Genomic DNA, 1,153,433 nt, shown 5'->3' on the forward strand with positions numbered 1-1,153,433 from the left:
CAGGTGGTGTGGGCCCGTGTGCCCAGCGGAAAAGTGGTGGTGGCCCGTGTGCCCAGCGGACAAGTGGTGGGGGCCTGTGTGCCAAGAGGACATATGATGGGTCCCTTGTGCCTACAGTCGATAGGTGGTGGGAGCTTATGTGCCCAGGAGACAGGTTATCTTTCCTAATGGACAAGTGATAGGAACCCGTGTGCCCAGAAAACAGGTGGTGGGGGGCCCGTGTGCTCCCAGAGGACAAGTGATCTTGGTCAGCGGACAGGTGTTGGGGGCCCGTGTGCTCATTCGACAGGTGGTGGGGGCCCTTGTGCCCAGGGTACCAGTGTGCCCAGCGAACACATGATGGTGGCTTGTGTGACCAAAAGATAAGTGATCTTGCCTAGCGGACAGGTGATAAGGGCCTGTGTGCCCAGCGGACAGGTGGTGGGGGCGCGAATGCTCAGCGCACAGGTGGTTGGGGCCCTTTTGCACAGCGGACAGGTGGTGGGGCCCATGTGCCCCCAGTCGACAGGTGGCGGGAGCTCCTGTGCCTAGAGGAAAGGTGATCTTGCCTAATGGACAGGTGATAGTAATCCGTGTGCCCAGCAGACAGGTGTTGGGGGGCCCGTGTGACCCCAGCGGACAGGTGATTTTGCCCAGCGGACAAGTGGTGGGGGCCCGTGTGCCCAACAGACAGTTGGTGGGGGCCGTGTGCCCAGCGGACCTGTGGTGGGGGTACATGTGCCCAGTTGAAAAGTGATGGTGGCCCGTGTGCCCAGTGGACAGGTGGTGGGGTCCCATGTGCCCAGCGGACAGGTGATCTTGCCTAGTGGAGAAGTGGTGGGGGCACGTGTGCCCCAAGTGGACAGGTAGTGTGTGCCCCCAGAAAGCAGATGGTGGGGGCCCGTTTGCCTATAAGGCAGGTGATGGTGGCCCGTGTGCCTAGCGGACAGGTGGTGGAGGAACTTGTGCCCAGCATACACGTGGTGGGGGCCCGTGTGCCCCCAGTGGACAGGTGGTGGGGGCCCGTATGCCCAGCGGAAAGGTGATCTTGCCTAGCAGTCAGGTAGTGGGGGCCCGTGCCCCCAGTGAACATGTGGTAGGGTCCCAAACGCCCAGCGGACAGGTGATCTTGCCTAGTAGAGAAGTGGTGGGGGCACGTGTGCCCCAAGCGGACAGGTAGTGCGTGCTCCCAGAAAGCACAGACGGGCCCCAGGGATCACCTGCCTGTTTGCTGGGAACCCACTGGCTCCACGGATCACCACCTGCATGCTGAGTGCACACGAGCCCCAGAGGTCTGCTGGGCTCACAGACGGGCCCTAGTATTCACCTCTTTACTGGGCACACACATGGGCCCAAGGGATAATCTGTATCCTGGGCGCACAGAAATGCCCAAGGGATCATCTGTCTGCTGGGCGCACAGACAGGCTCCAGGGATCACCTGTATGCTGGGTGCTCAGACGGGTCCCTGCGATCACTTGTTAAAAAACAGAATACTTAAAGTGAAGAGATACAATTACAAACAGACACAAAACCAAGACGTGTAAGGAGGATGATCAAGAAAGGAGTAGAAACGACAGTTCCCACTTTCCTAGCTCATGAGGTTAGTTATTCTGTAGATATAGCACAGCTAGGCCTCCTTTAGTCTTTCACAGTCCCAAGCTAATGTAAAAGCGAAATCAAAATTTTATTCTATAGCCAGCAAGGGGCACCATATAAAAACCTTTTGCGATATGGTTTTAGAAGATTTTAAACATCTTGATTCGGGTAATACCAGGATTTTGTCTAATCTTAGTAAGGGTGAAAAAATAGCTTTAAAATCCCTAAAAATGAACATGAACATAGTTATAAGATCGGCTGATAAAGGAGGTGGTGTGGTCGTACAGGACAGGGTGGATTATATAAAAGAAGCCCACAATATTCTATCAAATGCTGCACAATATTGTAAGACAAGTAAAATGAATTATGATACTGCGGTTATAGCATATAATGATCTAATCACCAGAGCAACTGTAAATAATATTCTTAATAGCACTGAAAAGAAATATCTTATGATTAAGGATCCTAAAATTGCCTTTTTGTACCACCTCCCCAAGATTCATAAGAATCTTGAAAACCCTCCGGGACGACCGATTATTTCAGGAATTGATTCTTTGACATCAAATTTGGCTGCATACATTGATGAAATTATGCATGTTCATGTATTAGAACTAAATAGCTATCTGAGAGATTCTTCTAATTTAATAACTATGTTAAAGGATATTGTTTGGAAAGATACATATCACTTTATTACAATGGATGTGTCTGCTCTCTATTCAAATATAGACCATGATTTGGGGCTACTTTGCTTTTCACATTTTGTGGAGAAAGATACCAGGCTACACCCTTTACAAAAAAATTTTGTCCGTGAAGGGATGAGTTTTATACTGAAAAATAACTATTTCACCTTCCTAGATGTACTGTACCATCAGATCCTTGGGACTGCGATGGGCAGTAAAATTGCACCAACTTATGCAAATCTATTTATGGGAATTTTTGAATCTGTTTTTATTGAGCAATCTGAATATCAGAACAATATTATACTCTATAAAAGATACATAGATGACTTATTTATAATTTGGGACAATAAGGAGGATAACGTGTCTAATTTTATTTCTCATATAGAAAAGAATAATTGGGGTTTATCTTTCTCCTCTACTATTAATAAGGATACAATAGATTTTCTTGACCTCACAATTGCACACAAGGAAAACAAGATTTTTACTAAGACCTTTTTTAAAAAAGTAGACACAAACGGCTACATACATTTTAATAGCGGCCACTATAATAAATGGTTGCTAAACATTCCCATTAATCAATATCGGAGAATTAGGAAAAATTGTACACTAGATGATGATTTTAAGATACAAGCTGGAGTTTTATATGACCGTTTTAATGAAAAGATCTACCCCAAAAAAACGTTTAACCCGAGCTTTTAAAGAAACCAAAAACCTGAGACAGGAGGATTTGATTATAACCTCCAATAAAATGTCTCCTCGTGATGGACCCTCTGATTTTAGCTATAATTTTATTACCACCTTTAGTCATGATAATGCGTTAATTAAGAAGACCCTTAATAAACACTGGGAGATCCTTTTGGGTGATCCTTTGCTTAAGAACATTCTTCCATCCCATCCAGGCATCACGTACAGGAGAGCCCCGACTATTAGGAATATTGTGTCTCCCAGTAGGTTGAGAGTTCCTATTAATTCTAAAGAAGAGGAACGCTCTATTGGGGTCTCTAAATGCTACAGCAAAAATTGTTTATGCTGTACATCCATTGCACACAAAAGAAAGACTTTTGGTACAGCTTAGGAACCAGATAAATATACGATCAAGGGACATCTCACATGCCATTCTGATTTTGTGGTGTATCTCATTGATTGTGCATGCGGTAAAAAATATGTAGGAAGGACTAGACAGCCCCTACATAACAGATTAAATTCCCATAGACATAACATCAAGAAAGGGTTCCTCTTACATGGATTGTCCCGACATTGCACTTTGGTACATGGCAAAAAGGCAGACATCATTATAACACCAATTGAACAAATCCCTATTGATACTCCTAATAGAATAGAGGTTTTAAATAAAAAAGAGACCTTTTGGATTTATAGATTGGATACATTGAAACCAACTGGACTTAATGAAGTAACTGACCTGTTTTAGTGATTTGTTGTGCCATTTGGGAGTTTTTATTCATCCTGACTCTTTTTATTATTATCCCTTTTTATAGGCTCTATGTATATATTTTTTAGAGAAATAACTATTTATAGTATGTTTTTATATTTATATGTTGCTCTACAGAATTTGAATAACTGCATACACAGCCACCTTGAACCAGTTATATCCCTGGCGTAGGCGCCTTAGATTTTATTCCCACGGTCCCAGTTTTGGCATCTACTCCATACCGCTGTACTATGTGTCCTCATGGTAGGGTCAAGAGCATGCGCACACATATTTTTTCCCACGCTTATGCCCGCTAATAACCTTCAGCTTGTTGATACTATGATCCTCTTTGAAAAGGAAAAAAGTAAATATCATATCCTTTTAATACACAAACAAAGAATATTGCACACATTATATTAAAATTTTTTTATTCACATATATTTATATACACATCACTTTGTATTCCTGGGTGAAAGAAGTTTTATTCCATATAAAAAGCTCACAGCAAATTATATTTTCATTATCATTTTATTTCATTTCTTTCTTTTACTATTTTTTCTATATTGAAATGTTTTTAATATATTTATTAAACATATGTTTTATTATATATATAATTGTACGCATACATCACAACCTTGTGAACATAATTTTAGGGATACACAGATGTTTGAGAACTACTGGTGGCGTACACCACAAGAATTGAAGGTTACCTTATGGGCAACTTTCTTGGAGTTCGTGTCCTGATTTTTGACATTTTTCTTTCCTTTTCTTTTTCTTCTATAATTTTCCATTTTATGAATGTGTATTTCTCATATAAATTGTTTTTATGACCAGCATAATAGCATTCTACAAAGTATAGGATATCTGTGAAAAACGCTGTATCATGCATGCAGATGTTTTTTTCTTTTCCTTCTGACTTTTTTCAAAGTGCCGGGAGGCGGTACTTTGTGGATACCACATGTATAAAAAAGCTTCATTTGTATGTACATATAGTGTTGATTTACTAGTCCTGAAGAAGAGGTCACAGACCTTGAAACGCGTAGACCCATGGAATAAAAGAATGTTCTAAATTATCAACATCTCCTCTGCATTTATCTGGCGGATTGCGCGGGTTTAACCCCTTCTCCTTCTCCACTTTGATCCCCTGGGGGCAAAGGCTTAGCATTGCTCGTATAGCGGGCAGCAAAAAGAAAAGAGTTGCAGCCAGGTATTGGAGACTGATGGGTTAGGAGTAGGGTCAGAAGGTTAATAATGTATTTAGGGGGGGACTGTTGAGGAGAGCCTTTCCATTAAATAATTAACCTCTTGACAAGGGATTGTGGTAAATATGTCGATTTGCCTTTCAGTTTTCAGATCATACACATGGATGGCTGCCATTTCCTGTTTTTTATACCTTGCCTGGAACACTGGCCCCAGGGATCACCACCTGTCTACTGGGCGCACACGAGCCCCAGGGATCAACTGTCTGCTGAGCGCACAGACGAGCTCCCAGGAATCACCTGTATGCTGGGAGTACAGACAGCCCCAGGACTCACTTATCTTTTTGGTGCACAGACGGGCCACAGGGACCAACTTGTCTACTGGGTGCACAGACGAGTCCCAGGGACCACCTATCTCCTGGGCACTCAGACGGGCCCCAGGGATCACCTGTCTGCTGGGCGCACAGATGGACCCTAGGGATCACCTGTTTGCTGTGCGCACAAACGGGCCACAGAGATCACCTTTCTGTTGAGTGCACAGACGGGCCCCATGGATCACCTGTCTGCTGGGTGCACAGAGGAGACCCAGGGATCACCTGTCTGCTTGATCCACAGACTGGCCCCAAGGATCACCTGTCCGTTGGGCGCACTAAGGTGCCCCAGGGATTTCCTGTGTGCTGGGAGCATAGACGGGCCCCAGGGATCACATCTCTACTGGGAGCACAGATGGCTCCCAGGGATCACCTGTCTGCTGGGTGCATAGAAGGTCCCCAAGGATCACCTGTCTGCTGGGCTCACAGGAGGACCCCAGGGGTCATCTGTATACTGGGCGCACAGATGGTTCCCTGCGATCACTTGTCTGCTGGGTGCACAGACAGGGATGGTCTGCATTTTGCTAAGGGGGAATGTGACGCCCTGGGCAAGCCAGGGGTCAAAGGTCATAACACCACCACACCCTACACCCCAGTTAGGAACACCAAGGCTAACCAAAATCCTTGTTGCCTTCCTCCAGGGGCTGATGTTCACACCAGGGGGTGGGCCAGGCAGTTGGCTCTGCCCACCGAGGAGTTCACAGCCCTGGAGGCGGGAGAACCAGGCAGTGCAGTTTAGGGAAGTGAAGTAGAAGGAAGTAGCAGTGGAGCTAAAGAGAAAAGCTGAAGTGACAGGAAAGTGACAGTAGTAAAGCCTGAAGTTGGTCCGGGTGTGTGCCCCGGACAGTGACAGCAAGCTCAGCAGACGGCGGTGATAGTCTGCAGGAGGACTGCTCAGAGGTTGCTGGAAGGACCGCGGACGGGTAATGGCCCGGCGGTCTGGAGCAGTATACGAAGAACAGTCAGCACCAGGGCAGGGGCCTTTCGGATCCCGGCAAGGCTAGGAGTCGCCATAATTTGCCAAATCCGTCAGTGAAGGGGACGTCGGTCTCCTAACAACCAAGTCCCGATTGAAGGCAACCGTCCAACCGTAACAGAGAGACACCGCCACCGCCAAGGCACCAGTTTCTCAGGGTCAGCGCCTGCGGGCAAAGTAGGGCTCCTCCGGCCCCATATCCAAGCCGGGGAGCGGGTTACCGGTGGGAACCCATCGCAACCATTATCAACTTAGGTGCAGGACAGAGGGACCGTCACCGTCACCTACTGGGGAAAGCAAGTGCAGCCGTCTGTGGGAACCGTCTTTCCAGCCGTGTGTTTTACCGAGAACTGTGTCATCGTCTCAGGCTGAGTGAGTACCACAGTGCCGCAAGGCACAGCGCTGCCCCCGCGTCCCTGCGCCCACCAAGCCCTGCATCTCCCACCTCATCACTGGGCCCCGGGATCACCAACCCCTACCCACGGAGGGGCAACACAACAACTAGCTGCTCCATACCATCCCTCCCGGGATCCCCATACAGAGCAGCGGTGGTGTCAACAAATCACCACAACCGTGGGTGGCGTCACGGACAATAAACAATCCCCACACCCAAAAACCCCCTTTCACTCACGGGCGAGGAGCGCCGCTCGAGTCCCCAGGATCCGGCCCATCGCTCGAGCCACCGAGCAGCGGCAGGCCGCAGCAGCCACGGCAGCCGGACCAGAGCAGTGGGAGAGCGCGGCGTCCCCTCCTCCGCCCGCGACAACTACCTCTCTGCTAGGCACACAGAAGGGCTCAAGGGATCTTATGTATGCTGGGTGCTCAGACGGGTCCCTGCGATCACTTGTTAACTGGGCGCACAGATGGGTTTGAGGCATCTTCAGTCTGCTGGGCGTACAGAAGAGCCCCAGAGATCACTTGTGTCTGCTGGGCGCACAGACGGACCCCTGGGATCACCTGTCTGCTGGGAGCACAGACCGGCCCAAGGGATCGCCTGTCTGCTGGGCGCACAGACGGGTCCCAGGGATCACATCTCTGCTGGGTGCACAGATGGGCCAAATTGATCACCTCTCTGCTTGGAGCACAGACGGGCTCCCAGGAATCACCTGTCTGGTGGGAGCACAGACAGCCCCAGGGATCACTTATGTTTTGGGCGCACAGACGGGCCCCAGGGACCAACTTGTCCGCTGGGCGCACAGACGGGCCCCAGGGACCACCTGCCTCCTGAATGCTCAGACGAGCCCCAGGGATCACCTGTCTGCTGGGCGCACAGATGGGCTCCAGGGATCACCTGTTTGCTGGGCGCACAGATGGGTCCTAGGGATCATCTATCTTTTGGGCGAACATATGGGCCCCAAGAATCATCTGTCTTTTGGGTGCAAAGATGTTGGTATATGCAAAAAGACTGTACTATATGGAAAGCAGAACAACAGAAATTGCTCCATAAAGAGAATACACAGAAGGTTAAATACACAATTTCTGATTCATGTGTAAATAATAAGAATGGCACATTTAAAATAACTGATAAGAAATCATCATCAGGTTGGTTTATTGACTCAGGAGCAACATATCATATGACAAGTAATAAAAGTTTCTTTACTGAACTTGATTTAAATAAGAAGGAAGCCATTTATCTTGCAGATGGGAGCAAAATAACTGCGAAAGGTATTAGACAAGGAATGCTAAACTGGTCTAATAAGTTTGGGCATGATTCAAAAATACTTGTACAGGATTGTTATATGATCCGGGATTAGAAGGAGGACTGTTATCTGGAAAACGTCTAACAGCTAAAAAACTTACTGTAAAATTCAAAGATGATGAATGTACAATCCTAGCGGGAAAAAAAGATAATAACCAATGTCAAGGCAGATGAACAATTATATCATCTAGACACAATAAAGGAACAGATGAAATTGTGTACACACGATCACAAGACTTGTATTCACATGTGGCATAGACGTCTAGCACACAGACATCCTGAAAGTATAATGGAGTTACAAAAGAAAAACTTGACAAAGGATCTATTGATATCTGATTGCTCAATTATCGTAAGATGTGAATGTTGTATAAAATCCAAAACTACAAGAATATCTATACCTAAAGAAAGACAAAAAGCACAAGACCACTTGATTTGGTGCATACTGACGTATGTGGACCCATGAAAGTGACTACATCAGGAGGCAATAGATATATAGTGACTTTTATAGATGACTACTCAAAATACACAGTCACATACTTGATCAAGAACAAAAGTGAAGTTTGCAATAAAATAGTAGACTATGTGACAGTCGAAAAACAAGTTTCAGAGGAAGCCAATTGTCATTAAAATGATAATGGAGGTGAATTCACAGGACACGAAATAGAAAACTACTTAAGACAAAATGGTATAGAGCATCAAAAGACTGTTCCATACACACCTGAATAAAATGGTGTAGCAGAAAGGAAAAAACAGAACTCTGACTGAAATGATAAGATGTATGCTAACAGATTCCAAACTACCAGAGAAATATTGGGGTGAAGCAAAATGACAGCTACTTATCTACAAAACCGACTTTCTAGAAAACTGAAAAAAAACCCCATATAAACTGTGGAAGGGTGAGAAACAAGGTGTGAATCATTTAAAAGTTTTTGGATGTAAAGTTTGTTGTATTTATTCCAACAGAAAAGTGTTCCAAACTTCAAAACAGATCCATAGAAGGAATATTTTTTGGATATAGTGAAAATTGCAAGGGATATAGAATCCTAGATCCCCAAACAGACAGACTTATGCTGAGTAACACTCTCATTGAGGATCTAAATGAAGACAAAATGATATCACTGGAAAAAAAAAATGAGAAAAAACAGCAGTGATATAGCTGAAAGAACATCTGATGAAAAAGAAGTTGAAATTGATAAAAAATAGAATACTTAAAGTGAAGAGATACAATTACAAACAGACACAAAACCAAGACGTGTAAGGAGGATGATCAAGAAAGGAGTAGAAACGACAGTTCCCACTTTCCTAGCTCAGGAGGTTAGTTATTCTGTAGATATAGCACAGCTAGGCCTCCTTTAGTCTTTCACAGTCCCAAGCTAGGCAGTCAGAGTAGGGCGAGTACATCAGGCTCCAATCGAAGTCTGTTCCCCTGGGGGCAAAGGCTTAGCATTGCTTTTATAGCGGGCAGCAAAAAGAAAAGAGTTGCAGCCAGGTATTGGAGACTGATGGGTTAGGAGTAGGGTCAGAAGGTTAATAAAGTATTTATGGGGGGACTGTTGAGGAGAGCCTTTTCATTAAATAATTAACCTCTTGACAAGGGATTGTGGGAAATATGTCGATTTGCCTTTCAGTTTTCAGATCATACACATGGATGGCTGCCATTTCCTGTTTTCTATACCTTGCCTGGAACACTGGCCCCAGGGATCACCACCTGTCTACTGGGCGCACACGAGCCCCAGGGATCAACTGTCTGCTGCGCGCACAGACGAGCTCCCAGGAATCACCTCTATGCTGGGAGTACAGACAGCCCCAGGACTCACTTATCTTTTTGGTGCACAGACGGGCCACAGGGACCAACTTGTCTACTGGGCGCACAGATGGACCCCAGGGATCACCTGTCTGCTGGGCGCACAGATGGACCATAGGGATCACCTGTTTGCTGTATGCACAAACGGGCCCCAGAGATCACCTTTCTGCTGAGTGCACAGACGGGCCCCATGGATCACCTGTCTGCTGGGTGCACAGAGGAGACCCAGGGATCACCTGTCTGCTGGATCCACAGACTGGCCCCAAGGATCACCTGTCCGTTGGGCGCACTAAGGTGCCCCAGGGATTTCCTGTGTGCTAGGAGAATAGACGGGCCCCAGGGGTCACATCTCTACTGGGAGCACAGATGGCCCCCAGGGATCACCTGTCTGCTGGGTGCATAGAAGGTCCCCAAGGATCACCAGTCTGCTGGGCTCACAGGAGGGCCCCAGGGGTCATCTGTATACTGGGCGCACAGATGGTTTCCTGCGATCACTTGTCTGCTGAGTGCACAGACAGACCTCATTGATCACATGTCTTTTGGGCACACAAATGGGCCCCAGGGACCACCTGTCTGCTGGGTGTATAGATGGGCCTAGGGGACCATCTGTCTGCCAGGCGCATAAATAGGTTCCAAAGACCACCTGTCTGCTGGGCCCATGTGCCCAGTGAACAGGTGGTGGGGGCCCATGTGCCCAGTGGACAGGTGGTGGAAGCCCATGTGCCCAGCGGACAGGTGGTGGAAGCCCATGTGCCCAGCGGACAGGTGGTGGGTACCAGTGTGCCCAGCAAACACATGATGGTGGCTTGTGTGACCAACAGACAAGTGGTCTTGCCTAGCGGACAGGTGATGAGGACCTGTGTGCCCAGAGAACAGGTGGTGGGGGCTCATGTGCCCAGCACACAAGTGGTGGGGACCATTTGCCCAACGAACAGGTGGTGGGGGTCCATGTGCCCAGCAGACAGGTGGTGGGGTTCGTGTGCCCCCAGTTGACAGGTGGTGGGAGCCCATGTGCCCAGAGGACAGGTCATCTTGCCTTATGGACAGGTGAATGGAACCCATGTGCCCAGCAGACAGGTGGTGGGGGGCTCGTGTGCCCCCAGCAGAAAGGTGATCTTGCCTAGCAGAGAAGTGGTGGGGACCTGTGTGCTCAACGAACAGGTGGTGGGGGCCCGTGTGCCCAGCGGACAAGTGGTGGGGGGCCATGTGCCCAGCGGACCGGTGGTGGGGGTCCATGTGCCCAGCGGAAAGGTGGTGATGGTCTATGTTCCCAGCGGACAGGTGATATTGCCAAGTGGATAAGTGGTGGTGGCATGTCTGCCCAGCGGACAAGTGGTGGGGGCCTGTGTGCCCAGAGGACAGGTGATGGGTCCCTTGTGCCTTCAGTCGATAGGTGGTGGGAGCTCATGTGCCCAGGAGACAGGTTATCTTTCCTAATGGACAAGAGATAGGAACCCGTGTGCCCAGAAAACAGGTGGTGGGGGGCACGTGTGCTCCCAGAGGACAAGTGATCTTGCCTAGCGGACAGGTGGTGGGGGCCCGTGTGCCCAGCGGACAGGTGGTTCGGGCCCTTGTGCCCAGGGTACAAGTGTGCCCAGCGAACACATGATGGTGGCTTGTGTGACCAAAAGACAAGTGATCTTGCCTAGCGGACAGGTGATAAGGGCCTGTGTGGCCAGCGGACAGGCGGTGGGGGCCCGAATGCTCAGCGCACAGGTGGTTGGGGCCCTTGTGCACAGCAGACAGGTGGTGGGGCCCATGTGCTCCCAGTCGACAGGTGGTGGGAGCTCCTGTGCCTATAGGAAAGGTGATCTTGCTTAATGAACAGGTGATAGTAATCCGTGTGCCCAGCAGACAGGTGTTGGGGGCCCGTGTGCCCCCAGCGGATAGGTGATCTTGCCCAGCAGACAAGTGGTGGGGGCCCGTGTGCCCAACAGACAGGTGGTGGGGGCCGTGTGCCCAGCGGACCTTTGGTGGGGGTACATGTGCCCAGTGGAAAAGTGATGGTAGCCCGTGTGCCCAGTGGACAGGTGGTGGGGTCCCATGTGCCCAGCGGACAGGTGATCTTGCCTAGTGGAGAAGTGGTGGGGGCACGTGTGCCCCAAGCGGACAGGTAGTGTGTGCCCCCAGAAAGCAGATGGTGGGGGCCCGTTTGCCTATAAGACAGGTTATGGTGGCCCGTGCGCCTAGCAGACAAGTGGTGGGGGAACTTGTGCCCAGCATACACGGTGGGAGCCCGTGTGCCCCCAGTGGACAGGTGGTGGGGGCCCGTATGCCCAGCGGAAAGGTGTTCTTGCCTAGCAGTCAGGTAGTGGGGTCCCGTGCCCCCAGTGAACATGTGGTAGGGTCCCAAACGTCCAGCGGACAGGTGGTGGGGACCCGTGTGCCCAGTTGACAGGTGATCCTGAATAGCTCACAGATAGTGAGGGTATGTGCCCCTAGCAGACATGTGGTGGGAGCCCGTTTGCCCAGATGACAAGTGGTAAGGGCCTGTGTGCACAGCAAACAGGTAATCTTCCCTAGTGGACAGGTGATGCAAGCCCGTGTGCCCAGAGGACAGGTAATCTTGCCTAATGGACAGGTGATAGCAACCTGTGTGCCCAGCAGACAGGTGGTGGGGGGCCCTTGTACCTCTAGCGGACAGGTGATTTTGCCAAGCAGACAGGTGGTGGGGGCCCGTGTGCCAAGTGGACAGCTAGTGGGGGCCCATGTGCCCATCGGACAGATGATCTTGCCTAGCGGACAGGTGGTGGGTGGACTGTGTGCCCAGCAGACAAGTGATCTTGCCTAGCAGACAGGTGGTGGGGGGCCCCTGTGCCCCCAGCAGACAAGTGGAGATGGAGCCCGTGTGCCCAGCGACAGGTGGTGAGGGGGCCAGTGTGCCCAGCGGATAGGTGCTGAGGGCCTCTGTGCCCCCACCAGACAGATGATAGGGTCCCGTGTACACCCAGCGGACGGGTGGTGTGGGCCCGTGTGCACATGAGCCACAGGGATCACTTGTTTACTGAGTGTACATGTGCCCCAAAGATCACAGACTTGTCTTTTGGACGGACAAGTGCTCCAGAGATCACCTGTCTGCTGGGATCACAGACAGGCAGCAGGGATCACCTGTCTGCCTGGAGCACAGATGGGTCACAGGTATCACCTGTCTGCTAGATGCACAGATAGGCCCCAGGGATCACCTGTCTGCTGGGAGCACACATGGCCCCCATGGACCACCTATCTGTTGGGTTCACAAACGGGCTCTAGTATTCACCTCTTTGCTGGGCACACACATGGGCCCAAGGGATAATCTGTATCCTGGGCGCACAGAAAGGCCCAAGGGATCATCTGTCTGCTGGGCGCACAGACAGGCCCCAGGGATCACCTGTCTGCTGGGTGCACAGACGGGCCCCAGGGATCACCTCTCTGCTAGGCACACAGATGGGCTCAAGGGATCTTCTGTATGCTGGGTGCTCAGACGGGTCCCTGCGATCACTTGTTAACTGGGCGCACAGATGGGTTTGAGGCATCACCAGTCTGCTGGGAGTACAGAAGAGCCCTAGAGATCACTTGTGTCTGCTGGGAGCACAGACGGGTCCCAGGGATCACATGTCTGCTGGGTGCACAGATGGGCCAAATTGATCACCTCTCTGCTTGGAGCACAGACGGGCCCCAGGAATCACCTGTGTGGTGGGAGCACAGACAGCCCCAGGGATCACTTATGTTTTGGGCGCACAGACGGGCCCCAGGGATCACCTGTTTGCTGGGCGCACAGATGGGTCCTAGGGATCATCTATCTTTTGGGCGAACAGATGGGCCCCAAGAATCATCTGTCTTTTGGGTGCAAAGATGTTGGTATATGCAAAAAGACTGTACTATATGGAAAGCAGAACAACAGAAATTACTCCATAAAGAGAATACACAGAAAGTTAAATACACAATTTCTGATTCATGTGTAAATAATAGGAATGGCACATTTAAAATAACTGATAAGAAATCATCATCAGGTTGGTTTATTGACTCAGGAGCAACATATCATATGACAAGTAATAAAAGTTTCTTTACTGAACTGGATTTAAATAAGAAGGAAGCCATTTATCTTGCAGATGGGAGCAAAATAACTGCGAAAAGTATTAGACAAGGAATGCTAAACTGGTCTAATAAGTTTGGGCATGATTCAAAAATACTTGTACAGGATTGTTATATGATCCGGGATTAGAAGGAGGACTGTTATCTGGAAAACGTCTAACAGCTAAAAAACTTACTGTAAAATTCAAAGATGATGAATGTACAATCCTAGCGGGAAAAAAAGATAATAACCAATGTCAAGGCAGATGAACAATTATATCATCTAGACACAATAAAGGAACAGATGAAATTGTGTACACACGATCACAAGACTTGTATTCACATGTGGCATAGACGTCTAGCACACAGACATCCTGAAAGTATAATGGAGTTACAAAAGAATGAATTGACAAAGAAAGGATCTATTGATATCTGATTGCTCAATTATCATAAGATGTGAATGTTGTTAAAAATCTAAAGCTACAAGAATATCTATACCTAAATAAAGTAAGACAAAAAGCACAATAAAATAGTAGACTATGTGACAGTCAAATAACAAGTTTCAGAGGAAGCCAATTGTCATTAAAATGATAATGGAGGTGAATTCACAGGACGCGAAATAGAAAACTACTTAAGACAAAATGGTATAGAGCATCAAAAGACTGTTCCATACACACCTGAATAAAATGGTGTAGCAGAAAGGAAAAACAGAACTCTGACTGAAATGATAAGATGTATGCTAACAGATTCCAAACTACCAGAGAAATATTGGGGTGAAGCAAAATGACAACTACTTATCTACAAAACCGACTTTTTCTAGAAAACTGAAAAAAACCCCATATGAACCGTGGAAGGGTGAGAAACAAGGTGTGAATCATTTAAAAGGTTTTGGATGTAAAGTTTGTTGTATTTATTCCAACAGAAAAGTGTTCCAAACTTCAAAACAGATCCATAGAAGGAATATTTTTTGGATATAGTGAAAATTGCAAGGGATATAGAATTGTAGATCCCCAAACAGACAGACTTATGGTGAGTTATAGTCTCATTGAGGATCTAAATGAAGACAAAATGATATCACTGGAAACAAAAAATGAGGAAAAAACAGCAGTGATATAGCTGAAAGAACATCTGATGAAAAAGAAGTTGAAATTGATAAAAAACAGAATACTTAAAGTGAAGAGATACAATTACAAATAGACACAAAACCAAGACGTCAATAAGAGAAAACAAAGGAAAACCACCATTATGTCTTTCATACAAGGAAAGTACAAAACATATCTGAGCCTTCCTCTTGGGAAGACATAGCTCGACTTCCTGAAAAAGAAGCTAATAAACGGATAAAGGCAACAGAAACAGAAATCAAATCCATGCATGACTCAAAGTCATGGACACTGACAGAATTACCAGAAGTAAGTAAAGCTATAGGATGTAAATGGGTTTTTAAAGTAAAATACCAAACAGATGGCACAGCTGAACAATACCGAGCAAGACTTGTAGCTAAAAGTTATCCTCAAAAATATGGAAAAGACTATGATGAAACATTTCCTCCAGTTGTCAAGCATACTACAATAAGAACTTTGTTTGCAGTTGCAGCCATGAAACAAATGGAGTTGAAGCATCTGGACGTAAAGACAACATTTTTGAATGGAAATTTAACAAAAAGATATTTACATGGAGCAACCTCCAGGATTCAAAGATGAAAGTAACCCTAACATGGTTTGTAAACTACAGAAAAGTATATACAGTTTAAAACATTCTGCTAAAGCGTGGAATGATAAAATCACAGAAGTGCTCACAAATGAAAAATTTCAAAGACGCAAAGCTGATCCTTGCCTTTACACAAAAAGACTGATGGACAGATGGATCTATGTACTCATATAGGACAGATGGATCTATGTACTCATATATGTTGATGATATTTAGTCTGTTTTGAAAAAGAAAGGGATAAAGAGGACATACTAAAAATTCTGAATGAACATTTCAAAATCAAAGACATGGGAAATGTGAACCAGTACCTAGGAATACAGACAGAAAGAGAACAAGATGGAAGTTTCCTACTTAATCAAAATTTCATGATTCAAGACATAATCAAAACATTTGGATTGAAGGATGCAAAAACAGTAGTCTCCAATGGAAACCAATTATCTTAGAGAGAAGAATAGTGAGCAAAATGTGTTACCAAATGATGAAAAGTACAGAACGGCAAAGGGAAAATTACTGTATCTAGCAACTGTTACAAGGCCAGACATCGCAGCGGCGGTAGGAATTCTGAGTAGAAAAGTGTTGAAAACAAAATAAAAGGGATTGGAATGACGTGACGAGAGTAATACGATATTTGAAAGGAACTAGCAATGTTAAACTGAAACTACCTAAAAGTGAAAAATGCACTTTAACTGAATATGTTGATGCAGATTGGGTTGGAGATCCAACTAGCAGGAAATCTACCAGTGGCCATCTTTTCTTTCTCTCAGGCGGACCAATTAGTTGGACTAGTAAAAAGCAATCTATAGTAACTCTTTCGTCAGCAGAAACTGAATATGTTGAAGCAGCACATGCGAGTTAAGACAATTTCAAACAGACCTAAGACAAACACAGTTGGAATCAACAAAAATAAATGAGAACAATCAAGGATGTCTTGTTCTTGCTCAGATGAAAAGAGTTTACCAAAGAACCAAGCATATTGATGTGAAGTATCATTTCTTGAGGGATCACCAGGAACAAAGAATTCTCAAATTACAATATTGTTCAACTGAAGATATCACAGCGATATCACAGCAGATATTTTCACTAAGTCCCTACTGTTGAGAAAGGGTGTTGGCCCACAGACAGGCCCCAAACATCACCTTCCTGTCTGCTTGGTGCTCACTGGACCCAAAGATGATCATCTGTCTACTGGTTGCACAGCGGCCCCAGAGATCACCTGTCTACTGGGCTAACAGACGGGCCCCAGGGATCACCTACCTGTCAGCTTGGCGACCACTGGCCCTAAAGATCACCACCTGTCTACTGGGAGCAAAGACAGGCCCCCGGGATCACCTGACTGCAGGGTGCACAAACGGGTCCCAGGGATCACCTGTCTGCTGGGAGCACAGACAGACCCCAGGGATCACCTGTCTGCTGGGAGCACAGACGGGCCCCAGAGATCACCTTTCTGCAGGGGGCACAGACTGTCCCAGGATTCACCTGTCTACTGGGTGCACAAACGAGCCCCAGGGATTACCTGTCTGCTGGGGGCACAGACTGGCCCCAGAGATCACCTCTCTGCAGGGCGCACAGATGGGTTCCAGGATTCACCTGTCTGCTGGGTGCACAGACTGGCCCCAGGGATTACCTGTCTGCTGGGGGCACAGAGGAACCCGGGGATCACCTGTCTGCTGGGGACACAGAGGGAACCCAGGGATCACCTACCTGTCTGCTTGGCGCTCACTAGACCCAAAGATGATCACTGTCTGCTGGTTGCACAACGGCCATAGGGACCACCTATCTGATGGGCTCACAGATGGACGCCAGGGATCACCTACCTGTCTGCTTGGAGCCCACTGGCCCCAAAGATGACCACCTGTGTGCTAGGATCACATATGGGCCCCAGGGATCACCTGTCTGCAGGGCGCACAGACGGGCCCCAGGGATCACCTCTCTACAGGGCGCACAGACTGTCCCTAGATTCACCTGTCTGCTGGGTGCACAGACGAGCCCCAGGGATTACCTGTCTGCTGGGTGCACAGACGAGCCCCAGGGATTACCTGTCTGCTGGGGGCACAGACAGGACCCAGGGATCACCTGTCTGCTGGGCGCACAGACAGGCCCCATGGATCACTAGTCAGCTGGGCGCAGAGAAGGGCCCCATGAATCACCTACCTGTCTGCTGGGCGCCCACTGGCCCCAAAGATGACCACTTGTCAGCTGGGTACACACCGGCCCTGGGGATCACCTGTCTGCTGGGCACACAGACAGGCCCTCGGGATCACTCTGCTGGGAGCAGTGATGGGCTCCAAGGATCACCAGTCTGTTGGGTGCACTAAGGTGCCCCAGGGATTACCTGTGTGCTGGGAGTATAGACGGGCCCCAGGGTTCACCTCTCTGCAGGGAGAAGAGACGGCCCTCAGGGATTACTTGTCTGCTGGGCGCACAGACGGACCCCAGGAATCATCTGTCTACTAGGCGCACAGACGGGCACCATTGATCACCTGTCTTTTTGTCTCACTGGCCCCAGGGACCACCACCTGTCTACAAGGCGCACACGAGCCCCAGGGATCAAATTGTCTGCTGGGCGCACAGACGGGCCCCAGGGATCACCTCTCTGCTGGGCACATGATGGGACCAAGGGATTATCTCTATGCTGGGTGCACACACGGGTCCCTGTGATCACTTGTTAGCTGGATGCACAGACGTGTCTCAGGCATCACCTGTCTGCTGGGCACACAGAAAAGCCCCAGAGATTAGTTGTGTTTGCTGGGCACACACACGGACCCCTGGGATCTCTTGTCCGCTGGGAGCTCAGACGGGCCCAAGGGATCATCTGTCTGCTGGGCGCACAGATGCGCCCCCAGGGATCACCTGTCTGCTGTGCGCACAGACGAGCCCCAAGGATCACCTGTCTGCTGAGTGCACAGACAGGCTCCAGGGATCACCGACCTATTTGCTCGTAGCCCACTGGCACCAGGAATCACAACCTGTCTGATGGGCACACACTAGTCCCAGTGATCACCTGTCTGCTGGGAGCACAGACGGGCCCAGGGATCACCTGTCTGCTGGGAGCACAGACTGGCCCCAGAGATCACCTCTCTGCAGGGCGCACAGACGGGTCCCAGGATTCACCTGTCTGCTGGGACCACAGACGGGCCCCCGGGATCACCTACCTGTCTGCTTGGCGCTCACTAGAGCCAAAGATGTTCACTGTCTGCTGGTTGCACAACGGCCACAGGGACCACCTATCTAATGGGCTCACAGATGGGCGCCAGGGATCACCTACCTGTCTGCTTGGAGCCCACTGCCCCCAAAGATGACGACCTGTCTGCTGGGATCACAGGCGGCCCCAGGGATCACCTGTCTGCTGGGCGCACAGTCAGGCCCTTGGGATCACACTGCTGGGAGCAGTGACGAGCTCCAAGGATCACCAGTCCGTTGGGCGCAACAAGGTGCCCCAGGGATTACCTGTGTGCTGGAAGCATAGACGGGCCCCAGGGTTTACCTCTCTGCTGGGAAAAAGAGACGGCACCCAGGGATCACTTGTCTGCCGGGCGCACAGATGGACCCCAGGAATCATCTGTCTACTAGGCGCACAGACGGGTCCCTGGGAACACTTGTCTGCTGGGCGCACAGACAGGCCTTCAGGATCACTCTGCTGGGAGCAGTGACGGGCTCCAAGGATCACCAGTCCGTTGGGGGTTCCAAGGTGCCCCAGGGATTACTTGTCTGCTGGGAGCACAGACGGGCACCATTGATCACCTGTCTTTTTTTTCACACTGGCCCCAGGGACCACCACCTGTCTACTAGGCGCACACGAGCCCCAGGCATCAACTGTCTGCTGGGCGCACTTGAGATCCTATCACCTGTCCACTAGGCAAGATCACTTGTCCTCTGGGCACATAGGCTCCCACCACCTGTCGACTGGGGATACACGGGCCCCACCACCTGTCTGCTGGGCACAGAGGTTGCGATCACCTGTTTGTTCGGCAAGATTACCTGTCCATTGGGCACACGGGCCCTTATTACCTGTCCACTAGGGAAGATCACCTATTTGCTGTGCACATGGTCTCCCACTACCTGTCGACTGGGGGCACACGGGCCCCACCACCTGTCGACTGGGGGCACACGGGCCCCCACAACCTGTTCGTTGGGCACACGGGCCCCCACAACCTGTTCACTGGGCACACGGTCCCCACCACCTGTCTACTGGGCACATGGGTTCCTATGACCTGTCCATTAGGCAAAATAACCTGTCCTCTGGGCACATGGGCTCCCACCACCTGTGTACTGGGCATACGGGCCCCCACCACCTGTCAGCTAGGGAAGATCACCTGTCCGCAGGGAACATGTGCCCCCACCACCTGTCTGCTGGGCACAAGTTCCCTCACCACCTGTCCGCTAGGCACACACCATCACCTGTCTTATGTGCAAACGGGCCCCCATCAACTGCTTTCTGGGGACACACACTACCTGTCCGCTTGGGGCACACGGGCCTCCACTACTTCTCTGCTAGGCAAGATCACCTGTCCACTGGGCACACGGGCCACCATCACCGGTCCGCTGGGCACACGGACCCCCACCACCGGTCTGCTGGGCACACAGGTTTCTATCACCTGTCCATGAGGCAGGATCACCTTTCCTCTGAGCACACGGTACCCACCACCTGTCTGCTGGGCACATGTGCCCCCACCACTTGTCCACTAGGCAAGATCACCTGTCCGCTGGGCACATGGGCCACCACCACTTTTCCGCTGGGCATACGGCCCCCCAACCTGTCTGCTGGGCACACGGGCCCCCACCACTTGTTCATTGGGCACACGGGCCCCCAACACTTGTCCGCTGGGCACACGGGCCCCACCACCTGTCCGCTAGGCAAGACCACCTGTCCGCTGGGGGCACACAGGCCTCCCGTGTCTGCTGGGCACTTGAGATCCTATCACCTGTCCACTAGGCAAGATCACTTGTCCTCTGGGCACATAGGCTCCCACAACCTGTCGACTGGGGGTACACGGGCCCCACCACCAGTCTGCTGGGCACAGAGGTTGCGATCACCTGTTTGTTAGGCAAGATTACCTGTCCATTGGGCACACGGGCCCTCATTACCTGTCTACTAGGGAAGATCACCTGTTTGCTGTGCACATGGGCTCCCACCACCTGTCGACTGGGGGCACACGGGCCCCACCACCTGTCCACTGGGCACACGGGCCCCCACAACCTGTTAACTGGGCACACGGGCCCCCACAACCTGTTCACTGGGCACACGGGCCCCACCACCTGTCTACTGGGCACATGGGTTCCTATGACCTGTCCATTAGGCAAAATAACCTGTCCTCTGGGCACATGGGCTCCCACCACCTGTGTACTGGGCATATGGGCCCCCACCACCTGTCAGCTAGGGAAGATCACCTGTCCGCAGGGAACATGTGCCCCCACCACCTGTCCGCTGGGCACAAGTTCCCCCACCACCTGTCCGCTAGGCACACACCATCACCTGTCTTATGTGCAAACGGGCCCCTATCAACTGCTTTCTGAGGACACACATTACCTGTCCGCTTGGGGCACACGGGCCCCCACCACTTCTCTGCTAGGCAAGATCACCTGTCCACTGGGCACACGGGCCACCATCACCTTTCCGCTGGGCACACGGACCCCCACCACCTGTCCACTAGGCAAGACCACCTGTCTGCTGGGGGCACACGGGCCTCCTCACGTGTCTGCTGGGCACATGAGATCCTATCACCTGTCCATTAGGCAAGATCACTTGTCCTCTGGGCACATGGGCTCCCACCACCTGTCGACTGGGGGCACACGGGTCCCACCACCTGTTTGCTGGACACACGGGGCCCGGTCACCTGTCTGTAAGGCACGTTTACCTGTCTGCTGGGCACATGGGTGCCCACCACATGTCAGCTGGGGGCACAGGCCCCCACCATCTGTGATATATAAAAGATCACCTAATCTTTTCGCACACAAGCCCACAGCACCTGTTCGCTGGGCACATGGGTCACACGGGTTTCCACCATCGATGCACTAAGCACACGGGCCCCTATCACCTCTCCACTAGGCAATAATCACTTGTCTGTCCGCTAGAGGCACACGGACCCCACCACCTGTCCGCTGAGTACACAGGCCCTCATCGCCTGTCCACTAGGCAAGATCACTTGTCTGTTGGTCACACAAGCCACCATCATCTGTTCGCTGGGCACACTGAAACCCACCACCTGTCCGCTGGGCACATGGGCTTCCGCCACCTGTCCACTAGGCACACGGGCCCCCACCACCTGTTCACTGAGCACATGGGCCCAGCAGACAGATGGTCTTTGGGACCCATCTATGCGATCAGCAGACAGGTGGTCCCTGAGGCCCGCCTCTGCGTCCAGCAGACAGGTGGTCCCTGGGGCCCGTCTGTGCGCCCAAAAGACAGGTGATCCCTTGTGCCCGTCTGTGCGCCCAAAAGACATGTGATCAATGGAGCCTGTCTGTGCACCCAGCAGACAAGTGATCGCAGGGAACCATCTGTGCGCCCAGTTCACAGATGATCCCTGGAGCCTTTCTGTGTACCCAGCAGATAGGTGATCCTTGGGGACCATCTGTGAGCCCAGTAGAGATGTGATCCCTGCGGCCTGTCTATGCTCCCAGCACACAGGTAATCCCTGGGGTAGGTTAGTGCGCACAACGGACAGGTGACCCTTGGGGCCCGTCTGTGGGACCAGCAGACAGGTGATCCCTGGGTCCCCCCTGTGCACCCAGACAGGTGATCCATGGGGCCCGTCTGTGCACTGAGCAGAAAGGTGATCCATGGGGCCCGTCTGTGCGCATGGCAAACAGGTGATGCCTGGTCCATCTATGTGCCCAGGAGATAGGTGGTCCCTGGGACCCGTCTGTGCGCTCAGCAGACAAGATGGTCCTTGGGACCTGTCTGTGCACCAAATAGATAAGTGATTCCTGGGGCTGTCTGTACTCCCAGCATACAGGTGATTCCTGGGAGCCCGTTTGTGCGAAAAGTAGAGAGGTGATTAATGGGGCCCGTCTGTGCACCTAGCAGACAAGTGATCCCTGCGACACATCTGTGCGCCCAGCAGACAGATGAACCCTTGGGCGCGTCTGTGCTCCCACCAGACAGGTGATCCCTAGGTCCCGTCTGTGCGCACAAAAGACAGGTGATCAATGGGGCCTGTCTGTGCACCCAGCAGACAGTTGATCCCTGGGGCTCGTCTGTGCACCCGGCAGACAGGTGATCCCTGGGGCCCATCTGTGCGCCCAACAGACAGGTGGTCTTTGTGACCCATCTCTGCGCCTAGCAGACAAGTGGTCCCTGGGGCCAGTCTGTGCGCCCAGCAGACAGGTGGTTATCTTTGGGGGTCAGTGGGCGCCCAGGAGACGGGTGATCCCTGGGGCTTGTGTGCACCCAATAGACAGGTCGTGGTGATCCCTGGGGCCAGTGAGTTCCTAGAAAATAGGTAGATGATCCCTGGGGCCTGTGTGTGCGCCCAGCAGACAAGTGTTCCATTCTCAGGAACCAGTCAGTGATGCCTAGCAGACAGGTGTTCCCTGGGGCCAGTCTGTGCGCCCAGCAGACAGGTGATCCCTGGGGCCCGTCTGTGCGCCCGGCAGACAGGTGATCCCTGGGGCCCGTCTGTGCGCCCAAAAGAAAGGTGATCAATGGGGCCCGTCTGTGCTCCCAGCACACAGGTAATCCCTGGAACACCTTAGTGCACCCAACGGACAGGTTATCCTTGGAGCCCGTCACTGCTCCCAGCAGGCAAGTTGATCCCTGGGGCCTGTCTGTGCACTCAGCAGACAGGTGATCCCTGGGGCCGGTGTGCAGCCAGCAAACAGGTGGTCATCTTAGGATCCAGTGAGCGCCAAGCAGATAGGTAGGTGATACCTCTGGCCCATCTGTGCACTCATCAGAAAGGTGATCCCTGGGTCCTGTCAGTGGGCCCCAGCAGACAGGTGAATCATGGGACCCACTGTGTGCCCAGCAGGGAGGTGATCCCTGGGGCCCGTCTGTGCTCCCAGCAGACAGGTGATCCCAAGGGTCCATCTGTGCGCCCAGCAGACAGGTGATCCCAAGGGTCCATCTGTGCGCGCAGCAGACAGGTAATCTCTGAGGCCCCTCTGAGCGCCAAGTAGACAGGTGGTCCCTGGGGCCCATCTGTGCTCCAAAAAGATAATTGATCCCTGGGGCCGTTTGTGCTCCCAGCAGACAGGTGATTCCTGGGACCCGTCTGTGCTCTCAGCAGAGAGGTGATCAATGGGGCCCGTCTGTATGCCCAGCAGACAAGTGGTGAGGGGGCCCGTCTGTATGCCCAGCGGACAGGTGGTGGGGGCCCGTGTGCCCAGCGGACAGGTGGTGGGGGTCCGTGTGCCCAGCGGACAGATGGTGGGGGCCCGTGTGCCCAGCGGACAGGTGGTGGGGGCCCGTGTGCCCAGTGGACAGGTGGTGGGGGGCCCGTGTGCCCAGCGGACAGGTGGTGGGATCCCGTGTGCCCAGCGGACAGGTGGTGGGATCCCGTGTGCCCAGCGGACAGGTGGTGGGATCCCGTGTGCCCAGCGGACAGGTGGTGGGGGCCCGTGTGCCCAGTAGACAGGTGGTGGGGGCCCGTGTGCCCAGCGGACAGTTGATCTTGTCTAGCGGACCGGTGTTGGGGGTCTCCTGTATTCTCAGCAGAGAGGTGGTGACGGGCCCCGTGTGCCCAGCAGACAGGTGGTGAAGGGGACCGTGTGCCCAGCGGATAGGTGGTGGGGGCCCTTATGCCCAGTGGATCTTACCTAGTGTACTGCTGGTGGGGGCAAGTGTGCGCAGCGGACAGGTGGTGGGGCCCATTTGCCCAGCGAACATATAGTGGGGTTCTGTATGCCCAGCGGACAAGTGGTGTGCACAGCAGACAGATGATGTGGGTCCGTGTGCCCAGAGGTCAGGTGATCTTGCCTAGCGGACAGGTGGTGGGGTCTCGTGTGCCCAGCGAACAGGTGATGTGGGTCCATGTGCCCAATCAACAGGTGATCTTGCCTATCGGACAGGTGGTGGGGGCCCGTATGCCCAGCGGACAGGTGGTGGGTGCCCGTGTGCCCAGCGGACAGGTGGTGGGTGCCCGTGTGCTACCACCAGACAGATGATAGGGTCCCGTGTACATCTAGCAGGCAGGTGGTGTGAACCCGTGTGCACACGGGCCCGAGGGATCACTTATCTACTGTGTGTACACTTGCCACAAAGATCACGGACTTGCTTTTGGGCGGACAACTGCTCCAAGGATTAACTATCTCCTGGGCTCCAGGGATCACCTGTCTGCTAGGTACACAGACGGACTCCAGGGCTCACCTGTCTCCTGGGAGCACAGACAGGCAGCAGGGATCACCTGTCTCCTGGGCTTACAGATGGGCCCCAGGGACAACGTGTCTGCTGGGCGCACAGATGAGCCCCAGGGATCACCTGCCTGTTTGCTGGGAGACCACTGACCCCAAGGATCACCACGTGTATGCTGGGCGAACACGAGCCCCACAGATCACCTGTCGGCTGGGCACACAGAAGGCCAAAGGGATCATCTGTATGCTGTATCACTTGTCTTCTGGGCGCACAGACGGGGTGGCACACGGGCTCTCAGCACCTGTCCTCTGGGCACACGGGACCCCATCACCTGTCTGCTAGGCAATATCACCTGTCCGCTGGTCACACGGACCCACATCATCTGTCCGCTGGACACACAGGCCCCCCAACACTTTTCCGCTGGGCATACAAACCCCGAATATATGTTCGCTGGGCAAATGGGCCCCACCACCTGTCCACTGGGCAAGATCAACTGTCCGTTGGGCATGAGGGCTCCCACCACCTGTCTGCTGGGCACATGGTCCCCCAGCACTGGTCCGCTGGGCATACGAACCCCCACCACCTAATCGATGAGCAAACGCGTACCTATCACCTGTCCGCTAGGCAAGATCACCTGTCCGCTGGGGACAGACGGGCCCCCCACCACCTGTCTGCTGGGCACATGGGTTCCTATCACCTGTCCAATAGGAGAGATCACATGTCCTCTGAGCACACAGGCTCCCACCACTTTTCTGCTGGGGGTACACGGCCCCCCACCACCACCACCTGTTAGCTGGGCACATGGGCCCCCCACCACCTGCACGCTGGGCACATGGGCCACCTCCAAATATCCACTGGGCACACGGGCCCCCCACCAGGACCTGCCTGCTGGGCACACGGGCCCACCACCACATGTCCGCTGGGAACACTGGTCCCCTCACCACCTGTCCGCTGGGCACATGGACCCCCTCACCACCTGTCCGCTGGGCACTCGGGCCCCCTCACCAATAGTCCGCTGGGCACATGGACCCCCTCACCACCTGTCTGCTGGGCACACAGGTCCCCTTACCACCTGTCTGCTGGGCACAGGGGTCCCCCACCAGCTGTCTCCTAGGCAAGATCATTTGTCCGCTCGCTGGGCATACGAGCCCCCATTATATGACTGATGGGCACATGGGCCCCACCATATGTCCGCTGGGCACACGGGCCCCCCACTACCTGTCCAATGGCCACATAAGCCTCCAGCACCTGTCCAGTGGGCACAGGGCCCCCATCACCTGTCCAGTGGGCACACGGTCCCCATCACCTGTCCAGTGGGCACACGGTCCCCATCACCACTTGTCTGCTTGGGGCACATGGGCCCCCCCACCACCTATCTGCAAGGCAAGATCACTTGTCTGCTGGGCATACAGTCCAACCATTACCTGTCCGCTAGGCAAGATCAACTGTCTGATGGGCACACGGGCCCCCACCATCTGTCTGATGGGCACACGGGCCCCCACCGTCTGTCTAATGGGCACACGGGCCCCCACCATCTGTCTGATGGGCACACGGGCCCCCACCGTCTGTCTAATGGGCACACGGGCCCCCACCACCTGTCTGCTTGGCAAAATCACCTGTCCGCTAGAGGTACACGGGCCCCCCACTACCTGTCTGCTGGGCACACAGGTTGCTATCACCTGTTTGTTAGGCAAGATTACCTGTCCTTTGGGCACACGGGCTCGCATCACCTCTCTGCTGGGGAAAAACGGACCACCACCACCTGTCCATTGGGCACACGGGTCCCCACCACCTGTCCGCTGGGCATTTGGGACCCTACCACATGTTCACTGGGGACACGGGCCCCCACTACCTGTCTTCTAGGCAAGATCACCTTTCCACTGGGCACACAGGGTCCCACCACCTGTGTACTGGGCATACGGGTGCCCACCACATGTCCACTAGTGGCATATGGGCCCCCACCACCTGTGAGCTAGGGAAGATCACCTGTCCGCAGGGAACACGTGCCCCCACCACCTGTCCGCTAGGCACACATCATCACCTGTTTTATGGGCAAACGGGACCCCATCACCTGCTTTCTGGGGGCACACACTACCTGTCCGCTTGGGGCACACGGGCAGTGACGGGCTCCAAGGATCACCAGTCCGTTGGGCGCTCCAAGGTGCCCCAGGGATTACTTGTATGCTGGGAGCACAGACGGGCACCATTGATCACCTGTCTTTTTTTCTCACTGGCCCCAGGGACCACCACCTGTCTACTAGGTGCACACGAGCCCCAGGCATCAACTGTCTGCTGGGCGCACTTGAGATCCTATCACCTGTCCACTAGGCAAGATCACTTGTCCTCTGGGCACATAGGCTCCCACCACCTGTCGACTGGGGGTACACGGGCCCCACCACCTGTCTGCTGGGCACAGAGGTTGCGATCACCTGTTTGTTCGGCAAGATTACCTGTCCATTGGGCACACGGGCCCTCATTACCTGTCCACTAGGGAAGATCACCTGTTTGCTGTGCACATGGGCTCCCACCACCTGTCGACTGGGGGCACACGGGCCCCACCACCTGTCGACTGGGGGCACACGGGCCCCCACAACCTGTTTGCTGGGCACACGGGCCCCCACAACCTGTTTGCTGGGCACACGGGCCCCACCACCTGTCTGCTGGGCACATGGGTTCCTATGACCTGTCCATTAGGCAAAATAACCCGTCCTCTGGGCACATGGGCTCCCACCACCTGTGTACTGGGCATACGGGCCCCCACCACCTGTCAGCTAGGGAAGATCACCTGTCCGCAGGGAACATATGCCCCCACCACCTGTCCGCTGGGCACAAGTTTCCCCACCACCTGTCCGCTAGGCACACACCATCACCTGTCTTATGTGCAAACGGGCCCCCATCAACTGCTTTCTGGGGACACACACTACCTGTCCGCTTGGGGCACACGGGCCCCCACCACTTCTCTGCTAGGCAAGATCACCTGTCCACTGGGCACACGGGCCACCATCACCGGTCCGCTGGGCACACGGACCTCCACCACCAGTCTGCTGGGCACACAGGTTTCTATCACCTGTCCATGAGGCAGGATCACCTTTCCTCTGAGCACATGGGACCCACCACCTGTCCGCTGGGCACATGTGCCCCCACCACTTGTCCACTAGGCAAGATCACCTGTCCGCTGGGCACATGGGCCACCACCACTTTTCCGCTGGGCATACGGACCCCCACAACCGGTGTGCTGGGCACACGGCCCCCCAACCTGTCTGCTGGGCACACGGGCCCCCACCACCTGTTCATTGGGCACACGGGCCCCCAACACTTGTCCACTGGGTACACAGGCCCCCACCACCTGTCCGCTAGGCAAGACCACCTGTCCGCTGGCGGCACACGGGCCTCCCGTGTCTGCTGGGCACTTGAGATCCTATCACCTGTCCACTAGGCAAGATCACTTGTCCTCTGGGCACATAGGCTCCCACCACCTGTCGACTGGGGGTACACAGGCCCCACCACCAGTCTGCTGGGCACAGAGGTTGCGATCACCTGTTTGTTAGGCAGGATCACCTTTCCTCTGAGCACACGTGCCCCCACCACTTGTCCACTAGGCAAGATCACCTGTCCGCTGGGCACATGGGCCACCACCACATTTCCGCTGGGCATACGGACCCCCACAACCGGTGTGCTGGGCACACGGGCCACCACCACCTGTCCGTTGGGCACATGGGCCCCCAACACTTGTCCGCTGGGCACACAGGCCCCCACCACCTGTCCGCTAGGCAAGACCACCTGTCCGCTGGGGGCACACGGGCCTCCCGTGTCTGCTGGGCACATGAGATCCTATTACCTGTCCACTAGGCAAGACCACCTGTCCGCTGGGGGCACACGGGCCTCCCGTGTCTGCTGGGCACATGAGATCCTATCACCTGTCCATTAGGCAAGATCACTTGTCCTCTGGGCACATGGGCTCCCACCACCTGTCGACTGGGGGCACACGGGTCCCACCACCTGCTCGCTGGATACACGGGGCCCGGTCACCTGTCTGTTAGGCAAGTTTACCTGTCTGCTGGGCACATGGGACATGCCCCCACCATCTGTGATATATAAAAGATCACCTAATCTTTTCGCACACAAGCCCACAGCACCTGTTCGCTGGGCACATGGGTCAGACGGGTTTCCACCATCGATGCACTAAGCACACGGGCCCCTATCACCTCTCCACTAGGCAATAATCACTTGTCTGTCCGCTAGAGGCACACGGACCCCACCACCTGTCCGCTGAGTACACAGGCCCTCATCGCCTGTCCACTAGGCAAGATCACTTGTCTGTTTGTCACACAAGCCACCATCATCTGTTCGCTGGGCACACTGAAACCCACCACCTGTCCGCTGGGCACATGGGCTTCCGCCACCTGTCCACTAGGCACACGGGCCCCCACCACCTGTTCACTGAGCACATGGGCCCAGCAGACAGATGGTCTTTGGGACCCATCTATGCGATCAGCAGACAGGTGGTCCCTGAGGCCCGCCTCTGCGTCCAGCAGACAGGTGGTCCCTGGGGCCCGTCTGTGCGCCCAAAAGACAGGTGATCCCTTGTGCCCGTCTGTGCGCCCAAAAGACATGTGATCAATGGAGCCTGTCTGTGCACCCAGCAGACAAGTGATCGCAGGGAACCATCTGTGCGCCCAGTTCACAGATGATCCCTGGAGCCTTTCTGTGTACCCAGCAGATAGGTGATCCTTGGGGACCATCTGTGAGCCCAGTAGAGATGTGATCCCTGCAGCCTGTCTATGCTCCCAGCACACAGGTAATCCCTGGGGTAGGTTAGTGCGCACAAAGGACAGGTGATCCTTGGGGCCCGTCTGTGGGACCAGCAGACAGGTGATCCCTGGGTCCCCCCTGTGCACCCAGACAGGTGATCCATGGGGCCCGTCTGTGCACTGAGCAGAAAGGTGATCCATGGGGCCCGTCTGTGCGCATGGCAAACAGGTGATGCCTGGTCCATCTATGTGCCCAGGAGATAGGTTGTCCCTGGGACCCGTCTGTGCGCTCAGCAGACAAGATGGTTCTTGGGACCCGTTTGTGCACCAAATAGATAAGTGATTCCTGGGGCTGTCTGTACTTCCAGCATACAGGTGATTCCTGGGAGCCCGTCTGTGCGAAAAGTAGAGAGGTGATTAATGTGGCCCGTCTGTGCACCTAGCAGACAAGTGATCCCTGCGACACATCTGTGCGCCTAGCAGACAGATGAGCCCTTGGGCCCGTCTGTGCACCCGGCAGACAGGTGATCCCGTCTGTGCACCCGGCAGACAGGTGATCCCTGGGGCCCATCTGTGCGCCCAACAGACAGGTGGTCTTTGTGACCCATCTCTGTGCCTAGCAGACAAGTGGTCCCTGGGGCCGGTCTGTGCGCCCAGCAGACAGGTGGTCATCTTTGGGGGTCAGTGGGCGCCCAGCAGACGGGTGATCCCTGGGGCTTGTGTGCACCCAATAGACAGGTGGTGGTGATCCCTGGGGCCAGTGAGTTCCTAGAAAATAGGTAGGTGATCCCTGGGGCCCATGTGTGCGGCCCAGCAGACAAGTGTTCCATTCTCAGGAATCCAAATAGGAGAGAGAAGGCGCAATAGGGTCTTACCCGATATATTGGGTGGGAAAGATCATGTAAAAGTGATGCACTCACCTGATCGGGTTGTGCCAGTCACAACTCCTTTACCAGCATAACGTGAGCGCCAAAAAGGTCCAGCAGCAGCCCTGTTGCACAAGTAAAATGTCAACGGAAGAAAAGGAAAAAACAGGTATTTTGCCGCGCTTGAAGACCATAGACTATGATGTCAGGCAAATGATACTTTTTATTTCATCCTACGCGTTTCGGAGACCACAACTGCCTCCTTCTTCAGGGAGAGGAACTATTACAGAAGCCAAGGAAGAGTGCTTTTATAAAGCAGTCAAAAAAAAAAGCACTTTTCCTTGGCTTCTGTAATAGTTCCTCTCCCTGAAGAAGGAGACAGTTGTGGTCTCCGAAACGCGTAGGATGAAATAAAAAGTATCATTTGCCTGACATCATAGTCTGTGGTCTTCAAGCGCGGCAAAATACCTGTTTTTTCCTTTTCTTCCGTTGATATTCTCAGGAACCCGTCAGTGAAGCCTAGCAGACAGGTGTTCCCTGGGGCCAGTCTGTGCGCCCAGCAGACAGGTGATCCCTGGGGCCCGTCTGTGCGCCCAAAAGAAAGGTGATCAATGGGGCCCTTTGTGTACCCAGCAGACAGGTCATCGTTGGGGCCCGTCTGTGCTCCCAGCACACAGGTAATCCCTGGAACACCTTAGTGCACCCAACGGACAGGTTATCCTTGGAGCCCGTCACTGCTCCCAGCAGGCAAGTTGATCCCTGGGGCTTGTCTGTGCGCTCAGCAGACAGGTGATCCCTGGGGCCGGTGTGCAGCCAGCAAACAGGTGGTCATCTTAGGATCCAGTGAGCGCCAAGCAGATAGGTAGGTGATACCTCTGGCCCATCTGTGGGCCCTGCAGATAGGTGATCCATGGGGTCCGTTTGTGCACTCATCAGAAAGGTGATCCCTGGGTCCTGTCAGTGGGCCCCAGCAGACAGGTAATCCCTGGGGCCCGTCTGTGCTCCCAGCAGACAGGTAATCCCTGGGGCCCGTCTGTGCACCCAAAAGACAGATGATTCTTGGGGACCCACTGTGTGCCCAGCAGAGAGGTGATCCCTGGAGCCCGTCTGTGCGCCCAGCAGACAGGTGATCCCAATTGTCCATCTGTGCGCCCAGCAGACAGGTGATCCCAAGGGTCCATCTGTGCGCTCAGCAGACAGGTAATCTCTGAGGCCCCTCTGAGCGCCAAGTAGACAGGTGGTCCCTGGGGCCCATCTGTGCTCCAAAAAGATAAGTGATCCCTGGGGCCGTTTGTGCTCCCAGCAGACAGGTGATTCCTGGGACCAGTCTGTGCTCTCACCAGAGAGGTGATCAATGGGGCCCGTCTGTATGCCCAGCGGACAAGTGGTGACGGGGCCCGTGTGCCCAGCGGACAGGTGGTGGGGGCCCGTGTGCCCAGCGGACAGGTGGTGGGGGCCCGTGTGCCCAGCGGACAGGTGGTGGGGGCCCGTGTGCCCAGCGGACAGGTGGTGGGGGCCCGTGTGCCCAGCGGACAGGTGGTGGAGGCCCTTATGCCCAGTGGATCTTACCTAGCGTACTGCTGGTGGTGGCAAGTGTGCCCAGCGGACAGGTGGTGGGGCCCATTTGCCCAGCAAACATATAGTGGGGTTCTGTATGCCCAGCGGACAAGTGGTAGGGGGCCTGTGTGCACAGCAGACAGATAATGTGGGTCCGTGTGCCCAGAGGTCAGGTGATCTTGCCTAGCGGACAGGTGGTGGGGTCTCGTGTGCCCAGCGAACAGGTGATGTGGGTCCATGTGCCCAATCGACAGGTGATCTTGCCTATCGGACAGGTGGTGGGGGCCCGTATGCCTAGCGGACAGGTGGTGGGTGCCCGTGTGCCCAGCGGACAGGTGGTGGGTGCCCCAGTGCTACCACCAGACAGATGATAGGGTCCTGTGTACACCTAGCGGACAGGTGGTGTGAACCCGTGTGCACACGGGCCCGAGGGATCACTTATCTACTGTGTGTACACTTGCCACAAAGATCACGGACTTGCTTTTGGGCGGACAACTGCTCCAAGGATTAACTATCTCCTGGGCTCCAGGGATCACCTGTCTGCTAGGTACACAGACGGACCCCAGGGCTCACCTGTCTCCTGGGAGCACAGACAGGCAGCAGGAATCACCTGTCTCCTGGGCTTACAGATGGGCCCCAGGGACCTGTCTTCTAGGCAAGATCACCTTTCCACTGGGCATACAGGGTCCCACCACCTGTGTACTGGGCATATGGGTGCCCACCACCTGTCCACTAGGGGCATATGGGCCCCCACCACCTGTGAGCTAGGGAAGATCACCTGTCCGCAGGGAACACGTGCCCCCACCACCTCTCCGCTGGGCACAAGTTCCCCCACCACCTGTCCGCTAGGCACACACCATCACCTGTCTTATGGGCAAACGGGACCCCATCACCTGCTTTCTGGGGGCACACACTACCTGTCCGCTTGCGGCACACGGGCCACTACTTGTCTGCTGGGCACACGTGCCTCCACCACTTCTCTACTAGGCAAGATCACCTGTCCACTGGGCACACGGGCCACCATCACCTTTCCGCTGGGCACACGGACCCCCACCACCAGTCCGCTGGGCACACAGGTTTCTATCACCTGTCCATTAGGCAGGATCACCTTTCCTCTGAGCACACGGGACCCACCACCTGTCCGCTGGGCACACATGCCCCCACCACTTGTCCACTAGGCAAGATAACATGTCCGCTGGGCACATAGGCCATCACCACTTTTCCGCTGGGCATACAGACCCCCACAACCGGTGTGCTGGGCACACGGCCCCCCCAACCTGTCTGCTGGGCACACGGGCCCCCACCACCTGTTCAATGGGCACACGGGCCCCCACCTGTCCGCTTGGCAAGATCACCTGTTCTCTGGGGGGCACACGGGCTCCCCCACCACCTGTCTACTGGGCACACAGGTTCCTATGACCTATCCATTAGGCAAGATCACCTGTCCTCTGGGCACATGGGCTCCCACCATCTGTCGACTGGGGTCCCACGGGTCCCACCACCTGTTTGCTGGGAACACAGGGCCCGGTCACCTGTCTGTTAGGCAAGTTCACCTGTCTGCTGGGCTCACGGGCCCCCACCACCTATCCACTGAGCACATGGGCCCAGCAGACAGGTGGTTTTTGGGACGCATCTATGCGATTAGCAGACAGGTGATCCGTCGTGCCCGTCTGTGCGCCCAAAATGCATGTGATCAATGGAGCCTTTCTGTGCGCTCGGCAGACAGGCGATCCCTGGGGCCCGTCTGTGCACCCGGCAGACAGGTGATCCCTGGGGCCCGTCTGTGCGCCCGGCAGACAGGTGATCCCTGGGGCCCGTCTGTGCGCCTGGCAGACAGGTGATCCCTGGGGCCCGTCTGTGCGCCCGGCAGACAGGTGATCCCTGGGGCCCGTCTGTGCGCCCGGCAGACAGGTGATCCCTGGGGCCCGTCTGTGCGCCCGGCAGACAGGTGATCCCTGGGGCCCGTCTGTGCGCCCGGCAGACAGGTGATCCCTGGGGCACCTTAGTGCACCCAACCGACAGGTGATCCTTGGAGCCCAAGCCCCAGCAGGCAGTTGATCCCTGGGGCCTGTCTGTGGGCCCAGCAGACAGGTGATCCCTCGGGCCGGTGTGCAACCAGCAAACAGGTGGTCATCTTTGGATCCAGTGAGCGCCAAGCAGACAGGTAGGTGATATCTCTGGCCCATCTGTGGGCCTTGCAGACAGGTGATCCATGGGGCCCTTCTGTGCACTCATCAGAAAGGTGATCCCTGGGTCCTGTCAGTGGGCCCAGCAGACAGGTGAATCATGGGACCCATCTGTGTGCCCAGCAGAGAGGTGATCCCTGAGGCCCATATGTGCTCCCAGCAGACAGGTAATCCCTAGGGCCCGTCTGTGCTCCCAGCAGACAGGTGGTCCCTGGGGCCCAACTGTGCTCCCAGCAGACAGGTGGTCCCTGTGGCCCGTCTGTGCTCCCAACAGACAGGTGGTCCCGGGGCCCGTCTGTGCTCCCAGCAGACAGGTGGTCCCTGGGGCCCATCTGTGCTCCCAGCAGACAGGTGGTCCCTGGGGCCCGTCTGTGCTCCCAGCAGACAGGTGGTCCCTGGGGCCCGTCTGTGCTCCCAGCAGACAGGTGGTCCCTGGGGCCCATCTGTGCACCCAAAAGACAGATGATTCTTGGGGCCCATCTGTGCACCCAGCAGACAAGTGATCCCTGGAGCCCGTCTGTGCGCCCAGCCGACAGGTGATCCCAAGGGTCCATCTGTGCGCCCAGCAGACAGGTGGTCCCTGGGGCCCATCTGTGCTCCAAAAAGATAAGTGATTCCTGGGACCCGTCTGTGCTCTCAGCAGAGAGGTGATCAATGGGGCCCGTCTTTATTCCCAGCGGACAAGTGGTGAGGGGGCCTGTCTGTATGCCCAGCGGACAAGTGGTGAGGGGGCCTGTGTGCCCAACGGACAGGTGGTGGGGGCCCATGTGCCCAGAGGTCAGGTAATGGGGGCTCGTATGCCCAGCGGACAGTTGATCTTGTCTAGCGGACAGGTGTTGGGGGTCTCCTGTACCCTCAGCAGACAGGTGGTGACGGGCCCCGTGTGCTCAGCAGACAGGTGGTGAAGGGACCCATGTGTCCAGCGGACCAGTGATGGGGGCCCGTGTGCCCAGCGGACAGGTGATGGGGGACCGTGTGCCCAGCGGACAGGTGATGGGGGACCGTGTGCCCAGCGGACAGGTGATGGGGGACCGTGTGCCCAGCGGACAGGTGATGGGGGACCGTGTGCCCAGCGGACAGGTGATGGGGGACCGTGTGCCCAGCGGACAGGTGATCTTACCTAGCGTACTGCTGGTGGGGGCAAGTGTGCCCAGCGGACAGGTGGTGGGGCCCATTTGCCCAGCGAACATATCGTGGGGGTCTGTATGCCCAGCGGACAAGTGGTGGTGGGCCAGTGTGCACAGCAGACAGATAATGTGGGTCCGAGTGCCTAGCGGACAGGTGGTGGGGTCTCGTGTGCCCAGAGGACAGGTGTTGGGGGGACCCGTGTGCCCAGCGAACAGGTGATGTGGGTCCGTGTGCCCAATCGACAGGTGATCTTGCCTAGCGGAGAGGTGGTGGGGTATGCCCAGCGGACAGGTGATGGGGGCCCGTTTGCCCAGCGGATAAGGAGTCTTCCTAGTGGACAGATGGTGGGGGCCCGTGTACTCAGCAGACAAGTGGTGGAGGTCTATGTGACCAGCGGACAGGTGATCTTGCCTAGCGGACAGGTGGTGGGGCCATGTGTGCCAAGTGGACAAGTGGTGGGGTACTGTGTTCCCATCGGACAGGTGGTGGTGGCCCATGTGCCCAGCAGACAGATGGTGGGGCCCATGTGCCCAGAAGACAGGTGATCTTGCCTAGCATGGTGGGGGGCCCCTGTGCCCCAGCAGACAGATGAGGGGGCCCGTGTGCCCAGCGGACCGGTGGTGGGGGACCGTGTGCCCAGCGGACTGGTGGTGGGGGACCGTGTGCCCAGCGGACTGGTGGTGGGGAACCGTGTGCCAAGCGAACATATAGTGGAGGTCTGTATGCCCAGCGGACAAGTGGTGGGGGGCCAGTGTGCACAGCAGACAGATGTGGGTCTGTGTGCCCAGCGGTCAGGTGATCTTGCCTAGTGGACAGGTGGTGGGGTCCCGTGTGCCCAGAGGACAGGTGGTGGGTGCCCGTATGCCCAGCGGACAGGTGCGGAGAGCCTCTGTGCTACCACCAGACAGATGATAGGGTCCCGTGTACACCTAGCGGACAGGTGGTGTGAACCCGCGTGCACACGGGCCCGAGGGATCACTTGTCTACTGTGTGTACACTTGCCACAAAGATTACGGACTTGTCTTTTGGGCGGAGAACTGCTCCAAGGATTAACTATCTCCTAGGCTCCAGGGATCACCTGTCTGCTGGCAGCACAGACGAACCCCTGGGCTCACCTGTCTCCTGGGAGCACAGACAGGCAGCAGGGATCACCTGTTTGCTGGGAGCACAGACGAGCCCCATGGACCACCTATCTCTTGGCCTTACAGATGGGACCCAGGGACACCTGTTCACTGAGCACATGGGCCCAGCAGACAGGTGGTCTTTGGGACGCATCTATGCGCCCAGCAGACAGGTGGTCCCTGAGGCCCGTCTGTGCACCCAAAGGACAGGTGGTCCCTCGTGCCAGTTTGTGTGCCCAAAAGACATGAGACAGGAATCGAAAAAAAGCTACTGCATATGGAACAGATGCACTCCAATATATACTAAAAAAAACCCAAAAAACAACACACCACACCTTTATTAATGTATCAAAAACGTGCATAAAAACATTTAAAAAATGTACAAAGTACAAAGCGAATAAGAGGGGGAGGTCAGTTCACCCTGAGCAGAAATAAGATCCCTGAGGCATATAAAGAACAATATATGACACAAATAGTAATTTTGCTGAATAACCCTATGCCACCATGTAATATGAGAGTAGAGAGGGTTGAAAAAGCGACAAGCCAATCTCTGAATGCTGACTGGACGGTGTCCTGTTAATATGTCAGGCACAAACGAATACCAAAATACAATGATGTAAAAAGTAATTTTATATATATATATATATATATATATATATATATATTAATGCAATAAGAATATATAACACAGATAAGACCACATGAAAGTCAATGATATGAGGTGCCACAAAATTGGATCTCCTTGTTAGTCTAAAATATATAACATACTCACTGGTATGAATGATGCAATAGCAGCCAATGTTGTAGACCACAATCTGAGTGTGGCGCCCTGGACTAGCCAGGTCGTCACAGGTAACACACAAACACCCCACCCCCATTAGACAGGGACACCAGCCAAACACAAAACCCTTGTTGCCTCCCTCCAGGGTCTGATGTCCACACCAGGTGGGGCGGAGCCAAGCAGTTGGACCCGCCCACCGAGGAGTTCACAGGCCTGGAGGCGGGAAAAACAGTTACCGTAGTTAGAGTTTAGTCCAGGAGGTGGAAGTGAGAGGAGTAAAGTGAAGAGTGTCTGGGTTTGGGGCCCAGGAACTGACAACAAGGTTGGCAGACGGTGGTGGCAGTCTGCAGGAGTGGGGAATCGACGCGGAACCGTAGGACCGGGGTCGGGCATTGGCCCGCCGGTACCGACCGGGGAGCGAAGTGAAGCCAGCACACACAGGCAAGGCCATCGGACACCGACTAGGCTTGGAGTCGCCGTCAACAGTCAAATCCGAGTGTGACAGGAACCCCAGGGGTTTCCTAACAGCCAAAGACCCGATAGAAGGCAACCGCCCACACCGTGAGGGTATACAGCTACCGCCTAAGGCTAGAGACCCAAGGGACAGCGCCTGTGGGTAAACGGGCTCCTCCAGCATCCATACACCGGGGAGCGGACTACCGTTGGGGATCCACCGTAGTCAAACAAGTACACAAAGGTGCAGGGAAAGACAGCCGCCATCACCTGTCCGGGGAGAGACACTGCAGCCGGCTGCGGGACCCGTCCATCCAGCCGTTTGGTTTACCGAGGACTTTGTGCATCTCTTGCTGAGTGAGTACACCCGCGGCACTGCGCCGCGCTGTCCCTGCAACCCTGCACCTCACCAAACCTGCCTCCCCGTCACACCACCGGGCCCCAGGACCACCAACCCCTACCCACGGAGGGGGAAAACAACATCCCAGCTACTCCCTACCATCGCTCCCGGGATCCTCGTCTCCAGCAGCGGTGGTGCCCATCTTCACCACAACCCGTGGGTGGCGTCACGGACTAAATCCCCCAAACCAACCACCCCTTTCACTCACGGGCGAGGAGCGCCGCTCGAGTCCCCGGATCTGGCCCACCGCTCGAGCCACCAAGCAGCAGCAGCGCCGGACCCGAGCGTTAGCGAGCGCGGCAGCGGCGTCCTCCCCGCCCGCGACATGAGCACTATGCATAAGCAATAGTAACGAGAATAACAGTAGTTATATAAACACTTGATCAAAATGTCCAGAGAGATATAAGAAAAATATATATCGGTTGTGTGCATGAACTATACAAGTCACGGGAATAGCAATTGCATGAGATGTCACATTAATGGAGATAAGAAAGAGCTGTAAAGTGAAACAGCCAAGCACACAAAGAGGTATGGCTACCAGCGACCGGCTGGCGCTGAGGAACCCTGTGCCCGCACAGAGGGAAGTGCAGCTGAGTTACCGTGAGGCTGAGTTACCATAGGCTAGCAGGCAGTGGTGTGGGTCACAGGAGAACAACCCTAGAATCAGGGGGCAGGCACGGGAGGGATAATGCAAAAGAATGCTCAAGGAGAGCAGGTCGCCGCGTTTCGCTGCCGGAGTGGCTTCCTCAGGGAAAGTGATGTTTAAGACACAAAGAGGATGTGTTATATACACAAAATAATTAGTTGATTACACTAACCTGTGCAGTCCAGGACATGCAGTATGAGAGCTGGGCTATGGGATGACATAGTGCTCAAAAAGGTAGCAAAAGCAAATGTAGGAGGCAAACCTTAATGATCTGCACAATAATCAGCGCTGACGGTGCGCAGGTGCAGAGCCCCTGTATGGAGAAGGCTAGATGATCAGAAGTGTGTTAATATAAAAACAAAGATTATATTACAAAATTTCATAACCTGCAATAGTCTATTATGGGGCGCATATTGGTACAATAAGTGAGAGAACCAAGGGAAAAAAAGGGGTTTATACATAATACAGCACCTGCCTGTATGCAGCACACATATGCTGCAATATGGTGTATAGAGGCAGAGAAAAAAAAAAAAACCTCCATAAAAAGTGTTTATATATGCAGCCAGGCAAATGACGTAGGTCCCAGATGCATAAAATCTGGACATGGAATGCAACCGCATGCCAAGTATTGGAACCCACTTGTATAGTCAGGGCAAATACATAGCATTACATAATGGCATATAAGGTAGGTATGATATGTACCGGAACATCCCTAAAAGGCAAAAAATGCTCAAAGTAACTGAACCTAACTTCAAAATGTACTTGTAGGGCAGGCCACACGTGTAAAACAGGATAGGCCAGAGAGGTGACTTATGCCATATATGAATCTGGCTAGGACGCAGAGCGTGAATCATAAAGGTGTAGCAAAGGTAGAGGGCAGCCAGGCAAAAATGACATAGGTCCCAGATGCATGAAATCTGGACATAGAACGCAACCATATGCCAAGTGTTGGAACCCACCTATATAGTCAGAACGTATACATAGCATTACATAGTAGCATATAAGGTAGGTGTAATATGTGCTGAAACATCCCTATTGCAGAGAAACACCTGGAGACAGTGCAGGCTGTATGCATGCATAAATGTATAGCACAAAGCTGGCCTAAAGGACAAGGCAAAATACACATGATTGGGACTAAGATGGAAAAAAGTGATCCAAAATTTGCATATGTAGAACCCGGCGGGTAGGTCAAGGGATAGTAACCATAAATAGCCGAAGTCAGATATGGAATGCAAAAAATATATATAATTGAGAATGCTGAAAGTGGCGTCACAAAGCAATAGCACAGACAATTGTTTAGCAGATGAAAATACAAAACCTACTTGTAAGGCAGTGCTCACCTTCATGGGCCACATGTATTAAACAAGATGGGCCATAGAGGCGACTTATGCTATACATGTATCCAGCTAAGGCACAAGGCACGAGTCACAAGAGTATAATAAAGGTAGAAGGCAGCCAGGCGAATGACATGGGTCCCAGATGCATAAAATCTAGACATGGAGTACAACCGTATGCCAAGTGTTGGAACCCACTTATATAGTCAGAGCATATACATAGCATTGCATAGTGGCATATAAGGTAGGTGTGATATGTACCGGAGCATCCCAAAAGGGCAAAAAATGGTCGAAGTGACTGAACCTAACTACAAAATGTGCTTGTAGGGCAGTGCTCAGCTAAGTTGGCCACATGTATCAAACAAAGTGGGCCAGAGAGGCAACTTATGCTATACATAAATCCAGCTAGAGCACAAAGCGTGAATCAAAAGAGTATAGCAAAGGTGGAGGGCAGCCAGGCGAGTGACAAAGGTCCCAGGTACATGTCATCTGAACATGGAGCACAATCATATGCCAAGTGTTGAAACCCACTTATATAGTCAGAACATATGCATAGTATTACATGGTGGCATAGAAGGTAGGTATAATATGTACCGGAACATCCCTAGAGTGAAAAGAAATGTTCAAAGTAACTAAGCTTAGCCACAGTCCACGGATACAGTCTAAGAAAAAGCAAGTTGTCTTGTTTAAGTTCATAATCCCAAGCTCCTGGGGATAAAGAAGCGTACACGTCTTCGGCATGTGATGTAACGCCTGCCAGACAGCCGTTCCCAGTAATGATATGCTAAACAGGTGATTCCTAGACAGGTGATTCCTGGGGACCGCCTATGCACCCAGCAGACATGTGATCCCTGGGGGCCATCTGTGTTCCCAGTAGAGATGTGATCCCTGCGGCCTGTCTATGCTCCCAGCACACAGGTAATCTCTGGGGTAAGTTAGTGCGCCCAACAGACAGGTGATCCTTGGGGCCCGTCTGTGCACTGAGCAGAAAGGTGATCTCTGGGGCCCGTCTGTGCGCACGGCAAACAGGTGATCCCTGGGTCCCGTCTGAGCGCCCAGGAGATAGCTGGTCCCTGGGATCCATCTGTGCGCTCAGCAGACAAGATGCTCCCTGGGACCCGTCTGTGCACCAAATAGATAAGTGATTCCAGGGGCTGTCTGTACTCCCATCATACAGGTGATTCCTGGGAGCCCGTCTGTGTGCCAGGTAGAGAGGTGATTAATGGGGCCCGTCTGTGCATCCAGCAGACAAGTGATCCCTGCGACACATCTGTGCGCCCAGCAGACAGATGAACCCTTGGGCGTGTCTGTGCTCCCAGCAGACAGGTGATCCCTAGGTCCCGTCTGTGCGCCCAAAAGACAGGTGATCAATGGGGCCCGTCTGTGCACCCAGCAGAAAGTGTTCCATTCCCAGAGACCCGTCTGTGCGCCTAGCAGACAGATGATCCCTGGGGTCTGTCTGTGCGCTCAGCAGACAAGTAATCTCTAGGGCCTGTCTGTGCGCCCCGCAGACACCCTGGGGCCCATCTGTGCGCCCAACAGACAGGTGGTCTTTGTGACCCATCTCTGCGCCTAGCAGACAAGTCCCTGGGGCCGGTCTGTGCACCCAGTAGACAGGTGATCAATGGGGCCCGTCTGTGCACCCAGCAGACAATTGTTCCATTCCCAGAGACCCGTCTGTGCGCCTAGCAGACAGATGATCCCTGGGGTCTGTCTGTGCGCTCAGCAGACAAGTAATCTCTGGGGCCTGTCTGTGCGCCCCGCAGACTGGTGATCCCTGGGGCCCGTCTGCGCGCCTGGCAGACACCCTGGGGCCCATCTGTACGCCCAACAGACAGGTGGTCTTTGTGACCCATCTCTGCGCCTAGCAGACAAGTGGTCCCTGGGGCCGGTCTGTGCGCCCAGCAGACAGGTGGTCATCTTTGGGGGTCAGTGGGCGCCCAGCAGACGGGTGTTCCCTGGGGCTTGTGTGCACCCAATAGACAGGTGGTGGTGATCCCTGGGGCCAGTGAGCTCCTAGAAAATAGGTAGGTGATCCCTGGGGCCCGTGTGTGCGCCCAGCAGACAGGTGATCCCTGGTGCCAGTCTGTGCGCCCAGCAGACATGTAATCTCTTGGTCCCGTCTGTGGGCTCAGCAGACAGGAGAAACATGGGACCCATCTGTGTGCCCAGCAGAGAGGTGATCCCTGGGGCCCATCTGTCCACCCAGAAGATAGATGATCCCTAGGACCCATCTGTGAGCCCAGCACACAGGTGATCCCTGGAGCCCATCTGTGCGCCCAGCAGACAGGTGATCCATGGGGCCCGTCTGTGCGCCCGGCAGACAGGTGATTCCTGGGAGCCCGTCTGTGTGCCAGGTAGAGAGGTGATTAATGGGGCCCGTCTGTGCATCCAGCAGACAAGTGATCCCTGCGACACATCTGTGCGCCCAGCAGACAGATGAACCCTTGGGCGTGTCTGTGCTCCCAGCAGACAGGTGATCCCTAGGTCCCGTCTGTGCGCCCAAAAGACAGGTGATCAATGGGGCCCGTCTGTGCACCCAGCAGAAAAGTGTTCCATTCCCAGAGACCCGTCTGTGCGCCTAGCAGACAGATGATCCCTGGGGTCTGTCTGTGCGCTCAGCAGACAAGTAATCTCTAGGGCCTGTCTGTGCGCCCCGCAGACACCCTGGGGCCCATCTGTGCGCCCAACAGACAGGTGGTCTTTGTGACCCATCTCTGCGCCTAGCAGACAAGTCCCTGGGGCCGGTCTGTGCACCCAGTAGACAGGTGATCAATGGGGCCCGTCTGTGCACCCAGCAGACAATTGTTCCATTCCCAGAGACCCGTCTGTGCGCCTAGCAGACAGATGATCCCTGGGGTCTGTCTGTGCGCTCAGCAGACAAGTAATCTCTGGGGCCTGTCTGTGCGCCCCGCAGACTGGTGATCCCTGGGGCCCGTCTGCGCGCCTGGCAGACACCCTGGGGCCCATCTGTACGCCCAACAGACAGGTGGTCTTTGTGACCCATCTCTGCGCCTAGCAGACAAGTGGTCCCTGGGGCCGGTCTGTGCGCCCAGCAGACAGGTGGTCATCTTTGGGGGTCAGTGGGCGCCCAGCAGACGGGTGTTCCCTGGGGCTTGTGTGCACCCAATAGACAGGTGGTGGTGATCCCTGGGGCCAGTGAGCTCCTAGAAAATAGGTAGGTGATCCCTGGGGCCCGTGTGTGCGCCCAGCAGACAGGTGATCCCTGGTGCCAGTCTGTGCGCCCAGCAGACATGTAATCTCTTGGTCCCGTCTGTGGGCTCAGCAGACAGGAGAAACATGGGACCCATCTGTGTGCCCAGCAGAGAGGTGATCCCTGGGGCCCATCTGTCCACCCAGAAGATAGATGATCCCTAGGACCCATCTGTGAGCCCAGCACACAGGTGATCCCTGGAGCCCATCTGTGCGCCCAGCAGACAGGTGATCCATGGGGCCCGTCTGTGCGCCCGGCAGACAGGTGATCCCTGGGGCCCATCTGTGCGCCCAGCAGACAGGTGGTCTCTGGGGCACGTCTGTGTGCCCAAAGGACATGTTATCCCTGGGGCCCATCTGTACGCCCAAAAGACAGGTGATCAATGGGGCCCGTTTGTGCACCCAGCAGACAAGTGATCGCAGGGACCCATTTGTGTGCCCAGCAGATAGGTCATCCTTGGGGCCCATCTGTGCTCCCAGCAGACAGGTAATCCCAGGAACACCTTAGTGCACCCAACGGACAGGTTATCCTTGGAGCCCATCCCTGCTTCCAGCAGGCAAGTTGATCCCTGGGGCCTGTCTGTGCGCCCAGCAGCCAGGTGATCCCTGGGGCCCGGTGTGCAACCAGCAAACAGGTGGTCATCTTTGGAGTGAGCGCCAAGCTGACAGGTAGGTGATACCTGTGGCCCATCTGTGGGCCCTGCAGACAGGTGATCCATGGGGCCCTTCTGTGCACTCATCAGAAAGGTGATCCCTGGGTCCTGTCAGTGGGCCCAGCAGACAGGTGAATCATGGTACCCATCTGTGTGCCCAGCAGAGAGGTGATCCCTGGGGCCCGTCTGTGCGCCCAGCAGACAGGTGATCCCAAGGGTCCGTCTGTGCGCCCAGCAGACAGGGTATCTTTGGGGCCCCTCTGAGCGCCCAGTAGACAGGTGGTCCCTGGGACCCATCTGTGCGCCAAAAAGATAAGTGATCCCTGGGGCCGTCTTTGCTCCCAGGAGACAGGTGATTCCTGGGAGCCCGTCTGTGCTCTCATCAGAGAGGTGATCAATGGGGCCCGTCTGCATGTACAGCAGACAAATCATCCCTGGGACCCGTCTGTGTGCCCAGCAGACAGGAGATCCCTTGGGCACCGTCTGTGCTCCCAGCAGACAAGTGATCCCAGGGGTCTGTATGTGTGCCCAGTGTGACGCCCTGTTGCCGCCAGGTGGTCACAGAAGAATCTACCACTCCACATAACATCTTTCCCACACTAGGTTCCATCAGCCACAAAATCCTAGCCACCCTCTCAGGGTAAGAAGGACACACCAGTGGGCAGGACCAGGCGGATTGGGAGCGCCCACCTAGGGGTCTTAAGGATTCAGGGGCGGGAAAAGTTCAGAAAAGTCAGTGAGTTCTTGAGTGACGTCAAGTTTAGAAGGAGTGAGGCGGAGGTCAAGGCTGTGCCTAGCGCAGGGTAGCCAGGGTAGTGGCCCTGGGCTACAGGCTAGGTGGTGAGCGGTGGACCGTGTCCAAGGCAACGGAAGTACGGTCGCGGGAGATCCAGAGTGGACCGGGACAGGGTTGGAGCCCATCGGTACCGACCACGGAGATCCGGTCCCGAAACCGTGTACAGGCGGGGTACCTGGACCCTAGTTAGAAGATGGTTGCAAGCCTCTTCTCTAATTAACCAGGCCGGGAGCAACGTTCCAGACGTTGTTCCAAAGTGTTTAGCCCAGATAGAGCGAAACGGCAGCCCACCGCGGGGGATAGGGTATCCGCATACACCCACTGAAATCCCAAGGGTCAGTTTTCGTGGGCACGTCTCCCAACCAGAAGATACCGGGAGCGGACTTCTCCGTTCCATACGGAGTTGTCCAGAAGTGAGGAAAATTACAGAGTGCCGGAGGAAAGGACATTGGTACACCAGCTGGGTGTGGGACCCGAATACACCCGGACACGGCAGACGGCTACTGACACCTTGGTTTAGCAACAGACTCGTGTGCAATTATTCAACAGTGAACACACCAACATTCCCCGGTCCGGCCCAGCGCGCCACCTCCGACCTACATCGCTCTCCGTATCCTGGACACTGAGCCCCGGGGCATCCACCCCTACCCACGGAGGGGTTAACAACCAGCTGCCGTTCCATAGCCCCCGGGTGCCTCCCAACAGCAGCGGTGTTCCCCCATATGACCACACACCGTGGGTGGCGTCACGAAAGATCTACAACAATCCCCGTGTATATACACGTCCCTTTTTATTTTGAGTGTCCGCGCGACCCCCGGGTCCGGAAACCCCTCGAGCCACTGCGGATCCAGATCCGAGCAGCCCGACTGCTGACGTGGGGGCTGCACACCCAGCAGATACAAGTGATCTCTGGGGCTCTTCTGTGCGCCCAGCAGACAGATGGTCGCAGGGACCCATCTTTGTGCCAAACATACAGATAATCCCTTGGGCTCGTGTGTGTCCCCAGCAGAAAGGTGATCCCTGGGGCCCGTCTGTGCGCCCAGCAGACAGGTGATTGCTAGAGCTCGTCTGCGCCCCGTAGACAAGTGGTGATCCCTGGGGCCAGTGAGCTCTGAGCAAATAGGTAGGTGATCCCTGGAGCCCGTATGTGCGCCCAGCAGAAAGGTAATCCCTGGGTCCCGTCTGTGTTCCTAGCAGACAGGTGATGCCTAGGGCCCGTTTGTGCACCCAAAAGACAAGTGATCAATGGGTCCCATCTTTGTACCCAGCAGACAAGTGTTCCCAGGGACCCGTCTGTGCGCCTTGCAGACAGATGATCCCTTGGCCCCGTCTGTGCGCCCAAAAGACAGGTGATCAACGGGGCCCGTTTATGCATCCAGCAGACAAGTGATTGCAAGGACCCATCTGTGTGCCCAGCAGATAGGTCATCCTTTGGGGCCCGTCTGTGCGCCCAGCAGAAAGGTGATCCCTGGGGCCCGTCTGTGCTCCCATCAGACAGGTAATCCCTGGGGCACCTTAGTGCACCCAACCGACAGGTGATCCTTGGAACCCAAGCCCCAGCAGACAGGTGATCCCTGGGGCCATTGTGCAACCAGCAGACAGTTGGTCATCTTTGGATCCAGTGAACGCCAAGCAGACAGGTAGGTGATACCTTTGGCCCGTCTGAGGGCCCTGCAGACAGGTGATCCATGGGGCCCTTCTGTGAACTCATCAGAAAGGTAATCCCTGTGTCTTGTCAGCAGGCCAGGCAGACAGGTGAATCATGGTAGCCATTTGTGTGCCCAGCAGAGAGGTGATTCCTGGGGCCCGTCTGTCCTCCCAGCAGACAGGTAATCCCTGGGGCCCATCTGTGAACCCAAAATACAGATGATTCTTGGGGCCCGTCTGTGTGCCCAAAAGATAGACGATCCCTAGGACCCATCTGTGCGCCCAGGAGACAGGTGATCCCTGGAGTCTGTCTGTGCGCCCAGCAGACAGGTGATCCCTGGGGCCCATTTGTGCGCCCAGCAGACAGGTGATCCCTAGGGTCCATCTGTGCGCCCAGCAGACAGGTGATTCCTGGGGCTTGTCTGGGCGCCAAAAAGATAAGTGATCCGTGGGGCTCTCTGTGCTCCCAGCAAGCAGGTGATCCCTGGGGCCGGTGTGCAACCAGCAGGCAGGTGGTCATCTTTGGATCCAGTGAGCACCAAGCAGACAGGTAGGTGATACCTGGGGCCCGTCTGTGGGCCCTGCAGACAGGTGATCCATAGGGCCCGTCTGTGCACTCATCAGAAAGGTGATCCTTGGGTCCTGTCAATGGGCCCAGCAGACAGGTGAATCATGGCAGCGATCATTGTGCACAGCAAAGATGTGATTCCTGGGGCCCATCTGTGCTCCCAGCAGACAGGTGATCCCAGGGGCCCATCTGTGCACCCAAAAGACAGATGATTCTTGGGGCCCGTCTGTGTGACCAAAAGATAGACGATCCCTAGGAACCATCTGTGCGCCCAGCAGACAGGTGATCCCTGGAGCTCGTCTATGTTCCCAGCAGACAGGTGATCCCTGGGGCCCATCTGTGCACCCAGCAGACAGGTGATCCCTGGGGCCCATCTGTGCACCCAGCAGACAGGTGATCCCTAGGGTCCGTCTGTGCGCCCAGCAGACAGGTGATCCCTGGGGCCTGTCTGAGCGCCCAGGAGACAGGTGGTCCCTGGGGCGTCTGTGCGTCAAAAAGATAAGTGATCCCTGGGGCCGTCTGTGCTCCCAGGAGACAGGTGATTCCTGGGAGCCCGTCTGTGCTCTCAGCAAAGAGGTGATCAATGGGACCCATCTGTGAGCCCAGCAGACAAATGATCCCTGGGACCCATCTGTGCTCCCAGCAGACAAGTGATTCCAGGGGTCTGTCTGTGTGCCCAGCAGACACAAGTGATCTCTGGGGCTCTTCTGTGCACCCAGTAGACAGGTGATCGCAGGGATCCATTTTTGTGCCAAGCATACAGATGATCCCTTGGGCCCGTGTGTGTCCCCAGCAGACAAGTGAACACTAGGACTCGTGTGCGCCCGGTAGACAGGTGGTGATCCCTGGGGCCAGTGAGCTCCCAGCAAATAGGTAGGTGATCCCTGGGGCCCGTATGTGTGCCCAGCAGAAAGGTAATTCCTGGGGCCCGTCTGTGTGCCCAGCAGACAGGTGATCATTCCCTAGGGCCCGTTTGTGCGCCCAAAAGACAGGTGAACAATGGGTCCCATCTGTGCACCCAGCAGACAAGTGTTCCCAGGGACCCGTCTGTGCGCCTAGCAGACAGATGATCCTCTGGCCCCGTTTGTGCTCCCAGCAGACAGGTTATCCCTGGGGTCCATCTGTGCGCCCAGCAGACAAGTGATCCCTGGGGCCGTCTGTGCTCTCAGCAGACAGGTGATCCTTGGGGCTTGTCTGTGCGCCCGGCAGACAAGTGATCCCTGGGGCCCGTTTGGGCGTCCAGCAGACAGGTGGTCCCTGGGGCCCGTCTGTGCGCCTAGGAGACAGGTGGTCGCTTGGGCCCATCTGTGCGCCCAGCAGACAGGTGTGTCCCTGGGGCCTGTCTGAGCACCCAAAAGACAGGTCATCCCTGGGGCCCGTCTATGCGCCCAGAAGACAGGTGATCTCAGGGACCCATCTGTGCGCCCAGTATACAAATGATTCCTTGGGCTCTTCTGTGTGCCCATCAGACAAGTGAATCTTGGGGCCCGTCTGTGCTTTCAGCAGACAGGTGTCATCTTTGGGGCCACTGGGCGCCAAGCAAACAGGTGGTCCATGGGGCTTGTCTGTGAACTCTGCAGAAAGGTGATCCCTGGGTCCCGTCTGTGGGCCCAGCAGACAGGTGAATCATGGAACCCATCTGTGTGCCCAGCACTGAGGTGATCCCTGGGTCCCCTCTTTGCACCCAGCAGACAGGTAATCCATGGGGCCCATCTGTGCATTCAGCAGAAAGGTGATCCCTGGGTCCCATCTGTGGGTCCAGCAGACAGGTAAATCATGGGACCCATCTGTGTGCCAAGCACCGAGGTGATCCCTGGGGCCCGTCTGTGCTCCCAGCAGACAGGTGATCCCTAGGGCCCATCTGTTGTTGCACAGCTTCTAGCTTACCAGTTGCAGAAAAGACTTCAACGAGCAGATTACATGGGATAACAAGTTTTTACTTTTCAGAACATGAGGTAAATATGCACAATCATTCAGCATTGCCCCAGGAAGAGAAAAAAACAGGAAGTATAAAAGACTCTTTTTTACAATACAGTGAGTAAGGAAACTTTACACAACATTGCCATCTACTATTAGATCAGCATAAAGTCTTCCTTCACACAAACAAAGAAGTCCTCAACTGTTGCATATACCAACACCCTTTCTCAACAGTAAGGACTTATTCAGTTAAGTCTAATTTCTTCATTAGTCTTTGATGTCTTTCAGCATTCAATGCCTTTGTGAAAATATCTGCTGTCATATCTTCAGATGGACAATATTCTAATTTCAGTTCTGTGTTCCTGGTGATCCCTCAAGAAATGATACTTCACATCAAAGTGCTTGGTTCTTGGGTTAACTCTGTCCATCTGAGCAAGAACAAGACTTCCTCGATTGTCCTCATTTATTTTTGTTGGATCCAACTGTGGTTGTCCTAGGTCTGTTAGCAATTGTCTTAACCAACTTCTTGACTCTCTTCACGGCATTCCACTCCCTTTCATTTGGTTTCGACACTTTTCTACTCAGAATTCCTACTGCTGCTGCGATGTCTGGCCTTGTAACTGTTGCTAGATACAGTAATTTTCCCATTCCCGTTCTGTATTCTTCATCATTTGGTAACACATTTTGCTCGCTATTCATCTCTTTAAGATAATTGGTTTCCATTGGAGACTTTACTTTTTTGCATCCTTCAATCCAGATGTTTCGAATATGCCTTGAATCATGTGATTTTGATTAAGTAGAAAACTTCCATCTTGTTTTCTTTCTATCTGTATTCCTAGGTGCTGTTTCACATTTCTCAAGTCTTTCGCTCTGAAATGTTGTTTCAGAATTTTTAGTATGTCCTCTTTATCCCTTTCTTTTTCAAAACAAACTAAAATATCATCAACATATGAGTACACAGATCCATCTGTCCATCAGTCTGTTTGTGTAAAGGCAAAGTTCTGCTTTGCTTCTTTGAAACTTTTCATTCGTGAACACTTCTGTGATTTTATCATTCCACGCTTTAGCAGCTTGTTTTAAACCGTATATACTTTTCTGTAGTTTACAAACCATGTTACGGTTACTTTCATCTTTGAATCCTGGAGGTTGTTCCATGTAAATATCTTCTGTTAAATTTCCATTCAAAAATGGTGTCTTTACATCCAGATGCTTCAACTCCTTTTGCTTCATTGCTGCAACTTCAAACAAAATTCTCATTGTAGTATGCTTGACAACTGGTGCAAATGTTTCATCATAGTCTTCTCCATATTTTTGGGAATAACCTTTAGCTACGAGTCTTGCTCGGTATCGTTTAGCTGTGCCATCTGTTTGGTACTTTACTTTAAAAACCTATTGAAATCCAAAAGCTTTTCTGGTAATTTTGTCAGTGTCCATGTTTTTGAGTCATGCATGGATTTTATTTCTGTTTCTGTTGCTTTTATCCACTTATTAGCTTCTTCTTCAGGACATCGAGATATGTCTTCGCAAGAGGTAGGCTCCTAAATTTTGCTTGTACTTGCCTTGTATGAAAGACGTATTGGTGGTTTTCTTCTGTTTTCTTTTATTGAACGTCTTGGTTCTGTGTCTGTTTGTAGTTGTATCTCTTCACTTTCAGTATTCTGTTTTTTATCAATTTCAACTTCCTTTTCATCAGAAGTTATTTCAGCTATATCACTGCTGTTTTTCTCATTTTTTGTTTCCAGGGAGATCATTTTGTCTTCATTTAAATCCTCAATGAATGTCACACTGATACTCACCATAAGTGTGTCCGTTTGGGGATCTAGCATTCTATATCCTTTGCAATTTTCACTATACCCAACAAATATTCCTTCTATGGATCTGTTTTGAAGTTTGGAACATTTTTCTGTTCGAATAAATACAAAAACTTCCAACAACTCTTAAATAATTCACACTTGGTTTCTTAACCTGCCACAGTTCATATGGGTTTTTTTTCAGTTTTCTAGAAAAAGTCGGTTTTGTAGATAAGTAGCTGTCATTGCTGCTTCACCCCAATATTTCTCTAATAGTTTGGAATCTGTTAGCATACATCTTATCATTTCAGTCAGAGTTCTGTTTTTCCTTTCTGCTACCCCATTTTGTTCAGGTGTGTATGGAACAGTCTTTTGATGTTCTATACTTTTTGTCTGAAGTAGTTTTCTATTTTGTGTCCTGTGAATCCACCTCCATTATCATTTTAATGATAGTTGGCTTTTTCTGAAACTTGTTATTTGACTTGTCACATAGTCTACTATTTTATTGAAAACTTCACTTTTGTTCTTTATCAAGTATGTGACTGTGTATTTTGAGTAGTCATTTATAAAAGTCACTATATATCTATTGCCTCCTGATGTATACTTTCATGGGTCCACATACTTCAGTATGCACCAAATCAAGTGGTCTTGTGCTTTTCGTCTCACTTTCTTTAGGTATAGATATTCTTGTAGCTTTAGATTTTATAAAACATTAACCTCTTACGGTAATTGAGCAATCAGATATCAATAGATCCTTTGTCAATTCTTTCTTTTGTAGCTCCATTGTACTTTCAGGGTTTCTGTGTCTAGATGTCTATGTAACATGTGAATACACTTCTCATCATGTGTACACAATTTCATCTGTTCCTTTAATGTGTCTAGATGATATAATTAATCATCTGCCTTGACATTGGTTATTATCTAATTTCCTGGTAGGATTGTACACATTCATCATCTTTGAATTTTACAGTAAGTCCTTTAGCTGTTAGAGATGGGACCCATGGGACCCATCTATGTGCCTAGCAGACAGATGGTCCTTGGGGCCCGTCTGTGCGCCCAAAAGACAGGTGATCCCTGGGGCCCATCTGTGTACCCCAAAGACAGGTGATCAATGGGGCCCATCTGTGCGCCCAGCAGACAAGGTGATCCCTTTAGCCCGTCTGTGCGTCCAGCAGAAGATGATCCCAGGGCCCGTCTGTGCGCTCAGCAAACAAGTGATCCTTAAGGTCCATTTGTGCTCTCAGCAGATAGGTGATCTCTGGGGCCCGTCTGAGCGCCCAGGAGACAGGTGGTCCCTGAGACCCGTCTGTGCGCCAAAAAGATAAGTGATCCCTGGGGCTGTCTGTGCTCCCAGCAGACAAGTAGTCCCTGCGACCCGTCTGTGTGCCCAGCTGACAGATGATCCCTTGGGCCCATCTGTGCTCCCAGCGGACAAGAGATCCCAGGAGTCCGTGTGTGCACCCATCAGACATAACAGATCTCTGGGGCTCTTCTGTACTTCCAGCAGACAGGTGATGCCTGGGACACGTCTGTGCACCCAGCTAACAAGTGATCGCAAGGACCCGTCTGTACACCCAGCATACAGATGATCCCCTGGGCCTGACTGTGTGCCAAGCTGAGAGGTGATCCCTGGAGCCCATCTGTGCACCCAGCAGACAAATGATCCCTGGTGCTCGTGTGCGCCCAGTAGACAGGTGGTGATCCCTGGGGCCAGTGAGCTCCCAACAAATAGGTAGGTGATCCCTAGAGCTCGTCTGTGCGCCTAGCAGACAGGTAATCCCTTGGGCCGGTCTGTGCGCCCAGCAGACAGGTGATCCCTGAGTCTCGTCTGTGCGCCCAAAAGACAGGTGATCAATGGTGCCCATCTGTGCACCCAGCAGACAAGTGATCCCTGGGGCCCGTCTGTGCGCCCAGCAGACAGGTGATCCCTGAGTCTCGTCTGTGCACCCAAAAGACAGGTGATCAATGGTGCCCGTCTGTGCACACAGCAGACAAGTGTTTCCAGGGACCCATCTGTGCGTCTACCAGACAGATGATTCCTGGGGTCCGTCTATTCGCGCAGCAGACAGGTGAGTCCTGGGACCCATCTGTGCACCCAGCAGAGAAGTGATCTCTGGGGCCAGTCTGTGCTCCCAGCAGACAGGTGATCCCTGGGGGCCCGTCTGTGCTCCCAGCAGACAGGTGATCCCTAGGACCTATCTGTGCGCCCTGAAGACAGGTGATCCCTGGGGCCCGTGTGTGATCCTAGCGGACAGGTGGTCATCTTTGGGGCCAGTGGGTGCCCAGCAGAGAGGTAGGTGATCCCTGGCGCCCGTCTGAGAGTCAAGCAGACAGGTGATCCATGGGGCCTTTGTGGAACCAGCAGACAGTGCTCATCTTTGGGTCTATTGAGCGCCAAGCAGACAGGTAGGTGATCCCTGGGGCCCGTCTGTGGTCCCAGCAGACAGGTGTACCCTGGGTCCCCTCTGTGCACCCAGGAGACAGGTGATCCATGGGGTCCATCTGTGCGCCCAGCAGACAGTTGATCCCTGGAGCTCGTGTGCGCCCAGTAGACAGGTGGTGATCCCTGGGGCCAGTGAGTTCCCAAGAAATAGGTAGGTTATCACTGGAGCTCGTCTGTGCGCCCAGCAGACAGGTGATCCCTGGGGCCTGTTTGAGCGCCCAGCAGACACGTAATCCCTTGGGCCCGTCTGTGCGTCCAGCAGACAGGTAATCCCTCGGGCCCGTCTGTGCACCCAGGCGACAGGTGGATCCTGGGACAGTCTGTGCGCCCAGCAGACAGGTGATCCCTGGGGCCCGTCTGTGCTCCCTGCAGACAGGTGATCCTTGGGGCCCATCTGTGCTCCCAGCAGACAGGTCACGTGATCTTTGGGGCCAGTGGGCGTCATGTAGACAGGTACTGGGGTCCGTCTGTGAGCCCAGTAGACAGGTGATCCCTGGGGCCAGTGTGCAACCAGCAGACAGGTGATCATCTTTGGGTCCAGTGAGCGCCAAGCAGACAGGAAGGTGATCTTTGGGGCCTGTGTGTACCCTAGGTTCACAGCACCTGTCCGCAAGCTGTACACGGGACCCTATCATCTGTCTGGTGGAGGCACAGAGGCCCTCAGCACCTGTCCGCTGAGCACACGGGCACCCACCACCTGTCTGCTGGGTACACGGGCCCCCACCATCTGTCCGCTAGGCAAGATCACTAGTCCGTTGGGCACACGGACCCACATCACCTGTCCGCTGGGCACACGGGCCCCCCCAACACCTGTCCTCCGGGCACACGAGACCCCATCACCTGTCTGCTAGGCAATATCACCTGTCCGCTGGGCACACGGACCCACATCATCTGTCTGCGGTGCAAACGGGCCCCCCACCACTTGTTCGCTGGGTATACGGAGCCCCACTATATGTTTGCTGGGCAAATGGGCCCCACCACCTGTCCGCTGGGCACACTTGCCCCCACCAGCAGTCCGCTAGGTAAGATCAACTGTCCACTGGGCACAAGGGCCCCCACCACCTGTCCGCTAGGCAAGATAACCTTTCTGCTGGGGGCAGTCGGACCTCCACCACGTGTGAATGGGGGGCACTTGGGCCCCCACGACCTATCTGCTGGGCACTCAGGCCAACATGACTTGTGCGCTGGGAGTTTATGGGCCCCCACCACCTGTTCACTGGGCACACAGAACCCATCACGTGTCTGGACGCTTGACACACGGGTCCTCATCACCTGTCCACTTGGCAATATCACCTGTCATCTGGGCATAACAGGCCCTCACCACCTGCAGGCTGGGCACATGGATTCCCACAACCTGTCTACTGGGCACACGGGCTACCTCCAAATGTCCGCTGGGTACACGGGCCCCCCACAACCTGCCTGCAGGTTACATGGGCCCTCCACCACCTGTCCGCTGAACACAGGGGGCCCCCACCACCTGTCTGCTGGGCACATAAGCCCGCCATCACCTGTCCGCTGGGCACATAGGTCCCCCCACTATCTGTCTGCTGGGCACATGGGCCCCCTTACCACCTGTCCGCTGGGCACATGGGCCACCTGCAAATGTTCGCTGGGCACACGGGCCCCCCACCACCTGTCAGCTGGGAACACGGACCCCTTCACTACCTGTCTGCTCGGCACGTGGGACCCCTTACCACCTGTCCGCTGGGCACATGGGCCCCCTCATCACCTGTCTGCTGGGCACACAGGCCCCCTCACAACCTGTCTGCTGAGGGTACAGGGGCCCCCCACCACCTGTCTGCTAGGCAAGATCACCTGTCCGCTGGGCACACAGTACACACACCACCTGTCCGCTAGACAAGATCAACTGTCCGCTGGGCATGCGAGCCCCTATTATCTGACCTATGGGCACATAGGCCCCACCATCTGTCCGCTGGGCATACGGGCCCCCACCATCTGTCCTCTTGGCACATGGGCCCTCACCACCTGTCCAATGGGTACATGGGCCTCCAGCACCTGTCCACTGTGCACACGTGCCCCCACCACCATTTTGCTGGGCACACAGGCCTATCACGTGTCCGATGGGCACATGGGCCCCCCACCACCTTTCCGCTGGGCACACTGGCCCTCTCACCACCTGTCCATTGGCCGTTGGACACACGGGCCCCCTCACCATCTGTCTGCTGAGGCACAGGGGCCCCCCACCACGCTAGGCAAGATCAACTGTCTGCTGGGCACACAGTCCCCCCACCACCTGTCCGCTAGGCAAGATCACCTGTCCGCTAGACAAATGGGCCCCCACCACCTGTCTGCTGGGTCACATGGGCCCCACCACCTGTATGCTGGGCACATGGGCCCCACCATCTGTCCGCTGGGCACACGAGCCCCCCATCACCTGTCCGCTGGGCACACGGAACCCCTCACCACCTGTCCACTGGACACATGGGCCCCTTCACCACCTGCCTGCTGAGGGTACAGGGGTCCCCCACAACCTGTCCGCTAGACAAGATCAACTGTCCGCTGGGCATACGAGCCCCCATTATCTGAACTATGTGCACATGGGCCCTACCATCTGTCTGCTGGGCACACGGGCCCACACCATCTGTCTGCTGGGCACACGGGCCCCCCACCACCTGTCCGATGGGCACATGGGCCTCCAGCACCTGTCCACTGGGCACACGTACCCCCACCACCAGTTCACTGAGCATACAGGCCCCATCACGTGTCCTATGGGCACATGGGCCCCCCACCACCTTTCCGCTGGGCACACGGGCCCCCTCACCATCATTCTGCTGAGACACAGGGCCCCCCACCACGCTGGGCAAGATCACCTGTCTGCTGGGCACACAAGCCCCCACCACCTCTTCGCTGGCAGGCACACGGGCCCCTATCACCTGTCTGATTGGCAAGATCACCTGTCCGCTAGATGTACACGAGCCCACCACCACCTGTCTGCTGGGCACACAGGTTACTATCACCTGTCCATTAGGCAAGATTTCCTGTCTTCTGGGCACACGGGCTCCCATCACCTCTCTGCTGGGAGAAAACGGATCACCACCACCTGTCCATTAGGCAAACGGGCCCCTACCACTTGTCAGCTGGGCAAACGGGCCCCAACCAGATGTCTGATAGGGGCACATAACCTCACTATCTGTCAGGTACGCATGGTCACCTGTTAACTGGGCAGACGAGTCCCCACTACCTATTCGCTGGGCGCTTGGGACCCTACAACATGTTTACTGGGGCACGAGCCCCCACTACCTGTCCTCTAGGCAAGATCACCTGTCCGCCCAGCACACAGGCTCCCACCACCTGTGTACTGGGCATACGGGTCCCCACCACCTGTCCACTAGGGGCACACTAGCTCCCACCACCTGTCCGCTAAGGAAGATCACCTGTCCGCTAGGCATACAGGCCCCCACCACCTGCTTCCTGGAGGCACACACTACCTGTCTGCTTGGGGCACATGGGCTCCCACCACTTGTCTACTAGGCAAGATCACCTGTCAGCTGGGCACATGGGCCCCCACCACCTGTCTACTGGGCACACGGGCCACCATCACCTTTCTGCTGGGCACACGGGCTCCCACCAACGGTTCGTTGGGCCCACTGCCCCCACTACCAGTCTGCTGGGCACACGGGCCACCACCACATTTCCGCTGGGCACACGGGTTCCCAACACCGGTCCGCTGGGCACACGGGCTCCCACCACCTGTTCGCTGGTCACACGGGCCCCCACCACCTTTCTGCTAGGTAAGATAACCTGTCTGTTTGTCACACAAGCCACCATGATCTGTTCGCTGAGCACACTGGTACCCACCACCAGTCTGCTGGGCTCAAGGGTCCCCATTACCTGTCCGCTGGGCACATTGACTTCCACCACCTATCCATTGGGCATACGGGCCCCCACCACCTGTTCGTAGGGCACAGGGGCCCCCATCACCTGTCCGCTGGGCACACGGGCCCCCACCACCTTTCCGCTAGGCAAGATAACCTGTCTGTTTGTCACACAAGCCACCATGATCTGTTCGCTGGGTACACTGGTACCCACCACCAGTCTGCTGGGCTCAAGGGTCCCCATTACCTGTCCGCTGGGCACATTGACTTCCACCACCTATCCATTGGGCATACGGGCCCTCACCACCTGTTCGTAGGGCACAGGGGCCCCATCACCTGTTCGCTGGGCACACGGGCCCTCACCACCTGTTTACTGGGCACATGGGCAGACAGGTGGTCCCTGGGGTCCATCTGTGCACCCAAAAAACAGGTGATCAATGGGGCCCATCTGTGCGCCCAGCAGACAGGTGATCCCTTTAGCCCGTCTGTGCGCCCAGCAGACAGGTGATCCCTGGGGCCCGTCTGTGCGCCAAAAAATAAGTGATCCCTGGGGCCGTCTGTGCTCCCAGCAGAGAGGTGATAGATGGGGCCCATCTGTGCACCCATCAGACAGATGATCCCTTGGGTCTGTCTGAGCTCCTAGCGGACAAAAGATCCCAGGGTCTGTGTGTGCACCCAGCAGACACAACTGATCTCTGGGGCTCTTCTGTGCGCCCAGCAGACAGGTGATGCCTTGGACCCGTCTGTGCACCCAGCCAGCAACTGAACACAGGGACCCGTCTGTGTGCCCAGCAGAGAGGTGATCCCTGGGGCCTATCTGTGCGCCCAGCAGACAGTTAATCCCTGGGGCTCGTGTGTGCCTAGTAGACAGGTGGTCGTCCCTGGGGCCAGTGAGCTCCCAACAAATAGGTAGGCGATCCCTGGGGCACCCAGCAGACAGGTGATCCATGGGGCCTGTCTGTGCGCTCAGCAGACAGGTGATCCCTGGGTCCTGTCTGTGCCCCCAGCAGACAGGTAATCCCTGGGGCCTGTCTGTGCGCCCAGCAGACAGGTAAATCCTTAGACCCGTCTGTGCGCCTAGGAAAGAGGTGATCTCTGGGGCCAGTCTGTGCTCCCAGCAGACAGGTGATCCCTGGGGCTCATCTGTATGCCCAGCAGAGAGATGATCCCAGGGGCCCGTCTGTGCACCCAGGAGACAGGTGATCCCTGAGGCTTGTGTGAGCCCAGTAGACAGGTGGTGATCCCTGTGGCCAGTGAGCTCCCATCAAATAGGTAGGTGATCCCGGGGGCCCGTCTATGCCCCCAGTAGAAAGGTGATCCCTGGGGTCCATCTGTGCAACCAGCATACAAGTAATCCCTGGTTCCGTCTGTGGGCTCAGCAGACAGGTGAATCATGGGACCGATCTGTGTACCCAGTAGAGAGGGGATCCCTGGGGCATGTTTGTGTGCCCAGCAGACAGGTGATCCCTGAGTCTCGTCTGTGCACTCAAAAGACAGGTGATCAATGGTGCCCGTCTGTGCACCCAGGAGACAGGTGATCCCTGGGGCCCATCTCTTCTCCCAGCAGACAGGTAGTCTTTAGGACCCATCTATCTGCCTTGCAAACAGGTGGTTCCTGGGGCCCGTCTGTGTGCCCAAAAGACAAGTGATCAATAGAGCCCATCTGTGCGCCCAGCAGACAGGTGATCTTTGGGACCCATCTATGCGCCTTGCAGACAGATGATCCCTGGGGCCCTTCTGTGTGCCCAGTAGACAGGTAATCCTTGAGGCCCGTCTGTGCTCCCTGCAGAGAGGTGATCCCTAGGGCCCGTCTATGCTCCCAGCAGACAGGTGACTCCTGGGACCCGTTTGTGCGGCCAGCAGAGAGGTGATCTCTGGGGCCAGTCTGTGCACCCAGCAGACAGGTGATCCCTGGGGCCCGTCTGTGCTCTCAGCAGACAGGTGATCCCTAGGATCCATCTGTGCATCCTGCAAACAGGTGATCCCTGGGGCCCATCTGTGATCCAAGCAGACAGGTGGTCATCTTTGGGTCCAGTGGGCTCCAAGCAGACAGGTAGGCAGACAGGTGATCCCTAGGATCCGTCTGTGCGTCCTGCAAACAGGTGATCCCTGGGGCCCGTCTGTGATCCAAGCAGACAGGTGGTCATCTTTGGGTCCAGTGGGCTCCAAGCAGACAGGTAGGTGTTCCCTGGGGCCCGTCTGTTAGCCCAGTAGACAGGTGATCCCTGGGTCCGGTGTGCAACCAGCAGACAGGTGATTATATTTGGGTCCAGTGAGCGCCAAGCAGACAGGAAGGTGATCTTTGGGGCCTGTCTGTGGGTCCAACACCCTTTCTCAACAGTAACCTCTTATTCAATTAAGCCTAATTTCTTCATTAGTCTTTGATGTCTTTCAGCATTCAATGCCTTTGTAAAAAACACAAAAAACACAAAACAATAGATAGAAATGTAATTATTAAAAGGCAAAAACTAAGCTAATAGAAGCATTTCACAACATATATTTCAACACCACAGATATTCCACACAGACTTAACTAAATTGGCCAAGTAATGTGCTCTGTCTGTCTCTTTCCAGGTCTGTCTCTTTTCCAGGTCTGTCTCTTTCCCCGTCTGTCTCTTTCCCCGTCTGTCTCTTTCCCTGTCTGTCTCTTTCCCCATCTGCCTGTCTCTGTCTGTCCCTTTTTTTTGTCTGTCTCTATCTCTCTGTTTCTTTCCCCATCTGTTTCTTTCTAGATCTGTCTCTTTCCCAGGTCTATCTCTTTCCCCGTCTGTCTCCCCATCTCTTTGTCTGTGTCTTTTCCTGTCTGTCTCTTTCCCTGTCTGCCTCTCTCTGTCTGTCTCTTTCCTTGTCTGTCTCTACTTCTCTCTCTTTCCTCGTCTGTCTCTATCAAGGTCTGTGTCTTTCCCCATCTATCTTTGTCTGTCTCTCTGGCTGTCTCCTCCTTCCCTGTCTGCCTGTCTCTATCCATGTCTGCATGTCTGTCTGTCTCTTTCCCCGTCTGTCTCTTTCCCCATCTGTCTCTTTCCCCGTCTGTCTCTTTCCCCGTCTGTCTCTTTCCAGGTCTGTCTCTTTCCAAGTCTGTGTCTTTCCAGGTCTGTGTCTTTCCAGGTCTGTGTCTTTCCAGATCTGTGTCTTTCCAGGTCTGTATCTTTCCAGGTCTGTCTCTTTCTGTCTCTTTCCAGGTCTGTCTCTTTCCAGGTCTGTCTCTGTCTCTTTCCCCGTTTGTCTCTGTCTGTCTCTTTCACCGTCTGTCTCTGTCTGTCTCTGTCTGTCTCTTTCACCGTTTGTCTCTGTCTGTCTCTTTCCTTGTCTGTCTCTATCTCTCTGTCTCTTTCCCTGTCTATCTCTCTGTCTCTCTCTGTCTGTCTCTCTGTCTGTCTCTCTGTCTCTCTCTGTCTGTTTCTCTGTCTGTCTTTCTGTCTGTCTCTGTTTCTCTGTCTGTCTCTGTCTGTGTCTCTGTCTATCTCTGTCAGTCTCTGTCTGTCTCTCTGTCAGTCTCTGTCTGTCTCTCTGTCTTTCTCTCTGTCTGTCTTTCTGTCTGTCTCTGTCTTTCTCTTTGTCTCTCTGTCTGTTTCTCTGTCTGTCTCTGTCTCTCTCTGTCTGTCTCTCTGTCTGTCTGTCTCTGTCTGTCTCTCTCTATCCGTCTCCCCACCGACATCTTATTACCTCACATATAAGCTTCTTATACTATGAATGTCTTTTGTTCCTATAGCAACCAATCACAGCTCCTACTAATAACCTGTAGTTCCAGGCTCCATTTACTTTAATGGAGGCATGTTTTTTGGAGAGTAACTGTAAAGCGCAGGGTTAAATTTTCCTGTCAAAACATAGTCTACGACGTTCCCTGGGTGACATGAGGTGTTTGTGCAAAATTTCGTGATTGTAAATGCGACAGTGCGGATACACTTTTCGTTTCACTTTTTCCCCATTATGTAGATAGGGGCAAAATTGATTGGTAAATTGGAACACGCGGGGTAAAATTTCGCCTCACAAAATAGCCTATGACGCTCTCGGGGTCCAGACGTGTGAGTGTGCAAACTTTTGTGGCTGTAGCTGGGACGGTGCAGATGCCAATCCCGGACATACACACACATACATACACACATTCAGCTTTATATATTAGACTAGATGTACTACCCGGCTTCACCCGGGTTAATAACTGTTGTTAACAAAATAGAATGTATTAACAAAAATGTATTCTGCACACAAAAAACGCAAAACAAATAGATAGAAATGTAATTATTAAAAGGCAAAAACTAAGCTAATAGAAGCATTTCACAACATATATTTCAACACCACAAATATTCCACACTGATATAACTAAATTGGCCAAGTAATGTACTCCGTCTGTCTCTTTCCAGGTCTGTCTCTTTCCAGGTCTGTCTCTTTCCAGGTCTGTCTCTTTCCCTGTCTGTCTCTTTCCCCGTCTGCCTGTCTCTGTCTGTCTCTTTTTTTGTCTGTCTCTATCTCTCTGTTTCATTCCCCATCTGTCTCTTTGTAGGTCTGTCTCTTTCCCAGGGCTGTCTCTTTCTCCGTCTGTCTCCCCGTCTCTTTGTCTGTGTCTTTTCCTGTCTGTCTCTTTCCCTGTCCGCCTGTCTTTGTCTGTCTCTTTCCTTGTCCAGGCTCCATTTACTTCAATGGAGACATGTTTTTTGGAAAGTAACTGTAAAGTGCGGGGTTAAATTTTCCTGTCAAAACATAGTCTACGACGTTCCCTGGGTCACATGAGGTGTCTGTGCAAAATTTTGTGATTGTAAATGCGACGGTGCAAATACACTTTTCGTTTCACTTTTTCCCCATTATCTAGATAAGGGCAAAATTGATTGGTAAATTGGAACACACAGGGTTAAAATTTCGCCTCACAACATAGCCTATAACGCTCTTGGGGTCCAGACGTGTGAGTGTGCAAAAGTTTGTGGCTGTAGCTGCGACGGTGCAGATGCCAATCCCGGACACACACACATAAATACATACACACACACACACACACATAAATACATACATACACACACACATTCAGCTTTATATTTTAGACTAGCTGTACTACCCGGCTTCGCCCGGGTTAGTAACTGTTGTTAACAAAATAGAATGTATTAACAAAAATGTATTCTGCACACAAAAACCACAAAACAAATAGATAGAAATGTAATTATTAAAAGGCAAAAAATAAGCTAATAGAAGCATTTCACAACATATATTTTAACACCACAGATATTCCACACAGATTTAACTAAATTGGCCAAGTAATGTGCTCCGTCAGTCTCTTTCCAGATCTGTCTCTTTCCCCGTCTGTCTCTTTCCCCGTCTGTCTCTGTCTGTCTCTTTCCAGGTTTGTCTCTTTCCAGGTCTGCCTCTTTCCAGGTCTGCTTGTCTCTGTCTCTTTCTTTGTCTGTCTCTATCTCTCTGTTTCTTTCCCCATCTGTCTCTTTCCAGATCTGTCTCTTTCCAGGTCTGTCTCTTTCCAGGTCTGTCTCTTTCCGAGGTCTGTCTCTTTCCCTGTTTGTCTCCCCATCTCTTTGTCTGTCTCTTTCCCTGTCTGCCTGTCTTTGTCTGTCTCTATTTCTCTGTCTCTTTTCCCGTCTTTCTCTATCAAGGTCTGTGTCTTTCCCCATCTATCTTTGTGTGTCTCTCTGGCTGTCTCCTCCTTCCCTGTCTGCCTGTCTCTGTCCCTGTCTGCATGTCTGTCTGTCTCTTGCCCCATCTGTCTCTTTCCAGGTCTGTCTCTGTCTGTCTCTTTCCCCGTCTGTCTCTGTCTGTCTCTTTCCCCGTCTGTCTCTCTCTGTCTTTTTCACAGTCTGTCTCTGTCTGTCTCTTTGGTTTGTCTCTGTCTCTTTCACCGTTTGTCTCTCTCTGTCTCTGTCTCTACCTCTCTGTCGCTTTCCCTGTCTGTCTCTATCTCTTTGTCTCTTTCCCTGTCTGTCTCTGTCTCTCTCTAGCCATCTCCCCACCGACATCTTATTACCTCACATATAAGCTTCTTATACTATGAATGTCTTTTGTTCCTATAGCAACCAATCACAGCTCCTACTAATAACCTGTAGTTCCAGGCTCCATTTACTTTAATGGAGCCTTGTTTTTTGGAGAGTAACTGAAAAGCGCGGGGTTACATTTACATAATCTACGACGTTCCCGGGGTCACATGAGGTGTCTGTGCAAAATTTCGTGATTGTAAATGTGACAGTGCGGATACACTTTTCGTTTCACTTTTTCCCCATTATGTAATCAGGGGCAAAATTGATTGGCAAATTGGAATTCGCGGGGTTAAAATTTCGCCTCACAACATAGCCTATGACGCTCTCGGGGTCCAGATGCGTGAGTGTGCAAAATTTTGTGACTGTAGCTGCGACGGTGCAGATGCCAATCCCGGACATACACACACACACACATATACACACACATACATACACACATTCATAGTTACATAGTTACATAGTTATATAGTTACTAAGGTTGAAAAAAGACCTAGGTCCATCCAGGTCAACCTTCCTCCACCAGTTCTACATTTGGTCACAAAGTCATTTATAACCAACAATTCTGTGTGTACTGAGGAAATCATCCAGCCCTTTTTTAAAAGCTGTTATAGTATCTGCCATTACTACCTCTTGTGGTAGGGCATTCCACAGTCTGACTGCTCTAACTGTCAAGAACCTTTTCCTATTTAGCTGTCGGAATCGCTTTTCTTCCACTCGCAGTGAATGCCCCCTGGTCCTTAGTATTGTCTTCGGAAGAAATAAGTCATGTGCCAGTCCTTTATATTGACCACACATGTATTTATACATATAAATGAGATCTCCTCTGAGACGTCTTTTTTCTAAGCTAAACATATGTAACTTTTTCAACCTTTCATCATATGGGAGGCCTTCCATTCCTTGTAGTAGTCTAGTTCCCTACCTTTGAACTGACTCTAACTTCTGAATGTCCTTTTTAGAATGTGGAGCCCAAAACTGAATCCCATATTCCAGATGTGGCCTTACAAGTGATTTATAGAGGAGTAACAATACATTGGGATCACGGGATCTAATCTCTCTTTGTATACACCCTAGAATCTTGTTTGCTTTAGCAGCTGCTGCTTGACATTGAGTGCTGCTGCTCAGCTTATTTGTAATGAGAATACCCAAGTCCTTCTCCTGTTCTGTAGTCCCGAGTTTACTTCCATTTAATGTATACGCAGTTATAGGATTACTCCGTCCTAGGTGCATTACTTTACATTTATCAACATTAAATCTCATTTGCCAAGTATCTGCCCATTTTGACATCTTATCCAGATCTTTTTGTAATATTGTACTATCAAGGTCAGTTTTTAATATCCTACATAGTTTGGTGTCATCAGCAAAGACTGACACTGTACTATGAATCCCATCCACAAGGTCAGTAATAAAGAGATTAAAAAGAATTGGTCCTAGCACAGATCCCTGCGGTTCCCCACTGCTGACTATGGCCCATTTAGAGAATGTTCCATTTATGACTACTCTTTGTTTCCTATCTTTTAGCCAATTCCTTACCCAGTTGCATATAATTTCCCCTAGTCCTTGCTTCTGGAGCTTTAGTATAAGGCTATTATGTGGTACAGTATCAAATGCCTTTGCAAAGTCCAAATAAATCACATCAGCTGCATTACCAATATCCAGGTTTGCACTTACCCACTCATAGAACCCCAACAGGTTGGTTAGACACGATTTATCTTTCATGAATCCATGCTGTCTGTCAGTTATTATATTATTTTCTGCAACATATTTTTGCATGTCATTCCTTAAAATGCCCTCAAAAACTTTGCATACTACTGATGTCAGGCTTACTGGACGGTAGTTGCCTGGATCTACCCTCTTACCTTTCTTAAATATCGGTACCACATCAGCAATCCTCCAATCCTGAGGCACCAACCCTGTTACAAGCGAGTCTAAAAAGATGAGATACAGCGGTCTGTCAATTACGGAGCTCAATTCCCTCAATATTCGTGGATGAATGCCATCTGGCCCTGGGGATTTGTCAATGTTTAATTTACTCAGACGTAGGCATACTTCTTCTTGTATTAAATTAATTATATCGGGTGGTGAACTTTGATTTTTCACTTGTTGAATGATGCTTGGTACAGTCAGTTCCTTGGTGAACACAGATGAGAAATGCCTATTTAATATCTCAGTCTTTTGTTTGTCTTCTATAACTAACTTGTTATTATATTTTAAGGGGCCAATACTATCCTTTGTTTTCCTTTTGGCATTAATGTATTTATAAAAGATTTTGGGATTTATTTTAATGTCATTGGCGATTTTTTTTTCAGTAGCTAGCTTTGCTTGTTTGATTTCTTTTTTTGCATTGCCTATTGATATCTTTATACTCCTGAAATGCTATTTCTGTATTCTCAGCCTTCAAGATTTTAAACGCCCTTTGTTTTTGTTTTATTATACTTTGTACAGTCTTATTTATCCACAGTGGTTTCTTTTTATTCCGGGACATTTTATTACCAGAGGGTATAAGTTTTTTACAGGACTCTAGCAGTATATCCTTAAACGTTCCCCATTTATGTTCAGTATCCACAGTTACCATGACTTTGTCCCAATCTACACATTTAAGCTCTTCCCTTAATTTGTTGAAATCAGCTTTCCTAAAATTCCAGGTTTTAGCATTTTCCCTTTGAAATGTTCTATTGAATATTATGTTGAAGCTTACCATATTATGATCGCTGGTGCCCAAGTGCTCCCGGACCTGTAGATCTGAAATTGTATCCGGTCTATTTGACAGGACCAAATCTAGCAAATTATCTCCCCTCGTCGGTTCATCTACCATCTGAGAGAGGAAATGGTCTTGAATGGTAGATAAGAATTTACAGCTTTTAGCACAACCAGAAGATTCTATGTCCCACTGTATGTCTGGATAGTTGAAATCCCCCATATTAAGAACCCGATTATTATTATTAGCTGCCTTTTCAATTTGTTCCAGCATTTCACCCTCTATTTGTTCAGGTATGTTAGGAGGCTTATAACATACTCCAATTAGCATTTTTCCATTATTCCCCTCCCCATGTACATTTACCCATACTGACTCTACATTGTTGCAGTTCCCCCCAATGTCATCATTCAACACAGGTTTTAGGTTAGATTTGATAAATATACACACCCCACCACCTTTTTTTGTCTTTCCTGTCCCTCCTAAATGTACTATAACCCTGTATGTTTGTCACCCAGTCATGGCTTTCATCCAGCCAGGTTTCCGTAATGCCCACCACATCATAATCCATGGTTGACATAAGAGTCTCCAATTCATTAATTTTGTTTGCAAGACTTCTTGCATTTGCCAGTAGACATTTAATCCTATTAACACCTTTATTACTCCTAGCCTCCCTAAGTTCCTTGCATGTCCCATCCCCCCCTAATCCTTCATTGACCCCTACCATCTCACTGTCTCTATCTGCTCTATCTATCCCCTTTTTTGCTCCACTACCCTCCCTCCCCCCCGATCCTAGTTTAAAAGCTCCTCCATCCGTCTGACCATTTTCTCCCCCAGCACAGCTGCACCTTCCCCATTGAGTAAAAAGGAAAGGTATACCCAAAAGGGATCACAACACCAAAAGTAAATAAAAGAAAACTTTATTACAACATAATTAATCACATATTACCACACTTGGGAGTGAGGCACACAGGAGAACATGATTAAAAACACTTAAAAAGCCGAAGGCATAGTAAACCAACCCGCCAGGAACAATATATTGAAATCACAATACACGATGAAATTATGATATATAACTCTTTTTATGGACAAAGTTCATGTCCGGTCATACACCCAAAATGCCAATGAACAATGTTTAATAAAGAAGGCAGCAAGTCACGTGATAAATGGACCAGTAACCGAATTCAAGCTGGTATATAATATTAAGGAAATACAGTTACATCCCAGTTGGTCTCTAATTGCATGTAAAGCACAGTTTGTAATAGTCAAATATTCGATATATTTGCACAGTATGTGAGCCAATTGCTAAAGTTGGAATTTGCACTTAATACTAAACAGACAGAAGGCTTATATGCAATATAGCTGGTCCATGATCACAAACAGACAGCAACTGGATAAATCAAAGCAATCACGCTCAGTTATGCCCCCAGGACTGTGCACTATAAGCCAGTAATGAATGGTAACGGTGAACTACCTAGGGAAATATCACATAGGCAAGTCCTGAACACTAGGTAGAAATACGACAGCCCTGACCCTGGATGGTAAGGGTATTGCAAACCTAATAAGGCAAGCTGGTGATAGGAGGCTGCCTACAGCATGACAGTCACAGTCCCGTACTTACTACCAAGGGTGTCTGACACCCATGTGGGCAAGGGTGATGAGGAGAGTGAGGGAGTTCCTGGCGTGGTGACCCCACGCGTATCGCCACCTGTAGTGGTGGCTTCCTCAGGGGAAAAGAGAAATGAAGGCAGTGCACCCGTCTCCTGTGTAGCACATATAAAGGACATAAATTACCACTCACCCGTGCTGCAGCTGAGAAACGGTGTGCATTTGCACTGCTCCGATGGCGGCCGCCATCTTGGTTTGGTCACATGACATAACTCACCACCCATCATTCGCTACTGCGCATGCGTTAGGCAAAAATATAGTAAGCACTTGTCAAAGTGCACAAGAGCAAAGCGCATAGTGTTATCCATATGGCGATGCATTATAATACGTAAGCGGCGTTATAGAATGCTTTTGAGCAACCTGTATTATAAATCACCATCCAACATTCGCCACTGCGCATGCGCGAAGTAAAGATATATTAAGCACTTATCAAAGTGCAAAAGAACTCGGCGCATAATGTTATTCAAATAGCGTTTTAGTACAAATGAAGGTGGCGTTCTGGAATGATATACTAATAACTACTTGGATCATCTAGGCTCAAACAACACATGCACGTTACTGTTACTCTGCCCACTCAGGGCAGAGTGTGTATATGGACAAGGCAGAGTATCGCCAATAAGGCAAAAAACACAATAGCTTTAACCTTTATAGGGTACCCATTGATCACAAGGATTCCAGATACCAAAAGGAATCCTTGGATACCGTAGGGGCCATATGGAAGCAAAAAATTGTCAATAAGCCTAGTAACGCAGTGTTTTAAGCCCATTCCAAAGATCTACTGATCCCAAGGATCCCACAGATAAATTATAGAGGGATTCTCCGAATCTAGTTGATCCAAAAGGATTAAGGGCTATAAAAGGAGGTAAATACCACCCATAGAATACAGTGGCAGACCGTTTAATGTATTGATGACCTCAAAATATCTGAAAAGATGCGGTGGGGGGGAGGGGGAAAAATTAAATATACCACTCCCCATCACCTAATACCAAGGGAACATCCCACAAGGGAGAAAGAGATCTATATTAGCGCTCATATAGAAAAAGGCATAGGGATGTCATCATTCAAAATGCCATAGGCTCACATTTAATTCAATTTCTGGAGTAGGTTCACTAGATTAGCATTACGCTTGGTTAAGAAAAGATACAGCATTAAATAAGCATATATGTCTCTCCTCCATCCCAGGAAAACGAACATAGTCCCATGGGATATGGCGATAGCCGAGTAGGACATACAAAAAGGATAAGTGCACACTCTTTACATGGTGACTGTTTCAAAAAAAGTCACCACATCTATATACTCGGACAACAGAACGGATGTACATGGCACAGTCTACCTTCCCAAGACTGTGGGTGTCCTACAAGGGGCACAAACCACAGATCATCCCGTAACCACAGTCTTAACGCAGTAAGTATAAAATATACGAGTCTCATAGGGGAAGCCCCTAGTATGTTAGGCAAACAACGCCGATGAAAGAGAAAATTGCAAATTCCAACTAGCTCACACCTAGTAGAACAGAGAATTATACAGGATCATGAGCCAAGAGATCAAGCAAAACATAATCATGTATAAGTAGATGTACCACTCGAAGAGCACTGCTATGTTGCGTGACAAAAATAATCGCCATAGTCAAGGTGTATATGTCGAGAATCTTAACAGAACAGACAGAACAACGGCTGTACTCATAGCGAACTCGAGGGTCTATTTGGACAGAATAAGCATTGAATGATAACCACTCCAGAGTCGTAACAGGTGGTATGGTAGCGGAAAAACATATTGAAGGGAAAGAGCCATACTCAATCACAAATACATGGGCACAAGCCAACTGTAGGTTAAGTGCTTCCAAAAATGGGCATAGTGTCAATAGACACAAAATTCAATGAAGAGGCCAAAAGCCGAAGAAAGTGTCCTCATTCTTTGCCCATTCCAGTCCCATATAATAGGACATAGTCCAGGTCCTTTCCTCCTCCTATCAACACCCTTTAGGATGTTCTTGTTTATATTACTCAAGAGGGTCCCTTGATAGCATCAGAGATATTCTTGACCGGTGACTCTTCCTCTCCATCAAGATGGAAGTGCGATTAGATTTTTTCTCTTCTCTTCTTCTTTCTTCTTCTCTCCCTTCCTCATATCTCCAGTCAACCTTCCACTTGGCTTCCTGTACATATTCCGGTCAAAGAGAGGAGACCTGGAGAGCGAGGTGACACAAGAAGAGAAATGTCAAATGATGTTATAAAACCCGGTGTAGAGTAATTCTTCGTTCAGACCATGTGGCGCCAAACTCTTAAGTGTATAAATCCACCTGGACTCCTTCCGTAGTAACTCCTTGGTGACATTCCCACCTCTAATACTTTGGCTAACCGAATCAACGATCAGCACCTTAGTTGTAGTGTAACGTCCCCCATGATGTGTGAGAAAGTGGGAAGCCACTGATGTAAGTGCTTTGCCCTTCTTCAAGTCCGTAGCAGCTGTGTTGATGTTCGAAAAGTGCTGCTGTATCCTCCTCCTTACCTCTTGAGTGGTTTCGCCAACATAAACTTTGGGACAGTCACAGATGAGAACATAGATGGCATTTCTCGTACGGCAGTTATAATAGGCCCCACAGGTGATTCGCCTAGGGAAGATAGGTAGGGAGATGTGATCGTTAGCCACCATATGGGGACAGACTGTGCACGCCCCGCAAGGAAAGGTTCCTTTCAATCTGACCCCTGTTCTCAAACTCTGTGTAGGTCTTTTGAAGTGGCTTTTGGATAAAATCCCCCTCAAATTCTGGGCACGTCTTGCCACCAATTTAGGCTTGTCCCCAAGAAAAGGTGTCAATTTTTTGTCGCTCAACAGGATGTCCCAGTTATCCTGTAAGAGCCCATACAGATCTTGCCACTGGTTATGAAAGGGAGTGATGATACTCACTAGAGTTTGTTTTTGTCGAGTTTTCGGCTGGAGTAGAGTTTGCCGTGTTGTCGTTCTGCAAGCCTGCAGAGCCCCGGCGACCACTTTCTTCGGGTACCCTCTCTTCCGAAATCTGTTGGTTAAATCGGAAGCATGGAGTTCAAAGCTGTCATTATCACTGCAATTCCTTTTTATTCTCATGAACTGTCCTTTTGGAATCCCATTTCTGACATGAGTGGGATGGAAACTGCTATAGTGCAGTAAACTATTTGTGGCCGTTGGTTTCCGATATAGGGAGGTACAGATTGTGGAACCAACCTTGGAGATTTGAAGATCCAAGAACTCCACTGTTTCTGTAGCTATATTGGAGGTCAACCTGATATTGAGTGTGTTGTCATTTAAGATGTTAATGAAATCCTCACAATCTTTCAAGGTACCAGACCAAAAGAACAGAATCCCATTGAGGTGCAGCCCGTCCCTACAGTAGAGCCTGTAGCCGACTGAGAAGTCAGCCCAGTTCTCCATGAACCCGAACCCTTCCTTCCTGCACCAATTTCTAAGCCACGTATTTATCTCCCTAAGCTCCCGCTGTCTTTCTAGTGACGCTCGTGGCACCGGTAGTATTTCTGAAAACACCACCTTGGAGGTCCTGGACTTCAGCTTCTCTCCTAGTTCCCTGTAATCATTTTTAAGGACCTTCCACCTGCCTGTAACTTTGTCATTAGTACCAATGTGCACCATGACCGCTGGCTTTTCCCCAGCTCCACCCAGCAATCTGTCTATCCGATCCGCAATATGCCGAACCCGAGCACCCGGCAGACAACACACTGTTCGGCATTCACGGTCTCAGCGACAGATGACTTTGTCTGTCCGCCTAATTATAGAGTCCCCTACCACTAACATCTGTCTGGGCTTTGCTGCACTCCTATTTCCCTCCTTCCTACAGCAGTTGTTTTCCTGGTTGCTAGGAGAAACGTCCTGCTGTAGTGACCCTAGTCCTGGCCCTTCATTCCTAATATCAGCCAAACAGGCATATTTACTAGGTTGTGCCAGGTCAGGACTAGGCTCCCTGACACTTTTTCCCCTACCTCTTCTTCTAACTGTTACAAAGCTACCTACCTCTGGGTCCTGATCTTCTCCACCTCCACCTTCCTCCATATCACTGCCAGAGAAAGCTCATTGAGCTCTAAAGTCCTCTCCAGGTTTGCAATGCCCCTGAGTGTTGCAAGCTGCTTATTTAGATCAGTTACCTTGGATTCCAAATACGCAACATGCTCGCATCTAGTGCAGACATAGTCACCCTCAAACGGCTGCTCAAAGCATGCATACATCTGACAAGATACACACCTGGTAGCATTGTCCATGGAGCACCTATTAAATGGGGATAAACGTTAAAGTAGAAAAACAAGAAAAAAAACCCCAAAAACAACAAACAATGGGAAACGTATATGAATAAATTCAAACTATGTTTTTGTGTTAAACTATGTAATTGAGTTTAAACTATGCCACACTTATCTTCAAACCCTGCACACTTTGCTTCAGCACCTCGCTTGCTTTGGCTGGTTTATATAGTTCTACAGGACTTCCAGAAGCTGCCAGAAGCTTCTAGAAACAGGTGTGACTAATACTACTGATTAAATCCAAAGACAAACTTTTTTTTTTGCTATTTTAACAGTATCACAGACAAACAGACAAACAATTCCCTAATGAAATTAAACAATTACAGTTATCACCACTATGTAATTGAGTTTAAACTATGCCACACTTATGTTCAAACCCTGCACACTTTGCTTCAGAACCTCGCACGCTTTATATATTAGATATATAAAATATCTAATATATAAAGCTGCATGTGTGTATGTATGTATGTATGTATGTATGAGATAGAGACAGACAAAAAAGAGACAGACAGAGACAGGCAGGCGGGGAAAGAGACAGACAGGGAAAGAGACAGACGGGGAAAGAGACAGACCTGGAAAGAGACAGACGGAGCACATTACTTGGCCAATTTAGTTAAATCTGTGTGGAATATCTGTGGTGTTGAAATATATGTTGTGAAATGCTTCTATTAGCTTAGTTTTTGCCTTTTAATAATTACATTTCTATCTATTTGTTTTGTGGTTTTTGTGTGCAGAATAAATTTTTGTTAATAGATTATATTTTATTAACAACAGCTGTTAACCCGGGCGAAGCCGGGTAGTACAGCTAGTATATTATATATATCTACATAATGGGGAAAAAGTTAAACGAAAAGTGTTGGGGGCAAATTGACAGCTGCCAGATGTGAACAAGGAGGACTTAAAGAATGAGAGCGATGGCGCCAAAGAGTATATACCGTACAGTTGCTAAGGTGGGGCCCCGACATGGGATACTCACCACGCTCGGGAATATGAACACACACACAATATGTGCCACACACTACCACGTACTTGAACACATATACCACCCTCAGCACACATCTCACCACACATACACCAACCTCGCCACATAATCGCCCTAAACACACACAAGTCTGGTATTATCCTTCAAAAATGAAAATCTGATTAATAAGCAGCCAAACTACAAGAACAACAAATTTACCATATAGGAAATACGGCAGCTGTCAGTTACATGACCTGTCTATATGTGTATGTGTGAGCTAATATATACTGTCAGGGGGGAGGGCTTTCTGTTGCCTGGAGATTTATCAGGCTGCCAATAGCAACCAATCACAGCTTAGCTTCTATTTTGCTACAGTTAATTACTCTGAGCTCTGATTGATTAATATAGGCAACAATTTAATAATTACATTTCTATGTACGGTATTTGTTTTGTGGGTTTTGTGTGCAGAATACATTTTTGTTAATACATTCTATTTTGTTAGCAGCAGTTATTAACCCGGGCGAAGCCGGGTAGTACAGCTAATATATTATATAATGCAATATGTAATATATATATATATATATATATATATATATATCTATCTATCTATTGTGAGGTAGCACGGTCGGCTGCGCAGCAGAAGACACGGGATCCAGGCATTAAGGTTCACAGCACACGGTTTTAATGTCCAAACAAAAGTCCATAACACAATACATGTGCCTCTCCAGCAGAAAACTCAGGGAGTTCTGTTCACTCCCTCACACCCGGCACACCTGCCCTCGTTCCTGATTCTATTTAACCCTTCCTTCAGCCTGTAGGGAAACAGCATTAACCCTAGAGTGGATTTACTTTCTATCATGGAGTGAGCACAACCGGGGCGAGACATACCGGCCGTCATAGATAACCCCGGTCACAGTCTCAGTTCAAGCGTGCGGGGTTGAACTCCCACCATCAAACACGGGCCGCGGGACAAGGCATCGGCGTTGCCCTGCAACCTACCGGCCCGGTGTTCAACCGTAAACCGGAAGTTTTGCAGAGAAAGGAACCACCGGGTAACCCGGGCATTCCGTTCCTTGGCGGACCTCATCCAGACCAGTGGAGAGTGATCCGTCACCAAGCGAAACTGCCGTCCCAGCAGGTAATAGCGTAGGGACTCCAAGGCCCACTTAATCGCCAGGCACTCCTTCTCCACTACGCTATAATTCCGCTCGGGAGGGGTGAGCTTCCTACTCAAGAAGGTGACGGGGTGTTCCTCCCCCTGAACCACCTGAGACAGCACTGCCCCCAGGCCGATCTCCGAGGCGTCAGTCTGTACTATGAACTCCTTCCGGAAATCAGGGTTGACCAGAACGGGCTGTCCGCACAGGACCTCCTTCAGGGCCCGGAAGGAGTCCTCGGCCTGCGGAGTCCAGCGCACCATGACGGACTTCTTGCCTTTGAGAAGGTCCGTCAAGGGGGCTGATAGTCCCGCAAAATCTTTTACAAACCTCCTGTAGTACCCCACGATACCCAGGAAGGCCCTAACCTGCTTCGTGGTCAGGGGTCTAGGCCACTTCTGGATCGCCTCAACCTTGTTAATTTGGGGCTTAATCACTCCTTGGCCTATCACGTAGCCCAAGTAGCGGGCTTCCGTGAGTCCCAATGCACATTTCTTGGGATTGGCTGTCAATCCGGCTGTTCGAAGCGCGTCCACCACCGCTTGTACCTGTTCCAAGTGGGTCTGCCAATCGGAGCTGTAAATAATGATGTCATCCAGGTACGCTGATGCATACGCCTGGTGGGGTTCCAGCACTAAGTCCATCAACCTCTAGAACGTGGCCGGAGCGCCATGTAACCCAAAAGGCAAGACAACATAGTGGAAGAGACCCTCCGGCGTAACAAAAGCGGTTTTCTCCTTGGCGGACTCCGTTAGTGGCACCTGCCAGTACCCTTTGGTCAGGTCGAGCGTGGTAAAATATCGCGCCTGTCCCAGCCTATCAATCAGCTCATCCACCCGGGGCATGGGGTAGAGATCGAACTTGGATATTTCGTTCAATCTCCTAAAGTCATTGCAGAACCTTAAGGAGCCATCGGGTTTTGGTATTAGGACAATCGGACTAGCCCATTCACTCCGGGATTTTTCGATGACCCCCAGGCGTAACATTGTCTTTACTTCCTCCGATATGGCTTGTCGTCGAGCCTCCGGTACCCGGTATGACTTCAGGCGTACCTTCAGGTGGGGCTCGGTGACAATATCATGTCGTATCAGACTGGTCCTACCGGGCAGCTCGGAGAAGACATCAGGGTTCTGCTGAACCAACCGTCTGGCCTCTCGCCTCTGTTGCTTGGTGAGGGCTTCTCCAATCCTTACTTCCGGTTCGTCCTCTCCGGAGGTCGCTGGAGCCGGATGTGAACGACCCGAAGAGGAGGGAGGTGGGGAAAAAACAGCCATCAGGCTTTCCCGTTCCTGCCAAGGTTTTAATAGGTTGACATGGTATATTTGTTCAGGTTTCCGCCTACCGGGCTGCAATACTTTATAGTTAACCACCCCTACTCTTTCCTTTATCTCGTAGGGGCCTTGCCACTGAGCCAGGAATTTGCTCTCCACCGTGGGGATCAATACCAACACCCGATCCCCGGGTTTAAAGGTCCGCACAGTGGCTTGTCTATTGTAGCGGCCGCTTTGCGCGGCCTGAGCCTCCTGTAAATGCTCCTTCACAATTGGCATGACCGCGCTTATGCGGTTCTGCATACCCAAAATGTGTTCAATCACACTTTTATGGGGGGTGGGCTCTTGTTCCCATGTTTCCTTTGCCAGGTCCAATAATCCCCGGGGATGTCGCCCGTATAACAATTCAAAAGGCGAAAACCCCGTGGATGCCTGTGGCACCTCTCGTATGGCAAACATCAAATAGGGAAGCATCATATCCCAGTCTTTCCCGTCTTTTGAAATCACCCTTCTTAGCATGGTTTTCAGGGTTTTATTGAAACGCTCGACTAAACCGTCCGTTTGAGGATGATACACAGACGTACGCAACTGCTTGATCTGGAGTAGCCGGCATAGCTCTTTGGTCACTTTAGACATGAATGGGGTCCCCTGATCCGTAAGGATCTCCTTGGGCAATCCCACCCGGCAGAACACAGCAAACAACTCCCGAGCTATAAGCTTTGCTGCAGTATGTCTGAGAGGTATCGCCTCGGGATACCGGGTGGCATAGTCAACGATCACTAGGATGTGTTGGTGCCCTCGAGCGGACTTTACGAGGGGCCCCACCAGATCCATCCCTATCCGTTCAAAAGGGACTTCTATAATGGGTAACGGTACCAACGGACTGCGAAAATGGGTCAGGGGTGCAGTAAGCTGACACTCCGGGCAGGTTTCGCAGAACCGTTTTACCTCCCCAAAGACCCCGGGCCAATAGAACCTTTGCAATATTCGCTCCTGCGTTTTCTTGACCCATAGGTGGCCACTCATCAGGTGTTTATGAGCCAAGTCGAGGACCCGCCGGCGATGCGGCTGGGGCACCACCAACTGTTCTACCCCTACGCCCCGTATTTCATCTACCCGGTAGAGTAAATCCTGCTTAAGAGCGAAATGGGGGTACCTTACCTGGGCACCGGGCAGCTGTGCCACCCCGTCAACTACTGTCACCCGACTCCGGGCATGTATTAACGTAGGGTCCTGGAGTTGGGCTGTCCCAAACGTATCCGGGGACGCCTCCAACTCCGGGATGGGCTCGACCGTCTCAGCCTCTCCTGCCAATACCTCTAGGGGCGACCTATCGGGTTCACACTCTGTCCCTATCATGGTGACCCCTACGGCAGGTGTCCCGGATTCAGGATTGTAGGGCTCAGGTCCCGGACTGACCAATATCTGAGGGGACTTAGGGGGTCCCCTCCATAAAGTCCAAAAATAGGGCAGATCCCTTCCTAGGATCACGTCATAAGGAAGAGTGTTAAGAAGTCCCACCTCATGTTGCACCTGACCGCAAGGTGCTGTGATGGTGACAATCCCCGTGGGATAGTCGCGGCGGTCCCCATGTATGCAAACCACCCCCACGGTGCGTCCTGTGGCCTTTACTTTAGCTCTCAAGGTGGATCGCACAAGGGTCACTAAGCTTCCGGAATCCAACAATCCTGTAACCGGACATCCATTCACCTGTATTTGGCACAAGTGGGGCTCCGTCTCTGGGGAGACCAGGTCAGCGGTACACACCACCTGAGCATACATTGAACCCCGCCGGGTAACCCCACAATCCATGGGCTCCGTGGTGAGTGGACACTGGGCTTCCATATGTCCCACCCGCTGGCACCGCCAACATCTAATGGGGACGGAAATCCCCTTGACGGGTTGTCGTTTAGGGTACAGAACCTTCCGGACCTCAGGAATGGTGGCCGCGGCCTCAGACGGGACGGTAGGGGACTCCTGTACCGTTGTCAGCGGTGGGTCCTTGGCCCTAGGCTTGGAGGGGCCGGACCGACGGGCGGTACGCAAAGTCTCAGTGTCCCGTATCAAGTCCTGCGTAGCCACATGCCGCTCTACCAGGGACACTAATTGGTCCAGGGTACTCGGGTCACCCTGTCCGACCCACCGTTGAACGGTGACGGGTAAAGTGCGCACAAAACGATCCACTACTACCCTTTCCACCATTTGCGCCGGGCTCAGAGTGTCAGGCTGCAACCACTTTTTTACAAGATGCAACAAGTCATAGGCCTGGGAGCGTACGGGTTTGGCTTCCTCATAGAACCACTGATTTACCCGCTGAGCCCGTACATAGGTATTCACCCCCAACCGAGCCAGTATTTCGGCTTTCAGGGTCACATAGTCAATGGCGTCCTCGGCACAGAGGTCCAGGTATGCTTTTTGGGGTTCCCCCGTCAGATAGGGCGACAATACCTCAGCCCACTGCGGGGTCGGCAGCTTTTCCCGCTCGGCCACCCGCTCAAACACCGCCAGGAACGCTTCCACATCATCACCCGGGGTCATCTTTTGCAACGCTTGTCTCACCGCTTTCCGGACGCTGCCGTCGTCACCCGGTCCCGGGGTTGTTGCTGCCGGTCCGGCACGGATCGACTTCGCCAGGAGAACCATTTGTTCTTGGTGCCTTTTTTCCTGCAATTGCAAGGCTTGCTGCTGACGTGCATTGGCCTGCTCCATCTGTTCTTGGTGCCTTTTGTCCTGCACTTGCAAGGATTGCTGCTGACGTGCATTGGCCTGATCCATCTGTTCTTGGAGTTTTTTTTCCTGCACTTGCAAGGATTGGAGCAGGTGTGCATTGGTCTGTTGCTGCTGTGCATTAGCCTGAGCCAAATGCTTTAGTATGTCCTCCATGGCGTCGCCGGGTTTGGGCTGTAGTATAGCCGCTCGAATCCAGGACATGCGCAGCTGGGTCACCAGGGATGGATGCTACACCTCACCGGCTGTCATGCCCGCATTCTCCACCATGTGTGAGGTAGCACGGTCGGCTGCGCAGCAGAAGACACGGGATCCAGGCATTAAGGTTCACAGCACACGGTTTTAATGTCCAAACAAGAGTCCATAACACAATACATGTGCCTCTCCAGCAGAAAACTCAGGGAGTTCTGTTCACTCCCTCACACCCGGCACACCTGCCCTCGTTCCTGATTCTATTTAACCCTTCCTTCAGCCTGTAGGGAAACAGCATTAACCCTAGAGTGGATTTACTTTCTATCATGGAGTGAGCACAACCGGGGCGAGACATACCGGCCGTCATAGATAACCCCGGTCACAGTCTCACACTATATATATATATATATATATATATATATATATATATATATATATTATTATGTGTGTATAAATATATATATATATATATATATATATATATATATATATATACTAGATGTAGTACCCGGGCGTTGCCCGGGATAGTAACTGTCTCTCTGTCTCTCTCCCAGTCTCTGTCTGTGTGTCGCTGTCTCTATTTCTTTCTGTCTGTGTCTATCCTTGTCTGTCTGTGTCTATTTCTCTGTCTGCCTATTTCTATCTGCCCGTCTGTCTCTTTCCAGGGCTGTCTCTTTCTAGATCTGTCTCTTTCCAGGTCTGTCTCTTTCCCCGTCTGTCTCTTGCTCCATCTGTCTCTTTCTCCGTCTGTCTCATTCCCCATCTGTCTCTTTCCAGGGCTCTCTCTTTCCAGGGCTGTCTCTTTGCCCGACTGACTCTTTCCAGGACTGCCTCTTTTCAAGGCTGTATCTTTACCCGTCTGTCTCTTTCCCGGTCTGTCTCTTTCCCGGTCTGTCTCTTTCCCCGTCTGTCTCTTTCCCCGTCTGTTTCCAGGTCTGTCTCTTTCCTCGTCTGTCTCTTTCCTCGTCTGTCTTTTTCCCCGGTTGTCTCTTTCCAGGGCTGTCTCTTTCCCCAGCTGTCTCTTTCCCCAGCTGTCTCTTTCCCGTCTTTCTTTGTCTCTTTCCAGGTCAGTCTCTTTGCCCGTCTGTCTCTTTCCAGGGCTGTCTCTTTCCAGGGCTGTCTCTTTCCAGGGCTATCTCTTTCCCCGTTTGTCTCTTTCCCCGTTTGTCTCTTTCCCCGTCTGTCTCTTTCCCCGTCCGTCTCTTTCCAGGTCCGTCTCTTTCCAGGTCCGTCTCTTTCCAGGTCCGTCTCTTTCCAGGTCCGTCTCTTTCCAGGTCATTGTCTTTGCCCGTCTGTCTCTTTCCAGGTCTGTCTCTTTCCAGTTCCATCTCTTTGCCCGTCTGTCTCTATGCCCTTCTGTCTCTTTCCAGGGCTGTCTCTTTGCCCGTCTGTCTCTTTGCCCATCTGTCTCTTTCCAGGGCTGTCTCTTTCCCCATCTGTCTCTGTCTGTCTTTTTCTGTCTCTCTTTATCCGTCTCACCATCGACATGATATTACCTTACACATAAGCTTCAACTAAAAGTTTATTTTGTTCCTATAGCAACCACTGACAGTTGCTATTAATAACCTATAGCTCCCACCTCCATTCAGTTTAATTTTAGAGACTAACTGTAAAGCACGGGGTTACATTTTTCTGTCAAAACATAGTTTACGACGTTCCCTGGGTCACATGGGGCGTCTGTGCAAAATTTCGTGATTGTAAATGTGACGTTGCGGATTCCTTTAGCGGACATACACACACACACATATACACACATACATACACTGAGCTTTATATATTAGCTATATGTACAGTATATATATATATATATATTTATATATATATATATATATATATATATATATATATATATATATATATACAGTGCCTACAAGTAGTCTTCAACCCTCTGCAGATTTAGCAGGTTTGATAAGATGCAAATAAGTTAGAGCCTGCAAACTTCAAACAAGAGCAGGATTTATTATGTTATTAAGTTATGTTGCTCAGTTAAATTTTAATAAATTTTCAACATAAAAGTGTGGGTCAATTATTATTCAATCCCTAGGTTTAATATTTTGTGGAATAACCCTTGTTTGCATTTACAGCTAATAATCGTCTTTTATAAGACCTGATCAGGCCGGCACAGGTCTCTGGAGTTATCTTGGCCCACTCCTCCATGCAGATCTTCTCCAAGTTATCTAGGTTCTTTGGGTGTCTCATGTGGACTTTAATCTTGAGCTCCTTCCACAAGTTTTCAATTGGGTTAAGGTCAGGAGACTGACTAGGCCACTGCAACACCTTGATTTTTTCCCTCTTGAACAAGGCCTTGGTTTTCTTGGCTGTGTGCTTTGGGTCGTTGTCTTGTTGGAAGATGAAATGACGACCCATCTTAAGATACTTGATGGAGGAGCGGAGGTTCTTGGCCAAAATCTCCAGGTAGGCCGTGCTATCCCTCTTCCCATGGATGCGGACCAGATGGCCAGGCCCCTTGACTGAGAAACAGCCCCACAGCATGATGCTGCCACCACCATGCTTGACTGTAGGGATGGTATTCTTGGGGTCGTATGCAGTGCCATCCAGTCTCCAAACGTCACGTGTGTGGTTGGCACCAAAGATCTCGATCTTGGTCTCATCAGACCAGAGAACCTTGAACCAGTCTGTCTCAGAGTCCTCCAAGTGATCATGAGCAAACTGTAGACGAGCCTTGACATGACGCTTTGAAAGTAAAGGTACCTTATGGGCTCGTTTGGAACGGAGACCATTGCGGTGGAGTACGTTACTTATGGTATTGACTGAAACCAATGTCCCCACTGCCATGAGATCTTCCCGGAGCTCCTTCCTTGTTGTCCTTGGGTTAGCCTTGACTCTTCGGACAAGCCTGGCCTCGGCACGGGTGGAAACTTTCAAAGGCTGTCCAGGCCGTGGAAGGCTAACAGTAGTTCCATAAGCCTTCCACTTCCGGATGATGCTCCCAACAGTAGACACAGGTAGGCCCAACTCCTTGGAAAGGGTTTTTTACCCCTTGCCAGCCTTGTGACCCTCCACGATCTTGTCTCTGATGGCCTTGGAATGCTCCTTTGTCTTTCCCATGTTGACCAAGTATGAGTGCTGTTCACAAGTTTGGGGAGGGTCTTAATTAGTCAGAAAAGGCTGGAAAAAGAGATAATTAATCCAAACATGTGAAGCTCATTGTTCTTTGTGCCTGAAATACTTCTTAATACTTTAGGGGAACCAAACAGAATTCTGGTGGTTTGAGGGGTTGAATAATAAATGACCCTCTGAATAAACTTTTCACAATTTAAAAAAAAAAAAAAGAAATAACATTCTTTTTTGCTGCAGTGCATTTCACACTTCCAGGCTGATCTAAATGTCACAATGCCAAGTTATTTCCGAATGTGTAAACCTGCTAAATCTGCAGGGGGTTGAATACTACTTGTAGGCACTGTATACTAGCTGTACTACCCGGCTTCGCCCGGGTTAATAACTGCTGTTAACAAAATAGAATGTATTAACAAAAATGTATTCTGCACACAAAAACCACAAAACAAATAGATATAAATGTAATTATAATGTCTGTCTCCCCCTCTGTATATATCTCTCGGTCTCTCTATCTCTTTGTCTGTCTGTCCCTTTCCCTGTCTGTCTCTGACTGTTTCTGTCTCTTTCTCCGTCTGTCTCAATCTCTTTCCCTGTCTGTCTATCTCTGTCACTTTCCCTGTCTGTCTCTTTCCCTGTCTATCTCTTTCCCTCTCTTTCCCTCCTCAATCTCTTTCCCTGTCTGTCTATCTATCTATCTCTTTCCCTGTCTGTCTATCTATCTCTGTCACTTTCCCTGTCTGTCTCTTTCCCTGTCTGTTTCTTTCCTTCTCTTTCCCTCTCTTTCCCTGTGTCTCCTTCCCTCTTTGTCCCTGTGTCTCTTTCCCTCTCTTTCCCTGTCTGTCTCTTTCCCTCTCTTTCCCTGTGTCTCTTTCCCTGTCTGTCTCTTTCCCTCTCTTTCCCTGTCTGTCTCTTTCCCTCTCTTTCCCTGTCTGTCTCTGTCTCTTTGTCTGTATCTGTCTCTTTCCCTGTCAGTCTGTCTCTTTGTCTGTGTTTGTCTCTTTGTGTCTGTCTCTTACCCTGTCTATATCAGTTTCTTACCCTGTCTGTGTCTTCCTCTTTCCCTATCTGTGTCTGTCTCTTTCACTGTCTGTGTCTGTCTCTTTCCCTGGCGGCATTGTGACACGCCAACATCTAATATATAAAGCTGAATGTGTGTGTATGTGTGTGTGTGTGTGTATATGTGTGTGTGTATGTCCGGGATTGGCATCTGCACCGTCGCAGCTACAGCCACAAAATTTTGCACACTGACACTTCTGGACCCCAAGTGCGTCATAGGCTATGTTTCGAGGGGAAATTTTAACCCCGCTCTTTACAGTTATTCGCCAAAAAACCTGCCTCCATTAAAGCGAATGGAGCTCGGAGCCACAGTGCAGCCAGAACTTCAGAAGAATGCGCAGCCACGCCCTTATATGGAATGTTGGCGTGTCACAATGCAGCCAGGGAAAGAGGCAGACACAGACAGGGAAAGAAGCAGACACAGACAGGGTAAGAAACAGACATAGACAGGGTAAGAGACAGACACAAAGAGACAGACACAAAGAGACAGACACAAAGAGACAGGCACAGACAAAGAGACAGGCTGACAGGGAAAGAGACAGACAGGGAAAGAGAGAGACTGTTTAAGAGACAGACACAGACAGGTAAAGAGACAGACACAGACAAAGAGACAGAGAGACACAGGGAAACAGACAGACAGGGAAAGAGAGGTAAAGAGACAGACAGGGTAAGGGACAGACAAAGACAGGTAAAGAGACAGACAAAGAGACAGACACAGGGAAAGGGACAGAGGGAAAGAGGGAAAGAGACAGGGAAAGAGAGGGAAAGAGACAGACAGGGAAAGAGAGGGAAAGCGACAGACAGGGAAAAAGACAAACAGGGAAAGTGACAGAGATAGATAGACAGACAGGGAAACAGATTGAGACAGATGGATAAAGAGACAGAGACAGTCAGAGACAGACAGGGAAAGAGACAAACAGACAAACAGATAGAGAGAGACAGAGATATATACAGAAGGGGAGACAGACATTATAATTGCATTTCTATCTATTTTTTTGTGGTTTTTGTGTGCAGAATACATTTTTGTTAATACATTCTATTTTGTTAACAGCAGTTATTAACCCGGGCAAAGCCGGGTAGTACAGCTGGTTCCATATAAGGGCATGGCTGCGCATTCTTCTGAAGTTCTGGCTGCACTGTGGCTCCCAGCTCCATTCGCTTTAATGGAGGCAGGTTTTTTGGTGAATAACTGTAAAGCGCGGGGTTAAAATTTCCCCTCAAAACATAGCCTATGACGCTCTCAGGGTCCAGACGTGTGAGTGTGCAAAATTTTGTGGCTGTAGCTGCGACGGTGCAGATGCCAATCCCGGACATACACACATACATACATACTTACATATACACACATTCAGCTTTATATATTAGATACTAGCTGTACTACCCGACTTCGCCCGGGTTAATAACTGCTGTTAACAAAATACAATGTATTAACAAAAATGTATTCTGCACACAAAAAACACAAAACAAATAGATATAAATGTAATTATAATGTCTGTCTCCCCCTCTGTATATATCTCTCTGTCTCTCTCTATCTCTTTGTCTGTCTGTCTCTTTCCCTGTCTGTCTCTGACTGTCTCTGTCTCTTTCTCCATCTGTCTCAATCTCTTTCCCTGTCTATCTATCTCTTTCCCTGTCTGTCTATCTATCTCTGTCACTTTCCCTGTCTGTCTCTTTCCCTGTCTGTGTGTTTCCCTCTCTTTCCCTCTCTTTCCCTGTCTGTCTCTTTCCCTCTCTTTCCTGTCTGTCTCTTTCCCTCTGTCTCTTTCCCTGTGTCTGTCTCTTTGTCTGTCTCTTTACTTGTCTTTGTCTGTCTCTTACCCTGTCTGTCTCTTTCCCTCTCTTTCCCTGTCTGTCTGTTTCCCTGTGTCTGTCTCTGTCTCTTTGTCTGTGTGTCTGTTAACCTGTCTCTTTCCCTCTCTTTTCCTGTCTGTCTCTTTCCCTGTCAGTCTGTCTCTTTGTCTGTGTGGCTCTTTGTTTCTGTCTCTTACCCTGTCTGTGTCTGTTTCTTACCCTGTCTGTGTCTGTTTCTTACCCTGTCTGTGTCTGTCTCTTTCCCTGGCTGCATTGTGACACGCCAACATTCCATATAAGGGCATGGCTGCGCATTCTTCTGAAGTTCTGGCTGCACTGTGGCTCCCAGCTCCATTCGCTTTAATGGAGGAAGTTTTTTTGGTGAATCACTGTAAAGCGCGGGGTTAAAATTTCCCCTCAAAACATAGCCTATGACGCTCTCGGGGTCCAGAAGTGTGAGTGTGTAAAATTTTGTGGCTGTAGCTGCGACGGTGCAGATGCCAATCCCGGACATACATACATACATACATACATACATACACATACACACACACACACACACACACACACACATACACACATTCAGCTTTATATATTAGATATATACTAGCTGTACTACCCGGCTTCGCCCGGGTTAATAACTGCTGTTAACAAAACAGAATGTATTAACAAAAATGTATTCTGCACACAAAACTACAAAACAAATAGATAGAAATGTAATTTTTAAATTGTTGCCTATATTAACCAATCAGAGCTCAGATTAATTAACTGTAGCAAAATAGAAGCTAAGCTGTGATTGGTTGCTATTGGCAGCCTGATAAATCTCCAGGCAACAGAAAGCCCTCCCCCCCTGACAGTATATATTAGCTCACACATACACAAAATAGACAGGTCATGTGACTGACAGCTGCCGTATTTCCTATACGGTACATTTGTTGTTCTTGTAGTTTGGCTGCTTATTAATTAGATTTTTATTTTTGAAGGATAATACCAGACTTGTGTGTGTTTTAGGGCGATTATGTGGTGAGGTTGGTGTATGTGTGAAATGTGTGCTGAGGGTGGTATATGTGTTCAAGTACGTGGTACTGTGTGTGTTCATATCCCCGAGTGTGGTAAGTATCCCATGTCGGGGCCCCACCTTAGCAACTGTACGTATATACTCTTTGGCGCCATCGCTCTCATTCTTTAAGTCCTCCTTGTTCACATCTGGCAGCTGTCAATTTGCCCCCAACACTTTTCGTTTCACTTTTTCCCCATTATGTAGATAGGGGCAAAATTGATTGGTAAATTGGAACGCGTGGGGTTAAAATTTCGCCTCACAACATAGCACCTAGCGCTGCCCGGGATAGTAACTGTCTCTCTGTTTCTCTCCTATTCTCTGTCTGTCTCCCCCTCTGTATATATCTCTCTGTCTCTCTATTTCTTTGTCTGTCTGTCTCTTTCCCTGTCTGTCTCAATCTCTTTCCCTGTCTGTCTATCTATCTCTTTCCCTGTCTGTCTATCTATCTCTGTCACTTTCCCTGTCTGTCTCTTTCCCTCTCTTTCCCTGTCTGTCTCTTTCCCTCTCTTTCCCTGTCTGTCTCTTTCCCTGTCAGTCTGTTTCTTTTGTCTCTGTCTGTCTCTTTGTGTCTGTCTCTTACCCTGTCTATGTCTGTTTCTTACCCTGTCTGTCTCTTTCCCTGTCTGTGTCTGCCTCTTTCCCTGGCTGCATTGTGACACGCCAACATTCCAGAAAAGGGCGTGGCTGCGCATTCTTCTGAAGTTCTGGCTGCACTGTGGCTCCGAGCTCCATTCGCTTTAATGGAGGCAGGTTTTTTGGCGAATAACTGTAAAGAGCGGGGTTAAAATTTCCCCTCGAAACATAGCCTATGACGCACTTGGGGTCCAGAAGTGTCAGTGTGCAAAATTTTGTGGCTGTAGCTGCGACGGTGCAGATGCCAATCCCGGACATACACACATACATACACACACACACACACATTCAGCTTTATATATTAGATTGTCGATAGATTTGTTCTTCTTTGTTTCCACAGTGGCAGTCTGCATTGTAACTCTATATGCTTCTGGGTTTTGCCTTCTGACATGTCTGGTGTGCTGTGCGCATGTGCGGCCTGCAAATGGCGTCCTGGTGTGCTCGGTGGTGTCTCCACGGTAATGGCGTGCCTGACTTGGGGCTTCCTGTGACGCGTCGTGACGCCCCCTCTGATGTACGCTTTGCTTGACGCCATGCGTGCGCTCCTGGGGGCCTGCGCCGACCGCGCAAGCGCCGCTTCTATCACCATTCATTGGTCGGTATATACCATGTGATTAGTCACACAGTTGATTTATAAGGTCCTTAAATGGAGGATTTTTTACCCTCTCTCATGGTCTGATGAAGCGTGCAACTTAAGATACGCGAAACACGCGTTACCCTTCCTAGGGGGGTCCCCGGACCTTCTTTTGCACTACTGGCACTTTAACTTTCCACTTTTGGAAGGTTTACTGGCTATGTTTTTTATCTGGATCGTTACTGCCTCTATTGGATTCCATCCATTCACTTGGTATATGCTATTGATTATCCTATTCGATTGTTATTGGTTGCTATGTAACTGTCCATTTACCACCTGTAACCTTTTTTTATATGTGCCAGTAACCCATTGGCTTTACTAAATTCTAAACTGTACTACCTATTTACCAATTTTTTTACCTTCCTACTTAATAAATATCATCATCTTTTTGCCTTAGTATACACTTTGTCCTCCAGTTTTATTTTCTCCTTCACAGGTAGAGGTTGCATCACTCGATACTGATGACATTGACACCTGGGATGTCTTCCTCTTTAACTTATTATCTACCAATGTCCTTTTTTTGGGACGTCTAACCTTTTGCTTAAAATTCATTAACTTAAATTAATTAATCATTAATTAATTAATTCATTTAATTTATACATTACATTCATTAACTTTTCTTAAATTTCTTTTTCATTTTTAATTTTTATTTTTTTTTTTCATTAAAAATCTGTCATTTAATAAAAAAAAAATATGAAAATGTCTAATTTGTCAAGTAATGGGTGAAGCCTTGTTTGGGGCCTGATTTTGCATATTGCCATCTATAGAGTCGTTTATTCTCATAGTCATGTAGATCTCTTTGGACATTTTTTTACCTTAATAGTGCTAACCTCACCCTCCAATTTCTCTAAAGCCTTATCCATATCTTCCAAGAAAGCTTTTAGCTAACTCATGTTTTGATTCTTGCTTTAATTCATTTTGTAATTCTATGATCTGTTGATCAAGTACTTTCAATAGCTGATTATTTCTTTCTTAAATGATTTCAAGAAAGGTTAGTGAACACTGAGACTGAGCCTCCGGTCGTGGGCAGACGGTTTTTGTTTGATGTAGGTGCATATTGATATACTACTAACTGTAATAGTTGCACTTTTTTTGCATGTTTGGCACTTAAATAGTTTGAAAGATTTTTTAGCACAATTACATATATTAACTGGCTGATCCCCATTTCTATTTATATTTCCCTAAATACTTTTGCCGAATGATACCCTTTGAATTTTTATTCCCTCCATGCATTTTTGTAAAGATATTTTTTGATTGATCCCTATTTATATTTTTATTCTATTTATGTTATCTGTGAATATTTATTTCTTCCTATATTTTTGTAAAATATTTATTGGGGAGTGAGAGTAGAATTTATAACTATCTAGTAATACGACTAATATTCATTACCTTCCTATTTAATAAGGGGATTTGGAGTTTGTTTCATATACATTTGTTCCATCAGTGCAATATATTTAATTATTGGGGAGGCTGTTGGGGATATTATTTTGTCTACATTTTTTAATATTGAATATTTATATCTTAGAATTTGATATTTTGTGGGCAGTATATGTTTTTTTCACCTCCCTATCAATAATTTTTTGGTCAAAATTCGCCCGCAATGTGTGTTTTTTTGAGTGACTTTGTTGGTGTTTTTAATGTATGTTAAATAAATAAATTTTAACATTTTTTTGAAAAAGAAAACAATAAAAAAATTGGTACAATACACTTGTTTTCCTGTTTGTTTTGATTATTTAACATTTTGAGTTAAGATACCACAAATAACATGGTGGGGAAGTAAAGGAAGTTTTCAATAGCCATCTACTGATAGGCTGACAGCTGGGTTCACATGGCCTGTAGTCATCCATTATCACAGATCTATGCAAACATAACTTTATTGTCTGTTGTTAAACAATGAATATCAGTCGAATCTGTTTAACGTATTGCTATTTATCACCTATTTGTACTGAACACAACAGATCCGTTACAAATGCAAGTACAACGGATGGCTAAATAGCTATACTCCGTTGTCCATAGACTCCCAAGTTAAAAAAATGGATTCACCAGAAATTAGTTTCCCAACGGATCCGTTCTAACAGATGACTAGAGGACATGTGAACTTAGCCTTACAAAGGAATTGCCTGAGTACTGGACAGCCCCTTTAAGCTCTGCTAGTACATGAAAGCCAGTGGTAACAGTCGCCACTTAAAGAAGCAGCTATTTTCCCTTTCCCCTCCCCAACCCCCTTATTATTGTGTTGACTGTTGTGAACTTATTGTCAATATGATGTAATATTTGGCACATTTTATTAATAAAAATGTATAGTTTAAAAAAAAATAATGAAGCAGCTATTTTTCTTGACCTTAGAGCTTGATCTGTCTGGCATACATCTTGTGTGCTGCCACATCTTGCGGCTACAGTGGGCTGCATTCCTGAACTTCTCAATGCCTTGAACAGAGCTACTTTAGACTGTGTGCACAGTGTGTTTTTATCGCATTTGTTGATGCGTTTAAACTGCATGTGTAGGACCCACGGGGCAAGGGATTAACTTAACTCATTGACCAGTGATGTTGGGTCTGAGGATGTCATGGGTGGCCCTACCCGGCTTCGTGGCCCCAAGGCGTATAATAAAAGGGGGATTGAATGATTGAATGGAAGTTTGTCTCATGACGCTACCTGTAGTATGCGGCCAGAAATTAGCCGCCGCAGCGGGTGCTGTCCTCTGGGGTGGATGGTGTCGTAGCCCGGATGGTTCGGCTCCCCACAGGTGGAGTGGGCCCCAGGGAGGATGATGGTGGAGGTAGTGGCCGATGGCAACACAGGAGGCTGTGGTCAAAGTTCTTTTCACTCACAGAACTGTCGTCACCTTCGGAGTGCCGTGATGGGCCCCAATCGATTCCGGATGTTTCTGAGGCAACCACCGATGTTGTGGAGTTTGAGACCTTCCTTCCTTGCGCTTGTAGTGTGGATCCCCGTGGCGTGAAGCTACTTGGGGACCCCTGCATTTAATAATTAAGTTCCTGTCCCATCTGCAGGTAGTGTGACTCAAACGTAGGCCCAACCGTGGTCCTGACTCCTGACTCTGTATGCTGCTGTGCCGCGGGATCTTTGGTGGCCAGAGAGACATGAAATCCCCTGTCCTTCAGATTCTGATGATGCAACTTGAAGTGTACTCCACCCTAGGGCTCTGCACCCAGAACTGTACTGGTACTGAGGAAACTATTGAGCTCAACCTCCAGCTACCATGTTGCTCCTTTGTCTCACCAACTACACTGGTTGTCTCCTGCTTCTTCCAGTCGGGCCAGTTCTAACTGGGGAATCTCTGAAGCATGCTCCCCAGTGACTGTGTTCTTCTGTGTCCCACATTATTCTGAAGTAAAAACTGTGTGCTCTCTCACTTCCACTGTGCTGCCCCCACCTTCCTGATATTTGACCCCAGCACTCAAAATGAAAGCAAGAGAATTTTTTGTGATGCAAGAGGATTTATTGACACACTGCAAAAGTGAACCTAAACCAGAGCAACACCGACGTTTCGGCGTAGAGCCTTTCTCAAGGTAGTTGCCTGAAAAGGTGTGAAAAATGACAAAATGAGTGCATATATGTACAAGTGGGACATGAAATATGTACAGGATAAATACAAAAATATACAAAAATGTACATGTAGAGAAAGTAACGCCCTCTCTGTAATTACCATGCTCACCCATACACCACGTGACCGCGCGTGTCACTAACATGGGCCGCACTATGCGTTCCACACATGTGTTCCACAGCGCATCACCGGATGTGACGCGCTCCCCTCCACCTTCCACAGCGCAGCATCGGACATGACGCTCCTTCATCTCCTCCCTCTTATAATGGCGCCGGACAGCGTTTGTGTCACACGCCGGTGCTGCCACACACCCAGCATCTGCTGTTCTCCACGGGCCGTTACTGCAGGTAACGCTCCCCCTTGCTCTCCCAGGCACCACTTCTGCACCCTGTTACCGACCTCACCAGGTTATGATATTTTCTGTTACAGGCGTTCACCCATCCTCCACAGTGACACTGTCACTCCTCTGCATACGGTATGCTCCTTATGGTTGCTTTGCTCATATGCTGTTCTCTTGCTCTTCCTCCCCTTTCCCTCTCTTTCCCTCCCTCTCTCCTTCCCTCTCTTTCCCTCCCTCTCTCCTTCCCTCTCTTTCCCTCTCTTTCTCTCCCTCTCTTCTCTTTCTCCCACTTTCTCTTTCTCCCTCTGTCTCTCTCTCCCTCTTTCTCTTTCTCCCTCTTTCTCTTTCTCCCTCTTTCTCTTTCTCCCTCTTTCTCTTTCTCCCTCTTTCTCCCTCTTTCTCTTTCTCCCTCTTTCTCTTTCTCCCTCTTTCTCCCTCTCTCTTTTTCCCTCTCTCTCTCTCCCTCTCTCTTTTTCCCTCTCTCTTTCTTCTTCTATACATGTCTCATTTCTATTACTATCATACTCTCCTTTTGCTACGCTTTTTCTGCCTTCTACATCCTAGGATACTGACTTTGGCTTGTACCTTTGCCTGACAATCCATTTGTCCAATTTCCCCCATGGTACTTCTTTGTCTGAATCATGCCTATATTAACTATTATCTCCCTCATGTTATTAGAGCACACTCTGCAATTGTGAAAGAACCTTGCCTCCCTTTATGCATTTCGGTTGTCCTATGTTACCTGCGCCATCCAGCTGTAACCACAGATGTACGTTCTTTCTCTACATGTACATTTTTGTATATTTTTGTATTTATCCTGTACATATTTCATGTCCCACTTGTACATATATGCACTCATTTTGTCATTTTTCACACCTTTTCAGGCAACTACCTTGAGAAAGGCTCTACGCCGAAACGTCGGTGTTGCTCTGGTTTAGGTTCACTTTTGCAGTGTGTCAATAAATCCACTTGCATCACAAAAAATTCTCTTGCTTTCATTTTGAGTGCTGGGGTCACATACTATTTATGGCTCTTTTTCCCCTTAAGCACCTAAACTAAGTGGTTGAGCCTGAAATTACCATTGCTTTATACCCACCTTCCTGATGACTCACTGGTGGCTGGGAAAAAGGCATTGTTATGATGACCACCTTTAGCCCAGTTTCTGTGTCTGGCTACTAAGCTGGGAAAGTACCTAAACTGTCTGTGTTGTGTAAGCGAAAACCAGTGGATAACCTCTTCCTTAACCGGGATGAATATTGCACCTTAAGTCAGATACAATACCCTGTGGAGACTGATCCTCAGGGGCGCCACACATGCAAATCCTTATGCCAGCGAAGTCAATGAGAATTCTGAAGTTTTGTGCACATTTGCTTTTTTCCCTTGCAGATATGCAGCAGAAAATAAACTGCAGCTTGTGAATTCTTTCAGCGTTTTTTGCAGCGTTTTCCCACCCCAATTGCATGAAAAATTAATGTAAAAAAAGCATCAAAAACACACTGAAAACACACAGAAATAGCGCTGCCTTTTACCTACCAAGACATGCAGATTTGGTGCAGAAATTTCCGCAAATACTCAGCGTTCGCTCATAGCCTTAATATCTACTTAAGGGTAGGGTCACACCACAACATTAATTGAATGAGTGCAATCCGATTTTTTTATCGGATTCCACTCAGACCAATGTTATTCAATGAGACAGTATTGGGGACAAATTTTCTTCACTGTTATAATCTGTCAATTGAAAAAATTGCAGCATACTGCAGGTTCACTGTTAAAAATATATGTCTTAAATATATTTTTCTTTAGTTCGTGATGAGACGCATGAAAAATAAACTTCAAAAATGTAAAAATAATAAATGTATTTTATATATAGAGTAAAAATTATTGACAAAAATAAGAGTTCATTATATGCTGATCAGTTACAGAAAAAAAAAAAGTATTGTACGTTAGCTTACGTAATGAGTTCAATAATAGTGCATTTCTTTACTAAATGAGTAGTGTTGAGCCATCCCCCTAGTGTTCGAGTTCGGTTCGTCGAATGGCGGGTGTGTTCGGCGAACGTTCGACGAACGTTCGACGAACACCTTCGAACCCCATTGAAAACAATGACAGGCAAACACATACAAAACACATTATACATGTACACACAGTTAATAAACATTGCCATTATACTTACAGGTCCCCGTGATGCGTCCTGCACTCTGTCTCCCGCCGCTTTTCCTTCCGATCATCGTTGTGCTCTCCCGGTAACCAGCTCTGATGATAGGACCTTCCGTGACGTCGTTATAGAATGTGACCATTCACGTGTGTATTATCTCATTGGCTACAGACTGGTCACATGGCTAGACGTCATGCTAGGTCCTGTCAGTGCATTTCTCCGGTACGCGGTGCTCGTTTGAGCATCTCTATGTACCGGCGAGATGCTCTGGCACATGGTCGACTCCCCGTCCCTGCATGTCGGTGCTCTTTACAGAGCCAGCCCACATGCAAGGACTGGATGCCACAGCCAGTGAATAGCGGCATCGGGAATCAGGTGATCAGAGATCTCTGTTGCTATAGTAACCCGCCTGTCAGATTACTATTTCAACGGTGGCAGCGGTGATGTCACTGCTTACAACCCGCAGCCTCTGCTCACTCACTGAGTGATTAGACTGCACGGGAGCAGCAGCGTTCTTTCTCCCATGCAGTGCTGTCTGATGTAGCAGAGCTGCATGGGTTGAAGGAGAAAGAAGACAGAAGACCAGGATCGTGGAGGGCTGAGAGGGAGTAATAAACATGGAGTCTTTAAGTGTGTCTGTGTATTTATTTCTATTAAAGTATTTTTTCTCTGTGTGGTGTCTTTTTTTAACCCTTTATTGGAGATTCTTAATGGCCGGGTCAAACTTGCCTGACATTAAGAATCTCTGGCTTAATACTAGCTAGTAAAACAAAGCTAGTATTAACCCATTATTACCCAGCGAGCCACCCGTCACCAGGGCAGCTGGAAGAGTTGGATACAGTGCCAGATGATGGCGCTTCTATGAGAGCGCCATTTTCTGGGGCGGCTGCGGACTGCAATTCGCAGCAGAGGGGCTCAGAAACCTCGGGCCAACCTATGCTGAAGATTCCAATCCCCAGCTGCCTAGTTGTACCTGGCTGGACACAAAAATGTGGCGAAGCCCATGTGGTTTTTTTTTTAATTATTTCATGAAATTCATGAAATAATTAAAAAAAGGGCTTCCCTATAGTTTTAGTTACCAGCCGGGTACAAATAGGCAGCTGGGGGTTGGGGGCAGCCGTACCTGCCTGCTGTACCTGGCTAACATACAAAAATATGGCGAAGCCCACGTCATTTTTTTGGTGGGCAGCAGACTGCAGCTGCAGAACTACAAGGCTCAGCATACTCCATCCAGGACTGTATGCAGGAGTTTTTTGCTCCCCCCAAAAAATTACGTGGGGTCCGCCATATATTTGTATGCTAGCCAGGTACAGCAGGCAGCTATGGGCTGACCCCAACCCCCAGCTGCCTATTTGTATCCGGCTAGAAACCAAAAATATAGGGAAGCCTTTTTTTTTAAATTTATTTCATGATTTTCATGAAATAATAATAAAAAAAATGACGTGGGCTTCGCCCAATTTTAGTATCCAGCCAGGTACAACTAGGCAGCTGGAGATTGGAATCTGCAGCGCAGGGTGCCCAAGCTTTCTGAGAAAGAGAGAGAGAAAGAGAGAGAGAAAGAGAGAGAGAGAAAAAGAGAGAGCGAGATAAAGAGAAAGAGAGAGAAAGAGAAAAAGAGAGAACAAGAGAGAGAGAGAAAGAGAAAAAGAGGGAAAAAGAGAGAAAAAGAGAGAGAGTGGAGAGAGCAATGCAGCCTCATTCCGTGAACTGCTCCGATTTTAGAGGTGTGTCCCGCGGCTCACAGCTGATGTCCGGCTCCTCCCCTCAGTGCATAATTAAATTAAATTATAATTATAAATAAATAATAATTATAATTTAAAATTATAAATACATTAAATTAAATTCTTTACCGGTATGGTCGGGACTCGAACTCGTGAACTAATTGTCCTTAGGCGGCAGCTCTAACCAATGATTCACTACCTGTAATGAAATTGTAATTGCAAGTTGGGGGCGCAGCCCTCCTCATATTGAGGCTGAACAACTAATTGCTTCCCACTTTGCTGTGTATTTAATCTGGGACCCAGCTGACCACTTCTTACCACTTCTTACCATTCACATTGGAGTTTTGATAGACACAAGTCAGGTATGTATAATGGTTTTAACTTTAGTTGGTTAGGGACCGTCCCAGATGGGTACACCGTGACGAGGTGGGATGACTTCTTACGTTTTTGCAAAAATGTATATACTAAGTACCCTGTTATTAAGCACTTGCAGTTTATTCATTATTATTCAGGGTATTTTTCATACAATTTTTTTCTTTGTTTTTTTTCTTGTCTAGAGGCTGCCATTTACATGCTTGTAATGTTGCATGTTTACTGTTTTTTTTTGTTACAGCTCAGTTTTTTGGTGTTTTTTGTCTGCTATCTTGCTTTATTGCAAGTTGGGGGCGCAGCCCTCCTTATACTGAGGCTGAACAACTAATTGCTTACCACTTTGCTGTGTATTTAATCTGGGACCCAGCTGATCACTTCTTACCATTCACATTGGAGTTTTGATAGACACAAGTCAGGTATGTATAATGGTTTTAACTTTAGTTGGTTAGGGACCGTCCCAGATGGGTACACCGTGACGAGGTGGGATGGCTTCTTACGTTTTTTGCAAAAATGTATATACTAAGTACCCTGTTATTAAGCACTTGCAGTTTATTCATTATTATTCAGGGTATTTTTCATACAATTTTTCTCTTTGTTTTTTTTCTTGTCTAGAGGCTGCCATTTCCATGCTTGTAATGTTGCATGTTTACTGTTTTTTTTGTTGCAGCTCAGTTTTTTGGTGTTTTTTGTCTGCTATCTTGCTTTATTGCAAGTTGGGGGCGCAGCCCTCCTTATACTGAGGCTGAACAACTAATTGCTTCCCACTTTGCTGTGTATTTAATCTGCGACCCAGCTGACCACTTCTTACCATTCACATTGGAGTTTTGATAGACACAAGTCAGGTATGTATAATGGTTTTAACTATAGTTGGTTAGGGACTGTCCCAGATGGGTACACCGTGACGAGGTGGGATGACTTCTTACGTTTTTGCAAAAATGTATATACTAAGTACCCTGTTATTAAGCACTTGCAGTTTATTCATTATTATTCAGGGTATTTTTCATACAATTTTTCTCCTTGTTTTTTTCTTGTCTAGAGGCTGCCATTTACATGCTTGTAATGTTGCATGTTTACTGTTTTTTTGTTACAGCTCAGTTTTTTGGTGTTTTTTGTCTGCTATCTTGCTTTATTGCAAGTTGGGGGCGCAGCCCTCCTTATACTGAGGCTGAACAACTAATTGCTTCCCACTTTGCTGTGTATTTAATCTGGGACTCAGCTGACCACTTCTTACCATTCACATTGGAGTTTTGATAGACACAAGTCAGGTATGTATAATGGTTTTAACTTTAGTTGGTTAGGGACCGTCCCAGATGGGTACACCGTGACGAGGTGGGATGGCTTCTTACGTTTTTGGAAAAATGTATATACTAAGTACCCTGTTATTAAGCACTTGCAGTTTATTCATTATTATTCAGGGTATTTTTCATACAATTTTTCTCTTTGCTTTTTCTTGTCTAGAGGCTGCCATTTACATGCTTGTAATGTTGCATGTTTACTGTTTTTTTTGTTACAGCTCAGTTTTTTGGTGTTTTCTATAATGAAAAGCATAGGAAGATTTGGTAATCTTGACCTCTGTATTGCAGTAGAGAATCCAGAAGTGGATTATTCAGCTACAAAGAGAAGAGAGAGAGGGAGAAAGAGAGAAAAAGAAAAAAAGAAAGAAAGAGAAAGAAAAAAAGAGAGAGAGAAAAAGAGAGAAAAAAAGAGAGAGGGAGAGAGAGGGAGGGAGAGAGAGGGAGAGAGAGGGAGAGGAGAGAGATCACATGCGGGCACTACTTGGGTGAAATCTCCGGTGACAGCGCGGCTCACTTCATTTGCTGCGTGGAGCTGACACAGAGCATTCGTGTTCTATGGCGCTCCCTGTCAGCTTCATGTAGCAGAGCTGAAAGCGTCGTGTGGATTACTTCATACCTGGATTGTTGTTTGGGGATTAATAAAGAGGTAAATGAGGTTTTTTTTGTCTTTTATTCCAAATAAAGGATTTTTCGTTGTGTGTGTTTATTTACTTTCACTTACACGTTAATCATGGAAGGTATCTCGGAGAAAAAGCTGTGGAAAAACAAGCGCATAGGGTCTTACCCCAATATGTGAGGGGTGGGGGTGGGGGAGTGAAACTACTCACCAGATGTAGTTGTGAGAAGCCACAACTACTGTAATCGCATGTATCACACAATCCAAGGCTGCAGCCACCAAAACGGTAGATAACAGAGAGCACAAGAGAGTGGTGTTTTAATGCCGCGCCAATAGATCACTTCAGATGATGTTCAGACCAGTGTTACTTTATTGTTTTCCAGGTCAACGCGTTTCTGGGGCATCTGCCCCCTTCATCAGGACCACCAAAGAAACAGATAACATCCAATCTGTCTAGTACAGACAATGTATACAATATATAGACACATTGACATCACAGGCACATCCCCTAAAGAAAAAAACGAGCGGGAAGGACTGCCACGTTGCATGGAATGACGTCAAACAAACACTTAACATAAAAAAAAAAAAAAAAAAACCAACACAACAAATAAAAATAAAAATAAAGATTCATCCATATTTGACATGTATTAACATATATTTCCTTATACAGGGATACACATTATTTTCCGTATTGTGTAAAAGAGAAATAAATATATATATATGTGCGCAATAAAAGACAAATAAAGAAAAGTGTGTAAAACCATTCATCTGCAATATGTGAAATAATACGTGTACACCCATGGATATTAAACTTGTCTTATACGCCGGACAAGTCAGCGATTTCACAAGGGAGGGATGAGAACCCTCGATTTAATATGTGTAATCCACTTCAGACATTTCAAAGCCACGGCATTATAACCTGCCGCCACCTGTGCTTTTACATCTTTCAACCACCACCATGAAACAGCAAGTGCAGTGTGCCTAACGAAAGAACTAAAGAGATTCAGAAGAACCGCTTCTGATCTGTGAACTGAGACCGCAGTTCAACCCAGGACAAGACCGTGGGAAAAAAAGCAAGAGAGCATGCGCCGAAGCAAAGTACAGGTAATGAGCCGGCACAAGTTCACGGGAGTGCAGGAGCGTGGGAACCAAAACCATTACGCATGCTCAGCCAATCTAATTCATAGACGCCCTGCAACAACCTATAGAACCCGTATAACCTCAGACTTTGAGCCGACCATGAGATTACTCATGATCGCGCTAAGATCATACTAGGGTCAAAGAAACCACAAAACTAACAATAGTGATTTAAAAGCACATCGCCTGTGAACCGGCGAGAATCACAAACCCCCGTGTGGGACAAACAGATAGAATATGGTACAACCTTAAAAATCAGGGTATTTAACCAACATATAAATATAAAAAATTTTTTTTGCATAAGCAACCATAAATATACACATATACAAACAGTAAAACTGGTGGTCCACTAAAACCGATACACAGAATTTCACAAGTTATGACAATAAAAACAACATAAAATCGCCTAAGAAAGCATAAAACATACACCAAACAAATATTAAAATACATCAGTGAAATAGGTCTGTGACCTCATTGAGGCCATGGGGTTTTAACGTATTAAGTTTATAAATCCAGTACGTCTCTTTTTTGTTTAGGGTCTCCATCCTATTTGCAACTGACACAGGTACATGCTCAATAGGGGTCACTTTCAAGGCGATTTTCTTGTCATGGAAAATGGTGGTATGACGGGACAAACCATGTAACATATACCCTATTTTAATATTATGTCTATGAGAATTGATGCGGTTATGGAGGGCTTGGATCGTCCTCCCCACGTACCGTTTGTCACAGTCACATTCAATCAGATATATGACATAGTCCGATTGACACGTGAGATGTCCTCGTATACTAAACTCAATACCCCCAGGATCACATCCGAAGCTAACCCGCCCATGCTGGATGGACCTGCAGCAAAGGCAGTTTTTGGTCATACATTTATATGATCCCATGGGTTTGTTTGTCCCTACACAACTGGGGGGACCCCTTAACCTGCTAGGAGCCAGCTGGTTTTTAATCGTCATGGCCCTACGGAAGGTCACCCCCGGTCGGGATGGCAGAACGCCCTTAAGGTAAGGGTCATTACATATAACTGGCCAGTGTTTTCTTAAAATCCCCTTAATGACCTCTCCATCACAGCTAAAAGTGGTTAAAAAATTGGATGAAAAACTCCCATTGGTGGGGGTGGGTACCACTCTACCAGATCCATTGTCAACATCAAGGCTCAAATTCCGCCCCTGGCCTCTAGCTTCTTGATATGCCTTCTTAACTAACGTTAGCGGATATTTCTTCTCCAAAAATCTCTCTCTAAGAATCTTCGCCTGATTATTAAAATCAATGTCTAGCGTACAGTTCCTTCGTATCCTTTGGTATTGATTCTTGGGGACATTACGTAACCATTTAACATAGTGGTTACTACTGTAATTAATGTACCCGTTGCTATCAACTTTTTTAAAAAAGGTTTTTGTAAGGAGAGATCCTTCTGCGTGTGAGATGGTGAGATCCAAAAAATTAATAGCAGTTTTCTCCACCGTGGGGGCAAATTTTAATGTTTTATGTTGTTTTTATTGTCATAACTTGTGAAATTCTGTGTATCGGTTTTAGTGGACCACCAGTTTTACTGTTTGTATATGTGTATATTTATGGTTGCTTATGCAAATTTTTTATATTTATATGTTGGTTAAATACCCTGATTTTTAAGGTTGTACCATATTCTATCTGTTTGTCCCACACGGGGGTTTGTGATTCTCGCCGGTTCACAGGCGATGTGCTTTTAAATCACTATTGTTAGTTTTGTGGTTTCTTTGACCCTAGTATGATCTTAGCGCGATCATGAGTAATCTCATGGTCGGCTCAAAGTCTGAGGTTATATGGGTTCTATAGGTTGTTGCAGGGCGTCTATGAATTAGATTGGCTGAGCATGCGTAATGGTTTTGGTTCCCACGCTCCTGCACTCCCGTGAACTTGTGCCGGCTCATTACCTGTACTTTGCTTCGGCGCATGCTCTCTTGCTTTTTTTCCCACGGTCTTGTCCTGGGTTGAACTGCGGTCTGAGTTCACAGATCAGAAGCGGTTCTTCTGAATCTCTTTAGTTCTTTCGTTAGGCACACTGCACTTGCTGTTTCATGGTGGTGGTTGAAAGATGTAAAAGCACAGGTGGCGGCAGGTTATAATGCCGTGGCTTTGAAATGTCTGAAGTGGATTACACATATTAAATCGAGGGTTCTCATCCCTCCCTTGTGAAATCGCTGACTTGTCCGGCGTATAAGACAAGTTTAATATCCATGGGTGTACACGTATTATTTCACATATTGCAGATGAATGGTTTTACACACTTTTCTTTATTTGTCTTTTATTGCGCACATATATATATATTTATTTCTCTTTTACACAATACGGAAAATAATGTGTATCCCTGTATAAGGAAATATATGTTAATACATGTCAAATATGGATGAATCTTTATTTTTATTTTTATTTGTTGTGTTGGTTTTTTTTTTTTTTTTTTTTTTTTTTTTTTTATGTTAAGTGTTTGTTTGACGTCATTCCATGCAACGTGGCAGTCCTTCCCGCTCGTTTTTTTCTTTAGGGGATGTGCCTGTGATGTCAATGTGTCTATATATTGTATACATTGTCTGTACTAGACAGATTGGATGTTATCTGTTTCTTTGGTGGTCCTGATGAAGGGGGCAGATGCCCCAGAAACGCGTTGACCTGGAAAACAATAAAGTAACACTGGTCTGAACATCATCTGAAGTGATCTATTGGCGCGGCATTAAAACACCACTCTCTTGTGCTCTCTGTTATGGAAGGTATCTCGGGGAGACGCCTGTCATGATTAACATAGGACTTATTACCCCGATTGCCACCGCACCAGGGCAATTCGGAATGAGCTGGGTAGAGTCCCGGGACTGTCGCATCTAATGGATGTGGCAATTCCGGGCGGCTGCTGACTGATATTGTTAGGGTGGTGTGCTCCCCATAACGTGGCGCTCCCTATCTTGACAATACCAGCCTCCAGCCGTGTGGCTTTATCTTGGCTGGTATCAAATTGGGGGGGCCACAGGCTTTTTTTTTTTAATTATTTATTTATCTTACTGCATGATATAGACCTGCCCGCCAGCGGCTGTGATTGGTTGCAGTAAGACAGCTGTCACTCAGCGTGGGGGCGTGTCTGACTGCAACCAATCATGGGCGCCGGTGGGTGGGGAAAGCAGAGAATACCAGATTGAATAATGAGCGGCAGCCATTTTCAAAAGAGGAAAAGCCGCTGGAGCTTTGTGACATCCGTGCAGCTGATCGGTGAGTAGAAAAGAGAGAGGGATTGTGCTGGGGATGCAGGACGCATGCAAATACACAACGTGCGCACATAGCCTTATTGTGAAAAGCCACGCTTTTGGTGATCGAACTGTTATCGAACGTTAACTCAAATGGTCGAACGTGAAGCAAATCGTTTTAGTTCGTCGAACGACTCGAACACCACCCAAAATCACTCGAATTTGAAATTAGCGAACGGTTCGAATCGAACATCGCTCATCTCTATAAATGAGTAAAGTAAGTTTTTTCTCTTAATTCTGCTTGCTTGAGGCCTAGTTCATGTGCTTCCATCGTGTGTCTTCCTCTGCATGCATCTGACATGCTGCAGCTCTGCCACACCCCGGAGAAAAGTTTCCCCCCGAGAGAAGTTCCCCTCAATGTTACGTGACATAGTGTATATATATATATATATATATATATATATATATATATATATATACACGTGTCCAATGCATTTGTCAAAACATCCAAGGAGATTCTGCTGTACGCATGATGTAATTATGGTGCCCCTGAGACTTCAGTCGCCACAGAGTATTGCACCCAAATTTGGATGTAATGCTAAACTAGGATCCTGAGGAGGTCGGTCCCGGTTTCACCACATTACTCAGTCAAATACACACAAGGTTGCCCTGTTCCCACTGGCGACTGGGCTAGGGTCAGGTAATAAAGGGGTTGCCGACAGAGTGGCATTTACAGGATGCCCTCCAACAGGGGCCCCAGTCCCACTAGCTTAGGACCTGAGAAGGAGAAGCAGCCAGCAGGGGGAGTCAGGCGCCAACACAACAGTTAACAAAAACTAGTGAGCCAGGCACACTCAGGCAGGCAGTTGAGAGTAGTTCTCCAGCAGGAGAGCAATGGAGCAGTCGCATCCACAGGTACTCCGGTGGGAAGGAGGAAGAGTTCACACAATTGCCGCGGGGAGAGTGTATCTGCTCCCCACGGAATTGGCGTCACACAGGGTGGCAGGACCCTAGGAAAGATCATACTTCACGTTTGTTTTCCAGAATAGAATCTGCCTGGACGGGGAAAGTTTCAAGCTTTCCTGACCACACAGCGCACAACAGCACAGTGCCATATAGGACCCGGGGCCTCGCTTCAAGCCGGACCACACATCAGATCCGCGGCACCTGCAGATAGGGACAAAAGTACATCTTGTGAAATCCAGGGTCCCCTCGTAGCTTCAAGCCAGGGGATCCACAGACAGACGTTATAAGGAGGCAACCCACTGAACACTAAACCGGATTGATCTCTAAAGGAATTCGAGTATGACGGAGCCCATCATAGCAAGTAACTGGTATTACCTGGGTGAGCGGCATCATCCAAAGTGAGTAAACAACCTGGATCCGCAGCCATAGGCTATGACTCTTTATTATACATACTGCCGCTCCGAGCTGCCATTACTACTACCCTCATCATCCTCCCCGGGGCCCGCTCTACCTGTGAAGAGCGATACCATCCCTGGCTGCTACTACTATCAGCCCCGGAGGACAGCGACAGCAGCGGCGGCCCATTCCCTGGCTGCATACCACAGGTGGCGTCACGACAAACACCTCAGAACTACCCCCATCATCCTTCCCCAGCCATCTTCTGTACGCCTTGGGGCAACGGAGCCGGGCTAGGCCGCCTGTGACAACGACATTTGACGGCCTGGTGACGAGTAGGTTAACCGCACCTGCCCTGTGGAGCGCTACATAATCTACTAGAACTTTCCGGACGAATAAACTTCTTGTTATGTCAGCAGTTATCTATATACCCTGCCATCTATAAGTTCTGATATCTAGATGTATTATGAATTATTTAATGTTTTTACATTCACTCTGAAATTGTATACCACTCACCCATTCAAGTCTGTAGGTGGGTGGAAAACATCCCAGTGAAGTTCGGTTTTTGCTGACTCACGCAATAGAGAAGATAGAGAAATGTTGTTCTCCATCTCCTCCGCAAAGTGTGTCACTGTCACGGTCTTCTCTCTGTTGTGGAGTTTAGTGACAGTTTCTGGGTCAGAGTCTCACTTTACCTTGTTAGACTCTGCTTATGAAATGAATTCCCTTTCCTTTGGGGAGGAGAGAGTTAACGTTAGTTTAACTTTCAGCAGAGTCTGACTCCTGGTCAGGTGTTTCTGTTTTGGACCACTCCCAGGTTCCATATATACCCTCTGCTTCCTGCAGAGGGTGCCAGTTATTTTCATTCATTTGGAATCTTGGCCAGGAGAAGAAAGGAGCTGGAGAAGCCTTCTTTGTGACTTTCCTTGTTGGCTGCAGCATTGGTGCTTACTGAAGCAGTTTGTGGTGTGCTGGTTGTATGGTTTGAAAGTTACCTTGTAATCTGTTTATTTCCCCCTTTTATGTTCTTTCCCCTTGTATACTTTAAGTGGCTCCTTTGTGTGTGATTGCCGGGTGTACGAGTTGTTGTTTTCCCCTGTCCGTGTTAGTTGTGGGGTTTGTGTTTACAGTCCCGGCTCACCCCTCGGGTGGAGGTGGGGGAGGGGAATTACATCAGGGCTAGGACAGGAGTCAGGCACATGCTAGTGACTCAGAACTCACTACCATCAAGTGTACCTCTGAGCTGAGGGACAGTGCAGGGTACGCAATCTGAGGGTCAGCTTAGGTGTCCCACTCCAGTCCCCATAACAGTTATGATTCTCTTATCCAAGGGAATCGGAGCAGATTATACTGACATTCAGATCAAACTCAGATCAGAGTTTGATTCTAGTGCCATTAGTACAATCGGCCTGATTCTCTTGGATGAGCCCAACCTTTGGCGGGCTTTACACGTTGCGACATCGGTAACGATATATCGTTATGGTCACGTCGTTAGTGACGCACATCCGGCACCGTTACCGACATCGCAGCATGTAGACCCTAGGAGCGACGATCACCGATCGCAAAAACGTCAAAAAACGTTGATTGGTGACACGTCACTCCTTTTCATCGCTGCTGCTGCCGGTACGATGTTGTTTGTCATTAATGCAGCACTAGACATCGCTGTGTGTGACACCGCAGGAACGACAAACATCTCCTTACCTGCTTCCACTGACAATGCGGAAGGAAGGAGGGGGGCGGGATGTTATGTCCCACTCATCTCCGCCCCTCTGCTTCTATTGGCCGGCCGCTTAGTGACGTCGTGGTGACGTCGCCGTGACGCCGAACGCACCTCCCCCTTGAAGGAGATATTGTTCGGCGGTCACAGCAACATCGCCGACCAGGTAAGTGCGTGTGAAGCTGCCGTAGCGATAATGTTTGCTACAGCAGCAATCCCCACATATCGCATGTGCGACGGGGGCGGGTGCTAAAGCCCACCTTAGTCTCAGTCTGTCATAGCTTAGTCTCCACTATCATAGTGTCACTCTGATGAGGTTAGGCTCACAGTGACAGTGCAGTAGCTGGAGAACAATCACTGCTGTCCATGGGTTATGCACACTGACTAAAGCAATATATGATATTATCTCAGATATACTAATTATGCTAAGTGATAGCCCTCTCTGTGTTTCAGTGTGCAAAAAGTGCTCAAACACCAAAAATATTCTATTGGTGCTGCAATAGGCAGAAACCTAAATTTGCATTGCTTCATCTGATTATTTTATTTTTTTGCTTATTGTGGGTAACAACATTAGGTGTACATGCTAAACATTGCCATTGATTCCATTAACACAACATATCTGACATCTGTGTAACCGGTATGTCACTATACTGTATGTTGATGCTATATTTCTTTCCCTGAAGACACCAATCGCATTGTTGTGATGTTATGTGAATTGTGTTCTGTGTCTTTGTAAATATTGTTCCATGTAAACTATGATATATAGTAATGTAGTGTGTTGTTATGTTTGCCTGTTTAATGCAATACATGCTGCATTGTAATGTGTTCTTGTATAATGTATAGTAAGACTATGTGTAATATGTTTAAATGTTTCATGTATGATGTACACTGTCATTTTAGGAGGTTGAGTTCTCCCGGCAACAGTCAGTGAGCAGGGTCAGACGTAGTTGTGTTGGGACTAGCTCACAATAGGAGGGGTTATTTGACTGGGTAAGAGACAGTTCCTTCTGGAAGAGTTAGGGTATGTGCGCACGTTGCTTTTTACCTGCTTTTTACCTGCTTTTTTGCTGCTTTTTCTTCTGCGCTGTTTAATGCCAAAATGGATGTGTTCTTCTATTCAAGCAAAGTCTATGGGAATTTGGGTTTCTTGTTCACACTATGTTGTTCAAAATGCTGCCTTTTTGAGGCAGAACTTTGGTCAAAAACCCAGCTTTTCAAAGAAGCAACATGTCAATTGTTTTTGCCATTTGGGTTTTGCACTGCAAAGCTGAGTTTTTGACCAAAGTTCTGCCACAAAAAGGCAGCATTTTGAACAACATAGTGTGAACAAGAAACCCAAATTCCCATAGACTTTGCTTGAATAGAAGAACACATCCATTTTGGCATTAAACAGCGCAGAAGAAAAAGCAGCAAAAAAGCAGGTAAAAAGCAGGTAAAAAGCAACGTGCGCACATACCCTTAGTGAAGACCCAGTGTGTGCTAGATACAGCTGTATTGTATGTACGTCGTCAAGGCTGTATGCAGTGGGTGACTTCTGGCAAATGGAGGAAGGAGACTGTATTGAGATAGTGTGATTCGTGAGTGCTGATTGAGACACAGAGTAAGGGGTGCTTCACACACAGCGAGCTTGCTGCCGAGATCGCTGCTGAGTCACGCTTTTTGTGACGCAGCAGTGACCTCATTAGCGATCTCGCTGTGTGTGACACTGAGCAGCGATCTGGCCCCTGCTGCGAGATCGCTGCTCGTTACACAGACCTGGTTCGTTTTCTTCAAAGGCGCTCTCCCACTGTGACACACAGATCGCTGTGTGTGACAGCGAGAGAGCGACAAATGAAGCGAGCAGGGAGCAGGAGCCGGCGTCTGGCAGCTGCGGTAAGCTGTAACCAAGATAAACATCGGGTAACCAAGGTGGTTACCCGATATTTACCTTAGTTACCAGCTCTCACGCTGCCTGTGCTGCCGGCTCCGGCTCTCTGCACATGTAGCTGCTGTACACATCGGGTTAATTAACCCGATGTGTACTGTAGCTAGGAGAGCAAGGAGCCAGCACTAAGCAGTGTGCGCGGCTCCCTGCTCTCTGCACATGTAGCTGCATTATACATCGGGTTAATTAACCCGATGTGTACTGTAGCTAGGAGAGCAAGGAGCCAGCGCTCAGTGTGCGCGGCTCCCAGCTCCCTGCACACACAGCTAAGCGGTGTGCGCTGGTAACTAATGTAAACATCGGGTAACCATACCCGATGTTTACCTTAGTTACCAGTGTCCGCAGCTTCCAGACGCCTGCTCCGTGCAAGCGCAGCGTCGCTTGCACGTAGCTGCTGGCTGGGGGCTGGTCACTGGTCGCTGGTGAGATCTGCCTGTTTGACAGCTCACCAGCGACCATGTAGCGATGCAGCAGCGATCCTGACCAGGTCAGATCGCTGGTCGGATCGCTGCTGCATCGCTAAAGTGTGAAGGTACCCTAAGAACAACGTTGAGGATAGAGATTGACCCTAAAACGCAGTAGCCCCAGACAATGGGATCTGAAGGACAGGACTCTAATGGCCAGGCCCCTCCCCGTAAAGGTTGAAATGGACCCCTGAGTGAATGATTTACCCTGGTGGATTTTCCCTTAATGTCTGTCTGAACAGCACAACTCTCAACCCTGCAACTAGTGCGATCCTTCTACCGCCTCCTCCGCTATGAGAAGAGACATGGAGCAGAAGAAAAGTAAGTATGTTACACTCGGACTGGCGAGTATCGGAAACACGCCGTGAGAGATGTCACAGACCAACGACTGTCTGGCACACAACAAAATACATGGGTTTCAATGGGAATGGTATAGAAGAGGAGAACCCTGACGTAGGGAGCAGGGGATGAGACACCTCCGGACACAACCTATGCCTGGTTCCTAAGCTCCCCTAATGTCCCTATACGAGTCCTTCCCCTCATCACCGTCACTTGCCTAGACCTAGACGAATGCTATTATTACAGACCACGGTATCCAGACCTGCTTTTCCAGCGGTGGATACAGTGGTCTGTAATAATAGCACTCGTCCACGTAAAGCACAGCGCACACTTATGAAGGTTTAAAATACCAAACGTTTGTGCCTGTGTATCTTTGGAGCTGCTTTCACACATCAGTTGTTTGCCATCCGGCACAATCCGGCAAAAACATGAAAAAACGGATCCGGCGTCTGTTGCTGCTGGATCCGGTTTTCCCCCATAGACTTTCATTAGCGCCGGATTGTGCCGGATGGCCTTGCGTTTCATCTGTTTTTTCATCCGGCAAAATTTACTTGTGCGGCGGCCGGATGAAACGTTGAAGTGAATGTTTTTGTGTCCGGCAAAAAAAACGGATCGCGTACGGATCGCCGTACGGCGTGTTTTATAATGCAAGCCTATAGATGCCGGATCCGGCATAATGCGGCAAAAAACGGATCCGGCCGCCGGACCCATTTTTTTTTTTAACTGAGCATGCTCAGTATCAAACCGGATCTGTCAAAAAACTGAAGGAACTGATGGAAAAAACTGATGCAACTGATGCGTTTTTTCGCTGGATCCGTCGCATCAGTTTTTTCGCCGGATTGTGCCTGATGCCAAAAAACTAATGTGTGAAAGCAGCCTAATCTGCATATGAGTGCCAAACTCAGTTCTTACTCATGATAAAGTGACGAATTCAACTGTTGTGTTGTGTCTCCATCACTTAAACATTCTGTATTTGTTATGAGCTCTTCAGTAGCTTTTTATGACATGTGATAAATGTATGCTATTATAGCCTATGTGGGACTGTTCAACAGATACATCATGCAGTCATGCTGGAACTGATACTTTATAGCCTAATTATGATCTGTGGAAACACTCTTTTATGCACAGTATATTTAGGGAGTTTATCACAGGGTGTTTATTGAATTGGAGACAAAAAACATCATTTAAAAAGCAGCTCATACTATTACTACATTATATGACACTGAAATAATTATGCAAGAAACACCATACATTTATAGCAACTGGAAAGCAATAAATATTTATTGGGGCGAGAAATAGGTTTGCTATGCAACTTTGCTTTTTTTGACCCACTTGAAGTTTTTTTTATGATTGTTGTTGTTGTCTAAACTTGAGTGTCCTATAGTCATAAATATGTTAAATCACCAGTAAATTATTTGTATTAATTTTCAAACCATTAAGGCTAAGTTCACACATCCTGTGTTTTCAATCCGTCAGGTCCGTCAGCAACGGATCAGTCATTTTCAAGATGTCAACTGATGCAACTGATGTGTTTTTCACAGGATTCCTTTCACAGGAATCCTGTGAAAAAACGGATCAGTTGCGTCCGTTACATCCGCTGTGCGTCCGTTTTTTGACGGATCAGTCATGATCCGTCTGTGTTTGGGACAGCCCAGTGGGCGTGCCAAGCATGCTGGGCATGCTCAGTAGAGCATGACGGAATCCTGCGCTGGATTCCGTTGTAAGACGGATTACGACGGAATCCAGCACCATAGACATGCATTACAAGCTTGACGGATGGCGACGGATTCCTGCGCGGCGCGTTAATTTTGACGGCCCGAAAAACGTTACATTCTGCGTTGCTCCCCGCTCGGCGGTCAGTCAAAAACGACGGACCGCGACGCAGCGGATGCAACGCAGGGTCATCAGTCGCAATCCGTCGCTAATAGAAGTCTATGGGGAAATACAGGATTCCTGCAAAATATTTTGCAGGTTACCGTAATTCCCCAAGGCGACGGATTGTGACTGATGCAAAACACAGGATGTGTGAACTTAGCCTTAGTCAATGAAAAATGTTTTTAATTGCAATACGCTTACCATTCTCTAGGTGGTGCTACATACACAACAAATGGAGCATTGCAGAATGTGGATCCTCCAGTAAATTCCATCAGGGCATCTGATGAAACCATTACAGATGTCGAAATATATTGAAATCATTGATCACTTTGCCTCATGACAGGTCTAAAAGTATTAAATACCTTATCTATGTTTGTACCCCATGGAATTATTTTTTGCCTCTATTTCTATGCAGTTACTTGATTTTGGTAGTCTAATATCCATACTCAGATAATCCTTTTTTTAATATATAAACGTAGTATTTATTTTATATATATATATATATATATATATATATATATATATATATATATATATATATATATATATATATATATATATATATATATATATATATATATATATATATATATATATATATATATAATTTCTTGTTATCCTAGCTATAAATCACACCTCATTATAAGGCTACATGCGCACGCTGCGTTTTTGGCTGCAGTTTTGTTCTCAGAACTTTCTGACATTTGACTTCCCAGCAAAGTCTATGAGAAGTCAGATTTGCTGTGCGCACGTTGCAGTTTATTTGTCAGTGTTTTATTTGTCAAAAGTTTGTGACAAAAAAAAAATTCAGCATGTTCATTCTTCCTGTGTTTTTGTCAACATTTGTCACAAAACGCAGCAAAAACGCATGTTGGGAAAAACGCAGCAAAAACGCACTTACAATTGCAGGCATTTTTGTGACATTTCCAGGCTCTCTCTGACAACGTGTAGTTTTGCCTGCAGTTTGTGAACACAAAAAGATGCAGCGTGCACATGTAGCCTATAATACTGTGTTCCAGGTTTTATATTCATGTTGGGCTTAAAGGGTTTTTAAGCTTACAGTAGAAAATGAAACTATCAGGTAGAGTGTAGTACAAGCAGGCTCACAAATTTCCTCAACCCTTAATAAAATATGTTTATTAGTAAATTCATTCAAAAAAATCCCAAGGACACACACACACAGAATACCGAGGTCAGGTAACCCCTATATCAATACAGGAGGACGGCAACATATTAGATGTGAAAAGGGGGGGGGAGGGGGGAAGCTCTGATGACCCTCAACAATTCAAGTGTCCCTACCTGACAACAGAGGGTGTGACACCTTAAGTTACCGGGCGCACCCGTTCCACGTCGACTTTCCCTTTTCCTTGCCCTAAAATTAAGGACAATAGTCCAAATAGGGGAAAGGGAAAAATGAAATGCCGTTCCCAAAGATACAAGTTTAAAAGGTTTTTCCCATCTCTGAGACCATATCCTACTGTGTAGTAGGCATGATAATAGTAACATTAGCAAATACCTCCAATTCGAAATGTAGCATAGTTCTTTTGATTCACTATTTGTGCAAATACATTAATGCCAAAAGGAAAACAAAGGATAGTATTGGCCCCTTAAAATATAATAACAAGTTAGTTATAGAGGACAAACAAAAGACTGAGCTATTAAATAGGCATTTCTCATCTGTGTTCACCAAGGAACTGACTGTACCAGGGATCATTCAACAAGTCAAAAATCAAAATTCACCGATATAATTAATTTAACACAAGAAGAAGTACGCCTACGTCTGGGTAAATTAAACATTGACAAATCCCCAGGGCCAGATGGCATTCATCCACGAATATTGAGGTAATTGAGCTCCGTAATCAACAGACCGCTGTATCTCATCTTTTTAGACACGCTTGTAACAGAGTTGATGCCTCAGGATTGGAGGATTGCTGATGTGGTACCGATATTTAAGAAAGGTAAGAGGGTAGATCCAGGCAACTACCGGCCAGTAAGCCTGACATCAGTAGTATGCAAAGTTTTTGAGGACATTTTAAGGAATGACATGCAAAAATATATTACAGAAAATAATATAATAACTGACAAACAGCATGGATTCATGAACGATAAGTCGTGTCTAACCAACCTGTTGGGGTTCTATGAGTGGGTAAGTGCAAACCTGGATATTGGTAATGCAGCTGATGTGATTTATTTGGACTTTGCAAAGGCATTTGATACTGTACCACATAATAGCCTTATACTAAAGCTCCAGAAGCAAGGACTATGGGAAACTATATGCAACTGGGTAAGGAATTGGCTAAAAGATAGGAAACAAAGAGTAGTCATAAATGGTACATTCTCTGAATGGGCTATAGTCAGCAGTGGTGTGCCGCAGGGATCTGTGCTAGGACTGATTCTTTTTAATCTCTTTATTAATGACCTTGTGGATAGGATAGATAGTAAAGTGTCAGTCTTTGCTGATGACACCAAACTATGTAGGATATTAAAAACTGACCTTGATAGTACAATAATATAAAAAAACCTGGATAAGGTGTCAGAATGGGCAGATACTTGCAAATGAGATTTAATGTTGATAAATGTAAAGTAATGCACCTAGGACGGAGTAATCCTATAGCTGCGTATACATTAAATGGAAGTAAACTCGGGACTACAGAACAGGAGAAGGACTTGGGTATTCTCATTACAAATAAGCTGAGCAGCAGCACTCAATGTCAAGCAGCAGCTGCTAAAGCAAACAAGATTTTAGGGTGTATAAAAAGAGAGATTAGATCTCGTGATCCCAACATATTGTTACCCCTCTATAAATCACTTGTAAGGCCACATTTGGAATATGGGATCGAGTTTTGGGCTCCACATTTTAAAACAGACATTCAGAAGTTAGTGTCAGTTCAAAGGCGGCTAACTAGACTATTACAAGGAATGGAGGCCTCCCATATGATGAGAGGTTGAAAAAGTTAGATATGTTTAGCTTAGAAAAAGATGTCTAAGAGGAGATCTCATTTATTTGTATAAATACATGTGTGGTCAATATAAAGGACTGGCACATGACTTATTTCTTCCAAAGACAATACTAAGGACCAGGGGACATACACTACGAGTGGAAGAAAAGCGATTCCGGCAGCTAAATAGTAAAGGGTTCTTTGCAGTTAGAGCAGTCAGACTGTGGAATGCCCTACCACAAGAGGAAGTAATGGCTGACACTATAACAGCTTTTAAAAAAGGGCTGGATGATTTCCTCAGTACGCATAACATTGTTGGCTATAAGTGACTTAAGGGGGCTTTACACGCTACGACATCGCTAATGCGAACTCGTTGGGGTCATGGAATTGGTGACGCACATCCGGCCGCATTAGCGATGCCGTTGCGTGTGACACCGATGAGCGATTTTGCATCGTTGCAAAAACATGCAAAATCGCTCATCGGTGACATGGGGGTACATTCTCAAAAATCTTTACTGCAGCAGTAACGAGGTTGTTCCTCGTTCCTGCGGCAGCACACATCGCTCCGTGTGACGCCGCAGGAACGAGGAAGCTCTCCTTACCTGCCTCCCGGCCGCTATGCGGAAGGAAGGAGGTGGGCGGGATGTTACGTCCCGCTCAGCTCCGCCCCTCCGCTGCTATTGGGCGGCCGCTCAGTGACGTCGCTGTGACGCCGCACGGACCGCCCCCTTAGAAAGGAGGCGGTTCGCCGGTCACAGCGACGTCGCCGGGCAGGTAAGTATGTGTGACGGGTCTGGGCGATGTTGTGTGGCACGGGCAGCGATTTGCCTGTGACGCGCAACAGATGGGGGCGGGTACCCACACTAGCGATATCGGGACCGATATCGCAGTGTGTAAAGCCCGCTTTAGTGACCAAATGTAGAACTGGTGGAGGAAGGTTGAACTAGATGGACCTAGGTCTTTTTTCAACCTAAGTAACTATGTAACTATGTAAGAGACAGCAGCAAGTCAGTAATAGAGTAACATTACCAGGAGCAGTCCAGACCACCTAGAATAGAACTACAGTCATGGCCAAAAGTTTTGAGAATGACACCAAAATTATTTTTTCACATGATCTGTTGCCCTCTGGTTTTTAATTGTGTTTGTCTGATGTTTACATCACATACAGAAATATAATTGCAATCATATTATGAGTACCAAAAGGTTATATTGACAGAATGAGTTCATGCAGCAAGTCAATATTTGCAGTGTTGACCCTTCTTCTTCAGGACCTCTGCAATTCTTCCTGGCATGCTCTCAATCAACTTCTGGACGAAATCCTGACTGATAGCTGTCCATTCTTGCATAAGCAATGCTTGCATTTTGCCAGAATTTGTTGTTTTTTGTTTGTCCACCCGTCTCTTGATGATTGCCCACAAGTTCTCAATGGGATTAAGATCTGGGGAGTTTCCAGGCCATGGACCCAAAATCTCTATGTTTTGTTCCATGAGCCATTCAGTGATCACCTTTGCTTTACGGCAAGGTGCTCCATCATGCTGGAAAAGGCATTGTTGGGCGCCAAACTCCTCTTGGACAGTTGGGAGAAGTTGCTCTTGGAGGACATTCTGGTACCATTCATTATTCATGGCTGTGTTTTTAGGCAAGACTGTGAGTGAGCCGATTCCCTTGGCTGAGAAGCAACCCCACACATGAATTGTTTCAGGATGCTTAACAGTTGGCATGAGACAAGACTGGTGGTAGCGCTCACCTCTTCTTCTCCTAATAAGCTGTTTTCCAGATGTCCCAAACAATCGAAAAGGGGATTCATCTGAGAAAATGACTTTACCCCAGTCCTCAACAGTCCACTCCCTGTACCTTTTGCAGAATATCAGTCGGTCCCTGATGTTTTTTCTGGAGAGAAGTGGCTTCTTTGCTGCCCTCCTTGAAACCAGGCCTTGCTCAAAGAGTCTCTGCCTCACAGTGCGTGCAGAAGCACTCACACCAGCCTGCTGCCATTGCTGAGCTAGCTCGGCACTGCTGGTAGTCCGATCCCGCAGCTGAAACAGTTTTAGGATACGGTCCTGGCATTTGCTGGTCCTTCTTGGGCGCCCTGGAGCCTTTTTGGCAACAATGGAAGCTCTATCCTTGAAGTTCTTGATAATGCGATAGATTGTTGACTGAGGTGCAATCTTTGTAGCTGCGATACTCTTCCCTGTTAGGCCATTTTTGTGCAGAGCAATGATGGCTGCACGTGTTTCTTTAGAGATAACCATGGTTAACTGAAGAGAAACAATGATACCAAGCACCAGCCTCCTTTTAAAGTGTCCAGTGGTGTCATTCTTACTTAATCATGACTGATTGATCACCAGCCCTGTCCTCATCAACACCCACACCTGTGTTAATGGAACAATCACTAAAACAATGATAGCTGCTCCTTTTAAGGCAGGAATGCAATGATGTTGAAATGTGTTTTGGGGGTTAAAGTTCATTTTCTTAGCCAATATTGACTTTGCAAGTAATTGCTGTTAAGCTGATCACTCTTTATGACATTCTGGAGTATATGCAAATTGCCATTAAAAAACTTAAGCAGTAGATTTTGTAAAAAATTAATATTTGTAGCATTCTCAAAACTTTTGGCCATGACTATAGAGTTGAGTGAGTACTTAACTATTCATACTTGCTATACTCATAATGAGTACTGTCTAATATTCACGTATTCGTTCCAAATAGCGTGTGTATTGGAAGTCAATGGGAAATACTCGCAATGTAACGAGTAACCCGAATGCTGCACTATTCACTTCTCGCACAAATAGTACGGTATTCGGGTTACTCATTACTTTGCAACTTTTTCCCCATTGACTTGCATTGCACACGCTATTCTGAATGAATACACGAGAATTAGACTCTAGATAGAATCCTATCCTAGGCTGTCTGGACTGGTCTTGGTAATGTTACTCTATTACTTACTTGTTGTCTCTTGCAGGATTGGCGCTCTAATCTGACCCATACAGGTCCTTGTAGCCCTTAGTGAGTGATGTCACCCAGCTTTTCCCTGTGCGCATCACTGGAGGAAGTAGTTTTCTGGCTGGAACTCTCCTCCACGTGCATCACAGAACACCACCCAAACTCGAGCGCCCATCGCTCCCAAGGGTTCTCCTGAGAAGAGTATGCTCCCCTGCTTCAGCCTTTCCCACATTCAGCATCTGCTCAGCTGACCACTGTACCGCCCCGCGGGCTTGGCTGCAGCTGCCGAGCCGCTTGGATCCGTGCTCGTACTGCGGGTGGTGGCTCGAGCCTCTCACGAACCCGGGGGTCACGTCGCTCTGCAAGGCAGTGGGCGCTAACCGCGGGGACTTGGGTGAGGAGTTCCACGGCCGGGGCCGCGGTGGTTTGATTTGGGATGTAAGTTCGTGACGCCACCCACGGGTTGTGGTGATTGTAGACACCACCGCTGCGGTGAAGGTATGGGGGCTCCTGGGAGCAGTGTAATGGCGCAGCTAGGTGTTGATCCCTCCGTGGGTAGGGGATGTGGGTCTCGGGGCCCAGTTGGCGAGGGCCAGGGTGCAGGGTGAAGTGTTGCGATGCGACGCAGTGTGCGGCCCGAAGGCACTGGTGTACTCACTATGACACAAGACACCGGAGTCTCTGGTAAACCAAACGGAGTGATGAACGGGGCCCACAGCCGGCTGCAGCTTCTCCCAGAGTAGGTTGGTGGTTTCCGCCTTTCTCCTGCACCTCTGGGTGTAAATGTTTGACTCCTATGCCTAGACACCGGTAGTCCGCTCCCCGACTTGTATATGTCGTAGGAGCCCGTTTTCCCGCAGACACTGGCCCTTTGGGTCTCTATGCCTTGGCGGTGGCTTTACCCTGTATGGTTGGGCTGTTGTCTTCTAACGGGACTTGTGTGGGATAGGCCCTAAAGTCCAATCCGCAATCAGTTCATTTGACTCGGCCCTGTCGGTTCAGGGCTTCGCACTGGGTCTGAGTACCCCTCCTGGTGCTCCGGTTTCCAATCGGTTCCCCGGTTCGGTACCGGCGGGCCACCGCCCGACCCCGGTCCCTACGGTTCCACGGCTGTAATCCCAGCTCCTGCAGGCGGCCACCACCGTCTGCCTCCTTGCCAATTGTGACTGGGCTCCGACCCAGCCACCCGGTAGTCTCTTGGCAGGCCTGGACACAGGACTGCCCGTGAACTTGACTGCTCTCTACCTCCTCCAGACTACTCTTCTCTAGAACTTTAACTTGTGTGAGTGTTTTCCCGCCTCCAGGCTTGTGAACTCATTGGTGGGCGGAGCCAACCGCCTGGCTTTGCCCCCCTGGTGTGGACATCAAAACTGGAGGGTGGTGACAAGGTTTTTAGTTTGACTGATGTCACCTAATCGGGAGGGGGGTGTGGTGTTGTGTGTGACTACCTAGGACGACCTGACTAGTCCAGGGCGTCACATTCCCCCTTGGTTTAATGCAGACCGTCCGCGGGCTGCCCGTCCATCACCGGTTTATTTTTGCTTTCTGTAAAATAGAAAACGGGAACATAATACAATTGTACTATCATTTGTACAAACTTTCAACATTTTTAGCTTTTTGGGTCTTCCCTTACGGGAGGCACATACTTACACTTTTATTAACACGGGAACCGGGTCCTCAGTCACCCACCCAAACAACCTAGCCTTGATGCTGCCCCTAAGAAGTGAGCAGCACCCCTTTTCCCCAGTCCAGGAACGGGCCCAGGTATGTTTTACAGGACAGGTGCGGGTTTCACAGTCCTTTCAGAGGCCCCACGTCCAGGGGACCCCTGACTAAGAGGATGGCCACCGGTTGTAGTCGTGGCAGGCCTTGGCCAATGCTTCCCGCAGGCCCATCATCCAGTCTGCCTCTCCAGAGGTGGTGAAACTGGACGGTTGGTTACGGGAAGGTATTATTTACAAGCCCAATAGTTTTTGGGTGGCCTGCCAGTTCTTGGCATTGTCTTTTTATAAAAACGGGGGCAACAAAAGTCCCAACGGGAACGGGCAGTAAAGGTCCCAACGGGGACTTCAAACACGGTAGCTGGGGACCGCTACCTCACTTCAACACTCTTCCTCATACTCCTCCTCAATCAAGACCTCGGAGCTGTACGGTGGGGGAGGGGACTGGGGCCGCCTTGGGACATTACGGCTCTCCTTACTCTTCACATTGAGGGCAAAGCAGCCCCTCTTCCCACAATCACAGGTGTATGTCACCAGATCACCGGGTAGCAGGTTCAAGTCCGGGTGACCCATCGGGAGGTGGGAGTTAACGTCCCGACGGGATACGAAGATTTCGACCTCCAGGCCCGGCTCAAAGATGAACCCCCATCCACGCTGACGGTCAAACCGGCGGACTTGGCCCTCATAGGTCTGACCCCGCACCCGTAAGGTGGCACTCCGCAAATTCTCCTTTTCGCGGATGGTGCGGGCCAGCACCTCTGCTCTTCGCTGCTCACGGGTCGCTATTTCCCGGCCCAGCTGTAATCCCAGCTCCTGCAGGCGGCCACCACCGTCTGCCTCCTTGCCAATGGTGACTGGGCTCCGACCCAGCCACCCGGTAGTTTCTTGGCAGGCCTGGACACAGGACTGCCCGTGAACTTGACTGCTCTCTACCTCCTCCAGACTACTCTTCTCTAGAACTTTAACTTGTGTGAGTGTTTTCCCGCCTCCAGGCCTGTGAACTCTTTGGTGGGCGGAGCCAACTGCCTGGCTCCCCCCCCCCCTGGTGTGGACATCAAACCTGGAGGGTGGTGACAAGGTTTTTAGTTTGACTGATGACACCTAATCGGGAAGGGGGTGTGGTGTTGTGTGTGACTACCTGGGATGACCTGACTAGTCCAGAGCGTCACAACCACCACTGTGGGACTCGCAGTGCTTCCATTACACCCCTAGGAAAGAATCATTTGCTTACCTGCTCCAGTGCATCCACCACCAGCACAGCTGACCACTGTAAAAGCAAGTGCACGTCTATCAGTGATTTTGCACTAGGCAGACCTCGAGGCGTTCTGCCACTCAGGATCACGGGGAAGACTATTCTCACTGACAAACCAATCTGGCTGTCAGTGAGGGGACTTATAGCTGCAATGCCCCTCTGAGAAATATTCAAATTGTCTCTCCAGGGAGAAAGGAGACAAACTCTAGCGCCACCTATTGGAAGTACCAATCCTAAAAGTCAAAAGTGAGGTTATATGAAAAGGCTTGTTAAAAAGGCACTTTTGACTTTTAGGATTGCTGCTTCCAATAGGTGGTGCTAGAGTTTGTCTCCTTCCTCTCTGGAGAGACAATTTCAATATTTCCCAGAGGGGTATTGCAGCTATAAGTCCCTTCACTGACAGCCAGACTGGTTTGTCAGGTCTCCGCAAGGAGAATAGTCTTCCCCGTGGTCCCCACTATAGTTTTTCATAAGCCAGATCAAATTCCCATACTTTGCACTGACGAGGGGCAATCACCCCGAAACACCATGTCTGCAAATTGGGGTTATGATCTGGCAAAAATCTGAAGTCATATGAAAAGGTTTGTTAAAAAGTCACTTTTCACTTTTAGGATTGCTGCTTCCAATAGGTGGCGCTAGAGTTTGTCTCCTTCCTCCTTGGAGAGACAATTTGAATAATGCCACTCAGGATCAGCACTATAGGATTAGTGCACGCTGACTATTGTTTCCACACCAGGCAGTTTTTTGAGACATTCTCTTACCCAGTATCAGCATTACTGACCACCATTGTAAAGAAAGTGCACGCCTGCCATATCTAATAGATCTGCTGTTTCTGCACTTAGCAAACCTAGAGGCACTTTGTTAAATAGCCAGTTAGACCATCTGTGTTTGAATATAGTTTATTAATTTTCCTCCTTTTTCTTCAGACCTATTGTACTTCTAAAGCACATTCCTAATAAAAGTCTATTGCTCCAGTGTACCCTGTAACTACTCAGACTACCTGCAATTTTCGCTGGATACTACATCTATCCTTGACACCAGGTTTTTGGGTACCATGCACCGACAGCCATTAATTGGCAGGTAATAGCATCATTGCACCACTCTGTGTATCAAACTATATTAATCAAGTCCTCGACCTCTTTTTATCCACAATTCCCTCTTAGGCAACCATTATTACCTGTACAAAAGTACTGTCCCTCCAGAGTCCACAACCACAAGCTACAAATCAAAGAAATAGTGGAACTCCGTGTAAACTTGTGTTGACCATCTTTACTCCTTCAAAGACCACACCAACTATCCCCAAAACTGCAGGTACTGAAAACATTCTAAATATTTAAATTTTGGTCTATATACTGTCCGTCTACTGATCTATCCCCCCTTCCCCCACAGCTTTTTTTTTTTTGCTTTTTCACTAAAATAATGCAGCAGTTACTGATATTATTCTTTTTCTTGCAGCCATTCATCCACAGTTATACTTATTATATAATAATGTCAGTCAAATTCTGTGGCTTTAGATACATCCTAGTAACAAAGGTGTATTAGATTATTTGTGATGCATGCAGTCTGCATAGGCACCTTACTTCACTCTAGTGGCACTTTTGAACCATACACTTAGTACCTTCAAGGTTATTTGCCATTTTGGGGTTACCGAATAGACAGCTGAAGGTGTATACCCCCAAAAGTGTCTGTCCCCTGACCCGAGTGCTGTATATCCCCCAAGAACTGTCTGTCCCCTGACCCCAGTGCTGTATACACCCCCAGAACTGTCTGTCCCCCCCCACCACAGTGCTTTATACTCTATGATGTCCTAAAGCAGTACAGCGCAGTAATGTGGTACAGAGAAGATTCCTGAAACTACCTGAGAAGGTAGTTAGCAGGTAAACTACTAGAGGGTGGTAGAGTGGAGAAAATGTATGAGCAGAGTATTCCCTAGCAGAGGTAATACTAGTCAAGCCCACCAGATGGCAGTAGAATCGTCAGGACACCAGATCACAACATGAGGTCTCGTAAATACACATGGGCAAAGTCAAAACGTAGTTAGGTGGAAGAAAGGAGTCGGTAGCCGGGAAGTCAGAACTCAAAAGTGGGGAGAAATAGGAACAGGACAGGAACGGAATCAAGGTATGCAGACAAGGAAAAAACAGGGAGACAGGCAAGCAGGGAGCTGAAGGGAGACACCGGGGGAGACACTGACAAGACGGGAAGAGAGAACAAAGGTCAACAAGAGGTCAGGTGAACACGGAGGTCAGGAGGGGGCAGGGCAGACAAAAGGTCACTCACAAGCAGAACGCAGCAGAGCCGGAAATATCACTGGTGTAGTTCCAGAGATGCAGTGCCATAATATAGTGGCCTGACCTCCTGAACGACGCAGGAAGGATTAACCCCTAACGTGACCTGTATCAGAGATGTGAAACTAACAAAGGCTCAGCTGCAGCTGAGCCACGAGTAAATTATGACAATACCCTCCAGAGCTGTATGTTCTCTAACCAATGTGCTTTATTCCCCCCAGAGCTGTATGTACCCCACCCCAGTGCTGTTTACTCACCCAGAACTTTTTTTCCCCCTGGTCCCAGTGCTGAAGTGGACCCGCGGAAGCGCCTAGTCGGCATGAAACGGCCATCATCTGTGACTCACACTATTATGAAATTTCAGCGTATTTTTTCCTTGTCTTCCTTCCCTAAGCGTGCGCGTGTAGTGGGGCGGGCCAGCATGTCAGCCAATCCCAGACACAGACACAGCTAAGTGGACTTTTAGTGAGAGAAGCAACGGCATGTGTGATAGGATGTCCATGCCACATGTCCCTGCATTATAAAAACGGGTATCTGCCCGTCTGGACGCCATTATCTCTTCTGCGTCTGGGCGTCAGTCACCGCTGACGTAGCTCCTGTCTCCGATACTGCTGTGTACGCTCTACACACAGCGCTATACAGAATAGGGATAGAAGTTTCTATTAGCCCTTGTAAGGGCTAATAACAGCAGGCTCAGAGCCATAGGTGACAGTCAGGTCCGTGGAAACAGATTTTAACAGCTACAGATAACAGCGTCTGTGTAGCTAAGGTCAGGGACTTCCTCGCTGCTTTTCCCCATTAGGAGGGATAGAAAGTGAGGCTTCCTTTCCTGTACACTGACCCACAACCCTGCCACTGTACCCTCTTGGCCTTTGCACACTCAAGCTCATTGTTACTAAGCCATTATACTAGCAAACTCTGAGTAAACTTAGTGGCATCCTAAAAGTGGCTGTTGGAGATCCATTAGTGTCCCACTAGTGCAAATTTATTTGCAGCACCTCTGCATTGCACACTCAAACTCATTCTTACTAAGCCATTATACTAGCAAACACTGAGTAAACTCAGTGGCATCCTAAAAGTGGCTGTTGGACTTCCATTAGTGTCCCACTAGTGCAAATCTATTTGCAGCACCTCTGCATTGCACATTCAAACTCATTGTTACTAAGCCATTATACTAGCAAACACTGAGTAAACTTAGTGGCATCCTAAAAGTGGCTGTTGGACTTCCATTAGTGTCCCACTAGTGCAAATCTATTTGCAGCACCTCTGCATTGCACACTCAAACTCATTGTTACTAAGCCATTTGTCACAAACCACCGGGGGGGTCACTCAGAAATCCCCCGCGCTGGCTACCAGTACGTCACAATCGGGGGGTAACAAGTGGGGGGTCACCCCTCCTTTATACCTCCCGACCGACAGACAGAGCACGTGACGCGCTCTCTAGCGCCCCTCTTATAGTCAGGCCAATTATGGAATTGCCCGACAATAAGCAAGGAGGCCGCTATACTACTTATGCCGATTATTGAAGGGTCCCCGGTGAGAGTAAGGTATATATTCCCCCGACCTCCGCGGGCGGAATATATAAAATCTCCCCGAATCTCACTGGCCTCCCCACAATAATCCTTGGCACAATTCGCTGCCACCAACCGATTTACGGTAACTATTAGCCGAACACACAGACGTGGGATTCAAGATCGAGATAACAGAACAGCCCAAGATTAATTATATAATTTAATCAGCCTAAAGCACACTAGAAACTACAATATATACAATAGGGAATCTACAGAATATACATATGTCAGAGTACAGTTACAATCAAAGCATGGGTTACAAACAGGCATACACAGTTCCAGCAGTTACCTTGTTGCGTCTGGCCACAGGGGGGCGCTGTACCCAGGTTTCTAGGATCCTTCCCACAGATGTTTCCTACACGTGCCCCCAGCGAAAAGAACCCTGGAAAATGGCCGAAGTAGGGTTATCAACCTGGGCAAATCCAGGTCCCCTCCTACCTTAGTGACCTCAGAGGGAGCACTGCTCCACCCCTGGCTTGAGTTATGGACAATCCACAACATGGAATATGGGCCATAACTTTGCCTGGGAGCGTCGTAGGCGGACGCCAATGCTCTCATTGTGACAGTTATGAATTTAGCTACAGAACGAGGGGACTCATGACCTGTCTGCCAGTTCCCCATTGGCTGATATCACGCCTGGGGCATTTCCCAATGTCCTGCTCCCATAAAAAGGGTGTGCCGGCATCGTCCGCATGCGGAGACACCATTTTTATGGTTGCCATATTTATCGGAAATATGGCTTGCGAGATATGAACCATTTTTTACTGGAGTCGTTCTGTCTGGCTATTTCCATAGCCTTGCTAATGAGATACAACTCTTGTTACAGGGTGACGGCAGGGAGTCATCCTGTGTCCATTGTTCCCACACCACCTCATCTCCATATCACAGGAGATGGCCATGGGATTTGTTGCTAAACCAGTTGTGTGAAGGAAAGGGGGGGTGACACCAGGAGAGGGCTTCCTGACATACTTGAATATCATGATTTATCGTCATATCTCCGGATTTACCTCACACCTCCCCCCTTTTGAGGGCGCTAGGGGGCAGCACACTCCGGTGTTCCCCCGTGCGCCCGTCCGCGACCTCTCCTTGTCGGGACAGCCCGTCTGCGTTACCGTGGTCACGGCCCCTTTTGTGGCGAATGGTGAAGTTGTATTGCTGGAGCGCAAGGCTCCATCGCAACAATCGCCCATTCGTCCCAGAGACGGTGTGCAACCAGCTGAGGGGATTGTGGTCCGTCTCCACGATGAAGTGGCGCCCGTATAGATAGGGTTGCAGACGCTGCAGGGCCCACACTATGGCCAGGCACTCCTTCTCCATTGTGGAATAGGCCACTTCCCTCGGTAACAGCTTCCGGCTCAGGTACAAGACTGGGTGCTCTTGGCTCGCAGAGTCCACCTGGCTGAGCACCGCACCGAGGCCGAAGTCACTGGCGTCGGTCTGTACTACAAACGGCCGCGTGAAGTCGGCTGCCTGTAGCACGGGCGGGCTGGACAGGGCGTCCTTTAGGGCCCGGAAGGCTGTCTCGCAGTCCATTGTCCAATCGACTGCAGAGGGCAGCTTCTTCTTGGTGAGGTCCGTCAAGGGCTTTGCCAGGCTACTATAGCATGGAACAAACCTCCTATAGTACCCAGCGGTCCCCAAGAAGGACATCACCTGCTTCTTGGTCCTGGGGGTGGGCCAGGATGCGATGGCCTCCACTTTCTCAGGCTCGGGCTTCAGTGTTCTCCCGCCTACCCGGTGACCGAGGTACTGGACCTCGCTCATGGCCAGCTGACACTTTCCCGGCTTGATGGTCAAACCTGCCCGGTGGATCCGCCTGAGCACCTGTGCTAGATGCTCTAGGTGGTCCTCCCAGGTGGGACTGAAGACGGCAATGTCATCTAGGTACGCGGCCGCGTACCCTTCAAGTCCCTTGAGCAGGGTGTTGACCATCCGCTGGAAAGTGGCAGGGGCATTCCTCATCCCGAATGGCATCACCGTGGACTCGTATAGTCCAAATGGGGTAATAAAGGCAGAGCGTTCCCTGGCCTTGCGAGTCAGGGGGATCTGCCAATATCCCCGGCTCAGATCCATGATGGTCAGGTACTGAGCCCCGGCCAACTGATCGAGCAGGTCATCGATGCGTGGCATTGGGTACGCATCGGCGACCGTGACAGCATTGAGCCCCCTGTAGTCCACGCAGAACCGAGTGGTTCGGTCCTTCTTAGGGACGAGGACTACAGGCGAGGCCCAAGCGCTGTTGGATGCCTGGATCACCCCCAGCTTCAGCATCTCGTCAATCTCCTGGCGCATGTGTTGCTGCACCTCCAGGGAGACCCGATATGCTGAACGCCGGATCGGGGGATGATCCCCAGTGTCCACGTGATGGACAGCCAAGTTAGTCCTTCCGGGCTGGTTGGTAAACAACCCCCGGAAGGGGTGTAGGGTGGCCCACAGCTGGGACCGTTGGTCCTCCAAGAGCTGGTGGCCAACCTCCACATCCTCAATGGATCCGCCTGCCCTAACCTGGGCTAGCATATCCAAGAGGGTTTCCGCTTCTCCCTCCTCGGGCAGGTTGCACACGGGGAGCGCACATGCCTCCCGCTCATGATGTGCCTTCATCATGTTCACATGGAAGGGCTTCCGCCTTCCACGGGCAGGGTCCAGGGTGACCAGGTACGTCACAGGGTTGAGCTGCTGGTACACGAGGTATGGGCCTTCCCAGGCTGCCTGAAGCTTGTCCTGTGGTACGGGGACCAGTACCCACACCTTTTGACCCACTTGGTAGGTCCTCTCACAAGCGTTCTGGTCGTACCAACGCTTCTGATCGGCCTGGGCTTGAGCCATATTGTCGTGTACCAGTTGCGTCAAGGCCTGCATTTTGTCCCGGAAGCGCATGACATACTCGATAACCGACACTCCAGGGGTGGCCAAATCCCCTTCCCAAGCCTCTTTCACCAGAGCCAGGGGGCCCCGCACACGTCGCCCGTACAGGAGCTCAAACGGTGAGAATCCTGTTGAGGCCTGTGGAACCTCCCGGTAAGCAAATAACAGGTGTGGGAGATACCGCTCCCAGTCACGCCCATGGGAGTCGACCAACATCTTAAGCATCTGCTTTAAGGTGCCATTGAACCGCTCGCACAGGCCATTAGTCTGTGGATGGTACGGGCTGGCCACCAGATGTCGCACCTGGACTTGCTTACAGAGGGCCTCCATCAGCTGGGACATGAATTGGGTCCCCCGGTCAGTGAGCATTTCCTGGGGAAAACCCACTCGGGAGAAAATCTCCAGCAATGCGGTGGCCACCTTGTCAGCCCGAATGGACGACAAGGCCACTGCTTCTGGGTACCGGGTGGCATAGTCCACTACCGTCAGTATGAAGCGTTTCCCGGAGCTGCTGGGGATGGCCAGCGGGCCGACCAGATCCACAGCCACCCTCCTGAAAGGCTCATCGATGATGGGCAGAGATACCAGTGGGGCTTTGGGGCGTGGCCCCGCCTTCCCCACTCTCTGACAGGTTTCACACGAACGGCAGTAGGCAGCCACATCGGCCCCCATTTTTGGCCAGTAGAAATGCTGGTTTAACCTGGCCTTGGTCTTAGCGATCCCTAGGTGTCCGGCCATCGGAATCTCATGTGCGATCCGCAACAACTCCGTCCGGAACGGATAGGGTACCACCAACTGTCGGTCCCTGGGCCACGCCTCCGGTGAACCCTGCTGGACCGTGGCCCGGTACAGCCGTCCTTGGTCCCAGACCACTCGCTCCGGGTCCGAGTCCGAGGGAGGCTGTGCCGCCTGCTCCTTAAGAGCTTTCAGGCTGTCGTCAGCTTCTAACGCTGCCTGAAACCCCTGACTAGATGTGGCCAGAATCGACGAGACTGTCACATCTTCGGTCAGTACCCCGGGACCTGTGTCCTGGCCTCCACCTGACTCGGCTGCCACTTGGTCAGAAGGGGAAGAGCGATCGGACCTCCGGGAGGCCCCTTGGCTTCCAGCACTCCCACTGCGGGTGACAGCGGCCACAGCCGCTGCGACCGTGGGTCGTGCCTGCTCCTCCTCCGTTCCTGACCAAGTCGCCGGTTCAGGCAGACCTACCTGGCTTCCTGACACCCCGGTTGTGGGGGAACCATGCACCGAGATCTTACCTGGGAGCACTTCCGCTCCTGGACCGGCCCCAATCTCACCTGCCTGTTCCCCTCCTGCAGCAACAGAACCCCGCTGTGAAATCTCTGGGGACCCCACATTTGCTGTGGTAGCCCCCACCCCACACACTGGTCCTCCCCCTGCAGCACCCTGCTCTCTGCTTATCCCTGCAGAGGGCAACAGATCCCAGCTCACAGGCTGATTACTTGTAGAGGCATTGTCACACCTTTCTCTGACCCCCTCCCCTGTCACAGCTGCAGCTGTGTGTCTGTCTATGGTGTCTATGCAAGCAGAAATATCAGAGTTCACTCCCTCCTCCCTTACATCATTCATAGATAACACATTAACATTGTCAGGAGTCATGTCAGTACTGGCTGAAGGTTCAGCCCTTGGGGGGGGCCCAAACTGGGAGGTTATCTGCCCCAAATCTGTCCCAAGTAGCACGTTTGCAGGGATCCGATCAGTTACCCCCACCTCCCTCACCCCCCGCCCTGCGCCCCAGTCCACATAAATGTCAGCAACAGGCAGCGCCGGGTAAGTGCCTCCAATCCCGGAGACAGCGAGGGTTTTTCCAGGGATCAAGTCTTGGGGGGACACCATCTCAGGCCGCACCAGAGTCACCTCCGAGGCGCTGTCTCGCAGTCCTATGGTCACAGACCGGCCGACGGTGACAGGTTGGAAGCTGTCCAGGGACCTACCACCACCCCCACCCACACAATACACCTTGGGCGGCCCTTGGGACGGGGACGGAGCCGGGGCCTTGGGACGCTGAGGGCACATGGCCTTGAAGTGTCCAGGTAGGTTGCACTGGTGGCACCGTCTTGGCTCTGCCACGGGCCTGGAGAGGGGAGTTGAGGGGGACACCCCCTGCAGTCTAGGGGCAGGTGGGGCAGTCGCAGAGTTCATCTTACCCCCTCTCCAGGTGCTGCTGGTGGCTGCTCTCCTGGCTTCAGGAGCCCGATTGTTGGTGTAGTCATCGGCCAGGGCAGCTGTAGCCGTGGACCCCTTTGGCTTCTGGTCTCGGATGAACTGGCGGAGATCCTCAGGGCAGTTCCACAAGAGTTGCTCCGTGATGACCAAGTCCAGGATCTCTGGTCCGGTGGAAAGCTGCAGGCCTTGGGTCCAGTGGTCGGCAGCTCGGGCAAGTGCCCGCCGGTGGTCAGCCCAGGAGTCCTTTGGTCCCTTCTGCAGGGTCCGGAACTTCTTGCGGTAGGACTCCGGAGTGAGGTTGTACTGTTGGATCAGGGCCCGCTTGATGGTGTCGTAGCCCTGATCTGCCTCAGCAGGCAAGTCCCCAAGGATTTCCAGGGCCTTACCCCTTAAACGGGGGGTCAGGTATTTGGCCCACTGGTCCTTGTCCAGATGGTGCTGCAAGCAAGTCCGTTCAAAAGCAGTCAAGAAAGAGTCCAAGTCTCCATCCTTCTCCAGCACTGGGAAGTCCTCAACACGGACCTTTGGAAGTTTGGTGTCTTGAAGGTCACGTGTGGCTGATGAGGGCTGGAGCTTGGCTAGATGCAGCTGGTAGTCACGGTCTGCCTGTCGCTCCGCAGCCTCACGCTCTGCCTGCCGCTCTTCACGCGCTGCTTGCCGCTCCGCAGCCTCAGCATCACGCGCTGCCTGCCGCTCTGCCCTGCGCTCTGCCAGGAGTTCCTTGTAGCCCTTCTGGTCTCCAGCCTGGAGAAGGGCCATAGCCATTTGAAGAAGGCTATCCGAGCCTCCCAGGCTCGGTGGAATGGCACGTGGTGATCTGCGGCCCGCTGCGGAGCCTGGTGCTTCACTGTCCATTGCAGAGCGGAGGGCTGGCATCTGGCTCGTTGAGGACCCTTGGGTGAGCTGCTCCTCATCTTGTCCAGCAGTGCCAGGTTGTGCAATGTCCTCTGCAGAGCTGTTCTCTGGCGTCGAGCTCCTGGAGGACTCGTGGGCAACCTCCTCATTACTGTCCACAGCACCGTCCTCCCTCTCTTCGGCTCCTGCTTTAGCATTGGCCAGTTGCCTAGCTCTGCTCCTGGTGCCATCAGCCATTCTTGCAGACTTTTGGTCACTGACACAGAACTGACACCTGATGCCTCCACACACCTTACAGTATCTGCACTCTGACACTCTAGTGTTGAGCTAGTCTGAAGACCCCAGCAGCCACAGCTGCTGCAGGCAGTCTTTAGTGTCTGGGAGTATGGGTCTCACACTCACACACACTATTATCTCGATCCCACCGCTATGCCACCAATATGTCACAAACCACCGGGGGGGTCACTCAGAAATCCCCCGCGCTGGCTACCAGTACGTCACAATCGGGGGGTAACAAGTGGGGGGTCACCCCTCCTTTATACCTCCCGACCGACAGACAGAGCACGTGACGCGCTCTCTAGCGCCCCTCTTATAGTCAGGCCAATTATGGAATTGCCCGACAATAAGCAAGGAGGCCGCTATACTACTTATGCCGATTATTGAAGGGTCCCCGGTGAGAGTAAGGTATATATTCCCCCGACCTCCGCGGGCGGAATATATAAAATCTCCCCGAATCTCACTGGCCTCCCCACAATAATCCTTGGCACAATTCGCTGCCACCAACCGATTTACGGTAACTATTAGCCGAACACACAGACGTGGGATTCAAGATCGAGATAACAGAACAGCCCAAGATTAATTATATAATTTAATCAGCCTAAAGCACACTAGAAACTACAATATATACAATAGGGAATCTACAGAATATACATATGTCAGAGTACAGTTACAATCAAAGCATGGGTTACAAACAGGCATACACAGTTCCAGCAGTTACCTTGTTGCGTCTGGCCACAGGGGGGCGCTGTACCCAGGTTTCTAGGATCCTTCCCACAGATGTTTCCTACACGTGCCCCCAGCGAAAAGAACCCTGGAAAATGGCCGAAGTAGGGTTATCAACCTGGGCAAATCCAGGTCCCCTCCTACCTTAGTGACCTCAGAGGGAGCACTGCTCCACCCCTGGCTTGAGTTATGGACAATCCACAACATGGAATATGGGCCATAACTTTGCCTGGGAGCGTCGTAGGCGGACGCCAATGCTCTCATTGTGACAGTTATGAATTTAGCTACAGAACGAGGGGACTCATGACCTGTCTGCCAGTTCCCCATTGGCTGATATCACGCCTGGGGCATTTCCCAATGTCCTGCTCCCATAAAAAGGGTGTGCCGGCATCGTCCGCATGCGGAGACACCATTTTTATGGTTGCCATATTTATCGGAAATATGGCTTGCGAGATATGAACCATTTTTTACTGGAGTCGTTCTGTCTGGCTATTTCCATAGCCTTGCTAATGAGATACAACTCTTGTTACAGGGTGACGGCAGGGAGTCATCCTGTGTCCATTGTTCCCACACCACCTCATCTCCATATCACAGGAGATGGCCATGGGATTTGTTGCTAAACCAGTTGTGTGAAGGAAAGGGGGGGTGACACCAGGAGAGGGCTTCCTGACATACTTGAATATCATGATTTATCGTCATATCTCCGGATTTACCTCACACCATTATACTAGCAAACTATGCTGCCAGTTTAAGGGCCGTAGTTGCATTGTCAGGGATAGTTATTGTTGCTTATTCTGCTGTTAATAAAGATCGAACACCGCTGCAATCTACACCACCTCTCAATTTTTGCTACCACATTTTAAGTGCACAATCTTGTCGCAACCAAAATGAGTGGCAAAATGACAGATGCTGGTGGAAAGGGGAAGAGGCGTGTTGAAAAAGGAAAAAAAGGGTTTGTCCATGGGGAAGGTGGCAAAGCTCCATTAACATCTGCTGAAGATACACCATCTTCCAGCAAAAGTAAGATGTCTACTGCTTACCGTGGACAATCCGATGTGCTCCCTTTTTTACGGACACGAACAACTGGAACAAAGGTAGATGATGGCCAAAAAAAGAAAATGCTTGAATGGATCTCAAGTGGTCCAACAAGTGCCCTCTCCGCCACCTCAACTACCGCATCCAAAAAACACCAGTCCTCTGAGTTGTCATCCCAATCACACTTGCTTTCTCCCAGCTCTGAAGTCTCCATCCGCCCTGAACAGTATGGTGGAACTGAGATGGCTGAGTCTGCAGAGCTGTTCAGTCACACTATAGCCTGGGAATCAGAGGTCTGCTCCCAAGCTACAGTGAGTACAGACCAGGAAATGGTCTGCAGTGATGCCCAGAACCTTTGTGACTCAGATTAAGGCCGTGATGAACAAGTTTCTGAGCATAATGTTGACCCTTATTCACAAACTGAAACACCTGTTGTAATAGACAATGAGGAACATACTGATGACGATGAGACGCAGATACCAGATTGGGATGACAACTTAAATATTCGGTCAGGGCAAGAAGAGGCTCGGTCTGAGGGTGAGGGGAGTGCAAACACAACAATTGATGAGGAAGTTCTACTAGTCGGGGGGGCTCAGCAGGTCGCATGCCCTCTAAGCCTTGCCTAGCCTGGACCTTTTTTGACATAGAAAAAGATCGCCCAAATCATGTGATATGTAAAATTTGTTGTGATTCTGTTATTAGAGGGCAAAACCTCAGGAGTTTGACAACTTCTTCCATGGATCGTCACATGAATAAATATCATATGTCCCAGTGGGAAGCTCACCGTACTGCAATGTGGTCTAGCGGAGCGAACCATCCACCGCCTGCCCCTTCAAGTGCATCCGCGCGCTCTTCATCTTCTAGGACTGTGGGGACAGCTGTCACACCTGGTTTTCCACGCACAACTTCCACCACTGTAACCGCAACAGGCAGTTTGCTTGGTAGGTCATCATTTGGTTTGGAAGGGGAAACAAGTGCGTGTGTACAGCTCTCTCAGACATCGATAGCATCAACGTTGGATGAAGGCAACATCATGTCTATGCCTGCACTTTCCTCACAAACCTGCATTTTTTTACGGACACCCTACTTACCACCGTCTACACACAGCAGCCAGATCTCTGTCCCTCAGATGTGGACACATAAAAGGCCATTTCCTGCGACCCATGACAAAGCTAAGAGGTTGACTTTATCCCTCTGTAAGCTCTTGGCTACCGAAATGCTGCCTTTCCGCCTGGTGGACACACAGGATTTTAGAGACCTTATGTCTGTCGCTGTGCCCCAGTACCAGATGGCCAGTCGCCACTACTTCTCTAAGAAAGGTGTGCCTGCGCTACACCAGCATGTCGCACACAACATCACCGCTTCCTTGAGAAACTGTGTGTGAACGGGTGCATTTCACCGCCGATACTTGGACCAGTAAGCATGGACAGGGACGTTACATGTCGCTGACTGGGCACTGGGTAACTATGGTGATAGATGGTGAAGGGTCTGCTGCACAAGTCTTGCCGTCCCCATGACTTGTGTGTCAATCCTCTGTCTGTCCAAGTTCCGCCACTGCTTCTGCCTCCTCCACCTTGTCTGGGTCCTCCACCTCCGCCCCAAGCCTGCCTGGTCAGGCCACCAGCGTTGTAACTGCGCAGAAGGAATCCCGCACCCCTCATTACTATGCTGGCAGCAGAGCGCAATGGCATCAGGCGGTCTTTAGCTTGAAATGTCTTGGAAATAAGAGTCATACAGGGGCTGAGTTGTGGGTAGCTCTGGAGACTTAGTTTAATAAATGGTTGTCTCCACTCAACCTGCAGCCTGGTAAGACCGTGTGCGACAATGCTGCAAACCTGGGTGCGGCTCTTCGCCTGGGCAAGGTGACACACGTGCCTTGTATGGCTCACGTGTTGAACCTTGTTGTCCAGCAATTTTTAACACACTATCCCGGCCTAGATGGCCTTCTGAACAGGGCACGAAAACTGTCTGCTCACTTCCGCCGTTCAACCACCGCTGATGAGCGACTTGCATCGCTCCAGAAGTCTTTCGACCTGCCGATTCATGGCCTGAAATGCGATGTGCCGACACGCTGGAATTCGACTCTCCACATGTTACAGCGACTGTGGCAGCACCGTCGAACCCTGGTGCAATACGTCATGACGTATAGCCTGGGCCAATGAGATGCAGAGGTGGGGCAGATCACCCTGATGGAGTGGTCTCCGATCAAGGACCTATGCACCCTCCTGCACAGTTTCGACATGGCGACGAATATGTTTAGCGCTGACAATGCCATTATCAGCATGACAATTCCAGTCATATACAGTTAGGTCCAGAAATATTTGGACAGTGACACAATTTTCGCGAGTTGGGCTCTGCATGCCACCACATTGGATTTGAAATGAAACCTCTACAACAGAATTCAAGGGCAGATTGTAACGTTTAATTTGAAGGTTTGAACAAAAATATCTGTTAGAAATTGTAGGAATTGTACACATTTCTTTACAAACACTCCACATTTTAGGAGGTCAAAAGTAATTGGACAAATAAACCAAACCCAAACAAAATATTTTTATTTTCAATATTTTGTTGCGAATCCTTTGGAGGCAATCACTGCCTTAAGTCTGGAACCCATGGACATCACCAAACGCTGGGTTTCCTCCTTCTTAATGCTTTGCCAGGCCTTTACAGCCGCAGCCTTCAGGTCTTGCTTATTTGTGGGTCTTTCCGTCTTAAGTCTGGATTTGAGCAAGTGAAATGCATGCTCAATTGGGTTAAGATCTGGTGATTGACTTGGCGATTGCAGAATGTTCCACTTTTTTGCACTCATGAACTCCTGGGTAGCTTTGGCTGTATGCTTGGGGTCATTGTCCATCTGTACTATGAAGCGCCGTCCGATCAACTTTGCGGCATTTGGCTGAATCTGGGCTGAAAGTATATCCCGGTACACTTCAGAATTCATCCGGCTACTCTTGTCTGCTGTTATGTCATCAATAAACACAAGTGACCCAGTGCCATTGAAAGCCATGCATGCCCATGCCATCACGTTGTCTCCACTATGTTTTACAGAGGATGTGGTGTGCCTTGGATCATGTGCCGTTCCCTTTCTTCTCCAAACTTTTTTCTTCCCATCATTCTGGTACAGGTTGATCTTTGTCTCATCTGTCCATAGAATACTTTTCCAGAACTGAGCTGGCTTCATGAGGTGTTTTTCAGCAAATTTAACTCTGGCCTGTCTATTTTTGGAATTGATGAATGGTTTGCATCTAGATGTGAACCCTTTGTATTTACTTTCATGGAGTCTTCTCTTTACTGTTGACTTAGAGACAGATACACCTACTTCACTGAGAGTGTTCTGGACTTCAGTTGATGTTGTGAACGGGTTCTTCTTCACCAAAGAAAGTATGCGGCGATCATCCACCACTGTTGTCATCCGTGGATGCCCAGGCCTTTTTGAGTTCCCAAGCTCACCAGTCAATTCCTTTTTTCTCAGAATGTACCCGACTGTTGATTTTGCTACTCCAAGCATGTCTGCTATCTCTCTGATGGATTTTTTCTTTTTTTCAGCCTCAGGATGTTCTGCTTCACCTCAATTGAGAGTTCCTTAGACCGCATGTTGTCTGGTCACAGCAACAGCTTACAAATGCAAAACCACACACCTGTAATCAACCCCAGACCTTTTAACTACTTCATTGATTACAGGTTAACGAGGGAGACGCCTTCAGAGTTAATTGCAGCCCTTAGAGTCCCTTGTCCAATTACTTTTGGTCCCTTTAAAAAGAGGAGGCTATGCATTACAGAGCTATGATTCCTAAACCCTTTCTCCGATTTGGATGTGAAAACTCTCATATTGCAGCTGGGAGTGTGCACTTTCAGCCCATATTATATATATAATTGTATTTCTGAACATGTTTTTGTAAACAGCTAAAATAACAAAACTTGTGTCACTGTCCAAATATTTCTGGACCTAACTGTACATGCTGGAGCACACGCTAAACACTATTCGGAGTCAGGGGGTGGGACAACAGGAAGGGGAGGAACTACAGGAGGATTCATATGCGCAAGACACAACAACATCACCAAGGTCCAGACGTTCATCATCACCAACGCGGCAGACATGGGATCATGGGGGACAGGGATCAACAAGGGCGCATAGTAGCAGGCGAAATGTTGAGGAAGGTGCAGGAGAACATGAAGAAATGGAGGACGAACTGTCCATGGACATGGAAGACTCAGCGGATGAGGGAGACCATGGTCAAATTTCTGTTGAAAGAGGTTGGGGGGTAGATGTCAGATGAAGACAGAACGGTTAGCACCTCTATGCCACAAACACAGCGTGGACTTGGTCCGCATGGCTGCACAAGACACATGAGCGCCTTCTTGCTGCACTACCTCCAACATGACCCTTGTATTGTCAAAATTAGAAGTGATGATGAGTACTGGCTTGCCACACTATTAGATCCCCAGTATAAGTCCAAATTTTGTGACATAATTCCAGCCATAGAAAGGGACGCACGTATGCAGGAATATCAGCAGAAGCTGTTACTCGATCTTAGCTCGGCTTTTCCACCAAACAAACATGGTGCAGGGAGTGAATCTCCCAGGAGTATCTCCAAATGAACATCGATGCCATGACTTTGCAAATGGAGCCTTGCTCATTTTGGGCTTCAACTCTTGAAAAATGTCCAGAGCTCTCCACTTACGCTTTGGAGATTTTGTCGTGTCCAGCTGCCAGCGTTGTCTCTGAACGTATCTTCAGTGCTGCTGTGTGTGTGCTGACAGATAAGCGCACGCGTCTGTCCAGTGACAATGTGGACAGACTAACGTTCATCAAAATGAACAAGTCATGGATCCACAAGGAATTTACTACCCCTGTGTCATCCTGGGGAGAGTAAATGCTTGTGGATTTTGAATGTGCTTGATGCAAATCTACCTGTGAAGTGTACAACTGGGGCACAACTGCTGCCACTGAAGGGGTGGGTGTGTGTGGGGCCCAATTTTTTGAAAAAAGGGAGACTCCGCTTGGAGTAACCCTTGCTTGCTGTGTTTTTTAAAAGGAGCCAAGATGAACAAGTCATGGTTCAGCAAAGACTTTGCTACCTACCCCGGGGTCATCCTGGGGACGGTTAAGGATGGCGTATTATTGAATGTGCTTGATGCAAATCTACCTGTGAAGTGTACAACTGGGGCACAAGCAGGGGTGGGATTCAGCCGGTTCTGTTCGGTTCTGGAGAACCGGTTGTTAAAATAGCAGCCGGTTCCCAGAACCGGCAAGAAACAGCTCTGGAAATCCGGTTCCCTGCTGTATTCATTTGTGTTAGTGTCTCATTAAGACTCTAGCACAAATGAATCTGCATACCTCCGTGCCGCACTTCCTGGTTCAGTGCAGCCTTGGCTCCCTGAGACCCGGCGTGCAGTGACGCGCTGACGCTGCAGACACAGGTCACGGCAGTGAGAGGAGGGAGCTCCTCCTCCTGCCATCTGTCAGCGTCACTGTGACTGCAGAGAGCCGCGGAGGAGGACGGGAGACACAGGAGAGGCCGGTGCTGCTTGGATCAGGTAAAGCGCTCAGTGAGACGAAGCTGCAGGGAGAGGGGCCGCATAAGATGGGAACTGTTACTATATGTGGCTATATGGCGAGAGGAGGCCACAATAGGATGGGATCTGCAGGGGGAGAGGAGGCCATAATAGGATGGGATCTGCAGGGGGAGAGGTGGCCATAATAGGATGGGATCTGCAGGGAGGGAGGAGGCCATAATAGGATGGGATCTGCAGGGGGAGAGGAGGCCATAATAGGATGGGATCTGCAGGGGGAGAGGAGGCCATAATGGGATGGGATCTGCAGGGGGAAAGGGGCCATAATAGGATGGGATCTGCAGGGGGAAAGGGGCCATAATGGGATGGGATCTGCAGGGAGAAAGGGGCCATAATGGGATGGGATCTGCAGGGAGAAAGGGGCCATAATGGGATGGTATCTGCAGGGAGAAAGGGGCCATAATGAGATGAGATCTGCAGGGAGAAAGGGGCCATAATGGGATGGAATCTGCAGGGAGAAAAGGGCCATAATGGGATGGGATCTGCAGGGAGAAAGGGGCCATAATGGGATGGGATCTGCAGGGGGAAAGGGTCCAAAATGGGATGGGATCTGCAGGGGAAAGAGGCCATATTGGGATGGGATCTGCAGGGGGAAAGAGGCCATATTGGGATGGGATCTGCAGGGGGGGGAGAGGCCATATTGGGATGGGATCTGCAGGGGGGGAGAGGCCATATTGGGATGGGATCTGCAGGGGGGGAGAGGCCATAATGGGATGGGATCTGCAGGGGGAAAGGGGCCATAATGGGATGGGATCTGCAGGGGGAAAGGGGCCATAATGGGATGGGACCTGCAGGGGAAAGAGGCCATAATGGAATGGGATCTGCAGGGGGAAAGAGGCCATAATGGGATGGGATCTGCAGGGGGAAAGAGGCCATAATGGGATGGGATCTGCAGGGGGAAAGAGGCCATAATCGGATGGGATCTGCAGGGGAAAGAGGCTATAATCGGATGGGATCTGCAGGGGAAAGGGGCCATAATGGGATGGGATCTGCAGGGGGGGGAGAGACCACATGGGATGAGATCTGTAGGGGGGGAAAAGGCCATAATGGGATGGGATCTGCAGGGGAAAGGGGCCATAATGGGATGGGATCTGCAGGGGAAAGAGGCCATAATGGCATGGGATCTGCAGGGGAAAGGGGCCATAATGGGATGGGATCTGCAGGGGGGTAGAGACCACATGGGATGAGATCTATAGGGGGGAAAAGGCCATAATGGGATGGGATCTGCAGGGGAAAGGGGCCATAATGGGATGGGATCTGCAGAGGGGGAGAGACCACATGGGATGAGATCTGTATGGGGAAGGTCGTCCGTTCCAATTTAGCAATAATTTTTAGTAATAATTTTTAAAAACTGTAGAAAAACCATTTAATACAATATGTCTGACAGTGACGGGAACAACTTGTACTGGACAGGAGAGTGACGGTAGAGGAGGGGAAGAAAGGGAAAGAGATGATACTTTAAATTACATGTATTTTTGGTTGAGGAAAGTGCGTGAAAATGGGTGTGGCTAACAAAGTGGGTGTGGTTACAGAATGGGTGTGGTTTTGAAATGGGCGGGGTTTCCAGAGAACCTGTTGTTAAAAATTTGAATCCCACCCCTGGGCACAAGTGCTGCCACTGAAGGGGTGGGTGTGTGTGTGGCCCAATTTTTGGAAAAAAGGGAGACTCCGCTTGGAGTAACCCTTGCTTGCTGTGTTTTTTAAAAGGAGCCAAGATGAACAAGTCATGGTTCAGCAAAGACTTTGCTACCTACCCCGGGGTCATCCTGGGGACGGTTAAGGATGGCGTATTTTTGAATGTGCTTGATGCAAATCTAGCTGTGAAGTGTACAAATGGGGCACAAGTGCTGCCACTGAAGGGGTGGGTGTGTGTGGGGCCCAATTTTTGGAAAAAAGGGAGACTCCGCTTGGAGTAACCCTTGCTTACATTGTTTTTAAAAATGATCCAAGATGAACAGAGCTGGGATCAGGAAAGACTTAGCTACCTACCCCGGTGTCATCCTAGGGATGGTTAAGGATGGCGTATTTTTTAATGTGCTTGATGCAAATCTACCTGTGAAGTGTACAACTGGGGCACAAGTGCTGCCACTGAAGGGGTGGGTGTGTGTGGGGCCCAATTTTTTGAAAAAAGGGAGACTCCGCATGGAGTAACCCTTTCTTGCTGTGTTTTTTAAAAGGAGCCAAGATGAACAAGTCATGGTTCAGCAAAGACTTTGCTACCTACCCCGGGGTCATCCTGGGGACGGTTAAGGATGGCGTATTTTTGAATGTGCTTGATGCAAATCTAGCTGTGAAGTGTACAACTGGGGCACAAGTGCTGCCACTGAAGGGGTGGGTGTGTGTGGGGCCCAATTTTTTGGAAAAAAGGGAGACTCCGCTTGGAGTAACCCTTGCTTACATTGTTTTTAAAAATGATCCAAGATGAACAGAGCTGGGATCAGGAAAGACTTAGCTACCTACCCCGGTGTCATCCTGGGGATGGTTAAGGATGGCGTATTTTTGAATGTGCTTGATGCAAATCTACCTGTGAAGTGTACAACTGGGGCACAAGTGCTGCCACTGAAGGGGTGGGTGTGTGTGGGGCCCAATTTTTTGAAAAAAGGGAGAATCCGCTTGGAGTAACCTTGCGGTGTTTTACATGATTTTAGAAGGGCGTGCCATGCCTATATCTGTGTCTCTTCCTCTTTTTCCTTGTCCAGCTCTTTTGTTTTCGCATGAGTATATGTCCTTGTCACTTTCCCATGTATTTGTGTTGTGTTGTGAGTTGTTTGTCACCTTTTGGACACCTATATATGTATAGCAGTATTAGTGTGCACTGTGTGCGGCCATGTCTGTTAGTTATGGCCACCAATCAGCTCCGCACAGGCATATGCCCTGAAGGGGCTGGATGGGAGACAAGTGGGGGAGGTGAGTGAGGCTGCTGCAGGCTTCCTCATATTAAAAATATCTCTAATGCATCTGTGTGTGCATGTATGATGTGTATATCTATGTATGTTAGTGTGTATGACTGTGTATATATTTATGCCTATTTAGATGTATTTTTTTGAATTTGTCTTTAAACATGTATATGTACATATGCCTATATGTGTACGTATTTGTGTATGTGCATGTCTACGTGTGGATAGGTCCCACTGAGTCTCTTTCGCCCGGGGCCCACAAAAACCTGGAGCCCGCCCTGAAGAGAACCCTGAAAACCATAAGAGTAACACTCTACAGGTAACAGAGGACCCCGCTGACCATAAGACCTTGCACTTAACAAGCGATAGAGAGAGAACCAAGCCAACCATTAGAGCTTACACTTTACAGGGGAGAGAGGTCCCACTGAACATAAGAGCTTGCGCTTCACAGATGAGGGAAAGAACCCTGATAACCATGAGACCTTACACTTAACAGGTGAGAGATGACTCCGGTGACCATAAGAGCTTACACTTCACAGACAAGAGAAAGAACACTGATAACCATAAGAGCTTACACTTTACAGGTGACAGAAGACCTTGCTGACCATAAGACCTTACACTTTACAGGTAAGAGAGTACCCCACTGACCATATGAGCTTACATTTTACAGGTGAGAGAGAGAACCCTGATACCCATAAGAGCTTAAACATTACAGGTGAGAGAGGACCCCTCTGACCATAACTGTTTACACAGGTGAGAGAGAGAGAACCCACCTAGCTATAAGAACTTACACTTTGCAGGGGACAGAAGACCCTGCTGACCATAAGAACTTACACTTTACAGGTAAGATAGGACCTCACTGACCATACAAGATTACACTTTACAGGTGTGAGAGAAAGAACTCTGCTGACCATAAGAGCTTATACTTTACAGGCGAGAGATGACCCCACTGACCATAAGACATTACACTTTACAGGATAGAGAGAGAGAACCCACCTTATTATAAATAAGCATAAAACAAACTTCAGCTCACCCATCCATCTTGACAAAGGCTACACTCCAGTAGCCGAAACGCGTCGCTGTAACGTCATTTTTTCCACTGAGGGTCATGGCTTGATATGTTCATATGTCTATATGACTATTTTTTAATTGGAACCGAGTGAAAATAAATTACCTGGAAATTTACTGACGGTGTATCTCTCCTCCTTGTGCTGGGCAGAACTTCTTTCAATTTGCATATCTTATTATAAAAACTTACACTTTACAGGTGAGAGATGAAGGAAGAACTTAGCTAACCATAAGAGCTTACACTCTACAGGAGAAAAGACCCCGCTGATCATAAGACCTTACACTGTACAGGAGAGAGAAGACCCTGCTGATCATAAGAGTTTACACTCTACAGGAGAGAAGACCTCACTGACCATAAGACCTTACACTCCTCAGGAGATAGAACCTTACTCTGCTACTCTGGAGATGGAATCTCTGCCATACAAACTGTGCTCCATTGGGGAACGGTTTCTCAGATGGCCTAGGCTTTGACCCCTATACAAGGTATGATAATCCGTAAAATATAGCTGCAAAGCATTATGGGGAACACAAAAATGGCATTTGCTTGCTTTCTATAAACAATCAATACCAAAAGACACGGACAATCCCATGCCATATTTGCAATATGGAGAAAGCCATATACAGAGATTGAAATGAAAAGAAAATTCTGTGCAACGACTTAGGTTGCAAAAAGTGTATAAATAGTTTTATTAAATATTATGAAAGCATTTTAGCAAGCAAGGAGAGATACATAAATGTAAAAACCGTAGAGTCAGACGGTAAACGCCAACAGGTGGCGCCCTCACAACACACTGGCACGCAGGGTCACACTGAAAATAAGCCAACAGTGATGAAAATCCAGCTGAAAACCACCCATGAAAAGACACAGGTATTCCAGATGCTGGGATATGCTGACAAACAAACAGTGCCCCGCCGTGACCATAACAGTAAATTTAATAGTCCATACAACAATATACAGAACAGTGCGGGGTCACAATGGTGTGCAGCCCAACGTACCTAAATGTGAAATGAGGGATCCAGGCCCCGACCTATAGGTTTCGGTGTTGATCCTTCTTGCTTTCTAGTACGTCAGCAGTGTGGGAAATGGTGCTGGGCAAATTTTTTTTATTTTTTTTTTAGTGAACATTGAATCAAGTCTCAAAATGTAACTGCAAATTTCTGGAATAAATCCACTTTTCTCTACCAGCTACATTTTTATTATTAGCCTATTACCATTGTTAGTTTTATGCTTTTCTCTTATGGCGTATTTTATTCCTGAAATTTCATTGAAAATCAATGCATATATTTTTTTAGTCCCTAAGTCTTGATGACAGTGGAAGACAAGTTCCAGTTAATGTCATGGTGTTGTACATTTAGATTTGAAATGACTAAACCAAACTTTCCATAGACCCTTATTTCTAAGTCTTAAAATAGAAAGAATTTGGAAAAGGGACAAAGGGATTTGGGTCTATGAGAGGAATTGTCCCTACAAAGAAAGTTATAACTAATATTAGCCAATGTGCACCCTGAATAATGCAGCTAATTGATACTCAAGAGCCTCAGACTTAAAATAAATATTGGCAAGGCTTAGCTAACAACTGCATGGCTATATCCAACCTGCACTAAGGCTGTGACTCGTGGCCGTCTCTGGTTAAAGGAAGATATGTCAAGCATGAAGGTGTTTCCCCTGGCTCAGGCACAAATCTCACATTTAATACTATATTATTATGCACAATAAAATGGAATAGAGAAGTGGAAAGTCATTTATCAAGGTTACATTTCAGACTTAAGTAAATAAAAAGAAATATCTTGTCTATCCATGAACATCTATGAAAAACATTACCATTTTCCCAATTGCACACCAGTTCCATTGCAATTGTGGGGACCAATTGCTTACTGTGACAGCTGGGGGTGTCCTGAATAGAGATGAGAGAACCTGAGGTTCAAAATTCGGGTTTGGAAACTGATTACCAAAAAAATCAAAGTTCGGGTTCAAAGTTTGACTGAGTTACGAGTGCAAACCACTGAAGCGAGCAACGCTGTGCTGGGGTATGAGTGATGTTCAGCCCTGTGCGAGTCGCGTGCAGTGTTTGAATGCCTCGGACTTGGGGTGAAAGCGAGATCACATGCAGTGTACACACACACAAAAAAAATTTGAAAAATCCTGCATGTGGGCAAATACTCACACTGTCCAATTACTGACTTCCATTGAGGTTCGGTTCAAGTCAGCGTCACAAACTTAACCTTGTCTAAAGTTTGAAGGTGGCCTGTGAACCGAACTTTCAAAGGTTAGCTCGTCTTTAGTCCTGAAGACTTCCAGCACTGTTATCTAGATCCTTCTGTGAAGCTCATCCATAAAATTATAAAAAAAATTAAAAAATATAAAAAGTTCAAATCAACCCTCTTTTTCCCCATTAAAAAAAAGTAAAAACCAAACAAAAACATATTTGACACCACTGCATTCATAGCATTCTGATCTATTAAGATATCAATTACTTTCATTGGTAAATGCTATAAAAAGAAAGAAAATCAACATGCCAGGATTGTGGGTTTTTTTGGTCACCGCACCTCCCACCCAAAATGTAATGATAAGGTGTTATGGGCAGCACAGTGGCTCAGTGGTTAGCACTGCAGTCTTGCAATGCTGGGCTCAAATCCCACCAAGAACTTGATGGAGTTTGTATGTTCTCCCCATGCTTGTGTGGGTTTCCTCTGGGTACTCTGGTTTCCTCCTAGACTCTGAAGACATAATGATAGGGAATTTAGATTGTGAGCCCCAATGGGAACAGTGATGATAATCTTAGTAAAGTGCCGCGTAATGTGTTGGCACTATACAAGCAAAGCATAATAAATAAATAATATACACAAGATTAATATAATTAAAAACTATAGCTCACCACACAGAAAAAAACAAGCAAAAATAATTTTATTCCAGATTTTGGAAAATGGAGACACAAAGCAAAAAACACATTCATTTCTACAATATTCTAATTATTTTTATGGATTTGTCATAATTGGACTGACCTGGACAATCATGTTTTTCGGGTTATCTTTATCACTCAATAAATGACGTAAAAACAAAGCACAAAAAAACAGTGGTGGAATTGCATTTGTTCTTACCATTACATGAATTTTTTACTTGTGTTTCAGTACATTATATGGTAAAATGAATGATGCCAACTTCAACTCATCCCACAGAAAACAAGCCACCACACATCTATGTTGATAAAAAAATAGAAAAGTTATGGTGAGGAAAAAACAGAAGTTAAATTAAATGAAATATTCCCTGGTCTTTAAAGGGTTAGGAAAAACAGTTCTCCCACCCACACCTGATTGTTATCCCATTGATTGAAAACATGAGAGTCTGATTTCACCTTTAAATTATCAGCTAATATTAAAGGGTCACATATTTTTGCCACTTATGTTATGTTGGATGATTTTTCTCTTTTTAAAATATAACAAAGTATATTATCTAACTCCTTTGTGAACCTGAGTGAAAAGCTCAGGTAGTTTTAGGGCAAATGTATGTATGGTGTAAAATGGAAAATTCTGAAGAGTTCACAAATTTTCAAGCACTATTGTGTACTTTCTGAGAATATAATAATATTCAATCATATGATTAAAATCCATATGCAGATATTGTGGAGACACGAAGGACAGGGGGTTCTCTCATCTGCCGGCCTGGCTGTCTTTTGATCAGGGCTATCAAACGCATACATAGAAGGTCAAAATTAAAACTTGGACAAAAATCAAGGGCCAACCTAGTCATAGGCCCTACATAGTCCTCCATACAGAATAATGGAATACTGGGCCCCACATAGTACTCCATATAGATGAATGGACCTCAAATAGTCTTCCATATATACTAATATGCCTCGCATAGTCCTCCATACACAATAATGGGCCCCACATAATCCTCCATATAGAAAAATGGGTCCCAAATACTCCTCCATATAGAACAATGGGCCCACATAGTCCTCCACACAGAATTATGGGCCCCATATAGTCCTCCATACAGAATTATGGACCCCACATAAACCTCCATACAGATTAATGGGACCCAAACAGTCCTCCATACAGACCGTGTCTCACGTAGTCCTCCATACAGAATAAATGGGTCCCACATAGCCCTCCATACAGAAAAATGGAATCCACATAGCCCTCCATACAGAATAATTGGCCTTCCATGTAGAATAGAATCGCGGGACAGGTCAGAGTTTGACATATGTGCTTTAGAAAAACCCAACGGGATCATCCCTTTGAACGTCCATACCCTTTTCCCGTTGGCAAGTCACTATTCAAACAACACAGGGTGAGGGTACCACACTCTGATAAGACTTTATTGGGTCACCAACAGTCAACAACTGTATAGTACATTCTCTGCAAGGACACAAGATAGTTCAAGTGACCTTTCCGCTGGCTCTTCTGCGATTACAACCTCTGCGACTTCAGGGCATCCAGGTCCAGCTACCCCAGTCTTTTTTGGGGATACCAGCATCAATAATGTACCTATGGGCATTATATGTTTTGGTTTAATATAAAAGCGCCTGAGATTGGTTGCAGGCAGACACTGTCACACAGGCTGGTAACGCATCTGACTGCAACCAATCACAGATGCCAGGATGGTTGGTGGGCGGGGAAAGTAGTACATATGGATGAGCAATGATGAGCGGCCCAGAAAGTGAAGGAGAGGCCGCGAGAGCAGTGCACAGCCGCGACAGAGCCTCGGTAAGTGTGAAGTGCTTGCTTTATTCTTATTTTCTTCATTTTTTCTTTATTTTTTAAATTTCTCAAGTGCCGGATTCGGATCAAACATCTGGAATCCCTGGCCCAGCACCCGGTATCTTTGAAACCACGTGGATACAAACTTTTACAGTCCAGGACCGCTCATCATTTATCATAAATCATCAAGGGGTAATCACCTAGGGCTGCTGCGGTAAGCCAGCAGTGATTCATGCACATGTCAGCTGATTTGAACAGCTGACATGTGTGCCTCGCAGGTGCAGGTGGATTGACGATCTACCCACGTCTGTTAACCCATTAAATCGCGCTGTCAAAATGTGATAGATTGCTGAACCTCATAGTCCCCTAGGAGAACTACTAAAATATAAATAAACAAAGTAAAAAACAAGTAAAAAAAATGTAAAAAAACCTAAAAGTTCAAATCGGTCCCATTTTGCCCCAATGAAAATTAAAGGGTTAAAAAAATAAAAAATATACACATATTTGGTATCACTGCATTCAGAATTGCCTAATCTATCAAAATATGAAATCAATTAAACTGATCAGTAAACAGCATAGTGGCAAACAAAAATTCCAAAAGCCAAAATTATGGTTTTTGGTCACCGCAAATTTCGAGCAAAATACAATAGCAGGCGATCAAAACATAGCATCTGCACAAAAATGGTACCATTAAAAATGGCAGCTCAATAGGCAAAAAATAAGCTGTTAATAAGCCATAGATCACAAACAAGGAGAACTCTACAGGTCGCGGAAAATGGCACAAAAAGTGCGCCACTTTTTTTGGACAAACTTCTAATTTTTAAACCCCTTACATAAAAGTAAACTTATACATGTTTGGTGCCTACAAACTCATACCAACCTGAGGCATCACAACAACACATCAATTTCACCATGTAGTAATCAGGGTGAATAAAATATCCCCAAAACAATCATGCAATTGCACTTTTTTGCAATTTTTGTGCACTTGGAATTTTTTTCCATTCTCCAGTACACTATATGGTAAAACCTATGGTTTCATTTAAAAGTACAACTAATCCTGCAAAAAACAATTCCTCATATGGCAAGATTGACGGAAAAATAAAAAAAGTACGTCTCTCTGAAGAAGGGGAGCAAAAAAAGCAAAAACGTAAAATCACCTCTGACATCACCTTCTGCCAGGGTAGAAAGAAATTGTCAATGGGTGAGATAAATCCCTCTTTCTGTTCTTCAAAAGTTGGAAGGTATGACTCTACATTGTGCTATATTTGTTTTTATTGGATGTGTTTGTATGAAACCATAGCAGGATGCTTTGCTATTCCATGCAGTAAAGAAAATAGGTATGGCAATTTGTCATGAAAGGTCGTCTACTCCCGTGATGAGGGTGCGACTATAAGAACTAAGCAATATTTCACAGCTCAAATCCTCTCGCTCAAATTACAAATGTTGCATTCACACTCTGTTGTACATGTCAATCTGATATCTGTTTTTAACGCTTTCGCGCCAGACCCTGTTTTTGCTTTCGTGACCGGGCCAATTTTTTCATTTCTGACCAGTATCACTATGAGAGGTTATAACTCTGGAACGCTTCAACGGATCCCGGTGATTTTGATACTGTTTTTACATGACATATTGTACTTTAGGATAGGGGTAAAATTAAGACGATGTCTTTTGCGTTTACGTGTTTGCGTTTTTATACCCATAAACCAGAAAGTTATGTTACATAAAATAGTTACTAAATAACATTTCCCACATGTCTACTTTACATCAGCACACTTTCTGAAACATCATTTTTTTGTTAGGAAGTTAGAAGGGTTCAAAGTTCATCAGCAATTTCTCATTTTTCCAACAAAATGTACAAAATCATTTTATTGGGGATCACATCACATTTGAAGTGAGGCCTATGTGACAGAAAATACCCAAAAGTGACTCCATTCTAAAAACTACACACCTCACTCTGCTCAAAACCACATCCAAGAAGTTTATTAACCCTTTAAGTTCTTCACAGGAACCAAAGCAATGTGGTAGTAAAAAATTAAAATTTTACTTTTTCCCACAAACATAGTACTTTAGCCTCAAATTTTGCATTTTCAGAAGGGTAACAGGAGAAAGTACACTATAAAAGGTATTGTGCAATTTCTCCTGAGTACACCGATACCTCATATGTGGTGAAATTTTACTATTTGAGCGCACAACAGGGCTCGGAGGAGAAGGAGCGCCATTTGAATTTTAGAGCTCACAATTGTCTGTAATAGATTGTGGACGCCATGTTGCGATTGGAGAGCCATCCATGTGATGTCTTGTTTTTTACAGGAACAAGTTGACATTTCTATTGGTACCATTGTCAGGCACATAAAATATTTGATTGTTTTTTATTCTCATTTTTGGTAGGTAGAATTAACATGAAACAGCAATTCAGGAATTGTTTTTTGCGATTTTTTTTTTTATGCCGTTCACTATTTGGTAAAAGTATCAATGCAGGTTTATTCTTCAGGTCAGTATGGTTACAGCAATACCACATTTATGTCTTTTTTTGGTTTTACGCAATAAAAACAATTTTTTAGATTTTTGTTTTTTTTCATCGCTGTATTCTCAGAGTTATAACTTTTTTAGTTTTCCTCTGATAGAGCCATGTGGCAGCTTGTATTTTGTGGGATAAGATGTAGTTTTTAGTTATACCATTTTTGTTTATGTTCCACTTTTTGATTGCATTTTATTTAACTTTTTTTCTGTAGAATGATGAAAAATCAATATTTTGATGCATTTTCTTACACTGTTCCCTGAAGGGGTTAAATACTGTGACTGTTTTATAGATCAGGCCGGATGCGGTGATACCAATTACGTGTACGTTTTTGTTTGTTTTTGGTTCTATACCTGTCAGGCCCCATATGAGTTCTAACATACAAGCAGGGTGATATGAGGCCTAGAAACCCCTTCCTACCCGTCCCTGTGATGTAATATTGTATAAAATGAATGTATAAGAAAACGTTTTATAACTTACGTGTTCCCTATGTAAATGAGCAGAGGGTCTAGTCGGTATATTCAGTGGACCCGCTACCAACAGTTGGTCTGAGTGTACATCATTTTATCACTACAAGTGGTCAGAAAGTACTTGCATGTATACCAGATTACATGCATCCACCTGTTATAAAGGGGGTTCCACAAAGCATTCCAAACGGCACAGATAAGCCCTCACTATAATAGAAAATTGATGACCTCAGGCACTCTCATAGGCCAATGTACCCACTCAATATATAAAGGGGCTACTATTGTGTTCATCCACAGATTTTCTGATGTAGATGCCCAAAAACAGATAATAATGGCTGTACAGTTCAGATGGATCTGCAGTCTCCTGTTTGGAGTATACCTGAGCATACCAGAGGGTCTAGTCCCCTGGGCGTTGCTTCCCCCTGTGGGCATAATACTATGGATTTACATGAGCGACGTCACCGTTAGCGCCTAGAAACCCACGTGTGCGTGTTTCTCATTCGTGCAGCCTTCTTAACTGGGTGCACCTTACAAATATGTCCTCTCCGTTTAGTCTTTGCTTCCGCAGTGTACTTGAGCCAGGTTAGAGGTTACGGTCATGCGCTGTGTCGGGTGTTTGCTTTCCGGCTTTAGACACACTCTGCGCATGACCGAAACCTCTAACCTGGCTTAAGTACACTGTGGAACCAAAGACCAATTGTAGAGGACATATTTGTAAGATGCACCCGGCTAAGAAGGCTGCGTGAATGAGAAGCGCGCACGTGCGGGATTTCTAGGCGGTAACAGTGAAGTTGCTCATGTAATCCATAGTATCATGCCTACGGGACGAAGCAACTCCCAGGGGACTAGACCCTCTGCTAATTTACATAAGGAACATGTAATTAATAAAATGTTGGTTTTTTTTTTATAAATTCATTTTACACAATATAACAACACAGGGATGGGTAGGAAGGGGTTTCTAGGCGACACATCACCCTGCTTGTAGGTCAGAACACATATGGGACCTGACAGGTTCCTTTGAACTTTTTTACCTGGTCCCTATATGGAACTTTAACTAACTTTTCCTAGTCTGATCGCTGGTATAATGCATTGCCATGCAGCAGCAGCATAGTAATGCATTATACAGGCAGTGTCAGGCTTCAGATCACCTATCGGACCCTGCTGCAAGCTGAGTCCTCCATAATTGTGATACAGGAGACCCGGGGGAGGTAAGAGAAGCAGCTTTCTGTAACTCTGAAACCTCTATGTGCCGTGCTCACTATTGATCACAGCTCATTACGATTCCAAGGGGTTAACACCACCAGGACCTGATCCAATCAGATCCTGGTGATGTCTCAGGTCAGAACTACCGTTCTGTACCAGAAACCCGGTGATGGCAGCATGCTGGGGGTCGCGATCCCCTCCTGACCACAGACCGTTGATAATCGTCAACTCTGCACAAAGCCCAGCAGAAGCCGACGTTTATATACCTTCAGCAATCCTGAAGCGGTTAAATGGACAGTACATGAATGCAGCCTGCCGGTATGATTGTCCAGGTCAGTACAATTATATAGACGGCAAACATGTATGTGTCGCGGGCGGAGGGGCCGCGCTCGCTACGTTCGGGTCCGCGGCTGCTGCTGCTGCTCGGTGGCTCGCCCACGAGTGAAAAGGGGGTGGTTTGTTTTGGGAGATAGTTCGTGACGCCACCCACGGGCCATGGTGATAAAGGGCACCACCACTGCTGGTGACGGGGATCCTGGGAGCGATGGTAGGGAGCAGCTAGGATGTTGTCCCCTCCATAGGTAGTGGTTGGTGATCCCGGGGCCCGGTGGCGGTACGGGGAGGCAGGGTAGCTGGGGTGCAGGGTTGCAGGGCCAGCGTGGTGCGGTGCCAGATGGCACTGTGGTACTCACTCAGGCACAAATTCACAGAGTCTCTGGTAAACCAAACGGCTGGATGGACGGGTCCTGCAGCCGGCTGCAGTGTCTTTGGTCTCCCTGGACAGGTTGATGGTGGCTGTCTTTCCCTGCACCTGTGTAGAATGTATTGACTCCGATGGTTTCCCAACGGTAGTACGCTCCCCAGCGTGTACGTACCGAAGGAGCCCGTTTTGCCCGCAGGCGCTGGCCCTTGGATCTCTAGCCTATGGCGGTGGCTGTGTATCCTCACGGTGTGGACTGTTGCCTTCTGTCGGGTCTTGGGTGTTAGGAAACCCCTGGGGTTCCGGTCACTCTCGGATTTGACCGTTGTCGGCGGCTCCAAGCCTAGTCGGGGTCCGATGGCCCTGCCTTTGTGCTTGATGCAAATCTGCTCCCCGGCTCGGTACCGGCGGGCCACCGCCCGTCCCCGGTCCTACGGTTTTGCTGACTTGCACCACCTCCTGCAGACGGCCACCACCATCTGCCGACCTTGCTGACAGTGCCTGGGCTCCTACCCAGACACCAACTACCCAGACACCAACAGTTTCTGTCCTCTCACTTTCAACTCTCAAACGAATCTGTCTCTTTTCCCGCCTCCAGGCCTGTGAACTCCTCGGTGGGTGGGGCCAACCGCCTGGCTCCGCCCCACCTGGTGTGGACATCAGACCCTGGAGGGAGGCAACAAGGGTTTTGTTTGACTGATGTAAAATATCCAGGGGAGCGGGTGTGTGTGATGTTATGTCTGTGGCTACCTGGCTAGTCCAGTGCGCCACATTCCTCCTTGGTGAAATGCAGACCGTCTGCGGGCTGCCCGTCCCATCACCGGTTTTATTTCTGAAAAATAGAAATTTAACATAGAAAACATATAACATAATTCCTCCAATCTGCCTCTCCGGAGGCGGCAACGGAATACAGCCCACAAATTATTTACAAGACCACAAGTTTGTGTTTGGCCTGCAAGTTCTCGGCCTTGTTCATGAGTAGTTTCTCATGTGGGCTGTTTTGAGGTAGTAATACGGCAGGCAAGGAATAAACATACTGATGGTCCCAACGGGGACAACTTTCTCCTTTTTCGGACGGTATAAATCAGGTAAGTCATTTGGATCATTGGTGCTCATTCATTCAGCTATTTACACAATCAACATGCTGCTCCCCTAGATGGTAGTTTCCCTATACCTAAGCGGGGGCCTACCTAGGTTGGGGCGTGTGGACCTTTGGGGAACAATGTCGCTAGAAGCGGGCGATGGGATAGGGGAGACAATCGGTTCCTCCTCTCGTATGGCAGGTATGGCAGTTGGAGACCTACGGGGGCTTGGTATAGGTGCATCCCTGGGCACTGCTTCAAGCGGTTCACTGACTGTTATTTCCGTTTCCATTTCTTCCACGGGTTGTGGGAACATTATCACCGGACCAATCATCTGCATAGGGCAGTCTGCTGGAAAGTCACCCATCACTGTGTGGATCACCTCTTTTTCTTTCAACCTGTTCGGTATGGGAACCGGAACTTCGTTTGCCAATCTCAATGGGGGTGGGCACCTCTTCAGGTGGTCCCTGGAAACTGTAGCCGGGGTCTTCCCCTGGTCGTGGCTAATTAGATAAGTCTTCTCGTTCTCCCATTTGGTGGGCTGTATGACGTACGGGGTCTTCTCCCACTGATCATCAAGCTTGTGGGTTCTTCTCTTCCGTTTCAGCACTACATCTCCGGGCTCAAAGGGAACGGCTGGAGCCCGCCTGTTGAACCACTGTTCTTGTTTTTCTCGGCTCTGACGCAGATTCCTTTCCACATATTCTTGGATCCGTCGGTACTGTGCTTGCCGCCGGGTATCCCAGTCTGCAGTCGAAGGGAGGGCCTCTGGAACTTCCAGGTCCATTTCCAGGTCCACCGGCAGCCGGCCCAGTTGGGCTCTCATCAGATATGCCGTTGTGCATTTGGTAGAACAACAGGGGATGTTATTGTACATGTCTATCAGGTCAGGCAGCTTCTCCGGCCACAGGTTCTGCTCTTCTAACAGTAGCATTTTGAGGAGATTCAGAACCAGATGGTTCATCTTCTCACACATCCCATTAGTCTGGGCATGGTATGGCGTGGTCCTGATCTTCTTACAACCATATAATTGGCAAAACTCTTGAAACACCTCTGCTTCGAAGGCCGGACCCTGGTCTGTAAGCACCCTTTCTGGGTATCCGTGCGGTCGACAAAAGTAGGCTTGGAATGCCCTAGCTGCAGTACGGCCGGTCAGATCTTTGACTGGAACAACCACCATGAATCTTGAGTAGTGGTCCACGATGGTCAAGGCATAGGTGTACCCACTTCGGCTAGGTGTGAGCTTGATGTGGTCCTGGGCGACCAACTCCAGCGCTTGATGGGTAATGATTGGTCGTAGAGGGACCTCCTGGCTGGCTTTGTCCCTTCTTCTCAGTGTACAGGGACGACACTCTCGGCACCAGGCCTCTACAGACTCCCGCATCCCACTCCAATAGAACCTCTCTCTCAACAGCATCTCGAGCTTCTTCCACCCAAAGTGCCCGGCACCATCATGGTAAGCTTGTAGAACTTTGGGCACGTTAGCCTGAGGAACCACCATCTGGCAAACCTTCTCATGAGTCTTCGGGTTGATCAGCTCCCGATACAGTTTCCCTTGGTGCAGGTACAGCCGGGCTCGTTCTTTCCACAGCCGCTGGGCCTCAGAGGGAGCTGCAGGGTCCATTCCGGAGGAGCCCTGCTCAATCATGGTCTTGACCAGCTGGACGGCAGGCGCCTGGTCTTGAGCTTCTTGCCATCTCTGACTGGGTAGTGGGTCCAGGTTCACCTGTTGCTGTTTGACATATAGTTTGTCGATCGGTGGCCGATGGAACGCGGGCAACTCGATTTATTCGAGGTCATCATCTTCCGACCCCCCATCCGGCAGGTGGGGCATCCGGGACAATGCGTACGCGTTGGTGTTCCTGCGGCCGGCTCGGTACTTGATAGTGAAGTCATAATTAGATAGCCTAGCCACCCACCGTTGCTCCAGAGCACCCAGCTTGGCCGTGACCAGATGGGTTAATGGATTGTTGTCCGTATAGGCAGTGAACTTTGCCGCCGCAAGGTAATGTCGAAACCTCTCAGTGATTGCCCACACCAGGGCCAGGAACTCAAGCTTGAAGGAGCTGTAATTCTCGGGGTTCCTTTCCGTGGGCCGGAGTTTTCTGCTGGCAATCACCTTTTCCTTCCCGTCCTGGACCTGGGACAAGACTGCCCCAAGGCCCACATTGCTGGCATTGGTGTAGAGGACGAATGGGAGGTTGTAGTCGGGGTACGCCAGGATTTCCTCTCCTGTCAAGGCTGTCTTCAGCTGGTGAAAGGACTCTTCATGCTTTTCTTCCCACACAAACGGGAGTCCAGGGACTCTGCCACCCTTGGTCTGTCCCACGAGGAGATCTTGCATAGGTGCGGCCATCTTAGTGTACCCCTTGATGAAGCGACGATAATAGCCCACCGGGTGCAGGAACTGTCTCACCTCTCTCACTGTGGTCGGCCTCGGCCAGTCCTGGATAGCAGTGATCTTCTCGGGATCTGGGGGCGATACCTTCTGCGCTCACCACGTGTCCAAGGTTCTGTACCCTAGGCTTCAGTAGATGGCACTTGGAGGGCTTCAGCTTCATCCCATACTTGGCAAGGGACGCGAACACTTCAGCCAGGTGCTCCAGGTGGGCCTCGTACGTCTGGGAGTATACGATCACATCACCTAGATACAGCAAGACAGTTTCAAAATTGAGATGTCCCAGGCAACACTCCATGAGCCGTTGGAAGGTTTCAGGGGCATTGCACAGCCCGAACGGCATACTGTTAAACTCACAGAGTCCCATGGCAGTGGCAAACGCAGTCTTCTCGCGGTCCTCAGGTCCGACCGACACCTGCCAGTATCCGAAAGAAACAACAAGTTTAAATAAAAAACAAGGGCCAATGCCCATTATATCCATAGGAAAGCGATCCTGCAAGGTATTACAAAGCCATAAGAACCAATGGAAGAAGCTAATGCAAAACAGGTGTTAGGGGCAATCTCTCACCCTCAGGTTGTTTATCTTTTGGCATTTTTAGTGTCTTCTATCTTTATGGCTGGTTCTTATGGCTTTGTAATACCTTGCAGGATCGCTTTCCTATGGCATTGGCCCTTGATTTCTATTTAAACTTGTTTCTTTCTCTGCATTATTTTATTGCAGGATTGGCTTTTGGAAATATTAATTATTAGTTTTTATGGAGCAGTTTTCTGCTTATTTCTTCCTCGCCATTGTATGTAGTATCCTGTGATAAGGACTCTATTCTTTCCAGCCTTCCTATATCCTCTTTGCTTTAACACCATCTAGTGGCTATAAAGGGCATTGTTTCTTGGCCTTTTAAACCACTTGTCTAATTCTTACTTCTGTTTATTTTTCACATCATTAATCCAATCTGAGGAATAGGTTCTTTAGACACATACTGCCGTATATGTGTTGATCTATTTTCTGTGATCACCTGATGGTATCTGACTGTGACCTCATTCTTTGTCTTTTATATGTGTTTTTTTTAAATAATTTTTCAATAACGTTTACCATTTTATTCACCTGGCTCGTCCATTCATAGTTCTCTATAGGTTTTGTTGCAGACACCAACAGTGTTGCTCCTCTCACTCTGCTGCCCAAGACTGGACTCTCCAACTAACTACTGTGTTTTTCCCGCCTCCAGGCTGTGAACTCCTCGGTGGGTGGGGCCAACCACCTGGCTCCGCCCCACCTGGTGTGGACATCAACCCTGGAGGGTGGCAACAAGGATTTACTGTTTGACTGGTGTGACCTGTCCAGGGAAGGGGGTGTGTGGTGTTGTGTAGTGACCTGTGACCCCTGGGGTCCAGTGCGTCACACATACTGCTGTACAAGATGGAAACTCAGGTGCAGGATTTAAATAAGCAGCTGGCAACATTGAGATCCATTGACAATATGAAAAGGAGTTTGCTGCTCACTGAGGTAGATGTGGGGAAGAACCGTAGTATGGAGCTGCAGCACAATGAAGCAGATAGCTGGGTCATAATTATAAGGTAGGGTAGAGCGAAGCGTGCCAAGGAGGCTAGTCCTGATTTGGCACACCCATACAAGTTTGCTAAGTTGGCAGATGAGGGGGGCATCACTACAGGAGTAGCACTGCTGCAACATGACACTTCCTCTGAAAACTGAAGAATTGTTTGCTTCACTAAGGGGTTAAACCTGAGTGCAGGGCAGACCAGACAGGTGCTGGTAGTGGGGGACTCCATTATTAGGGGAACAGATAGGACAATCTGTCACAAAGACATGGATCATCAACCAGTGTGTTGTCTTCACTGATCTAGTTGACAGATTAATGAGAGAGGCTGGTAAGGACCAAGCGGTTATGGTGCACATCAGCACGATTGACAGTTAGTGGTAGGTAGAAGGTCCTTAAAGATAATTTCAAGGAATTGGTGTGTTTTTGCGGCGTTTTCGGTGCATTTTTGGTGCGTTTTTCACAACCTGCGTTTTTGCTGCGTTTTTGTGACAAATGTTGACAAAAACGCAGGAAGAATGAACATGCTGTATTTTTTTTGTCACAAACTTTTGACAAATAAAACGCTGACAAATAAACTGCAATGTGCGCATAGAGAATCTGACTTCTCATAGACTTTGCTGGGAAGTCAGATGTCAGAATGTTCTGACAAATAAACTGCAACCAAAAACGCACCAAAAACGCAGCAAAAAAAGCAGTGTGCGCATGTAGCCTACAACCCGCTGCCTCTTTGGCATGGCACATGGTACATGCACTAATTCAGAAAATACCACTTTTGAGGTCCTCGCCTTCAGGAATTGGTGAGGGTTTCTGAAGAACGGAGCAAACTTCTCTGCTGGCTACAAGCTACACATTAGAGATGGGCAGCACCTCAATGAGAAGGGTGCAGCTGAGCTGGGGGGGAAAAAATGGTTAGAAGGGTTAAGGATTGTTTAAACTAGGATCTGAGGGGAGGGCAATTACTGTACAGGAGGGAAAGATAGTGCAGATTGTGACTTAAGGCCACGTCACACTAAGCAACATCGCTAGCAACATCGCTGCTAAGGAACAACTTTTGTGACGTAGCAGCGATGTTGCTAACGATGTTGCTGTGTGTGACATCCAGCAACAACCTGGCCCCTGCTGTGAGGTCGTTGGATGTTGCTGAATGTCCTGGGCCATATTTTAGTTGTTGCTCTCCCGCTGTGAAGCGCACATCGCTGTGTGTGACAGCGACAGAGCAACAACTAAATGTGCAGGCAGCAGGAGCCGGCTTCTGCGGACACTGGTAACCACGGTAAACATTGGGTAACCAAGAAGCCCTTACCTTGGTTACCCGATATTTAGCTTCGTTACCAGCGTCCACCGCTCTCACACTGCCAGTGCCGGCTCCCTGCTCTCTGCACACGTAGCCACAGTACACATCGGGTAATTAACCCGATGTGTACTGTGGCTAGGAGTGCAGGGAACAGGGAGCCGGCACTGGCAGTATGAGAGCGGCAGACGCTGGTAACGAAGGTAAATATCGGGTAACCAAGGTAGGGGCTTCTTGGTTACCCGATGTTTACCGTGGTTACCAGCGTCCGCAGAAGCCGGCTCCTGCTGCCTGCACACGTAGCAGAGTACACATCGGGTAATTAACCCGATGTGTACTGTGGCTAGGTGTGCAGGGAGCCAGCGCTTAGCGGTGTGCGCTGGTAACCAAGGTAAATATCGTGTTGGTTACCCGATATTTACCTTGGTTACCAAGCGCAGCATCGCTACCACGCGTCGCTGCTGGCTGGAGGCTGGTCACTGGTTGCGGTGAGATCTGCCTGTGTGACAAGCTCACCAGCAACCCGTGTAGCAACGCTCCAGTGATCCCTGCCAGGTCAGGTTGCTGGTGGGATCGCTGGAGCGTCACTTAGTGTGACATCTCACCAGCGACCTCCTAGCAACTTACCAGCGATCCCTATCAGGTTGTATCGTTGTTGGGATCGCTGGTAAATTGTTTAGTGTGACTGGGCCTTTAGGCATAAGTAATGAAATTGGGGCTGGCATGCTGCTATGGGTGAAAACAGTGAATATACTATGCAATAATAGAGGTACAGAAAAATATATAAAGTGCATGTACACTAATGCCAGAAGCCTCACTAACAAGATGGAAGAATTAGAATTAATATTGTTCGAAAAAGATTATAATTTGGTGGGGATAACGGAGACTTGGCTGGATGAGAGCTATGACTTGGCTGAAAATTTACAGGGAAATAGTCTGTTTAGGAATGACCATTCAAATAAATGAGGGGGAGGTGTGCTTATATGTAAAATTGTCCCTAAAACCCATGCTATGTGAAAATATTTGTGAAACTAATACAAATGTAGTGTCCCTATAGATGGAGATAAGGGGGGGGAGAAAGAATAATAAAATACTGATAGGGGTTTGTTACAAGTCTCCAACTATTATGGAAATGGAAGAAAATATTCTCATAAAGCAAATAAATTAGGCAGCGAATCAAGGAAAAGTCCTTTTTATGGGGGACTTCAACTACCCTGAAATAAATAAGGGAACATAAACCTGCTGGTCCAGCAAAGGAAACAGGTTTTTGACAACAATGAAAGACCTTTCATAACTGGTTAAGGAGCCAACAAGAAGGGGGGCACTGGGTGACCTAATATTAATCAATAGGCTGGACCGCATATCAAATATACAGGTTGAGGGTCACTTGGGTAATATAGATCACAAAATAATAAGTTTTTATGTATCCTGTAATAAGTGGTACGGTAGAGGGGCTGCAAGGGCACTATTTCAGGAAGGAAAATTTCCAACTTGTAAGAGATGAACTTAGTGCCATAAAATGGGACAATGTCCTGAGAAATAAATTTTCTCTCCAGGGAGGAAGAAGACAAACTCTAGCGCCTCCTATTGGAAGTAGCAATCCTAAAAGTCAAAAGTGGCTTTTAACAAGCCTTTTCATATGACTAAGTATTTATGCCAGATCAGAACCCCAATTTGCAGGCACGGTGTTTCGGGGTGATTGCCCCTCATAAGTGCAAAGTATGGATGTCTGATCTGGCTTATGAGAAGCTATAGTGGGGACCATGGGGAAGATTATTCTCCTTGCAGAGACCTGACAAACCAGTCTGGCTGTCAGTGAGGGGACTTATAGCTGCAATGTCGCTCTGGGAAATATTCAAATTGTTCCTCCAGGGAGGAAGGAGACAAACTCTAGAAACTCTGAGAAATAAAAGTACACATAGCAAATGATACACTTTTCTAAGCATCCTGAATAGGACCTGTGCACAATATATACCCTATGGGAATAAAGAAGCTAGAAATAGGAGGAAACCTATAGGGATAAAAAGAACTGTAAGAGGTGCAATAAATGAAAAAAAAGAAAGTGTTTAGAGAATTAAAGCAAGAGGATAGTGGGGAGTCATCAAAACTTATAGAAACTAAAATACATTTTGTAAAAAAAAAATCAAGCTAGCAAAGATTGAGACAGAGAGACTTATTGCCAGAGAAAGTCAAAATAATCTAGAATTATTCTTCAACTACATAAACAGTAAGAAACTCAAAAAAGTCTGGGTGAAATGATGAAAGAGGATGAAGGAAAGTCCAATATGCTAAACTTCTTTTTTCTACAGTATTTACAGTATTCAAGAAAATCCCATCACAGATGACATGATCAGGGATACCATAAATTCCCCATTAAATGTCACCTGCTTTAGCCAGTGGGAAGTACAGCGTTGCCTCAAAAGCACTAAAGTAGAGAAATCTCCAGGTCCGTATGGCATATGTGTCGCCCTGGACAAGCCAGGGGACACAGGTAACAACACACACACACCCCCACCCCCAGCAGTTCACAGCAGACATCCCCAAAGTGACCTGCTTTCTGCCTCGGGCTCAGACTGACAGACCAGGTGGGCGGAGTCAGGAGATGGAGACGCCCACCCAGGAGTGAGCTGGCCTGAGGCAGAAAACAAGCCCAGTCAAGTCCTAGGAGAGGAGGAGAGAAGGTCTGCAGAGAGGCAGACATAGCCAGGGGCCTAGGTTGGAGCCTAGGGCCTCGTAGAGAGAGTCCAGCAGACGTGAGTGGCCGTCTGCAGGGAGCCGGGGAGACAGCTGGTGGAACCGTAGGTAGCCGGTGCTGGGCGGTGGCCCACCGGTACTGAACCGGGGAGCCAGCTGGAAGCCGGAGCGCAGGAGGAGTGTACGGAAGGTGCAGGAAAGGGACTTACACCACCAAACTGGGTCAGGGGAAAACACCGCGGCGTCTGTGGGACCCGTCCATCCAGCCGAGTGTTTTACTAAGAACTGTGTCCTGATTTCTGGCTGAGTGAGTACCACAGTGCCGCAAGGCACAGCGCTGCCGCCGCGTCCCTGCGCCCACCAGGCCCTGCATCACCCACCTCATCACTGGGCCCCGGGATCACCAACCCCTACCCACGGAGGGGCAACATAACAACTGGCTGCTCCATACCATCCTGCCCGGGATCCCCATACAGAGCAGCGGTGGTGTTAATAAATCACCACAACCGTGGGTGGCGTCACGGACAATAAACTCATCCCAAAACCAATCCCCTTTTCACTCACGGGCGAGGAGCGCCGCTCGAGTCCCCGGGATCCGGCCCATCGCTCGAGCCACCGAGCAGCGGCAGCAGGCCGCAGTGCCAGCCGGACCCAAGCACAGGGAGAGCGCGGCGTCCCCTCCTCCGCCCGCGACACATACACCAAACTATTATTTTTTATCTTTACAGACTCTATAATAACAGGAACTGTGCCACAGAACTGGCACATAGCAAATGTATTGTCAATATTCAAAAAGGAGACAAAATCTGAGTCTGGAAATTATAGGTCGGTAAGTTTAACCTTTACTATGGATACAATTCTTGAGGGTTTCCTAAGAGATGCCATCTTGGAGTATCTCAAGAAGAATAACCTCACTACCCAGTATTAACATGGGTATCAACATGGGTTTATTAGGGATCGGTCCTGTCAAACTAACCTAGTCAGCTTCTATGAGGAGATAAGTTCCAGACTGGACCTGGGAAATATAGTGGTTGTTGTCTATATGGACTTTTCAAAGGTGTTTGATACAGTGCCACACAAAAGGTTGATACATAAAATGAGAGTAAAGCCTGCTTTACACGTTGCAATTAGTTGTACAATCGCATTTGCGATGTGACACGCCCAGGTTGCATACGGGATCTTATGAGATCCCATGTAGGTCGTTCATTTGCTGTCACACGTGCATTAGTAGCCTAGGTTAAATTGATCAATTTTGTGTGCGTTCCTTTAGATCATGTGTTCTGTGACGTATGCATTGGGCACCTTTTTTTTTTTTTTTTTTTATTTATTGACTTGCCAAGCGTGTGTAATGTGTAGGGATGCGTTTTTACTATGTTATCTGCCATTCAGCTCTGCTACATGGCCGCTGACAGCAGACACAGACAGCCATGTAGCAGAGCTGAATGGCAGATAACAGCAGACATAGACAGAGCCGCACGATAAAAAAAGAATGAACTCGGGTGAACTTCACCCGACTTCATTGTCATGCTACGGCTCTGTCTGTGTCGCGTCCTTATTAGCGGTCACCTGTGAAGGACTCACCGGTGACCGCTAAACTCCTGAGTGACTGAAGTGAGCAGCCCTCTCTCATAAACTCACCGATCCCCGGCGCAGCGCTGCACGGCGTTCACACTGCTCCGGCGGCTTTTACTGTTTTGAAAAAGCCGGCCGACCATTAAACAATCTCGTATTCCCTGCTTTCCCCGCCCACCGGCGCCTATGATTGGTTACAGTGAGACACGCCCCCACGCTGAGTGACAGGTGTCACACTGCACCCAATCACAGCAGCCGGTGGGCGTGTCTATACTGTGCAGTGAAATAAATAATTAAATAATTAAAAAAAATGGCGTGCGGTCCCCCCCAATTTTAAAACCAGCCAGATAAAGCCATACGGCTGAAGGCTGGTATTCTCAGGATGGGGAGCTCCATGTTATGGGGAGCCCCCCAGCCTAACAATATCAGCCAACAGCCGCCCAGAATTGCCGCATACATTATATGCGACAGTTCTGGGACTGTACCCGGCTCTTCCCGATTTGCCCTGGTGCGTTGGCAAATCGGGGTAATAAGGAGTTATTGGCAGCCCATAGCTGCCAATAAGTCCTAGATTAATCATGTCAGGCGTCTATGAGACACCTTCCATGATCAATCTGTAAATTACAGTAAATAAACACACACACACCCGAAAAATCCTTTATTAGAAATAAAAAACACAAACATATACCCTGGTTCACCGATTTAATAAGCCCCAAAAAGCCCTCCATGTCCGGCGTAATCCAGGATGGTCCAGCGTCGCTTCCAGCTCTGCTGCATGGAGGTGACCGGAGCTGCAGCAGACATCGCCGCTCCTGTCACCTCCACACAGCAACTGAAGACAGCCGCGCGATCGGCTGAGCTGTCAGTGAGGTTACCCGCTGTCACTGGATCCAGCGGTGGCCGCGGGTAACCTCAGTGACAGCTCAGCTGATCGCGCTACTCACCGCCGCTCCTCTCACCTCCACGCAGCAACTGAGGTGACAGCGGGTAACCTCAGTGACAGCTCAGCTGATCGCGCGGCTGTCTTCATTGTGTTTTTTATTTCTAATAAAGGATTTTTTCGGGTGTGTGTGTGTTTATTTACTGTAATTTACAGATTAATCATGGAAGGTATCTCAGGGAGACGCCTGACATGATTAATCTAGGACTTATTGGCAGCTATGGGCTGCCAATAACTCCTTATTACCCCGATTTGCCAACGCACCAGGGCAAATCGGGAAGAGCCGGGTACAGTTCCAGAAGTGTCGCATATAATGTATGCGGCAATTCTGGGCGGCTGTTGGCTGATATTGTTAGGCTGGGGGGCTCCCCATAACGTGGAGCTCCCCATCCTGAGAATACCAGCCTTCAGCCGTATGGCTTTATCTGGCTGGTTTTAAAATTGGGGGGGACCGCACGCCGTTTTTTTTAATTATTTAATTATTTATTTCACTGCACAGTATAGAAACGCCCACCGGCTGCTGTGATTGGGTGCAGTGTGACACCTGTCACTCAGCGTGGGGGCGTGTCTCACTGTAACCAATCATAGGCACCGGTGGGCGGGGAAAGCAGGGAATACGAGATTGTTTAATGGGCGGCCGGCTTTTTCAAAACAGTAAAAGCCGCCGGAGCAGTGTGAACGCCGTACAGTGCCGCGTCGGGGATCGGTGAGTATGAGAGAGGGGGATAGACTGACATGGACAGAGAGTGAGGGACAGAGATAGTGACCGACTGACAGAGATTAGTGAATGACAGACATTGTGAGGCGCTTCAGAATGCAGCTTTTCAGCTGCGCTCTGAAGCGGACCTTTTTTAAGCTGCGGTGCAGAGCGCACACCTGCGCACATAGCATCAGACACCAAAATCGTATGAGGGATGTCACACGTTACAATTGACTAGGTTCGTGCAACAAAACGCTCAATTCTAGACAAAGATACGATGTGTTTGCGATCAACGGTTTTGCGTTCAATCCTGATCGCACGTAGATGTCACACGCAGACACCTCACAAACGATGCCGGATGTGCGTCACTTACAACTTGACCCCAACGACGGATTGTGAGATATATTGAAGCGTGTGTTGGGGGCTTAAGGCTACATTCACATGACCGTTCCATTTTTACGGTCAGCAAAACACAGTCCGTTTTTTTCACGGATGCATCCGTGTGGCATCTGTGTGACATCCATTCCGTTCTGTATATGGCCCGTGTGTCAACCATGTGTCATCCGTGTGTGTTCTGTTTTTTTTGGGGGACCGCAAAACACAGAAGCAGCTAGATAGATAAATAGATATAGATGAATAGAGGGATACATGGATAGATAGATGGATACCTAGATAGATAGATATATAGAGGGATAGATAGAGAGACAGAGGGATAAATAGAGGGATGAATGAATGAATGAATGAATGAAAAGGGGAATAGATAGCGGGATAGATAGATAATAGATGAGAAAGACATATATAATGTCCCACTCCCTAGCATTTTGTAATCTTGCACCCTTTAGTGCCTTTCATGTGGCACACTGCAATGCAAGCAGCCGCGGGGCTGGCGGTGGAGCGGGACACAGACTGCACGCGCACCTGACGATAGTCACACGGAAGTGCTTCAATGTGGCTTCTGGGGATTTTGCGGGCCCATTTACTTGTATTGAGTCACGGTCCGATATTACGGAACAGAATAGCACATGTTCCATAATAACGGAATGGACATACGGCATCCGAAGTGTTTTTTGTAGGATCGGATGCACACAGAAATGCTTCAGTATGCTATCCGATCCTACACAAAAGACATTGAAAAGATGGTCATGTCGGTGGGTCCGCAAAAAAATAAGACCTGACCAGGACAAACGGAATGGTCATGTGAATGAGCCCTAATGGGAATAGGGGAAAATATGTGTAACTGGGTTTACAACTGGCTCAGTGATAGGAAACGAAGGTTAGTTATTAATGGAACACACTTGAACAGGGTCACAGTTATAAGTGGAGTACCAGAGGGATCAGTATTGGAACCTCTTCATTTTAACATATTTATTTATGAACTTGTAGGGGTCATTGAGAGTAGAATTTCAATATTTGATGATGATACTAAACTCTGCAAAGTAATCAACACAGAGGAGGATAATTTAATAATACAGAAGGTTTTTGGGCTCAAAATGGCAATTGAAGTTTAATGTAAGTAAATGTAAGGTCGTGCACTTGAGCAGAGGTAATAAAATTGATAACTATGTACTTAATTGTAAAACACTGGGTAAAACTGTCACTGGAAAAGACTTGGTTGTATGGGTGGATGGGAAACTCAACTTTACTGACCATTGTCAGGCAGCTGCTGCCAAGGCTAATAAAATAATGGGATGCATTGAAGAGGCATAGATGCTAATGACAAGAACATAGCTTTACCCCTATACAAGTCACTAGTGCAACCACACCTGGAAAAATGTGTACAATTTTGGTCTCCAGTGTATAAAAACGACATAGCTGAACTAGAGCGGGTTCTGAGAAGAGCAACCAAGGTTATTTAAGGAATGGGGAGAGAGGGGAGCCAGCACGATCTGAAAATGGCATGCATCATATAAAAAGTGCAAATTCACAGATTTATTCCAACTGTACTGTAATATAAATGAGATTTTTAGCAAATAATTGATCAATTATTTGAGCCACCCCTGCCAACGTCACGGCAAATCTCAATAGGGGGGGTCCTACTCTATATTCTGTATTTCATGTGCCATGCGGCCTCCTAGATAAAGTTAAAAGCAGAACCATAATGGAGCACACATACCTGTAACCTGTATATATAACCGCTTCTATGTTGCAAAAGAGGCAATTGTGGATAGAGGCCAGCCCAGGTCCCAGCATGTGGAGCAAGCTCTACACATACCAGGACTATATCAGAACTGACCCTCCCAGTGCCAGAGAGCAACCATTGATAAAGGCGGACCAGATCCAAGTATGGTGCTTAATTAGCAATGCCTGTGGAAAGGGTGAGGCATATACATGGAAGCGGCTATATACAGGTTACAGGTATGTGTGCTCTATTATGGTTCTGCTTTTAACTTTATCTAGGAGGCCGCATGGCACATGAAATACAGAATATAGAGTAGGACCCCCCTATTGAGATTTGCCGTGACGTTGGCAGGGGTGGCTCAAAAAATTGATCAATTATTTGCTAAAAATCTCTTTTTTTATTATAGTACAGTTGGAATAAATCTGTGAATTTTCACTTTTTATATGATGCATGCCAATTTCAGATCGTGCTGGCTCCTTTTTTTCTCTATTTAAGGAATGGGTAGACTGCAATAGCAACACAGGTTATTAATTGTGGGATTATTCAGTTTGGGAAAATGAAGGCTTAGGGGTGATCTTATTACAATGTACAAATATATGAAGGGACAGTACAGAGCTCTCTCTCATGATCTTTTTATACTAACGCACATTTAGTTGAAACTTGAAATCCCTAGAACCAGATTGGGGCACTGCTTCTTGCTGGTTCAGGAAACTGGCTAGAATTTTGACAATCCTTTCCCTCTAACTGGAAAGAACCGGCTGAATCCTACCCCTAAGTGTACCGTCCTGAAAAGGATGTCTTGTGTACATATCCTTAGCCTAACTTACTAGTAAGTGGGCATGACCACTTAATGTGCCTACTGCCGCTATGTGCTGTATAACGACCATTTGTCACGGGTGACTAAGGGAAACAGGAGGACCTATGCTGGCCCTAAGGCTGGGACCCCTGCGCTCACAGTCACCCCGGAGATACCCTTAATAGTAGGGAGGTCTGGGTCCTCAACCTGGCCCTGTCTCCTGTCGGGCCTTGACCTAATACCCCTGCACCCCCAACCCAGGGTTGGGCTTGGCACCTAGTAATATTCCTCCTACAAGACAAAGACAGAGGGTGGTAAAACTGAAACTGACTCACACCACAAATATCCACAGAGGGGAGACAAAAATACACTGGAGGGGATAAATCAAAGGAGAAGGAGAAAGTCACACCAGGGAACTTCATACAACGCAGACAACAAATCACTGGTTACCAATTGGAGGATCGCTACGGACACCGGGATATTGCATCTGCAAGCAGAAAATATCTTCAGGGCCCCCTAATACAATCCCCAGCCTTAAATTGGAGGAGACCAGCTGTGGAAGATAATCAGCAATCTGGCTCTCAGAAAAGTAGCACACTGTTCCAAAAAAGGATTAACTCTTTCATGGCTGGGAGCAGGGAAACAACTCAGCCAAAGCCGACCAGATTGCTTGTCGGACTCTGTAATGTGAACAGAGTCCGACGCCGTAGAAGTAATTTGCGTGTGCGGATCTGGACAGCACATGACACCATGTATTACTGTACAGGGACATGGTCTGATCATACCACATCTCCTTGGCAGGGGAGGATATGAAAAAGTATAAATACATTACAGCAGGGTATCATAGCTGATACTTTTTGTGAGGTAAAACATTTCCATGTCTGTTCTTAAATAATGTTTTACCTCAAAAAATAATTATTTGCGTTTCCATGCTGTAATGTATACTTTTTTTTACTTCTTACCCTGCCCAGGAGATGTGGTATGATCAGACCATGTCCCTGTATGGTCAGACACGGCCATTACACAGTAATGAAAAACTGAAGGTGGGGAGGGCACCGCTGGGGTAAACCAATATAAATATAAATAACTCTGTGCAAGCACTAAAATTGTATGCAAAAAGAAGGAAAAACAATGCTAAACTTCACCAGAGCTATGAGTACATACAGTGCCTACAAGTAGTATTCAACCCCCTGCAGATTTAGCAGGTTTACACATTCGGAATTAACTTGGCATTGTGACATTTGGACTGTAGATCAGCCTGGAAGTGTGAAATGCACTGCAGCAAAAAAGAATGTTATTTCTTTTTTTATTTTTTTTTTAAATTGTGAAAAGTTTATTCAGAGGGTCATTTATTATTCAACCCCTCAAACCACAAGAATTCTGTTTGGTTCCCCTAAAGTATTAAGAAGTATTTCAGGCACAAAGAACAATGAGCTTCACATGTTTGGATTAATTATCTCTTTTTCCAGCCTTTTCTGACTAATTAAGACCCTCCCCAAACTTGTGAACAGCACTCATACTTGGTCAACATGGGAAAGACAAAGGAGCATTCCAAGGCCATCAGAGACAAGATCGTGGAGGGTCACAAGGCTGGCAAGGGGTACAAAACCCTTTCCAAGGAGTTGGGCCTACCTGTCTCCACTGTTGGGAGCATCATCCGGAAGTGGAAGGCTTATGGAACTACTGTTAGCCTTCCACTGCTAGGACAGCCTTTGAAAGTTTCCACCCGTGCCGATGCCAGGCTTGTCCGAAGAGTCAAGGCTAACCCAAGGACAACAAGGAAGGAGCTCCGGGAAGATCTCATGGCAGTGGGGACATTGGTTTCAGTCAATACCATAAGTAACGTACTCCACCGCAATGGTCTCCGTTCCAGACGAGCCCGTAAGGTACCTTTACTTTCAAAGCGTCATGTCAAGGCTCGTCTACAGTTTGTTCATGATCACTTGGAGGACTCTGAGACAGACTGGTTCAAGGTTCTCTGGTCTGATGAGACCAATATCGAGATCTTTGGTGCCAACCACACACGTGACGTTTGGAGACTGGATGGCACTGCATACGACCCCAAGAATACCATCCCTACAGTCAAGCATGGTGGTGGCAGCATCATGCTGTGGGGCTGTTTCTCAGCCAAGGGGCCTGGCCATCTGGTCCGCATCAATGGGAAGATGGATAGCACAGCCTACCTGGAGATTTTGGCCAAGAACCTCCGCTCTTCCATCAAGGATCTTAAGATGGGTCGTCATTTCATCTTCCAACAAGACAACGACCCAAAGCACACAGCCAAGAAAACCAAGGCCTGGTTCAAGAGGGAAAAAATCAAGGTGTTGCAGTGGCCTAGTCAGTCTCCTGACCTTAACACAATTGAAAACTTGTGGAAGGAGTTCAAGATTAAAGTCCACATGAGACACCCAAAGAACCTAGATAAATTGGAGAAGATCTGCATGGAGGTGTGGGCCAAGATAACTCCAGAGACCTGTGCCGGCCTGATCAGGTCTTATAAAAGACGATTATTAGCTGTAATTGCAAACAAGGGTTATTCCACAAAATATTAAACCTAGGGGTTGAATAATAATTGACCCACACTTTTATGTTGAAAATTTATTAAAATTTAACTGAGCAACATAACTTGTTGGTTTGTAAGATTTATGCATCTGTTAATAAATCCTGCTCTTGTTTGAAGTTTGCAGGCTCTAACTTATTTGCATCTTATCAAACCTGCTAAATCTGCAGGGGGTTGAATACTACTTGTAGGCACTGTATAAAGACACACTTGAAACAACTGCACTGCATGCACCATACACTCCATATGCTCACTGCTGTTGCTTTTCTCCTTTTGGGAGTTCTAGATTCTACTTTCATTAGGTAGTATGCACATTTATGGGGATTTTTCATTTTGTACCTATATGATTGTACTAAATATCAACCTTCATTTGGGGTTCATGATTGATCAGCATATAGTGTTAAACATTACGAGCAGTGTGATTTACCTGTTGTCTATATAATATTGTTTGATATCTTTCCCTGTATTGTAGTTTTTCTGGGACTTCACCCTATGTTTGAGGGTCCTTATGGTTTTTAATAGTTTTTAGTGCTATTTCACTTAAATAAACCTGTACACCTTTTGCAAGCACTGCAGGTGTTTCAAGTGTGTCTTTTATATGTACTCATAGCTCTGGTACAGTTTAGCACTGTTTTTTTCCTCCTTTTTGGCCATTACACAGTACACAGCAGGGACACATATATAGGATTATCTCAGAACGGGAACATTTTTATAAGCATATCCAGTTGTGGAAATTATTATTATTCCAAGATATATTGATTAAAATGAATTTTAAAATTAACTTGGTTGTTGGGGAAACCCCTTTTAATGCTACATTTCCACTATAAGCTTTTGATGTTTTGATGTGGTTTTCATGTTGCAAAACTTCAGCACCATTTAAGATCACTTGCGTTTTTTTAATGTGTTTTTATCGCGTTTTTGTCTCTTCTTGCTTTAAAAAAGCTGCTTTGTTTTTGATACAACCTAGTATTTAGCTTTGACAAACGTTTATCGATATATTACATGTGGATTACATGCATTTTTTATGTGTTTTCACCGCACTAAATATGCATGTGGGTTTTTAACCTGTGGATATTCCACATCTAATGCAAGTCTTTAAGGAAGATCAGCACATAAACTTCAGTGTACCTGCGAGAGAAATTGACATGTTGAAGATTTGAGACATACACTGCAAGTCAGTTTACGATAAGTAAAAAAATAAGCAAAGAGCAGCGGGCAGGAGATTTCTATAAATCCCATCCACCTTGCTGGAACAGAAAGACGCTAAGGGTAAGTTCACACAGTGCGTTTTTCGCGGCGTTTTTGCGCGTTTTTCAGGTGCGTTTTTGGCCTCAAAACTGCATGACTTTGCTTCCCCAGCAAAGTCTATGAGTTTTCATTTTTGCTGTCCGCACACAACTGTTTTTTTAAGCTGCGTTTTTGAGCTTAAAAAAAAAATGGACATGTCAATTCTTTCCTGCGTTTTTCTGCGTTTTCCCCCCATGCAATGCATTGGAAAAAGGCAGCAAAACGCAGAGATCAAAAACGCAGCAAAACGCAGCCAAAAACTCACCAAATCGCGTTAAAAACGCATGCGTTTTTGCCGTGTTTTTTGACACGGGTGCGTTTTTAGCGGCCAAAAACGCACGAAAACGCAGCGTCAAAAAAACGCAGCGTGTGCACATAGCCTAAGTCTTTTATGCAGTGTAAAAATCTCACTAAAAGCTCATTGTGGGAACATAGTCAGTGCCACGACTGTGGAAGCCTTATTAAGAGTTGTGGGACTCCACTCTGTAAAAGTGGGTGTATAAGTACCAACAATAGCTACTCAAAAGTTGGGAAAATTAAGCCCTAAAATGCACATTCGTAAATATGGCTTTGCTAAGCCTGGCCCCTGCGCGACCATTCTGGCAAATTTTTAACTGTTGACAAGTGTGCTGCATGTTACAGATACCATTCTCATTGTTACACCCACTTGTCAATGTATTCATAAATGTTGAGGTGGAATATCATGAAACGCTCTATGTGGATTTCGTAGAAAAGATGCTCCAAAATTGTAATTTCATGGGGAATACAATTAATAACAAAAGCAGACATGTCAGGAGAGGTGACTGGTGCTCCATAAAAACAGATCTGGTGTCACATAATTGTGTTACAGTTACAGACTTTTGGCCATGTACAAACGTTTCTTTTAGTTGCACTCCTTGTATAACAGTGCGCTCCACTGTATATCTGTGATCTCCATTATGGAAGAGGTTAGACAAGCACCTTGTACTTTTTATGAAACTTGAACTGACAGGGTCATCTTTCCTTTTATAAGCTTTTGTGTTCCAACCATTCTGATGCGTGTACGTTGCTCACTTGAAAAAAGCAATAGTAATGTGATGTGTGTGTGTGTGTATACATATATACTGTATTTATATCTGTGTTAATATATATATACTAGCTGTACTACCCGACTTTGCCCAGGTTAATAACTGCTGTTAACAAAATAGAATGTATTAACAAAAATGTATTCTTCACACAAAAACCACAAAACAAATAGATATAAATGTAATTATAATGTCTATCTCCCACTCTGTATATATCTCTCTGTCTCTATCTCTTTGTCTGTCTGTCTCTTTCCCTGTCTGTCTCTGACTGTCTCTGTCTCTTTCTCCGTCTGTCTCAATCTCTTTCCCTGTCTGTCTATCTATTTCTTTCCCTGTCTGTCTATCTATCTCTGTCACTTTCCCTGTCTGTCTCTTTCCCTCTCTTTCCCTGTCTGTCTCTTTCCCTCTCTTTCCCTGTCTGTCTCTTTCCCTCTGTCTCTTTCCCTGTGTCTGTCTCTTTGTCTGTCTCTTGTCTGTCTCTTACCCTGTCTGTCTCTTTCCCTCTCTTTCCCTGTTTGTCTGTTTCCCTGTGTCTGTCTCTGTCTCTTTGTCTGTGTCTGTCTCTTTACCTGTCTGTGTCTGTCTCTTAACCTGTCTCTCTCTTTCCCTCTCTTTCCCTGTCTGTCTCTTTCCCTGTCAGTCTGTTTCTTTGTCTGTGTCTGTCTCTTTGTGTCTGTATCTTACCCTGTCTATGTCTGTTTCTTACCCTGTCTATGTCTGCCTCTTTCCCTGTCTGTGTCTGTCTCTTTCCCTGGCTGCATTGTGACACGCCAACATTCCATTTAAGGGCGTGGCTGCTCATTCTTCTGAAGTTCTGGCTGCACTGTGGCTCCCAGCTCCATTCGCTTTAATGGAGGCAGGTTTTTTGGTGAATAACTGTAAAGCGCGGGGTTAAAATTTCCCTTCAAAACATAGCCTATGACGCTCTCGGGGTCCAGAAGTGTGAGTGTGCAAAATTTTGTGGCTGTAGCTGCGACGGTGCAGATGCCAATCCCGGACATACACACACACACACACACACATACATTCATACATACACACATTCAGCTTTATATATTAGACCCTCGAGCCTCTGTGGCTCGAGGGTCTCCGGACCTGGGGGCTTGCGGCCACTTCAAATTTAAAGGAGGGGGTTATTTACAAGGGACAGTTTGTGATGCCACCCGTGGTTCGCGGTAAGGGGAGTACCTCCGCTGCCGAGGGTAGCCTGATGGTGATCCCTCCACGGGTAGGGGAGACCCCGGGACTCTGGAGATAAGTGACAGATAGTGTTGTGCAGGCTATGCAGGCTATGCGGGCAGGCAGGACGCAGGGGTAGCAGTGTACTCACTCGGGCTGTGTGAATGTTGGCGCAGTCATTAAGCAGATTCTGACACAGAAGTAAACCAAGTCTCTGAGTGCCGCTGCCACTCAGGGGAGCTCGTCCGGGTATCCATCCCCACTGGTACGGCTTAGTGGTCCGGAGCCTTCCTCCATGCACAATTGTGTAGATGTTCCTAAGTGACCCTTTGGCCTGAAGCTGTCAGGGTCCCGCTCCCTATGTTGAAATAGTGTAGCTGTGCTCTCGATGGCTGACACTTGGGATTTCTGTAGGCCGCATAAGCTGGAAAGCCCTATCCCCCTCATTGTTTGGGTGCCTTCGATCTCTGAGATCTTCGGGAAAGTTCAAAAAGAGACTATCCTCCACAGGTGAATTATCAGGTTACTTGAAGCTACTCCCCGATCTAGGGTCCTGTACCCCGCCGTGCTTGGTACCAGTCTGGTTACTGGACTTTCCGGTGCCGACCGTTCTCCAAAACTAAGTCAGTACACCCTTTCCAATACCCTGCGACCAGGTCTCCAACTCCTCTAGTCTCAGACCACCGTCTGCTACCCAACCAAAGTCCCACACGGAGCTACAACTCCTTCAGCTCCTCACTCTCTGAGGGCTACTACTAAACTCCAGGGAGATGCTACTCCCAGCTCCTCACTCTTTGGGAGCCACTGCTGAACTCACTTTCTCCCTCCCACCAGTCTGCTTGACACCTAGGCGGGTGGCCCTTTCCCAGCTAGACCACCCACTGGTGTGCCTGACAGGGTGTGATGTGAGGTGTGGTTAGGATTTGAGTGCTGGTGGAAGTAATACCAGTGTGTAGGAACCCAGAACCATGGAGGGTGAGTTCTGCACCATAAGAGACAGGGGTGCAGTTCCCTGTGACACCCTGATAGAGTCAGGGGCATCACATATATACAGTGGGTACGGAAAGTATTCAGACCCCTTTAAATTTTTCACTCTTTGTTTCATTGCAGTCATTTGGTAAATTCAAAAAAGTTCATTTTTTTTCTCATTAATGTATACTCTGTACCCCATCTTGACAGAAAAAAAACAGAAATGTAGAAATGTTTGCAAATTTTTTAATCAAGAAAAACTGAAATATCGCATGGTCATAAGTATTCAGACCCTTTGCTCAGTAGTGGGTAGAAGCACCCTTTTGAGCTAGTGCAGCCATGAGTCTTCTTGGGAATGATGCAACAAGTTTTTCACACCTGGATTTGGGGATCTTCTGCCATTCTTCCTTCCAGATCCTCTCCAGTTCCATCAGGTTGGATGGTGAACGTTGGTGGACAACCATTTTCAGGTCTCTCCAGAGATGGCCAATTGGGTTTAGGTCAGGGCTCTGGCTGTGCCAGTCAAGAATGGTCACAGAGTTGTTCTGAGGCCACTCCTTTGTTATTTTAGCTGTGTGCTTAGGGTCATTGTCTTGTTGGAAGGGGAACCTTCAGCCAAGTATGAGGTCAAGAGCACTCTGGAAGAGGTTTTCTTCCAGGATATCTCTGTACTTGGTCACATTCATCTTTCCTTCTATTGTAACCAGTCATCCTGTCTCTTCAGCTGTAAAACACCCCATAGCATGATGCTTCCTCCACCATGTTTCACTGTTGGGATTGTAATGGGCAGGTGATGAGCAGTGCCTGATTTTCTCCACACATACCACTTAGAATTATCACCAAATAAGTTCTATCTTCGTCTCATCAGACCAGACAATCTTATTTCTCATAGTCTGGGAATCCCTCATGTATTTTTTTGCAAACGCTACACGGGCTTTCATATGTCTTGCAATGAGGAGAGGCTTCCGTTGGGCCACTCTGCCATAAAGGCCCGACTGGTAGAGGGCTGCAGTGATAGTTGACTTTCTGCACCTTTCTCCCATCTCCCGACTGCATGTCTGGAGCTCAGCCACAGTGATCTTGGGGTTCTTCTTCACCTCTCTCACCAAGGCTCTTCTCCCACGATTGCTCAGTTTGGCAGGATAGCCTGGTCTAGGAAGAGTTCTGGTGGTCCCAAACCTCTTCCATTTAAGGATTATGGAGGCCACTGTGCTCTTAGGAACCTTGAATGCTGCAGAAATTATTTTGTAACCTTGGCCAGATCTGTGCCTTGCTACAATTCTGTCTGTGAGCTCCTTGGACAGTACCTTTGACCTCATGATTCTCATTTGGTCTGACATGCACTGTGAGCTGTGAGGTCTTATATAGACAGGTGTGGACCTTTCCAAATCAAGTCCTATCAGATTAATTAAACACAGCTGGACTCCAATGATGGAGTAGAACCATCTCAAGGAGGATCACAAGGAAATGGAGAGCCTGCGACTTAAATATGACTGTCTTAATACTTATGACCATGTGATATTTCAGCATTCCCTGTTTAAAACATTTGCAAAAATTTCTACATTTCTGTTTTTTTTCTGTCAAGATGGGGTGCTGAGTGTACAGTAATGAGGAAAAAACTAACTTTTTTGAATCTATCAAATGGCTGCAATGAATCAAAGAGTGCAAATTTTAAAGGAGTCTGAATACTCTCCGTACCCACTGTGTGTATATATATATATATATATATATATATATATATATATATACGGTATATATATATATATATACAGTGCCTACAAGTAGTATTCAACCCCCTGCAGATTTAGCAGGTTTGATAAGATGCAAATAAGTTAGAGCCTGCAAACTTCAAACAAGAGCAGGATTTATTAACAGATGCATAAATCTTACAAACCAACAAGTTATGTTGCTCAGTTAAATTTTAATAAATTTTCAACATAAAAGTGTGGGTCAATTATTATTCAACCCCTAGGTTTAATATTTTGTGGAATAACCCTTGTTTGCAATTACAGCTAATAATCGTCTTTTATAAGACCTGATCAGGCCGGCACAGGTCTCTGGAGTTATCTTGGCCCACTCCTCCATGCAGATCTTCTCCAAGTTATCTAGGTTCTTTGGGTGTCTCATGTGGACTTTAATCTTGAGCTCCTTCCACAAGTTTTCAATTGGGTTAAGGTCAGGAGACTGACTAGGCCACTGCAACACCTTGATTTTTTCCCTCTTGAACCAGGCCTTGGTTTTCTTGGCTGTGTGCTTTGGGTCGTTGTCTTGTTGGAAGATGAAATGACGACCCATCTTAAGATCCTTGATGGAGAAGCGGAGGTTCTTGGCCAAAATCTCCAGGTAGGCCGTGCTATCCATCTTCCCATTGATGCGGACCAGATGGCCAGGCCCTTTGGCTGAGAAACAGCCCCACAGCATGATGCTGCCACCACCATGCTTGACTGTAGGGATAGTATTCTTGGGGTCGTATGCAGTGCCATCCAGTCTCCAAACGTCACGTGTGTGGTTGGCACCAAAGATCTCGATCTTGGTCTCATTAGACCAGAGAACCTTGAACCAGTCTGTCTCAGAGTCCTCCAAGTGATCATGAGCAAACTGTAGACGAGCCTTGACATGACGCTTTGAAAGTAAAGGTACCTTACGGGCTCGTCTGGAACGGAGACCATTGCGGTGGAGTACGTTACTTATGGTATTGACTGAAACCAATGTCCCCACTGCCATGAGATCTTCCCGGAGCTCCTTCCTTGTTGTCCTTGGGTTAGCCTTGACTCTTCGGACAAGCCTGGCCTCGGCACGGGTGGAAACTTTCAAAGGCTGTCCAGGCCGTGGAAGGCTAACAGTAGTTCCATAAGCCTTCCACTTCCGGATGATGCTCCCAACAGTGGAGACAGGTAGGGCCAACTCCTTGGAAAGGGTTTTGTACCCCTTGCCAGCCTTGTGACCCTCCACGATCTTGTCTCTGATGGCCTTGGAATGCTCCTTTGTCTTTCCCATGTTGACCAAGTATGAGTGCTGTTCACAAGTTTGGGGAAAGTCTTAATTAGTCAGAAAAGGCTGGAAAAAGAGATAATTAATCCAAACATGTGAAGCTCATTGTTCTTTGTGCCTGAAATACTTCTTAATACTTTAGGGGAACCAAACAGAATTCTTGTGGTTTGAGGGGTTGAATAATAAATGACCCTCTGAATAAACTTTTCACAATTTAAAAAAAAAAATAAAAAAAGAAATAACATTCTTTTTTGCTGCAGTGCATTTCACACTTCCAGGCTGATCTACAGTCCAAATGTCACAATGCCAAGTTATTTCCGAATGTGTAAACCTGCTAAATCTGCAGGGGGTTGAATACTACTTGTAGGCACTGTATATATATATATATATATATATATATATATATATATATATATGTGTAACTGTAGATGTGTGTTTATATATATATATATATATATATATATATATATGTGTGTGTGTGTGTATATAATATATGTAATATATTATTTTTCTTATTAATATTAATTTATCATCATCATTTTGGATTTTGATGGTGACTTTTAATAGTGGAATACCTGGGAAAACGTATTTCTAAAGAGCTTCCTCCGTCTGGCATTGCCATTCCACTATTTCTGTAGGTAAAACTGCAAATTAGTATTTCTATAAGTTCTGAGAGGTTGGCACGCACAATCTGCTAAAATATGTTACATATTAATAGAAAAGTAAAAATAATAAGACTTTTAAAATAAATATATGGTAAGATAAATTGTGAGCATTGGTTCCAATTATAGCACTTTGTACTAAAGTGACTTATTCATTAGAGAGTATATGTTCAGAAAACTGTATATATGGTGTATTAAACGTGATTCATTTTGCTGTCCCTCCTGTCAGCTAGAGTTTAAAATGGAAAAAATGTAAAGAAGCTGAGATGGAAATCCTTCAGATCAGGTTGCCCCTGGGCCTCTTAAAGTCTAAGAGCTACCAGGAACCCTGCCTTTTTATTTTGGCTTCAGCTACTGTATTACAGGAGCATGTCTGTCTGCTCACAGCTGCTTTTCCATAGGGAACCCTTAAAGCAGAGCCTCACCGCACTTCCCCAAGACACCCAGCAGGTGGCGCTGAGGGACGGATGCCGGCTTCTCTGGCTGTCACCAGCAGACCTGTTGCATTTGCACTGAGCCGCTGACTGGTGCAGCAGAGGCAGATTCCAGCTGTACCCAGAAGCTGCACCTCACCCGCTGCGGGCACAGCTGAGCCGGGCACTCACTGGTCACAAAGATGCCCTCTGCCCCCGGCCAGCACCACAAGGATCACACAACATCGTGAAGACAAGAAGGACATATTGCTGGTGGCACTGTCTGGACCTATCCCCCATCCGACAGGAGTATATAAAGACATACGTGAAGAAGACTTTGGGGGCCAGCACTAAGGAAGGTGAGCTGTCACCAGAGATGTCACTTGCCATTTCCCAATTATGTGCCTATATTCTTAGTATACAGGTTGTCATAGCTGGGCAGTTTTAATATACTGTACATCTGTGTAAGTATGTATATATATGTGTGTGTATATATATATATATATATATATATATACACACACACACGCACACAACATATGTATATATATATATATAAAAATATATTTATATATAAATCTAAATATATATCTATGTTTTATTATTTTACTTTATTATTTCATACATATGTATTTTAGTTTTTTTAATATATATATATATATATATATAATAATAATAATAATTTTATTCACTTGCATAGCGCTATTAATTCCACAGCGCTTTACATACATTGGCATATATATATATATATATATATATATATATATATATATATATATATATATATGATGGTGTGCACGTGGAAGATTATTGAGCCATTATTAAGGGCAGGAAGGGGTTACCATAGCAGGGCGCTGCAGCTCCTCTTGCCCACTCCCTTGCAGTAGCAGTTGCTATAAAGTTCAGGAGTGTGTGCCCTTGAGCTGGAGCAGCGCTGCCTTCATAGAGTTTAACTCTTAAAGTACTGGGCTATAAGCCATAACTTGTGGTGTATGTCATTGGTTGTCATGAATGACATATCGTAATGACCCATGAATTCTCAATTGCATTCTTTAGACATTGAGGTCATTTTAATGCATAGAAAAATGTTGCACTTAGTGCCAAAAAATAAAGTCTGTATGTAAATCCTAAGCTCTACTGCTGTTTTTACTTAGACACTAAAGTATATGAGCATATTGGGATATAAATCAATAGAGGTGCATATACTGTATACCAATAGTATTGCACACCTGTACTAATTATGTCATCATGTTACAAATCAAAGACAATGACAGCGTTAAATTTCATTTTTAGTTTGTAATAAATATATTTGATTAATGTACACGTTCCCATATAATTAAGGATTGTGTGTGCCCTCCTGTAATGGCCCATCACATGATATGACGGGCGACACCATAAAACAACCCATACCCTAGAAATAAGTTTGGACCACTGACATTTATTATTATTATTATTATTATTTATTATTATTTATTATTATAGCGCCATTTATTCCATGGCGCTTTACAAGTGAAAGAGGGTATACGTACAACATTTATATGCATTTTCCGCAATGCCCTTATACTTTCAATCTCAGTTCACTGTACATACATCAAGAACTGTCTAAGTGAGTAGATAGTAAGGACCTGAATGGTTTATAGTTCAGTAGAGGAGCTATTGGGGCTCCTATTACAGCTATGTAACATCAGCATGGCGGGTGCATAAACTGTGTATTCACATCAATTATAGCGCCTGGCTGACATCTGAGATTTGTGATGTAATAGTTTAATGTATGTACCGTACGTAAAGGCTATGAATTAGTTTTATATATATATATATATATATATATATATATATATATATATAGTTGGGTCTTGACTAAAATCTAAGATATCTGCCACTATTCATACACAAGTCCGTTCAGACAAGTTCCTTTATTCTAAAGTGTATACACAGATCTGGAGATGAGTAGCCATATTCTTACATGAACCTTTTTTTAAATTGCAGTTATTTTGATATATGTCTGCCAAATACAAATTTCAAAACTAGAAATGTGTAAAATATGTCATTGACTGAAATCAATGCCATCTGTGAGATGTATACATTGATCATCCTAGAAGAAAGGGAAGTATTAAGATGATTGGAATTGATTGATTTTGATCAATCTTGATACACAAGAAGGGGAGTTATAAAAATCATATGACAGGTGCATCTGATTGCAGGAATGGGATAACTCTCTGTAGTGATACACAGAAATAGAATTTAGAATTTACTTTTTTAGACAGAGAGAAAGAGAGAGAGTGCAACAAAGACAGAGCGAGCAATAGACACAGAAAAAAAGAGAAAGCTAGAGAGAGAAATAAAAAGAAAGAAAGACAAACAGAGAGCAAAAGAAAGAGAGAGAAAAAGATAGAGACAAAGAGAGAGACAGAAAGAGAAAGAAAGAGTAAGACAGAGAGAAAGAGAAAGCAAGAAAGACACAGAAAGAGAGTGACAGATCAAAAGAGAGAGCGAAAGAGAGAGACAGAAAGCAAGAGAGAGAGACACACAGCGAGGGAGAGAAGAGAGACATACAGAGAGCAACAGAGAGAAGAGAGAGAGAGATAAACCAAGAGGGAGAGAGACCGAGAGAGGGAGAGAGACCAAAAGAGGGAGAGAAAGAGAGTGGAAGGAGAGAAAGAGAAAAGGAGAGAAAGAGGACAGATAGGAAAGAAACAGTGAGACAGATACAGAGAGATAAGAGAGACATACATACAAAAAGAGAAAAAGAGAGCGATACAGAGAGACAGAGAGAAAGAAAGAGACGGCTGATACAGAGAGACAGACAGAGAGAAAAGAGAGCGAAAGAGAGACAGATACACAGAAGTTGGTTTAAAGGGAACCTGTCACCAGTTTTTTAACTATTAAACTAAAAGTGTCACCTTCTGCAGCTCCTGGGCTGCATTCTATGAAGGTTCACCTTGGCCCTGACTTGCAGAAAATAACTTTATAAAACATGACCGTTACGTATGCTAATGACCTGTGTGGCTCAGATGGGCGTGCTCTTTTTCGGTTCCTGTCCCCCCTCCTGCTGCTGTCCGCCATCCTCCTTTCTTGATTAACGTGATGATGCCTCCGTTATCATCCATGTTGCTCTTTCAAATCTTGCACCTGTGCAGTCATGTCCACTCGCGCAGGCACAGTTCGCTCTGCCATATCGCGGGCGAAGCAGAAAACATAGCTGCCCTCGTGCGCGTCGGTGAGCTAAATGCGCAGGCACGAGGATTAGGTCGGGTATGAGAATGACGCAGTGACGCCATGCACAGCGCCGACCATAATCTCGCGCTTGCGCAAATAGCACACTGGCGCGCCCGAGGGCAGCTATGTTTTCTGCTCTGCCCACGATATGGCAGAGCGAACTGCGCCTGCGCGAGTGGACATGACTGCACAGGCGCGAGATTAGAAAGAGGAGCGTAGATGATGACAGAGGCGTCATCACGCCAATCAAGAAAGGAGGACGGCGAACAGCGGCAGGAGGGGGGACAGGAGCCGAAAAGCTCGCGCATCTGAGCCACACAGGTCATTAGCATACGTAACGGTCATGTTTTATAAAGTTATTCTTGGGGTCTGCAAGGGGACAAGAAATAAGGTGCACCTTCATAGAATGCAGCCCAGGAGCTGCAGAAGGTGACACTTTTAGGCTGGTTTCACACTACGTCTTTTTAACATCCGTCCTTAACGTTATTTTAGCGGAAGTACGGATCCAGTGCAAATGCGTTTTCATTTCAATGCATTTGCAATGGACTCGCGTTAACATCCGTTCACCTGCGTTTGGCTGCGTTATAGTGAGGATCCAGTGACTTGCAGTTTTTTAACATGTTTCAAAAACGCTACTTGTAGCGTTTTTGAGCTCCGTCCAAATACTGCAAATTGCTGGATCCTGACTATAACGCACGCAAACGCAGGTGAACGCTGGCATGCTGATAGACAGGATCCTGCTTTTGTACTGAGCATGCCCAGAAAGTACTGAGCATGCCCAGAACCAGTCTCGCGTGATCTGTCTATCTCTCTACTCCCTCCCTCACCCTCTCTCTCTCTATCTCTGTCTTTCCCCCTTCCTCTCTCTCCCACCTGAGAGCTGCGGACACTCGTAACCAAGGTAAATATCGCGTAACCACTTCTCTTAGTTACCCGATGTTTACGTTGGTTACGCGTGCAGGCAGCCCTGCTCCTAGCAGCTGCAGACACTCGTAACCAAGATAAATATCGGGTATCCAAGGCCGATGTTTACCTTGGTTACCAGCGTCTGCAGCTGTCAGAAGCCTCCTCCCAGTCTAGTTCCCCTCACTCCCGATCACATGACTCCAATGCCCGCCCCTAAACATCCAGTGCAGGATCCTGCAAAATAACATATGCGTTTGCATACGTTATTTGCTGTAAAAGCAGGATCCGTACTTCCGCTAAAAAAACGTTTTCAGCGGATGTTAAAAAGACGTAGTGTGAAACCAGCCTTAGTTTAATAGTGAAAAAACTGGTGACAAGTTCCTTTTAACTGGGTGAATGGGAAAAGTTGTTATTTTAAGGAATGCAAAGTGTAACATTAGTTATAAATATTTTGATTGGAGAACACATCAGGTTGTAAACATGTTACTATTTTCTGATATGTGGGAATATTCACATTAGGCTGGTTTCACACTACGTCTTTTTAACATCCGTTGAAAACGTTATTTTAACGGAAGTACGGATCCTGTGCAAATCCGTTTTTACTTCAATGCATTTTCAATGGAATCGCGTCCACCTGCGTTCGCATGCGTTTGCGTCCGTTAGACGCAGGATCCGTCCTTTTGCGTTATTTTAACATGTTTCAAAAACGCAACATGTAGCGTTTTTGAGCTCCGTCCAAGGACTGCAAATTGCTGGATCCTGACTATAACGCACGCAAACGCAGGTGAACGCTGGCGTGCTGATAGACAGGATCCTGCTTTGATACTGAGCATGCCCAGAAAGCACTTTGCATGGCCGGAACCAGAGTCCGGCCATTCATATTCATTCTCTCTCTCTCTCTCTCTCTCTCTCTCTCTCTCTCTCTCTCTCTCTCTCTCTCTCTCTCTCTCCCCCCCCCCCCAGCCCGGTCCTATCTCCCCCGTGCAGCCGGCCCGGTCCTATCTCCCCCGTGCAGCCGGCCCGGTCCTATCTCCCCCGTGCAGCCGGCCCGGTCCTATCTCCCCCGTGCAGCCAGCCCGGTCCTAGCAGCTGCAGACACTCGTAACCAACATAAATATCGGGTATCCAAGGCCGATGTTTACCTTGGTTACCAGCGTCTGCAGCTGTCACAAGCCTCCTCCCAGTCTAGTTCCCCTCACTCCCGATCACATGACTACAATGCCCGCCCCTAAACATCCAGTGCAGGATCCTCCAAAATAACATATGCGTTTGCATACGTTATGTGCTGTAAAAGCAGGATCCGTACTTCCGCTAAAAAAACGTTTTCAGCGGATGTTAAAAAGACGTAGTGTGAAACCAGCCTAGCTGTGTAGAATGAAGGAAGCACCAGCATAATCTTGACCCCTTTAATCATCATCTGACTCTTTTGTGTTTGTAACAATCACAAGTATCTCTAGCTCCACTGGTATCGGTGGCTGCTTGGACATTTTGGACTATGAAAGTATGGAAATCACAGGCAAACGTGCCTGACTGTTTATTAGTCAAGGGCATTAGTTTTATGAAGTCCCTTCTTGTAATGAGCAATGACAGATACTGAAGCTTTACCTTATAGAAAATGCAGCACAGCTCCACAGTGACACACCTAGGTCAATAAAAATCTGTTCAATGAAATCCCTATTAATAATGACAGTACAGAGTTTTGGTTAAGGCTCCCACTAGGTGGCGCATTGACTCATTGCACGCCAATGTTAAATAGTCCTGCTTTTACTTTAAGAGTCATTTCTAACCTCACAGTGACCCTATTGCACTAACATTTGCTCTCGGCTACAGGTACTAAAACTAACATCTTAATACATTATTACATCATCCCAATATATTTGACAAATGTACACTGTTTCATAAACTCCTCACTAAACCTTCAAATCAAGTCTAAGAAAAAAACATAAAAAAATAAATGAATTGTGAGTGTAGTTCGAAGTGATGACTTGTCCATCAAGTCTTGTAGGAATGCAACGTATATGCTGAAAGCATCTGCAACGGCTGCGACCCGAGAAGTGGCAATCTGACACTGTTGTATCTCTGTTGCACCCCATAAAAGAAAATGGAAATTGCAAGTGTCAAACAGTACGGCAGCATTTTCACATCAATGACCTGTCGGGATTCTAAGGCAGCCATGAAAAGAAAAGCAGCAACCCGACTAGTTAATATTTTAACTCTTCCGCCTCTTTTCAGCACTAGTTAGCAATATTCTGACCACATTTGTACATTTTTAATTTGACTTGTAAAATACACCTGTCATGAAATAATGTGGTCCTTAGGATTTTGGGATGATTTATTTTACTAAACAATTTGGCTTCACTTTAACTGAAGGTGTCAATGTAAAAAGTGCAGAAAGAAATAACCTAATATTCTGCGCCAGGTGGCACCAGCAAACTACAGGAGGTGTAGAACCTCTACTGTGGTAACGTAGAGAAAAGAGAATGGCAGCTCATCAACATACCAATATACTGTGATTCCGTCCCTTTATAGCTTAAAGGGGTGGTTCATTACTCTGCAATAGTGGCCACATCCCTGTAAAACTGATAGGGAAGGCTTTTATCAAATACCTTGTTTTTAGCCATTTCTGCCTCTGAGCGGTGCTATCGCAGTTCATTCATCTTCATGAAGTGAACCCCACTTGGGCTCTGTGACTTCTGAGCACCGGTGATGTCACATCAACTTCCAGTTGACACGATATCACCGATCCCGGCCCCAGTCTTCCTGAGTGACTGGGCTGTGGGTGGAGTTTCACTGCTCACCACAGCCCAGCGTCACAGCGCAGCATGTCATGCGCTCTCTCCTTCACTGCAGAGCACTGCAAGCAGGAGCGATGTTGGGCTGTGACGAGAGGTGAAACTCCGCCCACAGCCCAGTCACTCAGGAAGACTGGGGCCGGGCTCGGTGATATCGGGTCAACTGGAAGTTGATGTGACATCATTGGATCTCAGAGGTCCTAGAGCCCAGGAGCCCAGGGGTCACTTCATGAGGATGAGCAGAATGCAGTAGCGCCACTCAGAATTGGCTGAACAAGGTACTTAGAAAAGCCTTCCCTATCAGTTTTACAGAGATGTGACCATTATTGCAGAGTAGTGAATCACCCCTTCAACAATATACAGCCATGTTCTCTAGGGACTTACTATGCACAGGACACCACTGCACCCCTGCAGCTGCCAGAATGATCGTGGCATCTAGCTACTGAAGGCCAAATCTTTGTTTAGCATTTTTGTCCCTAAGAACAAATGTCCGGGCTTTTGGCTACAGGTGTTCCTGTTTACACTGAACACATCCATAGATAAGGAAAGTGTACATAGGGTAGTGTCCGTTCCATGCATTCCTCCCCCATGTAAACAAAGCACTACTTCCTTTACTACCTTAAGATGAGAACTCCTTTAAGAGTTAATAACGCCCCACAGAATACATTATAAAGTTACCCAAGACGTTATTATCTGAGTTTAACCGTGCAAACACCATTTCAATAATCCTACTGAAAAGGACATAAAAGTGAGCGGAATCTCCACGTCGGAAGGATATTCCTGGAATGAGTGTTACAACATTAAGCAAAAAGAGCCATTGAATGATACAGATCTTCTCTTGAAATGTTATTGCACATCTTTTTTAGAAGGATTATGGGAATGATGATGTTCAGTAAAAACCCACTTTTTTAGCTGCGTAGTGGGCACCACTGTTTTCACCGTGATGTATAATTATTTTCCATCTGAAAATGTGATGCCCTGGACTAGTCAGGTAGTCACAGATAGGGCCCCGCATTACACCAGTCCCTAACTAGGTAACACCAGCCAACAACATTAAACCCTAGTCACCTCCCTCAGGGCTTGATGGACACAGCAGGGGGCGGAGCCAGGTGGTTGGCCATGCCCACCGAGGAGTTCAGAGAGCCTGAGGCAGGAAAACAGTTCAGTTCGCGAAGAGTTGAGTCTGAGAGTGCAGTGGAGGAGGACAGGCCTGTGTGACAGGCCTGTGACAGACTGACAGGGGGCAAGGTTGGAGCCCTGGTACCTCTGGCTAGGAGGCATACGGAGGCCTCTGCCTGCAGGAGCCGGGAAGACGGCTCGGTGGAACCGTGGTGGACTGGGACAGGGTAGTGGCCCGCCGGTACCGACCCGGGGAACCGACTCGGAAACCGGAGCACAAGAGGGGGTACTCAGACCCTGAAACGAGGTCTAGAAACTACTGGACTGAGTTAATTAACTGATTGCAGTCTACTTTACGTCCTTTCCCACCCAAAGTCCTTCATAGAAGACAACAGCCCAACGAGGGGGATAGAAAGCCACCGCCAAGGCTCAGAGATCCCATGGGCCAGCGTCTGCAGGCAAACGGGCTCTTCCGACATCCACAAGCCGGGGAGCGGACTTCTGACGCTGCAAGCGCAGGCAGCCCAACAATTCAAACAGGTGCAGGAGAAAGGCAGAGACCACCAACCGGGTGGGGGATCCCGACTGCAGCCGGCTGCGAGCACCGACCACTATCATCTTGGTTTACCAGAGACTCGAGTGTTTCATTCTAATAGTGAGTACACCAGTGCCCTCTGGCCGCCCATCTCCCTGCACCGCCAAAGCAACCCCAACGGGTCCCGGGGCCACCATCCCTGCCCCCGGAGGTGTTAACAACTTGCTGCATACCATCTCCTCTGGCTGCCCCGTAACTGCAGTGGTGGTGTCCACCTTCACCACATCTCGTGAGTGGCGTCACAAACTCAAAGCACGGCTCCGGCCGTACACCTACGTCCCAAGGCCGCCAACCCCCCTTTTAGATCGGAGTGACCGCAGTGGCCCCCGGGTCCGGAGACGCTCGAGCCACCCACCAGCGAGCCCGGATCTGAGCGGCTCGGTTGCAGCCGAGCACGAGGCGGCACAAAAACTTCATGGCATATTCCCCAGATATTCCATTAATGTATGCTAGTGTCATGCGATGTTCGGCTTTGCACACACCAGCGGGTTCGAATTCACTGGTCTCCAGCTCTGCATGAGTTAATTCCTGCAGACTGGTCAGCAGGACCTAAGAGCTTAGGTTGCTAATTGCATGGTGCAGTTGTCTCCTCCTTATTTAAAGCATGGCTTCCTTCCTTTATGTGGCGGTGAGAGCTTTAGCTCCAGCGATTCCCAGTCTTGGTAATTTTCCTGCTTTTGGTGATCCGTGTTGACCATCTGAGTGGTGTAAACGTTTCCCTGTTGTGCATTACTTCCCCCCCTTTTTCCGTTGTTTCCCAGTACACATAATTGTCTCTCTTCCGTTCTCCCTTGTCCGTGTCATTTTGTGGAGTTTTGTATTTATGTTTTCTGGCCCACCCCGAGGGTGTGGGAGAGGGGAGTAAGATCAGGGCTCGGACAGGAGTTAGGGTCACACTTGAGGCTCGGACCTGATTACCATCAAATCTACCTCCGCGATAAGGGACAGAGCAGGGACTCTACTGTAGTCTGAGGGCCAACCTAGGGTCACCTGTCCTGTCGTTACGTACCTTGTTACACTCCGTGACAGATAGATAGAAAGTTGTGTGGGTCAAGAACCTAGCAGCCCCTGTACTACCATTAGGGTATATGGTCAGAGAATTTCAGACACTCAAATATCAGAAATATTTGGCATAGTTTTGTAATTAAAAATAATCTATAAGCAGGATTTCATCCCCCCAAACTATGTGCTTATGTAGCTCTTTCAAAAGGCAAGTTCAACAATACCTTTACATGGCCAGTACATTCCTCCATTCCTGAGGAATCAACATTTGAATTGATATGTAAATGAGGCTGAAAGACTATGGTAGATCTAAAGCTTCTGTCACTCCAGTTCTATTTCCCATCTAGCGCCGCCTCCTGGGACGGCTCCTTTGCCTGAAGTCACACAGTATAGAGGCTGTCAGTCAAGCAGGAGGAGGCAGCTCTTCGTGTGGAATAGAGCTGGAGCGACAGAGGCTTCAGATCTTCTAAGGCTATGTGTCCACGGTAGAATGTTGCTGTGGATTTTTCTGCATGAAAATCCGCGGCTTTCCCGCAAAATCCGCACCTTTTCAAAGGTGCGGATTTGCCGCGGATTTACCGTGGATTTACCACGGAATTGCCGCGGATTTTGGTGCGGATTTTTTTTTTTTTTTCCCCCAATTCTGAAGCCAAAATCCGGATCAAAATCCGCAACAATAATTGACGTGTTGCAGATTTTTCCGGATCAAAATCCGCACCAAATCCGCCGCGGAAAAATCCGCAGCATGGGCACAGCATTTCCAAAAAGCCATAGAAATGGCTGGGAAGTGCCGCTGCTGCAGATTTTCGGGAAATCCGCGGCTTTTCCGCGAGAAATCCACGGCAAAATCCGCGCATTTTCCGCAGCGTGGACACATAGCCTAATAGTTCTTGAGCCTCATTTGCGCATCAATTCAAATGATTTCTCAATGCCTCAGATGGAACAGCTTTAAATCTATTTCTGGATTAGTAATATCACATTTAGGGGTAAAGCAGACTAAATCAATTTTAATTTATGTGTTCTTGTAAAATTTGAGTAGTGAGCCTTGTGTAGATACAATTTGGAAAGAAATGGTATTGGTGTGGTCATATCTGATGTGACGTGACCCCACAGTATTATGCTTTTGACCAGGAACAGGTGAAGAGAACTTTTAGCAGTTTCTCTGCCCCAGAGGGAAATTAAAGTTCCCTGCAGCGACACTTGGAAAGAATAGCGCTCATTATTTTCCATGTATATTTATTTTTACTCTCCTAATCCTTACGCTGATATGATCCTTTTAATAAACAAGTTAGGTTTCAGCCCCTGAAGATGATCTCCCATGGGCAGCGATTAGAGGGCTTGATAACAATTTGACAAGTTGTTTTATTTAATGGAAAGTGACCGCTAAGCTCATATGTTTTCATTTCATTTGTCTAGACGGCTCACTTATCTTTTTTTCTCTCCTCTCGGCTCTAGACTATACTACTTTGCTAGACTTGATGACCATTTTCCACAATAGTTGGGGTGCACATAAAAAACTGGCTGCGTTTAAGGCTTTGAGACTCGTGGAATGTTATTGAGAAGGTGGAATAGCAGAGGTCTTTGTGCGACATTAATCAGCGCTCTACCGGCAGCCCCTATATCCCTGTTATTCATGGATATCTCCTTTACATGTGATTAATCGTAGTGATGCTCATGTGCAGTTATATTTAGGAGTTGAGCTTCCTGATATATTAAAGTATTTTCTCTTTATTACCGTCCTTTATTTATTTAGCTAATTGACCTAATGGAGGAAGGATGCTCAGTCTGGTCTGCTTTATCCATCCCAGACAACTCCTACCCTCATCATTACTTACAACACTAGGGCTTTGTGCTGTGCTTTACTAGCATAAATGTGCTATGGATTTGAAACATTCAACTAATGCCAGTGTATAGAATAGTGAATAAAGGGTACATGTCTGAGAACATCCACCGTCCAGGTGTAGGGGGGTGACCTGACCCCTGCAAGCCTCCCTGAAGACCTGTGATATTATATTGTGTGATCTTATCCTGTGGCTGTGTATTAATATATTTGCTTTTACCTGCGCACATGGAGTATAGTGGGTATGTCACAGTTCCACCAGCTACCACCAGATGGCGCTGCGCTCCCCAAGTTTGGCCAGGAGTGTCAGATAGAAAGGTATAGTGGTGGGGCTGCTAGGGCAAGAGAGATTAGCTCGGCCCACAAGAGGGCCGGTGGGACTCTTTGCCAGCTGTGTTAGTCGAAATGGCATGGAAATGTGTGTCCTGTCCTGTGAAGAAGTTGTTCCTCTCCTATGGGGAAGAAGGTTTATATGAAGTTATTACATGCAGTAAAGCTCAAGTTTTGGATGAAAGCCTAGCTTCTGACTTTGATTTATGGGGACGAGAAGCTACCACAAAGATAATGGAGCCACAGCCCCTAAGAGTGTGTTCCTTCACTGCCTACATCACACATCCATCCTCCTTTTCATGTAGTGCGTCAGCCGGGGACACGACTACAAACCCAGACCTCAGCTGAACCCCCGACCGACCCTACACAGGTTCCTCAATTTGGTCTACCGAATGATATCACTAGTGCCTAATACCATTTCAATGCTGTATCAAAAGCAGCTGACTTCGTAAATTGGTCATTTATGCATCATATCACTAATGATTGGCTGCATAAGTCATGTGCTATAATAATGCCTTCACAATCAACAAAAACCGAGGGCAGTGGCGCTGGACTTGTGAGGGTGAGTAAGACCGATTTTGTTATTTTTGGACAAAAGTAAGCTTGTGCATTAAAAAAATACTTCAAACTTGTAAAACGTCTTGGCTGGGCTTAGCTTATGGTTAGTCTTGACACTTGGTAAGTCAATTTGGCAACTTGGCCTCCAGAAAGTAGAACTACAGGGTGGGTCATAAGTATGGATACACCCTGATAAAATGGAAGTGGTTGCTGATATAACCTTACCGTTCGTGGCATATTAGTACATGGGAGAGGCAAAACATTTGAGGCTGGGTGATGCCCATGGTGGCTATCTGCAAAGCCGCCATTTTGAATTCAGCTTTACTTTTTTTTTATCAAGGTGTATCCATATTTATGGCCCACCCTGTAGATTGCGAGGTAGAAAACTGAAAAAAATTACAAGGAAGTCCCGGGACCAAGTTGTAACCTACATTGTGTTTGCATATTGTCAGAGGGAAGTGAGTCTGAAGAATGCTGTTGTCACTCTTTTTTTAGGTGGACTCCTCCATTAAGTAAAACAAAATAGATGATTTTTTTTAGTCAAAAATATTACTGTATGTGGCACCTACTTAGGGCAAAGTCGTTCAGAGATTAGATTCCCACTCCTTGTGGTCGCTACCCTATCTTCACTGCAGGGTAAGTGGATTGATGTATTTTTCTTTAATAGGTGTGATCAGCTGTATAGTGCTAATCTCCATTATTACCGTAAGTTAATATTTGACGTACCATACCCTACTTTGTCTATGTTAGCCATTGTAGCAGGTGTCAGTGATTCAATCATTGAACAATTGCTTATTAGGGTAATATGCTAGATTTTTTCACATAAAAATCCCTATGACTTACACTTCTTTTTTTTTTATTAAAGTCTACATGAGGTGGAGGCGGGACAATTACAAGATGGCCCCTCGGCTGCTGGCATTGTGGATAATGATGTCACTGAAGCCTTCAAGATATCAGGTAATGTAATGCATAGTATGAGAACAGCATTAACATAGTATGAGAACAGCATGAAGATATTGCATATGATTGTTCCTACCTAAGGCACCAGAAGGGCAGATGACCTGGCCCTCATGGAGGTTTGGTTCCAGAAGCCATTGCTACTTCAACACTATTCATATACTACTGTGTGTATATAAGGTTGAGATAAAGTACAATTATGTAATATTCTGATCTTGATAAAGGTGCAAAACCAAGCAAAGGTTTGCCTTAGTGCCTATAGAAAAGCATGTTTAAATTGGATTCGGCCTACAAGATGCTTGTCTTGCATTTAGATGACAAGTCAAATGTTAGGCCATGTACACTCAGTATTTGGGGATTTTTTTCACCTCAGTATTTGTAGCCAAAATCAGGAGTGGAAAAATCTGAGGAAAACGTATAACAGAAATACGTCATCATTTCTGGATTTATCACCCACTCGTGAGTTTGGCTTACAAATACTGAGGTAAAAAACTCAATGTGTTCACATGGCCATAGTCTTCAAGGTCGTTCTGACCAATCGTCTATAAAATATACGTTCCTTATACCACTAGATAGAGGTCTATGTAATATTGTTGTGTTCAAAACAGAAAAATTGGAGTAACACATCCACTAAAAATGCATTCTTTATTCAAAATTACAAAAATATAGAAAACATTGACAGCATTAACATAGATCAGGTTTTTTACAGAGGAAGTATCAGACATAAATCCCACTAGTGGGGGAGGGAATCTAAGGAGGAAAACCCCATCTCAAACATGGTGCAAATATTTGACTAAATAAATCAATTACTGAGTGAGATATGATATCAATTAAATATATCAATACACTCAATAGTGCAGTAAAAAAAGACATAAAAACGTCCCTCTCAGTAAAGTACAAGCAAAAATAATAACGTCAGCTTACCCATGGTAGATGAGAAACGTCCCACTGGAGACCCCAGCAACCCAACGCACGTTTCACCTGGTGGCTTTCTCAAGGGAATGTGCCTGCTTGTTTGACTCATATATAGGCATCGGAAGGAGGGCCAATTACAAAACGGTGCATGCAGGTGGTTATCGTGCTGTTTTGTATTATCGCCGCCATCATTGTAATACAGCGCATGTCGGGTGAACTATGCACCTGATGACGTCATTAAACATGCGCAGATCACATTGTTTGATGACCGGTGGAGAATTACAACCTTGGAGCCACCACACATGCGCACCATTTGTGTTACTCTAATTTTTCTATGTTTTGATTATGATCTGTGGGAGTAGATTTCACAAATTAATTATTTTTTGGGAGAAACATTTAGTTCTTTGGTGTTGTACCCCCTTTTGTATGTTTCTGGCCCTGAGATATTGGTGCTTGATGAATTGTATATTCAAATTGTTAGTAATATTGTTGTTAGTAATTGTGTTGTTAGTGTTGTTAGTAATATTGTTGTGTTTAGATATGAGCGAACCCAAACTGTAAAGTTCAAGGCTCGTACTGAACGCAGACTTTAAAAAAAAAAAAAAAAAAAAGTGTTTGAGTTCTGAGTTTGGGTGCTGTTCATATGCAAACCCATCGCACAAGCATCGGGGTGCTCGGGTACACTTGGTGCCGGGCCCAATGTGAGATGCATGCACTCTCTTAATGGTTCTCATTGGGGGTAAAAACGTTTTCAGATGTAATGTGTCCAATAAAAATAGATTTCCCTCCCCCAGAAATGCTTTGCTTATGGCTGGCAATATGTGGGCGGAGAGTGGGACTGCCTAATCATTGACATCCATTGGAGTTCTGGTCAAGTCCTTAACTGAACTTTATCTAAAGTCCGGCTGAACTCGGTGAACCTGAACTTCCACGGATCCGCTCATCTCTAGTTGTGTGGCAATTTCATTGCTGTCCCAGATTTAGCCAAAATGAACAGCCCTGCCCCCAAATTAAACCCTGCAGCTGCAGTTATAGACAAACTTAATTTTAGATTTGGATCCAGCCACTTTCCAAGTAGAAAATGATGTTTCATACGAAGACTACTGAGGTAATTGCTGCTACGGCAATAAAATCCTTTGTCGAACCTTGTCTGGCAGTGCCTACGATCAATGCATCAGATCTTAATGCCAACTCTTCCTCATAAAGAAAATGCCAGTGTCTGTCTCCTTTTATGATATGCTAAATACTAACAGCTTCCTGGCTTAAATCAAGATATACAATCTACAAAGTGAAACTGTATTGTACCAAACTGTCATACTGAGGTGCCAGAAAATTGTTCCACTACCATAACAAAAAAGTAATACGTGTGGATTTCATACTTAGTACAATCCCTTTAATAAAGGATAATCCTCTGTAGTTTGGGCCGCCTGCAGTTATGTGTTACTCATTTCTTTTTTGCTTCCTTTAGTTCCTATTCTGGATGGAAAGAAGTAACACATAACTGCAGCATCAGACTACGCACCTTGTTTGTAGTCTGTAACCATGGAGACATATATGTTTACTTAGGAGCAGTGTACACCAAATGTTTGGATATTTTTAATCAGAACAGTTTTGCAAAATTGTTTTATTTAAATTTTTCTGTATATGCATTAGGGAAATATATTTGTTAATTGTAGAAAAAGAAGAATTCTTACTTTAAAGAGAATATTTACCTAAATGTATTTTTCGATCAATCTTTTTAATAATCTATGTCTAGATTGATAATACTACTACCTAACTGCTGCAAACACTAATTCAGTTTACAGTCTGTCAAGTGTAATCACAAGTAACCAGCTGTATCCGAAACTTATTTTATCCTTTGGGGCAAAACTGCTTTGTTGTGTCTTTTTCTGTCTATAGCCCTCATTATCAAGTTTAGCTTTCACATACGTCTTCAATCTATTCTATGCACAGATAGAACACAAACCCATATTATTCTACGGGGTTTCTCATTTGTGGACCAATCTTTCTAGTTCAAATGAAAGGGCCCGTAACATAACATGTGGGGGTTTTTTTTTGGCTTATAGAAGAAAATGGAAAAAAAACGGAAAGTAAAAAACGGAAGTTAACTGGATTCAACACACTGATGAAAATGGGCATCATTTTTTGTGTATGCAAAAAAAACCCCTTGATGTGTGAATAAGGTCTAATGCTGTGTTAAAGGGGCATTCAGGTGCCGTGGTAGTCGCAGCAGGGACTGCTGTTCGGACGCAGCGCAGCCCTGAGTGTTGACTCTGCACCAGTATTGCCTCATGGTTATATACATCATTCTCCACAGTACTGTGGACATACACTCCGGTTCTTTATCGACGTTGCCACTAGTAACCGGAGTCACTCTCAATTTGCCGGCCAGCCACTTCCCTGGTACTCAAGCCTCTGAGCCGCTCATCCCCTCGCCCATCTTTATTCTGCTGGGCAGGATCAAATAGTCCTCTGCTTGTCCCGCCATCCCACCCACAGGGATGGATTTTTGGCTATAAGCTAGGGCGGGCTTTCCAGGGACGGCACTCCTCTGCTGGTGCTGTCAGGACCTACTCTCTTCGCTGGAGCCCCCTGACCTTCCGCTGGTTGAGGGTGTTCTTTGGGTATCTTCCAGGGGGTTACCACCATCCAGGCTGTCTCAACTCTACTCTCACTCTGGGACGTGGTTCGCACAGCCCACTCCACACTAGGTTCCCACGTGTCTGGTACCAGAGGGTCAGCCTAATTAAGTTGGTTGTGGATGTTGCACTTATAATCTCCTAGGGGACTCTCCTGTCCTTTCCTGTGTCCCTCTCCTTTTTATTAGCTGGACTCCTCCCTGCCATTAACTCTTTCTAGCACCGAGTACTAGGAGAAGCAGCCAGCCCAATGTTGCCACCCAGTGGCCGCACACATATTACACCAATTGACATGTTACACAGTACACGTTCCGCATCGTGGATTTGCAGGTCTGGGCTGTCCGAAACTCACACCCCCTTACAGCTGCATTCACATTTTATGGCCAAGTTGCATTTTTTGCTGCAAGTGTGGTAAAACTGCATTGTTTTTTATGCAATTTTAGAAAACGTTTTTGCTGTAAACTTCCCCTCCCTGAAAAAAACACTGCAACATAGCTGTAACGTGAGAATGCAGTCTTGTTGTTTAGTAATCAGATTTTTTAAAATTAATGAAAGTGTGATAAGTACTTATCCATACACATATCATATGCACAGCTGTCAAAAATAATTGTTGCACACCGCAAAATTGAAAAGTAAGGTGGTTTAGGAATCAAAAAGCATATTTTGCTCAGGGTCAGAAGGACTTTATATTGACTTTTACGGAGTCTGGTCTATTCCTCCTCGATTGTTGACCGTCTGAGTCTAAGCATCCCTTTCTGAAGTAATTTTCTCTGCACGCTGGTAGAGGCAGACTTTTCTGGTTGGTTGGAGAGTTGAGCTCATTGGAGCCCCAGGATAACCTGCCTGCTGTATTGCTCAGAACACAATCCAGATATGAAGTCATAAATTGAAATTGCAGGCATTATGAAACTGAAGAGGAGAGGCTAATGAGAGGGCATACAGAGTTAAACCGAAATACAGTGATGAAACCTTCTTATACCACTAGAAACCATAAAATGCCCATATGCACCTGCTCACCATATAATCTTCACTAAGAACTCTTTAACTCCTGAAGTGCAGAACATGTTTTCACTGAACTTTTATTGGAACTTTAGTCTTGAATCTTTGGGAGCAGTTTTTGCTTGGATAAGTTTTATTTCATTTATAGAATGAACCATATTTACCAACTTCTCCTAAAAAAAAAAAAGCTTCAATAATCCTGGAAGATTTAACAATTCTCTAGGTTTCTGCAAGAACCTCCTGGAAGGCAGTGCCTTCCCCATAGACCTTTCAGGCTGTGTGCACATGCTGCGTTTTTTTCTAATGCATTTTTTTCTTGCAGATTTTAATCAATCTGCAAGGGAAAACGCATCCCGTCAAAGAATATGAGAATTCTGAAGTGCTGTGCACACGTGGCAGATTTTTTTCCTTGTAGATTTTGGTGCAGAAAGAAACTGCAGCAAACAATTGACAAGTCAATTGCTTCTGCATTTTTTACAGCGTTTTTACTATCACACTACATAAAAAAGCATTAACAATGCAAAACTGCTGCAAAAAAGACACCTTTTTTCTCCACTGTTTTTCTTGCCAAGCGATGCAGTTTTAGGTGCAGAAAATCTGCAAACAAAACTGCAACGTGGAACATATCCATAGAGTTTCACTGCTCTTGTATTAATTGTCTTTTATTTTCTCATAACTTTGCACTGCTCTTGCACTGTGCCCCTGTCCTTTAAGAGATGGACTCTCTCTTTCGCTGGCTGCAATCATGACATCAAATGGCACCAGTGCAGCGAGATTTCCCAAACTCTCTGAAAAGTTGGTAATTTGACTGAGCACAGTGAAAAACTTCCCACAGGGTTGCGCTCCACCAAGAACATTAGGGTGAGGAAGGGATATGGGGTCTAAGAAAGGGTATGGTTTAAAAAACAGGTTCCAAAAATGATTTAGCTGTTTAATTTCTGCATGAATTTGTCAGTTTTAACCTCTATCATGGATGGTCTACATTTAGGCCACTCCCACTTTGGAATCACCCCCAAAATTAGTCGTGTGATGGTGAACTCAAAATGTCCATGCATTTTATGGGTAGCCATTGAATTATTTGTTGGGATTGCATGAAGGCACTCCTACTGCTCTAAACTGAAAGGGGTTGTCAAAAAAGATTTCTGAGATATGTATAATACTTGGACAAAGTAATGGGTCAACCTAGTCATGGGCCCCAAATAGTCTTCCATACAAAATAATGTGCCCTACATAGTCATCCATACAAAATAATGGGCCCCACATAGTCCTCTGTACAGATTAATAGGCCTTGAATAGTCCTCCATACAGAAAAATATGCCCCACATAGTCCTCCATACAGAAAAATATGCCCCACATAGTCCTCCATACAGAATAATGTGCCCCACATAGTCCTCCATACAGAATAATGTGCCCCATATAGTCCTCCATACAGAATAATGTGCCTCACATAGCTCTTCATACAGAATAATGTGCCCCACATAGTCCTCCATACAGAATAATGTGCCTCATATAGCTCTTCATGCAGAATAATGTACCTCACATAGCCCTCCTTACAGAATAATGGGCACACAAGTCCTTCATACAGAATAATGGGCCCCACATAGTCATCTGTACAAAATAATGTGCCCCACATAGTTCTCCATACAGATTAATAAACCCGAATAATCCTCCATACAGAAATATATGCCCCACATAATCCTTCATACAGAATAATATGCTCCACAAAGTGCTCCATACAGAATAATGGATGCCATAAAGTCCTATGTACAGAATAATGGGCCGACAAGTCCTCTATACAGAATAATGGACCCCACATCACCTTCAATACAAAAATATGTGCCCCACATAGTCTTCCATACAGAATAATGTGACCCACATAGTCCTCTATACAGAATAGTGTGCCCCACATAGTCCTCTATACAGAATAATGGACCCCACATAGCCTTCAATACAAAATAATGTGCCCCACATAGTCCTCCAGACAGAATAATGTGCCCCACATAGTCCTCCATACAGAATAATGTGCCCCACATAGTCCTCTTTACAAAATAATGTGCCCCACATAGTCCTCTATACAGAATAATGTGCCCCACATAGTCCTCTATGCAGAATATGTGCCCCACATAACCCTCCATATAGAATAATGTGCCCCACATAGTCACCCATACAACATAATATGCGCCTAGCATTGCGGGCCAAATAAAATGAGTCTTTAGGTCAGAGAAAAACAGCATATTTTGAAAATAACTCTCAAATACCAATTGACGGAAAGGCAGGAAGGCTAAGGTACCTTAAATTGTGGGATATAAAGTAGGAAGCAAACCACTTTTAGATAGGTTGAGCCACATTGTATATTAAAATGGAAAAATGTATCAAAGATATACCAAGTGATATACCTCTTACCCTGGTGTTAACTGCTACAAAGGCCTCACTCATATGTCCAAGTTGCAAGTATGTGTTGTATCTTTTTTTTTTACAGATACAACACATACCTATTATTATATATGGTTCTATTCACATGTCCATTTTTTTTCAGATTATCTCAAATGAAAAGTGCCAATGCAAGTCTATGATCTGTGAAAACACATACAGCACACTGATGGTAAAAACGTACTCTGGACCGTACATTGATGACACATATGATCCTGGTACCATTTTTTCACGTACGTGTTTAAACATGGACGTGTGAATGAGGCAGAACATAGCTTTGACCCTAGTGCCCACATTCAGTAATGTTATGACCTCCCTGGTACTGTTAGTGCTCAATAATATAATAATTTCTAACAACTAGGGTTCTATGCCCAGGACGTACCTGAGAACCACATATGGCCTCAAAGCCATTGAATGTGGCACTTGTACAGAACACCTAATGATGATTCTACTTAAAGGGGAAAACCAAAGAAATGAGCCTGAGCAGAAGTTGGGATACATGCAATGTGTAAGAGCATGTTCATACTGTGGCCATTTCACAGACAAAAGCCAACAAAAATCCAAAATGACCATAAAACCAATAGTTAGTAAATAGTAATAGTACATCTAAATAACATAAGGTACTTAGTTATCACTATTTTGATAACAAAAGTGTGAAAGTCATCCCACTGCGACAAGGTGTACCACGTGCAGATGGTCCTAGTATTAAAAGCTTACCTTGTATCATCCAACCTCAATATAGATAAGGACAGAGCTGGTCTTTACTTACTATAGTATATTTAAAACGTCTGGTCTCTGGAAAGCTGAGAATACACCAGACCTGGAGATTCAAAATCTGTCCATAGTGATGAATGTGTGTAGTTTGATATTGTCGTGCTCGATGTCCCATTGTCTATGATATCTACCTTGTTCTGCTTTTGATGACCATCATTCTATTTTTCCTGAAAGATTCCGATCATCCAGCCCCATCACCTCCTGCCACTTCTAATCCTTAAAATCAAACCAGCTGCCAGAAAATTGATTAAATTTAGACATACTGTCAATTTTAATAACATCTGCTAACTTAATCTATCTGCTTCAGAACTTATATTTATACCAGACTGAGAAGTTTCCATTATACACTTCTCTCACTGCCGCGCTAGCACATCGTTATTTTTTTCAGCTATGCATGGGAATATTAGGTCTTATCAGCCGTCTGAGAAGTCAAGCACTATATAAAATAGCATAAAGAAACATAAAAAAAGTTCAAGATCTGTTCAGACTTGTTTGAGAGTTTTATATTGAGAGTTGGAGAGGTTTTTTTTTAATTATACATTTCTTAAATTAACTAGATATAGCATCTTAGTGAAAGATACAAGCTGATTTTCCCACATATGGATATTATAGTGGTGTTTATATCATTAGCTTCTCTTCTGCTAAAGCTGTAAGGAAGACATGGAGCCCATATGGTATTAGCCAGTGCTATGGCTTCCGCCTCTCTGATTTCACAGCGGAAAGGCTGCTGTTTTTTCTTCATGCTATATCCTGGCTTCTATCCCACCTTCGTGATATATAGGGCAGATATATAAAGGCAACATACTTGGAATGAATGCTCAACTCTTAGTTATCCTGTGCTTTGAAATATATATGGGTAGATCACTTTTTCAAGCTTATAGATGTTTAGAAAGTGTATTTTATGTAACCGGATATTATCTGATTGTTATACCGTAACTGCAGACCACAATTTCTTATAAAACCCTGTTAAGGATTTGGGTTTTGAATTAAGTAAAAAAGTAGATCAACGAAGGCCGGATTCTACTACAAATAAGTGTACGTTCCCATGATCAGTGTTTATTCACCATTCTGCACCTTAGTTTACTTGTGTTTTCAGTGCGTTTTTTCTTACATGCGTATTGGATGCATTTTTGTCTCAATAACTTTGGGTGAAACGCAGGCAACAAAGCAAATAGGAAGTTACCCAAAGCAAAGAAAGACATTTATTATTACAGATTATAGTGTTATGAAATAATGCATAATTATAACCTTCACTATCTCATAAAAAACACTATAACCGCCCACATCCCAATACACATAAACACACAAAAAGAAAATAGAAAGATATAGCTAGATAGAGAATATATAGTAAATATACAGTATGTCACAACCCCTCTATGTATTATACACTTTCACCCTTTAGTGCCTTTCATGTGGGACTAAAGGGTGTTTAGTATGGTTTAACCTAATAAGTAATTAAAAAAAATAAGACATGGGGTCTCCCCCTTTTTTTGATAACCAGCTGTGAGCTGATATCAGGCTGGGAAGGTCCATGGTTATTGGGCACTTCCCAGCCTAAAAATTGCAGCCCGCAGCTGCCCCAAAGGTGGTGCATCACATTAGATGCACCAATTCTGATGCTTCTCATTGGATCTTTCTGATTGCCCTGGTGCAATGGCAATCAGGGTAATAGTAGATGGGTTTGATGTCAGCTGTGTAGTGTCAGCTGGCATCAAGCCAAGGTGTCAGTAATGGGGAGACAACTATCAGACACCTCAATTATTAACCCAGTAAGTAAAAAGTAAAAACATACACACAAAGAGTTTATTTAAAAAAAATCTCCTCCACATTTTGCCTGATTCAACATTTTATATATAAAAAAAGCAACGGAGGACCACTGTAGTCCAGGGATTCCGATGTAGCCCACAAATGGAAACCTGAAATAAATAAAAAGAGGGAAATAAAAACAATAGACTGTACCTCATTCACCAATTTATTAGAAAGCAAAGTTCCCAGCTCCAACATAGTCCTGCATTTCTCACAACGTTCCTCGATTACCTAGATCAAAGGCTATGGAACCTCAGAACGAGGCTTCATGGCTTTTGAGCAACAGCCATTCCCAGCTCACACTGCGTAACGGGAAACCTGGTACACTGATGAGCTGTCTTATTCCTGAAGTCACCTCTCATCAAAGTCTTGGGACTTACTTGAACACTTTTGGGATGAACTAGAATAGATGATGGGGCATAATTTCACACAGATTCACTTCAGAATGTTGTAGAAACCCAGCTCAGAAAAGTGGAAGCTGATTTATCAGTAAAGTAAGGCCGGTTTCACACATCCAGCTTTTCGCCGGTTTGCTGGATTCGGCGCACTCCAGAACAGTGTATACAGTACAATGGCAGCGCCGCAACTTCCGGGTCACATGCTCCGGTCACATGACAGCATGTGACCGGCGCTTGTCGCGCTGCCATTGTACTGTATATGTCGCGGGCGGGGAGGAGGGTGTCAGCACACCGTGCTCACCCCTTCTGCTCGGGTCCGGCAGCTGCTCAGTGGTGGCTCGAGCTGGGGGCCGGATCCCGGGGTTTCTCGAGCGACACTCCTCGCCCGTGAGTGAAAGGGGGTGTTTGTTGGGTGTGGGGATTGTTATAGTTCGTGACGCCACCCACGGTTGTGGTGATTGCACCACCGCTGCTCAGTATGGGGGTCCCGGGGATGGTGATGCGGAGCAGCCAGGTGTTGTGTTGCCCCTCCGTGGGTAGGGGTTGGTGATCCCGGGGCCCGGTGATGGAGAAGTGGGTGCGGGGCCTGATGGGCGCAGGGACGCGGGGGCAGCGCTGTGCCTTGCGGCAGTGTGGTACTCACTCAGCCTGACACACGGACACAGTTTGTACGGTAAACCAAACGGCTGGCAGGACGGTCCCACAGACGGCTGCACCTGCACTCCCGGTAGGTGACGGTGATGTCCCTCTTCCTTGCACCTATGGTTGACTTGTGGTAGCGGTGGATTCCCTCCGGTTACCCGCTCCCCGACTGCAATCTGGGCCGGAGGAGCTCTACACTTTGCCCGCAGGCGCTGGCCCTGAGAAACTGGTGCCGTGGCGGTGGCGGTGTCTCTCTGCTTCAGGTTGAGCTGTTGCCTTCAATCGGGACTTGGTTGTTGGGGGATCTGCGTCCCCGTCACTGACGGATTTGGCAAATCTGGCGACTCCTAGCCTTGCCGGGGTCCGAGAGGCCCCTGCCCTGGTGCTGACTGTCCTTCGGAACACTGCTCCAGACCACCGGGCACACAGCCAACGGGGTCCTTCCAGGAACTTCCAAACGGTCCCCCTCCAGACAGTCACCGCCGTTGCTGACCTTGCTGATCTGGCCCTCCACAAAGCTGGACCCTTCAGGCTTTCCTTCTCTTCTGTCACTTCACTTGCTTTCCTCCTTTACTACTTTCACTTTCACTTTCTTAACTCCTCTACTTAGCTCCTCACACTTGCCCTGCCTGGGCTAATTTCTGTTGTTACTCCTTCCACTTCCTCCTCCTGGACTCATCTGCCTGGTTTCTTCCTGCCTCCAGAGTTGTGAGCTCCTCGGTGGGCGGAGCCAACCGCCTGGCCCACCCCCTGGTGTGCATCATCAGACTCCTGGAGGAAGGCAACAAGGATTTGTAGGTTAGCTGTGATGTGCCTACCTGGAGTGTGGGGTGTGGTGGTGTTGTGACCTGTGTCCCCTGGCTTGCCCAGGGCGACACATATACACTGTACTGGCGTGCGCCAAATTCGGCAAACCGGCGAAAAGCCAGATGTGTGAAACTAGCCTAAGCATCAACTCCATATTAATGCCTATGCATTTAGATGGGGATGTCATGAAATCTCCCATCGTTGTACGATGTAGGTGTTCTAATACTTTTGTTCATACAGTATATGTGTACTAATAATATTTGTGTATTAGTTTACTTGTATTCAAATAAAGAAAAGTAAAATAATGCTGTAGAGTTTTTGGGGGGGATGAAAATGTTTTTCAGAAATCGTGGCCTTGTATGACTGAATGTTATTAATAGAAGTTATTTCTAATTAATATAATTACTAAACTACCTTTCAGGGTTTTTATCAAACCCTGACAACACTTCTTTCTTTATGTTATAGCAATCCCTTCCCAATTACCAATTTTGAAAAACAAGTGAAAAATCCCTTTAAATTTGACAGGTGTGTGAAAACTATACATAACTTGTGCTACTGCTATGGCATTAATCTACAAATTCTTTATAATATAATTTACTTTGCTGCCAATGTTGTCCTACTGAAAACACATCCTGTATAACAAAGTTACATTCATTACACTTAATGCAAATGATCACTGTGGTTTGGAATTTGTTGGGGTTGTTGTCCATGCTGAACCATGAAGGAGCTGGTAGTTTTCCAAGAATTACACAGCTAAGTGCTCCAGTACCTACTGTTCCTGATAAAGAAGAAAGCTGTTGTGGAAGGGCTCTGAAATGCGTTGGGTGTGTAATTGCTGAAAAGTGCACTTGCTAGAAAGTGTAGCTGCTGACAGTCTGATAACAGATTAATATTCCACTATCAAACCAAACACAACATTCACTCCTGGCCTCATTATTTCGTGACGGCCTCTTTCCTGTACTGTGAAGCATTGCCACAGAGGAAATACTTGGGAAAAAGCCTCAACTCAACTGAACATAAATCTCTCTAACTTGGTCGCAAAAACACAAATAGTGTGTTCCCGGACCAGGCTTCATAAGAGACTTTAAGGACAGCAGCTGTGTAAAGCATAAGTTATCTCTGTTTTGCTTGTGTGAGATATTAGGAAATGCCATTTCAAAGTACAGAGAAGCATAACATGTCTATATTGACTCCGCTAATTAAACTGGTCTGGAGGAGATAAATCCAAAGTTTGTACAACAGTGTACTGGTTGTGCCTCTCTGAAATCTATCCGATGCTGTACTCTGTGTGAGTGTACGTAGGCATACCATAATCATACCATAATCATATCCACAAACATGCTTTGGTTTGCTTGAAATACTCTACTAAACACCAGTTGTATAGCTTTTAGAAAAGCTTAACGTACAGTATAAGCCCCATCACATGTTTCATATGGATATAAACTACATCAAAAAGTGAATATATTGCTATTACTACTTTTTTGTATTAAATGCCAATCTCAGCTAGAGCTCCTTTTAATATTGTCTTGGCGTCAAAGATAACAGCGTACCCATTTCAGGTGACTGTTCAGAATAGGCTGTCACTTGTGTACTTGAGAATTGCCATTATATAACTTGTAACCACCATTTTTTGCCACTTGTCCCCTCAGTATTCTTCTCTAACTAGTTGTTTCTGAGCTAGTTCATGGAGACTATCTGCTATAATATCTCCCATTCATAGTACATAGAGCCAAAAGGGATTCTTGTATCTATGAACCACAATGTCTGTAGCAGTAACAGCCTGGAAGATATTATACAGCAGTACTGAGCAGTGTAGTTGTGAATCTAGCACTGGTGGGGGGGAATGATACCTGAAACCTTATTTTCTGTGATTACTTTTACCCAAGTGACCTCCAACCCATATAGAGTGCTGGCCAAAAGTATTGGCACCCCTGCAATTCTGTCAGATAATACTCAGCTTCTTCTTGAAAATGATTGCAATCACAAATTCTTTGGTATTATTTTCTTCATTTATTTTGCTTGCAATGAAAAAACACAAAAGAGAATGAAACACAAATCAAATCATTGTTCATTTCTCACAAAGCTCCAAAAATGGGCCAGACAAAAGTATTGCACCCTTAGCTAAAGGGCGGCTTTGCACGTTGCAACATCGCAAGCCGATGCTGCAATGTCGCACGCGATAGTCCCCGCCCCCGTTGCAGGTACGATATCTTGTGATAGCTGGCGTAGCTATCGCTACGCCAGCTTCGCATGCACTCACCTGCCCTGCGACCGTCGCTCTGGCCGGCGACCCGCCTCCTTCCTAAGGGGGCGGGTCATGCGGCATCATAGCGACGTCACACGGCAGGCGGCCAATAGCGGCGGAGGGTCGGAGATGAGCAGGATGTAAACATCCCGCCCACCTCCTTCCTTCTCATTGCAGCCGGGAGGCAGGTAGGAGATGTTCCTCGCTCCTGCGGCTTTACACACAGCGATGTGTGCTGCTGCAGGAACGAGGAACAACATCGTACCTGTCTCTACACCGGCATTATGGAAATGTCAGAGAATACACCGATGATACGATAACGACGCTTTTGCGGTCGTTCATCGTATCAAAAAGGTTTTACACACTACGACATTGCAAGTGACGCCGGATGTGCGTCACTTTCGATTTGACCCCACCGACATCGCACCTGCGATGTCGTAGTGTGAAAAGCCACCCTAATACTTGGTTGCACAACCTTTAGCCAAAATAACTGCGAACAACCGCTTCCAGTAACCATCAATGCGTTTCTTACAATGCTCTGCTGGAATTTTAGACCATTCTTCTTTGGCAAACTGCTCCAGGTCCCTGAGATTTGAAGGTGCCTTCTCCAAACTGCTATTTTGAGATCTCTTCACAGGTGTTCTATGGGATTCAGGTCTGGACTCATTGCTGGCCACTTTAGTAGTCTCCAGTGCTTTCTATCAAACCTTTTCTAGTGCTTTTTGAAGTGTGTTTTGGGTCATTGTCCTGCTGGAAGACCCATGACCTCTGAGGAAGACCCAGCTTTCTTACACTGGGCCCTACATTATGCGGCAAAATTTGTTGGTAGTCTTCAGACTTCATAATGCCATGCACACGGTCAAGCAGTTCAGTGCCAGAAGTAGCAAAGCAACCCCAAAACATCAGGGAACCTCCGCCATGTTTGACTGTAGGGACCGTGTTCTTTTCTTTGAATGCCTCTTTTTTTTCCTGTAAACTCTATGTTGATGGCATTTCCCAAAAAGCTCTACTTTTGTCTCATCTGACCAGAGAACATTCTTCCAAAACGTTTTAGGCTTTCTCAGGTAAGTTTTGGCAAACTCCTGCCTGGCTTTTTTATGTCTCGGGGTAAGAAGTGGGGTCTTCCTGGGTATCTTAACCATACAGTCCCTTTTCATTCAGACGCCGACGGATAGTACAGGTTGACACTGTTGTACCCTCGGACTGCAGGGCAGCTTGAACTTGTTTGGATGTTAGTCGAGGTTCTTTATCCACCATCCACACAATCTTGCGTTGAAATCTCAGGTGCTGTTAATTACACAAATTAGAGAAGCATCACATGATTTTTCAAACAGTGCCAATATTTTTGTCCACCCCCTTTTTATGTTTGGTATGGAATTATATCCAATTTGGCTTTATGACAATTTTTTTTTTTTTCATTGAAGACAAATTAAATGAAGATAATAATACCAAAGAATTTGTGATTGCAATCATTTTCAAGAAGAAACTGAGTATTATCTGACAGAATTGCAGGGGTGCCAATACTTTTGGCCAGGACTGTATCTGATATGCGGTCCAGCCTATTGTTTAATATTAGGTCTAGCAGTACCCTCTTCTTGTTGGGTCTTGAACCAGTTGTGAAAGGTTTCATTGTTGTCAAAACCTGTTTCCTTTGCTGGACTTGCAGGTTTTTGCTCCCCAATTTATTTTAGGCTAGTTGAAGACACTCATAATAATGACTTCTCTCTGATTCACTGCCTTATCTGACTGCTTTATGAGGATATTTTAAATATGTATTTTTGTACGTGGTGTAGATGCCGCTGTTATCCTGGATGTGGCATTGTTATTCTTTTGTCCCCGTGCCTCTCTATTCTTAAGAAATGTCCCTCTCTTCCTTGTATGTAAATCTAGTCCTTTAGCTTAGTGGGCTTGGTCATCAAATCTTGTCTATGGTTGTTTCATTAAGGATCACACCCGCTAGGATAAAATTAATAGATTTATAGTGGCATGCAAAAATTTGAGCACCCCTGGTCAAGATTAATGTTTATGTAAATAGTTAAGCAAGTTGAAGATGAAATGATCTCTAAAAGGCATAAAGTTAAAGGGAACCTGTCATCAGAAATTTAGCTATAAACCTAAAAGTTTCCCCCTCTGCAGCTCGTGGGCTGCATTCTAGCAAGGTTCCTGTACTTTTTGTGGCCCCTTTTAAACCAAATTAAATACTTTATAAACTTGTACCTTTTGCTATGTAAATTTTGTAAATCGTCCATGGGGGCGGGCTCTCTGGTGACCGTTGCTGTTCCTCCAGCACATTGACGCCGTCCCCCCACGCTCCATTTCATCCATCAGGACGCCGCCCACTGCGCCCGAGGTGCCGCCCACGCCAGGATCGCTGGTGACGTGTCACAAGCACGAGATTATGGGCGGCGCTGTCATTGCATCGCAAGTGCCCGCCCATAATCTCGTGTACACGCTGTTCCCACTGCCTCCAGCATTCTGCGCAGTCCCCATAGTGCAGTGGAACAAGGAGCACCATGTGGCAGCTTTGCCCACAGTTCTGTAGTGCATGTATGTGTGCATAAGGCCTAAACTGAATTATATACTGTATGTGTAATCCAGACAAGGCTCTTAGCCACAGGGACTGCAGATCTGGCAGTCGCACCAGGAGCCAGATGCCTAATGGAACCAGTTTCCCTCTCACCAGGACGGGGTTAGTATAGGGTAATTTAGGATGGTCACCACATCATCTGGGGCCTCCCACCCACTAGCTCAGGTGGGCGGAGCGACTGATCAGGGGAGCAAGGAGCCACACACACACAGACAGTTGAGAAACCATTGGGAACCAAGTGAGACGTAGGAGAACACGGTCGCTGAGGGGAGAGCTCACGGAGCATTCCACCGGGTCTGGCCTCCAAACTATCTGGGATCAGCTGGTGCCTATCATAGTGGAGTCTGGCAGTCCAACGGCAGGAGCAAATCAGTGAGTAAACAACTTAAACTGCAACCGCTGTGTCGTCTGATCCTTCCTGCGCCCCGCGCTCTCACACTGGGGTGGACAACTGCTCCCAACCTCCTCCCTGGGGCCTAGCTCTACCTGTGGAGAGCTGCAACACCCGAGCTGCGGACACAGGTGGAGTCACGAATAACTACTATTCCTATTATCTCTATCCCCCATCTTTATTGACACCGTCGAGTCACGAAACTGGGCCAGGCCGCTGTGACACTCCAAACCTCCACCGGTCCGGTGATGAGTAACCCCAGAGACCCCGCGGGAGCGTCACATGTGTAGAATATCTCGGCGCTAAGCCTATCAGTATAGACAGATTAGAGGAATCACTGATCTCGACAACTGTGGTCAACTGAGGCAGTCCAGCCACTATGACGCATCCACATAGGAAATACCAAAGGAAGAAAACTACTTGTGATTATAAATATTCGGTTCATATCAGTATAGCTCCAGATGTAATGTATGCAGAAAAATGCTTTTAATTAAGATTGTCTTCTGGCGATATTCGCTCACCTGTGCTTTAACTCACTGTTTTCACAATCCTTTTAACAGAGTCCAGCGGCTGATATCCCACTAGAATAGAGAAGCCTGTCAAGCAGTTTTTTCTTTCTCCTCCTGACTTATTCGTTCTTCCTCAGGGGAAGTTGATTAAATAGGATGAGCACGCAATGCGAAAACATTCTGCTGCTTTTTTGGAGTTAAGTCTTGTGTTTCACAGTTTCAGAGTTAGCGATCAAACCACGTGAATATTTCACTTTTACCGTTCTTCTGAAGTTATGGAATGGGTTGGATAACAATGTATGTAATCACGTCTCCCTTGAGACTTACTTCGGTTTAAAATGAAAGACTTATTGGCTGTACAGAATGTTTCTAAGCAACTATTGTCAAATTTCCTGGTAGTAGGAGCTTAAATCACATGAGCCCTACCACCAATGTCAAGATTAAAGAAAGGACTGATATTTATGCCCTAAACCAATTCAAAAGAAGCCAACATTATTTTGTTTTTGTATTTTTAGCTGAACACTTTGTGTTAAGGTACGCTCACACCGGCGTATATTATGATGGAGTGCAATTTAAGGAAACATCACATTGCACTTGATCCAATGTTAATCAATGATGCTGATCAGATGTGTGTTTTTTTTCGTATGCCGATTTGGTAAAAAATGGCAACATGCTGCGATTGGCAGTGTCTCAGATCACACACAAGTCTATGGGCGCGTGTGAAACATTGGACTGCACTGATGACATCCGAGTGCAGTCCGATATACACACAGACAATGGAAAAGATGGAGAAATTAATCTCTTCTTCTCCTCACCTGTGATCTGATTCTCTGCCCCTGTGCAAGAACAGTATATGGGCCCTTTGCAGCCGAAAAGCTCATCAAAATGCAATGGTCGAAATGGCCCCAGTCTCTTGGGCCCCAGGTTGCACCAATGATATGTCCACCCCTGTCAGCACCTTCCAGGAACATAAGCAGAGCAATCAGCTCAAGGGTAGACGCAAGTCAGCTAACCATGGACTCCACCTGGAAATAACGATATGCAGGAGTAGGAGTCCAAAGAAATCCTTTTATTCTGCCGTTAGTACATCAGTGCAATGTTTCAACCTGCTATAGGTCTTTCTTTGAAAATGACCTATAGCAGGTCGAAACATTGCACTGATGTACTAATGGCAGATTAAAAGGATTTCTTTGGACTTCTTCACCTATGGCTGGACTGTGTCTCTCTTCTATGACCAAAAAAAGGTCAGACAGCTAGCCAGCCAACTTATTAGCTAGCTAGCTAGCCAACCAACTAACCAGCCATGTAGCCAACCAATCAGCAAGCTAGCTAGCCAGCAGGTGAGCCAGTCAGCAAGCCAGCGAGACAGCCAGAAAGTCAGGCAGCCAGCTGGACAGACTACCAGTTAGGCAACCAGCTAGCTAGCCAGCCAGCCAGCCAGCTAGCCAGCCATTCATCCAGCTAGCCAACTAGCAAAACTACTGCCAGGCATCCAGATATATAAGCAGAGGCCACATTGTAAGGTCAACAGCCTATGTGACACAACAGTGTCCCTAGCAAGCCAGCTAGCTAGTCAACCAGATAGCCAGCCATCGAGCCAACTGGCAAAGCTACTGGCAGTTAGCCAGATTTATAGGCAGAGGCCACATTGTGAAGTCAATAGGCATTGTGATACAACAGTATTCCAAGCAAGGCATTGCCGCATTGTTGACATGCTAGTGTTCCGTGATGCCAGGTAGATACACATTGTGACACTGTAGTGTTTCATTTATAGACAGTAACTGCCCAATAATGATAATAATAATAATTAATAATATTAATTTACAAAAAGCAACATTTTTTTGGGGAAGATATTTTTTCCAAATCTTATTTTCATCCGCATCCTGTAGAGATAGACAGTTCACGAAAGACATGACCCAAAGAAAACAACAAAAAGATAAACAGACAGACAGCTACATAGCTACCTAGATATCCAGCCAGGCAGCCTGCTGCAGTGCTAACCAGCCAGCTGAACAGCATTCTAACAAACCAGTTAGCCAGCCATCCAAGCAGCCAGCAAACGAGCTATATAAATAGCTAGTCAGACAATCAACCCACCTGCCAGTTAGCTAGCCAGCCCAATAGCTAGCCAGCCAGCTAGTCATCCAGCCAGGCAGCGGAGTCCAGAGTGGCCACATCATCAGGACACCTGACACTATCCAGCCTAACAGGTCCTGCCACCTCACGGACATGCCCAGTGAAGTCCTCACTGGACTTAAGGCCGCTTTACACGCAGTGACATCGCTAAAGCGATGTCGTTGTGGGTCATGGAATGCGTGACGCACATTCGGCCGCTTTAGCAATGTCGTTGCATGTGACACTTACGTTGCTCGTTGACATGCTCCCCTATTCCCAATTATCGTTGCTGCTGCAGGTACGATGTTGTTCGTCGTTCCTGTGGCAGCACACATCGCTATGTGTGACACCGCAGGAATGAGGAACTGCACCTTACCTACATCCGCTGGCAATGAGGAAGGAAGAAGGTGGGCGGGATGTCCCGCTCATCTCCGCCCCTCCGCTTCTATTGGGCGGCCGCTTAGTGGCGTCGCTATGACGCAGAACGAACCGCCCCCTTAGAAAGGAGCCGGTTCGCCGGTCACAGCGACGTTGCTAGGCAGGTAAGTAGTGTGACGGGTCCGAGCGATTTTGTGCGCCACGGGCAGCGATTTGCCTGTGACTCACAAATGATGGGGGCGGGTACGCATGCTAGCGATCTCGCTAGCGAGATCACAGCATGTAAAGCGGCCTTTAACCTCAGATACTGCACTAAATGCCTGAGCAAAGAGGTTTTTCGCCTCTTGTGAGCATGCTCAGTAACCTGAACTGAAGACAGCCTCAGGAATAGAACTAACAGGCTGAGCATGCTCAGTAGGCGTAACACTGGACTTAGGCTCTGACTGGGGTAAATCGGCACATGCATGCGCACTAGCCACCTTTGCACACTTAGGCGTGGAGGAATAAGCAGCAAGCTGGATGACCCGAGGCACGGCCAAAAACGGTGGCTGGTGCCTGGGCGTAATAGGAACCTCAGCAGGTGGCTTGTGGCAGAAAATAATAATAAACATCTAATATATAAAGCTGAATGTGTGTGTGTGTGTGTGTGTGTGTGTGTGTGTGTGTATATATGTTCGGGATTGGCATCTGCACCGACGCAGCTACAGCCACAAAATTTTGCACACTCACACGTCTGGACCCCAAGAGCGTCATAGGCTATGTTGTGAGGTTAAATTTTAACCCCATGCGTTCCAATTTACCAATCAATTTTGCCCCTATCTACATAATGGGGAAAAAGTGAAACGAAAAGTGTAACCGCACCGTCGCATTTACAATCACGAAATTTTGGACAGACACCTCATGTGACCCAGGGAACATCGTAGACTATGTTTGACAGGAAAATTTAACCCTGCACTTTACAGTTACTCTCCAAAAAACATGCCTCCATTAAAGTAAATGGAGCCTGGAACTACAGGTTATTAGTAGGAGCTGTGATTGGTTGTTATAGGAACAAAAGACATTCATAGTATAAGAAGCTTATATGTGAGGTAATAAGATGTCGGTGGGGAGACGGATAGAGAGAGACAGACAGAGAGATAGAGACAGACAGGGAAAGAGACAGAGATAGACCTAGAAAGAAACAAACAGAGACAGCCCTGGAAAGAGACAGACCTGGAAAGAGACTGACCTGGAAAGAGACAGATGGGGAAAGAGACAGACAGACATGCAGACAGGGACAGAGACAGGCAGACAGGGAAGGAGGAGACAGCCAGAGAGACAGACAAAGATAGATGGGGAAAGACACAGACCTTGATAGAGACAGATGGGGAAAGAGACAGAGAAATAGAGACAGACTAGGAATGAGACAGACAGAGACAGGCAGACGGGGAAAGAGACAGACCTAGAAAGAGACAGATGGGGAAAGAAACAGAGATATAGAGACAGACCTAGAAAGAGACAGATGGGGAAAGAAACAGAGAGATAGAGACAGACAAAAAAAGAGACAGACAGGCAGATGGGGAAAGAGACAGACTGGGAAAGTGACAGACGGGGAAAGAGACAGATGGGGAAAGAGACAGACGGGGAAAGAGACAGACGGGGAAAGAGACAGACGGGGAAAGAGACAGACGGGGAAAGAGACAAACGGAGCACATTACTTGGCCAATTTAGTTAAATCTGTGTGGAATATCTGTGGTGTTGAAATATATGTTGTGAAATGCTTCTATTAGCTTAGTTTTTGCCTTTTAATAATTACATTTCTATTTGTTTTGTGGTTTTTGTGTACACAATACGTTTTTGTTAATACATTCTATTTTAACAACAGTTATTAACCCGGGTGAAGCTGGGTATTACAGCTAGTAATTAATAATTTAAAAAATATATATATTTTTTAAGATTTTTTTCCTTAATATTTTTTTTACCTGCATCTTGAAAGTCGAGGAGCGAGGGCTCAACCAGAGGGATGCATCCAGTCACAAAAGACATAACTAAAAGAAAAAAATAGTATAAAAATAGTTCTGAGCACCACTGGTTGACACAGACAGAAAAATGACCCTGTACAAAAAGAATATATGGGCCCTTTGCCGTCCAAAAGCTTTTCAAAATTCACATTTCCACTTGCTTTGGAGATAGAAATGGGCCCCTTAACCTCTTGGGCCCCTGTGTGACCCCACAAGCTGCACCAATGATACGTCCGCCTCTGGTGAATCTATTCCCAGACCATCCCTTCTTAGGAGTTATCAGTGGGTAATTTACACTCCATAAAGGGCAACTCAGTGAAAACCAATGCTACCCATGTAAAATTAAGTTATGATATCAATGCCGTTTGTAACTAATATAATATTAGGCTGAATGTGTCAGCACGTCATCAGCCCTGTATGTGAAAAGGGGATGGCTGACTATTCATTTCAATAATTAAACCTGCCCTTTCTCCTCTACAGAATAATCTGCATCCTTGTATGTGAAATATAACAAGGAATCCGTGCAAATTAGAGAGTGCTGCTCATAACATTCATAAATACAGTTCTGAGATTTAGAATTTTATTTTGGTCTTTATACTTTTACACTATTGATGATGCTTTGATTCTATATGCATTTTTATAGTCCTTTAGAAGAAAATTCTTATTACTCCATGGCTCCAGTATATATTCTGTCTGTGACCGTGTGAAACTATGAATTCAGATTTTCTCAGAATCTGTTCTTATTCCTATATCATAAAAGTATTTTATCAGGTGCACCAGACATCAGTTTTGGCAGGAAGGCTGCTTGAAGCAGCCATTCATACTGTTCTCCACTATGCATTTATATATCTACTAACTGTACTACCCGGCTTCGCCCGTGTAAATAACTGTTGTTAACAAAATAGAATGTATTAACATTCCCGGGATAGTAACTGTCTCTCTGTTTCTCCCCCATTCTCTGTCTGTCTCCCCCTCTGTATATATCTCTCTGTCTCTCTCTATCTCTTTGTCTGTCTGTCTCTTTCCCTGTCTGTCTCTGACTGTCTGTCTCTTTCTCCGTCTGTCTCAATCTCTTTCCCTGTCTGTCTATCTATCTCTGTCACTTTCCCTGTCTGTCTCTTTCCCTCTCTTTCCCTGTCTGTCTCTTTCCCTCTGTCTCTTTCCCTGTGTCTGTCTCTTTGTCTGTCTCTTTACCTGTCTTTGTCTGTCTCTTACCCTGTCTGTCTCTTTCCCTCTCTTTCCCTGTCTGTTTCCCTGTGTCTGTCTCTGTCTCTTTGTCTGTGTCTGTTTCTTTACCTGTCTGTGTCTGTCTCTTAACCTGACTCTCTATTTCCCTCTCTTTCCCTGTCTGTCTCTTTCCCTGTCAGTCTGTCTCTTTGTCTGTGTCTGTCTCTTACCCTGTCTATGTCTGTTTCTTACCCTGTCTGTGTCTGCCTCTTTCCCTGTCTGTGTCTGTCTCTTTCCCTGGCTGCATTGTGACATGCCAACATTCCATATAAGGGCGTGGCTGCGCATTCTTCTGAAGTTCTGGCTGCACTGTGGCTCCCAGCTCCATTCGCTTTAATGGAGGCAGGTTTTTTGGTGAATAACTGTAAAGAGCGGGGTTAAAATTTCCCCTCAAAACATAGCCTATGATGCTCTCGGGGTCCAGAAGTGTGAGTGTGCAAAATTTTGTGGCTGTAGCTGCGACGGTGCAGATGCCAATCCCGGACATACACACATACACACATACATACACACAGTCAGCTTCATATATTAGATATACTGTAAATGTCTATGTATAGAATGTACCCAGCATTGAAATTGTAGCACCAAGAAGGAAAAGTTGTGGAATTATACAAATCACTGGACCACTAAACATATGAAAAAATAAATGCATTTTCAAAACATCTTAATTTATTCACTATAAAGTATGAGTGCTGCGCACAGAAATACATATGCTTTCATGCCGTGGCATGCTACCAATGAGGGTTTTTATGGTTGTCTGAATTCATTTGGACAGATTATCAAGATCAGCTGCTGGCAGCTCCCTTTTCTATTGCTGATCAAGGACACCCCAATGACTTTAATGATATAGATGGAGTCGTATTGGGCTATGTTGGACTTAATTTTCGGCGGTATATTCATCTATGTGAGGTGGGCACCAAGATGCACATCTTGGAGTACTCACCACAGACCTTCTGTAAATGTAGAGCTGCGCAAAACCTTTTGTATTTTCATGTAATTCAAGACAGACTTGACAATGGTGAGATCAGGGCTTCTTGGGGGCCATATCATCACTCTCAGACTCTGTTTTTCTTTACACTGAAGCTAGTTCGTAGTTACTTCGGCTGTATGTTTGTAGTAATTGTCCTGCTGCAAAATAAATTTTGAGACAATCAGATGTATGTGTGGCGCCCCTGACCTGGTCAGGCACCACAGAGTATTGCACCCATGCGGGAGCAATGCTTCCAGGTAATCTCCAAAGGCCAGGATGAGGTGCACACACAAACATATAGTGATCAGGCCTCCCACATCACCAGAGGGGACCCTTGAGTAGCCAGAAGGAGTTAACTTTCAATTCCCAGCTGGGGGTGTGTTCAGGGGCTGGTTGCTAGGAAGCAGGGCAGAGAGAGAGAGGAAGAGGAGAGTCTGGAGGAAGAAGTTGAAGTGTGAGGAAGCAGGGCAGAGGAGCTCTAGAGTGTGAGACAGGTCCTGAGGAGTGCAGTAGCTGAAAGCGGGGGAGAAAGGAGTACCGTGGGTCGGCCTGAAAACCATCCAGAGAGAGAAGGGTGGCTGAGTACGGAGATCCCGGTATCCGAGCACACAAGGGGAACTAGATCCCCAGTACAGGCAGCAGATCATCCAGAGCTGCTTAACCTACAGGTGGGGGTACTTCATGCCCTCACCACAACTACACAGCGCTTGAGCCAAGCAGCAATCTCCGGGCCCATAAGGGGACAGGGCCAGAAGCCATCCCACCAAGGCCACGCTGCCGGCAGACGAGCCAGAGAGAGGGGAGCAGGGTGGTAACAGCTTCCCTGGAGGGGTCCTACCACGCTTCAAGCAAAGGATCCTCCTAAAACAGAAAGAGTGCAAGGAAGGCGAGTGGACAGCTACCCTCAGAACGGCCTCCTGGAATTCCTGGTTCCACCTGGTTATCACAGTGTCGCCCGGGCATCTCACCGTGACCTCCAAACAGTGAGTAAACACGTTGAAAGACTTCTTGGACTGTGTTTGAGTCATTCTGCGACCTGTGGTCCCACACACATACACCGGGGCCTGGGGCTTGCCTCACTCTCAGGGGGCTAATATACTGACTGCACCCACCATCAGCCCCAGGCATCCCTTAATCTGCAGTGGCGGTCCCCGCTGACCGCAATACTGAGAGTGGCGTCACGACAATCCTAAAAGAAGGTTCCCTACCTGTGACCAGACTGTTCCATCCACGTGGAGTCCCTGAAGGTACTGCACCGACACATACTAGCGGGGCTTCACAACTTCTGGCGTCACGAACAGGATAAGGACTAGACCTGTTCAGACAGGTGACCGTGTGCCTCAGAGGTCCGACCGCAAAAATTGAACCGCCGCCATATTGCCATCTTCAAAAGCGCGCGCTGCAGCCCGCGCGAGGGAGAAGAGCACCGCCCACGAAGAGGTGTGGCCGCCCCAGAATCCCCACAATTCGGAGAGCGTTCTGACCCAGGAAGTGGAAAGGGAGCGCGCAGATTCTTGAAGAAAAATGGACGCTGCAGGAGGTAATGCCCCTGGTCAGGGCGACGCAGCCCAAGCGAGGCCAGCCCCCGTCGCGCTAGACGCAGCAGCGCCTGGTGCCGGTGCCGCGGTCGCAGCTGCGCCGGCCGAAATCTCCCCCATAATGCCAGTTTCCTTGCTGTATGTCCCAGGAGCGCAATGGCTGCCCCAATACGCCGGTAAAATAGACACGCTGACCGGGTTTAAGAAGAAGATCAACACCCTGCTAGACATGCACGCGATGACTGGTAAGCAGAGGGCCGCTGTGGTGCTGGGACAATTGACTGAAGCAGCAGAATTGGAGGCTGAGTCCTGGACCAATGATGACCGGAGCTCTGTTGAGACCATCTTTGCCAAACTAGCAGCTGCTTTTGAACACCGCACCGAGGGAGAGCTGAGGACGGACTTCTATAACTGCCGGCAGAAGCCCCAAGATAGCATAAGAGACTATGCCCTCAGGCTGCAGGCTGCACTACGGGCTCTCAAGCTGGTGGACCCTGTCAGTGATCAGGAAGGAAACCGGATGATGAAGGAACAATTCTTGAGGGGCCTGCGCTCTCCTGAGGATGGGAAGCAGATGAAGCTGTGGTCCCTGGAACACCCTGACGTGGACTTTGCCATTCTGAAAGACAGGGCAGTGAAAGCACTCCAACCTCCTGTGGACACAGACCCCGTCGCACCAGCATGGCCTGCCAGTTCCACGGCTGCAGGAGCGGAATCCTCCTCGCAGACCCTGATAACTGCAAAAGGACTCAACGCGCCAGCAGAGACTATAAATACACTATCCTCCCAGGTGCAACAGCTCACTAAGGATGTCGCACAAATCCTGAAAGCAATGCAGTTGCCCTCAGAAACCAAAGTCCCTCATCGGATCCTGCTAGCTGACAGCCCAGAGGACGTCCCTTGGATGCGGAGGAGAAGAGGTCCTGCAACCCGAGGCAGGAGCAGTGATCGCTATGACTCATCTGGACAACCCATCTGTCGTCGTTGCCAGGAGGCAGGTCACTATGCAAGGGCCTGTCCTTTAAACGAGCCAAACCTGGGGCCGGGGGCCAGTCCTCAGGATTAAGAAGATTAGGCCCAGGTCGCTGCTGTGATCAGTACGTGGGTGGACGTCCTGTCCTGTCCATTGTCCTGGACGGGATCCCTACCCCGGCATTATTGGACACCGGCTCTCAGGTCACCACGATCCCGTATGTCCTTTATCGTAGGTTTTGGTCGGACGACGATCTCCGACCCCCGGACCCCTCCCTCACCATCTATGCTGCCAACGGACAACCTATAGGCCAGATTGGAGTCAAAGAGGTAACCATAAAGGTGGGAAGGCAGGAAATGAAGGGACAAGGACTGATTGTTGTGGACACTGATATTAGAGAAAGGAACCCGCAAATGATTTTAGGCACTAATGTCATAGAAAATTGCCTAGGGGAAGTGTTGTTGTTGCTTCACCAGATTGTTGAAGGTGCTGAGGGCAGGTCGCAAAGAGCCTTGCAAAAGGAGATCCGAATCATTCTGAGGAAGCAACAGGTAAAACAGACTGGCGGTGAGATTGGTAGTGTACGGGTGATGGATGCAAACCCCATTGTGATACCCCCACGGAGTGAAATGATGATGTGGTGTAGAGCAGCGGTAGGTCTCAGAGGACAAGATTACCAGGCTGTACTAGAGCCCACTCATTCAGACCACTGGCCCACGATTCTGACAGCCAGGGGGGTAGTTGATGTACACAAGGGACGAGTGCCTGTACGAGTGTTGAACTGTGGGGAGGAGGAAGCCAGACTACCAAGGTACGCTACCATAGCCAAACTGTTTACATGCTCAGATGACGCCATAACACCTGTAGGTCCCCTGACACAAGCTGACTCAAAAGAGGGCGAGACCTGCCAAAAGCAGTTAGAGGATTGGTGCCAGAAACTACACGTGGGGACTGACTCTACACCCGACTACCAGAAACATGGGGTTTACAGGGTCGTGCAGGAATACGAGCAGGTCTTTAGTAAGAACCCACTAGACTTTGGTAGGATCAAAGGGGTGCAACATCACATACCCACAGGCAGTCATCCTCCCATTAAGGAAAGACATAGGCCTATTCCACCAGCCCATTACCAGCGCACAAAGGACATGCTGAAGGACATGAAGGAGGCAGGAGTCATAAGGGACAGTTGCAGCCCCTGGGCAGCTCCCCTGGTCCTGGTGAGGAAGAAGGATGGCACGATGAGGATGTGTGTGGATTACAGACGGATAAATCGGATAACACACAAGGATGCCTACCCTTTGCCAAGGATAGAGGAATCCCTCGCTGCCTTGAAAACCTCTAACTACTTTTCTACCCTAGATCTTACTAGTGGCTACTGGCAAGTATCTGTAGCAGAAGAAGATCGGGAGAAGACGGCCTTCACCACCCCAATGGGCCTCTGTGAGTTCAACAGCATGCCATTTGGACTCTGCAATGCCCCCGGGACCTTCCAGAGGCTTATGGAATGCTGCCTAGGGCACCTCAACTTTGAAACCGTCCTGCTCTACCTGGATGATGTCATCGTGTACTCCAAGACCTACGAGGACCACCTGAAACACCTGGCTGAAGTCTTTGAAGCGCTATCTCGATATGGAATGAAGCTGAAACCATCCAAGTGCCATTTACTGAAGCCAAAGGTCCAGTACCTAGGTCACGTGGTCAGTGCAGAAGGAGTAGCACCGGACCCAGAGAAGGTCACAGTCATCCAGGAATGGCCCACACCTACTACCGTTCGGGAGGTACGTCAGTTCCTTGGCTTGGTAGGCTACTACAGAAGGTTCATCAAGGGCTACACGAAAATGGCAGCGCCTTTGCAAGAGCTCCTGGTAGGCCACCCAAAGAAGAGAGGAAAGATCTCCGGCCCGCCATTTCACTGGGGAGAAGCAGAAGAACACTCCTTCAGACAAATGAAAGGGGCCTTGACGGGTGAAGAGATCCTAGCCTACCCTGACTACGGTCTGCCATTCGTACTGTACACAGATGCCAGTAATGTGGGACTGGGAGCAGTGCTTTCACAGGTGCAGGGAGGCAAAGAGCGTGTGATTGCTTACGCCAGCAGGAAGCTCAGGCCTACTGAAAGAAACCCAGAGAATTATAGCTCATTCAAGCTAGAGTTCCTGGCCATGGTATGGGCTATCACAGAGCGGTTCAAGCACTACCTGGCAGCCACCAAATTCACTGTCTTCACGGACAACAACCCCCTGACCCACTTGGATACTGCTAAATTGGGTGCCATGGAGCAGCGTTGGGTAGCCCGACTGGCGAATTATGACTTTACTGTCAAGTATCGAGCTGGCCGCAAGAACGGCAATGCAGATGCTCTGTCCAGGATGCCTCACCTAGCAGACGAGGGTGAAGATGAAGATGATCTTGAAGAGATTGAGCTGCCAGCGTTCCATCGCCATGGAGCAAAACTGTGTCGGCAGTCGCGTGCCAACCGCCAAGAGGTGACCCTGAACCCACTACCTCACTACAACTGGAAGGAGACCCAGGAAAATGATCCAGCGGTAGGCTTGGTAAAGAAACTGATCAACCAGCCTGGCGCCAGCCTTGACAAAGGAGCCCCAGCTGAGGCACAGTACCTATGGAAGGAGAGGGGTCGATTATTCATCTATCAAGACAAACTTTACAGGAGCATCATTGACCCGAGGACGCATGAGAAGGTGTGGCAAGTGATTGTACCACAGAAGGATACGAGGATGGTGCTAGAAGCCTATCACAATGGTGCAGGCCACTTTGGTTGGAAGAAACTGGAGGCCCTACTTAAAGTAAGGTTCTACTGGGTGGGCATGAGATCTGCCCTAGAGAAGTGGTGTCGAAACTGCGGTCCCTGCAATCTTAGAAGAAAAGACCAGCACAGCCAGAGAGCACCACTCCAGCCAATCCAAACTAAACGGCCCCTGGAGATCGTGGCCCTGAACCATGTAAAGTTGGCACCCAGCAGACAAGGCTACAACTACGCTCTCACTATGGTTGACCACTACTCCAGATTCCTGGTGGTAGTACCAGTCAAGGACTTGACAGGTCAAACTGCAGCCAAAGCTTTCCAAACACACTTCTGTCGACCACATGGCTATCCAGATCAAGTGCTCACTGACCAAGGACCAGCCTTTGAAGCTGAAGTGTTTAAGGAGTTTTGTAACCTATACGGCTGCCAGAAGATCCGTACTACGCCTTACCATCCCCAGACCAATGGCATGTGTGAGAAGATGAACCACATCATTCTCGACCTTCTGAAGACGCTCCCACTAGAAGAACGAAGTCAGTGGCCGGAAAAGCTGCCCGATCTAGTGGACATGTATAACAACATCCCTGTGAGTTCCACGAACTGCACACCGGCATACCTGATGAGGGCCAGACCAGGGAGATTGCCAGTAGATCTGGAAATGGGAGTTGAGACCCCTGAAGACCATCTACAAGGTGCTGATTGGGATTCCAACCGCCAAGCCCAATACAAGAAAGTACAAGAGTGTGTGGAGCGAAGCCTGACTCAGCAGCGTGAGAAACAAGAAAAGGCCTACAATCGAAAAGCACCTGCTGTTCCTTTGATGCCAGGAGATATAGTTCTCAAAAGAAAGAGAAGACGTCATAAACTTGACAATCACTGGGAAGAAGAACCCTATACTGTGTTACCATCGACGCTTAGCAATGAAAAGACATGCCTTATCAGCAAAGATGGAGGAAAAACAACAGCTGTCGTTTCTAGAGATCGCTTAAAGAAATGTCCTGAACAACTAAGAATCCCTGAAGAAATTCCCAACCCTTTGCCAGTTCAAGAACCAAAAGAAAAGATGATCCATACTGTACTTGGAGATTTCCCAGCAAGTTGGCCTCAATACAATGGAGCAGTAGTTATTCCAGTCATTACATTCCCTCAATCTAGAGAAGTAAGAGACCCAGAAGAACCTGTTCAGAACCTGGAAGAGCCAAATGTAGCTGAAGCAGAAGACCATGCACTGGTATCAATACCTAGCACACCTATTATTCACATTGAGACACATACATCGGGTGGGAGGACACAACCTCAGACAGATGACAGTATAGTACTGCGTAGGTCAACCCGCAGCAACTTTGGTCAGCTCCCATTACGCTATAGAGAAAGTACAGTTTAGTTCAAAGTGACGGTATGAAATGTAATGTTTAACCTGTTTACAGTTAAGTAACGTTTAAGTGAAATGTGCCCACAAGGACTATTGTGAGACCTCTTTAAAATGTTTTCTTTACACTAGTTCACGTGCATTTTAAAAAATGGACCACCGGTTATGAACTGGCTTTAACCACAAACTTTTGCATTGTAAAAAGTTACCTCCTTGGTATCAACCACAGAGTCTGCCTGTTGAGGGGCATGGCTCTGCACCAACAAGGGGGCACGCCTGTTTATGGGGCCTGCCCTCCAACACTCGGAAGCGGGTACGCCTGTTTATGGGGCCTACCTTACACCACTCTCCTCAGGAGAGGAAGATTGGAGGAAAGGTCTGGGGAATGTGATGGCCCAGCCCTGGTCACCAAAAGGACCGGCGACCTACCTCCTGGAGGTTTTTGGGTGGGGTTCGGACATGTGGGTGGTTGGTGGTGGAATGGTACTTGGCATGTTTAAATGTAAATAATTGCCCCTGCGTGGGAAAAGTTTGTATTTACCTTTTTCTCTTGTCTTTGCAGCCCGAGGACGTGCTGATGATAACTAAGGGGGAATGTGGCGCCCCTGACCTGGTCAGGCACCACAGAGTATTGCACCCATGCGGGAGCAATGCTTCCAGGTAATCTCCAAAGGCCAGGATGAGGTGCACACACAAACATATAGTGATCAGGCCTCCCACATCACCAGAGGGGACCCTTGAGTAGCCAGAAGGAGTTAACTTTCAATTCCCAGCTGGGGGTGTGTTCAGGGGCTGGTTGCTAGGAAGCAGGGCAGAGAGAGAGAGGAAGAGGAGAGTCTGGAGGAAGAAGTTGAAGTGTGAGGAAGCAGGGCAGAGGAGCTCTAGAGTGTGAGACAGGTCCTGAGGAGTGCAGTAGCTGAAAGCGGGGGAGAAAGGAGTACCGTGGGTCGGCCTGAAAACCATCCAGAGAGAGAAGGGTGGCTGAGTACGGAGATCCCGGTATCCGAGCACACAAGGGGAACTAGATCCCCAGTACAGGCAGCAGATCATCCAGAGCTGCTTAACCTACAGGTGGGGGTACTTCATGCCCTCACCACAACTACACAGCGCTTGAGCCAAGCAGCAATCTCCGGGCCCATAAGGGGACAGGGCCAGAAGCCATCCCACCAAGGCCACGCTGCCGGCAGACGAGCCAGAGAGAGGGGAGCAGGGTGGTAACAGCTTCCCTGGAGGGGTCCTACCACGCTTCAAGCAAAGGATCCTCCTAAAACAGAAAGAGTGCAAGGAAGGCGAGTGGACAGCTACCCTCAGAACGGCCTCCTGGAATTCCTGGTTCCACCTGGTTATCACAGTGTCGCCCGGGCATCTCACCGTGACCTCCAAACAGTGAGTAAACACGTTGAAAGACTTCTTGGACTGTGTTTGAGTCATTCTGCGACCTGTGGTCCCACACACATACACCGGGGCCTGGGGCTTGCCTCACTCTCAGGGGGCTAATATACTGACTGCACCCACCATCAGCCCCAGGCATCCCTTAATCTGCAGTGGCGGTCCCCGCTGACCGCAATACTGAGAGTGGCGTCACGACAATCCTAAAAGAAGGTTCCCTACCTGTGACCAGACTGTTCCATCCACGTGGAGTCCCTGAAGGTACTGCACCGACACATACTAGCGGGGCTTCACATATGTCACCCTGATGGTACTGAATGATGGAAAACAACATGCCTGTATTTCTCAGTATTGTGTACACCATTCATTACCAAGGCTCCAACTCCCTTATCTGAAATTTAGCCCCAATTTTGCAAGAAACCTTCACCATGCTTCACTGATACTTGCAGACACTCATTATTATAACAATCTTCAGCTTTTTGGTGAGCAAACTGCATTCTTTTACAGTCCAATTTTTCAGATTTTAACTCATCAGTTCAAAGCACCTGCTGACAACTTGCAGCATCCAATTTCCGATTGCTGTGTATAGCTGAGTCACTTGTTTCCATGATGAAGATATGGCTGTTTGGACACAATTCGTCCATGAAGACCACTTCTGTACAGACTTCTCCAAATAGTAGATGAGTAGAATTGGGTTCCACTGGATACTGCCAGTTCTGAGCTGATGGCACTACTTAACATCTTCCAATTTCGAAGGGAAGAAAGTATTATGTGTCTTTCACCTGCTGTATTCATTCTTTGACCAACCACTTTGTCTATTGCCTCATTGTTATTCAATTCTTGGTGCCTCTTCAAAAGAGTTTAAGCAGCACATCTTGAAAAGTTAGACTATGCCTGGGAGAAATCTTGCAGATGCAGTATATCTACCTTGTGTCTTGCTCCTTTGCTCAGTCTTGTCATCGTGTATGATCTGTGACATTAAATTGTGTTTGTTGATCTTACCTTTGTAGTAGAGATTAGCTTTTCCTCATCCAGTTTTAAAGGGGGGTTCACCCCTTTTCATTACTGGCCACAGGTATGTTGAGAAGCAAGGTTTCTCTCAAATACCTTGTGTTGCCTGTAGTGCCTGTGAGTGGCACTATAACAGTCCAGTCACCCCCATCGCATGACCCCCAGGGTCTGTGACCTCTGATGTGCAGTGATGTCACATCAACTGAGGCGTCAACATCCCAGCATCACAGCCCAGCATCTCCCTGCTCCCTCCTTCACTACAGAGACGCAAGCAGAATCAACGCTGGGCTGTGACGAGCGGTGAAACTCCGCCCCACAGCCCAGTGACTCACGGAGACTGGGGCCCACCTCAGTGATGTTGGGTCAACTGGAAGTTGACGTGACATCACCGGACCTCAGAGGTCACGGAGCCTGGGGGGGTCACATGATGGGGATGAGCAGACCGCAATAGCGCCACTCACAGGCACTATTGCCAACACAAGGTATTTAAGAGAAGTCTTGTTTCTCAACATTATATTGATGTGGCCAGTAATGCTAACTAGTGAACCACCCCTTTAAGCCTTCAACCCAGCCATTTCAGGTAATGACAATGTTTCACCTTCATGTGAAAGTGATGATTGTTACCACCTGTTTGGTATAATTGAGTAATTATACTCCTACAAATTCCCTGACTTTGTATAAATGTACCTAGGGGAATTGATACTGTTTTGAAGGCATATGGAGATCACACCAATATTGATTTTATTTAAATTTCTATTGTGTTCATTCGTATTGTATTTAAGTTAATTCATAAAAAATAAACTACGAACACATCTATTTTTGAAAGCATTCTTACCTAGCAGCTTTTTTTTCTAAACCTGCCTAAAACATTTGTACAGTATCGTATACATATAACATAACAAAAGTATATATAGGAAGGTGACTTGGGTTTTCTGAAAATCTAAAGTAAACATTGCAGAGTGTTACCAGCAAGTGACTTTCACAACATTTAGTCCTACATATTATATGCCAAGTGAAACTACTGCCTAAAATTGTGGACATAAAATGCCAAAAAAACAGGCTCTTGCCCCTCACCAGCTTTCCGAGGATGTGAAGCCTCAACATGGTAATATACTTTAGGTCGCTATCCTATAATATGGTGCAATATATGATTAAAGAGGTAAATAAATGAAGACAGAGCCCTGTATAAGGTGGTGCGGCAGCGAGGGGAGAGGTCCAGATTTGTGGCCAAGTGAACGAGAATTTATTACACTGGAATGTTGGCAAGATTTTACTGTTTTACTAACTTTTTTATGAAAAGGCGTTTTCTTTTTTTATACACATTATAGTGGACGCAGCATTATTTTTATGTTGTGGTATTACTAAGTGGAAATATACTGGCAATAAGCAAGGGCTAGCAGGCTAAAGTAGAAGTAAATATCCAGTTTTCCCTTTAGCTAGGCAAGCGTCTTAAGGCTATGTGCGCACTAGAAATGTGAAGTTTCTCAAGAAAATTTCTTGAGAAACTTCTGCCAGTGAAAGATTTCCGGACCTGCGGAAAAAATCCGCACCAAATCCGCATGCGTTTTTGCCGCGGATTTGCCGCGGATTTGCCGCGAATTTGCCGCGAATTTGCCGCGGATTTACCGCGGATTTACCGCAGGTTTGTCCCTGCAATAAATAATAAAGATAATCCATAGACAGATAGTGGATAGAGGGAAAGATGGATAGATGAATAGATAGATAGATAGAGGGATAGATAGATAGATGAATAGATAGATAGAGGGATAGATAGATAGAGGGATAGATAGATAGATAGAGGGATAGATAGATAGATAGATAGATAGATAGATAGATAGAGGGATAGATAGATAGATAGATAGATAGATAGATAGATAGAGGGATAGATAGATAGATAGATAGATAGAGGGATAGATAGATAGATAGATAGATAGATAGAGGGATAGATGGATAGATAGATAGATAGATAGAGGGATAGATAGATAGATAGATAGATAGATAGAGGGATAGATAGATAGATAGATAGATAGAGGGATAGATAGATAGATAGATAGATAGAGGGATAGATAGAGGGATAGATAGATAGATAGAGGGATAGATAGATAGAGGGATAGATAGATAGATAGATAGAGGGATAGATAGATAGAGGGATAGATAGATAGAGGGATAGATAGATAGATAGAGGGATAGATAGATAGATAGATAGATAGAGGGAGGGATAGATAGATAGAGGGATAGATAGATAGATAGATAGATAGATAGATAGATGAGAAAAACCTATATAATGTTCCACCTCCCTGCATTTTCTAAGCTGGCACCCTTTAGTGACTTTCATGTGGCACTTAGGCTACTTTCACACCTCCGGTTTTTGCTATGCGGCACAATCCGGCACTTTGCATGAAAATCGCAACCGGTTTTTTTTGCTGCCGGTTGCGATTTTCCTGCATAGACTTTAATTAGTGCCGCATTGTGCCGCATGGCCTTGCGTTCCGTCCGTTTTTTGCCGCATGCGGCAGATGTAGCCGATGCGGCGGCCGGATGGAAAGTTGCCTGGCACGTTTTTTCGTGCGGCAAAAAAAACCGCATTGCGCCGCATTCGGCCGATGCGGCACATTTTTCAATACATGCCTATGGCGGCCGGATGCGGCGCGATGCGGCAATAACCGCATCCGGCCGCCGCATGCGGTTTTTGCCACTGCGCATGCTCAGTAGCATGCCGCAAGCGGCAAAAACCGGACTGGCCGCAAAGGAAAAACCTATGCAAAGGATGCGGTGTTTTCACCGCATCTGTTGCATAGCTTGCACAGCCGGATTGAGCCGCAGAGCTCAAGCCGGATGTGTGAAAGTAGCCTAAAGGGTGCTTAGCCTTGTATTTAGCCATAAAATAAATAAATAATTAAAAAAAAAATGACGTGAGGTCCCCCTATTTTTTGTAGCCAGCTAGGGTAAAGCAGACGGCTGCAGCCTGCAGACCACCGCTGGCAGCTTCACCTTGGCTGATAATCCAAAACAGTGGGCACCCCACGCTGTTATTTTAAATTATATAAATAATTTAAAACAAAAAACGTGGGGTCCCCCCCATATTGGATCACCAGCCAAGGTAAAGCGGACAGCTGGGGTCTGATATTCTCAGACTAGGGAGGTCCACTGTTATTGGACACTCCCCAGCCTAAAAATAGCAGGCCGCAGCCGCCCCAGAAGTGGCGCATCCATTAGACGTGCCAATCCTGGCGCTTTGCCCCAGCTCATCCCGCGCCCTGGTGCGTTGGCAAACGGGGTAATATATGGGGTTGATGCCAGATGTGTAATGTCACCTGGCATCAAGCCCTGGGGTTGGTGAGGTCAGGCGTCTATCAGATACCCGACATCACCAACCCAGTCAGTAATAATTAAAAAATAGACAACAAAAAAAGTTTTATTTGAAAAAACACTCCCCAAAACATTCCCTCTTTAACCAATTTATTGAAAAGAGCACAATCAATTCCACGTCCGGCGTAATCCAATAAGGGGGGGGGGGGGGCACGGCGATCCATACCATAGTCGCTGTCCCAGTCAATGAAAAACAGAATGTTCCCCATTGGCTGGGAGAGCAATGCAGTGACCTGAGCTAACATCAATAGGTCAGCTCAGGTCACTGCAGGGGATGACGAGCGCTGCCATCAGGAGCATAGATGAGATCATTACCTTCTGTGATCATCTCCTGTACTGCTGACGTCAGCGCTGTCACTGACTTATCGCGAGAGCCCGTGACGTCACCGCTAGTGACAGTCTCGGGCCGCTCGCGAGACGGGCATAGACAGCAGTGACAGCGCTGACGTCAGGAGGCAGGAGATCGTCACAGCAGGTAATGATCTCACCTCCTGACAGCAGCGATCGTCATCCCCGCGGCTCCCAGCACTGCAGGGTGTCAGTGTCTGCCTGCGCTGCAGCGTGACAGGCTGCTGACACTGCGGGCAGACACTGACACCCTGCAGTGCAGGCAGCCGCGAGGCCGGAGCAGGACACACACTGCACGGGCACCTGGAGGTCGCACGGAAGTGCTTCTGTGCGGCGTCCAGGGAGTGTGACGTGTGTTTACTCTGCTCCTCTTCCTGGCATAATGACATCGCTTCCTGCAAAACCGCAGGCAGCGATGGGCATTACCGCAGGTAAATCGCGGCTATTCCGGTGGTATACCGCACATCATTGCTACCTGCGGAATACCCCCGGAATACCCCCGGTACCTGCGGAAATTAATGGACATGCACATTTTCTCAAGAAAGTTTCTCGAGAAAATTTTCTCAAGAAATTTTCTTGAGAAAAATCCGCACAGTGCGCACAGCTATTTTTTTTTCTCATTGAATTTCATGGGAAATGTCTGCACAAAGATTGCAGACATTTCTCAAGAAATTTCCGGGGCAAATCCGCGGGTAAATCCGCGGGAAAAACGGTCTAGTGCGCACATAGCCTTATTCTGTTTTTACAGTTCTGTTTTAAAATATTATAAAGAGTCCACTACTATAGCAATTGTTTATTACTGATCCTTTTGAAGGAGAGATTCTAGCCTTGCCATCGTGCCTGCATATAAACTGTTACCACACCCAGAGCAATGTTATGTACCTCCAAATAATAAGGATGCATGCCCACGATCAGTGTTCACAGAGTTTTGGACACAACATGTTTCAGCTGCATCCAAAATGCTGCGATGTACAGTACAAAGAAAACCCAAGATGAAAGTAACATGGATGTATACCCTGCTGTAACTAAATAAAAGCATAGTGCATATAAATAAACATAAGGTACTTAGTAAACACTATTTTTGATCAAAGAAGCGTAACGCCATCCCACCGCGACAAGGTGTACCCAATCGGACAGTACCTAACACTCTCAAGTATTAAAACCTCATGATGTGTCCAGAGACCTCAATCTGATTAAGGGCTCATTCAGATAACCATTACGTTCACCCTGGTCAGTTTCTGTTTTTTTGCGGACCTACTGACAAGACCATCTTTCCGATTTCTTTTGTGTAGGATCGGATGGCACATGGAAGCACTTCCGTATGCCATCAGTTCCTACAAAAAACACATTGGATGCTGTATGTCCGTTCCGTTATTATGGAACATGTCCTATTCTATTCTGTAATTGCGGACCGTGACACAATACAAGTGGGTCCGCAAAATACCCAAAAGCCGCCGCACGGAAGCACTTCCATGTGACTTCCGTCGGGTGCCCCTGCAGTCTGTGTCCCACTCCCCATGCCAGCCTCACAGCTGTTTGCACTGCAGTGTGTCAGCATCTGCTTGTACAGCAGTGTGCGAGCAGCCACGGGGATGAAGAGCGGCAACATCAGGAGGTTAGCAAAGTTCATTAGCTGCAGTGATGAAGTCCACTGTACTCCTGACGTCAGCGCTCGTCAGTGACTTCCATGCCCACCGTGTTCTCACCTCAAGTCTCGTGAGCAACCCGAGACTGTGACTAGTGGTGACGTCATGGACTCCTGCGATACTTCACTTGTGAACGCGGCAGACAATGGAAGTCAGTGATGAGCGCTGACATCAGCAGTACAGCAAAGTTCATCACCGCAGGTAATATACCTAGCTAACCCCATGACATTGGCACCAGTAATGCCCTGCAGTGACCTGGGATGACCTATTCATGGTAGCTCAGGTCAGTGCACTGCTCCCCAGCCAATGGGGAACATTCTGTTCTTCATTGACTGGGATAGTGAGTATGGATCGTCGTGGGACCCCCTTATTGGATTACGCTGGACCCGGATTTGATTTTTCTTTCCAATAAATTGGTGAAAAAGGGAGTGTTTTATTAAATAAACATTTGTTTGTCATCTATTTTTTTTTTTATTACTGACTGGGTTAGTGATGTCAGCTATCTGATAGACGCCATGACATCACTAACCCCAGGACTTGATGCAAAGTGACATTACACAGCTGGTATCAACCCCATATATCACCCCGTTTTCCTCCGCACCAGGGCAACGGGATGAGTCGGGGTGAAGCGCCAGGATTGTCACATCTAATCGATGCGCCACTTCTGGGGTGGCTGCGGCCGGCTATTTTTAGTCTGGGGAGTGTCCAATAACCATGGATCTCCCTAGTCTGAGAATACCACATCACAGCTGTTTGCATTACCTTGGCTGGAGATCAAATTTTGGGGACACACCACGTTTTTTGCTTTAAAATAGTTATTTCATTTAAAATAACAGCGAGGGTGTGCCTCTGTATTGGATTACCAGCCAAAGTGAAGCTGCCAGCTATGGTCTGCAGGCTGCAGCCGTCGCCTTTACCCTAGCAGGCTACAAAAAAGAGGGGGACCCTACATCATTTTTTTAAATTATATATTTCTTTTTTGGCTAAGTACAAGGTTAAACACCCTTTAGTGCCACATGAAAGGCTCTAAAGGGTGCAAGATTACAAAATGCAGAAGAGTGAGACATTATATATGTCTTTCTCATTTTTCTATGACAAGCGCCAACATCATGAGGTTAGCTAAGTTTATTACCTGCGTCAGCGCTCGTCACTGAGTTCCATAGTCCGCCGCATTCTCACATTAAGTATTGCGGGCTGTGACTAGTGGTGACATCGCTCAGGTGATGTGCGGTCACAGCTGGAGTTTGTGCTGACTGCGTGGCTCACTTCACTTGAGGCCTGAATCTCACAGCAGGCAGTCATGTTCTATGATTGTCCATGTGAGATTCAGATGTAGCAGTACTGGAAGCATCATGGGACCTCGTGTGGATTACGTTGGACCTGGAGGGGTTTTTTGGAGGTTAATAAAGTGGTGAAAGAGGGTGCTTTTTTGTCTTTTATTTCAAATACAAGATTTACTTTCACTTACAGATTAGTGATGAGAGGGTGTCTCATAGATGCCTGCCATCACTAATCTAGGACATAGTGGCAGCTATGCGCTGCTATTAACTCCTTATTACCTGGAAGGCCAATGCACCAGGGCAGTTGGAAAGAGCCAGATGAAGTCCCGGGACTGTCTCATCTAATGGATAAGGCAACTCCAGGTGGCTGCTGGCTGATATTTTAGGCTGGGGGCTCCCAATAACATGGGTGTCCCCAGCCTGAGAATACCAGCCTCTAGCCAGGAGGCTTTATCTTGGCTGGGTATCAAAATGGGGGGACCACACAGTATTTTTTTAAATTATTTATTTATTTATTTTACTGTATGATATAGATCCGTCCACCAGTGGCTGTGATTGGTTGCAGTCAGACAGCTGGCACTCAGCATGGGGGCACGTCTGACTATAACCAATCACAGACATCGGTGAGTGAGGAAAGAAGTAAATATGTATGAGCCTAATGAGCGGCTGGCTCGGGAAGAAGAAAGAGCTGCCGCGGGAGCAGTGTGAACCGCCCCAGTGATCGGTGAGTATGTAGCACTTGCTCCTACCCCTTTGCGCTGGATTCTGTTCCCCATAGACTTAATATGGGGAACAGCATCTGGCCAGATACCGTGGACTGAATTTAACCCTCCTTCCGTTTTTTTTTTGGTCCACAAAAAAACGGAAGTCTCACGGATGGCACGCGGACCGTATTTGGTACAGAACGGAATGGATGCGGTTGTCACAAGGATGTCACATGGATGCATCCATGGAAAAACAGGACTGTTTTTTGCGGACCGCAAAAACGGAATGGTCGTGTGAATGTTGCCTAAGGGCAGAGAGTGACTGGGTCCTGACTATGGACACGTAGCCATGGGAAGCATTAGAGAGGAAATGCCCAGCTAAGTAAAAAGGGGGCCACACCTTATTTATACTGTGTACAAAAGATTAAAAAAAAAAAAAAATAGCTGGATCGGATAGACAGATTGCTGGGTGGGGCTGGGGAAAACCCAGCGGTCATGGTGCACATTGGTACTAATGACAAAGTTAGAGGCAGGTGGAAGGTCCTTAAAAATGATTACAGGGAACTAGGAGAGAAGCTGAAGTCCAGGACCTCCAAGGTGGTGTTTTCAGAAATACTACCGGTGCCACGAGCGTCACTAGAAAGACAGCGGGAGCTTAGGGAGATAAATATGTGGCTTAGAAATTGGTGCAGGAAGGAAGGGTTCGGGTTCATGCTCTACGGTAGGGACGGGCTGCACCTCAATGGGGAAGGTGCAGCTGTGCTGGGGAGAAAATGGTCAGACGGATGGAGGAGCTTTTAAACTAGGATCGGGGGGGAGGGAGGGTAGTGGAGCAAATAAGGGGATAGATAGAGCAGATAGAGACAGGGAGACGGTAGGGGTCAATGAAGGATTAGGGGGGGATGGGACATACAAGGAACGTAGGGAGGCTAGGAGTAATAAAGGTGTTAATAGGATTAAATGTCTACTGGCAAATGCAAGAAGTCTTGCAAACAAAATGAATGAATTGGAGACTCTTATGTCAACCATGGATTATGATGTGGTGGGCATTACGGAAACCTGGCTGGATGAAAGCCATGACTGGGTGACAAACATACAGGGTTATAGTACATTTAGGAAGGACAGGAAAGGCCAAAAAGGTGGTGGGGTGTGTATATTTATTAAATCTAACCTAAAACCTGTGTTGTATGATGACATTGAGGGGAACAGCAACAATGTAGAGTCAGTATGGGTAAATGTACATGGGGAGGGGAATAATGGAAAAATGCTAATTGGAGTTTGCTATAAGCCTCCTAACATACCTGAACAAATAGAGGGTGAAATGCTGGAACAAATTGAAAAGGCAGCTAATAATAATAATCGGGTTCTTATTATGGGGGATTTCAACTATCCAGACATTCAGTGGGACATAGAATCTTCTGGTTCTGCTAAAAGCTGTAAGTTCTTATCTACCATTCAAGACCATTTCCTCTCTCAGATGGTAGATGAACCGACGAGGGGAGATAATTTGCTAGATCTGGTCCTGTCAAATAGACCGGATACAATTTCAGATCTACAGGTCCGGGAGCACTTGGGCACCAGCGATCATAATATGGTAAGCTTCGACATAATATTCAATAGAACATTTCAAAGGGGGAATGCTAAAACCTGGAATTTTAGGAAAGCTGATTTTAACAAATTAAGGGAAGAGCTTAAATGTGTAGATTGGGACAAAGTCATGGTAACTGGGGATACCGAACATAAATGGGGTAAGTTTAAGGATATACTACTAGAGTCCTGTAAAAATCGTATACCCTCTGGTAATAAAATGTCCAGGAATAAAAAGAAACCACTATGGATAAATAAGACTGTACAAAGTATAATAAAACAAAAACAAAGGGCATTTAAAATCTTAAAGGCTGAGAATACAGAAATAGCATTGCAGGAGTATAAAGATATCAATAGGAAATGTAAAAAAGAAATCAAACAAGCAAAATTAGCTACTGAAACAAAAATCGCCAATGACATTAAAATAAATCCCAAAATCTTTTATAAATACATTAATGCCAAAAGGAAAACAAAGGATAGTATCGGCCCCTTAAAATATAATAACAAGTTAGTTATAGAGGACAAACAAAAGACTGAGATATTAAATAGGCATTTCTCATCTGTATTCACCAAGGAACTGACTGTACCAGGGATCATTCAACAAGTGAAAAATCAAAGTCCACCACCCGATATAATTAATTTAACACAAGATGAAGTACGCCTACGTCTGAGTAAATTAAACATTGACAAATCCCCAGGGCCAGATGGCATTCATCCACGAATATTGAGGGAATTGAGCTCCGTAATCGACAGACCGCTGTATCTCACCTTTTTAGACTCACTTGTAACAGGGTTGGTGCCTCAGGATTGGAGGATTGCTGATGTGGTACCGATATTTAAGAAAGGTAAGAGGGTAGATCCAGGCAACTACCGTCCAGTAAGCCTGACATCAGTAGTATGCAAAGTTTTTGAGGGCATTTTAAGGGATGACATGCAAAAATATATTGCAGAAAATAATATGATAACTGACAAACAGCATGGATTCATGAAAGATAAGTCGTGTCTAACCAACCTGTTGGGGTTCTATGAGGGGGTAAGTTCAAACCTGGATATTGGTAATGCAGCTGATGTGATTTATTTGGACTTTGCAAAGGCATTTGATACTGTACCACATAATAGCCTTATACTAAAGCTCCAGAAGCAAGGACTAGGGGACACAATATGCAACTGGGTAAGGAATTGGCTAAAAGATAGGAAACAAAGAGTAGTCATAAATGGTAAATTCTCTAAATGGGCTGTAGTCAGCAGTGGGGTGCTGCAGGGATCTGTGCTTGGACCGATTCTTTTTACTCTCTTTATTAATGACCTTGTGGATGGGATTGATAGTACAGTGTCAGTCTTTGCCGATGACACCAAACTATGTAGGATATTAAAAACTGACCTGGATAGTACAATATTACAAAAAGATCTGGATAAGATGTCAGAATGGGCAGATACTTGGCAAATGAGATTTAATGTTGATAAATGTAAAGTAATGCACCTAGGACGGAGTAATCCTATAGCTGCGTATACATTAAATGGAAGTAAACTCGGGACTACAGAACAGGAGAAGGACTTGGGTATTCTCATTACAAATAAGCTGAGCAACAGCACTCAATGTCAAGCAGCAGCTGCTAAAGCAAACAAGATTTTAGGGTGTATAAAAAGAGAGATTAGATCCCGTGATCCCAACGTATTCTTACCCCTCTATAAATCACTTGTAAGGCCACATCTGGAATACGGGATCCAGTTTTGGGCTCCACATTTTAAAAAGGACATTCAGAAGTTAGAGTCAGTTCAAAGGCGGGCAACTAGACTATTACAAGGAATGGAAGGCCTCCCATATGATGACAGGTTGAAAAAGTTAGATATGTTTAGCTTAGAAAAAAGACGTCTCAGAGGAGATCTCATTTATATGTATAAATACATGTGTGGTCAATATAAAGGACTGGCACATGACTTATTCCTTCCAAAGACAGTACTAAGGACCAGGGGGCACTCACTGCGAGTGGAAGAAAAGCGATTCCAACACCTAAATAGGAAAGGGTTCTTTACAATAAGAGCGGTCAGACTGTGGAATACACTACCACAAGAGGTAGTAATGGCAGATACTATAACAGCTTTTAAAAAAGGGCTGGATGATTTCCTCAGTACACAAAACATTGTTGGTTATAAATGACTTAGTGACTAAATGTAGAACTGGTGGAGGAAGGTTGAACTAGATGGACCTAGGTCTTTTTTCAACCTAAGTAACTATGTAACTATGAGTTGGTATACATGCGTATAAGCACATGTTCACACTGGCCATAGGGCACAAAGAAAACCCAAGATGAAAATAATATGGACCTATACTGTGCTGTAACTAAATAAAAGCACAGCACACAGCCATGGGATGCTCTGACTCATTTTTTTTTGTTTGTAATCTTTTATACACAGTATAAATAGTGTGTTGCCCCTTTTCACTGAGCTGAGAATTTCTTCTATTGCTTCCCGTGGCCGGGTGTCCATATTCAGAACTCAGTCACTCTCTGCGCTTATTCACATTGAGGGTCTGTTTTGACCCATGGTAATGTTATAATACTAAAGGTTATTAGGTATTGTCTCGATTTGGGTATACCTTGTCACGGTGGGATGGCTTTACGCTTTTTTGATCAAAAATACCCTATGTTTATTTATATGCACTATGCTTTTATTTATTACTAGCTATACTACCCGGCTTCGCCCGGGTTAATAACTGCTGTTAACAAACTAGAATGTATTAACAAAAAATTATTCTGCACACAAAAACCACAAAACAAATAGATAGAAATGTAATTATTAAAAGGCAAAAACTAAGCTAATAGAAGCATTTCACAACATATATTTCAACACCACAGATATTCCACACAGATTTAACTAAATTGGCCAAGTAATGTGCTCCATCTGTCTCTTTCCAGGTTTGTCTCTTTCCAGGTCTGTCTCTTTTCAGGTGTCTCTTTTCAGGTGTCTCTTTCCAAGTCTGTCTCTTTCCAGGTCTGCCTATTTCCCTGTCTGTCTCTTTCCCCGTCTGTCTCTTTCCCCATCTGTCTCTGTCTGTCTCTTTCCCCATCTGTCTCCTTCCCCGTCTGTCTCTTTCTCCGTCTGTCTCTTTCCCCATCTGCCTGTCTCTGTCTGTCTCTTTCTTTGTCTGTCTCTATCTCTCTGTTTCTTTCCCCATCTGTCTCTTTCTAGGTCTGTCTCTTTCCCAGGTCTATCTCGTTCCCTTTCTGTCTCCCCGTCTCTTTGTCTGTGTCTTTTCCTGTCTGTCTCTTTCCCTGTCTGCCTGTCTCTGTCTGTCTCTTTCCTTGTCTGTCTCTATTTCTCTGTCTCTTTCCTCGTCTGTCTCTAGCAAGGTCTGTGTCTTTCCCCATCTATCTTTGTCTGTCTCTCTGGCTGTCTCCTTCTTCCCTGTCTGCCTGTCTCTGTCCCTGTCTGCATGTCTGTCTGTCTCTTTCCCCATCTGTCTTTCCCCATCTGTCTCTTTCCAGGTTTGTCTCTTTCACTGTTTGTCTGTCTGTCTCTTTCCCTGTCTGTCTCTGTCTGTCTCTCTCTCTGTCTCTCTCTGTCTGTCTCTCTCTGTCTCCCTCTATCCATCTCCCCACCAACATCTTATTACCTCACATATAAGCTTCTTATACTATGAATGTCCTTTGTTCCTATAGCAACCAATCACAGCTCCTATTAATAACCTGTAGTTCCAGGCTCCATTTACTTTAATGGAGGCATGTTTTTTGGAGAGTAACTGTAAAGCGCAGGGTTACATTTTCCTGTCAAAAAATAGTGTACGACGTTCCCTGGGTCACATGAGGTGTCTGTGCAAAATTTCGTGATTGTAAATGTGACGTTGCGGATACACTTTTCATTTCACTTTTTCCCCATTATGTAGATAGGGGCAAAATTGATTGGTAAATTGGAACGCGCGGGGTTAAAATTTCAGCTCACAACATAGCTTATGACGCTCTTGGGGTCCAGACGTGTGAGTGTGCAAAATTTTGTGGCTGTAGCTGCGACGGTGCAGATACCAATCCCGGACACACACACACACACACATTAAGCTTTATGTATTAGATTTTCATCTTGGGTTTTCTTTGTCTTATGGCCAGTGTGAACATGCGATTATATGCATGCATACCAACTCATGCTCCAGCTCATTTTTTTGGTTTTGATGTACAGTACGAGCACAGTGGATAAGATTTCTAGAAATCCCATGCCTGCTGTGCGTGTATAGCCTGCAGGGTAAACTGACCTGTGGTGCGGCTTTCCGAGCTGCAAACATGTTAATTCTTTGTTATGGTGTTGCAAGCATTCTCTGCAGGTAGAACAGAGGAGAGAGACCACAACTGTCCAAGCCTGGATGTTGGGTACGAGCAGCTGCGGTCTTCTGTGGAGGAAACTCATGGCCACGTAGGTCAGGACCCGCCACATCCAGGACTCCACTCTACTTCTTCAATCTGGTGTTGTGCGAGACTTACTTGCATATTCAGCGGCTCGTCCGCCACCTCGTTGCCGGTAATCGTCATAGATGTAGTTGGGCAGCACGTCATAGAAACAGTCTGTTTATAACTCAAACTCTTTATTCAGTACACAGTCTTCATGGAAGATTCCTTCATAATAACCTTTCCAGGAGAGGCATGCCAATTTCCTCCTCTGGTACCAGGCCCGGACTGACAGGCGGGAGGGGCGGGACTTCTCCCGGTGGGCTGGCCGGTGGAGGGGTGGGGGGGCCGCCCCCCGCCTCTCCCGCACTGCCTGCTGTTTAAAATTATTTTGTGGCTGCCGCCACCCGCCGGCCGCCACTATAGCGGCGGGGTCCGGTGAGCGGCCCCCGCCGCCAATTTTCAATGCTGCTGGCCGCCGCCGGTATTATACCGCCAGTGCGCCACCACTGACATCACTGGTCGCAGTCGCACAGCACAGTAGATCGAGCCTCCATCCGGCCCGCGAGATGTGGGCGTCCTACGCTGCTCCCTGCTTCCCTGATGAATGCAGCGCGGTGACCGGGCCCTGAAGTGCAGCAGTGTCATGATGACAGTGCATTGCTGACGTCATCACATGGTGCGCAGACACACGTCGGGTACCGATATGAGCTCCACGGAGCCGAAGATGAAAAGTTTTATCAATGTGCATGAGAGGGGAGGGGAGGGGATTAGGGCACAAGATGGGTGAAAGGGGGCACAGCTTTGCAAAAGAAAGTGGAGGGAGTACTTTATACAGATGGACAATGTGTGTCTGTGAGGGGGGATTTTGTACTGGAGCAGTATGGGGAGGAATAGTTTGGAGAGGAACTGTTTGTGTGTGTGTCTGTGTATGAGGCCTGGCTGGGTGTGTGTGTGTGTATGAGGCCTGGCTGTGTGTGTGTGTGTGTGTGTGTGTGTGAGAGAGAGGCCTGGCTGTGTGTGTGTGTGTATGAGGCCTGGCTGTGTGTGTGTGTGTTTGTGTGTATGAGGCCTAGCTGTGTGTGTGTGTGTGTGTGTGTGTATGAGGCCTGGCTGTGTGTGTGTGTGTGTGAGAGAGGCCTGGCTGTGTGTGTGTGTGTGTTTGTGTGTGTGTGTGGCCTGGCTGTGTGTGTGTGTGTGTGAGAGGCCTGGCTGTGTGTGTGTGTGTGTGTGTGTATGAGGCCTGGCTGTGTGTGTGTGTGTGTGTGTGTGTGTATGAGGCCTGGCTGTGTGTGTGTGTGCGTGTGTGTGTGTGTGCGTGTGTGTGTGTGTGTGTGTGTGTATGAGGCCTGGCTGTGTGTGTGTGTGTGTAGGAGGCCTGGCTGTGTGTGTGTATGAGGCCTGGCTGTGTGTGTGTGTGTGTGTGTGTGTGAGGCCTGGCTCTGGGTGTGTGTGTGTGTGTGTATGTGTGTGTCTGTGTGTGTGTGTGAGAGAGAAGCAGGGATATTATGGAGAGGGGGGTAATATGATAGAGAGGGACAGCCTGGGGGGGATATGGCTATGTTCACATTTCCGTTGTTTATGATCAGTCACAATCCGCCGTTCTGATAAACAACGCAATCCGTTTGGCAGATTCCGTTGTTTCCCATAGACTTGTATGAACGGCGGATTGCGACTGATGCCCTTGCATTGCATCCGCCACCCGGCTGATCAGTCGTGGAACGACTGACCGTTGGGCGGCAGGAACACAGCATGTAACGTTTTTTGAACAGCGGAATCCTTATGTTTTCACTGTGCATGCTCAGATCTTGTGTTTAATCATTCAAATGACTGTCTCTCTTTCGGCGGCCGAACGATCAGCTGATCTCCCGGCGGCCGGCTTTTGAGAGCGATCAGCTGATCTCCCGGCGGCCGGCTTATGAAAGCGATCAGCTGATCTCCCGGCGGCCTGCTTATGAAAGCGATCAGCTGATCTCATGGCGGCCGGCTTATGATAGTGTTCTGCTGATCGTTCACAATAGTCGGCCGCCGGGAGATCATCTGATCGCTCTCAAAAGCTGGCGGCCAGGAGATTAGCTGATCGCTCTCAAAAGTCGGTCGCCGGCTTTTGAGAGCGATCAGCTGATCTCCTGGCGGCCAGCTAATGAGAGCGATCAGCTGATCGTTCTCTCTCTATCTCGTTTTACAACGGAATCCGCTTTCTCATGACAATGAATTCCATTTCTTGTCACCCGTTGTAAAACGCATCAGTCACAAGCGTCAAGCAACACAGTGACTGATGCAAAACAACGGACATGTGAACGTAGCCTATGATGGAGAGGGGCAGCCTGGGGGGGAATATGATGGATAGAGGCAGCCTGGCGGGGGGGGGGGGAATATGATGAAGAGGGGCAGCCAGGGGGTATATGATAGAGAGCGGCAGTTTGGGGGGAATATGATGGAGAGGGACAGCCTGGGGGGAATATAATGGAAAGGGGCAGTCTGGGGGTAATATAATGGAGAGAGGCAGCCTGTGGGGGAATATAATGGAGAGGTTCAGTTTGTGGAGGGGATATTTTGTGAAGGAAGCACTGCAATTATTTTTTCAGGAGTGCAGAATAGGAGACATTTATGAGGCAGTATAATGATACTTTTATTTTTAAGAGCGCCATGTTGGGAAGTGTTGTGGAACGTGGAGAAGAGGGAAATCTGGACACATGAGCACTGTGCGTGACATCTCATCATGGCGTCTTTACTTCATGGAGAAACAAGGCACGGGAACAACTCTGATTTGAGATTACATCACCTATAAGGTACCTACATGTAAATCATTTTGATACTGCCTGAATCTCATCAGTACTGTGGTTGCTCTATGCACCGCAGTCTGATGATGCCTGATAACAACTCCCAACAAACAGCATCTCCTTACCATTTTTCAGGACAACCTGAGAGTTGGTTTGTACAATACAATTGTACATGGGGCTAAGGTTGGTTATTTATTCATGTACTGATGGTAATTCTGGCTCTGCATTCATGTGCTGACGGTGGTTCTGATGCTACATTTATGTGCTGACGGTGGTTCTGGCTTTGCATTCATGTGCTAACGGTGGTTGCGGCGTTCCATTCATGTGCGGACCTTGGTTCTAGCTTTATATTCATGTGCTGAAGGTGGTTTTGGTTGTGCATTCATGTGCTGAGCTTGGTTCTGATGCTGCATTCATGTGCTGATGGTTCTTGCACTGCATTTATGTACTGATGGTGGTTCTTGAGCTGCATTTATGTACTGACTCTGATTCTGGTGCTGCATTTATGTGCAGATGGTGGTTCTGGTGCTGCACTTATGTAATGACAGTGGATTTGATCTTGTACACATTTAACAATCCAAAACAAGCTTCATGGCTTCAAGTTAAAATGTAAAAAAAATCTTTAAAAGTTTGTTTTGAGATTATGAAAAGAATTTGGCAAGATTCTTATCCAAAAACAGTGTAAATTAGCGTATGTTCATTTTGATTTTTTGAGCAGAAACTGAGCATAATCTCACCTCATTAAATCCTTACAAACTTTATTCCAGGGATGCATTAATGTACTCATGGTGGTTCTAGTGATGTCTTCATGTAAGTGTCCTTAACATGGTACTAACTGCTCGCATCCTCTTGATGTCTGATGCTTCCTTTTTGTTATAAAAATTATAAACTGCTCTTGTGTCTGCTGTCTATAATTGATTGGTTGCAGCGCCGTCATTGTGACGTGACATCAGCGTTGCAGACAATAGCAGGCCTGGGAGGGACAATAAAGCTGTTTGTTTTCAAACAAACAATCCAGGGAATGGGTTTCCAAAACCAGAAAAACACTTTCAGGGCATTTTTTCTGTTTTCTGACCATTTTTTTTCAGTGTTTTCTCATTGTTTTTGTCACATTTTTTACTGCGCTTCTAAGAAAAAGCAATGGTAAAACGCAACAAAAAAGACGTCCAGGCATCTTCCGAGCCTTCCGAGCATAGTAAAGTACAGAGCGTCTTCCGAGTGGCAAACACCAGAAGAATGGAGCAGTCACTGCTTTTAATCACTTGGTGGTTTTAGAAACCTGAACTGGTTAAAAGATGCTGAAAATCCTGAACCTGTGCACAGCGAGTAGATGCATATGGTCATTCCAGTATTTTTCATAGTGGTTTCCATTGTGGGATCTGCCCCCAAAAAATGTCATTGCACCTTCCCTAAGTGGTATGTGTCCAAAATTATCACTAGTGAAAACTACAGCTGCCTTCCATTCCCCCTTTCCAAAAATGCAAAGTTATGGGTCTCAGAAATTGGTGGAAAAAAATCTGATTTTGTATCCCTTCCCATTAGCAATATGAAGAAGCCACTGCACTATGGAGGGCAGCATCCTCTTCATTATCTATGAGCTCTGTAGGGAAAATAGCAGCAAATAAAGCAATAAATAAGTAAGCTGGCCACAGCTGTGGCTACATGTTATATGGTCGTGTTACACAATCTACAAGTGCACACAGATATCACACATTCACCACGCGATAAGTGGGCCTGTGTACCCCCAAATGCCAGGGCTGAATGTAAGTCCCAGTCCGGCCCTGTCTGGTACCATTCTGCTACTACTGTTCTATGAAGTAACCTTCTGTCTAGCCCTTGCTCTGGGTACTAGCCCTCCAGCACCCGAGTTTAACTTTTGTGTTCCCCATCTCTTGCCTTTGCAGCTTGTCTTGCCCATGGGACACAATGGAGGATTCCTCCTGAGGTCTGGGCGGACCCTGAAACAGAGCTCATTATCCCAGGAACCCCTGTGCAGACTCCCTAACTTTCTCTGCCCTGTTTGCCTTACCAAAGTACCTCGCTACCAAAGTATCTCACTCTGGCCCGGCTGCACCTTAAAATAATACTTCCTATTGCTAATACTTTCTCTCTACCACTTCACCCTCTCCTGCACACTTGGTCCCAACGTTGCACTAAATCCTACCTCAAAACATTTTATATTATTATTATTCTTCTACTTTACATAATGACAATACTATATATTCTGTAATAAATGAACTTACATAAAACACACAGAATACCTTATGCTTTCCATGACTTCCCAAACTGTGCTTCCCGCCTGACACAGCTCATTGGGTTAACACATATTATACATCTTATATCATACATTATACTGTATATTACTCTAAAATGCATACTAGCAATAAACTTAAAGTGAACTTGTCAGGTGCAATATGCACCCAGAACTACGAGCAGGTCTGGGTGCATGTTGCTAATCCTTGCCTAACTGTCCCAACCTATAGTAGCATAGATAAAGGGATCTTTACAAAAAGTATTTCTAAAGATTCTTTAGAATATGCTAATGAGGCCAGGGACTAGTCGCAAGGGCGTTACTTCCCCCGACTAGTCCGCCATCTTAGCATTGTAGCACACCCACAGGGGTGTGCTAACATGCTACTGAATGCAGCATCACCAGCGGTAATGTGCGTACCGATGTCCACTGTCTCTGCTGTTCAGAAGTCCTGAGCACTTCCGGTCATGCACAGAATGAAGCCGGTTGTACATGTCCCGGCTTCAGCGAGGTCTATTTCGCATGACTGGAAGTGCCAGAGAGTTCTTAACAGTGGAGACAGCAGATGCAGGTACGCATGTCACCGCTGGTGATGCTGCATTGAGTAGCATGTTAGCACGCCCCTGTGGGCATGCTACCATGATAAGAGGACAGATTAGTCGGGGGAAGTAACACCCTTGGGACTAGTTGCTGGCCTCATTAGCATATGATAAAAGATCTTTAGAAATACTAAAGATCTCTTTATCTATGCTACTAGATGCTGGGACGATTAGGCAGGGATTATCAATATGCACCGAGAACTGCTCTTGGTTCTGGGTGCATATTGCACCTGATAGGTTCCCTTCAATATTTAATAAAATATTATGACCTATCGGCTAGTAGATGGCACCGATTGCTGCACTGCTCCGGAACTTCTACATCGCCAGCAGTCGCACTAATATACATTCAATATTAAGCTCAATTATATTGCAGTACTGTACAATAGGGGAAACACTGAATAGTAGGAGTGGGAGCAAGTCGACCACCTCCTACATAGGCATCATATTGCATGTGAGAGCTGTGGTGCCATTGTCGTGGGCGGAGGAAGGGACGCTGCGCTCACCCACTGCTCGGGTCCGGCTACTGCTGCTGCTGCTCGGTGGTGGCTCGAGCGGTGGGCCGGATCCCGGGGTCTCGAGCGACGTCCCTCGCCCTTGAGTGAAAAGGGGAATGATTTTGGGGATTTATTGTCCGTGACGCCACCCACGGTTGTGGTGAAGTTGGGACACCACCGCTGCTCTGGACGGGGATCCCGGGAGCGATGACAGGGAGCAGCTTGGATGTTGTTTCTCCCCTCCGTGGGTAGGGGGTTGGTTGTCCCGGGGCCCGGTGAGGGTTTGGGGATGCAGGCGGGTTATGGGGCCTGGTGAGGTGCAGGGTCGCGGGGGCAGCGCTGTGCCACACGGCACGGTGGTACTCACTCAGCCAGTAATTCCACACAGAGTCTCTGGTCAAAGAAACGGCTGGATGGATGGGTCCCACAGGCGGCTGCGGTTGTTCTTCTCCCGGCAGGTTGATGGTGACTGCCTTTCCCTGCACCTGTGTTGTGTTATGGTTCCAATGGATTCCCACCGGTAACCCGCTCCCCAGCTTTGATGGATGCTGAGGGAGCCCCTTTTTGCCCACAGGCTCTGGCTCTGGGAACTGTAGCCTTGGCAGTGACTGTGTTTCCCTCTACGGTGTGAGCTGTTGCCTTCAATCGGGTCTTGGCTGCTGGGAAACCCTGGAGGTTCCCTTCGCTAACGGATTTGACCAGTTTTACGGCGACTCCTAGCCTGGTCGAGGTCCGTAAGCCCTGCCGGATGGTGCTGGCCTCTCTTTACTCCCCGATCCGGTACCGCCGGGCCACTGCCCGTCCACGGTCCATACGGTTTGCTCCAATGAGCCGCTCCTGCAGACGGTCACCACCGTCTGCCAACCTTGCTGAGTGCCCGGGCCACACACCCGGACACGGTCAGTCTCCTGTGCTACCACTTCACTCCTCAACTCTCAAAACTGATCTGACTTCCTTCTCCCGCCTCCAGGACTGTGAACTCCTCGGTGGGTGGGGCCAACCGCCTGGTCCACCCCCTGGTGTGGACATCAGCCCCTGGAGGAAGGCAGCAAGGATTTTGTGTTTGGCTTCGGTGTGCCTAACCGGGGTGTAGGCTGTGTTGGTGTAGTACCTGTGACGACCTGGCTTGTCCAGGGCGCCACATTCCCCCTTAGCAAAATGCAGACCATCCACGGGCTGCCCGTCCATCAACGGTTTTATTTTTGGTTAACTGAAAAAGAGTAAAAACGGTAAACATATAAAACAAGCATTTTTCAATCTTCCCACAACGGGAGGCACATTACTTCAACGTTACTTAACGGTTGTCTTTACTAAACGGTAACGGCTTCCGCTCTTCTCCCACCCAAGCAACCTGGCCCTGATGCTGCCCCTAAGCAAATGGGCAGCACCCCTTGAGCCCAGTCCAGCACCAAGTTGCCCGAGCGGGTTCTGTCTCTTTCAGGGGACCCGCGTCCATGGGGACCCCTGAACCCCCGGAGGATTGCCACCGGTTATGGTAGTGGCGGGCCTGGGCCATCCCTTTCCTCCAGGCCCATCCTCCTAAATCAGCCTCTCCGGAGGCGGTCATGGTATCAAGCCAACAACAATTTTATTTACATGCCACTAAGTTTGTGGTTTCCCTGCAAGTTCTCGGGCTTGTCCGTAAGCAGTTCCTTACGCAAGGTTTGCAGACAGTCCCTACGGGGACAACAGCTGCCGGCAACAGCCAGTTCAATCACGGTTGTTAATCAGGTAAACTTTCAGTGGATGATTTTCACTTATCATTCAAACTTTTTAAACAGTACACTCAACAACGGCGCTGATGGTCCCAACGGGGACAACTTTGTGGCGGGGGACCGCTGACTCTCACTTTAAGTCCACGGGGGCAACTGGAGGAGGGGGCTGGGCTGGCATTTGGGCCTCTTGACCGCCCCTCAACTTTGCATCCAGCGCGAACCAACCCCTCTCCCTGCAGTGCCTGGTGTACTGCACCAAGTCTCCCGGCATCAAGTTGCGGCCCGGGTGGTCTTCCGGCATATGGGCATTGACGTCCCGTCAGGCCACAAAGACTTCGACCTCCAGGCCCGGCTCATAGATAAAACCATAGCCCCGACGGACGTCAAATCTCCTCACTTGCCCCTCATAGAGCGGGCCCCGGACACGGAAGGTCGCTTGGCGGAGGCTTTCCTTCTCACGGATTGTGAGGGCCACCAGCTCCGCCTTTCTTCGCTCCCTTTCGGCAATTTCCAGGCCCAGCGGTGTCGGCTCCCTGTCCCAATATGGGGCTGCTGCGAGCTCCTGCGCACGGGTCGGGCCCCGCGAGACCTCCTTGACACTGCCCACCACTGGCAATCTGGGTGGAAGGTCCCGCAGTGACTTGGCCTTGGGTGCTGCCTTGCAGCGGCGACCCGTTGCAACCTCAGCCGAGGTGTGGGGAACGGGCACAGGGATCCTCTCCCGCTGAGCCTCCGCCTCCTCCAGCATGAGATGGGCTGCCGGGGTTGGTACAGGGTCGGGCACAGCCACCGGTGCCTCCGGTACAGCTTCACCGACGGGCTCGGCCTTTGGTGCCTTCCACGGGAGCGGTGCTGCACAGTCACGGGCCTCGGCTGCAGTCCGGTCCGCTTGGGCGGATAGGTGGGGTACCGCCACCGGTTGGACGGGTAGCGGGCCTAGTGGCAGGGCGGTAGCGACTAGCGCGGATAGCGAGGGAGGTGGAAGGGTGAGCGGGCGTGGGCCGGGCCCCTCAGCCGCAGTGGCCGATCCTACCGGAAAACAGGGACGTGGGTCTCTTACCCGCTCCTCCAAATCCTCCTCCTCGCGTCTCCTTACAGCCTCCACCACCTCCGCCATGTCGGCCTCCCACTCCTCCAGAAGGAGCTGCATGCGGATCTGCAGTCTTTGCTGTAGCTGGGCGGTCTGGACCTCCACCCATGCCGCGGTCCCGGGCGCGGGGGCTACGGTGCTGCGGGACGGTTGATACATCGCGGCGGCGGCCTCTTCCAGGAACAACAAGATGGCCGCAGGGTCCTAGCGTCCCTGCTTTTATAGCCGCGGGCTATATGCGGCCAGACGCCATCCATCCCCCTTAGCCTTTTTTCGGCTCCTCCTCTACAGGGGCGGGGTTTTGGCTTTCGCGCCTCCACTGCTCGAGGAGACGTTCGAGCGGGGATTTTTCGCGCCCAAAATGGTGGCTTCTCAAAATTTTCGGCCGGACACCTCCGACGGTCACAAGGCGCACCTCTACCAGACGGCAGAGCGGTAAGATCCTGTTCGTGGTCACGGGCGGAGGAGGGGACGTTGCGCTCACCCCCTGCTCGGGTCCGGCTACTGCTGCTGCTGCTCGGTGGTGGCTCGAGCGGTGGGCCGGATCCCGGGGTATCGAGAGGCGTTCCTCGCCCGTGAGTGAAAAGGGGAATGATTTGGGGGATTTATTGTCCGTGATGCCACCCACGGTTGTGGTGAAGTTGGGACACCACCGCTGCTCTGGACAGGGATCCCGGGAGCGATGACAGGGAGCAGCTTGGATGTTGGTTCTCCCCTCCGTGGGTAGGGGGTTGGTTGTCCCGGGGCCCGGTGAGCGTTTGGGGATGCAGGCGGGTTACGGGGCCTGGTGAGGTGCAGGGTCATGGGGGCAGCGCTGTGCCGCACGGCACGGTGGTACTCACTCAGCCAGTAATTCCACACAGAGTCTCTGGTCAAACAAACGGCTGGATGGACGGGTCCCACAGGCAGCTGCGGTTGTTCTTCTCCCGGCAGGTTGATGGTGACTGCCTTTCCCTGCACCTGTGTTGTGTTATGGTTCCAATGGATTCCCACCGGTAACCCACTCCCCAGCTTGGATGGATGCTGAGGGAGCCCCTTTTTGCCCGCAGGCTCTGGCCCTGGGAACTGTAGCCTTGGCGGTGACTGTGTTTCCCTCTACGGTGTGAGCTGTTGCCTTCAATCGGGTCTTGGCTGCTGGGAAACCCCTGATCTGACTTCCTTCTCCCGCCTCCAGGACTGTGAACTCCTCGGTGGGTGGGGCCAACCGCCTGGCCCACCCCCTAGTGTGGACATCAGCCCCTGGAGGAAGGCAACAAGGATTTTATGTTTGGCTTCGGTGTGCCTAACTGGGGTGTAGGGTATGTTGTCCAGGGCGCCACACCATCATTCTACGTGTGTGAATGTACTGTATAGGGCATTATATTGTGTGTTGGGAAATGTGCTTCGGTGGACAACATACTAAGTGGCTTAGCGTAAAATAGAAATTGCCGCAATACTCTTTGTACCACAGGATATGTTTCCTTTTTCCGTCTTTCAAAGTTGGGAGTTATGCAAGTCAGCATTTGATAAGAAAGGTGACCAGTGTATTACAGTCATACTGGAGTAGATATGGGGTCCAATATTGAAAAACCATTCATAAACTGTAGGCATTAGTAATCCGTTCATCCCATTATTGAAAGATTATACTGAAGCAGAACTGGCAGGTACATATGGAAGTAAAGGGAAGACTTTTAACATGCTGATAAAATGAAATAGTGTTTTGTAGGCTGACCTTCCTGCCTTTTCAATTTGGAATCCAAGAAGATGTAGCTTTATGTCTTGGCATGTTTGAACAGCTGTCAAAAATGAGCCAAGAAGAAAGCAGTTGTATGCTTCAGGCAAACCACATTAGGTAGCTGGAAGATTTGTTATGTTGTCATTCTCTTGCATAATTCTATCCCTAATACTAATAGATGGGCCACCTCATCTTGTAATATGGACATTTTGAAAATCACTGGTTTACAATTACAACTACTACTACTACATGTACTACTGATGAAGGTCTGTATATATTTCAGGTGAATTCATTTGAGGACAAACAAAGCATTTGTAGCAAACACCAGTTTAGCTTTGCTTGTCAGGGTGCATTTTCCAAACTAGAAGAATCTAAATGAGCGCAATGAAATTACAGAATTCTATATTTTTATGATGGACAATTTCACCCTAAATAGATGTGTACTGTCATTACTTTTATAGATGGTTCCAACTTTTTTTTTTAACTTGCAATGTTTATTACTTCATATAGTGTAAAAGTAATAGCACCACTCAGATATTTTTGCAAACTGATATCAACATTCTGTAAGAATATACCAAGTAAGGGATATCTACAAATGAAAGTACCGTATTTTTCGTTTTATAAGACGCACCTGATTATAAGATGCACCCCCAAATTTGGTGAAGGAAAAGAGTTTTTTTTTTATTTAATGTTAAATGGGGTCCGTCTTATAATGCCAGTGTCCGTCTAACAAATCAAATAGGGTATATGTCTCTTATAGCCCCCCATCTTAAAATTAGCCCCCTTAATCTGGATATGGCCCCCTTATATTGAATATAGCCCCCTTGTGCTGGCACATGTCCCCCTGTGATGCCACATATCCCCCTGTGCTGGCACAAGTCTCCTATAGCTGGCACAAGTCTCCTATAGCTGGCACAGGTCTCCTATAGCTGGCACAGGTCTCCTATAGCTGGTACACATCCCCATATTGCTGGCACAGGTCTGCTATAGCTGGCACACATCCCCTACAGCATGCACAGGTCTCCTATTGCTGGCACAGGTCTCCCTGTGTTTGATATGGCCCCCATGCTGCTGGCCATAGTAAAATAAACACTTTACCTTCTCCAGCGCTGAAATCCCTCGTGTCTCCCTCAGTGCTGCTGAGCTCCTGCACTTCCTGGTAAAAGGATACAGTAACCAAATAAATGTCTTATTTGTCAGTGAATGACAATTTCACATTTACTAAGATAGCAATAAGTGAAATAAAGTAGCTAAGATCTGATTTAAACACTCAGAGAATGGCCTTCTAAGATGTATATCTAGGCCCCAAATCAGCAAGACTAGTATTTGTATTTGTATGCCACCAAAGAAGAAGAATGTCATGGAGAAGGATGCACAAGATCCATTAATCACTTCCGGTCATGTACACTATGAACCCGGTAGTACGCGTCCTGGCTTCAGAGAGATCAACTGCACAAGACTAGAAGTGCCAGGACTTCTGATCACACTGCCCAGTGTCTGATGCGGAGACAACGGACACAGGTACATGCATCACTGCTGATGACGCTGGGCAATGGGCATTGAATAGCATGTTAGTACGCCCCGGTGGGTGTGCTAACATGCTACAAGGGCGGAATGAGCGCAGGAACTAATACAATTGTGACTAGTCGCTAGACTCATTAGCATATCATAAAGGATCTTTAGAAATACTTTTTTTTAAAGATCTCTTTATCTATGCTACTAGATACAGGAACACTTAGGCATCTGAGAGGTTCCCTTTAATGAACATGAACATTTTCTCACTCTGACCAGACACTGTGGACAAACTTTAGTGTTTTACTCTAGATCTGTGGTCATTAAAATCAGTAGGCCTCAGTTATCAAAACTGTACACAAAATTGTCTGTGGAACCCATAACAACCAATCAGATCTCCACTTTGTTTTTCTAAACTGCTCTGGTAAAATGAAAGCTGATCTCTGATTGGTTGCTATAAAGCAACAAGTAGAGACTTTTTAAACTTGATAAATCTGCCCCATTTTGTTTTCAGCTGATTAGTGTGTATAAAAACACTGTAACTTTCTTCTGCATGTGATGCCATGGTATAATAGAGCAGTTTATATTGACAGAATCTAGGATTAAAGCAAAGTCAGAACAGATAATAAGAATCATCCTTTCACTGCAGATTAAAAATGGGAACTATGATGTGACTGGTTGCAAGGGCAACACAACTATTGTTTTATAGATATCTCCAGTTTTCTAGACTATCATTAGTGACTACCAGCTTTTAAGCTACTTTTATACTTTTACTTTGTAAGCTGTTAACAGATGCCAAAGCCAACGATCTTTGTGCTAGGTTTACTGTAAAAATGTAATGTAAGATTTATTAGGATTAAGTATTTAATAATATAATATGCCGCACATGTTACAAACACGACTGAATAAATTACAGAATATAAGCATTTGATGTTTAGATAGGATTTCATGGAATGCAGCAATGCTTATTGATGAGGTATTAGTGCAAAGGTAAAGTTTTTTCAGTCTAAAAATTTAATTTTGGGAGAGTTGTATTTGAAAGAGCGGTACACTTAGACTTAGAGGAGAAACACCAAGAGAATTGTATAAAAGCCCTTTTACTACGCATTAAAGATGTGAAAAATCCCTTTTAAGTATATTAAGCCTGGCTTTACTTCATTGGGGGCAAATATTTAGTTTACTGACCCATGCCTTTAGGGCTAGGACACACGGCAAGTAAAACGGCCTGAGTGGAATGCAATAAAAAAATCGCATTCCACTCAGACCCATGTTACTCTATGGGGCCATTCCCATCTACGATAATTTTCTGAGCCCTAATCGGTCCAAGAAAACAGTCGCAGCATGCTGCAGGTGGAAACCGATACATATTGACTCGCACCCATACACGTCTATGGGTGCAAGTGAAACACTGCACTGCACTTGGATGATACCGGAGTGCAGTGTGATAATCGCATCAGGTGATAATGAAGGAGATGGGGAGTTTAATCCCTCCTACTCCTCCGCAGCACCTGCCCTCTCCTCCGCAGCTGTGATCCAATAGCAGGATCGGGTCACAGTGGCATGACACTCAGCTTACACTTACAGCACAGTTAGAGTCGAGGGTCATTAGCATATTGCATCCGATGCACTCGCATCAGATGCCATATGTTCATGTGGCCACAGCCTTTTCTAAATACTCTCGCCAAGACTAAGTGCATTACTGTTGACATGTCCCTGACGCTGAAACAAAGGGCACATCCTCGTATTGAGTGGCACAGGGCCATCATGATCTGATAGTGATCACCCATACTGCTGTGTATGTTGTGGAACAAGTTCCTAAATATATATTGATTATTGATCCATGCCATAACCCTCTTGGGGGCACAGACAGGAGAGGGCAGAAATACAGATTACTACACATAACCAGAAACACTTCTCAACATCCTATGTTATGAAGACAAGCACAAAGCTATGAAATTAAATTCTGCACCTTGTTTAAAGTTTCCCAGCACAACTTAACACATTGTCAACCTATACAACCTATACTCAACTCTCATGTATTTTTGTAGATGAACATGAAGAAAGGGAAAAAACTGATATAATGTTCCTTGCATCAAAATGGGATCATCTTTTTGACTGAAAAAGATCATATGAATGTAATGTGAAATGGGCCTGATACACCAGTTACAGGAGAGATACAAAACTAAACGTATGTCCCTGGTTACTATGATGTTGTTAATATTGCATGAAGTAAACTGAAACTACAGTCAGTTCTAGTTGTAGTTGGAAAGTGACACAATTTATTTAATTTCAACTGTATATACCAGTGCGATAATGTGACACGCCAGTGTCCGGGAGTCACAGTAACGCTGCCCTTTCCACCAAGGGGAGTGATGCTATGCCTGGAGGCAAGGAGGGGGGTTTCTCATGTCCGGTACATTTGTGAAGCCCCACAGGTGTTGTGTCGGTGCATTACCTTCAGGGACTCCACTCAGCTGGATCTTGTCACAGGTAGGAGATCTTCTTCTTGTCGTGACGCCACTCTCAGAATTGCGGTCAGTGGGGACCGCCACTGCAGGTTAAGGGACGCCTGGGGCTGATGGTGGGTGCAGTTAGTTGTAATAGCCTCCTGAGAGTGAGGCAAGCCCCAGGGCCCTGTGTAGATGTGTAGAACTACAAGGCGCAGAATGACTCAACACAGGCAGGATGTCTTTCAGGGTTTTTACTCACAGTTGATGGCAGGGTGAGTGACCCGGGCGTAGCTGGGATGAACCAAGTGGGAACCAGGTGTCCTTCAGGCTGACTTGTGAGGGTGACTACTAACTCGCCTTCCTTAGCCCTTGGTGGTTTGGGGTAACCCCGACTTTGAGTCCCTATGGGGGTCACCCAGGGAAGATGCTGAAGCCTCTCTCCCCTTCGTTTGCCGTGTGCTTGTCGCCTGGGCCAGATCACTCCAGCTTCTTGCCTCCTGTGAACGGTGGGCCCTAACTGTGGCTACGTGGCTGCGGCTTTTGTGGTGTTGTGGCGTGGGCTTTGAGAGCCCCACACCGGCAGGTTTAGCAAAAGAAAGCTGGATCTATCTCCGCTTCGGGATCTGCCGCCCGTTTGGGCCTGGTACTCTCTAGCAGTCTCCTTACTTCCCACTCCGTTGCTCTCTCTCTAGCTGAAGATGGATTTCGGGTAGCACTCCTAGTTGACCGTTCTCCCCCGTCGGTAGCCACTGCGCGGACGCTGTCAGACTACAGCAGCCCAGGGGAAGGGGTCAGCTCTCCTCGGAGCTCCCTGGACTCTGCTCTGAACCGGCTCACATCTGGGACCTTCACTGCTGCTCCTGTCAGAGCTTCACTTTTCTGCTCCTCACTCCTCCACACTCTGCTTCAGACTCCGGACTCTTTACTCCTCCTTCTCTTTTCCCTTTTGTGCCTGCCTACGCCACCTAGCAACCAGACTCTCTTACCACACCCCTTGAGAGGAGATGGAGGCTTTTGGCCCCCTCCACTATTCCAGTGAAGGTCAAGGCTTTTCCCCCTCCTGGGATCCCCAGGGGTCCTCTCATGGGTACATGTGTGAGACCTGATCACTATGCGCCTGTGTTCCACACCCCGGTCAGCCTTCTGGATTACCTGTGTTGTACTGTCCCCAGCATGGGTGCAGTACTCAGTGGTGCCTGACCAGGTCAGGGGCGCCACATTCCCCCTTAGTTATCACCAGCACGTCCTCGGGCTGCAAGACAACATTTTAAAATGCATAAAACATTAAAACATGTAAAACATTTTTAAAAGCACCAGGTACCATACATCACCACCCTCCACCCACAAGTCCGTTAACCCACCCAAACCCTTTCAGGAGGCAGGTCACCGGTCCTTTTGGTAACCAGATCTGGGCCATCTACTTCCCCAGACCTTTCCTCCAATCTGCCTCTCCCGTTGGCCGCGCCTTCAGCCACTTCTGGCAGGATGTAGAGGCGGCTTTCATGGGCTGGTGGTTTCAGGGTATACCTGGCTTGGTGGATCCGCGCCTTCAGCCTCTTCTGGCAGGATGTAGAGGCGGCCTCCATAGTTGGTGCTGACCAGGTACCCTCTTTGTGGTGGAGAGCCAGGCCCCATAAACAGGCATGCTCTCTGGTCGCAGGCGAGCCAAGGCCCTATATACGGACGGGCTCCTCCTGGTTGCAGACGAGCCAAGCCCCTAAACAGGCTGACTCTGGTGGTGGTGGTGCCCTCTGGTGTAACTATTTACACTGCGAGAGTTTGTGGCTATAGCCAGTTCATAGCCTTAAGGTTTATTTCTCACAATAGTTTTTGTGGGCACATTCTTGAACTTTAAAACGTTGCAAAACAAACTTTCCAAACTGGTCAAAACTTGCTGTACTTTACTTAAACTTAGGCAGACTCCTCTTCACCAGGGCTTGGGCCTGTAGGGCTGCGGCACCTGTTGCTTTCTTGACCTTTTTCCTCATCTGTAGTGGTCTCATCATTAGGTCTTTGGTCTTTTCTTTCTTTATTACTGTCTTTCCTTTCTTCTTTGGGACATGGTACTACATCTAGCGCGTACCAGCCTCTTTCGCCTTGATGCAGGGTAAACTGTACGGAGTCTCCCATTTTTAAGTTTCTGCCAGGGTGTCCTCTGGGCAGATGAGCTCTCACATCTCTTCTATTGACGAAGATACCTTCTTTGATACCAGGTGCAACAATGAACCCGTATCCTGACTTTAGGCTGAAGTCCTCCACTACTCCTCTACAAAGGGGTCCTCTGACCTGGGCTTTGGCTCTTCTCTGGAACCGTTTTTCTTGTAGGTCTCTGGCCGTGACTTCTCTCTGCTCTGGGGATGGCGGTGCAGGAGACAACTGGGTTCTGCTACGGCGCCGTGTCTTGCGGACTGGATTCTGCGAGGTACAGCTTACCAGCTCCCAGGTGAGGCTTTTAGGCAAATCTTCTTCCGCAGACGGTGTCAGGTCTTCCTCATCCCAGCGGGAATATGGCAACATCTCTGGCTCTGGGCATGGATCCACTGCTGATGGCTCCGGGGTCAGCTTCTCAGCTTCCTGGCCTCCTCTCCCCCTTAGTTCTTCTGAGCACTCCTGTGATGGCAGTGCTGGGGATGGGTGTTCATCAGCAGGCCCAGGCAGGGATCTCTTTGGCATGATTGCTGCAGGAGTCGTCTTGGGGGTATGCGGAGGGAGTATGTACTGGTCCACCAACCATTGTGGAAACTTGGCCTCCATGTCAGCCTTCAGCTGCCAGTATGCGGGGTCCTCCCCCAGCGTGGGCTTTCCAGCAGGGACCTCTTTGGACTGGGGAGCGGTGTCTGCTCTGGTCTTGCAGGCCGGGGTAAATGGTGATGCAATCTCTTGGCGGGCCGCGCCTGGCATGGCGGCGGCCTGGTCTTGGCGGGCCGCGCCCTGTATGGTGGCGGCCTGGTCTTGGCGGGCCGCGCCCGGCATGGCGGCGGCCTGGATGGGCGTTTCTGGCGCAGCTTGGATCGGCGTCGCAGCTGCGATGGGGTCTTTGCAGGCTGGGCTGGGCGTCGCTGCAGCGATCTGGGCTTGGCGGGCCGCACCTGACGGGGCTGCGGCCTGGTTCAGCACCTCACTTGCGGCGCGGACGAGCGTCGCTGCTGCGGTGGGGTCTTGGCGGGCCGGGCCTAGCAGGGCGGCGGCCTGGGTCAGCGTTACGCCTGCGGCGCGGATGAGGGTCGCGGTGGCAGCCGGTTCTTTGCGGGCCGGGCAGGGCATCGCTGCAGGGACCGGGTCTTGGTGGGCCGAGCAGGGCATCGCTGCGGCGGCCGGGGCTTGGCGGGCCGCACCTGGCGTGGCTGCGGCCTGCTTCAGCGTCGCCGCGCCGGACGCCTCCTCAGGGACTGCGGGCGTGGCAGCAGGGGTCGGGGCACTCGCGCCGGCAGGGGCATCACTGGACTCACCCATCGGTGGCAGCATCGGGGTCTGAGTCGTCACCGCCCGGTCTGGCACTCGGCGCGCAGCTCTCCCTTCATAGGCCTGAACCGCGGCAGCCATCTCCAGAAGTTCCATGCGTTCTTCTCTGATCTGCTCCACGACCCGGGTCTCCAGTCGGTCGCAGAACTGGGCCAGCTCCCGATACCACCAGGCAGCGGAGCCCGGTTCTGGGTTTCTGCGGTCAGACGCCATTTCTTCTGCGCCCTCTTCTGCACGATCTTCCAGCAGTGGACTCGTCGTTGCCTCTAGTAGCAAGCTGTTCAGTTTCCGCTCTGCCTCTTTCAGCAGCTCCTCTCCCAGCAGCAGGCTTCTGGCTCCCTTTCTGTCCCGACGTCTCTGGACGCCTCCGCTCTCTTCACAAGCGAGGTCAGAACTCTGCAGGGGATCTCTGGGTAGCCACACCTCTTCGTGGGCGGTAACTTCTTCCAGCGCGGGCTGCTGTTGTTTTTCAGCGCGCTTTTCATGGTGGCAATATGGCGGCGCTTCCAATTTTCCAAGCGGACCGCCCAGGCACATGGTCACCTGTCTGAACAGGTCTAGTCCTTATCCTGTTCGTGACGCCAGATTTGAAGCCCCACAGGTGTTGTGTCGGTGCATTACCTTCAGGGACTCCACTCAGCTGGATCTTGTCACAGGTAGGAGATCTTCTTCTTGTCGTGACGCCACTCTCAGAATTGCGGTCAGTGGGGACCGCCACTGCAGGTTAAGGGACGCCTGGGGCTGATGGTGGGTGCAGTTAGTTGTAATAGCCTCCTGAGAGTGAGGCAAGCCCCAGGGCCCTGTGTAGATGTGTAGAACTACAAGGCGCAGAATGACTCAACACAGGCAGGATGTCTTTCAGGGTTTTTACTCACAGTTGATGGCAGGGTGAGTGACCCGGGCGTAGCTGGGATGAACCAAGTGGGAACCAGGTGTCCTTCAGGCTGACTTGTGAGGGTGACTACTAACTCGCCTTCCTTAGCCCTTGGTGGTTTGGGGTAACCCCGACTTTGAGTCCCTATGGGGGTCACCCAGGGAAGATGCTGAAGCCTCTCTCCCCTTCGTTTGCCGTGTGCTTGTCGCCTGGGCCAGATCACTCCAGCTTCTTGCCTCCTGTGAACGGTGGGCCCTAACTGTGGCTACGTGGCTGCGGCTTTTGTGGTGTTGTGGCGTGGGCTTTGAGAGCCCCACACCGGCAGGTTTAGCAAAAGAAAGCTGGATCTATCTCCGCTTCGGGATCTGCCGCCCGTTTGGGCCTGGTACTCTCTAGCAGTCTCCTTACTTCCCACTCCGTTGCTCTCTCTCTAGCTGAAGATGGATTTCGGGTAGCACTCCTAGTTGACCGTTCTCCCCCGTCGGTAGCCACTGCGCGGACGCTGTCAGACTACAGCAGCCCAGGGGAAGGGGTCAGCTCTCCTCGGAGCTCCCTGGACTCTGCTCTGAACCGGCTCACATCTGGGACCTTCACTGCTGCTCCTGTCAGAGCTTCACTTTTCTGCTCCTCACTCCTCCACACTCTGCTTCAGACTCCGGACTCTTTACTCCTCCTTCTCTTTTCCCTTTTGTGCCTGCCTACGCCACCTAGCAACCAGACTCTCTTACCACACCCCTTGAGAGGAGATGGAGGCTTTTGGCCCCCTCCACTATTCCAGTGAAGGTCAAGGCTTTTCCCCCTCCTGGGATCCCCAGGGGTCCTCTCATGGGTACATGTGTGAGACCTGATCACTATGCGCCTGTGTTCCACACCCCGGTCAGCCTTCTGGATTACCTGTGTTGTACTGTCCCCAGCATGGGTGCAGTACTCAGTGGTGCCTGACCAGGTCAGGGGCGCCACACATTCACATGAAACACTTCCCAACTCCTGGTCAGTAGGGGGAGCTCAGGACCTGTTTTGAAGGGAGCTTCCCTGTACATACTGACCTGTAGAGGCGAGCAAGGGACATGGTCGCTGCTAGAGAGCTGTGGAGCTAGCTCTTCCAGGACCAGTGCATTGATCAGGACACCGGGGTCCTCGACTGGTAGGTGCCAAAGCCCTATTAGTGAAACCCGGAGGGCAGGAGGTTTCAAGTCTCCTGCCCTACCAGAAGTTCCCAAACTTGAAGTAGCAAGAAAGAGCCCGGGGCCACAGGTGGCACCCACTCCAGCTCGCACTGCCTGCTACAAGTGACAGTATAAATGACAATTAGGAAGACGAGGGGCAAGCCCCCTGAAACACCATGTCTGCAAATTGGGATGCTGATCTGGCATATATTCTAAGTCATATGCAAAGGATTGTTAAAAATCCACATTTGACTTTTAGAATCGCTACTTCCAATAGGTGGCGCTGCGCTAGAGTTTGTCTCCTTTATTGGAGAGACAATTTGAATATTTCCTAGAGGGGCGTGGCAGCTATATGTCCCCTTACTTTACTTGCAGCCAGACTGGCTTGCAAAGTCTCCTTAAGGAGAATAGTGTTCCCCCGTGGTCCCCACAAAGCTTCTCATGAGCCAGATCAGACACCCCATACTTTGTACTGACGAGGGGCAAGCACCCCGAAACACCATGTCTGCAAATTGGGATGCTAATCTGGCATATATTCTAAGTCATATGAAAAGGATTGTTAAAAATCCACATTTGACTTTTAGAATCGCTACTTCCAATAGGTGGCTGTTACATCTCGTGGCTCTCCTGAGGCAAGGACTGAGGCAGTCTCCCATTCCTTGCCTGCCACGAGCACTCCTGCTCAGCAGCGCCGAAGGTCTGCCAGACTGCGCAGTGTGCAGGAGATACCTTCTCAGAGAGGCAGCAGAAGGGTGACACCTAGTGGTTCTCCTGTTACAAGGAGTGAAGCGGTCTCCGATTCCTGGCCTGCCGCAGACTCTCCTGCTCAGCGGCCCCGAAGGTCTGCGAGGCTGCGCAATGTGCAGAGGTTTACTGCTCAGGGAAGCAGTGAGATTCCCGTTATCTCTGCACATTGTGAGACCGAGGATCCCGCCTCTATTTCCCAGAGGCAGGAGGGTGAGCATGTGCAATGCGTGGTGGGTCCTGATTCGCTCACTGACGTCACACGGCTTGATGACAAGGCTGGTGACGTGGTGAATCCTGACTGGCCAGGCTGGGACGTCGTGGACCCTGATTGGGTCAAGTCCGTCATCTCCGCCTCGCGCCCGCCCTCGGGTGGAGCTGCACCTCCTTAAAAGCTCCCCCTGCCATCATGGCGGCGCGCGACCGTCCTTCTATGTTTGGATGTCTGGCAGCATGCTGCCACGCCACTGCTCAGGCATTACTGTCTCTTGTGGGCTTGGCCCTTGCTGCTCCGGCAGTACCTCGTTTGCAGGCCGTGATCCTGCCTTGCTGCTCCGGCAGTACCCCCGTCAACAGGCCGTGTTCCTGTCCCAGGTGAGCTCCTCAAGTCTCCATTGGACTCACCTGGTTATTGAAAGCACACGTGCGTGGGCACCTCTGTGCTACCCTCGTGCCATATTCTCGTGACTTCCACTGGCACACGTGCGTGGGCACCTCTGTGCTTCCCCGTGCAACAGGTACACCGAGCCGTGAGATCTGTGCCATACAACCCTCACGGGTTAGGGCAGATCGGTGTACATAGATCGTCTGTGACATTCCAGACGATCGCTAGCAGCAACCCGCTCACTCTTCACCCACCATAGCGGCGGTCCCTTACACCGCACAGTGGACCTTGACCGGCGGAAGCAGTCCATTTCCCATCTTGGCACGCTTCCCCGGGTCCCCCTCGTAACATTACGGTCGCGCCAAAGGTCTGGCTATGGCTGAAGAGCAGCAGCAGTTGCTGCGTTATGTGCAGCAGTTGGAGTCACGATTGGCAGCAGTGGAGCAGTCTTCCTCCGATAAGACTACTCTGACGACAGTCGCCACCCAGGCAGCTACCCAGGCTGTGCTATTGGGCGGAAGGTCTCCTCGCCTTGCGCTTCCAGAGCGCTTTAGCGGCAACAGCTCTGAGTGCCGTGGTTTTATAAACCAGGTTACCACCTACTTAGAGCTGTCCGCGACTCTTTACGCTACCGAGAAGGCGAAGGTAGCCTTCGTCCAGTCCCTGCTCACAGGGAGAGTGCTGAAGTGGTCCACGCCGTTGTGGGAGCGCGGAGATCGTGTGGTGAATAACTTAGCAGCTTATCTTGGGGCCATGAGAATGGTGTTCCTCGGGCCTCAAGTCACCCACGATTCCGCGCTGCGCCTCCTACGACTTCGGCAAGGGTCTGCTTCAGTCGGGGACTTTGCTGTACACTTTAGGACACTGGCCGCAGAGCTGGACTGGCCGGATAAGGTCCTTGTCCCTGTGTTTTGGGAGGGCCTGGCAGGGTTTGTCAAAGACGCACTGGCCACACGTGAGGTGCCTGCCACTTTAGAGTCCTTGATTCAGGTTGCCTCTCCCATAGACATCCGCCAGGCGGAGTGAAGGCTCGAGGTCTCTTCAGCACCCACGTCTTCTCGGCCTAAAAAGCGTCTGACTCCCGTCTTCCATCAGACAGGTCCCCCAGCCAGTCCTGTAGGCGACTCCGTGGAGTCAATGGAGGTGTCCAAGGTGGTCTCCTCTGCCCCAGGTTCTCGGTCTTGTGTCATCTGCTTTTCCTGTGGGCAGAGGGGACACATAGCTACCCGATGTCCCAAACCGTCGGGAAAAGACAGCGTCTAGTTTCTATCAGAGGGGGGACTCTAGACGCTACTTCTCCCTCTAGGTTGACTATCAGCGCCCAGTTGTAGTTCGGCACTACTCTCTTCTCTGCCCTGGCTTGCTTGGACTCAGGCGCTGAAGGCAATTTCATCTCGACCTCCCTGGCAACCCGATACTCAGTTCCCCTGGTTCTGTTGCCCAAGCCACTCAGGGTCCGGGTAGTCGACGGGTCCATACTACTCGATCCTATCACCCAGATCACCATCCCTCTCAGGATGGATGTACCACCGGGACACCATGAGCAGGTGTCCTTCCTGGTGCTTCCAGGGGGGACGGATGAGATCCTACTGGGCCTTCCCTGGTTGAGACAGCATGCTCCTATACTCAACTGGGCAACAGGGGAGATCTCATCCTGGGCAGGATCCTGTAGAGAGCACCTCATGACTACCGAACCACCCGCTACCATTAGGTCGGTTGGGTCCTCAGGGAATACTGAGGGGCCGGGTTTACCGACACCTTATGAGGCCTACAGGGATGTCTTTTCCAAAAGGGCCGCAGATACTCTTCCTCCCCACCGGCCATATGATTGCCGAATAGACCTGAAGCCAGGCTCCGAGCCCCCTAGGGGCAGAGTGTATCCACTCTCTGCTCCAGAGACGGAGGCTATGTCCAAATATATTCAGGACAGCCTGGCGAAGGGGTTCATTCGCAAGTCTATTTCACCGGCTGGTGCAGGGTTCTTTTTTGTGCAGAAGAAGGAAGGGAATCTGCGCCCCTGTATCGATTACAGGGGATTAAATGCAATCACAATCAAGAACAAATACCCTTTGCCCCTCATTACTGAGCTATTTGATCGATTCCGCGGGGCAAAGGTCTTCACAAAGCTGGATCTACGCGGGGCGTATAATCTAGTGCGAGTCCGAAAGGGCGATGAGTGGAAGACCGCCTTTAACACCAGGGACGGTCACTACGAGTATCTAGTAATGCCCTTCGGACTCTGCAATGCCCCCGCCGTATTTCAAGACTTTGTGAATGACATTTTCCGGGATTTGTATCTTTCCGTGGTTGCATACCTGGATGACATTCTTATCTTCTCCCCCGATCTTACCACCCATCGGAGGGATGTCATCCGAGTACTTAAGAGGCTCCGCACCCATTCGTTATATGCTAAGCTGGAAAAGTGCGTTTTTGAACAGGAATCCTTGCCGTTCCTGGGGTACATAGTGTCCAGTCAGGGGTTAGCAATGGATCCGGGGAAGTTGGAGACAGTGATGAACTGGCCTGAGCCCCGCTCGCTGAAGGCGATCCAGCGATTCTTGGGGTTTATCAATTATTATCGCCAGTTCATTCCCAACTTCTCGATGGTGGCAGCACCCATCATTGCCCTTACCCGCAAGGGCGCTAATCCCAAAGCATGGACACGGGAAACGGTAGAGGCATTTCACACTCTCAAAACTCACTTCTCCAGAGCTCCCATCCTTCATCGTCCAGACATCTCCAAACCCTTCCTACTGGAGGTAGACGCCTCTTCGGTCGGTGCAGGTGCAGTCCTGTACCAGAAAAACGAACGAGGAAGGAAACATCCGTGTTTCTTTTTCTCCAAGACCTTTTCTCCGGCCGAGAGGAACTACCCCATAGGGGATAGGGAGTTACTGGCGATGAAACTAGCATTCCAGGAATGGCGGCATCTCCTGGAGGGTGCGAAGCATCCATTTGAGGTTTTTTCTGACCACAAAAACCTCACATACCTCCAGACAGCACAACGCCTGAACCCAAGGCAGGCCCGTTGGTCTTTATTCTTCTCCCGGTTCCGCTTTATTATCCGCCACCTGGCCGGTGAAGAACGTACGGGCCGATGCCTTGTCACGTTGTATGGTTGTGTTGGAGGAGGACGAGGAGGAGCCTCGTCTTATACTACCCCCGGACAGCTTGAGGATGGTCACTCCCACTTCTTTGGACCAGGTGCCACCTGGCAAAACCCTCGTTCCCCCTGAACTACGGAACGAGGTGCTATCGTGGGCCCATGCCTCCAAGGTCGGGGGTCACTTCGGGGTCAAAAGGACCAGAGACCTGGTGACCAGGCATTATTGGTGGCCGAGACTACCCCAGGACATACAGGAATATGTGGGAGCCTGTATGTCGTGTGATCGGAATAAGCCGTCCCGGCAGAGACCAGCAGGTCTTCTTCACCCACTGCCAGTGCCGGATCGTCCCTGGGAAGTGGTTGGGATGGACTTCCTGGGAGATCTGCCCAAGTCAGCAGGGCACAGGGTCGTATGGGTCATCACGGACCACTTCTCTAAAATGGTCCACTTGGTGCCTCTCCCACGACTCCCGACGTCACGTGCTCTCGCCACCTTGTTCATTCGGCATGTATTTAGGTTGCATGGCATGCCTGACAAGGTGGTGAGTGACCGGGGTCCCCAGTTCGCGTCTCGCTTCTGGAGAGAGCTCTGTAAGCTCCTGCAGATAGAGCTGAACATCTCCTCCGCATACCATCCCGAGACCAATGGACTAGTGGAGAGGACTAATCAGACCTTGGTAACTTACCTCCGCCATTTTATATCCGCGCACCACGACAACTGGGTTAACCTCCTTCCTTGGGCCGAATTTGCCATTAACAATTCGGTCCATGAATCCTCTGGCCAGACTCCGTTCCTACTCAATAACGGACAACATCCCAGAATCCCGGTTCCGATGCCCATTACGTCACCCGATACTAGAGTGGAGGATTGGGCGACCAAGGCCCGGGAGATCTGGGATGACACCCAAGAGGCTCTTAAAAGGGCTAAAGACCGGATGGTGACAACGGCTGATGTTCGCCGCCGCCCTGCACCATCCTTCGCCCCTGGTGACCTAGTATGGCTGTCCTCTAAGAATGTTAACCTACGGGTACAGGCAGCCAAATTCGCCCCTAGGTATCTGGGTCCGTTTAAAGTACTACAGCAGGTAAACCCAGTGGCATATCGACTCCAGCTCCCTCCACGCTGGGCTATAGCCAACACCTTTCACGTGTCCCTCCTGAAACCCGTACGACTTACTAAATTCTCGGGGTCCCTGCCGGCTCAAACCGACTCCCCGTCCGACGACCCTGAGGTGGCAAAACTTGTGGAGACAAAAGTCATACAGGGCAAGAGGTACTACCTCGTGGAGTGGGCCGGCCGTGGTCCGGAGCATAGATCCTGGGAGTTGGAGGATCATATCCGCGCCCCGGGTTTGATGGCGGCCTTCGAGCACGGACAGGGGGGGGGGCCTAGACGGGGGGGTAATGTTACATCTCGTGGCTCTCCTGAGGCAAGGACTGAGGCAGTCTCCCATTCCTTGCCTGCCACGAGCACTCCTGCTCAGCAGCGCCGAAGGTCTGCCAGACTGCGCAGTGTGCAGGAGATACCTTCTCAGAGAGGCAGCAGAAGGGTGACACCTAGTGGTTCTCCTGTTACAAGGAGTGAAGCGGTCTCCGATTCCTGGCCTGCCGCAGACTCTCCTGCTCAGCGGCCCCGAAGGTCTGCGAGGCTGCGCAATGTGCAGAGGTTTACTGCTCAGGGAAGCAGTGAGATTCCCGTTATCTCTGCACATTGTGAGACCGAGGATCCCGCCTCTATTTCCCAGAGGCAGGAGGGTGAGCATGTGCAATGCGTGGTGGGTCCTGATTCGCTCACTGACGTCACACGGCTTGATGACAAGGCTGGTGACGTGGTGAATCCTGACTGGCCAGGCTGGGACATCGTGGACCCTGATTGAGTCAAGTCCGTCATCTCCGCCTCGCGCCCGCCCTCGGGTGGAGCTGCACCTCCTTAAAAGCTCCCCCTGCCATCATGGCGGCGCGCGACCGTCCTTCTATGTTTGGATGTCTGGCAGCGTGCTGCCACGCCATTGCTCAGGCATTACTGTCTCTTGTGGGCTTGGCCCTTGCTGCTCCGGCAGTATCTCGTTTGCAGGCCGTGTTCCTGCCTTGCTGCTCCGGCAGTACCCCCGTCAACAGGCCGTGTTCCTGTCCCAGGTGAGCTCCTCAAGTCTCCATTGGACTCACCTGGTTATTGAAAGCACACATGCGTGGGCACCTCTGTGCTACCCTCGTGCCATATTCTCGTGACTTCCACTGGCACACGTGCGTGGGCACCTCTGTGCTTCCCCGTGCAACAGGTACACCGAGCCGTGAGATCTGTGCCATACAACCCTCACGGGTTAGGGCAGATCGGTGTACATAGATCGTCTGTGACATTCCAGACGATCGCTAGCAGCAACCCGCTCACTCTTCACCCACCATAGCGGCGGTCCCTTACACCGCACAGTGGACCTTGACCGGCGGAAGCAGTCCATTTCCCATCTTGGCACACTTCCCCGGGTCCCCCTCGTAACAGGTGGCGCTGCGCTAGAGTTTGTCTCCTTTACTGGAGAGACAATTTGAATTAGGAAGAAAGTCACTGTTGAGCTCCATGCCACAGAGACTCACCCAATAAACGCATTAAGGAAGGCCTCAAACCCACCGGTCAGGGCACATCTCCCTCATTGCCTCTAGGCTTACCAGACACCCAGCATCTCTGGAACAGACTCATGGTCCTGTAATCGTCACTGTGAAATAAAAGGTAAAGAAACCACAGCCCCTGTGTCGTCCAGTTATTAATGGTGTCCTCAGTCCTGCACCCCAACATTGAACCAAGAGAGACTTCCACTCTCATCCTCCCTGGGGCCTTGCTCTGCCTGTGGAGAGCTGTAGCTGTAACATCCGAACTGCGTTGCCATCCGCCCCATAAGAGAGAGACCTTCTGCAGCGGCGGCTCCTCTCATAGCCGCATACCACAGGGGGAGTCATGAGAGAACTACTCCCATCATCCACAACCCCTCCATCTGTTTTATTGACTCTGACAGGGTCACAGAATCGGGCCAGGCCGCCGTGACAAGCCCAAGCATCACCAGCCTGGTGACGAGCAGTGAACCCAGGGACCCTGTGGTCGCGTCAACGTTTAAACAAGCCTTCAAGATGTAATTGAAGAATGGACAGTTTTAACTAAAATATTAATCTATTTAGGAATAAGGCCAGGTGCAGACTGTGTTTCTACAGTGCATAAATCCCCCATAAAATGGGATTCAGACAAAACCTATACTGAGTTCAAATGAACTCTAATTGTACTTTTTCTGAACGTGTACCTGTTTTCAGAAGGGGCAGAAATGTAGCTGTGACATTTCTGTTTCCATATGAAAGGGCGGACACTTTCTAAAAAAATGCAAACTTTTCAGTTGATCTCCATTGCTGTCAGTGCCATATATGGCCTATTTGATAGTTCATCTGACTTTCATTTTTATTAGAATTCAGGTGGAACCCACAAACACACTGCAAAAATGCAGTGTGAACAGGGCTTTAGGCATTTTTTTACACAGTCCCCACAGTTTTTCAAACTCAAAAGAAATTGTACCCTTCAGTGATGTCTGCAGACCCTCCCGCTTTCCCTGATATCTATAACAGGTTTGCTAGACATATTTAACAAGAGTGTGGATAGCAGGTGATATTTGTGTGATAGACCATCAGCCTAATGTCTTTGAGGGTCTCTGAACTCTGCCCTGACAGATTATGTCAAGGGAGATAAGAATCCATCATGTTGAATTTTGAAGTTCCGATCCTTTTGTTTTTTTGGGAGATAAGCCACCGCCAAAGGGGTCCAGCAATGGCTCTTTCGTAGGGAGCCGAGCCGAGTGGCTTGTGTAAGGGGGAGATGGCTTAAAGGGCTACCGGCCAACATCTGACTATTGTATGCGGGTGGCTTTAGATAGAAGGAAGACTCCTAGCAGCCAGCACTTAGGAGTGATGTTTCAGAGGTAAGACAACTATGAAATAAGATCAAGTTGTCTGTGAAAAGAACAACTTGAAGTGAATGACCATTTACCCATTTTGGTTATGTCATGCATAGAGGATTTATATTTCTGTGCTCCCTTATGCAGGATAGTCTGATCTAATGCTAGGTAAATGTCACATTAATGGTGCACAAGGCTATTTTGTACTCTGGCAATAATATTTTCTACTCTGTATAATGCAATTAGTTTTCTAAGAAGCCAAGTAGTAACTCTATGTTTTGTGTATTTTTCATTCCCTAGAGGCCATAAAGTTGAGGCATTCATTTAAAACTAAAAATAAAAATGTCCACTGTAAAACAAAAGGATGTAAGTGCATGAATTTGTATCTTATATTTACCTTTTTGATGACTATGTTGAATCCATAAAAAGTAGATAAATGTAGGAAACTTTCATTATATGGTTTAATCAGTATCATTTTTGACGCATTGATATAAAATCAAGAAAACCTTTACATAGATTGTTTGGTCTTACATAAAAAATGTTTACAAGGTTACATATAAGGCAGTGTGCACTCGTCGCTTTTATTATGTCTTTTGATGCATTTTTTAGTGCAGATTTGTCACAGAATCTGAAGGGAATCCTGATGACAGCAAAGTCAAGGAGAATCTGGAAGCGTCATACACAAGTTGCTTATTTGTGACTTGCAGATTTGGTGCAGAAAATAATCTGCAGTATGTCAATTCTTTCAGAGCTTTGCAGCGTTTTTCCCCCTTTGACTTTAATTAAGTCAGTCAAAAATGCAAGTAGAAAAATATTTTCAGATTTGCTGCATATTTGCTGCTTTTTTGAAGCATTTGCCTGCTTTTTTATGCAGTTTTAGACAGCAGTGTACTCGTATGCTATAGAGATAGATATAAATAATTATTTGACCTCAATGTCAGTATAATTGTCACATGTCCCCTGGGCGTCTCTGGGGCACATTCATATGGTAACTATGCTCCTGCATTTTTACAGGTGTATTAAGCATATATCACTGTGATGAGCAGTGATGTTCCTGATGTCACCGCTCATCAGAGTGATGAACAGTGACGTTTTTTACGTCACCGCTTATCAGTATCCTGGGTCTCGCAGTGTGCAGCGTGAGCCATGATTAACTGCTGCTCAAAGCCTATGAAGCCTCCTTCTGAGCGCTTTTTCTGAGGCTCATAGCCTTTCATCCAGATAATCAAGCAATGTTATAGGAATTGCTGGACTAATTAATTGGACAATAAGGGACAGTGTCTTGTTTTTGTTTCTCCTTTTTTATGTATTTTAGTTTTCCATTTGTGGACTATGTCGGAATCCATGGACTATGGCAGACCTGCATAAATGTATGTTTATTTAATAAAATGGCGAACCAGGGAAAGTGGAGGAGGAGTGCTTTTTCAAATAAAGATTTTTCTGTGGTGTTTTTTTCTTTTCACTTACTGGGTTAGTAATGGAGGTATCTGATAGACCCCTCTCCATTACTAAGATCAGAGCTTGATGCCAGCTGACACTGTACAGCTGACATCAACCCCAACTACCATTACCTGGGTTGCAACCACACCAGGGCAATCGGGAAGAGCCAAGGTGAAGCACCAGAATTGGTACATCTAATGTTATGAGCCACTTCTGGGGTGGCTGTAGGCTGCTATTTTTAGGCTGGGAAGGGCCCAATAACCATTGCCCTTCACATCCTGATAATAGCAGCCCCCAGATGTCTTTAACTTTGCAGGTTATCAATAATAGAGTGGACCATGTGTCATTTTTTTGATTTATTCAACCATAAAAAGCTGTTCAATAAACTCAACAGCGTGCAATTTTATTATATGTTATGGTGCTGTGCAATTATATGTCTATATGTCTATCTATCTATCTACCTATCAATCCATCATCTATCTATCTATCTATCTATCTATCTATCTATCATCTATCTATAGCTATTATCTAACGCTATAAAATTCATTAGTGTCAAAAAATGCAGGTGAAAAACACATGCAAATATGCACTCAAAAACACATAGACAAAAATGTGGCAAAACGCCCGTTTTTGTTTTCCTCTGCATTTTTCCTGGCAACAGATGCAGAAATGGTTCCGAAGCCGAAGGTTCTGCATGCAAATACTCAATGGGTGCACATACCCTAATATATTCTTCTTTTTTATCCAGAATGTTTTAACTTGTTTAACCTTATTTGTAATTTTTTTATATTTATTAGCATACGGTCACACAGCAGGTTGAACTTCTACCGCCCTGGGCTATATTAAGTAAAACATCCTGCTGTTTGCCGTTGGATACGTTTCTTCAGATCTATCAAGCACAGTTTTAATACTTCAGGATACACAATTAATAATCCCCTTGCCTGTTTTATGTCATCACAATTGTAAGCCTTGTAGCTCACTTGCCAAAGGTTAACTGGAAGTCTGACTCACTTTCCCAATATTTTAAACTCCTGCTTAACTCTTGGAGTATAACCGTATGACTTAAAACTTTTGTCTGCCAGTGGCCAATAATATGTTGGCTTGCAGTTTTCTTCTTGAAGATACTAGAACTATTTCCATTCTTTGAAATGTTTGGACGGATATGCTCGTAAGAAGATTGTATGTTGTTGCTTATTAAACATTAGTTATAGCTGTGAGAGTTTTAAGAAAGATACTGTACCCTCATTGTAAACTGTTCTCTTGGCAAAACCAAGAACAGATCACCCTGTTCTTCATCCAATATTGATATAAGGAAAATACAGCAATAATGAAGTAGTGAAGTAACAATGTCAATAATTGGGTGATACTGCCCCTTACAAACCATTGTCGTTGATGGAGTTGAATGCTCTGAGTTGACTCTAATCATGAGGCAGTGTGTCCACAGCAGTAATGTTGTTTAACATCATTCAATGATGTTAACAACAGGTGAAAAAGAGTGCAGACGTAACAATGTACCAGTTTTAATATATCAGACTGTCATGGCTGTCTCTTTGCATTTGAGACTTGTGACAGATTCAGTGCTAGAAAGCCATTGCTATGTTCACACCTCTAGTTAAATGGAGTTTTCTTTCCTTTGGTGAGGAGAGGGTTAATGTAAGCATTCCTTGCCAGCAAGCAGTCTCTTTACCTTTCGAGATGTTTCCAGTTTGGACCACTCCCAGTCCCTATATATACCCTCTTCTCCCAGTAGAGGGTGCCGGTTACTCACTCTCATTTGGGTGCTTGCCCTGGAGTTGGAAGATGTTGGTGGAACCCTATCTGCAAGTTCCTGTGTAGGCTGCTGTCTTGGTGCTGACTGTAGCAGTCTGTTTCCCCCTGTCTGTCTTACTTTCCCTTGGTGTGTTATTTTAGTGCAGTGGTGGGGCTAGTATCCCTTACCTGTCCACTCACTAGTCAGGACTATTGTAGGGTCACCCAGGGTGTCAGATTCCTGCTCGGCAACAGGTGAGCATCCTGTAAAAGGACTGGCTAGGAGTGCAGGATACATTTGCAGGTAAGTGGAAGAGGTGTCCATTTTCCCTCTCACTTGCACTAGGGCCACCATTGTTAAAGTGTCCCCGGTGTATCGTCTGTTGTGTTGTGTGTTATGTTCCCTTAGTCACTTCATGACACAGAATGAAACAATCCCATGAGACATAATTAAACTTAAGTGGATTTTCCAGAAGTGGGAAAATTTGTTTAAATGGAGGAAATACCATAAGATACCGATACCATTGTTGCTATGATGTGTCATGTACCCATGCCACCGTTAGAGCTGATGATCATTCCCAGCACTGATTTTGGCATATACAGCACCAAACCGCAGGGTATTAAAAAATATCTGTGGGACCAGCAGAGAAGGAAACTCCTATTATGTGATGATCTGAAAGAGGGTCACACTGGGCACCGGTAGTACTTATTCATACCTGTTCCCACTTATGTGTCATTTCTTTTCACTCAAAAATAGGAAAAAAAACATGGCTGTAGAGATAACTGAGTCTACAGAAATTAATATTCAGCCTATTTGGTTGAATTGAGATATTTTATTCCATCTAGTTAATTTGTTTCAAATCAAATGTTGCCCAGCAAAAGCCATTTAAAAAATGAAAAAGTATTATATTCTCCCAACTCCTCACCTGACCTGCAGCTCCCTTCCCTGTTCTCCGCTGGCTTCCACCCTCTAGCTCCTGACTTTTCTTTAGTCTTTACTGTTCGCTTCTCATGTCGTGAGCAAAGACTTAAGAGAAGAAGACAAAAGGGCGGCATAGAACTGCCATGTCCAATAATGAGATATATGGCTGAAATCTCCTATGCTAAGCATCCGCCTCTCCCCTTTAGTGTGGAGGTTGAGTGGCTGTGACATCAGCATCTTGCACCTTGGCTGCAGCCATCTTTATGAGGAAGGCTCACCACATTCTGTGTGTGCACATATCATTTGTTTTGGCTCCTTTTGGTGAGTTTTTTTGATATAGTTCTATGTGGTTTTTCTAACTAATTTAGTGTAGGGACTCGCAAGTGTGAGAATCCTTGACGAACGGATTGCGAGCTTACATATTTTGGGCCAAAATATAAACTAATATCTCACTATTTGAGGTATGGCACATTTTATCCATTTTTGCAGGATGTGTGTGGACCTTTTGAATTCAGGTGGTTAAATGGTGAGCCTGTCATGTGTTATGTACTCATAGTGCTAACTGACCCGCCTGACCTGGTGTTGTGCGTCATTTATAGGCCATAATTCAGACACTGTGCGTCTCGTGTATCCGTGCGAGATGCACCTATATAGTGCTTATGGGCCTGCCTGACCTGGGTTTTCTGGCGTCATTTATAGGTTACAGTTCAGACACTGTGCATTTCACTCATTATATGATGGGCTCCCAGTGCAAGCCTTATGAGTGTGTATGTGTTATGCTAAGCAGCCGCCCCTCCCCTCTAGTGTGGAGGTTGAGTGGCTGTGACATCAGCATCTTGCACCTTGGCTGCAGCCATCTTTATGAGGAAGGCTCACCACATTCTGTGTGTGCACATATCATTTCTATTGGCTCCTTTTGGTGAGTTTTTTTGATATAGTTCTATGTGGATTTTCTATATATGGCTGAAATCTCCAATAATATTCTCTTCTTTTTTTTTTATTTCATTATATTAAAAAAACATTGTGGCAGGATAAGGTCGTCTGTTGACGTGTTTCAACTTAACAAAGTCTTAATCGTAACATATTCCTTGAGTATCATTCACACATTTAAAAACCCTTCAACCACTCCACCACGATGAGATCACCACAATAATTAGTTATATGCAACGTGTGTACATAGAATTGAGAGTATCAATGTGAAAGTCTTTACTTTTTGAGTGTTTGTGACAGGCTCAGGTTTGTTTACCCTCTCATACCATCCTAGACCATACACACATAAAATGTGTTTATTTCATTGTGCACACAAGGGGTTAATGTCAGTTCTGCTGCAGCAGACTCCTGAAAGCAGCTCAGCTGTTCTAGCTGATGTCCACTTTCGGTTTGGATAATAGCCCTGTGCCTCCAGCAAGGGGTGCCAGTTATTCAAATCATTCTGGAGCTTAGCCTAGAGGTGGACGGACCTATGCATTCCTTGCTGCTATGGTTGTTTGGTTGTGTGGAAGTTTTCCCTGGTGCTGGACTTTCCTTTTACCCTTCTCAATACCTTTTAAGCCTGTGTGTTTCCCCTCTTGTTTGTTGGAGCTTGAGTGTTGTTATTAACCCCCTGTCTGTTGTGTGTGTTGGTGGGTTTTTTTGGGAATCTCCATCCCTTTCTGTTCCCTTGGGTGGTGGGTGTGGAGGGGACATTACCATCAGGGCCAGGATAGGAGATAGGGAGAGGCTGGGGGCTCAGACATTGCTACCTTCAAACGTACATCTGTGTTGAGGGTTAGCCTAGGGTACCCCCTGTCTTGAGGGTAAGCGCAGGGCCCCCTGTCAACTCTGTCTCCGTAATTGGTCACACATATCCATGAGAATGCAACCATAAATGCAATTAACCCAGTTCTCATAGCAATTACAATATATACATCAAGTCATTCCAATAATTAAAACTAATGGAACCTGTAATTTGCAGCATGTCTGAGTTTTGGTTTTCCCCTTTCTGTCTTAATCTGTGTTTCCATCACACTCCCGCCCCTTCCTTGCCTGAGCGGGGGTAATAGAATAGATCAAGTTACAGGAAAATAGTAAGTCACAAGCGTCTCCACCTTCAGGGATAATCTGGAGGTCAGGTATAGCCTAGGGTCCCTTAGCGAGAGAGACAGTATAGGAGACCCCTGTCCCTCGCTATCCTGCAGTCACATCGTGACATCCAGAATATAGAAATTTTCTAAACTACCACCATGCATATCTGAAATATGTTATTATATATTAAGTATTTTTTTATGTTTTGTATCCGCAATGTGTTCTGGAATTCTGCCTTTAAGCCATCTACTTGTACAGCCAATATACATCAGATTACATTATGTGTAGAAAATAGTGCATACAATATGTGTTGTTTGATAATTAATAAAGGTTCTTATTTGAAATGTTTTTGATTCATTATTTCCAAATGTTTTAGTTTTAAACGAATTTTGACATACCGAACATTTATTTCCTTCACACTTGTGGAAACCTGTTTTGGACAATCATTTTTTGTTGCACCTTTTATCACTTTCAAAAATACTCCGTGAAAGAATATCTCTTAGTAATTTAGTCTTTTTTGAAACAAAAACACACACATGTTTAAGAATCTTAGCCAAAATCTCATCCTGATTTAAAACAGGTAGATAGTTTTGTAAAATACATTTTATCAATTCATACTATGATGTAACAAAATTTATATTTGTTTTAATATTATTTTATTTCTGTTCATCTTTGATTGTGATTCTTCTCCACATAAGAATTCCAATCAAGTGGTTGTAGCAATTCTTCATTCAGCATTTTTAAACATTCTTTTACTATATCCTCTCTGCATTAGCCTTTTTCTAATTGAATTGTTATTTATGTAAACCATGAATTCCGGTACAGTCGTTTCATCTCCAGAAAACACAATCAAAATATCATCAATGAAGCGACCATACCAGATCAAACGATCCATAAATGGATTAGTTGAGAATAAATATAAAATCCCTCCCATCATGCAACAAAAAGAACCGCTAGGGACCATGAAAATTTACCCCATTGGTGCACCCTGGATCTGAAAGTAATATTTTCCAACAAACATAAAAAATGATGTTGTAACAAATAGTCAGTAGACATTGATATAAATTGTTCGGTTTCTAATGGAAAGTTGCTGTAGTTTTTCTGTCATAACTAATTGTTACAGTTGTATAGAACTAAGAAAAAAGACTGATGTCACTCTCTAACTTTCTAATGTGAACAGCTGCATACTGAACATGAACCAAAGTAACAAAAAAGAGACAGTTGCACTCTGTAGTGCTAAGGATATGTAGATAATAAATATAGGAATATAAATATGCATTACTGATATTGAAAAAAATGTAAAAATTGAAATACTTAGCACACAAAAATGGCCAGTTTTATGTGAGCTCAACAGCCAATGCTAAGGCGAACTCTTATTCATTGTTTACATATCTTAGCGCTACAGAGTGCAACTGTCTGTTTTTAGTTGAATAGAACTGCCATGGCAAGACAGGTAAGGGACGAGGTGAGTTTAGCTTTTCTTTTGCTTTTTTTTATCCCCTTCGTGGCCCTAAAAAGAATCCAGCAACTTTTAAATGTTATGAAATTAGCAGCAAATTTGATTTGTTTTGAATCACTTCTTACATCTCTAGTGAAGCATGTCTGTTAAGGTCCAATTATACTGCAAAATTATCGTGAAACAGGTGTTCCTAGGAATGCTTATTTCATGATAATCTTGCAGTCAATCACATGATGATTGAGAAAAATGCTTATTTGGCAGGTAAAATAATCTTTTGGTATGCGCAAAAAACAATCATCGTTCTTGGCAGCACATCATTCTGTGTAAACAGAGTCTGTGCTGCCGAGAACAACGGGAACCTATGTGACCTGAACAATCTATTACAGATTGTTCTCAGTGCACATCTGAGTAAACTGGTATTCAACATTATCTGATCAGAAAACAAGTAACTGATTAGTCGCTGTTTAGTGCCGTTGGTCATCAAATGTACCGTAACTTTTTTCTCACAATTCTTGAAGCCAATGGCCAGTAAAGTTCTTTATTTTTCAATGCAAGAAATGCATGGCAGTCTTTTCTTCTTTTCGCCCTATTGACATACACAGCTATTTATCATCTATATCTATTCATTGGTAATAGATGTAGATGATAAATAGCTCTGAGGTGTATGTCAATAGGACGAAAAGACAGGTAAGGGTCGGCATCCAGAGTAGTAAAATCTTCAAATTTTATTAAGAATCCATTTAAAATATCCCACCGTGGTAGACAAGCAACATCTTTTGTGTTTCAAATGCACATTAGATGACTTAGGAGTACTTTGCACACTACGACATTGCAAGCCGATGCTGCAATGCCGAGTGTGATAGTCCCCGCCCCCGTCGCAGCAGCGATATGTGGTGATAGCTGGCGTAACGAACATTATCGCTACGGCAGCTTCACATGCACTCACCTGCCCTGCGATGTCGCTCTGGCCGGCGACCCGCCTCCTTATTAAGGGGGCGGGCCGTGCGACATAATAGCGACGTCACACGGTAGGCGGCCAATAGAAGCGGAGGGGCAGAGATGAGCGGAACGTAAACATCCCGCCCACCCCCTTCCTTCCGCATAGCCGACAGGAGCCGCGGTGAAGCAGGTAGGAGATATTCCTCGCTCCTGCGACTTCACACACAGCGATGTGTGCTGCCGCAGGAACGAGGAACAACATCGGACCGTCGCAGCAAGGTAATTATGGTTTTCGCCGACGCTACACCGATGATACGATTACGTCGCTTTTGCGCTCATTAATCGTATCATCTAGGCTTTACACACTACGATGTCGAGAGCGACGCAGGAAGTGTGTCACTTTCGACATGACCCCATCGACATCGCACCTGCGATGTCGTAGTGTGCAAAGTACCCCTAAGAGCGCAATGTGCGATCAAAACACTTAAGAAGTTGCTTGGATTGTTAATAAATGGATTCTTAATAAAATGTAAAGATTTCACTTCTCCAGATGCCGACCCCTACCTCTTCTGAATTTACCTGTGGGTCAACAGGTGGTTGGCATATGGATACCTTTGGGGACAGATTGATGTGAGTGCTTAGTGTTTTTTTTCCTGGATTTGCTTATATCTATTCATTATGTTTGTATATACAGTATACAAGTGCATCACAATAATTTAGAATATGCCCAAAAAGTTAATTTATTTTAGTAATTCAATACAAAAAGGGAAACGCATATATTATATAGAGCCATTACACACAGAGTGGTCTATTTTAAGTGTTTATTTCTGTTAATGTTGATGATTATGGCTTACAGCCAATGAAAACAATGAAAACCCAAAAGTGATTATCTTAGAAAATTAGAATATTATATAAGACCAACTGAAAAAATGATTTTAAACTTAGAAATGTTGGCGCCTACTGAAGAGTCTGTACAGTAAATGCACTCAATACTTGGTCGGGGCTCCTTTTGCATGACTTACTGCATCAATGCGGCGTGGCATCTTGGACCACTGAGCAACAGTCCAGTTCTTTTTCTCCTTGACCCAGGATGCTTTTGGTGTTGTCTATCATCGATGAGTGGCTTGATACAAGGATTGCAACAGTTGTAGCCCATATCCTGGATATGTCTATGTGTGGTGGCTCTTGAAGCACTGACTCCAGCAACAGTTCACTCCTTGTGAATCTATCCCAAATTTTGTAATGGTCTTTTCTTAACAAGCCTATCAAGGCTGCGGTTATCCTGGTTGCTTGTGCACCTTTTTCTACCACACTTTTCCTTTCACTTAACTTTCCATTAATATGCTTGGATACAGCACTCTGTGAACAGCCAGCTTCTTTAGCAATGACGTTTTGTGTCTTACCCTCTTTGTGGAGTGTGTCAATGACTGGGTTCTGGACATCTGTCAAGTCAGCAATCTTCCCTATGATTGTGTAACCTACTGAACCAGACTAAGGAACCATTTAAAATGCTTAGGAAGCCTTTGCAGGTGTTTTGTTGTAATTATTCTAATTTTCTGAAATAATGACTTTTGGGTTTTCATTGGCTATAAGCCATAATCTTCAAAATGAACAGAAATAAACACTTGAAATAGATCACTCTATTTGTAATGACTCTATATAATATATGTGTTTCACTTTTTCTATTGAATTACTGAAATAAATGAACTTTTTGAGGATATTCTAATTTATTGAGATGCACTTGTAAGTGAGAAGTCATCTGCTTCTCGCCCTTTGCCTATTGAGTATTTTTTTACATTTGTATTCATTTTTATTATATCAACTAGCTGTAGTACCCGGGCGTTGCCCGGAACAGTAACTGTCACTGTCTCTCTCCCAGTCTCTGTCTGTGTGTCTCTGTTTGTCTGTCTCTATGTCTGTCTCTTTCCTTGTCTGTTTGTGTCTTTCACTGTCTGTTTTTATCTCTGTCTATCTATCAGTTTATCTGTCTCTATCTCTGTGTCTCTGTGTCTGTCTGTCTCTCTATCTCTGTGTCTGTCTGTCTCTCTCTTTTCTCGTCTGTCTCTTTCCCTGTCTGTCTCTTTCCCCGTCTGTCTGTCTCTGTCTGTCTCTTCCCTATCTGTCTCTATCTCTCTGTTTCTTTCCCATCTGTCTCTTTCCCCGTCTGTCTCCCCGTCTCTTTTCCTGTCTCTTTCCCTGTCTATCTTTGTCCACCTCTTTGTCTGTGTTTTTTGCTGTCTGTCTCTTTCCCTGTCGTCCTGTCTTTGTCTGTTTCTCTCCTTGTCTGTCTCTATCCAGGTCTGTCTCTTTCCCCATCTGTCTTTGTCTCTCTGTCTGTCTACCTGTCTGCCTGTCTCTGTCCCTGTCTGCCTGTCTCTGTTTGTCTCTTTACTTGTCTGTCTCTTTACCTGTCTGTCTCTTTCCCCATCTGTCTCTTTCCCCATCTGTCTCTGTCTGTCTCTTTACCCATCTGTCTCTTTCCCTATCTATCTCTTTCCCCGTCTGTCTCTTTCCCCATCTGTCTCTGTCTGTCTCTTTCCCCGTCTTTCTGTCTGTCTCTATCTGTCTCTTTTCCCATCTGTCTGTCTCTGTCTGTCTCTTTCACTGTCTGTCTCTGTCTGTCTCTTTCCCTGTCTGTCTCTGTCTGTCTCTTTCACTGTCTGTCTCTCTTTCTCTCTGTCTGTCTGTCTCTCTCTGTCTCTCTCTAGCCGTCTCCCCACCGACATCACATTACCTCACACATAAGCCAAAGAACAATGACCGCCCACTCTAACTGCAGAGACAGACAGAATGAGCTACGCGATCAGCGGTGACGACACTCAAGCTATTTGTGGCCACAAGTGGAGGATGTGATCTAATAGCAAATCACTTGAGTGACATCCCTGCTGATCGCGCGGCTCACTCTCTGCTGGATGCTCACAGCCAGTCTCTGCCGGAAGCTCACAGCGGACAGTCAGTGTTTTATGGCCGTTCACCATGAGTTCAGATGTAGCAGAGCCGGGATTGTCGTGGAACTTCGTGTAGATTACGACGCACCTACAGGGCTGTTTTGGGGGGTTAAGAAAATGATGAAAGAGGTGTTTTTTTGTCTTTTATTTCAAATAAAGGAATATTTTGGTGTTTGTGTTTCTTTTTACTTACAGATTAGTAATTGGAGGGGTCTCATAGATGCTTCCCATTACTAATCAAGGGCTTAGTGGCAGCTGTGGGCTGTTATTAACCCCTTGTTACCCCGATTGCCACCACACCAGGGCAATCAGAAAGAGCTGTGTAAAGCGTTGGGCTTGTCGCATCTAATGGATGCGACAATCCTGGGTGGCTGCAGTCTGCTATTTTTAAGCTGGGGCTGGCGCAATAAGCATGGGCATCCCCAGTCTGAGAGTATCAACCCCCAGCTATCGGGCTTTATCATGGCTGGGTATCAAAATTGGGGGGGGGACCACACGCTGATTTTTACAATTATTTATTTAAGTGATTAAGAAGAGAAAAAAAAAGCCACATGCGGGTCCTTTTATTTTGATGCACAGTCAAGATAAGGGCATGGCTGAGGGCTGCAGCCTGTAGCCGTATTCTTTATCTGTGCTGGGTATCATAATACAGAGGTATCCTATGCCAAATATTTTATTTAGGAATTTAAAAACTGTGGAGGAAAGAAATTTTTATGTGTCATTATTATATTGTCCTGAGGAAGGGGGCAGAAACCCCTGAAACGCTTAGACTTGTTCATGCTTCCTTAATAAATGACTTGGAAAATTATCCTTTGGATTGAATGGTTATAAGCGCGGCGATAATCCCCGATTTCCTTTAGAAATATTTTATTTATTTTTATATCATGATACTGACCCACAGACAGTGCCTGTGATTGGTTGCAGTCAGATGTTGTCACACAGGCAGGGAAGCATGTCTGACTGCAACCACTCACAGACGCCAGGATGGCCGGTATGCAGGGAAAGCAATGCATAAGCAATAATGAGCGGCCCAAGAAGTGCAGGAGAGTCCGCAGTAACAGTTACAGCCATGACGGAGCCTCGGTAATTATAATGCGATTGCTTCATTCTTATTTTCTTTATTTTTCCTTTATTTTTTTTCTAATTTCCCAAGTTCCAGATTCGGATCAATACACAGAATCCCAGGCCCAGGTCTGGCACTCTGGTACCTTTGAAACCGCGAGTATCCAGACTTCTACAGTCCGGGTCCGCCCATCACTAATTAGGAATCATCGGTTCAGTAAAATCCAAAATTATTATTTTTTAGTTCACAGATCATACTTTGCTACAACTTTTAGTTTTATACTGAGATAAATTGCTTCTTGAATATAACACTGCAGAATACTGTTATGTGAAGTCAGTGATAGATATTATGAAGGTATGTACACATACTCGGAACAGGGTATCAGCTTTAAACAACCATCAGTTATCCAGAATCCACTTGGGTAAACTCACAAATCTCTGAGAATGATGGGCCAGTCATATCCATGGCAGCAACCCAAAGAATCCAAGTGTATCTGTATCTGGAGCCATTAGGGCTTGTGTTGCCTAATTGCTTAATGTAGCATATATAGCGTTATGTTAGTTACAGCCAAACAATCTGGAATCCTTATGGGACGCAGAACAGTTCCTTTTTTACTTTATTCTGGATCCCTGTTAATGGTTGTTCGCTTTCGTATAACTTATGTTCCCTTAATGCTGAGTTTTGTTTATGAAGGATTAGTAATGTAAAGTCAGGACACCAGAAAACCTTGACTCATTTTGACATCAGCATTAGTAGACATCCGTTTTGTCTACACTTTGTCATGGCTGAAAGGATGTTAGAAACCAATGCTTTTATCTATAATATGTATGTGTAATGTCCGGAGCACTCCCTGTTCTTTCACTTAATCCCTTATCCACTGTGTGGACTGTAGGAGAAAACTAGAATGCCCCGGTGACCTGTCCTATTACCTCCATTCTTATGCTTTTTCTGAAATCTTATTTTCCTATGAATGAATTGCTATCAGTCATAACCTCAGGGGCATCTGGAAAAAATTATGGGATGTCTAATTTTACTGTTATTATGCACATAATTTCTATATTTGTATTATATAGTTACATAGTTACTTAGGTTGAAAAAAGACCTAGGTCCATCTAGTTCAACCTTCCTCCACCAGTTCTACATTTAGTCACTAAGTCATTTATAACCAACAATGTTTTGTGTACTGAGGAAATCATCCAGCCCTTTTTTAAAAGCTGTTATAGTATCTGCCATTACTACCTCTTGTGGTAGTGTATTCCACAGTCTGACCGCTCTAACTGTAAAGAACCCTTTCCTATTTAGCAGCCGGAATCGCTTTTCTTCCACTCGCAGTGAGTGCCCCCTGGTCCTTAGTACTGTCTTTGGAAGAAATAAGTCATGTGCCAGTCCTTTATATTGACCACACATGTATTTATACATATAAATGAGATCTCCTCTGAGACGTCTTTTTTCTAAGCTAAACATATCTAACTTTTTCAATCTGTCATCATATGGGAGGCCTTCCATTCCTTGTAATAGTCTAGTTGCCCGCCTTTGAACTGACTCTAACTTCTGAATGTCCTTTTTAAAATGTGGAGCCCAAAACTGGATCCCGTATTCCAGATGTGGCCTTACAAGTGATTTATAGAGGGGTAACAATACGTTGGGATCACGGGATCTAATCTCTCTTTTTATACACCCTAAAATCTTGTTTGCTTTAGCAGCTGCTGCTTGACATTGAGTGCTGTTGCTCAGCTTATTTGTAATGAGAATACCCAAGTCCTTCTCCTGTTCTGTAGTCCCGAGTTTACTTCCATTTAATGTATACGCAGCTATAGGATTACTCCGTCCTAGGTGCATTACTTTACATTTATCAACATTAAATCTCATTTGCCAAGTATCTGCCCATTCTGACATCTTATCCAGATCTTTTTGTAATATTGTACTATCCAGGTCAGTTTTAAATATCCTACATAGTTTGGTGTCATCAGCAAAGACTGACACTGTACTATCAATCCCATCCACAAGGTCATTAATAAAGAGAGTAAAAAGAATCGGTCCAAGCACAGATCCCTGCGGAACCCCACTGCTGACTATAGCCCATTTAGAGAATGTACCATTTATGACTACTCTTTGTTTCCTATCTTTTAGCCAATTCCTTACCCAGTTGCATATTGTGTCCCCTAGTCCTTGCTTCTGGAGCTTTAGTATAAGGCTATTATGTGGTACAGTATCAAATGCCTTTGCAAAGTCCAAATAAATCACATCAGCTGCATTACCAATATCCAGGTTTGAACTTACCCCCTCATAGAACCCCAACAGGTTGGTTAGACACGACTTATCTTTCATGAATCCATGCTGTTTGTCAGTTATCATATTATTTTCTGCAATATATTTTTGCATGTCATCCCTTAAAATGCCCTCAAAAACTTTGCATACTACTGATGTCAGGCTTACTGGACGGTAGTTGCCTGGATCTACCCTCTTACCTTTCTTAAATATCGGTACCACATCAGCAATCCTCCAATCCTGAGGCACCAACCCTGTTACAAGTGAGTCTAAAAAGATGAGATACAGCGGTCTGTCGATTACGGAGCTCAATTCCCTCAATATTCGTGGATTAATGCCATCTGGCCCTGGGGATTTGTCAATGTTTAATTTACTCAGACGTAGGCGTACTTCATCTTGTGTTAAATTAATTATATCGGGTGGTGGACTTTGATTTTTCACTTGTTGAATGATCCCTGGTACAGTCAGTTCCTTGGTGAATACAGATGAGAAATGCCTATTTAATATCTCAGTCTTTTGTTTGTCCTCTATAACTAACTTGTTATTATATTTTAAGGGGCCGATACTATCCTTTGTTTTCCTTTTGGCATTAATGTATTTATAAAAGATTTTGGGATTTATTTTAATGTCATTGGCGATTTTTGTTTCAGTAGCTAATTTTGCTTGTTTGATTTCTTTTTTACATTTCCTATTGATATCTTTATACTCCTGCAATGCTATTTCTGTATTCTCAGCCTTTATGATTTTAAATGCCCTTTCTTTTTGTTTTATTATACTTTGTACAGTCTTATTTATCCATAGTGGTTTCTTTTTATTCCTGGACATTTTATTACCAGAGGGTATACGTTTTTTACAGGACTCTAGTAGTATATCCTTAAACTTACCCCATTTACGTTCACTATCCCCAGTTACCATGACTTTGTCCCAATCTACACATTTAAGCTCTTCCCTTAATTTGTTGAAATCAGCTTTCCTAAAATTCCAGGTTTTAGCATTCCCCCTTTGAAATGTTCTATTGAATATTACATTGAAGCTTACCATATTATGATCGCTGGTGCCCAAGTGCTCCCGGACCTGTAGATCTGAAATTGTATCCGGTCTATTTGACAGGACCAGATCTAGCAAATTATCTCCCCTGGTCGGTTCACCTACCATCTGAGAGAGGAAATGGTCTTGAATGGTAGATAAGAACTTACAGCTTTTAGCAGAACCAGAAGATTCTATGTCCCACTGAATGTCTGGATAGTTGAAATCCCCCATAATAAGAACCCGATTATTATTATTAGCTGCCTTTTCAATTTGTTCCAGCATTTCACCCTCTATTTGTTCAGGTATGTTAGGAGGCTTATAGCAAACTCCAATTAGCATTTTTCCATTATTCCCCTCCCCATGTACATTTACCGATGCTGACACTACATTGTTGCTGTTCCCCTCAATGTCATCATACAACACAGGTTTTAGGTTAGATTTAATAAATATACACACCCCACCACCTTTTTGGCCTTTCCTGTCCTTCCTAAATGTACTATAACCCTGTATGTTTGTCACCCAGTCATGGCTTTCATCCAGCCAGGTTTCCGTAATGCCCACCACATCATAATCCATGGTTGACATAAGAGTCTCCAATTCATTCATTTTGGTTGCAAGACTTCTTGCATTTGCCAGTAGACATTTAATCCTATTAACACCTTTATTACTCCTAGCCTCCCTACGTTCCTTGTATGCCCCATCCCCCCCTAATCCTTCATTGACCCCTACCGTCTCCCTGTCTCTATCTGCTCTATCTATCCCCTTATTTGCTCCACTACCCTCTCTCCCCCCCGATCCTAGTTTAAAAGCTCCTCCATCCGTCTGACCATTTTCTCCCCCAGCACAGCTGCACCTTCCCCATTGAGGTGCAGCCCGTCCCTACCGTAGAGCCTGTAGCCGACTGAGAAGTCGACCCAGTTCTCCATGAACCCGAACCCTTCCTTCCTGCACCAATTTCTAAGCCACATATTTATCTCCCTAAGCTCTCGCTGTCTTTCTAGTGACTCTCGTGGCACCGGTAGTATTTCTGAAAACACCACCTTGCAGGTCCTGGACTTCAGCTTCTCTCCTAGTTCCCTGTAATCATTTTTAAGGACCTTCCACCTGCCTCTAACTTTGTCATTAGTGCCAATGTGCACCATGACCGCTGGGTTTTCCCCAGCCCCACCCAGCAATCTGTCTATCCGATCCACAATATGCCGAACCCGAGCACCCGGCAGACAACACACTGTTCGGCATTCACGGTCTCGGCGACAGATGACCCTGTCTGTCCGCCTAATTATAGAGTCCCCTATCACCAACATCTGTCTGGGCTTTGCTGCACTCCTATTTCCCTCCTTCCTACAGCAGTTGTTTTCCTGGTTGCTAGGAGCAACATCCTGCTGTAGTGACCCTAGTCCAGGCCCTTCATTCCTAATATCAGCCAAACAGGCATATTTACTAGGTTGTGCCAGGTCAGGACTAGGCTCCCTGACACTTTTCCCCCTACCTCTTCTTCTAACTGTTACCCAGCTACCTACCTCTGGGTCCTGATCTTCCCCACTTCCACCCTCCTCCATATCACTGGCCCCAGCCAGAGAAAGCTCAGTGAGCTCTAAACTCCTCTCCAGGTTTGCAATGCCCCTTAGTGTTGCAAGCTGCTTATTTAGATCAGTTACCTTGGCTTCCAAATACGCAACATGCTTGCATCGAGTTGCCTTCATTTTAAGGAGAAACTGTCTTTATTGCTCCCAATTTTTTTTAATGATTGAGTCTCTTGTATTTAAAGATTGTTACTTTTAGAATACGATTCCACTTGCGTTTTGCATGGATGAGTGCAATCCGATAAAACATCGGATTGCTCTCACTCTAGTGCAAAACTATGGGGCAGTGTCCATCTGTGATTGATTTCATCCGACTGCAGTGCGATGTATGCAGAGGCAGGCCGGCGAGGAGATGGGAAGAAGTGTTCCCTCCTTCTTCTCCGCAGCTGTGATAAGATCACAAGATCGCATCACAGTCGCATGACCCTCGGCTCACACCTGCAGCAGAGGGTCATTAGCATATCGCTTCCGTGCTCTGCTCCTGACCAAGCGCACTACTCTCTGCCTTGCTGAGGGCAGAGGAAAGTACTGTAATGCTCATGTGTAGGGAAAGGTCAAAGAACGCTGGCGCATGCGCACTACAATACTCTGCCCTACTTACAGCAGGGAGATTGCAGAGAAGAAACAGGTATTTAAGCTGCGCTATCACCACATAGGGCAGCTGAAATACCCATTTCTTCCTGCAATCTTCACGTTCACCTCGGGGCTGCAGCTGATCCATCCAATTTGTAGGCCATTATAGGGGTTGTGACTGGCACAACCACCATAGGTGAGTACCCTCACTTCCTATTTTTCCTATTTGTTACCTGGTAAGACCCTATTGCGCTTCTCCTCCACAGCCTTTTTTTTACCTACTTACAGCAGGGCAGAGAGAAGTGTGCTTGCATAGGAGCAATTGTAAGAGGAGGCACCAGATCAAGACCAGCTTCACCCATTCGACCAGACTGCACTGTAGAGTCGTATAATAAAACCTATTTTTTTTCCTTGCAGAGTGGATTGGTGACTTATATAACAGTATTCTAAAATGCTGTAACAGAGAGCTTGTAGGGGCTGGCCGCAATTTATATGGTGAAAACCTGATGACAGGTTCTCTTTAAAGAGTTTGACAAAAGGTGGGAGAATATTCAGATATAAAGTAAGGAAATAGAGAAAATCTTTCCTTTAAAAAAAGATATACAATGTATCCTAGATACAAACATGCAAATAAACTCAAGATATAGACTGGCTGCAAAGAGCCCAACAACTGGAAAACACAATGAAAAGGGATCAGGTTAAGTACTATGATCTTCACTGTACAGACGCTGCACTATACAAAGGAGAATATCTAGATACTGGTAACCGTGAAGGAAATCCCTAAATAAACCAGTTCAGAAATGGAAACTTCCTTTGGGTAGATTTTACAGAGCTTTCTTCGGATCCATCACGTATATTTCTGAGGTTCCTTCTTTTGGTATACTTGAGTATTTGATTAAAGGGAACCTGTCACCAGATTTGTCCCCTAAAATTGCAGCCATCACCAGTGAGTCCCTAAATATAACATTCTAGAATATATATATATATATATATATATATATATATACTAGCTGTACTACCCGGCTTCGCACACAATATCCGCTGCCTGGGATAGTAACTGTCTCTCTGTTTCTCTCCCATTCTGTCTGTCTCCCCCTCTGTATATATCTATCTGTCTCTCTCTCTCTCTATCTCTTGCTCTGTCTGTCTCTTTCCCTGTCTGTCTCTGACTGTTTCTGTTTCTTTCTCCGTCTGTCTCAATCTCTTTCCCTGTCTGTCTATCTATCTCTTTCCCTGTCTGTCTATCTATCTCTGTCACTTTAACTGTCTGTTTCTTTCCCTGTCTATCTCTGTCCCTCTCTTTCCCTCTTTTACCCTGTCTGTCTCTTTCCCTCTCTTTCCCTGTCTGTCTGTTTCCCTGTGTCTGTCTCTTTACCTGTCTGTCTCTTAACCTGTCTCTCTCTTTCCCTGTCTGTCTCTTTCCCTGTCAGTCTGTCTCTTTGTCTGTGTCTGTCTCTTTGTGTCTGTCTCTTACCCTGTCTGTGTCTGTCTCTTTCCCTGGCTGCATTGTGACACGCCAACATTCCAATATAATGGCGTGGCTGCACATTCTTCTGAAGTTCTGGCTGCACTGTGGCTCCCAGCTCCATTCGCTTTAATGGAGGCAGGTTTTTTGGTGAATAACTGTAAAGCGCGGGGTTAAAATTTCCCCTCAAAATATAGCCTATGACGCTCTCGGGGTCCAGACGTGTGAGTGTGCAAAATTTTGTGGCTGTAGTTGCGACGGTGCAGATGCCAATCCCGGACATACACACATACACACACACATTCAGCTTTATATATTATATATATATATATATATATATACTAGAAGGTGGCCCGATTCTGCGCATCGGGTATTCTAGAATTTACGTATTGTGTAGTTCATGTATGATTTTTGTTATATATATATATATATAGATGTTGTTGTGTGTAGTTACCAAGTGTTTGTGTAGGCGCTGTACATGTTCTGGGTGTTGTCTGGGTGTGACGGGGGGTGAGAGCGGTGTTGTATGTGTGTTGCGTGTGTTGCGTTGTTTGTGGAGCGCTGTGTGTCTGTAGCGTTGTGTGTGTGTTGCGCGGTTTGTGTGTGTGTGGTGTGTTTTGGGGGGAGGTATGTTTTGTGCAATGTGTGTGTTGTGCGGTATGTGCGTATATTTGTGTGTGCCGCGGTGTTTGTGTGTTGGGTGTTGTGTGTGTGCAGCGTTGCCTGTGTGTGTGGGTGTCTGTGTAGGGCAGTTGTTTGTGGTTCCCAGTGTGTGTGTGTGTGGTGTGTGGTGTGTTGTGCAGTGCGCGCGCGCGCGTGTGTGTGTGTGTGTGTGTGTGTGTGTGCATCAGCCTCTCTTCTCTCAGCCTACCTCTCCCAGCCTCCCTCCTCCCAGCCTCCCTCAGCATCAGCCTCCCTCTCCCAGCCTCCCCAAGCATCAGCCTCCACCAGCATCAGCCTCTCTCCTTCCAGCCTCCCCCAGCATCAGCCTCCGCCAGCATCAGCTTCTCTCCTTCCAGCCTCCTCCAGCATCAGCCTCCCTCTCCCAGCTTTCCTCAGGATCAGCCTCTCTCCTCCCAGCCTCCGTCCTCCCAGCCTTCCCCAGCATCAGCTTTCCCCTCCCAGCCTCCCTCAGCATCAGCCTTCCCCAGCATCAGCCTCTCTCCTCCCAGCCTCAGCCTCTCTCCTTCCAGCCTCCCCCAGCATCAGCCTCTCTCCTTCCAGCCTCCCTCAGCATCAGCCTCCCCTTCCCAGCCTTCCCCAGGATCAGCCTCTCTCCTCCCAGCCTCCTTCCTCCCAGCCTCCCCCTCCCAGCCTCCCTCAGCATCAGCCTTCCGCTCCCAGTCTCCCCCAGCATCAGCCTCCCCAAGCATCAGCCTCCACCAGCATCAGCCTCTCTCCTTCCAGCCTCCCCCAGCATCAGCCTCTCTCCTTCCAGCCTCCCTCAGCATCAGCCTCCCGTTCCCAGCCTTCCCCAGGATCAGCCTCTCTCCTTCCAGCCTCCTTCCTCCCAGCCTCCCCCTCCCAGCCTCCCTCAGCATCAGCCTTCCCCTCCCAGTCTCCCCCAGCATCAGCCTCCCCAAGCATCAGCCTCCACCAGCATTAGCCTCTCTCCTTCCAGCCTCCCCCAACATCAGCCTCCCCAAGCATCAGCCTCCACCAGCATCAGCCTCCCTCGTCCCAGCCTCCCCCAGCATCAGCCTCCCCCTCCCAGCCTCCCCCAGCATCAGCCTCTCTCCTCCCAGCATCAGCCTCTCTCATCCCAGCATCAGCCTCTCTCCTCCCAGCATCAGCCTCTCCTCTCTGTCCCCAGCATCAGCCTCTCTCCTCCCAGCCTTCCCCAGCATCAGCCTCTCTCTTCCCAGCCTCCCCCAGCATCAGCCTCCCCCAGCATCAGCCTCTCTTCTTCCAGCCTCCCCCAGCATCAGCCTCCCTCCTTCCAGCCTCCCCCAGCATCAGCCTCCCTCTCCCAGCCTTCCCCAGGATCAGCCTCTCTCCTCCCAGCCTCCGTCCTCCCAGCCTTCCCCAGCATCAGCTTTCCCCTCCCAGCCTCCCTCAGCATCAGCCTTCCCCAGCATCAGCCTCCCTCCTCCCAGCCTCAGCCTCTCTCCTTCCAGCCTCCCCCAGCATCAGCCTCTCTCCTTCCAGCCTCCCTCAGCATCAGCCTCCCCTTCCCAGCCTTCCCCAGGATCAGCCTCTCTCCTCCCAGCCTCCTTCCTCCCAGCCTCCCCCTCCCAGCTTCCTTCAGCATCAGCCTTCCCCTCCCAGTCTCCCCCAGCATCAGCCTCCCCCTCCCAGCCTTCCCCATGATCAGCCTCTCTGCTCCCAGCCTCCTCCAGCACGCCGTGCTCCTCTGCCGACACTCACACACCCGATCGCATCCACTCACACACACCCGATCGCATCCACTCACACACACCCGATCGCATACACTCACACACACAGACACTGACGATATCGCACATACGCGCTCACACTCACAACATCCGGAGATACCACATGCCTCTGGCCATATGATCCTCCGTCAGGTCCTGGAAGGTCACAACAGCACAGTATCGAGGCCGAGAAGCAAGCGATATCGCCGGATGCTGTGAGTGTGTGGATGCAATGTGAGGTATGTGTGAGGTGTGTGTGAGGTGTGTGTGAGGTGTGTGTGAGGTGTGTGTGAGGTGTGTGTGAGAGTGAGTGTGATCTGATGTGTGTGTATGTTTGTGTGTGTGCTGTTATGTGTGTGCGTGTGGATCTTCCGCCGCAGCAGGACCTTGATGCGCTTGTAACCATGCGAGCATGGTTACCAACGTATCCACACCACTCCCGTGCGAGCGGGGGCCGGGGGGGGGGGAGTACAGTACTCACCTCCGTGACAGCCGTGTCAGTTCGGGGAATGCGGGGGGGGAGTACAGTACTCACCTCGGTGACAGCCGTGTCAGTTCGGGGAATGCGCGGGGGGAGGGAGGGGGCGGGGCCAGAGCTAGCGTGCATTGCGTGAGGGGGCGGGGCGTGGCGTGGCCGAATTGCCAATGCCTGCAGGGTGCTTGGGCGAGAGGCCAATCTGTGGGGGGGGCGGAGATCCGTGTGGGGGCGCAGCCTGGGCGAGCGGCCAATCGGTGGGGGGGGCGGGGCCATGGCGAGCCCAGAGGCCAATCAGCTTTGTGTCACCGTAAGGACACAATTTTGGAGCATGACAGACAGATAGACAGACAGACAGACAGACAGAATAAGGCAATTATATATATAGATAGTTTCCAAGCCAATCCGCATAACATAAAGGAAAGCTTTTATTATACTCACCATTGGGGCAGTCCAGTCCAATGGGTGTTGCTGGTCTTGAGCCGGCACCTCCTCTCTGTTTGCGATCGGCGTCCTCTTTCCTTGCTCCGTGTGGATGACGCGTCCTACATCACCCACACAGAGGCATCCATTGCGCTCCTACACACGCTCACTTCTTTCTGCCCTGCTAACGGCAGATTAAAGTACTGTAATGCACATACATGGGCTGTCTTTGACCTTTTCGCACACCTGTGCGCTGTAGTGCTTTGATCTGCCCACAGCAGGGTAGAAAGAAGTGAGCTTGCGCAGGATCGCCATGGTGGACTCTGCAGGAGTGATATAGGGCACTTAATCTCACATAGCTGGAAAGAAGGACAGCAATCACAAGAAGATAGGAGGTGCCGGACCGAGACCAGCAACGCCCATCAGACTGGACCACCCCCAAGTGAGTATTTTAAAAGCTGTTTTTTATGTTATATAGAGCTGCTTGGGCACTTATATACAGTGTTATAGAACACTGTATATAAGGGCATACAGTTGATGGCCGCATTTTTTATATGGGACAAATGGTGACAGGTTCCCTTTAAGTAACACAATGCCATACAGTCACTAGGATGTAATTCACTGGAATATGCTTATTTCTGACTGAAATAAAATAAGGATGCTTACAATACAAATATTATGTACAATGTATAATATTTATAGGTGAAACAGCCTATTTTGTAAGTTACAGGTTAAAATTGTTTCCCATTGTACTGTGCAAGATTATATAGCTAGGATATACTAAAATTAAGAGGGTCTTATTGATAAGAGTCTAAGAGCTGAGCTACTTGGAGGGTTATTCCAGTCTCAGCTTTTCATGGCCGAGACAGGAATTACTGTTTCTAGATGACAGTCTCCAGAGGAAAAGTTACTAAAGCAACTGAGTGCAACTGCAGTAACTCTCAAATAGAAATGAATGGGAGCTATAAAAACAGCATAGCAAAGCTTGCTTTAAAACTGGTGTAACGTCCGAGCGGTTATTCCCATTTTGGCCATAAAAAGATGACATGGAAATAACCCTTTGAGAATTGTATTTACTTCTTTTCCATTCGATGCGGAGAAGTATTCCAATTAGTGTTGAGCGGACCCGGATCTAAAAAATCCGGATCCGCAAGGTTCGAGGTTCCGATCCGACTCCAACCAGTACCCGGGATCCGGGGTGCACGATCCGGATCCGTTTTTTTTTTTTTTGTTTTTTCTCTCTCTCTCTCTCTCTCTCATCGGATCCGGACTTCAGAGTCAACACGATCCGGATCCGTCGGACCCGGATTATAGCCGATCCGCTCAACTCTAATTCCAATCCTTTAGCGCTGTCAGAAGCTGCAGCATAACCTCATTCACATAAAGTTAGTTAGTTGTACTTCTCTGCACAGAGGGTAAATGAGGGCACATGGGGGAGTCTTTATTCAAATAAACTATTTTTTCCTGCATGTGGTTTTTAACCATTCACTTACCTGGTTAATAATTGGGGTGTCTGATCGATGCCCACCTATTACTAACCTCTGGGCTAGAGATCAGAGATGATATCAACCCAATTAACTATTTCCACAATTCCCCAATTAACTATTACAGGGTAATCGAGATGAGCCGAGTAAAGTGCCAGATTTGGCGCAACTAATGGATGCGCCACTTCTTGTCTGGCTGCAGGCTGCTATTTTTAGGCTAAAGGCTACTTTATACGCAGCGACATCGCTAGCAATATCGCTCGTGAAAGCACACGCCCCCGTTGTTTGTGCGTCACAGGCAAATTGCTGCCTGTGGCGCACAATATCACTAGTACCCATCACACATACCTGCCTAACGACGTCGCTGTGGCCGACTAACTGCCTCTTTTCTAAGGGGGCGGTTCGTACAGCGTCACAGCGACGTCACACGGCAGGCGTACAATTGAAGCGGAGGGGCGGAGCGCAGCCGCAGGAAAGTCATGCCCACCCCGTTGCTGGAGGATGTAGTACGGTGTTGTTCGATGTTCCTGGGGTGTCACACATAGAGATGTGTGCTGCCTCAGGAACGACGAACAATCTGCGTCCAGCACCATCAACGATATTTGGGATTTGAACGACGTGTCAACGATTAGGTGAGTATTTTTTGATCGTTAGCGGTCGCTCAGACATGTCACACGCAACAACGTCGCTAACGAGGCCGGATGTGTGTCACGAATTCCGTGACCCCAACGATATCTCGTTAGCGATATCATTGCGTGTAAAGCCCTCTTTAGAAGGGCCAAATAACCATGGCTCTTCCCACCCTGATAATTAAAGCCCCGTGCAGTCTGCTTTATCTTGACTGGTTATCGAAAATGAGGGGTAACCTGACACCGTTTCTTTTAATTATTTATTTAAATACTTTAAAAAAAACAACTGAGTTGGCTTCCCTCTATTTTTCAAAACCATTGGCTGGTTAATAACCAGCCAAGGTAAAGCAGACTGCTGGAGGTTGCAGTCCGTAGCTGTCTGTTTACCCACTTTTATTATAAAAGTAGGGTGGGAGCCCACATCTTTTTTTTTTATTTTATTTATTTGTTATTTTTTTTTAAAGTGGTGCACCAGCCAGTCACAGCCATGCCAATACTTGAAATGACTGTGATGGTGTTGGAAGTTCCCACAATGAAAAAGCTTGCTGACTGCTATGTAACTTTTCAACAAGCTTTATTCGGATGACATACCCAAACAGGACGTACAGTTAAAAGTCCGCAGTCGGGTTCGTTCTTGTCTAGTAACCAGATATTCCCAACTTGGCCGTGAAAGCCTGAGATGGGACCCTTTTAAAGTTGAAGCCCCTTCTCTTATTTTTCCTGCACAGCAACTGCAAATACTACTGCAAATACTGCAATACTGCAAATAACTCCATTCTAGTACATTGAGTTAAGGCTGATTATTGTATGATAACTGTGTGTATAGAATTCTGGTTAGCTTGTCTAAACGAGTCATTAGGTGATCACCAATTATCTTTTGTATAGCTAATCGGTCGTTTAGTGGATGGTTGGTTTACATTCACTTTTAGTTGCAGTGCTCTATTCAGAGTGTGGATTCAGAATGACAGTGTGCAGGAGAAATGGCTAAAGGATTGATGTATTTTCACTGTTCAGATCAGGGACAGCAAGAGGTTGGACCTCCACTGATCACACTGTTATGGCATTTTGGAAAAGTATACCATAACATACCTAGATGGGAATACCTCATCCAGGGGTACATAGAGTAGATAGCGCTATAACAGAGATCAGTGTGTAGTATAACCCATTTATAATCCAGTTGTAGCAATGTGGAGTATATAATTACAGTGTGTAGTATCCAAGGGTTAATATTGTTTTGTCTGCCAATGTAAAAAAAATCAATGTGAAAAATAGTTCACGGTGTTTCTAGAAGGGGTTAGCCTTGTTTTAGTTATTTGATTGGCATGGGAATGTCAGGGTCATGTAAGCCAGTTTCAGGGAATGAAGGAATTGCTCAGACCCACTAACTGGACTTTGTCTTTCTTATATCATTGTTGAGATGTCTTCAAAACAATGAAGAAATTATTCCACACATTTTCCAGGTTTCCACTGTCCAGGAGGAGCCCTTCATGAGAGTTCGGAATTAATGAGACATCCAAAGTCATTTCTTAAAATACTAATTTTTCTCTTAGAAGCACTAGATAAAAAGGACTGGAAAGTCTCAGACTGAGGAATTTTTTGTCTATGGTTGATAGCAGGTCCAGTACATTATTCTTATGGGGATGATCTACGTGTTGACATCTGGTAACAGTGATGAAGTATCCCTAGACGTTCACTGCAGTGCTGGCGGATGCCTAGGTTGCCAACCGTCCAGACATTCAAGGACTGTCTATAATAATTGGCTACTTTTTTGCCCTGTCCATAAAAAACATTTAAGGTGTCTGTGATGTTTTGGAAGCTGCAGCAATGTATATAGATGCTTCTGACTGTAATTATCATCATTGTACAGTTTACAGTGAATACAGCTGATGTCTTCATAGCAAAACTATGGGCTCGAGACATGGATCACTTACATTCATAACTAGCTGTAGAACCCGGGCGTTGCCCGGGATAGTGACTGTCTCTCTGTCTCTCTCCGAGTTTTTGTCTGTCTGTCTCTGTGTGTCTGTCTGTCTCTCTCTCTCTCTGTGTCTGTATCAATCTCTCTGTCTGTCTCTATCTCTGTGTCTCTCTCTCTCTCTCTCTGTATGTCTGTCTCTATCTCTGTGTCTGTCTGTGTCTGCCTGTCTCTCTCTGTCTCAGTCTCTTTCCCCGTCTGTCTCTTTCCCCGTCTGTCTCGTTCCAGGTCTGTCTCGTTCCAGGTCTGTCTCGTTCCAGGTCTGTCTCGTTCCAGGTCTGATTCGTTCCAGGTCTGTCTCGTTCTAGGACTGTCTCTTTCCCCGTCCATCTCTTTCCCCGTCTGTCTTTTTCCCGTCTGTCTCTTTGCAGGTCTGTCTCATTCCAGGTTTGTCTCATTCCAGGTCTGTCTCATTCCCCGTATGTCTCGTTCCCTGTCTGTCTCGTTCCCCATCTGTCTTGTTGCCGGTCTCTCGTTCCGGGTCTGTCTTTTTCCCGTCTGTCTCTTTCCCCGTCTGTCTCGGTCCCAGTCTGTCTCGTTCCTTAACTGTCTCATTCCGGGTCTGTCTCGTTCCGGGTCTGTCTCGTTCCGGGTCTGTCTCGTTCCGGGTCTGTCTCGTTCCAGGTCTGTCTCTTTTCCCGTCTGTCTCTTTCCCCATCTGTCTCTATCTTTTTCCTTGTCTCTTTACTTGTCTCTGTCTCTTTCACTTTCTCTTTACTTGTCTGTCTCTTTACTTGTCTCTGTCTCTTTCCCTGTCTAGTTACTTATCTCTGTCTCTTTTCTTGTCTCTTTCCTTGTCTCTATCTCTTTCCCCGTCTGTCTGTCTGTGTCTGTCTGTCTCTGTCTGTCTCTTTGACTGTCTGTCTCTCTCTCTGTCTCTTTCTGTTTCTCTCTATCCATCGCCCCACCGACATCTTATTACCTCACACATAAGCTTCTTATACTAACAATTTGTTTTGTTCCTATAGCAACCAATTACAGCTCCTATTAACCTAATAGCTCGCAACTCCATTGACTTTAATGGAGGCAGGGTTTTTGGAGCGTAACTGTAAAGCGCAGGGTTACATTTTCCCACCCAAACATAGTCTATGATGTTCCCTGAGTCACATGGGATGTCTGTGCACAATTTTGTGACTGTAAATGCGATGGTGTGGATTCCTTTAGCGGACACACACACACACACACACATATACACACACACACACACACACACACACACACACACATACATACATACATACATACATACACACATACATACATACATACATACATACATACATACATACATTCATCTTTATATAGTAGACTACCTGTAGTACTCAGCATTGCCAGGGATAGTAACTAAGCATCTCTCTGTCTTTCTCCCACTCTCCCTCTGTGTCTGTCTGTCTCCCTTTCTGTCTCTTTCAGTCTGTCTCTCTTCCTGTCTACCTGGCTCTCTGTCTGTCTCTCTATCTGTCTGACTTGAGGTCTGAAACTGGGGAACACTGATCTATATACAGTACTAGCTGTAGAAGTACCCTGCATCGTCTGGGATAGTAACTAAGTGTCTCTCAATCTCTTTCCCACTCTCCCACTCTTCCTCCCTCTGTTTGTTTCTCCCTGTCTGTCTCTCTTTCTCTGTCTCTCTGTGTCACTCCTCACTTGACTCAAAGAACGTCATAGACTATGTTTTGTGGGGTAAATGTAGCCCCGTGCTTTACGGTTATTCACCAAAAAAACTGCTTATATTAAAGTCAATAGAACTGGGAACTATAGGTCATTAATAGGAGTTGTGATTGGTTGCTATAGGCACCAAAGGATATTCTTAGCATAAGAAGCTTATGTGTGAGGTAATATGATTTCGGTGGTGAGAGGGAAAGTGAGGGAGAGAACGAGAGTCAGACAGACGGATAGAGAGAGAGACAGACAGAGAGGGAGGGAGAGTGGGAAAGAGACTGAGAGACACTTAGTTACTATCCCAGGCAATGCCGGGTACTACTACAGCTAGTACTGTAAATAGATCAGTGTTCCCCAGTTTCAGACCTCAAGTCCCACAAACAGATTATTTACAGGATTTCCTTAGTATTGCAGAAGTGAAGGAATTATTACCTGTGCAATACTAAAGAAATCCTGAAAACATGATCTGTTGGTGGGCTTTAAGCACTGGAGTTGGGGAAACACTGATCTTGATAATCATGGAACATTTGGCAGGTGTCTAGAGAACCCTATCCAAAAGACAATGGGGTATAATTATCATTACTGCCTAATATATTGACAGCTCAAATAAAGACTGGCTAGTCTTCAATTGTACCCGATTTAAATAAGTGGTTGATGCTGCTTGATAAATATAGGGGATTTTAATCCTGTATAGTTTCTAAGGCCCCAATTAATTTCACTTCAGTCTTGATTAAGGGCTTGCTGGAGTTAGATGGGTCAAATTCATTAAAGGAACTCTCAGCACAGAATGACTGTTCAACCCAAGGCTAAACTTCAATGTATCCTTAATGTCCCCAAACATTTTTAAGTGCACCTTCTTTCCTTTTTGTTTTCCATCCATCTCCTCCCTTTTCTGGCTCTATAAAGCCAGAGCTGTCAAACAAAATAGAGGGTGGTTGGGGGAGTGGTAATAGAGGGAAAACAAGTAGATGAGAAGAAGTACTGAACTGTTTGGCCACACGATGGGTACACCAAACACATGTACCTGATCTGAGTCATTCTGTGCTGACAGTCCCTTTAAAAATGTATAAATTAGCATGTTCCTGTTAATGAATTTGGCCCATCTTCTAGCTGCCATGCACAAGGGTAAGAAATGTACTCCAAACAGGAACTAGAATACATTTCTGTTGTAATTTGCACCACTGTTGTGGCATAAATTATGATTAATTTCTCTGGAACCCCTGGCTATACCCCTCCGTACTAAGGTCTGCAACGTTTCAAAAAGTTAGTGGATCTACTAACCAGGACTGGGATAACGTTATTGTAAGTTGCAATTTTTTTCATTTGAGACAATTTTGAGACATCTCAAACAGTTTTACATCAGGTTTCTGGAAAAAATTGATAAATCAGAGCTCAAGTCTATGCCACCAATTAGCTTAATGTTTAACAAAAATATACACCAAAATTGTGGCATATTTTTGAATGCACAGTGTCGAACATTGGGTCATGCCCTTTTTCTAAAGTGCCTTATTCTCTTCAGCAATGTGATGCCCCCTTGTTGGATGAAGCCATTGAGTATATAAATGGTGAAGTGAGTTTTTCGGGGAAAATTATGGCACAATAGCTTGATATATATGCTCCATTGTGTTTAATTAGAATTCTGAAGTAAGAACCAGAAAGTACAAGTCTCCGAAATGGAAGATCTAAATCCAAATAAGATTTTCTCAAAGAACGATTTGGGATGAATAACGAAAGATGTTCAGTGTATAAAAGTACAAGGTAGTAAAATAACTTTAGGTCCCAGTTTGCCATATAAGAGGTATTTTTACAGTGTCTAACTTTTTGTAGACCAATATCTAGAAGTAGGCACAAATAAAATCTCACCAGAAACCTTGAAACACCCTCTAACCTCCCTCGTTACCATCCCTGGGGAACTGGTTTGTGGTTTCAGCATTTGGGCTTCCTGTGTGGTTACATGGGCACTTTCTGTGTAATTTCAAAATGTTTATTAGATAATAAAAAGTGTGTGAGAAAGCAAAGCCGGGTCCCTTGTTCTGTATGGGAAGTGTGTAGAGATTTATGGTTTTTGAAAGATGTGCGGTAATTTATAATTAATTGGATAATAATATGTTATATTTTCACAAGGTTATTTCAGTTCTGACTCTTTTTTTGAGTTTGTGGCATTTATGCAGACACCTCTGGAATGAAATTCTGGTTATTCATTTACTATGCTTATTTGGGAAATATCAAACTAAGGCATTTGTGCAATACAGTAGCTCTTAAATATGTTTCCTTTTTATTTTGCCAAAAATTGCTAGAGGAAATATCTGTCTGTCCTGCCTTTCCGCTTATAAGTATAAAAACTAGGCATAATGCAATAAACAATGTTAAAGAGTTCTGTTTGCAATGTTACATACTGTACTTTATTTTGGTTTTCAAGTGGGTCAATAGAGTCATTGATATGATTATTAAAAGGGAAATTCCATAATCAAATATTATGGCTTACTGATAGGAAGATGTGCCTGTGTTATAGTCTCTTGCACATGACGTGGCTATGAGCGTTACCGTTCCGGACAAATAAGTGAATCCATCGTTGTAACAATCCCAAAGTAATGGTATCTCCTATTGATATGCTACCACTTATTTATCATCTAATTTAATAGGACAACAACATTAAGCATGACTTTATGCTTTATTTATATAACATACTAGATAGCACTGTGCATTACATTGCAATCTAAGTGTGGACACCTACACAAAACAGTCCTGCACAAGATAAACTTCAAAATTAAAAAAAACAGACTTACTATAAGATACTATAGTTATAGAGGACAAGACAATGACAGGACATGTTGAATGTCGGCTTCAGAATGAGGAACAATGAGGGTACAGGTGAAGACGGTGGATATATAAAGTCTACACACCCAGGTTTGTGTCTTGTAAAAAAAATCATATTAAGAAGAGTCATTTCTGAACTTTTTCCACCATTAATGTCTTCCATAATCTGTACAAATTCATGGAGAAACCATCTCAAATCCTTTTGAGGGGAGTAATAAAAATAACAAAAGTAAAACAATATGGTCACTAGATTTGGGCGAGTACTAAAATGCTCGATTCAAGCAGGTCAGATGCTTGGACGAACTCGACATGAGTAACGAGTATAATGGAAGTCAATGGTTGGTCTGTTCCGGTCTCCGTCTACATACAGCAAGCTGTAAATGGAGCATTTCCAGCGGGAGGGAGGGCGGAGGTTTTTGGACACACTACATCCTAGAACATTGTTTTATCCCCTAGGAGAGCCATTAAAAGACTGCAGATGGCTCTCTCTGAGGTGCCTGCACACATCATGCAGTGCAGTAAGCCTGTGCATTGTCGTCGCTGTTTCACAGATAAAATATCCAAGCACCCGTGATACTTGTCCAAGCTCCGCAAGTACCCGAGCACCCCATGCTCAATCAAGTAATGATCATTGTAATGGTTACATAAGTGTGAACACCCTCTTATGGATGTGCTTGTGTTCTAAATTAGCCAATCATATTTAAACTCATGTTAAGTAGTAGTCAGTATACAGCTGCCATCATTTACAGTGAATATGAATAACCCCATATAAAGTTAGTTTTGTTGAGGTAAGATTTTCGTGACATTTTCTATTAGATTCAGGTCAGGTGATTGTCTGGGTGTTTCTAGCAGCTTTAATTTATTTCTCTGAAACCAATCAATCGTTTCCTTGGCTGTGTGTTTGGGATCATTGGCTTGCTGAAATGTCCATCCTCATTTCATCATCATCCTGGTAGATGGCAGCAGATTTTTATCAAGAATGTCTTAGTACATTTATTCATTCATCTTTCCTCCAATGATATGAAGGCTGCCAGTGCCGTATACGGAATAACAGCCGCACAGCATGATGTTCACACCTTGAAACTTCACTGTTGGTGTGTTGTTGTTGTTTGAGCGATATGCAGTTCCTTTTGGTTTCCAACCATGGTTATTATGGTATCCAAAGAGTTCAATTTTGATCTCATCTGACCAGACTATATTCTCCCAATATTTCACAGGCTTGTCTAAATGTTGCTTAACAAACTTTAAACATGCTTGTACATGCTTTCTATTCAGCAATGGTGTCTTCCATGGTGAGCATGCAAACAGACCATGGACGATGAGTGCATTACTTATTGTTTTCTTTAAAAAAATTGTACCTGCTGATTCCAGGTGAATTTGAATAATTTAATTTGTATCAAGAAATATCCGTTAGGCTGGATTCACACTTGCTTGTGACTCGCGTGAAGGTCGCATCGCATCTCCTGGACCGGCCGGCTTCTCTCCTGACAGGAGCTTGTCAGTGTGACTACAGCCTTACAGGGTGCCTGTTCATGTTCTTTTAATGCCCTACCAGTTCACCAGATGTCACCAGTGCCAGTGGTCACACATGCTGAATAGTTCAGAGCCCCAGCTGGATCATCTTCTACAACAGACAGTGGATTCTTATTATTGTGCATGCCATTCAGTAAGAGTTGGCGCACTAGAAGAGGGTTGTTCTCCCCTATACTGCACTTATTTGGTGGATTTTCTGAGAAGGACATAAGTGAGCTGTATAACATGTGCAACCATTGTGACATAGATATGAGCTCTGTGTGATCATTACTGATGTCACATATACAGTAAAATAACTGCCTGTAAAAATTATAATATATATATATATATATATATATATATATATATATATATACAGTACAGACCAAAAGTTTGGACACACCTTCTCATACAATGAGTTTTCTTTATTTTCATGACTGAAAATTGTAGATTCACATTGAAGGCATCAAAACTATGAATTAAAACATGTGGAATGAAATACTTAAAAAAGTGTGAAACAACTGAAAATATGTCTTATATTCTAGGCTCTTGAAAGTAGCCACCTTTTGCTTTGATTACTGCTTTGCACACTCTTGACATTCTCTTGATGAGCTTCAACAGGTAGCCACCGAAAATGGTTTTCCAACAGGCTTGAAGGAGTTCCCAGAGATGCTTAGCATTTGTTGGCCCTTTTTCCTTCACTCTGGGGTCCAGCTCACCCCAAACCATCTCGATTGGGTTCAGGTCTGGTGACTGTGGAGACCAGGTCATCTGGCGTAGCACTCAATCACTCTCCTTCTTAGTCAAATAGCCCTTACACAGCCTGGAGGTGTGTTTGGGGTCATTGTCCTGTTGAAAAATAAATGATGGTCCAACTAAACGCAAACCGGATGGAATAGCACGCCGCTGCAAGATGCTGTGGTAGGCATGCTGGTTCAGTATGCCTTCAATTTTGAATAAATCCGCAACAGTGTCACCAGCAAAGCACCCCCACACCATCACACCTCCTCCTCCATGCTTCACGGTGGGAACCAGCCATGTAGAGTCCATCCGTTCACCTTTTCTACAAAGACACGTGGTTGGATCCAAAGATCTCAAATTTGGACTCATCAGACCAAAGCACAGATTTCCACTGGTCTAATGCCCATTCCTTGTGTTCTTTAGCCCAAATAAGTCTCTTCTGCTTGTTGTCTGTCCTTAGCAATGGTTTCCTAGCAGCTATTTTACCATGAAGGCCTGCTGCACAAAGTCTCCTCTTAACAGTTGTTCTAGAGATGAGAAGGTGTGTCCAAACGTTTGGTCTGTACTATATATATATATATATATATATATATATATATATGTGTGTGTGTGTAGTCAGTATGTATATGTGTAGTCAGAGACTGTTTGTTTTTTAAGATCAGGATTCATATAAGCCGGAAAGTATTCTATAAAATCTTGCTAATTCACCATTTTATTTTCCTCTTTTTTCTTTCTATTTCCTATTTCCTTCCTTTTTGCTACTCATCATTTTCATAGTAACTTTATATGCAAGTGTAAATGCGTCTCACACAAGACAAGTGACTACTTTATTACAACCAAGACATTCTACGATCCGGGGTAAAACCATTTCAGTGTTATGAGTTCTGTGTTCACCTTTGTGATATGTAATGAACTTTTAACACATTATATGTAAAAGATAAGAATCCTCAAAAAGATGAAATTTGTTTGAATTTAATATTTATTAATAAAGTGAAATATTTTATATCCATCCCTCAACTACAATTCTTTGAAACAATGAATCTGTGAAGCCTGATGGCATACTGCTTTTAAAGTTATTCCAAATAGAGACTCATTGGATAAATATAGTAAAATTGTGAACATCATCAAGCATGGCGCTGATTCATATTAGCCACTTGACTCTTCCTTAATGAAATTTCTTTTGATTTAAGTTGATGTAAAAGTTTCACACATATATAAAAATAACAGAAAAAGGAGAAAAAAGAAAGTTTACACTCAAAATAATCCAGGGCCTGGCACATCTGAACAATTATATAGTTTTTCAATCATGAAAGTACACGTGCATCTCAATAAATTAGAATATCATCAAAAAGTTAATTAATTTCAGTAATTCAATACAAAAAGGGAAACACATATATTATATAGAGTCATTACACACAGAGTGATCTATTTCACGTGTTTATTTCTGTTAATGTTGATGATTATGGCTTACAGCCAATGAAAACCCGAAAGCCATTGTCTCAGGAAATTATAATATTCTATAAGACCAACTGAAATAAATGATTTTACACTCAGAAATGTTGGCGCCTACTGAAAAGTCTGTACAGTAAATGCCTCATTACTTTGTCGAGGCTCCTTTTGCATAAATTACTGCATCATTGCGGTGTGGCATGGAGGCGATCAGCCTGTGGCACTGCTGAGGTGTAATGGAAACCCAGGTTGCTTTGATAGCAGCCTTCAGCTCGTCTGCAGTGTTGTGTCTGGTGTCTCTCATCTTCCTCTTGACAATACCTAGGTCAGGCGAGTTTGCTGGCGAATCAAGCACAGTGATACTGTGGTTATTAAACCAGGTATTAGTACTTTCGGCAGTGTGGAAAGGTGCCAAGTCCTGCTGGAAAATGAAATTTCCATCTCCAAAATTTCCTGGTAGATGGCTGCGCTGACTTTAGTCTTGATAAAACACAGTGGACCTACTCCAGTAGATGACATGGCTCCCCAAACCATCACTGATTGTGGAACCTTCACACTAGACCTCTAGCAGCTTGGATTGGGACCTCTATAATGTTCCTCCAGACTCTGGGACCTTGATTTCCAAATTAAATGCAAAATGTACTTTCATCTGAAAAGAACACCTTGGACCACTGAGGAAGCCTTTGCAGGTGTTTTGTGGAAATTAGTCTAATTTTCTGAGATAATAACTATTGGGTTTTCATTGGCTGTAAGCCGTAATCATCAACAGAAATAAACACTTGAAGTAGATCCCTCTGTGTGTAATGACTATATAATATGTGTTTCCCTTTTTGTATTGAATTACTGAAATAAATTAACTTTTTGATGATATTCTAATTTATTGAGATGCACTTGCAAGCATTCAGAGAAATAGCCTAATTAAAAGCATTTAAAAAAAACAATAAAGTTGAAAGATACCAACAGTAGCATATCATAAAACGAACAATGAAAAACCCTCTTGGTCTAATACTATAAGCCAATCAATAACATCAATATATAAATATCCAGGATATACAGTATAGTATCAAGTAAGATGATCTTGTGAGGTAGACTACAGAATAAGAGGCTAAGTTAAAAAAGGAGAAAAAACATGAATAAACAATGCATTAAAGGGGTTGTCCACTATTTGGAAAACCCCTTTTCATTCTCCATGTTCGCCCCCATAAAAATAAAAGCTTATACTCACCTCCAGTGCTGGCACGGTTCCAGAGGTGTCGGAGTTCATGTTCCTGGGGCTCACGTTGCATTGTTATGACATGCGATAACCAAGTCCAATCACCGCCGGCTTTTGTCTCCCCGCGTTTGGACAGTTAAGTAATTAACAGGAAGTGAGTGCTTTGGTTGGCCACTCATTTCCTGTTGATTGCACCTGTGTATAAAGGTGGAAGATCTTCCAGAAAAATGCTCAAATTTCCTATTGACTTCCATTATACTTGTGTACTTGACTCAAGCCTGTCCGAGCATCCGACATGCTCGTTTCGAGTACCAAGCACTCGATCATGGTAGTGCTCACTCATTGCAGTAATGAGGCATTCTGTCTATCTTTCATGCTGCCTGTTGTTCAAGAATGATATGGTTGATAGGTTTCTTTTAAGGTGTGTTTTTCCTACTATTCTAGATAAACCATTTATTTTGTTTCACATTTATAAGTGCAATAATGCTGCATACATAAAGGCATCTTCTGACCAGGTTTTGCCACTCTAAATGAAAGGCGCAGAGTTTGTTTCTCCTTTAACGATAATTTATTGACCCATATGCCTAATTCCCCATCTGTTTCTTTGGTATTAATGAAGTAAGTCTTCTATTAGACAGGTTCTTGACATGGTTTGCCTCTGTGATATACACGTCATTGGAAAATTGTAGTTGCTCTAGTGAAACTCATTCTCCGTATCTTTGTACAGGTTACAGCTGATCAGGAGCAAGGAGCATATTTTCTTCCTGAGTTTGCGCTCTCACCACAAGGCAGTTTCCTGGAAGATACAACTGGAGAACAGTTTTTAACTTACCGCTATGATGATCAAGTAAGTCAATGTTTTTTTTCTTCATGAGAAGTTCAGTCCAACTGAATCTTGACATGAATGCATGTAGTCATAACAATTACTTAGCAAACATCATAACAATATAATTGCTATCAGATTGTATCTATATATATAATTGCCTTATTCTGTCTGTCTTGCTCCAAAATGACGTCCTTACAGTAACAACCGTCGCATTGGCCGCTCAGCTCAGCCAGGCCCCGCCCCCGCACGCATTGGACGCTCGGCCTGGCCCCGCCCCTTACACGCATTCTTCGAACCCACACAGAGCCCTGATTCCCATGTGACTGCTGTATCCCCGGGAGCCCACACCGGTAACCCAGCCGAGACATACCCTTGCGTTGCTTGGATTGTGCCGGAGCCGCCGTACGCTGGTAACCATGGTACACATCAAGTAACCATGGAAACCACTTTGTTTAATTACCCGATTGTGTACCATGGTTACCAGCGTATGCCGGCTCCCTGCCCATTCAGATTGTTGGTCTCCCGCTGTCAAACACGCCAATGTGTGCTGCACAGCAGGAGACCAACAAACAAAAAGTGAACCAGCACTGTCGCTTTGAATAGTTACCTGATGTGTACCATGGTTACTAGCTTACCCCAGCTCCCGGCACACGTGTGCCGGAGCCGGCGTACACTGGTAACCATGGTACACATTGGGTAACTATGGAAACCGTTTTGCATAGTTACCCGGGCCCCACCCCCACACACTTTGCCCACTCGGCCATGCCCCCCACACACTTTGCACACTAGGCCACGCCCCCCACACTCTGCCCTCTCGGCCATGCCCCCCACACTCACTGCCCGCTCAGCCACGCCCCACACACACTCTGCCCGCTCAGCCAGACCCCCCACATACTCTGCCCTCTCGGCCACGTCCCCACACTCACCAGAACTACTCCACCTATTAGACACCTCCCCCCAGGACTACACCACCTATTAGACACCTCCGCCCAGGACTACTCCACTTATTAGACACCTCCCCCCAGGACTACTCCACCTATTATACTCCTCCTCTCCAGGACTACTCCACCTATTAGACTCCTATCCCCCCAGGACTACTCCTCCTATTATACTCCTCTCCCCCCAGGACTACTCCTACTATTAGACTCCTATCCCCCCTGGACTACTCCTCCTATTAGACTCCTATCCCCCCAGGACTACTCCTCCTATTATCCTCCTCCTCCCCCCAGGACTACTCCTCCCATTATACTCCTCTCCCCCCAGGACTACTCCTCCTATTATACTCCTCTCCCCCCAGGACTACTCCTCCTATTGTACTCCTCTCCCCCCAGGACTACTCCTCCTATTGTACTCCTCTCCCCCCAGGACTACTCCTTCTATTGTACTCCTCTCCCCCCAGGACTACTCCTCCTATTATACTCCTCTCCCCCCAGGACTACTCCTTCTATTATCCTCCTCTCTCTCCAGGACTACTCCTCCTATTATCCTCCTCTCCCTCCAGGACTACTCCTCCTAATATTCTCCTCTCCTCCCAGGACTACTCCTCCTATTATTCTCCTCTCCCCCCAGGACTATTCCTCCTATTATACTCCTCTCCCCCCAGGACTACTCCTCCTATTAAACTCACCTCCAGGACTACTCCACCTATTAGACTCCTCTCCCCTCAGGACGACTCCTCCTATTATCCTCCTCTCTCCCCAGGACTACTCCTCCTATTATACTCCTCTCCCCCCAGGACCACTCCTCCTATTATACTCCTCTCCACCCAGGACTACTCCTCCTATTAACCTACTCTCTCCCCAGGACTACTCCTTTTATTATACTCCTCTCCCCCCAGGACTACTCCTCCTATTATCCTGCTCTCCCCCCAGGACTTCTCCTCCTATTATCCTCCTCTCTCCCCAGGACTACTCCTCCTATTATCCTGTTCTCCCCCCAGGACTACTCATCCTATTATACTCCTCTCTCCCCAGGACTACTCATCCCATTATACTCCTCTCTCTCCAGGACTACTCCTCCAACACACACACACACACACAAAACATACCTCCCCTGAAAACACACACACACACACACACAAACCGCGCAACACACACAGCACCACACACACACAATGCTGCAGACACACAGCGCTCCACAAACAACGCAACACACACAACGCAACACACAAACAACACCGCTCTCACACACTGCCATACCCAGACAACACCCAGAACATTTACAGCGCCCTACACAAACACAACAACCTCTATATGTATAACAAAAATCATACATTAACTACACAATAAGTGCTAGAATACCCGATGCGTTAGAATCGGGCCACCTTCTAGTTTGTATATAAGCAGTTGTACATATATGTGTTGTATTCTGAATTATATGCAGTATGGTGGCTTCATGTTTACCATTATACCTGGTTTCAATCTGTCCAAAGGCAATATCTGCATGATGCTTATAAGTTCTCCGTGTTTGTGTGTATCTCCAGACACTTTGCTTTTGTCCCATATGCCAAAAACGCACAGTACAAATGGGAAAAAATTGGTCTTATTGTGTGCATTCAAATAGGAAATTAGATTGTGATCTCATTTAGGACAGAAACTGATGTGATTCATGATTATATTGGTATAAAATGCAAAACATATTGTTATTTTTTAGCCTGGTAAAATAAATAATATACTCCATTTATCAATTTGCTCACTGGATGTGAATATTGGGTCCAACAGTTAGACTTCAACAGTTGGAAAAATAATTGTTAGCTATTTTATTTTTCATAGATGGCATGCATATCTAATTTATTTACATTTCTCTTCTTCAAGTTAAAGGGTTATTCCCAACAATCCTTTGAAAATGTGATAATTTACTGGTCCATTCCATGATCAAGATTGGTGATGGTTCCATCTGATCCACTAATTATCATCTATCCGTTGACTAGGTGACAACTAGATATGAGTGGATCGCTTCACTCAACTACTGGTCCATAGTCCAGGTCAGTGCTGTCTGGCTATAGGATGGAGCTTTTCAATAGGCCCCAGATTACCCGGGGTAGCATTTGCTTAATCTGCATTACGATGCCGCAGCCTGGAAAATCATAAGCTGAACTTGGGATCCTGGAGGGTAAGGAAATTAGAGCACTGAACAGAACCGTGGACCTTGGATTGTGTGAAGCAATTAGCTCATCTCTACTGACAACTTCTATTGTTTGGAATAACAATTTAAGTATATACTGTCATTGGTATATCCAATATATATAGTAAGCTCTTTTAGACTATGGCTTGTAAACCTTGAAACTTGGGGCTATACTCCATGGAAAACTTGTAGTTGGTCTTGAAGCCCAAAAGTGTCACCTTGAAATAAGAAATGTGGAGCTATAAACAAAATGAGCAGATAACTAATACATAAGGAGCTGCAGGAAGCTGACAAATCACTTTTTTGAGTACAGGAGCTTCTTCGGTAATATTTAGGTGTTATGGTGAATTTTTGGATATTATCTGGTAGACTATCTTATTTATTGAGCGTGAGAGAGATGAAACTTTAAAGTCCTGTTGGATTCAGAAGCCAATTGATGAGAATTAAACTGGGCAGTTTCTATTGAACAAGACACGTGAAAGGCACCGTGTAACGCTAGCTTAATTTAAAAAGCATATTATTACGTCTAGCAATAATTATGAATTCGAGAAGATGGGATACACACAAAGTGATGAAGACAGGAAGAATTTGAATTCTTCTTAATAGGTAAGTCACGAGTCAAGTTTGATGGACTTTGTCTTGTGAAAAGAACATGTAATTGTAAATTGTATCCAGATCTTTTCTAATAGAAGCAGTAATAGGTATAATTGTAAGCTGATGTTCCAAGGTTATGAGTAAGCATAAGTGATGAAAAAGACTTTACTGATAGTGAACATGTTATATACAAATAGTGTTGACTAAAAGGGGTGTTCTAAAGATTTAAAGCTTTCTCCTACACAGAGGATAGGAGATAACTTTTCAATTGCCAGAGGTCTGACTGCCTAAATTTCTACCAACAAATAGGTATTCCGGGGTCTTTTCAGTATCCAACACATATCCAACCTCATGTATAAAAAATAACTTTTAATAGCACATTAAAAGGTATATATAAACCACAAAATAAACACAATAGTGAAAACTTACTACCAATAACAGTAGTGTAAAAATTGCAGTAATTCTAACATGCCCAATTAGGTCAAGATTTACAAGGTCAAAAGTAAACTCTGACCCTAGTTCTCTTCACTCCTGCCTGTCAGTGGGGGTAGCACCTTAATTTCAGATAGTGGTGACCCCACTCCACCACGGCTATCTCTGTTACCCTCACCATCCCTATATGTTGATATAACTAAGCGAGTTTCTTATTCTAGGGCTAACTCAGGGACCTGTAGATAACTAGCATCAAAGATGCCCAATCATTGAGTATAAAACAGAAAATATTTGACATACAACTGATACATCCAATTCATAACATATACATCCACATTAGCATCCATATCCCTCAGAATACTATTAATCACTCAGCCCATGATAAGGTGCTATGTATTATTTTCCCTGTTCATTGTCACCTTAACAAGTTTCCCCCATGTTAATATCTGGTTCATCAAGAGGCTTCAGGGTAAATTGGCATCCAAGACAATAATATCCACGGGTATTTAAAGTGGTCTGTCTGCCTTGGCAGCCACTGATCCCAAGAACCGAGGCTCTAAAGAGCTCTCACTGAATGGAATGCAGGTTGATCATCTGCAATGCTTCCCTAGCACTCCCATTAAGAATGATTGTAGTTTAAATGCATATGATTGACCTCCGCTCCATTTAACTGACGAGTTCCGTTTCTCAGGATTGTTGGGGAACACTGCCTAGAAATCCAGCTACTATAAGAATGCAAAGGTGGCCGGTAACCTTGGCAAAGAGCAATAAATTATAAAAATAAAAATCTATCTATTCTTGAGTACAAAGAGGATTTTTAATATGAGGTATGTTGCAAGTTTGCTTGTTTTTTACAAGTACTTTGCTATTTTAGCCAATTAATAAGACCAGAGAACCCCTTTAAGAACCAACACAGTTAATTCACTGGATTTGTGACGGAGGAGGGTAAACTGACCCTTATGAGCTAAATAATCTGTCATATAAGTGTCTTCATTTAAATACATCTAATATATAAAGCTGAATGTATGTATGTGTGTATGTCCGGGATTGGCATCTGCACCGTCGCAGCTACAGCCACACAATTTTGCACACTCACACTTTTGGACCCCGAGAACGTCATAGGCTATGTTGTGAGGTGAAATTTTAACCCCGCGCGTTCCAATTTACCAATCAATTTTGCCCCTATCTACATAATGGGGAAAAAGTGAAACGAAAAGTGTATCCGCACCGTCGCATTTACAATCATGAAATTTCACACAGATACCTCATGTGACTCAGGGAACGTTGTAGACTATGTTTTGACAGGAAAATGTAACCCCGCACTTTACAGTTACTCTCCAAAAAACATGGCTCCATTAAAGTAAATGGAGCCTGGAACTACAGGTTATTAGTAGGAGCTGTGATTGGTTGCTATAGGAACAAAAGACATTCATAGTATAAGAAGCTTATATGTGAGGTAATAAGATGTTGGTGGGGAGACGGATAGAGAGAGACAGACAGAGAGACAGACAGAGACAGACAGAGAGACAGACAGAGAGACAGACAGAGACAGACAGAAAGACAGACAGAGAGACAGACAGGGAAAGAGACAGAGAGATAGAGACAGACAGGGAAAAAGACAGACAGAGACAAATGGTGAAAGAGACAGACAGACACAGACAGTGAAAGAGACAGACAGACAGACGGTGAAGGAGACAGACAGAGACAGACCCGGAAAGAGACAGACCCGGAAAGAGACAGCCCCGGAAAGAGACAGACCCGGAAAGAGACAGACCCGGAAAAAGATAGACCCGGAAATAGACAGACCCGGAAAGAGACAGATCCGGAAAAAGATAGACAGGAAAAGAGACAGATGGGGAAAGAGACAGACAGATGGGGAAAGAGACAGACAGACATGCAGACAGGGAAGGAGGAGACAACCAGAGAGACAGCAAAACATAGATGGGGAAAGACACAGACCTTGATAGAGACAGACGGCGAAAGAGACAGAGAAATAGAGACAGACAAGGAAAGAGACTGACAGAGACAGGCAGATGGGGAAAGAGATAGACAGGAAAAGATAGACAAAGAGACGGGGAGACAGACGGGAAAAGAGACAGACCTGGGAAAAAGACAGACCTAGAAAGAAACAGATGGGGAAAGAAACAGAGAGATAGAGACAGATGGGGAAAGAGACAGACCTGTAAAGAGACAGACCTGGAAAGAGACAGACCTGGAAAGAGACAGATGGAGCACATTACTTGGCCAATTTAGTTAAATCTGTGTGGAATATCTGTGGTGTTGAAATATATGTTGTGAAATGCTTCTATTAGCTTAGTTTTTGCCTTTTAATAATTACATTTCTATTTATTTGTTCTGTGGTTTTTGTGTGCTGAATAAATTTTTGTTAATACATTCTATTTTTTTAACAACAGTTATTAGCCCGGGCGAAGCCGGGTAGTACAGCTAGTCATTATTAAAAAGATTATTCCCAGAATTAAAAGTTATCAGCTATACACCTGTACCCGCTAAGCCTCAACCCATGTTCTGATGTCATGACATCATCACGTGCGTCACCACATAGTCAAGTGGAGTGGCGCATGTCATAGTATCATGAGGTCTGAGGTCAGAACCGTACATCGTCTTAGCCAACACCAGAGGCTCTGTCAATAAGTGAAGAGGAGATTGGCACCAGAACAGAGTGGGAATCTTAAGGAGCTAGGACCGTCATGGAGCTGCAACGGTAGGGACATATGAGGGCTAGACAAATATGATAATTTTTTGTTTTTCAATCTCTTTATGGCCCATTTGTTTATTTTTCTTTGGATTGGGAGACCTCAGATCATATTAATTGCCCATTTTTTATAACAGTCAGGGCTCATTCAATTCACAGGCAATAATTTTGACACAAATTGAATCTGCCTTTCAAATTTGAGCCAATCTGAGGAATTCAAATAATTGGCAGCATGAGGTCCCAATGACAATTCAGCAATTTCAGTAACAATAAGTACAGGGGTTCTTATACAAATAATGCTAATTAAAAAAGACTTAGAGAATCCTTATGAACGATTTTACTACTGATACTAATAATTTAGCGATATAGCTCCCATAACAACAGTAAAACAATAAATATAACATCTGTCTGAGGTGCCAACTCTGACAAATAGAACTTTGAAGATTGCGCAAATTAGCTTGGAAGTGCATTGGAGGAGAGTCGATGCACTTTAAGTGCTTAGGTACTCTCCCAATGCATTTCCAGGCTAATATCCAAATGGCTTCAAAGCTCAATTTCTCTCCATTGGCATGTCAGATTACTCCAAAAAAGGAATAATTTTTATTAACCCCTTCACGACCGAGGACGTACCCGTACATCCTAAATCATGAAGGGGTAATCACCACCAGCTGCTGCGGTGAGCCAGTGGCAATCCCCTTTCATGCCTACTGATTTGTACAGCAGACATGTGTGACTCGCAGGCGCAGGTGGATGCGAGACAGTCATGCCTGTTAACCCCTTAACTCAAACTGTCAAAATGTGACAGCGTGATTTAAATGCCCGGAGTGGGTAAGGTGCCTTTCCCGACCGCTATCGGAGGCCCCATGACATGATCACGGGGAGCCGATGGTTGACATGGTAACACAGGGTCATGTGATGACTCCTGTGCTATTATGACTCACTTTCTGTAACAGCCGGCAGAGCACTGGCTCTAACAAGAAATGAGCATGTCTCCTGGTCTAAGCTGTGCAGCTCTGATTAAGAGAAATGATGAGCAATCAGACTGCTGATCCTTATAGTTCCCTAGGGGGAATAGTAAAAATAAAAAAAGTAAGAAAAAAGTTTTAAAAAATGAAAAAAAATAAAAGTTCAAATCACCCCCATTCACCTCATTAATAATTAAAGGTTACAAAAATAAAAAATATACACACACTTGGTATCGCTGCATTCAGAAATGTCTGATCTATCACAATCTAAAATCAATTAACCTGATTGGTCAACAGCGTAGCTGCAAAAAAAAATCGAAACGCCAAAATTATGTTTTTGGTCATCGCAAATTTTGCGCAAAATGCAATAATAGGTGATCAAAATGTAGCATCTGCACAAAAATGATACCATTACAAATATCAGCTCAAGACGCAAAAAATAAGCTATCATTGAGCCCCAGATGCAGAAAAATGAGAATGCTACGGGTTGCGGAAAATGGCACAAAAAGTGCACCACTTTTTTTTTTTTTTTGACAAACTCCTGAATTTTTTTTAACCCCTTAGATAAAAGTAAACTTATACTTGTTTGATGTCTATAAACTAGTACCGACCTGAGGCATCACACAAATACATCAGATTTACCATATAGTGAACACTGTGAATTAAATATCCCAAAACCAATTATAAAATCACACTTTTTTGCAATCTTTCTGCACTTGGAATTTTTTTGCCGTTGTTCAGTACACTATATGGTAAAACTTAGGACTTTATTTAAAAGTAAAGCTCGTCCTGCAAAAAGCAAGCCCTCATATTGCAAGATTGACAGAAAAATAAAAAAGTTACGGCTCTCGGAAGAAGGGGAGCAAAAAAAAACAAAAAAAAAACGGAAAATCGCCCGGAGTTGAAGGGGTTAAGATCTATTTGACTATACTACTAGTTTCAGTATTAATTTTAGAATTTCTTTTTGAAGATCTCAAATAAAAATATTTAACATTAAGTCATATCATTATGATGGTGTGTAACTATTGGGTAATGTTGCTATGTTCATGCCTATCTCCAGAATTATTTCATATACTGCACTATTCTGTTGTACTTTGTTATAAAGTATTGTGAACTTTAGTAGACTAATGGTTAACTTGACTTGTTTTATGAGCTGCAGTGTAACGTTCTACCATACAAAAATGCCTTATAGCGGCTGCGTTTTCTAGAAAGTTCCCAGAATAATAGAACGGAGGCTGCGCTCAGCAGCTGTGCACTTTCAGCTTTTGAACATTGTAATGGAATATAGTGAAAAGGGTTTTTATTCCATGTTTTTATTTCCCACTTTGTTGGTGGTTCTTCTTTTTTCTTACCTACCGCAATAATTTCTTTCCAAAATCAGGCTACAAAGGATTGGTTTTCCTATAGAAATTAACAATTCGCATTTCCCTGACACTTGAGGTGTCGCTTCCAAGCTTTAAACTGTTCCATGCCTTAGACCACCATGTAGAGAGCTGTCAGAAGCCTTATGTAAGCAGCTTGTTCATGGGTTCTCTCGTAGCCGAGTACGTTCTTGTGGTTAGATAAACCTACCGGTATAAAGGGCTGCCACAGTGGCAGAGAAAAGTGCTTTTAATATTTTAATCTGTGTTAGTGTTACTCTGTATTTACCTGTCATGGGCCTATATATAAAGGTTATTAAACTTTCTCATAGATTTGTGTAGAGTTATAGAGCACTTTATTAAACAGATAAAACGGTCTACTAGTTTTATAAGCCCAGTTTAAAAAAAAAAATAGCATTTAATAAAATACCCAATAAAAGGCTCATATTGCTTCTGACAACCATTTTCCATATTGCAAATGCTAACTGATTTATTATATAGTAAGACGTTTGATCTAAACTTGATAAATTAGCCTCATCGAATTATTGGGGCATACTTCTCAACTTTTGAGGAAATGAAGGAACATCCTTAACCATTCCTATAGCCACACCAGTTTACCATTTCTTTATACCCTGGGAGAATAAGATGTCAGAGGGGGCATGGTGACACTTAGGGGCATGCAGCAGAACAACAAGATGTAGATCCAAACCTAGGACTCTCCGCTGTATCTGGGATAGTTAGAAGCTATAGATTTATTTTTTCTTTATTATAAAAAGTCTTGTTTTTTTTTTTTTTGCAAGATGAGCTGTAGTTTCCTGTTTATGTGCCACTTTTCCATTTACTTAAAGCTTTGTTCACATGTAGCGTAAATGCTGGGTAGGTGGGGCTCAGAAGGGAAGGAGCGCCATTTGATTTTTTTAACACAAAATTGTCTTGAATAGATAGCCAATGCCATGTTGCTTTTGCAGAGCCCCTGATGTGCTTAAACAGTGGAAGCGCCCCAAAACTGACCCCATTTTTGAAAGTACACCCCTCAAAGTATTGATCTAGAGGTGTGGTGAGCACTTTGATCTGTAAGGTGCTTTTATAGAATTTTATGACTATATATGAATCATGAAAATGAAAAAATGAAGTTTTCCCACAAAAATGTAGATTTAACCTTACATTTAACATTTTTACAAGGGTAAATGGAGAAAATGGATGATACAATTTGATGTTCAACTTCTCAGTAGACAGTTCGCCCATGTGTGTAGGAAAACTACTGTTTGGGTATATGGCAGGGCTTGGAAGGAAAAGAAAGCTATTTTAATTTTGGAGCGCCAGTTTGGCTCAAATAGATTGTGGACATCATGTCACATTTGAAGAGCCCTTGACATGCCAAAATAGTAGAAACCATTACTAGTGATCCCATTTTGTACACTACACCTCTCGTGAACTTCTTTTAGGGGATTAGTGAGCATTTTTAACCCTCAGGTGATGCACAGTATTGTATAATATTGGGCTGAGTAAATGTAAAATTATCATGCTTTCCAATAAAATGTTGATTTTGCCCCAAGTTTTAATTTTCCAAAGGGGTAATAGGAGAGAAAGAGAACAGTAAAATTTGGTATGCAATTTCTCCTGAGTACACCAATACCCCATATGCGGTTGAAAAATGCTATTGACGCAGAGTACAAAACTCAGAATAGCAAGATCGCCACATTTGAGCTCAGATTTTGCTGGAATGGTTTGAGGGTACCATGTCACATTGGCAGAGCCCCTTAGGTACCAGAACATTGGAGCTCTTCATAAATCATGCCATTTTACAAAATACACCCCTCAATAAATTTATGTAGGGGTGGAGTGATCAAATTAACACCACAGGCGCTTCACAGACTTTACCATTAGGTGTTGAAGACAAAGCAATCAGAGTTTGCTTACTAAAATGTTGTTTTAGAGCCAAGTTTTTAATTTTTAAAAAGGCTAATAGAAAAAAAATGGAGGACACAGTTTGTTGTGTAATTTCACCTGATTATACCAGTATCCCATATGTGATCAAACTTAATTTCAGGCACAGTGTAAAGCTCATAAGAGAAAGAGCGGCATGTCATAGCATAGATTTTTTTTATGGTTTGCGGGTGCCACGCCACACTGGAAGAGTCCTTGAGCTACCAGGACAGCTAAACCCTCTCACCAGTGACAGCATTTTACAAACTACATCTTTCAATTAATTGAACTTAAGGGTACAATGAGTGTATTGATATCACAAGTTCTTCACTGAATTTTATACCATTGGGTGGTGAAGAAAAGATAATTGCATTATTACCTGTTATGGGGGAACTGGCGGATTAGGATAAGGGTGGTGAATATCCCAATCGCCAATCGGGGTCCACCGTGCTCCAAAATGATAAAGGAATTGCTGGCAACCCGTAGGTCAAGCGGATAATACAGAGCTAGGTGGCTCCAAGATAATATGAGCCTGATTCAAGTTAAACGTCACTCGGAGCAGGACTATTGTGAACCCTGTTAATGCCACAGGGTCCACACACCTAAAGCAGGACCTCCCCTATTAGCACCACAGGGGTCCTGGGGTACACTGTCCGTGTCCATAGGGGGCACACCGGTACAATCGGCTCAACAGTCGCAGCCCAGTTAACTCCACTGGGCTGCTACAACAGGACTGGAATGATAGAAGGGATGCGCGGCGTCTGCTCCTAATGTGCCAAGTCACGAATCTTGGCGTGACAGGCACCAGACGCCTAACCCTATCTACCGCTTCCAGAATTAGTGGCTGTAGCCGCAATGTGGCTCTATCATGTGCAAGAACATGTGAGGAGAATGTAGACTGCGCACGATGGTGCGGTCTCCAAGCCCTTTTATCACCTATAGTCCGCCCTAAACCCAGTGTGAGCCACAATAGCGCCTCCAGGGGCCAGTAGTGGAGTGCCACATCATCAGTGACATCACCAGTGGCCTATCCGGAACTGCCTTGTCACTGATGACACAATGGCAGCACCACCCAAATACCCTACCTGCCATCATCTGATGACCAATGATGGGGTGCCAGGTCATAGGAGCGGGCCTTCGCGAGCCAGTCCGGAGTCGCCACATCATCAGGACACCTGATGCTATTTTGAACATGTTGTCCTTCCTTTTTTCTTTTTCATTATGATGCAGCTTGAAAACTTGAAAAAGGCAATACAGTAATAAAATTGACCTATACTATTTTTGTGTCTGAAAAACGATTTCAGAACGGCCAAGTTATGTGAGCACCAAAGATGACCTCTTTTTACATTGCCTTATAGTATATTTATCCCTACAGTATGGGCACTGTTAGTGGTTGATATGACCTTGGTAGGTACCGCTATGTGGTTATCACTACTGTATTGGGGTTTACACATGATTTTTTGTAAATGCAATTATTTCTTTACTATTGTATTTGCAGTTACATTACTCAGTATAGAAATACAAAGACACAGCATGGGGCAAATGCTATGTTACAGTCCTGAGGCCTGCTTGCCACAGTATCTTAATATGCTGCAGATGGTATCAAAGGTGTTTTTGGCATAAGAAAGGTGACAGATGGTCTTGCCAGTATTACTAGCCAGAATGTACATGTGTCTCACACTAAGTAAAGTTCTTCCACTTTGTTCGTGCTCAGAAATTTACAGAAGAAAGAAAGGGGAAAGGATATATGAGATCCACATAGGGGAAATAATGCTGCTGGATTCCTCTGGATTGGACAATCATTGAGATTATGCATGGTGGTATAGGTCAATAACTGACTGATATTGGTGCAAAGTCATTCTGAATAAGTACTGAAAAGTGTTCATTAAAAGGAGTCGCCTCAAGTTCTTAACTGGGTAAAATTTCAAAGTGCTTATAAAACACTCAATTTTGCAATAAGTTCTTATTAAAGAATGCTCTCCCTTCTCAAGAACAGGTGGATCTTTAATTCTATAGTTTACTGCTTGTTGCCTGGGTTACCGGCCACCTTGAGGTCTGAGAAAAGTAGCGTTACCTAGACAAGGAGCATATACCATTTGCAGACTCTATGTTTTATGGCCTGCTCACGCTGCTTTGAAGCTGGCAAGGTCTTGGATTTCTTCTCCGATGCGGCACAAGCAAATCTGCCTTCATTAGCTGCCTGGCGAGCGCTCAGCTCACATCCACGGTGCAACCATGCCGCTGATGCAAACTGTCAATGAACTCTGTAAACCAACAGGGATTGAATGAGAATTATAACCTTGGATGGTTTCTGTAACATATTCAGGACCTATCATATCAAAGTGATAGTACAACATGCTTTTTCCCCTTCATATACAGACATCTGGATGGTTTAATGTATTCACACGTGTCTATACATGAATGTAATATGATGACTGACAGCAACTCAAATGATTGATATCATCTATGTGCCGACTCTCATAGATCATTCAATTCAGAAGTTAATTCACTTCTCGCCCTTTAGTATCCAAAACAATAGGCGAGATTTAATACCTCAGGGACTAATTCACAATGAAATCAATTATGTAGAAACATTTAAATATCAACAAATTAAATAAATAATAGAGCAAAAAAGAATTACTAAAAACATCCATATCACATATAATAGAGAAAATTGAGTTTTGATGTGTACATATTAATAAATAAAATATTATACAAGTTGATTCCATATGTATGGACAGGACAATCAAAAGCTGATGAAACTGATAGCACATTTCATCATATATAATTCATAGAAATAATACTTTGACTTAGCTGACGTAATTATAAGACATTCCCCTCAATACCTACAATATACATTTACACTAAGAAATGAGCAATCTATAGGCTAACTCAGCATCATTTTGTCTTATATCAGTTAATTCCTCCCTAGTCTTTTCTTTGGACACATATGAGAGGCAGGTCGCCCTGTCAATCAGATATTGTCTAATAAAAGGACCACAAGACCGGCGGTCCCTGCCCCTAGAAGAACCAGACTAGCTGGCGAAAAGCACATTGGGACATCTCGATCCCAATAGGGAGAGGACACCAAGACATGCCATGTGCCATTAGCAGCACCGGCACATGCCATGTGTAAGCAGCACAGCTTACAGTCCGATCCTCCCTGAGCACAGTAGTAGTAATTGGAAATACACATGCGCTCTGTGCTCTCCTGACTGCACGTGTGCCGACTTTCATTTACCTCTCTAATCAGAGCTGCGGTACCCCTGATGCATACACTGCAATATTATACTTTTTACAGACAGTTAAAGGGGTATTTCAATCTCCAAGATCATATCCCAATATGTAGTAGGTGTAATAATATTAAAGGAGTTGTCCGACATAAACTCTAAAGAAAAATTTAAGCTAATCGGTGCTGCATTGTCATATAAAACATTCCTACATTTTTTTTTTTTGTTTCTGACTTTTGTTCCCCTTGAATTATCCCTTCGTTCTCTGCAGACACTTTATTTACCTGCAGCCAAACCAAACATGAAATCTTCCTATGCCAACCCTCACAGTCAGAGCTGGCACCGCCCAGCCTCATTGTCCAGCCCTCTGCACACTCGTTGCCTGTCAGTATTCTTCCCCAGCACTGACTTCTAGCAGAGGACAATATGGGCACATATAATGTAGTAATTTACCCCATCCTTATGTCCATCTTGTAATAAATGTGTCCATCCTATAGTAATGTGCCCCATCCTTCTGCTCATCCTATAGTATTGTGCCCATCCTTCTGCTCATCCTATAGTAATGACCCCTTGAAGTCCTCTTCTTGTAGTAATGCTAAATCCTGTAGTAGTGTTCCATATTGTGCCATTCTTCACACACATAACAAAAAAACAAAAACAAATCCTTCTCACCTGTCCTCGTTCCCTTGGTGTCCTGTTTGCTTCTTGCGGCCACAGCCCCCTTGATGAATGCTGCCGATGCCGCAGCTGACAGAACTTTATATCGGAGGACAGATTCCCGGGCGCTGTGCAGGGACACGCTCTCTATACAGCTTCTCCAGTGATCAGCTACTGCCTCTAATTGGCCGGCGGCTGATCATTGCAGTAGCTGTATATAGAGCTCGCCTCTGAGCAGTGCCTGGGAATCTGTCCTCTGATATAAAGTGCTGACTGCACAGCCCCAGCACAGGCAGCTATCAGCAAAAGGGCCCACGGGCCTACGCGCAGCAAGCGGCATCAGGGGCCGCACGCATGCAAACTACCGGCAGTGTCTTTGACACCACTGCACTACGGAATGTGTGGATGGGTGTGGGGGAAGGTAGCCGGAGACTTCACGCATGTTACCCACCCAGCAGGGCGGCAACATGTCATCGGCTGTGATGCCCGTCAACAAGTTCCTGCCCCTGACGACATGACGTCACAGGAAGCAGCAGAATTACAGCAGGAACAGTCACATGACTGCTCTGAGCCGGGGGAGAGGGGCTGACAGCAGGGGCTGGTCGGTAGTCGCTATCTACTTACCTGCCCCAATGTAGCCCAATAGTGAAATGACAAAAAAAAAGCCAAATAAGCCAGATAACCCCTTTAATATTAGCAAATTCCTCCAATTAGAAATGTAGTATAGTTCTCCTGATTTAGCCATGTCTCTTACCTCATGTGCAGGGCATTTTAGCTTAGGTACCCAAGGTTACAACCATGAGCACCTAACCAACTGTCACTATATGCGTGGTTGTAACCATGGATACCAAAGCTACAATGCCCTGCACATGAGGTAAGAGACATAGTTAATCAGCCGAACTACACTACATTTCTAATCGGAGGTATTTGCTGATATTATTATTACATCTACTACATATTGGGATAGGATCTTGGAGATGGAAATAACTCATTCAAGTTATCATTGTGAACACACAACTTCTATAACCATCTGTTACAGCATCTATACTGTGGATTGATAGTGACAACTTGCCTCAAAACTGTCAACTACAGTAATAATATAATTATTTCACAAGGATTGACACTGCACTATGTGATGGTAGTTTAACCAGAGATACACTTGATTCACTTCACCTTAGCTGAGTACATACCGTATATGCTTTTACTATTAGACACTGCTGCCTGATTGGGAGATATTTTACTCTACTAACCCTATAAGTCTGCACTACTAGCACTGCTGGCTTATTAGGAGATAATTATACTCCACCAGCCAGAAATACTGATGGTTCTACCTTATATCTTCCCACATAATTATATAGGATTGAGAGTCAGGACGTTTTTAAAGAACATTTTACAATTAATGAATAAAAGTTAAATTTTAAAATGTTATTTGCAGCTCTTCTTCCACTTTCCCTCCTTTACATTCTCTCCTTTTGGTGGTGTACACCTTGTGAATATATATGGAAAGACAACACTCATAATTCTGCTCAGATTCAACCAATGCAGAAAGGTTGATTGGACGGCGCTTCACAGTACAGATGGACAATGACCCAAAACAGACTGCGAATGTAATCCAGGAATTTTTTAAGGCAGAGAAGTGGAATATTCTGCAATGGCCAAGTCCATCACCAGATCTCAACCCCCATCGAGCTGCAGTTCAAATACTTATGCAGACGACAAAACTTAAGGCAGAAAGAGCTACAAACAATCAACAACTGAAATAAGCATAACAAAGGAACAAACCCAGAGTTTGGTAATGATCATTGCTTCCAGACTTCAGACTAAATATTTTATTTAGGTAAAGTAAATTTGTCCAGTTACTTGTGAGCCCCTGAAATGAGGAGGCTTTGTGAAAAAATGGTTGTAATTCTTAAACATTTCACAGAATTTTTTTGTTCAACCCCTTCCAATAAACCTGAAAATTTATACTTCAACTGAATTTCAGTTCCTTTAGTTTAAGGCCGGGGTCACACTGGTGTCTATTTTCTTATGCGAGAACATCCAATGTGATATGCTAATGACACTTGTCTTAAGGCCCAGTCACACTAAACAACTTACCAGCGATCCCAACAACGATACAACCTGATAGGGATCGCTGGTAAGTTGCTAGGAGGTCACTGGTGAGATGTCACACTAAGCGACGCTCCAGCGATCCCATCAGCAACCTGACCTGGCAGGGATCGCTGGAGCGTCGCTACACGGGTTGCTGGTGAGCTGCCACACAGGCAGATCTCACCAGCAACCAGTGACCAGCGCCCAGCCAGCTGCGACGCGTGGAAGCAATGCTGCGCTTGGTAACTAAGGTAAATATCGGGTAACCAACCCGATATTTACCTTGGTTACCAGCGCACACCGCTTAGCGCTGGCTCCCTGCACACCTAGCCACAGTACACATCGGGTTAATTACCCGATGTGTACTCTGCTACGTGTGCAGGCAGCAGGGAGCCGGCTTCTGCGGACGCTGGTAACCACAGTAAACATCGGGTAACCAAGAAGCCCTTACCTTGGTTACCCGATATTTACCTTCGTTACCAGTGTCCGCCGCTCTCACGCTATCAGTGCCGGCTCCCTGCTCTCTGCACACATAGCCAGACTACACATCGGGTAATTAACCCGATGTGTACTGTGGCTAGGAGTGCAGGGAACAGGGAGCCGGCACTGGCAGTGTGAGAGCGGCGGACGCTGGTAACGAAGGTAAATATCGGGTAACCAAGGTAAGGGCTTCTTGGTTACCTGATGTTTACCGTGGTTACCAGCGTTCGCAGAAGCCGGCTCCTGCTCACTGCACATTTAGTTGTTGTTCTGTCACTGTCACACACAGCGATGTATGCTTCACAGCGGGAGAGCAACAACTAAAAAATGGTCCAGGACATTCAGCAACAACCAACGACCTCACAGCAGGGGCCAGGTTGTTGCTGGATGTCACACACAGCAACATCACTAGCAACATCGCTGCTACGTCACAAAAGTCGTTCCTTAGCAGCGATGTTGCTAGCGATGTTGTTTAGTGTGACGTGGCCTTTAATCTCTGCTGCGGGCGTGAGCCGAGTGTCACTCACTCTTGCATGCAACAATCGGTGCACAGGTGAGAAGCTGGAGAACATAATGTTTCTATTTTCTCCATTACCTGTCTTCATATATCGCACTGCACTCGGTTGTCATCAGTACAGTCCAATCTTTCACATGCGACCATATGTTTATATGAGTGTGTTTGTGATCCGATTTGCGGAGGCACTCACCACATGCTGCGATTGTTTCTTTCTCCTGCCGAATCGGCAGCCATGACCATCCTCAATGTGTAAGACCACCGTAAGTTAACCTGTGCATCTGTGTGTCCATCATATAACCTGGACAGAAATTTTTCTCAATAAGTGTTCCCATCAATTGACTGCTAGGCAAAATTTTTGAAGACTGTGAAGAATTAATTATTACAGAAATGTATAGTATATAAAAAAAATTGAGCACAGTTATACAATATAAAGGTTTTTTTTTCCTGAACCATAATACCTTTTTAAATAGAAAAAAAAGGCTACACACTACCTCAGAAAATGTGATCTAGATATACAAGATCATGCTCACAGTGATGTAATCGGCAAGGACATTCCAGATCACAGCAGTGTGTCATGGCTGTATTACACAGCAGCTCTCAGCGTACTGTGCTGCCTTGTTACCTGCAGGTCATTAAACTGTAATCCCCCTCACTCCCTTCCATTATAACAATGTAAGGTCACAGAATGTAGAAAACACTATATGACACAGTAAAATTTGTGAAAACTCATTATGTATCCACAGATGCCGTAAATTATAGGGATCATTATTGCATGATTGCCTTAAATTTGCCAGTGAATGTGCGTCACTGCTTCAGCGCTATCAATCAGCAAGCAAAAATATTTTACAGCCTGTTGAGTCCTTTCTGTCTTTTATGTGGTTGCAACCTCCTAAATGCAGGCTACAGAAGCTAAACTATTGTTTCTACTTGGGAGGCAACTGTTACAAAGAATGAAGCTTGTTGTCACAGGTTGTAGTTATTTGAACTCACATATTCCTTGATCACACTGATACCCTATATATGATTATTCCCAAAATGTATTTGCTAGATATATTCTCTTCATCACCTTTTTGAATGAACTTGGAACCCATTCGACTTTCCAGGGAAACTTGTTTGTATGTAGCATATCTAAAGAGAAGGGATAGAGCATAGCTCTCTACTTAGCTTTTCTAAGTCCATGGGCACACTGTATGTATAAATTCTCTAACTTTAGTCCTGGTTTCCTAAATTATCACTTTGGTACACTTTGATTTAGCTCCAATATCTAACATAAATTAAGTCATCAATAGTTAGATACATGACTCTCACAAATCAGATGATGCTCAAATAGAGATTCCACCCGTGATTCAGTATTTAAAAAAAGGTCTTGGTGTTCCAATATATGTGCTGAATACAGGGAGTCCCCAATTTATGTACATCGGACTTACCTACGACCCACTGGTGGACATAGACAGAAGATGACCCTTGTGCAAGAACAATATATGTGCTCTTTGCAGCCTAAGAGTTCATCATAATGCACAATTCCTCTTGCTTTGGAGGCAGAAATTGGCCCCTTGCCTCTTGGGCCCTTGTGCGGACACACAGATTGCACCAATATTATGTCGCCCTGGCTATGACCCTTAGTTACAAATTTCAGATGCTTTAAAAAACCACCTAGTTTACTTACCTCACCTTTGACCTCTCTAGCCACTTCTTCTTTCCGCCACCATGTGCCACATCTCTGGCATTTTCACCATGCACTACATGCACTAGATGCCTGGCTGTCTTCAGGCCGGAGGTCACTGTGTATCATAAGGTCACATTGTCATTGCAACTTTATTACAAACAATCAGCTTTTTTTTAACCAAAATTCACCAAATGGTCCTCTTTTCACCATTGGACACCTGATCTCCAAGACTTCTCGTCTTGGAGTGTTGTCCTTGTGACTTACAGTAACCTTCGTGGCCTGGACACATTTGTAAGATCTGGCCTGGTGAAAAGGCCAGGAGATGGATGCACTTGATGATGGATAGAAGAGGACCAAATGGCGGGTGACGAGCAGAGGGGCAGCCAGAGTGGTTATCACTTATCAGTAAGACAAGGTTTCGTTTTTTGTTTTCTTTCCCTACTCTGTTTCAACTGACATACATATCCGGGTTACAAACAAAACAAAGCTATGAAATGTATCTAGTTTATAACCCGGGGACTGCCTGCAGTGTGTTTTAATTTTAAGCAATTCAAAGTAATAAATATATGAAATTTCTGTCTTGACAAAAGAGATTTTCCTCAGATATATGGTTTGCTGATAAATTAAATGATAACTTGTAGGCAATAGCTTGTTTTAAACAGACAACCCTTTTAAGAAATCCAATATGACATTTCTCAAATTTCTCAAACATATGGATTGCAGATAGTAAAACTGAAGACAAGCTAAGAGATAAACGCTAAAGAAAACATGAAAATAGCCATATATGTAATACTTTGGATTGCTTAAAGGTCTAGTTAAAACAAGTTATCACCTGTACACAGGATAGATGATAACTTGCTGATTGTTGAGTGTCCCACAACTTAGGCCCCCAACAATTAGTTGGTCAGGGAATTTTTTTCCTCGTTACAACATGATTTGGTAAGTCAGACACCCAACCAATCAAGCATGGACTTTGCTACTCCAGTCTACTGTTCACATACCCTTGTGATTTTGGCATGATAATATGCACAGACATTGACATAAATGGGTTTTGGATGCCTAATAAAGGTAACAGCCTCACCTGTGACCCTTGTAATCAGTATGTGTCCATAAAAGCTGAGTGAGTTTCTGGTATCCAGACAGACTCTTGTATCTGTCATCTAGTTACTGATGTTTCTGGATTGTAAGTCATGGGGAAAGCAAAAGAATTGTCAACGTATCTATGGGAAAAGATAGTTGAACTGTATAAAACAAGAAAGGGATACAAAAAGATATCCAAGGAATCGATAATGCTAGTCAGCAGTGTTCAAACTGTGATTAACAAATGGAAAATCAGGGGCAGTGTAAAAACCAAACCACAATCAGGTAGACCAACAAAAATATTGGCCACAACTGCTAGGAAAAATGTTTGGAATGCAAAGAAAAACCCACAGATAACATTAGCTGAAGTACAGGACTCACTGAAAACTAACGGTGTGGCTGTTTCAAGATACACAATAAGGAGGCACTTGAAGAAAAATGGGCTGTATGGTCAAGTCGCCAAAAGAAAGTCATTACTGAGCAAATGCCACAAAGTATCTCACCTACAATACGCCAAACAGCACAGAGAGAAGATTCAAAACTTCTTGAACAAGGTAATTTGGAGTGATGAGACCAAAATCAAACTTTTGGGCTACAACCATAAACATTACATTTGGTGAGGTGTCAACAAGGCCCATGATGAAAGAAACACCATTCTTACTGTAAAGCACTGAGGTGGATCACTAATGTTTTGGAGATGTGTGAGCTACAAAGGCACAGGAAACTTGGTGAGTGTTGAAGGAAAGATGAATGCAGCACGTTATCAGCAAATACTGTAGGCACATTTACACTCATCAGCCTGGAAGCTGCGCATGGGATGTACTTGGACATTTTAACATGACAACAATCCAAAATACAAGGCCAAGTCGACCTGTTATTGGCTACAGTAGTACAAAGTGAAGGTTCTGGAGTGGCCATTTCAGTCTCCTGACCTCAATATCATTGAGCCACTCTGGGGAGAACTCAAGCGTGCAGTTCATGCAAGAAAGCCCAGGAATTTACAGGAACTGGAGTCTTTTTGCCAAGAAGAATGGGAAGAGCTTTACAATCTGAGAAAATAAAGAGCCTCATCCACAACTACCACAAAAAAACTTCAAGCTGTCATTGGTGTTAAAAGGGGCAGTACGCGGAATTAAGAACTGGCGTATGTGAACTTTTGATCAGAGTCATATATATATATATACACACATATAATTTTGTACTGATCTGGAGTTCCAGGGACCAGCTGCTATCATACAGAGCTGTATTCACAATTCTACTAACTAAATCAAATGTGTTCATGCAGTTCGTTAACCAAATTCACTAGGATTTGGATGATCCAAAGTCAGTAAACTGAATGAACCAGTACCTAATCCTACAAAAGTGTGATTGATGGGTAATTGATGCCAGTGCTGCCATGGCATAGTTGTAGCTTGGAATATTTTGAATTCTCTAAATGAGTCAAAGAACAAAAGAAAGAGTTAAAACTTAGGGACAACTTTATCATGGCAACATCATCCCAGGAACAAATATCCAAATTCTAGTTTTATGGTGTCATTGTCATAAAATGCACTTCATTTTCTCTACTCACTTTCGATATTGAAGTAATTGAGAGTCATTAGATTCTAAATTCTTACATATCACTAATAGCAACTGAAATAGACCCATAAATATCGACTTATTTGTTACCATGGAGCTTTCAATCATTGTCTTATGACAAAAGGGCTTATTTTCCAATATATCTCTTATAGAAAATTAAACCCTGATAAACAATTGTACATTTTAAATGTCTTATTATCTAACTTGTTAAATCTAATTTGAATTACCATTAGTATTAGAATGGCCACAGGTTCAGGTCTTTTCTACTTTTATTTCTACTATTGGAAGAGAATTGTTGCTTCCAATGATATTTGCTTTGGAATCTGAGCTACAAAAATAGATTTATCACAATTGAATTCTACTATTTATACTGTTGTTTTTTTTACCGTCACTTTGTTATTGACCTCTTCTCAAGGTGATCACCATATACATATAATTTTTCTCCTTACACTTGATCTTGGCTGTGCCTTTCTTGGACTCCTCCAATTTCTAAGTTGCCAGGAGAGGACGGGCTCAGATGACCTGAAATGCCAGCGCAGACCCATTATAGTACTTTGCTCTGCCCTCAGCAGGGCAGAGCGAAATATGCCAGTGCAGGAGCATGATTGGGGACAAAGTATAGATGACATAGGACCTGTTATCCACATGAAGCAATTATGACACATAAAGACGATTACGAGAGAAGAGGTGCTGAAGCAAGAGCAGCGACAGCTATTAGACCAAACCACACTAGAGGAATAATAAAAGGTTATTTTTTTGTGCTATGTAGAAGGGATTTGGGACTTACATACAGCTCACTAAAATACTGAAAAAGAGGCCTCAAAGGTGATGGCCATACTTTATATTGGGGAAACCTGGTGACAGGTTTCCTTTAAAGGTAAAGACTAGGGGTATAACTAAAATACTCAAGGCCCCAAAGCAACCTTTGGAATGAGCATCTTTGCAAACTTTACTAGTGCTTAGCTCCCCGGTAATCTACTTACCATATTTTTCACAAAACTTTGGGAGGAAAATGAAGGGTGCGTCTTAAAATCCAAGTGTAGCTTACCGGAGGGTGGTGGAGAAGGCAATGCTATGTGCTCTGCTGTGGGCGCTGCTCTGTGCTGGGGCTCTGGGCATTGTTCTGTGTGGTGGGAGGTGTTGCTTTTTACGGTGGGCAGTGAGACTCTGTGCGTTGGGTAGTGAGGCTCTGTGCGATGCACAGTTAGGCTCTGTGCGGTGGGCAGTGAGGCACAGGCCATTCTAAAGATGTTGGCAGTGAGGGCTTTAAATAATGGTGTCCAGAGTCAGCGTGTGCGCAGATGGAGCTCTCAGCTCAACCTCTCATCTGCGCACAATGAGATCTCAACTTGTTATTGAGCCGGTAACTCAATCTGCGCACTCGCCAACTCCGTTTGCCATTTCTTTGAAGACCACACCTTTCAGATCTTCAGAATGGCCTGTGCTTCACCGCCCGCAGTAAGTACCAGCACAGAGCAGGGCCCCCTGGCTGCCCAAGAATAGAGCAGCACTTGCAGCCCCAATACAGCCTGCAGTGAGCATCTGGGCCCCCCTTTGCACCACCTGCAGCATCGCCATACTCCAGTACTGCCCCTGCCTCCTGTGACCCCCCCCCACTCCACCATCACTGCCGCTCCCTCCCCGGTAAAACATCACCGGATTATAAAACGGACCCCATATTTTTTTTTACCTTTTTTTCTCTAAAGTGGGGTGCATCCTATAATCCAGTGCATCTTATAAAACAAAAAATCCGGTAGGTAATAGGCAGAGAAGATTGGAGTAGTACACCAAGTGCTCCTCTAATCCTATAGTGATGTGCTGCTGCCGCTGTAGCATCTTAGTCAAAGAAGAACTTTTGTTTTGGTTAACCAGTGACCCTGGCTCTTCTGCAGTTGCAGGCCCCATAGCAGCCTCTATGGCTGCTACTGATATAGTTGTGGCCCTATAAAGATTTTATACAATACCTTAGCTTGATGTTTGATTATGTCTAATCTTATTTAGCCCAAGTCCTACTGTGATATCTGTTGTATGTAGATTTTGCCTGAAAGGGAATATGTCAGCAGGTTTTCACTCCTAAAATTATTTATATGTGCATGGATCTCTTTCAAAGACATGTCCAGATATACTTTTACACAATTAGTCTGTTTCTCTGTTAATGAGAAATCAATGTTTAAATTGATATGCAAATGAAGCTGGAGAACTGTGGTAGGCCTGTAGACACTGTCAATTCAGTTCTAATCCCCACCCAGTGCCGCATCCTCCTGCTTGACCGTCAGGCTCTATGCTGTTGGACTTTAGACAAAGAAGCCATCACGTAAGAAAGAGAAGGTGGGAAATAGAGCTGGAGAGGCTTCAGATCAACCATTGTCCTTCAGAATCATTTGACTATCAATTAAAATGCAAATTGCTCAGTAATGGAGGAACAGACTAGCTGTGTAACGTTATTGCCGAACTTACCTCTGGAACAGCAAATGCCCATATAAATTGTTTGGGGTGGGAAATCCTGCTGACAGATTCCATTTAAATATAATCTGCAATTTACTTGCAGTGGGGAAAAAAAGTATTTAGTCAGCCACCAATTGTGCAAGTTCTCCCACTTAAAAAGATGAGAGGCATGTAATTGACATCATAGGTAGACCACAACTATGGGAGACAAAATGAGAAAACAAATCTAGAAAATCGCCTTGTCTGATTTGGCAAGATTTTTTTTTGAAAATTCTGATGGAAAATAAGTATTTGCTCAATAGCAAAAGTTCATCTCAATATTTTGTTATATATCCTTTGTTGGCAATGACAGAGGTCAAACGTTTTCTGTAAGTCTTCACAAGGTTGGCACACACTGTTGGTGGTATGTTGGCTCATTCCTCCATGCAGATCTCCTCTAGAGCAGAGATGTTTTGAGTCTGTTGCTTGGCAACATGGACTTTCAACTCCCTCCAAAGGTTTTCTCTGGTTTTGAGATCTGGAGACTGGCTAAGAAGAAGACTTACAGAAAACGTTTGACCTCTGTCATTGCCAACAAAGGATATATAACAAAATATTGAGATGAACTTTTGTTATTGACCAAAAACTTATTTTCCACCAGAATTTTCAAAAAAAATCTTGCCAAATCAGACAAGGTGATTTTCTGGATTTGTTTTCTCATTTTTGTGTCTCATAGTTGTGGTCTACCTATGATGTCAATTACAGAAATCCAGAAAATCACCTTGTCTGATTTGGCAAGATTTTTTTTAAAAATTCTGGTGGAAAATAAGTTTTTGGTCAATAGCAAAAGTTCTTCTCAATATTTTGTTATATATCCTTTGTTGGCAATGACAGAGGTCAAACGTTTTCTGTAAGTCTTCTTCTTAGCCAGTCTCCAGATCTCAAAACCATAGAAAACCTTTGGAGGGAGTTGAAACTCCATGTTGCCAAGCGACAGACTCAAAACATCTCTGCTCTAGAGGAGATCTGCATGGAGGAATGAGCCAACATACCACCAACAGTGTGTGCCAACCTTGTGAAGACTTACAGAAAACGTTTGACCTCTGTCATTGCCAACAAAGGATATATAACAAAATATTGAGATGAACTTTTGTTATTGACTAAATACATATTTTCCACCATAATTTTCAAAAAAAATCTTGCCAAATCAGACAAGGCAATTTTCTAGATTTGTTTTCTCATTTTGTCTCCCATAGTTGTGGACTACCTATGATGTCAATTACAGGCAAATCTCATCTTTATAAGCGGGAGAACTTGCACAATTGGTGGCTGATGAAATACTTTTTTCACCACTGTAGTTGTATGTAAGCCTTATTTAGCCTAATTATGGTGAGGGGGCTTTGGATATTCAGAGAATTTTGATTGAAATACGGATAAGCAGCAATGTAGACTACGTTGAAAGAATTTACATAATGTCTACAGAGAATGCAGCAGTTTCCTACAGAAAAAAAGGTAACATTATAAGAATGCATAACAAACAAGTCATTATATGTATTAATGTTTCCTAGAATTATAGACACAGGCACACAAGCAGCTCCCTCAGTATTATGACAGTGATAGATTTCCAGCCACCACCTCTGTGAATAATATGTAAATAATAAGTCCTCTTCTGTTTGCCTACACTTCTTGACAGGCTGGACCTCCGGTATACTGAGGTACGTGCGTGTAAAGAACAGTTGAGGATATTGAAACAGAATAACAGAACTGAATAGCTGACTTGTCAGTGCCCCCCTTTTTTGTTAGAAATAAATCTTTTTTTCCAGTATCAACCTCTTTCATTCCTACATAAATATAAAACCTAAGTAAACAATAGATCAGCAGCTTCATACTTTGTGACTCTTGTAGAAGTTGATCACTGGTGGAGTTGGTTACACACACGCTCTTAAAGAAAGATCTTAAAGAGGGTGTATGTGACTGATATATATTTAATGTGGTTTTTCATATAGTGATAAAGTATTCTTCAGTGCTATATAGATATTGACATCACTGTCCCTATTGGTTCTCTCAAATTCTTTTTTAAGCCACATGTCCATGTTGATTTTTTGGTGAGTTTTTACCTCAGTATTTGTAAGCCTAAATCAGAAGGGGGTAAAAAAATGCAGAAGTGGTGCCCATGTTTCTATCATACTTTTCTCTGATTGTTCAACTCCTGGTTTTGGCTACAAATACTGAGGTAAAAAAACCTCACCAAATACTCACTGTGTGCACATGGCCTTAGTATATCTTTGGAACTTAGGAGGAAACAAAAGAATCCGGAGAAAACTACTTGTGATGAGCGAGCACTACCATCCTGTGGTGCTCCGTACTCATTAAGAGCAGTTGGATGCTCGGATGGGTGCGACTCATGTACCGAGTATAATGGAAGTCAATGGCGAAGTTGAGCATTTTTCTGGACACCAGGTGACCAGTTTCTCGAAATTGAACTCGGACCTTCACAGCACAGAAGTGCAGGTCTCCATTAACTTTTAAAGGGTTCGGGGTCAAGTGTGGGTTATGTCCGGGTATTAACTTTTAACTAAAGTCCAGGTGAACACAGCGAACCTGAATTTCTATAGGTCCTCTCATCCCTACTTCTGGTCCCTCCAGGTTGCAGTTCTGGAACATAACAGCACCGGATGATAATGGGCTCCTGGTCACCTCACGTTTGATTCTTATCAAATCTTTGGCAGTGAATGTGCGTCTTTTTTTCTCAACACATTTTTTGCGACTCTGTTGACTATTTTCAACAAAACGTTTGATGGTTCTGTGATCACGCCCTAATATTGTATCAGTTTCAAGAGTGCTGCAGACTTGTAATAATTTTTGACTTTTCACTGTCAGTTAAATCATTTTTTTTTGTCTATTTTGCCTGAGGAAAACAAGCTGCCTATTAATGCCGCACACCTCGATAAAGGGAGTTGATATCCTTAGGCTATAGCCTCCCTCATTATACAAATACACTTCACCTGACCACCTTCATTTAATAAGCATTGACGTTTATACAGCTTGGAGTTGGAATATCTGCATAAAAATGACATGGTCAAAATACTCACTCACCTAATAATTGTGCTCACAGTGTAGATACCTTCCTGGAGATAGGGACATGCAATACATCACTAAGAATATTCACATTTGCTTCCCAAAATTGAAAAAACAAAGGGCATGTTCACCAAATATGACTTTAAGTGTCTTGGATCTGATAAACCTGTAAAAGCTTGAAGACGATGTGTGGTACAGGAGATAAATTCTTTTTGGAACAAAATATATTGTAATGAAGATTTTGTGGGATGCTTCCACCAGATTAACTTACTTTTGAAATAATGGCGCAGCAATGATGCCATCTATCTATGGATTTTTTAACCCCAAGAGACACTGTTAAGATTTGAGTATACTAAAAATATCATGACTCTTTGTGATGTGTTGAATCGGCGTTGGGAATTTAAAAAAGGTGAGGATGGGAATTATTAAAATTGGGCCTGCAAGGGTTTGAAGAATGAAAAATTTGAGTCTGATGGAAGGGTCTGAAGATGGTGTCCAGCACTAGACTCTGAAACAAAGCTTTGAAATCTGGCCAGGATTTTTACATACCATCAGTGAAATTCTACCCCATGCCATCTATACAGAATGCATGATTACCAAACAAATCTGTCATCTGAGATATCTTTGACTGTAGTTTGGCTTTGACTTTAAGGCCCAGTCACACTAAACAACTTACCAGCGATCCCAACAACGATCCAACCTGATAGGGATCGCTGGTAAGTTGCTAGGAGGTTGCTGGTGAGATGTCACACTGCGACGCTCCAGCGATCCCACCAGCAACCTGATCTGGCAGGGATCGCTGGAGCGTGGCTACACGAGTTGCTGGTGAGCTCACCAGCAACCAGTGTCCCAGCCCCAAGCCAGCAGCGCCGCGTGGAAGATGCTGCGCTTGGTAACTAAGGTAAATATCGGGTAACCAACCCGATATTTACCTTGGTTACCAGTGCATGCAGCTACACGTGCACAGAGCAGGGAGCAGCGCACACTGAGCGCTGGCTCCCTGCTCTCCTAGTTACAGCACACATCGGGTTAATTACCCGATGTGTGCTGCAGCTACATGTGCACAGAGCAGGGAGCAGCGCACACTGATTAGCGCTGGCTCCCTGCTCTCCTAGTTACAGCACACATTGGGTTAATTACCCGATGTGTGCTGTAGCTACATGTACAAGAAGCAGGAGCCGGCACTGACAGTGAGAGCGGAGGAGGCTGGTAACGAAGGTAAATATCGGGTAACCAAGGACAGGGCTTCTTGGTTACCCGATGTTTACCGTGGTTACCAGCCTCCGCAGAAGCCGGCTCCTGCTGCCTGCACATTTAGTTGTTGCTGTCTCGCTGTCACACACAGAGATCTGTGCTTCACAGCGGGACAGCAACAACTAAAAAATGGCCCAGGACATTCAGCAACAACCAACGACCTCACAGCAGGGGCCAGGTTGTTGCTGGATGTCACACTAAGCAACATCACTAGCAACATCGCTGCTACGTCACAAAAGTTGTTCGTTAGCAGAGATGTTGCTAGCGATGTTGCTTAGTGTGACGGGGCTTTAGTATCTCTAGTTGGGGGGTCAATTAATTACCCAGACTAATCACCCTCTAATCATGTAAGCACGCCCATGTGGGCATGGGTGACATGATTTGCAAAAGCAACATAACTCTTAATACTTCAAATATTGCGGCTAGCCAAAATCTGTGTTACTGCCATTACTGCCTCCCTGGGCATGCACTTCTGGTTAAATGGATTGGTCAGTTTATCAAAAGATCACGATTAAAGATGAGCAGACCCGTGGAAGTTTAGGTTCTGCGAGTTCAGACGAACTTTAGGTAAAGTTCTATTCTGAACCCAAATCTCATTGGAAGTCACGGATTGGGCAGTTCGGCTCTCCGCCCACATACAGCCAGCCATAAGCAAAGCACTGGATTAAGGGAGCGGGGTTTTTCTATTTTTTTGTGTTTTTTTTGCATACACTGCATCCGATAATGCTGTTTTTACCTCCAGTGCAAGCCGTTCAAACACTGCAAGCAGCTCGCACTGGGCCGAGCACTGAGCGTACCCGAGCACAGCAATGCTTGCTCAAGTGGTTTGCAAATGTAAAGAACGCGAAATCCGAACTCGAACACTGATTTTCTTGTAAAGTCCGTGTTCGGTACAAACACTAAACTTTAAAGTTTGGGAACACTCATCCAATCACGATTAGAGATGAGCGAATCCAAAGTTTGGTGTTTTGAGTTCGTACAGAACACGGACTTTTAAAAAAAAACAGAGTTTGGTTTCAGAGTTCAAGTGATTTATGTGTGCAAACCACTTAAGCAGGCTTCACTATTATGCTTGAGTATGCTCAGTGCTTGGCCAGTGCGATCTGCTTGTAGCGTTTGAACGGCTCAGACTGGGGGTAAAATCAGCATTATTGGATGTAGTGTGTGCAAAAAATAAATAAACGAAAAACCTTGCCTATTTCCTTCCCCCTGGAAGTGATCTACAGTGCCTTGCGAAAGTATTCGGCTCCCTTGAATTTTTCAACCTTTTCCCATATTTCAGGCTTCAAACATAAAGATAAAAATTTTAAATTTTATGATGAAGAATCAACAAGTGGGACACAATTGTGAAGTTGAACAAAATTTATTGCTTGTTTTAAAATGTAAAAAATAAAAAACTGAAAATGGGGGCGTGCAATATTATTTGTCCCCTTTATGTTAATACTTAGTAGCATCACCTTTTGCTGCGATTACAGCTGCAAGTCGCTTGGGTTATGTGTCTATCAGCTTTACACATCAAGAGACTGAAATTCTTGCCCATTCTTCCTCTGCAAATAGCTCGAGCTGAGTGAGGTTGGATGGAGAGCATTTGTGAACAGCAGTTATCAACTCTTTCCACAGCTTCTCGATTGGATTCAGGTCTGGACTGTGACTTGGCCATGCTAACACCTGGATAAGTTTATTTGTGAACCATTTCATTGTAGATTTTGCTTTATGTTTTGGATCATTGTCTTGTTGAAAGACAAATCTCCGTCTCAGTCTCAGGTCTTTTGCAGACTCGAACAGGTTTTCTTCAAGAATGGTCCTGTATTTGGCTCCATCCATCTTCCCATCAATTTTAACCATCTTCCCTGTCCCTGCTGAAGCAAATCAGGCCCAAACCATGATGCTGCCACCACCATGTTTGACAGTGGGGATGGTGTGTTCAGGGTGATGAGCTGTGTTGCTTTTATGCCAAACATATTGTTTGGCATTGTGCTCAAAAATTTTGTTTTTGGTTTCATCTGATCAGAGCACCTTCTTCCACATGTTTGGTGTGTTTCCCAGGTGGCTTGTGGCAAACTTTAAATGACAATATTTATGGATATCTTTGAGAAATGGCTTTCTTCTTGCCACTCTTCCATAAAGGCCAGATTTGTGCAGTGTACGACTGATTGTTGTCCTATAGACAGACTCTCTATTAGTCTCTAGACTCTCTGGTATTATACTGCTTCCATTTCAATATGATCACTTGCACAGTGCTTCTTGGGATGTTGAAAGTTTTGTAAATCTTTTTGCAACCAAATCCGGCTTTTAACTTCTCCACAACAGTATCACGCACCTGCCTGTTGTATTCCTTGGTCTTCATGATGCTATCTGCGCTTTAAACAGAATACTGAGACTATCACAGTGCATGTGCAATTATATGAAGACTTCATTACACACAGGTGGATTATATTTATCAGCATCAGTCATTTAGGACAACATTGGATCACTCAGAGATCCTCAATGAACTTCTGGAGTGAGTTTGCTGCACTGAAAGTAATGGGGCCAAATAATATTGCACTCCCCGATTTTCAGTTTTTTACATTTTACAAAAATTTTAAAATAAGCAATAAATATTTTTTCTTTCACAATTGTGTCCCACTTGTTGTTGAGTCTTCATCATAAAATTTAATTTTTTAATCTTTTAGTTTGAAGCCTGAAATGTGGGAAAAGGTTGGAAAATTCAAGGGGGCCGGATACTTTCACAAGGCACTGTATCTATGACTGGCTACATGTAGGTGGAGAGCCAAAATACTCAGTGACTTAAAATGAAGTTCAGCTCAAGTCCTGGTCCAGAACAGAACTTTATAAAAAGTTCGGCTGAACCTCCAGAACCCGAACTTTCATGGCTCCGCTCATCACTAATCATGATAAATAAAATATTTATGACCTGAATATAATCGCATTGTAAAGTTCATAAGTGAAATATGATGATGGATATTCTACAATAGGGGTACTGAATTATGATTTTTTTTTATATAGATTGTATATAATCTACATAGGAATTTGTTATTACATTAGCAGGTATTACATTATCAAAGACTTTATTACTGAATATTTCCCTAAAGAGATGATCTAGTAAAGTCATAAAAAGCTATAATAAGAAACTATTCTATCAGAAACCTGACCCAGACATTGTTTCATATTGATGTAAGAGCCGATCTCAAGTGTTGCTTGTGCAATGTGACACAGTGTTCTCCATGTAGTGCCATACCAGAAGGTGTGCTTCAGTTTGTCTTGGCACACAAAGGGCCCTAAACACAATGAACACTTTATAGGATGCTGAGTACATAAAGGGAACTTCATCTTAAGGTAATCTCAGCTGGCTGATTAATGGAAGAAATACCTTCTCAATGTTAGGGAAGCATGATGTGCTCATTTGGAAAAAATTCCTTGTATTCAGTTGAAATCACTGGTTATCTTCTCCGTGCTCCGGTGACGTGAGCGGTGTGGCCTTCCCACTGAGAATTCTTATGGGCTCTCCATAAAAATAAACACATTGGAGTCAGCTGCATGTGCTCCACTGAAAGCTTTTGTGAATGTCTCTTTCCTAGATTCCGCCTTCTACAAACAGTGATAGGAGACGACATATCCATCTCTATATAAGCCTGCGGACATGTGGGAATCTTTCTACACTGTAAGCCTTACGCCCCATAATTAGATGGCAAGCCTCTGGACGGGGATTAATTGTACCCTTTTTGTTATGGAAGGAAGTATTATTAGTTTGTTACAATCCTACAAAGAATTCTAGAACTTTGCCAATTTAAGAAACAGTTTCCCTATCTGTCAGCGCTGGATGTGGAAGATTCCGGAGCAGTGCCCAATTTCAATCCTCGGCCACATTGCTGTGACAGTTACTTTCTTGCCATTCTGCTTATTTTCTGAACCTGGAATATTTATCACTTCATAAAGTGGATTTATTGTTTTTGGCCCTAGTTGTGTAAAAGCTATTTTACCCACAAGAAGGATGGATTACACACTTATTACATACTATTGGCTAAACAGCAGATATTTTCAGATATTTTACTTATTACATTATTATTACTTGATGAAAAGTAACGTCATTATGTTATTATCAAGTCATATTGGTTACTGTGTTCTACTACTCATTAGCAGCTTAGCTCAGCTTACGAGCAAAAAAAACGCAAAACACAAAATACATGTTATTCATGCTCAGAGTTCTGTCTTTATGGTGTTTTTATAAACAACATTTTTAAAAAATCTTTTAAAAAACACAATTCTTTTCTATGATTTTTTTTTGTTGCTTTTTCTGTTACATTTTTGTTTTTTAAAGGAAGAGGAAGAGTCCATGGTCTAGACCAGGGCCCTCAAACTCGGCTGGGTGTATGGGCCGCACATAGAAAGAAAATAATTTGCTATTTACCACATACTGTATATATATATATATATATATATATATATATATATATATATATATATACATATATATATATATATATATATATATATATGTATATATATATATATAATAAAAATTTGATGGCAAATTTTTTTTCATGCTTCATGTTCTTTTTTACATTTTATCCCTTTCTTGTAAGTAATGAAGTTTTACAATTTGCCCCATACAGTCATTTTGGCCAATATCTTTTAGTAATGTCCTCCATCTTTTTCCCCTTCTTAAAGTAATGTTCCCAACCTGGTCCCCATCCTGTAGTAATGTGCCCATCCTTGTTTCCTTTTACAAATGTGCCCCCCTTTTCCCCATCCTGTTGTAATGTTCCCATCCTTGTCCCCTTTTACTAATGTGCCACACCTTTGTCCCCATCGTGTAGTAATGTGCCCATCCTTGTCCCCTCTTACTAATGTGCCCATGCAGGTCCTCTTCTTGTAGTAATGTCCCCTTTACTGATTCTTGTAGCAATGTCCCATCTTGGTCCCCTATTGTGTCATTCTAAACACACAAACGCACACGCAATGTCTCATCCTGGTCTCCTGTTGAGCCACTCTACACACACACTCACACACAAACACACACATACACTAGAAATGTCTCATCCTGATCCCCTATTGTGCCATTAAACACATACACGCACACACACACACACACACACACACACACACCCATCCTGGTCCCCTATTATGCCATTAAGCAAACACACACACACCAAAACATTCTTCTCACCTGTCCTCTGTTCCCTCGGCATTCTCTACCCTGCTTCTTGCGGCCTGCAGGCACAAGTCCCCCATGACGATGGCAGCCGCTATCAGCACTTCATCTACAATTCAGATGATTATTTTGCCGCCGCCGGTCAGAGTCACGCTCTCCTCTCTGCACTATTCCAATGGCAGCTGCCAGCTAATCAGATGCAAGCAGGTGACAGCATACTCATCAGCTACTTGCCTCTGATTGGCCAGCGGCTATCATTGGACTAGTGCAGAGAGTGCTTGACTGCATGGCGCAAATAAAGCTTTCAACTGAAATAAAGCAGTGACGGCTGCGGCCCCTGCATCAGCCGCGATCGTCAAGGGGCCACGTGCCTGTGGGCTGCAAGAAGTAGCCTGAGGGGCTGCATGCGGCCCCCGGGCCACATGTTTGAGACCTCTGGTGTAGACCATGATGAAGGCATAAATAGCCGAAGTGTGTAGTCTTGACTAGCACTGCATCAGTTGTATTGCCAGTATTACTGAACAGATGGATTTTTAATAGAATTTTGAATAAAAGTTATTTTTTACATACCCCTGGATGTGGATCCTTTGCTGGAATCTCTTCGTCTTTCTTACATGATATCTGGTAGCTCCTACCCTCTCGGAACGTGGAACACCAGGGGAATAACGCTATCCAATACTATAATACTGGGAAGTTGACTATTTTTTTATTTTTGTTTTTTTCTGGAGTTTTTCCACACTATTGATTTATCAAGAGATTAAAAAAACAAACAAAAAATAAACATGTAAAAACAAATAGTTTACTATTTGGAATCTACTTTGTTCCATACTCTTGATGACACGTTTGATGAAGTGAAGCACATTATAGGATACTAGCAGAGCATTGTTTGCTTTATGTGTTTGTAAATATCTCAAGTTTGGTTAAGAAAACTCTAAAATATGAAAATAGTCATGGCCTTGCTCAGAAGCGTACATAGAAACCACGGGGCCCCATAGCAAAGTTTTTAAATTGCCCCCCCCCCAAATAAAAATAAAAAATAATAATAATATTCTGCTGGGTCACAGAAGAGCACATTTCACAACCATGCAACCCTTATAAAGTAATTTTCCTCCTATTGAGGCCCCTAGATTCCCCTTTCATTGCAGCCATAAAGTGTGATGGCAAAAAAGTGCCCTACAAACACTGTATGATACCCCACAGTAAATTCCTCCACAGTACCCTCCACACGCACAGTATGATGACCCTACTGTACCCCTCTTCAACTACCCCAACACAGTAACATCTCCAACTGTGACCTCCACACAGTCCTCCATATATTATAATGCACCTCTCATAGTCCTCCATATATTGCAATGCACCCTCCATAGTACTCCATATATTGTAATGGACCTTCCATAGTCCACCATATATTATAATGCATCCCCCATAAGTCTTCCATATCCATATAGTATAATGCACACCCCATCGTCCTCCATATATTATAAACCACCCCCATATTTCTCCATATAGTATAATGCACCCCCATAGTCCTTCATATATTATAACGCTACCAATAGTGCTCCACTTAATATAATGTACCCCCTATTCCTCCATATAATATAATGTACTCCATATTCCTCCAAATAATATAATACACCCCCATATTGCTCCATATAATATTATGCACTCCCATATTCCTCCAGATATTATAATGCATCCCCCATAGTCCTTCAGATATTATAATGCATCCTCCATAAGTCCTCCATATAGTATAATGCCCCCCATAGTGCTTCATATAATATAATGCACCCCAATATTCTTCCATATAATATAATGCACTCCCATACTCCTCCATATAATATAATGCACCCCCATAGTGCTCCATATAATATAATACAACCCCATATGCCTCCATATAATATAATGCACCCCATATTGCTCCATATGATATAATACGCCCCCACATAATATAATGCACCACCATACTCTTCCATATAATTTAATGCACCTCCATATTCCTCCATATAATATAATGCAACTCCATACCCCTCCATAAAATATAATACAGCCGCATAGTCCTCCATATAGTATTATGCAGCCCCCATATCATTTAATACACCCCCATAGTCCTCTGGCCACCATTTACTCACTGATTAAATAAATAATATAATGCACTCCCATACTCCTCCATATAATATAATGCACTCCCATACTCCTCCATATAATATAATGCACCCCCATAGTGCTCCATATAATATAATACAACCCCATATGCCTCCATATAATATAATGCACCCCATATTGCTACATATGATATAATGCGCCCCCACATAATATAATGCACCACCATACTCTTCCATATAATTTAATGCACCTCCATATTCCTCCATATAATATAATGCAACTCCATACCCCTCCATAAAATATAATACAGCCGCCTAGTCCTCCATATAGTATTATGCAGCCCCCATATTTAATACACCCCCATAGTCCTCTGGCCACCATTTACTCACTGATTAAATACATAAATACTCACCTCTTCTAGGTTCCCTCTCTGCTCTAGTCTCTGCGTGAGTATCCTGCACTCTGCACATCTCAGCACAGCGGTGCGCAATAGTGACGTCATTGCACTCCACTGCACTGAGACGTTAGAGTGCAGACACAGCAGGAGAAAGATGAGAGAAGGAGTGCTCCACTCGCTCTTTCATCATTGCTTTCACTTGTTGCCAATGCAGATGCCGATATTGCACATGCTATTAGGAATAATTACGCAAGTATTAAACAGTACTCGTCATGAGTATAGAGAGTACGAATAGTTAGATACTTGCTCATCTCTAAAGAAGATGCATTTTCTTGCACGGGGAAAATGTGCAACGTCAAAAATTCACCAAAAACTCATTGTGGGAATTTAACTTAATGCCTCAATGTGATGGAAAAGTAAACAATATTCAATCTGACCGAGACACCTTGTTCTATTGCTCAATGGCCCAGATTTGATGCTCACCTGCCTAATGTAGACACTTCTGCACTTAGGACTATACCATAAGCATAACTAATTAGCTTAGTGCCTGAAAATAACCAGGAAAGTATGATAAGTATTTCAATATTGTCTAGTGTGATAGATCGGTACCATTAAGTGCTCTTTTCATTAAGTCTATGTTACTACATTTTGACAGGTCCATTTTAAGAGCTCCCAAATGGTAAACTTGTTAGAGCCATAAATACTGTGCTAAATGAAGCTCAAGAATTCAATGCAACTTCCCTATAGTGATTGCAACACAACATAGGAGTTCAGAGACCTTGTGCACTAAATAGAGAATATATATTTATATACTGTATATGACTCCCACTGATATTATAATTCACAACTTTTTTTAGAACGTGTTGTAGCTGTCAATGGATAGAAGTGTTGACATGTTTTTTCCTGAAAGGAATTTGTTGTAAGCGCAGTGTCTGTGTATTGTTTCCCACGAAGCCACCTCCATTGGGTTTAGAGGCTTTGCGCTAGTAAGTGATGAAAGCTGGATCAAGTTAATGACTACTAAAAGGGATTGCATTGAATATACAATACTCTGCTTATTTCTAATGCAGTAATTACTTAAAGAGAATCTGTCAGCAGGTTTTTGCTACCTCATCTGAGAGCAGCATGATGTAGGGAAATAGTTCCTGAATGCAACAATGTATCACTTAGTTTACTGGGTGCAGCTGTTCTGACACAACCAGAATTTTTAGATTTAGCCATGTAGCAGAGCTGAGTGAGCCGTCCTGCCCACACCGGGCTCTCTATAGTGATAGTGAGTGGAGCTACATTATGCCTATTCCAGTGCCTCCAGCATTAGGTTATGTCTCTGTGATGTTAGTGACATAACCTAGCGTCACGTGACATAAGCTAGCGCTAGAGGAGCTTATCAATTAGGGCTTATTTTTTGAGTAGGGCTTATATTTAAAGCCTACTCCAAAAATCCCTAAAAATCAAGCTAGGGCTTATTTTTGGGGGAGGGGTTATTTTTGGAAAAACAGGATAGCAAATAAACAACAGATCGGACACTGATAAGACAGGCATCCCTGAATTCTATGTTTTAATCTTTACAGCGTGCTGCCTTCAGCTTATATAGCAAAAGCCGTGTGAGTGAGCGGTTTGCTTATGTCAATGTTGTAAATCGAGGGGCCCATGGTGGCGGTGGGGTTACGGTACGGGCAGGAGTATGTTATGAACAACGAACACAGGTGCATTTTCTTGATGCCAGAGATACCGAGATGAGATCCTGAGGCCCATTGTTGTGTTATTCATCAACGGCCATCACCTCATGTTACAGCATGATAATACATGGCCCCATGTTGCAAGGATCTGTACACAATTCTTGAAAGCTGAAAACATTCCAGTTGTTACATGGCCAGCATACTTAACGGATTACCAGACATGACACTCATTAAGCATGTTTGGGATGCTCAATGCTCTTGATCGGCATATACAACAACGTGTTCAGGTTCCTGCCAATATCTATCAACTTCAAACAGCCATTGAAGAGGAGTAGAGCAACATTCCACAGGCCACAATCAACAACCTGATCAACTCTATACATAGGAGATGTGTTGCACTGTGGGAGGTAAAAGCTGGTCACACATGATACTGACTGGTTTTCTGACCCATCGAGACCCTCCCAATACTGTAATCCTGGAAATTTTAGGGTGGCCTTTTATTGTGGCCAGCCTAAGACACACCTGTGCAATAATCATGCTGTCTAATCAGCATCTTCATATGCCATACCTGTGAGGTGGATGGATTATCTCGATCTTTTAGATCTTTGAGTTCAGCTCATGAAAAATAGGAGCAAAAAGTGTTGTATGTATATTTTTGTTCAGTATATGAAGCTGTCACGCTCGGGTCGGTAGAGCTATGGTCAGTACAAGCCTGGCAGTCTGATCTCAGTCCGATTTATGAAGTCGTCTGAATGCCTAATTCTGTGTGATTTGTCACCTCTATATAAAAAATAGTAAATAAGTAAAATGAACATTATTTAAAAGGTCCCTTCAGATGTAACTGAATGCTTACAAGCTCATAAGTAACAATACCTGTGTCATAAAGAATGTATATGTCATTTATTCATGTCTGTAGTGTGAGGGATACAACACCTAAGAGATACCAGTGCTCCATGAGGCTTTACAATTATGAATAATCCAAACTTACTAGAGTATATAGAATTATGCTGGCATTAGTCAATCAAAAACACAAGAAAAAGGACATTTGGGATTTATATTTTATCAAAGAATAAGTTCCTGGCACAAATTTATGTTCATTTGGCTATCTACTATTTAAAGCTGGATTTACATGCTAGAAATGTTTAGATTTTTTTTTAGAAGCGTTTGGATAATTTGTACACCTTGCAGATTAATTTATATTGTATTTGTCATGATTGACTCCTGGCTCAGCTGGAGCTGAGCCTTTTTTTGTTTAATTTCTGATGCAGGTCACGTTAGGGGTTAATCCTTTCTGCCTCGTTCTGGAGGTCAGGCTGCTTTATTAGGGCACTGTTTCTCTTGGACTTCGCCAGTGATATTTCTGGCTCTGCTGTGTTCTGCTCTTGAGTGACCTGTTGTCTGCCCTTCCCCCTCCTGACCTCCGTGTTCACCTGACCTGTTAACCTCCTCTGTTGTCTGTTTCCATCAGTGTCTCTCCCGCTGTCTCCCTGTTCGTTCCTTATCTGTTTGCCTTAATTCTGTCTTGTGTTCCCACTCCCCCTCGCTTCTAGGCTCTGATTTCCCGGCTACTGACTATTTGCTTCCCTCTGACTACGTTTAGACTTTTCCCTTGTGTACTTTCAAGACCTCATGTTGTGACACGGCTTTCTGACAATTCTACTGCCATCTGGTGGGCTTCACTAGTATTACCTCTGCTAGGGAATTCCCTGCTCATACGTTTCCTCCACTTTTATGCCCCCTAGTGGTTTACCAGCTAACTACCTTCTCAGATAGTTTCAGGAATCCTCTCAGTCCCACATTACTGCGCTGTACTGCTATTGTACATCTTGGAGTACAGCGCGACAGTATTTCTTACAAAACTGCAGTCAAACAACTGCCTTTGCAAAGGCATTTAATGCTGTACCACACAATGGCCTTGTACTGAAGCTCCAGAAGCATGGACTAAGGAACACTATTTTCACGTGGGTATAAATCTGGTTAAAAGGTTTTTCCTAAAACTGTAATAAAATAAATAATATACAGTGTGTCCACCCATATTCTGTCCACCGCCATTAACTTGAGAACGGCGGCAGCTATAGGCATAGAAGCGGTGTCTAGGTATAGTAAAGAAGCCATGCGTTACGCAATGAAACTACCTATAGCGCCACCTGGTGGAAAACAATGGAGTTAGCATTTTTATTTCGAAAACGGAACGAGATAGAGAAAAAAAGTGAATTACAAAGAGTCAGGACATCATCAATTGAATACGAATCGACACCTTCCATACAGAAATGCTATGATTAGAACGTGTAAAACTCACAAGGCTGCGGATGTGAAGTGATACCTCATGGAGACCTTCCTACAAGTCATTGGGTATGGTGGCTGCGTAGAGTGACCTCCACGGTCACCTGACCTGACCCCACTGGACTTCTTTCTGTGAGGTCACATCAAACAGCAGGTGTATACGACCCCTCCACCAACATTGCAGGGCCTACGACGATGTATCACAGATGCTTGTGCAAACGTATCACCTACCATATTGCACAACGTGCAGCAAGATACAGTATGCTGTCCAGAGTCCAGATGTGCATTGCAGCTGAAGGTGGCCACTTTGAGCATCAAAGTTAAAGGAGCGCCATATGCGTGACCAGCATTCAATGTTTTGGGGGGGGGGTCATGGGTTTCATATCATAGCATTTCTGTATGCAAGGTGTCGATTCGTATTGAATTGATGATGCCCTACAACTTTATAATTCACTTTTTTTCTCTATCTTGTGCTGTTTTCGAAATAAAAATGCTAACTCCATTATTTTCCACCAGGTGGCGCTATAGGTGGTTTCATTGCGTAGCGCATGGCTACTTTACTATACCTATACACCACTTCTATGCCTATAGCTGCCGCCATTCTCACGTTAATGGCGGTAGACAGGATATGGGTGGACACACTGTATATTTAAATATGAAACCATTTTCTAAATACCTTTATTTAGCAAAAATGGTATGCTTTATCTAATGATCTCTGTCTCGATTTAAAAGGTGGCAACTGCCATGAATCACAACCCATCCTAGATTTCTGAGGACATGCAGTAGGATGGGCTTCATGAAGAACATCTGCTTTAGATATACATTAGGTCAGAACAGCACCCTGTCAGGCATTGTGAACTCGCATTTTTTTGTTCAGTCAACCTGACAGGACACTGAGCAGTGTGTACTAAAGGAGAAGATAAACACCTTTCTTTAGCTGACTGAGAACAAAAATTCATCTCAGTTAGCCTGACCGTTTTAGTGTGTCTATTCTTGTTCGTCACACACCCCTGATATTCTTCTCAGTAAGCCTGACAGTTTTAGTGTGTCTATTCTTATTCGTCACGCACCCCTGATATTCATCTCAGTAAGCCTGACAGTTTTAGTGCTTCTATTCTTTTTCGTCACTCACCCCGCCCTGGTCTTCTAAACTATAGCATGGGCTGCACAATTATAAAGCTGGCAATTGCCATCTTTAAAATCCTGAAAGAGTGTAGTAGATAAAGCATACCTTTTTCTAAATAAAGGTATTTAGAAAAATGTTTAATATTTAAATGAGCATTATTGATTTTATGCATTTATTTATAACATTTCTTGGAAAACCCCTTTAAGAGGCAGGAAACATAGAGTCGCTGTAAATGGTATATCCTCTAAATGGGATAAAGTCACTAGAGATCGCAGGGCAAACAAGATTTTAAGGTGCATAACAAGAAAGATAAAATCCTGTGATCCCAATAAATGATTACGCGTCTATAAATCACTTTTGAATTTAGCATCCTGTTTTGGGCTCAACATTTTAAAAAGGATTGTCAAAATGACTCTGGGATAGCTGGTAACTGGGGCCCCTAAGCTGTCCCTCTAGCTAGGGGACCCAATGCTATTCTCAGGGATACCCCTCATGTTAGGGATGCCGGAGTCTCTTTCCTGGCCTTGTCTTGACCAGACCTGATATTATTCCCCCTCCCCAAGAAAGGGACGGGACAGGAGTGTAATGAAAATCACAGATATAGACAGACAAGGGAAAAACAAAACTCTGTCACACAGCGCACACACATAGGTAAAGACAATAAGCGATTCTGGAGGAAACACAAGAGTTGGAAGGAAGCTACAAAACAACAGGGGTAAACTTAAACAACCGCAATAAGCAAGTAGCACAATTTTCACCAGAGAATCGGGGACAGCACACCTCATAGACCAACATAGAAATGATAGCTGGCATGAGTAGAAGATTTCATCCAGCTTAAATAGAAGGGGAGCAGACGTGACTGGCTTCTCCACCACATATGATCAAAGGAACCTAACAAGCAGACTAGCAAAGATTAACTCTTGCTAGCCTGTCCATGAATCAGCACTCAGAAGGTCGACGCCTGAGTCTACCTGCATTGATTACAGACACCAGAGAAACCATTGGGTGGAGTGTCATAATCTGCAAGGTCAACATAGCCCAACACCACCATGACAGTTGGCAAAGTTTGTGCAAAACTCTGTGTGACAAGAATATTGGAAACTTAGAATCAGTTTATAGAGAGGCTATTAGATTATTACTAGAGATGGAAGGCCTCTACTATAATGAGAGGATGGAAAAGATTGGCTGTTTTAGTTTAGAAAAAAGATGCTTCAGAAGCAATCTCATTTATATGTATAAATACATATAAGGGTGCAACGTGTTTTCACTGCATCCAAAATGCTGCATTGTACAGTACAAGAACAGTGGATGGGATTTCTAGAAATCCCATGCCCACTGTGTGTACTGCCCGCAGCATAAACTGACCTTCAGTGTGGCTTTCCGAGCCACAAGCATGTCAATACTTTGCTGTGGAGTTGCAAACGTCCTCTGTAGGGAGAACTCAACTGAAAGACTGGATTGCCCCAAACCTTATTTGTGATCACGAACAGCTGCGGTTTTCTGCATTCTCCTGTGGAGGAGACTCACGGCCCCACTGGTCAGGACCCTGGACACAGCAAGTACTGATCGTGCATGTACCCTAAAGGTTTGGCAGATTACGTAATCCTTCCAAGACCTTCCAAAGGTCGAGCAGACACTCAATGTGTGAAGGAAAGACAACTCCAGCAGCTGAACAGGAAAGGGTTCTTTACATTTAGAGCAGTCATACTGGGGAATGCCCTACCCGAAGAGGTTACTAATGTCATATACTATAAAAGCAATTAAAAAAGGTCTGGAAGCTTTTCTCATAACAAGGTTGAACTTGACTTATAGACATGTCTTTTTCCAATCTAAATAACAATGTAACAGATATTGGTGTAGAGCGAGAGTACATAATACTTAGTTTGCAGGTTTTATGACTTACTCATTGTATATTATATATGGTAGTTTTCTCACAGTGGACAACCTCTTTAATCTATGAAATGGTAAAAGAAAAATGATGCTGTAGACTCTCCCACATATTAAGGTATGGCAGTGATGGCTGAAGAATAATTACTTATCTGCAGTGAGTAAAACATCAGAAAGTTGAAGCTGATGTTGATTGTTAGCCTTTATGGTGCAGTTGCCTGTGCTCCGTGTGTCGCACAGTGATCGCCTGCGGCCTGTCCTGCTATCTTACCTTGTCAACTTGACTGGTTGTAAATTTTATGATCTCTGCAATTCCTGTTTCATGTTCTGTCATGAAATATATTTGATCATCTTAGGATAACTTCCCATCAGTATTTTCATTAAGAGAAATGCGATGTTATCACCGCTTCCTGATAGACAGGTAATAGTTATCTTCTATTACAGGAGTTCTCCATTTGACCTGTTACACAATGGACATTTTATTGCACGTCTTTTTACCAGCCGTGATTTTTTTTTTTGCGTATTCTCAGATACGATATATCGGTATGTTTGTGAATGTCAGAGGTGATGGAAAGTCACTGATGATGTAAATCACAGAGTGGATCTAAAATGCACATATTGCCTAATTTTGTAAATTATTGAATTGAATCTCTGTATTACAGTAGCCTGAAGGGGCGAGGAATGGAGTCAGCTTAAGATACTTTGGCGTCTTCACATATTTTTTTCATGAATAGGACATGTATCAGGCCAGTGTGAAATATTTCAGAAACAGTAGAAAAAGCGAATCAGATTTTAGTGCAAACTATTTTTTTTTTGTGTTATGGTCAGGTTAAATATATGAGTAACAATATTTAACAATGAGAGAGATTACATGAAACCAACTGCACGAACAAACATCTTAAAAGGAACCTGTCACACCCTGGTTTTCCCTAATGAGCTTCAGCCATCACCAGTGAGCTCTTATATACAGCCTTCTAGAATACTGTATATAAGAGCCCAGGCCGCTCTGTATAACATAAAAAACACTTTTATTACACTCACCCAGGGGGGCGGTCTGGTCTGATGTGTGTCCCTGCTCTCCAGTCCGGCGCCTCCTCTCTGCGGCGATCGCTGTCCTCCTTCTACCCAGCCCAGTATGGATGACACATCTTACGTCACCCACACAGGCCGTCATTGCGGTCATGTGCGGGCGCCCTTTGATCTGCCTGGCTGAGGGCAGATCAGAATACTGTAATGCACAGGCTCGAGGAAAGGTTAAATACCGCTTGCGCACTACAGACCGGAGAGCAGCAACACCCATCGGACCGGACTGCACGCTATGTAAGTATTATAAAGGTGTTTTTTACGTTAGACAGAGCGGCCTGGGTACTTATATACAGTATTCTAGAATGTTGTATAAAAGGACTCAATGGTGGTGGCCGCAGATTACAGGGGCTAAATCTGGTGACAGTTTCCCATTAAGCTTCACACAGACAAATGTATGAAAAATCGTTGCCCTGAAAATTCTGACGATTTTCATCTGTAAGTCATTTGTGAATCCAATTTTTTTTTACGTCCGAGAGTTCATTTTTACATCTATGTGACGTCTGTATGTAATCCATTTTCATAGCCCCATATGCGAAAATGTACTCAATCAAATACAGTTTACCAAGTAATGATGTTCTGTGTGCGATCTGCAACAGGACTGTTTTTAATATTTGGTTTGTGGTCCGAAACGCGTTAGTGCCCCAATGCACACAATTTCGTTTTTGTATTTTTTTTAATGTAGTTTAATTAAAAATTTGACTTTTACCATTTGCTGGTGCTGTGTCCAACCCAACCCGCCTTTTCCTACTGCCTGCATCTTTCCAGACTCAGCCTGTCTGGTGAACACTTTGCACCTGAAGCCCTGGAGCACGCCTGCAGCAGGTAAGCTGAAAACATATTTTCCTATTATACCAGAATGCAGCAGTGCAGGTGTTGCAGAAGGCAGCTCATTGGAGTAGTGATCGCAGGGAGTTGGGTGGAGCACCCAAGCCGCGCAAGTCACTGGTGTGACACATAGGGAGCAATGGCAATGATTTTACAACATCAAACCATCTCATTTACTCCCATTAGATTTTTGCTGAACATTTAACTTATGCTAACTCTAACTTGTCAATGAATTAATAGGCTATGAATAAATAGGGACTGAGCATTTATACTAAAGCTCTGTCACATATGCATTTGTCATATGTTTGTAACATATCTAGTATTAAAAAATAAACTGAATCCATTACAACTGGAGCAAAAGTGGATGCACAATTTGGTTTTGCTCCCTTTGTACGAGACTCATTTTTAGTGGAGGTGTCTCTGAACAGCTGTAATGTTCTGGGAGTGCATCATCCATTATGATCTGTTTCTCATAGACTTCAATGTTAAAGAAAATGTATCCAGTTGCTGCGGCTGGACAAAGATTTGAGCAAGCCACGTTTTTTGATCCAGCTAAAAGGTGCATTACAGCTGGATCGCAGTCAAATGGAAGATGTTGTAGGACACTTCTATATATATTCAAAAGAATAGAAATGGAATATTTCCGTTTGTGTCATCCTAAAATAGATCTGAAAACAGACATAACTATTGGACATGTTAATATAGACTTTTTTCATCAACAGTAGAAGTGCTGAAACAAACAAGTTTTCAACTTTCTACCAAAGTCTGCATTAGGTAATAAGTTCCATGATAACCTGCTTCACATTAAAAAAGATAAAAGCTGTCATTGCAGGTGAAGTACGGTAGATAGAAAAAGCAAGTCAATCGCAAACTTGCTTATTTTCATGCTGTCTAATTAAATAAAGCCATTTAACAACTTGAGAATACCTCCTTGAATGTACAGTTAAAACATACCAAGATCTGGTAGCCCAATCCAATAAGTAAAATGTGAATATCAGCTCACCACAACAGGGGAAATTCTTAGAGGAGAATCTGGATGGTGCTCGCTGGATAAGGGAGGCTGGAAACAATCAATTGTAGGTGGATCCTGGCACAGAAACATCCAAAAATTTCAGAAGTATAAATAAAACTTCACATTTATTCAAAGAATAAAAACAGCAGCATAAAATAAGCTCCTCCGATCAACGCGTTTTAGACGCGATCGTCCTTAGTCATGATCATCATGATGATCATGACTAAGGACGATCGCGTCTGAAACTCGTTGATCGGAGGAGTTTATTTTATGCTGCTGTTTTTATTCTTTGAATAAATGTGAAGTTTTATTTATACTTCTGAAATTTTTGGACGTTTTTGTCCCGGGATCCACCTACAATTCAAGATCTGATAGTGTAGGGGCTGAAAAAAGGGTTAAAAGCAAGCCATAGCTACGGTAGAAATGTAATTACAGTGGTTTTCATTTCTCCACCCTTACACTCCAGTGATAGTGGCAATAATTCTTCAATCCTGGGCCAGAGACATACCTGACAGTAATGAAATGGGACGTAAAGAATGATTGGTAATTGAAAAAAATGAGAGTGAAAATCAGTTCATGAAAGAGTCATAATCATTCATTCACTGACCCTACACCCTCTCAGATACCGGGAAATAAAACATCCTTTCACTACAAATCTAGATAAAATAACAGTCAGAAGGTCATATTTTCGCTAAAAGTGTTAACCCGAGGAAGGATCGCTGTATAAATCCTCAGTAAATATTTTTTAACATGCAAATAGCATATCACAGTAATATAATCATCTCCATCATTACATGAACAGGGTCATACACTGGAACGTGATATCAAATGAAAAGACCCCATTGACCGCAATTGGACGTTTCACACAATATAAGCATTCTTTTCACTGTAAAGGGAATTGTATGCTCCTATATACACATAAATGAGGTATAAATATTATCCCACTGGGCTTCACCCAATGGTTAAATACATGAAATGAAGGATTCCTGCAACCGACAAAGTCTCCACAAATAGAGTTTAAGCAGTTCTGAAAGTTTTCAGGCGTATCACTTCATCAGATAATAGTGGTAATACTTGAAGCATACCACAAATATCTAATACTAGCATACACTGGCAGATGAAATTACAGAGCTGGATCCTGTGAGTGACATTTTTCAATTTCCTCTGGACATCCAGTAACTAAACATTCTTAGCAGATGGTGTGGTGCCTGTATAAACCTATGTGTTGGATAAACAATCATAAATGAATGCCTTTCCATGTCGGACTAAAATATATTGGGCTTTTAAGTAGCAAGAGTAGTGGTTATATTTTACATCCATAACTAGTGTTAAAACACGTGTTTATCATTTGACTGTGCAAACATAGCAGAGTGTCCCTGTTTTGCAGAATGATAGCGGTAATCTGACCTCCGTGTCTCCAGGCGGTAGGTCACTGCGTTACTCTGGTCCACACTCACGAGTTCAGAATACAATTAGGCTATATATTGGCTTACAGCTAAACAAAATAGGTTCATTGCTGCAGACTCCTTAGTCCGCATATAGTGTGACTGCATCTTTATCAAGGTTAAATTCCAGTTCCTGATATTATCATTATTATTACTTATTTATTTTTAGAGCACTATTAATTCCATGGTGCTGTGCATGAAAAGGGGTATACATACAAAACACAAGTATAAATGAACAAAGTAACAGTGACAGTCCTTATCTCTGCTGCCTAGTGATGTAACCTGACAATATCACTTATGCCACAGGGTACTACACCTCAGTTAAGGTGTGGTATCTATCTCAGGTAAGGAGAGGGTTATTCACCGGTGTTCCACATTCACACACCACATACAGCTTAGGAGCCTTCACATAGGGTGGGTTGGCACAGGGTAGGCAGGGGGGTAGCCCTAATGGTCATGGGACTTCCAGGTCACTGAAGCTACCCACCTGAGGGGCGGGCTCCACCTAAGGTACAGGAAGACGCAACACATTCACACAGTTAATTAAGTTGGGACCATTGTTCTGGCAAGATCTCTCTGGAAAACTTGGACTTTGCTGGGCCCTGAGGCTTGGAGGGGGAGCTCAGCCAGGGTACCTAACTGCTGAGGGGAACACCCTAGAAATAGAACACTCTCTCTCTCCTTTTCCTTTCACAACGCCGTTGGTGACTCCTGACTGGATCTGGGATTGACCTGAGCCCATCATGGCAGTGACCAGTGTGACCGGTCTGGCAGCTGAAGTTGTGAGTAAACTACACCCTGAACCTGCAGAGACTGTGTTGACTCGTCCTTACTGGTGCTTAGGCGCCAATGGCCATTACAACCCTCATCATCCACCCGGGGCCTGCTTTGCCTGTGGAGAGTGACACCATCCTCGCTGCCATAACACTTGCCTTCGCAAGGAACTTTGCAGCGGTGGCTACTACTGGCCGCATACCACAGGTGGTATCATGACAAACTCTCCCCATTACCACGCTTGCCCCAACATTAACTGTATGCCTTGGGACAACGCTACTGGGCAAGGCCACCCCGTGATAACGCCTGACCCGACCCGAAATGGCCCAACGACGAGTAGGTAAACCGCCTGCCCCATGGGGCGCTACACTTAACCTACAGATCTTAGCAGAGGTTTAGGCCTTAATAGAGACTGAATAGTGGATTAGGGATCCAGTGGTCCCCTTCTACACAGTTATATTCAACAGCGTCTTTGTCCTGGGGACAGCTGACGTTGCGGCATATCTCAGATATCCTGGACAGCTCCCCGAATTTGGAGCAGGGCCTGGGGTGGTTAAGAGGTATGCAGTTACCAATTGTAAGGTATGAGTATCTCTATACAGTACATTACATTATTTCATTGTTTGTCAGAACCATCATGCCTCTGAATAGACTGTTACTGTCAGTTCTTTCCCATTGCCATTGTCTTAATACATTCTGAAGGAAATTGCAATAGTGTGAAAATGACACAGTTGTGGAGGGTCTATTAGATAAGATGTGGACCCCTGCATTTGCAATAGATTTGATTTATGGTTAAAGTGAGGAGTAAATTCTACTGGAATCTCTGGCAGCTACAACCTCTCAGTAGTTTCAGCATCAACTGACTTCAATATGTAGTGGCAGAACAAGAAATGAGAAGTATATTTAGAGAAGCCAAACTTAGGTAGGGCGAAGTTCACATTCAACAGGCAGAAGATGAGCACAGTCTACAGAAGAGTAATTAGGTCAGAATACAAGCTGCTCAATAGTGTGATAGACTATTTTCTCCAACTGGAACATTAGGTACTTAACTGCTCAGGTACATAAGAAAAAGCGAGGCATCCTCATATAGCTTAGGGTGATGGACTATTGGCTAAGGTGGATGAGTGTGGACAGGAACTGATCTTTTAAAAGGCTAAAAGTCCAAGGTCTAAGCCAAGAGCAAGTGAAAGTGAGCAGGACACAATGCCGAGACCAGGGAGATCATGGACTTAGAGATCAGGAGAATAACGTCACTGGCTAGAGGGAGATGGGAATACCCCTTTAAGTCAATAATAATAACAAAACAGTAATTTTAAAGATGCTATTGGCTACAGGACAAAACTATGAATTTATTATGAAAGGATACACTTTTTTTGTACGTTTTATACATAAGAACTAAGACCACGGTCACACGTTGAGCATTTGGAGAGATTTTTCCTCAGTATACGTAGCCAAAACCAGGAGTGGGACAATCAGAGGAAAAGTGTAATAGAAACACGGCACCACTTCTGTATTTATTACCCACTCCTGGTTTTGGCTACAAATACTGAGGTAAAAACTCACCAAGTACTCAATGTGTGCCTAAGGTTTTTCATCAGGGGCTTTTCTACTATTAGTAAGGCCCATAGCGAACTGAGACGTGCCCCCACTTCCTGCTGACAGGAAACTGAAAAACTTATTTTTCTGATTTCTGTAAACTATTAACCCCAGCTGAGTTCAGTGTAAACTAAACAAAATGGGCTTTACTCACCCTCCCTGGGTCCAGCACTGTATCTTTGCTGCTTTTCTTATCTTCGCTGTTTGTCTCTGTTCTTTCTGCTGGAGCCAACCACTGACCTGTACATTGTGCAAAAATGTTGTTACTTCAAAGTGTTTTATGGAGTAAACACTGATTTATCGGCTCCAATGTCTTAGCACCTACTGTAAGTGTATGGAGCTTGGCATGAATAGAAGGGGAATAACTTGAGATTCTCTGCACTCTTAGAATATGTGCACACAGTGCTTTATCACATTATTTTATGCGTTTTTAGTGCAGTTTTGTTACAAAACTGCAAGCAAATGTCTATGCCAGCAAAGTCAATGAGAATCCTGATGTTTTGTGCACATGTTGAGTTTTTTCCTTGCAAATTTGGCGCAGAAAATAATCTGCAACATGTCAATTCTTTTAGCTTTTTTTGCCTGCATTTTTCATTATTAAGGGTATTCGTGCATGCTGACTTTTTTTGTGCAGAAATGTTCTGCACCAAAATCTGCAGCTTGTAGTAGAAAAAAATTCCAAAAATTGCATACTGTTTTGGTGCATTTTTGGTGCTTTTTGTGCCATGCATTTTTTTATGAAATCAATGGCTGGAAGGGAGACAAAACAACAAAAAAAAAAATGCACAAACAATTGACATGCTGCTTCTTTTTTTTCTGCACCCAAAACTGCAAGGAAAAAAGAAGCAACGAGCGCACAGTGCTTCAGAATTCTCATTGACTGCTGGCATAAGGATAGACATGGAGATTTAGGCCACAAGTGGCACCAAAAAAGCGCACCAAAAACGCACCGTGCGCAATATAAAAGTATGCAAACAAGGCATCAAAAAAGCGGCGAAAACAGTAAAAATAAGACAAAAACGCATGTTTTTGCAGTTTGTTTTTTTCTGTCAAGAGATGTAGAAATTTCTGCAACCAAATATTTAATGTGTGCACATAGCCTTGAATGTTGCTACATGTGAGACATTGTCAGTTCTTATAAAAGCGTTTGATAAGTCATGCACCAGCTATGTCAGTCCAACCATAACAGTACTATAGGGCCGTCCTCTCACTTTACAATCGTGGTTGCAAAAGCAAACAACAGAAAATTACCATGTATCAGAATACACGGAACTGCTATATCTCATTTTCAAGAAAAGTATCTTTTAATTTGGAAATTATATATTATTTTTCTGGGAAAATATGTTTGAAAATTGAGTATTTACCTAGATTGTGCGGTGAATTTGGGTATGCAGATAATTAAAGCTGGCTCCGTATACAAGGGCTGTATATACTATACTCTAAGCTATTTTAATCACTAAATAGTAATAAACCATAGTTTAGTGAATTTTGACACCTGAGTGTGACAGATTTAAAGGGAACCTGTCACCAGGCTTTTCCCTTATGAGCTGTGGCCACCACCAGTGAATCCTTATATACAACATTCTAGAATACTGTATATAAGAGCCCAGGCAGTGCTGTTGTGGCACCCCTGAGGCTTCAGTCGCCACAGAGGTACTGCACCTCATCCAGAGGTGTGGTATTCCATCCTGGGTATGAAGGAGGTCACCACCGGTTCACACAAAATCACAACACCCTCACTCAGCAACACCTCATCAGACATGGCAAGGGCGTGATTATACCCGAAGCCAGCCTGGGGGGGGGGGGGGGAGTCTTTAGAGTGGGACCATTCAGACAGTGTGGAGTGTAGAGAGAGAAGGAAAGGAGAAGAGCAGTGGAGGAGCAGAGACCCGAAGCCTGGAGCTGGTACCGCTCAGCCCGGAAACAGACAGAAGGGGTCCTAGAGACCACGTGAAGTGCAACATCCTCTTGTGGCCTTGTTCCACATATAATCTACAGGAAGACGGCCTTGGCCGCAACACAGGGACTGGTCCCTAGGCTAGAGGAGAAGAACCTACATACTCCACTAGTAAAACCAGCAGCTGAGGTGACTGCAAGCACCAAAGCCACATCCGCACACGAATTCGCTGGAAGGTGACCCTAAAGGACCAAGGAATAGAGCTTCACGCCACCCAAGAGGGTCCACGTGCACTGGCACAGGGTTCAGTGAGCGAGGGCGCATGGCAGGAGGGCAAAGCAAGCGCAGGAAGATGGCCAGGGAAGATACACTTAAGAGAGGTGCACCAGATTCGACCTCTGAACTACCTGGGATCGGCTGGAGTCCATCACAGTGAAACCCCAGAACTCCAAAGGCGATAAATGGCATGTCATGTTACCTTGGAACCTGATACAGTGAGTAAAAACCTTGAGACTGCATCCCTGTGTCGCTCCGTTTTTCGCCTGTGCCTCCCGCCCAGCAATCCCCGCCATTGACTACTACTACTACCCCCATCTGCCCTGGGGCCAAACTCTACCTGTGTAGAGCTGTACCATCCAAGCTGCGTCACCATCTGCCCCAGAGGTCCCCATCCCGCAGCGGCGGCACCTAACTTGTTGCATACCACAGGTGGCGTCACGAATAAACTGTTATCATCCCCTTCCTATTCCCTAAATGACACCGCTGGGGTCACAGAGCCAGGCCACGCCACCGCGGTGCCCCAGGAGCAGAACCTTCTGCCCGGTAACGAGTCATGCCAGGCACCGGTGCAGGCGTGTTACTGTATAACGTAAAAACCACCTTTATAATACCAAGGGGGCGGTTCGGTCCGATGGGTGTCACTGCTCAGTCCGGTGCTTCCTGAAACTTCTGCAGTTGCCATCCTCCTTCCCAGACCCATGTGCATGACGCTTCCTACGTCATCCAAACAGAGGCCGCTATTGACCTATTGCAGACGCACTTTGACCTGCCCGGCTGAGGACAAAGAATTATAATGTCCAGGCGCAAGGAAAGGTCAGAGACTGCCCGCGCACTACAATACTTTGATTTGCCCTCAGCCGGACAGATCAAAGTGCACATGTACAGGAGTCTCCTGCATGACTGTCACTGCTCTGTATAACACAGGCGATCAGACAAGTCCCCTAAGGGGACTATTAAATACTATAACAATTAAAAAAAGCTTTAAAAAATATTTAAAAAATAAAAAACACAAGTTCAAATCACCCCCGTTTACCCTATTAAATATAAAACACAAAAATGCACATATTTGGCATCGCTGTATTCAGAAATGTTCTATCTACCAAAATATAAAATAAATTAATCTGATCAGTGAACGCCATAATGAAAAAAAAAAAATGCAGATACCAGAATTATGCTTCTTTGGTCTCTGAAACATTGCAATAAAATGAAATAAAAGGCTATCAAAACATCGTATCTACCCAAAATGATATCAGTGAAAATATAAGCCAAGGACACACAAAATAAGCCTGTCAGATCTACTATATATTAAACATGGTAAATAAAAAAACCTCAAAAAACTATTGTAAAATGGCACTTTATTTGCAATTTCACGGCACTTGGCATTTTTTCCCATTCTCCAGTACAGTACGTGGTAGAAGGAATAATGTCATTCAAATGTACAACTCAACAAGCCCTCATATGGCAATATTAATGAAAAAATATAAATATTATGCCTCTTGGAAGAAGGGAAGGAAAAAACTAAAATGAAAAACAAAGATCACCAGGGGGTGAAGGGGTTAAAGGGGATCACACTAAATTTACCCTGGGGGGGGATAAATTAATAAAACACCAGACATTCACCTGTATAATCTCTCTTCTCTTCCAGCACTACTACTGTGTGCGTTTGGCTGCAGCGGTAAGGAGCTGTTACAATAAGTCAAAGCAATGAATACAACATTGTGCTGAGATGTAAACTCTGAGATATGTGCTGTGGGGTTCTGGAAGGACTGAATATCTTTTGTGCTGTCGTGTGCAGAATAAATTCCATAACATCTTTCTTCTGCCATGATAAAGAGTTTTGCTTCTTTTTCCATTTTGTTTATTGGCTGAAAATATTCACCACTGACAGATTTAATTAGTGATAATTCAGCATTTTAAAGGCTCTATGAACTCTCCTCCCATGGAAAAGTAAAGCAATGTGGAATACGCTTTCCTTCAATTCATAATGTTTTGTACATGTAAAGAACCATCACTAATTATTACTGTATAATTGGAGGAAGTAGCAGTGTCAGCGGATGAGTTAAAGGGAATCTGTCACCAGGTTTTTTCTACCTTATCTGAGAGCAGCATAATGTAGAGACAGAGACCCTGATTCCAGCGATGTGTCACTTACTGAGCTGTTTGCTGTCATTTTGATAAAATCAATGTTTTCTCTGCTGCAGATCTAGCAGTTATACAGAGCTCATAAATATGCTGGACTATCAGGCAGCACACCAAGTAGTCCTCTAATGATAATCTACTGCTGATTAAGCAGTGATTTTCTCAAATTTACACTAAGCAGCCCAGTAAGTGACACATCGCTGGAAACAAGGTCTCTGCCCCTACATTATGCTGCTCTCAGATAAGGTTTCATAAAACCTCGTGACATATTCTCTTTAAAGGGGTTCTCCCTTCAATTTATAGACAATCATGTTGGATATCTCATTCAGAAATTTGACTTGCAAGTATTTAGCAAATGATTAGTTATACAGATTATTGTCATGCCACTGCATTGTTACTGTTTTGCTCCTAAAAACCTAAATCTAAATTTTTATTATTTTGTTAGTATTTTGTAAATTCAATTTGGCTTTCAACACTGCCTGAATCCTTCTCGATCAGTTTCAAGCATGTCTAGTCCAAACTCTGATTCCAGGTCTCTTCCGCACTTTCTCAATGTTGGTGCATACTGTTTGACTCACTTGGGTAGGTATACAGCTTTTTCTTCAACTCTACCCAAAAGTGTTCAATTTGATTGAGGTCTGGGGACTGTGGAGGCCAATCCAGCACCTCTACTTCATTGTCATTAAACCATTTCGTCACCAATCTCAACATATGCTTCAAGTCGTTGTCCTGTCGGAACACTATGTCATCCATTTTTACACATAGTACAGCTCAACATTGAGGCCAACATTGATCATTGTCAAGTATCCAATGCCTTTGGCTGTGAAACAATCCCATATCAATTTTTGATCCGTTAGCCCCTTTTTCCCTTGTTTCCTCCAGACTCATTTGCATATATCAGAGCTTAGTCCATTGACATTCATCTAATTAATTTATTCATTTCCAATCTTCTACTGTCCACTTTTCGTACTTTTTTGTAAACTCAAGCCAACGCTTCTTATGAGGATATTGTAGTCAAAGCTTCTTCACCTTTTTTTGGGCCACCATTCCAGACTTGTGTAACATGAGTCGCATGGTGCTTGCATGGACATCTGTGATCTCACTTTGATGAAGCATGCGAGCCACCTCTACTGCTGTGCCTGTTGTGCCAGAACCGATAGACCTTGTGAAGCAGAAACGTGTTGACTCCAACATTTTGCCTGGACGTCCACCTCTTCGCTTTTGAATGGATGGACGGACGGACTTCATTTTGTATTCTTCCAACTTTAATGGCTCCCACATGATGCAGTTTGACAAATTTTCTTGGTCTAGAGACTCCTATCAATGAGCTGGATGATGCTGGTTCTCTTTTCTTAAGAATTATTTTTCAATACTGCTCCTCGATTCGAACCAACGACCTTTTGCTTGAGTCTCAACCTCATAACTAGAGATGGGCAAATACTAAAATGCATGGGTGCTCGGTCCGAGTCATGCAGGTCAGACGCTCTGAAAGTGCTGAACTTGAGTAACAAGTAATGTAATGGAAGTCAATGATTGAGCAGTTAGTCTCCCTGCCCACATGCTGCCAGCCATAAACAGAGCATTTCCGGGGACAGGGAGCCTCAAAGTCCAAAGTTTACAAAATTATTATCCTTTTGCTGGTTAGTGTTAGGGGATCTGCCTCTGTTCCTTGTTATTCTATTTTGGGGGGAGTTCTTGAAAGCTCTATCTGTGATACGAGTATACATATATATATATATATATATATATATATATATATATATAGTTGATTTTTTTCCTTTTTTGGTCCTGAAGAAGGGGACTCGATCCCTGAAACATGTTGACCTATGAAATAAAACACTTTTATTGAATCAACAATTTTGCTCCTTTTTGGCGACAGTGCAGCATTAACCCCACTTCTCCTCTCCAGCACTAAAGATCTCTCCACGTGGGGCTGCGGCAGCCTTCATTATCTTTATGCATGCTTAGCGGTTGTGACTTACACAACCCTTTAAGGTGAGTGTAATCTCTTGCACACCGCATTTTTCATATCTGGTAAGACCCTATTTGTGCTCTTTTTCATCAGCTTTTCCATTTTTAATTGATTATATATTTGCAATTTTGACGTAAATACTTTTCTGCCCAAAAATGACAAATGTATTTTAGGAGTGATACCTTTATTGGCTAACCAGAAAAATATCACTCCTAGAATACGTTTGTTATTTTTGGGCAGAAAAGTATTTACATCTATTTTTTCTGGCTAACATGGTACAACAATATAATTTTATTTTGTACATCATATTTGTATTTTGTAATTGGTTGAATAAAGATTAATTTATTTATACATGTGGCCTCTACTCCAATGTTTGTAGGTTTGCTTATTTCAGGAGGGCCCTATTGTCTTCCCTTGTGGCCAGGTTTTGAATTTACTAAAAGATCAGGCAGTTGAAATCCAGCTGCCAGACCCTTATCTAACCTAGCATCTATGATCTGGGGAGGGTCAAGAGGTTCTCATACTTATCTAATGGTTGCTTATAACGGAATTTCCCAGTAATGAAAAAGAAAGTTTGGTTCTCAAGCTCCAAAATAGGCAAAGCCTTAAAAACTTAAAGAACTGTAAAGTCCATAAATTATAATCAATAAATTATAATCAATTTATAGTATGTCCTATAGATGTGCCATAGTACCAACTCTATTCTATTGGTACTTAACCCCAAATATGCCCAAATGTCCATTGGAATTAGCGGCACTGGGTAGTTGGTGTGATGAGTGTGGCCCTCCCAGGGGAGATCTGAGGCGAATCTGGAATCAGAAGATCACAACACCTTAGTGTTCGCAGATCCACTACAGTTATTTAAATAAAGCATTTTAATTAAGTTAAGCACTCTTTCCTGTCTGGCTGCTGTCTGTAGCTTTAATCCCAGGTTCAGCTCTTTTGCTTCCCCTCCCCTTCACTATCTACAGTCACCTGTTCTATCATCTGATGCCAGTGATAGAATTCTCATTACTTTTATGCAGTCCACTTTGGAAGGAGCTTTGATTTCATGTCATATACAGCAGTGGTGTTAGCTGCATTGTACCTTCTTTGAGTGTTTTTCCTTTTTGTGTCTATTTCCCTGTCTGTTGTCCAACCTTTGTATTTTTTTTATTGCAGAGATGAGACTAGTGTTCTCATTGGCCTGCTCACTAGCCATGGTGGGTTTAGGGCAAGCAAGGGTTTAGACACGTGATTAGCGATGGTATGAATGAAACCATATAGGGACGTTGTGGAGTACAGGGTACAGCTCAGGTGAGTGCAGGTGGTGACCCTGCACCCCTCTCCTTAGCACCAGGGACCTCGATTGTATTGTGGTCCCTGTGTACCCTGTATGTTGCAGCACATGCTGGGGGATTTCCTGGTACTTGTCAAAATTCTGTTTGTCACTCTGTGACAGTCGAGGCCAGTATGGAGAGCTCAGAATATGTAGTACTATGAGAATCACCAAAAAATATTCAGAACGTAGTTCCAGTGCCCATCTTTGTACATGAAATAAACATGGAATGCAAATTTAGCTTGTGATGGTATATATGGACACATTTACGTAGCAGTGGATGTGTAAATTCTCCATCAGACTTTATGTGAAAGCTACTCATGCACTTTAGATGCATTTGACCCCATTACTACCCTTTGTAGATATTATATTTTCCTGTTGTTTGTAGCCCTGACATCTAGATTTGCAGTGCAAGGAAAATAAGCCATATGGAATGCATATTAACATATATTTCTTTTAGCACTCTGAAGAAAACGTGGCTGAGTTTTCCCTTCCATAAAAATAACAAAATGTTTTTTATTCCGGATGAGATTTCAATGCTCTCCCGCCTTATAGCAGATTCTCCTCTTACCTTAACATTTACTATACATTTGTGTCATTCACTTAGTGAAATCAGTTAATAAATTCATTGTTCTTAAATATGGGTTTACTGCTTCCTGCTATAAACATCGGAAAGCCCCAAAGTGTCAAATTTATGAGATAGATGTCAAAGATTCGCTCATTAGTGGACTGTTAGCAGTAGATCCATTGTTTATTAAGCTTTTTAGGATGCAAGTAATGTAATACAGTTCTTGTGAAATGACATTACACAAAGAATAAATCAAATCAACCCTGGCGACGATCCAGAAGAGTTTTCACAAAATATGTTCCAAAGACATGTATTTATTGGTTTAAGAGCCTGTCACTTTTTCAGGTGCCCTGTAAATAGAGATGTTTGTATAACGCTAGTAGATGCGGAAATAGTATAGGAGGAAATGGAGTAAATTAAGATGCACTGTGGGGCTTTTGCAGTAAAATAGAAGGCTTGGAAACTTTAAATAACTGTATTTCTACATGCGTAGGAACATTGTTTGTTGTCATTTATATATATTCTACAACTGGCTCATTCCCAAGATAGAACATAATTATATTCTGCTTTACGAGTAAATTATGATGTTGTGTCTAGTAGTGGAATTTAGGAAACGTGTAACGGAGATCTGGATAAACAAAAAGATTTTAAAGATTTATTCCGCTAATAAATTTAGTCCTGAACTTCAACCAGCACTTAAGTTTCTAAGACACATGGGTGTAGTATCCCGAAGAATCTGCGGCCTGTAATGGCAGAACAGACGGTACAGTAATGTTCAGTGCTACACCATGCGCAAAAAATATATAGAATTATCACATGAGGCGCGGTTATCTAAGAAACGTATAACGTTATCAAGCTGCTCCTTATCTCTCGATAAGTTTGTAGTAACTTTTGATTGTCCATGTGATAAAAGGCAATGGCTTGTGTAGGTTTGTTCTATAATTTACACTTGAAAAATGTTTTATTGTGCAAAATAGTTGTGCACCAATATTTATTAGAATTACCTTCTAGACTCCTTGGCATTAATAACTTTAGGCCCTGTCACACTAAGCAACATCGCTAGCAACATCGCTGCTAACGAACAACTTTTGTGACGTAACAGCGATGTTGCTAGTGATGTCGCTGTGTGTGACATCCAGCAACAACCTGGCCCCTGCTGTGAGGTCGTTGGTGGTTGCTGAATGTCCTGGGCCATTTTTTAGTTGTTGCTGTCCCGCTGTGAAGCGCAGATCGCTGTGTGTGACAGCGAGACAGCAACAACTAAATGTGCAGGCAGCAGGAGCCGGCTTCTGCTGAGGCTGGTAACCACAGTAAACATCGGGTAACCAAGAAGCCCTGTCCTTGGTTACCCGATATTTACCTTCATTACCAGCCTCCGCCGCTCTCACTGTCAGTGCCAGCTCCTGCTCTGTGCACATGTAGCTGCAGGACACATCGGGTAATTAACCCCATGTGTACTGTAGCTTGGAGAGCAAGGAGCCAGCGCTAAGCAGTGTGCGCGGCTCCTGCTCTCTGCACTGTGACATGTAGCTGCAGGACACATCGGGTTAATTAACCCGATGTGTGCTGTAGTTAGGAGAGCAGGGAGCCAGCGCTAAGCATTGTGCGCTGCTCCCTGCTCTGTGCACATTTAGCTGCAGTACACATCGGGTAATTAACCCGATGTGTGCTGTAACTAGGAGAGCAGGGAGCCAGCGCTCAGTGTGCGCTGCTCCCTGCTCTCTGCACGTGTAGCTGCGTGCGCTGGTAACCAAGGTAAATATCGGGTTGGTTACCCGATATTTACCTTAGTTACCAAGCACAGCATCTTCCACGCGGCGCTGGGGGCTGGTCACTGGTTGCTGGTGAGCTCACCAGCAACTTGTGTAGCGACGCTCCAGCAATCCCTGCCAGGTCAGGTTGCTGGTGGGATCGCTGGAGCGTCGCAGTGTGACATCTCACCAGCAACCTCCTAGCAACTTACCAGCGATCCCTATCGTTGTTGGGATCGCTGGTAAGTTGTTTAGTGTGACTGGACCTTTTCTTTCTAAAGACCTTATAGAGCTCTTGGATTTAGACAACAACAAAAAGCAAATCAAAGTCAAAGAGGCACATTTACGAATAATGTCTTAAATATAGACTTAGCAGATTAGACTAGTATACCTAACTCCCAAGTATCAGGCATCTAAAAAGAATATGAGATGAAAAGGACTGTTCGCACCATAAGGATATTTTTCATAACTTTTATTCACATTAAAATCATCGCTGACGTGTTTCGAGCTGACAGTACTAGAAGTAGTCGACTAAGAGCTACTGTCAGCTCAAAACGCGTCAGCATGCTTTTAATGTGAATAAAAGGTACGAAAAATATCCTTATGGTGTGAACAGTCCTCTTCATCTCATATTCTTGTTGGATGCCGGACACTTGGGAGTTAAGTATACTAGTCTGTGTTCCCTGGGAGTTGGCCCAGAGATCTTTGTCCGAGCACCACAGCTTATCCTGCAGGACGCTGAATGAACTTTGGATCTGGTGAGCTGATCAACTATTGTTTATAGACTATAGCAGAATTAGGCTTGATGATTCAAATTGAATCATTAGATTGGATTATACATTTGACACATCTTGTCATGATTGTCACTATGTGTCTTGAGACAGGCTCAGGGCTAGTTTTCTTTACATCTGAGGCCATACACTTTAAACGTGTGTTTTTCTTTAGTCGGTGGCAGGCTTAATGTCTGTTTTCCTAGTCAGCAGCTAGGTCTTTAGGTCTGCTTAGGTGTGGCTGCTTCTCCACTTCCGGCCTGGATAAAAAACCCTCTGCTTCTTGCAGAGGGTGCCAGTTATTCAGTTCAGTCTGGAGCTAGGCATGTAGCTGGTCTCTGCTGCTGTTGTCTGTTGCTTAGCCATGTGTGTGAAGGTAGCCTGTTTTGTTATTTTCTCCTTACTTTGTTACCCATCCCTGTTCACCTTTTCTAGTCCCCTGGTGTGGGTTATTGGTATGCATGGGTTTTAGTTAGCACCCCCATCTGTTGTCTTTTGCTGGCGGAGATTTGGGAATCTCTGTGGTGGTCTGTCCCCTTGGGGGTGGAGGGGATATATTTTCATCAGGGCCTGGACAGGAGATAGGGAGAGGCTGGAGGCTCAGACATCGCTATCTTTAAGCGTAATTCTGGGTTGAGGGTAGGCCTAGGGCACCCTGTTAGCTTGAGGGTAAGTGGCAGGGACCCCCCCATCCAGTCACTTTCCCTACATGACACATCTTTAGAAAGTTCTGTCTAAGTTTACACCACCTGCTGGTTGAATTAAAGGGGTTCTCTGTGAATTGTTATAAAATAAATAATACACATTTAAATATTTGAAATAAAATTAGCTTATTTAACAAAAAGGTATGCTTTATCTAGTGCACTCAGTCAGGATTTTAAAGATGCCAAGTGCCATAAATCAGTGTGCAGACATACCTGTAGGACATGCAGTAGGATATGATATATGAATAACATCTGCTCTAGCCATGCATCCGGTCAGCATAGCATCAGGTAAGGGATTGTGGACTCATATTCCTCTGTTCAGTCAACCTGACAGGACACTTAGAGGATTAGACTAAAGGAGAAGATAAACACCTTTCTTTAGCTGACTGAAAATGGACATCCATCTCTGTCAGCTTGACAGTTTTACTGCAGTGCAGGGAGTAAAGGGTGCTTTACACGCTGCGACATCGCTAGCGATTGCTAGCGATGTCGCATGCAATTGTACCCGCAACCCGTCGTTGTACCGCTATGTGGTGATCGCTGCCATAGCAAGCATTATCGCTATGGCAGCGTCACACAAACATACCTGTGCAGCGACGGCGCTGTGACCGCCGAACAATCCCTCCCTCAAGGGGGAGGTGCATTCGGCGTCACAGCGACGTCACCAAGCAACCGGCCAATAGAAGCAGAGGGGCGGAGATGAGCGAGACATAACATCCCGCCCACCTCCTTCCTTCCGCATTGCCGGTGGAGGCAGGTAAGGAGATGTTCGTCATTCCTGCAGCATCACACATAGCAATCAGGCAGGACCAACGAACAACATCGTACCGACAGCAGCAACGATATTAAGGAAATGAGCGACGTGTCAACGAGCAACGATTTTTCACGTTTTTGTGCTCGTTGATCGTCCCTCATTTGTATTACACGCTGCGATGTCGGTAACGGCACCGGATGTTCGTCACTACCGATGTGACCCTGACGATATATCATTACCGATATCGCAGCGTGTAAAGCACCCTTTAGTGTCTTGCAGATGCTCGTCACACAGCCCATCTTAGGACGGGTGCACACTGTTAGATGGAAGTTACCATTTTTTTCATTCCTGACAAAGTACACTAGATAAAGCATGCCTTTTTGTTAAATAAAAGTGTTTAAAAAATGTTCAATATTTAAAGTGTTTTATTTATTGTATTTATTTGATTCATAACATTCCCCAGAAAATCCCTTTTTTCTGGTGAAACATTCTTTGGGGAAACAGCTTCTTTTCCGCAATACCCAATACATATATAAACACTATGCTCAGGCCAAGCATTCACGTGTTTTCAATGGGAACAGAGGAGGAAGCTGCTTCCTGACACCTCTGAGAGAGGCTTATCTTCCCTGAAAACAAAAGGTTCTGGCATTGAAATTCCAACTGCCTATTCCTTTTTTTCACTGACACCACTATCATGACGAGGAGAGTCTGTAGGCCCCTGAATAGGCAGGTGTCACCATTCATTTATTGTGTATGTTGGCCTTTGTTTTAAGACTAAAATCAGATTTCTTTTTCATAGTCTATTTGTACTGGACATGATAATTCCTTCATAAACCTTGAAACAAGGACATTTATATTCAGCCTTAACTATAATTTTGTGTTCAGTTAAATGACGTTTATGTTTAAATAATATATTCTTGATGAATAACTGTTGATATCATGATGACTCAGCATCAATCTGGCCACTTGTGCGTGGGTGAACTATTCCTAATTATGCCAGATGTACTATTCCTTTGGTCAGTAAGTCAAGGGACATGAGCCATTGCTTCATGTGAGACAGTCCAGTGCTCCCTTTTGTTTACTAATTTGTGGAAGACCTGCTGATTATGGATTGCATCAGCCCCCTGTAGTGTACTAGTTACATTATTTGGTGGACAATTATGCATTCCATTTGAATTAGCGAAGAATTAGGGAACAGCCATGTTTATCTCCCCTCTCCCCCATCCTGTGGAACACAATGGCCTGAAATGAGAGCTAAGGGATAAAAAAAGGAGCCTGCATCCGTTACCAATTTGATTCTTCAGGAAGATGAGCACCCCTAACCTTCATGTCTCCACAGATATGTGTAAAGTTTTAAAAAACATAAGAGTATATGCAGAAAGTGAGTTTTTTAGGCAAACAAAACTTAATCTTTTTTTAGTAGAATAGACTTTAGGTAACACTCCTTTTTTAGATTTTATTTTTTCAGAACTTTTTTTGCTTCCTGAAGTGGTTGGAAAGTTTTTAAGACTTTTTGGGATCTTTCATCCCTCAAGCATTTTTTGGAGTCTTTTGATTTGATAGTGTCTATTTTGGAGAAGATTCCTTCAGGAGTTGCTTTAAAGAAGTGATATGCACTTTCTTTTTTCTGTCTAGGTCTTTTCCCACCAGAGTATTGTCGCGGGCGGAGGAGGGGACGCTGCGCTCACCCACTGCTCGGGTCCGGCTGCTGCTGCTCGCTCGGTCGGTGGCTCGAGTGGTGGGCCGGAGCCCGGGGACTCGAGCGGCGCTCCTCGCCCGTGAGTGAAAGGGGTGGTTTGGTGTAGGGGTATTGTCCGTGACGCCACCCACGGTTTGTGGTGAGGTTGGGACACCACCGCTGCTCTGTACGGGGATCCCGGGAGTGTTGACAAGGGAGCAGCTGAGATGTTTTCTCCCCTCCGTGGGTAGGGGTTTTTTGGTGGTCCATGGGCCCGGTGGTGGAGGTTGGAAGGTGGGATGCGGGGCCTGGCCAGGTGCAGGGTCGCGGGGCAGCGCAGTGCCAGACGGCACGGTGGTACTTACTCAGCCAGTAGCGCACACGGAGTCTCTTGTAAAACAAACGGCTGGATGGACGAGTCCCACAGACGGCTGCGGCGGTCACTCCCGGTAGGTTGGCGGTAACTGTCTCTCCCTGCACCGGTGTTCTGTTTTCAGCCCCAATGGCTTCCCACTGATAGCCCACTCCCCAGCGGTTTGTTGGCTAAGGGAGCCCTTCCTTTGCCCGCAGGCTCTGGCCCTGGGAGCTCTAGCTCTGGCGGTAGCTTTATCTCCCTCACGGTTTGGACGGTTGCCTTCAGTCGGGTCTTTACTGCTGGGAAACCCCGGAGGTTCCCGCCGCTGATGGATTTGACCAGTTTTACGGCGACTCCTAGCCTGGTCGGGGTCCGTAGGCCCTGCCGGATAGTGCTGGCTTCTCTTCGCTCCCCGGTTCGGTACCGGTGGGCCACCGCCCGTCCCCGGTCCTCACGGTTGTGCGTCAATCGGCCTCTCCTGCAGACGGTCACCACCGTCTGCCAACCTTGCTGTCAGGTGCCTGGGCCACGTACTCGGACACGGTCAGTCGGTTCCTCCACTACTACTTCCTCACTCTACAACTCCTCAAACTGTTCCCTCTTCCTTTTCCCGCCTCCAGGACTGTGAACTCCTCGGTGGGTGGAGCCAACCGCCTGGCTCTGCCCAACCTGGTGGGGACATCAGTCCCTGGAGGAAGGCAACAAGGATTTGTGTTTGACTTCGGTGTTCCTAACTGGGGTGTAGGGTGTGTTGTTGCAGTACCTGTGACGTCCTGGCTTGTCCAGGGCGCCACATTATCTTTTAGCTACAGCAGTGTCTTTTCCTATAGCATCTTTTTGACTTCCCTTAAAGGGAACCTGTTAGCAGATTTGGGGCCTATAAGCTGCGGCCACCACCAGTGGGCTCTTATATACAGCAGTCTAACATGCTGCATATAAGAGCCCAGGCCACTGTGTAGAACATAAAAATCACTTTATAATACTTACCTAAATGGTTGCTGCGGTGGAGTTGGGTCATATGGGTGTCTCCGTTCTCCAGTGACAGCGCCACCTATTTCGGCCATCTTTGTCCTACTTCTGAAGCTAGTGTGCATGACGCATCCTATGTCATACACTCTCGCCAGTTCCGTGCCTGCACAGGACCTCATTGCTGGTGAGTGTGGATGACGTAGGACGTATCATGCACCCCAGCTTCAGAAGAAGGACTTTTGAAGCCTAAAACAGTTTAAAGAAGCTCAAGTGGACTAACCATATTCATGACATTACAGTGCATATGTTCATTCTTTTTAGTAGTTTTGAAATGCTACAAACAACTAGCAACGGGGGGCAAAAAGCCAGAGAAACAAACTCTTAAAACATAGCTTTTATTAGATATTCATTAAAAAGTGGACTGCCACTATAAAAGAATAAAAGATGTGCAATTGGGCCCTATGGAATATAGCCCAAAAATGAACATCAGGCACAGAAATGCAGTAAGTGTGAAAGCAAGTCACACACAAGATCTGCATTCAACAAAACACAGCATGCACAATTGTCACCTCAAAATTGCTGCAACAATGAAAAAAGGAAACAGTCTTACCGTGCTTCCAGAGGCATGTAAACAAAACACAGGAAAGAGCTCAATCATAGGTGACCCATCACAGGGCCTGCATAAATACCATTTGTTGGCTCAGAAGAGAAAACCATAGTGTATGACCTGGAGAGGTCACCTGTGCCTGATGTTCATTTTTGGGCTATATTCCATAGGGCCCAATTGCACATCTTTTATTCTTTTATAGTGGCAGTCCACTTTTTAATGAATATCTAATAAAAGCTATGTTTTAAGAGTTTGTTTCTCTGGCTTTCTGCCCCCCGTTGCTATTTGTTTGCTCTCTTATTAAAGGGGTTTTGAAGGTAATTGCTATTTTGCTTGAAATGCTACAAGAGCCTTCACCAAGGCTTCCAATAAGGATGAATATATGCACATCAACGTTAAAGCGATTTACTGTAAATATGTTCCATCTTTTGTAACTTCTTTTATCCGCTTGAGACTTTGAAAGTCATGAAACAGCTAAAAGAAGTGACCTGAATATTCTTCTGGCAGGTTGTGCTTGGAAGCTGCCATTATGTTACATATGGAGTTTGTTTTTTTTTTTTTAAAAACACCTGCAAATCCTCTTCAAAATACGTCCTGGATAATATCAGAAAAGACACTTGCGGGAACACACCACCGGTGTTAACCTTATGCTTCTTTTGCTTCAAAAACATTGTGGGTATGCACAAACCTGACAAACTTATCATGCGTTTTTGAGGCATTATTTGAAAAAGATTATATGATATGTGCATCTTGTTCACACCTAGATCTGCCGGAAAAAGTGCTAAAAAATATCACAAAGTTTGACACAAAACAACTTTCTATACACATTTATTTTTTGTTTTATGTCTTTTAACTACTCAAAATAAATACATGTGTGGTCAATATAAAGGACTGGCACATGACTTATTTCTTCCGAAGACAATACTAAGGACCAAGGGGCCCTCACTGCGAGTGGAAGAAATGCGATTCCGGCAGCTAAATAGGAAAGGGTTCTTTACAGTTAGAGCAGTCAGACTGTGGAATGCCCTACCACAAGAGGTAGTAATGGCAGATACTATAACAGCTTTTAAAAAAGGGCTGGATGATTTCCTCAGTACACAAAACATTGTTGGTTATAAATGACTTAAGCGGGCTTTACACGTTACGAGATCGCTACAGCGATCTCGTTGAGGTCATGGAATTTGTGACGCACATCCGGCCGCTGTAGCAATGTCGTTGCGTGTGACACCTATGAGCGATTTTGCATCGTCACAAAAACGTGCAAAATCGCTTATCGACGACATGGGGTCCATTCTCAAATATCGTTACTGCAGCAGTAACGAAGTTGTTCCTCGTTCCTGCAGCAGCGCACATCGCTCCGTGTGACACCGCAGGAACGAGGAACCTCTCCTTACCTGCCTCCCGGCCACAATGCGGAAGGAAGGAGGTGGGCAGGATGTTCGTCCCGCTCATCTCCGCCCCTCCGCTTCTATTGGGCGGCGGTTCAGTAACGCAGCTGTGACGTTGCTGTGACGCTGAACGAACAGCCCCCTTGGAAAGGAGGCGGTTCGCCGGTCACAGCGACGTCGCAGGACAGGTAAGTAGTGTGACGAGTCTGGGCGATGTTGTGCGACACGGGCAGAGATTTGCCCGTGTCGCACAACCGATGGGGGCGGGTACGCACGATGGCGATATCGGTACCGATATCGCAGCGTGTAAAGCGGCCTTTAGGGACAAAATGTAGAACTGGTGGAGGAAGGTTGAACTAGATGGACTTAGGTCTTTTTTCAACCGACAGTATGTAACAATGTAACTATGTAACGCTTCGAAAGCTGTAAAGAAGTTAAAAGAAGTAACCTGATTCTTCAGGCAGCTTCATTTTAAAGCCTACACTATGTTATATGTAAGGTAAAACAAGAAAAGATGCTGGTTGCAAAGAAGCTGAAAAATGGCTAAATAGATAATAAAGAAGACGCTTCAGGAAAAACACAGCTGGCGCTATCTTGAAGCTTCTGCTTGAAACATTGTGTGGATACGACTGCATCTACAAGACTCCATGTGCACATATCCTTAGACATGATCTGCAACACAAAATCATGAAAAACCTCATTGTGAACATATCCTTAGTAGGTATTTACATTTTACATCACCGCATGCTGTCATTGCTTTTTTCCTTTTCTAGGTTTTAACTCCTTACCTCTCCTATGACTACACTTAAGGCCTATTTACACGCAACGACATCGCTAACAAGATGTCGTTGGGGTCACGGGATTCATGACGCACATCCGGCCTCGTTAGCGACGTTGTTGCGTGTAACACCTATGAGCGAGTGGTTACAATCAAAAATACTCACCTAATCACTGATCGTTGACACGTCATTCATTTTCATAATATCGTTGCTCGTTGTGTACGCAGGTTGTTCGTCGTTCCTGAGGCAGCTATGTGTGACACCCCAGGAACGACGAACAACACCGTACCTGCATCCTCCGGCAATGAGGTGGGCGTGTCTTTCCTTCGGCTGCTCTCCGCCCCTCCGCTTCTATTGGCCGCACGAACCGCCCCCTGAGAAAAGAGGCAGTTCGCCGGCCAGAGCGACGTCGCTAGGCAGGTAAGTATGTGTGACGTGAACTAACGATAATGTGCGCCATGGGCAGCAATTTGCCCGTGACGCACAAACGACAGGGGCGGGTGTGATCGGCAGCGACATCGCTAGCGATGTCGCTGTGTCTAAAGCAGCCTTTAGGCATGAACATTATCCCAGTGGCGCAACTAGATCAGTACTGTGGTGCAGCTGACCCTAAATAAGCTCCTGATTTTCTAGCCCTGTTTGAAGAAGATGGGTGACATGTGCTTCATCACAGTAGACTAGCAATATACTCATTGCTTATTACCTCCCTGTGGGAACACTCAATAACATATTGTATGCTAATTTTCTGTTCCAGGTATGAATGAATATAGAGCATGATTAAATTCTACTTCGATGTCTCACAAGCCTCCTTAGTTAGTTCATAACATAGACCTCTCTACTCCTGAAATTTAGCCTCCTCACTTTAATGTACAATCTCTAACTACAGAAGTATGGATCAGTCACAAATAGCATAGAAAAGACAATGCACGGAATTGTATAGTAAAGTCACATCTGTTAAAACAGGGCAACCACGACTGGATAACATCTGTAAGAGTAGGATGCATTAACGGCCAGGACCAATGATCACAAAAGAATTAAGTAGGATACAAGGATGGTTGATGCAAACCTAGTAAGCTGTTGGATGCAATCTGATACTTGGTATAAACTATTATACTTAGTGATGAGCAAATCTATTGAAATTCATATTTGGCAGTTTGTTCAAAGTTGGCCAGGAAATGTATTTATTATTATTAATAATTATACTATTTATGCTCTGGGAGAATGATAATCGTAGGGATTGAACAATAAGGAAGTAGTATGCTCACCTTACAGCTCACCTGTCTTGCTGCCTCAGCTCACCGCCAAGTCCTCTATTGGCTCCATCCAGCTCCGGTCTCTTCTAGACTGCCTTCATTCTGTACCAGCGCTTCCTACATGGAGTAGGCCTCAGGCAACACACATTGTAACATCCTGACGTTGAGAGGTCACAACCTTCACAACATGAGCCTAAACACCGTGTAAGATGTGCCAGCACATTGTGAAGACAAAACCAGAAAGGACCATGGTTGGTAGGCCGTCAGCAGAGGTCCTGGCAGCTGTGGTGAGACAGGTGAGTGGCAATGTGATCATGCTTCTATTATATTTTTTATCTCTTTATCAGTCCTCTACATTTCTTCACTGATATCTAAGCACATTTTAGCTTTCAGTCTCTAACTACTTTCATAATATAAATGAGTTAGTTTCCTTATTAACTACCAATCATAGATTTTAAGTCATTGTTTTTCTTTTGGCATACAATTACTTATTGGTTATAAGAAAAATTATATCTTGTGAACTAGTTTCTCATATTTTTTGATGCCTTCAAATAGATCAGTGCTAGGATGCCTTTTATTAGATATACCCATGTACAGCAGTGAATCAGTGCATATAGATTGTTACAGATCCTGAAATCCTCTTCTGAACTCCTACTTTCTGCCTTAATTACAATACACTGTGCTTTGGCAAATTATAGCTTTTGAATTCTTTTATTACTGCACTGTTCCTTTTTCACAACGGCGTCTTGATTAGCTCCTCTCATTATTGGCTCCACCCCAGGAGAACTGGCTCCAGCATTCTTGTAATATTACCTGCCCACAAAAATACAATCGCAAATGGACCCTATTTTTTTCCCTGTGGATTATGTCACTGGATCCTTTCTCTTAAAAATTGAAGCCAAGAAAAGAATACTTAGAGAAACCTCAATCATTATGTCACGCCCATAATCTAATATTGGACAGACCACAAAAGAAAAGTAGTCTGACATCACAGACTCCAAGGCACTGTGGGAACATATCAATCTGGAGCCAAGTGAGGAAACCTCAACAATAAAGGTCCAGAAAAATGCTAAATAATGTGAACTACAAATAGTGAGATTACCTTCATATGTTCACTACAGTTATTTCATGAATTTTACTTCTATAAATACTACAGTATCAGTTATCTTCTTAAAGGGTTTTCTCAAAAAGTATGCATATCATCTACATATATTGAGGATTGCTAAGGGGTCCTCTAATTAACAAAATGGGCAATCTGTGTGCCCAATTTTCCTTATTATGTCTGCCCCCATTCAAACCTCTCCTCCCCACATGACTGTGTGACTCAAGAGCCTCATTTTGAAGATTGTTGGGGGTCATTGTGATCATAAATTTCCCTATACTGTGAATGCATGATACTACATCACCTTTGTATTAGAGTATTATCAGCCACAATTAGTGATGCACGGTGACACATCAGCTGCTTCTGCTGGAGCTCCAGAGGACCATACGTCCTTCATCAAGAGGACATGGGATCTTAGTATGGTTCTCTGAAGCTCCCATGTAGCACTGATTTTGGTTACTTTGAACACTAAGCAGATGCCAGCAACCAGAACGTTTTTTTGAGACAATAAGCCTTCCAAACTTATAGACTTTGGAAAATAAACTATAGTCCTTTCAATAGTTATGGTACATAAGGAATCAACTGGAAATTCCAGTTCAATACGAATAACTCATCGCTCATAGCCCAGTAGGGTTAGTTATCATTAGAGATGAGCGGACCTGTGGAAGTTTGGTTCGGCGGGTTCTGTCAAACTGTAGATAAAGTTTGGTTTGGGACCCGGACTTGACCTGAATCCCAATGGAAGTCACTATTTGGGCACTTTGGGTCTCCTCCCATATGGAGCCAGCCATAAACAGATAACGTCCGAGGGAGGGTGGGCTGGGTAATTCAATTTTTTGTTTGGTGCACACTACATCCGATCATGCTGTGGTTACCCCCAGTGTGAACCGATCAAACAGTGCAAGCAACTCACACTGGGCTGAGCACCGAGCGTACCCGAGCACAGTCATGCTCGTGCAAGTAGTTTGCATACGTAAAGCACCCAAACTCCATACTCAAAAGTCTGCTATTATGGCTATAACTATTATTTGGAGAATAGTGTCCTATGGTGAGTCCCCAGTTTGTTATTGGCATTGTTGCATGAGAATTCCAATACCATTTTAATTTTTTCCAGTTTATATAGAATAAAGACGATGTCCGTAGAGATTACATACAAGCACAAAAGGGTAGTAGTACATTTTTCATGTCAAGGGGGAGGTGCGTTCGGCGTCATAGCGAAGTCACTTCGGCGTCACTAAGCGGCCAGCCAATAGAAGCGGAGGGGCGCAGATGAGCGGGACTTAACATCCTGCCCACCTCCTTTCTTCCTCATTGCCGGTGGACACAGGTAAGGAGATGATCGTCGCTCATGCGGTGTCACACATAGCGATGTGTGGTGCTGCAGGAACGACGAACAACATTGTACGTGTGGCAGCAGTGATATTAAGAAAAAGAGGGACGTGTCAACGATCCCCGTTTTAGAACGATTTTGCGATTGTTGATCGTCGCTCCTTGGTGTCACACACTGCGATGTCGCTACCGGCACCGGATGTGCGTCACTAACAACGTGACCCCGACGATATATCGGTAGCGATGTCGCAGTGTGTAAAGCACCCTTAAGATGCTGTGTTTTCTTGCTCAGGGAAAATACAACTTGTCGAAAAGTCACCAAAAACTCATTGCGAGAATTTAACCAAACTCTTCAAGGTGATATAAAAGTACACAATATTCATCCGCCCAGGTCACCTTGTTCCATTAATCCTTGGTCCAGATCTGATGTTCATCTGCCCAATGTAGACATATCTGAATTTAAGACTATATATCAGAACTCACAATTTTTGTTACATTATTGGTCAATGTTGTTACTTTTCTCAACACACAATGTCTCTTGGATCTCAGAGTACCGTAGTTGTCATAAGAATACCTAATTAGCTTAGTGGCTGAAAATAGCTTGGAAAGTATGATAAGTATTTCAATATTGTCTAGTGTGATAGATCGGTACCATTAAGTGCTCTTTTAATTAAGTCTATGTTGCTGCATTTTGACAGGTCCATTTTAAGAGCTCCCAAATGGTAAACTTGTTAGAGCCATAAATACTGTGCTAAATGAAGCACAAGAATTCAATTTGCTGCACTTTGACAGCAGGGTGAAAATTAAAACTAATATTAAGCTCATACTTCCTGTTCTTACAAATTACTTTGCAGCAGTCTCATTTTCATCACTGCCAGGATTATTAAAAAAGGTAGCACCCCGGTATACAAAAGATAGCAAAGGATAGTCACAGCTCACCTCTTTCTCCTCCTCTGTTTATTGCTGCCTATCTTTATTTGGATCCTAAAAAGTGATCTGTACAGATTAGAATATTTAAGCCTAATATTCTGCTTAATGGCAAATGTAAAAATTGTAAGATTTTTTTAATATTAACCGTGGTACAGAAAATAAAAAAATATCAAGATTGTTTAGAATTTGATTTGTAAAAGTATATTTAAATCACCACTCCAGTATTTTTTTTTTTTTTTTTTTAGTGCTGGAGTGGTGCTTTAAATCTTAAGCCCACTTTACACGTTGCAATTAGTTGTACAATCGCATTTGCGATGTGACACGCCCAGGTTGCATACGGGATCTTATGAGATTGCACATAGGTCATTCATTTGCTGTCACACGAGCGTTAGTAGTCTATGTTAAATTGATCAATTTTGTGTGCGATCCTTTAGATCATGTGTTCTGTGACGTATGCATTGGGCACCTTTTTTTTTTTTTATTTATTGACTTGCCAAGCGTGTGTAATGTGTAGGGATGCGTTTTTACTATGTCATCTGCCATTCAGCTCTGCTACATGGCCGCTAACAGCAGGCACAGACAGCCATGTAGCAGAGCTGAATGGCAGATGACAGCAGACACAGACAGAGCCGCACATTCAGAATGAACTCGGGTGAACTTCACCCGACTTCATTGTCATGCTTCGGCTCTGTCTGTGTCGCTTCCTGATTAGCGGTCACCTGTGAAGGACCCACCGGTGACCGCTAATTCCCTGAGTAACTGAATTGAGCAGCCCTCTCTCATATACTCACCGATCCCCGATCACCAGCGCTGCACGGTGTTCAAACTGCTCCGGCGGCTTTTACTATTTTGAAAAAGCCGGCCGCCCATTAAACAATCTCGTATTCCCTGCTTTCCCCACCCACCGGCGCCTATGATTGGTTACAGTGAGACACGCCCCCACGCTGAGTGACAGGTGTCACGCTGCACCCAATCACAGCAGCCGGTGGGCGTGTCTATACTGTGTAGTGAAATAAATAATTAAATAATTAAAAAAAACGGCGTGCGGTCCCCCCCAATTTTAAAACCAGCCAGATAAAGCCATACGGCTGAAGGCTGGTATTCTCAGGATGGGGAGCTCCACATTATGGGGAGCCCCCCAGCCTAACAATATCAGCCAACAGCCGCCCAGAATTGCCGCATACATTAGATGCGACAGTTCTGGAACTGTACCCGGCTCTTCCCGATTTGCCCTGGTGTGTTGGCAAATCGGGGTAATAAGGAGTTATTGGCAGCCCATAGCTGCCAATAAGTCCTAGATTAATCATGTCAGGCGTCTATGAGACACCTTCCATGATTAATCTGTAGATTACAGTAAATAAACACACACACCCGAAAAAATCATTTATTAGAAATAAAATACACAAACATATACCCTGGTTCACCACTGCGCTGCTGCATGAGGTTACCCGCGGCCACCGCTGGATCCAGTGACAGCGGGTAACCTCAGTGACAGCTCCGGTCACCTCCATGCAGCAGCGCTGGAAGCGACGCTGGACCATCCTGGATTACGCCGGACATGGAGGGCTTTTTGGGGCTGATTAAAGTGGTGAACCAGGGTATATGTTTGTGTTTTTTATTTCTAATAAATGATTTTTTGTGTGTGTTTATTTACTGTAATCTACAGATTAATCATGGAAGGTGTCTCATAGATGCCTGACATGATTAATCTAGGACTTATTGGCAGCTATGGGCTGCCAATAACTCCTTATTACCCCGATTTGCCAACGCACCAGGGCAAATCGGGAAGAGCCGGGTACAGTTCTAGAACTGTCGCATCTAATGTATGCGGCAATTCTGGCGGCTGTTGGCTGATATTGTTAGGCTGGCAGGCTCCCCATAACGTGGAGCTCCCCATCCTGAGAATACCAGCCTTCAGCCGTATGGCTTTATCTGGCTGGTTTTAAAATTGGGGGGACCGCACGCCGTTTTTTTTAATTATTTAATTATTTATTTCACTACACAGTATAGACACGCTCACCGGCTGCTGTGATTGGGTGCAGTGTGACACCTGTCACTCAGCGTGGGGGCGTGTCTCACTGTAACTAATCATAGGCGCCGGTGGGCAGGGAAAGCAGGGAATACGAGATTGTTTAATGGGCGGCCGGCTTTTTCAAAACAGTAAAAGCCGCCGCAGCAGTGTGAATGCCGTGCAGCGCCAGGGATCGGGGATCGGTGAGTATATGAGAGAGGGGGATAGACTGACATGGACAGAGAGTGAGGGACAGAGATAGTGACCGACTGACAGAGATTAGTGAATGACAGACATTGTGAGGCGCTTCAGAACGCAGCTTTTCAGCTGCGCTCTGAAGCGGACCTTTTTTAAGCTGCGGTGCAGAGCGCACACCTGCGCACATAGCATCAGACACCGAAATCGTATGAGGGATGTCACACGTTACAATTGAGTAGGTTCGTGCAACAAAACGCTCAATTCTAGACAAAGACGATGTGTTTGCGATCAACGGTTTTGTGTTCAATCCTGATCGCACGTAGGTGTCACACGCAAATACGTCACGAACGATGCCGGATGTGCGTCACTTACAACTTGACCCCAACGACGGATTGTGAGATATATTGAAGTGTGTGTAGCGGGCTTTAGTCTCCTGCCCCGTGTCATATACTCACCTACCGGTGGCTTCACATTTTACCAACGTTACTGTGGCCCTTACACCTTTTAGTTTCTTTAATATGGATCTTAAGGGTGCTTTTAGAATGATTTGATTTAATAAACAAATAAGCAATTTAAAAAAACAGCGTGGGATCCCACCTATTTTTGATAACCAGCCAAGGTAAAGCAGACAGGTGTGGGCTGGTATTATCAGGCTGGGATGAGCCATGGTTATTTGTACTTTACTGCTAATCACAGTCTTCGGAGTTGCAGTCTTGGATTCTGTATTATGTTGGAGTTTCGTGTGAGCATATTTTTAATAAATTGGTGAACGAGGGAAAGTGAGGGGGAGTCCTTATTCAAATAAACGATTTTTTTCCTGTGTCTGTGTTTTTTATACTTTACATTTACAGGTTTAGTAATGTGGGTGTCTGAGAGACACCTCTCCATTACTAACCCCTAGACTTGATGCCAGCTGACATTAAACAGCTGACATCAACCCCATTAACCATTACCTCATTTGCCACTGCACTAGGGCAGTTGGGAAGATCCGAGGTAAAGCGCCATAATTGGTGTATCTAATGTGATGTGCAGGCTACTATTTTTAGGCTGGGTAGGACCAAATAACCATGCACCTTCCCAGCTTGACAATACCCACTCACACCTGTCTGCTTTACCTTGGCTGGTTAAAAAAATGGAAGTGGGGAGTTCCACACCATTTTTTAAATTATTTAGTTATAAATAAATAATTAAAAAAAATGCTGTGGGGTCCCCTTTATTTTTGATAACCAGCCAAGATAAAGTGGACAGGTCTGCTTTATCTTGGCTGCTTATCAAAAATGGGGTGGACTCAACACTTTTTTGTTAATTATTTAAATTTTAACTTCCTAGCAGTAACCTGGGAGTCAGAGATGCGACCATTCATTTCAGCTATTTTCTGAACCCTCAGACTTCCTAATGGGGTCTGCCAGACAATGGTCGAGTTTCATCATACCCATTACTTGAGTGGGTCTGAGCGTCAGACTCGCTCAATTCAAGTAGCAATCACTACTGATGACCCATTTGCTTGAAGAGAATAGGTATTTCCTATTTTTTGACACTTTCCATTCCTACCCTGTAGTACTACACCTCAGGCCTTTCTGAGTTGTAGTCTTCATGACAAAAAAGGCTTCAATGTAGTACTGTTAATTCTACTTCCGGTAGTTAATCCATGACAAATTCCATTTCTTATCACAAAGCCTATTAATTTAGTATTACGTTCCTATGATCATGACACTGGCTAAAGCAAGGCTGCCTCTTATATAATGAATACAACCACGGGAAACCTAAGTAAGTGGTAGTGCTCCTAATGATTGATTGCTCTGTCCTAAGCTGTGTAATTTTATGACTCTGATTTTGGCGTTGGGCAGATGATTATTTTATTTTGGACTCATTATTTCCTTTGAGAGACATTGAACCAAAGTCTAACAAAAAAGGAAGAAATTACAAGGCTGGAGACAAGCCTTGGGAAATTCTGAAACCACTTTTTGGATTCTGATACTCTTAACCACTTCAGTGCTAGAATAAAATGTATTTTATTAAATAAGAAATACAAGAAATAAAGATACAAAATGGAAAAAACTGTGTCATTATTTTTCAAATACATACATTAGCTTTTTTGAAACATGATTTGTCATTCATGAATTTACATTTACAGGTATAAACTTTTATTAAGGGGAATCTGTCATCAGGTGTTTGCTGTGTGATCTGAGGACAGCATGAGATAGGGGCTGAGACACTGATTTCAGGGATGTGTCACTTATTAGGCTGTGTGTTGTTGTTTCTATTCATTGCTGTGTTCTAGCACCAGGAGATTATCACTGCTCGACTAGGTGTCACTCGCCTTGTAGACCAACCACGTCCTCAGCACTGATTAACAGCTCACTGTCAATAGACATTGTGCACATAAAGCTGTGGTGTGGGTGGTGTTAGCTTTCTGAGCTCTGCAACATATAAAAATGCTGATTGTGTCACAACTGCTGCACCCAGTAAACTAAGTGATATATTGTTGGAATCAGCATCTTTTTCCTTATGTTATGCCGCTCTCAGATGAGGTAGCAAAAACCTGGTGTCAGATTCTCTTAAAATGCAGTTAAGGCCTGTAGATGACTTTTTTGGTCATAGGAAATAACTGTGGTTTCAGCATGGTAAAATTATAATGCAAAGACATTTGATGTATCACTCTGAGGCCCGTTTCACACGTCAGTGAAAAACACTGACGTTCTTCACTGACGTGTAAAACACGCACATGTCCCTCCATGTTCCGTGATTCATGGCACGCGTGGGTTGTCCATGTGCAATCCGTGATCCCGTGATTGCACATGGACATTACTCACCTGCCTTCACTGCTGCTGTCCATGGTGCTGAAGTCTCTGGTTCTCCAGCGTCCACCCACCGCTCTCAGCAGCTATATCCTGGTCGAGTTTTCCTGCTCTCATGAATATTCATGAGCCAGGCAGGAGCTGCCGAGAGCGGAGCAGGCACAGCGAATCGCAGGCAATGTAAGTTGAAAATTTTAATATTTAATATGTCTGTGATTTTCTGGTACGAGTTTCACTGATCACACACGGATCACACCATAGTGTGGTCCGTGGGTCATCAGTGATGCCAGACAAAAACTGACATGTCTCCGTGCAGAATCACGGCCAAGGGTGCACGCTGCACGGAGACACATTCAGTGAAAAATCACTGATGTGTGAGCAGACCCATTGATTATAATGGGTCTGCGTATGTCAGTGATTCTGGTACGTTTTAAAAAAAGCACAAACGTACTAGAATCACTGACGTGTGAAAGGGGCCTTAGTTCAAGATATTAGGCAAATATTTGGTCCTAATAGTAATTGAAGAAAAAATAAAAAGCCATGCTAAAATAAAGACTAAAGGCCGCTTTACACGCTGCGATATTGGTACCGATATCGCTAGCGTGGGTACCCGCCCCCATCTGTTGTGCGACATGGGCAAATCGCTGCCCGTGGCGCACAACATTGCGCGGACCCGTCACACTACTTACCTGCCCGGCGACTTTGCTGTGACCGGCGAACCGCCTCCTTTCTAAGGGGGCGGTTCGTTCAGCGTCACAGCGACGTCACAGCAGCGTCACTGAACCGCAGCCCAATAGAAGCGGCGGGGCGGTGATGAGCGGGCCGTAACATGCCGCCCACCTCCTTCCTTCCGCATTGGGGCCGGGAGGCAGGTAAGGAGAGCTTCCTCGTTCCTGCGGTGTCACACGGTGCGATGTGTGCTGCCGCAGGAACGAGGAACAACTTTGTTACTGCTGCAGTAACGATTTTTGAGAATGGACCCCCATGTCACCGATGAGCGATTTTGCACGTTTTTGCAACGATGCAAAATCGCTCATAGGTGTCACATGCAACGGCATCGCTAAAGCGACCGGATCTGCGTCACAAATTCCGTGACCCCAACGAGTTCGCATTAGCGATGTCGTAGCGTGTAAAGCCCCCTTTATACAAGAAAATATTGACATATGTGCATGTGAATATTCAGTTCCACAAAGGTGAAATCCTGAATTTTCTTCTATATAATGATCATCACTAACAAAGAGATTGGAATAATAAGTACTGCAACAAATTAGAAGATTATGCAACCAAGGTCATTTTTTTTTCATTGTAGCTAATATAAATATCCCAAAGGGACTCTTAATGCGCATGGATTTCATACTTGTAATTATGAGAATTTCATGCTTTCTTATAAACAGTAAGTGTTTATGCAAAATGGCTGATAAACTGCTGCCTTTTGATGTCCAGCAATTTCATGACTGTTTTATGAAGAGGTCTATTTTTAATTCTATTATTGTTCCTTTATACAGCACCAGATTTGTAGCAGGTCCAACATTCTTCAAGTTCTAATATCCGTCAACTAACAAAACTTTGTGGTTGGCTTAGTATTTTCAGTTTCCGAAATTCCTTCTTAATCTTTTCCGGGACATTTATTTTTTTCTCATTTAGCTGGAAAAATCTGTTTTTTATTATTACTTTTTTATTTTGTGTCTGTATAACCCATGTTTTTGCATTTCATTTTTTTTCTGTGGAATATTTGAATTTTCAGTTTGCATTTGCCAAGTGTGATATGCCAGTAGAAACCTTGTGAGCAGGGGCCGGCATAGTATTACTATTACCAATATAGGGTAAGAGGGCCCACGTCCTCCTCCAAAGCAGAGGAATTGGGCATTATGATTATTATATGCCATAATGCCCAATTCCAATTCCATATTATATGCCATAAATACGCTTATGTAAACCTACCTATAGGCCTTATTCAGATGTACGAGTTTTTGCGTACGAGTACTATGTGTGGTTTTCACAGATGACATATTTTTTTGCATGGGTAGCACTGTGTAATTTTTTTTGATGCATATAAAAAAGGAAAAAAAATACATATGCAAAATAATGTGTATCTGAATTACAATTGAGCTAGATTGCCGTATGCATGGGAGCTCTTCGGCACAGTGCAAAGTTGAATTAAGACATTCTTCTCAATGGTCTAATGGTTGTGTCCAACCAGGCTTCTGTGGCCACTGACCACAAAATAGCATCAACTACTTCACAATTTTGTTTTGCTAGACTGAATTCACATCTCCATGCTGTATTCTGTTATAGAAGCAGAAAAGCTGAATACCCACTGTGATGGATATGTGCAATGATGGACAATGGTGGACACCAGCAGTGCACAATAGACTTTGTCAAGTTCCATCATAGCGCAGATCATTTTTCCACTAAAAATAGAGCTGTAGTCTGAGGCTTCTCTTTGTGAAATGTGATCTATTTAAGGTCTTGCTCATATGTGCATATAACAAAGCCAAGTGCAATGCGATGTTTTATTGGATAACACTTAGCCCAATGGTCTATTATAGGGCAATACAGATCAACAATTTTTTTCCTCATGCCAATTTGACATGTGAAAGAAATCGGAGTATGTTGTGAGTGCATCTGATAACCGAATGACACGCACCCATACAAGTAGAAGAAATCATCGGACTGCATTTCGATGTCCTCCAAGTGCAGTCCTATATACACAGACAAGGGAGAAGATGGAGAAATTATGTTCTCTGTCTTCTCTGCACTTGTGCTCTGCTTCTCACATAGGAGAGAATCGGAAAACAGTGAAACACACTCAGCTCTGATCAGCGTTTGAGCCGTGTGGCATTAGTATCATAGGACTGATTTTCTCGCATAAGAGAACACATCACTTTGTTACCCCAGTCTAGGAACTTTCGTATCTTAGAACCTTCAAAGAAAGAACACATGACCCCAGTGTAAGCAAAGATACAATTATTGGATAGTTATAATATTTACTACAAAAATTGAGTTTGATGGGTTTATATAAATTAATTGCAGATTTTGTATATGCCTTGTGTGCAGGGGTCTGAACTTGTCATGACAATTTTTTCTGAAATTGAACTGGAGTACGTCCAACACAACTGGCCCTTAGAGCCCATAAAGCCTAGGGATTATTTTAATACAAGTAAACAGTTGCACTTTGCATAGAACTTTAACTTCCTATTTTACATTTTTATTCATTTATTTTTTATTAAAAAACAGGTTTGGCATGAAAATCAGAATGTCTCAGTGGTCTTCTTCCCCGACATGAGGTCATTATTTGGTGGCCACAATTTTACGATGTTGCTGTACGCGTTTCACAGAGAAATATTTTATATATCACAGAAAAGAACATGTTTAGCTTTCATTTTAAATAGGCGACCAGTGCTGTTATACTGAATACCGCACTTTATGAGATCTCTCACACTATTTTATAGCTGTAGACCTCATTCAGATGTCCATTTTCACGTACGTGTTCTGTGTTTTTCACAGGTAGAACACATACACATTATGATTACTGGGGCTGTTCACATCTTCTTGTTTATTTGCACATCATGTTTATACAAAAAAATCATGGTGATGTCAATGATTTTCATGGAACCATATGATATAATGAAAGACAGCATCCCAGGGGTAATCTTCAGAAATATCTTTATTCCATCCAGACAGCAATGTTTCACCCTACATTTGGGCTTTATCAAGCATGTATTTAAACCTGGGTGTGGGAGCTTTTCAGACATACTTGATAAAGCCAAATTATAGGGTGAAACATTGCTGTCTGGATGGAATAAAGATATTTCTAAAGATTACTCCTGGGACGCTGTCTTTCATTATATCATATGGGTCCATGAAAATCATTGACAGCCCTCAGTTGACATCCACGTGCAGTCTGATTGCTCCCCATTTTTAGCATTGCAATCAGGCACATACATACAACTGCTATGGGGCCTGTTGAAGCCCATTCACATGCAAAATGGCTGTTGTCCACACTCTGCCCGCATCCCTGTTTCTGCTCACCAGCATGGATTTTAACAAGATGAATTTAAAAAGAAGTTTTTACCGCAATTGGTGAGTGCCATCTCAGTTTTTCATTTCTTCCTATATATTCAATTGATTTCCACGTGGAGGATTGAGCACCGCCGCATTGCATCATAATAAGGACTCTCCACCCTGGTTTCCATTATCTGCTATACTAATGTGTTGGATCTTTGCTGCGCTTCCGCTTCTTTTGTGTCTGCACTATGGATATATGTTGCATTTTTTGTTGTCCTTTTTTGCATACACTTTTTATGCATCTTTGGTGCATAGTGGGATTTCCTCTAGGGCAGAAATACCCCAATTCCACATTTAAAAACACAATTGTAATTTTTCAGGTGCTTTTCAGGCTCAATATGTAAAAAAATCAAATAAAACAAGCTGATTTCCACATTTAACTCACAGTGGGCATAAGTTTTCAGGAAATCACATTAACTTTGCTTGAACTGTAAACGCAAGTAAAATACTTGTTTTTGCTAATTGGGCACATGGCCTAAAAATGCCCATACACGGCTATCTGTCCTGGTCCTCTCGTCTACATGCATGTTATCTGCATGCATTTGTTTTAAATAGGAAGAGTGTAGTAAATCACTGCCAAACACAAACACCTTTGGCAGCAGCTTTTCTTATTCATAAAAGGTTTTTTTTTAATAAATTTGTCAGAAGGTTTTTGCTATGTAATCTGAGAAAACCATGATAAAATCAAAGAGCACATGAATATAAGAATGTCAATTACTGGGCTGTGTTTCAATACAATAAATGTTTTCTCAACAGGAGATTATCACTATAGGAACAACTGGCCTTATGCATCCTAGTCTAACTAGTCCCCCAGCACTGATTGGCAGCTCTCTGTCACTATACAATATACACAGAGAGCTGTGGTGTAGGTGGGGTTATACACAGCTCAACAACTGAGCTCTGCTAGATCTGCAACAGAGAAAACTGTTACTATAACTGTTGCACCCAGTAAACTAAGTGACTTGTTGCTGAAATGGGGATTTCTATCCCTACCTCATGCTGCTATAAGATTACATAACAAAGATCAGGTGATAGTAATGTGCAAAAAAGTGAAATTCTAGTCACTTCTATATTGCTAACCCCAGATATTTAGTATACTTTTAATTATAACCTGATAAAGACCAAATGCCTTAAATTTAAGATTCTTGGTTTTGGACTTTGGACTATAAATTTACAGATCAAGCTTACAAGCCCCTTCTCCTAGCAGGAGAATGTCCAGCTAGTTAGTGCTTAATGAGCATTTCCAATGCTTTTGTAAGACCTATCAATCACATGAGTACCTGGTGCCTTCCAGCAGAGCTGTTGGTTCCCAGAAGGCTTATATCAGCTGTGTCAGTAGTGTGTGTAATGTATAATCGGCTCCTCGGCTGACCCTAAGACTAGGGTCCCTGTGCTGTTTCTTATCCCAATGGTAGACTTAAAGGTAGTCAGGGTCTAGCCTCCAACATGGCCTTGTCTCCTATCCTGGCCCTGAAGACTATGTTCCCACCAGCCAAGTAACTTACTGGGATGGAGACCCCAAAAACCTCACCAACACAGAACAACGGACAAGGGTAAACAAAAACTTAAACACACCTAAAACCTGCACATGGGGATAACCAAAGGTGAACGGGTAAGGGTACAAAGAAAAGGGGGTAGAATAAACAACTTACAACAATCACCAAAAACAATCACAGCAGAAGCAGTAAGAACTTGTCCTCTCTGCCCCTTGGCTAGCTCCTAACTGAATAGAATAATCTGCAACCTCTCCAGGAAGCAGAGGGATTAAATACAGCCTGGAAGTGCTCAACTGAAGACAGCTGAGCAAGTCTGCTGCAGCACCAGGGAAGGGATTAACCCTTAAATGCCCAAAGGAAAAAAGCAATGTTTAAATTTGCATGGTAAATGAGAACGCTAATCCTAAGGTTGTCCTTATACATGTGACAGTGAGGCACAGCAGGGAACTCCAATGGATGCCCTAGGTAAAGTGTAAAAGTGGAGCAATAAAAGAAAAAAAATCCCCAGATCACATTCATTTTATTAAAAACATACATAGAGGGTATATATGTGACTAACATCCTGGAGATTTCATTTAACTGGTTATTTAGCATGTTAAACAATACAAATATATTTAAAAGAAAACAAATTAAAAATTACAGTGTTTTTAAGGTTTTTCTATATTTGAGTATTATAAAAAATATATGAAATACACAGTAATTCATATACCCCCAACAAGACTGAAAAAAATAAAAAAGTTATGGCTGCTGAAAATTGGGGAGGCAAAAATGTAACTAATTGACAGGTCATTAGACCTATTCTGGTCGTTAAGTGGTTACGAGGAATTTTGGTTACACCAAATCATGTTTTGCCAGCTCCACTGAAGAATGCAGATTGATCCAGGGCGTTAATGTTCTCTCGGAATGGATATCATAATGGAATAGCTACTTTTATATTCCTAATTATTTATCAGCTATTACATATAATGTTTTCCACATCCTGCCGGTAATGGTGATGACTGTTTACACCATGAATAACATGATGTGCCGAAATATTTGTTGTAATGAGAATATAAAATAGGAAATCTCTTACTCAAGACCTGGGAATGTTGGAGCAAATACAAATCAATAGGATTTAATAGGTTGTGCAGAATGGTGAGGGAATAGTTATCCATCATGCGGGAAATGTATTAATGTCCGTACTGGGCAGTGAGGTTTATGACTACAAATATTGGTGGCATGCTATATGTTGTGGGAAATATTATTCCCAAGATCCTGGCTGCACATAACCTTTTTATTGGACAAATAAGGCAGATTACATAAAACCAATACCATTATTCCTGTGATTACATGTCTGTAGCTGCTAAATGTACACAGATCATATGGAAAGTACTTATACAGTTGGGGGTTTGTGGTTGTTAAACTATTTTCATGGTTGTACGGATTAGAAATTAGTTCATCCATTGCTTTTTCTTACAGATTCACAGCTATTTTAAAAACAATAATGTGACATGACAACATTTATGGGAGAGAAATACATTATTGAAAGCTTTGGGTTGCCTCCAGCCAAACATTACTGTGAATCCCATTGCTGTCTTTTGCTTGTAAACGAACCCATTTGTGATCTAGATTTTCACCTTCCATAAGTGACACTAGCCAGAGCTATTTTCTGAGCTTTGATCGCCTGATCAACAACAAGTCTATGTGGCCAATTCATCAAGACCAGCTTAGCACAAGCTTGCAATTGCCAGTCTTGACAGAGTTCACGGAGCCAAATTCATTACAAGACACATGCTACTTGATGAATTCAGCACCTACTAAGTGGTGTGCACCTTTATGCACTGCCCCAGGTTGGAGTAGCATTTCTTTCTCGTGTAAAAAATGTCGGCATATTTGATAAATTTGACAAAGGGTAATGGCTGTAACCTGGCGGTTTTCTTGTCCTGCCTCAGATCCTCCTCAAGGCCAACCATTTTGGTAGAGCTGATCTAAAATGGCATGATGACACCAGAAGTTGCTAAATCTTTACGCAACTTCTTATTGCACAAATTTTGTTCTACATTTGAAAGCTTATACACTACATTTGTAGTGTAAAAGCTTTGATTAATCAGCCCCTATGTCTATTTCTACTCCCTTTGGAGTTTTTAATTTCCTACCTGATGGGGAAAAGTCTACATTTCAGACGTAAGAGAAGCAACATGTTGTACATAAAGGTGAGAAATTCAGTTAACTCTGCCCTGTTCCAGCATCCAGTCTAGCTGTAATTCACTTCTGTAACTCACGTTCTGGGCACTCTACTGCGATTACTAGGCTCAGGATCGTACATCATGATGTCGTCTGAGGCCTACAATGACATGACCTTACGAGACCTAGTAAGCATCAGAGGCAACCAGGATGTTTAGCCAAGAATACTAGGTTTGGAAGTGAGGATCCATTGTCAACGAAGACAGGATTGGACATCAGACAAGGGCAGTGTGAATCGAATTATACATCTCAAGTTGCACTAGTTTTACCAGTGTATGTCAATTGAATATATCATGATTTAGCATGCTTAGTGTGACGCCCTTGACTAGCCAGGTAGTCACAAACATAACATCACACACACCCCCTCCCCTGGATAGTCTACATCAGTCAAACAAAACCCTTGTTGCCTCCCTCCAGGGTCTGATGTCCACACCAGGTGGGGCGTAGCCAGGCGGTTGGCCCCACCCACTGAGGAGTTCACAGGCCTGCAGGCGGGAAAAGTGACAGATTCGTTTGAGAGTTGAAAGTGAGAGGACAGAAACTGTTAGTGTCTGGGTAGGAGCCCAGGCACTGTCAGCAAGGTCGGCAGATGGTGGTGGCCGTCTGCAGGAGGTGGTGCAAGTCAGCGTAACCGCAGGACCGGGGATGGGCGGTGGCCCGCCGGTCCCGAGCCAGGGAGCAGATTTGTACCAAGCACAAAGGCAGGGCCATCGGACCCCGACAAGGCTAGGAGCCACCGACAACGTTCAAATCTGAGAGTGACCGGAACCCCAGGGGATTCCTAACACCCAAGACCTGACAGAAGGCAACAGTCCACACAGAGAGGATAAAAAGCCACCGCCATAGGCTAGAGATCCAAGGGCCAGCTCCTGGGGGCAAAACGGGCTCCTTCGGTACATACACGCCGGGGAGTGGACTACCGTTGGGAAACCATCGGAGTCGATACATACACAATGGTGCAGGGAAAGACAGCCACCATCAACCTGTCCGGGGAGAGCAAAGACACTGCAGCCGGCTGCGGGACCTGTCCCTCCAGCCGTTTGGTTTACCAGAGACTCTGTGAATTTGTGCCTGAGTGAGTACCACAGTGCCATCCGGCACCGCGCCGCGCTGCCCCTGCAACCCTGCACCCCGGCTATCCAGCCTCCCCGTATCACCACCGGGCCCCGGGATCACCAACCCCTACCCACGGAGGGGGAACCAACATCCTAGCTGCTCCCTGCCATCGCTCCCAGGATCCCCGTCACCAGCAGCGGTGGTGCCCATTATCACCACGACCCGTGGGTGGCGTCACGGACTATCTTCTCAAACAAACCACCCCCCTTTTCACTCGTGGGCGAGGAGCGCTTATCGAGTCCCCGGGTGGGCCCTCCGCTCGAGCCACTGAGCAGCAGCAGCAGCTGCGGACCCTAGCGTAGCTAGCGCGGCCCCTCCGCCCGCGACATTAGTACTTTATATAAGTCATCTGTAACTTGTGACTGTCCGAATATGTCAAGGAAAGTTTCAGAAGCATGGCTTGTTTATGCCTCAATATACTAGTTACAGAACCGAAGACCAAATACCGAGGACTAGACTTCATAGTCAAGCACCCAGGAACAAACCCCGAGAACCAGACTTTGCAGTTCAAGCAACTAACACCAGATGCCAGTTACCATATCTAGAAGATAGATGTGCCGAGTAAGCCAGGTCGCTAGCTTCTGTTCAGAGGTATCGTGCTAATTGAAGAAAGTTACTAATTAGAATTGGACATGCGCCTTAATGAATTATACTGTAGTTCTGTTTAGACCCTATGTGCTGATTTACTGTGTTATTTCTTGTTTACTGACCCATGCAGTTAAGGAGACTCAAGTGAACAGTTGGGAGGACACTGACAATTCCCTAATAGAGTGGCCGGTGTTGGATTAATGCAGGATAATACCAGTAAATTATCGTTTTTAATAGCTGTATGTAAAAGATCAGATTTACATTTTGTATATTAATGATTTTCTATTAATCTGCCCCTTCAAAATCATTAATATTGTGTCTGCATTATTTCTTACTGCCACGTTTAGGGCCCACGATCAGTATTTACAGCGTTTTGGACACAGCATGCTTCAGATGCGTCCAAAATGCTGCGATGTACAATACAAGCACAGTGGATGGTATTTCTAGAAATCCCATGCGCACTGTGCGTATACTTTCCACAAATGCAAACTGACCTACGGTGCGGCTTTCCAAGCCACAAACATGTCAGTTGTTTTCTGCGGAGTTGGAAGCGTTCTCCGCAGGGAGAACAGAAGAGAGAGACCGCGACTGACTGAGCCCGGATCGTGGGCAGGGGCAGCTGCGGTCTCCTGCAGAAGAGACTCGAAGCCCTGCAGGTCAGGACCCGCCGCTTCCAGGACGCAGTGGGTCCTGATCAGGGGCACGTACCCTTAAGGCCCATTTACACACAACAATATCGCTAATGAGATATCGTAGGGGTCACCGTGTTGGTGACGCACATCCGGCCTCGTTAGCGATGTTGTTGTGTGTGACACCTTTTTGCGATCAGTAACGATTGCAAAAAGGTGTCAAATCGTTCGTCGTGTACACGTCGTTCATTTTTAAAAAATCATTCCTCGTTTGGAACGCAGGTTGTTCGTCGTTGCTGCGGCAGCACACATCGCTATGTGTGACACCGCAGGAACGAGGAACAACATCGCACCTGCGGCCACTGGCAATGAGGAATGAAGGAGGTGGGCGGGATGTTCCGGCCGCTCATCTCCGTCCCTCCGCTTCTATTGGGCGGCCGCTTAGTGACACCGCTGTGATGCCGAACGAACCTCCCCCTTAAAGGAGAGATGTTTCGGCGGCCACAGCAACATCGCTGAACAGGTAATTGCGTGTGACGCTGCCATAGTGATATTGTTCGCTACGGCAGCGATTACCCCGTGATGCGCCACCGATTAGGGCGTGTGCTATCGCTTGCGACATCGCTAGTGATGTCGCAGCGTGTAAAGCCCGCTTTACTGTGCAGTTGCATTCTTTGAGCCTGTTTTACACACTTCATTATGTTCCATTTCTTCCCTCATTACACTGGTATTGGCATTATCATTGTGCAGCATAAAGGAAAGAGGCAGCACAGGTAAGTTATGGAGCATGTGTCCACCACTGAAGGAGGACCAAGATTTCAACCACAACAGAAACAGCATTGGGCACCACACTACTATAAATAAATGTAATGTATATACAAAACTGCCCACAATTTTAATGGATGTAAATTAATACATTTCTTTGAAATGTATGGAGTCTTGAATAACACTTGAATAACACTTTTTGTGAGTCAACCTCTAAGTATTGATAGTTGAAAAGAGCTTCTTAGTAGGTAAAAGGCTGCACTATTTTGTTTCTGTGGTGCCTGCAATCACAATTGTAAATATCCAGACCTCAAACAGAGTTTTTGTAGATTGGACTACAGCCTAAAATATTGCTTTTAATAAGAAATTGATATTGTCAAGCATTTATTTTTGATGGTCGCAGTTGTGTTATGTTCTGTAAGCAGAACGCTTCCCTACTGCTTTGCATTGGTCTGACAGCCAAGTTCCTCAGCAAATAAAATCAAGTTCTGAATGCAGCTGTTGAGAATTCTGTCAACAAGTGCATAAATAGTCGACATTATCCACTCTGTTCCTGAAGCAACGCAAGGCAACAATAAAAGCTTCACAAAAGGTCTTTAACTGTGTAGGTGTGTGTCTGTAGGCCAAGAGAACTACAAACTAGAGCTAGAACTTTGCCAGAGAAAGCTAATTAACGTTTTCCACCATGAGTAAATTGCTTCCAGTCGTTGGATGGATTTCACCTTTGTCAATGATTATATTGTCTTGCAACTCATCCAGCACATGGAACGATGGGAATGTGTTTGGATTCCACCCTCATGCTAATGAAGTCTTACAAAGACATTGAGAAAAATCTAGTCACAGTTCAGAGTAAGTTTGCATTTTTTAAGGTTGTGGTTAGTTGATCTGGTTGCAGTAAGAAAGTGCACACATTTCTATGATGTTGGCTACCTATTTTATGTAAGTTTCAGATATTGGAATGCCAAACCAACATAGGCAATTGGTGCCATTAACCAAGCAAACAGTCAAAAGATTCTTAATGGTGAAAGTGAAGTCTACATGCATTTATATCTATTGTTTCATGGCAGTGATTAAAAAACCTGCAGCACTCCAGATCCTTTCAAGGTATTTTATACACTTGTTCTTTTTAATCAAGCATTGCTTGATAAAGTCTGTAGTGTTTGAAATGTTTCATGTCTTCTAAATAAAACACCTTGGGTTGAGCTGGAGCTGCATTTTTCTTTATTTATTGGATCTTAAAGGGGTGGTCCGATACCTAAAATGTCCTTTCTAAATATTTATTTTTACACGTTAAGTACTTTTTCAAAATTGCTTAAATATACAATGCCCTACACTACTCCCTATCCTGCTGATCCTTTAATGTGTTTTTTTTACTTTCGTTTGAGAGGAGTCTTAAATTGGAAGTCACAGAAGACAGAGGCTGTACTCCCTACCCTGCAGCGTCTTCCACCCCTCCTGAAACAGTGTAGAGTGGTGCGGGGCAGTAATCATAGGTGACAGATTGACTCTGGATGCCCCAGAAAACTACATGAAAGGACTGGTCCTGGCTGAATATGTGGATTGTGTCATGCGGGCTGGGAACCCATGCAGGTCAAATATTGTTATTGACAAAGGCTGACCAGGGCTGGATGACGACTCAGACTCACAAGAAGACTACAAGTTATTTTTAAACAACAGCACTTTACTGTATGGGTTCATTCTGTGCTAGAACTTTACACTCCAGATAGCGGGCACATATCTTCCAGCACGTTACAGTATTGCAAAGCATGTTCAAACACAGTCAAAGTTCCCACTGGGTTGTTTCAGATCTTACTAGTCCTGTGAGTTCCAGTGCAACCCATCATTACAGTACAGTTTATCATGATCACATTACCTTCCTGCAGTCCCACATCAAGTCTCCTTGAGGGTCCCATCATAACCAGAATAAAGCATTGCACTCCTGGACACTTAGAGGGAAGCTGCTTAGGTAGTTAACTACAATCACAGGCCAGTTAAGATTATCCTGTTACCTTGATGGTTAAGGGACTTGGCCACTAGATTCCTGTCCTCCAGCTCCTATTATATGGGGCCATTCCATTTGAGGATCGTTCTCTCATTTCAATGCTGTTCACAATCTGTCTTTATCAACATTCGAGGTTCACGCTATCTTGTCTTCCAACACTTCTCCTTTTCCTTTGTTGCCACGAACATCCCTTTATATGCAAGTTTTACAACTGATCGACTATACATCCATCACTTTTACTCACCAGGTCTTCACTGACTCCTCCAGAATACACTGTCACTCCCCCTTTCAATTGACCCCTCCCATGGTGGGCTAATTCCTTCACGTAATTATCTCTGTCCCTATAGTTCGGCAATTTTCTAAACACAAACTATGCAACACATTACCACTCAGGAACACATTACAGTACATTACAATTTACATGATACAATATTCACAAAAGACGTAGGACATTGTTCACATCACACAACATAAAAATACAATGACACTATTGGTGTCTTCAGGGGTCGGAATGCAACCACATCAGTCTGCTACTCCTACTACAGTTAATAACAACATTTTCATTAATCACCGCCCAATGAAGAAGTCCTGGATCCATGGCACTGATTAAATATGTGGGAGAGGTGAGCGTAGCATCGGTACTCTGCATGTGTCCTTGCTGCTACAACATCTAAATGCAAAACAAGATGTCATCAGGGGTAGAGATAGAAGCAGTGAGTGACACCAACGCAGCCCCACAACTTCTATTGCTTCCCTTAAACAAATCGTCATCGGGAGGTTTAAGGGAGGTAAAAGAGGTTGTGTTTGCCACCGCCTGATTCTTTAAAAGCAGTGATTGACACTGTGGGGGCTGCTGATGTTACTCTCGCTGTTTATATCACCGCAACCTGGCAACATCTTTTTTTACAGTTAGAAGCTTCGGGACAGAAGCAAAGTGCCGGTGCTGAGCTCATCTCTCCCACAGCTTCTATGAGTGCCATAGATTCAGGATATCTTCAGATGGCAGCAATAAAAGACTCTGAATAAGAAATGCAGTGTCAAACTTCTGAGGATATTCTGTTCCATTAGGGGCTGATAGACTCTCCAGAGAAGTGAGTGCAGCTCCAGCCTCCTGTGGCAACCTGTTTGAGACTCCGCTCAAATAAAACATCACAGTAAGTAAAGTAAAAAAAAACACAATTTGTGATTTCATCTCTGCTTTCATAAGCTTTAGTGATCGAACTTGGAAGCAGTGTGGAAACTCTAAGTATAATTATCCTGCTTTAATCCCCATCTTTCATTCCCCTAGCCCTTTCAACCACCATTTTATAACACTTAAGTTCAGACCCCTTAGACTTATATAAGGTTTGACCTTTTTTTTTTTTAAGTCCAGTCGGACCTCCTGAACTCAAATATCTGCGAGTTCATCCATGTCTAATTATAGTCCTACATTGTAAAAGCTACACCCCCGTGTAATCCAGCAAGTCAGAATAGATTTCAAGTGACCCACAAGAGGACAGGAGCAGTGCTAAAAACTGGGAAGTGTGGATGTGTGGGGCCCCGAGGTTCGGTGCCGATGCAGCGGTGCATTACCTTCAGGGACTCCACGCGGCTGGATCTTGTCACAGGTAGGAAATCCTCTATTTTGATTGTCGTGACGCCACTCTCAGAATTGCGGTCAGTGGGGACCGCCACTGCAGGTTAGGGGTGCCTGGGGCTGATAGTAGGTGCAGTCAGTTGTAATAGCCTCCTGAGAGTGAGGCATGCCCCAGGGTCCCGTGTTGGTGTGTGGAACTACAAGTCGCAGAATGACTCACACGCACAAGCAGGATGTCTTTCAGGGGTTTTACTCACTGATGGTGGCAGGGTGAGTAACCCGGGCGTAGCTGGGATGAACCAGGCTGGAACCAGGTGTCCTTCAGGCTGACTGATGAGGGTGGCTACCAACTCGCCTTCCTTAGCCCGTTGTGTTTTGGGGTAACCCCTGCTTGAAGCCCTGCTGGGGTCGCCCAGGGAAGTTGCTGGTGCCTCTCTCCCCTTCTTTTTGGCCCGTTTGCTTGTAGTCTGGACCAGGTCACTCCGGCTGCTTGCCTCCTGTGAGCTATGGGCCCTAACTTTGGCTACATGGCTGCGGACTCTGTGGTGTTGTCTTGGGGGTGTAAAGTGCCCCCTCATGCAGGTTTGGCAAAGGAAAGGTGGATCTATCCCTGCACTGGGACCTGCTACCCGTTTGGGCCTGGTATCTCCCTGACAGTCTCCTTACTTTCCACTCCGTTGCTCTCTCTTTAGCTGTGTGTGGATTTCGGGCAGCACTCCCAGGTGACCGTTCTCCCCCGTCGGTAGTCACTGCGCGTACGTTGTCAGAATTGTGTAGAGCTACAGGGTCTGCTTCTGCCCTCCCTGAACTTCACCACTCAACCGTCCTCGGCTCACTCTTCCCTCCTCTCCTGTTCTTGCCTACGTCACCTAGCAACCAGGCTCTCTACCACACCCCTCGAGTGGAGATGGAGGCTTCGCCCCCTCCTGGGATCCCCAGGGGTCCTCTCAAAGGTAAATGTGTGAGACCTGATCACTATGCGCCTGTGTAGTCACACCTCGGTCAGCCTTCTGGATTACCTGTTTTGTACTGTCCCCAGCATGGGTGCAGTACTCAGTGGTGCCTGACCAGGTCAGGGGCGCCACATTCCCCCTTAGTTATCACCAGCACGTCCTCGGGCTGCAAGACAACATTTTAAAATGCATAAAACAGTAAAACATGGTAAAACGTTTTAAAACCATCAGGTACCATACATCACCACCCTCCACCCACAAGTCCGTTAACCCACCCTAAACCCTCTCAGGCGGCAGGTCACCGGTTTCTTTTGGTAACCAGGTCTGGGCCATCAGCTTCCCCAGACCTTTCTTCCCATCTGCCTCTCCCGTTGGCCGCGCCTTCAGCCACTTCTGGCAGGATGTAGAGGCGGCTTTCATGGTCTGGTGGTTTCAGGGTATACCTGGCCTGGTGGAGCCGCGCCTTCAGCCTCTTCTGGCAGGATGCAGAGGCGGCCTCCACAGTTGGTGCTGACCAGGTACCCTCTTTGTGGTGGAGAGCCAGGCCCCATAAACAGGCGTGCTCCCTGGTAGTGGTGGTACCGCTGGGGTAACTATAAACACTGCGAGAGTTTGTGGCTATAGCCAGTTCATAGCCTTAAGGTTCATTTTTCAAAGTGCAAAAAGAGGTTTCTCACATTAGTTCATGTGGGCACATTTCTTGAACATGTAAACGTTGCGAAACTTGTCAAAACTTGTAACTGCTGTACTTTACTTTACTTTACATGAACTTTGCTCCTTCTTCCTCCTTACCAGGGCTTGGGCCTGTAGGGCTGCGCCACCTGTTGCTTTCTCCATCTCTGTCATCATCTGTAGTGGTCTCATCAATGGGTTCTCTGTCTTTTCTTTCCTCTTCTTCTGTGTCTGTTTCTTTTTCTCTTTCTCTACCTTGTAGTGTTGAGACAGCAGGATTACTGTAGGGATTTCTGGGACATGGTGTAACATCTAGTGCGTACCATCCGCGTTCTCCTTGGTGTTTTGTGAAGTCTACTGAGTCTCCTATCTGTAGGTTTCTTCCTGGATGTCCTCTAGGTAAATGTGCTCTCACATCCCTTCTGTTCACAAATATGCCTTCTTTCATTCCAGGTACAACTATAAAGCCATATCCTGATTTTAAACTAAAGTCTTCCACAACTCCACGACAAAGTGGGCCTCTGACCTGGGATTTAGCTCTCCTTAATGACTGCTTCTCCTCCAAGTCTCTGGCTGTTACTTCATCTTTTCTATCTGGAGATTGCTGTGCAGGGGAAAACTTTGTTCTGCTGCGGCGCCGTGTCTTGCGGGCTGGATTCTGCTGGGTTGCTACTTCACTGCTTGCAGACTCCCAGGTGAGGTATCTGGACAAATCTTCCTCAGCGGAGGATGTCGGGCTCTCTTCATCCCAGCGGGAGTACGGCAGCATCTCCGGCTCTTGGACTGGTGCTGCATCCACTGCTGATGGCTCTGGGGTCAGCTTCTCAGCTTCCTGGCCTCCCCTCCCCCTTAGTTCTTCTGGGCACTCCTCTTGTGGCAGCGCTAGGGATGGATTTTCATCAGCAGGCCAGGGCGGGGGACCTTTTGGCATGAATGTCGCAGGAGTCTTCCTGTGAGTATGCGGAGGGAGCAGATACCGGTCCACCATCTCCTTTGGGAAGTGGGCCTCCAGATCAGCCTTCAGCTTCCAGTATTCGGGGTCCTCCCCCAGCAGGGACTTCCTAGCAGGGACTTCCTTGGGCTGGGGAGCGGTGTCTGCCCTGACCTGGCAGGCCGGAGTAAATAATGGTACAGTCTTGTCTTGGTGGGCCGAGCCTGGCATGGCAGCGGCCTGGTCTTGGCGGGCCGAGCCTGGCGTGGCAGCGGCCTGGTCTTGACGGGCCGAGCCTGGCGTGGCAGCGGCCTGGTCTTGGCGGGCCGAGCAGGGCATCGCTGCGGCGGCCTGGATTGGCGTCGCAGCTGCGATGAGATCTGTGCGGGCCGGGCTGGGCGCTTCTGCGGCCTGGATTGGCGTCGCAGCTGCGATGGGATCTGTGCAGGCCGGGCTGGGCGCTTCTGCGGCCTGGATTGGCGTCGCAGCTGCAGCCGGTCCTTGGCGGGCCGCACCTGACGTAGCTGCGGCCTGGTTCAGCACCTCACTTGCGGCGCGGACGAGCGTCGCTGCTGCGGTGGGGTCTTGACGGGCCGGGCCTAGCATGGCGGCGGCCTGGGTCAGCGTCACACCTGCGGCGTGGAGGAAGGTCGCGGTGGCAGCCGGATCTTTACGGGCCGGGCTGGGCATCGTTGCGGCGGCCTGGGCTCGGCGGGCCGCACCTGGCGTGGCTGCGGCCTGATTCAGCGTCGCCGCGCCGGGCATCTCTACAGGGACCGCGGGCATGGCAGCAGGGATCGGGACACTCGCGCTGACAGGGGCAACACAGGACTCACCCATCGGTAACATCATCGGGGTCTGAGTCGTCGCCGCTCGGTCTGGCACTCGTCGTGCGATTCCCCTCTCGTAGGCCTGAACCGCCGCAGCCATCTCCTGCAGCTCCGCACGTCCCTCTCGGATCTGCTGCACGATCCTCGCTTCCAGTCGGTTACTGAACTGGGCAAGCTCCCAGGACCACCAGGCAGCGGAACCTGGCTCTGGGCTCCTATCTTCAGACGCCATCTTCACCGTGTCGTCGCTGCTCTGCAGATCTCTTCTCAGCAGCAGGCTTCCGACTCTTCCTTGCAGTGTCAGTGCCAGTTCCTTCACTGCCTTGAACTCTTCTCCCAACAGCAGGCTTATCAGTTTCTGCTCTGCCTTTTCCAGCAGCAGGCTTCTGGCTCCCTTTCCTTCCCGACGTCTCTGAACGCCTCCGCTCTCATCACTTGCGAGGCCAGGACTCTTCAGGGGATCTCTGGGTAGCCACACCTCTTCGTGGGCGGTAACTTCTCCCAGCGCGGGCTGCTGTTGTTTTTCAGCGCGCTTTTCATGGTGGCAATATGGCGGCGCTTCCAATTTTCCAAGCGGACCGCCCAGGCACATGGTCACCTGTCTGAACAGGTCTAGTCCTTATCCTGTTCGTGACGCCAGATGTGTGGGGCCCCGAGGTTCGGTGCCGGTGCAGCGGTGCATTACCTTCAGGGACTCCACGCGGCTGGATCTTGTCACAGGTAGGAAATCCTCTATTTTGATTGTCGTGACGCCACTCTCAGAATTGCGGTCAGTGGGGACCGCCACTGCAGGTTAGGGGTGCCTGGGGCTGATAGTAGGTGCAGTCAGTTGTAATAGCCTCCTGAGAGTGAGGCATGCCCCAGGGTCCCGTGTTGGTGTGTGGAACTACAAGTCGCAGAATGACTCACACGCACAAGCAGGATGTCTTTCAGGGGTTTTACTCACTGATGGTGGCAGGGTGAGTAACCCGGGCGTAGCTGGGATGAACCAGGCTGGAACCAGGTGTCCTTCAGGCTGACTGATGAGGGTGGCTACCAACTCGCCTTCCTTAGCCCGTTGTGTTTTGGGGTAACCCCTGCTTGAAGCCCTGCTGGGGTCGCCCAGGGAAGTTGCTGGTGCCTCTCTTCCCTTCTTTTTGGCCCGTTTGCTTGTAGCCTGGACCAGGTCACTCCGGCTGCTTGCCTCCTGTGAGCTATGGGCCCTAACTTTGGCTACGTGGCTGCGGACTCTGTGGTGTTGTCTTGGGGGTGTAAAGTGCCCCCTCATGCAGGTTTGGCAAAGGAAAGGTGGATCTATCCCTGCACTGGGACCTGCTACCCGTTTGGGCCTGGTATCTCCCTGACAGTCTCCTTACTTTCCACTCCGTTGCTCTCTCTTTAGCTGTGTGTGGATTTCGGGCAGCACTCCCAGGTGACCGTTCTCCCCCGTCGGTAGTCACTGCGCGTACGTTGTCAGAATTGTGTAGAGCTACAGGGTCTGCTTCTGCCCTCCCTGAACTTCACCACTCAACCGTCCTCGGCTCACTCTTCCCTCCTCTCCTGTTCTTGCCTACGTCACCTAGCAACCAGGCTCTCTACCACACCCCTCGAGTGGAGATGGAGGCTTCGCCCCCTCCTGGGATCCCCAGGGGTCCTCTCAAAGGTAAATGTGTGAGACCTGATCACTATGCGCCTGTGTAGTCACACCTCGGTCAGCCTTCTGGATTACCTGTTTTGTACTGTCCCCAGCATGGGTGCAGTACTCAGTGGTGCCTGACCAGGTCAGGGGCGCCACATATATTATTGTACATAGGTTAGATTTACTTTTCCATGATTAGCCAATAAAAAATTTAATGGAACTACTTCTTCAAGCTGATCATACATATTAGGTATATTGACCGATCCTGAAAATTTCAACAGGACTACCCAATTAGTTAATGTGTATGGCAAATGCAGGGAATTACTGTATTTTTCAGACTATAAGACGCACCAGACCATAAGACGCATCCTGGTTTTAGAGGCGGAAAATAGGAAAATAAAATTTTAAGCAAAAAATGTGGTCATGACATCCTGTTATGGGGCGAGGATCTTCTGCTGACACTGTTATGGGGGTAATGTCCCCAAATTCTCTACTAAGGTACCCGTTCCTTGTAATGATCCTCCTACCTTGTATATGATCCCCATCCTTGTATATATATGTCCCTCATCCTGGTATAGTCCCCATCCTGATAAATACCCCCATCCTGATAAATACCTGCAACCTGATAACTCCCCCATCCTGCTATATACTCTCATCCTGATATATACCCCCATCCTGCTATATACCCCCATCCTGGTATATGGCCTGCATCCTGTGGCACATAAAAAAATAAACGTTTATACTCACCTTTCCTCACTCCAGCAGCATTACTCGTCTTCCTGTCTATATCAGCAGCAGCACCGCTGACCTGAGTGGAGCTGGTCACCATTCCCTGCAGCATCGCGATGTCCTCCTGTCTGCCGACCCGCTGATGTGTGTGGAGAGCGGTGCACACAGGGTTGACGTCATTGCTGTGCACGTTCTCCACACACATCAGCGGGTCGGCAGACAGGAGGACATTGCGATGCTGCTGTCAGGTTTCCAGGTTTTCCAGTTCTCTTTTGAATGAGCTTGCCCTCAGTTAACATGGAGTTTAAGGTTCTGTTGCCCTACTTCCTGTCCAGCTGCTTAAAAGGCCGCCTCTCAGCCCAGTCCAGTGCCTGAGTATACTGCTTGCTGTGTGCTCCTGCTTTGCTGCTGCTAATCCTGATTGCTTTTGGATCCTCCTAAAAGACTACCGACCGACCGACTCTGGACCTTACCCGGTTTCTCAAGCTGTGCCCGGATTCCGTCTGCCATCTTCGGTCAGCACTCTGCCCGGTTCTCTCTGGTTCGTAACCACTCTGGACAATCATCCCGTACGGACACTCCTGGACTTTTACCGCTTGCCCATTGTGTCCCGGCTGCTGCGCATTTAGGCCTTCCGGGGTGATTGCCGGACAGTCCCTGTATAGGGGTTCGCTCTGGTGGTCTCCCTGGGGAGTCCGGTGCGTGGCCCCGGGAATTCCCTCCGCTCCGTTTCGGGAAGGTATTTGTATATTTGTACTGCTGTGTTTGTTCCGTTGTTATCTACCGTGGTTACAGATTATAAAACATCTTGTATCAAAAACTCGTCTCTGCTGATCATTGCCCTACGCTATCGAAATCCTCAGAACATATAATAAGTATTACATTATACTCAGGCCAAAAAAGAGGATTTCGCTGGGGCAATGACTGAGACACGAGGAGTAGATCAGCTCTTTTCTATGATTAACTCCTTGCAGCAGGAGATGGAGGTGGTGCAGACTAAACTTAGAGATGTGGAAGCACAGCTGGGCCATGATCACCAGGTACTGGGTCCGGCTATACAGGATTTGCAAGTCAGAGTGGAGGCTCAGGAAGCCGGCCCCACTACGTCCGTATCAGCTGCCGGTATGCCTAGGTTACCCCCATTCCGTTTCAATGGTGACCGTAGTCAGTTTCGTGGATTTGTGAACCAATGTATACTGTTTTTTGATGTACATGCTGATTATTACCGTTCTGACCGGTCCAAAGTGTTATGTATAATTATGTTATTAACCTCACGAGCACTGGCTTGGGCTAATCCTATGATAGAGAACCGGGACATCCGTTTAAATCACCTAGATGATTTTCTGACCGCAATGGCGCAGATGTTTGATGATCCGAATCGCCGTGCTACCGCTGAATCGGCTCTCCTTTCCTTACGTCAGGGAAAGCGTTCTGTCGTTGAATACGCCACTGAATTTAAGAGGTTAGTGGTAGACACCGACTGGGGAAACAATGCATTATTGTCTGTTTTCAGAAAGGGTTTGTCCGGTACCATCAAGGACGAGTTAGCTCGTTCCGAATCGCCAGGGGATTTTGAACTGTTTCTCCAGCACTGTGTGCGTATTGATACCCGCTTGACGGAACGTAGACAGGAAAAATGGGCAGCCGTAAACCGTGTAAACAACTTTGCATTTCCTTCCAGAGAACCCGCTCTCAGGACGCCACGGGAGGCCGAGGACGTTCCTATGCAAGTAGACTCTCTGCAAAAGCGAGAGACCAATGAACGTCGCGAACACCGGCTCCGTGAGCGTTTGTGTTTCTATTGCGGTCAATCGGACCATTTCTTGATCGACTGCCCGAAACGTCCGAATCGCCCAAATAAGGTATTGGCAGCCATGGCAGAGTGTGACAACACGGACGCAGAGTCCGATATCTCTGAGGCAAGTGGACACTTGGATGCGGTATTTCCCTTGACTGTAATGTCAACCTCACCGAAGGACTCAGAAGGGAAATATACCCATTGCTCACTCCCCATTCAGATCCGTTGGGAGGGACAACTAATTCCTACCTCTGCAATGATAGACTCTGGGGCAGGGGGAAATTTCATGGACTCTTCTTTTGCCAGGAAACACGGTATCCGGTCTCAGCAAAGATCCGCACCGGTTACCATGGAGACGGTAGACGGATCTCCGTTAATCTCTGGACCAGTTGATCGGGAAACCGTACCGCTAGAATGCGTCATGAAGCCAGGTCAGCAGGAGACCCTTGTTTTCATGCTAATTTCATCTCCTCATTTTCCGATTATTTTAGGTATTCCGTGGCTACGGTCTACAAATCCGGTCATCGATTGGGAAACTAAGGAAATATCCTTCCCACCGCAGAATATTCCGACCATTAGTCCAACTGTTCCGGTTCCAGTACCACCAAATACGGAGAGCACTGTACAGGTACCTGTTTTACCCCCGGTTTACCGTGACTTCGCTGATATATGCGACAAAAGAAAAGCCGACCGGCTTCCCCCGCATAGACCGTATGATTGCCCCATAGACTTACTCCCAGGGGCGGAGATTCCGTTTGGTCATGTCTACCCGTTGGCGGCACCTGAGCTAGGAGCGTTAAAAGAGTACATTGATGAAAGCCTAGCCAAGGGATTTATTCGTCCGTCTACCTCACCCGCAGGGGCACCCATCTTTTTCGTGAAAAAGAAGGAGGGGACTCTGAGACCCTGTATTGACTACCGGGAATTGAATAAGATAACCATCCGGAACCGGTATCCGTTACCGTTGATTCCTGAGCTATTGGAGAGGGTCCAACAGGCAAAAATATTCACCAAATTAGACCTCCGTGGGGCATATAATCTGCTTCGTATACGTCCCGGAGACGAGTGGAAGACCGCGTTCCGATGTCGGTACGGACATTTTGAGTACCTAGTGATGCCTTTTGGACTTTGTAACGCTCCCGCGGCATTTCAACATCTAGTTAACGATATTTTTAGGGATATCATGGACCAATTCATGGTGATCTATCTGGACGATATCCTAATCTTTTCTGATTCTCTACAGGAACACCAGGAGCACGTCAAGACCGTACTTACCCGTCTGAGGGAAAACCACCTGTACATTAAGCTGGAGAAATGCGAGTTCCACTGCTCACAAATACAATTCTTAGGTTATGTCATCTCTCCTCAGGGACTAAACATGGAATCTAGCAAGATACAAGCCATTCTGGACTGGCCGGAACCGGGAAACATCAAGGAGGTACAACGCTTTGTCGGTTTTGCCAACTTTTACCGACGCTTTATCCGTAACTTTTCAGAGATTGTCCGTCCCATCACTCTGTTAACCAAGAAAGGACAGAAGTTTGTGTGGTCCGCCCAGGCCCAGGAAGCATTCCAGCGTCTCAAGGTATGTTTTACCTCAGCGCCAATATTAGTCCATCCGAATCCCGCACTTCCCTTTATCGTGGAGGTCGACGCTTCCGACTATGCATTAGGGGCCATTCTTTCTCAAAGGACCGGGGACAAGAGTCTCTTGCATCCGTGTGCCTTCTTTTCCCGCCGGTTGTCCCCTGCAGAAAGGAACTACGACATTGCGGACAAGGAATTATTGGCGATTATTGCCGCTTTCAAGGAATGGAGACACCACTTACAGGGAGCCGCGCAGCAAGTGATAGTACTCACGGATCATCGTAATCTGGAATTTCTTAAGTCTGCCAGGTGCCTGTCTCCACGGAAAGCCCGTTGGAGCCTATTTCTTAACCAATTCAATTTTATCGTTACATACCGTCCAGGTTCACGTAATGGGAAAGCCGATGCCTTGTCCCGAATCCACGCCGTGGACTCCGTGCCTGGAACCCCGTCTCAGACCGTGTTATCGGATGCCAATTTCGTTGGAGTACTCCAGGACCGGGACTTGTGGAAGGACATCAAGCTGGCCTATGATGGTGACGTATTTCTTGCTGCCCCCCCGAATGATGTAACTCTTGTTCTTCGGAATGGTGTGTGGTTGAGAGAGCGACGCATTTATGTCCCGGAGGCCGTAAGACTTCGGGTTCTCAAGTTGGTCCATGACTCCGTGTTGGCTGGTCATAGGGGGGTACAGAAGACGCAAGAATTTCTGAGCCGTTTTTTCTGGTGGCCTACTTGTTTAAAGGATGTGAAGGACTATGTCCACTCATGTGTGGTTTGTGCCCGGTGCAAGGTCCCTCGTGTGGCTCCTACGGGACTCCTCCAACCGTTACCCGTGCCATCTCGCCCTTGGGGGTCTATCTCCATGGATTTTATTGTGGAGTTGCCAGTCTCATGCGGACACAATACCATTTTAGTGGTGGTAGATCGATTGACTAAAGCTGCTCACTTCATTCCGTGTACCGGTCTTCCCTCAGCCGCAGAGACAGTGGATTTGGTTATCCAGAATGTATTCCGATTGCATGGGGTACCAGACGAGATCATCTCTGACCGGGGCGTGCAGTTCACGTCTAGATTCTGGAAGGGGTTTTGTACGGCACTCCAGATTGATGTCTGTTTGTCTTCTGCATACCATCCTCAGACAAATGGGCAAACCGAACGGACGAATCAAACCCTGGAACAATACCTTCGATGTTATGTCAGCCATCTCCAAGACGATTGGTTGAAGATGCTTCCGTTGGCGGAGTTCTCGTATAACAACACTCAGAGCAGCTCCACTAAGGTAACGCCCTTTTTCGCTAACTTGGGTTACCATCCGAATGTTTTGCCTAGGTCACCGGTTGCGGTTTCGGTGCCAGCGGTGGAGGACAGATTGACAGAGCTACGACAAAACCTGGAGGTTCTGAAGGACACTGTGGCTACGGCCCAGGAGCGTTACAAGAGGTCGGCCGACACTCACCGGAAACCGGCACCCATGTACAAGGTAGGGGACTCTGTATGGTTGTCCACCAAAAACCTGAGATTGGGTGTTCCTTCGCAGAAGCTGGGACAAAAATTCATCGGTCCATTTAAGATCACCGGGATCGTGAGCCCTGTGGCCTGTCGGCTACGGTTGCCGCACCATCTAAAGGTACACCCGGTCTTTCATGTGTCTCTCCTCAAACCTGTCTCCCCTAATACGTTTCGTGGTCGTGTTGTGCCTCCTCCTCCGCCTGTGATGGTCGACGGCGAGGAGCAGTTCGTGGTTGAGGACATTATTGACTCCCGGCTCCATCGTCGTCGGCTTCAATATCTGGTACGTTGGCAGGGGTACGCCCCCGAGGACGATTCCTGGGAACCGGTGGGTAACATTCGGGCACCCCGGAAGATCGCTCAGTTTCATCGACGGTTCCCGGACAAGCCGGGCCCTGATCCGTCCTGAGGCCGTCTCTGGGGGGGGGAGTAATGTCAGGTTTCCAGGTTTTCCAGTTCTCTTTTGAATGAGCTTGCCCTCAGTTAACATGGAGTTTAAGGTTCTGTTGCCCTACTTCCTGTCCAGCTGCTTAAAAGGCCGCCTCTCAGCCCAGTCCAGTGCCTGAGTATACTGCTTGCTGTGTGCTCCTGCTTTGCTGCTGCTAATCCTGATTGCTTTTGGATCCTCCTAAAAGACTACCGACCGACTCTGGACCTTACCCGGTTTCTCAAGCTGTGCCCGGATTCCGTCTGCCATCTTCGGTCAGCACTCTGCCCGGTTCTCTCTGGTTCGTAACCACTCTGGACAATCATCCCGTACGGACACTCCTGGACTTTTACCGCTTGCCCATTGTGTCCCGGCTGCTGCGCATTTAGGCCTTCCGGGGTGATAGCCGGACAGTCCCTGTATAGGGGTTCGCTCTGGTGGTCTCCCTGGGGAGTCCGGTGCGTGGCCCCGGGAATTCCCTCCGCTCCGTTTCGGGAAGGTATTTGTGTATTTGTACTGCTGTGTTTGTTCCGTTGTTATCTACCGTGGTTACAGATTATAAAACATCTTGTATCAAAAACTCGTCTCTGCTGATCATTGCCCTACGCTATCGAAATCCTCAGAACATATAATAAGTATTACAGCTGCAGAGACCGGTGAGTATACCGTACTTATTCACTGCCCCCCGCGCTGATGATGATGCGTGGGGGGGCAGTGAATATGGCCGCACACGATCACTCCAGGCTGTAGTTGCCAGGGGTGATCATGCGAGTCGGCTTCCCCGCCCATCATCCCGCCCACCTGTCAACGCCGGCTTCAGCGCTGAGAGTTGATGGGCAGGAGGATGCACGCATATGAAATTAGTGGGCCCACGTGGTCACGGTAGGCGCTGCTACAGCCGCTGATGACCCACTCCACCGCAGCACCCTCATTTCCCGCAGCCATGCCCTACATTTAGACTATAAGACACCCCCCACTTTCCCCCAACATTTGGGGAAAAAAAGTGCGTCTTATTGTCCGAAAAATATGGTACGCATTAAGTAGCCCATAAATATTTTTCAAATCTAGTTAAGAATTTGAGTCATCATTAGAGTTGAGCGGATCCATTAAAGTCTAGGTTTGCCAGGTTCAGCGGAACTTTAGATAGACTTGAACTTGATCACGGAGCCCTAACCCCATTGGATGTCAATCATTGGGCAGTTCAGCTCTCTGCCCACATATAGCCAGCCATGGACAGAGCATTTCTGAGGAGAGAGGGCGGGGTTGTTTTTTTTTGGACACACTACATCCATAAACACTGTTTGTACCCCCAGAGCGAGCCACTCAGATACTGCATGCGGCTCGCATTGGGCCAAGCACCAACCGTATCCACGGACAGCGATGCTTGATCAAGTGATTAGCATACAAACAGCACTTAAACTTCAAACTCGGACACTGATGTTTTTTCAAAGTCCGTGTTCAGTATGAACCTCAAACGTTACAGTTCGGGTTTATTTATCTCGAGTCATGAGTCAACCATGCTTACATCGCCATGCTTTTCTTCTGACAATCATGACCTATGAACTTCCTACCCTTCGCCTTGTGTGCTTTTTCTCTTCTTAGACTTCCTTGATTTCAGAGAGAATTCAGAACAGGATACTCAGCTAAGTGACAGATTTTGACCTGACCACACTAATTTGCACACCAACAATATACCGGTATTCAAAGTGAAGATAAGAAACTACATTATGTCAAATGGGAGAATTTAATTCCGTACAAGATTATATCAGCAAGTGAACAAATAAAAGACAATCATGGAAATAAATTTCAGTAATTATATGAAATACTGAAAACCTTCTTTTTCTTGTGTTGGTGAAGTTTACAAAATAATGAATACATTGTCTCACTAGTCCCCCTTGCATTTGCTTGGGTATTGAGCCATTCGGATTACTGAAAGCGGAATATTTCTACATGGCATCTTCCAGGCAATCGTGGATGGACAGTTTTTTCAATGTGGTTTGGTAGAAACCTTTTTTCTGTACACATCTCAATAAATACTTGAAGTATTTAATAAAAAATGGATAAACGAGTTTCTGAGAGGCTCAGGGGCCCCAATAGTGTCTTTTCCTTTACTTTACCACATGTTGTAACCTATGGTGATTTGTAAACATTTTAAGGACAAATCCTTCAATCATAAACTTCTCAGATAAAATGTAGAAGGAAAAGACATCTGTAAAAGTCTTTTTCTCAACATTTCATCCAGATTAGGAAGTAGCATTGCCAGGCTGAGTTTTTCCTACTGTTTTGGTTAAAAAGGAATTTTAAAATAATAATACAAAATTGGAAAATATTGAGGTCTGTGGGCTGGCATCGCTGGCTAAGAATGTCCAAAATTTTTCTTCAGCAAATGTTTTCAATTAATAATAAAACAAATGTATGTTATAATGGTAAGTGGAAAGAAAAACTGAGCATGATGACATATAAATCACCAATTTTATGCAAAATATTCAAGTAACCTATTTGGACATTCTTGGTTAATTGGCATAAGAGTTCTTCTTCAACCATAAGTCATAGCCAAGCAGTTACAAAAATGTCCATAGGACTTGGCACATTCATGCATTACATAAGCTGCATATTGATTTTATTAAGTATTGAAATTTGTAATGCTTTATTTCTCCTGTGGTGGCACTGCATGGAAATAGAACACTTACTGTTAAGTTCCTTCACCAATTTTAGCAGTATGTTGATATTCCGAAAGTCACCATGTTGTCTTTGTTTAGATAGAAAAGTTCAATTAGGGGTTGATTAACTACTTTTGGACTGCCCATAAACTATAAATGTTCAGTCAGTCCTCAAATTACTGCGCAAGCAGCTTGAATGAGATCTTGCAGCTGTGGGAGTTGAAAGTCAGCTGTTAGACAATCCAGCATCTCATCCAAGGTGAATAAAATATCTTTATTTCATCATACTAAAACCCAACCATGAGTCTGTAGGATATCCCATACAGTTAAATGTGTATTACACGTTTCGAGCCCGTGAAGGCTCTTAATAATAGACATCCTGCTGTCATGATGCATTTTACTGTATGAGATATCCCACCGACTCATAGTTGTCAGATATTTTGTAGGATACTCAAATATAGCTCATCACTGAGATCTCCATCAATCCTGGTCAAGAATCCAACTCCTTTGGCTGTGAAACAACTCCATATCATCAGGCCTCCTCCACCAAACTTGACAGTTCCTTCAATTTCTCAATCAGTTAGCCTCACTTTACCTTGTTTCTTCCAAACCCATTTGCACCCATCACAGTCTAGTCTATTGACTTTCATCTCATCACTCCAACTCAAATGCTTCCAGTCTTCTACTGTCCACTTTTCGTACTTTTTTGAAAACTCGAACTGACATTTCTTACAATGATATTGAAGTTGAGTCTCCTTCACCTTATTTTGGGCCACCATTCCATGCATCACATGGTGCTTGCATGGATATTTGTGATCTCACTATTATGAAGCATTCAAGCCACCTCCACTGCCATGTTTGTCGTACCAAAACTGATAGAACTTGTAATGAGCTGACCTGTTGACTCCAATATTTTGCCTCGACATCCACCTTTTGGCTTTTCAATTGATGGATTTACAAATTGATTTTGTATCCTTCTGTCATGGCACTCACATGATGCAGTTTGGCAATTTTCTTGTTCGAGAGATCTCTATTGATGAACTGGATGATGCTGTTTCTCTTTTCTTGGGAAATCTTTTTCATACCTGCTCCTCGATTTGAACCAGTGACCGTTCACATTGGAATCAACCTATTAACACACTGAGTTTTTAGGAAATGTGAGAACAGGTTCTAATATGTATTATATACGAAGAAAAAGATTTATTCCACTACCAGGCGCAAAACAATAACAATGCAGTGACATGACAAGAATCTGCACTACTAAATATGCTAAATGGTTGCAAGTCAAATTTATGTATGACACAGCCAAGAAGATTGTCTATAAACAGGGATGAGTGAACCCGAAACTTTAAAGTTCAGGGTCCGAACTAAACACCTTGTGTTCGGTGCTGAACCCCAAACATAGACATTTGACTGTATGTCCGGTTTCTGTTCGGGATTGTCACCCGAATAAAACTATTTGAAAGGTTGCAGATCAGCCAATCCGTAAGCTTTTAGGCTGTGGGCACTTCCAGAGCCATTGCAGCCATGCCATATTGGCATGGCTGTGATTGGCCAGGGAAATCACAGAAAAAAAAATTGATGTCGGCCACAAATGGAAGTTAAATGGTAGTAAGAGCAGGATAGTTATACATACTGTGTTTCCCGGAGAATCATAGACACCTCCCATTACTACGAAAAAACAAAAAGCCAGCACTAAATGTGCACTTCAGCACTAAAATTCCAAACTGTACTTATAAAAATTTTGAGATTTTTGGCAAAAAATTGCAATTTCTTGAGCTACCTCGCCACGTCATGGCAAATCTCATTTGAGGCAGTCCTACACTAAAATATTTTTATAAAATGTGCCATACGGCCTCACATATGAATAGTAGAACTGCTCTTAGCAACACTCACCTGGTCTATTTCAATCCCGTACCCATGACTCAGTCATGGCTGTAGGCGGGACAGGTCCAAGCAAATGCTGCATGAAGTAAATAGCCTGTGGACAAGGCCTGATGACAATGTGAACAGTCACCAACCGCCAAAATCTAGACAGATGGAATACATCCCAAATTGGGGTGCATAGCTTGGTGGGGGTCAGCCACCGACCAATTCAATGAAGAAAAACAAAAAGCCAGCACCAAATGTGCACTTCAGCACTAAAATTCCAAACTGTACTTATTCTAAAAATTTTGAGATTTTTGGCAAAAAATTGCAATTTCTTGAGCTGCCTCGCCACGTCACGGCAAATCTCATTTGAGGCAGTCCTACACTAAAATATTTTTATAAAATGTGCCATACGGCCTCACATATGAATAGTAGAACTGCTCTTAGCAGCACTCACCTGGTCTATTTCAATCCCGTACCCATGACTGAGTCCACCTGTCTAGATTTTGGCGGTTGGTGACTGTTCACATTGTCATCAGGCCTTGTCCACAGGCTATTTACTTCATGCAGCATTTGCTTGGACCTGTCCCGCCCACAGCCATGACTCAGTCATGGGTACGGGATTGAAATAGACCAGGTGAGTGCTGCTAAGAGCAGTTCTACTATTCATATGTGAGGCCGTATGGCACATTTTATAAAAATATTTTAGTGTAGGACTGCCCCAAATGAGATTTGCCGTGACATGGCGGGGTAGCTCAAGAAATTGCAATTTTTTGCCAAAAATCTCAAAATTTTTATAAGTACAGTTTGGAACTTTTAGTGCTGAAGTGCACATTTAGTGCTGGCTTTTTGTTTTTTCTTCATTGAATTGGTCGGTGGTTGACCCCCACCTTGCTATGCACCCCAATTTGGGATGTATTCCACCTGTCTAGATTTTGGCGGTTGGTGACTGTTCACATTCAGTCATCAGGCCCTGTCCACAGGCTATTTACTTCATGCAGCATTTGCTTGGACCTGTCCCGCCCACAGTCATGACTCAGTCATAGGTACGGGATTGAAATAGACCAGGTGAGTGCTGCTAAGAGCAGCTTTTTGTTTTAGCTCCCATTACTAATCTAGGACTTGATAGCAGCTGTCATTTATTGACAAATTACAGCTGTCATTAACCCCTTATATTACCTCAATTGCCACCACACAGGGCAATCAGGAAAAGGGGGGTAAAGAGCAGAATTGTTGCGTCTAATGGATGCGACAATTCTGGAAAGCTGGTCACTGGTATTTTTAGGTCAGGGGGGCCTATATCCATGGGACCTCCCATCCTGATAATAGCAGCCGCCACCAGTCTGCTTTACCATGGCTGGATATCAAAAGTGGGGGCGACCCTATCTCCAGCCACAGTAAAGATCACAGGTGGGGGCTGCTGCCTTCCACTGTAGTTATACCCGCGCTGGCTTTCAATATATGGTGGGAGCCTAAGTCATTTTTTAATATATATATATTATTTATTTTTTACACTACTATACAGCAAACTACACTATAACCAATTACAGAAGTGGACACATGGTAGGGGGGGGGCATGTAAAGCAGTTTGCAACCAATCACAGACACTGGCACAGAGTGGGTGAGGGAAGCAGTGAATATTCATGAACCTTAATTAGCGAGCCCGGAAGGGAGTCTGACTGCAGCTTGATCCACTGGGAAACACGGTATGTATAACTATCCTGCTCTTACTACCTTTTAACTTACATTTGCAGCCCCTAGCGCTTATTGCGGTCATTTTACAGCCCTGAAGGTCTCATCCCTATTGACTTGTATATGGTTTGTTGTTTGGGCATAAGTCTGGCATCAAGTTCGCTTGCCTATTCCGATTGTTTCTGTTTCTCATGCTAGTTTGGCGAACCGATTATGTCACTATCTATAAAATATTGGAAGTCACATGTTCAAGGCTGTAGTGAATAGTGAATATGGAGCATGAAATTCAAAAGTTCAAAACATCACCCTTTTGCTCGTTAGTATATATATATATATATATATATATATATATATATATATTTATTTAACACTGGGGTCCTGGATTCAAATCCCACCAGGGACAACATCTGGATGGAGTTTGTATGTTCTCCCCGTGTTTGCGTGGGTTTCCTCTGGGTTCTCTGGTTTCCTTCCACACTGCAAAGACATACTGTTAGATAATTCAGATTGTGAGCCCCAATGGGGACAGTGTTGCTGATGTATGTAAAGCGCTGCAAAGTATGTTAGTGCAATATATAAATAAATATTATTATTACTTGATGACATTATATATCAATAAAATATTTAATATATACTGATCTAATTGATGTTTTTTTGTTTATGTATATACAGTATATATATATGTATGTATATATATATATATATATATATATATATATACTAGAAGGTGGCCCGATTCTACGCATCGGGTATTCTAGAATTTACGTATTGTGTAGTTCATGTATGATTTTTGTTATATATATATATATATATATAGATGTTGTTGTGTGTAGTTACCAAGTGTTTGTGTAGGGCGCTGTACATGTTCTGGGTGTGGCGGGGGGTGAGAGCGGTGTTGTATGTGTGTTGCGTGTGTTGCGTTGTTTGTGGAGCGCTGTGTGTCTGTAGCGTTGTGTGTGTGTGTGTTGTGCGGTTTGTGTGTGTGTGGTGTGTTTTGGGGGGAGGTATGTTTTGAGCAATGTGTGTGTTGTGCGGTATGTGCGTATATTTGTGTGTGCTGCGGTGTTTGTGTGTTGGGTGTTGTGTGTGTGCAGCGTTGTGTGTGTGTGTGGGTGTCTGTGTAGGGCGTTGTTTGTGGTTCCTATGCTGCGCATTCCCAAACGTGCTCCATCCGCCATGCTGCGCACTCCCAAACGTGGTCCATCCGCCATGCTGCGCACTCCCAAACGTGCTCCATCCGCCATACTGCGCACTCCCCATCGTGCTGCATCCCCCATGCTGCGCACTCCCAAACGTGCTCCATCCGCCATGCTGCGCACTCCCCATCGTGCTCTATCCGCCATGCTGCACACTCCCAAACGTGCTCCATCCGCCATGCTGCGCACTCCCAAACGTGCTCCATCCGCCATGCTGCGCACCCCCCATCATGCTCCATCCGCCATGCTGCGCACTCCCAAACGTGCTCCACCCGCCATGCTGCGCACTCCCAAACGTGCTCCATCCGCCATGCTGCGCACTCCCAAACGTGCTCCATCCGCCATGCTGCGCACTCCCAAACGTGGTCCATCCGTCATGCTGCACACTCCCAAACGTGCTCCATCCGCCATGCTGCGCACTCCCAAACGTGCTCCATCCGCCATACTGCGCACTCCCCATCGTGCACCATCCGGCATGCTGCGCACTCCCAAACGTGCTCCATCCGCCATGCTGCGCACTCCCAAACGTGCTCCATCCGTCATGCTGCGCACTCCCAAACGTGGTCCATCCGCCATGCTGCGCACTCCCAAACGTGCTCCATCCGCCATGCTGCGCACTCCCAAACGTGGTCCATCCGCCATGCTGCGCACTCCCAAACGTGCTCCATCCGCCATGCTGCTCACTCCCAAACGTGGTCCATCCGCCATGCTGCGCACTGCCAAACGTGCTCCATCCTCCATGCTGCGCACTCCCAAACGTGGTCCATCCGCCATGCTGCGCACTCCCAAACGTGCTCCATCCCCCATGCTGCGCACTCCCCATCGTGCTCCATCCGCCATGCTGCGCACTCCCAAACGTGCTCCATTCCCCATGCTGCACCAGCATCAGCCTCTCTGCCCGCAGCATCAGCCTCTCTGCCCGCAGCATCAGCCTCTCTGCACACAGCATCAGCCTCTCTCCTCCCAGCATCAGCCTCTCTCCTCACAGCATCAGCCTTTTCTGTCCCTAGCATCAGCCTCTCTCCTCCCAGCCTACCCCAACCTCAGCCTCCCTCAGCATCAGCCTCTCTTCTCTCAGCCTTCCCCTCCCAGCCTTCCCCAGGATCAGCCTCTCTCATCCCAGCATCAGCCTCTCTCCTCCCAGCATCAGCCTCTCCTCTCTGTCCCCAGCATCAGCCTCTCTCCTCCCAGCCTTCCCCAGCATCAGCCTCTCTCCTCCCAGCCTTCCCCAGCATCAGCCTCTCTCCTCCCAGCCTTCCCCAGCATCAGCCTCTCTCCTCCCAGCCTCCCCCAGCATCAGCCTCCCCCAGCATCAGCCTCTCTCCTTCTAGCCTCCCCCAGCATCAGCCTCTCTCCTTCCAGCCTCCTCCAGCATCAGCCTCCCTCTCCCAGCCTTCCCCAGGATCAGCCTCTCTCCTCCCAGCCTCCGTCTTCCCAGCCTCCCCCAGCATCAGCCTCTCTCCTTCCAGCCTCCCCCAGCATCACCCTCTCTCCTTCCAGCCTCCCCCAGCATCAGCCTCCCTCTCCCAGCCTTCCCCAGGATCAGCCTCTCTCCTCCCAGCCTCCGTCCTCCCAGCCTTCCCCAGCATCAGCCGACACTCACACACACCCGATCGCATACACTCACCCACACAACCGATCGCATACACTCACCCACACAACCGATCGCATACACTCACCCACACAACCGATCGCATACACTCACCCACACCCGATCGCATACACTCACCCACACCCGATCGCATACACTCACACACACCCGATCGCATACACTCACCCACACCCGATCGCATACACTCACACACACCCGATCGCATACACTCACACACACAGACACTGACGAAATCGCACATATGCGCTGATACTCACAACATCCGGAGATATCACATGCTTCTGGCCATGTGATCCTCCGTCAGGTCCTGGAAGCTCACAGCACAGTATCGCCGCCGAGAAGCAAGCGATATCCCAGGATGTTGTGAGTATGTGGATGCGATGTGATGTGTGTGTGAGGTGTGTGTGAGGGTGAGGGTGAGTGTGATCTGATGTGTGTATGTGTGTGTGTGTGCTGTTATGTGTGTGTGCGTGTGTGTATGTTCCGCCGCTGCAGGACCTTGATGTGTGGATGCGATGTGATGTGTGTGTGAGGTGTGTGTGAGAGTGAGTGTGAGCCGGTGTACACTGGTAACTATGATACACATCGGGTAACTAAGGGACCTTAGTTACCCGATGTGTATAATGGTTACCAGCTTTCACGGCCTCCGTCAAGATCCCAGCATCGCAAGGTTATGTCTGGCGCTGCTGGGATCCTGACGGAGCCGGTGTAGAAGCAAGCGATATCCCAGCATGTTGTGATGTGTGAGGTGTGTGTGAGAGTGAGTGTGAGAGTGAGTGTGATCTGATGTGTGTGTGTACTCACCTGGGAATCGGAGCTCCGTGTCAGTTGGGCCAGAGCGAGCGTGCATTGCGTGAGGGGGGCGGGGCCTGCAGAGAGCCGGGGCGAGAGGCCAATCGTGTGCGGGGGCGGGGCCATGGCGAGCCCAGCGGCCAATCAGCTTTGTGTCACCGTAAGGACACAATTTCGGAGCATGACAGACAGACAGACAGACAGACAGACAGATAGACAGACAGACAGACAGACAGACAGACAGAATAAGGCAATTATATATATAGATTTATATATATATTGATCTAATATAAATAAAATAAATCGATATGAAGCCTATATACCAAGCCCACCCTTCTTTCCTTCTCTTTTGTTTTAACATTTTTTGCAAGAGCCCTGAAAACGCATACATTTTGGGGTCCAATTCTGCTGAAATAAGAAATCCAGCTCATACTGGACAATGATCTATATTAAAAATTCATTTGTTCTAATAAAAATACTGTTTATTTATTTTTCTGTTTGTTTTTTTTATATATATCATATTGCACAGTATTTGGAGACGAGCAGGTTCAGTAGCCAGTGATTTTTTGGGCTGTTTTATACTTTCTCACGTAAATATGTGTGGAATTGCCGAGGAGTTATAACATTCTGACAGCTTGGCATGTTACACAACTTTTAGAACTGATGGTTTTTAAATTCAACAGCAAACAGTAATAAACATTTCAGAAGTTAGATGATGAATTCAGGTCATGTCAATAAGGCTCCAATGATCAGTGTGAAGACAAGCAGAAAATACTGGAAGGCTACCCCTGACACATCGCTATCATGATAAATGTGTTCTTTTCTTCTACTCTAGAATGTTTTAGAAATTTTAGAGTTTGAATGGTAACATTATCCAACACATCTATGAAATATAATTTACTGCACTGTTTTCATGCTACACTTTCCAGAAGATCACACTACAGGCCCTTAATAAAACCTGATAGGCCATGGAGGGCACAAAGTTAAGGTTTTAGGGGGAATCTTACAAAACGCATGTGGATCCACAAAATCAAAAGTATTTGTCCCAGATACTTTACAATAACAAAGATTAACTAAAGAAGCCAATGTCTTTCAATTTTGTTAGGAAATTAAACATTTTCACTGTACAGTGGCTATGTAGAATAACTGTAAATGGAAGGCATGGCTACACAACTCTGGAGATGGGTGGTGATTAGGGATGATCGAATGCCTCAAATATTCAGCTTTGCGAATATTTGCAGAATAGGTCGCCGCTATTCAACTATTCGCGAATATTCGATGCGCAATGTAAGTCTATGGGAAACCCGAATAACAACTATTCGGAACAATTCGGACTTCCCATAGACTTACATTGCACATCGAATATTCCCATAGCGGCAAACTATTCGTCGGATATTCGCAAAGCCGAATATTTGAGGTATTCGATCATCCCTAGTGGTGATCTGAAATGTCAGAAGGCCAGCCAATAATAGCTGTTGAACGTCAACCAAGAACAATTGTTGAGCTAAAAGTGGTGTCTCTTAACGGGCACTGAACATATTTGGTGGACAATAAATGAATCACGGGGGGGGGGGGGCGATATAAAAATGTTGTAACCATACTTTCTTGACACACGAGTATTTCTTAAAGAGATTGTCTCCTTTGCCCTATTTTAACCTACAGGATCAACAATATGTAAAATAACCAATTGCTCTAGTACTGCTGCCCCATTGTATGTAGATTGACTGTAGCATTGATTGCATATACACAGCGCTACAGCCAATCACTGTTTATTAGCTAAGCTAATGTAAATGACATATGCTTCATGATTGGCAGCATCAATGTCTACGTAATAATAGTGCTCCTGCTGATCAACAGAAACTGGGACTGCATGGGAGAAGCATCCTTGAACTAAGGGAGGGAAAGTAAATCTCTATTTGTTACACTTATAATAATTGAGTTTTTTGGCAAAAAAAATGTTAAAATGGGTCAATTACTTTAGAAGAGTCAAAATATATATATATATATATATATATATATATATATATATATATATATACTGGAGATCAAAATTAGAGAACAATGTATGATTACTTGCTTTTTTCAGAAATAATGTAATTTACAGTGGCCAACATTTGAAGGTTTCTTGTAAGGGGTACACCATGCCACTAGAACAGTGTTTTACAAAAGGTCCAAAGTATATCAACATAATACTTTTATTTTGCCCAAAACGGGATGATCATAATTAGAGAACAACAATGACTGTTGCACAGAGAAAGATAAGTACATTTTCTGAAGGTAACAACAGTCACCAATCAGTAGGACATGTACAGGCCTTTGCTTTGAATGACTTCAGCAAATCTGTGGCCACAGGACATCACTAGTCTCTCACATTGCTCTGGTGTGATTTTGGTCCACTCTTTTTCCAGTCTCTTCCACAGTTCTTTGATTGTTGTGGGTTTTTTGGTCATAACTTTGTCACCAAAGATTTTCCAGAGGTTTTCTATTGGGTTTAGATTAGGACTCTGGGCTGGCCATCTCATTGTTTCAATGTTTTCTGTTTCAAGGAGCTGCTTTACCAGTTTTGCTGTGTGACAGGGGGCATTGTCCTGCATGAAAATTGCTGGCTGATTAAGTGGTGAAAACAAGTAAGGAACCACATGTTCTTGAAGAAGATTCTTGCTATGGCTGATAAGGTCACCCCTTTGGCCTTCATCTGGACAACCCCCTACCGGAGGGTTTTAGTTACTTTGGAATGGCATACTATTTTTGCAAAGTCAGTACAAACTGGCAAGTTAGGCTGTCAGTTAGGCTAGTGCCACACATCCGTGCCTCCGGTACGTGTTTGGCATTTTTTACACGTACCGGCGGCACGGAGACACGTTCAGCAATGCTACCCTATGGTAGCAGGCACACACACGTAAAACCACACGGAACGTGTGTCCATGTGCGTTTGTACGTATGTGCGCTTTTCAAAGCGCTGACATGTCCGTTTTTTCACCGGCAGCACGGGTGTCACACGGCCCGCACCCGTACCACACGGGTGTAGTGTGGATGTGGTCCCGTGTGACACGCGCCGGAGAAAACACACATGTCAGTGAAAAAAAACCAAAACATTAACTCACCTTCTCCAGCCCTCCTTTCTCCGCCGCTGCTGCCTCTTGCTGCCGACCGCCGCTCATTATTCTCATTGAATATTCACTTCACTGCCTGGCAGCAGCAGCAGCGGGGAGACGGCAGGGCTGGAGACCGAGGATCAGCACCACGGACAGCAGCGCGGACATCAGGAAGGACCAGGTGAGTATAATAATTACCGGTTCTACGTGTGCTATCGCGGATAGCACACGTAGAACACACGTGTCACGCACGTACCAGAGACACGTACTTACCTGCACGCAACACGCAGGGAAAATACGTGTCTCTCGGCACGTGCGTGAATTTCACGTGAGTGTGGCAGAAGCCTTAAACAGAGTTTGTCAGATAATTAAGGAAATTAGCACCAGGTGCCAGATTAATACCAATAACTTGCAGATCTCTAAAAGTGGTCTCTGATTTTGATCACTGTTCTTTTTCATTTTTCTCCTTTACAATTTTATGTGTTTTACAACAAACTACATTTATGAAATAAGCTTACAATACTGCTAGTCTACTCATGTTAGGATATAATCACATAGGACTACACAATGACCGTTAAGAATAACATTTAAGAATTTGTGTGTTTTTCTCTACTTTTGATCTCCAGTGTGAATATGTATATATATATAAATGTATTAACAACAATATCAATCTTTTTTACAGTGATTGCCTTTGTGAAGCATTACTGTAACCTTAAGTAATGCAAATACATTTTTTTTTTAGTCCATGCCCACTACTTTTTTCTATGGATCTAAAGCTGATTAATAATTACTTTTCATTCAATATAGTCTTGTCTGGTGAATGTCCCCCACTCAATCATACACCAACCATCCTCATAATTTTGAATTGCCTTTTGTTCATTCGCGTAGTTATTTTCACACATTAAACTTGCTCTGTAGAAATTCTTTGTCATGGTATTAAATGTAGGTTTTCCTGGGAAAAATCCAGGTCAAGAGGTGAAGTAGACGCTTCATGTTTAGAGAACAGAAAACCTATATTTATTTTGCCAGTGTAGAGCTATAGATCACTATGTTTATTTGGTACTTTAAATATATGGCTCTTAGGGGTCAAAAAATGTTCCTTTCAGTATTTTGGTTCAGAGAAAAATACTTTGTTTGGAAGACCCTTCTTCATTAGGTTCTATTTAATTGCTATTGACATTTGGGGTATAATAAATCATGGGAAATTATCTTCGGGTGTACAAAAGCTTTAGTGTTTTATTAGGGATGTAGCCTATCTTTCTTCTGAGACCAAATATGTATGAAATATCAGGGAAAATGCATAAAAAAACTGCAGCAAACATGCAATAATCAGAGAAGATTATTATTGCATTGCGCAATGCGGACACCTGGCGAAAAAACTGGAGCATTTACACTATGTGTAATTACATTACATTTTTTATGGGTATAGAGAAAAATAATCTCGCCATGTTTTTACACCACTTACTGATACCCATAAATAATCTGATCGCTGTGTTGTGCAGGTCATTGCAATTACAGGGACACCAAATATGTCCATGTTATTTACTGATTTGTGATGTTTATTACCTTTTTAAAGAAGCACATTAAAAATGACATTATTCTAACTTTTTTTTATTGTTTTGATGCAATTTTTGCCAGGAGGTATAGATTGGGTGCAAGAATTTGCTGTAAAAATTTCAGTACCAAATCTGCATCTCTTGGCAAAATCTCTTGCTATGAGATGCAGGTCTGTGAACTCAGTGACCTCACTGAGGTCACTGAGTTTAATGAGGCTACCTGAGGTCAGGTTACCCACGGTCACAAGTAGAGAACCGTGGGAACCTCCAGCTGTGACCACAAATAAACTGAGTGATGCCACCGCTCATCGCTGCGACTCATTCTCTGCCTGAAGCCAACAGCAGGCAGTCATGTTCTATGCCCGTGTGTTGTTGCTTCAGTAATGTAGCAGAGTGGGAATCGACACAGGACCTCGTGTGTATTACGTCGTACCTGGGTGTTTTTTAGGTTAATAAAAGGTTAAAAGAGGGTATTGTTTATGTATTTTATTTCAAATAAAGGATTTTTTCGATGTTTGTTTCATAGACCTTCCCCATTACTAATCTAGGGCTTGGAGGCAGCTGTGTGCTGTCATTAACCCTGATTGCCACTGCACCAGGGCAATCAGGATGAGCCGGGTAAAGTTCTGGGATTGCCGCATCTGATGGATGAAACAATCGTAGATGGTTGCAGGCTAATATTTTTAAGCTGGGGGGCCAAATAACCATAGGTCTCCCCAGCCTGAGAATACCAGTTCCCAACTGTGGGCTTTATCATGGCTAGGTATCAAAATTGAGGGCGGGGCACTATACGCCATTTTTTTAAATTGTTTATTTAAATAATTAAAAAAAGCCGCATGTGCTCCCTTTTAGTTTGATACACAGCAAAGATAAGCGCATGGCTAGAGGCTGCAGCCTGTAATCATATGCTATGTCTGTGCTTGGTATCATAATAAGGGGTACCCTATGCCAATTTTTTTATTTATTTATTTTTACACCAATAGGACACACACTCAGTGCTTCTGATTGAAAGCAGTCAGGCACGCTGTCACACAGGTTGGGGGTGCGTCTGACTGCAACCAATCAGAGACGAAGGACTGCCGGTGGGTGAGGGAAGCAGTGCATATGTAAGAGATAATGAGCGGCCCTGGAAGCAGTGTACATCTGTGCAAGAGACACGGTAAGTATGATGTGCCTGCTTTCCTCCTTTTCTTTATTTTTACTTTCTTTCTAAAATTATCCGAGTCACTGAACCCGGACTGTTACCCGGAGCTCCCTGAGAACTCTGGGCCTGGGGTCAGTGCTCTGGTACTTTTGAACCTGCCTGGATTCGGACTTTTACAATCTGGGTCTGCTCATCACTAATGGAGATATGTTGGGCCTCATAAATTTCAGTGGGTGCCATGTTATGCTTTCTTCTCCCCTAGCATGAGATGCAGTAGATGTATAACATACATTTGTTGGTATAGACTAAGTGACTAATACACACTAATAAACTCAACCAAATTTTACAGTCCTGATCAACTTTTTCCTGTGTTGTCAATTCCCAGCACACTTGTCCTTTGACTTGTTAATGGCTCTACTGTATGTGGAAAGCAGCTGAGAAAGTCTCCTATACAGAGTTAATTTAGTGAATATGATTGTTCTAAAAACAAATCCTGGATCTTGTCCATTTTAGCTTTTCTTCTTGAAATCCACAGCCTTCTGATGAACACAACTCTTACGTTAATGCCAAAATGTATGCAGTGGGTTGACAGTTGCGGCTCATCAACAGCACATTACGTCTTCTAAAATAGTTATTGACTTTTTATTACACAATATTTACAGCTTGTTATAAACCCTGAATGTCGAGCTTAAAGTGAACCAACAAGAGTTATGTATTTAGACTGATCTCCTCTGCCGAGGCATCCAACAAGGCATTACCTCATCTCCTATTTAAATTACAATCACAGTAATTAACTTTCCAGTATTGTCAAAAATACTCATAAATACACAGTGGAAAAGTCAGATAGTTATTAATTTGAGGGTTTGTCTATTACTTTATTTTTTCCTTTTTGGCAAATATACTTTAGGGGTATTTAAAGGGTAATTTCATCCTAGTATTCGATCACTATTTTCCAGTTGTTATACAGATATAATCTACGTAAAAAAAAAAAATAAAATTGTAAATTCACTTCTTTTCACACTTAGCAGATTTATTGCAGACATTTCTGAGACAACCACATTCAGATGTTTGAAAGTGATAATCAGTTGCAGAAATGTATGCAACAAATCTTCCATAAGTGAGCCCATATCATGAGTTCCAGTATGTCGTATAGCCCAGAGCTGCATTTACAATTCTGCTGGCTTTGACAACAAGCATGTTAACAAACTAACCTTAATAGTTTAGCCTAAGTACTGTAAAATAGTGTTAAAATTACTTTTTCCAACATCAGATAGTATATAATATAGTCTAAAGAAACTGACATTATGACTACACTACTGATCAGTACAAGAAATACACTCCTGTTCTGTGCATGGAAATAATGCTGGAAAATTTCAGCTCTGACTTCTACAGACATATAGATACACCTCTGCACTTTAAAGGGGTGGTTCACTACTATGCAATAGTGGCCACATCACTGTAAAACTGATAGGGTTTCTAAATACCTTGTTCAGCCAATTCTGCCTCTGAGCGATGCTATTGCGGTACACTCATTCCCATAAAGTGACCTCCCGGGCTCTGTGACCTGTGAGATCCGGTGATGTCACGTCAACTTCCCGTTGACCCGACATCACCGAGGCCAGCCCCAGTCTTCCTGAGTGACTGGGCTGTGGTGGTGTTTCACTGCTCATCACAGCCCAGCATCACAGCCCAGCATCACAGCTCAGCATTGCTCCTGCTTCCGGCACTCTGTAGTGAGGGAGAGCATGCGCGAGATGCTGGGCTGTGACGCTGGGCTGTGATGAGAGGTGAAACTCAGCCCACAGCCCAGTCACTCATGGAGACTGGGGCTGGGCTCGGTGATGTCAGGTCAACTGAAAGTTGATGTGACATCACCAGATCTCAGAGGTCAGGGAGACTGGGGGTCACTTCATGGGGATGAACGGATAACAATAATACCGCTCAGAGGCAGAATTGGCTGAACAAGGTATTTGAAAAAAGCCTTCCCTATAAGTTTTAAAGGGATGTTGCCAGTATTCCAGAGTAGTGAACCACTCCTTTAATGCATGCTGTTACTGGGGATCAGCAGAATTGGTTATTGTCAACATACATCTTGAGTATCGTAGTGATCTATAGGTTAGTTCATTTTGTTGTTGCTGATGGAGATGGGCACTTATAATTGAGTAACAGTTCAGATTCAGTTGCTTTGTTCTACTACTGAGCTCCAACCTCCTACTGTGACACATAAATGGTTTGTCAGTGCTTGTTCTGAAATTTACATTGTTACTGCTATATGCAAATATAGGGATAACAATGTATTTGAACAAACACCAACTAAAGTGAGTTATGAATAGAAGAATTGCTCTGGAAACAGATCAATGTGGTAGAGGGGGGGGGGTTGGGATTTTGCAGGACTAATAAAAGCAGCTCCAGATCAGGAGATGTGTAGCTATCAAACCTGTGTAGAAATTAATGAACTGGTGGAAGGCAACCGGTATATCAGAAGTTAACTCTTCAGTGTGGAGTGTAGCTATTGTGCATTCTCTACTCTAGTGGTCGATCTTCTAGCCAGCAAGCCGTCCGCTATGTAAGATAATAGCTCTACTAGCGGGAGAATGATAGCAGATGAAAAGTCAATTGCAAACTTGCTTATTTTCATGCTGTCTAACTATACCAATTTACCAATGTTCCCCTTTGAGCTAAGCAATGTATTTGCCAAGGTAATATTTTTTATGTAGTTTTAGTATTAAAAAAAAAGAAGGAAAAAAAAGTGGTGTAAACAAATCTTATCTTGATATAGGTTTGCCCAAATCCTTCTTTCACTTCTAGTTATCCCACCCAGACCTGTGAAATTGAGATCAGGCCTCTATGGGGACCATAACATCACTTCCAGAAATGCTTGTTCTTTTTTACACTGAAGACAGACTTTAAAGGGATCCTCTCATGTCAAAAAAATGATCTTAACCTGCATATATATGGCGTTATCCTGCAGGTTCATAGCATTCTGGACCCGCCTGATGCCTGCTGTCGGGAGGAAATGAACTTTATTCCTCCATAGCGTTCGGCTCCCAGTCATAGGGTTGGCTCAGGTTTAGTCACCACTGAGTGGGTAATGAGGGCAATCTGTAACCGTCTGTCTGCAAGTGCACCTAGAAGATGTCATGCTTTGATGCTGGTTTGAAGGCAAAAAGGTGACACCTATTGATTGTGATTTAGATTTCTCTGTTATTCACTCAGCTTGTAATTTGTTAACTTAAAAATTCTAAACTAATAACTTTTTTTTTTTTTTTAAAGCATTCTTACTTTTCAGTTTTTTCCCCACACCTGCCTAAAACTTTTATGTTTTGTCCTTCAGCATTAGGAAAAGTGGTGTAAAAATTGACAATGATATAATTTTAATGTTTTATATAGTATGATAAATGTAGTACGCTGATGGGGTCTTTATACCTAGGTGGCATTTTTTATATAATGCTATTACATAATGGTCATTTTAAATTGCATAAATTGTTTTAAGTTGACACATAACACAGCACAAATAATTGAACATGCCAGTTGTTGATGTATCAAGGAAGAAAATGTTTTATTTGTATCCCAAAACTCAAAGAAAAATTGAGATCAATTAGTGGTGAATATTCGAGATAAAATAATTAGTTCCAGGCGTACTGAATTGTATTTTAAAATTCTCAAGTGCGAATATTTTTGGTGATTCACTTTGTGTGAATTGTACAACATGGCCGCCAACCAATAAGGGATTTATAAATAAAATTGCCGCTCAACTGTCTTGCTGTCAGAGGTCTTCGTCCAGTCCTCCATGAAGTTACAACCAGCCTCTTATTTTCTTTTGCTAACAATGTCCTCTTCGGTCACCTTCATACTTCCAGCACAGAGCAGACCTCTGCTGTCATGCGTGGTGCAGATCTGCGTTTACGGATCACTACTACACAACCTACCATGCGTTACCTGGATCGGCACCCACAGTTTGCTACTACCTGATTGGACTCTGTACTCACTTCCAACAAGCAACCTGGTTTCTGTAAGTAGCTCTGTTCTGTCGGGCGTTGGTTGTTTTGTTTACCACTGATTTTGGCACTTTAATGCCTCCTGGAGCAGTGGCTAGCTTCTCCGTTAACCAGGTTTGCTAATCACCATTTCTAGCTGGTCTCCTCATACTTAACTCTGGGGAGTTTTCTATGCCATCACTGAAGATAGCATCTGCTAAGCTGTTGCAATATCCTGACATCTGTGGTATTCCTTTTTTTGGTGAACAGTGACTTGCTGTCTGCGCTGTTTGAATGTTCTCTGTTGTGACTTGCTCCTAATCGTTTTGGTTTATTCCCTCCAGTGTATTGTTGTCTCTCCTCTGTGAATATTTGCAGTGTGATGGTGTTTCAGTTTTATCTCCTTGTATGTGTCTTGGGGGAGGTTGTTACTTTGTGTCCAGCCCATCCCAGCTTTGGGGATATGAGGGGGGTATTAGGACAGGGTCGAACAATGGACAGGGCCAGGGAGGGGGCCTGAACCACCATATCTTCAAGGGTATTTCCGGGGTCAGGATGAGAGCAGTCCCCACAATCTTACGGCCAGCTTAGCCTCCCTGGCGTCCTTCCCTCACCCATGACAAACAGAAGTTTTGATGTTACCTGTGCAGATTGTACCCACTCAGTGGAAAAGACAAGGGGAGTGACATGAGCCTGGACTACAGATGAGCGAACCTTAACTGTAAAGTTCGGAGTTCATACCAAGCACTGGGTGTCTGGGGCTCGAACCTGAATATGACCCTTATTTAAAGTCTGTGTCTGAGTTTGAGTGCTGTTTGTATGCTAACCACTATATCAAGAATCGGATACTTTGGTACACTCAGTACTTGGCCTATTGAGAGCTGCTTGCAGTCTCTGAATGGCTCTCACTGGGGGTAAAAACAACATTTTCGGATTCTGTGTAAAAAAAGAAATCCTTCCCTTCCCCGGAAATGCTCTGTTTATGGCTGCCTGTATGTGGGCGGAGAGCCAAACTGCCCAATCATTGACCTCTATTATACTTGCTACTCTAGTGGAGCCTGTTAGTTTGGGTCTCCATTGATTTGTATAGGCTTCATGGTTCAGGAACAAGTGCAGGTCAAGTCTGGGTCCCAAACCAAACTTTTAACTAAAGTCCGGCTGAACCCGGCGAACTCGAATATACAGTACATGGGTCCACTCATCTCTAGCCTAGACTCCCCTCTCTAATTGCCTCAGAGGAGTATATTATCTACCTCTATGATACAAATATATTTTTTGTACCTAATTCCAAATTTAACTTTCACCCATAGCTGCCATTTAAATAAAAAATCTCTATAAACTGGTTGCAGTGATCAAGGTCAATTTATTACAGACGGTATGTGTCCTCTTAAAACTGACCATTATTGACCATTTTATGTATATGGAGGATGGACAGCGTTGTCTGCTTTTAGTTATCTCTCTTCCTCCCTCCATAGAAATAACATGATCATACTTTTGGCAGCAAAACGTTTGGCCTTCAGTTATCGGATATTTCTAACCACCTTAACAAAGCTGATGGAAGATGTTTATAAGCATCTGTCTATAGTTCTTGACCCTGGAAGACACCAGAACTCTTCTACATGCAAGTCTGTTTACACGCTCTAAGAAAGTGTATACATGCAAAGGAAATTCTGCAGCAATGTTATATTAGGTCTGTCCTACACAACTGGAAACATCTTGGCAGATTTGCCTCTACATCACTTTGTCATAAAATGAATGTTCAACCCCCAGAAAAAAAAATGTTTTGTAGAAACTGTTTTATTTCTTACTACATGGATACGAGACCAAACAGACTGGTGGATAGAAATGATTAAAACTTGGATATAAGATTATGCACTGTAATCTGGCATAGTAAAAGAACTAATGAGATAAGCATGCCTTCTGAGTAATGTGTGTGCTGATGCAAATAAGGTCATGTGAGGCGAATATTAGACATCAATTAAAACATGCAATACATTGTGGAAAATGTAGCCACGTATATGTTTTGTTCTGTAAATGTATACATTGCATCACTTAGTAACGTCATTTACAATGTCTTAATGTTAAATGAGTTTCTCAGTCAAATTAAAAAAGTTGAAAAAAGTACAGAATCTAGGAACACGTTTTTCCAATTATTTTTTGTTAGAAAGTTAGAAATAACCCAAAAATCAGCTAATCATATTTTAACATGGATCATTTGTTATTAAGCAGAATAGCACCCCAACAGGGGAAATTAGTAATTGCAGTGTGTCTATAGAACCTCATGTGCTGCCTGTGTAAACGGTTGAGCTCCATTGAGTTCTTGCGTTTTCTATGAAAGCCACCGACTGACACATCGGCAGGCAGCTTAACTTAGGCTGCTTTCACACATCCGGTTTGAGCCGTGCGGCTCAATCCGGCTGTGAAACCTATGCAACGGATGAGGTGAAAACACCGCATCCTTTGCATAAGTTTTTTACATGCGGCCCGTCCGGTTTTTGCCGCTTGCGGCATGCTACTGAGCATGTGCAGTGGCAAAAACCGCATCCGGCGGCCGGATGCGTTTTTTGCCGCATCGCGCCGCATCCGGCATCCATAGGGATGCATTGAGAAAAGTGCCGCATCGGCCGGATGCGGCGCGATGCGGTTTTTTTTGCCGCACAAAAAAACGTGCCAGGCAACGTTCCATCCGGCCGCCGCATCGGCTAAATCTGCACCATGCGGCAAAAACCGGACCGAACGCAAAGCCATGCGGCACAATGCGGCACTTATTAAAGTCTATGCATGAAAAACGCAACCGGCAGCAAAAAAAAAACGGTTGCGTTTTTCCTGCAAAGTGCCGGATTGTGCCACATAGCAAAAACCGGAGGTGTGAAAGCAGCCTTAGGGAAAACAATACTATCCACCATCTGAAATCAGGACATGTCCAATAGACATCTCTCCCTACCATTAGTCGACCAGTGCCTCCAAACACCGGCCGATGTGTCAGTCGGTGGCTCTCTCATAGAGAACACAAGAGCTTAACGGAGTGATCGCTCCTGTAAATGGAAACATGTATGTCCAGCCTAATGCCCTGATGCGTTTGGCCCACCATGCATAGGGTCTCTCTTTGCAGATACTCTCTCCTCTGGATATCTAGTGGAGGTTCACAAATGTAAAATTACTTTATTAAATGTTTATATCCTAATGGGATATTTAAAAATTCAAAGCAAAAGGAGTGAATGGCACTTATCAACTTATGGACTACCAAACAATGTATAATAAATACTATGAAACTCAGAAAAAAAACATACACAAAAATGTTAGTGCATATAAAATACACATCTTTATTGTAGCAAAAATACTAGCAATACAATTAAAAACACTTACAGAATGTGCACACTACCCCAAATCTGAAATCTCAAACCAAAAATGAGGTTGCAAAGGACAATACCCACATTAATAGCATTTTACAACATTATGAGAAACAGACAAAATAGGAGCAAAAGACATACAGAGGGTGAAAATTGCCCAAGTATTAAACACGTCACCAATTTTCTAAGTAAATATACTTCTAAAGGCATTATTGACATGAATTTCTCCCCAGATGTCAGTAACAAACCAACCAATTCACAAAGTCAAAGAAATCAAACTATAGATATCCATAAATTTAGTGATGTGTAATAATGCTAAATATCAAATAAGAAAATGAATGGCCCAAAGAAGCACTCAGCTCACTGAACATAAAAAAAATTGACAATTTTATTGATTTTTCATCATAAAACCATTTAAAAACACAAAACCACCATCACATCTACTATAAATAGTGGATATAAGACAAAATTACATCCAATGATCCTGAGAATGCACAATACATTGGTACCTTGCTTAACGAGAACAATCCGTTCTGGGACTGTGCTTGTTAATCAAGGTACTCGTTCAGCAGAGCAAGTTTTCCCATAGGAAATCATTGCAATGCTGACGATCCGTTCCACAACTTCTAAGATGTCCCATCCTGGTCCCCTATTCTATCATTCCACACATGCACAAACACACACAAACACACACAAACACACATGCACGCACACACACGCACATGTTATATGCTCCCCTTACCTTCCGTTCCATCGCCGGTCTGCTGGGACTTGCTGTTCTCTGGTACGGGGCCGGGCTGTGTAACGCGTTACCATAACGACGAGGCAGGAAGTTCCCGGCCAGAGTGCTGACGTCAAAGGCAGAGCCGCTTGCCTCTGATTGGCCAGCGCTCTGCCTTTCATTAGCGATGACAGGAAGTTCCTCCCTCGTCACTATGGATGCAGATACACAGCGTGGGCTGGAGCGGAGCGGCACACTACAGCACCCAGGAGGCCGGCGATGAAACGAAAGGTAAACATATTATGTTATATTATATGCTCACCTTACCTTCCGTTCCATCGCAGGCCTCCTGGGTCTTGTAGTTCACCGCAAGGAAGTCGCAATGTACCCGGGAACTACAAGAACCATGAGACCGGCGGTGGAACGGAAGGTAAGGTGAGCATAATACTGTATGTGCGTGCGTGTTTGTGTGGACTGCAAGTGCGGGTCAGAGTGTGGTGGATGGACGAAACCGGAAGTGTTAGCAGTGAGAATTTCGCTCGTACAGCAAAGCTTTCTCGTAAAGCGGGTTACAAATTTACAGAAAGCTTTGCTTGTTAAGCAAAATTCTCGTTAAGAGGGTTACTCGTTATGCGAGTTACCACTGTACCAATATTTATATTATATCCCAATGAAAAAGAGTTAATACATATATTTCATTTTCTCAGATATCCATGTCAAAATATCCAGATATATTATATAGGTTCTATTAGTCCAGATTCAGCATATGACAGATAATATCCACAAGTCAAACATATGGTATAATATGCAATGCTAAAGCATCTCACACAATTTCAGAATCTTTGCAGCAGAACCATATGAAATACACAATAAGGCTAGGTTCACACACTGCGTTTTTTTGATGCTGCGTTTTTGTGCGTTTTTTGCGGCAAAAAACGCACAAAAACGCACCTGCGTTAAAAAACGCGGCCAAAAATGCACGTGAGCTTCGCCTAATTTTTGTGTCCAGCCGGGTACAACTAGGCAGCTGGGGATTGGAATCCACAGTGCATGGTGCCCATGCTTTCTGGGCACCCCCGCTGTGAATTGCAGTCCGCAGCCACCCCAGAAAATGGCGCTTTCATAGAAGCGCCATCTTCTGGCGCTGTATCCAAGTCTTCCAGCTGCCCTGATGCCGGGTGGCTCACTGGGTAATAATGGGGTTAGGGCTAGCTGTATATTATCAGCTGGCCCTAAGCCCGAAATTCATGGTGTCATGCCAATATTAGACATGGCCACCATGAATTTCTAGTAAAGATAAAAAAAACACAACACACAGAAAAATATTTTTATTAGAAATAAAACACAACACAATTAGTGACTCCATCTTTATTGAAATAAAGAACCCCCCTCCGCAGTAATCCTGGGTCAAGGGTCCCGCGCCGTCCAATCCGGATCCAATATCATCTCTATATCTCAATATCAAATCTGATCGGTTTGCTGGAAGGCAAAGCGATCAGATGATGTGTCAGGTTCAAGTGCCTGAATCACATCACACATCAGCTGATTGTATAAAAGCCGTTTATACAATCAGCAGATGCATCGGTGCAAAAAAGAAAAAAAAAAATACTTATGTGCTGATTACCAGCAGCTCCTAGAGCGAGTCTGATCTCGTCCGATCGCTGCAGCAGCTGCCGGTAATCAGAGATGAAGTCTCCTGACGCATCCGCTGATAGGTTAAACTGGCCGGCCGCTGGCGTCACCCCGAGACTTACGATCAGCTGATGCATCAGGTGACTGCATCAGGTGATCCATCGCCAGGTCCTGCATCCTACAGGCATATGTACCTGGGGAGACTGCACACACCCGGAGCGGCGGTACCGGGTGGAGGATCTGGGAGCGGGCATGGCACCGGGAGTCTGCAGACAGGTGAGTATGACTTTTTTTTTTTCTAATGTTCACTTTTGATTTCGCAGCCGCTTCCACCTCCTGCCCGAACATGACGCCGCATGGCAGCATACATGCACAGGACGGGAGTTAGACACAGCGGTGATGGTACCGGGAGGATTCACGCTTCTGTGTTTACTGACGGATGGAATCCTCTTCCTGTACATGTCACTTTACTACCCACCTCCTGCATTTATATCTGCGTTTTTGGTCTTAGAAACGCACTAAAACGCACCAAAAGGCACCTATTTGCGTTTCTCATTGCGTCTTTCAACACCCCATTGCACTCAATGGATGAAAAGCGCAGTGAAAAATGCGGGAATAATTGACATGCTGCGTTTTTGTGGCACCACAAAAACGCAGCTGAAAAAAAACGCTGTGTGCAGACAGCAAAAATGAAAACTCATAGACTTTGCTGGGGAAGCAAAGTCATGCAGTTTTCTGAGCAAAAACGCACCCGAAAACTGCGCAAAAGCGCCGCGCACTGTGTGAACTTACCCTAAGGATCTCACCTGAGGATATACCTGGGAGGAGAAAGACCATAAGGTTAATGCCATACACAACCAACTATACTGGACGAATCATGACCTATATGAGTTGGTGGAGAAGCACCTAACCCAATGCGTGTCGCTCTGAAAGAGCTTCATCAGGGGTTGAAGAACACACTTACTGAAATGTATTTAATACTTTGTACAAAAGCCTTTGTTGGTGATGACAGTTTCAAGACACCTTATAGTTCATAAGTTTCAAGACGCCTTATAGTTTATAAGTTACCTGGACTAATCAATGAAAAAACTGAAGGCAAAAAATCTCAATGGTTCAAAGATCGCACTCTTGGAAGCTTTACAAAAGCAGCTTCTTGTGGGTTGAATGACTGCTTAGTTTGTATTATTTATCTACTTTTGGCATGAAATAAGTAGATTTTCACATAGCACACTTTTAATTTTAATAAGGTGCCTTCATGCTTAAATGATATTTAAATACTACATTAAAATACCTTGATTTTTTTTATGGGTGAACAGAGTGAAGATTGGGATATGGCATATGTTCTGTCAAAAGCTAGCGCTGACAGTGGAAAACTGGTGTCGTTTTTGGAATTGGACAGTTAAATTCAGTGTGTCCACCCATATCCTGTCCACCGCCATTAACTTGAGAATGTCAGCAGCTATAGGCATAGAATTGGTGTCTAGGTATAGTAAAGCATCCATGTGCTACACAATGAAACCACCTATAGCGCCACCTGGTGGAAAACAACGGAGTTAGCATTTTTATCTCGAAAACGGAACGAGATAGAGAAAAAAAGTGAATTACAAAGTTGTAGGGCATCATCAATTCAATACGAATCGACACTTTGCATACAGAGATGCTATGATTTGAAACTCATGACCCCCCCCCAAAACATTGAATGCTGGTCATGCATATGGCGCTCATTTAACTTTGATGCTCAAAGTGGCCACCGTCAACTGCAATGCACATCTGGACTCTGGACAGCATACTGTATCTTGCTGCACGTTGTGCAATATGGTAGGTGACACGTTTACACATGCATCTCTAATACGTCGTCGTTAGTGATGAGCGAGTACTAAAAAGCTCGGGTGCTCGAAGCTCGGGCCGAGCCTCCCAAGATACTCGTGTACTCGGCCCGAGCACCGAGCCCAATGTTATCCTATGGGAGACCCGAGTATTTTTGTGAAATGACCCCCCCGGCAGCATGGAGAAACCCTAAAAATGTCACAAAAGTCTCAGAAGAGTGCTCAAATGACATGGCATCAGCATGGGGAAGACCCCTTGAAGCATTTATCACTCAAAAGTCACAGATGTGAACAATTTTGTCCGAGTTTTACGCCATTTTTACGGACTCACCAGAAAACCTTCCAAAATGACACCAAAATGAATTTTCATGGCGGAAATGTTAAGGGCACATACTCAATAGTGAGATAGAGCTGGTGTATGTTACTTTTTGAGATTAATACATGAAAGATTTTACATGAAAACCTTGTGTGGCACTCCGATGTCCAAAACGCACGTTTTGTGCTTTTTACTAGCGATGTCGGTCATTTTTTTTTTTTTATTCTATCTCCCTCAGTCCGTCTGTCTGTCTCTCTCTGTCTTGTCTGTCCCCCTCTCACAGTCTGTCGGTCAGTTCCCCCCCCTCTCTCTTACTTACCGTTCCCCGATCACTGCCGCGGCGCTGCACAGCTGTTCAAACTCCGGTGGCTTTTCCTCTTTTGAAAAAGCCGGCCGCTCATTAATCAATCTCCTATTCCCTGCTGTCCTGCTTTTCGGCGCCTATGATTGGTTGCAGTGAGACACGCTCCCACACTGAGTGACAGCTGTCTCACTGCAACCAATCACAGCAGCCGGTGTGTGTATACTGTGCAGTGAAATAAATAATTAAATAATTAAAAAAAACGGCATGCGGTCCCCCCAATTTTAATACCAGCCAGATAAAGCCATACGGCTGAAGGCTGGTATTCTCAGGATGGGGAGCTCCACGTTATGGGGAGCCCCCCACCCTAACAATATCAGTCAGCAGCCGCCCAGAATTGCCGCATACATTAGATGCGACAGTTCTGGGGCTGTACCCGGCTCTTCCCGATTTACCCTGGTGCGTTGGCAAATCGGGGTAATAAGGAGTTAATGGCAGCCCATAGCTGCCACTAAATCCTAGATTAATCATGTCAGGCGTCTCCCCGAGATTCCTTCCATGATTAATCTGTAAATTACAGTTAAAAAACACACACACCCGAAAAATCCTTTATTAGAAATAAAAAACACTAACAAAGTCCCTCATTACCAATTTATTAACCCCGACAAACCCTCCATGTCCGGCGTACTCCACAGTCCTCCAGCGTCGCGTCCAGCTCTGCTGCATGGAAGTGACAGGAGCTGCAGAAGACACCGCCGCTCCGGTCACCTCCACGCAGCTAATGAGATGAGTAGCGCGATCAGCTGAGCTGTCACTGAGGTTACCTGGATCCAGCGGTGGATGCAGCGGTGGCCGCGGGTAACCTCAGTGACAGCTCAGCTGATCGCGCTACTCACCGCCGCTCCAGTCAGCTCCATGCACCAACTGAGGTGAGTAGAGCGATCAGCTGCTGTCACTGAGGTTAATCGCGGCACCGCTGGATCCAGCGGTGGCCGGGAGTTACCTGACTGACAGCAGCTGATCGCGCTATTCCCTTCATTAGCTGCGTGGAGGTGACCGGCGGCTTTTACTATTTTGAAAAAGCCGGCCGCTCATTAAACAATCTCCTATTCCCTGCTTTCCCCGCCCACCGGTGCCTATGATTGGTTGCAGTGAGACACGCCCCCACGCTGAGTGACAGGTGTCACACTGCACCCAATCACAGCAGCCGGTGGGCGTGTCTATACTGTGCAGTAAAATAAATTAATAAATAATTAAAAAAAAACGGCGTGCGGTCCCCCCCATTTTAATGCCAGCCAGATAAAGCCATACGGCTGAAGGCTGGTATTCTCAGGATGGGGAGCTCCACGTTATGGGGAGCCCCCCAGCCTAACAATATCAGTCAGCAGCCGCCCAGAATTGCCGCATACATTATATGCGACAGTTCTGGGGCTGTACCCGGCTCTTCCCGATTTGCCCTGGTGCTTTGGCAAATCGGGGTAATAAGGAGTTAATGGCAGCCCATAGCTGCCACTAAATCCTAGATTAATCATGTCAGGCGTCTATGAGACACCCTCCATGATTAATCTGTAAGTTACAGTAAATAAACACACACACCCGAAAAAATCCTTTATTAGAAATAAAAAACACACACACATTCCCTGGTTCACCACTTTAATCAGCCCCAAAAAGCCCTCCATGTCCGGCGTCATCCAGGATGTTCCAGCGTCGCATCCTGCGCTGCTGCATAGAGGTGACCGGAGCTGCAGAAGACACCGCCGCTCCGGTCACTTCCACGCAGCAAATGAGGTGAGTAGCGCGATCAGCTGAGCTGTCACTGAGGTTACCCGCCGTCACTGGATCCAGTGACAGCGGGTAACCTCAGTGACAGCTCAGCTGATCGCACGGCTGTCTTCATTAGCTGCGTGGAGGTGACCGGAGCGGCGGTGTCTTCTGCAGCTCCTGTCACTTCCATGCAGCAGAGCTGGACGCGACGCCGGAGTCCGTGGAGTACGCCGGACATGGAGGGTTTGTCGGGGTTAATAAATTGGTAATGAGGGACTTTGTTAGTGTTTTTTATTTCTAATAAAGGATTTTTCGGGTGTGTGTGTTTTTTAACTGTAATTTACAGATTAATCATGGAAGGAATCTCGGGGAGACGCCTGACATGATTAATCTAGGATTTAGTGGCAGCTATGGGCTGCCATTAACTCCTTATTACCCCGATTTGCCAACGCACCAGGGCAAATCGGGAAGAGCCGGGTACAGTCCCAGAACTGTCGCATATAATGTATGCGGCAATTCTGGGCAGCTGTTGGCTGATATTGTTAGGGTGGGGGGCTCCCCATAACGTGGAGCTCCCCATCCTGAGAATACCAGCCTTCAGCCGTATGGCTTTATCTGGCTGGTTTTAAAAATGGGGGGAACCGCACGCCGTTTTTTTTAATTATTTAATAAATAATTAAAATTAATAATTAAAATTAATAAATAATTAAAAAAAACGGCGTGCGGTTCCCCCCATTTTTAAAACCAGCCAGATAAAGCCATACGGCTGAAGGCTGGTATTCTCAGGATGGGGAGCTCCACGTTATGGGGAGCCCCCCACCCTAACAATATCAGCCAACAGCCGCCCAGAATTGCCGCATACATTAGATGCGACAGTTCTGGGACTGTACCCGGCTCTTCCCGATTTGCCCTGGTGCGTTGGCAAATCGGGGTAATAAGGAGTTATTGGCAGCCCATAGCTGCCAATAAGTCCTAGATTAATCATGTCAGGCGTCTATGAGACACCCTCCATGATTAATCTGTAAGTTACAGTAAATAAACACACACACACACCAGAAAAAATCCTTTATTAGAAATAAAAACACACACATATACCCTGGTTCACCACTTTAATCAGCCCGAAAAAGCCCTCCATGTCCGGCGTAATCCAGGATGATCCAGCGTCGCATCCAGCGCTGCTGCATGGAGGTGACCGGAGCCGCAGCACACACAGCCGCTCCGGTCACCTCCACACAGCAAATGAACACAGCCGCGCGATCAGCTGCTGTCACTGAGGTTACCCGCGGCCACCGGTGGATGCAGCGGTGACAGCGGGTAACCTCAGTGACAGCAGCTGATCGCGCGGCTGTGTTCATTTGCTGTGTGGAGGTGACCGGAGCGGCGGTGTCTGCTGCAGCTCCGGTCACCTCCATGCAGCAGCGCTGGATGCGACGCTGGATCATCCTGGATTACGCCGGACAAGGAGGGCTTTTTCGGGCTGATTAAAGTGGTGAACCAGGGTATATGTGTGTGTTTTTTATTTCTAATAAAGGATTTTTTCTGGTGTGTGTGTTTATTTACTGTAACTTACAGATTAATCATGGAGGGTGTCTCATAGACGCATGACATGATTAATCTAGGACTTATTGGCAGCTATGGGCTTCCAATAACTCCTTATTACCCCGATTTGCCAACGCACCAGGGTAAATCGGGAAGAGCCGGGTACAGCCCCAGAATTGTCGCATATAATGTATGCGGCAATTCTGGCCAGCTGCTGACTGATATTGTTAGGGTGGGGGGCTCCCCATAACGTGGGGCTCCCCATCCTGAGAATACCAGCCTTCAGCTGTATGGCTTTATCTGGCTGGTATTAAAATTGGGGGGAACCGCACGCCGTTTTTTTAATTATTTATTTATTTATTTTACTGCACAGTATAGACACGCCCACCGGCTGCTGTGATTGGGTGCAGTGTGACACCTGTCACTCAGCGTGGGGGCGTGTCTCACTGCAACCAATCATAGGCGCCTGTGGGCGTGGAAAGCAGGGAATATGAGATGGCTGTGTACAGAGCACAGCGCGCCGGCCGGTATAAAGGCTCGGTCACGCTGTGCAGGCCGGCCAATCACTGCAATTCCACAACTAACAGGGCTGTGGCATTGCAGTGGTCTGCCAGCCAATCCCTGCATGAGGGCTGGCTCTCAAAAGAGCGCCAACATGCAGGGATGAAGACCACGAGTAAAGCACGAGTATTGCAAAATTACTCGGTACCCGCCGAGCAGCCCGAGTACAGTGATACTCGTGCGAGTACCGAGTAGTTACAAGCATGCTCGCTCATCACTAGTCGTCGTATGTCCTGCAATGTTGGTGGAGGGGTCGCATACACCTGCTGTTTGATGTGACCTCACAGAAAGAAGTCCAATGGGGTCAGGTCAGGTGAGCCTGGAAGCCACTCCACGCAGCCACCATAACCAATGACTTGTAGGAAGGTCTCCATGCGGTATCACTTCATGTCCGCAGCCTTGTGAGTTTTACACATTCTAATCATAGCATTTCTGTATGCAAAGTGTCGATTTGTATTGAATTGATGATGCCCTACAACTTTGTAATTCACTTTTTTTCTCTATCTCATTCTGTTTTCGAGATAAAAATGCTAACTCCGTTGTTTTCCACCAGGTGGCGCTATAGGTGGTTTCATTGAGTAGCGCATGGCTACTTTACTATACCTAGACACCACTTCTATGCCTATAGCTGTTGCCATTCTCAAGTTAATGGCGGTAGACAGGATATGGGTGGACACACTGTATATCCATAAACAGGTCTAAAATGTGTATTGGCCAGTGTAACATTTATTATTATTATTTATTATTATAGCGCCATTTATTCCATGGCGCTTTACAAGTGAAAGAGGGTATACGTACAACAATCATTAACAGTACAAAACAGACTGGTATAGGAGGAGAGAGGACCCTGCTCGCGAGGGCTCACAGTCTACAGGGAATGGGTGATGGTACAATAGGTGAGGACAGAGCTGGTTGCGCAGTGATCTACTGGACTGAGGGCTATTGTAGGTTGTAGGCTTGTTGGAAGAGGTGGGTCTTGAGGTTCCTCTTGAAGCTTTCCACGGTAGGGGAGAGTCTGATGTGCTGAGGTAGAGCATTCCAGTATATGGGGGATGCACGGGAGAAATCTTGTACGCGATTGTGGGAAGAGGAGATAAGAGAGGAGCAGAGAAGGAGATCTTGTGAGGATCTGAGGTTGCGTGCAGACTAGGTCACAGATGTAGAGAGGAGACAGGTTGTGCATGGCTTTGTAACTCATGGTTACTGTTTTGAACTGGAGTCGTTGGGTGATGGGAAGCCAGTGAAGGGATTGGCAGAGTGGCGAGGCTGGGGAGTAGCGAGGGGAGAGGTGCATTAAGCGGGTCGCAGAGTTTAGGATAGATTGGAGGGGCGCAAGAGTGTTGGAAGGGAGGGCAGAGAGCAGGAGGTTGCAGAAGTTGAGGCGGGAGATGATGAGGGCATGCATTAATGTTTATGCTGATTCTTGGTTAAGGAAAGCACGGATCCGGGAGATGTTTTTGAGTTGTAATCGGCATGAGATGAAGAGGGCTTGGATGTGTGGCTTGAAGGATAGAGCAGAGTCGAGGGTCACTCCAAGGCAACGAGCTTCTGAGACTGGGGAGAGTAAGCAACCATCGAGTTTGATGGAAAGGCTTGTTGGAGGATATGAGTGAGGAGGAGGAAAGACAATGAGCTCTGTTTTGTTCATGTTAAGTTTTATCAATCGCGCAGAGAAGAAGGATGAAATAGCAGACAGACATTGTGGAATTTTGGTTAGTAGAGAGGTAATGTCAGGTCCAGAGAGGTAGATCTGTGTGTCATCAGCATAGAGATGATACTGGAAGCCGTGGGACTCTATGAGCTGTCCCAGGCCGAAGGTGTAGATGGAGAACAGCAGGGGTCCAAGAACTGAGCCTTGGGAGACACCGACAGATAGGGGGCGAGATGAGGAAGTGGTGTGAGAATGGGAGACGCTGAAAGTTCGGTCGGTTAGGTATGAAGAAATCCAAGATAGGGCCAAGTCTGTGATGCCCAGAGATGAGAGAATCTGTAGTAGGAGGGAATGGTCTACTGTGTCGAAGGCAGAGGACAGGTCCAGGAGGAGGAGGATAGAGTAGTGTTGCTTGGCTTTGGCGGTTAGGAGGTCATTAGTGACTTTAGTTAGGGCAGTTTCAGAGGAATGATGCGGTCGGAAGCCAGATTGTAGCTGGTTAAAGAGAGAGCAGGAGGAGAGGTATGAGGACAGTTTAAGATGGACATGCTGTTCTAGTAGTTTTGAGGCATAGGGGAGAAGGGATATGGGGCGATAGTTTGACACAGAGGATGGGTCAAGGGAGGGCTTTTTGAGGATGGGTGTAATAGAGGCATGTTTAAAACATGAAGGGAATACACCAGTTGTTAGTGATAGGTTGAAGAGATGGGTTAGCGCTGGGATGAGGACTGCGGTGATGTTGGGGATGAGGTGTGATGGGAGCGGGTCCAGTGCACAGGTTGTTAGATGTGATCTTGAGAGTAGAGTGGAAAGATTGTTTTCTGTCATGGTGGAGAAGCTGGATTTGGAGGAAGAAGGCTGAGTAGCTATGATGAGGGGCTGTGGTGATTGTGGGCCGAAGCTTGCTCTGATGTTGTCAATCTTCTGCTGGAAGAAAGAGGTAAAGTCTTCAGCTGAGAGGTAACATGTCACCTTTGTAGGTTTATAAGACGTTATTAGAAGTTACTTGTTCTTCCACTCTTGTGAATACACCATATGTTTACATGAGTTATAGGTAGAGTCTGGCAGATTGATTGAAATGCACATTTGCCAGTTTCGCCAAATTTTTCCCAAAATTTTTAATCATGCCAAACAAATTCACTGTAAATTGCAACAATGAAAGGCCTCTAACTGACTGAGTGGAAAATGTGTGAATAACACTCTGAGGTTTCCTAAAGGTGTACTCAATTCAATTCATTTTGAGATCGTTAATGCAAATATGGCTTCATAAATATCCTTTTGACCTCAATTAATCTGGCTAAGGAACAATGGATGGAAAGCCAAAGATGGTGTTTGGGTACTGTCTATGGGTCTAATATTTTACTATTACAACAAGGAAGTCTGAAAAAAATACAAAAATATTTTTTACTACACTTATATGTTGTAAGTTAGACATTTGTGTGTAAAGTTTTGCTTTTTATAGAGATTTTTCTTAAGGTATACAAAGTGATGGCACACCCATCTCACAATGCAGGAAGCATACTTTCTGTAACACTTAACACCATGGACTTTGGCTTAATAGCAAATCACTATGGGGTTTAAGGCTAGCTGCCCACATTGCTTTTTTGTGTGTTTCTTTTACGCACACAAAAAAGCATGTTTTGGAAAAAAGCAGCTGAAAAAATGCTCATTTTTTTGCGTTTGGGCGTTTTTCATTTGCGTTTTTCCTGCTTTTTTGTGCTTTTTTAGTTTTTAGGTTCAGGTGCTGTACCCTCGCTGGGTCTCCGGCTGATGTTACAGCTGGGACCTGGATCCCACTGCCTGGAGCGCCTCCTGCACTGCTCCCAGTAGTTTAACCCCCTGAATGCTGCGATCAATGCGGTCGCAGAATTCAGGAATTCAGGAAGCAGGGAGAGGCATCACTTACCTCTCTTTGGCGATCGGGTTCCTGTAATGCGATCACAGGAACCCGATTGCAAGGTAACTCAGGGTTGTCATCATGATGACCCTTGGTTACTGAGCTATGGAGAGCCTCAGTGCTATGATATAATCCACTGTAGTGATAAAGCATTGCAGGGGATTATAGAAACGTAGAAACGTAGAAACAATTGACATGCTGCTTCTTTTTTCAGCAACAAAATCTGCAAGAGAAAAAGAAGCAACATGTGCACAGCAAGTCAGGATTCTCATAGACTTTGCTGGGATGCGTTTTTCCCTGCAGTATTGATTCAAATCTGCAAGGAAAAACACATGAAAAAAATTGAAAAAAATACGGATAGAGAGAGACAGACAGAGAGACAGACAGAGACAGACACAGAGACAGACAGAGAGACAGACAGAGACAGACAGGGACAGACAGAGAGACAGACAGGGAAAGAGACAGAGAGATAGAGACAGACAGGGAAAGAGACAGACAGAGACAAACGGTGAAAGAGACAGACAGAGACAGACGGTGAAAGAGACATACAGAGACAGACGGGGAAAGAGACAGACAGAGACAGACCTGGAAAGAGACAGACCTGGAAAGAGACAGACCTAGAAAGAGACAGACCTGGAACGAGACAGATGGGGAAAGAGACAGATGCGGAAAGAGACAGACATGCAGACGGGGACAGAGACAGGCAGCCAGGGAAGGAGGAGACAGCCAGAGAGACAGACAAAGATAGATGGGGAAAGACACAGACCTTGATAGAGACAGACGAGGAAAGAGACAGAGAAATAGAGACAGACAAGGAAAGAGACAGACAGAGACAGGCAGACAGGGAAAGAGACAGACAGGAAAAGACACAGATAAAGAGACGGGGAGACAGACAGGGAAAGAAACAGACCTGGGACAGAGACAGACCTAGAAAGAGACAGATGGGGAAAGAAACAGAGAGATAGAGACAGACAAAAAAAGAGACAGACAGAGACAGGCAGACGGGGAAAGAGACAGACGGGGAAAGAGACAGACGAGGAAAGAGACAGATGGAGAAAGAGACAGACCTGGAAAGAGACAGACGGAGCACATTACTTGACCAATTTAGTTAAATCTGTGTAGAATATCTGTGGTGTTGAAATATATGTTGTGAAATGCTTCTATTAGCTTAGTTTTTGCCTTTTAAGAATTACATTTCTATCTATTTGTTTTGTGGTTTGTGTGTGCAGAATAAATTTTTGTTAATACATTCTATTTTGTTAAAAACAGTCATTAACCTGGGCGAAGCCGGGTAGTACAGCTAGAATATATATATATATATATATATAAATCAATTCAGTCATAATGAGTGATTATACTGGTACAAAACTTTCCTATATATCATTTGAATGTTTCAGTTATTACTTATATATTGAGACTATCACTCCCATTTTCAATATTATTTAAAACCGAAGTAGTTCATCACAATCAGACTTGGCCCTTTTCAACTCTATGTGGAAGAAGCTGTGCACTCTGACCAACTATGTTTCAGAGTACAAGCATAAGTTGGTGCTACTTGGCAGGGCCCAATCTTTTATACCGGCTTTAATGGGCCACCTTGTTTGTCCGGGGTAGACCAAATGATGAGATTACTGCAAGGTAAGATATGGAAGGCTGCACGCCTGCGCCTAATGTCTTTAGCCCACTCACTAAGGTTTCTTTCACACGTCAGTGATTCTGGTACGTATGTGCTAGTTTTTATACATACCAGAGTCACTGACATACGCAGACCCATTATAATCAATGGTTCTGGACAAACACATCAGTGATTTTTCACTGACTGTTTCTCCGTGCGACATACACGCTTGTCCGTGTTCTCCGCACGGTGATATGTCCTTTTTTTTTCTGGCATCACTGATGTCCCACGGACCACACTGTGTTGTGATCCATGAAACACGTACCAGAAAAACACGGACATTGAAAATAAAAAACATTTTATACTCACCTTCTCCAGCGACGCTGTGTTCTGCCGCTGCTCTCCGCAGCTTCCTGCCCGGCCAATTACTGTCATGCATATTCATTAATGCAGGCACAGCTGATCTGGAAGTAGCTGCAGAGGTGACACAGCGCCAGCCGGGGACAGCAGGACTCTTCCGCACCTCGGACAGCAGGTGCAGGGATAGGTGAGTTTATCTCCATGTGCAATCACGTATCACAGAGCACAGATCACGGATTGCACATAGACAACCGACGTGAACCGTGAATCATGGCACACGGAGGGACATATGTGTTTTTAACACGTCAGTGAAAAAGATCTATGTTTTTCACTGACGTGTGAAACAGGCATAACCGTGGGAAATGGCAATGGGCATATTTTTTTTGGGGGGGGGGGCAATCCTCATGAATAAAATTGCAAGGTGTTCATATTTGTAAGGACTTGCTAATTTCAGGGATTTATTTCGAACATAATCCTCTACAGATGAATCGTCTCACCTCCAGTTCTATATGTGTTCGGTGTACATACAACTATGAATACTACATTATATTGTCTATATTTTTCACCTGTGCTATACTGAGCTAGCTCCAGCTGCCATCATGTCCTTTTGTTACTGGATTTCCTTTAGTGGTTATGCTTATGATACTTTTTAAATGGATTTTAATTCATTACTTAGAATAAATTCCATTTTTTATGCATAACCACCAAAGTGAAGATGGTTCATAAAGAACATGTTGGCATGTGGATACCTCCCTTGTGTATCACACACAATACATGGTGGCTACCTCCGCAGTGAGCACGCCATCGAATTTTGCATCATGGCGCTACACATTCCTACTTGTGATAATAAAGAGTGGTATGCTCATGTAGGGGCGGTATGGTGGCTCAGTGGTTAGCACTACAGTCTTTCAGCGCTGGGGTCCTGGGTTCAAATCCCACCAAGGACAAAATCTGCAAGGAGTTAGTATGTTCTCCCTGTGTTTGTGTGGGTTTCCTCCAGGATTTCCAGTTTCCTCCCACACTACAAAGACATACAGATAGGGACTTTAGATTGTGAGCCCCGATGGGGACAGGGTTGCTGATGTACAGTATGTAAAGCGCTGTGGATTTAATAGCGCTATATAAATGAATAAATATTATTATTACCTTCCCTTTTAGCTACATATTACTGAATGTTTGATATTTTTTCATGACGACAATGAATTACCTCGTTTAGAGACAGCAGTGCTTTACTTCAGACTAGAAGTCACATTTACGAAGACCATTCACTTTATAACCTTCTTAAAAGAAAGTGAAGGGGTGGTGTTTAATAGTTTCAGGCTAGTGTGTCACCTGCCATTTTGAAGACACATTATAAGTAATGGGACTATAACAAGCGCCTGGAGAGATTTCAGATATATGTTTCTCCACTTTTAAAAACAGGAATGACTTAAAAGCCCTCCAACGCCATTTGGGATTGCCTGTCAAGAGGCCAGAAATGCATCCAACGCTGGCATTGAGCAATTTGTTTCATTCTCTCTCTGCAAGTATTTATGACACACATTTGCTTTCATTTTAAGAGGTTTTGGCACTTTATGCAGCTATTAGGCCAATTTATTATTTGAACTTTTTCAGCCATTGCCTCGCAGGCAGAAAGTGGAGAGTCACGGTTCAGCTCTCAATTCCGTCTGACACCTGCCATGCCGTGTCTCTTTCCATTTAGCGTGAGTCTCTCCCACCGGACAGCAGTCTCACTAATTTTATTTCAGAATCATTAGATTTGATGAAGTCCACTCTCAGTCAGTCAGATGTTTTCCATTAGGGAGTCATGTTTGGATCTACAACACCTTAATCTTTCCCAATTATGAGGATGATTTACTAAAAGTATAGGTTCATTCACCAGAATTCAAGAATCAGGGTATTTTTCATGCTGTAAGATTGTGCAACGCTAGCGTATTAATGTACAGGGTGGGCCATAAGTATGGATACACCCTGAGAAAATGGAAGTGGTTGCTGATATCCCCTTACCGTTTGTGGCATATTAGTACATGGGAGGGGCCAAACATTTGAGGCCGGGCGACACCCATGGCGGCCATCTGCAAAGCCGCCATTTTGAATTCAATGTTAATTTTTTCAATGGGAAGAGGGTCATGTGACACATCAAACACATAGAGAATTGCACAAGGAAAACACTCCCACTCTTGGCAAACCGACAGTAATACTGCAGATCCGGGATCCAGGATGTGGGGCACCTTTAACAACGGATACAGGAGGCCTGTGGTAGCATTTCTGTGGTATTGCTCTCGGTGTGTCAAGAGTGGGAGAACAGAATTGCGTTGACAATTCAACACAATAGGCAGCACTTTGAGCACATCCTTTAGTGGGTTAATGACGTTTTTCCATGTCACAAACATGTCAATAACTCGATAATGAATAAAGCTACATTAAAAATGAGCACACCATTGTTTTTTTGTGCAATTCTCTCTGTGTTTGATGTGTCACATGACCCTCTTCCCTTTGAAAAAATTAAAGTTTAATTCAAAATGGCAGCTTTGCAGGTGGCCACCCTGGGCATCGCCCGGCCTCAAATGTTTGGCCCCTCCCATGTACTAATATGCCACAAACGGTAAGGTGACATCAGCAACCACTTCCATTTTATCAGAGTGTCTCAATACTTATGGCCCACCCTGTATATGTAACCTGGCATTACCAACAATACTATTTTCCAACTATGGTCCTCAAAGATCAAAACTACCTAATCGAAAAGAGGTGACCATAGACTTTAAATGTCAGCTAAATCCACTGTTTTTGGTGAGTCCAAAAAGCTATTCAGTGTGTATAAGGATGTTCTAACTTTCTCTGATTGACTGACAGATTGATTGGGTGTGTTTGAATTTCAACATGCCCATTCCTTTTGTTTCCACAAGACATAAGTAACTTCCAGAGGTGGCTATAATAAAATCAGAAGTATCATATAAGCATGTTTCTACATTAGAGACATGATTTTCAATGACAACATAGACATATTCAAATTTCTACTGAATGAACCTGGGAGCCGCTAATTACCATCTTAAAAGGGTTGTCCAAGATAATGAAAAAGCTACACCAAGATAGCAAAATAAGTAAAATTATGAAATAATATAGACTCATGTTTTACTTCCAGTTGTTCAATCTCCACATTTTATACCCCACATGACATTTGCAGTGATCTGGGGACTTATTGACATGCTAGATACAGGAAAGTAACAAGCGAACGGCGAAAGGGAAGGGAAACCCCGTGTTTAGGGAAAGGGAAGATGGTGACCCCTGACCAAACCTACTGCTGGTCCCTGAGGTCCCTCACCACCCTAAATAGGTTCTGCACCTATTTGCCATGCCGGATACCTGACCCTAGATATTCCTAGTGCTGGACACTAAATCGAGAACCGGTGGGATGAGCTCTTCGTCAACTCCACTAAACACTATAGACGACACAAGAAAGACACATAGGGGGAAAAGCATGAACTACTTATCTACCGATGACACAGGAAGAAGTTCACCAACGTTTTCAGCAACAGGAGTACAAGCCACCTGCTTGCAACCAAGACTTGAACTGAAAAATACCACCAGCACCAGTCCAAGGAAGGAAGAGGTATTTAAGCATCAAGAGAATGCAGATGATCAGCAGCTGGGTAGAAGGTGAGCTCCTACTGGGTCCAAAAGGGAGAGAGATGAATCCAGCAGGAAAGCTACTATAGCAATGAATACTGACAGCAGAAACAATGGAAAGTCAGGGAGAATTCTGTGCAGCCAAACGCTGTGACCTTCTATAGCCAGAAACCACATGACTGTCTGTCACCTGTGACACACCTCTGACACTTAGGCTATGTGCGCACTTTGCGTTGAGGTAGTTGCAGTTCAAAAAGCATCCTCTGGCAGAAAGGACAATGCTTTTGGCTTTAAAAATGCATGTAAAACTCAAAGAAAGTAGCCTATTCGCACCTTGCGGTTTTCATGAGTTTTTAGTGCTTTTCTGGTGCTTTTAGAAACGCTGCAGTTTTGTATTAAATTGAATGGATGGCAAATGCAGCCAAAATGGCAAAAACAATTGACATGTTGTTTCTTTAAACACTGAGTTTTTGCCCAAATTTATGCAAATTAAACGCAGCGTTTTGAACAGTAAAGTGCGCACAAGAAAGCTCAATGTCCCATTAACTTTGCTTGAAAAGCATAACGCAAGCATTTTGGCATGAAAACGCTGCAGTTGAAAAAGCATTGGAAAAGCAGGTAAAAAAGCAAAGTGCGCACATAGCCTTATATCTCTGAGATCATTCATTGGGTACAGATGTGATGTGGGCTATTTTGGCTGTGACATCTACAGCCTATGCAAACCGATAAGCAAAGAGCATTGGGGACAAGGCGACGGAACATCCGAGAGTAGAGATTATCAAATATATACAAGTGGAATTGAATTCTACTTGAATATTACAGAACTCCTTGTAAATTTTTGGCTACTGAATGGCCTCAAGGGCCATCAAAAGGCTACAAAATTAAAAAAAACACTTATACTCACCTCACTGCTCTCTTCTCCAACCCCTCGTTCCTCACCGTCAACCCTTTGGTTCTTCTTATCACTGGCGTGAGAGCTACCTCCCCAGGCCTCTCTCGCTACACCATGACTTTGATGAGAACCAAGACGGTTGTAAGCATGTGTGCAAGGTCAAGGTGCAAGTTGTGATGTCATGATGTCGTGACCTTAGTCGCGCTTACACAGAATCCTCCTGGGCCTCATCAGAGGTCCAAGTATATATCATTTCATTCTATTATGGCCTATGTGCAGATTTTGCATTATCTTAGCTAACGTTTTGACCCCTAATATCTAACACCAACACTATAATAACTGGAAAAATAACATATTCCTTATTGGGTGTTACTGTAAGAGATCATGTCAGAGGCTTCAATGTTAATTGAAAATAGGAGAATGTGTATTATCATAAGGAAATGAATGTTTACTTTAACATGTAATTTTAAGAAGTGTGTATATTGTCTAATGGAAATATATCCTTGTATTTGAGACTGAGGAATACTCCAGTTACTATTGATCCACTTTTTGTCACTGGAACTCTGTATAAATAGGGGATTTTGTATGCACGATGGAATGGGAATAATATTAGTTAAGTCCGCTCAACATAAACAGTTCAGTATTTCATCTATTCTAGACAAAGTATGGAAGAAAAGAAATGAGATATCTACATAAGGAACACATTTTCAGTACAGAGATGGAATCTAAATATAGGGATTACATTATCAGCTGCTAAACCTAAAATATGCCTTATCTTATAGTACAGAACATTGTGTGATATATTGCACCATTCTTTATCCTTATATTACGTATGTGTCTGTCTAATCACCTACAGCCTCTTATATGTATATGTTATCTACTGTATACGTACTCTAAAGACATTTTTTTTATGGAAGAATACATGAAAGGGATATAGACATATTAATAAGAGAAGAGAAAGAATGATAAATGTAAGGGGTCAAAAGTAGCAGAAAACTAAACCACGGAGATTGGGACCCTAAAAGGACTAGAAATGGCGACTCATCTAAATGTTGTGTAATATTCACATTCACAATGGTGCACACAGTTCATGAATTTTGTTGCAAAATCAAAAATGCTCTCTATTTTTGTCTTCAACCTGTTTGTGCAATTGTTCAACACCAACCCTTTAAAAAGTCTCAAAAATGCCCCATAATTGAAAACTCCTCCAGAAACATTCCTCTAGGTGGAGACTTGAGTGAAATCTGCCAAAAAAAATGAGTCGATTGATTAAAGTCTATTTTCATGCATCAGTCTAAACCATCTGGATAAACAAAGTTGCTGAGAAAAAAACCCCCAAACATTAAAAAATAAAGACAAATTAAAATGTGGGCAGAATACATAGACCCCAATTCAAAATTGACTTTGCACCTTTTTTCGTGTTTAAAAAAAAAAAAAAAACGACCAACACATCCAAACAGACAATGTGAACAGGTGCAAACTAAAAATGCAATGTACAATTATTTTATGTGCCAAGTATTTCATTTCTAAAACTTATTTTCAGTAGCAGTAATGCAGTTCCACAATTCCTATATTCAATGTTGCATACCTTGGCATTTCAGAGTGCAGCTAATTTTGTGTTTAGTTTTGAGTGTTTTACCCTTTTTTTCTTTGCACTATATTCATTATTCTATTTTAGCCTTTTTTGAACTTTATTTTACATGTGCTCACCTGTTTTGTATTTTTTTCTCTGCTTTGTGGGTGGAGATTAGCAATTCCAGACATTTTTACCCAATTCATCAATTACGATTTTTTAAGAATTCATAAAAAATTTGGTGTAACTTTGCTCTAGTCCCCCCTTGGCGTATTTTTGAGTATGTGCATTTTGTTTGCAACTTTTGCCACCGAAAGTCACAAAAACAGTTCACTACAGGGGAAAAGCCAATTGTTGATTTTCTGCCAAATTCATAAATATCGTGCGCAATTTTTTAATGAATTTCGGATAAATGAACACCACCATGCTCGGGTGCAAAATACTCCTTAAGACCAGTTGTATGTTCGGATGGGCGCATCTCATGTATTCGAATATAATGGAAGTCAATGGTGAACGTGAGAATTTTTCCGGAAGACTTCCCGGAAAAATGTTTGTGTTCCCCATTAACTTCCATATTACTCGGGTACTCAATCCAAGTATCCAACTAGTCTTAACATATACTGAGCACCCAAGCATGGTGGTGCCCAATTATCACTACATACAAACCCTTTTATATCACAGCCATTGCGGTTCCTGAGCCCCTTGGAAAACAGCTAGAGTTCCCTGTCAGTGGCTGAAAGATGGGGATATGTAGTACTGTATTTCATGGATAAGTCCCATGTGGGTATCCCTCTATGACATACTTTCATTTGGTCTTTTTGGGCAAATCAGCAGGGGCAAGACTTCATGATACAAGAGAGTTCACTCTGGGCCAAACTGAGACATTACATTTTTGACATGCACCTTCTTCTCAGGATGAGCATTAACAAGCATATAACCCAGCGTATCAGTTCTGCAGAGTCCTTCATTATGATTATTGGGCGTTTGTTACCCAAGACTAGGTTGATAGCAATGGCTGTTCATTGGTCATTACTTTAAGTTGTTTACTTCCTGTTTTCTTCTCTTGTCTTATCTTCATATACATAATGATACTGGTATATATGATAATGATATTCTTTTATATCTAATAAGACCATGTAGCTACTTTGTACGAGACATTACACTATTTTATTGCGCCTTTAGTTGGGCACTTGTGTGTAACAATGGAATGTACTTGAGATTATTCCTTCTCCTACGGCGTATTACAAGTATGTGTGAGTGATCTTCTCCGAAAGTGCTGAGAGGCGACCTGCTCTCACTGCTTCAGTCTATCATCACGGTCCTATAAAATATCGCTATGAGAGAAGATAAAGACAGCGGATTGTCTAGGTTTCAACAAAAGTAATAATATTTTGGATGGAAAGTTAGGGGAAAAAAATACAGAACCATTCTTTGACCTTTACTATGGCATCTGAACATTATTTTGGGTAAAATATCACTTGCTTCACAGTACAAAAGAATTTAAAGAGAAAGTGTCGTCAATATTGAGATTTCAGAAGTGAATGAGTACATTCAGGCACAAATCAACGCTGACTCAATGGGACATATTTTATATTTCTGCCCAATTCTTTATCTTAATATTTGCTTGATTTATCACAATAGCTCATCCAAGTTCATAACTCCGATGCAAGTTTAGACTTTTAAGTCTAAGTTTACATCGCATTATAGCTGGCCTACTTATTCACTAATAACTAATGTGTGAGGTGGGCACAACCAGATATCAATAAATCTACATTCAGTATAATATACAGAATGGAAAAAGAACATACACACATTAAAAGGTTTCACTTTTAAAAATAGAATATATGGTCATGGCTGAAAATTTTAGCACCCTTGAAATTGTTCCAGAAAATGAAATATTTCTTTCAGAAAATTATTGCAAATACACATATTTTGTTATAAATATGTTTATTACCTTTGTATTTATTGGAACATAACAAAAAAAGAGAAAAAAAGGCAAATTGGACATAATTTTACACAAAACCCCCAAAATGACCTGGATAAAATTGTTCATACCCACAACTTAATATTTGGTTGCACTCCACTTGGAATAAATAACTACAATCAATAACTTCTTATAACCATCAACAAGCTTCTTACACTTCTCAACTAGAATTTTGTACCACTCTTCTTTTGGAAACTGCTCCAGGTCTCTCATATTTGATGGATGCCTACAACAGAAAATGTAAGATCCCTCTACAGCTGTTCAATGGGATTTAGATCCGGACTAATTGCTGCCACTTCAGAACTCTCTTGGACTTTGTTTCCATCCATTTCTGGGGGCTTTTTGAAGTTTGTTTGGAGTCATTGTACTGCTGGAAGACCCATGACCTAGTACGCAAACCCAGCTTCCTGATAGTAGGCAATACACTGTGACCCAAAATCCTTTGGTAATCTTCAGATTTCATGTTGCCTTGCACAATCAAGGAACCAAGCAAAACAACCTCAAAACATTTATGAACCTCTACAATATACAGTATGTTTTGTGGGTACGGTGCACTTTTCTTTGTACACCTCATTCCATTTTCAGTAAGCAGTAAAATGATGTGCTTTACCAAAAAGCTCTATCTAGGTCTCATCTGTCCACAAAACACTTTCCCAGAAGAATCTTGGTTTACCTACATACATTTTGGCAAATTGTGATCTAGCTGTTTTTGTCTTTTTGTCAGAAGTGCGGTCCTCCTGAGACTTCTGCTATAGCGTTTCATTTAATTCAAATGTCGACGGATACTTTGCACTTATACTGATGTACCCTGAGCCTGTTGGACAGCTTGCATTTCTCTGGAACTTGATTGGGGCTGCTTATGCACCATACGGACTATCCTGCTTTGCAACTTTTCATCAATTTTTCTTTGCCGTCCAAAGAGAGGACACTAGTCAGGGCTTAATAATGTGTGGGAGAACTATATATATATATATATATATATATATATATATATATATATATATATATATATACAGTATAGACCAAACGTTTGGACACACCTCATTCAAAGAGTTTTCTTTATTTTCATGACTCTGAAAATTGTAGATTCACATTGAAGGCATCAAAATTATGAATTATCACATGTGGAATGAAATACTTAACAAAAAATTGTGAAACAACTGAAAATGTGTCTTATATTCTAGGTTCTTCAAAGTAGCAACCTTTTGCTTTGATTACTGCTTTGCACACTCTTGGCATTCTCTTGATCAGCTTCAAGAGGTAGTCACCGGAAATGGTTTTCACTTCACAGGTGTGCCTTGTCAGGTTTAATAAGTTGGATTTCTTGCCTTATAAATGGGGTTGGGACCATCAGTTGTGTTGTGCAGACGTCTGGTGGATACACAGCTGATAGTCCTACTGAATAGACTGTTAGAATTTGTATTATGGCAAGAAAAAAGCAGCTAAGTAAAGAAAAACGAGTGGCCATCATTACTTTAAGAAATTAAGGTCAATCAGTCTGAAATATTGGGAAAACTTTGAAAGTGTCCCCAAGTGCAGTGGCAAAAACCAGCAAACGCTACAAAGAAACTGGTTCACCTGAGGACCGCCCCAGGAAAGGAAGACCAAGAGTCACCTCTACTGCGGAGGATAAGTTTATCCGAGTCACCAGCCTTAGAAATCGCAGGTTAACAGCAGCTCAGATTAGAGACCAGGTCAATGCCACACAGAGTTCTAGCAGCAGACACATCTCTAGAACAACTGTTAAGAGGAGACTTTGTGCAGCAGGCCTTCATGGTAAAATAGCTGCTAGTAAACCACTGCCAAGGACAGGCAACAAGCAGAAGAGACTTGTTTTGGCTAAAGAACACAAGGAATGGACATTAGACCAGTGGAAATATGTGCTTAGGTCTGATGAGTCCAAATTTGAGATCTTTGGATCCAACCACCGTGTCTTTGTGTGACGCAGAAAAGGTGAACGGATGGACTCTACATGCCTGCTCCCCACCGTAAAGCATGGAGGAGGAATTGTGTTGGTGTGGGGGCGTGCTTTTCTGGTGACACTGTTGAGGATTTATTCAAAATTGAAGGCATACTGAACCAACATGGCTACCACAGCATCCGGTTTGTGTTTAGTTGAACCATTATTTACAGGACAAGGACCCCAAACACACCTCCAGGCTGTGTAAGGGCTATTTGACTAAAAAGGAGAGTGATGGGGTGCTACGCCAAATGACCTGGCCTCCACAGTCACCAGACCTGGACCCAATAAAGATGGTTGGGGTGAGCTGGACCGCAGAGTGAAGGCAAAAGGGCCAACAAGTGCTAAGCATGTCTGGGAACTCCTTCAAGACTGTTGGAAGACCATTTCCGGTGACTACCTCCTGAAGCTCATCAAGAAAATGCCAAAAGTGTGCAAAGCAGTAATCAAAGCAAAAGGTGGCTACTTTGAAGAACATAGAATATAAGACATATTTTCAGTTGTTTCACACCTTTTTGATAAGTATTTCATTCCACTTGTGCTAATTCATTGTTTTGATGCCTTCAATGTGAATCTATAATTTTCAGAGGCATGAAAATAAAGAAAACTCTTTGAATGAGAAGGTGTATCCAACCTTGCTTAACAAGAACAACCCGTTCTGGGACTGTGCTTGTTAACCAAGTTACTCGTTCAACAGAGCAAGATTTCCCATAGGGAATCATTGCAATGCAGACGATTCGTTCCACAACGTGTTAAGAGTCCCATCCTGGTCCCCTATTGTGTCATTCCACACACCACGTGCAAACACACACAAACATGTACAAACACACACAAACTCACACAAACACACATGCACGCATGCACACGCACATATTACATGCTCACCTTACCTTCCGTTCCATCGCCGGTCTGCTGGGACTTGCTGTTCTCTGGTACGGGGCCGGGCTGTGTAACGTGTTACCATAACGACGAGGCAGGAACTTCCCGGCCAGAGCGCTGACGTCAAAGGCAGAGCCGCTTGCCTCTGATTGGCCAGCGCGCTGCCTTTCATTAGCGGTGACAGGAAGTTCCTCCCACGTCGCTATGGATGCAGATACACAGCGTGGAGTGGAGCGCAGCGGCGAACTACAGCACCCAGGAGTCCGGCGATGAAACGAAAGGTACATTATATTATATGCTCACCTTACCTTCCATTCCATCGCAGGCCTCCTGGGTCTTGTAGTTCGCCGCGAGGACGTCGCAATGTACCCGGGAACTACAAGAAGCATGAGGCCGGCGATGGAACGGAAGGTAAGGTGAGCATAATACTGTATGTGCGTGCGTGTGTGTGTGTTTGTGCGTACATGTGTGTGTTTGTGTGGACTGCAAGAGCACGTCAGAGTGCAGTGGATGTATGGAACCGGAAGTGTGTGAGGTGAGAATTTCGCTCGTACAGCAAAGCTTTCTCGTAAAGCGGGTTACAAATTTACAGAAAGCTTTGCTTGTTAAGCAAAATTCTCGTTAAGTGGGTTACTCGTTAAGCAAGGTACCACTGTGTATATATATATATATATATATAGATAGATAGATAGATAGATATATATGTATGAGAACAAAAATATACAGATACACTCTTATTTTAGCAACACTCCATCAGACCAGGGTTATGGTAGCCTGCTGGGTGGTGAAGTCTAGTTAGTGGGAGCACACTGCAGAACGTTAGTCAGTCAGGAAGAAGGACCGGAAGAGGGAAGACCTGTGGTCTGGAGCTGGAGCAGCTCGGCCTAGGCACAGGAGAGAAGGAGTCCTAGAGCCCACGGAAAATGCGACATACACCTGTGGTCTTGTTCCACAGATGGCATACTGATGTGGTGGGACTTGGCCGCAAAAGGGGACCAGCCCATCAACTAGTGGAGAAGTACAAGGCTCAGCTAGCAAACCGGAGGCTGAGGTTACTGCAAGTACCAAAGCCACATCCATACACATCCAGTGAAAAGGTGACCACATAGGGCCAAGGGATAGAGATTCAAGGCACCCGACAGGGTCCACGGACACCGACTCGGGGCTCTGTGTGTGTAGGCGTGAGACAGGCGGGGGGAGGTCAGCACAGGAAGATGACCAGGAAAGGAACACAGAAGGGTGTAACGGGTTGTGCCTCCGAACTATCCGGGATCGGCTGGAGCCCTTCACAGCTGGACTCAGCACTCCGGGGGGGTGACATTTGACCGGTCATGTAAACCAGGAACTTCCAACAGTGAGTAAAATCTTGAGATTGTATCCCTGTGTTGCCCAGTTATTTGCCTGCTCCTCCGGCCCTGCACCCCGCCTTTACATTTCTATCATTTACAAAGACTACTACTCCCAACAGCCCTGGGGCCCAGCTCTACCTGTGGAGAGCTATACCAACTCAGCTGCATCACCACCGACCCCAGGGAACTGAATAGCAGCGGCGGCACCTATCTTGCCGCATATCACAGGTGGCGTCACGACATCTCCCATGTAAATATGTCCATCATCATTTCCATTAAAACAACACCCCAGAGTCACGGAACTGGGCCCTGCCGCCGTGATCCTCCCAAAACAGAACTGCTGTGATAGGAGAGAAAAAGGCGCAATAGGGTCTTACCCGGTTTACAGGGTGAAACAAGAAAAAGGCAATGCACTCACCTGGTAGGGTTGTGCCAGTCACAACCCCTTTGCAGACGTGGATGAGCGCTTAGGTGGTTCAGCAGCGGCCCCGTTACAGAGCAAATTTTCAGCGTAAAATGAAAAGATTCTTTTCCCTGAGGAAGGAGGCAGATGAGTCTCCGAAACGCGTTGGAATGACCTAAATAAAAGAACAAATTATTATATTTATGCTTGTGGTCTCTTAGCGCGGCATAAAACCCGTTTTCCCCAGTTTTTTTACGCTGAAAACAGAACTGCGGCACATAACAAGTGCCCCATGGCACTTATAGATAAGCTACAATCTTGGGTTCTGTTTGAGGACAGATGACTGAGAGACAATAAAATAGACTGATAACAGTGATCACATTCTGTATTTTATGCAGAAATATATAATACAATAAAGGACACTCACCTCTGATGTAGAATCATGTTGTTTTTTCTAACATGATGCCAGGAAATATAGACATATTGGCTAACAGCCGTTTCGCATGAAAAGGGTTCCTCTAAGTGTTTTGGGCTTCTGCTTGTAATGGATTCTTTCTATAAGGATGAGCACCGCCGAAGATATTTTATAAGCTATTGATTAATCTGTCAGACTGTCCAGTCTGTGCAATATGAGTGTGGAATTGAGAAATACCAGTGCCTTCTTTTGCTTTTTTTCTTCTGAAACAATACTGTGTTTTCTGTCCTTAATTTATTCAGTTGTTGAAGTCTTTTTCAATCAGACTTATCGCCTTCTTAAATTGTTGACTTACGGCCTGGCCGAATAATTGGGCATGCTAAATGAGGGTTCACAAAGTTTTTAAAAAAATTAGCTGCTTTAAACAACGCCAATAATATGTATAAAAACAAATTGTCATTATTTTTTTGTTTAAAAAAAAGAATTAGCTTTTCTACAATTCTAACAGCAACAGGCCTGACTATCATATGGCACAATAATGTCCAATCGTCAGTTGATTTATAAGTTCTGAAATTCTCAGCATATATCTTAAAAACAAAAACAGGGAGAAGACATAATGCTTCCATATATTCAGGCTAATTATTTTGCCACAGTGCTTTTACATTATTGTAGCAGATGTTCAAGTCATTTAGAGCCAATATGCGGTTTTCTCGCCATAACCAGATTGGATTTCCTCTTTCCTGAAATATCCTTACCTAAACATTACTCGCTGGTCTATATCATTTTATAAAAGCTCCTAAAATAAAGTGATAGGAAAGACATTACAGGTTTAATACTGTCTGCTGCTGGCTGTAAATATCACATGGAAAATGTAGTAAGTGTACACATTGTGCTTGTCATAACACTTGTGAGGTGGCAGTAATTTACTGAGACAGACATTGGCATAAATATAAGGTATGAAAGTGTTTTCTTTTTCCTTTTTTTACAAAAGGAGAACTGCTTAAAGGATCTGTCGCTAGGTTTTTGCAACTTAATCTGAGAGCAGCATCATGTAGAGACAGACCGATTCCTGTGATGCAGGGCTGGCGTCAGCACCTGACGAACCCGGGCAAGTGCTGGAGCCCTGGACCGCTGGGAGCCCACTTGCCGTCGGCAAGGGCAGTGATGTATTCTGTGGCCCCCAGGGCTCATTTCCTGGGTCTGCAGTGTTCGAGTCAGCAGCCACACTTTGCTGCCTGCGGCCCTTTAAATCCGCACTTGCAAGCAGCATTCACTTCTGAAAGCTGCATGCAGGGGCATTAAAGTTCATCTGTGGGCGGAACTAGCACGCAGTGTGCTGCTCACATCTCACAGATAAAGATAGAGAGGAGCCGCAGTGCCAAGCTGTATGGCTCCACTACCCCAGTGCTGTATACCCCACAGTGCTGTATGTCCCCCCACCCCAGTGCTGTATACCCCCCAGAGTTGTATGGTCCACCCACCCCAGTGCTGTATACCATCCCAGAGCTGTATGGCCCCCCACCCCAGTGCTGTATGTCCCCACACCCCAGTGCTGCTGTATACCCTCCCAGAGCTGAATGGCACTAAAACCCCAGTGCTGTATACCCCACAGAGCTGTATGTCCCCCCATCCCAGTGCTGTATACTCCCCAGAGTTGTGTGGTCCACCCACCCCAGTGCTGTATGCCATCCCAGAGCTGTATGTCCCCCACCCCAGTGCTGTATACCCCCCACCCCAGTTCTGTATACCCCCCAGAGTTGTCAATCAAAAAAAACTGAGGCTGAGACCAGTATAAAAAATCCTCACTTGTTTTGCAGTCCGTATACAATCATTTTGTTTACTCAGCAGCTACTGTGTTTCCATGAAAATAAGATAATGTCTTAAATTATTTTTTTTTCACAAGAAAATTGCGCCAGGGCTTATCCTCGGGGAAGCACTTGTTGGAGGTAAGTTTACCCCCAAAAAAGCAGACACCGCCGAGGAGAATTATACTAACCAGACCCCAGACATCCTACTCCTTAAGTAATATTAAAACCATTAGAATTTCAATGTCAATTTTAATTTGTGGAGTTTAATGAGATATTCTTCTAGATATCAAGGCATCCTGGCTCAGTAGAGGAAATGTGTTTGTGGGCACAGCAGGCTGGGAATTATGTGTACTCATACTAGAGCCCAAAGGTAGGCTCGTACTTCAGCTCTACATTCCATAAAAGTATCTCTTTTTGATCTGCTTTGGTCTCTATCCATCGTCTCTTGTTATTTTCTGTTAGAAGTTAGATTTCCAAGATTATTGTGATTTTATCTTTTGTGTAAAACCCTTTGTTCTTTTAAACCACATTATTGCAGAGAACAAAAGCTCAGATTCCACTTGAAAGTGGAAGTTCTGAGTCACACTGAAGGGTAAAGCAGGAGCAGGTGGAAAGAAGTAGATACCAGCTGTAGACAAAGTGTTCTTGGTATGTAAGCGCTTGCCCTACGCTCTCTGCAGTTGTCCTATGCTTGCCTGCCTCTAACGGCGGTACTAAATGTTCGATCATCTGCGCCGTGTGCTTGCATCACTTTATAAATATTCAGATGTGTGAACTTTAATCTCTGTGCTGGTTCAAAACAATCATAGCGTAATGACTCAGGACAAGATTCAGGTGGACAATCGATGACTGGTGTTGGGTTAGTTATGTCTTTCACGTCATATTTTTGGAATCAGAACATTTTATAACACCTATTACCATGGCATTCAACTATGATATTCAAGATTGGATTGAAAGCCTTACCCAGTGTGCCTACTATTAATGTGAATATAACATTTTAACTTTGTGAAATTGGGGCGTAAAAATAAAATCTTTACAGATTAGACAGTTGTTACGGGGGGCTGTCTGATAATAACCGAAAGGAGTATCAGACAGTCAGGGTCCACCGTGCAAAGACTTTGCTGCAGACTATGGCAGAGTGCAATACCTCTGTTAACTCACAGAAGGATATAATAAGTAAGTAAAGCAATTCCTCCCTTACTTGGAGGGTGTGTGGAATGATCTCTGTTAATAATCACAGAGACAAAGGCAATGTGTGCGAAATGGCACCTACCTAGGTCCGCTCTTCTAGTGGTGCAAAAGAGACGAACAGCAGCGTAAGCCGCACAAAGCTCCTACCTGCGTTCGCTCCACTAGTGTGCGAGGACACGAACCACTAGATATGGCACCTGCCTAGGTCCGCTCTTCTAGTGGTGCAAAAGAGACGAACAGCAGCGTAAGCCGCACAAAGCTCCTACCTCTGTTCGCTCCCCTAGTGTGCGAGGATACGAACAACTGCCAGACGCAGTATAAGGAACGTTACCCTAGCGGCAACGTCCACCTACGAGTAGAATCACAAGGCCCAGCCAGACCATGTGCCTCAGGCACCTGCCTATGTCCGCTCCCCTAAGAGGTAAGGATACGGACAGCAGCCGAAGCTGTAAGGTATAAGAACGCTACCCTGCCGGTAGCGCTCACCTAGCATAGACAGAGGAATGCCTAGAATAACGCGCACAGAGCGTCTACTCATATGCATGAACCAAGAGGACTGAGCACCATGCGGCGTGTGTCAGGGTCTTATATAGACTCTGTGCCTCATCCAAGATGGAGGACACCAGAGCCAATCCGCTGCCAGAACGACAGGAGTGACGTCATGCTGGCCTATCACCGAGCAAGACGTCACAAGCACATGACCAGCGACCAATCGGCATAGAAGGTGTCAGAGACATGTGACCTCGTGTCAGCGATGATGTCACCCGCACATGTGCAATGGCTCCAAGATTGGACTTAGTCTCCGGCGCTTGCACATGTGCAGTAGCAAGAAATCTGGACTTAGTCTCCAGCGCTCGCACATGTGCAGTAGCAAGAAATCTGGACTTAGTCTCCAGCGCTCGCACATGTGCAGTAGCAAGAAATCTGGACTTAGTCTCCAGTGCTCGCAGCAACCGTAACAGTACCTCCCCCTCAAGGGCCCCCCTCCCGGCGACGCAGGTAATCGGCAACTAAGTCGGGAGCATGGACAGCCTCCTCAGGCTCCCAAGAGCGATGTTCCGGGCCATAGCCCTCCCAATCTATCAAGAAGAACCTGCGCCCTCTAACCATCTTAGAACCAACTATGGCTCGTACCTCATAGCTAGAGCGAGAGGAATCAGAGGCAGGAGAGTGCACTTCACGAGCGTGAGGTAAAATAGCCGGCTTTAGCAGTGAGACATGGAATTTGTCATGAATCCTAAGATGGACAGGTAACTTCAATTGATAGACTACAGGATTTACCTGTCGAAGAACCTCATAAGGACCCAGGAAGCGAGGAGCAAATTTGACAGAGCTCACTCTAAGTCTCACGTGTTTTGCAGAGAGCCACACAAAGTCCCCTGGAAAAAAGACAGGAGCCGGGCGACGAAACCGATCGGACACCGTCTTCATACGGTCCTTAGCTGCTTGGATCGACTCTTGAGTCCGATCCCAAACCTCTCTGGCATTAGTTGCCCAGTCGGCCACAAGAGGAGGAGGTGCAGCAGCGGGAAACAGTACCGGTACCCTAGGGTGTTGCCCATTAATGAGTACGAACGGTGTCTGCCCAGTGGCCTCAGCCAGCGAATTGTTAAGGGCAAATTCTGCCCAGGGTAGGAGGGAGGACCAGTTATCGTGGTTCTCAGCAACAAAGTGTCGAAGGTATATAATCATAGATTGATTGGTACGTTCAACCAAACCATTAGTCTCCGGATGGTATGCCGAAGAGAGATTCAACTCAATTTGCAGAAGGCTACAAAGATCTCGCCAGAAACGGGAAGTAAATTGCGGGCCTCTATCACAAATGATACGATCTGGCATCCCGTGAAGCCTAAAGACATGCTTGAGGAATAGTTTGGCTAGTACCCTGGAAGATGGGATTCTCGATAACGGTACGAGATGAACCATCCGGGAGAAATGGTCCGTAATGACCCACACAAATCTATGTCCCTGTGAACATGGAAGATCACCCACAAAGTCCATGCCTACCACCTCCCATGGTCTATCTGGCACTGGTAAAGGATGCAAGAGCCCAGCCGGTCTCTGCCGTAATGGACGGTTGCGAGCACACGAGTAGCAGGAACCGACATATCTCTTGACGTGGCTGGCTAAGTGTGGCCACCAATACCACCTCTCCAGTAACTCTCGTGTCCGCCTAATACCAAAATGCCCACCCACCTTTGAGGTGTGGGCCCATGACAGTATATCATTCTGTCGATCAGGCGGAACAAAGGTCTTGCCCGGTGGGATTTGGTCTAACGTCACAGGGGAGAGCGTATGAAAAACCCTGGAGGGAAGGATAAGACGAGGTTCGTCAATCTCTTCCTGGGTAGAAAGCATAGAGCGAGACAGGGCGTCTGCCTTGTTATTCTTACTCCCAGACAAATAGTTGATGGAGAAGTGAAAGCGGGAGAAAAACAAGGACCAGCGGGCTTGGCGAGGATTCAGACGCTGAGCGGTTTGTAAGTACGTCAGATTCTTATGGTCTGTATAGACCTGGAAAGGATGTTTCGCTCCTTCCAGCAAGTGACGCCACTCCTCCAAGGCTAATCTCAAGGCGAGCAGTTCCCTATCCCCAATGGTATAGTTTCTCTCTGCCGGTGAAAAGGTTTTAGCAAAGAAGAAACACGGCCTTTTTCTACCTGCACCGTTCTTTTGATACAAGACCGCACCAGCACCCACTGAAGAGGCATCAACCTCTAAGAGGAAGGGCTTACTCTCATCGGGTCTTTGAAGAACGGGAGCAGTTGAAAAGTGTCTTTTTACTGCCTCAAAAGCCTGAGATGTCTCAGTAGACCAGGCTTTGGGATTAGCACCTTTCTTAGTCAAGGCCACCAAAGGGGCCACCAAAGTAGAAAAATGGGGTATGAACTGCCTGTAATAATTTATGAATCCTAAGAAGCGTTGCACCGCCTTCAAGGAATGAGGTTCGGACCATTGCAGGACAGCAGAGAGCTTCGCAGGATCCATAGCCAGACCCTCTTGTGAGATAATGTAACCCAAAAAAGGCAATGAGGACTGCTCGAATACACATTTCTCGAGTTTAGCAAACAATGAGTGCTCCCTTAAACGGGAAAGGACACGAACGACATCCTGACGATGAGTCTCCAGATCAGGAGAAAAAATCAGGATGTCGTCCAGATACACCACTACTGAGGATAACAGTAAATCCCTGAACACATCGTTTACGAAGTCCTGAAATACTGCGGGTGCATTACATAACCCAAAAGGCATGACGAGGTATTCACAGTGACCGTCTCGGGTGTTAAAAGCGGTCTTCCATTCGTCACCCTTTCGAATTCGTACCAAGTTATACGCACCCCGCAGATCCAACTTCGTAAAAACTTGAGCTCCTCTCAGTCTGTCAAAGAGCTCCGAAATTAAAGGTAATGGGTATTTGTTCTTTATTGTGATTGCGTTGAGACCCCTGTAATCTATGCAGGGACGCAAATCACCCTCTTTCTTCCGAACAAAGAAAAACCCAGCTCCCGCGGGAGAGACAGACTTACGAATGAACCCCTTCTCTAAGCTCTCTCTTATATAGGTCGACATGGCCTCCGACTCAGGTATCGACAGGGGGTAAACCCTGCCTTTAGGTGGAACCGAACCTGGGATAAGGTCTATGGCACAGTCATACGGCCTATGGGGTGGAAGAACCTCAGCACCCTGTTTGGAGAACACGTCAGCGAAATCCAAATAGGGTGTAGGTATGGGAGAGAGATCAGTTGATGCAACCGCAACGACCTTAGGTGGTAAGGGAAGACATCGGGACTGACATTTCGAACCCCAACTAATAATGCTGTCAGACTCCCAGTCAATGTGAGGAGCATGAGTCCGAAGCCATGGAAGACCCAGAAGGACGTCGTCTATACCCTCAGGCAAAACAAGAAAAGAAATCTCCTCTATGTGACCCTGAGACAGGGAAAGGCGCAAGGGAACTGTCCTCAATGTAATGGAGTCAGACAACATAGTTCCATTAACAACACGGACAGGAATAGGCGCCTCTAACATGATAGAGGGAATATTGTGTCCCTTTACAAATCCTGAGGACACAAAAATCCCGTCAGCTCCGGAATCCACAAAAGCCATAATAGGCCATGTATTCTCAGATAACGAGAGCTGACCTGGGATACAACACTTAGAGGGTGCAGAAGACGTCTCTAGTAACCCCCCTCTAATGGTTACTAGGCCAGGGAGTTTCCCTGACGACTAGGACACTTGTTGGCATAGTGCCCAGCCTGACGACATACGTAACATATAGGAGGACCAGACTTGCGTAGTCTGGAGAACGTATGACCTAACTCCATAGGAGTGGGAGATGTTTCAGATGCTGAGGAAGATGGTAGTGGACCCTCAACAACTGGAATAGCCCGATGCTTAGGGCGGAAGGAAGAGACCTCGAGTCTACGTTCCTTATGGCGTACATCGATCCTCGTTGCTACTGTGATCAAGTCCTCCAGAGAAGCAGGGACCTCACGAGTAGCAAGGGCATCCTTGACATAGCCTGCCAACCCTCTCCAGAAGATAGGAATCAACACCTTCTCTGGCCAATCTAGTTCTGCCACCAGAGTTCTAAAAGCAATGGCATAAGAACTAGTGGATAACGAACCCTGAGATAGATCTAACAGTCTCAGGGCCGCATCATGGGTAACCTGCGGACCCATGAATACCGCCTTAAGAGCATCAAGAAAGTCTTGATGTCTCAGAGTAACCACATCAGAGCGCTCCCATAGGGGAGTCGCCTATTCTAAGGCTTTGTCCTGAAGTAAGGAGATGATAAAGCCTACTCTGGACCTCTCCGTAGAGAAGCGAGAAGAGTTGACCTCTAGGTGTATCTGACACTGACTAATGAAACCACGACATGATCTGGCATCGCCAGAATATCTGTTTGGCAGAGCAAGTCGAGGATCATGTGCAGATGTCACCATGGTCTGAGGTTTATCCTCTATACTCTTGAGCCGTGACTCAAGTACTTGTATGTAACGGTGTAACTGCTGATATTCTGACATAACTGCCAGACCCTTGGCTCAGTCCTAATGTTACGGGGGGCTGTCTGATAATAACCGAAAGGAGTATCAGACAGTCAGGGTCCACCGTGCAAAGACTTTGCTGCAGACTATGGCAGAGTGCAATACCTCTGTTAACTCACAGAAGGATATAATAAGTAAGTAAAGCAATTCCTCCCTTACTTGGAGGGTGTGTGGAATGATCTCTGTTAATAATCACAGAGACAAAGGCAATGTGTGCGAAATGGCACCTACCTAGGTCCGCTCTTCTAGTGGTGCAAAAGAGACGAACAGCAGCGTAAGCCGCACAAAGCTCCTAACTGCGTTCGCTCCACTAGTGTGCGAGGACACGAACCACTAGATATGGCACCTGCCTAGGTCCGCTCTTCTAGTGGTGCAAAAGAGACGAACAGCAGCGTAAGCCGCACAAAGCTCCTACCTCTGTTCGCTCCCCTAGTGTGCGAGGATACGAACAACTGCCAGACGCAGTATAAGGAACGTTACCCTAGCGGCAACGTCCACCTACGAGTAGAATCACAAGGCCCAGCCAGACCATGTGCCTCAGGCACCTGCCTATGTCCGCTCCCCTAAGAGGTAAGGATACGGACAGCAGCCGAAGCTGTAAGGTATAAGAACGCTACCCTGCCGGTAGCGCTCACCTAGCATAGACAGAGGAATGCCTAGAGGAACGCACACAGAGCGTCTACTCATATGCATGAACCAAGAGGACTGAGCACCATGCGGCGTGTGTCAGGGTCTTAAATAGACTCTGTGCCTCATCCAAGATGGAGGACACCAGAGCCAATCCGCTGCCAGAACGACAGGAGTGACGTCATGCTGGCCTATCACCGAGCAAGACGTCACAAGCACATGACCAGCGACCAATCGGCATAGAAGGTGTCAGAGACATGTGACCTCGTGTCAGCGATGATGTCACCCGCACATGTGCAATGGCTCCAAGATTGGACTTAGTCTCCGGCGCTTGCACATGTGCAGTAGCAAGAAATCTGGACTTAGTCTCCAGCGCTCGCACATGTGCAGTAGCAAGAAATCTGGACTTAGTCTCCAGCGCTCGCACATGTGCAGTAGCAAGAAATCTGGACATAGTCTCCAGTGCTCGCAGCAACCGTAACAACAGTGCTAGTATCAGTTTTGTACCTTTTGAGTAGAGATGAGCAAATGAGACCAAATTTTACTTCTCCAAATCTTATGGATTTTCCCAAGAAATTCGATTTGCAGCAAAGTTATTCTCCACTTCAATGTAATTTATTATTCTCTTTTCAGACCCTAGAACATAATTAACTTAAGATGTGAAAAAAACCTATCAAAATAGTTATACTCAACTTACCACTCATCTTTTCTCTCAGAAACGTCCCAGACCTTGACCCATTAGGCTCTGATGAGGTCTGGGACATATCTGTGAAAGGTCACAACGTCACACCGTGAACCATTACCATGTGCATTCAGGCCTCATTAGTTCGGTTTCTCATGAAGAGGCCTGAGATTCAGCACTTGGTGCCAGTGATAAGAAGATGTGCAGATAACCATTTACCGTTCAACGTGGAAGCAAATTACAAATCAAAATCTACCTTTTGATGAATGTGGATTTTTGTAATATTCAAGTAGATGTCACACGGAGTTTTGCCCAAACTTTGCCGTCTGTCATGGTGGCGTTGGTCTCTGTTCATATTCCAGATTCTGACACTCCACCCGATGGTTTCTCTGATGTCTGGGATCAACACAGGTAGACTCAGGCGTTGACCTCCTGTGTGCTTATTCATAGGCAGACTAGCAAGAGTTAATCTGCTAGTCTGCGTGTTAGACTCCTGTGATCACATGTGGTTGGGAAGCCAATCACATCTGCTCGGTCGGACTAGTTGGAAAACATGGACCTAGATTAAGACATGGGAGCACATAACATTGGTGCAGCCACACAGAGGACAAAGAGGTAAGGGGCACACTTCTATTTCCAAAGCAGAACATATGAAATTGCATTATGATAAACTAGTGGACTCTGAAAACGCGTAGGAATGACTCAATAAAAGAATATCTACTTTTAATGACACTAGCTCGTGGTTTATAGCGCGGCATGAAACCCGTTTTCTATCCTGAACTTTTATAGTACCGATTTCCTCAACGGGGCCGCTGCTGAACCACTCTAGCACTCACATATGTCTGCACAGAGGTTGTGACTGGCACAACCCGATCAGGTGAGTGTATTCATTCCTTTACTTTTCTAAACCCATAAACCGGGTAAGACCCTATTTTGCGCCTTTCTTTCCCTACCTACAGTTTCTCCTAAGTACTTTAGGAGAATGCATTTTTCTCTTTTTTACCAAAATCATAAATAAAGGTTAACAAGTTATTGACTGGAAATTCTGTAGTTATAATTCATATCTTTCACATCACCCCTAGATGGCTAAGTTGTACCTGATTTGGATCAAGGTATACATTTAAGAAAAAGACTGATGGCACTTCCTAACATTCTAGTGTGAACAGGTATATATTAAGCATGAGGGTGCAACTGTCCATTTTTTGTTAAGGTGTACATATAGTACAGAATTTTGTTCAAAAAATTGAACTGGACTTGGACTGTCCCTGACTAAATAAATCAGCAGAAACGTCTGCAATAAATTCCTGTAGAATAGGTTTTCATATACCTCTGGAACAATGAATATTTTTCTGAATTATCTTGTGTAGTCAATTCTGCCTCGAAGCGGCGCTATTGTGGTCCGCTCATCCCTATCACATGACCCCCGGGCTCCTGACCTCTGAGATCCGGTGATGTCACGTCAATTTCCAGTTGACCCAACATCACCGAGGTGGCCCCAGTCTCCCTGAGTGACTGGGCTGTGGGTGGACGTTCACCGCTCGTCACAGTCCAGCATCTCACGCACTCTCTCCTTCGCTGCAGGGCGCCACAAGCGGTGAAACTCCAGCCTCAGCCCAGTCACTCAGGGAGACTGGGGCCGCCTCAGTGATGTCGAGTCAACTGGAAGTTGATGTGACATCACCGGATCTAAGCGGTTACAGAGCCCAGGGGTCACTTAATAGGGATGAGCGGACTGCAATAGCGCCGCTCAGGGGCAGAATTAGCAACACAAGTATTTCAGAAAAGCCTTCTTCATGATCTTTACATTGATGTGTGGCCATTAGGCTGTGTAGTGGACCACCCCTTTAACTAAGCTTTGCAAAAAAACAAACAAACCCACAATTAATTTTTAAACATTTTGTGAAAATAAGCGACCTCATAAATGTAAGCACACAATTGTCTAGGCCAAAGACAAGAATCTGTATCTTCACCTGGAATGGAGAACTATTCCTCCAACCTTCAGGGCAGTATTAAGCTCTCATACAAATTGTGCACGTGTGAAGGGACTTGTACAGATGTGGATTTATGTCCTGTGTTTTATTTTATATTTTTATAACAACCGACCATTTTACATGTTAAAAAATAATGGAAAAGAGGTCTGACATGACGTATAACTAGGCATGGTGCTAATTTACAGCATATCCACTCACGGGGTAATCAGCGCCAGCTTTATACACAGCCCCTAAAAGGTTTAGTGAGTCTGTAGAGAGAGCGGTATGGGTAACTATGTATGGCTTCTTGCTCTATAAGCCGATGTGAGCAATGGCCCCTTTCTCTAATTGAGTGTGTTGAACTCCACAGGCCGATCTGTGCTGACATTCTCCTGAACAATGTGCGTGTTCCAGGCTGCTTTGTGTCAAAAATGTTAATGTTTTGGCTGTTGAGGGGTGATGCTACATCTGCTGAACAGATGTGGCAAACCTGTGTGTACCGCTGGAGCAGAAACCTGACAGTAATAGCATTATCCCTTTATTTTAACAAATGCAAGATGTTGAAATGTAAAAAAGTCCTAGGAGAACACTTTATAATCGTCCTCTCGCAGTGCAATCGCCTGCTGTAATATCCCTGAACTTTCATGAATGCTGCAACATATTTGGGCAAATTCTCGAGTAATTCTGATAGCAAATTTCTTTTTGGCTTCATCCCCGATCTTTGTAATTGATTCCAATGATCACAGCACTCGGGGAAAATGTGGACCATATGGCTTTTGGTATTTTATTTTTGTCTGATGGGTCACACAGTGGCACTAGTGTTAAGCTGACACAATTTCGTGAAGTGTGTTATCCCATGACCTTTAAGTGAGTACAAGTCCAGTCCTATAAATTCAGTAATTGTATAGGAAATTCAACTAATGGATGTGGAGGTTCTTCACTTGACTTATTTACCTGTTCTAACCTTTTTTTTTATTTTTGTTATTTCACGTGTCCTTACATTTTACTGTCACTCAGTTCCAATCACAGTTTGATGTATGATAATTCATATTAGGAACAGACATAAGAGGCCCCTGGGCAAGAACAGTGTATGGGCTTCTTGCAGCCCAATAGCTCAGCAAAATGCACCATTCTACCTCCAGAACCCCTGCGAGGTTGCAAAAAAGTATGCCCCCCCAGTTCTTATCACTATATCCAGAAGTTCTTATCACAATATCCAAAAGCGGGTCTAGGTTTTCCGCCCCCCTCCACATGCAGTTTGAGTGATTGTCATTTGATCGCCCAATCTTGCACACTAAAGCCCGCTTTACACGCTACAAGATATCTTACGATGTGTCGGCGGGGTCACGTCATAAGTGACAGCGACGTGCAATTGCGATTGAACGAAAAACTGTTCATCGCATGCACGTCGTTCATTCCTGACGAATTGAACGTCAGATTGTTCATCGTACCCGGGGTAGCACACATCGCAGTGTGTGACACCCCAGGAACGATGAACAGATCTTACCTACGTCCTGCGGCTCCCGGCCGGTAATGCAGAAGGAAGGAGGTGGGCGGGATGTTTACGTCCCACTCAGCTCCGCCCCTCCGCTTCTATTGGCCGGCTGCCGCGCGACGTCGATGTGACGCCGAATGTCCCTCCCACTCCAGGAAGTGGATGTTCGCCGCCCACATCGAGGTCGTATAGAAGGTAAGTATGTGTGACGGGGGTTAATCGTTTGTGCGGCACGTTCAACAAATAGAACATGCCGCACATACGATGGGGGCGTTGCAAATCGCATACGATATCGTATGCGAAAATGCAACGTGTAAAGCAGGCTTTACAGTGACTTGCCCACAAGCAGCTCTTCATAATTTTCTCAATGTTTAGTTGAAAACTAAAGCCCTTGCTTCATAGAGGGAAGCAAGAAGAACAGCTAGATGCTTCCTGACCATAATTATAAAAATCACATATAAGTGAAGTGGCCATGTGATGACAGCAAGCAGATTTGAATCCTTACAGTGAGTATATTGCACACTGTTAGTATTGGGCATGCTACAGTGCTTAACTTTATAATTAAAGGGCTTGTCCAGGTTTATGATGAAAGTCTGCAGTTACTCTAGTTGGACACCACAGACCGCCGCATCTTGTGACCCAACGGCGCCCCCCTGCTGGCTGCACCCAGGCAAATGCCCCTCCTGAATACACTGCTGACTATATCTATGTATCATTTTATATCATTATTTTCATTTTTGCTTATTCTGGCTCCAGTAAATATTTGGATATCCAGTCATTAATTGAAGATTTTGGAAAGAGTGACATAAATCTGTATCACAAGGATCAATCATTTGTTATGTTGGAACTTGTTAAAGTCGAATTTCATCTGCAGTTCTAGGCTCAGATCAAAAGCTCAGCTCAGGAAAGATGTTACATAAATTAAGGACTGATCCTACGGGCTCATGCAGACAACCGTATTTTCAGTCCAGGGGCCAACTGTCTTAAAATCAGATTGCACGTGGACTAGTGTTATTCAGTGAGGCAGTGCACTTGTCTGATTTTTTTTCCCTCCAACTGAGTGTACCAAGGAAAATAATTGTAGCATGCATGATTTGCTTCTGAGAATCAGATCTCACTCAGCCATTCAAGTCTATGGGTCCGTGAAAAAATCAGATCCCACATGTATGACAGCCGAGTGCAGTCCGATATTCATGGACTGACAGAAATGAGAAGGTGGAGAAACTTTTTTCTTAAATTATTCTGCTCCTCTGAGATAACCAGATCCCACTCTGAACAAACTCTGACCAGAGGCTAATTAGCGTAATCAGACTGTTTTTCTCAGATTGAGAAAATACAGTTCTGTGGACCCAGCCTCCGATGCAGTCATCATGGACATTCATTACTTACATGATAGAATTCTGATTTATGCCTCCTATTGTAGTTGATGATCATGGGCTCGCCACACCTTATAATGTGTTGCCCTTGCAGTTCATTATGTGAAATATAGTAACTAAATACATTTTTGTATGTTTTATGTAGATGAAAAACAGCTGAATTGTTCTAGAATCAAGTGGATATGGCTGGATGGTGCTAAGAATGGTGATATTTTGTGACACTAGGTACGGAGGAGTACCAAGCGAATGGCAAAAGAGAAGGGAAGAAATACCCTGCATCTAGGGAAGGGTGAGATGGTGACCATTGACCAAACCTATCTCTGTCCCCTGGGATCCCTCACCACCCTAGATAGGTTCCGCCCTATGCACCGAGCCAGATACCTGACCCTAGGATGATCCTAGCGCTGGGCTCTAGATAGGGAATAGGTGGTATGAGCTCTTCGTCAACCCCACTAAACACTAAAGAAGACACAGGGAGCACACTTATCTCCAGATGTCTCTGAAAGAAGTTGAGCAAAAAGCAAGGATTCTACAGATGAGTACAAGCTGCCTGCTTGCATTAAGAGCTTGTGAAGGAACTGAATATCACTGGCACAAGTAAAGGGAAAATAAGAGTATTTAAACCCAAGGGGAAATACAGATGATTAGCAGCTGAAGGGACGAGGAGCTCTGCAGAGTCTTTGAGGGAAAGGAATGAAGACCCAGCAGAGGACATACCCAGGTTGATCATTAGAATATGAATCCACTGTCCCCTGTACGTTCTCACTATGGTCACGACGGGGTGGAGACATAATTGAGCTTGTGTAATACCACTCCATTCAGCGCCCATATCGAATGAAGTGGCAAATTGTATTCTTAGTAGCCTTTCTATTTAAAGGGAACCTGTCACTTGGAAAAATTCTATTATCCTGCAGGTGTGTGATTAATCTACCGGTTAATAGCATTCTGAACCTGGCCAGTGCCTACACATTTAACCCCACTATTGGGAGGAAAAGATCGTTAACCCCCTCAGCAGAATTCTGGTTGCAGTCATGGGGGCGGTGCTGGCGCAGGTACAGTCACCACTCTGTGTATGGAGTGCAGTGGCTGTAACCACATCCCCCTGCACTGACTGACAGCCACTCATCATTAGAACCAGCTGCCAGTCAGTGCAGGTGGCATTGTTACAGCTCTTCATACATAGAGTGGTGACTTAACGCGCATCGGCACTGCCTCCATGACTGAAAGCGGGACGCTGCTGGGAGGATTACAGTTCTTTTCCTCCCTGCAGCAGGGTTCAATGTGCAGGCAACGGGCAGGTTCAGAATACTATTAACCGGTAGATTTACCACATATCTGCAGATTTTTCCATGTGACAAGTTCCCTTCAAAGTTTCCTTCACTGCTCTCTTGTATTCAGGACACAAAATGGAAATTTGTTCCCATTGAACTGAAGTGAGGATCCCAGTGGTGGGCTACTTTATAATGTGTAAAAACCTATTAGAGGGACTCTGTCACCAGGTTTTTGCCACCTAATCTGAGAGCAGCATAATGTAGAGACAGAGATCCTGATTCCAGTGATGTGTCACTTACTGGGCTGCTTAGTGTAGTTTTGATAAAATCACTGATTAATCAGCAGTAGATTATCATTAGAGGAGTACTTGTCGTGCTGCCAGATAGTCCAGCATAGTCATGAGCTCTGTATAACTGCTAGATCTGCAGCAGAGAAAACATTGATTTTATCAAAATGACAGCAAACAGCTCAGTAAGTGACACGTCACTGGAATCAGGGTCTTTGCCTCTACATTATGCTGCTCTCAGATGGGGGAGCGAAAACCTAGTCACAGATCACCTTTAAGCATCAAATTATTTCTCAATTTCCATACTAAGCCATTTTTCATTATTTTTCAGCCACTTTTTTTCAGTTATATAAAGACTGCATACTGAGTACCTCTACTTTTGTTAGTATATATGCTACATAATCTCTAAAATGTATTCATACAGATCAGATTGCCCACTTTACCGGAAATATTCCCCGTTGTGCTAGCAAATTAGTCTGTAGAAGTAAATATCTCATTACGTTTATACCAAAACCTATTTTTTTTATTTTAAAATTGTATTCTAAAACTGTCCAAATACTTATTTTCCATTTCTGTACCAAAGTCTCGTTTGATGAAGCAATCAATGTAAGAAGACATTATCTGTTACATGCCTTGTGTCTGGAATAAGGCCAAACAGCAAAATGTCTTGTTTTAATGACTTTTAAAGCATCCTCTTTAGGGCAGCTCCTTTCTGGGAGAAAGTCCAACTAAGATTATAATTACTACTTATAGTTTATTATAAACACAAACTGTGTTCTCAGACTTAACTACGTGGATACTGCTTTTATCTGGAATGGCATAGCCTTGCCAGTCGTAATGTTCGCTATTAAGGAAAGGTTTGTTAAAAATGAGCACAAAGTAAGGAATGCATTAAAGTAATGGGATCCGTTACACTCATTTGGTAATTCGCCTGCCGCTCTGATAATCTCCTTGGTCTTTAAGAACTGTCCAAAAATGACGTCTGCAGCCAATATCTAGCTTTAGTGATTATGTACTGATAGTGTTGGGCGATCCCCCGGATGGTTGCCCAATCGTTTAGTAGAGATCGAGATCAAGATAACATGATCTTTCGTCTGATCACCGATTTTGGGCTTTACAGTTATGGGATGGCGCGCGGGGGGCTGTAAAATAAAGAATATAGTTAATAATAAACATTGTCATTATACTTACATCTCCCGCAACGCGTCCTGCAGACTCTGTCTCCCGGCGAGTCCGATCATTGCTCTGCCCCCAGGTTAAAGGACCTTCCGTGACGTCCTAGCATGTGACCAGTCTGGTGTAAATGTTGTACAGACATTAGCTTAGAGACTGGTCACATGACTATGACATCAACGAAGGTCCTCACTGTCAGGCTGCCATAGTCAGATGCACCTGGTCAGATTGTCATCACTTCCGGACAGTTCACCAAAAACATTGAAACTATCATGGGAATTACCAGCAGAGGCATTTGTAATGCCTTCCCAGCTTTGGTCGTCACTTATTAGACAACCTGATAAAGATAACTTAAAGATGATACTCACTCTAAAAATTAAAATTGAGGCTTGTACTATCAAGTAATACCGTACATATCTCAACCAGATGCTATGTGCTCTACTTGGCCCAACCGAAACCCAGGATTAATGGTAGATCACAATAACCAAGCAGCATTGACATTAATCTCTTTTGCATGAAGAATTGGAATTACTACAACTGTTAATTACAGTACCAATTGCCTTGCATCATGTCTGCTTAGCTTTCATGAGTAGTACAAGCTAGACGAGGACACCTGACACAAACAACTTTACTTTGTCCAGCTCACCTGCTATTTGCCGGAGACCGCTTATCCAGGACCGTGCACGGAAAGGAAGGTAGCAGAAATCATTTCATGTATAAGAAAAAATTCCAGCAACAAGTCCATGGAAAAATCTTCATTAAAAATTCATCTTTTATTTGTCAAACTTGTAAAAACAGTCCATGTTAATAACTGCCCCAACAGAGGACGCGTTTCGAACGACCAAGTTCTTAATCCGTCTCTGGATTAATAGGGTACTTTACACGCTACGATATCGGTACCGACATCGCTAGTGAGCGTACCCGCCCCGTCGGTTTTGCGTCACGGGCAAATCGCTGCCCGTGGCTCACAACATAGCTAACACCCGTCACACGGACTTACCTTCCCTGCGACGTCGCTCTGGGCGGCGAACCGCCTCCTTTCTAAGGGGGCGGTTCGTGCGGCATCACAGCCATGTCACGCGGCAGCTGTCCAATAGCAGAGGAGGGGTGGAGATGAGCGGCCGGAACATGCCGCCCACCTCCTTCCTTCCTCATTGCCGGTGAACGCAGGTAAGGAGATGTTTGTCGTTCCTGTGGTATCACACATAGCGTTGTATGCTGCCGCAGGAGAATGACGAACAACATCGTACCTGCAGCAGCAACGATATTTGGGAAAGAAGCAAGGTGTCAACGAGCAACGATTTTTCACGTTTTTGCGCTTGTTGATCGTCGCTCCTTGGTGTAACACGCTGCGATGTCGCTAACGGCACAGGATGTGCATCACTAACGACGTGACCCCGACAATATATCGTTAGCGATGTCGCAACGTGTAAAGCACCCTTAAGTATGGACTATGATTCATAGACTGTCTGCTGGTCTCCTGACCCAACCTTGACAGCCTTATAGGCGTATATGATGTCTTCAAGTTTTGCTCAGGAAACCCATGGCCAGTCTGTGAATCACAATGGACTATACTTGTGCTATGACTCATGGATGTGTGAATGCGGTCTAAGGGTACCGTCACACTTTAGCGATGCAGCAGCGATCCGACCAGCGATCTGACCTGGTCAGGATCGCTGCTGCATCGCTACATGGTCGCTGGTGAGCTGTCAAACAGGCACATCTCACCAGCGACCAGTGACCAGCCCCCAGCCAGCAGCGACGTGCAAGCGACGCTGCGCTTGCACGGAGCTGGCGTCTGTAAGCTGCGGACACTGGTAACTAAGGTAAACATCGGGTATGGTTACCCGATGTTTACCTTAGTTACCAGCTCACACCGCTTAACTTAGCGTGTGCAGGGAGCAGGAGCCGGCACTGGCAGCGTGAGAGCTGCGGAGGCTGGTAACGAAGGTAAATATCGGGTAACCACCTTGGTTACCCGATGTTTACCTTGGTTACAGCTTACCGCAGGCTGCCAGACGCTGGCTCCTGCTCCCTGCACATTCAGGATTGTTGCTCTCTCGCTGTCACACACAGCGATGTGTGCTTATCAGCGGGAGAGTAACAATAAAAAAACGAACCAGGGCTGTGTGTAACGAGCAGCGATCTCACAGCAGGGGCCAGATCGCTGCTCAGTGTCACACACAGCGAGATCGCAAATGAGGTCACAAAAAACATGACTCAGCAGCGATCTCAGTAGCGATCTCGCTGTGTGTGAAGTACCCCTAAGTAAAACAGTTTTAGAAATGTTGTGGTACATAAAGTAGATTTTTTTTTTCTCCGGGATATGCCTTATGTAAAATTTCTTAATGAGTTAAAGGGAACTTGTTATATTAAAAATGATATCTGATCTGCAGGCAGGATGTCATAGAGCGGATTATATATATTTGTAGGGGTGTTCAGAAAACGTGCATTTTATTGATTGAAATCATTTGTGTTTGTATGCGTAAGTTCAGTGGGAGGTCCTATTCAGTGATTGACAGTCTTCACAGTATGACTGCGTGCAGAGATAGCGGTCAATCACTGAGTAGGACTGCCCACTAGACTCATATGCAAACACCATTATTTTCAATGAATAAAATACAAGCCATATTGAATCTTTTACAACAAAACTATATATGTATAATTTGGCTCATCTTTTCCATCTTTCTATAGTTCGGACTGTATGTTCTACATGAAAAGTTTGCTTAAAAGTTAAACTTACTTCCACAACAGAAGATTACCCTAGAATCCTTGAAAAGTTACAGTTCTCTTTTGACAATATTGAGATTTAATCTTTGACTTAGTAGGTCTTAGAAGTCTTGAGTCAGGTGCTTTCTTCCTATACTATTCTTCTTCAAATGCATCTGTATGGCCTCTATAATACTGAAACACTTTAGATATCTTCAAAATGGTTGAAATGTGCTATGACTACACTCTCTGTAAATTAAAGTGTGGCACCCCTGAGGCTTCAGTCGCCACAGGGTACTGTACCTCACTTAAGGTGCGGTACACATCCTGGATCCAGAGGCGGTCCGTACCAGTTTCAAAACACACAAACTCATGCATACAGTCAGGTTGACCTCCCCATTGGGGACCGGGCTAGGGTCAGGTCTTAAGGTAGTCACCAAATATGAGGGGCTGCCACCCACTAGTGACAGGGAACCAGGGGAGGAGCAACCACCAGGGGGAGTTAGGAGCAACACAACAGTAAGGAGTTCTCCAAGGAGGAGAGGAAAGGAGTGGACAAGTTCTTCGGTAGCTCCTGTGGGATGGAGGAGAAAATTCGGTCGCCGAGGGAAGAGCTTCATTGCTCCTCCAGGACCGGCACTGTGCAGGGTGCAGAGCCCTAGGGTGGAACAGACTTTAAGTTGGATTACCAGAATCTGCTGGACAGGGGGATTGTACGTCCCTCTGACCACCACCAGTTCTCGGAGCACAGTGGCACATAGGGTCTGGAGTTGTGATCAAAAAGTCTGACCCCACCGCGGACCCGCGTCACTTGCACACAGGACAGAAGCTAAAAACTAGAACTGACCGGGATCCTCAAGTAGCTTTAGGCCATGGGGATTCATATTAAAAGTGCAAGAAGGACAGGCCCACGGACTACCAGAATCTTACTGACCTCCAAAGGATCCGGGATCGGCTGGGGCCCATCACAGCAGAGACCGGTCCCCTTTGGCTGCATTGGAACTGTGAGTAAAAAGACCTGGAACCGCAGCAGCTGACTCAGCCTCTTATTGCCGTCTCTGTCGCCCAGCGCTTCTGTGCCAACGGCCATCACTACAACCCTTATCATCCTCCCCAGGGCACCCTCCACCTGTGGGGAGCAAAACCATCTTTGCTGCAATACCATCAGCCCCGGAGGACATCACCCGCAGCGGTGGCTAATGCCTGGCCGCATACCACAGGTGGCGTCACAAGACAAACTATCCCCATTATCCCATCTTCCATTTGTCCCCTTTTATTGTACGCCTCGGGGCTACGAAGCTTGGCAGGGCCACCTGTGACATCCCAGATCCTGACATCACTGGCCCGGCGATGAGTAAAGTTAACCCCTTGCCCCGTGGGTGTTACAAAAGCTTGTTGGCTGTGTATTACATCTGACTCATTGATATGGCCAGCATGATAGTACAGCGTCAGCACATTTCTGCTTCTCTGTAGGTCTGATCATATTTAGGCTGCTTTACTACATTTTCAAGAAGGTTTTTTTTCTATATTATTGATGGCAAGAGTGTTGTAGTCCGCTGCACTATATCCTGATGGGGTGAGGTTGGTATGTACATTATCTCCTTGGATCTGTTGGAGAATAGATCCATCACACTGGTCATGGCTGATTATAAGCAGAAGTCATCCTGACTCATGTGAACAGAGGCCTTGTATTAACAAGGTAAAGAAAACAACAACCATTTTTACCCTGGCACCAGCCAAAAAGAAGAGCACTACATAACAAACAGGGCATACTGGAAAGCTCTACATCTTTCTGTTGAAGCAATGGAAATGCTAAATCAGACCCAGCTGTGCGAAATTTATAGGCAAAGCAGAGCTAGGTTGCACTGAAATAAATCTAGTGACTCTGTTAATCTCTCGTCCGCCTTGATAAATGATCCCCAGGGATGTTGGCTTTTCAGTGAAAATCTCTCTGACTCAGCAACTTTCACATAAGTTCAATTGTACTAAGATTGTTGATTTTTCAGCTAAATTAGCAGCCACAGATTTTACCGATCTCCAACTTCCACTGCTAAAGAATACTACAAATTTATTATCCTCAAAAGAATCTCTTTTACAAAATTAAAAAACTTGACTTAAAGGTACTTTACACACTGCGACATCGCTAGCGATCTCATTAGCGATGTGAAATTCTAGAGCGCAAGTGCGATCTTTCGGGATCGCACATAGGTCATTTTACGCATGTGCGATCCCAAAAGATCGCACTTGCTATCTAGAATTTCACATCGCTAATAAGATCGCTAGCGATGTCGCAGCATGTAAAGTACCCTTTAGTTCTTAGACTATTGGTCATAATGTTATTAAAGTAAAACCAACATTCAAGACAACAGAATAAATAATGTATTATTGCGTTTAAAGAGGATGTTCTTGGACTTTTATATTGATGGCATATTCTTAACAGTGACAGATCAGTGGGGCTGTGACTTAAGGCTGTTTTACACCAGACAATCTATCGTGCAATAGATCGTCGGGGTCACGGCTTTTGTGACGCACATCCGGCATATCTGGCGATGCCGGCCTGTGTGACACCTCCTAGCGACGCAGTATCGCTCACAAATCGTGAGTCGTGTACTGGTCGCTAGGTTCCATAATATCGGTTCTGAAATCGGGCGCCGGTTGTTCATCGTTCCCGTGGCATCACACGTCGCTCCGTGTGACACCACGGGAGCGATGAACATCGCGTACCTGCCTCCCGCGTCAGCCGCTGGCTCTATGTGGAAGGAAGGAGGTGGGCGGGATGTTTACATGCTGCTCATCTCCGCCCCTCCGCTTCTATTGGCTGGCGGCCGTGTGACGTCACTGTGACGCCGAACGTCCCTCCCACTCCAGGAAGTGGACGTTCGCCGCCCACAGCGTGGTCGCACGAGAGGTAAGTATGTGTGACGGGGGTTACCGACTTTGTGCGCCACGGGCAGCGATTTGCCCATGACGCAAAAAGGACGGGGGCGGGTACGATCGATTGTGAAATCGCACAATCGGTCGTACCATGTAAAGCAGCCTTTAAGGAAACCTTGCCAATAAGTGAAGAAGATGGGCAGATATATAATTATTGTGGTTTATCCGAGGAAGGAGTTTGTTCAACTCTGAAACATATAGATTGTTAATACTGGTTTTTTTTTCCACCATCATCTCTACTGGATATCCTTTTTGACAAGCAGCGCAGCAGATTTATCCCATTACTGCAGACATATATGTTGTTATTTTCACATTAGCCGCTAAGAAACTGATCAACTATCAGTTTGTCTTCATGTTCTAAGTATCTGTTATATTATTATTATTTATTATTTTATCGCCATTTATTCCATGGCGCTTTACAAGTGAAAGAGGGTATACGTACAATAATCATTAACAGTACAAAACAGACTGGTATAGGAGGAGAGAGGACCCTGCCCACGAGGGCTCACAGTCTACAGGGAATGGGTGATGGTACCCTAGGTGAGGACAGAGCTGGAGCTGTTATATCATGAGTTTTTCGAAAGCTAACTCTACGGTGGCAACCGATATGGCAAGACTTCCTGCTCACATTATTTAAAAACTGGCCACTGCTAAAAAGCTGAAAAATTCCAATATCAGTATGAGTAAGACAAACACAAACTTTTATTTCTCTTTTAACTGATTTATAAATTCAGTATGTACCGTAGTCAATTTAATATTTTGGATGAAAAATTATAGGGATTTCAAATTTGACAAAATTTAGATAAATGATGTTAAAAAAGTAAGTAAACCTTTATATCTTTGTTATATATTTGAGCCACCTTTTAATTGTGAGCAGACAGGACCAATCGCTCCAAAATTTTCCCCAGAAATGTGCTGCTCAGACGACTAGTGCAGGCAGCGAGCACTGCCCAGACTCAATAGAAAACATAGGCATATTCTTTCTAGAGAATCCGTACCCCGCTCTTTGTAATCGGAGAGAGTCTCCTCTATCATTCTGCTTGCAACTAAAATGGCATTGAAATATTAAAAAAAAATTCTAAAGCTTTAGTTACTCTATAAATTTTAAGTTATAAATCTTACTAATATTAGTTCTATTAGGCAAGGCATCGCCTTTGCTCGGCTAGCTGCTCCATCCTGTGCCCTGATGGCCATGCTTTTGGTTTTCTGATCAACATAGGACATGTCATTGGGACTTATTATAATAGCTAAGCCAGCCTTGTTCTGTGTTTTTACAGTTAAAGGAGTTGTTCACTACTAGGACAACACCTGTTTCCACATGTTTCCCCCAGGTAAAATAATAAAACCTATACTCACCTTTCATACCAGTGCCATTCCAGTAGTGTCTGGGTTTGCGGTGCCGGGGCTCATATTGGATTGTGACATCACATAAGCCTCAAATCCAATCAGCGCCGGTTTCCTTCTTCCCAACTTTGGACACAGGAGCAGTCAAGAAGAAGTGAGCACAGCCACTGTGCTCACTTCCTGTTGATTAACTTGTTTGGTCCGAAGGCGGGGTAACAGAAGCTGGTTCTGATTGGACATGGGGCTCACATGACGTCACAACCCCACGTGAATCCCATCACCACGAGCCCAGTCACTACTTTAAGGGCACTGGTATGGAAGGTGAGTATAGATTCTATTATTTTACCTGGGGGAAACATGTGGAAACCGGTGTTGTCCTAGTAGTGAACAACCCCTTTATCTATATTCTATGTAGAGACTATATCTGTTATGGGTTTTTTTTCCAGAAATTCCATTTAATTGTTAAAGAAGGGCAGGTGGTGACAATGGTGAATATTGTAAGTAGAAGTAAACTGTAATGGGTAGTCAACATTTTAAATTTGTTTATTTTTTATATATTTAATGGCAACCACAGCAGGTATTTGGTGGGATTGTAACCACTTAGCTACTTTTTATATGTTGACACAGATAAAATTTTAGTACTTCTGTTCTGTGAAAATACACGTTTAGCAATCATTGTATTACTGGTCAGTAAAATTAAAAGCAGACCTCTTTTCCTATTTCTTCCTCAGAAATGTGTTCTTTGTGCCGTGCACCCTGTACATTCCTTCTGTGCTCTGGCACCATTGGCCGCGTTATATAAAAGAATTATTTGAGCAATGTTCTGGCGTTCCTCAGGAAACAGGAAAACAGCTTGTTTTTCTTATCTATGAACGACACATAAAATTGGCCTAACTAACTGAATTGATATGTTAGGAGCTGCAGTAAATCAGTTGTACCATGCACAGGCTGTCAGTAAGTCCGTCTCTCAGATTAGACTCCAGAGTATCAAGTGCAAATAAATATATCTTGTATGTTTTCGATTTGTACTGCACTTTTGAAAACTATTGCATTGTTGAATGTAACAGTTCATTTATCTTGCCACATGTTGCCATCCCAAAAACATATTTTCACCCCGATATACATTTGACTGGTTAACATATTGATACCTCTCGTATCATTTCGTTGAAGGAGAGCTAAATAATTGGCATGTTTTTTTCCGATGGAGCATTGCCAATAAGTCTCCTTACAGGAGAGCTAAATAATTGCCATTTTTTTCCTATTGCCAATAAGTCCCCTTACACTACTTATTCTTTAGGTGGTTCAGTACCTCTCCAAAGCTGCGTTAAGGGTGCTTTATTTAGCCAGTTTAACCATTTCTTTCATTGAAGAAGGGCACATACTTGGAACAACAGTCTGTACATGAGTGGTCTGATGTTAGCGAGCACTACTGAGATAGTTTTAATTTCTCCTAAAATAGAGCTAATCTGCATACTTTTTTCCGTGGAGCATTGCCAATAAGTTTCTATTCACAGCTGATCTCCTTAAGGAGAGCTAGACTCTCCCCCCCTACAAATTTCCATTACCACAAAGAAAAATGTACGGTCATTATATGTATGTCACCTGATCTGGATTAGTCTTAAAAGGATTTGGCGACATTGATATTATGTCTATGCTGCACACCAATCATATAGACGCTGTATTATTATTTATATCTATCCTGACTGTCCCATGCCTGTAGTCTACATGCTAGCTGATTACAATAGTCCTCCATTACAGTGGACTCAAGTTATAATATTTTCAGTGTACAATGATCAACACTTGGCCATTACAATTTAGAAGCGTATTCAACTTTTAATGCCATTTGGAATCTCTAGGTTAATTAAAATTGACCAATAGATTTGCTCTGTCCTGGACTGGCGTCTAGTCTGGGACTTCGAGGAAGGCAGACCACTGCTCATTTCACTTCTGGCAACCTTAGACCAGCATCCAGGGCTCTTCATGCCATGTCATGACATGCATCACTCCACAATTTCATTACGTCACTGGTAGAAGCCAGAAGCACCCAGGAAGCCGGGCAGAGGATGCTGAGTGCAGAAGTGACCAGTGCTGCTGCCATGGAGGACAAAACTAGATACTGGACAAGGGCAGTGCAGATTTGTTTATTCACCTCTAAGGTTATTATTTTCTGGCTTTCTGTAACAGTCACTAGTTTTCCAGGAAAGTATGATCCAAATAAATATTGTTACTAGTATTAATACTGTACAGAGAAAAGTCTGCACTATGGACTATAAATAACTTAAGGGATTAGCTACCATTAATGGGGGTGTCCCGTCTAAAATGACAAGTCTACAGTCACTCCACATAACTGCAGACTTGTGAATCATCACATCATCACATCTTGGTCACTGTAACCTGTGAGAATCCTCCTGTGTCAGAGTCAGGAGCGGTGGCCGTGAATATGCGATATGCATTGAGCAAGGCCACATCCCTCTCGTCGGATTCTGGCCAGGAGTCTGCATAACATGTACTCGCGGCCAATGACCACCGCTCCCTTCTCTGACAACGGTGAATCCTTATAGCGCACAGTGCGAGTGATGTGAGGATTTACAAGTCTGCAGTTACATATGATGACTGCAGCCTTGTGGGTTTAGACCGGACAACCCCTTTAAGAAAATAATTAGAGTATGTGTGAGAGGGGTTGCAGGTATTTCTTATGTTTCTGAAACACTGAAACAGTGGCAGGTCCCGAGAAAACATTTTAACACAAATGTCCTCACATTCCTTTGGTCTGCCTGGTCACTTCACAGTTAGAAAGTAGTTTGGGAAATAATTAGCAGAGCTAATTCAGTCTAATATATCAATGAACTAACTAATATTTAAAGTATCATAAAATGTCATGTCATGTACATGTAGTAGGAGAGAAAAGGCGCAATAGGGTCTTACCCGATTTACAGGGCAGAGGGAAAAAAGGTTAAAAAACACACTCACCTGGCTGGGTTGTGCCAGTCACAACCCCTTAGAGAACGTGGATGAGTGCTTTAGTGGTTCAGCAGCGGCCCCGTGTCTGAGCAAAGGATATCAAAGTGTAGACTGGAGGAAAAACGGGTTTAAAAACCGCGCTAGTAAACCACGAGCAAGGATGTAAATGAATATTTTTCTTTTATTTAGATAATTCCAACGCGTTTCAGAGACCCATCTGTCTCCTTCCTCAGGGAAAAAGAATCATTAAGATGTAGATAAGTCCTTAAATCAGATTAAGGACTTATCTACATTCCAACTGTCCGAAACGCATCAAGCCATGATGTTTTCATGGAACCGATGATGTTTTTCTTGGATTTTTAATCGTTGAATAAAGTTTCTACACTTTTATATATTTTTTGTTGGATTTATATTTTTCCTATCTTGGAATTGGTGCTGAGCCCCGTCCTTTCTCCATGCTATTGCCTCTACGGACCTGCCTGTCCGGTGGACATCCTGCATCCCATCTGAACTGAGCGGATACATATACGGGTGAGCTGAAATTTTCTTTCTATGTCTGTTTCTTACCCTGTCTGTGTCTGTCTCTTTCCCTGGCTGCATTGTGACACGCCCACATTCCATATAAGGGCGTGGCTGCGCATTCTTCTGAAGTTCTGGCTGCACTGTGGCTCCCAGCTCTATTCTCTTTAATGGAGGCAGGTTTTTTGGCGATTAACTGTAAAGCGGGGTGTTAAAATTTCCCCTCAAAACATAGCCTATGACGCTCTCGGGGTCCAGAAGTGTGAGCGTGCAAAATTTTGTGGCTGTAGCTGCGACGGTGCAGATTCCAATCCCGGACATACACACATACATACATACATACATACATACACACATACACACATACACACGTACACACATTCAGCTTTATATATTAGATATATATATATACAGTGTATAAGTTATATTATATATATCAGTATCTGCAAATAGCTCATCAACAGGGACAGCCCTGGACCTTAGATCCCACTGATTGCTCAAAACACCGGCTTTTAAGTGCTCTTGTAAGCAACCTTCAAACAGAGCGGTGTAGAAACCCATAGACTTACCACTGAGCCTGCACACCGCTCTATGTGTGCACTATTTACAAGTGCAATGCACTTTATAGTAATGTTTTGAGCAATCAAGGGGAGCTCAGGCTCAGGACCCCAACCGATAACCAACTATTATGTACATGACATGACATTTTATGATACTTTAAATATTAGTTAGTTCATTGATATATTAGACTGAATTAGCTCTGCGAATTATTTCCCAAACTACTTTCTAATTGTGAAGTGACCAGGCAGACCAAAGGAATGTGAGGACATTTGTGTTAAAATGTTTTCTCGGGACCTGCTACTGTTTCAGTGTTTCAGAAACATAAGAAATACCTGCAACCCCTCTCACACATACTCTAATTATTTTCTTAAAGGGGTTGTCCGGTCTAAACCCACAAGGCTGCAGTCATCATATGTAACTGCAGACTTTATTCAACGATTAAAAATCCAAGAAAAACATCATCGGTTCCATGAAAACATCATGGCTTGACGCGTTTCGGACAGTTGGAATGTAGATAAGTCCTTAATCATAAGCAATAAGTCCTTAATCATAAGCAATAAGTCCTTAATCATAAGCAATAAGTCCTTATGATTAAGGACTTATCTACATTCCAACTGTCCTAAACGCGTCAAGCCATGATGTTTTCATGGAACCGATGATGTTTTTCATGGATGTTTAATCGTTGAATAAAGTTTCTACACTTTTATATATTTTTCGTTGGATTTATATTTTTCCTATCCTGGAATTGGTGCTGAGTCCCGTCTTTTCTCCTTGCTAAGAAACAGATAACAGAGAGAGGTAGAAACCGGGTTCTTCAAAGCCGCGCCAATGATCACCAGCCAAAGGATCAAATCAATGAAGCTTTATTGTTGCATCGGTCTACGCATTTCAGGAGCCCTGCTCCCTTCCTCAGGACCATCAGATACAAGCATACATCAAATGAGATGTATGTACACCCTGATTCCATAATCACAGCAGACAGTCACTAATTGCATCCCAGACGCACTGAGCGGAGGGATCATGACCCTCATGCCATGTACATTTATTGGATGCCATGCACTGACATCTTTTACCTTGAGGCTTCAGGGTATAAAAGCTTGTACAGTACATGTTTTCTATACGAACTTGGAAGAATGAAATAGAATAGGTCTGCGAGGCTATTCCATTGCTTTTTTTCAGTTTACTGTACACTATACTAGTGGCATACACACTAAACTTAAACAAATTCCATGATGTGACTGGGGCCAAAAGGAGCATTCGGAAATGATGTTATTACTCTACATAGCCCTCAACCATTAGTCATTAAACCAGTGCCAGGACTGTAATGTTTTCTGCGTAATTTACATTTATTTTATAAACTCATGTTTAATTGACAAGGACAATATGAGACTTTCATGTACCATTGTGTCATAGACATAAAAAGTTAAATACTCATTTAATGGGAACCAAGCCCAGTCAATTGATGGTCTGGAGCACACCGTGACTTCTAGTGATATTCATAGTTTCCAGCCAGTGTAGCTTGTCCACAAAAACATTGATGAATAGAAAAAATGTGTAATCTTATCTAATGACATATATTATATGTGTGCTGTTTTACTTATATGGTAACATTATTTCCAAAATTGCAAGTGTACATACTGGAAGAAACTTGGCCATGACATTGGTGACCTAAATCTTGCCTATATTTAATCCAGTAATGATCAAGAAGATATGTCGCTATCTGGATGCAAAAGTCCAATATACACCATCATAACCATTGTGAATAGAAAAGATTACATGAATTGTTGTAGATATGATATCGCTATGCTTTCGCAAGTTATTAGTTAAGTATGCTGGCCCCTTAATGAAAATTATTTTTCCCACTTAAACTGCTCACTAAAAGTATCTTCTGTACAAATTTTAGGTGGTGGTAATAATATATTGCCATACCGTGCAGTACATGATATATCGCTATATATGATATCAAGCTGTAGTATACTATACTATATATATATATATATATATATATATATATATATATATATATATATAACTGTCTCTCTATCTCGCTTCCCGTCTCTGTCTGTGTGTTTGTGTCTGTCTGTCTTTGTCTGTCTAGCTCTGTCTATCTGTGTGTCTGTCTCTGTGTGTCTGTCTGTTTTGTGTCTATCTCTCTGTCTTTTTCCCTTTCTCTCTTTCCCTGTCTGTCTCTATCCATGTCTGTCTGTTTCTATCTCTGGTTGTCTGTGTATCAGTCTCTCTGTCTGTCTCTCCTTCTGTGTGTGTATGTCTGTCTCTCTCTATCTCTGTCTGTGTCTGTCTGTCAGTCTCTTTCCCTGCCTGTCTCGTTCCAGGTCTGTCTCATTCCAGGTCTGTCTCTTTCCCCATCTGTCTCTTTCCCCGTCTGTCTGTCTCTATCACTGTCTGTGTCTCTGTCTGTCTCTTTCCCTGTCTGCCTGTCTTTTTCCCTGTCTGTGCTTGTCTCTTTCCCTGTCTGTGTTTGTCTGTCTGTCTGCCTCTTTGACTGTATCTCTCTCTATCCCTGTCTGTCTGTCTCTGTCTGTCTGTATCTGTCTACCTCTGTCTCTTTGTTTGTCTGTCTGACTGTCTGTCTCTGTCTCATTTCTTGTCTGACCTCTATCCATCTCCCCACTGACATCATATTACCTCACACATAAGCTTCTTATACTATGAATGTCTTTTGTTGTACACTGTGTGGATTGGATGGGTTGGATTGGATGGGTTGTTACCAACATCTGGTGAGAATGTTATGTGACCAGTTCATTGAGAAATGTATCTGCTTAGAAAATTAGTGGTGTTCAATACTTATTTCAGGCACGAGAAGATTGCCAAATTTATATATACTGAATACAACATACTATATTTTTTTAACAAAACAATGGAAAAGATCCAGCTGGACTCCAAGGAGATGACCTGAGGAAGGCGTTCCGCCGAAACGTGTTGTGGTATACATCTGCCATTCATCAGTGTGCACAAGCCGGTGTTTTCATTTGCAATATGGATATTTATTTTTAACCAAGTTACAAATAAAGAAGCATTTTTATTCATCTCCTTGGAGTCCAGCTGGATCTTTTCCATTGTTTTGTTCCATTACCTCTCAGCTTGCTGCTGCAATCCGTGCCGGACTAAAGGACATTAACAGGAGGATATACTCAGGCTTGTCTCTGCAGTGGTGAGCGGTTTTTGTTCTTTTCTCTATATTTATATATTTTTTTAAGGGGGGGTTGGATTTGGTTGCTGAGTATACATGTTGTAACAATAGTGTGTGTTATAATTATTTCAAATATTTTATTGGATTACTAGTGAGTAGGGTTCTTCTTTTTGGGATAGACCTAGTGAGAAATTTGGTAGATTTTTAAATATTTTTCAAGTTTTTAAATATTTTTAATTATCTAGTCTATTAGAATCAATCAAATAAAATAAATAAATTTAAAATTCTTTTTTTTTTTTTTGTTATTTTTTTAATATACCTGAAATGTGATATTTTGGTACAGTGTATTAGTAAAACAATGCTCCAGTATACTGTAATAAACTTAGGACATGATTTTAGATTGTGATAATTTTTCTTCTGCTGAATGTAAAAAAAACAAACAAATAATGTAAATTTCCATTTACTACAACAAGCGGAGATGACGGTGAATGTGAGGAAGTTGCTTTATAGCAGATTCATTGAAGTTAGTTGAGTTAATGCTTTTGCACCCCTGTGGCAAACAGATAATTCTAAACCTATAAATAGCTCATTGAAAAAAGTAGACTAATAGACAATAACAAACAAAAAAATATTAATAAATAAATATTTTATTAATTACAATTAGTGATGGGCGGACCTGGACTGTAAAAGTACAGATCCATGCGGGTTCACTAGTACCCTTGCACTGATCCCAAGCCCGGAGTCCTCAGGGAACTCCAGGTAATTATCTGGATCCGCCACCCAGTTAATAAAAAAAAAAATGAAAGAAAAAAGAAAAAAAATAAGAATAAAGCAGGCATATTGTACTTCCCAGTCTTCCACGCGACTATAACACTACTTCTGGAGCCGCTCATTAATCTCATGCATATGCACTGCTTCCCCAGCCCACCAGCTGTCCTGGCATCTTTGATTGGTTGCAGTCAGACCGCGCCCCCACCTTCTGTGACATCATGTCTGACTGCTTACAATCAATGACGCTGTGTGTGTCCCTATCATGGTGTAAAAATATATAAATTAAAAAAATTGGCATAGGGTCCCCCCATATTATGATACCCAGCACAGATAAAGCATACGGCTACAGGCTGCAGCCCCTAGCGGTGTGCTTATCTTGTCTGTGTATCAAAATAAGAGGAACCGCGTGTGGGTACACTACGGGGTAGTGTGTTCCACTATCGATAGTGCATTTGCAATGCAAATTTTATAAATATATATATATATATATATATATATATATCTATATATATATATATATATATAGATATATATATATATATATATATATATATAGATATATAGATATATATAATATTTTATTTGGTGCTTTTGTGTGGGGCCATTCTATGAATTAATATTATTATCTTCATCATAATATTATCTCTTCATGTAATCATGTCTCTAGTCCCCTGATTATACTTGTTATTTTGTGCAGGTTTTGACATCCTTTCCCCCTCTTCTTTTTGGCTAAGTTATTACATTTGTTATTTATTATAGTCTTTTGCCATGATGTGCTTTACCATTGACCACACTGCCTTTTTTAAGGTTTTATGGGGTGTTTGTATATATTTTTTTTCTTCTGTTTTTGTGTATTTTAATTAATAAAATGATATTTATTTTAGGAATATGTTTCTTTGGTTATTTTCTATGTGTCTACTTTTTTCATGAGTTATTTATAGGTTTATATCTGTATTTGGGAACTCTATCAAAGTGTACTATCAGATTTGTTATTTTAGAATGGGTCTTGTGATCCAATAATGGTTAACAAACAGATTTTCTCAATAGAGAGGTGACTTTCACGATTTAATTCAGTTGAATATCTATACACATAATCTACAAAGCCAACCAGAATCCGGGCCACTGCTGGGTGATACCTCTTTGTTATGATGAAGAAAGAAAGAAACCACTTTAATTCATATTTAAGACAAATAACACTTTTAAAGGAAAGATGTTGAAGACCGCAGTTGACGCTACCGATGGATCCAACAAGATACAATGAAATTCAGTAGGGTCCTGTCAAGTCTGGTGATTTGCATGTTGGTGAGCATCATGGCAGGTCTCCATTGGTCAGGGGGGTTAATCCTTCTCATACATCTACACCCAAGTGAGTCTCTTGCACTCTTGGGCATACTCCGGCCCTGATATTGTCACCTGGGAAAGGTTCTGCCGAATTTCCCCCCTCCAGGACTAGAAGTCATGTGAAAAGTACTCAGGGCCTTTAAGGTATACAGATGTGTGACGGCTAGCGCAAAGTGTGTCTGGCATACTGAGTTTGCTGGCCAGCAGTCTTATCATCCCATTACTATCTGTGCATTACAGGTCCATTCAATGGTTTAATGGTTTAAGTAAATGTTTGTGTTATTTAATAAGCTAAAAGTTTTATGCATACATGGTTATATTATCACATTCATGTACTTTTTTTAATAAACCATTGAATTGATCCTACTGAACTTCATTGTATCTTGTTGGATTCATTGGGAGCGCCAACTGTGGTCTTCATCCTCTTTCCTATATTGCGCCTGTGATATCTTTGACGGAGGACTTTTTCACTGTGGATCGACCTGGCAGCAAACCTAGTAATTGAAATGACTATCAAACGTCCATTACGAGTCTACCTTGTTTAGAATACAGGTGAGTACATATACCATTTAATACTACCCTTAGATTAGCGCCGCATCTTTTTCCCCTTCAATTTCTCCTCTACGGGGGATATATTTTGTTTACTTTTAAAGGAAAGGATGTTATAGGTAAATTAAAGAAAAGACTAACTAGTTGCTCTTTGCTCAGGATGAGAGAGAAGGAAGAAGGGAAGGGAAAAAATGATACTTCCAAAAATTTGCACCCGTTTTTTTTTCTTTTTAACTAATGTTAAATAGTGTTTCTTTAATGCCTACTGTGATGAGCCATTAATAGATTTTATGGAGACATTTGGGTTGGACATGCTTTAAATATATATATATTCTACGCTCTTCATATAATTGCCACCAGTATAGAATTTTATGTGAATACATCACTGATTTAAAAAACATGCAGATACCCGAGAGCCCCCCGTGGGAGAGGGCCATCATTCCAGTGAAAGTGTTTGGGGTTATTGTTGAACCGCGTGTAGACTGGCTTATGTGCAGGGGATAGTTCCAACAAAATGCTATTAAAAGATATTTCTTGACAGCAACTTTTGGTACAGACTTGTTGGCTTCAGAAGGTATTGTTTTGTTTGGACTCCAGTCTGCCAGAGAACAGAATCTGGAGACAGTCGTTTTACTTTTAATGGCTTGTGTAGAAGAATATTTCACTTATAGTAAGGTGATCCAAGTGCCCAATTTATGACATGTCATGTACCTGGAAAATACATGCTAAGAACATAGATTTTTTTTTTTTGGAGAGAAGAACTTACCAGCAAATAAGCAGGATTTGGAAAAAAAAAAAGGTCATAGCAAAAAGTATCAAATTTACTAAACCACTTTCTTTAAAAAGTAAATACATACTTTGCCTATAAACTCTAATTTAATTTTAAGAACAACCGGGACCACTGGCACAGAAGGGTTGTGTAAAAAAATGTAAAATGAATCAGAAACACTGAAGTTGGTGGAGTCCTAGATGAATTTTAATGACGTAAAATGGAAACAATTTTTTATGTGCCTGTATATTTTACATGTAAGCTTGGTTATGATCTTTATTTTTTGTCTCTTTGCAGTTATAGTACATTATTTTATTAGTATTATCACTTCCATAATCTTTTCACAGCTTGAAATGACCAATTTTGCTATAATTGTAAAGTAATGATGTTTTGCAAAGCAGAATAAGGCCTGCGATACACATCCATGCCGCCGGTACGTGTTTGCCATTTTTTGCATGTACCGGCGGCATGGAGACACGTTCAGAAATGCTACCCTATTGTAGCAGGCACATACACGTAAAACCACACGGGACATGTGTCCGTGTGCGTTTGTACGTGTGTGCGTTTTTCACGCTGCCATGTCAGTGTTTTCTCCGGCAGCACAGGTGTCACACGGCCCGCACCCGTACCACACGGGTGTAGTGTGGATGCGGTCTCGTGTGACACGCGCCGGAGAAAACTCACGTGTCAGAGCAAAAAAAAAAACCTTAACTCACCTTCTCCAGCCCTCCTGTCTCTGCCGCTGCTGTCACTTTCTGCCGACCGCCGCTCATTATTCTCATTTAATATTCACTTCACTGCGGCCGGAAGCTGCAGCAGCGGGGAGACGGAGGGCTGGAGACCGAAGATCAGTACCCTGGACAGCAGGAAGAACCATGTGAGTATGTAAATAACCTATTCTCCGTAAGTTATCACGGATAGCATGCGGAGAACACACGTGGCTCGCACGTACCAGAGACACGTACTTACCTGCACGCAACACGCAGGGGAAATACGTGTCTCTCGGCACGTGCGTGATTTTCACGTGAGTGTGTCGGAGGCCTAAGGGTGTACATAATATAGAAGCAGAACGTGCACTTGTTATAGCGCACTAAAAAGATGTTCAGTTTAATTCTACAATAATAGATGTAAACAAGATTGTATCCTATTCAAAATTAATACTTTATTAGACTAAAATAGCATGTTGGAAAGCTATATCAAACAAGACAATTAAAACAACATGATGGGTGAATAATTAATGATTGTCAAGACACAATAATAATGTATTGTATATAGTAAAACCAAAGTTGGAAAACAAATATAATAAATATATAGTGTAAATATATAGTAAATATTGGAGATAAGGTGACCAATAAGAATAAGACTGATATAAAGCCTAAGTTCAAAAGTAAAAATAACAATATTGCACTGAAACTGAATAAAAGTGAAATAACCGTAATACTGCACTGACTCAATTACAGTAGTATAGATGAGTATATATTAGATACAGTGACTGAAATAAGTGTTAAATGCGTCACCAATTTTCTAAGTAAATATATTTTTAAAGGTACAATTGACATGAATTTCTCACCAGATGTCGATAACAACCCATCCAATCCACACAGGCAAAGAATTCAAACTATAGATGTCCATAAATTAATGGATTTGTAAATATGTGAAATGACTCAAGGAAAAAATATTAAACAAACCTACTGAAATGTAAAACTTCATACAAAAAAAGCCTGTGCTGGTGATGACTACTTCAAGATGCCTCCTGTATTTAGAAGTTAGTCTCTTGCATTGCTCAGGTGTGATTTTGGACCATTCTTCCACACAAACACTCTTCAAATCCTGAAGGTTCCTTGGGCTCCTTCTATGAACTCTGAGTTTTAGTTCCTTCCATACATTTTCTATTGGACTCAGGTGAGGTGAATGGCTGGGCCATTCTAGCAGCTTTATTTTCTTTCTTTTAAGCCAATTGAAAGTTTCCTTGGCTGTGTGGTTGGGATCATTGTCTTGCTGAAAAATCCACCCTCATTTAATCTTCACTATCCTGGTGGATGGCAGCACATTTGTATGTAAAATGTCTTGGTGCATTTGTCCATTCATCCTTCCTTCAGTCATATGAAGTTTACCAGTGCCATATGCTGAAACACAGCCCCACACCATGATGTTCCCACATCCGAACTTCACTGTTGAGATGGTATTTTTGGGGTGATATGCAGCGCCTTTTAGCCTCCAAACATGGTGTGTATTATGGCACCCAAAGAGTTCAATTTTGGTGTCATCTCTTCAGGCCATATTATAAAAGTATTTCACAGGTTTGTCTAAATGTTGTTGAGCAAACTTTAAACACACTTAAACATTGAACATGTGTTCTGTTTGGCAATGGAATCTTGCCTGGTGAGCGTGCATACAGGCCATGGAGAATAAGTGAATTACTTATTATTTTCTTTAAAACAAGTGCACCTCCTGATTCAAGGTCTTTCTGTAGCTCTCCATAGATAGTCCTTGGCTCTTGGACAACTCTTCTGATAATTATTTTTACTCTTCTGTCTGAAATCTTCTGGTGTAGCAGCTTGTCGTGAATAGTTTATGGTGAAATTATGATCTTTCCACTTCTGAATTATGGCCCCAACAGTTCTCACTGGAAGCTTAAGTAGTTTAGAAATTATACTGTAACCAATGCCATCAGTATGTTTTGAATCAATAAGGTTACAAAAGTATTGGACAGCTCACTGGTTTTCTCCATCATGTGATGTTTCTTGTGAGGCTCCTTGGTAATGAGGCATCTTTATATTGGTCATGAGTTGTTTTATTTATCAGTAAGTGGCACGATTGCTTTTAATTACTGATAGATTTCAGTTGGTATCATGACTTTCCATGGCTTTTTGCACCTCTCTTTCTTCATGTGTTCAATACTTTTATTACACAAGGTTACAGAAATCCTATGGTTTGATTTCTTTGCCATTATGGATTGGATTGGTTGTTACAGGTATCTGGTGATAAGATTATGTCAATAGCACATTTAGAAATATATTTACTAGAAAATTTGTGACATGTACAATACTTTTTTCATACGCTCTATACTTATGAGGGACAGAGAACAAAGGATACAAACCAGATTGCATAGATTTAAGAGCATTCTTCCCGTACCTCTCACCCCAATGCACATTTCACCTAGACGTCCTCAGAGAGTGTCTTTTAATGGGGACCTTGGAGAAAGATAGGGGGGCAGCCATGGCTGTTCACATCTTTTGTTACTTGATAGGAGACTTTGTAAATGATTCCCCTCCCCACTGCAATTGGATTGTTAACAAGGAAGATTCATGACCCGATGGTCACAGAAAGGCTTGGAGATGGTGGTAAAACCCAACAACATGATGAGGAGCCTATATCGTTTCTGTAAGACCATCTTCTCTATGTACCCCACTGCAGCTCACACACTAAATTAAAAGTCTGTTATTTTTACCCACTGCCATTTCATTTTCTATATTCCATAACTGTAAAAGTATTCTATTTTTTGAGTGGTCACATTCATAAAAAGCTGTATTAGCAGCATTGTGTCACAGGAAGTCACATCACACATTGGCTATATGACATACTTCTATTGGCATTCTCCACTAATACTGGCCACATAAACACTCTCCTAAAATACCTCTCACTTGATGTTATGAACCAGTCTGAAATGAGAGAGCTGTGATTTATATATAAAAATTAGGTGTTGCCAAAACAACATAGATGGAATTTGACAGCCATGTCTTTAGTGAAAATGGGCAGAAAGTGTGTAAAGTGCAGTGTACAAGAGACACAATGGAACGATTTCACTTACAAATTATATTATTGATGAAATAAACAAATTGTATGGGTTGAAAAGGGAATATTTAAATGGCATATATATAATGGGTGAATTAAAAAGTATGATCCAAAACGTGTTACTTTCCGTTATACAAATAGGCATAAATTCCTATCTGAACTGGGGCATTGGATTCTTGGAACAGATAACCCTAAATCACGGCTAATACACCACAGAATGAATTTCTGGAAATGAACCATGAGGATGAAACGCATTGGTCATTACTAACCTGACATTCAACTTGTGCTCCATTTGCAGAATTATGGGAACTATGGCTTATTACATTTCTTGGTTATTACATTCTGGAGGCCCCTTCTCCCTCTTCATACACTTGCATTATACACAGTATCCAAATACGACCTGATCACATAAAACAGACAATCTTATATGAATTGCCATGGATTTGTTGACAATTCCCATGTATGAAGGAAACCTCCAGTAGGGAGACAAATGCCGTACCAGTCATCTGCTTGTAAGCTGACCAAATGAAAACAGAATACCCGAAGAGATCAAGCAGAGGATACAAATATTCACACAGAGCAAACTATTAATAACTGTGGGGCTACATGTACAGTGCATATAATATTTTATGTCCTGTGTACTTTATGCATCAGTCATATGGACCAGAGCCCATACTGATAATATGTAATAGAGAAAAAAAGATGTTCAGCTCACCATTGAAGCGATCTTGTGGAGAGAAGAGATCCTGGATGGTGCTGGGAAACAAGGGAGAGTGGCAGGTGATCAAGAAAGGGTGGATATCCAGCAGCAATACGTCCAGGGGTTATTAAAATCAATGAAGTTTATTAGAAACAATTGCTAAAAACATGATGATTGCATAAATTATAATTCTGTAGTCATTAACGCATTTCGAACAAGGATTGATCTTGTTCATAACATACCGTATTTTTCAATTTATAAGATGCCCCTGATTATAAGATGCTCCCTAAATTTAGAGGAGGAAAATAGGAAATAATATTTTTTAATGTTAAAATGAGGGTCCGTCTTGTAATCCTAGTGTGTCCTAATCCTAATGCTCACTAAGGGGGGAACGGCGATTGGAGCGGCTCAGGAAGGTCACAGGAGGCAGGTTCAGCGATGCAGCAGCTTCAGGGTTGATGCGTCTCAGGAGGGTCAGTGGACGGAGGGTTGGCGATACTGCAACCTCAGTGGTGTCACGGCGGCAGTACTATTGATCTGCCAGTGTGCTGTGGGAGTGTCACTGCAGAGGAGGGTCACAGGACGGGGTGTCCCTGTGGCGGCGGGCACCTGATCTGACTGCGGGCTCCATTAAATCTCCGCAGTTGACGCGATGGACTTCAAGAAAATGGCTCCGGAGGTGGCACATGCGCAGAAAGACCTCCGTGGCCATTTTCTTGAAGTCCATTGCATCAATCTGCGCACGCGATGCCTATGTAGCCATTTTTTTTAAGATTATTGTGTCAACCGGGTGATTCAATAGAGCTTGCAGTCAGATCAGGTGCTCGTGCCGCCGCGACACTGCAGTGATGCCCTCAGTATTGCTGACCCTGCCTCCTATGACCCCACTTCACCACCACCGCCATATCCGCTTTGTAAGATGCACCCCCATTTTACCCCCAGTTTATGGTAATCTTTCCTGTGTTCATGTTATGAATAGGAACAATCCTTGTTGAGAACTCGTTAGTGACTACAATTTAACCATTTATGGATTAATCGTGTTTTTAGCAATTTTTTCTAATAAACTTCATTCAATTTAATAATCTTTGGACATGTGCTACCGGATATCCATCCTTTCTTGATAACATGTAAATATTGCTCACATTAATATCTGTACACACATTTATAAAGAGATGACTGTCAGTCATTGATTAGGCCCTCTGTTGACTACTAAGCCCAAAATGATGTCAGTGTATATAGTACAATTTATACTACCTTTTTCTACAAACTTATGTATCAGTTCCTTCTTCACTTCCTAACCTCCTTCCATTAATTTTGTTTCTCCTAAACCTGTGTAAATGTTAGTTTCTACCTGCGCTTTACCAATGCAAAATACCACCGTTACCATAATTTCCCCTGAAGACATTACTTTATTTACTTCTATCTGCTTCTTCACTGTTACAAGGTGTTAGCTATCGCTAATAGTGATGGGTAAAGCCCCTGATGTAGCGTTTCCCCATAGCAATTCGCTATGATTAGACCCTTACTCCCCATACAACACTGGTAGGAGACTGCTTTTCTGCTTGAATCACATCTGTCAATTGCCATCCTATCAAAAAGGCTTAAAGAGGTTCATAGTGCCAACCATGATGTTTGCACCTCTTGCTGTCATATTCAAAGCAGACTGCTATACCAAATTAAATATAAATATATATATATATAGATATATATATATATATATATTTTGCTTCGTAAATTAAAAAATTAAAAAAACAACCTTTCACCCTGGACTAGTAATATATGGCCACTTGCAGGGCATAACTATATTGTTTTTAGGGGTTTCAACTGGGCCTTTGGAAGACTAATACTTTTAAAGCCCTGTGATAATTGGGCTCCTTGTCTGAGATTTTGCATTGGCTTAAGCCACTTGGTCCTTGCTATATTTTAGGTGGAAATGCCCTTTAATAAAAAATTACCTCAATATTGTTTTATGATACATTTGCCCAAATGGCAAAAACAGCTTCTATATTGGATTTTAGTGCTACTGAATGGTTGCTACTTACAAGGACATTTATTGGTGATTAGGGATTTCTCATGTTTTTCTTTGCTGTAATAAAAACGCACACGTTGGCATGCTGTAAAGTTAGCTCTGGTTGTATTAATGAGGTCGTTGTGGAAAAGGAGTTATTTGGTGACTGTGACTAGTATTGTTGGCTTTCGATCAAGTCAGGTGATGTGTCGTGCAGAAAGCCATGGCCAGCTATTAGTGTGTAATAATTTAGGAGGAGGATCTTAAAGACACATTACAAGCAAAACTTAAAAAACAAACAAAAAAAAACAAACAGTTTTGCTGACCTTGTGGGGGCCTTCTTCCTCCAACTAGTATTATATTCAATGTATAGTCAGAATCATCTTCTGTACACTACAAATTCTACAAAATGGATTTAGTTTGTGTCAAGCAACAGTCGGGGAGATATCCGCAGATATCCCAACACTGCCACCATATTGTCAGGAGACAGCCGGGGAGATCCCTCAGATATCCCAACACTGCCACCAAATTGTCAGGTGATAGCCAGGAAGATCCCGCAGATGTCCCAACACGGCCATCAATTTGTCAGGAGACGGCCATGAAGATCCTGCAGATATACTAACACTGCCACCATATTGTCAGGAGACAGTCCCAACACTGGCATCAATTTGTCAGGAGACTGCTATGAAGATACCGCAGATATACTAACACTGCCACCAAATGTTAGGCGACAGCTGGGGAAATCCCGCAGATATCCCGACACTGCCACCAAATTGTCAGGATAAAAGTTTTTCTGGAATAGACATAAGGTGCAGATGATGTCTTATCCTGGTGGTACCAGAATGAAATACAAGGAAACACTCACCTAGGGTAGTTGTGAGGGTCGCAACTACCGTATGAGCAGAAATGATTACCGTGATGGCTGCTGCAGACCCTGAGGATAAATTGGTATGCGTGGAGTAGAATAAAAGGGTTAACACATGCTGCCGTGTGGAATGAAGAAATCACTCAGGAGAGATATCTTCGTGATTTTATTATTCAATGCATTTCAGAGTCAATACAACTCCTTCTTCTACTCCATGCATCAAAACCCAATTGTCAGGAGACAGCTGGGGAGATCCCATAGATATCCCAACACTGCCACCAAATTGTCAGGAGACAGCAGGTTAGTCTCTCAGATATCCCAACACTGCCACGAAATTGTCAGGAGATAGCTGGGGAGATTCCACAGATATCCCACTGCTGCCACCAAGTTGTTATGAACAGCAGTCCACTGCCTCTAATCATGATGACAATATTCAATTGCAACACAATTAATAGACAAGGCGACGGCTACTTTCGCTACTAGGCCGAATACACAGGTATCCAATATATGGGTTTATGAAAATTGTTTCAAATTGAATGACTGATTCTTATGTTTTCTTGTCCTCTGATTTAAAAGAAAACACTTTTATTTTTAACCATCATCTATGGAATTTGCACAAAACGCGCATGAAATTATGGAAAAGCGAAATAAACAATAAAAATCTTTATCGTAGCCAAAAATGTACACAAGTTTATAAATATACAGTCATATGAAAAGGTTTGAGCACCCCTATTAAGGTTAACGTTTTTTCTTTATAACAATTTGGGTTTTTGCAACAGCTATTTCAGTTTCATATATCTAATAACTGATGGACTGAGTAATATTTCTGGATTGAAATGAGGTTTATTGTACTAACAGAAAATGTGCAATCTGCATTTAAACAAAATTTGACTGGTGCAAAAGTATGGGCACCTCAACATAAAAGTGACATTAATATTTTGTAGATCCTCCTTTTGCAAAAATCACAGCCTCTAGTCGCTTCCTGTAGCTTTTAATGAGTTCCTGGAGCCTGGATGAAGGTATATTTGACCATTCCTGTTTACAAAACAATTCCAGTTCAGTTAAATTTGATGGTCGCCGAGCATGGACAGCACGCTTCAAATCATCCCACAGATTTTCAATGATATTCAGGTCTGGGGACTGGGATGGCCATTCCAGAACATTGTAATTGTTCCTCTGCATGAATGCCTGAGTAGATTTGGAGCGGTGTTTTGGATCATTGTCTTGCTGAAATATCCATCCCCTGCGTAACTTCAACTTCGTCACTGATTCTTGCACATTATTGTCAAGAATCTGCTGATACTGAGTGAATTCATGCGACCCTCAACTTTAACAAGATTCCCGCTGCCGGCATTGGCCATACAGCCCCAAAGCATGATGGAACCTCCACTAAATTTTACTGTGGGTAGCAAGTGCTTTTGGAATGCCGTGTTTTTTTGCCTCCATGCATAACGCTTTTTTGTATGACCAAACAACTCAATCTTTGTTTCATCAGTCCACAGGACCTTCTTCCAAAATGTAACTGGCTTGTCCATATGTGCTTTTGCATACCTCAGGCGACTCTGTTTGTGGTGTGCATGCAGAACCGGCTTCTTTCGCATCACTCTCCCATACAGCTTCTCCTTGTGCAACGTGCGCTGTATTGTTGACCGATGCACATTGACACCATCTGCAGCAAGATGAAGCTGCAGGTCTTTGGAGGTGGTCTGTGGATTGTCCTTGACTGTTCTCACCATTCTTCTTCTCTGCCTTTCTGATATTTTTCTTGGCCTGCCACTTCTGGGCTTAACAAGAACTGTACCTGTGCTCTTCCATTTCCTTACTATGTTCCTCACAGTGGAAACTGACAGTTTAAATCTCTGAGACAACTTTTTGTATCCTTCCCCTGAACAACTACGTTGAATAATCTTTGTTTTCAGAACATTTGAGAGTTGTTTTGAGGATCCCATGATGCCACTCTTCATAGGAGATTCAAATAGGAGAACAACTTGCAAGTGGCCACCTTAAATACCTTTTCTCATGATTGGATACACCTACCTATGAAGTTCAAAGCTCAATGAGGTTACAAAACCAATTTAGTGCTTTAGTAAGTCAGTAAAAAGTAGTTAGGAGTGTTCAAATCAAGAAATTGATAAGGGTGCCCATACTTTTGCACCAGTCAAATTTTGTTTAAATGCGGATTGCACATTTTCTGTTGGTACAATAAACCTCATTTCAATCCAGAAATATTACTCAGTCCATCAGTTATTAGATATATGAAACTGAAATAGCTGTTGCAAAAACCCAAATTGTTATAAAGAAAAGAGGTTAACATTAATAGGGGTGCCCAAACCTTTTCATATGACTGTAATATATATATATATATATATATATATATATATATATATATAAAAATTTATTAAACATTCATTCTGCAACTTTATTGGTAATGAATTCTTGCGCTCATACCTTTTTTCTTCAAAGCTTCTCTTGATATCTTTTCACTTATAGGAGGCCTGTGCATCTTCTCTGCGAAGCATCCAGCAGTGGTCCACCATTATGTTCACTTTCCATCTGCCTTGGTATCGTCGTTCTATCTCCTTGATATCCTGATAAAATCTTTCTCCTTGCTCTTTACTAACAGCACCCATGGGATGGGGCTCGGGTGCCAAAAATTATGGGATCCTTGATCTTTAGAATATCTGCCCCCCTGGAGGTTCTAGGTGTGTTATGAACATAGTTATGAACTGTTATGAGTATTAAGAATTATATGAAGATATCCAAAAACAGTACTCAAGATGAGGTTTGAATCTCACATACGGGACTTTCTGGTCATAAGTGACTCATGCTGACTTAGCTTAATATAAAATGAGGAAACATATACATATATATCTCAGAATAAGCTCTTTTTACAGTTTACCCAATAGCAGACGTGTTACGTATTCTTGGCTCCTAGGCGGGCTTTGCACACTACGACATCGCAGGTGCGATGTCGGTGGGGTCAAATTGAAAGTGACGCACATCCGGCATCGCATGCGACATCGTAGTGTGTAAAGCCTAGATGATACGATTAACGAGCGCAAAATTGTCGTAATCGTATCATCGGTGCAGCGTCGGCGTAATCCATAATTACGCTGACGCGACAGTATGATGTTGTTCCGCGCTCCTGCGGCAGCACACATCGCTGTGTGTGAAGTTGCAGGAGCGATGAACATCTCCTACCGGCATCACCGCGGCTTCCGTAGGATATGCGGAAGGAAGGAGGTGGGCAGGATGTTTATATCCTGCTCATCTCCGCCCCTCCGCCGCTATTGGCCTCCTGCCATGTGACATCGCTATGACGCCGCACGACCCGCCCCCTTAGGAAGGAGGCAGGTTGCCGGCCAGAGCGACGGTTGCAGGGCAGGTGAGTGCATGAGAAGCTGGCGTAGCGATAATTTTCGCTACGCCAGCTATCACACGATATCGTACCTGCGACGGGGGCGGGGACTATCGCGTGCGATATCGCAGCATCGGCTTGTGATATCGCAACGTGCAAAGCCGCCCTAAGCCAACTGATTTCTTTAAATGTATCTTAACTTCCGCAATTAAACTAGTCATATTTTTACCTAGATCCGTGTACACATCACTGGTCTTGTGGATGAATGGCATAGCATGCATGTTGACAAATGACTCATATGATTTGGAAGCATACAGATTTAAGATGTGGATGCATAACTTGGATTGCATCACCCTAAATTATGCCTCCCTTATCAGGTGGAAGCTATTAATGCCATGTTTCCTATTATGATTTTAACTTTCCATAGATAAAAAACATGGCATATATGCATATACAACCTCACCCATCTGGTTTATAATAATTTGGGGCTGATGTGCAGGCCACATCACCATACAAGAACAATGCATTTCATTTATCTCGGGGTCACACTGTTGAAAATGTATCTCCCATAACCGTAGGACCTACACCTGTGACAGGAAATAAATACATTTATAACTGGAATCTTGCGTTACCCTGTCTGCTGTTGGGTTTTGAGGAAAGGATGAGTTCTCTACACAGAGGTTAACTTTTCCATCTAATGGCCTCTTGTTCAGACTCTGTGTCTACTCTCTATCAGATAACAGACTTCAATAACCTGTTCACAGCAGGGGGTTGTAGCTTAACAGATGTAGTTTAGAATGCTAGCTCGTGTACCCTTTCCAAGTTATGATGAAGCCATGTTCCTTTATACATTGGTCCTAATTTAGTATTACATTATGACAGCTTGTCATCAGAGATTGTATTGTGTTCATTGGGAGGTGTTTGCTTGCAGTAGGCTGCCCAGAATGGTGGTTCTGGAAGTCAAAATGCCCAAAATTACCTGTTTAATACATACTATATGGGTAAAAATATTCGGACACCTACACATTACACCTATAGGATATTTTATGACAACCCACTCTAAATTAATGTGTTAATATGGAGTTAGTCCCCCTTTGCACTTGTAACAGCTTCCATTCTTCTGCAATACATTTCTTTAAGATTTTGAAGTTTAACTGCAAATTTTAGCTTATTCATTCAGAAAAGCATGTAAGGTCAGAAACTGTTTTTCATAGAGAAGGCCTGGTTTGACAGTTCCATTGTATGGGGAAGATGTTTGATGAGGTTGAGGTTACTACTCTATGCAGCCAATGAAATGAGACAAAAGAGGGCCACTTAACAATTATGATGGCAACAACTCAAATAATCATGAAACCAGAAGAAAAGAGTCTTTAAACTTGCCAAATAACAAATATACCCAAACAAGTCATAATTATGAATGTACAAAATTTTATTTGTGCTGCAGGGAAATCAGATTAAGGCAATACATAACATAGGACCAAGGGAATTAGTGCTAGAGGGGAAACCCCACGTGTCCCAGGCACTTATTCAGGAGACCAAGTCTCTATTGAATTACGGCAGACTTATCAGGATTATAATAGCCCACAGGTAGGAAAAAGCTCAGAGGTATAAGTATGGCCAAAAAGACCAAGGTAATATAAGATATAGCCAAAAAGGCAGAGCACCTACCAGGAAGATGAGTCGCCGGGGGCCGGGATAGCACGTGGGGACCAGCGTCCCAACACGTGTTTCGCTCCGTGTGCTTCATCGTCCCCCGACGAAGCACACGGAGCGAAACACGTGTTGGGATGCTGGTCCCCACGTGCTATCCCGGCGACTCATCTTCCTGGTAGGTGCTCTGCCTTTTTGGCTATATCTTATATTACCTTGGTCTCTTTGGCCATACTTATACCTCTGAGCTTTTTCCTGCCTGTGGGCTATTATAATCCTGATAAGTCTGCCGTAATTCAATAGAGACTTGGTCTCCTGAATAAGTGCCTGGGACACGTGGGGTTTTCCCCTCTAGCACTAATTCCCTTGGTCCTATGTTATGTATTGCCTTAATCTGATTTCCCTGCAGCACAAATAAAATTTTGTACATTCATAATTATGGCTTGTTTGGGTATATTTGTTATTTGGCAAGTTTAAAGACTCTTTTCTTCTGGTTTCATCTATGCAGCCAATCAAGTTTTCACACCAAACTCACCAAACCATGCTTTTATTGACTTTGCTTTGTGCTCCTTGGCACAGTCATTCTGGAACAGAAAAGGGTGTTCCCCAAAAGGTTCCCACACAGTAGGTTTACAATTGTTAAAAAGAAACCATGCTGAGAAATGTCTAGAACAACTTGTAAAAAGCAACACTATATCATTCTCTCTCATCCACTACACTTTACAGTTAGTACAATTCAGTTAGGCAAGTAATATTGTCCTGGCATTTGTCAAACCCAAATTCCAGATGCCAGATAGAGAAGTGTGATTCATCACTTCACAGAACACATTTCCACTGTTCCAGTTGCGCTTGGTGATGTAAGGCTTACATGCACCTGCTCAGCTATGGAAACACATGTCATGGAGTTCCCAACGTGCAGTTGTTGTGCTGATGGTAATGCTAGAGAAGGTGTGGATTCTTCAGTTGAGTCAGCAGAGAGATGACCACTTGTATGCTCAATGTGCTTCAGCAATCAGTGACCACGCTCTGCAACTTATGTGGCCTCCACTTCATGGCTGAGTTGCTGCAGTTCATTACTCTTTTCAAATCACTGAAGATCAGCATCAGGGGATGAGCAAGGAGCTTTTAGGGGCAGAATTATTACAGCTTTTGTACATTTTGCAGGTGAACTTTTGTATGATTGGGGTAATACCTTGAGAAACCTTGAGAAAGGTTCTGTTAGGACCGAAATGTTGTCAGCTACACTATAGGCCAATAAAGGTTTGATCTTTACAATTTTTGGAGTGGTGCTTCCCTTATCTTTTTTTATAGATTACTGCTAGATAGCAGATAAAGTTGATACAAAGCAGATAGATACCGTGTTTTTCCAAAAATAAGACACTCTCTTGTAATTTTTTTGCCCCCCAAAAAAGCACTAGGGCTTATTTTTGAAGTAGGTCTTATTCTTGGAGAAACATGGTTGGGGGTACGTTTACCCCCCAAAAAAGCAGACCCCCTCCCTTCCCAGGAGACTTATACTTACCAGACCCCAGACATCTGTGTGGCTCTAAGGTCCTCCCTGTGATCTCCGGCGGGCCCTCCCAGCAGGTATGCTTAAGCTCCGTCCCCCCTGATTCTGGCCGATACACTCACATCAGATCATGCATACACACTCATACACATACCCATACATACACACACGCACACACACAAAATCACCGATCAGATTGCACACACACACTAGTCACTCACCACATCCGGTGGTACAGAATGCCTTAGGCGGCAGGGAAAGATTAGAGGAAGTTACGCATTGCAGGTCCTGAAAGCATTCCATCCGCAGTCTCAGGTCTTTGTGTTCTACCGCTGTGTGCCAGGATTCTGCCGACCAGAAGAAACCGGTATCGCTGGATGTGGTGAGTGTGGGATCTGGGTGATTGTGTGTGTAATCTGATGTGTGTGTGTGCAATCCACTGCAGCTCCTCCCGCTCTGCGTTTGGTGACTGTGATTGTGGGGTGCCCGCTGTCTATAATGAAGTGCCCTGCAGTATTCTTTAACTTTTTTAGCTGCATGGACACTTCATTATTGAACCGTGACTAAGGCTTATTTTCGGGGTAGGGCTTATATTTAAGCCTTGCACCAAAAATGCTGAAAATCCCTGCTAGGGCTTATGTCGCGGGCAGGGGTGACTGTCCACGGCAGGGAAGGCTACCCAAGGAGCTCGGATCCGGAATCGTGGCTGTGGCTCGAGTGGCATCCGGATCCGGGGCTCGCACAGCAACCCGCCGCCCACAACAATAAAAAGGGGGTATTTACAAGGGAAGGGTTTGTCGGTGACGCCACCCGTGGGTTGCGGTGAGGGTTGGTGGCACCACCGCTGCCTGGTTATGGGACGCCCGGGGCTGATGGAGCGGGGCAGCAACATGGTATCCCCTCGACGGGTAGGGGAGGTGTTGTCCTGGGGCCCAGGTGTACGGGAGAGGAGATGCTGAGGAGAGTGCAATGCAGGGCTGGACCGAGCCAGAATGGTTTACTCACAGTTACAAAGAAGTTCACACAGAGTCCAGTGGCAAACCAAATTTCCAGTGACCGGTAACCTCTGGTGGGTGTATTCAGGTCCCACACCCTGGTGTAACAAACAGGGGTCCCTTCCTCCTGCACTCAGTGTTTGTGTCTTCTTTCGGACAACTCTGCTTGAAACGGGGAAGTCCACTCCCGGTAACTTCGTATATTGAGAGCTGTGGCCCGCGAAATCTGACCCGTGGGAGCTCTGTGGGTTCTGACGGACACCCTATCCCTGCGTTGGGCTTCCGTTTCGCTCTCTGGGCTTGCTGGTGGGACAAGATGTGGAATCTTGTCCCCGGCTGACTAATTAACAAGGGGCTTGCAACCTTCCTCGTCCTAGGGTCCAGGCACCCCGACTGTGCACGGCCTTCGGACCGGATTCTCGCTGTCGGCACCGGCGGGCTACAACCCTGCCCCGGTCCACTTAAGGTCTCCCACAACTGGATCTCCATCGCCTGTGGCCCTGTCTGCTGTCTGCCACCTAGTCAGTAGTGCAGTAGTCCAGGGGCCCCAAGCCCTGACTCCGCTGTCACTCCACACTTCTCTCTCTTCGACTGAAAGTACTCCACTCCTTCACTCAACTCCAACTGACTTCAACTGACGTGTTCACTCCCCTGACACCTCATGACCCCCTAGGTGGGCGCTCCCATCCGCCTGGTCCCACCCACTGGTGTGTCCCTATTGCCATGGGAGGGGTGACTATTCTTTACTCGCTAGTGTTGTGCACCTGGGTGTGGGTTTGTGTTGGTGTGCCAAGGAGGATGGAGTCCTGCACCTGGAAGATTTGTGCAGTCTCTGTGACAACCTGGTTTTGCCAGGGCATCACACTTATTTTTGGGGAGGCCTTATTTTTGGAAAAACACGATTAGAGATACAAAGCTGATAGATGACAGGTAGTTAGATATTTTAGCAAATCACTTTTAGGATTCTTTTCCAGACATTACCGGCTCTGTGACCGGGTAGAAAGAACAAGATTTAAAAGGGGAACTGTACAGACATGCAAAGTTTTCTGGATATATAAAATAACTGGCCCCGGAGCATAAACTAAGAAACAGCGTAATGGCTGAATGTATTCAAGGTTATTTTAACTGCAAGGAAAGTTGTAAAATTTAAGGACACTCTGGCAGAACACAAAATAAATTCATCCAGTGCAAAACAAACACAATTACTAGTATGATATCCAGCCAGACGCTGGCAGTGCCATATAGCACAAGGACAAACACTAAGGTCTGATTTTTTTTCATGTGTGCTAGTGAAAAGTTAGAAGGAAACCAATTGAGTTATTGCAGGAATGTACAAATTAAATGTACTAGCGGAGATCAGTGGTTTTCAAATTTCTCCTAAGGGAATAGGGGCCAGCATTGGAAGCCAGTCTGGCAGTATGTCTATTATCCTCCATGCTTTAATTCCCTTTGATAGCTTGTTACGGGGAGTTAAATCATAGCCTAATAGTTATGCCTGTGCATCATTTTTGTGTCTGTTTGTGAAGAATGCATGCCTCATATTTCACCCCAGTGAAATCAATCATCTGGAGGCACGGCAATGGGTTCAGTTGCTTCTTCTTGAATATTTCATTAGTGGTATATTCTACGGTATGTTTGCTGAGTGCATTGTCTGCTACTTTTACAAGCACATAACTAATCCTCTAAATTTGGCTGTATATTTCTACCCTAATCATGAAATAACTATGTCGTAGATTAGGAGATTAAGGATGTAGCTATTATCTACTCATGTAGCCAAATGTTATCTACTAGGAAATAAATCAGCAACATTTATTCATTTATTGTAAGTACTTGTAGAATAAGGATTTGTATTTTATAGGGGGAATAAAAGAAATTAATTAGTCAATAAACACTGTCTATATGGGTTATATAGTCTTCATTTATCAATATCCTATGCAGGTGGCTAATTATGTCTCCTAGGTAATAGATATAATCTATTTTAAATTTAGATGACAAATGTTACAATGATTATTGACTTAGCTTCTCAATCTGCAACCCATTTATACTAATCTGCCATACATAAGTGTTTTTTAGACAGCTGGGTGGTGATTGACTAGCCTAGACGACCTGAAAAAGTTGTCATTTTGTGAAAAAAAGTCTAAATTTTGGCATTGAATGATGGCTGACAATGAGCAAAGCAGAGTTGGTCGTGGTCTGGGACCACTTAACATTCAAGTCACATTAGTTGGTGAATGCTGAATGTACCAATCTTTTATAATAAATGACTTTCTAATTATGACTTCAATTACATCCACCCTGGACAGAAAAAAATCCAATATTTTAGATTGACTTGTGACACACATTCCAACCCTGAGCTATCTAAAATCACTATTACGTGGCCAACAATCTCCTCTATTCACTCTTGAATGGATCCTTTCTTTCAAGTTTCCAGCATTTTTTTGACAGTCAAAATACAGCAGAAATATGTGCTATTCCAAAAAGAGACACTTGGTAGACACATTACAAGTCTGTAGGGAAAATATTGATCCTAGTGGATTATCATGGATCACAATAAATCCGTCATGTCGGTCATGGATCCCTGAAACTTCTCGGCAGAGAACATTCCCAATTCAGTACTTTCCTAGTTCTGTAACTCTTACAAACAGTATTTCAACAGAAAAATTTGTGATATTCGCTGAAGCTGTTATCTAGTTTTATCTTATCCTGCTTTATAATTACTCAATAATTTATTAGATTCCTCATTGGCCATTGAGAATAATGAACACAGGGTTGTGATTTATTTATGCAATTCCCTAATGTCTCACTACCGGTGTACAGCCTTGAAGTGAATGTAGAATCTTAGTAAAGTTCAAGCTCCTTCTAACAGTGTCGTATTTAAAGGATGCTCTGCGGATTGCTTCCACCACCTTTGCCCTTCTGGTTAACATTGTGTAGAAACTTTCCCTTCAAGACGTCATTTCAGCTCGCTGCATTTTATCAAAGGCTGGAATTGACCTGTGGTTAAAAAAATATGACTTTGGATTTTCTTCAATATTTTGCCCACGTGTTGGAATTTTCCAAAGTATGTGGTGAGTCTCCTAATAGGTTGTGAGGTCTGATCCCAGAAGAACCTCTTGGATCTAAGAACTAATTTAAATTTCAATAATTCCCATAAGACATAAGCTTCATTTACCTATGTAACCCAGATCTGGATGACATCAATCGTCACTTTGATTCTGCAGACAGAAAGGACGCTCCTTGTTATAGTATAAAGCTAGATATTGATTGCCAGGGTTCGGCTTCATATGTCATGTCTATCCTCACTTAGATACAGGAGACTATGTGTATATGTGTCTCCAATTATGAGCAAAACATTAGGACGTTTTTAGAGAGGAAGAGGGTAGAAGACATCATTACATTATAAGACAAGGCCGTTATTGTGCTCTCTTCCCAGTAGACAGGGAACCTTGATAGTGTACATATATGATTACAGATAAAAGACATTTTTGTTTTTTTAATCAATATGACTTTTTTCACATGCTACAAATATTTGCTACTCCACACAGCTGGACTAAAATATGCATAATGAAAGATTATACATTGAATTAATTTCCTCTTTTATGAAGAAATAAAGCCAAACTCTATTTAAAACCTTAAAGAGGACCTGACATCTGCATATTGAACCGTGCTGCATTTTGGTTTCAGACAGGGGGACGACGCCAGCGGGGATTCAGTCACCGCTCTGTGTATGGAGAGCAGCATCATCTGTAACCGCCCCCCTACTGACTAGCAGCTTCTCAGCATTAGATCCAACTCTCAGTCAGTGCAGGGGGCGTGGTTACAGATGATGCTGCGTGGTGATAGCTGTCCGTGGACCCTCACTTCGACACGTGTTTCGCTCTAGCTTTCTCAAGGAGCGAAAGAGAAAGCTTGAGAAAGCTGGAGCTTTTTGTACACTCTCTACATTGCCAGGAAGCTGCCAATCAGAAGTGTGGGCAGGGTTATAGAGATTAGCCAGACTGTACTACTCGTGAGACCTAGTCCTCTTGTGATATTCTCCAGCTGATAACACACTGATTTTATTGAAGCAATAATACACAGCTTAATAAGTGACACATCCCTGGAATTAAGAGGGCTTTACACGCAATGACATATTGTCGGGGGTCACGGAATTCGTGACACACATGCAGTGTCGTTAGCGACGTCTTTGCATGTAGCAGCTCTGAGCGAGTGTTAACGATCAAAAATACTCACCTTATTGTTGATCGTTGACACGTCGTTCATTTTCAAAATCTCGTTGGTTGTTGTGGATGTAGGTTGATCGTCATTCCTGAGGCAGCACACATCGCTACGTGTGACATCCCGGGAACAACGAACAACAGCTTACCTGCGCCCTCCGGCAACGAGGTGGGCGTGACTTTCATGCGGCTGCTCTCCGCTCCTCCGCTTCTTTTGGACGCCTGCCGTCTGACGTCGCTGTGACGCCGCACGAACCGCCCCCTTAGAAAGGAGGTTGTTCGCTGGCCACAGCGACGTCGCTGGGAAGGTAAGTATGTGTGACGGGTACTAGCAATATTGTGCGCCATGGGCAGCGATTTGCCCGTGACACAGAAACGACGGGGGAGGGTGCTTTCACAAGCGGCATAGCTAGAAATGTCACTACGTATAAAGGAGCCTTAAGTCTCTATTCCCTTCGTTATGTGGCTATCAGATTGAAAAGCAAAAACATTGCAGACAAATTGCTTTTACAAATGCCAATACTTGTGAATTACCTGAATATTCACTGATATTAAGGTTGCAATTGGTGGGAATTTTTTAAATGACTTGTCATATAAATAAGAGAAAGATCTGTTATTTATAGCAAGGGGATAGATTAGTGTAACAATCGTCACTCAAAGGTGACAGATGCTAAAACAATGGAAGAATTTTCACCTTGTCAATATGCTCATTGTCATTATAATTGTGGACAGAACTTGATATGTGTTGATGTTGCCATATTGACAGGGACGTTGGATGTTTTACATTTTCTTCAGCTTAGTTCTTAATACAAGTTATGTTTGTCACATATTTCTTACATTGAAGGGCCAGAACTTGATATATGATTCTTTCACTAGAATCTATTGTAGCTATAACTATTTAGTTTTTCGTCTATATTCACAGCAATACAAGGTCTCCATTGACATTTATTATACAGGCTTTCATGGTCATAATGATAGCACATATGTTTTCTCATCATTCTCATACTGTGTTATCAGCAGGGTAATGGCAGTGACATTGTAAAATATATCTTTTACATATGCTAGTTAATGCCTTCACTTGGAAAGTTTCAGGCTGCTGCCTTCATGTCCTTTCCAGTAATAGTTGCTGTATACGAGTTTGGTGGATGCAGAATGTTGATATCCTTCTCTGTACTCCTCTCCCCTGTGCTGATACAGCTTCTTTATGTGGGCTCTCTGACCTCTCACATTGAAGATTTGGTCTTGGGTTCACGTCTATGCCTTATCACTGATGCAGCCCCGTCCCCCTCCCCTTCTGGTATCTGTAATACTGAGTGGAGGGAAGAAGAACGCATACATAAGATAATTTCAGTCCAGAGCTGCCAAGAGCAGTGTTCTGTCAGGTACATTAATAGAAAAACTTGAAATGTTTTCCCATACAGATACTCCAATGTAGTACATACAACAGCACAACTCAGTTTTTACAAAAAGTATTCTATTGTCATCCTGACAAATGAGCAAAAGCATTAGATGACACTACCACATAAAAATCACTGCTGTTACCTATTGGGGTGCCACTTTGTCTCTTACTTTTAGCCAGCTTGTGAAGTGACAATTTTTCACCTTTTTATACCTGTTGCTGGGTACTGTCTTTCTGTATTACAAATAGCAGCACAGCCTGCTATGTACGGGAGTTTTTACAGAATTTACAACAACAATTTAAAACTCTTAGTGATGACTATTTGTTCGGTCACTTTCTACTTTGAAAGAAAAGAAAGGATTAAAAAAATAGTCTTGAAGGAAAATCAGAAAAAGTCCCTTGACTGTTGTGACTGCTTGGGGCACACAGCTTGTTGGCATGTATTCACATTTTCAGAGTGGTCAGTGCTGCAGACACAGTAGTTGTGTCTTTCCCTTAGAAGGCCACTCTTTCTTCTAGAACCTTGGGTTATAGCAACAAAGGCTATGATGAACAAGAAGCTGGAAAGGGATTTAAAGGAGTTGTTCTATAGACAATATATATGACTAGGTCTGGATTTACACATCAATTTTAGTATAGTCAATACAAGGTATGTGTCTGAGGCTTTCGTTCAGGATTCCTGGTTGATGCACTTTAGTCCATAGTCAAACCGCGAAACACAGATGTGTGAATCTGGCTTAAGCTACAGGATAACTGATGTATGTATGAGTGTTATAGGTTTGTTTACCATCTTAGCCGCTTCCTAATCATAAGTTTGGTGTTCGCCATCTCCCTTGTATGAGTGGAACAGTTTTGAACATGTGCAACCACCACACCATTCACTGTCTATGGTCGCGACTCGGCTCACAGCTCCGTTCACACAGAGTTGGTATTGTCATGTAAAATGTTTATCATAAGGAAAATGTAAGTAATGAAAAACAAATCTGATGGTTAGAGGAAGACTTACTGCAGTGCTCAGTAAGAATAAGGGATGTTAATAGTAAAACACAAGTTCTATTTACATCGTTCGTAAAACTGTTGCTTTGTGATACTTTATTAAATTCTGAACATTCATCCTGTTTATTTAAACCATTTTTTCCTATGCCTTAGGCTGGGAAGAAGTTAAAAGAAGGGATAAATGCACTAAGAGCTTTGGCAGAAGCGGTAATATGCAATCAGATATCGTAGAAAAGCCGGTATTAAACGCTCATCACAGCAGGCATCATACACCAGAAAGCCCAGCCAAATTGCACTCATACTCCATGCGTACAAACAGCAAGAAACTGTCATCTAATCACAATGCCAGGCTACTTATGTATAGATGGCTCCGAAAACAAAAATCCATAATAGATTGGGAACATCTGCTTATATCATGTTAAGGATATTGTATAAAGATTCTATTACTTTTTCATAAGCTGCCCGCAAAACAGGCGCAGAGTAGTCTAATTACAGTCTATCCCTTGGAGTTTGTAACAACCTAGTTCTTAACTGAAGAATAATGTATTACAATGTAACCGAGCGTATGTCCTGCAAACTAAAAGTCGTAACTCATTATAGGATCTCTATGCCGGTACAGTAATTATTAGTCCCATACTTATGGATACTCATTCCATTCAACAGGCAGCATTTTTATTATAAATTATTATTATGTGCAATGCTTGCAGATTTATTGGAACTTCACAAGGCTAAATACAATAATGAACCTTGCAGATCTTGGCTGTCCTTGACCTTCTAGTGGGATAGAAGAGACTGAACCTTCCATGAAAATTGAGAGTCCCTTTGAAAGTATCAAGCTGTTTAAATTCAGTTTAACATTATTGGGAAGGGTCTCTTTTCCATAGCATTAAAGTGGCATTGGGATTGGTCAGTGGAACATCAGATGTAACATTTTCTCCATTTGTTCCTGCTTTTTGAGTTAAATTAAGGTCAACTAGACAAAGGAGAAATGAGATTTCTAGTAAAGGGCTTTATTTTCTTATAGATTAGTAAGCTTGTTAGCAGGCACCTCATTCCTGTAACTGGTGAACTAGGTGTTACTTTGTATTGTCTGTACATTACCCCGCATAATCATAATGTTCTGCCGAATATGTTGGTGCTATATATATATATAGAAAATAATAATAATAATTATTTTTTATTATGTACCACAATTTTCGTTTTATAAGACTCACCAGAATATAAGACGCAGCCCACATTTAGAGGGAAAAAAAGATAAAAAAAAAATATGGGGTCCGTCTTATAATTCGGCAGTGTCTTACCGGGAGGGGGGGCGGCAGTGGTGGTGGAGCGGGGTCACAGGAGGCAAGGGCGGTGGTGAATAGGGCAATGCTGCAGGCAGTGCGACAGGTGTCCCAGATGTTCGCTGCGGGCGCTGTGAGGCAGGAACATCCAGAAACTGTCGGCGGTGTGGGCTTCAAAGTAATGGTGTCCACAGTTTGTGCTATTAGCTCAATGACGAGCCAAGTTCTCATCTGCGCATGCGCCACCTCAAGGTGCCATTTTCTCTAATTCCGCTGCTGGGAGATAAATCGCCCAGAGGCAGCATGAGCACAGATGAGATCTTGAGTCGAGAGCTCCATCTGCGCATGCACCGACTCCGAGCGCCATTATTTGAAGCCCGCACTGCCGACATTTTCAGGATGGTCCTGCCTCCCCGTCTGCAGCGAGCAGCAGCACCGCCTGCATTACAGTGCACAGCCTCCTGTGGCGATTCTCCACCCCCTGATCACCTACATTCGGCTTATAAGACGCACCCCTCATTTTTCTACCAAATTATTGGGATTAAAAGTGCGTCTTATAATCTGAAAAATACGATATATACAGTACTTCTAATTCAATTATAAACATACATTTTAGCATTTATTTGAAGGTGTTATCAACATTGTAAAATTCCTAACTTTTGGTAAAATCTCTTGATGTTAAGCATATCACAAAGTGTCCCTTCTGGAACCACTCAACAATATTCTGTTATTGGTAGGGAAACTTGACAGTAAAACCCTTATTAATCGGGGCAAAAATCACTTGGAAAGTAACAATATAGTTGAAAACAGAGCGATATTCGCAGTTTGAAACAGCTGCTAGTGATCGTAATATCGTTCAATTCTCGCTAAACCTTATCTATCAACTTGCTTAAAAACTGTCGCTTGTCAGTGTAAAATTTCACTGTGTAATAAGTCACTTACCACATTATAATATATGCTTTTATGAACGACTAGCTGCTTTCCACTAACCGCAACAGCGATCTTTCAAGTGAACATATGCTTGTACGCATGATAGCGGCCCGATGAATATTCGTTCACCAATCAATGTCGTTAAATAATGTTCCTGTCTAAAACGGCCTTAAGTCACTGGTAAAATGAAAGGGTTTGTCTCAATATAGTTTGTGTTTGTCTCATAATGGTTTTTCAGGAGCACACTACTCCCCAGCCTGCCCATGTTCTGCTTACTCAGGGCTGGGTGTTCATTATTGATTAACAATTCAAACCAGTGGCATAGTTGCTGGCGTAAACTGTCTGCTCTCTGATGCTACTTTATCACATTGTTTTGCCTCAGTAGTATCAAAGGTATATTGAAGCTGGCCAGGATAAGGAGCTAACAGTGCAATTCAGCGATCCTAGCAGCTTCATGCAGTGCTTACAAGCTCTATACAAAAGAGTTTCTAAGCAAAGCGCTAGTTGCGTAGCAGTCTGACACCAATTCAGTTTAGCTGTCTACCTGCAGTAGCCTGTCCCCTAGGCAATGAGCTCTAAGCAAATAAAGAAAATTAGTATACTGGGCAAACGGGGCCAAATTACAAGAAGTAAGTTGGAAATCTGATTCTTTTTATGAGTTTTCTAACTATGTCACAGTGTGAAGATGGGAATAACTCTTAAGATATTATTCAGTATAACCTCAAAAAAATTAATGGGTTGTGAGTGTGCAGGACAGGACATGTCATCCAGAGTAAGTGACATACTGTAACTGATCCCCAACCTGAGCAAAAGATAAGGATTCTGAATAGAAGACTTTATTCAATTAACGTAGAATTCCCCAATATCACATACGTAGGTAGGTATTTTGAACTATGTAAACTCCTAAATAATTGCTATCATAATGATCCTCTTTGACATGAGTGTACGTAGAGGTGGGTGAAGAGCAAGGTGGAGGAATTGGTGCTGACACAGTTTGAGGAGTGAGGGGGGAATTGGTGTGGACACTGAATGAGGAGCAAGGGGGAATAAGAGTGGACACAGTATGAAGAGTAAGGGGGAAATTGGTGCTGACACAGTATGAGGTGCAAGGGGGGAAATAAGAACGGACACAGTATAGGGAGTGAGGGGGGAATTGCTGCGGACACAGAATGAGGAGCCAGGGGCAGGAATGGGTGTTGACACAGTATAAGAAGATGGGAATGGGTGCAGACACAGTATGGGGAGGAGTGATGAGTGAGGAGACAGCATGGAGAGTGAGAGGGGAATGCGTGAGGAGACAGTTTGAAGAGCAAGGGGTAAATATGTGAAGAATCAGTATGAGGGAGGGAGGAATAGTGTATGGAGCCATTATGGGGGAGAAAACTGTGAGGGGGCACAGAATAGAGACTGAGGAGTGTGTTTGTTTTGGGAGGGTTTGGATAGAGGCAGCAAATTATAGCAGAAAATAGGGACAGTGTGTAAAGATAGGTAGAGAGGCAGGCACTTGCAATTTATTAAATCCATAGTTAAAATTGAATACAATCTAAAACAGCAACATGAATTTCTACAAGTGTGACGCCCCTGCAGTAACCAGGTGTCACAAAAAGAAGGTGACAACAAGGTAACAGCTCGGGTCCTACATGACTGTGCCAGTTAGTATATACACACTAGCACACCAGGACATTTACACTCACAACCAGGATGGGAGACCCCCTTTAGAGCCAGGTGACAGGGATGGGCACTGTGAGCTCACAGGCAACCAACTGGGAAGGGAGCGATTGAGCTGAAAGTGTGGCTAGTTGGTCAGAGAAAGGAAGTGAAAGAGGAAGGAGTTGAGGAAAGAAGTGTGCGGTAGTAAAGGAAAGGTGTCAAGACAGACAATGGAATCTTGAGACACATTGAAAGTAGCAAAGACTCTGCAATGACCAGAGTAGAAACAACAGACACTCATAGGAAGGAAAGTAGATGGAGAGCGTGAGAGCAAGCTCCAAGGACAGAGGGATCCTGTGGGGTGGACATCCAGGGCTCACAGTACTTTGCAGGCATGGAGTGCAGATCCCTGAACAGACCAGGACTTCAAGCCATCTGTTAACTGTGCCAGGCGGGTGGGTTTCCAGGACTCATCTGCCACCACTAATGTCCGAGGCATCAGCAGCAAAGGGAGGACCAGGACATATTCCCTTAAACAGTCCAAGCTGCCTGCGGCAGGGCCCAGACACCAGGAGGACGTCCAAGTGCTCCACGCCAGGGAGGACCCACATACACCAGAGTGCAAAGATGGAGAGTGGCACAAGGTTGGCCAGCACAGCCATCAGGGACACGGGCACACCTGGGATCCAGTACGTCTCCAGGGCGTGAAGCCAGTAAGTAAAGACTATCAAACTTCACTCTCTGTCTGGACTGCTTCATTGTGCTGCGCCTCCATGTTAACCCTTCACCAACCCCTGGGGAAAAGCCCTGCTGGCGGAGGGCTCCACCATCCACGCTGCTCCATCCATCATCCCCAGTGGGAATCCGCAGCGGCGGCCCTACCATACCTGGCCGCAAGTGGTGTAGTCGGACTTTTTATTTTATTTTTATTTTCATTTAAAACTGGTCGACGTTGCCCCTGGATCTGGGACCCCTCGAGCCACGAACCGTCTGAATCTGAGCAGCCCGAATGCCCCGGGGCGCGACACAAGCATGGTAAGGATTTAATGAGCAGTAAAGCAATTTAAATATATGTGTGCCGCCCCCGTGCTAGCAGCCGATGCTGCTCGGATCCGGACCTACGGTGCGGCTCGAGGGGTTCTCCGGACCCGGGGGTCGCGCGGACACTCCGAATAAAAGGGGACGTATTTATACGGGATTGGTTGGAAAATGTCTATGACGCCACCCACGGTGTGTGGTGAGATGTAGCACCACCGCTGCCATTGCGGGGCTCCTGGGGACGTTGGGCTGGCAGCTGGATATTAATCCCTGGGTAGGGATGGATGTCCCGGGGCCCAGTGTCTCTATGCTGAGGATGGTGAGTGCAGGGGCCGGCGCACCCAGCCAGGCCAGGGATGTTACTCATGGTCAAATAAAGCACACAAATCCTGTGGTAAACCAAGGTGATGGTGGCTGTCTGCCGCAGACGGGTGTATCTGATCCCACACCCCTGGGTTGGTAGTCAAAGTCTCTCTCCTCTGTACTCAGTGTGTTGTAGGTAGGACTTCCCGGTGTGAAACACGGGAGTCCGCTCCCGGTCCTTTGGTTGGGAGCCGTGCCCGTCTGACGCTGACCCTTGGGATCTACGGGCCCTGGCGGTTGCCCTATCCCTCTCTGTGGGTGGTTGTCTACTTTTCGGGACTTAGGTTGCGACAGGACCTAAAATCCTGCCCTAAATTGGTTAATTAGCTAAGCCGTCGGTGCCAGTCCTGGCTTCAGGGTCCAAGTACCCCCTCTGTGCACACGGTTTCTGGGTCGGTTCTCCGGTGTCAGTACTGGCGGGCTCCAACCCTGTCCCAGTCCACCTCGGATCTCCGCAGCCGTCTTACCGTCTCCTGCAGACTCTGGCTACCGTCTTGGACCTAGCCAAGGTGTAAGGTCTCCGACCCTGGCACCTGTCAGCGTGCACCTCCACTCTAAACTTGAACTTAATCTTATCTGACTGCTTTTCCGCCCCGGGCTCTCCAGACCCCTAGGTGGTCCCGCCCACTGGTGTTTCCGTCCTTCCCTGAGGGGGGTGACTAGGGTTTCAGGTCGGCTGATTTAACCCTTCGTGGGATAGATGTTGTGCGGTGGCCTACATATACATCTACCTGGTTTTCCAGGGCGCTACATTTGCCCTTAGTTTGGAGTATAAAATACAGTTTGTCTTTAAGAAAGCAAGGATTCATCTCTTTTAATAGCCTTGACTGACTGTAAATTTGGGCTCCATTTTGAAGCTGTTATTTTGCAATGATAGGATCAAAAGATAGGAGAAAATGGACGTAGTCCGTGCTGCCAACGATTTGATGATTTGTTCTGATGAAGAAATCAGTGGGTTTTGAAACGCGTAGACTTTAAAAAAAACCTCATGTTCTTCACTCCCTGGTCTGAACTCCATTGAATCGCTGGCAGAGCAGATTACATCCATTGTCTCCTACACATTGATCTCTGAGTATTGTGGAGCTGCAACAGCCGCTCATTCTATGCTTCTTCAGGAATGTGCCTCTTACATCAGGTGAGTGCATCCTCCTCATTCTCCCATTTTTACACAGTTAAAACCCTATTACGTTTTTTTGTCTTTCCAGCCCCTTGCATATTTTACAACAATAATAATAATAATAATAATAATAATATAATAATTCATTAGAAATAGAAACTGTCTGAAGGGAAGAGGCATGAAAAGTAAATTCTTACAGCAGATTTAGGTTGCTACCACAGCTCTAAGGACATATTCTAGTGAAAATATAATATTAGCAAATTACTACATTATGTTTATGATTTGCTAATATTTAGTAAAATAACCAGTAGACCTAAAAAAGACTTACAATTTAAGCAATAAGTATTTTATGTTAATAGTATTTTATGTTAGCCACCGTCAGATGAAACTTTTCTTGTCCTGTTAGTAGCAGAGATGCCCACTGAGAAGACGGAGTCTAGATACTGAGATCAGACAGACACTTTTATGATTTCTCTGACTGTAATGACTTGAAACTTCCTGTTTAGAATATTCTGGAACGTATAGATGTATAAATCTCATCCCGCACAGCTGTTCATAGCTGAAAGTCAAATGTAAATATTCTCCAAATATTATTTATTTATGTTACTCAATGTGGTAGTAATAGTAGATATGTTTCACCTGTGTATTTGGGGAGAGCAGAATACCAGGCCCCTTTAAACAAAATAAGACATGACTTTCAGAGTTGCTGGCATTGGTACTTCAATAATTCCCAGAATATTGTGTTCCGATGTCTCGCTAATTTTAGCTTGTGGCTTTTAGTGGCACACATATTCTAACTGGCTCTATTGTGCTATAAATATGGGCACCGAAACTACGAAGAGTTGAGTAAGCGCTGGCTGGCATGGGTCATTATTGCTTTAGTCTATTTTCTTACCTAATCATTTATAATATGTGCATCTGCAGCTTTGGATTATAAGAAATACAATTTTTATTCAGTTTTATCAGTTTTACTAGCTGTACTCCCCGGCTTCGCCCGGGTTAATAACTGCTGTTAACAAAATAGAATGTATTAACAAAAATGTATTCTGCACACAAAAACCACAAAACAAATAGATATAAATGTAATTATAATGTCTGTCTACCCGTCTGTATATATCTCTCTGTCTCTCTCTCTATCTCTTTGTCTCTCTTTCCCTGTCTGTCTCTGACTGTCTCTGTCTCTTTCACCGTCTGTCTCAATCTCTTTCCCTGTCTATCTATCTCTTTCCCTGTCTGTCTATCTATCTCTGTCACTTTCCCTGTCTGTCTCTTTCCCTCTCTTTCCCTCTCTTTCTCTGTCTGTCTCTTTCCCTGTCTGTCTCTTTCCCTCTGTCTCTTTCCCTGTGTCTGTCTCTTTGTCTGTCTCTTTACCTGTCTTTGTCTGTCTCTTACCCTGTCTGTCTCTTTCCCTCTCTTTCCCTGTCTGTCTGTTTCCCTGTGTCTTTCTCTGTCTCTTTGTCTGTGTCTGTCTCTTTACCTGTCTGTGTCTGTCTCTTAACCTGTCTCTCTCTTTCCCTGTCAGTCTGTCTCTTTGTCTGTGTCTGTCTCTTTGTGTCTGTCTCTTACCCTGTCTATGTCTGTTTCTTACCCTGTCTGTGTCTGCCTCTTTCCCTGTCTGTGTCTGTCTCTTTCCCTGGCTGCATTGTGACAGACCAACATTCCATTTAAGGGCGTGGCTGTGCATTCTTCTGAAGTTCTGGCTGCACTGTGGCTCCCAGCTCCATTCCCTTTAATGGAGGCAGGTTTTTTGGTGAATAAGTGTGAGTGTGAAAACTTTTGTGGCTGTAGCTGCGACGGTGAAGATGCCAATCCCAGACATACATACATACACACACACATACATACACACACACACACATTCAGCTTTATATATTAGATATTGTCATATGTGAAATGAGAAAGTTGGCACACAGAGGCATATAGAGAAATCATGGACATGAGGCCCCATAGAAAAAAAGTCCTAATTTGGCTCCTCTTCACCTACCCCCCAAAAATATTCAGTGCAGTAGGCAGAGTCACAGTGCAGAAGCAATACCTCCTAACTTTTAAAGACAGTGAAAGGTAAAGGGAGAAGGATGGGGAAAAGGCTATGTATTGCAGCAAGTACATAGTAATTGTGCCCCTACTGAAGCTTGCTACACCTTTCATGGCCCTGATAGAGTATAATGCCCCCCAAAATGCCCCCTTCTACACATTATGATGCCCTCACAGTGCATTCCCCCACATAGTTTGATGCCTCATAGTGTCATCTACACAGTATGATGGCCACCACACACAGTATAATGCCTCTTCAGTTCGTCCACACAGTATGAGACCAACTCTGTCCCACAGATAGTATGATGCCCCAAAGCCCCCTACACACAGTGTGATGGACCCACAAACCTTCCACACACTATAATGTCCAAATAACTCTCCCACACAGTATGATGGCCACCACACACAGTATCATGCTTGTTCAGCTCTTCCACACAGTATGATTCCCCAACTGCCCCCTAGATAGTATGATACCCTAAATCCCCCTGCAAATAGTATAATGGACCCACAAACGGTACACACAGTATAATGCCAAAAAAACTCTCCCACACAGTATGATGGCCACCATGCACAGTATCATGCCCCTTCAGTTCTCCTACACAGTATGATTCCCCTACTGCCACCCAGATAGTATGATACCCCAAAGCCCCCTGCACACTGTATAATGAGCCCAAAACCTTCCACACACTATGCCGTAATGCCTAAACAACTCTCTCACAAAGTATGATGGCCACCAACCACGGTATTGTACCTCTTCAGTTCTTTCACACAGTATAATTCCCCCTCTGCCCCCAAGATAGTATGAGGCCCCAAAGCCCCTGCACACAGTATGATGGACCCACAAACTTACCACACAGTATAATGCTCAAACGCTAAAACATCTCTCACACACAGTATGACAGCCACCACACACAGTATCATGCCTCTTCAGTTCTTTCACAGAGTATGAGTCCACCACTGCCCCCCAAATAGTATGATACCCCAAAGCCCCTGCACACAGTATGATGGACCTACAAACCTATGACACAGTATAATGCTCAAACAACTCCCACACAGTATAATTGCCTCACAGCCTCCAGACACACAGTATGATGTCAAAATAAAAATCTTGCCTCATTCCCCAGATGTGCTACTATTGTGCAGAAAGAGGCTCTGCGAAGCAGGCACATTCTTGTGAACTTTGGAGCAAGGTTATGATGGCTCCCTGGGATATTCAACTATATCTACATGGTTAGGATGCAGATACTATTGAAATCTAGATGTTATGCAGTCGCAGGGGGAAGTGCCATTCAACACTACCCCATAACTCATGGCCCCCATATCTGCTGCCTGATGCACCTCTACAAGGGATACTCCACTGATGGCATAGTTTGCCACTAAAATTTAATAGCCCATCATAATACTACATCCAAAAAAAGAGGACATTTAACCCTCTGCATCTTCATGAAGCACTTACCGATGCCTTTCCTTTCATCTTCACAGCATTGGGGTAATATAAGAAGCATGATGAGGTCAGCAGCGCTCTGACCTCATCACGCCACTGCACGTTGGTTGAGGAGGGGGGTGAAAAGCGCTCCTCTGCCTCAGTCCCGAAAGAGGCGAATATGTTTGAATATAGGAAGAAGGGAGCTGGCATCTCATGATACCTGTGAGTCACAACAAACCCTTTGGCGGGCCATATGTTGGGCAGGCCTGCTTTATATGGTCTGCCCAAATATTGACTGTATTGTGTAGGACCCCATTTTAATTGTGGTGGTAGTAAAGGGAATGTGAATACAATAATACTATGGTAAGAGAACTAAAAATAAAGAAAATAAAAAATAAAATTATGTTTTTAAAAATGTGCAAAATGAAAAAAATCTAAAAGTTTTAATCATCTTTTTTTCTTTGCCCCCCCTAAAAAAATAAAAAATGAAAGTAAGAAAAAACATTTAGAACTGCTGCGTCTGTAAAAGTTAATTTATTATTTAAAACAATTAAATAAACTAATTTACCTATATAGTAAGGCTGTAAAGAGAATAAAATCAAAATGCCAGATTTTGGTCACCATTCCCTAAAAATGAGTAAAAAGGGATAAAAGCTTTGTATGCATTCCAGAATAGCATCAATAGAAACAACAGATTCCATGCAAAAAGCAGCCCTAAAACAGATTCAGCTACAAAAAATAAATAAGTTACATGTCTCTGAAACTGTAGACACAAACCTAATTTTATTTTAATAAATTTCCTAATTCTTTTTTAACACTTAAATAAAACAAACAGTTTGGTATGGCTATAAAAGTATTGACTTGGAAAACCATGTTGCCAGATTAATTTGATTCAACAATGAGCACTGTATAAACGAATTCTAAAGAACAATTGCAAGAATTGCTTCACTATTTCACCGCACTTGGCATTTAGTTTCCATTTTCCAGTATATTGTATGGTGAAATGAACACCACAACTTGTCCTGCAACATAAAAAAGCTATGACTCTTAAAAGAATTGAAGAAAAGAAGAAAAGCAAAAAAAAATAAATAAAAAATGAAGATTGGCCTTGTCTGGAGGGGGTTAAAAAGCTGTGACCGTAGCTCGTGTGGATATATGTCGCTAAAAGTTACTTCTACCTTATGAAAACATTATTTTTAAAAAGTACAATTGGTAACATTTTCAGTTGGCCATGGTCTTCAATTTCAGAGATTACAATCTAATATTAATAGCTTTAACCACCTACTGTAGCCCAAATAATGAGGAAACCATTAAATAATTAAGAGGAACCTGTCAGCTCATTGTTGCTGCCCATTTAAGAGAACATACAAGTGCATCTCAATAAATTAGAATATGATCAAAAAGTTAATTTATTTCAGTAATTCAATACAAAAAGGGAAACGCATATACTTTATAGAGTCATTACAGAGTAATCTATTTCAAGTGTTTATTTATGTTAACGTTGATGATCATGGCTTACGGCCAATGAAAAACCAAAAGTCATTATCTCTGAAAATTAGAATAATTTCCATCGAATACCTGCAAAGGCATCCTAAAGATTTAAAATGGTCCCTTAGTCTGGTTCAGTAGGCTACACAATCATGGGGAAGACTGCTGACTTGACAGATGTCCAGAAGGCAGTCATTGACACACTCCACAAGGAGGGTAAGCCACAAAAGGTCATTTCCAGATAAGCTGGCTACTCAGAGTGCTGTATCCAAGCATATTAATGGACAGTTGAGTGGAAGGAAAAAGTGAGGTAGAAAAAGGTGCACAAGCAACTGGGATAACCACAGCCTTGATGGGATTGTTAAGAAAAGGACATTCAAAAAAATTTGGGAGATTCACAAGGAGTGGACTACTGCTGGAGTTAGTACATCAAGAGCCACCACACACAAACGTATCCAGGACATGTGCTACAACTGTCGCATTGCTTGTATCAAGCCACTCATGACCAGTAGACAACTCCAGAAGCGTCTTACCTGGACCAAGGAGAAAAAGAACTGGACTGTTGCTCAGTGGTCCAAGGTGTTGTTTTCAGATGAAAGCAAATTTTTCATTTCATTTAGAAATCAAGATCACAGAGTCTGGAGGAAGAGTGGAGAGGCCACAATCCAAGCTGCTTGAGGTCTAGTGTGAAGTTTCCACAGTCAGTCATGGTTTGGGGAGTCATGTCATCTGCTGGTGTAGGTCCACTGTGTTTTATCAAGACCAAAGTCAGCGCAGCTGTCTACCAGGAAATTTTAGAGCACTTCATGCTTCCCTCTGCTGACAAGCTTTTTGGAGATGGCAATTTAATTTTCCAGCAGGACTTGACACCTGTCCACACTGCCAAAAGTACCAATACCTGGTTTAATAACCACAGTATTGCTGTGCTTGATTGGCCAGAAAACTAACCTGACCTAAACCCCAAAGAGAATCTATGGAATATTGTCAAGAGGAAGATGAGAAACACCAGACCCAGCAATGCAGATGACTTGAAGGTTGCTATCAAAGCAACCTGGGCTTCCATAACACCTCAGCAGTGCCACAGGCTGATTGCCTCCATGCCACGCCGCATTGATGCAGTAATTTATGCATATACCTTGCATACCTTACAGATCCAGACCATAGTGAGAAATCAGACTACTCTCTCCATAGCCAGCTTCTCTCAGCATTGCTCGAGGTGATTGACAGGTCTCTAGCCAAGCAAAAGATCTATCAATCACCTGCACAGTGGCACTGAGAAAAGTCGGACAGGTGCGGAATCAGACAAATTCCATCTCTCCTAATGGTCCTCGACTGTATCTTTAAGGCTCCACTACAGCATTTTTCTTTTATTATACCGCTATTTTGGTACTTTAAAGCTTAGTCCCCTATACTCACCTTCTGCTGTCTTTCTCCTTTTTCATTCTAGTCAACCTTCACTGAAAAGTGACTAGCTGGCAGCTCCAGTGTTCATTGAGCACCGTAGGTCACTCTTCCTACATCTCTATGGTAGCCTTGTTCTGCCCTTGTTCTGGCTCTCATAGACTTACATTGAGCACCTGGGATGTAGTGTATGACTTCCGGCCAGTCAGAACTATGGGCACAGGTTGGCGCCACAGGACTAGAGTGGTGTCGGTACAGTATGAAAACGCTGGAAGGTGAGTTTAAGACACGGTGCAGGGAGCTTACATTTAAAGCAGCACTACAACGATAAAAAATAAAATGTTAGAGTGGTGCTTTAAATGTAAATTTGCTCTGAAACACTGGAGCATTTCAGAGAAAAACATACCTGACTGCAATAACAATGTATTGTTTGTTGTTGCCCACAGTTAGTGCAGTATGAATTAGGCGGCAAGTTTCCTTTTAATTTTCTTTAATCAATGTAGACACATAATATGTCACAGATTCATAAAGAAACAAGCACAAATAAATAGACATGAATAAGACAAATAGGAGGTGGAGGACCTCAGCATGGTGTAAAAATAGATTATGACTTCATAATTATATATGTAACCTCCTGATAAAATGATTTTGCATGAAACGGGAAGAGAAGTGCAGGGAAACAGTCTCTGGAATTGCAATTTTCCACCAATAAAAACATCCTCCAATGCACGTTTCGCTCGGGCTTCACAAGTAACACCCTGAAGAAGCATGAGCGAAACCCACATAGGCAGATGAAATAGGGGATTAACAGTGGCAACAGCACCATGAAAGTCCCAAGTCAGTATTTTTCTGCTACTTTGATTATTGCAGTTTTGCTCTGTGCTGTGCATCGGCTCTAACTTTTTTTCTTAGTTAGTAAATACTGATTATATCACCCATCTTTGAATAAAACATATTATGTTCTGTACCTACTGATAAATATTTATTTTTTTAGAATTTCATCATTGTCTTTGAGTCTGTTATGTGATCTACATGTATATATGGATTCTGTATTGCAATGTATTGCAATGTCAGACTTTTTCCCTGCACCACTTGTCCGTTGTCTCATATGCATCAATTGTACATGAATTTAAATATATAATCATGGTATATTTAAACATCATGAGGTGGTACTCTCCCACATAGCTTTATTTTTATGTTTTTATAAAACTGTATGTTATGCTGATCAGGGAAAAGTGGGGACCGGGGCACCTAGACTGGCCTTCAGACTAGAGGGGCCCTGGCTATTCCTTATTTCAGAGTTACCTCTGATGGTGAGGGTGTCTGAGCCACCAGCCTGACCCTGCTCCTGACTAGCCCTGATCTAGTACCCTCTCCCTTTCAACCAGTGGGGGGGTCTTGGGCAGGAGAGTAGTAACACCAACGGTAATAGACAAACAGGAGAAACCAAAACTCTATCACACAATGCTCACACAGAGTTATCAGACAATAATTGATAAAGAGGAAAACTAAAGCAGGGAGGAAATAACCAGACGACAGGAGAAACTCCACAGCACATCAAGCAACACACAGTAAATCACTAGTTACTGTAACTCTAAAGAACACAGACTGGTTTTGCAAAAAGCTATAGTCGGCATGGGAAGACAAATTCCTCCATCTTAAAAAGGCGAGGAATACCTGTAAGTCGGTCTCCCACAACATGTGATCTATAAGGTGGCTAGCAGAAATGAACTCTTGCTCGTCTGATCACAAATGAACACAGCTGGTTGACACTCAAGCCTGCCAGCACCAGAGAAAGCATAGTGAGGAGTGTCATAGTCTGTAGTCTGAACAGCGTTTGATGCCGCCATGACACTCGGCGGCTTTAGACATTGTGCCACTTTATGTGTTTACATTGTATAAACAGGATATAATAGTGTGGTGATTATTTGGGCAACTGTCAATAGATCTAGTCTCTTTTGGTCTCTTAGACAAGTTATTTTTATTAATGTTATATTATTGTGGCCCATTCCTCTTATTTTAGGTATTTTTAATGTTTTTAGCTACCTGCAATAGTCACTGTGTGCTTTGATATTTAGGCATTGATGGTCTCAGCCAGGGAATATCACTACATATATGTTCAACTTCATAACTCAGCACAGATTTTTCACAAGCCACATGTGAACTGTGCTATTTTCCAATGGCAATATATTGATAAATGACAGCTTAACAACTAACATATGCTGCAATTTCATGGTAACAAGTATTAATACTAAGTAACTTAGTTGATCATTTATCTTCTTTGTATTAGTAAATCAAAGGGAACAGGGTATGATTAATGGATTCCTAACCTCTAGATATCCCTACTGACTACAGAAATGGGATATTTTGCATAGTTCACTTCAAACATCTTCATGTCACTCTGGCAATTGGAATTGTCTCTCCAGTAAAGGAGACAAACTCTAGCACAGCGCCACCTATTGGAAGTAGCGATCCTAATAGTCACAAGTGGATTTTTAATAATCCTTTGCAATATGACTCAGGATATATAAGCCAGATCAGAATCCCAATTTGCAGACACGGTGTTTCGGGGTGCTTGCCCCTCGTCAGTGCAAAGTATGGGGGTGTCTGATCTGGCTCATGAGAAAGCTATGTGGGGACCACGGGGGAACACTATTCTCCTTAAGGAGACTTTGCAAGCCAGTCTGGCTGCCAAGTAAGGGGACTTATAGCTGCCACGCCCCTCTAAGAAATATTCAAATTGTCTCTCCAGTAAAGGAGACAAACTTTAGCACAGCGCCACGTATTGGAAGTAGCGATCCTAAAAGTCACAAGTGGATTTTTAACAATCCTTTGCAATATGACTTAGGATATATAAGCCAGATCAGAATCCCAATTTGCAGACACGGTGTTTCGGGGTGCTTGCCCCTCGTCAGTGCAAAGTATGGGGGTGTCTGATCTGGCTCATTGTCAATTGGTTCATCCAATCAGAATCAGATTCTTTTTTTAAAAAGATCTTTGTGTCTCCATAGAGAGTGGCAATATACTAATTGTAAGTGGCAGAATGTAATATTAGAAAAATGAAATTCCTTCCCTATACAAGTAATGCATCGGTAGAGACCTAGTAGCAAAGAATATTAAAATACATCTTAGTGCATAGTGGCATTTTTAGGAAGCGAATGGCTTATTTTGACCTCTCTTTTCTAAATGTCAAATACTTTTGACAGAATTCGATACATTTATTATAAAGCGGCTTCAGAAGACGTTTTTATTAGATGACTTGAAATAAGAAATAACAGAATGTTTATGAGGATTTAAGCCTATTAAAACCAGATGTACAAGCTTTACTTTTTATGATATGAAACACCATCCAAGATACATTTTTTACGTAATTGGTGAATGGCACTTGTTAAACTTTTTACAAGTATCAGTAATATTTTAGTTCAGAAATTCTGCTATTTCGTATTATCAAGTCGTAGGAAAAGATTCAGCAAATGATGGAATTTGTCTAACTACTCAGGTTTATACAGTGGCAGAGTTCAGTGATTTACTGCAGGGCTGTCAAAGTGTCGTCAGCGCTGCAGACGAACAACGTAGACCTGTGCAGCAGCGGAGACACTGCGCTGGACCCAGAGAGAGTAAGTAGAGCATAGATTTCTATTTATACCCTGGAGACAATAGTTTACTGAAACCAGAAAAATCCTTAAAGAGACCCTGTCAGCTGATAAATGCTGCATAAACTGTGGGCAGCAGGTGTCAGGCACTGGCTGTGTGATCACAATCAGATATGTTTCGCTTTGAAATGCTGCCACGTTTCAGAGAAAAACATGGTTTATTAGCCGCTGAGGATAGAGCCTTGCTGTGCACTAATCGTTTAGGTGGGTTCCCGGCTCCCTGCCTGCCATCAATGACTGACAGATCTCTGCCTATATTCGTACATGGGCAGAGACCTGTCAGTCACTGTCAGCAGGTGGGAAGAAGCTATCTAGGACCGCCTTTATGACTAGTCTCCGGCGCAGCTCGTTCCCCAGCGGCTTATAAAAGTATGTTTTTCACTGAAACATCACAATGTTTTAGAGTGAAACATACTTGGCTGTGGTCATACAACCGGCGGCTGATACATGCCATGTATAAGCTGACAGGTTCCCTTTAAGAAATCCAATGACATTCAACTAAGGATCTCCCATATAGCCACATATAAACTTTACTTCATCAATATAGAATGTGAAATTATTTTAATTGATCCTTCTATATCTGCCAATATGGGAATATTCGGTACCCCATACAGATTATATAGTCTTCTGAATCTGGTGACTTAGTCAACTCTTATCTTTTGTGTTTGTCTAACTTAAAGGAACACTAAATGCTAAAAATGAATTCTAGAAGTTAACAGTCTGTTATTCCACAAGGTTTTCACATTATTCCTGAAACAAAATGTCCTGTTGAGAACACAGGGTGTAATCTGATAGTGTCTTCCATTTCATCTGGTGAATGGTTGAGAGCTGGTGCTCAAGAAGGCATAGCTTTAGAGCCCTTGTGTCATATCTCAGACAAGGATGAGGGGGAGGCTCCTGCTGCAGCTAGTAATCTAATAAGGACAGTTTGATGGCTAAAGAAGGTAGCTGAGAAACAGAGAATATTTCTCTACATGTTTCTCAGTTTTCCTTGCAATTTGTAACAAAGAGACGATTACATGAGAAACTGGTCATATACGTTTTTTAGGGTATTTTTGTGCATTCTGAGGCCATGGGTATATGTAGTGTACATCATACAGAGGGATGTCATCCACTTTCAACTCCCTATTTGCCATCCATAACAGAGGGCTGTTCTACTTGTATAAGAATGGATCTAGCTCTTGCGGACCTGATGTGCCCATAACTTATACATATGATGGTTATTTGATTGGTCACTATGTAATGCTATATTCTCCAGCTGCCACATATTTGCCTAGATGCAGGTTCTCTCATTCTTATAAGGCCTCAATCTTTTTTATAGTAAAAAGAGGTTTTCTTTATGAGACAACCCCTTTAAGTTTATATAAAGTGGTTGACCCAAAGAACTGTGGGAAAAACCAAGCCCCTCATTGCAGTGATCAATAAGCCCTCAGACTGAGCGATCTGGTTCTTTTTTTGTAGAATTTTTGTATTTTACTTTCCTTGTTATGGTTTTCTAAATGAAAAATAAGATCTACATAGAAGGAACCCTTAGAGATTATGTTGAGGTGTTTTTCCTAGAGTATCGCTCAGGTGGTGGACAGTTGCATTTGAGAACACTTTGTGTCAGTGTCCTCAGTTGAATAATTTTAAAGGGAATTTGTCACCACTTTGACCTTTTTAAACTATGAATATGGGCATATAGGTTATAGAATGCTAAAAAAATCTCTACCTGTATGTCTCATATCAGATGCTGAAATATCATGTTTTATCACTTTATGTAAATTAGCTCTTCCAGGCTATGGGACGGATGCTGTTTGGAAGATAACTCCGCCTCCAGTGATTATTTTAAATAAAAGGAGCGTTACCAGTGTGATGGCCACTGTCTGCTCTCACTGCAGAGCTGTGTGATTATAACTGACACTTCTGCAGGGTCCTCTCAGCTTCAGCCTCCAGCTTGCAGACAGACAGGGTTGCAACATGATTGCAATGAAGCAAAGCTCAGGAAGCTGCAAAAAATGCGTTTGAAGGGAGACAAATTTCATTTCTCCTGTTCTGTGTCAGTTACTTGTCTCATACTGGTAACACCTCTTTTATTTAATATAATCTCTGGAGACGGAGTTAACTTGAAGGCAGCCATAGCCTGGAAGAACTCATTTAGACAAATTCATAAAATATGATTTTTATCTGATATGAGACTTAGGGCGGCTTTGCACATTGCGACATCGCACGTGCGATGTCGGTGGGGTCAAATCGAAAGTGACGCACATCCGGCGTCACTTTCGACATCGTACTGTGTAAATGCTAGATGATACGATGAACGAGCGCAAAAACGTCGTTATCGTATCATCGTTGCATTCACCGACATTTCCATAATGCCGGTCCCGCGACAGGTATGATGTAGTTCCACGTTCCTGCGGCAGCATACATTGCTGTGTGTGAAGCCGCAGGAGCGAGGAACAGCTCCTTACCTGCCGCCGGCGGCTATGCGGAAGGACGGAGGTGGGCGGGATGTTAACATCCTGCTCATCTCCGCCCCTCCACCGCTATTGGCCGCCTGCTGTGTGACGTCGCTATGACGCCGCATGACCCGCCCCCTTAGGAAGGAGGCGGGTCGCCGGCCAGAGCGACGGTCGCAGGGCACGTGAGTGCATGTGAAGCTGGCATAGCGATAATTTTCGCTACGCCAGCTATCACACGATATCGTACCTGCGATGGGGGCGAGGACTATCGCGTGCGACATCGCAAGCCGATGCTGCGATGTGCAAAGCCCGCCATCGACTATTGTGACAATTCTATAACCTGTATGCCCATATTAAACAGTGTAAAAAGTTCAAAGTGGTGACAGATTCACATTAAGCATGATATGTTAGTGGTTAGGACTTCATTTTACATTATTTGTAAAGATTAGTGATGAGGGAATACTAAATTAGTTGGGTTCATATATATTCGCACCGAATACCGAGTACTATTCCAGTATTCGTCACGAATAATAAGCCTAACATATGGAGAACCAAAGCATTTATCAGCGAAATCTTAAAAAAATGTTCAGGTTCCCCATTGACTTGCATTAGATTGGTTATTCGTGATGAATACTGGAATAGTACTAGGTATTCGGTACAAATATCCCAAACTTGAATATTTTAGTATTCGCTCACCGCTAGTAAAGATGAGCCCAAATTCCGATGATTAACACAAATAATTATGTAATTCAGGACTGATTTGAGCCTTGGAAAAGTGATGTATAAGGTGCGGAGGATTGGCGTTCTACAGTATTGTAGCCGTAGGAAAACCATCCATTAAATAAGCAGAGATTTTTATAGGGTTATGATGTTAGATAAACATATTCCATCTTGAATTGATTTTATCTTCATGCCAAAAGTGCTAAAAGTAATAAATACAGTAGATTTTGGCTCAGGAGTCCTGAGTCTGGGCCACTGTTTTACCCCTTAAACATCCCTTTGAGACTTTGAATTAATCATAATCCAGCATTTTCTTCGACCTTCCATAGATTTGGTTAAAAGTGTCTTTGTAAAGCGACTGCTCTTCTTTCTCCTGTCCAATTTTGCGGTGTGTTTAGGCATTGTCGAGCTGAATGGTCTTTTCTCTAAATCCCTTAAACCTTCTGAAGTTGGCTACAAAAGTCAAGTGCCTGGTATTCAAATTCAGTGATATATTTTATTGCTTATTAATGAAAGTTTCCATCTTTCCCCCTTGTTCTCCTTTGCTCAATTTCCTTAGCTCTTAGAAGACTGTTTGCATTAACACCTCTAACTTTTTTTTTTTTGCTAAAGAGCATTGCTCCTTCCAACACAAATTGAGTTCTAAGCAAATATCGATAGACTCATTACCTGCTGCAATATTATGTTCCATTCTAAAACCAAGCCAGAAATATCACCACGTGTAGTTTGCCTTGTTAATCCACTAAATAGGTAATGAATTGGACTGCGTGCTGCAAGCGGATTGATGAACCGGATCTAACTTGGCTTGCCCATGTTGAGAATTACAGAGAGAACCGGGTCATGGTAGAGCAAGTCGTGGAAATGTTGTTACTAAGAGTAGATTTAAATCATTCGTAAAGAGAATTTTATATTCTCTAAATTGTTTATTTTCCTTTTTTATAGAAATACCAGTCATATTGTAGACTGCAGACACAAATAAGAGTTTCTACCGGTCTTTTACTCCGTCTTATAATGATGTAGTTGTGTTTTTTTGTGACAATTTTTTTTTACAATTCACCCTTGCTCCACCTTAAAGTGCATGAATAGGAAGCTTTTAGCGTGCTCTATATAAAACATTGGTTGTTTTTCTTTCATTATCCTATGAAGAACCAAGTCCATATTTTTTATTCACTTTTCAACGTGTCTGCTGAAAATAGAAAGCCAATAAGCGAAGGATGAGAAGAAATACATGGCAAATGTTTTTCCTACTATTACAGACTACTCCTCGTATTCCAGCGGTTAACCTCTTGTCATGACATTCAACCAGACAATCCAAAAATAGTGACGTCTTAAGCTGAATGGAACCCTTTACAAGGCAATATAAAGGGGGATGTATTTTTTAAAAAAATCATTTTTTAGGAATTTTAAAGTACTTAGTGTCAGCCACAATATATCATTACCATAGCACACTTCTCGTTAAAGATTAACTGCTCTATGGTATCCAGATTGGTCATTTCTATGGTGTCAGAGAAAGATCAGACTGACTTTAATGATAATTATATAAAGGCAGCTCAATAATTCAGAAAGAGCAGTAAACTGTTCTGTAAAATGATCCTACGACCTGCTGAAGATAATTATCTCTCTCTAACATGGTAGCATGTTTAATGACAATTGTATATGAAAGCTCGAAAAAAACATTATCTGTCGTATTTATCTATTGTATCTATCTATCTATCATCTATTATCTATCTATATACAATATCTATGTTATCTATGTATCTGCGGTATCTATCGGTCTATCTTATCATTATCTTTCTATTGTATCTATCTTTTCTATCTATTATCTATTTATGGTATCTATCTACGACATGTATATGGTATATATCGATCTATCCTATCTATCTATTGATCTAAAGATATAAAAAAAAATGTTATCACTCCCAATAGTGTGAATAAGTGCGTATCTGATCATAATATATTGACAGAAAAGAAAGGAACAGCTGCACACTGAAATGTCAAAGCTTTAAACTGCTGAAAAAGATCTAAAAAAATTTTTGAGGCGATTTGCATATAAAAATGGCCATTTCCTTACCTGCCCAGTAGCCAAATTATGACAATCTCATTATACTGGGTCCTACTCTGTCCTACTGCCTCTGTCTGCGTTTTAAAAAACCTACATGTATGGATGAGGAGTGACCTACTATTATAGGATAAAAACACCTGTAGCTAATGGTAAGGTGGGGATACTGTCAATTTGACTGGCTGTGCACCCCAACCCCCACCTTATCCATTATCCACAGGTGTTTTTATCCTCTAATAGTAGGTCACTCATTGACCATACATGTACATTTTTTTAAAACCCACACAGAGGCCGTAGAATTAGAGTAGGACCCAGTATAATGAGGGTGTTGTGACGTGGCTACTGGGCAGGTATGGAAATGGAAAATTTTATATGTAAAACACCTAAAAAAAATGTTTAGATATTTTTCTGACTCGCCCACCCCAGGGCTGTGGGACACCCGGTGCCGGGCCGGACTAGTCCGGTGGTAGTCAGTGGTGGCTGGGCCCGGCTCCGTGGCCTTGGTGGGTGTCAGTAAAATATGTGGCTTGCTTAATAATGGTTGTGTTCGTGACGCCACCTGTAGTATGCGGCTAATAGGCCGCCGCTGCTGTATGAGGCCTCCGGGGAATAATATAGCAGCAATGGTGGTACTGCTCCCCACAGGTGGAGCAATGCCCGGGGCACTGTTGGTGCTAGTGAGTGTCTATACAGATGAAATAACAGAGGCAACTTCAAGGGTGCAGTTCAAGTTCTTTACTCACACTTCTTGTCACAGCGCTGTAGAGACCCTTGGACTGCTGGGACCACTGTCAGGGACCTCCGCCGTTTCTGGGTGATTCTGAGAGTGAAAGCCGGTACCCTTCTCTTAGTGTCTCTTTCTTCTGCTGTCTTCCTTAGCCTTGCCTTTGATAGGATGAACCTGGCTTGGCCTCCACTACAGCCTCCAGGCTGGGGGGTCACCTGTCGGCTGATTACCCCTTTTCTGAAAGGTCTGCTATGGGTTTACAACATTCCCTGGGCCTCGGTTTTTACTGTTTGGAGATGATCTTTGCACTCCTCCAGTCTCTAGGGACCGTCCCCTGTCGCAGCTTGATCCCTCCACCGATGTTCTTGTGGAACAGGCCACCGTAGCTCTAAACTGCCCCGACAGCTATACAGACTACCCGTGGCCCTGCGACTCCTTCTGTCCTCTAAGTGGTGTCACCTGGACCTCTGGGTCCCAGGGTCTTCACCAGGAAGCGTCTCTTTTCTTCTTTCCAGCCCCTGACTGACTTGGGGCTTTTCTTTCTTTTCTTTCTCTTCTCCTCCTTGCCTGCCTCCAGCAGGCCTCCTTCTCCTTCCCCTCCCTCTCTTCGACTCACTAAACCAGACCTTCCTCTCTGTGTTAGCTCTCAGATGGCTCCTCCCACCTCCCCAGTTGCTCTGTTCTACCCTATAGGAGCAGGGATGGGTCTTATGACCCCTCCCAGCATGCAGCATGGGAGGGTTGTCTGCCACTTTCCCTGGTCCCAGTGTGTTCCTAACAATGGGTGTAGTGTGGATTTACCAGGGGACCGGAGTTCACTCTCTTCCTCTCTCAGAATGGGGCATCACACCACTGGATGGGGTGCAATGACCTGTGGTGACGGAAGCCTCAGGGGCGCCACATTTCCGTAGTTTAAAGCTTTGGCATTTCAGTGTGTGGCTGTTCGTTTCTTTTAAATCTATTGATCTAGATATTACACCAGTTAACAAACTGACATTACCATAATAGTTATTTAATATGGATTATTTCAATGATTAAGATGAGATCTATATTCATAGTACTTGTTTTGCTTGTACCACATTCTACCTATTTTACTTTCCATACTTGTGCCTATCAGGATGATTTTTATGATGATTTCATCATAACCTAAAGCTGATGGTCAGGTTATGACATTGGCATATGACTACAGGTTTTGACAACAGGTCAACATTTCAGAATTGTGAAGGGTATTCAATATATACCTTTAATATTAAATACCCACATACCATTAGCTCCTGATGGAACTTATGCGAGCTTTACACGAGACGAGCTATCGTGCGATAGATCGTCGGGGTCACGGTTTTCGTGACGCACATCCGGCATCGTTCACGACGTCGTCTCGTGTGACGCCTCCGAGCGACACAGTATCGCTCACAAATCGTGAGTCGTGTACTCATCGCTAGGTTTTAAAATATTGTTTGTTTTTCATAGCGCCGGTTGTTCATCGTACCCGGGGTAGCACACATTGCTCCGTGTGACACCCCAGGAACAATGAACTCCGCTTACCTGCGTCCCGCGGCTCCCGCCGGCTATGCGCAAGGAAGGAGGTGGGCGGGATGTTTACGTCCCGCTCATCTCCGCCCCTCCGCTTCTATTGGCCGGCGGCTGTGTGACGTAGCTGTGACGCCGAACGTCCCTCCCCCTTCAGGAAGAGGATGTTCGCCAGCCACAGCGAGGTCGCACAGCAGGTAAGTACGTGTGACGGCGCTTTAACGACTTTGTGCAACACGGGCAGCGATTTGCCCGTGACACACAAATGACAGGGGCGGGTACCATCACACATGCGATCGCACGATAGATCGCATTGTGTAAAGCCCGCATTAGTCTTAAAATTTGATTGGAAAACCCAACTATTCCATCTCTCACTGAATATATTGTATTGGTCTTGATCTTCTGGCTACTGTTCATGGCTGTGATACAGTAATTATTTTTGCTCTATCCACCAATATATGTCGGCCACTATTCATAAAATGGATATAAACATTAGTCAGTCTAATAGTAATCTACATGTAGAAATGACTAAATACATTTAATGGAGTAACATAGCCATTCTTTAACTGTAGCTAAAACACTGAGCTGCCCTGGCACGAGCTCAGCGTGGTGGCCCTTTTGAAGATGAGATGTTTCATGAGTGTTGGTTTCTTCACAAGTGAGCAAAGTCCTGTTCTGTAGCCTGCGGGGTGCACGGCACGTCAAGCATGCAACTTTTAGTTGGATCACATTTCATATTCTTTCTTGGTAAAGTACAAAACACTTTTTTCTTTTTTTCAGAGAAGCCGTGTGGAGAGAGGAACCATAACACAATTTTTAGTTGTTAAAATTGTCAATATGAAATTCTAAGCTGAATGGTTAATGACATTTTAACAATCGGTAGCTGTCTGGCTCATACAGAGTAACATTGTTTTTAAAAGAGCTGAGAATTAAAAACGCTCATTTGGGTTTCTTTATATCCTTCAAGGGTCAGACTTTTCCACTTAAGTGTTTCAGCAGTATGCCCTTCATTACTAGACAAACATTTATTCTAATACATTTTTATCTTTCTGAGTGCAAACCATAGTCATAAAACAGACAGCAAAAACAAAAAATTCTCCTCAGTCACTGAGGTGTACAGACAGTGCTTTAATATGTTTAAACAGCTAACTAGCATCAGTGATGACCATGCGGGATCATCCAGCTTCTGTGGACGACAAATGGTAATTCCTGGATCACAAAAAATAACTGTTTACACAATATCTGCTTTGTTGGAGCAGAATTTATATAGAGGCTTAACTAGGGGTTCAGTACAGGATTGGCAAAATACATCTGAGATGGCCCCTAACTAGGTAACCATATTTACAACTATGGTTGCACGCTGTAATCATTGGTCATGGGGAACCTCAACAGATCATCATACAAGTTACTAAAAATAAATCTCTCTACAAAAACCAGTCCTGCTAGAGGAAGTGGCTCGTATGCTTCATAATAGTGAGATCACAGACATCCATGCAAGCACCGTGTGATGCACGTTACACAAGTCTGGAATGGTGCCCCGAAAAAGGAGAAGAAGCCTCGACTTCAATATCATCATAAGAATTGTCTACTCAAGTTTACATAGTGAGTTGATACACATTGCACTTCAGGGGTGGTGCTTAAGTAGGGTCCAAAACCGTATCAAGTAGGTGTAGAAACTTGGCACTCAAGATAAATGGGAATAGTGGTATTTTATTGAAAAGAACTTGTAGGACCAGTACAAGCAGAGACATTTCGGTCAAACACCTTCATCAGTGTGCGTGCAGGAGGTTCTCAGAAGGTATAGCAATATAAACAGCAGTGGACACCGCGTCATACCTGATTATGCCAGTTGCCAAGTTGCTATACCTTCTGAGGACCCCATGCACATACACTGATGAAGGTCTTTGACCGAAATGTCTGTACTTTTGCTGGTCCTACAAGTTCTCAATTAAAAAACACTATTGCCATTTATCTTGAGTGCCAAGTTTCTACATCTACTCAAGTTTACAAAGAAGTACGAAAAGTGGATAGTAGTAGATTGGAAATGAGTGATTTGGAGCAATGAGACAAAAGTCAATAGATTAAACTCTGATGGGTGCAAATAGGTCTTGAAGAAACAAGGTAAATAGGGGCTAATGGATCGAAAAAATTGAGGAAACTGTCAAGTTTGGTGAAGGTGTAGCGCCCCTGAACTCATCAGGGCATTACAAGGTACTGCATCCTGCCAAAGATGCAGGGCCTACCCGCAGGGACCTGGAAGACCAGTGCTGGTAACAGCAAAACAAATTTTAATCCCAGTTTTTCCCCCATCCCCACAGACTGGTGACAGACCAGAAATGGACCCAGTGGATGGCCACCCAGGGGTGGAGCCAACCCAGTCAACTAGACAATGACCAGGTGGGAGGGGACAACAGTTAGACAGTGAGAGTTAGCAATTAGTAGTGAGAGGAGACGGACGGACGTAACTGCTCTGACATAGGAGTGTAACGGAGACCTGAGGGCCTAGGCGTATGGTTGCTGGAGGAGTACGGCGAAGTACTCCCGGAACAATAGCACTGACAGGGCACAGAGCCCTAGGTCAGGCAAATGCTCCAGGCAGACCTGATAAAATCTGCACAGTGAGTGGACCATCCAGAACCTCACTGACCTTAGAAGTCCGGGGGCACCAGCAGTAACAGAAGAACCAGGGACCAGACCCTACAGGGTACACACTGCCCGCTGTATGGACCAGAGACTGAGAGACAAACAGGAGGGGACCCCAAGATGCTCCAGGCCACGGGGACCCACCATCTTGAGAAAGGTGTAGGGGAAAGAAGCCACCAGGTCACCAACCGGCACTGGGACTAAGGGAACACCAACCCCCCTGGGGCCCCAGCCCTAGTTTCAGAGGGCCGAACATCCAGGCTGCCCTCACATCAGCCCCAGCGGAGAGACTGTGTAGCGGCTGTTCCATCACCATAACCGCAACCCGCAAGTGGCGTTACAACATAAAATTTATTAGCTATCCCTCGTAGGTAACCGCTTTTTAAAGCGAACCCCAGGGTCATGGAACCAGGCAACGGCCACCCAGTGACACATCCCAGTAGTACACTGCCCAGGACCAAGTACCTCATAGCCCTGGGCAGCACAGAGGAAGCCTAATCATATGGGGTTGTTTTACAGCCAAAAGCGTTAAAATCTTGACCAGGATTAAAGGTGGTCTCAATGCTGAGCTCTATATGAGTATCCTACAAGACAAGATACTTATTACACTTGAGAACTTTGGATATGAAAAGGACAACATAGTGTTCCAGCAGTACAGTGACCTGAGCATACGTCAAGATTGGCGAACAAATGGTTCAATGACAATGAAATAGAGGTGCTGGATTGGCCCCCACAGTCCCCAGACCTCAACTCAATCAAACACTTGTAGGTAGAGTTAAATAAAAACTGTATACATACTCAAGTGAGTCGACCAGTATGCTCCAACATTGGAACTGTGTAGAAGAGACCTGGAATTAGATTTTGATCAAGACATGCTTGATTCTGATTGAGAACACGGCCAGAAGGATTCAGACACTGTTGAAAACCAAAAGGTGGATTTAGAAAATACTAACAAAATAATAAAAATTAAAAGTTTGATTTTTAGGAGCAAAACAGTAACAATGAATCTGTATAACTAATCATATACTAAATAGTTGTAAGTCAAATTTGTGTATGAGATAGCCAAGATGATTGTCTATAAAATGAAGGTAGTCTTATGCTCAAAGCCGTAGTGGATGGTGAGATATGGTGCCTGAAAGTCAAATTTTCAAAACATTGTTATCCTTTTGCTTCTCACTGTTTTTAGAAAATACATTTTAGGTGCTGGTCCAACCCTTTAAAACAATCTTTCAGCGAAACTTTCTTCTATCACGTGTCAGCCATGACATATGGTAGTTTTAAATCAGAAATACTTAAATAGTATTTTGTCGAACTGATGTGTACTGCATATAATGGCAATACTCATTATATACTATTTATAGCAGTTTCTAATGGCCTCTAAAATGTTCCTACATTATTAAAGTTTCCCTGCAGTTTCTATCTGTTCTACAAAAGAACATATTTTAATAATGGGACTAAATTTCTGCAATATACATATATACAGATATTTTTCAAGCAAACAAAGGGTAGTGAAGTATGAGCCATCAGACAGATCATGGCACTACTAACAGATAGCTTTTCCTTAAACGTGTCAAGTGTGATTTGTCCTTCGCTTAAACCTACCTCACCTATCCAGAAGCTTATTGTAAATTGCTTTGCAAGCTGTTGCTGAAAACCCGAAAGGTTGTGGGGTTAAACATCAGCTGATTCAACTGGGAGGAATCGGAGCACAAGTGATTTCTACACAGGACAAAATACGAAAATAAAAGCAGCATGCCAATAAAAACACATTGTGATGCTTCAAATACCACTTGGATTAGTGCACAGATTGGCAAGGGAAGTGCGTTTCCCTTCAAGCCCTAGTTTTATGTTTTTTTTAAGCTTTTAAGGAAATCTTTGAAAAATGCATGTGTCTCTGTGAAAGTATGTGAACGAGGAATGGACCTTTCAGTTTTTGACAAATCATATAACCAGTCTTTGTTGGACTGGCTAACTTAATTAGGCTTAAACATCTCTCTGAGAATATGTTTGCATTACGTGTCTAATTTCTTTTATCAATTTCACTACACATTTGGGTGTTAAATGACGTCTTTTATAGTTATGTACATTAGCTGGCTCTCGGGGTATAAAAGTGCAATCTGTATTACTACGCACAATATTAGTATAATTTAATGTGGTAAAAGGGCATTCTCCTCCTCTCCATAGTCTGAATGTGAGAATATCCAATCTTCTACATGACCTTATGTCTATATGCACTATTTACATTCAGGGGTTATTTTTTTTTAATGTAATTTAGACTGATATAAAACTAAATTGAAGCTCTATATTTAAAGGGAACTTGTCACTAGTTTATGACCCTATGAATTCCACAAATGTGTCTATCAGAGCCTGACTCCCCTTGTATACCCCCCCAAACTACTACTTGATATGCTCCCGCGCTGTAGGTAAATTAGTGTTGTCTAGTCCAATGGGCATCCTCAGTGCAGCGTCTGTCCCTCCTCTTTACAGATAATCATGTCCTCTTGCTTTGATTGACATGGATGACACATCCTGCATCATCCATAGAGTGAACTGATATCTTGCGCAGTAACCTTAAGGGTCCGCGCAGGCACTCTCTGCTCTGCCCTACTGTGGGCAGATCATAGAAAATCCAATGTGCGTCCTTGTTGTGGCATTTATTCCTCCTCTCTGCAGTTAATCACATCCTGGTTTGATTGACATGTACGATGTGTCCTGTGTCAATGACATAGTGAACAAAGATCTCGCACCTCCTCAGTAGCCCCACAGTCGCACTGTGCTGTGCCCTACTGTGGGCAGAGCATAGAACATCACTGCACAAGATTGGCAGTTTGAATACTGTACCCCTTGATTGCACCTCAAATGCTGCTGTCAGAGATTGATAGCGGCATTTAACAGATAAGTAGCTGCGGGCTGTCCTCCACTTGCCTCGCAGCTTTTAGAGGCAGATGATGAATGAATAAAAAAGCCATCATCTGCTGGGAAACATGCAGGCTTAGCTTTTGAGCCCACATAAAAGACAGGGAGCAAACATTTGACATACGATTACATGATATGTTGATAAGGGGTTGAACACCTTTTGTACACAATTTTTTGTTTACCTAAATGCATGTATTTTAGGCCAATAAAAGTGTTTGCTATTAGATTTCATTATAACTTTTGCTATGTTTTGCTTTTATAGGCTTTTTGATTCATTGCACATTGAACCTTAATATTATTTATGGCAATAAATCAGACAAGAGGAGCTCAGAAAAAGATGAAAGCAACAAGAAAAAAACAAGAATTACAGACTATCCTGTTACAGTCAGAGCGAGCTGATGGATTCTCAGTTAGAGGTCGCCAACTGTCACGCTCCCCGTGTCCCAGCACCACTCCTTACCCACTGATCCAGTCCACGTGTCCACCAGTCATGGCTGCCGCTCCGCTCTTGCTCCCCTGAGTCCTGTTCCTGGTCTCAGGAGTCTGACTCTGAGTCTTAGCCACATGATTCTGTATAGGTCCAGGCCGCGCCCACTCTCCTGGGCTTATAGGCCCAGCACACCTGCAGCAGGAAATGACATGAGGCTGTGCTGGGTATATAAGACTGGCCTTTCCATGTGGGCGGGGCCTGATCAACGTGTCTTGTAGCATAGTCTTATGAGCTAGGTGCTCAGGTCCCCTGGTGCCGTGTCCTGCAGACTTCTTGTCCTTGCTCCCTGGTACCTGTGCCTGTTTACTTTACTGTCCTAAAGAACTCTGTGACTCTGGTGACCTGCTTATACTTGTCCCTGCCACACCAGTGCTCCGGCTGCCGTGTACCCTGCCCTCTGGTGGGGTGCATGGTCCAGTGGATCCACCTCCTGGGCCTACCAGTCTTCCCGGCCCTGCCCTGACAGTTTGATCAGGCCATGGATCCCGCTGGAGCGCAAACATCCGAGCTGGCTGAGCTGCGCCAGGAGCTGGCACAACAGCGTGAAACCCTGAACCGGATGCTGAAATACCTGGCGTCCGTGGACCACCAGTTATATACGCTGCAGACCGCCACCTCGTCTGAGTCCACGCAGCAACCAGTCTCCAGGTCCGAGCCAGTTTCCTCCACGGCCTTGCAACTTCGCCTCGCTGCTCCGCCTCGCTATGCAGGGGATCCCAAGTCCTTCCGCGGTTTCCTGAACCAGTGCTCCCTGCACTTCCAGTTGCTCTCTCACTTGTTTGCCTCAGACTAGGCCAAGGTGGCGTTCCTGATGTCACACCTGGAAGGCGAAGCCCTGGCCTGGATTAACCCCCTGTGAGAAAATGAGGACCCGATGATCACCGACATCAAGGAGTTCCTGCAAGCTTTCCGAAGTACCTTCGATGAGCCCGGACGAACTACCGCAGTGACCTCATCGCTTCTCCGGCTACGCCAAGGGACCCTGACCGTCGGCCAATACGCCATCCAGTTCCGCACGCTCGCCTCTGAGCTGGGCTGGAACAATGAGGCCTTGACGGCGGCCTTTTGGGAAGGTCTCTCTGGCCGCATCAAAGATGAACTAGCTGGTCGTGACATTCCACGAACCTTGGACGCTTTGATTTCCCTGGCCACTCGGATTGACCTCCGTTTTCAGGAGCGTGCCCAGGAGGTAGTCCGGGAGAAGCAACCACCTCGCCACATCTTGCCCCCACAGAGGTCTGCCGCTCACTCGTCCCTGCCTTTCCGTGACTTATCGCCAGAACCCATGCAAGTGGACCGTGTGACCCAAGCCAAGCAACGCCGTGCAGAACGGTTCGCCCGGGGCCTGTGCTTCTATTGCGGAGACGGTTCACATATGCTCCGTTCTTGCCCGGAGAAACCAGGTAGACCCCAGGTCCAAGGGATGGTGGGAACCGCCACCCTTGCCACCAAAATCCCTTTGGTTCCAGTTAAACAGACTGTCCGGGTGACGACAGAGGGGACCCGGTGTTCAGCTGAGGTCCACATCGATTCCGGGGCAGCAGGCAACTTTATTCACCAGGCCACGGTAGACAAATACCAGGTCCCTGTCACCCCGCTGAAGAAGCCTCTCTGGTTCGCCTCAGTGGACGGCAAACCGCTCTACGAACCTGTCCGGTTTACCACCAAGCCCGTGAACCTTAAGGTTGGCACTTCGCATACGGAGACCATCGCCTTCTATGTCATCCCGAGGATGGCTCCTGAGCTCCTGCTGGGTCTGCCCTGGCTTCAAATCCATGACCCTGCCATTAGTTGGCGCACTGGCGCTATTACCCGCTGGGGACCCTTGTGTCATGACCACTGCCTACAGCCTGTTCCTCGGTCCCTGTCACCTGAACTGTTGGAACCACCGACCCCTGAAGAAGAGACGACGCTATCCAGTGTCGTTCCATCATCCCCAGCCTCTGAGACCTTGACTCCACCATCTTCTGGAGATATGACTTTGACTCCACCGGCTGCCCAGGATGAGACATTGTCTGATACCCGGTCCGAGACGCCCGATCCGGTCGTCCTTGATTCCTGTCCTGCTTCTTCCCTTTCCGTTGCCTCCCTTGCCACTGACATGGGTTCCCCGATACGGGACATAGTGGCCATGAAAACGGTCCGAGGTAAGCAGTCCTTCCTGGTCGATTGGGTGGATTGCAGTCCTGAGGCCCGGTCCTGGTTGTCCCGGAAGTACGTTGCTGTCCCTCTTCGGTGTGCCTTCATGTCTTGGCGGAGGAGAGGGGGGCTTCAAGGGGGGGTACTGTCACGCTCCCCGTGTCCCAGCACCACTCCTTACCCACTGATCCAGTCCACGTGTCCACCAGTCATGGCTGCCGCTCCCGCTCTTGCTCCCCTGAGTCCTGTTCCTGGTCTCAAGAGTCTGACTCTGAGTCTTAGCCACATGATTCTGTATAGGACCAGGCCGCGCCCACTCTCCTGGGCTTATAGGCCCAGCACACCTGCAGCAGGAAATGACATGAGGCTGTGCTGGGTATATAAGACTGGCCTTTCCATGTGGGTGGGGCCTGATCAACGTGTCTTGTAGCATAGTCTTATGAGCTAGGTGCTCAGGTCCCCTGGTGCTGTGTCCTGCAGACTTCTTGTCCTTGCTCCCTGGTACCTGTGCCTGTTTACTTTACTGTCCTAAAGAACTCTGTGACTCTGGTGACCTGCTTATACTTGTCCCTGCCACGCCAGTGCTCCGGCTGCCATGTACCCTGCCCTCTGGTGGGGTGCATGGTCCAGTGGATCCACCTCCTGGGCCTACCAGTCTTCCCGGCCCTGACACCATCTTATCTTCTTAGTGCAGCTTTCCTCACATACTGACCATCACTTCTGCCCATACAATGGTCGCAGGTGGAGGAGCAGTCACCAGACCTGTCCATCAGCCTGTGCCAATTGTAACGCCTCACACAGGGAAGCTGCCTTCCTATCGGAAGAGGCTGAGGGACAAGTCTGGTCACATCTTCTTCCATCAGCAACGTTTGTACAGACAGAAGTGTGGACCAGCTTCTGGCCACTGATTACATTAAAGTTGGATGTGCAGGGAAATAATATGATTGTGAATAGATGGGTCCAGGGTCCTCCGCTCTGCAGAGCAAGTCACATGCTCAGATGGATTAACAGATAAACTAGGGAGAATGTTTATTTACAAGGATTAACAAAGCCAGGTGGGAAAACACCCAGCAATACAAAGTATACTCTTCAGCTGAACTGACTGTCCAGGTCGCAACAACTAGTACAACATACAGTATGGTTTTAACAACAGTACAGCATTATGCATATGTTCAACATTAAACAATCCTGCTCTGTCCTCTATCCTAACTGGTCACCCCTAAAAAGATCGCGCGGATACCGCACTCTGACTACGGAGGCCTACTCTGGTTCCCTAACCGCTAGGCCCGGGTGTTCACTCCTGCCACCATTCTTAGTACCGGTCCACTCTTAAGGCCGCTTTACACGCTGCGATCTTGCTAGCGAGATCGCTAGCGTGCGTACCCACCCCCATCGTTTGTGCATCATGGGCAAATCGCTGCCCGTGGCACACAAAATCGTGCGGACCCATCACACTACTTACCTGCCTAACGACGTCGCTGTGACCGGCGAACTGCTTCCTTTCTAAGGGGGAGGTTCGTTCGGCGTCACAGCAACGTCACTAAGCGGCCACCCAATCAAAGCAGAGGGGCGGAGATGAGTGGGACGAACATCCCGCCCACCTCCTTCCTTCCTCATTGCGGGCGGCCGCAGGTAAGGTGAGGTTCCTCGTTCCTGCGGTGTCACACATAGCGATGTGTGCTGCCGCAGGAACGACGAACAACATCGTACCTGCAGCAGCAACGATAATTGGGAATAGGGGGGCATGTCAGCGATTAGCGATTTTGCACGTTTTCGCGACGATTCAAAATCGCTTTTAGGTGTCACATGCAACGGCATCGCTAATGCGGCCGGATGTGCGTCACAAATTCCGTGACCCCAACGACATCGCTTTAGCGATGTCGTAGCGTGTAAAGCGGCCTTTAGGCTTGATGGTACGGTGGTGCACACTTCACTCCAGAAGAGCGATGCAGGACTTCTCCTCCCATGATTCACCGGGCATCTGGGCTCATCAGGTGAGGACCTCTAGCAGGCCAGATACTGACTCTCCTGTGTGTGTCCCTTTGCATGTCCTGGAACTCTCTCATAGGCCCCCTTCACAAGTCCGTGATACACGTGCGTGTTTGGTCCGTTTCCGTATATACCGGAGACACGGCCAAACGTGCACCAATGTTAATCTATGATTGTGGTCACACGTCCGTTATTTCATTATGTCCGTGTGTGCGTGTCCGTGATCCGTATGTGTTTGCGTTTGGCACGGATGCATGTCCGTTATCTGCACGGAGCACGCACACGTGGACACAATGAAAGTCTATGGGTATGTGCACACACGTTAGTAAACACGTATGCATATACCTATAGTCCGTGTCCGTTTGGTGTTTTTATTTCTAGTGATGTCGGCTATTCTTTCTATTTCTGTGTATGTCGGTCAATCTCCCTGAGTCCGTCGGTCAGTCTCTCTGTCTCTCTGTCGGTCTCTCTGTCTGTCTGTCCCTCTCTCACAGTCTGTCGGTCAGTTTCCCCCCCTCTCTCATACTTACCGTTCCCCGATCTCCGGCGCAGCGCTGCACGGCATTCACACTGCTGCGGCGGCTTTTACTATTTTGAAAAAGCCGGCCGCCCATTAAACAATCTCGTATTCCCTGCTTTCCCCGCCCACCGGCGCCTATGATTGGTTACAGTGAGACACGCCCCCACGCTGAGTGACAGGTGTCACACTGCACCCAATCACAGCAGCCGGTGGGCGTGTCTATACTGTGCAGTAAAATAAATAAATAAATAATTAAAAAAAAACGGCGTGCGGTTCCCCCCAATTTTAATGCCAGCCAGATAAAGCCATACGGCTGAAGGCTGGTATTCTCAGGATGGGGAGCTCCACGTTATGGGGAGCCCCCCACCCTAACAATATCAGTCAGCAGCCGCCCAGAATTGCCGCATACATTATATGCGACAGTTCTGGGGCTGTACCCGGCTCTTCCCGATTTGCCCTGGTGCCGTTGGCAAATCGGGGTAATAAGGAGTTATTGGCAGCCCATAGCTGCCAATAAGTCCTAGATTAATCATGTCAGGCGTCTATGAGACACCTTCCATGATTAATCTGTAAGTTACAGTAAAAAAAACACACACACCCGAAAAAATCCTTTATTTGAAATAAAAAACACACACAAATTCCCTCATTACCAATTTATTAACCCCGACAAACCCTCCATGTCCGGCGTACTCCACGGACCTCCAGCGTCGCGTCCAGCTCTGCTGCATGGAGGTGACAGGAGCAGCAGAAGACACCGCCGCTCCGGTCACCTCCACACAGCAAATGAGGTGAGTAGCGCGATCAGCTGCTGTCACTGAGGTTACCCGCGGCCACCGCTGGATCCAGCGGTGGCCGCGAGTTACCTGACTGACAGCAGCTGATCGCGCTACTCACCTCATTTGCTGTGTGGAGGTGACCGGAGCGGCGGTGTCTTCTGCTGCTCCTGTCACCTCCATGCAGCAGAGCTGGACGCGACGCTGGAGGTCCGTGGAGTACGCCGGACATGGAGGGTTTGTCGGGGTTAATAAATTGGTAATGAGGGAATGTGTTTGTGTTTTTTATTTCTAATAAAGGATTTTTTCGGGTGTGTGTGTTTTTTTACTGTAACTTACAGATTAATCATGGAAGGTGTCTCATAGACGCCTGACATGATTAATCTAGGACTTATTGGCAGCTATGGGCTGCCAATAACTCCTTATTACCCCGATTTGCCAACGGCACCAGGGCAAATCGGGAAGAGCCGGGTTCAGCCCCAGAACTGTCGCATATAATGTATGCGGCAATTCTGGGCGGCTGCTGACTGATATTGTTAGGGTGGGGGGCTCCCCATAACGTGGAGCTCCCCATCCTGAGAATACCAGCCTTCAGCCGTATGGCTTTATCTGGCTGGCTTTTAAATTGGGGGGAACCGCACGCCGTTTTTTTTTAATTATTTATTTATTTATTTTACTGCACAGTATAGACACGCCCACCGGCTGCTGTGATTGGGTGCAGTGTGACACCTGTCACTCAGCGTGGGGGCGTGTCTCACTGTAACCAATCATAGGCGCTGGTGGGCGGGGAAAGCAGGGAATAGGAGATTGTTTAATGAGCGGCCGGCTTTTTCAAAATAGTAAAAGCCGCCGCAGCCGTGTGAATGCCGTGCAGCGCCGGGGATCGGGGATCGGTGAGTATGAGAGAGGGGGGGACACTTCAGTCAATCGGGGGATTAGCGGTAACCGGTGAATCCTTCACAGGTGACCGCTAATCAGTACTCGACACAGACAGAGCCGCGGTATGAGGATGAAGTCGGGTGAAGTTCACCCGAGTTCATTCTCATCGCGCAACTCTGTCTGCTGTCAGCCGACATTTATAAACGACATTGTGCATCACACACACGGACATTACACACGGACATTACACGTACACATACACGTTAATTCCACACGCACACACGGACGTTCTGCACACAAACACGGCTAGCATACGCAATTCACACAGGTGCCACACGGACCATAAAAACGGACACAAAAACGGGACACGGACCCGAAAAACGGCCCGTAACACACGTGCGTGTTTTTCACGGACGTGTGAAAGGGGCCATACATGCACTGCTAGTTTCTGCCTTTATCAGGGCAGACCAAACAAACACACAGCAGCAGGGGAGATGTGGGCCATTCCATTGTGTTCTGGAGGGGAGCAGTCTCTTAAAGTCACAGTAAAACAATTTCCTTAGCAGGGGCTGCACTCCCCTACAATTGTAAAAGCAAAAATTTGTAACAAAACCCAGATGCAAAAATGTTTTTTTAGCCCAAAATATATGTATTTTAAAAAAAACAGACCACAAAGGTGGCCAACCCTGTTAATGCAAACAACTTTGTTATTTACAACTTTATGGGCATTTAAAAATAACCTAACCTAAAGGGAAGCTGACTCAGCGAGTATATAAATAATACACTCTTTAGAAACTGTATTGACATGCGATAACATCATTCCCAAAATCTGCACACTAACATATGGTCCTATGACTGGGTTATTGCAGTGCTGTTTGTAGGCTGAACATATTTTTTGTTACAGCTGAAACATATTAAAAATGCAGAATACATGCAGCCAATAATTGTATTATGAAATCATGGCAAGTCACCACAAAATGTGTTTATTTTTTTCCATGCGATAATAGGCGACATGGCACACTGGTGCTATATAGATACCTAGCCTTAGGAACATTGGGCACTGGCTGCTTGGATTTGTCCAGCATTTACGAGAGATTGATGAAAATCTTATTCTTGTGCTATAATTTGCATAAAACTAATGAAATCACATTGTACTGTAATTTGAAATATGTATCGTGAGCAAAAACAGCAATTATCGCACCGTTGTGAGGAAAGCGTCTGCTTAATGTCATAGCATGCTGTTTAGCCGAAACCGTACGTTTCATAAAATACTTGTGAACAATAAATCATTAATTTTGTACGGTTGGAGCCGGTCTGGTTCTCGTCAGTTGGTGAGTGCCTTTCTATGATTTCTTAGTCCTCTCACGAGATGGCTGGCTCCGTGCTGAATGCTAGCGGCAGCTCTGGGCATTGGGAGGAAGGCCCTGCTGCCTAAATAAACATAAACTGCCACAATTAGGAATAATTAGACCACTTAATAATTTCCAACTAAGTACAAATACACATATGTGCCGTCCGTGCTCTTTTAGGTTCTAAAGCTCTCATCAACTTAATTTTCCTGTAATTACAGAAAAAATGTAACTGAAGTGCAAAATGAAAGAGGCAGTAAAGCATTGAAATAGGTGAAAAAGACCTTACATGTAGTATATGAGCATATGGATATAGATATACACACCATATTTCAATTTTTTCAATTTTTCATATAGCTAATTGTATTTTTCATTCCTTATGTATTATAAAGCAGTTATGCTTGTTCATATTTCTCTGAATTTGGTGTGCAGCTTTCAATTCATATAGATTGATACAATGTAAAGTAGTCAGTATACAGCTGTATAACAGTGTAAATTTGGTGTCCTCTAAATAACTGAACACACAGCCATTAATGTCTAACTTGCTGACATCAAAAATGAGTTCTTCCTAAGTGACAAATTGTGCCCAAAGTGTCAATGTTTTGTGTGGCCACCATTATTTTTAAGCACTGTCTTAACGTTCTTGGGCATTGAGTTCGCTAGAGCTTCACAGGAGCCACTGGAATCCTCTTAGACTTCTCCATGATGACATCCCAGAACTGGTGGATGTAGAGACCTTGTGCTCTTTGACATTCTATTTGAAGATGCCCCATAGATGCTCAATAGGGTTTAGGTCTGGAGACATGCTTGGCCAGTTCAGCACCTTTACCCTCAGTTTCTGTGGCAAAGCAGTGGTCCACTTTGAGGTGTTTTTGGGGTCATTATCATGTTGTAATGCTGCCCTGCGGCCCAGTTTCAAAATGGAGAGGATCATGCTCTGCTTCAGTATGTCACATGTTGGCATTCATGGTTCCCTCAATGATCTGTAGCTCCACACAGCCGGCAGCTCTCATGCAGCCTCAAACCATGACACTCCCACCACCATGCTTAAATTAAGGCAAGACAAACTTGTCTTTGTACTCCTCACCTGGTTGTCATCACCCATGATTGACACCATCTGAACCAAATAAGCTTATCTTGGTTTCATCACAGAACTTGGTTCCAGTAATCCATGTCCTTAGGCTGATTGTCTTCAACAAATTGTTTGTGGTTTTCTTATGCATCATGTTTAGAAGAAGCTTCCTTCTGGGATGACAGACATGCAGAGCAATTTGTTGCAGTGTGCGGCGTATGGTCTGAGTGCTGACAGGCTGACCTGAACCGTGCTGCAGCTCAGTTTCAGGGTGTTGGGAATCTTCTTATAGCCTAGGCCATCTTTTTGTAGAACAACAATTTTTTTCAGCTCCTCAGAGAATTCTTTGCCATGAGGTGCCATGTTGAATTTTCAGTAACTAGCATGAGAGAGTGTGTGAGCGATAACACCAAATTTAACACACCTGCTCTCCAGGCACACCTGAGACTTTGTAACACTAATGAGTCACATGACATCGGGGAGGAAAAATGGCTAATTGGGCGCAATTAGGGGTGTACTCCCTTTCGTTGCCAGCAGTTTTGACAGTAATGTCTGTGTGTTGATTTATTTAGAGTGCACACCAATTTATAAAATTATACAAGCTGGTCGCTGACTACTTTACATTGTATCAACGTGTCATATCTTCAGTGTTGTCCAATGAAAATATATTTACAATAATGTGAGGGGTGTTTTGTGATATACTGTGTATCTGTATGTATATATATGTATGTACGTGTATATATATCAAGTGTACCAAAATTTCTCACATACAGTGGTAAAAAAGTGCAACCATTAAGTGCACTAGGTAGTTTTTGACAAGACAGAAATTGTAGCAGGCTGTTTCATTTTTTCAAGACTTATAGTTTTGCATTTCTTCTATGTTGCTCAAGCCTTTTCAGTCTACAAAAAGTTGATTAAAATACTTCATATAATAATAATATTAATAATAATAATAATACTGTTGGTTTTATTCCAGACCTCCAGAATTACTCGTTCTGACAATGACAAAGACAATGGCTGGGATGCATGGGGAAGCTGGAGTGACTGTTCTCGGACCTGTGGTGGAGGAGCATCCTACTCTTTACGAAGATGCTTAAATGGCCGGTTAGTAAAAATTTCTAGGTATTATGAGACAGTACATGCTTTTCTCCAATTATTATTATTTTTTTTCACCTTGTCTGATAACTATGAGAAGGTGACGTGACTTGGAGAAGCCAAGATAGCAGACAACATATAAACGCACCTAAGTGAGTTATTCTTATTTCATTTACTTCTGAGGAACCTAACTGTGAGGTCATTGCTTATCACTGAATAGTAGAAATAGTGTGCTAAAGTTATGCTGCCAAAAATAAATGTAGTTTTAGCAATCTGAAAATGCAGCAATATAATTAGTGTTAGAAATATTCCCCTTTTAAAACCATTGCCTCTAAAAAAAATTACAAAGTCCATAAAATAGTTTAGCTGTTCCTTGGGTTATAGTGTCTTCATTTAACAATAAACTAAACATACAATGACCATATGTTGGCCATCATAATACTAAAACCCTGCAATGCCATAAATCAAGGATGTATGACAGGTTCCCTTGGTGTGTATCTAGTGTGTCACCCCCGTGCCAGCAGCCGGCGCTGTTCGGATCCGGGCCTTCAGGGGTGGTGGCTCGAGGGTCTCCGGACCCGGGGGTCTCACGGACACGCCGAATAAATGGGTGGACGTAGATGTACGGGCTAGGTCGTAGTAAGTTCGTGACGCCACCCACGGTGTGTGGTGAGGTGGGACACCACCGCTTCTGTTATGGGGCACCTGGAGGAGATGTTGCGCAGCTAGTTGTTAACCCCTCCGTGGGTAGGGATGGTTGCCCCGGGACCTGGTGGCTCGGTGCAGGGGATGGCGACCGCAGGGGGATGCTGGTGTACTCACTGTTAGTAAAACACACAAGTCTCTGGTAAACCAAGGTAATGGCCGGTGCCGCGGCCGGTTGCGTTCGGGTCCCCCACCCGGCTGGTGGTCTCTATCCTTTTCCTGCACTGCTTTGTGTAAGATGGACTTTCCTAGTGTGAAACTCAGGAGTCCGCTCCCGGCTGGATGTGGCCTAAGGAGCCGTGCCCGCAGACGCTGGCCCGTGGGATCTATGGGCACTGGCAGTGACCTCTTATCCCTAATCGGTGGGCTGTTGTCTTCTATGAGGGTCTTTGGGTGGGACAGGACCTCTAGTCCTGGTCTCAATCGGTTAATTAACCAGCTCCAGTTGGTTCTGGTCCTGGCTTCAGGGTCCGAGTACCGCCCTTTGTGCTACGGTTTCCGTGTCGGTTCCCCGTGTCGGTACTGGCAGGCTACAACCCTGTCCCAGTCCACCTCGGTTCCACCGAGCCGTCTTCCCATCTCCTGCTGACGGAGACCACCATCTGCCTCCAAGCCAGTGGCACCAGGGCTCCTACCCTGGTACCGTTCAACTTGAACTCTCCTGCTGGAGCCACACTTAGCTCCAGCTCACACTCCTCTCCAAACTGAACTTCAGACTGAACTCAACTTAACTGCCTGTTTTTCCCGCCCTGGGCTGTCTGGGACCCTGGGTGGGCGTGTCCCAACCGCCTGGTCACGCCCACTGGTGTGTCTATCTTTCCCTAAGGGGGGTGACTAAAGTTTTCTGGTTGGCTGTATGTTTCCTAGTGAGGGAATGGTGTAATGCGGGGGCCTAACTGTGACTACCTTGTTTTGCCAGGGCGTCACACTAGTATCATCTATCTGCAGTAAAGGACACTTCTCTTTACCTGCGTCTACCTGTGCCTGGACCATCTTCTCTTGATATAGACTGCATGTCGTACAGATGCCATCTGCTCTTTCTAATTTGCATATATAATGACTTCACTCAGATTATTATTCTGTTTATTGTCCATTTGTCATATTTTCCAACATTTTCCTGGAACAAATTAAAATTTGTGGGAGGTATTAGGGTATTATCCTAACAGAGAGATTTAAATCCAACTCTTGGCTTTAATATGGACATCCAAAATGTTATAGGGGCTATGCTGTAGTAGCATTACTATGAATAAATGTATTAAAGTGAACCTGTCAGGAGCAGTTCTAGTGCATATTGCTAATCCCTGCCTAACAGTCCCTGTATCTAGTAGCATAGATAAAGAGATCTTTACAAAAAGTATTTCTAAAGATCCTTTATGATATGCTAATGAGCGCAGGGACTAGTCCCAAGGGCGTTAGTTCCTACGCTCATTCTGCCCTCTTAGCATGTTAGTATGCCCACAGGGACGTGATAACATAATATTCAGTGCAGCATCACCAGCGGTGAGGCGCATACCTGTGTTTGCTGTGACAGTTGACCTGTTTGCATGCGCAGTATAAAGCCGGGTGTACGCGTTCAGTCTTCAGAGAGGTCTACTGCGTATGTCCGGAAGTTCCGGAAATTCAGATCAGTGGCCACAGCGAACACGGGTACGCACCTTACCACTGGTGATGCTGCATTGAATAGCATGTTAGCACGCCTCTGTGGGTGTACTACCATGCTAGAAGGGCGGAATGAGCGCAGGAACTTACACCCTTGGGACTAGTCCCTGCACTCATTAGCATATCATAAAGGATCTTTAGAAATACTTTTTCTAAAGATCTCTTTACCTATACTAGTGTATACAGGGACGGTTAGGCAGGTATTAGCTATATGCACCTAGAACTGCTCGTGGATCTGGGTGCATATTGCACCTGACAGGTTCCCTTTAAATCAAAAAATGTACATATTCTACAAGATAAACGTACATGGTTCATTATATATTGTGACAAAGTTCCCATATCTTTCAAGGTTATTGCTTGGCTGTTGTCTTACTATCAGCAATGAAAAAAAATGTAAAATGCTTGAACTAAATAATTTGTGTAGTGTTAAAAAAAATCAGAAATAAATCTTCTTTTAACAGATTTATTCCAGTGAATTGGCAACTAAGTGCGGGAATGTGGAGGTTGCTTGTTTTTGTCTGGCCTTCTGGTGATTGATAAAAGGCAGAAAACAACATGACAAACATCATTCTTGAATGCAAACACCCTGGTTCCTTTCTGTTAGGACATTATAATTTATTCATTATTTCTAAACATTTATTACCTACATTAATCCCAGAATCTAGGTAATTGAATAAGTGCCATCATGGGTTACGCTCCTTGGACTGTCATAAACTGTCACTGACACTTTCTACTACTGTAGATCCCTAGACAAAAAAGTTACATTACCACAGATTCATGAAAATCAACAACCCTTAACCCTTTCATACCAGAGCCTGTTTTCACCTTCCTGACTGGGCCAATTTTTCCTTTTCTGACCAGTGTCACTTTCTGAGGTTATAGCTCTGAAACGCTTCAACAGATCCCAGTGATTCTGAAATTGTTTTTTTTTGTGACATACTGTACTTCATGATAGTGGTAAAATTAAGACAATATCTTTTGCGTTTATTTGTGAAAATATCGGAAATTTGGCACAAATTTAGCAATTTTCATGTTTTTAATATTTATACCATTAAATCAGAGATTTATGTCCCATAAGAGAATTAATAAATAACATTTTCCACATGACTACTTTACACCAGCGCAATTTTTGAAACATAACTTTTTTTTTGTTAGGAAGTTAGAAGGGGTCAAAGTTCATCAGCAATTTCTCATTTTTCCACCAAAATTTACAAAACCATTTTTTTAGCGGCCACATCACATTTGAAATGACTTTGAGAGACCTTTGTGACAGAAAATACCCAAAAGTGACACCATTCTAAAAACTGCACCCCTCAGACTGATCAAAAACACATCCAAGAAGCTTATTAACCTTTCAGGGGCTTCACAGGAACTAAAGCAATGCAGAAGGAAAAAATTAAAATTTTACTTTTTACCACAAGAATGTTACTTTGGCCATAAAATTTTGCATTTTCACAAGGGTAACAGGAGAAAATGCATACAATTTATTGTGCAATTTCTCCTGAGTATGCCAATACTTTATATGTGGTGTAACTCTACTCTTTGGGCGCACGACGGGACTCGGAAGGGAATGAGCGTCATTTGAATTTTTTAAAGCAAAATCGTTAGTGGATGCCATGTCGCGTTTGGAGACCCCCTGAGGTGCCCAAATAGTAGAGCTCCAGCACAAGTGACCCCATTTTGGAAACTAGACCCCTCAAAGAATATACCTAGATGTTTGGTGAGCACCTTCAACCCCTGGGGGCTTTACAGAAGTTTATAACATTGAGCCATGAAAATAAAAAATTAATTTTTACCGCAAAATTGTTACTTCAACCATATAGGTTTTTCACAAGGCTATCAGGAAAAAATGCACCATAAAATTTATTGTGCAATTTTTCCTGAGTATGCTAATACCTCATATATAGTGGAAATCAACAGTTTGGGTGCACGGTAGGCCTTGGAAGGGAAGGAGCTCCATTTGACTGCAAAATTGGCTGGAATCATTAGTGGATGCCATGTCGCGTTTGGAGAGCCCCTGAGGTTCCCCCACAAGTGACCCCATTTTGGAAACTAGACCCCTCAAGGTATTTATCTAGATGTTTGGTGAGCACCTTGAAATCCCAGGGGCTTCACGGAAGTTTATAACGTTGACCAGTGAAAATAAAAAAAAATAAATGTTTACCACAAAATTGTTACTTCAACCAGATAGCTTTTTTATCACAAGGGTATCAGGAAAAAATGAACCATGATATGTTTTGTACAATTTCTCATGAGTACGCATATACGTCATATATGGTGGAATTCTACTGTTTGGGTGCAAGGCAGGGCTTGGAAGGAAGCAGCACCATTTAAATTTTAGAGCGCACAATTGTTTGGCATAGATAGTGGATGGCATGTCGCATTTGGAGATCTATCCATGTGAGGGCTTGATTTTTACGGGATGAGTTGATATTTCTATTGGTACCATTTTTGGACACAACATTTTTGGATCGTTTTTTATTCTCATTTTTGGTAGGTACAATTAACATGAAACAGCAATTCAGGAATTGTTTTTTGCGATTTTTTTTATGCCATTCACTGTTTGGTAAAAGTAACAACACAGGTTTGTTCTTCGGGTCAGTACGATTACAGCAATACCACATTTAGATCATTTTGCCTATTTTACATAATAAAAACAATTTTTTAGAAAAAATAATTTTTAGGGGCATTGTGCTACAACTTTTTTTTGTTTCTGCTGATGGAGCTTGGTGCCGGCTCGTTTTTTGCAGAACAAGATGTAGTTTTCAGTAATACCATTTTTGTTTATTCTACTTTTTTCTTCATTATGATAAGAAAGTATTTTTGCCACATTTTTTGGTATAATTTTTTTGTTTTTTGTGATTATTTTTTTTTTACATCTTACAAGTTTTTTCTTTCCTTAACTTTTTTACCTTGTCCATATATGGGACTTTCACTTTTCTAAGTCTGATTGCCAGTATAATGCATTGCCATGACAGCCCTCGTCTCCCTCGTGATCGTGTCACAGAGCAGCTGGAAAGGTAAGAGAAGGAGCGCACTGCTCCTCTCTAACTTCTATGTGCTGCAATCGCTATTGATCGTGGCACATGAATCACAAAGGGTTAACATCATCAGGACCTGATCCAATAAGGTCCTGCAAAATCTGCATCCTCAAATCCAAATGCCCTCCTCTTTCTCATTCCTATGGTGCCTAAACCACAATTAGCGTCCACATGTTTGGCATTTCTGTAGTAAGGAAAGTTCTCTTAATTTATGGGATGCTTGTCTCCTGAGCATGAGCTTGGCACAATCTATGGGCACTACAACGTAGTGGGCACTACAATGGCAGATTTGCAATTTTCACTCCGCAACATCCATTGCAGCTTGTTTCTAAAAAACACCCAAGGAGTTAAAATCTGTAGATGAATTCCTAGAGGGGTGTAATTTGTAAAATGGGTTCACTAGAGGAAGATTCTGCTCTTCCGGCACTTAGGAGCTCTGTATAAGGAGTGTGTAAGCTATATTATATGAAATTTGTACTTCAAGAGTTAAATAGCGCTCCTTTCCTCCTGATTTCCACCATACGACTAAGAAGTATTTTACAGCCAGTGACAAATTTTGGTAAGATTTTTACCCATTTTGCCCATTTTTGTGTGAAAATGTAAAATCTGGAGCTAAAATAACATTTTTGTGGTAAAAATCTGATTATTTTTTTCTTTACCGCCCAATGATATAAAATTCTGTGACACATTTGGATTGTGAATATGATCACTGCAACCCTAGATGAATTAATTCAGAGGTGTAATTTGTAAAATGAGGTCATGTATGGGGTGTCCAGCTGTTCTAGCACCTCAGGGGCTCTGCTAAAGTGATAAGTCACCCACAAACCATAACAGCAAAATCTGTACTATAATATTGTGCTTATTTCTAGGGCAGCACGGTGGCTCAGTGGTTAGCACTGTAGTCTTGTAGCATTTGGAGTCCTGGGTTCAAATCCTACCAAGGACAACATCTGCAAGGAGTTAGTATGTTCTCCCTGTATTTGCGTGGGTTTCTTCCGGGATCTCTGGTTTCCTCCCACACTCCAAAGACATACAGATAGGGAACTTAGATTGTGAGCCCCAATGGGGACAGTGTTGTCAATGTATGTAAAGCGCTGTGGATTTAATAGCGCTATGTAAATGAACAAATATTATTATTATTATTCCCTTATGAGGTTTGCACTGTGCCTCAAAAGTTGTTTTTGACCACATATTGGGTATTGACATACTCAGGAGAAATAGCATAATAATTTATATCATTCATTTTCTACCACCAACCCTTTGAAAATTAAAAATTTGGTGCCAAAGCAACATTTTAGTACAAAAAAATGGTAATTTTCATTTACTCAGCCCAATGCTATACAATTATGTGAATTGCCTGAGGGTTAAAAATACTCACTAATCCCCTGGATGAATTAATTGAGAGGTGTAGTTCCCAAAATGGTGTCACTTGTGAGGGTTTCTGCTGTTTTAGCATATCAGGAGCTCTTCAAATGTGACATGGCATCTGCAATCTATTCCAGCCAAAATTGCGCTTCTTCCTTTCTGAGCCATGCCATATTGGCGCACTTAGGAGAAATTGCACAACAAATTGCTCCAGTTATCTTTGTGAAAATGAAAAAAATGAGGCTAAAACAATTTATTTTGTGGGAAAAATGTGATTTATTTTAATTTCCACAGATTAACGTTATAAAATTCTGTTAAGCACATGGGGATTCAAGATGCTCACCACACATCTAAACAAGTTCCTTGAGGGATCTAGTTTCTAAAATGAGATCACTTCTGGGGGTTTCAACTTTTTAGGCACATCACGGGCTAAATGCAACATGGTGTCCACTATTAATTCTTGCCAATTTCACGCTCCTAAAGTCAAATGGCGCTCTGTCCCTCCCGAGCCCTGCCATGTGCCCAATAGTAGTTTTCCACCACATATGGGGTATCGATGTACTCAGGAGACATTTTTAAACAAATTGTATGGTGCATTTTCTCAGGTTACCGTTGAGAAAATGCTAAATTTTGGATCAAAACAACATTTTTGTGGGAAAAATAGGATTTTTTATTTTCATGGCTCAACGTTACAAAATTCTATGACGCACCTGATTGTTCAAGCTACTCATCACACCTCTAGATAAGTTCCTTGCAGGGTCTTGTTTCTTAAATGGGGTCACTTATTGGGGGTTTCCACTACTTAGGCACATCAGGGGCTCTCCAAATGCGATATTGCATCTGCTATCGATTCCAGCCAATTTTGCGTTCCAACAGTTAAATGGTGCTACTTTTTTTCAGAGCCCTTCCTTGCACCAAATCAGTAGTTCTTCACCATATACTGAGCATCTTTGAGAAGAGACATTGCACAAAAAATTGTATGATGCATTTTCTCCTGTTATCCTTGTGAAAATTCAAAATTTGGGGCTAAACTAACATTTTTATGGGAAAAAGTAAAATTTAAACTTGTTCCTCCCATGTTGCTTTAGTTCTTGTGAAGCACCTGAAGGGTTAATAAGCTTCTTGAATATGGTTTTGAATGGTGTCACGTTTGGGTATTTTCTGTCACCTAGGCTCCTTAAAGTCACTTCAAATGTGATGTTCACCATAAAACAATGGTTTTGTAACAGTGGTTTTGTTGCTGCCAAAATGAAAATTTTCTGATAAACTTTTCACCCTTCTAACGTCTTAAAAACAATTATGTTTAAAAAAATGTGTGGATGTAAAGTAGACATGCGAGAAATGTTATTTGTTAACTAATTTGTATGACATATCTCCTTGGATTAAAAGCATAAAAATTAAAAGTTTGAAAATTGCAAAATGTTTGCCAAATTTCCACCAATAGAAAGTACAATATGTCGTGAAAAACAGTGTCAATCCCAGGGATCTATTGAAGCGTTACAGAGTTATTGACTCATAAAATTACACTGGTGAGAATTGAAAAAAATTGCCTGATCAGGAAAGTGGAAACTGGTGGGTAATGAAAGGGTTAATCACTGTCTATATATCTGCTCTAATCAAAGCACTCCCTCCTAAATCAACTCTCCCTGGACTGCTTGCAACACTCTTGCACGCCTCCAATCTATGCTAAACTCTGCGGCCCGCTTAATCCACCTCTCCCCTCGCTACTCCCCAGCCTCGCCACTCTGCCAATCCCTTCACTGGCTTCTTATCGCCCAACGACTCCAGTTCAACACATTAACCATGACATACAAAGCCATCCACAACCTGTCTCCTCCCTACATCTGTGACCTAGTCTCCCGATACCTACCTGCACGTAACCTCAGATCCTCACAAGATCTCCTTCTCTACTCCTCTCTTATCTCCTCTTCCCACAATCGCGTACAAGATTTCTCCCGTACCTCCCCCATACTCTGGAACGCTCTACCTCAGCATATCAGACTCTCCCCTACCTGGAAAGCTTCAAGAGGAACCTCAAGACCCACCTTTTCCAACAAGCCTACAACCTACAATAGCCCTCAGTCCAGTACACCACTGCGCAACCAGCTCTGTCCTCACCTATTGTACCATCACCCATTCCCTGTAGACTGTGAGCCCTCGCGGGCAGGGTCCTCTCTCCTCCTATACCAGTCTGTTTTGTACTGTTAATGATTGTTGTACGTATATCCTCTTCCACTTGTAAAGCGCCATGGAATAAATGGCGCTATAATAATAAATAATAATAATAACTGCTTCCTGAGGACAGTGTGACGAGCATCGCGTCACCGGGTTTTATATGAGACCCGATGATGCAATCTAGCCTACCGATCACAGTATCCCCGCATATTGATTGACTGTCTAACTGCCGTGAAACATGTGGGGCGAGGATTCAAGCATGGTGCTACAGCACCCATAATACTCGATTTAGTAACGAGTGTACCCGAGCTCCTCGAAGCTCGATCGAGTATCGACCAGTGTCGAGCATGCTCGCTCATCACTAATAAACACCTTATTGCTCAACTTAAGAAGAGTGGGCACTGTATAAAAAGGGATGGTGCTATTTTTAATAAGAAAAGACACTATGTATTAAAAGACTGGACTACATAGAATATTAAAGGACAACTATAATAATAGTCAGCACCTATACAGAAGAGAGGACACTGTAATAAGAGAAGGTGCTATGCATGATAAGTAGTATGGGCCAGTAATGTACTTAATAAAGGAAGAGACTGTTGTAAAAGACTGTGCTGCACATAACAAGATGTGATAAGGGATGGCACTAAATAGTCATGGCCAAAAATTGTGAGACTCACACGAACTTTGGTTTTCACAAAATGCTGCATCGTTGTTTTTGGATTTTTGAGTCATATGTTTCAATAGTTACTGAAGTACATTCATGAGCTTTTGTTTTTAAGATTTTATTGACAAATACATCACGTTTATGAAAAGTCTCAATATTTACAATGTTGACCTTATCTTTCAAGCCTCTGTAATTCACCCCAGCTTGCTGGAGATCAACTTTTGAGCCAAATCCTGATTATGGTAGCCCATTCTTGTCTAGTCAATTCTTGAAGATTATCACACTTTCTGTGTTTCTGTGTGCCCATCCGCTTTTTGAGCATTGACCACAGGTTCTCAGTGGCATTGAGGCCTGTGTAGTGGGAGGAACATGGACTTAAAATTTCAATGCTTTGTTCACTGAGCACTTTTAATGACTTTTTCCTTGTGACATGATGTTCCATTTATTGTTTATCATAAAATTGCCCTGGTTCGTTGGGAGATGTTGCTCTAGGAGAATGTTTAGCTATCCATCATTTATTTGTGGCAGTGTTCTTAGGCAAAATTGTAAGTGAGCACATTGCCTTGGCTGAAGAGCAACCTAACAAACGAATAGTCTCAAGCTGCTTTACTGTTGGTATGACACCCTGGACCCCCAGGGGTCACAGAATAACACCACATATGCACACGTCCTCCCCTGGTTAGGTACACCAGTCAAACAAAATCCTTGTTGCCTCCCTCCAGGCTTGATGTCCACACCAGGTGGGGCGGAGCCAGGCGTTTGACCCCACCCACCGAGGAGTTCACAGGCCTGGAGGCGGGAAAAGTAGTCAGTTGAGTTGAGTTGAGTGGAATTGAGGAGTTGAGAGTGGAAGTGAGAGGAGAAAGACTGTGTGTGTCTGGGTTGGAGCAGAGGCACGATCAGCAAGGTCGGCAGACGGTGGTGGCCGTCTGCAGGAGTTGGTGGAGGTCAGCGGAACCGTAGGACCGGGGTCAGGCAGTGGCCCACCGGTACCGAACCAGGGAGCAGATTGAAGCCAAGCACCAAGGCAGGGTACTCAGACCCCGACTAGGCTAGGAGCCATCGAAAAGGTCAAATTCTCTGATTGCGGTCTGGACCTCAGGGGTTCATTCCCAGCCAAGTCCCGTCAGAAGGCAACAGCCCAACCCATCCGGATAAGAGCCACCACCAAGGGCCAGAGATTCAAGGTCCAGCGCCTGCGGGCAACCGGGCTCTCCCGACACGTACACGCCGGGGAGCGGACTACCCGTGGGAAGCCATAGGAGTCAAATACACTTACACAGGTGCAGGAAAACGACAGCCACCATCAAGACATCCAGGGAGAGTGAGAACACCGCAGCCGGCTGTGGGCCCTGTCCATCCAGCCGTTTGGTTTACCAGAGACTCTGTCCTTCTGTGTCTGAGTGAGTACAACAGTGCCATCCGGCACCACGCTTCATCGCAACATTGCACCCGCGCCCACGCTGCCTCCCCGCATCCGGCCCCTGCACCTGCACCTATTCCTCCACTCCCCTACCGAGGCCCCAGGACCAACAGCCCGTACCTACGGAGGGGCCAACACCTTAGCTGCTCTCCGCCATCGCTCCCAGGATCCCCCGTCACCAGCAGCGTTGGTGCCCACCGTCACCACAACCCGTGGGTGGCGTCACAACCGACATCCCACCACAAACCTCCCCTTTTCACTCGTGGGTGAGGAGGCGCTGCTCGAGCCCCGGGTCCGGCCCCGTGCTCGAGCCACCGAGGAGCAGAAGCAACGGACCCGAGCGCCAGCGATTCCAGGCGAGTGGCATTCCCAAACCCTCCGCCCTCGACATTGGCATGACACAGGACTCATGATAGCGCTCACCTTTCTCCAGATAATCATTCTTCCAGCTGTACCAAACAGTCCTCTACAGTCCAATTCCTATACTTTCTGCATAGTTAATTTGTTATATGAAGTCTCTTTTTTAGCTCATCTTGTTCCAAAAGATATCCCTTTTTTTATTTTTATCAAACTGATATCATTTTGCCCTTGATGTTTGGACATTATTACTGAGCTAAGTACTCTTCATATAACACATAGACGCAATTTTGCCTTTTTTTAATCTTGGTGGTGGTTTTCACTGTTTTTAGTGATAGTAGGGATACTCTAGGGCCTCCCGACTAAAATTTAAAACGTCATACTCTCCATTGATAGGTGTTACAGGAGCGGTGAACGTCTGGGAGTGGACCCACTGGGTCATACACTGAACTCCTCTGGAGGAGCTAGCCTTAAGCTAACCCCAAAAGGGATTGTCAGGCGCTGCGCCAGGGGGCCTAAATGCATGACTGCCAGGACCAGTGGTGTCAGCTCTTATGGACGAATGGAGGTGGTGGTAGCTCAGATGTGGCAGCATGGAGGTGGTGGTAGCTCAGACATGGCAGCACGGAGGTGGTGGTAGCTCAAACGTGGCAGCATGGAGGTGGTGGTATCTCAGATGTGGCAGCACGGAGATGTTGGTAGCAGACTCTAGAAAGAGACACAGATAGCGGGTACAGGTAACTGGTACTAGAACACAAAATGCAGGACTAGACACAGTGACGGGTATGGGACCTGAAACTAGCAACGCACTTTGGATAGGAAATGTTGCTCAGGCGCCTCCTTTTAAGAGAGGCAGTCTTATATACCTTCAGGCTGATAACTGACCTCAAGGATCCTTTCCGGGTAATGGGATGCCAGCCCTTTAATAAAGGGGGCATGGCCATGCGCACCCTATGGGCACTCCCAGAAGGTCTGCGTGTGACTGAAAGCAGGAGGAGGCCACGACAGTCCCCGGGGCAGGAGCAGGACACCTGGGAACGGCAGGCAGGTGAGGAGAGCGGCACCCTTGCCGTGGCCTGGGAGCAGGAGCGTGTGGGGGTGCCGCGCAGGGAACGGGCGCTACAGTAGGTAGGGAAATGTAGGGTTTACTAGGGCCAGCCTCTCAGGATGTTATCGATTTATTTACTCTGATATGGCTTTCCCTGATTAACCTATGCCCACTGCTTATAAAGGATTTTTTCACTTGGTGTATTCTACTAAGCCAATCCTTTTAATTAAAGAGATTGAAAATTATATTTTATTAGGGTTTTTCTTTTTTGGTTCTAAAACATATATTCACCCTGCTGTATCTGCTGCAGCATTGTTTTTTTTCAATAACATTCTGAACCTGCCTAGGTCCTGCACATTAAACCCTGATGCTGGGAGTGAATTAACTTTAATCCTCCCGGTAGCTTTTCAGTTTCAGTCACAGGGGCAGGGTTCAGTCACTGTGCTGAGTATGGAGAGCAGCAGCTGTATCCAACCCCCACACTGACTGACAGCTGGGTCTAATGCTGAGTGGCTGTCAGTAAGTGCATTGGGTGGTTTCAGCCATCGATCTCCATACACAGCAGTGACGGAACCTCAGCCCCGTGACTAAACCAAATCACTGCCAGGAGGATTAAAATTAATTTCCTCCCAGCATCAGGGTTCGATGTGCAGGTGCCATGCAGATTCAGAATGCTATTAACCTCCTTTAAAGCAAATTAACCCCATATTTGCAGGTTAATAGCATGTTTTCACGTAACAAGTTTCCTTTAACACCAGTGATTGAATCTAGCTCTACTAGCTCTTGTTAGACACTACTGGTACCTGCCCTGTGTGAAGCATACTCAGTTCCTGAGCCAGTTCCACTTACTTGGTCTACGATGTAATAGAACATCATGGAACGGTAAAGTCTTAAAATACAAAATCCTTATCATGTACCCACAGTTTAAATGATAAATGTTGATCATTGAGGTCCAACTGTTAAGACCTCCACCGATCCCAAGATTGAAGGTCCAAAATGCTCTGTATGAAAGAAGCAGTACTACAAGTGTGTGAATGGTACACTAACTGACATTGAATGGTGGTAGGGATTTTTGTCTCTCTGTTCTTGTAATCATTGTAAGTCTCAGCAAACAAGCTTGCAGCGATCATACATTTATCAATTCTCCCTTGGATAGAGGATAAATGTTGTTTATTCCGTTTTCTTACACTTCATATGTATATAGTGCTCTTAGGCTGTAAATATTATAATCACAAAAAATCCACCCTGTCAATGGGAAACACTTGAGGGTCCTATGCCAATTATCACATAAGATAGAGTTTATCAAAATCAAACTCTGACAGTAACTTGTGGATGCAGACTTTGTAGCCATTGACTTCAATGAGAAGGGGATGCTTTACCTATTGTATCTAAACTTCCGCACGGTATATTAATACAAGTGTGGGACACACACTTGTTTCTTTTATGCCAGGGTCACGGTGATTCTCTCATGCGAGATAATGGGATACTATATGCACATGACTCTCAGCTCAATCCATGTAATTGTGAGCCGAGTGTCATTTACTGTGTTCCAATTCTCTCGCATGTAGGAATTGAAGCACAGGTGAACAGAAATAGGAGAGCTTAATAACTCCATCTTCTCCATTGTCTGTCTGGAATACATTGGACTGCACTCGGATGTCATTGCGCACACCCATAGACTTGATTGGATGTACACGTTCTGATATACACTGCAAATCATAGTGTAAGGGGGGGGTCAAGTCTACGCCACCCCTGCAGAAGTGGCCGGCATGCAGGTTTATTAAATGTATTGGTCTGTATTGTGCAACTTGGTAAATAGCCACTAGGTGGCAAAGAGAACCAGTACTGCTTTCCTGACACCTCTAGGAAGTAAGGGGATAAGTAACAGGAGGGGGCCAGAGTATAAATAGGGCAGGATGTAGAAGGAGTGCAGTCCCCAGTAGGACAACAAACCCAAAATATCAAATTGAGAAGATCCTAGGGGTCAATCCTTGACACCGGACACGCGGGGTCCTGCTCATTAGAGGACTGGTTGCAACCGCGTCCCCAGAAGAGGGATTGAGTCCGGACTGTCGGGGTAGCGTCATGCTTTCCTAAATTGAAAAACCCAACGAATTTCCTTGATTCCAGCAATGTGTCACTTAAGGCCGCTTTACACGCTGCGATATCGTGACCGATATCGCCAGCGTGCGTACCCGCCCCCATCGGTTGTGCGACATGGGCAAATCGCTGCCCGTGTCGCACAACATCGCCCGGACCCGTCACACTACTTACCTGCCCTGCGACGTCGCTGTGACCGGCGAACTGCCTCCTTTCTAAGGAGGCGGTTCGTTCAGCGTCACAGCGACGTCACAGCAGCGTCACTGAACCGCCGCCCAATAGAAGCGGAGGGGCGGAGATGAGCGGGATGAGCATCTCGCCCACCTCCTTCCCTCCGCATTGTGGCCGGGAGGCAGGTAAGGAGAGCTTCCTCGTTCCTGCGGTGTCACACATAGCGATGTGTGCTGCCGCAGGAACGAGGAACAACTTCATTACTGCTGCAGTAACGATATTTGAGAATGGACCCCCATGTCACCGATGAGCGATATTGCACGTTTTGTGATGATGCAAAATCGCTCATAGGTGTCACACGCAACGGCATCGCTAAAGCGACCGGATGTGCGTCACAAATTCCGTAACCCCAACGAGATCACTTGAGCGATGTTGTAGTGTGTAAAGCCCGCTATACTCTCAGTTTAGGTGGCAAAAACCTGGTAAAAGATTCCCTTTAACTATTCAGTTTATGAGATCTTTTTAAGTTAAATTGCATTCTTTTTATTGAGAAATCAGTTATTTTATGGCATATAGTGTGTTGTGTTGTCATGATGTTTGACTTCCCAACCTTGCATTTCAGGAGCTGTGAAGGCCGGAACATTCGTTACAGAACATGCAGCAATAACGTGAGTCTGAAAGCCATTATTAATTTCCTTTCTTTCATTGTCTCCAGGCTCCGAGCTCTAAACTTGGTGCAAGTCCCTGTCTCTGTTTTCCTATACTTCTTCCTTTACTTAAATTAATCGACAACCCAGGGCTTTGTGCTCACACTTCCCGATATGTCTCTTCTCAGCGGAGTTTTCCTGCCAAGCAGTGATTCACAATGTGTGTTTCAGGAGGAAGTTACACTTTAGAGAGGATTTAGGAAACAACATTTTTTTTATCTGAAAGTAGCCAATATTTAGACATTTATTGCCTGCAAAGAAGACACTGGTTTATTAACGAGATAGGCTTTCCATGAAGACTTTCTATGAAAGCTTATATTATAAATGGTTTCTTCTAACTGTATGAGAAGAAGGCGAGACTTCAGTTCCCTTCCTATAAAGCAACACTGGCCTCCTGTGGTCAGAAACTGCATGAAAAGCCATCTGTTCAGTAGGGAGCAGGTGCAAAATAAGAGATATGGAAGCCAGTATTTCCTCGCAAACATCGGGACGTCACAGGCAAATTGAATAAAATGTAAAAGTATTTAAGATAAAAGTTACAATTACAACAGATGAAAAAATATATAACAGTAATAACTGGACAAAGTAAATACAACAGTCAAAATAAATAATCCATAGCCCTGGAATAATCCCATTAGATTTTGGAAAATATACCATCACGATAAATAAAATGATTAGAAATTAACTTTATGATGAAGAAATTATTTCAGGAGGATCTTATTTATTATTGATTTTTTTTTATTTTCTGCTATTATTTAAAGGGAACCAAACACGGGCAGCGTGAATCAGAGCCTGGCTCTCCGATTGTGGTGATTTAAATTTCTCTCTGAAAGGTTCTGGTGCTTCATAGAAAATATTCTTTGAGGATTCTTTTCCTTGACTGACAGGTCTATCCCATTACCAGAGACCTGTCAATCATCTAGAACGGTACTGAGAAGAGCTGGCTATCTTGTCTCTGATCTTTAGGGCTCACTCACTCTGCCTGCCTCGAAAAGGCTCAAGGGAGGGCAACATGACTAAGGAGGGATGGTAGGCCGGAGGGATAGCAAGGGGTTAGGGTGTAGTGCATTTTGTGCGGGAAATTGGAAGGTGGGGTTATAGGAATTGTAGAGCCATGTGATTGGGGGGAGGTCAGTTGTAGGGAAGTATATAGGGAAGGGCTGTGGGGTAGGGTGGTCATTAGGTACCTGGCAGATGTCTGGAATCGTTCCACCCACCAGCCCTATTTTTTCGGGACGTCTGGAGATCGACATGGAGAGCCAAAGAGGATTTGACTTTGTAGCAGCAGTCGGCGAAAGGAGGGGGGTATTTGAAGTCGGTGGATTGCACAAAGTGAGAGGAGGACCCCTGTGCAGGAACGGGTTACCCCGGGTGGTGCAATGGTATGGTTGGTTAAGGTAGGTCACTGCAGAGCTGGGTCACAGTGGGATATGTCAATGTGGATCCCTGCTGGGCTAAGTCCCTGCAGGACATTGGTTGGGCAACACTCAGCTGGTTGTCCTCGAGCCGGTGTGGTAAGGCTGAGGGCACGAGGTGGAGCTGGTGTTACAATCATGTACAGTAGGACTTTTCACTCTTTTTCTGGTGGTGATGTTATTATGCAGTTATTACTATGTTTATGGATGAAATGTTATTGATTGTTTATTGTTAATAAACGGGGCTGCTGTGGCCTTTTACATCTAATGTCACACAGTCTTTGTGTCTTATTTTAGGTTAAGAAGTTGGGAAAGGTTTTTTTTTGAGGTTTGGGGTCGGTACGGCACGGTAAGGTCAGCAGTCAAACTTTCCTGAGTCAAGCATCCAATGATTCTCTCATGTGAGAGTATGAGCCGAGTGTCATTCACTGTGATCTGATACTCTTGTATGCGAGAAGCGGATCAAAGTTATGGAGCAGATGAAGAACGTAATTTCTCTATCTTCTCCATATATCAGACTGCACTTGAATGTCATTCAGCTGCAATCTGAGCCGTTTTCCAACATGCAACGTTCTTTTTCTTATGCCGACTAGGCATAAAAGAAAAGCACTTGTCGTGCCACCGCAGGTCAGTTCACGCAGCGTAAAAGAGAAGAGCAGTGGGTATGGGATTTCTATTAATCCCATCTACTTTGTTTGTAGTGGAAAATGCTGCAATTTTGATCCAGTGAAAACCCACAGCGCCAAAACCACATATTTTTGCTGTATTTTGTGCAGTGGTTTTTTCATAAGTTTTATGTAAATTGAAAGCTGCATTTACAGTACCAGAAAACCTATGAGATTCCAGAAATCTCACACTTGCTTTTTTATCCTGACTGAAATGGAAAACTGCTGCGTTTTTTTAAAGAAGCGGCATGTCAATTCAATATGTGCTTTTGCAGCGTTTTTAGTTTTTACCATTAAAAGCAATGAGAAAGTGAAAAAAATTCAAAAGCTGCACTTTTCTGCATATTTGCTGTTTTTGCAGTGAATGAAACTAACTTTACTTAAACATGTACTGTAGATAAATGACACAAAAAATGCAGCCAAAAAACGCAACCAAAAAGCAGCAAAATGCCAAGTGAGCAAGTTTTATCTGCAGAAAAAAAAGCAGCAAAAATGCAACGTGTGAGTGTACCCTTATTGTTAGTTCTGTTATGTCATTTTCGATGCAGATTTACTGTTTTTCAAACTTTATCATTGGAAACAAAATTGGAAACTTTAGTGTAAAGGTTGGAGCGAAACGAATAAATGATAGTTAAAATAAGGAAAAAGGGTAGTAGTGCCTCGATAGTAATGATGAGTGGAAAAGACCCTGACTGTATTTTACATAAAAGCATCAAAATCTCATATCTAGTGATGGGTGAACCCCTGATGTTCGGTGTTCGGGAGACTTGCCCAAACGTTTTGTAAAGTTCTCGTTCGGGTTCTGATATAACGTGAACTTGCGTCCGAACACCGAACGTAGACTTTACAGTTATGTGATGGGGTGGGGGGCTTTCAAATAAAGAATACAGTTAATAATAATAAACATTGTCATTATACTTAAAGGTCACGTGACACATCCTGCAGCCTCTGTCTCCCGCCGCTTCTCCTTCCGATCATCGCTGTGCCCTCCCGGTAACCAGCACTGATGATCGGACCTTCTATGACGTCATATCCATGTAACCAGTTGTATTACCTCGTTGGTTACAGACTGGTCACATGGCTATGACGTCATGCTAGGTCCTGCCAGTGCACCTCGCTGGTACGCGGTACTCGCCCAAGCATCTCAGTACTCGGTATATTCGGCGAGTGCCGTATACCAGCGAGGTGCTCGGGCACATGGTCGGCTCCCCATCCCTGCATGTCGGCGCTCTTTACAGAGTCAATCCATATGCAGGGATTGGCTGCCACAGCTAGTGAATCGCAGCACCAGGAATCAGTTGATCGGAGATCACCGTTGCTATAGTAACCCGGCCGTCAGGTTACTATGGCAATGGTGGCAGCGGTGACGTCACTGCTTACCAACCCGCAGCCTCTGCTCACTCATTGACTGATTACACAGCACAGGGGAGCAGCAGCATTCTTCCTTCCCTGTGCTGTCTGATATAGCAGAGCTGCATGGGTTGAAGTAGAAAAAAGACCAGGATCGTGGAGGGGTGAGAGGAAGTAATAAACAGGGAGTCCCTGAGTGTGTCTGTATATTTATTTCTAATAAAGTATTTTTTCTCTGTGTGGTGTCTTTTTTTTAACCCTTTATTGGAGATTCTTAATGGCCTGGTCAAACTTGCCTGACATTAAGAATCCCTGGCTTAATACTAGCTAGTAAAACAAAGCTAGTATTAACCCCTTAATACCCAGCATGCCACCCGTCACCAGGGCAGCTGGAAGAGTTGGATTCAGCGCCAGAAAATGGCGTCTCTATGAAAGCGCCATTTTCTGGAGCTGCTGCGGATTGCAATTCCCAGCGGGTGGGGCCCAGATAGCTTGGGCCAGCCTGCACTACGGATTCCAATCCCCAGCAGCATAGTTGTACCTGGCTGGACACAAAAATTGGGTGAACCCCACGTCGTTTTTTTTTTTAATTATTTCATGAAATTCATGAATTAATTAAAAAAAAGGGCTTCCCTATATTTTTGGTTCCCAGCCGGGTACATATAGGCAGCTGGGGGTTGGGGGCAGCCTGTACCTGCCTGCTGTACCTGGCTAGCAAACAAAAATATGGCGACACCCATGTCATTTTTTTTTTTGGCAAAAAAAAAAAAAAAAGGCTTCCCTGAATTTTCCATTGCCAGTGAAGGTAACACCAAGCAGTGGGGGTTAGCAGCCAGTAGCTGCTTGGACTACCCTTAGGTAGCAATACAAAAAATGCAGCGGGAGGCCACGCTTTTTTTTAATTATTTATTTAAATAACTAAAAAATAAAATGGGCTTCCCTGTATTTTGATTGCCTGACATCACAGTACTGTAAAAATAAATAAATCATTAAAAAAATGGCGTAGTTCTCCATGGTATTTTTGATTCTCAGCGCAGATAAAGCGGATGGCTATGGGCTGCCACACAATTATCTGCCTGGCGTTACCTTGGCTGGCAATCAAAATACAGGGAAGCCCATTAATTTTTTTTTATGTAAAAAAAGAATTGAAAAAAAAAATGCGTGGGCTCCCACTGTATTTTGATTGCTAGTCAGGTAAAGCCAGGCAGCTGTTGACTGGGATTCTTGGCAGCCCACAGCCACCACTGGAAATGGCACATTGTTTCTTTATCGCCATCTCCAGGCACTTTACCCGGCTCGTCCAGCGGCCCTGATGGCGGTGGTTCGCTGGGTACTAAAGGGGTTAAAATCAGTTTTGTATTCTCAGATGGTACTAAGCCCGAAATTCATAGTGTCACACCAAATTAGACATGGCCACCATGAATTTCTAGGAAACAGTAAAAAATACAACACAGAGAATTTTTTTTTTATCAGAAATAAAACAAAAACAAAAATTAGAGACTCCATCTTTATTTTAAAAACAATCCTTAGTATGATGTAATCCACAGGTAGAGCATTGTCAGCTTCATCACTCTGTACAGACAGCATCTATACACAGTGAGAAACACAGAGAGCTAAGTCAGCTCTGCTACATCGCTCTCTATAGAGCAAAAAGCTTGGAGTGTTTTCCTTTTCGTGTCTATTTTCCCTCTGTCTGTCTCCCTTACCTTGTGGTGTATTATTGTAGTGATGAGACTACTGTTTTTGCCGGCCTTGTCCTAAGCCAGCGTGAATTCAGGTCAGGTGATGGCCTAGGCACATGACAGTGATTGGGGGAAAGACCCGTATAGGGACATTTGGGAGCATAGGGTACAGACTCAGGTGAGTTGCAGGAGGTGTCCCCTCTCCCTATTGCCAGGGCCTTCATTCTATACCATTCCAATTGTTACCATTGTCTTACACTGTAGGCTGACCATATGTACGCTCTGGCATGCCACCCACGCTGTCATTTGACTATCCTTGCCTCGGTTCCCTCCTCCATCGAGCAGCAACTTCATGGATGCAATCCAGAGTGCCCTGCTGTAAGTCCATATACCTGAATAGGGATTAAAGGGTAAAGGCCAGGTCTCCAAAATGGCTAGTGCCAAGACTGTCTGAGGTAACTTTTTAATGCTAACAGCCTCAGACAGATTTTACATTAAATCATCACTAAAACATGCACCTGCCATCGTGTGTCAGACTGGTGTTTGGTGATATGCCACAAGAGTGGGTCACTTTTGATTTTTGTTTTAGATTCTTCATCTACTTTAGTGGTTACATAAGGGCATGTACAGTTAGGTCCAGAAATATTTGGACAGTGACACAAGTTTTGTTATTTTAGCTGTTTACAAAAACATGTTCAGAAATACAATTATATATATAATATGGGCTGAAAGTGCACACTCCCAGCTGCAATATGAGAGTTTTCACATCCAAATCGGAGAAAGGGTTTAGGAATCATAGCTCTGTAATGCATAGCCTCCTCTTTTTAAAGGGACCAAAAGTAATTGGACAAGGGACTCTAAGGGCTGCAATTAACTCTGAAGGCGTCTCCCTCGTTAACCTGTAATCAATGAAGTAGTTAAAAGGTCTGGGGTTGATTACAGGTGTGTGGTTTTGCATTTGGAAGCTGTTGCTGTGACCAGACAACATGCGGTCTAAGGAACTCTCAATTGAGGTGAAGCAGAACATCCTGAGGCTGAAAAAAAAGAAAAAATCCATTAGAGAGATAGCAGACATGCTTGGAGTAGCAAAATCAACAGTCGGGTACATTCTGAGAAAAAAGGAATTGACTGGTGAGCTTGGGAACTCAAAAAGGCCTGGGCGTCCACAGATGACAACAGTGGTGGATGATCGCCGCATACTTTCTTTGGTGAAGAAGAACCCGTTCACAACATCAACTGAAGTCCAGAATACTCTAAGTGAAGTAGGTGTATCTGTCTCTAAGTCAACAGTAAAGAGAAGACTCCATGAAAGTAAATACAAAGGGTTCACATCTAGATGCAAACCATTCATCAATTCCAAAAATAGACAGGCCAGAGTTAAATTTGCTGAAAAACACCTCATGAAGCCAGCTCAGTTCTGGAAAAGTATTCTATGGACAGATGAGACAAAGATCAACCTGTACCAGAATGATGGGAAGAAAAAAGTTTGGAGAAGAAAGGGAACGGCACATGATCCAAGGCACACCACATCCTCTGTAAAACATGGTGGAGGCAACGTGATGGCATGGGCATGCATGGCTTTCAATAGCACTGGGTCACTTGTGTTTATTGATGACATAACAGCAGACAAGAGTAGCCGGATGAATTCTGAAGTGTACCGGGATATACTTTCAGCCCAGATTCAGCCAAATGCCGCAAAGTTGATCGGACGGCGCTTCATAGTACAGATGGACAATGACCCCAAGCATGCAGCCAAAGCTACCCAGGAGTTCATGAGTGCAAAAAAGTGGAACATTCTGCAATGGCCAAGTCAATCACCAGATCTTAACCCAATTGAGCATGCATTTCACTTGCTCAAATCCAGACTTAAGATGGAAAGACCGACAAACAAGCAAGACCTGAAGGCTGCGGCTGTAAAGGCCTGGCAAAGCATTAAGAAGGAGGAAACCCAGCGTTTGGTGATGTCCATGGGTTCCAGACTTAAGGCAGTGATTGCCTCCAAAGGATTCGCAACAAAATATTGAAAATAAAAATATGGGTTTGGTTTATTTGTCCAATTACTTTTGACCTCCTAAAATGTGGAGTGTTTGTAAAGAAATGTGTACAATTCCTACAATTTCTATCAGATATTTTTGTTCAAACCTTCAAATTAAACGTTACAATCTGCACTTGAATTCTGTTGTAGAGGTTTCATTTCAAATCCAATGCGGTGGCATGCAGAGCCCAACTCGCGAAAATTGTGTCACTGTCCAAATATTTCTGGACCTAACTGTAGAAATATTATGGCACAATGATTTTTTGAATGGCATTAAAGTCTGTAAAGGATAAAGGATGCCATCTTCATTTGTCCCCAGTACCAAAGGGGCCTCACAGGTACCTTTCTTACATAAAAGGACAGTCATGACATGTTAGATGGGGAAGACAATGGTAAAGATTAAGGTTTACGACGACGCACCACCAGCCTTGAGTGTATGTGTTGTAAACTTTTCTGATCTTACCCAGCTGACCTGACAATCCCGTTTAGTTATGAAGTCTATGACAACATATTAGTTTTATAATAAACCGCATAGGCGGCTTGTGCCTTTATTCTTTGGTATGTGCTGTCTGATGAAAGTATACTTAAAACAACCCCCCATTCACAAATGCATCCAAGATTTCACCAGACATGCTCCTGCATACAGCATTAAGATACTGGAGCGATGGAGCATGGTCCCACATAAAATATGTGTTTTTCTAATCAGAAAACAAGAATTATTTTACAGTGAAATTGGTTTCATGTGTTTTTTCCTCCTGTCAAGTGTTTCATAGTAAGCAGCCAGAAGCAATACTACACCGATGGAGCTCAGCAAGATCTATAGTGCATACATATTTCTCTGATGTGTAATATATACAATAATTATGCAATTGTTTATTATTAGAACTGTAGAAACCATCCATTCAATGCAAAGACATTTACCATGACACATACCTTTACGTAGAGTTTGGAAACATTACTCTAAAGTTTCATACAAACAGCAATGTGCCTGGAGCCTGTATGACAGGGCATGGGGGCCAATTGGCTCCCTGGTTCAGAGCCATACTACCTGTGAACACTGCTGTACAGACTCTAGAGCTCCAGCCTATGCTCTGGAGGAGAATACGTTCTTACAGATGGAGTTTACACAGAAACCGACATTAGAAACCGTCTGTCAACCTCAATGTGAAGTTGGAAGCCTACAGAGCATAGTAATGGCCAGTGGCATAACTAGAATCCGATGGGCCCCGGTGCAAAATTTGGACCTGGGCCCCCATCCATCCCCGCATGTTAGTCAGATGTATGTACATTTATGTATACATTTAGCATTCTAAATCCTATCAAGACATTCGAGTTGCCCACCCCTTATTATGTAATGTCCTTCATTATGTTCTAATGTACCCCATTATAGGCTCCTTCCTGGTATATATGTTTCCCATCCTGGTATATTTGTCCCCCATCCTGATATACAGTGGGGGAAATAAGTATTTGATCCCCTGCTGATTTTGTAAGTTTGCCCACTGACAAAGTTATGAACAGTCTATAATTTTAAGCGTAGGTTCATTTTAACAGTGAGAGATAGAATATCCAAAATATAATCCAGAGAATCACATTATATAAATTATATAAATTTATTTGTATTTTGCAGAGAGAAATAAGTATTTGATCCCTCTGGCAAACAAGACTTAATACTTGGTGGCAAAATCCCTTGTTGGCAAGCACAGCAGTGAGACATTTTTTGTAGTTGATGATGAGGTTGGCGCACATGTCAAGAGGAATTTGGTCCACTCCTCTTTGCAGATCATCTCTAAATCATTAAGATTTTGAGGCTGTCGCTTGGCAACTCGGAACTTCCATGACCTTAATGTGCTTCTTTTTGAGCCACTCCTCTGTTGCCTTGGCTGTATGTTTTGGATCATTGCCATGCTGGAAGACACAGCCTTGACCCATTTTTAATGTCCTGGCAGAGGGAAGGAAGTTGTCACTCAGGATTTTACGGTATATGGCTCCATTCATTGTCCCATTAATGCGGTAAAGTAGCCGTGTGCCCTTAGCAGAGAAACACCCCCAAAAGATAATGTTTTCACCTCCATGCTTGACAGTGGGGATGGTGTTCTTTTGGTCATAGAAAGCATTTCTCTTCCTCCAAACACGGCAAGCTGAGTTAAGACCAAAGAGCTCAATTTTTGTCTCATCTGACCCTGCACCTTCTCCCAATGACTCTCAGAATCATGCAGGTGTTCATTGGCAAACTTCAGATGGGTCTGCACATGTGCCTTCTTGAGCAGTGGGACTTTACGGGCACTGCAGGATTTAAATCCATTATGAGGTAATGTATTACCAATGGTTTTCTTGGTGACTGTGGTCCCAGCTGCTTTGAAATCATTATTCCGTGTCATTTTAGGCTAATCTCTCATCTTCCTCATGATCTTGGATACCCCACGAGGTGATATTTTGCATGGAGCCCCAGATCGATGTCTCCTTCTCACTCAGCGTCTTGCTTATGGTTTTGAATCCCATTCCAGCCTTGTGCAGGTGTATGATCTAGTTCCTGACATCCTTAGAAAGCTCTTTGGTCTTACCCATGTTGTAGAAGTTAGCATCTGACTGATTGAGTGTGTGGACATGAGTCTTTTACACAGGTCACAATTTAAGACAGCTGTCTTTAATGCAGATGATGAGTTGATTAAGAATGTCTAACTGGTCTGAAGGAGACAGAACTCTTAATGGTTTGTAAGGATAAAATACTTATTTTTCTCTGCAAAATGCAAATACATTTATATAATTTATACAATGTGATTTTCTGGATTTTATTTTCTACTAGCTGTACTACCCGGCTTCACCCGGGTTAATAACTGTTGTTAACAAAATAGAATGTATTAACAAAAATTTATTCTGCACACAAAAACCACAAAACAAATAGATAGAAATGCTCTTTCCCCGTCTGTCTCTTTCCCCGTCTGTCTCTTTCCCCATCTGCCTGTCTCTGTCTGTCTCTTTTTTTCTGTCTCTATCTCTGTTTCTTTCTCCATCTGTCTCTTTCTAGGTCTGTCTCTTTCCCAGGTCTGTCTCTTTTCCCATCTGTCTCCCCGTCTCTTTGTCTGTCTCTTTCCCTGTCTGCCTGTTTCTGTCTGTCTCTTTCCTTGTCTGTCTCTATTTCTCTGTCTCTTTCCCCGTGTGTCTCTATCAAGGTCTGTGTCTTTCCACATCTATCTTTGTCTGTCTATCTGGCTGTCTCCTCCTTCCCTGTCTGCCTGTATCTGTCCCTGTCTGTCTCATTCCCCGTCTCTCTCTTTCCCCGTCTGTCTCTTTCCTCTTCAGTCTCTTTCCCCGTCTCCCCACCGACATCTTATTACCTCACATATAAGCTTCTTATACTAACAATGTCTTTTGTTCCTATAGCAACCACTCACAGCTCCTACTAATAACCTGTAGTTCCAGGCTCCATTTACTTTAATGGAGGCATGTTTTTTGGAGAGTAACTGTAGAGCGCAGGGTTAAATTTTCCTGTCAAAACATAGTCTACGACATTCCCTGGGTCACATGAGGTGTCTGTGCAAAATTTCGTGATTGTAAATGCGACGGTGCGGATACACTTTTCGTTTCAATTTTTCCCCATTATGTAGATAGGGGCAAAATTGATTGGTAAATTGGAACGCGCGGGGTTAAAATTTTGCCTCTCTTTCCCTGTCTGTCTCTCTCCCTGTCAGTCTGTTTCTTTGTCTGTGTCTGTCTCTTTGTGTCTGTCTTTTACCCTGTCTATGTGTGTTTCTTACCCAGTCTGTGTCTGCCTCTTTCCCTGTCTGTGTCTGCCTCTTTCCCTGTCTGTGTCTGTCTCTTTCCCTGGCTGCATTGTGATACGCCAACATTCCATATAAGGGCGTGGCTGCGCATTCTTCTGAAGGTCTGGCTGCACTGTGGCTCCCAGCTCTATTTGCTTCAATGGAGGCAGGTTTTTTGGTGAATAACTATAAAGCGCGGGTTTAAATTTCCCCTCAAAACATAGCCTATGATGGTCTCGGGGTCCAGACGTGTGAGTGTGCAAAATTTTGTGGCTGTAGCTGCGACGGTGCAGATGCCAATCTCGGACATACACACACACACACACACACACACACACACACACACACATACATACACACATTCAGCTTTATATATTAGATATTCTATCTCTCACTGTTAAAATTAACATACACTTAAAATTATAGACTGTTCATGCCTTTGTCAGTGAGCAAACGTACAAAATCAGCAAGGGATCAAATACTTATTTTCTACACTGGATATATTTACCATCCTGGTATATATGTTCCCCATCCTGGTATATATGTCACCCATTCTGGTATACGCTATCCCCCTCTTGCTATACGCTGTCCACCTCCTAGTATATACTGTTCACCTCTTGGTATATACAGCTCCCCATCTGGTATATATGTTCCTCGCCTAGGCCCCTCCTGGAACATACTATATCCTGCCTGGTACATACTCTATTCATCCTCACCCTTGATTGTTGACAAAAAATAAACTGGGTCATGTCTGATTTTAATCCGATTTACGGATTAATATTGCATGGACATATCAATGAGTAATTGAAAAAAATTGGACAGCACACAGATGCCATCCATGTTGCTTCCTCGTGATGCCCCGGTTTATTCTGTCTTGCGTAGGAGAAGATTGGAAACCTTATTTTTTTCGGAATGCAACAAAAACGGATGTTATGCTTATAATAAAATTGGAAACTCATGGAGCAAAAAAGGATGAAAATACGATTCTTCACATTGATGACAAAATTGTCCTTTTTTTTTGCAAAAAAAGATTATATATGGTCTTAGGTTTTCATTCTAATGAATTACTCACAATTTAGTGCACAGATGCTTTTAACCGTGGTTATAGTCAAAAGGGTGTCCTGATTTGTTCCACTTCCATAACTTTCTTTATTTTTTTTTTCTCTTTATGTCTCTTCATTCATCTGTTCCCAAGCTATAATGTGCATTGTTCACTTTCTTACTAGACTTCAGAATCACTTAATGACGAATTATTTAGGCAACTTACACAGTCATATTTAATGCTAGGCTCCCTTCCAGAATGTTTTATTTTATGAAAGAGGAGGACAGTAATGTAATATTTCACCTATATTAAAACACTGGATAACATGAAGATTGCATCATATAATAATTGCAATTTCCTTGTGTATTATGAAATGAGGGGAAATAGTATGTGGGTATAGTAGTGACATAGACATGACTCATACATTACTTCTAAGTATGGACAGATTGAGGATACGGTTCATATCAGAAAGAAGGAAAATATTCCAATGTAAAAATATATAGAAAAATACATCAATTAAAGCTGATCTGTCATAGGTCAGTGTAAAAAAGGACTTTTTGTTCATATTTTATTTTGTCTATAAAGCTCTCATGGAGAATTAGGTTAGTTCTACACAAGCAAGAGCGGACTCAGATAGAAGTGACCCCTGTACAAGAACAACATTTGGACCTTTTGCAGTCCAATAGCTCATGGTAATGAAGCGTTGCACTTGCTTCGGAGGTGGTAGTGACCAGTGGCGTAACTAGAGTCCAATGGGCCCAGGTGCAAAGTTTGATCTGTGCACCCCCATTTGGGCCATTGTAGCATTTGAAATCCTGTAAAAGACATATGAGTTGCCCCCCATCCCCTTAATTGTGTAGTAATGCCCCCCCCCTTCATGCTGCACTAATCTTCCCCCATCCAGGGTCACTTCCTGGTAAATATGTCCTCCATCCTGGTGTATGACCTCATCATGACTATATGCTGGTATATGTCCCCATCATGGCTCCAGCCTGGTATATATGTCCCCATCATGGCCCATCCTTGTATATATGCCCCCATCATGGCCCCATTCTGGTGTATGTCCCCAGCATGGTCCCATCATGGTATATATTACTCCATCATGTCCCCATCCTGGTATATATTGCCCCATCCTGGTATATGTCCCAATCCTGGTATATATGGCCACATCATGGTATATATGGCCCCATCATATCCCCATCCTGGTATATATAGCTTCAGGATGTCCCCATCTTGGTTTGTATGGCCTAATCATGTCGCAAACTGGTATATAGCCCCATCCTAGTATATGTCCCCATCCTGGCCACATCCTGGTATGTAGGCCCATCCTGATATGTCATCATCCTGGTATATAGCGCCACATCATGTCCCCATCCTGGTATATAGCCCCATACTGGTAACTATGAATCGCCAGCGCGACGCACATCTCAGTGCAGGGACCCAACAGGACCCTGTGCTGTGGACCCTGTGCTGTGATGTATTTCAGCTGGATGCACATCCAGCTGAAACAGGTGCTGGGGCCGGCATGCTCCCTGCACGCCCGGGCCTGGTCGCAGTCACTACCCCTGTGACCGTAGTTGTTACACCCCAGGTAGTGACCCTCATACCTCTTGGCTGTTGCACAGGATGCAACAAAGACATATGTCTGCCCCTGCACACAAGCATCCTACAGATACAATTTTCACATTTAAAGGGAATCTGTCAGCAGGTTTTTGCTACCTTATTTGAGAGCACATGATGTAGGCAAAGATCATTAGATTACTGGCTGCAGCCATTTGGATACAATCAGAATTTTTAGATTTTGTCATGTAACAGGGCTGAGAGAGCTGTTCCCACTCACACCAGGCTCTCTATAGAGATTTTCCATCGACAGTAGGTGCCAATCAGAGAAGGGGGCGTGTTGGACTGCCATGCACATGACATTGTAGTCTGAGCAACGATAAGTCCTGCTGCTTAAACAAACATAGGAAATAAATAGCAGATTGGACCTTGACAAGACAGGCATGCCTGAATTCTATGTTTTAACCCTTGGAACTTGCTGTCTTCAGATTACAAAGTAAAAAGTAAAAACCTGCTGACAGATTCCCTTTAAGGCAGTCTGACCGCATTAAACATCGTAGAAAAATATATCCATATTTTGTTGATGTAAAACCAGCCTCAATGTTAGCTTATTGTAATCTAATAAAATTGCTGCACTATTTGCTATGCGCACGAATAGTACAGCATTCGGGTTACTCGTTACTTTGTGAGTTTTTCCCCATTGACTTGCATTGCACACGCTATTCAGAATGAATACGCAAGTATTAGACAGTATAGTGAGTACGAATAGGTTAGGTACTCGCTCAACTGTAGCTTATAGCTAATGAAAACCCAAAAGTCATTATCTCTAAATTACAATATAATATAACACCAACTGAAAAACAATCTTAAACTCAGAAATGTTGGCGCCTACTGAAAAGTCTGTACAGTAAATGCACTCAATACTTGGTCAGGGCTCCTTTTGCATGAATTACTGCATCAATGCGGCGTGGCATGGAGGCGATCAGCCTGTGGCACTGCTGAGGTGTTATGGAAGCCCAGGTTGCTTTGATAGCAGCCTTCAGATCATCTGCATTGTTGGGCCTTTTGTCTCTCATCTTCCTCTTGACAATACCCCATAGATTTTCTATGGGGTTTAGGTCAGGCGAGTTTGCTGGCCAATCAAGCACAGTGATACTGTGGTTATTAAACCAGGTATTGGTACTTTTGGCAGTGTGGACAGGTGTCAAGTCCTGCTGGAAAATGAAATTTCCATCCCCAAAAGCTTGTCGGCAGAGGGAAGCATGAAGTGCTCTAAAATTTCCTTGTAGACGGTTGCGCTGACTTTGGTCTTGATAAAACACAGTGGAGCTACACCAGCAGATGACTTGCTTCCCTAAACCATCACTGATTGTGGAAACTTCACACTAGACCTCTAGCAGCTTGGATTGTGGCCTCTCCACTCTTCCTCCAGACTCTGGGACCTTGATTTTCAAATGAAATGCAAAATTTACTTTCATCCAAAAACAACACCTTGGACCACTGATCAGCAGTTCAGTTCTTTTTCTCCTTGGCCCAGGTAAGATGCTTCTGGCTTGGTCATGAGTGGCTTGACACAAGGAATGTGACAGTTGTAGCCCATGTCCTGGATACATCTATGTGTGGTGGCTCTTGAAACACTGACTCCAGCAACACTCCACTCCTTGTGAATCTCTCCCAAATTTTTTAATGACCTTTTCTTGACAATCCTATCAAGGCTGTGGTTATCCCAGTTGCTTGTGCACCTTTTTATACCATACTTTTTCCTTCTACTCAACTCTCCATTAATTTGCTTGGATACAGCACTGTGAACAGCCAGCTTATTTAGCAATGACCTTTTGTGTCTTACCCTCCTTATAGAGTGTGTCAATGACTGCCTTCTTTACATCTGTCAAGTCAGCAGTCTTCCCCATTATTGTGTAACCTACTGAACCAGACTAAGGGACCATTTTAAACACTTAGGAAGCCTTTGCAGGTGTTTTGTTGTAATTATTTTAATTTTCTGAGATAATGACTTTTGGGTTTTCATTGACTGTAAGCCATAATCATCAACATTAACACAAATAAACACTTGAAATAGATCACTCTGTGTGTAATGACTCTATATACAGTTAGGTCCAGAAATATTTGGACAGTGACACAAGTTTTGTTATTTTAGCTGTTTACAAAAACATGTTCAGAAATACAATTATATATATAATATGGGCTGAAAGTGCACACTCCCAGCTGCAATATGAGAGTTTTCACATCCAAATCGGAGAAAGGGTTTAGGAATCATAGCTCTGTAATGCATAGCCTCCTCTTTTTCAAGGGACCAAAAGTAATTGGACAAGGGACTCTAAGGGCTGCAATTAACTCTGAAGGCGTCTCCCTCGTTAACCTGTAATCAATGAAGTAGTTAAAAGGTCTGGGGTTGATTACAGGTGTGTGGTTTTGCATTTGGAAGTTGTTGCTGTGACCAGACAACATGCGGTCTAAGGAACTCTCAATTCAGGTGAAGCAGAACATCCTGAGGCTGAAAAAAAAGAAAAAATCCATCAGAGAGATAGCAGACATGCTTGGAGTTGCAAAATCAACAGTCGGGTACATTCTGAGAAAAAAGGAATTGACTGGTGAGCTTGGGAACTCAAAAAGGCCCGGGCGTCCACGGATGACAACAGTGGTGGATGATCGCCGCATACTTTCTTTGGTGAAGAAGAACCCGTTCACAACATCAACTGAAGTCCAGAACACTCTCAGTGAAGTAGGTGTATCTGTCTCTAAGTCAACAGTAAAGAGAAGACTCCATGAAAGTAAATACAAAGGGTTCACATCTAGATGCAAACCATTCATCAATTCCAAAAATAGACAGGCCAGAGTTAAATTTGCTGAAAAACACCTCATGAAGCCAGCTCAGTTCTGGAAAAGTATTCTATGGACAGATGAGATAAAGATCAACCTGTACCAGAATGATGGGAAGAAAAAAGTTTGGAGAAGAAAGGGAACGGCACATGATCCAAGGCACACCACATCCTCTGTAAAACATGGTGGAGGCAACATGATGGCATGGGCATGCATGGCTTTCAATGGCACTGGGTCACTTGTGTTTATTGATGACATAACAGCAGACAAGAGTAGCCGGATGAATTCTGAAGTGTACCGGGATATACTTTCAGCCCAGATTCAGCCAAATGCCGCAAAGTTGATCGGACGGCGCTTCATAGTACAGATGGACAATGACCCCAAGCATACAGCCAAAGCTACCCAGGAGTTCATAAGTGCTAAAAAGTGGAACATTCTGCAATGGCCAAGTCAATCACCAGATCTTAACCCAATTGAGCAGGCATTTCACTTGCTCAAATCCAGACTTAAGACGGAAAGACCCACAAACAAGCAAGACCTGAAGGCTGCGGCTGTAAAGGCCTGGCAAAGCATTAAGAAGGAGGAAACCCAGCGTTTGGTGATGTCCATGGGTTCCAGACTTAAGGCAGTGATTGCCTCCAAAGGATTCGCAACAAAATATTGAAAAAAAAAATATTTTGTTTGGGTTTGGTTTATTTGTCCAATTACTTTTGACCTCCTAAAATGTGGAGTGTTTGTAAAGAAATGTGTACAATTCCTACAATTTCTATCAGATATTTTTGTTCAAACCTTCAAATTTTACGTTACAATCTGCACTTGAATTCTGTTGTAGAGATTTCATTTCAAATCCAATGTGGTGGCATGCAGAGCCCAACTTGCGAAAATTGTGTCACTGTCCAAATATTTCTGGACCTAACTGTAATATATGTGTTTCTCCTTTTGTATTGAATTACTGAAATAAATTAACTTTTTGATGATATTCTAATTTATTGAGACGCACCTGTATTTCTGCGACAGATTATGAGCACCTGAAATTGAATGCCTCACGACAGCAATTTCTTCCCTTATACAACAGTGCACATTCTAGAAATAGAGGTCACAGTATTAATAATAATGTATCCGTTGCCCATAGCAACCTGATGAATTACAGCTTATGGGTTTTTTTGTGCTAATAGTTCTGGTTGTTATTTTTCTTTTTCAGCAAAAACACCAGACCAATATGTTTGAGTTAAACAATGCATCTTCATGCCATTTTCGTGCTTTTTTCGGGGGTCCTGACAGGTTTTTCTAAACTAAGCTTTCTTTAGTTTTAGCTTTTTTCATGCATATTCAAGTTTTCCAATTACATCTTTTACAAATAGTGACTGCTAATGGTATAAAATCATACAGTAAGTAGGAGTCGCCTTACCTATCTTCCTGTGCCAATGCTGCCCATGTCCCTGGCAATGTTTACTACGCTGCATGCATGAACTGAAGTGTAGACATGTGGCTCTTACCATCAGACACTCACTGTAGCCATGTAGTCATGTAGTGTAGCCACGTGCTCATGGTTATGGAAGACATTTTCATAGTATCGGTAGTGGTTTTTATCAATGTGGCATGGGCACTGGTTGCTCCTTGGCTAATGGATCATTTAGACAAGCTGATCTAGGCTGTTAATGAATACCAATCTATATACAAGGTGGTGATTTATTGGCATGTTTGTCTAATTGGCATCCACAGCATCAGACTCCCTCCATCACACCGAGTGAATAGGGCCCCTGAGCAAGAAAAATATATGGGCCCTTTCCAGCCTAAGAGCTTATCAAAATGCACAGTTCCACCTGGTTTTTTGAAGGTAGAAATGGGTCCCTTTACCTCTTAGGTCCCTGTGCAGCCACACAGGTTGCACTAATCGTATGTCCACCCATGTCACATTTTCTATAAAACATGATGAAGACAGTGTGATATCATGGGCATGCATGACTTCAAATAGAACTGGGTCACTAGTGTTTTTATGATGTGACTGAAGACCGAAGTAGCCGGATAAATTCTGAAGTGTACAGGTCTTGACATTCTGTTCAAATACAACCAAATGCATCATGGTTGATTGGATGCTGCTTCACAGTACAGATGGACAATAACCCAAGGCATGCTGTGAAAGCAACCAGGGATTTGTTTAAGGAAAAGAAGTGGAGTATTCTGAAATGACTGAGTCAATCACCAGATCTCAACCCCATTGAGCTGCATTCCACATGCTTAACCCCTTCACGACCATGGATGGAAAGATCCCCGTCATGGTGCCCTGGGCCTTAAAGACCAAGGACGGATCTTTCCGTCATGGCGGAATCGCGGCACCTGAGCCCCCGATCGATCGGAAAACGCAGATTCGGGAAGGAGGGGACCTGTACCTGACCTCAGGAGGGGTGGTGCCTCCTTCCCGGACCTACGGAGGCTGTGATTGGCTGACAAATGCCGCTCAACCAATCACAGCCACTGTAATGTTCCAGCCATTTAAAATGGCTGAAACATTGAAATCCAGCCCTGACCAGTGCAGCTGTAGCACTGGCCATTGGCTGGAGCTGGGTGACCTCACTGGATCACCCTCCCCCAGTTCTAGCAGCTCTGATTGGAGAGATCGGCCTTGTGACCGATCTCTCCAATCACCGTGGACCTGTTGCCGGTGACTGCTCCCGTCACCTTCACTTGTCGGACCTGAGCACGCCAGCACACACAGTGAGTGTATACAGTGCAATAGCAGGGCGACAAGCTCCGGTCCCATGCTGTTATGTGACGGGAGCATGGGACCCGGAAGTTGCCGCGCTGCCATTGCACTGTATGAAACCGGCGAAAAGCCTACCTATTCGCCGCCGCTGCCCTCCTCCATCTGCCACAGTGCCACCACTCTCCTCGATCTGCTGCCCGGCCCCTCCCCCTCGTGATCGGCTGCGCGCCCCCTCTTTTCCATTATGTGCTGCGCGTCCCCTCTCCTCCGTTATGTGCTGCCCGGCCCCTCCCCCTCATGATCGTCTGCCCGCCCCCTCTCCTCCGTTATGTGCTGCGCGCCCCCTCTCCTCCGTTATGTGCTGCTCAGCCCCTCCCCCCCGTGATCGGCTGCCCGACCCCTCTCCTCCCTTATGTGCTGCCCGCCCCCTCTCTTTTGTTATGTGCTGCCCGCTCCCTGCCACCTCTCACCCCCGTGATCGGCTACCCGCCCCTCCCCTGTCACCCCCGTGATGTGTGCTCCCTCCCCTGTCACCCCCGTGATGTGTGCTCCCTCCCCTGTCACCCCCGTGATGTGTGCTCCCTCCCCTGTCACCCCCGTGATGTGCGCTCCCTCATCTGTCACCCCGTGATGTGCACTCCCTCCCCTGTCACCCCCGTGATGTGCGCTCCCTCCCCTGTCACCCCCGTGATGTGCGCTCCCTCCCCTGTCACCCCCGTGATGTGTGCTCCCTCACCTGTCACCCCCGTGATGTGCGCTCCCTCACCTATCACCCCCGTGATGTGTGCTCCCTCCCCTGTCACCCCCGTGATGTGCGCTCCCTCCCCTGTCACCCCAGTGATGTGCGCTCCCTCACCTGTCACCCCCGTGATCTGTGCTCCCTCCCCTGTCACCCCCGTGATCTGTGCTCCCTCACCTGTAACTTCCGTGATCTGCTGTCCGCTCTCCCTCCACCTCTCACCCCCGTGATCTGTGCTCTGCTCATCTGTCTCCCCCGTGATCTGCGCTCCCTCTCGAACCTCTAACCCTCCTCTGCTGCCTCCTTCATCTCCTGTGATCTGCTGCCTCCTTCATCTCCTGTGATCTGCTGCCTCCTTCATTTCATGTGATCTGCTGCCTCCTTCATCTCCTGTGATCTGCTGCCTCCTTCATCTCCTGTGATCCTGCTGCCTAGATCCATCCTGTAAGGTAACTATCCCCAATCTCACCTCCCACTCCCCTTCCCCCATCCCCCCATCCCCCCTTCCCCCCATCCTCCGCCGCTCCTGCATCCACTGCTCCCTTTCCCATCCGCCCCCACCCTATCCCAGGCGCCGCCATCTCACATTCACCGATGCTCCCTTTATATGCTGCTGCCCCCCATCTGCTGCTGTTCTGATCCATCCTGTAAGTATTGTTCGTGGTTCTAACTATCCCCAATCGAATCTCCCACTCCCTCTCCACCCCCCTCCCCCCCACCCGCTTGCCGCCAAGTGCTGATCAGCTACGTGATTGTCTGATCAGGTACGTAATTGTTGCTCTAGTTTTTGCTTTTTTGTGCACCCCAAATAAAAAAAAAGTCAAAACTTGAACAATTAGGTACCTGATCAGCAATCGTCCTGCAGTCGTACTTGACTTTGGACAGGACTTCTTTTTTACAACCCACCTAGTCACCCCCCCTTTTTGCAGAACATCCGTGCGTGCGCCCTGATTTTTTTTTCTATGCCATGGGGGTCTAGTTTCCAAAATGGGGTCACATGTGGGGGAGTTCCACTGTTTCGGCACCTCAGGGGCTCTCCAAACACAACATGGAATACGCTAATTATCCCAGACAATTTTGCGTTTGAAAAGTCAAATCACGCTCCTTGCATTCTGAGCCCTGCTGTGCGCCCAAACATTTGATTTCCACCACATATGAGGTATCTGTGTACTCAGGAGAAATTGCACCATACATTTTATGGTTCAATTTTTCCTGATACCATTGTGGAAAAGAAAGCTACCTGGTTGAAGTAACAATTTTGTGGTAAAAAAAATAAATTTATTTTCACGGCTCAACTTTATTAACTTTTGTGAAGCCCCCAGAGGTTCAAAGTGCTCAATAAACATCTAGATAAATTCCATGAGGGGTCTAGTTTCCAAAATGGGGTCACATGTGGGGGAGCTCCACTGTTTCGGCACCTCAGGGGCTCTCCAAACGCAACATGGTGCGGCTAACGATTCCAGCTAATTTTCTGTTCAAAAAGTCAAATGACGCTCCATCCCTTCCGAGTCCTGTCGTGCGCCCAAACAGTGGTTTTTCGCCACATATGAGGTATCTGCATGCTCAGAAGAAATTACCCAACAAATTTTGGGGGTTCATTTAATCCTGCTACCCTTGTGAATATGCAATATTTGAGGTTAAATTAACATTTTTGTTGCAAAAAGTAAAATGTTCATTTTTTCCTTCCACATTGCTTTAGTTACTGTGAAGCACCTGAAGGGTTAATAACCTTCTTGAATGTGGTTTTGAGTAGCCTGAGAGGTGCCGTTTTTGGAATGGTGTCACTTTTGGGTGTTTTGTGTCATGTAGACCTTTCAAAATTGCTTCAAATGTGATGTGGTCCCTAAAAAAAGTGGTTTTGTAAATTTTGTTGTAAAAATGAGAAATTGCTCATAAACTTTGAACCCCTATAACTTCCTTAAAAAAAAAATTTCCCCAAAATTGTTCTGATGTAAAGTAGACATGTGGGAAATGTTATTTATTAATTATTTTGTGTCATATGTCTCGTTGGTTTTAGAGCATAAAAATTAAAAGTTTGAAAATTACAAAATTTTCAAAATGTTCGCGAAATTTCCGTTTTTTTCACAAAGAAACGCAAAAAATATCGGCCTAAATTTACCACTGATATGAAGCCCAATATGTCACGAAAAAACATTCTCAGAATCACTCAGAAGAGTTATAACCTCATAAAGTGACACTGGTCAAAATTGCAAAAAATGTCCTGGTCTTGAGGGTCAAAATAGGCTTGGGGCTGAAGGGGTTAAAGGCAATCTGTCAGCACATTTGACCTAAACTACGAGTATTAATATAAGCATACAGGTTATAAACTGTTGAAAATTGTATACCTGTCTGCCTTATATCAGACGCCTTGTTTTGGATAAATCATCTTTTATCACTTTATGTAAATGAGCTCTTCCAGGCTATGTGGCGGATGCTGCTTGGAAGATAACTCCGCCTGCAGAGCTTATTATAAACAAAAGGCAGAATTGCCTTTTGTATATATGTCATGGCCTCTCTCTGCTCTCCCCATCTTCCTACAGAACTGTATGTGATTATAACTGACACATCTGCAAATTCCCCTCAGTGCTTCAGGTTCCATCTCACAGACAGAAAGGGTTGCAATATTGTTGCAACATAGCAGAGCTGTAAGACCCCTTTCACATTGCGCTTTTACTTACGTTCAGTGATCCCGTCGCGGCATCCATCCGAATCGCCCCTCTCCCACCCCGCAAAACGTGTTTGGGACATATGCGCCGACAGGGCCATTGACTATAATGGAGCAGACTCCATTAGCGTGTGCTTTGTCTTGCACCATTTTCAGGCATATACGTTTTCTGCAGGCGAACACCACAACGTAGTAGACTTCTATTAGATTTAATAAAAACCTCTATTTTTAACCATGACGTATGGCTTTTGCACAAAATTACCAAGCGATATAAACAACAATAATCTTTATTGTAGCTAAAATGTACACAATATTATCTATATATATAATTGCCTTATTCTGTCTGTCTGTCTGTCTATCTGTCTGTCTATCTGCCTGTCTGTCTGTCTTGCTCCAAAATTGTGTCCTTACGGTGACACAAAGCTGATTGGCCGCTGGGCTCGCCATGGCCCCGCCCCCCCGCACGGATTGGCCGCTCGCCCAGGCTGCGCCCCCACACGGATTGGCCGGCCGCTCTCCCAGGCTCCGCCCCCCCACAGATTGGCCTCTTGCCCCGGCACCCTGCAGGCATTGGCAACTCGGCCACGCCCCGCCCCCCTCACGCAATGCACGCTAGCTCTGGCCCCGCCCCCCCACGCATTCCCCGAACCGACACGGTCACGGAGCCACGACTACCAGGTGAGTACTGTACCCCTGGGAGCCCACATCAGCGTACGCCGCCAAACCAGCCGACACATACCCTCGCATTGCTGGGGCTGGCCGGCGTATGCTGGCGTGGGCTCCCGTGCGAGCGGGGGACGAGATACGCTGGTAACCATGGTAGCATAGTTACCAGCGCTTCAAGGTCCTGAAGCGGCGGAAAATACACACACACACGCACATAACAGCACACACACACACACATACACACACACACACATCAGATCACACTCACTCTCACACACACCTCACACACACATCACATCGCATCCACACATCAAGGTCCTGCAGCGGCGGAACATACACACACGCACACACATACATACACACACACACACATCAGATCACACTCACTCTCACACACACCTCACATACATCACATCGCATCCACACATCAAGGTCCTGCAGCGGCGGAACATACACACACACACACACACACACACATACACACACATCAGATCACACTCAATCTCACACACACATCACACACACACATCACACACATCACATCGCATCCACATACTCACAACATCCTGGGATATCGCTTGCTTCTCGGCGGCGATACTGTGCTGTGACCTTCCAGGACCTGCCGGAGGATCACATGGCCAGAAGCATGTGGTATCTCCGGTTGTTGTGAGTATGAGCGCGTATGTGCAATATCGTCAATGTGTGTGTGTGTGAGTGTATGCGATCGGGTGTGTGTGAGTGTATGCGATCGGGTGTGTGTGAGTGTATGCGATCGGGTGTGTGTGAGTGTATGCGATCGGGTGTGTGTGAGTGTATGCGATCGGGTGTGTGTGGGTGTGTGTGAGTGTATGCGATCGGATCTGTGAGTGTCGGCAGAGGAGCACGGCGTGCTGGAGGAGGCTGGGAGGAGAGAGGCTGATCCTGGGGAAGGCTGGGATGGGGAGGCTGAGAGAAGAGAGGCTGATGCTGGGGGAGGCTGAGGCTGGGGTAGGCTGGGAGGAGAGAGGCTAATGCTGGGGACCGAAAAGGCTGATGCTGGGAGGAGACAGGCTGATGCTGGGGGAGGCTGAGGCTGGGGTAGGCTGGGAGGAGAGAGGCTGATGCTGGGAGGAGAGAGGCTGATGCTGGGGGAGGCTGAGGCTGGGGTAGGCTGGGAGGAGAGAGGCTGATGCTGGGAGGAGAGAGGCTGATGCTGGGAGGAGAGAGGCTGATGCTAGGGACAGAAAAGGCTGATGCTGGGAGGAGAGAGGCTGATGCTGGGGACAGAAAAGGCTGATGCTGGGAGGAGAGAGGCTGATGCTGGGATGAGAGAGGCTGATGCTGGGGACAGAGAGGCTGATGCTGGGATGAGAGAGGCTGATGCTGGGGACAGAGAGGCTGATGCTGGGAGGAGAGAGGCTGATGCTGCGGGTAGAGAGGCTGATGCTGGGAGGAGAGAGGCTGATGCTGCGGGCAGAGAGGCTGATGCTGCGGGTAGAGAGGCTGATGCTGGTGCAGCATGGGGGATGGAGCACGATGGGGGGTGTGCAGCATGGGGGATGGAGCACGTTTGGGAGTGCACAGCATGGCGGATGGAGCACGTTTGGGAGTGCGCAGCATGGCAGATGGAGCACGTTTGGGAGTGCGCAGCATGGCGGATGGAGCACGTTTGGGAGTGCGCAGCATGGCGGATGGACCACGTTTGGGAGTGCGCAGCATGGCGGATGGAGCACGTTTGGGAGTGCGCAGCATGGCGGATGGAGCACGTTTGGGAGTGCGCAGCATGGCGGATGGAGCACGTTTGGGAGTGCGCAGCATGGCGGATGGACCACATTTGGGAGTGCGCAGCATGGCGGATGGAGCACGTTTGGGAGTGCGCAGCATGGCGGATGGAGCACGTTTGGGAGTGCGCAGCATGGCGGATGGAGCACGTTTGGGAGTGTGCAGCATGGGAGATGGAGCACGATGGGGGGTGCGCAGCTTAGGGGATGGAGCACGATGGGGAGTGCGCTGCATGGGGGATGGAGCACGATGGGGAGTGCGGAGTATGGCGGATGGAGCACGTTTGGGAGTGCGCAGCATGGCGGATGGACCACGTTTGGGAGTGCGCAGCATGGCAGATGTAGCACCTTTGGGAGTGCGCAGCATGGCGGATGGAGCACGTTTGGGAGTGCGCAGCATGGGAGATGGAGCACGATGGGGGGTGCGCAGCATAGGGGATGGAGCACGATGGGGAGTGCGCTGCATGGGGGATGGAGCACGATGGGGAGTGCGGAGTATGGCGGATGGAGCACGTTTGGGAGTGCGCAGCATAGCGGATGGAGCACGTTTGGGAGTGCGCAGCATGGTGGATGGAGCACGTTTGGGAGTGCGCAGCATGGCGGATGGAGCACGTTTGGGAGTGCACAGCATGGGAGATGGAGCACGATGGGGAGTGCGCTGCATGGGGGATGGAGCACGATGGGGGGTGCGCTGCATGGGGGATGGAGCACGATGGGAAGTGCACACCTCCCCCCAACACACACACACACACACGCGCACTGCACAACACACCACACACACACACTGGGAACCACAAACAACTGCCCTACACAGACACCCACACACACAGACAACGCTGCACACACACAACACCCAACACACAAACACTGCGGCACACACAAATATACGCACATACCGCACAACACACACATTGCACAAAACATACCTCCCCCCAAAACACACCACACACACACAAACCGCGCAACACACACACAACGCGACAGACACACAGCGCTCCACAAACAACGCAACACACGCAACACACATACAACACCGCTCTCATCCCCCGTCACACTCAGACAACACCCAGAACATGTACAGCGCCCTACACAAACACTTGGTAACTACACACAACAACATCTATATATATATATAACAAAAATCATACATGAACTACACAATATGTAAATTCTAGAATACCCGATGCGTAGAATCGGGCCACCTTCTAGTATATATATAAATGTATTAAAGATTCACTCTGCAACTTTAATGGAAATTAAGTCTTGTGCCTTTTCCTTCTCTCTTCAAAGCTTGTCTTGATCCCTTTTCTCTTATATACGGCCTGCGGATCTTCTCTGTGAAGCATCCAGCAGTAGTTCCCATCATGTTCACGTTCCATCTACCTTGGTATCATTGTTTCATGTACTTGATATCTCGAAGAAATATCCTTGCTCTTTGTTAAAAGCACCAGTCTTTGCAGAAATGTAGTCCAAATAGGAATGTAAAAAATGTAACACCAAATTCACCAACCTATGGCTTTGAAACGTTTCAGCTTGATCTCGACAATGGACTTAAATTTTAGATCTTTGTTGTGACCTAGAAATTTTTTCACAAAATTTTTAAAAGAATCCCAAGTCCTCTTGTTAACAGCTTTTATTTTTGTATTGAATACATCGTCCTTCATGAGTTTCCGAATATCCAAATGCACAAAAATGTCTTTCTTCAGTTTTGCTTTGGACAGTCCCTGAAACTTAGTACATAGGTGCTTAAAAGGCTCTCCTTTTTTTGGTAGGGCATTCACAAACTGCTTTATTAGTCCAAACTTAATGTGGATTGGTGGCATGAGAACTTTAGTTGGATCAACTAACTTTGTGCCACTATGTTCTTGGGTCCTGGTTGCAAAGATGTTCTCGTTGGGCAACTTTTTTTGTTCCAGTGATGAGTCCTATCCAGGTTTTCTCATTCACACAAAAAGTATGGCTACTTAGTGTATCCTTCTTGCTTCCCAAGGAGCAAAGAGAGAACTTTCAAATCACCACATATTGACTATCCTTGATCCTCGTGGTTACGTTTTTTGAGAATTAAGTCTAAATTCTCATAGCTGTTCTTCAAGTGCACAGAATACCCTGCAAGCAATGAAGCATACTTTCTGCCATTGTGCAGTAGCACAGCTTTCAGACTTTTTTGAGATGAATCAATCAAGAGTCTCCACTTGCTCACATTTTACTCAATGTTACATTTTTTCATCAGCTCAGGAACATTACTGCAAAACACTAGTGAACCATCTTGAGAAAACTATGGAAGGAATTCCTTTTTGAAATTTATGGAATTGTATTCCTTTGGAAGCCTATGGAGTCAGTGTTTGTGGCTTTTTTTTCTATATTTTTACTAAGTTCACCAATCGAAAGTATATAAAAATTACCTCTAAAGCGTTCTTTACAGGCTACGATATCGTTAACGTATTATCATCGGGTCACGGTGTTTGTGACGCACATCCAGCGACGTTAACGACATAGCAGCATGTGACACGTATGAGCGACCTTAGTCAATCGCAAACGTGGCCAAAATCGTACGCCACCGAGAGGTCGTCCTGAATCAAAAAATAGTTAATTGCATATTAGCGATGTTGTTCGTCGTTCCTGCAGCAGCACACATCGCTATGTGTGACACCGCAGGAGCAACGAACATCTCCTTACCTGCCTCCACCGGCAATGCGGAAGGAAGGAGGTGGGCGGGATGTTACGTCATCTCCGCCCCTACGCTTCTATTGGCCGGCTGCTTAGTGGTGCCGCAGTGACGTCACTATGATGCCGAACGCACCTCCCCCTTGAGGGAGGCATTGTTCGGCGGTCATAGCGACGTCGCTGCACAGGTATGTTCGTGTGACGCTGCCGTAGCGATAATGTTCGCTACGGCAGCGATCACACAATATCGCACGTACGACGGGGGCGGGTGCTATCACGCTTGACATCGCTAGCTGATGCTAGCGATGTCGCAGCATGTAAACCCCGCTTTACTTTTCACACGTTTACCCTTGCAGACCTGTGTATAATTAAAACTGAAAGTCTATACTTCAATTGCATCTCAGGTGTTTCATTTTAAATAGAACATAGCGGTTTGCAGATCCCAAATCACCAACATTCGGTCATTTCCAAATATTTCTGGACCTAACTGTATATATGCTGTATATATGTAAGTGGAATAATGAAAATGTATTAATCAATAACTAAATAACTGAAGATTTAGTCAGCATTTTCAATAATCATGGTATAAGAGGCAAAGTAGACCATATAATGGGATGTTTGAAGATAAGATTCCGGATCCTCTGGTGACAGAAATAATAAAAGCGCTTTATAATGTCTTCGCTGTTCAATTAGTTTTTACAGGTGTCATTTTATTAAGAGCAGCTAGTGAGGATTAAATCTTACACTGGTCCTGATGGTATAACTATATAATGTCAGGAGGCCACTAAAATTACCAGCTACGAGTGAGGCAAAGACCGGTCCATTCGTGATTCTCAGTTACAAGAATAATAAAGACTATTTAATCCAGATGTTAGCACATTTATTGAATAGGCAAACAGCTTGGTCTTACTGCACATCTTTCACTCCGGTCCTGTTTTGAGATGTTAACCTTACTGAAAGGCCAATGTCATACAGATTTCTCAATCGGGAGCGTTCTGCTGATGTGCGTTCAGCTCTTGTTTTTGCTCGGCACTGCTCTTCATTTATTTAAGGGTCGGCCCTTGTTTTTCAACCACTTTACTTGGAATCGTTAATAGAATTTTAAATCGAATCCGGCCCTAAAGTAATATAGTAGTGTGTTCTTTGACACTATTTTAGAAGCATGAATATTTTCTTACTTAGTTGGCTAGGTAAAATCAAAGCTGTCATTTTGCTTTTCTTTTAAATTAATCCATTTATTCACTTTATAGCATAAAATGGAAATCATCAATAACGTTAAGACCGTTCTGCATTGTGGCACTGAAAATTGACTATGTATTTGGCATGTATAATTGCTCGCCTTATTGCTCTTAATATGTCTTCTGCTGCCCCCTTTGTTGAGAATGATGTTCTTGTCCTTCTACATCCAAGATGTCTTCTGCAGTGGCATAGGGAACGGTGTGTAAGGTTTAAGCCACAACTCACAACCTAGCAGAAGACAATTTGTAAGCTTTGAAGCTAGCGAGGAGTGCTGTGTTAGCTCCTAATCCCATCCGGCTTCAGTGCCCCCGTGTTCCTCCAATGCTGCGGAGGCCAAACTGCCTTTAATTGCAGCCAGTGGAGAGCACAAAGTTCAGGCAGCAATTATTCTGGTCCGAAATGTCAATCAAGGAAGAGTGCACCAACGCCAAGTAGGCAGGAAGACTGGAGGATGAGGACTAGTGTACTCCTCCTTAAGTAGATGGGACAACCCCTTTAAAAGCATGTTCTAATAACTAAAGCTTATCACCTATCCACTGGGTAAGTTCAAAGTATCTGATCACTAAAGGTGCCACTGCTACGAGAGCCACCGATCAAAAGAATGTCACTTGCCCAGTACTTATATGAACCAAGGGTCAAGCATGTGTCATTCAAAATCTGTAGATGTAATGGGAATAGCGGAGTGTTATGCCCACAACGTTAATGTGAACAGAGCTTTTCCTCCCTTTTTATGTTATATATTTTAATGTTCCCACAGGACTGTCCTTCTGATGTTGGAGACTTCAGGGCTCAGCAATGCTCCGCACACAATGATGTCAAGTATCAAGGGCACTATTATGAATGGCAACCAGTCTACAATGACGCCACTTCTCCCTGTGCACTCAAGTGTCAAGCTGTGGGAAAGAACCTAATTGTGGAGCTTGCTCCTAAAGTCCTTGATGGTACACGTTGTAACACCGAGTCCGCAGATATGTGTATCAGCGGCATATGCCAGGTAAGTAGTACATTGCATATATATATACATATATATATATATATATATATATATATATATATATATATATATAAAATCAGTATATCAGTCGCAATTTATTTTATTTATTATGCTTTGCTTATAAAGCACCAACATATTCCACAGAACTTGTCATCACTGTCCCCATTGGGGCTCACAATCTAAATTCCCTATCAGTCTTTGGAGTGTGTGAGGAAACCGGAGAACCTGGAGGAAACCCACGTAAACATGGGGAGAACATACAAACTCTTTACAGATGTTTTCCTTGGTGGGATTTGAACCCAGAACGCTAGTGCTGCAATGCAACAGTGTTAACCACTGAGCCACCATATATTCAGCATTGCATTGTAGCTGTACAACTACTTTTTGATTATTTACATTTTTTTTTTATTTTGCCCTACATGGCTATTACAGCGCTGTAATATGGCATCAGTATAAATCTATGATCCATACGACACTGTTATATGCCTTGGTCTGGCATCGCATGCTGTATTATGGGACGAATACCGTGCCACCCATAGGCACCAGCAGCTGAGTGTGACCTAAACTGTAATGCAGCCTTACAAATGTTATTGGAAGTTATTAATTAGTTGGAAGGTTTAACTATATTTGGAATCAGAGTATTTTTTTTTGTTTCTGCACCATTTATTATGAAATATTTAATATACTTTGCAATGGCCAGAAAAAAACCTGAGTCACGGGTGGGGGTTTCCATTCCACTGCTGGCGAACGTGTCTGGTGTAACTCTGTCAGAAAATACACGAGTTTGGTGATATCAGCCAATAAATGGACCATAAAACTGACACCGCTTGAAAAAGCAATTCTCAATCATCTCCCTGACATCAAGGTTTTCTCTTTTTATTCAGAGTGGAAAACATGACAGACGTCTTTTCACTTTCAATCAAAACGTTTTCTCTTTAATTGAATCTTAAGTTGTAAAATGGTGGTGTGCGTTGGCGAGCGTAGAGATATTAGAAACGGCATAAAGATTCCGGGAGATATAGTATACTCTATAAATTCACGAAACTAAAATGGAAAATAAATGATGTTTTATATCACAGATGATGAAGAAGCTAGAAGAAGAGAAGCGCCCTATAGATCTATGAAATAGAAATATAATAACGCAGGGATACAATAATGCAGGGATTGTTACGTACTGGATTCTGAAAGATATTTGGCAATTGAAAAGCATATCTTGTGTGCTACATATACAGTAACGTCCAATAGGTTGGCAACGTGGACTTCATGGAAAAATGTATTTTAGTATCAAGTAGAATAAGGTTTATGGCACACTTGAAATTATGGGTGCTCAAGACGGGTTCAAACCCGTAATATGATAGAAAAAACTTGGCACACCAAAATCAATATAAGGACTTTATTATACAGGGAATCCAAAAATGTTATGTTTCGACCCCTATATTTGGGTCTTCATCAGACACAATAGATTCTTGAGAAGGAATATGCCTTTAAGATAGGGACACTGTCAAAATCACCGTGAGATTTATAGATAAATCAGATTGCTGCTCTGTATAGCTATAATGGCGCAGTATAGCAGAGTGTATAACTTCGCCATTATATCTATACAAAGCAGTGTCACCATCTTAAAGGCATATTACTTCTCAAGAATCTATTGTGTCTGATGAAGACCCAAATATAGGGGTCGAAACATTACATTTTTTGGATTCCCTGTATAATAAAGTCCTTGTATTCATTTTAGTGTGCCAAGTTTTTTATATTTTAATACTGTCAGACTTCATATTTAAACTGCAGTTGTCTACCTTGTATCAGGCTCTGAATGTGGATTCGTAGGATTTGGTACAGGAAAGACATGTATCAGCTGTCAGTCTGCCTCCTGTATGAATGAAGCAGGGGTTATGGAAGCACAGACTGGCAGGGATAGCAGATTGCGGTTTTTCTCATCAGTCTTAGGCTATGTTCACACGCTATGTTCTGGTTTGACAACAAAAATGCACCCTCTGGCAGACTATTGACAAATGTAAACACTGCGTTTGACAAAAAAATGCGATAAAAACGCATGCGTTTTCCCTGCATTTGGGCTGCGTTTTGGACAGTGCGTTTTTAAAGTAGAAATAAAAAATAATAGGATAGGATTTGATAGATAGCTAGAATACATAGATAGATAGAGGGATAGAAGAAATAGAAAGAATAGATAGCATGACTGCCTGCTGACAGCAGACAGAGACAGAGCCATGCGATGAGAATGAACTCGGGTGAACCTCTGAGGTCAGTGCTGCGTCACAGGCAGTAGTGCGGGGCCAGCAGCTATAACGTCAGAGCTTCACCCGAGTTCATTCTCATCGCACGGCTCTGTCTCTGTGTCGTGGCCTCAGGACTCACCTGTGACCGCAGATCACCTAAGTGAGGGCACCGCTGATCATGCGGCTCACTTCAGTCACTCAGGTGATTTGCTGTCACAGATGAAGGACTCCAGCTGTGGCCGCGGGTAACCTGAGTGACGTCACCACTGATAGCGCGACTCACTTCAGTTGTTGCGTGAAGCTCACAGTGAGCGGTTGAGTTCTATGTCCGCTCACTGTGAGCTTCCAATGTAGCAGAGCTGCAAGCGTTGTGGGACCTTGTGTGGATTACATCAGACCTGGAGGGGTATTTGGGGGTTAATAAAGTTGGGAAAGAGGGTGTTTTTTTGTCCTTTATTCCAAATAAAGGATTTTTTGGGTGTATGTGTTTATTTACTGTACTTTCACTTACAAATTATTCATGGGGGTGTCTAATAGACGCCTGCTATGATTAACCTAGGACTTAGTGGCAGCTATGGGCTGCTATTAACTCGTTATTACCCCGATTGCTACCGCACCAGGGTAATCAGGATGAGCCAGGTAAGGTCCCGGGACTGACGCATCTAATGGATGAGGAAATTCTGGGCAGCGGCTGGCTGATATTTTTAGGCTGGGGGGCAGCCTAAAAACGATAGGCCTTCCCAGTCTGAGAATACCAGCTAGAAGCTGTGAGACCTGAGTTTTCGTTGACAAGAACGTATGCAAATTGCAACCAAAAGGCAGTGCAAACGCACAGCTAAACATTGTGGTTGCGTTTTGACACCCCTCATTCATTTCAATGGATGGAAAATGTTCACAAAATGCAATGAAGAAGTGACATGCTGCCTTTTTTAACGCAACGATTTTGACAAATGTCAAACAGAACGCTGCCTAAAAAAAACAACATGCGGATGGAAATTTTGACTTCTTATAGACTTTGCTGAGGAAGCAAAATGCATGCATTTTGTCAATGACACAGTAAAGTTTAAAACACATCCAAAACGCAAGAAAAAATGCAACATGCGCACATGGTCTTATAGGTCTTTAATAGAGTAGTGATGTATGTATGTGACGTGACCACTGCTCTATTCAAGTGCCCTATTATTATGATCGGTAATCCCATTATTTATGGCCAAACTTTTTATCTTATAAGGACATACAATTTTTGAGCGCAATATGTCCTTATAAGCTGGCCTCCCAGCAATAGACTGTCAGTCGGTTTGTGCTGAAGAAGAAGTGTGGAACATTTCGAAACGCATTCACAATAAACTGCATCATATGCTGCTTGAGTATCCTGGTTCTTCCAATGAAATTGACAGCAGTGTGGAGATAGCCACCATCTTCCTTCCATATTACAGCAGAACGTGCACCATCATCTTTGGAGCTCGTCCATCCCACACCAATGGAAAGGCAGAGGAGGCATGGTTCAAGCATTTTTCAGTGTTCTCCATGCAGCAGCAGTGGTCGTTTTGGGCAGGAAGAAAACAAGATGTTAATCTGTCAATCAGAGGTTGCGGCAGCAGAATAGAGGACATTACGTACAGTAAAGTCAATGTCTGAAATGGATGGTAGCTTTACACTAGTTAATACCACAGAGTGCTGAATGCTCCATATTACTGTGTTACTACCAGCTATGAAATATTTATGGAATCCCTGTGAATTAGAATGTTATTGTTGAACTGCATTGGCAGTTAAACAGTGAAATGGAACAGATAATCTCGTGTGTTACTGCGGATGGATTTTGGCTCTGGAGGTCTAGAAGATTTTCAATGCATCAGCTGAAGCCCTAAACAACACCTTTCTGTAATACGAGAGAAAACCCAACATGTAATCTGGGGCTGCTTAACCTTTGAGCAGTGACACTGTATTGTTTATTGGCTCAGGAAAGTCTTTTTCTTACGGTTTTCTATTTATATGATTCTAGATAAACAGAAAACTTAATGGATTAGAGTCACTTGTACATGTGTAAACATTTGTCTTGCCTTTAAATCTTTCCAAACTTTTCTTTTTACCATGGTTTGCAGTTAATTGTTTTTGCGTTCGTAGTTTCAGTTGTTAAGTCTTGAATCTGGCTGAATGTTCAGTTGTATACCGTAAAGAGCTTAAGGCAAATGGCACCATATAGCATTTCATCATTACTGACTACACGTCTACGATCTGCATGTTCGGTCGTTGGGTTTTGATGAGTACAGTACTGTCATCCAAAGAGATACCATCAGTTACAGTTAATAAGGTAGAAAGTGTTAGGGCTTGTTCACACAATAGACTTTTCTGTCCATATGCTGTTTGTGTGCAGCATGGACCGTATATTAACCCAATGACAGACACAGACAGAAAAGAGCCCCTATGCAAAAAACAATATATGGCATCCCTCAGTCGAATAGCTCTTCAAAATAAAGAATTCTACCTGTTTTGGAAGTAGAAATGAGCCCCTTTACCTCTTAGGCCCCTGGTTGCACCAATGATATGTCCACCCCTGCACCAATTGTAGCAATGGGCTAGTGCACATAGGTGATTTTCCAAACAAACCAATAGTATATATAGAAAAATTTCAGCATGCACTATTCTGGTCTATTCATTAAACCACAAAAATGCATGTAATAGAAGCCACATCTTGCTCCTGCGAAGTAGGACACGGGAAGCTGCACACGGAGTTAGTCAAATCAAACATTTGTGGACATGATTGGTCCAATTTTTTATATGTCCACCTGAACTGGAGCTTAAAAAGGTTGTCCATTTGTATGATGATATGGTATGTCACACAGATTTGCAGTAGCTTACTGATTAGCAGGCTCTAATCACTGGGAAATTGACCACCACTAGAACTAATGGTGTCATGACAACTATGGTATAGTTGGGAACCAGGGCTCCTAAGCTGTCCCTTAGGCTAGGAGACCCTCTGCTATCCCTATCCTCAGGCATACTGCTGCTGGTGGAGAGGCCTGAGTCTCCTTCCTGGCTCTACTTCCAATCAGTCTTGATCTGATTTCCCCTTCCCTTCCCCCCAGGAAGGGACAAGAAAGGAGTGTGATTAAACCTCACAGATAAAGACAGATAAGCAAAAATGAAAACTATGTCACACAGCATTCACAAGAGGAAAAACAAGAGCAGGAAGGAAGCTACAAAACAACAGGGATAAACTCCATAACCACACCAAGCAATGGGTATAACTTTCACCAGTAAGTCTGGGACACCACACCTCACAAAACAACATAGAGAAACTATAGCTGGCATGGGTGGAAGGTTGCAACCAGCATAAATACGAGGGGAGCAGATGTGAAAGCTCTCCCCGCAACATGTAACCAAAGGAAAAAGCAAACCAGCAGAGATTAACTCTTGACTGCCTATGAATTAGCACACAGCAGGTCGACACATGAGTCTGTCTGTGTTGATCCCAGACCCCAGAGAATCCATCGGGAAGAGTGTCAGAATCTGCAACCTGAACAGAGCCCAACACTGCCATGACAGTCGGTGAAGTTTGTGCAAAACTGGACACTTTCGCAACCAGGGCTGTGTTGTACCTTCACAGTGCAAGATTAGAAAGTTGTGTATTGTGTAAAAGAGGAAGAGGTGAACGACAATATTCAAGATTTAGATAATATTTGGAGATCATACTTTAGGGTATATTTGGGATATTATACAGAACATGTCACTATATTCAGAGGGGGGAGGAGCGCAATTTATATGTAACACGTACTACTGAATCTTTATGCTGAAGCTGTGACATGCTTTTGGCAGGAACTACAAATGGTTTGGCAGGTAGCTAGACTCTTACAGTAAGTCATCTAAACAAACATATCATTCTGCTGATGTGGACTCGCATTTCTTCCCTGTCTGCAGGCCACAAATCATTGTCTTGGGAGATTTACTTGGCGAGAAGTTAGTTGTGATGACATTATAAAATAGTGTGTTCAGTAGCAAATTCATTTTCTTCTAAATACTGTTGTTGTTTAGTCTTGTTTATAAGATGGTGTCCAAAGCAAGCTACATACTTAATCTGAGATGGTCTGAAGGAGCACAGTTTTTTACTAGTACACATGAGATTGTTTTGAGTTTATTCTCCTAATATCCAATGTTTTTAGTGCAATTACTTCTTCTAAACTATACAATTCTAATAACAAACCACACAAGTTAAAGGACAGGTTCATTTATGGGAACTAAACGAGCAACATTTATCTGTTATGCTTTTTAGATATTATTATTATTTATTATTATAGCGCCATTTATTCCATGGCGCTTTACAAGTGAAAGAGGGTATACGTACAACAATCATTAACAGTACAAAACAGACTGGTATAGGAGGAGAGAGGACCCTGCCCGCGAGGGCTCACAGTCTACAGGGAATGGGTGATGGTACAATAGGTGAGGATAGAGCTGGTTGTGCAGTGGTCTACTGAGCTGAGGGCTATTGTAGGTTGTAGGCTTGTTGGAAGAGGTGGGTCTTGAGGTTCCTCTTGAAGCTTTCCACGGTAGTGGAGAGTCTGATGTGCTGAGGTAGAGCGAGATATTGAATTGAATTTTAATTTTCAGCTGCAGCCCTAGACTGAATCTCTGTGAGAAGCTGGTGCTGAAATTATATTTATGCCTTTCTTACAATAAAGGCCTTTACTTTGACTCCTTATACTCATAGCAGAGAGACATTCTATGGAGTTAGTAGATGAGGATGATATTACGTTGTATGGGCTGCGCTGTGGTAAATGACAAGCCTTTTGTTTTCCAAAATGGTTCCTTATTGTCCCAACGTTTTTCAGCGCATCACCGGCGCCTTTCTCACCACCGGCGCCTTTCTCAAGATAGAAAACATTCTAGAGAGCTAATCTCAATAAGGTTTGGATTCTCGGGATTGGAGAATGGCTGACGTGGTACTGATATTTAAGAAAGGTAACAGAGTGATTCCAGACTACTACGGTCTGGTAAGTCTGACATCAGTGGTGTGCAAGGTTTTTGAGGGCATTATAAGGGATGATATGCAATTATATATTAGAGAGAATAATATAACTGACGGACAGCATGGATTCATGAAAGATAAGTCGTGTCTAACCAACCTGTTGGGGTTCTATGAGGGGGTAAGTGCAAATCTGGATATTGGTAATGCAGCTGATGTGATTTATTTGGACTTTGTAAAGGCATTTGATACTTTGCCACATAATAGCCTTATACTAAAGCTCCAGAAGCAGGGACTAGGGGAAACTACCGTATTTTTCGGACCATAAGACGCACTTTTTTCCCCCAAATGTTGGGGGAAAGTTGGGGGTGCGTCTTATGGTCTGACTATAGGGCTGCGGCCGGGAACGAGGGTGCTGCGGTGGAGCGGGTCATCGGGGGCACGAGCAGGCAGCAGCAGCGCCTGCTGTGACCACGTGGGCCCGCTCATTACATATGCACGCCCATCCTCCCGCCCATCTCTCAGCGCAGAAGCCGGCGCTGACAGGTGGGCGGGAGGATGAGCGGGGACGCGCGCATAGTAAAGAGCCGGTCCACATGATCAACCCTGGCAATTACAGCCTGGAGTGATCATGTGTGGCTGTATTCACTGCCCCCCGCGCATCATCATCAGCGCGGGGTGCAGTGAATCAGTACACTCACCCGTCCCCGTGTGTGGAGCCGCCCCCCTGCTGCACGCAATGTCTTCCTGTCTGTGCCGGTCAGCTGATCTATGCTGATCAGCTGATTGGCACAGACAGGAAGACATTGCGTGCTGCAGGGGAACGGCTCCACACACACAGATCATTGCCGCTGAGAGGAAGATGATCGGTGTTGCAGGGAGTGAGGAAAAGGTGAGTATAAACGTTTATTTTTTTTCTCTGTGCTATAGGATACAGGCCATATACCAGGATGGTATATGAGCACGATGGGGGCATATAGCAGGATGGGAGTATATGAGCAGGATGGATGGGGGTTATATGAACAGGATGGGGGTATATGAACAGGATGGGGGTATATGAACAGGATGGGGGTATATGAACAGGATGGTGGGTATATGAACATGATGGGGGCATATAGCAGGATGGGAGTATATGAGCAGGATGGATGGGGGGTATATGAACAGGATGGGGGTATATGAACAGGATGGGGTATATGAACAGGATGGGAGTATATGAACACGATGGGGGCATATAGCAGGATGGGAGTATATGAGCAGGATGGATGGGGGGTATATGAACAGAATGGGGGTATATGAACAGGATGGGGTATATGAACAGGATGTTAGTCTATGAGCACGATGGGGGCATATAGCAGGATGGGGGTATATGAACAGGATGGGGTATATGAACAGGATGGGAGTATATGAGCAGGATGGGGGTATATGAGCAGGATGGATGGGGGAAATATCAATAGGATGGATGGGGGGTATATCAATAGGATGGGGGTATATGAACAGGATGAGGGAATATGAGCAGGATGCTGGTATATGAGCAGGATGGGGGTTTATAGCAGGATCATATACAAGGCAGGAGGATCATTACCAGGATGGGGTACCGTAGTAGAGAATTTGGGGACATTACCCCCATAACAGTGTCAGCAGCAGATCCTCGCCCCATAACAGTGTGTCATGACCACATTTTTTTGCTCAAAGTTTTATTTTCCTATTTTCCTCCTCTAAAACCAGGGTGCGTCTTATTGTCCGGTGCGTCTTATAGTCCGAAAAATACGGTATATGCAACTGGGTAAGGAATTGGCTAAAAGATAATAAACAAAGAGTCATCATAAATGGTACATTCTCTAAATGGGCTATAGTCAGCATTGGGGACTGTAGTGATCTGTGCTACAAGTGATTCTTTTTAATCTCTTTATTAATGACCTTGTGGATGGGATTGGTAGTAAAGTGTCAGTCTTTCCTGATGACACCAAACTATGTAGGATATTAAAAACTGACCTTGATAGCACAATGTTACAAAATGATCTGGATAAGATGTCAGAATGTGCAGATACTTGGCAAATGAGATTTAATGTTTGTTTTTTTAATGTAAAATAATGCACCTAGGACGGAGTAATCCTATTCCTGGATGTACATTAAATGGAAGTAAACTCGGAACAACAGAACAGGAGAAAGACTTTATTCTATTTACAAGTAAGCTTAACAGCAGTGCTCAATGTCAATTAGCAGCTGCAAAAGCAAACAAGATTAGGGTGTATAAAGAGACATTAGATCCCGTGATCCCAACGTATTGTTCCCCCTCTGTAAATCACTTGTAAGGCCACATCTAGAATATGGGATCCAGTTTTGCGCTCCACATTTTAAAAGGGACATTCAGAAGTTAGTCAGTTCAAAGGCGGGTAACTAGACGACTACAAGGAATGGAAGGCCTCCCATATGATGACAGGTCGGAAAAGTTAGATATGTTTAGTTTAGAAAAAAGATGTCTCAGAGGAGATCTCATTTATATGAATAAATACATGTGTGGTCAATATAAAGGACTGGCACATGACTTATTCCTTCCAAAGACAATACTAAGGACCAGGGGGCACTCACTATGAGTGGAAGAAAAGCAATTCCTAAATAGGAAAGGGTTCTTTACTGTCAGATTGTGGAATGCCCTACCACAAGAAGTAGTAGTGCAGATACAATAACAGCTTTTAATAAAGAGCTGGATGATTTTCTCAGTACATATACACAATATTGTGGGATATTGGTGATTTAGTGCCAAAATATATAATTGGTGAAGGAAGGTTGAACTAGATGGACCCAGGTCTTTTTTTCAATTTACGTAACTATGTTTGTAAGGCTGCTTTCACACCTCCGGTTTTAGCAAAGCCGGCCAATCCGGCTTTAAAACCAATGCAACGGATGCGGCGACAAAACCGCATCCTTTGCATAAGTTTTTGACATGCGGCCCGTCTGTTTTTTGCTGCTTTCGGCAAGCTACTGAGCATGCGCAGTGGAAAAGACCACATGCGGCGGCCGGATGCGGTGTTTGCCACAGGACGCCGCATGCGGCGTCCATAGGCAAGCATTGCAAATCGTGCCGCATCAGCCTGATGCAGCGTGATGCGATTTTTTTTTGCCGGACAAAAAGGCATGCCAGGCAACGTTCCATCCAGCCGCCGCATCAGCTAAATCTGCTGCATGCGGCAAAAAACGGACGGAACACAAGCCCATGCGGCACAATACGGCACTAATGTAAGTCTATGCAAAAAAAAATGCAACCGGCGGCAAAAAAATGGTTGCGTTTTTTTCTGCAAAACGCCGGATTGTGCCGCACAGGAAAAACCGAATGTGTGAAAGCAGCCTAAGTTTGTCTGATCATTTGATTGACTCAATGTAATACTTTTTATAGATGAAATATGCTGCCACTTACATTTTTTGATAACCATTATAGCCGTTGTCTTTTAAAATGGAACCTATCAGCTGAATTATTTTGCCGTATCAGGAGTCTGACTCCTGGTTTCTGGACACCTCTTACTCTAAAACACTGCTGGAATTCAGAGAAAAACGCAACCAGTGACTAGTCCAAGAGGCAGAACTATGATATTTTTTCTCTGTCCTTTCACAGGTCTCTCCTTATATTTGTGTTCAAAGAACATTTCAGAGTAAAACATAGTTGTTCAGAATACAGGATTTTTCTGTGTAGTCCTGAGACTAAGGCGGGCTTTGCACATTGCGACATCGCAAGCCGATGCTGCGATGTCGCACGCGATAGTCCCCGCCCCCGTCGCAGCTGCGATATCCTTGTGATAGCTGGTGTAGCGAACATTATCGCTACGGCAGCTTCACATGGACTCACCTGTCCAGGGACGTCGCTCTGGCCGGCAAACCGCCTCCTTATTAAGGGGGCGGGTCGTACGGCGTCACTGCGACGTCACACGGCAGGCGACCAATAGGAGCGGAGGGGCAGAGATGAGCGGGATGTAAACATCCCGCCCACCTCCTTCCTTCCGCATATCCTACGGAAGCCGCGGTGACACCGGTAGGAGATATTCCTTGCTCCTGCGGCTTCACACATAGCGATGTGTGCTGCCGCAGGAACGAGGAACAACATCGGACCGTCGCGTCAGCGTAATTATAGATTACGCCGACGCTACACCGATGATACGATTACGACGCTTTTGCGCTCGTTAATCGTATCATCTAGGCTTTACACACTACGATGTCGCCTGCGATGCCGGATGTGCGTCACTTTCAATTTGACCCCACCGACATCGTACCTGCAATGTCGTAGTGTGCAAAGTACCCCTAAGGATTAAGCAAAGATCATAGGTCAGCTCAAACTTTAGTAAAAATGTGGTATATCACATGATAAAAAAACGTTACGTAAGTACAAAAGAGCAGAATTAGGCAGTCACATTCTGGTTGGTTTACATGAGGCCGAGCACTTGAGCTACTCTCTACTGATTTTGTTCATGGGGCCGCTGTCAGATCCATTATTTCTGTCCAGTTCACTAGGCCTTTATGTTGGGTTTTTCAGGTCACAGACCCCTCTAATGAGAGTGGCTCCAATTGCTTGTGGATCTTCAGACTATGGTTGCTCATATTCCTTGACTCATTTCTACAAATCAAAGTGGAATGGAAAATGTTTATTAATATTTCTTGTTTCCAATTTTTATACCATTACCCTGTACAAGCTAGTTTATTTATGCCTTATTACATTTTTATGAAAACCCTTTAAAGTAGTCTTTTCCAAGGTTTTCTTTTGTATAAGTGATAGTCTAATAGCAAATGTAGTAGTTTGCAGAACATTAAGTCTTAAACAAGACTGGATTACGAATCGTGGTGTTTTTTTTCCACTATTTTACCTTTTGATGTGTTATATGTTATGATCACAATTTCCAAACTCTTTTTATGTCTCCTGTCTTTTTCTCAGTTTGACTTTTGGAAAAATCAACAGCGTGATAATGATTTTGTACTCAGGAGATCAGTCATTACATGTTCAGTGTCAAGCCACGGAGACACTAGAACCGCTTTGTAAAAAGTTATTTATAAATCCTCCATTACAATATTAAAAGACAAATAAGCTATTTTACATTGACCCTTTCCTTTCCAGTATCCAAAACTTACATATTTTAGGCAGCTTTTCTACAGTAAACAGAACAATATAGAATTGTTCGTAACTTTATTTTTTCTCATTTATTCTTCTTCTTTCCTTTGATCTTAGTTTGTCTGTGACAAGCCTTAAAAACATATATAGAGCAGTTGTAGAGTAGAGCGGTGGTTCTTGTATATGTGTCCCAGTAGCTCAGCCATTTCCCCCCTTTTCTCCTACTCATAAGCCTGTGTCTTCTTGTGAGAAAACTTACCACTGTGGAACCTTCTTCAACTGTTCTGATGATTAAAAAATGAACACTTGTGTATTCTGCAAGATTTTTACTAGACTTTTTGCTTCAGAAACATTCATAAACTCCATCCCAAGGTAGTTCTTCCGATCTGTAAGTTAGCAGTATTCGGAGGACTTCCTGGGATATGCCAAATTATGCGTACCGTACTTAAGTAGTTTGAGATCATTCTAAAAATACTGGAATGTGATCAGTTCTTCTTACTTTTGAAGGATTGTGTTGGTGAAAGAAACCCCTCTAGTGCCCAATTACACCATATCAATCTAATGAAAGGCATATTCAGCTGATAGCAAGAGAGGACCTTCTGGGCAATTTGTAATTACGGGACACCCCATGTTAGATACAACACATTGAATGTTTTTTCTTGGTTCCTTATTTATCAATGTTTAATGAATTTAACTCATATGTATTTGGACAGAAATGGACCATCAGTATCTAGTATTATGACATAAAAAGTCCAGTGGTGGCGATCTGTACACCACACCATCTAATGCTTGAGAATGTGTTTGGTGATGGTACACTTGCTTGTAGCTGTTCAACCATGAAAACTCATCTCATTTAGCTGCCAGTGCACAGTTTATGCACTTAACACTAGAAGTCCCAGAAATTTCGAGCTCCCCCTGAAGTCCCGAAAGAGGGTTAAATGACCCAATACAATAAACTGAGTAGAACTAACTAGAAACTAAATGGCTAAACTCAATGGAAAACAACAACCTCCTGTGGTGCGACAGTAATGGCCTTAATTACAGAACAAAAGACAGTGATTATAGGATGTTGGCTAAAATCCTTCAGGTCATTCGACCTGTCTCTGGGTTCCAAAGGTAGAAATGTTAAATGACCCCTCTCTGAGACTTCTAGTGTTAAAGGGGTATTCCCATCTAAAAGATCCTATCGCCATTGTAGTAGGTGTAATAATAATATTAGCAGGTAACTCCAATTAGAAACATAGTATAGTTCTACTGACTAGCTATATCATTTACTTCATGTGCAGGGCAATACAGTAGCTTAGGTATCCATGGTTGTAACCACTATATAATAACATAGTTAGTTAGTTGCTAGTGGTCGTAACCATGGCTACCTAATCTACTGCAATGCCCTTCACATGAGGTAAGTGACATAGCTAATGAGGAGAACTATACTACATTTCTAGTTGTAGGTATTTGGTAATTATATTATTACACCTACTACATATTGGGATAGGATCTTGGAGATAGGAATACCCCTTTAAGTTAATGTCAGAAGAGGTTTAGACTCTGCAGTTATTGAGCGGGCTGAGCTTTAGCGACTTTTATGCACTATACTGTTAGGGCCAGATGGACGGGTAGACCCTGGAGGTGGATCCACTGGGCCGAACTCCCGGATGAGGGAAAGGAGTCCGGTAGCCGGAGCACTGTAGGTAGCAGGACAGTCCGTGCACTGGGAGAAAATGGAGAAGTCCCTGGGACCACGAGGTCACTGATGGTGGTCCGGGTGACGGAGCTCAGGTTCGGAAGCCGTGATGGTGTCAGGCGGGGTCCGGAACCGTTGGAGCGAGATGACAGGTCACCGCAGGGATCCGAGATGGTACGAACTGTCAGGATAGCAGATGGACAGCGTTCGGGGTTCGAGGTACCGCAGGACCGGATGGCGATGCAGGATCGGCTCTAGAAGACAGAGAGGTAAGTATCTCACAGAACACAAGGAGACCTGACTCCTAGCTTGGGAAAACACGAAGAACAGGCCCCGCTCCCTTGGACATTAACCCCCTATATACCCTGTACCTGTGTGCATCATTTCCTGTTAGTTGACACTGGCCCTTTAAGAAAGGGTCAGTGACCGCACGCGCGCCCTAATGCGCATGCGCGCGGCCCGGGTGCCAGAAGCCAGGGCAGGAAGCTGAGAGGAGGACGCAGGGGAGCCGGCCAGGGACTGGGAAGCCGTCGGGCGCCGGGAGCGGAGACCAGGGGGCCTGGGAAGTACGGGCACCGGAGGCTGGAGAGCGGGGAGCGTGGCAGGTGACCCGGGGAACGGAGCAGGGGACCCGGGGAGCGTGACATATACATGTTAGCTTTCACTGACATGATGCTGGAAATTTACATTATCACTTCGTGGCTGAGTGACTATGATTTCTAAATGCTTCCATAATAGTTCAATAATACCACTCACAGTTGGTTGTAGAATAATTAAAAAGAATGAACTATCACAAACTATCTTGTTATAAAGGTGGTGTCACAGTACCACACTTGATTTCACTCAGCTCTTTACAACATCCCATTCTTTCACAAATGTTTTAAGCCAGCTTTACACCTTACAATTAGGTGTGCGATCTCGTATGCGATGTGACACGCCCAGGTTGCATATGCGATCTAATGAGATTGCACGTAGGTCGTTCATTTGCTGTCACACGTGCGTTAGTAGCCTATGTTAAATTGATCAATTTTGTGTGCGATCCTTTAGATCCTGTGTTCTGTGACGTATGCATTGGGCACCCTTTTTTTTTTATTTATTGACTTGACAAGCGTGTGTAATGTGTAGGGATGCGTTTTTACTATGTCATCTGCCATTCAGCTTTGCTACATGGCCGCTGACAGCAGCCACAGACAGCCATGTAGCAGCGGTGAATGGTAGTTCACAGCAGACACAGACAGAGCCGCACTGTCAGAATGAACTCGGGTGAACCTCACCCGACTTCATTGTCATGCTGTGGCTCTGTCTGTGTCGCGCCCTGATTAGCGGTCACCTGTGAAGGACTCACCGGTGACCGCTAAACTCCTGAGTAAGTGAATTGAGCAGCCCTCTCTCATATACTCACCGATCCCCGATCCCCGGCGCTGCACGGCATTCACACTGCTCCGGCGGCTTTTACTGTTTTGAAAAAGCCGGCCGCCCATTAAACAATCTCGTATTCCCTGCTTACCCCGCCCACCGGCGCCTATGATTGGTTGCAGTGAGACACGCCCCCCACGCTGAGTGACAGGTGTCACACTGCACCCAATCACAGCAGCCGGTGGGCGTGTCTATACTGTGTAGTGAAATAAATAATTAAATAATTAAAAAAAACGGCGTGCGGTTCCCCCCAATTTTAAAACCAGCCAGATAAAGCCATACGGCTGAAGGCTGGTATTCTCAGGATGGGGAGCTCCACGTTATGGGGAGCCCCCCAGCCTAACAATATCAGCCAACAGCCGCCCAGAATTGCCGCATACATTATATGCGACAATTCTGGGACAGTACCCGGCTCTTCCCGATTTACCCTGGTGCGTTGGCAAATCGGGGTAATAAGGAGTTATTGGCAGCCCATAGCTGACAATAAGTCCTAGATTAATCATGTCAGGCGCCGCGTCTATGAGACACCCTCCATGATTAATCTGTAAATAACAGTAAATAAACACACGCCCGAAAAAATCCTTTATTGGAAATAAAAAACACACACACATTCCCTGGTTCACCACTTTAATCAGCCCCAAAAAGCCCTCCATGTCCGGCGTCATCCAGGATGATCCAGCGTCGCATCCAGCGCTGCTGCATGGAGGTGACCGGAGCTGCAGCAGACACAGCCGCTCCGGTCACCTCCACGCAGCTAATGAAGACAGCCGCGCGATCAGCTGATCTGTCACTGAGGTTACCCGCTGTCACTGGATCCAGCGGTGGCCGCGGGTAACCTCAGTGACAGATCAGCTGATCGCGCTACTCACCTCAGTTGCTGACTGGAGCTGACCGGAGCGGCGGTGAGTAGCGCGATCAGCTGATCTGTCACTGAGGTTACCCGCGGCCACCGCTGGATCCAGTGACAGCGGGTAACCTCAGTGACAGATCAGCTGATCGCGCGGCTGTCTTCATTTGCTGTGTGGAGGTGACCGGAGTGGCTGTGTCTTCTGCAGCTCCGGTCACCTCCATGCAGCAGCGCTAGATGCGACGCTGGACCATCCTGGAGTACGCCGGACATGGAGGGCTTTTTGGGGCTGATTAAAGTGGTGAACCAGGGAATGTGTGTGTGTTTTTTATTTCCAATAAAGGATTTTTTCGGGCGTGTGTTTATTTACTGTTATTTACAGATTAATCATGGAGGGTGTCTCATAGACGCCTGACATGATTAATCTAGGACTTATTGGCAGCTATGGGCTGCCAATAACTCCTTATTACCCCGATTTGCCAACGCACCAGGGTAAATCGGGAAGAGCCGGGTACAGTCCCAGAACTGTCGCATATAATGTATGCGGCAATTCTGGGCGGCTGCTGACTGATATTGTTAGGGTGGGGGGCTCCCCATAACGTGGAGCTCCCCATCCTGAGAATACCAGCCTTCAGCCGTATGGCTTTATCTGGCTGGTTTTAAAATTGGGGGGAACCGCACGCCATTTTTTTTAATTATTTAATTATTTATTTCACTACACAGTATAGACACGCCCACCGGCTGCTGTGATTGGGTGCAGTGTGGCACCTGTCACTCAGCGTGGGGGCGTGTCTCACTGTAACCAATCATAGGCGCCTGTGGGCGGGGATAGCAGGGAATACGAGATTGTTTAATGGGCGGCCGGCTTTTTCAAAACAGTAAAAGCCGCCGGATCAGTGTGAATGCCGTGCAGCGCCGGGGATCGGGGATCGGTGAGTATGAGAGAGGGGGTAAGAGGGATAGACTGACATGGACAGAGAGTGAGGGACAGAGATAGTGACGGACTGACAGAGATTAGTGCATGACAGACATTGTGAGGCGCTTCAGAACGCAGCTTTTCAGCTGCGCTCTGAAGCGGACCTTTTTTAAGCTGCGGTGCAGAGCGCACACCTGCGCACATAGCCTCAGACATCAAAATCGTATGATGGATGTCACACGTTACAATTGACTAGTTTCGTACTACCAAACGTCCAATGTATGAGGAATAAACGACGTGTTTGCGATCACCGTATTTTCGTTCAATATCGATCGCATGTAGGTTTCACACGCAAATACATCACGAACGATGCCGGATGTGCGTCACTTACAACTTGACCCCGACGACGGATTGAAAGATCTATTGAAGTGTGTAAAGCGGGCTTTAGAGGCAGATTGCATGTGAAGGGGCTGGATTTTATATGTTTCCATTGTCGGACTTACAGTATATAGAAGAGGGTCTCTTTGCTAGAACAATATATGGGCTGTTTGCGGTCCAATAGCTCATTACAATGCACAACCTGTTTTAGAGGTGGAAATATTCGCCCTCACCTCTATGACCCCTGTATGGCTGTAGGTTGCACCAATGCTATGTCTACCCCTGGATATTACAATGGAACTGTAGCACCCATGAGGCAAGGGGTTAACTTTACTCGTCACCGGGCCTGGTGATGTCGGGTCTGGGGATATCATGGGTGGCCCTGCCCGTCTTTGTGGCCCCAAGGTGTACAATATAAAGGAGGGGGGGATAGGATGATGGTGGAGGTTTGTCTCGTGACGCCACCTGCGGTGTGTGGCCAGAGATTAGACGCTGCTGCCCTCCGGGGCGGATGGTTGTAGCAGCTAAGATGTTTCTGCTCCCCACAGGTGGAGCGGGCCATGGGGAGGATGATGAGGGTTGTAGTAATGGCGGGCAACGAAGCGCAGGGCGCCGGCAAGGACAGGTGGACACAGTCTATGCGAGTTCAAGGTTTCTTTACTCACAGTCCTGGTTTACCCGGGAGATGCCAGTCACCGCCGTGATGGGATTTCTCAAACTAGAGACTCTAATGTACTTGTCTTGTTGCTCAGTTGTGCAGCGGGGCCTCCCAATTCTCTTTCTACTCTGGTTAGAGCCTGTTTGTGCTCTCCTCTGAAGGGAGTAGTACACACCGTTGTAAGAAATCTTCAGTTTCTTGGCAATTTCTCACATGGAATATCCTTAATTTCTAAGAACAAGAATAAACTGTCGAGTTTCACATGAAAGTTCTCTTTTTCTGGCCATTTTGAGAGTTTAATGGAACCAACAAATGTAATGCTCCAGATTCTCAATTAGCTCAAAGGAACGTCATTCATCAAGACTGTCATTGTACACACTGATTTTAATGAGGTTCTGAGTCAGATGATCCAGATTCATAAAGAGGTGCATGCCTCTTCATGAATCAGGAACGTGTGACAAGTGGGGTGCACCTCAGTGTACTACGCCAGAAATCTCACTTCACTCAGGTTCTAAAATGAGATTTTTGTTGTACCGAATAACACAATTTGTCATGAATCAGACGAGCTGTAGCGTACCGCCCCCACTGCGACCCTATTTTGGCTGATGGGGGAATGGGTTGTATCAGAATGTATATAAAAAAAGTTTTGTAAAGTGAGAGTCACAATTTAATATTTTTTCACACAAATCTGAACCTATGAATTGCCATGTAGCATTGTCCCTTCGCTTAGATTGGTGCTTGTTAGATGTCTGTGGTCGGTGATAGTAGTACCACAGGGTCTACGTCTTGTGAGTATTGTGCCACAAATACTGATTGAAGTTAGTTGTAATTATACATTTTGCTCTCATTTCTAAGTTTTAAAAAGAACATTCTTTCTCCTGTTTACTCTTCTATTATTCATGGCTCCTGGCCAGTACAAGCATAGGGACATTTCAGACACTATTCAGGTTTAGAGCCAAGTCTTCTATCTCAAAATATTATTTTACTAAAATGTTTAGATTTCATTGTTTTTTAAATATTAAGCTCCGTTATTAGTAGGTGTTTTGTCTTCGCTTCCACCTTTCTGTAAATTATGTAAAATCAATCTTCCTTACTCTTAAAAGCCTTTTAATTGCTACCATAAACATTTCTATTTTCACATTGGACCTGTAGAACATTTGCTCGTTAGATCGCCTTTACAGCAGACTCAGATACATGTCTTTTGATCAACTTGTACTATTTGCTAGAGATTGTTATATTGTTCTTCACCCTCGTTTAACCATGGCTGGCATATCTTTTAAACCTGTAATTTTGAATTATTTCTAAGACTTAGTGAAAACGATATCTGAGTGAAGATGAAGTAAAGTAAACTAAATTTAGGACAGATGACATCATTAGGAATATTTCCACAAATTCAGCATATTAGTAACATAGATATAATGAAGCTCATGAGACGAAAAGCGTTGTGTGAAATTCATAACAATAGTTGATGGGGAACAAAAATAAACCAGACAGTAATGGCTAAAAAAGTCAAATGCTCCAAAAACATCAATGGGAATCAGATGACTTTCCCACACTCTTCCAGTTCTTTGTTCAGGATACCTTTCCTATTTTCTGCTTTCAGGCCCTAGTTTGATTTTTTTATATTTCTTGAAAGCTTAGATAATATTTCTATAAATACCAGTACAAAAATGGAATGTGAATGACAGGTTTCTAATGCATCACCACCATCTGTTTCACTATGTATATACTATGTCTATACTATATTTATATTCACAGTCAGAAGGAAAACTAAATACACCCTTTTTGAATTATATGGTTTTACATATCAACACGTAAGAACAATCATCTGGTGCTTAGAGTATTTCAAAATTAGGTAAATTCAACCTTGTATGAACAGCAACACATGACAAACTAGACTGTGTCATTACTTATTTAAAGGGAACCTGCCATGTAGAAAACACTATTTACCTGCCTATATAGTGTTAATCTGCATTTCAATAGCATTCTGATGACATGCAGCCACAACACTGAACGCCCCAATGCCGGGAGGAGATGAACTTTATTCTTCCCAGAAGCCTCGGTCTTTTGGTCATCGGTGTGTTGCCGGCAAAGCTTCAATCTCCACTCTGTGCATAGTGATAGGCGGCTATAACCATGCCTCTGCACTGACTGACAGCTGGCTCAGCATCGTTGTGGTTACAGCCGCCACTAACGATGGACAGAGCAAAGACTGAAGCCGAGCCAGTTATGCCCCTATAGATCAAAGCCCGAGTCTGCCGTTGTCACATATAGACGGCTCACACAGTGAAGTGGATCCTCTAAGCCCAAGTCCTAGGTGGGCACACAGGCCATAGGCATCAGTGCATCAGCCAGATGGAGCATGCAGAACATGGACACGTAAAATACAAACTAAAAGTTTAATCCGTTCACAATCTTTAACGTACCTATACAACATGGTCTGGAGGCAGTTCCCGACCTATGACGTATAGGTACCGATAATTGCCATGGCAAACCAAGGTCATATAATGACCTCCGAGTTTGCTGGTTATAGTGGCTTGTTAGACCATGCCAGGAGCGTGGTCAAACAGGTGTTCTGTCAGTGTCACACTGACAAGTGTAATGGATCGAAATGATCAGCCTAATGAAAGTTAATTTCCCATAGAGGTAAAAAATTGTAAAAATATTTTTTAACAATCCCAAAATAAATAACAAAACAAATGAAAAGAATATTATACCAATAAACACATTTATTTATGTAAAAACAAAAATAAACAAAAAAAGTACTCCCTTTTTATATCGCCACATGCAAAATAACCAATCTATAAAATTGTCACACTAGTTAATCCTTTCAGTAATCATTGTAAATAAAAGAAGTGGCAAAAAACGATGCTTTATCATCATTATGCCAAAAAAGGAATAAAACGTAGTCAACGAGTCAATAAATAGCTCCGTCAGCAGAAAAATAACAAAACTCTCAGAATAGGGCAATGCAAACACAATTCTTTTTTCCAGAAAAAAAATGTTGTTGTGTAAAAGCGGCAAAGCATAAAAAATTATGTAAATGTACTATCACTATAATCGTACTGACCCGAAGAATAAAATTGTGTTATCACTTTTACCACATAGTGAACAGTGCAACAATAACCCCAAAAAAGAATTCCTGAATTGTTGTTTCATGTTCATTCTGCCTCCCAAAAATAAGAATAAAAAATGATTAAAAAATTCATAGTAAGGCATAGATCAAATTTATCCTGTGCTCTACACTGAGCACTTACACCAGAGTTTATGTGTAAATCTCTGAAATACAGGCAGAACCCCCAATGGAAAATTCACTTTAATGAAGTCCAGAGGGAGTAATTTTGGATTGCGTCTGGCCTATAATCCGACCGTGTCCGTCTTTTTAAGCTGACATAAAAGCGCAGTTGACCACAGTTTTGTGCACTTCTGAAAAGGGCAATGCTGAACAGAGGCCAGACAGAGTCTAGAGTGTCTTTGCTGCCTCATTATAATGAATGGATCCTTCAGAGTTGTCATCTAAATCACGTGATTTCGAGATTTAGATGGAAACCGCGATAAGTGCAATACAGAGCACAGGATAAATGTGATCCAAATTATGTATAAAATGTTGTCAATAAAGGCTTCAACTCAATCCATAAAAAAACAAGTCCTCACTCAGGTCTGTCTTCTGGCATTGGAAATATAGGGGTGTTCTCGTTACTTTTAGCACTTAGCCTCTGGCAAAGTTCTATGGCTCCCCCCAAAAAAAATCCAGCAAATGTTGCACTCACACATCCAAATATCCGCTTCACCTTCTGAGCCTCACAATGTGCCTAAACCACTGCTAGCGACCATATGTTTGGCATTCCTGTAGTAAGGAGAGCCTGCTTAATTCATAGAGTGCATCTCCAGAAGCACGAGCAGGGCGGCACAATGTAGAAGCACTATAATGTACTGGCCAATATATAATGTACTGTAATGTACTGGGCATTACAATGTACTGGCCAACACAATGGCAGATTTGCACGATTCAGTCAGCAACATCCATTGCTGCTTGTTTCTGTAAAACACCCATGGAGTCAAAATTGTCACTACAACTGTAGATAAATTCCCACAGGGTTGTAATTTACAAAATGGGATCACTTCAGGAGGATTCTGCCCTTCTGGTACTCTGTATATGGAGTATGAAAACTATACTGGGAAAATCTGTGCTCCAAGAGTTGAATATCTCTTCTTCCCTTCCGAGTCTCATCATGTGGCTAAGCAGCACTATACACAGTGACATGTGGGTTATTGCCATGTTTAGTAGAAATTGTGTGACAAATTTTGGTGCCATTTTTACCCATTTCCACATGTGAAAATGTAAAATCTAGGGATAAAACCAAATTTTTGTGGTAAAAATGTAATTATTTTTTCTTTACTGCTCAATGGCATACAGTTCTGTGACACCTGTGATGTCAATATAGCCACTGTAACCCTTGATTAATTGAGAAGTATGGTTTGTAAAATAGGGTAATTTATGGGCAGTTCTGCTGTTCTGGCATCTCAGGGGCTCTGCGAATATGACATGGCCCCCACAAACCTTAACAACAAAATCTGTGCTATAATATGGTACTCCTCTTCTGAGCTTTGCACTGTACCTGAAAACTAGTTCCTGATTATATATAGGGCATTGGCGCACTATACAAATTGTGCTGTCCTATTTGTCCTCTTAGCCTGCATAAAAAAAGAAAAACTTGGGCTAAACATTTTAGTGATAAAAATGTGGTATCAACATGCTCACTGCACCCCTAGATTAATTAATAAAGTAGTGAAGTTTGTAAAGTGGGGTCACTGCGTTTCTGGCTTGTCAGAGGCTCTGCCAATGTGACATGGCACCCTGAAACCATTCCAGCGAAATCAGACTCCAAAATGGCACTCTTTCTAAGCTTTGCACTGAAAAGTAATTTTCGACCACATATGATGTATTGGCATACACGGGAGAAATTGCGTAGCAAATTGTAACTACGGTAGTTTTCTCCTATTACCCCTTTTGAAAATTAATAACTTGGCGCCTAAGAAACATTTTATCGGAAAAACTGGGAATTTTTCATTTTCTCAGCCCAATGTTATACAATTCTGTGAATGGTTTAAGGGTGAAAAATGCTCTCCTCACCCCTATATGAGATTCCTTGTGAGATGTAGTTTCTAAAATGGGGTTACTTGTAATGGTTTCTGCTGCTCTGGCATGTTAGGGGTTTTTAAAATGGGGCATGGCATCTGCAATCTATTCCAGACAAAATTCAAATAGCGCTCCTTCTCTTCCGAGCTCCGTCGTGCACCTAAAAAGTAGTTTTCCACCACATATGGGGTATTGTGTACTCAATAGAAATTGCACAACAAATGGTATGGTCAATTTTCTCCTGTTACCCTTCCAAAAATAAAACGTTTGGAGAAAAATATAATTTCTCATTTCCATGGCTCAGTGCTTTAAAATTCTGTAAAGCACCTGTGAGTTCAAGGTGCTCAACAAATCTAGGCAAAGTCCTTAATGGATTGGTTTAGTTTCCAAAATTAGGTCACTTGTGTGCAGTTTTCTCTGTGTTTAGGAACATAAGCATCTCTCCAAATGCTATCTGTTTTAGCCAATTTTGCGCTCCAAAAGTCTAATGATACTTCTTTCATTCCGAGCCTTGCCATGTGCCCAAAGAGTTGTTTTTCACCACACAGGGCCGCCATCAGGGCATGACAACTGGTGTATGGGGCCCGGTGAAGAGGGGGGCCCAACCTGGGGTAATTACTTAACTTTATTAGGCCAAGGCCCCCCTCTTCACCAGGCCACAGACACATCCACAGCCATGTCACTTTGACCACCACAACAGTGTCAGTACCGCTTTGGTGGTACAGGTTTCCCCTATCCTCTGCCATACTCTGCAGCAGAGCTCTGCACGGTGGACCCTGACTGTCGGATAGCCTTCCATTCCCTTATTATCCGACAGCCCCCGTAACACTCCCTTTCTTGCTGAACGAACTGCCTTCCCAAAATAGCAGAGAGCCAGATCCTCAGAAACAAGAAAACAGACAAAGAACAAAATGGAGAAAAAACCCCACAAACACCCGTAGGTGCAAAACCAGCAATTAAGTAAAGAAAATTTGCAGACTTATCTGGAGTGAATTCTGGTGCAGGATAAATTGAGGAAACTGAAGGACAAACTCCAAGCCATCTTCAGAGGCAGAAGAAAACATTTATTACTGGCAGCAGCTAAACAAAAACTGCTCTCCTATGTACACCAGACTGGTCAGCAATAGGACTTCCTGGATTCCCAATTAATACCAACACCTGTTTGAGTCACGGATTCAGAATCTGCTTCATTACAATTTCTGGACACCAGAGGGAGCTCCAAGCCAGCGCTCACTCAGATGACATTCACAAAAGGGAACTATTAATGTTAATAAAAAGTTTTTACATTTTTTTTTAGAAAAATATGAAAAAAGAAAAAAAGTTCAAATATTCCCCTTTTTTCTCCATTACTGCAACCAATCAGAAACGCCGGGACTGCTGGTGGACAGAGGAAGTAGTGAATATGTATGATGATAATAAGCAGACCCGGAAGTAGTGTCACAGCTGAGTGGGAGACTTGGTAAGTATAACGCTTCTGTGTTTTTCCCTATTTTCTTTTTTTCCTTTTTTTTTTACTTTCCAGGTGGTTGAATCCGGATAGTTACATTGAGTTCCCTGAAAAACTCCATGTTTGGGGTCGGTGCTCAGATACTAGGTATCCCAAGGGATTCCGCATTTTACAGTTCGGTTCACCCATCACTAGTTATCACCAAATGTGACATAGGATGTTTTGGCCAAACATCACTTTAGTCTCTTCTGCTTAAAGGACAGCAATCCAGAAGTCATTTGCTTTGTTAAGTTGCAGCCTTAAAAACGTTTGCTTAGCTACCATGTTCTTTATCGAAAGAAGTGTCAGAAGGTGACCATATTCCTGCCTCTGAAAAAATGTTGTTTTATATATATATATATATATATATAAAGAGAAAACGAGGAGATCCAGCAAGGACTCAGCAAACCAGGATTGGAGTAAAACTTTCTTTTCTTTATTAATCTTCAAAGTATAAAAATATAAAGACCCACAAGGATCAGGAACCAAAGTGAATGCAGAGAAATAGCGCAAATGGGACTACACGTTTTGGCGGTCTTGTCCGCCTTCTTCCCGGTCCAAACCATGGTCCTGATCTTTGTGGGTCTTTATATTTTTATACTTTGAAGATTAATAAAGAAAAGAAAGTTTTACTACAATCCGGGTTTGCTGAGTCCTTGCTGCAATTCCTCGTTTTCTCTTCATACTAATGGATTGACTCCTATCCAAGTCCTTGCAGGATCTTGACTACCAGGTGGGAAGAGACCCGTGAGCTTCATTGCTAAAGCTGGTCATATGCTTACATATATATATATATATACATAGTATATATATATATATATATATATATATATATCTATATATATATATATATATACACACAGTATATTGTATAGTGTACAGTGTAGTGCAAGATGTAGCAGTGATAGCCCCCTGAAGAAGAAGTGTCGAAACACGTGGTTGGGGTTGCAGGACGTGGATTTTATAGTTCTCTGTGAGTATCTCTTAATATATGCTATACTTATGCATTATTTGTGACTGAATGATTATGGATCTAATGATCTAAGCCTAGGCAGTCTTTATATACCTGGTAAAATGGTTTGGAGGACTTAATTGATAAGGTCCCACCATTTTTATCTGAAGAACTACAAGTCTCAAGTTAAATATGCAACAGTCAACTAATTAGGCACTTGTATTATGCTTGTAATATTATGAACAATAGTGTTAAACTGCATGATTGAAACTAGTGCTTTTGATGTGTTTTCAGCACTAATTTTACAGTTATGCCCTATACTGTCATATTGATATATGCTGAAATATTTCATAACACTACTTTGACATATGCAGTTGCCTGTTTATGACTTGATATAATTCTGTCTATATATATTCCTGTTATTGTTACTCATTCATACATTTATATGACCTTTTCCATGTCCTGGGTTTATAGTGTGGAATTAAAACAATTTTTATGATATTTTTCAATAAAAATCTATTTTTAATGCCAAATTGATTTCTTGAGCTTCTTATAATCTGAATTATTTTGTCAGATTATTGTGTTTAGCTGTATTGTGGAAGCTTTACCACTCAGGTGGGGAAAAAAGTATTATCTTTTGCAAATTTGTGAGTTAGTGGTTAATTTAGCAGGAGTTAATTCCTGCTGACGTGTGAATTGCTGCTTGGGTCATGGGTTTCTGGAGGCCTATCATGGCCGCCTCTGCTCATTAAAAGATGGTGGAACCTGGTCTTCCACGCGATAATAGTTTATGCGATTTCAGTCATTGTGCGTGGTGATCCAGCTTCTGTATACTGCTGCATGCAAGTCTGGTGTGTTGTGGAAATACTTTTGTCATTTATTATTTCCTCCCTTTTCTTTATTCACCTCCTAGGCACGTTTTTTCTATATCTCTGTAAGTGTTTGACGTGAGAATGAGTTTTGGTTTCTCCTGTTTGTCTTTTATATGGCATTAACCACTCCAGTCCTGGCCCTCTCCTAGGTTGGGGGTGAGGAGGGATTAGATCAGGGCTATTCAGGAGCTAGGGCTACACTAGTGGTCCAAACCTTGCCACCATCAGGCGTACTTCTGGGATAAGGGACAATTAGGGACTCCCCTAGCCTGAGGGCTAGTTTAGCCGGAGTCCCATTCCCAGTTCTATATCACCCATTGTGACACCAGCCCCCATCTTTTATGCTGGCGTTCATAGTCCCCCCTGATTGGCTGGAATAGACCATGCTATTTGATAGCTGCAAAGCATTAATGGGAAGCCCACACGGCCATGCCTAATGCCATTAGCCCGCTCACTGAGACATCAGCAGTGTGTGAAATGGCACTGGACTTTCTTTTTTTTACAATTCTAAGCTAATCAAATTCAAACTGAATTCACGAGGACCTGATTTGAGAAATTTGACTCAAAGTTGATTATTTGCTGATGGATCTGGTGTTCTCTAGCATTTACCCTTACTGAATTCCTCATAATGCGATGTATGTTATTCTTCCATCTTAGCTATTTATAATGTTATCCAAAAAATCATTGAGCATGGAAAGGATTGAAGCAAGTAAAGTCCACATGAAGGCTGATATCATAATGTCTATTTGTGCATGAAATAGTTTGTATCAAACAAAAAACGATGGAAAATATATTAATGTAATTTAGTGGATAACAACATTTTCAACATCCACAATCATTAATGTGTGTCATCATCTAACGTTTACCATATGTAAGATTTTGCTTTTTGCAAGCCCTCCATCACTGGTCTTCCCATCAGATTACATTCTTTCATCTGGAATAAACAGAAGTCTTTCACATGTAGAGATGAAAGGATTCTAAGTGGCGTATTTTTAGCTGGAGCATGTGGGCCAAACAGTGTATGGAATTACACAGACATGCTGGTAGAATACCTGTTTTTTTTTTCTATATACATAACGTAATATTTTTGGCTGTCTCGACTTTTTTACATCACTTGTTCATTTTTGTATTTAATGGTTTTCATCTTTTACGATTTATAAACCAGTAGTAGCATTAACTCTGATACTAAATTGGGGTCATTCGTATGGTCTATGCTGATAGGATTTTTTGGAATCTTTATTAATTTAAAGGGTTGCTCCAGTACTTTTGTATTAACCTATGCTACAGATAGGTCATTATTATCAGATCGATGGGGGTCAAACAACCAAACACCCCAACCGATCAGCTGATATCGGCGCTAATGTTATCCAAATGTTTACAGCTGAAGAGTTAAACAGTTCAGCTCTGTCAAGCAACGCAAGACATTGTAGTCTGAGCAATGATAAGTCCTGCTGCTTAAACAAACATAGAAAATAAACAACAGATCAGTACTTGACTAGACAGGCTGAATTCTATGTTTTAACCGTTGCAGCATGCTACTTTTAGATTGCATAGCAAAAACCTGCTGACAGATTCCCTTTAACTCCTCAACTGTTAACGTCTGCAGGGAGAGTTCATGAATATAAAAGAAGTGTAGAAACCATTTAAGTAATTATTTATATTAAACTTCACCTTATGGAATGGTGAAAAGGAAATAAATGCTATTAAGAAAATGAGTAAAATGATTTTATTATGTCATGCATCATATGTGTATGGCCGAGGACTAGTGGTATCGTGTGGCTATATTTAAAGGGAACCTGTCAGGAGATTCTACTGCACAATCCATTGGCAGTATAAATGAAATGCTGGTTGCATTAATGTTCTTACTTTGAAATACTACAGTGTTGTAGAGAAACATTCTTTGATAAGCTGGCTGGGGGCTATGCGTCTCAAAAAACTAGTCCTAGGCAGGTCTACCATTGCCCTTTCCTGGCCTGTTACTCTACATGTGTGAATTGAGATAGACTTGTTCGTCAAGGGGATTAGGGTGGGGAGAAGCTGGCAGGGACCTGCCTCAGACTAGTTATCAGAGATGCATAGTTGGAAAGATAGTTACATTATTAAAACTTAAAAAAAATACAGATGTAAGAGACATTTTTCAAAAAACACAACACAAGGCTGCATATTGCCCATACTTCTGCGAGCTGCCTGTGTGGCTTAAACATGCTACAATGTCTCCAGACTTGTCTCTCATTGAGTAAACCTGGGACATCATTGGTCGGCAATTGCAGAGGGAGCTGCCAGCAATAGATCTTTGTAATGCTCGCCGTTGCAGTTGGTAAAGTGGCAAGCTGAAGTGGACCCACTGGACCATAGGTGGACCATGGGCCTACCCTTTAGTGGGAGGGGCTTGACTAAGCGCCCACTGCGAGGCGGACGCCAGATGCTACTCCCAGGGCAGAGACTGGGACTGTGGCAGCTGACCCCCAGGGCAGGGAAAGACACAGATGTAGACAGGTTGAGTCACTAGTGTAGACAGAGACCACCAAGATAGCTGAAGCAGACAGTATGGCCAGGATGGACAGGCAGAGTCACTAGCAAGGCTGGGACCACCGGAGTGGCTGAGGCAGATGGCACAGCAAGAGTTAACGGACACAGTCATTAGTACCAACAGGGCAAGACAGACTGGAGCCAGGTGCCAACATGGCAGGACAGGACTGGAACCAGGTGCCAACAGGGCACGATGAACTGGAGCCAGGTGCCAAGAGGGCACTACAGTACAAGCAGGACAGGACAGACAAGGGGACCTGACAACTAACTGGCTAGGGTACACTAACTAACTAAACATGAGCATTGAGTGGGAGTGGGAGAGTGCGTTAAGTACCCAGTACCTCAGTGATAGGCTGAGAGGCACTTCCTGGGAATGACTTGCTGGCCCTTTAGGAAAAAGGCAGCAGTGTGCACACCCTAGGAGCACTTCCGGAGGACCTGTGCTGCATACACAGGCCTAGGGAGGGGGAAGCAGGAAGCACCCACGTGGAGCACTGCAGGGACACCAGGTAGTGTGGAGAGAGCCAGCCACAGCGGTGAGTGCGCATCCCTGAGGGGAGAGAAACAAGGGGTGCAGGGACGCCAGCGCTACAATCTTGATTATATGCCCTAGTGAATTCAGCAGAGCAGAACATTCCTCAAACACTCAGTATATTAATAACCTCATTGATAACATGCCATGACGTGTAAAGGCCGCTTTTCACGCTATGATTTATCTGACGATATGTCGTCGGGGTCACGGTTTTTGTGACGCACTTCCATCGTCGTTAGCGGCATCATTGCATGTGACACCTACGAGCGACTATGAACGATCGTAAAAATAGCGAAAACCTTTGATCGTTGACACGTCGTTCATTTTCAAAATATTGTTCGTCGTTTCGAACGCAGCAGACATATTGCTTCGCTTGACACCCTGCCAACGACGAACAACATTGTTAGTGCGTCCGTCATCAGCGACGCAGGCGTGTCATTACGAGCAATGCTCCACGCCTCCTCCGCTCTGATTGGTGCCACGCCAGGGAATATGTCTATGGACAGTTATACGTCTCTGTCGTTGCCGGAATCGTTGGGAGGAATGCTGTGTGACGGTGTCCACACGACCACCTTGGTCAAACAATATATCGCTAACAATGTAGCGTCATTTGTGAGATGGGTACGTGTGACCGCTACAAAACAACCTATGAGCGATCTCAGCAAATTGTAGCAATGATCTGGGAGTGTCACATTGCTAACGAGATGCAGGTGTCACTTCTATTTGATACTAACTAAATTGTTTCCTTTTTTGTTTTTTTTTCATATATTTTAAATATATTTCAATCCTTTGCTTTCCATAGATCACAACTTTTCCTTCTTGGTGTTGTAGTTTTAATGTTTAGGAGTGTATATGTACAGTTGCATTAGAATGCCGCTATCTTACACTGAAACCTCTGACATTTGCATTAGCGTAGCCAAATCCATTTGATTAAATCTGAAACTTATGGCAATGGTTTTTTCACCTTATACATTTTCTACACTTCTGTCATACACAAGTCATTCCGCATCCGAATTATTGCCCTGTGTGTCACTGATTGAAGGAAATGGATCATGCAGCTATGATGGGGAGCCAAAACCACAACCATAAACTCTGTATAGCAGTGTACAGAATGCTAGTAGCCTTGTTATATGATGTACCAGCTATTAGGTTACCTTAGTTTAACTTTCTCTAATTACGATATACCGGTTTAGAGAAAGCCAGTGACTTTGATGAATGTAGAGTTCTCTTCTACTTATAGACTGTATCAATTCTGTTTTCCTTATTTTCAAATAATAAAAATATAGTATGTTTAAAGTAGACCTGTCACATCTACTATGTTTCCCTAATATAATATTCTTTCTAGAATAGGGAGTAGTATAGTGACACGCCCACTCCAGGGCCGGGGGTACTTGGAACGGGTCCTGACTAGTCCGGGGATGTCAGCGGTGGCAGGGTCCGGCTCCGTGACCCTGGCGGTGTCTTATAAATAAAAAGGGGATGATGATTATATTACAGTGGAATAAAGTTTATGATGCCATATGTTTTTTTTTCGGCTATGTAAGCTGCCGCTGCGCTGTAGGTTTCCAGGAGCAGGTGATGAGGGCACAGCTGAGGTGTTCTTACTCCCCACAGGTGGAGTGAGGCTCCGAGATAACCGTTGATAATATGAAAACTCTATGATGGCAGGCTGTGATGCAGGCGGAATGGATACAATATCAGGGCTTTGCAACAACAGTCTTTTACTCACTGTACTGGTTCAAGCTTGACAGCCATTTTAGACCATCCACAGTATGCTGGGATCCCTAGTGATGGGCAACCACTGATCCCGAATAAGTCCGAGGCCAGTACCGGTACACCCTTTTATTTGCCTTTCCTGGCCGTCTCTCTGCGCTGACTTTCTCCCCCCTGTCCTGTGCCTCCACAGCAACAGCAGGAACATTCTCTCGCCCCATAGAACTGAACCTGTGCACCACTCGACTCCAGTGTCCACTAATGGGATTTCAGACACAGCCAACCTACAGGCCGTGCAAAACACATAGACTACTTCCAAAAAGAAAGGGATATTTGTCTTTTGTGGGAAATGTATGTAAAGCGTAAAAAGTTTACACCATAGTGATATTTTATCATGAAAGTCGGGCATTTAAGTAGAAAAATGCAATGGTGATTTCCTCATCTCAAACAATTTATTGAAAGAAAAAACAAGCAGTGGTGGGAACCCCCCCCCCGCCAAAGACAAAATGTCAATGGCTGAATAACTTGTCACGTGGCCTTGAGCATCAATTACAGCTGACAATGATGTCTCGTGCTATTCACAAGTGAAGTTATTGTCTAGTGAGGCATGGCATCCCACTCTTCATTTAACCCCTTCATCCTTATATTCCATTTTTCGTTTTTGGTTTTTCCGCTTCTTCTTCCAAGAGCCATAACTTTTTTTATTTTTCGTCAATATAGCCATATGAGGGCTTGTCTTTGCGGAACAAGTTGTACTTTTGAATGACACCATTCATTCTGCCCCATATTGTACTGGAAAATGGGAAACAAATTCCAAGTGCGGTGAAATTGCAAAAAAAGTTTATCAAAAAAAGAATAGTGCTTTGCTACCATTTTCCAAGACCCGTAGCACTCTCATTTTTCAATTTTTGAATGGATGCGACGTTTTGATCGCCTGTTATTGCATTTTAATGCAATGTTGCAGTGACCAAAAAATGTTCTTCTACCATTTTGATTTTTTTTCTCTCTATTCCCTTTACTGATCAGATTAATTGATTTTATATTTTGATAGATCGGGCATTTCTGAAAGTGTAATACCAGAATATGTGTAATTTTTATTATTATTATTATTTTAGTTTCAATGAGGCAAAAGGGGGGTGATTTGAACTTTTAGGTTTTTTTTTCATATTTTTTAAAACTTTTGTTTTATATTTTTTAATGATTTTACGAGTACCTCTAGGGGACTTTATGCCTTCAGCGCCGCTCTAATCAGGAGAGACGCTGTTTTCCTGTGAGTGGCGGCGCTCTGCCAGCATTCACATTAAGCACGTTATGGCAGCAACAGAGGTCATCATCTGACCTGGCGCTGTCATGGCAACCAATTGGCGCCCTGTGATCGTGTCATAGGGCCGCCGATGGTGGCAGGGAATAGCGTAATCCCCGCCAAAGCGTGTTAGATCATGCTGTCAGAATTTCATAGTGTAATCTAAGGGATTAACAGGCGTGGGTGAATCGGAGATCCACCCGTGCCTGTTACCTGCACATGTCTGCTGATCTAATTAGCAGACATGTGAGAGAAATAATGCACGCTTGCCGTGAGCCTGCATTAAAGTGACAGACATGTGTAAAGGGAGGCACTCAGGTAATTGATGTTCTAGCCAACAGAGTTACAAACCACTACTTGGCAACTCAGCTAATCTCATAGCTTTTTTATGGTATTCAGGTCTGGAGAAAGTGCAGACTACTCCATTTGAGGTACCCCAGTCTCCAGCAGCCATTCCCTAATGATGCAACCTTGAGGAGTTGGAGCATTGTAGTCAATGAAGATTAAATTAGGCCTGTGTTGTTTATGCAGAGACACAATGACTGGATTAATGATGTTATTCAAGTAGTAGGGGCTTGTCACTGTACCATTCACAAAGTGTAGGACAGTTCTGCATTGACTAGACATACCTGCCCACACTGTAACACCACCACCAAAGGCTTATACAAAATCCCATATAAGTCAATGAGGGCCCAAAGTATAATGCAAGTCTAAAAGATGTATGTTATTCCCACAGCAGCACAGAATAGTTTCACTTTTATTTGGTTCCTGATTGACAATGATTTTCATTGTAACTCCGCAACTAATGATATATATATATATATATATATATATATATATATCATATGTGTGGCGCCCCTGACCTGGTCAGGCGCCACTTAGGACTGCACCCATGCTGGGTCAGTACAACACAGGTAATCCCAGAGGCTGACTAGGGTGTGAACACACACAGACACTTAGAACAAGGAACACACACAGCTTAGAGGGGACCCCTGGGCGGAGTGGCAGGGAGTGGGCATGGCCCTCGCATCCCAGCTAGTGGTAGGTGTGGGACTGGAGACAGGGAGTTGTGTAGAGGCAGCCGAAAGAGCAGGAGTTGTAGAGCTGCATCTGGAGGGCAGAGCAGAGGAGCAGGGCCCTGTCAAACACTGCACCAGTCAGTGGCTGCTGGCGGGGGAGAAAGGCTACTCAGCAGTGTCGCCTGAAAAACACCTAGGGCAGTAGCAAGAGGTGGCTGAGTAAGGGGACTGCCAGTAGACGCAGCCCACACGGGGAAACAGGTCCCCAGAGCAGGGGCCCATTCAGTTGGCCTGCTAAACCTGCTGGTGAGGGTACTGTATGTGCCTCAGCAACCTACACAGAGTCCGCAGCTACAGCAGCAACGAGGGGGCCCATAAGGAGGATCGAGCCTGGAGCCATCTATTCTTGGTCCACGCTGTCAGGCAAATGGGCCAGAAAGGGGAGAATGGCAGTTGCGTCTTCTCTGGGTGATTCCAGTAATACTACAAGTAGGAGTCACCTCAAAACAAGAAGGGCAAAGAAGGCGAGTCAGCAGTCACCCCTACATCAGCCGAAGGGATACTTGGTTCCTCCTGGTTCATCATAGCATCACCCGGGTTGACTCACAGCTACCATCTGAAAGTGAGTAAAAACCCTGAAAGACATTGCTACTTGTGTGTGAGTTCTTCTGCGACCTGTGGTACTGCACACTTACATTGCGCCCTGGGGCCAGCCTCACTCTCAGGAGGCCACAACAACTGACTGCATTTACCATCAGCCCCAGGCACTCCCTAAACTGCAGTGGCGGTCACCCCTGACCGCAATTACCGAGAGTGGCGTCACGAATCCCATAGAAGTTAACCTGACCTACCCGTGGCCAGAAGATTCCCTGCACTGTGGCGTCCCCGAGCAGGATCAGCGCTCCTGGGGCGGCATATATATATATATATATATATATATATATATATATGTATATATACTGTATATATATATACTGTATATAATTTTTTATTTTTAATACAGATCGGGAAATAAAATAAGTCATTTTCAAAATTGGCTGTAACACACAAATAAAGCATTTTCGGGTGACACACTTCCTTTGACGGGCGGTTGTTATTAGACATTATACAGTCATATGAAAAACTTTGGGCACTTCTATTAATGTTAACCTTTTTTCTTTATAACAATTTAGGTTTTTGCAACAGCTATTTCAGTTTCATATATCTAATAACTGGGACTGAGTAATATTTCTGGATTGAAATGAGGTTTATTGTACTAATAGAAAATGTGCAATCCACATTTAAACAAAACTTGACCGGAGCAAAAGTATGGGCACCCTTATCAATTTCTTGATTTGAACACTCCTAACTACTTTTTACTGACTTACTAAAGCACTAAATTGGTTTTGTAACCTCATTGAGCTTTGAACTTCATACGCAGGTGTATCCAATCATGAGAAAAGGTATTTAAGGTGGCCGATTGCAAGTTGTTCTCCTATTTGAATCTCCTATGAAGAGTGGCATCATGGGCTCCTCAAAACAGCTCTCAAATGATCTGAAAACAAAGATTATTCAACATAGTTGTTCAGGGGAAGGAAACAAAAAGTTATCTCAGAGATTTAAATGTTAGTTTCCACTCTGAGGAACATAGTAAGGAAATGGAAGAACACAGGTACAGTTCTTGTTAAGCCCAGAAGTGGTAGGCCAAGAAAAATATCAGAAAGGCAGAGAAAAAGAATGGTGAGAACAGTCAAGGACAATCCACAGACCACCTCCAAAGACCTGCAGCTTTATCTTGCTGCAGATGGTGTCAATGTGCATCAGTCAACAATACAGCGCACGTTCCACAAGGAGAAGCTGTATGGGAGAGTGATGTGAAAGAAGCCGTTTCTGCAAGCATGCCACAAACAGAGTCACCTGAGGTATGCAAAAGCACATTTGGACAAGCCAGTTACATTTTGGAAGAAGGTCCTGTGGACTGATGAACCAAAGATTGAGTTGTTTGTTCATAAAAAAGGCGTTATGCATGGAGGCAAAAAAACACGGCATTCCATGAAAAGCACTTGCTACCCACAGTAAAATTTGGTGGAGGTTCCATCATGCTTTGGGGCTGTGTGGCCAATGCCGGCACCGGGAATCTTGTTAAAGATGAGGGTCGCATGGATTCAACTCAGTATCAGCAGATTCTTGACAATAATGTGCAAGATTCAGTGATGAAGTTGAAGTTACGCAGGGGATGGATATTTCAGCAAGACAATGATCCAAAGCACCGCTCCAAATCTACTCAGGCATTCATGCAGAGGAACAATTACAATGTTCTGGAATGGCCATCCCAGTCCCCAGACCTGAATATCATTGAACATCTGTGGGATGATTTGAAGCGGGCTGTCCATGCTCGGCGACCATCAAACTTAACTGAACTGGAATTGTTTTGTAAACAGGAATGGTCAAATATACCTTCATCCAGGATCCAGGAACTCATTAAAAGCTACAGGAAGCAACTAGAGGCTGTTATTTATGCAAAAGGAGGATCTACAAAATATTAATGTCACTTTTATGTTGAGGTGCCCATACTTTTGCACCGGTCAAATTTTGTTTAAATGCGGATTGCACATTTTCTGTTAGTACAATAAACCTCATTTCAATCCAGAAATATTACTCAGTCCATCAGTTATTAGACATATGAAACTGAAATAGCTGTTGCAAAAACCCAAATTGTTATAAAGAAAAAAGGTTAACAGTAATAGGGGTGCCCAAACGTTTTCATATGACTGTACCCTTAGCAATTGCAAAGCTACCTTCGCACTATGAGAGCAGATACAAAGAAAAGTCGCCTTGCAGAAGTCACACAATGTCATTAGCCATTCTTCATTCTCTGTTCATCACTTGTTAAATAAATATGTAAAGAAAAGTATCCAACTTTATATTTACAATAAAAAAAACAGAATCATTGGTATTTGACCTGATGGCCAGAATATAGGTCGGGCCACGAACATAAAAAACATTAGGAATTCTTGTACAGTTATGTTCTTGTGTTAAGTCTTTGTGGTAAACCTCTCATATACAATGAAATATCTGCAGATTTTAGATGGAGTTAACAGAACTGAGAATAAAATGATTACTACCCGCACAAATGTTATGTGGTTCCAAGGCTTTTTCCCTTTTCATAGCTATAGACAAATATAAATGGGCCTTTAAATCAAATGAGTTTGATGACCTCTTAGTAGGTCAAGCGAGACAGCGCCAGACATAATAATAAAAAAATAATAATAATAATTTGTGCTTGTAATGGAAATCTCTGTATTAAACTTATCCTGTTGGGACCTTTTAAGTTTTTATGCATGGAATGTGTCAAAGCTTTCTTTAGGATTGTATATCAAAATATTTATACGTGACCGCTTAAAACCCTCACAGGTCTGCTTAGTTGCTATTTCTGCAGCTGCAATGAAGCCTGTTGTAGGATGGCAGTACCCATCGCTTCCTGCCAATGCCAAAAACTAGTATTGTAATACAGTAGTATTTCTTAATCTGGTATTCCTGGTAAATGACAGGTGCCAGGCTGTGAAATCTTCTGGATAGGAATATGAGTTACTTAAAGAACACCACGGATGACAGCCAGAATAAAATTAAAATTTGCTACGATTTTGTGTTACCATATGGTGCTTAGTACAGAATTAGATAATAATAATAATATTAATAACATTACTTGCTATAAATCATGGCATGTATGAATTTCAGGGTATTTTAGGACACAATATCAGAGTTCTGGGGCCATATTACATCTCCTGTCAAGAGGAAAGTATTGCATGGGCAGGAGCTCCTACTTTGTATACAGTCCCAACTAGGACAGAATTAATGCAGTGGATAGAACAGCCTTCTTCTATGTTATGTTTAGTTTGTGGTGTCTGTTCTGTGAGCTCTTGTACTACAATGCATGCTGTAATTTGAGTGATGGACTATTGCTGTCACATTCCTACCCTTAAAGACACTAATGGTGTTATTGTAATGTGAATAATGTTGTGCGACTTTTGTAAATATTGTAATACGTTAATTGTAATACGCGGGTAATGTTGTGTAAGGTATTATGCATAGTAAGTATTGTATAGCACCAGTTTAGGAAGTTATTTAACTGTAGGGTAAGCAACAGTTAAGCACTGGGACTAGCCCACGATGGTAGGGGCCAAGTGAAAGGGAACATGAGGGTTCACCCTAGAAGAGCCAGTGAAGACGAAGTGAACGAACGGAAGATCCCATTCAGTGGGTGGTTTGTTGCAACAAAGGAGAAGAGGCGACAGCAGATGAGAACGTCAACCTCGAGTGTTGACAGAGACACAGAGTGTGATCATGTTACGGAGTGTAAAGAGAGTGTACGCACATTGCAACCTAACAGTGAGGGAACAGGTGGATATCTGGGAGAAATGGGACGGAAAGCCGGGAGAAACCCACTCTGTCCAAGGCAGAACAGTTCAACTGGCCACCAAGTGTGTGAGCGAGATAGCACCTTTTTGTAAAGAGAAGCTGGAGAGAATAACGGAGCTGTGATATAGTGTGACAGCCAGGAGAAGAGCAGGACGAAGTGGATGGCGGCTGCTGATGGCTCTGAAGTCGGAGGAGATAAAACTGGATGTCTTGGTAGAGAAGGTCATCCAGTCCCCCTAGCCCACATCCCAGTCATTAGCAGAGGCTTACACCCCAGCCTGGACCCTGGCCAAATGACAAGGTCAGCATTTAGAGGCCTTAGAGGTTACTTTAGAGTTTTTCACCAGCCTCACCAGAAGTGATGCTTGCCTCTGTTGAAGCAGAAACAGAGTAATGTTCCAGTTGCACCTTCAAAAGGGACAGTTCCTAAGTCCACTGGGACTCCCTTTTGGTTGTTGGCCATTTTTTTTGTGTGACCCCTCCTGTTGTTTGTTGTGCACGTTGCGCATTCCCTTGCTGGATTGCAGTATTTTATAACAAAAGATCATGAGACACCCTTTGCCCTGCTCTTTGCCCAACTAGCTATAGACATTTCCCCCCAAGTCTCCTAAAAACTTTGTCCCAATGGACTTTGTTCCAGTGCCCTCATGGATTGTGCACCATAATGGACTTTTTCCTCAAGCCCCCGAATGTTGCCCTTCTTCTACTGTGTCTTTCTCTACCGACTACTGATGGGGGAGAGGGATGTATGACTCAATATCACAACCTTTTTGGAGGCAGATGGACTGACCATGGCCTGTTGGGGCTGCTGTTGTGTTGGCCTGAGGGCCACTGTTTGTAAAGAATTTGGACTCTCTGTTTCTGGGGTCCCAACACAGTGGGACAATGGTCGTACTGCTCTTTGCCCAACCAGCTATGGACTTTGCCCCTAACTCTCCTATGGATTTTGTTCCCAAGTACCAATAGACTTTGTCGCAATGCACTCATGGATTGTTCCCCATAGTGGACTTTTTCTTCAAGGCCCTTTATGGACTTTGTCCCATACAACCCTGAATCTTGCCCCTCATCGACTGTGTCCTTGTTTATGTACTACTGTTGGGGGAGAGAGATGTATGACGCAATGTCCCAACCTTTCTGAAGGCAGATGGACTGTGCCCATGACCTGTTGGGGCTGCTGTTCTGTCAGCAGGAGGGCCCCTGTTTGTAAAATATTTTCACTCTCTGTTTTTGGTGTCATAACACAGTGGGACCAGGGTCATGCCAATCCAAAACCTTGGAGGAAATCATCCAGAGCAAACACTGTTGTTGTTTATGTTGTGTGTGATGTGATTGGATTTTAAGAGTGGTGGACTATGGCTGTTGTGTTCCTGCCCCTGAAAACACCAATCACGTTATTATAGGGTAATGTGATTAATATTTTGCATCTTTCTAAATATTGTGATATGTGATTTGTAATATACAGTGATGTAGTGTGTTGGTAATGTTATGTAAGGTACAGTAAGTATTGAATGTGGTAATGTATTGCATAGCACTTGTTTATGAAGTTGTCAGACAGTAGTATAAGCAACAGTTAAACGTTTCACTTGACCATGGGAGGGGTCAAGTGAAAGCAAAAATGAAGGTTCATTCTAAAACTGTCAGTGAAGACCTACTGTAGTTAACGAAAGAACATATAGTTGGTCAGTCATGAAGGTCGTATACAGTGGGTAATTTGTGGCAACATAGAAGAAGGAGTGGAAATGGAAGGTGAGATAGCATGAACTTCAAGAGTTGACAGAGACACAGAGACCATATTGAAACAAGACACAGAATCTTGAATAGAGTGGCCCCCAACAATAAGAGCCAGAGTACAGAACTCTAGTGGCCAAGCCCCTTAATTGTCAAGGTACCGGGTTAATCTTAACTGGCTTGGAAACGTGGTCCACTACCTGAGCTGTTTTCCTCTAAACATCATCAAGATTTGCTCTGGTGATGATGGGACTGTTAAGGAGACTATACATGGCACTGCTGGAAGGGAAGGTGACGGTCACAGTGTTTGTTGTAATGCTGGACTGGGTTGTGCTGCGACTCACAGGACAAATTAGATCTGAAGCAACCAAGTGAGAACTTGAACTGTATCTAATAATGCTGTACAAAACTGTAACATGCTGAAAGATATGTGCCCCTCTATCTGAAGGGTAAGGTTGCGGCCGAGAATGAACCATTTTGTAAATGCTGTTTGAGCTGAACTGTTGGTCTCCTTGTGAGTACAAATCATTATCCGATACTGGCCAGCCAACTTCAACAGCAGTATGCCAGTGTACAGCCTGCATAGTCTCACAGCTCACAGAACACAAGTCTACACAACCAGTCAGGACCAGTCATTTAATGTAGCATGCCGGAGTCAATCCCTCGCCCACCTCTACTGCCTCATGGCACCCTGTTTATGGTACACTTGCCAATGTTCGTGAGGAACCATGAGGAGATGTTTGATCACTGTACATTTTCTTAGCAGCCATGCATGCATCCCAACTCAGCTGTGATCTCAATGCCACTTTCAGACACTCCTTAATTGTCTACAGAGCTATAGAAAAAAATGGGGAGCACGGTGGTTCAGTGGTTAGTACTGTAGTTTTGAAGGGCTTGAGTCCTGAGTTAAAATCCCACCAAGGACAACATCTGCAAGATTGCAGTCAGACCTCACCCCCAAACAGCGTTTGTGACTGGTTGGAATCACAGACCCTGTCTGTGGGTCTATCATGGTATAAAATAAATAAATAAAATTAGTGTAGGGTACCCCATGTATGGATTCCAACCAATCACAGAAGCTGTCTGGGGCGGGGTCTGATTGCAGACAATCAGATGCCGGTGGGCAGGTAAAGCAGTGAATATGGATGAGGGACAATGAGCGGTCCCGGTAATACAGCCGTAGGAGCAGTTACAGCCATGCCAAAGACTCGGTAAGTAAGTTCTGCTTTATTTTCTTTCTTTTACAGCTAGGAGGCTTGGAAAAGATTGGGAACCAAACTTTGAAAGGTTCGCTCATCTCTTTTAGTAATATCAAGATTGTAAAGACTTCAAAGAGTATCAGCATATACAGAGCTTGTTGTCTTCTACCAAGGAGACACATGCTGTAGGTCTGCATATAAAAATAAAAAAGAAGACATGACATTTTAAAATAGAATCCTTTGCACAGTTGCTTAATTTTCCATTTTGATGCAGGGCTGCAATATAATGAACTGTTATGTTGCTGGATGCACTCAACTGGTAGTAAACCAAGCTGGCCATCAACTCATACATGACTGTACAAAACAAAGAACAAGAAATCTGTTGACAGTTTCCATTAAGCAACATCACAACTTTCTGCAGAGCATAAAGAACAGCATTAAAGAAATCTGAAAAACATCATAACGAATAATGAAGAGTTTAATAAGATGGCAGATTTTTCATTTGCTGTCTACAGGGTCAATATTTCTCAAAGGTGAAACACTAAAAATAGGATAACCCCAGAATGCACTTAAGCCCTGTATATTTCTTTCTATGACAGACATCCCCATTTCCCCATTAAATTGGACCATGAGCCAGTAACATTGCTAAAACAATACAGTAATATTATACTTTGCACTTTTACTTGGCGTTTGCATTATAACAACTGATAAGCAATCTATTTTATTAAAATAACATAAATGATATGGTGACACAGGATGTGCCTTACATCATTCGAGAAACAATGTGTGCTCTGACAGAATTAGGCCAGCTCATAAAATGAAAAGTATAACATAATAAATAAAATTCCAGAAACCTGAGCAAGTGTACTACAGTGTGCTACAGGTCTGCCCTCCTTCTGACTCTGCTGTTGATGTTGGCAGGCGGTGGGTTGCGATCGGCAGCTTGGGAGCAATGCCAAAGAAGACAATTGTGGAGTCTGTGCAGGAGATGGGTCTACATGCCGGCTGGTGAGAGGACAATCCAAAACACATCTCTCTACTGAAAAAAGTAAGTTTCTCATTAATCTTTCATTTGTATGTTCCAGAAAGTCATCACTCTTAATGTTTGTTGATGATATCTAATCATTCCGACTAATAGAAGATTCTGTTCTTTGCTGCTTTACATATTCCTAAACTTCATAGATGTATACTATGGTAGCTATACATGGTAATGCCCAGTATATGATTTAAAGACGACCTGTCACTTGGTATACATATATTATTGTTGTTTATCTGGTGTAAATGTTGCTTTTCTCTTAAATTTGGCATTGTTTATTTTGTGTTCATGCACCTCTCCTTTCCTGAGATATGGCCCCATCCTCCCTGTGTATAAATGTAGTTTGTTAGGCAACTGGGAGTGGTTCTCGAGAAGATTCCAGTAGAGAAGAGTTGATGACCACACCCTCTTGGCTATAAAAACTAGATTTATATACAGGAAAGACTAGGCGGTATCTCAGGAACAAAGAGACGCAGAGACAAAAGAAAAACAACTCTAGGTTCAAGTGGACAGTAGCATTTCCATCAGGTAATTACATTCATGGTAAATTACAGATTTTTTTTAAAGAATCAAATGGACATTGACTAAATAGAGGTGATGGCATAAAATAACAAAAGTACCATTACTCACCAGATAAACCAGTTGCCTCTTTATAACCACCACTCTAGTAGTCCCAGTTGCACCTCCCGGTCTTCATTTACTATGCTTCAGTGATGATATGCCTATCTTCTAACATGGCTGTGGGACGATCATTTTCTTTAGATGTGTATGGTATGAGAGGGATTATCCAATCCATACCTAGGATTTAAAGGAGTAAATTATCTCCAATCCATAGAAAATATGTCAGTGTTCCTCTGAAAATATTAAGATTATTACACTCTATCCATGAACTAAGTGACTTAAGTACCCATTGGTGAAACCTGGGCTCACTAGCCGTTGTAGATGCTGTAGGCATGCACTCGACCTTGAATAAGTCAGTAGGAACTTGAGTACAGTGTATAGTAAAGCATGTGGTTTGTCAGACAATTAGTGAAGTGCCATGGACATATCTCACAGTTCATTGCTCAAGATGAAACTATACTGTAGATTAGATTATTTTTCTACTACATTCATTCTCTTTTTATCTTTAAACATCTTGGTGTTGAAGTCATAGAACATTAAGCCGTGCACTGTGTATAACTCCTCAGGGATGGAGAGAGCAGAATTAAAATAGCTAAATTGCCAAGACTTTTCCTAAATGAAAAGAATTTATTCAATGAGCAACTCTGTAACACTTTCAAAATTGGACATTTGGCAGCCTTGTACTAATAACCAGTAGTGAGAAAAAAATCTTGTCTGGAATTTCCATACTAGTCTTTACCTCTTTATAGTGAAGCACAAGAATCAGAGCTCAATAATATCAGATTCTGAGCATCAACAGAAGTTCTGGTGCAGTTCTGTTCACACCAATGCTAAGATCTGTTCTGTCCAGCAACCTGTTGTGCTATTCTATCCTATAAAATAAAGTTCTATTGATGGGATCCATGCATTAAAGCGCCCGTTACACGCTACGATATATCTAACGAAATGTCGTCGGGGTCACGTCGTTAGTGACGCACATCTGGCATCGTTTGACATATCGTAGCGTGTAACAGCTATGATCGACTGTGAACGAGCAAAAATACTCACCTTATCGTTGCTCGTTGACACGTCGCTCATTTTCAAAAAATCGATCGTCCTTCTGCGCGCCGGTTGTTCATCGTTCCCGAGGCAGCACACATCACTCCGTGTGACACCCCGGGAACGATGAACACAGCTTACATGCGTCCCGCCGGCAATGTGGAACGAAGGAGGTGGGCGGGATGTTACGTCCCGCTTATCTCCGCCCCTCCGCTTCTATTGGCCGGCCGCTGTGTGACGTCGCTGTGACGCCGAACGTCCCTCCCCCTTCAGGAACAGGATGTTCGCCGCCCACAGCAAGGTCGTTCGGGAGTTAAGTACGTGTGACGGGGGTTACCGACTTTGTGCGCCACGGGCAACAAATTGCCCGTAACACACAAACGATGGGGGGTGCGATCGCACATGCGATCGCACTATAAATCGCAGCGTGTAAAGTGACCTTCTTTAGTTAGGAGTGGACGCATGTCAGACAGATGCAGCATTTCTGTCATTACTCCTGCTAAATAGTGATGAGCAATTAGTAAGTATTTGTGCTCGGATTATTCGTAACGAATCCCAAAGTACTATTCCAGTATTCATCACGAATAAGAAACCTAATGCAAGGCAATGGGGAACCTGAGCTTTTTTCATGAAGATTTCCTAGAAAAATTCTTTGGTTCTTCAATAACTTGGATAAGGTTCATTATTTGTGACAAATACTGGGATAGTACTTTGGAATTTGTTACGAATAGTTACTATTTGCTCATTACTACTGCAAAACTCTACAAGTGCTCTAATAACTGTCAGCCACATATCCCTTTGAAGCTTGGGTCACGCAACTGTTTTTCTCTCCTCCGAAAAAATCAGTCTGATTATGTCAGTCACACTCTCACCAGAGTGTGGCCCAAAATTCTCGAATGTGGAGAAGATTGAAAAATAAAGTTCATCATCTCCTCCATTCCATTAGTCCATGAAAATCGGACCACACTTGGATGTCATCTGAGTGCTTTCTAAATATTTTGAAAGACCCATTGACTTGCATGACAAAGTGCGATACGATTTATGGAGGCAAATCATGCATGCTGTGATTCCCTCCTACAGACTCAGTCTGATGGAAAAATTGGACATGCGCACTACCCCACAGAATAACATTGGTCCGAGTGCAATCCGATGTTTTGTCAGTTTGCACTCAGACCAAACCTACGGTCATCTACATGACCTCTCACAATGTGAGTGTCCTATGTGGCTATATGTTCCTTTATCGATACTACCCACATGTTCCCATATCAGTCGCAGCCATATTTACTTTTTTGTGTGGTAACTACATGTTCCCTAAATTGTTGTAGACAGCAGTTAGTGGAGCACCATATGTTTTGTTTGCTTTTATTGTTTGAGGACATCAAGCCAAGTATTCAGGAGACAGACCTCAGAAATCTAGTGTTGTCGGGCTTTAACAGTTTAACACCATAACACCTATTTTTAATTTAAAGTGGTTATACGCTACTTTTACATTAATGGCCTATCCTCATAGTACTGCACATCTGCCTCCTATTGATTAGATGGGGAGGCAGATGTGCAGTACCCGGCCGTATCACTATCAGAAGATGGAGAAGCTCCAGAACTGAGCATTTCTGGCTGCCTGATGACGCCACCAGGACCAAGAACAGTTAATCAGCGGGGGTGCGGGGTGTCGGACCCCAGCTGATCAGACATTGATGACCTATCCTAAGGATAGGACATCAAAGTAAAAGTAGTGGACCACCTCCTTTAATGAGTGCAAACAGAGCTTACATAAATGTTCAATTTGTAAAGGAGGCAGTTCAGATATTATTTAAGAAATTGGCTGATATTCAATTTGCCCTAGTAGAAGATATACAGTAAATGTACTCTCTTGGCTATTTTTTGGTTATTATTATTAAATGTAAGATAACATAAAGTATATTTTCTTACATGTATGACTGGGAGGATCCTCAGGACTGCAGAACGTCTCCTCCTGTAGTTTGCGTTCTGCACCTTTTGTATATTTTTAGATATCCTTTAACTGTTAAAATGTCGAGAAAACAATAACAGACTTCACAATAGTTAATCATTGTGACATCTGGATGCCCTGACTCTTCATTAGAAGGTTACATGAAAAGGATACGCTTTCAGTGATGGCATTGAAGGAAATGGGCCAGTCCCCTATGGACAGTGCAGCACTGGCAGGATTTCCTTTCCATGGCAGATTAGCATTACTTTATAGGTGGCAGGACAAAGACGGGGACAGCCACACAACTTTACATCCTGTTGCATTCAACAAAAGACAAACTCACTGTTTCAAAATGCAGATTTCCTCAGATATGATTTTACAATGAGTTATGGCTGTAAGGGCTGTACTGCCAACGATGGATATCAAATCAAATGAAACTGGTTTTATAGAGCGAGGTGGCAGATAAAGGAAGAACTACCTTGTATTTATTATGTGTGAAAGACAATTTACAAATTATGGAGAATCTGTGATCTGAAAAGCCAATGTTCAAGCTAGAGCCACACTGAATCTCGGGTGATCTACAGATAGAGTGGCACAGAGTATAATCTTTAGGGGGTATATAGGTAATAGATGTAACTGGATCCTTGTATCTTAGATCCAAAGACTTTTTTGCCGCAAAAGAAGACAACGAGATACTAATTTACGCATGTTATTGTGGATGAGGGAGCCCTTTACATATTTTGTATATTATATAATGGCAAGAAGAACAAACAAGTCAATTTTGGAACAAATCAAGCCAGACATGAAACCTGAAGCAAACATCACCAAGCTACAACATGCCTATTTTGGATACATCATATGAGGAGAGTAGTCACTGGAGAAGAACATCGTAGTTGGAAGAATGGAACGAACAAGCCGAGGAGGAAGACCAGCAACTTCATGACTTAATACCATAAAGATAATGGTGGAGAAGTCCCTGGTGGACCTATCTAGACAATAATAATATAATAATATAATATTTATTCATTTATATAGCGCTGTTAATTCCACAGCACTTTACATACATAGACTGCACAAGATTGATCTTCCTACAGAGCATTCATCCATCGAGTCACCATAGCTCGAGATCAAGCTTTAAGGCAGTTAAAAAAACAAATACATTACTATATACATGCTATTTAGTCATGGTATAATAAGTGACAATCTGACTAGTAGTACCACATCAGTCATAACAATGAGAAGCTTCTAATCTTTTATTGACACTGCCAGTGATGGACAGACATGTAAATATCCACTTACATTCACATAGTATTTATGCTATTCCATATATTGGTCACTGTTTCAATTTACAAATACAATGCAGCCATGGCCAAACGTTTTGAGACTGACACAAATTTTGATTTTCACAAAGTTTGAGCTTTTAGTCAGCTGTGTCTGTTGTTACTAAAGTACAGTTATAAGCATTCTTTAGGAGACTCAGCAATCCCTCTACTTCCTACAAAGTTATTTTCTCTGATGAAGCTCCTTTCATAGTGAGACATCTGAAAGATTGATTGTCCAAAAAAAGGTGAGCACTACCATGAGTCCTGTGTCATACCAGCAGTAAATCATCCTGAGACCATTCATATGTGGGGTTACTTTTCAACCATGAAGTGGGATCACTCAGAATTTTACTTAGGAAAACTGCCATAAATAAAGATTGGGTTCTAAATATCGTCCAGGAAAAAATTCTGCCAACGATCCAGGAGCAATTTGGTGATGATCAATGTTTTCTCCAGCATGATGGAGACCATGTCAAAAGGCAAAAGTGATAATTAAGTGGCTCGATTAACAAAACATTGAAGTTTTGGGTCCATGACCAGTAAAATCCTCAGATCTCAATCCCCTTGAGAGCCCATGATCAGTCTTCAAAAAGAAGGTGGACAAAAAAAATAACAGAAATTGTAATATACTCCAAGGACGTGTTAGGCTAGAATGAGTTGTGATTAGCCATGATTTGGCCCAAAAGCTGATATCCACCATACCAGGGTGAAAGGGAGTCTTGAAAAATAAATATTTGAATAAACTTGATGTATTTGGCAATAAAAGCTTAAAAACTTATTAAATGCTGATAATTGTTCTTCAGTATCTAAATAAACATTGGACAAGATCTATAAACCCTGAAGAAAACAAGTTTGTGAAAACAAAGCTTTGTGTCAGTCCCAAAATCTGTTGGCCATGACTGTATATTAGACAGTCTAGCATCTACCTGAATTATCATTTGGTTCATGTTTCTACTGACAGTTGACTCTAAAGGTAATTGTGCATAATATCCACTTTTTAGCGTGTTTCAAGTCTTTGAGGCAAATGGTATTGGCTGAAATATAGAGACTGTCCCTTCGAAAAAGAACTCTTGGCAAGTCATGACTTGGGAATGCCATGATTAGGAACCATTCATGAATCTAATATTGAAACGCTTAGGTGATCACATATAGGTTTCAAGATTTCCTTTTTTGACTTGTTTTTGTTTTTAAATGAACCAATAAACTTCTAATATTTTTGAATGGAGATTGAGTGCTGGAAATACCACCCATTTTACAAACTCTATGGAAGAACAGTATGTCCATGTATACATAAATAAAAATGACAATCATACCACAGATATGTAAATTATATGAACCACAATAAACTGAAACTTACACTATCAGTATGTGTTTCCATTTATGGCCTTCCTTTAGAAAAACTTCCATCTTACATCAGCTCAAAAACATTACAAATGAGTCAAGCCGTGGCGGCACTCTGCATGGTTGTGTAGGGTGATAAGTTTGATACATACAAGTCTGTGTATTGATAGAGCTCCAGAAAGCTGGAGGCTGCATTAGGGGAGCCGCTGCCACAGATTCTGTAATTTGTACCAGAAGAAACTACAGACACCTTGAAATAATCTTGAGGATCCAGTTAAAAAGCATTAGAATCCATCAAACACTGCTCTTACTTGTTATGGGATGAATCTGACTCAACCAATGTGCTTACCATTATAAAGGAAGCAGAAGCAAAAAAAAAAATGTGAACAGAGCCTTAAGTCCGCTTTACACGCAATGACATCGCTAACGAGATGTTGTTGGGGGTCACGGAATTCGTGATGCACATCCGTTCTCGTTAGCGACGTCGTTGCGTGTGACACATACGAGTGACCGCTAACGATCAAAAATACTCACCTAATCGTTGATTGTTGACATGCTGTCCATTTCCCAAATATCGTTGCTGTTGCAGGACGCAGCTTGTTCGTCGTTCCTGCGGCAGCACACATGGGTATGTGTGACACCGCAGGAACGAGGAACCTCACCTTACCTGCGGCCGCCGGCAATGAGGAAGGAAGGAGTTGGGCGGGATGTTTGTCCCGCTCATCTCTGCCCCTCCGCTTCTATTGGGCTGCCGCTTAGTGATGTCGCTGTGATGCCGAACGAACCGCCCCCCTTAGAAAGGAGGAGTTTCGCTGGTCACAGCGATGTCGCTAGGCAGGTAAGTAGTGTGATGGGTCAGAGCGATGTTGTGCACCACGGGCAGCGATTTGCGAGATCGCAGCGTGTAAAGTGCCCTTTAGAGTGAAATTTAGTGAAGACTTCATGTTTATGGGTGTTTATAAGCATTTATGTGGCTATTATCATACTATTATGGGAAAGCAGCCTTCAGACTGTGCTGAGTAGCACCACAGCAATCTGTGGAAATATTTCAGGGGCGGTAGATCAATTGCACAACTGTTTCATAGAGAAGACTCTTAAAGGGAACCTGTCACCAGGTTTTTCCCTTATAGGTTGCGGCCAGCACCAATGAAGCCTTATATTAGGGTTAGGTTCTGTATTGCACAGACGCGAGGAAATATCAAAGACCGCCCACACATGCGCACTACAATACTTTGATCTACCCTGTGCAGATAGAGGCTGGTAATTACCCATATATCTAGGGTTAAGGACATCACACACATGAGAAAAGAGTTGGCCAAACTCACCAATATTGGTGGGATCAACTGATCATCTAAATCTCTGGGGACCCCCCCATGAGCATTCACTGCTATAAGGGTATGGTAATGTGAATTCAAACTGTTTACCAATTTGCATTCCTGTAGGTAAACCATTGTGTCGCGGGCGGGGAGGAGGGTGTCAGCACACCGCGCTCACCCCTTCTGCTCGGGTCCGGCAGTTGCTCCTGGTGGCTCGAGCTGCGGGCCGGATCCCGGGGTGTCTCGAGCGACACTCCTCGCCCGTGAGTGAAAAGGGGGGGGTGTTTGTTGGGATTATAGTTCGTGACGCCACCCACGGTTGTGGTGATGGCACCACCGCTGCTCAGTGTGGGGGTCCCGGGGATGGTGATTGGAGCAGCCAGGTGTTGTGTTGCCCCTCCGTGGGTAGGGGTTGGTGATCCCGGGGCCCGGTGAATAGATGTAAAGTGTAGGGCCTGGAGGGCGCAGGGACGCGGGGGCAGCGCTGTGCCTTGCGGCACTGTGGTACTCACTCAGCCTGAGACACGGACACAGTTTGTACGGTAAACCAACGGCTGGTAGGACGGTCCCACAGACGGTTGCACCTGCACTCCCGGTAGGTGACGGTGACGTCTCTCTTCCTTGCACCTATGTTGTCTGATGGTATCGGTGGATTCCCTCCGGTTACCCGCTCCCCGACTGCAATCTGGGCCGGAGGAGCTCTACACTTTGCCCGCAGGCGCTGGCCCTGGGGAAACTGGTGCCTTGGCGGTGGCGGTGTCTCCCCGGTAATGGTCGGGCTGTTGCCGTCAATCGGGACTTTGTTGCTGGGGGATCTACGTCCCCTTCACTGACGGATTCGGCAAATTGGGCGACTCCTAGCCTTGCCGGGGTCCGAGAGGCCCCTGCCCTGGTGCTGACTGTCCTTCGGAACACTGCTCCAGACCACCGGGCACACAGCCAACGGGGTCCTTCCAGGAACTTCCGAACCGTCCCACTCCGGACAGTCACCGCCGTCGCTGACCTTGCTGCTCTAGCCCTACACACAGCTGGGCTCTCAGGCTCTGCGCACTCTCTGCGCTCTCTCCACTTCTTGCTTTTCTCCTTTTCCACTTTCTTTTCCTTCACTTTCACTTCTGGTTGTTTACTCTAGCCCTCAGCTAGACTGCACTCTTCCCCTGCCCGGGGCTATCTCGATGTTTACTCAAGCCCTCCCTGGGCTAATCTGCCTGGTTACTTCCTGCCTCCAGAGTTGTGAGCTCCTTGGTGGGCGGAGCCAACCGCCTGGCCCACCCCCTGGTGTGCATCAACAGACTCTTGGAGGGAGGCAACAAGGGTTTCTGGTTAGCAGGTGTGCCTACCTGGAGTGTGGGGTGTGGTGGTGTTGTTATCTGTGTCCCCTGGCTTGCCCAGGGCGACATAATTGCCAAAGCTATCTTCTGGGTGGCCAACTGTCCAGAAATTTCAGAACAGTCTGTAAAAATAGGGCACTTTTTTGCACTGTGTGTAAGAAAAAATTAAGGTAGCTATCATTATTTTACATTGAAAAAACTTATACTGATTATTTTGACTGCAATCATCATCATTTTATAGCTTACAGTAAATGCAGCTGTCTTCCTATTACTATTATGGGCTGTAGACCTGTATCCCTTATAATCATAGTGATTTATCATGGTTTTCCAATGTGTTTGTAAAAAAATATTGTCTGTCCATGATTTTTTGATAAGCCGTACAGAGAAAACAAAAAGTCAAGTTGGTGACCCTGGCTGCATTCTCACAACGCACTGTAAACACATGAATACTCGCCCAAGCTGAGCAGCGGAACATGAATTTTTATGGTAGAGTAGGAAGAGAGAGCTGCAAGAAGAATGAGTGTGTCATGGGTGTGTCAAGCTTGACAAACAGTCCTGAGGGATCCAGCTGTAGAGAGTTGCAGTGTTTGGCTGCCCATCTCCCTAACATTCTCTGCTTGGGATTAAACCCTTTCCCTTTAGGACCCTGCTGCAGAGTTCTTCGCCTTTCAGCTGTTAATCATCAGCACTTCCCTTTGTTTGCTTAAATACTCTCATTACCTCTGAATCTGTGCTAGTGATAGTCTTATCCTATACAAGCTCTGGATGCAAGCAGTCAGCTTGCACTCATCTGAAGAAACATTTTTGTTCTTTGCTGTACTTCTCCCTGAGTCATCTGGACATAAGTTGTTTATGTGTTTTCCCCCTGTGTGTATTTCCCTGTGTCTTCTTTAGTCCTTAGTGGGGTTGAGTAAGTACTCATCCCACTGAATCCCTTCCTAGGGCCCAGTTCTAGGGTCAGGAAACCTGCTCATCGCATAGGTGCAGAACCTATTTAGGATTATGAAGGAAGCCAGTGGCCAGCGGTAGACTTGCTTAGGTATCACCATATTCCCCTTCTCTAGACATAGGATTTCCCTTCCCTTCCCTTTCGCCGTTTGCTTGGTACTTCCCCATACCTAGTGTTATGGACAAGATTATGAACAATTATGAGTATTAAGAGTTATATGAAGATATCCAAAAACCAGGATTTAACCCCTTCACCCCCGGCCACTAAAACACCCTAATGACCGGGCCATTTTTTGCAATTCTGACCAGTGTCACTTTGACAGGTTATAACTCTGGAACCCTTCAACGGATCCTGGAGATTCTGAGATTGTTTTTTCGTGACATATTGTACTTCCTGACAGTGGTAAATTTAGGCCGATATTTTTTGCGTTTATTTGTGAAAATTTAGGAAATTTTGCAAAAATTTTGAAAATTTCGCAATTTTCAAACTTTGAAAATGTATGCCTATAAATCTGAGAAATATGCACACAAAATAGTTACTAAATAACATTTCCCACATGTCTACTTTACATCAGCGCAATTTTTGAAACAAACATTTTTTTCGTTAGAAAGTTATAAGGGGTCAAAGTTAATCAGCAATTTCTCTTTTTCCAACAATATTTACAAAATAATTTTTTTTAGGGACCACATCACATTTGAGGTGACTTTGAGAGGCCGAGGTGACAGAAAATACCCAAAAGTGACCCCATTCTAAAATCTGCACCCCTCACTCTGCTCAAAACCACATCCAAGAAGTTTATTAACCCTTTAGGTGCTTCACAGCAACCAAAGCAATATGGAAGGAAAAAATGAAAATTTTACTTTTTAACACAAAAATGTTACTTTAGCCATAAAATTTTAATTTTCACAAGGGAGAAAAGAGAAAGTGCACCCTACAATTTATTGTGCATTTTCTCCTGAGTACGCTGATACCCCATATGTGGTAAAAATCAATTGTTTGGGCGCACGGCAGAGTTCGAAAGGGAAGGAGCGCCATTTGAATTTGTGAACACAAAATTAGCTGCACTCATTAGCAGACGCCATGTCGGGAAGACCCCCTGAGGTGCCTAAACAATTGAGCTACCCCACAAGTGACCCCATTTTGGAAACTAGAGCCCTCAAATAATTTTTCTAGATGTTTAGTGAGCACTTTGAACCTCTGGGGGCTTCACAGAAGTTTATAACGTTGAGCCGTGAAAAGAAAAAAAAAATGTTACCACAAAACTGTTGCTTCAACTAGGTAGCTTTTTTTTCACAAGGGTATTAGGAAAAAATGCACCATAAAATGTATTGTGCATTTTCTCCTGAGTACGCAGATACCCCATATGTGGTGGAAATCAAATGTTTGGGCACACGGCAAGGCTCGGAAGGCAAGGAGCGCCATTTGAATTTTTGACTGCAAAATTAGCTGCACTCATTAGCGGACGCCATGTCGGGTTTGAAGACCCCCTGAGGTGCCTAAACAATGGAGCTACCCCACAAGTGACCCCATTTTGGAAACTAGAGCCCTCAAATAATTTTTCTAGATGTTTGGTGAGCACTTTGAACCCCTGGGGGCTTCACAGAAGTTTATAACAATGAGCCGTGAAAAGAAAAACATTTTTTTTACCACAAAACTGTTGCTTCAACTAGGTAGCTTTTTTTTCACAAGGGTATTAGGAAAAAATGCACCATAAAATGTATTGTGCATTTTCTCCTGAGTACGCAGATACCTCATATGTGGTGGAAAGTAATTGTTTGTGTGCATGGCGGGGCTCAGAAGAGAAAGAGCACCATTTGACAGCAAAATTGGTTGGAATCATTAGCTGACGTAATGTTGCATTTGGAGACCCCCTGAGGTTTCTAAACAATGGAGCTCCCCCACAAGTGACCCCATTTTGGAAACTAGACGCCTCAAGGAATTTATCTAGATGTTTAGCGAGCCCCAAGGGGCTCCACACAAGTTGATAATGTTGAGCCATGAATACATTTTTTTTTTTCACCACAAAACTGTTACTTGAACCATGTAGCTTTTTTTTTCACAAGGGTATCAGGAAAAAATGTACCATAAAACGTATTGTGCAATTTCTCCTGAGTATGATGATACCTCATATGTGGTGGAAAGTAATTGTTTGGGCGCATGGTAGGGCTTAGAAGAGAAAGCGCACCATTTGACAGCAAAATTGGTTGGAATCATTAGCGGACGCCATGTCATGTTTGGAGACCCCCTATGGTGCCTAAACAGTGGAGCTCCCTCACAAGTGACCCCATCCCCTCAAGGAAATTATCTAGATGTTTGGTGAGCCCCTTGCATTCCCAGGGGCTCCACAGAAGTTGATAGCATTGAACCGTGAATTTTTTTTTTTTTTTTTACCACAACATTTTTGCATCAACCGGGTAGCTTTTTTTTTTTTTTTTTACAAGGGTATCAGGAAAAACTGCACCATAAAACGTATTGTGCAATTTTTCCTGAGTACGCAGATACCTCATATGTGGTGGAAATAAATTGTTTGGGCGCATGGTGGGGCTCAGAAGAGAACGAACGCCATTTGACTTTTCAAATGCACAGACGCGGTGCACTGATCGACCGCTGCAGGACGCACATTCGGATGGGATACAAAAAGCGTCGAAAAGCAAATGTCACGCCAAAAATTGAGCATGGATGCCGATCCGTTATGTGCATCCCTGATCAGCGCTCGGCGGGACGCACGGACAGATGCGATACAAAAAGCGTCGCGGATACGGAAAAAAGTCACGCCAAAAATTGAGCAGGGATGCAGATCCGTTATGTGCATCCCTGATCAGCACTCGGTGGGACGCACGGACAGATGCGATACAAAAAGCGTCGCGGATACGGAAAAAAGTCACGCCAAAAATTGAGCAGGGATGCAGATCCGTTATGTGCATCCCTGATCAGCGCTCGGCAGGACGCACGGACAGATGCGATACAAAAAGCGTCGCGGATACGGAAAAAGTCACGCCAAAAATTGAGCAGGGATGCAGATCCGTTATGTGCATCCCTGATCAGTGCTCGGCGGGACACACGGATGGATGCGATACAAAAAGCGTCGGGGATACGGAAAAAATTCACGCCAAAACTTGAGCAGGGATGCAGATCCGTTATCTGCATCCCTGATCAGCGCTTGGCGGGACGCATGGACAGATGCGATGAGTAGCAGGAGGAACAGAAGGCAAGCGAGATAGACAGCTGTACAGGAGCCGCAGGCAGGCAGGACGTTGGACAGATCAGCAGAAGACCCAGGAAGGACCCAGAGATGGAGGCAGAAGTGATCGGGCCAGTGAAGAAATCGGACGACCCGGTGAAGGCAGGTAAGAGGACGTCAAGGGGAGAGGGGAGGGGGAGAGCAGAGGGGGGGTGCGGGAGAGCAGAGGGGGGGCGGGAGAGCAGAGGGGGATACCGGAGAAGCAAAGAAGGATGGAAGGAAGCAGAATAGAGATGACAGAGGAGGCAGGCAGATCGCAGGGGGAGCAGATCGGGATGTCGGGGGGGCAGATCGGGGCGTGGGGGGGCAGACCGCGGGGGGCACGGGCAGGGGCCATAACGGGAGCGCGCAGGGGCCATAACGGGAGCGTGCATGGGCCATAACAGGAGCGCGCACGGGCTGGAAGAAGAGTGGAATACTCATGTGGAGTAGGCGCAGAAGCGGTGACATTAGCGGCGGCAGCAGTGGTGTGGTACCACAAGTACCAGCCACTCCACGCTGCAGACATGTTGGGGGAGGCTCCCCAGACCAGCACAGGCCTGGGGAGGGCGGCCACCTGCAGATCAGACCGCCCCACTGCACACTGATTGGAGCGATTGCGTGTCATAGCACGATCGCTCCAATCAGTGCTGCAGGGGCTGGGGGCGGCATGTTTGAGATCCACCTATGATCTGCTGTAGCTGCTACGGCATCTCATAGCAGGATCTCATAGTATTGCACTAATTCGGGCATTATTTTTGCCGAAATCAGTGCGAATGATGTGGTTGGCGGTTCAGATTTGAACAGCCAATCACATCGATCGTCGATGGGGGTTGGCGATGCCACCCCCCATGGGGTCAAGCAAAGGTCCCCTGCTGTAAGAAACAGCAGGGGACATCATTTGAAAGCCGTTGCTATGGCCACGGCAATCAAATGAACTTTAGGCAGTAAAATTACGTCCCTGGTCGTTAAGTCACGTTAAAATAGGACGTAATTTTACTGCCCGCGGTCGTGAAGTGGTTAAGTTAGTGCTTGAACTGTGTACCACACCTATATTTGCGTTCAGACATTATAAGACGCATCAGACAGTCTGGACTTTCATGTGACAAGTGAATCATGCTGACATAGCTTAATGTAAATGAGGAAATACATTATACATTACATTACAGTATACATATATCACAGAATAAGCTATTTTATGGTTTACCCAATAGGAAATGTGTTACGTACTCTTGGTTCCTAGCCAACTGATTCCTTTAAATGTGTCTTAACTTCCGTAATTAAACCAGTCATATTTTCTATGCAGATCTGTGTACATGTCTCTGGTCTGTATGGAAGAATAGTATGCATGCAACTAACAAATGACTCATGATTTGGATGCAGACACAGTTAAGGTAGATGCATAATTAGATTGCATCACTGTAAATTTATGGCCCCCTTTACACATGGCGCCCGAACGTACCTTAGGACGGAACTTCTGGATGACAGAGTTGTTCAGATGACAACTGTCTTGGGTATGGTCAGTCTTAAGGCCCTGTCACACACAGAGATAAATCTGCGGCAGATCTGTGGTTGCAGTGAAATTGTGGACAAACAGTTCCAGGTTTGTGGCTGTGTACAAATGGAACAATATGTCCATGACTTCACTGCAACCACAGATCTGCCAAAGATTTATCTCTGCGTGTGACAGGGCCTTTTGTGTCTCTCTTTAGACTCTTTTGCCTAGAAACTTTCAGGACATATTGATAGAAAAAGGTGGGACACTCCAATGATTCAGAGCAAAGGGGCCCTCAGTCCCGTATTCCCAGCATAGACTTAAGCCTGCTTTACACCTTACGATCCAGCATACAATATCGTATGCGATCGTAACCGCCCCCATCGTATGTGCGGCACGTTCAATTTGTTGAATGTGCCACACAAACGATTAACCCCCGTCAAACATACTTACCCATCCATACGACCTCGCTGTGGGCGGCGAACGTCCACTTCCTGGAGTGGGAGAGACGTTCGGCGTCACAGCGACGTCACGCGGCAGCCGGCCAATAGAAGCAGAGGGGCGGAGCAGAGCGGGACGTAAACATCCCGCCCACCTCCTTCCTTCCGCATTGCTGGCCAGGAGCCACAGGACGCAGGTAAGATCTGTTCATCGTTCCCGGGGTGTCACACACTGCGATGTGTACTACCCCGGGTACGATGAACAATCTGACGTTCAATTCTAGAGAAATGAACAATGTGCATGCGATGAACGTTTTACCGTTCAATCGCAATCTCACGTACCTGTCACACCCTGCAATGTACCCTACAATGCCGGATGTGCGTCACTTACGATGTGACCCTGCCGACACATTGTAAGATACATTGCAGCGTGTAAAGCGGGCTTTAGACACACATACAAAATAATAAAATGGGTAGGCACATTGTTGGACTTGGGTTAGATGATGACTTCCATGGTCATATAATACCAATGATTAACAGGTACAAGTTTACCAAGTGATGAAATAATTATTTATTTTTCAAGATTTTTCTGTGGTTTGCAACTAAAAAGGAATGATTTGATTCTGAATAAACATCACTGAAACCGTTGTGAATGTATTGAGCCTAAGGTAGACCTCCAGCTAATATATGCCTGAAATGATGGAGTATCACTGTTTCTTGGCATTTAAGAGAGGCTGAAGTAATATACAAAATAAACTTAATTTGAGTCCAGAGATACATGGGATGCCAAGATTTATAACACCAATTTATCATTTCATGTAGGAGCCGTTAGATATCTTTACCTCATTGCCAAGTTTGCAAGTCACCAACTGGCATATTAATAAACGACTTTGACCAGAAATGATTATCCTGTGGGCACTCAGATCCTGGGTTTAGTGTTTAGTACAGGACTATTTTCAGAACAAAGAAACACACAAAATGTACTTAAGTGAATTCTGGAAATCCTACACTGAAGTACAAGTATTGAACATGTCAAAGATGGTAGTTTGGGAACCCACAAATGCCCAATATATATTTCTTCCCAAGCAAAATACATCTGAAACCAAGTTTTGTGTATCATTAGGTATAGTCCTGCGGAGATTAAGATCACTCACTTGCAGCCTTTTGCTGGAACGTCTACTGTGATAAATTGATAGTATGTTTGGAAAGCTGGAACAGTCCTGAGTGGTTGAGAGTAGCTTAGCTGAGCAACATTTTTGGCCCAAACTATCTTTATAGTGGCAGCGTTCCACTTAGTACTGGCATACTGGGGGCAAACGTGACTCTTGAACTTTACTGAGTGAGCTCGTTTGTGAATAGCTGGCAGCATGGCACTGGACCGAGGCTTAGGATCCACCCCAGTGATCCTGAGCAGATGAGAAGCCATCACTGCAAAGGCATTTATTGTTGTATTTAAGACATTTCTCCTCTTTGGTCTATTACAGCAGTTGTTCATGGTTGACCCAGCTATCGCAGAGAGGTACAATATTTAGAGCGCAGTTGTTTCAGATCCGAAACAGGATCTGATCAGTTACATATGTAAAGAAATTAGAATAAAATTCTGTTAGTTTATGCTAATTGCATACAATCTTATGGTAGGATAGGATTGGTTTTAGATGGTTGGTTCCACGTTTATTTACACAGGACTGGTATTACAGTACCTCCAGACACAGAAAGGCTACGTGCGCATGCTGCCTCTTTGTGGTGACCACAAAGATGCACGTTTTTGGTTCCAGAAAAACGCTCCCCCGGCATGGATTTTTTTCCCACGTTTTACTGTGTTTTTTACAGCGTTTTTGCCCAGTGTGTTATTTAAGTCTAATCTATTGATTGGTACAGCTCAAAAATGCTGTCAAAAATGCAGAAAGAATTGACATGCTGCATCTTTGTGATCACCACAAAGACGCAGCCAAAAAAAGCTGCAACGTGCAGATGGCAAAAATGAAATCTCATAGACTTTGCTGGGGAAGGAAATGCATGCAGTTTTGGGACCAAAACTGCACCCAAAAACCGCACAAAATGCAGCAAAAAACGCAGCGTGCGCACAAGGTCTCATCCTGTCCAAATTGGCAGACCTGCGGGAAAGGTCCAGATTGTAACTAAACAGCGTACATATTAAATGACTATGTATATAAATTATGAGACTTGATATGGTCATTAAATACTTATACATAGTGCTTACTTAGTAAGAGGAATACACACAGAAAGGGGTAAAAATATTACAGAGGTGATTCTTTAAGAAATAAACCAACCCCTGGTGCACATGCAGTTTAATTTACTTAAAGTGTAACCGTCGTTTTCATTTTTATTTAAGAAATCAATAGTACACATGAAAATAAGCAACTTTGTAATATATCTTATCAGACAAATCTGCTTCTTTCTTTGCCAGAATTGATCAGTGAATACTTTCCCATTATGAAGATAGGAGATGGCAGTTGTTACTGATGAAATCCCATGTAGGTAGAAAAGGGAGGAGGGGTGGAGCTCTGATTCTAGTCGCTCTGCATCTAGCCCCTCCCTCTGCATCCGGCCCCTCCCTCTACCTCTAGCTCCTCCCTCTGCCTATAGTCCCTCCCTCTGCCTCTAGCTCTTCCCTATGCCTGTAGCTTCTCCCTCTTCCTCTAGCTTCTCCCTCTGTATATAGCTCCTCACTCTGTCTCTAGCTCCCCCCTCTGCCTCTACCTTCTCCCTCTTCATCTAGCCCCTCTCTATGCTTCTAGCCCCTCCTTTTGTCTCTAACTCCTCCATCTGCCTGCAGCTCCTCCCTCTGTCTCTAGCTCCTCCTCCTCTTCTATCTATCATCAGCACCAACTGTCATCTCCTATCTCAGTAATGGGAAAGTCTTCACCGAATACAGATTGTACCTCAGAATTGAGAATTTTGATAATGAATGATCAATTCTGGCAGAGAAAGAAGCAAATTTGTCTGATAAAATATATTACAAAGTTGTTTATTTTCATGTGTGCTATTGATTTATGAAAAAAAAAATTAAAATAACGATTATACTTTAAAGATGTTGATTTTCTCAGTGATCCAGAATTCTTTTGGGGTCAGATGTCTTCCTTTGAGCAAGGTGATTAGTTTAGTAACCCTAAAGATCCTGAAAGGTTACTTTTAAGATGATTTTAATAAATAGCAATTTCATCAACTAAGGTCTGTTTGCAGAATACATGTTGACTTGGACAGATATATTAATGCATGAGTACAGCAAAATACAAGTGTTTAAGAACTTTGCACTCCCCAAAGGGATGCAGAAAAATAAAAGGACATTTCAAAATTGCAATCAGTTGCATAAATTTTGACGTTTCGGCCTATCTGGCCTTCCTCAGAAAAGATTGAGTTGTGGTAGAAACAAAACTGATAATGTGGCGCCCCTGACCTGGTACATGCTGGGACAGTGCTTCCAGGTAATTCCAAAAGGCCAGAATGAGGTGTGTGTACACACAAACACATAGCAACTAGGTCTCCCACACCTTTAGAGGGGACCCTTGGGTAGCCTCTGAAAGAGGGTAGCTTTCAATTCTCAGCAAGGGGTGCAGTGGAGGGGCTGGAAGCTAGGTTGCAGTGGCAATCAGAAAATGAGGAGGAACAAGCCAGTCTGGGGCAGTGTACAGAAGTTGCAGAGAGAAGCAGACTTACAGCCACGCTAGTCAGACCCTGCATGTGTGGTAGCTGTTAGCGGGGGAGTACAGTGACCAGAAAGTCAGTCTGAAAGGCACCTGAAGAGAGGCAGTCAAGTACGGGGACTGCTGGTGACTGGACACGCACAGGGAACAGGTCCCTAGAGCCAGACATCTATTTACTGATCTGCTAAACCTGCCGGTGAGGGGACTAGAGGTTCCTTACCAAAGATACAGAGTTCAAGGCTCAGCAGTAACAGGGTGAACCATAAGGAGATAGGGCCAGAAGACATCTCACCTGGTCCACGCTGCCAGCAAACGGGCCAGAAAGGGGAGAAAAGGCAGTAGCGACTTTCCTGTATGAATCCCACGATATTGTAAGTCAGGGGTTATCCAAAAAAAAAGGAGTGCTAGGAAGGCGAGTTAACGGCTACCCTCAGTTCGGCCTGAAGGAGTTCCTGGTTCCACCTGGTATAATCTCAGCATCGCCCGGGTATCTCACCAACCATCTAAAAGTGAGTAAACAAGTTGAAAGACTTTCTGGATTGCGACTGAGTTATTCTGCGACCTGTTGTTCCACACACCCGAGTCCCTGGGGTCAGCCTCACTCACGGGAGGCCATACCATCTGACTGCAGATCCCATCAGCCCCAGACGCTTGTTAAACCTGCAGTGGCGGTCACCCATAACCCTGACCGCATACCATGAGTGGCGTCACGACTCCCATGTAAATAAACCAGACATACCTGTTGCCAGCGGTAATCAAGTGGAGCCCCTGTGATGTCCCAGAAGGTGGAGTGACGTCCCTGAGGCGACCGCTACAAGTGGGCGACACAATAATAGCACAAATGATATGCAGGAGGAAGCACTTAACTGCATATCATTAGCGCTGTTCAGTTTTGTTTCTTCCACAATGCAATCCTTTCTGATGAACACATATTATTGGAGTGGAATCCTACTTGGGCCTTCCAGTTGAGTGTGACGTATCCCTTCTCTATCCAGCTAAGCATAAGTTATTTCTAATGTATCCATATGTACTAAGCTATGTTTAACAATGCACATAGTCCACAAAACCCTGGAGATTTGGTTTGCTGGAAGAGATTATTAAAGAGGTGGTTCACTACTTATTTCTCCAAGCCATGTCGATATAATGTTGAGAAACAAGACTTCTCTCAAATACCTTGTGTTGCCAATAGTGCCTGTGAGCGGTGCTATTGCAGTCCGCTCATCCCCTTTTTGTGACCCCCCCAGCTCCGTGACCTCTGATGTCCGGTGATGTCATGTCAACTTCCAGTTGACCTGACATCACTGAGGCTGGCCCCAGTCTCCCTGAGTGACTGGGCTGTGGGTGAGATTTCACCGCTCGTCACAGCCCAGCGTCACAGCCCAGCATCTCCCTAGTCTCTCCTTCGCTGAAGTGTGCCACAAGCAGGAGCGATGTTGGGCTGTGACAATCGGTGATCACATGATAATTTTTATACATGTTGTCCTACTCCAAGCTGTATAGGCTTGAGAGCCAACTACCAATTAAGTAAATCAGGTGATGTGCATCTCTGTAATGAGGAGGGGTGGGGTGTAATGACATCAACACCCTATATAAGGTGTGCTTAATTATTAGGCAACTTCCTTTCAATTGCCAAAATGGGTCAGAAGATAGATTTGATGGGCTCTAAAAAGTCCAAAATTGTGAGATGTCTTGCAGAGGGATGCAGGAGTCTTGAAATTGCCAAACTTTTGAAGCGTGATCACCGAACAATGAAGCGTTTCATGGCAAATAGCCAACAAGGTTGCAAGAAGTGTGTTGTGCAAAAAAGGCGCAAAATAATTGCCCATGAATTGAGGAAAATCAAGCGTGAAGCTGCGATGCCAAGATGCCATTTGCCACCAGTTTGGCCATATTTCAGAGCTGCAACGTTACTGGAGTATCAAAAAGCACAAGGTGTGCCATACTCAGGGACATGGCCAAGGTAAGGAAGGCTGAAAAACACCTTTGAACAAGAAACATATGATAAAATGTCAAGACTGGGCCAAGAAATATCTTAAGACTGATTTTTCAAAGGTTTTATGGACTGATGAAATGAGAGTGACTCTTGATGGGCCAGATGGATGGGCCAGAGGCTGAATCAGTAAAGGGGAGAGAGCTCCACTCAGACTCAAACGCCAGCAAGGTGGAGGTGGGGTACTGGTATGGGCTGGTATCTAGAGATGAGCGGTGTTCAAATCGAACTGTTCTCCAATCTCAAATTCGACCACTTTTAGGCGATGTTCGAGTCGTTCGACGAACGTGAACAATTAGCTTCAAGTTCGACAGTTCGAGGTTATGTTCGATAACTGTTCGATCACCAAAAGCGTAACTGGCTTTTCACAGTCATTCAATGTTAATACAGTGGAACCTTGGTTAATGAGAACAATCCGTTCTGGGAGTGTGCTTGTTAACCAAGTTACTGGTTTAGCAAAGCAAGATTTCCCATAGGAAATCATTGGAATGCAGACAATTCGTTCCACAACTTGTTAAATGTCCCATCCTAGTCCCCTATTGTGCCATTCCACACACGCACAAACACACACAAACACACAAACATACACAAACAGACACGCACACACATATTATGCTCACCTTACCTTCTGTTCCATCGCCGGCCTCCTGGGACTTGCAGTTCGCCGGTACAAGATGTGTATCGGGTAACCATCGCGACCGATGCCGGAACTTCTGCTGCCAGAGCGCTGACGTCAAAGGCAGGAGCCACTTGCCTCTGATTGGTCAGCGCGCTGCCTTTGGGTAGCGTCTGACAGTGGAAGTTCCTCCCTCGTCGCGATGGTTACCCGATACACGTAGTTCTCCGCTATAGGATGTGTATAGGGTAACATTGTGACAAGGGAGGAACTTCCTCTGTCAGACGCTATTCAGAGGCAGCGCACTGGCCAATCAGAGGCAAGCGGCTCTTGCCTTTGACGTCAGCGCTCTGGCAGCGGACGTTCCAGCATCGGTCTCGATGGTTACCCGATACACATCTTGTACACCGGCGAACTGCAAGTCTCAGGAGGCCGGTGATAGAACGGAAGGTAAGGTGAGCATAATATGTGTGTGTAGGTTCATGTTTGTGCATGTTTGTATGTGTTTGTCTGCCATTGTTTTCAATGGTGTTCGAAGGTGTTCGACAAACGTTCGACGAACACACCCCAAGTTCGACGAACCGAACCAAACTCGAACACTAGGGTGGTGGCTCATCTCTACTGGTATCATCAAAGATGAACTTGTTGTGGGACCTTTTCACGTTGAGGATGGAGTGAAGCTTAACTCCCAGACCTACAGTCATGGCCAAAAGTTTTGAGAATGACACCAAAATTATATTTTCACATGATCTGTTGCCTTCTGGTTTTTAATTGTGTTTGTCTGATGTTTACATCACATACAGAAATATAATTGCAATCATATTATGAGTACCAAAAGGTTATATTGACAGTTAGAATGAGTTAATGCAGCAAGTCAATATTTGCAGTGTTGACCCTTCTTCTTCAGGACCTCTGCAATTCTCCCTGGCATGCTCTCAATCAACTTCTGGATCAAATCCTGACTGATAGCTGTCCATTCTTGCATAAGCAATGCTTGCATTTTTCCAGAATTTGTTGGTTTTTGTTTGTCCACTCCTCTCTTGATGATTGCCCACAAGTTCTTAATGGGATTAAGATCTGGGGAGTTTCCAGGCCATGGACTCAAAATCTCTTTGTTTTGTTCCATGAGCCATTTAGTGATCACCTTTGCTTTATGGCAAGGTGCTCCATCATGCTGGAAAAGGCATTGTTGGGCACCAAACTGCTCTTGGACACTTGGGAGAAGTTGCTCTTGGAGGACATTCTGGTACCATTCTTTATTCATGGCTGTGTTTTTAGGCAAGACTGTGAGTGAGCCGATTCCCTTGGCTGAGAAGCAACCCCACACATGAATCGTTTCAGGATGCTTAACAGTTGGCATGAGACAAGACTGGTGGTAGCGCTCACCTCTTCTTCTCCTAATAAGCTGTTTTCCAGATGTCCCAAACAATTGAAAAGGGGATTCATCTGAGAAAATGACTTTACCCCAGTCCTCAGCAGTCCACTCCCTGTACCTTTTGCAGAATATCAGTCGGTCCCTGATGTTTTTTCTGGAGAGAAGTGGCTTCTTTGCTGCCCTCCTTGAAACCAGGCCTTGCTCAAGCAGTCTCCGCCTCACAGTGCATGCAGAAGCACTCACACCAGCCTGCTGCCATTGCTGAGCTAGCTGGGCACTGCTGGTAGCCCGATCCCGCAGCTGAAACAGTTTTAAGATACGGTCCTGGCGTTTGCTGGTCCTTCTTGGGCGCCCTGGAGCCTTTTTGGCAACAATAGAAGCTCTCTCCTTGAAGTTCTTGATGATGCGATAGATTGTTGACTGAGGTGCAATCTTTGTAGCTGCGATACTCTTCCCTGTTAGGCCATTTTTGTGCAGAGCAATGATGGCTGCACGTGTTTCTTTAGAGATAACCATGGTTAACTGAAGAGAAACAATGATACCAAGCACCAGCCTCCTTTTAAAGTATCCAGTGGTGTCATTCTTACTTTATCATGACTGATTGATCGCCAGCCCTGTCCTCATCAACACCCACACCTATGTTAATGGAACAATCACTAAAATAATGTTAGCTGCTCCTTTTAAGGCAGGAATGCAATGATGTTGAAATGTGTTTTGGGGGTTAAAGTTCATTTTCTTAGCCAATATTGACTTTGCAAGTAATTGCTGTTAAGCTGATCACTCTTTATGACATTCTGGAGTATATGCAAATTGCCATTAGAAAAACTTAAGCAGTAGACTTTGTAAAAATTAATATTTGTAGCATTCTCAAAACTTTTGGCCATGACTGTACTTCCAGTTTCTGGAAGACAACTTCTTCAAGCAGTGGTACAGGAAGAAGTCAGTATCGTTCAAGAAAAACATGATTTTCATGTAGGACAATGCTCCATCACATGCATCCAACTACTCCACAGCGTAGCTAGCCACTAAAGATCTAACCGATGAAAAAATAATGACATGGCCCCCTTGTTCACTTGATCTGAACACCATAGAGAACCTGTGGTCCCTCATAAAATGTGAGATCTACAGGGAGGGAAAACAGTACACCTCTCGGAACAGTGTCTAGGAGGCTGTGGTGGCTGCTGCACGCAATGTTGATCATAAACAGATCAAGCAACTGACAGAATCTATGGATGGTAGGCTGTTGAGTTTCATGATAAAGAAAGGTGGCTATATTGGTAACTAATTTTTTGGGGTTTTGTTTTTGCATGTCAGAAATGTTTATTTCTAAATTTTGTGCAGTTATATTGGCTTACCTGGTGAAAATAATCAAGTGAGATTGGAATATATTTGGTTTGTATTAAGTTGCCTAATAATTCTGCACAGTAATAGTTACTTGCACAAACAGATATCCTCCTAAGATAGCCAAATCTAAAAAACCACTCCAACTTCCAAAAATATTAAGCTTTGATATTTAAGAGTCTTTTGGGTTGATTGAGAACATAGTTATTGATCAACAATAAAAAAATCCTCTAAAATACAATTTGCCTAATAATGCTGCACACGGTGTAGAGTATATAAAGGGGAAAGCATTGTATGTTGCTGGTCATATGAGCGTAATGCCTTCTTTTTGGAGGATAATCATGGTTTCTAAAAAAATACTATTTTCTAGTTATGTTGTATTTTAAGAACTTTTGGGAGGTCTGGGTGTTGTTTTCTTTTCAACTTCATCTTCTGCAATTCTTAGATGTTCTTCTAATGTAAAATCCATACACCTGTGTTATTATTCAGCCACATAGCCGCTAGCACTGCTGCAGTCACACGATATTCTCCACATCTGTTTCGATGAGAGTAACGTCCTTTTTTTTTCCATAGGAGAAGAGACAGTAATTGCTGTACCGCATGGAAGTCGCAGCGTGAGAATCACAGTGAAAGGACCAGCTCACGTTTGTATGAACCATTCTAAGTTGTATGTGATGTTTGGGTCAGTTCAGGGTCCATGTGCCACTGATTTAGCTAGAAGTAAATGAGTTAAAACAACAATGGGCACCTGTTCCCCAGTTCTAGCAGAAGTTATAATGTCCTAGTGCTTAGTTATAGTTGCCACATAGTGATCTGTAATGTTCTTCAGCCCTTGGGAGTTCCCAGCCAAGTGCTCATCTAGCGTTTCCTAAAAATTAGTCTCAGTTTTAGAGCGGAGACACCTGGGAATATATTACTATACTAACGTTGGCTTCCAGGTCTGGTAAAAAAGCATTGGCACTGGTGAATACTTGTTGGGTGGCAGGTCCAATCTGACGAGCAAAGTGAATGAATGGACAGAAGAAGAAGGCTTTATATTTCATGATTTTTCCAATATATTTAATTTCCATATGAAAGAACACTCCACCCTGTAGCAAGTCCTTCCTGCTACAGACTGCTGAAGTGTATTATTACTGTGTAGCAGCCATTATATCCATTATATCCATTGAGAGTTCAGCATAGTGATATTTACTGCCCACATTTTTGCTCTCATGGCACACTGCAATACTCCTAATTCCTTGTCCAACTCACTGCTATTACCCTAAATTCTCATTGTGCCCTCACAGCAGGTGGTCCCACTTTGTTTTGTTTTCTGCGCCCTAGAGGGCTAAAATTCAGCAGCTTCCTCTGCCAGGACCAATATTTTACAAAGGCCGTGGCACTGTCTGTTTGAGCTTCCACTATGATTTTAGTTAAGTAATGTCCATTTTGATGTCACTAAGTTCAAACCAGCCCTATCTGGTGAAAGTCTGCAAAAAAGGCTATAGACACCTTTCCTTTGAGGACATTTTTTTTTTATGTAATTGAATGTATTTTTTTCTTTAAAGCATTTTTCATATGGATTTTTCTTGAAAAATGTGGACCTTTTCTTTGATTTGATTAGAAATGATTTGATAAGATCGTTCAGAAGAGGAGCGATAATACACTGCCATCAGATGAGCTTATTAGAGGATTGGACTGGTAGCATATTCAGTGACATATAGATGCTGTAGAAGCCAAATGTTAACAATTTTAAATGAAACCATTTTGCTAATATTCTTTTTAGCTAAAGATCCATTCATTTAAGTAAAAAAAAGCCTCCAAAGTGTCCATATACTTTAAGTGTCTCTGCTATCCCTTATTGGCAGATGCTATGTAAAATGAACATTGGGCATGTTGATTTTTAATATGCCCAATCCTTTGTTGTGTCTTTTTCCACTACTAGGACAGCCCCTTTTGATTCCAAATGTTTCCCCAGGTAAACTAATAAAGCCTATAGTCACCTCGCTTACCGGTGCCCTCCCAGAGGTGTCCGAGCTCCCAGTGCCAATGCTCTCTTGGGGTAGTGATGTCACACGAACCCTATGTCCAAGCAGTGCCGGCTTCTGTCTCCCCGTATTCGGACCAAAAAAGTTAATCAACAAGAAGAAGTGAGTGTTGTGGCTACACTCACTTCCTTTTGATTTCTTATTTGGTCTGAAGGTGGGGAGAAGGAAACTGGCGGTGATTGGATGCGGGGTTCGCACAATCTCACAACCCCACATGAGCCGCGGCACCACTGGAATAGTGCCGCTACGGGAGATAGTCTTTATTATTTTACCTGGGTGCAATATGTGAAATCAGAAAAGGTTGTCCCAGCAGTGGACAACCCCTTTAAGTTCCTCAGGCAAATTTTATCTGTTCTCAGACGTGTGTGCAAGGCTTCTTTGTAACACAATCCAATATTAAAGATAGTATTAGAATATTATGACCTGTTGGGTCCCTTATATTACACATTTGAACCATTGGCACGTCAATCTGTTGGAGTCAAAATAATCACCTGAAAATACAAACTAAGGCTGCTTTCACACATCCGGTTTTTGCCGTGCGGCACAATACGGCGCTCTGCAGAAAAAACGCAATTATTTTTTTTTGCCGTCAGTTGCATTTTTTCCCGCATAGACTTGCATTAGCTCCGTATTGTGCCGCATGGCCTTGCGTTGCGTCCGTTTTTTGCCGGATGCGGCATATTTAGCCCATGCGGCGGCCGGCTGGAACGTTGCCTGGCACGTTTTTTTGTGCGGCGAAAAAACGCACAAAAAAAGGTTCACAATGCAAGCCTATGGACGCCGGATGCGGCGTCCTGCGCAAAAAACGTATCCGGCCGCCGGATGCGTTTTTTTGCACTGCGCATGCTCAGTATCTAGCTGCATCCGTCAAAAACCGGACGGGCCGCATGGAAAAACTTATGCAACTGATCCGTTTTTTTCGCCGCATCCGTTGCATAGGTTTTTGAGCCGGATTGTGCCACTCAGCACAAACTGGATGTGTGAAAGCAGCCTAACGGGATATAGCCAATCTATAAAACTGTCATTTTTTATTATTTTTGCTCTTATGAACTGCTCAGAAACAGAACTCAAGGAGTACACCATCGTCTTCATATTTATTGTACTTACAAAAAAAAGTTAAAAAGTTAGGAAAATATAAGATGTGGAATCCAAACGGTTAAATATAAGCTTTCTCTTCTCAAAAATAGCAGAATCCTTTAAAAATGATTTGTTGAATAGACTATTAAAAAAATATTTAGCATCCACAGATCTGCAAAGAAAATTATACATATTGATGTGTTCCCCAGATATGATCTTTAGATGATGGAAAATGTACAAAAATTATGTGCCCTATTTGCAAAAGGTTATTCCCTTTCGTGTATTTAAACGAAATAGCAAAACCGCCTGTGCAGAGACATCAGGAGAGATCAAAGAGTGTGTCATTTAAGTTTCAGATTATATGGTTGTAGTTTTCTCAGGAAAACCTATGCAGGTGTCTGTAATGCCAGAGTGTCATCCTCATGAACATTTAAGGCTAAATCTGGAAAACACAGCATTGCGGTCGCACAGATTGGATTTGACTGTATTTCTTGTAAATGCATTTACACAACATAGATGAAATCATCAAGGTTGTTCCTGTTCATCTAAAATATATATCAGTTCCACCTGCTACTAGAGCCTTCGAGATTACATCTGACAATGGTTATGTATTCTACCAAACAGTATTACAGTCTTATTACTAGAGTTGAGCGCGGTTCGCGGTTCGAGGTTCTCCAGTTCACGGCTCGAGTGATTTTGGGGGATGTTCTAGATCGAACTAGAACTCGAGCTTTTTGCTAAAGCTCGATAGTTCTAGATACGTTCGAGAACGGTTCTAGCAGCAAAAAAAACAGCTAATTCCTAGCTGGCTTTCCGCTGTAATAGTGTAAGTCACTCTGTGACTCATACTATTATGACATTTCAGTGTATAGTGTGCGGGAACAGCGCATTCAGATCACTGCTGTATGTATAATGGCATTTTTTTTTTTTCCTTGTCTTCCTTCCCTAAGCGCGCGCGTGTAGTGGGGCGGGCCAGCATGTCAGCCAATCCCAGACACACACAGCTAAGTGGACTTTTAGCCAGAGAAGCAACGGCATGTATGATAGGATGTCCATGTCACATGTCCCTGCATTATAAAAACGGACATTTTCCTCCAGCACGCCATTATCTGCCTTCTGCGTCCTTGGTGTCAGACATCACTGGCGCAGCTCCTATCGCCGATACTGCTGTGTACGCTCCATACACAGCGCTGTACAGCATAGGGATAGCACTTTCTATCAGTCCTTTTAAGGGCTCATACCGGCAGGGTCAGAGCCATAGGTGACAGGTCCGTGAAAACAGAGTTTAACAGCTACACAAGATGACAGCGTCTGTGTAGCTAAGGTCAGGGATTTCCTCGCTGCATTTCCCCATTAGGAGGGATAGAAAGGCAGGCTTCCATTCCTCTACCCAGAGACCCACAACCCTGCCACTGTACCCTCCTGACCTTTGCACACTCAAACTCATTGTTACTAAGCCATTATACTAGCAAACACTGAGAGAACTTAGTGGCATCCTAAACGTGGCTGTTGGACTGCTGTATTGCCCCAGTAGTGCAAAGATATTTGCAGCACGTCTGCCTGCATTGCACACTAAAACTCATTGTTACTAAGCCATTATACTAGCAAACACTGAGTGAACTTAGTGGCATCCTAAACGTGGCTATTGGACTTCTGTATAGTCCCACTAGTGCAAAGATATTTGCAGCACGTCTGCCTGCATTGCACACTCAAACTCATTGTTACTAAGCCATTATACTAGCAAACACTGAGTGAACTTAGTGGCATCCTAAAAGTGGCTGTTGGACTTCTGTATTGTCCCACTAGTGCAAAGATATTTGCAGCACGTCTGCCTGCATTGCACACTCAAACTCATTGTTACTAAGCCATTATACTAGCAAACACTGAGTGAACTTAGTGGCATCCTAAAAGTGGCTGTTGGACTTCTGTATTGTCCCACTAGTGCAAAGATTTTTGCAGCACGTCTGCCTGCATTGCACACTCAAACTCATTGTTACTAAGCCATTATACTAGCAAACAGTCAGTGTACCTAGTGGCATCCTATACGTGGCTATTGGACTTTGCTATAGTCCCACTAGTGCAAAGACATTTGCAGAGCGCGTCTGCCTGCATTGCACACTCCAACTCATGATAACTAAGCCATTATACTAGCAAACACTCAGTGTACCTAGTGGCATCCTATACGTGGCTATTGGACTTTGCTATAGTCACACTAGTGCAAAGACATTTGCAGAGCGCGTCTGCCTGCATTGCACACTCCAACTCATTATAACTAAGCCATTATACTAGCAATTTATGCTGCCAGTTTAAGGGCCGTAGTTGCATTGTCAGGGATAATTATTCTTTATTATTCTGCTGTTAATAAAGCTAGACCACCGCTGCAATCTACACCACCTCTCAATTTTTAGTACCACATTTTAAGTGCACAATCTTGTCGCAATCAACATGAGTGGCAAAATGACAGATGCTGGTGGAAAGGGGAAGAGGCGTGTTGGAAAAGGAAAAAAAGGGTTTGTCCGTGGGGAAGGTGGCAAAGCTTCATTAACATCTGCTGAAGATAGACCATCTACAAGCAAAAGTAAGATGTCTACTTCTTACCGTGGACAATCCGATGTGCTCCCTTTTTTACGGACACGAACAACAGGAACAAAGGTAGCTGATGGCCAAAAAAGGAAAATGCTTGAATGGATCTCAAGTGGTCCAACAAGTGCCCTCTCAGCCACCTCAACTACCGCATCCAAAAAACACCAGTCCTCTGAGTTGTCATCCCAATCAAACTTGCTTTCTCCCAGCTCTGAAGTCTCCATCAGCCCTGCACAGTATGGTGAAACTGAGATGGCTGAGTCTGCAGAGCTGTTCAGTCACACTATAGCCTGGGAATCAGAGGTCTGCTCCCAAGCTACAGTGAGTACAGACCAGGAAATGGTCTGCAGTGATGCTCAGAACCTTTGTGACTCTGATTCAGGCCGTGAGGACCAAGTTTCTGAGCATAATGTTGACCCTTTGTCACAAACTGTAACACCTGTGGTTATAGACAATGAGGAACATACTGATGATGATGAGACGCAGATACCAGATTGTGATGACAACTTAAATATTCAGTCAGGGCAAGAAGAGGCTCGGTCTGAGGGTGAGGGGAGTGCAAACACAACAATTGATGAGGAAGTTCTAGATCCCACCTACTGTCAACCCACAGTCAGGCACTCGAGGAGGTCAACAGAGGCGGTGGAGGAGGATGCAACTGACGACGAAGTTACCTTGCGCCTTCCTGGACAGAGTCGGAGCACTGGTAGCACGTCTACAACTGCATCATCAGCCACCACTCTGCCTCTGAGTACTAGTCGGGGGGGCTCAGCAGGTCGCATGCCCTCTAAGCCTTGCCTAGCCTGGTCCTTTTTTGACATAGAAAAAGATCGCCCAAATTATGTGATGTGTAAAATTTGTCGTGATTCTGTTAGTAGAGGTCAAAACCTCAGCAGTTTGACAACTTCTTCCATGAATCGTCACATGAATAAATATCATAGGTTCCAGTGGGAAGCTCACCGTGCTGCAATGCGGCCTAGCGGAGCGAACCATCCACGGCCTGCCCCTTCCAGTGCATCCGCGCGCTCTTCATCTTCTAGGACTGTGGGGACAGCTGTCACACCTGGTTTTCCACGCACAACTTCCACCACTGTAACCGCAACAGGCAGTTTGCTTGGTAGGTCGTCAGTTGGTTTGGAAGGGGAAACAAGTGCGTGTGTACAGCTCTCTCAGACATGGATAGCACCAACGTTGGATGAAGGCAACATCATGTCTCCGACTGCACTTTCCTCACAAACCTGCATTTTTCCAGGGACACCCTACTCAACACCGTCTACACGCAGCAGCCAGATCTCTGTCCCGCAGATGTGGACAAAAAAAAGGCCATTTCCTGTGACCCATGACAAAGCTAAGAGGTTGACTTTATCCCTCTGTAAGCTCTTGGCTACCGAAATGCTGCCTTTCCGCCTGGTGGACACACAGGATTTTAGAGACCTTATGTCTGTCGCCGTGCCCCAGTACCAGATGCCCAGTCGCCACTACTTCTCTAAGAAAGGTGTGCCCGCGCTACACCAGCATGTCGCACACAACATCACCGCTTCCTTGAGAAACTCTGTGTGTGAACGGGTGCATTTTACCACCGATACTTGGACCAGTAAGCATGGACAGGGACGTTACATGTCGCTGACTGGGCACTGGGTAACTATAGTGATAGATGGTGAAGGGTCTGCTGCACAAGTCTTGCCGTCCCCACGACTTGTGTGTCAATCCTCTGTCTGTCCAAGTTCCGCCACTGCTTCTGCCTCCTCCACCTCATCTGTGTCCTCCACCTCCGCCCCAAGCCTGCCTGGTCAGGCCACCAGCGTTCTCACTGCGCAGAAGGAATCACGCACCCCTCATTACTATGCTGGCAGCAGAGCGCAATGTCATCAGGCGGTCTTTAGCTTGACATGTCTTGGGAATAAGAGTCACACAGCTGAGGAGTTGTGGTCAGCTCTGCGGTCCGAGTTTAATAAATGGTTGTCTCCACTCAACCTGAAGCCTGGTAAGGCCGTGTGCGACAATGCTGCAAACCTGGGTGCGACCCTTCGCCTGGGCAAGGTGACACACATACCTTGTATGGCTCACGTGTTGAACCTTGTTGTCCAGCAATTTTTAACACACTATCCCGGCCTAGATGGCCTTCTGACCAGGGCATGAAAACTATCTGCTCACTTCCGCCGTTCAAGCGCCACAGCTGAGCGACTTGCATCGCTCCAGAAGTCTTTCGGCCTGCCGGTTCATTGCCTGAAATGCGATGTGGCGACACGCTGGAATTCGACTCTCCACATGTTACAGCGACTGTGGCAGCACTGCCGAGCCCTGGTGCAATACGTCATGACGTATAGCCTGGGCCAACGAGATGCAGAGATGGGGCAGATCACCCTGATGGAGTGGTCTCAGATCAAGGACCTATGCACCCTTCTGCACAGTTTCGACATGGCGACGAATATGTTTAGCGCTGACAATGCCATTATCAGCATGAAAATTCCAGTCATTTACATGCTGGAGCACACGCTAACCACTATTCGGAGTCAGGGGGTGGGACAACAGGAAGGGGAGGAACTACAGGAGGATTCATATGCGCATGACATAACAACATCTCCAAGGTCCAGACATTCATCATCACCAACGCGGCAGGCATGAGACCATGGGGGACAGGGATAAACAAGGGCGCATGGTAGCAGGCGAAATGTTGAGGAAGGTGCAGGAGAACATGAAGAAATGGAGGACGAACTGTCCATGGACATGGAAGACTCAGCGGATGAGGGAGACCTTGGTCAAATTTCAGTTGAAAGAGGTTGGGGGGAGATGTCAGAGGAAGAAAGAATGGTTAGCACCTCTATGCCACAAACACAGCGTGGACTTGGTCCGCATGGCTGCGCAAGACACATGAGTGCTTTCTTGCTGCACTACCTCCAACATGACCCTCGTATTGTCAAAATTAGAAGTGATGATGACTACTGGCTTGCCACACTATTAGATCCCCGGTACAAGTCCAAATTTTGTGACATAATTCCAGCCATAGAAAAGGATGCATGTATGCAGGAGTATCAGCAGAAGCTGTTACTCGATCTTAGCTCGGCTTTTCCACCAAACAACCGTGCAGGTGCAGGGAGTGAATCTCCCAGTTGTAACTTGACAAACATGGGACGGTCTCGTCATCTTCAACAGTCTACCCGTAGCAGTAGGACTGTATCTGGTGCTGGTAACAGCAATTTTATGGAATCTTTTCATAATTTTTTTAGACCCTCCTTTGCAAGGCCAACAGAGACAACAAGTCTAACACATAGTCAATGGCTGGAGAGGATGATACAGGAGTATCTCCAAATGAACATCGATGCCATGACTTTGCAAATGGAGCCTTGCTCATTTTGGGCTTCAAATCTTGAAAAATGGCCAGAGCTCTCCACTTACGCCTTGGAGATTTTGTCATGTCCAGCTGCCAGCGTTGTCTCTGAACGTGTCTTCACTGCTGCTGGGTGTGTGCTGACAGATAAGCGCACGCGTCTGTCCAGTGACAATGTGGACAGACTAACGTTCATCAAAATGAACAAGTCATGGATCCAGAAGGAATTTACAACCCCTGTGTCATCCTGGGGAGAGTAAATGCTTGTGGATTTGGAATGTGCTTGATGCAAATCAAAACATCCTGTTTGCAACTAGGGCACAAGTGCTGCCACTGATGGGGTGTCTGTGTGGCCCAATTTTTTTAAAAAAGGGAGACTCCGCTTGGAGTAACCCTTGCTTACATTGTTTTTTAAAAGGAGCCAAGATGAACAAGTCATGGTTCAGCAAAGACTTTGCTACCTACCCCGGTGTCATCCTGGGGACGGTTAAGAATGGCGTATTTTTGAATGTGCTTGATGCAAATCAAAACATCCTGTTTGCAACTAGGGCACAAGTGCTGCCACTGATGGGGTGTCTGTGTGGCCCAATTTTTTGAAAAAAGGGAGACTCCGCTTGAAGTAACCCTTACTTACATTGTTTTTAAAAATGATCCAAGATGAACAGAGCTGGAAAGACTTTGCTACCTACCGCGGTGTCATCCTGGGGACGGTTAAGAATGGCGTATTTTTGAATGTGCTTGATGCAAATCTAGCTGTAAAGTGTACAACTTAGGGCACAAGTGCTGCCACTGAATGGGTGGGTGTGTGTGGGGCCCAATTTTTGGAAAAAAGTGAGACTCCGCTTGGAGTCACCTTGCGGTGTTTTACATGATTTTAGAAGGGCGTGCCATGCCTATATCTGTGTCTCGTCCTCTTTTTCCTCGGTACGCTCTTTTGTTTTCGCATGAGAATTTGTTCTTGTCACTTTCCCATGTGTTGTGTTGTGAGTGGTTTGTCACCTTTTAGACACCTTTGAGGGTGTTTTCTAGGTGTTTTTATGTGTTTGTGAATGCCTGCCATTGTTTCCTATGCGGTTCGAGTTCGGTTCGTCGAACGTTCGACGAACCGAACTCGAACGGGACGTCCGTTCGGCGAACCGAACTCGAGCCGAACCACGACCGGTTCGCTCATCTCTACTTGTTACCAAAAAAATATTTAACATTGTACCTTGTAAAAAGGGAGCGGTGGCCGGTGTGATATATACTAAATATCACACTTTTCAATGCCTAATTGAATAACATTCATTTAGACTTTTATTCTTCACCCTAAAAAAATTTCAGGATCCTCAGCAATCCTGTTAACGTGGCTCTGGGATTCAGGGTTTGAGGCCCCATCTTTCATGGAGTAGTGGTGCACATGCTTGACCTCTGCTCCATCCATTGTCTATGGGAAATGGCAGTACTCGTCTTTCTGTGGCACTCATCTTATAAACAGTGAATGGAACAGAGGCCAAGCATGCACCTTCACTCCATTCAAGGCATGACTGGGAAACCTAGTTTTCGGGATTGCAAAGCCTTATTTTCTGCTCTCCAGAAATCAGCAAGTTATTCCCTAACAACTGGAATAACCATTTAATGTTAATATTCTTCTAGTTCATGATAAGATCTGTATGCTCAAACCACATAGTCCTCCATACAGAAAAAAGGACTCCACATAGCCTTTCATATAGAAAAATGTGCCCCACGTAGTCCTCCATATTGTATTATGGGCCACACGTAGTCCTCCTTACAGTATTATGGACCCCACAGAGCCGACCATTTAGAATAATGTGCCCTACATAGTACTCTATACAGTAAAATAGGCCCCACATAGCCCTCCATACAGAATAATGGGCCCCACATAGCCCTTGATACAGAATAATGGGCCCCAAATACTCCTCCATACAGAATAATGGGCTCCACATACTCCTCCATACAGAATAATGGGCCCCACATAGCCCTCGATACAGAATAATGGGCCCCACATACTCCTCCATACAGAATAATGGGCCCCACATAGCCCTCGATACAGAATAATGGGCACCACATACTCCTCCATACAGAATAATGGGCCCCACATAGCCCTCCATACAGAATAATGGGCCCCACATACTCCTCCATACAGAATAATGGGCCCCACATAGCCCTCGATACAGAATAATGGGCACCACATACTCCTCCATACAGAATAATGGGCCCCACATAGCCCTCCATACAGAATAATGGGCCCCACATACTCCTCCATACAGAATAATGGGCCCCACATAGCCCTCGATACAGAATAAGGGGCTCCACATACTCCTCCATACAGAATAATGGGCCCCACATAGCCCTCGATACAGAATAATGGGCCCCAAATACTCCTCCATACAGAATAATGGGCCCCACATAGCCCTCGATACAGAATAATGGGCACCACATACTCCTCCATACAGAATAATGGGCCCCACATAGCCCTCCATACAGAATAATGGGCCCCACATACTCCTCCATACAGAATAATGGGCCCCACATAGCCCTCGATACAGAATAATGGGCCCCACATACTCCTCCATACAGAATAATGGGCCCCACATAGCCCTCCATAGAGAATAATGGGCACCACATACTCCTCCATACAGAATAATGGGCCCCACATAGCCCTCGATACAGAATAATGGGCCCCAAATACTCCTCCATACAGAATAATGGGCCCCACATAGCCCTCGATACAGAATAATGGGCACCACATACTCCTCCATACAGAATAATGGACCCCACATAGCCCTCCATACACAATAATGGGCCCCACATACTCCTCCATACAGAATAATGGGCCCCACATAGCCCTCGATACAGAATAATGGGCCCCACATACTCCTCCATACAGAATAATGGGCCCCACATAGCCCTCGATACAGAATAATGGGCACCACATACTCCTCCATACAGAATAATGGGCCCCACATAGCCCTCCATACAGAATAATGGGCCCCACATAGCCCTCGATACAGAATAATGGGCACCACATACCCCTCCATACAGTAAAACAGGCCCCACATAGCCCTCCATACAATAAAATAGGACCCACATAGCCTTCCATACAGAATAATGGGTCCTACATAGCCCTCCATATAGAATAATGGGCCCAACATAGCCCTCCATATAAAATTATAGGCCACACATTAAAAAGATAATAGATACTCATTTCTCCTTTTCTCCCCGATGTTCCCAGTCTCAGCAGCGAGCACTCTGAAGTTCTTCACTGCTCACTACAGCGGGAGCAAAATGGTAACGTCATCGCTCCCTCTGGGTTGAGACATCAGACGAGGGATGATGGGGGAGGAAGTGGACAGCTTTCCTCTTCCATCATTGCTTTCAACTGTATTCAGCATCCACGCCCGGCATCACAGGCAAATAAAGCCAGGGTTTGACATATGTGCATTTTCATAACTGAACCATTGGTTAGAAGGTTGTACACATATTTACCTCTGGAGAATGGTTATGAACAAGTTACTGTACATTTGTAACAATTCCCTGAGATAAGGTAACGAATGGGCTAAAATGCTGGCTAAAGCATGTTACACAAGTTCCCATAGAGTCCGATTGATGTCTTACATCCGTACATATTTGTCCACTTACAAACTATATATGGAAATAATGTAAAACACTTCTTTCCCTAATTCTCCGTCCAGCTACGATATGAACCCTGAATGGTCGACCTTCATTTCCCCCTAAAAGTATATTATACAATATGTTTATACCAGGAAAATAGTCCATTGTAGCATATCACTGTATAAAGGGTTTGTAAAGAATAGCTAATACACTTTTTATACAACTAACTGAAATTGAAGGATGTTAGCTCTGGAGCACTGCATTTTGGACCTCCATGGTTCCTTGATAAATCACTGCTGAAATAACCAGTTATCTGTAATTATAAATATATTTTTAATTTTGTATATTTCGATTTGTTTAGTCATAGAGTCAAAAACATTACAAGGTGATAGTGGGGAACACAGCTTTACTAGCCCTGGAAGCTATCTGATCGAAAACACAACCGTAGAATTCCAGAAAGGATCTGAACGGGAAATCTTAAAGGTGCCGGGTCCTCTGCGTGCTGACTTTATTGTCAAGGTAGGTCCGTACTTTACTTCTCGCGATTTTTTTTTTTTCATTTATTAGGTCATCCATATATTTGTAGATTTGAAGCATGAAACTCAGTAGAAAACAAATTACAGACAGTAAAGATGAGTGAATATATAAGAGCAGAACTGGATACTCGAATATTAAAAATATCCACATTCACCAAAACAGACTTTTTGTGATTCGCTTCCGCACAGATTCAGGTACGTAATGGCCGCTAGCTGCCATTGTGCTCAAGCAGAAAGTGCCATCAAAAGGTTGAAAAAAACAAACAACAACTTATATTTACCGTGCCAATCACCTCTCCAGCCCCTTCGCTTCTCTGTCATCCATCCGGTCCTCATTGCATCTTCTCATCACCGCCTCGAGTACTGAATCCCTAGGCCTCTTCACACTAGACTGTGACGTTCAGCCCTGATGAGGCACGGATTGGTTCTGCAGGGGCAAAACCATAGTGCACGCTGTTACTTCAGGACATTATGTCCTTCTAGAGTCGCGGTGGCCATAAGAAAATGTGACAAGGACTGGACAGGTGACAGTGAGGTGTGGAGGAGCCAGACGGGTGAGCAATAAGGTGAGTATAAGGAGCTTTTTTATATCTTACATTTATCTGAAAAGACTCCTGAGCGTAATAAGGGACATTCAATTCTAGGATAATATCTTCTCTGTGAATTGAATTTACCAGGAAAATTATCACAAGCAAGAGAATTGGAAGTTTGCCTGATCCACTCGACTCTAATTTACAGTAAAGGGATTTTTTTTTTGCCTTGTCCATGAATAGCAATTTAACTACAAATACAATTTAATTCAACTAAAATTAGATGATTGAAACCCTCTGGACAGAAGTCAGACTGAGGTAATATACCAAGATCCAGGGGTTCCCACAATACCCCCATTCACATAACAGTCACATCACACTAACATATCCAGCTTCAACCACCTCCTCTGAGAGGTAGCGTCCTCCTATCTCCAGTTTACCATACTTAGATTATCTCTAAATCCCCAAGGCCAGTATATGGACATCCATATCTGCTCTTCTGTGCGGGGATACTTGCATAATTCACCATCTTGAAACGTGTTCTTCATAGTCCCTTCCTAGACCTGGTGCTAAAGCACCAAGTTGGCAGACAGCCAAACATCATGGGTCTGCTCTGCCCACTTTAGGGCTCCATTATAATGCCTTTGGGACCACTTCACATGGCTGATTCATATATTAGATCAGGTGCCATAGATAATTGGAATGGCCATGTGACAAGATGGGGACTCAGTTGCATATGGCTGTGGCCACTGTGTAGGGAGCAGTAGGATAGGGGTGGTCCTGCACCACTGCATGTCACTTAGCGGTAACGCACGTGTGCTCGCGGAGGGCTGTAAATTACCGTGTTCCAAGCGGGGGTGCTCGTCCAGAAGAAGAGTCCAAGTATAGATGAAATGAAGAGAAGAATGAAGGACCGCACTCCATCCACTGTGCAGGAACTCGGTTTATTTAATGGTGCAGGGTAAAAGGCCGGAGACGCCTTTTACCCTGCACCGTTAAATAAACCGAATTCCTGCACAGTGGATGGAGTGCGGTCCTTCATTCTTCTCTTCATTTCATCCACTGTGTAGGGAGCACCCAAAACAAAAAAAGAGCTACGGTAAGTAAAATTCACCAAATTAAGTTAGTAGTACCATAGTGAATTATGTCAAAAATAATAATAATAATAATAATAATTTTATTCATTTATATAGCGCTATTAATTCCATAGCACTTTACATACATTGGCAACACTGTCCCCATTGGGGCTCACAATCTAGAGTCCCTATCTGTATGTCTTTGGAATGTGGGAGGAAACCGGAGTACCCGGAGGAAACCCACGCAAACACGGGGAGAACATACAAACTCCTTGCAGATGGTGCCCTTGGTGGGATTTGAACCCAGGACCCCAGCGCTGCAAGACTGCAGTGCTAACCACTGAGCCACCGTGCCGCCCATAGCATATTACTGATCAATTGCTGTAATGCCAGATGTTATTAAAAGCTTCTGGTGTGCTAAAGCCTTTTTAAAGGGATCTTCTAATATTTAGAAAAAGTCTACCGATCTCCATAGCCATGGGTCCTCTTATGCATAGTTGTCTGCAGTCGATCACAGTGTTGTTCCAGTTATAGTAATAACAAAAAATAGTGTAAAAAATAGTATAAAAAACAGCAATATTATAGAATAGCTTTCCTGAGATGAGGTTCTTTGCAGTTTGGTACAATGAATGCATTGGTTGGATTGAAAGATGGTTGCTTACACAGATCAAAACTTGGGAACATTATATATACGAATCTAATGAATGGTGGCTTTCTTAAGCTACTATTATAAGTGTCAGTAAAAAAAAAACCTACGACAAAAAAAGCTTAAAAGGCTTCTAGCAATGAAGTGAAATTTGGGGTAATTGTTCACTTCCTTATGTTACCTTTCCCTGCTTTTTGCTACAAATATGTCAAGTTTCTTTGCCATGTTTCCATAATCTATTTTTTACGGCTTCTAATTAGGAGTAAAATTAAGTTTTCAGAGCTTAAAGCCTTCCAAAACCTGTCTCCAGAGGCAGCAGCAGACATATCTGGCACACCTCTTTGGACCTTTGTGCATGATCCTAAGAAAATTAAATCATTTTATATGTACAATTTTAATTATAACTTACTAGTGATTGAAAAATAGCCTTCACTTTCCTGTGAGCCAAGATTATGGCTCCTTGGTGAATATCACGTCCAAACTGTTTTATTATTATTGTTGTGTTTTATTACTTAACACTAAAAGATGATAGAACACAGATAGTTTGATCTTTACCAAGAACGTTTGGCTGTGAGATGTGTGTATATATACATGAAGATTTGAAGATTGATGTTTGGGCTATGTTTTATCAGTAATCCTTCAATCAATTAACTTATTTATAGTATTTCCTTATTTATTTTACTTGTATAAACAGCAGCATTAAGAACCACAGCACATTATAGACATCATCATCACTGTCCCCATTGGGGATCACAATTATAGACATCATCATCACTGTCCCCATTGGGAATCACAATCTACATTCCTGATCTCGTTGCAGTGCTAACCACTGAGCCACTGTGCTGCCCTTAAATGACTGTTTACAGTAAGCAGTTATTGTCGAAATATGTTTGTCAGTGATCACATCTGATGGATTATCTTTCCAATATTACATTATGTATACTATTCCAAAAGAAGGTACCATCACGCCAATTGGTTCCATTGGAACCCCTCAAAGGTGCAATAACATTCCAGATAAAAAATGGCACAATGAGAAACAAAAAGCACTTGGTGAACTTAAGGCGCTTGTGTTGCACCCCCATATCTTTCTAAGCTGGCGTCAGTCGCCCCAGTGTATTTCACCTGTGAGCAGGGAGAACATTTTTTTAGTCTTATTCTTGACCAAAAGGACACAGCTGATATACAGGAGACACAATATCTTTTGTTATATATAGTATAGTTTATATTTTTTGCACACATATACAGTGGAGAAAAATGTATCTAGTCAGCATTGACTAATTGACATCATAGGTAGACCACAACTATGAGAGACAAAATGAGAACACAAATCCAGAAAATCACCACGTCTGATTTGTAAAAAATTTTTTTTTGCAAATTATAGTGGAAAATAAGTATTTAGTCATCTAAAAACATGCCAGATTTCTGGCTCTCACAGACCTGGAACTTGTTCTTTAACCCCTTAACAACCCATGACGTACTGGGTACGTCATGGATCGTGTGCCGGTAAGCCCTGCCCCCTGCCGCTGGCAGGCGGCCGCGATCCGCGCACATATCAGCTGTTATCAACAGCTGACATGTGTGCCTGCTAGCCGCGGGTGGAATCGCTTCCACCCGCGGCCATTATCCCCTTACATTTCGCTGCCAAAATCTGGCAGCGATATGTATATGGGCGCCGCCATGACAGTGACTTACCCCGCCCCCACCGGAAGTCCCGTGACATGATCACGTGACTTTCGGCGGTTGCCATGGTAGCACAGGGTCATGTGATGACGCCTGTAGCCAACATGACTCACTTCCTCTCAATGCCGGAATACAGCCTGCATTGAAAGTGATGCAGCAAATCTGCAGTTCTCAGCTCTGTAACTGAGATATGCAGATAGTGCAGAGCGATCGGATTGCTGATCGCTATAGCCCCCTAGGGGGACTAGTAAAATAAAAAAAAAAATTAAAAAAAAAAGTTTTAAAAAAATTAAAAAAAAAATAAAAAAAACCTAAAAGTTCAAATCACCCCCCTTTCACCCCATTGAAAATTAAAGGGTTAAAAAAATAAAAAATATACACATATTTGGTATCGCCACGTTCAGAAATGCCAGATCTATCAAAATATAAAATCAATGAATCTGATCAGTAAACAGCGTAGCGGCAAAAAAAATCCAAACGCAAAAATTAAGTTTTTTGGTCGCCGCAAATTTTGCGCAAAATGCAATAACAGGCGATCAAAACGTAGCATCTGCGCAAAAATGGTACCGTTAAAAATGTCAGGTTGAGACGCAAAAAATAAGCCATCACTGAGCCTCAAATCCTGAAAAATGAGAACGCTACGGGTTTTGGAAAATGGCGCAAAACGTGCGCCACGTTTTTTGGACAAGCTTGTGAATTTTTTTAACCCCTTAGATACAAGTAAACCTATACATGTTTGGTGTCTACAAACTCGCACCGACCTGAGGCATCACATAGATACCTCAGTTTCATATAGTGAACACGGTGAATAAAATATCCCAAAAACTATTGTACGATCACACTTTTTTTGCAATTTTTCCGCACTTGGAATTTTTTTGCCATTTTCCAGTACACTATATGGTAAAACTCATGGTTTCATTTAAAAGTACAAGTCGTCCCGCAAAACACGTCAAACAGTGAAGGCCGCTTTACACGCTTTACATGCTAGCAATCGCACCCGCCCCCACCCCCAAATCACTGCCCGTGGCGAACAATATCGTTAGTACGCATCACACGAACATACCTTCGTAACGACGTCGCTGTGGCCGCCGAACAAACTCTTTTTTAAGGGGGAGGTTTGTGCGGCGTCACAGCGACATCGCATAGCGGGCCACCAATAAAAGCGGAGGGGCGGAGAGCAGCCGCATTAACGTCACTCCCACCTTGTTGCCGGAGGACGCAGGAACGCTGTTGTTAGTCGTTCCCGAGGTGTCACACGTAGCGATGTGTGCTGCCTCAGCAACGACGAACAACCTGCGTTCCAAACGAGCAACAATATTTGGGAAATGAACGATTTCTGCAGTTTTTGGGATCGGTAGCGGTCGCTCGTAGGTGTCACACGCAACGGCGTCACTAACGACGCTGGATGTGCGTCACGAATTCCATGACCCCAGCGACATCTCATTAGCAATGTCGATGCGTGTAACGGGGCCTTCACACTTCGAACTCCACTGTGGTGAAAACCAAAGAGCTGTTGAAGGACACCAGAAACAAAATTGTAGCCCTGCACCTGGCTAGTAAGACTGAATCTGCAATAGGCAAGAAGCTTGGTGTGATGAAATCAACTGTGGGAGCAATAATAATAAAATGGAAGACATACAAGACTACTGATAATCTACCTCGATCTGGGGCTCCATGCAAGATCTCACCCCGTGGGGTCAAAATTATCACAAGAACGGTGAGCAAAATCCCAGAACCACACGGCGGGACCTAGTGAATGACCTGCATAAAGCTGCGACCACTGTAACAAAGGTTACCATCAGTAACACACTAAGCTGCCAGGGACTCAGATCCTATGGTGCTGAACGTGTTCCCCTGCTTAGGCCAGTACATGTCCGGGCCCATCTGAAGTTTTCTAGAGAGCATTTGGATTATCAAGAAGAGTATTGGGAGAATATCATATGGTCTGATGAAACCAAAGTAGAACTGTTTGGTAGAAACACAACTCGTGTTTGGAGAAGACAGAATGCTGAGTTGCATCCAAAGAACACCATACTTACTATGAAACATAGGGGTGGTAACATCACGCTTTGGGGCTGCTCCTCTGCAACGGGACCAGGATGACTGATCCGTGTACATGAATGAATGGGGCCATGTATCATAGGAGTTTGAGTGCAAACCTCCTTCCATCAGCAAGGGCATTGAAGATGTAGCGTGGCTGCGTCTTTCAGCATGATAATGATCCCAAGCACACTGCCAGGGTAACAAAGGAGTGGCTTTGTAAGAAGCATATTAAGGTACTGGAGTGGCCTAGCTAGTCTCCAGATCTAAACCCCATAGAAAACCTTTGGAGGGAGTTGAAATTCCGTGTTGCCCAGCGAAAGGCACAAAACATCACTGCTCCAGAGGAGATCTGCATGGAGGAATGAGCCAACATACCAACAGTGTGTGCCAACCTTATGTTTGACTTCATTGTCAACACAGGATTTATAACAAAATATATAACAAAATATTGAGATGAACTTTTGTTATCAACCAAATACTTATTTTCCACCATAATTTGCAAAAACAATCTTGCCAAATCAGACAAGGTGATTTTCTGGATTAGTTTTCTCATTTTGTCCCTCGTAGTTGTGGTCTACCTATGATGTCAATTACAGGCCTCTCTCATCTTTTTAAGTGGGAGAACTTGCACAATTGGTGGATGACCAAATACTTTTTTCCCCACTGCATGTTTTGTTCAGGGGGAACAGTATAATATTTTTAAAATACCAGGAGCACAGTATATTATTTAATGTTGGGGGACACAGTGGTGGTATCGGTTCCGGTATATATTTTTTACATTTGGGGGCACAGTGTATTTTTTATATTCAGGAGGCACAGGGTATATTTTTTTATTTAATGGGCATGTTGTATATTTAAATGCAGGGATAAAGTATCTTACTATCACATTCAGGGGGAAATGAATTGTATCTAAATTTTACATTCAGGGGCACATTGGATTATTTTTGGGGTTTATACTCAATCTGTTGAATTATGACTTTAAAAAAAATCAGACTACAAATTCAAGTCTTGCACTAGAAGTCTGCCCAGGTGTCGCAGTAAACAGTTAGGCCGCTCACTTTTAATGTGTTTTTTTTTCACCAGGTGTAAACATTTTTTTTAGCCACTAAGGGGATTTACATGTGCTGGTGCACAGCAGAGGTGAGTGTGATTAACTGACAGCTTTCCTCTCCAGCAGTCAGTGTGGGGTAAGGGGCAATACTGTAGAAATTGAATCTCATTACAAACACTTCTAGTAATTCTCCCTGAAATTCAAATTAGCGTTATTGGTCGAACCATATACACATTAGCACTGCCAAGTATAGTACTGCCATCTCTGCTGTACTACCCCTTACACTGATTATTGGAGCTCGAAGTTGTTAGTTAATCCCATTAAAATCTGATATACTCTGGCACATGTAATTACTATGCAGTGAGAAGAGCAGACTCTGTCATTATGTCTCACACAGGAGTAGCATGTTCTAATTTACAGTGGGGTCCATTTATTTCCCCCCCTTGCCTGTTTATGTTTGGCAGTTGGCAGCACTATAAGGGAGACCGACTAGCAGTGTCTGTAATGAGACGCAACTCTGCAGCACCCCCCCCCCCACACTGAATGCCAGAGATGAAAGCTGAGGATGTCAGTTAATCACACTCAGGTCTGCTGTGCTCCAGCACATCATCACTTTCCAGAGAGGGGATTGTTTATCAATGCTCTTGTGGGGCGTTGTCTTCTTTCCCCTAGTGTGTTGCTGCCTGTTTATGATTGGTCAGCATCAAGAGGAAGAAGTACATGCCCTCAGTGAAATCTTCTGGTATTGTCCTCTTGGACTTAAAAAATAACTGTTTAAGTGCAAAATACTTGATTGCTAATATTTCTGCAATGGAGAGGCGACATAAAAAACCCCAAAACGTTTTATTCTGCTGTGCAGCCACTGTTACTTTGTTTGGTCGATATGAATAATTTTGTTAAAGATCCTCTTTAAGCATTTTGACCTATGAGTGGAATGACTTGCAGAAAGGCAATAGAGAAATGAAGGAAAAAGTGGAATAGTCAAGCAGTGGAGCTGATGATGCATTGAAGGGGTACAAGGGTAATGTGTAGGTAATGTGTAGGTCCCAGAGGAGCATTATGTAGCAGCCTAGATAACCTATGGTGAGAGCATGTACATGTAAACAGTAAATTAAAGGGACTCTGTCAGCAGGTGTGACGAGGTCCTTCTCCTATATCACACAATCAACAGAGCGAGAGATAGAGAACAATCCAAAGCATATTTATTCCATCCAATACAGAATGTCCATCAAATAATCCAGCACACAGAGAGTAAAATTGTCCAGTAATGGCATAAATGTGCCCGGGGATGAGTCACAATCCTCCAGCAGTCCTTTTCCCGGGAAATCGGGGTGTCTCAGTCTCTCTGGGGTGTCAGTTTCTCCTCAGAGGATCAATCTTGCTTCTTCTCTCTTATACTTCTCACCCAGGATCACTAATCCCCTTGGTAAGCAGAGAGTTTAGGTCGATTCCAGGCCCCCTCCCCCACACCTAGGGTTAGAAGCGCTTCAAGAAGCTATAACCCTGCAGATTGTTTATGCTATCCGAATAGGCAGACCACCATGCCCAAAACATGAACCCACACAAAATGGTACATGACCCACAATATCCCACTATCACAGTAGGTTTCTGCAATGTAACCTGAAGACAGCATGTTGTAAGAGTTTAAACAGAGAATTCAGCCCTGCATCTCTTATCTCACAGTCTTTTTTGTTTACATGCAATGTTAGTTTAAGCCTCTTATCTTTATCATTAGTGGGTCTCAGCATCTGTAGCCCAACTCCACCCTCTTCTATAGCTGGGTTTACACACTGAAACTTTCTAGCGATCCCACCAGCGATCCCAACCTGGCCGGGATCACTACAAAGTCTCTGGTGAGCTGTCAAACAGGCAAACCTGGCCAACTACGCAACAGCGATCCGGACCTAGCTGGTTGTTGGGGACGTTGTAAAGCAGCTTTTTGAAAGGGAAGTCACTGTAAAGTCCCCTTTACACACTGAAACTTTCTAGCGATGCATGCTGCACAGCGGGAAACAAAGGACCTAAGAATGGTCCTGAACGATTTGTAGCGATCACAACTTCACAGCAGGGGCCAGGTCGCTGATGTGTTTCACACACTGCAATGTCGCTGGGGAGGTCGCTGTAACGTCACAAAACCGGTGACAGCGATGTCGTTTGCAATGTTGCAGTGTGTAAAGCCACCTTATGATTAGCAGCTTCTGTCTATGGAAAGGTACACTCAAAGCCTGGAGTAGGTGGGGACAGCTCTTCCAGCACTGCTACATGTACATGCAATCTCTCACTGTGTCAAAATGGCTGCACCTAGTAATCTAAGTGATACATCATTGAACTCAGGGCCTCTTTGCCTATATTATGCTGCTCTCGGATGAGGTAGCAAAAACCTGCTGATAGATTCCCGTTAATGATATGTTTTTTGAGGAAATATAACGTTGCTTAAATGTATGTCTGAAGACACAGAGTACAATTAAAGTTGTTTTTTTTCCTATTGTGTTCTTACCCACATTCTGTCATTCCATCAGGGTGTCCGAATCCAGTAGTCCCATACGCCCACAAATAGTGCACTATACAGCACATGGTGACTCAATCTGCACCGTTATAGAAATGGCCAAAAAATGCCAAACAACAGGGTCAAATAAATAGTATGAATCAGAGAATAATACACCCTAGCATGGTAATCAGAACTTCAGAGAATTAATCCACCCTGGGCTATATGCAAAAAATCAATTGAGAGCACCAATAAAGAACTATAGCTAAATAGCCAGAATTAAAATGTAGAATGAATTAAAAACAAGGTGCAAAACAATGACTGAAAAAGGCGAAACAACACAGCAGGGGGGGACTATGAAAAATGCAGCTGCACAGAGGTTGTTATATAAGGCTGCACATGTGACACCAGGGGGTAAATAAATAAATCACCTGTGTGGATAGCCCCAGTGACACTGAGATGCTAAATAGAGATAGTGTGCGGTTTGTAAAAAGTACAAAGGTACAGAGGACAATGTCAATAAAGAAGCAAATAAATGCATACAATACCTAGAGGCATCTCCTCATGCTGGCGCGAAACTCCCTACCTGCATTTTGGCTTTAGGGCCTTCGTCAGGGATCCCTGACGAAGGCCGTAAATTACGAAGGCCATAAAGCCGAAACGTGCATAGGGAGTCTGTACCTTTGTACTTTTTACAAACCGCACACTATCTCTGTTTGGCATCTCAGTGTCACTGGGGCTATTCACACAGGTTAGTTATTTATTTACCCCCTGGTGTCACATGAGCAGCCTTATACAACAACCTTTGTGCGACTGCATTTTTAATTGTCTCCCCCTACTGTGTTGTGTCGCCTTTTTCAATCACTGTTTTTGTAGCTTGTTTTTAATTGATTTAAGTAAACTCTACATTTTAGTTGTGGCTATTTTGCTATGGTTCCTTATTGGTGCTCTGTACCATTATATTCAATGTCCCTATCGATGCATATGTCCGAACCCTATTTTATGGAGGGTTCGGACGTAAGCCCCCTCCTGTCCTCATGGCCACTGAATGTAGGGAATGCAATGTGATAGCACCCTAATTAAGCAGACTCGTACGATAAGTGTGTAGTAAATTATTATGATTAGTAGTTGGAAAGGGGGTGAATTTTAAATGATGTATGGACATTGACTTTGACTGCCTATATTGATGTAATTGATACGGTGACATATTAGCGTGTTTAAAAAAACTAAGCAGAATATTCTGAACATTAACACTTTGCCACAAAACTTTCTCCAGACCAGGTATGTTTCACCTAAAGACAGTGTGGTGCAGTTTTTCTTCTACCAGCCCATTAGTCACCAGTGGAGGCAGACAGATTTCTTTCCATGCACTGTAACCTGTGGAGGAGGTGAGTAACTCAGAAGCATTTTTATTTTATTTGAAGGACATAAATGATGAAATATTTTAAGAAAATATATTTCCATTTAAATAAGTTCCATATCCACCCCCCCAAAAAAGTTTTCAAATCATGGAAATTTCTTATGATTCAAGAATGGTGTGAAGAAGAATTTAATTTACTCAGTGTACAGTGATTCCTTTCAGATCCCAGTTTTCACCATGCATTATTCTGGGGGGTAACTTCATCAAGAATGATTCATAAATGAAGATTGTGTTGGAACTCCTGTTGACGTCAGTAGAATTTCGCGAGCCAGCTTAGTGTAAAGCACAGAAGCTGCTTCTAGTAATTAGGTGCTCTATTTCAGACACGACTGAGCAACAGATGACCAGATGAATAAAACCATAAGTGTTTTTGTAATGTTTGTATAGACATTACACAGTCTTTTACTTTTCAGACTTACATTCCATAATAGTATACTACTGTAGTTCTCTTATTTCACTGATAAACATATGGATTTGCTCAGGGTAGACATCAAGAAATTCTGAGCCTCATACAGACAAGGAGTCTGAAACCTCAACCACCAGCCTCCCCACCCCATTACTTTGAGGGTATAGGTCAAGTGTGCTCCGAAAAGGAGAGGACGGCATCCAAGCAATCCTGTGTCTTATTTGTTAGGCTATGTGCCCACGGGAGAAAGTAATCACAGATTTTCCCTCGGAAAACCCATGGATTTACTATATTTTCCAGATAAATCCAGAGGTTTACGCAAGTACTCACCATGTTATGCTATGGGATTTGGGAAGTGCTGTATCAATCCTGCGGTTATTGCGGCTGCGGAAAATGCTGCAGATTTCCCGCAGCTGCACATAAATGCATATGTCGTGGGCGGGGAGGGCGCTGCGCTCACCCACTGCTCGGTTCCGGCTGCTGCTGCTGCTCGCTCGGTCGGTGGCTCGAGCGGTGGGCTGGATCCCGGGGACTCGAGCAGCGCTCCTCGCCCGTGAGTGAAAGGGGGGGTTTGGTTTAGGGATAATGTCCGTGACGCCACCCACGGTTTGTGGTGAGGTTGGGACACCACCGCTGCTCTGTACGGGGATCCCGGGAGCGTTGACAGGGAGCAGCTGAGATGTTTTCTCCCCTCCGTGGGTAGGGGGTTTTGGTGGTCCCGGGGCCCGGTGGTGGAGGTCGGAAGGTGGGTTGCGGGGCTGGGCCAGGTGCAGGGTTGCGGGGCAGCGCAGTGCCAGACGGCACAGTGGTACTCACTCAGCCAGTAATTTACACGGAGTCTCTGGTCAAACAAACGGCTGGATGGACGGGTCCCACAGGCAGCTGCGGTGTTTTTCCCCTGACCCCAGGTTGGTAGTGTAAGTCCTTTCCTGCACCTTCGTGTACGCTCTTCCTGCGCTCCGGTTTCCAGCTGGCTCCCCAGTAGGATACCGGTGGGCCACCGCCCAACCCTGGCTACCTACGGTTCCACCAAGACTGTCTTCCCGGCTCCCACAGACGGCCACTACCGTCTGCCTGACTGGCTACACGAGGGCCCTAGGCTCCAACCTAGGCCCCAGACTGCGTCTGCCTTTCTGCAGACCTCCTCTCTCTTCCTCTGCCTGGACTTCACTGCGTTGTTTCCTGCCTCAGACCAGCTAGACTCCTCGGTGGGCGTGTCCATCTCCCTGACTCCGCCCGCCTGGTGTGTCTGTCTGAACCCGAGGGAGGAAATCAGGTCTCACTGGGGATGGCTGCTGTGAACTGCTGGGGGTGGGGGTGTGTGTGTGTTGTTACCTGAGGCCCCTGGCTAGTCCAAGGTGCCACATTCCACCTTGGTTAAATGCAGACCGTCCGCGGGCTGCCCGTCCATCACCGGTTTTAATTTCACAACTGAAAAATGAAATAAACAGGCATGTTCAGAAATCTTCCCTTATGGGAGGCATGTCACTTCAACCGTTGCAACAACAATAAAACACTTTTAATAATAACAATGGAACAGTCAGTCACCCACCCAAACAACCTGGCACTGATGCTGCCCCTAAGAAGTGGGCAGCACCCCTTGACCCCAGTCCAGGAACGAAATTGCCCGAGTGGGTACGGTCTCTTTCAGGGGACCCACGTCCATGGGGGACCACTGACCCCCGGAGGATCGCCACCAGTTACGGTAGTGGCGGTCCTGGGCCATCCCTTTCCTCCAGGCCCATCCGCCCAAATCAGCCTCTCCGGAGGCGGTCACGGTATTAAGCCAACAAATATATTTACATGCCACTAAGTTTGTGGTTGCCCTGCAAGTTCTCGGGCTTGTCCGTAAGAAGTTCCTTACGCAACGGTTGCAGAAAGTCCCTACGGGGACTAGTTGCTGGCAACGGCCGGTTCAATCACGATGTCAATCTGATAAACTTCTTCGGTTGATTCAATCTTATCATTCAACAACATTTAACAACATACAAGAACATCACACGGTGCTGGTGGTCCCAACGGGGACACTTGAGGTAGAGGACCACTGACCCTGGGGCGGCTACCACCGTGGAGGGTCGGCCCAGTCCGGGACCGGACGGTACATCGGATTCTCCTTCCACAAGCAGTGCAGTCCAGAACCGCTGATCGCTGTTGGAAACGGCGGCGGGGGCAGCGTGCTCGGGACCTCCTCCTCCATCAGCTGCACTCTCCCTGGACCCCTTAAGGCAGGGCCTGTCCCCGGCTCCCACTCAATCAAGGCTGGTTCGGGAACTTGGGTGGCCTGGTCACGGCGTGCCACGGCCGCCATGGCCCCTTGCTCCCGGGCCTCCACCACGACGACCATCCTGCACACCTCTGCTCACCAATCCAACAACTGCTGCAGGCTCTGCGCCCTGACCTTCGTACAGAACCGACCCAGCTCTCATTCCAGCCACGCAGCGGTCCCGGTGGGGAGCTCACCCGGGCCGCCGTCTTCGAGGGCTACTCCCCCTCTGCTCCTCCAAAGCTTAGACGCTCCGGTGGCGGGTGCTCCCGCGCTCCAGCCCCAAGATGCCGCCATTTTTGCATCCACGTACCCCCTTGGTGTCTCTTTGACACCTCCTCTTCAGGGGCGGAGCTTCAGCTTTCGCGCCTCCACTGCTTGGGAAGACGCTCGAGTGGGGACTTTTCGCGCCCAATATGGCGGCTTCCAAAAATTTTCGGCCGGACACCTCCGGCGGGACACAAGGCGCACCTCTACCAGGCGGCAGAGCGGTACGATCCTGTTCGTGACGCCAAGTTGTCACGGGCGGGGAGGGCGCTGCTCTCACCCACTGCTCGGGTCCGGCTGCTGCTGCTCGCTCGGTGGCTCGAGCGGTGGGCCGGATCCCGGGGACTCGAGCGGCGCTTCTCACCCGTGAGTGAAAGGGGGGGTTTGGTGTAGGGATAATGTCCGTGACGCCACCCACGGTCTGTGGTGAGGTTGGGACACCACCGCTGCTCTGTACGGGGATCCTGGGAGCATTGACAGGGAGCAGCTGAGATGTTTTCTCCCCTCCGTGGGTAGGGGGTTTTGGTGGTCCCGGGGCCCGGTGGTGGAGGTCGGAAGGTGAGTTGCGGGGCTGGGCCAGGTGCAGGGTCGCGGGGCAGCGCAGTGCCAGACGGCACGGTGGTACTCACTCAGCCAGTAATTTACACGGAGTCTCTGGTCAAACAAACGGCTGGAAGGACGGGTCCCACAGGCGGCTGCGGTGTTTTTCCCCTGACCCCAGGTTGGTAGTGTAAGTCCTTTCCTGCACCTTCGTGTACGCTCTTCCTGCGCTCTGGTTTCCAGCTGGCTTCCCGGTTCGGTACCAGTGGGCCACCGCCCAACCCCGGCTACCTACGGTTCCACCAAGACTGTCTTCCCGGCTCCCGCAGACGGCCACTACCGTCTGCCTGACTGGCTACACGAGGGCCCTAGGCTCCAACCTAGGCCCCAGACTGCGTCTGCCTCTCTGCAGACCTCCTCTCTCTTCCTCTGCCTGGACTTCACTGCGTTGTTTCCTGCCTCAGACCAGCTAGACTCCTCGGTGGGCATGTCCATCTCCCTGACTCCGCCCGCCTGGTGTGTCTGTCTGAACCCGAGGGAGGAAATCAGGTCTCACTGGGAATGGCTGCTGTGAACTGCTGGGGATGGGGGGGGTGTGTTGTTACCTGTGGCCCCTGGCTAGTCCAGGGCGCCACACATATCCATTATTCATGCGGAATTATGGGCTGAATTCCCGCTCCTCCACTATGGAGATACAGGGCGAGAATTCCGCAGGAATTCCACACAAAATCCACACTGTTTCCGCTGGTTTACCGCAACAATGCCGCAGAAATACCACAGCAATGGATAGCTGCGGATTCCGGGGAGTTGCTGCGAGAACCTGCAGAAATACCTGCAGAAAAATACGCAGGTACGATCTCCCATGGGCACATGGCCTTAGAGTTAAGAAAACAAATATTACATTTCTTGTTAGTGTAGTGTTAGTTGGTTAGATAATCAAATTTACCCATTTGGTTTCTTCCATGTCATAGACAATCAAACGGACAGATCCAACAGATTCCAAAGGTCCAAAACCTGGAAACATTACATTTACTCCATGAGTCCATGTACTGCCCCCCATACTTTGCACTAGGCATACAATACAGTAGATTTACTAATTAAAATGTGCCACCTTCTATTTCACCAAAAAACTGGTGCCCATGCAGTACACCAGATTTATGTGTTTTAAACACTTTTTACTCCTTGTTTGACAGTTTCCCAAAGTTTATAGAAATGAGGTGTGGCTTAGTGAAGTTCTAAAATGCTGCAGAATTATAAACGATGTGTCCTACAAAAGTTGCCAAGTTAAACAATAAATTATAAAATAAATGTCGCAGGCGGAGGAGGGGACGCTGCGCTCTCCCACTGCTCGGGTCCGGCTGCTGCTGCTGCTCGGTGGTGGCTCGAGCGGTGGGCCTGATCCCGGGGACTCGAGTGGCGTTCCTCGCCCGTGAGTGAAAAGGGGTTTGGTTTTGGGGATTTATTGTCCGTGACGCCACCCACGGTTGTGGTGAGATTGGTGACACCACTGCTGCTCTGGACGGGGATCCCGGGAGCGATGACAGGGAGCAGCTTGGATGTTGGTTCTCCCCTCCGTGGGTAGGGGGTTGGTTGTCCCGGGGCCCGGTGATGGGGTAGGGATGGATGGCAGGCGGGTTACGGGGCCTGGTGAGGTGCAGGGTCGCGGGGGCAGCGCTGTGTCGCACGGCACGGTGGTACTCACTCAGCCAATCATGAACACAAAGTCTCCGGTAAAACAAATTGGTGGACGGGTTCCACAGACGGCTGCGGTGTTTCTCCTCCCGGCAGGTTGATAGTGACTGCCTTTCCCTGCACCTGTGTAGTGTAGACGGCTCCAATGGGTTCCCACCGGTAACCCGCTCCCCAGCTTGGATATGTGCTGAAGGAGCCCCTTTTGCCCGCAGGCTCTGGCCCTGGGAACTGTAGCCTTGGCGGTGACTGTGTTTCCCTCTAATAGTTGGACTGTTGCCTTCTATCGGGACTTGGCTGCTGGGAAACCCCGGAGGTTCCCTTCGCTAACGGATTTGACAATTTCAGCGGCGACTCCTAGCCTTGTCGGGGTCCGTAAGCCCTGCCGGTTGGTGCTGGCTTCTCTTTGCGTACCGGTCCGGTACCGCCGGGCCACCGCCCGTCCACGGTCCTTACGGCTAGCTCCAATAGGCCTCTCCTGCAGACGGTCATCACCGTCTGCCAACCTTGCTGTTCCGTCCGGGCCACACACCCGGACCAACTTCAGACTGCTCTTTTTCCACCTCACTTCTCCACTTCCAAACTAATCTGCTCCGCTTTTCCCGCCTCCAGGACTGTGAACTCCTCGGTGGGCGGGACCAACCGCCTGGCCCACCCCCTGGTGTGAACATCAGCCCCTGGAGGGAGGCAACAAGGATTTTTGTTTGACTTAGGTGTGCCTGACCGGGGTGTGGGATGTGTTGGTGTAGTACCTGTGACGTCCTGGCTTGTCCAGGGCGCCACATAAATATTCATGTGTAAAACAGCAAGAACACACGTGGCACTCACCATCTGTAAAAGATCCTATTTCATATCAAATGATTAAAAGTCCATGCAGGGGAGCGGATCCCCACCTGGTTAGGAGTGGATCTGTTGAAGCGTGCAAGACACACAAAATAGCTGTTGTCCGGACACCTCTCACGTTCCTGCTCCCCTTTTTCACTTTCCTGCTCCACTCTTAATCATTTGATATGAAATAAAGGATGTTTTACAGATAGTGAGTGCCACTTGTTTTTTTGCTATTTTACACGTGAAGCTCCTGTGACTTCTTCCACAAGTGTCGCACCACCACTTTCTTCCGTCTTGCCACAGGTCTTTAGTCTGCATTATTAGAGTGTCTGAGTAGTGCCGGATTTTTTCTTTTTATTTGGCTTATAAAATGCTTACTTATTTACAATAATTGTAAATGATGTAATAAAAATGTGTCAAAAAATGACATGTCTCCAAATTCTGGTATAAAGTAAGCCAGCCAAGGTGGAAAATTGTCTAATATTTCAAGTAGATTGTATCAGAATTGCAATATGTTCCAGAATTGCTCCAAAATGGGGCCCCAAAATATTGGTCTAAAGTAATGCAACACAAAGGTGGTGTAAGAAGTGTTTGACAAGAAGTACTAAATCTGTCACACAGCATGAGCCACATCTTACTAGTCTTATTTTCAGCAGTTAGTTATAATAAATCTTCCTCAGTTTATTTGTTTTGGATATTCTGTTACCTGAAGTCGACTCTGAAGCTAAAAACTTTGGTGAAGGTTTAGCATTTATCAATTGCAATGAAAGGGATGTACAATATGGTGTTACGGTCGCCGAGGGGTTGTGAGCGTCCAGGAGTGGACCCACTGGGCCATACACCGGACTCCCCTGGAAGAGCTAACTTGTAGCGAATGCCTATACAGGGACTGCCAGGCACAGCCCCAGGGGGCCTAAATGCACGTATGCTCCCTGTAGGCTTAAGGGTATGTGCCCACGATCTAGACTCATTGTGTCCTGGACCCAGTGGGTCCTGACCTGTGAGGCAGAGCGTCTCCTCCGCAGGAGAACGCAGGAGTCCGCAGCTGCTCGTACCCACGATCAGGATTCAGTGTGCTGCGGTCTCCTCGCTTGTGTTCTCCCTACGGAGGACGCATGCAAATCCGCAGCAAACAATTGACATGCTGCGGTCTGGAAAGACGCTCTGCAGGTCAGTGTTTGCTGCAAAAAAACAAGCACAATGGGCACGGGATTTCTAGAAATCCCATCCTCTATGCTTGTACTGTACAATGCAGCGTTTTGGATGCAGCTGAAGCATCCTGTGTCCAAAACGAAGCAAACACTGATCATGGGCACACACCCTAATGCAGCCTGGATTACTGCAGATAAAGAAAGAAAACAGGTGGCACTTACCCTGGTAAAATTATTATATTATTTCATCCAAAAGTAAAAAATAGCATGAGGGGAATGCGGGAGACGTTCTGGACGATGGCAGCTGTTTTTGCTTACAGTGGTGCTTCGTCAGTTCCTGACACCTGTGCACCACTGTGTCTGAAACATCTGCCGTCGTCCAGCACGTCTCCCGCATCCCCCTCCTGCGTGCGATTTTTTTTTTTTTACTTTTGGATGAAATAATATAATAATTTTATCAGGGTGAGTGCCATCTGTTTTCTTTCTTCGTTGGGAAAATCTGGGGTAATGCAGGCTGCATTAAGCCTACAAATGAAAGTGACTTTTTTTTGCACCTTATTTTAAGAAAATAAAATTACACAAAAACGATGGGGAATTGGGGACAAATTTACCTGAATCTTCAAAGCAAAACCTTCACCAAACAGATTATGCTGCAATCCTATTTAAGTCACACAAAAAATACCTGCACATCAATAGTAAAATAAGTGACAACTAGTCAAACACTCCATGTATCCGATACAGGCGTCTCTTCTCACTTGTCTGGGGTTGAATTCCACTGTAGAGAAATTCTGTCTGCTGAGTACAGGAAACACATGGTCATGTCATTATAACAGCTCGTGCATGACAGACGAGGCGGCCTGCACCCGGCTCTGCTGTAACCAGCTGGAAACGCAGAGCACTATGGGATTTGTAGTTTTAGTTGGACTTCAGAAACTGGTAAATGAATATACCTGATATATTTCTAATGAGTATATCTGTATACTTGAAGAAAGCTGTGGAATAAAGAGGGGGTCCGCTCTGACCGCTCAAGTGACAATATCCACTTTTAGTAAATCTTGGTAAAAGTCTAATTTTTTCCTCTCTATTGTTCTTCCAGGATATCAGCTGAACTCTGCAGAATGTATTGACATCAGATTTAATCGGACAGTCCCCGATCATTATTGCCATTACTACCCAGAAAACAAAAAGCCTAAACCTAAACTAAAGGAATGTAACATGGATCCCTGTCCATCCAGGTTGGTAAAACAATATATTAATGTGCAGTGTGTAAAATTTTCCAAAATGTGTGATGTGGTTGAGTAGATGTCCTATCCTATCTGGAGGTATGCTACCTGTCACCGAGCCGGAATCCAGAACATGTGGAGGAAGTAAAGCCTGACATGAAAACAGTGGGGGAAACACTCCAGAATATTTCCACATCCTGACCAATTTCTATAATTCCATGCTAAACGCGCCTCGGCCTTTACTTCTGACACATATGTGGTTAGCCTGAGAAAGTGGAAGGCATAAATAGGCCTTACATGAAACTTCTGAAGTAAGACCACCCCTGTCTGAACATTATTGTCTGCAGGGAAACACGCATGGCTGCTTAGTCAAACCAAATTATAACCCCATTCATTAGAATTTTTGCTGAATTTGGCTTTATTTGGGTAATCAGATGTCCAGACTGACTGCTGTTTCCTCTCAAGGAGGAGAACATTAAACCCCTTGTCAATGCAACTCTTACAGAACAGAACTTCAAGCCCCATCAATCTTTTGCAGCCATGGCCCAGGGTTCCTCCTGTCGTGTGTCAGATCCTCCACCCATTTTGTGACTTTACTGAATCCATAATTTCCTGTCAGATCACAGAAGAAGTGTGCATCAGATGGGAGAGGTAGAATAACACAGAAACTAGATGAAGAAACGTGATGATGAAAGACTCTTTGCTTATATTTTAAAGACTTTTAATTATATTTTAAGCTTCCACCCAATTTGCTGATCTTTAAACGTAATTGCAGCTCTGAACCTCATGATAAATTACGTAGTACTGGAACAGATTGTTAATATAGACAAAAAAATAACTTTTTTTTTTTTTTTATAAATCCTCAGATTTCCTAGACATTGAGGAAAAAGTCACAGATATAATCCACTGCTGTTAAGGGGAGTGCAGAATGGTATCTCGTGTAAGGGGGTCTCCCAATCGTCGTCTGAGGCAGATTATAGAAAAAAGAAGGATCACACACCTTGACATTTTTTGTTGCTGCTGTGAGAAATGCCATTGCCAGAGTATTTACGCTAGTTCACAGATTAACCAAAACAAGTAAGAGACTAGGAGTATTAGGGCTAAGCCACACGGCGAGAAAATCGGTGCGAGTGGAGTGCGATAAAACATCGCATTCCCCTCGGACCAATTCTAGCCTGTGTGTCAGCACACATGGGCGATTATTTTCTCAGCCCTAATCGGACTGAGAAAACAATCGCAGCATGCTGCGATTGTAATCCGAGACTCTTTCTCTCGCACCCATTCAAGTGAATGGGGCGAGAGAAAAATCGCACTGCACTCGCGGTACATCGGTGTACTGCCAGTGCAATGCGAGAATGGCTATAGCTGACTACGCAGGAGAGAGGGAGAGAAATCCCTCCCTCCCCTCCTGAGTGCCAGCCCGCCCCCCGCAGCTGAGGTCTGCTCGCACGAACGGACCTCAGTTGCAAGGACACAAGCATGAGACTCGGCTCTGCTGTACTGCCAGCACCAGCCGAGTCTCATGCAAGGGGATCGCAGTAATCCCCGTGTGGCCCCAGCCTTAGTGCAAAAAAACAAAAAACAAAACTCCTAAAAACAATATTTATTATTATATAGTATTAAAAATGCTCTAGAATACAGAGCGTAATAACTCTTTATATTATCAAGTAGTAAACTGGTCACGTGAGGTGAGTGGGAGGACAAAAGAGGTAGAAGCCAACTAGTGAAAAGAGGAGCGCTGATTGTCTCAACACTCAAGGTAGAGCTCTAGGTAGCATGACTCCAATCATTTTCATTTTTACCAAATTAAATAACCTATTGTTCTAGGGGATGTAAAGAAGGGGATAGTCTATCCCTCCCTTTTACCTACCTACCAGCGGAGGTGCACCATAAGGTATTGGGTACCCCCCGCTCCTCGTCGGCTTTCCCTATTCTGTCCCTTCGACCTGCAAGTCGCAAGAGAAACCACCACCAAGAATGGAAAGTGCACAATAGTCATCAGGTCATTATCATAATCTGGTTACCTAAATAGATTGGCAACCCTGATGCAACTTATCCTTTATGATAAAAAGGAGAAAAAAGATGATGCTTATTAGTGTACTTGCATCAGATTTGGAAATCCATAAACAGTATTTTCTAAAGTTTGGTCATCATAGATATGATAGCCAAATTATAACTGTACATATATATATTCCTGCACCGTTGTACAGATGATATTTGGTAATAATATACCGGTGATGTTTAATAGTAACATATAATCCCAGCAGGGAACTTATCTGCTAGGATCACTGATAGCAAATCCTAATCCCGACGCGTTTCCCCCCTATTTTTGTCTTAGGGGTTCATCAGGGGAAGAACCAAGGATTTCATCATATCCAAATCATCAGTTTCATCAATTTTCTTTCTAGACAAAAAAGATATCGATTTCCCAAATTAGGACATAATGTAACGTCCACAAAATCCGCATGCATTCTCCAACACAAACAGTATTTTAGACAGGATTGTCCATTTTCATACCTTAGTTGGTTTGGCTTTCCTAGTGGTATCAGGCCGACATCAGTAGCCTTTGGTAATGGGCAAGTCGTCTGGCATGCATTACCCGCTAGTGCTCCAGGTATAATAACCCCAACGCACCGGGCAAAAAAGCGGTATAACCTTCCCTGATGGTATCTTTTTATATATAAATACCGGCTGCTGTTTCAAAGCCGCTGACGTCTTATCGCGCAGGTGCGGAAGTGACGTCTCTGTTACCATCTAACCACTTCCGACGTCACTGCCGTTTGATCGCGCAGGTGTGGAAGTGACGTACCTGCCACATATTGACCACTTCCGGCGTTACGCCGCGAGACAGGAAGCGGCTTTGAAACAGCAGCCGGTATTTATATATAAAAAGATACCATCAGAGAAGGTTATACCGCTTTTTTGCCCGGTGCGTTGGGGTTATTATACCTGGAGTACTAGCGGGTAATGCATGCCAGACGACTTGCCCATTACCAAAGGCTACTGATGTCGGCCTGATACCACTAGGAAAGCCAAACCAACTAAGGTATGAAAATGGACAATCCTGTCTAAAATACTGTTTGTGTTGGAGAATGCATGCGGATTTTGTGGACGTTACATTATGTCCTAATTTGGGAAATCGATATCTTTTTTGTCTAGAAAGAAAATTGATGAAACTGATGATTTGGATATGATGAAATCCTTGGTTCTTCCCCTGATGAACCCCTAAGACAAAAATAGGGGGGAAACGCATCGGGATTAGGATTTGCTATCAGTGATCCTAGCAGATAAGTTCCCTGCTGGGATTATATGTTACTATTAAACATCACCGGTATATTATTACCAAATATCATCTGTACAACGGTGCAGGAATATATATATGTACAGTTATAATTTGGCTATCATATCTATGATGACCAAACTTTAGAAAATACTGTTTATGGATTTCCAAATCTGATGCAAGTACACTAATAAGCATCATCTTTTTTCTCCTTTTTATCATAAAGGATAAGTTGCATCAGGGTTGCCAATCTATTTAGGTAACCAGATTATGATAATGACCTGATGACTATTGTGCACTTTCCATTCTTGGTGGTGGTTTCTCTTGCGACTTGCAGGTCGAAGGGACAGAATAGGGAAAGCCGACGAGGAGCGGGGGGTACCCAATACCTTATGGTGCACCTCCGCTGGTAGGTAGGTAAAAGGGAGGGATAGACTATCCCCTTCTTTACATCCCCTAGAACAATAGGTTATTTAATTTGGTAAAAATGAAAATTATTGGAGTCATGCTACCTAGAGCTCTACCTTGAGTGTTGAGACAATCAGCGCTCCTCTTTTCACTAGTTGGCTTCTACCTCTTTTGTCCTCCCACTCACCTCACATGACCAGTTTACTACTTGATAATATAAAGAGTTATTACGCTCTGTATTCTAGAGCATTTTTAATACTATATAATAATAAATATTGTTTTTAGGAGTTTTGTTTTTTGTTTTTTTGTATTTAGTTCACAGCTCAAGTATATGGTTGGCAGATTTTCTCAGATATGTCCAATTGTCTTTGATGGTGTCTGATATTTGCTCACTTCTAGAATTTTTATACAAGTGAAATCCCACTATATGCACAGTTATGGCGTAGCTGCAGAATATACCACAAAAGTTTGCTGTTTCGTGAACAGAGGTCCACCGACTCCATCCATCCTGTTCAGGAAGTTGTCAGCTGCTAACTCCAGATGGTGAATGGATGAAGAAGTCGCCATGCACAGAAACAGCCAAGCAAGCATGCTACGCGGTTTCTGTAACTCCTATAGAAGTGAATGAAGTGAGGATGGAGTGGCTCATGCCATCCTCAATTGTCACGAGTTTGTCATGCTCTGCTGAGACCTCAGTGGGATCAGAAGGTTACCGCTTGGTTGATCACAGATCCTTTTTAAACCCTGCTCATCATTTATCCTCAGTAGGAGCATATTTAGTTGTTATTGATGCTAAATGGATTAAGGTTTTCGTTCTATACAGCTGAAATTGACTATTAATTTCAGCTGCAGCTGCGTCCTTCTGCTATATAAACCCATTCCTTACATTCACCTATGCCGGTTATAGTTCATTCTATGCTGACCTGTGAAGGAGCTGTCTCTGGAGAAAGTTGTGGTGATCTTTCCAGGGGATGCGGTGTAGTCCCTCTCTGGAGAAAAATTGGAGTTTTTGTTGAATCCGTTTCCCTTTCTTTTCTTACCTTCCTCATGTTGTCTCTATTTTAGTAATAAGACTAGTGTTTTGCTGGCCTCTCATTAGTAAGGGCTAGTCCAGGGTCAGCCAGGGTTTAGGCAAGTAAATGAACATGAGGGGAGGGACTCGTCTATAGACGAAAGAGAGCTCAGGGATCAGCCACGGGTGACTTAAGTTGTGATCCCCTCTCCACCTCTCCTCTTTTGTCACGTCAAGGATTCCCTCGCTTCGGCTTGACTCCAGTCTGGAGATTGATGCAGATCTAGTGGATATGCCATTAAGGTCTACAGTGGGAAACCCATTTAATTGTCATGTTTAACTTTTGGCACCTTTTAAGTGTGTGTGTGATGCATTCAAAGCAGGTATTCAAATACTTCCTGATTACCTCTGCCTTTCAGGATATATAAATATGGATTGGCAACAAAAAGAAGTATGTATTTGTTAGGTGTAATGGTAAAGGAAATGATACATGGTTTTCTAAACTTTTTATAAAATATAAAGCTAATTCAGCCCCCTCTAGTCTGATACTCCTACTTTAAATCATGTGTGACAAATTAACTCCAGAAGTCATCTAATAAGTAAATTGAGACTGTGTATAATTTATTCATAGTATAATTACAGCTGTTCTGTGTTGTTTGAGAACACTAGCAATCAAACATAATCATGAAAACCAAGGAACACACCAGACAGGTCAGTGATAAAGTTGCGGAGAACAGTAAAGCAGAGTTAGGTTACAAAATATAGCCCAAGCTTTGAACATCTTATGGAACAATGTTCAATCCATCATTTAAAAATGGAAGTAGTTTGGCACAACTGCAAATCTATCAATAATGTATGTAAAGTGCTGTGGAATTAACAGTGATATATAAATGAATACATATTATTATTATTATTATTATTATTATTACATGTCCGTCCACCTAAACTAACATCCCCGGTATGGAGAGCACTAATAAGAGAAGCAGCCGAGAGGACTAAGGTCTCTCTGGAGGAGCCTCAGATATCCAAAGTTTAAGTAAGAAACTCTTTAGGACAACTATTATTTGTAAACTCCGCAAATCTTGCCTTTATGCAAGAGTGTCAAGAAGAAAGCCATTTTTAAAGCAAGCCATGAGACATTCCATTTGTAGTTTGTAAAAAGCTAACATGTGGAAGATGGCTCTCTAATCAAATGAGACCAAAGTAAAACTTTTGGGGGTAAAGGCAAAACACTAAAGCTAATGCTGCACATAACCCTGAAAAGACAATCCCCACCGTCAAACATGGTGGTGGCAGCATCATGCTATGGGTAGGCTTTTCTTCAGCAGGGACAGGGAAACTGGTCAGAGATGATGGTACAATGGACAGAGCTAAATACAGGGTAATCCTGGAGTAAAACCTGTTAGAGGCTGCAAAAGACAAGACAGGGGCAGCTTGCCTTCCAGCAGAACAACGACCCTAAACATACTGCCAGAGCTACAATAGAATGGTTTAGATCAAAGCATATTCATGTGTGTGAATGGCCCAGTCACAGTCCAGAACTAACTCTAACTAAGGATCTATGGAAAGACATGAAAATTGCTGTTCACAGACACTCTCCATCTAATTTCACTGAGCTAGTTCTATTTTGCAAAGAAGAATGGGCAAAAATTTCAACCTCTAGATATGCAAAGCTGATTGAGACATACTCCAAAAGACGTACAGTAGTAATTGCAGCGGAAAGAGGTCTTACAAAGTATTGACTGAGGGGGGCTGAATACAAATGCAGGTCCCAATTTTCAAATATATATTATTTAAATATTTAGAAAACAATGTATTATTTCCTTTACACTTCACAAATACTTTATACTTTGTGTTGATATATCACAGAAAATCCCAATAAAATACATAAAAGTTTGTTAGTGTTACATAAAAAATGTGTGTGGAAAAGTGCATAGGGTATAAATACTATTCCAGGCACTGTAAGCCTATGAAATTCACTCTGAGAGCCTATGAGACTCTAAAAAGAGAAAGTGACTCGGTCCATATAGAAAATGCTGTTATCTGACTAGTCTTTTTGGCAGTCAAGTGGTACAGAAGAAGGTCAGAATGGTGTTTGTAAATTAGGGAGAAGGAGGCAATTAGTAAGTATATTCAGACATGCACCATGCACAACACATATAGCTGAAAGAGTCTGCCAAGAATGTAATAAAATGGCCCCTCATCCTATACTTAAAAACACAGTGTCATGACTGTAGCTTGGTGTCAAAAGATCCAATAGAAGTGGACCCCTGCGCTGTCGTAAGAAAATAGTCAGCAGTAATGGTTAAAGTGTCATTTTATTACGTATTTCAGAGATCACATCTCCTTCCCCCAATAAATCGCACATGTACTTACACGCTTTCAATAGTAGTTGTGACTATTTTCACAACTGCATTAGGTGAGCACATCTGATTTTTCCTACAAACGTTTTGTAACTTTAGTACCCTATTAGCGCCTTTTGTCTTTTCAGTTTTCTTCACATTAATAAGACTATAGCTTGACTCTTACATGGTTAAGTTGGGTAGGAGGGGTCTGTTCTGTTGTGCCTCGTTCTGGGACTCACGCCACATTATTATGGTGTGTAGACCTCTGGAACGCCACCAGTTATAGTTCCTGGTCTGGAGCATGTACAACTGGTTCTTGTGAGTTAGCCCTGCCTGATCTGTCCAGCTTACCTCTCCCTGGCCTTCGTTTCTCTTGTACTGTTTGTCTGCCCTGTCTCTCAGACCCCGCTCCTGTTTTGTGTCTCGGTCCCCTCCCCCTCTTTTGTACTTACTTGTTCTTCTGGCCTCTGATTTCGGTAACGTTTCCTGACCACGGCTCTGATCCCCCTTTTTTGGCTTCTGACGTGACCTCTTGGTTACTGACCCTCGTGCTTCCACCTGATTATGGCTTGTTCACTCCCTTGTTCAGATGTGACTTTCTGGTGAAGACTTAGGCTTGCTGACTACCCTTTCACTGGTGTGTGCGCTCCCTTGTGGGCCTTAGTCTAACTGCTCTTTGGAAATCTATCTCCATTCTGCTTTTGTGCCTCTGATGGAAGGCTGACACACAGCCTACTCTTGGAAACCAAAGAGTAGTGATGAGCGAACTTGAACTGTAAAGTTCGGGGTCCGTACCGAACACATAGTGTTTGGGAAACCCGTGTTATAGTTTGGGTCCAGTTCAGGTCCAGGGGCTGTAAAAAAAAGCACATTATTAAAAAACATTATGATTATACTTACCGGTCCCACAGCATGTGCCTGTGAGGGACCAACAGTCAATCACAGAATCTGTCACAGAGTAGGCTGGAGTAATCTGAAACCAGCCCATACATTCTAGCATCTAGAATGTATGGGCAGATTCCAGGTTACTCCAACAGCCAATCACAGGCACCCATTCTGCGTGTGATTGGCTGTTGGGTCCTTCACACATATAGTAGTGTAAAAATAAATAAATAATTTTAAAAAATGATGCTGCACTCCACAGTATTTTTGATTCTCAGTGCAGACAAAGCGGATGGCTACGGGCTGCCACTCCCATCTGCCTGGTTTTACCTTGGCTGGCAATCAAAATACAGGAAAGCCTAATAATTTTTTTTTCTAATTATTAAAAAAAAAATCAAAAAATGCGTAGGCTCCCGCCGTATTTTAATCGCCAGTCAAGTAGATCCAGGCAGCTGGCGGCTGGGATTGTCAGCGCTGTAAGGCCCAAACATTCTGGGCGCCACACGCTAAAAACTCCAGCCCACAGCCGCCCATGGAAATATGGCATTGTTTCTTTACGCCATTTCCAGGCGCTTTACCCGGCTCATCAGCGGCCCTGATGGCAGTGGCATGCTGGGGAATAAAGGGGTTAATACCAGCTTTGTATTCTCAGCTGGTACGAAGCCCGAAATTCATGGTGTCATGCCAAATTAGACATGGCCACCATGAATTTCTAGTAAACAGTAAAAAAAAACACAACACATAGAATTTTTTTTTTATTAAAAATAAAACAAAAAGAATTTAGAGACTCCATCTTTATTATAAAAAAATCCTTAGTCTGGTGTAGTCTACAGGAAGAGCAATGTCTCTGCTTCATCGCTCTGTACAGACAAGAGTCTCTACAGAGCGAGAAGTAGGCTGACACTGACAGTGACAGTCAAAGTTCAATTGAGTCCATGGTTAAGCTATGGACTTGGGTGAACCCTGACGTCACCGCGAACATGGCTGAAAAATGCAGAAGACTGCCGAATGACGAGCAGTGCCGTGAATACCTCTGGAAGTTAATGATCGGATCTGGAAGCAGAAGTGGCCGGGAGATAGCGGGTCTGCACCTGTAAGTATAATGTCAATGGTTATTATTAACTGTATTCTTTATTTCTTCAGCCGCCCCCCCCCCCCCCCGCGCCATCCCTGTAAAGGCCAAGCTCGGGGTTCAGACGCAAGTTTGCGTTATTTCCAGCCACAAACTCGAACTTTACAAAAAGCTCGGGCCAATCTCCCGATCCCAAACATTGGGTGTTCGCCCATCACTACCAAGGAGGCATAATTATAATGTGTTTATCTGCAAAAAATGATTATAAGCCTCTCTAGAAGGACTGGAGTAAGTGAATATTGTGTGTAGCACTGTGGAATATTTAGTGGCACAGGTAAAAATACATGATAAATAACAAAGTTAAATCAAATGAACCCAAAAATCCATGCCACTATCACATCCATTGTGATCATATCCTGATTCTTGCTATTTCTGGCTGTGCTAAGATTTTGTACATTCTCCTGAATTCGAAATATATCTTTACATTATTCAGAACAGTTCTATTATGTGAAAAGTTGAAGTTATTTCCATAGAATAATATAACTCTGCCAACATCAAGTCAAAAAATGTAATGATCACATTGGCAGCAAGTTAATTTTGTGGCGCCAGCTCTGAGTCCAAGAGGGACATAAAATAGCTGACAGCTCCAAAAGTTTGACTCACTTTAAACCGTGGGTAAGAATCATGTAGGAACAAAAACACAATATCACTTTGTAGACATCAAAAGCAACAATGTCATAGGATGTGATAAGATCAAAGCAGAATGCCTCCCACACATGGCTCATAGGAAAACATGATGTGGGTCATATTGTGGCTTTGATTGTCAGCGTACTTGGTCATGGCTCTCCCCCCCTTATAGATTGTGTTTCTGGATGACTATGGTTGAGATCTATTAGTAACAGTATTTAAGCTTTGGAATACCCCTAAACCAAGAGGTTAAAGTGACTGATACATTATCAACATTAAAAAGTGCTAGATAATGAAAATTAAGGAGTATTATTTGACAGTAAATAATATACAATTTGATCTAATCAATTATATAACCGATAAGAAAAACTAAGTATATCCTCTTAGATTTCCATGATTTTGTGTATCAGGACATAAAATAAAAAACAAGTGAACTTTGTAATGTCCAAAAATTAAGGAAATACAAGTGCAGATGAACAATAACGCATGAGAAATTACACCGTGTCATTATTTATTTCACAAAAATAAGGCCAAACTGAAGAAGCTGTATGTTAAAAAGTTATGTACATCCTTACTGCTTACATAGGGATCAAGACGGTAACTAGTATAACTGCTTCACATTTGGCAAATTCAAACACAAGATATGGGCCCAACTGCCTCATATCAGCCATCAAGCCCAGTGATGGAGGGGTTGATAATTGGTGCTTGTTCTGAAGTCACAGGACTTATACAGTTAGGTCCAGAAATATTTGGACAGTGACACAATTTTCGCGAGTTGGACTCTGCATGCCACCACATTGGATTTGAAATGAAACCTCTACAACAGAATTCAAGTGCAGATTGTAACGTTTAATTTGAAGGTTTGAACAAAAATATCTGATAGAAATTGTAGGAATTGTACACATTTCTTTACAAACACTCCACATTTTAGGAGGTCAAAAGTAATTGGACAAATAAACCAAACCCAAACAAAATATTTTTATTTTCAATATTTTGTTGCAATCACTGCCTTAAGTCTGGAACCCATGGACATCACCAAACGCTGGGTTTTCTCCTTCTTAATGCTTTGCCAGACCTTTACAGCCGCAGCCTTCAGGTCTTGCTTGTTTGTGGGTCTTTCCGTCTTAAGTCTGGATTTGAGCAAGTGAAATGCATGCTCAATTGGGTTAAGATCTGGTGATTGACTTGGCCATTGCAGAATGTTCCACTTTTTTGCACTCATGAACTCCTGGGTAGCTTTGGCTGTATGCTTGGGGTCATTGTCTATCTGTACTATGAAGCGCCGTCCGATCAACTTTGCGGCATTTGGCTGAATCTGGGCTGAAAGTATATCCCGGTACACTTCAGAATTCATCCGGCTACTCTTGTCTGCTGTTATGTCATCAATAAACACAAGTGACCCAGTGCCATTGAAAGCCATGCATGCCCATGCCATCACGTTGCCTCCACCATGTTTTACAGAGGATGTGGTGTGCCTTGGATCATGTGCCGTTCCCTTTCTTCTCCAAACTTTTTTCTTCCCATCATTCTGGTACAGGTTGATCTTTGTCTCATCTGTCCATAGAATACTTTTCCAGAACTGAGCTGGCTTCATGAGGTGTTTTTCAGCAAATTTAACTCTGGCCTGTCTATTTTTGGAATTGATGAATGGTTTGCATCTAGATGTGAACCCTTTGTATTTACTTTCATGGAGTCTTCTCTTTACTGTTGACTTAGAGACAGATACACCTACTTCACTGAGAGTGTTCTGGACTTCAGTTGATGTTGTGAACGGGTTCTTCTTCACCAAAGAAAGTATGCGGCGATCATCCACCACTGTTGTCATCCGTGGACGCCCAGGCCTTTTTGAGTTCCCAAGCTCACCAGTCAATTCCTTTTTTCTCAGAATGTACCCGACTGTTGATTTTGCTACTCCAAGCATGTCTGCTATTTCTCTGATGGATTTTTTCTTTTTTTTCAGCCTCAGGATGTTCTGCTTCACCTCAATTGAGAGTTCCTTAGACCGCATGTTGTCTGGTCACAGCAACAGCTTCCAAATGCAAAACCACACACCTGTAATCAACCTCAGACCTTTTAACTACTTCATTGATTACAGGTTAACGAGGGAGACGCCTTCAGAGTTAATTGCAGCCCTTAGAGTCCCTTGTCCAATTACTTTTGGTCCCTTTAAAAAGAGGAGGCTATGCATTACAGAGCTATGATTCCTAAACCCTTTCTCCGATTTGGATGTGAAAACTCTCATATTGCAGCTGGGAGTGTGCACTTTCAGCCCATATTATATATATAATTGTATTTCTGAACATGTTTTTGTAAACAGCTAAAATAACAAAACTTGTGTCACTGTCCAAATATTTCTGGACCTAACTGTACATCTTGCAGTCATCGACCATGATCTCCTCTGCGTACCAAAATATTCTGCAGGATCTTCTGACAAAAAAGGCATCTGAATGTGATGCGGTTTTGATGCGACATTGATGCGTTTTCTACAGAAGATGCAGATTTGGTGCAGGAATTTGGTGTATAAATTTCAGCACAAAATCTTTATTTCTTGAAAAAAAAATGCACAAACATGATATTCATACCGTTTTGGTGTGGTTTTCTGCCAGAATATGCAAATTTGATTCAGAAATCTGGTGCAGACATTTCAGCAAATTCCTGCACCAAATCTGCATCTTCTGGCAAAAAAAACGTATCAATATCACATCAAAGCCACATCGTTTTTAGATGTGTTCTTTTACCAAGAGCTACAGTATTCGTGCAGGAATTTGGTGTATAGATTTCAGAATCATAGCTACATCTCTTAGCAAAAAAACTTGGTTTTCTGCCAGGAGATGTAGGTCTCATTGAACTGAAGGAGTTCAGCTGAGGTGAGGTCACTGAGTTCAATCAGTTCACCTGAGGTCAGTTTATCTGCGGTCACAGGTGGGGTACCATGGGAAACTCCTGTTGTGAGTGCAAAGGAGCTGAGTGATGTCACTCCTCACAGCTGCAGCTCAGTCAGTCTCTGCCTGAAGTCACAGTGGAAGGTCATGTTCTGTGCCCGCACGCTACAACTTCAGTATGTAGCAGAGTCTTTTGACCTCGTGTGGATTACGTCAGACTTGGGTATTTGGTGGGTTAATAAATTGGAGAAAAAGTGTGGTTTATTTTGTTTTTTTATTTCAAATAAAGGATTTTTTCAGTGTTTGTGTTTATTTCTTTTCACTTACAGTATTAGAAATGGGGGTCTCATAGACACCTTTCATTACTAATCTAAGGCTTAGTGGCAGCTGTGAGCAGTCATTAACTTCTCAATAACCATGGGCCTCCCCAGCCTGAGAATGCTAGCCCCTAGCTGTTGGCTTTATCATGGCTAGGTATCAAAATTGGGGGGACCGCATGCCGTTTTCTAAAATTAATTATTTAAATAAATGTTTAAAAAAGCGTCATTAGGTACCTCTTATTTTGATACACAGCCAAGATAAGCACACAGCTGGACCTGTAGCTGTATACTTTATCTGCACTGGGTTTCACTTTATCTGCACCGGGGGACCTTCCACCAATTTATTTATTTATCTTTACACCATTATAGAGACACAGTTAAAGTGTGTGATTCCAATCAATTACAGGCACTGTCACACAGGGTTAGAGAGTGGGATGACCAATCACAGGTGCCGGGACTGACAGTGGGAGGGAGAAGCAGTGAATATGTATGATGATTAATGAGCTGACCCAGAAGTAGTGTAACAGCCGCCTGGGAGACTCGGTAAGTATAACGCTCCTACTTTATACCTTATTTTCTTTCTTTTTCCTTTCTTTTTGTTATTATCCGGTGGCTGAATCCGAACAGTTACATGGACTTCCCTGAGAACTTTGTGTTTGCGCTCCATGCACGGACACTAGGTATCTGGTATGGACCCTGAACTTTGCAGTTCAGGTTAGCCCATCACTATTCTTAAGCACACCAGCAAATCTACATCAGAATGGCTGTAAATGAAAAGCATCAAGGTGTACCAATGATTTATTCAAAGTCCAGACGTCAACCCAATTAAAATGAGGTGGGAGGACTTTAAAGGCATCCTTGACTCAGAGCCTGGATGCAAGATTACAACCAGGTATTTTTTTCTCTGAAATTCTACAGAGAGAAAACTCAGTTGGAAGAGCAACTGGGGACTATAGGGAAAGACCTAACTAGTCTAGTGCACCCTATGCAGGCTTCTTTCCGCACCTCTCTAATTGATTGACCAATCTCTTCCATGTGTTTCCATAGGGAGTGACTTTTCAATCACCTAGAGAAGAGTGGAAAAAAGTCACTAGTCATGTCTTTGGCTACGGTCCTCTTCAAATTGTTTTATCTGAAATGCTGTAGCATGTCTCCAGAAGCACAATCTGGGCACAATGTATGGCCACTACAACGTATTGGATACAACAACGTACAGTGCACTACAATATACTGGGCACTAGAATGGTAGAGTTTCATTTTTCATTCAACAACCAATGCTGCTTGTTTTTGAAAAATACCAATAAAGTCAAAGACGTCGCTACACCTGAAGATAAATTCCTAAAGGGGTGTAAATTAAAAATATAAGGTCACTTGATGGAGAATTCTGCACGTCTGGCATTTAGGGGCTCTGTATATGGAGTCCACAAACTATTCTATGAAAATTTGTACTCCAGGAGTCAAATAGCTCTCCTTCCCTCCTGTATCTCGTTATGTGGCTAAGCAGTACTGTACACTCACATATTGGGTATTGTCATGTTCAGCAGAAATTATGTGACAAATATTGGTGGCATTTTTTACCCATTTGCCTGTGTGAAATTGTAAAATCTGAGCTAAAACTACATTTTTGTAGTAAAAATCTAATTATTTTCCTTCACCACCACTAGTATAAAATTCTGTGACACACCTGTGGTGTCAATGTGATCCCTGCATCCCTAGATTAATTCATTGAGGGGTGAAGTTTATAAGATGTGGTCAATTATAGGGGATCTGCCCATGTGAAATTGTACTCTCAAACCATTCCATTCTAAAGTCTAATATGGTGTTCCTTCCTTTGTGAGGTATCTACTGTATCACAAAAATAGTTTTTGATCACATATCAGGTATTGGCATACTCAGGAGAAATGGAGTAATAAGTTGTACCATTTTTTCCTCCTACTACCCCTTTTGAAAATAAAAATTTTAGGGCCAATGCAACATTTTAGTGAGTTGTAGTTTCCAAAATAGGGTCATTTGTGCGAGTTTCTGACATTTTTGTCATATCAGGGGCTCATCATAAGTGACATGGTGTTTGTAATCTATTCCAGCCAAATCGGTGCTCCTTCCCTCCTGAACCGTGCCATGCACCCAAACACTGTTTGTCTACCATATATGGGTTATCAGCATACTCAGGAGAAACTGCAGAACAAATTGTGTGGTGCATTTTTTTCTGTTACTCTTGTGCAAATAAAAAATTTGTAGCTAAAGAAATATTTTTGTGGGAAAAATGTGATTTTTTTCTTTTATTTTCACAGTTCAATGTTATAAAATTCTGTGAAGCACTTGGGGGTTCAAGGTTCTCACCACACATCTAGATAAATTCCTTAAGGGGTCTAGTTTCCAAAATGAGGTCACTTGTGGGGGACTTCCACTATTTCGGCACATGAAGGGCTCTGCAAACAAGACATGGCATCCGCTATAAATTCCAATCGATTTTGCATTCCAAAATTCAAATAGCTCTTTTTCCCTTCCAAGCCCTACCACGCACCCAAATAGTAATTTTCCACCACATATGGAGTATCATTATACTCAGGAGAAATTGCAAAACAAATAGTTGCTATTCCTCAGCTCCATTCAATATTTATTCCCTTGTACAGCAGTATGTGTCTTTTGAAAACCTGGAATTAGGATCAAAACATCACAACCTTTTGGACTGTCTTATAATAAAAAAAATATCTTTTGTTCAAAATATTGGAGAAGGAATCCGAAGAGCAAACACCGTATATCAGACGCTGATGGTCAAGCACCAATAACCGAATACCTACTACAGAAGGAACCTTAAAACCGAATATCAGATGCCAACAGTAAAGCACTGAAGACCGAAGACAAAACATATGCCACTAGTGAAAATCTGCAACCATTGAGGATACCTGGACCTTTCCTTCCTTTTCCCCTGAGCCTCCTGATGATCCGTTGTGGGCAGCTAAATGCGTTGAGGCTGTGCATATTTGCACCAACAATAAGGGAAGTGTACCTTTGTAGCAGTATGTATTTATTATCAATATCCACAATTTGCTAAAATTCTGCTTGTGTCTAGGGGACTTCAGCATGCGTTGTTCCTCTATTTTATACCTTTGGTCTGTTCAGTCACATTAGTCCACAAGGGCTTTGTGTATAGGGTAGTGCACTGGTTTGTTTATTGTAACATTGACCTTTGTCCTTTTTAGGGCACTCGATTGGAGAGAATTTTGCCTCCCTTGTGCCCACTGTGGTTGTCAGGTTTCAGTGTACTATATTATACCATATATTTATAGGGCTACACCAGGGCACAGTAGGGTGAGTCGACGAGGAACGGTGGCGCCATATTAAGTTATGGTGTCATACCCTCCGTTGCAAGGTAGGAGCGAGTCCTAGGGTATCAATAGGGCTATTATTATCCACTGTCCCAATCAAGGGTCCGTGTTTGCATATATACTATAACTGCTTTCTGGTTCTACTGCTACCCACTGCCTACTAGATCCGTGGCCCTGTTTGTAGTCCCTGTGTATAATTACCCTTGATTTTTTGCTATGGTGTTTTGTTCACTTGGGTGGTTTTAACTTAATAATAAATAACATTTGGATTGTAAGGGATTTTTGAATTTTCCTGTTAACCCTAATTACGCAATGCCGCACACATTGTGCTTGTTAAACTAGTGAGAATCTGGCTGAAAACAAAGGAGAGCGCAAAATAGGGCTTTACCAGATAAATGGTGAGTTAGGTCAAATTGAAACCACTCACCTGGCAGGGTTATGGCAGGCACAACTCCTATATAAGGTATAATTTAATGGTGGTTGCTGCAGCTCCACGTGAATAATCTGGAAGGTATTGGAGAAAGAATGTATTGCCGCGCTACCACCAATACGAAGAAGTGTTGATTAATATTAGTAATTTATTTTACAGTTTGACGCGTTTCTGGGATCAAATCCCCTTCCTCAGGACCATGGAAATCAACAACACTGTTGTTGATTTTCATGGTCCTGAGGAAGGGGACTTGATCCCAGAAACGCGTCAACTTATAAAATAAATTACTAATACAATGCCTTGCGAAAGTACTTGGCCCCCTTGCATTTTTCAACCTTTTCCCACATTTCAGGCTTCAAACATAAAGATCAACATTTTAGTGTTATTTATGGTGAAGAATCAACAAGTGGGACAAAATTGTGAAGTTGAATGAAATTTATTGCTTAATTTAAACTTTTGTAAGAAAGAATAGACAGAAAATTGGGGAGTGAAATATTATTCAGCCCCTCTACTTTCAGTGCAGCAAACTCACTCCAGAAGTTCATTGAGGATCTCTGAATGATCCAATGTTGTCCTAATTGACTGATTATGATAAATATAAGCCACCTGTGTGTAATCAAGTGTCCGTATAAATGCACCTGCTCTCTGATAGTCTCAGTGTTCTGTTTAAAACATAGAGAGCATCATGAAGACCAAGGAACACAACAGGCAGGTCTGTGATACTGTTGTGGAGCGGTTTAAAGCAGGATTTGGTTACAAAAAGATTTTTACAACTTTAAACATCCCAAGAAGCACTGTGCAGGTGATCATATTGAAATGGAAGGAGTATCATACAACTGCAAATCTACTAAGACCCGGCCGTCCCTCAAAAATTTCATCTCAAACAAGGAGAAGACTGATCAGAGATGCAGCCAAGAGGCCCATGATTACTCTAGATGAACTGCAGAGATCTACAGCTGAGGTGGGAGAGTCTGTTCATAGGACAACAATCAGTCGTACACTGCACGAATCTGACCTTTATGGAAGAGTGGCAAGAAGAAAGCCATTTCTCAAAGATATTCATAAAAAGTGTTGTTTAAAGTTTGCCACAAGCCACCTGGGAGACACACCAAACATGTGGAAGAAGGCGCGCTGGTCAGATGCAACCAAAATCGAACTTTTTGGGCACAATGCCAAACGATATGTTTGGCGTAAAAGCAACACAGCTCATGACCCTGAACACATCATCCCCACTGTCAAGCATGGTGGTGGCAGCATCATGGTTTAGGCCTGCTTTCTTCAGCAGGCACAGGGAAGATGGTTAAAATTGATGGGAAGATGGATGGAGCCAAATACAGGACAGTTCTTGAAGAAAACCTGTAGGAGTCTGCAAAAGACCTGAGACTGGGACAAAGATTTGTCTTCCAACAAGACAATGATCCAAAACATAAAGCAAAATCTACAATGGAATGGTTCATAAATAAACGTATCCAGGTGTTAGAATGGCCAAGTTAAAGTCCAGACCTGAATCCAATCGAGAATCTGTGGAAAGAGCTGAAAACTGCTGTTCACAGACACTCTCCATCCAACCTCACTCAGCTCCAGCTGTTTGCAAAGGAAGAGCGGGCAAGAATTTCAGTCTCTCGATGTATAAATCTGATAGAGATATACCCCAAGCGACTTGCAGCTGTAATCGCAGCAAAAGGTGGTGCTACGAAGTATTAACTTAAAGGGGCCAAATAATATTGCACACCCCAATTTTCAGTTTATTATATTTTATAAAAGTTTAAAATAAGCAATACATTTCGTTCAACTTCACAATTGTGTCCCACTTGTTGTTGATTCTTCATCATAACATTAAAAATTTTTATCTTTATGTTTGAAGCCTGAAATGTGGGAAAAGGTTGAAAAATTCAAAAGGGCCGAATACTTTCAAAAGGCACTGTATTAATCAACACTTCTTCGCATTGGTGGTAGCGCGGCAATACATCCCGTCTTTCTCCAGTACCTTCCAGACTAGTGAGAATCTGAGTGAGCCAGGCCGTTGCTTCCTGTCTTGACTAGCGGTACTAAGAAAGGAAAGCCAAGTTGGACTTGTGGCATAGTAGATTGTATTGAAGTCACAATAGTTCTAATGTGCCAATAGATAAATAGATATACATTGACTTACTAGCAAAATAGTTTCTGTGACAAGAATAGGGGTGACACTGATGCTCACCTGGCAGAAAGTGTGGAGCAAAGTTAACGTTTTAATGCTGGGTACCTAGATTTGTAAGAATCTGAGTGTAGAAGTATTGCATATACAGCTTATATAATACTGATTGTAAAGTGATCTGTACTGCTAATGATTTTTCTTTACCACTGCTAATTCTTTGTTTCTGTAAAATAATATTTTTTATGAGTCACCACTGAGTTGTTTTTACTGTGCCGTTGCAATCCTAAACCTGTTTTATACTTGCTTCCAGGTATCATTTGATGTACAGTCCTGCTATTGTGTATTATATTGATGGTTTTAAAATTAAAGAAAATAATAATATGTTTTCAGTGAAAATTGTACTGTTAATTTAATTTCTAGTAAAGTAGTCACCCTATATGGGGTCCAATAACAATGCTTTTCTCACGTGATACAGCAGCAACTAAGTAAATATTTTAAATGTGTATGTAAAAGTTAATGCTGTCTGATGGTCATTCTGGAAACAATGTTCTTTCTTTTTTGGAAAACGTTTGTGAACCTATATAGAGTTTCTTGCCTTCTTATCTATTAATATTGGTACTTTCTGGTCTTGCCCAAAACTAGGTAGTGTTTGGTCGGATGTATCCAAGCACATTGACAAAATTACACAATCCAAAATTAAGATAACACCACAAATGGCCCTACTCTCTATGGCTATGCAAACAATCAACCCTGCATTTAAACCTATCATAATTCACATATTACTTGTAAAAAACTCCATTGCAGCAAATTGGAAGAAATCAATAATCCCCTCAATTCATGACATCATTCACAAAATGTGTTTACATAACCTACAGTGTATGAGAGGAGTCACGTAATTTCTAATAACCTTTTCACAGCTTATTACAAGAGATGGGAACCCTACATAAATAATTTCCCTTAATCCTGAACTGATATTACTATTATGCCCTACTCCTAGTCGCTCTCTCTCTCTTTTTCTTTCTCTTTTTCTTTCTTTCTCTTTTTTTTCTTTCTCTTTTTCTTTCTTTTCTTTCTTTAATTCTTTTCTTTCTTTCTCTCTTTTTCTTTCTTTCCTTCTCTCTTTTTCTTTCTTTTTTTCTCTTTCTCTCTTTTTGTTTCTCTTTTTCTTTCTTTCTTACTTTTTCTCTTTCTTTTTCTTTCTTTCTTACTTTTTCTCTTTCTTTTTTTCTTTCAATTTTTTTTCTTTCACTTTCTTCCTCTTCTTTCTTTCTTTCTCTCTTTTTCTTTTTCTCTTTCTTTCACTCTTTTTCTTTTCTTTCATTCTCTTTTTCGTTCTCTCTTTTTTTTCTTTCTCTTTCTCTCTTTCTTTCTCTTTTTCTTTTTCAGTTTCTTTCTCTCTCTTTCTTTCTTTCTTCACACCCTGACTTCTAATGTTTTATTTTGCTATACAACTATTACGTTCAATTAATTGTTTGTATTTAACTTTTCCTTCTACAGAATTGTGCTTTATAAATGAGAAATTTTCATTATATTTTAACAGCTACATATTTGTAATTTATATAAATGTTCTCCTCCCTTTCCCTTCCTTTTTCCTCCACTTCTTCCCTTGTTTTCCCAATCAAAAGTTTACTTTCCCATTTCTCCCCTTACATTCCCATACCCGTTACCTATATTGTTTTACTTTATATGTTTCTAATGTATTCCTCAAATATTGTAATGTAGTCTCCTTATTCTTCCCATTACCCAGTTGTAATTCCTGTTTTTGGAATTGAAAAAAAAAAGGTTTACATGTGTTAAATTTGACATTTGTCACTAGATTTGGGGGCAATAAGTCACCAGCATGTTACTTAACTGAAGTTTAGTGTTTCAAACATGCCAATGTCAAGACCAGCCGGTGCGGTTTTAGATAGTAACAAGTACTTGAACTTTACTTGGTAGAAAGTACCATTGGGAGCAGGAGCGTACGCAGTGAGATAATGTGTACTGTACTTGGCTTTGTTTGGCATTGTGTGCTACCACTAGTCACATCTCATTGACTCATTGTAGGAATTATTATATTCCTAATGCCGTAATGACACACTGGTGGTTTCTTGGCCCCAAACCTAGTGACAAATTCTATGTAATGACAAAGCATGCTATGGTGCACATATTAGTGATTATTATTCTTACATATTAGAAATAACTGAAGGTATATTCATTTATGTTTACAGTGATGGCTTTAAGGAGATAATGCCCTATGACCACTTTCAGCCCCTACCAAGGTATGTACCTATAGAAATATTGCTGGTGCACAAGCATCTTCCTAAATTCATTATCAATTACCTTTTTATTACATCATGTGCAATGTATGTTTGATTACTTGAAATATTTTCATAGGGAATGACACTTAAAAATGCATCTGTTAGTCTTATCACCTTTTAATATGAAGGTATATCCACATCTAAAATGGCCAAATTTGGCATTTTAGATGATGATGTCTCAATTCAATATGGCCAATTCAAACTAATAAAAACATGAAATACAGAACAATGAAAGTGAATGTATTTTACATTTGACATGACCAAACTCCACACACAACTAACCAACTCAGCCATATACGGTACTTTCCTGAGAAAGAAGTGGGGTTTTCACAATATTCATAGAAAACGTTTTTTTTTTAGAGTATGTTTTACTTGTATTTTCTTATTTCGGCAGTGCTATACACTTAAACTCAATGCAATTTTTTGTTCTCTACGTTCAGTACTAAATGTTTGAAACTCTTGTATGGCAGAACAAAGTAATCTCAGTTTACAACCTACAGCCTGGGGAAATAATGTCTCCAATTCTATTAATAGGTGGAGGATTGGAATCACAATACTTTTGTTCTCTGGATATGACAAGAACAAAACATTAACGCATACAATTAGCATAACAGATGCCCCTCACAATTTACTAAAAATTAGGGCTGCTTGCCAACTGTAAGATAATAGGTGTGATTAGAAGTTTTAGTTTGTCCTTTGCGTACTAGTAACTTTGTCAGGTCCTCTGTGTCGGTACCTGTGATCCTGCCTGTAGCAGAACCTGACCCCATCCTGTGAACAAGTACCTGTTCTGTGTCCCGGAAGCCATCTTGTGTACCTGAACTCATACTCCAGTCTCTACATGAACCTTTACCCATCCTGCCAGACTACATCCGGTGGCTCCGACTCCACCTTGTTTGTTGCCTTTTCAGACTCTAGCCTCAGTCTTGCCTTTTGCCAGTCCAGACTCCAGACTGTAGCTCCGGTCCTGTCTTGCCTGTTGCCAATCCAGACTCCAGCCTGTGACTCCGTCTCCATTTTGCATGTTGCCAGTCCAGACTGCAGACTATGACTCCCACTCCATCTTGCCTGTTGCCAGTCTAAATTACATCATGTGACTATGACTCTATCTTGCCTGTTGCCAGTCCAGACTCCAACCTGTGACTCCAATCCCATCTTGCCTGTTACCAGACCAGATACCGGCCTATGGATCCAACTCCATCTAGCCTGCTGCCAGTCCTGACTCTAGCCCATAGTCCAGACTCAGTCCTGTCTACCACCATTCAAGTCAGTTGCTGCAGACTCAGGGACTGCCTTGGAGTGGTAACTGACGGCTTCCTGCAGCACAAGCTTAACCTCACCTCCAGAGGCTCTAGAGAAGACCATATAGCCACTTAGTCATGCCCTTCCAGGATAATCCCGCGCTCCGTAGTTCAGTGGATCCACTCACCCATTTCATTACACGCCCGCTTCTGCCGCCATAACAGGGATATGTACTAAGGTGAACATTCCTAGGTTATATACATGATTTCAACACACACACACACACACACACACACACACACACACATACACATACATATATATGTGTATATTAAAGAAAACCTGACTGGATGTCAAACCAGTGGCATGGCTGTACAGATCCTAGTACAATAATGAAAATGATAGTGTGTCACCCCAGGGATGCTGAGCCTCTTCAGGGATGCCACAGGGCTTCTTTGATGCGGCAACAGGCAAAGTCAGTTTTTATGTTATATGTCGTGGCGCCACTCACAGTTTGCAGTCAGGGATGTGGATGACCGCTGATGCAGGTTTTACGAGCGTCTGGGGTGCATGGGGGTCTGCAGCCAGGTAATGTAGCCTCCCGTGAGTGAAGCAGGCCCCAGGGGCTCGGGTGAGCAGAGAAGCGGGTCCAGGAATAACACTGACTGAGTCCAAAAGTCTTTAATTGATTTTTATTCACTTCAGTTGTTAAGATGAGCTGACCCGGGCGATGCTGTGATTAACCAGGTATAAACCAGGGCTCCTTCGGACCAGTCGGAGGGTAACCTATTACCTCGCCTTCCTAGCACTTCTTTATTCGGATAACCCCTGACTTGAAGTACCACGGGGTCCATCCAGGGAGTCGCAACTGCCTTTTCTCCCCTGTGTTTGGCCCGTTTGTCGGCAGCGTGGATCAGGTGAGATGGCTTCAAGCTCTGTCTCCTTATGGGTCCCTGCGTTGCTGCTGAGGCTCGGACTCTGAGAAGTTGGTGAGGTACTTGTAGTTCCCCTCACCGACAGGTTTAGCAGATAGTTAAACTGGAGTCTGCTCTAGGAACCTGTTCCCCGTACGTGCCTAGTCACCGGTAACCTCATCCGGACTTTCCGACTGACTGACTGACCAAGTGACCGTTCTCCCCCGCTAATGGTTACAACCCTCGTGCAGGGTCTGACTAGTGTGCGCGCGCGTATCCCCTAGCGACCGCCGCTCACCACTGCCAGACTGGCTCGCTCCACTCTTTTCCTGACAACCTCTGCACTTTAGCTCTCAGCCTCTCCGCTACACCCCTTGAAAATATTTGAAAGCTAGCCCCCTCTGGAGACTACCCAAGGGTCCCCTCTAAAGGTGTGGGAGACCTGGTTGCTATGTGTCTGTGCGTACACACCTTGTTCTGGCCCTTAGGATTACCTGGAAGTACTGTCCCAGCATGGGTGCAGTACTCAGTGGTGCCTGACCGGGTCAGGGGCGCCACAATAGCTTATTGTCATCACTTAGAATCCAACTTTAAACCCATATGCAAATGAGCTTGTAAGTGCATTGGGCTGTGTTTATACACTTTTATGCTAATTTGCATTTAGCCTTAAAGCTAGATTTATCAGCACTGGCAAATCTGCTTACTACAAAAGACATATAATTTTTATTGTACTAGTACCAATGAAGGACCTATTAATTTTTTGTTGTCTTAAAACCTAAAAAGCCATACCACTAGTGTCATAAGTAAAATCATCCTTATGGGTTCATTTTGAATACTTCCAAAAGTAAAACTTGCAAATTAATTACCTACATCTGGGAAGAGCAACCGGTCCGGGCCTACTGGGCATTCTGGATTTGCACAGATTGCTGATCTTTAACTAACATTAATCCGTATCCTTCATAAACAGTATTCATTTGCCTTTCACCTATTGTGTGTTACAGGTGGGAGTATAATCCGTGGACGGCATGCTCTGTTTCTTGTGGCGGTGGTATTCAGAGACGTAGCATTGTGTGTGTAGAGGAAACAATGCACGGAGAGATACTTCAGGTAGAGGAATGGAAGTGCATGTATGCTCCCAAGCCAGCCGTCATGCAGACCTGCAACCTCTTTGATTGTCCTAAATGGATAGCTATGGAATGGTCACAGGTAATTAGTACAGACTTACTTATAAGGCATTTCTCTTTCTATCTCCTTCTGACATCAACACTGGTCTTCCTTCTTCCAGTCTTGAAGAAGAGTCTGCAGATATGAGATGCATCCAATTCATTAAGATGTGCCTGAAGATATGAGTGAATGGGGGGCATCTTTTGATCTGCCTTTGCCCCAGATACCTTCCTAATTTCACTATAATTTACTGCACTATATGACATACTGTAAATGATAGGAAGTCTTTTGGGATGCATTAGGTCGCTCCAGTTTCTCTTTCACCTATCCTTACTTGAAAGAAGTACACTGCTCACATTAGGCTTTGTGCGCACGCTGCAGATTTATCGCGTTTTTTATGCATTTTTTCAGTTGAGACATATCACAAAACCTGAAGGATTTCCTGATATCAGCAAAGTGAATGAGAATCCCGAAGTCTCTTGGACACGTTGAGTATTTTCTTGGTGGAGATCTAAATCTGCAGCACGTCAATTCTGTCAGCGTTTTTGCTGCATATTTCACACATATCAATGAATGGGAAAAATCTGCACTAAAAGCATGGGAAAAATGTACATTTTTGCCTTTGCGTTTTTCCTGCCAAGAGATGCAGAAATTTCTCCACAAAATACTTTACATGTGCACATACCCTAAAACAACAATAGATGAAAAATTGCTTTAAATTTTTCATAAAAGCCTTATTGACTTTCCCCTTTTAAATGTATTTAGTTACTGATGAATTACTAAAGGTGTTGTCCACTACTTTTACATTGATGGGCTATCCTTAGGAGAAGTCATCAATGTGTGATTGGCCAAGGTGTGACACCCCGCACCCCCACCGATCAGCTGTTGTCAGAGGTGCCAGAGGCAGCAGGCAGCCAAAAATGCTCAGTTCCGGAGCTTCCCCTTCATCTGATAGCAGCGGCCGGGTACTGCACATCCGAATACTATTGATTTGAATGAGAGGTGGATGTTGAGTACCTGGCCGCGGCCTCTATCAGAAGCTGGGCAGCTCCGGAACTGAGCCCCTGGCGGCACAATAACAGCTGATCGGTGGGGGGTGCCGGGTGCAGATCCTGTCCGATCAGTCATTGATGACCTATCCTAAGGATAGGCCATCAGTGTAAAAATAGTGGATATCCTATTTATTATCTCAGGTGTTTTTTCGTGTCATCCGTCTTAGTTTTATTGGAGCTGTACGTTATTACTTCTGTCTCCTGTTACCAAAGACTGCTTTTTTCACCTTTAATGTAGGCTAAAAGCTAAGGAGCTGTGCTGGCTACATTCATATTTTTATATTGGAAATCATAGAATAAATCTGAGTAATCAGTATTGACTCCAGGTTTCTGTATTTATTCAGTGCACTGTGACATGTGGAAGAGGCTTGCGTTATAGGGTAGTACTATGCAATGACCATCGTGGACAACACACCGGAGGCTGCAACCCTCAGCTGAAGCCGCATATAAAGGAGGAATGCATTGTGCCTGTCCCATGTTATAAACCCAGAGGTACAATTCACACTCAATAAATGCGCTCGTCATTTTACTTGTATCTGGTTGATTAGTGACATGTCTGCCAGGCATTGAAGTGCAGCATTCTGTTTGTCTGCTAGAAAAGTTCCCTGTAGAAGCCAAACATCCGTGGCTAAAACAAGCACAGGAACTCGAGGAGACTAGAACAGCATCAGATCAGCCAACGTAAGTAGAATTTCTGTTTATCCCAGTAATCTCAGCAGGATTAGAACATTCTCCAGAAACTTTGCTTTTCTTCAGAAAATAACAATGTACAGTGTGTTAGCTTCTCTGTGCGCCATACAGACCTGTCTGCGGAACACGTCACTTACTGCAGCCATTCGGTGACACACAGGGTTCTGCAAACTTCAGGGTATAGAAAAAGGTATCTTAAGATTTGTATATTATGAAAAAATAATCTGCAAATCATTATTCTTTATGCAAATAATAAAATAATTAAACAAGTGGTAATAGTTAAATGGTAGTTGTCATCAAAAAATGTCATTGTTTAAATCAGGGTTTTGTGTTAATATTTATTACATTTTGCAGGGATTTTTTAGAAATTAGAAATCTTGATATTTTTATACTTGCCACCGGGATTTTTTTAGACTTCCTAGTATTTCAGGAATGCACATGTACATTGACAGCAATGAACAGAGTCAGATCTTATATTTTACATTGATGCATCTAATTATTATGTGCAAAGGTCATTGTAAAAAGAGAGGGAGCAGCTGTGATATCACCTACTGTGATTGGTGGATCTTGTATCATCAGCCTTGTATAGAAATGTTACCTGTCGTTGTATTTCTGCCTTTGATGATAAGGACCCTGCTGAAAGGGCAGGAAGTAATAGTCTTAATTAGCCCCAATGGCCAGTGTCAAAATTGTAAGATTATTTATTTTGTTTGTTTTATTAATATAGATTGTGGTTTAAAAAACACAATTTTTTTATGCTTGTAACTCAATAACCTCATGTAAACATCAAATCATTTTTGGATTCCCTTTTATAAGGGCTCTTTGGAGATGTAAATATACTATAAGTTACTCAGTGCCAGTCATAAAGTACTAATACATTGGAATTCATTAAAACCAAAAAAATGAGGCAGAGCATAAATTAATATACCATATTTTTCCGCTTTATAAGACGCACCTGATTATAAGACGCACCCCCAAATTTGGTGAAGGAAAAGATATTTTTTTTTTTAATGTTAAATGGGGTCTGGCTTATAATACCAGTGTCTGTCTAACAAATCATATAGGGTATATGTCCCTCATAGCCCCCTCATCCTAAAATTATCCTCCTTAATTTGGATATGGCCCCCTTATATTGAATATAGCCTCCTTGTGCTGGCACACGTCCCCCCGTGATGCCACATATCCCCCATTGATGGCACACATCCCCTATTGATGGCACACGTCTCCTATTGATGGCACACATCCTCTAATGCTGGCACACATCCCGCTGTGCTGGCACACGTCCCCTATAGCTGGCACACGTCCCCTAGAGCTGGCACAGGTCTCCTATAGATGGCGCATGTCTCCTACTGCTGGCACAGGTCTCCTAGAGATGGCACACGTCTTCTACAGCTGGCACAGGTCTCCTATGGATGGCACACATCCCCTTGTACTGCCCATGGCCCCCTATGGATGGCACACGTCCCCCTGTGCTGCCCATGGCCCCCTATGGATGGCACATGTCCACGTGTGCTGCTCATGGCCCCCTATGGATGGTAAAGGTCCCCCTGTGTTTGCTATAGCCCCCATGCTGCTGCCCATAGTAAAATAAAAAACTCTTTACTTAACTTCTCCAGTGTTGTCCTCCCGTGTCTACCTCCATGCTGCTGAGCTCCTGCACTTCCTGGTTCTCGGTGCCAGTCATGTGATCGGCACAGCAGAGTGACATCATCTCTGCGTGCCTGATCACAACGGCAGCAAGGAGACTGGGGAGACACCGGAGATCAGCTCTGGAGAAGGTAAGTAAAGCTTTTTTATTTTAGGATGGGCAGCAGCATGGGGGCCATATCTAACACAGGGGGGGAATGTGCCATCAAAGGGGGGCGCAGGCACATATAATATGCGCCACTCCCCCAGCCCATCACCACGGTGCGGTTTTAGCACCATGGTGATGGACAGCGGCAGTGCATATTATATGAGCGGGAGCAGGAGATCTCCCGCTGCCTTCTGCAGCCTCCACCAACCTGCCTCAGCCCCAAGCACTGCTCCAGAGCTGCCCCCACCTCCCCTGGGGACTGCAGTATATAATCCGTATTTTTGAATTATGAGACGAACCCCCTACTTTCCCCCCAAAGTTTGGGGAACAAAAGTGCGTCTTATAATGTGAAAAATACGGTATGTGTAGTAGGAGCACGTTCACACCATGGCCATTTCATAGAGAAAACCCTCTATAAAAACACAAAATGAGCATAGACTCTATAATAAAGTAAATGAGTTAATAGTAAAAGTACATGTAAATGACATAGGATTCTTGCTTAAAACTATTTGATCAGAGAGTAAAAGTCATCCCAGTCAGATTATTTATTTTTTTTGGGGGGGAGGGTTATAAAGATTGTGATATAAAGGATAAAATGCCTATTTATTTATTTTAAATGATTGTAACTCAAAAACTTGATTTAAACAATAGATAACTTTCTGTCTGCACATTCCCCATATAGGAGCTCTTTGGTAATGTAAATATACTGTAAGTTACACAGTGTCAGCCATCAAGCACTAAGGAATTTTAAGGTACATTGAATTCATTAAGACTAGCATTTTATTCACCAGTCTTAACCTCTTCACAACACATGATGTACTGGGTATGTCATGGCTCATGTCAGGGGAATCAGCGCTGGCTGCTGTGGGCAGATAGCGGTGAGTCTCACACATGTCAGCTGATTTGAACAGCTGACATGTGCGGCTTTCAGGCGCAGGTGTATTGCGGTATGATAATCCGTAAGATGCCATAGCTACATAGCATTATATTAACCCCTTAACGACCGCAGGCCATACTGGTATGTCTTAACCCATCAAGGTGTAATCACATTTGGTTACTGCGGGCAGCCGGCAGTGATTCCTGCACATATCAGCTGATTTGAACAGCTGACGTGTATGCCTCACATGCAAGGGGGGATCCAAGATCCACCCTCGCATGTTAACCCCTTAAATCGCGCTGTCAAAATGTGACAGCACAATGTAAATGCCCGCTGCGGTAAGTGCGCACTCACCCCCAGCCATCTGAAGTCATGTGACATGATCATGTGGAGCCAATGGTTGACATGGTAGCACAGGGTCATGTGATGACTCTTGTAGTTATCATGACTCACTTTCGCTTAATGCAGGCAGAGCGCCGTGTGTAATAGGGGAGCAGCATTTCAGCAGATCAGAGCTGTGCAGCTGTGATCTACAGAAATTAACAAGCAATCAGACTGCTGATCCTTATAGCCCCCTTGGAGGACAAGTAAAATAAAAAAAAGTTTTTAAAAAGTTTTTAAAAACATTTAAAAAATAAAAAAACCTAAAAGTTCAAATCACCCTCCCTTTCGCCCCATTGAAAATTAAAAAATAAATAATTTACACATTTGGTATCGCCGCGTTCAGGAATGCCCGATATATTAAAATATAAAATCAATTAATCAGATCAGTAAACGACGTAACAACAAAACAATTCGAAATGAAAAAATTACGTTTTTTGGTTGGTGCAAATTTTGCACAAAATGAAATAACAGGCGATCAAAACGTAGCATCTGCTCAAAAATATTGCCATTAAAAACGTCACCTCGAGACGCACAAACAAGCCATCAATGAGCCCCAGACCCCAAAAAATGAGAACGCTATGTGCCATTTTTTTGTGATTTTTTTTTTAACCCCTTAGATAAAAGTAAACCCACACGTTAGGTATCTACGAACTCGCACCAACCTGACGCATCGCACAAACACATCAGTGTTACCATATAGTGAACACGGTGAATAAAATATCCCAAAAACCATTAGGCAATCACACTTTTTTTGCAGTTTTTCCGCACTTGGAATTATTTTGCCGTTTTCCAGTACACCATATGGTAAAACTTATGGTTTCATTTAAAAGTACAACTCATCCCTCAAAAAATAACCCTCATATGGCAAGATTGACAGAAAAATTAAAAAGTTATGGCTCTCATGAAAAAGGGGAGCAAGAGAAAAATGGAAAATCGCCCAGGGGTGAAATGGTTAAAAGGACAGAAATGATTTTACTTGTAACAGTACTGGTGGTATTGCTTTTTAGATTCTAGCAAAAGATAAAAATTATACTTTTATTGTACAATAGTAATGTAATGTGCAGGGCTGAAAAATCCAATTTACCTAAAGTGCATCAACAAGCTTGATAGTGCACTTCCAGACTAAAGGGTGCTTTAGACGCTGCAACATCGCTACGATGTATCGTTGGGGTCACGTCGTTAGTGACACACGTCCGGCGCCGTTAGCGACATTGCAGCATGTGACACCAAGGAGCGACGATCAACAATCACAAAAACATCAAAAATCGTTGATTGTAGACACGTTGCTCCTTTTCATAATATCATTGGTGGTGCATGCCGCTGGTTGTTCGTCGTTCCTGCGGCATCACACATCGCTATGTGTGACGCCGCAGGAACGACGAACATTTCCTTACCTGCGTCCACTGGCAATGAGGAAGGACGGAGGTGGGCGGCATGTTCCAGCCGCTCATCTCCGCCCCTCCTCTGCTATTGGGCAGCCGCTCAGTGACGTCGCTATGACGCCGAACGCACCTCCCCTTGAAGGAGGGATTGTTCGGCGGTCACAGCGACGTCGCTGAAAAGGTATGTGTGTGTGACGCTGCCGTAGCGATAATGTTCACTACGGCGGCGATCACCAAATGTCGCACGAACGACGGGGGCGGGAGCTATCGCTAGCGATGTCGCAGCGTGTAAAGCACCCTTAATTCCACATGACTTCTGCTTAATAGGAACCTGTCACCTCAAGCTGCCCAAATCATGGGGGCATGAATCAGATGCTGTCTGTACAATTGCAGTCAGGTATATATTTCTCTGAAATGCTCTAACTTTTCAGAGAAAATATACTTTACAGATCTGGGGCCCATAGGTATAACAAGACTAGTCTTACACCGCCCCTAGTCAGCTTCTCCCAGCTTCTTCAGGACATTGGAAAGTCTTTTGTACAGTGAGAAACCTATCAATCACCTCAAGCAGCACTGGAAGAAGAAGCTGACCAGAGGCGGCGTAGGACTAGTCTGGTCTCCAGTTATGGTCCCCAGCCTGTTCTTTAAAGTATATTTTCTCTGAAATGCCATGGGGTTCAGAGAATAATATACATGACTGCAAACATGCTGTCAGGATCTGATTCATGCTGACCACAGTTTTGGCAGCATGAAACAGGTGACAGGTTCCCTTTAAATCTATGATTTCTCAGTTACAGGATGTCAGATTCCTACAATACACATCTCACACTGGTAACTCCTTTTATTCAAAATAATCCCTGGAGGCAGATTCTCAGAAAAATCAGGGTCCGTCCCATAGATCTTAACAGCTCATTTACATATAAGAAAAACATGGATTAGGGTATGTGCGCACTAGGCGTTTTTTTCACGCTGCGTTTTTATGTGCGTTTTTGTCTCAAAAAACGCACCCACGGCTAAAAAACGCGACAAAAACGCATGCGTTTTTGCTGCGATTTGGTGCGTTTTTTGGTGCGTTTTTGCTCACTGCGTTTTTAATCAGTGCACAATGCCATTAAAGATTGTTGAAAAAAAAAAAAAAAAAGTCTGATGTCATTTCCTTCTTCAAAATGTTCATTGTATGCAGGAGAGCAGACAGCTGCAGAACTAGTGTATGCAGGAGAGCAGACAGCAGCTGGAGAACTACAAGGCTCAGCATCCTCCATTCACTAGTGTATGCAGGAGAGCAGACAGCAGCTGCAGAACTAAAAGGCTCAGCATCCTCCATTCACTAGTGTATGCAGGAGAGCAGACAGCAGCTGGAGAACTACAAGGCTCAGCATCCTCCATTCACTAGTGTATGCAGGAGAGCAGACAGCAGCTGCAGAACTACAAGGCTCAGCATCCTCCATCCAGGACTGTATGCAGTTTTTTGCCCAAAAAGAAAAAAAAAATGACATGGGCTTCGCCATATTTTTGTATGCTAGCCGGGTACAGCAGGCAGGTACGGGCTGCCCCCAACCCCCAGCTGCCTATTTGTACCCGGCTGGGAACCAAAAATATAGAGAAGCCCTTTTTTTTAATTATTTCATGAATTTCATGAAATAATTAAAAAAAAAAATGACGTAAGCTTCGCCTAATTTTTGAGTCCAGCCGGGTACAACTAGGCAGCTGGGGATTGGAATCCACAGTGCAGGGTGCCCAAGCTTTCTGGGCACCCCCACTGCGAATTGCAGTCCGCAGCCACCCCAGAAAATGGCGCTTTCATAGAAGCGCCATCTTCTGGCGCTGTATCCAACTCTTCCAGCTGCCCTGATGCCGGTTGGCTAGCTGGGTAATAATGGAGTTAGGGCTAGCTGTATATTATCAGCTAGCCCTAAGCCCGAAATTCATGGTGTCACGCCAATATTAGACATGGCCACCATGAATTTCTAGTAATGATAAAAAAAAAAAACACAACACACAGAAAAATATTTTTATTAGAAATAAAAACACAACACAATTAGTGACTCCATCTTTATTGAAATAAAGAACCCCCCTCTGCAGTAATCCTGGGTCAGGGTCCCGCGCCGTCCTATCCGGATCCAATATCATCTGATCGGTTTGCTGGAAGGCAAAGCGATCAGATGATGTGTCAGGTTAAACTACGTGAAGCACATCACACATCAGCTGATTGTATAAAAGCCGATTATACAATCAGCTGATGCATCAGTAGAAAAAAAAAAATAATACTCACTTATGTGCTGTGCTGATTACCGGCAGCTCCTGCAGCGATCGATTGGACAGGAGTCTGATCCTGTCCGATCGCTGCAGGAGCTGCCGGTAATCAGCTGATGAAGTCCCCTGACGGCAGGATCAGCTGATAGCCGGCCGGGCGTGAAAAAGCCGGCGAGACTACGATCAGCTGATGCGTCAGGTGACTGCATCAGGTGATCCACCGCCAGGTCCTGCAAGCAAGGTCCTGCCCCGGGGAGACTGCACACAGCCAGAGCGGCGGTACCGAGACAGGGGCTGGGAGCGGGCATGGCACCGGGACCCTGCAGACAGGTGAGTATATATGACATTTTTTTTTTCTACTGTTCACTTTTGTTTTCGCCGCTGCCTCCACCTCCCGCCCAGACATGGCGCCGCACGGAGCTGACATGCACAGGACGGGAGGTGGACGCAGCGGTGACGGTACCGGGAGGATTAATGCTTCCGTGTTTACCAACAGAAGGAATCCTCTTCCTGTAGACGTCACTTTACTACCCACCCCTTGCGTTTATAGCTGCGTTTTTAGTTATAGAAACGCGGCTATATGCGTTTTTCATTGCGTTGTTGAACATCTCATTGAACTCAATGGGTGAAGAACGCAGTGAAAAACGCAGAAATAATTGACATGCTGCATTTTTGTGGTCACCACAAAAACGCAGCTACAAAAAAACGCTGTGTGCGGACAGCACTTATGAAAACCCATAGACATTGCTGGGGAAGCAATGTCACTGCGTTTTCAGCACAAAAACGCGGTAAAAACGCCGCTAAAAACGCGGCAAAAACGCCTAGTGCGCACAAGGCCTTACTCTGAAATAAGACATCGGATTGCATATATCAAGGTATCATTTTATTCAGGTTCCTAGGACCTACGTGCCCATATAGACATCTCAGGAGGGTTGATCGTACTGACAGATGCCTTTTAAGATATGCCTTTTTTATTAAGAAGCATGTTTCTTAATACATTATAAATACACAAAAATGTTTAGTGGAAATTTTAGTAAATGTGTAGTTTTCACAGGAATCAGCCCCCACCCCACACCCTCCAGCACTTTATTTTATTAACAATTTATTTCACAAATATAGCATGCACTATAATTTACATCTTTTTTTCTGCAAGAAAACTGGTAGGTAATCATCAATGAATTCATATATTTTTATGAGGCTTCTGCAGGCAACTGCAATATGTATGAGGAAGAACAGAACTGATACCAGCACGTCCAGCATGGTCAGACACGCAACTAACTAAACCGTTCTCTGCTCCGCTGTACATATTATAGACTACTGTAGTCTCATTAGAGCTGCATTATTACAGAAGTGTATGGTAACTGTTGTGAGACCATGACACTTATACTTCTATTTTATTTGTTAGCAGGGTCACCCTTTAAGTTCCTGCAGCTTTACCACAAAAATGTAGTTTTACATGGTGTCTATTGATAAGAACATGATGGGTTTTTCAGGGGAGGCCACACTCCTGGTCACCACCTTCTTCTCTATGCCTTATAGATGGGTATCCTGATCAGGGGACCCCATCCGTTAAGGCTACTTTCACACATCCGGTTTTTGCTCTGCGGCACAATACGGCGCTCTGCAGAAAAACCGCAACTGTTTTTTTTGCCGCCAGTTGCGTTTTTTTTTGCATAGACTTACATTAGTGCCGTATTGTGCCGCATGGGCTTGCGTTCGGTCCGGTTTTTGCCCCATGTGGCAGATTTAGCCGATGCCGCGGCCGGATGGAACGTTGCCTGCATCGTTTTTTGCTCCAACAAAAAAAACGCATCGCGCCGCCGCATGCGGTTTCTTCCACTGCGCATGCTCAGTAGCGTGCCGCAACCGGAAAAAAAACGGACGGGCCGCATGTAAAAACTTATGCAAAGGATGCGGTGTTTTCGCCGCCTCCGTTGCATAGGTTTCACAGCTGGATTGAGCCGCACTGCTCAAACCGGATGTGTGAAAGTAGCCTAACTTAGAAATTATTGATAGAGTATTTGAAAATGAGCTTTCCAGATAAGATCTCTTCTTTAAAGTGTACCTATCATTTTGCAATAGTTTTTACACATGGTACCTGATGCATAGTGTTGATGATCGTTGGCTTTCTGGGTCCTAAGACCCCCACCAATCAGTCAAAACATGCTAGATAAGTGTTCAGGCTCAAGAATGGGTCGGTACATTTATTATCAGAAAGCTATGTACAGATGCATAGACTTACAATTGAGACCATAGACCACTATGTGCAACGCATGAAGGAACCATGCATTTCAGAGTATTTTGACTAATCGTGGGGGTCTCAAGACTGATCACCTCTGATAAGCAACAGTATGCAAAGCCTATAATAAATAAAAAGGTTTACAGAATGATAGTTACACTTTAAAGAAGAAACATTTTATGCAGCAGCACAAGATCCAGGACTTTTCTATATACAGTCATAGATTGCAGTTTTCAGACATTCCCTTTAATTGTGTTTGCCTGTCCGGCTGATGACCCTTCATTGTTCATTATTTCTACTGTTACAAACTTTCCAAATGCAGATAGCGGTCCTTATTACAGACGTCTATGTAGACATGGCGATCCATGAGTCAACACAGCTGTGCTAACTATGAAGGAGGGGACAGGGCATCCAAACCGAGGTCAAAGTAAGAGCACACACAAAATGGTTTCCTTTTTGGAGTAGGCTATGTACACTACTCAACCAATTACAACAACAAAAAGGAAAAGTTACGGAATTATGGAAATCACAAGAGCGATAGACATGTTATTGATATGCAAATGATGAAAAAATGGAAGCAAATTTTTCAAAAGATCTCAGTTTAACCTTCGTCCGGCTGAATAGGTACAATTGTAACTATTCCCTTTTTAAATTGCAATAATTTATTTTTTTTTCGAAAAGCCGTAGAGGGCTGAAATTTCGTGACATCTCAGCAGTTTTGGTCCAGAATATATTGGCCGAATTTCAATAAAATATCTCCACCCCCTTCCGAGATAAGGGGTCGAGAAATTTTGGCAAAATTATGCAGGCTGACAAAGGTTAATCAATATTGAGTATGAGTGCCACGTGCAGAAATATACGCACCTACACGGCTTGGCTGCTACCAGTGAGGGTATTAATGGTTGTTGGAGTATATTCTGCTACGCTAAATGCACTTAAGCACATAAATCATCAAGATTGGTTTCTGATTTATTTTTTTTAAAACCAAGTCAGTGATGCACATTGCATCATGTAAAACAGATTAGGGGCAATTTAATATGAAAAAACAACATGATAGGTTCCCTTTAAGTTCCCACGAGTCGTCCATTTCTTTGCCAGTGCATTCCCGAACTCTGTTTACACATGTCTTTTCATGGCATTGTCTATGGGGTCGCCAGACCAATCTCAGGCTATTTTTCCTCCAAAGCAAAAAGATGTCATACCTGAAAAGGATAGATCATCATGTAAGCCTCCATTGACTTCTTCCTTTGCTTCATTATAGCCTTTGATAGCAGTACTATGAGATCAGTGTTTGTCATTATGACAATGAAAGGCCTCATGTTGCCTATGCTACTGTCAGCATCCTGCATGAAAAAATGTGCTACCATGGCCTGCAGCATCTCTGGATTTGCCTCCCATTGAGAACAACTGGGTCGTCAGTGGTTGGTAATAATAAAGGGAGCTGCCAGCAGTGAATCTTGATGATTTCTGTGCCTAAGTGTATTCAGCATAACAACAATGAAAAAATAGCATGCCAAGGTGTGTAAGTGTGAGTATTTCTGCATATGGCGCTCATACTCCATACTGAATAAATTGATTTGTTTTGAAAATTTTGTTTCCATTTTTTTCATCATTTGCATATCATTAACATGTCTATCTAGCTATCTATCTATCTACCGAATGTTGTGGTGTTTTATTTGCGTGCGCACAGCAACACTTTAACTCTTGAGTTTGACGTTTTTAGTTGAAATGCTGCTGTGCCCAGGCAAATAAAGCGCCACTTTTGGTAAATTGTTGTGTCGTCCTGTTATTTAGGGACCTGAGGATGTGCTCTTCCCCAGTCTTACATAATGGTTTGCTATTTAGAATACTGCTGCTTTTCACCATTGTATGTAAATATCTATGTACCCTGTTTTTCCAAAAATAAGCCTTTCCCGAAAATAAGCCCTAGTTTGATTTTTAGGGTTTATTGGAGTAGGCTTTAAATATAGGACCTACTCCAAAAATAAGCCCTAGTTAGTCAGCGCTTTCAGTGCTAGGTTATGTCACGTGACGCTAGGTTATGTCACTAACATCACAGAGACATAACCTAACGCTGGAGGCACTGGAATAGCCATAATAGCTCCTAAATCATTCTGCCGCTTCATCCCGCCATAGCAGGTTAAAATCTGCTCACCTGCTTCCGAGTCCTGCCTCCTGAGTGTTGTCACCTGGTTCCTGCCTCCTGCGTGCTCCTGCGCTATGGTGTTTGCTTGTTTGCCACTCCCAAGTTCCTCCTCCAGAATGCTGCCTCCTGGGTCCCACCTTGCGGCTAGTGCTTCGCTATGGTGTGGGCTTGGCTGCCGCTCCAGGGTCCCACCACCTACCTCCTGAGTGCCGCTTCTTGGATCTCGCCTCACGGCCGGCCCTGCTCGCTCCTGCAGAAGCAGCCACGTGTGACGTCACAACCACCGTTCCCGAGTCCCAATTCAGACTCTCACCTTCTGCCCCCTCCTGGCTGCCACTGCCACACAAAGTGCCAGTAAGTGTTACCATAAGAGACACTGACACTGCACCAGCAATTGTGAATGTAACTTAGGGTTAAAGCCTGCTTTACACGAGACGACGGATCGTGCGATTTCACGATCAATCGTACCCACCCTCTTCGTTTGTGTGTCATGGGCAATTGATTGCCCGTGGCGCACAAACTCGTTAACCCACCGTCACACGTACTTACCTCCCGGGCGACGTCGCTGAGGGCGGTGAACTTCCACTTCCTGAAGTGGGAGGGATGTTCGGCGTCACAGCGACGTCATGCGGCGGCCGGCCAATAGAAGCGGAGGGGCGGAGAGAGCGGGATGTAAACATCCCGCCCACTCCTTCCTTCCGCATCGCCGGCGGGAGCCACGGGATGCAGGTAAGCGATGTTCATCGTTCCCGGGGTGTCACACGGAGCGCGTGTGCTACCCCGGAAACGATGAGCAACCGGCGCCATTTTAAATAAACGAGATTATGAAACTGAGCGACGAGTACACGACTCACGATTTGTGAGCGATACTGCGTCGCTCGGAGGTGTCACACAGCCCGACGTCGCAAGTGATGCCGGATGTGCGTCACAAAAACCGTGACCCCGACGATCTATCGCACGATAGATCGTCTCGTGTAAAGCACCCTTAAGGTTACTAACACTAAAGCTGGCCATACATCTTCAACCTGAAGCTGGCCATATACCTTCCAGGTAAATTGAAGCATAAATATGTGATTGTTGTTCATGGAAAAAAATAAGTCCGCCCTCAAAAATAAGCCCTAACTCTTTTTTAGGTAACAAAAATAATATAAGACCTTTTCTTATTTTTGGAAAAACACAGTATTGTCTATCTATTAATCTACTTTTTAATTGCTAAGCTGGTATATTAAATTCATAAACAGGGAGGCTGTTGGCCCCTGGGATATATTGGCTACCCAACGGCTGAACATTAATCTCTTTAAAGCCGGTTTATGCATCTTTTTCGGTCTGAACAATCATATGTTGACATTAGTCAACCTATTTCTATATTACTCATCTTAGTGAAAGAAATCATTGTCCCTCCACCTCAGTATATTCGGTCGTTACTCATCTTCTAGTATCCACATGATACCATCTGTCTTAGAATGAAATTGCCATGTAGCTTCTTGTGTCTTGGAGAACTGTATGTCTCATACTTTATAGGCAATTTCACTGGCTTTCCTCAGCATCTGCTGTAATTTCAGAACATCGATACAGTACATTACATCTGTCTAGAGCAGGTCTTTTGTGACTATGAGCAGCATAGGAATAAGTCCGGCTCTGCTCCAAAGTACAGACGCGAGCATTGCCAAACCAGCCGCGTGCTAGATAAATACCTTGGCCTTTGCGGTCTACCACGGCTAGTGTCCCACATTTATATAACTGTACAACATTCAAAGAGGTTTTTTTCAACTGGCAGAATATAATATGACTTGCTGGAAGAGCAGAGCCAAGAAAAATGTGATCCTGACCTTTTTTGTTTTTAGTTGTGGAATGTGATGACAGTTGAAGCCCATCATGATTGCCCCCCCGGGGTCCTCTATGTTACTCGTGTGTTCACCAACCTTGTGTATTATTTCTGAAATCATTTTTAGAACGCTGAATAGTTAAATAATTTCCTAGATCCATGATAAATCAAGTTAGGTGGTTGAACCACGCTGAAGGAATTGCTTTGGTGCAAGTACAGTAGAATATGATGACATTGAAATAAATGAATTTTCCATCATCACGTTTGTCCCTGTCTATCATAACGAGGTAGAAGCCCCCATGAAATGCATCTATCATAAACCATTCAAGAGTATGAAGTCATAGCTGAAATATATACTAGAAATCACTTTTTCCAGTTCATAGTGGAAAGTATAATTAACAGCCCATTGATGGCAAATGAATGGCGACCAGTGAATAGGGCACAGGGTGCAAGAATCATACCACTGCCCTTTACAGGTCATGAAAGTTGAAGAATCTGCATGACCCCCCTCACTACAAAGAATCATCATGCTCCTGTCCATCACAGGCCATTAAGTCATGCCATAACTCCCTTCACTACACCGTAGTCTACACGCTATGGGTTGCAAAGGATTTCAATTTTCCTTTTATTACAGGCCATAACAATGTTCCCTCAGACGCCTGTTTACAGCTTATAAGTTCCAAAGATCAACATTGCCCCCTAAACTACAGGACACAAAATGCAAAGATTTATCATGAACCCTATCTCAATGTAAACCTAAAGGGAATTTAGCTGCCCACTGGCTGGATTATCTCCTCCAGGTATGCTTGATTTTGAAACGGTGTTTCAGAGAAAAACAAACTTTAACAGACAAAGGGACTGAGCCGTGTTGTGCACTAGTCAGACAGGCAGGTCCATGGCGGCTTGTCCCCGCTTGTTGATAGTGACTGACAGGTCTCTCCCTATATGCCACAAGCAGAAATATATTATGCAATACTGTTTATTCATTTATCAAAAGACATTTGACATTTATCAGAAGTCACACACACATTATAATATAATTCATGATAGGACAATGGATCTGTATTAGATCACAAGGGAAAATGGGAAATACTTCGATATAATGGTCACAGATCAATAGACATTTGCAAAGGCAGAGGCAAAGTTTTCATACAAGAATCTATATCCCATATAGAGAGTGCATGTGCTTTAAATCATAGGGGCTTCTTTATACCAATGCCCAGTATTAAACCAACACTGTTCCCAAGATAAAGACCCCGACGTACGTTTTTTTTTTTTTTTTTTTAAAGATATATTATATCCTCAGAAGATAGTAAACCAACTGCTTCCTAAGGCGGGATCTGCCACCCCTGAGGAAGCATGTGGACAGAAACCAGTCAGTCCTGCGCAGCAGGTGGGGTGAAGCTGCAGGGAACCTGCCAGTACAACTAATCTTCAGTGTGGCTATGCTTTTCTATGAAATACCAAAGCGTTTCAGAGTCAAACATACCTGGCTAAGATAATACAGCCAATGCCTGATATATGCTGCACACAGATTGGGCAGTATTTATCAGCTCTCAGGGTCACTTTAAGGTCTTTAGTAAAAGGAGCTCAACAATTCTTTACACCTTACCTCGTTATTGACTCCATTATCATCAGCTAATGGATCCAAAGACCTACCGTATGTAATTTGCTGCTGAGGGTGACACAGATATTGGATTTACAGTTTCTGTGTGGCGATCAATAAATTATTAATATACTTGTATAATTACTTCTTAGTTACCATTCTGTACAAGAACAAACTGTTATCTTTTACATAAAATATTTTGTCTAATTTCATGAACCTGATTAATCAAGGGCTCGTCATTATTTAGCCAGAATGGATTATGGCTCCGAAACCACTTCTTCCTTTGTCGAGCCTGTACCGCATGGGTGCAAACAATTGTATTTTGTGCCCATGTGCCCTCCAGACTGCCCACTGACAGCACACTGACCACGAGGTTTAGCACATGATGGAGGCATTGCATTATCGCTACCTGTTATTTGGATGAGCCATTGAATTCATTGAGTGCAATGAAATATCAGATCACATACTGACACCATCCATTATGACATTAGTTTTTAACAAATCTATTGCAAATATTACTGAGGAAATTGAATTGGGCCTTTCATGTTTTTTTTAACTGCAGAAGTTGAAATTGATGTAAATAATTGGCATATGGATGACATATGGATATACATAACAGACAGGCTATGCTCAGATCAGCTTTTTTTTATGTTCCTGTATTTTTTGAAAACAGACAGTAGAAGAACTAATGTTAATCAAAGTGTTCTCTCACATGAATATTTTTCCACATAGACTGATGGACTGTCTCATCTATTTTTCCATTGAAGTTAATGGGTCTGGTTAAAAAAACTTAATGTCATATTGACACCATCTGAATAACACACATTACAAAGATTACATAGAAAAATGAATTGGCGCTTCTATTATTTTTATAAATTTAACTGATGCCATATAGATGTCAAAAATGGACATATGGAGGACATATGAATATGACACACAGAATGCCATGCGGATGAAAAATCGTTAATTTTTTGGAAGATAAACAGTATTTTTCATAGCCTTCATGAGCCGGCAACAGGGGAGATAGGGAGATAAATCCCTCCCTCTAAACCGCAGCGCTGGCCCTTCCCTCCGCAACTGTGGTCTGATCGCACGATCGGACCACAGTCGCATGACACTCGGCTCCCGCTGTGTTGCGAGCGTGAGTCGAGTGTAATGCGGGGACTCGCAGTAATCCCTGTGTGGCATCAGCTTTACACAGACAATCCTTTTATTTACTGTATATGAAAAAGTAAGTACTCCCCTCACATGTTTGTAAATATGTTGTTATATCTTTTCATAGGACAACACTGCAGATATGACACTTTGATTCAATGTAAAGTAGTCAATATACAGCTTCACCCTTAGCATTTTCACTGGACTGTCTTCTTTCATACTAAGCATGACGTATTGTCATCATTGCACAGCATTATTTCTTGCATGTCTGGTTACATTTATACTGTTTAGCATTTGCCCACCCACAGCCATGATCCACATAGTGTATAAGCTTTCATCTTCCTTGTAGTGATGTTACAGAGAAATGTAACACAGTAGCTGTTTTCTCCATAGATTACAACTAAATACTGTGTGTCCTAGGTGGAGGATAATCTGAAAAAATCCTAAACTCTTTGTAGAACTCTAAATAGACCAATAATGCATAGACAACAACTAGACTGGACCATAAATGTGAACCTGTGGAGGAGAAAAGTTGTTTCTGTTGAATTTCATTACTTGTATCTAGGTAGAACAATAGATACAAAGATTACAATCTCATTACATGTGAACTGCAAGAAATATAATAGTGTTATTTCCAATCATCTATTCCTCCAGGTTCATCCCAGAAGCATGGTCATCATGCAGTGCCACATGTGGTCGTGGTCTGCAAGTGAGAGAAGTCAAGTGTCGTATTTTACTGACATTTACTCAGACTGAATTAGAATTACCAGAAGAAGAATGTGAAGAGGAAAAACCCATTGTTGAAAGAGCATGCTATCTCCCACCGTGTGACGGTGAAGCCGTGGATCAAGCAGTAGAGCTTCCCGCACAAGAGGAGGATTCAGCCGAGATGTATGACTGGGAGTATATCGGGTTCACGGCCTGCTCCAGCAGTTGTTCAGGAGGTAGAGGCATTGTTACATGTATGATCAAATATAATCTATGGTCCCATTACTAATGTGTTATTTTCATGTTCTCTCCACCTGGATCTGGAGACAGATGAGTTTTAGACCAGTTTCTACAGACTTCTAACTTTCAATATTATCGAGAAATCTTCACCATATTTTCTATAGTCCAGTTTGACCCTAGTTCTAGCAACTTTGTGCCCTTACATGAACATTAAATTATTGATTCAGCCTTTATAATGCTTACCAATTCTTGCAGACCACATTCCCACAACCCACTCATTTGTTGTGGAATTTACTACTGACTATACATAATGGAGGGGTACATTCAGTTTACTTAGGATTTCATACTTCATCCTTGGCAATCAAAATAGATTACATTCTTTTCCTGTAAGGCTAGTTTCACACTTCCGGCTTTTCGACGCTTTGCCGGATTCGGCGCACTCCAGTACAGTGTATACAGTACAATGGCAGTGCAACAAGCTACGGTCACATGCTGTCATGTGACCGAAGCATGTGACCCGGAAGTTGCCGTGCTGCCATTGTACTGTATACACTGTACCAAATCCGGCAAACTGGTGAAAAGCCGGAGGTGTGAAACTAGCCTAAAAGAAAACCCATTCTTTGAAAAGGACCTTCCACCACTTCTCACATATCTACTTCAGTAAATAATTTTGTGCCTCTTATTACCCAAGGAATTGTAACACACATTTGATCAATGTATTGACAATTTTTCTGGATAAATTGTAGAGGAATGGCACATTACAGAGGTATTTTAAGATATTATTGCTAATACAGTCTTTGTAGATTTTGCCACGTTTTCTGCATTTGAGTGATTTGTTCTCCAGATTTATTTAGTCCACAGAAGATCATCTAGACATGATACAATTGTAGTGAGGAATTTAAACAAAAAGAAGATATTAAAACAAAAAGAAGACATTAATTTAAGACATTTGTTTATATACCCACCCTAATAAAAGAGCAGTAAAGTAAAATGCGGCATATTTTTGGGAGGCAAAGTTGTCTTGATAAATTGGCTGAATTTTGTTCCTGGCCGTGTGCCAGGGACTTATAAGATCCTCCAACCTTTGCAACTTTGTTCCCTTAGCCTAATCCGATTAATAAATTCTCCCCCAAAAAGCTGTATATTAGCAAGTTTTTTTCTAAATAACTGGCTAACTAAATAAGTAAAGAGTTGTGGTGACACACGTAGACCCATTAAAATCAATAGGTCTGCGCACACGTGCATAATATTTTCACACGTGGAGCATACGTGTGTCGGTGTGCTCCACACATAGACATGTCCGTTTTTCTTCCGCGGCACAGGTTTCACACGGACGGCACGAATGTGATCTGTGTAACATCAGTGTGACACGTACCGGAGAAAACCACGTTTCTGTGCAATAAAATGAATTTCTGCACTCACCTTCTCCAGCACTGCTGTCTCTGCCGCTGCTGTCTCTTGCTTACGACCCCCGCTCATTATGTTTATCGCATATTCACTGCACTGAGGACAAGAAGCAGAAGCAGGGAATCAGTAGGGCCAGAGACCGCAGAGCAGAAGACATCAGCACCATGGACAGCAGTGCCAGAGACAGGTGAGCATAAAGTTCCTGTTCTCCGTGTATTATCATGGATATCACACGTAGAACACTCATGTGCCAAAATCATGGCACACAGAGGGCCATGCGCACCTTTTACATGTCCGTGCAAAACGTGTGTGGTTTTTCACGGACTTGTGAAAGAGGTCTACTGTGAGTTGGGGGCCTGACTTTTTCTATCACTTAGCGCTAGTGATGAGCGAGTGCTACCATGCTCGGGTGGTCAATACTTGTTAAGAGCAGTTGGATACTCAAATGAGCGTGACTCAAGTACCCAAGTATAATGGAAGTCAATGGGGGACTTGAGTTACCCATTGCCTTCCAATATACTTATGCACTTGAGTCACCCCCATTTGAGCATCCACCTGCTTGTGGCAAGTGCTACTCGCTCATCACTACTTAGCGCCAATCCCCTGTTTCTTTTCAAACTGCTAATAAAGTAATATTTACAAGTCGCTAACATCTATTCTTCTTGAGCTCCCAATTCACATACATACTTGGTTTGGCCCAGCATGCATGTGTTCTCAATGGGGAGAGGGGTCACTCATTTATTGGTAGTGTTTGAATGATAAACGATTAGGGTACCATGAAAATGACATGTTGCTTCATATACGTAACAGGCTGCACTGTTTACTCAAAATATGAAATAATTAGGAATTCCGGACAGAGGGGCTTCTGTGCTTAATGCCATTACAATGCTAAATCCCCTTAAATAAAGTGGTTTACTACTCATAAGATATTGGAGAATTCATCCAAAGAGCTCAGTGCCATGAATCAGAGTTAACAGTATTCAACAGAGGTTCTAACGATTGGAAAATGTAGAACAGATGGAATTTCCTGTACATTGCCTTTTTCTTCAATGACTGATTATATTCTTTCATATTTACTCTTGCTTTGTATTTCTTTAATCTAGGAAGACAAGAAGCCATAGCAGCCTGCCTCCATATCCACACAAAGAGAATTGTTAACAACTCGCTATGTGACAGCTCAATGCGTCCACCAGCAATGACCAGAGCCTGCAATACCAAACTGTGTCCTCCAAGGTACTGTCTGTGATTAGTCAGTGGAGTATAGTGAAGTCATGATTTTCCCTAAGAAAGTTTAATTTTCAAATATTTGCTGAGATTTATTTACCCATTAAAAAAAAAAAAAATAAATAAAAAAATCCTTGAAACCCAGATAAAGAAAACACTGGACAATTGTAAGGTTCAGCATAATCTAAAAGAAGGTTTCTTAAGCTGTTTATCCTCAGCATCCTTAGGGGTGCTTCACACACAGCGAGCTCGCTGCCGAGATCGCTGCTGAGTCACGCTTTTTGTGACACAGCAGTGACCTCATTAGCGATCTCGCTGTGTGTGACACTGAGCAGCGATCTGGCCCCTGCTGCGAGATCGCTGCTCGTTACACACAGCCCTGGTTCATTTTCTTCAAAGGCGCTCTCCCACTGTGACACACAGATCGCTGTGTGTGACAGCGAGAGAGCGACAAATGAAGCGAGCAGGGAGCAGGAGCCGGCGTCTGGCAGCTGCGGTAAGCTGTAACCAAGATAAACATCGGGTAACCAAGGTGGTTACCCGATATTTACCTTAGTTACCAGCCTCCGCCGCTCTCACGCTGCCTGTGCTGCCGGCTCCGGCTCTCTGCACATGTAGCTGCTGTACACATCGGGTTAATTAACCCGATGTGTACTGTAGCTAGGAGAGCAAGGAGCCAGCGCTAAGCAGTGTGCGCGGCTCCCTGCACATGTAGCTGCATTACACATCGGGTTAATTAACCCGATGTGTACTGTAGCTAGGAGAGCAAGGAGCCAGCACTCAGTGTGCGCGGCTCCCTGCACACACAGCTAAGCGGTGTGCGCTGGTAACTAATGTAAACATCGGGTAACCATACCCGATGTTTACCTTAGTTACCAGTGTCCGCAGCTTCCAGACACCGGCTCCGTGCAAGCGCAGCGTCGCTTGCACGTCGCTGCTGGCTGGGGGCTGGTCACTGGTCGCTGGTGAGATCTGCCTGTTTGACAGCTCACCAGCGACCATGTAGCGATGCAGCAGCGATCCTGACCAGGTCAGATCGCTGGTCGGATCGCTGCTGCATCGCTAAAGTGTGAAGGTACCCTTAGGCTGCATCTACACAAAAAAGCAATCATGAACCTTAGTTATTGCTTGTGGTTAGTGTTACAGAGGAGCGAGGGAACGTTCAGTATGTTACACAAGAAGAGGGGTAAACAACAGAAGACGTAAAGAAAGGCCCTGACAATAGGGAGAGGGGGGGGTCACCACCCAACTCACCTGTGACAAATCCCTGAGCTCTCGAACATCCCTAGATGGGTCCTTTCCCCCAATCACTCACATAGTCCCTAGATGACCCTGGACTAACCCTGACTAGTGCACAGGTCACTGCTGGAGAGGGGGAAACAAAGGCGCAATATGGTCTTACCCGGTAATAACCGTATAGAGGTATAAATAGGTACACTCACCTGATGAGGTTATGCCAGTCACAACCCCTTATTGAGCATGTGAGTGTCCGCGTGGTTCAAGCAGCGGCCCCGTGGAAACTTGGTGAAAAATATGTATATGCATATGCATATATGAGAAAATGGGCTTAAGCCGCGCTAAAAAAAACACTGTTATCAGGGTGTTAAATAAAAATCTCTTTTATTTCAGTATTCCAACGCGTTTCAGAGACATGGACCGTCTCCTTCTTCAGGGAAAAGAGAAAAAACTTTTCCCTGAAGAAGGAGATGGTCCATGTCTCTGAAACGCGTTGGAATACTGTAATAAAAGAGATTTTTATTTAACACCCTGGTTTTTTAGCGTGGTTTAGTGCACAGGTCAGAAAGACATTAGTCTTACTACTAATATAAAGATAACATGGATATAAAGTAAGTCAGTGCTATACTGGTGCTAGGATGCTGAATTTAAGCATAGCTTTTATTCAGAGATTGGATGTTTTATTTCAGAAATATGTGCAAGTAAAGTTCCAGAAATGCCCTGCTATTTGATTGACAGGTGTAACAGGAAGGGCATATGTGGGTTGAGTCTTGCGATCTATTCCTGCCCCTGTCTGTCTGCCTGCGCCGGAATTAACATCTATAAAGGCAACAAGGGGAGCAAGGCCAGGCAGGCAGACAGGGGTGGGAATAGATAGCGAGACCCAACCCACATATTCCCACCCCTGTTGCACCTGTCAATCAAATAGCCGTGCATTTTCTGGAACTTTACTTGCATGTATTTCTGAAATAAAACATCCAATCTCAGAACAAAAGCTATGCTTACATTCAGCATTCTAGCCCCAGTACAGCACTGCCTTTACCTTATATATAAAAATCCTGCCGCTTGTCTCCCTTTAAATCATTGTGCCTCAGAATAGACAGTGCAACACAAAGGCTAAAGAACACAAACAGTGCAAAAATGTATTGTCATCAAATTGCACAAAATATTTTTAGGCCAAAATAAATGCATGTAAATAAAAAAATTGCCCCCAAAAGTGTCCATGTTTTACATTTTCCAAATACACTAATATTATACTACATAAGTTATATCTATGTTGTGATAAATCATATGTAAATGCAGAATTGAGCAGGCCATACACTATGCGGGCAGTAATTCTGTACGGTGTATAGAGGGGCGCCCGTCCGGGGCACCTGCTGTGTGCAGGAATCTTTTTAACATGTTGTTGATTAAAAATAGTTTAGAAGGGAATTACCTTTCCAAACAGGATCCAGATATAGACAAAGCAATAAAGTGGAAACGTCTGAGGATCAGGCTTGAGAGTAATATAAGATGGCTCGTGATGAGCCTGCATTGGAAGTGGGGTGGATGTTTGCTCGGTCCCTTATGCACGGTGCACAGAAATGTAAGCCATGCTGTAGATGTGGGCACTCCTTTGTGTCTGGAGCAGATGTGCCGAGCAACATCCTAGGAGTCTTTTGTTATTGAGTGTTTATGTATATCTGATCTCCGCACTCTTCTTATTTTCATAGATAGCCCTGTGCAGATCAGGAGGAATGTAGTACTAAGTTCTCCAGCCTCAGAAATCTCTATTTTTAATATATTTATGTTTAGACTTCCAACTATCCAGATATTCCTGGACAGTTAGTGAAAATAGTTCACTTTTTAATCCTTGTTCATAAAAAAAAAAAAAATTGCCCCATGTGGGACTTTTTTCAAGCAGGAGAAACTTGTACAGATGATTAGGATTAGCGTCATTTCACATATATAAGTTAACACAGCTATTGTGTTTATATCAGAAATACGGGCTGTAGACATAGATTATTTGGAATCCTATTGATTTATAATGGTTTTTCAATATGTCCAAAAAATATGCTACCTGTCAGTAATTGGTTATTTTTAATTTTTATAAGCTATCCAGAAAAAGTAAAAAAATCAGGTTAGCAACCCTGGCACTGTGCATTATGGAGCATAGGGTTGAGAATATATATATATATATATATATATATATATATATATATATACATATATATGCACTGAGGTTGAATATGCCCCATGGTTGTTTGCCGTCATATTTCTCAAGACTTTACTCACACTCATGTACTCATTTTTATTTTAAAAGGTAACCTGTCAGGCGATTCATCCTACCCAAACTGCTACAGTTATATAATCGATATGGGCTTAAAGTGGACTCTCAGTTTTAATTTGAGGGTATTCACTTCCTAACTAAGGTTATAGGAATTACATCTCTTTAATGTATGAAGCTGTCTCTTATTCAAGGGACCAAAAGTAATTGTACAATTATCTCAAAAGCTCTTTAATGGGTTGCATGGGCTATTCCCTCATTAAGTCATCATCAGTTAAGCAGATAAAAGGTCTGGAACTGATTCCCGGTGTGGCATTTGTATTCGGGAGCTGTTGCTGTGAACCCACAACATGCAGTCAAAGATGCTCTCAATGGAAGATAAACTGACCATCATTAGGCTGAAAAAAAGAAGGCAAAATCTATCATAGAGATAGCAGAAATGTTAGGAGTAGTGTTGAGCGGACCCGGATCTCTCTCTCTCTCTCTCTCTCTCTCTCCTCCCGGATCCAACTCCCCATTCATTTACATAGCCGCGGAATCCGAATCGGATCCGGACTTCGGCGTCAACCCGATCCGGATCCATCGGACCCGGATTATAGCCGATCCGCTCAACTCTAGTTAGGAGTGGTCAAACCAAGAGTTTGTTGCCTGCAAAGGATTCTCTACAAAGAATGAAATATTAATATTTTATTTATGGTAAGGTAAATTTGTACAATTACTTTTGAGTCCCTGAAATGAGGAGACTTTATAGAAAAATGGCTGCAATTTCCTAAATGTTTCAGGGGATATTTTTGTTCAACCCCTTTAACTAAACCATGAAAGTCTCCACTTCAACTGCATCTCAGTTGTTTCATTTTAACTAAAAATAGTGGCATCCAGAGGCCAAATTACAAAGATTTGGTCACTGTCCAAATATTTCTGGATCTATCTTTACTTTGAATATCCAGTTGTGAACCATAGACAGAGACAAAACTAGTCCAGAGCCAACTCCAGCCAGCCTGTTCCCTCGCCACTCCTGATGATTGATATGTCTCTCCTTCACATGTACATAGAGAGATCTGTCCATGATTTGGACCAACACTGGCAAGAGCAGACTATTTTAATTCCATAGTGACCAAGCCAATTTTGAGATTAACTACCTTCACACCCTTGAACGTACTGGTATCTCCAAGGTCATGTCTCTCCCTTTTATTGCGGGCTTGTATGCCAAACCTGCATCTTTCCCTGAACATGTGGGCTGATCTGATCAGCTGACATGTGCCTCTAACAGAGGTGGGCAGATTGGAGATCTGCCCACTGCTATTAACTAGTTAAATCCCGCTGTCAATCTTTGAAATTGGGATTTAATCAGGGGTGGGATTCAGCCGGTTCTGTCCAGTTCAGGCGAAACGGTGGTTAAAATAACAGCCGGTTCGTAGAACCGGCAAGAATCGGCATCTGCGACCTGGTTGCCTATATTCATTTGTATCGGCGTCTTTAAGACGCCGATACAAATGAAATCCCGTACCTCCGTGTACGCTGCACTTTTGGGTTCAGTAGAGCCAGTTTGCTCTCTGACCCGGCGTGATGACGCTGCAGAGGACATGGCAGCGTGGTGAGATTACCTCACTATGCTGCCACCTGTCAGCTTCAGTATGCAGAGTGCCGCAGAGGATGACGGAGGAGAGGCCGCCGGCGCTTGGAGCAGGTAAGTGTTCTGTGAGTCGAAGATGCGACTCTGCAGAGAAAAGGAGGCTACATGGGACTGGAGCCTGCAGGTGGAGAGGAGGCCATATGGGACTGGAGCCTGCAGGGGAGAGAAGGCCACATGGGACTGGAGCCTGCAGGGGAGTGGAGGCCGCATGGGGTGAGAGTCTGCAGGTGGATGGGAGCCTGCGGGGGAGTGGAGGCTGCAAGGGGGTAGGAGCCTGCAGGGGAGTGGAGGCCGCATGGGGAGGGAGCCTGAAGGGGAATGGAGGCCCCATGGGGTGGGATTGGAGTTATCTTCCAACATCCACACCATTCTAATTATAATAAATACTCCAATTATCATAGATTTAAAGTGTGGTATATAAGGACCATGGAAAAATCGCCACAACAACACCAGAACAAAGAAAGAAAAGCGATCAACCTTCCTATATGAATAATTATTTTATTGATGCAAGATATAAAGCACAGTGACAAACATACAAAAGAGAGGGTGTCCAATCCAGTGTGGACCACAGAGAAAAATAATGGAAACCACAGTAATGGATCTCATAACGATAAGGGCTATACACAATGGCCATAACATGTATAAATAACACCATCAGTAATTGAAATGAGATCCAAAAGAGTCCAATGCGGGAGAAAATCAATGAATAACAGGCATAGTTAACAGTATATCATAATCATTGCTTACCAGATTATCTCCCCACACACACTGGACGACACCCCACCCGACGGACGTGCGTTTCGGCGGATGCCTACGTCAGGGGTGACGTAGGCATCCGCCGAAACGCACTGAAAAGCAATGATTATGATATACTGTTAACTATGCCTGTTATTCATTGATTTTCTCCCGCATTGGACTCTTTTGGATCTCATTTCAATTACTGATGGTGTTATTTATACATGTTATGGCCATTGTGTATAGCCCTTATCGTTATGAGATCCATTACTGTGGTTTCCATTATTTTTCTCTGTGGTCCACACTGGATTGGACACCCTCTCTTTTGTATGTTTGTCACTGTGCTTTATATCTTGCATCAATAAAATAATTATTCATATAGGAAGGTTGATCGCTTTTCTTTCTTAGTTCTGGCCCATGGGGTGGGAGCCTGCAGGGGAGTGGAGGCCGAATGGGGTGGGAGCCTGCAGGGAAGTGGAGGCCGCAAGGGGTGGGAGCCTGCAGGGGAGTGGAGGCCGAATGGGGTGGGAGCCTGCAGGGAAGTGAAGGCCGCAAGGGGTGGGAGCCTGCAGAGGAGTGGAGGCCGCAAGGGGTGGGAGCCTGCAGAGGAGTGAAGGTCACATGGAATCTGGGTGGGAGCCTGCAGGGGAGTGGAGACCACATGGGATCTGTATGGGATAGGATCTGTATGGGATGGGTTGACTGTTCCAATTTGAGCAGGGTTCCTTTAGTAATAATTTTCAAGCATTGTAGAAAAACTTTCATACAATATGCCAAGTAAATAAGTGACTGACAGTGACTGAAACAACTGGTGCTTGATAGGAAAGTGAAGGTATAGGAAGAGAAAGAAGGGGAAAGTTTTTATTATTAATTACTTGTATTTTTTGGTTGAGGAAAGTGCACAAAAATGGGTGTGGCTAACAATATGGGTGTGGTTACAGAATGTGGCATGGTTTCAAATGGGCGGGGTTTACAGAGAACCTGTTGTTAAAAATTTGAATCCCACCCCTGGATTTAATGTATGCCGGTGGGGAGCACGCCATTCCTTGCTCCCATCGATAACCCATTGATGTGATAATGGGGCACCGATGGGTTGTTATGACAGCCAGGAGTTAGCTGATGACCCCTGTCACTGTCTTAACGAACTTTCTGTGAATGTCGTCTGCGAGCTGGAGTTCATAGGGAGTCATTATTTATGCTGTACAGGGCGGTGCTGATGTAACATGTATCAAAATTTCAGGACTCTCATTGACTTTGCTGGCAAAAGGATTTGCATGCAGTTTTGTGCCAGCGCATCAAAAACACAGTAAAACGCACTGTGTGCATATACCCAAATAGGCGAAAACTGACCACATAATTTATTTTCAGCGTAAGAAACTGGAGAAAAACGGTTTTTTTTGCCGCGCTAAGAAACCACGAGCATGTATAAAATAATTTGTTCTTTTATTTAGATCATTCCAACGCGTTTCAGAGGCTCATCTGCCTCCTTCCTCAGGGAAAATTTCCCTGAGGAAGGAGGCAGATGAGCCTCTGAAACGCGTTGGAATGATCTAAATAAAAGAACAAATTATTTTATACATGCTCGTGGTTTCTTAGCGCGGCAAAAAAAACTGTTTTTCTCCAGTTTTTTACGCTAAAAATTTGCTTTGTTACGGGGCCGCTGCTGAACCACCTAGGCACTCATCCATGTCAGCAAAGGGGTTGTGACTGGCACAACCCGGCCAGGTGAGTGTATTAACTTTGTCCTTTTTCACCCTGTAAACCGGGTAAGACCCTATTGCGCCTCTTTCTCTCCCATCACAGCACATAATTTATTTGGCATTTTCTCTCGAACACAGTAGTACCGCATATTTGGGCACATGGCAAAGCTTGGGAAGCAAAGAGCGCTATTTAATATTTGGAAGGCAAATTTGCACACTGTGTTGCATTTGCAGACCCACTGAGATGCCAAAAAAGCAGAAACACCCACAAGTGACCCAATATGGCAAACAAAACCCCATAATGAATTCATTAATTGGGGTGATGAGCATTTTTAACCTATAAACAATAGAATTTTATAAGAGTGGGCCATGAAAATGAAAGGCTTGTTTTTTTCGCTAAAATTTCATGTAGGCTTGGAGTTTTAATTCATACAAGGTATGATGGGAACAAATGGACAGGACAATTTATGTAATCTTTACTGAAAGTGGCCATACCTCGTGGTTGTGCACTACTGTTTGAGCACACGGTGAGGATTGGATGGGAAGGAGCACGACTTGGCTTTTAGAACACAGATTCTATTTGAATAGATTGTGGGCTTCATTAGCCGAGCCCCTGAGGTGCAAAATCAGCAGGCGCCCCCACAAGTGACCCTAAATTGGAAACTTCATTGCTTAACGAACTCATCTAGGGATGTAATGAAAATTTTGATTCAAAAGGTGCCTCACAGAATTATATAACTTTGGAATGTGGAAATATAACATTTTACTTGTAAAAAATATAACTTTTTATTAGTTGCAAATTTGTGAGTTACACAAGGGTTAATAGGTGAATCTGGAGCTCGTAATTTCTCCCAAATGTGGTGATGCGCTATGTGTCATGAGAAACTACAGTTTGGTCACACAGCAGGGCTGATCAGGAAGGAGCTATTTGGCTTTTACAGCACAGATACTACTAGAATAGTTTGTGGGCGAAATTTACAGAGCCCCTAAGGTGCCAGAACAGCAGAAAAACCCCCAATAGTGACCCCATTGTTAAAATTGTACCTTTCAATTAATTCATCTATGGCTGCAGTGACTATTTTGTAATATCCACACCACACCTTTTTTGTGGAGAATTGCAGACATGCCAGCCTAGTACCCATACATTGTATCCCATATATTGTAGTGCCCCCATACATTGTGCCCAGCTTGCTTATCTGGCGACACACACCACATAAATTGTTAATTGGGCTCTCCCCACTACAATAATGCCATACACATGGTTACTTACTGTGGATTAAGCAGGTTCAGAAGGATGGAGGATTTGGATTTGGGAGCAAAGATTTCACTGGATTTCATTTGGGGGGGTGAGAGACGTCTCTTTTCCAGAGTCTTTGTTCTACCAGTAACGTGGAAACCCTCTATGTTTCCAGTGACAGATGACATACCTAAGTGGGGCTGTATTTGTGCACGTTAGGTTAGGGGTTGTATTGGTAACATTTTGGGGTACAGAACAATTTTGGATCACTTTCAGTATAAGCCTGGTATTACATTCTTTTATTCTGTGCTGAGCACTTATGCCAGAGATTCCATGTAAATCTCCCAAAAACGTGATTCAGATGAAATCCCAGACGGAACCATTAACCATGATAAGGCAGATGGAGACACTGTGGACTCCATTTGGCATCTGTTTTGGTATTCACTGATTTAGGAGTGAACAGAACTACACGTACAGAATGTGTTTCTGTGAGTATAGAGACAAATGTCTCAGGTTTTTATATCAGCTAGCTGTATTTTATGGTATGTATCAGTGGCACATTCACTATAGAGGTAAAAGATAGGACAACCACGGGGTCCATGGGGAGAAAGTCAAGCACTAGCCTGTTTCCTTTAAAAAGAATCTGTGAGCAGGCTTTTCTGTGGAATCTAAAGCCTGCTTTACACATTGCAATTTCGCATACGATATCGTATGCGATTTGCAACGCCCCCATCGTATGTGTGGCACATTCAATTTGTTGAACGTGCCGCACAAACGATTAACCCCCGTCACACGTACTTACCTTCCATACGACCTCGATGTGGGCGGCGAACGTCCACTTCCTGGAGTGGGAGGGACGTTCGGCGTCACATCCACGTCACATGGCAGCCGGCCAATAGAAGCGGAGGAGCGGAGCTGATCGGGACGTAAACATCCCGCCCACCTCCTTCCTTCTGCATTGTGGGCCGGGAGCCGCAGGATGTTCGTAAGATCTGTTCATCGTTCCCGGGGTGTCACACACTGCGATGTGCGCTACCCCGGGTACGATGAACAATCTGACGTACAATTCTAGAGAAAGGTACGATGTGTATGCGATGAACGTTTTACCGTTCAATCGCAATCGCACGTACCTGTCACACACTGCAATGTACCTTACGATGCCGGATGTGCGTCACTTACAACGTGACCCCGCCGACACATTGTAAGATACATTGCAGCGTGTAAAGCGGGCTTAAGAGCTGTATGTTATAGGGGCAGAGCACCTGATTCCAGCGTGTGTCACTCACTGTCTGCATTGTGCAGTTTTGATAGAATTTCTGTTTTCTCTGCTATAGATGTAGTATTGCCTAGAATGCTGGGCTGTGTATAACCCCGCCAACACCTGTGATTAGTGCCTTCTTATGTACACTGTATATGTTCAGAAAGCTGCCTAGAGGTCAGAGCGCAGTTACACAGAATAGACTGACTGCTACACCATAACACCTAGTTCAGCTGTGATAATCTCCTGCTGATAAAACACTGATTGCATTGAAACTACAGCAACTTGCTGAGCAAGTGACACAATATTATGTGGATTTCAGAGGAAATAGCAAAAACCTGCTAACAGATTCCCTTTAATTTGTCATGGCGCTGTCATTGTAGCTGCCTGCAGATACCACTAGGGGGAATTCTATATATAAATCCATATACAATTAGCTCCTCCAAGTGGTGGCTGCAGGCAAATCAGGGAACAGAGTTTACAATAAAATATTGAATAATGACATAGTTCAGTTGGAAAAACTCCAGTGGAAATTGCTATGAGAACTTATGATTTTTGCAGGCATCCCTGGTAAATATTGTCTTGCCTTGCAGTGTCTGCTAGCAGTCATTACCGTCAGTAACTATACAGTCTATGCTTCTCTCCATCAATATCCCTTACGTGATAATAATTCCTTTCATCCTAGTTCCCTAAAGACTTATATAAAGATCTATTGATTGAAGCCAATATGAAAGATCTTTCTATCCGTATTTATACGAGTAGAGCTCACAGACTTGAATTCTTTATTGACCCTTTTTATGTTCCAGATTAATCAGCATTCCTTACACTTACTACATCTGGCAGACACATAATGAACAGGCTATAGTATTCCGATATCACACGCCAGAAGTCGGAAATTCTAGAACAGTTGTAAAACTATGATCAAGTGTAGAAATCCACTTCAATATTTTAGCCTCGTTGAGTATGACTGATGGGGCAGGAGATGTGATGACTGTCATCATTTTCAGGCTACGAGGCATAGAACAAGTTTCATGTTCCCTGCGGTTCGGTTAATATAGAGTTTAGCGTCGTGTATATAATATAATGGTCTGCAACATGTCCAAGTATTGGGGCAAGCCTCAAACATACCCTGGCAACAGACGTCTACCTCCTTCCTCAGCCAGAAGTCAGAAAGGGTCTTTTTAATAATGATTCAGGAAATTGTTTCACACTGAACCTGAAGGAAGATTTCATGTTGGTTACAAAATCATTTCTCAGGTTTTTTTCCTTTTAAAATTTGGTAATAAGCTCTGAAAGTCTCTTTCCTTTCATGTATGTGTTTTGAGATCCGTGAGAAATGTGCCGTGGTCTAGGACATGACCAAGAAGACTCGGGAACAGAAAAATGAAACAATTTTCTTATTCATTGCTGCATAAAATGCCTAATGGATGTTGCCTATTCCTTGACCTTCAAGTTTTTATTTTTACATAGTAGCCATTCTAATACAGTGGAACCTCTGTTAACGAGTAACCCAGTTTGCGAGTATTTCGCTATACGAGCAAAGCTTGCGGTAAATTTGTAACTCGGTTTAGGTTTACAAGCAAGCTTTGCCGTATGAGTAAATACTCACCGCACACACTTCCGGTTCCGTACTTCCACCGCGCTCTAACCCGCTCTTACAGTCCGCACAAACACACGCAAGCACACACAAACACACACGCACACACACACACATATTATGCTCACCTTGCCTTCCGTTCCATCGCCGGCCTCCCAGTTCTTGTAGTTCGCCACTGCAGGATGTGTATCGGGTAACCATCGCGACAATGGAGGAACTTCGGCTGTCAGCCGCTACTCAAAAGCTGAGCGCTCACCAATCAGAGGCAAGCGGCTCCTGCCTTTGACATCAGCGCTCTGGCAGCGGAAGCTCCGGGACATCGGTCGCGATTGTTACCCGAAACACATCCTGTACCGGCAAACTGCAAGAACCAGGAGGCCAGCGAGGGAACGGATGGTAAGATGAGCATAATATGTGTGCGTTTGTGTGTGTTTGTGTGTATGTGTGTGTTTGTGTGTGTTTGTGCATGTGTGGAATGGCACAATAGGGGACCAGGATGGGACATTGAACAAGTTGTGGAACGAATTGTCTGCATTCCAATGATTTCCTATGGTAAATCTTGCTTTGCTAGACGAGTAACTTGGTTTACAAGCACACTCCTAGAACGGATTGTTCTCGTTAACCAAGGTTCTACTGTATATCACTTTCATGTATTTGTAGAGTTTATTGTTGTGTCGTAGTGTGCAGTATTGTAGTAAATGTTATGTCAAAATAGGATGATTTTTGTAATGTTACTTCACCCTGCTGTTTCATGCGCCATACAAAACCAAGTAGGGGTATGTGCATGTTTGTGCTGAGTTTTTAGAGTAGGAAATTCAAGTTTTTGAAAAGTTTTGTATAGTTTAGAAGGATTTCAAGAGTTTCTGCACAGTTTATGTTCCAAAAATGCCTGAAAAACCTCATTGTGCACATAGTCTAAATGGCTTTTCCAAAGCATTCTTCATGTCCCCTAAAAATAAATACAAGCTACAAAACTTTTTTAATGTTTTTGGATCATTATGTTTGTTTATTTATTGTGATTGTCTAGTTTTAAAATGCTCGTATTGTCCTGAGTTTATAAAGAAAAGTAAAGGTATGTGTCACAAGGGACTATGAGGATAGCGGGACCCTCAGACTAGTGGGCCCTGTGCTATACCTATTCTTAGAGATACCCCTAATGATGGTGATCTCGGAGTCTCCTTCCTGGCCCTGCTCCTGACTAGCCCTGATCTTATACCCATTCCCACATGGGAGCTTGGACAGGAGTGTGATTTAACCCACAGAAAATAGACAAATGGGAATCCAAAACTCTTTCACACCGCATGCACACACAGAGATATAAGACAATAAGAGACAAGGAGGAAAACAAGAGCAGGGTGGAAACAACAAGACAATGGGTAAACTCCACAGCAACACCAAGCACAGGTTACTCTGTCTCCAGCAAGTCTGGGACACCACAGCACACAGATCAACACAGCAGAAACTATAGTCGGTGTGGGTGGAAGATCTCCTCCAGCCAAAGTATAAGAGGAGCATATGTGATAGGCTTCCTTACAACATGTGAACCCAGAAGTCTAATAAACAGGCTAGCAGAGGTTATGTCTTACTAGCCTGTCTATGAATGAATACGCAGCTGGTGGATACCCGAGTCTGCCTATGTGCCTCAGAAACAACAGAGGAACCATCAGGCGGAGTGTCAGAATCTGCAATGTGACCAGCGTCTAATGCCACTATGACAGTCAGTGAGTTTTGTGTAAAATTCCATTTCACAGTATGTGTACACAATGGGTTTGTCAGGCAGATTCCTTAAAAGGTTTTAAAAATGCCAAAAAAAGAATGAGCATAGTGCACAATGTCAAAACTACTTACTGTGACTGTGTTTGTATTCCTTCTTTTTTCAGGAAAAGACAAAATCCAGCGAGATTAGGCAGGGATGGAATAATAAAAACTTTAGTTTATTTTACAGATTAAAAAAATCTGCATCGGCACCAAAACACCAGGACAATTGGGAAGAAGTGGTCAAAATACCAAAATTGGTGAATCTAATGTGATGTGCCACATCTGGGGCAGCTAGGGGATGGAATTTTTAGGCTGGGAAGGGCCCAATAACCATGGGCCTTCCCGCCATGATAATACCAGAACCCAGCTATCCGCTTTAACTTTGCTGGTTGTCAAAAATAAGGAGGATCTCATAACACGTTTTAAATTATGTATTTACTATTTTAAATCAGGCTAAACACTCTTTAGCGCCACATAAAATGCACTAAAGGATGCAAGTGTATAATATGTAGGGGGGTTGGGACATTATATAGCTGTGTGATATCTATCTATTCTATCAAATTTCTTTATGGCATCAATCCATCTATAGCTTTACATTTTTTTTTTCCTTAGAGATTTGTGCATAAAAATCAGATACCACATGCATCGTCTGTGTGCCGTTCAATTTTGTTCTTGCACCCATTAACTTGGCGAGTATTGGTAAATGCACGTGGCTACTCGTAGCGTGCTGCAATTTTTTTTCCATGCAACAAATTCGGCTGAGGAAATATTTGCAGATTGGCACTGACTTATTGAATAACATTGGTCATAGTGTAATGCGATTTTTTTTCACATGGCACTCGTTTGTTTTATACACTAATAGGAGCCAACTCTTAAAGTGGAAATTCAACAGGACACGTATTTAGACTACAGTTCCATTTCAGTTATCGTTTCCTTACATTTCCTATGCATTTCATACTTTACATATAATTTATTTCACTTTTAGTTATATTATTACAGAATACTGTGCAGCCACAAAGGATCATTCACTACTATTTGCAATGTAGTAAAACATGGACCTTGATTATTTCAACGCAACATAGGGACGGAAGCGAGGGTTGAAATATGCTGAGATATTTTATAAAAGGTAATCTTAAACAGATGGTAGGACAATTACAGAAGCTAGACATGCACAGATTCATTTAGCAGAAAGATGCACAGGTTCATTGGAAAGTTTACTAAGGCAGTTCCAGAGGCCCCAGCGAGGTGCGGAGAGCATAAAGGCTTCCTCCTAGTGTTGTAGTACCGCGTGCAGGTTTTTTATAACCGTCGTAAATGGTTTGAAAGAAAACGTAGTAAATGATCTGAGAGAAGTCATTGGAAATCATACACAGTTATTGACATCATCATCAGCGTAAAACACAATAAACTGTGGAAGAAATGTACAGGAACAAAACAGTGGAAACATTATTAGATTCCTTGGACTATCATATTTATATTAATGGAATATTAAAAAGTAAAATATATCTAAAAAATATAAACTGAAACACATTGTGTATTAGAATGTTGTGGAACATTTCATACAATTAAAGGGGTTGTCCACTACTTTTACATTGATGGCCTAACCTTAGGATAGCTGATCATTGTCTGATCGGACACCATGCAACCCTACCGATCAGCTGTCCTTGGTGTCAGCGGCGGCAGCAGGCAATGCTCAGTTCCAGAGCTGTCCCGTCTTCTGATAGCGGCCACAGCTGGGTACTGCACATTCACCTCCTATTCAAATCAATAGGAGGCAGATCAGTTGACGGGGACAGCTCTGGAACTGAGCATTTCCGGCTGCCTGCTACCACCACCGCCACCTAAAACAGCTGATCTGCAGGGGTGCAGGGTGTCGAACACCTGCAGATCAGACATTGATAACCTACCGTAAGTAGTTATGGATGGACCCGGGCTGCATAATCCTGGATCTGTTTGAGTTCAGAAGTACCCGAGCATCGACCCTGTTTGACAGTGTGTCTGACTGCTTTCAACAGCTGAGGGCTGTTTTTTTTTTAAACCCGGTTGGACTCGCCTATCCCGGGTATCTGCAAGTCTGCCCATCACTAGAGATGAGCGGTTCCGTAGAGGTTCGGTTCACCTGCAGAAAACGAGCCTAGCTCCACAGGCTCGAGCTTGACCCGAACTCTGGATCAAGTCACTGATTGGCAGTTTCAGTCTGCGCCCACATATAGCCAGCCATAACCAGATCACTTCCGGGGGCAGTTGGGTGGGCTTTTTGAAAAAAAAAAAAATTGGCGTTGCACACTACATCTAATCATGCTGTTGTTACCCCTGTGTGAGCCGTTCAAACACTGCAAGCGGCTCACACAGGGCTGAGCACCGAGTGTACCAATGTATGTAAAGCGCTGTGAAATAAATAGCGCTATATAAATGAATAAATATTATTATTATTACCCGAGCACAGCTCAGTTGCTCGCACAAGTGAAGTTCGCATGTAAAGCGTCCGAACGCCGAATCCGAACCTTGATTTTTTTTAGTTGGTGTTCTGTTCGAAAACCGAACCTCAGATTTGCTCATCTCTACCCATCACTAATGGTAAGGAAAGTCCATTAATGTAAAAGTAGTTTACAACCTCTTTAAGGTTTATTAACCTTCAACCAGAAAATCCCATAAATGCATGTATTTTTTCTATAGTGTTTTTTAAAACATTTTGAACTGTTTGGCTTCCAGTTGAACATATCATTCTATGTGGCAGAATACAGTATATGATGAATTATAAGGTCCAATTTGAAAATTATACCCTACATATGGGATAGGGGCTAATTTTTTGATTGTTATGGTCTGACCATCATGGCCCCCAGCAATCTCAAGGGCTGTATAGTATCTCTGAAGAGTGCTGTGTAAATGGAGCTGTGGTGGATCATACACACTGCTGCGCCATTCTACTGGGAGTGCCAAAAACCAGTCAAGTGCAGCACTTGGCAACCTCGAGCGCTCCCAATAGGAGTGAATGGAGTAGCAGTACGCATGCTCCAGATTGTATGCTCCATTCACACAGGGCTCTTCCAACACGCAGTTCTGAAATCACTGGGGACCCCAGCTGTCAGACATCATGAGATCAGAAAGTTTTTCCCTGTACTATGGATAGGTAAAAACTTTCAAATTTGAGAATACCCCTTTAACAGAGAATTTACCAGAGGCATTATGTCTTAAGTTATATGAAAATGCTCCTTAAAGAGCCGATATTGACTTGTAGGATTGCTACTTTTTTATATGGAGCACCAAGACCCTGTTCTCTTCTTCTGTGTAAAGACTATTTGCATATTTTAATTTTCAGTGGAGTATTGATAGCTTATAACTCTTCTTACAGCAGTTTATCACACTGCTCAAGAAGAAATTAAATCCCTTACATTCTCCATCGAAGACCTCTCAAAAGCCAACCAGCCCTACATTGTACTGATGAAATGAGAGAATTCATTTGCATACAGCAAATTACGGCAGGCCACGTGGCCGCTATGGGGCCCAATGCCAGCGCTGCACCCCCCCCCCACCCACCCCCACCAGGCATAGCACTTACAACTTTATTTGGCATTGCGGATGCTGCTACATTTGAAGCAATGATGAAAGAGTGAGCACTCTGCTCCCTCCTCTATCATCCCCCCGCTGTATCTGCGCTCTGCGCTCGCTGCAATGAGACATCAATGATTTCAAGATACGCAGAGCTGCAGAACACATGCCACTGCAGAGACTAGATCAGCAAGGGAAAGAGAAGAGCTGAATTTTATTTATTTATTTTTATTTAAATTTTTTTTTAAATTAATAAGTACACTGGTGGAGGACTATTATACTATTTGGAGGATTTTGGGGTGTGTATTGTAATATATGAAGGACTATGGGGTGCAATATTCTATCTGGAGGATTATAGGGTGTGCATTATAATATGTGGAGAACTATTGGGGTTGCATTATAATATTTGGAAGACTATGGGGTGCATTATAATATAGAGGACTATGGATGGTTCATTATAATCTATGGAGGACTATGAAGGTATAGATTGCACTATTTGGAGGATGATGTGTGGTGCATTATAATATATGGAGGACTATGGGGGCTGCATTATACTATTTGGAAGACTATATATATACCGTATATCTATTATATAAAGCTGAGTGTATGTGTGTATGTGTATGTATGTGTGTGTGTGTATGTCCGCTAAAGGACTCCGCACCGTCGCATTTACAATCACAAAGTTTTGCACAGACACCCCATGTGATTCAGGGAACGTCATAGACTAAGTTTTAATGGGAAAATGTAACCCTGCGCTTTACAGTTACTCCTCAAAAACCTGCCTCCATTAAAGTCAATGGAGCTGCGAGCTAAAGGTTATTAATAGCAGCTGTGATTGGTTGCTATAGGAACAAAGGACATTCATAGTATAAGAAGCTTATGTATGAAGTAATAAGGTGTCAGTGGGGAGACGGATAGAAAGAGACAGACAGAGACAGACAGACATAGGCACAGAGAGAGTGAGAGGCAGTCAGGGAAAGAGAGAGACAAAGACAGACAGGGAAAGAGACAGAGAGAGAGACAGACAATCAAAGAGACAGACAGAGGCTCACAGACACAGACAGACAGGCACAGAATAGGAAAGAGATAGACAGAGACAGACAGGGAAAGAGACACAGAGAGAGAGACACAGACAATCAAAGAGACAGACAGAGGCAGACATACACAGACAGACAGGCACAGAATAGGAAAGAGATAGACAGAGACAGACAGGGAAAGAGACAGAGAGAGAGAGAGACAATCAAAGAGACAGACAGAGGCAGACAGACAGACACAGACAGACAGGCACAGAAAAGGAAAGAGATAGACAGAGACAGACAGGGAAAGAGACAGAGGCAGACAGACACATACACTGAAAGAGACAGACAGACAGGGAAAGAAACAGAGACAGACGTGGAAAGAGACAGATGTGGAAAGAGACAGACGTGGAAAGAGACAGACATGGAAAGAGACAAACGTGGAAAGAGACAAACGTGGAAAGAGACAGACAGAGACAGACAGAGACAGACACACAGAGACAGACACACAGAGACAGACACACAGAGACAGACACACAGAGACAGATACACAGAGACAGACAGACAGAGACAGACAGACAGAGACAGACAGACAGAGACTGGGAGAGAGACAGAGAGACAGTTACCATCCCGGGCAGCGCCCGGGTACTACAGCTAGTATATATATATTATACTATTTGGAGGACTATGTGTGGTGCATTATAATATGTGGAGGACTGTGGGGGTGGATTATACTATTTAACAGACTATGAGGGTTCATTATAATATATGGAGGACTGTGGGGTGTGCATTACACTATCTGGAGGACTACGGAGGGTGCATTATAATATATGGAGGACTATGGGGTGCATTACTGTATACTATATGGTGGACTATGGGGGGTGTATTATAATTTATGGAGGGCTATAGGGTGCCTTATACTATATGGAGGACTATGGGGGGTGCATTAAATTATATGGAAGATTGTGGCTGTAAAGTTGTGAGCTATGTTCTTATGTGACCCAGCCAATTATTTTTTTTATCGGGAGGCCCAACTACAACATTATGTGGTCACATGATTTCTATGCACGCCCTGCAAGTACCCCAAATAGCCATTAATTGGAGGTCATTGTGGTGGCTCAAACTATGGATATTAGTGTACCTAAATTCTGTAGAAGTCAATCTGTGGAAAATTTTAGATGAAAGCCTATTACAAAATGCTTTTTAGCCACGCAAATACATGTATTCAGGAAAGAGGGTGCCTTCATTTATACAGAAAACGATTAAAGTAACGTAGCCGGCAAAATAACATCTTTCTAAATCTTTTCTCTAACGACTTTACTCTCAATAGCAGCCCAAGCCGTCTATAGTCTCTTAGGTTTCCGTCTGTGATGCTGTAGAACCTAATGTTATTGTGCTGAAGCTAAAACCTTGAGACTTTGTGGAATATATAGCCCGTGCTGCTATTTAGAGCAAAATCACTAATGAAAGTGATCTACAAACACGAATACGGTGCAGGCTCCAGCACAACTGTAGGTATACTTTAAAGTGTTTTATTGTACCATTCCTTCCCGATTCTTCAAAGGCTGGATCTTTGCCTCAAGATCTTTATAATTATTTATTAGATATTTCCAGATTGAAATAAGAGGTTTGGAACCACACAATGACGCCAGGCATACATCATGTTTCAGGCTAAAGGAATTTAACTGTATTAATTTAGTTTATTTTGCATTTCACGGATCTGATTCACATTTTGCACGCTTTTGTTTATCTTATTAAAATAAGAAGAATTAGAGAATTTCCATGATATACTATATTATTCCATATAATATCCAATAGCTCATTCCAAGTGGAAAAACATCCTTAATGTTTTCCATCTTCTTCCATTTACGAATACATGGAAATTTGTATAGACTTTTTCTTAGGCTTTTGTGTGGTCTTGGGATTTAAAAGCCGATATCATACACAGGATATGCTGTATATGAAAGGACATATTAGACAAAGGATATATATATATATATATATACTACCTGTAGTACCCGGGATAGTGACTGTCTAACGTTGCCCGGGATAGTAACTGTCTCTCTGTCTCTCTCCCAGTCTCTGTCTGTGTCTCGCTGTCTGTCTCTTTCCTTGTCTGTCTGTTTCTATCTCTCTGTCTGTATTTGTATCAGTCTATCTATCTCAATCTCTGTATCTGTCTGTCTCTCTCTGTCTCTGTCTCTTTGCCCGACTGTCTCTTTGCCCGTCTGTCTCTTTGCCCGTCTGTCTCTTTGCCGGTGTGTCTTTTTCCCGGTGTGTCTCTTTCCCGGTGTGTCTCTTTCCTGGCGTATCTCTTTCCAGATCTGTCTCTTTCCCTGTCTGTCTCTTTCCCGGTCTGTCTCTTTCCAGGTCTGTCTCTTTGACTGTCTGTCTCTTTGCCCTGTCTGTCTCTTTGCCTGGTCTGTCTCTTTGCCCGGTCTGTCTCTTTGCCCGGTCTGTCTCTTTCCAGGGCTGTCTATCTCTTTACCCATCTGTCTCTTTGCCCTTCTGTCTCTTTGCCCTTCTGTCTCTTTGCCCGTCTGTCTCTTTGCCCGTCTGTCTCTTTGCCTGTCTGTCTCTTTGCCCGCCTGTCTCTTTGCCTGTCTGTCTCTTTCCCCGTCTGTCTCTTTCACCGTCTGTCTTTTTCTGTCTCTCTCTATCCGTCTCACCACCGACATCTTTTTACCTCACATAAGCTTGTTATACTACCAGTTTATTTTATTCCTATAGCAACCACTGACAGTTGCTATTTATAGCCTGCAGCTCCCAGCTCCATTCAGTTTAATGGCTGCAGGATTTTTGTAGAGTAACTGGAAAGCACAGGGTTAAATTTTCCCGCCCAAACATAGTCTATGACGTCCCCTGAGTCACATGGAGTGTCTGTGCAAAATTTCGTGATTGTACATGCGACGGCGCGAATTCCTTTAGCGGACATACACACATACATATACACATACACTGAGCTTTATATATATAACAGTCAGCCAATCCACCAGTGACTTTAGTAGAACAGCCTTTAGATGTAAAAAAGCACAAGTTTAAGGAAGACCCAAAACCCAAAACCTCTCCAGAACTATGTAATAATTCCCTTAAATAGGCACGTATTTGTTAGTGTGTATAGGCTCCCCCAATGTTGAACGTTGTCTGTCCACAGGCATGTGTATAGTTGCATGGGTATTCCCATCTTAAAAGAAACCTATGATGTAAAAAAAATGCTGTTAACCAGCAGATATATTTTTAATCTGCAGGTCAATAGAATTCTAAAATTGCTTGTCCGCCTCACTGAAAATCAGGCTAACAGGAAAAATTCCCCCTGGCAGCCACAGGCTTTCAGTCATAGAGGCGTGGCCGGAGCAGTTTCAGTCGCTGCTCAATGCATTGTGAGCGGCGGCTGTAACCACACCCTGGCACTGACTGACAGCCACTTCTGCATCACATCAGTCAATGTCACATGTTTCAGCCGCTGCTCACTATGTGTGAAAAATAAAGTTGATTTCCTCCTGTTAGCCAGGCTTTCAGTGCATCGGCCAGGCAGGTTTAGAACGCTATTAACCTTGCAGATTAACACCATATTTTTTGGATTTTTTTACATGCTAGGTTCTCTTTAAAAATACTTGACATATCCATAGGATCCAACAAAAGGTGTACCAATCACACATTCAGTTGCGGCAATTACTTGTACAGCTCTCGTCTATAACTTCTGTAAGACTCCTAGAAACAAACAAGCAAACTCATAAATGTGCCTGTTATCGGGCTGTCTGCTTGATTATTGCCTAGATATTTTTATGTCAATCTGGTCTTTACCACTCCTGTCAGCTTGTCTTCTGTTTGCCTCCTATTACAGTACTTGCCATCTACTGAAGACTTAAAGGAAATCTGTCACCAGGTTTTTGTTATCTTATCTAAGAGCAGCATAATGTAGGGACATAGACCCTGATTCCAGTTATGTGTCACTTACTTGGCTGCTGTTTTTAATTGTTTTAATAAAATTGCAGTTTATCAGCTGTAGATCACTCAGTTCTCAGAATGCTGAGCTCTATAAATCCAGCCACAACACTAATTGGTAGCTTTATGTGTACACTGTGGATAAGCAAAGTTGCCAATCAGTGGTGGGGCAAGGTTGGATTCATTGCAGCAGGTTTACTAGTCCTATAGTGATAATCTGCCTATAAAACAGTGATTATATCAAAACTACAGCAAGCAGACCAGTAAGTGATACATCACTAGCATTGAGAAGTTACATCCAAAGCTCTCAATACAACTCTATGAGAGTTAAGGGTGCTTTACACGCTGCGACATTGCTAGCGATTGCTAGAGATGTCGCGAGCGATAGCACCCACCCCTGTCGTTCTTGCGATATGTGATGGGCGCTGCCGTAGCGAACAGTATCGCTACGGCAGCGTCACATGCACATACCTGCTTAGCGACGTTGCTGTTGTTGCTGAACAATCCCTCCTTCAAGGGGGAGGTGCGTTCAGCGTCACAGCGACGTCACTAATTGGCCGCCCAATAGCAGAGGAGGGGCGAAGATGAGCTGCCGGAACATCCCGCCCACCTCCTTCCTTCCTCATTACTGGTGGACGCAGGTAAGGAAATGTTCGTCGTTCCTGCGGTGTCACACATAGCGATTAGTGATGAGCGAGTACTAAAAAGCTCGGGTGCTCGAAGCTCGGGCCGAGCCTCCCAAGATACTCGTGTACTCGGCCCGAGCAACGAGCCCAATGTTATCCTATGGGAGACCCGAGTATTTTTGTGAAATGACCTCCCGGCAGCATGGAGAAACCCTAAAAATGGCACAAAAGTCTCAGAAGAGTGCTCAAATGACATGGCAACAGCATGGGGAAGACCCCTTGAAGCATTTATCACTCAAAAGTCACAGCTGTGAACAATTTTGTCCGCGTTTTACGCCATTTTTACGGACTCACCAGAAAACCTTCCAAAATGACCCCAAAATGATTTTTCATGGCGGAAATGTTAAGGGCACATACCCAATAGTGAGATAGATCTGGTGTATGTTACTTTTTGAGATTAATACATGAAAGATTTTACGTGAAAACATTGTGTGGCACTCCGATGTCCCTGAGAAGAGACGTACATGAAGGCCTCTTGAGTCTAATGTGCCCATTTTGAGGAAGTGAGTCTTTGTAGTATTTTCCTTTGCCAGGGCAGTCCAAAATTGTGAGGTTCACCAATGCCCCTGCATACAGACGTGCATGAGGGCCTCAAAACATTAAGTGTCCATTGTCAGGAAGTGGGTGTATTATAGTATAGCCCTTAGGCAGGGCAGCCAAAAATTGGGAGGCTCCACATTGTCCCTGGGTAGAGACGTGCATGAGGGCCTCAAAACATTAAGTGTCCATTTTAAGGAAGTGGGTCTATTTCAGTATAGCCCTTTGCCAGGGCAGCCAAAAATTGGGAGGCTCCACATTGTCCCTGGATAGAGCCGTGCATTATGGCCTGTAAACCTGAAGTGCCCATTGTAAGGAAGTGGGTCTATTTCAGTATAGCCCTTTGCCAGGGCAGCCAAAAATTGGGAGGCTCCACATTGTCCCTGGGTAGAGACGTGCATGATGGCCTCAAAACATTAAGTGTCCATTTTAAGGAAGTGGGTGTATTTCAGTATAGCCCTTAGGCAGGGCAGCCAAAAATTGGGAGGCTCCACATTGTCCCTGGGTAGAGACGTGCATGAGGGCCTCAAAACATTAAGTGTCCATTTTAAGGAAGTGGGTGTATTTCAGTATAGCCCTTAGGCAGGGCAGCCAAAAATTGGGAGGCTCCACATTGTCCCTGGGTAGAGACGTGCATGAGGGCCTCAAAACATTAAGTGTCCATTTTAAGGAAGTGGGTGTATTTCAGTATAGCCCTTAGGCAGGGCAGCCAAAAATTGGGAGGCTCCACGTTGTCCCTGGGTAGAGACGTGCATGAGGGCCTCAAAACATTGTTCCCATTGCAAAGGAGCGGGTCTCCTGTCGTTGTAATGTCCATTCTGCAAAGAATGGGCGAAAAAATTTACCACTGGGGGTATACCTGAAACAAAGACCTAACTATTGTAACGGTCATCATGATGGCGCATGAGGAGAAGGAGGAGCAGTCCAGCGATTATCCAAAGTCGAGAAGTGTACCCATGGGTGAGTGGAGGTACATGGCAAACTTTAAATTCCGCTCTCATTTGCTGGTGGTGTGGTGAAGTCTGGCCCAATCCAACCCTTGTTCATCTTTATCAGAGTCAGCCTGTCAGCATTTTCAGTTGACAGGCGGGTGCGTTTATCTGTAATGATTCCACCTGCGGCACTAAAAACACGCTCTGACAAAACGCTAGCAGCAGGGCAGGCCAGGACTTCCAAGGCGTAGAGAGCCAATTCATGCCACGTGTCCAGCTTGGATACCCAATAATTGTAAGGCACAGAGGAATGTCGGAGTACAGTTGTTCGATCTGCAAGGTACTCCTTCAGCATCTGGGCAAACTTAGGATTTCTTGTGGCACTACCCCGCACCTCAGGGGCTGTGGTACGTGAGGGGCTGAGAAAACTGTCCCACATCTTAAAGACTGTTCCCCTACCTCTGGCGGATTGGACTTGTGCCTCTCTCGGCTGTACGCCTCGGTTGTCCACTGATTCCTGACCTATGCCGCTAGCGTTTTGTGAGGGGAATGCTTTGCCTACTTCCGTGAGTATGGCCTTCCGAAACTGCTGCATTTTGGTTGACCTCTCCTCCACGGGAATAAGAGACAAAAAGTTCTCCTTGTAGCGTGGGTCTAACAGTGTTACCAACCAGTAATGATTGTCGGCCAAGATGTTCTTAACGCGAGGGTCACGAGACAGGCAGCTTACCATAAAGTCAGCCATGTGCGCCAGACTCTTAACAGCCAGGACTTCAGTAGCCTGACCAACAAGATGACTGAACATGCTGTCCTCCTCCTCCTCCTCCTCCTCCTCCTCCTCCTCATCTACCCTGTCCTCTGGCCAGCCACGCTGAATCGAGGATATGACTGGTGTGCATGTCATATCCTCAATTTGGCCGGAGAGTTGCTCCATGTCTTCATCCTCCTCCTCGTCATAGTCCTCCACTGCACGTTGTGATGAGACGAGGCTGGGCTGTGTGTTATCACCCACACCCACTACTGTTTCTTGCTGCAACTCATCGCGCTCCGCCTGCAATGCATCATGTTTGTTTTTCAGCAGGGACCGTTTTAGAAGGCAGAGTAGCGGTATGGTGACGCTAATAATGGCGTCATCACCACTCACCATCTTGGTGGAGTCCTCAAAGTTTTGGAGGATGGTACATAGGTCTGACATCCATCTCCACTCCTCAGGTGTTATGTGTGGAGTTTGACCCATTTCCCGACGGCTTAGGTGATGCAGGTACTCAACAACTGCCCTCTTCTGCTCACATATCCTGACCAACATGTGCAGAGTTGAATTCCAACGCGTGGGGACATCACACACCAGTCTGTGAGCCGGAAGATGCAAACGGCGCTGAAAGCCGGCAAGGCCGGCTGAAGCAGTAGGTGACTTTCGAAAATGTGCAGACAGGCGGCGAACTTTTACCAGCAGATCAGACAGCTCTGGGTATGACTTTATAAACCGCTGAACCACGAGGTTGAGCACATGGGCCACGCATGGAACATGTGTCAGCTGGCCTCGCCTCAAAGCCGCCACCAGGTTCCGGCCATTGTCACAAACGACCTTTCCTGGCTTTAGGTTCAGAGGTGTGAGCCAGTGATCTGCCTGCTGTTTCAGAGCTGTCCACAGCTCTTCTGCATTGTGGGGTTTGTCACCTATGCAGATTAGCTTCAGCACAGCCTGTTGCCGCTTCGCCGAGGCAGTGCTGCAGTGCTTCCAGCTTGTGACTGGTGTGGAGGGCACAGTGGATGAGGATGCGCAGGAGGAGGAGGAGGCTGAAGAGCATGACATTCCGGAGCTGTAGAGTGTGGGTGAAACACTGACTGAGGTAGGGCCTGCAAACCTTGGTGTGGGAAGGACGTGTTCCGTCCCTCGCTCAGACTGGCCTTGCCCACAAGCACTTGTCCACGTGTCTGTGGTTAGGTGGACCTTGGGTGAAACAGCGTTGTTCAGGGCACGTGTGATGTTTTGTGACACGTGGTTATGCAACGCGGGGACGGCACACCGGGAGAAATAGTGGCGGCTGGGGACCGAGTAACGTGGGACAGCTGCCGCCATCAGGTCACGGAATGCTTCTGTCTCCACCAGCCTAAAAGGCAACATTTCCAGCGCAAGCAGTCGCGAAATGTTAGCATTTAGAACTGTGGCATGTGGGGTGTTGGCAGTGTATTTGCGCCTGCGTTCAAAGGTTTGCTGAATGGATAACTGAACGCTGCGCTGGGACAAGGACGTGCTTGATGATGGTGTTCTTTCTGCGTAGGCAACTGCAGGTGCAGGAGTGGAGGAGGCTTGTTCGCAGGCAGCATGGACAGAGGATTGGCTCGCATGCACAACCAGCGAAGACGTAGCAGTGACATCAGCAAGCACTGCTCCTCGACTCTGTTGTACTTCCCACAAAGTCGGGTGCTTGGCTGACATGTGCCTGATCATGCTGGTGGTGGTCAGGCTGCTAGTTTTGGTACCCCTGCTGATGCTGGCACGGCAGGTGTTGCAAATGGCCTTTTTTGAATCATCTGGATCCAACTTAAAAAACTGCCAGACTCGTGAAGACCTAACATTTGTACAGGCACCTTGTGTCGTCGTGTTGTTCCGGGGAACGGTTGCCTGACTTCTGCCTGGGGCCACCACCCTGCTTCTTACTGCCTGTTGTGATGCTACGCCTCCCTCCCCCTGTGCACTGCTGTCCTCGCTCTGCATATCCTCCTGCCAGGTTGGGTCAGTTACTGGATCATCCACCACGTCGTCTTCCTCTTCCGCACCCTGCTCCTCCTCCTGACTTGCTGACAATTGTGTCTCATCATCGTCCACCACTTGTTGAGACACGTTGCCAACTTCGTGAGAACGTGGCTGCTCAAATATTTGGCCATCTGTACAGACGATCTCCTCATGACCCACTTCAATATGAGCTGGCGAGAGGCCAGAATGTGTGAATGGAAACGTGAACAGCTCTTCCGAGTGTCCAAGTGTGGGATCATTAATGTCCGAGGAGGACGTGTACTCAGCCTGGTGGTAGGAAGGAGGATCAGGTTCAGAAATGTGCGGTGCAGTATCACGGCTACTGACACTTGACCGTGTGGAAGACAGAGTGTTTGTGGTGGTGCCAATCTGACTGGAAGCATTATCCGCTATCCAACTAACAACCTGTTGACACTGGTCTTGGTTCAAGAGCGGTGTACTGCTGCGGTCCCCAAGAATTTGGGACAGGACGTGCGAGCGACTAGATGTGGCCCTTTGTTGTGGCGAAATTAGAGCTTGCCCACGACCTCGGCCTCTGCCTGCACCACCATCACGTCCACTTCCTTGTTCCTTGCCAATGCCCTTGCGCATTTTGCAATGCTGTGCACTGCTGACGTGTATATTCACTACTTGTGCGTTATATCAAAGTTTCTGGAAATTGCACACAAGTGCACCTGTACGCTGCCACCGACAGGCACACACGTGCGGTTTTAAAAACCAAGCACGGACGCAATAATAACCTAACACAGGTTTTAGGAGCAAAAATTAAGAACTCTGACACTATCAGCCACTGCTGACTGACGTGTATTATACACTACACTTGTGCGTTATATAATAGTTTGGTAAAAACGCACACCAGTGCACCTGTACGCTGCCACCAACAGGCACACACGTGCGGTTTTAAAAACCAAGCACGGACGCAATAATAACCTAACACAGGTTTTAGGAGCAAAAATTAAGAACTCTGACACTATCAGCCACTGCTGACTGACGTGTATTATACACTACACTTGTGCGTTATATAATAGTTTGGTAAAAACGCACACCAGTGCACCTGTACGCTGCCACCAACAGGCACACACGTGCGGTTTTAAAAACCAAGCACGGACGCAATAATAACCTAACACAGGTTTTAGGAGCAAAAATTAAGAACTCTGACACTATCAGCCACTGCTGACTGACGTGTATTATACACTACACTTGTGCGTTATATAATAGTTTGGTAAAAACGCACACCAGTGCACCTGTACGCTGCCACCAACAGGCACACACGTGCGGTTTTAAAAACCAAGCACGGACGCAATAATAACCTAACACAGGTTTTAGGAGCAAAAATTAAGAACTCTGACACTATCAGCCACTGCTGACTGACGTGTATTATACACTACACTTGTGCGTTATATAATAGTTTGGTAAAAACGCACACCAGTGCACCTGTACGCTGCCACCAACAGGCACACACGTGCGGTTTTAAAAACCAAGCACGGACGCAATAATAACCTAACACAGGTTTTAGGAGCAAAAATTAAGAACTCTGACACTATCAGCCACTGCTGACTGACGTGTATTAAACACTACACTTGTGCGTTATATAATAGTTTGGTAAAAACGCACACCAGTGCACCTGTACGCTGCCACCAACAGGCACACACGTGCGGTTTTAAAAACCAAGCACGGACGCAATAATAACCTAACACAGGTTTTAGGAGCAAAAATTAAGAACTCTGACACTATCAGCCACTGCTGACTGACGTGTATTATACACTACACTTGTGCGTTATATAATAGTTTGGTAAAAACGCACACCAGTGCACCTGTACGCTGCCACCAACAGGCACACACGTGCGGTTTTAAAAACCAAGCACGGACGCAATAATAACCTAACAGGTTTTTTTGGGGAGCGACAATTACAGTACAGACAAGTCAGACACTATCTGGACTGTTTTACACTGTGTACACCAGCCCCAGATATGAAGGCTGGTATACGGTCACCACTACCCTGCCTGCCTGCCTGCCTGTATACTGGTACAATAGTCCTGACAAGGACTCTTTTGGTCACTAGCCTGTATTCCGACCTGGCTATACCCTGCCTGTATATAGCAACAATAGTCCTGAGAAGGACTCTGCTACTGTACGCCGACCTGGCTATACCCTGCCTGCCTGTATACAACTAGAATAGTCCTGAGAAGGACTTTTGGTCACACTGTTTGCAGCCCTGCAACTGAAAAAGCTATAAAGGGCCGCAAAGCTTTCCCTGAATCAGCGACACTCTCCCTACACTCACTGTCAGAATAGCTGTGAGCAGAGCACAGCGCGCCGGCCTATATAAAGGCTCGGTGACGCTGTGCAGGCCGGCCAATCACTGCAATTCCACAACTAACAGGGCTGTGGCATTGCAGTGGTCTGCCAGCCAATCCCTGCATGAGGGCTGGCTCTCAAAAGAGCGCCAACATGCAGAAATGAAGACCACGAGTAAAGCACGAGTATCGCGAGATTACTCGGTCCCCGCCGAGCAGCCCGAGTACAGTGATACTCGTGCGAGTACCGAGTAGTGACAAGCATGCTCGCTCATCACTAATAGCGATGTGTGATGCCGCAGGAACAACGAACAACTAGCGGCATGCACCACCAACAATATTATGAAAAGGAGCGACGTGTCAACGATCAACGATTTTTGACGTTTTTGCGATCGTTGATCGTCGCTCCTAGGTGTCACACACTGCGATGTCGCTAACTGCGCCGGATGTGCGTCACTAACGACATAACCCCGACGACATATCGTTAGCGATGTTGCAGCGTGTAAATCACCCTTTAGAACGAAGCCAGTTACAGTACAGTTACATGGATCTCTGACCTCCGGTGCATGAAACACTGGCCTTTCTGGCCGGTAACAAATCACAGCTTCCTCCCCGGCCCAAGAGCTGTGGTATGATCAGACCATGTCCCTGTACGGTCAGACACAGCCATTACACAGTAGACAGCAGGGACACATATATAAGATTATCTCAGCACAGGAACATTTTTTTTTAATACACTTAATTGTAGAAATTATTTTTGTTTCAAGATCTATTGATTTAAGCACCCCTCAAGCGTGTTTTGTTTTTACTTCTGGTCTTATACTTACTTGCTGCTCTGATCGGTCTCCTGTGATTTGTGATCGAGTGGCAGAGCCAGTGTTTCATGCAGCACCAAGGGTCACAAATCAATGTAACTCTATGAGAGCCTTGTTCTGACTTTGTTCTAACTCTCATAGAGTTGTATTGAGAGCTTGTGACGTAATTTCCCGATTCCAGTGATGTGACACTTACTGGTTTGGTTCCAGTTGTGCAACTTATTATTATGGCAACGTCTATTGATTAAAATGCACTTTGTTCATGAGCAAACCCCATTAAGCCCCATCAAATACACCATAAACCATTTCTACTGTGATATTCCCTTTCCAGATGAAAAGTGAAGTGTATTTTATATTGTAAATGTTATCCTATCAGAGCCTTGATGGCTTCCAATTTATCTTCTGCTGCTTTTGTTTACTGGTATCTTACAATGGCGGCCATCAATCTTGATTGAGATATTGCCTCTGTGATCTTGTCCTTTACTTTGCTGACGGCTTGATTGACATTTCTAATGTTCAAGATGGTCACATTAGGTACTAGGATTGGTTTTCCATTCTCCGTAAATAAAGATTATTTTTTGTGTAGTAAAAACTCAAATCGAGTTTGCCACCACTAGAACTTGATTGAAATGACTTATATAGTCTTTTAGGGACCTTAGCACCTGTAAAACTCATACCTGAAGTATAAATTGTAGACTTATTGCATCATTCCACCCCTTTAAGCAACATGATTCCCATCTCCCCAAATCCTGATTGACAGCTCTCACTTGCATACAGCAACTGCTGTGTTATTTTATGTGCAGTGAGCAAGTGCTGCAGACAGGAGCGAGGGATGAGAGTGCATGTGTGTAGCCCCAGAGCTATGGGGTACTCGGTCTCAGGCCGTATATGTACGGGGATGCTCTGTCACAGTTGTATAACAGCCGATGCCCGGTTCCTTGACCCTGGGGACGCTTTTTAAAAGGGATTATGTACAGGAGAGATAAATGAATTTGTATTGTGACGCCACTTGTGGGTTGCGGTTATGGTGATGGAACCGCCGCTGCACCGTATGTTACCACTGGGGCTGATGGTGGTGGTAGCCTGGATGGTAGGCCCTCCGCAAGTAGGGCCGGGCCCCAGTGAGTGAATAGTGGGATCCGTCACAGAAAGAAAGAAGACCACATGATGGGGATGCAGTGCAACTTCTGTTTTACTCACGGTGGTGTTGAGCTGTGACCCTGAGGACGGCAGGTTCAGACCCCTGGTCCCTTTTCTCCTAGTGCCGGAGTGGTGACATGGTAGTCTCTTTCCCTAGCACCTCTCACTGGTTGGTGGGACCCCATTGCTTGGAGCGTTTGCGGGTCTCTTACTGTCTGTCAGCAGTCTCTTGTCCGTACGGCGGGCAGTGCAAATCCTATAGGGTCGGTGTTCTGTTCCGGTCCCTGGGTCAATCTTTACTGGTGCCCCCAGATTCTTGGGTCAGTGAGGTCCGTGAAGGTCCCCTCACTGTGCAGGTATTTGTCAGGTTGCCTGAAGCTGTCATCTGACCTAAAGCCCTGTGCCTTGTCAGTGCTCTGGTTCCAGAGGTACCTGGCTGTACCCTCCCTGGCAAACACTCTCCAACGCCACCTAGGTCACTGTTACACGACCCTGTCTGGAGACACGTCTGTACCCTTCAACTGTTACTACCGGACTCTCCACTACTGTCGGAGTGTCTGTCCCCTCCCACCGGGTTGTCGGCTAGTGGACTTGACTGACTCCACCTCTGGGCGGTCATTTATTGGGTCCCAGACTAGTCAGTCATCCCTAATGGGAGAGGGAACTGGGGATGTTTATGTGCTTTGTGGGTACGAACACTGGTCTTCCCGGTCCCGGGGGTAGTTTCTGCATCTTTATCAGGATGCAGTACCTAGTTGTGCCCTGATGGGTTCAGGGGCGTTACACATGCACACTCACACTTTGTGTGTGCTTGTTTGAATCCAGCAGTGTCAGTGTGGATATACAGCATCAGGATTTCAATTCAGGCAGCGATCGCTTTAGGTGATAGGCGAGCATTTATTTGTCTATACTGATATAGTAATGACTGAGAAATTCATACTTTTATCACAGTCAAGAATTTAACGTAAGACATATACTATGTACTTACTAAGTATCGGACATACATAAAGGAAAGAGGCAGTGTGAATAGATTGTGCAGTAGTCATGTAGGTGATTCTTCTTTGGGGAAAAAGAACTTCGGATTGGAAAGTGATTGTCTTGATTTGAGCAGTTTCGCCCGATGTTTCATATTGTTTCCCATTATTTTGATGATTCTTCTTTGTTCTATCTGTTCATTTATACATAGACCATTACAGTCGTTCATTTAAAGGGATAATATAGCTCTCAAATCTGAGTGAATTCGTCTAGACATGAGTAAGTTAGACGCACAGTAGTAGGAAAATCGCTTCTACAGGAAGACAGCGTGACAAGTGCTATCCTTTAATTGCTTATGATATGTCCAGCTGAAGCAATGTCTGCACAGATGACTGACATAGACACATCTTCTTTTACAGCAGTCATCATTAATGTTCGAAATTAACAATAAAAAATAAGACTATTATAGCTGTGGGTTACATCTGATGACCAGTGTGTATAATAAGTCACTATATTAAACAGGTGGCACTCAGGATCCTGGAGCCGGTGTTCAGCTACATGCGGGGTCGGGATACAAACAAGAGACGTCCACTGCTCTGGTCTGATTGACTCCAGCAATAATTCTCAGCAAGAATGTGAAGGTAAAAAGCCATCCGCACTGCAGCCGTGTAATCAGATTGACTGCCCCCCAGCTTGGCACGCAGAAAACTGGCAACAGGTATTTCTATAAACGCACCAATGGCAATTCATTATTCCAAAGTCTAAAATTGAATATCGTTGCTGCTGTTTAGTTTAGAAAAGAAGTTGTTGGGATGTGGATATTGGTGTTCAGCTTTAAAACAGAAATCTCACTCATGGCTGAGGACTGGTGTCTAAGGTTGGTCACATCAAATCTGATGGGATCTGAACAAAAAATCAATAGTTTTTCATGTCCTCACATTCTGGAACATCAACATTTTGTGTCAATCCTATTACTGGTTCAGATGCACATTATTGATCTGCTATTATCATGCGCAGAACCAGTCTCCTATAGTGGTGGGTACATACCATATTTAGAGAGGTTTAAACTAGCTGCTTACATTTATTATTCTCAATGTAATGTACAGTTTACCCCCCCAAAAAGCAGACACCCACTAAAAGAATCACACTCACCAGACCCCAAACAATTAGAGTTGGCATGTGAATGGGCTCTCACATACAAGTCTGTGTGCCTGTCAGGTCCCCATGCGTTCTACAGCAATTGGCTCCCCCTGGTGACTGGAAGCAGTATCACTTGCACTTGCACGGAGTGATACTGGTAACCAATCTGAAAAAAATGTGCCTCCATTTTCCTAATTATTTGTACATCCTAAACATGTCTATCGATCCTGTCATCGGTGTTGCAATTACAATGTTGACAAGGGTACATTTTGATTTTAAAAAAAAAGTTATAGGCAGGTGTGGAAAAATTGTGGAAAAGTAAGAATGCATTAAAATACAAGTGTTAATAGTTTATTGGTATTCATCAGCAAAATGCAAAGTGATGAGCAAAAGAGAAATCTAAACCAAGTCAATATTTGGTGTATGTAGTCATCCAAACAGAATCAATCCTTCTTGGTAGACTTGCGCTCATTTTTTTTAAGGAACACGGCAGGGAGGTTGTACCAAAAATCTTGTAGAGGATGTAGACTTGTGCAAATTCTTCTTTATTTTCATGTAATCCCAGACAGACTCAATGATGTTGAGATCAGGGTTCTCTGTGGGAGCCATATCATCACTGCCTGGACTCTGTTCTTCTTAACTTTGGGGATAGGGTCAAAAAGGGAACCTGTCACTAGTTTTTGACCCTATGAACAAATGCAACCATCTTTAAAGCTCCTGCGCTGTATTCCACAAACGTGTCTATCAGCACCTGTCTGTCCCTGTACACCCTAAAAAATACCAAAAATGCTCTTAATTGCATCCTCCTGCTTTGATTGATGTGGAAGACACAACTTGCGTCCCTTACATAGTGAACCGAGAACTTGGGTCTGTGCAGTAGGCTTTCAGGCGCACTCTTCTCTGCCCTACCATGGGCAGAGCGTAAAACATCACTGCAGAAATCGGTATGACGTCGGAAAGACGTCGCTCGGCACTTGTGCAGTGATATCTTATGCTCTATAGGGGAGAGTAGAGCGCGCCTGCATGGGGATGTGAGTGTGTGGTGTCCGGAGGACGTCATCCACCTCAATCAAAGCAGGAGAACTTTCTTCATATGTAGATATATTTCCTCTAATGACACTGGCTGAATCTTTGGGGTCATTGTCCTACTGCGAATACATTTTGAGCCAATAAGACACATCACTCATTGTATTACATGATATATAATTATCTGGCTGTATTTCTCAGCATTGACGACACTATGAAATGGACACCATTGCGGACAAGTATATTGTTTTGAAGGCAAATGGTAGACACACTAAATAGTTAACAGATTTAGATTTCCCTTTTGTACATTCACTCTGTATTTTGTTTACTGATAAAAATAATTTTTTTATGGTTATATATGAGTGTGCTAATATGGTCTTGTATTTTCAAGTTTACTAAATATTAATGTTGATGCCGTGTTATTAGTCTATGCTGATGAATCTGGCTGCATACCCCGCAATTCCTAAAAAGTGTCTGAGCCAGTGTGTGTAAAGATCTTGTTCTCTGTGTTGTCCAGTTGACATGCGCCATGCAATACCCTGTGACTGAAGTGATACTGATGGCCTGAACAATGCTGTGCTTGTTTTCTCAGTGTTCTCGGACGTGTGGAGGAGGTGTCCAGAACCGCAAAGTGAGTTGCAAACAGTTGTTGGCAGATGGGAGCTTTATGAAGCTTTCAGAAGAGCTCTGCCAGATGCAAAAGCCGGCAAGTCAGAAACTTTGTGGGAAATTGGATTGCCCCCTGCAGTTAAGAATAGGCGAATGGTCTAAGGTCAGTCCGGTCTAAGGTCATATGTATAAGTAGTGCTATAATAAAAAGCATGAGGATCAAGTGTAATAGATGATTTTTCAGAAAAGTGAAGTCCTCCACAGCCTTATCTAACGTCCAGCTTGGAAAGTCCTTCCCAGGGTGATATATAAGCCTTGGTTTATATGGCAGGTGTAGTACTAGATACAGCAGTAAAATTCAAAATAGTGACACTAACAATGTGTAAATAATAGCACAGACTCATTACCTGCAAAAGCTCAGGTTTTAAAGTATGTTCTTTGAAAAGCTGCAGCACTGCAGAGAAAAAGCTTTGCTCTCTGTCGTGAGCCTTAAAGGGAACCTGTCACCAGGTTTTTCCCTTATGAACCGCACCTGTAGCGCCCCATGGGACCTACAGGGTTACTCGTCACTGGGCCAATGGTGTTTGGGGTTGCTGTGAATGGCCTGACCCAGCTCTATGGCCCCATCGGCTACATAAAAAGGGTGCAAGGTGACGGGTAGTAGGGGATGGGGGTTTGCTTTGCAGCGCCACCTATGGTGCGCGGCCAGGGATTAGCTGCGAGATGTTGCTCTCCTCCTTGGCTGATGTTACCGCAGCTCATATAGTCCAGCTCCGCAGAGTTGGCGCGAGCCCCAGGGAGAACGGTGGCAATAGGGAAGGGCCGTTGGCACCAAAGTGCAGGGCGACGGTGCCGGAAAATCAGAGTCTCACACAGGGGCTGCGTTTCCAGGTGCTTTACTCACAGTTCGTGTGCTGCGCCCACAGAGTACCGGTCATCGCTGTGATGGGCCCCAGCTGATTCCGAATGAATCAGAGGTCACCACCGGTGTTGTGACGCGTGTGAAACCTTCCTCCTTGCACCTTGTAGTGTGGATTCCCGTGGTGTGAAGCTACTTGGGGACCCTAGTGTCCTTGGCTTTAGTTGCCGTCCTGTACGCAGGCAGTGCAAAACTTGTTAAGGACCCGACCGTGGCCATGGCTCCTGTCTTTGTATGCTGCTGGTGCCCCAGGACTTTTGGTGGTGGGCAATGGGATGTGAAAACCCCCTTCCCTGCAGATTCTGGTAGTCCAATGTGAAGTCTGTTCTACCCCAGGGCCCTACACCCTGTGTGGCGCCAGTCCTGAAGGGGCTGTTGGGTCTCACCCTCTGGTTACCGAGTTGCTCCTCTGTCTCACATCTCCATCTTGTTGTCTCCTGCCTCTCTCTCAGTCTGCCCGTTGCCCGGTCAGCCCCACTGGGGGAGCCGTTCAGCATTCCCCCAGAGGCCTTGCTCTTCTCTGACTCAAGCTGTTCTCTCTCCTGCTCCCAACTATTTTGAGGTAAAAACTGTTCTGAAGTGAAACTCTATGTGCTCACTCACTTCCCCATGCAGCCCCCACCTTCCTGATGACTCACCAGTGTTGGGGAAAAACCCATTCCTATGGTGCCCACTTGCAGTCTGGTGGGAAACCACCTAAGAGTATTGTGAAACTGCTGACTCATTATGTTGTGTAAGCTAGAAAACACCAGTGGTTAACCTCTTCTTACCCAGATGAGTAAGTATTGCACCTTAAATCAGATGCAATACCCTGTGATGACTGAGCCTCAGGGGCGCCACAAAACTACCACCAGTGAGCTCTTATATATAGTATTATATAATGCTGTATATAAGAGCCCAGACCACTGTGTAGAACGTAAAAAAAAACACCTTTATAATACCTAGGGGGCGGTCTAGTCTGGTAGGTGTCACTGCTCTCAGTCCAGTGCCTCCTCCATCTTGTGCAATCGCCATCCACTTGCCCAGTCTTGTGTGCATGATGCATTCTGTGTCCTTCACACAGAGGCCGCCATTGGACTCCTGCTCGACTGAGAATAAAGCAGGGGGAAGAGGGCACCACAGGGAAATAGCTGGGATCAATCCAGATAACACACCAGAAATCATGCAATGGAAGGAGAAGAGATAAGTTGGTCTGTAAAAAATACGGGATCACTAATATTCTACCTGCCTGGTTAAGGGCACTAGGAGGATTCATAAGTCTGCAGTCACATGATTGCAGACTTATTATTTTTGACTGGATAACCCCTTTAATAAAGGGGATTTATCATTCTTCCTTACATGTTGTTTTTGTAACTATTTGTATTGTTCATGAAATAACTATTTTGGAATTCCATTTCTTAGATGTTTGCATTGTTCTCTTCGTTTCTTACCTTCTTTGAATTTCTGAAAAAATTAACAACTGGGTGTTAACAGTTGGGGGGTGTCCCTCTAGTGTCTGACATTGTCCAATCAGTGAGAAACTGTCAGACTGTGAAGGGACTCACCTCTTTAGGAGCGGACACAGACAGAAGAGGGCCCTTGTGCAAGAAAATTATGAGCCCCATTGCAGTCCGATGTCTCATCATAATGCACAATTTCAACTTTAGATAGTTAGATAGTGTAGCTGAGTTTACCAGGGTCACATTATAAGCCCTTCTTTCAGCTTTGCTCATCTCATAGCACTACCAACTCTACTGAACTGCCTATCCAGAGATGAGAGATCAATATGTCAGTATCACACTTACTGTATATATGTTGCACACAACTTGTACTTACTCTGCTGTGAGAGCAGAGCAGGGTCTCATTACATATCACGCAATAGTAATCCAGAAAGGGCAGGTTACAGCTGTGTGAGAAGTAATGACAGCCCTGATCTCACTACAGAACAATGACCAGTTGTTTTAGCACAATAGACATACAGTGTGTGAAATAATTATTGAACACTTCACCAATTTTCTAAGTAAATATATTTTTAAAGGTGCTATTTTACATAAATTTCTCAAAAGATGTCCCTAACAACCTATCCAATCCACACAGGCAAATAAATCAAACCATGGATATCCATAAATTAAATTATGTGAAATAATGAGAAATGACACTGGGAAAAAGTATTGAACACATGAAGAAAGAGAGGCGTAAAAAGCCATAAAAAGTTGTGACACCAGCTGAAATCTATCAGTAATTAGAAAGGAATCGTGACACTTAGTGAAAAGTAACATCAGCTGGTTCAACTGATGGCCTGTAAAAAGACCATTACCAAGGTGCCAAACAAGAAACATGACATGATAGGTAAAACGAATGAGCTGTTTCAAAACCTTTGCAACCTTATTGTTGCAATACTTACTGATGGCATTGGTTACAGAAACATTTCTAAACTACTGCAGGTTCCAGTGAGCATTGTTGGGGCCATAATCTGGAAGTGTATAGAACATCATTTAACCATAAACCGGCCATGACCAGGTGCTCCCCGCAAGATTTCAGACAGAGTAGTGTAAAGAATTGTCAGAAGAGTTGTCCAAGAGCCAAGAACCACCTGTGGATAGATACAGAAAGACCTGGAATGAGCAGGTAAAATTGTTTCAAAGAAAACAATGAGTAATGCACTCAATCTCCATGGCCTGTATACACGCTCACCATAAGACTCCATTGCTAAACAAAAAACATTTTTAAGTGCGTTTAACGTTCACAGCAATTTTTAGTGATGCCTGTGAAATACTGGTAGAATATAGTCTGGTCAGATGAGACCAAAATTGAACTCTTTGAATGTCATAATACACACCATGTTTGGAGACCAAAAGGCACTGTGTATCGCCCCAAAAACACCATACCAACAATGACGTTTGGAGGAGGGAACTTCATGTTGTGGAGCTGTTTTTCAGCATAGGGCACTTGCAAACATCTTATAATTGAAGGAAAGATGAATGGACAAATGTACTCAGACATTCTTGATAAAAATCTGCTACAATCTACCAGGATGATGAAGATAAAATGAGGTTGGACATTTCAGCAAGAAAATGATCCCAAACACACAGTCAAGGAAACTCTGAGTTGGTTTCAGACAAAGAATATAAATCTGCTAGAATAACCCAGCCAATCACCTGACCTTAATCCAATAGAAAAGTTATGGAAGGAACTATAGCTCAGAGTTAATAGAGAGAGTTTATGGAACCTTCAGGATTTGAAGAGTGTTTCTGTGGAATTTATTTCATTTGCTGCAAGTGTGTTTACTGAGACACTCAGGAGAGCTGAGAGAAGGGTTTGTAATGTGACACAGCTAAACTGAGCTGCACTGTCCCTCCCTCCACACTGACTCATGCAGGAGGTTAGACCAGGAGATCAGAACGGTATCATTATATCTCACACGCTCTAAGCTATGGTGGGTGGGTGTTCTTCTTTCTTTTGAGTGTGTATGCTTGCTTATGATTAGTCAACTTCATTCAGGTAGTAGAATTATTCAAATTTGATGAAAATCCTCTTTAAGGGGACCTCATGCTTTAATCATGGGGTGAATGTTAATCTTATGGCTTTATGTTTGTGGATGTAGTGCTCCTCAAGATGTGGTGTTGGAGTCCAGAGAAGGTCACTACTTTGCCAGAAGATAACAGCTAAAGGACAAGTAGTCATTGTTAATGGGTCACTGTGTCATGGACTTCCCACCCCAGCTCTTGTCCGAACATGTCGTGTAGGTTCATGCCACAGTAAGTATTGTAAAACCAATTCTTATAAATCATGAACTTGAATTGTTGGCTGTTTTTAGCTAGAGAAGACTGTTCCAATAATGATTTTAAATATATTCTCAAGAGCCATGGTTTCTACATAACACATATATTTTTCTAATACAAGGCTATGGAATATTTTATCCACCTTTTATATTACTTTAAACAGTGTAGTGTGGTGAAAAAAAGTTTTGATAAATTGTTGCAGCCTTTGAGACTGCAGACCTCTTCTGTTCCCAAAATGACAATTGATGGAGGAGCATATGACCAGATCTGGCCATCAGCAAAACTCTTGCAAACATGCCATGCACCTCTACGGAAGCTGTATTAAATTGTCATACAAAATAGAGCTGTAATATGGCCATTTATTCAATCTGTTGGGAACACGGATCATGCTACGTACTAATGAATGCATTTCTCAGGTTCTCCTCCTGTACATGTAAGTGCAACCTTCCATCAGTCCCCACCTAAAACAGTTCACAGGTGGAGGAGACTGGTGAACGGTTGCACTTACATTTACAGGAGGAGAACCTAAGAAATGTATACATTAGTACGTAGCATAATCCATGTCCCCAACAGATTGAATAAATGGCCATATCAGAGCTCTGTTTTGTATGACATTTTAATAGGGCTTCCATAGAGGTGCATGGCATGTTTGCACGAGTTTTTTCTTTGTCGGATTTCATATATTCTATATTATGCATTTGCTACTATTAGAAAAGATCGTATACATACGGCTACCAACAAAGCCGACATGGAAGCCAGATGACTCCACTGTACCATCTGCATAGACTCTTACAGGAATTATCCTTAGACATTTTTAAGGCTTTTGTTGCAATTGTTTGTGGTGCAGAACCCAAAACCTAAGTGATTTACCTTTAAACATGTTGGCTTTCATGGTTATAAATACAACTATTTAATTACCATTATTTAGGTGATAATATAATGGTTTTGTGCTCCTCGGTTTAACAAATATTCCATTTAATGTTGCCACCCGACTGTTCAAGTATTAATTAATTACTTTTTTATTCTTAGATCTGTGCCAAGAACATTCCTAGAATTCCACTGGGTTTTTAAATGTGCTGCAGTCTCTGTTAGTTGGCATTTCAGTCTGCCAGCCAGCCGTAATGAAGCACAAAATGACCTATTTATAGGTGACAATGACTTATTTATACTGTGGTATAACAGTGCCTCTTGTGTGAACGTCTGGTTTTGCATTCTCGTGTGTTTCCATGATATACAGTCATGACTTTTTTCTGTGAAATATTTTGTATCGTGATTAGTGATGAGCGAGGGCTACCATGCTCAGGTGCTCGGTACTCAATAAGAGCAGGTGGATGCTCATATGGACGCGACTCGAGAACCGAGTATAATGGAAGTCAATGGGGAAGTCGAATATTTTTCTGGGAAATCTTCCGGGAAAAATGATCAAGTTCCTTATTGACTTCCATTATACACAGGTACTTGAGTTGCACCCATTCGAGTATCCACCTGCTCTTAACAAGTACCAAGCACTCGAGCATGGCAGTGCTCACTCCTCACTAATTATAGGTGTCTGGAAAATAACCTGTAGCAAAACAGAAGATACAGCGCTACAGTTAAAGACAGAGTGCTCTTTATTCAATGCGCTCACCTGGACATGGCAAAAGCAGGCATATATTGCTGCGGGCACACTCTTCTGGCAAAGGCAATACTCCAACTTGCTGAATAGGAGACTTCCAGTGGACTCCGATCAGAAAACTACTGAAGAAAAAAAGACATTGTGCGCCACTTGCAATGGAGCCCTGCTCTGTTCCACAATGGATTTGATTCAAAGGTAAATTAAACTTGTTTTTTTTGGAATATAAAAATTGGTATTAGAACTGTACAACGTGTTTCAGCGAATGCCTTCTTCAGGTTCATGTGCATCATTACAGTTTCTCAGTACAACACAAAGATCTATATATGCTTAGTGCTGAGGGATTAATTGGGATCCATTATTCCTCAACTGTTAAAACTCACTGGGAACTCTTCTAAGAACATTGCATATTGTTGTAGGAAACAAGCACACACAATCCTTGTTGAAACATAAAATACTAAAAATAACAGGTGATGTCCAACCTGACTTCAATCATAGGTGCCATTTAAAATGTCTTTAAACAAATGTAAAGGGGGGGGATGAGTACTAAAAGGGGGGGGGGTGTGAGTACTAAAAACTTGTTAAAAAAATGCGGGGTATTTTTTTTTTTTTTATTAACACAAAGGGAATTAGACAGAGAAATAACCCCACTAATAGAGAGAAGCATTCAACACCCGTAAAAATAATGAACATTAAGTGATTTAGGCAGACAAAGGTGGGGGGGGGGATTGTCATACATGATTTAGAGGACTACCTCCGAAAAGCAAACAATATCCTATATATTTCCAAATATTATGAACCACCATCTGTGGATCCCTCGGCAGAATATGTTAGGGAATATCACACATTTCTCAATAATGCTTTTGAACTGCAAATCATTAGTTCCAAAGAGAAAAAAATTTTGACCAATAGGACGCCCAGTAAAGCATTTTTCTACCATCTGCCAAAAATTCACCAAGATTTGTGCAATCCATCAGGGCGCCCTATAATATCAGGGATAGGTTCACTTACCAGCTCCCTGTTACATTTTATTGTTAGTAGTGCAATTACCCTCTTACCTAGGGATTCCTCTCAACTAACCAGATCTATATATGATTATTTCTCAGCACTTCCATGGGTGGGACTGCTGGGAAATAAGCATATATAGATCTTTGTGTTGTACTTTCAAACTGTAATGATGAACACTTACCTGAAGAAGGCATTCGCCAAAACGCGTTGTACAGTTCTATTACCAATTTTTTTATGCCAATAAAACCAAGTTTAATTTCCCTTTGCATCGAATCCATTGTGGAACAGAGCAGAGCTCTATTGCAAGAGGCGGACACCATCTTTTTTTTTCCTCGCTAATTATAATATATATCAATATTTAAGGGGTTATTCCAGCAAAATAACACTTTAAAACTTTACCCAGGTAGTGGAATATATTAAAAAACAAACAAACTTAGTCATACTCACCTACTGATATTCATGTGAATCAAGCTCAGGGTGTTCTGTGTTCTGTATACAGACGGGAAGTGGTGATGTCACCAATCCACCAACCGCTAGAATCCTGCAACCTGTGATTGGCTGTAACAATCAGGTGACTTTGAAAATCATGTAATCAGAAAATAGATTTTGTACTAATTTAAGGTTAGAGTTAATAAGTTAGGTCCAGGAATATTTGGACAGTGATGCAAATTTAGCATTTTAACTGTTTATCAAAAATATTCAAGATATATGGATGTAAAGTAGGACAATTATGCAGCAATAGTATGAGGTCTCCAAAAAGTCTGGATTGTTTACCAGGTTACAATGGTAGAATGTGATTCCAGATCATTATAAAAAAAAACTATTACACCAAATAACCCGAAATCCATCTTTCCCTTTGCATGTGCTCTTCAGTGTATGGTGCAGTATCTATTAAGCAACTTTAAGCAGACGCCATATGGCAGATACAGCTGAATATTTTATAAGGTGTCTAATGGCTTAGCACTGCAAAGAGCTATAAATATGGCACATGGTGGCCCGGGGGTCTTTGAAAACACTGAAACAAGCTACAGGTGCAATGAAATGTGGATTTAATGATTTGAGTATGAAAAGAATGTGCAAATGAAGGTGTCACAAGTTTTTGCTTTTGATGTGAAAAGTTGACAAATTAACTATGCTTAAATCCAGGGCTTGGCTGTGGACTGATTATTATGCCTTCATATGAATTTATAGTTAGACAAAATTGCTCAAACGGCTCCTGCATAGTAAGAAACGTTCTTCGCATGGGCTTTATTTCAGATTAAAATGCCAACCGGCTGAGATTGTAGCACATTTAAAAACCCAATGGAGTTCCAGGAATGTTCTTGGCATGAATTACAAAAAAGCACCATATACGTATCTCAGCTAATGTAATTAATTGCAGAAAGCTGAATAGCGGGGCTTTAGCTTTGAAATCTGCAGTAAATGGTGGAGAGTGATTTTCAAAAATATTGGCAGTGTTGACTCAATTTACATGGAAGGGAAATTAACACACTTAGTAGGGCTTGCGTATTAAGATTATGCCAGTGCAGCTCTTTAAGTAACACATTGTGTTTCTTTTCAACATGACTTTAGACTACACAGTAAAAGCTTATATATTCATTTTATACTAACACATTTTTTCCCAAACCAAAAAAGATCCTATTTTTTATCATACAATTCAGAAATGATAAGTAAAGCTGGAAGGACATGTTGTTCTAAAAGATACCAATGCCAAAAGAGCACTAAAGTGTAGTCCAAGTTGTTGATATGGTCTAGTACCTTGTACAAAATAAGCAACAAAAACACATAGATGACTGATTATGTCTGGGTAAAACAGAATCGGTAATATATCTATTAGTATGTTTCCTCAAAGTACCTCTTATACCACTTTTAATAATATCAAAACCCATAAAGAAAATAAGCTCACCCATGAGAAGATCCATGCACTGGTGGACATAGACAAAAAAGGGCCCCTGTGCAAGAACAATATATGGGCCCTTTACAGGCCAAGAGTTCCTTATATTGAATAATTTCACTTGCTTTGGAGGTGAAAACGGGTCCCCTTGGCTCTTGGCCCCATGGTTGCACCAAGATACATGTCCACCCTGGGTGCCACAGATAACAAATAGATAAATGGGTAGACATCAAGAATTAGATTCTAGTTTTAAAAGCCATAAGTTTAATTTATGCAAAAAATATAATAGAGTTGCAACTCCAACACCGGAAAATAAGAATTAGAAATTAGGGCATTTCAGATGAATTTCCTTAAAGCGCACCAATCACCAGGATTTACCTATAAAGCCTATAGCCAGTACTAAACTGGCACTATAATGCTGATTCTATACATACGTTTAATTGTCAGCTAGGATGTATAGGTTTTGAAACACAAACAAGTAAAGTTTGTAAAATGAGCAGCTTTTTGAATGGCAGCAGCTGCCGATCAGCTGATAGCTGGGGTGGGTATTCATAGTGACTTCTACTCCCCTGTCTATTCATCTTCCCCTGTTATTTATGCTAATTCTATTATAGAATAATTTTACTAAGTGACTAGAAAGACCTGTTTTGATGTCATACCCATGTGACCAGAAGGGGTGGGGCCTCAGCCAACATAGCTGATACCTGGAAGCAACATTATTTTTCTGTTGGTTGGGGTCCCACCACTTCTGATCACATGGTACATGACATCAGCACAGGTCCTTCTACTCAGTTAGTTAAACAATTCTATGATAGATTTAGCATAAATAACAGATAGGGGGAGGACAGATAGGCAGGGGGCAGAAATGACTATGAAAACACACCCCAGCTATCAGCTAATTGGCAGCTGCTATCATTCAAAAAGCTTCTTAATTTACAAACTTTACTTGCTTGTGTTTCAAAACCTGTACATCCTAGCTGATAACTAAAGCTATGTATAGAATCAGCCTGATAGTGCCAGTATAGCACTGGCTTTAGGTTATATAGGAAAATCCTGGTGATTGGTGCGCTTTAATCATTGCAATGATTAAGGACTTTTGTCTAAAACGCGTTTTCGTTTAAGTCCTGTTTTCCTTTGTTTGAGTTGCTGATCTATGATATTTTTTCATGAATTATACTCATTGCTTTTAAAACAGGAATCTAAAGCTGAATTTTTACCAGTCTGTCTACTTTAATAATATTATAGTGCAAAGACTACTAAGAAGTTTTAAATGCCCTTATTAGTTTTCAAAGAAGAATTTATATATTTTGACTCAACCTAGGAGATTCATTAAAATGTTTTCTCCAAAAAACTGGTATGAAAGAAATTTGCAAAATGTTTGCACAACATGGAGTTGCAGAAAATTTCTGCAACTCTTCTGCCGAAAATGTCTGTGGAGGATCCGTTGCAGGCGAGGAGTGTAAACACGCACCCATCAAATTCATTGAAATACATTACACCAGAAATTTTTCTACATTCTCCAACCAGAGTAACATTTTCATGATTTCGGCACATCTTATTAAGACTGGTATACAAAATGCCGGTCATAATTGATCTGGGTCAAAATCTTCCAGTGATCAGTAAAATACATTCAGCCATGTTTTTTTCTGATTTGCATCTCATGATTGTGATAATATAATTATAGAGGAAGCACTTGATATTAAATGCTTGAAAGTCATGTTTTATTTTTCATTTTTCTATATTTTAAAGAAAACAAACATTTGTCTAAGCAAGAAGACATCTCAGGACCTCCAGAAATTCTTGCCATCCATCGAGTGTACATTCAGACCAGACAAGAAAAACGTATTAATTTTACTATTGGGAGCAGAGCATATTTACTTCCCAAGACATCTGTAGTGATAAAGTGCCCTGTACGCCGCTTCCAAAAGTCCCTTATTAAATGGGAAAAGGATGGACAACCTTTAAGATATTCCAAAAAAGTTGGAATAACAAAATCAGGATCATTAAAGATTCATAATTTAGACATTCAAGATATTGGTGTCTACAAATGCATTGCACAATCTTCTTATGAAATATTTGTTCTTAAACTAATTGGCACTGATAATAGACTCCTCGAGGCACCAAGCTTTGAAAAGGATCCAAATGAAGCAAACAATTTGGGGGAAAAGTGGCACAAAATGAGTAAGATGTGGAAGTCATGGAATAAAAACAATAACCTGTACCGAGAAGAAAATCAGGCGCAAGATGTCACGGTCTTAAGAAATCTTGAAACTCTGGTCACTAACTCGGCAGAAATGTATAGTTCTCAAGAATTTAAAGACAGGAGGCAGGAGGCGGCCGTTCTGCAGGGGGCTTACAGCATGGACACTGTCCAGTTTGAGGCTTTGGTTAGAAACATGAGTGAACTCATTGAGGCCGGTGAAATAAGTGATGATTTTGCCAGTCAGATTATATCCCATGTAGTGAATGAGTTGTCTAAGCCTCAGTCACCTTTGGAAAAGTGGAAAGTATCCAATGAAGACAGTATATCAAAGCATAAGCTAGCTGCCAAAGAACCAGATAGTGTGATGCGTTTCAGTAATAAAGCCTTAGAAAAGGAAAGCAGAAGAAAGCTACTAATCATCCGCACACAGAAGAATGGATATATATTGTCTTCTAACAAGACTCTGCACCTGATCATTGGAAGTAATGGTTTTATCACTAACAAGACCCAACTGGTAACTATTCAATGTGACGTTGAGGGAGAAGCTGAGAGTAAACTAACTTGGAGCAAGAATGGAGAAGCTTTGAAATTCTCTGACAGGTAAATGAACCTTCATAAATATTATACTTCATGCCCCTGATTCATAAAAAGTATTGTTGCCAAATTTATGGCTTGAAGAGTCACAACACTTTTGCGCTTCTTGTGTAGTTTGTACACCAGTCCTGTTCAGATACACCAAAGTAGGTGGAGCATGGGCGGGAAGGGGCATGACAAGGCCGCCCAACAAATTCTTCAAAAGTTTATGGTGTAGCTTACTCCAGAAATGTATTCTAGTCACTGACTGGATTAACACTACTGACGAGGTACGTGGAGAGTTAATAAATTAAACACATCTTACTTCTGCATGTCCATAATTAAGACTGGCATTTACAATGCTAATTTTAATGAATTGGGCCCTATATTTTTTTGTACCCTAGGGCAGTAAAGGGAACATGTCCGGTCCATTTTACCCTCCAACCCCACAGCATTCATACCTATATGCCAAATTTCCCTGCCTAACAGCCCTGTATAATACTATTTACTAAAGTCAATGTTTAAAAAAAGCATTTCTAAAGTGTGCTGTTCCCATGCTTATTAGGCCTTTGACTAGTCAAAGGGGCGTTGTTTCCCCAAACTAGTTGCCCTTTTTTCCATGTTATCACGCCCCTGTGAGTGTGATAACATGATCTCCACGAGCCTGCGTCATCACAGCACCTGGAAGTCTTGCTCATGTGCTCGGCTCATTTTACCAGCATTAGTGCGCCTCAGAAGCCGGGTATATACATCCCGGCTTTAGAGAGGCACATTGCACATGATCGGAAAACAGCTTCTGCAGTTCTCCTCTCTGAAGCCAGGGCACGTACACCCACCTTCTGAGGCGTACTGACGCTACCAAAATATGCCTTAGGAACTGCAATGACACAGACTCATGGAAATCATGTCACCCACATGGGTGTTTGTAGACCCAACCCTGGTGTCTTTGAATAAATCCACTGTGTGTTTATGGTTCCAACTTATACAGATTCAGCCACAATTCTTTCACAGTTTTTGGACAAGATCTTCCTATTTGCATCAAAAGTAAATAGAGGCTAGGTTATTAAATCTAAGTAACTAATAAGTTGGGAAGAAACAAAAAAGAGACAGTTGCACACTGCAGTGCAAAGATATGTGTAACAATGAATATGGGAAAATAGACATGCATTACTGCTATGAAAAAACATGTAAAAACATGTAAAACACAATTGGCCAGATTTATGTGAGCCTAACAGCCAACGACAAGGTGACCTCATTTTTGTTGGGTTCCTATCAAACTAATGCCTCTGTTTGGGTTAAAAAAACAACACAATTTATGGGTGGATAGAAACCTGCAAATGCAGAATTAAAATCTGGCCAATTTTGTGTGCTAAGTATTAGTGATGAGCGAGTATGCTTGTTACTACTCGGTACTCGCACGAGTATCACTGTACTCGGGCTACTCGGCGGGTACCGAGTAATTTCGCGATACTCGTGCTGTACTCGTGGTCTTCATCCCTGCATGTTGGCGCTCTTTTGAGAGCCAGCCCTCATGCAGGGATTGGCTGGCAGACCACTGCAATGCCACAGCCCTGTTAGTTGTGGAATTGCAGTGATTGGCCGGCCCGCACAGCGTGACTGAGCCTTTATATCGGGGGGCGCGCTGTGCTCTGCACACAGCCATCTCATATTCCCTGCTTTCCCCGCCCACAGGTGCCTATGATTGGTTGCAGTGAGACACGCCCCCACGCTGAGTGACAGGTGTCTCACTGCACCCAATCACAGCAGCCGGTGGGCGTGTCTATACTGTGCAGTAAAATAAATAAATAATTAAAAAAAACAGCGTGCGGTCCCCCCAATTTTAATACCAGCCAGATAAAGCCATACAGCTGAAGGCTGGTATTCTCAGGATGGGGAGCCCCACGTTATGGGGAGCCCCCCAGCCTAACAATATCAGTCAGCAGCCACCCAGAATTGCCGCATACATTAGATGCGACAGTTCTGGGACTGTACCCGGCTCTTCCCGATTTACCCTAGTGCGTTGGCAAATCGGGGTGATAAGGAGTTAATGGCAGCCCATAGCTGCCACTAAATCCTAGATTAATCATGTCAGGCGTCTCCCCGAGATTCCTTCCATGATTAATCTGTAAATTACAGTTAAAAAACACACACACACCCGAAAAATCCTTTATTAGAAATAAAAAACAATAACAAAGTCCCTCATCACCAATTTATTAACCCCGGCAAAGCCTCCATGTCCGGCGTACTCCACGGACCTCCAGCGTCGCGTCCAGCTCTGCTGCATGCAGGTGACAGGAGCTGCAGAATACACCGCCGCTCCTGTCAGCTTCACACAGCAACTGAGGTGAGTAGCGCGATCAGCTGCTGTCAGTCAGGTAACTCACGGCCACCGCTGGATCCAGCGGTGGCCGCGATTAACCTCAGTGACAGCTCAGCTGATCATGCTACTCACCTCAGTTGCTGCATGGAGCTGACCGGTGCGGCGGTGAGTAGCGCGATCAGCTGAGCTGTCACTGAGGTTACCTGCTGTCACTGGATCCAGCGGTGGCCGTGATTAACCTCAGTGACAGCTCAGCTGATCGCTATACTCACCTCAGTTGCTGCGTGGAGCTGACCGGTGCGGCGGTGAGTAGCGCGATCAGCTGAGCTGTCACTGAGGTTACCCGAGGCCACCACTGCATCCACCGCAGGTAACCTCAGTGACAGCTCAGCTGATCGCGCGGCTGTCCTCAGTTGCTGTGTGAAGCTGACAGGAGTGGCGGTGTATTCTGCAGCTCCTGTCACCTTCATGCAGCAGAGCTGGATGCGACGCTGGAGGTCCGTGGATTACGCCGGACATGGAGGGTTTGTCGGGGTTAATAAATTGGTGATGAGGGACTTTGTTAGTGTTTTTTATTTCCAATAAAGGATTTTTCGTGTGTGTGTGTTTTTTAACTGTAATTTACAGATTAATTATGGAAGGAATCTCGGGGAGACGCCTGACATGATTAATCTAGGATTTAGTGGCAGCAATGGGCTGCCATTAACTCCTTATTACCCCGATTTGCCAACGCACTAGGGTAAATCGGGAAGAGCCGGGTCCAGTCCCAGAACTGTCGCATATAATGTATGCGGCAATTCTGGGTGGCTGCTGACTGATATTGTTAGGCTGGGGGGCTCCCCATAACGTGGAGCTCCCCATCCTGAGAATACCAGCCTTCAGCCGTATGGCTTTATCTGGCTGGTATTAAAATTGGGGGGACCGCACGCCGTTTTTTTTAATTACTTAATTATTTATTTCACTGCACAGTATACACACACACCCACCGGCTGCTGTGATTGGGTGCAGTGAGACACCTGTCACTCAGCGTGGGGGCGTGTCTCACTGCAACCAATCATAGGCGCCGAAAAGCAGGAAAGCAGGGAATACGAGATTGTTTAATGAGCGGCCGGCTTTTTCAAAAGAGGAAAAGCCGCCGGAGTTTAGAGAACAGCCGTGCAGAGCCGCGGCAGTGATCGGGGAACGGTAAGTAAGAGAGGGGGGAGAATGACCGACAGACTGTAAGAGGGGGACAGACAAGACAGAGAGAGACAGACAGAGCGAGACCGACCGACGGGAGATAAAATGAAAAAAAAAATGACCGACATCGCTAGTAAAAAGCACAAAACGTGCGTTTTGGACATCGGAGTGCCACACAATGTTTTACGTAAAATCTTTCATGTATTAATCTCAAAAAGTAACATACACCAGCTCTATCTCACTATTGGGTATGTGCCCTTAACATTTCCGCCATGAAAATTCATTTTGGTGTCATTTTGGAAGGTTTTCTGGTGAGTCCGTAAAAATGGCGTAAAACTCGGACAAAATTGTTCACAGCTGTGACTTTTGAGTGATAAATGCTTCAAGGTGTCTTCCCCTTGCTGTTGCCATGTCATTTGAGCACTCTTCTGAGACTTTTGTGACATTTTTAGGGTTTCTACATGCTGCCGGGGGTCATTTCAGAAAAATATTCGGGTCTCCCATAGGATAACATTGGGCTCGGTGCTCGGGCCGAGTACACGAGTATCTTGGGATGCTCGGCCCGAGCCTCGAGCACCCGAGCTTTTTGGTACTCGCTCATCACTACTAAGTATCTCAATTTTTGCATGTTTTTCATAGCAATAATGCATGTCGATATTCCCATATTCATTATTCCATATATCTTAGCACTGAAGTGTGCAGCTGTTTCCTTTTTGTTACTATGTTTCATGTTAAGTCTGTACCGGTTGACATTAGAATGGTAGGATGTGACATCAGTCTTAGGGGCACTTTGCACACTGCGACATCGCAGGTGCGATGTCGGTGGGGTCAAATTGAAAATGACGCACTTCCGGCATCGCATGCGACATCGCAGTGTGTAAAGGCTGGATGATACGATTAACGAGCGCAAAAGCGTCGTAATCGTATCATCGGTGCAGCGTCGGCGTAATCCATGATTACGCTGACGCGACGGTCCGATGTTGTTCCTCGCTCCTGCGGCTGCACACATCGCTGTGTGTGAAGTCGCAGGAGCGAGGAACGTCTCCTACCGGCCTCACTGCGGCTTCCGTAGGATATGCGGAAGGAAGGAGGTGGGCAGGATGTTGACATCCTGCTCATCTCCGCCCCTCCGCTCTGATTGGCCGCCTGCCGTGTGACGTCGCAGTGACGCCGCACGACCCGCCCCCTTAACAAGGAGGCGGGTCGCCGGCCACAGGGACGTCGCACGGCAGGTGAGTGTGTGTGTGAAGCTGGCGTAGCGATAACTTTCGCTACGCCAGCTATCACCACATATCGCTGCTGCGACGGGGGCGGGCACTATCGCACTCGGCATCGCAGCATCGGCCTGCGATGTCGCAGTGTGCAAAGTGCCCCTAACTCTTAATAAGTTGGAAGATCACAGAAGAAGAATGTGGCTGCGGCATTCCATATTAACTTCTATACTTCAAATTACCTTCTTCACTTAATATCTGTGTAACCAAGAGTGATGTGCAGCTGGTTGGAACAAAATAGCTAATTCAGTCCTACCCTCCAGGCTAGGGGAGCAATTTTAGCTTTTTGTGGTAGAGCTAAAACTCTTATATACTGTATATGGGAGGACCACACTGTAACAAATCCTAGTTACAAGGATGAAAAATGTCTCTTGTGTGAGTGAGATTTTGTAATCAGTGGGTCACACATGGCTTATAGCAGGTGTTAAAGCCAATGTCTTAAAACTGTAGGAAGAGTGCTAGTCATGTAGTGTTTCCAAGCTTTCTGATCAGTTATTTCTTCACATATGTTCATTCTCAGAACAATACTTTTAACAGTTGCATTGACATTTCTGGATCTGGTGGAATTATGGCATGTCCTGGAGGTGAAGTAGGAAGGAAAGATCTTTAGTCATTGACCGGTAATCATATAAATCAACAAGCATCTGTAATCCATGCAGTCTCTCAGCCAGCATAAACACATCGCTACACACATATCGACAGGATAGAAAGTAAAGTTAGACATATGGTGTATTGTGACTTCAAGACATCAAAATATTTCACTGCCTATGTTAAACCTTTTAACATTACATTAAGCTCTATGTTTAGGTCATATGTTGAGAAAAGCTCCTTAGTTATATTATAGCCAAAGGGTTTCCCTTCACCTCACAGAGGCCAAAAGAGTGTATATGTCAGTATATTCAGTCATATACACTATATTTTACTGTATAAAAAATAATCTGTTCATTGTTCCAAAATATTTAGGAATCCTGGTCTGTAGACTATGGCCACAATTCATGAAAGCTTTTGTAGCACCCACAGGGCAAGGGATTTAATTACTCGTCGCCGGGCCTGGTGATGTTGGGTCTGGGGATGTCATGGGTTAGCCCTTTCACCCGGTTTCGTGGCCCCGAGGTTTACAATAAAGGAGGGGGTGGTAATGGAGGTTTGATTTCGTGATGCCACCTGCGGTATGCAGCCAGGGAATAGCCGCCGCTGCTGTTGCTGTCCTCCGAGGTAGATGGTAGTAGTAATTGGGATGTTTCTGCTCCCCACAGGTGGAGCGGTCCCCAGGGAGATGATGGGGGTAGTAGTGGTGCTTGGAGTGCAGGGCTGAGGACGCGAACAGTAACCAGATGACACAGATTGGTAGTTTCCGTTTAACTTTACTGGTAACAGGTTGTAGTCCCGAGGTTACCGTGGTCTGGTCTACCTGGTAGCAGAGAGGAATGTCTCTATGCCAGGTAAGTTGGAGGCCTTCCTTTATGCGCTTTGGATGTCGGATCCCCGAGGCTTGCAGCTACTTGGTTGCTTAGTGTTATATCCCTCTCTAACGGGCAGCATCCCCAGGCTCTATTTTGCTACTTCGCCTTAGGGCTTTTATGGTAGGAAACATGGAATCTCCTGCCCTCCGGGTTTTACTACTGAGCCTTTAGTACCCACTGATCTAGGACTCCGGTGACCTGTACAATGTGCTTGGCCCTGGAAAGCTTGTAGACAGCTCTTTTACAGCGAACAGTCTCCTTCCTCTCCTCCAGGGTTCTGACGCTTCACTTTCTGTTCCGCTGACTAACCCCTTCCCATCCCAGAATGCACAGGGGAGGCTCGTCACCAACCAGGACTTGAGCTCCCACTTCTGGTCTGAGTCAGGAAGTGTTGTGTGTAATGGCACCTGACATTGAGATCTTCCCCGCTGCTTCCAGGCATAGCACTGTCCTCCAGGTGAAGAGAACAATGCCACTGTGGCTCCCATGACCACTGTGGTGCCCCACTTTAACGCGAGAATTCTGAGTTTTAGACAGGTGTAAAAAATTACTACAAAGTGAGAATGCTTTAAAAAAAAAAATAGAAGTATTTTAGAGTTTATTTTTATAAATTAACAAAATGAAATATGAATGTGAAAAAGAGACATCTAAATCTCATCAATATTTGATGTGACCACATTTTGCTTTAAAAGCAAAAGCAAAGCATCATCATTTCTTCAAAGCATACTTGCAACAGTTTTTGAGGGAACTCGGCAGGCAGGTGGTTCCAAACATCATGAAGAACTGACCATACAGTAGATCTTGTGTGAGTATAATCTTGCACAAATCCTTCTGTTTATTCATGTAAACCCAGACAGTCTTGATGACATTGAGATCAGGGCTTTCTGGGGGCCATATTATCACTTCCTGGACTCTTATTCTTTACACTGAAGATGGTTTTAAATGACAATACAGGCAAATACTTATTTATTATGCAATATCATCAAGACTGTATCAGATTGGCTCTAAGCTTATTCTGAAGCAGAATGCAAGGTCATTAAGAACTATCTTTAGTGAATAGAAGAACATGGAGTCCCAGAAGTGATGATTTGGCCCCCACATAGCCGTGATCTCAACATCATTGAGTCTGTTTGGCTTACATGAAGAGACAGAGATATGAGCAAGCCTACATCAACAGAAGACCTGTCGTTAGTTCTCCTAGATATTTGGAACAAACTCCCTTCCGAGCTCCTTCAAAAACTGTGCAAGTGTACCTAGAAGAAATGATGTTGTTTCACACCAAATATTGACTTCAATTAGATCTCACTTTTGTTCATAGCATTTTGTTAATTTATTAAAAATAAACTATTACGTCTACTTTTGAAATCATTCTAACTTTGTTGCAATTTATCTACAGCTGAAACCAGAAGTTTACATACACTAGCTAAAAAGACGCATATGCATGTTTTACTCACTATGACATGAAATCAGAATAATCGGATTACCAAAATAATTTGTATTTGCCAAATGTCAGAATAATGAGACAGAGAGAGAATGTGTTAAGGCATTTCTATTACTTTCTGTAAAGTCAAAAGTTTCCATACATTTCATTAGTATTTGGTACCATTGCCCTTAAACTGTATGACTTGGGTGAAACGTTTTGGATCTCCTTCCACAACCTTCTCACAATAGTTGGTAGAAATTTGGGCCCATTCCTCCTGACAGAAATGGTGTAACTGAGCCATGTTTGTAGGTCGTCTTCCTCACACCTGCTTTTTCAGATTTGCCCATACATTTTTAATAGGATTGAGATCAGGGCTTTGCGATGGCCACTCCAAAACATTGACTTTGTTATCCTTAAGCTACTTTGTAACCAGTTTGTCAGTATGCTTCAGGTCATTGTCCATTTGGAAGACCCATTTCCACCCAAGCTTTAAATTCCTGGCTGATTTCCTGAGCTGTTGCTTTAGTATTGCCACATAATCTTCTTCCCTCATGATGGCATCTTTTTTGTGAAGTGCACAAGTCCCTCCTGCAGCAAAACAACCCCACAACATGATGCTGCCACACTGGTGTTGCACTGTTGGGATGGTTTTCTTAAGGGGGCTTTACACGCTATGACATCGCTAATGCGAACTCGTTGGGGTCACGGAATTGGTGACGCACATCCAGCCGCATTAGCGATGCCGTTGCGTGTGACACCTATGAGCGATTTTACATCGTTGCAAAAACGTGCAAAATCGCTCATCGGTGACCTGGGGGTCCATTCTCAAAAATCGTTACTGCAGCAGTAATGAAGTTGTTCCTCGTTCCTGCGGCAGCACACATCGCTCCGTGTGACGCCGCAGGAACGAGGAAGCTCTCCTTACCTGCCTCCCGGCCCCAATGCGGAAGGAAGGAGGTGAGCGGGATGTTACGTCCCGCTCATCTCCGCCCCTCCGCTTCTATTGGGCGGCGGTTCAGTGACGCAGCTGTGACGTCGCTGTGACGCTGAACGAACCGCCCCCTTAGAAAGGAGGCGGTTTGCCGGTCACAGCGACGTCACCGGGCAGGTAAATAGTGTGACGGGTCTGGGTGATGTTGTGTGGCACGGGCAGCGATTTGTCCGTGTCGCACAACAGATGGGTTTCATCTGATCACATGACATGTCATGACAATGCAAATTAAGGTCTTTGTTCCTGTGTGCATTTGCAAAAATTAATCTGGCTTTTTTAGGTTTATTTTGTAGTAATGGCTTCATCCTGGCAGAGTGGCCTTTCAAACCACTTTTTGTTCTTGGGTTGATATGCACATGTCTGACCAAAGCACGTTTCATCTCTAGTACACAGAACCCGTTTCTTTCCTGAGAGGTATGATGGCTGGGCATTCTCATCTTGTTTGTACTTGCGTATCCTCATTTGTACAGATGAATGACGCACTTTCAGGTATCTGGAAATTGCACCCAAAGATGAACCAGACTTGTGAAAATCCACAATTCTCTTCCTGAGATCTTGGCTGATTTCTTTTGACTTTCCCATGATGCTACACAAAGAAGCAGTGTGTTATATCCACAGGTGTGCATTTAAATACATCCATAGATGTGTCTCTAAATAACTCAGATGTTGCCAATAAACCTATCAGAAGCTTCCAAAGACATGACATCATCATATGAGCTGTCCCATATTGTTTAAAAGCAGAGTACTCTTAGGCGGGCTTTGCACACTACGACATCGCAGGTGCGATGTCGGTGGGGTCAAATCGAAAGTGACGCACATCCGGCGTCGCAGTCGATATCGTAGTGTGCAAATCCTTTTTGATACGATTAACGAGCACTAAAGCATCGTTATCGTATCATCGGTGTACAGTCATGGACAAAAGTTTTGAGAATGACACCAAAATTATATTTTCACATGATCTGTTGCCCTCTAGTTTTTAATTGTGTTTGTCTGATGTTTACATCACATACAGAAATATAATTGCAATCATATTATGAGTTCCAAAAGGTTATATTGACAGTTAGAATGAGTTAATGCAGCAAGTCAATATTTGCAGTGTTGACCCTTCTTCTTCAGGACCTCTGCAATTCTCCCTGGCATGCTCTCAATCAACTTATGGACCAAATCCTGACTGATAGCTGTCCATTCTTGCATAAGCAATGCTTGCATTTTGCCAGAATTTGTTGGTTTTTGTTTGTCCACCCGTCTCTTGATGATTGCCCACAAGTTCTCAATGGGATTAAGATCTGGGGAGTTTCCAGGACATGGACCCAAAATCTCTTTGTTTTGTTCCATAAGCCATTTAGTGATCACCTTTGCTTTATGGCAAGGTGCTCCATCATGCTGGAAAAGGCATTGTTGGGCGACAAACTGCTCTTGGACAGTTGGGAGAAGTTGCTCTTGGAGGACATTCTGGTACCATTCTTTATTCATGGCTGTGTTTTTAGGCAAGACTGTGAGTGAGCCGATTCCCTTGGCTGAGAAGCAACCCCACACATGAATCGTTTCAGGATGCTTAACAGTTGGCATGAGACAAGACTGGTGGTAGCACTCACCTCTTCTTCTCCTAATAAGCTGTTTTCCAGATGTCCCAAACAATCGAAAAGGGGATTCATCTGAGAAAATGACTTTACCACAGTCCTCAGCAGTCCACTCCCTGTACCTTTTGCAGAATATCAGTCGGTCCCTGATGTTTTTTCTGGAGAGAAGTGGCTTCTTTGCTGCCCTCCTTGAAACCAGGCCTTGCTCAAGCAGTCTCCACCTCACAGTGCGTGCAGAAGCACTCACACCAGCCTGCTGCCATTGCTGAGCTAGCTCGGCACTGCTGGTAGTCCGATCCCGCAGCTGAAACAGTTTAAGATACGGTCCTGGCGTTTGCTGGTCCTTCTTGAGCTCCCTGGAGCCATTTTGGCAACAATGGAAGCTCTCTCCTTGAAGTTCTTGATGATGCAATAGATTGTTGACTGAGGTGCAATCTTTGTAGCTGCGATACTCTTCCCTGTTAGGCCATTTTTGTGCAGAGCAATGATGGCTGCACGTGTTTCTTTAGAGATAACCATGGTTAACTGAAGAGAAACAATGATACCAAGCACCAGCCTCCTTTTAAAGTGTCCAGTGGTGTCATTCTTACTTAATCATGACTGATTGATCGCCAGTCCTGTCCTCATCAACACCCACACCTGTGTTAATGGAACAATCACTAAAACAATGTTAGCTGCTCCTTTTAAGGCAGGAATGCAATGATGTTGAAATGTGTTTTGGGGGTTGAAGTTCATTTTCTTAGCCAATATTAACTTTGCAAGTAATTGCTGTTAAGCTGATCACTCTTTATGACATTCTGGAGTATATGCAAATTGCCATTAGAAAAACTTAGGCAGTAGACTTTGTAAAAATGAATATTTGTAGCATTCTCAAAACTTTTGGCCATGACTGTAGGGTCCGACATTTCCATAATGCTGGTGCAGCGACAGGTACGATGTTGTTCCTCGTTCCTGCGGCAGCACACATCGCTGTGTATGAAGTCGCAAGAGCGAGGAACATCTCCTACCTGCGTCCCGCTTGCAATGCGGAAGGACGGAGGTGGGCGGGATGTTTACATCCTGCTCATCTCCGCCCGTCCGCTGCTATTGGTTGCCTGCCGTGTGATGTCGCTGTGACGCCGCACGACCCGCCCCCTAAGAAGGAGGCGGATTGCCGGCCAGAGCGACGTCGCAGGTCAAGTGAGTGCATGTGAAGCTGCCGTAGCGATAATGTTCGCTATGGCAGCAATCACAAGATATCGCTGCTGCGACGGGGGCGGGGACTATCGCGCTCGACATCGCAGCATCGGCTTGCGATGTCGCAGCGTGCAAAGTACCCCTTAGTGTAGGTAAACTTTTGACTTTGCAGAAAGTAATAGAAAAAACATTCTCTCTCTCATTATTCTGGCATTTGGCAAATATAAATAATTTTGGTTCCTAATTGACCTAAAAACGTTTATTCTGATCTCATGTCAGATAATGGGAAAAACATGCAGATGTGTCCTTTTAGATAGTGTATGTAAATTTCTGGTTTAACTGTTTATACATGATCCTCTGATAATAAAGCAGCAGCACAAATATGCGTTCTACCGTGGACGCCAGACCAAAAGCTGTTAAACAGGACCTGTCACCAGTTCAATGGTTGGTAAGTTCTGCTCTTATTCAGTTTTTATTGTTCTCATAAATATGCTGTTTTTTGTTTTTTATTTAAAAAAAAAATCTGCTATGGACATTTTTGTGTAGTTCAAATTTTAAAGATCTTCACCAAGTCAGCACTGCTCTCAATCTTATAATGCAGAATAGCGAATTTAGGGTTGTAAATAAAGCCAAGCTGTGTGGATTACATATGACCTGGGTGTTTTGGGGGTTACTAAAGGGGTGAAATAGGGTGTGTGTTTTTTGTATTTTATTTCAAATAAAGGATTTTTTCAATGTTTACGTTTATTTGTTTTCACTTACAAATTAGTAATGGTGGGTCACATAGATGCTTCCCATTACTAATCTAGGGCTTAGTGGCAGGTGTGAGCTGTTATTAATCTGTTATTATCCTAATTACCACCACACCAAGGCAATCGGTATGAGCCTGGTAAAGTTCCGGGATTGTTGCATCTAAAGGATGCGACAATCCTGGATGGCTGCTGACTGCTATTTTTAGGCTTGGGTGGCCAATAACCATGGACCTCCCCAGCCTGAGAATACCAGTACTCAGCTGTCGGCTTTATCGTTGCCGGGTATCAAAATTGGGAGTGGCCGTACGCAGGTTTTTAAAATTATTAAATAAAAAAAAAAAAGAAAGCGCATGCAGTTCTTATTTTGCTACACAGCCAAGATAAGAACACTGCTAGGAGCTGCAGCACGTAGCTGTATGCTTTATCATGGCTGGATATCATAATATGGGGAACTATATGCCTATTTTTTTTTTTTCAATTATTTATTTATTTATTTTTACACCAATCTAGACTCAGACACAGCACCTCTTATTGGTTGCACATGCCGTCATACAGGCTGGGGGCGCTGTCTGCCTGCAATGAATCAGAGATGCCGGGACTGCCAGTGGGCGGGGGAAGCAGTGCATAAACTTGTGAGATAATGAGCGGCCGCGGGAGTAGAATGAGCAGTCTGGAAGGAGAGTTAGAGCCGCATGGAGTCCGATAAGTATGAAGCGCTTGCTTTATTATTACTTCTTTTTTGTTTGATTTTTTTTTATTACCCGGGTGGCCAGACGTGGATCATTACCTGCAGTTGCCTGAGAACTCCAGGCCCAGGGTCGGTGCTCGGGTTCTTTTGAACTCTTGCAGATCCAGACTTTTACAGTACAGGTCCACCCATCACTAGTCATAACATAAAGTGGAGAATTCTTACACATTGAGCTTTGTGAATGCTGCCTCAACAACAAAATTAAGATGTGGACAAGAAAAGAATTGAAACATAAGCCAGAAATCAAACCCAAACCTTAGGCTTGGCGGCAATTAATCATAAGCATTAAGCCAATGTACTAAGCCTCTGAAGGATTCCTGATGTACTTTTTGCATGTTTCTTTTTATTATATTCATCCTCCTTTTCAGCCTCTTTAGTTGGAAGAATTCCCTGTTATACATCCCTTGAGCCGAATGATTAAATGCAGAATACCAAAAACTCTGTAACAAATATTTTCATAAACGGATCTTAAAAATTAGACAGGCCTTGTTGAGGCTTTTAGTGCTGGCATTATATACACATTTCTGTATTAGTGACACACTGGAGATTTTGTTCGTTTCTCTCTTACTGTGCCACATGGTAGCTTTAAAATGACACACAATATGTATTTTCTGCCAGCACAGATCCCTCAGAAAGTCCCTGTGTGATGAGTGACGGCTGTGTTCTGTTCTCTCCTTGTTCAATCGCAGAATTAAAAGATTAGGATTTGTTGGGTTTTGGCAGTGTATTGAAGCCAGACATACAGGGCTCTGCGGGGATATATTACACCTCATATACAAGGAGTTAGGGGCAGTAAATGGATAGACTGGATTCCCTTCCCGGTCTTCAGACAACAAGATTTAGTACCAGCCATTCCAGAACACTGAGAACATAAATGACCATAATTACACACTGCAGACTCAGCTTACAAGGTCCACTGTCTTTCTGATATTCTGAATATTTTTTGTAAAAAAACAAACCCCTAAACCTATAGCTGGTACAATGGTCTTAATATGAAGGGTTCTAGTCAAGCCATGACCATGTTAGGTCCCTTTCACACATCAGTTTTTTGCCATCAGTCACAATCCGTCAATTTTTTTAAAAAAACGGATCCGGCAACTGACACCGCTGGATCCGTTTTTTTTTCTCATCGACTGGTATTAGGAACGGATGGCCTCATGTTTCATCCGTCGTTCGACAGATCCGTAAAAAAATGCTTTGCCATCAGACGGAGATGACGTCCACAGTAACGTTTTTTGTGTACGTCGAAAAAACGGACAGTGACGGATCTGTCGCCGTCTCTCGTTTTGTAGAATGGAAGTCTATGGGCGCAGGATTCGTCATCATCCGTCAAATGACGGAATCCGGCGACGGATTTCGTTTTTGTAACTGAGCATGCTCAGCCGGGGTGTGAAAACACTGTTTGGCTGAAAAAATCTCTCTCTCAAGGGGCCTTAGGGTGCATTTTTTTGACTATAGTGAATGAGTGCCGGTCACATGACCCCCGGGTGCTGTGGCCTCTGGCATCCGCTGATGTCACGTCATCTTCCGAGCTCTGAAAGTTGACGTTACATCAGCAGCTGCAGCTGCCTCTGATCCGGAGTGACTGGGCTGTGTGTATGTGAGATCGGAGCGCAGTGTGTGCACAGTGTGTGAGAGCAGAGCACAGTGTGTAAGAGCGGAGCACAGTGTGTGCACAGTGTGTGAAAGCAGAGCACAGTGTGTCCACAGTGTGTGAGAGTGGAGCACAGTGTGTGAGAGCGGAGCACAGTGTGTGTGTACCGCCCCACGGGCTCGGCTGCGACTGCCGAGCCACTCGGATCCGTGCTCGTACTGCGGGTGGTGGCTCGAGCCTCTCATGGACCCGAGGTTCACTTCGCTCTGCAAGGGAGTTGGCGCTACACGCGGGAATTTGGGTGTTTTTGGTTTGAAGTGATAGTTTGTGACGCCACCCATGGGTTGTGGTGATTGTAGACAGCACCGCTGCGGTGAAGATGTGGGGGCCCCCGGGAGCGGTGTAGTAGCACAGCTAGGTGTTGACCCCCTCCGTGGGTAGGGGATGTTGGTCCCGGGGTCCGGTGGGCCGGGGCCCAGGTGCAGGGTGTAGTGTTGCGGTGCAGCGCGGCGCGGTGCCGGATGGCACTGGTGTACTCACTCTGACACAAGACACTGGAGTCGCTGGTAAACCAAACGGAGTGATGAACGGGGCCCGCAGCCAGCTGCAGCTTTTCCCAGATTAGGTTGGTAATGTCCGCCTTTCTCCTGCACCTCTGTATATGAATCTTGACTCCGGTGCCTAGGCACCGGTAGTCCGCTCCCTGACGTGTATCTGTCATAGGAGCCCATTTGCCCGCAGACGCTGGCCCTTTGGATCTCTGGCCCTTGGCGGTGGCACTTATCCGGAATGGTTGGGCTGTTGCCTTCAATCGGGACTTAGGTGGGAATGAACCCCTAAGGTCCAGACCACAATCAGTTACTTTGACTATGGTGGTGGCTTCTAGCCTAGTTCGGGGTCTGAGTGCTGCCTGGTGCTCCGGTATCCAGTTGGCTCCCCGGTTCGGTTCCGGCGGGCCACTACCCTGTCCCGGTCCCTTACGGTTCCATCAGTCGTATTCCCGGTCTCCTGCAGGCGGCCACTACCGTCTGCCTCCTTGCCAATGGTGACTGGGCTCCGACCCAGCCACTGGAGTAGTCTTTGGCAGGCCTGAGCACAGGTCTGCTTCTGGACTTGAACTTGACCCTTCCAGGGCCTGAGCTAGACTTCAGCTCGACTACCACTACTTGGGTTCCTGCCTCCAGGCCTGTGAACTCCTCAGTGGGTGGAGCCAACCGCCTGGCTCCACACCCCCTGGTGTGGACATCAAACCTGGAGGGTGGTGACAAGGCTTTTAGTTTGACTGCTGTTACCTAACTGGGAAGGGGCTGTCTAAGTGTTGTTGTGTCTACCTGGGATGACCTGGATAGTCCAGGGCATCACATGTGCGTGTGTGTTTGTAGAGTGCAGAGTACAGTGTGTATATGTGTGTGTGTGTGTGTGTGTTTGTGTAGAATGCAGAGCACAGTGTTTGTTTTTTGTATTGTGCAGAGCTTGGAGGTGCTGCTGTGTCACTGATGTGATTTCTCTCAGTGCTTTGATAAAATGCAGGGACAGGGAAGAGAGCAGGGAGGAGTATTTGAGTGGAGATCTGAGTGGGTGTGAGATACAGACTGCTGCCACCACAAAGGATCATGGGAGTTGTAGGAACTGAACCCAGGAAGTCAGGAGAGAGATTAACCCCATCAGAGCTGGAGCCAGTAATGAGGATGTGCTGCTAGAGCACGATAAAAGGTAATATTGCTGAAATAACATAATAGATGTGTGGAGAGGCACATAATAGCAAGATTTAGGAGAAAAAAAAATCTGTTTTGGTAACTGAACAACTTCTTTAATGCGAGTCAATTGCATGACACTTGGCTTCCGCTCTGATGATGGAGTGTAAGCCGAGTGTCATGTGAGTGTCATGTCATTGTGATGCGATCCAGTGATTACAGCACAGCCACGGAGGAGGGGGTGGGCGCTGCTGAGGAGAGGGAGGGAGTAATCTCCCCATCTCCTCCATTGTCAGCTGATGTGATTCTCACACTGCACTCGCGTTACACCAGTGAAATGCGACTGCAGTGCGATGTTTCTCTAGAGACATAGACTTGTATGGGTGCGAGTGAAAACTAATCGGATTGCGACTGGCAGCATGCTGCGATTGTTTTCTCAGTCTGATTAGGGCCGAGAAAAAAAAATTTGCTCATGGGAGCTGCTCCATAAAGTAACATGGGTGCGGGTGGAATGAGATTTTTTATTGCATTCCACTCGCTCTGTTTTTCTCGCTGTGTGTCCTTGCTTAGACTAACAATTATAATTGGAAGTAGCCAATCGGTGGTTTCACTATGGCAATTGTGTGGTGTAATCTAACCTATAGGCTTTAGAAGTGATTTCAAGTCGTGATAGTCAAGGGCAAGTCAAGTTTTCATCACACCAAAGGTTAGATTCATAGTGTTCAGAGTTTTGTTATTCTGTTCCAATATCAGGACAGAAAAATGCAACTTACGTAAGTAATGTATTTGTCAGATGACAGATGCAAATAGAGTTAAAAAAAACCTCTATTGACTGTAATAGGTGCGCTGGGTTTTCGTCAGGTTGGCCAACATTTTAATGGAAAAAAATAGTGCAGCATTCACCTTACTATATCCTTTAACCCCTTCACGACCGCGGGCAGTAAAATTACGTCCTATTTTAACGTGACTTAACGACCAGGGACGTAATTTTACTGCCTAAACTTCATTTGATTGCCGTGGCCATAGCAACGGCTTTCAAATGATGTCCCCTGCTGTTTCTTACAGCAGGGGACCTTTGCTTGACCCCAGGGGGGGTGGCATCGCCACCCCCTATCGACGATCGATGTGATTGGCTGTTCAAATCTGAACCGCCAACCACATCGATCGCACTAATTTCGGCAAAAATAATGCCCGAATTAGTGCGATCCTGTGAGATCCAGCTATGAGATGCCGCAGCTGCTGCAGCATATCATAGGTGGACCTCAAACATGCCGCCCCCAGCCCCTGCAGCACTGATTGGAGCGATCGTGCTATGACGCGCAATCGCTCCAATCAGTGTGCAGTGGGGCGGTCTGATCTGCCGGTGGCCGCCCTCCCCAGGCCTGTACTGCTCTGGGGACCCTCCCCCAACATGGCTGCAGCGTGGAGTGGCTGGTACTTTTGGTACCACGCCACCGCTGCTGCCGCCGCAGACGCCGCCTCTGCTGTCACCGCGCCAGCTCCAAAGGTAAGTATTGTGCTCCGGCGATGGCCCCTGCGCGCTCCCGTGAAGGCCCCTGCGCGCTCCCGTGAAGGCCCCTGCCCGTGCCCCCCCAGATCTGCCCCCCTACGCCCCGATCTGCCCCCCTACGCCCCGATCTGCCCCCCGGCATCCCGATCTGCTCCCCACGCGATCTGCCTGCCTCCTCTGTCATCTGCTTCCAAGGTTCCTTCCTTCTGCCTTTGCTTCTCCGCCCCCTCTGCTCTCCCTCTAACCCCCCCCCATCTGCCCCCCCTCTGCCCCCCCCTCTCCCCATCCCCCCCCCCTGCCCCCCCCCCGACGTCCTCTTACCTGCCTTCACGGGTCGTCCGAGGTCTTCACTGGCCCGATCACATCTGCCTCCATCTGGGTCCTTCTGCTGATCTGTCCAACGTCCTGCCTGCTGCTGGTGTAAAGCTGTCTATCTCACTGCCTTCTTGTTCCTCTGCAACTCTTCTGGTCAGTGATCCTCTTGGTACTGTGAGTATAACTTTTTTTTTTTTTTTTTTTATTGTATCTTGTCCATTTTTACACTTCATCCGTCCGTGCGTCCCGCCAAGCGCTGATCAGGGATGCAGATAACGGATCTGCATCCGTGGTCAGTTTTTGGCATGACTTTTTTCCGTATTCGCGACGCTTTTTGTATCGCGTCCGTCCGTGCGTCCCGCCGAGCGCTGATCAGGGATGCAGATAACGGATCGGCATCCCTGCTCAATTTTTGGCGTGACTTTTTTCCGTATTCGCGACAATTTTTGTATGGCATCCGTCCGTGCGTCCCGCCGAGCGCTGATCAGGGATGCAGATAACGGATCTGCATCCGTGGTCAGTTTTTGGCATGACTTTTTTCCGTATTCGCGACGCTTTTTGTATCGCGTCCGTCCGTGCGTCCCGCCGAGCGCTGATCAGGGATGCAGATAACGGATCGGCATCCCTGCTCAATTTTTGGCGTGACTTTTTTCCGTATTCGCGACAATTTTTGTATGGCATCCGTCCGTGCGTCCCGCCGAGCGCTGATCAGGGATGCAGATAACGGATCGGCATCCCTGCTCAATTTTTGGCGTGACTTTTTTCCGTATTCCCGACGCTTTTTGTATCGCATCCGTCCGTGCGTCCCGCCGAGCGCTGATCAGGGATGCAGATAACGGATCGGCATCCCTGCTCAATTTTTGGCGTGACTTTTTTCCGTATTCCCGACAATTTTTGTATGGCATCCGTCTGTGCGTCCCGCCGAGCGCTGATCAGGGATGCACATAACATATCTGCATCCATGGTCAATTTTTGGCGTGACTTTTTTTTTATGTATCCCCGACGCTTTTTTTATCGCATCCGACCGTGCGTCCTGCAGCGACCGATCAGTGCACTGCGTCTGTGCGTTTGAAAAGTCAAATGGCGCTCCTTCTCTTCTGAGCCCCGCCATGCGCCCAAACAATTACTTTCCACCACATATGAGGTATCTGCGTACTCAGGAGAAAATGCACAATACGTTTTATGGTGCATTTTTTCCTGATAGCCTTGTGAAAAAAAAAGCTACCTAGTTGAAGCAACCGTTTTGTGGTAAAAAAAATTTTTTTCTTTTCACGGCTCAACGCTATAAACTTCTGTGAAGCCCCCAGGTGTTCAAAGTGCTCACCAAACATCTAGAAAAATTATTTGAGGGCTCTAGTTTCCAAAATGGTGTCACTTGTGGGGGAGCTCCACTGTTTAGGCACCATAGGGGGTCTCCAAACGTGACATGGCGTCCGCTAATGATTCCAACCAATTTTGCTGTCAAATGGCGCTCCTTCTCTTCTGAGCCCCGCCATGCGCCCAAACAATTACTTTCCACCACATATGATGTATCTGCGTACTCAGGAGAAAATGCACAATACATTTTATGGTGCATTTTTTCCTGTTACCCTTGTGAAAAAAAAAGCTACCTAATTGAAGCAACCGTTTTGTGGTAAAAAATTTTTTTTTTCTTTTCACGGCTCAACGCTATAAACTTCTGTGAAGCCCCCAGGTGTTCAAAGTGCTCATCAAACATCTAGAAAAAATATTTGAGGGCTCTAGTTTCCAAAATGGGGTCACTTGTGGGGGAGCTCCATTGTTTAGGCACCTCAGGGGGTCTTCAAACCTGACATGGCGTCCGCTAATGAGTGCAGCTAATTTTGCATTTAAATGGCGCTCCTTGCCTTCCGAGCACTGCCGTGTGTCCAAACATTTGATTTCCACCACATATGAGGTATCTGCGTACTCAGGAGAAAATGGACAATATATTTTATGTTGCATTTTTTCCCAATACCCTTGTGAAAAAAAAAGCTACCTAGTTGAAGCAACAGTTTTGTGGTAAAAAAAATTTTTTTTTCTTTTCACGGCTCAACGTTATAAACTTCTGTGAAGCCCCCAGGTGTTCAAAGTGCTCATCAAACATCTAGAAAAAATATTTGAGGGCTCTAGTTTCCAAAATGGGGTCACTTGTGGGGGAGCTCCATTGTTTAGGCACCTCAGGGGGTCTTCAAACCCGACATGGCGTCCGCTAATTAGTGCAGCTAATTTTGCGTTCAAAAATTCAAATGGCGCTCCTTGCATTCCGAGCACTGCCGTGTGTCCAAACATTTGATTTCCACCACATATGAGGTATCTGCGTACTCAGGAGAAAATGGACAATATATTTTATGTTGCATTTTTTCCCAATACCCTTGTGAAAAAAAAAGCTACCTAGTTGAAGCAACAGTTTTGTGGTAAAAAAAAAATTTTTTCTTTTCACGGCTCAACGTTATAAACTTCTGTGAAGCCCCCAGGTGTTCAAAGTGCTCATCAAACATCTAGAAAAAATATTTGAGGGCTCTAGTTTCCAAAATGGGGTCACTTGTGGGGGAGCTCCATTGTTTAGGCACCTCAGGGGGTCTTCAAACCCGACATGGCGTCCGCTAATTAGTGCAGCTAATTTTGCGTTCAAAAATTCAAATGGCGCTCCTTGCATTCCAAGCACTGCCGTGTGTCCAAACATTTGATTTCCACCACATATGAGGTATCTGCGTACTCAGGAGAAAATGGACAATATATTTTATGTTGCATTTTTTCCCAATACCCTTGTGAAAAAAAAAGCTACCTAGTTGAAGCAACAGTTTTGTGGTAAAAAAAAATTTTTTTCTTTTCACGGCTCAACGTTATAAACTTCTGTGAAGCCCCCAGGTGTTCAAAGTGCTCATCAAACATCTAGAAAAAATATTTGAGGGCTCTAGTTTCCAAAATGGGGTCACTTGTGGGGGAGCTCCATTGTTTAGGCACCTCAGGGGGTCTTCAAACCCGACATGGCGTCCGCTAATGAGTGCAGCTAATTTTGCGTTCAAAAATTCAAATGGCGCTCCTTCCCTTCCGAGCTCCGCTGTGCACCCAAACAATTGATTTTTACCACATATGGGGTATCGGCGTACTCAGGAGAAAATGCACAATAAATTGTAGGGTGCACTTTCTCTTTTCTCCCTTGTGAAAATGAAAATTTTATGGCTAAAGTAACATTTTTGTGTTAAAAAGTAAAATTTTCATTTTTTCCTTCCACATTGCTTTGGTTCCTGTGAAGCACCTAAAGGGTTAATAAACTTTTTGGATGTGGTTTTGAGCAGAGTGAGGGGTGCAGTTTTTAGAATGGGGTCACTTTTGGGTATTTTCTGTCACCTCGGTCTCTCAAAGTCACCTCAAATGTGATGTGGTCCCTAAAAAAAATTATTTTCTAAATTTTGTTGGAAAAATGAGAAATTGCTGATGAACTTTGACCCCTTCTAACTTCCTAACGAAAAAAAAATTTGTTTCGAAAATTGCGCTGATGTAAAGTAGACAAGTGGGAAATGTTATTTAGTAACTATTTTGTGTGACATATTTCTCAGATTTATGGGCATAAATTTTCAAAGTTTGAAAATTGCGAAATTTTCAAAATTTTCGCCAAATTTCCTAAATTTTCACAAATAAACGCAAAAAATATCGGCCTAAATTTACCACTGACATGAAGTACAATATGTCACGAAAAAACAATCTCAGAATCGCCAGGATCCGTTGAAGCGTTCCAGAGTTATAACCTGTCAAAGTGACACTGGTCAGAATTGCAAAAAATGGCCCGGTCATTAGGGTGTTTTAGTGGCCGGGGGTGAAGGGGTTAATGAAGAGCAAGCACTCAATGAACACTGGACTCAACCTCCACAATGACATCCAGAGTAGTCACTTACCAGAGGACTGACTAGGTATTTGAAGTATATTGGGATTTTCCAACATTCCCCTGATGACAGTTGTTGAGGAAAGAAGGGTCAGGAATGTTAGATTTCAACATTCCCACTCCTTTGTTCCCACTGAAGATAACAGTAGTTTGTAAGGAGCTTAGGGTACCTTCACACTTTAGCGATGCAGCAGCGATCCGACCAGCGATCTGACCTGGTCAGGATCGCTGCTGCATCGCTACATGGTCGCTGGTGAGCTGTCAAACAGGCAGATCTCACCAGCGACCAGTGAAAAGCCCCCAGCCAGCAGCGACGTGCAAGCGACGCTGCGCTTGCACGGAGCCGGCGTCTGGAAGCTGCGGACACTGGTAACTAAGGTAAACATCGGGTATGGTTACCGGATGTTTACATTAGTTACCAGCGCACACCGCTTAGCTGTGTGTGCAGGGAGCAGGGAGCCGCGCACACTGAGCGCTGGCTCCTTGCTCTCCTAGCTATAGTACACATCGGGTTAATTAACCCGATGTGTACAGCAGCTACATGTGCAGAGAGCCGGAGCCGGCAGCACAGGCAGCGTGAGAGCGGCGGAGGCTGGTAACTAAGGTAAATATCGGGTAACCACCTTGGTTACCTGATGTTTATCTTAGTTACCAGCCTCCGCAGCTGCCAGACGCCGGCTCCTGCTCCCTGCTCGCTTCATTTGTCGCTCTCTCACTGTCACACACAGCGATCTGTGTGTCACAGCGGGAGAGCGCCTTTGAAGAAAACGAACCAGGGCTGTGTGTAACGAGCAGCGATCTCGCAGCAGGGGCCAGATCGCTGCTCAGTGTCACACACAGCGAGATCACTAATGAGGTCACTGCTGCGTCACAAAAAGCGTGACTCAGCAGCGATCTCGGCAGTGAGCTCGCTGTGTGTGAAGCACCCCTAAGTTCTCTCTTCTAATTGAAAACACATGGATACTCAGCTAAGTGGATACGTGTCTATAGTGGTCTGCTGTCCACAGAATTAGCATTTGGCCAACAGCTATTAGTATTATGGGAATCTTAAAGAGTTATTCCTTCTTCAGGAGTGCACTGCTCCTCAGCCTCCCGACTTACTGGTTGTTATATGGGGCGTGCTCTCCTGCTTGATTGACAATTGAAACAATTCTGCTGCTGGCTTCAGCTGTGTGTCCTTCAACTCTGCTTTATGAGGCAGCTTTGCCTCTGCAGCATTACAAGTGCAGAGAAAATGGCCAAGACTAGTGGCTAACAGCACAGCGCAGTGCTTACAACATCAGTAGGAAAGAGCTTGTAAGCACCGAATTAATGTTGGTAGACAGTAGTAGTGGCTTTGCTACTTGGAAATGAGTAATAAACAAAAAAAAACAGAGCTAGCTGGAGAATGGGGACTTTTTAATATATGATTTGCAGTACAAATATAGACATCTAAGAAGATGGAAATAACGGAATCATATAAGCTGTAACGTGACGCCCCTTTTTTGACTATGAATAACTAACATGCCTTTATTTACCCTTAGGATTACCCTGGAAAGTAGTGGAACACTGCTTATACACAGTCCTCGCAGAGAAGACATGGGCATTTATCAGTGTACAGCTGTAAATGAGCGAGGATCTGATGTAGAGAATTCACACTTGTATTTTGCAGGTAAATTGTGATCATGAAGTAATTTATGATTTATAAATGTCATATGAGACATAATTATAGAAATGATTATTAAGCTTAATTTGGAAGCATATAAATACCACTAGAAAATTCACATTTACTACCCCAAATTCAAAGACATTCATCAAGATCAACATTACTCATGCCCCTTTTGATGAGGAGGCATAGTGGAGACAGACGCTTTTGATTTATTAAGAGGTGCACGCCTCCTATTTCCTCAGGCGCCTCATCAATGCGGAGTGTGCCTCATCACAAGTCTTACTCAAGCCATGAACTGGAGTAAGATTTCTGGCATAAGGTACACCACAACTTGTCATGAATCATGTAAGCTGTAACGTGACGCCCCTGTTCAGCCCTATCCCATTTGAGTTTCATCCATTTTGACGGAGTGAAAACAACAAAAGTTGCAAAGTTTTGTGCAACTCTGTGTTGCGCAAAAAGTTTGGAACATTCAAAGCGATTTACATCACAATCCTGGTGTAATTGTTTTGATGAATCGGAGCCATAGTGTATCCCTTTCACACATCACCTCCTCATCCCACCCTCTCTCTGCTGCAGTCCCTCAAGGCTGTTTCCTGGTCTCTCACACTTCTTCATCTATGCTTTCAGACTAGGACTGCCCATCAAGTCCTATGGCTTCCAGTACCATTTCCATACCTTTGACTTTGTTTTGTACTTCAATTCACACATCCAAGCCCTTTACACCTGTTGTCACCTCCAGCCCCTTAACACCTCTTAACGCCTTTTCCTCAAACTTGAGGCAACAAATATGTTAGTACATGCCCTCATCATCTAGGAATAAATAACTCCCTATTTAAAGGGAACCTGTCATCAGAAATTTCGCCCAAAAGCTAAAAGATTCCCCCTCTGCAGCTCCTGGGCTGCATTCTAGGAAGGTCCCTGTTATTATTGTGCCCCATGTGAGACCAAAATAAAGCCTTTATAAAGTTCTACCTTTTTGTATGCAGCTTCTGTAAATGTGTCACGGGGGCGGGCTCTCTGGCGTCCGTTATTCTGCCCCCTGGTCCTGTATGCCGCCCCCATCGCTCCTTTCCATATCTGATGCACCGCCCACTGCTCCAGCCATCCCCGCGCATGCCCAGTGCCAGTCTCACGGGACTGAGCAGTGTGACCTCTGGTGACATGTGTGCAGGCAAGTGATTATGGGCGGGACTGTGACTGTTATCAGCAAGTACCCGCCCATAATCTCGTGAGCGCGCAAACCTCTCCAGCATTCACACTGAGCTCAGTGTAGATGTTAGACTGTATGGGCTGCTTCCAGGGATGACGTCCCTTTGTCATGTGATAGTATTTTGAACACGCCCCTATCACATGACAAAGGGACGTCATCCCTGGAAGCAGCCCATACAGTCTAGCATCTACACTGAGCTCAGTGTGAATGCTGGAGAGGTTTGCGCGCTCACGAGATTATGGGCGGGTACTTGCTGATAACAGTCACAGTCCCGCCCATAATCACTTGCCTGCGCACACGTCACCAGCGGTCACACTGCTCAGTCCTGTGAGACTGGCACTGGGCATGCGCGGGGATGGCTGGAGCAGTGGGCGGTGCATCAGATATGGAAAGGAGCGATGGGGGCGGCATACAGGACCAGGGGGCAGAATAACGGACGGCAGAGAGCCCGCCCCCGTGACACATTTACAGAAGCTGCATACAAAAAGGTAGAACTTTATAAAGGCTTTATTTTGGTCTCACATGGGGCACAATAATAACAGGGACCTTCCTAGAATGCAGCCCAGGAGCTGCAGAGGGGGAATCTTTTAGCTTTTGGGCGAAATTTCTGATGACAGGTTCCCTTTAAAGGAATCATTTCTGGACAGCTTATGAAAAGGTATCACTTTTTCATTTACCAAAGTGCAAATCTCTTTATACTCCCAAACAAGCATAATTATTGCAACCCACTGTATGAAAAGGAATAATTTTTAGACTGTTTATACAATTTAGGAAGCCTAAGGCTATGTACCCACGGGAGCTAGTACCCATGGATATATCCGCAGGTACGTCTGCAGGTTTCCTGCAGCAGCTCCCCGGAATCCGCAGCTATACATAGCTGCAGGATTCCAGTGAAATAGCTGTGGAAAACTTGCGGACATTTATGTGACTTACCTGCGGAAGTGCCGCCCTCTATCTCCATAGTGGAAGACCAGGATTTCCACAGGTAATTCCGCAGGAATAATTGACATGCAATTACGTGCGGCTGCGGGATATCCTCAGCATATTCTGCAGCCGCACATACCGCAGCATTGATACAGCACTCCCCATGTCCCATAGGATAATATGGAGAGTGTCTGTACTTGCTGAAACCTGCGGATTATCTAGAAGATCCAGATAAATTTGCAGATTTTCCTTGGCAAAATCTGCAGGGACAGAGTCCCGTGGGCACATAGCCTAAAAAGTCTGATACTGTGTTTCCCTTATCCAGATTAATTGAAGTCATTTTATAATTAAAAATGCAATGTTTGTGTTACAGAGCTCAAAACATGTCCAATAGAATCCAAGGAAACTGATAGTGTTAAACACATATTTTCCAGGAAATTAGAAGCTTTTTATATTTATTCGATTGATGTGAATTTACTATCCGTGAATGTAAATTGTAAGGGAAATATGGTTATGCCAGAAAATTTTAATTTCAAAAGATCTGCTCATCTCTAGTAATAACTATCTAACAGATGCCTACCGTACTTTTGGAAACCTTATTTATCTCATGAATAGCACCCCTCTAATCTTGAGTATTCGAGCTGCGTAAACTGACGAAAGGTTGGCACAATATGTATAAATAACATAGCCTGTAGCCATAAATGCCATAAATGTATGAGATTGGAAAACCTTTTTAATACGGATTTAGTCACAGCTTTGTTGTTGCTTCTGAAGTGTCTTGAAGTGAGATGCGAGTGACATGCAAGTGTCATTCCGTATGCCATGTGAGTGCTATATGATTGCATTTTTCCCCTCGCCTAGTCTCCATGGGATATCCATGTGTCATTCCTGTGACGTCTGTGTATTGTCTGTATGCCGTCTGAGCGACGTCCATGTGACATGCATTTTTTAATATGGAGTTTTACATACAGTCAAAAGCTAGAAAGATAGATAGCTGGATAGGTAGATAGATAGGGCTAGGTATTTAGATCAATAGATAGATAGGATATATTGTAAGTTTACACTGGTCATAGTCTTTCATGTGGCACTAGGGTGTTAGCCTTGTTTTCATCTCTAAATTCATTATTAAAAAAAAATATATAAATATTGGGTCCCCCTTATTTTTTTAGCCAGTTAAGGTAAAGCAGACAGCAAGAACCTGCTGACCGCAGCTGGCAGCTTTACCTTGGCTGCTAATCTAAAACAGAGGTCACCCCATGCTATTATTTAAAATTATTTATTTAAAATTAAATAAATACTTTAGAACAAAAAATGTGAGTTCCCCCCAAATTGGATCATTAGCCAAGATAAAGCAGACACCTGTGGTCTGGTATTCTCAGGCTGGAGAGGCCCATAATTATTTGGCCCTCACCAGCCTAAAGATAGTAGGTCGCAACCGGCCCAGAAGTGGCGCATCCATTAGATGTGCCAATCCTGGCACTTTGCGTTTGCTCGTCCCATTGCCCTGGAAGAGTGGCAAATGGGGTATTAAATGGGGTTGATGTCTGCTGTGAATAGCCAACTGAAATAAAGCCCTGGTAATAGTAATGGGTGTGTGTCTATCAGATACCCCGCATTACTAATCCAATAGTTGAAAAAAGGAAAATAAATTTTATTTGGACAAACACCCCCCAACTACAGCCCTCATTCACCAATTTATTCCAAATTTTAACAAAATAAAGTCCAACGTAATCCATAGTGTTGTCCCACAACATTCCCCAAAAGTGAAGCTGAAAGAATAAAAAGAGAAAATTATTAAAGAAATAAAGACAAAAGACACCCTCTTTCACCAATATATTTCCCTGGCAAATCCCTAAATCGGGTCCGGCGTAATCCATTAAGGTGGTCCCACGATGATCCTTTACTCACAGTCCCAGTCAGTGAAGAAAAGAACGTTTCCCATTCGCTGGCAAAGCAGTCACTGCAGCCTCACCAACTTTTGTGAGAAGCACAAGTTACCGCAGGGGCTCACACAGCAGAGTGTGAGCAGCCGCAGGCATGACGAGTGGTGGCGTCATGAGGTTAGCTCAGTTCAATGAATTCATGACGTCATGATGCCAGCACTCGTCACTGAGTTTCGTGCCCATCACTGAGTTCCTTGAAAGGCACTGAAGGATGCAAGCTTACAAAATACAAGGGGTGGGACATTATGTATATGTTGCATATCTATCTACCTATCTTTTTACCTATCCAGCTATCTATCTTTCTAACTTTTGACTGTATGTATTCCATGTTAAAAACGCACATCCATGTGCGGTCCGTGTGCCGCGCGTTTTTCTGGCTCCCGTTGGTTTGTATTGCCAAGGTACGAGTCACTTGCAGCATGCTGCGATTTCACAGATAAAAGTAGCAAATGTGCTCTGCTCTATTGGTTAACATTGGTGCTAGTGCAATGCAATGTTTTCACACATTGCACTGACATATTTTATAAGTATATGTGACTGCACCCTTAAAATGGAAAATTTGTGATGATCTGTTATGTAATATAATAAAAATACTAATAAGAGGAGATGATTGTTAAACATGTCGTAAAGGGGACTACCTCCAAAGACCTGCAGCATCATCTTGCTGCAGATGGTGTCAATGTGCATCGGTCAACAATACAGTGCACTTTGCACAAGGAGAAGCTGTATGGGAGAGTGATGCGAAATAAGCCGTTTCTACAAGAACGCCACAAGCAGAGTCGCCTGAGGTATGCAAAAGCACATTTGGACAAGCCAGTTACATTTTGGAAGAAGGTCCTGTGGACTGATGAAACAAAGATTGAGTTGTTTGGTCATACAAAAAGGCGTTATGCATGGAGGCAAAAAAACACGGCATTCCAAGAAAAGCACTTGCTACCCACAGTAAAATTTGGTGGAGGTTCCATCATGCTTTGGGGCTGTGTGGCCAATGACGACACCGGGAATCTTGTTAAAGTTGAGGGTCGCATGGATTCAACTCGGTATCAATAATGTGCAAGAATCAGTGATGAAGTTGAAGTTACGCAGGGAATGGATATTTCAGCAAGACAATGATACAAAACACCGCTCCAAATCTACTCAGGCAATCATGCAGAGGAACAATTACAATGTTCTGGAATGGCCATCCCAGTCCCCAGACCTGAATATCATTGAACATCTGTGGGATGATTTGAAGCGTGCTGTCCATGCTCGGCGACCATCAAACTTAACTGAACTGGAATTGTTTTGTAAACAGGAATGGTCAAATATACCTTCATCCAGGATCCAGGAACTCATTAAAAGCTACAGGAAGCGACTAGAGGCTGTTATTTTTGTAAAAGGAGGAGCTACAAAATATTAATGTCACTTTTATGTTGAGGTGCCCATACTTTTGCACCTGTCAAATTTTGTTTAACTGCAGATTGCACATTTTCTGTTAGTACAATAAACCTCATTTCAATCCAGAAATATTACTGAGTCCATCAGTTATTAGATATATGAAACTGAAATAGCTGTTGCAAAAACCCTAATTGTTATAAAGAAAAAAGGTTAACATTAATAGGGGTGCCCAAACTTTTTCATATGACTGTATATACTTGGCATAGTGAATATATAATCAGGAAGCTCATGTATTGCTACAATTATAATATATTTCTCTTTTCATCTTAAAGAACCTCCTATGATCCAGTCTTCCAGAAGGAATATCACCAATTTTGATGGAGACAACATTTTGGCCATTGTAGGTGACATGTTGGTGGCAAGAAAAGGAATAAATGTAACTCTGGAATGCCCTATAAAAGGTAATGCAGAATAATTCTTCCATACTGACGTCTAATATAGCGTCTAATAAATTGGGAGTTGATTTTGAGCAATATAGGATCATATTGTTGTACTACTACGTCACAAATATTGATAGCGATCATTATTGTGTTGTAACTGACAAGTTACAGTGACTGTTACCTGACAGTGCATGGAAATCCAAAAAGAGGAGAAAGAAATATATGTTTCTCACCATTCCATATCTTTTGCACATCCCATAATAAATGAAGTGCAAGCAGCCCCGCCGGCCAGCAGTCAACAAATGGAAATTCAACTATGCTTATCTTCTGAATAATTGCATGCAGACATCCGTTTTTCGTGTACATATCCTATTTGTGTTTTTCATGGATAAAACCTATACCTTTTATAATCTGTGTGCATCTTCACTTTAAAGGGAATCTGTCAGCAGGTTTTTTCTACTTCATCTGAGGGGAGCATGATGTAGGCAAGGAGATTCTGAATCCAACGATGTATTACTTAGATTACTGGGTGCAGTCATTCTGACACAATCAGAATTTTTAGACTAAAGCGGGCTTTACATGCTACAATATATCTTATGAGATGTTGGCGGGGTCACTGCATAAGTGACGCACATCCGGCATCGTTAGTGACGTCGTTGCGTGTGACACCTACGTGCGACCCAGATTGTGCGCAAAAACGTTGATCACATACACGTTGTTCATTTTCTAAATATTGTTCGTCTTGTTGAACGAAACCGGTATATTGATACGTGTGACACCCTACCAACGACGAGCCTCATCATTCTTATGTATGTCATATGCGACGCGGGCGTGTCTCTACACGCCATACCTCACGCCCACCTTTATCATTGGTGGTACCAACTGTTCATGCCTCTTTCATTCCCGGAAAAGGTGAGTAATATGCTGGTGTCATCCTTAACACGATCTCCTAGATCTAACGAGATATTGATCGATGTGGCTTCGTTTAGAATATGCACGTGTTACGGCTCAGAGACGACCTATGTACGATCTCTGCAGATCGTATATACGACCTGGGCGTGTCGCATCGCATACAAGATCGCATATGAAATTGTAGTGTGTAAAGCAGCCTTAAGTCATGTATCATAGCTAAGAGAGCTGTCCTGCGCACACAGGGCTCTCTATAGAGATTGTACATTGACAGTGAGGTACTAAGCAGAGGAGCGGGCATGAAATGGTAATCCGAGCAATGATAAGTGTCCTGCTGCTTAAAAAACATATAAACAATAGAGTGGACCTTGACAAGACAGGCATCCCTGAATTTTATGTGTTAACCCTTGAAGTAGGGGGGTTACATAGCAAAAACCTGCTGACAGATTCCCTTTAAGTAGTCTGCAAAAAGCCACTGCTCAAAATCACCCTACAAGCCTAAGGGTCTATGAAAATCACGAATAGTACTCAGTTGTTATCTGTGTGCAATCCGTGTGCTGTCTGTTTTTAACATTGTAATGGGTAGGATAAGCTTTTCAATTTTCAATTTTTAGCATATGGGAAACTCACTAATAAAACACTGATGAACAAACCTTACATACTGATCCAAAACACTGATGGAAATCAGTCCGTTTTTTGTGTACAAGATGTCTCAATGAGGTCTAAGGCTGTTGTGTAAGACCTTACCTTAGAGAAATAGCAAGACCAAAAATATTTGTGTGAAAATACACATCATATTTATAAAAACAGCTACCAAAAATCCAACAGCAACGCCATTACCAATTATTTTATGCAAAGTCACTATGCGTGCAGCCTTCCGCTGCATAATTGCACATTTTCTAGGGAGCAGATAACCAGTTACCCTGTTTTACATTGATAAGGAGCAAGAATTCAAAACCACGCGTCTGCCAATGGAGCTTCTGGCTTGGCTTCCTATCCTAAGTCATATGACATGACTTAGTAAAGGATCAATACTGACTTTCAGTATTGCTTCTTCCAATACGTGTCAAAAATCATGCAGAATATATACAGTATCACCATGTGTGTAGATATTTTATATGTGGTAACAATATTCTCCACTATCAAAAAGTCACATAAAGATTACAATACAAGGGGGAAGGGCCTCTTACTCTATTTTGCCCTAAGAGTACCCTACCTTGCCGCGGAGGTTGGCACCCTATACCTGCGCAAATGGCACCCTCGCTCACCAATGGCGTTCCCTAAAGAGCCCTATTGCTCCCTGAGAAAGAGGATTGAGGGCATTAAACAGACTGCAAACATGGAGATGATCATTCACAAAATTTTCACAAAGGGTAGTGCATATTTGGGACAAATAATTGTCCTCAGCAAGATGTAAGACTTGAAAATAACCTATAGTTGAATTTATAATAGACACTATAGGTGAAGCCAGTCAGTGTCAATACTAGACATTAAAAAAATCATTCAGTGCCAAAACACACGCGATACGTTTCCCCTCGAGGATGTTCTTCAGAAGTGTACACAAAAAGACAGCTATACTGACTATATACAAATATCCATATACCATATAATTTCAGGTAATCAGATGCCCAAAGAAGTACGGTATATACTGGTAAACATATATATATATTTGAGGCCAAATATGCAGATGCATTAAGGTGCGCTGTTTATCAAGTATATTAGTCATAAGGTGCACTATTAATAGAGTATGTTAGACATAAAGTGCAGACGCATAGAGTACACTCATCAATCGCACATACCATTATCACATATACGATAGCAAAAATTACACATAATCCTTGGCCTTAAAGTGGAAATGCATAATTTATGCTGGATGCAGTTGTTTGATTACTGCACCAGGGAGCACAAGGTCTCCGTTGAGGCTGCACGAGGTCACTGACGTCACTGCGTCGACCACAAGGGTGCGTGATGCTGCTCTCTGTTATCTGTCAATACACACACGTGGCCAATTCACTGACATCACCTGAGCTGACGACCGTACTCTGCTGCTCTCTAATATCTGCCAATACATACACACACACAAAAGTATTGGCACCCCTGCAATTCTGTCAGATAATACTCAGTTTCTTCTTGAAAATGATTACAATCACAAATTCTTTGGAATTATTATCTTCATTTATTTTGCTTGCAATGAAAAAGACAAAAGAGAATGAAACAAAAATCAATTCATTGATCATTTCACACAAAACTCCAAAAATGGGCCAGACAAAAGTATTGACACCCTTAGCCTAATACTTGGTTGCACAACCTTTAGCCAAAATAACTGCCAACAACCGCTTCCGGTAACCATCAATGAGTTTCTTACAATGCTCTGCTGGAATTTTAGACCATTCTTCTTTGGCAAACTGCTCCAGGTCCCTGAGATTTGAAGGGTGCCTTCTCCAAACTGCCATTTTGAGATCTCTCCACAGGTGTTCTATGGGATTCAGGTCTGGACTCATTGCTGGCCACTTTAGTAGTCTCCAGTGCTTTCTCTCAAACCATTTTCTAGTGCTTTTTGAAGTGTGTTTTGGGTCATTGTCCTGCTGGAAGACCCATGACCTCTGAGGAAGACCCAGCTTTCTCACACTGGGCCCTACATTATGCTGCAAAATTTGTTGGTAGTCTTCAGACTTCATAATGCCATGCACACGGCCAAGCAGTCCAGTGCCAGAGGCAGCAAAGCAATCCCAAAACATCAGGGAACCTCCGCCATGTTTGACTGTAGGGACCGTGTTTTTTACTTTGAATGCCTCTTCTTCCTGTAAACTCTATGTTGATGGCTTTTCCCAAAAAGCTCTACTTTTGTCTCATCTGACCAGAGAACATTCTTCCAAAATGTTTTAGGCTTTCTCAGGTAAGTTTTGGCAAACTCCAGTCTGGCTTTTTTATGTCTCGGGGTAAGAAGTGGGGTCTTCCTGTGTATCCTACCATACAGTCCCTTTTCATTCAGACGCCGACGGATAGTACGGGTTGACACTGTAGTACCCTCGGACTGCAGGGCAGCTTGAACTTGTTTGGATGTTAGTCGAGGTTCTTTATCCACCATCCGCACAATCTTGTGTTGAAATCTGTCGTCAATTTTTCTTTTCCTTCCACATCTAGGGAGGTTAGCCACAGTGCCATGGGCTTTAAACTTCTTGATGACACTGCGCACCGTAGACACAGGAACTTTCAGGTCTTGGGAGATGGACTTGTAGCCTTGAGATTGCTCATGCTGGCTGCAACTGTGATTTAGATATTGCCAACACCTGTTAGGTGCCACAGGTAAGTTACAGGTGCTGTTAATTACACAAATTAGAGAAGCATCACATGATTTTTCAAACAGTGCCAATACTTTTGTCCACCCCCTTTTTATGTCTGGTGTGGAATTATATCCAATTTGGCATTATGACGAATTTTTTTTTTTCATTAAAGACAAATTAAGTGAAGATAATAATACCAAAGAATTTGGGATTGCAATCATTTTCAGGAAGAAACTGAGTATTATCTGACAGAATTGCAGGGGTGCCAATATTTTGGCCAGCACTGTATATATATATATATATATATATATATATATATATATATATATATATATATATATATATATATTCACTTATATAGCGCTATTAATTCCATAGCGCTTTACATACATTGTCAACACTGTCCCCATTGGGGCTCACAATCTAAATTCCCTATCAGTATGTCTTTCAAGTGTGGGAGGAAACCGGAGAACCCGGAGGAAACCCACGCATACAAACTCCTTGCAGATGTTGTCCTGAGTGGGACTAGAATCCAGGGCCCCAGCGCTGCAAGACTGCAGTGCTAGCCACTGAGCCACCGTGCCGCCCTATATATATGTGCGCTCACTAAGCTGTTATAACTGGGGCACACAGGAACACTTTTCCATTTAAAGAAAAGTTCAGTTGGTTTATTTAAAGCCGCATAAACCACACTTGCAACTTAAACACAAAAGCCTCTTCTTTAACTGTTTAACTGAGGTATCACACACATTGATTTGGATACAGTCCCTTACATTAGCGCATTAGTAACTGACCCGGCCAGTATACACACATGTCTTTCAAGGCTGTTACCTTCTGCAGAGGTTTCAATCAGCTTTTCAGGAGCTTGAGCAGGGCTCCCGCGGATTCCTAGGAAGACTGCCACTCTGAGATCACCAACCAGGAACTGTGACTAGTTCTCAGTCACAGATACCGGAAAGTCCAGATCCCCAGGAAGACTCCAGCTCCCCAAGTGCAGAGCGACCACAGGATCCATGGTAGCACAAGACCCACTCCCATTTAAATAAATTAAATACCCCAATAAATACACAAGACACTTTCAATTTTGGAAGAAATAGGCCGTGATGTTTAATAAGGGATTACTAAAAATTTCCAATAAATATAAATACAATAAATAAATTCCAAATAAATTAATCTTCACCATAGAAACCATAAATTAAGACCAAATCCACCCAGCACTAGCTGGGCGATTATCCCACTAAAAAACATCACGACAACGCCTAACATTCCGATCCAAAGGGCGGGAGGGCGGGTGCTTCTTTCTTCGTGATCTTGCGGCGACTAACAGCTGACGCCGCAATCCAGGTATTTAAATACAGTCTCCTTTCCCGCACTTTTCCACAGCGACCAATCAAAAGCTCTTAAAAGCCCGCAAAATTCAAATATGCAAAAACCGGATTAAACCAGCTCAAGGCAGATTGCCTCAGCTAACTTCTATTAACTCTTTACTAACCACCACCGGAATATTAACTTTTACCACAGCAAATACTTGAAAATAAACATTCAAATTCAAATGAGGGGGTCTGTGCGACCATGTGTCCCCCAAGCTATACAGCTAGTGGGGGGCCCTGACATTCTCCTGGACTCCTATCCATTGACATCAAGGAAAACTGCAGCCGGCTCTAACCCACATGGGACACCTTCCAGGGGTGCCACCAGGAAGTGAAGTCCTTCCAAGCACCCAGATACCATGTCACCAAACAAACAGTCTCTTAAATCAGACCGAACACACCCATGGGTAGAGGTATGTGATTATCCAGACCTGTCCAGCACACTGGTTATTCTTAAAGGGAACCTGACCCTTAAATACAATACCAAGACTTGTGGAACTACAGGTCCCATAATAACATTTTCAGGTTCATTTCATAGGGAGCCTTCTCCACTGTGACACATAGTGACCATTTACAAGATTGGTGGTCGCTACCTCACAATATATAAATTCACTATATAACACTGAACGCATCCTTCTGTCCCAAGCCGGGATCGAACCATTTGACCGGCGCATAGGCAGTGCTATGTTAACATTGTAGTTGAATTCTTCAATAAAATGGCGCTGAAGTAAGCACATACCACGTGCACATACCACCAACTCTGGTGCCATTTCATTGAAGACACAGTGTCTGTGAATATCACCAGTAGCCAGTTTGTTTCAGATGATATTCGCAGACACAATGTCTTCAATAAAATGGCTCTGGAGTTGGAGTTATGCGCTCGCTCTGACAGCGGCCCCATTTTAGTGAAGAATTCAACTACAACTTGAACATAGCAGTGCGCACATGCTGGCCATAGGGATGATGGCGGTGGCCATGGCACAAAATTCAAATAAAGGGGAAGAAAGCAGCCAGGGAATGAATAGGTAAAAAAAGACCCCACCCACAAAATACCGCACCAACAAGGCAACTTATAGAAAACCACAGAGTTTACACCAAAAATGTAGTTTTCAAAGAAGTTTTTGCACAATAAATACATTTTGTTTATACTTCAATAAAATAAAAAATGCTCAACACCCTGATCTTTTTTGCAAATGTCATTATTTTTTTTTATTATTATTATTATTATTATTATTATCATGCATAATGGATGAAATTTTAGGAAATTGCAAGCACAGAAAAGGCAGAGAAATCCTTATTGCTAAAATAACTTTTTTTTAAAAAAATTATCTTTTTTTTCCTCCTGTATACAACAAACTGTATTTGTTTGAGGACGATTTCTCATTCTTTACACCCCCATGTGGTTTTCTTTCCCACCCCTTCCTGTTGGTGTCTTTATTTGAAAGTTTTGTGTATTTAAGTACAAGTTTACCAGTGTTCTTTGTACTTGTGGTTGTTCTGAAGGAGATGTCAGTAGACTTTGAAACGCTTAAGGTACCGCCACACATAACGAGATCGCTACTGAAATCACTGCTGAGTCACGGTTTTTGTGACCTCATTAGCGATCTCGCTGTGTGTGACACTGAGCAGCGATCTGGCCCCTGCTGTGAGATCGCTGCTCGTTACACACAGCCCTGGTTCATTTTTTTATTGTTGCTCTCCCGCTGATAAGCACACATCGCTGTGTGTGACAGCGAGAGAGCAACAATCCTGAATGTGCAGGGAGCAGGAGCCGGCGTCTGACAGCCTGCAGTAAGCTGTAACCAAGGTGGTTACCCGATATTTAATTTAGTTACTAGCGTCCGCCGCTTTCACGCTGCCAGTGCCAGCTCCCTGCTCCCTGCAGACGTAGCTGGATTACACATCGGGTAAATAAGCAAAGCTTTGCTTATTAACCCGATGTGTACTGTTTGCTACAAGTGCAGGGAGCCAGCGCTAAGCGGTGTGCGCTGCTAACCAAGGTAAATATCGGGTAACCATACCCGATGTTTACCGTGGTTACCAGTGTCCGCAGCTTCCAGATGCCGGCTCCGTGCAAGCGCAGCGTCGCTTGCACGTCGCTGCTGGCTGGGGGCTGGTCACTGGTGAGATCTGCCTGTTTGACAGCTCACCAGCAACCATGCAGCGACGCTGCAGCGATCCTGACCAGGTCAGATTGCTGGTCGGATCGCTGCTGCGTCGCTAAAGTGTGACGGTACCCTTAGTCAATAAACCACGTTGAATCATCTTCTATCTCATGAACTGGTTACCGGCATTATCATCAGTGCAGATATCTCGCTATTCCATTCCTGATCCTGACATTCAGCTCTGAGAGAGGGTTGCGAGACACAACCAGATCTCCAGCTGCCCCCTGAATAGTGACCTCCAGCTCCTGCCCCCTTCACAATAGCGACGCCCAGAGTCCTCATTACTGGTATAATGATAGCCAAACTTTCCCACAGAAATCACAGTAAGGCCGTGCCCTTACATCTAGAGGTTTTCACTTTTCGTACTTTGAGTATTCTTGTATCAAGTGCTCCAACGACATTGTGCACCTCCTCTGACCGGTACTGTAGTATCATCCTGTCTCCAGCTTGCCAAACTGAATTTATCTCTAAACCCCTAAGGCCAACATATGCACATCCATATCTGCTCTCTTACAAAAGTAACCATCTGGAGACCTACTCTTCATAATTGTTTGCTAGACCTGGTGCTAATACACCAAGCTGACAGCACGCGGCACACATTACAGACCCGCGAGCCACATGTAGCTTTCAAGCTACAGATTGGAAACCTGTGTTCCAGAGAATTTTCTGTCTGGTACCTCAATATGAAAAAGTAATAAATGAAATAGAAAAAAAAGCCAATTATGGTTTATGTATCACAGGAGCAATCAAGTTTGTCCACCAAAGCTCCCTCCTTCGATACTAGTGCATGTGTAATAAGTGAAGGAAACACTTCTCCTTTGTCTCAATTAAATTCATCCCATAGAAAAGGAAACTAGAAAGACGTGGACCAAGTCTTTACAAGATTGATTGTTTGATTAGTATTACAGAGGAGCTCATACAACTTTTATAAATGTTGGCTGAACGCTCTTACAGCTGATGGCTATTCCTCACAATTTCCCCAATGCTTATCTTGGTTGATCATTCATTTGACAATGTCTGTAAAGTGTGGAAACAATGGCGAGAAAAATAAATAAGTAATTAAAATGTGTTCTCTATGGGGAGTGTTTTATCTGCCTGGAGAATAAAAGCATTGGGTAATAGATTGTAACCACCGAATCCTTTTGTCCCCCAGCATCATATGTTCGGGGACAGTCAGGAGGGCCCTATACACATTAGATTGATGGGTGTTCCACCTAGAAGGTTTGCCCAACTTTTATTTCATGTGTATGGAAGCCTTAAGAAATGTATGCTTATTTTTTTTTTACAGTCTATATTTTAGGTGCCCCTTTAAAATATATAACATGGAAACAGGTGACCTTTGTTAATGGGAAACGTCTCCTGTAAATGCATGTAACAGATTTACCTCTAAGAAAGATAACCTTCTACACCATTCATCTTTCACCATAACATACCAATACATATTAAAGCATCTATAAATCAAGGTTTTAGTTCCACTTTGGAGTTTTGTAGTAACAGATGTTAGCTTTCAGCATTGTGCTCCAATACAAACTGGAGTTGTGTTGCGTGCGCACTTTACATAAAAATATGCTTACATACCTAATGTTTTCAGATGTAAATTCCCATCAACACACAGGAGCCTTGTTCCGAGTCTGGATTTTAGGCATGTACACACTGCTCAAAGTCATTAGGTAGAAGAGAAACACTTGGTTCCCAGATGTGTGCAGCATTATGTAACTGGTGTTATACAACAGATGGATGGCTACATGCAATACATCAATCTGCTATATTAGAAGGCTCAAAATCATGTGTAGAAATCCAAACCCAGGTCAAATCGCACCACCATGCTGCTGTTAATGTTAAAGACTTATTCCCCCCCCCCCCCAAAAAAAAAAAGTAAGTTTTCCCTTTCCAAAGAAAGGGGATGACTTACAGTTTGTTGGGGCCCCGTTCTGAATTTAGTGGTGGTGCATGTGCTTGGCCTCTGCTCCATTCATTGTTTATGGGAGCGAAGGCCAAGCATGTGCACCTTCACTCCTCTCCATCCAGTTCGTGGGAGCAGAGCCTTGTTTTCGGAGCCCCAATCTTGACATTGTCAGGGGTCCCTGCAGTCAGACCACCAGTGATCAGCAAGTTAGAACTTGAAGGAAACTTGTCACCTGATTCGTGCTGCTCAAACCACGGGCCACATGAATCAGAGCCTGGCTACTTAGGCTGCTTTCACACATCCAGTTTTTGCATCGGGCTCAATCCGGCTCAAAAACCTATGCAACGGATGCGGCGAAAAAAACGGATCCATTGCATACGTTTTTCCATGCGGCCCGTCTGTTTTTTGACGGATGCGGCTTGATACTGAGCATGCGCAGTGCAAAAAACCGCATCCGGCGGCCGGATGCGTTTTTTGCCGCAGCACGCCGCATCCAGCGTCCATATGCTTGCATTGTAAATCGCGTCCCATCGCGCCGAATCCGTTTTTTCGCCGAACAAAAAAACGTGCCAGGCAACGTTCCATCCGGCCGCCGCATGGGCTAAATATGCCGCATCCAGCAAAAAACGGACGCAACACAAGGCCATGCGGCACAATACGGCGCTAATGCAAGTCTATGCAGAAAAAAACGCAACCGGCGGCAAAAAAAAAACGGTTGCGTTTTTTCTGCAAAGCGCCGTATTGTGCTGCTCAGCAAAACACGGATGTGTGAAAGCAGCCTTAATTGTAGCCAGTTATATTTCTCTATGATATGCTCCAATGTTGCAGAAAAAAAAACATAGCCAGGGACCATAACCGAAAATAAGAGTAGTCTATCACTGCCAACAGCCGTCTCTTCCCAGCGCTGCTAAAGGTGATTGACAAGCAAAAATGGAAAGCTATACATTTGAAGTGGAAAATGGTGGATAAACCAAACTTAAGCATAGATTGTTTAAATCTTCCCTGTGGATGACAGTTTATATTTTACCATCATGCAAAAGACCATTATAGCCAGGATTGGTAAGTGTTCACAAATTTCTGGACAGCAACTTAAAATACGACACTTTTTTCCATGACGATAAAAAAAATGTGATGCTCCCGTGACTTTTTTTAATGGAGAAACTTAATAGATTTGTTGTAATTATCATTTTATGGTTCATAGTAAATGCAATTCATGACTTTAGATCAGAAAATGTCACAATGAGACTCGTTGGATAGGGGCCCCTATGCTGTCCCTCACTCTAGGGGACCCTATGCTATCCCTAATCTCAGGGATACTCCTAATGGTGGAGACACCTGAGTACCATTCCTGACCCCTCTTCTGGCTATACTTAATCTGATTTCTCCCCTGCCTCCCCCTACCTTTATTTATATATATATATATATATATATATATATATATATATATATATATACATATACAGTACAGACCAAAAGTTTGGACACACCTTCTCATTCAGAGTTTTCTTTATTTTCAAGACTCTGAAAATTGTAGATTCACATTGAAGGCATCAAAATTATGAATTAACACGTGTGGAATGAAATACTTAGTAAAAAAGTGTGAAACAACTGAAAATATGTCTTATATTTTAGGTTCTTCAAAGTAGCCACCTTTTGCTTTGATTACTGCTTTGCACACTCTTGGCATTCTCTTGATAAGCTTCAAGAGGTAGTCACCGGAAATGGTTTTCACTTCACAGGTGTGCCCTGTCAGGTTTAATAAGTGGGATTTCTTGCCTTATAAATGGGTTTGGGACCATCAGTTGTGTTGTGCAAAAGTCTGGTGGATACACAGCTGATAGTCCTATTGAATAGACTGTTAGAATTTGTATTATGGCAAGAAAAAGCAGCTAAGTAAAGAAAAACGAGTGGCTATCATTACTTTAAGAAATGAAGGTCAGTCAGTCCGAACAATTGTGAAAACTTTGAAAGTGTCCCCAAGTGCAGTGGCACAAACCATCAAACGCTACAAAGAAACTGGCTCACATGAGGACCGCCCCAGGAAAAGAAGACCAAGAGTCACCTCTGCTGCGGAGGATAAGTTTATCCGAGTCACCAGCCTCAGAAATCACAGGTTAACATCAGCTCAGATTAGAGACCAGGTCAATGCCACACAGAGTTCTAGCAGCAGACACATCTCTAGAACAACTGTTAAGAGGAGACTTTGTGCAGCAGGCCTTCATGGTAAAATAGCTGCTAGGAAACCACTGCTAAGGACAGGCAACAAGCAGAAGAGACTTGTTTGGGCTAAAGAACACAAGGAATGGACATTAGACCAGTGGAAATCTGGTCTGATGAGTCCAAATTTGAGATCTTTGGATCCAATCACCGTGTCTTTGTGCAATGCAGAAAAGGTGAACGGATGGACTCTACAATCCTGGTTCCCACCGTGAAGCATGGAGGAGGCGGTGTGATGGTGTGGGCATGCTTTGCTGGTGACACTGTTGGGGATTTATTCAAAATTGAAGGCATACAGAACCAGCATGGCTACCACAGCATCTTGCAGCGGCATGCTATTCCATCTGGTTTGCGTTTAGTTGGACCATCATTTATGTTTCATCAGGACATTGACCCCAAACACACCTCCAGGCTGTGTAAGGGCTATTTGACTAAGAAGGAGAGGGATAGGGTGCTACGCCAGATGACCTGGCCTCCACAGTCACCAGACTTGAACCCAATCGAGATGGTTTGGGGTGAGCAAAACCGCAGAGTGAAGGCAAAAGGGCCAACAAGTGCTAAGCATCTCTGGGAACTCCTTCAAGACTGTTGGAAGACCATTTCTGGTGACTACCTCTTGAAGCTCATCAAAGGAATGCCAAGAGAGCTCTAATGTTAGCAGAGTACGGACTGCTGGACAGAGTTGTACTGTGCCTAATATGTTTATTGAGTTTGCTGAGGCATATTACCTGAAATTGTATCATAGTCACAGACAGCACAGGAGACAGCAGCTGAGAAGTGCCATGTTATTGAGCAGGAACTTATGCACAGGGCAAGGGGAGAGGGGGCTGTGTGCACACTGCAGGGGGCTGACTGTGCACTGAGAAGTCACTGTAAAGGTGGTTTTACACAATGCAACATCCTCCAATTAATTAATTAACCCGATGTGTACTGCAGCTACATGTCACAGTGCAGAGAGCAGGGAGCCGCGCACACTGCTTAGCGCTGGCTCCTTGCTCTCCTAGCTACAGTACACATCGGGTTAATTACCCGATGTGTACTGCAGCTACATGTGCACAGAGCAGGAGCCGGCACTAGCAGCAAGAGCGGCGGAGGCTGGTAACGAAGGTAAATATCGGGTAACCAGGGAAAGGTCTTCCCTTGGTTACCCGATGTTTACAGTGGTTACAGCTTTCCGCAGCTGCCAGATGCCGGCTCCTGCTCCCTGCTCGCTTCATTTCGTCGCTCTCTCGATGTGTGCTTCACAGCGGGAGAGCGACGACGAAAAAATGAAGCAGGACATTCAGCAACGAGCAACGACCTCACAGCAGGGGCCAGCTCGTTACTGGATGTCACACACAGCGACAGCGACGGGACGTCGCTGCAACGTCACAGAGAATGGTGACGTAGCAGCGACGTCGTTGTCGTCATCGCTGTATGTGACACCACCTTAATACTGCTATTTGTTGTATTCCATGCTGAAGTTGGTTCTGAGGCTGTTGTACCTAGATAGGAGAGGAAATGTCATAGCAACTAGTCTTCACTCACTAGTTCAGGGACAACTAAACTTTACAAAGTCTGCAGAGGGGATAAGTGCAGGGTACAAATGTATAACGACAAGAAGTATTGTTATTCCTAATGTACTCACAAACAACTCATTCTGAACAGTCAAATGAAACAAAAGGTACACTAAGTAATCTTAGTAGGAACTATAGAGTTTTATTATGCTATTACAAGTGATCACAAGCGTGTTCGCCACTGATCGTTACTCGATCAAGGAGCAGGATACTTTGGTACTCACGAAGTTCGGCCGAGTCACAGATGTGTCAGGCGTGAAACAACGACCTCAACGCACAGGCTTTCTTCTCTGCATGATGAGTGCTGGCACCCAGGTAGGGCCATTTGCAGTCTATGAATGGCTCTCACTGACGTTACAGCAATGTTTTCAAATGTAGTTTGTCAAATTAAAAAAACAAACAAACCCTGCCCTCCCCTCAGAAATGTTCTCTTTATAGCTGACTGTATGTGGGCTGAAGACCCAAACTGCTCAATTATTGACTTCCTTTATACTCGTTACTTGACTTGAGCACTTTCAGAGCGTCTGACCTACTCAACTCAAGGACTGAGCACCCGAGCATTTTAGTGCTCGCCCATCTCTAGCTATTACCTGAGTAAGTTAGAGTACCTTGGTAGTTTACAGTAGGGGCACATTAACTATAATGCCCTGATTCTGTTATTTTTATATAGCTCTGTGGAATCATTTGTATGAGCATTGGGGGGGTTGAGTTTATGGCATTAGCACTATCCATCTTGGAAGTTTCCCTTTTGACAACAGACTGTATCCAGCCATACTGGACTGTGACTATGTGCAGTATAAACCCTACGATGCAGTAAAGGGTATGGTGGTTGATGGGAGCTATATTCTTCCTAGCATGTGCATTTTTCTGACCTGGACCTTCTCTGCTAGTTCAGGTTTTTGAGGCATTACCTAATGTGCACAGGTAATTAATTAGCACAACATAAATAGGCAGCCGCATCATCTCAGTGTGGTTGGGCTAGAGAACTGAAGCAGTCTAGATGTTGTGAAGGGAAAAACAAACCTACAGTGGGTACGGAAAATATTCAGACCCTTCTACATTTTTCACTCTTTGTTTCATTGCAGCCATTTGGTAAATTTAAAAAAGTTTATTTTTTTCTCATTAATGTACACTCTGCACCCCATCTTGACAGAACCCCCCACCCCCAGAAATGTAGACATTTTTGCAAATGTATTAAACAAGAAAAACTGAAATATCACATTGTAATAAGTATTCAGACCCTTTGCTCAGACACTCATATTTAAGAAAATGCTGTCCATTTCCTTGTGATCCTCCCTGAGATGGTTCTACTCCTTCATTGGAGTCCAGCTGTGTTTAATTAAGCTGATAGGACTTGATTTGGAAAGGCACACACCTGTCTATATAAGACCTTACAGCTCACAGTGCATGTCAGATCAAATGAGAATCATGAGGTCAAATGAACTGCCAAAGGAGCTCATAGACAGAATTGTGGAAAGGCACAGATCTGGCCAAGGTTACAAAAGAATTTCTGCAGTACTCAAGGTTCCTAAGAGCACAGTGGCCTTCATAATCCTTAAATGGAAAAAGTTTGGGACCACCAGATCTCTTCCTAGACCTGACCATCCAGCCAAACTGAGCAATCGTGGGAGATGAGCCTTGGTGAAAGAGGTAAAGAAGAACCCTAAGATCACTGTGGCTGAGCTCCAGAGATGCAGTAGGGAGATGGGAGACAGTTCCACAGTCAACTATCACTGCAGCCCTCCACGAGTTGGGCCTTTATGGCAGAGTGGCCCAACGGAAGCCTCTCCTTAGTGCAAAACCTGAAAGCCCATACAGAGTTTGCAAGAAAACACATGAAGGACTCCCAGACTATGAGAAATAAGATTCTCTGGTCTGCTGAGACGAAGATAGACTTTTTTGGGGATAATTCTAAGCGGTATGCGTGGAAAATACCAGGCACTGCTCATCATCTGCCCAGTAGAATCCCAAAAGTGAAACATGATGGTATCAGCATCATGCTATGGGAGTGTTTTTCAGCTGCAGGGACAGGACAACTGGTTGCAATTGAAGGAAAAAAATATAGCCAAGTACAGAGAAAACCTCTTCCAGAGTGCTCTGGACCTCAGACTTGGCCGAAGGTTCACCCTCCAACAAGACAATGACCCTAAGCAAACAGCTAAAATAACAAAGGAGTGGCTTCAGAACAACTCTGTGACCATTCTTGACCGGCCCAGCCAGAGCACTGACCTAAACCCAATTGAGCATCTCTGGAGAGACCTGAACAACGTTCACCATCCAACCTGACGGAACTGGAGAGGATCTGCCAGGAAGAATGGCAGAAGATCCCCAAATACAGGTTTGAAAAACGTGTTGCATCATTCCCAAGAAGACTCATGGCTGTACTAGCTCAAAAGGGTGCTTCTACTCAATACTGCACAAAGGGTCTGAATACTTATGACCATGTGATATTTCAGTTTTTCTTGGTAAAAAAAATTGCAAACATTTCTACATTTCTGTTTTTTTCTGTCAACATGGGGTGCAGAGTGTATTAATGAGAAAAAAAATAACTTTTTTGAATTTACTAAATGGTAGTAATGAAACAAAGAGTGAAAAATTTAAAGGGGTCTGAATACTTTCCGTACCCACTGTATATCTGAATAGGACTGGTATGTCCTGGACTCCTTGCTGTGCTGTATGCCAAGCTGGACTTTTTCCTTTGTTTCCCTGCTCTGAAGTAAAGCGGGCTTTACACGCTACGAGATTGCTACAGCGATCTCGTTGGGGTCACGGATTTTGTGACGCACATCCGGCCGCTGTAGCGATCTCGTTGTGTGTGACTCCTAGGAGCGATTTTGGATTGTTGCAAAAACGTCCAAAATCGCTCCTCGTTGACATGGGGGTCCTCTCCCAATTATCTCTGCTGTCGCGTGGGCGAAGTTGATCCTCATCCCTGTGGCAGCACACATCGCTACGTGTGACGCTGCAGGAACGAGGAACCTCTCCTTACCTGCCACACGCCAGCAATGAGGAAGGAAGAAGGTGGGCGGGATGTTCGTCCCGCTCATCTCCGCCCCTCCACTTTTATTGGGCGGCCGCTTAGTGACGTCGCTGTGAGGCCGAGCGAACCGCCCCCTTAGAAAGGAGGCGGTTCGCCGGTCACAGCGACGTCGCCGAGCAGGTAAGTACATGTGACGCTGCCGTAGCGATAATGTTTGCTATGGCAGCGATCTTCACACATCGGCATAACAATAGGGGTGGGTGCTATCACGCTCGCCACCGCTAGCATCGCCTAGCGATGTCGAATCGTGTAAAGCTACCCTAAGACTATACATTTATGTATGTGTCAAGTGTGAATAAAACACTGACCCTTTTTGGAATTGAAACTCGTGTGTGCCTCTTAACTGCGTCCCTGCCATCGCCCACCAGAGCTGAATCCCTACAACCCCCAGAAGCAGGAGATGTTTCACCTTCATTTATGCAGAGAGAGGCATTCATGTGAACTTTGCTTTATGCAAAATCGCTTTTAGTATTATATTCAAGGAAATTAATAATATTCCCAGCTTAGAAAACCGATACATCTCCACTTTAAAGCCCAGTTGTACACTGTCTTCTCTCTTTACACTTTATCAACATCTCTTTAATCTGTCTTCCACCATGAGCTCTGCCATCCTTCACGAGTCAAGCACAAAAATATATACTCCCTTAGAGATTTTAACTTCAGTTAACTTGAGATTCTAACTTCAAAGTGCTTTTTTTTAAGAGAAAAATAAGCGCTATCAAAAATGATCACAGCATAAGAAAGCCTATGACTAGCCAAAACGAATTACAGAGATGTTATTAACCCTGCTTGTGCAATAGAGTGCAGCACCCTGACAACTTTTATGTTAAGATTGATGAAAGACAGCAAACAGGCAAATCAATGAATTCCTCTAATGTTTATTCATGGCACGCGGTGAGTGTTCTACATGAAGTAAGGATGAACTTTCGGCCAAGAATTTGCCTTTTTTTTTTCTAAACTTCTCTATTAAAACCAGAATTCAATATGAGACATAAATCTATTGACTACTAAACTGTGGATATAAAAAGTCTACACACCCTTCTAAAACGCTAGGATTTTGTCATGTAAAAAAATGAATACCAAGAAGAAATATTACAGACATTTTTTCACCTTTAATGTCACCCATAATAATTCAAGTACGTGAAAAAAGACATGGACCATGTTGGAGGCAATTTTTTAACTTGAATGGATGCATATTTAATTGGATACCACTTTGGCGATTTTTGACTCCATCCTTTACTTGATCATAAATTAGCTTAAGGACTCTCTCACATGTCCATGAAAATCACACACGTTTTTCACGGACGTGTCAAAGGTGCGTATTGTCCTCCGTTTGACGTGTTTATGGCACACGTGTATTCTCTGTGTGTTATCCGTGATAACACACGGAGAACGGGAACTTTCTGCTCACCTGTCACTGGCGTTGCTGTCCGTGGTGCTGATCTTCGGTCTCCGGTCCTGCCGACTCCCCGCTGCTGCTGCTTTCGGCCCGCAGTGGAGTGAATATGCAATGAGCATAATGAGCGGAGGGTCGGAAGCAAGTGCCAGCAGCAGCAGAGACAGCAGTGCTGAAGAAGGTGAGTATAGAAATTATTTTTTTTCACAGACATGTGTGTTTTCTCCGGTGCGTCTCATATGGATCACATCTGTGTGATCCGTGTGGGGTCCGTGTGACACCCGTGATGCTGGAGAAAAACGGACATCTCTACGTGTGGAGCACACGGGCACATGTATGCTCCACACGTACACACGGTCCATGGCAAAACACGCACATGTGCTCAGACCCATTGATTTTAATGGGTCTACGTGTGCCCGTGTCTCCGGTACGTGAGGAAAGGGATCAAACACGTACCGGACACACAGACGTGTGAAGGAGGCCTAAAAGATAGTTCAGAAAACAAGATATTTGGATTGTAGGGTACGGATTAATTAGATAAGGTGTCTTTGAAGTTGTATGGAAAAGTATTGCGATGATAAGGACTGCTTTGTCCGAAACATGTTTGCCCTTACCTGAGATATCGCTGTGTTTACCATGTCAATTTCCTTTTTCTACGTTTTTAAATGATGTTGGAATAAAAACTGTTGATTTTATATTGTTGGACGCTGGATTTTTTTCTTCCCTTTACATGGAAAAGTATAGGTTCTTCTTGCAGAGATCCAGTTAGTTTACAGGCAATGTACACAGGAGACAGTATGTACAAATTACCTACAATGGAAATAATACTAAGTCCCTGATTTGTGAAAGCAATTTCTCCAGAATTGGCATAAAATGCTTTGAGAAGTCGCAAACGTTTTCCCAACACACCAATATTTTCCAACGTTTGGAGTCTTCAGTTTCAGCCAAAATAGGTGGAGCTAGGGCAGAGTGGGGCGAATTAAGGTATGACGCCACAGCTTGTCTAAATTATGATGAGCTGGGTGTTCCTTATGTTAGAAATGTTACTCTATTCCCTGACTGGACTAAAATTTGTGGCATGGTGTAGAGAGGCACACACCATTTTTAGATGCACTGAATTCATTAAAAAGCGTGTACTTCTTAATGAATGCGTGCATTTGACTCCACAATGTCCCCTCATCAAGACTGGTGTTAATATGGCCATATTGATGAATCGGGGGCTACCTCTTCAGTGCCACGTGTAGATATGGTAACTACCATTTGAGGCCATGTCTCATCATTTAAAGGACCCTGAAATATGATTTAGGTATAACAGCCAAACCAAAGACACCAATCTGTAGACATTGCGGTTTTTGAGTTCTTGCTCTTCGTCAGGACAAATAACGTGATTAGTGATGAGCGAGCTCTACCATGCTCGGGTGCTCAGTACTTGGAATGAGCAGTTGGATGCTCGGATAGAGGTGACTCAAGTATCCACATATAATGGAAGTCAATGGAGAAGGGAACATGAGCATTTTTCTGGGAAATCTTATGGAAAAATGATTTCCCCATTGACTTCCATTATACTTGGGCACTCGAGTTGCGCAAATCCGAGCATCCAACTGCTCGTTACAAGTACAGAGTACCCGAGCATGGTAGAGCTTGCTCATCACTGTAATAACCATCATTTACATGAGTTTATACACTATCCATCCATACCAGTGACATCCAGAAGAAAGCCTCACACTTACTTGAACCCATAGCAATCCACTAACACGTGTTGCTTTTTATAAATATCTTTGGTAACCCAGATTTAGTGTGAAAAAATGTACCTAGCTTGAATTTCTAAGGCTAAACTCTCAGTGACCTTGGCAATATTACAGGAACATTAGGGAATAATATTTTTGTAAGGATAAACCGCTCTTTAATAATTTACTCAGTGTTTTGGGCACAAACAAGGCTTCTTTTTTGACCAAGGATATCAAATTGTCTGTTCTATTAAACTAAAGGTTTTTTTATGCCATCGCATAAAAGACACTCTGTCAAATTAGCTTGAAACACCTCTGTTTATGCAAGAATCCTAGAAAATACATGAACTTTTCATAGGGAGCATTTAGGATTCATTATCGTCTTCTGACTTCATGAATTACATTTCGCCTGTTTGAAGGGGAACTCCCACATGTCTGTGAAGTGCGCCGCACATGCTTAAGTCATATTTTCTTACTATATTTATCCTCCTTGAGTGCAGTTCTTACAGATTAAGCCTCCTATCAGCATCTTGGGTATTATTTTTGGTAAAATGCCATCTCGCCCAAACATGGCACATGATTGATAAAAATTTACAAAAATATATACACTTCCCCATCAAAGTCCAACAAATACACAGAGCTGATAACTGTATTAAGTAAATTGACACTTTCTAAGTGTCCTAAGTACTTGTGATATATTCATGTTCAAGAGGAAATCTGGATAAATAAGCACTGACCTTCTTTGTGATTTTAAGGCCTCGCTCCCACTTGAGTATAAAACATTGGTCCCTTCTCAGCCAGAGAAATGGGGCTAGTGAACTCCGTTTGGTATTCCATATGTCATACAAGTGCAATTTTTTACTCGCCTACCATCCATATGCTATCCATATGCAACGTATTTTTTCTCTCAGCAACTATGGTAATGGTAATGTATTCGTACATTATGGTATAGAATGTTAATGAATTCGTAAAAAAACTGACATTTTTTTTTCTTGCACCCATAAACTTAAGCGGCTTTATACGCTACAATATATCTTACGATGTGTCGGCGGGGTCACATCGTAAGTGACGCACATCTGGCATCGTAAGTTATATTGTAGCATGTAACAGCTATATGCGATTGAACGTTAAAATGTTCATTGCATGCACGTCGTTCAATAGCTAAAAATTGAACGTGAGGTTGTTCAATGTTCCCGAGGCAGCACACATCGCAGTGTGTGACACCCCGGGAACGATGAACAGATCTTACCTGCGTCCCACGGCTCCCACCGGCAATTCGGAAGGAAGGAGGTGGATGGGATGTTTACGTCCCGCTCAGCTCCGCCCCTCCACTTCTATTGGCCGGCTGCCGCATGACGTCGATGTGATCCCGAACGTCCCTCTCACTCCAGGAAGTGGACGTTCGTCGCCCACATCGAGGTCGTATGGAAGGGTAAGTACGTGTGACAGCAAATAATCGTTTGTGCAACACATTCAACAAATTGAACGTGCCACACATACGATGGGGCGGTTACGATCGCATACGATATCGTATGCTTAATCGTAACGTGTAAAGCAGGCTTTTACATTGGCGAGTCTCGAGTGATACACGCGACCATACACAGCATGCTGCGATTTGTTTACTCAGGCCGATTACAGCGAAGAAAAAGCAGTGACTCATTGAATAAAAAGGGTCTGAGTGTAATGCGATTTTTTTCTTACATTGCACTTGTCCATTTTATACAAATGTGGGAGTGAGCCCTAAAAGTGAGAGGCTTCTTAGTCATTCAGTTATCCAAAAATGATCCAAATGTTTAGATTTTAGTAGTGCAAAAGCCATTCAACTTTGAGTCATTTCACATTAGTTATGATACAATATATGCCTACCTTTGAAGTAGTTTTGGACTAGTTTATATTATCTGATAAGTTAAAGGGATTTTTTGCATTTTTAAAGCATATCAGCACATAAACTCAGTATTACTTACCTTCCCCAGGTCCAGGACTGCCTCTCTGCTGAACCTCTTCGTGTTTGTTGACAGGCTCCAGCAGTGACATCTTGACTACAGTGCATGTGACCAGGGCTGCTACTAGGAATTTCAGAGCCCCATACCGGCAACATTTTTGGGCCACCTTGAGACTCCGTCAAGGCTCCACCTCAGCTCCACCACCACCCTTCAAACCTTCCATAGTCCCATTGCCACCCTTGGAAAATATACACACACAGTCATGGCCAAAAGAGATAGCACCCTTGAAGTTGTTCCAGAAAATAAAGTATTTCCCTCAGAAAATTTATACTACACCCCCTACACCACCCCTCTCCATAATATACCTTGTACACTGCTTCACTCCATAACACACCTTTTACACTACCTCTCCCCATAATAAACCTTCTACACCGCCACTCTCCATAACACACCTTCTACATAGCCCCTTTCCATAATACACCTTCTACACCACCCCTCTCCATAATACACCCTCTACATCGCCCCTTTCCATAATATCTCTCCCACACTGCCCCAATTTCTAATAACCTCCACACACCCTGCCCCTCTGGGTCGGCCGGGCCCCCCCCACCCCATACACAAGTCTTGGCTGTCATGCTATGATGTCGACCCTGCATGTGACAGCTGTAGCGAATCTTTAGTCCCAGTGGCTTTTTCAGTATAGATGGCACGAGCTGCTAAGCCCCGTAATTGGAATAGTGGTCAACAAAGATCAGTAGGAAGAGCAGGGAGGTAGCACTGGATGTCAGGAAGGTGAGTAATGCAGAGTTTGTGAGCTGATATGCAGAATTTATGGCTGCAGCCAATCACTGGTCTCAGCGACTCTGCTGATGTTAATGGCCAGACCCGCTGTGCCCAGTCACTGACCTAAGTTGTTACATCACCACCTCTGTAGTCTGTCAGCAAAGACCGGGCGCAGTGACAGGCAGGCAGTGATGGACTTTGTGGAATGAGGGCAATGCTAAATTTATTAGTTTACACTGATAGGCTTTAAAATTTCTAAATGCAAATGTCGCGGGCGGGGAGGAGGGTGTCAGCACACTACGCTCACCCCTTCTGCTCGGGTCCGGCGGCTGCCGCTCAGTGGTGGCTCGAGCTGTGGGCCGGATCCCGGGGGTGCTCGAGCGGCACTCCTCGCCCGTGAGTGAAAAGGGGGGTGTTGGGTGTGGGGATAGTTTATTGTCCGTGACGCCACCCATGGTTGTGGTGATTTCACCACCGCTGCTCAATATGGGGATCCCGGGGATGGTGATGCGGAGCAGCCAGGTGTTGTGTTGCCCCTCCGTGGGTAGGGGTTGGTGATCCCGGGGCCCGGTGATGAGATAGGAGATGCAGGGCCTGGTGGGCGCAGGGACACGGGGGCAGCGCTGTGCCTTGCGGCACTGTGGTACTCACTCAGCCTGAGACGTTGACACAGTTTTACGGTAAACCACACGGCTGGAAAGACGGTTCCCACGGACGGCTGCACTTGCTCTCCCAGTAGGTGACGGTGATGTCCCTCTGACCTGTACCTGATGTTTCTAAGTTGGTAGCGATGGGTCCCCACCGGTAACCCGCTCCCCGGCTTCAAGCTGGACCGGAGGAGCTCTACTCTGCCCGCAGACGCTGGCCCTGAGGAACTGGTGCCTTGGTGGTGGCGGTGTTCCTCCTTAATGGTTGGACTGTTGCCTTCAATCGGGACTTGGTTGTTGGGGGATCTACGTCCCCTTCACTGACGGATTCGGCAAATTATGGCAACTCCTAGCCTTGCCAGGGTCCGAGAGGCCCCTGCCCTGGTGCTGACTGTCCTTTGCACGCTGCTCCAGACCGCCGGGTCACCACCCGTCCGCGGTCCTTCCAGGAACTCCCGAACAGAAACCCCTCTGGACAGTCACCGTCGTTGGTGACCTTGCTGACCCGGTCCTGCACACAGCTGGACCAACTTCAGGCTTTCCACTCTCTTTCTTCCCTGTCACCACTCTTGCTTTCCTCCTTTACCACTTTACTTCCTTCACTTCACTACTTGTTTACTCCTCCACTTAGCTCCTCACTCAAGCCCTGCCTGGGCTAAACTGCCTGGTTCTTCCCGCCTCCAGAGCTGCGAACTCCTCGGTGGGCGGAGCCAACCGCCTGGCCCACCCCCCTGGTGTGAACATTAGCCTCTGGAGGAAGGCAACAAGGATTTCTGGTTAGCTTTGGTGTTCCTGACTGGGATGTAGGGTGTGGTGGTGTGATGACCTGTGACCCCTGGCTTGCCCAGGGCGTCACACAAACTTAAAATATATATCTTCACTGTCAGTGTTTATCGCAATCTGTTGTTTGTTAGCATGGATTTTTTTTATCTGTTAAACAAAGCAGCGAAACATCAGGAACGAAAGAAAAACACCAGACGTTTGCCAGAATAAAAACAACTCACGCACATCCATAAGCAAACAAGTTACATGAGAGCAGTACAAACATGCCGGCAGTTCAAGATCAAACCCAAATAAATGTACAATAGATGCAAACCAAAATATATATAACAGTCTAGGAAACTATCAAACCGCAAAAAGAATAAACTATAGGGTAAACTGTCAGCGAGAGAGGGGAACCAAAGAGGTAGGTAAAAATGGAGGGGGCAAAGATAAGATATGTGAAGAAAGAAAATAGTGAAACTGGATTTCATATTTTGAATTTGGTCTTTTACCCTAAATTGGTCTATAGCAGTCATATGACTGTTTCATTGACATTGCTAAAGACCATCCAGCAGTACTAGAGCTTCACAAATTAAAGGGAATCTGTCAGTAGGTTTTTGCTACCTCATTTGAGAGCAGCATGTGGTAGGCAAAGAGACTCTGAATTCATCGATATATTACTTAGATAACTGGCTGCAGCTGTTCTGGCACAATCAGAATTTTTAGATTTAGCCATGTAGCAGAGCTGAGTAAGCTGTTCCCGCCCACACCAGGCTCTATAGAGATTGTACATTGACATTGAGGTGCCAATCAGAGGAGGGGGCCGAACTTGCTGTATACAAGATAATGTAGTCTAAGCAGTGATAAGTGTCCTGCTGCTTAAACAAACATTGCAAATAGACAACAGATCGGACCTTGACAAGACAGGCATCCCTGAATTCTATGTATTAAATCTTGGAGCAAAAACCTGCTGACAGATTCCCTTTAAGGCCTCATTCAGACATCTGTGATGCACATAAACCTACAAAGGGTCTCCACGAAAGTGACAAGGTCCTAATGATACAATTCATGAGGCAAAGTTGTTGTATCTGTGTATTTTACAGATAGAATATGCATCCATTATATTCAATGGAGCTAATCAGATGTCTGTGTTTTTTTGCGGACTGTGTTCCTCAAAGAATCACAAGGGAAAGTCCATGTTTGATCCAAGTCTTGGATCTAAATCACCCCCTACAAGTTAAATGTCCTTGTAATCACAGACAACAAATGAATGGCATCAATGTGCAGTTTGTGTGCTGTCCAAGAGTAACATTGCAATGGATGAGAGAAGCTTAGTAACTTATTTATTTGTTCCTTTATTTTACTGATGGTAAAAACTGACACTGAAGAGACACTGATGAAACTCAGATCCAAAATACTGATGAAAAACGGTCCGTGTTTTTACCCACCAGAAAAATCATGGACATCTGAATGATAATACAAGAACCATGGCAGTCTTGTGTGGTTAAGATTTAAATGATTTTGGTACATCACCATGAGAAAACAGTAAGGACGATCAATCAGTCTGTCTGAGGACTTGGTTACAATCTGTGTCCTATGGTTCATGGCAGATCCTGGGACTGACTACTTGTAGGGTATAAATGTAAATCTTAAACGCACATCCAAATGTCGGGTTCTGGTGCTATTTTTCAGAGCACGACCCCGACCACAGAACATCACTGTCTCCAAACATCACTGTCTCCAAAACATCACTGTCTCCAAAACATCACTGTCTCCAAGCTACTAGTGCAGCAGAAGTTGATTTACTTTCTCAGATAAGTTATCCTTCACAATATCCCTCACACACAACAGATTGCTACCTTCAAAGAAAAGTTTGTTTAAGGCCCCCTTCACACGTCCGTGAAAAACACGCACGTGTGTTACGGGCCGTTATTCGGGTCCGTGTCCCGTTTTTGTGTCCGTTTTTATGGTCCGTGTGGCACCTGTGTGAATTGCGTATGCTAGCCGTGTTTGTGTGCAGAACGTCCGTGTGTGCGTGTGGAATTAACGTGTATGTGTACGTGGAATGTCCGTGTGGAATGTCCGTGTGTGTGATGCACAATGTCGTTTATAAATGTCGGCTGACAGCAGACAGAGTTGCGCGATGAGAATGAACTCGGGTGAACTTCACCCGACTTCATCCTCATACCGCGGCTCTGTCTGTGTTGAGTACTGATTAGCGGTCACCTGTGAAGGATTCACCGGTGACCACTAATCCCCCGAGTGACTGAAGTGTCCCCCCCTCTCTCATATACTCACCGATCCCCGGCGCTGCACGGCATTCACACTGCTGCGGCGGCTTTTACTATTTTGAAAAAGCCGGCCGCTCATTAAACAATCTCCTATTCCCTGCTTTCCCCGCCCACCGGCGCCTATGATTGGTTGCAGTGAGACACGCCCCCACGCTGAGTGACAGGTGTCACACTGCACCCAATCACAGCAGCCGGTGGGCGTGTCTATACTGTGCAGTAAAATAAATAAATAATTAAAAAAAAACGGCGTGCGGTCCCCCCCAATTTTAATGCCAGCCAGATAAAGCCATACGGCTGAAGGCTGGTATTCTCAGGATGGGGAGCTCCACGTTATGGGGAGCCCCCCACCCTAACAATATCAGTCAGCAGCCGCCCAGAATTGCCGCATACATTAGATGCGACAGTTCTGGGGCTGTACCCGGCTCTTCCCGATTTGCCCTGGTGCGTTGGCAAATCGGGGTAATAAGGAATTATTGGCAGCCCATAGCTGCCAATAAGTCCTAGATTAATCATGTCAGGCGTCTATGAGACACCCTCCATGATTAATCTGTAAATTACAGTAAATAAACACACACACCAGAAAAAATCCTTTATTAGAAATAAAACACACACATATACCCTGGTTCACCACTTTAATCAGCCCCAAAAAGCCCTCCATGTCCGGCGTACTCCACAGTCCTCCAGCGTCGCATCCAGCGCTGCTGCATGGAGGTGACAGGAGCTGCAGCAGACACAGCCGCTCCGGTCACCTCCACGCAGCTAATGAAGACAGCCGGCGATCAGCTGAGCTGTCACTGAGGTTACCCGCTGTCACTGGATCCAGCGGTGGCCGCGGGTAACCTCAGTGACAGCTCAGCTGATCGCCGGCTGTCTTCATTAGCTGCGTGGAGGTGACCGGAGCGGCGGTGTCTTCTGCAGCTCCTGTCACCTCCATGCAGCAGCGCTGGATGCGACGCTGGAGCATCCTGGAGTACGCCGGACATGGAGGGCTTTTTCGGGCTGATTAAAGTGGTGAACCAGGGTATATGTGTGTGTTTTTTATTTCTAATAAAGGATTTTTTTCTGGTGTGTGTGTTTATTTACTGTAATTTACAGATTAATCATGGAGGGTGTCTCATAGACGCCTGACATGATTAATCTAGGACTTATTGGCAGCTATGGGCTGCCATTAACTCCTTATTACCCCGATTTGCCAACGCACCAGGGCAAATCGGGAAGAGCCGGGTACAGCCCCAGAACTGTCGCATCTAATGTATTTATTTATTTTACTGCACAGTATAGACACGCCCACCGGCTGCTGTGATTGGGTGCAGTGTGACACCTGTCACTCAGCGTGGGGGCGTGTCTCACTGCAACCAATCATAGGCGCCGGTGGGCGGGGAAAGCAGGGAATAGGAGATTGTTTAATGAGCGGCCGGCTTTTTCAAAATAGTAAAAGCCGCCGCAGCAGTGTGAATGCCGTGCAGCGCTGCGCCGGAGATCGGGGAACGGTAAGTATGAGAGAGGGGGGGAAACTGACCGACAGACTGTGAGAGAGGGACAGACAGACAGAGAGACCGACAGAGAGACAGAGAGACCGACCGACGGACTCAGGGAGATTGACCGACATACACAGAAATAGAAAGAATAGCCGACATCACTAGAAATAAAAACACCAAACGGACACGGACTATAGGTAGATGCATACGTGTTTACTAACGTGTGTGCACATACCCATAGACTTTCATTGTGTCCACGTGTGCGTGCTCCGTGCAGATAACGGACATGCATCCGTGCCAAACGCACACACATACGGATCACGGACACGCACACACGGACATAATGAAATAACGGACGTGTGACCACAATCATAGATTAACATTGGTGCACGTTTGGCCGTGTCTCCGGCATATACGGAAACGGACCAAACACGCACGTGTTTCACGGACGTGTGAAGGGGGCCTTAGGCTAAGTTCACACATCCTGTGTTTTCAATCCGTCAGGTCCGTCAGCAACGGATCAGTCATTTTCAAGATGTCAACTGATGCAACTGATGTGTTTTTCACAGGATTCCTTTCACAGGAATCCTGTGAAAAAACGGATCAGTTGCGTCCGTTACATCCGCTGTGCGTCCGTTTTTTGACGGATCAGTCATGATCCGTCTGTGTTTGGGACAGCCCAGTGGGCGTGCCAAGCATGCTGGGCATGCTCAGTAGAGCATGACGGAATCCTGCGCTGGATTCCGTTGTAAGACGGATTACGACGGAATCCAGCACCATAGACATGCATTACAAGCTTGACGGATGGCGACGGATTCCTGCGCGGCGCGTTAATTTTGACGGCCCGAAAAACGTTACATTCTGCGTTGCTCCCCGCTCGGCGGTCAGTCAAAAACGACGGACCGCGACGCAGCGGATGCAACGCAGGGTCATCAGTCGCAATCCGTCGCTAATAGAAGTCTATGGGGAAATACAGGATTCCTGCAAAATATTTTGCAGGATACCGTAATTCCCCAAGGCGACGGATTGTGACTGATGCAAAACACAGGATGTGTGAACTTAGCCTAAGGGTACCGTCACACTTTAGCGACGCAGCAGCGATCCCACCAGCGATCTGACCTGGTCAAGATCGCTGCTGCGTTGCTACATGGTTGCTGGTGAGCTGTCAAACAGGCAGATCTCACCAGCGACCAGCTCCCAGCCAGAAGCGACGTGCAAGCGACACTGCGCTTGCACGGAGCCGGAGTCTGGAAGCCACGGACACTGGTAACTAAGGTAAACATCGGGTATGGTTACCCGATGTTTACCTTAGTTACCAGCGCACACCGCTTAGCTTAGCGTGTGCAGGGAGCAGGAGCCAGCACTGGCAGCGTGAGAGCTGCGGAGGCTGGTAACGAAGGTAAATATCGGGTAACCACCTTGGTTACAGCTTACCGCAGGCTGTCACACGCCGGCTCCTGCTCCCTGCACATTCAGGATTGTTGCTCTCTCGCTGTCACACACAGCGATGTGTGCGTATCAGCGGGAGAGCAACAATAAAAAAACGAACCAGGGCTGTGTGTAACGAGCAGCGATCTCACAGCAGGGGCCAGATCGCTGCTCAGTGTCACACACAGCGAGATCGCTAATGAGGTCACAAAAAATGTGACTCAGCAGCGATCTCAGTAGCGATCTCGCTGTGTGTGAAGTACCCCTAAAAGAACTGAGAGTCCTCAGTAGTGGATACCTTTTAATTAAAAGGTATCAACCACTGAGGACTCTCAGTTCTTTTAAACAAACTTTTTTTTATCTCCACTGGCTAACACAGTACAAAGATATATTTTACCTGTACCTTCAAAGACACATTCTCTTTCTGTATATGAAACGACATCCTATATTAGATGTATAAAAATATCACCATCATCCCATACGACACATTCTATTATAATGGTTTTATTGACATTTTTCTTTCAGAGGTAGAAACATGAAGAGTTTTGTACGGTAATTTATTATCAGCTACTCCCTCCAATGCCTGAATCACCTACAACCTTCAGAAAGATTCTTCTCATATTTCCAGTGTCCCTGCCCTACATGACTTCTTTGCAGCTTTGCCGCTTCACACATCATCTACTGTGTGAAACAGGAGCTGCTTTCCCAGTGTAAGAGTCTACGAGACTCAGAAGACGTCTTCACAGAAAAAGCAACTTCTGCTGGTCCACACAAAAACCCCTGTAAGAAACAGTTAGGCCTTGGTTCCACTTGTGTTTTGCACGGATGAGTGCAATCCGAAAAAACATCGGCTTGCTCTCACTCTAGTGCAAAACTATGGGGCAGTGTCCATCTGCGACTGATTTTTCATACCATATCGGCATGTGGAATGAATCGCAGCACACTGCGTTTGGCAGAGAGTCTCAGCTCACACGAACCCATACAAGTCTGTGGGTGCTTGTGAAACATAACTCTGCACTCGCTTGTCATCCGACCGCAGTGCGATGTACGCAGAGACAGGCCGGGGAGGAGAGGGAGAGAGTGCTCACTCCCTCTTTTCTGCAGCTTTGAGCCGATCACATCAGAAGCTATGCACAAGTGGAGCCAAGGACTTAGGCTAGATTCACACGATCGCATGGCATCCGATGTGAGTACATTGGATGCAATATGCTAATGACCCTTGGCTTCAACTCTGCTGCGAGCATGACCAAGTGTCACGCGACTGTGGTCCGATCCTGTGAGCTGCGGAGGAGAGGGAAAGCGCTCTGAAGGACAGGAAGGGATTAATCTCCCCATCTCCTCCATTGTCAGCTGATGCGTTTATCGCACTGTACTTGGATGTCTTCCGAGTGCAGTCCAATGTTTCACTCGCACCCCAGCTGACCATCTGCTGCTCTCCCTCATTGAATAACATTGGTCTGAGTGAAATGCGAGATTTTCTCTCATTGCAGTCGTCGGAGGCATTCGCTGTGTCTGATTTCAGGAGACACAGACCAGAAGAGGACCGGAGCAGTGCTGCCAACCAGGGAAGACAGCAATCAGAACACAAGTTGTGCTAAGATTTATTCTTGAAATATTTTAATAGTAAACTATTTACCAGCTTGGACCCACATACTATTTTTTATAAGACAGATTGTTCCATTAGTCACTGATGTAAGACTTGAGTTACAAAGGGTACACATTACAATGGTACGCCCTTGCGCTAGGAAGAGGGGAGCAGGGTCCCCTACTAACACTCTCCTGAGGCTGATCTTTCCACTCCCTAACATCCCATACTCTAACCCAAAGCCTAGGTCCTTGCTGGCCATGAACTCACCCTGACTAGTCAGGCCCAACAAGATGTTAGGGGTACTTCACACACAGCGAGATCGCTACTGAGATCGCTGCTGAGTCACGGTTTTTGTGACGCAACAGTGACCTCATTAGTGATCTCGCTGTGTGTGACACTGAGCAGCGATCTGGCCCCTGCTGTGAGATCCCTGCTCGTTACACACAGACCTGGTTCGTTTTTTATTGTTGCTCTCCCGCTGATAAGCACACATCGCTGTGTGTGACAGCGAGAGAGCAACAATCCTGAATGTGCAGGGAGCAGGAGCCGGCGTCTGACAGCCTGCAGTAAGCTGTAACCAAGGTAAACATCGGGTAACCAAGGTGGTTACCCGATATTTACCTTCGTTACCAGCCACCGCAGCTCTCACGCTGCCAGTGCCAGCTCCTGCTCCCTGCACACGCTAAGCTAAGCGGTGTGCGCTGGTAACTAAGGTAAACATCGGGTAACCATACCCGATGTTTACCTTAGTTACCAGTGTCCGCAGCTTCCAGACGCGGGCTCCGTGCAAGTGCAGCGTCGCTTGCACGTCGCTGCTGGCTGGGGGCTGGTCACTGGTCGCTGGTGAGATCTGCCTGTTTGACAGCTCACCAGAGACCATGTAGCGACGCAGCAGCGATCCTGACTAGGTCAGATCGCTGGTGGGATCGCTGCTGCGTCGCTAAAGTGTGACGGTACCCTTAGTCTCGCCACTACAATAAGACAACATGAGGTAGGAAAGATATACAGGTGGGAAAAGACACAATGAAAATCACGCCTTGGTTTCTGCAGTAGAAACCTTCGCAGCTCTAATTGAAACTACACCACAGCTATGCAGCAACAAGTTCCTTCCACATGGTCAGCGTTGGTTTGAAGTATAACCGACATAGGGAGGAGTGAGGAGCAGATATTTTTAGCAGGAAGGAGTGGCTGCAGCTGTTAGATCACTGCAGGATAGATATAAACCTTAACTCTTTCAGTACCTTGTAGAATTAAATATACTCCAACTCAGGGTAGATGACGAGCGGGCACGAAAGCAGATGTGCGATCCACAATGTGCTGTGCCCTTGTGATCCATTGTGGCTATGTACATGTGTTGTTTCCTGAAACAACAGGACGTTAGAGTCTAAAAAAGATTTTAAATACAAATAGTGATATGGAAAAACCATTGCCAAACATTTTAATAAATTACATTTAATACAAAAAATTAATTTAGAAAACTGGTCATTTTCTGTTCATAACTTACTGTCTAGGTTACCTGCTAGCTAGCTCTATAGTGAATTGGGGGTCACTGATTTCCTAGGTAAGGAGTGTGGATTCTTTGCTTTAGAGCTACCAAGCACTGCTGTAAGGATAGCTGTATCTGGCCAATGTCAGTGCCCCTGCATTCCTCCAATTCTGCAGAGGTTAATGTGCCTCTGCTAGCAATATAAGGCTATGTGCACACAGTGCGTCTTTTTGACGCTGCGTTTTTGTGCGTTTTTGGCCGCTAAAAACGCACAAAAACGCACCTGCGTCAAAAAAACGCGTCAAAAAACGCACACGTTTTGCCACGATCTGGTGAGTTTTTTTGCTGCGTTTTGCTGCGTTTTTGCTCACTGCGTCTTTATGCGTTTTTTTATCAGTGAACAAAAAAAAAAGGTCTGATTTCATTTCCTTCTTCAATGTGTTCTTCATTCTCCACTAGTGTATGCAGAAGAGCAGATAGCTGCAGAACTACAAGGCTCAGCATCCTCCAGCCAATAGTGTATGCAGGAGAGCAGACAGCAGCTGTCGAACTACAAGGCTCAGCATCCTCCTTCCAGGACTGTATGCAGGATTTCTTTGCCCCCCCAAACAAAAAAAATGACATGGGCTTCGCCATATTTTTGTATGCTAGCCGGGTACAGCAGTCAGGTACGGGCTGCCCACAACCCCAGCTGCCTATTTGTACCCGGCTGGGAACCAAAAATATAGGGAAGCCCTTTTTTTAAAATTATTTCATGAATTTCATGAAATAATTTAAAAAAAAAATGACGTGAGCTTCGCCCAATTTTTGAGTCCAGCCGGGTACAACTAGGCAGCTGGGGATTGGAATCCACAGTGCAGGGTGCCCATGCTTTCTGGGCACCCCCGCTGTGAATTGCAGTCCCGCAGCCACCCCAGAAAATGGCGCTTTCATAGAAGCGCCATCTTCTGGCGCTGTATCCAACTCTTCCAGCTGCCCTGAAGCCGGGTGGCTAGCTGGGTAATAATAATGGAGTTAGGGCTAGCTGTATATTATCAGCTAGCCCTAAGCCCGAAATTCATGGTGTCACGCCAATATTAGACATGGCCACCATGAATTTCTAGTAAAGATAAAAAAAAAACACAACACACAGAAAAATATTTTTATTAGAAATAAAACACAACACAATTAGTGACTCCATCATTATTGAAATAAACCCCCCTCCGCAGTAATCCTGGGTCAGGGTCCCGCGCCGTCCAATCCGGATCCAATATCATCTGATCGGTTTGCTGGAAGGCAAAGCGATCAGATGATGTGTCAGGATCAAGTGCCTGAATCCCATCACACATCAGCTGATTGTATAAAAGCCGTTTATACAATCAGCAGATGCATCGGTGCAAAAAAAAAAAAAATAATACTCACTTATGTGCTGATTACCGGCAGCTCCTGCAGCGATGGGGCGGGAGTCTGATCCTGTCCGATCGCTGCAGCAGCTGCCGGTAATCAGGGATGAAGTCTCCTGACGCATCCGCTGATACCGGCCGGGCGCCCGCGTCACTGCGATACTTACGATCACCTGATGCGTCAGGTGACTGCATCAGGTGATCCATCGCCAGGTCCTGCATCCATCGGAGCTTTCCCGGCCGTCTGCACACAGCCGGAGCGGGGGTGGCGATACCGTGAGAGGAGCTGGGAGCGGGCATGGCACCGGGAGTCTGCAGACAGGTGAGTATAACTTTTTTTTTTTTTTTCTACTGTTAACTTTTGTTTTCGCAGCCGCTTCCACCTCCCGCCCAGACATGGCGCCGCACGGCAGCTGACATGCACAGGACGGGAGGTGGACGCAGCGGTGACGGTACCGGGAGGATTCACGCTTCTGTATATACTGACAGAAGGAATCCTCTTCCTGTACACGTCACTTTACTACCCACCTCCTGCGTTTATAGCTGCGTTTTTGGTCTTAGAAACGCACCAAAATGCACCAAAACGCAGCTATTTGCGTTTCTCATTGCGTCTTTCAACATCCCATTGAACTCAATGGATGAAAAGTGCAGTGAAAAACGCGGGAATAATTTACATGCTGCGCTTTTGTGGTCACCACAAAAGCGCAGCTGAAAAAAAACGCTGTGTGGGGACAGCAAAAATGAAAACTCATAGACTTTGCTGGGGAAGCAAAGTCATGCAGTTTTGAGGCCAAAAACGCACCCGAAAAACGCGCAAAAACGCCGAGAAAAACGCACTGTGTGCACATAGCCTAAGGCTATGTGCCCATGGGGAAAGTGTCCTGCGGATATATCTGCAGGACATTCCGCAGGAGCTCCCAGAAAACCGCAGCACAACTTTGTCTGTTTTGTGCTGCAGATGTACTGCGTAATGTCCTGCGAATATGCTGCGGCCATTCTGCATTGATGATACAGTACGATGGCTTCGGCACTGCATCCTCAATGCAGAACAAGTGCTGGAGTGATTGGGGAGTTCATACTTACCTCCATCATGCAGCACTTCACTTTCCGGCCGTGTCTGTCTGCACTTTGCAGGAGAAGGTGGACGGGATTGAACTAGCTCCGACTGTCACATGACCGGAGCTCGTGCAGGCCACACCCACCTTCTGCTGCCCGCTCCTAGCTGCACTGCGCTCCTCTGCATCGGAGGAAGTGACTCCAGTGTTTTCAATCAAGGCAGGTAAGTATAGCATCACGCGGAAAAATCCGAAGAAATAATTGACATACTGCAGATTTTTCCGCAGGGAAATCCGCACTATTTCAACCACAGCATGGGCACAGCACTTCCAAAATGCCATAGAAATGGCTGGGAACTCGCCGTACTGCGTATTTTTGAGAAATCCGCGGAATTAACGAAAGAAATCGCGGCAAATTCCGTGAATTTTCCGCAGTGTGGGCAGATAGCCTAAGCAATGCGGTCGATGGCATAACCATGCTGATAGGCTGAACTGTCATTGGGACCATTCACAAGCAGGAAGCTCGAAGGCAGTAGGGGGGGTGCAACCCTAAACAATGAACATTGGCAAACCCCTTGTAATTGCGACTTTTTACTATCTCTATCCAACCCTGACAAAACTAATAACCTTTTTAATGTAATTTTGTCCAGTTGTTAACAATTGACAAACATTTGTAGCATTGTACAAATACAACAATGAAGATAGTCACCAATTGTTCCCACAGCAAGAAGAACCTGTTCCCCTGGTCAGGATAGTTTATTTTTATGCTTGGTAGTAACATTAGTCTATTTCTTAGTGTAAGTCATCACCTATTGGATCCATGTTGCAGGAGCTGGGATATATTTACAATATTTGAGGCCTGATTTGTGTTACATTTTTACAGCCAAATGCCGTTCAGTCAACACATGTGATATAAATATCAACACAGCTTCCACTCCAAGTTGCTCTTGGATAAGGTTTATAGCATTCGTAGAAAGGATCTTTTGTTTTCTATGTCAAAAAATATTTCAGAATCTGCGAGCTCATATCAACATAAAAGCCAAGAATTAAAAATCTGTTTAATTGAAGGTCGCCTCGTCCTTATAACTATGAGCTGTGCGTTTATATAACCTGTTCATGTCACGCCATCTTTAGCTAGAAAATTCCAAGGTGATTTTCAGTATGGGCAACTATATGGCTTTTTATTATATTACTATTTTGTTGTAAGTTGAAAAAGCTTCAGCTGAAAAGTCTGAACACAGTCGTCAAGTATAAAAAAATATCAGGTTTTTACCAGTAGTTTTCTAAGATAAAAAGAGGTTAAGTAGAAAGAAGTTATTGAGAAAAAGAGTATAGAGGAGTTAGGAGTATTGGGGAAGTATACGGTTGTATGGATGAAAATGGCATTGAGTATGTCAAGGAACAGGTGGATCTTGTGTTTGAAGAGCATTTAAAGGAGTCAGAAAAATTGTGGAAGTAGGATGTCCTGGAAGAGTAGAATCTTAAGGAGGAACTGTATTTGGAGGAATTAGAGGAATTGTGGAAACAGAGTATCATGGAAGAGTTGGATCTTGAGAGGGAAAAGCATATAAAGAAATCAGAAGAATTGTGGACACAAGGTTTGATGATGAGTAGGATCTTGCGGTAGAAAAGCATAAAGAAGAGTTAGTGGATTGCGGAAGCAAGATGTCGAGAAAGAGTAGGATCTTGAGGAAGGAGAGCGGATAGAGGAGTGAGAAAAATTGTGAAGGCGGGGTGTCAAGTAAGAGTAGGATATTGAGGAAGAAAAGCATATAGAGGAATCGGGAGAATTGTGGAAGTAGAATGTCCATGGGGTTTAGGGGGTTTTGTGGGTATTAAGAAGTATGGAGTATGTATGATGGAAGTAGGGTGTTGAGGAAGTATGGAGAATTAAAAACACATATGGTATTAAAAAGAATCTGCTACCATGAAAATGTCCAATCTGAGGCATTATGTTAGAGAACAGGAGGAGCTGACCAGATTGATATGTAGTTTTGAGAAAATTATCATTATATCTTGTGTTTTATTCATATAAACCTTTACTCTTTCCTGGATTTTCAGTCCAGTGGGTTGTACTATCAGTGACTAACAGCTTTCTTAGTATAGATGTGTATACAGAGTTAGCTGTCAGTCACTGATAGGACCGCCCACTGGACTGAAATCCTAGAAAGAGCAGAGGTTTAATGATTAATGCACATGTTATCCTGAATCTTTTCCAACAAATCTATATATCAATCTCGGCTCATCCTGCTCTATAACAGGGTGCCTGCAGATTGGGCTACATTATCATGCTGACAGGTTCCCTTTAAAGCATCAAGATTATATTGGAAGTAGAGTGTCAAAAAAGATTAGCATCTTAAGGAAAAAGAGTATATTAGGGAGTCAAAATATTGTCAAAGTAGTATGCTGAAGAAATTAAGAGGGTGTTGAGGTGTCAGGAGTATTGTACAAGCAGATTGTCAAGAAAGTATAGTGTCTTGAGGAGCAAGAGCAAATTGAGTAGGCAGAAGATCTTGACTAGGCAGAGGGTCTTAAGGAAAGGTAATACACTGGGAAGGCAAAAGGTATAAAAGAGCAGTGGCCAATCTACTCCTAAACGTCTACCAATAAGGCATGTTTATTTAATTATCTAAAATAAGTTATCTTCACATTGCATTCTGGTATACAATGAATGTGTCCATAGACTCAAATGTCATCACTGGTATATGGTTGCTTATGTTAAGAGACATATTTAGTGTTGGCCATACTTGCAAACTATCCCCAGAACTCAAAAAAAGGTAAGATATCCTTGACTTTCAGAACAGTTGGCAAATTTGCAGTGTGGATGGCAAAATTATGTAGGGGGCATGGCTACGGGGACCAATCAACTCCAAAAGGGCAAGTAGGATGCTAAGGTTTCTTAAGGGCAAAGTTTGGCTTCCATTGGTATGGAAGATGTGGTGAATGTGAAGATTATGAAGGTAGAAATGTTAAGGAATCTTTGAAGGCAATGTTTTTACTTTGAGGGGTAGGATTCTGCTTCTGCAGAGGATCATTAAGTGTGACCATATCTAATCAATTGCTGCTCTTCTTTTAATTAGGTTCACCATATCCAAAACTACATTGGCTGAAGAAAAGTTCCCCAATGCCAAATAACTCATTTGTGCTTTCAAACGGATCTCTCCTGCTGACAAACATCACGGAGGAAAGTGAAGGAACATACATGTGCATTGCTACAAACGCTCTTGGAAAAACAGTAGCAATGTCTGCTCTGCACTTATCTGGTTCGTATCAATCTCTAACTGCATTCTTTTGTCGTGAGCTAGCGTGCGGTGAAGTTTTATAATCCTATCAGTTTTTATGGCATTCCTGAGAAATAATAGCTGTAGCAAAATGTTGTGCCTTTATTTTCGAAATTCCTAATTTTAATGAAAAAAGGCAGCTTTGGACTATTTTGGAAATTGTAACCTTTAGTCCAGCATGTGGTTTGAGAATGACGTCTGTCTGGAGTCTCTTCCAGCTCATTATCCTGGTATTGTACTGGAGTTGTTCCGCACTTCACATGTGCAAGGTAATGGAATGGAAATGCTAAGCAACACCTTTAAAGTTTAAGGTCATTTTTTTCTGATCTGAATATCCTCAGTAAAATATCGCAGACGTCCTCTTTTGACAATGGTCTGTTCATGGGATTGGTTAATCTCTATTTTCAATTTTTAACAAAAAGGTGTCTGTGTTGGCATTTTGCATGTGTTGATTTATAGCACTAGTTAATTATACAAATCAATGTTAAAGAAAAGCTTTTGTAATACAATTTATTCATTGATTGGGCTCCACATCCCGCACATTCCAGCTGCTGTGTGACGTCTGGTTTTCAGTCTCAGACCTTCGTGGATTCCACCACTACATTGCAATGCTCTTGATAAGACAAAGTGTTCCTCATAGTGATGTCATGTGTTGTGACAGCGGCAATGGCGATATTAGGTCCACAGTAAAATACAGATGTGAAACTCAGCAAATAAATGTTAGTTCACTGACAATATTGAGGTGCAGTCTAACAACTGCACCACCACCAGGAACATCTGCAAGGTGGTATAGACTTAGCTACTCGGGACCTGTAGGTTCCAGCACTTTAATTGTCCCTTTACATTAACTAGCTAGACATGGCAGGGAGAGGGACAGAGTGAATCTAGGTTGTGGGACAAAGTCAGTCCTGGTGCATGAAGAAGAAGCTGTGCTAATCAAGATCTAAGACTATAGCTAAAATAAATAAAGCCCAGGTCAGGGTCTCAGAAAGGGAGTCACAAGCCACAGTATATGGATGGACAAACTCAGATATAGTGGCATACAAGGCCAGTGTACCAAAGGCTTTTATAAGTGATCCTATTTAGTCAAGTTGGTGGTTTTCTAAATTCAATGCACTACCACATGAGAGAGTGCTCCAGCACATAGCGCAGCAGGCTATCCATAGAGAGTGCTCCAACACATAGCGCAGAAGGCTATCTATAGAGAGTGCTCCAGCACATAGCGCAGCAGGCTATATATAGGGAGTGCTCCAGCACATAGCGCAGCAGGCTATCCATAGGGAGTGCTCCAGCACATAGTGCAGAAGGCTATCTATAGAGAGTGCTCCAGCACATAGCGCAGCAGGCTATCCATAGAGAGTGCTCCAGCACATAGCGCAGCAGGCTATCCATAGAGAGTGCTCCAGCACATAGCGCAGCAGGCTATCCATAGAGAGTGCTCCAGCACATTTTGCAGCAGGCTATCCATAGAGAGTGCTCCAGCACATAGCGCAGCAGGCTATCCATAGAGAGTGCTCCAGCACATAGCGCAGCAGGCTATCCATAGAGAGTGCTCCAACACATAGTGCAGCAGGCTATCCATAGAGAGTGCTCCAGCACATAGCGCAGCAGGCTATCCATAGAGAGTGCTCCAGCACATAGCACAGCAGGCTATCCATAGAGAGTTCTCCAGCACATAGTGCAGCAGGCTATCCATAGAGAGTGCTCCAGCACATAGCACAGCAGGCTATCCATAGAGAGTGCTCCAACACATAGTGCAGCAGGCTATCCATAGAGAGTGCTCCAGCACATAGCGCAGCAGGCTATCCATAGAGAGTGCTCCAGCACATAGCACAGCAGGCTATCCATAGAGAGTTCTCCAGCACATAGTGCAGCAGGCTATCCATAGAGAGTGCTCCAACACATAGTGCAGCAGGCTATCCATAGAGAGTGCTCCAGCACATAGCACAGCAGGCTATCCATAGAGAGTTCTCCAACACATAGTGCAGCAGGCTATCCATAGAGAGTGCTCCAGCACATAGCGCAGCAGGCTATCCATAGAGAGTGCTCCAGCACATAGCACAGCAGGCTATCCATAGAGAGTTCTCCAGCACATAGTGCAGCAGGCTATCCATAGAGAGTGTTCCAACACATAGTGCAGCAGGCTATCCATAGAGAGTGCTCCAGCACATAGCACAGCAGGCTATCCATAGAGAGTTCTCCAGCACATAGTGCAGCAGGCTATCCATAGAGAGTGCTCCAACACATAGTGCAGCAGGCTATCCATAGAGAGTGCTCCAACACATAGTGCAGCAGGCTATCCATAGAGAGTGCTCCAGCACATAGCACAGCAGGCTATCCATAGAGAGTTCTCCAGCACATAGTGCAGCAGGCTATCTATAGAGAGTGCTCCAGCACATAGTGCAGTAAGCTATCCACTAGAGTAGAGAGTGCTCCAGCATATTTTGCAGCAGGCTATCCAAAGAGAGTGCTCCAGCAGATAGTTCAGAAGGCTATCCATTGCAGGGTACTTCTGTCGCGGGCGGGGAGGAGGGTGTCAGCACACCGCGCTCACCCCTTCTGCTCGGGTCCGGCAGCTGCTCCTGGTGGCTCGAGCTGTGGGCCGGATCCCGGGGTTTCTCGAGCGACACTCCTCGCCCGTGAGTGAAAGGGGGTGTTTGTTGGGTGTGGGGATTGTTATAGTTCGTGACGCCACCCACGGTTGTGGTGATTGCACCACCGCTGCTCAGTGTGGGGGTCCCGGGGATGGTGATGCAGAGCAGCCAGGTGTTGTGTTGCCCCTCCGTGGGTAGGGGTTGGTGATCCCGGGGCCCGGTGATGAGATGTGAAGTGTAGGGCCTGGAGGGCGCAGGGACGCGGGGGCAGCGCTGTGCCTTGCGGCACTATGGTACTCACTCAGCCTGACACACGGACACAGTTTGTACGGTAAACCAACGGCTGGTAGGACGGTCCCACAGACGGCTGCACCTGCACTCCCGGTAGGTGACGGTGATGTCCCTCTTCCTTGCACCTGTGTTGACTGATGGTAGCGGTGGATTCCCTCCGGTTACCCGCTGCCCGACTGCAATCTGGGCCGGAGGAGCTCTACACTTTGCCCGCAGGCGCTGGCCCTGAGAAACTTGTGCCGTGGCGGTGGCGGTGTCTCTCCAATACGGGTTGGGCTGTTGCCTTCAATCGGGACTTGGTTGTTGGGGGATCTGCGTCCCCGTCACTGACGGATTTGGCAAATCTGGCGACTCCTAGCCTTGCCGGGGTCCGAGAGGCCCCTGCCCTGGTGCTGACTGTCCTTCGGAACACTGCTCCAGACCACCGGGCACACAGCCAATGGGGTCCTTCCAGGAACTTCCAAACGGTCCCCCTCCAGACAGTCACCGCCGTTGCTGACCTTGCTGTTCTGGCCCTCACAAAGCTGGACCCTTCAGGCTGTCTTTCTCTTCTGTTACTTTACTTGCTTTTTCTCCTTTTCTACTTTCACTTTCACTTTCTAAACTCCTCCACTTTAGCACCTCACTCCTGCTCCTCCCTGAGCTATCTGCCTGGTTTCTTCCTGCCTCCAGTGTTGTGAGCTCCTCGGTGGGCGGAGCCAACCACCTGGCCCACCCCCTGGTGTGCATCATCAACCTCTGGAGGAAGGCAACAAGGATTTGTGGTTAGCTCTGATGTGCCTACCTGGAGTGTGGGGTGTGGTGGTGTTGTGACCTGTGTCCCCTGGCTTGCCCAGTGCGACACATTCCCCCTTAGCAAAATGCAGACCGTCCGCGGGCTGCCGTCCTACACCGGTTTTATTTTTCTGTAAAAAGGGGATAACAGGGTTAAGCAAAACATAAATACATTTTTAATCGAAAACTCTTCCCAAGACGGGAGGCACATTTACTTTTAACGTTGCAACGGTATACGGTCACGGTTTCCGCTCTCTCCCACCCAAGCAACCTGGCCCTGATGCTGCCCCTAAAACCCAGGCAGCACCCCTTGACCCACAGTCCAGCACAAGTCACCCGAGCGGGATCTGTCCTTCCCCTCCAGAGGGTGGCCACCGGTTCCTTTGGTGGCTGGGCCCTGGCCTGCTCTGCTCAGGGCCCTCCCTCCAACCTGCCTCTCCGGAGGCGGTATTGCGGAAACGGTAACGGTACCCAACATATTTACAAGCCACTTAACATTTGTGGTGCCCTGCAAGTTCACGGGCTTGTCCATGGATAGTTCCCATGCCAATAAACTTTAAACGGTCCCCACGGGGACAACGGTGCCGGCTCCAGCCGGTTGCAAATCACAAAGCAAATCTGGTGAAGTACTCGGTATCATTTCACTTATCATTCTTTCAACAACTTTTTCAAAACTTTTTCAAACAAACTGCAACACTCTTACATTTGCGGACCCCTTTCATTCATAGAACGGTCTCCCTGTACCTAAGTGGGGGTCTACCTAGGTTGGAACGGGTGGACCTTCGGGGCCCGGTGTCAGTGGTGCTAGACAGTGGGGTAGAGGGAACAATCGGTTCCTCCTCCCTGCTATAGTGTGGAGCAGGCGGAGGTGCAGGGGGGCTGGGTACAGGTTCATCCCTGGGCACCGGCACTGGTTCTGGCTCACGGTTGACCGCTTCCACTACTTCTTCATCCACGGGTTGTGGGAACAGTATCACTGGAAGAATCACCGCGCCGTCCTGTGTAGGCCAGTCTGCTGGGAAGTCACCCATTACAGTGTGGATCACCTCTGCTGCCTTCTCCACTGGTGGAGGAACCGGTACTTCAGCCTCTGCCTTCAGCGCTGGGGGGCATTTTTTTAGATGGTCCCGGGAAACTGTGGCTAGGGTGTCCCCTTGGTCACGACTGATCTGGAAAGTCTTCCCGTCTCCCCATTCTGTGGGTTGTATGACATAAGGGACTTGCTCCCACTGATCATCCAGCTTGTGGGTTTTCCTCTTCCGTTTCAGCACCACATCCCCTGGCTGGAAAGGACCTGCGGGCGCCTTCTGGTTGAACCGGTGCTCCTGCTGCTCTCGGCTTCGACTGAGGTTCTTCTCCACATACTCCTGGATTTGCCGGTACTGTGCCCTCCTCCGACTTTTCCACTCTGCCGTTGAAGGGAGTGCTTCTGGGGCTTCCAACCCCATCTCCAGATCCACCGGCAGGCGGCCAGGCCGAGCCCTCATCAGATACGCTGGGGTGCACTTCGTCGAGCTGGACGGGATATTATTATACATGCCGACCAAGTCAGGTAGCTTTTCCGGCCACATGTTCCGTTCTTCCAGCGGTAGCGTCTTGAGGAGCCCCAGGACCAAGTGGTTCATTTTCTCGCACATGCCGTTGGTTTGGGCGTGGTACGGAGTGGTCCGGATCTTCTTGCAGCCGTACAACTGGCAGAATTCGTGAAACACCTCTGCTTCAAAAGCCGGGCCTTGGTCAGTCAGCACCTTCTCGGGGTACCCATGGGGTCGGCAGAAATAAGCCTGGAACGCTCGAGCAGCGGTTCGACCAGTTAGGTCCTTAACGGGGACTACCACCATAAATCTTGAGTAGTGGTCTACCATGGTCAATGCGTAGGGGTGAGCTTGACATGGTCCAGGGCGACCAGCTCCAGCGGCTGATGGGTGACTATGGGATGTAACGGTGCCCTCTGGCTGGTCTCGTCCTTTCTCCTCAGTGTACAAGGACCACACTCTCGACACCAGGCTTCCACCGATTCACGCATCCCACTCCAATAGAACCGCTCCCTCAACAGCATCTCCAGCTTCTTCCACCCGAAGTGGCCAGCACCATCATGGTATGCCCGCAGGACAGTAGCGACCTCAGCTTGAGGAACGATCAACTGGCATATCTTCTCATGGGTCTTCGGGTTGATCAGCTCACGGTACAGCCTCCCTTGGTGTAGGTAAAGCCGTTTTTGTTCTTTCCACAAGCGTTGAGCTTCGGCTGGAGCGGCAGGGTCTATTCCCATAGCACCTTGTTCCACCAGAGTCTTGACAAGGCGGACAGCCGGCGCTTGGTCCTGGGCGTCCTGCCACTCTTGACTGGGCCGCGGGTCCAGATCCACCCTTTGCTGACAGACTTGTACCCTCTCAGTAGGCAGCTGGTGAAACGCAGGCAACTCGATCTCCTCGAGGTCGTCATCCTCGCACCCCTCTTCTGACAAATGGGGCATCCGGGAGAGTGCATCAGCATTTATGTTGACACGACCAGCTCGGTACTTTATGGTGAAATCATAGTTGGCTAGCCGGGCTACCCACCGCTGCTCCAGCGCGCCCAACTTGGCCGTGTTCAGGTGAGTCAGCGGGTTGTTGTCCGTAAACGCTGTGAATTTGGCTGCCGCCAAGTAGTGGTGGAACCGCTCCATGATAGCCCACACCAACGCCAATAGCTCAAGCTTGAAGGAGCTATAGTTCTCAGGGTTCCTTTCGGTCGGCCGGAGTTTTCGGCTAGCGTAGGCAATCACCTTCTCCTTTCCATCCTGGACCTGGGATAGGACCGCTCCTAGCCCCACATTACTGGCGTCCGTGTGGAGGATGAACGGGCTCCCATAGTCAGGGTACGCCAGGACCTCTTCTCCGGTCAAGGCCGCCTTCAACTGGCAAAAGGACTCCTCATGCCTGTCCTCCCACGACAGTGGGGCCCCAATCGGTCTACCACCTTTGGTCTGTCCCACGAGGAGATCTTGCATGGGGGCAGCCATCTTCGTGTATCCCTTTATAAAGCGCCGATAGTACCCCACCAGACCCAGGAACTGCCTTACTTCCCTCACTGTAGTTGGTCTCGGCCAGCTCTGGATGGCAGTAATCTTCTCAGGGTCGGGGGTGACACCATCCGCACTCACCACATGCCCTAGATACTGCACTCTGGGTTTCAGCAGGTGGCATTTTGAGGGCTTCAACTTCATCCCGTACTGGGCAAGGGACGCGAACACCTCGGCCAGGTGCTCCAGATGGGCTTCATACGTCTGGGAATAAACAATCACATCATCCAAATACAGCAGGACGGTCTCGAAGTTTAAATGTCCCAGACAGCACTCCATCAAACGTTGGAAGGTCCCAGGGGCATTGCACAGCCCAAACGGCATGCTATTGAATTCGCAGAATCCCATCGGGGTGGTGAAGGCGGTCTTCTCCCGGTCCTCTGGGGCCACGGCCACTTGCCAGTATCCGCTGGTGAGGTCAAGGGTCGAGAAGTAGTTTGCGGTTCTCAGTGCAGCCAAAGACTCTTCAATACGAGGTAAGGGATAGGCATCTTTATGGGTTATCTGGTTGATCTTCCGGTAGTCCACACACATCCGCATGGTACCATCCTTCTTCTTGACCAGTACCAACGGAGCGGCCCAGGGACTACAGCTGTCCCGAATAACCCCTGCCTCCTTCATATTCCTCAACATATCTTTGGCACACTGGTAATGTGCAGGGGGAATAGGTCTATACCTCTCTTTGATAGGGGGATGTTCACCTGTGGGAATGTGGTGTTGAACCCCCTTGATCCGCCCAAAGTCTAGGGGGTGCTTACTGAAAACCTGTTCGTACTCCTGCACCACTCTGTGTACCCCGGCCCTGTGATGTGTAGGGGTATCATCAGTGCCTACATGTAGCTGTTGGTGCCACTCCTTTGTGTCCCCCTGGGGTGGGGAAGTGCTGGGGGTAGGTGGGAGTGTGGATGGACTGGCTTCCTGGATAGTGTGAGGGTCCAGGGTGAGCAGCTTGGCAATGGTGGCATACCGGGGGAGCCTGACTTCTTCCTCCCCACAGTTCAACACTCTCACGGGCACTCTCCCTTTCTTCACATCTACCACCCCTCGGGCGGCCACTACAGTGGGCCAGTGTTCGGAGGGCATGGGCTCCATCATCGCAGGGTAGTCACGCCCCTGAGGCCCTACTGCTGCCCTACACCAGATCATCATCTCACTCCTAGGGGGCACAGTCAATGGAGCAACATCCATCACTCTCACTCCACCAATCTCCCCTCCTGTTGAGCTTACATGCTGGTGGTACATCAGGGCGCGGATCTCACGCTGCACAGCCCTCTGCCGGCTCCCCACCGCGGTGGCGGCTAGCTGTTGCAATAGGTTCAACACATCAGCCATGCAGTGTTCCATCACATTGGTTCCCAGCACTATTTTCGGGTTATGATCACTGGGTTCATTCATGATCACAATCATACCCTGGTGTTGCAGTTCAGCTTGCCCCACTGTCATAGCCACTTGTTTATACCCCACCTGGGTCAATGGAAGTCCATTAGCGGCAATCAAATTTATACTATCGTCTGGAGGCGCCAGCTCGTCTGTGGCCCAATACTGCCGATACAACGTGTACGGTATGGTAGTTACCTGTGATCCAGTGTCCAAGAGAGCCATCACTGGTATGCCGTCCACAGCCACGGGGATGATAGGGCGGGCCCCGACATATCGGTCTCGCCAGTCCGGGGGGCCACGGTGTTCTACTCCTGAGGATTGGCCCGGGGCCCCAGGGGTTGCTCGTTTAACGGGCACTGTCGGTAATAATGGCCCGGCTTACGGCACTTGTAGCAGATTGGGGGTCTTCTCCGCGGGTTGTTAGCGCTTCTCCGCTGCATCCAGGGAACATCTTCGGGACTGTCAGCAAGCTGTATCTGCGCTGGAGGCTGAGATCTGGTCAGAGGTTGTAGCGCAGCAAGGATCTTGGCAAGGTCTCCGTCCAGGCGACGGACCTGGGCTGCCAGTTCTTCCACTGTACTGCTCGGGGCTGTAGGTATTGGTGAGGTTGGTATGGCAGAGGCCGCCACAACGGGAGCCGTTTCGACGGGCCACGGGGCGGTTTCCAGAACTTCTGCAGCTGGGGGCTGTAGTGCTTTAATGGCCCGCTCCTTTAACACAGCAAAGTCCACATCAGGGTGTTCCAGGGCCCACAGCCGGAGTTGTTTACGATCCTCAGGGGACCTCATCCCCTGCGCAAATTGCTCCACTAACATCTTGTTGCTATCCGCCTCATTAATAGAGCTCACCCGCTTCAGCGTGCGGAGGGCGGTCTGCAGACGTAGAGCATAGTCCCGAATGCTATCCCCAGCTCGTTGCCGGCACTGGTAAAACTGCATCCTCAGCTCCGCTTCAGTCCGGGTCTCGAAGGCAGTCTGTAGCTTCTCGAAGATGGTGGCTACAGAGAGCCGGTCCCCCTCGGCCCAGGTCTCCGCTTCCTGCTCCGCCGCACCGGTTAACTGGCCTAGCACTATCGCTGCACGTTGCTTATCAGTCAGGGGGTACAGCTCTAGCAACGGGTTAAGCTTTTTCCGGAAGGCCTGTAGGGCATCCGGTTTCCCGTCATACCGCGGTAGCCAGGCAGCTCCGGGCGCATAGGGCAAGGAAAACGGCATGACCTGAGCAAGCGCGGGGGCCGCGGCACCTCCCGCCGGTACGACCGGGACCTGGGCAGGCCCATTCCCATCCGCGGGTGCCGCTGCGGCTGCGACCACCGCTCCTCCAGCGGCTCCGTCGGGCGCAGACATCTTGTTTCCGTCCCCCTTAGCTCTTTCCGGCCCCTCCTCTCTCGGGGCGGGGTTTTGGCCTTCGCGCCTCTACTGCTCGAGAAGACGCTCGAGCGGGAACTTTTCGCGCCAAAGATGGCGGCTTCTGAAATTTTTCTGCCGGATGCCTCCGGCGGTAACAAGGCGCACCTCTACCTGACGGCAGAGCGGTAAGATCCTGTTCGTGACGCCAAGTTGTCGCGGGCGGGGAGGAGGGTGTCAGCACACCGCGCTCACCCCTTCTGCTCGGGTCTGGCAGCTGCTCCTGGTGGCTCGAGCTGTGGGCCGGATCCCGGGGTTTCTCGAGCGACACTCCTCGCCCGTGAGTGAAAGGGGGTGTTTGTTGGGTGTGGGGATTGTTATAGTTCGTGACGCCACCCACGGTTGTGGTGATTGCACCACCGCTGCTCAGTGTGGGGGTCCCGGGGATGGTGATGCGGAGCAGCCAGGTGTTGTGTTGCCCCTCCGTGGGTAGGGGTTGGTGATCCCGGGGCCCGGTGATGAGATGTGAAGTGTAGGGCCTGGAGGGCGCAGGGACGCGGGGGCAGCGCTGTGCCTTGCGGCACTATGGTACTCACTCAGCCTGACACACGGACACAGTTTGTACGGTAAACCAACGGCTGGTAGGACGGTCCCACAGACGGCTGCACCTGCACTCCCGGTAGGTGACGGTGATGTCCCTCTTCCTTGCACCTGTGTTGACTGATGGTAGCGGTGGATTCCCTCCGGTTACCCGCTCCCCGACTGCAATCTGGGCCGGAGGAGCTCTACACTTTGCCCGCAGGCGCTGGCCCTGAGAAACTTGTGCCGTGGCGGTGGCGGTGTCTCTCCAATACGGGTTGGGCTGTTGCCTTCAATCGGGACTTGGTTGTTGGGGGATCTGCGTCCCCGTCACTGACGGATTTGGCAAATCTGGCGACTCCTAGCCTTGCCGGGGTCCGAGAGGCCCCTGCCCTGGTGCTGACTGTCCTTCGGAACACTGCTCCAGACCACCGGGCACACAGCCAACGGGGTCCTTCCAGGAACTTCCAAACGGTCCCCCTCCAGACAGTCACCGCCGTTGCTGACCTTGCTGTTCTGGCCCTCACAAAGCTGGACCCTTCAGGCTGTCTTTCTCTTCTGTTACTTTACTTGCTTTTTCTCCTTTTCTACTTTCACTTTCACTTTCTAAACTCCTCCACTTTAGCACCTCACTCCTGCTCCTCCCTGAGCTATCTGCCTGGTTTCTTCCTGCCTCCAGTGTTGTGAGCTCCTCGGTGGGCGGAGCCAACCGCCTGGCCCACCCCCTGGTGTGCATCATCAACCTCTGGAGGAAGGCAACAAGGATTTGTGGTTAGCTGTGATGTGCCTACCTGGAGTGTGGGGTGTGGTGGTGTTGTGACCTGTGTCCCCTGGCTTGCCCAGGGCGACACACTTCAGCACATAGTGCAGCAGGCTATCCATAGAGAGTACTCCAGCACATAGTGCAGCAGACTATCCATAGAGAGGGCTCCATCACATAGTGTAGCAGGCTATCCATAGAGAGTGCTCCAGCACATAGTGCAGCAGGCTATCTATAGAGCGTGCTCCAGCACATAGTGCAGCAGGCTATCCATAGAGAGTGCTCCAGCACATAGTGCAGCAGGCTATCCATAGAGAGTGCTCCAGCACATAGTGCAGTAAGCTATCCACTAGAGAGTGCTCCAGCACATTTTGCAGCAGGCTATCCAAAGAGAGTGCTCCAGCACATAGTTCAGAAGGCTATGCACTGCAGGGTACTTCAGCACATAGTGCAGTAGGCTACCCATAGAGTGCTCCAGCACATAGTGCAGCAGGCTATCCACTGGAGGGTGCTCCAGCACATAGTGCAGCAAGCTAAACACTGGAGGGTGCTCCAGCACATAGAGCAGCAGGCTATGAACTGGAGGGTGCTCCAGAACATAGTGCAGTAAGCTATCCACTGGATGGTGCTTCCACAGTGGAAATAGCTGGAAAAAAATGCCAGAGAGCAGAGCAGAGACAATCCAGGTGCTGGGACTGTTGGACATGGTAACTTCTGCCACATTTGCACATTAGATTTTCACTGGATTGTCTGTCGAAAAAGTAACATTTGAAAAAAACAATGATGAAAATCTTGTACTCATGACTTATCTGATGATAACAGTAGAAGTTTTCATGGAGCAAAGATATTCTGAGTTCACAGTAGAGAATGGAGGTTCCATGTAACAGGCATTTATAGTCCTGGATAGTATGCCCAACGTATTCACATCATCTGTCTCTAGATTTCTAAATGTAGTTCAGCATGTAGTCACTATCTATATAGATAGTGAACGTGAAGATTCTTACGGTACATATGATTTATAGAAAAAAATGTAATTAAGATTGGTGAACCTATGTGAATTTTTACATTATAGGCAAGAAAATATACGGCTCTACAGAGGAACAGAAAAGAAAAGCCAAAAGACGTGTCTTAATGGCTTCAACGGTTGGAACTAGCACTGTGGTCAAACTGGGTGACCTTTTACGCATTGGTAAATCTGCTTTTACTACATAATATAAATTGATGCGTGAACTACTATAAATAAATCAAGTTGTAGATACATTTTAAGTGTTAATGTTGGTGGATTTTAATGTTTCTAACCAGTAAAATTCTAGACAAACTTTATGGAAAGCCTATAAATTATGTTTTTATTGCATTTGACCATAGTATACATAGTATTCACATGTTACAGATTCCTTGCAGAGATCCACAACTGATTATTTGCTCCAAGTATCTAAATATATGTATTTGTTTGCAGATGTATGCCATATATACTGTATTGTTAGCCATAGATATTTCAACTGGTTTCACACACATTTTTTTCATAGAAAATGTTTTGCAGAGGGATTTTCTTCATTTTTTTTATGTATCTTGTATATTGAGGCTAAAATACTACAGTATGTAATTCAATGCATTACGTATAATTAGTTTTGGTTTGTTGCAGTTGGTCATTGTTTTTAAAGGGGTTTTGCTGTTCCACAGTAAGCTGGCGTAAATGCATGATTGGGAGGAAAATAGGAATAGCTACTTTACTGACTGGTTTACCGGGCTAACACCAACACTCACTCGCTAGTTTTTGTTGATGTGGCTGCAGAACATGACCAGGGCAGCTGAAGGCTTAGTAGGTATACTATGGTGGACAGCTGATACCAGGAAGCAATATTTTTCTGTTGGCTGAGGCCCTGCCCCTTCTGGTCACATGGGTATGATATCAGCACAGATTCTGCTAGTCAAAAAGTAAATTGATTCTATAATAGAATTAGCCTAAAAAAAGGGGGATGGGATTCCTAGGAATACCTCCCCAGCTATTATCTGATCCACAGCTGCTGTCACTCAACAAGCTGCTGATATTACAAACTTTACTTGCTTGGATTTGAAATCCTATACATCCTATCTGACAACTAAAGGTATGTATAAATTCAGCCTGATAGTGCCAGTATAGCACTGGCTTTAGGTTATATAGGAAAAGCTTGGTGATTGGTGCAATTTAATGAGGAGTGGGTCATGTAATACATTTGACCCATCTTACTCCATTGTATAGCTGGTTAAGCCAGGCATGCGCCATATCTGCAGAAAAAATCCACCCAAAGCTTTAGCTATGGTTTTGTAGTGTATTTTAGGCCCTGTGCGCACACTGCGGTTTTTTTTTCTCGGATTTGACGCTGTTTTTGCTGCCGAAAAGGTGCAGTTTTTGCTCATAACCTTAATGCAGTTCTTCCCCAGCAAAGTCTATGAGAAATCCAATATGCTGTGTGCACACTGCATTTTTTTTTGCCCTACAGGTTTTGCTGCAGAATTTCTGCAGCAAAAGAAGTAGCATGTCACTTCTTTTCTGCAGGCACGTGCAGTTTTGCCATTAAATAATGGTTAGAAACCGCGGGGAGCAACCCACGGAAAAACAGCACCAAAACCACACCAAAATTGCAACAAACCGCAGTAAAACCGCATGCAGATTTTGGGTGCATTTTTTTGCCGCAGGTGCGGAATTCTGCCAGAGGGTACGCGTTTTTCTTGAGAAACACATTTTCCCAGTGTGCACAGACCCTTAAGGCCATTTCTACTATTATTGTTGTTATTATTTTAGCACCATTTATTCCATGGCACTTTACATTGAAAAGGGATACACATAATAGGGACTAGTACAATAATCATAAACAAAACAAGACACAGACAAGTACAGGAGAAGAGAGGACCCTGCCCACGAGTAGAGATGAGCGAACCTAAGGTTCGAGGTTCGGGTTCAGAAACCGACTTCCAAAAAAAACAAAGTTTAGATTTGACATTCAAGTGAGTTATGTGCAAACCACTCAAGCGAGCAGCGGTGTGCTTGGGTATGAATGATGCTCAGCCCTGTGCGAGCCACTTGCAGTGTTTGAATAGCTCGCACTTAAGGTAAAATCAGCATGATCTGATGTATTGTGCACACATACAAAAAAAAAAATAATTAAAAACCCTACCCACCCGCCCCCAGAAATGTTCTGCTTATGACAGGCTGCATGTGGTCGGAGACATGAACTGTCTAATTACTGTTTTCCATTGAGGTTCGGTTCAAGTCAGGATCACAAACCGAACCCTATCTAATGTTTGAATGTGCCCTGCAAACTGAACCTCCGAAGGTTCTCTCATCTCTACCCGAAAGGGCTCACAGTCTACAGGGGATGGGTGAGGATACAGTAGATGGGGGCAGAGCTGGTCGTGCGGCAGTATGGTGGACTATTACAAAGACTTTCTACTACATATAGACTTGACCTTTAGATATGGTGATAATTATTGGCCCAAGTTATACAAAATGCACATTATAACTGGACAAGGTTATAAAAAATGATGCTGTGTAAATGATACTAAGGTGTCAAATAATACTGCTGGCTCTCCTATAGGTTGTCCAGTGCAAACAAGCCACCAAAATACAATTCATTGGTTTCTAAGGAAGCAACCAATAGAAGAAATCAAGGACTTGAAATATCGTGTTTTGGTTTCTGGACGGGTTCTAGAAATAAACCCTTTGTCTGAGCAGAGTACTGGAGAGTTCAGCTGCTGGACGTCAAATGATTCCAAGACTGTGTCTGCCTGGGTGGCCGTCTCTTTAGAAGGTGAAGTTATATCGACATTGAAAATTTAAGTTAGATACTTAATATATATATAATACATTAAGACACAATGCAGTATAAAATTATCAGCAATAGTCAGGTGGACTTTGTGTTGGATTGTGACACCAAGGTTACACCACTAACACTGACACTGGGGGGCATTCTGGTTAACTACCTTTCTCCTACATAATAATAAACTGGATAGTTTGTTAAATGAATGATGAGATGCTTGTGCTTGTCCTGCACAGTGGTCCACCGGGGAATCCACCTGTCCTCCTGTGGGCCAGTCTGAGCCTGGCAAGACTCCACAGCCGCTTCAACCTACACACCAACATGTTATCAGTGATGTATAATTGTATCCACAGATACAAACAACATAAGTACCCAATAGGGGCAGACAAATCATTGGTACAACCTGGGCGGCCGCACAGGGGTCCAAAAAGTTAGAAGGCCCATGTCTACCTCCAAAGCAGTGAAAATTAGCATTTTTATGAGCTCTTGTGCTGCAAAGGGGCCATATATTGTTCTTGCACAGGGGGCCTTTCTGTCTGTGTCTGCTACTGGTGCCCCATATCTTTATTGCAAAGGCAGTGGCTTATCTAAAGAGCTGGTGGGGCATAAACCCAAGATGATGGGAGATCAAAAACAAGCCAGGGTATTAATATGACAGGGCCAGCTCACAAAACTGAATATGTGCCCTGGGTGAAGAAAAGCCAAGCTACAATCCTCCTAAGGGCCACATGTGCCTAGAAGATCACCACTTGGCAATGAGATTACTAGAATTTTAATATTAAAGGTGAAATTACAGTTGAACCGGAAGCTGATTGCATTAAAACTGTCTTAACGCCACATTTGACCGTTGCCAAAGGGGGGATTAGTGAAGCTTTAATTCTGTACCATTGAGATCTGTATTTGATTCCATGGTGAGAAAAATAATTTTAATTCCATGGACTTTTAAATCTAATCTAAGTCAGTGCATGGTGGAGTTCACATCATCCACGGTGAGAACAGCTCACTCCGCCTCCCTCAGAGAACAAAGCGCTAACTACATACACCGCTCAACTGACCTTTGGTTTTACATTTATCAAGGCCAGAGCTTGAACTGGAGTCTGGATCAACCTGTTCCAATTAGTAATAATAAACTACCAGAGGATTCTGCCGTGCATATGTTTCTAGCTAAAACATTATCAACATGATTCATACAAATTCTTCAATGCAGAAATAACTTGGATTAATTAGTAAAGAAATAGAAAAAAAAACATATTGAAAAGAAAATATTGGAAAACAATGAATTAGGAATGACTGGATGGCTTGCAATAATGAGGCTGTGGATACAGCTGGAAGCTATCATTTGTTGCTGGTTATTGTAGAATAATCTGGCTCTTTTTATAGTGTCATAAAATCTCTGTACTACTTCATATTAAAGTGTCAGAAAAAGGATGGACACAATCAGGGCCAGCCGTCGCCAGCATGCTACCCATGGTAGGGTCGCCCCATGCCTTCACACATTGCACACAACAACATACAAGTCATATATCTAATAATAGCCCAAAACATGCTTTTCAGTATAACTGAATATAATCATAAGACTATTTAAAAACAATGGTTTTATACATATCACACAATGAAAGAAGGCGACATAGTAGTGGAAGAGAACAGACTATAACATAAATTCATAAGTATCAATAATAGGTGGTCCGAAGATAAAGTACATTAATTAAGAAGGCTTTGACAAAACATACATCGGGTATGATGGTATCTCGGCAAGTAAGGTCTCCATGATTAGGTTTAATAATATTTCATAGTTATATATTTACATAGGTTGAAAAACGTCCTGGGTCCTTCAAGCTTAACCTTCCTCCACCTATTATACATTTTATTTCACTAAATTCTCTATAACCCTCAATGTTGTGTGTACTGATGAAATCATCCAGCCCTTATTTAAAAGCTGTTCTAGTATCTGCCATTACTACCTCTTGTGGTAGGGCATTCCACAGTCTGACTGTAAAGAACCCTTTCCTGCCAGACTCACCTTTCTTCCATCCATAATTAGTGCCCCCTGGTCCTTAGGGGTACTTTGCACGCTGCGACATCGCAAGCCGATGCTGCGATGTCGAGCGCGATAGTCCCCGCCCCGTCGTAGCAGTGATATCTTGTGATTGCTGGCGTAGCAAACATTATCGCTACGCCGGCTTAACATGCACTCACCTGCCGTGCGACGTTGCTCTGGCCGGCGACCCGCCTCCTTCCTAAGGGGGCGGGTCGTGCGGCATCACAGAGACATCATATGGCAGGCGGCCAATAGCAGTGGAGGGGCGGAGATGAGCAGGATGTAAACATCCCGCCCACCTCCTTCCTTCCGCATTGCAGCCGGGACGCAAGTAGGAGATGTTCCTCGCTCCTGCGGCTTCACACACAGCGATGTGTGCTGCCGCAGGAACGAGGAACTACATCGTACCTGTCGCTGCACCGGCATTATGGAAATGTCGGACCCTACACCGATGATACGATAACAACGCTTTTGCGCTCGTTAATCGTATCAAAAAGGATTTGCACACTATGATATCGACTGCGACGCCGGATATGCGTCACTTTCGATTTCACCCCACCGACATCGCACCTGCTATGTCGTAGTGTGCAAAGCCCGCCTTAGTATCGTCTTTGGAAGAATAGATCATGTGCCAGTCTTTTGTATTGACCGCACATCTTCTGAGACGTCTTTTTTCTCAGCTCAACAAACCCAACTTTTTCAACCTGTCATCATATGGGAGGCTTCCATTCCTTGTAATAATCTAGCTACCCACCTTTGAACTGACTCAAACTTCTGAATATCCTTTTTAAAATGTGGAGCTCAAAACTGGATCCCATATTCCAGATGTGGTCTTACAATTGACTTAACATTATGTTGGGATCACAAGATCTAATCTCTCTTTTTATACACCCTAAAATCTTGTTTGCTTTTGCAGTTCCTGCTTGACATTGAGTGCTGCTTCTCAGCTTATTTGTAATCAAAATATCCAAGTCTTTCTTCTGTTCTGTATGTCCGAGTTTACTTCCATTTAATGTATAGGATTACTCTATCCTAGGTGCCTTATTCTACATTTATCAACATTAAATCTCATTTGCCAAGTGTCTGCCCATTCAGACATCTTATCCAGATCGTTTTGTAATATTGTGCCGTCAAGGTCAGTTTTTAATATCCTACATAGTTTGGTGTCGTCAGGAAAGGCTGACACTTTACTCTCAATCCATCCACAAGGTCTTTAATAAAGAGATTAAAAACAATCGGCTCTAGCACAGATCCCTGCAGTCCCCACTCCTGACTATACCCCATTTAGAGAATGTACCATTTATGACAACTCTTTGTTTTCTATATTTTAGCCGATTCCTTACCCATCTACTTACAGTGCCTTGCAGACTTATTTGGCCCCCTTGAATTTTTCAACCTTCTCCCACATTTTAGGCTTCAAACATAAAGATAAAAAAATTAAATTTTATGGTGAAGAATCAACAAGTGGGACACAATTGTGAAGTTGAATGAAATTTATTGCTTATTTTAAACTTTTATAAAAAATAATAAACTGAAAATTGGGGCATGCAATATTATTCGGCCCCTTTAAGTTATTACTTTGTAGCGCCACCTTTTGCTGCGATTACAGCTGAAAGTCGCTTGGGGTATGTCTCTATCAGTTTTGCACATCGAGAGACTGAAATTCTTGCCTATTCTTCGTTTTCAAACAGCTGGAGCTGAGTGAGGTTGGATAGAGAGCATTTGTGAACAGCAGTTTTCAGCTCTTTCCACAGATTCTCTATTGGATTCAGGTCTGGACTTTGACTTGGCCATTCTAACACCTGGATACGTTTATTTGTAAACCATTCCATTGTAGATTTTGCTTTATGTTTGGATCATTGCCTTGTTGAAAGACACATCTCCATCCCAGTCTCAGGTCTTTTGCTGACTCTAACAAGTTTTCTTCAAGAATGGCCCTGTATTTGGCTCCATCCATCTTCCCATTAATTTTAACCATCTTCCCTGTCCCTGCTGAAGAAAAGCAGGCCCAAACCATGATGCTGCCACCACCATGTTTGACAGTGGGGATGGTGTGTTCAGGGTGATGAGTTTTGTTGCTTTTATGCCACACATATCGTTTGGCATTGTGCCCAAAAAGTTTGATTTTGGTTTCATCTGACCAATGCACCTTTTTCCACATGTTTGGTGTTTCTCCCAAGTGGCTTGTGGCAAACTTTAAATGACACTTTTTATGGATATCTTTGAGAAATGGCTTTCTTCTTGCCACTCTTCCATAAAGGCCAGATGTGTGCAGTGTTCGACTGATTGTTGTCCTATGGACAGACTCTCCCATCTCAGCTGTAGATCTCTGCAGTTCATCCAGAGTGATCATGGGCCTCTTGGCTGCATCTCTGATCAGTCTTCTCCTTGTTTGAGATTAAATTTTTGAGGGATGGCCGGATCTTGGTTGATTTGCAGTGGTATGATTTTCCTTCCATTTCAATATGATCGCTTGCACGGTGCTTCTTGGGATGTTTGAAGTTGTGGAAATCTTTTTGTAACCAAGTCCGGCTTTAAACTTCACAACAGTATCACGGACCTGCCTGTTGTATTCCTTGGTCTTCATGATGCTCTCTGTGCTTTAAACAGAACACTGAGACTATCACAGAGCAGGTGCATTTATACGGAGACTTGATTACACACAAGTGGCTTATACAGTGTGTCCTCCGATATCCTGTCCACCGCCATTAACTTGAGAACGGCGGCAGCTATAGGAATAGAAGTGGTGTCTAGGTATAGTAAAGTAGCCATGCGCTACGCAATGAAACCACCTATAGTGCCACCTGGTGGAAAACAGCGGAGTTATCATTTTTATCTCAAAAACGGAATGAGATAGAGAAAAAAAGGCAACTAAAAAATAGTAGGACATTATCAATTCAATACAAATAGAGACCTAGTATACAGAAGTGCTATGATTAGAATTTGTAAAACTCACAAGGCTGCAGACGTGAAGCGATACCTCATGGAGACCTTCCTACAAGTCATTGGGTATGGTGGCTGCGTGGACTGGCCTCCACGCTCACCTGACCTGACCCCATTGGACTTCTTTCTCTGAGGTCACATCAAACAGCAGGTGTATGCGATCCCTCCACCAACATTGCAGGACCTACGACGACGTATCACAGATGCTTGTGCAAACGTGTCAGCTACCATATGGCACAATGTGCAACAAGATACAGTATGCTGTCCAGAGTCCAGATGTGCAATGCAGCTGACGGTGGCCACTTTGAGCATCAAAGTTAAATGAGCACCATATGAGTGACCAGCATTCAATGTTTTGGGGGGTGTCATGGGTTTCATATCATAGCATTTCTGTATGCAAGGTGTCGATTCGTATGAATTGATGATGCCCTGCAATTTTTTAATTAACTTTTTTTCTCTATCTCGTTCCATGTTCGAGAAAAAAATACTAACTCTGTTGTTTTCCACCAGGTGGTCACTAAAGGTGGTTTCATTGCGTAGCGCATGGCTGCTTTACCATACTTAGACACCACTTCTATTCCTATAGCTGCTGCCGTTCTCAAATTAATGGCAGTAGACAGGATATGGGTGGACACACTGTATGTATGATCATCAGTCATTTAGGACAACATTGGATCATTCAGAGATTCTCAATGAACTTCTGGAGTGAGTTTGCTGCACTGAAAGTAAAGGGGACGAATAATATTGCTCGCCCCAATTTTCAGTTTATTATTTTTTATAAAAGTTTAAAATAACCAAAAAATGTCGTTCAACTTCATAATTGTGTCCCACTTGTTGTTGATTCTTCACCATAAAATTTAAATTTTTTAGCTTTATGTTTGAAGCCTGAAATGTGGGAAAATGTTGAAAAATTCAAGGGGGCCAAATACTTTCGCAAGGCACTGTATAGTTCCCCTAGTCCTTGCTTCTTTAACTTCAGTATAAGGCTATTATGTGGCACAGAATCAAATACCTTTGTAAAGCCCATTACCAATATCCAGATTTGCACTTACCTCCTCATAGAACCCCAACAGGTTGGTTAGACATGACTTATCTTTCATGAATCCATGCTGTCTGTCAGTTATTATATTATTCTCTGCAATTTATTTTTGCATGTCATCCCTTAAAATGCCCTCAAAAACTTTGCACACCGCTGATGTTAGGCTTACTGGATGGTAGTTGCCTGTGTGCGGACCTTAATACGGCATCAGGAGGTGATGTCATGTCCTTGTGATGGGGGTCTGCACTAGGATGGCGGACAACCTAAAGAAACAGTGTAACAAAATATACTACATCACGCGTGGCCCTACATTCAGTGGCTACCAAGGGACTTGCGTCCAAACCTCTGCAAAATTAGATTAAGATGCATGTGCTGATGAGGTCATTGACTATAATGATGCCAGTGGAGTCACAGTGTGCTCTCTCGTGCATCATTTTTGGCAGTGTACGTCTATTGGATGTGGGCAGTAAGATGAAGTCTACTATGTACAGTATTGCTGCCCACCTCCAGGTTTGCATGTTTTATAGAGTGCAGCTTCCCACATACAGGTAACATGATAAATGTTATCCATAAATTAAATGACCTAGTGTCAATCTCCTTTTAATTTTGATGCAATGACTTATTTTTTAATATATCTTATTGTTTGACACAGTCTACAGGCTGGAATATGGGGAATGGGCTCCTTGCTCAGCGCCTTGTGGGAACATGGGATCTCAGTTACAGACACAACATTGTATGAACAGGGAAGGACACAGAGTGAACTTCTCTTTGTGTGACCATCTTGAACCATTGATGGACAGTTCTCAACCGTGTAACATACAAGACTGCCCTGCCAGGTAAGACACATCTGGGAATGGGGAAATGAAAGATGTGACAATCTGTATTATTTCTTTCATAGAGTATTTAACATATATGATACATTTCTAGATGGGCTACAGGTTCCTGGTCTGAATGCTCGGCCTCCTGTGGCACTGGATACCAGCAAAGACTAGTTGGGTGCCAGCAGATCATGTCGGATGGTCGTGTGAAGGTGCTGCCTTTAAATTCTTGTGGATTTAGTGATCGACCAGCCTCACGGAAGCCATGTTCTATTGATACTTGTGCGGATTGGATTCCCCAAACATGGGGGCAGGTAAATATGAAAGCAATTCCTTATAATCTATGAGGATTTCAGAGATAGCAACCTCATCCGGACACTGGTGTCTGATGCTCTCAAAGTAAGGCAATGACTCAATGATAGTCCATAAAACCATTCCATGCCGGTGTTGAAGGTATCACCAGAAAAATCCTCAAGATCTCAGTATAAAGGAACCTCAAATATGGAAGTTGTGAGAGAATGACCCTTGCGGGGGCAAGTTTGAGGGTTCTCATAAACCCATCAGTTTGGGGCCATCACCTGTTTGTATCCAAAATATGACACTTTTTTCACTCATACGTGGCACCTTACTAGCTGATAATCTTGCAGGTTTTCCTCTGTGCACAATGAATGTATATTAAAATCTATCACCTTTGTTCATATCGCTGCCCTAATGAAAAAACCCAGTAATATTGCTTATTCACACCTTGTAGAAAGTGGCTCTTATAGAAGAACATAAAGCTGGAGCTGAAAGTATGTAGACACTATGCAATTCAGCTTGTTGTGTATGTGGAAATGTTCTCTATAAAAGTTTGATTTTAGAATTTTTTTTATTATAGTCATTTTCTAAAGGGATCTGAACCAAAACAAACATGAGTGTGTAACCGTGTTAAACCCCCTTGGCATAGATAGTGTAATGAGTAAGAGCACTTGGCTTCTGTCATGCACCTCTTGTCGGAGGATGATTGGACATAATTAAAATACACAGCCCTAAGCTCCGAGCAGAAGCACCGCAGATGTGTGGAGAAAACCAATAACAATTATTAAAACTCCACTGAAACATTAGTCTTTGTGAGAAAATTCATCAGTGGAATAAAACTGTGTTGTCGGCCAAATTGCAGAATTTAACACTTTCAACTGGCAAGAAGCTGGAAATATAGATTTTGCTTTTTAATTAAAAATCTCACCACTGGGAAGCTAGTGTTTTACCTTACCAGAGAGCAGAGCCAATTTGTTTCCATGTCTGTAGAGATTGTAGATGTCAAAAGTTACATGTTACTTAGGCCTCATAAGGTATAAAATTAAAGGCACTCAATCTACTAAGAGGAGCTCTCCTGTCTTCTCTGCTGTAGTTAATACTTACTGTATTTTTCAAATTATAAAATGTACTTTTCCTCCAAAAATTTGGGAGGAAAATGAGGGGTGCGTCTTATAATGTAAATGTGGCTTACCGGGAGGTGGAAAATGGGCGCTGTGCTGGCTGCGGGTCGCTGTGCTGGTCGCAGTGGGGGCTGTGTGGAGCAGGGCAGTGCGGCGGGTGAAATGCTCTGTTGGCGGTGTGGGTTTCAAATAATGGCGCCCGGAGTCAGAGCACGCGCAGATGTAGCTTTCGGCTCAAGATCTCATCTGCGCACATGCTACCTCCGGCCTATTGATCTCCCAGCAGCAGACTTAAAGAAAATGGCAACTGGAGTTGGCACATGTGCAGATGCACTCTCGGCTTGTAATTAAGCCGAGTGCTCAATCTGCACACTCGTCGACTCCGGGCGCCATTTCTTTGAAGCCCACACCACCGACAGAGCATCTGTGACACCCACCGCACCACCCTGCTCCACACAGCCAGCACAGCGCCCTCATCCAGCACAGCCACCAGCACAGCCCCCACTGCAGCACCCTGCCTCCTGTGAACCTACTCCACCACCACTACTGCGCCTCCTTCAGTAAGACACCACAGAGTATAAGATGGACCCCCATTTTTTAATTCTTATTTTCTTTTAACCTTTTTTATCTCTGAATTTGAAGTGTGTCCTATAATCTGGTGCATCTTATAAAACAAGAAATACAATAACATATAAATTCTGGGGCATCTCCTGATCATAGATCTGCATCATCCTGGGTTCTTCAACATGGAAATGTACGAATTATGCATGAATGTACAGGAAGAATAACACTATTTCTGCCCATTATATGGCTTAAATCCTGCATTTTGCACCAGCATTACACAGTAGTATTGAGCTGTGTGACTGTGAATCCAGCACTGGAGTGATATAATAGAAGATATAAACTCACACCTCACTGCGCAGTCAGTTTGTCTAGCTTTGACCAATTTGGACCAAGCTCAAAGAGGATGGAAAGTTCCAGAGGCATGGGAAGGGAGGGGGGGGCTCATTTGTGGGAAAAGAAGCTACATTTTTTGATAAAAATTACTATAAACTTTCTTATAATCATTTGTACTACTGATTTATTTGTTTTTTGAAACGACAGTGTTTGACCTATTTTTCAGTTTATTAACCGTTCACCCCCCCCCTGGTGATTTTCCGTTTTTCGTTTTTGTTTTTTCCTCCCCTCGACAGTTTCTCTTTAGGTCTGCAAAGTACCAATTAATTACTATTATAGATACTACTGTAGGGTAGCTATTTTCGTAAGTGCTTATGATGTGAAACATTATCATGGATATCAACACATATATGCAGTACTGTGCAAAAGCTGTAGGGCAAAAATGTTGCAAACTAAGAAGCTTTCAAAAACAGAAGTGTTAATAGTTCTCCTGGGTACACTTTTAGGCCCCCTTCACACGTCCGTGAAAAACACGCACGTGTGTTACGGGCCGTTTTTCGGGTCCGTGTCCCGTTTTTGTGTCCGTTTTTATGGTCCGTGTGGCACCTGTGTGAATTGCGTATGCTAGCCGTGTTTGTGTGCAGAACGTCCGTGTGTGCGTGTGGAATTAACGTGTATGTGTACGTGGAATGTCCGTGTGTGTGATGCACAATGTCGTTTATAAACGTCGGCTGACAGCAGACAGAGTTGGGCGATGAGAATGAACTCGGGTGAACTTCACCCGACTTCATCCTCATACCGTGGCTCTGTCTGTGCCGTGTACTGATTAGCGGTCACCTGTGAAGGATTCACCGGTGACCGCTAATCCCCCGAGTAACTGAAGTTTCCCCCCCTCTCTCATACTCACCGTTCCTCGATCCCCCGCGCGGCCCTGCACGGCATTCACACTGCTGCGGCGGCTTTTACTATTTTGAAAAAGCCGGCCGCTCATTAAACAATCTCCTATTCCCTGCTTTCCCCGCCCACCGGCGCCTATGATTGGTTGCAGTGAGACACGCCCCCACACTGAGTGACAGGTGTCACACTGCACCCAATCACAGCAGCCGGTGGGCGTGTCTATACTGTGCAGTAAAATAAATAAATAAATAATTAAAAAAAAAATGGCGTGCGGTCCCTCCCAATTTTAATGCCAGCCAGATAAAGCCATACGGCTGAAGGCTGGTATTCTCAGGATGGGGAGCTCCACGTTATGGGGAGCCCCCCAGCCTAACAATATCAGTCAGCAGCCGCCCAGAATTGCCGCATACATTATATGCGACAGTTCTGGGGCTGTACCCGGCTCTTCCCGATTTGCCCTGGTGCGTTGGCAAATCGGGGTAATAAGGAGTTAATGGCAGCCCATAGCTGCCAATAAGTCCTAGATTAATCATGTCAGGCGTCTATGAGACACCTTCCATGATTAATCTGTAAGTTACAGTAAAAAAACACACACACCCGAAAAAATCCTTTATTAGAAATAAAAAACACAAACAAATTCCCTCATTACCAATTTATTAACCCCGACAAACCCTCCATGTCCGGCGTACTCCACGGTCCTCCAGCGTCGCGTCCAGCTCTGCTGCATGGAGCTGACAGGAGCAGCAGAAGACACCGCCGCTCCGGTCACCTCCACACAGCTAATAAGATGAGTAGCGCGATCAGCTGCTGTCACTGAGGTTACCCGCGGCCACCACTGGATCCAGCGGTGGCCGCGAGTTACCTGACTGACAGCAGCTGATCGCACGGCTGTCTTCATTAGCTGCGTGGAGCTGTCAGGAGCGGCGGTGTCTTCTGCTGCTCCTGTCAGCTCCATGCAGCAGAGCTGGATGCGACGCTGGAGGTCCGTGGATTACGCCGGACATGGAGGGTTTGTCGGGGTTAATAAATTGGTAATGAGGGAATTTGTTTGTGTTTTTTATTTCTAATAAAGGATTTTTCGGGTGTGTGTGTTTTTTTACTGTAACTTACAGATTAATCATGGAAGGTGTCTCATAGACGCCTGACATGATTAATCTAGGACTTATTGGCAGCTATGGGCTGCCAATAACTCCTTATTACCCCCGATTTGCCAACGCACCAGGGTAAATCGGGAAGAGCCGGGTACAGCCCCAGAATTGTCGCATATAATGTATGCGGCAATTCTGGGCGTCTGCTGGCTGATATTGTTAGGCTGGGGGGCTCCCCATAACGTGGAGCTCCCCATCCTGAGAATACCAGCCTTCAGCCGTATGGCTTTATCTGGCTGGCATTAAAATTGGGGGGGACCGCACGCCATTTTTTTTAATTATTTATTTATTTATTTTACTGCACAGTATAGACACGCCCACCGGCTGCTGTGATTGGGTGCAGTGTGACACCTGTCACTCAGCGTGGGGGCGTGTCTCACTGTAACCAATCATAGGCGCCGGTGGGCGGGGAAAGCAGGGAATAGGAGATTGTTTAATGAGCGGCCGGCTTGTTCAAAATAGTAAAAGCCGCCGCAGCGGTGTGAATGCCGTGCAGAGCCGCGCCGGAGATCGGGGAACGGTAAGTATGAGAGAGGGGGGGAAACTGACCGACAGACTGTGAGAGAGGGACAGACAGACAGAGAGACCGACAGAGAGACAGAGAGACTGACCGACGGACTCAGGGAGATTGACCGACATACACAGAAATAGAAAGAATAGCCGACATCACTAGAAATAAAAACACCAAACGGACACGGACTATAGGTAGATGCATACGTGTTTACTAACGTGTGTGCACATACCCATAGACTTTCATTGTGTCCACGTGTGCGTGCTCCGTGCAGATAACGGACATGCATCCGTGCCAAACGCAAACACATACGGATCACGGACACGCACACACGGACATAATGAAATAACGGACGTGTGACCACAATCATAGATTAACATTGGTGCACGTTTGGCCGTGTCTCCGGTATATACGGAAACGGACCAAACACGCACGTGTATCACGGACGTGTGAAGGGGGCCTTACACAGTATTTGAAGAAACTCAGCAGGGAGGTTGTGTACATATGCCCGGGGCGGTAGTCATGGTGGAGGATCTCATCTTGCTCGCCTTGCGCAGGCTACAAACAATTGTGTTGAGTGAGTGGAAATGTGGGATTGTGACAGTGGTACCTCAATCAGATGTCAGTTTTTAACATACAAATTCTGTCCATGTTTTTCACGGATAGAACACGTACCTATCACAGTCTGTTGGGAGGTTCACATGTCTGTATATGGACAGAGTAGTTTGCACCAAAATGTGCAGAAGTTGATATGAGTCATGCATGAAATTCGCCAGTGCAAGTTTTTAAAGTGTTATTCGCATCTCCAAGATCCTATCCCCTATAATAATATTAGAAAATACCTTCAATTAGAAATGTAGCATTGTTCTACTGATGAGCTACGGTATGTTGCTTACCTCATGTGCAGGTTATGACCACTAACTAACTGTCATAATCATTGATACCAAGTGTTGTGAATACATTTTCCAGTTTGGGGCTCCTTCTTGTGGTCAGTGCTGGTGGTGCATTTGACTTGTGGAATGAGAGCCACACACCTGTGGAGGATTGGCAATCAGACCTTTCAGATTGGGACAATATAACTGAGTAGTTTTCTCCTGTTACTTGCCAGTGCTCAATTGATTTCCTGTGTGTTAAGGATATTCTGAAACCAGCCCTGCTCTCTACCAGAACTCCTCTCAAGATAAGTTGGTCTTTGTACCTCTGCTTATTGTTTCCACTTTATTGTTGTTTTTTCTGTTTTGATACTATTGCTTGATTCCTATTTTGCCTGTGTGGAGTTCCTGGTGGAATTGGATCACTCCCTGCTGTGAGTATCTGTATATTTAGCTCCATGATTCTGCAATGTATTGTGTTTTGTCATGCTTGGTATTGAATTCAGTCCCTCATCTATATTAGTGTTTTTGGATCCCAGTAACATCAGAGTACTGATATAGTGGGGGAGAGGCCGTGTGGTCTCAGGGTTTTTCCATGTCAGGTGTGCTGAGATTTTTTAGGGTTTTTACGGCTGCAGACAGTGCTCTTTCCTATCCTTTCCTATCAAGATAGTATGGGCCATATCTTTTCTGAATCTATTTTCTAGCTTTGTATTGTGTTTTCCTATATCACCGTAGTCTTTACATGTGGGGGGCTATCTATATCTTTGGGGATTGCTCCGAGGCAGATTAGCTTTTCTTATATTTCTATCTGTAAGAATATATAGTTCTCCGGCTGTGTCAATGTGGCACCCTGGACTAGCCAGGTCGTCACAGGTACTGCAACAACACACCCCACACCCCGAGATAGGCACATCAGCCAGACACCAAATTCTTGTTGCCTCCCTCCAAGGGCTGATGTCCACACCAGGTGGGGTGGAGCCAGGTGGTTGGCCCCACCCACCGAGGAGTTCAGTCCTGGAGGCGAGAAAGGAAGGCAGTTGAGTTAGAGAGGTGAAAGAGAGAGGAGTGAAGTGGTAGTAGAGGAGCAAACTGACTGTGTCTGGGTACGTGGCCCGGGCGTCAAGAGCAAAGTTGGCAGGTGGTGGTGGCCGTCTGCAGGAGAGGCAGATCAATGCGGAACAGTAGGACCGGGGACGGGCGGTGGCCCGCCGTTACCGAACCGGGGAGCGAAGTGAAGCCAGCACAAACCGGCAGGGCCTGCGGACCCCGACCAGGCTTGGAGTCACAGTTAAACAGGTCAAATCCGTTAGTGACTGGAACCCCAGGGGTTTCCAAACAGCCAAGACCCGACTGAAGGCAACCGTCCAAACAGCAACAGGGAAATACAGCTACCGCCACAGCTAGAATTCCCAGGGCCAGAGCCTGCGGGCAAAAGGGCTCCTCCGGCTTATATCCACGCTGGGGAGCGGGTTACCGGTGCGAAGCCATCGGGACCAAAGTTACACAAAAGGTGCAGGGAAAGGCAGCCACCACCAACCGTCCGGGAGAAACCACAGCAGCCGGCTGCGGGACCCGTCCATCCAGCCGTTTGTTTTACCAGAGACTCTGCATTCGTTCTTGGCTGAGTGAGTACCACCGTGCCATCCGGCACCGCGCCGCCCCCGCGACCCTGCACCTCACCAACCGTACCTCCCCGTCACACCTTACTGGGCCCCGGGACAACCAACCCCTACCCACGGAGGGGGAAAACAACATCCCAGCTGCTCCCTGCCATCGCTCCCGGGATCCCCGTCACCAGCAGCGGTGGTGCCCCAACCTCATCACAAACCGTGGGTGGCGTCACGGACCACATCCCCAAACCAAACTACCCCCTTTCACTCACGGGCGAGGAGCACCGCTCGAGTCCCCGGATCCGGCCCACTGCTCGAGCCACTGAGCAGCAGCAGCGCCGGACCCGAGCGTGGTGAGCGCAGCGCCCGCCCCGCCCGCGACATCAAGATGACTAGGTCATCATATGCTCGTCCCACGGCTACTTCTAGTTGTGTGTCAGGATTAGGTCTGCAGTCCATTAAGGTTCCAGCCACTCTGTTTACTTTTTGGGTTTCCGCATTTTTTGATCCTACTCAGTCCCTGAATCATAACACCCAAGCTACTGTAATGCCCTGTAGATTAGGTAAGCAACATAGCTAATCAGGAGAATTATACTACATTTCTAATGTAAAGTATTTGCTAATATTATTATTATTAATATTATTACCCTTACTACATATTGGTATAGGATCTTGTAGATGGGAATATCCACCCTGAAGTTATGTAAATATTGTGAATCGTACGTTGGGGTTATTGTTCCCTCAGGGGTTCTCTGTTCCTCTGTGTCACTGACCTGCCTGCACTTCTGACACTTTATTAAATGGGTATGTCTTCTATTGAACCTGTTTAAGTGTGCTTTTTGTGTATCTTGCATACTAGATTGATAGACTGTAATGTTTAAAGGGATTAATTACCCTGTCACTATTATGTCTGTTCAGGCAGAACTGCAGTTTCTTGATTTTGTTCCTTTACACTTTATCTTTGGTTCTTTTTTGAGATATTTTCCTACCCTTGATATATGCTATGCCATTTTGTCAGTTATATTACAGCAATTGTAACAACCAGATACTGTACTTATGTGATAATATTTTGGGAATATTTTAGATCTGGTCTATTGCTGCCTCCTTGGTTACTACAGTACCTCTCCTCTTTGTGCCTTTATATTTATTATATATAAGGTTGTTATTGCTCCACACATTTGTGCTGTTTAATCTGTTTTTATCCTTTTTTTACTTATTAGGATAGGATCTTGGAGATGGGAATACCCTTTTAAAGGGGTGGTTCACTAGTCAGCATTAGTGGCCACATCGCTGTAATACTCATAGGGAAGTCTTTTTCCAAATACCTTGTGTAGTACATTTTACTTCTGAGCGGCCTCTCATCCCCTTGAAGTGATCCCCCCCCTTGCAGGCTTCGTGTCCTCTGAGATCCAGTGATATCATGTCAAATTCCAGTTGACCTGACATCACTGAGGCCGGCCCCAGTCTTCCTGAGTGACTTGACTTTGGGCAGCGTTTCACCACTCATCACAGCCCAGCACCTCGTGCTCTCTCTCCTTTGCTGCAGAGCATCGCAAGCAGGAGCAATGCTGGGCTGTGACGAGTGGTGAAAATCCGTCCACCGCCCAGTCACTCAGGGAGACATGGGCCAGCCGCAGTGATGTTGGGTCAACTGGAAGTTGACATGACATCACCGGATCTCAGAGGTCACAGAGTTTGGGGGTCACTTGACGGGGATGAGCGGTCCGCAATAGCGCTGCTCAGAGGCAGAATGTGCTACACAAGGTATTTAAGAAAGGCCTTCCCTATGAGTCTTAGGGGCACTTTGCACACTGCGACATCGCAGGTGCGATGTCGGTGGGGTCAAATTGAAAATGACGCACTTCCGGCATCGCATGCGATATCGCAGTGTGTAAAGCCTGGATGATACGATTAACGAGCGCAAAAGCGTCGTAATCATATCATCGGTGCAGCGTCGGCGTAATCCATGATTACGCTGACGCGACGGTCCGATGTTGTTCCTCGCTCCTGCGGCAGCACACATCGCTGTGTGTGAAGTCGCAGGAGCGAGGAACGTCTCCTACCGGCCTCACTGCGGCTTCCGTAGGATATGCGGAAGGAAGGAGGTGGGCAGGATGTTTACATCCTGCTCATCTCCGCCCCTCCGCTCTGATTGGCCGGCTGCCGTGTGACGTCGCAGTGACGCCGCACGACCCGCCCCCTTAACAAGGAGGCGGGTCGCCGGCCACAGGGACGTCGCACGGCAGGTGAGTGTGTGTGTGAAGCTGGCGTAGCGATAACTTTCGCTACGCCAGCTATCACCACATATCGCTGCTGCGACGGGGGCGGAGACTATCGCACTCGGCATCGCAGCATCGGCCTGCGATGTCTTAGTGTGCAAACCCCGCCTTACAGCGATGTGGCCACTTGTGCTGAGTAATGAACCAACCCTTTAAGTCTGTAAAAAAAATTGAACAGGGCTCAAATGCTATCTGTGTGGCTTCCATGCACGTTTCACAGTAATAGTTTGATAGGAGTAGCTTGAGAGACATCAATTAAAATTACTGAAACTCTGATGGTCAAATCTGACCATGACCAAATACCGATGAAAATCTGATCTAACACACTGATGATGAAATCAGTAATTTTTTTTATATATGAGAAAAATGTTAGACATCTGAATGAGCCCTAACTGTCATGGTTCCACCTCCCCGTCCACATGGCTAGGGGGCGGAGCCTTCTCTCGGGCCTCACTTCTGGAGCTTGGATGCTTTAAATACTGACATCTCCGGTGAACCAGCGCCGGCTATAAGCTTAGCACTGCTTTGCCTGTGATTGCTGGTCCCTGTAAGTGTTTCCTGATCCGTCCTTCCCCTGTGCCCTGTCTGTGTTCCATCCCACCTCCTTTCTTCCAACAATAGCTCCAGTCGTTCCCCCTTCTCCAACCTCCCCACTCGGTTGCTTCCTCTGGTACTGACCTCGACCTGATCTCGACCCCGCTTTTGCTCGTTCCTCCAGTCTTCTTTCTTACTGTACTGTGTATGACCTGGCCTGCCTGACCATCCCCCGCACGCCCCGTGGCCTCTGTGTTCTGGCTGACAAAGAGCAGTGCTCCAGCACACACTGTGTGTCCAACTCCATGCTGATTCAGCTCTGTGTAGTGTCTTTTCCTGCAGGGCTCCAGCTTCCACTGGTGGTAGCCTTACACTAAGGGGCTCTTTGCACACTACAACATTGCAGGTGCGATGTCGGTGGGGTCAAATCGAAAGTGACGCACATCCGGTGTCGCTGTTGACATCATAGTGTGTAAAGACTTTATGATACCATTAATGAGCGCAAAAGCGTCGTAATCGTATCATCGGTGTAGCATCGGTCATTTCCATGAATTGGAAAAGACCAATGTTACGATGTTGTTCCTCGTTCCTGCGGCAGCACACATCACTGTGTGTGAAGCCGCAAGAGCGAGGAACATCTCCTACCTGCACCCCGGCCGGCTATGCGGAAGGAAGGAGGTGGGCGGGATGTTTACGTCCCGCTCATCTCCGCCCCTCCGCTTCTATTGGCCGCCTGCCGTGTGACATTGCTATGATGCCGCACAACCCGCCCCCTTAATAAGGAGGCTGTTCGCCGGCCAGAGCGACGTCGCAGGGCAGGTGAGTGGCATGTGAAGCTGCCGTAGCGATAATGTTCGCTACGGCAGCCATCACCATGATATCGCAGCTGCGACGGGGGCGGGGACTATCGCGCACGGCATCACAGCATCGGCTTGCGATGTTGTAGTGTGCAAAGGGCCCCTAACACTCTTGTGTTTGAAAGCATTCTTAATTTGCAGCATAATTTCCAGCCTGCCTAAAACTTCTGCACAACACTGTTCATGTAGTTCTTTCGCGCCGTACTTTTCACTATTGGTTCATTTTTGGAGTTCAGATGGGAAGACTCTCAGATCTTTCTAACCTCGTGTCACAGAAATGGCTTGTTTGGCTTACATTTCCCCTTCCAATATCCATCCAAATGGTAGATTTATAAATGCTGCAGTAAAATCAGAGCAGGGAACGTGAGTCTGTGTTCTTACAGAAATATGGCTTTCCTTTCAGTGTTCTAATCGCTGTACCGGACAAGGAATGGGTTTACAGCATCGGCACATACTGTGTCAAGACCGGAATGGAACCACTGTGCCAGACGCTCACTGTGACAGCACCAAGAGGTATGTGAGCCCATCCGAACACACTAGAAGAAGCCGGTAACAGATTACAGATGTCACTTATTGGCATGCCAGTTTTTATAGTGGAAGAAAACAGAACTAATCCAAAAACCTGCAGATTGTTTTTTCTGACACTTAGTTGATCTAATGTTCTGCTGAGATCATCTGAAGCTCTTTATAGCTTTTCCCATTTGATAGATCTTAACATTGAATGTTTCAGCTAAATTCTGGAGAGCCAAGCACAAGATTAATGGAATATTACTGCAGTTCCAAAGGGTTATGAGAGCCCCAGCCTCAGCCCACATCAATCTGGGATGTGTTCTTTCAACTTTTCATATGTGAGGAAAGATACTTTTGACACATTATACAATCTTAGTTCTATGGCATATAGGCATTGGTGTAATAAATGTCAGTGTGTGCGGATTTATAAGGCTGCTCTTAGGATACAATTTGGGAGGTTTTCTCCACTGTCTATTTTGTATAACTAAACAAAGGGTCTCTGTCCACACAGAATGACTGTTTAAGCTAAGTAGGCGTTATTGCATCATGGCGTGGCCAAATATTTAAGTGCATCTTCCCACCTGCTTGTTTTCCATCTATCTCCACCCCTCTCTGGCTCTATGAAGCCAGAGCTGTCAATCAAAGACAGAAGGGTGAAGATGGAATGAAAGCAAGCTAGTCAGAAGATGCCCTTAAATGATTGACCCCGCCTTGGTGCACTGAGCACCTTTGCTTGGTTTGAACAGTCATTCTGGCTGACAGAGGCCTTTTAAAAAGGATTACAGGAATGGTGGAAACATTATTAATGGAGAGGTTTGAGAATGTCACCACTGTTCCCAATTCTGGTGATTAAAAATACAAGGTAAACCTACCTAAATGTAAAGACTTGGTTGTGTCCCACAGGATGTGTGGTCGGATATTAAACAAGTGCAATATTATTTATAGAACTGTATGTATTGGGGTGCGCATAGCATTATAATGTGTGGTGTGGTCCCTAGTCATTAGCTGTGATGTCACTAGATCCTATACCATCACTGTGCCATTTTTACACAGTAACATCACTGTAAGCATAAATCCTTCCATTTGGTTTCATTATTTAATATTCATTGCCCCAATCCCTCAATATCACTGTGTGCAGTTACCCTTTCCATATGACTTCATAGTACTATCGTTTTTAGCTATGACATCACTATGTGCATCATACTTGCATTAATATCCCTATGCTGATGCTGTGAGATAACTCTGCTTATTTTTCCTGCTTTACAAATCACATTGCTAATTGTTTGAATACTGTGACATCACTGTGTGCTTTTGCCCTGTGCTATAAATTCACTGTTTGATATCCACGTACTGTGATATCACTGTGTGCAATAACCATTTCCTATGACTGCACAGTGCTAATTATCATTGTACTGTGACAACACTGTGTACAATAATCAGGGTCAGACTGGGGTGTCTGGGGCCCACCAAGGGAATTGACTCCTAGGAGCCCACCCTACAGCTGTGCCTATTAGCCGCTATCCCCGTTAGAGTGGAGCATTGACTGTAAAACTAAGGCGGCTCCTGCACATCTACTTTGCGCCATAACTGATTGTACAATTACAGTAGTTTGCAGTAAAGAGGTTCTTCGCTGAAAACAAGTTATCACGGATCTATAGGTTCAGTAGGTGATAACATATTGATTGGTGGAAACAGACTAGTGCACCGATCGGAAGAATGGGGAACTTTTATCCCTGACAGGGCACTTTTTTCCCAATTATAAAATGCAGCGGCAGGTGGAATGTGTGACCGCAGCTCCATTCATCCTCTTTGGGGCAGTCAGAAAAAGCCAAGATCAGCGCTCGCAGCCACTGAGGGAATGAATGGATCAGGTATCGAGTCGGACATGAGCTTCAATGGGGATAAAAGTTGCACATTTTGCCGATCAGTACAGGTCCCAGTGATCAGACCCCCACTGATGAATAAGTTATCACTTATCCTTAGATCACATTCACACGTTGAGTATTTGGTGAGTATGTTACCTCAGTATTTGTAGCCAAAACTAGGAGTGGGTGAAAAATGCAGAAATGGTATCCGTGTTTCTATTATACTTTTCCTCTGATTGTTTCACTCCTGGTTTTGGCTACAAATACTGCTGTAAAATACTGACCAAATACTCAATGTGTGCACGCAGCCTTAGGAAAGGTGATTACTTGTTTTCAGTGGAGAACTTCTGTAAGTGCATATTTGCTACAGTGAAATAATCACAGGACAGGAAGGCATTAAATGTTCAATTATATAATCTCTATTGGACATAAAGAATCTTCCCCATATTGATATCAGAGAGAAAAAGTGACCTCCATACACAACACAATCGACTATACCAAGATCAATAATACCACATACAGGGGAGAAATACCGCCACACCGTGACCAGACCACATATTACCATCACATAGTGACCAACTACAACCACAATAAAAATATTATATTTGGAGAATTGGTCTGCACACAGACAATAATGATTATGGTGTAAGTGAAGATTGGGTCAGAGACCATAAAGTCATATATCAAACTAATTCACTGCACTCAATAGTTGTGATGCAAATTGAAGAATATATTTAAGAAAGAAAAGTGACTGTGTAGTCATCCGACGTTTCGACCCGCCTGGGTCTTAATCAAAAGTCGCTATGTAAAAGAAATAGAAAACGTGCAATCAAAATCAAAATGAATATGTACAATAGTTACAATATATACAAAATATACAGAAATTTGCAAGATCAAGTCATCAAGTCATATATAAATCGAGAGGTAGGTATGTATGAATAGTTAGATCAACTAACAATATATAGTAGAAAGGCATAAAAATTTACTATACATTAATTTGAATTATGAGCTTCAATAGGAAACAGTTATGAGCCAAATAATATTGAAATATTAATAGAAGGAGGCCAATAAATGTTTAAAAGGGTAAATCGCCAGATAAACAAACAAATAGGAGTAATGTAAACGATGGTGCAGTACAGCGGCAAAGTTACCTGTACAGTAGGACTGGCGGGTGAGAGATGAGGTGCACTGCAGCACTGGTGCATAGAAGAAGATGCCTAATAAGATAGAACACGGTAAGCAGGTATCGCATATTAAGGTTGAGGTAAAACAAAAGCTAGATATTAGAGTATATAGTTACCTTGACGATAATCTACAGGGTATGCAAGCACATCAGCGCTGTTGCTGGTTGTATTTTGTATCCTTAGGCTCTGTCAAGGAGGGGGAGGTATATAACTATACCTGGGGACCACTCTCACCACTCTCAGTTCTCTTTATATTCTACTACGCATGCGCTACTACCACTACGTAAACTACGCAGACTTACGCTTCATTTCCTTAGCAATTTACGCACTTTTTCCGCCCATGCGCCTGGAGCCTAACATACATCCCTCACACGCGAGTGCGTCCTTTCTATGCATGCGCCGTGCGTTCTACTTCCCACACTACAGCTCTTCTGCGCATGCTCTGCATTAGACCGCTCTAGTTGCCACGTCTACAACTATGACGCTTACATCATCTGCAATCCATCTGCTACGTCCACACGAATGGAGCATACCATTGGCTGATAGTGGTCCCAGGTATGGTTATATACCTCCCCCTCCTTGACAGAGTCTTATACAAAATACAACCAGCAACAGCGCTGATGCGCTTGAATACCCTGTACATTATTGTCAAGGTAACTATATACTCTAATATCTAGCTTTTGTTTTACCACAACCTTAATATGCGATACCTGCTTACCGTGTTCTATCTTATTAGGCATCTTCTTCTATGCACCAGTGCTGCAGTGCACCTCATCTGTCACCCTCCAGTCACCTACTGTACAGGTAACTTTGCAGATGTACTGCACCATCGTTTACATTACTCCTATTTGTTTGTTTATCTGGCGATTTACCCTTTCAAACATTTATTGGCCTCCTTCTATTAATATTTCAATATTATTTGGCTCATAACCGTTTCCTATTGGAGCTTATAATTCAGATTAATGAATAGTATATTTTTTATGCCTTTCTACTATATATTGTTACGGTAGTTGATCTAACTATTCATACATACCAACCTCTCGATTTATAAATGACTTGATCTTGCAAATTTCTGTATATATTGTAACTATTGTACATATTCATTTTGATTTTGATTGCACGTTTTGTATTTCTTTAAAAAAGACTTTTGATTAAGGGCGGCTTTGCACACTACGACATCACAGCTGCGATGTCGGTGGGGTCAAATCGAAAGTGACGCACATCCGGCGTCGCAATCGATATCGTAGTGTGTAAATCCTTTTTGATACGATTAATGAGCGCAAAAGCGTCGTTATCGTATCATCGGTGTAGGGTCTGACATTTCCATAATGCCGGTGCAGCGACAGGTATGATGTTGTTCCTCGTTCCTGCAGCAGTACACATCGCTGTGTGTGAAGCCGCAGGAGCGAGGAACATCTACCTGCGTCCCGGCTGCAATGAGAAGGAAGAAGGTGGGCGGGATGTTTACATCCCGCTCATCTCCGCCCCTCTGCTCCTATTGGCCGCCTGCCGTGTGACGTCGCTGTGACGCCACACGACCCGCCCCCTTAATAAGGAGGCGGGTCGCCGGCCAGAGCGACGTCGCAGGACAGGTGAGTGCATGTGAAGCTGCCGTAGCTTATAATATTCGCTACGGCAGCTATCACAAGATATCGCTGCTGCGACGGGGGCGGGGACTATCGTGCTCGACATCGCAGCATCGGTTTGCGATGTCGCAGTGTGCAAAGTAACCCTAAGACCCAGGCGGGTCTAAACGTCGGATTACTACACAGTCGCTTTTCTTTGTTAAATTCTTCAATTTGCATCACAACTATTGAGTGCAGTGAATTTGTTTGATATACAACTACAACCACAGGGAGAAATATCGCCACACCATGACCATACCACAGCGACAAAATAATACCACATACCAAAGAGAAATACCACCACACCGTGAACAGACAACATATTATCTCCACATAGTGACCGAATACAGCCACATACAAGGGAGAAATACTGCCACACCATGACCAGACAACATATTACCACCACATAGTGACTGAATACAATCACATACAAGGGAGAAATACTGCAACAATATTACCAGATAACATATTACCAACACTTAGTGATCAAATACAAATACATACATAAGAGTAATACTGCCACACCATAATTAGACCACGTAGTAACCGAATACTACTATATACAAGGGAGAAATACCGTGACACTATGACCACACCACATAATGACCAAATAACACACACACAAGAGACAAATACCACCACTCTATGACCAGAGCACATATTACCACCACACAGGTACGTATAATGCTACAATAATGATCATGAATAAAATCACAATACTGATAACAATAATATTATCATCATTGCCATTATACACAGGAGCTCTGTATATAGTGTATAGTGTGTACATGTAATACACTGACTTACCAGTGACATCTCTATCTGAAGTTACTCATCTTCGTTTTCCTCTTCATCTGGCGCTGACCACCATCACTTCTGCTTGCCATGACGCGACTCTGCAAAAAAATAACACAGTCACCTACAGCTGATCACTCCCAAAGCACATTCCACACTTTTTCACTATTTTCTACACTGTCAGACTTTTGTTCCCCCCCATAGAAGACAGTATCCTCAAAATTAACTTGTATTACATCAGCAACAACATCCCCTAAATGCCCCTACAGTAATTATGTGCCCACTTGCCACCATAATCTAATAATGCATGTCCCTCATTCTGGCCCCATATAGTAATTATGTCTCCCATCCTGGCATCTTTTATTTAATAATGTCTGAGGAAACAAGTGGAATCAGAAGGGGTTGTTAATTGCCTTTTCTATAATGTCACCCCCATACTACATCTCTGCATAAATTCCACCCCCCGGCTCCTCATTATACTATGCCGCCTTTCACAATACCCTTCCTAGGTGCCTCATAATGACCCTCTTTGCCTCTTAATGTCCCAATTTGCTCCATAATGTTCCCATTGCCCACAAATGACTCCATTTGGCTCATAATGTCCCACACTGCCCCATAATGTCCCAATTTACTCTATAATGTCCCCCACTGCACCAATTTACTCTATAATGTCCCCCACTGCCCTATAATGTCCTAATTTGCTCCATTGCCCCACAATGTCCCAATACGCTTCATAATGCCCCTCATTGCCCCATAATGCCCCAATACGCTTCATAATGCCCCTCATTGCCCCATAATGTCCCAATACGCTTCATAATGTCCCTCATTGCCCCACAATGTCCCAATACATTTCATAATGTTCCTCATTGCCCCACATTGTCCCAATACATTTCATAATGTTCCTCATTGCCCCACATTGTCCCAATACACTTCATAATGTCCCTCATTGCCCCACAATGTCCCAATACGCTTTATAATGTCCCTCATTGCCCCACAATGTCCCAATATGCTTCATAATGTCCCTCATTGCCCCACAATGTCCCAATACATTTCATAATGTTCCTCATTGTCCCACAATGTCCCAATACGCTCCATAATGTCCCTCATTGCCCTACAATGTCCCAATATGCTCCATAATGTCCCTCATTGCCCCACAATGTCCCAATACGCTTCATAATGTCCCTCATTACGTCACAATGTCCCAATACATTTCATAATGTCCCTCATTGTCCCACATTGTCCCAATACGTTTCATAATACCCCTTATTGTCCCACAATGTCCCAGTATGCTTCATAATGTCCCTCATTGCCCAACAATGTCCCAATATGCTCTTTAATGTCTCTCATTACCCCACAATGTCCCAATACGCTCTATAATGTCCCTCATTGCTCTATAATGTACCAATACGCTTCATAATGTCCCTCATTGCCCCACAATGTCCTAATACGTTTCATAATAGCAAATTTACAAATTGAAAACCACCATCGCCCAATTGTCTGTAAAAGTACCTATATATGACTGAAGCTGCTTGTAGATGTAGGGATTTTGTGTGACTATCCCCTGAAAAATGTTTTGAAATAATGCTAAAAATCCACCGCGCTTACATTTTTTTTTACAGCATACAGGTATCAATATCTGCATCCCATTCATCACTATTCACATTAAAAGGTAAATATTTAATGGATATTTTTCATCAATGTTAAGCGAGGTAGATTTTTAGTATTATTTCAAAACGTTTCATAATGTCCCTCTTTGCCCCACAATGTCCCAATACGCTCCATAATGTTTCTCATTGCCCCACACTGTGCCAGTGCACTCCATAATGTCCCTCATTGTCCCATAATGTCCCAGTGTGCTCCATAATGTCCTTCATTACCTCACAATGTCCCAATACGCTCCATAATGTCCCTCATTTCCCCACAATTTCCCAATACATTTCATAATGTCCCTCATTGCCCCACATTGTCCAAATGCACTCCATAATGTCCCTCATTGCCCCACAATGTCCCAATACATTTCATAATGTCCCTCATTGTCCCACATTGTTCCAATGCACTCCATAAAGTCCCTCATTGCTCCACAATGTCCCAATATATTTCATAATGTCCCTCATTGCCCCACATTGTCCCAATGCACTCCATAATGTCCCTCATTGCTCCACAATGTCCCAATATATTTTATAATGTCCCTCATTGTCCCCAATGACCCAGTCTGCTTCATAATGTCCCTCATTGCCCCAAAATGTCCCAATATGCTCTTTATTGTCCCTCATTACCCCACAATGTCCCAATACGCTCCATAATGTCCCTCATTGCCCCACAATTTCCCAATATGCTCTATAATATCCGTCATTGCCCCACAATATCCCAATACGCTTCAGAATGTCCCATATTGCCCCACAATGTCCCAATACGTTTCAAATTTTCCCTCATTTCCCTATAATGCCCCTATATGCTCCATAATGTACCTCATTGCCCCACAATGTCCCAAATTGTTTTATAATGTCCCCCACTGCCCTATAATATCCCTCATTAACCCTTAATGTGTGCCATAAAAGTCCCTCACGTCCCCATAATGTCCCTTGTAAAGTAATACCGCTCCTCCCCCACCACGACCCCCTCATCTAAAATTATTCTAAATGTCATCTTCTGCTTCTGATAGAGTGCTTACCTCTTCACTGCAGCCCTGCGCATCCTCTTCTTCTCTGCTGCCCCGGCAGCAGTGTGGTGATGGCCGCTACATGTTGGTGCGGGGCTGAGGAGCTCCGTTACCCCAGTCTTGTTGCCGCCACACTGTTCAAATGTATGCGTGCCTAAAATACTCGCATACATTTGAATAATGGCTGGGTCTCCAGGTCCTGCGCACCTCATATGTGCAGGCCTGGATTGTGCAGTGCAGTGTTAAGACCTTCCGTGAGTCACATGACTGAGATGTTACTAAAGGTCATTCTGCAACTGCGGGAACTTCAGTGATCGTACAGAACTTGTACGATCCCTGAAGTTCAAGATTGAAAGGCTGGGGGCCCTAAGAGTGGGGGCCCTAGATCAGCTGCCCAGTCTGCTCACCATTAAACACCGGCCCTGAGAAAAAGATGGCCCCACAGCCTTCTACAGCCACCCCATGTTATATAAGGCATGGGGGCCCACTTAGGGCCCAGGGCCTACTGGGAAATTCCCCAATGCCCCGGTGGGCCAGTCCGACCCTGACAATTCTTTCCTATGCCTTCACTGTGTTTAGCTCCCTATGTAGAGATATGGCTGTTTATTATCTTTGCATTAGGACAGGACTGTGTTCATTATAAAGCTGGCCATACACATAAATCTGGATATACATATTAGATAACTGTCATCCAAATGATCGGTCGACCAAAAGCAATTTCTCTAGACTCCCCCATACACAAAAAGGCTTGTCTCGATGGAACATCCCTGTGTTCTCTATGGGGAGAGTAGATTAAGCGCATCCAGAATCATCTGACAGCTGCATCCCATAGAACAAAAGGATCTGGTGATTGGAATTGAATCTACCAATCCATTTGTTGGGAGATTTCCATACTCACTAAACGGTTGGTGTCGTACTGTCACAAGTATATTGTGTCCTGCGGAGACCTCGGGGGCATCAGGGATCAGAAGGTCACAGCATTTAGTTAATCGCAGATCTGTTATAAAACCTTCTTCAGTTATCTTGAGTAGGAGTATATTTAATTCCATTTGGTGCTGAAGGGGTTAAGGTTTCTTTTCTATCCTGCTGAGATTGACTTGTAGCCACTCCCTTTTTCTAAATAAACCCACTCCTCACTCTCTGCTATGCTGGCTATAGATCATTCTATGCTAACCTGTGAAAGAGTTGTCACTTGAGAAAGCTGTGGTTCTCTTTCCAGCAGGAATTGGTGGAGTCCCTTTCAGAAGAAGAATTGGAGTTTCTGTTGTTGTTTCTGTTTTCCCTTGTTTATCTCCGATTCGTCATTTTGTCTTTATATTAGTAGTAAGACTAGCATCTTGCTAGCCTGCGCACTAGTCAGGGTACGTTCGGGGTAGGCAAGGGCCTAGGCACGTGATCGCAAGCGGGGCAAGGACTCATCTAGGGAAGTTAGGAAGCTCAGTGTTCAGTCACAGGTGAGTTAGGTGCTGACCCCTCTCTCTTCTCCCTAGTGTCAAGGTATTCCTTTACATTTTCCCTGGCGTTCCCCTCCTGTTGCATCGGACACTGGGCATTCCCTCGCTGCAGTGTGACACTTTCACAGTGTACATTTTCAGAACCATATGATATAAGGTGCTGTTTTATTGGGGTTGTCCACTTATTCTTCTGTCACATCTACAAGTGAATACTAGTTGCATAAATTGCCTGTAAAGTTAGGGGCTCTGTTATCGAACTTGTATTAGGGCCCAGGACATTCCAGTTAGAGTACCTCTCCAATGCTGAGCTAGATGTGATTTAATGTCTGATCACAGGTCAGTAACACAGATTGTAATCCAATTATCACTGTGATCGTAAAAAACAATACCGCTCAACAAGAAGTAGACTTGCCATTAAACGTTAGTTTTGAGTGTCTGCTGTTTAAGGATTTGGAATACATGTGAGAATTTCATCTTGAGGGAATGACTTTGTGTTGTGCTTTAATCCCCAGGCCAGCTTCCAGAAGGAACTGTTCTTCAGAGATGTGCGATGTGTACTGGAGGACGGGCCCCTGGAGACCATGCACAGCAGCCTGTGGAAACGGCTTTCAGTCTCGGAAAGTAGACTGTGTACATAGGAAGAACGGCAAAGTCTTGGCCGATCAATACTGCGTGTGGAAACGGAGGCCCTCAACTTGGCAGCACTGCAATATTACATCCTGTGGAAGTATGCAAATATTTGGCTATTACAATTACTGACAATTATATTAAAAATAAAATCTCCTGAACAGATGTGTGTAATTGCCAATACAGAGCACTGCTTGTAACAAGACCTTCATTCATTGCAAGCGTTACTGTAACCCGGAGGCAGCCATTGTGTTGACTGAGCACATATTAACTATCCGTTTATTAGGAAGGAAAAAGGTGGCTAAAATGTGAGACACATTGTGGCTCACACCTTATGGGTTAGTAGTAATGAGATTCACTTTCAAAATGGCTGCCTTCTTTTCATATAGGTTACGAGTACACTTTATCACGTTGATATGTTCTACATATGTATTTTTATTCCAGCTTTCTGTTTTAATTAGATCTTTTATTTTACAGAGGGAGAATGCAAGGACACAACGCACTACTGTACATTTGTAAAACAGCTTAAACTGTGCTTAGTAGATCTCTACAGACAAAGGTGTTGTGAATCCTGTAACGGAGCATAACTTCTCCAGAAAACCGTACTCTGCGGTAAACAGAAGCCATGGGAAGGATCCTCAGACATTTCTATAAAGGTTGTACATTTAGGTTTATTGTGTAGAGTTTATTCAATGGACCTCCTCGAACTGATCATAAACTCCTAGGTCATAAAAATGGACGGGGCTTCTTAGCCAGTGTGAGATACGCTCTGATGTCATCTTTGTCAGTAAAAGACCTTACAATTAGTGTGTGTAACATGTCAAGACTGAATACACCGGTCCTATAGAGTAAATTGTCTATATAACTTCTAGTTGGGTTTACCTTATCCGAGGATCCACTTAGTCATGGGGTTATTAATATATGCAAGAAGGGTATGGATAAAAGAGTTATTTGACGCTACATCAAAGGTTTATTTGATGGAGAGAATTTGTTATAGTAGATCATATATAGGGGAATAAAGTGCCATCAGCTACAAACCGGAATGTGAAGGCTTCGAATGTTCATGGCCGTAGACATGCAGAGAACAGAGGCTGATACTCGGGGCGGCATGTACTAAGCACTGGCAGGTCCTCCATTGTCCAGCCATGTGGGTCATCTGCTTGGTAAAATTGACCGTATCCTGACATATTTCAGTACAATACTCATAAAGAAAGAAAATCATTGTCCATAGTAATAATATGAATAATTATTCTCATTCTGTAAGAGTTTAGTAGACATATTGTGCAGCATTAATAGGATCATGTAATGTTTCTGGGCACGGTGTTCACTCATTAGTGGGTATACAGCCCTGCCTCCCATTCAACATCCTTTACTACCTGTATAGCACATACAATATGTCACCATATACAATGTATACTATTCTATCACTACAGATGACATATCTGCTGTAGTGTACCTATATGTGAGCGCGTTTGTATGTATGTAAATATATCAGTAGCAGTATTCATTTTATAAGATGCCATATACTAGAACAGTGGTCTGTAGAGAACAGTGATAAAGGTGTATTAGCTCAATACATTGTATTACAATTTGCCTTTCCCCAAATGGCAGAGAGCAGAACCAGGGTTACCAGCGTTCTGAGAGACAAGTCAGACTGCTGCCAATCAGGGTATGAAATCCAACTATCTCCATAGATTACACTACTCTACACTACAACATAAAACTGCCAAGTCAGGAGCCTGGAATAGTATAAAACCAAAACACGGAGAAACAATCGCAGCCTAAATGCAACATGTGACCATACCTAAATGTAGTTTTCAGCCATATTTCATCTCTAGAGGTCAATTGCTTACTGTCATGTGACAGAATAAGGGCTTTTTTGGTGCGTTTTTCCTTTTTTTAGCTGCAGATTTGTCTTGGTTTTATTCAAATTCATGCTAATAAAATACTGCTTTTTACAGTACCAGCAAAGTCTATGAGATTTCTGAAATCTCATGCACACACACACACACAAACACCTGCAGATTTTTTTCCTGACTGTTTTGTCAGGTACCTGCGTTCTTGCTGGAGATTTCAAAGAATGATCATGTCAATTCTTTGCAGCGTTTTTGCAATGTTTTTTCCTTGATGCAACCCATTTTGTAGAAAAAAAAATGCACCAAAAACACAGATGAATCAAAGGAGATTTCCTGCCACAAGATCAGGTTTTGGTCAGGAAAAAAACTTACCAAAAAAGCCCTGTGTGAACACAGCCTAAAGACTGCTTTACACGCTGCGATATCGTGACCGATATCGCTAGCATGCGTACCCACCCCCATCGGTTGTGCGACACGGGCAAATCGCTGCCCGTGGCACACAACATCGCGCGGACCTGTCACACTACTTACCTGCCTACCAACATCGCTGTGACCGGTGAACCGCCTCCTTTCTAAGGGGGCGGTTCGTTCAGCGTCACAGCGACGCCACAGCAGCATCACTGAACTGCCGCCCAATAGAAGCGGAGGGGCGGAGATGAGCGGGAAGTAACATCCCGCCCACCTCCTTCCTTCCTCATTGCCGGCGGCCGCAGGTAAGGTGAGGTTCCTCGTTCCTACGGTGTCACACATAGCGATGTGTGCTGCCTCAGGAGCGACGTACTATGTCGTACACCGATCAGCAGCAATATTTGAAAATGGACCGATGTCACCGATGAGCGATTTTGCACGTTTTTGCGACGATTCAAAATCACTCATAGGTGTCACATGCAGCAGCATCGCTAATGCGGCCGGATGTGCGTCACAAATTCCGTGACCCCAACGAGATCGCTCGGGCCATGTCGCAGCGTGTAAAGCCCGCTTAAGACTAGTCTGTAGAAATAAATCTGATCCTTTAGACTCAAAAAAGCCATGGCACCCCGTTCATTCTTCAGATGTTATCTGAATCTAGGATTTTTGGTTCTACATACAAATTCATTTGATTCATTCAATTCCAGGGCCATTATATTGTGAAAAATATGTAAATTTCTGGCTGAATGTACAACCTGCCCATACAAAGAGTAATTAATATTGTCAAGTAAACTGTACAATCACAGCAAATGTAGGGTTAAATGATTTCTGTAATACTAAATAGCTAGGGTAGATTAGAGTAGACAGAGGTAACCTCAAAGTGGGTTATCTGGTAATGGAAACCCAATATAAGATACAATAGGAAGAGATGCCTAGTAAACACGTGAGCGCTCCCGATCAGGGCCTTCACCTATGAAGAACGGCTGCAAAGAGAGACCAAATACACAGATATCCTTGTGAGATGGTTCACTGCTCCTGTGGTGGCCCTGAACTCTTTCTGCTGATGTTCCCCATATACTGGATATTCTAGCAGTTTCCATTTCAACTATTTAAAGCCAGGGAACCCCTCTAACCAAAAAGGGTTTGCCCAAAGTCTGCACTAATCTGTTTTTGTAATTGTATGGGATCCATTCTCAGGTGTCTACTATCCATATGGGCCGTGTGGTCTTTTAGAGCTGAAATGTTGTTCTACCGATGTCATAAGTTGCATTTAACATATCCATCTCCTAAAAGAAATCCATGCATAAATGGCAGTAAAGTAAAAAACATGCAATAAGGGTCGCCCATACATCATATTAATCCAGCCCCGACACTTTTCCAAGCAAATAAATACAAGTTGTTTTAGTGTCCATGAATCTAAGACACACATGATGAGAATCACATAGCATACTACATCATTTCCGGGTCTGGAAAGTCTTATGAAACCTGCATTGTTTCTAAGTGATAGCCTAGCATTGTCTTTTCACTGACATATTTATTTTTTGCCAACTGAGTTTTGCATGATACGTAAAGGGGGTGTCGAGTAACGACTTATCAGTCGCAGGTGGATGGGATCTGACACCCGACAATCCCACCGATCCGCTGTTACAAGCTCCTGTGGTGGCTCAGTGTAAATATTTTGAACAGAGCTGCAAAACTCAGCAACATTCAACATGTAGCAGCCGCTGAGGAGTGCTGCAGAATAACGCCTGTGCTGTGCAGCTTCATTCAAAGTGTTAACATCCAACCGCCATGGAAGGACTACATCCATGATCTGATATTTGATTTGGATAGGAAGGAGGTTGGATAACGACTTTAAGGCCAGAATCACACTTGCAAGTGTCTTGCGTGTAACTCGCGTGAGTCTCTCATTGCATCACCCGTCATGGCCGCACACTCACTGGACAGGAGCGTCTCAGCTGCATAGAGATACATGCAACCGACCCGCTCCTGTCAGGAGAATTTGAGTCTGTGCCAGGTGATTCAATGAGAGACTTGCGCGAGTTACACGCGAGGCACTCGCAAGTGTGACCCTGGCCTAAAGTCCTTTCTCGGTCCCTATATATAATGTGTAATATTTTAGATTTAATAGTCAGTTAAAGGGAACCTGTCACCAGATTTGGCGACTATAAACTACGACCACCACCAGTGGGCTCTTATATACAGCATTCCAGAATACTCTACAGTATATAAGAGCCCAGGCCGCTCTGTAGAACATAAAAATCACTTATTATACTTGTGCTAAAAATAGATGTGGTTCTGCACCACCGCTGTACGACCTGTTCACAATCCTGGGGAGGAGTGGATTCGAAGCAGTATTCCCTTAGTGAGGCTCCAGTTCTGGGTGCTCGCTGATGAAACAGGATAGCTGTAGGTATGTGGAACTATATAGAAAAAAGTCCAGCGGCACACCAAATCTCCAGTAAAAAAACTTTCCTTTTTTATTAAATTAAGCGGTGCATATTAAAAAGGCGGTAAAGGAACCGGGTGTAGGATCCCTCACGGACTTATTAGACTTACCTAGGGGATGGTCTGGTCTGATGTGTGTCGCTGCTCTCCGGTCCGGCACCTCCTCTTTGCGGTGATCGCTGTCCTCCTTCTACCCAGCCCAGTATGGATAACATATCCTACGTCATCCACATTGGCAAGCATTGAGGTCCTGCGCAGGCGCACTTTGATCTGCCATGCTCAGGGCAGATCAAAGTATTGTAGTGCACATGCACACGTGTCCTTTAATCTTTTCCGCACCTGCGCATTACAGTACTCTGATCTATCCTCATCAGGGCAGATCAAAGTGCGCTTGTGCAGGACCGCAATGGCGGCCTGTGTGGATAACATAGAAGTGTCTTGTACACTGAGCTGGGTAGAAGGAGGACGGAGATTGCCACAGAGAGGAAGCCCCGAACCGAGAACAGCGACACCCATCAGACCGGACCGCCCCCCGATGAGTATTATAAAAGTGATTTTTACATTATACAGCGCTGCTTGGGCTCTTATATACAGTATTCTGGAATGCTGTATATAAGAACTCACTAGTGGTGGCTGCAGCTTATAGTTGCCAAATCTGGAGACAGGTTCCCTTTAAGGCTGCTTTCACATATCCGGTTTGAGCACTGCGGCTCAATCCGGCTGTGAAAACCATGCAACGGATGCGGCGAAAACACCACATCCGTTGCATAAGTTTTTACATGCGGCCCGTCCGTTTTTTTCCGGTTGCGGCATGCTACTGAGCATGCGCAGTGGAAAAAACCGCATGCGGCGACCGGATGCGTTTTTTTCCGCATCGCGACGCATCCGGCCTCCATAGGTATGCATTGAAAAATGCGCCGCAGCGGCCGGATTCGGCGCGATGCGGTGTTTTTTGCCGGAGCAAAAAACGTTGCAGGGAACGTTCGATCCGGCCGCGGCATCGGCTAAATCTGCCGCATGCGGCAAAAACCGGACCGAACGCAAGGCCCTGCGGCACAATACGGCACTAATGTAAGTCTATGCAAAAAAAACCGCAACCGGCGTTACAAAAGCCGGTTGCGGTTTTTCTGCAGAATGCCGTATTGTGCCGCAGAGCAAAAATCCGGATGTGTGAAAGCACCCGAAGCCGATCTGTTTAATGTGGATTTTCACTGTTTCCGCATTATAATTAGAAGATAGAAAATGTAAAAAAAGAATAAGAAACCCCCATGATATGTCCTGGAGAAACAGAGCCTCATACTCCAGCCATGTATCCGACTTCTTCACCAGCCCCAACCAGAACCATCACTCTGACCTTTGGTCATGTTCACACATTCAGTCACTCCTGGATTTGGCTTACAAATACTGATATAAAATACTGACCAAATACTGAAAGTGTGAACATGGCCTAAATGATCTTTTCTGCTCTCATCCAAGGTTACCATGAACTGTTTTCAATACTTTATATATTTACTTGTCCATCATACCACTTTTGGATGCAAACATTATGGCCTGTATCACTGAATGTCAGACAGAACTACTGTATACAAGGTTTCCAGTCCAGTTGTCTTTTTAATCAATAATGGGTCTTGATTGTTACTAGAGATTTATAAATTAAGAAATAAAGTTTGTAAAATACGTTTTGTACATATTTATGGTCTGATTTCAAGTGCAATATTTTGATCTGTACAGTGTTTAATAAAGATTTTGGGACATATATTTTCTTATTACCAAATCATTTCTTATGTTTCCGCTTTGTATTTAACAGTAAAGTATGACATCTTGTAGCTCTTCTTCTTGGCTATGACAAATGTGTCTTTAGTGTATGCATGCAATATGGAAGCACAATTGCTAGATTTCTTATTATTAGAAGTAAGTCGACATTCCTAAAAAGCTTGTTAATCTTATCATAAGGAAAATTACAAACGCTTTGTCTCGTGAACAGATTTACAGTATTTTGACAATAAAATATACTTCTTATCCTTACACTGAGGATTTTTTTTTTATTTCCAAAAGCCTTTTCTGCTCCATCCACAGATATTGAGCTCGTGTTTGTTTGGAAAAGTATTGTAAGTGAAGTGACGATGAAAAACAGGATTAACATGGCAGCAATACAAGATTCCATATAACAATAAACCACAAGGTTATTAGTACTGTAATGGTAAAAATATTGCTTGGATATAACTGCTGTTATAAAACTATTCCTTTGGGTTTCAATCTGTTCATAAGAACAGATGGTTAATGAATGTGGTCCATTAGACAATATGTCATACAACTTAAAGGGAACCTATCAGATACTTTAACCCCCCCCCCCCTCAAAAATGATATATATGACTGTGTAGCCCTTAAAAGGGAGCCTGTCAGGTCCCCTAATCTCCAACCCAGCACCATTGTAACCTGTCTGCACATATTCCCTCCCTAACCAGCCCTGTATACAGGCACCGTTACACGCAACGACATCGCTAACGAGATATCGCTGGGGTCACAGAATTTGTGACGCACATCCGGCGTCATCAGCGACGTTGTTGCGTGTGACACCTATGAGCGACCGCTAATGATCCAAAAAGCGGCACAAATCGTTGATTGTTGCACGTCGTTCCTTTCCCAAATATCGTTGCTCTTTTGGGACACAGGTTGTTCGTCGTTCCTGAGGCAGCACACATCGCTATGTGTAACACCCCGGGAACGACGAACAACAGCGTTCCTGCGTCCTCCGGCAACGAGGTGGGAGTGACATTAATGCGACTACTCTCCGCCCCTCCGCTTCTATTGGTGGCCCGCTGTGTAACGTCGTTGAGACGCCGCACGAACCGCCCCCTTAGAAAAGAGTTTGTTTGCCGGCCACAGCGACGTCGTTAGGAAGGTATGTGCGTGTGACGCGTACTAGCGAAATTGTTCGCCACGGGCAGTGATTTGCCCGTGACGCACACACGACGGGGGGGGCGGTGTGATCGCTAGTGACATCGCTAGCGATATCGCAGCGTGTAAAGCGGCCTTAATACTATTCACTATTATGAATGTTTATAAAAACAACTTATAACCCTCGTTATTCCTATGCTAAATAAAGCCTTGACTAATTGAAGGGGCATTGTTTCCCCAGACTAGTCAGCCTTCTTTCCATGTTCTCATGCTCCACTGGCAGGATAACATGATTTCCACAAGTTGGCCTCACCGCCAGCTCTTGGAAATCTTGCACATGCACGTGGCTCATTTCAGCCTTGTCACTGAGCTTTGGGTGTACACTTTCCAGCTTAATTAGGCGCACTTCGCATGACCAGAAGTTCAGAAGACATGTACGAGCCATCTCCTGAACTTCTGGTCATGTACATTGCACCTTATGAAGTCTGAAATTGTAAACCCTGCTTCTGAGGCGCACTGACACAGCCAAAAGGAGCCATGTGCATGCACAATATCTCCAGGAACTGACGAATCAGGGGAACTAACACCCCTGCAACTAGTCACAGGCCTAATTAGCATAGTAACAGCGAGGATTATAAGTAGTTTTTTAAAACATTCATATTTGTAAATAGCGTTAGGCATACCTCCCAACCGTCCCGGATTCTGCGGGACTGCCACGATTTATCAGGTCTGTCCCGCACTCCCGCGGCTCACAGCTGATGTCCCGGCTCCTCCCCTTAGTGGAGTGAATAAATTAAATTAAATTACCATTGGCTGGATTTTCGGAGCGGCCGGGACTCGAACTCGTAGAGCTGTGAGTTCTTTGTTTCAAAGGCAGCAGCTCTAACCACTGAGCTACTGCCTCTATTGAAAGCAATAGGAAGATTTTGTTATCTTGACGTCTATACTGCAGCAGAGACACCAGAAGCAGATTATTCAGCTGCAAAGATGGATGGAGGGATGGATGAATGGAGGGATGAATGGAGGGATAGAGGGAGGGATGGATGGATAATAGAGGGATGAATGGATGAAAGAGGGATGGATGATAGAGGGATATATAGATACACGACAGATAATAGATAGATAGAGATAGAAGGATGAATGGAGGGATAAATGGAGGGATAGAGGGATAAATGGAGGGATAGAGGGATGAATGGAGGGATGAATGGATGAATGGAGGGATGAATGGAGGGATGAATGGAGAGATAGAGGGATAAATGGAGGGATGAATGGAGGGATAGAGGGAGGGATGATGATAGAGGGATGAATGGAGGGATGGATAGAGGGAGGGATGGATGCATGGATGATAGAGGGATGAATGGATGAATGGAGACATAGAGGGAGGGATAGAGGCAGGGATGGATGGATGATAGTGGGATGGATGGATGAAAGAGGGATGGATGATAGAGGGATATATAGATACACGACAGATAATAGATAGATAGAGATAGAATCATAGATAGATAGAGGGATAGAATCATAGATAGAATCATAGATAGATAGATAGAATCATAGATAGAATCATAGATAGATAGATGGAAAGATAGAATCATAGATAGAGAGATAGAATCATAGTTAGATAGAATCATAGATAGATAGATAGATAGATAGATAGAGAGATAGAATCATAGATAGATAGATAGAGGGATAGAGATAGATAGATAGATAGATAGATAGATAGATAAATACTGTATCTCAATGTTGGTGAAAGAGTCAGATTCATTTGTTCCCATAAAACTACTATAAAGAAATGAGGAAAAAATACAAATACAATTTTTTTATTTTTTTTTTATCTTCACCACCTTGGATTCAAACCAGCAACGTTCAAAACTTGTGTCCAGCTGCCTCCTGGCTTTCCTAGCTGCTCTAGCTGTTGAGCCACTAGGATTGATGATGTCAGAGGGAGGATTTCACATAAATGAACCTACAATGCAGCCTCTTACACAGCAGATTACACAGGACACAGCTACATTGTACAGAGCAGCATCTCTATGTCCTGTATTCTAGAGGGAGAGGAAAAGAGGATTTTTTTTCTTCTAATAAAGTTACTAAAAATAATAAAAAAAATAGAATAATGTAATTTTATTGCACTTTTTTTTATAAAATAATAAACATCACAAATCAGCAAATAACATGGACATATTTGGTGTCCCTGTAATCGTAATGACCTGAACAACACAGCGATCAGATTATTTATGGGGATCGGTAAATGGCGGGGAAAAAAAGGCGCAATTTATTATTTTTCTTTATTAAAACCCATAAAAAATGTAATAAAAATGGATCACTGAGGCCGTGTTCACACATAGCGTAAATGCTGCATTTTTTCTGCAGGTGTCCGCGCCACGAGTGCAATAACAATGTTCTCTGATTATTGCGTGTTTGCGGTGTTTTTTATGCATTGTCCCTTTATTTGATACATGTTTGTTGCTGATGTGAATCCTGAAGCTTATAAAGAAAGAAACACCAAATCCGCACAGTTCAGCGGCGTCTTTCCACGCACCGGGGGCGGAGATTTCAGGACGTCTCATCCACTTTGCTTGGACAATTAGTCCGTGTTCACATGTAGTGTAAATGCTGCATTTTTTTCTGCTGTTTCTTTGCACATTATTCTGCTGTGTTTAATTGTCCAAGTAAAGTGGATGTGATTCCATGAAAAGACGCCACTGAATTCTGCGGTTTTCGGGGGGGGGGGGGGTTTCTCTGGAGGTTTCTATGTGGAGCTTAAAAAAATGCAGGAAAAAGCTTCTCTGTACATAAAAACACTTAAAAACGCAGATTCACATGTGAACCAAAAACACATTAAATAATGGAGAAAAGACAGAAAAAATGCAGCAAAAATGGAAAAAACAGAGAAGATTGTTATTGTGTAGTTTGGTGCAGACAGAAACAAAAAGAAACAGAATTTATGCAACGTGTGAACACGGATTGATAGGCACAAATAAGCAACATGTCATATAGTGACACATAGAAATATAAGAAAATTCTGACTGCTATAAATATGAATGAACAGTCCGGGGCATCTGCTGAATGATCCTTACTGCTAAATGGGTGTGGCTAGGGGTGTGGCTAGGGGCGTGGTCAAAATTTGCCGCGGCGCACTGCGCGCGCTGCATACTTTGTCCCTTTTTCCTTTCTTGAAAAGTTGGGAGGTATGGCGTTAGGCTAGTTAGGCAGGCAATTGGGCATACAGGTATAAATGCTGCTGGGTTGGAGGGCATAGGGGAGCAGACAGTTTTCCTTTAAAACATGAGCCAATTGTTTCCTTTATGACTCCAAACTCTGCATCAGGCAGTCCTGATTTGAAGTTGTGCCTGGAGGGCACTGGGGCAGCACAATGCACTTTTAGTAGAGATGAGCAGATCCATCTCCAGGACTCTGATTCAGTATCCAGTATTCAGTATCAGTACCTGGCGGGTAGACGGGAGGTCTGCAGATCTCTAACTTTGTGGCTTTTAAGGGTTTTCTAGTAAGAAAATATTCATGACACCCTTATAGGTGCTGATCTGCAGCAGTCACTAAATGGTAGTGGGCCACTTGGCACACTTTACATCCTGCAGGAGCTGGTAACAGCTGATTGGTGGAGGTGCTGGGTGTCAGACCCCCAATGATCTGATATTGAAGATCCATCTGTGGAGAAGTCATCAATATCCCAGTGCTGGAAAACCACTTTAAGCACAGAAAAGACAAATTTTATTTTTCCAGTTGCATTTTGGTTCTCCAGAGCTACTCTTCCTATTGCAATCTAAGGCAAGGTTGTACCTGATACTGCACTAGTTTAACAAATATAAGAAGGGGTTGTCAAGCTAAAAAAATATATAAATGAGAATAAATTAGTTATGTACTGCAACTCATGAATATTCTTTGCGTTGGAATGATGCCCCAATCACCACCACATATTAGGTCCGCGGTCCCAGCTGGAGTTCTAATTGATGTCTGATAACGTTTCCTGAGGTAGCTTGTGACCAGTGGAGTTTTATGAAGGGGGCTGGTTGATGGCTCCTTTCCACAGCTAAGCCAGCTCCCTGAATGCCTATGAATCGGCTGTGAGAAACAGGCCGGATTAGCTATTGTAATGAGACCTAACCAGCCTCCTTCAGTCTCCGATCTGGTCCTGCGCGGACACAGAAAAGACCAGCCAAGAGGACCTGCCAAATTATGCTACTTGCATAGTTTACTCATTTACGCTCAGTTAAGTACAATTTGTTTTACCTGGCCAACCTCTTACATAGGAGTAGGCCTTTCTCAGAATTTTAGTAAAAGCAATATAAATCTGTATGTAGTGAGTAGTGACAGAATCATTATCATGTCACTAAAACTTTCTGAAAAGGAGAATTTAAAGCTTTGTAACCTCTAAACTATTTACTATTATCTATCTTCATTACGTTTTCAGGTTCCAATTTACCCAGTGTGTTACCATATACTATTATAGTGTTATATTTCAGGGTAAATATAGCATGAACAAGTTAGGTGTGTTTTTAAACTAAATTTGATATACTCTACTTTGTAATTGATCATATATCTAGTTTAATAAAAAAAAAAAAATTAAAATGTCCTTACAGGGGTTTTCCCACCCACAAAGTTCATTTTAAAGTTGATTTTAATCAATAGATCTTGGAAAAATAATAATTTATACAATTGGATATGTTTAAAAAAATGTTCCTGTGCTGAGATAATCTTATATATGTGTCCCTGCTGTCTACTGTGTAATGGCTGTGTCTGACCGTACAGGAACATGGTCAGATCATACCAAAGCTACTGGACAGGGGAGGACGCAAAAGAGTATATACAGATAACACAGCATTGGATCATAGATGATTCTTATTGTGACGTAAAACATTTCCCTGCCTGATTTTAAAAATTGTTTTACCTCGATGAAAAAATAATTTGCGATCACGTGCTGTCATGTCTTTATATTCTTTTATTTTCTCACCTTCCCAGGAGCTGTGGTATGATCAGACCATGTCCCTGTACGGTCAGACACGGTCATTACATAGTACATAGCAGGGGCACATATATAAGATTATCTCAGCACAGGAAAAAAAAATTAAATGTATTATCCCCATCCATTTATGACCAACTGTTAATGAATGAAGATGTTTAACCTAAAAAGTGAATCTGTCAGCCGGTTATTGCTATATAATTCTGAGGACAACATGCTTTAGGGGTTAAAAAAACAAAAATCAACTGTACCTTTCTTATTAGGCTGTGTGCCGTTGTTTACTTAAACTAAAGGCTTTATCACTTGGTGATTATCATTGCTAGATCTAGCTGGTACCTGCAGGGCAGTACAAAAACCTAGCAAAATATTAGAGACGGGGTAGATACACACAAACACCGAAAAAGGAAAAAAACCCTTAACATATTAAACTTTATTGATAAATTACAAAACCATCAAAACTGCATATATAAAAGCCAGGTTGCTGTACATACAAATCACAGAAGAGGCCCAGGACAAAAGTTCCTAATATCTCCCTTCCTGACCGCGGAGGTTGGCATCCTAATGTAGCATTCTGACCCTATACTTAATTTATTCAGGTGCTCCTGATCTAAATGAGGGACCTACAGAAATCCCAGTGAATAATCGTTAATACCCATATTCATTCACACCAGTTTGCATTATTTGGATAGATTTTTAAAATTTTGATATCACAATCATTCAATAACATATCCTGGTTAGGTATATATATTATTCCAAACAGGTAAGGATGTTCACAAATATCCTTATACCTCAATTAGCCACTACTGGGGTCAAACAGGGCAAAGTAAGTACCGTATTTTTCGGACTATAAGACGCACCGGACCATAAGACGCACCCTGGTTTTAGAGGAGGAAAATAGGAAAATAAAATTTTAAGCAGAACATGTGGTCATGACACACTGTTATGGGGTGAGGATTTGCTGCTAACACTGTTATGGGGGTAATGTCCCCAAATTCTCTACTAAGGTACCCCATCCTGGTAATGATCCTACTGCCTTGCATATGATCCCCATCCTTGTATATATGTTCCTCATCCTGCTATATACCCCCAACCTGATAAATACCCCCATAAATACCCCCATCCTGATAAATACCCCCATCCTGCTATATACCCCCATCCTGCTATATACCCCCATCCTGCTATATACCCCCATCCTGCTATATACCCGCATCCTGCTATATACCCGCATCCTGATATATACCCGCATCCTGCTATATACCCCCATCCTGCTCATATACCCCCATCCTGGTATATGGCCTGTATCCTATGGCACACAAAAAAATAAACGTTTATACTCACCGTTCCTCACTCCAGCAGCATCGATCATCTTCCTCTCTGTGTCAGCAGCAGCGCCGCTGGCCTGTGTGGAGCCGGTCACCGGTGAATGCAGCATCATGATGTTTTCCTTTCTGCCGCCCGCTGATGTGTATGGAGACTAGCGGTGTGCACAGCGATGATGTCATCCCTGTGCTCACTGTTCTCTACACAGATCAGCTGGCCGGCAGACATCGCAATGCTGCAGGGGAACGGTGACGGGTGAGTATATTTATTCACTGCCCACCGCGCTGATGATGATGCGCAGGGGGCAGTGAATATAGCTGCACATGATCATTCCAGGCTGTAGTTGCCAGGGGTGATCACGCGGGCCGGCTCCCCCGCCCACCTGTCAGTGCCGGCTTCAGCGCTGAGAGATGATGGGCGGGAGGATGGGCATGCATATGAAATGAGCGGGGCCACATGGTCACGGCAGGCACTGCTACAGCCTGCTTGTGCCACCGATGACCCGCTCCACCGCAGCACCCCCACTCCCTGCAGCCACATTCAGACCATAAGACGCACCCCCCACTTTCCCCCAACATTTGGGGGGAAAAAAGTGCGTCTTATAGTCCGAAAAATACAAAAAATACGGTATGTGTACAATAATATTAATCATAACTTATAAAAATGATGAAACAACCATTTTCCAAATTAGCCAAATGGCCAGTACTTAGCTACAAATCTGCAGCCCATAACGTTACATTACGGTGCCAACCTCCGTGGTCAGGAAGAGCGATATTAGGGACTTTTGTCCTGGGCTCCTTCCCTGATTTGTATGTGTAGCAACCTGGCTTTTATATATGCACTTTTTGATGGGTTTTGTAATTTATGAATAAAGTTTAATATCTGCAGGGCAATCCAGCAAGCCCACTCCTCTGATTGACACCTCACTGTCAATGTATAATTTCTATTGAGAGCCTGGTGTGGGTGGAGACAGCTTTCAACTCTGCTGCCTGTGCTAAATCTAAAACCACTGATTATATCAGAACAGGCACTGTACATCATGGCGGGGCCAAACATTTAAGTCCACCTTCCCTCCTGCTTGTTTTCCATCTCTGCCCTTCTATGGCTCTATGAAGCCAGCACTGTCAATCAAAGATGGGAGGCTGGACATGGAGTGAAAACAAGCAGGTAGGAAGGCACACTGTTAAGTTTGGCCATAAATGAATAACATCTTCAGATGACTCAGGGAAAGGAACTGCAACAACAACAAAGTTTCTACAGATGAATGCAAGCCGACTGCTTGCACTGAAGACTTGTTAAGGGTATTCGACCTATCACCAGTACAGGGTAAGAGGGAATGATGGTATTTAAAAACAAAGTTAAGTGCTGATGATTAAGAGCTGCAAAGGTGAGGAAATTTGCAGGGTTCTAAAGAGAAATGGATAAACCCCAAGCAGGGAAATAGGGAAAGTCAAAGAGCAGCTTGTGTAGCCAAATGCTGTGACCTACAGGTCTACAGGACAACTACAGGACTGTCTGTCAAGTATGACACACCTGTGACAGTACTCGCCCTTCTATGAGTGGTCTCTGGTCATTCAGGGCCAGGTTTATTTGGAAGGGAAGCATGAAATGAATGAACAAAAGTTCACCTCCAATGCTAGAACCAACATTCTTTCTTCTAGACCATAACCCCTCCAATGCACCAATAATTGAAGGGAAGGAAACAGAAAAGGAGAATCAACTATCTTAGCTATTGAAAACTCTTAATTATCATCAGCCATGATTGGGGCCAGTGGCCAGCTTTTTGAGTATGTGGTACCACATCCTGATGCAACCTCAGCACGAAAAACAAGGTCCGAGGTTTCTTTACTACCTGGATGACTAGTAAGTACAGTTTTGTGATGTTCTCCAATTATTTTGTCGTGCAAATTAGGTGGGACAAACAACCTCCCTGGAGAGCAAGAGGCTGGGGCGTCCCCCTGAGCGTTCAATACCTCCCTCTCCAGGTCTGGGCACAAGGTTGAGACAACCACCCCCTTCTGCAAAATGGGTACAGGGTTCACATGATCACTACAGCTACAAAGCTCTGGGAGAATGCATCTGCTTTGATGTTTTTAATCCCTGGATGGTAAATGACAGTAAAATTAAACCTGGTAAAAATCAAAGATCATCTAGGCTGCCTGGGATTGAGATGTTTGGCAAATACGAGATATGACAGGTTTCTATGGTCTGTGATTACAGTAATGGGACGCACTGCCCCCTCCAGGCAATAACACCATTCCTCAAAAGCTAATTTAATCTCCAAATGTTCACTATTGCCAACATCATAGTTTCTCTCGGCCGAAGAAATTTCTTGGAAAAGAAACCACATGGATGCCATTTACCAGAAGAACAACCTTGTGACAACAAAGCCCCAACCGCCACCTCCGATGCATCAGCCTCTATGATAAAAGGCTGTGAAACATCAGGCTGAATGAGTATAAGTGCTGTGGTAAAACATTTCTTTAAAGTGAAAAAAGCCTGCTGGGGGATTCTGAATATTTAGAGAAATCCGACTCATTTTTTGTCATAGACAAAAATACTGACGGCACTCCTTAACATTTAGTGTTAACAGATGCATAACTGAAACTTTTTCTTATTTTTTTTTTTGCATAAATGACCATGACATACAATGACAAAAAAAACAGTTGCACTCTGAAATGCTAAAGCATGCAAACCATGAATGTAAGAATATAGACATGCATTACTGCTAAAGGAAATCTAAGAAAAAATGAGATATTTAGGATACAAAATGGACATTTCTATATCTGCCCAGTAGCCTTGTTAAGAGTATACTCATATTACTTGGTACCTATGCTGAACTAAAGCCTCTCTCTGGGTTTAAAAACCTCAAGTAGGAACCTGCTACTAGAGAACAAAATCACTTGTGGCTAATGGGGGAAGGGTGCAGTCAGAAGGCATGACCCCATAATCTAGGCAAAAAGACTGATGGCACGGTCTAAGGCTATGTGCACACAGTGCGTTTTTCTCGGCGTTTTTGCGCGTTTTTCGGGTGCGTTTTTGGCCTCAAAACTGCATGACTTTGCTTCCCCAGCAAAGTCTATGAGTTTTCATTTTTGCTGTCCCCACACAGCGTTTTTTTTCAGCTGCGTTTTTGTGGTGACCACAAAAGCGCAGCATGTCAATTATTCCCCGCGTTTTTCACTGCGCTTTTCATCCATTGAGTTCAATGGGATGTTGAAAGACGCAATGAGAAACGCAAATAGCTGCGTTTTGGTGCGTTTTGGTGCGTTTCTAAGACCAAAAACGCAGCTATAAACGCAGGAGGTGGGTAGTAAAGTGACGTGTACAGGAAGAGGATTCCTTCTGTCAGTATATACAGAAGCGTGAATCCTCCCGGTACCGTCACCGTCGCTTCCATCTCCCGTCCTGTGCATGTATGCTGCCGTGCGGCGCCATGTCTGGGCGGGAGGTGGAAGCGGCTGCGAAAACAAAAGTTAACAGTAGAAAAAAAAAAAAAAGTTATACTCACCTGTCTGCAGCCTCCCGGTGCTATGCCCGCTCCCATCTCCTCTCACGGTATCGCCACCCCCGCTCCGGCTGTGTGCAGACGGCCGGGAAAGCTCCGATGGATGCAGGACCTGGCGATGGATCACCTGATGCAGTCACCTGACGCATCAGGTGATCGTAAGTATCGCGGTGACGTGGGCGCCCGGCCGGTATCAGCGGATGCGTCAGGAGACTTCATCCCTGATTACCGGCAGCTGCTGCAGCGATCGGACGGGATCAGACTCCCGCCCCATCGCTCCAGGAGCTGCCGGTAATCAGCACATAAGTGAGTATTATTATTTTTTTTTTTTTTTGCACCGATGCATCTGCTTATTGTATAAATGGCTTTTATACAATCAGCTGCTGTGTGATGGGATTCAGGCACTTGATCCTGACACATCATCTGATCGCTTTGCCTTCCAGCAAACCGATCAGATGATATTGGATCCGGATTGGATGGCGCGGGACCCTAACCCAGGATTACTGCGGAGGGGGGGTTCTTTATTTCAATAAAGATGGAGTCACTAATTGTGTTGTGTTTTATTTCTAATAAAAATATTTTTCTGTGTGTTGTGTTTTTTTTTATCTTTACTAGAAATTCATGGTGGCCATGTCTAATATTGGCATGACACCATGAATTTCGGGCTTAGGGCCAGCTATACAGCTAGCCCTAACCTCATTATTACCCGGCGAGCCACCCGGCATCAGGGCAGCTGGAAGAGTTGGATACAGCGCCAGAAGATGGCGCTTCTATGAAAGCGCCATTTTCTGGGGTGGCTGCGGGACTGCAATTCACAGCGGGGGTGCCCAGAAAGCTTGGGCACCCTGCACTGTGGATTCCAATCCCCAGCTGCCTAGTTGTACCCGGCTGGACTCAAAAATTGGGCGAAGCTCACGTCATTTTTTTTTTTTTAAATTATTTCATGAAATTCATGAAATAATTTAAAAAAAAAGGGCTTCCCTATATTTTTGGTTCCCAGCCGGGTACAAATAGGCAGCTGGGGGTTGGGGGCAGCCCGTACCTGCCTGCTGTACCCGGCTAGCATACAAAAATATGGCGAAGCCCACGTCATTTTTTTTGTTTGGGGGGGCAAAGAAATCCTGCATACAGTCCTGGAAGGAGGATGCTGAGCCTTGTAGTTCGACAGCTGCTGTCTGCTCTCCTGCATACACTATTGGATGGAGGATGCTGAGCCTTGTAGTTCTGCAGCTGTCTGCTCTTCTGCATACACTAGTGGAGAATGAAGAACACATTGAAGAAGGAAATGACATCAGACCTTTTTTTTTTTGTTCACTGATAAAAAACGCATAAGGACACAGTGAGCAAAAACGCAGCGAAACGCAGCAAAAAAACGCACCAAATCGCGGCAAAACGCGTGCGTTTTTTGCCGTGTTTTTTCGACGCAGGTGCGTTTTTAGCGGCCAAAAACGCACAAAAACGCAGCGTCAAAAAAACGCACTGTGTGCACATAGCCTAACATGAAGTGTGAACAGGTGCATAACTGAACATGACATACAATGACAAAAAAGACAGTTGCACTCCATAATGCAAATGGACAATATCTCAACATTTTCTTAGATTTCCTTTAGAAGTAATGCATGTCTATATTCTTAAATTCATGGTTTTCATGCTTTAGCATTACAGAGTGCAACTGTCTTTTTTTGTCTTTGCACTTTTTTGTCATGTTAGTGAGAGGCTTTACAATTATTGAATAATTTTGAATAAATTTCAGGTAGAAATTGGTAAACCCTAGAAAGTGCTGTAACGCCTTCAGGATCTTTGGACAATCCCAGTCAAGCACTACTACACGGACCTTCTCTGGATCCATCTGAAAACCTAAAGCTGACAACAGGTACCCTCAAAAATAGCAGCTCTTGGACAGCGAAAACACACCTCTCCTGGTTGGCATACAGATATGTAATACCTGTTTAACATGTACCTGATGTGTCTCAATATCGAGTGAGTAGATCAAGATATCGTCCAAATAAACCACAACAAACCTGCCCACCAAATGGTGAGAAATATCATTCACAACATTTCGGAAAATGGCAGGGGTATTAGTGAGGCCAGAAAGATTATACAGTCTGTATTTGGGTAGTTTTGCTTCAGAAAGCAGATTAATGGGCTAGTTGTATACACGATGAGGAGGCAAATCCTGCCACCCTCTCTCTAAAAATACATCATCAATACCAGACAAAAATGCAGGTAAGGTCTCTGTAGAGATTGCAGAGAGAGAAGTGTTCAGGCAATTATCAAGACAGTAATTTAACTACTCCACAATATCCCTGGATTGCCAATCAACTACAGGATTATGTTTCACCAACCAAGGTAGACCCAGTACAATAGGAGTGGGAATGTCCTCTAAGACATAACAGGAAATTCCTTTAAAATGAAGGGTCCTACCCACAGTCTTAAATCTTGTACAATCTTTGTCACGCATCCCTGAACAAGCAGTACTAAATTGATGGCATAGATGGAGATGGGATTAGCTAACATACTACAGGTAAGCCCATGTGTCCTTACAAACTGAGCATCCACCATGCTGACTCAGGCTCCACTGTCCAGAATCACAGAAATGTTCTTAGTAGAGTTGAGCGCGGTTCGTGGTTCGTGGTTCTCCAGTTCGCGGCTCGAGTGATTTTGGGGCATGTTCTAGATCGAACTAGAACTCGAGCTTTTTGCAAAAGCTCGATAGTTCTAGAAACGTTCGAGAACGGTTCTAGCAGCCAAAAAACAGCTAAATCCTAGCTTGGTTTCTGCTGTAATAGTGTAAGTCACTCTGTGAATCAAACTATTATCACATTTCAGTGTATAGTGTGCGTGAACAGCGCCTTCAGATCACTGCTGTTTCTATAATGGCGATCGCCATTTTTTTTTTTTTTTCTTGTCTTCCTTCCCTAAGCGCGCGCGTCTTGTGGGGCGGGCCAGCATGTCAGCCAATCACAGACACACACACACCTAAGTGGACTTTGAGCCAGAGAAGCAACGGCATGTGTGATAGGATCTGCATGTCACATGTCCCTGCATTATAAAACCGGACATTTTCTTCACGAACGCCATTATCTGCCTTCTGCGTCTTTGGTGTCAGACATCAGTGTCGCAGCTCCGTCCTCCTGAGTCCTATAGCCGATACAGCTGTATGCGCTGCATACACAGCGTTAGACAGCTTAGGGAGAGCACATTCTAGCAGTCCTTTTAAGGGCTCAAAGCGGCAGGGTCAGAGAGCCATAAGTGACAGGTCCTGCAAACAGCAACAGCGTCTGTGTAGCCCAGGTCAGGGATTTCCTCCCTGCATTTCACCATTAGGAGGGAATAGAAAGGCAGGCTTCCATTCCTCTACCCAGAGCACCACAATCCTGCCACTGTACCCTCTTGTCCTCTGCACACTCCAACTCATTCTAAGTAAGCCATTATACTAGCAAACACTCAGTGTACCTAGTGGCATCCTATACGTGGCTATTGGACTTTGCTATAGTCCCACTAGTGCAAAGACATTTGCAGAGCACGTCTGCCTGCATTGCACACTACAACTTTTTTAAACTAAGCAATTTTACTAGCAAACACTCAGTGTACCTAGTGGCATCCTATACGTGGCTATTGGACTTTGCTATAGTCCCACTAGTGCCAAGACATTTGCAGAGCGCATCTGCCTGCGTTGCACACTCCAACGAATTATAACTAAGCCATTATACTAGCACACACTCAGTGTACCTAGTGGCATCCTATACGTGGCTATTGGACTTTGCTATAGTCCCACTAGTGCAAAGACATTAGCAGAGCACATCTGCCTGCATTGCACACTCCAAGTTTTTTAAACTAAGCAATTTTACTAGCAAACACTCAGTGTACCTAGTGGCATCCTATACGTGGCTATTGGACTTTGCTATAGTCCCACTAGTGCAAAGACATTTGCAGAGCACGTCTGCCTGCATTGCACACTACAACTTTTTTAAACTAAGCAATTTTACTAGCAAACACCCAGTGTACCTAGTGGCATCCTATACGTGGCTATTGGACTTTGCTATAGTCCCACTAGTGCCAAGACATTTGCAGAGCGCATCTGCCTGCGTTGCACACTCCAACTAATTATAACTAAGCCATTATACTTGCACACACTAAGTGTTTTTTAGTGGCATCCTATACGTGGCTATTGGACTTTGCTATAGTCCTACTAGTGCCAAGACATTTGCAGAGCGCATCTGCCTGCGTTGCACACTCCAACTAATTATAACTAAGCCATTATACTAGCACACACTCAGTGAACCTAGTGGCATCCTATACGTGGCTATTGGACTTTGCTATAGTCCCACTAGTGCCAAGACATTTGCAGCACGTCTGCCTGCGTTGCACACTCCAACTAATTATAACTAAGCCATTATACTAGCACACACTCAGTGTACCTAGTGGCATCCTATACGTGGCTATTGGACTTTGCTATAGTCCCACTAGTGCCAAGACATTTGCAGCACGTCTGCCTGCGTTGCACACTCCAACTAATTATAACTAAGCCATTATACTAGCACACACTCAGTGTACCTAGTGGCATCCTATCTGTGGCTATTGGACTTTGCTATAGTCCCACTAGTGCAAAGACATTTGCAGAGCACGTCTGCCTGCATTGCACACTACAACTTTTTTAAACTAAGCAATTTTACTAGCAAACACTCAGTGTACCTAGTGGCATCCTATACGTGGCTATTGGACTTTGCTATAGTCCCACTAGTGCCAAGACATTTGCAGAGCGCATCTGCCTGCGTTGCACACTCCAACGAATTATAACTAAGCCATTATACTAGCACACACTCAGTGTACCTAGTGGCATCCTATACGTGGCTATTGGACTTTGCTATAGTCCCACTAGTGCAAAGACATTAGCAGAGCACATCTGCCTGCATTGCACACTCCAAGTTTTTTAAACTAAGCAATTTTACTAGCAAACACTCAGTGTACCTAGTGGCATCCTATACGTGGCTATTGGACTTTGCTATAGTCCCACTAGTGCAAAGACATTTGCAGAGCACGTCTGCCTGCATTGCACATTACAACTTTTTTAAACTAAGCAATTTTACTAGCAAACACTCAGTGTACCTAGTGGCATCCTATACGTGGCTATTGGACTTTGCTATAGTCCCACTAGTGCCAAGACATTTGCAGAGCGCATCTGCCTGCGTTGCACACTCCAACTAATTATAACTAAGCCATTATACTTGCACACACTAAGTGTTTTTTAGTGGCATCCTATACGTGGCTATTGGACTTTGCTATAGTCCTACTAGTGCCAAGACATTTGCAGAGCGCATCTGCCTGCGTTGCACACTCCAACTAATTATAACTAAGCCATTATACTAGCACACACTCAGTGAACCTAGTGGCATCCTATACGTGGCTATTGGACTTTGCTATAGTCCCACTAGTGCCAAGACATTTGCAGCACGTCTGCCTGCGTTGCACACTCCAACTAATTATAACTAAGCCATTATACTAGCACACACTCAGTGTACCTAGTGGCATCCTATACGTGGCTATTGGACTTTGCTATAGTCCCACTAGTGCCAAGACATTTGCAGCACGTCTGCCTGCGTTGCACACTCCAACTAATTATAACTAAGCCATTATACTAGCACACACTCAGTGTACCTAGTGGCATCCTATACGTGGCTATTGGACTTTGCTATAGTCCCACTAGTGCCAAGACATTTGCAGCACGTCTGCCTGCGTTGCACACTCCAACTAATTATAACTAAGCCATTATACTAGCACACACTCAGTGTACCTAGTGGCATCCTATACGTGGCTATTGGACTTTGCTATAGTCCCACTAGTGCCAAGACATTTGCAGAGCGCATCTGCCTGCGTTGCACACTCCAACTAATTATAACTAAGCCATTATACTAGCACACACTCAGTGTACCTAGTGGCATCCTATACGTGGCTATTGGACTTTGCTATAGTCCCACTAGTGCCAAGACATTTGCAGCACGTCTGCCTGCGTTGCACACTCCAACTAATTATAACTAAGCCATTATACTAGCACACACTCAGTGTACCTAGTGGCATCCTATACGTGGCTATTGGACTTTGCTATAGTCCCACTAGTGCCAAGACATTTGCAGCACGTCTGCCTGCGTTGCACACTCCAACTAATTATAACTAAGCCATTATACTAGCACACACTCAGTGTACCTAGTGGCATCCTATACGTGGCTATTGGACTTTGCTATAGTCCCACTAGTGCCAAGACATTTGCAGCACGTCTGCCTGCGTTGCACACTCCAACTAATTATAACTAAGCCATTATACTAGCACACACTCAGTGTACCTAGTGGCATCCTATACGTGGCTATTGGACTTTGCTATAGTCCCACTAGTGCCAAGACATTTGCAGCACGTCTGCCTGCGTTGCACACTCCAACTAATTATAACTAAGCCATTATACTAGCACACACTCAGTGTACCTAGTGGCATCCTATACGTGGCTATTGGACTTTGCTATAGTCCCACTAGTGCCAAGACATTTGCAGCACGTCTGCCTGCGTTGCACACTCCAACTAATTATAACTAGGCCATTATACTAGCACACACTCAGTGTACCTAGTGGCATCCTATACGTGGCTATTGGACTTTGCTATAGTCCCACTAGTGCCAAGACATTTGCAGCACGTCTGCCTGCGTTGCACACTCCAACTAATTATAACTAAGCCATTATACTAGCACACACTCAGTGTACCTAGTGGCATCCTATACGTGGCTATTGGACTTTGCTATAGTCCCACTAGTGCCAAGACATTTGCAGCACGTCTGCCTGCGTTGCACACTCCAACTAATTATAACTAAGCCATTATACTAGCACACACTCAGTGTACCTAGTGGCATCCTATACGTGGCTATTGGACTTTGCTATAGTCCCACTAGTGCCAAGACATTTGCAGCACGTCTGCCTGCGTTGCACACTCCAACTAATTATAACTAAGCCATTATACTAGCACACACTCAGTGTACCTAGTGGCATCCTATACGTGGCTATTGGACTTTGCTATAGTCCCACTAGTGCCAAGACATTTGCAGCACGTCTGCCTGCGTTGCACACTCCAACTAATTATAACTAAGCCATTATACTAGCACACACTCAGTGTACCTAGTGGCATCCTATACGTGGCTATTGGACTTTGCTATAGTCCCACTAGTGCCAAGACATTTGCAGCACGTCTGCCTGCGTTGCACACTCCAACTAATTATAACTAAGCCATTATACTAGCACACACTCAGTGTACCTAGTGGCATCCTATACGTGGCTATTGGACTTTGCTATAGTCCCACTAGTGCCAAGACATTTGCAGCACGTCTGCCTGCGTTGCACACTCCAACTAATTATAACTAAGCCATTATACTAGCACACACTCAGTGTACCTAGTGGCATCCTATACGTGGCTATTGGACTTTGCTATAGTCCCACTAGTGCCAAGACATTTGCAGCACGTCTGCCTGCGTTGCACACTCCAACTAATTATAACTAAGCCATTATACTAGCACACACTCAGTGTACCTAGTGGCATCCTATACGTGGCTATTGGACTTTGCTATAGTCCCACTAGTGCCAAGACATTTGCAGCACGTCTGCCTGCGTTGCACACTCCAACTAATTATAACTAAGCCATTATACTAGCACACACTCAGTGTACCTAGTGGCATCCTATACGTGGCTATTGGACTTTGCTATAGTCCCACTAGTGCCAAGACATTTGCAGCACGTCTGCCTGCGTTGCACACTCCAACTAATTATAACTAAGCCATTATACTAGCACACACTCAGTGTACCTAGTGGCATCCTATACGTGGCTATTGGACTTTGCTATAGTCCCACTAGTGCCAAGACATTTGCAGCACGTCTGCCTGCGTTGCACACTCCAACTAATTATAACTAAGCCATTATACTAGCACACACTCAGTGTACCTAGTGGCATCCTATACGTGGCTATTGGACTTTGCTATAGTCCCACTAGTGCCAAGACATTTGCAGCACGTCTGCCTGCGTTGCACACTCCAACTAATTATAACTAAGCCATTATACTAGCACACACTCAGTGTACCTAGTGGCATCCTATACGTGGCTATTGGACTTTGCTATAGTCCCACTAGTGCCAAGACATTTGCAGCACGTCTGCCTGCGTTGCACACTCCAACTAATTATAACTAAGCCATTATACTAGCACACACTCAGTGTACCTAGTGGCATCCTATACGTGGCTATTGGACTTTGCTATAGTCCCACTAGTGCCAAGACATTTGCAGCACGTCTGCCTGCGTTGCACACTCCAACTAATTATAACTAAGCCATTATACTAGCACACACTCAGTGTACCTAGTGGCATCCTATACGTGGCTATTGGACTTTGCTATAGTCCCACTAGTGCCAAGACATTTGCAGCACGTCTGCCTGCGTTGCACACTCCAACTAATTATAACTAAGCCATTATACTAGCACACACTCAGTGTACCTAGTGGCATCCTATACGTGGCTATTGGACTTTGCTATAGTCCCACTAGTGCCAAGACATTTGCAGCACGTCTGCCTGCGTTGCACACTCCAACTAATTATAACTAAGCCATTATACTAGCACACACTCAGTGTACCTAGTGGCATCCTATACGTGGCTATTGGACTTTGCTATAGTCCCACTAGTGCCAAGACATTTGCAGCACGTCTGCCTGCGTTGCACACTCCAACTAATTATAACTAAGCCATTATACTAGCACACACTCAGTGTACCTAGTGGCATCCTATACGTGGCTATTGGACTTTGCTATAGTCCCACTAGTGCCAAGACATTTGCAGCACGTCTGCCTGCGTTGCACACTCCAACTAATTATAACTAAGCCATTATACTAGCACACACTCAGTGTACCTAGTGGCATCCTATACGTGGCTATTGGACTTTGCTATAGTCCCACTAGTGCCAAGACATTTGCAGCACGTCTGCCTGCGTTGCACACTCCAACTAATTATAACTAAGCCATTATACTAGCACACACTCAGTGTACCTAGTGGCATCCTATACGTGGCTATTGGACTTTGCTATAGTCCCACTAGTGCCAAGACATTTGCAGCACGTCTGCCTGCGTTGCACACTCCAACTAATTATAACTAAGCCATTATACTAGCACACACTCAGTGTACCTAGTGGCATCCTATACGTGGCTATTGGACTTTGCTATAGTCCCACTAGTGCCAAGACATTTGCAGCACGTCTGCCTGCGTTGCACACTCCAACTAATTATAACTAAGCTATTATACTAGCACACACTCAGTGTACCTAGTGGCATCCTATACGTGGCTATTGGACTTTGCTATAGTCCCACTAGTGCCAAGACATTTGCAGCACGTCTGCCTGCGTTGCACACTCCAACTAATTATAACTAAGCCATTATACTAGCACACACTCAGTGTACCTAGTGGCATCCTATACGTGGCTATTGGACTTTGCTATAGTCCCACTAGTGCCAAGACATTTGCAGCACGTCTGCCTGCGTTGCACACTCCAACTAATTATAACTAAGCCATTATACTAGCACACACTCAGTGTACCTAGTGGCATCCTATACGTGGCTATTGGACTTTGCTATAGTCCCACTAGTGCCAAGACATTTGCAGCACGTCTGCCTGCGTTGCACACTCCAACTAATTATAACTAAGCCATTATACTAGCACACACTCAGTGTACCTAGTGGCATCCTATACGTGGCTATTGGACTTTGCTATAGTCCCACTAGTGCCAAGACATTTGCAGCACGTCTGCCTGCGTTGCACACTCCAACTAATTATAACTAAGCCATTATACTAGCACACACTCAGTGTACCTAGTGGCATCCTATACGTGGCTATTGGACTTTGCTATAGTCCCACTAGTGCCAAGACATTTGCAGCACGTCTGCCTGCGTTGCACACTCCAACTAATTATAACTAAGCCATTATACTAGCACACACTCAGTGTACCTAGTGGCATCCTATACGTGGCTATTGGACTTTGCTATAGTCCCACTAGTGCCAAGACATTTGCAGCACGTCTGCCTGCGTTGCACACTCCAACTAATTATAACTAAGCCATTATACTAGCACACACTCAGTGTACCTAGTGGCATCCTATACGTGGCTATTGGACTTTGCTATAGCGGAGTCTCCCTTTTTTCCAAAAATTGGGCCACACAGACACCCACCCCATCAGTGGCAGCACTTGGGCCCTAGTTGCAAACAGGATGTTTTGATTTGCATCAAGCACATTCAAAAATACGCCATTCTTATCCGTCCCCAGGATGACACCGGGGTAGGTAGCAAAGTATTTCCTGATCCCAGCTCTGTTCATCTTGGCTTCTTTTAAAAACAATGTAAGCAAGGGTTACTCCAAGCGGAGTCTCCCTTTTTTCCAAAAATTGGGCCACACAGACACCCACCCCATCAGTGGCAGCACTTGGGCCCTAGTTGCAAACAGGATGTTTTGATTTGCATCAAGCACATTCCAAATCCACAAGCATTTACTCTCCCCAGGATGACACAGGGGTAGTAAATTCCTTCTGGATCCATGACTTGTTCATTTTGATGAACGTCAGTCTGTCCACATTGTCACTGGACAGACGCGTGCGCTTATCTGTCAGCACACACCCAGCAGCACTGAATACACGTTCAGAGACAACGCTGGCAGCTGGACACGACAAAATCTCCAAGGCGTAACTGGAGAGCTCTGGCCATTTTTCTATGTTTGAAGCCCAAAAGGAGCAAGGCTCCAGTTGCACAGTCATGGCATCGATGTTCATTTGGAGATACTCCTGTATCATCCTCTCCAGCCGTTGAGTATGTGTCAGACTTGTTGTCTCTGGTGGCCTTGCAAAAGAGGGTCTAAAAAAATTATGAAAAGATTCCATAAAATTGCTGTTACCGGCACCAGATACGGTCCTACTGGTACGGGTAGACTGGTGAAGATGACGAGACCGTCCCATGTTTGTCAAGTTACAACTGGGAGATTCCCTCCCTGCACCTGCACGGTTGTTTGGTGGAAAAGCCGAGCTAAGATCGAGTAACAGCTTCTGCTGATACTCCTGCATACGTGCGTCCCTTTCTATGGCTGGAATTATGTCACAAAATTTGGACTTGTACCGGGGATCTAATAGTGTGGCAATCCAGTAGTCATCATCACTTCTAATTTTGACAATACGACTGTCATGTTGGAGGTAGTGCAACAAAAAGGCACTCATGTGTCTTGCGCAGCCATGCGGACCAAGTCCACGCTGTGTTTGTGGCATAGAGGTGCTACCCGTTCTTTCTTCCTCTGACATCTCCCCCCAACCTCTTTCAACTGAAATTTGACCAAGGTCTCCCTCATCCGCTGAGTCTTCCATGTCCATGGACAGTTCGTCCTCCATTTCTTCATGTTCTCCTGCACCTTGCTCAACATTTCGCCTGCTACTATGCGCCCTTGTCGATCCCTGTTCCCCATGGTCCCATGCCTGCTGCGTTGGTGATGATGAACGTCTGGACCTTGGTGATGTTGTTGTCCCTTGCACATATGAATCCTCCTGTAGTTCCTCCCCTTCATGTTGTCCCACCCCCTGACTCCGAATAGTGTTTAGCGTGTGCTCCAGCATGTAAATGACTGGAATCGTCATGCTGATAATGGCATTGTCAGAGCTAAACATATTCGTCGCCATGTCGAAACTGTGCAGAAGGGTGCATAGGTCCTTGATCTGAGACCACTCCATCAGGGTGATCTGCCCCACCTCTGCATCTCGTTGGCCCAGGCTATACGTCATGACGTATTGCACCAGGGCTCTGCGGTGCTGCCACAGTCGCTGTAACATGTGGAGAGTTGAATTCCAGCGTGTCGCCACATCGCATTTCAGGCGATGAACCGGCAGGCCGAAAGACTTCTGTAGCGATGCAAGTCGCTCAGCTGCGGCGCTTGAACGCCGGAAGTGAGCAGACAGTTTTCGTGCCCTGTTCAGAAGGCCATCTAGGCCGGGATAGTGTGTTAAAAATTGCTGCACGACAAGGTTCAACACGTGAGCCATACAAGGTACGTGTGTCACCTTGCCCAGGCGAAGGGCCGCACCCAGGTTTGCAGCATTTTCGCACATGGCCTTACCAGGCTGCAGGTTGAGTGGAGACAACCATTTATTAAACTCGGACCGCAGAGCTGACCACAACTCCTCAGCTGTGTGACTCTTATTACCAAGACATGTCAAGCTAAAGACCGCCTGATGCCGTTGCGCTCGGCTGCCAGCATAGTAATGAGGCGTGCGTGATTCCTTCTGCGCAGTGAGAACGCTGGTGGCCTGACCAGGCAGGCTTGGGGCGGAGGTGGAGGACCCAGATGAGGTGGAGGATGCAGAAGCTGTGGCGGAACTTGGACAGACAGAGGATTGACACACAAGTCGTGGGGACGGCAAGACTTGTGCAGCAGACCCTTCACCATCTATCACCATAGTTACCCAGTGCCCAGTCAGCGACATGTAACGTCCCTGTCCATGCTTACTGGTCCAAGTATCGGTGGTGAAATGCACCCGTTCACACACAGAGTTTCTCAAGGAAGCGGTGATGTTGTGTGCGACATGCTGGTGTAGCGCAGGCACACCTTTCTTAGAGAAGTAGTGGCGACTAGGCATCTGGTACTGGGGCACAGCGACAGACATAAGGTCTCTAAAATCCTGTGTGTCCACTAGGCGGAAAGGCAGCATTTCGGTAGCCAACAGCTTACAGAGGGATAGAGTCAACCTCTTAGCTTTGTCATGGGTCGGAGGAAGTGGCCTTTTATTTGACCACATCTGAGGGACAGAGATCTGGCTGCTGTGTGTAGACGGTGTTGAGTAGGGTGTCCCTGGAAAAATGCAGGTTTGTGAGGAAAGTGCAGGCGGAGACATGATGTTGCCTTCATCCAACGTTGGTGCTATCGATGTCTGAGAGAGCTGTACACACTCACTTGTTTCCCCTTCCAAACCAACTGACGACCTTACAAGCAAACTGCCTGTTGCGGTTACAGTGGTGGAAGTTTTGCGTGGAAAAACAGGTGTGACAGCTGTCCCCACAGTCCTAGAAGATGAAGAGCGCGCGGATGCACTGGAAGGGGCGGGCGGTGGATGGTTCGCTCCGCTAGCCGGCATTGCAGCACGGTGAGCTTCCCACCGGGACTTATGATATTTATTCATGTGACGATTCATGGAAGAAGTTGTCAAACTGCTGAGGTTTTGACCTCTACTAACAGAATCATGACAAATGTTACATATCACATGAGTTGGGCGATCTTTTTCGATGTGAAAAAAGGCCCAGGCTAGGCAAGGCTTAGAGGCCATGCGACCTGTTGATCCACCCCGAATAATGCTCATAGGCAGAGTGGTGGCTGAGGATGCAGTTGTAGACGTGCTACCAGTGCTCCGACTCTGTCCAGGAAGGCGCAAGGTAACTTCGTCGTCGGTTGCATCCTCCTCCACCGCCTCTGTTGACCTCCTCGAGTGCCTGACTGGGGGTTGACAGTAGGTGGGATCTAGAACGTCATCATCAATTGTTGTGTTCGCACTCCCCTCCCCCTCAGACCGAGCCTCTTCTTGCCCTGACCGAATATTTAAGTTGTCATCCCAATCGGGTATCTGCGTCTCATCTTCATCAGTATGTTCCTCATTGTCTATAACCACAGGTGTTACAGTTTGTGACAAAGGGTCAACATTATGCTCAGAAACTTGGTCCTCACGGCCTGAATCTGAGTCACAAAGGTTCTGGGCATCACTGCAGACCATTTCCTGTTCTGTACTCACTGTAGCTTGGGAGCAGACCTCTGATTCCCAGGCTATAGTGTGACTGAACAGCTCTGCAGACTCAGCCATCTCAGTTCCACCATACTGTGCAGGGCTGATGGAGACTTCAGAGCTGGGAGAAATCTAGTGTGATTGGGATGACAACTCAGAGGAATGGTGTTTTTTGGATGCGGTACTTGAAGTGGCTGAGAGGGCACTTGTTGGACCACTTGAGATCCATTCAAGCATTTTCCTTTTTTGCCCATCATCTACCTTTGTTCCTCTTGTTCGTGTCCGTAAAAAAGGGAGCACATCGGATTGTCCACAATAAGTAGTAGACATCTTACTTTTGCTAGTAGATGGTCTATCTTCAGCAGATGATAATGGAGCTTTGGCACCTTCCCCACTGACAAAACCTTTTTTGCCTTTTCCACCACGCCTCTTCCCCTTTCCACCAGCATCTGTCATTTTGCCACTCATGTTGATTGCGACAAGATTGTGGACTGAAAATGTGGTAGTAAAAATTGAGAGGTGGTGAAGATTGCAGTGGTGGTCTAGCTTTATTAACAGCAGAATAATAAAGAATAAATATCCCTGACAATGTAACTTAGTTATAATTCGTTGGAGTGTGCAACGCAGGCAGACGTGCTGCAAATGTCTTGGCACTAGTGGGACTATAGCAAAGTCCAATAGCCACGTATAGGATGCCACTAGGTTCACTGAGTGTGTGCTAGTATAATGGCTTAGTTATAATTAGTTGGAGTGTGCAACGCAGGCAGATGCGCTCTGCAAATGTCTTGGCACTAGTAGGACTATAGCAAAGTCCAATAGCCACGTATAGGATGCCACTAGGTACACTGAGTGTGTGCTAGTATAATGGCTTAGTTATAATTAGTTGGAGTGTGCAACGCAGGCAGACGTGCTGCAAATGTCTTGGCACTAGTGGGACTATAGCAAAGTCCAATAGCCACGTATAGGATGCCACTAGGTACACTGAGTGTGTGCTAGTATAATGGCTTAGTTATAATTAGTTGGAGTGTGCAACGCAGGCAGACGTGCTGCAAATGTCTTGGCACTAGTGGGACTATAGCAAAGTCCAATAGCCACGTATAGGATGCCACTAGGTACACTGAGTGTGTGCTAGTATAATGGCTTAGTTATAATTAGTTGGAGTGTGCAACGCAGGCAGACGTGCTGCAAATGTCTTGGCACTAGTGGGACTATAGCAAAGTCCAATAGCCACGTATAGGATGCCACTAGGTACACTGAGTGTGTGCTAGTATAATGGCTTAGTTATAATTAGTTGGAGTGTGCAACGCAGGCAGACGTGCTGCAAATGTCTTGGCACTAGTGGGACTATAGCAAAGTCCAATAGCCACGTATAGGATGCCACTAGGTACACTGAGTGTGTGCTAGTATAATGGCTTAGTTATAATTAGTTGGAGTGTGCAACGCAGGCAGACGTGCTGCAAATGTCTTGGCACTAGTGGGACTATAGCAAAGTCCAATAGCCACGTATAGGATGCCACTAGGTACACTGAGTGTGTGCTAGTATAATGGCTTAGTTATAATTAGTTGGAGTGTGCAACGCAGGCAGACGTGCTGCAAATGTCTTGGCACTAGTGGGACTATAGCAAAGTCCAATAGCCACGTATAGGATGCCACTAGGTACACTGAGTGTGTGCTAGTATAATGGCTTAGTTATAATTAGTTGGAGTGTGCAACGCAGGCAGACGTGCTGCAAATGTCTTGGCACTAGTGGGACTATAGCAAAGTCCAATAGCCACGTATAGGATGCCACTAGGTTCACTGAGTGTGTGCTAGTATAATGGCTTAGTTATAATTAGTTGGAGTGTGCAACGCAGGCAGATGCGCTCTGCAAATGTCTTGGCACTAGTAGGACTATAGCAAAGTCCAATAGCCACGTATAGGATGCCACTAGGTACACTGAGTGTGTGCTAGTATAATGGCTTAGTTATAATTAGTTGGAGTGTGCAACGCAGGCAGACGTGCTGCAAATGTCTTGGCACTAGTGGGACTATAGCAAAGTCCAATAGCCACGTATAGGATGCCACTAGGTACACTGAGTGTGTGCTAGTATAATGGCTTAGTTATAATTAGTTGGAGTGTGCAACGCAGGCAGACGTGCTGCAAATGTCTTGGCACTAGTGGGACTATAGCAAAGTCCAATAGCCACGTATAGGATGCCACTAGGTACACTGAGTGTGTGCTAGTATAATGGCTTAGTTATAATTAGTTGGAGTGTGCAACGCAGGCAGACGTGCTGCAAATGTCTTGGCACTAGTGGGACTATAGCAAAGTCCAATAGCCACGTATAGGACTAGTGCCAAGACATTTGCAGCACGTCTGCCTGCGTTGCACACTCCAACTAATTATAACTAAGCCATTATACTAGCACACACTCAGTGTACCTAGTGGCATCCTATACGTGGCTATTGGACTTTGCTATAGTCCCACTAGTGCCAAGACATTTGCAGCACGTCTGCCTGCGTTGCACACTCCAACTAATTATAACTAAGCCATTATACTAGCACACACTCAGTGTACCTAGTGGCATCCTATACGTGGCTATTGGACTTTGCTATAGTCCCACTAGTGCCAAGACATTTGCAGCACGTCTGCCTGCGTTGCACACTCCAACTAATTATAACTAAGCCATTATACTAGCACACACTCAGTGTACCTAGTGGCATCCTATACGTGGCTATTGGACTTTGCTATAGTCCCACTAGTGCCAAGACATTTGCAGCACGTCTGCCTGCGTTGCACACTCCAACTAATTATAACTAAGCCATTATACTAGCACACACTCAGTGTACCTAGTGGCATCCTATACGTGGCTATTGGACTTTGCTATAGTCCCACTAGTGCCAAGACATTTGCAGCACGTCTGCCTGCGTTGCACACTCCAACTAATTATAACTAAGCCATTATACTAGCACACACTCAGTGTACCTAGTGGCATCCTATACGTGGCTATTGGACTTTGCTATAGTCCTACTAGTGCCAAGACATTTGCAGAGCGCATCTGCCTGCGTTGCACACTCCAACTAATTATAACTAAGCCATTATACTAGCACACACTCAGTGAACCTAGTGGCATCCTATACGTGGCTATTGGACTTTGCTATAGTCCCACTAGTGCCAAGACATTTGCAGCACGTCTGCCTGCGTTGCACACTCCAACGAATTATAACTAAGTTACATTGTCAGGGATATTTATTCTTTATTATTCTGCTGTTAATAAAGCTAGACCACCACTGCAATCTTCACCACCTCTCAATTTTTACTACCACATTTTCAGTCCACAATCTTGTCGCAATCAACATGAGTGGCAAAATGACAGATGCTGGTGGAAAGGGGAAGAGGCGTGGTGGAAAAGGCAAAAAAGGTTTTGTCAGTGGGGAAGGTGCCAAAGCTCCATTATCATCTGCTGAAGATAGACCATCTACTAGCAAAAGTAAGATGTCTACTACTTATTGTGGACAATCCGATGTGCTCCCTTTTTTACGGACACGAACAAGAGGAACAAAGGTAGATGATGGGCAAAAAAGGAAAATGCTTGAATGGATCTCAAGTGGTCCAACAAGTGCCCTCTCAGCCACTTCAAGTACCGCATCCAAAAAACACCATTCCTCTGAGTTGTCATCCCAATCACACTTGATTTCTCCCAGCTCTGAAGTCTCCATCAGCCCTGCACAGTATGGTGGAACTGAGATGGCTGAGTCTGCAGAGCTGTTCAGTCACACTATAGCCTGGGAATCAGAGGTCTGCTCCCAAGCTACAGTGAGTACAGAACAGGAAATGGTCTGCAGTGATGCCCAGAACCTTTGTGACTCAGATTCAGGCCGTGAGGACCAAGTTTCTGAGCATAATGTTGACCCTTTGTCACAAACTGTAACACCTGTGGTTATAGACAATGAGGAACATACTGATGAAGATGAGACGCAGATACCCGATTGGGATGACAACTTAAATATTCGGTCAGGGCAAGAAGAGGCTCGGTCTGAGGGGGAGGGGAGTGCGAACACAACAATTGATGATGACGTTCTAGATCCCACCTACTGTCAACCCCCAGTCAGGCACTCGAGGAGGTCAACAGAGGCGGTGGAGGAGGATGCAACCGACGACGAAGTTACCTTGCGCCTTCCTGGACAGAGTCGGAGCACTGGTAGCACGTCTACAACTGCATCCTCAGCCACCACTCTGCCTATGAGCATTATTCGGGGTGGATCAACAGGTCGCATGGCCTCTAAGCCTTGCCTAGCCTGGGCCTTTTTTCACATCGAAAAAGATCGCCCAACTCATGTGATATGTAACATTTGTCATGATTCTGTTAGTAGAGGTCAAAACCTCAGCAGTTTGACAACTTCTTCCATGAATCGTCACATGAATAAATATCATAAGTCCCGGTGGGAAGCTCACCGTGCTGCAATGCCGGCTAGCGGAGCGAACCATCCACCGCCCGCCCCTTCCAGTGCATCCGCGCGCTCTTCATCTTCTAGGACTGTGGGGACAGCTGTCACACCTGTTTTTCCACGCAAAACTTCCACCACTGTAACCGCAACAGGCAGTTTGCTTGTAAGGTCGTCAGTTGGTTTGGAAGGGGAAACAAGTGAGTGTGTACAGCTCTCTCAGACATCGATAGCACCAACGTTGGATGAAGGCAACATCATGTCTCCGCCTGCACTTTCCTCACAAACCTGCATTTTTCCAGGGACACCCTACTCAACACCGTCTACACACAGCAGCCAGATCTCTGTCCCTCAGATGTGGTCAAATAAAAGGCCACTTCCTCCGACCCATGACAAAGCTAAGAGGTTGACTCTATCCCTCTGTAAGCTGTTGGCTACCGAAATGCTGCCTTTCCGCCTAGTGGACACACAGGATTTTAGAGACCTTATGTCTGTCGCTGTGCCCCAGTACCAGATGCCTAGTCGCCACTACTTCTCTAAGAAAGGTGTGCCCGCGCTACACCAGCATGTCGCACACAACATCACCGCTTCCTTGAGAAACTCTGTGTGTGAACGGGTGCATTTCACCACCGATACTTGGACCAGTAAGCATGGACAGGGACGTTACATGTCGCTGACTGGGCACTGGGTAACTATGGTGATAGATGGTGAAGGGTCTGCTGCACAAGTCTTGCCGTCCCCACGACTTGTGTGTCAATCCTCTGTCTGTCCAAGTTCCGCCACAGCTTCTGCATCCTCCACCTCATCTGGGTCCTCCACCTCCGCCCCAAGCCTGCCTGGTCAGGCCACCAGCGTTCTCACTGCGCAGAAGGAATCACGCACGCCTCATTACTATGCTGGCAGCCGAGCGCAACGGCATCAGGCGGTCTTTAGCTTGACATGTCTTGGTAATAAGAGTCACACAGCTGAGGAGTTGTGGTCAGCTCTGCGGTCCGAGTTTAATAAATGGTTGTCTCCACTCAACCTGCAGCCTGGTAAGGCCATGTGCGAAAATGCTGCAAACCTGGGTGCGGCCCTTCGCCTGGGCAAGGTGACACACGTACCTTGTATGGCTCACGTGTTGAACCTTGTCGTGCAGCAATTTTTAACACACTATCCCGGCCTAGATGGCCTTCTGAACAGGGCACGAAAACTGTCTGCTCACTTCCGGCGTTCAAGCGCCGCAGCTGAGCGACTTGCATCGCTACAGAAGTCTTTCGGCCTGCCGGTTCATCGCCTGAAATGCGATGTGGCGACACGCTGGAATTCAACTCTCCACATGTTACAGTGACTGTGGCAGCACCGCAGAGCCCTGGTGCAATACGTCATGACGTATAGCCTGGGCCAACGAGATGCAGAGGTGGGGCAGATCACCCTGATGGAGTGGTCTCAGATCAAGGACCTATGCACCCTTCTGCACAGTTTCGACATGGCGACGAATATGTTTAGCTCTGACAATGCCATTATCAGCATGACGATTCCAGTCATTTACATGCTGGAGCACACGCTAAACACTATTCGGAGTCAGGGGGTGGGACAACATGAAGGGGAGGAACTACAGGAGGATTCATATGTGCAAGGGACAACAACATCACCAAGGTCCAGACGTTCATCATCACCAACGCAGCAGGCATGGGACCATGGGGAACAGGGATCGACAAGGGCGCATAGTAGCAGGCGAAATGTTGAGCAAGGTGCAGGAGAACATGAAGAAATGGAGGACGAACTGTCCATGGACATGGAAGACTCAGCGGATGAGGGAGACCTTGGTCAAATTTCAGTTGAAAGAGGTTGGGGGGAGATGTCAGAGGAAGAAAGAACGGGTAGCACCTCTATGCCACAAACACAGCGTGGACTTGGTCCGCATGGCTGTGCAAGACACATGAGTGCCTTTTTGTTGCACTACCTCCAACATGACAGTCGTATTGTCAAAATTAGAAGTGATGATGACTACTGGATTGCCACACTATTAGATCCCCGGTACAAGTCCAAATTTTGTGACATAATTCCAGCCATAGAAAGGGACGCACGTATGCAGGAGTATCAGCAGAAGCTGTTACTCGATCTTAGCTCGGCTTTTCCACCAAACAACCGTGCAGGTGCAGGGAGGGAATCTCCCAGTTGTAACTTGACAAACATGGGACGGTCTCGTCATCTTCACCAGTCTACCCGTACCAGTAGGACCGTATCTGGTGCCGGTAACAGCAATTTTATGGAATCTTTTCATAATTTTTTTAGACCCTCTTTTGCAAGGCCACCAGAGACAACAAGTCTGACACATACTCAACGGCTGGAGAGGATGATACAGGAGTATCTCCAAATGAACATCGATGCCATGACTGTGCAACTGGAGCCTTGCTCCTTTTGGGCTTCAAACATAGAAAAATGGCCAGAGCTCTCCAGTTACGCCTTGGAGATTTTGTCGTGTCCAGCTGCCAGCGTTGTCTCTGAACGTGTATTCAGTGCTGCTGGGTGTGTGCTGACAGATAAGCGCACGCGTCTGTCCAGTGACAATGTGGACAGACTGACGTTCATCAAAATGAACAAGTCATGGATCCAGAAGGAATTTACTACCCCTGTGTCATCCTGGGGAGAGTAAATGCTTGTGGATTTGGAATGTGCTTGATGCAAATCAAAACATCCTGTTTGCAACTAGGGCCCAAGTGCTGCCACTGATGGGGTGGGTGTCTGTGTGGCCCAATTTTTGGAAAAAAGGGAGACTCCGCTTGGAGTAACCCTTGCTTACATTGTTTTTAAAAGAAGCCAAGCGGAGTCTCCCTTTTTTTCCAAAAATTGGGCCACACAGACACCCACCCCATCAGTGGCAGCACTTGGGCCCTAGTTGCAAACAGGATGTTTTGATTTGCATCAAGCACATTCAAAAATACGCCATTCTTATCCGTCCCCAGGATGACACCGGGGTAGGTAGCAAAGTATTTCCTGATCCCAGCTCTGTTCATCTTGGCTTCTTTTAAAAACACATCAAGCAAGGGTTACTCCAAGCGGAGTCTCCCTTTTTTCCAAAAATTGGGCCACACAGACACCCACCCCATCAGTGGCAGCACTTGGGCCCTAGTTGCAAACAGGATGTTTTGATTTGCATCAAGCACATTCAAAAATACGCCATTCTTATCCGTCCCCAGGATGACACCGGGGTAGGTAGCAAAGTCTTTGCTGATCCCAGCTCTGTTCATCTTGGCTTCTTTTAAAAACACATCAAGCAAGGGTTACTCCAAGCGGAGTCTCCCTTTTTTTCCAAAAATTGGGCCACACAGACACCCACCCCATCAGTGGCAGCACTTGGGCCCTAGTTGCAAACAGGATGTTTTGATTTGCATCAAGCACATTCAAAAATACGCCATTCTTATCCGTCCCCAGGATGACACCGGGGTAGGTAGCAAAGTCTTTCCTGATCCCAGCTCTGTTCATCTTGGCTTCTTTTAAAAACACATCAAGCAAGGGTTACTCCAAGCGGAGTCTCCCTTTTTTTCCAAAAATTGGGCCACACAGACACCCACCCCATCAGTGGCAGCACTTGGGCCCTAGTTGTACACTTCACAGCTACATTTGCATCAATCACATTCAAAAATACCCCATAATTAACCGTCCCCAGGATGACACCGGGGTAGGTAGCAAAGTCTTTGCTGACCCATGACTTGTTCATCTTGGAGTAACCCTTGCTTGATGTGTTTTTAAAAGAAGCCAAGATGAACAGAGCTGGGATCAGGAAAGACTTTGCTACCTACCCCGGTGTCATCCTGGGGACGGATAAGAATGGCGTATTTTTGAATGTGCTTGATGCAAATCAAAACATCCTGTTTGCAACTAGGGCCCAAGTGCTGCCACTGATGGGGTGGGTGTCTGTGTGGCCCAATTTTTGGAAAAAAGGGAGACTCCGCTTGGAGTAACCCTTGCTTGATGTGTTTTTAAAAGAAGCCAAGATGAACAGAGCTGGGATCAGGAAATACTTTGCTACCTACCCCGGTGTCATCCTGGGGACGGATAAGAATGGCGTATTTTTGAATGTGCTTGATGCAAATCAAAACATCCTGTTTGCAACTAGGGCCCAAGTGCTGCCACTGATGGGGTGGGTGTCTGTGTGGCCCAATTTTTGGAAAAAAAGGGAGACTCCGCTTGGAGTAACCCTTGCTTGATGTGTTTTTAAAAGAAGCCAAGATGAACAGAGCTGGGATCAGGAAAGACTTTGCTACCTACCCCGGTGTCATCCTGGGGATGGATAAGAATGGCGTATTTTTGAATGTGCTTGATGCAAATCAAAACATCCTGTTTGCAACTAGGGCCCAAGTGCTGCCACTGATGGGGTGGGTGTCTGTGTGGCCCAATTTTTGGAAAAAAAGGGAGACTCCGCTTGGAGTAACCCTTGCTTGATGTGTTTTTAAAAGAAGCCAAGATGAACAGAGCTGGGATCAGCAAAGACTTTGCTACCTACCCCGGTGTCATCCTGGGGACGGATAAGAATGGCGTATTTTTGAATGTGCTTGATGCAAATCAAAACATCCTGTTTGCAACTAGGGCCCAAGTGCTGCCACTGATGGGGTGGGTGTCTGTGTGGCCCAATTTTTGGAAAAAAGGGAGACTCCGCTTGGAGTAACCCTTGCTTGATGTGTTTTTAAAAGAAGCCAAGATGAACAGAGCTGGGATCAGGAAATACTTTGCTACCTACCCCGGTGTCATCCTGGGGACGGATAAGAATGGCGTATTTTTGAATGTGCTTGATGCAAATCAAAACATCCTGTTTGCAACTAGGGCCCAAGTGCTGCCACTGATGGGGTGGGTGTCTGTGTGGCCCAATTTTTGGAAAAAAAAGGGAGACTCCGCTTGGAGTAACCCTTGCTTGATGTGTTTTTAAAAGAAGCCAAGATGAACAGAGCTGGGATCAGGAAATACTTTGCTACCTACCCCGGTGTCATCCTGGGGACGGATAAGAATGGCGTATTTTTGAATGTGCTTGATGCAAATCAAAACATCCTGTTTGCAACTAGGGCCCAAGTGCTGCCACTGATGGGGTGGGTGTCTGTGTGGCCCAATTTTTGGAAAAAAAGGGAGACTCCGCTTGGAGTAACCCTTGCTTGATGTGTTTTTAAAAGAAGCCAAGATGAACAGAGCTGGGATCAGCAAAGACTTTGCTACCTACCCCGGTGTCATCCTGGGGACGGATAAGAATGGCGTATTTTTGAATGTGCTTGATGCAAATCAAAACATCCTGTTTGCAACTAGGGCCCAAGTGCTGCCACTGATGGGGTGGGTGTCTGTGTGGCCCAATTTTTGGAAAAAAAGGGAGACTCCGCTTGGAGTAACCCTTGCTTGATGTGTTTTTAAAAGAAGCCAAGATGAACAGAGCTGGGATCAGGAAAGACTTTGCTACCTACCCCGGTGTCATCCTGGGGACGGATAAGAATGGCGTATTTTTGAATGTGCTTGATGCAAATCAAAACATCCTGTTTGCAACTAGGGCCCAAGTGCTGCCACTGATGGGGTGGGTGTCTGTGTGGCCCAATTTTTGGAAAAAAAGGGAGACTCCGCTTGGAGTAACCCTTGCTTGATGTGTTTTTAAAAGAAGCCAAGATGAACAGAGCTGGGATCAGCAAAGACTTTGCTACCTACCCCGGTGTCATCCTGGGGATGGATAAGAATGGCGTATTTTTGAATGTGCTTGATGCAAATCAAAACATCCTGTTTGCAACTAGGGCCCAAGTGCTGCCACTGATGGGGTGGGTGTCTGTGTGGCCCAATTTTTGGAAAAAAGGGAGACTCCGCTTGGAGTAACCCTTGCTTGATGTGTTTTTAAAAGAAGCCAAGATGAACAGAGCTGGGATCAGGAAATACTTTGCTACCTACCCCGGTGTCATCCTGGGGACGGATAAGAATGGCGTATTTTTGAATGTGCTTGATGCAAATCAAAACATCCTGTTTGCAACTAGGGCCCAAGTGCTGCCACTGATGGGGTGGGTGTCTGTGTGGCCCAATTTTTGGAAAAAAGGGAGACTCCGCTTGGAGTAACCCTTGTTTGATGTGTTTTTAAAAGAAGCCAAGATGAACAGAGCTGGGATCAGGAAATACTTTGCTACCTACCCCGGTGTCATCCTGGGGACGGATAAGAATGGCGTATTTTTGAATGTGCTTGATGCAAATCAAAACATCCTGTTTGCAACTAGGGCCCAAGTGCTGCCACTGATGGGGTGGGTGTCTGTGTGGCCCAATTTTTGGAAAAAAAGGGAGACTCCGCTTGGAGTAACCCTTGCTTGATGTGTTTTTAAAAGAAGCCAAGATGAACAGAGCTGGGATCAGCAAAGACTTTGCTACCTACCCCGGTGTCATCCTGGGGACGGATAAGAATGGCGTATTTTTGAATGTGCTTGATGCAAATCAAAACATCCTGTTTGCAACTAGGGCCCAAGTGCTGCCACTGATGGGGTGGGTGTCTGTGTGGCCCAATTTTTGGAAAAAAGGGAGACTCCGCTTGGAGTAACCCTTGCTTGATGTGTTTTTAAAAGAAGCCAAGATGAACAGAGCTGGGATCAGGAAATACTTTGCTACCTACCCCGGTGTCATCCTGGGGACGGATAAGAATTGCGTATTTTTGAATGTGCTTGATGCAAATCAAAACATCCTGTTTGCAACTAGGGCCCAAGTGCTGCCACTGATGGGGTGGGTGTCTGTGTGGCCCAATTTTTGGAAAAAAAGGGAGACTCCGCTTGGAGTAACCCTTGCTTGATGTGTTTTTAAAAGAAGCCAAGATGAACAGAGCTGGGATCAGCAAAGACTTTGCTACCTACCCCGGTGTCATCCTGGGGACGGATAAGAATGGCGTATTTTTGAATGTGCTTGATGCAAATCAAAACATCCTGTTTGCAACTAGGGCCCAAGTGCTGCCACTGATGGGGTGGGTGTCTGTGTGGCCCAATTTTTGGAAAAAAAGGGAGACTCCGCTTGGAGTAACCCTTGCTTGATGTGTTTTTAAAAGAAGCCAAGATGAACAGAGCTGGGATCAGGAAAGACTTTGCTACCTACCCCGGTGTCATCCTGGGGACGGATAAGAATGGCGTATTTTTGAATGTGCTTGATGCAAATCAAAACATCCTGTTTGCAACTAGGGCCCAAGTGCTGCCACTGATGGGGTGGGTGTCTGTGTGGCCCAATTTTTGGAAAAAAAGGGAGACTCCGCTTGGAGTAACCCTTGCTTGATGTGTTTTTAAAAGAAGCCAAGATGAACAGAGCTGGGATCAGCAAAGACTTTGCTACCTACCCCGGTGTCATCCTGGGGACGGATAAGAATGGCGTATTTTTGAATGTGCTTGATGCAAATCAAAACATCCTGTTTGCAACTAGGGCCCAAGTGCTGCCACTGATGGGGTGGGTGTCTGTGTGGCCCAATTTTTGGAAAAAAGGGAGACTCCGCTTGGAGTAACCCTTGCTTGATGTGTTTTTAAAAGAAGCCAAGATGAACAGAGCTGGGATCAGGAAATACTTTGCTACCTACCCCGGTGTCATCCTGGGGACGGATAAGAATGGCGTATTTTTGAATGTGCTTGATGCAAATCAAAACATCCTGTTTGCAACTAGGGCCCAAGTGCTGCCACTGATGGGGTGGGTGTCTGTGTGGCCCAATTTTTGGAAAAAAAGGGAGACTCCGCTTGGAGTAACCCTTGCTTACATTGTTTTTAAAAGAAGCCAAGATGAACAAGTCATGGGTCAGCAAAGACTTTGCTACCTACCCCGGTGTCATCCTGGGGATGGATAAGAATGGCGTATTTTTGAATGTGCTTGATGCAAATGTAGCTGTGAAGTGTACAACTGGGGCACAACTGCTGCCACTGAAGGGGTGGGTGTGTGTGTGGCCCAATTTTTGGAAAAAATGGAGACTCCGCTTGGAGTCACCTTGCGGTGTTTTACATGATTTTAGAAGGGCGTGCCATGCCTATATCTGTGTGTCCTCCTCTTTTTCCTTGTCCAGCTGTTTTGTTTTCGCATGAGTATATGTCCTTGTCACTTTCCAATGTGTTTGAGTTGTTTGTCACCTTTAGGACACCTTTGAGGGTGTTTTCTAGGTGTTTTTCTGTGTTTGTGATTGCCTGCCATTGTTTCCTATGCAGTTCGAGTTCGGTTCGTCGAACGTTCGACGAACCGAACTCGAACGGGAGGTCCGTTCGGCGAACCAACCTCGAGCCGAACCGCGACCGGTTCGCTCATCTCTAGTTCTTAGTCTTGCTCTCTAGCACCACCTCTGCTGTCAGAACAAACCAACTATTACATGTAGAAGACAAACACACACCTCGATTGTCCACTCACGCACCACCAAGGGTCAGCGGAGTCCCATATGTTCCTGTTTGTTTAGGAACTGAGGAGCAGACTTGAATAAAATTACTTTTTCTTTACCACAAAAACACAAACTTTTTTTTTTGTGGATCTCAGCAGAAACATGTGAAGTAGTGGCTCCCCCTAGCTGCATGGGATCCTCCAAACCCATGAGTGATGGTTCACCCTTAAATCGTTCCCCCCCCCTCCCCTAGCAATGGGGTGCTGCCCCAAGAAAGGGTCTCCAGGGAAAGCGGTCTAACCATTCTATCTCAGAGGTGTCTATCCACACGTTTGGCTAAGGACATGGCAGCCTCCAAGGACTCAGGGGTCTCATAAATCACCAAAGCATCCTTCACCCTTTCTGACAGTCTCTGACAAAATTGGCTTCTAAGAGCCGAGTCATTCTATCTGGTTTCAGTGGCCCATCGGCGAAATTCTGAACAATAAGTCTCCATTGACTGATCCCCTGCTGGAGGCAATGCAGCCTGGACTCAGCCAAGGAGACTTGGTCAGGATCATCATAGATGAGACCTAAGACCTCAAATAATGCATCCACTGGGGGCAACCAGAGCCATGTGGCAAAGAGAAAGTCTAGGATTGCGGATCCTCCTTCAACAGTGAGATCATAATCCCAACTCACTGCCCCTTATCCCTGGAGTAGTAAGGCCGACGACAAAGTAGAATTTACAGGTCTCTTTGAACTCCAAAAATTTGTCTCCAATACTGCAAACCTGTCTGGGAGAGAAATCTTGGGTTCTGGGTGGGCCTGCTTACCCGTAGAATCTCACAAATTAGAAGTCTGCGTCCACTGCTTCTGCTGAACAGCTAACAGAAGGTCTGCTACCTCAAAGAACAGACCCTGAATCTACTCAGCCAGAACAGTGACAGGATCCATGTAAAAAAAAACAAAACAAAAAAACCCCACAACATCCCAAAAAAAAACCTGGTGATAATGTTATGCTAGGTACGAGTAAGTACCAAGCAAATGGCAAAAGGAAAGTGAAACCCTGTGTCTAGGGAAGGGGGAGATGGTGACTCCTGAGCAAACCTACTACTGGCTCGTGGCTTCCCTCACCACCCTAGATAGGTTCCGTGCTTATTCGTTGAGCCGGATAACTGACCCTGGCTGACCCTTAAATAGGCTTTAGGTAGGGAACTGATGGGATAAGTGCTTAGTCAACTCCACTAAACTCTAATAGAACACAGAAGGAAAATGCACAGGGGAAACTAAAAAAAACTTATCTCCAGATGACTCAGGGAGAGGAACTGGAACAACATGTTTCTTCAGATGAATACAGGCCTACTGTTTGTACTGAAGACTTATAAGGGTATTATGCTGGGTTTACACACTGAGACTTTCTAGCGATCCAACCTGCGATCTCAACCTAGCCGGGATCGCTACAAAGTCTCTGGTGAGCTGTCAAACAGGCAGACCTGGCCAACGACCTAACAGCGATCCGGACCTGCAGAGCGACTAGCTGGTCGTTGGGGACGTGTCAAAAAAGCAGGTGAACTTCACCCGACTTCATTTAATGCCGCGCGGCTCTGTGTGCCGTGTAAATAAATAAATAATTAAAAAATCCGGCGTGCGGTCCCCCCCTATTTTAATACCAGCCAGATAAAGCCATACGGCTGCAGGCTGGTATTCTCAGGATGGGGAGCCCCACGTTATGGGGAGCCCCCCAGCCTAACAATATCAGCCAGCAGACGCCCAGAATTGCTGCATACATTAGATGCGACAGATCTGGGACTGTGCCCGGCTCTTCCCGATTTGCCCTGGTGCGTTGGCAAATCGGGGTAATAAGGAGTTATTGGCAGCCAATAGCTGCCAATAAGTCCTAGATTAATCATGTCAGGCGTCTCCCCGAGATTCCTTCCATGATTAATCTGTAAGTGACAGTAAATAAACACACACACACCCGAAAAAATCCTTTATTAGAAATTAAAAACACAAACACATTCCCTAATTACCAATTTATTACCCACAACAAAGCCCTCCTTGTCCGGCGTAATCCACGGTCCTCCAGCGTCGCATCCAGCTCTGCTGCATGCAGGTGACAGGAGCAGCAGAAGACACAGCCGCTCCTGTCACCTGCACACAGCTAATGAAGAGAGCCGTGTGATCGGCTGAGCTGTCACTGAGGTTACCTGGATCCAGCGGTGGATCCAGCGGTGGCCGCGGGTAACCTCAGTGACAGCTCAGCTGATCGTGCTACTCACCTCATTTGCTGCGTGGAGCTGACCGGAGCGGCGGTGAGTAGCGCGATCAGCTGAGCTGTCACTGAGGTTACCCGCGGCCACCGCTGCATCCACCGCTGGATCCAGGTAACCTCAGTGACAGCTCAGCCGATCACACGGCTCTCTTCATTAGCTGCGTGGAGGTGACAGGAGCGGCTGTGTCTTCTGCTGCTCCTGTCACCTGCATGCAGCAGAGCTGGATGCGACGCTGGAGGACCGTGGAATACGCCGGACAAGGAGGGCTTTGTTGTGGGTAATAAATTGGTAATGAGGGAATTTGTTAGTGTTTTTTATTTCTAATAAAGGATTTTTCGTGTGTGTGTGTGTTTATTTACTGTAACTTACAGATTAATCATGGAAGGAATCTCGGGGAGACGCCTGACATGATTAATCTAGGACTTATTGGCAGCTATGCGCTGCCAATAACTCCTTATTACCCCGATTTGCCAACGCACCAGGGCAAATCGGGAAGAGCCGAGTACAGTCCCAGAACTGTCGCATCTAATGTATGCGGCAATTCTGGGCGGCTGCTGGCTGATATTGTTTGGCTGGGGGGCTCCCCATAACGTGGAGCTCCCCATCCTGAGAATACCAGCCTTTAGCCATATGGCTTTATCTGGCTGGAATTAAAATCGGGGGGACCTCACGCCGGATTTTTTAATTATTTATTTATTTTACTGCACAGTATAGACACGCCCACCGGCTGCTGTGATTGGGTGCAGTGACACAGCTGTCACTCAGCGTGTGGGCGTGTCTCACTGCAACCAATCATATTTGCCGGTGGGCGGGGAAAAGCAGGGAATAGGAGATTGTTTAATGAGCGGCCGGCTTTTTCAAAAAAGGAAAAGCCGCTGGAGCAGAGGGAACGCCGTGCAGCGCCGATGATCGGGGATCGGTGAGTATGAGAGAGGGGGGGACACTTCATTCACTCGGGGGATTAGCGGTCACCGGTGAATTCTTCACCGGTGACCGCTAATCAGGACGCTACACAGACAGAGCCGCGGAGTCGCTGTAAAGTCCCCTTTGCACACTGAAACTTGCTAGCGATGCATGCTGCACAGTGGGAAACAAAGGACCTAGGAATGGTCCTGAACGATTTGTAGCGATCACAACTTCACAGCAGGGGCCAGGTCGCTGATAGGTTTCACACACTGCAATGTCGCTGGGGAGGTCGCTGTAACGTCACAAAACCGGTGACGTTACAGCGATGTCGTTTGCGATGTTGCAGTGTGTAAACCCAGCTTTAGACCTATCACCAGCAGAAAAAAAATTATCCTTTGTGTTCAGTCAGCTGATAAGATTTATTTTTTCTCCTGTCACAACTATTCTTCAGCAGCTCACGGTATGTGTTCTTATGATTCGGCTCCTCTGTCATTGGAAACCCAGGTCTCGGGAACTTTGTTTCTTCAGACTGCATCCTATCTTGATACATGAGTATGACAGACTGCCGTGTGAATTACGTGACAGGCCATTTTACTACATTCTTGGAGAACATCTTTAAGAAAGGCAATTCTTGCTATAAATTAATTCATTTTCCTTCTGTTTCACACCCTTTATAAAATATAGCACTGTGTTGTGTTCTGTTATTATGTGTAGGCCACATTTATATTTTTCTCTATGACCAGTGTTAAAGAGCAGGCAACGACAGTAGTGTTACGTTTGGCTGAGATTAGAAGTTTTACATTGGGTCCGTTGTCTTTGGTTCCAGATCCTTCATTTCCTAGAACATGACTCTGACACAGACTAACAGCTCACAGACCAAATCTAATAAAAGTATGTCAGTGTCTGGATCTCCTTCTCTGTTCAGCCACACTTAATCCTAATTTAGCTTCTTCCGAACGGAAACTGTTAGTGAAATGAATTTTTAAACTGGAAAAAAAAAGAAGTGCCGAAGGTAAAATTTTAGCGAAATAATCATCTGGAATTACAACTGTTGGACAAATTGATTTATTTGTTCTACACTCTTTTCAGGATACACAATTGAGATACATAATGCTTTGCTTTAATCAAATCAAGTGTTCATGTTATGATTCGTCACATAAATCCAAAAAAAGTTCCCAAATTTCATAAACAAATTGAAGTATAATTCAAGAAAAAACCTTTAAAAGGGAGAGTTTCATTTTGTATCATGTTGCCTATAAAAATATCAGTCATATCCTATGTATTCAGAATTAATATAGAAAATTAGATGAAATAGGTCTTTTTAATAGTTTAGTTTTTGCCGTTAAATGATAGAGTACTATTCCCAACGCTGCAAGTTATCACCTATCCACAGGCAAGAAGATAACTTATTTTTCAATAGGGGTGTGACAGCTAGGATCCCCTCAGGTCTTGAGAATGGGGCTCCTAAATGCCTTGTAGGAATGAAGCAGTTGCTGTGAATGCAGATCACGGCTCCATTCACTGTCTATGGGACCGCCAGAGATAACTGATATCTAGCAGCACCACATACAAATAATGTATTTTGTATGGGTGATAGATAATAAATTGCAATGTGCGGAATAATCCTTTAAAGCTAAATAAAACAATCAAAGAGAGCAAATTCATAGGAGGCTTTGTAAGAATATTTCCCTGAAACACATTAGTAGTCAGAATCCGTTATCTTTGAGACATACATTGTATCATTCTATATGTTTTTAGTACATGTGATTATATAATACTTTTCATTTATGGCTATAAAAATAGCACATTACAATGTATGAAGATTTTCTTAAAGATTTTATGGCACGCCTGAATTATGAAATGACAGCAATTGCTTTTGCAAGGATTTTTTCATTTGGACTGGAAAAAGAATTTCTTTCTGGTGTAAGAATCTTCCTGAACATTTTGTGGCCTCGGCTATCAACACTCTCGAAGACATAACCTGGTGGCAATGGGTAATTTGCAGGGCATATTTCATTCTTCTTGGCTGTATAATCTGAGCGATATAAGGTTCCACTTTCAAATGGAGCCGAGCTTTGAAGTGCTGCATTGGAAGGCTTACAGCTTTCAGTTGGATGGATTTCATGGGGAAGATAGTGAGACTTGAAGGTTGTTAACCCATCAAATTTTCCAGAAGGCTTTGGAAACTGATGGTTTTTCTTGATCATTTCTTGACGTTTAGCTTCCCAGGCTCTAAAATCTTCCTTCATTGTAGAATTTCCTTGGAAAGGAACATTGCTTCTCCTTCCATGAGATACAGGTCGCATTGGGGCAATATAATTCAGTGCGTGTGGCACATAATCTAGATGAGTTGTGGTGTCTAGCTCCATGTGAGTAGTAGGTGGATTATAGTCCAGAGATTTTTGAACATGGTGTGGAAGAACTTCCCACGGCTGATAGCTATCACGGAATTCGGTGCTGCCATCAAATCGGGCATTGCTGCCAACCTTATTATTCTCAGGCTTACAGCTTTTTGTTATTTCACCAAGGGCACCTTTAAAATTGATACGATGAGTGGTGAGATCTTCAAATGGTTGACTGCTGGGCTTATACTCCTGCTTTTGTCTTGCAGCCCTTGGTTCTATTTCATAAGGAACATATGAAGTGCGATGACTTGTAGTACTATCAAAAGGCATGTCACTGTGTTTTGCTATACCAGAGGGCTTGAAACTTTCTCTTGGCATTATTTCCTTAGGGAAAAAGTCATCCTGGAATGTAGTTGCATTTCCAAATTTCACATTTGGTACTTGGTAGGAGTGTTCTGGCTTAGCGAGTTCTCTTTTTTGGATGTCCCATGGTCTATAGTCATCTTTAAGAGAAAAAAAAAGTGAAAACTTTCCTATATGCTACTTTTAAACCTTTCACAGAGAACATAGGTGGAGCTAGAGTTTGTCTCCTTCCTGGACAAAGAATATAGACATCTAAAATAATATGCAATTTTTTTGATGTTCAATAACTATTTTTATAATTAAGATTCATCCTTCACAAATCTAACTAAGCAAATCTCTAAGGCTTGCAACAAAATGTGTGCACTAAGGGGATAATATGGCTGGTGATTAGAGCTGAGCAGATGTTATGAATGTTGAATTCGCCAGGCTTGACAAATTTTCTACAAAAATTTAATTTGGTCACCGTGAATCACAATAGTGAAAAGCTACTAACTGCCTGAAGAGAAAGCAATAGAGGAGAAGAGGGAGGAGGGTAGAGGAGAAAGGAGGGTAGCAGAGAGAGGAGAAGAGAAGAAAGAGGAGAAGAGAATAGCAGAGAGGAGAAGAGAGAGAAAAGAAAGGAGAAGATGAGAGAGTAGAGAAGAAGAAAAAGGATAGAAGAAAGATAGAAGAGAAAGGATCAGGGGAGACTAGAAGAGAAAAGAGAAGAGAAAAAGAGAAGAGACAGGAGAAGAAAACAAGAAAGAGGAGAACTGAAAAAAGAAGAGAAGAGAAAGTTGAGGAGAGTAGAAGAATGAGGAATTAAATCGCAAAAAGTTAGAATTTCAAAGTATGGCGCCTCTGAGGCTTCAGTCACCACAGAGTATTGCAGCTCATTCAAGTTGCAGTATTCGCCTTGAGGTAAGGAGGGGGTTAATCAACCGTGTCCCAATTTCACACTTTACATATAGCTTAGGAGCCTTCTCTCTGGGGAGCTGTACTAGGGTAGATATGGGGTTGGCCATCACAAAGCATGGGAATGGGGGTGGGGGGTGGGTTCCAGTTGGGGCAGAAGAGGTGCAAACACACATAAACACTAGTCAGTCTACCCGGGACATCAGTTCTGGGACACGACATCACCTCTTTCCTCTCTTCATGGGGCCTGGGGCTGGGGGTGTAGCGCTCAGCCCAGGTGCCTCATAGCTACAAGGACAACTCTGACAATGGACTTTTTTTTTCTTTTCAACACTGTTGACTTCTTCTAACTTATCCGGGTCGGCGGAGCCCATTACAGCAAGTGACCGGTATTACCTGGGGGAGCGGCATGAACTGTGAATAAAGACACCTAGAACTACAGCAGCAGAATCGGACTCTTTATTACCGGCACTGCCGCCCCACGCCTCAGCGCCCAGATGCCATCACTACTCTCCTCATCATCCTCCCTAAGCCCAGCGCCACCTGTGGGAGGTGATACCATCTCTGGCTGCTACTACCATCTGCCATTCTGTCAAGACATTCATCCTACTACTACCCCCATCATATTCCCTCCTTATTGGTGTACACCTCGGGGCACAAAGCCTGGCAGGCCACCGCGACATCCCAGATCATCACACCAGCCCAGTGACGAGTAATTCAGGTACAAGATACTGTGTGCCTGATAACCCATGCCCCCTGGGTGCTACACAAGGATCTGCGAATTTCAGGAAATTTGAGTTGAATGGTGCAGATTAATGGAAAAGGATCTGCTCTTAGAAACTGGATAAGTACAAAGGCTAAAATATATAATGTAAAGAGACTTAAAGGTTGTTCATCTATCCAGAATGATATTTACCTTTATAAGTGGGATTTGTGTTAAATGTTCCCAAGTTTGCTTGCTTTTTTTCCACTGGTCGTGCGGGAATCATTGGCTCGACCTTGTAAGGGTTAAAGTCTTGTTTGTAGGTTGTCCCTAGGTCAATCTGACCAGGCTTTGGTTGATACTCATGCTGAGGACGTACTGGGCGATTAGTTACTTCGTATGGAATGTAATCAGACCTAAACATAAAAAACAAAACTGTGTGACAGCATTCAGAGGAAAATGCAATCAAGTTCCTGTCAATACAAAATATTCCAAATCTACACATATAATTTCATTGTGGATAAGTAGAGTGCTCCATGGACCTAGATGGTGTTGTATAATTACGAAAGAAACTAGACTGTCTGTTATCCGGCCATCAGTTTTCTACTTCTAATGGAAGATATAGCTATCTGCACTATTGTAGGTTCAAGAACCAGGCCTAATTTGGCCTTAATGTCCACACATTTGGGGTTTTTTTCACTGTATTCCAGTCTTTCAGCAACAAGGCTGTAAGGTTTTGTTTTTTTTGCAAGATGATTGTATTTGTCAGTGTCACCATTTTGAGGAAAGGAATATATGTGTTTTATCTGCTCTGCGTAGTACGCAGCGTATTATCCAGTTTTCCAGTGTTATATTGACAGGCAGCCTAATAAATTTTGCCTCCATTGTTAGGCTTCCATATGAAACCATTAGCTCCATGGGATCATGTTGCAGGGAGACAATGGAGTGACAGAGTGAGGGATCTCCCTCTGTCAGAGTTCTTACATGCTGCAGTATATCGGGAGGTAATAAAGCGACTGCAGAGTGTTAACTGCGTCTGAGCTAGCAGTGGATAGTAAACGCTATTATACTTATGGAGCCCAATGACCAGTATGCGCTACCTTATAACGTTCTAATGGAAACTGGCACGTTGTGTTAGGAAGTGAAAAGGCAGTGAAGTGGCAGGAGGCAGAGATTTCCCCATTTTAAGAAACTGTTATGCCATTAATTTAAAGAGTAGGAGAACCACACTTATGCATAAAGGACTCACAGGCATGAACAAAACACTGGGAGCCAGAAACAGTTGGTTTTAAATTGGTTTTCAGTACTGCTTTACTGTAGTAGGGACAGAATATTTGTATCATAAATGAGCAGATATAGTAACATAGTGTAGTAATTCTAGGATACTCACATAGTTGGGCAACTGAATTTACTAAACTGTTACATTCAGATAAATCTACAAGTTTGTGTTGGAAATTATAGGTCTGATCCATCAAAGTGTTTATGCCAGAAAACTGCCAGAAAATGCTTTGAAAGTTTAAAAAAATTGCGCAATGCACCTTTTAACCAATATTTTGCAACTCTTGTCATTTTCACATCAGTTTTAGGCAATGTTGCAACAGTGTGAGGAGGAGTCGGGGAATGGCTACACCCAAATATCCAATTCTTCAATAGTGGCGGCATACATTACACTGGAAATGTTACTTTAGTCTCTGCCTAAAGTAATATTTCTGGTGAGGCACGCACCACTTACAAGATGTGTTAAATTCATTAAGTGGCGTGCACTTCTTAATGAATTTGACGCATCTTATTCCTACGCCCCTCATTAAGTCTGGCATACAAAATGCTAAATTCTAATGAATATGAGCCTATGTTCTAATAGTGAAACCTCCAATAAGGGCAGGGTGTAAAGTAAGTAACACTGGTAATATAATTAAACACGTTTACTTAAAGGTTGTTATTCCTTCCATCTTTCCGCGGTTTCCCTGGTATTCCTGCTTCGGTTTCATGCTGTTTGGGGGTTGGATGTTATCATACTGAGGGTATTTTTCCACATATTCCGTCAAAACGCAAGGCTGCCCAGATTTATCAAAAATTTTAGTTGGCATGTGGGGACATCGGTGACGCCTGTAAAAAAACAAAACAAAAAAACAACATACAATTATTATTACAAAGGCTCATTATCTATAAACACTTTACTCGGGATTACAGATTGCACTTTACAGATAGCACATATCGAAGCGACTGTCCAGATGAAATAATCCATACAATACATTTACTGTCTCTAGTTCCTGGTGATTATCTTGCTAGAATATTAAAGGGAACCTGTCACCAGATTTTTCCCTATTAAACTAAAAGAATCCCCTTCTGCAGCTCCTGGGCTGCATTCTATGAAGGTGCACCTTGGCCCTGACTCCCCTTTTAGACCCCAAAATTAACTTTATAAAACTTGGCTCTTAGGTATGCTAATTAACTGTGTTGGCCAGATGGACGGGCTCATTTTCTGCTCCTTTCCCCCCTCCTGCCGCTGATCGCCGTCCTCCTTTCTTAATTTTCGGGATGACGCCCTCCGTCATCCTCCTCGTCGCATTTTCAAATCTCATGCCTGTGCAGTTAGGTCGTCTCGCGCAGGCGCAGTTCGCTCTGCCATATCTCGGGCAGAGTAGAAAACATAGCTGCCCTTGCTCGCGCCGGTGAGCTAAATGCGCAGGCGCAAGATTATATGGGCGGGTATGAGCATGGCGCTGGTGAGGTCAGCGCTGTGCATGGGGGGGAAAGGAGCAGAAAATGAGCCCGACAATCTGGTCAACACAGGTAATTAGCATACCTAACGGCCAAGTTTTATAAAGTTATTTTTAGGGTCTGGAAGGGGAGTCAGGGCCAAGGTGCACCTTCATAGAATGCAGCCCAGGAGCTGCAGAAGGGGATTCTTTTAGTTTAAAGAGAAAAATCTTGTGACAAGTTCCCTTTAACACTTACATGTATCAATTCAACCATTCAATTTCTAGAATAAAACATGTCATACTCTGAAAGTCAGACCCGCGAGCCGGGAGAGAGCAGCTTCACTAATGATACTGGGCCGCTATCATTACCTTGTGATCAGTGGCGTAACTAGAGTTTGATGGGCCCCGGTGCAAAGTTTGGACCTGGGCCCCCCTCTACGTACACCAACACTTAGGGTACAGGATAATGACACTGACACTTGGCTCTTTCCCTCAGCACCCAGCTTCCCCATGCTCTGCTATACATCTTTCCCTCAGCACCCAGCTTTCTCATATCAGAGCATGGGAAAGCTGGGTGCTGAGAGATGTATAGCAGAGCATGGGAAAGCTGGGTGCTGAGGGAAAGAGCCCTTTTCCCTCAGCACAAAACGTTCCCATCCCCTACTTGTATCTTTGTCCCCCCTTGTATATAGTTTTCCCAAATACTATAATGGCCCCCGCATAGCCTTCCATATAGTATAAAGGGTCCCACATAATCCTTCATATATTAGAATGCAGCTCCATAGTCCTCCATGTATTATAATGCATTTCCCATAGTTCTCCATGTATTATACTGCGCCCCATAGTCCTCCATATATTATAATTTCACCCCAGGCCTCCATGTATGATGCAGCCAGCCCCCCATGTATAGAGCAGCTAGGCCCCCATGCTGCATGTATAATGCAAGCCCCCCCACATAATGCAAGCCCCCCCACGCTCCATGTATAATGCAAGCCCCCACACGCTCCATGTATAATGCAAGCCCCCCCATGCTCCATGTATAATGCAGCCAGCCCCCCATGCTCCATGTATAATGCTGGCAGCCCCCCCCCCCATGCTCCATGTATACTGCTGGCAGCTCCCCCATGCTCCATGTATACTGCTGGCAGCCCCCCATGCTCCATGTATACTGCTGGCAGCCCCCCCATGCTCCATGTATACTGCTGGCAGCCCCCCATGCTCCATGTATACTGCTGTCAGCCCCCCATGCTCCATGTATACTGCTGGCAGCCCCCCCATGCTCCATGTATACTGCTGGCAGCCCCTCATGCTCCATGTATACTGCTGCAGCCCCCCATGCTCCATGTATACTGCTGCAGCCCCCCATGCTCCATGTATACTGCTGGCAGCCCCCCTATCCTCAATGTATACTGCTGGCAGCCCCCCTATGCTCCATGTATACTGCTGTCAGCCCAGCCCCCCATGCTCCATGTATACTGCTGTCAGCCCCCCCATGCTCCCATGCTCCATGTATACTGCTGGCAGCCCCCCATGCTCCATGTATACTGCTGGCAGCCCCCCCATGCTTCATGTATACTGCTGGCAGACCCCCATGCATCCCCCCTGGCCCCCGGGTACGCACTGATTTTTTTAAAAAAAATAAACAAACAAAAAACAAACAAGTTTTAAACCTCTCTCCTCGTTCCCCCACTGCTGTCCTCACGTGTCCTCGTTCCCCCGCTGCTTCGTCATCTCTCCTCTGTTCTCCTGCAGCTGCGATCGGCGTCCTCCTGCCCTGCGCTCTGTGCTCTGAGTCTGAGCACAGCGGACGCACAAGAGTGACGTCACCGCGCAGGCACGGAGGGAGAATGAAGGAGCGTGGAGCTGCACAGGCCGCTCCACGCTTCTTTATTGTTGCTGTGCGTGATGACAGGTGAGGGGGCCCAGTGCCGCCGCTGACAACGGACAGGGGGGCCTCATGTCAGCGGCGGCGGCAACGGGTCATATAGCGGCCGCGTGGTCTATGCCAGATCAGCGCGGCTCCTCTCACTAAAAGGAGCTGCTTGCTGATCTGCACTGCAGAGCGAGCCCCTAAGCTGCCGGGCCCGGTCGCAGTTGCGACCTCTGCGACCACGGTAGTTACGCCCCTGCTTGTGATGACACTGTGGTGTCACGATAGGTACGGGGAAGTACCAAGCGCACAGTGAAAGGGAAAGGAAACCCTGTGTATAGGGAGAGGGAGGATGGTGACCCCTGACTGAACCTACTGCTGGTCCCTAGATAGGTTCCGCAACTATGCGCCGAGCCGGATACCTGACCCCAGGTATCCCTAGTGCTGGACCCTAAAGAAGGAACAGATGGGATGAGCTATTCATCAACCCCACTAAACAACTATATTAGACACATGGCGGACACACTGGGGGAAAAGCATGAGCTACTTATCATTAGACGACTCAGGTAGAAGTTGAGCAGCTTCAGACCCATACATGAATGATCTACAGTCCATCATAAAATTAAAACCTGCATAATTACTTCCTGGATCTGCCAATGGCTGCACTGTATTCTCGGTGGTCACTTGATAATGCTATGTTAGTTGACCACTGCAGTTGATCAGTGACCTATGACTGGCTGCAGCCTTTGCTATTCTGTCAGAGTAGTGGAAGTACGTTACGCAATTGACTAATTACAAGTTAGCAATATTTACTTAAGATTAATTTTGGTGCATTAAGCATTAATACTTAAAGGGGTATTCCCATCTCATACATTTCTGGTATATTTACAGGACAGGTTAAAAATATGGACAAAATACCCATACAAATGAATGTGAATTTCAACCTCCTCTCCACTAATAGCAGCGTTTACCTGAAAGACGTGGGTCTTCTCTATGGGACCATCATCTGGTATATATTTATGGCCAATCCCGTAAATATAACTGTACTAGTGTGAATACCTCTTTAAGACATATGAAGTAGCACGCGACCAGCGCTCTACACTGCAGTATGGAAATGAACCTGGCTACTTGAGATTACAGGTCTGTTACAGAAGACAAAGCTTATGGCGACCTCTACTGGACAATGTTAGTCTGGCAGATATTAATCTTACAACTGCACAGAAAAATATACATTAGTTATCGTCCTAAAGGATTACTCCCATCTTTGCCTTTCTTGGCTGAGACAAGTATGGAGGCTAATTAAAAGGGATATCTGTGGTTGAGACTATTCCTACATTAAGACCAGGACTGCACAATATTGGCTGTAATACATGTGACTCAAGCCTATTAGCTGACGATTCGGAGTGGTGGCCGCACGGTCTCAGAACGCCGATAGCCTGCAGATTTACCCCATTTCTGCAGGTTAATAGTGTTCAGAAGCCATGTGGCCACCACAATTTCAGTCACAGCTCAGTATATAGTGAGTGTAATTGCGGCCTGGCACTATTTCCTACCACAGCCGAGGTCTCAACACAGTGGCCACACAGACGTAGAACGCTGATAGCCTGCAGAGATACGCCATATCTGCAGATTAACAGTGTTCAGAAGCCGTGTGGCCACCACGGTTTCAGTCAAGGCTCAGTATTGACTGCAACTGAGCCCCGGGACTGGCTACAAGATAATTTCCTACCGCAGTTGGGGTCTCAATGCGGTGTCCATATGGCCTCAGAATGCTGATAGCCTGCAGATTTACCGCATGTCTGCAGGTTAATAGCGCTCTGAAGCCATGTGGCCACCGTGGTTTCAGTCACTGCTCAGTATATTGAGCCTACAAACATATTGAGTAGATGCCACAAAACACCATTTTAACCATATTAAACAATTGAATCTTTATTGAAGAAGACACTAAAACCTAAAAAGGAACCACACAAAAAAGGGCAAACAGTGGGAAAAACATTATTACAAATCACCCCGTATGGAAAACCATTATTAACTATGGACAAAGTCCATGTGCAATAAATTGGCATTAGATGAAAAGCCAAGATAATACAATTCAAATGAAAAAAAAATGGTGAGAAAAAATAAAAAGTACAAGTGAACATAAAGTCAAATGAATTTTGACCAAAACCACCCACGAGAAAGAATTCTTGTCTAAAATAAAAAATATAAACTGTAAAAATTCAAAAATTAAAAAAGGCAGGAAAAATGATATTCACAGTGAATGAATCCAAGTGGTAAATTAGAAAAAGGTATTCAAAAGGTAATCCATAAGTATAGTAGATGCTTGAAAAAAAAAGTAGATACGAGGGGCTGCTGATACGTCTTTGGCTTTACCCAGAAAAAAATGAGATAGGATGATGAAACTTTACATTTACTCCACATACTCTCCACTGATGTCACCACAGTTCTAAGTTCCTACATCAGTATTCTAAGTTCTGTAAGCCTAGCAAAAAGAAGGATTTCGGTTGTGCTTCAAACCAGGCATCCGTAGCAGCCATGACATCAGAAATTATGTGAAATTTGATACTCTTGAGGTGTTTCTTAAGGTTTGGAAACAGATGATAGCTGGAGGGAGCTAGATCTGGTGAATAAGGTGGGTGGTCAACCAGCTGGAAGCCCAGCTCTGCCAGTTTTGCTGTGGTCACTTGTGCAGTGTGAGTGGAGGCGTTGTCTTGCAGGAACAAGATTCCTTTGGACAGCTTGCTGCGCCTTTTGGCCTTTAATTGGTCCAAAAGTTCAATGTAATACCTTGCATTGATGGTGGAACCCTTTTGAAGGTAGTCCACTAGCAGAACCCCATCCTTATCCCAGAACACAGACACAATCACCTTAGTGGCTGATTTTTGCACCTTGATCTTCTTTGGATGAGGAGAACTACTGTGCCTCCACTCTTTTGACTGCTCCTTGTTTTCAGTGTCATACAAATAAATCCAGGATCATCCATAGTGACCAGTCGATCCAGGAAGTTCTCATCAGTCCAGAAACGCTGACAAATAGACCAGGAAGTTTTCACTTGCATGCTTCTCTGATCTGTTGTCAAACATTTGGGGACCCACTTTGCAGATAGCTTCCTCATGTCCACATGTTCATGGAAAATGACACAAACATGTTCACGGTAAATCCCCATGATGTCTGCTATTGCTTTAGCTGAAATTCGTCAATTCTCCAGTATGAGGTTATGCAGAGCATTGACGATCTCCGGAACAACAACCACTCTCGGTCGTCCAGGACGTTCCTCATCATTGGTGCTGAAGTGGCCCGTTTGAAATTTGTCAACCCAGTTCTTAACTGTGGAATATGAAGGGCATTGATCCCTCAATGTCTGCGACATATCACCATGAATATCCTTTGCGGACTTTCCTTGCAGAAACAAGAATTTTATCACTCCTCTGCTCTCAGTTGCTGTGAATATCGCTGTCACGGGGTTCTTCTCCCATATCACACAATCAACAGAGCAAAACAATCACTGATCTCGGGGAGACCAGCCAGAGAAAACATTGCCGGCAGCCAGCAAGGGCACTCAACACAGTGAAATTCCAGGTACATTGCCCCCTGGGAAATATGCAAATCAAAAAAGTCCGTGGAGCCTCTGTTAGGAGTCTCAACACAGAAACCAGCCAGATATCCCTCCGGGAAGGACCGAGCCAAGGAGTGGCTCTTTTTAGGAGACCACTATAACCATCATATTAAGTGGCCCTTTTAATCAATATCCAACTTTTTGATAAGTTTAAAGATATGACAAGGGTAATACCAAGGAAAGGTATCCTTCCACAGACAGCTGTTTCGGGGTATTGCCCCTCATCAGTGTGGAGTAGCATTCTGCCCAGGTGGGAGCAATGCCTAGTAGACCAACAAGACAAAACAATCACTGATCTCGGGGAGACCAGCCAGAGAAAACACTGCCGGCAGCCAGCAAGGGCGCTCAACGCAATGAAATTCCAGGTACATTGCCCCCTGGGAAATATGCAAATCAAAAAAGTTTGTGGAGCCTCTGTTAGGAGTCTCAACACAGAAACCAGCCAGATGTCCCTCCAGGAAGGACCCAGCCAAGAAGTGGCTCTTTTTAGGAGACCACCATAACCACCATATTAAGTGGCCCTTTTAGTCAATATCCAACTTTTTGACAAGTTTAAAGATATGACAAGGGTATCCATCCACAGCTGTCTGTGGATGAATACCTGGCCTTGTTATTACCCTTGTCATATCTTTAAACTTGTCAAAAAGTTGGATATTGACTAAAAGGGCCACTTAATATGGTGGTTATGGTGGTCTCCTAAAAAGAGCCACTCCTTGGCTGGGTCCTTCCCGGAGGGATATCTGGCTGGTTTCTGTGTTGAGACTCCTAACAGAGGCTTCACAGACTTTTTTGATTTGCATATTTCCCAGGGGGCAATGTACCTGGAATTTCACTGTGTTGAGCGCCCTTGCTGGCTGCCGGCAGTGTTTTCTCTGGCTGGTCTCCCCGAGATCAGTGATTATTTTGTTGGTCTACTAGGCATTGTTCCCACCTGGCCAGAATCCTACTCCACACTGATGAGGGGAAATACCCCGAAACAGCTGTCTGTGGATGGATACCTGGCCTTGGTATTACCCTTGTCATATCTTTAAACTTGTCAAAAAGTTGGATATTGACTAAAAGGGACACTCCTTTTTCAGTGAAATTGGGGTTTCTCACAGTCTCTCTGGGGTGTCAGCTTCTCCCTCAGAGGATCAACCTTACTCCTCCTCTCTGGTCTTTCTCAGCCAGAATGAATAATCTCCCAGGTAAACAGAGAGTTTGGGCAGATACCAGGCCCCCCTCCCTCAGACCTAGGGACAGAAGCACTGCAGGGGCTTATAACCCTGCAAACAGGACAAATAATACATAGAATGGACAGAGCACCACACCTAAAATACAAACCTACACAAAATGATACACAACCCACTATCACAATCACATTAGACTCCGCCATTTTGTTTTCTCACGTGCATAGAACACTGTTGCCATAAGCAACAAACACAACATTTTGACACATAAGGCTTTCATGTGATGTAACATTCGTTACCATAGAAACTAAAAACTATCACAAAGCCAAAGACCTATCAGCTGCTCCTCCTATGTATACAAGGATGGATTGAGTCCGTACCCCAAAATCATCAGAAAATTACTGAGCCAGAGAAAATCCATGCTATAACATCTTATTGGGACATCACCTCCAAGCACAAGTATTCATCATGCAGACGTGTGTCAATTCAAATAACTATCACTGTTGCCAGCCGCAGACCCAGCCGCGTGTTTTGCTTCATCAAACAGGGAGGTTATATTGAGCGGCAGCTGTAATTGCACCCCCGGCGCTGACTAAAAGACCATTTCCTACAGCCTCCGAGGACTCAACGTGGCGGCCGCAAGAAGCTTCATAGGAATAGATGGATGTCATGCAACATTACTCTTTGGATTACGTCGGCACTTTCAGGATTTATTTTGAAGTAGTAAATTGGTGAACGACAAAGTGTGGGGGAGTCTTTATTCAAATAAACTTTTTTTTTTCTATCACAAGGCTCCCAATGGCGGAGGAAAACAGCATGATCCCTGCCACGGCCCTTTAAATCGCTATACAACCACACCTATTAGCTTCTCATGTCTGCTGATCAGATTAGATTACCGAGGGCTCGCCTCATTTCTTGAGCTGTGTATAACCCACCTACATCACTGCTTTCTGTATACATTGTATAGTGACAGAGAGCTGCTAATCAGTGCTGGGGGAGTGGTTGGACTACACTTCACATGCCAAATTGTAATAAATTAGTCTCCTGCTAATAAAATGAATGCTACACAGCTCCATCAACAATACAATACAATGGCCGCAGTGGGTATTGCAGATCCACCTGTATTCATTTGAATAGAAGTGAATGTCCAGTACCAACCTGTGCCCACTAAACAGTTGATGGAGCTGTGTAATTCTGCTCCACAACTGATCACTGCCGGCTACCACCAAAACCTAGAACTGTTGATCGATGAGGTGCCGCCCCCACTGATCTGATATTGATGTCCTATCCTAAGGCGGGCTTTACATGCTGCGACATCGCTAGCAATTGCTAGCGATGTCGAGCGTGATAGCACCCGCACCCGTCGTAAATGCAATATGTGGTGATTGCTGCCGTAGCGAACATTATCACTACAGCAGATTCAGCATCCACATACCTGGTCGGCGACGTCGCTGTGACCGCCGAACAATCCCTCCTTCAAGGGGGAGGTGCGTTCAGCGTCACAGCAATGTCACCGCGACGACACTAAGCGGCCAGCCAATAGAAGCGGCCACCTCATCCCTTCCGCATTGCCGGTGGACGCAGGTAAGGAGATGTTTGTCGTTCTTGCGGTTTCCCACACAGCGATGTGTGGTGCTGCAGGAGCGACAAACAACATCGTATCTGCAGCAGGAGCGACATTATGGAAATGAACGACGTGACATAGATCAGCGATTTTTTACGCTTTTGCGCTCGTTCATCGTCGCATCTAGGATTTACACATTGCGATGTCGCTACTAACGATGTGACCCAGACGATATATCGGTAGCGATGTCGCAACGTGTAAAGCCCGCCTAAGGGTAGACCATCAATAAAAAGGCCTACACAACCATCTTAATGGGAACCACTCACTAAGGTTTTACCACCTAATTTGATAGCAGCATAACAAAGTGGCAGAGACCCTGATTCCAGCAATGTGTCACTTATTGGGCTGCTTTCTGAAGCTTTGATAAAATCACTGTTTTACCAGCAGGAAATTATCATTAGAGTAAACCTTCTGCCATGAAGTAATCCATTTCAATGATCACTGTATAACCCCGCCCCACCACTGATTGGCAGCTTTCTGTGTACAATATATGTGGGTGGAAAGCTGCCAATCAGCATTCAGAGAAGTAATAGATTTGCACAGATAAAACAGAGTTTGTTTGAAAACCACAGCAAGCATCCAAGTGTTGAGGTGGGCCTTTCCATTAACCTCTTGACATAGGGGATTGTGGGAAGTATGTCCAATGAAGTCAATTTTCCATACATAAGTCAGTTTTCTGACACACACACAAGGCAAGATGGCCTCCGATGAGATCATAGACCCGCCCACCAGTATCACCATGGATCCGCCCCAATTACATCATAAACCCGCCTACCAGTGTCACCATGGACCGCCCTGATGACATCATAGACCCGCCCACCAGTATCACCATGGATCCGCCCCAATTACATCATAGACCCGCCCACCAGTATCAGCATGGATCCACCCCAATGACATCATAGACCCACCCACCAGTGTCACCATGGATCCGCCCCAATTACATTATAGACCCGCCCACCAGTGTCACCATGGACCGTCCTGATGACATCATAGACCCACCCACCAGCATCCCAAATCCGCCCATTTGTCAACCCATGGACCAACCCACTGACTAATGAACACATCCGAGTATGCCTACTGTGGAGCCGACCATGCCCCTTTTCCTAGTTTATATAAGTCCATGTTTTTGCTGGAATAAATCTCTGTCTTGGGCCAACCTCTGATCGAGTAAAGATTCACATCCTACTGTGTGTGTCTGATGTTATCCTTTCAAGCATTCACTTGTTAAAAACTAATTACGTCAGGAGCAGGAAACTGGTGAACATTACAGAGCATTCACCCTAACACAAGTAAGTAACACATCACTGAAATCAGGGTATCTTGCTCTACAAGATGCTATTCTCAAATGGGGTAGCAAAAACCTGGGGGCACATTCTATTTAAGCAAACCACAGGAAGACAGAAAACCATAAAATCCTCCTCTTAAAGTCCGAAACATTCCCTTTAATGATTGTGCTATACTATGAAGCATAATATAACCATTTACTTGTGTTCCTACTAGGAATCTGTCAGTACAGTAGGATCAACTCTCGTGAGCCGTCTATATGAACATGTAGGTCATAGGGAGCTGAATAAAAGGATACCTTGATATCTGCGCTCCAATGTCGTATTCCACAGCTATCCACATTTTTCTTATATGTAAATGAGCTGCTCCAGGCTATGTGCGGACACTGATCTGTATGAGAATCTGCCTCCAGAGATTATTTCTAATAAAAGGGAGTGTTACCAATGTCATGTGTGATGGCCGCCCTCTGCTCTCCTGATCTCACTGCAGAGCTGTGTGATTATAACTGACACATCAGCAGGCTCCTCTCAGCTTCAGCCTCCATCTCACAGGCAGACAGTGATACAATATTGCTACAATACAGCAGAGCTGTGAGAGCTGCAGCTGCTAATGTGTTTGTAGGAAGACAAAGTTCTATTGTTCTGTTGCTCTTTTATTTTTATTAAAATATCTCTAGAGGCGGATTCCCAGGGAGATCAGTGTACAGCCCATGGATCTTCACAAATCATTTACAGATTAAGAAAAAATGTGGATTACTCTGGAGTAAGACATCGGATCAGATAACAAGGTATCATTTTATTCACCTTTCTATGACCTGTATAACCATATAGACGGCTTGGGAAGGATGACAAATTCCCTTTAAAGCTTAGTAACAGTTCTAAAAGGAACCTGTCTGGATGATTTTAGGACTAAAACTAGTAGAATAGAAGTGCAAGTCCTACTACAAAAACTAAACATGCCACCTGTGTTCTAGTAATCCAGTGTGCCAGTGCTGAGAAATGAAACTTTGACACAAATTAGCCTGGAAATGCAATGAGAGGATGTCAGAGTACCCAGAGTGCACGGATGCCCCAGCGCGCTCCAGAATAATTTGCATGTAGCTTCAAAGCTTCATTTCTCATAACTGATATATTTGACTACTGTGAAAAAGATTATATTTTTACTTTTGGGCTAGGACTAGTCCAGCCACATCACTACTCACAGGAGTAAAATTGTCCTGACAGATGAACCTTAAGATTCTGGCTGAATTTTGTAAGCTAAAGGCTGCTTTACACGCAACGACATCGCTAACGAGATGTCGTTGGGGTCACAGAATTCGTGACGCACATCTGGCCTCGTTAGCGAAGTCGTTGCGTGTGACACATACGAGCGACCGCTAACGATGCAAAATACTTACTAAATCGTTGATTGTTGCACGTCGTTCATTTCCCAAATATCGTTGCTGATTTTGGACGCAGGTTGTTCGTCGTTCCTGAGGCAGCACACATCGCTACATGTGACACCCCAGGAACGACGAACAACACCGTACCTGCGTCCTCCGGCAACGAGGTGGGCTTGTCTTTCATGTGGCTGCTCTCCGCCCCTCTGCTTCTATTGGCCGCCTACCGTGTGATGTCGCTGTGACGCCGCACGAACCGCCCCCTAAGAAAAGAGGTTGTTCGCCGGCCATAGTGACGTCGTTAGGAAGTTAAGTATGTGTGACGGGTACTAGCAATTTTGTCCGCCACGGGCAGCGATTTGCCCGTGACGCACAAATGACAGGGGCGGGTGCAAACGCTAGCGATGTCGCAGCGTGTAAAGCGTGTAAAGCTTAAGTACATCTCAATATACTTGGAGACACAGCTAATGTAACAATAGACGTTGCTGTGTCTTCCTGTAAGTGAAGTGCTGGTACATAGTGCGAAAGACACTTTAGAAGGATGTGATGACAACCCATGTCCGATTTGTTTACCCTGGTGACTATGTACATCACGTCTTATACACACCCGGGTAACACTCCTAGCAACTGCCCAACATACATGGACGGTTCCAGCACTACCGAGGTCAGGTGCCTAGATACTAATCCTTACTGTGTGGACATGACACCTATTCCACTCCATTATTAACATACCTCAGCATTTACTCTATACTTCATTACATTGCACAATCTGCTGCTGCTATCATCTACACAGTTTTGGGAAATAGCCAAATTAATGAAGAAATCCAGCAGAAGAGACAACTTATCATTTCAAAACCTAAAAATCAGAGGATTCCTTGTCCTTCTTCTCTGGAGGTCCAGAACAAAGCTGGGAGAAATAGTATCAGTGTTCGGAAGACCTGTACATGTCACTCCATTATATGCATTTTATTTATCAGCTAAAAGCAACACATCAATTTTGGAACAAATCAAGCCAGACGTGTCACTCAAAGCAAGGATCTCCAAGCTAGGACTTGCCTACTTTGGACACATCATATGAAGAGAGCAATCACTGGGGAAGGACATCATAATCAGAAGAATAGAAGGAACAAGGTGAAGAAGAAGACCAACAACCCGATGGGTTGATACAATCAAGATAACAGCAGAGAAGACCCTGGTGGACCTATCTAGACTTGCAGAAGATCTTCCTACAGAGCATTCATCCATCAAGTTACCATGGCGGGAGATTGAGCTGAAGGGACAGAAAGGAAAGGAAAGAAAGGAAAGAAAAGAAAGGAAAGAAAGAAGGTGCCGTATTTTGTCCGCTCATAGAATAATACTGACTGTACTGTCCCACTATCAGTCATAGGAGCGAAGTCACCAGAAATGGTGCCTGATTGTTTATCGAGGCTCTGCCTGCTTATAAGATCATAAGAATGAAATATGACAACCAGGCAGCAGAGACAGACCCTCCAAACTGGAATGTCTCATCAAGGAGCACAATATGGAGATCTAAGTCCGGGATAGTTTAGACTTATGGTTTTACTAAAATTTACTTTATTACTTACACTTAGAGAAACCAAACAATGGATGATATAAATGATAAAAGTGTAATCTTAACGTCTTCACGATTTTGCACTTTCCATTTTTTTTTTTCTCGCCATTCTTCTTCCAAGAGACATAACTATTTTATTTTTCAGTCAATCTGGTCATGTGAGGGCTTGTTTTTTGCGAAACAAGCTCTACTTTTAATGAAACCATGAGTTTTACCATATCATGTACTGGAAAATGGCAAAAAAAATTCAAATGCGGAAAAATTGTAAAAAAAGTGCAATTGTACTATTGTTTTTGAGATATTTTATTCACTCTGTTCACTATATGGTAAAACTGATGAATCGCTGTGATGCCTGAGGTCGTGTGAGTTTGAAGACACCAAACATGAATAGGTTTATTTTTATCTAAGGGGTTAAAAAAATCAGAAGTTTGTCCGAAAAAAGTGGCGTACGTTTTGCGCCATTTTCCGCAACCCATATAGTGTTCTCATTTTTCAGGATCTATGGCTCACTGATAGCTTATATTTTGCGTCTCGGGCTGTCATTTTTAACCGTACCATTTTTGTGCATATGCTACTTTTTGATTTTCTGTTATTGCATTTTGCGCAAAATATGCAGCGACCAAAATACATAATTTTGACATTTGGAATTTATCTTACGCTACGCCATTTACCGATCACATTAATTGATTTTATATGTTGATAGATCGGGCATTTCTGAACGCAACGATACCAAATGTGTGTATCTGTTTTATTTTTTTAACCCTTTAATTTTCAATGAGGCGAAAAGAGTGTGATTTGAACTTTCACGGTTTTTAAATTTTTAAAACTTTTCCGTAAACTTTTTTTTTATTTTACTAATTCCCCTAAGGGGCTATAAGGATTAGCAATCTGATCGCTCATTCATTTCTCCCGATCAGAGAAGCTTCCCTCAGGAGAAATGATCATCTCTTTTAACAGTCAGTACTCGGCTGTTTCTTACAGGACCTCACATGACCCTGTGCTACAATGATAACCTCCGGATCTACGTGATCACGTCACGTGACTTCCGGTGGCGGCCTGTGAGTACAGATCTACCGCTATCGCCATTAACATGGAGCTGTCACATCTTGACAGCGCCATTTAAGGGGTTAACAGGTACGGGTGGATAGTGATTCCACTCGTACCTGCAAGGCACACATGTCAGCTATACAAATCAGCTGACATGTGCACGGATCCCCGCCTGCAGCCCGCAGCAGTAGGTGGGGATTAACACTATGACCACAGGGATGTAACATTACTGCCCACGGTCATTAAGGGGTTAAATGGAATCTGTCACCAGGATTTTGCTCCTATCTCTGAGAGCAGCATGATGCAGTGGCAGAGACCCTGACTACAGATGAGTGAACCAGTGGATGTTTGGTTCAACGGGTTGAGACGGAATTTAGGCCCCCTTCACATGTCAGTAATTCTGGTACATATGTTGCCATTTTTAAATGTACCAGAATCATGGACATATGCAGACCCATTATAATCAATGGGTCTGCGCACACATCAGTGATTTTTCGTCCGTTTTTCTCTGGCATCACTAATGTTGCACGGACAACACAGTGGTACCAGAAAAATTACGGACATTTAAAATAAAAAGCTTTTTAAACTCACCGTATCCAGCGATGCTGTCTTCAGCCGCTGCTGTCTCCTGCTTCCAGGCTGGCTAATTATGCTCATGCATATGCAATACACAGCCGACCCAGAAATAACAGCAGTGGGGAGACAGCGGTGGCCGGACACAGCATCGTAGGAGACTTCAGCACCACGGACAGCAGTATCGGGGACAGGTGAGTATAAGAGCTTGATCTCCCGTGTATTATCACGCATAGCACACGGATATCACACATGTGCCCAAATCACAGCACACGGAGGGATATACGCACCTTTATCAAGTCAGTGAAAAACGTGTGTGTGTGAAGGGGGCCTTAGATAAAGTTCGATTTGGAACCCGTACTTGACCTAAACCCCAATGGACGTCACTGATTGGGCAGTTCAGGTCTCTGCCGACATGCAGCCAGCCATAAACAGATCACTTCTGGGGGAGGGTGGGAAGCATTTTTCTATTTTTTTTTTGTTTTGTTTGGTGCACACTACATACGGTCAAGCTATTGTTAGCTCTGGTGTGAGCCTCTCAAACACTGCTTGCATGAGTGGTTTGCATATACAAAGCCCCCGAACTCTGTTGTTTTTGGAAAGTCTGTGTTCAGTATGAACATTGAACCTCAGATTTATTCATCTCTAATCTAAGGGATGAAGATGGGATGGTAGTTTGTCTTGTGACACCACCTGTGGTGTGCGGCCAGGGATTAACCGCCACTGCGGGTGCTGTCCTCTGGGGCGGATGGTGTTGAAGCTGGAGAGGGCCCCAGGGAGGGTGATAGGGTGGTAGTCTATGGAGTTGTAACGGGGGCAGGGGGCGCCTCAGGGGGTGTAGTCGGGTCCCCTCGCCTTGTGGGCCGCAGGCTGAACCCCGGCCCGGCCGTTACTTGCAAAACAGGTGTGTGGTTGGGGCAGAGTGTGGATGCATGGGGCCCATTCATGACAGCGTTCTTTCTGTGCTCTCCAGCTCCTTCTTCACTTTCAGGAAAGAGACATTTGCAGGCAGCAGATAAACCAAACACCGATTTATTAAACAAAGCTTCCATCTTTTTGTTTGCAGCAGGTTTACTTTAGTACGTTACAAGTTACAGGTCCTTTTCTACAAAAACGGTTTCCTTTTCTCTACGGGCACTTTCCTTTGCCTGCAGGGGTCAATTGTTATCCCCCTAGCAGTGGTACTCCTATCCCGATTTTAGTCCAGCCCTTTCCCAGGGATTTGTATTGAACTAGGGGACGGCTCCAGTACTCACTACCGGCTCCGGATTAGCTCCAACTTCTTCGCTCCACTGCCACAGCACCCACTCCTGCACTCTGCCCCGGCACTTCTCCTCAGCTCCCTTCACTCCTGCAGACTCTTCCTCTCTCCCCTCCTAGCCTGCCCTGCCCCTACCTTCCCTGTCACTGTTACCAGGGGAACCACTCACTACACTGGCACCTAGGGGGGGAGAACCGTACATAACACAACATTATACAATGTGCCACCATACTCCTGTGGCGTCTTCAGGGGGGGAAAAACGTCTTCTCCACACTAGGGGTCCGTCCACCCCTTACAGAGTTGTACACTGGGGAGCGGGGCTGAGGACGCAGACAGTAACTGGACGACACAGGTCGGTAGTTTCCTTTACCTTTTACTAGACAGATTTTATGGTCCCAGGCTACAGTGGTCCGGTCAGCCGGGAAGCAGTGAGGAATCTCTTCTTTGCCAGGTATGTTGGCGGCCTTCCTTAGTGCGTTCTGACTGTGGGTTGCTGTGGCCTGGAGCAGCACAGCATCCCTCTTCTTAGATGTGATTTGCCTTGTCCCTTGTGGCGGGCAGCGCAAGACGGATGTAGGACCCGCCGGTATTTCTGCGGCCCCGGGCTCTATTATACTACTGCGCCTTGGGAGTCTCTGTTGGGCCAGACGGTGTGGAACCTGCTGCCCTCTGAGTTTACTGCTGGTCCGTTAGGACCCGACAGTCAAGGACCCTGGTGTCCTGATTCAGCGCTTGGTCCTGGAAAGCGTGAGACAGCTCTCTAACAGCGACCGTTCTTTTTTCCTGCTACTCGAGTTCTGAGGTTCCTCTTCCTGTTCCTCTATCTAACCCTTCCCCAGCCCAGAATGCACAGGGAAGCTCGCCCCAAACAGGACTTGAGCTCTCCTTTCTGGCCTGGATTAGGAAGTGTTGGGTGTTATTGTACCTGGCATAGAGATATCCCCGCTGCTTCCAGACATAGCATTGCCCTCCGGTGAGGAGAACCACGCCACTGTAGCTCCCATGACCACTGGGATGCCACACATGTAAAGCCGCTATTTTTATTTCATAAATCAATAGTACACATGAAAATAAAGAACTTTGTAATATATCTTATCAGACAAAATTGCTTCTTTCTCTGCCAGAATTGATCAGTCATTATCAAAATTTTCAATTCTGAGGTCAAATCTGTATTCAGTAAAGACTTTCCCATTACTGTGATAGGAGATGATATGGTGCCTGCCAAGTGGACTGAAATATCACATTGACATGTTCCTTTTAAGCCGTTGGCCATGCTGACTTATACATCCCCTTAGAGAAAACGTTTCCCCATATGCACAGTTCTTTCTGAAAAAAAATAAAACCTGAGCTTTATGTTTATTTGGCTGCAGTGGTGACAACACATCCACATGACTGAGCGCAGCATTCTGACATTGGCAGAGCCTCTGAGCAGAGTGATTGACTGCAGCAATATTGAGGTGACGTCACTGCTGTTGCCGAACAATGGAGGCAGCAATGGGGACTCTTAAGGTACCGTCACACATAACGAGATCGCTAACGAGATCGCAGCTGAGTCACGGTGTCCGTGACGCAGTAGCGATCCCATTAGCGATCTTGTTATGTGTGACACCTACCAGCGATCAGGCCCCTGCTGTGAGATCTCTAGTCGTTGCAGAATGGTCCAGGCCATTTTCTTCAAAGGCGATGTCCTGCTGGGCAGGACACATCGCTGTGTTTGACACTGTGTGACAGGGTCACAGTGACTGCTGAGATCGTTATACAGGTCGCTACTGCGACCTGTATTGTTCCTGCATCGCTGGTAAGATCTGACTGTGTGACATCTCACCTGTGACCTCCCAGCGACTTATCTGCGATCCCTATCAGGTCGCAGTGTTTTCGGGATCGCTGGTAAGTCGTTGTGTGTGACTGGGCCTTTAGGGGTGCTTCACACACAGCCAGATCGCTGCTGAGATCGCTGCTGAGTCACGGTTTTTGTGACGCAGCAGTGACGTCATTAGCGATCTCGCTGTGTGTGACACTGAGCAGCGATCTGGCCCCTGCTGTGAGATCGCTGCTCGTTACACACAGCCCTGGTTCATTTTTTTTATTGTTGCTCTCCCGCTGTGATGCACAGATCGCTGTGTGTGACAGCGAGAGACAAAATGAAGCGAGCAGAGAGCAGGAGCTGGCGTCTGGCAGCTGCGGTAAGCTGTAACCAGGGTAAACATCGGGTAACCAAGGTGGTTACCCGATATTTACCTTCGTTACCAGTCTCCGCCGCTCTCACGCTGCCTGTGCTACCGGCTCCTGCTCTCTGCACATGTAGCTGCAGTACACATCGGGTAATTAACCCGATGTGTACTGTAGCTAGGAGAGCAGGGAGCCAGCGCTAAGCAGTGTGCGCGGCTCCCTGCTCTCTGCACATGTAACTGCAGGACACATCGGGTTAATTAACCCGATGTGTACTGTAGCTAGGAGAGCAGGGAGCCAGCGCTAAGCAGTGTGCGCGGCTCCCTGCTCTCTGCACATGTAACTGCAGGACACATCGGGTTAATTAACCCGATGTGTACTGTAGCTAGGAGAGCAGGGAGCCAGCGCTAAGCAGTGTGCGCGGCTCCCTGCTCTCTGCACATGTAGCGACGTTATGATCGCTGCTGCGTTGCTGTGTTTGACAGCTAAGCAGCGATCATAACAGCGACATACAAGGTCGCTGTTACGTCACAGAAAATGGTGACGTAACAGCGACGTTGTTGTCGCTGTCGCTATGTGTGAACCCAGTTAGCTGCACCCAGGGAGAGTAAGTAAAGCCATTTTTGCTGCACCCAGGGAGAGTAAGTAAAGCCATTTTTTTTAAAGAACTGTGGATATAGGCAAAAGTTTTATCAAAGGAGTTAATCTCTTTAAAGTGTTACTCATGACAACGGTAGCTTTATGGCAGTCTGTCATCAGTTTGTTAGACACTACCCCGCCCAGCATTTACAGTGCAGTGAGAGGAAAAAGATAAAACATGAGTATAAACAGACCATTGTGGCAGCATATAGTAATGAGGACCTGACAGACTTCAGTACCACACTCCTAAATCACCATATTCCATAGCAACCGCTGGGCACATGCACAGTGTGTCCTTTCCCGATACATGCACAGTGTCCTTTCCTGGTACGTGCACAGTTTGTCCTTTTCTGGTATGTGCACAGTGTGCCCTTTCCCGATACATGCACAGTGTGTCCTTTCCCGATACATGCACAGTGTGTCCTTTCCTGGTACGTGCACAGTGTGTCCTTTTCTGGTATGTGCACAGTGTGCCCTTTACCGATACATGCACAGTGTGTCCTTTCCTGGTACATGCACAGTGTGTCCTTTCCCGATACATGCACAGTGTGTCCTTTCCCGATACATGCACAGTGTGCCCTTTTCTTGTACATGCACAGTATGTACTTTCCCGCTCCATGCACAGTTTGTCTTTTCCCAATACATGCATAGTGTGTTCTTTTCTCGATACATGCAGAGTGTGTCCTTTTCTCGATACATGCACAATGTGTCCTTTCCCGATACATGCACAGTGCGTCCTTTTCCGATACATGCACAGTGTGTCCTTTCCCGATACGTGCGCAGTGTGTCCTTTCCTGGTACGTGCACAGTGTGTCCTTTCCCTATACATGCACAGTGTGTCCTTTCCTGGTACATGTGCAGTGTGTCCTTTCCTGATAAACGCACAGTGTGTCCTTTCCCGATACATGCACAGTGTGTCCTTTCCTGGTACGTGCACAGTGTGTGCTTTCCTGGTACACGAACAGTGTGTCCTTTCCTTGTACATGCACAGTGTGTCCTTTCCCGATCCATGCACAGTGTGTCCTTTCCCAATACATGCACAGTGTGTCCTTTCCTGGTACATGCGCAGTTGTGTCCTTTCCTGGTAAACGCACAGTGTGTCCTTTCCTGATACATGCACAGTGTGTCCTTTCCCGATCCATGCACAGTGTGTCCTTTCCCGATACATGCACAGTGTGTCCTTTTCTCAAAACATGCACAGTGTGTCCTTTCCTCAATACATGCACAGTGTTTCCTTTCCTGGTACATTCACAGTGTGTCCTTTTCCCGATACATGCACAGTGTGGCCTTTCCCGATCCATGCACAGTGTGTCCTTTCCCGATACATGCACAGTGTGTCCTTTTCCCGATACATGCACAGTGTGTCCTTTCCTGGTACATGCACAGTGTGTCCTTTCCTGGTACATGCACAGTGTGCCCTTTCCCGATACATGCACAGTGTGTCCTTTCCCGATACATGCACAGTGTGTCCTTTCCCGATACATGCACAGTGAGTCCTTTTCCTGATACATGCACAGTGTGTCCTTTCCCGATATATGCACAGTGTGTCCTTTCCTTTTACATGCATAGTGTGTCCTTTTCTCGATACATGCACAGTGTGTCCTTTTCCCGATACATGCACAGTGAGTCCTTTTCTTGATACATGCACAGTGTGCCCTTTCCCGATATATGCACAGTATGTAATTTCCTGGTACATGCACAGTGTGTCCTTTTAGGATACATGCACAATGTGTCATTTTCCCAATACATGCACAGTGTGTCCTTTCCCTATACATGCATAGTATGCCCTTTCCCGATACATGCACAGTGTGTCCTTTGTCGATACATGCACAGTGTGTCCTTTGCCGATACATGCACAGTTTGTCCTTTCCCGATACATGCACAGTGTGTCCTTTCCTTTTACATGCACAGTGTGTCCTTTCCCAATACATGCACAGTGTGTCCTTTCCTTTTACATGCATAGTGTGTCCTTTCCCAATACATGCACAGTGTGTCCTTTTCCCGATACATGCACAGTGTGTCCTTTCCTTTTACATGCATAGTGTGTCCTTTCCCAATACATGCACAGTGTGTCCTTTCCTGGTACATGTGCAGTGTGTCCTTTCCTGATAAACGCACAGTGTGTCCTTTCCTGATATATGCACAGTGTGTCCTTTCCTGGAACGTGCACAGTGTGTGCTTTACTGGTACACGAACAGTGTGTCCTTTCCTTGTACATGCACAGTGTGTCCTTTCCCGATCCATGCACAGTGTGTCCTTTCCCAATACATGCACAGTGTGTCCTTTCCCAATACATGCACAGTGTGTCCTTTCCCAATACATGCACAGTGTGTCCTTTCCTGGTACATGCGCAGTTGTGTCCTTTCCTGGTAAACGCACAGTGTGTCCTTTCCTGATATATGCACAGTGTGTCCTTTCCCGATCCATGCACAGTGTGTCCTTTCCCAATACATGCACAGTGTGTCCTTTTCTCAATACATGCACAGTGTGTCCTTTCCTCAATACATGCACAGTGTTTCCTTTCCTGGTACATTCACAGTGTGTCCTTTTCCCGATACATGCACAGTGTGTCCTTTTCCCGATACATGCACAGTGTGGCCTTTCCCGATCCATGCACAGTGTGTCCTTTCCCGATACATGCACAGTGTGTCCTTTTCCCGATACATGCACAGTGTGTCCTTTCCTGGTACATGCACAGTGTGTCCTTTCCTGGTACATGCACAGTGTGCCCTTTCCCGATACATGCACAGTGTGTCCTTTCCCGATACATGCACAGTGTGTCCTTTCCCGATACGTGCACAGTGTGTCCTTTCCTGATACGTGCACAGTGTGTCCTTTTCCCGATCCATGCACAGTGTGTCCTTTCCCGATACATGCACAGTGTGTCCTTTCCCGATACATGCACAGTGAGTCCTTTTCCTGATACATGCACAGTGTGTCCTTTCCCGATATATGCACAGTGTGTCCTTTCCCGATACATGCACAGTGTGTCCTTTTCCCGATACATGCACAGTGAGTCCTTTTCCTGATACATGCACAGTGTGTCCTTTCCCGATATATGCACAGTATGTAATTTCCTGGTACATGCACAGTGTGTCCTTTTAGGATACATGCACAATGTGTCATTTTCCCAGTACATGCACAGTGTGTCCTTTCCCTATACATGCATAGTATGCCCTTTCCCGATACATGCACAGTGTGTCCTTTGTCGATACATGCACAGTGTGTCCTTTGCCGATACATGCACAGTTTGTCCTTTCCCGATACATGCACAGTGTGTCCTTTCCTTTTACATGCACAGTGTGTCCTTTCCTTTTACATGCATAGTGTGTCCTTTCCCAATACATGCACAGTGTGTCCTTTTCCCGATACATGCACAGTGTGTCCTTTCCCAATACATGCACAGTGTGTCTTTTTCCCGATACATGTGTGACGCCCTGGACCCCAGGGGTCACATGTAACAACATCAACCACACCATACACACACCCCCATCCCTTGTGAGGACACAACAGTCACCCGAAAGGGAGACCTGATGCCTCCCTCAGGGCCAGTAGGGCACACCAGGTGGGTGGAGTCAGGTGGAAAGACACGCCCACCGAGGAGACTACAGTCCTGAGGCAGGAAATACAAGTCAGTCTAGTCGTAGATAGAGTTGTGCAGTGACAGTGACAGGAGGTGTAGAGGAGCAGAGCTGTCAGGGACCCGGGTTGGAGCCTGGGATTCCCGTAACGTCAGGCAGGCAGACGGTGGTGGCCGCCTGCAGGAGTACCGGTATAGCAACCAGCGGAACCGTAGGGACCGGGCCAGGGTTGCAGCCCGCCTGCCCTGAACCGGGGAGTCAACCGTTTACCGGAGCACCAGAAACCGGGTACTCAGACCCCAACCTAGCTTAGAAGCCACTGAGTGTAGGCAAATTAACTAATTGCAGTCTGGACCTCACAGGTTCATCCTCACCCAAAGTCCCGAAAGAAGGCAAAAGCCCGCCGATACCGGGTGAGAGCCACCGCCAAGGGCCAAACATCTGATGGGCCAGCGCCTGCGGGCAACCGAGGGCTCCTCTGGCAGCTCAACGCCGGGGAGCGGGCGACCACTGTCCAGGCAGGGGAGCCAACAGTCAAACAAGAGGTGCAAGGGAAAGGGGCCACCATCAGCCTCACAAGGGACACAAGCAGTCTGCTGCGGGACCCGACCAGACCCGAACTTTGGTTTACCAGTGACTCTGAGTGTGAATTAATCGTGAGTACACCAGTGCCATCCGGGCACGACACTGCACCGCAGCACGGCACCCTGCACCCCGACAATAACACCGTCGCCAGTCCCCCCCCAACCGGGCCCCGGGACACACCGCCCCTACCCACGGAGGGGCTAACAATCAGGCTGCGGCCGCAACACCGATCCCGGGAATACCCTCCACTCCAGCCGCAGCGGTGGTGCATCCCGTCACCATGACCCGTGGGTGGCGTCATGACCCGTCCGACGTCAACGCGGCCCCCGGCTGCGGACCTCGCCCCACACCACCACCACCCCACTGCCTCCCTTAACAGAGCGACGTTGCCCCTGGTCCGGAGGCGCTCGTGCCACCGACAACCCGAGCCCGGACCTTGAGCGGCTCGGCCCGAGTAGCGTAGAGCGGCCGGGCCCCTCTCAGGGCGGTACACATGCAGTGTGTCCTTTCCCGATACATGCACAGTGTGTCCTTTCTCGAGACATGTACAGTGTGTCCTTTCCTGGTACATGCACAGTGTGCCCTTTCCCAGTACATGCACAGTGTGCCTTAAGGATACCGGGGCACTATACAGTTAGGTCCAGAAATATTTGGACAGTGACACAATTTTCGCGAGTTGGGCTCTGCATGCCACCACATTGGATTTGAAATGAAACCTCTACAACAGAATTCAAGTGCAGATTGTAACGTTTAATTTGAAGGTTTGAACAAAAATATCTGATAGAAATTGTAGGAATTGTACACATTTATTTACAAACACTCCACATTTTAGGAGGTCAAAAGTAATTGGACAAATAAACCAAACCCAAACAAAATATTTTTATTTTCAATATTTTGTTGCGAATCCTTTGGAGGCAATCACTGCCTTAAGTCTGGAACCCATGGACATCACCAAACGCTGGGTTTCCTCCTTCTTAATGCTTTGCCAGGCCTTTACAGCCGCAGCCTTCAGGTCTTGCTTGTTTGTGGGTCTTTCCGTCTTAAGTGTGGATTTGAGCAAGTGAAATGCATGCTCAATTGGGTTAAGATCTGGTGATTGACTTGGCCATTGCAGAATGTTCTACTTTTTAGCACTCATGAACTCCTGGGTAGCTTTGGCTGTATGCTTGGGGTCATTGTCCATCTGTACTATGAAGCGCTGTCCGATCAACTTTGCGGCATTTGGCTGAATCTGGGCTGAAAGTATATCCCGATACACTTCAGAATTCATCCGGCTACTCTTGTCTGCTGTTATGTCATCAATAAACACAAGTGACCCAGTGCCATTGAAAGCCATGCATGCCCATGCTATCACGTTGCCTCCACCATGTTTTACAGAGGATGTGGTGTGCCTTGGATCATGTGCCGTTCCCTTTCTTCTCCAAACTTTTTTCTTCCCATCATTCTGGTACAGGTTGATCTTTGTCTCATCTGTCCATAGAATACTTTTCCAGAACTGAGCTGGCTTCATGAGGTGTTTTTCAGCAAATTTAACTCTGGCCTGTCTATTTTTGGAATTGATGAATGGTTTGCATCTAGATGTGAACCCTTTGTATTTACTTTCATGGAGTCTTCTCTTTACTGTTGACTTAGAGACAGATACACCTACTTCACTGAGAGTGTTCTGGACTTCAGTTGATGTTGTGAACGGGTTCTTCTTCACCAAAGAAAGTATGCGGCAATCATCCACCACTGTTGTCATCCGTGGACGCCCAGGCCTTTTTGAGTTCCCAAGCTCACCAGTCAATTCCTTTTTTCTCAGAATGTACCCGACTGTTGATTTTGCTACTCCAAGCATGTCTGCTATCTCTCTGATGGATTTTTTCTTTTTTTTCAGCCTCAGGATGTTCTGCTTCACCTCAAGTGAGAGTTCCTTAGACCACATGTTGTCTGGACACAGCAACAGCTTCCAAATGCAAAACCACACACCTGTAATCAACCCCAGACCTTTTAACTACTTCATTGATTACAGGTTAACGAGGGAGACGCCTTCAGAGTTAATTGCAGCCCTTAGAGTCCCTTGTCCAATTACTTTTGGTCCCTTGAAAAAGAGGAGGCTATGCATTACAGAGCTATGATTCCTAAACCCTTTCTCCGATTTGGATGTGAAAACTCTCATATTGCAGCTGGGAGTGTGCACTTTCAGCCCATATTATATATATAATTGTATTTCTGAACATGTTTTTGTAAACAGCTAAAATAAAAAAACTTGTGTCACTGTCCAAATATTTCTGGACCTAACTGTATATACACATATAAAAAAGCACTATTATTTATATATCAATTTCAATGTGACTCCTTAAGGCTAAGTTCACATTTCCGTTCTTTTGCATCAGTCACATGCGTCGCTTGACGCATGTGACTGATGCGCTGTACAACGGATGACAAAGAACCGAATTCTTTGTCGGACTCCGTTGTGTGCGGGGGTCGGAGCGCGAGGGGGCGGAGTTCGGGGTGGGTGGAGCCGAGCGGGGCTGTGGCACTGAGGACGTCAGTGCCGCGGGGACTGCAGGGCTGGGGACAGTTGAGTGTGTGAGTGTGTGTGTGAGTGTGTGTGTGTGTGTGAGTACACGCTGAGTGCGAGAGGGGGCGGAGCCGAGCGGGGAAGTGTCAGGCTCCCTGCACAGCCAGGGTAAATATCGGGTATAAGCAAAGCACTTTTTGCTTGGTAACCCGATATTTATCTTGGATACCAGCGTACACCGCTTAGCGCTGGCTCCCTGCACACGTAACCAGTGTAAATATCAGGTAACTAACCAAAGCGCATTGCTTGGTTACCCGATGTGTATCCTGGTTATGTGTGCAGGAAGCCAGAGAGCGCATGCACAGCGAAATCCTACGGATCGCGCTGCTCAAAAAAGTTACATGCTGCGTTCCTCCTGCCCGGCGGTCAGTTAAAAAACGACTGACCACGACGCAGCGGATACAATGCAGCATCATCAGTCGCAATCCGTCACTATTAGAAGTCTATGGGGAAAAACTGGATTCCTGCAAAATATTTTGCACGATACCGTAATTCCTCAAGGTAACGGATTGTGACTGATGCAAAACAACGGAAGTGTGAACCTAGCCTTAGGCTGTGGCCTTTTTTAGTTGCCCACTAGAATGTATTAAAGTGAATGTCCCCATTATAAAGTGGCGGCCGGACGCACATTATTTATGGTACTGCATGAGATGCAGCACAGCCCTTGGTTATCTGTCAATCCAGTCGGAACAACTCTTTTAAGTATCTTCAAAATCATTTCCATTGCTCCAGTCAGTAGCGTCCCTAATAGAGATGAGCGGACTCGCACATAACCGGGACTGGTCGGCCCTGTTCTCTTTTTTCTAAAATCCGGATATGCTCTGGAATCCGGCCCCCATATAAGTCTATGGGGAATAGAATCAGTAGATTAGAAATAGTGATAGAAGGGATAGGGGCATGGGAGCAAGTGCGGTGTACTTACCAAGGCTCCTGTATGGCTGTACACTGCTCCCAGGCCTCACATTCATTTCCAGGGCCGCTAATTACAGCTTATGAATATGCACTGCTTTCCCCGTACACCGGCACCTGTGATTGGTTGCAGTCAGACGCACCCCCACCCTGAGTGGCAGCATGTCAGCTGACTGCAACCAATCACAGGCGCCAGGACGGCCGGTGGGCGGGGAAAGCAGTGTAACTGAAGGAGCCCGTACACTCTAGCATCTACTGTGAGCTTAGAATGTACGAGCTCATTGCAGGTATGACGTAATTTGTCACATGATGGGGAACCGTGTTCAAAATGCAGCTTGATTTTTTCCAGACGGAATAAACATTCTTTTTCTATGGCGGGCTTTACACGTTGCGACATCGCTAGCAATTGCTAGCGATGTCGAGCGCGATTGTACCCGCCCCTGTCGCACATGCGATATGTGGTGATTGCTGCCGTAGTGAACATTATCGCTACGGCAGCTTCACACGCACATACCTGCTCGGCGACGTCACTGTGACTGCTGAACAATCCTTCCTTCAAGGGGGAGGTGCGTTCAGCGTCACAGCGATGTTACCGCGACGTCACTAATTGGCTGGCTAATAGAAGCAGAGGGGCGGAGATGAGCGGGACATAACATCCTGCCCACCTTCCCCATTCCGCATTGCCGTCCTGACGCATGTAAGGAGATGTTTGTCGCTCCTGCGAGTTTTCACACAGCGATGTGTGGACCTGCAGGAACGACAAACAACATCGTACCTGCGGTCAAACCGACATTATGGAAATGAATGATGTTACACAGATCAGCGATATTGTACGCTTCTGTGCTCGTTCATCGTCGCACCTAGGATTTACACGTTGCGATGTCGCTACCGACGCCGGATGTGCATCACTAACGACGTGACCCCGACGATATATCGGTAGCGATTTCGCAACATGTAAAGCCCCCCTAAGTCCATGTGGGTATGAACTTGTTTATAATAGAAGCAGGGGTCTGGGGGTAAGACCCCTAGATGGGGGGGGATGAACATATCTCTGTGCGCGATGTTTCCTCCTGTTCACTATAATCACGCAAGGCGGTCTTCGCTCCCCCCTCTCCTCCGCACCCTCTCTTGCATGATTATAGTGGACTGGAGGAAACATCGCGGGTGCAGAGATCTGCTCATCCTGAGCCTCTTGGTTCATGAATCATGAACCAAGTGGCTCAGGATGAGCAGAGGAGGAAACATCGCAGGCACAGAAATCAGGATAAGCAGATCTCTGCGCCCACAATGTTTCTTCCTCTGCTCATCCTGAGCCTCCTAGTCCATGAGACAGTGTCAGCCGGGGGTCGGGGAGTGCAGCACTGTCACTGTTAAAGTGCGGCATATTCATGCATGAACCAGGAAGCTCAGAATGAGCAGATCTCTGTGCTCGCTCACATAGAGGAGTGCTGGATGGATGTGACAATCTTGGGCAGCTACAGGTAGCTATTTTTAGGCTGGGGGCCTAATAACCATAGGCCTCCCAAGTCTCACGGGACAATCTCGGGCAGCTACAGGTTGCTATTTTTAGGCTGGGCGCCTAATAACCATAGGCCTCCCCAGTCTGAGAATACCATAACCCAGCTGTTGGGCTTTATCATGGCTGGGTATCAAGAATGGGGGATATTGCACAACGTATTTTAAAATTATTTATTTAAATAGTTAAAAAAAAAAAAAAAAGCCGCATGTGGTTGCTCTTATTTTCATACACAGCCTAGATAAGCGCATGGCTGGGGGCTGCACCCTGTAGCCATATGCTTTATCTGTTCTGGGTATCATAATATGGGGGACCCTACACCAATTGTTTTATTTATTTATATACCACGATACTGACCCGCACACAGTGCCTTTGAGTGGAAGCAGTAAGACACTGTCACACAGGCTGGGGGCGCGTCTGACTGCAACCAATGACAGACGACAGGACGGCTGGTGGGCGGGGAATGCAGTGCATATGGATGAGCAGTTATGAGTGGCCGAGGGAGGCCGCTGAAGCAGCGTACAGCCACGATGGAGCCTCGGTAAGTATGAAATGCTCGCTTCATTCTTATTTTCCTTATTTTTTTTAATTTCTCGAGTGCCAGATCTGGATTAGACACCCGGAATCCTGGACCGGGGTCTGTCACCTGTGCACCTTTGAAACCGCACGAATCCGGACTTTTCCGCCCATTACTATTCCTTACCTTTTTCATTACTATATGCTGGGATTTCTGAGCAACATGTATTTTTCCCTCAATAGAGTAGTAAGAAACTCACTTGGAATAAATCTGGGATGACAGGTCTCTATATACTCCGGGACAGGGGGACGGGGAGGAGTTCTAGCGCCTGACAAAACCTGAATTCTTATGATAAACAATTGGGATAAAATTCTGGAGTAAATTGCGCTGAAAAGTCACAACATTCTTGCACAATCTGGAGTTGAACAAAAATGTCGTGACTTGACGTTTTCATGCCAATTTCTACCAATCCCCAAAAGAGTCGGAGCTGGGGCGAGACTGGTGGCAGCGGGGTCAGGATGCTAGAGCTCATCTAATCATGATGGCAGTGGCGTATCTCACTCCAGTCTGGGACACCACGTGTCAGAGGTGTGTGCATCTCAATGAACCAGCCTCTTTAGCTTGATTGATAACTCACTTTCTGATTTCCTTTCCAGGTCCCTGACATCACTAAGTGAGGTATCAATCAACCTAAGGGCCCATTCACATGTCAGTGATTCCAGTACATATGACGACAGTTTTCATACGTACCGGATACACGGACTAAAATCAATGGGTCTGTGCACACATCAATGTTTTTAAAAGGACCATGTGTCTGTCTGGAGCAGATGTGTGTCCGTGTGCTTCACAAGGCAACATGTACTGTCTTCTCCGGCAGCACTGATGTTAAATGGACTGCACACTGATTTGATCCGTGGGACACGTACCTTAGAAAACCACGTGTCTGTGAAATAATATGATTTTCTATACTCACCTGTCTCCAGCACTACTGTCTTTGGCGCTGCTGTCACTTGCTTCTGGGTCCCGCTCATTATGCTCATTGAATATTCACTGCAATGTGGACCCGGAAGTAGCAGCAGCGCCGGAGACACCAGCACCATGGACAGGTAAATATAGAAGTTCATGCGGTCCTTGTGCTATCTGGATATCACACAGATAGCATAGGGACAGCACACAAAATCACGGCACACGGATGGGCCATACGTACCTTCAACATGGCCGAGCAAAACACAAAAGTTTTTCATGGACGTGTGAAGGGGCCAAAAGAGGTTGGTAATGGGCGGGGAAACAACCTGGGGAGGCAGCGGCCTGGGAAGTGCTCAGTCCTGTCCCAGTTATACAGATTCACTCACACGCCCAGTACATCTCATGGTGATGCACTAGTACCGTGTTTCCCCAATAGTAAGACACCCCCGATAGTAAGACGTAGTGGGAGTTTTGGGGGGGTCGGCAAATGTAAGACGTACCCCGAAAGGAAGACGTAGTAAAAATTTATTTATTAATTTTTTTCTTCTTTACAGTACAGTTACAGCGGCCGAGCGCTCAGCTGAGCGCCCTGACATGCCGGCGGCAGAGCGCTCAGCTGAGAGCTGTCACATGCCGGCGGCAGAGCGCTCAGCTGAGAGCTGTCAAATGCCGGCGGTCAGCTGAGCGCCCTGACATGCCGGCGGCTTAGCGCTCAGCTGAGAGCTGACACATGCCGGCGGTCTGGCGCTCAGCTGAACGCCCTGACATGCCGGCGGCTGAGCGCTCAGCTGAGTGCCCTGACATGCCAGCGGCCGAGCGCTCAGCTGAGAGCTGACACATGCCGGCGGTCTGGCGCTCAGCTGAATGCCCTGACATGCCGGCGGCTGAGCGCTCAGCTGAGTGCCCTGACATGCCAGCGGCCGAGCACTCAGCTGAGAGCTGACACTTGCCGGCGGTCGGGCGCTCAGCTGAACGCTCGGCTACCGAGAAATGTTGAAATGTTGCAGTAATGTTGTCGGTGGTCCATCAGGACCATGGACAACATACAAAATCAAGCTGCCTCAGTGCTCTCATGTGCAGCCAATGGTGGTTAAGTTTCCTTAACTTGCGGTACACTTAGGGCGCAATCGCGGCAAGTCCCCATACGGTACATTGCATGGAGACTTGCTGCGATTGCTGTGGGATTTTTTCCAATATAAGACATACCCCGAAAGTAAGACATAGTGGCACTTTTGGGGGTAAAAAGAATGTAAGAAACTGTCTTACTTTCGGGGAAACACGGTATCACACTGGGACAGTTGCCTATTGGAACCAATGGTGGATCTGTTAACTGATTGGTTACTGTAGGCAAATGCTCTCATTTACTTTTTCATCAGTTTCTATTAATTTTCTCCATAGAGATTGGAAATGGTCTGATCCAGACTGAGCAGTAAATGAGGATGAACAAGGACACAAAATCTGCTGCATACAATGTAATATATATGATCTGCTGTACTTCTATGGATTAGAGAAGTCCAGTCCAGAATGCCTCCTTTATTAGCTGTAGGTTTCTACGGTATGTGTCACCGCACTATGTAGTGGTATCAGTGGTATACTGTGCCAGCCCCAGGCCAAGTCAAGGGTTTTGTGCCAATAATCCATTGTCTGTAAAATTTTACAAATATAGCCATACATTCTTATTTATTACTTTCTTTTTTCTTTCTTTATTTTTTTAATTACATGCTTGTGCTTCACTACATAACTATATTATTACCCTAGCCATACACCTAACCCTATCCCTAAGCCTGGCCGGTGTCCCTGTGATGCCCCTAGACTATCAGGTCGTCACAGGGTATTGTACAATCTGCCCTCCCGTGTAATATCCACCTCCTCCTTGGTTATGGGTCCCCAACTACATGGTGTTGCCTACATCAGCTAATTAAAATCCTAGGTACACTCTGCACCACACCCACCAGAGACACCCGCTCCAAAATCGGGGTACTAGTGCAACGAGGGGGATAGGACTTTCCACCAAAACGGTCCAGAAAATCCCAAGCGTGAACCCTGAGAGCAAGCTCCCACACTTAGCCATAGTGGGGAGTAGGACCCAACTAGTTCCATACTACCGGGACCAACAGAGAAGTAAACTTAGTGCCAGGAAGAAGGTCACGGATCACCAGGCAGCACCATTGGGGACGGGACCTGAACTAGCTCCCCTCAGCGTCAGCGTTATACAGAACTTTGGTTTATCCAGTTGTCGGTGTCAGCTTAATGGACTGACTGAGTACGAAAGTGACCCCCTTCACTCCCCACTGCACCCCCAAACACCATCACCGAGTCCCGGGGCATTCCCCCTACCCGTGGAGGGTTGTAACACCTGACTGCCCCACTCCATCACCCCGGGTACTCCCAACTGCAGCGGTGGTACTCCACATTACCACATACCATGGGTGGCGTCACGAACTTTAACACAATTCCCTGTAAATACCCCCTTCATTTAAGTGGCCACACGACCCCCGGGTCTGGAGACCCCTCGAGCCACCGCGGATCCGGATCCGAGCAGCCCGGCTGCTGGCACGGGGGCAGCACATCCCCTCCACCCCCACCCTACACCACAGTCCTATAAGAACAACAGATTCCAGCATCAAGATCCTGTAATGTGGGTCACAATGCTCAAACAGGCAGCACAAATCAGTCCTGACTGCTCTGGGTGATTGGCGAGTCTCTATCAGATCCTGGGTGCTCTGGGTGATTGGCGGGTCTCTATCAGATCCTGGCTGCTCTGGGTGATTGGCAGGTCTCTTACTATCAGATCCTGCTGCTCTATCATTGGCGGGTCTCTATCAGATCCTGGCTGCTCTGGGTGATTGGCGGGTCTCTTTCTATCAGATCCTGGCTGCTCTGGGTGATTGGCGGGTCTCTTTCTATCAGATCCTGGCTGCTCTGGGTGCTTGGCGGGTCTCTATCAGATCCTGGCTGCTCTGGGTGATTGGCGGGTCTCTTACTATCAGATCCTGGCTGCTCTGGGTGATTGTCAGGTCTCTTACTATCAGATCCTGGCTGCTTTGGGTGATTGGCAGGTTTCTTACTATCAGATCCTGGCTACTCTGGGTCATTGGCGCGTCTCTATCAGATCCTGGCTGCTCTGGTGATCGGCGAATCTCTTCTAGTCTGCCCTATATATTTGTGTGTTCCTTAAGGGGTGCATGCATGTGAGGTGCCTGCCTGCGTGCCATCTTATGCAAAGTGCCCTCGTTGCTAAGTGCTGGACAGTTATTTCAATGGCAGTTAGTCAGGGCAGGAGTCAGGTAAACTACTCTTTGACACCTTCTGTGTCAACCATGACCATTATTTCTATCCTCACCATCCTATGAGCTTTTAATGTCCACTTTCACCGTCCTGTCCCCCCTCGATCACCACTCATCCACATCAGCCCCTCTCTCCTCCCCTCTCCTATGTACAGCTCCCACGCTCTTTTCACCTATCTGAAAAATCTCAATCCATCATGCTCCAGGGTCTTGCAGAAAAAAACATGCCACAATTCCAAAAACCATCTGACCTTTCTCCTGTTACTTCTACTTCTCTCAGGGGATATCTCTCCTAATCCCGATCCACCCCATGCTAACTTTACCCCCTCCCCCACCTCCCATAGAAACCCTGCTAACCTCATTGACATTAGTTGTACACCCTCACTTCCCTCTTTTAATTGTGCTCTCTGGAATACACGGTCCATATGTAACAAGCTTCCCTACATCCACAACCTCTTTCTCAATAACTTTCTTAATCTACTAGCCCTCACTGAAACCTGGATTCATGATTTTGATACTGCTTCCCCTGCTGCCATTTCTCATGGTGGTTTACACTTTTCCCATTCCCCAAGACCTGAAAACAGACATGGTGGTGGAGTTGGTTTACTCCTGTCCCCACAATGCACTTTCCAGGTCATCCCCCCAGCTCCATCACTCTCATTCCGATCCTTTGAGGTCCACACCATCAGGCACTTCCATTCCCTTTCCCTCAGAGTTGCTGTCATATACCGTCCACCAGGCTCACCCACCCAGTTCCTTGACCACTTTTCAGCCTGGCTGCCGCACTTCATATCCTCTGAATTACCAAGCCTCATCCGAGGAAACTTCAACATCCCCATGAACAGCCCCTCCTCCCCATCTGCATCCCAGCTTCTATCTCTAACCACCTCCCTTGGCCTCTCACAGCTCTCATCCTCTGAGACACATGAAGATGGTAACACCCTTGACCTGGTCTTCGTCCGCCTCTGCTCAATCTCTCACTTTGACAACTCACCTCTTCCCCTCTCTGACCATAACATCCTCTCCTTCAAGCTCACAAACCCTCGTCCGCCCCAGCACACTCCCACCTATCACAGATTCAGAAACCTACAGGCCATTGACTCTCAGACACTTACAGACTCTCTACACTCATCACTGTCCCTTATTTCCTCACTTTCCTGTCCTGATCTGGCTGTAATCCACTACAATGAAACACTCAGAAGCACCCTGGACCAAGTAGCACCCCTCACCCTCAGAACCTCCAAACACAGTAAAACAGCCTTGGCTCACATCACAAACTCGATTTCTCCAGCGATGCTCTATGAGTGCCGAACGCCTATGGAGGAAAACCCGCACACCAGAAAACTTCATTCACTACAAGTTCATGTTAAGGACCTACAACTCTTCCCTTCACCTCGCCAAACAGACCTACAGTGCTGGCCAAAAGTATTGGCACCCCTGCAATTCTGTCAGATAATACTCAGTTTCTTCTTGAAAATGATTGCAATCACACATTCTTTGGTATTATTAACTTCATTTATTTTGCTTGCAATGAAAAAATACAAAAGAGAATGAAACAAAAATCAAATCATTGATCATTTCACACAAAACTAAAAAAATGGGCCAGACAAAAGTATTGGCACCCTTAGCCTAATACTTGGTTGCACAACCTTTAGCCAAAATAACTGCGAACAACCGCTTCCGGTAACTATCAATGCGTTTCTTACAATGCTCCGCTGGAATTTTAGACCATTTTTCTTTGGCAAACTACTCTTTTACTCTATTCCATTATTAGTATCCGTTTTTTGGCTTATCAAAACCCCCCCCCCCCCCCCCCCCCCGCCTTTTGTGCTTCTCGGGTTGGTCTCTCCTCCCCTGGGTTTTTTTGATTTTTTTTGATTTTTTCATTTTTTAATCCTCTCAGGAATGAACCTCCTTTTCGGTTTTATTTGGCCATTATTTTTAATTTTGTTGCTATCCTCTAAGCTTGCATACTCTATCTGGGCTCCCTATGACATGTGTCTGGGTTTTTCGTGATTACCCATATTTTGTATAGATGGGTTCGTATTTACATTATTGGCCCCCTTTCTCGCCATGATGGCGTTTATACCAGTGGCCATTTTGTTGTAGCCATATGAATATGTTATGGCTGCTATGGTTACGCACTCGGTGATGCGTCGCGGTCCCGATCATGTGACCCGGAAGTGAGCTCACCATCTTTCAGGCGGATGTGACGTCAGACGCCACTCCAAGTAACCGGCACTTTAAATCTAGGCGGCGCAGCTTGTGAGGTGCGCGCTGCCCAGGACTCGTGTATTCCTGATGGAAGTAAGTGTTATTGCCTGCATGCCGGTGCTGTGCTGTTTGTGCACTTGTGGCAAGGACCTTTTTGGTGACGGTGTTTGTCTGTTCTGTTTTTTCCACAGTAAATTGATACGATGCTATGCTATGCTATATTGTATGGGTCATTTGTTGACCGGACATCTCCCCTGATGATATGAGTAGATAACGCGTTGGGAGAAGCTTTTTTACACCGCTGGACACATGTTTATTTACCTTTGGGGATCCTGAGTCAGAGGTCCGAGGACCAGGTTATCCTGCCTGCGGTAACTGTAAACCATCCAGCATTAGGTGTCCATACTTTAACCAGGGAAATAGGTATACGGCAGATGGGGTAAGACCGTTCCTTTCCTATTTTTCATCCATAATAGCAGCACCTATTTGTGATAAATTAACAAATGACACATCCTTCACATCTGTATGATGTATGATAGGGTGTCTTATTAGTAGCCAGCTGATCCTAATGGGGATCATTTGAATTAGTTTCTGGCTCTGTCCTATGTTCGTTTTTGGCTTTGTCCAATTTTAAACTAGGTCCTTTCTGACCTTTTTATTATTTTGTTCACAATAAAATTATTTTTTAGGCGTAATTTTTGCTATTCACTTTGCTATTTGTCGTTCATACTCCAGTGGATTATTACCCAGTAGCTATTTACCTGATTTAACGGGGTATGGCTGGCTTTCTAGCAACAGGTTTTGATACCAGCACATGGGCCACGGAAGCAAAGGAGGTTTTTTCGGAGAGAGAATTCACACAGAAAAAATATTCACCGTCACTTAATGGTGCTTTTAGGGATTTAACCAAAACCTATAAGAATAGGATCACTTCTTGGTGGGAAATACAGTCACTTGAGTGCTATTTAAAAGATCACATTGTACCCCGCAACATACGGATTTCTCTTACTCCGAACTACAGGTATAAAAATCCAGAATTAATTTCTGCATGGCGTAAGGAAATCACAAACTGCTCCCTGAAATTAATGACCCTCCTACTGGAAGAGGAGAAGAAAAATCTGGCTAAGCTTGATTGCTTGCTCGGGGAACAGATTGAGATTACCAAGAAATTTTCTAGTGAGGCGGAATTTGGAGCGAAGGAGATTACTCTACAAGGTATTATTGAAAAACATCAATACCATTTGAAGGAGAAAAAGCACAAGTTCTATATTCGTGACGTACAGGAGTTTAGAGACAATAAGGCATATAACTTCCCTGTCATTAGATATAATAAACCAAGCGACACGGAGGGTACCTCTACCGACACGGAATTTTCTGATACAGAGGGGAGGGGTAATCAGCGGAGGATTAAACAAAGAGGCAGAGGGAGAAATTCGGACAGGGGTGGTTACAACAAGGGACCTTTTTTAGAATCCAACCACTTCCTGAGAAGCAAACAAAATCCGGTGGGTTACAACCCACTAAGTGCGCAACCCAAATAATTAACCTCTCGAATAGATCCCTCTCTGAACTGGAAATGACTGTGCTTAGTAGGGGTCTCTCCTTCGTACCCACTTCTGATTACAATCACTTTGATATGGTAAAAGATCTTAACCTCTTTACACGTAAACTTAAATGGAGGAAGCATTTTGCCACTGAGAATAAGAAAATATGTAGAGAGATGGGTATTGCGGATGATCTTTTGGAGGATGTTAGGTTTCTGTACAGTTTAAGTGACATTGATCCAAACTCTGAGGGCAGAGGCCCGTTTACGGATCTTAAATTAAAGAGCAGCAAAATGCCTCCTACTATCAATGAAGTGTCTCCTATTGATATCTTTTGCAATTTGGTTACACGAGATTTAGATATGATTACTGATAAGCACCGCCAAAAATTTAACATGACTAAAGATGAGATGGATTGTCTCAGGAATTTGGAGAAGGACACCAGCATTGTGGTGAAGGAATCTGATAAGGGTGGTAATATCGTCCTCATGAATGTCCCCGACTATAAAAAAATGTGTATGGATATCTTGGGTGATAGATCAAGTTATGAGAAGCTTGATAGGAACCCTACATCTGACTACTTGCTGCTTTTGAAAGGGCTACTGTTAGATGCACGCGACAAAGGATTAATTAATAAGTCCGAATTTGATTTTCTGTATCCTCCTTTTCCAGTGACTCCTACCTTCTACTGCTTGCCCAAGGTGCACAAGGGTCTCTCTCCGTTACGGGGTAGACCAATAGTGTCGGGTATTGGGAGTGTCTCACAAAATGTGGGTGTTTATGCAGATCGTATTTTGAGACCCTTTGTTACATCTTTGGGTTCTTACCTTAGAGACACTACTGATCTACTTAAAAAGTTGGAGGGAGTCACTGTTGAGAATGATGTGATTCTCGTTAGCATCGATGTTGAATCCCTCTACTCCTCGATTAGACATGAACTGGGTCTACAGGCGGTAGCCTATTTTTTGAGGAGTAGGGGACAGCAATTTGAGGAGCACAATGCTTTTCTGTTAAATTTAGTCGAGTTCTGTTTAAAGAACAATATTTTTTTGTTTGATGGACAGGTCTACCACCAGCTGAGGGGGACTGCGATGGGGAGTCCAGTGGCCCCATCGTATGCTAACCTCCTCCTCGGCTGGTGGGAGGAGACTTGTGTTTTTGGAGATTGTTCCCCCATTCCCCAGGACAAGGTGGTCTTATGGTGTCGTTTCATGGACGACGTGTTTGTCCTGTGGAGGGGTACGGAAGACGAAATTGTTAGTACGGTCGCTGCACTAAACGATAACCCTTTCGGTCTCTTCTTCACCTGTGAGTTTGACAAATGGAAGCTGCCTTTCTTGGATGTCCTTGTGGAGAGGGATTCTGTGGGGGATATCCATACTAGTACTTACAGAAAACCAACCGCAACAAACTCACTCTTACGGTGGGAGAGCAGTCATCCCGTTAGTCTGAAGAAGGGTATCCCAAAGGGGCAATTTCTCAGACTTAAACGAAATTGCTCGGATGAGCAAGGTTTTCGTGAACAAGCCTGTGATTTAAGCCATAGATTTCACAATAGAGGCTATCCTAATCATGTCATAAAAAATGCCTTTTTGGAGACCCAGCAGAAGACTAGAGATGATCTTTTACATGGACCGGGAAAACCGGCACCTGATGAGGATATTATTCGGTTCATCACAACCTTTAATAATGGATCAGGGGAGGTGAGACGGATCCTTGAGAAGCACTGGTCCATTCTCAAAATGGATGATGACATCGGAAAATGCCTTCCTAATACTCCTTCGGTGACATACAGGAAAGCCCGCTCTATTAAGGAGAGACTGGTCCACAGTCATTTTTCCAGCCATTCTAAAACTTGGCTGGTTAACCCGGTCAAGGGTTGCTATAAATGTAGTGGATGCATTGCATGTGAGTCTCTTAATTCAGGGAAATTTTTCTTCTCCCATGTCACGGGGAAACGATATGAAATACGAAGTTTCATCAATTGTAGAACGAAGGGCGTTATTTATAAGGCCACGTGTATTTGCCATAAGGAGTATATAGGTAAGACTAAAAGGGAATTCAGAAGGAGGATTGGGGAGCACATCCGTGACATCCGCTTGGGCAATGACACTCCTGTGGCCCGCCATGTTGCGGAGTATCATGCCGGGGACCCCAAGTCAATTAGTTTCCAGGGCATTGATGTTGTGGCTCCTCCCCTCAGAGGAGGCGATTGGGACAAGAAAATCCTCAGACAGGAAACGAAATGGATCTTTTGGTTGAAGACAGTTAAACCATTGGGCCTTAATGATACTATTTCCTTCGCACCCTTTGTGGTGGATTAGATTAGTTTTAGTGTCAGGAGGGCCAGTCGTCGGCCGAGTGGGGGCACCACTCACCGTTCTATATTAGGGTGCCGACCTCCACAAATAGGTAGGACCAGCTTTAACTATGGTTAGTAATAGTCGTAGTCTTGGTGGAGGTTTCTTTCTCTTTTACTCTATTCCATTATTAGTATCCGTTTTTTGGCTTATCAAAACCCCCCCCCCCCCCCCCCCCCCCGCCTTTTGTGCTTCTCGGGTTGGTCTCTCCTCCCCTGGGTTTTTTTGATTTTTTTTGATTTTTTCATTTTTTAATCCTCTCAGGAATGAACCTCCTTTTCGGTTTTATTTGGCCATTATTTTTAATTTTGTTGCTATCCTCTAAGCTTGCATACTCTATCTGGGCTCCCTATGACATGTGTCTGGGTTTTTCGTGATTACCCATATTTTGTATAGATGGGTTCGTATTTACATTATTGGCCCCCTTTCTCGCCATGATGGCGTTTATACCAGTGGCCATTTTGTTGTAGCCATATGAATATGTTATGGCTGCTATGGTTACGCACTCGGTGATGCGTCGCGGTCCCGATCATGTGACCCGGAAGTGAGCTCACCATCTTTCAGGCGGATGTGACGTCAGACGCCACTCCAAGTAACCGGCACTTTAAATCTAGGCGGCGCAGCTTGTGAGGTGCGCGCTGCCCAGGACTCGTGTATTCCTGATGGAAGTAAGTGTTATTGCCTGCATGCCGGTGCTGTGCTGTTTGTGCACTTGTGGCAAGGACCTTTTTGGTGACGGTGTTTGTCTGTTCTGTTTTTTCCACAGTAAATTGATACGATGCTATGCTATGCTATATTGTATGGGTCATTTGTTGACCGGACATCTCCCCTGATGATATGAGTAGATAACGCGTTGGGAGAAGCTTTTTTACACCGCTGGACACATGTTTATTTACCTTTGGGGATCCTGAGTCAGAGGTCCGAGGACCAGGTTATCCTGCCTGCGGTAACTGTAAACCATCCAGCATTAGGTGTCCATACTTTAACCAGGGAAATAGGTATACGGCAGATGGGGTAAGACCGTTCCTTTCCTATTTTTCATCCATAATAGCAGCACCTATTTGTGATAAATTAACAAATGACACATCCTTCACATCTGTATGATGTATGATAGGGTGTCTTATTAGTAGCCAGCTGATCCTAATGGGGATCATTTGAATTAGTTTCTGGCTCTGTCCTATGTTCGTTTTTGGCTTTGTCCAATTTTAAACTAGGTCCTTTCTGACCTTTTTATTATTTTGTTCACAATAAAATTATTTTTTAGGCGTAATTTTTGCTATTCACTTTGCTATTTGTCAAACTGCTCCAGGTCCCTGAGATTTGAAGGGTGCCTTCTCCAAACTGCCATTTTGAGATCTCTCCACAGGTGTTCTATGGGATTCAGGTCTGGACTCATTGCTGGCCACTTTAGTAGTCTCCAGTGCTTTCTGTCAAACCATTTTCTAGTGCTTTTTGAAGTGTGTTTTGGGTCATACCCAATACAATAATAATACCACAGAATGTGTGATTGCAATCATTTTCAAGAAGAAACTGAGTATTATCTGACAGAATTGCAGGGGTGCCAATACTTTTGGCCAGCACTGTACTTCACCACTCTTATCTCCTCATTATCCAACAATCCAAAAAAGCTCTTTGACACCTTTTACTCCCTCCTCAGTCCCAAAGCACAGACCCCTATCACAGACCTTCATGCTGATGACCTGGCCTCGTATTTCACAGAGAAAATAGAAAACATTCGCCGAGAGATCAGCTCCCAGCCACCAAGCTTTGTGAATCCCATCCCTCCTCATATCCCATCCAGATCACTTTCCACATTTGACCCAGTCACAGAGCAGGAAGTCTTCAGGCTCCTCCCTTCTTCTCGTCCTACCACTTGCCCTACTGATCCCTTTCCCTCACACCTTCTCCAATCCCTCTCTCCGGTTGTCACCACTCACCTAACTAAAATCTTCACTCTCTCTCTCTTCTGGTATCTTCCCCTGCTCCCTCAAACACTCTATCATTACTCCATTATTAAAAAAACCTTTTCTTGATCCGTCCTGCACAAGTAACTACAGACCAGTCTCCAATCTCCCCTTTATCTCCAAACTTGGCGCGCCTGGTCTACTCTCGTCTCACCCGCTACCTTTCCACTCACTCTCTTCTAGATCCTTTACAGTGTGGCTTCCACCCTTTACACTCAACAGAAACTGCCCTTGTCAAAGTGACCAATGACCGCAAATGACAGCAAAACGTAACGGTGACCACTCTCTGCTTATTCTTCTTGACCTTTCTGCTGCCTTCGACACTGTTGACCACCATCTCCTTCTCTCTATGCTCCATTCTATCGGCTTAAAGGACACTGTTCTTTCCTGGTTCTCTTCCTATCTTTCTGGCCGCTCATTCAGTGTATCATTTGCTGGCTCCACATCTTCTCCTCTTCCTCTCACTGTTGGGGTTCCTCAAGGTTCAGTCCTTGGCCCTCTTCTTTTCTCCCTCTACACTGCCCCAATTGGACAGACCATCAGCAGATTTGGCTTTCAGTACCATCTTTATGCTGATGACACACAGCTATACACCTCATCCCCTGAGCTCACCCCGCTGTACTACAGAACACAAGTGACTGCCTGACTGCAGTTTGCACCATCATGTCTGCTCTCTATCTGAAACTTAACCTTTCCAAAACTGAATTTCTTTTCCCTCCATCTCCCAACCTTCCTAAACCTGACATCTGCCTCTCTGTGTGTGGCACAACGATAAGTCCTAGGCAGCAGGCCCGCTGTCTGGGGGTTATACTTGACACTGATCTCTCCTTCACCTCTCACATACAATCTCTTGCCCGCTCCTGCCGCTTGCACCTCAAGAACATCTCTAGAATCTGCTCCTTTCTCACAATGGAAACGACAAAAACCCTCACCGTGGCCCTGATCCACTCTCGCCTTGACTACTGTAACTCTCTATTAATTGGTCTCCCCCTAACTAGACTCTCTCCTCTACAGTCCATCCTTAATGCAGCAGCCAGGGTCACCTATCTGGCTAACCGCTACTCGGATGCCTCTGCTCTGTGCCAGTCATTGCACTGGCTGCCCATATATCACAGGATCCAATTCAAACAGCTTGTTCTCACCCACAAAGCTCTCCACAGTGCGGCACCCCCCTACATCTCCACCCTCCTCTCTGTCTATCACCCCACCCATTCTCTACGCTCTGCAAATGACTTTCGACTAACATCCACAGTAATTCGAACCTCCGACTTCCGAATACAAGACTTCTTCCGAGCTGCACCAAACCTCTGGAACGCTCTACCCCAAGAAGTTAGGACGAATCACAACTTACTCAGCTTCAGACGTACCCTAAAAACGCATCTTTTTAGGGCGGCCTATCACACTCCCTAGCCAAACTAATTTCACCTAACCACTCCACAACTTCTCAGAAAATAACCCCATGTCAAACTTCATGGCACCCAAATGCATCTCAAGGCTCTGGCCAACTGCTCCAGGCAGCCATTATCTATCCCCCATTTTCTTGAGATGGCTGGATTGTCATTGTAAACAAGCACTTGTACCTTGCCCCCCCCCATCTCATTGTAGATTGTAAGCTCTCACGAGCAGCGTTGTCTTTTTTCTCTTTAAATATTGTATTTTCTATAACTGTTACTTGTTTGTATATGTTCCTCCTGAATTGTAAAGCGCTGTGGAATATGTTGGCGCTATAAAAATAAGGAGTATTATTATTATTATTATTACTATCAGATCCTGGCTGTTCTGGGTGATTAGTGGGTCTCTATCAGATCTTGGCTGCTCTGGGTGATTGGCGGGTCTCTATCAGATCTTGGCTGCTCTGGGTGATTGGCGGGTCTCTATCAGATCTTGGCTGCTCTGGGTGATTGGCGGGTCTCTATCAGATCATGGCTGCTCTGGGTGATTGGCGGTTCTCTATCAGATCCTGACTGCTCTGGGTGATTGGTGGGTCTCTATCAGATCTTGGCTGCTCTGGGTGATTGGCGGGTGTCTATCAGATCTTGGCTGTTCTGGGTGATTGGCGGGTCTCTATCAGATCCTGGCTGTTCTGGGTGATTGGCGGGTCTCTATCAGATCCTGGCTGCTCTGGGTGATTGGCAGGTCTCTATCAGATCTTGGCTGCTCTGGGTGATTGGCGGGTCTCTATCAGATCTTGCCTGCTCTGGGTGATTGGCGTGTCTCTATCAGATCTTGGCTGCTCTGGGTGATTGGCGGGTCTCTATCAGATCCTGGCTGCTCTGGGTGATTGGCAAGTCTCTATCAGATCTTGGCTGCTCTGGGTGATTGGCGGGTCTCTATCAGATCCTGGCTGTTCTGGGTGATTGGCGGGTCTCTATCAGATCCTGGCTGCTCTGGGTGATTGGCAGGTCTCTATCAGATCCTGGCTGCTCTGGGTGATTGGTGGGTCTCTATCAGCTCCTGGGTGCTCTGGGTGATTGGTGGGTCTCTATCAGATCCTGGGTGCTCTGGGTGATTGGCGGGTCTCTATCAGATCCTGGGTGCTCTGGGTGATTGGTGGGTCTCTATCAGATCCTGGGTGCTCTGGGTGATTGGCGGGTCTCTATCAGATCCTGGCTGCTCTGGGTGATTGGTGGGTCTCTATCAGATCCTGGCTGCTCTGGGTGATTGGCGGGTCTCTATCAGATCCTGGCTGTTCTGGGTGATTGGCAGGTCTCTATCAGATCCTGGCTGCTCTGGGTGATTGGCGGGTCTCTATCAGATCCTGGCTGTTCTGGGTGATTGGCGGGTCTCTATCAGATCCTGGCTGTTCTGGGTGATTGGCGAGTCTCTATCAGATCCTGGGTGCTCTGGGTGATTGGCAGGTCTCTATCAGATCCTGGCTGTTCTGGGTGATTGGCGGGTTTCTATCAGATCCTGGGTGCTCTGGGTGATTAACGGGTCTCTATCAGATCCTGGCTGTTCTGGGTGATTGGCGAGTCTCTATCAGATCCTGGGTGCTCTGGGTGATTGGCAGGTCTCTATCAGATCTTGGCTGCTCTGGGTGATTGGCGGGTCTCTATCAGATCCTGGCTGCTCTGGGTGATTGGCGGGTCCCTATCAGATCCTGGCTGCTCTGGGTGATTGGCGGGTCTCTATCAGATCCTGGCTGTTCTTGGTGATTGGCGGGTCTCTATCAGATCCTGGGTGCTCTGGGTGATTGGCAGGTCTCTATCAGATCCTGGCTGTTCTGGGTGATTGGCGAGTCTCTATCAGATCCTGGCTGCTCTGGGTGATTGGCAGGTCTCTATCAGATCCTGGCTGCTCTGGGTGATTGGCGGGTCTCTATCAGATCCTGGCTGCTCTGGGTGATTGGCGGGTCTCTATCAGATCCTGGCTGCTCTGGGTGATTGGCGGGTCTCTATCAGATCCTGGCTGTTCTGGGTGATTGGCGGGTCTCTATCAGATCCTGGCTGTTCTGGGTGATTGGCGGGTCTCTATCAGATCCTGGCTGTTCTGGGTGATTGGCGGGTCTCTATCAGATCCTGGGTGCTCTGGGTGATTGGCAGGTCTCTATCAGATCCTGGGTGCTCTGGGTGATTGGCAGGTCTCTATCAGATCCTGGGTGCTCTGGGTGATTGGCAGGTCTCTATCAGATCCTGGCTGTTCTGGGTGATTGGCGGGTCTCTATCAGATCCTGGCTGTTCTGGGTGATTGGCGGGTCTCTATCAGATCCTGGCTGTTCTGGGTGATTGGCGGGTCTCTATCAGATCCTGGGTGCTCTGGGTGATTGGCAGGTCTCTATCAGATCCTGGGTGCTCTGGGTGATTGGCAGGTCTCTATCAGATCCTGGGTGCTCTGGGTGATTGGCAGGTCTCTATCAGATCCTGGGTGCTCTGGGTGATTGGCGGGTCTCTATCATATCCTGGGTGCTCTGGGTGATTGGCAGGTCTCTATCAGATCTTGGCTGCTCTGGGTGATTGGCGGGTCTCTATCAGATCCTGGCTGTTCTGGGTGATTGGCGGGTCTCTATCAGATCCTGGGTGCTCTGGGTGATTGGCAGGTCTCTATCAGATCTTGGCTGCTCTGGGTGATTGGCAGGTCTCTATCAGATCCTGGCTTCTCTGGGTTATTGGTGTGTCTCTTACTATAGGACAGACCTGTCAGTCACCTGCGCCAGTGCTGGGAATGGGGCACCAAGTCTCGTCTCTAGCTGGATCTGGAAAGTATATTTTCTCTGAAACACAATGGTACAGCCGGACTCTCAGGCGTGCTGCACTGCACATGGGTCTGGTCCCAAGAATCAGGTGACAGGTTCACTTTAAATTTGATTGCACCCTGATAAAACACTTAAAAACTCACAAAGGTAAAATAACAAACGCGTTTCAGAACAACGTCCTTTGTCATTACGAAGAGAGAAGTCTCAGCTTAAAGAGACCTGGACCCGGTGCTGGAAGATGTTGTGCCGCTGTACGCCTCATGGCTCCATAATTAGATAGATAGATAATGGCACCCGGGCTTGTTCTTAAAAATGCTGGAAAGCGGAATAGGAGGAAAGACCTATGATGTCATCAAAAGCTCCTACACCGAGAACCTCTGCAGCGTGAGTGTGAACGGTAGAAGAACGGCTTATTTCCAGCAGAGCCGAGGAGTCAGACAGGGCTGCAGCCTAAGTCCAACGCTCTTCAATATTTACATCAATGAGCTGGCTGCTGCTCTGGAATCTTCACCTGCTCCAGGTCTCACACTCCATGACGCCCAGGTGAAATTCTTGCTCTATGCAGATGACCTACTGCTGGTGTCACCAACCGAGAAAGGTCTCCAAGACAACCTACAAATCTTGGAGAAATTCAGCTCCACATGGGCACTACCGATCAATCTAAAGAAAACCAACATCATGGTGTTCCAGAAGAGAAAAAGAAGATTTGACCAGCATCCTTCATTTGTCCTAAACGGCTACACTCTAACAGGAACAGACAAATACACCTACTTGGGCCTGGAAATTCACCAGTCAGGGAGCTTCAAACAAGCCATAGAGACCCTGAAAAACAAGGCCTGCAAAACCTTTTATGCCATCCGAAGGACATTGTATCATCTGAAGCCACCAGTGAGGGTCTGGCTAAAAATCTTCGATTCCATCATTGCCCCAATCCTCCTGTACGGCAGCGAAGTCTGGGGCCCTCACACTTACCCAGATTGGTCAAGGTGGGAATCCAGCCCAACAGAAATATTCCACCTGGAATTCTGTAAGCACCTTCTCCAGGTCCATCGAAGCACCTCCAACAGTGCCTGTCGAGCTGAGCTGGGCAGATTCCCTCTACACCTAGCAGCTCTGAAGAGGTCACTATCATTTCAGGCTCACCTACAGAGTAGCAATCCAAACTCCCATCACCACAAAGCTCTGATATATATACGTGGGCCAGATGAACCAGGACCCCGGGCACAGCCCTCCCAAACCCAACTGGACAAAATAACCAATCACAGCAGCCTGACAAGAACCAGAATCAGGAAGATGGTAGACGAGGGCCAGGAGAGGTATGTCAGTGACTGGAGGACCGACATCAACACCTCACAGAAACTGACCACGTACCAGAGACTACAGAGAGACTACAGACTGGCCCCGTATCTGGAGAAAATCCCGGACCCCAGAGACCGCAGGACCCTGAGCCGATATAGACTCAGTGCCCACAGTCTAGCCATCGAATCCGGACGTCACAAGCAGAGCTACAAGCCCAGGGAGGACAGACTGTGCCAACACTGTGACCTGGAGGCCGTGGAGGATGAAACCCACTTCCTGCTACACTGCACCAAGTACTCAGCAGTGAGGGACACTCACTTCAGGAGACTCTCCCATCTCTTCCCGGATTTCAGCTCCATGAAGGAGGAAGAGAAAATATATATCCTGCTGGGGGAAGAAGAGAGCGCAGTGGAGATAGCAGCGCAGTATGTGAGCGAATGTCATAGACTTCGAGAAAGAGAACTATGATAAGTCATGGACTTCCATAGCCCCCCATCCCAGATGTGGCCCCCCAATCCCCACCCTGGATATGCCCCATCCACCGTTACCACAGTCCCACCGTGGATATGCCCCATCATAAGCCATGGACTTCCATAGCCCCCATCCTAGAAGTGCCCCCACAGTCCCCACCCTGGATGAGCCCCATCCATCCTTCCTACAGTCCCCACCCACCATCCCCACAGCCCCAGCCCCTAATGTACACTTGCTTTGGCAAAACTAATTTGTATTTGGTCCTGCCAATAAAGCTTATTTGATTTGATTTGATTTGATAATAAATAGATAGATAGAGGGATAGATGGATGGATAGATAACTACAGATAGATAGATAGATAGATAGATAGATAGATAGATAGATAGATAGATAACTACAGATAGATAGATAGATAGATAGATAGATAGATAGATAGATAGATAGATAGATAGATAGATAGAGGGATAGATAGATAGATAGATAGAGGGATAGATAGATAACTACAGATAGATAGATAGATAGATAGAGGGATAGATGGATGGATAGATAGATAGATGGATGGATAGATAGATAGATAGATAATAAATAGATAGATAGATAATGGATAGATAGATAGATAGAGGGATAGATAGAGAGACAGAGATAGATAGATGGATAGAGGGATGGATAGATAGATAGATAGATAGGAGCAGACCCCTCCGTACAGACCAGCAGTGCCCCCTCCCCCACTCTTACCCGCAGGTACATATCTCGCAGATGCACTTGCGCTTCATGTCGGGGTGCGCGGTCGCTCGGAGCCGGCCGGAGCTGCTGCAGACACGTTCTCTAATCTGTAGGAGAGCTCGGTAACTAGGCAAGCAGGAGGTCGCCTAGTAACAGCCGAGCGTCCTATCAACAGCGCTACAGCTGCGCGGTGACGTCACACGCACGGACAGGAGGACGTGTAGTACTGAGTGACTTCCGGGTATATCAGCACATGGGCGCTGTGGGGCTGTCAGTGGCGGTGAGTGCTACCTGTGCGGGCTCTGCTCAGCTTTGGTTTGGGAGACCATGGACGCTGCACTGTAAACTTTACATGAAGCCCGTGTAGGCTGCGGCTCACAGTCACATCCCCATGCCGGGTGCTCCGTGTCTCCTGCAGTGGTGCCCAACTACGAGTGCCACCTGCCATGCCAGCCTGTCAGGAGACGGGGCAGCCGTGCTGAGGCTCTGGTGCTGCACTCTCCTCAGCCGCTGTGGCCCCTGCACCCGGACATCGCCCCCTACTGTGGCTCCAGTGCGTGGCTGCCCTGTGAGGGTGCGGAGCTGCTCCTGTTCTTGGCCCCTAGTTGCCCAATAACCGCTCGCCAGGTTTCACATCCTGTATATGGGCCGCACATAGGTAAAACTAATTTGGGGGCCGCATTCTTTGCAGGACAAAGGGACACTTTTATTGGTACCATAGTTATCATCTTACAATTAGCACCATATAGTAACTTTGGCCAACATCCTGTGGTAATGTGCCCATCCTATAGTAATGTGCCCATCTTTGTCCCCATTCTGTAGTAATGTTCCTTATCCTATAGTAATGTGCCCCATCTTTGTCCCCATTCTGCAGTAATGTGCCATTGTGCGGCAATACATTCAAGTGAAATAACGTGCTGACAGCGGTGGCTCCCTGTACCGGCCGCTAGTGCCAAGGCATCCACGTGCCCTTGGGCCACAAGAAGCCGGGGCCAGATGTTTGAGACCCCTGATGTGAGTGGTGTAGCAGACTCCGCTGCCCCTCTGGAGTGTGGGGAACCGGATCACCTCATCCTCTGCCCGTTCCCCATTTTGGCAGAGCTGCGCTATACCGGCTTGATAATGACAGTACTGTAGTTCCAAAATTATTCCAATTCTGCTTTGAACAAAAAATGTGATTTTTCATAGCTTTTGACAGCAGAATTCTGGCATTAAAGCTTTGATGAATTAGGGCTGTAGACTGCACGGCTTTTTGGCCAGGCCAAAAATATCAGATAGGAAATGGATCTTCTTTTTTGTTTGTTTATATAAACTCTATGAGGAACAGATCATAACGGCTGGGGATCTGTTGTAATCTATCGGATCTATTTTTGGCAGTGCACATGCCCAGAGCACTGCAGGACTTCAGGACAAATTGTTTATTTGGCTCTTTTTTTTTTTTTTTTTTTCATCTGTTCAAAAATTGATATTTCCATTTTGCATCTGTCTTGTGTTTGTAACTGATCCATTATTTCCATTTCTTTTTTCCCTCTAAACCCTTAATGCAAATCATGTACATTATTGCAGGAGTGATTGCATGCAGAGCTGTGTCCACATGTGGCAGGTACAGGCTGTGGTTAATAGTGGCCATCTGTCTATAACGTGTGTGGCCCGAGATGAGCTCTGACCACGGCTGTTACAGCATGTGCCCACGCTGCGTTGTGTCCCTGCAGAAATTTCTGCAGCGATTGGAACAGCACATGTGCTCTTCAAAACGCTGCAGAAACACTGCATAATGGATGCAGTGAAAAAAGCCGATTTCATGCGCTCTGGATGCAGCCTCCACCATAGACAGAGCGGGGGGCTGCATCCAAAGCGCACGGAATAAGTGACATGTTGCTTTTTAGAACGCAGCGATTTGGCAGCGAGGTAAATCACTGCATCCTAAAACACAACGTGCGCATGGATTATGCACAATCTTCATAGATTGTGCTGGGGACGCATATAGTTACGCTGCAGTGCAGAACTCAGCGTACCTGCATGCGATACGCACACGTGGGCACATAGCCTTAGCCATTTAAAGGGAACATGTCACCTAGAATGTGTTCTGACCTTTCAGCAGACGCATGTGTGCCCTACTGTAATTACACCTTCCTACCCATCCCTGTGCTGTAATATTGTGTAATACGAAAGTAATAAAACGTTTTTTATTACCTTCATATTTCCTATGTAAAAGGGTATTTGGTCCCATGGGTGACGCCTTGCGCTATGGACGTCTGCATACTCTCTGTGGTATCACGCCCCTGTGACGTCCCCGTCGCTCATTCTATCCTGCGCACATTGCGGCAGGCTTCTTTTCCGGGTGTTCACTCGCCGGCTTCAGACATGCGCAGGCATGCGCGTCTGAAACTGACAAGGAGAACCCGGAAGAGAAGCCTGCTGCAATGCGCGCAGGATAAAATGAGCGACGGGGACGTCGCTCATGTGACTCTATGGTATCATGCCCACAGGGATGGGTTGGGAGGTGTAATTAGGGCACACATGCGTCTGCTGATAGGTCAGAATGCATATTCTAGGTGACAGGTTCCCTTTAAATACTACAGTCAGGCTTTGACAACTGTAATTAAATCAAACACTCGCCGCTGCTCGCTCCTATGTTCTCCCGTTGTCACCCTGTGATGAGACAGCAGGGCGTTGATGGGTTACTATGACAGCCCGCGGTGCTCGTTTCTATGGACTCCCATCAGCACCCTGTAACATTACTGCAGAGCGTTGTTGCACTGCGCCCAGGGTCTGCTAAAGGCCCCTGCCACCACCATCTTGATTCTCATCTGAAGCTGAGGTATGTGCTTAGCTTCAGTGGAGATGGAACTGTACACTATATATTACAATGCCATGGTCATGCAGTATATAGTATAAGCTATCGGACATCCGCAGGTTCAAGTCCCCTAAGGGGTTTAATGAAGTAAGAAATTACTAAATAAAAAATAGCATTTCAAATCACCCTGCGCTTCCTCCATTGTCAATAAAGGAAAAAAAAAAATAAAAATATATATATATAAATGCACATATGTTGTATTTCCGTGTTCATAAAATTGTGATCTATCAAAATATAAAATTAGTTAACCCTTCTTTTAAACATTGGTAGAAAAAAAAAAATTAAATGGCAGAAATATGTTTTTGATTCACTACTCGCCCCTGAAAAAAAATGCAACAGATCAAACAGCATATCTAAGGCTGCTTTCACACCTCCGGTTTCTGCAATGCGGCACACTCCGGCACTTTGCAGGAAAATCGCAACCGTTTTTTTTTTTTTTGCTGCCGGTTGCGTTTTTTCTGCATAGACTTTAATTAGTGCCGCATTGTGCCGCAATGCCTTGCGTTCCATCCGGTTTTGCCGCATGCGGCAGATTTAGCCGATGCGGCGGCCGGATGGAACGTTGCCTAGCACGTTTTTTCGTGCGGCAAAAAAACCCGCATCGCGCCACATTTTTCAATGCATGCCTATGGCGGCCGGATGCGGCGCGATGCGGCAAAAACCGCATCCGGCCGCCGCATGCGGTTTTTGCCACTGCGCATGCTCAGTAGCATGCCGCAAACGGCAAAAACCGGATGGGCCGCATGGGAAAAACTTATGCAAAGGATGCGGTGTTTTCACCGCATCCGTTGCATAGCTTGCACAGCCGGATTGAGCCGCAGAGCTCAAACCGGATGTGTGAAAGCAGCCTAACCTGATCTGTTCTCAGCAGAACCCTTCTGCTTGTTAAGCAAAAAATGAGCCTCATCCAGCTCAACCCATAGCAAAAACAAACTTACAGGTCTCAAAACAGCAGCACAAACCCCCAAAAATATTTTTTTTTCACATTTTTGAATTTTTTTTTCACTTAAATAAAAAATGATCTCCATATATCTGTAATTGTGCTGCTCCACAGAATAGTGATTATGAGTAACTTTGTCAGAAAGTGCACCGAAAGAGCAAAACACAGAAAAAAAGTGGAATCACATTTTTTTTTTTCCTATTTTACTACAATTGGATTTTTTTTCCAGTACGCTAAGTATTAAAATAAATGACGTCTTTCAAGACCATAACTCATCCTGGAATATCCTACCGCTACGTGGACGAAAATATAAAAAAGCACTTAAAATTGGGGAGGAAAACAAGTAGCGCAAGAACGTTATTGGCTGTTGAGGGAAGGGGTTAAATATAGGACCTATGGGAAATAAATAACTACACTGCATCCACACCTGCTTGTGTGAATCCAGCCCTATAGAGGTACGAGATGTGAAGAAAGATCTTGAGTAGTGTCTACATGGTGCCTTGTCCCTTCACCGTCCGCTTGTGTGCACTATCCTGCAGGCCCATGTGTCCATACACAACAGGCCACATCTGTGGGTCACAGAAGTAGATTAGGTTTTTTTTATTTTTCTACTTTACTTTTGGTTTAGAGGAACCGCCATGTAATAATCAGAGATAAATATCTGCATTAATAGGGTTTTCCTGGAAAGATCGTACTGATGGGTCATCAATATCAGATGTGTGATCTGCAGCACCCGGGAGCGGCCACTGCACAGTGAATGTACGGCTCCGTACACTATTTACATCTGTGGGTTGGTGGGGTGTGGCGGGTCGGGGGAGATGTCGGCAACTACAGAACTGATACTGGAGACCTACCCAGTAATATATACCTGGAAAAACCCTTTAATATTTAAGGGTAAATTATAGCTGAAATCTTGAGGCTAGGCTCACTCTTCGCATTGTTTTGCTCTGTGAACCATGGTTCTTACGGTCTATTTTTATTACTTTCTCCAGGTCAGGGACCATGGGGCTGGTGAGTTTGGAGAAGATAATTGCACTACAAAAGAAGACTGCCAACATCCGCAATATCTGTATATTGGCTCACGTCGATCACGGTAAGCGGCTTCTTGGAACATCGTGCCCCCTCCCCCGCTCAGGGCAGCTTGGAAGGGTCTCGTGGACCCCGTCGGAGAGGCTGCTTCTGTCCTTACGGTATCAGATCATGATTTGTGTACCTCTGCATATTCCTGTTCTCACATCACTAGATTTTAGGCTCAATGTAACATTGAGGATTTTTTTATTTTCCTTTTAATATTTTCTTTGTTGAATTACTGGAAGTAAAGGATTATAAATGGTATCCATCATAGCAAGTCGTGGCAATTGCTGGCCCGTGTTGTCACCGATTGTTAGGGTGAAGCAGCTCATCCCGCTACTCTTTTCATTGCTCGTCAGTCACTGTGTACAGTCTGCACACTATTTTTTTTAAATCTATTTTTGAACCCCTTCACCCCTGAGCGATTCTGTTTTTCCGGTTGTTTTTTTTTTTGCTCCCCTTCTTCCGAGAGCCGTAACTTTTTTATTTTTCCGTCAATTTTGCCATATGAGGGCTTGTTTTTTGCGGGACAAGTTGTACTTTTAAATGAAACCATAAGTTTTACCATATAGTGTACTGGAAAACAGCAAAAACATTCCACGTGCAAAAAACTGCAAAAAAAAAGTGTGATTGCATGATTGTTTTTGGGGTATTTCTTTGTCGCTCCATTGGGAGACCCAGACAATTGGGTTATAGCTTCTGCCTCCGGAGGCCACACAAAGTATTACACTTTAAAAAGTGTAACCCCTCCCCTCTGCCTATACACCCTCCCGTGCATCACGGGCTCCTCAGTTTTATGCTTTGTGTGGAAGGAGGCACACATCCACTCATGCATTCTCAGATTAGTTATATCGGTTGGAAGAAAAGAGGACCCCCACGGGGCCCCCGGCATGCTCCCTTCTCACCCCACTATGTCGGCGGTGCTGTTAAGGTTGAGGTACCCATTGCGGGTACAAAGGCCGGAGCCTCATGCCGTTTTCCTTCACCATCCCTTAGTGGCTCTGGGAGAAGTGGGATCCTGACCGGTCATCCATTCACTGGGACCGGGCTCCCTCCGCAGCCCCTGTGGGAATCTGCCGGACAGGAGTCTATTCATCCTCAGGGACCGGGCCCTGCATCTCTAAGGTACTCTGTGTCCCCATGGGGACTGTGCATGGAGCGCCTTATTCCCGGACGCTGCAGCAGCTGCTGATTTGTGAAGACCGGCGGACTTCCGCGCCGACCGCGCCTGCTTGTCGGCCGCGGTCTTAAATTTAGTCCCCGGCTTCATCGCGGCCTAGTAGCAAAAATCCCGCCCCCGGGCCTGCCTGTCAGGGGTAAGGGCGGGACTGCCGACCTGACGTCGGATGTGAGGGCCGGAGCATCCTGTATGTTTCCTCCCCCCTCACTGATCACTGTGGGGACCCCAGATTCCCGCACTTTTTCTAGCACCGCCCACGGCTCCACTCCTCCCCTGAGAGCTCCAGCAGCCATGTTTTTGGCATTCTGCCGGTGGAGGATTATCGGGGAAGAGCTCTGCAGCTCTGGGAGACCTAAGGCAGGGAATCTGGAGGACACACACTCCGCTTTTTAGCGGTCGGTAAGCCACACCGGTCCCCCATAGGGTGCCGGAATAGATATATATATATTTCTGTTCGGTCGGGCTGTATACCTTTTCCCATATACCCTCAGTGATCACTCTCCTAGGAGACAACAGCATGTCGTCCACAAGGAGCAAAGGTGCTAAGGCACAGGGTTTTTTTGCGACCTGTACCTCTTGTGGGGCTATGTTACCTGCGGGTTCCACCTACCCTCACTGTGAGCAATGCTCGGCCCCTGTTTCGCTTGCTCAGCCGGAGCCTCGGTCACTAGTGGGCCCCTCGGCTCAGGTAGACCCCCCTGCTCCCCCTGTCCAGGCGGCAGGGACAGAGTTTGCTGCTTTTGCTGAGAAACTCTGAGTCACTTTCACAATCCATGGCTCAGTCTATGGACAAATGGTCTGCCAAGCTGCTAGAAGCTTTGCAGTCCAGACCGGTCCTTACACAGGCCCCGGTCCCTGTTGGATCGTCGCCTCCAGGCCCCTCTCGGTCCGCGCCGCAGCGCGCTCCCAGGTTGGGCCCTAGATCCCACGCGGAGGACTCCTGCCCGGACCACAGTCCCAGACCGGCTAAGCGGGCTTGCTGGGAATCTTCCCCGACTTCTTCACGCTGCTCGGGTTCCCAGCTTGAGGACTCTCTGGAGGACGAGGCGGACGTCGCAGCTCAGGGCTCTGAACCTGACGTTGCCCTCAATCTTGATACACCTGAGGGGGACGCCTTAGTAAATGATCTTATATCGTCCATCAACCAGGTGTTAGATCTGTCCCCCCCGCCTCCACCTGTAGAGGAAACGGCTTCTCAGCAGGAGAAACACCAGTTTCGGTTCCCCAAACGTACACGGAGTGCGTTTTTCGATCACTCTAACTTCAGAGATGCTGTCCAAAAGCCCAGAGCGGTTCCAGACAAGCGCTTTACTAAGCGCCATACTGACACACGTTACCCCTTCACCTCTGACGTAGTTAAGGGTTGGGCTCAATGTCCCAAGGTGGATCCTCCAGTCTCTAGATTGGCGGCGAGATCTGTGGTCTCTGTTGCAGATGGTTCATCGCTAAAAGATGCCACCGACAGGCAGATAGAGCTCCTGGTGAAATCCATCTATGAAGCAACGGGCGCGTCTTTTGCCCCGGCCTTTGCAGCCGTGTGGGCACTCCAAGCTATCTCAGCTTGTCTGGCTGAGATTAATGCAGTCACACGTAATTCTGCTCCGCAGGTTGCGTCTCTGACTTCTCAAGCGTCAGCTTTTTCTTCCTACGCCATGAACGCAGTCCTAGACTCTGCTAGCCGTACAGCGGTGGCATCCGCTAATTCTGTGGCAGTCCGCAGGGCCATGTGGCTGCGCGAATGGAAGGCAGACTCGGCCTCTAAGAGGTTCTTAACCGGTTTGCCGTTTTCTGGCGACCGATTGTTTGTCGAACGATTGGATGAGATTATTAAGGAATCCAAGGGAAAGGACTCCTCCTTACCCCAGTCCAAACCTAAGAGACCTCAGCAACGGAAAATTCAATCGAGGTTTCGGTCCTTTCGTCCCTCCGCCAAGTCCCAATCCTCTTCGTCCAGCAGGCCGGAGAAAGGCCAGAGGAACTCCTATGCGTGGCGGTCTAAGTCACGCCCCCAAAAGGCCGCCGGAGGCACTGCCTCCAAGGCGGCCTCCTCATGACTCTCGGCATCCCCGAACCGCATCCTCGGTCGGTGGCAGGCTCTCCCGCTTTTGCGACGCCTGGTGGCCACATGTTCAAGACCGATGGGTGAGAGACATTCTGTCTCACGGTTACAGGATAGAGTTCAGCTCTCGTCCTCCGACTCGTTTCTTCAGAACCTCTCCGCCCCCCGCTCGGGCCGACGCACTTTTTCAGGCAGTGGACGCTCTGAAGACAGAAGGAGTTGTGATCCCTGTTCCCCCTCAGGAACATGGTCGCGGCTTTTACTCCAACTTGTTCGTGGTGCCAAAGAAGGACGGATCATTCCGTCCCGTTCTGGACCTCAAACTACTCAACAGACATGTGAGCACCAGACGGTTTCGGATGGAATCTCTCCGCTCGGTCATCGCCTCGATGTCACAAGGAGACTTCCTAGCATCGATCGACATCAAAGATGCTTATCTCCATGTGCCGGCCGATCGCACACGAACATCAACGCTTCTTGCGTTTCACCATCGGGGACTAACACCTTCAGTTCGTGGCATTGCCTTTCGGCCTGGCGACAGCCCCACGGGTGTTCACCAAAGTCATGGCATCCGTTGTGGCGGTCCTACACTCTCAGGGCCACTCGGTGATTCCCTACTTAGACGATCTCCTAGTCAGGGCACCTTCTCGGGTGGCGTGTCAACACAGCCTTACCGTCGCTCTGGCGACTCTCCAGCAGTTCGGGTGGATAATCAACTTCCCAAAATCCAAGTTGACAGCGACCCAATCACTGACTTACCTTGGGATGGAGTTTCATACACAGTCAGCGGTAGTCAAGCTACCGCTGGACAAACAGCTTTCTCTGCAGGCAGGGGTGCATTCTCTTCTTCGGGGTCAGTCACACCCCTTGAGGCGCCTCATGCACTTCCTGGGGAAGATGGTGGCAGCGATGGAGGCAGTGCCGTTCGCGCAATTCCATCTGCGGCCACTCCAATGGGACATTCTCCGCAAATGGGACAGGAGGTCGACTTCCCTCGACAGGAACGTCTCTCTGTCCCTTGCAACCAAGACGTCTCTTCAGTGGTGGCTCCTTCCCAATTCTCTATCGCAAGGAAAATCCTTCCTACCCCCAACCTGGGCTGTGGTCACCACGGACGCGAGCCTCTCAGGGTGGGGAGCGGTTTTCCTCCACCACAGGGCTCAGGGAACCTGGACTCCGGTAGAGTCTTCCCTTCAGATCAATGTTCTGGAGATAAGGGCAGTGTATCTAGCCCTATTGGCTTTCCATCAGTGGCTGGAGGGCAGACAGATCCGTATACAGTCGGACAACGCCACTGCCGTCGCATACATCAACCACCAGGGCGGCACGCGCAGTCGTCAGGCCTTCCAGGAAGTCAGGCGGATTCTGCAGTGGGTGGAAGCCACAGCCTCCACGATCTCCGCAGTTTACATCCCGGGCGTAGAAAACTGGGAAGCAGATTTTCTCAGTCGTCAGGGCATGGACGCGGGGGAATGGTCTCTACACCCAGAAGTGTTTCGAGAGATCTGTCGCCGCTGGGGAACGCCAGACGTCGATCTCATGGCGTCACGACACAACAACAAAGTCCCGGCATTCATGGCCCGTTCCCAAGATCACAGAGCTCTGGCGGCGGACGCATTAGTTCAGGATTGGTCGCAGTTTCGACTGACTTATGTATTTCCTCCTCTGGCGATGCTGCCCAGAGTGTTACGCAAGATCAGGTCCGACTGTCGTCGCGCCATTCTCGTCGCTCCAGATTGGCCGAGGCGATCGTGGTACCCGGATCTGTGGCATCTCACGGTGGGTCAACCGTGGGCGCTTCCAGACCGCCCAGACTTGCTGTCACAAGGGGCGTTTTTCCATCTGAATTCTGTGGCCCTCAACCTGACTGTGTGGCCATTGAGTCCTGGCTCCTAGCGTCCTCAGGGTTATCTCAAGATGTTATTGCCACTATGAGACAGGCCAGGAAACCAACGTCCGCCAAGATCTATTACAGATCTTGGCGGATCTTCTTATCCTGGTGCTCTGATAATGGGTTTACTCCCTGGCCGTTTGCCTTACCCACTTTTCTTTCATTCCTTCAATCCGGAATGGACAAGGGTTTGTCACTCGGCTCTCTCAAGGGACAAGTATCGGCGCTCTCCGTATTTTTTCAAAAGCGCCTGGCCAGGCTTCCGCAGGTCCGCACGTTCCTGCAGGGAGTTTGCCACATAGTCCCACCTTACAAGCGTCCGCTGGAACCCTGGGACCTCAATAGGGTGCTAACGGCGCTTCAGAAACCACCTTTCGAGCCGCTGCGGGATGTTTCTTTATCACGTCTTTCGCAGAAGGTGGCATTTCTAGTGGCAGTTACATCACTCCGAAGAGTGTCGGAGCTTGCAGCGCTGTCATGTAAAGCCCCCTTCCTGGTTTTTCACCAGGATAAGGTGGTTCTGCGTCCTGTCCCGGAATTTCTCCCTAAGGTGGTATCCCCTTTTCATCTCAATCAGGATATCTCCTTACCTTCATTTTGCCCTAATCCAATTCACCAATGTGAAAAGGATTTGCACTCATTAGATCTCGTGAGGGCACTCCGGTTCTACGTGTCTCGCACGGCGCCCCTGCGCCGTTCAGATGCGCTCTTGTCCTTGTCGCTGGCCAGCGTAAGGGTTCGCAGGCTTCCAAGTCAACCTTGGCTCGGTGGATCAAGGAACCGATTCTTGAAGCCTACCGTTCTTCTGGGCTTCCGATTCCTTCAGGGCTGAAAGCCCATTCTACCAGAGCCGTGGGTGCGTCCCAGGGTGGATTGATTTAAATCACGCCGATTTAAATCATGATTTAAATCACGATTTAAATCAAAAGATTTTTTTCTATTTAAATCGGATCGATTTAAATCATGATTTTAATCATGATTTAAATCACTGATTTAAATCAAAAGGTTTTTTTTTAATATAAATCACGATTAAAATGAGAAGTGAGAGCAGTGTGCATGTGCGCCCAAAGTTACACGGACGAAACTAGGGGCAACGATCTAACGCCAGGGTGAGGGGGGGACCCCAAAGTAAGTAAAAATCTTTTTTGTTTTACTATATGGCAATAGGTAGGTGTTTAAAAAATTATCTGAGGCGGAAATCAACTCTGCAATGGAGTGGCTCGCCAATACTAACCATGACATTGTGGCAACTGTGCTGAAATTGAAGTGTGAATCTGCACCATTTCAAAAATACATGTTTGCAGATAACGTCGTTAATGAACTAAAACCACTGGACTGGTGGAAGTCGCAATCACTTGTTCTTCCAGCAAAGATAATAAATCTAGCTACTCAGCTACTGACTGCATCGGCTTCATCCGCAGGAGTAGAGAGATTGTTTTCTTCATTTGGTTTTGTGCACACAACAGTCCGAAACCGCTTAAGGTACCGTCACACTAAGCAACTTACCAGCGATCCCAACAACGATAGGGATCGCTGGTAAGTTGCTAGGAGGTTGCTGGTGAGATGTCACACTGCGACGCTCCAGCGAACCCACCAGCAACCTGACCTGGCAGGGATCGCTGGAGCGTCGCTACACAAGTTGCTGGTGAGCTCACCAGCAACCAGTGACCAGCCCCCAGCGCCGCGTGGAAGATGCTGCGCTTGGTAACTAAGGTAAATATCGGGTAACCAACCCGATATTTACCTTGGTTACCAGCGCACGGAGCTACACGTGCAGAGAGCAGGGAGCAGCGCACACCGCTTAGCGCTGGCTCCTTGCTCTCCTAGTTACAGCACACATCGGGTTAATTACCCGATGTGTGCTGCAGTTAAATGTGCACAGAGCAGGGAGCAGCGCACAATGCTTAGCGCTGGCTCCTTGCTCTCCTAGTTACAGCACACATCTTGTTAATTAACCCGATGTGTGCTGCAGCTAAATGTGCACAGAGCAGGGAGCAGCGCACAATGCTTAGCGCTGGCTCCTTGCTCTCCTAGTTACAGCACACATCTGGTTAATTAACCCGATGTGTGCTGCAGCTACATGTGCACAGAGCAGGAGCCGGCACTGACAGTGAGAGCAGCGGAGGCTGGTAACAAAGGTAAATATCGGGTAACCAAAGACAGGGCTTCTTGGTTACCCGATGTTTACATTGGTTACCAGCCTCCGCAGAAGCCGGCTCCTGCTGCCTGCACATTTAGTTGTTGCTGTCTCGCTGTCACACACAGCGATCTGTGCTTCACAGCGGGACAGCAACAACTAAAAAATGGTCCAGGACATTCAGCAACAACCAACGACCTCACAGCAGGGGCCAGGTTGTTGCTGGATGTCACACACAGCAACATCGCTAGCAACGTCACAAAAGTTGTTCGTTAGCAGCGATGTTGCTAGCGATGTTGCTAATTAGTGTGATGGGGCCTTTAGGAACTGCTAAAGCAAAACAACTGGTTTTCCTATTAAAAGTCCTAAATAAACAGTAGGCTTAAAGGACTGATGTATTCACTGAAGATGTTTGCTTACTTCAAACGTTAGAGATAGGCTATTGTTAAAAAGTACTTAGGGTACCGTCACACTTAGCGATGCAGCAGCGATCCGACCAGCGATCTGACCTGGTCAGGATCGCTGCTGCATCGCTACATGGTCGCTGGTGAGCTGTCAAACAGGCAGATCTCACCAGCGACCAGTGAACAGCCCCCAGCCAGCAGCGACGTGCAAGCGACGCTGCGCTTGCACGGAGCTGCCGTCTGGAAGCTGCGGAGACTGGTAACTAAGGTAAACATCGGGTATGGTTACCCGATGTTTACATTAGTTACCAGTGTGAGCAGGGAGCAGGGAGCCGCGCACACTGAGCGCTGGCTCCTTGCTCTCCTACCATAGCTACAGTACACATCGGGTTAATTAACCCGATGTGTAATGCAGCTACATGTTCAGAGAGCAGGGAGCCGCGCACACTGCTTAGCGCTGGCTCCTTGCTCTCCTAGCTGCTGTACACATCGGGTTAATTAACCCGATGTGTACAGCAGCTACATGTGCAGAGAGCCGGAGCCGGCAGCACAGGCAGCGTGAGAGCTGCAGAGGCTCGTAACTAAGGTAAATATTGGGTAACCACCTTGGTTACCCGATGTTTATCTTGGATACAGCTTACCTCAGCTGTCAGATGCCGGCTCCTGCTCCCTGCTCGCTTCATTTGTCGCTCTCTCGCTGTCACACACAGCGATCTGTGTGTCACAGCGGGAGAGCGGCTTTGAAGAAAACGAACCAGGGCTGTGTGTAACGAGCAGCGATCTCGCAGCAGGGGCCAGATCGCTGCTCATTGTCACACACAGCGAGATCGCTAATGAGGTCACTGCTGCGTCACAAAAAGCGTGACTCAGCAGCGATCTCGGCAGCGAGCTCGCTGTGTGTGAAGCACCCCTAACTCTCTGTAGTTCAATTCTGAGTGTTTAATAGTGCAAATAAAAATGATTAGGTTTCATAATCAACTGTTTTAATATTTTTATTTGTGTAAAACAATTAGATTTGCAAAAAGACAAAGTTTTGCTTGTGTACAACTTGATTAAAAAATCTGATTTAAATCAAATGATTTAAATCAAAAAAATCTGATTTAAATCAAAAAAATCTGATTTTTTTGATTTTTTTAAAAAAATCAAGATTTTTATCCACCCTGGTGCGTCCTGGGCATTGCGGCACCGGGCTACGGCTCAGCAGGTGTGTCAGGCAGCTACCTGGTCTAGTCTGCACACTTTCACGAAACACTATCAGGTGCATATTTATGCTTCGGCAGACGCCAGTCTAGGTAGGCGAGTCCTTCAGGCGGCGGTTGCCCACCTGTAAGAGGGGGCCGTTTTCGGCTCTTTTTATCGAGGTATTCTTTTACCCACCCAGGGACTGCTTTTGGACGTCCCAATTGTCTGGGTCTCCCAATGGAGCGACAAAGAAGGGAATTTTGTTTACTTACCGTAAATTCCTTTTCTTCTAGCTCCTATTGGGAGACCCAGCACCCGCCCCTGTGCCCTTCGGGCTGTTGTTCTTTTGTGTACACATGTTGTTCATGTTGAATTGTTCTTTTGGTTCATGGTTTTCAGTTCTCCGAACATCCTTCGGATTGAATTTACCTTAGACCAATTTATAAGTTTCCTCCTTCCTGCTTTTGCACCAAAACTGAGGAGCCCGTGATGCACGGGAGGGTGTATAGGCAGAGGGGAGGGGTTACACTTTTAAAGTGTAATACTTTGTGTAGCCTCCGGAGGCAGAAGCTATACACCCAATTGTCTGGGTCTCCCAATAGGAGCTAGAAGAAAAGGAATTTACGGTAAGTAAACAAAATTCCCTTCTTTATTCACAGTGTTCACTATATGGTAAAACTGATGTGTGGGTGTGATGCCTCAGGTCGGTACGAGTTTGTAGACACGAAACATGTATGGGTTTACTTTTATCTAAAAGGTTAAAAATAATTTAAAAGTTTAAAAAAAATGGAGCACTTTTTTTGCGCCATTTTCTGTGATCCATTGCGTTGTCATTTTTCTGGATCTATGGCTCAGTAATGGCTTATTTTTTGTGTCTTGAACTGGCGTTTAATGGTATCATTTTGCGCAGAAGCGTAATTTTGATAGTCTGTTATCGCATTTTGCGCAAAATTCACAGCAACCAAAAAAACGTAATTTTGGCGTTTGGAATTTTTTTGACGCTACGTTGTTTACCGATCAGATTTATTGATTTTATATATTGATCGGGTATTTGTAAACGCGGTGATACCAAATATGTGTATATTTTTAATTTTCTTAACCCTTTAATTTTCAATGAGGCAAATGGGGGTGATTTGAACTTTTAGATTTTTTTTATTTTTTAAAACATTTCTTTTTTTTTTAACTTAAAGGGAACCTGTCACCACTTTTTTGGCATATAAGCTGCGGCCACCACCACCGGGCTGTTATATACAGTATTCTAACACGCTGTATATAAGAGCTCAGGCCGCTGTGAGAACATAAAAAACTCTTTATAATACTTACCTAACGGTTGCTCGGTTGGCCAAATGGGCGTCTCCGTTCTCCGGTGCCGCCTCTTTCAGCCATCTTTGTCCTCCATCTTCTGAAGCCTCGGTGCATGACGCATCCGACGTCATTCTCACTCGCCGGCATTCAGGTCCTAAGCAGGCGCCCTTTGATCTGCCCTGAGCAGACCAGATCAAAGTATTGTAGTGCGCCTGTGCAGGACCGGCGAGTGTGTATGACGTAGGACGCGTCATGCACACAGGAGTCAGAAGGAGGACGAAGATGGCCAAAAGATGCGGCACCGGACAACGGAGACGCCCATCTGGCCAACCGAGCAACCGTTAGGTAAGTATTATCAGGGCTGTGGAGTCGGAGTCGGATAGGAGTCTGAGCTCATTTTGGTGGAGTCGGTATAAAATGCACCAACTCCTAAAATATATAATAAATTGGGGACAGTAGTGCAATGCAGAATGTGCTGAATATTTTTTTATAGGAATTTGGGAAAGTTATGAAATGTCCTATAAATGGCTGTTCTATTCCTGATCTAAGGCTACATTCACACAGCGTTTTTGCTGCGTTTGAGGATACGTTTGTTAGCTGCAAAAGCAGATCAGCTTTTTAAAAAACCGCATCACCTGAAAGGTTTTTGAGCTCATAAATGTTTTCAATAGCAAAAGCAGATTAGAAAAACGCCACAAACTGACTGCTCATTCTTTGTGAGGATCTCTTTTTAAGCACAAAAACGGATCCTCACAAAACAATGTTTCTGAATGTCCTATCTTTTCACCCATTGCCTTTGCTGGGATGCCCAGAGTCACTGCATTTCACTGAATTATTTTGCCATCAATGTTCGATATGTTTGTGACAAGAAAGAAATTGTTAGTAAGACACTGACAGTAAAAGATACTAAAGCTCATCACACCAGCCAGTTTCTCCAGGCCTTAGTGGAAAAAGTTCTGCAAGATTAGGAACACAAAAAAGAATAGGTTCTTGCTATTGTAACGGACAATGCTTCAAACATGATAAGTACAATTAAACTGATGAATGAGAGTAATGAACAACAGCTAGAAGAAAATTTAGGATTCAGTATGTGTGAGATGAAAGGCCACAGTGCTGTTCATGTAACTGAGTAACAAACAGATATTACAACAGAAGAACAGCAAAATGATACTTTAGGATTAGTTGATCTTGTTGAAGCTGCTTCAAAACACTTTCATATTAATCACATGCGCTGTGTTGTGCACACGCTGCAGCTGGCAATAAGAGAGAGTCTGCAAGAGGCACCCCGATTTCACACATCCGGCTTTTCGCCGGTTTGGCGGATGCGGTGCACTCCAGTACAGTGTATATAGTACAGCGGCAGCGCGACAAACGCCGGTCACATGCTATCATGTGACCCGGAAGTTGTGGCGCTGCCACTGCACTGTATCGTACTGTACTGGTGTGTGTCGCATCCGCCAAACCGGCGAAAAGCCAGATGTGTGAAACTGGGCGGACATGCTGGAAATCTGATTGGAAAAGTGAGGAAATTGGTTATTGCCGCCAGAACCCCTAAAATTGATTCCATCTTGAAGAGACGTGCCGGGAAAGGGGCAATTGTTGATCAAGCCACTCGGCGAGGTAGCACTTATTTAGTGACTGAGCGATATAAGACGCACCCCCAAATTTGGAGAAGGAATAGAGAATTTTTTAATAAATGGGGTCCGTCTTATAATGCCAGTGTCCGCCTAACAAATAATATAGGGTATATGTCCCTCATAGCCTCCTCATCCTAAAATTAGCCCCCTTAATCTGGATATGGCCACCTTATATTGAACACGTCCCCCAGTGATGCCACATTTCCCCTATGGCTGGCACACATCCTCTATGGCTGGCATACTGCCCCTGTGGCTGGCACACAGGCCACTCTGGCTGGCACACAGGCCCCCTATTGCTGCACATGGCCCCCTATTGCTGCACATGGCCCCCTATTGCTGCACATGGCCCCCTATTGCTGCACATGGCCCCCTATTGCTGCACATGGCCCCCTATTGCTGCACATGGCCCCCTATTGCTGCACATGGCCCCCTATTGCTGCACATGGCCCCCTATTGCTGCACATGGCCCCCTATTGCTGCACATGGCCCCCTATTGCTGCACATGGCCCCCTATTGCTGCACATGGCCCCCTATTGCTGCACATGGCCCCCTATTGCTGCACATGGCCCCCTATTGCTGCACATGGCCCCCTATTGCTGCACATGGCCCCCTATTGCTGCACATGGCCCCCTATTGCTGCACATGGCCCCCTATTGCTGCACATGGCCCCCTATTGCTGCACATGGCCCCCTATTGCTGCACATGGCCCCCTATTGCTGCACATGGCCCCCTATTGCTGCACATGGCCCCCTATTGCTGCACATGGCCCCCTATTGCTGCACATGGCCCCCTATTGCTGCACATGGCCCCCTATTGCTGCACATGGCCCCCTATTGCTGCACATGGCCCCCTATTGCTGGCACATGGCCCCCTATTGCTGGCACATGGCCCCCTATTGCTGCACATGGCCCCCTATTGCTGCACATGGCCCCCTGTGGATGGCACACGGCCCCCTATTGCTGCTCACACAGGCCCACTGTGGCGGGCACACAGGCCCACTGTGGCGGGCACACAGGCCCACTGTGGCGGGCACACAGGTCCACTGTGGCGGGCACACAGGTCCACTGTGGCGGGCACACAGGCCCACTGTGGCGGGCACACAGGCCCACTGTGGCGGGCACACAGGCCCACTGTGGCGGGCACACAGGCCCACTGTGGCGGGCACACAGGCCCACTGTGGCGGGCACACAGGCCCACTGTGGCGGGCACACAGGCCCACTGTGGCGGGCACACAGGCCCACTGTGGCGGGCACACAGGCCCACTGTGGCGGGCACACATCACCCTCTGTTAGATATCGCCCCCATGTTGCTGCTTTTAGTAAAATAAACTCTTTCCTTACCTTCTGCAGCACTGTCCTGTCTCGTGTGTCCCTCCTCGGGGTTGAACTCCTCCTGTCTCCTGCACTTCCTACTTCCTGGTTCTAGTGCAGGTCATGTGATCGGGACAGCAGAGAGAGATATCTCTGCGTGCCTAATCACAGCAGCAGCAGCAGGAGGGAGACCGGGCAGACGCTGGAGGAGATGAGTAAAGAGTTTATTATTTTACTATGGGCAGCAGCATGGGGGCCATATCTAACACAGGGGTGCATGTGCGATCAAAGGTAAGCACAGGCAGATATAATATGCCCCGCTGCCCCAGCCCCTCAGCGTGATGCAGTTTCAGCACCACGCTGCTGATGGACAGCGGCTGTGCATATTATATGAGCGGGAGCAGGAGATAAAACGCTGCCGACCGCAGCTTCACCTGCCCCCTCCAGCCCCCAGCACCGCTCCAGAGCGGAAAAGTGCGTCTTATAAAGCGAAAAATACGGTATATAGAATCTAATCTACTGTATATTACATATTTACAATTTATTACAGTTTTTTGTGTTCTAAAGTTGTATTCCAATAAATATATTTTATCTAAATAGCTTGATTTATTGTATCATAAAAATGATTAAATGTCTGATGTTCACATTGTACTACAATACATTTTTCACTTAACTACAAGCAATATATGTGGGAGTCTGAGTCGGTGCAAGGGAAATTGAGGAGTCTGAGTTGAAGGTTTGGCTTACTGACTCCACAGCCCTGAGTATTACAAAGTGTTTTTTATGTTGTCACAGCGGCCTGGGCTCTTATATACAGCATGTTAGAATGCTGTATATAAGAGCCCGGTGGTGGTGGCCGCAGCTTATAGGGCAAAAAAGTGGTGACAGGCTCCCTTTAAGCAGCTCTCCTCTCACACGCGGCCCTCTGCCAGCTGAGAGGAACTGAGTCATGATAGCTACAGGAGTCATCACATGACCCTGTGCTACCATGGCAACCATCGGATCCACTTCCGATGGAGACGGGTAAGTGAATGCTTACCGCTGCCCGCTGTTTCATCGCGCTGTGATATTTTTACAGCGCGCTGTAAGGGATTAACAGACACGAGTACCGTATTTTTCGGACTATAAGACGCACCGGACTATATGACGCACCCTGGTTTTAGAGGAGGAAAATGGGAAAATAAAACTTTAAGCAAAAAATGTGGTCATGACACACTGTTATAGGGCGAGGATCTGCTGCTGACACTGTTATGGGGGTAATGTCCCCAAATTCTCTACTAAGGTACCCCATCCTGGTAATGATCCTCCTGCCTTGTATATGATCCTGCTATAAACCCCCATCCATCCTGTTCACATACCCCCCCATCCAGCCTGTTCACATGCCCCCCCATCCAGCCTGTTCACATGCCCCCCCATCCAGCCTGTTCACATGCCCCCCCATCCAGCCTGTTCACATGCCCCCCCATCCAGCCTGTTCACATGCCCCCCCATCCAGCCTGTTCACATGCCCCCCCCATCCAGCCTGTTCACATGCCCCCCCCATCCAGCCTGTTCACATACCCCCCCCATCCAGCCTGTTCACATGCCCCCCCATCCAGCCTGTTCACATGCCCCCCCATCCAGCCTGTTCACATGCCCCCCCATCCAGCCTGTTCACATGCCCCCCCCATCCAGCCTGTTCACATGCCCCCCCCATCCAGCCTGTTCACATGCCCCCCCATCCAGCCTGTTCACATGCCCCCCCCATCCAGCCTGTTCACATGCCCCCCCCATCCAGCCTGTTCACATGCCCCCCCCATCCAGCCTGTTCACATGCCCCCCCCATCCAGCCTGTTCACATGCCCCCCCCATCCAGCCTGTTCACATGCCCCCCCCATCCAGCCTGTTCACATGCCCCCCCCATCCAGCCTGTTCACATGCCCCCCCCATCCAGCCTGTTCACATGCCCCCCCCATCCAGCCTGTTCACATGCCCCCCCCATCCAGCCTGTTCACATGCCCCCCCATCCAGGCTGTTCACATGCCCCCTCCATCCATCCAGCCTGTTCACATGCCCCCTCCATCCATCCAGCCTGTTCACATGCCCCCCCATCCAGCCTGTTCACATGCCCCCTCCTCCATCCAGCCTGTTCACATGCCCCCCCCTCCATCCAGCCTGTTCACATGCCCCCCCCTCCATCCAGCCTGTTCACATGCCCCCCCCTCCATCCAGCCTGTTCACATGCCCCCCCCTCCATCCAGCCTGTTCACATGCCCCCCCCTCCATCCAGCCTGTTCACATGCCCCCCCCTCCATCCAGCCTGTTCACATGCCCCCCCCTCCATCCAGCCTGTTCACATGCCCCCCCCTCCATCCAGCCTGTTCACATGCCCCCCCCTCCATCCAGCCTGTTCACATGCCCCCCCCTCCATCCAGCCTGTTCACATGCCCCCCCCTCCATCCAGCCTGTTCACATGCCCCCCCCTCCATCCAGCCTGTTCACATGCCCCCCCCTCCATCCAGCCTGTTCACATGCCCCCCCCTCCATCCAGCCTGTTCACATGCCCCCCCCTCCATCCAGCCTGTTCACATGCCCCCCCATCCTGCCTGTTCACATGCCCCCCCATCCTGCCTGCTCATATACCATCCTGGTATATGGCCTGTATCCTATAGCACAGAGAAAAAAATAAACGTTTATACTCACCTTTTCCTCACTCCCTGCAGCACCGATCACATCTTCCTCTCTGGCACGCTGACCTGTGTGTGTGGAGCCGTCTCCCTGCAGCACACGATGTCTTCCTGTCTGTGCCGATCAGCTGACCAGTTCAGCACAGATCAGCTGACCGGCACAGACAGGAAGTCGTCGCGTGCAGCAGGGGGGCGGCTCCACACACGGGGACGGGTGAGTGCACTGATTCACTGCACCCCGCGCTGGGGGCAGTGAATACAGCCGCACATGATCACTCCAGGCTGTAATTGCCAGGGGTGATCATGCGGCCGGCTCTTGTGCGCGCGTCCCCGCTCATCCTTCCTCCCACCTGTCAGTGCCGGCTTCAGCGCTGAGAGATGGGCGGGAGGATGGGCGTGCATATGTAATGAGCGGGCCCACGTGGTCACGGCAGGCGCTGCTGCAGCCTGCTCGTGCCCCCGATGACCCGCAGCACCCTCATTCCAAGCCGCAGCCCTATAGTCAGACCATAAGACGCACCCCCAACTTTCCCCCAACATTTGGGGGAAAAAAAGTGCGTCTTATGGTCCGAAAAATACGGTAGGTAGCAAATCCACGAGTGGATTCGCTACCCACTCGTGCTTGATAGCTACACAGGTCAGCTGTTCAAATCAGCTGACGTGCAGCGATGGCTGCCGGCGGCAGCAGGCAGGCATTAACCTAACACGATCCTGACGTACCCAGAACGTCATGTGTCGTAAAGAGGTTAATTTGAATGTATTTTTTTTGTTTCTTTTACTTGTGATTAGTTTCCTTAACCTTTTCACGATACATGACGACGTGGATCATGACATTAACCTGACATGGATCATGTCAGGTTAATTCCTGCCTGCTGCCGCCAGCGATCGCTGCACATGTTAGCTGGTTTAAACAGCTGACATGTGCGGCTATCAGGCATGAGTGGATTCGCTACCCCTTACAGCGCGCTGTGAATATGTCACAGCGTGATGTAGCAGCGGGCCACGGTAAGCATTCACTTACCTGGCGCCATCAGACGTCACGTGATGTTATCACGTAGATCCGATGGTTTCCATGGTAGCACAGATCACCCCCATTCTCCCCATTGTAAATAAAGGGTTTAAAAAATATAAAAAATTACACATATTTGGTATCCCTGCGTTCAGAAATGTCCTATCTATCAAAATTTAAAATCAATTAATCTGATCGGTAAACTGCGTAGCAGTAAAAAAAAAAATCCAAAACGCCAAACTTACGTTTTTTTTTGGTTGCCACAAATTTTGTGCAAAATGCGATAACAGACTTTACGACACTTTTGCGCAAGTTCAGTTCAAGATGCAAAAAACAAGTCGTCACTGAGCCCCAGATCCCGAAAAAAGAGAATTCTACAGACCACAGAAAATGGCGCAAAAAATGCGCCTTTTTTTTGGACAAACTTCTGAATTTTTTTTTAGCCCCCTTAGATAAAGGTAAACCTGCACATGTTCAGTGTCTTCAAACTCGCACCGTCTGAGGCATCATACTGACACATCAGTTTTACCATTTATTGAACACTGTGAATAAAATATCCCAAAACCAATCATGCAATCACACTTTTTTGCATCTTTTTTTGCACTTGAAATTTTTTTGCTTTTTCCTATACTCTATATGGTAAAACTTATGGTTTCATTTAAAAGTAGAACTCGTCCTGCGAAAAATAAGCCCTTACATGGCAAGATTGATGGAAAAATAAAAAAGTTAAGTCTCTCGGAAATAGGGGAGGGAACCCCCCCGAAACATTGCCTGGGTGTGAACCCCCCCGAAACATTGCCTGGGTGTGAAGGGGTTAAATCTACAGTGTGTGGTTTGTATGGCCTCTGTCTCACTGTAAATTGCAAAAAGAGTTTACTGTAAACAATCAGTGTGCTCGCTCTAATCATAGGGTCTGTAACTTTTGTATCTGGCTTTGAATGAACTTAGAAGTATAGTTCAAAAGAACAATAATAAGGGATGTTCACATGGTTGGATGCTTATTTCCTGGATGGAAGATTCTTTGCTTTTACAATACCAGCGTTGGGGATGAGATATATCCTCCCACTGCAGAAATTCAGTGTTGATTGAGGGGCGCAGTGACTTTTAACATCCGCAAAATATAATTTTTATGCAAACCAATAATTACTAGTGATAAGCGGACCTGGACTGTAAAAGTCCGGATCCGCGTGGGTTCAGAAGAGCCAGAGCACCGACCCCAGGACAAGGAGTTCTCAGGTAATCTTAGATAACTATCCAGGTCCGGCCACCCGGGTAATGGAAAAAAAAATAAGAATAAAGCGAGCACTTTATACTTCCTGGTCTCCGCATGGCTGTAACTCTGCTTCCAGGCCTACATTATCTTTCTTACATTTTCACTGCTTTCCCTGTCCACTGGCAGTCCTCATGTTTCTGATTGGTTGCAATCAATCTGGGTCTCAGCTTCCCATTCACGGTAAGTTTAACTGCATGAGAGGACACACACAAGCTAGGGACCCCAACGTAGAGAAATACTTTGGCGTAGTGTTGGGGCTCTATTGCATTGATCAATTCAGTAGCTAAATTTCTCTTTATTCATATATTCATGGCAGTAATGCAGGTTCCATTTTTCACATTTCATCCTTACATATAGCTATTGAATTTTTCATGTCAGTATTCACACAGCAGTTTCTGCTATTCCATGTATTCCCCTTACATAGTCACTGGTGTGCATACCTTATCTCCCCATAGTGATGTTTTTTTAGGTTTTGCACCCAGTTCAGACATAGAATGGAGTTCCAAACGTTATTTCTTATCTGATTGGTTGCAGTCTGACTCACCCCCAGCCTGTGTGACAGCGGGTCTGACTGCAACCAATCATAGGTGCTGTGTCTGCATCTAGATTCATGTAAAAATATAAAAAGACGGTATAGGGTCCCCCCCGTATTATGATACTCAGCACATGGCTACAGGCTGCAGTTCCCAGCTATGTGCTTATCTTTCTATCAAAATAAGAGGATCCACATGCGGCTTTTTAAAAATTATTTAAATAAATAATTTAAAAAACTAGCGTGCGGTTCCCCCCCAATTTTGATACCCAGCCATGATAAAGCTGACAGCTGGGAGCTCATATTTTTAGGCTGGGGGGACCCGTGCTTATTGCCCTCCCCCCCAGCCTAAAAATATCAACCTGCAGCTGCCTAGGATTATCACATCTTTTAGATGTGACAGTCTCGAAACTTTACTTGGCTCATCCCGATTGCCATCGCACCAGGGCAGACTGTGTAATAAGGGGTTAATAACAGCTCGCAGCTGCCACTAAGCCCTAGATTAGTAATTAGAGGTGTATATGAGACCCCCCCATTACTAATCGGTAAGTGAAATTAAATAAACAACTAAATAAATATTTGGTCCTGCTTATCTGCGAGTCTGCCCATCACTCAATCACTAATAATTTCTTATTGAATAGACATGAAAAATATATGAAAACACTTCAAAAGACACCCAACAAGAGAATCAGGATCAGATATCTGTCCGCAGCTGTTAACCAATTATATTCCGCCGTTTACTTCTAACAACAAGATGCGCTGGTAGGGGGGGGGTGTAATTTGCCACACCCATCTATGCGCCGTGATGTGATCGCGGGGTGCTGATGGGTTGTCATGAATGATAGCCAAGGGTAAGCTGATGATGCACTGCTGTGTATATTCCTTAGGACTAGTAAGTACAATAAAAATATATATGAAAAAACATCTGCTCTAAGAAATATAAAATAAATTACTCCGATCAGTAAACAGCGTAAAGAGTAAAAAAAATAAAACTCCAGAATTACGGTTTTTTTTGGGGGGGTCGCTGCAACATTGCAATGCAATAAGAGGTGATCAAAACGTTGTATCTACCATGAAAGGATATCAGTGAAAATGTCAGCTTAGGGCGCAAAATATAAGCTCTCACACAGCCCAGATGGGGATGGAAAATATAATTATGGCTCTTTTAAGAAGGGGAGGAAAAGAAAAAAGCGCAAAAACAGAAAATCGTATGGTCATGAAGGGGTGAAATAATTACATTTATATTCTATACACCTTGATAAATTAAACCAGTAGGATATGATGCAGAAAAAACGAATAGGTACTGATGATGAAGAGTCGTTTATCATTCTACTATTCCAGCCCTATTCACCAGAGCTGTCCCTCACGGAGGAGAGCCCGTCCTGCTAGACACCAGGAAGGAAGGAGACTGCATGGCTCTGATCTGCTCAAGAGACAGCCTGAGAATACCCTTTATTTGTAGTTATACATTTTTCATGTCCGTGTTCAATATTTATTTGCATAATTAAAAAAAATATTTTACAAATACATATTTTCTGTGACATGTGTATACCCTTGGTGTGTTCTTTCTTATATATACAGCTTTTTTTGCTTATTGCTTTCCATATGGAGCTTTTTAGCGTGTAGTAGACTGTTCACATCATGCTTTAGCTTATGGTAAGTGTCTCTGTTGGGGATTATGTTTAAAGGGAACCTGTCAGGTGCAATATGTACCCAGAACCACGAGCAGTTCTGGGTGCAAATTGCTAATCCCTGCCTAACAGTCACAGTTAGAAAAAGAGATCTTTAGAAATGTATTCCTAAAGATCGTATATTATATGCTAATGAGCGCAGGGACTAGTCCCCTGGGCGTTATTTCCCCTGGCTAGTTGGCTCCATTAGCATGTTAATATGCCCCTTTGGGTGTGCTAACAAATGTGCAGCGTCACAGGATGATCTCACTCACCTCTCCGCTGCCATCGTGTCCGACGCTGGATCTCTGCTCAGTGCGCATGATCCCGACACTTTAGGTCATATGCACTACTTCAGTTTGACGCCAGGACGTGTACACCCGACTTCATAGTGCGCATGACCGAAACTCCAGGGTCATGGACACTGAGCCGAAATCCATTGTCGGGCAGCGATGGCAGCGGAGAGGTGAGTGAGATCATCCTCGGACGCTGCACATTCATTAGCATGATAGCACACCCACAGGGGCATACTAATATGCTAATGGAGCCGACTAGCCAGGGGAACTAATGCCCAGGGTAGTAGTCCCCTCGCTCATTAGCATACGATTTAAAGATATTTAGAAATACTTTTTCTAAAGATCTCTTTACCTATACTAGTGTATACAGGGACAGTTAGGCAGGGATTAGCAATATACACTAGAACTGCTCGTGGTACTGGATGCATATTGCACCTGACAGGTTCCCTTTAAAGCTCTGGACAATGGGACAAAAGTCCCATTGAAGTGAACAGTGTCTCCAAACCAGGCAGCCTCTTTATTAGTGACTATTAGTGATGAGCGAGCATGCTTGTTACTACTCGGTACTCGCACGAGTATCACTGTACTCGGGCTACTCGGCGGGGACCGAGTAATCTCGCGATACTCGTGCTGTACTCGTGGTCTTCATCCCTGCATGTTGGCGCTCTTTTGAGAGCCAGCCCTCATGCAGGGATTGGCTGGCAGACCACTGCAATGCCACAGCCCTGTTAGTTGTGGAATTGCAGTGATTGGCCGGCCTGCACAGCGTGACCGAGCCTTTATACCGGCGGGCGCGCTGTGCTCTGCTCACAGCCATCCAGACAGTCAGTGCAGGGAGAGGGTCGCTGCTTCAGGGAAAGGTTTGCGGCCCTTTATAGCTATTTCCGTAGCAGGGCTGCAAACAGTGTGACCAGAAGTCCTTCTCAGGACTATTCTAGTTGTATACAGGCAGGCAGGGTATAGCCAGGTCGGAGTACAGTAGCAGAGTCCTTCTCAGGACTATTGTTGCTGTATACAGGCAGGGTATAGCCAGGTCGGAATACAGGCTAGTGACCAGAAGAGTCCTTGTCAGGACTATTGTAGCAGTATACAGGCAGGCAGGCAGGGTATATAGCCATTCCTAGTGGTGACCGTATACCAGCCTTCATCATATCTGGGGCTGGTGTACACAGTCTAAAACAGTCCTGATAGTGTCAGACTTCTCATTAATTTTTGCTCCTAAAAACCTGTTAGGTTCTTAGTGCGTCCGTGCTTGCATTTAAAAACCGCACGTGTGTGCCTGTCGGTGGCAGCGTACAGGTGCAAGATTTGCACAAACTTGGATATAACGCACAAGTCTAGTGAATACACGTCAGCAAAATGCGCAAGGGCGTTGGCAAGGAACAAGGAAGTGGACGTGATGGTGGTGCAGGCAGAGGCCGAGGTCGTGGGCAAGCTCTAATTTCGCCACAACAAAGGGCCACATCTACTCGCTCGCACATCCTGTCCCAAATTCTTGGGGACCGCAGCAGTACACCGCTCTTGAACCAAGACCAGTGTCAACAGGTTGTTAGTTGGATAGCGGATAATGCTTCCAGTCAGATTGGCACCACCACAAACACTCTGTCTTCCACACGGTCAAGTGTCAGTAGCCGTGATACTGCACCGCACATTTCAGAACCTGACCCTCCTTCCTACCACAAGGCTGAGTACACGTCCTCGGACATTAATGATCCCACACTTGGACACTCGGAAGAGCTGTTCACGTTTCAATTCGCACATTCTGGCCTCTCGCCAGCTCATGTTGAAGTGGGTCATGAGGAGATCGTATGTACAGATGCCCAAATATTTGAGCAGCCACGTTCTCCCGAAGTTGGCAACGTGTCTCAACAAGGGGTGGACGATGATGAGACACAATTGTCAGGAAGTCAGGAGGAGGAGCAGGGTGCGGAAGAGGAAGACGACGTGGTGGATGATCCAGTAACTGACCCAACCTGGCAGGAGGATATGCAGAGCGAGGACAGCAGTGCACAGGGGGAGGGAGGCGTAGCATCCCAACAGGCAGTAAGAAGCAGGGTGGTGGCTCCAGGCAGAAGTCAGGCAACCGTTCCCCGGAACAACCACACGACACAAGGTGCCTGTACAAATGTTAGGTCTTCCCGAGTCTGGCAGTTTTTTAAGTTGGCTCCAGATGATTCTAAAAAGGCCATTTGCAACACCTGCCGTGCCAGCATCAGCAGGGGTACCAAAACTAGCAGCCTGACCACCACCAGCATGATCAGGCACATGTCAGCCAAGCACCCGACTTTGTGGGAAGTACAACAGAGTCGAGGAGCAGTGCTTGCTGATGTCACTGCTACGTCTTCGCTGGTTGTGCATGCGAGCCAATCCCCTGTCCATGCTGCCTGCGAACAAGCCTCCTCCGGTCCTGCACCTGCAGTTGCCTACGCAGAAATAACACCATCATCAAGCACGTCCTTGTCCCAGCGCAGCGTTCAGTTATCCATTCAGCAAACCTTTGACCGCCGGCGCAAATACACTGCCAACACCCCACATGCCACAGTTCTAAATGCTAACATTTCGCGACTGCTTGCGCTGGAAATGTTGCCTTTTAGGCTGGTGGAGACAGAAGCATTCCGCGACCTGATGGTGGCAGCTGTCCCACGTTACTCGGTCCCCAGCCGCCACTATTTCTCCCGGTGTGCCGTCCCCGCATTTCATAACCACGTGTCACAAAACATCACACGTGCCCTGAACAACGCTGTTTCACCCAAAGTCCACCTAACCACAGACACGTGGACAAGTGCTTGTGGGCAAGGCCGCTACATCTCGTTGACGGCACACTGGGTTAATATTGTGGAAGCTGGGACCCAGTCTGAGCGAGGGACGGAACACGTCCTTCCCACACCAAGGTTTGCAGGCCCTACCTCAGTCAGGGTTTCACCCACACTCTACAGCTCCGGAATGTCATGCTCTTCAGCCTCCTCCTCCTCCTGCGCATTCTCATCCACTGTACCCTCCACACCAGTCCCAAGCTGGAAGCACTGCAGCACTGCCTCGGCGAAGCGGCAACAGGCTGTGCTGAAGCTAATCTGCATAGGTGACAAACCCCACAATGCAGAAGAGGTGTGGACAGCTCTGAAACAGCAGGCAGATCACTGGCTCACACCTCTGAACCTAAAGCCAGGAAAGGTCGTGTGTGACAATGGCCGGAACCTGGTGGCGGCTTTGAGGCGAGGCCAGCTGACACATGTTCCATGCGTGGCCCATGTGCTCAACCTCGTGGTTCAGCGGTTTCTAAAGTCATACCCAGAGCTGTGCTGTCTGCACATTTTCGAAAGTCACCTACTGCTTCAGCCGGCCTTGCCGGCTTTCAGCGCCGTTTGCATCTTCCGGCTCACAGACTGGTGTGTGATGTCCCCACGCGTTGGAATTCAACTCTGCACATGTTGGTCAGGATATGTGAGCAGAAGAGGGCAGTTGTTGAGTACCTGCATCACCTAAGCCGTCGGGAAATGGGTCAAACTCCACACATAACACCTGAGGAGTGGAGATGGATGTCCGACCTATGTACCATCCTCCAAAACTTTGAGGACTCCACCAAGATGGTGAGTGGTGATGACGCCATTATTAGCGTCACCATACCGCTTCTCTGCCTTCTAAAACGGTCTCTGCTCAAAAACAAACATGATGCATTGCAGGCGGAGCGCGATGAGTTGGAGCAAGGAACAGTAGTGGGTGATAACACACAGCCCAGCCTCGTCTCATCACAACGTGCAGTGGAGGACTATGACGAGGAGGAGGATGAAGACATGGAGCAACTCTCCGGCCAAATTGAGGATATGACATGCACACCAGTCATATCCTCGGTTCAGCGTGGCTGGCCAGAGGACAGGGTAGATGAGAAGGAGGAGGACAGCATGTTCAGTCATCGTGTTGGTCTGGATACTGAAGTCCTGGCTGTTAAGAGTCTGGCGCACATGGCTGACTTTATGGTAAGCTGCCTGTCTCGTGACCCTCGCGTTAAGAACATCTTGGCCGACAATCATTACTGGTTGGTAACACTGTTAGACCCACGCTACAAGGAGAACTTTATGTCTCTTATTCCCGAGGCGGAGAGGTCAACCAAAATGCAGTAGTTCCGGAAGGCCATAGTCACGGAAGTAGGCAAAGCATTCCCCTCACAAAACGCTAGCGGCATAGGTCAGGAATCAGTGGACACCCAAGGCGTACAGCCGAGAGAGGCACAAGTCCAATCCGCCAGAGGTAGGGGAACAGTCTTTAAGATGTGGGACAGTTTTCTCAGCCCCTCACGTACCACAGCCCCTGAGGTGCGGGGTAGTGCCACAAGAAATCCTAAGTTTGCCCAGATGCTCAAGGAGTACCTTGCAGATCGAACAACTGTACTCCGACATTCCTCTGTGCCTTACAATTATTGGGTATCCAAGGTGGACACGTGGCATGAATTGGCTCTCTACGCCTTGGAAGTCCTGGCCTGCCCTGCCGCTAGCGTTTTGGCAGAGCGTGTTTTTAGTGCCGCAGGTGGAATCATTACAGATAAACGCACCCGCCTGTCAACTGAAAATGCTGACAGGCTGACTCTGATCAAGATGAACAAGGGTTGGATTGGGCCAGACTTCACCACACCACCAGCAAATGAGAGCGGAATTTAAAGTTTGTAACGGGAATTTGCCATGTACCTCCACTCGCCCATGGGTACACACTTCTGGACTTTGGATAATCGCTGGACTGCTCCTCCTTCTCCTCATGCGCCACCATGATGACCGTTACAATAGTTAGGCCTTTGTTTCAGGTATACCCCCAGTGGTAAATTTTTTCGCCCATTCTTTGCAGAATGGACATTACAACGACAGGAGACCCGCTCCTTTGCAATGGGAACAATGTTTTGAGGCCCTCATGCACGTCTCTATCCAGGGACAATGTGGAGCCTCCCAATTTTTGGCTGCCCTGCCTAAGGGCTATACTATAATACACCCACTTCCTGACAATGGACACTTAATGTTTTGAGGCCCTCATGCACATCTCTATCCAGGGACAATGTGGAGCCTCCCAATTTTTGGCTGCCCTGCCAAAGGGCTATACTACAATAGACCCACTTCCTTACAATGGGCACTTCAGGTTTACAGGCCCTCATGCACGTCTGTATGCAGGGGCATTGGTGAACCTCACAATTTTGGACTGCCCTGGCAAAGGAAAATACTACAAAGACTCACTTCCTCAAAATGGGCACATTAGACTCAGAGGCCTTTATGTACGTCTCTTCTCAGGGACATCGGAGTGCCACACAATGTTTTACGTAAAATCTTTCATGTATTAATCTCAAAAAGTAACATACACCAGCTCTATCTCACTATTGGGTATGTGCCCTTAACATTTCCGCCATGAAAATTCATTTTGGTGTCATTTTGGAAGGTTTTCTGGTGAGTCCGTAAAAATGGCGTAAAACGCGGACAAAATTGTTCACAGCTGTGACTTTTGAGTGATAAATGCTTCAAGGGGTCTTCCCCATGCTGTTGCCATGTCATTTGAGCACTCTTCGGAGACTTTTGTGCCATTTTTAGGGTTTCTACATGCTGCCGGGGGTCATTTCACAAAAATACTCGGGTCTCCCATAGGATAACATTGGGCTCGATGCTCGGGCCGAGTACACGAGTATCTTGGGATGCTCGGCCCGAGCCTCGAGCACACGAGCTTTTTAGTACTCGCTCATCACTAGTGACTATCTCTTAGCATGCGGTTTTCTGAAAAATCTCTTTATTGAAGTTGGTTATAGCACTTGGTAAACTTTTTTTTTTATCATTTTTAATGTATGATTTTTTTTTTTTTTCTTAATTTATTTTTCTTTAGGGAAAACCACTTTAGCGGACTGTCTCATATCCAGCAATGGGATCATCTCCAATAGATTAGCAGGGAAGGTATAAGATTTTTTTTTTCTTTGTATTTAAGAGATAATCTTTATTTCGGATGTACGCTATAACTCCTGCCTCTCCCTGCAGTTACGTTATATGGACAGTCGAGAAGATGAGCAAATCCGAGGAATCACTATGAAATCCAGCGCCATATCCCTAGAGCACAGAGATGGTACTGGGTTCCTTCTTGTATATATTGTACATTTCTCTCTATGTATGGACTGACACCTGTCTATTGTTTTGTCGTCTTATTGTTTCTGTATGGATCCAGGGAATGAAAGATGGTGCTAGGTTGTTAATCGCCATAGTTTGTCCACGTCTTCTAGTTACTTGACATTTATATTCTAAACTAGAAGGTGGCCCGATTCTAACGCATCGGATATTCTAGAATTTATTGTGTAGTTAATGTATGTTTTTTGTTATATATATATCGATGTTGTTGTGTGTAGTTGCCAGTGTTTGTGTAGGGCTTTGTAAATGTTCTGGGTGTTGTCTGGGTGGGGGGTGTGTGAGAGCGGTGTTGTATGTGTGTTGCGTTGTGTGTGTTGCGTTGTTTGTGGAGCGCTGTGTGTCTGCAGTGTTGTCTGTCTGTGGTGCTGTGTGTGTTGCGCGGTTTGTGTGGGTGTGGAGTGCGTGTGTGTTTTGGGGGAGGTATGTTTTGTGCAGTGTGTGTGTTGCGCGGTATGTGCGTATATTTGTGTATGCCGCCGTGTTTGTGTGTTGCGTGTTGTGTGTGTGCGGCGTTGTCTGTGTGTGGGTGTCTGTGTAGGGCGGTGTTTGTTGTTCCCAGTGTGTGTGTGTGTGGTGTGTTGTGCGGTGCGCGTGTGGCGCTGTGTGTGTGTTTTGGGGGGAGGTGTGCATCCCCATCATGCACCCCCCCATCGTGCTCCATCCCCCATGCTGCACACACCCCCATCGTGCTCCATCCCCCATGCTGCACACCCCCCCATCGTGCTCCATCCCCCATGCTGCGCACCCCCCCATCGTGCTCCATCCCCCATGCTGCACACACCCCCATCGTGCTCCATCCCCCATGCTGCGCACCCCCATCGTGCTCCATCCCCCATGCTGCGCACTCCCCATCGTGCTCCATCCCCCCCATGCTGCGCACTCCCCATTGTGCTCCATCCCCCATGCAGCGCACTCCCCATTGTGCTCCATCCCCCATGCTGCGCACTCCCCATCGTGCTCCATCCCCCATGCTGCGCACCCCCCATCGTGCTCCATCCACCATGCTGTGCACCCCCCCATCGTGCTCCATCCACCATGCTGCGCACCCCCCCATCGTGCTCCATCCACCATGCTGCGCACCCCCCCCATCGTGCTCCATCCCCCATGCTGCGCACCCCCCATCGTGCTCCATCCCCCATGCTGCGCACCCCACATTGTGCTCCATCCCCCATGCTGCGCACCCCCCATTGTGCTCCATCCCCCATGCTGCGCACTCCCCATTGTGCTCCATCCCCCATGCTGCGCACTCCCCATTGTGCTCCATCCCCCATGCTGCGCACTCCCCATTGTGCTCCATCCCCCATGCTGCGCACTCCCCATTGTGCTCCATCCCCCATGCTGCGCACTCCCCATCGTGCTCCATCCCCCATGCTGCGCACCCCCCATCGTGCTCCATCCACCATGCTGCGACCCCCCCCCATCGTGCTCCATCCACCATGCTGCGCACCCCCCCCATCGTGCTCCATCCCCCATGCTGCGCACCCCCCATCGTGCTCCATCCCCCATGCTGCGCACTCCCCATCGTGCTCCACAGTCACACATCAGACAGTATACACGCACACATCTGATCGCATACACTCACACCCCACTTCTCCCTATGCCCTCCGGTGGGCGTTCCCAGCAGCTGTGCTAAACGCCGTGCTCCTCTGCCTTCTGCCGACACTCACAGATCCGATCGCATACACTCACACATCAGAACACACGCACACTTCCGATCGCATACACGCACACATCCGATTGCATACACGCGCACACACACTGACGATATCGCACATACGTGCTCACACACTCACAACATCCGGAGATACCACTTGCTTCCGGCCATGTGATCCTCCGGCAGGTCCTGGAAGGTCACTGCACGGACAGTATCGCCGCCGAGAAGTAAGCGATATCACTGGATGTTGTGAGTGTGTGGATGCGATCTGATGTGTGTGTGTGTGTGTGATCTGATTTGTGTGTGTCTGTTCGTGTGTGTGTGTGTGTGTGTGTGTGTGTGTGTTCCGCCGCTGCAGGACCTTGATGCGCTCACCTGCTCCCGGTCGGCATCTGGTGAGTATGATCGGGGGTCTTCTTTCTTCTGTCTTCTCTCTTCTGGGGGTGCTCGCTGCCTATAATGAAGTGTCTTGCAGTGTCTTTAACTCTTTCACCGCTGCATGACACTTCATTATTGACCGCAGTGTATGCCGGCTCCCTGCACATGTGTACCGGGAGCTGGTGTTCGCTGGTAACCATGATACACATCGGGTAACTAAGGAAAGTGCTTCCTATAGTTACGCGATGTGTATCATGGTTACCAGCGTACATCGGCTCCGTCACGATCCCAGCATCGCAAGGTTATGTCTGCCGGGGGCGGGGCCGAGTGTGCCAACGTGTGGCGGGGGCGAGTGGGCGAGGCGTCAGCATATGCCGGCTCCCTGCACATGTGTACCGGGAGCCGGTGTACGCTGGAGCAGGCGATGCGTGCGGAGGGCCGGGGCAAGCGGCTAATCCTTGCGGGGGGCGGGGCCAGGCCGAGGCGAGCGGCCAATCCGTGGGGGGGCGGGGCCAGGCCGAGACCAGCGGCCAATCCGACAGTTGTCACGCTATCGACAATGTCACGGTGACACTGTCACGGTGACACAATTTTGGAGCCAGACAGACAGACAGACAGAATAAGGCAATTATATATATAGATTGCTGCATGTTGAAAGCCATGAGTAAGGTCCATACTGGCTCAGCAGACCACCCTCCCCCATACACGGCCATGCTCTGCTTGACTAAGCATGAATAAGGGGGAGTAAGTCGCTGAACATCATCTGTCCCATGATCTCCTTTCTTTCCTCCAACATATGCTGTAAGGGGAGATTCACACTGGACGGTTGACCTGTCTTGTCACAGTTCACCTTTACACCATCCTCTGTTAGTCTACTGAGCCTGACTGGGTTTAGTTTGGGGCACTGGGGTCCAAGAAAGACAGCTCGAGCATTGAGGCACGCAGCTATAGTAAGAAGCATTAATTGGGTAGAGCCAGTGCCCAGAAATATTCTCTAAATTAGCATTATTTAGTTAAGAGTAAAGATTTCTGAGGGGTGACCTTATGGGGTATAATTATATGAAAGGTCCGTACAGAGATCTCTCCCAGGACTGTAGATATAACACCAAGACTACTTCTAAATCTAGAGGTAAAAAATATCTCCCCAACCTTGACGGAGATTCTTTACAGTAAGAGCAGAGAGACTATAGACCAGCTTATACAATAGTAATTCTTTGATAACCCTAAGTGGATCTGTAATTCTGTTATAATTGTGGCTACTAGATTACAGGAGGTGGCTTGTTAATACCGGGATTTCTTCTGATTTGCCAGAGAATTGTTTTCCGAAGTGTTTTTTTTACCTGATCTGTTTGGAATGACAGACTACATATGATCTTATGTTTTCAGGGGATGAAGAGTATCTCGTCAACCTCATAGATTCTCCGGGGCATGTTGATTTCTCCTCTGAGGTCTCTACAGCTGTCCGCCTCTGTGATGGAGCCATTGTTGTGGTCGATGCTGTAGAAGGTGTTTGTCCGCAGGTAAATACTTAAGTAAGGTAATCTTAGGCTATGTGCCCACATTGCATTTTTGTGTGCTGCTTTTCTGCACACGAAGAGCATGTTTTGGCTGGGTAAATTCAGCTGAAAAAATGTGCTATTTATATTTTTGCGCTTGCACATTTTTTTCACTTGCGTTTTTTCCTGCTGTTTTTGTGCTTTAATCATGGTGTTTGCGAGGATTCACGTGCTGCACCCCCGTGATGACCACCGAGTCTCCGGCTGATGTTACATCCAGGACCCGGCTCTCACTGCCTGGAGTGGTGCCCGTGCTGCTCCCCGGGAGTTTAACCCCCTGAATGCTGCAATCAGTGAGATTGCAGCATTCATAATGCAGGGAGTGGAATCGCTTACCTCTCCATGGCAATCAGGTCCCTGTAATGTGATCACAGGGACCCGATCGATGCCATAGTAACCCTGGGTCGTCACCATCTCGACCCCGGGTTACTGAGCTATGGAGAGCCTCACACAATGCCGCTCCATAATCCCCTGTAGTGATAAAGCATTGCAGGGGATTATAGAAACGCAGGAAATAAACAGAAACAATTGACATGATGCTTTTTTCAGCAACAAATTCTCCAAGAAAAAAGAAGCAACATGGGCACAGCAAGTCAGGATTCTCATAGACTTTGCTGGGATTTTTTCTCCTTGCTTTTATTGATTAAAATAAGCAAGGAAAAATGGAAAAAAAAAGCCACATGGGCACATAGCCTTATATCACTGAAAGTGCATGTACACTAGTAACACATGTAGTGATAGACATTTGTAAATGATGTTTTCCTGTTTGGTATATAAACCAACGACTCGACAACTGTTTACAATTTCTGGAGAATTGTCCAATTTATTTTTTTTATTGTAAAGCGCAGTAGACCACACTTTTGGGCCACTGCAATCATGTATAGTGCCCACATCAAAATGTCAGGTGATGATGACTTTTATAATAGATCCGTCTAGTGTCTGCTGTGGCTGTATATACTAAGGGATGTCCGAAACAACCTGTGACATCGGTCTAGGCTTTCCAAGCACACCACATATCTTATATATACAGACCAAGCGCCTAAATCCGTGTTAGCCCCAATAAATAGTCCCTAAAGGGATATCTGACAACTGATCAACAGTCATTAGGATTAAATGATAGAAAGTAATAGAATGCAAAACTGTCCGTCCCCCATCACTATGATCACTGGATGTTTGGTTACTAGAGCTTTCCACATGAGCGTACTGTGTGCACATATCTCTGCAGGTGTGCATGTCCTTGATTGTCCTCGCAGGACATGTTTTCTGTGTCTTTCATTGCTTGATTTCTCGTTCTACCTCCTGCAGACACAAGCCGTGTTACGACAGGCCTGGCTGGAGAACATACGACCAGTTCTAGTGATCAATAAGATTGATAGATTAATAGTGGAGCTGAAGCTTTCCTCACAAGAAGCATATGCACATCTGCAGAAGATCCTGGAGCAGGTAACCCCTAACATTAATGGGAGTTATCAGGTTCTGATCGGGCAGGCGGTATCTTATTGTCTACTGTCTTCTTCTAGGTGAACGCTGTGACCGGGAGTCTCTTTACCTCCAAGGTCCTGGAAGAGAGAGCTGAAAAAGACACCACGACTGAGACGACGGATGGAGAGCAGCTGTATGACTGGAGTGCAGGCCTGGATGAGACCGATGATTCCCATCTGTACTTCTCTCCAGATCAGGGCAATGTGGTGTTCGCTAGCGCCATAGACGGCTGGGGCTTCACGTAAGCAGCTGTTACACAACTTTATTTTAGTGTTTTCCAAATGTTTTACTTAAAATGGCTCTCTGCAACAGGCAGCCCCTCTTTATGTCTGCTCTGTCTCTTACCGTACCCCTACAATGCTGATCAAGGGTATTTTTCAGCAAATCCTACCAGTACATCTGCTGTTCTGTACAAGTTCATCAGAGTCTATATGATTTCTGCTGGATGGGTACAATTCTTATCTGACATGGCCCTAAGAGGCACACACATGACACAAGTGTGACATCTGACACATTGACTATTGACAGGCTGTTCCCCAAATGTCCATTAGATGTGTGGTATTATTACCGCTGGGATCCACATTAATCTTGAGAATGGGCCTCAGTTCAGCGCTGACAGGATTGGAGCAGTGGTTATGTGTATGCATTTCTATAGTAGCGCTCTTTCTTTTTCGCTCCTAATTGGGAGACCCAGACAGTGGGTGTATAGCTACTGCCTCTGGAGGCCGCACAAAGAACTACACTTAAAAGTGTAAGGCCCCTCCCCTTCTGGCTATACACCCTCCCGTAGGAGTACAGATTCCTCAGTTTTAGCTTTGTGCGCAGGAGGTCAGACACGCACGCATAGCTCCATTCTTTTTAGTCAGCAGCAGCTGCTGACTATGTCGGATGGAAGAAAAGAGGGCCCATACAGGGCTCCCAGCATGCTCCCTTCTCACCCCACTGTATGTCGGAGGTGTTTGTAAGGTTGAGGTACCCATTGCGGGTACGGCGGCAGGAGCCCACATGCTGATTCCTTCCCCATCCCTTTTTACAGGGCTCTGGGTGAAGTGGGATTTACTGGTCTCCAGGCACTGAGACCGTGCTCCATCTACAGCCCCTGGAGAAGATGCTGGATGGAGCGGAGTACATCAGGGACATGGCCCTGCTTCCTCAAGGTACTCTGTGTCCCCGTGCATTTGGCGCTCACACCGCAGCATGCTGGGTGTTGTAGTGCGCCGGGGGACATCAGCGCTACGGCGCTTGTGCCATGGCCTCATTCAGCTTCGCTGAAGCAGGCACACTTCTAGGAATCGGTCGCGCCGGCCGCTGGGACTGCGGCGCGGCTGGCACTTGTGGTGCGCCGGGGACTTCAGCGCGGCCCGCGCTTTTACGGCGGCCGCGCTGATAACTCGAGTCCCCGGCTTTTGCGGCCTGCTTCCGTTCGTTCCCGCCCCCGGACCTGCCAGTCAGGAGAGGGGCGGGACGCTGGCCACGTCTAGGAATCGGTCACGCCGGCCGCTGGACTGCGGCGCGGCTGGCACTTGTGGTGCGCCGGGGACTTCAGCGCGGCCCGCGCTTTTACGGCGGCCGCGCTGATAACTCGAGTCCCCGGCTTTTGCGGCCTGCTTCCGTTCGTTCCCGCCCCCAGACCTGCCAGTCAGGAGAGGGGCGGGACGCTGGCCAGTGCATCAGCGCCGAGGGCTGGAGTCGTTTTTACATACTCCAGCCCTCACCATCGGCACAGAGGGGACACTGTTTCCCGCACTTTTGTTTGGGAACTCCCACGGACCGCCCCTCTCCACAGACGCCGGCAGCCATTCCTGCTGACACGCTGAGCTGCAGAGGGGAGCCGGGGAGACCCAGACAAGGAATTCTGCAGCCTCTTACCCGCTATTCAGCGGGCGGTAAGCAGCCCTCAGGGCTCACCCCCTCTTGTGCCAGTAGTATTCTTAGTATTTTGTTTCTACAAATACTTTGTATTGCATAGCGCTGGTCGCCCTTTGGCTATAGACTCTCTCACATTGCAGAGAGCCAGCAGCATGTCGTCCGTAAAACGCAAGGGTGCCAAGGCACAGACATTATATGCTTCCTGCACCGCATGTGGGACTTTTCTACCGGCAGGCTCCACGGACCCCCATTGTGTGCAGTGCTCGGCCCCTGCGGCGCTTGCACAGTCGGGACCTCTGCTGGACGTGACCCAGGGTGTACCACCTGTGAATGCTGTCCAGGTGACGGGAACTGAGTTTGCAGCTTTTGCTGACAGAATGTCTCTCACTATGTCACAAATTCTTGACACATTGCGAGCTAGGCCTGTACTTCAGGCCACGGACACTGTGCAATCATTGCCCCCTGGTCCCCCTCAGCTCCAAGCTCCGGGACCGGCATATACACCTCAGGGTGAAGACTCTGACTCGGACGATGGCCCCGGGCAGCCTAAGCGGGCTCGCTATGACGGGCCTTCACATTCATCTCAATGGTCAGGATCCCAGCGAGATGAATCTATGGGTGATGAGGCGGACGTAACTGATCAGGATTCTGATCCTTGGACCGCTCTCAATCTAGATACACCAGATGGTGACGCCATAGTTAATGATCTTATATTTAACATCAATAAGATGTTAAATATTTCCCCACCAGCTCCTCTTGTGGAGGAGTCAGCTTCGCAGCACGAGAGAATCCATTTCAGATACCCTAAGCGTACTTTAAGCACTTTTCTGGACCACGCTGACTTTAGAGACGCAATCCAGAAACCCCACGCTTATCCTGAAAGGCGTTTTCCTAAACGGCTTAAAGATACACGCTATCCTTTTCCCCCTGAGGTGGTCAAGGGTTGGACCCAGTGTCCAAAAGTGGATCCTCCAATTTCCAGGCTTGCAGCTAGATCCTTGGTTGCAGTTGAAGATGGAGCGGCACTTAAAGATGCCACTGACAGGCAGATGGAGCTCTGGCTGAAATCCATCTATGAAGCGATTGGAGCGTCATTAGCGCCTTCTTTTGCAGCCGTATGGGCACTCCAAGCTATCTCAGCCGGGCTTGCGCGAGTTGACTCCGTCACACGTGCATTTGCCCCGCAGGTAGCACCATTGACCTCGCAAATGGCGGCATTCGCGTCGTACGCGATTAATGCTGTTCTTGACGCTACAAGCCGCACGGCAGTGGCGTCAGCCAACTCCGTTGTTTTGCGTAGGGCCCTGTGGTTGAGACATTGGAAAGCAGATTCTCATTCCAAGAAGTGCTTAACCAATTTGCCTTTTTCTCGTGACCGATTGTTTGGAGAGCGTTTGGATGAAATCATCAAACACTCCAAGGGTAAGGACTCATCCTTACCGCAACACAGACAAAACAGACCCCAACAGAGGAAGGGTCAGTCTGGTTATCGGTCCTTTCGAGGACCGGGCAGGTCCCAATTCGCCTCGTCAAAAAAGACTCAAAAAGACCAGAGACGCTCAGATTCTTGGAGGTCTCAGTCACGCCCAAAAAGGACAGCCGGAGGAACCGTTGCCAAGACGGCGTCCTCCTGACTTGCGGTCTCCGATTCCCACACCCGCGGTCGGTGGGAGGCTTTCCCACTTTGGCGACATCTGGCTGTCACACGTCAAAGACCGTTGGGTGAGGGATATTCTGTCTCACGGGTACAGGATAGAGTTCAGTTCTCGTCCGCCAACTCGTTTCTTCAGAACTTCTCCACCACCAGACCGAGCCGATGCTCTGTTGCAAGCGGTGGCCGCTCTAAAGGCGGAAGGAGTGGTGACCTCCGTCCCTCTTCAGGAACAAGGTCACGGTTTTTACTCCAATCTGTTTGTGGTCCCAAAAAAGGACGGATCGTATCGGCCCGTCCTGGATCTAAAGTTGCTCAACAGACACGTAAAAGTCAGGAGGTTCCGGATGGAATCCCTACGCTCCGTCATAGCCTCAATGTCTCAAGGAGATTTTCTAGCATCAATAGATATCAAAGATGCGTATCTCCACGTGCCGATCGCACCAGAGCATCAGCGTTTCCTACGCTTCGTCATACACGACGAACACCTGCAGTTCGTAGCGTTACCTTTCGGTCTGGCAACAGCCCCCCGGGTCTTCACCAAAGTCATGGCAGCAGTAGTAGCTGTTCTGCACTCGCAGGGTCACTCGGTCATCCCGTATCTAGACGACCTGCTTATAAAGGCACCCTCTCAAGAGGCATGCCAACACAGTCTGAAGGTGGCACTAGACACTCTCCAGAGTTTCGGGTGGATTATCAACTTTCCAAAGTCTCATCTAACCCCGACCCAATCTCTGACTTATCTTGGCATGGAGTTTCATACTCTCTCAGCGATAGTGAAGCTTCCACTGGACAAGCAGTGCTCGCTACGGACTGGAGTGCAATCTCTCCTTCAGAGCCAGTCGCACTCACTGAGGCGCCTCATGCATTTCCTAGGAAAGATGGTAGCAGCAATGGAGGCAGTCCCGTTCGCGCAGTTTCATCTGCGCCCTCTACAATGGGACATTCTACGCCAATGGGACGGGAAATCGACGTCCCTCGACAGGACTGTCTCCCTCTCTCAGACTGCCAAGGACTCTCTGCGTTGGTGGCTTCTCCCCGCCTCATTGTCACAGGGAAAGTCGTTCCTTCCCCCGTCCTGGGCAGTGGTCACGACGGATGCGAGCCTATCAGGGTGGGGAGCGGTGTATCTCCACCACAGGGCTCAGGGGATGTGGACTCTGGAAGAGTCCACCCTGCAGATCAATGTTCTGGAAATCAGAGCAATCTATCTTGCCCTGCGAGCCTTCCAACAATGGCTGGAAGGCAAGCAGATTCGGATTCAGTCGGACAATTCCACGGCGGTGGCGTACATCAACCACCAAGGGGGAACACGCAGTCGCCAAGCTTTTCAAGAAGTCCAACGGATTTTGACGTGGGTGGAAAGCAGAGCGTCCACCATATCCGCAGTTCACATCCCAGGCGTGGAAAACTGGGAAGCAGACTTTCTCAGTCGCCAGGGCATGGACGCAGGAGAATGGTCCCTTCACCCGGACGTGTTTCAGCAGATCTGTTGCCGCTGGGGGACGCCGGACGTCGATCTGATGGCGTCACGGCACAACAACAAGGTCCCAGTTTTCATGGCACGGTCTCACGATCACCGAGCACTGGCGGCAGACGCCTTGGTTCAGGATTGGTCGCAATTCCGACTCCCCTATGTGTTCCCACCTCTAGCATTGTTACCCAGAGTTCTCCGGAAAATCAGGTCCGACTGCCATCGAGCCATACTCGTCGCCCCAGATTGGCCAAGAAGGTCGTGGTACCCGGATCTGTGGCATCTCACGGTAGGCCAACCGTGGACACTACCAGACCGTCCAGATTTGCTGTCTCAAGGGCCGTTTTTCCATCTGAATTCTACGGCCCTGAACCTGACTGTGTGGCCATTGAGTCCTGGATCCTAGCGGCCTCAGGTTTATCTCATGAAGTTGTTGCCACAATGAGACAGGCTAGAAAACCATCCTCAGCTAAGATCTATCACAGGACGTGGAAGATATTCTTAGCGTGGTGCTTGGCTCAAGGGTTTTCTCCCTGGCCATTTGCATTGCCAATTTTTCTTTCCTTCCTGCAGTCTGGGTTGGAAAAAGGTTTGTCGCTTAGCTCTCTTAAGGGTCAAGTCTCCGCGCTATCCGTATTCTTTCAGAAGCGCTTGGCACGGCTTTCTAAAGTACGCACGTTTCTCCAAGGAGTTTGTCATATCGTTCCTCCTTACAGACGGCCATTGGAACCCTGGGATCTGAACAAGGTTCTCATTGCTCTCCAGAAGCCGCCTTTCGAGCCTTTGAAAGAGGTTCCCCTTTCTCGGCTTTCACAAAAGGTAGTTTTTCTTGTGGCGGTCACGTCTCTTCGAAGAGTGTCCGAGCTAGCGGCGTTATCTTGCAAATCTCCCTTCCTGGTGTTTCACCAAGACAAGGTAGTACTGCGTCCAATTCCAGAGTTTTCTCCCAAGGTGGTTTCTTCCTTTCATCTCAATCAGGATATCACTTTGCCATCTTTGTGTCCGCATCCAGTTCACCAATTTGAAAAGGGTTTACATCTGTTGGACCTGGTGAGAGCACTCAGGATTTACATTTCTCGCACGGCGGCTCTACGCCGTTCTGATGCGCTCTTTGTCCTAGTCGCTGGTCAGCATAAGGGATCGCAAGCTTCCAAATCCACCCTGGCGCGGTGGATCAAGGAACCAATTCTTCACACATACCGTTCTGCTGGGCTTCCGATTCCATCTGGACTGAAGGCCCATTCTACCAGAGCCGTGGGTGCGTCCTGGGCATTGCGGCATCAGGCTACGGCTCAGCAAGTGTGCCAAGCGGCTACCTGGTCGAGTCTGCACACGTTTACCAAACACTATCAAGTGCATACCTACGCTTCGGCAGATGCCAGCCTAGGTAGACAGGTCCTTCAGGCGGCGGTGGCCCACCTGTAGGAAGAGGCTGTCTGACAGCCCGTTCATGTGGTATCTTTTTACCCACCCAGGGACTGCTTTTGGACGTCCCACTGTCTGGGTCTCCCAATTAGGAGCGAAAAAGAAGAAGGGAATTTTGTTTACTTACCGTAAATTCCTTTTCTTCTAGCTCCAATTGGGAGACCCAGCACCCGCCCTATTTGTTCTTAGGGTTTCGTTTTTCGGGTGCACATGTTGTTCATGTTGTTTCTTAAGTTCTCCGATCGTGTTATCGGATTGAATTTGTTTTTGAAACTGTTATTGGCTTTCCTCCTTCTTGCTTTGGTACTAAAACTGAGGAATCTGTACTCCTACGGGAGGGTGTATAGCCAGAAGGGGAGGGGCCTTACACTTTTAAGTGTAGTTCTTTGTGCGGCCTCCAGAGGCAGTAGCTATACACCCACTGTCTGGGTCTCCCAATTGGAGCTAGAAGAAAAGGAATTTACGGTAAGTAAACAAAATTCCCTTCTTCCTGATGGCGCACAACTTGCCCTTTTTCTGAAGTTAAGCCTTTCATGTACTTTAGATATTTGTCGTCGGCTATCTCACCCGACTTTCCCCACACACAGGAGAACTCTCTGGCCTGGTGGTAGCTTATCTTTGAAAGAATGAAATCAGACATGCCAGATGCTAATGTCGATTTTCTTTGTCGCTCCATTGGGAGACCCAGACAATTGGGTGTATAGCTTCTGCCTCTGGAGGCCACACAAAGTATTACACTTTTTAAAAGTGTAACCCCTCCCCTCTGCCTATACACCCTCCCGTGGACCATGGGCTCCTCAGTTTTATGCTTTGTGTGGAAGGAGGCACACATCCACTCATGCATTCTCATACTTAGTTATGTCGGATGGAAGAAAAGAGGCCCCCGATGGGGTCCCCGGCATGTAACCTTCTCACCCCACTAAGTCGGCGGTGTTGTTAAGGTTGAGGTACCCATTGCGGGTACAAAGGCTGGAGCCACATGCCGTCTCCTTCACCATCCCTTATTCGGCTCTGGGAGAAGTGGGATCCTATGCGGTCATCCATGTGCTGGGACCGTGCTCCATCCGCAGCCCCTGGTGGAACCTGCCGGACCGGAGCTTCTTCACCCCCAGGGACCGGGCCCTGCAACTTGAAGGTACTTTGTATCCTCATGTGGGGACTGTACAGGGGTCGCACCTTCTCCCCGGAAGCCGCGGTAGTTCCGTCCGTTGTCTTATCGGCGGACTTCCGCGCCGACCATGCCTGCTTGTCGGGCGCGGCCTTAAATTTAGTCCCCGGTTTTGCCGCGGCCTAGTCTGAAAAATCACACCCCCGAGCCTGCCTGTCAGGGGTAAGGGCGGGATTACCGACTTGACGTCGGCCTTGAGGGCTGGAGCATCTGGCATGTCTCCCTCCCCCCTCATTGACCACTTGGGGACTCCAGATTCCTGCTGTCTGCTGGCGCCGCCCCCCCGGCTCCACTCCCCCCCCCTGAGAGCTCCGGCGGCCATTTTTACAATTCTGCCGGTGGATGCTACTCAGCAGCAAGGCTCTGCAGCTCCGGGGGATCCACGACAGGGAATCTGGAGGACACACTCCGCTTGTTTGCGGTTGGTAAGCCACACCGGTCACCCGGTGCTGGTTCCCCTAGGGTGCCGGGATATGGATATATATATATATATATTATAAAAAATTAGATATATCCGTTCGGAAAGGCTGTATACCTTTTTCCCATATACCCTCAGTGGTCACTCTCCTAAGAGACAACAGCATGTCGTCCACAAGGAGCAAAGGTGCTAAGGCACAGGTCTTTTTCGCGGCCTGTACCTCTTGTGGGGCTATGTTGCCTGCGGGATCCACCTACCCCCACTGTGATCAATGCTCGACTCCTGCCACGCTTGCTCAGCCGGAGCCTCGGGCACATGTGGGCCCCTCAGCTCATGTAGATCCCCCGGCTCCCCCTGAGCAGTCTGCAGGGACAGAGTCACCGTTGTTGGCCTCTTTCGCTGAGAAGCTCTGTCACTTTCTCAATCCATTGCACAGTCTATGGACAAATGGTCATCTAAGCTCCTTGAGGCATTGCAGTCCAGACCGGGCCCTTTACAGGCCCCGGCCCCTGTTAGTTTGTCTCCTCCAGGCCCTTCTCGGTCCGCGCCGCAGCGCGCCCCCAGGATAGCCCCTAGGTCTCAGGCGGAGGAATCCTGCCCGGATCGCAGCCCCAGACCTGCTAAGCGGCCTCGCTGGGATTCTTCCCCGGCCTCCTCACGCTGCTCTGGATCCCAGTTTGAGGACTCTCAGGAAGACGAGGCGGACGTGGGAGCTCAGGGCTCTGACCCTGACTTCGCCCTTAACCTGGATACTCCTGAGGGGGGGACGCCTTAGTGAATGATCTTATTTCGTCCATCAACCAGGTGTTGGATCTCTCACCGCCACCTCCTCCTGCAGAGGAGTCGGCTTCTCAGCAGGAGAAACACCAGTTTCGATTCCCCAAACGTACGCGCAATACGTTTTTTGATCACTCTAACTTCAGGGACACTGTCCAGAAGCCCAGAGCGGTCCCGGACAAGCGCTTTGAGAAACGGCACACTGACACGCGTTATCCCTTTCCACCTGAAGTCGTTAAGGGCTGGGCACACTCTCCCAAGGTGGAGAGTCTTTCTCAGAAGGTGGCCTTCCTGGTGGAAGTCACATCACTTCGGAGAGTGTCTGAGCTTGCAGCGTTGTCATGCAAAGCCCCTTTCCTGGTTTTCCACCAGGATAAGGTGGTTCTGCGTCCTGTCCCGGAATTTCTCCATAAGGTGGTATCCCCTTTTCATCTAAATCAGGATATCTCCTTGCCTTCCTTTTGCCCTAATCCTATCCACCAGTGTGAAAAGGATTTGCACTCTTTGGATCTAGTGAGAGCACTCCGGTTCTACGTGTCTCGTAGAACATCAATGATGTTCCTTGCCTGCTGTCCTGACGAAGAGAGCTGTGACTCCTGAAACGCGTTGACATGTGCATACTAATAAAAGAAGCATAAATCTCCTTCGAATCCTCTGAGTCCTTGGCGCGAATTTACAACCCGTTTCCCGTTTACTCTCTCTTATCAGTGTGCTGTCCGTGTGACATCCGGATAGCACATGGACATCATGAACTTCTATACTTATCTGTCCATGGCGCTGCTGTCTCTAGTGCTGCTGTTACTTACAGGTCCGTGGTGCAGTGAATATGCATGAGTATAATGAGCAGGCCTGAAAGTAAGTGACAGCAGCGCTGAAGACAGCATCGCTGGAGACAGGTGAGTATAGAAAGTCAATTTATTTCCAAGACCTGTTTTTTCTCCGGTAGGTGTCACACTAATGTCACATGGATCACTTCAGTGTGTGATCCATGTGAGACCTGTGCTGCCGGAGAAAAACCGACATGTCGCCATGTGGAGCACATGGTCACACGTGCGTCTGAAAATACAAAGGTGTGCGCAGACCCATTAATTTTAATGAGTCTACGTTTGTCCATGTGTCCGGTACGTGTGAAAGTAGAGGTCACATGTACCTGAAACACGGACATGTGAATGAGGCCTACGTCTGTGTATGGGGACGTTTCGATACTGGTCCTAGAAGTGGTGCCTGCATCTATCGGACGTTGACACATCTGATCAGTTTTTCATTAATGGGAATTCCCTTTAATAAATGAATACATGCCTTAGTTTATTCGGCTTTATTTATTGTTTTTATTTAGTAGCTTTTATGATGCCAGTTACACATCTAAGTCCCATCTGTAACTGCACCATTACTGGTTTAGAAAAAAATCAGCATAGATGAAGAAGTAGTGTTGTTTTCTGTTAAAAGAAATGCTCAGTGGTGTACATTGGGCCCGGTGCTGGCTCATTGGTGCGCTCTGTCGTGCACAGCTCATCCCGGAATGCATACACTGCGGTGTGTTGTTTCATTCTTTGGCAATACTCTATACTGGACACTAGATGGAGCTGTGGGTCCGCAGCCAATGCTCCGGGGGGTTCAGTTTAGGTGATTTTCCTCCGCTGTTCCCAGTTGTAATTTGTCTGTGGCTTTATAAATGATGTGTAAATTCCTATAAAAACAGGTGTGTTTCTGCTATCACATCATTTTTCTGTTTATGATGAAAGCAGTAGTGTCCTCGCTATGGGAAGAGTCGGCGAGACTTTATTTATGCCGAACTCTGAATGCAGATTGTGCAGTATTACATCATAAGACGTATTATAGCGTGCATTGTAAGAACAGAAATCGCTCCAGTGATACCGATCAGGCAGCAAGCACAGGAGCCTCGCCTACTGCAGATCAGTTTGGTTAATTGTTTGTATTGGCACATAAATAAAATAGGGACTTACCAGAAATTACCGTATTTTTCAGATTATAAGACGCACTTTTTCTCCCAAAACTTTGGGAGGAAAATGAGGGGTTCGTCTTAAAATCCGAATGTAGCTTACCGGGGGATTGTGCAGAGGGGTCAAAGGAGGCAGGGAGATGCTCCGAGTAGTGCACTGTGCTGACGGCGCTGCCAGTCTGTGCGACGCTGTTCTGGATCGGGCCGCGCTGTTCTGGATCGGGCCGTGCCGCTCTGTTCTGTTTGGAGCCACTCCGTTCTGCTTTGTGCACAGTTGCTCGGTCCTGCTCGGCTGCTCTGTGCACGGCTGCTCCGTCCTGCTCGGCTGCTCTGAGCACAGCTTTCCGTCCTGTCCTGCTCGGCTGCTCCGTTCTGCTCGGCTGCTCCATCACCGGCCCCGCGCAGAGCAGAGCGCCACCGGCCCCGCGCAGAGCAGAGCGCCACCGGCCCCGCGCAGAGCAGAGCGCCACCGACCCCGCGCAGACCAGCACCCGCAGTGAGTATCTGGGCTCCCCTCTATACTACTTGCAGTACTTCAGTACCGCCCCTGCCTCCTGTGACTCCCGCTCCTCTGCAGGCCCCACTTCCTGGTAAGACACCACCAGATTATAAACGGACCCCATATTTTTTTTTTTTTTACCTTTTTTTCCCTCCAAATTTGGGGTGCGTCTTATAATCCGGTGCGTCTTATAAAACGAAAAATAGGGTAGTTCCTCGTGGTTTCCTTGTATTGTATGTATTGGGGCAGAAAGTAGAAGAGGTAATAATATATAAGCTGCCGTCTGTCTTACAGAATCCGGGGCAGATTTGTTATGATCCATGTCAGGGCCATTGACTGTTAAAGGAAAGTTGGAAATAAACGCTAACACGTGACAGGTCATGAACTGCAGATCTGAGGGGGTCTATGTCCTGAGACCCCCACCACTCACATGTGCTGCTCAAGAGGTGGTGTAAGGGGCTGAGTGCAGGGTCCGGTACACCACTCCGTGCACACTTATGGTGGGGCAGTACACGGACCCAGAGTTTTCAGGGATCGGTGGGGGACTCCTGACCCTGCGTCCACCGATTTTCTGACTATTTAATTTCCTGTCACATCTTAGAGGTGAGAAACAAACACACTGCAGTTACTGTCAGGTCTCTGTAGTGTGGCCTGAGCCTAAGTTGGCAGAATTCAGACTACTGCCCTCATGGTGACTATCTCCTGGCATTGCAGCTATAGCATTTATGGAAGAACACTTCTGGTGATGTAAGAAAAGCATTTTAGATTCTGTATTAGTGGACACTAAGTTAAAGGGAATCTGTCAGCAGGTTTTTGCTATGTAAGCTGAAGACAGCATGCTGCAAGGGTTAAAAGATAGAATTCAGAGATCTGTTGTTTAGGCTGCTTTCACACATCCGGTTTTTGCTGAGCGGCACAATACGGCTCTTTGCAGAAAAAAGGGCAACCGTTTTTTTTTTGCCGCCGGTTGGGTTTTTTTCTGCATACACTTGCATTAGTGCCGTATTGTGCCGCATGGCCTTGCGTTGCGTCCGGTTTTTGCCAGATCCGGCATATTTAGCCCATGCGGCAGCCGGATGAAACGTTGCCTGGCACGTTTTTTTTGTGCGGCGAAAAAAACGCATTGCGCCGGATTCGGCGCAATTTACAATGCAGACCTATGGACGCCGGATGCGTTTTTTTGCACTGCGCATGCTCAGTATCAAGCCGCATCCGTCACAAAACTGACGGGCCGCATGGAAGAACTTATGCAATGGATCCGTTTTTTTCGCCGCATCCGTTGCATAGGTTTTTAAGCCGGTTTGAGCCACACCGCACAAACCAGATGTGTGAAAGCAGCTTTTTTTGAAATGTTGGTTTAAGCGGCGTGACAGAGCAGGACTTGTCATTGCTTGGACTAGAAAGTAACGAGCCGGCAGTCCGGCACTCCGCTCCTCTGACACCTCACTGTCAATATACAATCTCTATAGAGCCTGGTGCCAGTGGGACAAGCTCACTCAGCTCTGCTACATGGCAAAATCTAAAAATGGTGACTGTGTCAGAACGACAGCAGCCAGTAGTCTAAGTGATACATCGCTGGAATCAGGGTCTCTGTCTCTACATTATGCTGCTCTCAGATGAAGTAGCAAAAACCTGCTGACAGATTCCCTTGCATAGCTGAGGTTCTCTGTTCTGGATCCTTATTCCTGTCTGCAAAGACTTTCTCTTATTTTGGAGGACCTGGCACATCCGGATGTTACACAAACTGCCCAGTGATTTTACTGACAACTTTTTGATGCTTCTTTTTTCCTGAGGTGGCCTTACAGGGACACTGAACACTTATTTATGGGCTCCCCTCTAATTTATAGCTAATCTCTGTACATCCCAGCAGAAGAGCATCCTCTGATCAGTTTATTGTTCCTCTAATAGGTAATCTGTCACCCTTTTTGTGTTTTTTTTTTTTTTTTTTTTTTTTTTTTAAGTTATTAATATGGACATATAGGTGGCAGAGAGGTGAAATTAGCCATACCTGTATGCCTCCTGGATGGTAGGCCATTTTGGAAAAATCCTCTTTTATATCTGCTGTCTTCCAGGCTATGGGGCTTGTGTTGTCGAGAAGATAAGACAAGACCACCTCCGGTCTTCATTATCCCCAATTTCTCCTCCTCTTCTCTTTAGTTTGTGCTTGTGATATCAGGAGCGCGGCCGGAAATCCCGCACCTGCGCATTCTGCCTGCCGTCTCTCCTCCTGTACTTTTCACTCTTCTGTGGGTACAGTCTTCACTTTTGCTGTGCGCAGGCACCGGGGAGTCCCATAACAGTGCAGGGCAGATGCTGTGCGCAGGAATCGGGGAGTCCCATAACAGTGCAGGGGAGATGCTGTGCGCAGGCACCGGGGAGTCCCATAACAGTGCAGGGGAGATGCTGTGCGCAGGCACCGGGGAGTCCCATAACAGTGCAGAGGAGATGCTGTGCGCAGGCACCAGGGAGTCCCATAACAGTGCAGGGGAGATGCTGTGCGCAGGCACCGGGGAGTCCCATAACCGTGCAGGGGAGATGCTGTGCGCAGGCACCAGGGAGTCCCATAACAGTGCAGGGGAGAGACGGCAACACCATAAACTTGCCAGATAGGCATCGTGGGAACATAGCCTTAGAAAGGTTAAGAAAGTTGTGAACAGACTATATGAAATCTTTTTTTTTTCTTTTTTGTATCTATGTACAGAATCGATCACTTTGCCCAGCTGTATAGTCAGAAAGTTGGTGTTAAGCCGGCGGTGCTGCTGAAGACCCTCTGGGGAGATTACTATCTGAATTCAAAGGCCAAGAAGATAATGAAGGGAGCTCAGGTAATATTCACTGTCCATGGGCTGATTGTCTTTTCAAATGGCTTTAATCGTATGTAATATGTAGGAAATATATTTATGACACATGGGTACCTAAAGTGAAACTCATGTCGTTTTTGGATATTAACCCGCCCTCAATTTGTTTTAAATGATGCAATATGCATCACTAACATGATTTTAAAAAGAAAAAAATTCCATGTATTTTTATCTTAAAAAATAAAATAAAAAAATGTTATAAGCTTAAGTGAATGCAGTACCTATCTTAAAGGGAACCTGTCCCCAGTTTTTTGCCCTATAAGCTGCGGCCACCACCACACAGCTCTTATATACAGCATGTTAGAATGCTGTATATATAAGAGCCCAGGCCGGGGGTATAATATAAACACTTTATAATACTTACCTAACGGTCGCGCGGTGGGCCTTATGGGCGTCTCCGGTGCCGCCTGTTTTGGCCATCTTCGTCCTCTTTCTGAAGCCTGTGTGCATGAGGCGGCTACGTCATACACACTCGCCATATGACACATTTGCTGTGTCTCTCAGGCTCTGTTTGGGTCTTGTTTTTTTTTTTTTTTCTCATAATTTTAAATTATTTGCATGAAGACGTCCATGAATGTAGAGTGTTGCCTGGGGTTTACACACTGCCATGCGTCCACTTTTATAAAATGCAAAAAATAATTTGTGAATCAGACTTTTGCGTTTCACTGGCAGTGAAAGGGTTATTTGTTCTCTCTTGCCTTTGGGCTTGTGAGCTTGCACTCACATATTAGTTTTTCCCTGGCTATAGGTGTCTTCATTTCTCATTGTATTATGTAGCCTTCGTGTTGTAACACATTTCTCGTTGATGCTTGGGCCTGACCGTGCTTCTGTATTTCTCCCATTTCCTCTGTCCTAGCTAATGGTTTCTTGGAGTGCCAACCCGAGCTAATAAAACCGGCAAGCTAAATTTGCAGTGATTCATGACTCCTGTATATGGCCTCTGTCACTGTACTGGTAAATATAGCAAAGCTAATGTTTCTTTGTCGCTCCATTGGGAGACCCAGACAATTGGGTGTATAGCTATGCCTCCGGAGGCCACACAAAGTATTACACTAAAAGTGTAAAGCCCCTCCCCTTCTGCCTATACACCCCCCGTGCTCACGGGCTCCTCAGTTTTTATGCTTTGTGCGAAGGAGGCAGACATCCACGCATAGCTCCACATCTTAGTCAGCAGCAGCTGCTGACTAGGTCGGATGGAAGAAAAGAGGGCCCATAACAGGGCCCCCAGCATGCTCCCTTCTCACCCCACTTTGTCGGCGGTGTTGTTAAGGTTGAGGTACCCATTGCGGGTACACAGGCAGGAGCCACATGCTGTTTTCCTTCCCCATCCCTTAATGGGCTCTGGGTGAAGTGGGTACCGGATCGGTCTCCAGGCACTGGGACCGTGCTCCCTCCGCAGCCCCTGGGAATCTGCTGGATAGGAGCCGGGTATCGTCAGGGACAAGGCCCTGCTACTGTGAGGTACTCTGTGTCCCCGTGGGGACAGCGCATGGAGCGCTGGTGCCACACACATTGCAGCACTGCTGGGTGTGTTAGTGCGCCGGGGACTATTGCGCATGGAGCGCTTGTGCCATACACTTTCCAGCTCGGCTGGGTGTGTTAGTGCGCCGGACATGGAGCGCTTGTGCCAGACACTTTCCAGCACTGCTGGGTGTGTTAGTGCGCCGGGCATGGAGCGCTTGGGCCAGACACTTTCCAGCACGGCTGGGTGTGTTAATGCGCCGGACATGGAGCGCTTGTGCCAGACACTTTCCAGCACTGCTGGAGGTGTTAGTGTGCCGGGGGACTACCGCGCGGCCGCGCTTATTGCCGGCCGCGCTTATAACTTTAGTCCCCGGCTTCTGCGGCCTAGTGTCGTTTATTCCCGCCCACAGGCCTGCCAGTCAGGGGAAGGGCGGGACGCTGCACAGATCGTCAGCGCCGAGGGCTGGAGCATACATTTGTATCCTCCTCCCTCCTTACTCAGTACACTGGGGCACTAGATTCCCGCACTTTTCTTGGGCACGCCCACGGTCCCCTCCTCCCCACAGAACGCCGGCAGCCATTCCTGTCAGCGATTCAGATGCTGGAGAGGAGAGACAACACAGGGAGACCCAGGCAGGGATTCTGGTGATCACACAACCGCTCTCAGCGGTCGGTAAGCAGCACCTCTGGTGCTGGCCCCACTGAGTACCGAAGTGTATATATATATATAGGCTTATAGGCTATACATTTGCACTGTACGGTCGCTCTGTTTATTTTTGGCTATATACCCTCCTGGTTGTTCTCAGAGGAGACAACATGTCATCCGCAAAAAGCAAGGGTGCCAAAGCACAGGCGTACTTTGCAACCTGTACCTCTTGTACAGCTGTACTACCGGCAGGTTCCACTGACCCTCATTGTGTGCAATGCTCGGCCCCTGTGGCGCTTACTCAGCCGGAGCCTCTGCTACAGGTGGCCCAGGTGGAACCACCTGCTACCACTGTCCAGGTGACAGGGACGGAGTTTGCAGCCTTTGCTGACAAACTGTCTGAGAGTATGGATAAATGGTCTGCTAAAATACTGGAAGCATTGCAGTCCAGACCGGTGATTCAGGCCCCGGGCACTGTCCAATCCTTGACCCCTGGTCCCCCTCATTTGGAACAGCAAAGTGCCCCTGGGGTAACCCATAGGTCACAGGGTGAGGTCTCTGACACGGACCGCAGTCCCAGGCCGCCCAAGCGGGGTCGCTGGGAAATTCCCTCCACTTCATCACACTGTTCAGGGTCCCAGCAGGGGGACTCTCTGGAGGATGAAGCGGAGGTATCAGATCAGGATTCTGATCCTGAAGCCGCTCTCAACCTTGATACACCTGAAGGTGACGCAGTAGTGAATGACCTTATAGCGACCATCAATCAGGTGTTGGATATTTCTCCCCCAGCTCCCCCAATTGAGGAGTCTGCTTCTCAGGAGAAATTCCGTTTCAGGTTTCCAAAGCGTACATTAAATATGTTTCTGGATCACTCTGACTTCAGAGAGGCAATCCAGAAAAACCGAGACTGTCGAGACAAGCGTTTTTCCAAGCGCCTTAAGGACACACGTTATCCCTTCCCCCCCGAGGTTGTTAAGGGCTGGACTCAGTGTCCTAAGGTGGATCCTCCAATCTCCAGACTGGCGGCTAGATCCATAGTTGCAGTGGAAGATGGGGCTTCACTCAAAGATGCCACTGACAGACAGTTGGAACTATGGTTGAAATCCATCTATGAAGCTATAGGCGCGTCTTTTGCTCCCGCATTCGCAGCCGTATGGGCGCTCCAAGCTATCTAAGCTTGTCAGGCGCAGATTAATGCTGTAACACGTACATCTGCCCCGCAAGTGGTGTCCTTCACCAATCAGGCATCGGCGTTTGCGTCCTACGCCATTAATGCTATCCTGGACTCGGTGAGCCGTACGGCGGTGGCATCCGCCAATTCGGTGGTACTCCGCAGGGCCATGTGGCTACGTGAATGGAAGGCAGACTCTGCTTCCAAAAAGTTCTTAACCGGTTTGCCATTGTCTGGCGACCGCTTGTTTGGTGAGCGATTGGATGAAATCATTAAACAATCCAAGGGAAAGGATTCATCCTTACCCCAGTCCAAACCAAACAGACCTCAACCACGGAAGGTACAATCGAGGTTTCGGTCCTTTCGGACCGCGGGCAGGTCTCAATTTTCCTCGTCCAAAAGGCCTCAGAAAGGTCAGAGGAACTCCGATGCATGGCGGTCTAAGTCACGTCCTAAAAAGACCGCCGGAGGAACCACTCCCAAAGCGGCCTCCTCATGACTTTCGGCCTCCTCAAACCGCATCCTCGGTCGGTGGCAGGCTCTCCCGCTTTTGCGACACCTGGCTGCCACAAGTAAAAGACCGATGGGTGAGAGACATTCTGTCTCACGGTTACAGGATAGAGTTCAGCTCTCGTCCTCCGATTCGTTTCTTCAGAACATCTCCGCCCCCCGACAGAGCCGAGGCTCTTATGCAGGCGGTGGGCACCCTGAAGGCGGAAGGAGTGGTGATCCCTGTTCCTCTTCAGCAACGGGGTCACGGTTTTTACTCCAACTTGTTCGTGGTGCCAAAAAAGGACGGATCCTTCCGTCCCGTTCTGGACCTAAAACTGCTCAACAAGCATGTGAAAACCAGGCGGTTCCGGATGGAATCGCTCCGCTCCGTCATCGCCTCAATGTCCCAAGGAGATTTCCTGGCATCAATAGACATCAAAGATGCTTATCTCCACGTACCGATTGCACCAGAGCATCAGCGCTTCCTGCGCTTCGCCATAGGGGACGAACACCTTCAGTTCGTGGCACTGCCTTTTGGCCTGGCGACAGCCCCACGGGTCTTCACCAAGGTCATGGCAACAGTGGTGGCAATCCTACACTCTCAGGGACACTCGGTGATCCCTTACTTAGACGATCTCCTTGTCAAGGCACCCTCTCAAGGGGCATGCCAACACAGCCTGAACATTGCTCTGGAAACTCTCCAGAGTTTCGGGTGGATCATCAATTTTCCAAAGTCAAATCTGACACCGGCCCAATCACTGACATATCTTGGCATGGAGTTTCATACTCTCTTAGCGATAGTGAAGCTTCCGCTGAACAAACAGCGTTCACTACAGACAGGGGTGCAATCTCTCCTTCATGGTCAGTCACACCCCCTGAGGCGCCTCATGCACTTCCTAGGGAAGATGGTGGCAGCAATGGAGGCAGTTCCTTTTGCGCAGTTTCATCTGCGCCCTCTTCAATGGGACATTCTCCGCAAATGGGACAGGAAGTCGACGTCCCTCGACAGGAACGTCTCCCTTTCTCGGGCAGCCAAAGCTTCCCTTCAGTGGTGGCTCCTCCCCACTTCTCTGTCGAAGGGGAAATCCTTCCTGCCCCCATCCTGGGCGGTGGTCACGACGGACGCGAGCCTGTCAGGGTGGGGAGCGGTCTTTCTCCACCACAGGGTTTAGGGGACTTGGACTCAGCCAGAGTCCTCCCTTCAGATCAATGTTCTAGAGATAAGGGCAGTGTATCTTGCCCTAAAGGCGTTCCAGCCGTGGCTGGAAGGCAAGCAGATCCGAATTCAGTCGGACAACTCCACAGCGATGGCATACATCAACCACCAAGGCGGGACACGCAGTCGGCAAGCCTTCCAGGAAGTTCGGCGGATTCTGCTGTGGGTGGAAGCCACAGCCTCCACCATATCCGCAGTTCACATCCCGGGCGTAGAAAACTGGGAAGCAGACTTTCTCAGTCGCCAGGGCATGGACGCAGGGGAATGGTCCCTTCACCCGGACGTGTTTCAGGAGATCTGTTGCCGCTGGGGAATGCCGGACGTCGACCTAATGGCGTCCCGGCACAACAACAAGGTCCCGACATTCATGGCACGGTCTCAAGATCACAGAGCTCTGGCGGCAGACGCCCTAGTTCAGGATTGGTCGCAGTTTCAACTCCCTTATGTATTCCCTCCTCTGGCACTGTTGGCCAGAGTGTTACGCAAGATCAGGGCCGACTGCCGCCGCGCCATCCTCGTTGCTCCAGACTGGCCGAGGAGGTCGTGGTACCCGGATCTGTGGCATCTCACGGTCGGCCAACCGTGGGCACTACCAGACCGACCAGACTTGCTGTCTCAAGGGCCGTTTTTCCATCTGAATTCTGCGGCCCTCAACCTGACTGTGTGGCCATTGAGTCCTGGATCCTAGCGTCTTCAGGGTTATCTCAAGAGGTCATTGCCACTATGAGACAGGCTAGGAAACCAACGTCCGCCAAGATCTACCACAGGACGTGGAGGATATTCTTATCCTGGTGCTCTGATCAGGGTTTTACTCCCTGGCCATTTGCCTTGCCCACTTTTCTTTCCTTCCTTCAATCCGGATTGGAAAAGGGTTTGTCGCTTGGCTCCCTTAAGGGACAAGTCTCAGCGCTCTCTGTGTTTTTTCAGAAGCGCCTAGCCAGACTTCCACAGGTACGCACGTTCCTGCAGGGGGTTTGTCACATCGTCCCTCCTTACAAGCGTCCGTTAGAACCCTGGGATCTGAACAGGGTGCTGATGGTTCTTCAGAAACCACCGTTCGAGCCAATGAGGGATATTTCTCTCGCACGCCTTTCGCAGAAAGTGGTTTTCCTAGTAGCAGTCACTTCACTTCGGAGAGTGTCTGAGCTAGCAGCGCTGTCATGCAAAGCCCCCTTCCTGGTGTTTCACCAGGACAAGGTGGTTCTGCGTCCGGTTCCGGACTTTCTCCCTAAGGTGGTATCCCCCTTTCATCTCAATCAGGATATCTCCTTACCCTCTTTTTGTCCTCATCCAGTTCACCAATGTGAAAAGGATTTGCACTTGTTAGATCTGGTGAGAGCACTCAGATTCTACATTTCTCGTACGGCGCCCCTGCGCCGCTCGGATGCACTCTTTGTCCTTGTCGCTGGCCAGCGTAAAGGGTCACAAGCTTCCAAATCAACCCTGGCTCGATGGATCAAGGAACCAATTCTCGAGGCTTATCGTTCCTCGGGGCTTCCGGTTCCCTCAGGGCTGAAGGCCCATTCTACCAGAGCCGTGGGAGCGTCCTGGGCTTTGCGGCACCAGGCTACGGCTCAGCAGGTGTGTCAGGCGGCTACCTGGTCGAGCCTGCACACTTTCACGAAACACTATCAGGTGCATACCTATGCTTCGGCAGATGCCAGCCTAGGTAGGCGAGTCCTTCAGGCGGCGGTTGCCCACCTGTAGGACGGAGCCGGTTGCGGCTCTATTATGAGGTATTATTTACCCACCCAGGGACTGTTTTTGGACGTCCCAATTGTCTGGGTCTCCCAATGGAGCGACAAAGAAGAAGGGAATTTTGTTTACTTACCGTAAATTCCTTTTCTTCTAGCTCCAATTGGGAGACCCAGCACCCACCCCTGTTTTTTGTGTACACATGTTGTTCATGTTGAATGGTTTCAGTTCTCCGATATTCCTTCGGATTGAATTTACTTTAAGCCAATTTATAATTTTTTCCTCCTTCTTGCTTTTGCACCAAAACTGAGGAGCCCGTGAGCACGGGGGGTGTATAGGCAGAAGGGGAGGGGCTTTACACTTTTAGTGTAATACTTTGTGTGGCCTCCGGAGGCATAGCTATACACCCAATTGTCTGGGTCTCCCAATTGGAGCTAGAAGAAAAGGAATTTACGGTAAGTAAACCAAATTCCCTTCTTTTCCATGGAGATTCTTCACTTCTGTGGCCTGTCGCCTGTTTCTAGATCTGCAGAGAACGCCGTAATGAACACAATCTGCGCTCACTAAAGGGCGCTTTACACGCTACAATATATCTTACGATGTGTCGCCGGGGTCACGTCGTAAGTGACGCACATCCGGCATCGTAAAGGTACATTGTAGCGTGTAGCAGCTACGTGCGATTGCGATTGAACGGTAAAACGTTCATCGCATGCACGTCGTTCAATTCCTAAAAATTGAACGTCAGATTGTTCATCGTACCCGGGGCAGCACACATCGAAGTGTGTGACACCCCGGGAACGATGAACAGATCTTACCTGCGTCCTGCGGCTCCCGCCGACAATGCAGAAGGAAGGAGGTGGGCGGGATGTTACGTCCCGCTCATCTCCGCCCCTCCGCTTCTATTGGCCGGCTGCCGTGTGTCGTCGCTGTGACGCCGAACGTCCCTCCCACTCTAGGAAGTGGATGTTCGCCGCCCACAGCGAGGTCGTATGGAATGTAAGTACGTGTGACGGGGGGGTTATTCGTTTGTGCGACACGTTCAACAAATTGAACGTGCCGCACATACGATGGGGGCGGGTACGATCGCATACGATATCGTATGCTGGATTATATGGTGTAAAGCAGGCTTAATACTCTGCGTTTATGGGGCAGAGCCTTGTACTCACTGTGTCTTCATGTGAGTTGTACTTCCTTTTTTTTTTTTTTATTCCACCTTAAATTGACATCAGGGTTTTACTAATCCCCTGATCAACCAAGTTTTTCTCAATTCTTTCTGATGCAGTCTGATCGGTTTGGGATATGTGTGCAAGGGATATTCCACGTTGACAAGGTTTTGCCATTTTATTTGTACAGCTCCAGGAAGAATAACCCAGCAACTGCAAAATGCAGAGTTTTGACCAAATTGATTATCTTCTGGGGAATGCATTTATTCAAATTAAGGTATAGCATGTCAGAATTTCACATCTAGAATAGAAACATTATTTACCTGCATATATAGGGTTTATCTGCAGGTAGACGAGGTTTAAATGCTCTGCAGCTGGCATACTGGAACAGCGGCTGCATGGAGAAAATGAGGTTTTATTTTCCCTGCAGCCAATTGTTCCCAGGTGGTGCAGAAAGGTGTAAGGATTCGTGCCCACGATCATTGTTCACAGATTTTTGGACACAGCATGCTACAGATGCGTACAAAACGCAGCGATGTACAGTACACGCACAGTGGATGGGATTTCTAGAAATTCCATGCCCACTGTCAGTGTACGGCCCGCAGCGAAAACTGACCTGCAGTGCGGCTTTCCAAGGCCGAGCATGTCAATTCTTTGCTGTGGAGTCACAAGCATCCTTCGTAGGGAGAACACAAGCGAGAGACTGCAGCGCACTGAACCCTGATCGTGTGCACGTACCCTAAGGCTATGTGCCCACGGGGAAAGTGTCCTGTGGACATATCTGCAGGACATTCTGCAGGAGCTCCCAGAAATCCGCAGCACAACTTTGTCTGTTTTGTGCTGCGGTTTATTTGCGGAATGTCCTGCGGATATGGTGCAGGCATTCTGCATTGAGGATACAGTACCATGGCTTGGGCACTGCATCCTCAATGCAGAACAAGTGCTGGAGTGATCGGTGAGTTCATGCTTGCCTCCATCACGCAGCACATCACTTTCCGGCGGCCGGGTCTGTCTGCACATTACGGAGAAGGTGGGCGGGCCTGAACTAGCTCTGGCTGTCACATGACCAGAGCTCGTGCAGGCCCTGCCCACCTCCTGCTGTCCGCTCCTGGCATTCACTGCTCTCCTTTGCACCGGAGGAAAGTGACTCCTGTGTTTTTCTATCAAGGCAGGCAAGTATAATATCGTGTGGAAATATCCGCAGGAATAATTCTGACGCTGCAGATTTTTCCGCAGGGCAATCTGCATTATTTCTGCTGTGGAAAAAACCACAGCATGGCACAGCACTTCCAAAATGCCATAGAAATGGCTGGGAACTCACCGTACTGCGTATTTTTGAGAAATCCACGGAATTTCCGCAAAAAAATTGCGGCAAATTCCACAAATTTTCCGCAGCGTGGGCAGATAGCCTAATAATCACCGATCTTTTCACTGAGCTCAGCTGTAATCAATCCCTCCACGCTTTGACAGCCTGCTCTGCAAACATGCTGCACATTCACTGCGGAGCAGGCTGTCAATCAGTGTCACTGTGACTATAACCGCCCCTGCACTGCCACAATGACTGAAAGCAAGCAGCTCCAGGGAGAAGAAAGTCATTTTCTCCATTTCTGGAGCTGAGGTGTTCTTTTTCTGTTTTGTCTCATCTTCATATATGGGTAAAATTGCAAATTGCTTGTAAAAATCAGCTACTTTTCAGTTACTCGCGATTTAAGATTCTCTCCATTCTCAGGAACTGAAGATTTCTTAATTTTATATGTACAGCTTTTTGCAGATCTTATTGGCCATGGCTGCAGGCTTTTCAGCAGTATTTAGTCCTCCTAGGAAAGTAGCTCAGTGCTTACAAGCTCTTCCCCGATCGGCTTGCATGTCGCCCGTCGGTGGTCATTGAGCGGCTGCATATGAGCAGTCTACATGGGCTTTTACCTATACCATTGAGGGCGAGATTTGCCAAGATAAACGTTTGACCCCTTTCTTATACACAAGTTGTACACTTGAAAGCTGCCCATACTGCGAGGTGTGATCACGCTCCTTGTGACCGGCGCTCCTTTCCATTTCTATTCTCACTGTAGGTTGCTTTATTTTCCGCTTGGTTTATTACCTTACAGTACATCTCAGTGTAACATGACAGCTGCATTAGTGCTAATGATTGTAATAATGGGGAATTTAGCTACTGGACTGGGCAGTCAAATTACCCACGCCAAGAAAATGTAATAAGATGCTGTGGAATAATAATAATTAATACCTAGGTATCAGCTGATAAATGAAGGATTATTAGAACTGGAGGCTCAGATTAGAGAATTTTTTTTTTATTTCCCAACTAGCAGTGTCTTTGTGATTATTTTTTTAAAACTGTTCTGTTTAGGAATGGTCAGACGGAATTCATCAGCAAAAGTGATCTATTTCTTAGCTCTGCAATTATAGGCCCCGTCCGTTATTATAGGGTCTGTCTGGATTCCCTTATGTGTCTGTAATTTTTAGAACATCAATAAGTCCTACACACAAAAAAAAAAGCAGATGCCAAACGGAATCCAGATGGGTCCCCTAAATATTAAGTGGGCTGCCATGCTTATATTTACTCAACCGATGGAACAGATCAATTTTTGTACATGAGTTCAGTTTGTTCCTAAAACGGAGCGTCTCCTATAACTTGCACAATATTTTTATATATATATACCCTAGCTGTACTACCCGGCTTCGCCCAGGTTAATAACTGCTGTTAACAAAATAGAATGTATTAACAAAAATGTATTCTTCACGCAAAAACCACAAAACAAATAGAAATGTAATTATTAAAAGGCAAAAACTAAGCTAATAGAAGCATTTCACAACATATATTTTAACACCACAGATATTCCACCCATATTTAACTAAATTGGCCACGTAATGTGCTCCGTCTGTCTCTTTCCCCATCTTTGTCTGTCTCTCTGGTTGTCTCCTCCTTCCCTGTCTGCCTGTCTCTGTCCCTGTCTCTTTCCCCGTCTGTCTCTTTCCCCGTCTGTCTCTTTCCCCGTCTGTCTCTTTCCCCGTCTGTCTCTTTCCCCGTCTGTCTCTTTCCCCGTCTGTCTCTTTCCCCGTCTGTCTCTTTCCCCGTCTGTCTCTTTCCCCGTCTGTCTCTTTCCCCGTCTGTCTCTTTCCCCGTCTGTCTCTTTCCCCGTCTGTCTCTTTCCCCGTCTGTCTCTTTCCCCGTCTGTCTCTTTCCCCGTCTGTCTCTTTCCCCGTCTGTCTCTTTCCCCGTCTGTCTCTTTCCCCGTCTGTCTCTTTCCCCGTCTGTCTCTTTCCCCGTCTGTCTCTTTCCCCGTCTGTCTCTTTCCCCGTCTGTCTCTTTCCCCGTCTGTCTCTTTCCCCGTCTGTCTCTTTCCCCGTCTGTCTCTTTCCCCGTCTGTCTCTTTCCCCGTCTGTCTCTTTCCCCGTCTGTCTCTTTCCCCGTCTCCCCATTGACATCTTATTACCTCACATATAAGCTTCTTATACTATGAATGTCTTTTGTTTCTATAGCAACCAATCACAGCTCGTACTAATAACCTGTAGTTCCAGGCTCCATTTACTGTAATGGAGCCATGTTTTTTGGAGAGTAACTGTAAAGCGCGGTGTTACATTTTCCTGTCAAAACATAGTTTACGACGTTCCCTGGGTCACATGAGGTGTCTGTGCAAAATTTCGTGATTGTAAATGCGACGGTGCGGATACACTTTTCGTTTCACTTTTTCCCCATTATGTAATGGGGGCAAAATTGATTGGTAAATTGGAACGCGCGGGGTTAAAATTACGTCTCACAACATAGCCTATGACGCTCTCGGGGTCCAGACGTGTGAGTGCAAAATATTGTGGCTGTAGCAGCGACAGTGCAGATGCCAATCCCAGACATACACACATACATGTGTACATACATTTGTATGATATGTACGTGTGTGCGTATGATTTATATTTACATACATACACATGGTACGTATGTATGTTACATATATGAATAAAATATACGAATCAGAGAGAGAAATTTACACTGTGATTTGGACCTACCCATTGCTACTCATCCCCAAGTCCAGTGCTGAGTCTCTAGTGCTGAGTCTCTAGTGCTGCTCCGGTCTTGCAGCGGTGACGTCACATTTACAGCGCACATCACTGCTGCAACTAATTGCTGAACTCATCGGCTCGTCCTGACTACATCGACTGAGCTAAGTGATTGACTGCAGTGCTAAAGTGGTGCACTATAGATATGTCAGCATTTCTGCCAATCAGACCACAGCATAGGTAAGGATGGTTGACCTCGGGGAGATCAACATCCAATACCGCGGAGACACCATCAGGTGTTTCTCGACGCAGTGACACTAGAACAAGGCCCCCTGAGAAAATATGCAAAACAAGAATGCCGTGGAGACACCATCACATGTTTCTCAACACTGGCAGGAAACTAGCCAGGTCTTTCACCGGGAAGGAACAACCACGGGAAGGGCAGTCTCCAGTCAAGGAAACCGCCTATACCAAAACATGGTATCCATCCACAGACAGCTGTTTCGGGGTATTTGCCCCTCATCAGTGTGGAGTAGGGAACTGATTAGTGGGAGCAATGCCCAGTAGAAGACTATATAGGTAAAGTCAACCATCCTTACCTATGTATGCTTATTTTTTGTGTCTTGAACTGTCGTTTTTAATGGTACCATTTTTGCGCAGAAGCGCCATTCAAACCACAGCAGCAGCTGCCAGGGGAGAATGAGTGCATCACTCTTCAATACTTTACACCTGTGTACACCATTAAAAAATCTCTATATATAAAACACACACACACACACACACACACACACACACACACACACACACACACACACACTCACACTGTTCTCCGAAAAGACATTCCCTGAAAATGACCTAGTACAGAGGTTTTGCTGAATACGAGAATAAGGCCTCCCCGAAAGTAAGTTTTTGTTTTGAAGCATGCCCCTGAACAGAACACCAGGGCATATTGTACATGGAAATACTGGTAGTAACCAGAAATTCTTGCTAGGATTCACAGTTTTTCTATTTCTACTGGTTTGTGATGACCACTACTATACAGAATATAATAAATGTTCACTTTTTTTTTTTGTTCAACAATTTAATGTCAATTCTTCTTCATGGAAAAATAAGACATCCCCTGAAAATAAGACCTAGAGCATCTTTGGGAGCAAAAATTAATATATGACCCTGTCTTATTTTCGGGGAAACCGGGTATATAATATATATTGTTCAGTGCATTACATTTGTAAGCTGAAACAATGATGCCTTTGCTGATTAGAGCTGACGTCCTGCGGGCGCTTCCTTCTGCTGCCGTTACATTGGTGTAGTGTTTAGAGATGAGCGAACCGGTCCCGGTTCGGCTCGAGGCCGGTTCGCCGAACGGAGGTCCCGTTCGAGTTCGACTCGTCGAACGTTCGACGAACCGAACTCGAACTGCATAGGAAACAATGGCAAGCAATCACAAACACAGAAAAACACCTAGAAAACACCCTCAAAGGTGTCCAAAAGGTGACAAACAACTCAAACACATGGGAAAGTGACAAGGACATATACTCATGCGAAAACAAAAGAGCTGGACAAAGAAAAAGAGGAGGAGACACAGATATAGGCATGGCACGCCCTTCTAAAGTCATGTAAAACACCGCAAGGTGACTCCAAGCGGAGTCTCCCTTTTTTCCAAAAATTGTGCCCCACACACACCCACCCATTCAGTGGCAGCACTTGTGCCCTAGTTGTACACTTCACAGCTAGATTTGCATCAAGCACATTCCAAATCCACAAGCATTTACTCTCCCCAGGAGGACACAGGGGTTGTAAATTCCTTCTGGATCCATGACTTGTTCATTTTGATGAACGTCAGTCTGTCCACATTGTCACTGAGTGAAAAAAGGACATATATATATATATATATATATATATATATATATATATATATATATATGTGTGAGAATCGGGTTTTAGTCGCGCTAAGAAACCACTGTTGCCAGGATGTAGTTTATATTGAAAAACCATGAGAGCATGAGAGCATTGACGTCATAGCTGGTAGCATGGCGTATTGAACTCCTCTATAAGTAACTGGCCTGTGTACTATGCATGTATTCTCTTTTTCCCTGAAGAAGGAGACGGCTTATGTCTCTGAAACGCGTTGGAGGCTGTAATAAAGAAAGAGTTTTTCAATATAAACTACATCCTGGCAACAGTGGTTACTTAGCGCGGCTAAAACCCGATTCTCACATATATATATATATATATATATATATATATATATATATATATATATATATATATATATATATATATATATATATATATATATATATATATATATATATATAATGTCCTTTTTTCACTAAGTCTTCACGGGGCTGCTGCTGGAACCACGCGGACACTCATATGCTTTACAAGGGGTTGTGACTGGCACAACCGCTCCAGGTGAGTGTATCTTTCTACATCCTTACACGGTTAATACCGGGTAAAACCCTATTTGCGCCTTTTCTCTCCCCCCTTTCAGCACATTGTCACTGGACAGACGCGTGCGCTTATCTGTCAGCACACACACAGCAGCACTGAAGACACGTTCAGAGACAACGCTGGCAGCTGGACACGACAAAATCTCCAAGGCGTAAGTTGCGAGCTCTGGCCATTTTTCTAGGTTTGAAGCCCAAAAGGAGCAAGGCTCCAGTTGCACAGTCATGGCATCGATGTTCATTTGGAGATACTCCTGTATCATCCTCTCCAGCCGTTGACTATGTGTCAGACTTGTTGTCTCTGGTGGCCTTGCAAAAGAGGGTCTAAAAAAATTATGAAAAGATTCCATAAAATTGCTGTTACCAGCACCAGATACGGTCCTACTGGTACGTGTAGACTGTTGAAGATGACGAGACCGTCCCATGTTTGTCAAGTTACAACTGGGAGATTCACTCCCTGCACCTGCACGGTTGTTTGGTGGAAAAGCAGATCTAAGATCGAGTAACAGCTTCTGCTGATACTCCTGCATACGTGCGTCCCTTTCTATGGCTGGAATTATGTCACAAAATTTGGACTTGTACCGGGGATCTAATAGTGTGGCAAGCCAGTAATCATCATCACTTCTAATTTTGACAATACGAGGGTCATGTTGGAGGTAGTGCAACAAGAAGGCACTCATGTGTCTTGCGCAGCCATGCGGACCAAGTCCACGCTGTGTTTGTGGCATAGAGGTGCTAACCGTTCTTTCTTCCTCTGACATCTCCCCCCAACCTCTTTCTACTGAAATTTGACCAAGGTCTCCCTCATCTGCTGAGTCTTCCATGTCCATGGACAGTTCGTCCTCCATTTCTTCATGTTCTCCTGCACCTTCCTCAACATCTCGCCTGCTACCATGCGCCCTTGTTGATCCCTGTACCCCATGCTCCCATGCCTGGCGCCTTGGTGATGATGAACGTCTGGACCTTGGTGATGTTGTTGTGTCTTGCGCATATGAATCCTCCTGTAGTTCATCCCCTTACTGTTGTCCCACCCCCTGACTCCGAATAGTGTTTAGCGTGTGTTCCAGCATGTAAATGACTGGAATCGTCATGCTGATAATGGCATTGTCAGCGCTAAACATATTCGTCGCCACGTCGAAACTGTGCAGAAGGGTGCATAGGTCCTTGATCTGAGACCACTCCATCAGGGTGATCTGCCCCACCTCTGCATCTCGTTGGCCCAGGCTATACGTCATGACGTATTGCACCAGGGCACGGCGGTGCTGCCACAGTCGCTGTAACATGTGGAGAGTTGAATTCCAGCGTGTCGCCACATCGCATTTCAGGCGATGAACCGGCAGGCCGAAAGACTTCTGGAGCGATGCAAGTCGCTCAGCTGCGGGGCTTGAACGGCGGAAGTGAGCAGACAGTTTTCGTGCCCTGTTCAGAAGGCCATCTAGGCCGGGATACTGTGTTAAAAATTGCTGCACGACAAGGTTCAACACGTGAGCCATACAAGGTACGTGTGTCACCTTGCCCAGGCGAAGGGCCGCACCCAGGTTTGCATCATTGTCGCACACGGCCTTACCAGGCTGCAGGTTGAGTGGAGACAACCATTTATTAAACTCGGACCGCAGAGCTGACCACAACTCCTCAGCTGTGTGACTCTTATTCCCAAGACATGTCAAGCTAAAGACCGCCTGATGCCGTTGCGCTCTGCTGCCAGCATAGTAATGAGGGGTGCGTGATTCCTTCTGCGCAGTGAGAACGCTGGTGGCCTGACCAGGCAGGCTTGGGGCGGAGGTGGAGGATGCAGAAGCAGTGGCGGAACTTGGACAGACAGAGGATTGACACACAAGTCGTGGGGACGGCAAAACTTGTGCAGCAGACCCTTCACCATCTATCACCATAGTTACCCAGTGCCCAGTCAGCGACATGTAACGTCCCTGTCCATGCTTACTGGTCCAAGTATCGGTGGTGAAATGCACCCGTTCACACACAGAGTTTCTCAATGAAGCGGTGATGTTGTGTGCGACATGCTGGTGTAGCGCAGGCACACCTTTCTTAGAGAAGTAGTGGCGACTAGGCATCTGGTACTGGGGCACAGCGACAGACATAAGGTCTCTAAAATCCTGTGTGTCCACTAGGCGGAAAGGCAGCATTTCGGTAGCCAAGAGCTTACAGAGGGATAGAGTCAACCTCTTAGCTTTGTCATGGGTCGCAGGAAGTGGCCTTTTATTTGACCACATCTGAGGGACAGAGATCTGGCTGCTGTGTGTAGACGGTGTTGAGTAGGGTGTCCCTGGAAAAATGCAGGTTTGTGAGGAAAGTGCAGGCGGAGACATGATCTTGCCTTCATCCAAAGTTGGTGCTATCGATGTCTGAGAGAGCTGTACACACTCACTTGTTTCCCCTTCCAAAACAACTGACGACCTACCAAGCAAACTGCCTGTTGCGGTTACAGTGGTGGAAGTTGTGGGTGGAAAAACAGGTGTGACAGCTGTCCCCACAGTCCTAGAAGATGACGAGCGCGCGGATGCACTGGAAGGGGCAGGCGGTGGATGGTTCGCTCCGCTAGGCCGCATTGCAGCACGGTGAGCTTCCCACCGGGCCATATGATATTTATTCATGTGACGATTCATGGAAGAAGTTGTCAAACTGCTGAGGTTTTGACCTCTACTAAGAGAACCATGACAAATTTTACAGATCACATAATTTGGGCGATCTTTTTCTATGTCAAAAAAGGACCAGGCTAGGCAAGGCTTAGAGGCCATGCGACCTGTTGATCCACCCCGAATAATGCTCAGAGGCAGAGTGGTGGCTGAGGATGCAGTTGTAGACGTGCTACCAGTGCTCCGACTCTGTCCAGGAAGGCGCAAGGTAACTTCGTCGTCGGTTGCATCCTCCTCCACCGCCTCTGTTGACCTCCTCGAGTGCCTGACTGGGGGTTGACAGTAGGTGGGATCTAGAACTTCATCATCAATTGTTGTGTTTGCACTCCCCTCCCCCTCAGACCGAGCCTCTTCTTGCCCTGACCGAATATTTAAGTTGTCATCCCAATCGGGTATCTGCGTCTCATCTTCATCAGAATGTTCCTCATTGTCTATAACCACAGGTGTTACAGTTTGTGACAAAGGGTCAACATTATGCTCAGAAACTTGGTCCTCACGGCCTGAATCAGAGTCACAAAGGTTCTGGGCATCACTGCAGACCATTTCCTGTTCTGTACTCACTGTAGCTTGGGAGCAGACCTCTGATTCCCAGGCTATAGTGTGACTGAACAGCTCTGCAGACTCGGCCATCTCAGTTCCACCATACTGTGCAGGGCTGATGGAGACTTCAGAGCTGGGAGAAAGCAAGTTTGATTGGGATGACAACTCAGAGGACTGGTGTTTTTTGGATGCGGTACTTGAAGTGGCTGAGAGGGAACTTGTTGGACCACTTGAGATCCATTCAAGCATTTTCCTTTTTTGCCCATCATCTACCTTTGTTCCTGTTGTTCGTGTCCGTAAAAAAGGGAGCACATCGGATTGTCCACGGTAAGTAGTAGACATCTTACTTTTGCTGGTAGATGGTCTATCTTCAGCAGATGATAATGGAGCTTTGCCACCTTCCCCACGGACAAAACCTTTTTTGCCTTTTCCACCATGCCTCTTCCCCTTTCCACCAGCATCTGTCATTTTGCCACTCATGTTGATTGCGACAAGATTGTGGACTGAAAATGTGGTAATAAAAATTGAGAGGTGGTGTAGATTGCAGTGGTGGTCTAGCTTTATTAACAGCAGAATAATAAAGAATAAATATCCTTGACAATGCAACTACGGCCCTTAAACTGGCAGCAAAAATTGCTAGTATAATGGCTTAGTTATAATGAGTTGGAGTGTGCAATGCAGGCAGACGCGCTCTGCAAATATCTTTGCACTAGTGGGACTATAGCAAAGTCCAATAGCCACGTATAGGATGCCACTAGGTACACTGAGTGTTTGCTAGTATAATGGCTTAGTTATAATGAGTTGGAGTGTGCAGAGGACAGGAGGGTACAGTGCCAGGATTGTGGGGCTCTGGGTAGAGGAATGGAAGCCTGCCTTTCTATTCTCTCCTAATAGGGAAATGCAGGGAGGAAATCCCTGACCTTTGCTACACAGACACTGTCGCTGTTTTCAGGACCTGTCACCTTAACTCTGACCCTGCCGGTTTGAGCCCTTAAAAGGACTGCTAGAAAGTGCTCTCCCTAAGCTGGCCAGCGCTGTGTATGGAGCGCATACAGCTGTATCAGCGATAGGACAAAGGACGGAGCTGCGCCAGTGATGTCTGACACCAAAGACGCAGAAGAGATAATGGCGTCCTGGAGGAAAATGTCCGGTTTTATAATGCAGGGACATGTGACATGGACATCCTATCACACATGCCGTTGCTTCTCTGGCTAAAAGTCCACTTAGCTGTGTGTGTGTCTGGGATTGGCTGATATGCTGGCCCTCCCCACTACACGCGCGCGCTTAGGGAAGGAAGACAAGGAAAAAAAAAAAATGGCGATCGCCATTATAGAAACAGCAGTGATCTGAAGGCGCTGTTCACGCACACTATACACTGAAATGTCATAATAGTGTGATTCACAGAGTGACTTACACTATTACAGCAGAAACCAAGCTAGGATTTAGCTGTTTTTTTGCTGCTAGAACCGTTCTCGAACGTTTCTAGAACTATCGAGCTTTTGCAAAAAGCTCGAGTTCTAGTTCGATCTAGAACAGGCCCCAAAATCACTCGAGCCTAGAACTGGAGAACCTCGAACCGCGCTCAACTCTAGTAGTGTTCCCCGCTCTTCTCATTTGTCAGTGTGCACTCCTTTTTATTCAATGTATATCATACTTTTGTTGCTGCATTTTGTCAGTTCCTTCAATGCATTTTTTTTTTTTTTTATTTTACAGAGCAAGGGAAAGAAACCTTTATTTGTGCAACTCATCTTGGATAACATGTGGAGCCTTTACGATGCTGTTATGAAAAGGTCAGCGAGGCCCCAAGCTATAAGTGTGTGTATCTGCGAGCCTAAATGTTTATACACTGCAAGTATATATTGTGTTTTGATTCCTAGGGAGAAAGAGAAAATTGACAAAATAGTTTCTTCCTTGGGATTGAAAATCAACGCTCGAGAATCCCGACACTCAGACCCAAAGGTTCACGTGAGCGCAATTTGCAATCAGTGGCTTCCTATTTCACAGGCTGTGCTCAGTATCCTTTGTAGTGACTGTGATCAGGCCAGTACTATGCCGTCATTCTGGAGTCCACCATTGCTCCTCAGTCTGAGGCTGGCCTCACCAGGAGGGAGGAGAATATGGGCACCTTTATCAGAACGCTCTCTGGTTATACCTGACTGGGCCGGCAGGTATTCTAGATTTTGCACAGTTCTTTCACTTCATTTTTTTCCACTTTAACTGCAAATTATACTTATTTTGTATGTATCTCAATATTATACTGGGTTTAGAAGCTAAAGAAGAAAAATTGGGAGATACTGTATTTTTTTGTTTTATAAGACGCACCGGATTATAAGACGCACCCCAAATTTAGAGATAAAAAAAGTAAACAAAAAAAATAAATACAGGGTCTGTTTTATAATTCGGTGGTGTCTTACCGGGGAGGTGGGACGGCAGCGGGGGTCACAGGAGGCAGCATCTGTATAGGAGCACGGTGATGATGCGATCGGCGGTATAGAGGGGGCCCAGATACTCACTGCGGGCAGCTGGCACTGCACTACCATTCTGAAGATGTCTGCTGTGAGAGCTTTAAAGAAATGGCGGCCGCAGTTGGCACGTGCGCAGATGAGAGCTTGAGCCATCTGTGCACGCACCTACTCTGTGTCATTATTTGAAAGCCCTTACTGCTGACATCTTCTGAATGGCCTGTGTCTTGCCGCCCATAGCTTCGCAGAGCAGGGCCGCAACCACCACACAGAGCCTTGCATAGCAGGGCCACCCACCGCTGCACAGAGCCTTACATAGCATGGCCGCCCGCCGCTGCACAGAGCATTGCAGTGCAGGGCCGACCCCTCTGCACCACCCCCCGGTAAGCTATATTCAGATTTTAAGACGCACCCCTCATTTTCCTCCCAAAGTTTTGGGAGGAAAAGTGCATCTTATAATCTTGATAAATACAGTATTTTTAACTATAGCACTAACTTTCATGAGTGATGCTGATGTCCAGAAATCTTCTTGCTTTGTCTGGTGAGGCCCGGACATTATCATAGTCTATAATATCAGACGTTTAGTCTATATTACATGTGACATTGACCTGTAGCTGCACTGAAATATTTAGTAGCGCTCATCTCCAGTACATCTTTTAATGGCTTGCATCTTTTCCAGACTGTCCTTATACATATCCTCGTTATGTCTGGTTTTTTATCCCTAATTTTTATTTTATTTTTGCACCATACAACACCTAACTAAAGAAATGGCGGCAAATCCATGGGGTTAAGGTCCACTATTCTGGCAATTGGTGGAGCTCTTTTGGTCCTTCACCACGACTCTAAGGCAGTGTTTATTTCGTTCCATTTTTTTAATTTTTTTATCATGTCAGTGTGTTTTGGGTTTTTCTTACCCACAGAATGCAATGATAAAGTACAAAAACAATGCATGTAATGTATCCACATGTAATCCACTTGAAAAACAATGTAAAGAAAAACCCACAGCGTTTTAAAATGCCAAAAGTGAAGGTTTTGGCTGCAGAAAAAACACTGCAAAAACACCATGTGTGAACATAGTCTAACAGCTGTCCCATATTTCCAGGGAACCTGTCAGGTGCAATATGCATCCAGTACCACGAGCAGTTCTGGTGCATATTGCTATTCCCTGCCTAACTGTCCCTGTATACACTAGCATAGATAAAGAGGTCTCTAGAAAAAATATTTCTAAAGATCTTTTACTGTATGCTAATGAGCGAGGGGACTAGTCCCCTGGGCATTAGTTCCCCGGCCAGTTGCCTCTCATTAGCATGTTAGTACGCCCCTGTGGGCATGTGATAACATGCTAATAATATGCAGCATCACAGGATGATCTCACTCACCTTTCTGCCGCCATCGAGTCTGACGGGGGATTTCGGCTTAGTGTGCATGACCCCAGAGGTTCGGTCATGCGCACTACTTCAGTTTAAAGCCAGAACGTGTACACCCGGCTTCATACTGAGCCGAAATCCAACATCGGCCAGCGATGGCAGCGGAGAAGTAAGTAACATCATCCTCTGATGCTGCACATTCATTAGCATGATGGCACACCCCTGTGGGTACACAAACATGCTAATGAGGGGCGATTGGCCGAGGAACTAACGCCCAGGGGAATAGTGCCCTCGCTCATTAGCATATGGTAAAAGATATTTAAAAATACTTTTTCTAAAGATCTCTATATCTATGCTAGTGTATACAGGGACAGTTAGGCAGGGCTTACTAATATGCACGCAGAACTGCTCGTGGTTCTGGCTGCTTATTGCACCTGACAGGCTCCCTTTAAAAGGGTTTTCCCATAAACAAAGTTCATTTTAATCAATAGCTCTTGGAATAACAATAATTTCCACAATTGAATGAGATTAAAAAAAATGTTCCTGTGCTGAGATAACTTTATATATGTGTCCCTGTTATGTACTGTGTAATGGCCGTGTCTGACCGTACAGGGACATGGTCAGATCATACCACGTGCTATAATCAGACCATGTCCCTGTACGGTCAGACACGGCCATTACACAGTACATAACAGGGACACATATATAAGATTATATCAGCACAGGAACATTCTTTTAACGCATTCAATTGTGCAACCTGTTATTATTCAAAGATCTATTCAATAAAATAAACTTAAAAATCAACTTTGTTCATGGAAAAACCCCCTTTAAAGCGATATTCCCCCAATATCCTATCCCAATATATAGTAGGTGTAATAATAATATTAGCAAGGAACTCCAATTAGAAATGTAGTATAGTTCTCCTGATATAGCCATTTCTCTTATCTCATGTGCAGGGCATTGTAGCTTCCATGCTTATGTCCATTAATAGAGTGACCGCTAGTAACCATGGATACCTAAGCTGCAATGCCCTGCACATGAGGTAAGCGACATGGCTATATCAGGAGAATATACTACATTTCTAATTGGAGATATTTGCTAATATTATTATGATTACACCTGCTACATATCGTGATAGGATCTTGGACATGGGAGTACCTCTTTAAAGCTATGTGCCCACGGACTCTGTACCTGCGGATTTTGCCGCAGAAAACCTGCGGATTTATCTGGATTTTCTAGATAAATCCGCAGGTTTCAGCAAGTACAGGACACTCCCCAAGTTATCCTATGGGACATAAGGAGTGTCTGTGTCCATGCTGCGGTATGTGCGGCTGCGGAACGTGCTGCGGATTTCCCGCAGCCGCACGTAATAGCATGTCAATTCTTTCTGCGGAATTACCTGTGGAAATCCCGGCCCTCCACTATGCAGATAGAGGGCGGCATTTCCGCAGGTAGGCCGCATGAATGTCCGCAGGTTTTCTTCGGCGCTCCATTGGGAGACCCAGACGATTGGGTGTATAGCTACTGCCTCCGGAGGCCACACAAAGCATTACACTAAAAAGTGTAAGGCCCCTCCCCTTCTGGCTATACACCCCCAGTGGGATCACTGGCTCACCAGTTTTCTGCTTTGTGCGAAGGAGGTCAGACATCCACGCATAGCTCCACTGTTTAGTCAGCAGCAGCTGCTGACTATGTCGGATGGAAGAAAAGTGGGCCCATATGGGGTCCCCAGCATGCTCCCTTCTCACCCCACTTGCGGTTTGTAAGGTTGAGGTACCCATTGCGGGTACGGAGGCTGGAGCCCACATGCTGTTTTCCTTCCCCATCCCCCCTCAGGGCTCTGGGTGAAGTGGGATCTTACAGGTCTCCAGGCACTGAGACCGGGCTCCATCCACAGACCCAGAGAACCTGCTGGATATGGAGCTGAGTATCGTCAGGGACAGGCCCTGCTACATTAAGGTACTCTGTGTCCCCGGGCAAGCGCGCACACACACACCAGCATTGCTGGGAGTGTTAGTGCGCCGGGGGCAACAGCGCAGAGCGCTCGTGCTATTAGTCACTACAGCTTTGCTGAGTGACTTTATGTATTGGGAACTACCGCGCCGGCCGTTGCTGGGTGTTTTTTACACTGTGGCGCGGCTGGGACTTGTGGTGCGCCGGGGACTTCCGCGCTGGCCGTGCACACAAGCACGTGAAGGCCAGGCGGTTCCGGATGTAACCCTCCGCTCCGTCATTGCCTCAATGTCTCAAGGAGATTTTCCTAGCATCAATAGACATCAGGATGCTTATCCCCTCGTGCCGATTGCTCCAGAGCACGTCACCTTCGCGCAGTTTCACTGCGTCCACTTCAATGGGACATGCCTTGCCAATGGGTTGGGGAGTCGACGTCCCTAGAAAGGAACGTTTCCCTTCTCAGACGGTCAAGGACTCTCTCCAGAGGAGTCCATCCTTCAGATCAATGTTCTGGAAATCTGGGCAGTGCATCTTGCCCTGCAAGCCTTCCAGCAGTGGCTGGAAGGAAAACAGATCCGAATTCAGTCGGACAATTCCACAGCGGTGGCAGACATCGCCCACCAAGGCGGAACACGCATCGCCAAGCCTACCAGGCAATCCGGCGGATTCTGATGTGGGTGGGGGACAGAGCATCCACCATATCCGCAGTTCACATCCCGGGCGTAGAAAATTGGGAAGCAGACTTCCTCAGTCGCCTGGGCATGGACGCAGGGGAATGGCCTCTGCACCCAGTATGGTGTCAGGAAATCTGTAGCCGCTGGAGGATGCCGGACGTCGACCTAATGGCGTCTCGGCACAACAACAAGGTCCCGATTTTCATGGCGCGGTCTCACGAGCAAAGAGCTCTGGCGGCAGGCGCCCTAGTTCAGGATTGGTCGCAGTTCCAGCTACCCTATGTGTTTCCTACTCTGGCACTGTTGCCCAGAGTGCTACGCAAGCTCAGCTCCGCTTGCCGCCGCGCCATCCTCGTCGTCTCAGACTGACCGAGGAGGTCGTGGTCCCGGATCTGTGGCATCTCACGGTCGGCCAACCGTGGGCACTCTCAGACCGGCCAGACTTACTGTCCCAAGGGCCGTTTTCTCCACTGAATTCTACGGCCCTGATCCGGACTGTGTGGCCATCGAGTCCGAGATCCTAGCGTCTTCAGGATTATCTCAAGACGTCATTGCCACCATGAGACGGGCTAGGAAGCCGACGTCTGCCAAAATCTCCCACAAGACGTGGAAGTTATTCTTATCTTGGTGCTCCGCTTAGGGAGTGTCTCCCTGGCCATTTGCATTGTCTCCTTTTTCCCCCCTTCCTGCATCTGGATTGGGAAAAGGTTTGTCGCTCGGCTCCCTTAAAGGACAAGTCGCAGCGCTGTCGGTATTCTTTCAGAAGCGCCTAGTACGACTTCCTCAGGTACGCACGTTCCTGCAGGGGGATTATCACATTGTCCCTCCGTACAAGAGGCCGTCAGACCCATGGGATCTGCACAGGGTATTAATTGCTCTCTAGGAGCCGCCCTTCGAGCCTCTGAGGGTTGTTTTCACTTTCTCGACTTTCACAGAAAGTGGCCTTTCTGGTAGCGGTCACGTCTCTTCGGAGAGTGTCAGAACTAGCAGCGCGGTCATCCAGAGCTCCCTTCCTGGTGTTCACCAAGATAAGGTAGTGCTGCGTCCGATCCCAGAGTTTCTCCCTAAGGTGGTATCCCCTTTTTATCACAATCAGGATATCTCCTTACCTTCCTTTTCTCCATTTCATCGATATGTAATGGCTTTGCATTGTTGGATCTGGTGTAGAGCACCCATAATCTACATTCCCGCACGGCGCTCCTGCGCCGCTCGGATGCACTCTTTGTCCTTGTCACTGGTCAGCGCAAGGGATCGCAGGCTGCAACATCCACCCTGGCTCAATGGATCAAGGAACCAATCCCTGAAGCCTACCGTTCTACTGGGCTTCCGGTTTCATCAGGGCTGAAGGCCCATTCTACCAGAGCCGTGGGTGCGTCCTGGGCATTACGGCACCAGGCTACGGCTCAACAGGTGTGCCAGGCAGCTACCTGGTCGAGTCTGCACACTTTCACCAAACATTATCAGGTGCATACCTATGCTTCGGCGGACGCCAGCCTAGGTAGAAGAGTCCTGCAGGCGGCAGTTGCCTCCCCGTAGGGGAAGGCTGTCTTGCAGCTCTAACATGAGGTATTTCTTTACCCACCCAGGGACAGCTTTTGGACGTCCCAATCGTCTGGGTCTCCCAATGGAGCGCCGAAGAAGAAGGGAATTTTGTTACTTACCGTAAATTCCTTTTCTTCTAGCTCCTATTGGGAGACCCAGCACCCGCCCTGTTGTCCTTCGGGATTTTTGGTTGTTTTCAGGTACACATGTTGTTCATGTTGAATGGTTTTCAGTTCTCCGATGTTCCTTCGGAGTGAATTTGTTTAAACCAGTTATTGGCTTTCCTCCTTCTTGCTTTTGCACTAAAACTGGTGAGCCAGTGATCCCACTGGGGGTGTATAGCCAGAAGGGGAGGGGCCTTACACTTTTTAGTGTAATGCTTTGTGTGGCCTCCGGAGGCAGTAGCTATACACCCAATCGTCTGGGTCTCCCAATAGGAGCTAGAAGAAAAGGAATTTACGGTAAGTAACAAAATTCCCTTCTTCTGCAGCTATTTCGCTGGAATCCTACAGCAATGGATAGCTGCGGATTCTGGAGATCAGCTGCGGGAAACCTGCGGACATACCTGCGGATATATCCGCAGGTGCAAGCTCCTGTGAGCACATAGCTTAATGCTCCCATCAGCACTTAGCTGAGTTTTCCTATGTATGGGGAGTGGGAGACATAGCTGTTCCAAAACCCTTGGCCAAACCATCATTCGGCTGATGGCTATCTATGATATATGGTGGACTTGTCGGAGCGTTTGTGTTTTCAGTGGGGAGAGCCACTGCCAGATATGTCTGTCCGTGGCTTCCCTGAAAACTAAAGGATCGGGCATTGGCATTCCCTCCCCTGACATGGTCTGCCTGGGCAGAGGTGGGAGTCACTGGGTACAGTGAGGTTGTGTCACCGGATTTCATTGTGACCACCACATTACCAAACCTTATGGTGAATGCTGAGCATGAACGCCTTCAATTTCTGTGACCTGTTTGTTACGGTTCCCGTTTCTGGGGATCTGCGTGTCTCCTTATCCTTTGCTGTGGTCTGGCTATGCTATATCTTGGTCCCAGGTCTGTGTGGTGCTGGAGACTATGTTCTGATTCCATGCTACTGAGCATGTGTGACGCTGGAGACTAAGTCCTATCTTGGAGCCACTACACATGTGCGGGTGACATCATCGCTGACACCAGGTCACATGTCTCTGACACATTCTAAGCCGATTGGCCACTGGTCATGTGCTTATGACGCTTTGCTCTGTGATAGGCCAGCGTGACGTCATTGCTGACGATTCTCACAGCGGATTGGCTGGTGTCCTCCATCTTGGATGAGGCACAGAGTCTATATAAGACCCTTACGCACGCTGCTCGGCACTCAGTCCTCTTGGTTCCTGCATAGGAGTAGACGCTCTGTGCATGTCCCTTGCGGCACCTATTGTCTCTCTAGGTGAGCGTTATCGGTAGGGTAACGCTCTTGTACCTTGCAGCTTATGCTGTGGTCCGTATCCTCGCACCTTAGTGGAGCGGACATAGGCAGGTGCTTGCTGCACATGGTCTGACTGGGCCTTGTAGTTCTACTCTGAGGTGAGCGCTATCGGTAGGTTAGCGCTCCTGTACCTTTCAGCCGTACTGTTGTCCGTGTCCTCGCACCTTAGTCCAGCGGACATAGGTAGGTTAGGTGGTCGTTGCCTTCTAGGGTAACGCTCCACTACGCTGCCTCCTGCAGCAGTCCGTATCCTCGCACACTAGGGGAGCGGTCATAGGCAGGAGTTTCAAGCTAGCAGCCTTGCTGCTGTCCGTATCCTTGCACCACAAGTGGAGCGGACATGGGTAGGTGCCATATTGCACACACTACACTAAGTCTCTGTGACTGTTAACTGAGACAGGTGCTTTCATGCTCACAGACTGTGAGACTTCTATGCACTTTTATGTTCTATTCCTCACTTTTTTGCATTTCCACTCCTATGTTATGCTAAGAGGTAGTCGCTGTGACTAAGGCTACTTTCACACATCCGGTTTGAGCACTGAGGCACAATCCGGCTGTGAAAACTATGCAACGGATGCGGCGAAAACACCGCATCCTTTGCATAAGTTTTTACATGCGGCCCGCCCGGTTTTTTTCCGGTTGCGGCATGCTACTGAGCATGCGCAGTGGAAAAAAACGCATGCGGCGACCGGATGCAGTTTTTTCCGCATTGCACCGCATCCGGCTTCCATAGGTATGCATTAAAAAATGCGCCGCAGCGGCTGGATGCGGCGCGATGCGGTTTTCTTCGGCGCTCCATTGGGAGACCCAGACGATTGGGTGTATAGCACTGCCTCCGGAGGCCACACAAAGCAATTACACTAAAAAGTGTAAGGCCCCTCCCCTTCTGGCTATACACCCCCAGTGGGATCACTGGCTCACCAGTTTTCTGCTTTGTGCGAAGGAGGTCAGACATCCACGCATAGCTCCACTGTTTAGTCAGCAGTAGCTGCTGACTATGTCGGATGGAAGAAAAGAGGGCCCATATGGGGCCCCCAGCATGCTCCCTTCTCACCCCACTTGCGGTCGGCGGTGTTTGTTAAGGTTGAGGTACCCATTGCGGGTACGGAGGCTGGAGCCCACATGCTGATTCCTTCCCCATCCCCATTAGGGCTCTGGGTGAAGTGGGACTTGACCGGTCTCCGGGCACTGAGACCGTGCTCCATCCACAGCCCCTGGAGGATCTGCTGGATACGGAGCGGAGTTTCCTCAGGGACAGGACCCTGCTTCATTAAGGTACTCCGTGTCCCCGTGCTTACCGCACGCACACTGCAGCATTGCTGGGTGTGTTAGTGCGCCGGGGTAAACAGCGCTGCTGCGCTTGTGCCGTTACTCACTACAGCTCTGCTGAGTGAGGAGACTTAGTACGATCGGCCGATCCGGCCGCTGGGGTCAGTGTTTACTGCGTCGCGGCTGGGATTTGTGGTGCGCCGGGGACTTCCGCGCTGGCCGTGCATATATGACGGCCGCGCTAGATTACTACAGTCCCCGGCTTTTGCGGCCTAGTTCGTATCGTTCCCGCCCCCAGACCTGCCAGTCAGGAGGAGGGCGGGACGCTGTACAGACCAGCAGCGCTAAGAGCTGGAGTCTGTTTTACATACTCCAGCCCTCACACTAGGCACAGTGGGACGCAGTTTCCCGCACTTTTGTTTGTGGCACGCCCACGGTCCGCCCCTCTTTACAGGACGCCGGCAGCCATTCCTGCCTGCACGCTGAGCTGCAGAGGGGAGGCTGGGAGACCCAGACAAGGGATTCTACGACCTCACACCCGCTTTTCAGCGGGCGGTAAGCAGCCCTCAAGGGCTCTCCCCCACTTGTGCCATAGTGTACTTTGTATTTTGTGCTGGCAATACTTTACACTGTACGCTCGCTGGTGATTTTCTGCTATATACCCTCCTTAGATTTCTCAAGGAGACAACAGCATGTCGTCCGCAAAAAGCAAAAGTGCCAAGGCACGGACTTTATATGCTGCCTGTACCGCATGTGGGGCTGCTCTACCGGCAGGTTCCACTGACCCCCATTGTGTGCAGTGCTCGGCCCCTGTGGCAATTGCTCAGCCGGGGCCTCTGCTAGAGGTGACCCAGGGAGAACCACCTGTGAATGCTGTCCAGGTGACAGGGACGGAGTTTGCAGCTTTTGCTGACAGATTGTCTATGACTATGTCTAAAATTCTTGAAACATTGCAGTCTAGACCAGTAACTCAGACCATGGGCACTGTTGGTTCATTGCCCCCTGGTCCCCCTCAGCTGGAACACTTCCTAGCTCCGGGGGTGTCACATGCACCCCAGGGTGACGGCTCTGACTCGGACGACAGTCCCAGACAACCTAAGCGGGCTCGCTATGAGCGACCCTCAACTTCATCACACTGGTCAGGGTCCCAGCGGGACGACTCTCTGTGTGATGAGGCGGATGTAACTGATCAGGATTCTGATACTGGGGCCGCTCTCAATCTAGATACCCCGGATGGTGACGCCATAGTGAATGATCTTATAGCGTCCATCAATAAGATGTTAGATATTTCTCCACAAGCTCCTCCTGCGGAGGAGGCAGCTTCACAGCAGGAGAAATTCCATTTCAGGTATCCCAAGCGTAATTTAAGCACTTTTCTGGACCACTCTGACTTTAGAGACGCAATCCAGAAACACCACGCTTATCCAGATAAGCGTTTCTCCAAACGGCTTAAAGATACGCGCTATCCTTTTCCCCCTGACGTGGTCAAGGGCTGGACACAGTGTCCCAAGGTGGACCCTCCAATCTCCAGGCTTGCAGCCAGATCTCTAGTTGCAGTGGAAGATGGGGCGGCACTTAAAGATGCCACTGACAGACAGATGGAGCTCTGGTTAAAATCCATCTATGAAGCTATTGGAGCGTCGTTGGCGCCAGCATTCGCAGCCGTATGGGCACTCCAAGCTATTTCAGCTGGCCTTACACAGGTCGACACGGTCAAACGTACATCTGCTCCGCAGGTGGCACCATTGACCTCTCAAATGTCTGCATTCGCGTCTTACGCGATTAATGCTGTCCTAGACTCTACGAGCGTACGGCGGTGGCGTCAGCCAACTCCGTGGTTTTACGCAGAGCCCTGTGGTTGAGAGAATGGAAGGCAGATTCTTCTTCCAAGAAGTGCTTAACCAGTTTGCCTTTTTCTCGTGACCGATTGTTTGGTGAGCGTTTGGATGAAATCATTAAACACTCCAAGGGTAAGGATTCAGCCTTACCGCAACCCAGACAAAACAAACCCCAACAGAGGAGGGGACAGTCTGGTTTTCGGTCCTTTCGAGGCTCAGGCAGGTCCCAATTCTACTCGTCCAAAAGGATCAGAGGAGCTCAGATTCTTGGCGGACTCAATCACGCCCAAAAAAGCCAGCCGGAAGAACCGTTACCAAGACGGCTTCCTCATGACTTTCAGTCTCCTCTCTCCGCATCCTCGGTCGGTGGCAGGCTCTCCCGCTTTGGCGACATTTGGCTGTCACAGGTCAAAGACCGTTGGGTGAGAGACATTCTGTCTCACGGGTACAGGATAGAGTTCAGCTCTCGTCCTCCAACTCGTGTCTTCAGAACTTCTCCACCGCCCGACCGAGCCGATGCTCTGCTGCAAGCGGTGTCCGCTCTAAAGGCGGAAGGAGTGGTGACTTCCGTTCCTCTTCAGGAACAAGGCCACGGTTTTTACTCCAATTTGTTTGTGGTGCCAAAGAAAGACGGGTCGTTCCGTCCCGTCCTGGATCTAAAGCTGCTCAACAAACACGTAAAAACCAGGAGGTTCCGGATGGAATCTCTCCGCTCCGTTATCGCCTCAATGTCTCAAGGAGATTTCCTAGCATCAATAGACATCAAGGATGCTTATCTCCACGTGCCGATTGCACCAGAGCATCAGCGTTTTCTACGCTTCGTTATAGGAAGCGAACACCTGCAGTTCGTAGCTCTACCTTTCGGGCTGGCGACAGCCCCTCGGGTCTTCACCAAGGTCATGGCAGCAGTAGTAGCAGTCCTGCACTCGCAAGGTCACTCTGTGATCCCGTATTTAGACGATCTACTTATCAAGGCACCCTCTCAAGAGGCATGCCAACACAGCCTGAACGTGGCACTGAAGACTCTCCAGAGTTTCGGGTGGATCATCAACTTTTCAAAGTCAAATCTAACCCCGACCCAATCACTAATATATCTTGGCATGGAGTTCATACTCTCTCAGCGATAGTGAAACTTCCACTGGACAAACAGTGCTCGCTACAGACAGGGGTGCAATCTCTCCTGCAGGGCCAGTCGCACCCCTTGAGGCGCCTCATGCACTTCCTAGGGAAGATGGTAGCAGCAATGGAAGCAGTTCCTTTTGCGCAGTTTCATCTGCGTCCATTACAATGGGACATTCTCCGCCAATGGGACGGGAAGTCGACGTCCCTCGACAGGGAGGTCTCCCTCTCTCAGGCAGCCAAGGAATCTCTCCGGTGGTGGCTTCTTCCCACCTCATTGTCAAAAGGAAAGTCGTTCCTACCCCCATCCTGGGCGGTGGTCACGACAGATGCGAGTCTATCAGGGTGGGGAGCAGTGTTTCTCCACCACAGGGCTCAAGGTACGTGGACTCGGAAAGAGTCCACCCTTCAGATCAATGTTCTGGAAATCAGAGCAGTCTATCTTGCCCTACAAGCCTTCCAGCAGTGGCTGGAAGGCAAGCAGATCCGAATTCAGTCGGACAACTCCACAGCGGTGGCATACATCAACCACCAAGGGGGAACACGCAGTCGGCAAGCCTTCCAGGAAGTCCGGCGGATTCTGACGTGGGTGGAAGACACGGCATCCACCATATCCGCAGTCCACATCCCAGGCGTAGAAAACTGGGAAGCAGACTTTCTCAGTCGCCAGGGCATGGACGCAGGGGAATGGTCCCTTCACCCGGACGTGTTTCAGGAGATCTGTCGCCGCTGGGGGATGCCGGACGTCGACCTGATGGCGTCACGGCACAACAACAAAGTCCCGGTTTTCATGGCACGGTCTCACGATCACCGAGCTCTGGCGGCAGACGCCTTAGTTCAAGATTGGTCGCAGTTCCGGCTACCGTATGTGTTCCCACCTCTGGCATTGTTGCCCAGAGTGCTCCGCAAAATCAGGTCCGACTGCCGCCGCGCCATTCTCGTCGCTCCAGACTTGCCAAGGAGGTCGTGGTACCCGGATCTGTGGCACCTCACGGTAGGCCATCCGTGGGCACTACCAGACCGTCCAGACTTGCTGTCTCAAGGGCCGTTTTTCCATCTGAATTCTGCGGCCCTGAACCTGACTGTGTGGCCATTGAGTCCTGGATCCTAGCGGCCTCAGGTTTATCTCATGAAGTGGTTGCCACCATGAGACAGGCTAGGAAGCCATCCTCCGCCAAGATCTACCACAGGACGTGGAGGATATTCCTATCTTGGTGCTCTGCTCAGGGAGTTTCTCCCTGGCCTTTTGCATTGCCTACTTTTCTTTCCTTCCTGCAGTCTGGGTTGGAAAAAGGTTTGTCGCTTGGCTCCCTTAAAGGTCAAGTCTCCGCGCTATCCGTATTTTTTCAGAAACGCCTGGCGCGACTTCCTCAGGTACGCACGTTCCTGCAAGGGGTTTGTCATATCGTCCCCCCTTACAAGCGGCCGTTGGAGCCCTGGGACCTGAACAAGGTTCTAATTGCTCTCCAGAAGCCGCCTTTCGAGCCTATGAAGGAGGTTTCCCTTTCTCGTCTTTCACAGAAAGTGGCCTTTCTAGTGGCGGTCACGTCTCTTCGGAGAGTGTCCGAGCTGGCGGCGTTATCATGCAGATCTCCATTCCTGGTGTTTCACCAGGACAAGGTAGTTCTGCGTCCAATTCCAGAATTTCTTCCCAAGGTGGTATCTTCCTTTCATCTCAATCAAGATATCACTTTACCGTCTTTGTGTCCGCATCCAGTTCACCAATTTGAAAAGGGTTTGCATTTATTGGATCTGGTGAGAGCACTCAGGATCTACATTTCCCGCACGGCGTCTCTGCGCCGCTCGGATGCACTCTTTGTCCTTGTCGCTGGTCAGCATAAAGGGTCGCAAGCTTCCAAATCCACCCTTGCGCGGTGGATCAAGGAACCAATTCTTCACACCTACCGTTCGGCTGGGCTTCCGATTCCATCAGGGCTGAAGGCCCATTCTACCAGAGCCGTGGGTGCGTCCTGGGCATTACGGCACCAGGCTACGGCTCAGCAGGTGTGCCAGGCGGCTACCTGGTCGAGTCTGCACACTTTTACCAAGCATTATCAGGTGCATACCTACGCTTCGGCGGATGCCGGCCTAGGTAGACAAGTCCTTCAGGCGGCGGTGGCTCACCTGTAGGAAAGGGCTGTTTGACGGCCCTATCACGAGGTATTCTTTTACCCACCCAGGGACTGCTTTTGGACGTCCCAATTGTCTGGGTCTCCCAATTAGGAGCGACAAAGAAGAAGGGAATTTTGTTTACTTACCGTAAATTCCTTTTCTTCTAGCTCCAATTGGGAGACCCAGCACCCGCCCTGTTTTCTTAGGAAGTTTGTTTTTTTCGGGTGCACATGTTGTTCATGTTGAACAGTTCAGTTCTCCGAGGCTGTTTCTCGGGTTGAATTTGTATTTAAAACAGTTATTGGCTTTCCTCCTTCTTGCTTTTGCACTAAAACTGAGGAGCCCGTGATCCCACGGGGGGGTGTATAGCCAGAAGGGGAGGGGCCTTACACTTTTAAGTGTAATACTTTGTGTGGCCTCCGGAGGCAGTAGCTATACACCCCAATTGTCTGGGTCTCCCAATTGGAGCTAGAAGAAAAGGAATTTACGGTAAGTAAACAAAATTCCCTTCTTTTTTGCCGGAGCAAAAAACGTGCCAGGGAACGTTCGATCCGGCCGCGGCATCGGCTAAATCTGCCGCATGCGGCAAAAACCGAACCGAACACAAGCCCATGCGGCACACTACGGCACTAATGTAAGTCTATGCAAAAAAAAACGCAACCGGCGGCAAAAAAAACGGTTGCGGTTTTTCTGCAGAGTGCCGTATTGTGCCGCAGAGCAAAAACCGGATGTGTGAAAGTAGCCTTAAACAGTATACGCCGCTATTGGCCTTGGTGACACTGTGACGTAACAGTGTCAGTACCGCTTTGGTGGACAGGTTTCCCCTATCCTCTGCCATACTCTGCAGCAGAGCTCTGCACCGTGGACCCTGACTGTCGGATAGCCTTCCATTCCCTTATTATCCGACAGCCCCCGTAACACTGTTATTGCACTTATGATATTAGCCCGGCCAGCCTCTTCTAATTCTATATATAAACGGTAAAATGGGGAACATATGCGTGAAATAATAAGAAGTGATGTGAGCGTCGGTGCCTTGTGAGCGCTGCCTGTAGCTGTAATTTATTGTATATCCTCGGTAGTATTGAGCTTAATGCCGGCAGTGTTTTTCCAGCCCAGAGCACATTAAGCAGGTTTGCCCTGTGCTTTATCCGTGTTTTATGTATGCATATATAACCTCTATGGTGCGGCCGTCTGTGCCAACTACAAGTGAGTACATCAATCCAACTGCAATAACTTGGCTGTGGCACCGGCTAACAAAGGTTACACACATTTCTCTCTATATTTGGCAGAGTGGATTTTCCGCACTTATCTAGAAAATGAATGATAGAAGTCTGTGTTAACAGCTGGGGTTATTAAAATATAAATTTGCTGCCACTAAATCTTCGCACCATGCCAATCCACAGTCTGCATGGAGCTGCCGCCAGACCGCTTCCGTCATTAATCCATTATTTTTTTTAGTTTATTTCTTCTTTAACATTTTTTTTATTCTATTATTGTTGTTGTTAGTATACGGATGTTTTTGGTTGGCGGTTTCCTTTATGCCGGACTAATTAGAGAAATGTAAGTTATACCTCCTGAGGACGCATGGCAGACAGATGGCAGCCGGTCATGGACGCACCGACAATGCTCTACAGCAGTGGTAATTTGTGTGCTAGAGAAATGGCGCAATGTGACATTGCACTGATAACAGGCGGCGGATGCCCATGGTCACACAAGACAACGATGCCACAAAATGTCATGTTTCCTTTGTCACGTGCCGTGCTTCTTCCATTGCTGACTAATGTTCAGCTGGGGCCAATTGATTACACATTTTGATTTTCACTTTTGTCTCTTCAGCGCTTGTAGATCTTTTATTCGGATATTTATAATTGTACATCAGCAACTATATGAGAATTTCATTAGTTTGAAACATCAAGTTAAGGCAAAGCCTCTATTTACAGTGTTGACCCTTAGGCTGTGTTCACACGTTGCATTTTTGCTGACTCTTTTTTTTTTTTTTGCAGCCAAAACCTGCTCTGTTGGCAGTAAAGAAGCTGCTTACAAAAGCTGCTTTTTTGTTGTTGCGTTATTGCTGTGTTTTTGTTGCAGGTTTTTTTTTTATTGTGCAGATTCTAAGTGTCATTTGTCTACAGTACATGTTTAATAAAGTTAGTTTTGTTCACCAAAAAATGCATGGTTGCGTTTTTTTGCTACATTTTTGCACTTCAAGTTTTTTTCTCCCCCATCTGAGGTTAACATCATGTAGAGACAGACCCTGATTCCAGTGATGTCACTTACTGGGCTGCTTGCTGTCATTTTGATTAAATGCCTGTTATTTGTACTTTAGATCTAGCAGGTATTTGAATGTGGAGTTGTATAACTCCGCCCACACTTGTTGGAAGCTTTCTGCCCATATACAGTGTACACAGAATGCTGTCAGTCTGTGGTAGAAGTAGGTTATACACAGCTCATGAATATGCTTGACTACTTAGCTGCTAAGTAGTCCTCTAATGATAATCTGCTGCTGATTAAACAGTGATTTTATCAAAGCTACACTAAGTAGCCCAGTAAGTCTCACCCCACTAGAATCGGGATCTCTGCCCCTACATTATGCTGCAGGTGGCAAAAACCTGGTGACAGATTCCCTTTTGTCAACGCTTTCTATGCTGAAAAAATGCTAAAAGAATTGACATTCTGCAGAAAAAAAAGCAATCTTGCATGAAATTTCTGAAATCTTAGAACATTTGCTGGTACTGTAAAAAGCAGCTTTTATTTTGCATAAGAGAAATGTAGTAAAAGGCATCGTGTGAACATAGCCTTATTTTTCAAGCCTTCTGCCAGTCCCCCTGACATGCTGAATGTCAGCTTCTGGGCCAAATCTATGGCAACCCAGTCTTGTCTAATTGGTGCTTGGAATTTATTACAATTTCTCTGTTTTTATATAAAGCTGAGGAAAGAGAGGGCAACATAGGGTCTTACCAGATATTAAAATTACAAGTATACGCCTGTACACTCACCTAGTGTGGTTTTGAAGATCACAACTACCACAGAAAGCGCACAATGGCGCTTGCCGCAGCCCCACGTTGAGTTATCTTCAATGCTGGAAGTAGAAGGGGTTAATGCCGCGCTGTCACCACACGGCTGATAAGAAAAGTTGTTGATTTACAATAGATGGTTTTACTCTGTAGGTCAACGCATTTCAAGGTTCAAGACCTCTTCTTCAGGACCAAAAATGAAGAAAAATCAACAATTTTTCTTCATTTTTGGTCTTGAAGAGGAGGTTTTGAACCTTGAAACGCGTTGACCTACGGAATAAAACCATCTATTTTAAATCAACAATTTTTCTTATGATTCGTGTGGTGACAGTGCGGCTTTAACCCCTTCTACCTCCAGCATTGAAGAATTTCTTTCCTTTTGTTTGTCCACTGATTTTTGAGGATTGATTACAGGTTCTTAATGGGATTGAGATCTGTGGAGTTTCCAGATTCTAAACTCCAAATGCCAATTTTTTGTTCACTAAGCCATTTATCACTTTTCCTGTGGGACATGACTCCATCATGCTGGAAAAAGCCATTGTCACTTGGAGAAGTTGCTTTTGATGGATGATTAGATCCTATTTATTCATGGCAGTGTTCTTAGGCAAAATTGTGACGAAAAGTGACCCACAGATGAATGGCCTCTGGATGCTCTACTGATGGTATGACACAGGACTCATGGTAGGATGCTCTACTGATGGTATGACACAGGATTCATGGTAGGATGCTCTACTGCTGATATGACACAGGACTTGTGGTAGGATGCTCTACTGATGGTATGACACAGCACTCATGGTAGGATGCTCTACTGATGGTATGACACAGGATTCATGATAAGATGCTCTACTGCTGATATGACGCAGGACTTGTGGTAGGATGCTCTACTGATGGTATGACACAGGACTCGTGGTAGGATGCTCTACTGCTGGTATGACACAGGACTCGTGGTAGGATGCTCTACTGATGGTATGACACAGGACTCGTGGTAGGATGCTCTACTGCTGGTATGACACAGGACTCGTGGTAGGATGCTCTACTGCTGGTATGACACAGGACTCGTGGTAGGATGCTCTACTGATGGTATGACACAGGACTCGTGGTAGGATGCTCTACTGATGGTATGACACAGGACTCGTGGTAGGATGCTCTACTGATGGTATGACACAGGACTCGTGGTAGGATGCTCTACTGATGGTATGACACAGGACTCGTGGTAGGATGCTCTACTGATGGTATGACACAGGACTCATGGTAGGATGCTCTACTGCTGGTATGACACAACACTCGTGGTAGGATGCTCTACTGCTGGTATGACAGAGGACTCATGGTAGTGCTCGCATTTTCTTTGGACAATCATTCTTCCAGTTGTCCCAGTCTGAAGGGGGCTTCATCAGAGAAACTCTCTTTACCCCGTCCTCTGCAGTCCTGTCTGTGTTTCCTGCAGTTATTTTCTCTGATGATCTGCATCCCGGTGATCACACAGCACAGTATTCTGGCGTTAAATGTGGTAGGGTGTGATGGAGAGTCACAACCACACTAGAGCAGCGGTCAGGGGAAAATCTGTTCTTAGACAGTTAACCCCCTTGTTTAAACACTGATCAGTAGTAATTAATGATGAGAGAGCACTACCACGATCTTTTACTCGGTACTCATCAAGAGCAGCTGGGTGATCGGCCAGGCGCGACTCAAGTACTGATTATAATGGAAGTCAATGGGGAACGCTATCTTCTGAAAAAATGCTCGTTTCCGCCATTGACTTCCATTATACTCTGTTCTTGAGTCACACGTATGTGAGCATCCAACTGCTCTTAACGAGCACCCGAGCATGGTTGTGCTCATTAATCACTAATAGTAATCTATTTGTTCAGTCATTGTATGCTCTGGTGACATAAGTATAAGCGTCCACCTTATTGTACAGTCTGGACTTCTTGCAGGACACCAGGATCAGATGCTTTTATCATACAAAGAGTTAGGGGTACTTTGCACGTTGCGACATCGCTAGCATCGGCTAGCGATGCCGAGCGCGATAGTACCCGCCTCCGTCGCACATGCGATATCTTGTGATATCTGCCGTAGCGAACATTATCGCTACGGCAGCTTCACACGCATTTACCTGCCCTGCGACGTTGCTTTGGCCGGTGACCCGCCTCCTTCCTAAGGGGGCGGGTCGTGCGGTGTCACAGCTACGTCACACGGCAGGCGGCCATTAGAAGCGGAGGGGCGGAGATGAGTGGGACGTAAACATCCCGCCCACCTCCTTCCTTCTGCATAGCCGGTGGAGGCAGGTAAGGAGATGTTCCTCGCTCCTGCAACTCCATACACAGCGATGTGTGCTGCCGCAGGAACGAGGAACAACATCGTATCTCCTATTGGTGCGACTTAATGAAAATGGCTGACACTACACAGATCACCGATTTTTGACGCTTTTGCGATCATTTATCGGTGCATCTAGGCTTTACACGTTGTGATGTCGTTACCGGCGCCGGATGTGCGTCACTTTCGATTTGACCCCGACGATATCGCAGTAGCGATGTCGCAGCGTGCAAAGTACCCCTTAGAGCGGATCAGTTACCAGATTTACAAACTGCATGCATTATTATATAAATAATACAGACCTGAGGAGCCTGGTGTACTTGTACTTCAAGTTGATGCCAGATTGACTGTGTAATCTGTTTTTAAAGTTTTCTCACCTTACACTAATGAGCAGTTTAAGCAGTCATTTCCAAGCTTGCCTCATAACATGCTCACCTTTAAAAAGGTGCGAAATAGGAAAAGAAATTTCCTACAAGAGCGTGCCCTCGAATTTTTCACCGATGATGTGCTCTGCACCTGACTGCACTGTTCCTTTTGACTTTTAGGTCGGCATCTTTTCCGTACTTGGGACAAACAGCCTGCCCTGGATCCGCATGAGTGCTGGAAGGGGACTATACAAGCATTTATTTTTTTATTTTATGCCCATTCATGCCTTAATTTGTTTTCATCTATATCTGACAAACCCTTTTAATGTTAAGCAGTAAAACTTTCAAAAAGAATTACACAGCCATTCTGATATGGATTTGCAAAGTAAATACACCGGCCTCTTCAAGACTAAAAGATTTAATAAGGTGTGAAGATAGTATCTTGATACAACATTTATAGTTAAGAAGAAACCTCAAAGTAAAAAAAAAAATCCTTAGTGAGCTTGAAATAAAATAGGAAACAAATCTAGAATGGATAGAGCTACATCAGTATAGAAAACGTTTGTGTCCTAATGTGCAAAGGCAAACTAAGGATTCTACTAAGGCTTCCTTCACACATCCATGATAAAAACGCACATGGTGTGGGTGCGTGTGTGTGTGTGTGTTTCGGGTGTGTCCAGCGTGTGTTCTCCATGTGTTATTTGTGATAGCAAACGGACATCAGGAATGTCTATATTCACCTGTCCCCGGCTCTGTCGCCTCTGCTTGTGGGTCCACGGTGCAATGAATATGAAGTGAGCATAATGAGCGGGCCCAGAAGCAAGTGAGAGCAGTGCTGAAGACCGCATCGCTGGAGACAGGTGAGTAAGTATGGAAAATCATTTTATTTCAAAGACATGTTTTATCCAGTAAGTGTCTCACTGATCACATCAGTGTGTGGTCTGTGTGACCCCCGTGCTGCAGGAGAAAAATGGACGTGTCGCCATGTGGAGCACACGGACACACGTCTGTGAGAAAATAGGGATGTGTGCACAGACCTATTGATTTTAAAGGGTCTGCGTATATATGTGACTCCGGTACGTGTGAAAATGGATGTCACACGTACTGGAATCACAGACACGTGAAGTGGCCTTAAAAGATCAATATTATGCAATAAGCAATATAAGGCTATGTGCCCACTAGAAAAGGATTTTTATCAAGAAATTTCTTGAGTGAAGGATTAGCGCACCTGCGTTAAAAAGACGCACCAAAAACCGCGTGCGTTTTTACCGCCTTTTGGTGCGTTTTTTTGGAGGTTGGTCCCTGCGTTTTTTAATGCTTTACCAGCAATAAATAATATAAATAGATAATCGATAGATGGATAGACAGATAATCGATAGATATAGATCGATAGATAGACAGATAATGGATACATAGAAAGATGGATAGATGAATAGATAGATACAAAGATGGATAGATGAATAGATAAATATAGTGGATAGATAGAAAGATGGATAGATAATAAATAGTTCCTGTGAGGACACACTGCAGTTCTCACGAGCAGTAATGTGTTCACATTACCGACCGTGAGAAATGACCTGTAGTTACACCTGCAGCATCGTTCACTGATGGTGAAAAGATGGTGAAAGAGGGGGCTTTTTTGTTATTTTATTTAAAATAAAGGATTTTTCGGTGTGTGTTTATTCACTGTACCTACGGGTTAATCATGAAAGTGGTCTCCTAAACGCTGCCATTATTAAGCTAGGACTTAGTGGCCGCGATGTGCTGCCATTAACTCGTTATCACCCTGATTGCCACTGCATCACGGCAATCTGGAAGAGCCGGTAACACGCTGAGACTGTCGCATAATGGATGCAACATTCTCGGGGCAGCGGCGGGCTGATATTCTTGGCTGTGGGGGGGGGGGGGTCATTAACCCTAGCCCTCGCCCTCTCCAGCCTGAGAATACCGGGCCGCTGCTGTGTGTTTACCTTGGCTAAACGGTAAAAATACGGCGGAGCCCGTGTTTTTTTTTTTTTTTTTCCGTTTTTTATATGTACATTTGATTTCTATGTGTATTCTATATGTCTGTGTGTGAGTGTGATCTGTGTGTTTACTCTCTGCTCAACTTCCTCTTCCTGTCATAATGACATCCCTTCCCTGCAGAACGCAGGCAGTGATGATCATTATGTCCCAAAAAAACGTGAAATACCGGAGGGAATAACGCAGGAAAACGCAATGAACCGCACAGAATTTGCTGCCTGCGTTATTCCCTGCGTGATCTCATGATTACATTACAGTCAATGGAGTGAAATCCCGCAGTTAGCTGCAGAAAACAAGTGACATGCACATTCTTTTTCTGAAGATAATCTACTGAAAGCATGTTCTTGAGAAAAAAATGCAGTGTGCGCACAGCTAATTTTTTTTTTCCATAGGTTTTGCTGGGGAATGTCTGCAGAAAGGTTACAAACATTTTCTCAAGAAATTTCTGCAGCAAAAACGCGGGTAAAAACGCAGTGTGCGCACAGGGCCTAAATCTAGCTGATTGCAAGTGCACCAAAAATATCTCTTCCCCCCCCCCCACCAAAAATATATATATTTTTTTAGTAAAACTATGTAAGTAAAATAAACCACCCAGCGCATTTTGGACAGCACCATGCACGGAATGGTGTAAGAATCTACAACACCCACATGGACATGATAAAGTCCTTATGTGACACACTAAAAACGTGTCAGTTTTTTTTTTATTTTTCTAAACTGATAAGGATGTTACTTAGAATTTTAAAGGGAACCTGTCACCTAGAATGTGTTCTGACCTATCAGCAGACGCATGTGTGCCCTAATTACACCTCCCGACCCATCCCTGTGTTATAAAATTGTATAATATGAAAGTAATAAAAAACCTTTTATTACCTTCATATTTCCTATGTAAATAGTAGGCAATGTATTCACAGGGGCGGCGCCTTGCCCTGCATACTTTCCGTGGTATCACGCCTTTGTGGGCGTGATACCATGGAGTCACATGAGCGACGTCCCCGTCACTCATTCTATCCTGCGTGCATTGTGACAGGCTTCTCTTCCGGGTTCTCCTTGTGAGTTTCAGACGCGCACATAAGGATGCTGTATTGAACATCTGTCGTTTGTCTATTCACCTGAGTAGCAGCAGGCCCTTGTTTTTGTTGCTTTCCTTAATCATCTCTGTAAGACATGGTGTGCAAGAAGCTCCCCAGTCCTCTAGACATATCGGTGGAGCGAGTGGAGAAGCTCCTGTGCGGAAGCTCACGACTGTTTGATTCACTGCCCTGCGAAACTCGGCAACTCAAAGAAGGTGAGATATAGTGATTTATTGTTATTTCTTTCATTACGGGATAGAAAATACCAGTTAAACAGGATTGTTTTTTTGCTGTTTTTTATTTTTGAAGAATGTTAAAATGTCACTTCGATATGTCCTGTTGTGTGTGTGTGTGTGTGTGTGTGTGTGTGTGTGTGTGTGTGTGTGTGTGTGTGTGTGTGTGTGTGTGTGTGTGTGTGTGTGTGTGTGTATATATAGATGAGGACTTCAGCAATTTCTGGTCATTGTGACTTGTATACTATAATTTTTTGTTAGAGTTTTTTCCTTTTTCTCGAAGTTTCAGCACCTTATCTTTGTGCGTATTTTCCGCCTTCTCCAGCTCCCTCTAACGTCATCTCCACTCTCCATAGACTTCTATAGGCAGCAACTCTCATCTCTTGATAATCACTTCCTTGCCAATTTTCATGTAGTGTTTTATCTTCTTTTTTTTTTCTTTTCTTTTCATGGATCGAGAACTGATGTGTGGACTAAATTTGCATGAAAAAGTAATCCAGCATACTGATTAAAATTTGACCATTTTTTTGTGTATAAGGCTGTGTGCACATGTTGCGTTTTTTTACAGCGGAAACGCTGCGTTTAGAACCGCAGCGTTTCAGTGGCAAATTGCATGCGTTCAGCTTTCCCAGCAAAATGTATGAGAAAGCCGAAAAATCAGTGCACACGCTGTGTTTCTAAACGCAGCGTTTTGGATGCCAAAAATCGGTGCGGAAAGAAAAGCAGCATGTCACTTCTTTTGTGCGGTGTGGCTGCGTTCTCTCCCCCATTAAATCAATGATGCGGGTCAGAACGCAACTACACCGCAGTGAGCTTCTTTTTTGTTGCGGTCCGCGGGCTTTGTCGGCATGCCAGAACGCAGGCATTTACCTGGAAGTGAGGTCAAGAGGTTTCCTGTTGACCTCACTTCCTGGCAAAGTCCTGGAAAGCCCCCGGTGTCGCCAAAGTGCCCTCCCCGACCCCCCCCTCCCGAAAATCCAACATGGCCGCGCGCACAGTAGCGCACCGGCCGCCCTGTCCCTATGATTTCTGTCGCATGTGCCTTGAGACATGCGACCGAAAAATGCCCCCCAGGCCCTGCCAGGTCATCCCCTGTTCCCCCCGGTATTCCCCCTTACCTGTCCGGTCGCAGCGCTGATCCCCCGCGGCCCCCTCCTCCTTCACAGTGCACGCTGGCCGGTCACATATGCAGAGCAGCTGACAGCCAGCACTGTGTTCAGAGAGCTGTGCTGGCTGCTCGCACTCTGCAGCTGTGACCCGGGGAGAGTGGGTGCAGATTTTTGGCACCCACTCTCCTCAAATGGAGGGTCTGCCCTCCTAGAAAATGGGGGATACGTTCCGTGAACGTGCCCCCATATTCTAGAAGGTCCAGAGGCGACGTGGGACGTCCAAATGGATTTCTGCGGACCCATTTTTTTCAAATTTTTTGATTATATTGGAGAACAAGGGAATGATTTGGGGAGTTTTTTTTCTAATAAAAATTTTTTTGTCATTTTTTTTTTTGCTTTTGTTTACTGTCAATTAGTTATGTCTGGTATCTGATAGACGCCGTGACATCACTAATTGCTGGGCTTGATGCCAGGTGACATTACACATCTGGTATCAACCCCATTTATTACCCCGTTTGCCAACGCACCAGGGCGCAGGATGAGTTGGGGCGAAGCGCCAGGATTGGCGGATCTAATGGATGCGCCACTTTTGGGGCGGCTGCGGCCTGCTATTTTTAGGCTGGGAAGAGTCCAATAACCATGGCTCTTCCCACCCTGAGAATACCAGACCCCAGCTGTCAGCTTCACCTTGGCTGGTGATCTAATTTGGGGGGACCCCACGTTATTTTTTTTTTTAATTCTTTATTTATAAATAAAAAAAAAAAAAAGCCTGGGGAGCCCTCCAAATTGATCACCAGCCAAGATGAAGCTGCCAGCTGTGGTTTGCAGGCTACAGCTGTCTGCTTTACCCTGACTGGCTATCAAAAATAGGGGGGACCCCACGCCATTTTTTTCATTAGTTTTTTTTTTTTTTGGCTAAATACTAAGCTAGGCACCCTTTAGTGCCACATGAAAGGTACTAAAGGTGCCAGCTTAGAATATGCAGGCGGGGGTGGGACGTTATATATATTTGACATCCATTCATCCATTGACGCTTTTTAGGCTGTGTGCCCACAATCAGGTTTTGCAGCGTTATGGGCGCTGAGTGTTTTCCCTGCGTCCATAACGCTGCGTTGTGCAGTAGAAGCACAGTGGAAGGAATTTTGGAGATCCCATGCCCACTGTGCTTCTTTTCTCCGCAGCATAAACTGACCGGTGGCGCGGCTTCCCGAGCCTCAGCATGTCAATTTATGCTGTGGAGACGAGAGTGTTCTCTGCAGGTAGCATAGAGCTCCACAGCAGCCTGAACACAAATCGTGGGCATGGGCAGCTGCAGGAAGGCTGACACTGTGTACTAGACGCCGTGTTGCTGGATCATGGCCACATAGCCTTAGGCCCCTTTCACACGTCAGTGATTCTGGTACGTTTGTGCTTTTTTTTAAACGTACCAGAATCACTGACATACGCAGACCCATTATAATGAATGGGTCTGCTCACACGTCAGTGATTTTTCACTGCACGTGTCTCCGTGCGGCGTACCCGCGTCTGTGTGATTGCCGCACGGAGACATGTCCATTTTTTTCTGGCATCACTGATGTTCCACAGACCACGCAGTGGTGTGGTCCGTGAAACACGTGCCAGAAAAAAACGTGCTTTTAAAATAAAAATCATTTTTACTCACCCGGCGTCCAGCGATGTCCTCTGCAGCCCGTGCAGCTTGCTGCTCCTGAGCCGGCTCATTATTGTCGCGCATATTCATGATGCGCGACACAGCCGACCCGGATGCAGCTGCTGCGGGGGTCAGCGCCGGCCGGATCCTGCACCGCGGGAGCGATCAGCACCATGGAGAGCGGGAGCGGGCGCAGGTGAGATGATTACTGAGTGCAATCACGGGCCACGGAGAACGGAGCCCGGATTGCACTTAGACAACCCACGTGTGCCGTGATTCACGGCACACTGAGGGACATGTGCGTGTTTTACACGCCAGTGAAAAACGTCAGTGTTTTTCACTGACGTGTGAAACGGGCCTAAAAGTGAGAATATTGTTGCTACAGCAACATTTTGGGGGAAGTAGCTGTGGATTCAAAATGCTTAATATACTCCTGAATAAAATCCTTGAGGGGTGCAGATTCCAAAATGGGGTCACTTGTGGGGGTTTTCTGACGTATAGGTACCCAAGGGGCCCTGCTAATGTGACATGGTGCGCGAAGTTTATTTCAACTTTTCCAAAATTCAAATGGTGCTCCTTCCATTCCAAGCCCTCCCATTTATCCAAACAGAATATGGAGAAGGAAATGACATCACAGGTTTTTTTTTTTCCAAAGATCTGTGTTCAACCAACTTTATTAACACTGACAAGTGTTAAAAAAACGCATGAAAAACGCATGAAAAACGTTTTCAATGCGTTTTTCTCAAAAAGCATTGTTTACAATTCTCCCCTCTGCCAGAGGGTGCGTTTTTTTCCGCGCTGAAAAAAAAAGCAACGTGTGCACATAGCCTAAGATTCCCACGCTTTTTGTTTTTCTATCTTGGGCTAGACTTACACATCTGTCTAATTTTTCGTCAGTGTAACATGGAACGTGTTTCTTTTGTGTCATCCATGGTTGATCGCGGTTTTGTCCCTGCGGTTTTTAACCATTATCAATGTCAAAACCACAGGTACCTGTGGAAAATAAGTGACATTCTGCATTTTGCTGCAGAAATTCTGCAGCAAAACTTGTAGGGAAAAAAAACGCAGTGTGCACACAGCATTTTGGATTTCTCATAGATTTTGCTGGGGAAGGACTGCATGAACTTTATGCACCTTTTCTGCAGCAAAAAATGCAGTGTGCGCACAGGGCCTAAGACTTTTTTGAAACAATATATTGTTGCCTTTGCAAGCAGCTCCTGTGGTAGGTTATACCATAGATACAATAGTTTTCATGGCAAAGAATCCCTGCCTCCTCTGAAGAGTAAACTTTTTTTTTTCTTCCTGCAGACTTACGTAGTTGTCTTTTGTGGGCGCTTTCCACGACACAATTTTGTATGGGCAATTTATGTGCTTGTACAAGTTAACCCCTTAAAGGGAATCTGTCACCAGGTTTTTGCTCCCCCATCTGAGAGCCGCATTATGTACAGACAGAGACCCTGATTCCAGCAATGTGTCACTTACTGAGCTGTTTTCTGTCATTTTGATAAAATCAATGTTTTCTCTGCTGCAGATCTAGCAGTTACACAGAGCTCATAAATATGCTGAACTACCTGGCAGCATTGCAAGTAGTCCTCTAATGATAATCTACTGCTGATTAATCAGTGATTTTATCAAAACTACACTAAGCAGCCTACTAAGTGACACATCGCTGGAATCAGGGACTCTGCCCCTAGGTTATGCTGCACTCAGATTAGGTGTTAAAAACCTGGTGACAGATTCCCTTTTAAGGACCGAACCACTTTATACATTAATAGCCAAGCCTCAATTTGCAATTCTGACCAGCATCACTTTATGTGGTAATAACTCTGGAACACTTCAACGGATCCTAGTGATTGAGATTGCTTTTTCATGACACGTTGTACTTCATGTTAGTGGTAAATTTTGGATGATAATATTTGTGTTTTATATATGAAAATTTCAAAAATTTAGCAATTTCACAATTTTCAAACGTTGAATTTTTATGCCTTTAAACCAGATAGTTATACCTCACAAAATAGGTAATAAATAGAGTTGATTGAACTGACCAAAAACCGGGACTGGCGGATTAAAAAAAAGTCCAAACCGCTCTGGAATCTGGGGCCCAAATATGTCAATGGGGACCAGAATCCGGAGATTATAAACGTTGGTGGAAGGGATAGAGTTGTAGGAGCAAGCGCGATATACTCACCCAGGCGGTGTCACGGAGACAAACTCCTTCCGGGTCACATTTTTCCCTTCCGGAGCCGACAATTCAATATTCCTTGTTTTGCCCACCCACCGGCACGTGTAATTGGTTGCAGTTGCCCCCACCCTGAGTGTCAGCGTGTCAGCTGACTGCAACTAATCACAGGCGCCAGGATGGCAGGTGGGCGGGGAGAGCACTGCACGTGTCTGCGGGTCAGTATGATGTTAAAAAATAAATAAATAAAACAATCGGCGCAGGGTCCCCGTATTCTGATGACAGCACAGATAAAGCTCGCGGCTGCAGCCCCAGCTGGCAGTGTGTATCTGTTCTGTGTATCCAGTGCCCACAGTTACACGTGCGAGGCTTTGCCGGGTGATGCCATGTCAGATTCGTGCGAGTCCCTTATAAGTGTGATTCCGGCCTAAGAGAAGGCTTTTTTTTATTATTTAAATAAATACTAAAAAAACCCGATGTGCAGTCCCCCCCAATTTTGATACCCAGCCATGATCCATCTGCGCACGCGCCGCTCCATCTGCGCACGCGCCGCTCCATCTGCGCACGCGCCGCTCCATCCGCGCACGCGCCGCTCCATCCGCGCACGCGCCGCTCCATCCGCGCACGCGCCGCTCCATCCGCGCACGCGCCGCTCCATCCGCGCACGCGCCGCTCCATCCGCGCACGCGCCGCTCCATCCGCGCACGCGCCGCTCCATCTGCGCACGCGCCGCTCCAGTACCATCACTACTCTCATCCAAGGGCTCTATCTGCGCACGCGCCGCTCCAGTACCACCACTACTCTCATCCAAGGGCTCCATCTGCGCACGCGCCGCTCCAGTACCACCACTACTCTCATCCAAGGGCTCCATCTGCGCACGCGCCGCTCCAGTACCACCACTACTCTCATCCAAGGGCTCCATCTGCGCACGCGCCGCTCCAGTACCACCACTACTGTCATCCAAGGGCTTCATCTGCGCACGTGCCGCTCCAGTACCACCACTACTCTCATCCAAGGGCTCCATTTGCGCACGTGCCGCTCCAGTACCACCACTACTCTCATCCAAGGGCTCCATCTGCGCACATGCCGCTCCAGTACCACTACTACTGTCATCCAAGGGCTTCATCTGCGCACACGCCGCTCCAGTACCACCACTACTCTCATCCAAGGGCTCCATCTGCGCACGCGCCGCTCCATCTGCGCGCGCGCCGCTCCATCTGCGCGCGCGCCGCTCCATCTGCGCGCGCGCCGCTCCATCTGCGCGCGCGCCGCTCCATCTGCGCACGCGCCGCTCCATCTGCGCACGCGCCGCTCCATCTGCGCACGCGCCGCTCCATCTGCGCACGCGCCGCTCCATCTGCGCACGCGCCGCTCCATCTGCGCACGCGCCGCTCCAGTACCACCACTACTCTCATCCAAGGGCTCGATCTGCGCACGCGCCGCTCCAGTACCACCACTACTCTCATCCAAGGGCTCCATCTGCGCACGCGCCGCTCCATCTGCGCACGCGCCGCTCCATCTGCGCACGCGTCGCTCCATCTGCGCACGCGTCGCTCCATCTGCGCACGCGTCGCTCCATCTGCGCACGCGTCGCTCCATCTGCGCACGCGCCGCTCCATCTGCGCACGCGCCGCTCCAGTACCACCACTACGCTCATCCAAGGGCTCCATCTGCGCACGCGCCGCTCCATCTGCGCCCGCGCCGCTCCATCTGCGCACGCGCCGCCCCATCTGCGCACGCGCCGCCCCATCTGCGCACGCGCCGCCCCATCTGCGCACGCGCCGCCCCATCTGCGCACGCGCCGCCCCATCTGCGCACGCGCCGCCCCATCTGCGCACGCGCCGCCCCATCTGCGCACGCGCCGCCCCATCTGCGCACGCGCCGCCCCATCTGCGCACGCGCCGCCCCATCTGCGCACGCGCCTCTCCATCTGCGCACGCGCCGCTCCATCTGCGCACGCGCCGCTCCATCTGCGCACGCGCCGCTCCATCTGCGCACGCGCCGCTCCATCTGCGCACGCGCCGCTCCATCTGCGCACGCGCCGCTCCATCTGCGCACGCGCCGCTCCATCTGCGCACGCGCCGCTCCATCTGCGCACGCGCCGCTCCATCTGCGCACGCGCCGCTCCATCTGCGCACGCGCCGCTCCATCTGCGCACGCGCCGCTCCATCTGCGCACGCGCCGCTCCATCTGCGCACGCGCCGCTCCAGTACCACCACTACTCTTATCCAAGAGCTCTATCTGCGCACTTGCTGTTTCGGCAGCTTGTTAAAGGGCACCTGTCAGAAGGGTTTTGTCCCTTACAGCTCCACCACAACGTATAGTTTTCAGCAATTCTCCAAAGGTGTCATAAGTTGCCCAAAGGGATGTTTTAATATGTTTTAATATCCTAACAAGAAGTGGGCAGCACGGTGGCTCAGTGGTTAGCACTGCAGTCTTGCAGCGCTGGGGTCCTGGGTTCAAATCCCACCAAGGACACCATCTGCAAGGAGTTTGTATGTTCTCCCCGTGTTTGCGTGGGTTTCCTTCGGGAACTCCGGTTTCCTCCCACACTCCAAAAACATACAGATGGGGAACTTAGATTGTGAGCCCCAATGGGGACAGTGTTGCCAATGTATGTAAAGCGCTGTGGAATTAATAAAGCTATATAAATGAATAAATATTATTATTATTATGTCCAGTGTATGCTAATTAGGTTTTTTAAGTCAAGGAGGTGGAGACAATGCAGTGCCAGCTGTCCGTGCCTGATTCTTCCAATCAAAAATAGCACAAAGTGAATTAAAGCGTAACCTTTGCAGAGGGTAATATTAAAACCATAAACCAAAAAACCCCACCGCAAACAACTCGTGTTAATATAGCCATCCATAATTAGTGAGTGGAAAAGCCAACCAACAAAATGAGGTCTAATGCAGGGAAAATTAGTTACTTGGTGAACATTCCCCTCCGAAGACCACCAAACACAAATTAGGGAGAGTCATAGAGCAAATACAAAGGTATGAAAGATGATGTCAGCTAAACACGTTACTCCATCATGATCTCAATAAAACAATAGGTGGAAAGAAAATGAATCTGAATATTGCACTTTTCCTGAGTAAATACACCATAGAATGGTATATGCATAGATAAATAGATCAACCTCAGAGATACATTTGTCTTCAACATGAAAAAAATGGTCAGAGGGTATAAACCACTTACGCATATGGAATGACACACCACACATATTGTAACCAGCATTATCAAAATTAATTACTCCAAGAAGTGAAAATTATATGGATTGCTGATGCCTATAAGGATAGGGTATATGGTGCCCAGTCCTAAACTTCACGTGACTGCAGCATCTCCAGGGGTGGCTCTGAGGGGAAAACCCTTCTTCCAGGTTCTCTGTGTTTTCCACATTTTTTGCTAAAAGTAACATATAACTTGAGTCATGAACTAATGGAGCTTTTTTCCATTGGTCTTCTTGCCTCAGGGAAGCAATCACCAGGATTTTCATATATAACCTAAAGCCAGTGCTATACTGGCACTATCAGGCTGATTCTATACATACCATTAGTGGTCAGCTCGGATATTTTGGGCTTTGAAATCCAAAAAAGTAAAGTTCATAAAATGAGCTGCTTGTTGAGTGACAGTTGCACTGGAGCAGATAATCTATATATATAATTGCCTTATTCTGTCTGTCTTTCTCCAAAATGACGTCATTAGAGTGACAACCGTCGCATTGGCCGCTCGGCCTGGCCCCGCCCCGCACGAATTGGATGCTTGGCCTGGCCCCGCCCCCAGCATGCATTTCCCGAACCCACACAAAGCCCTGACTCCCAAGTGACTGCTGCACCCCCGGGAGCCCACACCGGCAACCCAGCCGAGACATACCCTTGTATTGCTGGGATTGTTCCGGAGTCGGCGTACGCTGGTAACCATAGTACAAATCGGGTAACCATGGAAAACACTTTGCTTAATTACCCGATTGTGTACCATGGTTACCAGCGTATGCCGGCTCCCTGTCCATTCAGATCGTTGGTCTCCCGCTGTCAAACACGCCGATGTGTGCTGCACAGCAGGAGACCAACAAACAAAAAGTGAACCAGCACTGTCGCTTTGAATAGTTACCTGATGTGTACCATGGTTACTAGCTTACCCCGGCTGCCGTCACACGTGTGGCGGAGCCGGCGTCCGCTGGTAACCATGGTACACATTGGGTAACTATGGAAACCGCTTTGCATAGTTACCCGGGCCCCAACCCCACACACTCTGCCCGCTCGGCCACGCCCCCCACACACTCTGCCCGATCGGCCACGCCCCCACACACTCTGCCCGCTCGGCCACGCCCCCCACACACTCTGCCCACTTGGCCACGCCCCCGCACACTCTGCTCGCTTGGCCACGCCCCCCACACACTCTGCTCGCTTGGCCACGCCCCCCACACACTCTGCCCGCTCGGCCACGATCCCCATACACTCTGCCCGCTCGGTCACACCGTCCACACACACATTGGGTGCCTATACACCTCCCCCCCCAGGACTACTCCACCTAATAGACACTTCCCCCCCAGGACTACTCCAACTATTATACTCCTCCCCCCAGGACTACTCCTCCTATTTTCCTCCTCTCCCCAGGACTACTCCTATTATACTCCTCTCCCTCCAGGACTACTCCTCCTATTATCCTCCTCTCCCTCCAGGACTACACCTATTATACTCCTCTCCCCCCAGGACTACTCCTCCTATTATACTCCTCTCTCCCCAGGACTACTCCTCCTATTATCCTCCTCTCCCTCCAGGACTACTCCTATTATACTCCTCTCCCCAGGACTACTCCTCCAACACACACACACACACACACACACACACACACACACACACACACACACACACACACTGCACAAAACATACCTCCCCCCAAAACACACACACACAATGCTGCAGACACACAGCGCTCCACGAACAACGCAACACACAAGCAACACCACTCTCGCACACCGCCACACCCAGACAGCACCCAGAACATTTACAGCGCCCTACACAAACACTTGGCAGCTACACACAACAACCTCTCTCTCTCCTTTTATATATTTATATATATATATATATATATATATATATATATATATATATATATATATATATATATATATATATATATATATATATATATATAAACAAAAATCATACATTAACTACACAACAAGTTCTAGAATACCCGATGCGGTAGAATCTAGTATATTCATAGTTATCTCTTAGAATTAGCATAAGTATTATACAAATGATTTACTTTGCTGCAGGACCTGTGGTGAGGTCATATCCATGTGACCTGGTATCCAGCTTTGTTGGCTGAGGCCCCGCCCCTTCTGGTCACATGGGTCTGACCTCACACAGGTCCTGCAAAAGACAAAGTGAATCGTTTGTATAATACTTATGCTAATTCTAACAGGGGGAGGGGATAACTGTGAATATATGATCTGCTCCAGTGCAACTGTCACTCAAGAAGCATCTAATTTTAGAAACTTTACTTTTTTGGATTTCAAAACCTAAACATCCGAGCTGACCACTACAGGTATGTATAGAATCAGCCTGATAGTGCCAGTATAGCACTGGCTTTAGGTTATATACGAAAATCCTGGTGATTGGTTCCCTTTAAAGTTTTTTTTTTTTTATCCAAAGATTTTTTTGTGGACTGGTCATGTGAACAGTGTGACACTATTGTATTTGTTGTATTTTGTGTCCTGCTCTGTGAAGGAAATTCTGTAATGTAAGGCACATACCAAATCATGTACTGTACATTGGACAGGCTTGCTTTAGGACACATAATTAGCAGCCAAGTATTTTTGTTGATTATAGCCAGGGTGGATGACCCGGAAGACATCTTTTAAAGGGAACCAATCACCAGGATTTTCGTATATAAGCTAAATCCAGTGCTATACTGGCACTATCAGGCTGATTCTATACATACCTGTGGTGGTCAGCTCAGATGTTTAGGTTTTGAAATCCAAGAAAGTGAAGTTTATAAAATGAGCAGCTTCTTGAGTGACAGTAGCAATGCAGCAGATAATATATTCATAGTTATCCCCTCCCCCTGTTAGAATTAGCATAAATATTATACAAACGACTCACTTTGTCTACCAGGACCTGTGTGAGGTCATACCCATGTGACCTGGTATCCAGCTTTGGTGGCTGAGGCCCCGCCCCTTCTGGTCACATGGGTATGACCTCACACAGGTCCTGGTAGACAAAGTGAGTCGTTTGTATAATATTTATGCTAATTCTAATAGAGGGAGGGGATAACTGTGAATATATGATCTGCTGCATTGCTGCTGTCACTCAAGAAGCCGCTCATTTTACAAACTTCACTTTCTTGGATTTCAAAACCTAAACATCCGAGCTACCACTACAGGTATGTATAGAATCAGCCTGATAGTGCCAGTATAGCACTGGCTTTAGCTTATCTACAAAAATCCTGGTGATTGGTTCCCTTTAAAGCTTCGGTGGTGACCCCGAGTCACTTGAGGCTTCCACCTGGCATCACTGTGGTTAAACCAATACATTAATTTGTATATTTTTGAATTAAAAACTCCACAGGAAAATACTTGCTGTAATATTATACTGGGTTCCCTAAGGTAAAAAAGAAAGAATTGAAAGATATTTTGGATATTAGTGTGGCCTTCGCCTGCAGATGGTGAGGCCCAGACATCATATTGGGCTACCTGGTGAGGCTCAGGCATTTTCTTGGTCTGTCTAATGAGGCACTAGAAGAAAAGAATTGAGAAGCCTTGATTTACAACCAACATACTCTGGACATACACTGTGAACGAGATGGCGATCATTCTATTTCATACATGTGATCTGGAGGGGAGAGGTTCCCATGTAGAGAACATAGAAGGGCTCGTCACCCATGAGCCAGAACATACAGCTGATCTGGTGAATCTGCCATTTAATGCTATGTTTCCCTATAGCAGGGAGGAATATCTGACCAGAAAATATATTCTCACAAAATCCTCCATTGGTGAATTGGACAATTCAGAATACTATGTAGATGATGTGAACGGAGAAGAGGCTTGTGAGTGTCGCTGCCCCATCACATAGCCGATCGGCTGACACAGATCAGATATTGATGGTCTTTCCAAAGGACCTGGACAATCAAATTAATATGATCATTGTCTCCAGTGCTGAGCGATCCTTCACTTCTTTTGCACAGATTTAGCCACTGACCTTTCAGCCAACGTGTTATTTTCTTTTCTTTAGAATTATTGAACTGATTGCTCTAATACCCAGTACAAGCAGCGCTATTGATTTGTTAATGCACATACATCTGGAACGTCAATGTCTTCACCTGTTTTTCTGAGGACGTTTCGCTGCTTCATTGCATTTTATAGGTTGGAAGGATGATATCAATGCTTCTGGTAATTGTCCTTGTATAACCTCTCTATGAATACAGCAGCAGATGAACGGGCTGCTGAAGTCTACAGAACAACATATTCCTTATCTGCACAACAGCTACTTAAAATGATCTTACAATTAGGCTATGTGCACACAGTGCGTCTTTTTGACGCTGCGTTTTTGTGCGTTTTTGTCCGCTAAAAACGCACCTGCGTCGAAAAAACGCGGCAAAAAACGCACGCGTTTTGCTGCGGTTTGGTGCGTTTTTTTGCTGCGTTTTGCTGCGTTTTTGCTCACTGCGTCTTTATGCGTTTTTTATCAGTGAACAAAAAAAAAGGTCTGATGTCATTTCCTTCTTCAATGTGTTATTCATTCTCCACTAGTGTATGCAGAAGAGCAGACAGCTGCAGAACTACAAGGCTCAGCATCCTCCATCCAATAGTGTATGCAGGAGAGCAGACAGCAGCTGTCGAACTACAAGGCTCAGCATCCTCCTTCCAGGACTGTATGCAGGATTTCTTTGCCCCCCCCCAAACAAAAAAAATAACATGGGCTTCGCCATATTTTTGTATGCTAGCCGGGTACAGCAGGCAGGTACGGGCTGCCCCCAACCCCCAGCTGCCTATTTGTACCCGGCTGGGAACCAAAAATATAGGGAAGCCCTTTTTTTTTTAAATTATTTCATGAATTTCATGAAATAATTTTAAAAAAAAATGACGTGAGCTTCGCCCAATTTTTGAGTCCAGCCGGGTACAACTAGGCAGCTGGGGATTGGAATCCACAGTGCAGGGTGCCCAAGCTTTCTGGGCACCCCCGCTGTGAATTGCAGTCCCGCAGCCACCCCAGAAAATGGCGCTTTCATAGAAGCGCCATCTTCTGGCGCTGTATCCAACTCTTCCAGCTGCCCTGATGCCGGGTGGCTCGCCGGGTAATAATGAGGTTAGGGCTAGCTGTATAGCTGGCCCTAAGCCCGAAATTCATGGTGTCATGCCAATATTAGACATGGCCACCATGAATTTCTAGTAAAGATAAAAAAAAAACACAACACACAGAAAAATATTTTTATTAGAAATAAAACACAACACAATTAGTGACTCCATCTTTATTGAAATAAACCCCCCTCCGCAGTAATCCTGGGTCAGGGTCCCGCGCCGTCCAATCCGGATCCAATATCATCTGATCGGTTTGCTGGAAGGCAAAGCGATCAGATGATGTGTCAGGATCAAGTGCCTGAATCCCATCACACATCAGCTGATTGTATAAAAGCCGTTTATACAATCAGCAGATGCATCGGTGCAAAAAAAAAAAAAAAAAATAATACTCACTTATGTGCTGATTACCGGCAGCTCCTGCAGCGATGGGGCGGGAGTCTGATCCCGTCCGATCGCTGCAGCAGCTGCCGGTAATCAGCGATGAAGTCTCCTGACGCATCCGCTGATACCGGCCGGGCGCCCGCGTCACCGCGATACTTACGATCACCTGATGCGTCAGGTGACTGCATCAGGTGATCCATCGCCAGGTCCTGCATATATCGGAGGTCTCCCGGTCGTCTGCACACAGCCGGAGCGGGGGTGGCGATACCGTGAGAGGAGCTGGGAGCGGGCATGGCACCGGGAGGCTGCAGACAGGTGAGTATAACTTTTTTTTTTTTTTCTACTGTTAACTTTTTTGTTTTCGCAGCCGCGTCCACCTCCCGCCCAGACGGCAGCATACATGCACAGGACGGGAGATGGAAGCGGCGGTGACGGTACCGGGAGGATTCACGCTTCTGTATATACTGACAGAAGGAATCCTCTTCCTGTACACGTCACTTTACTACCCACCTCCTGCGTTTATAGCTGCGTTTTTGGTCTTAGAAACGCACCAAAACGCAGCTATTTGCGTTTCTCATTGCGTCTTTCAACATCCCATTGAACTCAATGGATGAAAAGCGCAGTGAAAAACGCGGGAATAATTGACATGCTGCGCTTTTGTGGTCACCACAAAAACGCAGCTGAAAAAAAAACGCTGTGTGGGGACAGCAAAAATGAAAACTCATAGACTTTGCTGGGGAAGCAAAGTCATGCAGTTTTGAGGCCAAAAACGCACCCGAAAAACGCGCAAAAATGCCGAGAAAAACGCACTGTGTGCACATATCCTTAGGGTCCGATCCCATGTGCGTATAAATACTGAGTGCCTGCTGATAGACAATCGCATAAGGGTACCTTCACACTTTAGTGATGCAGCAGCGATCCGACCAGCGATCTGACCTGGTCAGGATCGCTGCTGCGTCGCTACATGGTCGCTGGTGAGCTGTCAAACAGGCAGATCTCACCAGCGACCAGTGACCAGCCCCCAGCCAGCAGCGACGTGCAAGCGACGCTGCGCTTGCACGGAGCCGGCGTCTGGAAGCTGCGGACACTGGTAACTAAGGTAAACATCGGGTATGGTTACCCGATGTTTACCTTAGTTAACAGCTCACACCGCTTAGCTTAGCGTGTGCAGGGAGCAGGAGCCGGCACAGGCAGCGTGAGAGCTGCGGAGGCTGGTAACGAAGGTAAATATCGGGTAACCACCTTGGTGACCCGATGTTTACCTTGGTTACAGCTTACCGCAGGCTGTCAGACGCCGGCTCCTCCTCCCTGCACATTCAGGATTGTTGCTCTCTCGCTGTCACACACAGCGATGTGTGCTTATCAGCGGGAGAGCAACAATAAAAAAACAAACCAGGGCTGTGTAACGAGCAGCGATCTCACAGCAGGGGCCAGATCGCTGCTCGGTGTCACACACAGCGAGATCGCTAATGAGGTCACAAAAACCGTGACTCAGCAGCGATCTCAGTAGCGATCTTGCTGTGTGTGAAGTACCCCTTACTCGCACCAAGGTTACAAAATAAGTCAGTGCTGATCTGTGATTTTTTTTCTTTCCTCAGCAGTTTTCGGCCTGGGGTAAAAATGGCAGCATGCAGTGTATGGCCGCGTAAAACGGCCGAGACTCTGCAATGCAAGTCTATATGTTTGAGAAAAAATAACGGTCATCACAAGGATCATACGTACGCCGTTTGATTTTTACGGATACTTTATCATTCTGTAGTATAGGACACTGTAAATAATCGTAGAATAATAGCAGCTGAGGAAAAAAAGCAAAAACAAATGGCATACGGATGCTAGGTAAAAAAATATTGCACGCTCACATAGCACTCACATGACATATGGAATATGAAACTGATTTCACAACTTTTCTGGATGAGAATCAGGCTGATTTTTTTTTTTTTTTTAAACGCAGATGTGAGCGAACCCTTTTAAAGTGAAAATCACAACCCCTAATTTCCTTTGTGCTATTAAAGAGCAACCATGGTCATTTAATCCTGGCTGCATTGCCTGCAGGGAGTTTGAGCTAGTGCGGGAGGCATTTCTTGCATCTTCATAGCCTTGATTTGCTCCCCCATGCTTTACACTGCAGCTGTGCATGTTCAGATTGGCTTCTTTGTAAGAGCTGAGCAGTACAAATCTTCCAGTATGGCGACATATGCAGAGTAGATTTCAATCCTAATACAACAGATTAATTGCAAGCAACTCCGCTTATCCTCTAGTGGGTAAAATTTCTCAATATCTGCAAGACAATAAATTAGGATGAGCCTGGAGATGCACACTTTTATTCTGCTCCTTGTCTGGCTGTGAAGTGTATTTATTTATTGTTTTGATGTTTGTAAAAATGGCAAATGTTATATACAACTTGCAAAATGTTGGGACATTGAATTACTGTCCTTCAGCAAATCCTTGAACTGTGTGACACTTCTGATCTATCACACAGTAGGTGCTGCACAAGCTGTAAGCTTTATATGGCTTGTTGTCATGATGTCACTTCCTGCCACCATATATGCAGCCCATGTATTCGCTAGCGTTGTATACCGCTGGACTGTGCGGCTCTGACATTACCATGGATGTCGCGTCACTGAGGCCTGGTGTCCACCTGCATATCTAGTGTAATGCAAGATATCAACCAGAAGAATGTTACTGTTTTGTTTTTAATTTTTTTTTTTTTAAAGGGAATTAGTCGTCTAAAAAATACCTATTTTTTAAATCCGTTTTTTTTTGTGGTAAATGTATTTTTCTAAGACATTATATATTTTTTATATTGCAATTAGTGATGAGTGAGCACTACCATGCTCGGGTGCCCAGTACTTGTAACAAGCAGTCGGATGGGCACGTCTCGAGCACCCTCGTATAATGGAAGTCAATGGGGAACGCAAGCATTTTTCTGCAAGATCTTCCGGAAATATGCTTGAGTTTCCTATTGACTTCCATTATATTGGGGTACTCTAGTGGAGCCTGTCCAAGCATTTGACTACTCGTTACGAGTACCGATCACCCAGGCATGGTAGTGCTCACTCACCACTAATCACAATCTTTATTACAAAGCAAACTTAATAATCACACAATTTACACGCTGGCCCCTGGGGGCCTTTTTTGGACTCAATTCTTGTCCTTTCATAAAGAGCTTACAGCAATTTTGTTATCAGAGGCAGAATAACAATGACCAGTACCACCTCTATAGACAGATGAAAATACAGACTCCACCAGTCCCAATGGGTGATATCACTTCTGACCCTGCTCCATTCCCTTTACAATGATCTTTGCACACGCTCATTACATGCTTCAATACGAAAGAAAGGGGCAGGGGCCTGTTCATTGCTGCTAATGTACGTGTGCATTTCCTGAAACAACCAGTAGCTGGAGTCTCGAAAGAATCCCTAGCGGCCAGTGTGAAAATTAACAATAGTTCTAATTTTTATTTTATTAAAAGTCATGATTTGGGAAAATAAAACATTAACACAAACCTGATTGAGCCAATAAGTCGTTTTCTGCTGACCCATTCCCTTTGATGGTTTGGGGCTTAGTGGGTAAACATATAAAAGTATACCCAGACATAGATTGGAGATCTGCAGAGGTTTATGGCTGCAGCATCGAGTGGGATTTTACCAAAGCTCATCTACACAAGAGAAAAAAATCTGTAGTGGAGGTTAACCTGTGGAGCAGATTCTCAATTTCATTTATGCTGTGGATTTTACCCTTTGTAATATATGGGGTGAAAGTTGCAGCAAATCCGTATCAAAATCCTGAAGAAATCCACAAGTAACTAGGGCAGATTTTGACACCCAAGATCTTCAACATAGAGCAAACTTCATCTGTTATTTCATAAAGATAAGATGTGACATTGACAGATTGGGAGACTTGTAAATATACATATCACATCGGGGTCATTAGAAATGCAATATGCGTGCCCCAATCGATTCCTGACTGGAGGCCATGGTGTAATTCTTCTTGCATTGTTGCGGCTTCTGCCGGGCTGACATGATGCTGATAAGCTTCGTATTGAGAACACAGACAATATTAGGTTTGCTCTTAAGCTCAGGTCATTGCTCCGAGTAAATAGCGGAATATTTGTTAGAATAGCATTGAGCCGGCGGTAAATAAATCTGTAATAAAGAAGAATAAATTGCAGAAATCTCTGTAAGGTGAGTCAGCTGTGCTGGAGGATTGCAGCTTTCTATTGAATCCTTCAGAAAGTAAATACCGCAAGCTCAGTTCCAAGGCCCCACAGACATAATACGGTACAGGGAGTGCAGACAGGCGCCATCCATCATTGCTCAAACGCCACCTGATTTTCTGATACATCTTTTTTGTCTTTTCTCAGCTTTTTTGCAGTGTTGCAGTGAGAAGGATGCACCGGTCATTGTGTTTGTCTCCAAAATGTTTGCTGTGGATGCAAATGCATTACCCCAGAACAAGCAAAGGTAAGAAACCGTTGGGCACGGTCCAATAAGTGCATGGTTAGAGCTTTTTTTTTTTTATTTTTAAAAAAAAAAAAAAAAAAAAAAAGAAAAACAACAAAAAAATCCTCAAAAATGTATTACCATATACTGTATACTCAAGTATAAGCAGAATTTTGAAGCCTATTTTTTTGCCTGCAAATGCCACCCTGCTCGACTTAAACTCGAGTGAGGTTCCCACAAAAATTATTCTCCCCTGTCCTCCGTTCCTGTGGTGTCTTATCTTACCTGCTTCTTGCAGACCGCAGGCACATACACCCCTCCATGATCGTGTCTGTTGCACATTGCTGCCATCTTCCATCATCGCTTTACTGCAGTTGAATGTTTTGAGGCGCCGCAAAGCATTCAAATGCAGTAAAGCGCTGACGGCAGTGGTGGACCCATGCACTGGACGCAATCATGTAGGGGTCTATGTGCCTGCGGTCCGCAAGAAGCAGGTAAGATAAGACACCACAGGAACGGACAACAGGTGAGAATACATTTTTTTTTTTGTGAGTGTATATAAATAACGGTATAAGGAGACTGGAATGAGGATATTGCTAAACAATGGGCACATTACTACAGAATAGGGCACAAGGATGGGCACATTACTACAGAATAGGGCACAAGCATAGGCACATTACTACAGTAAAGGGCACAAGGATGAGGCACATTACTACAGGAAAGGACACAAGGATGAGGCACATTAATGTAGGATGAGGCACATTAATGTAGGATGGGGCACATTAATGTAGGATGGGGCACATTAATGTAGGATGGGGCACATTACTGTAGGATGGGGCACATTACTGTAGGATGGGGCACATTACTGTAGGATGGGGCACATTACTGTAGGATGGGGCACATTACTGTAGGATGGGGCACATTACTGTAGGATGGGGCATAAGGATGGGCACATTACTACAGGGCACAAGGATGGGGCACATTACTACAGGGCACAAGGATGGGGCACATTACTACAGGGCACAAGGATGGGGCACATTACTACAGGGCACAAGGATGGGGCACATTACTACAGGGCACAAGGATGGGGCACATTACTACAGGGCACAAGGATGGGGCACATTACTACAGGGCACAAGGATGGGGCACATTACTACAGGGCACAAGGATGGGGCACATTACTACAGGGCACATGGATGGGGCACATTTCTGTAGGATGGGCAGATTACTGTAGGATGGGGCACATTACTATAAGATTGGGCACAGGGATGAGCACATTACTACAGGAAAGGGCACATTACTGTAGGATGGGGCACATTACTGTAGGATGGGGCACATTACTATAAGGTAGGGCACAATGATGGGCACATTACTACAGGGCACAAGGATGGGGCACATTGCTACAGGGCACAAGGATGGGGCACATTACCTCAGGGCACAAGGATGGGGCACGTTTACCACAGGAGGGGCCACGTTTACCACAGGGCAGAAGGATGGGCACATTACATTTTACTGGTATCTATTTTTACTTTTGAAGTTTACCAGTAGCTGCAGCATTTCCCACCCTAGGCTTATACTAGAGTCAATAAGTTTTCCCATTTTTTGTGGAAAAATTAGGGGCCTCGGCTTATACTCAGGTTGGTTTATACTCGAGTATATGCTGTAAGTGGTCTTTAATTATGAAGTCCTAGGCTATGTGCGCACAGTGCGTTTTTCGCGGCGTTTTTGCACGTTTTTCGGGTGCGTTTTTGGCCTCAAAACTGCATGACTTTGCTTCCCCAGCAAAGTCTATGAGTTTTCATTTTTGCTGTCCGCACACAACTGTTTTTTTTACCTGCGTTTTTGAGCTTGAAAAAAAAAATGGACATGTCAATTCTTTCTTGCGTTTTTCTGCGTTTTCCCCCCATGCAATGCATTGGAAAAACGCAGCAAAACGCAGAGATAAAAAACGCAGCAAAACGCAGCCAAAAACGCACCAAATCGCGGTAAAAACGCATGCATTTTTTATGTGTTTTTTCAACGCAGGTGCGTTTTTATGCATTTTTAGCAGCCAAAAACCCAGCGTCAAAAAACCGCAGCGTGTGCACATAGCCCTATAAGTATAAATGACTAACATTGTCCTATTGGCCCAGGGGCCCACTCCTTTGTTCCTTTCCACTGAGCTTTCAGTCCTGAGCTTGATACAAGATGGTGCTTGCTGGTTTTTCATGGTCAGAGCAGTGATAAGGGGGGTCCTGCTTCTACTAATTTCTGAAGCTAACCCAGCCCCCTTCTCTGATGTGTAGGCAGATAAAGGAGTCCGCTTATCTTCTGAAGTGATTCACTCTGCACAGACAATAAAGCCATTTATCACCTTTCACAGAGTAATGTAATGTAAATTACAATACAGTCAATGCAAAAGAGGTTAGAAAACCGCCATCCACATGTCTCAGGTAAATTCTTTGCAGAGTGGGTGGTTTCCTGTAGTTTTACATAGGACTGCAGATTAAACTACATAAAAGACACATGCAGGCGGCCAGTCACGAATAACAAGGCGTTTAATAATAGGTGATATTACGTGCAATCTGTTACGGGGCTTGGACTATTCTGCTGTGTTGGCTTTGTGTATCGCAGTGACAAATGGCGGCCATGTGTCACATTTATTTATAGCTGGATCTGACAGCATTCTCATTACCCAAAGCTAAAATGGCCAAACGTCTGTTCAGCCCACAGATTCCTCTGTGCTCCGGAAATGTGCAGTCAGCACACTGTCACACCTCTCCTGTACCTGAGTCACCAGTGGTGGTCTCGGGACCCTCCTTATTACAGTAACTAGAGCTTTGAATAATATATATATATTTTCCACTTCTTTCCCCTAATAATAAGTAGATCAGTGAGGGTCCGAGTCCTGAGGCAAAGATTTCTCAAACACCCTCCTTTCCCCAAATTCCCAGGAGGTGCAGAGCTCAGACGGGAGCCCACAGCTTCTTCCTGAGCGCGCACAGAGCGGGGTATGGATTCAATGAAAAGGATAGGCTTCATAGCATAACATCATAGCCTGTGTGCGCACTCAGGGAGGAGCTGTGCTCTTCCATCTCCGGAGATGGGGCTTGTTTGAGCAATAGGTGGGGGACCCCCAACAATCGTCTTTGCATTATTATCGCAATGAAATGTGCAAAAAACATTTCAAAGATTGTTACTCTAATTTTCTCTTATTATTGGCTATAGCTGCTGTTTTCCCTGTGCTTTACACTGCAGCTGTTTATTGAGGTTGCGCAGGTTACTATAGACTTACTATATAGTACTAGTAAAGAAGTAGGAATACATCTTCAGTATATTCAGCCAAGAGACTGGCCCTAAGACACTTGGGGATCTGGATATCTGCTCTATAAGGGTCTGATCGCTCTTCTTACATGTCTGTAAATACGTATTTATCACATGATGACCGTTCTGGAGCATCTTTTCTTATTGCACTATATTGTGCTGTTCCTCTGTTATTCCTCCTTTACATTTTTAAACAAATTGACCCATCATTCGGGGGGTGTCTCTTGCACACTCTCCAATCACCATTGACATGTAGGGACACACCCTTTTGTCAAGAGTGAATGGTACCACCCACTTGACCATTTATTCATAGCTTTTTAGAATGAATAATAGACATTGGGCACTGCAGGGTTGTAGGGAAAGATGTTAAAGATGTTTTATGTCCTGAGGAACACAAACGTTAACTAAAACAGACATGTCAGGGGTGGTGACAGGTCGTGTCTGAATGTGAAGTATGTGTGCATTATTCATGGAAATATGTCCTTGCACGACGGACGGACGGATGGACATATATGTGTATGTATATATATATATATGTGTATGTGTATATATATATATATATATATATATATATATATATATATATATATATATATATATATATATATATATATATATATATCTCCGCACATTATCTAGTGTACTGTGTGTAATAAACACATCAGATGGACATAAGACCCTAGGAGTCAATGGGCTGTACACAATAGGCTAGAAGCAGCGCAGATTCTGCTCCGCACCCCTTTACATGGTGCATACACGTCCCCTTCCCCCACCTGAGAATGACGGCCGTCTTTCATTGTACATGTGTTCCAGCAAAGTCGATTACAGCTCAGTTATTGTACTGTATGTAGAAAATAAGTTGGTTTTTTAGTTTTTTTTTTTTTTAAATGGGATGTATCATATATACCCATTGGATATATCTTGATGATACTTTTTTAGACTGTTGATTCTCGCTGCTACCTTTATTGCAGAACGTCTACCATAGCACTGGTGTTAAACCTTTAAAAATACAAGGTTGACCCCGAAACCTTCTGTACATGTCTTGGTGAATTGTGGCTTGTGGCCACTAGGTGGCGATGTGCTTCTCTGGTTCCTCACCGTGCTCCCTGGTTCTTCAGGCCAGACTCCGCGCGCAGCATGACCTCATGGATTAGCAGTGGGGTAATTATCTGCTGCTGAGCGCTGCGTTGTGTAGACGGCCAGAATGCTGCTTTCCTGACAGCCTGTAACTTAGAAATGTATTGACTTCCACCCGGGCTGTTTTTCCATAACTCTTTAGCTCCTAATGGGTACCATGTCCTCCAAACAATTAAAGAGAAAAATACCCTATTTATATTAGCAGTTCTTTTTCTTTGAAAGCCTTATAATCCATATGGAAAAAGTTTATTTTGGCTGGGAAGCAGTTTGGAGAATAATGTGTTTAGTGATCAATTTCTGAGCAGACGCTGCCCGTGTCATTTGTTTTCTTGGTCAGGTCTTTTATATTCTGTAATGTAGAAAATGTAGATGGGGCGTTGTATGATGTGAAGACCCCTCGCCCGGCGTGTGTTGTATAAATCAGGCCTAATTTACAGGGGAAACATCCAGACCTAAATACACGTGTGATATTGGCTTGTGTGTAGTTTGGGCCATTTTGGTTTCCTGGAAATATTGGTCATCTCTGTATTATTAATGTTTTAGTCCTTGTACACAATTATTTTTTTCTACTATATTGTGGCCACTACAAAATGTCTAAGTAAAGTTACATGTTTTTACCAGCTGCATTGACTAAAATGGGAAAACAACGATATTAATACAGACAACAATGGAAATGTGTATGTAACCATTGTACTGACTGTTGACTCCATATTCAGATACAGTGTAAAAATGCTGAAATCAGGCCGTCCAGTCCTAAGGGGTACTTTGCACACTACATCGCAAGCCGATGCTTGCGATGCCGAGCGCGATAGTCCCCGCCCCCGTCGCAGCTGCGATATCATGGTGATAGTTGCCGTAGCGAACATTATCGCTACGGCAGCTTCATATGCACTCACCTGCCCTGCGACGTCGCTCTGGCCGGCGAACCGCGTCCTCATTAAGGGGGCGGGTCGTGCGGCGTCATAGTGACGTCACACGGCAGGCGGCCAATAGGAGCGGAGGGGCGGAGATGAGCAGGACATAAACATCCCGCCCACCTCCGTCCTTCCACATAGCCGGCGTGAGCCACAGGTAGGAGATGTTCCTCGCTCCTGCGGATTCTCACACAGCGATGTGTGCTGCCGCAGGAACGAGGAACAACATCGTAACATCAATCCTTCCGTAATTATGGAAATGACCAACGCTACACCGATGATACAATTTGGACGCTTTTGCGCTCGTTAATCGTATCAAAAAGGCTTTACGCACTACGATATCGACAGCGACGCCGGATGTGCGTCACTTTCGATTTGACCCCACCGACATCGCACCTGCAATGTCGTAGTGTGCAAAGTGCCCCAAAGTGTCAGCGATCAGACCACAGTGGGTTGGAGATACCAGATAGATTTTTGTGGCCATTATTTCAGATTAATGGTAGTCAGATTTTCTGCCATGCAATAATGATCACAAAGAATCCATGCAGATCGCTTTCTGTCAGCACAGCCCTGTTTACACCACTTATCATAAGAGATTCAATCAGATCACTCCTTTGTCACCTGATCGCCACACTGCTTAAGGCTATGTGCACACGCTGCGTTTTTTTGACGCTGCGTTTTTGTGCGTTTTTGGCCGCTAAAACCGCACAAAAAACGCACCCGCGGCAAAAAACGCATGCGTTTTTACCGCGATTTGGTGCGTTTTTGGCTGCGTTTCGGATATTTGTGTTTTTCTGCGTTTTTCCAATGTATTGCATGGGGGGAAAACGCAGAAAAATGCAGGAAAGAATTGACATGTCCATTTTTTTTTTTAAGCTCAAAAACGCAGCTTAAAAAAAAAGTTGTGTGTGGACAGCAAAAATGAAAACTCATAGACTTTGCTGGTGAAGCAAAGTCATGCAGTTTTGAGGCCAAAAACGCACCTGGAAAAACGCCGCGAAAAACGCATTGTGTGAACCTACCCTTACACAGGGAAGTGATTGGCAATTAACATCTATAGAAATGTGTAACTCCATGTGTTAAAGGGCCTTAAAGGGTTATTCCCATTTCCAAGATCCTATTGTAGTATGTACAGTAGCAGATGTCATAATATTAGCAAATACCTCTAATTAGTAATGTTAGTTCTGATTTAGCCACGTCTCTTATGTGCTGTCACTGTAGCTTTAATATCCATAGTTACATCCTCATTTAGTGACAGTAAAGGTACCGTCACATTAAGCGACGCTCCAGCGATCCCACCAGCAACCTGACCTGGCAGGGATCGCTGGAGCGTGGCTACACGAGTTGCTGGTGAGCTGTCACACAGGCATATCTCACAAGCAACCAGTGACCAGCCCCCAGCCAGCAGTGACGCGTGGAAGCGATGCTGCGCTTGGTAACTAAGGTAAATATCGGGTAACGAACCCGATATTTACCTTGGTTACCAGCGCACACCACTTAGCGCTGGCTCCCTGCACTCCTAGCCACAGTACACATCGGGTTAATTACCCGATGTGTAGTCTGGCTATGTGTGCAGGGAGCAGGGAGCCGGCACTGACAGCCTGAGAGCGGCAGACGCTGGTAACGAAGGTAAATATCGGGTAACCAAGGACAGGGCTTCTTGGTTACCCGATGTTTACATTGGTTACCAGCCTCCGCAGAAGCCGGCTCCTGCTGCCTGCACATTTAGTTGTTGCTGTCTCGCTGTCACACACAGCGATCTGTGCTTCACAGCGGGACAGCAACAACTAAAAAATGGCCCAGGACATTCAGCAACAACCAACGACCTCACAGCAGGGGCCAGGTTGTTGCTGGATGTCACACACAGCAACATCGCTAGCAAGTTGTGCCTCAGCAGCGATGTTGCTAGCGATGTTGCTTAGTGTGATGGTACCTTTAGTTGCATGTGGTTGTAACAATGGATACCTAAGCTGCAATGCCCTGCACATGAGGTAAGTGACATAGTGAATCAGGAGAACTCTTCTACATTTCTAATTGGAGTTATTTTGCTGATATTTATTAATAATATAAATGATAATAATATTACACTTAGTACATATTAGGATAGGATTCTGAAGAAGAGAATACCCCTTTAATGGCATTGTCCAGGACCCATGTAGATATTTCATCAATATCCTTGCTTAGTGGCTGCTCCAGAGCACAACATTTTATCTCCCGTTTAGGCTATGTGCACATGCTGCGTTTTTTTGACGCTGCGTTTTTGTGCGTTTTTGGCCGCGAGTTGGTTATTTTTTGGCTGCGTTTTGCTGCGTTTTTCTGCGCTTTTCCAATGCATTGCATGGGGGGAAAACGCAGAAAAACGCAGGAAAGAATTGACATGTCCATTTTTTTTTTTAAGCTCAAAAACACAGCTTAAAAAAAAATTGTATGCCGACATCAAAAATGAAACCTCATAGACTTTGCACCAAAAATGCACCCGAAAAACGCACTGTGTGAACTTTCCCTTATGTGGACAGTAGATAAAGTGCAGTACTTGGCTGCAGCTCCTAAGCAATATACGGACGGAGCCGCTGTATTCTGCTCTGTTCACTGCTCGCATACATGCACTGCTGGAGCAGATTTCAGCTGATTGGTGGGGGATTTCCCAGGTGAGCGCCCCCACACCAATCTCAATATTGCTGACCTGTCCTACGGATATGTTATCAACTGAAAAGTTCCAGACAACTGCTTTTAAGGGAAAGTTAAGGTCCAGTCACACTAAGCAACTTACCAGCGATCCCAACAACGATAGGGATCGCTGGTAAGTTGCTAGGAGGTTGCTGGTGAGATGTCACACTGCGACGCTCCAGCGATCCCACCAGCAACCTGACCTGGCAGGGATCGCTGGAGCGTCGCTACACGAGTTGCTGGTGAGCTCACCAGCAACCAGTGACCAGCCCCCAGCGCCGCGTGGAAGATACTGCGCTTGGTAACTAAGGTAAATATCGGGTAACCAACCCGATATTTACCTTGGTTACCAGCGCACGCAGCTACACGTGCAGAGAGCAGGGAGCAGCGCACACTGAGCGCTGGCTCCCTGCTCTCCTAGTTACAGCACACATCGGGTTAATTACCTGACGTGTGCTGCAGCTACATGTGCACAGAGCAGGGAGCAGCGCACAATGCTTAGCGCTGGCTCCTTGCTCTCCTAGCTGCGGGACACATCGGGTTAATTAACCCGATGTGTCCTGCAGCTACATGTGCACAGAGCAGGAGCCGGCACTGACAGTGAGAGCGGTGGAGGCTGGTAACAAAGGTAAATATCGGGTAACCAAGGACAGGGCTTCTTGGTTACCCGATGTTTACATTGGTTACCAGCCTCCGCAGAAGCCGGCTCCTGCTGCCTGCACATTTAGTTGTTGCTGTCTCGCTGTCACACACAGCGATCTGTGCTTCACAGCAGGACAGCAACAACTAAAAAATGGCCCAGGACATTCAGCAACAACCAACGACCTCACAGCAGGGGCCAGGTTGTTGCTGGATGTCACACACAGCAACATCGCTAGCAACGTCACAAAAGTTGTTCGTTAGCAGCGATGTTGCTAGCGATGTTGCTTAGTGTGACGGGGCCTTTAGAACGCTCCTGTGGTCATACTAACATGCTAACAGGGTGGTTAGTCGAGGGATATAACACCCTTGGGACTAGTCCCTGCGCTCATTAGCATAAGATAAAAGATTTTTAGAAATCCTTTTTCTAAAGCTCTCTTTATCTATGCTAGTGTATACAGAGACTGCTATGCAGGGGTTAGCAATATGCACCCAGAACTGCTCATGGTTATGGGTGCATATTGCACCTGACAGGCTCCCTTTTAAGGATTTTTACACAGGATGCTAATCTGCCCACACGTTTGTTCTTAATCATTGCCCCAGGTATTATGCCCAATAATACGCATAGTGGCAGCTATGGGCTGCCATTAACTCCTTATTACCCCGATTGCCACCGCACCAGGGAAGTTCGGTATGAGCTGGGTAGAGTCCCGGGACTGTCGCATCTAACGGCTGTTGTCCGTCTGCCGCACCAGCATTTCCCTCTCCCCCACCTGATGTTATCTGTATTTACAGAATAAACATTGCTAATTCCCAGAGTGAGCTGCCGCTTTTCCTTCTTTACCTGGATTATTTGTATCTTGACCATGCTGCAAGCAGAGCACCACATGGAACAGCTGATCGCTGATACCTGTGAGTACGGCTCCACTATACAGCCCAGTGCTGCAGTGCCCAACTTTCTTGATTTTTTTTTAGCAACAAATCATAGGCGCCGGTGGGCGGGGGAAGCTGTGACTACGAGATGGAATAATTAGCGGCCGGCATTTTCAATGCAGGAGAAGCCGCCGGAGCAGTGTGACAGCTGTGCAGCGCCATGCAGTGCCAGTGATCGGTGAGTATGAGAGAGAGGGGGGTGAGGGAGAGACCGACATTGACAGAGAGAACGACCGACCAAAATCGACAGAGATATTTTCTAACCAGAAAGAAATGTACACATCTGAGCATGCTCCGTTAGGCCCATAGGCTTTCATTTAACAACACGCTGCAGGGCGCCGGATTCGGCTCGGTGCGTTTTTTTTTTTGCCAGTGACGACAAAAACCGTTTCCTTGTGCATCCTTTTCGGCAGCTGGACACAGAAATTTTGCACGACAGGGGAAACGCAACGCCCTGCGGCACAATCCGGCGCCAATACAAGTCTATAATGTAAAAGCCGGATCCGGTTTTTCCGCAAATAGCCCGATTGTGCCGGACGGCAAAAACCGGATGTGTGAAAGCACCCTACGAGAGAAACTCCCCTGTCATTCTTTTTGAATTTTCTCACTGACCAATTCTCAGTTTGCTCATAGACAAAGCAATAGTGATGAGCGAGTATGCTTGTTACTACTCGGTACTCGCACGAGTATCACTGTACTCGGGCTACTCGGCGGGGACCGAGTAATCTCGCGATACTCGTGCTGTACTCATGGTCTTCATCCCTGCATGTTGGCGCTCTTTTGAGAGCCAGCCCTCATGCAGGGATTGGCTGGCAGACCACTGCAATGCCACAGCCCTGTTAGTTGTGGAATTGCAGTTATTGGCCGGCCCGCACAGCGTGACCGAGCCTTTATACCGGCCGGCGCGCTGTGCTCTGCTCACAGCCATCCAGACAGTCAGTGCAGGGAGAGTGTTGCTGCTTCAGGGAAAGGTTTGCGGCCCTTTATAGCTATTTCCGTAGCAGGGCTGCAAACAGTGTGACCAGAAGTCCTTCTCAGGACTATTCTAGTTGTATACAGGCAGGCAGGGTATAGCCAGGTCGGAGTACAGGAGCAGAGTCCTTCTCAGGACTATTGTTGCTGTATACAGGCAGGGTATAGCCAGGTCGGAATACAGGCTAGTGACCAGAAGAGTCCTTGTCAGGACTATTGTAGCAGTATACAGGCAGGCAGGCAGGGTATATAGCCATTCCTAGTGGTGACCGTATACCAGCCTTCATCATATCTGGGGCTGGTGTACACAGTCTAAAACAGTCCAGATAGTGTCAGACTTCTCAGTAATTGTCGCTCCTAAAAACCTGTTAGGTTCTTAGTGCGTCCGTGCTTGCATTTAAAAACCGCACGTGTGTGCCTGTCGGTGGCAGCGTACAGGTGCACTTGTGTGCGTTTTGCACAAACTTGGATATAACGCACAAGTCTAGTGAATACACGTCAGCACAGCATTGCAAAATGCGCAAGGGCGTTGGCAAGGAACAAGGAAGTGGACGTGATGGTGGTGCAGGCAGAGGCCGAGGTCATGGGCAAGCTCTAATTTCGCCACAACAAAGGGCCACATCTAGTCGCTCGCACGTCCTGTCCCAAATTCTTGGGGACTGTAGCAGTACACCGCTCTTGAACCAAGACCAGTGTCAACAGGTTGTTAGTTGGATAGCGGATAATGCTTCCAGTCAGATTGGCACCACCACAAACACTGTCTTCCACACGGTCAAGCGTCAGTAGCCGTGATACTGCACCGCACATTTCAGAACCTGATCCTCCTTCCTACCACAAGGCTGAGTACACGTCCTCGGACATTACTGATCCCACACTTGGACACTCGGAAGAGCTGTTCACGTTTCCATTCGCACATTCTGGCCTCTCGCCAGCTCATGTTGAAGTGGGTCATGAGGAGATCGTATGTACAGATGCCCAAATATTTGAGCAGCCACGTTCTCACGAAGTTGGCAACGTGTCTCAACAAGGGGTGGACGATGATGAGACACAATTGTCAGGAAGTCAGGAGGAGGAGCAGGGTGCGGAAGACGACGTGGTGGATGATCCAGTAACTGACCCAACCTGGCAGGAGGATATGCAGAGCGAGGACAGCAGTGCACAGGGGGAGGGAGGCGTAGCATCCCAACAGGCAGTAAGAAGCAGGGTGGTGGCTCCAGGCAGAAGTCAGGAAACCGTTCCCCGGAACAACAACACGACACAAGGTGCCTGTACAAATGTTAGGTCTTCCCGAGTCTGGCAGTTTTTTAAGTTGGCTCCAGATGATTCTAAAAAGGCCATTTGCAACACCTGCCGTGCCCGCATCAGCAGGGGTACCAAAACTAGCAGCCTGACCACCACCAGCATGATCAGGCATATGTCAGCCAAGCACCCGACTTTGTGGGAAGTACAACAGAGTCGAGGAGCAGTGCTTGCTGATGTCACTGCTACGTCTTCGCTTGTTGTGCATGCGAGCCAATCCCCTGTCCATGCTGCCTGCGAACAAGCCTCCTCCGGTCCTACACCTGCAGTTGCCTACGCAGAAATAACACCATCATCAAGCACGTCCTTGTCCCAGCGCAGCGTTCAGTTATCCATTCAGCAAACCTTTGAACGCAGGCGCAAATACACTGCCAACGCCCCACATGCCACAGTTCTAAATGCTAACATTTCGCGACTGCTTGCACTGGAAATGTTGCCTTTTAGGCTGGTGGAGACAGAAGCATTCCGCGACCTGATGGCGGCAGCTGTCCCACGTTACTCGCTCCCCAGCCGCCACTATTTCTCCCGGTGTGCCGTCCCCGCGTTGCATAACCACGTGTCACAAAACATCACACGTGCCCTGAACAACGCTGTTTCACCCAAAGTCCACCTAACCACAGACACGTGGACAAGTGCTTGTGGGCAAGGCCGCTACATCTCGTTGACGGCACACTGGGTTAATATCGTGGAAGCTGGGACCCAGTCTGAGCGAGGGACGGAACACGTCCTTCCCACACCAAGGTTTGCAGGCCCTACCTCAGTCAGGGTTTCACCCACACTCTACAGCTCCGGAATGTCATGCTCTTCAGCCTCCTCCTCCTCCTGCGCATCCTCATCCACTTTACCCTCCACACCAGTCCCAAGCTGGAAGCACTGCTTCGGCGAAGCGGCAACAGGCTGTGCTGAAGCTAATCTGCATAGGTGACAAACCCCACAATGCAGAAGAGGTGTGGACAGCTCTGAAACAGCAGGCAGATCACTGGCTCACACCTCTGAACCTAAAGCCAGGAAAGGTCGTGTGTGACAATGGCCGGAAACTGGTGGCGGCTTTGAGGCGAGGCCAGCAGACACATGTTCCATGCGTGGCCCATGTGCTCAACCTCGTGGTTCAGCGTTTTCTAAAGTCATACCCAGAGCTGTCTGATCTGCTGGTAAAAGTTCGCCGCCTGTCTGCACATTTTCGAAAGTCGCCTACTGCTTCAGCCGGCCTTGCCGGCTTTCAGCGCCGTTTGCATCTTCCGGCTCACAGACTGGTGTGTGATGTCCCCACGCGTTGGAATTCAACTCTGCACATGTTGGTCAGGATATGTGAGCAGAAGAGGGCAGTTGTTGAGTACCTGCATCACCTAAGCCGTCGGGAAATGGGTCAAACTCCACACATAACACCTGAGGAGTGGCGATGGATGTCCGACCTATGTACCATCCTCCAAAAGTTTGAGTACTCCACCAAGATGGTGAGTGGTGATGACGCCATTATTAGCGTCACCATACCGCTTCTCTGCCTTCTAAAACGGTCTCTGCTCAAAAACAAACATGATGCATTGCAGGTGGAGCGTGATGAGTTGGAGCAAGAAACAGTAGTGGGTGTGGGTGATAACACACAGCCCAGCCTCGTCTCATCACAACGTGCAGTGGAGGACTATGACGAGGAGGAGGATGAAGACATGGAGCAACTCTCCGGCCAAATTGAGGATATGACATGCACACCAGTCATATCCTCGGTTCAGCGTGGCTGGCCAGAGGACAGGGTAGATGAGGAGGAGGAGGAGGACAGCATGTTCAGTCATCGTGTTGGTCAGGATACTGAAGTACTGGCTGTTAAAAGTCTGGCGCACATGGCTGACTTTATGGTAAGCTGCCTGTCTCGTGACCCTCGCGTTAAGAACATCTTGACCGACAATCATTACTGGTTGGTAACATTGTTAGACCCACGCTACAAGAAGAACTTTGTGTCTTATTCCCGAGGCGGAGAGGTCAGCCAAAATGCAGCAGTTCCGGAAGGCCTTAGTCACGGAAGTAGGCAAAGCATTCCCCTCACAAAACGCTAGCGGCATAGGTCAGGAATCAGTGGACAACCAAGGCGTACAGCCGAGAGAGGCACAAGTCCAATCCGCCAGAGGTAGGGGAACAGTCTTTAAGATGTGGGACAGTTTTCTCAGCCCCTCACATACCACAGCCCCTGAGGTGCGGGGTAGTGCCACAAGAAATCCTAAGTTTGCCCAGATGCTCAAGGAGTACCTTGCAGATCGAACAACTGTACTCCGACATTCCTCTGTGCCTTACAATTATTGGGTATCCAAGGTGGACACGTGGCATGAATTGGCTCTCTACGCCTTGGAAGTCCTGGCCTGCCCTGCCGCTAGCGTTTTGTCAGAGCGTGTTTTTAGTGCCGCAGGTGGAATCATTACAGATAAACGCACCCGCCTGTCAACTGAAAATGCTGACAGGCTGACTCTGATCAAGATGAACAAGGGTTGGATTGGGCCAGACTTCACCACACCACCAGCAAATGACAGCGGAATTTAAAGTTTGTAACGGGAATTTGCCATGTACCTCCACTCACCCATGGGTACACACTTCTGGACTTTGGATAATCGCTGGACTGCTCCTCCTTCTCCTCATGCGCCACCATGATGACCGTTACAATAGTTAGGCCTTTGTTTCAGGTATACCCCCAGTGGTAAATTTTTTCGCCCATTCTTTCAGAATGGACATTACAACGACAGGAGACCCGCTCCTTTGCAATGGGAACAATGTTTTGAGGCCCTCATGCACGTCTCTATCCAGGGACAATGTGGAGCCTCCCAATTTTTGGCTGCCCTGCCAAAGGGCTATACTACAATAGACCCACTTCCTTACAATGGGCACTTCAGGTTTACAGGCCCTCATGCACGTCTGTATGCAGGGGCGTTGGTGAACCTCACAATTTTGGACTGCCCTGGCAAAGGAAAATACTACAAAGACTCACTTCCTCAAAATGGGCACATTAGACTCAAGAGGCCTTCATGTACGTCTCTTCTCAGGGACATCGGAGTGCCACACAATGTTTTACGTAAAATCTTTCATGTATTAATCTCAAAAAGTAACATACACCAGCTCTATCTCACTATTGGGTATGTGCCCTTAACATTTCCGCCATGAAAATTCATTTTGGTGTCATTTTGAAGGTTTTCTGGTGAGTCCGTAAAAATGGCGTAAAACGCGGACAAAATTGTTCACAGCTGTGACTTTTGATAAATGCTTCAAGGGGTCTTCCCCATGCTGTTGCCATGTCATTTGAGCACTCTTCTGAGACTTTTGTGACATTTTTAGTGTTTCTACATGCTGCCGGGGGTCATTTCATAAAAATACTCGGGTCTCCCATAGGATAACATTGGGCTCGGTGCTCGGGCCGAGTACACGAGTATCTTGGGATGCTCGGCCTGAGCCTCGAGCACCCGAGCTTTTTAGTACTCGCTCATCACTACAAAGCAACACTCGGGCTACAAAAGTTATATAGTGTAACATTTTTAAGAAAACTCAATTGCAACTATTTTTTAACCACAAACCCATACATTTTAAGTAAAGAAAAAAAAAAGATTTAGAAGAGCGGACAGTCGGTGAAATAATATTAGAAAGAACAATCTTTCCCAATCTTCAGCACATGTAATAATAATTAATATTTTATTCATTTATATAGCGCTATTAATTCCACAGCGCTTTACATACATTGGCAACACTGTCCCCATTGGGGCTCACAATCTAAATTCCCTATCTGTATGTCTTTGGAGTGTGGGAGGAAACCGGAGTACCCGGAGGAAACCCACGCAAACACGGGGAGAACATTCAAACTCCTTGCAGATGTCCTTGGTGGGATTTGAACCCAGGACCCTGCAAGACTGCAGTGCTAACCACTGAGCCACCGTGCTGCCCAAAGGTGCTGGTGATCACAGGATGAATAAGCAAAACGCTCATTAACAAAGTGCTTAGATAATTTATGATGTCCTAAAGGTGGTGTCACACACAGCGACGGCGACAACGAAGTTGCTGCTACGTCACCATTTTCTGTGACGTAGCAGCGACGTCCCGTCACTGTCGCTGTGCGTGACATCCAGCAACGAGCTGGCCCCTGCTGTGAGGTCGCCGGTCGTTGCTGAATGTCCTTCTTCATTTTTTGCTCGTTGCTCTCCCGCTGTGAAGCACACATCGCTGTGTGTGACAGCGAGAGAGCGACGAAATGAAGCGACCAGGGAGCAGGAGCCGGCGTCTGGCAGCTGCGGTAAGCTGTAACCACTGTAAACATCGGGTAACAAAGAAGCCCTTTCCTTGGTTACCCGATATTTACCTTCGTTACCAGCGTCTGCCGCTATCAGGCTGCCTGTGCTGGCTCAAGGGTTTGCTTATTAACCCGATGTGTACTCTGGCGTGCAGGGAGCCAGCGCTAAGCGGTGTGCGCTGGTAACCAATGTAAATATCGGGTAACCGAGCCCTTGATTACCCGATATTTACCTTAGTTATGAAGCACAGCACCGCTTCCACGCGTCGCTGCTGGCTGGGGGCTGGTCACTGGTCGCTGGTGAGATCTGCCTGTTTGACAGCTCACCAGCAATGATGTAACGACGCAGCAGCGATCCTGATAAGGTCAGGTCGCCCGTCGTGATCGCTGCTGCGTCGCTATGTGTGAACCCAGCTTAAAAATCCTTATCGGCCGCACATCTCCCAGTGTAAACGATGAAGATAACACGTTCTTTTCCCATCGGCCATATAAATGGTCACTAAACTTGTATATTGGATTGCCGCCCGATCGTCCCGTCTGACAGACTCAGGATTTCTAGTCTTTCCAATGATCCTGCGGTGGAGCAGCACCACATATCGTATAGTGGGCCACATTCAGCCAGATGACCAACACTGAGTGTTCGGGATGAGTGGATTTTGCGGGCAAACTGAGCAGAAGCTATTTTTTTCCATTGGCTATATAATATAATTTTCACGTCTTTGGTCTCGGGATCCTCGTCTTAGCTGTAGCCATCTGTCTGAAAGATGATATTAATGAGAGCAGCTCCTAATTATTGCTGAATGATGCCGCCTGTACAAGGTCTGACTGCTTAATCAGCCCGGGCTATAGGGTTAATCACTCCAGCATTCTGCTAGCCGGCAGCCGGCAATTAAACAAGCGTTGGGGCACGTCACCAGTTTATTGGGGTCTCCTGGTTCCTAATGGGCTGCTGTAAAGAACTGTCTTACAATTTATTTGGCCTGAGTTAATGACGGCAGGTACAGCCAATTTCTTTGGCGCCCATAAATCTCCACTCCGATCAGAGGGCATTGCGAGGTGACGCCAGCTGTCATTACCGATGGGCACAGCAATGCCTCTGATCCGGGAAATCTCCTCCTCTGGTTTTCCCTCTCGTTGAAATCCTTAGATAACGTTTCCTTTCTTCTGTTATTTTCCTGTGACAATGCCTTGTACATTTAGTCATTTCATCTCTGAAACCAAATTGTTCTCATTTATATTCCATTATCTTACTCCTAAACCACTTGAATCTGAAGACGAGCCTCTGTATAGTGTAATGTGTGGAAAACCAAGTGTTTACACCCATAACATTTATCATCGGGTTTACAGGGAGGGGGAGGGGAGGGGAAGAGGAAAAAACGCACAGCTCATTTAAAAGCCATTACCTGGGAAAAAAAGAATAATTTTGGCTTTAAAATGACATCAGACCCGCCGTCTTAGTGCTAGTTAGAGAAATAGGGGCATTTAAGTAAATGCAGCAATTTTCCCTGAGTTTTGAGGCATCGGATAGCTTCCTGGGATTGTGAATGAGACCTGCAGCCTTTCAGTATGGTGGCCCATCATTATATGTGACTGAGGCTACAACACCACCGCAGTCCTGGCCGGAATCACACCGTGGCTGCAAGAGTAAAATAAGGCAAAATATTTTACAGGGGCAATGGTATCCTCTTATATGTATCATAGGAACCATACGGCCACCCCAACAACAAACCTCTCCAGCGTGTCTATTACCCCACCTACAATCCACCCAACAAGGTCACTGTACAAGGAGAATTCTTATGGTCATGTCACACACAATGACAGCGACGACGACGTTGCTGCTAAGTCACCATTTTCTGTGACGTAGCAGCGACCTTGCTAGCGATGTTGCTGTGTGTGACATCCAGAACGACCTGGCCCCTGCTGTGAGGTCGTTGGTTGTTGCTGAATGTCCTGGACGATTTTTTAGTTGTTGCTCTCCCGCTGTGAAGCGCACATCGCTGTGTGTGACAGCGACAGAGCAAAGAACTGAATGTGCAGGGAGCAGGGAGCCGGCTTCTGCGGACGCTAGTAACCAAGGTTAATATCAGGTAACCAAGCAAAGGCTTGGTTTCCCGATATTTACCTTCGTTACCAGCGTCCGCAGCTTCTTGAAGCCAGCTGCCTGCTCCCTGCACACGTAGCCAAGGTACACATCGGGTAACTATAAGCAAAGCGGTTTGCTTATTAACCCGATGTGTACTCTGGCTACGAGTGCAGGGAGCCAGCGCTAAGCAGTGTGCGCTGGTAACCAAGGTAAATATCGGGTAACCAAGTGAAGCACTTTGCTTGGGTACCCGATATTTACCTTAGTTTCCAAGCGCAGCATCACTTCCACGCATCGTTGCTGGCTGGGGGCTGGTCACTGGTCACTGGTGAGATCTGCCTGTTTGACAGCTCACCAGCGACCATGTAACGACGCAGCAGCGATCCTGATAAGGTCAGATCGTCATCGTGATCGCTGCTGCGTCGCTACGTGTGACCTAGGCGTTACTTACAATCATGGCATGGAACCTGGATAATGAGTACAATGATAATACACTGGTATACACAATCCAAGGGTAGTGTTCACTGTCAGTATCTCTGTGCGTGAAGAATGCACACAGTAATGTCTCAAAACAGAAGTCACAAGAATAGAAATAGCACTGTACATGGGTAATGTGGGGGAAGAACTTCTCATTAAGAAGATCAAGTAAATATAGTGTCTTACAGGCAATACTCCTAGAAAGAAAAGTATGCATACCGGCACTCTCAAAAAGGAACTATATATACCCTCTACGCCAATGTCCGATCCTGTAACTAGCTTTGTTCGTCCCCCTGTCCTATACTGATGAAGGACAATAAGCCCAAAACAGCTGTCTGAAGAGGAGTTTCTTACTTTGCTTTTATTCCCGGTCAAGTTGCAAGGTCTCATTAAAAGGAATCTGTTAGGTTTTTCTACCTCAACTGAGAGCAGAATGATGTATGCAAGAAGATTCTGAATCCAACCATGTATCACTTAGATTACTGGCTGCAGCCTTTCTGACACATAATCATGTAGCTGAGCCCAGAGTGCTGCCCTGCTAACACCAGTAACTATAGAGATTGGCACCTCACTGTCAATGTACAATCAGAGGAGGGGGCATGCCAGTTCATGTGACAGCTAGACCAAACAATGATAATCACCAAGTGATAAAGCCTTTAGTTTAAGTAAACAACAACATGGAGCCTGATAAGAGAGGCAGAGTTGATTTTTTTTTTTTTTTATTTTTAACTCCTACAGCATACCGACTTCAGCTTACATAGCAAAAACCTGCAGACCTATTCCATTAAAGGGTCGTACATTGACTTATTGAATTCTTTTGTTCTACAAGAGATATAATTTGCATATAGTACATTTATTAGAAGCAGTACTATGGCACAGAGTGATGGTACAAAATGGGAAACGTCATTAGACAGGGATAAATAACCTAGTGATGTCACTGCTAATACCGCAATGTCACACATCATCATAATATAGAGCTAATGCACATACTGCAGAGGCAGGGACCCAGTGGTAACTCTGAGCAAGGATAACACTCAGTGCGGAGACAGAGGACAATGTTATTGTGTGATTGGGATGAGGTCAGATGAGATGGCCGTCAACCAAACATCTGTATTATGGCTGCCTTTAGGCTATATTCATATGTTTGTATGGGAGTGGATGCAGATCACAGCCGGGAGTCTCCATCCGCCCACACAGTGTCATCACCATATAAAAGAGTTTTGTTTGAGGAAAAAAAAAATTAAAAAAATCTGTTCCCCCAACTGCGCTTTTTTTTCTTAAGCATAAAAACCCCTGTCCCTTACTTGACCTCACTAGGTCCAGCCAAGTCAGCACCGCTGCTCCGGTCCATTATTGTCTGCAGTGTTGACTGCAGAGCAGGCGGCATATGAGTTCAGTGGCTCAGATGATGGCACAAGCTGCTCTGAGCTCATTGATTGGCTGCAGTGCTGTGGATATGACTGACGTTAGTGCTGCCAAAAATATTAGGCACTGAGATCATTGATGGAGACTCTGTGCTGGACCTAGGGAGGGTGAGTAAAGCACAGCTGGTTGGTTAAACAAAAAAACTAAAACATGGCAGCTGGTAGAAAGGTTTTAATGGCACCAGAAAACCTCATTAAAGCTCGATTACCATGGCAGATTTCTGTTCAAAACAAGCAAGTCAATTTGTGCACATATTAGGTTAATGGCCCACTCACACGGACTAATACAGACTGGTATGTGGGCATAATTATCATTAAACGTATTCTATCCGCATAAAATTACTGCTAAATATAATTGCAGCATCACCAGAAATCCTTCTTTACTCAAATATGCTAATGAGGTACCGTACTTGGTGCACCCCTAATCAGTGCACCGTCTCCGCTACTTGTACCCCACACACCCGTGTTCCTGTAGCATATCTAGCTCCTAAAGAGTGTGGCACGGTACACTGATCCACTGGGCTCCGCTAATGGGGCACCAAGCATCTCATTAGCATATTTGATTAGGGAAGGATTTCAGGCAAATGCAGAAATGACTTAACCCCTTCGTGACCAGGCCAAATATTTCAAATCTGACACATCACTTTATGTGCCAATAACTCTGCAACGGTTCAATATATCTCAGTGATCTAGAGATTTTTTTTTTCATGACATATATTATAATGGTAATTTTAGGTCAATATGTTTTATTTTTATGAAAATATCAGAAATTTGACAAATGTCTAAAAATTTGTAATTTTCATGCGTTGAATGATTATCTCTTTAATCCAGATTGTCACACCTCACAATATAGTTAATAAGTAACCCTTGCACCATCTGTGAAATGTTTTTATTTTTTAAGGCTACTTTCATACACCAGTTTTTTTCCATCAGTCACAATCCGTTTTGTGACTGATGCGACGGATCAGTCACAGATTGTGGTACAACTGATGCAACGGATCCCTGTAGAAAAAACGGATCCGTCTTGCCAGCTTTGGAGCCTTGCAGTGTGATTGTGTACATACTTTGCATGCTCAGTAGAAAATGACGGAATCCAGCACTGGATTCCATTGTGTGCCGGATTACGGTGGAATCCTGCACCATAGACAACCTTTATACCTCTTGACGGATTGCAATGGAATCCTGCGCAGTGCGTCATTTCGACGCTCGGAAAAACTTTACAACATTTGTATTTTACTCCAAATAAAGGATTTTTCTGCGTTTTGTGTATATTTACTTTTTCAGATTAGTGATGCGGGTGTCATAGATGCTGCCATCACTGATCTGGAGTTTAGTAGCAGCTGTGTGTTGTTATTAACCCCTTATTACGCCGATTGCCACTGCATCAAGGCAATCGGGAATAGGCGGTAAAGCGCCGGACTTGTCACATCTAATGAATGTGACAATTCCAGGCAGCTGGAGGCTGATATTTTTTGGCTGGGTATGAAAATTGGGGGGGACCACACGTCGTTTTTTGTTTTTGTTTTTTTTTTTTTTAAATTTTTTAAATTGTTTTTTTTAAATTTATTTAAATAATTAAGAAAAAAAAAAAAGCAGCCCACATGCAGTTCCTCCTCTTTTGATACACAGCCCAGATAAGCGCAGGGCTGGGGCTGTAGCTGTGAGCTGTTGGGTATCAAAATACCGGGAGGATCCTGCTCCAGTTGTTTTATTTATTTTTATACCTCTGTCCCAGCGTCTCTCAGTGATTGCAGGCAGACGCTGTTACAAAGGCTGGGGGCGCGTCTGACTGCAACCAATCACACATGACAGGATGGCCTGTGGGCTGGGAAAGCCGTGTGTATGCGATCGCTGCACAGGAAGTGAATGTGCCACTTGGAATCAGTGTGCCGCCATAACATGGAGCATTGGTAAGTATAAAGAGCTCGCTTCATTCTTGTTTTCTTTATTTTTCCTTTATTTATTTATTTTTTTAATTTCCCCAGTGCTGTATCCGGATCGTACACCCGGAATCCCTGGCCCGGGCCCAGCACTCGGGCATCTTTGAAACTGTGCGGATACAGACTTTTACAGTCAGGGGTTGCCTAGCCTTATTCATGGGGCTTGTTGCCATTTGTTGATGATGGTGTGTACATATAACTATGTGCGAGGTCCTCTCATCCTCTGTAACCCAACTGCTGGGTGTAAAGGTGCCTCCCTTTTATTTAGTAGGTTTCCTGTCCTTGTAAGGAGGATTCCTCTCTCATGTGGTGCTGTCATTGCCTCTTGAAAATCCCACTAAGTCCTCCTTCACACATCCGTGTATCTGGTACATGTGATGTCCATTTTTCATTCCTACCAGAGACACTGACACATATAGACCCATAAAACTCAATGGGTTTATTCCTAAGTCCGTGTTTTCACACCGCCTGTGTGTCCGTGTGGAGCGCACGCGTGTCCATGTGCTCAACATGGGTGACACGTCCATTTTCTGCCAGCAGCACGGGTGTCAAATGGACCGCACACTGATGTAATCCATGTGAGAGCAGTGTGAGACATATGGAGAATACAGATCACTAAAAAAAATTATATTTGCTTGTCTTACTGCACTGTTGCTGCTTCCGGTTCCTGCTCATTATGTCTCATGAATATTCACTGCACTCACCGCGGACCTGGAAGTAACAGCAGCGCTGGAAACAGGTGTACAAGTCCATGCTATCCGGATGTCACATGGATAGCCTAGAGACAGCACACCTAGAACACACACACACACACGGATAACCCTTAGTACCTTCCCCACAGACAATCACACACATGCCTTTAATGCACGGATGTGTGAAAGAGGGCCTAACTAAGTAATTTTCTCTTTTCTCACTTTTTTTGCTTTAATTAGACATAATTACTTTGTTTTACAGATTACTGAAAGGATAGAGCACTAAACACTACGGTTAGACAAGTTTTTTTTTTTTTTAAATCTATTAAAAGCCTTAAAACAGGGGTGGGCAATTAATTTTCCCTAGACGCCATATGAAGAACGTGAAGTATTATGGAAGAACTGTCATGTCACCTCTGGAGCAGGGGAAGCTGAGTAGCTGCTTAATTTATTTTCTTGGAGTACAATCCATTGAACAATTAAAATGTATTTGTGGACAACTTCTTTTACATGCCCTCAGACTGCTGGATAGGGGTCCAGCACCGCCTCCCTGCCAGTGCTACAGCCTCTCTTTACTGGTTGCAGCAGTGACCTCATGACCCACCGCACTGATTGGCAGCTTTCTGTGTACACTGTGCATAGGTAGAAAGCTACCAATCAGTGGTGGGGTTGGGGTTATACAGAGTTACATACAGGAGTATGGAGGACTACATGACAGCAGGTTTACTAGTCCTCCAGTTATAATCCTCTCCTGATAAAACAGTGATCTTTATAAAAACTGCAGCATTCAGCCCAGTAACTGACACATCGCTTGCGTCAGGGTCTCTTGCACGTGCAATCACCCCCTGGAGCTTAGTGTTATAACCGAGCTACAGCTGTCACAGCCAGGGACGGTTCTGCACCACCCCAAGCTGTTTAAGCCTCTAAATACTGTAATCAATAGCATTTGCAAAATTGAGGAGGCTGGGAGAGGGAGTGTCCTCTTCCAATTGGCGAACTCGGAAGAAATTGTGTATCAAATTGTACACTCCTATTACCCTTTTTGAAAATTAAAACTTTGGGGCTAAACAACATATTAATGGAAAAAAATAGTGGAAATTGTTTTATTTTCACAGCTTAATGTTATACAATTGCTTGAATCACCTGAAGGTCAAAATTGCTCACTACACTTCAAGATGAATTCCTTGACAAGTCTAGTTTCCAAAATAGGTCCACTTTGGGGTTTGGGGGGGCTCATGTTTACTGTTTTGTCATTTCTGGGGATCTTCAAATGTGACATGGCGTGCGCAATCTATTCAAGCCAAAATGGCGCTCCTTTCCTTCTGAGCCGTGCCGCACACCCAAACCGTAGTTTATTTTTCATAGAGTGTCTATGTACCCAGTAGTAGTGAAGAGTGGACTCGCAAATAACCGGGACTGGCGGGTCTGTGTTACCTGATTTTTAAAATCCAGTTCTGGGCCGGATTCCGGTCCCCATATAAGTCTATGGTGACCAGAATCCGTCAATTAAAAATGTTGGTAGAAGGGATAGGGTATGACCTCCGGTGAACTGAGTGATGTCACTGCTGCCAGCCGGGTCCCCCTTATCAGTGTTTCTCAGAGCCTGGAGAGATCGGACATGTTGTCGGTCTCTCCAGGCTTAGATGTAACAGAGCCAGAACCGTCGTGGGTCGTTGTGTGGATTACAGCGATACTTCGAGTTTTTTTGGGTTAATAAAGAAGGGAAAGAGGGTGAGGTATTTCCTTTCAAATAAAGGAGTTCTCTTTGTGTTTGTGTTTATTTCTTTTTACTTATAGGATTAGTGATGGGGCGGTCTCGTAGACCCTTACCTATCACAAATTCTGGGCTTGATCACAGTTGTGCGCTGGCATTAACCCCTATTATCCCAATTGCCACTGCACCAGGGCAATCTTGATGAGCCGGGTAAAGCACTGGTATTAGATACGACAATCCTTGGCCGTTGCAGGCTGCTATTCTTAGACTGGAGGGATCCCAATAACCATGGAAGAACTCCCCGGACTGAGAATACCAGCACCCTGCTGTTGGGCTTTATCATGGCTGGGTATCAACATTGAGGAGGACTGCACACCGTTATTTAAATAATTAAAAAAAGAAAAAAAAAAAAAAAAAGACGCTTGCGATTCCTCTTATTTTGATACACAGACAAGATAGGCGCACAGCTGGGGGCTGCAGCCTGTAGCTATATGCTGTATTTGTGCTCAATATCATAAAATGAGAGACTCATACACCAAATATTTTATTTTTACACCGCAATACTGACACTCAGACAGCACTTGTGATTGGTTGCTGTCACACAGGCTAGGGGCGCGTCTGACTGCAAACAATCACAGATGCCATGTCAGCCGGTGGGCGAGGAAAGCAGTGCGTATAGATGAGCAATGATGAGCGACCCAGGAAGGGAAGAAAAAGCCGAGGGAGCAGTGTACAGCTGCGCCAGAGCATTCGTAAGAATAAAGTGCTTGCTTCATTTTTTGTTACTTTTTATTTATTTATTTTTTTAATTTCTTGAGTTCTGAATCAAGATCTAGATTCCCAAGCCCGGGTCTGGCACTCGGGTACCTTTTGAACCACGCAGATCCGGACTTTTACAGTCTGGGTCCGCCCATCACTAGTCAGGAGAAATTGGACAAATTGTATGATGCATTTTCTCCTGTCACCCTTGTGAAAATGCAACATTTGGTTCTAAAACAACATTTTTGTGGGAAAAATGTGTTTTCTTTTGTGCCCAAAGAGTAGTTTTCCAACATAAATGGGGTATCTGTGTACTCAGGAGAAATTGCACAACAAATTGCCATGTCAATTTTATCTTATAACCCTTGTCAAATTGCAAATTTTGGGGCTAAAGGAACATTTTTGTGGGAAAAAAGTTAGTTTCTTTTTTTTTTCTTCCACATTGCTTTTGTTCCTGTGTCTCCCGATGCGTTTCACGCAACACATCAGGGGAGAAAAAAAACTGCACACGGTTTCTATGCTATGACAGTCTAGTGTTTATGTGAGGGGCACTGGTTCAGCGGCCCTGTGTAGATGACTGTGCAGTTTTTTTCTCTCTTGATGAGCCCATGTGTTAGGTGAAACGCGTCAGGAGGCACGACTGGGCAGAAGAGGGACAGCCACAGTGAGGGTCAGGTGTGAACTGCCCTTGTAAGGGCGAGAGCTGTTTTGGGTTTAGGGTGATTATATTTTCCCCATGTGAAATCAACATGCCGACTGACAGCACCATCCAAGGACGGTGAGTCTATTACGGATAAGACCCATTTGCTGAATGAGTGGTTCTATGTCTGTCCATTTTATAATGTTTATATGCTGATAGGAGCATAACTAATGTCTGACAGGACCACTGTCCATGTATGTTCAGGACTGATGTACCCTCTTTTTTGTGCCCTGAGTTTGTTTTTTGTTTTGCATTTACAGAAGTGGTTCGGACATAGGTGATTACTATATCCTTGTGTTTTACTTATGCATTCCCTCATGTGGGCAACTGTTTAAAGTTTTTTTAGTCCACTGTAGGATGTATGTGCTACACTGAATTTTATTTAGGAACATTAAAAGTTATGTTTTAATATTTATCCTCACTTGGTGCCATATCTGAATAATTATCTGAGGTTTATAGAATATCCAGGGGATATGGTATCTGTCTCCCATGCTGACTATTTATTCTCAGGCTCGGTAGACCCATGGTTATTGGGAGCCCCCCAGCCTAAAAATAGCAGCCTGCAGCTGCCCCTTATTATCTCAATTGCCACCGCACCAGGGCAATCGGGAAGAGCCAGGTAAAGTGCAGGGATTGTCGCATGTAATGGATGCGACAATCCTGGGCTGCTGCAGGATGCTATTTTTAGGCTGGGGGGTTCCCAATAACCATGTGTCTCCCCAGCCAGGGAATACCAGCCCCTAGCTGTCTTGTTTTATCCTGGCTGGATATCAAAGTGGGGTGTGGGGTACTATGCATTTTGTTTTTTTTTTTTATTTGCTTTTAAAAAGGCTGCATGTACTTCCTCTTTTTATACAAAGCCAAGATAAGTGCACGGCTGGGGGCTGCAGCCTGTACCAATATACTTTTATCTGTGCTGGTATCAATATGGGGGGACCCTACGCCAATTTCTTTACTTATTTTTATGCCACGATAGATGCACGTAGCGTCTGTGATTGGAAATGGTCAGACACGCTGCGGCGGGGAAAGCGGTGCATATGCATGAGCCCAATGAGCGGCCTTGGAAGTGAATGTGCGGCTGCGGGAGCAGTTACAGCTGCGCTGGAGGCTTGGTAAGTATAGCGCGTCTGCTCCTATCACCCGATAACAAAAGCAAAATGTATAAAAAATCTTACTGATGTAATGTAGACATGTGGGAAATGTCATTTATTAATGATTTTGTGTGACATAACTTTCTGGTCTAAGGGGATAAAAATTCAGAGTCACTGAATGTTGAAGTGTTCCAGAGTTATAACCTGTGAAAGTGACGCTGGTTAGAATTGGGGAAAAATGGCCCGGTCACGAAGGCTCGTGGGTGAAGGAGTAAAAGCCACGAGCTGGTTAAAATCCTGTACCGAGATAGAAGATCAGTGTGTCGTCATTCATTTAGAGAATGGGCTATATGAATGCCAGAAGAAAGCGGCCACATTATCATTTCATAAACTGATGTGTTGTGAAATGCCAATGTCATGGTCTATTTGTATAATCTGTGACATCGTCTGGTCGTAATAATCCAATGTTTTGTTTTTTCTTTCTATACATATTTGCTATATTATTTTGCTTTTATTTATTTTAGAAATCAATTGTGCAGAAGATAACAATGTAGCAGTATTGTTTGTGACATTAATGCTATTGGAAATTACTAAGCTAGAAACCATCCGGAATGGTGCTGAACAAGTAGTAAAAGCACAAATGATTTCTGTACATTGACCTAATCTCCCTTGTAAAAGCCACTTCCAGTTTTGCACAGCCAGTAATGTCTCTGAGGGAGGTGATCAGCGCGGTGCATGCAGATAAACCTTTAGGCTATGTGCGCACTAGACCGTTTTTCCCGCGGATTTACCCGCGGATTTGCCCCGGAAATTTCTTGAGAAATGTCTGCAATCTTTGTGCAGACATTTCCCATGAAATTCAATGAGAAAAAAAAATAGCTGTGCGCACTGTGCGGATTTTTCTCAAGAAAATTTCTTGAGAAAATTTTCTCGAGAAACTTTCTTGAGAAAATGTGCATGTCCATTAATTTCCGCAGGTACCGGGGGTATTCCGGGGGTATTCCGCAGGTAGCAATGATGTGCGGTATACCACCGGAATAGCCGCGATTTACCTGCGGTAATGCCCATCGCTGCCTGCGGTTTTGCAGGAAGCGATGTCATTATGCCAGGAAGAGGAGCAGAGGAAACACACGTCGCACTCCCTGGACGCCGCACAGAAGCACTTCCGTGCGACCTCCAGGTCTGTCCTGTGCAGTGTGTGTCCTGCTCCGGCCTCGCGGCTCCCAGCACTGCAGTGTCAGTGTCTGCCCGCAGTGTCAGCAGCCTGTCACGCTGCAGCGCAGGCAGACACTGACATCCTGCAGTGCTGGGAGCCGCGGGGATGACGATCGCTGCTGTCAGGAGGTGAGATCATTACCTGCTGTGACGATCTCCTGCCTCCTGACGTCAGCGCTGTCACTGCTGTCTAGGGCCGACTCGCGAGCGGCCCGAGACTGTCACTAGCGGTGACGTCACGGGCTCTCGCGATAAGTCAGTGACAGCGCTGACGTCAGCAGTACAGGAGATGATCACAGAAGGTAATGATCTCATCTATGCTCCTGATGGCAGCGCTCGTCATCCCCTGCAGTGACCTGAGCTGACCTATTGATGTTAGCTCAGGTCACTGCATTGCTCTCCCAGCCAATGGGGAACATTCTGTTTTTCATTGACTGGGACAGCGACTATGGTATGGATCGCCGTGCCCCCCCCCTTATTGGATTACGCCGGACGTGGAATTGATTGTGCTCTTTTCAATAAATTGGTTAAAGAGGGAATGTTTTGGGGAGTGTTTTTTCAAATAAAACTTTTTTTGTTGTCTATTTTTTAATTATTACTGACTGGGTTGGTGATGTCGGGTATCTGATAGACGCCTGACCTCACCAACCCCAGGGCTTGATGCCAGGTGACATTACACATCTGGCATCAACCCCATATATTACCCCGTTTGCCAACGCACCAGGGCGCGGGATGAGCTGGGGCAAAGCGCCAGGATTGGCACGTCTAATGGATGCGCCACTTCTGGGGCGGCTGCGGCCTGCTATTTTTAGGCTGGGGAGTGTCCAATAACAGTGGACCTCCCTAGTCTGAGAATATCAGACCCCTGCTGTCCGCTTTACCTTGGCTGGTGATCCAATATGGGGAGGACCCCACGTTTTTTGTTTTAAATTATTTATATAATTTAAAATAACAGCGTGGGGTGCCCACTGTTTTGGATTATCAGCCAAGGTGAAGCTGCCAGCGGTGGTCTGCAGGCTGCAGCCGTCTGCTTTACCCTAGCTGGCTACAAAAAATGGGGGGACCTCACGTCATTTTTTTTTAATTATTTATTTATTTTATGGCTAAATACAAGGCTAAGCACCCTTTAGGCTACTTTCACACATCCGGCTTGAGCTCTGCGGCTCAATCCGGCTGTGCAAGCTATGCAACGGATGCGGTGAAAACACCGCATCCTTTGCATAGGTTTTTCCTTTGCGGCCAGTCCGGTTTTTGCCGCTTGCGGCATGCTACTGAGCATGCGCAGTGGCAAAAACCGCATGCGGCGGCCGGATGCGGTTATTGCCGCATCGCGCCGCATCCGGCCGCCATAGGCATGTATTGAAAAATGTGCCGCATCGGCCGAATGCGGCGCGATGCGGTTTTTTTTGCCGCACGAAAAAACGTGCCAGGCAACGTTCCATCCGGCCGCCGCATCGGCTAAATCTGCCGCATGCGGCAAAAAACGGACGGAACGCAAGGCCATGCGGCACAATGCGGCACTAATTAAAGTCTATGCAGGAAAATCGCAACCGGCAGCAAAAAAAACCGGTTGCGATTTTCATGCAAAGTGCCGGATTGTGCCGCATAGCAAAAACCGGAGGTGTGAAAGTAGCCTAAGTGCCACATGAAAGTCACTAAAGGGTGCCAGCTTAGAAAATGCAGGGAGGTGGAACATTATATAGGTTTTTCTCATCTATCTATCTATCTATCTATCTATCTATCTATCTATCTATCTATCTATCTATCCCTCTATCTATCTATCTATCTATCCCTCTATCTATCTATCTATCTATCCCTCTATCTATCTATCTATCTATCTATCTATCTATCTATCCCTCTATCTATCTATCTATCTATCTATCTATCTATCTATCTATCTATCCCTCTATCTATCTATCTATCTATCTATCTATCTATCCATCTATCCCTCTATCTATCTATTCATCTATCTATCTATCCCTCTATCTATCTATCTATCCCTCTATCTATCTATCTATCTATCTATCCCTCTATCTATCTATCTATCCCTCTATCTATCTATCTATCCCTCTATCTATCTATCCCTCTATCTATCTATCCCTCTATCTATCTATCTATCCCTCTATCTATCTATCTATCTATCTATCTATCTATCTATCCCTCTATCTATCTATCTATCTATCTATCTATCCCTCTATCTATCTATCCCTCTATCTATCTATCTATCTATCTATCTATCTATCTATCTATCTATCTATCCCTCTATCTATCTATCTATCTATCTATCTATCTATCTATCTATCCATCTATCCCTCTATCTATCTATTCATCTATCTATCTATCTATCTATCTATCTATCTATCTATTCATCTATCCATCTTTCCCTCTATCCATTATCTGTCTATCGATTATCTTTATTATTTATTGCAGGGACAAACCTGCGGTAAATCCGCGGCAAATTCGCGGCAAATTCGCGGCAAAAACGCATGCGGATTTGGTGCGGATTTTTTCCGCAGGTCCGGAAATCTTTCACTGGCAGAAGTTTCTCAAGAAATTTTCTTGAGAAACTTCACATTTCTAGTGCGCACATAGCCTTAGAGCTTAGGCTCTTGTATGAGGGCAGTTAGTTAGCGCTGGGTTGATGGACCTTGATAATGAACCTCTTTCTTGGTCTTTACAAGGGAATCTATAAAATTGCTTTTAATGCGGTCGCTTGTCTGGACAGGGTGGAAGTAGCAAGTCATAAAGGAAAGCTGGTGTGCAACTACGCTCCATGTTTCTTCTGCAGGCACAGGTAATAGATCTACATTTAAGGACACATCTGTTCCTGTGCTTTCCAGGAGGACATTCCAATTTGCTCAATTGATTGTCATTTTTAAGGATGGTGAAGAATTCACTATTTTTGTTTGCCCAGTCTGCTTTGTGTGGACTTACTGCTTAGGGAGAAGTCTTCGCTGATGGTGTTAGAGTATGTCCACATGATCAGTGTTTTTTGGACGCAGAGAGTTTTCACTGTTTTCAAAATGCTACATTGTACAGTACAAGCACAGTGGATGGGATTTATAGAAATCTCATGCCCACTGTGCTTCTTTTCTCAGCAGCGTAAACTGACATGTTATGCCAATTTATGCTGTTCTCCATGCTGAGAACCGAGAGATACCACAGTGGCCCGAGCCCTGATTGTGGGCACGGACTGCTGCAGTCTCCTGCGGACAGCACTCGTGGCCCCACAGGAGAGGACATCCTGCATCCAGGACGCAGCATGTCCGTATCGTGTCTGTATCTTGTCCGTATTGTTTGCATCCACCCTTAAAGGGGTTTTCCCACAAACAACATTCATTTTAAAGTTGATTTTAATAAATAAATCTTAGAATAATAATAATTTATTCAATTGAATGTGTTTAAAAAAAAATGTTCCTGTGCTGAGATAATCTTATATATGTGTCCCTGCTGTGTACTGTGTAATGGCCGTGTCTGACTGTGCACGGAACACAATCTCTTGGGCATTACATTACAGCACGGGATCACAAATTATTAAATTAAAATATTTTTTAAAAACAGACAAGGAATTGCTTTACTAAAAATAAAAAAAAAAAAAATTAGATGCGATCCCTTGCTGTCCTGTCTGTATACTCTTTTGCATCGTCCCCAGCCCCCAACCCACCCCAGCTGTGGTATGTTCAGAGCATGTCCCTGTACGGTCAGACACGGCCATTACACAGTACACAGCAGGGGCACATATATAAGATTATCTCAGCACAGGAACAATTATTTTAAACACATCCAATTGTGGAAATGATTATTATTCTAAGATCTCCTGATTAAAATCAACTATGAAATTAAAAGGATGGTTCACTCATATTTTTTTATTTTCTAGATCGATATTATATTGAAAAACAATGTTTCTCTCAAATATCTTATGTTGGTAATAGTGCCTGTGAGAGGCGCTATTGCAGACCGCTGTTCCCCGCTCCATGACCTCCGGGCTCCGTGACCTCGGGGATCTGGTGACGTTAAGTCACGTTCCTGGCACTGCGGCCGGCCGCAGTGTCCGTGAGTGATGGACTGTGGGCGGTGTTTCACCGCTCGTCACAGCCCATCAGCTCCCTCCTCCCTCACAGCAGAGCGCTGCAAGCAGGAGACACGCTGGGCTGTGACAAGCGGGTAACCGCCCACAGCTCAGTGACTCAGGGAGACTGCAGCCGACCGCGGTGATGTGACATGTCCGGAACGTGACGTGACGTCACCGGATCCCTGAGGTTACGGAGCCCGGGGGGTCAGGCAAGGGGGACAGCAGTCTGCAATAGCGCCTCTCACAGGCACTATTGCCAACATAAGGTATTTGAGAGAAACATTGTTTTTGAATATAATATCGATCTAGAAAATAAAAAATATGGGTGAACCACTCCTTTAACTGTGTTGGTGGGAAAACCCCTTTAAACATTTCTTTAGAAGAACATTGGCCATTGTCATTGGGGAGAATGTGTGAGATTATTCTCTCTGACTAGCAAAGAAGCCCTAAGGGGGTGCAAAGTCACACAACTTGTGAGCAAAGCCCTTCAGAATCCGCTAATAATAATGTCACCTAATTACGATCATTAAGCCGAGTGCTGTTATTAAGGAGTGAACTAGGTCTTGTCCTTGAAATCAATTAATACGTACAAGCTGTTGCTGCCATTGACTGCTTGACGGCGGCATCGATAAGCAAAATCTTTACTTCTGCACTTTACACACCAGATGATTTTATTTGACAAGTTGAGCTTTTTCTTTTCCTGCAAAGGACCCTTATTAGTATGAAGAACATCACATTATAATATTATTATTATTTATTTATAGAGCACCATTAATTCCATGGTGCTGTACATGAGAAGGGGGTTACATACAAAATACATATACAAGTTACAGTAGACAGACTAGTACAGAGGGAAGAGGGCCCTACCCTTGCGGGCTTACATTCTATAGGATTATGGGGAGGAGACAATAGGTGGGGTGTAGGTCAGGCGGCAGCTCCGCACGGTGGTCGGGCGGCAGCGAGTTCATTGTAGATTGTAGGCATTTCTGAACAGGTGGGTTTTCAGGTTCCGTTTGAAGTTTGCAAGAGTAGGGGATAGTCTGAATATTATATATAATATTATATATAATATGATTTGTTTTCTATGCCGTTTAATAAGGCCTTTCTCCTACCCTGACATATGTTTCCTCTGTTATGCCTCCTGGTAATGTATGTACAGTTAGGTCCAGAAATATTTGGACAGTGACACAAGTTTTGTTATTTTAGCTGTTTACAAAAACATGTTCAGAAATACAATTATATATATAATATGGGCTGAAAGTGCACACTCCCAGCTGCAATATGAGTTTTCACATCCAAATCGGAGAAAGGGTTTAGGAATCATAGCTCTGTAATGCATAGCCTCCTCTTTTTAAAGGGACCAAAAGTAATTGGACAAGGGACTCTAAGGGCTGCAATTAACTCTGAAGGCGTCTCCCTCATTAACCTGTAATCAATGAAGTAGTTAAAAGGTCTGGGGTTGATTACAGGTGTGTGGTTTTGCATTTGTAAGCTGTTGCTGTGACCAGACAACATGCGGTCTAAGGAACTCTCAATTGAGGTGCAGCAGAACATCCTGAGGCTGAAAAAAAAGAAAAAATCCATCAGAGAGATAGCAGACATGCTTGGAGTAGCAAAATCAACAGTCGGGTACATTCTGAGAAAAAAGGAATTGACTGGTGAGCTTGGGAACTCAAAAAGGCCTGGGCGTCCACGGATGACAACAGTGGTGGATGATCGCCGCATACTTTCTTTGGTGAAGAAGAACCCGTTCACAACATCAACTGAAGTCCCAGAACACTCTCAGTGAAGTAGGTGTATCTGTCTCTAAGTCAACAGTAAAGAGAAGACTCCATGAAAGTAAATACAAAGGGTTCACATCTAGATGCAAACCATTCATCAATTCCAAAAATAGACAGGCCAGAGTTAAATTTGCTGAAAAACACCTCATGAAGCCAGCTCAGTTCTGGAAAAGTATTCTATGGACAGATGAGACAAAGATCAACCTGTACCAGAATGATGGGAAGAAAAAAGTTTGGAGAACAAAGGGAACGGCACATGATCCAAGGCACACCACATCCTCTGTAAAACATGGTGGAGGCAACGTGATGGCATGGGCATGCATGGCTTTCGATGGCACTGGGTCACTTGTGTTTATTGATGACATAACAGCAGACAAGAGTATCCGGATGAATTCTGAAGTATACCGGGATATACTTTCAGCCCAGATTCAGCCAAATGCCGCAAAGTTGATCGGACGGCGCTTCATAGTACAGATGGACAATGACCCCAAGCATACAGCCAAAGCTACCCAGGAGTTCATGAGTGCAAAAAAGTGGCACATTCTGCAATGGCCAAGTCAATCACCAGATCTTAACCCAATTGAGCATGCATTTCCCTTGCTCAAATCTAGACTTAAGACGGAAAGACCCACAAACAAGCAAGACCTGAAGGCTGCGCGGCTGTAAAGGCCTGGCAAAGCATTAAGAAGGAGGAAACCCAGCGTTTGGTGATGTCCATGGGTTCCAGACTTAAGGCAGTGATTGCCTCCAAAGGATTCGCAACAAAATATTGAAAATAAAAATATTTTGTTTGGGTTTGGTTTATTTGTCCAATTACTTTTGACCTCCTAAAATGTGGAGTGTTTGTAAAGAAATGTGTACAATTCCTACAATTTCTATCAGATATTTTTGTTCAAACCTTCAAATTAAACGTTACAATCTGCACTTGAATTCTGTTGTAGAGATTTCATTTCAAATCCAATGTGGTGGCATGCAGAGCCCAACTCGCGAAAATTGTGTCACTGTCCAAATATTTCTGGACCTAACTGTATATATTCACCACTGGGCTATACCATTCAGTGGGGCGCGTTCTTGTAAATTTTACCACCACCAGTGGACAGTGGCAGTGTGTGTACAGACTGCACTCATTTACAAGGGGAGATAGTAGAAAATTGATCATGATAGAATTGATTTTATATTTAGTGAGTACCTCCAGCATCTTCATCCTTCAACCAAATCTAATGGGACAGAGGTGTAAGGCAATGCTCATATTTATACTTGCATCAGTATTAAAACAGTATTAGTAATTCTGGTACCAATAAATTTATTTTCCGTGATTCATTGCATTGTATTACAGATTTCATACATGGCCTTACTGAGAATAGAGGGCACCTCACTGTATAACTAAGGAGAAGTTAATACCACTGGATTTCGGTCCGAGTGCGGTCTGTGAAAAAACGGACACCACACAGACAGCAATATGGAGAAAATCACTGCATACTCTTATTTGAGTCTTTTAATTGTTGACGTGCTTCATAGAAAGTATGTGAAAGTGACAAGAAACAGTAGCTGAATGATGGTAACTTCAGCTGGAAGACACACACCACCTATAGTCAGCCCGTTGTACTGCAGATCCCAAGATAACCCAGCCCAGTGGATGAGCGGAGCCTGCCCCCACCGATGCCACTGGCAATCGACTCCTCCCATCACCAGCACCATCCACGGCAGGAACACGGCGTCGCCTGGCGATCTGAGTAGAAGTCGATGGAGCGGACTCCGGTGGTGGCGTAACAATACTCTTATTTCAAAGTCTTTAATTGTTGACATGGTTCATACAAAGTAGGTGAAGGCGACAAGGAACAACGTTTCGACCCAGTCGGTCTTGATCACAATGTTGGTTTGACAAACGTGAAGTACTGCTGGCTCTCCCGTGCCTGAACCTGGTGCAAAGTGGCGTGGGATTAGGTTGAAAATAAGACTCCAGAATGAATTTGGAATTTGTCATACAGGTATGTGAAGCTTTATCCGGCAGTTGTTAGACACACCGGATCATTTTCCACCCTGGGGCCGTGTCTACCTTCAGTAGGCCATGATGTGAGATCTCGTTTCCTAGAATTCATTTACTTACCAATTTGCTCTTCTGCCTCGGACTAAAATTTCCTTTGCACTGTGGCACTTTGTTGATTATGTTCACTTACAAAGTAGTCCGTATTTGCTGGTTCATTCAAATTGGATTCTATCATCCTTACATGGAATTTTTGATACTGACCTCTCATAATACTGTTTTCTCTAGTCCCTTCCACGAAAGCAAATGAGGTTGTCTCTCCATGCCCTAGGGACAGGAAGTACAAGAGAGGTTAAAAGGACTCTCCCACCTCCCATTAGCCAGTGTCTTTCCTGTCCCCATGGGGCATGAGAGGTTTTTTTTCTTTTCCCCTATGCTGTGGTGGCCGGCAAACTGCAGCATACATTTTTTACCTTTACAACCGGGCAGCGTTGGTTGGGCTCTGCTCCTCCTCCTCCTGCTGCTCCCCTCACCTCAGTGGGGGACCGCTGCTCCAGCCTTCCGGACCCCCTCTGGGGCGATGTGGGCTGTGGGCTCCCCGGCTGGCCTCCTCCTTGAGCTTGCCAGCCTCTTCCTGTACGCACGCTGTCCTGCGCGATCCTGGAAGTGTTGCCGGGGGTATGACTTCTGGGTTACGCGCTCTCCCGGGGGGAGCGCTTCCAGCAGCAGGGACAGTGTGCTGGACACACCAACGATAACAGTGGCCTGTCCTGGATGCGGTGCGGGAGGCGAGGAATATTTCCCTGTCACTGGGGGGGCTGGCCTTTTTTTACTTTAAAGGCTGCCCTGAAGGCATCTGAATTACGGTAAGATACTGCTGTGCTGCCATGTCTTCCCCTGCATCTGCAGAGCCCAGTGTTACCCCTGCCACAGTAAGTCTAGGAAAGGGTGGGTCCCTTATGCCTGATATGCAGACTGTTACTGACGGCTCCTCACACTGTGTTTTCTTCCTAGGACAAACCTGCCCCTAGGAAGCTGGGAAAAAATTAAAAAATGCCCAGTGTGTGCTAAGAAACTCCTTATGGTTTGGGACAAAAAGCTCTTCCAGCATTGTATAGACCAGATTGTTAGGGCTGAACAGCCTTTCCTGGTAGACGAGCTGCGGTCCATGGTGAGGCAGGAGATACTAGCCTCACTAGCCTGCCTCCCTGCTGCTGGTCCTTCCTCCCCTATGAAGAGGAAGCCTCAAACAGCCCTGTCTTATCATGAGGAGAAGAGCAGGTCCTTCCCTCGGTCCAGGACAAAATGTTTGCTGGCCTGAAATCGACGAAACAAGTCTGATTTCCGGTCCATGCCAATATCTTATTTCTCAAGAATGGGAATTCCCTGAAAACGGAGGTTTCCCCTAGAGAACAATGAGGTCCCAAAAGTGGATGTACAGGTAGTGCGGGGTGGCTAAAAAGACTGCGCTCCCCTTTCTGGATGCTTCCCAGCTTAGGGACCAGATGGATTGCAAAGATAGCCTTATGAAAAAATCTTGGGAGGCCTCCTCTTCCACCATTCAGGCAAATATTGCCTCTACTTGTGTCTCCAGGTCCCTTCTCAAATGGCTTGACCAATTGGAAGCTCATATTTTTCAGGGTACCCCTAGGGATGATCTCCTGGAATCCCTTCCCTTGCTCAGGAAAGCTTCCAGTTTTCTGGCAGATACTTCTGTAGAGTCTGTCCTTCTGGCGGCCAGGTTTTAGGTGTTGTTTATCTCCACTAGACGGGCTTGTGGCTTAAAGCCTGGAGTGGGGACTCCACTTCCAAAATGAGGCTTTGCTCTCTTCCCTATAAAGCAGACTTGATATTTGGCCAACTCTGGATCAAATTCTGGATAAGGCAACTGGATCGGAATGCCCTTCCGGAGCAAAAACCCCCCAGGAAATGGCCCTTTCGTCCCTCGGTGCCTCAGACCTCTCAGCTCAAAGGGAAAGGGAAGTCAGGTCGGTGGAGCTATCCAAAGGGTAGAGGGTGGAATATTTTCATCCCTTCCCAACAGCAACATCAGCAGCATAACAAACAGTGACTCGGTTCTGATGGGGGGGGGGTGCGACTCTCGGACTTTTGGAATTTCCTCCCCAGTGGCAGACATTCACCAACTGCCAGTAGGGAAGGTCTTATCAGAGGGTCTTTTAATAGAACCCCCCCCCCCTCCCTCCACCAGGTCTCAGGGTCACTGTGCTGTCCTCACAGGGTTCCCAGGATTTTCTGTACCCAAAGTTACAGGAGTTAATGCATTTAAGGGTGATTTCCCCGGATCCAAGTCAAAAGGAAGGGGTACGCCACTATTCCCGCCTCTTCCTGGTCAGAAAGCAATTTGGAGACGTCCGGGTTATCAATCTGAAACGTCTCAACCAACGGGTTCGGTACCGGCGGTTCAAGATGGAGTCAGTAAAATCGGCGATTCCATTGATAGGGCTGTACCACCAGATGGCCACAATCGACTTGAAAGAAGTCCACTTCCATGTGCCATTCATCCTCGGCACAGGAAGTACCTCAAATTTGTGATTCTGCACAAGGGGAAAGTTCTTCACTTTCCGTTCAATGTACTTCCCTTCGGGATCTCCTCTGCCTCAGGGGTTTTCTCAAAGATCAGAGGTAGTTGCCTTCCTGAGGGTTCAAGGCGTCTGTCTGGTGCCATGTTTGGACGACTTCCTTCTCATTGCTCCCTCCGCTTAGACCCTCAGGATCCATGTGGAGAAGTCTTTGGGCATTCCTCAATTTTTGGGCTGGATTCCCAATTACAAGAAATCTCAGCTGCAACCCTCCTCCACACGACTCTCACCTTCTAGTCGTGATGGGGGCCATGGTTGCAAACACCCCATTTCAAAGTATCTGGAGTTATGTGAGCTCCCAGTCTTCCAACTACCGGGAACTAAGGGCTGTCAAGGAAGCCCTCCTGGCAGCTCAGGATATCGTCAAGAACTCTCACGTTCTAGTCTATTCCGACAATGTCACCACGGTGGCACATCTCCACCATCAGAGCAGTAGGAGGTCCGACGCCATGAGGTCCGTTTCCTCTCAGATTTTCCTCTGGGCAGAAAAGTTCCTCTGTCCCTCTCTCCGGTACACCTAAAGGGGTCCTGAATCTACAAGCCGACTTTTTAAGTCGTCAGGAAGTTCACCCAGGACAGTGGAGCTGGACCAAGCCAAGCAGTGTTCTGCTCTCTGGTGGCAAGGTTGGGTACTCCGGAGATCAACCTGTTTGCGTCGGACGGAAATCTAAAGGGCGCAACATTTTTTTTCCCTAAACCCACAGGACAATGCGATGCGGGTGGATGCCTTCTGCCACCCTTGGATCTATCATCTTGCTTATGCCTTCCCGTCTATCGCTCTTCTGCAGGAACCCTGTGAAAGATCAGGGAAGATTGAGTCGCAACTATCCACGTAGCTCCACTGTGACCAAAAAGGAGTTGGTACAGCCTGATCATGACTCTCGAGTCGATGGTCCGATCCTCCTGAGTTCAGACCCCAGTTTGCTATCCCAAAGTCCGCTATTCCACCCGGATCCTCAGAAGCTCAAGTTGGCTGCCTGGCTTCTGAGGCCCGGGCGCTAAGGGCACAGGGCCTTTCTGAAAAGTCTTGGCTACTCTACAACAGAACCGTGAACCAGTCACTAACCGTTTTTAAAATAAAATCTGGATGAGATTCTCCTCCTGGTGTGGTTCTCATCCTCCTGACCCACTCCTGCCTAACATAGTGCAAATACTTACTTCCTCCAGAGTGGATTGGACTTGGGCCTCAAGCCCAGCACATTGAAGGTACAGGTTTCGGCTCTCAGTGCAGTTTTGGATACGGATCTGGCCTCTCATCGCTGGATCCGACGATTTATGGTGCCCGCTAGTAGGATTTGCCCACGGCAGATGGTCCTCACACCATCCTGAGACCTCAATGTGGTTCTGACTGGACTTTCTCGTTCTCCTTATAAACCTCTGTCATTCTATAGCATCTGATCTCTCTCACAAGTCTGCATTTCTTGTCGCAGTTACTTCTACTCAGAGAGTTGGGGAGCTTCAAGCATTATCCATCCGGGAACCATTCTTGACCATCAGAGATGACAGCTTTGTCTTTCGGCTGGACCCTTCCTTCCTTCCCAAGGTGGTCTCAGATTTCTATCGCTCCCAATCCATTGTTCTTCTTTACTTTGATCAGCATCCTCAAACTGCAGGAGAGGAAGTATTTCATTCTTTGAATATTCGCAGGACGGTGTTACACTATCTAGACCTAACGGCGCCCTGGCGTATTGATCACAACCTGTTCATCCAACCCTTTGGTCGGAATGAGGGCAAACAGGTGGCTTAAAGCACTATAGCCAACGGGATCGTGCGAGCCAGTGAAGAAGCCTTCCTCAACCAGCTTCTGTCTCCACTGACTGGGTTTACTGCACATTCCACCAGATCTACCGTTGTCTCCTGGGCTGAACAGGCAGGGGCTTCTCCCGAGCAGATCTGCAAGGTAGCTACACGTCTTCGCTAAATACTTTCACAAAGCATTATCGTCTGGCCCTGGATTCCAATAGGGATTTGGCTTTTGGCAGGAAAGTCCTGCAGGCTGTGGTCCCCCCCCTCCCCCAGGTATCAATTCGTTGGTATTCTTCCTTTGCTGTCGTGGAAGGGACTAGAGTTATAAGAATTATTGTTACTGTTAATTCGGTTTATAGGAACCTTCCATGACTGCACTTAATTCCCGCCCTATTCCTCGATATTTCTGGAACGTGGTTTTTTTTTTCTCTCCATATTTCTATTATGGGTTCTTTGTAAGACACTGGCTAATGGGAGGTGGGAGGGTCCTTTTACCCTCTATTGTACTTCCTGTCTCTATTAGGGCATGGAGAGACAACCTCCATGCTGTCGTGGAAGGTTCCTAGAAACCGAATTAACGGTTAGAATAATTCTTATTTTTGTGGCACGTTTTGTCATTTCGAGTGTTATTGTTTACATGTTTTCGGACAATAGCACATACTGACCCCAATCCTTCTCTTAAACTGTAAATTGCTATTTTTTACTTAATAAAGTTTACTTCCTTGCACTTATACGTCTTGTGCTCCCCTTTGTTTTCTGATAGCAATATGTAGAATATCACTGCACACTTATTTCAAAATCTTTAATTGTTGATGTGGTTAATACAAAGTAAGTGAAAGCGACCAGGATCAATGTTTTGACCTAATCGGTCTTGATCACAATGTTGCTTTGAAAAACGTGAAGTACTGCTGGCTCTCCCATGCCTGAGCCTGGTGTCGAGTGGTGCGCGATTAGGTCGAAAATGTGTGTGCATATTGATACAAGTGTTATTTATAATCCGTTCATTGGCACCTCGACATTGTAGCCGAGTACATGCTGATCTTCTCTATCACATGCAGGACCAATGTTATTGAATTGGGTTGTTCAAGATGAGCAGTTTTGTCCTGGCACTGAATTTGCACTCGAAATGAACTTGCAGCATGCACTTGTCTCTTCATTCAAGTCATGAGTGCTCAAACAAATTTGGATCCCCTATGGATTATCCATAAAGCATTTGTTTTTTTACAGATACATTGCCATTCTTAACCATATACAGTTTAAGGCCCCCTTCACACGTCCATGAAAAACATGTGCGTGTCTTACGTGCCGTTTTTCGGGTCCGTGTTCCGTTTTTTTTGTCCGTTTTTCTGGTACATGTTTCATCCGTGTGATTGTGTATGCTAGCCGTGTGTGCGTGTGGAATGTCCGTGTGTGCGTGAGATACGCAAGTGTAATGTCCGTGTGTTGTCCGTTTTGAAATGTTCCGTGTGTGATGCACAATGCCGCTGCTATATGCCCCCTGACAGCAGACAGACAGCGTCGCGCGATGAGAATGAACTCGGGTGAACTTCACCCGACTTCATTGTCATCCCGCGGCTCTGTCTGTGTCGCGTACTGATTAGCGGTCACCCGTGAAGGACTCACCGGTTAATGCTAATCCCCTGAGTGACTGAAGTGAGCAGCGCGATTAGCGCTGCTGTCACTCAGGTTACCCGCGGCTAGCTGGATCCTCCACCCGAGACCGCAACCCACCTGTGATTTCATCGCTGTCACTCGGGCGACTTGCTGTCACAGTTGGAGGATCCAGCGGTGGCCGCGAGTAACCTGAGTGACATCATCGCTGATCGTGTGACTCACTTCAGTTGCTGCGTAGAGCTGACAGGAGCGGCGGTGTTCTACTGCAGCTCCTGTCACCTTCATGTAGCAGAGCTGAGAGCGTCGTGAGACCTCCATTGCTTACGCCGGAGCTAGAGGGTTTTTCGGGGCTTAATAAAGTGGTGAACGAGGGTATTTTTTGTTTATTATTTCAAATAAAGGATTTTTCGTTATGTGTGCTTATTTTCTTTAACTTACAGGTTAATCATGGAAGGTATCTCGGGGAGACGCCTGTCATGATTAATCTTGGACTTAGTGACAGCTATGGGCTGCCGCCATTAACTCCTTATTACCCTGGTTGCCAACGCACCAGGGCAAATCGGGATGAGCTATTGGATGCGGCAATGCCAGGCGGCTGCTGGCTGATATTGTTAGGCTGGGGGTCTCCCCATAACGTGGAGCTCCCTATCCTGAGAATACCAGCCTTCAGCTGTTTGGCTTTACCCTGGCTGGTATCAAACTTGGGGGGAACCGCACGTCGTTTATTTTAAATATTTTTTTTTTTTTTACTGCTCGAGATTGACACGCCCACTGGCGGTTGTGATTGGTTGCAGTGAGACAGCTGTCACTCAGCGTGAGGGCGTGTCTCATTGCAGCCAATCATAGGCGCCGGTGGGCGGGGAAAGCGGGGAATACGAGATTGAATAATGAGCAGCCGGCTTTTTCAAAATAGAAAAAGTCGCCGGAGTTTTTTTTAACAGCTGTGCAGCGCCGCGTCGGTGATCGGGGACCGGTGAGTATGAGAGAGGGGGGAGACTGACCGATGAACAGAGAGGGACAGACGAGAGAGAGAGACGGACTGAGAGAGATTGACTGACATACACAGAAAAAAAAGATTGACAGACATCGCTTCAAAAAAGCACAAAACGTACACTGACCATACGGCGATGCATCCGTGTCACGTACGTGTGCTCACGGACCCATAGACTTTCATTGGGTGCGTGTTCCGTGCAGAAAACTGACATGGATCCGTGTTTTACGGACAAACGTATCACGCACACGGACACACGCACCTTATAGAAAAACGCATGTGTAACTCCATACATTGAATAACATTGGACTACGTGTGTCCGTGTCTCCTGCACATACGGAAATGGACCTAACACGTACTGGAGACACGGATGTGTGAAGGGGGCCTAAAGGGAACCTGTCAGGTCCAATATGCACCCAGAACCACAAGCAGTTCTGTGCATATTGCTAATCCCTGCCTAACTGTCCCTGTATAGTCTAGCATAGATAAAGAGATCTTTAGAAAAAGTATTTCTAAAGATCTTTTATCGTATGCTAATGAGCGAGGGCACTAGTCCCCTGGGCGTTAGTTCCCTTGCCAGTCGCCCCCATTAGCATGTTAGTATGTCCCTGTGGACCTCTGTGGGTGTGTGAACATGCTATTGAATGTGCAGAGTCAGAGGATGATCTCACTCACTTCTCCGCTGCGATCAGCGCCCGATGCTGGATTTTGGCTCAGTGCGTATGACTTCGGAGTTTTGGTCATGCGTACTATGAAGTCGGGTGTACGCATAACGGCTTCAAACTCATGTAGTGCGCATAACCGGAAGTCCGGGGTCATGCGCACTGAGCCGAAGTCCAGGAGTCAGACGCGATGGCAGCGGAGAGGTGAGTGAGATCATCCTCTGAAACTGCACATTCATTAGCATGTTAGCACACCCACAGAGGCCCACAGGGACGTACTAACATACTAATGGGGCTGACTAGCCAGGGGACTAGTCCCCTCCCTCATTAGCATACGATAAAAGATCTTTAGAAATCCTTTTTCTACAGATCCCTTTATCTATGTTAGTGTTTACAGGGACAGTTAGGCAGGGATTAGCCATGTGCACCCAGAACTGCTCCTTTAAAAAAATGGACACAGATGACCAAATGGATTAAAATCATCCTGCGTGTTAGGGATGAAATAGGGACATTTTTTTTATATACTCATATGAACTTGGCCTAATTCGCTGTGGCCTGTCAACTGAAGGGGGAATAAAGGAGAAGGATAAATTACCTCTGGAAAGTAGTTGCCACTTTCCATTTTCCTTTCCCTATGTCCTAAAGTATACATAAAGCCATATGGGTACATTTAAGAAAAATACTGTTTTATCATTTGTTTTTATTTACAAGTGAATAACTTTGAGTGGCATTCTGTTAAATTCATGGCTTTGCGGTAGATGGTGATAATGTGTATTACTTACAGGGTCCGTGTTGTCCTAGGGACGCAGACGCACTGGAGGATTTGCTGTCAATAGGACACAGAAGTAAATTGCTATTTGTTTAGTTCTTGTAATATTATTCTGTTTGGAACTTCCTAATATTTCACAACAAAACAGCTAAACATATGCTAAAAACTCACCGAGACTCACATAAAAGTACAGGAACCAAAACCGCTAACTGGTATTTATCATCCATTTAGCCTTTTTCTTAAACTGGAGACCGAGGTGGAAATGCTTTTAATATTTGCAATTGGTTTTGAACTTTTACAGCTCAACGGGGTTTTTTTTTTCTTAGGTCTAGATATTGCTTCAAATGTGTGTTTTTATTTAGATCAGAGGAGATTGTATACTATTAGGATGAGATCTTTCTGCATTCATCGGTTGGACATTTACATAGTCAAATCCAGTACGGAGGCAAATCGAACTTTACACAATCTGTGAAGGTCCCAGAATTTGCCCCTGCATAGGTCATAAATAATGGCAAATCCCTAGGATATGAGTCACAGAGATGGTCCACCTGCCACGTTGGTAGTTTTTTGACCACCGGACGGGAAACCTATAAACTTCTACTTACCTGCAGGTCCTGTTTTGATTAGTAGCTTCGGCGTAACATCATCATTGTGGTGTGACACGTGAGACGTAGCTCCAGGCCTAATAATCAGAAGAGACTCTGGGATGCTGGCAGGTAGGAGAACTTTTGCATGGCTCTGATCCAGAAGCTACAGACTTCTGGCATGGCTGCTGCACTAGGGTCCTGTGAAGCATTTTTCTCAATTTTAATCCTGAGACATATGTCATCATTGAATGAGATCAAAACCATCTGCCCACTGCCGCCAATCGCTAGCCTGATGGATGTATAGCATGAGGTGAGTGAGGCAAGTCGTTGGCTGCAGCACTTCCATGCAGCGCTGATGAGGCATAAATCCATGTAGTAAGGAAAGCTAAGGCTACTTTCACACATCCGGTTTGAGCAGTGCGGCTCAATCCGGCTGTGAAACCTATGCAACGGATGCGGCGAAAATACCGTATCCTTTGCATAAGTTTTTACATGCAGCCCGTCCGTTTTTTTCCGGTTGCGGCATGCTACTTAGCATGCGCAGTGGAAGAAACCGCATGCGGCGGCCGGGTGCGTTTTTTTCCGCATCGCGCCGCATCCGGCGTCCATAGGCATGCATTGAAAAATGCGTCTCAGCGGCCAGATGCGGCGCGATGCGGGTTTTTTTGCCGGAGCAAAAAACGTGCCAGGGAACGTTCCATCCGGCTGCGGCATCGGCTAAATCTGCCGCATGCGGCGAAAACCGGACCGAACGCAAGCCCATGCGGCACAATACGGCACTAATGTAAGTCTATGCAAAAAAACCCGCAACCGGTGGCAAAAAAAATGGTTGCGGTTTTTCTGCAGAGCGCCGTATTGTGCCGCAGAGCAAAAACCAGATGTGTGAAAGTAGCCTTAGCTGTTATATTTGCTTCTATTAAGCCAGGTTCACACCACCGTATTTTTGGACCGAGTGTGATCCGACAAAACAACGGATGGCACTCTGACCAATATGAATGGGTCTTCTCACATGTCCTATTGTCTTCTTCAGCAATCTGTCCAAGGAAAAGTTTCTGCATCCCTACTTTCTTCTGATGGGACTGCAGTCGGCCATGCAAGTTAACAAGTACAGTGGAACCTTGCATTACGAGCATAATTCGTTCTGGGACTGTGCTCTTAAACCAAGTTACTCTTATATC

The 1,153,433-nt window shown here is 45.5% G+C and overlaps 3 protein-coding genes across 3 annotated transcripts in view; 2 read left to right on the plus strand and 1 right to left on the minus strand.

The window, feature by feature from the left end:
* The first annotated feature begins 174,315 nt into the window (after positions 1-174,315).
* On the plus strand, positions 174,316-900,206 carry ADAMTSL3 (ADAMTS like 3). The gene is made up of 31 exons (XM_075345857.1): positions 174,316-174,563; positions 187,428-187,519; positions 299,180-299,299; positions 548,726-548,853; positions 564,175-564,220; positions 593,802-594,038; positions 636,022-636,148; positions 660,718-660,792; positions 673,133-673,290; positions 684,095-684,206; positions 692,479-692,617; positions 713,597-713,647; positions 716,844-717,048; positions 718,403-718,550; positions 718,655-718,739; positions 735,065-735,354; positions 737,869-737,998; positions 770,582-770,777; positions 772,818-772,997; positions 777,337-777,490; positions 783,778-784,831; positions 808,227-808,354; positions 814,141-814,269; positions 851,742-851,924; positions 863,803-863,919; positions 866,306-866,518; positions 873,200-873,383; positions 873,475-873,679; positions 884,795-884,904; positions 894,996-895,210; positions 895,588-900,206. The coding sequence occupies exons 2-31, from the start codon at positions 187,433-187,435 to the stop codon at positions 895,695-895,697; spliced, it is 5,316 nt and encodes a 1,771-aa protein (XP_075201972.1). The 5' UTR covers positions 174,316-174,563; positions 187,428-187,432; the 3' UTR covers positions 895,698-900,206.
* Positions 900,207-943,283: 43,077 nt separating this feature from the next.
* On the minus strand, positions 943,284-996,297 carry SAXO2 (stabilizer of axonemal microtubules 2). The gene is made up of 4 exons (XM_075342772.1): positions 996,149-996,297; positions 948,466-948,645; positions 946,753-946,955; positions 943,284-945,082 (listed from the first exon to the last, which is right to left on the minus strand). Exons 1-4 carry the CDS (start codon positions 996,184-996,186, stop codon positions 944,088-944,090), a joined length of 1,416 nt encoding a protein of 471 aa, XP_075198887.1. The 5' UTR covers positions 996,187-996,297; the 3' UTR covers positions 943,284-944,087.
* Positions 996,298-996,339: 42 nt separating this feature from the next.
* The window catches only part of EFL1 (elongation factor like GTPase 1), a 472,312-nt gene continuing 315,218 nt past the window's right edge, over positions 996,340-1,153,433 (plus strand). Inside the window, exons 1-12 of the mRNA XM_075345858.1 lie at positions 996,340-996,416; positions 1,000,926-1,001,026; positions 1,027,403-1,027,470; positions 1,027,552-1,027,636; positions 1,031,114-1,031,247; positions 1,032,589-1,032,726; positions 1,032,804-1,033,006; positions 1,046,708-1,046,831; positions 1,066,074-1,066,150; positions 1,066,238-1,066,374; positions 1,089,034-1,089,156; positions 1,107,157-1,107,256. Of these exons, the coding sequence (XP_075201973.1) occupies positions 1,000,936-1,001,026; positions 1,027,403-1,027,470; positions 1,027,552-1,027,636; positions 1,031,114-1,031,247; positions 1,032,589-1,032,726; positions 1,032,804-1,033,006; positions 1,046,708-1,046,831; positions 1,066,074-1,066,150; positions 1,066,238-1,066,374; positions 1,089,034-1,089,156; positions 1,107,157-1,107,256 (1,280 nt within the window). The 5' untranslated portion in view covers positions 996,340-996,416; positions 1,000,926-1,000,935. The remainder of the gene's footprint in view (positions 996,417-1,000,925; positions 1,001,027-1,027,402; positions 1,027,471-1,027,551; positions 1,027,637-1,031,113; positions 1,031,248-1,032,588; positions 1,032,727-1,032,803; positions 1,033,007-1,046,707; positions 1,046,832-1,066,073; positions 1,066,151-1,066,237; positions 1,066,375-1,089,033; positions 1,089,157-1,107,156; positions 1,107,257-1,153,433) is intronic.

The sequence above is a fragment of the Anomaloglossus baeobatrachus genome, chromosome 4 (genome assembly GCF_048569485.1).
Source record: "Anomaloglossus baeobatrachus isolate aAnoBae1 chromosome 4, aAnoBae1.hap1, whole genome shotgun sequence".
Lineage (NCBI taxonomy): Eukaryota > Metazoa > Chordata > Amphibia > Anura > Aromobatidae > Anomaloglossus > Anomaloglossus baeobatrachus.

Coding starts and splice junctions, on each gene's coding strand:
- ADAMTSL3 (XM_075345857.1), top strand. CDS start 187,433: ATGAGGTGGAGGCGGGACAATTACAAGATGGCCCCTCGGCTGCTGGCA. Junction 713,648..716,843: donor CACTTTCAGCCCCTACCAAG/GTATGTACCTAT, acceptor TGTGTGTTACAG/GTGGGAGTATAATCCGTGGA. Junction 895,211..895,587: donor CAATATTACATCCTGTGGAA/GTATGCAAATAT, acceptor TTTATTTTACAG/AGGGAGAATGCAAGGACACA.
- SAXO2 (XM_075342772.1), bottom strand. CDS start 996,186: ATGAAGCGCAAGTGCATCTGCGAGATATGTACCTGCGG. Junction 948,646..996,148: donor TGCGAGATATGTACCTGCGG/GTAAGAGTGGGG, acceptor GTTTTTTTACAG/GCGTCACCGATGTCCCCACA. Junction 946,956..948,465: donor GAAGGAATAACAACCTTTAA/GTAAACGTGTTT, acceptor TTTTATGTTTAG/GTCTGATTACATTCCATACG.